General features: G+C 44.5%; 9 protein-coding genes and 1 long non-coding RNA gene across 22 annotated transcripts; 6 read left to right on the forward strand and 4 right to left on the reverse strand.

The window, feature by feature from the left end:
* The first annotated feature begins 156,678 nt into the window (after nucleotides 1–156,678).
* Nucleotides 156,679–299,365, forward strand: CUNH10orf90 (chromosome unknown C10orf90 homolog). 4 transcript variants are annotated; one of them, XM_085841215.1, is made up of 9 exons: nucleotides 156,679–156,730; nucleotides 216,089–216,180; nucleotides 224,569–225,685; nucleotides 268,327–268,611; nucleotides 271,513–271,691; nucleotides 273,211–273,388; nucleotides 295,422–295,485; nucleotides 298,827–298,926; nucleotides 299,013–299,365. In XM_085841215.1, exons 3-9 carry the CDS (start codon nucleotides 224,596–224,598, stop codon nucleotides 299,049–299,051), a joined length of 1,935 nt encoding a protein of 644 aa, XP_085697341.1. In that variant the 5' UTR covers nucleotides 156,679–156,730; nucleotides 216,089–216,180; nucleotides 224,569–224,595; the 3' UTR covers nucleotides 299,052–299,365. The 4 variants fall into 4 exon arrangements, with proteins under 4 accessions (XP_085697341.1, XP_021023182.1, XP_029335042.1 ...); XM_021167523.2 differs by lacking the exon at nucleotides 156,679–156,730 and adding an exon at nucleotides 202,446–202,567; XM_029479182.2 differs by lacking the exons at nucleotides 156,679–156,730; nucleotides 268,327–268,611 and adding an exon at nucleotides 202,446–202,567.
* A 49,709-nt stretch (nucleotides 299,366–349,074) lies between these two features.
* On the forward strand, nucleotides 349,075–705,965 carry Adam12 (ADAM metallopeptidase domain 12). Its single transcript, XM_021167906.3, has 23 exons — nucleotides 349,075–349,434; nucleotides 401,021–401,118; nucleotides 442,915–442,988; nucleotides 567,734–567,812; nucleotides 578,903–578,979; nucleotides 595,653–595,839; nucleotides 601,837–601,902; nucleotides 602,964–603,035; nucleotides 609,305–609,474; nucleotides 612,397–612,481; nucleotides 616,017–616,165; nucleotides 642,675–642,852; nucleotides 649,361–649,450; nucleotides 651,103–651,298; nucleotides 661,310–661,418; nucleotides 661,523–661,721; nucleotides 664,606–664,683; nucleotides 668,155–668,263; nucleotides 671,417–671,552; nucleotides 672,185–672,293; nucleotides 673,664–673,837; nucleotides 700,013–700,143; nucleotides 702,324–705,965. The coding sequence occupies exons 1-23, from the start codon at nucleotides 349,344–349,346 to the stop codon at nucleotides 702,376–702,378; spliced, it is 2,712 nt and encodes a 903-aa protein (XP_021023565.1). The 5' UTR covers nucleotides 349,075–349,343; the 3' UTR covers nucleotides 702,379–705,965.
* Nucleotides 658,996–705,980, reverse strand: LOC147002840 (uncharacterized). The gene is made up of 3 exons (XR_015047798.1): nucleotides 705,965–705,980; nucleotides 703,598–703,669; nucleotides 658,996–659,091 (listed from the first exon to the last, which is right to left on the reverse strand). It is a non-coding gene; the product is annotated as an uncharacterized LOC147002840 (long non-coding RNA).
* A 3,607-nt stretch (nucleotides 705,981–709,587) lies between these two features.
* Nucleotides 709,588–829,811, reverse strand: Fank1 (fibronectin type III and ankyrin repeat domains 1). 3 transcript variants are annotated; one of them, XM_021166203.2, is made up of 11 exons: nucleotides 829,717–829,811; nucleotides 742,188–742,365; nucleotides 733,391–733,515; nucleotides 727,221–727,302; nucleotides 726,019–726,093; nucleotides 725,283–725,348; nucleotides 717,701–717,866; nucleotides 710,403–710,546; nucleotides 710,097–710,174; nucleotides 709,958–710,002; nucleotides 709,588–709,843 (listed from the first exon to the last, which is right to left on the reverse strand). In XM_021166203.2, exons 1-11 carry the CDS (start codon nucleotides 829,727–829,729, stop codon nucleotides 709,781–709,783), a joined length of 1,035 nt encoding a protein of 344 aa, XP_021021862.1. In that variant the 5' UTR covers nucleotides 829,730–829,811; the 3' UTR covers nucleotides 709,588–709,780. The 3 variants fall into 3 exon arrangements, with proteins under 3 accessions (XP_021021862.1, XP_021021864.1, XP_085697344.1); XM_021166205.3 differs by having other exon boundaries at nucleotides 709,958–710,022; XM_085841218.1 differs by lacking the exon at nucleotides 726,019–726,093.
* On the forward strand, nucleotides 823,612–884,111 carry Dhx32 (DEAH-box helicase 32 (putative)). 4 transcript variants are annotated; one of them, XM_021166201.3, is made up of 12 exons: nucleotides 823,612–823,686; nucleotides 846,087–846,600; nucleotides 856,987–857,180; nucleotides 863,523–863,895; nucleotides 868,299–868,544; nucleotides 871,371–871,470; nucleotides 871,553–871,711; nucleotides 879,731–879,922; nucleotides 880,562–880,711; nucleotides 881,885–882,072; nucleotides 882,893–883,074; nucleotides 883,828–884,111. In XM_021166201.3, exons 2-12 carry the CDS (start codon nucleotides 846,298–846,300, stop codon nucleotides 883,994–883,996), a joined length of 2,256 nt encoding a protein of 751 aa, XP_021021860.1. In that variant the 5' UTR covers nucleotides 823,612–823,686; nucleotides 846,087–846,297; the 3' UTR covers nucleotides 883,997–884,111. The 4 variants fall into 4 exon arrangements, with proteins under 4 accessions (XP_021021860.1, XP_085697343.1, XP_021021859.1 ...); XM_085841217.1 differs by lacking the exon at nucleotides 823,612–823,686 and adding an exon at nucleotides 829,895–830,221; XM_021166200.2 differs by lacking the exon at nucleotides 823,612–823,686 and adding an exon at nucleotides 829,895–830,080.
* Nucleotides 884,078–895,740, reverse strand: Bccip (BRCA2 and CDKN1A interacting protein). Its single transcript, XM_021166206.3, has 7 exons — nucleotides 895,524–895,740; nucleotides 891,113–891,187; nucleotides 890,408–890,488; nucleotides 888,457–888,546; nucleotides 887,442–887,629; nucleotides 885,955–886,129; nucleotides 884,078–884,516 (listed from the first exon to the last, which is right to left on the reverse strand). The coding sequence occupies exons 1-7, from the start codon at nucleotides 895,689–895,691 to the stop codon at nucleotides 884,346–884,348; spliced, it is 948 nt and encodes a 315-aa protein (XP_021021865.1). The 5' UTR covers nucleotides 895,692–895,740; the 3' UTR covers nucleotides 884,078–884,345.
* Uros (uroporphyrinogen III synthase) lies at nucleotides 895,112–917,204 on the forward strand. 3 transcript variants are annotated; one of them, XM_029479344.2, is made up of 10 exons: nucleotides 895,112–895,324; nucleotides 902,231–902,370; nucleotides 902,771–902,854; nucleotides 903,807–903,903; nucleotides 905,297–905,371; nucleotides 906,745–906,819; nucleotides 912,118–912,198; nucleotides 912,679–912,764; nucleotides 913,644–913,742; nucleotides 916,230–917,204. In XM_029479344.2, the coding sequence occupies exons 2-10, from the start codon at nucleotides 902,308–902,310 to the stop codon at nucleotides 916,365–916,367; spliced, it is 798 nt and encodes a 265-aa protein (XP_029335204.1). In that variant the 5' UTR covers nucleotides 895,112–895,324; nucleotides 902,231–902,307; the 3' UTR covers nucleotides 916,368–917,204. The 3 variants fall into 3 exon arrangements, with proteins under 3 accessions (XP_029335204.1, XP_021023169.1, XP_085697346.1); XM_021167510.2 differs by lacking the exon at nucleotides 895,112–895,324 and adding an exon at nucleotides 895,749–896,041; XM_085841220.1 differs by lacking the exon at nucleotides 895,112–895,324 and adding an exon at nucleotides 901,700–901,769.
* Nucleotides 917,205–923,516: 6,312 nt separating this feature from the next.
* On the forward strand, nucleotides 923,517–928,978 carry Mmp21 (matrix metallopeptidase 21). Its single transcript, XM_021168828.2, has 7 exons — nucleotides 923,517–923,672; nucleotides 924,608–925,139; nucleotides 925,983–926,122; nucleotides 926,386–926,527; nucleotides 927,485–927,742; nucleotides 928,345–928,517; nucleotides 928,679–928,978. Exons 1-7 carry the CDS (start codon nucleotides 923,517–923,519, stop codon nucleotides 928,976–928,978), a joined length of 1,701 nt encoding a protein of 566 aa, XP_021024487.1.
* A 1,471-nt stretch (nucleotides 928,979–930,449) lies between these two features.
* Nucleotides 930,450–966,065, reverse strand: Edrf1 (erythroid differentiation regulatory factor 1). 3 transcript variants are annotated; one of them, XM_021166785.2, is made up of 25 exons: nucleotides 965,827–966,065; nucleotides 964,646–964,854; nucleotides 962,977–963,043; nucleotides 962,307–962,432; nucleotides 959,939–960,063; nucleotides 959,562–959,718; nucleotides 956,590–956,691; nucleotides 956,214–956,335; nucleotides 955,410–955,521; nucleotides 953,313–953,460; nucleotides 953,130–953,238; nucleotides 952,584–952,695; nucleotides 951,524–951,784; nucleotides 949,748–949,819; nucleotides 949,299–949,449; nucleotides 946,539–946,727; nucleotides 946,053–946,253; nucleotides 944,575–944,793; nucleotides 942,894–943,117; nucleotides 941,221–941,379; nucleotides 940,748–940,897; nucleotides 939,516–939,669; nucleotides 937,214–937,329; nucleotides 935,566–935,717; nucleotides 930,450–931,998 (listed from the first exon to the last, which is right to left on the reverse strand). In XM_021166785.2, the coding sequence occupies exons 1-25, from the start codon at nucleotides 965,935–965,937 to the stop codon at nucleotides 931,824–931,826; spliced, it is 3,723 nt and encodes a 1,240-aa protein (XP_021022444.1). In that variant the 5' UTR covers nucleotides 965,938–966,065; the 3' UTR covers nucleotides 930,450–931,823. The 3 variants fall into 3 exon arrangements, with proteins under 3 accessions (XP_021022444.1, XP_021022443.1, XP_029335308.1); XM_021166784.2 differs by having other exon boundaries at nucleotides 959,499–959,718; XM_029479448.2 differs by lacking the exon at nucleotides 956,590–956,691.
* A 32,909-nt stretch (nucleotides 966,066–998,974) lies between these two features.
* On the forward strand, nucleotides 998,975–1,014,903 carry Tex36 (testis expressed 36). Its single transcript, XM_021168627.2, has 4 exons — nucleotides 998,975–999,144; nucleotides 1,006,253–1,006,384; nucleotides 1,007,111–1,007,191; nucleotides 1,014,382–1,014,903. Exons 1-4 carry the CDS (start codon nucleotides 999,094–999,096, stop codon nucleotides 1,014,775–1,014,777), a joined length of 660 nt encoding a protein of 219 aa, XP_021024286.1. The 5' UTR covers nucleotides 998,975–999,093; the 3' UTR covers nucleotides 1,014,778–1,014,903.
* Nucleotides 1,014,904–1,133,472: the final 118,569 nt, after the last annotated feature.

A 1,133,472-nucleotide genomic window follows, 5' to 3' on the forward strand; every position in this document is an offset into this window, starting at 1 on the left:
AAATGTCTCCATACACTCCATACGCTCTAAACACACTTCAATCTGTCAGTGCTACCGAGACTTACGAAGACAGAGATACCCAATGTGGGGCTAAGGGAGATGATGGTTATCTTAGTTATTTTTCTGCTGCTGTGGTTAAACACTATGTGTACAAGCAACTTGATGAAGAAAGGGTTTATCTGACTTAAACTTCCACCTCCCTGTTCATCATTGAAGGAAGTCAGGGCAGAAATTTAAAGCAGGCAGGAACCTATAGGCAGGAGCTGATACAAAAGCCATGGAGGGATGCTGCTTACTGGCTTGCTCTTTCTTGCTTGCTCAGCCTGTTTTTTTTTATAGAACCCCAAACCTCCAGTCCAGGGATGGTACCACCCACAGTAGGCTGGCTTTCCCTATCAATCATTAATTAAGAAGATATCCTATAGGCCTGCCTACACCCAGGTATTACAGAAGCATGTTACCAGCTAAAGTCTTCTCCTCACAGATGACTATAGCTTGTGTCAAGTTGACATAAAACTGCCCAGCATAATGACCTAAACATGATGATGGCAGCTCAAGATTCTTCAGGACCACATCCTGTGCCAACATCCCCTATGTGTCCCCCTTTATCCTTGCAGTAATTGGGACATTGGAGAATGGAATCTGTGGATAGTTGCTGAAGAGATGACTTGAATAGCACTTGCTACTTATATGAAGGATCTGGATTCCATTATCAGCACCCACATGGAACCTTACAACCTTTAGTAACTTCGGTGTCGGGGGATCCAGCACCCTCTGTTGGCCTCTGCAAACACTAGACATGTGCTCAGTGCACATACACACAATAAAAACACTCAAAATAGGTAATCTTTAGAAAAATTGTAAGGGCAGAAAAGAGATGCAAGAAAAGAAAGCAGGAGAGGAGAAGCCCTCCCAGGTGTGCCTGCAGGCTTGCCTTCTAGGTGCTCCCAGCTCCTGTCAAGTTGAGAGGCAACGCTAACCTTCACAGTGGTCTTGTACCTTAAATTGGGATTCAGCAAGACAGTCACTTTGTTGGTGCTAAGTGTAGGCAGGGAGTCTGGTGAGCAAGAGCTTGGTGATGGGAGGGAAGCTGAGTCACACTGAGTGCTGCTTGTCCTCTGGGTTTAACAGGCCCTATTCCATAGGTACTGTTCTCCTCAAAGGGAGTGTCTGGCTTTTCTTCAGAAGCCCATTCTACCCCCTACTTCCATCTGACCACAGGAGTTCTAGGATTACAGATGTGTACCACTACATCTGATTCTACATGGGCTCTGGGCATTTGTGGATTACAGTGGCACTCTGTGGAGGCACAAAACAGAGAACAGGGGTTAGTTGCTGGAGGCCTAGAAGCTGCTCATAATTATCAGTCTTTGAGAACCAGTAACTGATTCCTCCTGCACTCTCTTCATTCTGTTTGTTACCGGTTTCATCAGCACTGAGCTGCTCGGATTCCAAACAGAATTGGACAAATGGGAATCCCTTGCCCAGGGTGAAAATGAATGTACTTCTATGGAATCCAACCCTGTCAGGCAGCTTTGACACATTCAATCAACCACCAAATAACCCATAGAGATTTCAGACTCACAAATAGACTTCCGTGCTTTTACTTGATAGACTCTCGTCTTTTCGCTTTATGTGTTCTTTGCCCTGAAGAATATAAAATATCTGAAAATTGGTCATGTATATGGTAAACCCTCTAGTCAGGTAAGGGATATTCCCATGACAGATGTGGGCTTACAAAGCAATCTTCAGAAGTAGAAGAGAGAATGATTGGCTGAGGGCACTTGAAAACATAAATACGATTCATTTGTTAGAATGTTTTAAAAGGTTATTTAGCCGGAGTTGTGAAGAAAAGCACATAATTGGTAGTTGCAACAAGCTTAAAAGACACAATTATTTTTAATAACATATCCATACCCAAACTCTTATTTAACAAATAAACAGAAGTCATAATTGCTCTTGCTAGAATTTGTCATAACAGTTTCATAAAGTACACAATTAACCTCCATGACAGCCTGTGATGTGAGGTTTATTTTATTTTACAGAGGAGGAAATGTATCGTAGAGAGGGCATATGCCTTGCTTTAAGTTATTTGGCCAGTTAGCGGTGGAATCAACTGCACTGTATGACTCCTAAAACCTTTCTTGTCATGTCCATATTTTTTTTTTCTAGAAAGTTGCCATTAAATAGAATAGAAGAGAATTTCCTTTATTTTTTTAAAAAAAATTGAAATTATTTTAAAGTGTGGTGGGAGTGGGTTCATGCTTGCTCCTTGTACATGTGAATGCCAGAGAACCTTTTGAGAAGATAGAGCTCTTCTGCTCTCTTGCATATGTCAGGCTAGCTCTGTGAGCTTATGGGGATTTTGTCTCTGACCCCCTCTCACTGTGGGAATGCTAGGATTTTCAGAGGCTCTGGCTTTACACCGGTTCTGGGTTTCTGAAGTCAAGCCTTCACATTTCCGTAGCAAGTGTTTACCCACGAGTCATAGTCCCAGGCCTAATTTCTTTATTTTTGTTGAGTGGTGATAGTGGCTCAAACAACTTGGCAAAACTTTAAGGTCTGGTAATGTATACCATTCTCTCTCACCTTGCATCATTCATTTTATCCCAGTATCTGCTGTTCAAAGACTGAGAAAACCCCATGAGAACCCAGGTCAGAAGAAGGCCGGTATCCCCCCACCCCCAACCCCTTTTAAGTTTATCCACTAACATCACTATCTAATTGGGAAAAAAAATCACGAAGTGTGCCTAGTCTTATTTTTTTCTTTTCTATAATGAGTTGTCACGATGCCTTAAAATAGAAGATAAATGTCTCCTAATTGAATGTGTGGATAATGGAGTGTGTAATAAGGGACCATCAGGGACTCAGGACATGAATAAGCAGTTTGATTCCCCAAGAAGAGAAGCAGTACTGTGTACGTCTCCTTTTGTCCACGACTCACACTACACACACACAGAGCTGGTAACAATGGACTTTCCCAGGTAACTATTGCCTTAGTTTCTTTACAAGCAGCTATCATAAAACATCTTGGCAAAAAACAACTTCAGTGAGAACGGGCTATTTCAGCTCCTAGGTCAAGGGTACAGCCCATCATGGCGGGGGAAGTCAAGGCAGCGGGAGCTGGAAACACCTGACCACATCATGCCAACAAACCAAGAACCAGAAAGTAATGAGTACATGCTGCTGCCCAGCTCTCTTTCTCCAAGTGTGAAGTCCTTGATCCCAACCTAGGGAGTGTGGCTGCCCACTTTCAGGATGGATCTTTAGATGTCATTAGCATGATCAAGATAATCCCCACAAGAATACCCAGGGGGCAAATAACCCTTCCCAGGTGTGCCTCTAGGCTTGTCTCCTAGCTGATTCCAGACCCTGTCAAGTTGACAGTCAACACGAACCACCCCAAATGGTCTTGTACCCTAAATATTCAGTATGAGGCTGCTTTGTTGGTGCTAAGTATTAGCAGGAAGTCTGGTAAGGACAAGCCTGTGGTAGGAGGGCAGCTGAGCCACACACACAGGCTCCTTTGTTAAGTATTGGCTGACTTCTAAGCATAGCATGTCTACTCTCTAAGCACTGGTCTCCTCAAAGGAAGTGCCTTGCTTCTCTTCCCCAGTCCACATCTCTTTACTGGTTTTATGCTTCAGCTCCTGTCTGCTGGGTGTCCTGATGCTATCTATGCCTTCCTTGCTCCTCCCCCCCTATCAGATCCCAGCATACATCCATTCATTCACTACTCAGACCAGGTCTATTACCTGCCGGTATGAGTGAATCTCTCTTCCTCCTTTTCCATTTTCCTCTGTGTCTTTATGCTCTCTAGACCTTGTTGTATTATAGTCTTTTCCTAAGAAGAGACAACACACACACAGATGCTCACACACACACACACACACACACACACACACACACACACACATACCCCAGATAGGGAGTCTATGGCAGACCAAAGTATAGACAACATTTAAATCCAATTTGGTGAACCAATGAGTTTTATTGAGGCTATTTAAAGGACTGTGGGTGCAAGGTTACTTACAGGAACAGAAATGACTCAAAGGCACTAAAGCCCACCCCAGCATTGGTTACAACTCACAAAAGCTGGGAGCCTGGAGCATGTGCACACTGCACTACAACAGGGTGGCGATTGTCCTAAGTGAGGTCTGAACTTCTTCCAGGTCTCTGCGTCTTTCAGATTGCACAGCTGGTCTGAGAGTCTTCTTTGTAGCTTGGCTCGTCTGAGAATGACTCTCAGCAGTGTTTACTGTGGGGATGGAGGAGCCTCGTGAATCTGGTCCATTTTAGGGACTTCCTGAAGCTATTTTAAGTTGTTTACATCCCAACTTCCTCTTCCATTGAGGATAGAATGACACATGAGTGCAAGTGCACACACACACACACACACACACACACACACACACACACACACACATCCTGTTGTTTCACTTCATCCTGTTGTTGTCTACATGCCAAGAGGGAAGGCTTTAGCCTCGGAGGGAATTGCTAAGCCTGGGGGATCTGTTGCCTCCACTCCTCCACTGAACAGTCCTGCCTGGCATTGCTCTCTTGTTCCTTCTGACCTCAAACTGGATCTAGCTAACACTTGAACTTATCTGCTCCATGGCATCTCCAAAGCCCTAATGTTCTAGTACGAAGTCATTAGACATCATCATTGTCCAGGTGACCTTAGCTGTCTTCCTTCGTGGGACTCTCAAGCTTGTGTGTTTTCATTTTTGGCTTTGAAACCTAAAGGGATGCATGTTCACTGTTTGAAACATCACATTGAGAAAATATGAAATTAAATTGTGGGTATATATATGTATATATATATATATATATATACACACATACATGCATATATATATATATATACACACATATATATATATATATATATATATATATTTATGCAGTCTGAAATGTCTGAATGAGAAATGTTTCTGTAGGCTCATGTGTTTGAATATGCGGACCCTGGTCAGTGACTCTGTTTGGGATGTGATGAAACATAGAGCCTTGCTGCAGGAAGTACATTGAAGAGATTGGGCCATGAGAGTACATAGTACTGTCCCACTTCCGGTTCACTCTCTCTGTGTCCTAGTGTGCAGAATATTCTCAGCCAACTGTCAGCCCTGGCCACCTACTGCTGTGACTCCTCTGCCATCATGGTCTCTAGAACCATAAACCAAAGTCAATGTTCTTTTAGTCATGATGTTTCATCCCAGCAACAGGAAGCGATTAATGCCTCATTTTATACTCTGGGCAACATTTTTGTTAATATATACCTATACACTTACATATGTTTTATACATTATTTTATGATGTTTAACAATTTACTCTTTAAGGCTTAGCTTTTTTTCTTTATGTAGCTGCGAACACAGATCTATCTACTTATCTCTTTTATTTGATAGATTTCACTGTATTAAATAATTGCTGGAAAATCAATATGGGCATAGAATGACCTATTATATGCATTTATGAACGCACTCAACAAATATATATACGGAGCACCCTAAAGAGGCCAGGTACTGTTCCTGGTGCCAGAGAAGAAGCACATTACACGAAGTTCTTGTTTTTATGGAGCTGAAATTCTGGAAGGAAAACACAAACTGTAAACAGATAGATGTTAAGTACATAGTTTGTCAGGCAGACGGCAGTGATGGGAAGAGGAAGGGGTACGTAGGGATTGATTGCTGCTATATACAGTATCAGCCTAAAGGTTGTTACTAGTGAGGCTGTGTTGCAGAAATCAAAGAGATAGGAGAAAAACTACGGACCACTGATTCCAGGCTGAGTAGTGGTGTGGTGGCAGATGACAACCAGCTCTCTATATTGTTTGCAACCAGCTCTCTAATTTTCTTTTCCCTTGGAACTTTCTGATTCTCGTGATGTAAACATGTCCACCACGGCTCATTTCTAGCTCACCCCCATCACCAAATGCACAGCATGGGAGAGATGCTTGTCCTTTCTGCAGGGCGGATTGATTTGGGGTGTACCGAATGGACCCAGAGGGGTGAGCTCGATGTGGTTCAGGGCCAGGCAGGCAGACCACATGGATGGTGTAGGCTGAACAAGGAAGAGAGTAACAGCTGAATTTTAAAAGGCAGCCCGGGGCTAAGTGAAATAAGGCAGCTTCAAGAAACCAACTGCTGCGTGGTTCTACGTGGGTAGACCATGAGATTCCTAGAGAGATAAGTGGGACGCTTGCTTGATACTGAGGAGGTGGCAGAAGGGAGAGAAGTTTCGTGAGTATAGAGTTTAAGATTTCCTTTTATTATGCTTTATTTGTTTACTTGTTGTGTGTGTACAGGTCACTCTGTGTGTGTGTGTTTGTGTGTGTGTGTGTGTGTGTGTGTGTGTGTGTGAGAGAGAGAGAGAGAGAGAGAGAGAGAGAGAGAGAGAGAGAGAGAGAGAGAGAGAGGATACCTTGTGGGGGTTGTGCTCTTCATGTATGTACCAGGGATTGAACTTAAGTCATGTCAGGTTTGGCAGCAAATACCTGCTAAGCCATTTCCGAGGCCCACGTTTCAATGTGAGAGATGAAGATCCAATCTTGAGGTCTGTTCATCAGCACTATGAAGATCCTTGATGTTACTGAACTGTGTACTTAAGACTGATTATGACAGTGAACTTCGTATAATGCATTAAAAAGGATAATAGTGCAAATTTAAAACAAATGCAGCCCAGAGCCAGAGCACGTAGGTCCTACAAGCCATTGTAGGAATCTGGGTTTTCCTGTGTGACCTTACAATGTTTGAGGTAGAAAGGAACTTGATCTAACTTATGTTTTCAAGTGATAAGAAGAGACTGTAGCATAGCAATCCATTTTTCCCTTACTGTAATGAGATGCCAAAGATCGCATCAGCTCCACATTGGATGGCTTATAGCAGGGGTGTGTGATCATGTGGCAGACAGGAAGCCGAACTGAGACAGTGTGTGTGGTCGTGGTCAGATCAGTGAGGTCCATGAGAACTGCATGGAATCTCTCCTGAGGGGGACATTCCTACTGACCTAAAGGCCACCTCTTAAAAGTACGCCACCTCTCAACACGATCAGATGAGGATCAGGCTCATAGCACTGAGCCCGTGAGGGGTCAAACTCAAACCATATCCAAAGGGAAGAAAAGAGGGCAGGGGAAGGCTGCTATAATAACCCAGGAGAGAGGTCTGTGTAGCTTGACCCTAAGTGTCAGAGACTGAGAAGCTGAATCGTGTGTGGGTTGTGCATGAAGATGAGTCAGGAGACCTAAGAGACTCATCTGACTGACGGGACGACATAGGGTGAGAAAGAAAGAGGAGAGAGAGGTGATTTCATAGTTTTTGGCTCAGCAACAGAAATGATGGTGCCACAGGACTATGGACCTGCAGGAGGAATAGATTCAAGGGAGGACACACATTCAGGTTTGGAAGTGCCTTGTCCTAAGTGTCCATCAGACAGGTGGGTGGAGCAGGAGAATAAGAATTCTTGGCAGATGCCTCCATCAGAGCTTTAGAGGTGGGTGCCATTAGGCTGTGCTGCATATTACATATATGTACAGACGAGGTGCAGATTCTTATTCTGCTAGCATCCCACACAACTCTGAAGCCAGATTGAGTGATTAACTAAATATAAACAGAATTACAATAGCAATAAAGTTCGAATCACAACGGCATTGTGACAGATGATGGTGTTTTGCAGAAACCAGACCCTGGTGCTAGGTTTCCCAGGAGAAAGGCGTATTTTCACATTTTTCATGGGCTTTTTTTCCGAGTTCCTCTTTCAGTTAATTTCCTTTGAGCCCAATGGACCTTGCTCTCTCCTGGCTCCATTCCACCTCTCCTCCTTCCAGAGTGGAAAACACAGCACATTTAAAGGCTGCGAGAGAGACAGAAGCTTCCTGCCATCATTGACTCAGCTTATGAGAGTCTACCTGGTCTTACGTTTCTAGACTCTTCTCAGCCACGCTCCATGCTGTCATCATGTTATTCTTCCTGGCGCACAGCTGGGATTACATCATTGCCCTGCTTCACTTTAAAGGCATCCAGCTGGCTCACTTTCAGCTACACAATGTCGAATGTCTTAGCTGTCATTCACAGAGTCACCATCTGTCATTCTGTGGGTTGTGCATGGGACGTGTTTTCGACCCGGCCCACTCATGTTTTAGAATCATGTATTCCCTACCACAGACCCCAGCCAACACCCCAGGGTCCTTTGCCTGGGGTTATTTCAGTTCTGAGGTAGCCCCTCAGCTGTGTGTTCTCTGGTCTCCACCCTTATTTCTCCACTGCACATGCATAGGTGCCAGGTCTTCTAATGCCACATCCTCTTGGTATAGTTTGGAACTTCTTTGAGCACTCCATGGCTCTAGTCCCATTCTGAACATCCTTGGGCCCAAGCTGTAGGTTTGGCTTTATTCTTTATTTTAGTCCCCATGAGGTCTTCTACACAAGATGGACATCATGGATTCTTTTCAACAGTGCAGCTTTCACCTCTCTGCCTGGAACTGGGTTTGGTGCTCTCATGTATTCTGTAATTAACTATAAACTGAGGTCTGAAGGAGATGCTTTTAAAAATTCCTATGTTGCTGGCCCCAGGCCAAGTACTGGGTGAGAGGGGGAGAGCTGGCACGAAGCATGGGTGGACAGTTCGTCTCCAGAAACCTCTCCTGAGGCTGGCATGCATAGGGATTCCTTAGCAACTGGGGACTCTGCTTGGCTTGGGCTAAGCACACTCTCCTTTGCACACAGTTCACCTTAAAACCTAGTCCATCCATCTGCATCCATCTGAACATGTATCCTGTTCCAAACAATGCAGCTGTCACTGACAACTCTTCTGAGTCATTCATTTATTCATTCATTCATTCATTCATTCATGAAGGAAAGTTGAGTTGTACTAAGGACATTTGACTAGGGAAAAAGAGGTGTTTCATGAAAGCTGTAACTCACTTTCAAAACACCACAAAGCATGTGCCTTCTAACAGGAGGGCCAACTCCCTGCCATGCTTAGCTGGCATGGCAGACTGAGGCGGGATGAAGGCTCTCAAAAAAGATGGAACATGGCCACTAGAGAGCTGCTTCTAGAATGCTCGTAGCTCATCTCACCACCTGTATCTTTGCACACTTGCATACATCACTGCTCCAACCCACACAGTCCATAGAACAGGAAGCTATTCAGAAGTAATTTCTTTGCCTCTTGATAGAGCATCTTCATTCTGAAAGAATCAATAGCCTGAAAATGAATTTTAAAAGGACTTCTTTGCAAGTCAGTGTTATTTGGGAGAAGTGGGAGGAATCTCGTATCTAACCCAGAGATAAATACATACAGTCTGAGCCTCTCATGGTATTTCACCCTCCCAGACGACAAGTTATCAAACACTTAAATATTTAAAGCCTCAAATTAACTTCAAGATAACAGTAAAATGCACCAATGTCCTTTACCCTGATAAGAAGTGCAATGAATGGCTTTAAATTAATGCCAGCGCACATGCTCAGAATCCATTAAGGAAACACAGTCATTTGTATGCCTGGCTAAGCCTGGGCCAGCTCATTCTGCAGCCGAGGAGTGCTGGAGCTGTTAAACAATGCCGAAGAGGAAGCAGCAGTGTGGCTTCAAAACAGCAACAAGAGCAGGCGGGCCACAGCCTGGGTCTGCCCAGTGCAGCTGCGCTGGAACCAGCTGCCTTTTCCAAACTTCCCTGTGGTGACTAATCCTTAACACTGGCACTTGGTTCTGTGCTTCGCCGGTGTGGCCACACACTAGGTCTGATCTTGTTCTCATCCCAGCTGCTGGGACATAGGCAGGGGTTGGTTGACCAGTTGTCCAATTACAAGTCAGGAAACTGAGGCATACAAAGGTTAATCAGCTTACCCATGCTTCCGAGCTAATTTTTCAGCCTGTCCTGTCAGCCCCTGTGGATTTCAGGAGATCAACTTGACATGGCCTTTTAAGAGTAAAATACGTGTGACTTTGACTACTCAATTGTAGTTCTTAGCATCTGCTTCATACACACTGGTATGGGAAGTTCTTCCAGGAAGTAAAAGAAAGGCAAACATGTCAAGCTACAGCCTAATAGCTACAGTATTTATAGTATTTATGTAATAACACACAAACACGTATTTCTATGTGCAAAGATAGGTTCTAGTCAGCAGCTCAGCAAGAAGGTAGAGTGGCAACAGCTTCTTGGAAGAGAAATGAGTTTATTGGTTAGCATAGCTGTATGGTGAGCATTCTTGCTTCTTGGCTAGATTGAAAGCTGCAGCATCGGATACAAAAGGCTCAGAGCAGCTGTGTTTTCTACACTTTCCCCTCTATGTTATAAAAGTGACCTTGAATGAAGTCCATATCTGGGTTTGGGCATCTCCAGAGCATTTTATGAAACAGATGAAATCACTCGAAGCAGGACCCCAGACAGCACTGAAGGCATCCTGAATTTCTACTCCAGCACTGTCAGGGAGAAACATTCCACACTGGCTTCATCACCTACCACATGTGCAGGACATATTTCTGCACGGGCACACACACACACACACACACACACACACACACACACACACACACACTCCATGCCCCAACCTTGTGGATTAAAAGTGGCCAGGTGATGTCATTGTTAATTGTCCAGAAGGCTTGTCAAAGTGTATAAAAGACATCATGGAGAGTTTGATATGGTGCCAAGAACCCAGTTTCCCCTCTCCCTTTCTTGAGCTCCTGGGAAGGCTCTAGCTGCACTACCTACTGGGAAGAGGTCTTTGACTCTGCTTAAGAAATGAGTACAGATGTGTCCCAGATGTGAGCTGCCTCATGGGGTACAGGACATCTGAAAGCTTTATGAACTCAGCATACCACATTCTCTCAGCTTCTCAGCCTGTCTAGAACACAGGCTACTTTTGCACAGTTCCCTGGAAAAATGGCTGGACTCCATCAGACTACAGAACTGTCTTGGCAATGATGAAAACAGAGATCACTTGCCAAATGGTCACGTGAGTGGTTGGTCTGGAAGTGCCCAGCACCTAACAGCCCTGCATGTGTTTGGTACTGGCCTTGCAGGATAAGCCACAATCTTCTGAAGAGGTTTTTAGGTCTGGTACTCACAGGTTTGGAATATGTTTTTAAGGTTTATGGAACAGCTAAAACAACAACAACAACAACAACAAAACAACAAAACAACTACTACTACTACTACTTCTATTTCTCCTCCTCCTCCTCCTCCTCCTCCTCCTCCTCCCTCTCCTTCTTGACAGTGTTCAATGTATCACAGGGTGGCCTCAAACTCACTTTGTAGCCAAGAATGATCTTGAACTTCCAATTTTCCTGCTTTTGCGTCTGGAGGGCTGGGATACCTGATCTACTCGCCTGTCTATGTGACACTGGAGATGGAGCACAGAGTTGTTCATCCTAAGTCAATATTCTACTAACTGAATTATAATCTCAGATTTCATATATATATCATCATGCTATATAGCCCACACTGGCCTCAATGTCATGATTCCCCAGACTTGGTCCCCTGAGCTCTGGATTCAGACCGGCTCCACCATGCCCAGATCATTTGTAAAGCTTCTACTGGAGTTCTTGTATGTCAGGAGGGAATTTGTAGCACCATCAACCTCATTTGCTCTGATCTCCTGTGCTGCAGATGTCTGGTTTAGATATCCTTGCTGATAAGTTTGCATTTCTTATTTTTATGCTTCCTTTCATAATCTTTCTAGTTTAAATGAATCTATTGGAATCCATAGAAAGGTTTTTGTCTTTCACTTTCACCAAAACCTCTGTTGCCAGTGACCAAGTTGGGGATCTCTTCTTCACATCATGGTGGACAATATTTTCATGGTGAGAGTTTGACTGAGACCCCCAGTACCTGAAAAACATAGCCATATTTATGTCTGTATTGTTCCTCAGAGTCACCTAGGGGAATTTTCAGTGACAACTGGATGTCCAGGCTTCCCAACAACCAAGATTCAAGGTGAGGTTTGTCTCATCTCTGAACTAGCCACCTTGCTAGGGCACTGCTCACTGCACAGTACCCTTCAGATAAGGGCAGAGGTGACTGTAATCCCTGAGGGTAGGCAGGGAAGCCTGGACTTTGGACCATGACAATCAGAAGCCCAACAACACAGGAGAACTGTGGCAATGACAGGTGCTGCATAGAACAGGGTGACAACTGTTCAACATCCTCCCTCACGACCCATTGTCTTAGTCAGGGTTTCTATTCCTACACAAACATCATGACCAAGAAACAAGTTGGGAAGGAAAGGGTTTATTCAGCTTACACTTTCCACACTGCTGTTCATCACCAAAGCAAGTCAGGACTAGAACTCAAGCAGGTCAGGAAGCAGGAGCTGAGCAGAGCCATGGAGGGATGTTCCGTATTGGCTTGCTTCCCCTGGCTTGCTCAGCTTGCTCTCTTATTGAACCCAAGACTACCAGCGCAGAGATGGTATCACCCACAAGGGGCCCTCCCACTTGGGTCACTAATTGAGAAAATGCCTTACAGCTCATGGAGGCATTTCCTCAACTGAAGCTCCTTTCTCTGTGATAACTCCAGCCTGTGTCAAGTTGACACACAAACCCAGCCAGTCCACCCATTTTCCTATTACTGAGTGACAAGGGAAGGAAACTCTGTCTGGGTGGAGGAAATTCCGTTTTCCAGGAGGTGAGGACTGAGGTCCACCCTGTTGGGGATGTTTCAATTGTAAATTGGAGCATGCCTTTAATTGGTTGTAAGGCTTTCTGTCTGTCTGTCTCTCTGGTTTTCATTAGTGTTGTGCTTGCTTTTTCTCTCCATATGTGTCTTCCATCAGTCATGGACACACTCCCGGCCATCTTGTCTTAATCTTCTGTTTCTTTCCTCCTTCTAGACAATGGGTTTTTATAGGTATTAGACACTTTGACTATGTCCTGCATGTTTAATCTCTTCTTCCCTTTTGGAAGTCAAACCCAGGAACCTAGGCCTGATGCTTTTATGTTCTGTCAATAATTCCCAGTCCCTACTGTACATTCTCCAACTTTGAAACATGTTCTCTCCCGCTGTTTCTCTTCGCCATGCCTCAGTTTGGATGCTTTCTATTGTAAATAGAATGCTTCACTATTACAATCAGTGAAGATGAGAGGCCTTTATTCTGCCTGTTAAACTTGCTGGCAACTCCAGCTAATGAGCTCCTAATTCAAACATTATCTTTTCTATTGGAGAACATCCATTTAGTTAATATTTTTGTAGTTTATGAGCTATGTTAAAAATCATCTTTATTATCATATCTAATATCCATCTTTTTCTATCATTAGAAATGCGTTGAAAATAGTTGTTTTATAAAGTTTGTCTGCTAATGTTAACATCTGGATCCATGGCCCATTGGCTCTGTGGTCACCCCCTCGCTCTTTCTTGGCTTTGGGTCACATGGTTTTTTTTCTTTTATGTGGCTGGTAATTTTCAAATTTTTCCTCCCTTCTAGATAGGACTTAATCCTTTCCTCCAGGTGTGTGTGTGTGTGTGGCGGGGGGGTGGGGGAGAGGGGGGGTAGGGGGTGGGGGGTGTGGGGGGGAGACAGAAGAGCAGCAGATGCTCTGTCACAACCAAGGCCAGAGCTGGGCTAATAGCTGGTTAGATTTGTTTGTTTGTTTTGCTTTGCTTTTTGAGATGATGTTTCTCTGTGTAACAGCCCTGGCTGTCTTCGAAGGCACTCTGTAGACCAGGCTGGCCTTGAACTCATAGGAATTAAAGGTGTGGGCCACCACACCCAATAACAATAGCAGCTGGTTAGTAAAGCTGATCAGTAAACATTGATTAAGCTTGGGCCTTCCAGGATGTTTTGTTCTCTTGTTGCCTTAAAGGATATTTTATTTTCTAATTATATGTGTGTTTATGCTTGTGTCCATGAATCCAGTACCTGTAGCGGCCAGAAGAGGGCATCAGATTCCACAGAGATACAGTTAGAGGTGGTTGTGAGCCACTCAGGGTGGGCACTGAGAACCTGGGTTCTCTGTCAGAGCAGAAGCTCTCTTAAACATGGAGCCACCTCTCCAGATCCTCACTTTGCTTAAAAAAGAGATACAATTTTTTTCTACAAGATGTGTTTAATTGGAGTTGCAAAATTCAAAGTCTTGTATTATGAGCCTGTGCTTTCCAGAAGTTTCTATTGATATTTTCACTACAGCTAAAACCAAGAAGTAGTCATCTGTGTTTTTGAGGACTCCCAAGGGTTTGAACGCCACTGCCTTAGTCGTCTGGAGGTGTTGAACGCCACTGCCTTAGCTGTCTGGCGGTGGCCCTCTGTGCAGTCTCCTGCTGGGCTTTACCTTCTCCTTTCTTCACTCTCCTTTCCAAACCCAGATTCCAGCTGCTCTCCCAGGGGGACCATCAGCCATTTTCCCTCTCCACAGTCTATCCTTTGTGAGTCTCTGCCTGTTCCCAGGCTTGGCATCTTTATACTGCTCCCAAACAGGTGCTGCCAGAGGCCTGAGAACGGCCCTGTGGACCACCAAGTGCTGGGATTATAACTGATGGCGATCCTCCGTTGCTGGCCTCTGACACCTGTCACTGTGACACCGTCACTGCCCGTGTGCCAAGGTCGCTCCTTTACAGGGGCTGCCCTTAGTCAGTGAAAGAGGGTCTCAAGGATGTGAAGCAAACCCAGAAGACCCCCTCCCACCTGACTGTGTTTAGGGCTTCATGATGATTTAGGCTGAATTTCCTTCTGCTCTAAAGCTCAGCATCTTCTCAGCCAGCCTTCATAGGCAGTTGATGGGTATCCCTTCCCCAGCTCCTTCCCCGTGTTCCCTTATAGTAAGATCATTGCAGGTGTGATGCCATTTTTTCCTGCATCTTGGAAGACCTGGATTCTTCCAGGTTATTTTCTGTATTTTATCATCTGGGTATCTGTCCCATGTGGGACAGCCACCAGTGAACTCAGCTCATTTGGAAGCATATGTCTCAATATTTTGAATGATTAATCTGTCCTCTCACAAATATTTCTCTGCTTTTTAAACTTGTCTTCAAGCTGGGAATAATAGTGTTAGTTTACCCAGAAGGCCAAGCAATTAAGAGTCAAATTTCCCCTTTGCTTTCAAATTTGAGATACAGGTATAAGATAAATAAGACTTATAATAGGACCTAAAAGTCAAGTTTCTTTTCCTTTTCTTGAAATAAATCTTACCAAGGCACTGGCCTGTGCATTTCAGAGAGACTCTCAGAGACAGATGCTGGTATAGGTAGGTAAATTAAGATGAACCTTATTTATTTTATTTATTTATTTATTTATTTTGGGATGGGTGATTATGTAGCCCAGTGTATTGTGTAGTTTTTTTTTTTACTACCCTGCTTTAAGTTCTGTGTGAACCATACTACCAGCCTCACCCAGGTTCCCTTGGATCTGCAGGCGAATGATATAGTATATTTTCAACTTGCTTTCTTAGCTCAATTGCTGGGTACTTCTAATCTCCCACAGCTATTGTGCCCTTCTCAGTACTTTTAGCTGAGCACCTCTCAATCTACTCTCAGCTTCAGTTGTTTAGTTACCTTTAATCCCATCTCAACACCCTAACATCCTGCTCCTCCCAAGGTCTCACATGACTGGTCACCTTTTCTCCCTCTGAAGCATGGTGAAAATTCCTTTTCTCCCCTGCATCACCTCCCCTCCACCTGTTGGGGTCCAGAAGTCCTACCTCTTTCCTTCTGCCCAACAATTGGCCCCTGGCATCTTTACTGATAGATCAAGAACCAATTAGAGAACAGGACCTTAACATCAGAACCACCTTCTATAGCCCAATATGGCCTTGACCTCATGATCTTCCTGCCTTAGCCTGTTGAGCATTCCATGTCGGTGTGTATCCTATGATCTATTGATGATTGAGTTAGTTTCTACCTCAAATGGGCTTCCTCTCACAAGAGGCCAGTGGCTAATTACTCATAAGACAGTCACTACACTGTAAGTAAGTGTGTTTGTGGACCTGAGGGAGCCACTAGTCTTTGAAGAGATCTGCCAGTTCTGCTAGAGAGAGCAAGGCAGGTTGCAAGGGCCTCAGCATCTTTGAGCCGGGCATCCTGGTTGAGACTGTCTTTAGGTAGTTGTAGGGCTAGCCAGAGCCCAGAGAATGTAACTAAGGCTGTACAGATGTGCTTCACTGTTGGAGCAGGGAACGATTTGGGTGGCTTTTGCCTTGAGGATGGATCTAAGTTACTTAAGGTTCTGAGGTGTTAGATAAAGCATCTTATCTCTCAATTCTTCCCCTAATTAATTATGGCAGCGTGGCTCTTTCATTATCCCCGGTCTTCTAAGCCTTCAGAGTCACAGTAACCTTGTCTTTTGCAAGAAGGATGCTGTTACCCTTTGCAGAGAACACCTCTCTGAGTTTAAGTAGGGAAGTGGGACCTGACTTGCAGCAAAGGCAGTTGTTGCCTGTGCGCTGCGACCCTAGGAAGCTCTGTTAACACCTCGAGGGCACTGGAGCTGAATGCCTGGGAGAGACCATGAATAACACTTCCCTTGGAGCTCCTTCAAGCAGCAAGGGCTTCCAAAGCTGAGTAATACTACAGCTTTAAGGAGCTCCATGACCCAGAGAGCAGGAGGAACTTCCTATGCCATTTTCAGAGCAAAGTCCTTACTTTTACTTGGCCTTTCTAGAATCCCAGCTTGATTGGGATCAGATCTTCCAGGGTGCTGAGGCCCATGCCGAGAAGGAAGCATTTCAGGAGACATGACAGTTCACGATTAGGCACTGTAGGACTGCTAGAAGTGAGCTACGTGTATGTAGATTTTCCTAGAGAGACATGAACAAATGTCTACTCACCGCAGATAGAACAATGTAGTGAGACTCTTGGTATCTTTTAAAACCCAGTTATGTTATGTGAGTATGTTTTTGTTTCAATCCTAAGTGCGGGACATGGGGCTGCTTTCAGACTGTCCACAGCAGTTAACTATGATTTGTCTTGTACTCTGCAGAGGCGTGATTCTGTTGGCTGACGGTACTTTGAATTTGGAATACTGGGGACTCTTCAGAGGGTGTAAAAATGTCAGAGCCCTAAGAGGTTACAGAGACTGCTGCTGCCCCTGTGGCTGCTGCTTTTGCTGAATTGCTGCTTTTCTGTTTGCTGGATTGCTGAATTGCTGCTTTTCTGTTTGCTGGATTGCTGGATTGCTGGATTGCTGGTTGCTGGTTGCTGGTTGCTGGATTGCTGGTTGCGGGTTGCTGGATTGCTGGTTGCTGGTTGCGGGTTGCTGGATTGCTGGTTGCTGGTTGCTGGATTGCTGGTTGCTGGTTGCGGGTTGTGGGTTGCTGGATTGCTGGATTGCTGGATTGCTGGTTGCTGGTTACTGGTTGCTGGATTGCTGGTTGCTGGTTGCTGGTTGCTGGTTGTGGGTTGCGGGTTGCTGGTTGCTGGTTGCTGGTTGCTGGATTGCTGGATTGCTGGATTGCTGGATTGCTGGATTGCTGGTTACTGGTTGCTGGATTGCTGGATTGCTGGATTGCTGGATTGCTGGATTGCTGGTTGCTGGTTGCGGGTTGTGGGTTGCTGGATTGCTGGATTGCTGGATTGCTGGATTGCTGGTTACTGGTTGCTGGATTGCTGGTTGCTGGTTGCTGGTTGCTGGTTGCTGGTTGTGGGTTGCGGGTTGCGGGTTGCTGGTTGCTGGTTGCTGGTTGCTGGATTGCTGGATTGCTGGATTGCTGGATTGCTGGATTGCTGGATTGCTGGATTGCTGGATTGCTGGTTACTGGTTGCTGGATTGCTGGATTGCTGGATTGCTGGATTGCTGGATTGCTGGTTGCTGGTTGCTGGTTGCTGGTTGCTGGTTGCGGGTTGCTAGATTGCTGGTTGCTGGATTGCTGGATTGCTGGATTGCTGGATTGCTGGGTTGCTGGATTGCTGGATTGCTGGATTGCTGGATTGCTGGATTGCTGGATTGCTGGCTGCTGGCTGCTGGTTGGAGATCTCTTGATGATGAAGATTGGACTTGCCTCAAGGAACTCAGCAGGAAATAGTCTAAAGAGATCTATGCTCCCTTTCTCCTCTATCATTTCTCGCCTACCTAGTTTTGGGTTGGAAGGGATTGAGATGGAGAAAGGTGGTAGATATAAGAACCCAGTGAAGTAGTCAGAAAGTACGACTACAGGGCGCTGACAGCTGACCAATGGAAAGATTCCACTCAAGTTTAGTGTAATGAACAAGTGAGTGTATTGAGGTGACATAGCAGAGGGAGTGTGAGGGATTCCTTATGAGAGCATGGGGGGCTCAAAGGCAGCTTTATCACCCCACAGCCCATGGGTAAGGCATAGATAAGGACTCCGGAGTGCTGCATCCTGGAGCTTTCTACACAACCTGCAGGCAGCATGGCTCACCAGTCTCCTCTGCCCAGCAATTCTTACTGCTTAGATAACATCAGGGTAGGGTCTGGTGGATCTTGTTTCCTAAGCCTGGAGAGTTGAGAGAGCTTTTCTCCTCCTACCAGGAGGGCATGTTTTAGTTCAGCAGGAACTAGAGATGATGGGAGAGATGCCAAAGCATTTGAGGTTTACTTGCTGTCTGATGCTGAGGGTCACCTTTCAGATAGTGGGGCCAAAGGGTTATTACATCTTTGTAACCTTTCCCATGCACTCCCATTTCCCCAGCTTAACTCTATGCATACAACATACAGGACCTGGCCCACTCTGTATGTTCCACTGCTCCAGACCCACAGAATTCTCAGAAGTCTCTTAACACGTCATAGTCCCCGTGTCCCCACTGGCAGCCTGGACTGAATGTCAGTAGCACAGCCGCAGAATCTGAGTCCCTGCCTTTAGAGGGCTCCCAAGCCCATCCATTTCTGTTTTGTGTTCCCAGTCCCACGGGACTTGGGCAAGGGAAAGACATGGAAGCAAAGCAGAGGTGCTGACATGATTGGAATGTTCTCCTGGTTTCCACCATCCTTCCCAGACATTTTTGCCTGAGGCTATCACCGTGGTTGCTCTATTGTCCTTTGAGCCCAGGTCTGCAGACATGGGACAGTGGTGAATGCTGCAGATCTGAGCACAGTAAGCACTGTGCAGAGCTGACTCCTATTCAACTCCTCTTGCCTCACACTGCATTGTCAAATCTAGAAGATGTGGGCACCAAGGGGGCCCTGGCCTGTCTGTGTACTTGCTGCATTTTATACACTTCTCTTTCCACACCTCTTCTCCATCCTCACCTCTTCTCCATCCTCACCTCTTCTCCATCCTCACCTCTTCTCCATCCTCACCTCTTCTCTATACTCACCTCTTCTTCATACTCACCTTTTCTCCATCCTCACCTCTTCTCCAAACTCATCCCTGCATCTCAGGTCCCAACCCTGTCAACACCATCTTCTTTTTTTCTTTCTTTCTAGCTTGATGTCATTCACTGTCTGGACATCTTCCTTACTGACATCCTTGTTGTGTCCAAATTCTAAGCCCAGTTTCCAGTGGCCCAAAGAGTCTGGCCTTTCCCATCAATATCTTTATTCACATGAATTTCATGGCTAATCTGCATTGTTTCTCTCTTTAATTTAAAGCTTTGGTTGTCAGAGGTCTATCTATCTATCTATCTATCTATCTATCTATCTATCTATCTATCTATCTATTTGTATTAAGTGTATATGTGCAGGCATGCAGCTGCCACAGTATACATTTGGACAACCTCTTGCAGTCACTTCTCTCTCTCCACCTGTCCTTGGGTTCTGGGATTGGACTCAGGTTGTTGGTCTTGCAGAGTCTTTGCCCACTGACTTGTCTACTTTGAATTTCTATTCTTAATTTATTTTGGTGTTGTTTCAATTGCTTTCCTGGGATAGATGTAAGCAATCTTTACTTCTTCTATTTAGGTCTTAATGACAAACTAATGTATGAGTTCACCAAATTCACTTTGAGCACCAATGTGTTTATTGTGCTTAAAGGCCATGGGTAAGAAGACTATGACAGGTGCATCATCAAGCGGCCACACTGGACTATTAGCATCCAGTAGGGATGATGGCTACCCTACAGCTGTGTAGACAGAACCCCCCTCCATTCATCCTTCTATACCTATATTCTCTGGCCTTTCCAATAAGCCCACAAGCAATTACAGGGGAATTATACATTACTAGTTAGAAGGGGTATTTGGATACTCATGCAAGAATCCCATGATCCTCCTGGCCCCTCTTTCTATAAGGGTAAGTAAATAGGCAACAGGCCCCTGCTGTGATGATTTTTTCAAGCAGGCCAAGAAGAACTCCAGAAAATGGTGACAGTTTGGCTTGAGAGATAAGCCTGTACAATGTGTGGTGAAATACACATAGCATAAAATTGACCACTTTAACTGTGGTAAAGTTAACAGTTCTGTGACATTTACTACATTTCTGATGCTTTACAACATTCACCTCTAGTTGTGCAAGGATTGCTTCCAGTCCCAAGCAACCCCTACTCGACATTGTGTCTCTATAAACTTGCCTTGGAAATTTTATACACGCAGACCCATTGCATCTTGTTTCTTATACCTTGAATATTGTCAAGGTCAGTTGTATTGTAACCAGTCTCAATGCTACCTTTTTTAAAGGCTAGATGCAAACCTATCATGTGGACAAATCATGTTACATGCTTGTATCTGTTGACAAGGTTCCAGAAGTTTCCACCATCGAGCTTTTGTGAATAGTGCTGCTGTGAATATTCAGGGACAGATTTTGTTTGGATGATGTTTTCAGTTCTTTCAGGCAGACACCTAGGAGTAGGCTTACTGGGTTAGGCAGTAAGTCCAAGTTTGATTTATTGAGGAGCTGCCATGTTGCTTTCCCCGGCACCTTGTTATCTTCACCAACAGCATTGAAGATCCTAATCTGTACATACTCAGCAACCGTTCTTCCTTTCTTTCTTTCTTTCTTTCTTTCTTTCTTTCTTTCTTTCTTTCTTTCTTTCTTTCTTTCTTTCTTTTTCTTTCTTTCTTTCTTTCTTTCTTTCTTTCTTTCTTTCTTTCTTCCCTCCTTCCTTCCTTTTTCTTTCTTTCTTTTCTTTTCTTTCTTTCTTTCTTTCTTTCTTTCTTTCTTTCTTTCTTTCTTTCTTTCTTTCTTTCTTTCTTCTTCTTCTTCTTCTTCTTCTTCTTCTTCTTCTTCTTCTTCTTCTTCTTCTTCTTCTTCTTCTTCTTCTTCTCCTTCTTCTTCTTCTTCTCCTTCCTCCTCCTCTTCCAGTATCATTGCCATTGCAGTGATACCCATAGGCAGCTGGTATGCAATTCACAGTTTTAGTCTCAGGGATGTGTCTGAAAGCAAAAGAGCCCAGGAAGGGAATAGCTTGCCACAGGAAAGGCCACCTGCTGCCCTGTCAGATTTGCTGAGCTTCTGTGGGTGGCTCTCAGAAGGGTCACTGTGTTAGACCTTCTATTGTGACAAAAAATGGCTGATAGCAACCCTATTTATATTAGCCAGAAGCTGGAAAGAACCCAGATGTCCCTCAACAGAGGAATGGATACAGAAAATGTGGTACATTTACACAATGGAGTACTACTCAGCTATTAAAAACAATGAATTTATGAAATTCTTGGCCAAATGGGTGTATCTGGAGGATATCATCCTGAGTGAGGTAACCCAATCACAAAAGAAGTCACTTGATATGCACTCACTGATAAGTGGATATTAGCCCAGAAACCCAGAATACCCAAGATACAACTTCCAAAACACAAGAAAATCAAGAAGGAAGCCCAACGTGTGGATACTTCACTCCTCCCTAGATTAGGGAATAAAATATCCATGGAAGGAGTTGCAGAGACAACGTTTGGAGCTAAGACAAAAGGATGGACCATCCAGAGACTGCCTCACCTGGGAGTCCATCCCATAATCAGCCACCAAACGCAGACACTATTGCATATGCCAGCAAGATTTTGCTGAAGGGACCCTGATATACCTGTCTCCTGTGAGGCTATGCCAGTGCCTGGCAAATACAGAAGTGGATGCTCACAGTCATCTATAGGATGGAACACAGGGCTCCCAATATAGGAGCTAGAGAAAGTACCCAAGAGCTGAAAGAGTCTGCAACCCTATATGTGGAACAACAATATGAACTAACCAGTACCCCCCAGAGCTCGTGTCTCTAGCTGCATATGTAGCAGAAGATGATCTTGTCAGCCATCATTGGGAAGAGAGGCCCCTTTGGTCTAGCAAACTTTATATGCCTCCAAACAGGGGAACGCCAGGGCCAAGAAGTGGGAGTGAGTGGGTAGGGGAGCAGGGTGGGGGGAGGGGATAGAGGACTTTGGGGGTAGCATTTGAAATGTAAATAAAGAAAATATCTAATAAAAAATGTGGGAAAAATGGCTGATAGCTAGTGATATGGCTCAGCAGGTAAAGGTACTTGTCTCTAACTATGTTAACTTGAATTTAATCCCTGGAATGCACACAGAAAAAAAAAAGAGAGAACTGAGTCCCATAAATTTTTCTCTGCCCCACATACAAGCACAGTAGCACCTCCTCAATAAAACATATGTAAAAAAAGAACTTAAAAAAATATCTGACAGAAAACTAGAAGCAAGGAAGAATTTATGTTGCTCATGGTTTCAATCCATCATGGCTGACTGTTGGTTCTGTGCCTATGGTAATGTAGAAAACCACAGTAGTGGGATCAGGTGTCAAGTCTATTGTTCTCATGGTGGACAGGAAATACAGACACGGAAGATAAGCCAGGACCAGGGCAAGATGTAGCTCAAGGACATTGTCCCAGTGACCTACTTCCTCCAGTGTGTTCTTACATACTACATTTTAGTACATCCCAATAGCATGACTGTATTATGAATCCACCAGGAGATTAATTTCAGCCATTAGGTCAGTGACCCCATGGATCCAATCTTCCCCAGAGCCTACCAACTGACAACCATGCCCCAATACATCAGTAGCTATGTGACATTACATATTGGAAATACACTAGTTCACCCTCTTCACCCTCTGTCACAGGATTGTTGGGGCAAACTGTCATGATCATGGGTAGGACTGCTCTTTGCAGGCTCTAAGATCCTGAGTTTCTCTTACAACTTGTGGACACCTCTTACATCTCTGACACCTGCTCCACATGGAATCTTTTTTAAAAAAAAGATTTCTTTATCTTATGTTTGTGAGTACACTATTGCCATCTTCAGACACACCAGAAGAGAATGCTACTATTACAGATGATTATGAATCACCACGTGGTTGCTGGGAATTGAACTCAGGACCTCTGGAAGATCAGTCAGTGCTCTTAACCACTGTACCATATATCCAGCCCCCCCAACATGGAATCTTTTAAGGTTTTGTTTTTTAAACAGGGGGGTCATGTAGCTAAGGCTGCCCTTAAACTCCTGATCCTCCTGCCCCACTTCCCAAGTGCTGAGATTACAGGCAAGCAACCCTAACGCTTGGCTCTACACAGAATCTGGGGAATATCTTCCTGGCCTGTAATGTGCCTGCATGCTAGTGCAAGCTCACATACAGGCCACAGAGACTCCTGCTTTCTGTTTCCCTTCCCTTTCCCAGTGTGACTTTCTACTCATTGTGACTCCAGCCTCCTGGGTGTCTTTTAGTATCTTCAAATGCTGTGCATGAGAGTCAACTTTCATGTTAGATCATGAAATAAACATTCATATTAAATTCTTTTTTGCATATTTTTTGTAGAAGTGCTCCAGTGCTTGTATGTATCTATGTATATATGGGCTTCAAGGGCTGCTTTCACGTTTGATCATCTGAGAGTAGTTTGGATATTGATAACTATTACAGAAACCTAGGGTACAGCCCAGCACTTTGGGTGTCTGTCTGCCTTATCTTTCACCGGGAGGCAACCATAACTGGAAAGCCCCTTAGCAAATGGTGCCATATGCCTGTCCCTGTGACACAGCTGGGGTCACAAACCCCATGTCACATTGATTCAGATGATTGCTTGAAAGCAGTTTGAGCCAACATCTGATGGCATAAAATAGGAATTGAAATTCACCTGGAAGGTGTGGAGCTCATGGATGGAAGGAAAGCTGAAGAGTGAGGCTTCTGATGAGTTGTGTATGGGACACAGGGGTAGCCTATAGTATGTACCACCATGAGACAGATCATGCCAGGAGGCTAGGCAGAAGAAGGGGAGGCTGAAGTTTATAATCCCATCATCACTGTGTCCATCATTGAGTGATAAGTCCCCAAGGCCAAATGTAGGTTTCATAGTTGGAGAGCAGCAAAATGTAGTAGCTGCCTAGTTCTAGGTTAGTTGGGAATTCTTTACCAGAGTAATTTCTGTGTGAGTGCTAGAGACTTCCAAGAAGAAGGGTCCTAGTGACTTTTGTTTCTTCATTAAACAGGAGTTTTCAGAGAAACACAGACCTATGTTAAAGACGCAAGGCCAATTGACTAGTTAGAAGTTTGTAGAGAGTTGGAATGGTACAGATCCAGAGTCAAATTGTCTCAGGTTTTTCTGTAGTCCCTTTATTAGACATTTATTGCTAACCTCTGTGCCAGAACTAACAATCCTCTGATTGTCAGGTAAGGCATTGTGGAATGTATTAGTTTAGTAGATCATGAGCTTCCAAACCATCCCAGAGTTAAGAATGTCATCAGACAGCGTCTGACTGTAACCTGCCCACATGCTGTTCCCACCAATGCTCTGGAAAAGTACCTTGTGTGTTGACATTCTTTTTACCTTTTTTTTTTAATTTTTAATATTTTTATTACATATTTTCCTCAATTACATTTCCAATGCTATCCCAAAAGTCCCCCATAGCGCCCCCCACTTCCCTACCCACCCATTCCCATTCTTTTGGCCCTGGCATTCCCCTATATTGGGACATATAAAGTTTGCAAGTCCAATGGGCCTCTCTTTCCATTGATGGCCGACTAGGTCATCTTTCGATACATATGCAGCTAGAGACAAGAGCTCCGGGGTTCTGGTTAGTACATCATGTTGTTCCAACAATAGGGTTGCAGATCCCTTTAGCTCCTTGGGTACTTTCTCTAGCTTCTCCATTGGGAGCCCTGTGATACATCCAATAGCTGACTGTGAACATCCACTCCTGTGTTTGCTAGGCCCCGGCATCGTCTCACAAGAGACAGCTATATTTGGGTCCTTTCAGCAAAATCTTGCTAGTGTATGCAATGGTGTCAGCGTTTAGAAGCTGATTATGGGATGGATCCCTGGATATGGCAGTCTCTAAATGGTCCATCCTTTCATCACAGCTACGAACTTTGTCTCTGTAACTCTTTCCCTGGGTGTTTTGTTCCCAATTCTAAGAAGGTGCACAGTGTCCACACTTTGGTCTTCATTCTTCTTGAGTTTCATGCGTTTAGCAAATTGTATCTTATATCTTGGGTATCCTAAGTTTTGGGCTAATATCCACTTATCAGTGAATACATATTGTGTGAGTTCTTTTGTGATTGTGTTACTTCACTCAAGATGATGCCCTCCAGGTCCATCCATTTGGCTAGGAATTTCATAAATTCATTCTTTTTAATAGCTGAGTAGTACTCCATTGTGTAAATGTACCATAATTTCTGTATCCATTCCTCTGTTGAGGGACATCTGGGTTCTTTCCAGCTTCTGGCTATTATAAATAGGGCTGCTATGAACATAGTGGAGCATGTGTCCTTTTTACCAGTTGGGACATCTTCTGGATATATGCCCAGGAGAGGTATTGCTGGATCCTCCGGTAGTACTATGTCCAATTTTCTGAGGAACCGCCAGACTGATTTCCAGAGTGGTTGTACAAGCTTGCAATCCCACCAACAATGGAGGAGTGTTCCTCTTTCTCCACATCCTCGCCAGCATCTGCTGTCACCTGAATTTTTGATCTTAGCCATTCTGACTGGTGTGAGGTGGAATCTCAGGGTTGTTTTGATTTGCATTTCCCTGATGATTAAGGATGTTGAACATTTTTTCAAGTGCTTCTCTGCCATTCGGTATTCCTCAGGTGAGAATTCTTTGTTCAGTTCTGAGCCCCATTTTTTAATGGGGTTATTTGACTTTCTGGAGTCCACCTTCTTGAGTTCTTTATATATATTGGATATTAGACCCTTATCTGATTTAGGATAGGTGAAGATCCTTTCCAGATCTGTTGGTGGTTTTTTTGTCTTATTGATGGTGTCTTTAGCCTTGCAGAAGCTTTGTAGTTTCATGAGGTCCCACTTGTCAATTCTCGATCTTACAGCACAAGCCATTACTGTTCTATTCAGGAATTTTTCCCCTGTGCCCATATCTTCAAGGCTTTTCCCCACTTTCTCCTCTATAAGTTTCAGTGTCTCTGGTTTTATGTGAAGTTCCTTGATCCACTTAGACTTGACCTTAGTACAAGGAGATAGGAATGGATCGATTCGCATTCTTCTACATGTTAACAACTAGTTTTGCCAACACCATTTGTTGAAAATGCTGTCTTTCTTCCACTGGATGTTTTTAGCTCCCTTGTCGAAGATCAAGTGACCGTAGGTGTGTGGGTTCATTTCTGGGTCTTCAATTCTATTCCAATGGTCTATTTGTCTGTCACTATACCAGTACCATGCAGTTTTTATCACAATTGCTCTGTAGTAGAGCTTTAGGTCCGGCATGGTGATTCCACCAGAGGTTCTTTTATCCTTGAGAAGAGTTTTTGCTATCCTAGGTTTTTTGTTATTCCAGATGAATTTGCAGATTGCACTTTCTAATTTGTTGAAGAATTGAGTTGGAATTTTGATGGGGATTGCATTGAATCTGTAGATTGCTTTTGGCAAGATAGCCATTTTTACAATGTTGATCCTGCCAATCCATGAGCATGGGAGATCTTTCCATCTTCTGAGATCTTCTATAATTTCTTTCTTCAGAGACTTGAAGTTTTTATTATACAGATCTTTCACTTCCTTAGTTAGAGTCACGCCAAGATATTTTATATTATTTGTGACTATTGAGAAGGGTGTTGTTTCCCTAATTTCTTTCTCAGCCTGTTTATTCTTTGTGTAGAGAAAGGCCATTGATTTGTTTGAGTTAATTTTATATCCAGCTACTTCACCGAAGCTGTTTATCAGGCTTAGGAGTTCTCTGGTGGAATTTTTAGGGTCACTTATATATACTATCATATCATCTGCAAAGAGTGATATTTTGACTTCATCTTTTCCAATTTGTATCCCTTTGATCTCCTTTTGTTGTCGAATTGCTCTGGCTAGGACTTCAAGTACAATGTTGAATAGGTATGGAGAAAGTGGACAGCCTTGTCTAGTCCCTGATTTTAGAGGGATTGCTTCAAGCTTCTCACCATTTACTTTGATGTTGGCTACTGGTTTGCTGTAGATTGCTTTTATCATGTTTATGTATGGGCCTTGAATTCCTGATCTTTCCAAGACTTTTATCATGAATGGGTGTTGGATCTTGTCAAATGCTTTTTCCGCATCTAACGAGATGACCATGTGGTTTTTGTCTTTGAGTTTGTTTATATACTGGATTACATTGATGGATTTCCGTATATTGAACCATCCCTGCATCCCTGGGATGAAACCTACTTGGTCAGGATGGATGATTGTTTTGATGTGTTCTTGGATTCGGTTAGCAAGAACTTTATTGAGGATTTTTGCATCAATATTCATAAGGGATATTGGTCTGAAGTTTTCTATCTTTGTTGGGTCTTTTTGTGGTTTAGGTATCAGAGTAATTGTGGCTTCATAGAATGAGTTGGGTAGAGTACCTTCTGTTTCTATTTTGTGGAATAGTTTGTGAAGAACTGGGATTAGATCTTCTTTGAAGGTCTGATAGAACTCTGCACTAAACCCATCTGGTCCTGGGCTTTTTTTAGTTCGGAGACTATTAACGACTGCTTCTATTTCTTTGGGGGATATAGGGCTGTTTAGATCATTAACCTGATCTTGATTCAACTTTGGTACCTGGTATCTGTCTAGGAACTTCTCCATTTCATCCAGGTTCTCCAGTTTTGTTGAGTATAGCCTTTGGTAGAAGGATCTGATGGTGTTTTGGATGTCTTCAGGATCTGTTGTTATGTCTCCTTTTTCATTTCTGATTTTGTTAATTAGGATGCTTTCCCTGTGCCCTCTAGTGAGTCTGGCTAAGGGTTTATCTATCTTGTTGATTTTCTCAAAGAACCAGCTCCTTGATTGGTTGATTCTTTGAATAGTTTTTCTTGTTTCCACTTGGTTGATTTCGCCCCTGAGTTTGATTATTTCCTGCCGTCTACTCCTCTTGGGTGAATTTGCTTCCTTTTGTTCTAGTGCTTTTAGGTATGTTGTCAAGCTGCTAATGTGTGCTCTCTCTAGTTTCCTTTTGGAGGCACTCAGAGCTATGAGTTTTCCTCTTAGAAATGCTTTCATTGCGTCCCATAAGTTTGGGTATGTTGTGGCTTCATTTTCATTGAACTCTAAAAAGTCCTTAATTTCTTTCTTTATTCCTTCCTTGACCAAGGTATCATTGAGAAGAGTGTTGTTCAGTTTCCACGTGAAGGTTGGCTTTCTATTATTTATTTTGTTATTGAAAATCAGCTTTAGTCCATGGTGATCTGATAGGATGCATGGGACAATTTCAATATTTTTGTATCTGTTGAGGCCTGTTTTGTTACCAATTATGTGGTCAATTTTGGAGAAGGTACCATGAGGTGCTGAGAAGAAGGTATATCCTTTTGTTTTAGGATAGAATGTTCTGTAGATATCTGCCAGATCCATTTGATTCATAATTTCTCTTAGTTTCTCTGTGTCCCTGTTTAGTTTCTGTTTCCATGATCTGTCCATTGGTGAAAGTGGTGTGTTGAAGTCTCCCACTATTATTGTATGAGGTGCAATGTGTGCTTTGAGATTTATTAAAGTTTCTTTAATGAATGTGGCTGCCTTTGTATTTGGAGCATAGATATTCAGGATTGATAGTTCCTCTTGGAGGATTTTACCTTTGATGAGTATGAAGTGTCCCTCCCTGTCTTTTTTAATGACTTTGGGTTGGAAGTCAATCTTATCAGATATTAGAATGGCTACTCCAGCTTGTTTCTTCATACCATTTGCTTGGAAAATTGTTTTCCAGCCTTTCATTCTGAGGTAGTGTCTATCTTTTTCTCTGAGATGAGTTTCCTGTAAGCAGCAAAATGTTGGGTCTTGTTTGTGTAGCCAGTTTGTTAGTCTATGTCTTTTTATCGGGGAGTTGAGTCCATTGATATTAAGAGATATTAAGGAAAAGTAATTGTTGTTTCCTGTTATTTTTGTTGTTAAAGTTGGCATTCTGTTCTTGTGGCTGTCTTCTTTTAGGTTTGTTGAGGGATTACCTTCTTGTTGTTTCTAGGGTGTGGTTCCTGTTCTTGTATTGGTTTTTTTCTGTTATTATCCTTTGAAGGGCTGGATTCGTGGAGAGATAATGTGTGAATTTGGTTTTGTCGTGGAATACTTTGGTTTCTCCATCTATGTTAATTGAGAGTTTGGCTGGGTATAGTAGCCTGGGCTGGAATTTGTGTTCTCTTAGTTTCTGTATAACATCCGTCCTGGATCTTCTGGCTTTCATAGTCTCTGGTGAAAAATCTGGTGTAATTCTGATAGGCTTGCCTTTATATGTTACTTGGCCTTTTTCTCTTACTGCTTTTAGTATTCTATCTTTATTTAGAGCATTTGTTGTTCTGATTATTATGTGTCGGGAGGTATTTCTTTTCTGGTCCAGTCTATTTGGAGTTCTGTAGGCTTCTTGTATGTTCATGGGCATCTCTTTCTTTAGATTTGGGAAGTTTTCTTCTATAATTTTGTTGAAGATGTTTGCTGGTCCTTTGAGTTGAAAATCTTCATTCTCATCCACTCCTATTATCCGTACGTTTGGTCTTCTCATTGTGTCCTGTATTTCTTGGATGTTTTGAGTTAGGATCTTTTTGCATTTTACATTTTCCTTGATTGTTGTGCCGATGTTCTCTATGGAATCTTCTGCACCTGAGATTCTCTCTTCCATCTCTTGTATTCTGTTGCTGATGCTGGTATCTATGGTTCCAGATTTCTTTCCTAGGGTTTCTATCTCCAGTGTTGCCTCATTTTGGGTTTTCTTTATTGTGTCTACTTCCCTTTTTAGGTCTAGTATGGTTTTGTTCATTTCCATCATCTGTTTGGATGTGTTTTCCTGTTTTTCATTAAGGACTTCTACCTGTTTGATTAGGTTATCCTGTTTTTCTTTAAGGATTTGTAACTCTTTAGCAGTGTTCTCCTGCAATTCTTTAAGGGATTTTTGTGCTTCCTCTTTATTGTCTTCTACCTGTTTACCAGTGTTCCTTTGTATTTCTTTAAGTGTGTTATTAAAGTCCTTCTTGAAGTCCTCTACCATCATCAGGAGATATGCTTTTAGATCCGTGTCTAGCTTTTCCGGTGTGTTGGGGTGCCCTGGACTGGGCGAAGTGGGAGCGCTGGGTTCTGATGATGGTGAGTTTTCTTGGTTTCTGTTAGTAAGATTATTACGTTTACCTTTCGCCATCTGGTAATCTCTGGGGTTAGTTGTTGTTGTTGTCACTGTTTAAAGATTGGAGCAGAGGCTGTGTTCCACTCACCAGCAGTCTCAAAATCCTGTGGCGGGGGTCGTGGGTAGCTGGCAGTACCCCGGTGCTTGTCCAGCTGGAAGAGGCCTGTGGTCCTACTCAGGCCGGTTTTCTGCTTCCCTAACTAATGCAGTCTCAGGTCCCTCGCGCAATTGGATTGGAGCAGAAGCTGTGTTCCACTCTCCAGAAGTCTTAAGATCCTGTGGCGGGTGTTGTGGGTAGCTGGCGAGTGTCAGCTGACCCTGCGCCCTTGCTACCCCGGTGCTTTTCTGACGGGAAGAGGCTTGTGGCCCTATGTAGGCCGAATTTCTCCCTCCCCAACCAAAGCAGACTCAGGTCCCGCGTGATTGGACTGGAGCAGAAGCTGTGTTCCACTCACCAGCAGTCTCAAAATCCTGTGGCGGGGGTCGTGGGTAGCTGGCGGGTGTCAGCCGACCCTGCGCTCTAGCTATTCCGGTGCTGATCCAGCCGGATGAGGCCTGTGGCCCTACTCAGGCCGGTTTCTGCTTCCCTAACTAATGCAGTCTCAGGTCCTGCCCGCAATTGGATTGGAGCAGAAGCTGTGTTCCACTCACCAGAAGTCTTAAGATCCTGTGGCGGTTGTTGTGGGTAGCTGGCGAGTGTCAGCCGACCCTGCGCCCTTGCTACCCCGGTGCTTTTCTGACCGGAAGAGGTTTGTGGCCCTATGTAGGCCGGATTTCTCTCTCCCCAACCAGAGCAGTCTCAGGTCCTGTGCAATTGGATTGGAGCAGAAGCTGTGTTCCACTCATCAGAAGTCTTAAGATCCTGTGGCGGGTGTTGTGGGTAGCTGGCGAGTGTCAGCTGACCCTGTGCCCTAGCTACCCAGGTGCTTTTCTGACCGGAAGAGGTTTGTGGCCCTATGTAGGCTGGATTTCTCTCTCCTCAACCAGAGCAGTCTCAGGTCCCGCGTGATTGGACTGGAGCAGAAGCTGTGTTCCACTCACCAGCAGTCTCAAAATCCTGTGGCGGGGGTCGTGGGTAGCTGGCGGGTGTCAGCCGACCCTGGGCTCTAGCTATTCCGGTGCTGATCCAGCCGGATGAGGCCTGTGGCCCTACTCTGGCCAGTTTCTGCTTCCCTAACTAATGCCTTCTTTTTACCTTTGTCTGTAAAAACATCATGAAACTATTTTCACTCTTGGACATGGTATTCATAGTATTTGTCCTGATCTGTATCTTCATTCCTGGGCCATGCTCTCTCCTGTTTGGTTCAAAAGCAAACCATTACTTATTCCCTTTGAGGTAAGCACTGTTTGTGGTGATACTCTTCAGTGTACTCTGTAGGTGAACCTTCTATCAACATCTCATGAAGAAGTTGGAGTGCAGTGTCTCACCCACCCCATGGACTCAGTAATCTCTCAGAACTGGGGGAAGGGCTGGAGAGATGGCTTCAGAGGTTAAGAGCCCTTGCTGCTCTTGTAGAGGACCTGAATTTAGTTTAAACTCCAGGGAATCCCGATGCTGTCTTTTGGCCTCTTCAAGTATACATCCATCCATACATATTCACATAAACAAAAATCAATTCTTAAGATAACCCTAGAGACTGGAGAGATGGTTCTGTGATTTAAAGTTCTTGTTATTCATGTAGAGACGTGCGTTTGGTTCCCAGCACCAACACAGCAGCTGATGACCATCTGTAATTTCAGTTCCAAGAGATCTGATTACTTTTTCTGGCCTCCATAGGCACCGGGCATGCATGTTGTGCACAGACATTTCAGGGAGGCCAAACACTCACACACATCAAATATAAGTACATTTTAAAAGGGAAGGAGGGCTCTGACCCTGGATTTCAGTACATTTCCTTGGTGGTTGTTAGCCTGGGCCTGGCCCTGGCCTGCCCTTTGAGCGTTTCAGGTTCAAGACCAGAGTTCTGATTGTTCTCTCACTCCCTATATATTGCAACTCAAAAAGCCCTATGTGAGAATCAAACTTCACCAGAAGCCTGTATGTGTGGGTGTCTTCTGTGACAGAGAAGGGACTGCTGTGAGCAGAGGCAGCAGAGCTGGCCTTGGTGGTCATGAGGACATTTTGTCCATTAGACAAAGCTGAAACCCATGTCACTTTGGGGCTTTGGCAAAGTGGGAGCTTCTTTTGTAACAAGTGATAATATAGTGTGTTTGTTGAGTGACTAATTCCTGCATGGCACCCTAGAGTTCAGAAATGGTGATGCTTTCTTTATGCTGCACTAGATATCACAAATCAGGAGAAAGAGGCACAGGGACAGGTTAAAACTTGCCCTTGGGCACACAGCTGGCGGGGGCTGAGCTGGGAGAGAGTCTAGGGCACATGGCTGTACAACTAGCCTTTCAATGCCATGCTGCCTCCGCGATTTGTTGATGCATAATTTTTACCATTAGTAGAAGGACTGCCAACAGGGTCATATGACAATGTCCTGGTACTTTGGCTTCTATTCTGCTTGGTCATGGCAGTGTGGTTCTACTGATCTACCAGATGCTGGTAATGAGAGGTATCCAGGACACTGCCTCTGCACTCATAGTTCTGGCTCTGGGGAGGGCTACAAAAGATCAAGAACATGATGCTGGTGGTCAGTAGTGTCCTCACTCCTTGGCTCAGTGCGATCATCTTCCTGTATTAAGGCCTAATGTCTTACACGGAACCCTGGCAATTGCTGGCAACTAATGTGCAGCTGGCCTAGTGTGTGTGCCTTCTCATAGGGATTTCTTTTCTATACTGTGCCCAGAGTACACGTCCCATTCACTTAGTTTGGTTTTATTTACAGCCTTGCTTTATTATTACCAGGCTTCTTTAATAAAATACATACCGTGTGGCCTAAGCAATAGAAATTGATAGCTTGGAGCTCTAAGAGCAAGGGCAAAACCCCCAGTTCTGGGAGCCCCAGCAGGTTCTCACTTGGCCACCTGACTCAACTCACCAGTTAAAGATCAGTAATGGCTGAAAGCAGAAAGAAGAAATAATCAATAGGTCAGGAAGAAGATCAAATAAAGGATTCTAGTGATCTCCAAGTCTGTCTTTGGGGCACCTATGTAAGCTCCATGTTTAAATAGAGGAAGAGAGGAGACAGGGAACAGGAAACACACAAAGTCAAGAAATACACAAAGTCAAGCAGCCATATCCAGGTGTGAACTGGTTGACTGTTGTCCCCATCCTGGTTCTACAGAATAGTCTGGGAATGTTGGCATTGGTGTCATTGCTTGAAGGGTCATTCTGGTTCCTTTGAGAAGAAGGTGCAGCCTCACCATGGTGGAGAATCATTGTCAACTGGGAAGTATTGTGACCTGGCTCTGTGAGACTTTTGTAGCGTCTAGGTTCCAAGGTGACTGCAGGTTTTGGACGTTAACTCTGAGCCTTTAGCCTTTCAGGGATTGAAGCTGGCTTGGCCATGGCCACCCTTTGTTGATGGACATTACTGGATGATCATCATGCCCATGCAGAATCCATCAGAAGTCTGACCAAAGTAAAGGAGACAGGCTCAACATGAAACCAGGTCCTCTGCTGTGGCCCCGTGGGCCCTCCTAAGAAGCAATGCCCCTTTGAAGAAGCAGCCTCTGATGCCAATAAAAGCAGGTTCTCTTTGCTTGGAGGTGGCTGCCAGGTTGCTATGTGCCCATGTGACCTCATTGGGTATAGGGACAGCTCTCTGGTGCCTATTCTTACAAGAACACTAACACCATCATGGGACTGTCCTGATGATTTCATCCATACCAGTTATAACAAACCAAAGGCCCAGTCTCTAAATACCTGTTACAGCCAGATATGGAAGACACACTGCAGTTTTTATTTAACGTTCTAAGATTAGCTCACTAAATTGAAGTGCTGTGTACTTTGACTGTTGGTCAAGTCCACAGCCTGACTCATATGTTGGTGGAATGAATTCAGAACTATAATTTGGGACTTTCTGGCAAGAGGGAAGCCAGTTCCATTTTTGGAGAAAACTGAAGGCATATTTATTTAGCATTGTGTTAAGCCCTTGGGTGTTTATATTCACACATTTTATCTGATTGAGATACCACTCAGGAAAGAGTCCATTAGCAACACCAGGCCATTGCTGACCTCTCATATGTGATGTGTTCTTCTATTTGTCTTGAACATGAAAGTTTTAGTCATTTTGAATGCATGATGTAGGTTTTTAATTTTTTCCTGAACTTTAAAACCAAAACTAATATGTAGTACTTTTATGAAATTTATAAAATAACTTGGAATATCTTTTGAAGAATTCTAAATCCTCACAAATATAAAAGATCACTACTCATATTTCTTTACATTTCTTTTTTTATTTCTAGTGCTAGATATTAAACATGGGGCCTTGAACATACAAGGCAAACACTCTACTACTAAGCTACATCCTCACCCTCATCCCTTCTTAGTGTGTTTAGGACAAAGCACTTTTAATCCCATCCCTCAGGAGGCAGAGGCAGGCAGATCTCCAAGTTCCAGGCATATATACATGAATTACTGAACAAGAACATGGACAGGAACCTCAAGGGTGTTTTGTCTTAGCCTCTGATGTCCAACTGGGTATTATAGTTTTGTTTCTGTTGCTGAGATAAAAATACTCTGACAAAAGCAAATTAAAGGAGAAAGGGTTTATTTGCCTCATAATTCTAGATAATAGTCCATTGTTGAAGGGAAGTTAAGGCAGCAGAAGCTTGAAGGCTTTGGCCACAGTCAAGCAGAAAGTGAGGAATCAATGATGCACGCTAGTGCTATTCTCACTTTCTCCTCTCTAGGATCTCTGCTAAGGGAATGGTGCTACCCACAGTGGGCAGGTTTTTCTACTTCAGTTAATATAACCATAGCATAATCAACACCTAATCTAGACAGCTCCTCATTGAGACTTCCTTCCCAAATGATTCTAGAGTGCGTCAAGTTGATAACTAAAAGTAACCATCACGAGCTCAAGAAGGTGGACTCCAGAAATTCAAGTAACCCCATTAAAAATGGGGTACAGAGCTAAACAAAGAGTTCTCAACTGAGGAATACCGAAGGGCTGAGAAGCACCTGAAAAAAATGTTCAACATCCTTAATCATCAGGGAAATGCAAATCAAAACAACTCTGAGATTCCACCCCACACCAGTCAAAATGGCTAAGATCAAAAATTCAGGTGACAGCAGATGCTGGCGAGGATGTGGAGAAAGAGGAACACTCCTCCATTGTTGGTGGGATTGCAAGCTTGTACAACCACTCTGGAAATCAGTTTGGCAGTTCCTTGAAAAAGTGGACATAATACTACTGGAAGACCCAGCAATACCTCACCTGGGCATATCCCTAGAAGATGTTCCAACTGGTAATAAGGACATATGCTCCACTATGTTCATAGCAGCCTTATTTATAATAGCCAGAAGCTGGAAAGAACCCAGATGTCCCTCAACAGAGGAATGGATACAGAAAATGTGGTACATTTACACAATGGAGTACTACTCAGCTATTAAAAACAATGAATTTATGAAATTCTTGGCCAAATGGGTGTATCTGGAGGATATCATCCTGAGTGAGGCAACCCAATCACAAAAGAAGTCACTTGATATGCACTCACTGATAAGTGGATATTAGCCCAGAAACTTAGAATACCCAAGATACAATTTGTAAAACACAAGAAAATCAAAAAGAAGGAAGACCAACATGTGGATACTTCATTCTTCCCTAGAATAGGGAACAAAATACCCATGGAATGAGTAACAGAGAAAAAGTTTGGAGCTAAGACGAAAGGATGGACCATTCAGAGACTACCCTACCCGGGGATCCACCCCATAATCAGCCACCAAATGCAGACACTATTGCATATGCCAGCAAGATTTTGCTGAAAGGACCCTGATATAGCTGTATCCTGTGAGGCTATGCCAGTGCCTGGCAAATACAGAAGTGGATGCTCACGGTCATCTATTGGATGGAACACAGGGCCTCCAATGGAGGAGCTAGAGAAAGTACCCAAGGAGCTGAAGGTGTCTGCAACCCTATAGGTGGAACAACAAGATGAACTAACCAGTACCTCCAGAGCTCATGTCTCTAGCTGCATATGTAGCAGAAGATGATCTTGTCAGCCATCATTGGGAAGAGAGGCCCCTTGGTCTTGCAAACTTTCTATGCCCCAGTACAGGGGAACTCCAGGGCCAAGAAGTGGGAGTGAGTGGGTAGGGGAGCAGGGCAGCGGGAGGGTATAGGGAACATTCGGGATAGCATTTGAAATGTAAATGAAGAAAATATCTAATAAAAAATTGAAAAATAAGTAAGCATCACACTGGGTAAAGCGAGTTTAACCTTAGTTACCTCAGTCAGGGGCACATAGCTCGCTCTATACTCTATCTTGTTTCATAAACTTCCATTTCCTAACATCATTGTGATATTATGGCTGGCGAATACTGATCATTTTCAAGCAAACAAATAAATGTCTTACCCCTGAAATGCATTTGTCCACTCAGTATCCAATCCTATGCACCCCTCCCTCACACCTTGAACCTGGGGTTAACTATTTTCCTATGTAGAAAAGGAATGAGAAATGACTGAGAGAGGGGTCTCCCCAGCCACCAGATCTCTTTGTTACTTCCATATTATGAGATGAGTTCAGGAAATTCTTATAGTCTCAAGGCTCTCATGGTTCAACTTGAGGTTTGAAATCATCAAAGTTGTATAGATGAGTTGTGGTACCAGCAGACTTCCTGGTGCCCTGCCCCCCCTATCCACCCATGTGAGTGAACATCTTATCTAAAGACAGTATGTTTGTCAAAACTAGGAAACTGGCATTGGTATAGTGTTAATAAAGCCATACACCTGGTTAGATAGCTGCAGACTTTCCATTAATATTCCTTCTGGGTTTGGGGATTAAATCTGGGACCCCCTTAGCATACAGCTTCCAAGGCACTTATTCTATAATCTGAGGAATGGCCCCAGTTTCTATTGTGGTCCCTAACATTGTTGCTTACAGAATATTGCCAATCATGATGTAGGGTGTTTGCTCATGATTAGGCTGGAGATAGGAATTTAGTGGCAGAATACTACAGTGACTCTGTACTCTTCTTTATGTCCTATGAGGGCCACATGATGATACCATGAGTCATTACAGTTGATGTTAGCCTTGGTGCTCAGGGACAGGCAAAATTTCACAATAGAGTGAATATTTTTCCCTCTCTATATAAAGCTTGTTGAAAAATCTTATTTAAAGGGGTGCATGGATTGTATATAAAACTGAGGCACAGGGGCTGGGGAAATGACTCAACTGAGAAATAGCTTGCCATCAAGCACAAAGGCCTGAATTTGGTCCCCAGAACCCACACAATAGAAGATAGAAAGCCAGGAGAGATGGCCCGTGCTTGTAATACCAGCACTAGGAGGATAGAAAACAGACAGATTCCTAAAGCTTGCTAGACAGATGGCCTAACCTACTTGCTTAGTTTCAGGCCAGTGAGAGGGTGGCAGAAGACACACAAGTTGTCTTCTGGCTTCTACACAAATACACACACACAAATACACACACACACACATGCACACACGCACACTCTTCACAAAAACTCACTTTACTTGGTTGGTGCTTCTTGCCAACTAGGGAGAAGTCAGCTCCACAGACTGTCATCTGTTAGCTACACTGGAAGCCTGGGTCTCTGCCTCACAGCCATGGATCTTGGGTGTGGAATCCAGCAACACTGGGAAACTCAGAAATGCAAATTGGCAGGTTCTACCCAACAGTAGCTTGGCCCTAATGCAGCTGGAAACAGCAGTCTGAATTATGACCAGTGTTCCAGGGGCTTCTGAGAAAGCTCTTGGGAAATACCCATTGTCCTCTTGGGAGTGTGGTCCAGCACTGAGAGTTCTCAGTTTTCTTGGATATTTTCCTGTGCAGTGGACACTGAGAGTTTGGCCTCCTTAGCCAAAGGCAGTGTTCCAAACTTGCAGTTGAAGTATCATCTGAATAATGCTGCCTTCTATTGTTTATGGCAGATTATTTTCTCATCTCCCTAATAGGTATCATAAAAGAATAGAAATGTAATTTCCCAGTTAACTTGTATTTAATGTGAAAAATGCCTAGCTCAAGTCAAAGCAAATGGAAGGAGTCTTTCAAAGGGTAACAGCCTTCCCCTCAAACTTCTTTCTCCCTAAGTTAGTTATCTTCAGGGTATCTTTCTTGTATACAGGGATACTTCCATAGATCTAGCCTAGTAGGTATAGAGAGGCAGTCATTGGGATTTAGGTCATTTCGTTCCTAGTGTGAGTGTTTGCACAGGTTAACCTGGTTCAGAATTACCCCCACCTCCCACCCCCTCCACCATTACCTCTTCCCTTCCAGCCCTACCTCCAACTCACCCCCACCTATTCCTCTTCTTCCTCCTTGGCTTCTTCCTCCTCCTTCTTTTCTAAGTCAGTCTCTCTGTCTCTCTGTCTCTCTGTCTCTCTGTCTCTCTCTCTCACACAAACTGATCTGAAAACTCATCCTCAAGGAATCCTTTTTTCTCAGCAGCGTGCTCCTGAGTTACTCACCAGATCAGAAATTCTGAGAAGGAATTCTAAAAGGTGATGGTGATGTCATGTGGGGAGCAGATTTTGTATTTTCACTTTTGGTGATCCCTGTGGAGATCTTAGGCAAGCCTTGTTAGACAGGTTTCTGCATGTCTGAGGGGCACTGGGTAAAGAGCAGCTTGTAAGGCCTGGGATTGAAACTGCAGGACTCTGATTACTCTTCAAAAGAATGGGCTCTGAGCTTTGTCTTTGCCCTTGAGTGGAGACATGACATCTGCCCAAAGTTTTTACAAATATTGTACAGCTGGAAGCGATCAAGAGATTCTGATAAAGAATAAAGACATAGCATCATCAGTTCCCTGACCAATCCAAGTGGGCCTGCCAGTCACCTGGGAAGGAAAGCACCCCTAGGAAGGCCATTTGTTCAATACATTTCACCAAATAAGATAAAACCCACCTAAACATGGAGGTTGGCACAATGGTCCCTCTGACTAATGTCCACTCTCACCCCTCAAGTGTCCCCTACACAGTGATCTTTCTGTCCATGGTTTACTCCTACCCCTTGAGTGTGTTTTCCCTGACATTAGTTCCTTTCACTATTGTGTACTCTCATCTCTCAAGACTATGCCCTAGACAATGGTTGCTCTGTTCACCCCTTCTCCTAAAGGATGTTCCTTTACATTTTCCCTTGTCACCCTTGAGAGCTGCCTGTTAGTCTATGATAAAGTCTGTCTTTCCTTCTATACTATGTTCTGTGTATCCCTCTGAGATCACATGAGGTAATTTGATAGGACACCATGAGATCCTGGTAATGCCCCCAGCCTTTGCCCTGCTGACACTGGGGTCTAAGTGATCTGGAACATTCTTTGTAGGAAGATATAACCTGGGCATTGTAGGATATCAGGCTGCCTCCTTGGCCCTGCTACCAGGTGCCAGTTTTGATAGGAACAGACATTGTTAAATGTCCTTGGCAATAGAGACAGCAAAGTCATCTCCAGGCCTCTATATCACCTATCTCAGATGATATTGGTCATAGCTCTGCCAGTGAATGTCTACTGTCCTGGGAAGATTAGGGTTTTCAGGAGTACGGGTTGGCTCTTGGGTCTCCTTATTCCTGGCCAATATGACATCTGGGCCACCTCTCACCTCCACACCTAAGAGTATTCTGTATGGGGCTTTCTGGAGGTCCTGGGAAGAGAAGTGGGTATCTTACAGATAGATCAGTGATAGACTGGTCAGAATAAAGCACCTCTTGTGCCCTGAGATGGCCTAACATCACTGCTAAAGAGACAGCAGCCCTGCTTCTTTCATTGGCTCTCTGTAACCCTCCTATCCCTGTTTCTGCCCTGCAATAGTCCTGGCTCCTGCTTTCCAAGCTTGCTCCCTCTTGACACCCTGGCCTGTTCACTCTATTATCTGGCCTCAGCACTCCTTATTGGTGGTTTTAGGGCTGCCAGACCCTGCCTAGATACTGTGCCTTCCTGAGCTACTAGGCCTTGAGCACCTCTGGGGAGAGTGGCCATAAGACAGTAGACAAGGTCCAGTAGTGATCTTGGACCCTCTTGCTCATACTTCTTCCCTTTTGGCAGCACTGGGGCGTTGACACTTGGAATATGGGGAGAGGGTATGGGCACACTAGCAGCAGGGGTCTGGGAGAGTCACATGACTAATGTGAAGCAGATACCTAGAAGTATGGACTCCTCACTTAGTCCCACAAGATCAACAACTACAGGACAGAAGTTGCCTTGGCTTTGTCTCTTCTTTTTCTTGAATCACCTGCCCACTTCCTCACAGGCATGCTAATTCTCAGAGGATGTCCTTCTAACTTGGCTCATCCCATTTCAAACTTGAAGACACAAAGATAAGCCACTGTCCTAAGCCAACAGGCACCTTGGACTCTAAGAACAGCAGAACCTAGCAGGAAAAACATCCTACCGTACTGACCTCAGGAAAGCCATTATCTGTCGTGTCAAGGCTGCACCCAGAAGCAAAAGTGAGCATCACCTGAGAACCAGGCTTGTCCCCTGAAACAAGGACAGCAAGAAGGACTTCTTAGGATCCCCCTGGGAGACTGTCGCTGAGAGGATGTGAGGGACCACACCTTGAGCATGCCTGCTTTCTTACACATGCCTCATATCATGTCTGCCCCAACCTACCCTATTTAAATAATATTCATGACAGCACCTTGAGAATGGACTTGGGGGTCACTGGATCCCTCTACCTGTTCTTCCCAGTATGGCCACATCTGATAAGCCTCCTCCGTCTGCCTTTCACCACCACTTAGTCCTTGCTGTTCATTGATAGATTGGTGACAGGTGGATGAGTCTAGTTTTGGGGGCTTCTGGAGTCCAGACTTTTATTTTTCTTTCTAAAATTTCCAGTAAAACACACACACACACACACACACACACACACACTCACTTATCCTCATTTCTGTTGTACTCAAGTCCTGGAAATGAGCTGAGAGCAAGCGGTTTTTTTTTTTTTCATGGCTGCTTATCTTATTCATACATGTGTTTCCCACACGCGTCCTGAGGCCTACATTTTGCCCCCTTTATATAAATATCTGTGTGACGTCTTTGAAGAGGGTTTCCTTTTGCTCGGCTTAGCAGGTTAATAGAATCAAATCTTCAAGGCTCACACTACCCTGCAGGCCTATCCCGCTTCCATTCGAGTCTTTACCTTGCAGGCTACTTTGATTCTATTAGTCATCCCGCTGCTGGCCTCTACCAGTGAATTTAGTGAGAGAGCAGGTATCTGTCATTGGCCTGCTGATAGGATTTCATTGATGCTTTTGAAGGGCGATCCTAGTTTTTCTTTTGGAGATTTCACACCCAGAAGGAAAAAAAAAGCAGTTGTCAGTGGGCATTCTCAGGCTTGACACAAGCCAGGATGTTCCCAGTCCTCCATCCTCATAGTAATAGCCCAGGCAGATGGTGGGTTCTGCTTTCTCAACAGGATTCCCTCCCAGAAGACCAATGAACCCTTTATCGTCCACATCTGAAGCCTGAAGCCATGGCAGCCCTATGGAACCAGATGTTTGTGAAGATGGTCAAGCAGGTGTCTACAAGAAGTTGGCCACCGTGACTTGTTAGAGTGACTGGCTGAGGTTACACAGCTGAGCTATCCCAGTACCCTGTAAATAGAGTGCGAGACAAAAAGAAGGGCTCTTTCTTCCAAGATCTGTCTTTATTCTTTCCTCTCAGGAAGATTTCGAATGTCAGTCAAATGTCAGTCCTGGATTTGGATATGGATTTGGCCTCTTGTTTTGTCTGAATGTAGATGAGAACCTCAGCTGAAGATAGATGAGTCAACCAGTAGGGTTGGGATTGACTTCTCCTGCACCAGGGTGATACCTAGGAAAGGGAGAGGCTACCCACCCCCCTGTACCAACTCAGGGTGGGGACAAATAGACTTTTCCAGAGGCCAATTCTGGCTAGTGGACATTTTCTTCCTGGGAAAAATAATTACTGATGGCAAGGCTGCCTCCAGGATCAGTAGAACTTGTGTTGTGATTGTCCCACAGGGCTCACTGGATCCTCAGAGGGAATGTGGCACGTGTGGAATATGGAGGGTGAGCCTAACACAGAAACAACTAGAAAATAAGACCAACAAGATATACAGAGATGGGGGGATTGTGAAATCCCACGAACTTGAGTGGGAATGAGTTTGTGTTAAGTTTGGGGTCCACAAAGCTGTGTTTAGAAAAAGAGCTCTCTTGGCTTTGAGAGTGTAGCTTGTGGACAGTGTTAGAGCCTCCAGATATTACTGTGCTCTTGAACTCTCTCATGATGAAAGAACAGGAAACTGTCTCTACTAGCTCATGTTTCTACCACATATAAGAAATCTGTAGGCAGAAGCCATAGAGGGAAGAAAGCACTTGGCTTGTTGGGCAGATCATTTCCTTTTGTCATCAGCTGGCTGCCACCAGCCTGCTTTGTGTCTTATTGTATTAGCCTGAGAACCACTGGCTACACCCAGAGTCTTAATTTCTACTCTGACCAAAGTGGTCTCTTGGTTGGATCGAGTTCTTGTCAGGAGCCATCTAGGATACCTTGGGATAGCAGGTAACCTTCCTGGAGGTGGCCCACCATTTTTGCATGGTCTGTGATAGGGGAGCTCGATGGCAAGGTTCAAAGAGACTTCATCTAAGGATTGCTTCTTGCAGCTGATATGCCTTTCTTGTCATTATTAAATTAATATAATAATCCCTGGGCATTACCTTACCATATTGATAAAATTTCCTGCAGATCAACATACAGATCAATTTCCATGAGTTAATGCTGTTTAGATGAATTAGTGATTCTATAGGGTTTCTGATTTGATTCAAACAATTTTAGAAAGTTTTAAGAGATTGTTTTGCTCTAAGGATGTAATAAAGTTGGAATCAAGAATATAATGTACCCACTCCTCATATAGTAAGTAAAAGCTTCATAATAAAAAATAAAATGAGCTTTCATAATCACACTAAAAAGAGAAATAGGCTTGGGACAAATTTGTGTTCAAGGAAAAACATTTAGGTCCAAGGGTAAAGCCATAGGTGTGCACTAAGTAAGAACTGTTGCTTTGAACTTATACTGACCATTTAGAATGAAACACTGCTTTGAACTTAATATCAACTGACTTCTGTATCTTCCATTTTTTATCTCTGAGATAATTTTCTAAAGAACTTTTTGTCTAAGAAGGTATTTAAAAGGCCAGAGAAAAGAAATAAAATAATTGGTTGGATGGTTTGGCTTTGGGGGGGGGGGTCTGTGCCACTCACATATCCATCCATCCATCCATCCATCCATCCATCCATCCATCCATCCATCCATCCAAGTGTATATTTTGTCTGTTTGTAGGTCTGTAGGTATATGTGTGTGTGTGTAAACATGCGTGAATACTTGTGGAGTTGATTGAGACAGACGGTGGGGCCCAGCCGGAATGTGGGTGTATGAATGTATATGTGTCTGTTCATATTGGCCTGTATAAAGCAAGTTTTAATTCTTTTTCTTACATTCCTTTCTGGTTCACAAAGAGTTAACCAGCCTAGCCAGGGAGGCTTCTGTCTGCCTGGACAGAGTTGGGAGCAATAGCAATGGTCTTTTTACTTAGTTCCCCACTGCTAGGCAACAGGTGTTAATCGCCCAAGCCAGTGGTTTTTATCCACAGGGAAAGCAAGAAGGTTTTAAGGATTTTTTTTTTTAGAAGTTATCAGCAAGTGTTCAATATAGTTAGAGAGCTAGAAGACCAGAGACCATCAGTCTTTAAAGCTGCCTCTATGTCGAATGCTGTATTCCACTTCAAACCATTCCAGGCTGGGTTGGCTCCTGGCAAGTTCTCCTCTCTGGGTGCTGGGTTCTGAACAATCTAAGTTCACCTGCTGTTATGCTTTTGTAAACACCCATCTTCCTGGTGGGGAACAGTGCATCGGAAAGCTGCAGCGCAGAGAGAGGAAAGCACCCAGGAGGCCTAAGCAGCCCATTTTAGTAGAGATTCTGTTGGATCTGTGAGATGATTGAAACCACCTCCTAGGATCCTGGCAATGGCCAGGAACTCTTGATATATAAGAAGCTCATCTATGCTTGATATCAGTTATCACAGGCTGACTGCAACTAGGGGCTACCCCCCACTATAAAGAAACTTTCCAAGAGTCTCCGAGATACTGACCACGGCCATTGCTTCAGGCACTAGGACCAACCCCCAGTGGTCTACTGAGTACTTGACTTTTAGATAGGATTGTGGATACAAATAACTAACTGATGGTTTGTGAAGCTCCTTGTTTCTTGGAGTTTTAAGAGCTGGAAGACTACATGTTTGGTCCGATTGGACTTGAAATGCTAACTATCATTGTACTAGCGATTTACTAAACTATGGCTAAATAGCTCTCATAGCAGTTGATGAGCTAGATAAAGGTCTGTGGACACAGTCCTCGACATTTTCCTGGTGTGTGTGCAATTAACTTAGCCAAGCTTCAATCAGGCCCCTCGGAGCTGTCTCTTGGACCTGGCTTTGTCTTGACTGTTCTCTTGTCTACGACTTGCCCAGTCCTAGCAAGAATCTCTCTACCCTTGCTATCTGATCAAATTCCTAATCTCTCAGCTTTGAAGTCTGAATCCTTGGCCTTTAACAAGAATCTTGTTCAGCCCATTTAGTAAAAAGTGCTGACCCTTGATGCTTGTCCTTGTAATTTTTTACAGCCAACCTCCTTCCCTTACCTCTTGATCATAAATCCCCCTTGACCTCGTTTGGTTTGAAGCTGAGCTCACTTGCTCACTCTCTCCCCTGTTACAACACAGTTCAATCTATTGCCACAGTCTTAAAGAAGCCATCCTTTGATTTTTATTTTACCATGTGTTTAAATCCCCTTTCCCTTTAATAATGCTACTCTCCAAGGGGAATAAGACAGTATTGTCCCCTCTACTCTAATGAAATGGAGTATCCCATTGTTCAGCAAATTATAAACCTGAGACTAGATCCTGGAGCCCGGCTTCTGATTGGCCGTCTCTCTGCAGGCTGTGTACACTCTATCTTCCACCCACATCTCTTCTGCTAGAAGCTTTATTGTCCTTCTTTGGATTTACTCCTGCTGACAGGAGAACCCACCACAGATGGATGGAGGGAAAGAAAGGGCCTTGAGGATTCATATTTACGTCAGCTTGGCTGGATTTAGAATCGCCTAGGGGACATATCACTGGGTGTGCCTATTACAAGTGTCCCCCAGAAAACCTTAAGTGAGGGCAGAAGATCCACCCTCAATGTGGGCAACACTGTCTTAGCAGATTCAGATCTTGAGACTGACGTAAAAGGGAAAAGGAAGGCGTCCAGCTGAGCAGCAGCAGCTGCCTCTCTGCTTTCTGACTGATGACGACAACACTTGTGACCAGCTGCCTCAAACTCCCACTGTCACACCTTCGTCACCTCGATGGACCACGTCCTTGAACTGGTGAGCCAAAACAGACCCTCCACTGGCTTCTTCTCCTGCACTTGGTCTCAGCCGTGAGAAAGTGAACCGCTATAGGGACCAGCCATTTGGTGGCAGGGAGGAAGGGAGAAGAGCAGAAGGGCACCTCTTGGCTCCTTGTCCTTGAGCGGCAGGGGAAGCTGTGGCTTTTCTTCTGTTTCTATAAATACTTGGGTATCTTCACCCTAACCAGCCTGCACTTAGCAGAAGTAGAAAGCACACCTCTAGTAGGTTGTGTGGCTATATGTTGTTTAATTCCTCTATGCTCCATTTCCCCCTTGTGTTCAATGCAGGAAGCAGCCAGCTAGAAGGCTGATGATCCCCATTGTAAAATGATATGAGCCTAATATTCACCACCACTTTGGATTTTGGGAATGAGGTGGGATAGATGGGGGTGGGGGGGGGAACCTATCCCTGGCAGAGTAGAAATCAGAGCTGTACTTCCTCTTTTCATGGTCATTTCCTTTCTGTTTATCCATATCAGCTCGCAGCAGGATTTCAGCCAATCCACTTAATTCCACACAGTGATGGCTGCAGTTGGCCATTCTGGGATATAAGGCCAGCAACAAGGAGCTTGACCCCAGCAGGTTCTTATAACTGTTCTTCTGCTTAGCATCACCCATGTGTCCTGGGATGCAGTGCTGGAAGATGCTTGACTCTCCAGCTAGTGCCAGGCCACACACACAATCCATGGACGTTGCCAGGCAAATCAAGGTTCATTTACTTGCTTGTCTCAAGCTTTCCCCCTCATTGTTGCCAACAGTTATGAGTCCCAGTCACTCCCTTCCAACTGAGGGCACACATTTCCCATTAGAATACGGTGTATTCCTTGAAAGAGAGGCATTATCTCTATCTTTAGATCCTTGGTGATTAGCATCTAAATGCTTAATGAACAGCTGTTGATTAATGTGTGATTAAGTTTCCTGGATTAAAACCTCCAACCAGGAAGGGCTGGAACACAGTTGGAATCGAAGCCATTCTGGTGACTGAAGGGTGTGGAATGGTGTGAAAGAAGGAGGCTGTTTTACTTGTTTTAGCTCTCATCTGAGATAGCAACCTAGCACCAACTTCTCTCTCTCTCTCTCTCTCTCTCTCTCTCTCTCTCTCTCTCTCTCTCTCTCTCTCTCTCTCTCTCTCTCTGCTTATTTGAGACAGGGTCTCTTATTGACTAGGCTCACAGACTCGGCTCTATTAGATAGACCTTGAGCCCCAGGACTTGCTTGCTCTCTGCCTCCTCAGTACTGGTATTTCAAACATGTACCACCAAGTGGGCTCTCTACGTGATTGCTGGCGATTGAACTTTGGTCCTCAAGCTTGCAAAACAAATACTTTACTCACAGAGCTATCCTTCAGCCCAGAAGCCAGACTTCCTTGAAAGCTGTTTTCTATAGATACCTAAAGATCTATCTGAGAGCTCAGGGAATAATATTTTTGGTTTGTTTGTTTGTTCGTTTGTTTTATGGTGTGTGTGTGTGTGTGTGTGTGTATGGTGGTGTCACAGTGCACATCTGGAGGCCAGAGGACAACTTGCAGGAGTTACTTCTTTCCTACCATGTGGGTCCTGCAGATAAAACTCAGCTCATAAGATTTGACAAGTCAAATCTTACTTGCTAACCTGTCTTGGTGTCCCAGGAACAAATTTTTGTGATACTTTGAATGGGTCTTCTTGTCTGAACACATGGACTTGAATGTAGACATTTGCTCCAGCTTGAGTGTGGAGGGGTGACTCACGGTTGGACATATATGAATCCATCTCCTGGCTGTTCTGGTGCCCAGTTCACCCCTGGGTAATATGAGGACCATCTTGGAGTGTGGATACTCTCTTCAAGGTGCCTGGTGACCACTGTCATACACTAGTGTTGTTTATCTCATCTGAACCCTAGTCTGACCTCCCAGATATTTTCTTAGCAATGACAGAGCTATCCTAAAAAGATTTCTTAAAATGATTTTAATGAAGCACAGTGCATATTCATCATAGAAAAGAAGGGCAGTAATTGGCTTAGGGATCCCACACTAATGACTCATCATGAATATGCATGAGTATGTTCTTACCACAGGGCCTTCCTAGTATGAGTGCAATACATAATGCAAAATTTACAATTTTTATTAATGTAAACATTTTAATCATTTTATATAATAATACTGTGTATGTATATGTGGTGTAATATCCTCGTGTATGTGTGTGTGTGTACTTGTGTGCGTGTTTGTGTGTGTGCACTTGGAGGCCAGAGGTTGATGGTTGATATCTGGAACTGTTCTTGATTACTCTGCACTTTACATATTGAGGCAGGATCTTTTTCTTGAACCCAGAGCTTGCTGACTCATGTCGTCTAGCGTACCCCAGGGATCCTATGTATCTGCCAGCAGAGTACCAGCTGAGCTGCTGAGTCTGCCCAGAATTTACATGGATGCTGGGGATCTGAACTTGGGTCATCATTCCTGCAGAACATGCACTTTACTTGGTAAGCCATCTCCCATTCTTCTTTTACTTTATAGACAATGTTTTCTCAGCCTTCCTCTGCTCCGTCTTGGTCATGCTGCGGCTCATCTTTAACTAAGGAATGTGAGGGCTGTTTTGTTCTGAGTACTTTCACATCCTCTCTGTCTCCTTGAAAATCTTCTACTCGAAGCCTTCTAATCAGCATCAGTTCCAAGCCACTTGATTTCAGAATGCTCACTTATTTTTTATATGCTAATTCCAGAGGGCTGTTGGTATCTCTGAGTGATTTCAGATTCATTTGTGAACCTTTAGAAAGTCTCTGATTCCATCCATGGGCATTATGAACATCCCCCCTTTCTCTAGCTCTCTCTACATGATCTATTTTAATATTTAACATATCCTTCAATTGTTGGAAATTCAGGAGGTGCAATTTGCTCTTGATAGCCCCCACTTTATGATAATCTCCTATAACCATCCTGGGCAGGAGAGAGGTGACCTGGCCCTTTTTGGCTCTATGAGGATAGAATACCTCTGCTGAAATCAAAGAGCCTGGAAGATCTCCAGTCTTTTGTTTTTGTTTTTTCCTTCTTTCCTTGAGTCTTGTACTTCCCTCTTGCTCCACATAAAGCATGTCTATTAACTTGGCATTCTTTAGTTCCCTTGTGTTTTTGTTCTCAAAGTTTCATAAGTACAATGGACTTTATATAAAGGAAAGAGGGACCTTGATGGAGCTCCTACCTTGCACCCCCTCCCATTTCTGGGATATTTAAGTTTTACCCTTTATCTGGCTCACCAAGGTCCACATAATCCCCACATCTTATTGACAGGAGCCCAGGAGAAGGACCCCATTGGTCCTTCCCTCCTGATGGGTCCTGGCCATCCTAATTCTTTATTTTGTCCTTAGATTCCTAAGATAGTGGGTTCCCATCTGCGGTAGTTTGACTGTAAAATGTTCCCCACAGGCTCATTTATTTGAACCGTTTTCCCCTGACTGATGGTATCATTTTAGTAGGTGAAGCCTGGCGGGATAAAGTGGGCTGCTGCAAGGTGAGCTTTAAAGTTTATAGCCGGGCCCCACTTCCTGTCCTCTTTCTGCTTCCTGGTTCAGCTAGATTGGAGGGGTCTCAGCTACACATTGCTGGCTCCCGTGCCTTCCCTGACATCATGGATTTATGCACACTCAAGTAGTGGGACAAAACAAATCCTTTCACCTTTAAGTTGCTTCTTGTCACATACTGTGCCTCACTAGGGAGTTACGTAACTAATATGTCCCTGCTCTAGGTAAACTTCTGTCACCTGAAATGCAAGAGTTCCAGGAACATGTGAACATTACTGTAAACTCTTGGAGATCCTTCCAAAGCTAGACTAAGAAATGTAGCTCAGCCTGAGTACTTGCTTAACACAAGGGAGAGGAGAAAGAGGAGGAGGAGGGGAAGAGGGAGGAAAAGGAGGAGAAAGAGGAGAAAGAAGAGGGAGATGGAGAGGGAGTTTCCTCCATCTGTCTTTATCTACTGATCCCAACAGAAGGACAGGGGATACTCTTGGAAGCAAATATTAGATTGGTTGTAAATTAAACAGATTATTAGTGCCCAGGATTGTCTTGAAAATTTGGTTATATGGTCTGTCTTAGGGTTTCCATTGCTGTGAAGAGATACCATGGCCAAGGCAACTCTTATAAAGGCAAACATTTAATTGTGGCTGTCTTACAGTTTCACAGGTTCAATCCATTATCATCATAGCAGGAAGCATGGCAACATGTAGCCAGACATGATGCTGGAGAAGATGCTGAGAGTTCTGCATCTTGATCCAAAGGCAACCAGGAGAGACTATCTTCCAGGTAGCTAGGAGGAGGATCTCAAAGCCCACTCCCACAGTGACACACTTCCTCTAACAAGGCCACATCTACTCCAACAAGGTCATACCTCCTAGTAGTGCCAGTCCCTATGGGCCAATCATTCAAACCACCTTATAGTCTTTCAGCATAAAGTTCTTTTCAACTTACAAATTCTGTTAGTTTTAAACTAAGGCATCAAGTATACTAAGCCTTGAAATTCCCACCATGAAGACTCAAGCGTCTTCTTAGAATGCACCTGGCTGTGTGTCCCTGACGCCTTCTCTGGAGATCTTTCACGAACAGCTGGAAGGCGAGAAAGTAGCTGAGGAAGCAGAGGGAGTGAAGCTGTCAGCCTTGGGGGAGGAAAGACCAGGTTGATGGATGCTTGGGCTGCGCCATCCAAAGCATCTTCCAATGCCCCGGAGTCAGGGCAACTTCTTGAGATTATATGGGGCAGGAGTCTCAGTGTGTAAGTCACATAAGACTTGCATTAGAATAAAGCATGAGTGAGCACCAGTGAGTCTGGCCAAGGTGCTCTGACCATCTTTGCTTCTCAAATGTTTCCTGTCCTCTCTGTGACCCAACTTATCTTCATCCCATTGTACATGGCTCTATGCAGTGACAGGACTCAGGTGACGTCAGTGTCCTGATTACTATCCTGGAACTAATTGACTCAGTCTCTTTGTCCCTCATTACACAGCTCCTTTATGAGAATTTAACTACACTTGAGTCAAACCTCCATCCTTTATCCAGTTATCTGTGATAATCTGTTTCCATATGACTTAATGGCCACTCCTATGGAGAGACCAACAACCCACAACTTGCTTAGGAAAACAGTGCAAAACAACAACAACAACAACAACCAAGGAGCAGGCATGGTGGTTTATGCCTATATTATTATGATGTTAGAAACTGAGACAGGAGGATTACTATGAGTTCCAGGCCAGCCTGGGCTATGTACAGAGTTTGCGGGCAGCCTGTGCTACATACAAAGTTCTAGGCCAGTCTGGCCTATGTATCAAATTCTGGGATGGTCTGGGTTACAGATTGACACTGTATCAAAAAACAAACAAACAAACAAAGAAAAAACAAAAAAACAAAACAAAACAACCCTCAAAATAAATCCAAAAAAGTAAAACACCAAACAAATAGAAAAACAGTACAAATAAAACTTGGTGCTGCCTTTGTACTTAATGAACATTTCCATAAGAATTTGTTCTTTACCATAGAAAATAACTTACTCTAGGTTTTTTTTTAAGCAATGCAAAACCTTCCATGTATTTCAAGGATTATCCAAACTGCAATAATCTTGACTTAAAGTGAGTTACACGGGAGGAGGGAGGATGTCTGCTGGGTTTGGTGAGACAGCCTTGAACTTCACAATTAAGCCTGTCTTGTCTACAAGCTTATAAGATGGTCAGGCAGTCTGCAAATGGTAGCTGCTTCTTAGAAGGTTGTTATGCATGTGTATGTTCATGTAATCCTTGAAAGGAACGAGGTGGAGGAGCAACAGCAAGATAAAGGAAGCCAGGGTGTACACACTGGAGAAAGACCTCCTCCTAGCCTGGTGGCTTTTTACAGTGACTTGACTGATAGAACAACCACAGGACAAGGCAAGAGGAAATAAACCTGAATGGGAGCCTATTCATCAGATTGAAGATCACAGTCTGGGAAATGGTCCGTGGACTCAACGGACTGAGATACAAGACATAAACATGTTCTTGTGTCTACCAAGAGGGAGACAGGTAGGGTAGAATACAAAGGTGTCTTAGGCAGGATTTCTATTGCTGCGATGAAATACCATGGCAGAAAAGCAAGCTGGGGAGGAAAGGGTTTATTCAGCTTATACTTCCAGATCATAGTTCACCATTAGAGGAAGTCAGGGCAGGAACTCAAGCAGGGCTAGAGTCTGGAGGCAGGAGCTGATTCCGAGGCCACGGAGTGGGTGCTGCTTCCTGGCTTGCTTCCCATGGTTTGCTCAGCCTGCTTTCTTATGGGACTCAGGACACCAGCTCAGGGATGGCACTACCCATGAGGTGGGTCCTCCCACATTGATCACTAATTGAGAAAACACCTTACAGTTGGATGTCATGGAGGCATTTTCTCAGTTGAGGCTCCTTGCTCTGATGACTAAACCATCCAGTACAAAGCATGATGTGGTGACTGTTGGGATCTACTGGGAGTAACGGACATGGTTGACCTCGTGGTGCTTAATTTTTTCCTTTGCCTGGAGTAAATATACCCATCTTCTTAGCTCTTCCTGCTATTATCTTTCTCTTGTCATTAAACATGGGAGACAGAAATGGTGTTTGAAACTGGAAAGAAGGTTAATCACCGCATACAAAGTGTGTTTTATGTACGTTTCATGACAACCACGATGCAACGGCCTAGAATTGACTGGTGAGATGGGTTATCAGATAAAGGCACTCTGACTGTCATGCCTGATGACCTGAGTCTGATTCATATTGGATGGCATTGCCCTCTGACCTCCACACATGCACAGTAGCATGAACCTGTATTCTTTTATTTTTTTCTGGCATCCATAAATTTTTTTTTTGGTTAATTCATTTTGTTCCAATTTTTTATTAAGTATTTTCTTCATTTACATTTCAAATGCTATCCTGGAAGTCCCCCATACCCCACCCCTCACTCCCCTATCCACCCACTCCCACTTCTTGGCCCTGGTGTTCCCCTGTACTGGAGCATATAAAGTTTGCAAGACCAAGGGGCCTCTCTTCTCAATGATGGCCAACTAGGCCATCCTCTGATACATATGCAGCTAGAGACATAAGCTCTGGAGGTACTTCTTAGTTCATATTGTTGTTCCATCTATAGGGTTGCAGACCCCTTCAGCTCCTTGGGTACTTTCCTCCATTGGGGGCCCTATGTTCCATCCAATAGCTGACTGTGAGCATCCACTTCTGTGTTTGCCAGGCACTGGCATAGCCTCAATAGTGACAGCTATATCAGGGTCCTTTCAGCAAAATCTTGCTGGTGTATGCAATGGTGTCTGCGTTTGGTGGCTGATTATGGGATGGATCCCCGGGTGCGGCAGTCTCTGGATGGTCCATTCTTTTGTCTCAGCTCCAAACTTTGTCTCTGTAACTCCTTCCACGAGTGTTTTTTTTTTTTCCAATTCTAAGAAGGGGCGAAGTATCTACGCTTTGGTCTTCGTTCTTCTTTAGTTTCATGTGTTTTGCAAATTGTATCTTGGGTATTCTAAGTTTCTGGGCTAATATCCACTTATCAGTGAGTACATATCATGTGAGTTCTTTTGTGATTGGGTTACCTCACTCAGGATGTTACCCTCCAGATCCATCCATTTGCCTAGGAATTTCATAAATTCATTGGTTTTAATAGCTGAGTAGTACTCCATTGTGTAAATGTACCACATTTTCTGGATCCATTCCTCTGTTGAGGGACATCTGGGTTCTTTCCAGCTTCTGGCTATTATAAATAAGGCTGCTATGAACATAGTGGAGCATGTGTCCTTATTACCAGTTGGAACATCTTCTGGGTATATGCCCAGGAGAGGTATTGCGGGATCCTCTGGTAGTACTATGTCCAATTTTCTGAGGAACCACCAGACTGATTTCCAGAGTGGTTGTAGAAGCTTGCAATTCCACCAGCAGTGGAGGAGTGTTCCTCTTTCTCTACATCCTCGCCAGCATCTGCTGTCACCTGAATTTTTGATCTTAGCCATTCTGACTGGTGTGAGGTAGAATCTCAGAGTTGTTTTGATTTGCATTTCCCTGATGATTAAGGATGTTGAACATTTTTTCAGGTGCTTCTCAGCCATTCGGTATTCCTCAGTTGAGAATTCTTTGTTTAGCTCTGCGCCCCATTTTTAATGGGGTTATTTGATTTTCTGGAGTTCACCTTCTTGAGTTCTTTATATGTATTGAACCTGTATTCTTATGTACAACAACAAACACACACTTGGCTGTAAAAGGGGGAAAAGCGATACTCTAGAGACAAATGGAAATTAAGAGACCAAAGGTAGCTGTGATGGTTAATCTAGACTGTCAACTCGTTCTGACCTGGAGTCCCTTAAGAGACAAGCTTCTAGTAATGTCTGAGGATGTTTGCAGAAAGGTTTAACTGAAGAGAGGAGACCATCTCTGCTGGTGGCTGATAATATGTATTCTCCGCCTAAAACTAGCTAAAGATTTCAGACGTCTTCTCCCTCCCAGTCTCTGTGAATGGGCTGCTCACTGCACGTCACCTGGTCTGGCCCTGTCTTTCTCAGTTCATTCCAGCTCTTCAGTACCAGGTTGTTTTCTTCACTTCAAAACAGGCCTGCAGTCCCATTTGAATTTTAACTGCAAGGTGAGGTACAGTCAGACCTGTGGCTGAGGTACAGGTAGACCTGGATCACGGAAACAGAAGCCAGGGCAGAGAAAGCACTGTTGAAACCAGAGAAAAGAATGCTTTGTGAGCCATGGACAGGGAGGAGAAATTGAATCTGAGGCCCACTTCCCCTTGGTGGCCAAGCTGGCTGGGAATACACCATTGGAGTTACCGGGCTGAGAACCTGGGGAAAACACAGGAGGGGAAACGGTGTTTACATAGTAGGATGGCCTTGCCCTAAGCCGAGTGACTGCACACAGCAAGTGGGAAAGGAACCAATTCTTTCAGTTGGCCTTACCTTCTGGATGCTCAGCAATCAGGCTGCAGGGCACTGTAGGTTTCCCAGTTGGGTATGAGATCACCACAAGCACAGCAGAGAAATGGAATCCACCAGGGAGAGTGGTGAGCTCTGCTGAACTTTATCCCATCAGCTAATCAGAAGCCTGTTGTCTCACAGGGGAGAATCCTCGGGATTGTTTAGGTACCAAGTATCCCTGCCAATGCCCATGTATTGACGGTTTGGTTCCCAGTGTAAATAGTGCTAGGGGACTACAGGTGAAGGTCAAGGATGAACTGGACCATTCACCGGTGGTGGGGTTGGGCAGGACATAATGAGGAGTTGGAATTGGGTTTAGCTAAGTACCCTGGAGAATGCTCGACAGCTTCAGTTGACCTCAGAAGTACATTTCAATAATGCAAGGGGTAGGGGACCAGGGTCCTGAAGCCAGTGATTAAAGCAAGACAGGAGAGCAATAGAGTCACTTTGAGAGCTACTAACATGCCATCCGCAAGCTCTTCTATCAAGCTTTTGAAGTATGACTCAGACCTATGCTCTGTGAGCCATTAAACCCCATCTCCCAAAAGCCCTGAAACAAAGACAATCAATACCTGTACAGAGCAGGTGGGAAATTGGTTTGAAGAGAATGGCTGCTGCCACATTCACCTTCACATACACACCCAACGGCTGCCACAGTGACTAGATACTGTAAATACCATTCATTTCCCAACATGTCCAAGACTGTCTAAATCCCATGATTTCTTTGTTTATGGGAACACCACTTGCAGTACCTGTGTTCTTGATACCCTATTAGAATGTGTTCTTCATCATGTTTGACAATGCAAAAAAATGGATAGGAGGTGTGTAAGGATAAAGTAGAGGATAGAGGGGATCTAATGTGGAAATGGTAACAAGTGAGACACTAGAAACCAGCCATGAATATACCTGCTAGGGTAAGAACTAACTAACATTCAGAAAACCGACATTGAGTAAAGGAGTTTGGGAAGATGGCATTGGGACCAACCAAGAGTATGGGCAGAGAAGCAAGCATCCAGATAGCAGAGTGATTGGCAAGTCCCAGATGCAGGTGAGCCTTCTTTGAATTATTTTGGCAAGCCCTCCCTCCACCCCCTGCTATGAGGAGGGGCCATGCCAGCTTCTTCTTAGTTAATGACTTGTCCTTTTGGTTTCTTCATATTTTAGTTTGCATGCATATTGGTTTGTTTTTATTACTGCTGTTTTAAACACAGGGTCTCTATATAGCCTTGGCTATCTTGAAACTCACTATGTAGACCAGGATGGTTTTGAACTTGAAGAGTTCTGACTGCCTCTGCCTCTAGAGCTGGGATTAAAGGTATGTACCACCACACCTGGCTAAAAATAAGTTTTATTATAACATTTTCAAAACAATTTGTTTGTATTGCTTTTCTTCCAACCCCTCCCCCAGCTCTTCCCCTTCCACCCTTATGGTTTCATCTCAAATGTTTCCCTTTCCTTCATGCCTTTTCCACTCTCATGGTCTCCTTTCTAGTTTCATGGCATATTCCATACTCCCTGCACACCCACAATTATACACACATATTAAAATTAGAAGCTAAGATCCCCATAAGAGAGATATATGGCTTTTGTCCTTCTGAGTCTGAGTTATTCACTAGATATAAGAATTTCTAGATCTGTGCTCTTTTATGGAATTTTAAAAAGTCCACTCTTTTTTACAGCTGAGTAAAATTCTATTGTGTGTATGAGCCATACTTCATTATCCACACATCGTTTCCGTCCCCTTGCTGTTGTCAATAGAACAGCAACAAACATGGTGTACAAGGACTTGGGAGGTAGGATATAGAGTCTTTGGGGATATCTACTTAAAAATGGTATAACTGGGTCATCTGATAATTCTATTTTCAGTTTTTTGAGAAACCTCTATACTGCTTTCCATAGTGACCAAACAAGCTTACATTCTACCAGCAGTGAATAAGGGTTCCACTTCCCACAAATCTTCATCATTTGTTGCTTTAAAAAAAATAGCAGTCCTGACTGGGGTGAAGTGGTATCCCTAGATAGTTTTGAGTGGCCTTTCCCTGATGGGAAAGCATGTGGGATACTGTTAAAGATGTTAATCATTTGTGTTTCTTCTTTCAAGAATGATCTTTTAAAGTTTTGTTTGTTTGTTTGGGCAGGTAGTTAGCATTGATTCATGGGAGTACCAGGAAGTCAAAATTCTGTCCACTTCAATTGCCACTATTCATATATGAGGATGACCTACTGAGCCACATCTTTCCCTGTAACTATCATCTTGAAAAAATACCTGGGTTATCCAACTTTGGCACTATAAAAGTGAGTCCTCTGAGAGGTCAAAGAGGTCACTCACAACCATGAGAAGACTTGCTGGCATGGGGTGTGGGCTAGCTGAGAGGTAGGGGCATATAGAAAGTCATTTTCCCCCCACAGCAACCAGGAAAAATGTACACACATTGGCCAATGAGCCTGGCTTCATTTACCAGGTGCCTACCAGCCCACACTTCAGGTCAGTTATTCTGACCTGTTATGTGAAATGGAGTCAGTACTTAAGATTCACAGAGGCTGTGAGCCAGTAAAACTTTATTTATGAAAATGGGGAGGCTAAGCTTAAAATGCCCCTAGGGATTTTGCTGATAAGTATTGTATTTCAGAAACGTGTTTATATCAACTCATTGAAAAATTCATTTAACTGCATAAGAAAACACAGCTGAGAGAGATGGTAGATGTGTTTGTGGGGGAGTTGATTGGAACAAGTGACATGTCAACTCAAGCCACAGTGCTAAGTCTCTGGCCTTTGTTCTTCTAGCTAGGGTTGTAATCAGAAAGCCTCCTTGTGTGCACCTGTGGAAGAAGGCATGGCCAAAGCATGGAAGGGAGAGGGAGGTGGCAGCCAATGAAGTTTTCTTGTTGAGTAAAATTACTCTAGGATATAAACAGGAAATTGAGTTCGATATTTCCGGAAAATGTCAGCTGCAACCCTCCTTCCTCCTGCTTGTTGAGATCTACTCTCTAAAATCAAAGGCAATTTCTAAAATCATGGCTTTTCTTTTTTAAGATCCATTAGAGACATTGGAGGGAAAATAGGAAAACACCATGCGTTGTCTTCAAATAACTCTCCTCCCAGTGGATTTGAAGGAGAGAAATATGATTTCCCCCTTAACTGTGGGTTGCTTTGGTTTTCAGCAACATTAGAAGTGGCTTTGAATATTTAATCAGAGAAGTTGGCACAGCACTGAACACCCAGTGGGTGCTAAATAAATGATTCTCGATTGTTTGCAGAAGTGGGAGCAAGTGAGTGATGGAGATGAACGTGCCAATACTGTTGTGTTCCTGTTGTTCTTCCTCCACCCCGGCCCCACCCCATATTTGCCACTTTCCAAACATCAAATTATCATGATTTTCCAAACACTCCAAAAGAAGTAGGAGAAAGTTTCTATTCACAATAGAGAAAACGTTATATAGAACCATCAGCCCCTTTTGCTGAATTTTCTTGGGAAGACATAAACAGACGTTTAGTCACCCCATGTGATGACAGAACCAAGAAATAACTCCACCTGTTGGTTCTTTCTTGGAACTAGTGAGTTCATTTGGGTTACTAACAGCAGCATAGATGAAGAGTTACAGGAATGTGGGTCACTCAATGGTAGCCACATTATGAAAAGGCCATCTAGTATGGCCAGTGACTACAGCCCTGGAGCTCCCAGCACATCCTATAGGCAGCTCTACCAGAGAGTCTACTCCCTTTGTCCAGCAGTTGCCTACTGGTTATGTATCTCCATGGACCAGCCTATTAGTCTCATAACTTTCTGAGCTTCTGGAGCCTTAGGAGCCCCAGAAACATCTCCAGAGTAGGTGTTTCAATTAGGAGAAAATACCTATATAACATCTTTTATTTACTACAACTGCTGAACAATGCCTTAGTTTCTTTTCCTGTTTCTGTGATGAAATAGGCTGACAAAAGCTACTTCATGTACAAAGGGGTTATTCTGAGTCATACCTCAAGGGTATATAACCCATCATGGTGGGGAGGCAAAACAGCAGGATCTTGAAGCTGCTCGGCCTCATCAAATTCACACCGAGGAAGCAAAGATCAATGCATGCTGTTGCTCAGCTCTCTTTTCCCACTTATGCTGTCTAGGATCTCAGCTAGAGAATGACGCCACCCATAGTGGACAAGTCTTTCCATCCATCTCAGTGAACACAATCAAGATAACCCCCAACAGACATGACCAGAAGCCAGTATCTCAGATGATTCTAGCTTCTTTCACATGTACAATTAATACTAACCACCACACACTTACACCTGATGACTGAAAGACTCTCCCTTTTCCAATTTCATTGAGGCAATCACTCAGCTCAAATATGTAGCAACAGAAAGACTTGCCAAATAAACTCCCATTCCCTTTCTCTTATGTTAATGAGCCCACGGTTTTTGTTGCTGACTTTTCTTGGGAAGACATAAACACATGTTTAGTCACCGCGGTGTGATGACAGAACAAAGCAACGACTCCACCAAAGTCTAGCTTGGAACCAGTGAGTTTATTTAATGGACACAGCACTCTCAATCATCTCTTCCATTCCAGCATGCATCAAGCAGGAGCTAACAGAAGAGCATGTGGGTTTGCCGTGGTCCTCTATGGCTCGCACACATCTGTTTTTGTTGAAGGATGTTCCAACAGTCAGCCCTTGTGCCAGGGGGAAACTTCAGTTCCTTCCTGATGAGTAAAGCATCCATAGATAAGTGTCACTCCCCTCCAAAAGGAAGGCTTGGTTATGAATTCAGAAACCCACACTCATCTGTTTTTATTGCAGCCTAATGCCTTTTAGATCAGCACAGGCCTTGCAGGAAATCAGCTCTGAAGCTGCATAATTAGAACGTCTTTCACAGTCGTAACAGTAATCCCACTAGAGATTAAGAATTCACAAGCATGAATTTCTGGCACCAGGTACCCACGGTTCCCCTTCTTTTTGAATAATTCATCACTTAAATACTTCAGTGCATATTCTAGGCAACCCTGTATATCACATCCAGGATAAGGAGAATAAGAGCCTCGTTCCCCATCTGTCTCAACTGTAAACATGTTTGGGGCTTGTTGATGTGACTTTGGTGTCATGGAGTAGCAATGGCCACTAATGGCAGTTTGAGTCACTTTAGATAAACAATTTAGAAAAATGCGATTGAACCTTCTATAGGACATTAGCAAAACAGAGGTCTAACCTTCATAGTGCATGGCTTGTTTGCTTTAAGGAAAAGAAGAGAAAGGGCTGGGGAGACAGTTCAGTGGATAAAGTACTTGGCACACAAGTGTGAGGACCTTAGTTCAAATCCCTAGAACCCATGTAAAGTCAGGTATGATAGTGTACATTTGTAATGCCAGTGCTCCTGGGCAAGATAGGAAATGGAGACAGAAGAATACCCAGAAGCCTGAGGGCCAGCTAGCCTGGTATGTGCAGCAGCCAACAAGAGACTCAGTCTCAAACAAAGTAGAAGTCAAAGATTTCTACCTGAGACCTCCATAAATATGAACACATGTGCACATACACACACACACACGTACACATAGGGAGGAAGGGAGGGAGGGAGGGAGGGAGGGAGGGAGGGAGCGAGGGAGAGAGAGAGAGAGAGAGAGAGAGAGAGAGAGAGAGAGAGAGAGAGACCAAGAAGTTGTTTTCTATGATAAGTAGCACAAACAATTGCATCTTGGCATCTTGGGTCCTGGCATCCCCTTTGTAAATGTTTGAGGGAAGGTGTTTGAGGCAGGGTAATGAGAAGTGTCCTAAACTTGACTTTTATCCATAGAATTCTAACCCTGGCCTTCAACTGCAGTCCAGTTACCCTTCTAGGTCCCATGCTATGTCCCAGACCCTGTGAGAGTTCCAGCACAGGAGTACAAATTCTCATAGTAGACCTCTTTGTGTTCAGAATAATTCTTGTCAAGGGTTATTCTACTGCTGAGCAATAAACTCCTGTGGAAGTGGGATGTGGCTCACACCTCTGCTTCTCTGGTGCCTGGTACAGAGCTGTGTTGTATCTGTTAAAACATAAATGGGTTTTAAGTCAGAGAACCCAAAGCCAAACACTTACCTAAGAGGGAAAGCATTACAGACAAACCAGAGTCCCTCATTGCACACTTAGGCAGAAGGTTCCGTGATTATCTGGATGTGCCTTTCCTGTCAGTGACAGCTGCCACCTGTACTAGCAGTGCCTAAAGTATTCATGTTGCTCCCCGTCACCCCTACCCATGAAGCTCCAGGACCCTGGCTGTACAGGATAGACCTGGATTGGTCTCATGTGGGCCAAATGTCTGTTCAGGCCTATTAAGATTCTCCAGGATTTGTCTCAGTCAGCTTGAACCGCCATGAAAAATCAGACTTGGTGGCTTAAGTGATGTGTGAGAATTTCTCAGTGTTGGAAGCTGATGTCTGAGATCAGGGTAACAGCGCAATGAGTGTTTCAATGACAACTGCTATAGTCCTTGACCTCCTGTGCTCTGCTGTAAGGCACGAAGTAGGGATCCCCACTTCTCTTCTCATAGATCTCTACTCTTATCAGGAGAGCCCCACTCTCTTGATATTATTTAACCCTAATTATCTCCCTCAGGCCTTATCTCCAAGGAATGTAAAAATTAAGGGTTAGAGCTTGAACATAAGAGTTGGGTGCGAGTGGGCATATCAACATATAGAGAATTATGTTGTCATTCAGTGAGGTCAGAGACAGGCCAGCCTTCATGGAGTCTATGAGTCAGTTTGGGGTTAAAGTTGGAGGAAGGCTCCCAGGAAGGGGAGCTCTGGGGAACCTCAAAAGAATCCATGTCCTTAACTACTGCACACCAGGGTGAGGGCGTGACACTGTCTGACATTGGTGCTTGTTTGCACACATGGCACACAAGTGTAGGGACCTGAGTTCAGATCCCCAGGTATTGTAAGGCCAGGTATTGCAGTGCACATCTATAATACTCTGGTACTCCTGTTGTGAGATGGGAGAAAGACACAGCAGAATCCCAAACAGATTTTATTCCAGTCGGCTTTCTGTCCTTTGGAAGAGAATGTGCCTGGTATTTTCTTCTTCTATTTGGTGTAGGAATTAAAAATTGTATCAGAATAACAGCCTGCTCTAGTTCTTTTTCCCAGGTGAGGAAATCAAATGGCTATTGGCCTCAATTCGTGTCACCACTATAGGCTAAGAGTCCTGGAACTATAATGGGTTCCTGCTTTTCTTCTTAAAAAGTCTGTTATGTGCATGCACATATGTGTGTGTGTGTGTGTGTGTGGTACCTGTTCAGATGCAGATGCTTTCTATGGAATGTGTGGAGGTCAGGGCTTAGCCTTAGTCACTTTCCACCTCATAAGTCTGGAACTGCTGAAGCAGGCTAGCCCAGCCACTGAGTCCCTGGGATCTTTCTATTCATACCTCCCCAATTCTGGCATTACAAACTCAAGCCATTATGCCCAGTTTTTCTTATTTGAATTCTTGGGATCTAATTCAGGTCATTCCGCTTGTGGGACTGACTGAGCCATCTCCCCAGCTCCAGTTTCTGTCTCTTTAGCAGCTGTCCTTCTCAAGTGTGAACATGTTTACCACCTCTTAGTTTCAGTCTTTGCCCTTTGGGCATGACAGCAGCTATCTCTGGAGTCGCTAGAGCCAGCTCTGCCCGAGAACTTGGTTTGTGCCTTCTCCTCCAGACTTCACAGCATCCATGGAAGAAGGAAGGCGTTGCTGCTGAGGCACTAGAGAAGGCAGGGGACATAAGGGAACTGAGAGAGACAGAATGAGTTGCTCTGGAGTGCGACTGAAGCCTTTCACCAGCTGAGAGTCAGAAATTCTACCTCAGTTAACAAAATTTGCTAGGAAGTTGCCTACACAGAGACAACACTGTTTTCTTTCTTTCCTAGAAATATTGCAAATAAGAGTGTTAAAATGGCCTAAATACTGTATACAACCAGGCATGACCTTTTTCCTTTCCTAGATATAAACCTACAATTTTTCTAGGAATAATTTTTTTTAAAAATTATTTTACTTTATGTGTATAGGTGTTTTGTCTGCACAAATGGATATGTACCATATGAGTGCTGTTCCCATGGAGACCAGAAGGGCATTGGATCCTCTGGGTCTGGAGTTACAGATGGTTGTGATTTGCCATGTGGGTACTGGGAATTGAACCCTGGTCCTCTAAAAGAGCAACCAGTGCTTTTAGCCACGAGCCATCTCTCCAGCACTAAATCCTAGGAATCTCATAACAAATCTCATGTTATCAGAATGTAACCCTATCTTGTCAACCGAAAACAGGGAGAGGGGGTTTCTTAGCAACCTTAGAACTTAGAAACTTGAGACTTTCCACAATAACACATATGGCCACTGCTAAGACGTCTGGTATGACTATCTATTGAAAAGCACACATCAATGCTTATGTGTGCACTGTCCTTCCCAAAAGTTCTCTCTATTAACCTGGTGCTTCAGTCCATATAACAATCTCTCCTTGACAAACTCCAGCTCTAACACCATATTCATTCAACATGAAATTCTTTTCTGTGGAAGTCAGGAATTCTGGGATTACCTAAGTAGAGGTCTCTGAGAAGAACTGGGGGAAACCAGTCTCTAGCCTCCACTCCAGTGCTGTTTAATAATGTCTGTCCTATTGGGTAAATGGGGAAAATGAATCAAGGACAGTTCTGCAGTTCATCTGAGATCGTAGGTGTTTTCAGACAGAAGATGCCTGTACCTTCTGTAGGACAGTGTTCCAAGGTCAAAGGAAAGGCTGTGAGCCAGCTTTTCTGTCAGAGTCATAATCAGGAGGAGGTTCTCTTTCCTGGTGAGATCCTGCCTCAAGTGGGTAGAGTTACTCTTTGCTGATATATGTCTGCAATGGTCAGAATTGATCCACTCTTAAGTCTAAGACTGTCAGAACAGCTGGGGGGCTGCTGACAAAGAGAACTGATGCTTGAGCCTTGGTCCAACCCATGTTCTGGTTAGAGCATCCATGCAAACTCATCTCCCAGCTGTCATTGGATGCTCCAGACCTTTGACCTTTCATCTAACATCCCTGCTCTCTGATCTTCCATTCTGACTCCATACACTGAGAGGTTGGATCTAACAACATCAAGACTCCTGTTCAGTCATCCTGGAGGCCTTTTATTTGGCTATTTTACAATCGTGTTCTGTGACTAGCCACTGTTGTACTCAGTGGAGAGGGAGGAGTCACTCACAGTCCCAGTGAGCTCATGAGCTTTGGTGATGGCTGTGACAGCCGGTTTCCATAACAACCTGCCAACCCTATGTAAACTTCCCTTGGCTGGTTCTGGAACTTCTGGACAGGTTGTTTTGGTAGCTTCTGGGTGGCTCAGTGTCATGCAGTAGGTTGTGATTCTAGAAGAAAAGCCTTGATTGTTCTCAGCCCTGCAGGACCTGCTGGGCAGGACAGAAGCATTGGGTCAAATGGAGAGTTTGGGGAGGTACAGGGTTAGACCTTCAGAACCCAAACCAGGTAATTCCTTTCTTTCTTTCTTTCTTTCTTTCTTTCTTTTTTTTTTTTTTTTGGTTTTTTGAGACATTGTTTCTCTGTGTAAACCTGGCTGTCCTGGAACTCTCACTCTGTAGACCAGGCTGGTTTTGAACTCAGAAATCCACTTGTCTCTGCCTCTTAAGTGCTGGTATTAAAGGCGTGCCACCACTGCCTGGCCTTTTTTTTTTTTTTTCAGATTCCTTTCTTTGTTGAGGTCTTATATAAATTTTAATTATTTTATTATTCAAATTTCTTCCCTGGCTGCCTTTATCCCAGGGCTTCTAAACCCAAGATCCCTGGGGAGTTATAGTGTGAATAAAGTCTGCTACCAGCTGGGAGTTCTGTTCTTATGCACATCTTTTGGAAAACCAGAGTCACAGATGAACACAGGAGACCCAGTCCTGTGGCCTGGGGCTGGTATTTAGTCTGTGTCTACTGTTTTCACACTCAGGTGTAAACACTGGCCAAAATGACCTCAAGTCACTTCCTCCCGGGCTCCAATTCTCGGTTCTAACATTCAACTCTTGCCCTCAATAACACGAGTCTAAAATCCCACCAACCAGGTCCTAGCCAATAATTAAGACTTGCAGCCCCCTGCCCCCCATCTGTGCACAGCAGGGAGGAGCAAGGGTCTAACCGACATTGAGTTCTGCGTCTGGGAAAGTCACCAAGGCCTTCCCTGGCTTGCGATGCAAGTGAGTTCAAGTTTTCACAGGGAAAAGTCAAAAGTCCCCTGCAAGAAGAGTTCCAGGTCTTGCTGTCGGCTTTGTTTTGCACAGGCCCTTGGCTAAAGGCTCCCAAGCCCAGATGAACAGAAATGGCTCCAACACAGGAAATGAAAATAGCAGGTAATACACCTTGGGTCTGTGCTCTAAGCAACCTGACATTCAGAATCTAATAACTTTCTGCATAAAGTAAACCTTCATAAGCACGGCACTATGAAGTCCTGCTGTGGAGAGAGAACTGTGCCGAAGAATTTGAGCAGAAGTGCGACTCTCTCTTAAACAGGGTGTGTGCCTCAGCCTTGGCACCTGCAGCTCTTTCCTGTCTGGTGGTGCAGCTCACCTGATCCTCATAATCTGGGGAGGGGCTGGTAGGAAGGGCTTTTCTATCTCAGTGCTTTTCCTGGGGAAACTGAGGCTCAAGGTGTGAGAGGACTTCCCTGGTTGTATCTGGATGGGAACCCCTACCTGAGCCACTGTCCTTCCAGGCACAGCATGCCTCGTCTCCATGCCCACCTGAAGCTGTCACTTCTGTGAGTCTCTTTTTCCCTGAATGCACTCTTATCTCTTGCAGGGCTGAGGCCACCCTTTGTGCTGGTAGGCAGTCTGCACTTGTTCCTTTCAGGCCCCTGGCAAGCAAAAGCAGACATTCTAAAAAGCAGCAATTATCGCGCCTGGTTCCTTTGTACAGAGCTCTGTAAATAATTTATTTGGATTTGAGGGTCTGGAGATGGAAACACATATCTAACCTTTTGGTAACCAGGCAAATACAGAGTCTGGAACTTAAAGGCAAGTAGAAAACAAGCGAGAATGAAACGTGTCTCTTTGAAATCAGAGAAGACAACAAGACCTCAGAGCCCGGGCGGGAGGCTGGAGTTGGCCAAGCTGCAGCTGTAAGGAACTTTTCTCATGACATTTAAAGGTCACCCGAGGGGTTTCCACAACCATCTCGTGAGCCCCTATAGCTAAGATTTTGGAGCAACTGTCTGAAGTTGGAAGACACAGACCTGCCCTGGGGCTGGTCCCAGACTCCTCCTGCTGCACTCAATACCTGCACCAAACAAAGAAAATTGTGTTTGCCAGGCTGGCTTGCTGAAGTCACAAGATTCCCAGTATTGCACAGTGCTCCGGAATGCCTGCAAAACCTCCCGGGGAGGGGAAGGCTGTGCACCCCACCTTTCAGATAACTGCATTTAGTACCAGCCTGAAAAACCATGTGATGGTCTCAGACTTGGTGAAGAGGGGCTGGCTTCCTTCCCAGAGAAGAGCCAAAGTTTGTTTCATCCACACGTGTCCCGGCCTGAAGGTGACTGAGCAGCCAGCGAGTGAATATGAGGTACAGCTGGGACTCGTCAAGGTTGGGAGGGCAGGTGCACACTGAGCTCCGAGATATACCACATTTTGATGGAAGTGTTTGGGGCTACCCCACTGGCCAGGTGTCTACTGTGGCCTAACAAATTTAATTTATTAGTAACTTTTAAAATAATTTTTAAAAATCCTTTAGTTTATTTCAGCTTTTGAGATATGTTGGAGGGAATAACATAACAGATGAATGTAATGACGTAGAATTGACAACAAAAATCTGCTCAATGATTTTGGAGTTGGGTCGCTGGTATGCACACCTGGGAACTGCAGTGCGCTCTGTGAACCCAGGGTTCTTAGCCCTGTGAGTTTGCACTTAGCTGTCTCTAGGAAGAAATGCCTGTTTGTCTGCCTGTGTGCTTACCAGGAGAGTTCATGACTGTCTCGATTGAGTTGAGATAGCAAGATTACAGAACAGTCTCTTATTTTTTTTTTTTTAACATGAGCTTTAGTTTTCAAGCCCATACAACTTTTTGGAAAATGGGAAGGACTTTGCAGTTTGAAAATGTCAACTAGAGGTAAACACATCACCCTGAAAAATATTTGTTTTCTCCTCTGGGTAGCTGTTATCTTTTCAGAAAGTAGACAAACACATGAAATCTGATCAGCTCTTCACTGTACCTGGAATACATTATGAATGACACTGTAATTGACTCCCAGAGAGCTCGCTTACCCATCTCTATGGCTGATTGTAACTCGCACATTGCTAATGCTTTGCAATAAGGTGAGTGTTTGCATGTTGATGCTGTTATTAGGAAAGCCCTCCACTAAGTTCTGGCAAATACTTGAGACCTTTAGTCACCCACACTTGGCAGCAGGGAAGCCAACCTGACTGGGAGGAACAGGTTTTGCAGGGTTCAAGGCTGGCTTCTTCTAGTTCCAGCTCAGGGAGAGTGAATTTCCAGGTTAGCCACAGAGGTATGGAAAGGCCACAGGAAAAATGGGGTTAATTAAATTCAGTAGGAGTCCTTATTCATTAATTTGTTGCCCAATCAGACAGAGCAAAAGGTGTACAATTATAAAATAATTGAAAGAAACCAGAGATGTTATTATTCACAAGTAATTAATCAGATGGGGACAGAATTTTATCACTGCAGAATTGTCATTGCAGGGATTTTCCAGTCCCCCAGAGACGGGAAAACTGTTGAAATATCTCATCATGCATTTTACAGTAGTGTTTGTGGCTCTGTTTTAAACTTTTCCTAGTGAATACCTTGTCTCGCCTTCCATTGTTTATAAATAAGACTTCCTCATTCCTTCATTATTATAGTCACACCGAAAGTAATGTCAAAAGGTGTTCAGCAGGAGATTGGACAAAAAACGTCGTATATGCTGATTGCCACAATTCTGTGTCTGTGGCAGAATTGTTTACTATGGTTGACAGCCAACAGCCTAGCCATGTATGTTGAATAAACCCCAGGCCACTCCCCAGCTAACCGTCCAACCGGGTGGTTAGTGTTTACTGAATCTATATGAGAGAGACATGGTCCACACTGGGCCCACTCCCTGGGCTCAAGGGCAGGCCACATTTGAAAACTAGCCTGCCCTTGAAAAATGGGATACTGGTCTCCTGACCTTCTGAATTTTAAGCTGTGCTTAAGTTCAGAGCTGGGAGATGTGGGTGGAGGTGTACACAGTAGATGCCTACAAGCCAGGCATCTTTTCAGGTCTCGCAGACACATTGCATCTGTCTGCTGCCCAGACTTGCAGTTTATTCTGTGTATGATCTTTTCATCAGATTTTATATGTTTACTTTCTGGAAAGATAGCTGCTTGTGGCTGGTACCATTATCAGCATACAGATATCTTCCAGGAGTCCTGTGTTTATCTCAGGCTGATTCTTTTCCATTATCAAAGTTTAGTAGTAAACATTTCAGAATTTAAAATAGTCCAAAGCCGTTGAAGTATTACAGTTATTCGTACTGGGGCTTGTCAGTACTGCTTAGGTAGAAGCGAGCAGGGAAAAACAAACCTTGATGCTCTATTTCTCAAGCCTAATACACCCAGGAGACAAATTAAAGTCCAGCTGGCGGCTGGACTCAGCCCGGTAACTTCTCTCCTTACATCAGCTCAGGACCTTCCTGTTAACCTGGGCTTTGACCATGAAGTAACTGATTGGGTAGAAAATGAGCAAGGTTGCTGGGATGAACTCTCAATCAAGAGGGGTACTAGATTAAAGAAATGGGTTTGTTTGTTTATTTTTTAATAAAAGTGAATTTGGGAGATTTTTTTTTTCTGTGAAAAGTTTACTGGTGTCAAGTTCCTGGGAGGAACTGCGAATCTGCTGAGTAGGGGCTGCCTTTAGATGTGGTGTTCTCTTAAAGCTATCATTGTAGTCCTGCACTTCACTAATGCTTAGAGAAATCACTCTCTACTTGGGACAGCAATGATTGGTGTATCTCCAGCCCAGGCATGGTCTAGGTATATCTAGTCCCTTCCTTAAACTGCCTTCAATAGGAGCAATGAGCAGAACCTGTCCTGAGAAGTTGCCAGGTGAGGAAACAGAGGAGTGTGAGAACATTAACGATCCTGGTGCCTGATGCTTGCAAAGCCTGGATCCCTCTTGACTTCAAAAGTACCCCAAACTAACAGGAACATTATGTGTTAAGGGAACTCTTTCTCTGAGTAAGTATCCTGTAGGGTTCAAAAATTAACCAAGCCTTATCTGGACATGGATGGTCCTATCTAAAATCTACGTTTGCTGGTCACGTTGTGAGCATGCATTCCTGAGATGCCCCATGAATAAGGCTCTGATGACTTCATCAGCCATGGGAAGGGAAGCCATAGTGTTGTATGATAGGTATGCATCACCCAGGGTGAGTGTGTTTAAGCATCTCTGCTCCCCTAAGTTCAGATAAGCATCTCTGCTCTACAAAGTTCAGAGAATGATCTACAATAGCTATACAATGTGGTTTTCAGTGAATGAAGTATACAGCAAGTCAAAGTAAAAGAGTAAATGGCTATCAGCAGATGGAGAAACTGATACATAGGTGGCAAAGCATCAACACCTTGGGTGCTCAGAGCATCCAGGAGAAATGGAGGTGTGAAGCTCCTTTAAGGCAGTCAGTGGGTGTTCCCTACAGAGACTGCACTGGGCATCCAGTGACTCATCCAAGTAAAAGAACAAATGACAACAGAAAGGCCACGACCAAATCTAGGTAGACAAACACCCAGAAGAAACCAACTGGAGAAGCCCTGATAAAACAGTCAGTTGGAATTTCCAGTAGAGAGGGTCCCAAGCAGAGTGCCGGGACCCCTCGGGTTAGGTTTCCAAGTCAAAAAGAAGGAACAGGAGCAGATATTGAGACCGGTATGGCATCAGGTGCTCAGAGAATCCAGCCTAAACTGATGAGGGAGGCTGAGGCAGTCAGCGGGAGTCCATTGAGCTTTCTCTCCATGGTTGGACACACAGCTGCTTTCCCCACGGCAGACATTTTTATATTACAAGATAAGCAACGGTAACCTCTGCTGGAAATACCTCTCCTCCTCCATGTTTTCCAGGGTGCACCAATTTTGCTCATGGGCTTTTTTGTGTCACAGAACTGGGGGTGGGTGACTCATGCCCAGACAGGACCTCAGAGGACTGTGAGACAAACATGCTTTGGTCTCAGATGATGCTGGGAATGTGTACTTCAGAGCCAACCTGGGTGATCTCAAACAAAACATGACAATTTGCCATGATAATATGTGTTACAAAAGATTACTCAGGCCTGTCTGGTAATAGGTGCTTGATGGAACTTGTCAGTTAGGCCTCACTATTTGTCTTCTGATAGAGGACAACTTTAAACACTCTTTTCATGAAAGGTGTTATATGTGGAACACACTGTTTAACTGAACCTCTTTTGTTGTCTGCATCTCTATTTTCCTGTTGTTGTTGTTGTTGATGATGATGATGACTTTTGCCAGAAATGCTTGGATTTGGATGCCTAGAAGGATCATGGTGAAGTCTAACTATCCCTCTATGCATGTGACCCAGCTCAGACAACTGTGACACAGTGGGCCTGGAGTACTATCAAAGCATCAACACCAAACAGTTTCTAGGTGGCTTCTTACATCTCCCATTTCTCTCGGGCTCACCGTCCTCTCTATCTTCCCAAGGGCACAAAGCAAACTCCAACAGTGGGTTGAACGCTGTTGTGAGTGCTGTTCATCCACCTCTCTCTTGTTTTTCCCATTTATTTCTCATGACTGGTTTGCCTCCTGGATTTGAATTGTATTTCCTTTCTTATTTATATATCAGTTTTTCAGTTGGATTTGAGCTATTGTGACTTTTGGATGGTCGAAAGCTTCATTTTGTTCTATTCCAGTAAACAGTGTTGGGTGGGTCCTGGTAGAAGACTGTGGTGCTTACAGACAGATTGGTCCTTCTGGGGCTTAGTGGTGGAACTGTAAGAGGTCTGAAGGAGGCTCTGGTGCAGAGTGGAGGTTCTCAAATACCATGGCTTTGCTCCTTGGTCATGTTTGATGACAAGCTTGGAGGAGGTGATTCGAATGGGCAGAGGTCATAGATGCTGCCAGCCTTTCTGTATACATATGAAGTTGTGTGTGCATGCTTGTGTACACACGTGTTAATGCGTATGGAATCCAGAAGTCAAACTTGGATGATGCCGTTCATCTTGCTTCTTTGAGGCAGGACTTCTTCTCTCCTCTCCTCTCCTCTCCTCTCCTCTCCTCTCCTCTCCTCTCCCTCTCCCTCTCCCTCTCCCTCTCCCTCTCCCTCTCCCTCTCCTCTCCCTCTCCTCTCCCTCTCCTCTCCCTCTCCTCTCCCTCTCCTCTCCCTCTCCTCTCCCTCTCCTCTCCCTCTCCTCTCCCTCTCCTCTCTCTCTCTCTCTCTCTCTCTCTCTCTCTCTCTCTCTCCCTCCTGTAAACCACTGCTTGGCCTTGGCCGGCAAGCCCTGAGAACTTACTTACCTTTCTCAGTATCTTGAAATCTGAGACTTTAAGAGCATGCCATCATTCCAACTTTGTATATAGGTTCTGGGGATCAAGCTTTGCTTCTCACAGCATGCATTTAACTGAGTTCTTTCCCAAGCACAAATGATGTTAATTTCTTACAACATACAGCCCAGCCCCCTTTCTTCCAACGGAGATCACACCAGTCTAAAATACCCAGAGTACTGAGCAGGAGGAGTCCCATTCTAGGACACACTTTGCAGTTAAGAAACAGCCTTTCTGAGGAGTCTGACTTCCCAGATGTGATGAGACCTGCCTACTGGTGAGAATATGAGTTCTTTCCATGTATTCAAGGTCTGGAAATGACCTCCTGACCTGCCCCTTTCCAGAATTTCTTTTCTCTTGCTATCAGATAGTTTTCTCTCAAACAGATGTAGGTCAGAAACCTTGAGGGGTCTCCTGCGGTCAGCTGACGTGTTCTATTCTTACAGTCCCCACTCATGAATTCTGTCAATGACCTGAGTCATTGCCACCTGAGTCCTGCCTATGTATCCTGTGCTAAGTGAAATCTCTGACTCTCCTGAGTCTCCATCCCTAGTGGTGCAATCTGAAAGCCCCTCATGTAGGAAAAATTGGGATGGTCTTCTCTCTCATTTTCCCTCTATCAGGGATCATAGGCTGTGTTGCTGGATGTACAATGGGGGAAAACCCTATCGTGTCACAGCTTTTACCTTTTTATTTTGCTTTGGTTTTGTGTTGTACCATGGCTGAGAAAGTCTGCTTTCTCTTCTCCCCCTTTCTCTGTCTCTCTGTCTTTGTCTGTCTGTCTCTGTCTTTATGTATGTATGCATGTTCATGCCACATGCAAATACGTGTGTGTGTGTGTGTAGGTGCTTGTGAAGGTCACAGGTAAGTTGTCATTCCTCTGTAGCCTCTATTTGTCATTCCTCTATTTTGCTTTTGGACACATCTTATTAGCCTGGGACTTACCAAGTAGACTAGGTAGCTGGCCAGTGAGCCTCAGTGACCCACTTGTATCCATCGTCCCATTATGGGAATTATAACTACATATTACAATGCCCAGCATAAAAAAAAATAAATTCTAGGGATCCAACTCAGATCCTCATGTTTTCAAGGTAAGCACTTCACAAGCTAAACCCTCTCCCCGTGCCTCTACTATGGGCTGTGATGAAGACTTTCAAGTGACTGGGCTCTGTCTTAAGGATCTGAGAAATAAAAGCACTTAAACACTAAGTGCTCAGGCTTCATGATGATTTGATTCATGGAGTGAAGAGGTCACAAAAGACCAAAAGGTAGAGAAACAAAAGTTTTCTTCTCCTGGTTATCAAAAAGCACATGGCAGTGTCACCGAACATCTAGCCCAGCTGACACGACAGCTTTGACTTTGAGCCAGATCAAAGTCTTAGGAATCCTGGTTTGCTTCCTCAAGTCCTGGCCTCAGAGTGATTTTTTTTTTTTTTACTTTATTTTACTTTTTACTGGAATAGCATGTTGGTGACTCCTGCTGTAACGTAGGCTCAAGCAATCCAGGTCAAGAAACTCAAGATGATCATTCTGTTTCCACTTCAGACCTTTCCCTCCTCCACTGTCCATGGCTAGTTTGGAAATCTATGGGCTGTTGTATTTGTCTATGTGTGGTGCTGGGAATTAAGCCTAGAACTGCTGAGCTGCACCTCTGGCCCTGGCAGGACTATACATTAAACATGAAGCTATGACCTGAAGTTCTAGACCCATCCTGTCTCCACAGGACCCAGTGGAAAGTAACAAAAACACCAGTAGAAACCACTCACTCCATTGGGAGAACTGGTGTGCAAAGAGTGGGGGAGGTGTATCAGTTGGCCAGGCCAAGATCACTGCATGTGTGTGAGAGGACCTCAGTGGAGGCAGAGATGGAACAAAGGAGACTGGTGTGGCTGATCCCTGAAAAGCCTCATTCATCCTCACCACAGCTGTGTGAGACACATGAGCCCCATTTTTATTTTGTTCCAAAGAGAAAATTCTGACAGGCTCAGAGAGTTGATGCAAGTGTCACAGGGACACAACTAGTGCGGATAGGAGAACTCTGGCCTCATGATGTCCTACTCTGAAATTTGTGTTTCTCATATGGTGCTCAGGAGGAGAAAAGAAAGAGGCAAGGTTCCCCTCCTGACAGCAAATGCCAGAGAGGCGACCCAGGAGTCCTCATAGACACAGGGAAATACACTCGGGTCTGATGGCAGAGGCCAGGTCAGGGTCTTCCACTGCCCTCCTTCCCCAGTCATGATTCTTTGTCTTCTCTGTTTGCCTGGAACTTTCATCCTTCTAATTTTGCTGCCCCAGTTTCTACTCCTGCAGTGAGCACAGGAAGTGAAGGGAAAACACTCAGGCTTGCCTTAAAATATCTACCAACCAGCAGAAAACATGAGATAGTTTAAACATAGCGTTTTAGAAGTTTGTTTTCCAAGTAGGTGATAGTATTTAAAAGCTATAATGTTTATGATGTGTGAAAAGAGAGTCAAATTCTGTCATGCTGATTCTACTGTAAGTAGTCCATCTAGAATTCTAGACAGCTCTCACGGCTTTAGCATAGAGTTCAGCAAATTATTTCTAATAGTAAATGTGGTAGTTTGGTGGCAGGCTACATTTGACTTGCCAATTGAAATTGCTAACCCTTACTTTAGGTGCTGTGTAGAATGATCTAAATAACTTTGGTGCTATCTATCTATCTATCTATCTATGCATGTATGTGTATATATATACATGTATATATTATATGTAAATTTATTAATAATAATACATCTATATACATGTACATGTGTGTATATATATAATGTTCTATGTTAAAATATAAACACCCAGGGTTGCTAAGATGTCTCTGTAGATTAAGGCTGTTGTTGGCAATTTGACTACCTGAGTTTGATCTCTGGAGCCCACATGATGGAAGGAGAGAATTGGCTCCTGCAGACTGTTCTGTGACCTTCACATGTGTTTTATGACATGTACACACCCCACCCATACAATAAAAACATAAATGAAAATAATAAAATTATGTAACCAATACTAATAACTCATATGAACATATCTTCTGGTGGTTGGACAGTGGATCATGAGACTATAATTACAATTGTGGGAAACCTGGACAAGTTCAATATGGAGGCATGCAACTTAAATTCCATGTGGAGCATTGTAAGAGTCCAGGTACTTAATATTATTGATTTTGGCTTATGAGGGCTTTATCCCTTACATGATAAAGATGTCTTTTGCAAGTGCTAATGAGGGAGGCTGGAGAGATGGCTCAGCAGTTAAGAGCATTTGCTGCTCTTGCAAAGGATGTGGGTTCAGTTTCCAGCACCCTCATGGCAGTTCACAAGCATCAGCAACTGCGATTCTGGCGGGAGTCTGGCCTTCTCAGGCACTGTGCACATCTGATGCACATGCTTACATGTCATACATGTAGGTGAACATTCAGACACATGAAATAAAAATAACTAAACCTCATTTAAAAGGAGAATACTAGCGAGGAAGACACACATTCTAAAGTCTATTCACATGAAAAAAATAAACACAAAAGTACAGAATTCTTACAAAACAAAGCTTGAAATTGTGTTAACATCTCTAGCATAAATAAATTTATATATGACTTTCTTATATAGCTGTAAGTTAAAACAAAAAGATATATAACCAGATTCCCCTATGAGCCAGGAACTGCTGGGAACACAGCTATAAAGTCAGGCTCTTATGCCTGCTCATCCTCTGGTGGGGCAGCTGGTCAACATCTACACAAAAGCGTGAATGTAAAGAACCCAACAGGGCTGTTCAGAGATGTAGACATTTGGCCATGTGCCTCTTGTAAGTCTGGGAGGATTTTAAGGTTCAGTGGGAAGAGTGAAGCATGGGCTAAAACTGGGTAACAAGAAGATGTTTCTGGCAAAAAGACTTAACAACTTCCAAATAGTAGTTATTCAGGTCAGGGGAACCTAAATAGAGCCCAGCAGTCTCTCTCAGTTGAAGAGACTGGAATTGCAGCTAGAATTTGAGGTCACAGTCCCTGAGAAGCAGGAGACAACACAGAAATAGCACCAAAAAGTTGCTTCAGGTCTCCTTGAGTCTGGCTGAAAACCCACTTGTGCTTTGCTGGGTTGTAGAGTGGCTGGCCAGGAAAAGTGCAGTTCCTGATCGGGCTGTGAGAGGAATGGTTCCCAGCACTCTCGAAGGGCCATTGTCCTCTCAGACCTTCAACCATCTGGAAGGTAGAGACCTTGTTGGGTTTGCGAGCAATTTAGTAGAACCCCTAGAGGTCATCCCTTTGAAATGTGTCTAAAGTAGTCTTTAGACCCAAGCCTCAGACTCATCTCACTGCAGTTATAAAAGCAACCCGAAAGAACCAAATTCTTCCTTAAGTAGTTTAACTGGCTAGCAAAACCAAGTAACCAAGTTCAATGTTCTTTACAAGACTACAAAAAAAAAAAAAGTTAGCAATGGATAATGTAACATTTACAATATCTAGCACCCAGTCCGAGATTATTAGACATCCAAAAAAAATCCAAAAGTCTGACTCATGATCAAGATAAATGCTGGTTAATAGCAGTGTTCATTGAAATGGTGGAACTAGCAAACATGGGCTCTTACAAAGGCTACCATCAATCTTGCAAATGTTTTGTTTCCCCTTTGAAGTCCTTAGATTTAAAGGGAGCCATCAGCATTTTGGAGAGATAAATGGATGATCTATGAAAAAAAAAAGCTATGCAGAATGATTGGGGAAGGAACAAAAGGAAATGGCCTAGAAACTTTACTGGGTGTGATCAGCTGCAGACTTGATACTACAGAAGGCAAGATCATTGAGCTTCCCCCCAAACTCAGGATGAGAGAAAAAAGTAGAGAGATCAAGAGAGAGGCAAGTGAGAGACTACACACAGGAGACAGAGAGCAGAGTCTCAGTGATAAGTCTGACAATGGTAAGATCTAGTACATGCATCATGAGAGCCTCAGAAGGGGGGAAGAAGGAAGACGGGGAAGAAAGGTGTAAGGAGATCCTGGCTCCAATGTTTACAGTTAATAGAATGTGTAAAGAACCACCTGCCAAACATATATATTCCCCAATGGTAGTGCACAGGATAGATCAGCCAGGGTGTCCCAATCCAGGGAAAGTGGGTTATTTTCCTGTGATCACCCTACACTGATGACTGAAGCATCCACCTTTCTTAGGGCCAGGATTACATCAGCACAGTGCTTGACAGAAGACATCTTGAGCTTGGATTGTCTCTTGAAAGTCAGGAACACACCCTGGCAAGCCCCGTCTGCACTTGTTTTGGATTGTTGTGTAGCAGGTCGGCCTGACAGTTGTGCAGACTACCGGTCCTAGTGTGTGTTAGATGGGTCCTCTGTACAGAGAAGCCCTCACCATTCTGAACAGGTGTCAGCTTCTCACCAGATGCTTAGGGACCACGTCCAAGGCTACTGGTAATTAAAGAAATTTAGTTTCTTGTTGCAGGACCAGAATTTCCATTTCCTTGTGGGTAACAGCCAAAGACCAACTGCCAGATGCCATCTATAGGGCCTTGCCATGTGGCTCTAGCCAGAGAGACTAGTTTATCCTTTGAGAATTATTTATTTATATTTACTTATGTGTATGTATCTGAGTTAGAATATGTGCTTCACACGCATGTAGGAACCCTCAGAGGCCAGAAGAGGGCGTCTGATTCCCTAGAACTAGAGTTCCAGGCAGTTGGGAGTCACCATGTGGCTACTGGGAACCCAACCTGGGTCATTGGAGAGATCTCTGGTCCCTTGTTTGCCCTTTCCAAGTCGTCTGGAAAATCTTTCTGTATTGAGTCTCTCTTGACTTATTTACTTTCACATTACATTTCACTTAACAGTCAGGCCCACCTGACCTAGTCTCCATTTCGACCGATTCAGTGACAACAAGTTAGTAACCTCCGTATCACCAGTGACACTATTTTCTACTAAAACATAGTTTAGCCATAGGAGCTGGAGCCTGCTCTGTCTGTAGCTACTGCTCAGACTCACGGAAAGGTTAGTATGCAAGGCATTCATTCACACAGAAGGTAGGAATCTGATTGGCTGTCTGAGTTCTTTGCTTTCCAACTAAGTCCCAATTATTTGTTTAGATAGAGAAAAATAAAGGAGGTTCTGGGACAGGGTGGAGTCCATTTGTGAACCTCATGAGGAAGGGCTTCATGCTTTGCTCTATGGGACCTTGTATTTAGTCCTGACACCAGATCAGCCTTGAATAGAGATGCTTTAGGAATCTGTCATAAATAAATGATGAACAAAAGCTCATTAAATGCATCTTGGGTGCAAACGGGAAGTCAGGGAAAGTGACAGTTACTGCATGGACGATGTCTTCTCTGACTCAGTGCTAACAGTTGACTCCCTTGTACACTCAGGCTTTTCAGGGATGAGCAGACAGGCAGCAAGATGATGGACAGTTAAGTTTTAACTCTAGTTTGCCCAAGTGAAGCTACAAAGCAGCAGTTGCCTGTTTGATTATCCTTTTTGTTAATAGGATTCCAAAATAGTGAAATAATCTCAAGTCCAATTCACATCCTCTCTCTGTCTCGAGAAGACAACACAAAAATTGAATAGCTTCAGCAAAACCCACAATTTGGAAATGACAATGTGTCTAAGGAGCAAATAGAGCCGAAGGAAAATGGACAGGATAGTTTCTCAAAGCGTATAGCAAATAGCTTGCTGCTTTATATGGAAGGCAAGAAGCTGTTCTAAGATGAAGCAGCCTGCAGCCAAGAGCAAGGGACAGAGTGGGCACCTGCACAGGGGCCCAGATGCCTCTAACTCAGCCATGTGCTTACAGGACGTTTGTAAAAACTGTGATTTTAGCTGCACATATGTTCATCTTTTCATTGATTCATGCTAGGTGCCACCAGCCTCTCTGCACTCTTCTTTGCCCATTGGCTTCTCAGGATCCTGCTCTGTCCTCTGCCTGACATTACTCTCCAGTCCCTGAGTAACTCAGCCTGTTGAGTGGCAATGAGCCAGGTTAGACATGCAGAAAGGTTTCCATGGGTGTATGGGAGAGACATGTTCCCTGGGATATGGCAAACTCTGATGGCTTTCTCGTGTATACCACTGTCCTAGGGATTCAGGAGTACAAATGGGAAGGCTCTCCTAAGCAGTCTCAGAAAAATGGCTGCTTGTATTGGGCTGTGAAACTTTTTTTGACACTTTTGCAAAATGATATGAATTACAACATTAACTCTTGTGTGGAATCAGCGAAGTGACAATTATGTCCCAGCTCATCTATGGGCATATATGGTTCATTCTTCCAAGAATAATGGGCTTGCTGCAAGAAGTAACTTTAACTGTCTTATTCCTATCCTTGAATATGGTCATGTTCTGCCCATGTTCACTGCCCCTAGCTTGCTTGAAGGTACTCAAGGCCTGCAGAGGTGGCTTACGGTTTCCCAGCTTCCCTGCTTTCTCTACAGTTATTTCAGCATGTATGGTTGCTCCACTCAAGGAAGTAACGTAAGCATGTTAGCCAGACTTTCTATCCCTCTTAACCAGCAGCCAGCATAGCCCAAGTCACATAGCATAGAGGAGAATAGAGTCTAGAAGGCTGGCGATGTGGGGGATTAGCTAATGGGTACAGAGCTTCCTTTTGGGGAAGAAAACATTCTGGAAATCGATAGTGGCTATATTAGATACTTTTCGGTTTCTGTGACAATGCACCATGACCAAAAGTAACTTAGAGAAGAAAGTTTATTTGAGCTTACAGTTCTAGAAGGACAGCATGATGGCAAGGTCATGATGGCAAAGAGAAGGAGGGGGAGGAGGAGGGAAAAGGGAGAGGAAGAGAGGGAGGGAGGAGGGGAAAGGGAAGGGAGGAGGGAGGGAGGGAGGGGGGGAGGGTTTGAAGCCATAAACTTTCAGTAAACCCCCCCCCTCCTGCACCTGTGATATACTTCCTCCAGCAAGGCTCCACCCCCTAAAAGTTCTGTATACTTCCCCAACAGCTCCACCACCAAGTGCAGGCATTGAAATACATGAGTCTATGGGGGGCCTTTCTTATTCAAACCGTAGCAGTGGTAATAGTGGCTGAATGTCATCATGGGGAATCTTAATAACTTTTAAAAATGGTTGCAATGGGAGTTGGGGAGATGGTATAGTTGATGGAGTGCTTGGTTGTATTAGCCTGGGGACCCGAGTTCAGATCTCCAGGACCCATATAAAACCTCTTTATGTGCTATGGTGAAGGGCTACAAATAGGTAGATCCCTAAAACTCCCTGGCTAGCCAGGCTAGCCCAACTGATGAGCTCAAGGCTCAGTGAGAGAGCCTATCTCAAAGCATATTGAGGAGGATGATTAAGGGAGTCATGTAAAGTTGACCTCTAGCCTCCATGGGTATATGCACACATGTATAGCACACACATGAAAAAGTGCGTGCACACACGCACACACACACACACACACACACACACACACACAACTGCAATGGTGAATTTTATGCTATGTATGTTTTACCACCATAAGAAATCATTTGAGATGGCAACATTAAGCCAGTGTGGAGCTTCTGTGTATACACCCTTGGGTAAACACACAGGTCCCACACACACTCAACAAAGCTGGCCTTCCACTCACTTGTGCTTAAGGTACATGAACTCTAAGCACACATCTTAATCCTCCATTATAGGTTTTGCTGGTGGGTGGTAAGATACCCAAGGGCAACCTACTGACTGGGTTTATTTCTTATTAGACATGCTGGTTGAATTCAACCCTGAGCTAAATCGGAGCTTATTCAGGATATGATTTTTTTTTTAAAAGTTCATCCTTATTAAAACTAAAATTTGCATACCTCAATATTCATGGATTTTAAATAGAGCATAGTTCATTTTGTTTGGGCAGATGCAGACAGTGATGAAACCAGCACTAAATTGTGATCTGAGATATTTCCACCAACCTGAAGTTTCCAGTCTTGTGCTCTCAGAAACCTCCTGCCCTCCACCATGACCCAGGTGCCGTCTCTCACCAAACATGAAACTTCTTGATTCAGCCAGACTGGCTTAATAACAAGCACCAAGCCCCTCATATACCCATCACCTGGGCCCTGGTATTACAAATGGACAAGGCTGCTGCATACAGCTTTTAATTTGAGTCCTGAGAACACAAAATCAGGTCCTTATACTCATGTGGCAGGCACTTTATGCCATGAGCCACCTCCCAAACCTCAAGTATGTTCGTTTTATCATCACCATGACAAAATGCACAGCAGAAAGAATTCAAGAATGGCAAGATTGGTTTAGTTCAGGTTTCAGAAGTCTTGGTTGATCATGGAGAGGGCATAGCAGAGCAGAGACTCACATAAGGACACCCAGAAAGCAAAGCAAAATGATTAACAGAAGCCAAAGACAGGATTTAGTCCTTGAGGACACCACCTCTGTGACCCACTTCCTCCAATCAGTTCCCCACCACATGACAATCTAGTCATATTTTATATTCAACACTAGATTAAACTCTTTAGTAGGTCAAGCCCTCATGATTTAATCATCCCTGGAAATGCTCTTGTAGACCTGCCCAGAAGGGTGCTTACAAATCTTCCAGGAGCCTCTTCATCTAGTCAAGTTGACAGTCAAGATGAACCATCACTCCAAGTTTCCAGGGCAACTTCTTATCATCATCATCAAATCAATCCTTCTCTCTTGAGACAGCAGAAGGCTGGATGTTTTGGAGTCCTGTTATAGGCAAGTTTGCCTTTTAGTCTGGCCTGAATTAATTCTGAAACTGCCCATCAGCTTTTAATTTCTCCATTATCTGTTGCTTCAGAGAGCTTGCCACTGCATTGTGGCTTTCTACAGGATAGATTTTCAGCATGATGCCTTCAAGTAATGCTGTCATGGACTGCAATACAGTTACATGCAGAAGGAGCTCCAGATGAAGTTTGGTGCACAGTAGGAACTCAAGAATACTTCACTATAGACCACACTGTTGCTGACATTGTTACAAACAACAATATTAAGAATGACTATTCCTTGCTGTGAAGATGGAGTTGTGGTAGACCCTTTCTTCTGGGGTTGCCATGGAAATCATACAATACCTCAGACGCATTTAGCACTGCTCAGTTCTTGGTAAGCCCTCTGGAACACAGCTGCAATCATTTTCTTGTGAGAAAACCATTAAGGACCAAATTGTGCCTCCTCCAATAAGTAGAAGGTATCTTTCCCCCTAATTCTCAAAAATCTTGAAGTCGGGTATGAAAAGGGCTCTCTTTAGATTGCTTTCTGTAAATCTGGTTTTTACACACACAAAACAAAGACAAACAAACACCACTCAAGCAGCTACTTACTTAAGATGTCAATCTCTGCTGCTCAGGCCAGAGGAGGAGTCCCATGCAGGCAGATCAGTGAAGGGCTGAGAATAGCCCTTATCTTCCTCTGTGATTTAGATTTTTGTCTTTGTTGCTTTGAATGCAGAAAAGCAGTAACAGTTGAGTTACTAGTCATAGATTGGAAAGGGCTATTGAACTCTCAGAACTTTCTAGGATATTCCAAAGTCAAAGTGACTTTGCTGTATCTGATTCTCAAGTAGTTCCCATTGTAAGGCTGGGGGGAGGGGGCAGTCACTGGGGAAAGCAGGACGTGGTACTAAATGATTACTGGGAGAAAAATTTCCTCTTGGTACAAGAAACAGATTCTGTCCCTAGAGCCATAGCCCTCATCTCATGGAAAGTAAGGAGAAAGTAGAAGAATCATAGCAGACATGATAGAACATGCTGGAAGAAATACTTAAGAAATCAGGGAATATCACCTGAACACAGACGTTGAGTTAAACTTGACCTTGTAGCAGGGTCATTGACATACCCGCACTTTGAAATGATTCTGCCCAACATGCCTGGTACTTGTATAGAATTTTCTAGTCAATCATTTTGTTCTTGGCTGCGGTCATTTCTACCTGCTAACAGACTGGAGCTATCTTCCTCCGTGGGAAGATAGAAGAACTGTGTTCTTTGCAGACCACTTTTCATGAAGCAGCTGGGAAAGAGCCTGAAGACTTTAATGTGCCTGCCTCCAAGAGGACAGGTGATGGAGATTACCCCTCTGATTCGATGCCTTCTCAAGCTGGAGCCCTGCCAGTTTCCACCTTTGCAAAGGAGAATGAGGGAAACGCAAGGAGAGGCTGAACCTCACCATCTTCCTTCAGATCCTAACAAGGGAACAATCCCCCATCTGCAATCAGATAAGGGGAATTATCTCAGTAATAAAAGTCAATTGAGAATCTAAATGAAAAAATCTAATGCTTTTCATGCTGATTTATTTTAGATTAGGAAAAGCTAAAGCAGAAGTAAACACGAAGAGACGGAGCATGGAGACAGAGTCATGGTGGAGAGAGAGAGAGTGCAGATTTGAGCGATTATAGGTGCCGAGGTTGCATTAACCAGAAAATGCACTGTCTGATGTTAATTACTGTTGCAAAAAGACTTCAGAAGATTGAAAACAAATATGTATCACCGGTAAAGATCAATCATGCATCTGAGAGCCCTTGCTAAATGGTGGTCCAAGATGACCCAGCTACCCCACCCCATGGACTGCCTGCCCCCTAGTGGAACTTTCTGTGTTCCCGGAGAAATGATATTTTAGTGTTAGAAAGAGATGCTGTTCATCTCTAACAACATCCATCCTTATCCTAACGATAAGACCCAGCCCCAAACCTACCCACTTGGTCTTAGTTTTTTTTTTTGGGCTACAAGTAGACTTGGGGTAGTCTTTCCTTTGCTCTGGTGACTCATCACTACTGGCAACTTGACTGGATTTAGACTCACTGTATACATATGTCTATAGATGGATGTTTCCAGAAGGGTTTAAGAGAATAGAGTAGAGCCACCCAGAATGTGGGTGATACTATCACATGGTCTGGAGAACCTGGTAAATGAATTAAAAAGGGCAACAGAGGACCAGTGATTCTGCTTTGTGCCCTAGTCCACCCACTGCCTCATCTTACTTGCTCTTGGGGGTTGGAGATGAGGTAATGCGAAATAGATGGCTCATATTCTGGGAGCAGGTGAGAAGGCTGCAGCAAGCTTATCTATGAGTTCTTGTGGACATCCTTTATACCCTCCACCCATGTCCCATTGGTTCCATGTAAGCATGTCTTTCAAGTGGCATTTCCCAATTGGCTGGCACTGTCTGTGTCACCCAATCTTTAGGCTCTCAGGCAGTCTTCAATTAGGTACTCATGCAGGAGTTGCCTCTGTGGCTTCCCACCTCCCGACATTTGTGTGGAGGCAGCCACTGCTTTACCAGTGAGGTCCGCTGTTCTTCCTACGCAGTCTCATCCCCGTCTGCTTTGTGATTGTGGATGTGATGTGTTCAACCACCTCACGTTCCTGCTGCTCTGTCTTCCTCGCCATGATGGGTTGCATCTCCTCGAACTATAAGCCAAGATACGCCTTTCTTCATCTAAGTTGACTTTCTTAGCATTGTGTCACTCAATGAGAAAAGTGACCACGACACATACTTGTCTGGAGAGGCAGCTGAGGAGATGGGATGTAGGCAGCTGGGTTATATTTAGACTGGAGATTCCCAACCATTTTTTTTCTACCCTCTTCTCCTCTGTGGTGCAGTGTCCAAATTGTTGGCTTGATGTTTTGCAAAACTGAGGAATTGTCACTGAGTCTATTAGGCAAACACACATCACACACCTGTGAACACAGCATCCTAGCCACAGAAAGGGAAGTTGGGGTCCTAGAGTATAGGGATGCACTGTGTATGAACTAGGCTAGGGGTTGCTTCTGACTTCGTGTTTAGTAGGCCTGAAATCATCCACTCTGGAAAGATCTGTTTGGGTACCATCTGTAGGAAGCACAGAAAATTACTTAGAATCTGAGAAATAAAAGGAATTGTAATTTTGCATGGTTTTACCATTGTTTGGAATAACAGTTTCAAGAACTAGGGCTTCTAACTAACCAGCAGCAATAATGGACATATGGTGGTGTTTCCTGCTGTATCATGGAGGAGCTCAGACATTTCTGCATGTTCTTTTGCCATTCATTTGTCCATTTGTTTACTCACTTGTTCTGCTTGTATTTTGGGGGGGGGCATACGAAGGACCTGGGCTGTTGTAGATTTTGTAATATAGATGTAAACAAAGAACTGACTGATTAGGGGTTAATTATCATGGGGAAGAAATGGAGCACACACTGATAAATACATTGTATATCTTACATAGTTAAAACAGAACTCAGGAATGTTGTCTGTAATGAAAGCAGCCATCAGGGGCTGCTCACAGGTGATGACTAACATGGCAATGCTCTCAGATCTTACCTCTATGCAAGACTACGTGTGCTTAAAATATTCAAGATTGCTAAGAACTTTTAACAAGACATATTCAGATTAGCTGAGCATTTGAGGTTGCTTGTGACATGCTGTAGTATATAGATGAGCTGCATCCAGTAATCAGGATCACAGGCGCTGTCTTAACAGTAACAGATGCCTGGGTTCCATTCTACACAATGTGCTGTGACCTACAAAGCTATTCTCTGATGTTGGCTAATTCAGATACTTCTGACATTTTGATGTTATGAACTACTCTACTCGGGGAAAAGCTCATGAAAACAAATGGCCTTTACTAGATTTTTAATCTATTGAAAAAAAAACCCACAAGTTGGAAGCCAAGGAGTCACAGAGCTGGAATTACTTCATGGAAATGTCAGAGTTGATGGAGTAGAGGAAGGAAGGTGCTGGGATGTGAGTAAGAGGCCACTGCAGAGGTTATCATTAAGGCTGTGGAAAACATGAATATGGGATGGTGAGATGCTTAGGGAGGGTAGCCATTAAGAGCAGCTGGTAGAAGCCATCCAATAGAGTTGGCAGCATTGGGCACCGAAGAGAAGAACAAGAGAAATTCTGGGACATGGGCTGGTAGCTCAATGAGGCCTGACAAACTGAGAAGTGAGTGTGGAACACTGGCTGGCTCCCTCACGTGAGTTTGTGGGGAGCAGAAGGTCAAAGAGGAGAATGTCTAAGAGAGAGGGGAGTTTATTCAATTTAAGAGGCAGAGGCAGAGGCAGAGGCAGAGGCAGAGGCAGAGGCAGAGGCAGAGGCAGAGGCAGAGGCAGAGGCAGAGGCAGAGGCAGAGGCAGAGGCAGAGGCAGAGGCAGAGGCAGAGGCAGAGGCAGAGGCAGAGGCAGAGGCAGAGGCAGAGGCAGAGGCAGAGGCAGAGGCAGAGGCAGAGGCAGAGGCAGAGGCAGAGGCAGAGGCAAATGTTGAAGAAGGCATGACTGGACATCCTGATGGGTGAGGTCTCTAAGTCGTTAGTAGAGTCTGGAGTGCTGTGCACTGTGCTCCTGTGATAGGGGCTTCTGTTTTTATTTATTTCCATACTCATTTATTTCTTTATCTCCCCCCAGACCAATTCTTGTTAAGGACTATGTGTTCACCCCTATATTGGAAGCAAGGGATATGTTGGCAAGCAGGATACAATGCACTTTATTCTCTCATGGACAACAGTTGAGAAATGGTCAGGTATAACTCCATGTGGTCCAGTGTATTTACACACAAAGGCATGTGCTCTGAAGGAAAAGAATGGTTTGTGGGGATGTACAAATTGTGATCCTTACCTGAATTTGAAGGTAATATCGGGAGATACTCATGAGGACAGATGACATGAACTGAGATTCATAGAAAGGCCTAGAAAGCATATTAAACTCTCAAGAACATGAAAAGACCCTGTGGTGGGTATAAGTGTGTACAGTCAGGGGATGAAAAAGATCACAGAGTGTTACCTGGTGATCTACTGAGATGACCAGGAGCAGATACTCAGGACCCTCTTGATACTGTCTTCATCACTGTGGAAGGGTTGTTCTTCTGTATGAACAGCTTGTAGAAAGTAGGGCCAAAGCTAAGAGTTTCCAGAATATTGTAGGTGGGTCAAGCTCTAGGATAAGGCTCACTAAAGCAGTTCCAGACTCACATGCCATTGGGAATCCTTGGATCCCCAGTGACCAGAGCTACTTTGGAGAAGTAGGGAATTTATAGAGGGACCTAGTCAATTAGTGAATCATCTGCAGGGATATCTGGGATCCCACAGGCAGAGAAGCCATCCTCAATCCAAACTAGCACACTTAAGTGTTGGTTAGTTCACAGTGGCCCTGAACCTTTTGATTGAAAACACATCAAAGTAAACAAATAAAGATGGTGATACCTGTGATGTCACATGACACCTATGATATCACACCCCAGCTGCAATGACTTGTTAGACGTGGAAGGTACACTGAAAAGTATGTATAGCAGTCTCCTTAAAAGAGCCTCACAAGAGAGAAGCAGCTCTAAGCCCTAGGCAGGTCCCTGCTCCATCCCTCTACCTCCCGGGAGCACCCAGATCCACCTGGCTGTTTGGGTTGTGGGTGCTATTGAACTTGGCATTAAATTGTTTTTCAAAACGACACTCAGGGCAATTTTTCTCTTCCTGAAAAACATTCGTTTGCTAGCCTGCATTTCCTGTGACATGTCTACACTGAGTTTGAAAGTAGACCAGAGAGAAGTTGAGTGGATATGTAAGTATTGTCAGATAGAGTCTCTCATCAAATACTAACATGTGATGATGGTGATAGTGGTGATGGTAATGATGGTAGTGGTAACAATAACGATTATGGCCAAAATGGTGATAATGATGGTGGGGGTAGTCATAGTAGTAAATGCTGATCATGGTAATAGTGATGCTGGTGATGACGATAATGGTGATGATGATGAAGGTAATGCCTATGGTAGTGATAATGCTATTTGGAGCATCCCGGCTGAAAACTGGAGATTAGTAGTTTGTTGGCCTCTGGTCCAAGTCCTGCTTCTTTTACATCCTAGTTGCATGACTTTAGTCTATATTTTTACTGATGCTTTGGCTTCCAGCTGTCATTGTGGAGCAGCACCAACACCTTTCTAACAATTCTGAGAATTCAGTGACTGAGGTGGGTAAGGGTTGAGTCCAGTGACGTATGATATGTCATAGTTGTCAGCATTTCTATGACCAACAGCCAAGTTGGTGGTTGACAAAGAGACTAAGTAGGGAGTAGAAAGGCAGGGTGGTTGCTTCTCTGGAGTTCAGCCCAGCCCAATCATCTCTGTCCCTGCAGTGTCTGAGTAGTCCAGACTACTGCTTAGGCTGCATCTTCTTCTGTAGCCCCACATGGGTAGAATCCAAATGCTAAGAGTGAAAAGAGTCCCAATAAGAAGTAAGCACAAATAAGCTGAAGTCAAACTTGTATTGAGTTGATCTAAAGTTCAGAACAGGAGCCAGACTTGAGCTCCATGAGTAAGCAGCCTCTCCACTCATTATTGCTTACAATGGGGCTGTCAGAGAGGAGTTCTCCTATTAGATAAGGCCATAGCATAGGCCAAGGGATGATGGGGAGACATGGACAGACCTGCACAGTAATCTGTATGAGATAATCTGGAGCCGGTGTGTCCAATCTGCAGCTCACATTATTCAGCCAGTGCTAGCTATAACTATAGCCCAATAAAAATTGTAAACTTACATAAAGCATGAGATTTATGTGTCTGTGGGTACACATCACTCATCACTTATGATGACAGTCTCACTGTCATCATAAGCAGGGTCCACAATGTCACCCACAGCAACTGTTTTCACATGTTTGTGTCTGTGTGCATGTTCATGTATGTGTATACACATATAGAGGCAAGGGGTCAGTTCTCTTGCCATCATTTTCTACTGGACCTGGAGCTTGCTGATTTGGCTGGAATGGCTGACCAGCAAGCCCTGGGAATCTTGTTTCTGTTTTCCCAACCCAGAGATTATAATTATGTGTTACCTTGCTTTGCCTTTTATGGGTGTGCTAGGATCTGAACTCAGGCCCTCTTGATTAGTGTCTCGGATCACACAGGAACCATGTCCCAGGCCCAGTATGAGATTTTAGTGTGTGTAGCGTGTGTGTGTGTGTGTGTGTGTGTGTGTGTGTGTGTGTGCATGCGTGCATGCATTTTGGGTAACTTGATGCATGAGTCCTGATAGTGAACTTTATAGAGGACTACACCCTGTTGCAATGTCAAATAAAGTTGGACCTACCTCTTGAAGTCTCACTGTCATCATAAGCAGGGTCCACAATGTCACCCACAGCAACTGTTTTCACAAAGACTCACAAGATTTCCACCATTTGCTCCTGGAGGAGAAAACCAGTGCGATAATACACTTATAGACAACAGAACCCTTTTGTGGACATTAATCTTATTTTCATTGGACTTTAAAAGCTAATTCTTGGAATTTAATTGCTCAGTTAATCGATTTACCAATATGTATTGAATGTTCAGGTTTAGCATCCATCCAGCACTGGGAGGTGGTTCTTTGATCTACTAAAAATATCCACCCAGAATCAATGTTGGCTGATTTCACACACACCCTTCCTTCCTCTCTCCCTCCCTCTCTCCCTTCCTTCCCTCTTAGGCACTTTGAAGTCATTAGAACCATGCTTTATTTCATTGGCAGTGCTGACTTGAGAGATAATGGAGATGCATTTATAGCATTCTCTGGTTCTCTCTTACAGGAAAGGACAGGTCCCAGTGATGGTTCTAGTTTGTAAAAGAATGTATTCTCACACTCAATTCTCTCTCTCCCTCCCCCTCCCCTCCTTCTCTCCTTCCCTCTCTTCTCCTCCTCTCTTCTCTCTCTCTCTCTTTCTTTCTCTCTCTCTCTTTCTCTCTGATATACATATGTGTTTCATGTGTTTGTGTGTGATATACATGTGTTTCATGTGTTTGTGTGTGTGTGTACAGGCATGCATGTGCCACAGTGCATGTGTGGAGGGCAGAGGACAACCTTGGGTATCAGTCCTCACCTTCTACCTTGTTTGAGCCAGGATCTTTTTGTTGGTCACTGTCATTTGTGCTAAGCTAGCTGGCCTGAGCATTTTTGGAATTCTCCTGTCTCTGCCTCCAATCTTTCCAGAGAAGCACAGGGGGTAATAGATGCTCTCAACCATGCTCAACTGAACATGTAGTATGAGGATCCTACTCAGGGTGCCAGGCTGTAAAGCACATGCTTCACTCACTGAGCCATCTTCCCAGCCCTGATGTATGTTATTGATCAGGCAAGAAAAAATAGAACTGGAAAAGTTTCTGTTCTTTTCCCGATGAACAGTTGGCTCTTCTCATTTCCCAAAGATGACTTTGTCCAGGAAAGAAATGAACCTTTTTCAAGAGCAGGTAAAGACTGGACCTCTCAGTTCCCCATCCCCATCTCCCTTCCTCTGCCTTAGTAGTAATGAAATATATCTGGAACCTATTTCCATTCAAACTCAAAGTGCTGAGAAGCTAAGAGGCTAACTGGAATGTCTAGCTTTCTGAGTTCGAGGCCAGCCTGGTCTACAGAGTGAGTTCCAGGACAGCCAGGGCTACACAGAGAAACCCTGTCTCAAAAAACCAAAACAAAATAAATAAATGAAAAATCAGGCTTTTAGGCTGGCAGTTTCTGAAAAGCTAACAAAACAGGGTCACTGGTCACCCCAAGTGCCATCCCTGGATCCCATGGTGAGCATGGGCCACCACAACTGTATGTTTAGAGTCAGGTCAGGATAGAGTCAGATTCTACCAGGACTGAGGAACAGGGAAAATGGGTAACATTTTCAGAATGTGGTGGGTGCAGCTCAAATATAGAAATGATAACTGTCTGTACATAAATCATTTTTATGAGGCTTAAACTCATAGTCGCCACATTGTAAAAACAGGAGGTGAGACGGTTACAGTTCATAACGTTTATGAAGTTTGTTAATGTAAATTATGTGAAGAGAGCTCACCCCCACCTCCTTCCTGGTAGAAATCATATGGATTTAGGTCAAATGTTTTGATGGTCCTGAATAATAAGACTATTGGGTTAATAAAATATTCAATTCAGAGACTCAAGCAAAAACAAATTCTAAAAGAATATTTTAATGTTGCAAATTATGGTTTTGAATCCTCATTTTAATATTAATGTATAAGCTTGCCACATGAATAGCTGTAGATGCAAAGTAGGTATGTGTTTGTGTAAATGCGTATGCATCTATAATATAGGTGTGTTTGTTATATACCATATCTGTCTGTCTATCTGTCCCCATATATATCGTTTCTTTCTACTATCTGCTACTCCCTGACCCTACAAAAGATATCAGGCACCTGAATTTCTTTTTGAACCAGCATAGTCAGCCCAAGCCAAAAATGTTATTAGAGGGAAGCCTTCATACTTAATCCTCTCAGGAAGCCCCGAGAGCATCGTTTACAGGTTGTTCTTTAATAATGGCAGATATTTAGTTTGGGACCATATAAAAATGTAGCCAAGAAGCTGCCCAGGGTGAGAACGTGACTCTGCTGATGGATGGTTCTGCCTCAACAGCAAATGCCAGCCCAGGAAGCAGAGTTGGCCATCTGCAGCTCTGGGGAGTTCGGGGACATTGAGAGGAGTAACACATTGTTCCCAGGACAGTCATGGTGTCGGTGAGAGCAATCACCCTGGGCAGCTGAAGTGTGCACACACAGTACTATATCTCAGAAATGGGTCAGCTCAGGAGGAGCTAATTAGGCTTTCCATAGAGGATGCTGCTCCAGAGAAGCCAAGTCGGTGCTGGCTTTAGCTAGGGGTTTGATGACTGTAGAAAATGTGCCCAAGACATTTTGGGTGCGTCAGTAGAAATGGGAAACTCAGCCGGAGATACTGGCTGAGCAGCCTGAGAAGTTCATCTTAGAGATTGCTGCTTAGATATGACCACGATCTTGTCATATACCACAGAAAGTAACTTAGAAGTAGGTTAATTACTTTTTGTCTCGGTGATAAAACACCATGTGACCAAAGGTGACTTCAGAAAAAAAAAATTTTGTTTTTGCAGATGGTTCCAGAGGGTTAGAGTTTGTAATGGTGGGGGAGGCATAGGCAGGCAGCCAGAGCAGGAGGTTGAGGAAACACATCTTTAACCATAGTCATGAGGCAGAGAGAGTGAATTGTAAGTGGGATAGGCTATGCTCTCTCAAAGCCCACCCCCAGCAATGTATTTCTGTACATCTCCTAAAGGATCCATAACCTCCTCAAACAGCGCCACCTATTGGAACCAGGTGTTCAAACACATGAGCCTACATGGAGATCTCTCATTCTAGCTGCCATGGTCAGTATGAAAGCAAAGTTGGCTTTAATGAAAAAACAAACAAACAAACAAACAAACAAACAAAAAACAAAAAACAAAAAACAAAACGAGAGTAGCCACCAAAGAGTGAGTGTGTATTTCTCTAGAAACAATAATTCTTCGGTGTCTTTATACTAGTCATATATCTGATTCTGAAGTCACAAAAATGTTGCAGGATATAATTTACAATCAGATTCAACATTTAAAAGTTAAGTAACATTTAAGTCAAAATAATGAGCTGGTTTTTGTATTTCTCATCTCTTACTAATTTGCTTTGTGATCGAGGGTGAAAGCAGGGGTTAGGAAGTGAATTGTTTAGGTGTTTGGGCAGGAGAGGGGCATGGATGAGACTTAGCTCAAAGGTCACACATGTTGAATTTGTGGGATTGGAATACTTCATGCAAATACTGGTGTGACGTCTGCTCTAGATGTCCAGGAAATAGGAACAGCTTGATGTAGTGTTTAAGACAGGGTTAAAAATTTTTAAATAAAAAAATTTTAAAATTATTTATGTGTCTTTTAAAAATTATCTGTGTATGTGTGGAGAGACATGCTCATGATGGTGTGTATGAGTGAAGGTCAGAGGACAGCTGTCAGAGTTGGTTCTGTCCTTCCACAACGTGGATTCTGGAGAGCAAGCTCATACTGTCAGACTTGGTGGCAAGGGTCCATACTTGATGCGCCATCTTGTTGGTCTGGATTACTTCCTTGTACAGGTTGGTGGGAGGTAACACCAGGAAAGCAACTGAGATTTGTGCAGGAAGAAGTGGGAGTTGGGAAGTGTATAGGGCTGTGGACCCAATGGAGCCTGTGTGTAAAGCTGGAAAGAAACCAGTCTTCCCCGCTGTACTTTTCTAATTGAGTCATCTCTGGACTTAGCTATCAACTGGATTTCACCTTAAGAAAGGACCTGCCATTTTCTCATTCTTGGGTTCCTGAGGCAGGAGGGGGTGGGGATAAGATTTTTAGTGTCTGTGGGGCCGCTCTGAAGCTCAGTGCTGAGGGGGTCGCTCATGCCATAAAAGCTTGATCAGGGGGTGGATATGGAGCCATTTGATAGCAAAGGCCTGATGCCCAGGCAGGAAGACTCAAGGGAATGTAGCTTGGGATCTTTATTTCTGTGTCCCCATTAGCACCGTGTAACCATTCAGTCACTCGAAATTCCATGCTGTGAGGACGGATAGTTGAAGCTTTATGGTTAAATTGCATTCTTGGCCAGGCCTTGAGAATTTGTTGGCCTGAGTAAAATTTCAGTTTCCTATGATTAATAGGATCTGAACACGGAAGGAGAACAAATGTGGGAAAGATGACTATTTCTACCTGAACTAACATCTGCTTTTCAAATCAGGAAACGGTAGAGAGCCCCTTTTCAAGTCCAACTCTATGTTCTAGAAGAGTCCCTTTACCGCTCACTCACTGTCCTGTGACCTGCCTGCAGGCAAGACCACAGGTGTTAGGAAGGGGCTGGTGGGGTGCCTTGCTGGCTCAAACCTGGGATACAGGTTAGCAGTGATGTAAATAGGGAGACAGATGAAGGTCACCTGGACTTTCCATCATTGATTCTGGTGGCTTAGGGAGGAAAGGGTTGGGTGGTGGCATGAATTTTCTCCCTCCTGATCAATTAGGGCCAGCCTTTACAACTGGCAGTTTTTAAAGGGTAGGTCTGTGATGGATAAGAGGGATCAAGTCTTTATAGTTCACTTACACAAGGAGAATAACCAATTCTTTGTTGAGCTTTCAAAAGAGCAGAGAGTTGCCATATTTCTAATGATGGTTTTAACTTCAGGGTACGAGTGGAACAGTAATCCACACTGCATACAAACTCTTGATTCTTCTTTGAAGAGTACTGTCCCATTTCTCTATAACTAGAATGCCAGAGCAGCTCTTTTCCAGAGAACATTGTCAGCGTGCTCAGCTTCTTTCTCTATGAGCGGGAACAGAAGGCCAAGGAGAGGACCTGTTGGCCTTCCCTAACCCTTGTCTATCATGAGGTCCTTCTTGCTGTAGATGAGTGTGTTGCTTGTTTATTTTATATAGAAGCCATTTTGTTCAGTCTTCCTTGCTCTGTCTAGTCATGGATGATTCTCTGACCACTAGGAGAACTCATATGTTGAATAGCTTACAAGAACGTCTTCAGTCAACACAACTTCCTTGGGTAAAACTTCTATCAGCTCCTAGAGGACAAAACAGGAACTCCTGGGCATAGGGCATCAATCTCCACCCTGACTCCTCATTTGTGCTTCTAAATTATTCTCCAATCTCATCACCATGTGACCATTGTACTTTCCACCACTGTATCTCTGTGTGCACAGGGGTTCCTCTGCCTCACAGCTCCTGTTTGGCTTCCCAGTATCTCCTGGTTCACTGTGTCCATTGATAGTCCTGACTTCAATCTTATGGGAATTGAGGATCAGGGACCTCCCTCCCCTCCTTGCTAGATCCTCAAGTTGGACTGATGTGTCAAAGTCATTCAAAGTCAGATTGAATGGCAGGATTGGTACAGAGCAGCTGCTTGGAGACACTTCTGTGGGAAGGGATCTTACCCATGAACCCTCCCAAGTTTCAGGGATGAGCAAGGAGGGAACAGAATCGTGGGGTGGTGGTTCAGAGTCTGGCAAGGAAGATATCTGCTTTTGAGCTTTGCCATGACTCTTCTGCATGCTTATTAAGAGGTACCTGACCATCACTGGCTCCCTTTGTCAACAGGGACAGGGGCTGCTTCAGGCCTGCTGGGCACTTCCTCTGTGCACTGTCCACCTTGTTCTGTGCAGTAGGTGGGGGGAGGTGCTCCTGCTTTTCTGGCTACTTTGAAGAAATATCTGTTGCTGTTTCCCCAAAAGAGGCCTAAGGAGATACATGTGAATGTATTGTACCTATTAGGTAGGCCATTTACTGGAAAGGACACATCCCTGTCTCCCAGGACTGTGTGACAGCCCTATCTGTCCTGCCACGAAGAATGATAATACCTGTGTCCCTTCCTGAATTGCACCTGCTGGCTGTCTGGGCCTTGCCCTTCTGTTTCTCCACAGTCCCCTATAAATAGTGTGGTGAGCAGGTCCCTCTGCTCCATGAGAGTTTCTTGGCCTTTATCAACTAGAATATAATCTAAATTTAAGAATAATTGGTAAAATCCCATACTATGTAGAGCTCACCTCTGACTCCCAGCTCCAGATTTGTATCAAGCAGAGCCACAGTTAGAAGTTTCAGTGTTTCCTCTGAACCTCACTAAAGCTTGCTGCTGCAGCTTGGGAAGGCAGAGAGGTATGTAGCCATATAGGGCCTTAACAAGAGCTGGGGAATTGAGGGTGGATATGAGGTAGCCAGTTCATGAGGACCACTGACTCTTGTTCTTACAAGGCTGCTATTTTTATTTTTCTCTATAATTCCTTTCTTTTCCTTTTGTAAAAAAAAAAATGGTTTGTTGTTGTTGTCTTGAGGAAGGCTCTCATTTTGTAGCCCAGGATTAGCTAGAACTCACAGGTAGCCCAGGCTGACCCTGAACTCATGGAAGTCTTCTTGCTTGAGTTTCCCAAATGCTATTTATAGTTAAGGCTGCTACATACCTGCTTTCTCCCTGACATTTCAATCCATGTTCTCTCTGAAGCACACAAGTCCTGCCTCCACACAGACGCTAGGGAGGTACCTTTCCAGGCAGGGATGTGTCCTTTCCAGAGCATTAATATCCTGAGTGACAGGCAGCTTTCTGGGTTGTTTCTTCAGAGGAAGGATGGTCACACTCTTCAGAGAAACATCACCAAGTCCTACCCAGAACCTATGACTTCTGAACCGGTGGGTGCAGGGTCAGAGCACAAGAGCTGCCATGAAGGTCGCTGTCAAAATCCCTACTTGAAGTCTTCTAGGATATTGTGGTTAGAATGTAAAATGTCCCCTGTGAGCTCATGGGTTGGACACTTCGTCCCCAGCTGGTGACACTGTCTGTGTGGAAAGGCTGTGTGGAACCTTTAGTTGGAGAAGGCTTGCCGGAGTAAGTGGGTCATTGCGGACAGGTTTGAGGTTTTATAGCACAACAATGTGACCAGATGGCTCACACTCCCAACATCACCCCTCCTCCCCCTCCATGATGGACGGCAGCCTTTCTTAAATCAGGAGCTAAAGCAAACACTTCCTCCTTTAAGATTTGGTTAGTTATTTTGTCACAGCATCTAGAGAAGTGCCTAATACATAGGGTTTGCTACTGTAGTTTTAAGAACTAGAGGGGTAACAGTTGCTAGCCCTAGTGACTGCTATTGTGCTACATAGAGGGGTCCTGCAGAATAGTGTTTAATAAAGGGCGTCTTAGCTGTCTCTTCTTCAGGCCATAGGTGCTTTAGGATTACAGAATAGCCTGACAAGACACCTGACACTGGGCAGAGAAAAATAACACAAATGATTACTAGCAATCACATACCCTTTCCAGAACTGTGTGTTATCAGGGTGAAACTGCACAAGGAGGCATGCCTCCAAATTCACACAGACCCTGCAGGAGGGGAACTGCTTGTTTGAATGAAATGTTGTTAATAAGACATAGAGAGAATGGAGTTGGTTGTGAACTAAAGTGAAATATATATATATATATATATATATATATATATATATGTGTGTGTGTGTGTGTGTGTGTGTGTGTACATAAAATGTATATTATATTATATTACATAATATATAATTTATATAATATTTAATGTATATAATTTATAAATTATATGTAAACATATAAATATTTATACATATGTGGATATATAAATATATATACAGATCCATACTATAGTATATATGTGTATATATGTGTGTGTGTATATACATATACATACACATATACTATATATATACACACATATATATATATATCCAGATGGCCATTTAAAGAGAGAATTTTTTGCAAGAATAAATGTAACATAAGCTTAAAGTAACCCATGGGATGCATTTGATTCCCATTGTGATATTTAATGTAGCAGTCACAGTAGTATCCACCTTGTTAGAACAAAAGAATATTTATTGGGCAGTCAAACTATGACAGAGCTGGTGGGGCCTAAGACACCCAGTAAAGTGAGCTGCAGATGAAACCAAACCCTCAGCTTGTACTGTGCACCAGGGCACTCCTTGCTCATTTACATCTAGGTAGTAACACCAGCAAGCTGCTATGGAGGAAATCCCCTTTCTGCCTGCATCCTCTCTCTAATGCAGATCCAAGTCCCTCTCCCTATGCAGCTGAATGGTGTCAAGTGGCAAATGGTGAAGGAGATGGGTTCTGCAGGTAGCTCCAAGGTTGGCTAAGAGACACCTTGTCAACAGAAGGAGCACAGGGGGCTGTATTCCTTTGTAGCCTCCAAGCTGATGCTCTAGTGGCTTCACCTGTCCACAGGTGGATCAAAGGTGCCATGCTTCTTTAAGAAAGCCTTGGTCTTATGCCATATGCTTAGCTTGGGCATACAAGGAGATGTTATGATTATAAAACCTTCTGGAACATTCTTCTGGCTGGTATTTGACACATTGCCTCTGATTTCTGTATAGAGAGAAAAGCTCCCTAGTCATATTTTAAGATTCTACTGTGAAGTTTCTGTTTTCTGAAAACTACCTTGACCATTTGGGGTGAGCATGGATCAGAGAGGGCTGACTTTCCCTAAAGCAGTATTTGTTATTTTTAAATGAACTCTCTCTCAAAGCATGCCCTTATGAGAAGCCAATGTATGAAACAGATGGAAGCAGAGGGGCTCAGGCTAAAGGGGTCAGTAAGCATTGCCCCAGGCGGGCTCTCTCGCCTGAAGAGCATAGCAATCCAATGCCACACTGCAGTGTATTTGCACACTGCACGTTACAGTACTGTAAGGGATGAATGGGTCATCTGAATAAGAATTGCTTTTTTCTTTGAATGTGGAGATGTCCCATAGTTAGCCTGGAGACCCCTTGGACCTTAGAGGTTATCACCACAGGTAGTCCATTTGACTAAAACATATCACTACTTCCTTATGGATCTATCTGCCACTTCCTAAAACCCAGCTCACTTTAATGTCTATTTTCCTGAATGTGTCTGGGACTTGTAACGATTCAGGATAATGGAGGAAGGGTTGAGGAGAGCTTCAACCCCATATACCTCAGATGAGGATGGCAGGAATTGCCCCCCACCAAACCTGGCACCATAAAGTCAGCTCCCTCAACTATCAAGCCTAGTAAGAATTTATTACATTGACAGTTATCAAGCTTCACTCCTCATTTGACCTCTTAAGATCCACCCCCTATAGCCCCTGAGTATGCAAATGAAGCCTCTTCCAACACCCCTGTCCTAGCCAATGATACACAGCCACACAAATCTTGTCCTAGAGACCCTGGCTACCTCCCCAGGGGCATAAATACCCACTTGTTTCCCACCCAATAAAGCTGTTGCCAGGTATGTCTTTGTCCATGCACTCATAACTGACTAAGAGTCGGGCCTGGCTCTCCAGACAGAGAAGCAGACATGGGCCAGCAAATGTGGTCATCTCAATGCCTCAATCCAGGGCTCTACATAATACTTCTCTCTTCATGAGTGGAGGGCTGCCTTGAAGGTGGGATGGGGGGATGCCTTGTACAGATGGTGGAGATGTGCTCACGCTTTTAGCTACAAGATGGACAGAGCCATCATCTATGATAACCTTGCTTTTAAATTTCTCTTCCTTTTCTGGTCTCCAATAGCTTTGCATTAATGATACGCAGCTTACAGTTTCTTCTAGATCCCTTTTACCCACATTGGCACGAGTCCAGCTCCCCACTCAACTCTGAGTGTGGCTTTCCATGATATCTTCTTATGTGCTGCTTAAGTTTGATTTGTTCTTTTTATGAGCTTTAGGAGGTAATCTGAGAGCATGATTAAAGAGCAAGATGGGTTCCCTGGGATGTGTTGGGGGGGGGGAGTTGTGTTTGAAGATAAGCAATGTAAGGGAGGGCCACCTCCCTCCCAGAGCACCATGCATGAAAGTGGGTTTTAGGCTGTGGACTCTGAATACCAGTTAGAGTTTAGGTCAAAGGCTAATGTCCTTGCTTTTAGAGATACGAAGACCTTAGCCACTGATAGTTGAGAGACTCATTGTAGCTTTTCAGTGTGTTTCCCAGATGATCCTGAGTCACCATAATTACTGGCTTTTACATTGTTTGAGGTCAGTCTTTCTACCTGTCAAAACTGCACAGGTGCTCATGCGTGGTTCCTGCTATTGTCTTCTTTTCTGGGGCATTTAGTCTGTATTGTCCTTTGGGGATGCTAAAAGGTTAGAGGGAGGGAGGAAGGGAGGGAGGGAGATGGAGTGTTGAAGAAGGACTGGAGGGGAAGAATGACCTTCTAGATGAACTGTGTCAGGGCAGTTGTTTTAACATATGAGGATTATGGGAGGGATATAGCTGAAGGATTGCAGCAGGCACCAGAGACAGACCAGGCTTGGTGTGGCCTTGAATATCATGTCTGAGGACCCATCAGAGAGACATGAGCCCAAACTCTGTTCTTTTTCTTTCTCTTCTCGCTCCCTCCACACTGTTCTCCACGATCCTGGTTCCCACTGTCCACAGTTCTAGGATCCCTCTGCTCCATATCAGAACTTAGCTCAGGCCATCATATCAGAGACACTCATGTCTCCTTCTTCCTTTGCTCCCATCCCTAATTCTTCAGCTCATTAAGTGAGATCATCATGGTGACTCCCTTACCTTGTAGGACTTGGGTTGTGCTGTCACATTGGCTCCTGTGGGAACACGGAGTGCCAGGCTGTGTTCCATTGCACCACACAGTGAAAATCTCTTCTACCTTCTTGTTAAAATGGAGCAATAGCCCTGCAGGCCAGGGACATTGAGAATTAAATGAGGTCATCCTGGCATAGGGCCTTGGATATGGTGCAAATGTAGGCCATGGATGGTTGTATTATCTGCATCTTGCAAGGCAAGAAATACGTTCAGTGTCACATGTTCTGATTTAGGATAACTCTCTAAGGACTATTTGAAAGATAAAGAGAATTTGAAGTTTGGGGAGATGGCTTAGTGGCTTTGAAAGTGAGGACCTGAGTTCAGATTCTCAGACCCCACATAGTACTGGAGGTATCAGTATGTGAGTCCGGTGTTCCTATGATGAGATGGAGGGGCAGAGACAGGTCAATCCCCAGAAACTCATGGGCCAGCTAGCCTGGAGTATGCAATAGCAAATAATAAGTACATAGCATTTTCTAGGTCTCAAATAAAGTGGGAAGCTAGCACCAACACCTAAGGGTGTCCTCTGGTCTACACACATGCACTGACATGTACACGCCTATACTTACAAACACATGGAGGTGAATATCATAATACACACACACACAGGAGGGGGAGGGAGTGAAGAAAGAGAGATTAGAGCATATAAAAGCATAGCTTGTCTGGGAAGTTCATGGGTGACTCTTGGGGACTGGAGACCTCTGGCATGTTTAACTTTCCCAGCCGCCAGCATTTATCAAGCCCTGCTCCATTTGGCCCTGTCCCTGGACAGTGCTTTATAGGGCTGCTGGCTCCTGTCTCTACTGAATACTAAGTGTGGTTATGGACTTACTAATGGAGAGGGTGGTTGTATCCACACAGAATACAAAGTCTGGGCCGCCATAGCACTTGCCAGCCCATCTCAGCACAAACCTCCCGTGAGCATCTCTCCTCCATTAAATTTAACTAAAAATTTAAATGGGCAGAATTTTAAATCACTTTGAAAACTTTCCCCCTTTCAAGTCTCTGCATACAAAGTTGATCTCTTTAGATGTCCACATCTGTCAGACAGCTGGAAGATCCATCCCTGCTCTGGCTTTTCACACCTGCCCTTTGGCTCTGTGCAGGCATTTTTCTTGATAATTGAGATGTACGTGGATTAGGCAGGGGTCTCACTCGAGGATGCCAAGGGGACAGTTCCTGGCCAGCTGATTTTCCTTCATTAGGATCTGTCCATCAGACACTGTGCGTGAGAAACCCTTGCCAGGGGACATCTGCCTGTGTCATCCTATTAACTGGGTTAAGCTGGGCTTCTTGTTCCCTCACCAAAGGACTAAGTTAGTTCTTAAGAAGCTATTGTCATAAAAGTTTTCACCTTTTACAATTAAAGCAGGAAGAGGTCAATGATGGGAGATTAATGCTGTAGAAGTCGGCCTTCATCATTCATGAGCAGTTAGGGCTCTAAATGCTACTTTTGAAGGCCGATCTGCCTTCCAGTCCTGAGGAGAATGTAATTGTATAGAACACTGACCGTGTTTGGAATTTTAATTTGTCCATTGGCAGTGTCACAAGAATTTCATTTAAGACCCCAGATACTGTGTGTGTGTGTGGGGGGGGGGGATGTCCATATGTACACTTGTTTCTGGAGGCCAAAGGCCACTAGGTGTCATTCACAGGAGCTATACATCTTATTCTTCTGAGACAGTCTCTCTCATTGGCCTAGAACTTGCTAAATAGGCTTGGCTGGCTAGCCAGTGAGTCCCAGGGATCCTCTCATTTATCCTTTGCCACTGCTAAGATTTTAAGTGTGCACTGCCATCTCTGGCATTTTTTTTTAATCTGGGTTCTGAGGACTGACCTCAGGTCCCCATGATTGCTTGGCAACTACTTTACCGGCTGATCTATCTCTCTAGCTCAAGATCTCAGATGCTCACAGAAGGGCCATCCACAGGTGTCTTTGAGGCCCAGGTGGGTCACAGGGCAGAGCCAATGGTTGCTACACAGCTGGATAGACACAAAAGAGCATGGTGATTAGAAGAGACATAAATAACTCAGAGCCCGGCTGCCCTGTGATGACATGGGTGACTAGATGACCTCTTCCCAGCAGGAGTCAAGGGTGAGTGGCAGGGTATATGGGTGACCCTGGCCTCTAAGAAGCTCTAGGAGCATGTGGACATCATGACTGCAGAGATGTCCAAGATATGAGGCCAGCTGCCACCAGAATTGTCCACTAAGCAAAGAAGATGAAAATTACTCGTTGAACTTCTCCAACTGGAAAAAGGCTAAGCCTCGGGAAGTATCTTCTTGCTTGAGGCTGGTACCCAGTGAGGTTGTCTGCATACCTTGCTCTCTGCTCAGATTTCCAGTCACCATCAGAATACAGAGAGGGGCCTCAGCAGGAATCCTAAAAGTTTTCACAAATAAAGAACCTACAAAGTAATGATTAACACAATATCTAGTCTCCTAATTCCACCCACCTACCTATCTATACATTCATCCATCTATCCACCCACATGCCTATCCACTTATCCACACACCCATCCAACATCTAATGGATTCCAATGCTGTGTGGGGGCTTAAATTACATAAGTAAAGAAGACATATACTTTGTCATTTTGAATTTCCTAGAGAGAACGGGCCTCTGGAGGTCTCGGGAATAGCAAGGGCAAAGTGATCTTCATAGAAATCTTCTCATTAGCTTTGACCAATAAGAAATCTTTGAGCCACAGAGCAGATGAGTGGGGTCCATCCAGGAATAAAGACTATGACTCCTCCCTTAGAGATGGAGTTTGCACCAGTCACACGGAGTGACCCATCTTCACAGTAGGAACAGACTTATACCCTCTAGATTGGTTGTCATTCTATGCATTTCCGCAAGACATACATTCTGTTTATGAGAAAGAGAATGAGAAGGCCCCATATTCAGCATCTTGCTAAATGAATCAGTTCTATCCACTCCTAACATGAAATGGGTGGTGTCCAGCAAAGAAACGGAAGTATACGCTCTTCCCTACTAACCTCCCACCCTCTACCGAGAACTGAAAAGAGGTCAAAGTGAACAAGGAGGGATTTTTCTTTCCCCTGACAGTTGATATCTCTGGAGATCAGCTCTAAAACAATCAATCAGTCAGTCAATCAATCAAGCAAGCAAACAAACAAATAAAAGCAAATCACAGCAAGTTCTGTGCTGGAAGCATGAATAACAGAGATAAGAAGACACCCTCTTCCAGGGCGGTCAGCCAGTGCCATTGCATTGGTGTCCCCTCAATATGGACCATAGCAAGGGTCTTCCAGTCACCCACTAGGCATGGCACAGTGGGACTATATCTTGGGGATTTAAACTGCTTCCTTTCCCATTATATTTTTTAAAATCTATACTCCTATATGGCCCTGCCAAGCTTCCCAGCCTTCATTATCTGTAGCAGAATGGCCTTTATCACAGCACCCAGGCAGCTGTGAGATGAACAGCACTTGCAGACAGCCAGAAGAATTGAGAAGTTTTGACAGCCCCAAGGACAGCTACCCTTTCACTTACAAATCAAGGTTACTTGCTCCTAGTGAGGCTTGCTTTTTTTTTTTTTTCTTTTATTGCCAGCACCCGTCTACCCAGGAAGCCTGCAGCAATTGCACCAATATAGCTTGGGTTATTGATCTCTATGATGCAGGGCTTCTGCTCCAGGCCTACTGCAGCACTTTCAGCAGATCAGCACAACAGTTCAGAGATCAATCATTATTTCTCCCTACTGGTTCGTTTTAATTGTAAAGTCAAAGGCGCAGTAATCGCTTCTTACGTTGGAAGAACATGTGTGAAACCAAGGGAAGATCCGTCATCATGGTAACAAGCCTTTCACACCCAGAGCCAGCTGAGGCTCAGGGTTTCCTGAGCTGACTCCGAGTACCCAGCACCCTTGAACTTAATGGGGGTTGGTAGTCAGCAATGTTCCATAGGATGACCTATTTCCCTCCCTCCTTGTTAGGAAAACTGGGGGGTCCAGGAGGCAATTGGTCCCAGGAGACAGTTAGGAACCCAAGGTATAAAGGAACAGTCTGGTTCAGGATTTGCCTCCTATGAAGGATGGACAGTGCTGCTGAGGTCCAGGCCACCTTCCATGAGACTTGGCCCTCAATGGACAGAGGTCTCTGAGCCATTCCACATCTTGGCAGGAGACTTAGCATTCTTGTGGTCAGCCAACGGAGTTTCTCCTGAACCTTTGGAACCAGTAAGATATGAGAAGGGACTTTTCTTACTCTCCTGCGACTAGTTTCACAAAGAATGTACAGATGGATACTAGTTGAAGAGGGTGCTGCACTCTAGTTATATTTATTAAAATATACTTGATTCTGAGACGAGTTAGTTCCTTTACTGGGTCCTCAGTGTACTGATGGGCACATTTGCTTAAGCACTGCAAGCCAGTGAGGTGACCTTTGCATGAGAAGTGTTTGTGGGACAGTATCAAGGGGACATTTGGGAGGTGCAGCTCTGGTTTCACAACTCCTGGGCCATTTGCTAAATGACGGTTTTGCTAGGCCAGCCTTGGGGCTGTGGGAAGAAATGAACACACATCTTCTTAGGGAGCATCTAGGAGGGAAGCTTGTGGAGAATTTGGGGTTCTACCAGGCACTCGTCTAAGAACCCCTCAGATCTTCACACTGGCTTTCTCCTGTTGAGATTTATCAGGAATGAGCAGCCATAAGTTGGAGGGTAAGGTCAAAGGTCTTTGGCTGTTTCTGAGTGTTCAGAACCCCATCACCATTTCCCATAAGTATGCAAGATTCTCCTGAGGATTCCTTGACCCATGGCCTACAGCCTTGCCAGGAACATATCTGGATGCCTGTTCCCTCTCATGGAAGCTGAAGGAATCTTTAGACAAATATTTCTGCTAGATCTTTCCTCTTATTGCTGTTTATTTGGAACAGGTCCACAAGGTGACCCCTGGATGTCCTTTTCTGGGCCTTTGACCCTGGAATGATTAGCCTAAGGAGGGTAAGCATAAGGATGGGGCCATTTGGCTCCATCTTCTCATCCTGCCTGTCTGCTTGGCAGTAAAGCCATCCTAACTGAGCCGTGTGGTTCCCTGGAGCCCACTTAGCTCCTGCCAGGTGCCAAATCTGTTTTCAGTCTTCTTAGCAATTCTATGAGCTCTGCAAATCCCACTGGCATAGGTTAGCCAGAGGCAGGTTCTGATGAGGCCTCTTAATAGAAAACAAGACAAAAAGAGACCAGGTTGTATTATCTTGTAATCATCCTGCAGGGCTGGCACTTGCCAGTGTGCAGGGGAAACACCTAATGAGAGTTCAGATTATTTCTTTTGAGTTTATTGGTCAAGTTCCCCTTCTCTTTGTGTTATGGGGATAGACCTCCTCTCAGGAATGATGATGGGGTGGATCATTCAAAAGACATTTAATAATTATCCACTATGTACTAGATTCCATTCTGGAGTTGAGAAGATAGCTTTGAATCAAAGGCCCAGCCTCACAAAGCTGTTGTTCTATTTAGTGTAGGGGTTGGGCAGAGAACTATGGATATAAATTGTGAGAGGAGATAGTCTCTACAAAGAAAAAAATAAAATGATGTGTGTGGGTAGAATGAGGGAGTTGTGGTCCCTCATTAGGAGGTCAGGGAAGACCTCTTGGATATAGAGCTATTCTTGAGACCCCAGTGACAAAACAGAAAGTTGAGAAGGGCATATGGGGCCAGATCCATGCAGAGAGATCAATGACAGCTTAGAAGCTAGTCTAAAGCTGGTGAACAAGGGTGGAGTGGGTCCAAAAACATGGGACTGGGAGATCCGAGGCTATCAGGATTCAGGAAAGGGCTAAGCAGAGGGAGCATGATATCTTCAGTGAGCTTTTATAGCAGATCTCTAGGCTGCTGACAGGCAGGTGTAGTGCCAGCTTTAAGGGTATGATGCGTCCACATTTTCCTTGGGGAAAAGTTACATAGAACACATGAAAATTAAATTATGTTGTTAATACTGCATGTCAAGCCTTTAACTATTAGTACTTAATTTGTGGAATGAGGAGTATGTATGAAAATATGTGCTTGCACGTGTAAATGAAATAATTTCACATTTAGTAGACATCTGAAGGGTTAGTTTCTTTGCAAGGTAGGAGTGTCCTCCTCCTCCTCCTTCCTATTCTTCCTCCTCGTTTTCTTCCTACCTCTCCTCCTTTTTTCTTTAATACTACAGCATATTGGTACTGGCAGAAATGGGGCTTTTGACTGTAATGGGAACATTGTGGCCAACTCCAATTAAATCTCTCCCTGCTATTTATTCAGGCTTCCAGGAAATAATGACTGCAGAAGGGTGGGCAGGATCAGTGAAGAACCAAGTCCTTGGGAAGGATTGAGGAGAGCAAGTTTTCTTGCCCTCAGCACTACTGACTTGGGGATCAGACCTTTCTTTGTGGTGTTGGCTGTCCTAGGAGTGACATGCTAGTTACATGGCTGGCTTCTGTTCCCTAGAACCACTAGTGCTTCCATTTTCCAGTTAGAAAAGACAACGGTCCCTTGACTCCTAGAGATAATACTGCAGAGGACACGTTGCTGGCTGAAAACTACTGCCATGTGGCAACAAACTTCCTGAGTCAAGGGAGAGGAACTAGCCACTGAGTAAGGGGTTTGAAGAGTGAAAAACTGGGGGCTGGTCTCCTTTTTGATAAGATTGCATCAGCTGAGCTACAGAAGTGAAGGGGCCTAGGGTTTATTTCAAGAATTTTCATTTATCCACATGGCTAGGGTTCATAGTGTTTCAGTCTAGGGTAGAGTTAGAAGAGATTCAAGGTGAAGGGATGGGAACCAGTGGGAGAGAGAGCCAGGAACGCCCCCTTCAATACATATGATGGGGGCAAAATCTAGGTGGAGATGAGAGGGCTAGGCTAGGAGGATGTAAGCTAACCTGGAGGTGAGTCAGTAAGGGGATGGAGCAGCATGTGGCACAGGCTAGCCTAGAACTCATTATGTAGCTTAGACAAGCCTCCTGTCCCTGACTTACAGGTGTTGTGACTGGCATGGGCCATCACACCTAATGGGATTTTTACTAATATCAAAAATAAGTGGAACAGCTTTAGAAAAAAATAAAAACTCTGTAAGATTGTTGAGCTAAAATGAACAAATTAGGGAGTCTTATTTATAACAGATGCCACTGAAAATAAATATACCATATGTCATAATTATCACAACAAACAATGTTTATCAGTTGTCCATGCACAGACACAGATGGAGACAATATATGGAAAATACGGGAAACGGGCAGGCTACATTCACTCTGCAAATGTTGATTAAGCACATGCCGGGTGCTAGTCACATGCCACCGGCGATGACAGGAATATAATCTGTGTAGTCCTTGACCCAAAGGGTGCCAAAATTCTAATTAAAGACAACCAACTCTGAGTTTTGTCCAAAAGGTGCCTTACGATCGATAAGAAAACCATTAAGAAGTCATTCTATCGGGCACAAATGAAGAGGAGATGCAACTGGAAAATGTACCAAGAAATCTTTAATCTCATTAAAATGTAAATTAATTCACAATTAATATATTGAAACAGAGGGGCTGGAAGATGATTTATTCAGCACTGTCCTTGCTCTGTAAGCACAGAAACCTGAGTTTGAATCTCAGCATCCATGTAAGAAGCTGTGTATAATGGTATACAACTAGAATCCTAGAGCTGGGGTGGTCGAGAAAGGAGGATTCTGGGAGCTCACTGACCAGCCAGCTGAGTCAGCAAGCTTCAGGTTCAGTGAGAGATGCTGCCTCAAAAAAGTAAGGTGAAGTATCATAGACACGGATACCTGACAACTGGTCTCTACCTGTGCAGGTACCCACCTACCCTGGCCCTCTTCCCCTCTTCCCTGTCCCTTCCCTCTCCCCTTCTCCCTCTCCCTCCTTCCTTCTCTTTCTTTCCTGAGCTGAATATTACCACTGGTCCTCTAAACTGGTAAATATCCACTGGGAAGAAAAATATAAATAAAAAATTCAGTAGAGGGAGGGGGAAGACCATATTTGTCGCTATGTTAAATCTATTCTATAAAGAGCCTGAAGCAACCTAAAATATGAGAGTAATGAAAGGATTACATAAATTCTGGTAATTTATTCCATCAGCTACTATATTTCATTTTTAATGGAAATTACAAGGTTGCAAAAGAATCACAAAGCCATGAAAAATTAGAAAGCAGTGACTGACTGTTTGCGGAATAAAAATCCAGGGTGAGATACGGACACTTTACATTCATTGGGTTCGTTAGGAAGACAGATCCCATCTCCCTCCAGTATACTGAAATTTAGAAGAGGGATTTCTTTTCTCTTTCTTCTTTGTTTTGCTTCTGTAAGCTTTTTAAATTGTCTCTCCTTTTACTATTATTTTCCTGTTTTCTTTGGGTTTACTCTTCTCTCATCCATTACATCCAGAGTGAAGCCCCCTCTCCCTTCACTCCTCACAGTCCCCACTCCTCCTCCAGATCCACTCCTCCTCCATTTCCCTTTAGAAAAGAGCAGGCCTACCAGTGCTATCAACTGCATACAGCTTAACAAAATGCAGGAAGACTAGGCACAAACCCTCATATCAAAGCTGGATGAGGAACCTAGTATGAGAAAAAGGGTCCCAAGAACAAGCAAGAGAGTCAGAGACACTGTCTGGAGTCCTCCAAACACCCCAAGCTAAACAACCACAGTATTATATGCAGAGGACCTAGTGGAGACCCATGCAGGCTCTGTGATGGCCTCTTTAGCTTCTGTGAGCCTCCTTGAACACTGCTTAGGTGATTCTGTGGGGTGTATTCTCCTGGTGTCCTTGATCCCTCTGGCTCCTACAATCCTTCTTCCCCATTTTTCTGTAGGGTTCTCCAAGCTCTGTCTAATGTTTGCCTAAGGCTCTCTGCATCTGCTTTCATCAGCTGCTAGAGGAAGCCCCTTTGATAACAACTGAGCTAGGAACCAATCTATGAGTATAGCAGAATACCATCAGGAATCATTTCATTAACTTTGTTGTTGTTAGTTGGGTTTGGTTCTAGCCTAGGTCTCTAAGCTATCCAGCTCCCAGTTCCTGGCCATCTAGGCTCTGTTGGACTTGGCCTCCCTCTCATGGCTTAGACTTCAAGTTAGTTCAGTCATTGATTGGCCACTCTCAAGCTCTGAGCCATCATTACCATAATACATCTTGCAGGCAGGACAGGTTTGAATATTTTGTGGTTGGGTTGGTGTCCCAATCCCACCACTGGGAGCCTTACCTGGTTACAGAAGATGGCCAGTTAAGTCTCTGTATATCTCCATTACTAGGAGTTCTCCTAAGGGTCACTCTTACAGGTTCCAGGAAGTTTCCACCGCACTAAGTTTCCATATCACTTCCTAAATGCCTGCCTATTCCAGTCATCTCTTCCTGTACTCTCGCCCTTCCTCCCCCTCTGCCTCTCCCCCCGTTATCATTCTTAACCATCCACAGTCCATCCTCAAAATTCTATCTTCCCTTTCCAAGGAGACCCATGAGTTTCCCTCAGAGCCCTCTTTGTTACTTAGCCTTTCTGAGTCTGTGGCTCGTAGTATGATATCCTTTACTTAACAGTTAGTATCCTCTTATAAGTGAGTACATATTATATTCGTCTTCTTGGTCTGGGTCGCTTCACTCAGGAATCTAGTTCTGTCCATTTTCTGATGTTTCATGTCATTTTTTTTTTCTAACAGCAGAGTAGTAACGCCATTGTGTAAATGTACCACATTTTCTCTATCCATTCTTTGGCTGAGGGACATCTAGGTTATTTCCAGTTTCTGGGGAATAAAGCCACTATGAGCATAGCTGAGCAAGTGTCCTTGAGGTAAGATGGAACATCCTTTGGGTAAGGGCCCAGGAGTGATAGAGCTGGGTCTTGAGGTAGATTGATTCCCAGTTGTCTGAGGAAGCAGCATATTGATTTCCATAGTGGTTGTATAAGGTTTCACTCCCACAAGCAATAGAGGAGTGTTTCCCTTGCTCCATATCCCCACCAGCATGAGCTGTCTCTTGTAAGATGGGCTCTCAGAGTCATTTTGATTTGCATATTCCTAATGGCTCAGGATAGTAAACATTTCTTTAAATGTTTCATATCTGTTTGAGATTCCTCTGTTGAGAATTCTGTGGTTAGATCTGTACCCCATTTTTTTTTAGGTTTTTAGAGACACGGTTTCTCTGTGTAGTCCTGGCTGTCCTGGAACTCACTTTGTAGACCAGGCTGGCCTCGAACTCAGAAATCCACCTGCCTCTGCCTCCCGAGTGCTGGGATTAAAGGCGTGTGCAACCATGCCCAGCTGTACCCCATTTTTAAACTGGATTATTTGGTTTGTTAATGCCTAGTTTCTTGAGTTCTTTATATATTTTGGATAACAGCCCTCTGTCAGATGTAGAAATTGGTAGCAATCTTTTCCCATCCTGTAGGCTGCTGTTTTGTCCTATCGACAGTGTCCATTGCCTTATAGAAGCTTATCAGTTTCATGAGATCCTATTCACATAGGATCAATTGCTGAGTCAATATTGGTATTCTGTTCAGGGAGTTGTCCTCAGTGCCATTTCATTCAAGGCTATCCCATACTTTCTCTTCTGTCAGGTTCAGTGCATCTGGGTTTATGTTGAGGTCTTTGATCCACTTGGACTTGAGTTTTGGGCAGTGTGCAGATATCTAGTTAAACCAACACCATTTACTGACGATGCTTTCTTTTTTCCATTGAGTATTTCTGGCCTCTATCCAAACTCAGATGTTCAAAGACATGTAGATTCATGTCTGGATCTTTGATTCAGTTCATATGATTAACTTGTCTGTTTTTATGCCACTTTCATGCGGTCTTTTTTGCCCTAACTCTGTATTACAGCTTGAAATTAGGGATGTTGGAAGTTCAGGATTGTTTTAGCTATCCTGGGTTTTTTGTTTTCCTTATGAAGTTGAATATTTTTCTCTCAAGAACTGTAAAGAATTTGTTGACATTTGATTTGGAGTGTAGTGGATCTATAGATTGTTATTGGTAGCATGTCCATTTCTATTATGTTAATTCTGTGATCCATGACCATAGGAGATCTTTCCATCTTCTGATGTCTTCTTCAATTTCTTTCCTCAAAGTCTTGAATATTTTGTCATAGAAGTCTTTCACTTGCTTGGTTAGTGTTACTCTAAGATATTTTCTATTTTTGTAGCTAGTTTTCCAGATGTTTTGTAATTTCTTTCTCATTACTTTTGTCATTGGTATATAGAAGGGTCACTAAATTTTTTTCTTTTTAATTCAGCCACATTGCTGAAAGTGTTATCAGCTATCAGAGTTCCTTGGTAGAATTCTTGCTGTTGCTTATGTATCCTATCATATCATCTACAAATAATGACACTTTGACTTCTTCATTTCCAGTTTTTATTTCTTTCATCTCCTTCAGTTGTCTTATTGCTCAATAGACATGGAGAGAGTGGACCTACTTGTCTTGTCCCTGATTTTGGTGGAATTGCTTTGAGTTTCTCTCCATTTAATTAGATGTTGGCTATCAGCTTGTTGTAAAATGCCTTTGTTGTGTTTAGGCATGTCCCTTGTGTCTCTAATCTCTCTAAGACTTTTTATTATGGAGGAGTGTTGAATTTTGTCAAAGGCGTTTCCAACATCTAGTGAGATGGCCATGTGTGTTTTCTTTCCTTTCAGCTTGTTTCTTTGCTGGATTACACTGACAGGTTTTCATATGGTGAACCATCCCTCCATCTCTAGGACGAAGCCTACTTGATCATGGTGGATGCTCTTTTTGATGTGTTCCTGGATTTAGTTTGCCAGTACTCTCTTGAGTGTTTTTGCATCAATGTTTATAAGGTGGATTGGTCTGTAATTCTCTTTTTTTTGTTGAATCTTTCTGTGTTGTGTATCATGGTAACTGTGGCCTAAAATGAGTTTGCAATTTTCCTTCTGTTTCTATTTTGTGAAATAATTTGAGGAGTACTGGGGTTAGCTCATCTTTGAAAGTCTGATAGAATTCTGCATAAAATCCATGTGGACCTAAGAATATTTAGTTGAGAGGCATTTAATGACTGCTTCTATTTCCTTAGGGGTCATAGATTTATTTTCTCTGGTTACCTGATCTCGATTTAACTTTATAAGTGGTACCTGTTGAGAAAATTATCCATTTACTTTAGATTTTCCAATTTTGGGAGTACAGTTTTGTTTTGTTTTTTAAAAGTCTGTCCTGGTGGTTCTTTGGATTCCCATGGGATCTATTTTTATGTCCCCTTTTGATTTCTGATTTTGTTAATTTGCGTATTTTCTCTCTGCCTCTTAGTTTGCATAAGGGTTTGTCTATCTTATTGATTTTCTCGAAGAATGGACTCTGTTTCATTAAACCTGTTATTGTTCTCTTTCTTTCTATTTTATTGATTTCAGCCCTGAGTTTGATTATTTCCTGCCATCTATTTCTCTTGGATGGACTTGGTGTTTTCTTTCCTTTTTGTTTCTTTTCTTTTTTTTTTTTTGTTGTTGTTTTTTGTTTTTGTTTGCTTTTGTTGTTGTTCTAGGGCTTTCAGGTGTGCTGTTTAGTAGCTAGTATGAGATCTCTCTAATTTTTTAATGTAGACACTTAGTGGTATGATTTTTTTTTCTTTTAGCCCTGTTTTTATTCTGCCAAGAAAATTTAGGTTTGACATTTTCTTTGACCAATGTATCTATCTCTTCTATCTTATTTATTTGTTCTATTATATATTCAACACCTGAGATTCTCTCTTCCATCTCTTGTATTTTGTTGGTGATGCTTATGTCTGTAGTTGCTGTTCAGTTTTATTTGTTTCCTTCAACTTTTTATTTTTTCTTGTCTTTCTTTAAGGAATTTATTAATTTCTTCTTTAAGGATCTCCATCATCTTCATAAACTTGGTCTTCAGGTCATTTCCTTATGCTTCACATGTGTGGGAACACTCAGGGCTTGCTGTAGTAGGACAGCTGGTTTCTGGTGATGACGTATTTCCCTGGCTGTTGCTGATTGTGCTCTTACACTGGCATTGAGGCTTCTGGGTTTGGCGATTATAGGTCTAGGTGTCCATTTCTGGGTTTGTCTTTGTTGGATGGGTGTTTTATTCCTTGGTTTCTGTTTCTACTTGTCTTCTGGCTGGAGTGGCCTGTGCTTGAGCAAAGGGTCTCCAGAGGGGAGCTGGGGATAGAGTATGTGTTGGGGGGACTGAGAAAGGGGATCTGTGGGTTTCAGCCTATCTCGAATTCTGGAGGCCAGCATGGCCTCTGCTAGAGCAGTGAGTCTTGGTTGGATTTGGGGGCCATCCTTTGGAGAAGAGAAGAGATGGTGTGCACTGAGAGAGTGCGGGCAGTCCTTGGGTAGGTGGTCTACCTAGAATTCTGGTGGCCTTGAGCAGAGGGTCTTTGTCAGAGTTGGTGGCTGGGATCTAGTGATAAAGAGGAGAGGGGCAGATGGGAATAGGGTGGGTGGCCACTGAGAGAGTAAGATTGGTCTGCTGGTGGGCAGTGTACCTGGAGTTCTGGTGGTCGGTGTGGTTTTTGGTTGAGCAAGGGCTGTGGGAGTTGAGGTCCAGAATATGGTGATGAGGGAAGAGGTGGTTGGGGGGTAGGGTGGGTAGTCACTGGGAAAGTAGGGCAATTTACAGGTAGGCGGCCTATCTAGAGTACCAGTGGCCAGTATAGCCTTTGGTCAAGCAGTGGGGCTTCACTTCTGTTAGCAATTCCTCTAGGCTCCACCCAACAGCTACCTAGCAACAGCTTGTATCTCTGCCCTCCAGGTATGAGCCAGAAGATCTCCCTCTCCCTCCCCCTCTCCCTCTCCCTCCCCTTCTACCTCTCACTTCTCCCCTCCCTTTTCCCTCCCTCTCTCCATCTTCTCTCTTCCTTACACAATCATGATCTGGCCCGCCTCTTGCTCACTTCCTCTCTCCTCTTTCTGTCCTTCACTTTTCTCCTCTTTTCTCTGCTTCTATCCCTTTTCCAGGTCCCCCTCCCTTCCCACCAATAAACCTTCTTTACACTAGGCCTTTCGTTTGGCTGATTCCTGTGTGTGAGGACGGTGGGGAATAGACACCTTGGCTGGGCCAGCTAGTTCTCCCTTCTACCACATTATACAGCATTTTTAAAAACACAACTTCTGTATATTTTAAAACCAAGAAAACTGCAATAAAATAAAAATAAAATGGTTAATTTTTAACTTTTATTTTTCAGCTTCTTTCTTTCTAAATGATCTTGGATCTACTAATTTTCCTTTCTTCTCTTCTACTCTGTATCAAGAATAAGCCTTGGCATTGTCATCTCTTTATTTTTCCTCCACCCTCCTCCTCCTTTTCCTCCCCTTTCACCTTCTTCTCCCCCCCCCCCATCTCCTTCCCTTCCACTCCCTCCTCTTTTCCTTTTGGCTTCTGAGAGGGAAAATAGAAGTTCAAACTCTTAAGTAAGAAGGAAACATGCCAAAGAAATCAGCCAAAATGTACAATTAAATTTGTTGAATTAATATCAAATTTTTTTTTTTTAAGTGGACTGTGTTCTGTTGACTAGGAGAATGTGGTAGGGACTCTCATGGGTGACACTTAACACAGAGTTTCACACAGTTGAGAAAAGCAATTAAGACAGTATGGAGCTCATACAATAACAGAAGAGCAAACCCAGGTGTGGGTCAAAGTATCAATAAGGAACCACAATGGGGAAGACAGTCTTGAAATCTTGGATATTTATTCAGGATTCCATTCTGCATGGCTTCCTTGTTTTAGCTAAAGAACTACTGGCAATTGTTAGCTGCTGGGGAGGGAGGCTCATTTTCCTTTGGAGCAAAGGTTGCCCGCACTCAGGTGAATGGCTTCCCTCAGATGCATCAGACAGCACGAATTGTACTGAGTTATAAACAAAGAGAAGAGGATATGAAAGTAGTAAGAAGTAGGGGGTGGGGAGACTGGGGGGGGGATAGAGTGGATACACTCATGATGTATACATGAGTGAATAGTCAAAGAGAATAAATACTCTTAAAAGGTAGACTTTGGAAGATATGATAAATATCTTTTATAACTATGGAGTGGGGGAAATGTAAAACAACCATAAATAGAAAAATTATGGAGTTGGATAGCTTTAAGATTAAATTAACTTGAAGGCGCTCGCTCATCAAAATATACTATGTAAGAAAAGGAAATCGAGTCAGTGAAATGGTGCAGCCCCGGGCAAAGGCACTTGCCACTAGGCTTGATAACCCGAGTTTGGTCCCCAGAGCTCACATGGTAGAAGAGGAGAATCCAGTTGCTATTTGCTTTCCATATGTGAACTGTGGCATGTACCCCTTCCTACGTAAAATAAATAAATGTAATAAAAAGGTTTTAAAACAGTAAGCATTGGGCAATTTATTCTACTAGCTATTATATTTAATTTATATATTTTATTTCATTATATATTTCATTTATATAATTTATGATATATAGTTGAATGATATATCAAATATAGTTATATATAATTGAATATGTAAAATACATGCATAGACAATACAAATGAATTATAGACCATATACATAATATATAAATCAGCATGAAAAATAATGCAGTTTTTATTTATTTGTTTATTGGAATTTTTTTGAGACAAGTTCTCACACTGTAACTAAGTCTGGCCTAGAGCATACGAAACACCTGAGACTGGCCTTGAACTCACATTGAGCCTCCTGTCTTAGTCCTGGGATTACAGATGTAAGCTACCATACACTGTTACAGGGAACTTTTTATAAAGGCTAAAGACTCAAGCAGGTCAAATCACGAGCAAGAAGCAAAGGAAAACACCCTCAAGATTATTCATTATCAGGAAGGCAAGGCATAGACCACATGTAGACACAGTCAAGTGTTGCTACTTGTCTGGAGCAGGTCAGCTCATGTGGAGTGGTTAGTACTGAACTCAACATATACCGCTTTGTCATCAGGTCATCAAACTCCTCCATAGAGTCCCAGCAGGAGCAGTATTTCGGTCCTGAGAGGCAGGTATGAGAATGTCTAAGACAACAGGACTCAGGACAGGCATGAATGGGAAAGTCCAGGAGGGGAACACAAATGGCTGGTTAGGAACTGGGTACTGATGCACACTCCTGAGGACGGCACTTACTTCATGCTCCTTCCCTTATGACTATCCCCAAGGAGTCAAAGTGAGTCTGTGCTTCTGAGGGAAGTGGGATAGCTTAGCTTGGCAGTGAGCCTAAAGCAGACAGGCGAGAAGGTGGCTCAGGCACTTCTTTTTCATCAGTGTAGTGACTCCCCAGATGTGTTCCCTTTGTAAAAACTGCCAGGTTGTTCACTTGAGACCCACTCCCTCTTTGGATGTATAAGTCCTATACCAATAATAAGGAGTCAGGGTTCTTTGACATATGGGAGGAAACAGGATGGGTCGCACTAAGCAAATGCAAGATTTTATTTCAAGTAGGGAAGGAGGGTTAGCTTACATTCAAGAACACGGAGAATCAGGCAAGTGAAAAATAAAATACTCCACAATATGGCTGGGTGTGAGGAAGAATTTCTTGGGAACAGAGGCAAGTCTAACATAACAATGGTTTCTGGGGGTGAGTGGAACTTCTCTGACCCAAACTCTTCAGTGAGAAGAGTCAGTGGCCAGTGTCAATAGTTCAGAGTTTTCACATCAATTCGGGGGGGGGGGGGGGTGACGGGGAGGGGAGGGGCAAAGCCAGAGAGAAATAGCCTTTCTCATTGATCTGCATTTTGTCACACCTTTGCCGTTGGGACATGTCCCACGGTGCATAGTCCTTCACAATTAATGACAGAGTCTTTCATTCTTAGGTCCAAATATTATTATTAACAATAATAATATAAATATTATTATATAAATATAAATAATAATAATAAAGCATCAATCTAACATTGCGAGATTGAAAGGCACCTTCAAACTGATGAAATATGGTAATAGGATTACATCTAGCTGTAAGAGCGAGGGGGGCTTATTCCCTTGGGAAAGTACTCTCTGTCCTTATGGAAGGCTGTTCTACAAGAGGGTCAGAGGGCCCTCATCCATTATGGGCACTCAATAAATATTAAGCATCAAGCCATGGCCCACAGCCAGCTGTGAATAAAAATTGGCATATGTTAACATTTATTGCTCGTGGTTTCTGTGAGTGATGATCTCAACTCACTCTCTCTCCCTCTCTCTCTCTCTCTCTCTCTCTCTCTCTCTCTCTCTCTCTCTCTCTCTCTCTCACACACACACACACACACACACACACACACACACATCTGTGCTCAAAATGGCAAAGCCCGTGACAGATGGTTTTTGCTATAGAGATAAACTGTGTGATGGAGAAGCAAATCAGTCTGCTAAGTCTTATCTGCGGGAGGCGACCAGAGAAAGAAAGAACATGGGCTCCGATAGCAAAAGGTCTTGTTCTGGCGAGGACTGTGGAAGTCATCCTAGCGAATGAGGCACAGGGCTAGAGAATGCTCTGCCTACACTTAGCTGAGGAGTGAGTCTCTCTCTCCCTCCCTCCCCCTTCGTGTGTGTGTGTGTGTGTGTGTGTGTGTGTGTGTGTGTGTGTACCTAAAGACTGAATAGTTGATTGAATATAGACAGCTGCTAAGAAACTGGCTCTGGGTTGGAGTGGTCTAATCTCAACATGGTTCATTTAGGAGTCTGAGTCAGTAATTTCAAGCAGGATTCCATAGCATCCCTTCACAGGTGTGTTAGACCCATGCAGGTGTCTTGCCGTGAGATGCTCAGTTTTGCCAATTTGCAAATAGAGCCACCACCTTCTTACTGGTGCCTTGGGGGAAAGGATTGAAAGACAATCACTGGTCTTACATTGTAGGCCTGGATATTAAATCAGATTTTCTTAGTTGGTTGCTAATTATTTGAGGGAAACTGAAGAGAAAGCAGAAATAAAATGAGCCCAGCACCCACACAGGAGCTTGCAGCATCTAATTAGGCACAGTAGTTTTTATTTTCTGTTTCTTTGGGTTATAAAAAAAGAGGGAGATGTTTCTCAGAGAAGCAATTGAAGAATTTGGTTTCTGAGAGTCATTTAGTTCAGGTGCAAATCAGGAGAGTTAGTCTTTATTAACATTACTTTCAAGTCAGATTAAATAGGTCTGGATAGAAAGGAGAGGTATGTGGAGTAGAAGAGAGGTCATACATCAGTTTCCAGGTCCTGTGTCGCTGGGGCTCCGAGGGTCACAGGATCCAGGAAGAGAGACCTGCTATTATTTGTCTTTCTGCCTGAAATTGAGTTAGAAGAAGACAGGCAAAGAGCAAGGATCAAAAGGTTTTGCTCCTGAAGTGGCCTGAATCACCGTGAGCTCAGCTTTAATCCTGAATAGCTATTAATTAAGGAGATGAATTGTTAAGATCAGAAAAATGAGGCATGCTTAGCCCCGCATCTGACCTCCAGAGTAAAGTTGGAAAAGAGGTCACTATTTTCCCCACTGAGAATCTTCCTGAACCTGCCAGGCACTCCTGCTACAGGAGTGCCTTCCCCATCTGGATGGTGCAAATCATCCTGAGATTTAGCTCATAGGAACAGATGCTCATTGGATGTCAGGCTTTCTAGGAGATTGGGGGTGGGGAACGAGGGGTAGGTACTTGAATGACTAATGGATGTAGTACTTCTCCTCTACCTCTTGCCCACATAGTCATCAAACTCTTCAGGTGAACCCCCAAAACTGTGCCCCCCAGGATGGTGGGAGAGCATGCTTAGCTTCTGCTTCATGAAGAATTGGACCATGGTTGGCAGTATTAGGCTATTGGGTTCAAATGGCATTGGTTTGGCTGCAGGGCCAGCAGATTTGGATGCTTGGGTTTGCCATCCCCAGAGCAGATAAAAACACTTGAAACTGGAAAATCTGCCTACTCAGGCAGGAGCAGCAGATACTGCAGGTCCCCAGCCTTGCCCCCAGCAGTGAAAAATGCATAGCATATTGCTGGCCAAAGGTCAACCCAGTATCCAGCCAATCTTAGGGGATGTTCTTCTGATCAATAGGACAAACTAATTAGAAGTTTCCTGCCATGGATGTAAAGATCTTGGATACCAATAAGAATATAGGGCTGATGAGAAGGCCCTGGGACATGGCCAAATTAGACCCAAGTAGAAATTTCTTGGGGATCCTATGAGCTAAGCTGTGAGGCACCATGGGACATTGGCAGACCTCCATCTTGAGCCATTTAGGTTTTTCTTTGTCCCTCTATTCCCATAATGCCTTTCCCCGTGTTTTATGGCAAGTATTACAACAATCTGGGCACAGATTTTCTCTCCCAGTGGGGTAGAGATCACAGCTCTGACTAGGCTCTTGTTCTCTGCCATGCTTTCTACATCCAAGGATCTGAAGAGACATTTGCCGAACAGCTGCAAGAAAACTTAAGGGAATAAAATACGGGGATTTGATTAGGAAATACGTGGAAATTAAAAGAATGAAAAAAAAATCTTAAGTTGTATATTTTTATAACCTTGCTTCAAAGGTATCATGGTATAAAATCTTATTCAGTATAACTTGGCTTGAGGCACCCACCATGTGTCAGTGTTCTGAACTGCTATCCTATTCAGAGGTGTGCTCTCTCTCTGGTTTGTGGTACCTAGGACCTTACATCTTTAGCAACATCTGGAACTGTAGACATGTCCTCCAGTGTGTTGAACCCTTGTGGGTGCACTGTTGAACATTCATCCAATGGCCCTGGGCTGGGTGGTATGGCTTGTTTTAGTGAAAGGGATGCTAGCCAGTGAGCAATAAGGGAGAAGCTGAGGGGTGTGGCACCTCACTTCCAGTTTCTGGGAAGCTTTGTGTCTCGCTGGGGTTGAGCTTGAGCTCATTGCCTGCTGGGCAAGAACACCTGGAGAGAAACCCATTGCATCTGCTTGGGCTTTAGACATTTCAGGAAGACCATTCTGGATCACATGGCTTCAGCCAAACCAAGAACTAAAGTGGCATCCAGTGAGTACACAAAGCCACAAGGGGTGAACACATTGTGCTCTCAGGACATGTCATTTCAAAGCACTTTGTTAGACAGGTCAGCTGGATACACAGCTGAGTCTGGTAGTCAGCATCAAACCACAGTATTTCAGTGGCCGCCCTTCCCAGATAAGGTCAGATTCTGTCAAATATGTAGATGTAATAGGTAAGAACCAAAGATCTGAGCCAGTGACAGACCTCTTAACAGGGGTTCTCAACCCATAAGTCGTGACCCCTGTGACAATCCTCCATCTCCAAAAATATAAACATTACAATTTATAACAGTAGCAAAATTACAGTTATAAGGTAGCAGTGAAAATAATTTTATGTTTGAGGATCACCATAACATGAGGAACATGAGGAAGACTGAGAACCACTGTTTTAGAAGGAAGAGGCCCCTTGGGTCAGCCTGCAGTGAGTCTCCTAGTCAGTACTCATCCTCAAGTCTGCTGGATTTTTCTTGCGTTGAAAGTTTGAGCTTAGAGTATAAAATCATCCTGGAGATTGGCCCTGGCCTATGGATCACACTAAGGATAGGCCTCTCATCTAGCTTCCCCATGTCCTCCTCAGTCTATCCAAAGGGAAGAGGTGACTTCACCCTGCTTGGCTCTCAGCCTGAAGCAGGAGGAGATATAAGGTTTGTAGGCTTTCTAACGCCTTTCTCTTGAATCCTCGGTATATGGTCTTGATCTTGTGCATCCTTTGAAGGTGCTAACTATATTTTAAAAGTGTTTTTGATGGTGTCAGCCTGACTACCTTGGTTTCTGTCTTACCCAGGTGACCTTGGGTAACTTGTTCAATGCTGATGGCTTTCTCTGTAAGACAAGGATGAAATTCCAGCCTTGCCTCCTTGGAAGTGGGCAGCATGAGTCCAGGGGCTTATAGAGTGACCTCACCCCATACTGTTACCTTTGGTCCTTAGCCTCTTTTGACTATGCTTTGTAACCAGTGTCGTTGATATTTTTTGACATGCTGCTGCTGCACTGAAATCCCCATCCTAACTTAAGGATGTTCAAAGGCTCCCTTCACAAGGAAGGAAGGAGCCTGACATCCATTTCCACTGGTGTCTATCTCTTTTGAGGAGAGCCAGGCAGTCTCAAGTGAGCAGTGAGGGTTGGGCTATTATAGCCAGCCACCTCCTGGGTTACTTCTTGTTCTCTTCAGGTAGGAAACATTGAAACGTTGGCTCCTGTGGTCCCTGAAGCTCTCATCCAAAGGGGAGATTTCCCTGGTGTCTTCAAGTAAATACTTGGTGTTCCCTTGCTGTGTGCTCACGTATTGTGACTTCAGTCTATCCTGATGGAGAAGTTCCTGGCTGCCGCTTTAAAGCCAGATCTAGCAATAACTCACATAGCTGCATTAATTTACAGGAAGAGGAGTTTAACTTTAAAAGTTCATTTATATAGTTTTTGTTTTGTCTTAGATTTTGATTGGTTAACTGCAAACTTTTGTGACAGTAGATTAAAATGGTCACCGGCAGCTTTGGTCCTTGGACCGTCCTCGAGTTTGTGACAAATGATGAAACTGAATTCTAGAGACAGGTCTAATGACCACTGATATCTTACACACAGATACTTAGAGCTCTTGCTTTCATTTCAAGGTGTAAATGAATGGACTCTGAATAATAATAATCAATGGTGTGTAAAATCCTGCATTTGGTATGCAGCATGACTTCCAGCCCTGGAATCCAAGGCTGCCTCCACTTTTGTATGTGACACGCATTGCCGCTGCAAGGGCACACTTTTCTCCCATAAATGGTTCAGTTAACATTTCTAATATGCTGGAAGTAGAAAATGTTAATTGACTGCTAATTATTAATAGCACTTTATGTAGCAGATTCTTTTCTTTCTTTCTTTCTTTCTTTCTTTCTTTCTTTCTTTCTTTCTTTCTTTCTTTCTTTCTTTCTTCCTTCCTTCCTTCCTTCCTTCCTTCCTTCCTTCCTTCTTTCCTTCCTTCCTTCCTTCCTTCCTTCCTTCCTTCCTTCCTTCCTTCCTTTCTTTCTTTTTTCTTTTAGAAATGTGCAAATGCTGGAGCTCTTCATAGGAGAACCTTCATAAAAAATCGCTAGGAATATTTAATAATCTTCATCCTAGATATAGAGTCTTGAGTTGGACTTGAGCAATGAAGAGAATACTTAAATGCCACACCAATGAGAAAGCAGCATGGTCTAACGTTCCATGTTTCTACGTAACACTCACCCATCTCCCTCTTGTCTGTTATCCTCAAGAATGCTGAACTCCATTGGGTGATTGGCAGAATTGGCCATGGTAAGGATGGTGTGTGGGCCAGGCAACTTAAGTGGAAGGCTCTCAAGACAAAGCCATTCCCAGAGGCTAGTGGTATATAGTACATGATGCTGTCCTAGCAGAACATTCTAATATCTGAACATGTGTTATGCTTTCATGGTTCAATATGGAAGACATATATATGTACACACACACACACACACATACTCAACTCTCCACATTTGGAATGTGACTATTACAATGGAGGAGGGGCAAGTGCAGCATGGTGTATGGTCTCCATACTGGATAGAACAGCTCCAGAGCATTTAGGAGTCCTTTGTATAATTTGTCTGGATTCTAAGACACTGCTTGGCAACAAGAGTGAACTCACTGTCAGGTGCTAGGGATGCAGTTCTAGAACAAATCCCAACATGTGGCTCTATATGGGGGGTAGGGTTGGACTAAATGACTAAGGACTGACTAAAGCCATTTCCAATGAAACCTCTCTCTCTCTTTGGAATGCTTAAGAGCAAATACCATGGTGCCATAGAAAATATAGACAATGATATGTGCAGAGAGGACATGAAGAAATTTATAGTCTTCACATAGTGCAAGTGGGGATGTTAACTGGTGCTGCTGCTCTGGAAAATGACATGGAAGTTCCTGAAGGGCGAAGCAGTCACAATGCAACACAGAACTTCTCCTCAAGAGAAATGAAAATGGAATTCCACATGGATCTGTGGATGGAAGGTTGGAGGGACGGAGAGATGGAGGCAAACAGGAGTGACTGTCAATGGGTGTGTGGTGTCTTTTGGAGTTGTGAAATCATCCAAAAGCAAGAAAAGAACACTGTGGGTGCATTAGCATAGACCTTTCCACTAGACAAATTATACTATATGTGAATTATGCATCCATCAAATAGCTCTACTAAAATAGAATATGAGTGAATAGAAAACAGAGATGAAAATCTGAATGAAAACAGAGCACAGGGTACCCCTGGACTTCTGGTCGTAAGCAATGATTTCAGGGTCATAGGGAGCTCCTCGTTGCTCTCTTGCTGTGCATCTGCATCTCATTTCTTAACTCTGGGTGAGCGAAGATTTGATCGGAAGCTCCAGACTGAAATAATGACTAGAGGAGACAATTAATTCCCATTCTAAAACGTTTCAAAGCCTTTCATTTAGCGCGTGGGGAGAATTCCAATGAAATCCATTCTTCGTTTATTTAGTCATGCAGTATTTGGTGAGTACTAGGTGTCAGGTGTTGTTCCTGGTCCTGGAAGACAGGAGGGAGAAGCAGGACAGAGGACGTGCTGGCCTCCCAAGGATCTCCATGTCTAAGGGATTCCTGAACCAGAATCATGTAGAAAAGAAAGGACACATTCCAGATGTTCTATCGTGTGATTCAGAATAGGATTATGTGTAAGCTGTGGGCAGGAAAGAGACAGAATGCAGGACTCTGTCAGTTGTCTCTGGTGTTACTGACAGAGATTGGTGATATCAGGATGTGGAGGGTGGAATGTGGATGGTGGAAGGCTGGGAAGGGTAGAAGACTGCCTATGGGTCCTCAACGAAGGCAAGACAGAGAAGGGCAGAAAGGTAGAGGTGAGGACTAATACTCTCAACTCCCTCCATCCTATAATCTTTATGGGGTGTTTTGTTTTGTTTTGTTTTGTCTTACAAAATCTTAGTCATTTGATTTTGCTAATAAAGACTCAGAAGCCAGATGCTGGGGTGAAAGGCTGCCAGATGCTGGGTTAAAAGGCTGCTGCTCAGAGAGGCACAGAGAACACCCAGCTAACCTTCCTCTGCAGCCAATGTCCCAAAATGAAAAAGAAGCTCTGCTTTTCCATGCTGTCTCAAAACCCCTCAAACTTAATGTCCCTCCTTTCTGCTTCCTGTGTATCTCTCTATCTGTCCTCCTGACTTCCTCTTACTCTTTATGTGGGTTTTCCCCCCCTCTGTTGATTCCCTGTCAACTGGTTGCTTGCTCTGACTTCATTGAGTCCTGTTTACAATGAAAGGAAAGTTCTTGGATTAAAGGTATGTGCTAGGGTGAGTCACACCACAACTAGAAACAGGTTTTTTTCAGTAAATAACACAATCTTGAGGGTTTACAGTGTGATCAACTATCCTGCAACATCTGGAATTCCCTTTGAGTGGATACTGTGGAAGTTCAAGGCAAATGGGCCTAGGAAAATGGTCCCTTGTGAGTCAGCATGTCTGGGCTCTGTGTGTGTGTGTGTGTGTGTGTGTGTGTGTGTGTGTAGGCTGGAGAGGATTTGGAAAGGTTGGAAGGAAGGAAGGAAGGAAGGAAGGAAGGAAGGAAGGAAGGAAGGAAGGAAGGTAGGTAGGTAGGTCGGTCACGTCGAGTATGAGAAATTCAGGCACCAGATAGAGAGAAAAACTTTAAAGGTTCCTGGGAAGGCTCAGCATATAGACACTCTGATGAGAAGGGTTTGCAGGTCAGAACGTGGGTGTGCACATCCTGCTGTAGAACTGGTAGAATCAGGATGCCAAGCTTTCTCCGCATTGCACACCAGAAACTAGACGTGAACCAGTGCCTTTGCTCAGGCCAAGCCATGTGAGCTGCTCTGGCCATCCTGAGTAGCCTCCTGCTTGACACTAGCTTCTTCTTCTGTCCAATCATATGCTGCCCTCTGTACGTATACTTATTGCTCTGTGACTTCACTCTAGTCTGTTCCAGGCCACCACCCACATAGACGTCCACTGTCACACACAGGTGCTCTCTGCTTTTGGTGTGGTGCTGTTGGCTCCTTCTGGTAAAATGAAAAATTGGGAGCTGGTGTGTGTGTGCATGTGCACATGTGCATATGCTTGTGTGAGTACATGCAAGCATGTGTGTGTGTGTGTGTGTGTGTGAGACTTTGTTTGCAGTCGCCTCCCCTGAACATAGGACACTGCCAACAACGAGGTACCCCACATATAAGTCCAAGGTAAGTTACAAGAGCTGACACCACTGAGCACTTATCATGGACTAGGTATAGAACCACATGTGATGGACATGCTATCTCCCCATGACCTTATTTTCAACACGAAGAAACTAAGGCCATCAAGGATTAAACCTCTTCTCCAAGACCACACAACTTAAAAGTGTTGAAGACAGAAAACGTTAAACCAGTAATTTTCTGGGTTTTTGGTTAGGGTTTCTACACATTTTTTTAAATGTGTGTGTGTGTGTGTCTATTTTGCACGTGCACATGTATATATGCATATATATGTATATATATGGAATATGTCTATTGTTATGCATGTGCATGTGTGTATGTCTACAGGTACACTCCCATGGAGTCCTGAGGAAGATACTGGGTATACTGTCCTTTTACTCTCTGCCTTAGTCCCTTGAAATAAGGGCTCTCACTGAACCTGGAGCTAGGCTGGCAGCCAGAAAGCCCCAGAAATCCTGTCTCTGTCCCAACCAATGCTGGGATTATTACCATGTGCAGTTTTTCTGTATGGGTGCTAGGAATTGGAACTTGGCTCCTTAATGCTGAGCCACCTTGTAAGAGGTTTTATTCATGTGATCTGTATCTGTTCACCTTACTGAACCAGAAATCAAAACCAAGAACAATTAAAATACTAATTATTAGGTGGTGTTGGTGGTGGTACATGACTTTAATCCCAGCTCTCAGGAGGCAGAGACAGAGGCAGAGAGGCAGAGAGGCAGAGAGGCAGAGAGGCAGAGAGGCAGAGAGGCAGAGAGGCAGAGAGGCAGAGAGGCAGAGAGGCAGAGAGGCAGAGAGGCAGAGAGGCAGAGAGGCAGAGAGGCAGAGAGGCAGAGAGGCAGAGAGGCAGAGAGGCAGAGAGGCAGGCAGAGGCAGGAAGATCTCTGTGGATTCCAAGACAGCCAAAGCTATGCAAAGACAAACAAACAAACAAAAAACTAAACCAAAACAAAAACTCATTTTGTAGTTTACTTAAAGTATATACTTCTCATTATTTATAATAAGAGAAGATAAACCTATTTATGAGGACACAAAAGCATTTTAATTTAAAAGATCCTATATTTGTTAAGACAAAGATTGTAAGAAGTCTGGATTGTTTTGTGTTTTCACAAACTCTTTAAATCCCTGGGTTAATGGAAATCATCCAGATTCTCACAGTTGCTTCTGTTTTTTGTTTTCTTTGTTAGTATTTTAGGTTTGTGTGTGGTGTATGTACATGTTCATGAAGGTGTATGCATGCATGTCTGTAGATGCATGCTGAAGCAGGGGCTGACATTTTGTCTTCCTCTAATTCTCTCTTTCTTATTGCTTTTTGAGACCAAGTCATTGACTGAATATTGGCCTTCATTGAATTGCCTAAGCTGGCTGGCCAGCGAGCGTCAGAGATAAGCCAGTCTCCACCATGCAGCCCTGGGGTTACAGATGAGTGCCACCATACCCAGAGATTTAGTTTTCAATGTGGGCTCTGGGTATCTGAACTCAGGTTGTCCTGCTTGTACCACAGGCACTTATTGACTGACACATTTCCCCAGTCCCTCGTTTGTGCTTTCTGCCTGCATTGGTTACAATCTGATGTCTAGATTGAATTTGATGAAGAAAACCAGATGTTGCTTGAGGTTGTTGCTGGAGAAGGGGGAAATAGTACGAGTTTTTTTTTTTTTTTTTTTTCAGATAGCCATGGGAGTTCTCATTTTGAACTATACCCAAATTTGGCAAGAGGTATTCTCTTATTGAAGTGTGTGTGTGTGTGTGTGTGTGTGTGTGTGTGTGTTAAAATAAACCCAATGTAAACTTACCACCTTCAGAAATTTTAAGTGTGCAGTAGATGTGAAGACCATGAATGGTGCTGGGGAATTATCATGACCACCCATCTCTGGATTTCTTACTAACTTATAAAACTAATATGTTCTCCATTAAACACCCCACTATTGCCCTCTGCAACCCTTGGCCAGCATTCTGCTTCCAGTCTCTATGCTGCCTCCAAGTGGAATCCCACAGTCTTTGTCATTTGGTGACTGGTTTATTTGACTTCCTGTGACATGATGAATTACATTTAATGACTGTAAGACCATGGTGATGAATCTTTCTCACTTTTCTACCTTAAAACCCACTGGTAGATTGCACACTCTGAATGGGCTATTTTATCTAAGTATGATTTTATAATGTCCTGCATTGGCCATTCAGAAAACATGTGATTACATGGATCTTCAACTTATTGGCACGTTTTATTTTATAAAACAAAACCGAATTCACTGATATCAGTAAACTTATCCCCTAAACCCTCTAATTATTGAGAATATGTGAGGCTCAAGGTGGCATACCCAAGCTTTCAAAATTTGAAGTTGACTTCAAAGTTCAAATGTGGGTGTTGACAACTAGGATTTTTCAGCTGTTTTCTTGAAAATGACAGGCTCACTTTGTTTTTGAAAAGGAGAAATCTGAGAAATCATAGTTTGTCAGCCACCCTTTCAAGTTAAAGGGGTGTTTTAACAATGTTTCCTGGAAACAGTGGCAGGTCAGGTTTACACCTGCCCACTGGCAGCTGTGCAGATGATGTTCATAAAGACATAGATGCGCTGTGGCCAGTGGAACATCCCATTTTGTACTATGGGACAGTGATGGGATAGACACTCAAGGGCACCTGTGTTACCCAATTAGGAATTTTCATTGCTTCATCGGGGTTGTTAGTGAATGGTGTTTAGACATTTAGGTTTGTAGCAGTGAAGAATAAAACAGCCACTATGGAATTTGGTCCCTCAGCCTTGTGTCATGATCAAGGGTGTCTGCCTTTCCCACCATTACTATACACCACTCAGTGCAAATGACATCTTGGTGATATTAAGCAAGTAACAGCTTGTGGAATTTAAGGATAATGGGTGCTGTAAGTATCACATATTTTACAATGTATCCCATAGTATCAATGGATCCAAAACTTAATGTTCAGTAGCACAATGTTGGGAAGTAGGGCTTTCATGAATGAATTAACATTATTATGGTGGGAGTGGGTTGGTTACTGTAGGAATTCATGGGAACAGTGAGAGACCGCAAATGTTGCTGGTGTCTGTTTTAGGCTTATTCTCAAAGGATGTAGGATGCAGGTCTGTTGGTGGAACATTTAAAACAATCAGTTATCCACAATATGTCGCAACCAATGTGTAACAAACTCAGTAGCAGTGGGAATCATGCCTAAAGGGCTGTAATTTTTTTCTTGCATAATCATTTAAAAACAGAATCATTTATCCTACTGATAATAACCTACCAGGGTGATATTATTCATCTTATTGATATCATTTTGTGTTTTGGGTGACACAACCATTTTCTTTATTCAGAATCTCAATACGGTAACATACTAGCATTCTGCTTTCTTGGCAACTGTGTCGTGTCCTGTGGGTGAGTGCCTGAGTCCTGAGGTACAGTGGGATATCACTCATATGCTGGTCTCTCTTGCCATTGCAAGGGCAGTGATTTTGGACTCAGCTTACAGATACAGTTTCGAAGTTTACTGATCATTCTTTAGCTTGAGAAAGCCTTTCCATTTCCTTAAGCTGCATTAGAATTCATGCCATTCATGGGTTGATCGGTTATTTCAGTTTTTCTTTTGTTGTTGTCTTTGCTGTTACTTTGAGGTATTTAATATGTATCCTTCAGGAGTTCTCCTTTGTGGGAAGCCACCTTTAGAGGCTACTGAATGTTCCTCCCCTCTTGGGCTTATGGGTTTCTTGATCTTATGTGCGGGTGGATTCCTCAAGTTTGGGTGGGTATGAGAGGAAGCAATGCTACTCCTGGTGGCAGGCCTAGAAGACTCACTCTCTAAATGCAGATGTCTTTAAGGACCCTTAGGAGACCTTGGAAACTACCCAGAGTAGTTTGAATGAGAGTAACTCTCATGGTCCCATATGTTTGAATACTCAGTCCCTAGCTGGTAGAACTTTTTGGGAAGGATTAGGAGGCGTGGTCTTGATGGAGAAAGGGAATCATTGAGAGTAGGCTTTGAGGTTTTAAAATCCCATAGCATTTCCATTTAGCTTCCTATCTACCTTGTGCTTATGGAAAAGATGTGAACTTTCAGCTACTGGTCTTACCCCAGGCTTGCTTGCTGGATGCCATGCTCCCTGCCATGATGGCCATGGACTCTAACCCCTGGAATTGTGGACTCCCTATAAACTCTTTCTTCTGTAAGTTGCCCTGGTCATGGTTTCTCTTCATGGTAATAGAAAAATAACTAAAACACCATCCTTCTCCTGTGAGAAAAAGCTTCATCCATCTCTTACCTTCTCTTTTAAGTCCTCCTTAGACCACTATACAGCTTCTTTCTACCCAGGGCCTAGCAGATGGCTAAGACACACATCTATTCTTCCATGTCCTCCACAGCTGGCCCAAAAAGTAACAGTATCTCATTTTGTGGTGTATCAAGCTTTGGGCCGTAGCATCACACAAGCCAAGTGTTTTTCAAAGGATAGCCCTGGGCTTGCACCACTGTGCACTGAGAGAAGAGAGGGTCAGAATCTGAGAACCATGTTTTGGCTTCTCCCAACTTTGGGCTTGTGTATGCCTCTTGTAGAGTGTTGACTTCAATTGTCTACTAGATTGGACTGGGGCATGCTTATGAGATTAGCCATTGACACCATTGGGTATTTCTAGAGCAGGTTAACTTGGAGTGGAAGCCCTACCCTAGGGATGGACTCTGTTAACAAATGGTCAACAGATGGATGGAGTAAAAGGGAGGAAGGAAAAACTTAGAAATCAGTTCTCTCTCTCTCTCTCTCTCTCTCTCTCTCTCTCTCTCTCTCTCTCCCTCCCTCCCTCCCTCCCTCCCTCTTTGTCTCCTTCCCTCCCCTCCCCTCTCTTCTCCTCTCCTCTCCTCTTCTCCCCTCCCCCTCCCCTCCCCTCCCCTCCTCCCCTCCTCCTCCTCCTTCTCCTCCTCCTCTTCTCCCCTCTCCCCTCCCCTCCTCCTCCTCCCCTCCTCCTCCTCCTTCTCCTTCTCCTCCTCCTCCTCCTCCTCCTCCTCCTCCTTCTTCTTCTTCTTCTTCTTCTTCTTCTTCTTCTTCTTCTTCTTCTTCTTCTTCTTCTTCTTCTTCTTCTTTTCTTTCTCTCTCTCTCTCTCTCTCTCTCTCTCTCTCTCTCTCTCTCTCTCTCTCTCTCTCTCTCTCTCTCTCTCTCCCCCCCCTTCCTGGATACCATGGCGACCTGTTCTCCTCTACTCCCCTCTTACTACCATGGACTGGAATCTTTGGAGCCATGAGCTAAATGAATCTTTTCCATTTCTAAATTTATATCAGTCCTTCAGTAACAGAAATGTGAAAGCCAGCACAGAGGATATATATAGTTGTTCACATACATGACTTTTGGTACATGTTCTGGATGTCTTTAAAGTAATATGAAAACATTTCCATAATAAAGTAGTTTTGCTATCCTCATGATAAGGTTAAAAATAATCATTGAAGGGCTGTGGAAGTAGCTGGGTTGGTAGAGTGTTTGCCTAGCAGGCACAGAGTTCAAGGTCCTATCCCAATACCACATAAACCAGGTGTGGTGTCACATGCCTGCCATGTCAGCACTTCAGAGGTGGGGCCAAGAGGATCAGAAATTCAAAGTCACCTTAGCTACGTAGTGACTTTGAGTCTAGCCTAGGATATAGAAGACTCTAAGAAAAAGCCATTAAGTCATAAATTATCAAAGACGTAAAGCCACCTTTAGTTGAAAATCAATTTCTGCTAATGTGTACAAGTAGAGTTTTCAGTATTGAATGTTTTATGAGCTCTCCTGATGTGCTACTAGTTCAAGAGGGTATATTAAAGTGAAATGCTTATCACTTATGGAGAAATTCTGTGACCAAATCCAAAGATCCATTAATAGAAAACAACGCACACCACTAGTGACCCATTATGAAAATATGTCTGACTCACCTAAGTAAGCTGTCAGCTCTCATTAATGAACATCTGCTCAGGAGCAGAGATGCCTGGGTGGTGGAACTCGGAAAGTTAACCTGCTGCCTCGGTAAGATGCCCTCACCCTTGGGATGTTTTAAAATGCTCACCAGGATAAATAAGCCCAGATCTTAAGATCTTTGCTAAGCTATAGAAGGGAAGATCATCTCCCACATATGCATTCTGGGTTTTGTGCATTATCTCCCATCTTCCATGGCAGACTGACAAGCAGCCTGAAGGAGGACCCCCTGATGAGGCAATTTACATTCTCCTTTGAAAACGAGACCTTACATGGGATCATATTTTTGCCTTTCATTTAAAGATTAAGTCTGAGACAGGAAACAAGAAAGGAAGTGATCCAAATAACACAAGCAAATGAATGAGTGCACTCACTGGAAGCCCTTTCCATTTTTGGCTTCCGAGGAGTGAACAGCTCTTAGCTGGCGTTCAGGGATGTGGAGGCCCTATACTTTTCCCTTGGTACAATTTCATAGAGGTACTGAAGGTCAGCTGGGTAGCAGGACAGGCTTAGGTAATCATAAGATGGCCACATGGCTTCTTCAAGCCCTTCTTCTTAGATAGAGTCCAGCCTTGACTCGGGAGTGGTGCCACCATAACGTGTAGACATACAGGCCTTGTTAGGGTCCAAGTAAGGTGACCACTAGACCTGTTTCTTCTACAGCTGATGATGGCTTTCTCTGTGCCGATTACTGCTGGCCAGCATGGGCAGATCTATTTGACTTACTGAAATCTTCAACATCAAACCCTTCCCCTTCCCATCTTACCTGCTGCTGAACAGAGCTTCTGAGCCACATAACAAAGTTTCTCTCATTTCCTAAGGTTTGTGTTGACTGAACTACATCCAGGTACTGACCTTGAAGGCATCTTCTTCCCTTGCTGATGGTATCTGTGAACCTACACCTTGCATAGGCAGCAAGAGAGCTGGCTACACGACCCTCAGAAGGCTCAGTGCAAGGTAGGGCCACTACACACTGGATGTCAGCCTTATGGCCATTTGTCACTGCTGCACTTACACAGCTTACAGAGCTGTGTCAAGACAGCTGCTCATGGTTAAGGGAGGAATGTATAGGTAGAGCAGTTAGCACCCCTGCTGTACTCAAAGCCCAGGAGAAAGTGATAAAGACTTCAGCACACACCTCTGATCACACATGGTTTTTCAGACCACTGACACCTGAGTGGAGGGTTAAGAGGACCCTCTTCCAGGATTGCTGTCCTGAGCCCCCTTGGGAGGCCAGTTGTATTCTGGAGAGTGGAGTGTGGCTTGAGAGAGGATGCTCACACAGCCACACAGATGACTGTTTGAATCTCTTGGCTTTGCATACTAAAAGGCACTTGCTGGCATTTCGTCCCAGGGAGCATGCACATTGATATGGTTATAGAAGAACAAGAGGCCAGGCTATGCATCATGACAACATCATTTTCTGCCTTGCTCCCAGGGGTGAGCAAGTGGCATATCAAACCATGCCATGCCATGCCATGCTAAGGTGCCATACAGTTTCAGCATCTGCCCTCTCAGCCTTGTGACCTAATCCTTCCCAGGAAGGTGGCTTTCTGGTTCTTCGGAATCCAGCCAGAAGGCAGAGCACAGCGAGCCTCCTACATGGAATTTAATTCACCGGCCCCCACATTCCACATAGATCCATAAGAATCTTTTTATTAAGACCAAAAGGGCCACAGAGAGCAAATGCAATGTTGGTGGGCAAATGTTCCAAAATGACATAAATCTGGAAAACTGGCCATTTGACATCAGTTGCCACCTAGATGTTTTGGGAGATTAAGTTAAGGGAAACAGCCCAATTTTGTCCCTAATGTCTCATAAGGCAAGAAACGGCATTTAAACTGTGGTGCAGAATACACACACACATATCCCCACAAACATATGCAAACATCTGTATACACACATATGCCTGGGTAAATAAATACATACACACCCATGCATACACATGTGCAATTGTACATATATGCAGTGGCATATATGTACACATATACTCTCGTATACAAAAACATATATCTGCATATATGTACATACATATGGCTTAAAAGACACATGGATGCAAATATATTTGTCTGCCGAAAACACACAATGTATATCTATGCATACATGGTGTGCAAGTTTATATGACTGCAAATGCACATATAGACATATTAATATGCAAATACCCCACATACATGAGTACATTTGAATGCACAAATATGACTGAAAAAACACATACACATGCACAATGTATGTAAAAATGAATAAACATATGCAATTATATCTCCTCCACACATATGTGCACATTTCTATAGATGTACCTGTATATATCTGAGGAAGCACACATATTCACAAAATGCACACATATACTGACAGGCACTCATACCTAGGAGCACACATATGTATATGCATGTCAATTCTACACAAGCATGCATATACATATTCACACACATGCATACAACATACACATACCTGGAGAAATACACTAACACCTTCATATTCACACATACATAAACACATTGCCTGATGAGACAAACATACATATACACAATGCACACACACACACACACACACACACATACACACTCAGCCTTGTAATGCATTTGAGCCCACGGTGTTTTATAAATCCTCTGGTCTGATCAGAAAGGAAGGCAGGTGTGGTTTTCCTCATTTGAACTTGAGAGCCCAAAGAGGAACAGAAATGGTCTAGGTGTGGGTGTGGCTCATCTCTTCTGCCTCCTTACTCTGGCACTTAGCTGAACTCAGACACTCCATGGCCATTGGCATGTGTGCAGCAAATGCTCTGGCTGCTTGCTTATGAGTACCTTTGCTTCTGCCCAGAGCAACCTGAGACACAGGAGTCTGTCTGCCTGACCCTCAGAGGAGAAAAGGCTAGCACCTCCCAGGGCAGCAGAAACTCACAAAGCTTGGGAACCCGTGCTCCCTATGACCTGTCAGCTGGATGCTCTAAACTAACTTGGCCATGGGGAAAGTGTTAACTCCCTGTACACACATGCTCACATGCACACACATTCAGAGGCCCCTCACAGGAGGCTGCTCATACCACTGAGCTCCACCTGTCTTAATCCAAATAATTTGCCCACGGTGCCCAAAAGTAAAATTCTTATAGGGAAAGACAGGCATTTGTGTCTTAGAATCTAAAACATCAGGCTGATTAAATTCTCCCTTCCTCCTCCTGGCATCTCCTGCGAATCACTAAGTTTGTGTTTCAGGAATGGCAGCAAGCACAGAGCCTCAGACGTAGAAAAAATCAGTCAGATACTTCCCTGCTATGTGGTATTTTCTCTCCTTCCTTCTAATAAAATAGTTAGTATTTGTTACATAAGGAGAAGGAAGAGCACTTTAATTAATATTAACAACCGGAAGGGGATTAGTATCCAAATCCCCCATTACCAGTTAGTCTAATCCACCTTATTGTCTGTGCGCTACTAGTGAAGCACTTGGAAGGTAGCAGGCAAAGCTTAGGGACCAGCAGAGGGAGGGACTCCATGCTTACATCTCAGAGGAGTGCCTGAGGCACCCTTCTTGTTTGTGCCCAGGATGGTCTACCTTTCTATCCATTCACTGCTCCACGAGCATTTCCAGCTCCACGGAGCACCAATGGATCTAACAGAGTTGTCTCTGAAGAGCATAAAGAGATCCTCTTCCTGCACAGGTGACCCCACCCTCAAGGTTAAACCTGGATGGGTGAGATTATTGGCTGAAGCTAAGAGTCCCATTAGAAGAAATGTCTTCAAGTTACCAGGCTAGAGCGGTACCTGTATTGGTAAAATGCTTGCTTCACTCATAGAACTCCTGAGTTCGAGCCCCAGGACCCACATGAAAATACCAGATGTGGCAGCCCACGCCTGTAACTCAAGCATTGGGTAAGTGGGGCAAGTGAGTCCCTGGGGCTCTCGACTACAATCAATGTTGTTTTTGATTCAGTGAGAGACCTTGTCTAAAGGTGGACAACATTCCTGAGGATGCTACTTGTGGCTGTTGTCTGGCCACACCCATGTTCACACACACGCACACACATCACGTGCACACACATCACATACTTGTACCCTTTCCCCCAGATACAGCAACAAGAGTGATGATGGTGATGATGATGATGATATTATGATGATGATGATGATAAAAAGACATATCTCCAGTTTCTAAGTCATTGTCAGCAGAATACCAATAAAAAGTTAGCCAGCACAGATGTATGACAGTTAGACTGGGAGACAGAGCCGAGATGACTGAGAGATACTAGAGACCAGCAAGTATATAGGAAAGAGAGAAGAAATAAAGGGAGGGATGGAGGGAAAGCAGGGAGGAAGTGAGGGAAGGTGTGAGGGGCAGAATCGGAGGAGGGAGGGTAGGTCTGATGACTCCAGTTCTTACCTCCTTCTCCCCATCCTAATGCCAAGTTCAGCGTCACATCCCAGTAATCAATAATTTCACTCCGCTTTGACAGCCTGTTTAGATCCCCCTAGACACACCGCTGTCGAATAAGCACATCTACGGGTTGATTCACACACACACCCTCGGAAAGCTCAGCTCACATACCAAGCACAAGTGGACCAGTGTGTTCAGAGTAACCTCATGACCTGGGCCTGGCAATGTGTGAGATAAAGAAGAGAGCAGGCAGAGGGTGTGGCACCAGACCAGTATGTGGATGTTTAAACAGTAATGTGCTGATGATGTGGCTGGAAAACAAGGTGGATTTTGTTGTAAATATCTGGTCAAATTTGGTGGTCAAAGATATCAGTTCCCATGTGGCCAGACTATTGGATGTACGTACACACACACACACACACACATACAAACACACATAAACAGGGGGGAGGGAGGGAGAGAAGGTGGGGTATTGTACCAGGGACATTTGTATTTTTTCTGTTCCTCTTCCAAGAAGAGCACAGCAAATGTAATTTATGGACCTGTTTGCCACACACGGACACGAGGACTGAAGGTTTCCTCTGCGAGTGCTATCAGTTGGTAGTAGAGCTTCTGAGAAGCGGTGGGTGTGGTCAGACCTTAGCATGGTGTGGATGGGAGCAACTATGCCACTGACTGCCGACTGTGGATCAGGAGCACAAGGATGTGTTGAGGGGTCCTTGAGGGGGAGTCGGGACTGTTTACAAGAAGGGGAGGTTGTTTTTACATCACCTGCCTGCATTAGTTACTATGTATGTAGCTGGGACATAACATCTCATAAAGAAGACTTAAGGAGGGGGCGGCTCATTATGACTCACTGTTGGAGGGTACGGTCCGTTATGGTGGGGAAATCTTGGTGGCAGCTGGTTACATTACATCCACAATCAGGAAGCAGAGAGATTAACACTGATGCTGAGCTTGTTCCCTTTTTATTCAGGACCCACACCCTCGGGATGGCACCACCCACATTTAGGGTGAGCCTTCGCTCATAGAGTGGCATGCCCTATAAAGACCCTTCATTTCTGTTGAGATGCTTACTAAAGCCATGTGTGTGTGTGTGTGTGTGTGTGTGTGTGTGTGTGTGTGTGTGTGTGTGTGTGTGAAGAGTAAACAGACATGGCCAGGTGGGTTCTTGGCTGAGAGAGTTGTAACTGGGTGATGTTAGTTCTTTCTGAATTCATTTCTAGCACAAAGAATTGAACATCTGGGAAAGACAGAATGACCAATCTGGGGGAGTAATAGCTTTATCTCTTTAGGATGGGAAGAGCTCCTAAGGCTAGGAGTCTTCTAAACGGGTGGCTAATTTGGGTATTTAATAGGGCCCCTGGACCAGCGCCTTTTCCTATTGATCCTGTTTATAGCCCCGCCCCTTGCCTTCCTGCTGCTTCTCCTTACAATAATGCCTTCTGAGAACAAGAAGACTTCATCTCAGGAGCAGACTTCTCCTTTATCTTGTCTGCCTACTCCATCTCCCTAACTTTCCTTCAAGAGTGCGATTATTGTCGGTAGTCAGCTCAGTGGGGGTGCCCTGTCTCCCAGTGTTCCTCGGGTTATTTCAATGTCAGTAGCTATGAACTGGATGACACTGGTCAGAACTGATCAGACCTGGTGGGTATCGTCGGGAATTGTCTGTGTGTCAGGTGACAGAATCCCAGGTGAAAACTAAAGAGGAACTTTCCAGGGCCAGTGGAGCACCCTTCTCAACTCACAGGCATTGGGAATTCTGCAGATAAGCTTGTCCACAGCGATTCCACACACACCTCCTCTGCAGCCCCATCCAGCCTCCCCTTGCATTGTCTTCTCTCCCAGGAGACCTGTCAGCCTGCACTCTTGCTTCTTTAAAGCTTATAATCTTCCCAGCACCCGACTGTCTTTTAAAATTGCAAATCTGATCAGGTTGGGTAGCTGTTGCCTTCCTCATCCTTAGAAAAGGTTGGCATGGTGCCTGGGGTACCCTCCCAACCTCTTCTCCAGTTCTTTCCTCTCTTAGCTTCCTCTCCAACCTCTATGCCCGAAGGTCCTCTCCCACCCCCCATCTCTGTCTTTCTCCCCCCCCCCCTTTCTCTCTCTCTCTGGTTTCTCTGTATAGCCCTAGCTGTCCCAGAACTAGTTCTGTAGACTAGGCTGGCCTCAAACTCAGATTTACCTGGCTTTGCCTCCCAAGTGCTGGGGTTAAAGGCATGCACCACCCCCTCAGTTGAGTCTACTCTCTTATGCAGGCACACTGCATAGTCTGCCATCTCCAGGCCCATGAACACACTATTTTTTCTGCCCTCAAAGTGCCATTCATCTTCATTGCAGCATAATATTTCATTACATGGATATACCATTATTGTGATTAACAGAGTTATGTACTTTCTCATATAATTCCTTATGTGCACTATCTTTTGGGGAAAGTGATAGGTGGATGGGTAAGGGTGGATCCCTAGAAGTGAATACTGGGTTATCTGTGATAAATACATGTTTGACCTTATAACAAATATTCAAACTGTTTTTCAGAGTGACACATGTTACTTTATACCTCCAACACAATGTCTGAGAGCTTGACTCTCTTAGGATCATCTATACTTGATACCCTTAGCACATTTGGTTTTGGGTCGTTTCAGTCATAGTGTTTCCCTGTGAGAGTCCTGTAACCCTCTCATTTATAAGTCACCTATCACTGGTTAGCATCACCTAGTTAGGTCCTTGGCTCATTTCTTAATATCTAGTTAATTGTCATCTCATTGAGTTACAGGAAATGTTTTACAGTGTGAACCCGACCTTTGCCTGACCTGTGTAATGCAAGCATCTTGGTCTGGTGTGGGGCTTGCTCTTCATTTTATTACTAGTCTTTTGAGGTACAGAAAACACTCATTTAATTCAATTAATCTTTCCTTTTGTGGTTAGACTTTTTGACATTCTGATGAACAACATCTCTGCCTCCCCTGAGGTCCAAAGATTTCTCCCTAGACTGCATTTTTGTGAGTATTGTTGTTGGCAGCTTCTCTAGTCAAGGATATAATTTATTTCAAGTTAATTTTCGTACATAGTATGAGGTAAGAGTTGCATTTACTTACCCCACCCCCATGCTGAACAGATACCAGTCCACTGTGCTTGAAGAGTAAGAGGCACCACATTTTGAAATCCTGATGAAAGCTGTGTGCTTGGAGGTAGGTGGGTGCTGTGTTAGTCTGGAGTCTCCCAGGGGCTCCCTAGCCTTCAGCCCTGATCTTTTTCTTCTATATATGTAGTTTTAGGGATAACCTGTGCAATTTCATTTGAACAGTGGGTCTCACATTTACTAATATAGACATCTATATAATCTATAAGTAACAAGATGGGACATGGGGCCCCAGGACAATTGAAGCGTGCTCAGTTGCAGCCACATCAGTCCTGGAAGACGACATCAGGTCTCCTCCTACCTCAGACTGAGCCTACTTCAGGTACACTACTCTTACTCCAGTTGAGAACCTCGGAAGGTGCCCCCAAAACCCCTTCTGTGGAGCACACCCTTCCAACAATTTGAACACTGAAACCAGGAAACCTGCAAGCTAAATAATTTATATCTGTTTTTCTGATGCTGTCAATAGCAGGGGAGATAAAAGATGGGACTGTCAGGAGAGGTGGCAGTCATCCAAAGGCTACACAAACACATTCTGAGTCTCTGGGGAAGAACCCAATCTATCAAGCTCCGTGGAGCAGAGGCCACCTTCATTGGTATCAATTAGAGATTTCCCCCCATCCCTTCTGCAATGTGGTGTGATAGTCTAAGGATCTGCTTGAGTTTCCAAAGTATCTGCATTCTTGCAACTGAGCTAGTGACTGTGAGAGCAGGTGGTCTCACAAAGAGGGCCACATTCCACCATTCCACTGTCAAGGACAAGGGCAGAGTCTGGGCACCTTAATGAGGCTTTCGGTGAGCCCTCTTTGATGGTGCCAGCATTCCCTACGTTATTGGGTCTCTGAAAAATTTAGCTCTGGGTTAAAGGACACGTACTCACTCATCTTGCATAGCTATGATTAAAACGTCCAAGAAAACAACTTGAAAGGATGAAGGGATTATTTCAGTTCACGATTGCAAAGGATTTGGTTCACAGTCCCTAGGCACCATGTACCTAAGCAGAACATCATGGTGATGGGAGCGTGCGTGTCATGGAAGAGGAGTCTTTGTCTCCCGGCATTCAAAAGCTCAGAGTAAGAGTACGGGACTAAAGACTACATACCCTTGAGAACCTGCTCTTGGTGACCAACTTCTTCTACTTTCTTCCCATGTCCCAGGGGTTCCAGAGCCTCCCAAATCAGCATCACCAGCCTAGGAGCAGAACTAGCCTTCGACTCCAGCTCTAATAGAAGCTTGAATTTCATAGGGGGAATTCAATCTTCTTGGATCCCATTTCCTGTGATGGGACAGAATTCTAACATCATTTAATATGAAACTCGTTTGTATTTATTGTTTTGTTTGTAGGCTATTCAAGTGTACATGTGTATGTGCGTGCTGGTGAACATGTGTGCAGATGTACATGTTTGCACTTGTGGGGGGGGGCAGAGGTTGATGTCAGGTGCCTTTCTCATTCCTTTTACACCCTATTTTTAGAAAATCTTTCCAGACAGAATCTAAAGATCACTGATTTAGCTACACTGGCTGGCCAGTTGGTCCCAGGGAACTTCCTATCTACATGTTCCTAACTCTGGGATTCAATTGCCAGACCTGTTTGTTTGTTTTATTCTTCTCTTATTCATTATATCTTGACAGTTTCCCCCTTTCACTCCTCACTGACACACTCCAATACCCCCTCTTCCCTAGATCTACTGTTCTCTGTTACTGCTCAAGAAAAGAGCAGGCCTCACAGGGATATCAACTAAACATGGCATAAGTTACATTAAGACTATGCACAAACCCTCAATATCAAGACAACTGGACAAGGCAACCCAACCCAGTAGGAAGAAAAGGGTCCCAAGAGCAAGCAAAAGAATCAGAGATGCCCCATTTCCACTTGTAGGAGTCCCACAAAACCACCAAGCTACACAACCATCAGGCATATGCAGAGGACCTAGTGCAACCTTGTGATCGCTGCTTTGGTCTCTGTAAGTCCCTCTGAAGTTTGCTTAGTCGTTTCTGTGGACCCTATTCTCCTGGTGTCTTCGATGCCTCTGGCTTCTACAGTCCTTCTTCATCCTCTTCTATGGAGTTTCCCTGGCTCTGCCTAGTGTTTGCTTGTGGGTCTCTGCATCTGCTCCCATCGGTTGCTGGATGACACCTTCCTGATGACAATTAGGCTAAAGTACCTGGCTTTTTGATGTAGGTGTTCTGTATGTGTTTGAATGCTTGGCCCATAGGGAATGACACTATTAGGACGTGTATCAGGTATGGCCTTGTTGGAGGAAGTGTGTCACTGTTGGGGTGGGCTTTTAGGTCTATGCTCAAGATATCCCCATTGTGGCACACAGTCCCTTTTGCTGCCTACAGATCAAGAGGTAGAATTCTCAGCTTTCTCCAGTATCATGTCTGCTTAGACAGTGCCGTGATGCCCAACATAATGATAACGGACTAAACCTCTGAAACTGTAAACAAGCCCCAAGTAAATGTTTCCCTTTTGGAGAGTTGCCTTGGTCACAGTGTCTCTTCACAAGCAATAAAGCCTAAACTAAGACAGCCCGTGAGGGAAAATTTCCATTCAAACTATCGAAGTGCACACATAGGACATGCATCTTCTCTCAGTGTGCACAAAGCTTCAGCCAAGCATGGCAGTTGAAATCGTCCTTTAAAAATCACTTCTGAAAACAAGCACTTGACAGCATTTCAATGGCTTTTTCCAAGCTCTGCCACCTTTGTCTGGGATACCAGGCCTTGCTCTCACAGGCCAGTGTCCTGCCCCCAAAGCACTCAGAATAGTGTTTTCATGAACCTGTTCCTACCTCTCGTCTTCCACCTTCATCTCTGCAGGTCCTCCCCTGGCTCATGACAGAAATGATCCAGACATCTATTCTTCCTGTAAGACTCTCACACACCTCATGAAACTCTGCTTTCCCCATCTGTCAAGAACCCTCTGGCCATATGGAACTCAAACATAGAACATTTTTTTGGAGCCATAGCTCTGACGGACTTGTTGTCTAGGATGCTCTTGTTCTGAGGCTCCGGGGACTCTGTCTTCAGTAACATCCAGCAGCTTGGAAGCACTGGTGAAGTTCAGAAATGTTTGCAGAACATTTCTGCAAAGTGAGAGGAGGCTCACTTTGTAAAGTGCTTGCTTGCTGCATAAACATGAGGGCAAGAATTTGATCCTCCAGAAACTGTGAAAACCCTGGTGCTTGCTTGTTATCCCAGCACGGCAGAGGCAGAGACAAGCAGGTTCCTGGTGTCTGCTGTCAGCCAGCCTTGCAAAATAAGAAATATCCAAATCAATGAGAGAATATTCCCCCCTCCTCCCCGCAAAAAAAAAAATTAAATTAAATTAAATGACACTTGAGAAAGAGACAACTGAGCAACTGAGGCTGTCCTTTGGTCTCTGCACATGCATGCATAGTTGTGCCTCCCACACAGATGCAGTTGTGTGCATGTAAACACATACAGAAAAGAAAAGTGTTTGTCTATGGATAGAGCTTCTCAGTGCAGGAGGACCCAGTCTCAGCCCTCATCGTCACAACTTCTTCACCAGCGCTTACTGCTGCTGTTGCGTACATGAATGTGTGTGTGTGCACATGTGTGTGTGTGTGTGTGTGTGTGTGTAACAGAAACTTACATGTCTTACCTCTCTTTGTACTTCTATTTGATTCCTCAGCTGATGGTCTCTAAGCACTTAAGTCTTAGAGCTGTACCTGCCACTTGGGAATTGGCTATGTAGCCTCTTGCCCCCAGCACAAGGACGTGCAGTGTGCTTCATTCATGCTGCACGCTCAGCCTGGTCTCCTGGAGGTAGGTGACTGACTAGCCATGAAAGGATGGACACTTTTTGCTCAGTAGCTCTAGACCACAGCTAGTGACGTTGCTCTGGGTTGCCTTCACTTCCTGGTGCTAACTAGACATCTCTTGGGCATGTCTTTCCTGGGCCATAGAGAGAAGAACTCTCCTACTCCCTGCCTAGTATAGTATTTGAAAATATGGAATCCTAACCAAAGACTTGAAGATAAATCGCAATGTTTTCAGAGAAGGCATGTGTAAGGAAACTAAGTTGAAATAGCATGCCCCTGTAGCCAGGCCTGGTGGCACAGGTCTGAGATCCTAGTTGCTTTGGAACCTGACTCAGAAAGCTCGCATGTACAAACCCAGCCTGAGCTGTGAGATGAGTACAAAGTCAGTATGGGTCATTAAACAAGACCTTATCTCAACATAAGAAGGAAGAAAGAGAGATGGGGGTCCAGCTCAGTGGGTGAGTACTCACCTAGGATGTACAGGGCTCTGGGTTCAATCCCTGGTAAACTAACTAGCTAGCTAACTAACTAACTAGCTAGATAACTAACTAACTGACTAGATAACTAACTAACCAACTAGATAACTAAATAATTAAGCAAGCAACAAACAAATAAATAATACTCTCGAGGAAACCATCTTAGTCCTGACAGATCTGAGCAACCTGGGGTCCTGATGGTGTGGGCTGCCAGTTCAAGAGGCTCTGTGAACACACCCCTTCTCTCTCATCTTGCTGCCCCTTGCTCCCCTGAAAGCCCTCTAGGCTTCTTCTTGGCACCTCATTTCATCCATGCCTGTGGAGTGAGTGGGTGCCTGCCACTAAACTGCACTTCCCAGTGTGTGTCCTGTAGGTGCTGTACTTTAGCCTGCCTATGTCTCATGTCTCATACTTTTTATGAAATAGCTGAGGCCCACAGAATCATCTCACCAGCTCTATAAAGTGGAATAACAAACATAAATCAACATTACAGATGATTGATTAATTATCTACAAAGTACCCTGTTATGTTACCGTGATGGTTGATCTACATGGACAACTTGATTGAAGAAAGACCTAGGGCTTGGTTGCATACACCTTATTTCCAGATAGATGGGCTCAATTGTCTGTCTGCCTGCCTGTCTTTCTGTCTCTATGTTGGAACAGAGACTATGTGAGGTGCTTTTAAATGTAGGCCCCTCAGAACGCTTGGTCTCCTGGGTCTGATCCTGAGGTCCATTGAGAAGCAATCCCTTCAAGATGGGTGGGGTAAGCACATATATTGCAATTTAACCCATTCCTTACTACTTCTGCTATTGTCCAGCCTCCTTTATGCTGGGGATTTAAAAGTCCTGGGGTGTCTGACCTTCTACATTTAACACCTCTCTGAACTTCTGGGGATTGAGGGATCACAATTAAGAAAGCATTCTGTAGTTGTGTTTTGAGAAGTAGCCTGATGTGTAATGCCTTCAGGAAAGAAAAGAATGCAAATGGCCATTTGGAGGTGCTGGCCAGCAGTTACTGATGTGGCCTCCTTGTTACTGCTTAAGTGGCCAGGAGCAAACCTCCAGGTGCCTCCCAAAATAGCATCATGATGCTTCAGAGTGAGATGACATTTCTTTCACATCATAGACTTGGGACTCCACAGCCCCAGCCCCACAGATACTTTTACACCAAGATGTCACAGGCTGCAGCTGCAAGGAGCATTAGCATGGAGACTCTTGGGGCTTAAGCCTTAAGGCAGCTTGCACGCTTCTCTTTCTGCCCAGACAGACTTGCTGTCTGTGTGTGTATGTATGTGTGTGTGTATACGCGCACACATGCATTCACCCATTCATGTGTGTATGTAGGCAAGGGGTAGATAGATGTTCACATGCCTTCCTCTATTTTTTGAGACAGAGTCTCTCATTGAGCCATTTCAGTCAAACTGACTGGCCTGCAAGCCTCTCAGGTTCTCCCGTCTTTGCCCCTTACTGTCGGTGTTATAGAAGTGCAGCCGGCACCTTGCTCTTTGTGGGTGCTAGGGATTTGAAATAAGATCTCCATGCTTGCACAGCAAGCACTTTACCCACTGAGCCCTCTTCCCATCCCACTGGCATGGTTTTCCTCGCAGCTTGCTGTGTGATGGATGTTTCTATGATGTAAATATCCTGATGGCCGGGCGTGGTGGCGCACGCCTTTAATCCCAGCACTCGGGAGGCAGAGGCAGGTGGATTTCTGAGTTCGAGGCCAGCCTGGTCTACAAAGTGAGTTCCAGGACAGCCAGGGCTACACAGAGAAACCCTGTCTCAAAAAACAAAACAAAACAAAACAAAAAAAAAAAACCAAAAAACAACAACAACAAAAAAAAAGCCGGGCATGGTGGCGCACGCCTTTAATCCCAGCACTCGGGAGGCAGAGGCAGGCGGATTTCTGAGTTCGAGGCCAGCCTGGTCTACAAAGTGAGCTCCAGGACAGCCAGAGCTATAAAGAGAAACCCTGTCTCGAAAAACCAAAAAAAAAAAAAAAAATTATCCTGACACAGCCACTCCTAGGATAATGAAGACTTGATATTAAAAAATGCAGCAGAGATCCTTAAAGCTGCAGAACCGGGACATGAAACTACTTAAACTGAATTAGCCATTCTTAGTTTTTTGGTTTTTTTTTTTTTTTTTTTACCTGAAAAAAAAAAGTTGCCCTGATTCTGATAACAACTTGCTTTTCTGCATGGAGGTCAGTGGCTCTGCTGGTCGGGGCAGAAGTGTCTTAAACTTTAGAAGACATCAGAGTCACGAGGTTCTGGATCCACCGAGGGATATCTGATATGTAGGTCTGAGCAATCGAGGGAACACTTGAGAATTTACATTTTTGTCTAGCTCCTGGGTCAGCTGCTGCACCTGGGGATGTCATCAACAGACCCTCAAGGGTCAGACAATAACTGGCACTGCAAGGGTGCTGTTCTGACCATGGTGTGCCCTTCCTGGCTGGCCTGTGTTTCATCAATTCCTGCATGAGTACAGTGAGGTGCCCTTCGATATTTTTTTCCACTTGACTTCTACATGATCCTGACCCACCTCCTTTCCCCTCCTCTCTTCTTGCTGCCTTCTCTTTTCTGCCCCTGCCCCATCCCCACTCCTTTCCAACACCAAATCTTACTTTCAAGGATACAAGAATTCCAGATCCATGCCATCATCATTCTTGCCTGAGTAGCTGGGATTTCTGTCACTTGCGCTGTTAAATACCATAGAAGAGGCACATTGGGCCAGCACCCATGATGGATATCTGCCCTGTATGAGGACACTCAGGCTGGCTTTGCTTGGTGTTTTCCATGTGCTATTGGGTGTGTCTGCAACCTGCACATGTCTCTGTTTTTTTTAATCTGGTCCCCAACCAAGATGGTGATGCTCACTGGGCAGGCGGGGCAGCCCAGATCAGCACACTGTCTGCTGTTTGTCTCTTTCTTTTGGAGAGGCGTACTGATTTACATGGATCTGTGATTACCACTTCAGTGAGATTTTGGGGACCAGAAAACTGCGTAGCATGGACTGCTTGTCCTGAAAAAGTGTCCCTGGTGGCCCTTCAGCATGGGAAGGGCTGGCAGAGTTGGACAGAGGAACTCCAACCAGCCATGGTGAACTGAGTCGCATAGCTAGCTTTGGAGGGTGGCCCCACCCATCCCAGGCTCTGTCAGAGCATGACTCCATCCAGATGATAAGAGAAGCTGCCTACCACGCTGAGCAGAAAGTGCTGAGATGATTCTTCGAACAGAGATGATAACAATTGCCCTCATAAATATGAAACAGAATGCAATTTAAGAATATAAATCCAGAACTTTTAAACCTGAAATATTACATTGGATAAGGATCTTTTAGACAACCGAGACTCTGTTCCGAATAGAAAGATCTCGGGTAGAAAGTGATGATGTTTGAGAATGGGAGGCCTCTGAGCCCTGCATTAGAATTCATAATCATTTTTCTCTTGGAATGTTTTAGAGATAAAAGAAAATCACCTTGAGATTAGGTGGACCACTTGTGAGGTTTTCCTCAAGCTGCAGGCTTTGGATGTATGTGCATAGATGCATACACACAGTGTTCTGAATTTCAGTTTAGCACACTGGACTGGATTGGTCTTCCTAATGTTAGCCTTCCTTCTAGGCTCTGCCCAACAGTTACCTGGCAATAGCCAGGTAGACCTGGCTTGCTATAAAAGGGGTTGTTTGGCCCCTCCTCACTCTCTCTGCCCTTTTTTCCTCTCTGTACCTTTTCTTTCTCTGACTCTCTCCTCTCCCTGACCCATTTCTCTCTCTCTCTCTCTCTCTCTCTCTCTCTCTCTCTCTCTCTCTCTCTCTCTCTCTCTCTCTCTCTCCCCTCCCCTCCCCTCCCCTCCCCTCCCCTCCCCTCCCATCCCTTCCTGTCTCTACATGTTTCTGGCCAGTCTCTCCTCTTTCTCTCTTTCCTTCTCCTCTCCCTCTCTGTCTTTCTCTGTCTCTACTTCCTTCTCAATTCCCCTTCTCATACCCTAAATAAACTCTATTCTGTACTATACTTGTCCGTATGGCTGGTATCTCAGGGGGAAGGGATGCCTCAGCATGGGCCCACCGAGGCACCCCTCTCTCTTCACCATACCGTACTCTCCTAAACATATCCTGGTCTTTTTATAAAATACAACACCTACCTCTCAATAACAGGTGTTATCTGGAGGTAGTTTTGTCCCCCTGGGAGCGTTGTACTGGTTCCCAGTGACAGGAGCATCACCAAACTAAAGGTAAAGTAGCTTTCACAGCTGAGACTTATCCAGCCTCAAGCACCAGTCATGTCAACCAAGACTCAGACTACCGGGTAGAACAGTGTTGAACCAGTTGGGGAAAGAGTCTCTTGCTCTGTGATTTGGGGATACCACCCATGCCTTCTTAACCTGAAGTGGTATACACTCTCCTGTTGTAAGAAATCCATTTGCTTCGAGGTTTCCAGCTGAATCCTGAAGATGATTGGAGTTAGAATGGAAGACTGCTTACATGCCTAGATTCCATCATTTTTATGATATTCCAAAAACATGAAAGAAGTCTAGATGCAAAAAGAAAATGAAGAGATGGACATGGGAAAGTGGGCCTACTCTGACAGTTTCCATAGTTACATCATTACCCGAAGATCATTATCTCTCTTTTAACCTCAGTATTTAAAATGGGACCTGGAGGCACCAGGTCCCACTCGCTGTTTTCCAAGATCATGGCAGTTGCTCCAAGTAGATGTAATTGTGTGAATGGCTTGTTCTACGTGCTCTGATGCAGGTTTCCTGAGTGGTTTTAGATTTCACATGGACTGTGAGGAAGCCTGAAGGAAACCGAGGGAGTAGAGTAAAGAGGCCATTGGACACTTCAAATCAGTCATGTAGGTTTGGAGGAGAGGCCCGAGGAAGCAGGAGAAATAGTTGTGTTTTCTCTAGATGCATTTATCACAGGTCACAGACACAGCTCTTAGGTTCAGAGCAAAGAGTCCGATGCTGTGGGTTCAGAGGTTTCATTAAAGTGTCACTGGAAGCCATTGGAGCAGTCTACAGGCTGAGTCTAGGAACTGCTCCAGGTTACAGCCTTACAGAATGCCCAGGTGAAGAATCTGCTTCAGATACTAGGTACAAGCTGTTTCTATCACAGTTGGGAAGCTGTTCTCTGTCTCCCCCTGTCCTCTCCATGCTGCAAACAGAAGGCGACAACACACTCGTCAGCTTCAGAACTGTATCACCCTCTCTGACCAGGATGCTGCAGCTGTCAAGCATCAAGGAAGCCTTTATGTTTCCTTCTACAGCTTGCTCTGAGTCAGTCCTCAGGGTGCATGTGATGCCCTTGCCTCTGTGGCTGCATCCAGCACTAAAGTAGGCTGGGAGTGTATGTCTTAATTTTTTGATATCCTACCCTAAGTGTAGGGAACTTTTTCAAATCGTGAAGATGTGTTTGACATATTTTACATAGTCATTCATGATACCTGTGTACTGCATCCATGTTTGATACCAGCTAATGAGAGTTACAACCACTAATGAGAGTTGCTGGTTAGCTTGTGTCTGTGGGGAAGATGACCAGCCTATGAGAAGGCAAAGGCAGAGTTCTGCCATAAGAAGTCAGACAGCCTGGATCATCCTATATGTGAGTCTTGGCAGAAGGCATAGGCCCTAAGAACAAAGGTTCTCATGAGATGTGTGGGTTGAGACCCCTCGTGGGGGTAGGTCAGACGACCCTTTCACAGGGGTAGCCCATTAGATATACTACATATCAGACATATTATGATTCATAACTGTAGCAAAATTACAGTTATGAAGTAGAAATAAAAGTAACTGTATGGTTGGGGTCACCACAACACAAGCAAATATATTAAAGGGTTAGAATATTAGGAAGGTTGAAAACCACTAGCTTAGGGTCAGCAGGGATCCTTAGTGTGTCCAAGAGTGAGAGCACAGTAGGTGGTGCATAAGCCACAGCCCTGGAAATTCACCTAGACACCATGGCCTGGTTCCCCAGCTGGAGGATGTATTTCTAGAGTAGAGATGAGGGTCCTGCTGCCGGACCCCCTCTTCCCAACACACATGCATTGGTCAAGTGAACTCTCCAGTTGGGGTTCCTGCTCTCTTCTCACTTCTCCTTCCCTGTCCTCTGAGTTCTTCAGAAGAAAGACCCTGCACACAAGTTTCTGCTTGTTCCTCACTGTAAAGAGAAGCGCCGCCGTGAGATGTCTGTATAGCCCAGGACTTGGCTAAGCAAGCAGTAGGAGACACTGTGTGTTTCCCTTAGGGTTCCACTCTGCACAGCAGTCAGTCTAAATGGGTTGTGGTTGAGACAAGCTGTGCCTGCACTCTCTGCTTAGACACCTGTAGTTTTGCCTTGTAAAGTCAATTAGTGCCTCCTGTTACAAATGTAAATGTCAATCATAACACTGGAAAAGCAAGACCAAGAACATGGGAGAACACTGGTGATGTCACTAACAGCTAGTTGGAGGGCAGAGAAGGACATGTGTAGAGGACAGAGGGAGGATGGGAACCTGTTCAGGAAAACACGGGCACATGCATAGACATAGGCTCACAGAATCCTCCTCTACTTGTATACATGCACATTCATGCATGCACAACTGAGCATGTGGGCACATGCCCATTCACACACGTTCACTGATCATTCTCCGGTACACAGTGCACACACAGTGCACATGCATGCCCACCTTTCTCATTTATGAGGAGCGTGGGGCACACCTCTTGTCCTAGGAATTCCCAGACTCCTATCATGGTCAGTTAAAACCAATCCAAATTAACTTGTGAGAAAATGGATTTAATGGATAAGATACAAACCTTACAGGGTCCCAGAATGCGTTGGATATCCAAGTCATTAGAGAGCCAGCCAGGGCTTCTCAGGAGCCATGCAGGAGGAACCTGTGTCTTTTCTACCCTAGAGGTTTGTCTCTGCTGTGCCTAGGTCTCTCATGTCCCAGCTTTCACAATGACCATGAAATCGACTCATTCAAAAGAATCAGACATCAGCCTCTAGCAAATCTCCCAGAGACCAGGAAGAACAGGTTGATAGAGTAGTGTGTCCACAGCTTCACCGTGGTCCAAGGTCATCCCCAGGTAGCATCATGACAGCATAAGGCAGGCATCATGGGCTTGTGTCCCATTCATTTTGTAGGAGAGATTGACAGTCTCTGTAATGGAGGTGACAATCCCCACAATATGGGGTCACTCCAAGGATGAAGAACACTGATAACAATACCCGGCTCTTGTCATTTCACCAACATTTATTTATAGGTGAGATGATTTGCAGTGTAATGTAAAGGCATCGTGGCACCCATTTCAGAGATTGCTCCTGAGAAATCTTTTTCCTTTTCTTTTTGTCTCGTCTTTAGCCAGGAATAATATGCACACTAAACTCTTAAAGGTTTCAAAGGATCTTTGATATGAACAGAGTGCAATGAAAATTTGCTCGGTGTAAAATTGTATCAAGAAATACAGATTTGCAAAAACCCATCCAGAATAAAATCTCACGGAAACACCTGTCTGCAAGCAGCTGATAAGTCTGACCTAGTGGCTGCTGTGTCCACTGAGAAAGGATATGAGGTATGCTGTTTTGACTGGGACAGATGGTTCTCACTGCCTCTGCGTAGAGTAGAGCTGGCGTTCTTAACTGAAATGTGTTATCTATATGGAGCAATGCACCTATCCTATGCATACAGTTTCATGAATCTTCAATGACAATACCTTTGTTACTGTGACACAGACATTCTTGAAATCCTTCTCTCTCTCTCTCTCTCTCTCTCTAGTGTGTGTGTTTCTCTGTCTGTCTCAGTTTCTCTGTCTCTGTCTCTCTGTGTATGCATATTTGTGTGTGTGTGTGTGTGTGTGTTTGTATGTTTCTCTGTCTGTCTCCATTTCTCCATTGCACCCATCCCCAACACAACCTCAGAGCCTTTCCTTTCTGTTGAAACGTTTTATGTCCTATATCACTGGGACTAAGGATATTGGGTTCTCTTTATTGGGCACCATGACTAAGAGATGCTTGTATTATTGTAGCTCATTGTACCAGCCACCTACCTCATTGCTGTGACAACATACAGGGAAAAAACATATAAGAAAAGAAAGGTCTACTTTGGCTCACAGTTTGAGGGCACAACTGGTCACAGCATATCCACAGAGAGAATGTTGGTGTTCAGCTGACTCTCACTTTTATTCAGTCCAGGTCCCCAGCTGCTGTCATGGTGCTGACCATGGTTAGTGTAAGTCTCCCCAATCTAGAAACAGCCTCACTGTCTCTAGGGCAATTCTACATCTTGTCTTGTTGACCACATTGAGCATCATTTGATTATGCTCCTTACTAAGTGTGATTTACTTGTGTGAGATGTATCGTTTATTGATATGTTCTATTGTTGCTTAATATCTAAATGCTTTCCAGTTTGGGGTTATTCTCAGTGGATCCACTATGGAATTCTCGTGCACATAAGCAAGAGTGAGTTGCTGGGACAGAGGGCGCACAGTTTGATAAACTGCTGTGGGTAGCACACCAGCTCACCAGCACACCATTGAATGTCTGCATCTCTGTCAGCATTTGGCACTTTCCCAGTATTTTCATCTTAGCCATTCTGAGGGTTCGTGGTGGCTTCTCCTGGGGTTTTAATTATCCTTTCCCTCATGATTAACAAGGATCAGCACTCTCTCTTTTATTAACCATTAGTATATTCCCTTTTGAGAGAACTGTTTTCAGCTTCATTTAAAATTAGATTGTTTGAGTTAGATATGTGCATAATAATCTTAGTGCCCAGGAGGTGGAAATAAGAGGATCAAAAGTTCAAAACCAACCTTGGCTACACATATTCAGGTTACAAATTATTTGTTGTAAGTGTGCACTGTAAACACCTTTTACATAGTATGGATTGTATTTTCTTACTCTCAGTGATATTTTTATTGGCAATTCCTAATTTGCAAAGGTACAATTTATTAATCTTTTTGCTGATAAAATATGAGGGAAAAATAAGCTAAAGGGAAAGAAGGAAGGAGGGAAGAAATAACATCGTCATTGCTTAATGCATGTTTGTGTTGTAGAAGGCATCTCAAGCTCGTTCTTGACTTGAGCTCAGAGAGAACACTTTTACCCTATCCAGAATGGAATCTCTTACGGACACCACAGTTACACTCCCTGCAACAAACCCTCTTCATACATCGCTTTAAAATCTATCATTCCTTCAGACTTACTAATCTGTATCATTCGTTTTCAAATTTTTAAGATTTATTTTATTTTCATTTATGTGCACATGTGTGTGTCTGCGTATGGGTATGTGCGCATAGTGCAGGAACACATAGAGTCCAGAAGAGGGCGCTGGATCTCCTGGAGCTGGAGTTAACAGGTGCTTGTGAGCTGCTTAATGTGGGTTCTGGAGATGAAACTTGGGTCCTCTTCGAGACCAGCAAACACTCCTAACTACTGAGCCATCTTCCCGGCCACCTCTTTTTTCTATTTTAAGGACTCTTCGTACATTAATGCAATCTGCCTTTTATCTAACGCGTGAGTGTTTAATGCATTCTGCCAGTTTTTAGTTTATATTTTAGTTTGCCTTACAGTATATATTTTCTTACTTTAAAAAACACTCAAACTTTTATATAGTCTAACTTCTATTTTTCAAAATATCTTCTGAATATGGAGTCTTGCTCTGAGTTATTTTCTTATGAAGAGTATAAAAATATACCCCTGGTTCTTCTAGGGTGTTGATTCTTAATGTCTAACTTTCTGTTTATTACTGTTTAATTTGGAGCAAGGAAAAGAATACATTTTTGCTACCCAGAGTGTTGTTCAATAAATCACCAACACCGCTGAAGAAACCCAGCCTAGCCCTCCCGGAAGAGCTGGGCTGGGTTTGTTTACTTCAGATCACTCTTTCTGTCGACATGAGGAACAATTTAAACACACATTCATAATACAACCGTTTATTAAGGCTAAAAACATGAGGTTAGAGACTTTGAAACACCAACTGATATCAGATAAAATGTCGGAAGTCATGCTTAGGAGCAGGCGGGGGACCAAGAGAGCTTCTGAGGGTTCAGGGCAGGGCAAGGTGCTCTCTGTCTCCCCCTACAGGCCAGACATTTGCACAACAGCTGTGAAAGACTTGACTAAGAAGGCCTGGTATGTGCAGTCCCCTTAAAATGAATGTGTTATTCCTGAAGCTGGGGCTACAGAAATTCTGTAGGGTGAAGATGCCAGGAGTGGACATTCCTGAGAGGTTTGCTAGTTTGCCAGTCAGCCGGCATCACCAGCAGGGATTTGCTCCCCGGGGCCCAGCGGCAGGTGCTGGCTTTCTTTTGGAAGTACTCAGACCCTATCTGCAGGCACCAGTCCCATTGTGTGGTTTGTGTCTGGTGGCTAGAGGCCCGAGGTTATCGGTTTGCTTCGCTGAAGTCTTAGGTTCCCTGGACATCCCCTCTGTCATAGTGAGTTGCTTCAGAGTTGCAGAATGTCAGCCCAGGTAGGGTCTTCCCAGGTCCCTCTTCCCAATTCACTCTGGCTGTCCCCTAAGGGTAGCACTTCTCCTTTGAAGCTGGGAAGAGAAATGGATGCCTTACTTCGGTAATTTGAATGGAATGCTAAGGAGGAGAGGTGAGAACTTCTCATTCATTATTCATATGTTGCCTTCTGCCTCAGCCTCCTCCCAAGCTTGGGACATCCCAGCAACTTCCTGGAGGCAGCACAACAGGTGGCCGTGGGTCCCTAGCACACGCAGGCAGTCTCTGCTGCAGGACTAGCCTGGCTGCCTTGGTTCCAAAGGACATCATCATCGTAGATGAGTGGGACTATTATCTCAGCCTGCCTTCCCTGGCCCTGTATCACCTATGCCTCTGTTTGGAAGTAGATAATGGTGGGCAAGAAGGCAGAATTCTTACCTTTGAAAAGCAACCACTTACAATCTTCAGGAAGGACTTTGCAGGGACTGCCCCGAGGTTGACTGTACCCAGCTCTGGCTGCTGCTTCTAAGGGCTCCTTATATCTGCCTGTGATCTCTCCGGGAGGAGCGGGTGCCAAACACAACATTTATTCTTTTGGCAATCTTCTGCTGGTGAGTGCATGTATTTTTTAATAGAAATGGATAAAGCTGTGGGCCAAGAATGGGGCTATGCAGAAAGAAGGAATCAGAATGCACTGGAGGCCACCCCATGGTGGAGGGCAGCACTGAGAAAATGTGTTCTGGAAAAGATTCTATTAGGACTCAAATAGTTTCACTTTTTTTCTCTCTCTCTCCCTCTCTCTCTCTCTTTTAAATGAGATCACATTAATTTGAAAGACTCAGAGAGAGCCTGGAAGTATGACAAGGAGGCTAATGTAGCACTGGGGGGAAAAATCAAGGATACTCACAGGGCTCTGCAGAGGACCCAGGCTGGAAGCTAGTCCAGGATTCGCTTCTCCTAGGAACCCTGGCGTCTTTCTTGTCTAACTTCTTTTCAGCAGAATAGCTTCAGTGAGTCTGTAAGACACAGCACCCTTGAGAGTGATTTGCAAGAGCTCAAAAAACCCTTCCTGGGATTTCCCTGAGATAAATCTCGTGAATATTAGTGCACCATTCCTGTTTTCAGAAATTCTCTAAGAACCTTAGATAGTCTCTAAATTTTCCTAATTAAGTTTTAAAGTCACTTCTTTTATTGCTTAAAAATCATTGAGCGCTATATCATGTTACCACGAAGTAAAGTGGCACTAACTGGGTCATAATATATTAACTTCTTGGGGTCCATTTAAATACATTCACATCCTGAAACTTAAAGAAGCTGGCCCAGGAAGTTAAAGGCAAGCAAGACTGTACCCAAGGTTCCCTCTGAGTGGTGCTGTAGAGAATCGGGTATCTCTCTGCTGATCAGCAGCAACTATAATGAAGTGCCTGCCCTAAGGAGTTCCTGGGACTGCAGGCATAAAGTGTGCTGGGCAGGAGAATTAAAAAGGATGATAACACAGTGTCAGCTGGGTCTACTCTAAGTGGGAGAGCATGGTTAGCGTGGAGTGAGGCAGGAGAGAAGAAAACACCAGCCTTCCTGGTGAGTTCCTGGCTTATTTAATTTTTAAAGAGGTTTTTTTTTTTTAGATGCACACAGTTGCCTGTGGTTCTAAAGACTATAATAAATCATTGACTAGAGCCATCCCCACAATGTGCTGGTTCCCCCCACCCAACCCCGCTCTTCTATTGTATCTTAGTTTTAAAGAAAGCTTGGAGGAAACACATACTTATTTTTCCCTCTCCCTGCCGGGTTGAGGATGGAGCACAGGGCACTGAAGATGCTTCTTGGCTGTGTCCCGGCTCCATACTTAACTTTCCCTCTGCCTCGGAGTGGCTTCAGGAGTTGTAGGGTTTGTTCTAAATTGATTTCCTCGTGCTAAGGGTTGGCTTTAAAGAGGATAAGGGCTAGAACCACTTTCGGCGTGGTTTTGGTTGGCAGAGCTCTTAGAGCACTCATTAGGATCTGTCTGCCGGAGCTGCCCAGCAGGTTGTTCGGTGAGATAAGTTGTCACACCTCTGTGAACTTCTCTTTTAGTTTCTCAAGACACACCCTTCTGTTTGCTCATGCTGTCCCCTGCCTACTGAGCTTTACTTCCGAGCATCTTTAAAACTGTTTTTTTGACCAGATGTGTTCTTGGTTAGGACCCCTGTTGTTCTGGGTCACTTATTAAGCTCAGAGCAGATCAGGGTATCGTCCTGGAAGACTTGGGCATCAGCTTGGTACAGGCTTGGTACTCAGCAAAAAGCCCAGCATGGGCTTGGGGTGAGCTGTGCATGGTAGGTCATATGGGCAGACCAGTCTCTCTTGCTTCCCACTGGGATAGCTGTTTCAGAGATTTGAGTTGTGACAGAGGGATCCTGTGGGATCCCAGTAGGGGATGCCATTTGGTCTCTCTGACTTTAAGTCTCAAACCTGTATCTGTTTCACACAGCTGTCTCTTGTCAATCTCTTTCCCCAGTAATCATGCTTGGAATTAAAGGAGGTGTCCTTGGTCCCCTCTGGCTCCACTATGGCTGCAAGGCTTTCCTCTGTGTGTGTGTATGAGTGTGTGTGTCAGTGTCAGTGTGTATGAGTGTGTGTGTCAGTGTCAGTGTGTATGAGTGTGTGTGAGAATGTATATGTGTGTGTATGAGTGTGTGACAGTGTATGTGTGTGTGTATGAGTGTGTGTGTCAGTGTCAGTGTGTATGAGTGTGTGTGAGAATGTATATGTGTGTGTATGAGTGTGTGACAGTGTATGTGTATGAGTGTGTGACAGTGTATGTGTATGAGTGTGTGCATGTGTGTATATGTGTGAGTAAGAGTGTATATGTGAGTGTGTGTGAGAGTGTGTGTGTGAGAGTGTGTGTGTGAGTGTGTGTGAGAGTGTGTGTGTGGGTGTGTAAGAATGTATGTGTATAAGTGTGAATGTGTGTTTGTGTGTGAGTGTGCATGTATGAGTGTGTGGGTGTATGTTTGTAAGTGTGTGTGTGAGAGTGTGTATGTAAGTGTGTGTGTGTGTGTGTGTGTGTGTGTGTAAGTTCATATGTGGGTACAGGTGAGCCCGAATCCTCAGGCGTCATTCCTCATATACCTTGCTTTTGTAGCCAGGATCTTTCACTAGTACCTAGGACTCAACAATACAGTTAATTGATTGGCTGATGGGATTCAAGGATCTAGCAGTCTCCCCTTCCCCAGCTTCCAGTCTGTAACCAAGAAACACCATTCCTGAATTTGTAAATGGATGCTGAGGCTCAAAACCAGGTCTTCTTTCTTGCATACCGAGTACTTTGTTAACTGAGCCATCTCTCCTGCTCCAGGCCTTCTTCACTCCCTTCTTTCAAGTCTCTGTTTGAGTGAAGCACCATCACCCTGCCATGCATCCCTCACTCTTACTCCACTCACACCCCAGGCAATCCCCACCCACCTCCTCACCAAGGCCCTCCCAGCCTCTCACTTGTTCGGCTTCCTCATTTGAACTTTTCATAGAGAGAACTTTCTCTTCTCTTGTCCAAATAGCTGGACTCGTCTCCCGTTGTGAAATAAGCCACTAAAAGAACAGCGAGTTCCTTGATTCCCCAACTCTCAGTTTCCAAACACACCTGTCCCCATCTGTTTCTTTTTTTCCTGCTCTTTAGAGGTAGAATTCTAGAATCTGACAGGCCCGGTGTACACGCCTTTTAAACATGGGCCAAGCCTGTGAGCGTGGAGCGGTGCTATCTGTGGTGATAGTACGATGACTCATTCCTCAGACTGAGTTTAATCAGAAGGTACCTTATCTGGTAGACCCGGTCGAGTCAGGTGACTCCTAGAGCGAGGGATTCTGGGTGCTGTCAGTGAAGTTTGAAAATCAACATGGTGGGGACTTAGGTGTCACTAGACACAAGCAGCAACACCGACCCAAAGTAAAAACAAACAAACAAACAAAAAAAACAGGGACCCCCCAATCTTATATCCAAAATGGAATTAAGTGCTTCCTATTAACTCTTTGAATGAGCCTCTAAGCCTTAGTGCCTAGGGCGACCTCAAACACAAATGAAAGGCATCTCTAGCTGACAGCTCGATTCCAGCTTTGCAAAACCTTGAGGTTGAGTCTTGTCTCCCACTCTTAAGTACAGAGCCATCATCAGCTACTATGGAGGTTGGCTGTGGTGCAGTAGCAGAGAATGGTGCAGGATACAAGTGAGGTTGACAGCAAACAGATTGGTGTGTAAATTTTGACACATAGATTCAAGCTTGCTCTAGAGTCTTACTCGTAAACTTATCATGAGTCAATACAAAGCGGTCTTGATTTTCCTATTTTAAATGGGTGCCTCAGGGAAGCTGAGGTGAGCAGAGGGCACTGAGCAGGCATGCTGCTCAGGAGTGAGGAGGAGGTTGCTATGGTTTCCATCAGCCACTGTCTCCAGGCTCCTGAAGGCAACCTCTTTTCCTTCTGTCAAAGGCAAGCGCTGGGAGAGCATGTGGTCCCGGAGGCGTGGAAGCCCACTGAAGTAGAGTTAAAGGTAAGGGCTGATGCGAGTGTATGGAACATGTGTGCCCTGCCCATTTCCCTAGGAACTCTTCTCGGGGGAAATCCATGTTGTTTGGGGATCTCTGGAACATACACTCTGATTTCCAGCTCTATCACCCGAGAGTCACGGTATAGAGACATTTGTTAAGCTTGGTGAACTTAACATGGATATCAGATGCATTCACCCCACAGACTGCATCGCAACAGTGAACCTGTGTCAAAATGTGAATGATACTTCTCTCTGCTCTGCCCAGACAAGACTGTGGCTCTGGAAGGTTAGGCTATCAGCTCCTTGAAGGTTCCCAAGGTTGAGTCTTGGCATGCACAGAAGCTGGCATCCTGGAGAGCTCTGTCCCTACGGCTGCTTCAATAGTACATCACCCTTGCTGACTTTTAGGGCTAACCTTAAGGATCAAGGTCAAGGTTGCTTACCCAGGAGTGGTTTTTTGTGTTCATCCAAGTCTGGTGAGCAGCTGCCTATTAGAATACCAAGCTCACTGATAGCAAATGCTCATCCAGGAAAGAACATCACTTTGGATTGTACTTTTTCAAATGATTTTAGAGCCTACAGCCCCCCCCCCCCCCCGAGGTCATGGTTTCAGATGCTCAAATGGCTGTGAGATGGTTCTTAAATATGGCAAGTTCAAAACTATGGTAACTCCAGACGGAGACATTTCGGATTATCACTACTGGAGGCCTGGGGAGATGTAGAGACCACTGTCATCTAGTGGGTAGAACCTAAGGATGGTGTTAGACTCCTCATCTCATCTGCTCAGAGAATACACTGGGACCAACTGCCCATAGGACTGAGTTTGGGACACCTTTGCACCTGGTTGGTCTCTGGGAAGTATCAGTTAAAGAATAAACAATATTTTCCTTTGGCCTTTGGGGTCAACCTCTCTGGTCTAAGGACCAAATAAGCAAAGCCCGGATGCAGGATGCCCTAGGCTGTGTTGCATCTGTGTGCAGCTCACAGGTTGCCCAGCAGCATCCCAGCAGGGTGCTCCCTGTTTCCTCATTGTAGTCACTGATGCGGACTGGGCTCCACGCCATGTACTGGCCAACATGTTTCCACATGGCTAATCTCTTGTAATCCCCAAGGCAGCATCTAAGGAGGCAACTGCAATTGTGCTGGGGAGAGGGAAATGGCTTCCTTCTGCCCTTCTGGACTCTTTGGCTGGGCTACAAATTGAATTGGCAAAAGACAGATGAACAAGAGAAAACCCGGTTTTAATTACCTGCCCGAACATGGGAGTCAGATGACCGAAGCATCTCATGAGTTTACGGATCTCCGAACTTCTGGGGAGTGCTGGGATGATGGAGCCAAGCCGTGGGGAAGGGGAAGGAAGGCACATGGTGAAAGAAACCCATCTTGCTCTGCAGATAAACTCCTTCCAACATCTGCTGGTCACATTTATCCCAAAATGGTTCCTCCCTTGTGTCCAGACCTTCACTACTGCAAAGTCCTTAGGTTTTCTTTATAGATGAAAATTTCTTTTACAAGAAAGAAAGAAAGAAAGAAAGAGAGAGAGAGAGAGAGAGAGAGAGAGAAAGAAAGAAAGAAAGACAGACAGACACACACCAGTTTTTCAGAGCCATGCCTGAGCTTGTGCTTTCTCTGAATAACTAGTTTGGGGTTTACTCTGGTCTATTTTGGGGTGGTATATTCTGATCCCCTACAGCTGTGTTTTGACGGGGTATATCCTGAGCCCCAATACCTCTTACAGCTAGAAATACAGTTTCAGGTGGTCAGACTTTTCCTACTACAATGTACATCTGGCCTCATCCATGGCTATTTATATTTGCAGGTGAGACCTAGTAAAGCCACAGCAGGGCTCCCCTCACAGAGCCAGGTCCTGTGTCACTCACTGTGCCTTTGCAGCAAGCAGCCTGGCTCTGGCTTGTGGTGTTGGCATTTCCTATGTCGCAAACTCTCCACTGTGGCCAGAGTCCAGATACCAACTCAATGCCCTTGAACTCAGAGGTGGGAAGCTATATATACTTGTTTTTAAAGGTTGTGTGAGCTGGCCATAGAGCACCACTACAAAAGAGTCTGGTAGAGTGGCCCCGCTAATGCCTGGGCATCTCAGTTCCTGAAGACAGTGTAAATATAGTCTTGCATTGACAGGAGGACTGATGGGCATCAGTAAGTCACCACAAGAGGGGTGCTCCTGAAAGCTGGGCTTCTGGACTCTGCAGGCTTCACTGTGTGGTGTCCCCCAACCCAGTAGGCTATGGGTACCCAGTGGTTGCCATAGCAGTATTGATGTGTGTTATAAAGAGAATAATATGGTTTTGTTTTGTTTTGTTTGAGAAGGATGTGTTTTATAGAGCCTGGTATGGTGAGGTGGGAGGAGAGCCTCAGCGGACCCACATTGAGGTATCCCTTCTCCCTGAGGTACCAACAATACTACCGGTATAGTATAGAATAAAGTTTATTTGAGGGCACGGGAAGGGGAGTTGAGAAAAGAGTAGAGACAGAAAGTGAGGGGACAGAGAAGAAGAGAGAGAGAAAGAGAGAGAGAGAGAGCAGAGAGAGTGAGAAGGGCCCAAACAGTCCCTTTTATAGCAAGCCAGGCTTACCTGGCTATTGCCAGGTAACTGTTGGGCAGAGCCTAGAAGGAATGCCAACAGGTATCCTCTCTAACACTGTAGACAACATCCATGGAAACTGACTGTAGCTTCATAAACCCAAAGGTTCTGTCCCAAGGAAAAGGACAATGAATGCTTTTTACACATGGCTTTGAGCCATTGAAGGCAAGGCAATCTCTGCTGAGCACAGTAGCCCTGAGCAGAAGTAGAACACTTCTCTCCGGTGTATCTGAGTCTGTCCTATCCCAGGCCTTATGCACACAGCAGCTCTTTCTCATTGCCTTGGTAGCTAGGAGGCCCCATTCCTCACAGACCCTGGAGTCTTCATGGAGGAGTTTGCTTGGCCCAGAGATCGGCACTATTAGAAGGTTTGGCCTTGTTGGAGGAATTGTGTCTCTGTGCAGGTGGGCTTTGAGACCCTCCTCCTAGCTGCCTCAAAGACAAGTCTTCTCCTATCTTCTCCTAGCTTCTTTTGGGTGAAGATGTAGAACTCTCAGTTCCTCTAGCTCCACGTCTGCCTGGATGCTGTCTTGCTTCCTGCCTTGATGATAATGGACTGAACTGCTGAACCTATAAGCCAGGCCCAATTAAATGTTTTTTTGTTTTTTTTTTTTTTAAATAAGAGTTGCCTTGGTCATGGTGTCTCTTCACAGCAAAGGAGACCCTAACTAAGACATACATGGTATGAGTTATGTGTGGGATGCTGACCCTTGGGCAGGGGTCCAGCTTGTAGACTTTACTCCTGTGCTGGCTACCAGTGAGAATGGGGCTGGCCAGACAAATCCCAATGGATCTAGGAAGCTGCCAGATGCTGGTGTGAGCTGGAACAGAGAGGAGGGATGTTTGGCTATCTCATCAGGGTTCTTCTAGATTGTGCCAACAAAACCCCATGGATCAATGCTCAACAGCAGCTGCTGAGCCTATAGCTTCCTCTGGGCAGCCTGGCCTGTGGGGCAGAGGAGACAGAATTAGTCAGCACCTCTCCTAAAGGGTGGCCTGGCGAGCTCTTCAGCTGTAGGGCATGAGGCTTTAGAGTAGAGGCTGTGTCAGGCCATAGCACTTCCTGTACGTTGATCAGTAGAACTTACTGGTTATAGCTTTCACCTCCCCAGTTTAGCTCCCAGTAATGGGAGTTCTTCCTCAACTTTCTAATTTAAATTGCGCCTCTGCTCTCTGCCTAGAGCAGTTCTATAGGCAGGTGTTGATGGGTGCTTACCAGGCCACCTGGGGTTGTGGGGAGGAGGGCAGAACTGGCTGGCTTCAGCACCCACACATCTGCGCCTCCTGCTCAGCTCCCCTGGCCTCCCTTCCTGCCTTTGGCTCTGTAAGGACCCATGAGTGCTGTTTCTCTGAGAGCCCCTTTTTTAAACGGCAGCTGTGCTTCCAAGAAGTGACAACCTTGGTCATATGTAAGCCTCACTGGGCTGCTGACATACCGTGCCCCCCCATCCCGGTACAGACAGCAAAAACTCCCTTCCTCATCATCATCCAGGCTACCAAGATTCCACAGTTCCACAGTCCGATTCTGGGAGTGAATTTTAATGAATTCGCCCGAAACTTGTACAGCAGTGATAAAATGTAATTGAGTGCAATTTCACTCCCACACCAGCCTCTAAGCTGCAGAACCCCTGGCCAGCTCGCCGGGAGGCAATTTCATCACCATGGAGTTACCGTGTCCTAAGGTATGTGAGCCTTGTGCAGGCCCCAATGAAACGTGAGGTGAATTTTCATCATGACACTACAAGCAGAGACAGGCAACACTGCCATTAAGATTAATTAGAAGGTGAGGGCCCTCATCTGGGAGCTGGAACAGTCCTAGTACATCTTTCACAGGTTTGTTCTCCAAAACCATCTCCAGATTATTTTTCCAACTGTTCTGGTACATTACAGTGCACATGTAGATGCTGCTCCTCCTCCCCCCTCCTCCTTCCCCCCCCCCTCCTCCTCCCCCTCCTCCCCCTCCTCCTCCTTCTATCATCATCTCCCTCTCCCTCTCCCTCTCCCTCTCCCTCTCCCTCTCCCTCTCCCTCTCCCTCTCCCTCTCCCTCTCCCTCTCCCTCTCCCTCTCCCTCTCCCTCTCCCTCTCCCTCTCCCTCTCCCTCTCCCTCTCCCTCTCCCTCTCCCTCTCCCTCTCCCTCTCCCTCCTCCTACTCCTCCTCTTCCTCCTTCTTCCTCTTCTTCTTTTTTCCACTTTGCTCTTGACTTTATCGGAAAGGCTGAGAAGTGATTTCTAGTCCACAGGGAACACATCTTTGCCCAAGGCCAGGGTAAAAGTCCATGACAGGAAGTGGGATTGCATGTTGCTTTTGTCTGGTATTTCCTGTGGTATTTCCATTTATCCCAGGTGGCTTGAGGGAATGTCTGAGAACCTTATATATGGTTCTAGGAACCCCAACTTCCTGGTATGTGAGACCTCTTCTTTATATTTAAATGTTTTGGAGAAGAAAGAGAAACCAAATCTTATGTGGCATATGAAAATTATGTCAGGTTTACATCTCAGGTAGAGTAATAAAATTGAGAAGAATCGCCAGGCACCTGGGAGGCAGAGGCAGGCAGATTTCTGAGTTCGAGGCCAGCCTGGTCTACAAAGTGAGTTCCAGGACAGCCAGGGATACCCAGAGAAACCCAGTCTCAAAAAAACAAAACAAAACAACAACAACAACAAAATTCTGAGAAGAATTTAGCCATGGGCCGTCAATTATGTGTCTCCCAGATTCATATCCACCCCAAGTATTTATATGTTGCTGATGAGCCACACCCACTTATTTGCATACCACCCACCTACTTGCATAGCACCCACCAGTTATAGTCACAATTTACAAACCGCCCTAAAGCCACACCTATTTCATACATACTTCACCTATCAAGCCTGCCTATTTACATAGTACTCATAAGCCACACCCACCTATTTACATATTGTCCTGTCTTGCCACGGTGGGAGAGTTGAATCCTTGCTACAGAGAATAAGACCCATAATGCCAGTGGTGTTTATTCTCTGACCCTTTGAGGAAAGATTTAATAACTGACCTAACTGGGAGGTGACTTTGGTCCCTCCCTCAGTCCAGAAGGGCTTCCTATTCAATGCAAAACTATGTTTTCTAGTGATGATAGTGAATTAGGTCCCTTTGGTTAGGGATCTGTGCCCTCCAGGGGCGTTGATGGCCACTGGGAGTCAGATGGGATCAGAGAGCAAGGTTTGCTGTAGAGGAGAGCCTCCCATCTGTGGCTCTCCAGCCATGTGCTCCGCGTGGTGGCAGCTTATCGTTTGCTATTCGTCACTGTGCTTTGAACATTCAGCACAGTGAAAAATCATTTGCCAATGAGGTAAAGTGGAAAATTCATTTCGGTTTCCCCCCGTTGGAAGTCAAAGCTGAAATCACTAGTGTCTTCGACTTCGGTGGAATCTTCCCTTTGTAAAACTCAGGGGAGGCTCTCTCATTTTATTTTAAAAGTAACATTCTCTGGACAGTGGGGACCATATAACAAAAAGGAAAATATTCTCTTTGCTCTGTGGCTTTGCTCTCAGAACAAACTAAAGACGGTCAGGGAAACCACGGGGTGACTCTACTGTGATATCGTGCCGACTGCGAGTAGCAAATAGTATACATTGAAAACCTGCATCTCCACACAGCACAGCCTTCCCAGCTGGCAGGCACTGGGGAAAATAAGAAAAGGACTCAGATTTTAATTAAAACAGTTTTTTTTTTTTTTTTCAGAGCTAGGGATGGAACTCAGGACCTTGCATATTCTAGGCAAATGCTGCTCTACCACTGAGTCATATCCCCAGGCAGAACCAGGGCTCTAAAAGGCCAAATGCTGTGCAGTTCTCCAAGGTGTCCAACTTTACATTACCCATTATAAATAATGAGATGTGGCTTGCTCCTGAGGGTCTGATTCTAGTAGAATTCCCACCAAACCTCGTGGGTTTGACTAATGTTAGCAAATGCTTAGAAATGCATTCCTGACTCGCTTGCTGAGAGGAACAGCTCTGGGTAAAGTCCTGTAGAATGTCCTGAGTTGGCCTGCTGGAGTGGATTTCCCCACAGCTCACTCTCTCGGTGTGACAGTATTAGTCCACAGAGCCTAGCGGAATACAGTGGGGTTTGAGGGGGGATCTCAAGGATGGAACTTTGCCTTTCTCGCTGATGAGTCCTCATGCATGAACTGCTGTAATTGTCTCCACAAGAGCAGGCTGCTGCCGTGAGACAAGGCAGCCCTCCACGCTTTCTCCAGCAGCATGAATCTGCTCCTTCCATCCTACATCAAGGATTGAAGCATCACAATTGCCCTACCTGCACCATGCCCTGGGATGCCCCAGTCTCAAACCATGAGCGCAAATCAGCTTCTTTTCTTTATGAATTTCCTAGACTTGGGTATTCTATAACAACAAAAGGAAGTGCATCAAATCCCCTAAGGACAAGGAGAGTCTCTTGGTTGATTGGTTTAGTTTTTGTTTTGTTTTGTAGTTTTTGTTTACTGTCAATTTTTGTGTATGTATATATGCATGTATGCCCATATGTGTGCATGTAGGTGTATGTCTGTATGAATATATTCATGCATGTGGAGGCCAGAGGTTGATATTAGATGTTTTCCTCAACCCATTCTCCATCTATTTTTAAAAAAACAAACAACAACAAAACCAAAAACAAACAAAAAACCAGGATCTCTCATTGAACCTGGCTCTTGCTCCTTTGGGTAGACTTGTTAGCCAGCGAGCCAGCAGATCCCCCTGTCTCCATCTCCTAGTGATGATGCTACAGCACACATCAGTCTGCCTGGGTTCTGCATGAATCCTGGAGATCTGAACTCAGGACCTCACACTTCCACAGAAACCGCTTTTCCTGAAAGCCATCTCTCCAGCGCCTTGGTCTTGTTTTTAAGCTACCAGAAGCTGTTTAGACACACCAGAGATGCTCCAAGGCCCCTGGTTTCCTTGTAGATCATTTTACCAACCCAAAACAGTAACAGCAATTGTGAGAGACCCTGTCTGGACCTGAGGCAGCAGGCAGGAGAGGAAGAAGGGTAGGAAGGGTAAGAATGGCTCTGTAGCCGTGCTGCCAAGGTGGCTTTTCCAGTTGCTTTCAAAGCTGAGTTCAGTGGTCACTTGGGCAGCACAGTAAAAGGTATGGAGTAAGCCCTTGACTTTTGGTTGTCTGAGAAGTGATGAGTCGGGATGGATGAATGCCTTCCACAGAAAGGAAATCAAGTGTCTCTAACAGTGAGACACTTTCCCAACCCAACTATTGGCTGCCCAAAGACTCTGGAACAGAGAGAATTGTTGTCGTTGGCTGGCCACTGAGCTCCAGCAGGTAGTTCCAAACCCATGATCACACAGATAGCCTTGGTAGGTTACAAAACAAAGCACGAAGACACGAACAGGGGAAAGGGACCTGTGGGGAAGGGGAATTTGGAAGAGTCGAGGTGGAGAGAAACCAAAATGCATTTTATACCTGTCTGAAAGTGTTACAGAAGAAAGTTTGATTTAAAAAAAAGGAAGCTGCATACGGGCCCTGAGGGGACAAACCTCTGGTGGGTCCTGTGAGGAGGCAGACTCTAATAGGGACTGAAGAAATAGGGGAAATGTCCTCAATGATTATCTTAAAAATTCCAGAGAGGATTCCTAGCTAGTCAGGAGTGTCCCTTCCAAAGAGAGCAATGGGAGGGTGAGGCACTGACCTGTGGGGACACAGTGGTTACAAACACCTTTTATAACATGTTATCCTCTGAGCCAAACTGCTGCCATGATCACGTGTGTCTAATTCTGAGAGTCTGCCGTGTTAAGGCCTGTGGACTATTGACATTCTCTGCTAGAGGGAGTTTGTGGGGACAGTTGGACAGTCATTACTCCCTTTCTAGCGTCTCTCCACTCCTCGAATCATTTGTATGCAATTCTATCCTCCGTGTCTGTGGCTTCATGGGCTCTGTGATGGGTCAGAGAACAGATGGCAGAAGACTAGGAGAAGGAACTCAAGCTATGCAATCATGGGAAGCTATCATCCATGCTGGGTGCAGACCTTCCAATATGGCTGCTTTGGGGTCACCCACACTCTTCTCAGTAACCCCTCACTCATGCTCTGCAAGAGAGCCCAATAAATCCATTGATCTCCAGGGATGTGGTGAACTAAACTTTGGCTTGTTCTTAAGATCTTGGGGTGAGGCACACAATCACATCTTTCCCAGGAAAGAATGCTGGCCAATTCAGCCAGTGTAAGCATTTTTTTTTCACCTTTCTATGTAAAGTGTGAGTGTTCTAGCTCAAAGAGATGAAGTTCAGTGATGTGGAAAAGCCACACAGTCCAAGTTCCGTTTCCTTAATAATTCACATAATGAGGTCAGAGCCCTTTAGAGTCTCTAGTGACACATTGCCCATATATTGTCTGGGTGGCCTGATGTGATTCACACATATTCCCCCATCACTGCCAGGGGTAAACTGAGGTGGATCCTGGGGACATGAGGTATATGAACAGCCCTCCTCATTGGTTGTCCATTTTGTGGAAAGAAGAAAGACCAGGTGAGTACCAGTCAGAAGGCCTGTGTCATAGACGTGATACACATGATGCTGAGGGCTGTGGGTCCAGCCCCTCACCCCTGGTTCAGATAGAGTAATCCTTTCACCAGTGTTATCAAATACCAGAGAGATCAATTCAAGGATTCATATTGGTTCAGAGTTGGCTGGAATTGTCAATTATTATGGGGGAAAGACCTGGTGGCAGGCATGTCAATGGTAGGTTGCTGACTGTCACCCCTCATGTCTTGGAGGAACAGAAAGCAGAGGAAAGAAGAATTTATGTAGCTTTCTCCTTTCCCCTCTTAGTTCAGTACAGGACCCCAGTCAATGGAATGTGCCACCTGCATTCAGGATGAGTCTTCTTTTCTCAATCTTCTCTGAAAACATCTTTAGATATATATCCAGTGTTGTGTCACCTAGATGATTCTGAATCCCTGGGACTTGACAGCGAACTGGCTCTCTTGTATGGAAAAGGCTCAGGACATGCATGCTGGGATACATAGAGGGTCTTGAGGGACCAGTAGCCATTACTGGCTGGGCTTGGGAAGGAAGGAGAGAAAGCGTATAGAATTGGAGAGGGAACGTGGCATGTAGCCAGGCTGTAGGGTTTCACAGCTCTTTGGTGGAGCAGTCTCAGGGGATGCGTCTGCCCAAGAGGCAGAGATAGGATCACAGGGAGCGTTATATGACAGGCTTTAGGGATTGGATTTCATCTTGAAGACAGTGAGAGCCACAGGAGGATTTTTTAAGGAAGAAAGAGGGGGCTGATAATGGTTCGTGTTTCTTCTTTAAAAGATGTTATCCCATTGAGACTGTTGGCTGCTCTCACCTTTCTACTATGGAGCTGGTAAGGCAGGTCACACAAACATGAGGTGACAGCAGCCTGGTCTGGGATATTTGTACTTAAGATGAATGAAGGTGGAGTAGAGCCACAAAAAGGCAACAAGACAGAGGTAGATGCATTCCTACGTGGATGAGGAGGGGTGGATATCTGATGTCAGCCTGAGGATGAAGAGGAATACCAGACACCTGGGGACAGCTGAGGCAGGGTGTTAGTCTTGGGCTGATAAGGGATGGGGAGAGAAGAAAGAGTCTGGTTTCTTTGTTTCTTTACTTAGGGACTTGCTGTATCCCCCTGGCTGTCCCTGGGCTCATGCCTCTTCTGCCTCAGTCTCCTGAGGGCTGGGACTACAAGGATGAGCTACATTACCGGGCCACTGTGATTTTGTTTTCTTGTGCTGGGATGGAACTAGGATCTGTGTGTACTAGACAAGATGCTACTACTGAGCTATAGCCCTACTCCCTCCCATATATCTAAAACAATAATAACAACAAAACCTATGTATGTATGTATGTATGTATGTATGTATGTATGTATGTATGTATGTATCTTTGGAGGTTTAGGGGTAATTCTCAAGAGTGGGTTCTCTCCTTCCACCATATTGGTCCTGGATGTTGAATTCAGGTCCTCAGGAGTCACAGCAAGCACAGAGCCATCTCACCAGCCCCCTCCCATATTTCTGCCTCAACACTAGGAGGACTGGAAAGGATGCCTGTGTGCCTGGTGACTCTTCTCCCCCTAGCATCTGCCTTATATAGACAATTTGGAAACTGGAGGGGTTGGGGACAGAGGTGTCCTGAGTAGTGAGAAGGACCTGACTGCAGTTCCAAGTGTTAGCCTGGATGAATCTCAAGACACTGAGCATCAAAAGCGAAGCCTTACAGAATGTGATAGATGGGTAATCTTAACAACAGGCTAAGCAATGCCTGGTATTGCTAAGAACTGCACACTTGTACAATAGGGCCATGGGAAGCATAAACTTGAGTTCAGATGAGGTTTGCTCAGGGGAAGAGAGAACTCAGGAAAGGATCAGAAATTCATATTTTGGTAACATCAGGCTGGGTGGGGTGCCTATACACTTCTCTGTGCACAATCCTCCCATATGTCTTAAATATCACATGATTTCATTTCATTCTATGCTGGCGATCCCTAGGACCCCCTGTATGCCAGGCAAGCCTTCACCACTAGCACTCCCTTCTGCTTTTTATTATGAACCAGGACCTTGCCGAGCTGCCCAGGGTAGCCTTGAATTCACACTGTAGTCCAGGAAGGCTTTGAAGTCACAGTCTACCTGACTCAGCCTCCCGAGTTGCTGGTATTATATGTATCCCTCTCCAAGCCCAGCTGATTTTTCAAACGTGTCATAACAATTGCATCACCTGAGATGATCATTTGAACACATTTCCTAGAAGTAGCCTTTTTCTGTGTAAAGGCCTCATAGAGGTCCCCAGATGTAACTCTGCCACTTGGGCTCAGAATTATGATTCTTCCTTGCGTTCTCTGGGGTTGCAGTGGGGTGCACATAGATGCTCATGGGCATTTAACAACCCGGCTCCTTCTTTTCAGACCTCAAAGGAATAGCGACTGAGAATCCTGACTCCAACCCCCTGGAATAAACTTGAAGAATGTCCCACCCCTAAAGGGTTACTTCTTCCCTCTCCCTGAAGCCCGGTCTTCCAGCTAGCAATAGGCTGCTGGCACATTGTGGCTGTGCTCTGTTGGAGTTCCACAGACTGGCTCATAAATTGAATTTCATTTTTAGAACTGGGATGAAATGAGGAAATAATTTCACATTCTATACATTTATTGAAATTATATCAAAATAAGCAATGAAGGAAAATTTCTCTTGGTAATATAATTTCAAGGATCATTTCTTGAGTTTGCAGCTAGGAAAGCATCCACAAATGTCCAGGTTTGATAACCATGGGGAGGAACCGTCTGGGCTCTATTTTGAACTTGAAGAGAATAGACAGCATCACACAATGGCTCCCTTTGTGGGTTCTTAGCTCATTGCTACATCTGCCTGCCCACCCTATCTTTTAAATTGGTGTGTGTGTGTTGGTATGTGTGTGTGTGTTGGTGTGTGTGTGTTTGTGTGTGTTGGTGTATGTGTGTGTGTGTTGGTGTATGTGTGTGTGTTTCTGTGTGTGTGTAGTGTGTGTATGTGCCATTGCACACATTCAGAGGTCAGAGGACAACTTGCAGGAGTTGCTTTTCTCGGTCTATCATGTAACTCCTGGGGTTTTGGGGCTCCAACTCAGGTCCTAAGTCTTGATTGAAAGCACTTTTACCCACCGAGCTAGCTATTCTGCCGCTCCCCCAGTAGTTTTATTTTTAAACAACCTATGAAAAGATTGGTAAATCGGCTCTCCTCCCTCTCTTTTTTAAATTTTATTTGTTCTTTGCTTTTCTGAGACAGTCTCACACCCAGGTTGGCCTTGAACTCAGGAAAATCCTATTCCCTCAGCCTCCTGAGTGGTGGAATTACCAGCCTGTGTCGCTGTGCCTGGCTTCCCAGTTCATTTTCTATTCTGGATTTTGTGCTCACTTAATATTTTATTTACTACCCCTACTCTTTCTCTACCCTTTTCCCCTGCAAACCCATCAATTCATTTTGCAAACAGGCAAAGTTAACCCACAGTCAAGTTGCGATTTAGAGAGCAGTGAATTGCCCAGGATTCCAGTGGGACCAACTCCCTAGCTTTCCCAGCCTTCCCTATTTAATTGCCTGGTTCTAAGGTGAAATTCTCCCCATAATACACACTTCTCAGGAGAAGTAGCAACTTAGGGTGTGTTGCATTCAGATTGCTTCCCGTGTGAGGTCTTGCGATGACCAGGGAAGGCTTTTGAGAATTTTATTCATTCTCAAGGGAGGCGAGTACCTCCATTGTCTCCTGATTATTTGCTATTCTTATGTCTCTTTCCCTCCCAGTGTGATGCTGGCTTGACTGTACGCACAGTCTGTGAAATATCTAACACAGGTATCATCAGTGGGAGAAGTCATTGGAAGTAAAAGTGTCTTTGGCTTTCATGCATGTTTTCTGAGACAAAAGGGAAAGCAGACGTTATTTTTAGCTAAAAGAGTATTGTGTTGTCTCTGCAGCATTACTGGGGGAAATTGGTAGTGGGGAATGCGCTGGAAGAGGAATCCATCATTGTACTGACAAAATTAACAGAAATGATAGATCACTAACTTTCTCCGAGATCACTGCATGTCTTGAATCCCACTTAATGGATTTCTGTTATGTCTAATGAGGTACTGCGATGTGCGTGATGCATATACAAATGTGAATACGCCTAGCAAACACAGGAGTGGATGTTCACAGTCAGCTATTGGATGTATCACAGGGCTCCCAATGGAGAAGCTAGAGAAAGTACCCAAGGAGCTAAAGGGATCTGCAACCCTATTGTTGGAACAACATGATGTACTAACCAGAACCCTGGAGCTCTTGTCTCTAGCTGCATATGTATCGAAAAATGGCCTAGTCGGCCATCAATGGAAAGAGAGGCCCATTGGACTTGCAAACTTTATATGCCCCAATATAGGGGAATGCCAGGGCCAAAAGAATGGGAATGGGTGGGTAGGGAAGTGGGGGGCGCTATGGGGGACTTTTGGGATAGTATTGGAAATGTAATTGAGGAAAATATGTAATAAAAATATTAAAAAAAAAAAAACAAATGTGAATACACGCCCACATGTGCACACCCCATAGCAACCACCCAAATCAAGAATGAATATGTACAGTGATCTCTGCCCCTTTATGTCCTTTCCTGGACCATTATTGCTCCCCAAGGTTACCCTGGGTTTTTGGTTTTCTGTTGTTGTTGTTGTTTTCTATGACACTAAATTACCTTTGCTTTTTGAACTTGATGGAACCAAAATAATATGCTCTGGCATCTGAACTGACTTGCTTTACACAGTGTCCAGGGTTTAACCTTGCTCTAGTGTATTTTGCATGGTTTAGTGTTCTTGTTCATGAGGTATAGTAGTCTACTGTATGAGTCTATATCTGTATCTAATTCTGTCTGTCTGTCTGTCTATCTGTCTATCTCCCCCTGCTACTTTTTTTTCTTCTGTTGTTGTTGGTCAGCATTTGGCTTGTTTCCACACTTTAGACGTGATGAACAAAGCTGCCACAAGCATTCCTGAGTGCATCTTCTGTAGACATGTTAGTCCACTCCTCTTGGATATATGCCTGGAAGTAGGATGGCTGATCCTAGGGTATGGAGGGCTGATCCTAGGGTACGGAGGGCCCTGCTGTGTGGATACTTTTCCAAAGTGGCTGACTTACATCCACCTTGTCAGTTGCAGCAATAGAGCTGCAGTTGCCCTCATTCTCTCTAAACTGGAGACTGTTCAATTCTTTAATCTGAGCTCTTCTGCTCTGTTTCTTTGCTCTAGTTGCACAGGTGACTGGCAATGCTCAACATCTGTTTCTTTCCTTGCTAGATATCTCTCTGAAACCTTTAGCTAGGCCTTAAAACTGTGTGTTCTACCTTTTGTTTATTTATCTGAAGGCATTCTTAAGATATTCATGGCTAGAGATATATGTATTATGGATACCCTTTCTCCATCTAAGGCTAGAATTTTCCTTTCCTAATGGTGTCTTTTGATGAATATGGTTGTAATTTTTTCTCTATTTATCGTTTAAAGCCCACACATGTTTTTGTATTCTTTAAAGGAAATCTATACCTGCCCCCAAGTGATGACAATATCCAACCCCTTTTATTTTCTTCCAGAAGTATTAGCATCTGGCGTTTCTTCTGTGGGCCTATCAGGATTCTGTAATCGATTTGCATTGATGATGTGAGGTGGGGTCAAAGTTTATCCCATAACCCAGGCAGATATCCATTTGACCCTTAAAAATTGATTGAAAAGTATCTCCTTCTACTCATTGCACTACAATGGTATGCTAAGTGTCTAATTGTTTTCTGTTATTGAATTATCACAATTACCTGAAAATATAGGCATTAGGGCTGGCAAGATTCGGCCAAAGGCATTTGCTGCCAAGTCTGATGACTTAAGGTCAATCCTTGGGACACAAAGGTGGGAAAGGAGAAGTGACTCTTAAAAGTTGTCCTCTGACTTCCACCATGGCATGTGTGTGCCTCCTGCAAATAAATGAATGAATGAACAAATGAATTAATGTGATTAAGATATAGATACTGAGTTTATCCTCATCCTACATACCATGAAACACCATACATACATACATCAATTGCAGTGAGACATCCTGGTGGTGTAGTAGGAGCTTCAGGTCTTCTTCCTTCATCCCTGACCTCCACTGAGACACACTGCTTCCATGCTTATTGTCAGGCTGTTGAGTTGTGTGACAGCAGAGATGAAAAGGCTTAATGGGCAGCATCTTTAGACTGCAGGGCAACGGTTAGGTTTTGCATTTTCAAGTTGTGTCTTACCAGCTAGGGTTTCTAAATTTGGCTCACTCTAGCCTCAGATTAAATTAGATACACATACACTCACATAGGTAGATGATTGATTGATAGATAGATAGATAGATAGATAGATAGATAGATAGATAGATAGATAGATTCCTAAATATAACCTGTCCAGTTCACGGCTACTTTATACCATGAATTTGTTCCAGCATGCATTTCTGAGACAGCTAGCCTGTAAAAAACAGCCCTAGAGGAAAAGGTGAATAAAGCCTTGAACATTGCTTTTAAAACATACAATTCTGTATAAAGGAACATAAATATCATGGTCCATGGTGCCACAAGCAGTGGCCAGAGTCCACATGGAGGTGGGGGTAGCCGTGACTTGCTACAAAAGTGTTTGTTATTATTAGGCCCCTATGCACACTTTACAAACATTCTCTCTAACCTTGGGATGATTTTTTGAAGTAGATTTATTTATTCCTCTTTTGCAGGGGACAATGGCATACTCTGCATTTTACATCTGGTATATAAAGAGCAAAGACTTAAGCTCCAAACTGTCTGATTCTAAGACTGACTCATCTTCTATCTCTCAACCTGATGCCCTGAGGAGAAAGCACAGAGGAAAGGCATATTAATTCTGGTTAAAGAACAGTAGTAGCATTGGTATTTGGCTTAATTAAACTGTTTAAACATTTAAGACCAAGGTAGGCTCACATGCAAGTTTAAGAACTGATACACCAGACCCCATGTATTGTTTATCTACCATACCCCTTCCATAATCATAATATGCTACAAAGAAACATAATAGTTTCATAACTTGCATATAGCCACGGATATAGTCAGGGCACAATATTCCCATCACAGGTAGCACCCTCTCCTGTTGACCTTATAAACTCATGCAGTACAGACTCCCTCCTGTTGTTCCTATGTTCCTAACCCCAGATGAACACCTAGCTGTTCTCCATGTTAAGAATGTTAGAAGGGAGAAGTCATAGAGCCCATAGCCTCTGGGAGCAGCTTCATCACGTAGCATTTTCTTAAGGAATTCATCTGGGGTGTGGTGTAGTTTACTTCTTGTTTATTGTAGAGTGGGCTCCATATTGGATGCACCACAGGATTTGTGCACATAGCTGGCTTTCTGGGATGCTTCAAGCTTTCTGCCCTTGCAAATTCAACTGCTGGAAATACTCAGACACAGGTCTTTTGTGCATTCATATTTCTGTGAGAGAAGTAGATAGGAGTATAATTTCCAGGACATCTGGTATATAAAGAGCAAAGACTTAAGCAAAGACACACACACACACACACACACACACACACACACACACACACACACACATTTTATGCTTTGTTAGATTTAGACTGAAGAATTATATTCTTTTGAGCAACTGAAAATGCTATTGAATTTGGGGGTGGGGTGGGCTTGAGTTCTTTCCAATACATCAAAATAGAATTAGTTTTTGTCTTACAACATTACTGAATCACTCATTAGTTCCAGAAAATATTTTGTTAGTCCATGGAAAGCTATGTCATCCTAAGGTAGGATTTCTCCTTCCTCTTCCCCTCCCTCCTTTTCTATGCTGGGGATCAAAACAAGGACTTACATGCATGCATCCTATCACTAGGTCACATCCCTAGCCCTATTTATTTTTCAAGATACACCCATTTTGCTTTCTTGACCCACTACATTGGTGAGAATTTCCCATATTATCTTGAATAAGAATAGTAGAAACATTCCTGATCAGGGAATGTTCAGTTTTCCATTATGCATAATGTTACTCATTGGTTGTTTAAAGCATTTTGTAGATTTTTCTGATAACAGTGTCTTCACGAAGGAGCATTCAATTTGTAAAATCATTTTTTTCTCCATTGATTGGATAATGAGATTATTTCTAGCCTCAACAATACTAGGTTACACTGAGTTTTTAATATGGTTATATAGCCTATGCTTTTGTTATGAATCCAACTTGGCCACAAATGTCTTTTAACATATTACTGAATTCCATTTGCTACCAAGTCCTGAAGAGTCTTTTTGCTGGATTCGTTAGAGTTTGGGTTGTAGCATTCTGTGTTATACATCTTTCTGGTTTGGGTATTTCTGAGGACTGATAGTAGATTAGTAAAATGGGAGAGATGTGTTCTACTGTTTGGATGAAATTATTTAGAATTGGCCTTAAATTTTTTTAAAGTGTTTGGTAGAATTTTTCAATACGATCATGGGGATATTTGTTTAAAAGAATAAATTATGAGCTTTAAAATTCCTGAATGCCTATAAGGATAGTCAACTATGTATTTGACATTAAATAGGTTTTAGTAATTTGTTTCTCAAAGGAGTTGACTGTTTTGTCTAGGTTGGTCAAGGTTTTCTGTGTAGAGTTTATAATATTCTCTAGTTGTCTTTTGGGCACCTTTTGGGTCTATAGGTATGTTTCATGTTTGCAGAATTGTTTATAGCATTCTAATTGTTAATTCTCTTTTTAACATCCAGTGGGTTTGTGAGTATACTACACCTTGTTACTGATTTTGACACTGTTTATTTTTCTTTTCTATTTTTTAGAAGTTTGCCGAGTTTATTGTTATATTCAAATAACAACTTTTTTTTTTTTTTAAATCAAATGAGTTTCTTGTAGGCGACAAACTGTTGGGTCACTTTCTGTAATATGTTCTGCCAAATTCTAAGTTTTCATTTATGCATTTAGATCATTCATATTAAATATAATTTCTGATCTATAATGGCTGAAGTCAAGTACCTTTTCTATTCTCTCTGTTTTTAATTTGTTTTATTTTAAAGATTTATTTTATTTTATGCTATGCATATGTTTGTGTGTCTGTGTGTGCTGGGGGAAAGTATATACATGTGAGTATATGTGTTTGAAGAGGCCAGAAGTATAGGATACCCTAGAGTTGGGGTTACAAGTGGTTGTGAGACATCTGATGTGTGTTAGGAACCACATCCAGGTCCTTAAAATTGCTGCAGGTACTCTAAACCACTGAGTCATCTTCACCAAACCGATTTTAAAACTTTCATTCTAGTCAGTTACTTTAACATTTCAATATAATACCACTAAACCTTAAGTGTTTTCAAATAACTTTATATAGCTTTTTGAATGATTTGTTTAGGTGTCAGTATATACATACTGTGGCCATCATTTTATACTCACTCTTCATTTTTTCTATTAAAATCTGGGTATTTTCATCTTGGTATGAAATGCTAAGTCTTATTTAAACCATCCTTTTCTGAAATTGACTTCTTCTGACAGTGTGTTTGGCTGGAAAATGTGGGGTGCTACCTTATATCTGTCAGGGATAGGTAGAAGTCCAGGCTTTCCACTTGGGTTCTGTATTTCCTAAGAGGGCTCCTCATGGCTGGGCAATAGGAATTATCATTCTTCTGTCTGCCCATTGAACCTTCTCTGACATTCTTCTGACTGGAGTAGCTTGTTGCTATAGCTCATATTTCTATAACACAGGAGTGAGATGGCCTTGCTACCTCTAGCACATGTGAAAGTGTTAAACTTCCATATGGCCACCTTGGGTGCCACCCCAGTGGTGAGGAGCAGGGTACTTCATTCATGCCAAGTGACAGTGGAAGTTCATGTTCCTCAAGTGTTTTTAACTCATGCCTGGGGTGGCCACATTGTTGGCAGGGGTAAAAGTTCTAGTTCTCTGCTTGGCCTGGCTTCCTGCTATACCATGCTGCTGGTGGTATAAGCATGAGGCTGCATTATCCTCCATGGTCGTAAGGCTATACTTGCCCTTTCAAAGCTTTCTGTCTAGTAAGTGTGAATCTCCTCTGGTCTTATCTCTGGAGCAGGCTTTGGGGGACTTTAAAAATAATCTCTACCCTTTAGCATTTTCAGGGTATTGTTTGTGCAGCTTCAGGTCTGAGATACAGGAGCCAAAAGGAACTGTATCACTCTGCCATCCCATGGGTCTTCTAGCTTGTCCTCTTTCTTTTGTTCCTTTCTGAGTCTCCTTGTGCCATATATATATATATATATATATATATATATATATATATATATGGCACACACATTATCCTCCATGGTCGTAGGGCTGTACTTGCCCTTTCAAAGCACACACACACACACACACACATATATACATGCATTGACTATATTTAGTGGGGGCGGGAATAAAAAGTATTATGTTCCATCTCTAGGGTTCTAAAGCAATGACTTAAAGTCAGTAGAGCCATCTTGGTCCTTAAAAAAATATGTTTTTTAAGTCCATGATCTTTTTGTTAAATATACTTTCTTAATATATGCTTTCCTAGTCAAGAAGGTGGGAACCCAACACAGCCAGTGAGCTTTCACAAATGAGGACAGATATGTGACATGGTTTGGATATGAAATGACCCTGACAGTCTCCATATGGTGGTACTGTTTTAGAAGCTGGATTCTAGCTGGAGGTAATGGGTGTCTTGAATGGCAGGCCTTGAGGCTCATAGCTTGGCCATCTTTCCTGTTCTGTCTGTGTCTCTTGACACAGCAGCTCCAGACTCCTACTTCCACAACCATGAGCTGCTCCTTCTATCTTGTTGTCTTTTCCATCATGGCTGTACTATCAAAGCACGAGCCAAAGCAAACCTTTCTTCCCTGAAATTGCTTCTTGTTGGGTCATAGGAACCAGTCAGATAACTAGGGTACACTTGGAACAGAGACATTCTGCTCACCAATCAGATCTTGTTGGTTCTGAAACTCCTATGAATTCCCCCTAAAAACCACTTTATCCTAAAGAAGTCATCACCTCAACCTCCTACGTTCCACCCTGGAGGGGAGAGAAAGGGGCAGCCTGTGTTGAGTGTTGTACCGTGATGTTGGCTCATCCTTAGACTTAACCTTAGAATCTTCAAAGAATGGACTTGCTAATGAGAGAGATGCAGAGAGGTCAATATTCCAGTAAAGTGAGAGCTTTACTTAGATGTTGTGCTAGCCCTTGCCACCAAGCTTGACTGTCATCCAGAGATCTTGGGCAATACTTAGAGTTGAGTTTGAAGTAGCTATAGCATAATTGATTAGAATAAGCAAATAATTATAAAAATTTCTTTACCACAACTCAAGCTTCATGTTTTCATCTCCCCAGGACATTTTCTTTAGCATAACACAAAGGTGTAACAAGAATTAACTATGGTTACAGAGAGTTATAAATCAAGAGGGGTAGGGTAATGTGATATCAGTCGTGGCCTTTTCATTTTGTGCACTGAACTGCAAGGAAAGGAGAGGCTTGTTGGTTTGTTTTGGGCTGTGGTGTTCCTCCCCACCCCTCCCACTCATGGTTGTGAGGATGCCCATGTCTAGAATGCTCACATTCCTAAGAGAAACAGGTGAAGCATTTCCCTGCAGCCCAACCACATTGTACTTGATACCCATGTGGAGCCCAAGGTCTGTGAATACTTGATAAAGTGAATTGCTTAGGGAATGATGGCAGGAAAGACTGTACATGGTTAGCACAGTTCTCTTTCATATATTCATATTCTAAGATCTCCTGGATCCAAGCATTGACCTTCACAGCAGGAGGACCAACTGAATTCAGTTTTACCTCTTCCATGAGTTGTACGGGACAGATATCTGCCACCAGGGGAGAGAGAATCAGTGCGGTTGAGAGACAAGGGACACAGAGTTAAAGTTTTAGGGGTCCCTGGTACAGGAGTGGAGTGTTAGGCACAGCCTTCCAAGCAAGATGTCCCTTATTTTCTTTTAAGAATAGTACACATGGGTCAGTATTCATTTCTTCTAGGAATGATGGTCATTTTTTAAAACCATGTGCCCACACCAGGGATAGGAAATCTATATTATAAGTTGGCTTTAAGCTGGGCAGTGGTGGCGCACGCCTTTAATCCCAGCACTTGGGAGGCAGAGGCAGGCAGATTTCTGAGTTCGAGGCCAGCCTGGTCTACAGAGTGAGTTCCAGGACAGCCAGGGCTACACAGAGAAACCCTGTCTCAAAAAATCCCCCCCCCCAAAAAAAGTTGGCTTTAGCATCTTTTACCCCACATCTATGTTGACCAAGAAGGAAAAAAATATCACCAGATGTGTATAGGCCCCCATCCCACTGGTGGTGCCTGGTGGAGATCAATAAGCCAGGCAGGATCACCACACCACTGGGATGGAATGGGTTTCAGAGTAACTCTCTTGGGTGTGAATTATACAATTATTCACTCACCTCACTTAGGAAAAATCAATGCTGTCCTGGCCTTATAGTTTTCTACTGCCTGACACCATTATTCTTTATTCTACTATGGATACTCTTTCCAAGAGTTCCACTGACCCAGCAGGGACTCTAGGTGTCACACATTCTGTTGTGTGTTTTAGCAAAAGTAAAATAACTCCCTAGCATGTGCCTACTGGCTGGAGAATGTGTCCTGTGGTGTCTGTTTCTGATGTGTTGATGTGTTTTCAAGTGTTGACCCTCATCAGGACCACTTTGTGGTAGAAAGGTCAGTCAGAGGTAAGGAAGCCACCTTTCATTGTAGCATGGACTGGCCATCACTCAAAATCCCAGTTGATAGTTTTCCCAAGACATACACATCCATGTACCATTTCAAACTGCAAAGATATGTTATGTAAGTAACATAATTTCTGGGCCCCTCAAGGGCCAGAAATACTTAATTGAGCTTAAAGACTTCTTGACATTTGCTATGGATTTATTGATAATATTTTTAATGCAGAAGATTTCTCAAAATATTCAGATTAAGAGGTTTTTTTTTAAAAAATTGTTTCAGATTTATTTATTTTATATATCTGAGTGTTTTACTTGCATGTATGTACATGTGTGTATCACACATGTGCCTGGTGTCTGAGAGGTCAGAACTGGGTACTGAATCCCCTGAAACTGGAATTGGTGGTAAGTCATAACGCAGGTGTTGGTGACAGAATTCAGGTCCTCTGTGAGGTCGACAAGTGCTCTTAATCACTGTGCAATCTCCCCAGCCCCAAGAGAATTTAAAAACCAGATTTGAAAACCCCAGACTTTTGTTGAATTGAGCTGAGTCAGCTGAATTGAGAAGCACTGCCCCTAGTTAAGGGCTGTCCTATTTGCCAAAGCCCCAGCTACCCACCTTTCACATCTGTGACATCTCCTTGCTGGTGATTTGTCTTCTTGTGACTTTGGTACACGGTCTCTGTAAGGTGACAGCGAGGAGGCTTCAGTCAGCAGCATACTGAGTCCTTCAAGGAAGGTCAAGTTGATATCAGTTTTCAAAATGTCCTTTCTACTTTTATTTGAGAAAGGATTTTCCTGAAAGTAATGGCATTGCTAATGAAAATTGATTTTTCTTTCTAACAGTTTATTTTCCAGGGAACAAACAGTAGGAAATGGTAAGCATATGTGTTAATGGAGATAGCAGGGGTGTGTAGAAGATGAATCTGACCACCAAGGGAAAACACATTAGCTTTCAGTATCAGGGGTGAGCCCTTGTCCTGGTCTCAAGGGACGGGTTGGTTTCTAGCTTCTGTAATGTCAGAGTGTGATAGCAAAGTGGACCCAGCATTCCCATGAATTTGCCCCATGGTACCCCTGCCCACAGCTGCACAGCCCTCTTCAACTGGAATTACAGGAAAATTTCAATTACTTATTTCTCCTTTCCAAACATCAACCATTGAGTGCCTAATAACATCTCACATTTGCAGGCATGTAAAATACTCCAGCTCTGATGTTAAGTGCTTTATCTGAAAGGACTCACTGGGTTCTCTCCATAACCATCTGAGGCAGGTATGACAATCATTTGGGTTTTCAGACGAGCGATCGGAGCTGGAGAGATGCTTGGCTCTCTGTCTCCAGCCAGAGCTGGCAAGTCTGAAGAGTTACAGACCAGCCCTGCTGAAGGCTGAGCCGTGTAACATGGGAGTGGCTAGACTTGCTTGTATCCACTTTGTGAAGCCACCCACTATACATCACAGTGTAGATTAATATACGTGTACATTTTTATTGCTTGTGTGGTTGTTGATACAAATCATGTCTATGGAATTTATGGGAGGTGTAAAAAAAAAAGTGTTCAAGGGCAATTAGAGACAAATTGGTTATTTAGTTTCTTCTCTGGGGCTCTCAACCAGCAACACACATTGCCAGCCTAAGGGCAAGTAGGGGACTGAGAGGAGAAGAGGGAAGGGAAACTGCAGTTGGATGTAAAATGATGATAATAATAATAGTAGTAGTAGTAATAGTAATACTTTCTGAATTTTTAAAATAAGTTTATATGAACACCAAAAAATTATTATTATTTAATGTATATGAGTACACGGTAGCTGTACTGATGGTTGTGAGCTACCATGTGGCTGCTGGGATTTGAATTCAGGTCCTCTGCTCACTCGGGTCAGCCCAACTCGCTCCAGCCTAAAGATTTATCTATTATTATATCTAAGTACACTGTGGCTGTCTTCAGATGCACCAGAAGAGGGCATCATTACAGATGGTTGTGAGCCACCTTGTGGTTTCTGGGATTTGAACTCAGGACCTTCAGAAGAGCAGTAAGTGCTCTTAACCACTGAGCTATCTTTCCAACCCCCCAAATTTTTTTAAAAAAAAGTTTCACTTTGTAAACAAATAAAACACCAGTGGCCATACATAGCTAAGGACCTTAAGATTTGTGTGGAATCATGTCTTATAAGTGATGGTCACAAGGAATGTGCATTTTGAAGATTTATTTTAATTTTATGTCTATGGTTTTTTTATTTACATGTACATGTGTGCACTATGTGAGTGCCTGGTATCTTTGGAGGTCAGAAGAGAGGATCAGATGGAGTGCTTTTGTGAAGGCACACATGTGCGGTATGTGTGAATATATTGTGCTTGTGTGGGGCATTTGGATATATGTACACACTTGTGCAGTATGTTTTGTATGTATGTGGCATGTGATAGCTATTCCTGGTTGTCAACTTGGCTACATCTGGAATGACTGCAATTCAGAAATGGAGGGCACACCTGTGATCCAGATCTTGAGGCTGGAAGACACAAGCTTCTGACCTGGATCTGTTTGTTTGTTTGTTTGTTTGTTTGTTTTTGAGACAGGGTTTCTCTGTGTGGCCCTGAGTGTCCTGGAACTCATTCTGTAGACCAGGTTGGCTTTGAACTCAGAAATCCACCTGCCTCTGCCTCCCAAGTGCTGGTATTAAAGGTGTGTTGCCACCACTGCCCAACTCTGACCAGGATCTTCACATGGAGATCTTGAGGCATAGTGGCCATAAAAAGCTTGGGTTCAGGCAAGGTAGTATAAGCCTTTAATCCCAGGAGACTGGAGCAAGCAGATCTCTGAGTTCAAGACCTGCCTGGGACAGAGAACATTACAAATCCAGGCATGGATTTGTACACACCTTTAATCTGGGCCACGCCTTATGTTGGAGGCCTACATAAGAACATTGGAAGAAGGGAGATTCGATCTTTGCCTGCTTGCACTTACTTGCCAGCACATCTGTTGGAACCTACTACTTCAGGATTCCAGCTTATACAGGAGAGCAGCTGAAACAAGTAGTCTCCTGGGACTGAGCAGCTACTAGATTTTTGGATTTCCCATTCACAGCTACCCATTGTTGGGTTCGTTGGACTACAGGCTGTAAGTCATTACAATACATTTCCTCAATATATAGAAGGCATTCATTCCATAAGTTCTGGGACTCTAGAGAACCCTGGCTAATACATGGCATGTGTATTGTATGTGTGCACATGTTATATTTGACTGTGTGCACATGGCATTTGTGTATATGTCTGTGCTTGTGTGTGTAAACTTGTATGTTAGCATGGTCATAGAGGGTGTGGGGAAAACAAATTGTCTTTCCTTTGGGTACTGAGGTAAGGCTTACATAACATTATTTTAAGCAGTTTGTCCAGCCGTGTTGTATGCCCTTTGCTTCTCTCTAGATGCAGAAGATTCTCACTATTCCCCACAAAAAAGCTCTGCATTCATAAGCAGTCATCCCCTATCTCCCAGTCCCTGGAAATGATGAGCCTGCTTCTCTTCTCCAGGGACTCACCTAGTCTGGGTGCCCTATATGGGGGGGGGGGAGTTATCATGGGACTTAATGAGCCGGGCACCAGTCTTGTCTCCAGCATCCTGTTTTTGAGATTCACGTACAGTGTAGCAGGTAGTAAGTATTTCATCCCATTTTATGCTTAAATGGTATTTATATCCCTTGCACATAAGCACAGCAGCTTGCTTACATATCCTCGCTGTAAGTTGGTTCCAGTCGTCTTGGCCTGTGTAGACAGTGCTGGTAAGAGTGCTTTTTGAGCATCTCTGAGAACCTGGCAATTCTGTGTTTAAGTCTTTGAGGAACTGCCAAGCCGCCACAGCATTTGTACCCGTAATGTTCCATCCGCAATGCACCGTGTTCCCATTTCCCTACATTCTACCAACACTTGATACTTTAGAGAAAAGCCCAGCAGGAGGCAGTAGAATCTCCTTGTGTGTGTTTGTTTTTATTCTCTGGTATCCCAGGTTGATCTCCTTGAACTCATGGTATTCCCTCTGTCTCTGTCTCCCCAGTACTAGGATTATGTTCCTATGCCACCAGGCCCAGCTGCACTGTGGCTTTCATTTCTGTCGTAGATCTTTGTCAGTCAATGTGTACTGAAGCTCCCTTGTGTCAAATAAAATGGATTGCCGGGCATGGTGGCACACGCCTTTAATCCCAGCACTCGGGAGGCAGAGGCAGGCAAATTTCTGAGTTCAAGGCCAGCAGCCTGGTCTACAAAGTGAGTTCCAGAACAGCCAGGGCTACACAGAGAAACCCTGTCTCGAAAAACCAAAAAAAAAAAAAAAAGGCTTGCTAACCATTTTATTGTTGAGTTGGGAGAGATCTTTACACACAATGGATACAAAACCTTATCAGATATAGGACTTGTCACAGCCCCAACCTGTGCTTTGTCCTTTTGTCTCTTGGTGTTTTCTGATAGACCAGCCTCCTTCTACCATGTTCCTTACTATTTGTAGGTCTCTAATTGTTAAACAGCTCTGGGCATCCTTTCATGGGTCAGTATCATGCTGCAGGCCCTTGTTCACTTTTCTAAGGCATTTTATTCTGATAGAGTCATGAGGGTTACTTTCATGCTTCAGATTTCACTATTTTATCCCAGTCGATTGCTCAGTTTATAATTTCGCAAGTAATACCATTTCTTATATGAAAGTGACTCATTACTTCATAGTCCACTTATTAATCTTTTATAGCCTCTTGAAGTGCCAATATCATCTAGTATTATTCATATGTTCTTCTGTGCTGGGGTGGAGTCAGCTAGCAGGCATTGAAAGCCCCAACCATCACTACAAACAAAGAAGCCCAGGAACAAACACCTGTATCATCCCAAGTTCCTTTTTGACATCTTTACTTTTGTATTTTTAACCATTTAGAATATAACATTGAGTGTGGCTTTAAATGGACAGCAAGAGGCTGGAGAAATGACTCAGTGTTTTAGAGTACTAAGCTTATCTAGCAAAGGGTCCAGGTTCAAATCTCAGCTCAAACACCTATAACTCCATTTCCAGGGAGTCTGACTCCCTCTTCTGGGCTCTGCAGGTACCAGGCATACACATGGTGCACAGACACACATGCAGGCAAAGCGCTCATACACATGAAATAAAAATTAAAAATAAGCTGGGCGGTGGTGGCGCACGCATTTAATCCCAGCACTCGGGAGGCAGAGGCAGATGGATTTCTGAGTTCAAGGCCAGCCTGTTCTACAAAGTGAGTTCCAGAACATCCAGGGCTACACAGAGAAACCTTGTCTCGAAAAACCAATAAATAAATAAATTAATTAATTAATAAAATAAATAAATAAATAAATGTAGACTACAACATGATCTTATTCCTAAATAGACTAATACTTCCGGTGCCGCTTTGTTCTCTGACTTGAGATCTCCCTTTCACAAATTAAGTCTTAAAAAAAAAAAAAAAAAAAACTAAAGTTCCCTTTTTAATTTCCCTGCTCTGTCTACCTCTTCCTGAGCTTGCTTTACCCAATACCACTGTGAAGTCAGCTTTGGTGTAGCCATCTCTGTACATCTTTAAAACAGCCCTGACTCTCCCAATGTGTTCTCTTTCCCGCATACATTCACAAATCAGATTGTCAATTTATGGACCAAATATAGAATTATTTAAGTTAATCTGGGCAGAATGAGTTTACAGCAGTTCCCTTTGCATCTGGGAACGTGTCACACCTCCTCTGTTTGGTTTTTCTTTCATTTCCTTTGGTATGATTTTACCACGTTTTAAATATAGGTCGTGCGCATTTCATTTCAGCTGTGTTTCCAGATAGGCTGGCTTTTTGTTGCTAGTGTTAATTTGTTTTCTCCTGGTATTTCCTTGTTGAATGCTGCTGTTCTTCACAGTTATTGTCCCTTGTAGATTGGTTTGACTCTAGGTCAATGAGCTCTACTTTCTTTTTAAATGTTTATTTATTTTTTAATGTATGCATATGTGTGTCTATACCCACATATGTGTGGGTGCCTTGTAGAGACCATAGCAGGGTATCAGATCTTCTGGATTTGGAGTTTCAGGCACTTGAGGATTCCTGAGTTGGGAATTGAACTCAGGTCCTGTGAAAGAGCTGCAAGTTCCCTTAGCTGCTGCACATCTTTCTAGCCCATCTCTCACTCTCTGATCTCACTATGCTGGCAGGTCCTGTGGTCTTATTTCCCCACTTCTTACATCTTGTTTGGCTCTTCATGCTTTACTACACTGAGTCTCATTATTTATAATGAGTTCTCCCCCAATCCATAAGTCATATAATACACTTAGCAAGCACTTGCTAAGACCTTTAGAATATGTTGCTTTTAGGAATGTTGTCTATTTTCATAGAAAGCGCCAGAAAAAGCATTATTTATTTTGCTTTTTTTTTTCCTCAGAGTTTAATGTTTAGCCATTTTCTGGGTATTCTAGTTATGGGATGGATTGATCTCTATACTATTTAGCCTGTGTGAGTAGAAGAGAAGAAAACCGCAAGATGTGTGCATTTATTGACTTTTAAATAAGAATTTTAAATAAGAGCAGTAGCTGGAGGTGACTGCTTTGAATGAAACCTTTGTCTTGCCATGAAGTATGACTGAAGAGGCCCCTGTGAGCAATTAAGAATCCCTACATAGTACACACACACACACACACACACACCCCACTTACACCAATAGCAGCCTCTCCACTACAGAACAGACCTGGCAGGGATTTGCTATTCTATTCATGACAGGTCTATTTCCCCTGCTAGATGCACTATTCCTAACTAGAATAGGATTTCTGAGAATTCCAATGTGAAAAGCCTTTCCCAAGTGCTCCAAAACGCCATCAGGGTTCCCTCATACTGTTCTACTCAGTGTCTGGACTGTGGGGGCCTCCTCCAGCCTCGTGCTCCCTGGAACCCTGGAAGTTTAATCAACTTCAAAGCTACTTTAGCTCCAGGCTCAGTTTCCTGTAGCCAAGAGTCTCTTGCCCATCAGCAAGGACCAGCTTCTGGCAGTGGCTCAGCTGGCACGGTGCCTCCCACCATCATGTTAAATGTTTCATAATGCTTTGGCTTTGGGGCTTCCCCACACAGTTAGCAGATGGCTTTGCTTTTGGTTACTCTGAAGGGAAACTCCTTCAAGTCTGGAATAAGCAGAGGCCAGAGGCAAGGCTCCCAGTATGGACTTCCAGATATATAACTACTTGGGTTAAAATCTCACCCCTTTCCTTGGGGGCCAGAGGGGGCGCTAGATCCATTTGTTTGCTTCTTTGAGCCACAGCTCCCAGAAATGTCAAATAGTTAAATGAGAAAAGGAGATGAGGACCTGTGACCACAGGTGCCAAGTGTACACTTCTCAGAGATGCTGTGACAAACTGCCACAGCAGCAAGGGGGCTGAGACAGACTCGGACAAACTCACACCTGGAACCTCTGGATACCCACGATCGAGGTGATGGCAAGGTGGGTTCATTCCCAAGTCCAGAAACCTGCCTCAGGCTTCCTCCAGCTTCTGGTGGCTTCTAAGTGATCTTTGAGGTCTCTTGTCTTATAGAAACAACACCTTGTCTCTACTCATGTCATTTTGTTTTGGAGGTAGAGTTTTTTGTTATTTTTGTTTGTTTGTTTTTGTTTTTGTTTTTTTGTTTTTTGAGACAGGGTTTCTCTGTGTGGCCCTGGCTCTCCTGGAACTTACTCTGTAGTCCAGGCTGGCTTTGAACTCAGAAATTCGCCTGCCTTTGCCTCCCAACTGCTGGGATTAAAGGCATGAGCTGCCATAGAGTCTTATGTATCCCAGGCTGGCCTCATTAAACTCATTAAATAGGCAAGAATGATTTTTAATAAGCCCAAACTTTCTGATCACCCTTCCTCTGTTTTCTGAGTGTTGGATTATGGGTGTGTGCCACCACACCCAGATTATACATTGCTAGGGATCAAACTGAGGGCTCTGGGCTAGACATCAGCTCTACCAGCTGAGCTACATGTCCAGCCCCTTCTGCCTGCACCTCTGCTTGACACTTTCCATGTGTGTGGTTCTGCCTCTAGTTTCCCATTTACACACTAGTCAGATTCGATTAGGAACCACCCTGCCCCAAGACCTCATTTTAACGTGATTATATCTTTAAAGGTCCTCTCCCCACATGGGGTCACAATTTGACATGCTGGGGCTAGTATTTGAACACAGGGATTTTGAGGGAACATAGTTCAACCCACAACAACATTCAATAAACATGATCAATGGTGATGTTTTTTTCTTTTCCAGTAACACGCCAAACCCTGGGGAATCAAGTCCAGATGAAAGAGTGCAATCTGTGCTGGGGGGGAAATCAAAGAACTGTAAGACAAGAAGGAGTTTGCATCTGTTGAGCCAAGCCATAGGGAAACTTGAAAACAGTGGGGTATCTGAGGCTCTAAATCTTGCAGGAGAACGGCCTGTGAAGCTAGGATCAGAAGTCTCTGGGTGCGTGCGTACATGTGCACCACAGGGCTGACACATGGGGAGGTTCTTTACTCTGGTCACTGCCATCAGAAGCTCCATCTGTGAAAGATATTCTCTTTTCATGGGCCAGGTAACCCATAGATTTGGGGCTGAGGGGTTTTCCAGGTTGCTAAGCAACGACATTCTCTTTCCTTGGTATGTGCCCCTCTCCCCCAAACAGCTCTCCTTAGGTAAAGGCTACCCTGGGACCACTGATGACAATTTACAACTTCTTTTGCACATGTGCTATCAGCTCTAGAAAGTCTCCTCAGTGGATGGGCTGACGCTTTGTCAGGCCTTGGCTGTTTTCCTCATTGAACTGTGCTAGTGGATCCAGGAGACTTGACTTGGGGTCCTCGGGAGAAGTGGCCCTTGAGGATCTATGTGCCGCACGGCGTTAAGTGTGATATCAAGCCATCCTCCGTTTTAACTTTCAAATTCCATGTGCAAGTGATAAAAAAGCAATTACCTGTTATCTGGGTGAGGAGAGAAGATAAGCCTGACCTTGCTTTCAGGCCTCTGGAGTTTTAACTTCCTGTGTTTGTTTAATCTCAGGTGTACCTGTGGTTCTAGGCCTGGCCAAGAGAATGGTAGGATTGCCTAATTCATCCCTCAGAGGCCCTATGTTTTGGGAGAAACACAAAGACCTTGAGCAACCACCCCTGAGCCTGTGAGCCTCTGAGCCTGGCCCATCCTTTAACCTGTGGGATTTTCAGGGGACTTGGAGTGGGTGACTTTATTTATTTATTTTTTTTAAATCAGAGTCAGACAGGGTTGTGAATGACTCAAGAATACTCTGCTTGGTGAACACACAGCTGCGGCTTCACTCCCTGGTCTGAGGTGTTGGTCTCAAGTTGAGAGAACAGGATGAAGGCGTTTTGTTTGTACGAGGCCCCCATAGCCTGGTGGGGGCTGTGCTCTATTTGGAAACACAAGGTCTGGCTTCAATTCCTTTCTCTGAGTCTGAGCTTCCACTTCTAAATTTGATCGCGTTTAAGCCTCGATTTGTTTGTTTTACTTTCTTCTTGAGACAGTTTCACTGTCAAGCAAAAGCTGGGCTGGAGCTCGATCTTTATAGATCAGGCTAACCTCACCCAGCCTCGGCCTCTCCAGTGCTGAGATTGGAGGTTTACACCTGATATTTCCAGTTGGTTTTTCAGGTGTTTTGCCATTTGTTTGTTTGTTTTGAGATAATCTCATGTAGTGCACACTGACTTCCACGGTTGCTATGTAGCCAAGGATAACCTTGAACTCCTGCTCCTCCTGGTTCCAGCTCTACGTTCTGTACTTTGTGGACCACAATACCTCACTCCTTCTCTTTAAAATGAGGTCCTCCAGAAGTAAGGATTAAGGAGAGGGTAGTGCAGGCCAGCTCCTTTACAATGCTTACACACTCAGGTAAATAGGGCACTCTGACCCTCCCCTGGATCCTTGAGCAGCATCCAGAGGGTGTCTGAGAGTTAAGTGTGGCTGGCCAGTGAGTACTCTTCTGTGCTGTGTGGTGTGAGGAAGACTCTCTCCCCATCCACCTGCACCCACATCTAGAGGAGCAATGTCTGCATCTATGAATAGAAGAGATTATTATGTTTGGACTGAGGAGGGCCCTGCACAGTGCTCACCGCAGAACCCTCTGGGAAATGGGCACTGTACACAGGTTAGGCACTTCTATTGACTATGGTCTTCCATAGATTTTTGTGGCTTTTTACAGAGCTGGAGCAAACCAAGGGCTCAAGCTCCATTGTTCTGCTCCATCGTTTCATGCTCATGGATCCACAGTGCCTGGCTCAGCTTGGTGCTGAGTAAGAGCAGCCACTGGCAAGGATCGGCGCACTAGCGCCTCTTGTGGCAGGTATTCAAGGACAGCCCTGGTTTGAATAGGCTTTATGGGTTTATAGTCAAGCTGTGTTCTCTACTGAGAAGGTTCAGGAGGGGAGGGGCTGCTAGGTAATGCTGATGAGCAAGTACGGCTGTCACCTATTTAGAAAATAACTATGATTTCTCCCTATCGGCTTCCAACTGGATAATCCAAGAGGAAGAAAAGCTAACATTTATTTTTGGATTTTGTGGCTTTTTTAATGTATATGCTATATGGACCATACCTTCACTCCTACTGCCATGGATTTTAAACTTCTGGAACTATAAGGCCAAGTCAACTTTCTCTTCTATGGGCTACCTTGGTCATGGTGTTTCATCACAGCAATAGAAACTAAGACATCATCCATGCCTGGGTGTAGCATTCTGCTGTTGTGCTTGCTTTGGGGTCACCCACACTTCTAATAAGTAACCCCTTACCTGCTCTTTAAGGGAATTTTGGGCTTCTACCTGTTTCCCTGTGTTGTCCTGCATTTCTTTAAGGGAGTTATTTATGTCCTTAAAGTCCTTAATCATTATCATGAGATGTGACTTTACATCAGAGTCTTGCTTTTCTGGTGTTGGGGTATCCAGGCCTCTCTGTAGTGGGAGAAGTGGGTTCTAATGTTGCCAAATAACCTTGGTTTCTGTTGCTTATGTTCTTGCCCTTGTCTGTTCCTTGGTTTCTTTGTCCTGATGTCTCTGGGCTGATCCCTCTTGGGCCAGGAATTTGAGCAGAAGTGGTGGTCTTACCTGTGCTGTAAGCACTCCTGGGAGAGCAGCTCTTTCCCTGCGATATTTGGGGATGGAGCGCTGTGGCACAGGATCAGCTTTGGGAGCAGACGCAAACCGGAAGCTTACCTCTTTTCCATAACTAAGTTCAATAAACTAATTGGTTCACTAAATTGGACTTGGGTGATCATTTTCTAGCCCAGTGGTCCTCAACTTTCCTAATGCTGCATCCTTTTAATACAGTTCCTCCTGCTGTGGTAACCCCCCAACCATAAAATTAATTTCGTTGCTATTTCATAACTGTAATTTTGCTACCGTTGTGAATCATTATGTAGATATCTGATATGCAGGATATCTGATGGGACCCTCACGAAAGGGTCATTCGACCCCAAAAGGGTCTCCACCCACAGCTCGAGAACCACTGCTTTTTAGTCTTTCATCAGTGACCTATCTGTGTTCACATCTCCCCAGGAAGAAAAGGCAACACAGGCAACATCAGCCTCAAGCTGGCAAGGCCTAGCCATCTACCAGAGGGGGCAAAGGGAAGGGGCGAGGCAGCAAGTTCGTGCCTCTCACCATGGGTTCCTGTGTCCCACCTTCATTTCTCTGTGAAGCCTCTGCTGCAAACTTGTGCCAGCGCCCACAGGGTCTGCGTCTCATAGGAAAGATGCCATCTGAACACTCTGGATTGAGTCCCTCACTGGAGACCCAGAGCTTGTCACTCAGCCCAGCTCAGCAAACATTTAATTAGCTCTTATCCCTATTGGCAGCAGCTGCTTCGTAGCTTCTGCTGTGTGGCAGGCACTTGTGCTAAGAACTTTCCAGGCAGTAATCAACTCCAGAAAGGGAGTGGGAGTCATTTTCTCATTTACAGAAGAAGAGAGGCACTGACAGGGTCAGAATGCTGGTGGCCAGCCTTCCGGTGTTCAACGCACTCCTGGGAGCCTTACCTCCACAAGCCCAGGCTGAGTGAGTGACTCCTACCAAAGGGGTCTGCAGAGTACCCAGAGAGGCAACTGTGTAGCCACTGCAGTGTGGTGGGGTGGGGCAACAGACACATGGAAGGACTGGTTTGGGGGCAAAGGCTCCTTGGAAGCATCTGAACTGATTATTTAATGATAGGCTAGAGGTTTCCTGAGTTGGCTTACATCTGTGGACTTAGGAAAGCTGTCACTTTGGCCTTTAGTGCGCAAAGCTAAAGTCTGTGTAGCCCGGCTAGGAGGAGATTAAATACATTTGGTATGAAGGGAAGTGTGAACCCCAGGTTTCCACCGTCCGGAGTTAGGTGAAGTTAATCTGAAAGAAGCACTTGCTTCATGCTCATTCATAGGAAGCTGAATCCAGACTGCACTTACGGGGAGTCAATCTGAGCCGACTCTTCTTTAAGCAGGCCCAGGAAAGGGCCTATGCTAAGTCAGAAAGAGAGAGAGAGAGAGAGAGAGAGAGAGAATATGAGATAGAATATGAGAGAGAATGAGAAGAGTTTGCTATGGTGCCTTAAATAGGAATGGCCCCCATAGACTTGTGTTTCAATGCTTGGCTCATAGGGAGTGGCACTATGAGGAAGTGTGGCCTTGTCTGTGCCATTGCATGTTGGAAGAATGTGATCTTCTTTTTCATTTTGATTTTATAAGAGATTACAGTGAAGAGATTATGAATCTCAGAAGAGAACTTTTGGACTTTTAAACATGGTTGAGACTGTGATAGACTATCTGGACTTTCAGTTGGACTGAACGCATTTTTGTTTTATGGTATGGCTACAATCCCATGGTGATCAGGAATGGAATGTGCTGGTTTGACCAGTACACATAGTGAGTGGCACTCTTAGTGGGGTGTGGCCTTTGTTGGAGTAGGTAGGGTCTTCCCGGAGGAAGTGTGTCACCGTCGGGACAGGCTTTGAAGCCTCAGTCCTTCTGCTGCCTGTGAATCCAGATGTAGAACTCCCAGCTACCTCTCCAGTATCATGTCCGCCTGCATGCTGCCATGCTTCCCACCATGGTGATAACAGTGGGACCTTTTGTAAGAGTTGCCACGGTCATAGTATCACTTCATAGCAACAGAAACTAAGACAGTTGCTTTCAGTAAGATTTCTAGAGCCAAGAAGTGATGGGGAAAGGGATAAGAATACCACTGGGAGGGCAGTCTCAGAGCCCAGCCTCTTTGCCCTCAGGGAAAATCATGTTGATGATGATGATGCAGACTGAGCATTGGAGAGCCCCTGCAAGGCTGTTTCGGTCAGGCTTCTATTTCTGTGCTAAATACTATGAACAAAAGCAGTGTGGGAAGGGAAGGGTTCATTAGCCTTATAGGCTACAGCCCATCATCAGGTGAAGCCAAGGTAACAACTGAAGGCAGGAACCTGGAGGCTGGAACTGAAGCAGGAGTGTGAAGGCTTGAGTGCTGCTTAATGACTTTTTCCTGTGGTTTGCTCTGTTTGCTTTCTTATATGGTCTCCACCACCTGCCCAGAGCTGGCACTACTCACAATGGATCAGGCCCCTCCATGGCAATTATCAATCAAGAAAATGCATTACATGCTTGCCTACAGGCCAGTAGGATGAGGACATCTCCTCTGTTGAGATTCCCACTTCTCAGATGATTCTAGCTCGTGTCAAATTGACAAGCATAGTAAGTAACACAAAGGTTGTCATAGAGGAACTCAACTATACAGATGGTAAGTCATGGGTCAAGGTAGGGAAGAGAGGCTGGAATGAATAGAGATAGAAGGGAGCCAGACATGGTCCAGTATCCTGCAAACACACTTGGGAAGGGTTGGTAGCCCATTCCTCCTCCATAATCAAGGTGTAGAGGACCCAGTAGTTTGATGCCCTGGGTGGAGTGGCCTGAACTTGTATGTCACCCATAGTGGCCTAGTAACAGCCAGGGAAAGAAAAGCTGTTGCCAACCCGGGAAGACAAACAGATGTTTGGTAACTCTATTTTATGTTGGGCTATTTATACTTTTGTTAATACTTTGAATGACTCTGTCAGTTAAATATCCCAGCTATATCTTCTTTGTTAGAATATTTTCTGTATGTGGCAGCCTTTTCATTTTCTTACGATGTCTTCTTGTGAACAAAAGATATAATAATTTAGTGAAGTTCAATGTCTCCCCTTTTTTTTCTATTTCATTGCTGTTGCTTTCTGAGCCTTCTATGAGACAGTTTCACCAACTCCTAATTCACAAAGAAGTTATGCCATGTATTCTAAAAGCTGTTCATCTATGATTTATCCCAAATTAATATCTGTGAAGTGTGAGAGGAAATGGTTAAGGTGAGCCTGTCTGCTGTGACCATTCTATACCTATAAGGAAGTTTACTTGGTGGAGAGGGGTCAGTCCTATTTAAGGATTGCGGGATTGTCTTTGCAAATTTCTTATTTTTGTGTCTGTGTCAGGGTTCCTACCTTGAGAACTATTGACATCCTGGGACAAATAATCCCCTATTATAGCTAGCTGCCCTCTGTATCATACAATAATTAGAGGCATTCTTGGCCTCAGCCAATATCGTCTCCCTCCTCTGTGGGAACAATGGAAAATAATGATGCTTAGAGAGGGAGAGAAAAAGAGAGAGAGAGACCAAAATGTTTTCAACATGAGAATTTATAAATAGATTGTGAGATATTTGACTGCCAAATAGTGATAATGAATAAACTTGAGGTACAAACATGAGCATAGGTAACAACAGCAAATCAAAATAATGACATTTGAAATCAATGGAATAAAAAAATTACAGGAAACACTAAAGGCTAGTTCTTCAAAAGAAATCAACAGTACTTTATCGAGAAAAGGACTTTAAACCATACTAAAAGTCACTGTCAGGGATGGGAAGGGTAGTACCACTCAGAGCCTACAGATAGATGCTGCCGCCTTTAGAGTTGCTTGAGGACCACGCCTCCTCTGAGAAAGACCTGTTTCTATTTCATCATTTTTTCTATTGCCTTCTCCAGATTAATTTTCAGAAGCTTTAAAGATTAATTTTGACGCTAAACTTTTGTCTGTTACATTCCTTTCAATACTGGTTTTCTAATCTATGACTCAGCCCCTCTCTACATGGTCTTGCTTAGTGACAAGTGAGAAGTAATGAGAAACTATTAAAAGAGTTGGATTTACTCAATTTTTATTTAGTGATATCTTCATTGAGAACTTTCTAAAGACACCGTTCCTACTCAGGGTGACAAAAAGGTTTAACTATTCTATATTTTTAAAGTATGTTTTTAATTTTGAGACAGGCTTTCATGTAGCTAAGGATGACATAAAACTTGACACACAGCCAAGGATGGCCTTGAACTTTGGATCTTCCCACTCTACCTCCTTAGTGTTTAGGTATCAGATGTGTATCACCATCCTGGTTTTAAAAACCAGGTGTTTACTTTTACATGTTTTTAGGTTAGCTGTAGTTGATTGGCAGGTTTGGTAAGCAATAAGGATGATATTTGTGTTTTCAAAATAATAATGGGTTGCTCAGTCACTTAATACCATTGATTTTGTTTTTGTTGTCAATTTCTACTAATATGCTATGCCCAGTTATTATTTTCTGCATTTCCATAGGGTCTGAGGTTGTCTTTTATGTTCTTTTGCTGCTGTTCTTTTCTGCCAGTTTGGCTTTGTTCTTTTTCTAGTGATATACTGCCTTTTAGCATTTGGTAGGACAACCCCCCATGGCTGTTTCTCATCTGTCTTTCTGCAAAGGCAGCCTTATTGGTGGCCTTGAGTAGTCATGAGTGACATGCCCCCTATGCCACAGTTCCTCCCTCAGATTGCACACATGCAGAGAGATTGCACACATGGAGAGAGATTTCACACATGGAGGGAGATTGTACACATGGAGAGAGATTGCACACATAGAGAAAGATTGCACTCATCAGACTGCAGATAATCCCACAGGACCCTGGAAGTCATCTCCATTCATGTGGAAAGGCTCTTGAGATAGAATGTTAGGGAAGGACCTGGCATCCAAGTACCTGGTTAGGTCAGAATTGCTGGGCAGCTAAGGGAACCTGGAGAAGGTTCTGAGGCTCATTTAGTTCTCAGGAGTGACCTAAAGCAGAATTGGCAGAGAATGCTGGCCCATCATGGCTTTGCTGACCTCTGAACAGAGCAGTGTGGCCTTGGAACATTGTTGGCTTCCTGTCCTAGAGCCATTCTTGCCAGGTTTTGTTCTTTCAGTACCAGCTTTACTTAGCCATGCTGTGCATGTCCCAAGCCCCCATCAAACCCTGCTGTGCATCCCAAGGCCGCACCTACTTCCTCCATGTCTAAGCTCCCACCTAGCCCTGCTGTGCATCCCAAGCATCTTGCACCACTTGCCTTGCCCTTTGCTCCCATGCACCCTTTTTATTTGATTTTTTTTTTTTTTGGGGCAATTTTATAATTTTACCACATTGTTCTTCTAAATCACTCCTAGCTTGGAAAGCGGCTCAGGAATCCTTTATTTAGATATCTAGAGATGCTAAATCAATCTCTCTCTCCCTTTCATCCCCCCTCCTCCCTCTTCCCTTTTTCCTTAATCCCTCTCCCCTCCCCCTACCTCCTACTTTCCTCCTTCCTCCTTCCTCCCTCTCTCCTCCCCCACTTCTGGGCTTTTCACACTCCTGATCCCTAGTGGACCTGTAGCCAGTGGCTTCTCTGGCCCCTCTCCTTTTCGTCTCAGAGAGAAAGGAAAGGCCACACCTGGAACAGGCAGAGAGCTGCAATTACTGAAGCTAATGCCATGTCTCTCACTAAAGTTCAAGTTCATTAGTGAAGCTCCCTTTGTCTTGTCCTTCTGCTTTCTGATGAACTGGTACTTATTTCGCAATCAAGAGTAAGAAAGTTGAATGTAATAATAACTAGCTTCATTAAGGTTTTTGAGAATGCTAGACTCGACATAACCTTCAGGAGGGCACAGATTTTTTTTTTTTTTTTTTTTTTTTTTTTTGCTTACTGTGTCCGTCAGTGTGACCTCAGTGCTCAGGCTAGGATTCTGTCCATAGTGAATGCTGCATGAATGCTTGCAGTGGAGGTAAAGAAATGAACATTGTTAATGCTTCCACAAGCAGGCAGTGTGCTAAGGATCTCTTCTCTGTCTCTTCTCTTAGTACTCATAACAATCTAGTAAAATAGGAACCACACAATGTTTTCTTTGTAGATAGGGAAACTGAGATTCAAGGAAGTAAGGTGACTTGTCTAGGTTAAAAAATCCAGAAGCTATCCAGTTAGATGCAAGCCCACATCTGTGGTATTCCCTCAGCCTCACTCACGATATCAGCTCCATGTTTGATCATCCATGAATAAGAGACACTGACTTATGAGAGTCTGGGAACCACTGCTGTCATTTCTCCTCCCAAGAATAAGGTGTGTGTGTGTAAAAAGGCCATTAAGCTCATGAAAAGATGTTCAGTGTTGTTAGCCATCAAAGCAGTGCAACCACAATGGGCTACCCGTTCACTCGGGAAGCTATAAAGAAAAATGTGATAGACAGTAACAAGTGTTAGCAAGGATGGAAAAACAGCAACAAAACTAAAACCAAAAATATAACCTGCCTATGCTGTCACTTATGACCCAAGGTGATCCAGACACTTTGGAAAATAATGGGTTTGGCAATTCTTCAAAGGGAAAATATGGAATTACCATACCTTAGCATTTCAATGCACAGGGGCCGACATCTGCATGAATACCTGTACACAAAATGTTTAAGGTAGAGTAGGTTAGCCTACATGCCCATCAGCTGAATGGCTAGCAGCTCCCATGCAGTCTTTCCCTTTAATAGAGAGTGAGTCTGCTATGAACAGTGTATGTACAAAGCAAGGGAGCTGTATAAAAGAAAGAAGCCCAACGAGGCCATGCCTCCTGTCATTTCATAAAAGGAGTGTCCAGGATAGGCCAACCAGTGCGCAAAAGTGGATTAGCATGTAATGGGGACTAGGGTTACAGGAACATAGGTAGTAACTGCTCATGGGTCTGGAACTTCTTTGGGAGGAGTGAGAGGTTTTCTGAAGTCACTGAACCAGGCCTTTCCAGTTCAAGATAGAAATGTTGTGGCAAATAAGTTACACCACATTAACCTGTTGTTTATACAGTTAATCGTTTGGGGAGTGTGGAGAATGCATAGCCCAGTTCAGTAGGAAGGAGCATGGTTAGAGAAAAACCAGAATGGCAAAGATCCAGGTCTTCTGTTCTAGTTTGTTTCTGTTGCTGTGATACAATACCCTGAACAAAAGCAACTTAGAGGAGGAAAGGGTTTGTTTGACTAACAATACCAGGTTACAGTCAATCATTTTGGGAAAGTCAGGGTAGGAACTCTCAGCAGCAGCTAGTCATGTCAAATCTATCATCAGGAGCAGAGAGAATGAATCCACCAAGCCGCCTGCTTGCTTAGGCTTCTATCTAGCTTTCTACTGTCCTCGAGAGTCCAGGTCCCCCTGCCTAGAGAATGGTGCTGCCCACAATGGGCTAGGTCTACATCAATTCAAAACCAAGAAAATCCTCCACAGGCTAACTTGGTCTAGATAATTTCTCATTAAGACTTCCCAGGTGATTCTGGGTTGTGTCCTGTTGACCCTGAAAGCTAGTGAGCACAACTTCATTAGGCTTGACTGAGTGAGGCTGATTCTGCTGCTTCCTGGCTGAGGCTTCTTGGGAAAGCTCTGCCCATCTCTGGTCTGCTATTTCCTTCTTTGCCTTGAGGTAAGAGTGGCTATGAAAATGTTTTTGGAGACTTTGAATTCTTATATGTTTCTTACCTCTAGGGTCAGTTTCTATGATTCTTGACCCATTGTGAGGTTTGTCCAAGCAGAAAAGGAGGGTATAGCACAAGGAATACTAAGAGCTTGAGGCTGCATTCAACTGAGATAAAAAGCCCAAGAACTCGAGGGGAAAGCCTTCCAGGTGAGAGCAACCTCTTCTAATTGGTCAGCATAGCTGATAAGTTGTTAGTGAGTCCTGTAGAGGTGACTTCACCTTCTAGGCAGGGAGCCAGCTAATGGCAGGAGTTTGGGCAGGCCTCTGCAAGCCTGGGCTTTTCCTCTGGTGTTGTACTCTCAGATCCAGCCCAGCGATGGTGCCTCTCCCCACTCCCTACCCCAGCCACCTGATGTGCTGTGTGCAGCTAATGGCTCTTCTAATGAGAGATTTACCACTTGGGGCTTTCAGACGCTGCGCCAGCCTCATTTGTCCAGTTCTTGGCAGAGCTTGTAATCATCTCTGTGGGCTCCAGGAACCAGGCTTGCAGTTATGGCCAATTCAGCTAAACAGACTGTCGACGACAAGAAGTCAGCAGTCCCATACACAAGTGTCACGGTGCTCCGCCATGACATCTTATGAGAATATTTTTGCACCTTGTTTTTCTAATGATCCTGAGTTGACAAGTTCTTCTGATGTTACTGGAGTGCACACTTGGCAGCTGGGTTTAGGTCACCTTGGGTCATCTTGTAAAGAAGTTCCAAAAATGTCCTATTTTCTGTCCTGGTGTTAGGACATCCTCTAGCCTTGAATTAGAATCTAATCACCCTTGCTCATCCTTTAGAAAGCTGCATGCCTATGCCTAATGACCTGGACAACTGGGATCCTATTACAGGCTGGATGTCGCCCAGGCTGAAGTTAGAGAGGGGGCTTCCTCTTCTTGCTCACTATTTTCCCCAGTTTTTTGCCAGAACCCACCTGGGTAATGGCTTCCCCTGAAATCAAGTGGCTAAATGACTTCAATATGGTACAATGGTGATTTGTATTCAGCAAGCTTGATGGAGAAAAAATTGTATATAAGAAGCCTGATGCACACTAGGCCAGTTTCCTCTTTATGAAAGGACAAAACTCAAGTGGAGATTGCTACCCCTTTCCATACACCTTAGCTTATGTGTTCCAACACATGTCCCAGCCATGGAAGGATAGGACTCCAAGAGAGAACAGGACATTGCTCTGCAGCCCAAGGAGAGATGGGGCATTGAGCCCTCAAGAGATGTCAACCTGCTTAGGCTGCAACTGAGTGGGTTGAAATCTAGTGTCCTTGCTGCCTCCTGGGCCTCTTCCCAGATGGCCATGCTGTGCCCTCATGGGGTCAGAGGAACAGAGACAAGATTCTTATCTTCTCTCTTCTTTAAGTGTTCCTACTACACAGATTCTGGCTCTCTGCTTAGGTCTCTAAGGAATGGCAGGACGTTTGGTCCCCATACCTGGAACCTGAGTAAGGTTGCCCACTAGCTCTGTAGCCTACTCATGAGAAGAGAATGTTCCCCCTTCCCTTTCATCTCTAAGTCTACTTTGAATGCATGTGGGTCACACAACCCTGAATGCCTGTGTTCAGTTGTAGCCATCCATCACCACCTATCATGGTTTCATACCAAGATTCCACTCCCCATTTCCCCCTCACTGCATACAGGCAGTAGCCTAGGAGGAAAAGGTAACCATCAACACAATGGAGGCTTTCATATGGCTGCTAATATGATGTATCTGCCTCTTTCCCATGCATACTTTTTCAAGAAGGCACCACAAGACTGGGGAGATTGGAAAACCTGAGTTCAACCCCCAAAAACCAATATTAAAAAACAACAACACTGGACACAATTGTACATGATGTAACCCCAATGCTGGGGAGGCAAAGGCAAGGGATTCCCTTGGGCTGGCTAGCCAGACCAGCCTAGCTGGTGAGTTACAGGCCAATGACACTGTCAGAAACTAAGGCTGGCTAAGATCTGAGGAGTAGCACTCAAGGATCGTCCCCTGGCTTCCTTGTGTCAAAGAGTGCTGTGCACCTAAGAAGGAATTGCATGAGATCAAGATGGAGCCACTGACTGAAAGGCAAAGGGGAACCCGCAAGAAAGGATGAGATGCCAGAACTCAGATATTTGTGCATCCACTGTATTGAGCATAACTCACAGCAGCTAAAATGCAGAGATACCCCAAGTGCCAGCTAAGGGATAAAGAGATAGGCAGAATGGCATCTATCTGTATGATGGATGCTACCCAGCTTTTAAAGGGACACGGAGTTCCAACAGATGTATAACCCTGAGGATGTTATATAATGTGAAATATGCCAGTCACAAATGATGCGTGTATGTTGAACTCAGATGCTGTTCCTACTGCTGGGGAACGCCTAAAGACAGGAGATTGGAGGAATGGCAGCAAGGAGTTAAAAGTAAGGATGATTTCTGTTCTGTAAGATGAGAAGTTTTAGGAGCTGGATGGTGTAACGACATGACTGCTCTTAGTGCCACCAAATCACATGCCTAAAAGTGACAGAAATTGAAAAGGTTACACTATGTATGTTTACAACATTTTAAAGTCACCTGTAAGAGTCAAAGATCTCCATGTCACGTCTCCCCTGCCCCCCCCACTTAGGCCATAGACTCTTCAGACACAGGGACTTTTGAGTGCTGTGTGCTTGTGTTCTCCGGGTACTTTACTTGAGACCTTAGTGAACATGTACTGAACTAAGGCTGCATGGTAGTGGTCCTGATGCTGTGCATACAAGCACCAAGAATGTGGGATTTATACATGCCTTACCATGTTGAGTGACCTTCGCAGTTGAGGATACTCCACTTATGCTGTCCCCCTAGAAGAGACTTGTCCCTGCCACATAGCAGGAAAGTCACTGCATCAGGTTTCAGAGAGCCTGCATGTGCCTCATACCTGTAGGGGGTCTCGTTCAATTAGATTCTCTGGGACTGAAAAATCCACAGGCTTTAAGAATGTCTCTGTTTTCCTCCATAATTGACAAATTAAGTGGACAGTGTCTAGGCAACATCTGCCTCAGAGTCAGTCCACAGTCCAGTTCAGCCACTGTGACCTGATGGTGACATACCTCGGGGTCAGCCAGTGGCATTCACTTTGCCTAACTGTTTACAAAGGCACTGCTCATCTGGATAATGACCATGCTGTTGATGCCTCATCCCAAAACATAAAGCTGTCAGCATCCCAAATGATCTGTATCATTGAAGGTCCTGAATGATGCAGCTGGCCATATCTTCCCTTTGGTCTTGGCTGCTGCATCTCTTGCTTGAGTGACAGGGCTATCTCAGCCCAGGGGCTTTTAGTTCAGTCACTTCTCCAGTGTGGCTTCCATCACAGCTAAAACAGCACATCACTGTGCTGTTGGCCACAATCATCTCCCTTACCTATAGCTTCACTGACTGTGTTTTGTTTCCTGTAACCAACCATAGTCAGAGAGTAGCAGATGGGAAATCACAAAAGCAAACAAGTCACCTGTTAGAAATTGTATTACACGTGCTGCGGAGATGACTCGAGTGGGTAAGGCGGCTGCGGCACAAGCATGAGGACCTGAGTCTGATTTCCCCAGAACTTACATTTAAAAAAAAAAAAAAAAAGTCCAGAGTGAGGGCTGCAGAGCTGATTCAGTGGACATGAGTTCTGGTTGAGCAGTGTGAGGCCTGGAGTTTAGATCCTGATACCCATGTAACAAGCTGGGCATTGCCCCATGTATGCCTGTAAACCCAGCCCTGAGGGGCATGCAGATAGAAGGATTGCTGGGGCTTGCTAGCTGCCAGTCTAGCTGAAAAAAATGGCAAGATCTAGGGTTGAACAAGAGACCCTGCCTCAAAAGGATAAGGTAAAGAGTAATGGAGAACACCTGACCCCCCCTCCTCCAATCTTCCGACAACACAGTCATGTGCACCAATACACACATGGGCACATACAACACACACACACACAAACAGACAAAGAGAGTTTTATCATAGCATATTGTTGTAATTGTTCCTGCTTTATTATTGGTTACTGTTGTCAAGCTAGTATTCTGCCTGATTTTTTTTTTTTTTTTTTTTTTTGAGATAGGGTTTCTCTGTGTAGCCCTGGCTGTATTGGAACTCACTTTGTAGACCAGGCTGGCCTCGAACTCAGAAATCCGCCTGCCTCTGCCTCCGGAGTCCTGGGATTAAAGGTGTGCGCCACCACCACCCAGCCTCTGCCTGATTTTTAAATTACACTTTGTCATAGGTTTCCCAGTATAGGAAAAGCATAATATGTAGATAGCTGATACCATCTGCCATTCTAGGCCTCTAGTTGAGTCTTGAACTACTTCGCTCTCTAGATAAGGGGGAATAACTGTAGAAGTCACTTCAAACTAAGTCACATATAAGTCACAAGATAATGTTATTCATATTTTAGGGTCAAAGATAGTTTATCTGATTGTATAAAAGCCAACCATAATCGCTATTACAGGAGAAGGAATGTCCTATTGCTGAAGTTGAGCTAGACTAGTTTTGAAAATTAGCAATAAGCAGATTCATTGTTTAATGTTGTGATGTTATCTGGGTATATTTAGCCCTAAGACATTTAAAAGTATTTTTTAAATTTTTTCTAAAATTATGTGTATCTGTCTACTTCTGTGTGTATGTGAGTGCAGGCGTCCACAGACTTCAGAAGAGGACGGTGAATACCCTGGATCTAAGGTTTCAATGTTATGATCCTTCTGTGTGGGTGCTGGTAACTCAGCTTATGTCTTCTGCCGGCACAGTGCATACTCTTAACCTCTGAGGCATCTTAGCAGTTCTCCTGAGGAACTTCTATACCAACTCACTTGCTGTTTGATAAGGACCCAGTATAGTCAAAGCAAGTGAAATACAAGAATGTAGGGACAGGTTGGAAAGAAATCTTCTGACTCCAGCTGGTACTTAAAGGTGTTTTTTGTTTTGTTTTTTGTTTTTTTTTTGTTTTTTTGTTTTTTGGGAGGGTTTCCTTTTCATGTCTAACTGTTCCCTACAGGAAGCCTTTAAACAATTCTCTTGAAACTCATCATACTTGTCAAATGAATCTCATATCTTAACCCCAAATTAGTGGAGACAAGCAGTGGCCTTGAGGTAGCTATCCACAACCTGGTTGCTAGGTAAACATTCCAATGATTTCGTCAGTTGGATCAGGGTGGAAGGTTGGGAGTTTGACTCATTCTGAGAGTAGCAGCCTGTGCAGACTGTGGCCATGTTCCTTGATTTAGCAAGGCACATCTTTGTCCTTAGATGGTCTTTGAAATGAAGTAAGATGTCTTTGAAGCATCAGTGAGACATGATTAAACTGTCTGGAGAAGGTATGTTCATTCGTTCTCCTCACATATTTCAGGGTATAAATGTTATGTTTGTTTTGTACATACTTAATGTCTTCAGCTGCCCAGACATCCTAGGTACCAGGTTCCAGGGGAAAAGATGAGATATTTGCAGGAGTCAGACTGCTTACCAGGTGGCAGAAAGAAGCCCATGTTATAACACTTGTCTGTGATGGGGCTGTGAGCTGACTTGGTTCCCCTAAAAGATGTATCAGACCAAATCTTTGATGATGTAAATATGATGTTATTGAGCAATGTGATCTTTGAGGATGTGGTTATGTTGAGGGGAGATCACACTGGATTAGGGTGGTCTCTAGATCCAGTGGCTGCAACCTTTACAAGGGCAAAGGAACTTAGAGGCATTAGCCCATGAGAAAGATGGCTGTGGGAAAATGGAGATAGAAAACTGAAGCAGGTGGCTAAAGGTAGGAGCAACTAGAGAGTCCCTTTGAGAGGAGGTGACTTTGAACTGTGTCAGAGATAAAAGGTTAGGAGTTATCCTAAGGAAAGACTGGGAGACAGTACTTGTAATCAGCCAGTTCAAGCTTGTGAAGAAGTTGAAGGTACCCACATCCAGGATGTAAAGTAGTTTTGTTTCAAGGGTTCCTGTACCGGTTTCTTTGAGCCTCTGGATGCTCATAGATGTACATTCCTGTGTTATATTTTCTAAACCTTATTGTAAAGAAAGCTTTTTTAACAAGAGGAACCATGGAGCCTCTCTATACAGTCATTGCTGGTGGTGTTAAGGGAATTTAGCCAAGCTTGCAAGGAGGTATGGCTTGTTTCCATTGGACCAGGTATGAACTTGCCAAGACCAGGGAGCCTAGGTAAACTATACTGAGGCAATGGAGAGGAGCTTTTCCACAAGACCATCTTTACTTTTTGGGAGAATCCAGCAGATGAGAGAAGGCAGGGATGCAGAGGGTAATGCTTCTATTTGTAGGGGAGGTATGAGCACTCACTAAGGACATAGAAAAGATGGATGGAATGGTGAACTCTAGGGAACTTAACTGATCCCCCTTTGAGAAAGACTGCATAAGCAATGACTTCGAAGAGCTGAGCTGTAAGCTTTTACAGTATCATTTTAGTACCACTAAGTTGTTAACTCATAGAAGGGACCTGAACCTTCCGGCTATATTGTTACACATGAATTTGTTAAGGAGAAGCAGAGGTGAAGAGAAGCCATCAAAGAAGAGAATCCAGAAAGGTAGACAGAAGAACACAATGTTCTAGAAGTCCAAAATAGAAATCTCTAGAGGCTCAACTGAGGTTAAATCCCACGGAGACAGTGAAATCTAATTCTGAAACATGATTTTTCTCTATCAAATGTGTCTTAAGACAATGAAAGGAGCTGTTGCTAAGGAGACAGTAGCAATCAAGAGCAAGCCCTGACTCCTGTCAGACTGGAAATGCTATTCTACAACATCCCCCCGTACAGGGTGTGATGTCCAAGCGCACCTCTCCTCTCCTGTCCTCTGCTACTGTGCCTTAGATGTGAGAGTGCACACTCAGGCACACACCCAGGACTCACATACTCCCGTTTGCGTGTGGCATTGATGGATTGGTTCATTAGGCAATACACAGTGGTGCTTGTCTGCTGTTTGTAGGGACAGCTTGAGTCGTGTTAGACAATGTGTAGGAATTTATTATTCTGTAGGTACATCCTACAAGTCATCCATGCGTGAGTAGCCCTTGCCTTTATTCTTTCCCTTGCTCTGCTTTCTCCCTTGCTTTTGTCTTCTGCTTCGTTATGCTACTTTCTTCCTGACCCCTTTCCATTTATGTTTAAAATCTCCTATGATAATCTTCATAGTCATCTTGACTGAATTCAAAATCACCTAGGAGACACACCTTTGGATGTGTCTGCGAGAGTGTTTCCAGAGAGGTTTATCTGAGCTGGGCAGACTTCCTGAACATGGATGGTCAGTACCATCCCCGTGGCCTCGGGTACTAGACTTAATAAAAAGGGACAAAGGAGAGAGTGAGCTGAGACACCAGCGTTATCCTGTTTTCCTACAGTGGACACCATGTCTTAGTGTGACTAGCTGCTTCCTCAGCTTGTGCCACTCTCCCTGATGCACCATGACGGACTGGAACCTCAGACTATGAACCAGAACAAACCTTCCTTAAGCTCCCATTGTCAGACATTTTGCCACAGCAATGAGAAAAGTCACTCATGCATGTATATCTGGCGAGGCCACTAAACTTTTCCTGGCCCTCTCAATTGAAAGAGCTTTCCATGTCAATTGGAGGCCTGTGATAGCAAATCCATGACATTGCCTTGACTCCTATGCAGAACAGGGAATTCCTCCCACCTTTTGCTGCTCAGCTGCTCTTTGACAGGATGACTCAGTTTGTTGGTATTGGTGCAGCCTGCTGTGGATACTTGGAGAGAGACCAGGGAGTAGAATAGCTTTGGGTATGTAACTCAGGCTGAGTTGAGATACAACTGTGATTATTCCAACAGACTCAGAAAAGCATCTCTCAGAAGCTAGTGAGTTAGTAAATGGACAAACAACCAGACCATTAAATGCCATGCACCAGCAATGATGACCATGGGTCACTGCATGGTTTTAATTTGCTGCATCATAAATATCAGCTTGCTGATGTCACTGCTAGTTTTATACTAAGTGAAGCCTCATTTGGTCCCCATGCATACATTTGAGGCACAGATCCTTGAGAGTTGAAGGGTAGCTTTTGAATCAAAGCACCATGGTTCCTTTCTGGGTTATCAGATATTCTGTCCATAAGGGGTGTTACTAGTCTAAGACCATGTGGGACTTGTGATGGCTCTTGTACTGAAAAACTGGCTGAAGCATGGATGAATACCTACACTCCTGTATGGGATCCTCACTTGGTAGATCTGGGGGTGGTGTTGGCTGGTGGCATTACTAGAACAGATGTTTCTTATCTATTCCTCCAATGCTGGTCCTGAGGCTGGAGGGGCATACTTGGAGAAACTCTGTTGTGAGATAGCCTTGAGGGGTGGTTAGCCATCACAGCTTTCCCCCAAGAATGGCAGCCAGGAGACAGTTGAGAGCATTCAAGGATAGACTATTCTTAAACGATGATACAAAGGCCAGTGGAGGGTATTCAGTGGAGGGGACCTGAGCGAGGATGTTGTTTAAGGTAAAGTTTGACCTTTGGTTAATGTTCCACTATGATCTTTTATATCATAATCATGGTGTCTCTAATCCATAGTGGAGAATGATGCTCAGGGCAGAAGGAGGCTCTGCACTATTGACAGCAAGTTCCAAAGAGTAAAGGGCTGGAGCAGCAACTCCGCAATGGGGAGCTGGGAGGACTCAACAGCACCAGCCCCATGTTCTGACTTTTGTAGATGGAGGGAACAGGAACAGAGAGGACATACAATATCACCCAACAGCACCAGCCCCATGTTCTGACTTTGTAGATGGAGGGAACAGGAGCAGAGAGGACACACAATATCACAGTTACATAACTACATTTGATACCTCAGCTGCGAGTCTTCAGATGCAAAGCCTGGTTGGGCATGTATCCTTCAGTTGCTTAGGCCCCACAACCTAGGCCAGTTCTTTTCACCCAAGGCCATTTCTCCACACAGTGACTTTGCTGGCTTTGTAGATTGCCTTACTTACACACTGTATCAATATCACAATCACATGCTCCATAGGCTATTGCCTCCTTTTCACCATGTGTCATTATAAACATTTTTATGTGTTGTAACATAGATGTCATATGCATATTTCAAGGTTCTACATTCTATCTACCTGAATCCCCCCCCCCCAGTTACTGTAGTACAAGAAATCTAACACCCCCAAATATACCCATATATTCTTGATATGAAGATATTTCCTTTGGTTGTCCAGGTAGGCTCACTCTGGTCCAGGAACCCTTGTTCAAGGGAAACAGTAGGGCAGAGTCAAGGAGAAGGGACCGCAGCAAGGGCAGAGGCTGGAATGAGGCAGACATGAGTTAAGGAATATGAATAGTGTCTAGAAGCAAGAAAAGTCAAGGCGAATAATCCCATTAGCATCCTCAGAAAGTAATGCTTGGCTGCTAATTTGATTTTAGCCCACTGTTAGATTTGGCATTTCTAGAGGATGCATTTGTCTGTGGCCATTTGCTATGGCGGGCGTGGGAAGCTCATACTTAATCACGCATGTTTCCCAATCCCATCAGCCTTCCCATCCCCCATCCCCAGAAACAGAGGCCTTCCCTCCCAGTAGTGAGCGCTTATTTTTATAGGCTATTACACTGTGACATTACATTGACACTAACTTAATTGTGTCACTCAAACGTTTCCAGGAACCCTGTGAAGTAACCACGATCATATCCTCCATCACATTGGGAGGAACCCGGGTATGCTTAGCAATGTGCTCAAGGCTCCCCATGCACTCAGAGCTGTGACTCCAGCCCTGGGACTCTGTGGTGCAATTTTAGTGGCTGCTTGACCCATTAGTGCCACATTAGTGATGCTGGACTTTGGCAAAGACCTGCCTTGACCAGTGCTATAATAATATTGCCCTCTGCCATTTATGGCATATTTACCTGATATCCTTGCCCCAGTGCTTTAATGAGGGTCTCCCAGAGAAGTGAAGGCAAGGCCCGCGCTTCTGCAGGAGGTATCGTTTTCTGCATTTATGGAGGAAGGCAGGCTCCACAGTTGATTCACTGAAGGTCAGCTAGGGCCAAACTAAAGCAGATGAAGACCCGTCTGTTCCCCAAGACTGCATATTTTAAAGTTCTTAGCCCCATACCATGCTATACACGCAGCTCAATGACTTCTGTCTTCATCAGCCTCACTGCCAGGTTATCAGGAAGCATCAACATCGCACAGGTCCTCACCAAGCCCTTCAGGTCTGACATTAGCACTTCACAGAAGGAAATCTGCATATCATTGTGAAGGACCCTCTGTCACCCAGTGACAGTTATAGATGGAACCACAGCCCAAGTCAGGAGGTGATAGAGGTCCATTGTCACTCAAAGACAGACTGTAATGGAGGCAGGCTTTGGGTGGGTTAGAGGTGATCCTTGAAAGCCCCCAAGGTCAAATCCTGACCCCTTCACAAATCTGCCAAACTTAACAGTACTATAATATGTGATTTTCTCCCCCCCCCCCCCGCCCTATACCTGACACCCCCCTCTCAAATGCTTTCATCTTATTCAAACATGTAGGAAATCTTTTCATGGTACTGGAGATAAAGTTACCACCTCCACCCCCCAAATATTCTAGAATTTTGAAATAGGATGTTAAATGTAGGGAGCCTATTTTTGACATTTCTAGCCTCCAGAGGTTAAAAACACTCCATTGTAGTGTTTAAAAATCACATTCTGCCAGGCAGTTGTGGCGCATGCCTTTAATCCCAGCACTTGGGAGGCAGGGGCAGGTGGATTTCTGAGTTTGAGGCCAGCCTGGTCTATAGAGTGAGTTCCAAGACAGCCAGGGCTACACAGAAAAACCCTGTCTCAAAGTCTCAGGGGGAAAAATCACTTCCTATAGAGTTAGTCATAGGGAGACAAAGTGTTGCCCCTGGTCTGAAGAGATGAGAACTCTGGCTATGTTTGCATAGACTCCTCCAATCAGTTCCCCCTATATTTGTCTCACATTTCTGTAGAAATATCCTGGCCATATTACTGTGAGAGATCTTGGGGTTGCTGTCACTGTGGGTCTGCAGCTAAGCTTGCCTCAGTCCTACCTCAGGACTCAGATCAACTTTAAAATGCTCCTTGCTTTCATCGAAAGATGCTTTTCCCAAAAGCACCTCTGCTTGGAGTTCCAGGAGTCAGATAAGGCATGTTAAACTTTGATCCACCAGGAAGCTTAAGCCAAGAGAAGCTTCTCCTATCTGTGTATCTATCCTCATCCACATTTGGACCTGACCACAGCCTTAGATGACTTTATGTTCTTATACCCAAAATGTCTTCACTCTTTCAAAACCAGTTTGACAGCCAGCCAGTGTCTTGGTCTCCACTGTTCCCGTAGTTGTGGTGGCATTGAGAAACTGGGCTGAAAGGCAGTCTTGTATTTATGCTGTGGTTATAGAGGTGCTGAAAGAAGTAGAATGCTCTTGCGTGCGTCCGACTTGACCAGCAAGAACGACGCTGCAACAGGATCCTTCTGCACACGTTTATTGGGAGAGCTTGATTGTAGAGGCGAATAGACCCCGAGCCCAGCACTGGTGCTGCTTTATATAGGCCTAGGAGAGGCGTGTCTCACACCCGGATTGGTTGTGCTTGGTTGATGCTTACCACCTCATTTGCATGCCTACATCTGATTGGTTAATTTCTCTCTCTTCTGATTGGTTAACTTCTCTCTCATCTGATTGGTCAACTTCTCTCTCATCTGATTGGTCAATTTTGGTTAATTCTCAAAACCTCATCTTGGCAAAAAAAAAACTTTACTGCCTATGTATGCGTGGTGGCCAGCAGAAGCCAGTGCCACCCTGCAATGGCACATGTGGCTTCCCACATCTCCCCCTTTTTGTTTTAATAAAATGAGGCTGGACGAGGCCTGTGCAATTATGTCCATCCGCCGTGGCTCCTGTTTTAGGTCGTTCCTCCAATGTCACAGCCTTTCCCGTCGTAGGGTAACCCTATCGCCACCGGGCCCCGTGTCTTAGGTTGGCCTGTGCATGAGGAAAGTTGCCCGTCTCTGGATACCCCAGTGCTGTGTGACAGTAACTGCTAAATGACCTAGGGCGAACTCTGCAAAAGAGGCTAGCCAAAAAATGAATTAGTGGGGAAATCATGATCACCCTGTTGTGTGCAGCAATGTGCAAGGGCTGATCAATGATTGTTGAGTCTCTCTCATGCACAAGAGCAGAGAACTCAGATGCTGACTAATTCTTGAGCATAGATAACCAAACTTCAGGAGAGGCGCCGTTTTCAATAGCTAATAGTGCCTGAGTTATAATCACCTTGTCACGTTTTTGTTGGGTTCTAAATTTGCATACCAACCAGAGCATGAACGCCAATCCACAGCATATGGCAGCACCAAACAAAATCACTCCCACCCATTCCTTAAAGTAAGAGAAAGCAGAGGAAAGCCAAGAGGTAAAGTCTCCAAAGGTCACAGGTTCCACTCTGGTTCCATTAAGGTTCAGGATCTGTATCTGCAGCCTCCTCTGCAGCCTGTCCAGCTCCTGCGACCAGTTCCCCTTCAGATAATTCGATAGGTCTGTACTTTTAATAAAAGAATTATTAATATACCTATTGGGAGTAATGCATACATGTGGAGTGGATGCCACACAACTCATTTGGATGACATCCATCATCTGTTCCATGTTATGCTGTAAAATATCCACTCTCTGATTCACTAACATTAATCCTGAGGCGATATGAGAATCCACCCTTTGCAGAGTGAGCAATGCCTCAGACGTTTTTTCTGCTATCTGACTAATGGTATCAGCACTATTAACTTGATTGGCCATAGCAATTCCTGCGGTAACCGCTGATGCTGCAGACACCACAATGGCAGTGACAATGGCAGCTGTGATTCCAAAATCTCTCTTCTGCCTAACTAGACTCATTATTGGGAACTTCTCTGGATCTGCCTCAACAGGTACAGGGACCAAGATTGGTAGCTGTACCACTAAGGCTAAGAATTTGGTTCCATTCCAGCATTGCGTCAAAAAACAAGTGATATTTGTATAATCTAACCATTCTGTATCATTTTGAAATTCAGCCAATATAAAGAAAAATGGAGGACTAACACAAACTTCTACTGGAGAGGTAGTCATATTTCTGATAACTCTATTAGTTGTCACATTATCTAAATGAGCAGAGGTATTGGAAAGTGTGGCAGAAACATTCAATATCTCATGAAAGTTTCCAGTCAGCAGTGCAAAGGCTGACAGACTGGTACTAGCACCTGCCTCATTACTTAAAATCCATTGGTAATATGGCCAAATATTTTCTTTTCCTGTAGCATCTCCTTTATCATTCATTACAGTAAAATCTAAAGGAGGTGACAAAACAAAACCCTTTGCTATTTCTTTTCGAGGAAAAATTTTTGATTGACAAGGTGAAAAAACTATAGGAAATGTGAGGTCCGGATGACACCAGGGCACGCTGTGTTTAGCAGTAGCATTGCCAACAGGCCATCGTGATCTTTTGGGAATAGTCACCTTTCCCTTTATCATAATAGTGGTGATGTTTATAGGTGAAGTTATATTATTTCCAACATCACCTGAGCCTAATTGCGCTCCTTGGACGACTTGCGTTAAAGCATTAAGTAACACTCCAGAGCTCACTTTATTTTGGATAATGGGGTCTGCCCAATTAGAGATAATCTTTTTCTTTAAAAATATACAGGGTGTAAAAGGTTTATCCACATTATGCACAAAGCATAGTATATAATTTAAATGAAAACTCGTACTATTATACACCCATGGCTCTTGAGGAGTTTGTCGTGCACAAGGCGCATCCAGAAAACATTCTGTTGCATAAAACAAAGGCAAGGTAGAAGAATTGGAATGTACCGGTAAAGGTACTGGCCATGATCTTACTATGGCCCAAAAAGGTATACTTATCCCGGTCTCAATCATCAGGAGCAGGAATAGCAGGACCATCTTGGGATTCATCTTGCTCTTTCACGGTCCTTGTCAGTCGCGTCGGGACCCAAAGTGGATTTTCTTCACCCTGTGGAAAAACACAAATAGCTCCCCGGGATCTGATTAAGATAGGATCCGGGCCATACCATTTATTATCAAGGACATTTTTCCATTTGACCATTTCATTGGGCGATTGAGGCCATTGTCCGTGCCTTTCGGCTGGTGATCTTCCAGCATCATCCAATTTTAAAAAATTAAGAGTAAATATTGTAAGGGATAGAGCCATCTTTGGCGTCATAGCCTCTATTCCCCCTTTCTGTTTTTGCAAATATTGTTTCAAAGTACGATGGGCTCTTTCAATGATGCCTTGGCCCTGTGGATTATAGGGCAGTCCAGTAATATGTTTCACTTGCATTTGTTTGCAAAATTGGCTAAATTTAGAAGAAGTATATGCAGGACCATTATCTGTCTTTAGCATTATGGGCTTACCCCATGCAGCCCAAGCCTCTAAGCAGTGAGATATGACATGAACTGCTTTTTCCCCTGACAAGGGAGAGGCATGTAGGACACCAAAACTGGTATCGATGGACACATGTACATATTGTAATTTCCCCAAAGCTGGGATATGCGTGACGTCCATTTGCCAAACATCTAGGGGTCGCAATCCGCGAGGATTAACACCCACGGACGGTGCATTAATGAATTCTACACACCTACCACACTGTAGGACAATATCTCGAGCTTCTGTTCGTGTGAGCTTAAACTTTTGTCGTAATGTAGAAGCAGGGACATGATAAAGTTGATGAAAAATTTTTGCACTTTCTATAGAATTTTGTGATAGGAAAATCATATCTCTGGTGGCTGAATCAGCAATTGCATTCCCCTTAACCATAGGTCCAGGTAATGATGTATGTGCTCTAATATGTTGAATATAAAAGGGATGCTCACGCATCAAAATACAATTTTGTATTTTCATCAAAATTTCAGATACTGGACTAGACTGCTTAAAATTTCCAGCAGCCTCTAACGTTAGTATGGCATTAACCACATAAACAGAATCAGAGATAATATTTATGGGCATAAGAAATCTTTTAAAGACTTCTAAAACCACCAAACATTCTACCAATTGAGGGGCTCCTGGTGTAAATTGCAACCTTACAGCCTTTTCATTAATCACATAACTTCCAATTCCTGTTTTGGGTCCATCTGTATAAATATCAATGGCTCCCTTTATAGGAGTGTTAGCCATTACCTTTGGAAATATCACTGGATGTAATAACAGAAAATGTAATAAAGGATGTTTAGGATAATGATTATCAATTAAACCTGAATAACTGCATCTAAGAATAGCCCATTCATCTATAGTCACACACAATGTTTGCATTTGTGCAGCAGTATAGGGAACAATTATGCTATCCGGCATTTTTCCAAAGTGAGTAATTGAACTTTTTATACCTTTATGGGCCATATTTGCCACCATGATGGGATAATGCTCTATAGTCTTATTAGGGGATATATGTGGATGTATCCATACTAGAGGACCATCTTGCCATAATACAGCAGTTGGCAAATTTATGGTTCGTAATATGCATAGGCAAAAAGGTTTCTGCTCATTTATATGATTTAACTGTGCTGTTTGGATTGCTTCTTCTACCTTCCTAAGAACATCAGAAGCCTCTGGTGTTAATTGTCTCAATGAGGTAATATGTGATTCTCCTTCTAAAATTTGAAATAAAGGTTTTAATTCCGAAGTAGAGATCCTTAAATAAGGTCGAATCCAATTTATATCTCCTAATAATTTTTGAAAATCATTTAATGTCTTTAGATGATCTTTTCTTATACTAATCTTTTGTGGGGTAACACACCATAAAGTAATAGTGGCTCCTAAAAATTGACTAACATTAGACTGCTGTACCTTTTCTGGTGCAATAATCAAGCCATTATTTTTTTAAAGTTTCATTAAGCAAGCCGTAAGATCACTGTATACTTTCTTCTTCAGGTCCACAAATCACAATGTCGTCCATATAATGACAAATTTTTAAGGAGGAGAAACCATCTCTAACTGGTTGTAAAGCTTTTCCTACATATAATTGACATATGGTAGGGCTATTTGCCATTCCTTGGGGTAACACTCGCCATTGATACCTTTTATCAGGCTCCATATGATTAACAGAAGGTAGAGTAAATGCAAATCTAGGTTTATCTTTCTTGTTTAATGGAATGGAAAAGAAACAATCCTTAACATCTACTACTATAATTTTCCAATCCTTAGGTAGAGCTGAAAGTAGGGGGAGTCCTCTTTGTACAGGACCCATAACTTGCATTTGTGCATTAATGGCTCTTAGGTCATGTAACAATCTCCATTTACCTGACTTTTTCTTTACAACAAAAATAGGGGTGTTCCAGGGTGATTGTGTGGGTTCTACATGTCCCAGGTCTAATTGTTCTTGTACTAATTCTTTAGCTGCTTTTAATTTCTAGAGGATAAAGACCACTGAGGCACCCACACCGTGTCCTCCGTACACCACGGAATGGGCAAAGGCTCCTCAGCGGCCCCTAGAAAAAACCCATCCCTTTCGTATCTGCTTTTACTGTGGCTTTAACTGGTGAAATTCTACCTTGTAAAATTTTTCCTAGACCTAGTCCAGGTATATATCCCATTCCTTTCATCATTTCCTTGCTTTTCTGGGAATAATCTTTAGTCAGTATAAAGTTCATGGCTGACAACACATCTCTTCCCCATAAGTTTACATGTAAAGGGAGTACATAAGGTTGAAAAAGCCCTGTCCTTCCTTCTTTATCTTTCCATTGTAAGGATTTTGCACTTATAGTTGGGGTAGCCACATATCCTAATCCTTGTAAGCTATGTGACGATTGATTAACAGGCCAAGAAGCAGGCCACCAATTACTGGACACAATGCTTTTATCCGCTCCTGTATCCATTATACCTTGAAAGGTTTTTCCTTTTATTTGTAAAGATATGTACTTTCTTTTCAAACCTCTTTTCTACCCTTTGTACACTGCTTTTGCATATGACCTGTTTTCTTGGGTTTGTTCATGTTGTTTAGAATGACTCCAACCTTGAGTTTCCAATTTTAAGCTAACTTTCTGTTACAAGCAAAAGGCTGCCTGCCCCTTTAAAAGCTCCATTTGCAATCGGCCCTCAGCAGGGCTTTTTCAGCTGTACTTGACTCCCAGCCACTATGCAGCTATCTTGTCAATTTTTGCTGTGCAGACTGAGACTGCTTTTTATATTTTTCAACATGAAACACAGAAAAACAATCATTCAATCATCCAAACATGAATTGACAAACATATAGACGATTTGGTGCACCAAAAACAGACAATAGACAGCTCAAAGGGACACAGATATCCTAACCAGAGCTAAGAATATCTCCATAGGAGTCAGAGAGGAAGCAGGACGTCTCCTGTTTTCCTTCTGTTCCCAGGAGGGCTCTGAAATAGCTTATTTTCATTTTTTCTCTTTCTTCTGGGAATTCTGCACAGTGGCTGCTTCTAATAGTTACTCCTCTTTCCCTGAGAGCTATCGTTAAGCCTTTGATGAAGGCTGCCTCTTTAGTCAAAGTTCTTGAGAGGAGGGTAAATTGACTTAATTTTTTGTTCTTCATTTTTTATATTATCCTTTATATCTTTATATTATCCTTTGTATCTTCATATTATCCTTTGTATCTTTATATTTTATATTATCCTTTGTATCTTTATTTTTAGCTTCCTTTCTTTTTCTCTTTTTTTATATTTCTTAAGTTACTTATTTTTCTGCGCGTGTCTTCTTTTTCCTTTCTCTCTGTTTCTGATATGCCTTCCTGGTACTCCTACAAAGTCACTGCCCTCCCTTAACAGCTGGTCCCACACAAACCCAGCAACAACTACCAGACCTACTGCATAAGAAAGCATACCTCTCAGAGACTTACCTTAATTTCTTTATACTTACCGGTACCACCGTTCCTCAGCTGAAGAGTTCTGAATCCACGCAGTTGACTCCTTCTCAGCAGTCTGTTTTGCAGGAACACTTCATTACCACAGTTCCCCAGCTGAAGAGTTCTGAATCCACACCGGATGCTTCTCAGCAGTCTGTTTTACGGGAACCTTTATTAACCGCTCCTTCCCCGTGATACAGTTCTGAATCCTCCCTGTAGCAGGGGGTCTTCACTAGTGCCTGAAGATGTTTTGTCCCGGGTTTCGGCACCACTTCTTGCGTGCGTCCAACTCGACCAGCAAGAACGACGCTGCAACAGGATCCTTCTGCACACGTTTATTGGGAGAGCTTGATTGTAGAGGCGAATAGACCCCGAGCCCAGCACTGGTGCTGCTTTATATAGGCCTAGGAGAGGCGTGTCTCACACCCGGATTGGTTGTGCTTGGTTGATGCTTACCACCTCATTTGCATGCCTACATCTGATTGGTTAATTTCTCTCTCTTCTGATTGGTTAACTTCTCTCTCATCTGATTGGTCAACTTCTCTCTCATCTGATTGGTCAATTTTGGTTAATTCTCAAAACCTCATCTTGGCAAAAAAAAACTTTACTGCCTATGTATGCGTGGTGGCCAGCAGAAGCCAGTGCCACCCTGCAACGGCACATGTGGCTTCCCACAGAATGCGGTTTTCGTTCTCTCTTGAGTGTAAACCTGGGACAATGGAAACATGATTAAGGCCATATCTGGTCAACCACTTACCGAATCTAGAGGAGAGAAACAACTGTATGGGGAAGGATTCTACTGTATTGAGTAACTGACTCAATAATTAATGCGATCCATGAGCAGAAGTGACTGGAACAAAGAAGGAGGGACACAGGTTTTGTCATGGCTTGGAATATACCAGAATTGCTATTGGATGGTATATCATGTGGATGTGGGAACATTAAATTTTATATTAATTATATTAAATTGAGGTTAGCATTCTACTTTATCCTTCAGTGTACTAAAAGTAGCCATGTCCCCTCCTTTTGTCTAGGATTACTGCACACGTGCTATAGTACAAATGATCAAATCGCCCTTAAAAACCTGCAGTCTGATGTTACAGAGAGGAAGTTGGACTTCACCAAGGTAACACACGTTTGTGCCTTCCAATCAGCTGAAGGTGCTGGACTGCAAAACACAATTGCTGGCCTGTTTCCATAGGCTGGTGGTTTATTTTCTTTAGTTAAGTGTTGAATTAATGAACCAGAAAAATCCAACCGCAAATGATTAAGGATTTTATAGGAAACTATAGAATCTATATGTATATTTTAAAGTAACTCTTCAATAAATGCCGACAATTTGTAAGTTTGTAGTGTCATAGGAAAGTATGATGCTCTACCTCAATTTTAAAGTAGGAGAGAGGAGCCAGAAGATCAGGCCATGTACCATTGTGAAGGTCAGGAGGAAGTGCTTTGGAATATAACAAGCTAGGACAGGTTGTTTGAACGGAAAAATGTGTTAGTTGTGTGAAATAGACACAAAGAATTAGAAGTCAAATTTGTATAATGAAGTGATTCAGACTAGAGAGTAAAGAACTCTACACATAGTGGTTAACACTGCTAGATTATATCCCCTAGGCTCTGTCTAACTGATTGACTCATTTTGACTATTCTGTTGACCTGGAGTGGGAGTCCTGATATTTAACTCTTTGTGCAAAAGCCAAAATGAAGCTTTGGTGCAGAGTCATGCATCACACACCTGCAAATCTTAAAGCAATTAAGCTGCCAGGCCCCCAGAGTTCTTGTTTTCTTCTTTATTCTGGAGGTTTGACCCAGAAGAGCTTACCTGCTCTGTCTTATTTATATGTTCTTATAACAGATTTAAATGATAAACATGTCTCTTTTTTCTTCTCAAAAATGTGTATTTTTGATTTAATGCTACAGCTCATCTAGGGGCCCTTAACCCTAATCTCTCAAGGTAAAGAGGATGCTGGTCTAGTTTGGCTTCTACTGCTATGACATAATCATCTTGGGAAGGAGTTTATTTGGATTACAGGTTAAAGTTCACCATTAAGAGAAGCCAGGACAGGAGCTCAATTCGGGAACCTAGAGGCAAGAACTGAATCAGGGTCCATGGATTAATGTTGCTTACAGGCTTTCTCTCTGGTAGTTTTCTTATACAGTCCAGGCCTACCTGCTTAAGCATAGCACTGCTCATTGTGGACTGGGCCCTCCCATGTCAATCATTAGTGGAGAAAATGCTTCACTGATACACCCATAAGCCAATATGATGGGTCATCTTCTCTATTGAGATTCCCACTTCTCAGATGACTCTAGCTTGTGTCACATTGCCAAAAACTAACCAGTGAAGGTACTATTCTGAACCCTAAGAAGTGAGATATAATTGTTGGCATTCAAAGCCTGTTCTAAAGGGGCACACTGTGACAAGAACTTAGCATGCATGGATGGACTTGATTTGTTTCCTGGAAGCAGAACAGGAAGGGGGTGGAGCATAAGCAGGAGGAACTGTGGTCACTGGGCATTGAGGCTGGGGAAAGAAGAGTTGAGTCCCAGAATGATGGGGGAGCTGCCGGGATGAATTACTATATTCAAAAGAAAGATTTTAGGGCAAGAGATACAGAACAATTTTAGAATATTTGTATAGCATACGTGTGGCCTTGGGTTCCATTCCCAGCATCATAGAAAGGAAGAACATATTCCAGTTGACCATAGTTCCTTTCTGTTCTCCACATGGAGCTGGACACTTTCAGCATTATCCAATTGATGTTAGCACTAATTAGTTTGGTCATTAATCATGATACAGAATTTTGGGACCATGTGGCCAAATCCACACCACCTCACACACATAGGCATACAGACACACACACACACACACACACACACACACACACACACAGAGAGAGAGAGAGAGAGAGAGAGAGAGAGAGAGAGAGAGAATGAATAAATCTGAGCAGTCACTCTCTGTGGCTGAGTCATCTCCTGCAAATCACACCTTCTCAACATCTGCTCTGGAATTACCTGAATCCATTTAATCTAATCCATAGTGTGACTTTCAACTTCTCCTCCTAACCAGGAGCTTTGAAAGCTTGTCCTGTGTGTGTTATAAGGCCACTACCAAGTGTTGAAGCATCCCACCAGACCCTCACCTGGGTTAGTGCCCTAATATTCAGCCTCCCTCACCACTTCCCTCCCAAGTACATCAAGCCTGCACCTCTTTTGCCAAGTGGTTGTTTCAAAACTTGGGATATGTTCACTTCTTCTAAAAATATATAAAATTAAAGTTTTCCTGATTCTAAAATTAATGAGAATATCATGTAGAAATATAGGAAAATAGGGGCTCAGAGATGGCTCAATCAGTGAACTCAGAGATGCCTCATAAACAGGGGGACGGACTTTAGATCCCCAGCCCCATACACAAGTCAAGCACAGTGGTGTGTAGCTATAACCCCAGCATCATGATATGGAGAAGGAGAAGTTTATTGTCTAGCTGGTTTGCCCAAATTGCTGAGTTCCATGTTCAGAAATAGTCTCCATCTCAGAGAGCAACAGACTATCAACATCTGGTGTCAACATCTAGACACACACACACACACACACACACACACACACACACACATACACACACACACACACACACATACACACACACACTATGTGTGTGTGTGTGTATGTGTGTGTGTGTGTGTGTGTTGGTGCATCTGCACACAAACAGATGTACATACACAAGAAAGAAACTTAGGACAATACAGGAATATATACATAAGAAAATATTGATTTTCCTTTATTGATTATCCTTTATTTCCCCTGTGTTTAAAAAGCATGCATTAACAATGCACATCAATTTTCATGGCTTTCTTCTTTCATGCACCACTCCAATATGAGCAAATTCAGCGTCATTTAAGAGATTTATAATTTTTATTTTTAAATTCTGCAGATTATAAGAGGCAATTGCACACGCTGAGATTTACTAACTGCCTTCCCCCTGTTTAAAAGCATTGATTCTTCTTGGTTTCCAGTGGCTGTGAGGAGGAGGGAATGAGGACTTTTTATTTAATGGGAGCAGAATTTTAGTTTTATGAGATGAGTTCTGAAAATGGATGGTGAGGGCTACATAGCATTATAGAATGCACTGGACACGGGGAAATGGACACTCAGCATGGGTAAGATGACAACTCTTATATCTGTTAACCACAATAAAAACACAGGTGAAAGGTTGATTCTAGCCAGCTTTTTACTGCTGGGATGCATGCCTGAACCCTCTCGTCTCCAGTGACTGTGCAGAAAGACAATGGCTTTGAGATGAGGAGCAAGCGAGGCTCCCATTTCCCATTTGTTTTGAAGCCCCGTGTCTCCATTGCTTCTCCACAGAATAAATGCAAGCCTGAACTGCTCTTGCATCCGGGACACCGCAGTATGAGGTTGACAGATTACCCAGCATTGATACTTCTAGGCCTGCTCTGTGGAGGGAAGCAGGTATGCAGCAGGCAGAGGCAACTGGGGCAGAGGGTGTCTATGAGGAGATAGATTCCAATCTGGAAAGTACAGTCATAGGTTGCAGAGCTCTACTGGCAAAGGAAAGAATTGTCTCACCCAAGGGGGAGAAAGACATATTTCAAAGACAGATCATACTGCGTGCTTCTCCTTTGGAGATATAAATTGCTGCAGGAAGAAAGCCATTTTCACCTCAGTGGCTCAGGGTGGGATTGCTTTGAGTATCTGACACTTACCTGCCTCTTATTTCAACTTAGAAAACGATGCCTGTCCTTCTTAGTCATATGCCTCACGACATAAGTAAAAGCAAAGGCAGTCGATAAGAAGCCCGGAACTCTGAAAACAGTTACCAGTTCTACAAAATCCTGCTGGAAACGCTTAAGATAAATCAATCTCTTAAAACATTTAGAAGACATCAACAGCAGCCAGCGTCTATGTGCAAGAGGATGGAAACCATGATCTCAGAAGACAGTGGTCAGAGATGCTCTGTTGCCAAAGCCAGACTCAAACCCAGCCCGGCTCCCGCTCATTTTAAAATGTATCATTTTCAAAACTGACGGTTTCCTACATCCTTTCAAATCAAGTCTTACATCTTTTAACTTTATTTTACATGAAAGATATCTCCCTTCAAAGCCACCTTTAGTTAACCTTTAGTTAAAAGGCAGAGGGGGGTGTGCCCCCAAAGTAGCTTGATTTGAAACAAACTGTACTTGTATAATTTGTCTCTTCTTTTCGGGGTGGTGGTGGTGGTGATTGTGTGTGTGTGTGTGTGTGTGTGTGTGTGTGTAGCTATATTCACCTGTGCATGTAGAGGCCAGAGGTTGACATCAGTGCCTTTGTTGATTAGTTTACACCTCATTTTTGGCGATAGGGTCATCTTGATCCTGCCTCCCTAGCAGTGTTTGTAGGCACATGCTGTTGCTCATGCTGTCGTGACCTGTTTTTTTACGTGGGTGCTACAGATCCAAATCCAAGTTTCTATGATTATGCAGAAGCATTTCACCAAGCAAGCCATCTTCCCAACCCTAAGTTGCATATTGTATTTGATTATCTATTGGTTTCAGTGAGAAAACTAGATTTGATAAATGAAACTTGTTTTTACAGGAATATTGGAATATATGTTAAAAGGTGAAAAGTCCCTCTTTTCTATTTTAATTCCTCTAATTTTATTTTGGGGATCTTTTGTCAACCCTCAACCTAATGATTTTTTTGGATAGTATCTCCAGGGAGTTAATTCCAGCAGACCACAAGGGTTTATAATACTCAGTATGCACCTGGCATGTAGATAGGTGTTCAATAAATATTTGTCATCCGAATCACCAAGTGTATGGTTTGCCTATAACTTCAATGTTATAGGCAACACAAAAATAGCAGCTATGGGCAAGTCCAATTCGATGCTTCTGATGCTTTGATCACATCAATTATTTACTAATCTCTGCTGAGTCGTGGGAAATGTAATTTATACAAATGCCTGTAATAATTAGTGTTCAATGTTGACTTGACAAAATCTAGAATCACCTGGGAGATGGGACTTTGGAAAAAATCTGTGGGTGTTTCTCTGGAGTTAAGTGATGTGGGACTTATCTTAATTGTGGGTAGCATCATGTCACTGGTGCGAGCTGGGGCCTTTATATTGTGGACACAGTGTGAGGAGCTTCTTTTAGCTGCTGCCGCTGCTGCTTTATCTTTCCTTCCATGATGGACTATGCCTTGAACTGTGAGCTAAATAACACCCACCCTCCTTCCCTTTCTTCCCTCTCTCCCTCCCTCCCTCCCTTCCTTCCTTCCTTCCTTTCTTCCTTCCTGTTACTTTTGTCAGGGTATTTTATCACGTAGCAGAAAAGAAACTAAAACAAGGCTCACTTCGACATTTAACACCATCACACTGGCATCTCTCTTTCTTCTTCATACCTTGCCTATAAAGAAGAGAATCAGACAGTTTTTCCTGGACATGATTCTGACCAGCATGAATTCAGCCAGGAACAGTGTCACCCTGAATAACAAGAGCTTGGGAAATCAGTTCAGAGTCACACATCTCATTATCATTCTCTCCTCTTCCTTTTGATGGAGTCAAAAATCACAGTCACACTTTCCAGGCCTCAGGTAGTGAAATGGCAGCTGACTCTTTATATAGGCTCCCTTGGGCCTCGAGGACCTACTGGGATGATGCCCAAAGCCTGTGCCCCCAAGGAAGCCCTCAGCAAATATGTTCCTGAGCTCTGCCTGGAGGAACCAGACTGTCACTGCCAGTATCAGGGTCTTTTCTGTGTGAGGTCCAAGCAGAACTGGCAGCTCTTTATTCCTAACAATACAGTGGCACTGACTCCAAGGCCCAGCCAGACTCTCACAGGATCCTGAGACCAAGATTGGGGTCCTGTGACATTGGACATTCCAGTTCCAGGAAGGGTACCTTTTAACAGACTCCATTTCCATCTTTTCCTAGGATTACAGCCATGCATATCAAGGCTTCTCTGAGGTCTGGGGTCTCTGAGAACCATGACTCAGGATGGGTTCCAGGTTCTAAGTCAGTTCACCCTCTTTCTTCTATGTCTATGTACCCTCAAGGGCCACCAAGGAGCTGGTTACAAATACAGATTCTAGACCTCATCCCAACAGGTCCTGAATCAACTTAAGCCTGGAGATTAAGGTGTTCGGGTATCTACCTCAACCCTGTGAGATTTTTAAACCCAGGTTATCACTGGTCCAAGTTTGAGGAAACACTGCCCTGCAGAATAAGAACAACACTGCAGGTTCCAAGTTGCGTTTTATTTTTTTTTCCTCCAAAGATCAATGTCAAAGGAATTCCCACTGGGTATGATTACACCCATAGCAGGGTGCACAGGAACAATTATTATCAGAACTAAATTTAACTAGGATGGGGAGGGACTGTGTACTGTCAAATGGGCTCCAGGTGCACTGTCATTTTCTTGTTTGCAAATCGTAGCCATGGGAGTGCTACAGGGAGAAGAGTGGAGTAGGGAGAGTTCCATGGAGACAAGGGAAGCCTGCTGGAAACAGATGCTATAAAAGGACCTGTCTCTAGCCCTCTAGGTTATACTGATTTGTCTAAGGTGGAGTCATGGGCATCTGGGTCTTGCAAACTACAGGTAATTATTACTCTATACTGTAGCAACAGAGGTGCTAGGAAGGCATCTTCACTCCATGAAGTTGACCTTGAACTGCAGAAAGACCTTGAAGTGGAAGGTGTCAGTGTGGCTGGAAGAGATGTTTGAAGCGTTGTCCTTGTCTAAGAGTTGGAAAGACTTTGTTTTTAAACACTGAAGGAGGTTTAAAATGGACTCCCCATGCCCCACCCCCATCTCTGGTTAGCTTTTGAAATTTGTGACTTCTCACATAAAGAGTAAATACATTTGTATGGTAGAGGTAGGCATATCTCTGAGTTCAAGGACAGACTGGTCTATAGAAGGTGCTGCTTACTGGCTTGCTCCTCATGACATGCTTAGCATATTTTCTAGTTACACCTAGGAATCCCAACCCAGGGGTTGCATCTCTCACAGTCGGCAAGGTCCTCCCATATCAATCATCAATCAAGAAAGAGGGTTCTATGGACTTGCCTATAGGCCAGTCTTACAGAGGCATTTTTTTTCAATCGAGAGTCCCTTATCCCAAATGAATCTAGCTTGTGTCATTGCAGGGTTGTATGTAGAGTCACATGTCCAGATAGAGGAGAACACTTAGTTATTTAAATAAATGAATATTAAATCTGCCATGAAGGAAACGCAAATACTATATTTGTTCTTACATCTTGAGAAAGGCAAACCCAAGCTTTCTTCCATGGTACCTAGGCCTACCCCTTATAGATGCTTTTTCTTGAGATGGTAGCAGACCAGCTGTGACTCTGTTCATGCTCCCTAAATCACCTCCATCAGGTTTGCTAGTGTATGCATGTGGGCTAACATCTTCAGTAGTCCACACTCAGAATTTCAGACCTGTGCTCACAATGTTCTAGGTGATTCTAAGGTACGCTAGGGTTTGAGATCTGCTCTTGAATATTTGCGCACCCTATCGATGCCTTTTGGCTTCCAAGGCTATAGTTTCTATCACTATTTCAGAGTCTCTGCAATTTTGTACACAAGGTCCAGAGGGCTCTGTCACACTAAGTGCTGGGCTGTGGTCACATTGAGTGCTGGGCTGGGGTCAGCCTTCTGCAGAATACATGAAAACACAAGAAGAGACAGATTCTCCTCTTTATTCTTTATCTGGTTAAACATGGTTTAAAAAAAAAATCACAGTGCCTTTGCGGTCCCAGTCCTGCCAGGGTCTTTCCGGGGCTGAGCTGGATGGCGAGTGTTGATGGCCCCAAAGAAACACACTGAGCCAGGAATCTTGTCAAAGCAGGAGCTCAACTTTATGGCATCAGCCTCTCACTTATTTAAGTTTGGAGCATAGGAAGGGGGATTTTTTTTTTTTGATGGGGTAAGATGATGTAGGAGGCAGGGAAGGGTGATGGAGGGTGCAGAGGCAGGACCAAACAGGTCTTGCTGAGCCACCCTGATACGGAAGTGACTGAGACCGGTCTCAAAACTCAAACCAAGCTCAAGTTTGTCCTCAAGGCTCAAACCAGAGCCAAAATGGGGCCCAACATGCCTTATTCTACACGTAGTGATTTACATAAGGGCTTAAGAACTGCTAATTACGAAGCATGGAATTCCTTGATCATTTAAATTTGGACCAATGCTCCTCATAGAATAGCATTGAGCTACTATACTATGTAGATTGGTATACATCCATCTTGGTACATCCATTCTAGTAAGAGAAAGCTTGTTTGGGAAATTGAACGTGGACATTTGATTTTCCTAAGGTGTTCAGAACATTACTTCCTCACAAACATACCTAGGTCTCCATCCCCCCAGAATGCTCGGGTTTGGCATCAAGAGTGCCTTAGTGAGAAACCCAAGTGCTCCTTCTCCAGCCTCCCCATGGCCTGTAAGAGTTCACTACCTGCATTCCTATGAACTGCTGGAATAATTGAGGTTTTTGTTTTTTTTTTTCTATTTTCTAGGAGACACTGGCATCACAGAGCACAAGAATGATATCGCCTGTGGTCATTTCCCGGCTGATTGATGAAAAGAAATCTATGGAAAATGGAGCAATATTGCCACATGCAATTGCTCAGCCTCGGCTGTGTCCCACAAAGCCAGCTTTGGCCAGGCGCGATGGAGTGAGCATGCACAGACGATTTGCTCTATCTCCAGACAGATTGGGAATTTTGACTCCATCAGATGATCAAGGACTGGAGACAGAACCGCTGTCTACAGGGGACAATCTAGGCAAAGGTTCCCACAGTGGTTTCTCGTCTATCACCATTACTGCCCGACGTGTGGGCCCTCCAGCCAGCAGCTTGATATGGGACACTTTTAGGGACCCACTGTGTCCCAAGTGCAAGGCCAAGAATGCTCTGTTCCAAGAGCCCCCAGTTCTGGCTAGTGATGCCCATCTCTGTCAGCACAATAGACCCTTCACCTGTACAGAGTTCCCCAGCAATGGCTCCGTAGAGGGGATGAAGGTTTCCCAGGCTCACTCAAGGCTGAGTGCAAGGCAGGACTACTGGGTCCCCCACATGAATGACAATGAGGACAGTTTTTCTTCAGACAATTCACCATCGAGAAAAGTCCCACTGGTGTTCAGTTCTTGTGTCCACCTCCGGGTGTCTCAGCAGTGTCCCAATGCCATTTACTACTTGGACAAGTCTCTTTCTGTTCCCCTTGAGCGACCTCAAATTGCTAGCCCCAAAATGCACAGGTCTGTCCTGTCTCTCAGCCTCCGCTGTAGTTCCCACCAGTTAACAGCAGATGGAGTAGACAGCTCAGCTAATGGAGAGCCAATCAGCACAGCTCTATCACAGGAACTCTCAGAGGGAAAGCAGGACCTCCTAGGTCCACAATGGGGCCAGCCACAAGGTGGTCACTGGAAAGAGAGCCCAGCATTGGTGCCAGTACATTTGGGGAGTGGCACATGCCCTCGGACTGGCTCCCCTCCACTGGAAAATGTCAAATTGGCAGACGTGGGAAGGAACCAGGTCCCAGGACGAAAGGAGAAAGAGGACCATGCAACATGTACCAGTAGCAGCCACACCAACCAACTCTCCATCCATATTCCCGGCTGGAGTTACAGGGCTGGTGAGTAGATGTTCACCTCAGGAGGTTGTCCACTATCAGTGTCCAGATAAGGGAGGGCTACTGAATTTCTTCTGTATAGCATCATCCCAGTAGATCGATCACATCTCTGCTCCAAGTCAGCAGCTCATAAATTAGCACTGTTGTCTGATTAGACAGATGTTCTCAGATGACACATTTGTAGATGACAAGAAACCTTCCATCAAGATCCCTATCCCAACAACAGTGCCAGGCCATACAGGCAACCCCTAGCAAGCAGTGGCTTCCACAGCTGAAAGAGAGTGGGCTCACACCACATTCCAGAACAGGATAAGTAGAATAAAATGACACCCACATGCAGATTTTGTTTTTAACTTCTCAGGGGTCCAATGACTATTGAGAGTTCTAGAATCTGAGGTTTTTGATTTTTAATCCTATCATTGATAAATGTGTTAGCATCAACATTTAAAAACTACACTTGAGTTGTATAATGGTGTGTGTGTGTGTGTGTGTGTGTGTGTAGTAAGTACAGCATGTTTCCTAATGGGGAAGTTGGAATGTTCCTTACCAATCAGCAGCAAAAGGAATCATGTGTCCTGGGTTGTGTCTGGAGCATCCTGGCTGGGCTTTGTTGCTATTTCTGCTATTTCAGGGCCAGACAGAATTTCCCAGGTGGGCTTCTCTGAGACCCTTTGGCTTTCGGGAGAGGAAACGAGTCTGTCTTGGAGGGAGGGAGGGAAGCAGCCCAGATTTCTCTGTCTCTGTCTCAGTTGTGAGACTGACTGGTTTATGAGTCATGGACTTTCCACTTGGGGAAAATATTTGAAAGAAATAATAGTAAAACTAAAAACGCAGCATATGCATAGTAATTTTATAGCATGAATTTCTTATCCATTTAGCATTTATTAATAAAAATGACTGTAAAACACTTAAAAACTATAATGCACATGGAAGTGTTAAATGATGTAATTAATTTTAACAAGTGTAGATATATTGGATGTTCAGAGATCTTTAGCGTCAATTCAATATAGCTTTTGGATTGATTAAACTATTGAAATGCCTGCATCAACACCCTCATTGCATGCAGGAAAATGCAAACAGTTGTTCTGTGTTCCAAAGATAAATGCCACTTTTGTATTTAAGGAAGTGCTCAAGCTGAATGCTTCATCCTTACTGATGATGATTCCAGAAATAGAGAGACTGCACTCTATGGTGAACGTGACTAGATGCTCTGTTTCACAGTATAGAATAATCACTTGGAAAATTTTTAAAAATCTCACCAAAGGCTTTTTAAAAATAACCAGATCCTGATCACAAATACATTTCAGGGTAGAGTGGCTTCCCTGTGGCTTTGAAAAGAGGCTGGCTGTTCCTAGGCGGGTTAGTGGAGGTTAGTTCTGCCTCCTGTGGGGCTGACATCCCTCAGAATAGTCATGTATTATAGAGACTGTAAATGTATTTAGAGCCTGACTCTAAATCACAAGACTGCATCCTATCATTTGGAGAAAGCCGCAGAGGCTCAAAGAATCTGAGCATCACTTTCCTATTTTCTAGTTCAATGAATGTGGACAGTGACACAGCCACTCCAAGCTCTTATCCTTCACTCACCAATTAGTGTTCTTGAATGTCTTCAAGCTTAGGTTTATTTCCTATTCTCTATCAGCCCCAGATGGAATTTTTGAAGAGAAGAAGTATCATACGAGCCTTGGCAGTTTCTATCCTAACATCCAACACCACAGAAAACATCAAGGATTGAGGAGATATGCAAAGAAATAATTCCTAAGCCTAAGGCCAAAAGGAGAACAGAGAGCCATATGCCTTTTTTCTCCATTAGAATAGGGGGTAATTTATTGTTTGGGAATGTGCCTCTAGTGTGCATGAATGCACATATTACACACACACATACACACACATACACACTTACTTGGCTTGTATACACTCTCACTCATGTATATCTACACTAATTTTCAGTGGGCTACATTTCTTATTGGATAACGAGAAAGCATCTCTCTCCATGCCACAGAATTCCTGCCTGAAGTTTACAAGCGTGATTGACTAGCTCTAATGATCACAGTCTATTCTGGTACAGGGTACATTACTATTGCAGAGAGCATTTGCAAGCTCATCTTCCACCCTCACAGAACCTTTTAGCCTTAACACAAGTACTCTCAGACCATGGCCATGCTCATTAAGACTTGGAATACCTGTGCATTTCCTGTCAGCAACTGGCATTGTATCTAAGACATTCTTGATAGCTTCCTGTGGCTACATACACTGAATGGGCTTCATCCTTCTTACTGTCTGAAGCAAGCTCCTTTTATCTGAACTCTACCCAAGCAGGATCCCTCTGGGCTCACTTTGCTGATACCTTTGGAGGTGCTGCCTGGGAGAGTCCATAGATAGAATCAAGATAATTTTAGCTCTAATCACTAGATCATTGTATAGAAAGTTCACTAGATGATATTCCTGAGTAAACCTTGAAGATAAGAACCCAGGAAGACTCCTAAGGTATGGGGAGATAGGATACATGCAATTACATCATGAAAAACGGGTAGGTTCTGTTCCATGGGAGAAAACTTTCTAGCAAACATATGAGTACTCACTTTTCCTTTGGGACTGAGGTTAAGAGTTGAGTCTCTTTTTTTTTTGCCTACCTTCTTGGTCTTTGATGCTTTGTTAGTGAGCATCCTGCTGGTAAACATCATGCAAAACTCTGCCCCTATTGTGAGGGAAACCTTCATCACTGTTACCACCCTATGCTCATGAAAAATAATCATGGTACATGTTGTTAAAATCCCCAATGCCAGATCCTGGCTTGTATCCATTATTTTAAATCTTCTAAACAATTCTGTAGGGAAAGTATCAGTTACGCCTATCTTGTAGACAAGACAAACAAGGCTTGGAGAGAAAACGACTTACCTAAGTCTGTGTATCCATTAAGTGCTAGAGCTATGTCTGTGGATCCTGTTGTATCCTTGCCAGTGATCACTCTGGGCAGAGTAAGGATGTTGTGGTACCCAGTAGTGGGTCTGTCTCCACTGTCACCATAGAAAGTGGTATTTAAAGATGGCTCAGGAGTATCTCCTGGGGTGGTGACACAGTGGGCTACAAATGGATTTCTGATGAGCTGTAATAAGTTTAGTTATTGATTTAGTTAAAGCTCATCATCTTGGAGCTCCTTCCCTAACCCCAATCCTGGTCTCTGTGCCACTCTGTGGGATTTTTAATATTAATCTAAATGATCCTGACCTCAGTGTGTGTGATTGATTCATCATTGATTCTGATACGTTAACTATTACTTAGTTCATTTTGTATCTGTGATTCATCTCTAAAGCTCTTTTCCTTCCTGAGACATCCATGTAGACACAAAGTAAGATACAATGTCAGATGCTATTGGAGAAAAGACTAAAGAATATGATGTCCTGCTCTGTGGTAGGCCCATGGCCAGTGTACATACTCAAAAGCCTTGCTTCTCAACCTGAGGGCTATAAACCCCTTTAGAGGATGCACATCAGATATCCTGCATATCAAATGTTCATGTCGCAACTTATAACAATAACAAAATTACAGTTATGAAGTAGCAACAAAAGAATTTTATGGCTGGGAGTCTCCACAACATAAGGAACTGTATTAAAGGGTTATAGTGTTAGCAAGGTTGAGAACCACTGCTCTAAGGCATTAGAGCTTATGAATGGCTGGAAGGAAAAAGCCCCTGCCAGGCCACTGCATAGATACCAAATCTGCTTGTCTTCCTAGGCATGGGGTGTACACAGTGGTCTAGCTTTACTTCATTTACACATGAGGCTTACCTGAAGGGAAAATGCCTCTTCAACTCAGCTCTCTCATCACAGAGGACTTATTTCTACAGGGCTCAGACAGCATGGGAAGAAATGTTATTTTGCAAATGTATCTCCACCCCCCAATAATCTAGAATTAAATGAAGCAATCTTTTGTTCTTTCTTGTCTTTTCCCCTCCCCTTCCTCCTCCTTTTGCCTTCACTAACCTCTACCATCCTCCTCTTTTTTTCTCCTCCTCTATCTCCCCCTATCCCCTTCCTTCTCTTCCCTTTCCTTTTATTCCCCCCTCCCCTCCCCTCCCCTCCCCTGTCCTGTCCTGTCCTGTCCTGTCCTGTCCTGTCCTGTCCTGTCCTGTCCTGCCCTGCCCTGCCCTGCCCTGTCCTCTTATAATGGAAAGTATGCTCATCCTTGCAGGCTACATACGTTGTATGGCATTTACTCAGCTCTACTGTTCTAGTGGGAAAGCACTGTGATCCATAGGTTTATACAGCTGTTGCCAATAAAGTTTTATGTACAAAGGCAAATGGTATGAGGGACTTAGCCTGCCTATAATTTGTGACCTTTGATCTAGAACTACTTGACAGTATTGCATCCTGTGTTCTTGGAATTAAGACTCTGTGGTGGAGATCAATGGATAGCCTATCTCCCAAGGTGTGCTTGTGAGAATGACCATGGATTGAAGAAAGATGAAGAAGGGATGAACAGATAGGCAAGTACTCTTGGTGTATAGATAAAATGAAGGTCACAGCTACCCCAGGATCGAGACTGGCTCTTTAGTGTTGCTCTGAGCTGGAGCAAGAAGGCTGGGCCTTTATATCCCAGGGAGTAGATGTGACCTTGAATAAGAAGCCCTTGCCTGCTGGTAAGTCTCTAAGGTGGACCAATGAGGGCTATCGCCCCAGAGTGTGCCATGCAGTGCATGTAAGAGCTAGCCACCCTGCCACTTTCTACTGCACCTCTTATCACTCAGAAAGGAGTTAGGAGACTTCCTGAGTTCCACCTAGGACAAGACTGCAAGTGGGCTATAGACCATCATCTTCTCACCCATGTAAAGAGAGCAGTGAATATTCTTTCCTGCTAAACTCTGCTTGCTCACTTAGGAGCACACTGGACAATTGTGAGAACAGACTTGGCCTGGGGACAGTGGTGAAGGTGTTGCAAAGTGTTTAGACCCAGAACCCTGGTTGTTTTTAACGTTTTTATACATTTTAAATAAAATATTTAAAGTATTGATAATTAAAATAGCATTAATACTTTGTAACAATTAAAATATTGAAGTAATTAAAATAATTGCTTTACTTTCTCCTCCTTTTTCCCTCTCAAACTGATAACCTCTTCTTCCATAAGTATTGTTGTTTTACACACACACACACACACACACACACACACACACACAGAGAGAGAGAGAGAGAGAGAGAGAGAGAGAGAGAGAGAGAGAAAGGACAGACACTATGGCAATATCAGTGGACATGTTAACAAGGAAGGGAAAAGTCTCAAATCTCACAGGGTCACACCCCTGGTCTAGGGAATACAAGGAACTGATGATTGCTGAGAAAGGGAGAGCTAGCCTCTGCAAAGGATAAGCCCTCCTTTTGGTTGTTCAGGACAAAGTGGCCAGCCCTGAAACTGTATATACACAAGCAAGAAAAATGTACTCAGCAGAGGCATGTTTTAAAGGTGAACCAGCAGGACTTGCCAGTGGACCAGATGGACTGTCATCTGTAGGGACTGGAATGTCCAGCATTGTGTATATCCATCTGCATTTCCTAAGGTTGCTCCTGTCTGCAGCATTTCTCAGTGGGATGAGAACTAACACTATAGCGACAACTTGTACAGCTGATAAGTGGTGTATGGTCATGACCAAGTAAATAGTTTTAGGGTAGTGTTTTCTTACCTTTCCTGAAGCAAGAATAATTGGGGAAAGTGGGGTTTTGTTTGTTTTATTAACTATAACTTGATCCAGGGGATGTTTTAGTGTGCATATGAATGCACAAAGAAACTGGAACTACATCTCACTCAACATTTTGAAGAGAGGAGGTGTCAGCAAACAATGATTCAACCCAGTCCCACAACCATTGATGTTCATTTATACATTGATGTTCATATATACAATATCCTCTTGCTACTTCTATAATAGTGACAGAGCTTGAGAGTTGGAAAAGAAGCTGCGTAGCCCACAAAACCAAAATAGCTGTCACCCAGGCCTTTAGACAAAGTGTGCCACCCATGCTCGAGGCTAATCTTTTTATAATCTTCGGTCACTTGTCAGCAATAACTTTATTAGTTCAGTAGGAGAAGTTGACCAGATGGTTATTTGAATTCTTTCATTGGAGAAGGGATTTTCTGTCATTGTAGCTGTCAGAAAAATTATTAGGGTAATTCTCAGAATCAGATGGGATGATGTCCAAGCAAAGGGAGGTATTTTTTTTGTCCTCTACCCCTTCATACCATTGACTCTAGGGCCGCCTCTTATCTTTTGACCAAAGCCTGACAAATTCCCTCTTGTTCTTTTCCTGTTTCCTAAACTATTCATCATGGCCACTAGCCCACATTCCCCTTTATTGTTGGCAACAAAGTCTGTCACTGTATGCCAGTTACCATTGTCACTAATGACTGGGGCACCTGCTAAGCTCTAGCACCTTCTGGTGCCTCCATATCAGAATTCCATCTGGATAGTCTGTTCTCATTTCCTTGACGGTTTTTGTCAGTCCAGGTTCCAGGTACTCTGCTGCTCTCTGACTGCACAGTTCTGAAACAAAACTCAAGTGTATAGGTTACAGTCTTTTAAAGTGACCTCCCCACTCTCTAGAGGCCCTTTTCCTGCTAGGCTGCACAATCTGAAAAGGTGGGAACCCTATGAGTCACTGTCTCCATTCTGCAGAGCACTATCTTAGAGCAGATATTCAAGATCTGGTTGTTTGGTGGAGGTCAAGATACTCTGATGAGCCAACAAAGCAACTGATGTGACATCAGGGTCACTCAAGGACCCTATGTCTTCTTCCTTATACAACCACTCCTCACACCTGGGCCTAACATTCTCTAACCAAGGAAGGGAGGGAGCCATGTAAGATTCACCACCAAGAGGTAGGTTGTGAAAACTACAGAATCCCCAGTTGGTCTGAAAGCTTAGGAGTGAGGCTCTCCAAACTGTGTTTCCCCTGAGAAGCCAGTCAGAAGAGTCAAATACAATTATGGGACACGTTTGTCATCTTTCAAATGGCTAAATGAAGAAGAGGGGACATTTGAGCTGTGCTGCACAAAGATGTAGAGGGTTTTCACAAAGATATTGAAGGTTTGTTTCATTACTGATGTCTTAATGAGGTGAAGTCATCTCTTCCAGGATAATAAATATACTTCTCCATCATCTTTAAGGACCCAAATTTGCCCCTTTTCATTACCCAAGTCAGCTCTAGAAATCAAGAGCCATCCCCCCCCGCCACACACACACATACACTTTGTTTTATCAGACACACCCTGCATTATATGAATGAGCTATGTCTCTACAATGTTAGGGAGAAAGTCATTACTAACACTCCTTTTGTTCAGGTTTGCCGGGGATTCATAAAGAAAGATAGATTCAAGGACTGAAGACTGATCAGATAATGGTCTAAATATTTAAGTTAGAGAACCATAGAGCAACTGTGTAGACATGAATGAGTCCTAGATACTCATGCTCTCTAGAACTCATTCATGTCTAGACCACCAGCAGAGTCTCCACGGGGTGTCGATGGAAGACCGGCTGCATTTCAGTCCATTTAGCTAGTTATTCACCACACAGTTCATAGGCGATTCATGTGTATCAAGCTACTCACGTGAATTCACAGTGGGACTCAATACCACTCTGTAGTTATTAGTCTTAGGTGTGGTCTGAGCTGTTTGCTGGAAATCAGATTAAACACAATCCTGAGAGGACAAAATGGTATTGTGATGAGATATGTAAAGAAAAGTGTTTTGGATACAGATGATCTGGAAAATGGAAAAATAAAAAAAACGTGAGAAATAGGATCATGTATCTCAGTCCTGTCTCTTGGTCAAGTTTTTCTTTCTCCCAGTAACCTTAGAGTAAATCTAAGACCTTTGGGTAGGATGTGATCCTTTCTGGTTTGCCCACCAACTTGGGAGAGCAGAAGACAGGTGAAGATGATAGAACAGACTTGAATCCTTTTAAACTCTGATTTCAGAATAGTTTGCTGTCAAAATGTGGAAATGCTTCTCACATTGCTATCCAATACTTTGTGACCCAGTAGAGCACAGCATGGGGAAGGCATCTGTGTTGGTAATGACCCTGCTTCACAGCTGGGACACTGTAGTGCATAATATGAGACTGATGTTGAGAGTGTAGAGAATTGTTCTTATCCAGGAAGGGCATCACATCCAGGATCATCCCACCCAACACTGATGTCTGTCCCAACTAGTGTTGTCTTGTGTGAGATATTTGGGGAGATGGGGTTATCTCTTCTATGTGTCTTGGTTCTTAGGGGCTATCACAGGCTCTTCAGGGTTGAGGTGTCCTGGAGGGCAGGCATGTGTAGTAGTGGTATTTGTTTTTGCAGTGTCACCACAATTAGGGTTAGACTCTTCTCCCTGAAGTGCCTACCTGCCTACTCTGATTGTTGTGACACATGACCTGTGGAAATGTCCCCAATCATAACCACAGGAGAGCCTTATATATTAGCCTTTAGGAAGTTGTCCATGAAATCAGAAGTTGATCACAAAGTTACCAAAATTAGTTTTTTTGTAACCATTTTCTCTATGAGTTGTAAGATTTGCGTGCATGGACCTCATCCTTGGATCTCCCCATTGACCTGGATTTTGTCATTTGGTTGTCTGACTGACTGGCTGGCTGGCTGGTTTTGGTTTTCTTGAGACAGAAACTCACTATGTATTCCTGGATGTCCTAGAACTTGCTGTGACGCTCCTGCCTCTGCCTCTCCAGTGCTAGGATCACAGATGTACTTACTACCAAACCCAGCCTCTCTATGCTCCTTGGTGTGCTCGAAAATCTCCATGAAGTGTGTAGTCATCATCCATTCTATGGCATTATTCACATGGGTCCCATGAGGAAACCCCCCCCCCCCCCGTACTCTCTGCTTCTCAGAGCTCTGAGTCTTCTGAGAAACTCAGGGTTTCTCAGAGTCTTAGATTGTGCGCCACAACAAATTTTTTGCTAAAAAATCCAAAGCCAACTTTGAAGTCCAGCTCATTCAAACATGTGGAAACTCATAATGACAGATTTTTGCCCAAAACATACTCCTTCTGGCTGTGTCCTATCTTTTGCATGTATAAATACGTGAGTTGGACCAGATAGAGATTATACAGTTCTTTACTCCAAGGACTAAACTGGCAGTTAAATGATGTGGGATCTGGCTCTGGAATGAGGAGGATAGAAGCTTGAGCATTTTTGCTTGGATAAACCATGCTTGGATGTTTTTGTTCAGACAGTGAGCATGTGAGTTTTCCCTAGCACTCCTGGGTCAGCACAAATAGTGTAAGTCTAAGTGAAACAGTTCAGTGCAGAAACCATAGCCCACAGAGCTGTGAGTGGCAGAGCAGCTGACACTAGCCATAGAATTTGGAGGGGTGGCCCACCAAATGCATGAAATGTCGTGTGGTGGGTGCATTTGGAAGGTCACTGTGAGGGACATTGTGCTGGCATGACATGCCCTGTCCCAGCCCACTTGCAACATCTTTTATGGCTCTTTGGTGGCTGTGGTTTCTTCCAGGTTTAGCATTCTGTGAAAAGATTGCTTAGAAAAAAATTTAAATGAATCAGCCCCTCTCTTCTCTGTTTCTTGTTGAAAAAGCAAAACATTCATTATAAAAATTAAAGTTGAGTCCGGCGTGGTGGCGCACACCTTTAATCCTAGCACTTGGGAGGCTAGTGGATTTCTGAGTTCAAGGCCAGCCTGGTCTATGAAGTGAGTTCCAGGACAGTCAGGGCTACACAGAGAAACCCTATCTTGAAAAACCAAAAAAAAAAAAAAAAAAAAAAAAAAAAGAAGTAAAAATAGAAACATGAAAACCAATGTTAACCCTACTACCCTGTATGTCCTCCCATCGGTTATGTAAATTCTCTCATTCACACACTAACTTTTCTTTCTCCTCATATAACACTTCCTTTCCTCTCTTCTCCTTTTTTAAAAAACAAAAATGACATCATACACCTGGATTGTCCACCTGTGTTGTCCATGATTCCCTGTTAAACATCTAATCATTGTAAAGCCTTCTACTGTATGGATTTACTTCACCTTGAAAACCAAAAAATCATATTGTTAAACAGATTACTTTTATTTTAAACCTTTTAGAACAATGTGTTGACAAACATCCTTAAAAAGAGCCATGGAATTTCTTAGCAAGATTCCTAGGACTTTGGTGAGAAGACAGACATGATCATAATGCTCATGGGTATAGATTACTCGACACAGTAGTGTTGCCGCATGAATTCCGCCTTCATTAAGCATCCTCAAACATCATGCATCGCCATTATAACATTCTTTGTACATTTAAATAAGACATTTCTGTAGCATAATATAGACATGCATAATAAGATGTGCATGGTAAAAGTCTATAGCTGTTAAAGCTTCCAGTTTTTAAATAACTTTAAATGAACAGCACCATAGATAGCACGAGAACTTTCCAAGAAGCCATGACCGAGCTTCTATCTCCTTCTGGGCTCATTTTTATCACACACACACACACACACACATACACACACACACACACACACACACACACACACAATGCTTGGCTAGCAGCTTCTCAACCCAGATATTGGGCATTCGGTAATGTCATGTAGCAGTGTTAGGAGCTTTCCTGGTCTCCACACATAGATACTAGCAGCACTTCTCCCTGACCCACTAAGGGGCACACCTCCAAAATGTCTCCAGACACTGTCCCAGGGAGTAAAGTTGACCCTTGTGGATAATGACAGGTCTAAACTGAAGCATCAAGGCTGGTCTTATCAGTAGTATTAGCAAGTGAGACTCAGGTTCCAGGAGTACTCACTAACATGCCTTTTCTGTTCCAGGATTTCTCTCCCAAGATGCCATCTTGCCTTTAGTCATCATGCCTGCTTCTGGTAATTTTCTACATTCAGATTCCTTGCTGCCTCTATCACCTGCCTTTATATCCCCCCAACAGGCTTAGAAAGGCTCCTCTAGCCCGCATTCTTCACTTTATTTAAATCTGTAATCATTTCAGATGAATTTCCTGTGTGGCACAGTACAGGAATCTGTTTTTTCCTACACACTGTATGCCACTTATCCGTGGGGACCATCGATGAGAAATCTGTTATTTCAGAACTGGCTGGCTGTACCACCCCTGTATGGAATTCTTGTTTATGCAAGGATTTCCCTGGTTTACACAGGTGTTTCCTTGTAGGAATTTCATTCCACATGAATACTATGTGAGTCAGAAAAGCTCCCATCTATGTATGGGAAAGATGGGGGGATCCTCTCAGCTATTCTTAGTGTGCTCCAGCGGCATGGAGAGGTCCAACCACTGCAGGATTCAGCCAAAGTGCTACCAGACCCTGTCTAACATCCATTTTATATTTAAGCAAGACCCCCAATCTAATTCTGTACTCTCTCATACACTGTTTTTAGACATTGTTTACTTACAGACATTTTATGTATAGATCTATGAAGGTATCCTGATAAAGGAAAAGATAAAAGGTCATAAAATAAACATTATATTTAAAGGCATATAAAATAGATAGTTAAAAGTATGAACAGGGAACACGAGAAAATAAGTTTCTAGACTGATTTCAGAAGCTAAAACATCCTTCTATAAATGAAAAATCACATTAATTGAATTTTTTTTAAAAGTCACAAAACTTTGGATACTATTAAAAGCAATTACACAGAGACATGAAATATTCCTGTCACTGCTGGAACATGTGATCTTTAATAGTCAATGTTCCACCACCCTCACCCCTGGGGGTCAAGGGTAAATATTCATGTCCATATAAATGGAAGCAAACCTGTGGTCTTCCATTATGTAGCATATTGCTTTCTCACATTTGTCCTCAATGTCCTCTTCCAGTATTTCATAATTTTTAGTGTGGATGCAATAGATCCTTCCTTTCTTCATATTATGAATGCTAATATTGAGTTTTAAACAATTCATTTCTCAACACATACATAATTGATTTCTATAGAATGATCTTTAATATTGAGGTTCTCTTAAGAGGTCTTATCAAATACAGCGGTGTTGTATAGATGGCTTAGGAGTTTCCTTTTTTTAAAAACAAATAAACTTAAGCCGGGCGTGGTGGCGCACGCCTTTAATCCCAGCACTTGGGAGGCAGAGGCAGGCGGATTTCTGAGTTCGAGGCCAGCCTGATCTACAAAGTGAGTTCCAGGACAGCCAGGGCTATACAGAGAAACCCCGTCTTGAAAAACCAAAAAAAAAAAAAAAAAAAAAACCCCAAAAAAAACAAATAAACTTCCCTTTTGACAGTTTCATACATGAGAACCCAGCCATAAACAAGACATTTATTTGTTCCAGTCCTCTAATGGTCAAACAATTTATGTTGCAGAATAAGTAGTGAAAATGATGTAGGAGATGAGAGATGGGGAAAGGCTCTAGCTGGCCGTCCTCTATGCACAGCCATGTTTTTCATGACTTATTGCATAAGGCACCATCGCAAGTAGGATATAAAGAGAGGTACTGAGAGACAGCATTTTGTCTTAGTCCCTGTTAAGTATAAGGATATTTTAAAATGTAGATTCCATCTACCTAAGTCTGTCTATATAAAGTGCTGTTTATATTTCACCATTTATTGTGAGATATTTTACTAGTTTTTAAGTGAGCAGTTCCATGGCATTAGGTAAATTAATGATGTTTGGCAACTGTCACCACACCCATCCAAATAACTCTTATTGTCTTATAAACAAAACTCTGTCCCCATTAAAGCTGGCACTCCATCCCCTGGTGAGCACAGTCCACTTGCTGTCTCTGCATTAACTCCTCTGGGGACCTCATGTGAGTGGAATCATACACATCATCTGTCTTTTTGCAAGTGGCTCAGTTTACTTGCACACAACACCCTTAGGCTTTCTCCATGGTATACCATTTGTCAGTCTCCTTCTTTGCTGAGGCACAATCACATTCCCTTCCATGAATATGGCCTCTTTTATCCATCCACATGTTGATGGACACTTGGATTCTGTTTACCTTTAGGCTATTTTTATTAATCCTCCCAGGAACATGAGTGTACAAACGTTATTTTGATGCCCTGCTTTCACTGTTTGTGGGTATATACCTAGGAGTGAAATTGCTGAATTACATGTCAATTCTATTTGTAAGTTTTGAGGAACTGTCATACTGTTTCCATGGCGACTGCACTACTTGGCATTCCTACTGTAAAGTACAAAGGACCTTGTTACTGTATACCATCATCCATACTTGTTCTATGTTTACTCTTAAATATCCATCCTAATTAGCATCTCATTGTGGTTTTGCTTTACGGTTCTTTAGAGGTTTTCTAATGATTGAATATTGCATGTATGTGTGTGTGCCTGTCGATCATTTATATAGACTTTCTGAGAAATGTCTACGTAAGTCCCTTGTTTGGCTTTTATTCAGTCTAATTTTTTTATTCCTATTACTAATTTGATGAAGACTCTTGATTTGCCTGGGCATTGAGTATTGACAAGTTCTTTTAAGCCTTATTTGCCTAACAATAGAAGTTTTCCTCTTTATTTTATGAACCTGGGGAACTGCAATGATTTTCATGCTAATTTGGGATTGCTATTTGGTTATGATATATTACATCATAAAATAATATTGCTAAATTTCATTTGCTAATATTTGGGGATCTATTTTGTGAGACACTAGTATGTTTGCTTAGGTATCATGGAAACACTAGCTTTTAGAAAATGAGTTGGAAGCTATTCTCTCCTCTGGCTCTGAGTGCTGGACTGAGCTCACCAGAGAAACTCTCTTGCTCTGAACATCAGTTCGAGGGGAGGTTTTCATTACAAATACAGTTGTTGTTTTGTTTTTTTGTTTTTTTTGTTTTTTTTTTTAACTTGCATTGTTGTAGTTGGGTTTCTATTTCTGTGGTAAAACACGATGATCCAAAGCAACTTGGAGAGGAAGATGAATTTATTTCATCTTATAGCTTAAGCCCATCATCCAAGGAAGTCAGGGCAGAAATTCAAGATAGGAACTGAAGTAGAATTCATAGATGAACACTCCCTATAGCTATGGCTTTCTCAGTCTGCCTTCTTATAGTACCTAAGATCCTCAGCTCAAGGGTGAAGCCACCCACAGTGATCTAGGCCCTCCCATGTCAATCATCAGTCAAGAAAATTAACTACAGGCTTGCCTTTACAATCCAGCTCGGGGCATTTTCTCAGTTGAGATTTTCTCTTCCCAAATGACTCCAGTCTATGTCAAATTACCATAAGAACTAGCCAGGATACATTGTCATTAGCTAGGAGTTCTACTTCTTATACCATTTTTGTGAGGAATTTGTGTCTTGAAAATCTACCATTTCATCCAAGGCATTTGTGTGATTCACATAAAGATGTTCATAGTATTTATAGTATGTTGGGTATCCAGTAGTGTTCTTGATTCATCTCTCATAATAATGGCTTGCCTTTTCTTTGTATAAGTCTACAGAGACATTTAACAATATACTATTTTTATTTCCCCTCAGATTCTTATTTTATTCTATTGATATTTTCTATTTACCAGTTTTTCTACTTGGTTGAGCGTCTCTAATCCAAAATCTAAAATGTGCCACAGTCTAACTATATTTAAACATTTGATATAACACAAGAGGAAAATATTTCCCCATGGAATTTTTAGTGTGAAATATTATTTAAAATGCTATTTAAAATTACCTTTTGGCTATGTACATAGCATGTATGCAAAACATAGGTCAATCTCCTGTTAGACTTGGGTTTCATCCCCCCAAATGTCTGCATATGCATTTGTAAATATTTCAGAATCCAACCCCCAAAGATGACTCGCCTCTATGATGCTTGATGTTCAAAGAATTTCTGCCTAGGCTCTTAAACATCACTTTATTTTCCTTGTCATTTCATTTTCATGAGATGTAGAGAGAATAAGGCTGAATCCAGTACTTATTTCTCAAAACATTATGTGTCATTCCCAAATGTTTAAACAGAAAGATGAGACCACTCATAATTTTCTTCATTGTTGATTTGTATCCATTTATGTCTGTCACATTATCTAAGTTTTCTAGGTTTCTCACTTCTGTCTTATCTCCTTCATTGCCCTGCGTTGAACAGATTTTTTTTTCTCATTTTGCTCTTTATCTCTGCTAGTTAAAAGCAGCTCTCTCTCTCTCTCTCTCTCTCTCTCTCTCTCTCTCTCTCTCTCTCTCTCTCTCTCTCTCCTCCCTCCCTCCCTCCCTCCCTCCCTCCCTCCCTCCTCCCTCTCATCTCACAACAATGTAGCATCCTCAGGTAGGGAGGCAGAAATGCAGAACCACAGCACAATTCTTGCGCATCAGGTCTACCGGCTCTGTTTCTGAGGCTAACAGTCCGACTGTTACTTTTATGCAATGTCTGCCTGTGTCCTGTTTGCCACGTCTCTGGTTCCTTTCCATTGCGCATGTCAGATCTGTTTTCACATTCCTAAAGTGTGCATTGGGGAGCTTTGGAGCTAAACTGTTTCAGATTGGGATGAGGTTGAGGGGATGTGGATAGTCCATAAATTTGAAAGATCTGGTGAGGAATGCCACCGTGTGCTGACAGTGATATCGGCTCAGCACTTGAAGACTTTACTCTTTTTGTGTTTGGCTTCATTTGTTGCCATGGAGAAGGTATCTGTCCTGTACCTATTATACCTTTGGGCTTTACCTCTGGGTTACATTGAAGCTGTCTCTGTGTTGTGTTATTTTTCATGGTAAATTTATTTATTTATTTATTTTTATTAGGTATTTATTTCATTTACATTTCCAATGCTATCCCAAAAGTCCCCCACCCACTCCCACTTCTTGGCCCTGGCGTTCCTCTGTACTGAGGCAGATAAAGTTTGCATGACCAATGGGCCTCTCTTTCCACTGATGGCTGACTAGGCCATCTTCTGATTCATATGCAGCTAGAGACACGAGCTTCAGGGGGTACTGGATAGTTCATAATGTTGTTCCACCTATAGGGTTGCAAACCCCTTTAGCTCCTTGGTTACTTTCTCTAGCTCTTCCATTGGGGGCCCTGTGATCCATCCAATAGCTGACTGTGGGCATCCACTCATGGTGAATTTAAATGTAGGTGTCTTCTTGTTCATTTCATGGACCTGACGGTTATTGTATTTATTGTGAGATATCTTCAGACAATGATTTCCTCCCTTGTTTCCTCAGTTGCCTGTTTTGGGGTTCTAGATGTGCTTTCTGTGGTCTTCTATGCTCGATTCTCCTAACCGATTTTTTTATATTGGATACTTTTGACTCTGTGTTCAGTAAAATTATAGTTTTATAGTTTACTCCACTATTTTGCTTAGATGTATCTGAGGTTTAAAATTCCACATAATGTACTTTTTATTTCTAGGACTTTTAGCTTTTTTGAGGTCAATCTGGCTGTTTTTGTAGATTCTTATCCCTTATTCATAATTTTAATAATCTCTTTTATATACCTTTAACTTTTATATACTTTAAACATGGTGTTCATTTTCTATCCTATAATTTTTAATATCTCTGTGTGTGAATTCAAGACAGTAGTTTATATTACACACACACACAATTATAAGTTCATATTCATTGGAAATTCTTAGGATGAGGATAATTTCCTTCAGAGGAGATCTCCATGCTCACTTCATGGGACTCTTATTCTGTGAACTCTTCAGCTTGTGGTTGTTCACACCAAGCATACTGTGTGAGTTCTGGACACAGCCTGCACTTTACGCAGAGCTTGCTTCTGGGTTGTCATCCCCTTCCCCTTCCCCTTCCCCTTCCCCTTCCCCTTCCCCTTCCCCTTCCCCTTCCCCTTCCCCTTCCCCTTCCCCTTCCCCTTCCCCTTCCCCTTCCCCTTCCCCTTCCCCTTCCCCTTCCCTTTTCCCTTCCCCTCACCCCCCTCCTCTTGTTTGACTTTAAACTCCAGGCTGTATGTGAAGTCAGAAGTAGCAACCACCATACCTACATTTATTCTCCAGGGGTGTTTGTTTGTCTGTTTTGAAACTTTGCAGCATTTCCTTGAAAACTAAGTACTATATTTAGAATATGCATTTATACATATTTCCAGTCCTAGCTGCTTCATGGCAGTGGAGTCTTGGGGTACCCATTCTATCACATTACAAGAAATAATATATTTTGTTAATGTACTTTTTTCCCCCACTAGAATTTTGTAACAATGGCCAGCTGTTTCAGTTTGGAGCTGGGCGATAGCTCAGTGGTGAGGTGCTTGCTTTACAAATAGGAAGACTTGAGTTTAGATCCCCAGTGCCCACAGAAACGCTGGATGTAATGACATGCTCCTGTAACCCTGTGCTAGGGGCTGAGAAACGTAGAGCCAAAGGCCCACTGCTCTACTGAACCAAAAGATGGACTCCATGGATGGAACTGCTTCCGTCTAATCAGGAACTTGTCACAATTTCCGTTCATAGAGGACTTCATAAGAGATTTTTTTTCTATTTCTATCATGTTTAATGTTCCAAATAGATTTTAAAAACTGGTTGAGTGCATATGACTTTTAGCTTTAGAAGATATGGTGAATATTTAAGAGGCATTTAACTATTATAAATTATTTTGATGACTTAAAAAATGTCAATACCGAGTTGTATATTTTAAAATAAATTTTATTAGTTTTTTAAAAGAGAATAATTTTGTTTGGACATTCACATTAGTAGGAACAAAAGATTAAATTTGGAGTGTATTTTATCCACTAATACATCAAAAATAAAGCAATTATTTACTAAATTAATTAGGAAAATAAAAGAAGATGGGCTCCAAGATCAGTGATGATAGGTCCTGTTGCAAAAAATACAATGAGGCAGAGAAGGAGTTGAAGATATCTTGAGTAAACTTCTGACCTCCATAGGCACTCACATAAGTGGATACACCCACACATATGCACATCTACATGCAAGTACCAAGTCCACACATCTCCCCATACAAATCAACTTGAGATAAATTTGTCACTGTAACACTATTAATTATCCTACATACCAACATGGTGTATGTGTGTGTGTGTGTGTGTGTGTGTGTGCGTGCGTATGATCAAGGGCTACAAGGTAGGGTTCTGGTGAGGACCCCTTTCTGATTACAAACTTTATTTCTTACTATGGCCTTACAATAAATGGATCTCTTCTTTTAAGGGCATTAATGCCATTCATGACGTCTTTACCCTCATGACTTAATTTTTTTATTTTTACTTTTAAGATTGTCATTTAACTACAAAATTCCTCCCTCCAAACCTTCCCGTACATCCCTTCTCTCCTTCAAACACATGGCCTCTTTTCTCATCAATTGTTATTGTATGCATATGTATATATATATATCTTCCTAAATATAACCCCTTCGATCTAAGTAATGTTACTTGAATGTATGGTTTCAGGGATGACTATTTTTGACACTGAACAAGTACTCATGTGCTCTTCCCTGGGAGGACCAACTCTCTCACCCTCAGCCTTACTCAGTTACCTACAGTTCTTGGTGTATGCTTGAGGCCCTGTGGACATTTCCCCATCCACTTTGGTATGCTTGCTGTTCAGCCTTGTTTAGCTGACACGTGGGCAAGCCTTTCTCCCAGGGTCTGTTCTCTGTCTAAGAACTATAAGACTTTCCAAAGTTCAAGTTTTCATGCAGCCAGGGTGCAAGGTAACCTGCTTCCATTGCTGTAGGAAGTTCTCTGGAACCATGGGAAACAGCTGGTGTATTGCTAGCTACATTCCTGTTGCTTTGATAAAATGCCATGGCCAAAGCCTCTTACAGAAGAAAAAGTTAACTGTGGCTTACATTCACAGGGGGATGAGAGCCCATCACGGTAGGGAAGCAGGCCAACAGGCAGTTATGGCCTCTGCCACAGGAAGCAGAGGTCTAAACATCTTCACATGAGAACAGGACGCAGAGTGAACATGTGAAACTATACATTCTCAACACCTACTCCCAATGATGCACTTTCCTCCATGAGGATCCATCTCCCCAAGGCCTTGAAACCTTTCCAAAGAGCATTTCCAGCTGGGGTGCAAGTACTCCAACACGTGAGCCTGGGGGAGGTATTTCTCATTCAAACCTCCACAGCTATCCAATAATCTCCTGATATGGCCATATAAACTTTGTAACTATGTCTCTAATGTTGGGAATTCAGCTTGATTCCTGTATTTTTCAGCATTTCAAATAATATTCAAATTAGATCTCCATGTGTGAAACTTTGGCCAGATGTCCACTCATTTTCGTAAGCCACGTTCTTGGTTGGAGAATGTGGGGCTAAATTATTTGAACACTGCTAAGACTTTTGATTGTATCAGTTGCTTCTGTCAAGGTTCAGAAACGTACTTCAAAGTATGGTTTCTGAAGAAATTCAATTAAGGAGCAGCCTCAAGGTTTTGCTTGGTTCAGCAACAAACCCTCAGAGGACAAGTTTAAACTTCCCAACACTTGGTAAGACACTGCAGTGCTAGGAACTGGCCTCCATAGACTATGAGTCTTTAGTGTGCTAACTCTCTTATGACCCCACAGATACCACAGCAGTTAGCCTGTACCACTTGAACAGTGACCCCTGGATAACCTTGAACTTGTTTCTTCCCTTATTTTGGTCTAGTTCCTTTGACTTTAAGAAATGGGGTGGTTTCAATCATTCAAACGAATGATGTATTCAGAGGAAACTGACACAAGCAAACCCAGGACACAAAAATAACACATTTTAAAATCCTTTTGAATACAGACTGCAAGTGAGCTACCATGCTTGGTGACGCCAGCGAAAATAGTGTGGTTTTCTCTGTCCCAGCCTTCACACAGGAGACAGGAAGCCTTGCCAACTACCAGCGACCAGTTGTAACAAGAATCAAAGGCAGCTCAGGGAATAGAAGATCTACACATAGTGCATGAAAATGCAGCAAACAGAGCAAGTCCTTGGGTCCCTTAGGCCTTGATGGCTATAAACCAGGGACAAGACTATTAGAATGGAGTCAGGGTGGGGAGGGTGGGGCTGTATTATATTAAGTGATGACATCAGGCCTCATTCTGAAACCCCTGCAGGCCCAAGGAGAGATTTAGGTATATGCATCCTCTTGCCATGAAAGCCATGTTTACAGGGTGAATGCTAATGTCTGATTCCCTTATATTCCTCCATTCTTAGTATTCCCATACAAAAATACATCTCACGGTGTCCAATCACAATCCCAAATCACGCATGTGTTTTCCAACTGGTGCTTGCAAATGAGCTTTCTGCTTCCCTCCCGAGCATCGATCCAGGCCACACAGAAGGCCTTAGGTCCTGGATTAACAGAGACAGGATTAAGAAAGGATTTTTAACATGATGTAATTGGATGTGAATCGTTAATTACATTATGAAACGGCAACGCTCACAAGCTGGAGTCTCTGCAGCTGACTTAAATTAGTTCTTCAACCAAAGAAATTAGAGTGCAAGTCAGAAAACTCTGAGGATTAGAATGTCAAGTGTACAGCCGTGTGTCTCCCCAGCTCCACCTGCCGACTGCAAAATGCTTTCAGAAATGCTGCATAGGTTCCAGGCACATGCCTGGTTCAGAACCTGCTAAATACACGCCTATCTGTCTGGCTTTTAGAAAGATGTATTTAGCTTAAGGAGATAGCTCAGCCAATAAGGTGCTCGCCTCACAGCCATGAGAATCTGAACTTGGTCTCCAATACCCATGCAAAAAATAAACAAGGATGGTGGTGTGTGCTTTTCATCCCAGGATACAGCCTGAGGAAAATGGCAGAGCTCGAGCCTGGCTGCATCTGTAAGCCCCAGGTCCCAGTAAGAGACACTGCCTCAAACAACAGTAACAAAAATTAACAAACAATAAACAAATAAAAGAAGACAAGGGCTGGAGAGATGACTCAGAAGTTAGGAATACTTGTTGCCCTTGCAGAAGACAGGAGTACAGTTCCCAGTACACACACACTGGGCAGTGTACAACTGCCTGGAACTCCAGTTCTCCAGGGACTGGATGCCCTCTGTGGATCTAGATAAGTAGACAAGCATGCATGTACATATTTAAATATATAAACTTATCTTGGTTGATCTCCGGCCTCTACACACAGGCACACACATGTACAAATGCATACATACACCATGAACAGATTGATTTAATAATTGTAGCCTCGTTCAAGTGTTGCTTACATTGGAATCATTATTCTCTTGCATTGCATGATGTCTGCCAGAAATTTTTTCTAGAAAAATCTTTCTTTAGAAATGTATGAATTTCTAAAATGTTGCATGCTAGTTGGGCTAGAGTATCTGATGACATAGATGCAAGGTACCCACAATAAAGGGCACCCCTAAGAAAGCCAGGCCTGCTCTGTAACTCCCAGGAGAGGAAGCTCCCCTGAGAAAATGTGGGTTCTTTTTACCCGCAGTAATGTCAGTGTGTGTTCATCTCAGTTCCCTTTCTCCCTAAGGACATGCCAGGATTTGTTGCTGTCCTGAGGTCAGCCTGCAAAGCTGACCTCCTATTTCTTTCCTGGAAATTGCTCTTCCATGGCTAAGCTGGTGATGGTGTCAGGAACCAGAAATGAGCCATTTCAAATATAAGGAAAAGCCACGGTAACCATTCCAGGAAGTTAAGGGACTAGCAGTCTTAGTCTTGGTCACTGTGTCATCAAGATCACAGCATCTCTCTCCCATCTACCTTTTTACGGCTTTCTAAGCATCTACGCTTTATAAGGTAGCATGCAGAAAGATGTGAAGTGGGCTTGGTCACAATTTCCAGCTGTTTTATACAAGTATCAGAGAAAAGAAGGCAGGACGAATTGCTTGGACAAATGATCAAGATGAGGTGGGCTCATATGAAGGGTTTTAAATATCCCTGGACTGGGACACACACAATGCCACTTTCCCAAATTCTTTGCAGCCTGATGCATGCACAACACCCGCTAATATGGAGTCTCCCTTTATTTTCCTAAGTTCAGAGTACGTGAGGAAAGGACAGGAAGGAGAAGAAATGCCTTGGTCAATTGCAATATAGACATAAACCTTCCTTTTTCTCTCTCTGAAGTGATGGAAAGAGAATGTGGATTCTCTGTTAGAATAGCATGTGTTTTTTTCCTGCTAACTGAGGTGGACTTATCTCCAGGCTTGAGGCATTCAGTCTTCATCACAAATTTCCCAGTCTTCTCACTCCGTGGGGCAGCAGATATTTTGGCTGACCACTATCTCCCTGGTGCATAGCCAGGGAGCCTGAACCAAGGACACACTCCAAAATACCTTGGAATTATGGAGATTTTACTCAACATAGACTGTCAGATTCCTTCCTTGATTCTTTGGAGGTGATATTCTGTCTCTTGATTTTATCTATTAACTGATCAGCAAATGAATTCTCAGGATGTTTTATGGCTCCTCAGGCAGTGAGCTCCCTTACTGAAGGCACAAGGAATGAGACGAATGGCATGTCACCTGGGACATGGTGGGGGCACAGTAGCAGCTCGATACTAGTTACAGGGGTCAGGAACAAGTTCTTTGCTCTCATGGAGCTGGCTTCTTGGGATACTAGGCATGCACAGGCCTAGACACTTTAACTGTGCTGAACCTTAAGTGTCAACAAGAACTTCTGTAGCACCCTGAGTTGGCTGATGAGATTGGGTTGACTCATTGGTGCCTCCTTTGTACAGGGTTTCTCTAAGCAACTGACATTCATTCCTATTTCATCCGAGGCCTTTAGAGTAAAAGGGAGTCGTCCTCTGTGACAGTGAAGAGCATGAGCTCTTGGTACAAGGGAACCTAGTAAACAGTCCATGACAGTGCAAGGTCATGTTTAAGGGACACAACCAAGGCAATTAGGCAGAAAGGACAAAAGGGGAGCCCTGAGCCTCAAGGGGTAGGCAGTGTTAGGGGTAATGGTGAGAGGAGTTTGTGGTTTACCTTGGGTGGGATGGAAAGTCATCTGGGATAGTCATGACTCCATTCAATTTTTTATTTAAATTTTACGCACAGCTAGGTTACATGCAAAGAAATTTTTAAAAAATCAGATTGGTCTTAGATAACTGTGCAACATGAGAAGTCCAAAAATCAAGATTTCTCTATGAAAATCAGAGGAGGACACAGTGATAATTCATAAATACAATATTTAGACCAGCATCCTTGGGTCCAACAACATCCTTGTGTGGAGCAGCTGCTCAGAGACATTCCCGTTGCAGAGCACCCAAGTGCCTTTCCCGAGCACTCTGACTGAAGACACACCCTAACTAAGGGCAAACTAGTTAACTTCAAATGTTCTTCCTTTCCTTGGTTTGGGATGAGGACCAGAGAGCCATTTGCAATATGTGCTACATACAGGGAAGCTCTACAAAACACAAACTTGGTTTTGCTGAAGTTACTCCAACAAGTTTTGTGCCCCCATTGCCCTAACATATCTTGCAGTCAGGACAGCATTGCAGATCAGAGCATTTGGGGCTGACTTGTTTACATTTCTCTTTTAGTAGGGTGTAGAGTGCCTGTCTTAGGGTTTCTTCCGCTATGAAGAGACATCATGACAACAGCAACTCCTATAAAGGAAAACATTTCATTGGGGCTGGCTTAGAGTTCAGAGGTTGAGTCTATTACCATCATGGCAGGAAACTTGGTGGCATGCAGGCAGATATGGTGCTGAAGAGGTAGCTGAGAGTTCTACATCTTGATCCCTAGGCAGAAGAAGTGAACTATGAGCCACACTGGGTGTAACTTTAGCATATGAGACCTCAAAGGCCCACTCTCAGAGTGGCATGCTTTCTCCAACAAAGCCACACCTTGTCCTGATAGTGTCATTCTTTATGTGCCAAACATTCAAACACGTGAGTCTATGGGAGGCATTCCTACTCAAAACACCATAGTGGCTTCCTGTGCCAAAGATGCTAGAACATAGGAGTGAAGGTTCTTTGTAGGCACAAGCTTGATATCCCAGTGTTAAGTGAGTTGTGTAGCTGTTGCCTTCAGCCATGGTGCCTTGCCATTAGTTTGTGGAAAACAAGCTATAGCTTTGGCAACAACCTGAGTTGTTGGTGGATTCCACTGGACCCTCTTTGGCCAATAAGTCAAATACATGCAACACAAGCCCAGAACTTGAAGCTTCATTTAGTGACAAGAGATGTCCAGTTGGGGTGCTCTTCCCCCTGCCTATTATTTGGCGATTTCATTTAGATCTTTTTCATATATGTATATATTTTAGGAAGCTTCTACTGTATTAGGATTCCATACTACCCCTCAAATAGCCACTAACTTTAGCTGTCTCTCCACATATTCCCTTCCTTTTCCCCCTTTCCCCGTTTCCCCTTCTCCTCTCCCTATCCCCTCTTGATTTTCCATTCCAGCCCCCTCTCTTCATCCATAACTATGTATTCTACTTCCCATTTCTAACAAGATCTACCTGTACTCCCCAGTCCCTTACTCTACACCTAAGCTATGGGGTTCTATAGATTGTGGTTTATTATAGTATCATTGACTTAACAGCTAATATCTACATGTAAGGAAATACGTACCATGTTTCTGGGTCTGGAATACCTCATTCAAGATGATTTTTTTCTAGTTCTATCCAATTATCTGCCATGATTTTAAATGACTGAGTAATAGTCTAATATGTAAATATGCCACACCTTCTTTATCCATTCATCTGTTGAGGGATATCTAGGTTGTTTCCAGTTTCTGGCTATTATGAATAGACCAGCAATGAACACGGTCAGGAAAGTGTCTCTGTGGTCAGATGAAGCATCCTTTAGGTATACGCCCAAGAGTGGCATAGCTGGATCTTGAGATAGATTGATTCCCATCTTTTTGTGGAACCACTATACTGATTTCCATAATGGCTGTACAAATTTGCACTCCCACCAGCAATGGATGAGTGTTCCCCTTGCTGCCCTTCCTCACCCACATACGCTGTCATGTTTTATTGATCTTAGTCATTCTGATGAGTGAAAATGGAAGCCTCCAAGTAGTTTTGATTTGCACTTCCCTGATGGCTAAGGATGTTGAGCATTTAAGTGTCTCTCTGCCATTTGAGTTTCCTCTTTGAGAGCTTACTGTTTAGATTTGTACCCCATTTTAAAACCAGGTCATTTATTTTCTTGATAACTAGGGTTTTTTTTTTTTAATTCTTTATATGTTTTGGACATTAGCCCTCTATCAGATGTATAGTTGATTAAAAAAAATCTTTTCCCATTTTGTAGGCTGCAACATTGTCCAAATAAAGGTGTCCTTTTCAATGCAGAAGCTCTTCTGATTCATGAGGTCTCATTTATTAGTTGATTTTAGAGCCTATGCGCTCAGTATTCGTGTTAGAAAATCTCCTCCTATGCTAATGAGCTCAAGGCTATTATTCCCCACTTTCTTTTCTATCAGGTTCGGTATCTGGTTTTATGTTGAGGTCTTTGATCTGCTTGGACTTGAGTTTGTGCTGGGTGATAAATACGGATCTTTTGGGACTCTTCTACATGCAGCTATTCAGTTTGACCACAACCATTTGTTGAAGATGGTATCTCATTTCAAGTGTGTGTGTGTCCATAAATATGTAGATTTATGTCTGGATCCTAATTGGACTCCATTGACTCCATTGATCAATATGTTTTGTTTTGTGTCAATACCATGCTTTGCAATACAACTTGAAATTGAGGGTAGTGAGACCTCCAGGAGTTCTTCCATTATTCAGGAGTGTTTTAGCTATTCTAGGTTTTGGAGGTTTTCATATGAAGCTTAAAATTTTTCATTCAAAATTTGTGAAGACTTGTGTTGGAACTTTGGTGGGGATTACATTGAATCGGTAGATTGCTTTGGGTAGGATGGCCATTTTTACTATGTTAATCCTATTGATCCACAAGCATGGGAGATCTTTTTCCATCTTCTGATATTTTCTTTCATTTCTCTCTTCAGTGGTCTGAAGTTCTTGTCATACAGGTCTTTCACTTCTTTGGTTAGCGTTATCCCAACAATATTTTGTGTTACTTGAGCCTATTGTAAGAAGTGTCATTTCCCTGATTTCCTTCCAGTCAGTTTGTCATTTGTGTGCAGGGGGGCTACTGAGTTTTGTGAATTAATTTTGTATTCATATTTGCTGAAAGTGTTTACCTACTGTGTTTTCCTGTGGAATATTTTAGGCTTACTTATGTATACTACCATATCGTCTGCAAATAACAGTACTTCGATTTCTTCCCTTCCAATTTTAACTCCTTGATCTCCTTCAGTTACCGTATTGTTCTAGCTAAGGCTTCAAGTACTGTATTGAATAGGTCTGAAGAGAGTGGGCAATCTTTTCTTGTTCCTTATTTTAGTGGGACTTCATTGTGTTTCTCTCCATCTCTGAGCTTGCTGTAAACTGTCTTTATCATGTTGAGGTATGTCCCTTGCATCCCTTGCAGTCTCCTCAGGGGAATGTTAGATTTTTGTCAAAGGTCTTTTTTTTTTCATCTCATGAGATATAATCATGTGTTTTTGTGTTTCAGTTTGTTTATATGGTGGATTATATCTATGGGTTTATATATGCTGAGCCATCCCTGCATCTCTGGAATGAATCATACTTGATGATGGTGGATCTTTTTGATGTCTTCATCATTTTTTTAAAGAAATGAGATGTTGAACCGACTACTCTGTGGTCCCTAGTTCCTGGGAACAACCTTCATAGGCAAACAGAGACATGCTATATTTGAGAATTCTCAAACATTGCTCATGTTTAAAGATACTTGCAGATTCTAGCAACAGAGAAAGGACCCCAGAGAGTGACATAGTAACACATGGAAGATTAGAGAGCCAGAAACAAGAGAAGGCAGACAAGCTTGTCACATCCAAAGCTTATCACCCTGTGGAAGACAGGACTGACCAGAAGTTCATTTCATCCTATTTTATTTCATGTTATTTTTAATAGACCAGTACTACTTGTGAAGATAAATTTAATTAGCTGGTATTAAAATTATGGGATAATATAGTTTTTAAGGCCAAATATTTCTACACATGCAATTATATTTCTGAACAAGAGGTTATCACAAAGAAGTAAATCTCATGAAGAAGAACTATCTGGGGTCTAGACCAAGTTCATGTGCTTATTTAAATAGAACATTCTAGTTTTTAAGTGGGAAAATTGAAGTGTCATTTTGGAATTAATCTAGGAAAATTATAATTTATTCACATAAACTTGAAAAGTTATAATTCCTGTGAATATTCTTGAAATAATAGCTTTAAACCCCTGTAATATAAAAAAGTATTTTTCTATTTTATTAAATGTTCTATTATTTCAAAAAATTAAATATATTTTGAATCATATTCTTCTCCCCCAAGTGCTTCCACAGCATCTCCCACTTCCTACCCATCCAACCTTCTTTTTCAAAACAAGGACAAACCCAATATAACAAAACCCATCCAAACCAAGAACATAAAATAAAACACCCAAACAGAAACAAACAAGCATAAAACCAAATAAACAAAACCAGCAAACTGTAACCAAATATAAAGACCTGCCCTTGAGTGCCTGATACTCCTAGTGTCCCTCAATTAGAGAAACTGCTTTTCTGTCTCCCAGCAGGTCTAAGTGCTAGTTCCATTGTTAACCTTTACTCTAGTGGCTAGGTTTTCATTAATCCATTCATTCGTTTTCTAAAATAAAACAAAAACTCTTGCACTGAAGTTGGATAGAACAAGCCAACAGAAGGAAAAGAGCCTAAGAAAAGGCACAAGAGTGAGTCAGAGACCATTACTGCTTCACACACTCAGGAATCCCATAAAAACAACAGACTGGAAGCCATCCTATAAATGCAGACGGGTGCAGACAGGTGCGGGCCCTGTGCATGCTGCTCAGTATCTGCGAGTTCATGTGAGCTTTGATCAGGTTGGTTTAGAAGCCTTGTTTTCTTGGTGTCCTCCATCCCCTCTGGCTTTTACACTCTTTCCACCTTCTTTTCCAAACGTTTCCCTGGTCTCTGAGGAGTGGAATTTGATGGCAACATCCCATTTGGGATTGAGTACAGAATTCACTTAAAGTCTTGCCTTTCAGTGGCATTTTGCGGGTGACAAATGGTGGCGTTAGAATTTGATTAGCGTGTAATCACCGTTTGATTGGCACTTTGCTACAGCTTTTTCCTTAAACGTTATCTTGAGAAGCATCTTTGCATTGGAAGCATGAGTTTCTCATATCCGACTAGCATTTCCCTTTCATTCTTGTGGTTGCAAGTGAGTAACAGAGTCATTAAGAAAAATCACATTCCCTTTTTTAGAAATGTTCCCTGCAGTGGACCTTTTCTGGAACAATGCGCATGTCCTGAGTCAACACACAAGAATCATTTCTTGTCAACATACCAGGCATCGAATGCCAGTATCCCAGTCATTCAAGAAAAATGGGCAGTGTTTGTCAGGGATAAAAAGGTCCTTACTGCCGGTTTAGGTCTGAGTGTGTGAGAATACTTGGTCCCCAGATGGTGGCACTGTTTGGATAGAGTGTAGAACCATTAGGAAGTAGTCCCTCTTGGGGATGGGTCTTGAGGTTCATAGCCTGGCCCTGCCCCCCTATCCTGTCCCTGCTTTCTGGTGTGCTAAAAGTGGGCAAGCAATCGCACATACTGTTCTGCCTTCCTACCACAATGGACGCTGCCCTCAAACTGTGAGCCAAGTCCTTCCACATTTAGGTAGCATCTGATCAGGAATCCAGGCACAGCAATGAGAAAAGTAACTTGGAGGAGAGACTACAGGAATCCACCTTCACTTTAGCATACCTTACACATTGCCCAATGCATAAACTTACACAGACCTGTAACCACTCTAGAGTCCCTACCAGAAAGGGATCGGATCTCCCAAGTTCCTTTCTGTTTTGATTTTAGAATCCCAAATAAAAACAATACATATGTTTTCCTTCTCTGCAGTGTATTTTTAGACTATCTGGGAGATGGAATGGCTTTGGTTCAGGCACATGATTGCCATTAGCACTAATGGGAGAAAGGCGTCTTCATGGAGAAAAAGGCTAATCCCCAACTGTATAAATAGCAGCCGACTATGGCCAGAGGGTGGCCTTGCCATGGTGCGCATCATGTGCTGCATTCTCAAGTGGGTGGCTCTGCCCAAGTCAACCTTCCGTGTAAGGTGGGTTGGATCAATGCTTAAGAGCCTTTGGGATTTCAGAGGCCCTGTCTCTAGACTAGCTCTTGGCCCCCCACATCTAGACAGGAAAGGCTTCGCAGTACTTCTTGGGAGGCTATGCCTTCTGGTTGAACTTTATCTCATAGTTTGTTCTTTTCCCCAATTCCAGACAAAACAGTGGGATCCTACACTTACCTTAGTGACCAGAGTTTGCTGAGAAATTAGTGTAATGGGTAATTCGGTTCTGACAGTGTGTTGTCTGGGCCCCAGCTCTGTAGGTGGAACATCAGAAGGGGCCTTTCGCATGCACAGACCATCACTTCCCTCAACATCTGCAGCCTTGGAATACAAAGGTCCAAATGTCTTGTGCACCTCTACCTGGAATTGCTGAATTGCTCCATCATTCCTGTGAGGTATAGAAAGAAAGTTGGGCCCCTCACTATACACCCTATAAACCTTTTCCCTAGCTTGGTGCTAATGTCTAACTAAAGCATTCAGGACACCTTAGATGTGAGGGGGATTAAATCGTGTTCGCCAAAAGGAAACCGTCTTCACAGAAGGGAAGAGCCAGTTGTGGTCCTCCCTTTAGATCTGACTTTGTATTGCAAGTACACTTAAAATCTTGGATTTCCTTTGGCTCCGGCAGGTAGCACTCTCTCCCCCTCCCTTTCTCTCTACTGTTTCAAGTAAAGGGGATGCAGTGATGATGTAGCTACCATGTCCAGAGTTCAAGCCAGAAGCCAGAAGGGGGTGGTGGTGGTGGAGGGCTGTACAGCTGGGCCCCTCCCACACAGCTGCTTAGGCTCAGGAAGGTGGTTGTCTTCCCTACTGTCATGAGAGCACCACTCTGGAGACATAGACATATGAATTCATCAAACAATGAAGCTGATATTCACTCGTGATTTCCTTTGGCATATGGCCACTGGCAACTAAAAATTCTTTTATTCTAGTATTGGTTATTAATATTAATCTTAAGTAATAGTGTCTCAGATCACAGATCACATTTTGTACAGTAGGGTGTGTGTGTGTGTGTGTGTGTGCTGGTAGGTTGTCGAATGGTTACAAAATGATTGACCATCTTGAGACTGGATGGGTGGGTGGTTTGTTCATAGACATAGAGTTGGTGGTGGCAGAACCAGGGTGAGAATGGTTTGTAGCTCTCTGATGTTGTAGTCTAAGTTGTTCATAGTACTTTTCACCTTCTGAAATGAAGTATGTTGCAGACTCGGCCACCTTGAGAGTTCTGAGGTCACAGTATCTGAGGGTTGTGCAGGTGTACATCAGCAGGCTGAGTGGCTGGTGGCTTCTCTCTGCCCACCAACAGACTGGCTGAAGCACTGAGCTCCATGGGACTTCCTGGGTGTTTTAGTAACTATGATGTTACCTATGTGTTTATGGCCCATATCTAGTAGCTCACCAAGCACAGAGATAGTCATTTCATAGTTTCTGAGAAGTGACTTGATTTGAAAAACTGATCTGCTCAGGACTTTGATGAATCTCTCACCAATGAACTTTTTTATAAATCTAAGTTTCAACTAGCAGAAATGGGACAAGAAAGTCTAAAAACCTCCTCTGTTTCCCTAGTTATTAACATGTGTATGAATAGTGACCTTTTTATTTTCATAAACCAGCAAGCACCAGTGTGTCCTGAGGACATACTTGCCTGAAAACTCACTTTTTAAAAGAGGCCCTGTGGTCATTCCACTCTGAGACTGCAGATCCCCTTGGAGGGTGTCGAGAGAGGCAATGAATGTGGCTCTGAATGCTGCAGCAACAGGGTGGACCCAGGCCTAGAACATAAGAGATTCTATCCTCAGAGAAGCTATGGGCTTAAATGATGTCCTGGGGCTTAATGGCTCAAGGAAAACTAATGAGCTGTCCTCTATCCACAAAGACCTGATCTTGCCCGAATATTTGCACCAGTGTAAGAAGGCCAAGTATGGTGGAGAGGAGTGGTGTAAGGTGGTACAAGGGGAGAAACATTTTTCTCCAGACTGCACGTGGCTCTGCTGGTAGAGCTAGTTTATATGAGACAACAGGGGCAGTGTGTAGGAGGTGAGTGTTTTAAAATGCCGGGAGTTAGCAAACCCTACCTCTCACTCATCATTAGCCATCATTAAGGGATAAGGTTCGGTGATTTCTTTCCCTTCTTCAGGCGTGTGTGTGTGTGTGTGTGTGTGTGTGTGTGTGTATGTGTATGTGTGTGTGTGTGTACATATATTTTTTTAAGATTTATTTTATGTATAAGAGTACTCTATGTATACCTATGTGCTTGAAGAGGGTCTCAGATCCCATTATAGATGGTTGTGAGCCACTATGTGGTTGCTGGGAATTGAACTCAGGACCTCTGGAAGAGCACCCAGTGCTCCTAACTTCTGAGCCATCTCTCCAGCCTCTTGGGCTTGTATATTAAGCAATGGCTGAGGTGGTACGTTTTTAGTGATTTTTCTTCATGATTCCATGTATATATATAATTTTCACAAAGAAGTTTCTTACTTCTCTGGGGCATATGGGAAAAACTTTCACAAGACAGTAGCTTTAAGAACCAGTTAAACACATTTCTAGTTTTCCCAGCCTAAGCAGTCTCTTGAGTGAAGTCCATAGACTGTTCTATTTCCTGCAGAATATCTTTAATGGAGAGAAATAAATAACTTAGAAATTCTCCACACTATGGGAGGGACCAGAAAGCAGAGCTTTGGTGAGACATCACCTGTTCATGTCATTGTACATGGCAGTCCTTTGGGGGAAGAGATGGATATGTCAGGGTGTTAAGTGTCCACGTCTGAAAGTCGCAGGAGACGAAGGCAGAGAGATCCAACCAGCCTTGCTGACTCAGCCTCCTTCTGAGGCTTGATTCATTCCTAGTTACTATTTTCACACACCATGTGCTTTTCCATGGAGACCCTTGGGAACGTCTCCAATTCCAGTTGTCAAAAATAGCCTTCAAAGGGCAGGACATTCTTAGGAGAGGCTGCGTGCAGAGAACGTGATTCGAGCTGGGTTGGATTTGATGTGGTTGAGGCATGTGAACCACGGGATAGAATTAGAAAGTTGGTGGGATAACTGGTCAGGAAACTCTTCTGGCTGCTCCGGAAGTAATTCTATTCACCCCAGGCAGTACTAAGAAGCCCAGAACCTTTTTGGTGGTAATCTTCCAACCTGATGTAAGGTGGTCAGAAATATTTTTACCCTCCTTAAATGGGGAACAGAGGTCCTATTGGTTAGAAGGAAGAATAGGGGAAGGAGAAGGAGGGAGCAGAGGGTTAGCATGATAAACAGGTGTCTCTCTCTTGTCCCTTTCCCAACCTCAGCTCCTCATACTGCCATGAATAACAAATTCTTAGTGGAAAACAGTCCTAGGAGGTAAAGTCTGTCATCAGAGTCATCAACAGAATTATAAAATCTTTTTTTTTTAATCTCACAGGCTCAGGCCCCATCTTGGTCATGTATATTTAGCATTTTAAATCATGTTTTTAGTCCTGATTATTCTCTGCATCACTCAGCACAAAGCTGGGCAGTTTCTGGCTTAAATCCCGTGACCTTGAAGTGAGGCTGAAGGTTCTCTTCTTCTGGCTCCATGCTAAGGCCCCTTTCCTTCCCCACTATTGTGAAGTCTGTGCCTTGTGCATTCATGTGCCCATTTGTTTCTTGTTTCCATAAAAGTAGGAAATGGGGGATGTGTTCAAATTATTACCAGGAAACAGCATCTAAACATGAGCTGTGGTCTTGCTAATGCAGGAGGCAACATGGCTTGGCTGGCTTATGTTCATCAGTGACATGTGACAATCAGAAGCAACATGCAGACATTGCTGTGAATGTTGTACTAAACACAAGGAGATTCCAGGTCTTGCTGTGTGTGGACCACCAAGACCTTAATTCTAAGCATAGCTGTAACTGGGTGAGAATAACGCCCAGATGTCTTCAAGAGGCTTCATCTATGTTCAGCTAGGTTTCTGGGAGGGCTTAGGATCCTTGGAGGTGTCTTTCTGTGTTGGCTGCCTTTTGGCTTTCTCTGGGGCCATTGCATAACTTGGTAACTTGGATGATAATCTCTAGCCACAAATTCTTACCAGGTTCTATCGCATGGCTAATCCTTATCCGATTTATTTCTGATTTGGTGATTTGGGATGGCTAGTACTCTTGTTATCACTTTCAGCTCAATGCTATGGGTGAGATGGACTATTCTGTGGACCTACTACACTCTGCCCAGTGCAGATCCAAATGACCTCCATCCATTCCACAACACAGACTGTCTTCCCCACTGTGCTGATGCCTCAACCTTAGGTCTATGCTGCCTGCCCTTGACTTATTTTAAGTATGTGGATAAGAACAACTAGGCAGTAGTGCCTGTGAGGTTGGTGGAATGTCTTATAAGCCACCAGAGTGGAGCTCCCACTGAGGAACCACTGGGAGTGGACACAAGTTCCCATGATGCTTTATTAAGCTGTTTTTAAAGGCTATTTGCTTTTCCCATCACACTGAATGCCCATTTTCCTTTAAGAGGTGAGTTTAGTCCATTTGTATTTATTGATAAGACTGTCATTTGGAGCCAGCTCTGTAATAGACTTAAAATTACACTCTCAATTCTGTCCCTACACTAGATTTCTAAGATATCAACTCTCTGGTTTTCTGTGTCTACATCCGTATGCACATGGGTATATTTACATATATAAAGTTTGTGGGTTTGTCCTAGTGAGTCCTTTGGGCTTGCATCTTTTTATATATTCTTGGTTTATGGCCTAAGAGTAGTTAGAAATGAGGAGAATCTAGGAAGCTAGATGGATGTAGATCCTTCAAGATCATTTGTGCACATTCTCAAATTCTCCTGCATACTTAGAAGGAATGCATGTCTTTCATTTTTGACGTTAAGCCTTTGGCAAATGAAATCCCAAGTGAGGTGAATAACTCGTGAGTGGGCTTTCATAGCTCCCTGGAGACTGCCTACATTCCCAATACCAGATCTATGATCGTATGGGCAGATGTCAGCTTCTGAGGTGACCAAAGAGCCCCCTGAGGCGAGATGGGACTCTGTGACTTGGGATGCTTCTCAGATATGGATGTTTGTATGAGCCTCCTAGCAATTAGCTACAATGCAAGGTTTACTCCAGAGATGGAGTGGAGTTGACAATCATTGGTCAGGAAAGTAGATGTCATTTTCTTAGTGGTAGGAGGAGAGGGGTAGATGTGATTATCCTGGGTGTCTTGTATCTGGTGTCTTGCCATACTCTCTGCCATGAACATAATGGTCTAAACCTCTGAAACTGTAAGCAAGTTCCAATATGAATGATTTCTTTTATAAAAGTTGTCATGTTCATAGTGTCTCTTCACAGTAATAGGACACTGACTAAAACAGAAGTTGTTATTATGGAGCAGGGTACTGCTGTGTTAGGTCTGACTGGGCTTTTTATTTGCAAAGTGTGGGCTTGGGATTTTGGATTAAGAAAACAGTTGTACGCTTTAATTAGGGCTTAATGGGCCATACTAGCAGGAAGCATGGAAGACTGTAGTGCTGAGAGTAATGTAGATTATGACATCCTGGCTCAAGAGGTTGCAAAGAAGTATATTATTAATTGGCTTAGAGATTGATCTTGTGATATTTTAGCAAAAAGTGTAGCTGCTTTTTGCCATTGTCTACATAAGACAAAATTGAAGCATTTTGGATAAATGGTATTGGCAGAGGAGATTTCAAGACAGTCTGGTATTGACTCTGTTCCTTAGATCATTAGTAGCCATTCTTATGCAGATCTATAATGAAATGAAGCAAGCTGAGCAAGGGAAAATACAAAATGGTACAGATTTAGGAGAAAAAGAGCATTAGGGAGGGTAATGGGACTAAGTCCTGTGCTCAAGGTGATAAAAGTTAAAGAAAAAAATGTGATGCTAAGTGAACTAAAGGGAGTGGTAACCTTGGAACAAAACACACTCAGCTAAGCTTTCAGTTTGTGAAAATAAATTAAGGAAAAGCTTAAACAATGAAGGAAAACCTTGGAAACAGAAAGCTAATGAAAATGTACTTGAATGAGGGAACCAAGTTCCAGCGCCATTAAGGAGCAGAATTCGGCAGCTTCAGTCACATTGCTCTGACTTTAGTGTCAAGAATACAAGAAAGGAGTTCTGGAGTCTCTCTCCAGGAAAAGCTAGGCACGTGTCAGGGGTATCCCTGCAGGAAGCTATGAAAGTAAAGCCTAGATTTCACTGGAGTCCCTGAGATGTTGGAGATGCCAGAACTGTGGGATACCTGCTGAGAAAAAGCTGCAGACCAGGTGTGGAAACAGCCCAAGAGAAAGAAGTGTGTTGCATTTAACAAAGCTGAAAGGAGTTGGAGATCTGAAGAGCACTTTAATGGAGATGTAAAGTTCGGAGTTTGCTTGCTGTTTTTCAGTCTTGATTTGGTCCAATACTTCCCCCACTATGCCCCCTTTCTTCCCTTTTGGGATGACTAACATACACTAAGGTACCACCTCTCTCAGCATCATGCCTTGGTAGCCCTAAGCTTATGTATACTGCCCACCTTGGGGAAGGATCCTTATCCCTCTAAAGCATATTCAGTATGATAGTAAAAGAAATGGAAGGAAATATCACATCCTAATGCAATATCACATCCTAATGCAGTAGCTCTACCTGCCCCAGATAGCCACAGTAGGCGTTGTCAGAGAGGCTCAAAATGTCAGACTTCATAGCCGCCTTATAATAGCTCAAGAGGTAGAATCCACGGCTTCAGATAGTTTAGGCAAGAGATCTACTTATGAGCCACCCTCACAGCCCAGTATTCTAATTTTTAAATACTTTTCTAAATATCAGATTTTTTGACAGTCAGCATCTGTGACATTTTTAGCTTAGCAAAAGCTAGTTTAATGGAAAAAGATCTTAGTGAGAAATAAAAATATCTGTTTGGATATGGCCAAATTCTGAGAAAACCTTGAAATGTGTGTTTCCTATAATGCTCTCAGATCAGAAGCCATGTGCTTTTGGATGAGGACTGTAGAAAAATAGATGTTCTAGCGATATCAGCTGAGGGGACACAGAACCTGGTCTAAGACCTGACAAATCCATGTGTCTTGGTGATGGTGCTTGCAATGTAGTAAAATGCTTCTGTTGTGGAGAGTGTGTGTGCACACGTATGTGTGAGTGTAGATTGTTACTTCTGCCTCTGTACACATTGTGTTTGTGTAGACTCCTTTTATTTTAATATCCCAAACCTCTAGAATTGTGATATGTTGGGGAAAGAAGCATCCTTTCTGGTTTCTGTCTGGGGGAAATCTGCATTATTGCTTTGCTGTGATTGCATGCACAAGTCTTAGAGTAAGTGAGAATTACATGCACAGTTCTCCACATAGTGTGGAATTTAACCTTCAAGTAACACTAGTGAACACATGGTGGGTTTTTTCCCCTCTTTCTTTCAAGGTAGAGTGCTTCTTATTCTTAGACTTGCATGTTCATATTCAAACACCACAGTGAAATCTGCACAGCAGCTCTCTCTGTCCTGCCTCTTTCCTCAGTCAGTGACTATAGCTACCTTTTGCAAGGCATCCTTTTCTGGTCATTGGTCCCTCTCCTCTCCTCTCCTCTCCTCTCCTCTCCTCTCCTCTCCTCTCCTCTCCTCTCCCCTCCCCTCCCCTCCCCTCCCCTCCCCTCCCCTCCCCTCCCATCCCCTCCCCTCCCCTCTCCTCTCTCCCTGCCCCCCCCTCTCTTTTTTTTTTGTTTTTGTTTTTTCGAGACAGGGTTTCTCTGTAGCCCTGGCTGTCCTGGAACTCACTTTGTAGACCAGGCTGGCCTCAAACTCAGAAATCCGCCTGCCTCTGCCTCCCAAGTGCTGGGATTAAAGGCGTGCACCACCACGTCTGGTAGTCCCTCCTCTCTTTATCTATTCCTTCAGAAAACCAAAAACCAAAAAACTGGAAAAAAAAAAAAAAAAAAAAAAAAAGGAGCTGCGAGTGGTGGTTCACGCCTTTAATCCCAGCACTCGGGAGGCAGAGGCAGGCAGATTTCTGAGTTCAAGGCCAGCCTGGTCTACAAAGTGAGTTCCAGCCAGGGCTATACAGAGAAACCCTGTCTCAAACAACAACAACAACCTGCTTGTCTATGTGGTTAGAAGAAAGCTGCTCACTGTCCAGAGAAGGGCTGGCATCTCCAGGAAGCCTCAGTTTCAGCAGGGGAAGGCCTCTGCACATCCCTCAGTCTTTGCAGCACCCTTCACTTAACATGTGTGTTTGCCTGTTTACATGTGCAGATCCACTTGTATGTGTGTAGGCACTCGTGGATATGTATAGAATCTAGAAGGTGGTGTTTGTAGCATCTTCAGCCACTCTCTACCTACTGAGGCATGGTCTTTCATTGAACCCAGATCCTCTCAGCTCAGCCCTCTAGTGAGCCAGCTTGTTGCAGGGATCTCCCATCTTGGCCACGGAAACGTTGGAATTTCTGGCTTGCTGCCCTACCCAGCCAGCATTTACGTGGATCTGGAGATTCTATCTCTTGTCTTCAGACCCACGTGGCAAGTCCTTTATCCCTTGAGCCACCCCAGAAATAGTGACTCTGCTTCTTCTGCATGGAACAGTGTGAGGATCCAGTAGGTAATACAGCTTCAAACTCCCTTGCCTCTCAGGCAGGAGGGAGCTATTTACTCCATGTCCTCTCTGCCTCTTCACCCTTTTCCCTCCCTCCCTCATCATTAGGATGTCAGGCAAGCTCTGTAGAGACTGAGCAGAAATATACTGAAGCAATTAATGCCTGATTTTAAATAGAAGTCTGCCGTGGGTGGGGTGCGGCACTACCACAAAGATGACCATCTCCATACAAGGAGACCCTTCACCAAGCACCAAAGGATGAAGCCAGGGGTAGAAAAATAATAGAGAGAATCCCCACCAGCCATGCTGGTGGAAAGAGCCCATTCTATATTTTATTTCCTCATTGTTTCTCAGTGACGGAAGGCTAGCTCTACTTTCTTTGATTCTCCCTGCATTGAAGGCAGAGTGCAAAATGATAAAGCAAACCATACCTGCTAGGGAAGTTGCTCACTTTAAAGCCACCATCCTCCCTGTATTTTCCTTCCTCCTTGGAGACATTAGCATGACTCACACAGAAGCCTGCCCCTGCTGCTTTCTCTTCTATAGCAGACTCTTCTCATGTTCCAATGCAGCTGAGAAAGCTTGAATCCTCCTTGTAGGACCTGTATCTGCATTTACAGTGAGCGCCTATGTTTAGATGCTGTCGTTAGGTGGTTTACTGAATGTTCTAGAGAGCTTACATTTCTTCTCCAGTCCCCCAAGATCCAGGCCCAGTTTAATCTAGTTCACATATCAGTGATGGAAATGTGAGTTCTACATGTGATAGCCTAGCCTGGACTGTGGACTGTTTGTGCAGCTACCCCTTATGGGCCCTCATGTCCACTTTTTCTAGATTTAGTGTTCTGCCTTTGACATCTGGCTGACAGAGTCCTAGTGCTGTGTCTGTCTTTGTGAGCAGCTGCTCAGCACTTTGTTGCTGTCTGCCATGATCTGGAGTCTCTCAGTCACTGCAGCTCTGAAATCTATACATCTCCTGAATATTGGGAAAGAAACAAGAAAGTGACTCCCTCTATCAAGTCAGTGTGAATGGTGGTATATTACTGCCACTGGAGGTAAAGTATCCAGAGAAATGCCCACCTTGTTCTCCTACTGTCCTAAGAATCTGTGTAAGTTGATAGTGCCCTAGGCTGGCCCACATAGACCCCTCCTTGGCTGACCCTATATTGCCAAGATCCTCGATATCCCATTTATACTGGGCTTCTCCTGTCAGAGGTTCTGGTTTGCTTCCCGGTTCCCTGTTCCATCTGTCTTAAGATCTGCTGCTACACATCTGCCCCAACACATGGGTAGTTGAGGTCCAGAAATGTGGGTTAGTACACTCTGCCAAACCCACAACCGCTAGCTGGCATGCCTGGCCATACAGCAGTCCTGCATGGTCTCACTGGGGCTAATCACATATGTTTAGGACATGATTTGCTGCTAACTTTTGGCCCTGCCACTCTGCCAAACTCTCTTCTGGAAGCCTTCACAGAATAGACACAGTGACAGGACAGTGGCTTTTGTGTATAGTGTGCATAATTTTGGTATTAAAAACATATAAGTGCAGCGAGATTGCTAAAGGTATAAGTGGATGACACATAATGACCCCTATGTTCTATGTTCTTCCCAGCCAAGGAAATTACATCTGTTTGGGTTTTTTATTATTGTTGTTGTTATTATAGTAACTCCTGGACAGACTCTCCTGTTGGTGTCTGTTTGTTTTCTAGTATCTAGCTCAAGTCTAGGGCAGGCAAGTCTACTACAGAGTGGAGCCCTAGTGTATCCAACAACACTGTGAAAAGAATCTGTTATGTTCCTGTTAGGAAAAAATGTGCAGTACCAAACCCTCGCCATGTACAGACTCAGGAAGGAGACAAAAATCCCAAAATCTGGCGTACACACTGCCTTTTCAAGCTTCTCTTAACCGAGCAAAGCCTGCAGTAGTAAACTATCAGCTCCAAATCCTCGGGGTGTGGGTGTAAAATGTCCCAGGCTGGCTTCTATGTTAGAACAATGAGTCCCCACTTGGGAGCGCTGTTTGGGCAGGTCATGGAAACTTTAGGACATAAGACCTTGCTGACACATAGAGGACTGTAGAGGTTGGGCAGGCTGTTTGGCTTTTGGCTGGAGTTCCCTCTTCTTCCTGGTCAGGAGGAAATGAGGTCGTTGTTCCCCAAGCTCCTATGGTCTAACACCAAGCCACTCCTAGCTTGATGCTCTCCTACTGTGAGGGGATCTATGCCCCCCAAACCATAAAACAGCAGCAAAAGCCTCGCTTCTGTTGATTTTTTTTTTCTGTTATGTATTTTAGTCACAACTTTGAGAAAATTAATACAGGGTGAGAATGGAGAACCGAAAGTCCAACCTCCCCAGTATATGGGACAAAAAGGCCATGTATACTGCCTGCCTATGCCTGTGCAGGCCCATGTCATGGGCTTATTCTTTCTTGCAGAATAGACTCCCGAGAAAACAACCTGTGAATCTCCTAACTTTTCTTATTCCAGTGCGCCCATTCCTTTCTTGCCACCCTCCAGCCCCCTGCCCTAACACATAAATATGTAGGGGCCCTCCCCACTGTCATGGACATGTTTCAGAACTCACAAAAGAGACAGTATCCGCAAGATACCCACAGAATTCACAAAAGAGCCATGGCCAATAAGTTACCCCCTGTAGGAGCTGTGTTCTGCTCTCTGGGATTGTTTTAGCACTTTCAAGTCACAAATAGAACACATAAACTCACAGCTATTATATTAGAACAATGAAGCAGATAAATGATAATAAGAAAAGGAGCAAGGGCCTAGGAAAAGACAGATACGCCATGGGTGGAAATATTGATTCATTATACTCCATAAACCTATATGAAATACATTGATTCAAATAACTTTAGGTGCAGATCACCTCTGTTAGCTAGCAGAGATTGTATCCCTGATAATGAGTTGGGTTTTATACATCTTTTTCTGGGTGTCCCTAATGAAAGGAAGTCATGTAGGATGGTTGACTGTTATAGGCCATTTTCTGCCTATGGTATTTTATAATTAAACATAATGGGTGATTTTTTTTTTGGAGTAAAGGTTTATAAACATGTTTCCATACAATTTAGCAAAATACAGCTATATTGTATGTGGAGATGTCTCCACTTCAAAAACAAAGTCTAGCAGCTGCCGTACATTCAACACTTTGGTCTGGGACCGGTAGGAACTTTTTCTGTGTTTTGCTTAAAAAGCAGAGGGAATACAGATGTACCCTCATGGTGAGTGGGAATAGAAAGCTGCCAACTTAATTCCTCTGAGCCAGAATCCAAAGTCATGAAGGTGATGTTAGGGGCATCCATGCTCTAATATCGCTGCTCTTCACATTGGACAGCATGGCCTAGCTTCACCTACACCCAGGGACACAGCCAGTGATGAAAACTGGGGCACTGCTGACACTTCACCAGTGACATGCTCAGAGCAGGTGTCATGGATCCACGCTTTCCTGTACAGGACACACTCGAGAAAACAGAGCATGAATCTCTTTCCATTATTCCAGTGCTACCCACTATTTTCCCCTGACATTACACATAAACATTTAGCGGCTTGCACCTCCAATGAACCCATTTCCTTTAAGGACATCAGCATGGAATGATGGTAACTCCAGAAGAGTCATGACTTTATTTAAAACATGCATCTTTAAAAAAAAACTTATTGAATATTATGAAAGAAAGTTTAGTTTTTTATATCCAAGCCTATTAAACAGGGAGCAGAAAGACAGTGTCTACACTTCCATTTCTACCCTTGGCCTGCTTTGCCCTTTCCCTCACCACAGTGTCTCTCCAGGCAACGAAGCATTTGGTGAGTACACATTTGCTCAAGAACACCTGCCTCTTTGAGCTGCTGCAAAGCACGGATGTATATAGCTTCCTTCACTTGCCCTGATTGGTGGACATAGGTTTCTGGGGAGTTTAATGTCACACTGTAGAGACAACAGGTACCATACAGTTATGGAACCATCTCTTCATCAGAGCTTGACAAGAGCATGATCCTCTGCTTCATGTGTCTGCACTTGCTATATCACGCAGTTTGGTATCAGTAGCTCTGTAATCTTGGGAACAAATCAATATAGGAACTAACCAAATGCTTAGTGTCTACAAAATGCTCTAAGCATTGCTATTTTCTTCTTTCTTCATTTAATATATACATAAACAATGCTATTTGGTACATTAGACATAGTTGACTACATCCTGTAGCATATATTCTAGTTCTATATTTGTTATGTAAAACCCAGTAATATACTAAATGAATAATATCTAATAGTCACTTATTCTATTATTACCCCACTTAGATTTTATAGATGAGGCTATAGAGATTTAAGTGATGGAGGTAGAATTGAACTCAGCTACTGCCAGTTAAGCCCACATTCAAGATACTCCATCCTCCATTCTGCTGAACATAATAGGGAAGACGATGCTACTTCCCAAGGCCACCACTGGGAATAGTCCCATTCCAGCTAAATACATGGTAACAATGTATACATATGAAGCCAAATTCATGGTAACAGTATGTAGCTGCCCACAGCTACATGAACTGGGTTTCTGAGGGGGAGGCTGGGGCTGTATGGGAGGAAATAGTGAGAGAAATAATGAGACCAAGACAAGATACTGATCAAGACCCCAGATTTTACTTAAGAGTCTGAGCTTATAAAGGGGGAAGGCCCATCCCCTGAGATGCCAGGCTCTTGATGCTTTGTTGCCAGGCTGTCAGCACGTGGTCGCCAGGCTGTTGCTTATTCAGGAATGTCTCAGGAAGACAGGTTCAGCCTCTCAGCTGGTAGCATAGTCTTGGATGGAGAAGAGCACAAAGGTGGCAGAACAACAGACCTATCTAGGTCAGAAGATTTCACCCTAGGTGGTCTCATTCACAGTGCTAGAACAGGTCTGAGCCAGCCTGCTCAAGGCTGGGGGAGGCTATAACAGTATATGCAAATACAGCACCTAACCTACAGTTCAGGGTCAGGGATGATGAGCACATCTGAGAGTTATAACTGTATCAACTACTACCTACTGTTCCGGAAGCCCTGCTGTAGCCTACCAGCCAGGAGCAACACATCAGGTACCTGAGAGGTCGGCTCATCTAATAATGTGAGTCAACTCTCGTTTTATTTTTAATAGAAACAAAAGTACTTTCTGGAAGCATGAAGCAGCAGCAAGAAGCACAAAGAACTCTTCCTGTTTTCCCAGTGGGACAGAAGACCATTAAACACTTCCCTCCTGAAGGGGACAGTTCACCAAGCAGTGATGGTCCACCTAGCATCCTTTCAGAGTCCCATGAGAGGCAACACCCATACTTCATGATACCCAGAGTTCCTCTGCCTGGGTTTTACTGCCCTTTACAAACTGTGTGTGCCTCTCTGCAGGAAGATGGTGCTGTTCAGATAGAAACACACTTCCCCAAAGGTAAGGAGGAAGGGTGGCCCTCCCTGGGCTTTTTCTTAACATGCATAAAGAAAATAGCTCAGTGCATTTCTGGGATGGTTCACACAAGCTGATCTTATGGAGGTATCAGAGGGAAAAGAAAGATCAGGACCAATAAGTAGATACAATGGGTAAGTTATACTCTGCAAACAGATAGATGGCAGCTCTATACAAATCATGAGGCCCCCAGACTTACTAAACCCAAGGCTAGTGCCAGCTAAAGCCCAGGAGGCTGCCCAATGGACATACAGTCTCTGTTTTTGGAAGGTCTGGGGTACTAGTGCAACTGCCCTGAAGGTAGCATGTCTCTGGGGCTGCCCAGGTTCCCACTAACTGGCTGACAGAAATAATAGCTAAGGGATACAGCCCCGGACATACAGCCAACATTTAAAATGAGCAACTTGGGCCCTAGTGTACATAGGCAGGACCCCATCACCATTTCCCATAGGGGAAATAGAAATAGCCAAACTGGACATAGACATCATAGCCCTGCAGGTCAAGCTGCTGACCACTCCTAAATACCATAGTGAACAATTCTGAAGGAAAAGAATAACACAACAGAGAATAGCCTCTGGTACCTAGTAATGTGAGAGAGAGAATCTGGACTTCTAGCACCCTGAAGACATTTTTAAAGAACTTAGAAAGGGACAGAAAGACACATACAAAATGGTATGGTTTGGGGTGATAAAAATTAAAATGAGTATGTTATTTGGCAAAAGTAATGTTACAGGGAGTTGGTTCTTATGTTTTTAACTGCCAATTGATTGCAGAAGCAATTACTACATGCTTGGTGTAAGCTGATCAGTACTCTTCGAGGTGCAGGGGGCACAGCTCTATTATTTATAACGAGGTGAACAATGAGGAGCCACTGCCCACACTCTGGGAGGGTCTGAGCAGACATCTTTGTCCAAATGATTCTGAGTTGGCATTTGAGATAACAATACCATTAGAGATTTCAAAATCGTACTTCAGAAAACACACACACACACCAAGGATGAAGGGAAAAGTACACAAAATGAAGAGTTCCAGGAGGGCTTTGGCTGCTTTGGGGAATTCCAAGGGGCACAGAAGACCTGCACCAGAGCCAGGGACTTCTGATTCTCCTAGGGCCCCATGGTCAGAAGGCCCTCTACACCCATCGCAAGAGTCTGGACCACAGGCAGGGCCAAGACTTTGAAAGAAAAAATCTCAGTGGGTTTACATTCCAGACGATGGTTTCAGGAGCAGTATGCAGATAGACAGGGGAGTGACCAGGCTGGGACTGAGACTCAGTCAAGAAGGTCTCTAAGGTGGGAAGGTCTGGGTGAAGACGTTTTGGACCTTGGAGCAGATGTCATGAGCAGTGAGGAGGTGTCCTGCTAGGACTGACCCTGGGGTTACCATATTCACATGAAGATGAAGGAGGAAAGAGATATGAAGACACTTCATTCTCTGTGAATCGGGGGGTTAGAGGGAGGTTTTCACATGGAGACGTGAGAACAGGGTGGTAGAGAGTAGAATTAACTTTGGAGAGAGAGTGCTGGTTGGTGGTTAGACCTGAGCTAGCCTGAGCTACTAGTTAGGCCTAAAGAGAAAGTAGGACAATGAGGAAATCCTCTAGAAGGAAGAAGAGAAAGAGCTTGGAGACTGGGAGGATTATCTAAGCACCTCTAAGTAGTGTGATGTTGACAGTGAATCATGTGACATGAAGTGGAGTAAAAGTCAAGGGGGGTTGGGTTAGATAGGGGCTGAAGGGACCTGAGTAGGGAAAGGATCCAGCCAGAGAGGATACAGCTATAAACAATGAATGATACCAGGAGCTTGGATGAGCTGTCTCCTGTGGCCAGGAGAAACTCCTCATAGGCAACTTGCCTCTCCTGGAAGAACCAGTGGCTTCTAAGCCCTATACATGATGCTGTGGATACATGTGGGATAAGCATCAGATGGTCCAGGGACCAACTCCTACATGCTCCTACAACCCACCTCATGACCACGCTGCAGAATGTAGGAGGCAGGGATGCATCCTACCTTAGGAAGTCAAGGAGGTACCCTGGTCATTAGAACTCAGTCTGGAGGTGGGAATTCACCAGGAAGAAGAACCAAAAGCACTTAATGGAGATCAGAGGCCGTACAGGACAGGAAGATGCTGGACCAGGACAAAGGAGCAGTTAGGTGAGGCTGGAACTGAGAAGGCACTGCAGAGTAGCAGTCAAAGGAGAAGAGTGGGCTAAGGGTAATGGAAGGATCTATCCTGCATTCCAGACCAAGGCTTGGTCAGGAGGTGTTCTGGAATAGTTATTAATGCTATTCTATTAGTCCCAGGATTGTCCCCACCTGCAGCGCCAAGGAATCAATTAATTTTTGACCCTTTCCACAAAGGGAAACTAAAATGGCCCCAGGAAAGAGCTCTGCCAGCTTTAAGAGAAAAACCCTTCCAATTGCTTCTGTGAGGCTAGTGGTGGACTCTGGAAAATGAAGGGGAGGGATGCATAATTGAACACCATCCCCAGTCATTATATCATTAGTGCGGCAAACACAAGGCAGATTAATATGCTGTCTTGAAACAAGCGAACTGTAATAATTACACAGGACACACTTAATATGAGATCCAGACTAGAAAAGTCTCCTTTCATTTTGAGCAAAGACATTCTGAACACTGCAATCTAAGGAACACCTCCATGGCCTAACTAGCCAGTCATAGACTCCAATGACTGTCACATTGACTGGGGCTGCTGGAAAGGTCTGTGATGAGGCTGGATCTTGTCAGCTTAACAAGGCCCGTTAATAACTCACTGGCATTTCTATTTTCTAGATTGTCTTGTGTGTCTTGTCCTCCTGTGTCAGGCAGCCGGACAGGAGAGCCACTGAGTACCTTCTTACTGTATTATACGTCTGCTTTCCTAGATTACACGTGCTGTGACTTGGTTGTAAAACTAAAGGAATGTGAGAAGAATGAAGACCCTACTGTCACACCTGAGCCCTCACCAGCAACCCCCTCTCCATCAACCCCAGAGGGAGCACAGAGCTCTGACCCATCAGAAGATAGTTATGAGCCTCTGCTGGCAAGTTCTATGACTTTGCAGGTAAAGCCTCTGTTGTCTCTCCATCCTGTCTTAACTCTAGTAGAGGGGAGGTCTCTTCTGAGGAGTGTGGCGTGCACCTGATCTCACTTCTGCCTGTGACTCCCAGTCTTTCTGTTTGTGTTACTCTGGCCCTTCCCTGCTGTTTCCTAAACTTCTCTTCTGCTATTTGCCTCATGGAAACAATACACTTGACTCTGCCAGGTAAGAATAAGGATTGTTGCTACTGCTACCATGTCAATGACAATGGCAATGAAAGGGCACCCAGAGGTCACATGGAGTCATGTCACATTTGATTTTTCAAAAGATCCCTATCAGATGAGAACCCCTAGACATCCCATAGTCAGATAAGGGTGCACAGCCACTGAACAATTAAAGAAGCTTCCCAAGTTGTACACCCATGGCCTGAAGGACATGGAAGATATTGGAGTTTTTAAGCTGCTTCTCTGTTTAGAGAAGCAGCATACATATATTGATCAAAGTAAAAATATTTAACATGGCAGATGACCTCAGAGAAAGTTGCTGCTACTGGCACACTGTGTGTGCAGTTAAATACACTTTCTGGGAAGGCATTTGCTATGGGGTGCAACTCCCCATAAATGTAAAAATAGCCCCATTGGCTCACTGCTGCATCCTTGGACCTTGATGAGCCTGTAGAAAACATCTAAGATGTCCCCAGAGTCCCAAACAAATCCACCTATTAGGGCTCTGGCATTTAAATGCCCTATGAAAGTTCCCAGAATAAACATCTCACAATTGCAGAAACTATCTGCAGCTGGCAAAACCACACCTCTGCTAGAGCATGAGGCAAATCATAGTCCTCTGCTGTAGAGAGTTCAGAACAGCCCTGCATCCCTACACACTCTTAGAACATTTCCAAAATTCTAAAATGTCACTACAGCCCCACACATGTTGCTTTGAACACGGAGATGTGGGGAGATTCTGACCTGACCTATGAAGCTCACTGTATAGAACCACTCTGTATAGCAGAGCCTTCTACCTCTATCTACCCAGAAGCGGTTCTCTTTAGCCACAGAGAGACCTCTGAAAAGCACCATTTTCTACACCAGGGACACAATCCCTGTATCCTTAAGACTCTGACCCCAGCAGGAATGAGTGTGCACATTGCTAGCACCTGCCTTCTAGTCCCACCCATGTCTCTCAGAATATGGAAGTACAGAACCCGGAGACTTGGGTTCCTCAGCTGTGAGTGGTTTGGCAGCATGAATCAACAAATAGGCAAATAGATGTTGGCCATTTGTACCCAGTGGCTCCAGTGCTCGTTATTTCTTGGTCCTGATGCAGTGTGCTCTGTGCTGCTGGCCAGCCCTGACCTTGTCATCAATATGGCCATACCATTTTTACACATGGTCATGGGAGGTGGGGGTTGGACTTGCACTCTGGCTTTTTGCCATAGAGTATTGTGATCTTGATTGGCTCCCATGGAGTAAATCAGATGGCTGTATTGTTACCTGCTCTCCCTTCTCTTAAAAAACACAACGCTGTTCTTTGTTCCAATCAGGAAGCACTGGAAGTCCATAGACCTCAGTTCATTTCTCGCTCACAAGAACGGCTGCAAAAGCTTAAGCGCATGGTACAGCAAAGGAAAACCCAACAAAAGGAGAGCCTGGGGCAGAAGCAGAGCCTACTTCCTGTCCGCGCCAACAAGAAGCAGTTCACCATTCCCCATCCTCTTAGTGGTAAGCTGCAGGTGGCTTGGAAGGCCGGAACATGTTTGGGGACAAACATTCTCAGGCATGGAGCCTTCACTGAAAGGATGAGGACCCCAAATTACGCCACTGGCATGCACAGACCTCAGCATCCTGAAGCTGGCTCTGGGAGCCAGCTCATTTTGAGAGGTTACATATGGGCATGCAACTCAGCAGAAATAACTTGGGACCCAAATTCACCATTGTAGCTGGGAAAGGAGCCACGCCACTGTAGGAGCCAGGATAGAGAGTTCAAATTCTTGGCTCCTGATGGAGGCTTGCAAGCGATCTCCCTTGCCCTTTATAGATTGCAAAACAGACCTGGGGCAAGAAGTTGACTCCAGCTTGTCTGCATCAACATTTGTCATCTGGAGACCTCTTCCTGCTGTGAGCTCAGAGGAAGGATGGCCAGCTTGCCCAGTACAGTGAGGCTGAGGTCAAGACAACCCTGAGAGGCAGGGCACTCATTCACTCACTCACTCACTCACTCACTCACCCACCCACCCACCCACCCACTCACTCACTCACTCACTCACCCACCCACTCACCCACTCACCCACTCACTCGCTCACTCACTCACCCACTCACTCACCCACCCACCCACTCACTCACCCACCCACCCACTCACTTACTTGCCCACTCACTTACCTCCTCACCCACCCACTCACTCACTCATAGGAGAAGAAATTAGCAGGAACCTTTTCTGCACCCAGCCCCAAGTTGGAGGCTGGGAATATCACTGAGAGCAAGATGACCTCAGTTTTTTTTGTTTTTGTTTTTTTATTTTCATGGACCCTCATAAACAAGCCCTTGAACTAGCAAGAATAACAAGAGATGAAGGCAAGGACTGGGAACATCAGGAAACTTGTGAAGGGCCTGCCAACTCAAATCTTAAAATCTGGGGGTTTGGAGAAGCCTCTGGTTTATGACTGTGAATACAGGGATGAGATCTCTCTTCCTAGGAAAATATTTTGGCCCCCAGGATGTTAAATCATGAGTATGATTCTGAGTAGAAGTCCTCTGGGGAAAATAGCATATTCACTAAAGTGCAGCTTAGCAAAGCTTACAAAGATCTCATTTGGAAGGGGAAGGAGAGAGAGAAGAAAGCTGCTGTAACCAGTTCCTATTAGACTCTCTTCTAGGTAGCCTGACTCCTTCCTGCATCCAGAACACTTTAGGGGAGCTTTCTAGAGACCCCAGAAAGAGCACAGTTGAATGTCTTGTTTTCATTCAAGGGATCTGACAAGTTACCTGTTGCTTCCATCCCATGGCACATTCCAGAAGGATGAAAAATGAAAGCCAACCAGGCAGATGGGCAAAGAGCTGGCCCATCACACTGTGTGTCTAGCTAGCATTTCAAGCTAGGTGTAGACACAGGCTTGGTCTAGGTGTGTTCTCTAGGGGATTGTTTAGTCTCTGGTTCAACAAAGTGCATCTGTTTCAGGCACAGCTATCTCAAGGCACTGTGAAGGCCAGAGGCCAGCCACAGTGGGAGTATCCCCTTGGCACCTTCACTCATGCTGGGTATGAAAGATGTCACTTGCTCAAAAGAGTTAGGCTATAGACACTGAGGTCAACAGATAATCACAATATAGACGCAGCCACACACAAGCTAACCTTGGAAGATCTCCGTTTTCAGCCTTTGGTTTGTGTAAGAAGCAGAGACAGATGGCCAGAGGGAAATTCTTCAGGATGGTGATGTATGTGTTAACTTTATATCACTATGACAAATATCCGAGACAAATCAGCTTCCAAGGAGAAAGGGGTTGACTTAGGCTCGGGGTTTTTGAAGTCTCGGGATGATTAGTTAACAGCATTGCTTTATAGCAAGGCAGCGCCTCACAATGAGCCGTGCAAAGCGGAGCAAAGCTGTTCAGCTCATGGCAACCAGGAAGCAAAAGAGAGAAGGAAGGAGAGACCAGGGTCTCACCGTTTCCTTCAAGGGCCACACCTCCAGTGGCTTGAGAATGCCCACTTTACCCCGTCTCTTAAAGTAGCGGCTACCTTCCTGCAGCTCGAAGCTGGGGACTGAGCATTTCACACACAGGAGGATGCTAGGGATCCAGATGGTGGCATGCTGAGCTCCTCTTCTTCTGAGGTAGACCTTCTAGCTGGGCCACAGTATTAGAGGGGGGTGGCCTTTGCATGCCTGCATTACTTTCCTGTCCTACTGTAAGAAATTGCTACGTGCATGCTGGCTTAAGATCACGGGCATGCATTATCTCAGAGTTCTGGAGATCAGGGGTCAAAATTAAGGCACCTGCAGGGCCAGTCTTGTCTGGAGGCTCAGATTAGAGCATGCATGTCACTTCTCTCCCAGCTGTGGTGGCTTCTGGCCATCCATCCCCGTGCTCCTTGGCGGGTGAGTGGCCCCTGTAGCTCTCTGCCTTTGTCTTCGCATGACCTTCTTCCTATCTGTGTGATCTTGAGTCCAATTTTTCTCTTTTTATTCAAAGCTAAATTCCACCCATCCAGTATGACCACATACTAACTTGATTATATTTGCAAAGACCATATTTCCAATGACAAGGTCAAATGAAGGTCACAGTCACAGTTTGGGGAATTTGAACTTGAATGCATCTTTTGTGCATGTGGGGGGCATGCAGCACTGCTTGCAATATCAGTCAACTTTGATGTTTTTCCCAAAGCAAATATCCTTATAAGTTCGTGTGCTCTGAATGAACATTTTAAAATTGTATATAATAATAAAAAAGGCCCAGTCATAGTATTAAATAACTAAGTCACCTTTTTATTCCCCCAATTCCAAGACTGTCCTGGCCACTGGAATGCTCTCTGGGGGACTTGATCAGCATGGATTTTTATGGCCATTCCAACTGTCCCTGTGGTAGAGATGTGTTGAGGAGAGCTTTATTTCCATGTTTGTTTGTGTTAGGTCAGTTAGATCAGACAATTTTTGAAACTAGAGCCTTGTATAAGCTTAGGCTAGTGAGAGGGAATGTTTAAGGCCCCATTAAACAAGTCTACAGTACACATCTTGTCTTCAGTCTGTCTGCTGGCAAGATGATAAAAGCAAAATGCAGATGTTTCCTTACATGCTAAATTAGATCATAAATCATGTGTGTGAATGAGCCCCGGCTGCAGCATTGAGACGTCTGGTGGAAGGAAGGCTCAGGTTTGCTTTTCCATGCTGGGGTAACTGCCTCTGATCAGGAACCTGCCAAGCAGTCTTGGCTTAGGGACAGACCCGAGCATTTCAGGTGGGAACTCTGGCAGTTGACAAGGCTGGGAGAGGCAGGTCCCTGGATTTGCAGGAGCAATGACGAAAGGGATCTGCGGCCAGCTGTTTCATGTTGTCTGATGAGTTTGAAGCAGCCTTGGAGCTCAGGGGCAGATGATGGTGTGTGTGTGTGTGTGTGCGCACATGTGCATGCATATGTGGGTGTAAATGCTAATTAGGGCTAAGGGTCCCTGTCTGAAGGGCAGAGAATGTTTTATGAGCAGTTGGGGGTGACAGGGTTCATGAAGTCGCCTTATAAATTCCTGGCTATAGTCCCCAGCTCCTGAATGGGGAGTTTCCCATTGTGTGGAGGTGATTGGAAACTAAGCAGATGTACTCTGGAACAGGGCAGATGTGGCGGAAAGAGCAGGAATGAGAAGTGACTGGAAGATCCTCAGTCTAACTATGGAGATGGGGTTAAGGAAGATAAGCTCAAAAGAACTTGGGGGGTTGGGGGCAGGCTAAAAGGTGTAAGTTTGGTCTTATGCAGTAGTCAGAAGATGGGTAGCTTGCTGTGTAGAGTAGTTGCAGACCAGAAACAGTACAGGCAGAGGCCAGGAAGGTCCTGGTATGTAGACATGTAGAAAGGGTCTTAGGTGGAATAACAAGTAACATAAGGCAATTATTGAGCTGCGTGAGAAAAACTGAGATATTCAATCCCCTGACCTGCAGGCTTCTGCCTTCTTCCCGGGTCAGCATTCTTGTCAACTTACTAGAGTCACCTGGAGCTATAAACAAGCATCAACTCTTTCGGAATCATGTGTGTACTAAGCCATATGCAGGACATGGTTAGACTGAGCCATGTACAAAAGCTAACCATAACCCAAGAGCTGAGTGTTTCAGAATTCGCTCTTGCTTCTTCCTTTCAGACAGAACCCAAAGAAGGCTAGCCTGAATGTACAGCCACATGGGCACCTGGGGGGAAGTGCCAACTATGGCCACATGGGCACCCGAGTTTAGCAGAGTTTGTATGTGCACCAGGTGGATGGCAGCCCTTGCCGTTCTCCACTGACACACTGGGGACTTCATCCTGTTCTCACTGTAGCTCCTCAGACTTGGCCTTGAGCATCTTCTACTGGAGTCTCAGGGTCTCCCTGGGTCATATTCCCATCCATTCCAGATCCTTCCCAGCCTATCTCTGCCTTCGGCTCCCTAGTTAATCTCACTTTCTATCTTAACTCCTGAAGAGATGACTCGACACTTAATAGGGCACCCTGCCTGGCCTCACATCTAGCCTTTTTAAATACTTACCCCTAAACTCTTTACTTTGACAGGTGGCCTGGTGTGTGTGTGGAGGTTTTTGCTTCTCCGCCCAGTTCTTTCTTAAACATGTGTCCTTACTCTTATCTTGGTGTTAAGCCTCAACCTGGCAGGGACCTGACACAGCCACATGGCCTGAATGCTACTTTAGCTCCTTCCCCATACTCTCCTCATGGCCTCCTTCCACATCAAATTCAATTACGTTGTGCATCTCATCCTTAGGCATGCAGAAAAATCCACCAGGAGCATCTGCTTCCCTAAGCCTCTCTTTCTTCAATGCACTCATTGCCATTTGCAAAATTGGGGTTCTTATTTACTTACACATCTCCCACTTGTCAGGGTGCTGGGGGACTATACCCAGACCGGAAGCATGGGTGACCACTTGGCTCACCAGCCTCCCCGCCGTATCTCACAGATCAGATGGACTTCATCTGAATTGGGTTATCCACACCTCCCAAGGTGAGCCAAGTCAGAGCCTTCCAAATCACGGACCAGTAGAGACATGGAATTCTCTAGAAGGCACTTGCAGACTTCCTTTCCCAGAAGATGGCTGACAGTTCTTGGCCTGGAGCCAGTATTAACATTGCTTTGCATTCTCAGAACACCCAGGGGGAGATGTGACTCAGTTGATAAGTGATAACAGCAGCCTTGGTCACCACAGCTCCTGCAGTCAGCCCAGCAGGGCTGCACTCTCACTTCTGCCTCATCTGATTCCCCTGAATGTTTTCCCATAAAATGCTGAGAGAAGTATTTGTGGTCAGCTCTCCCAGTATTAACCGCAGAGGAATTTTAAAATGTGCTTATCAGAGAAAAGTCAAATTTTCTTTATCAGCTCACAGAGGAAAGAGGAAGCAGGAGCTACTTGAAGACTTCTGGTTCAGAGCCCTTCCTTCCCAGCCAGACTTCGGACACTGCGATGGGTTGCCCTACTGCCTTGCTTCGTTTTTAAAAGACGTTTTCAATTTTTTTAGGAGGTGTAAGAAGAAAAGACTGGTTCTCATCTGTTGGTTAGAATTAGCCTTACAGGATGAGGTCATTTCCAATCACAGTAATAAAAAGTAGGATCTCTGCTCTGCAGATGGTGGGGGAAAGGGGCTTTGTGAGTGATTTGCCCAATGTCCTGGGTTTTGTTTTCCAAATGACTTTTTCGTGTCTTACAAGACACTTAAGTAATAAACTGTGCAGAAACTCTAAGTTTATGAAGTTCATCAATATTGCATAGATCTCCATTTCTTATGATTCTCAAAAAAAAAAAAAAAAAAAAAAACCAAAAACAAAACAAAACTGGAGAATCCTAGAATCCAAGCAAACACTGATAAAATTACTATTTGACCAACAACGGCTTCAACAGCTCGAGGGCAAGGTGTGCAATCTTTATTTAAACTTATTTAAGAGCACATGTATTTTGTTTTAGCTTTAGTTTTTTTTTTTAGTTTAGTTGACAAAAACTATACAAACTTATGATGTGCACTGTCCCTTCATAAAGAACTGTGTTGCAAAATAACTAGATGGCTATGGGGAACCCAGCCAGCACCTACCTACTTACCTTTTGTCATGAGGACCATTGTCTCAACCATCAGGAGGTCAAATGCTTCCCTAAAGTTCCTCCATTTAAGTAACCCAGACTTTATCGCCTTAACCATCCTTTCCCAGGCCACCCCACCCAGCCCCGGGAAACCTCCATTCTAGGCTGTGCTTCTGTGAATGCCTATGTGAAATCCTGGAGTGTTTGTCTTTCTCGGCCTACCTATTTCATTTAATACAAGGGTCATTCATGTTGTCGTGACTCTCTTTAAAAAAAAAAAAAAAGTAAATGAAAATAGAGCTGAGACTTTAAATCCTCCAATAGCTAGTTAGCTAGCTAGCAACAAACCTAAGCATCTCTCCATTCCCACCAGTCTCGTTTTCATAGAGTCCTCTGCCCACTATATATCGATGTTACAAATAACATCATATATAGACACATGTGTTTTACATGTATCATTATCTATATATTGATTATTATGTATTGTTGTTATAAGTGATGCAGCAATGGACACAGGAGTACAGGTGTCTCATCAACGTATTAGTGTGGTTTACTTCAAAATGCAACGAACTAGACACCATGCAGTGTGAGTGCCACACTTACAGACAGTTCTTTTTAGTTTTTAAGGAGCCAATTCCTATAAACAGTGTGTAAAGGTCCCTCTTTGTCACGCCTCTCCAGAAGTTCTGGTGGTAATTTTTCCCTACAGCAGAGATGTGGTGGTATCTGATTGTGGGGTCAGTTTGTATTTTCATGTAGTTGTATATTGTGTGTTGTTTGGTTTTTGTTTTGTTTTAAAAAAGAATCCCAGCCATCCAATTTTATGAGCATCTGAGGAGCTAGATGCTGGGGTGAAAACCTGCTAGCTTAACTAGGCAGAGAAAGCACCCAGCTGACCTGCCAACTCCACCAATGTCCTGGAAGGAAGAGGCCCTTCGTCCTCCCCCACACTGTCTTAAATCCCCTTCAACTCAAAGACCCTCCTTTTGTTCCCTTACTTTTCTTACATTCACTCCCTCTCAATTGGTTGTTTGCTCTGCCTCTTGATCTATGACCTATTGTTGATTTTATTTAGCTCTTGTTTACAGAAAGGGTTAAAGGTGTGTGCTAGGGCTGAACCACACCACAACAAGGGTTTTTCCAGTCCTTCTGCAATTGTTGTTGCAGGATATTTGATCACATTGTGAACAGTCTGGAGGTTCACAATGTGATCAAATATCCTGCAACAACAACTTTGAGCATTTTTTTTTAAATCTGTCTAATGTCCACTTGGGAAACGGCTATTTACACATTTTCATAGTCAAGTTCTTTTCTTGATGTTATTGGATTAGTTTCCTAATATGTTTTAGAAGTGAATATTTTATCAAATGTATAGTTTACAGATACCTTCTCCTGTCTTACAGGTTATCTCTGTACTTGGTTGATTTTTCTCTTGGCTTCACAAAATGTTTTAATTAGAATCCTCCAACTAAACTTTTTTCTTGTGCTTTGAGAGTCATAATCCAAAACTGCTTTGTCTGCAACAGTGTCTTGGAGCCTTTTCCAAAAGTTTTCTCAACGTGATTTTTTTCTTGAAGATTCCGAGTTTAAGTCTTTACTCCATTTTGAATTGATGGTCTAAGAAAAGGGTCTAGTCTTACTCTTCTGCATACATCAACACCATTGAACAAAGAGATTGCCCTTTTGTCCACTGTGTATTTTCAATGATTTTGTCAAAGATCAGTTGAACAAAATATGAAGCCATTTCTGGGTTCTCTATTCTGTGGTCTGTATGTCCGTCCTTAGGCCAGAGCCATGCTGTTCTGACTACTATTGCTTTATGGTAGTACTAAACCCAGGTAGCATGGTGCCTCTAGTATGTTTCTTTACTTAAGATGCTTTTGTCGATCCATGTGAATTTTAGCATTTTTTTCCTGCTCCTGTAAAAAAATGTCATTGTGGGAATTGCATAAGTAAAGCATTGGATGTATAGATTATTTTGAGTCCTGTGAGTATTTCAACAATACTCTTCAAATTATTGTCAGGGGATCTTTTTTTAATATATTCATGCCTTTTCCTATTCTTTCTTCAGTACTTTATAGTATGAACCTTTCCTAGCCTACTTAAATTTATTTCTGTTTTCATTTTGGATGAAACTATTAGTATGGGACATTCTTGATTGCTTTTCCTCCCATTTCACTGATAGCATATGGAAACAATAGTGATTATGTGCTCAGTCCAGTCCTTAGTCCATCAGTTTAGCTGCCAGCTTTAGGCGTTCCTCCGTGATAAAACTGTGTGCTCTTCATACAAAGATAATCTCACTTCTTGATGCCAATTGTTCGCCCTGTCTCACTGCTCCTATCTAACTCTACAGACAAGTGGTGTGAATGGGCAGCCTTGTCCAGTTCCTGACCTTAGTGGGGAAACTTTCAAGTGTGTGATATTGGGTGTAATCCTAACTTGGTTTGTCACCCCTGTCCCTCATTATGCTGAAGTACATTCTACTTTTTTAATTTCATATCTCAATATATTGAGTTTTGTTTTGTTTTGTTTATTATGATAGGATGTTGAAATTTGTCAAATGATAATTTTTCCATTTGGTTCTATTAGTAATGTGTGTCATAACACACACACACACACACACACACACACACACACACACACACACACACACCAGGGAAAAGTTCTACCTGACAGGTGAACAAGCCTTTAAATCTCTGGCTGATACTGAGTTCTGCTTCCTCACCTCTCAGTCCATCACAGCATGCTGATCTGTATGAAATTTGTCTAGATTGGACACTAAGGTAACACAGGGTAGGGAAACCACATAAAAAAGTAATTTGAAAATCCTCTCTCTTCAGTTGTCTGGAAGCCAGGAAGGCTTCTGTTGGATCTCACTGAGCTTTGTGCTAAAAGTCAACAGTGAGGACCCCAGGCTCCCCTTGATGGCATTCATTTTGCTTTTCTGTTTATTTGTTTTTATTTTCTTTTGTTTTAAGTTTCTTCTTGAACGTCTGTCCTCACTTGCTATTACTCTGTCCTCCCTTCCTCTTTTTCTTGACTTAACCTTGGTAGATTTTTCTCTTCTCAGAAATTTATGCCCTCCTTTGAGGTTATCCAATTTGTAGATATAATTATATACAGTTGTCTCTCGTGGCCCTTCATATGTCTGTGGTACCCATTGCAATGTTGCCCCTAATTTCGGATTTCACTCCTTTGAATGTTTTCTTTTATTAGTTTAAAGGTTTGTCAATTTTTTTTAATCTCAAACCCACATATTTTTAAAATGACTATCCACCCTACCCATGTGTGTGTGTGTGTGTGTGTGTGTGTGTGTGCGCGCGGTTGCCTGTTTTTTGCTTTTGCCTTTGAATGTGTGTGGGAGTAAGATGATAACTTTGGGGACTCTATTTTCTTTCCTACTACCTTTACCTATGGAATTCAAGTCATCAGGGTTTCTGGCAAGCATTCTTAAGCTGCTGAGGGAGCTCCTCAGCCCTCAAACCCAACCCTTCCTTGTCTTTATCCTTTGCTTTGTTTTTCTAATCTTTATTTCACTTGTTTCTGCTTTGATTGTTGCCATTTCCCCTTCTACTAACTTTAGCCTTAGTCTAGCCTTCTTTATCTGGCTCCTTGCTTATAATGTTACATCTTGTGAAATCTTCATGGGTGTAGACATATGAACTTCCCTCTTAGGGTTGTTTCTGCCAAATCCTGCATGCACTGGTCTGCTGTTCTGTCTTCTGGTATTTCTTCTCCTTTTCTCTCTTCTTGAGTTCATCAGCTGTGCTGAAGCATTTTATTTTGTCTCCATGTATTTGTGAACTTTCTTATTGTTGATATCACATTATAGTACTACGCTATAGTCTCAGACTTGCTGAGGCATGCTGGTTTCTGAACATTTGAGTATCTGATACCCAAAGCAGATACTCCATGGCCTTAGAGAAGCCATGATGGTTGTTTGTAGAATGATATGTGCATGCCTATTAGTGCCGTTTTATTTAAAGGGTAGCTAAAGTTGAATGGTTGAGTGTTCCTGCACTGATTTTTCTGTTATTTGACAGCAGCCACCATTAAACGTGAGATCTTGTATAGTCCCTGTATTGTATGACTCTCTTATCTATTGTTACACTATTATTTATTTGGTACATTTGGGCATTCCAATGTTGAGTGCACATACGTGCATGTGTGCAGGTGTGTGTGCCTGTAATTATTTTATACTCTTCATGAATTACCTCCTATAGTGTTTCCCTGTATCGTTAACCTACATCATTACATAAGCCATCTTGTCTCTGTCTCCGTGTTTAGCTTTGTCCTGATCTAAGGAGAGCCTCTCCTGGACCCTTTTGCTCACCCTTTACAGAGACCGTCTTTTACACTGAAATCTTACTAGTCTATGTACCAGTAAAGCCACAGCAAGTTCTCATAAGCAGTTTACAAATTGTCTTATTTTGTGTTTATTTATTTATATTTACATCTATTTTTATTCTCTTAGGAGAAGGTCTTGTTATACACTGAGCTAGAAATCCTCCTGATTCTGCTCTCCAAGCATTAGGATCACAGACCTGTGCCACTTGTGCACTGTGCTTGTCTTAATCCATGCATTCACTCTGTGAACCCCCCGCCCCTTATTTTATGTGCATGGGCATTTTGCTTGCATGTGTACACATATCACATACATACAGTTCTTGCAAAGGCAAGAAGAGGGATCCAGACCCCCTTGTGAGCTGCCATGTGGGTGCTAGAAATTGAACTCTGAGCCTCTGGAAAAGTCATCACTGAGCCATCTCTCCAGCTCCCACTCTGACATCTGGTAGATGATTTAATTCATTTACACTCCAGATAATTGGTGAAAAGTAAGACCTTCCTACTGTCAATTTTTTAGTTTCTTATTTCTTATTTTTATAGTTCCTTGGGGTTTTCTTCCCTTGCTGTCTCCTGTGTTGATGGTTTGTAGTGATGGATTTTGTCACCATACTTTTGGGCTACTTTATTGGGCTCTTTTTCTTCAACCAACCTTCTCTACCCTAATACCTTCCAATCTTCCAACACTAGGTAGGAGAGAAAGAAGGATAGAGGAGAGATGGAGTGTCAATCTCCTTAGACTACATTCTGATGATTATGGGCATTGAGTTCCTTGGAGCAACTTCAACCTTTGTTGTCAGGGTATCTCCAACCAAGAGTCAGCAACCCAGCAACCTGCAGTGGAACAGCAGGCAGGGAACAGCAGCCGCAACTCTCTTGGGGCTCTAACATTTTTGTTTTGTTTTGTTTTGGTTTGGTTTGGTTTTTTGTTTTTTGAGACAGGGTTTCTCTGTGTATCCCTGGCTGTCCTGGAACTCACTCTAGACCAGGCTGGCCTCGAACTCAGAAATCCGCCTGCCTCTGCATCCCAAGTGCTGGGATTAAAGGTGTGCACCACCATGTCCAGCGGGGCTCTAACATTTTTATACCCTCTGAAAAGTAAACTATCTTCAGCTGGCAAAATCATGCCCCTGCCAGAGCATGAGACAAAGGAGAGTGAGCTACTGTAAACAGTGAGGTAGCCCCATATTTTACACCTGGCTTGAAACAAAGACATATTCACATAACATATCTGTATTTTTAAAGAAATCCAAATTCTCACTACAGGACTTTACTCCTTTTTGTTTTTGAATAACATTCCACCTATTCTTCGAAAATTCCATAATGGTCATTTTCATCCTCCTCCCAATGCCACCCATGTCCCTACACATCCAACCTGTGTGTTCGTCTGCATCTGCATCTACGTCTATGCCTGTGTACCTTTTAAACCCATCAAGTTCGTTTGTATTGGCTGACTACTACTGGATGCGGGGCCTGCCTTGGAGTGTAGTTAATATACCAAATGTTACTTCATTGGAGTAATTAACTTTCCCTTCCCAAGCAGCAAGCAAATAGCAATAGCTCATTAACTATCAATAGTTCCTTGGGTCCACCTCTCCTGGCTTGTTTCCTTAAAGTCATTCTCTACCTCTGGCTCTGACCATTTTCCTGCCCCCTCTTTTACATAGATACCTGGGCCTTCAAGGGAGAGGTGAGATATCTAGTTGTCCCATTTAGAGATGAGCACTCTTACTCTGCATACTGACCAGTTGTGGGTCTCCCTGTGAGTTTCCGTCTACTGCAAGAAGCAGCTTCTCTGACGAGTGCTGACACACTGATCTGTAGGTATAGCCGCCACTGATTCCTTTCTACTTCTCACATCTACTGAGCGGCTTTCAATGTCGTTACCCAACTCTTACTCTTATAACAAGCTGCTTAAACTAATAATAATTCAATTTTACTTAAATATAAGAACTATGTATTTATGAAGCTTAAGGGCCCCTGGTATAATCTCAATACTTGGGATATGGGATGGGAAGATTGAGATGTCTCAGAAATATCTACCCCCAAAGAACCCTCCCAGCTGTGTATATATATATACATGTGTGTGTATGTATGTATGTATGTGATATATATACACACACACATATACACACACACACACACATATATATATATATATAGTTTCTCTGTGTAGCCCTGGCTGTCCAGGGACTCACTCTGTAGACAAGGCTGGCCTTGATGAACTCAAACTTACAAAGATCTGCCTGACTCTGCCTCTCAAGTGTTGGGATTAAAGGCAATGAGCCACTTCCACTCAGCTAATATTTTTACTTCATCACTACCAGGTTGGGTTTTTGGTGTGTGTGTAATAATTTACATATTTTATATTGCATTTTCCTTAGATTAGCTATATTTTTAATGAACTCTATTAGAGGCATGGATCAGTTTGACTGCAACATTATGGCATTAGAATATGCTGATTTGTGCTGCCTTTGGTGCTTTCTCAGTGATTCTCACGCCATGCGTTTTTCCATGACCAGTTTGAAGCCTTTTGTTTCTGCTGGTGAAGAATGTCCTTCGCCATTTCTTGCAAAGCAGGGTGAGTGAACTTATTCAAGGGAAGCACTTATGCATTTATTTCTAGACTGCTTTGTCCAGTAAAGTATATTGGGTTAGCAAATTTTTGTTGGTTTTTGTTTTGTTTTTGTCTTTGTTTTGTTTGGGAGGGGGTTATCTGAGGTTTCTCTTTTAGCCTTTGGAATATGTCAATCCGTTGCCTCTTGGCAATCGATCTTTCGGATGAGAGATCTGATGGCTCGGTGAAGTGCAGGAATCTTCTTTCTCTGTTTACTTCTAAGATCTTAGGTTGGGTTTGGGGAGTTGAGTCTGACTGGAAGCCTTTGAGATCACTGTACTTAGGTGTTTATATCTTTCCCCAGACTTTTAGCTTTGTTTCTTTAAATAAACGCTATCTACTTGTCTTTCTCTTCTTAGAATCTTGTGATACAACATTTTTAGGTGTTTTAATGATGTCTCCTAAAACATGTAGACTTTCTCTATTCTCTTATATTTATTTCTATGACTAGGTAGATCTAAGTATTCCATTTTGGAGTTCAGATTCTTTCTTCTGTTTGCTAAGTCTGACTATTACATTTTTCATTTCATTTATGGTAGTCTTTAGCTTCATAATTACAGAGCTCCCCTCTTTTAAAAGAACATTTCAATCTGATAAACTCTTTATTTTGTTCATTTGTTGTTTTCCTAATTTCATTGAGCTGTTTCTTTGTGTTCTCTTAAACTATTGTACAATTCCTTCAACTCCTTTTCAAGGGATTTCTTTAGGTCTCTGAGTCTTTGTTGTCAGCTGCTGGACAATGGTTGCATTCTTTGTAAGGGTGCGCTTCCTTGGATTTTCATTTTTCCTTGCTTTGTATTGATGCATGCACATGTGATGGTTAGATCATTACATGATAAATTTTCCTCTATAGCTTTGACTGACCTGGTCTTCTGTAGCCTAGGCTGGCATTGAACTCATGGCAGTCCTCCAGCTCCAGCTTCTTCAGTTCTAAGATTACAGGTGCATCACCATATCTAGCCAGATTTTATTTTATGGTGAAGATTAAATCTCATTCAATGGGCACTGATAATTTTGGAAAATGCAGATGAACTCTGATGGTTAGTGTACTGTAGTTGGCTTTTGATTTTTCTCAGTGCCTTCTAGTCCAGTGCTCCTCACAGTTCCAGAGCAGGACCCATGTCTCTTAGAGTTCTTTTAACAAGCATTTGTGCTCCTCATCCTGTTTTCCCGCCGAAGTTCAAAACTCCCAGGGATGTTAAAGGCACTTCCAAGTCCTACAGTAAAGTGTTTAAATCTATTTCATCTTATTTTCCCCTAAACATCTTTAGCCTTGGTCTGTTTCAAAAGTTCACTTTGAAAATACTGTTCTGTGATTTGTTGTTTATTTGTTTGCTCATATCCATTATAGTTACTAAAGAAGCCCCAACTGGAGCTGCAATTTTCCATTTTTTCCTTGGAAATTTAGAACAGTGCGAAGTGTGTCTATTGTCTGCCTGTGATGCTTTGGTCCCCCAATACCTGGAAGTGAGGGCTGGAGCCCTTGGGACTGTCTGGGCAGCAGACAGTGTGGAGCCTGTTTCTATCAGTGACTGGCTTTGCTTCATTCTGGAAAGTGGCCTAGAACTGTATCCATGCTGGCTCCTTGCTATCTATGATGGTGCCCAGCATGACATCTTCTGGAATATGAAGAACCTGTCACAGAGCCCTGGAAAGATGGTATGCTATGAAATAAGCACAGAAAAGATAGAGAAGCCTGCCAGAAAGAACAGAACTTGAGCGGACAAAATGACCAGGAGCTGGAAGAACGGATGACAGAGACCTCACATAGGCTATTTCCCATTCACATGGAGCCCTGATGCTGTGTTGTCATGGCATCCAGAGCTTCCATGATCACACAAAGCACAGCTTCTAGATTCAACTAATGGAAATGTTGAATACTGGTGTGTTTGTTACTTTCCTCATTCCTGTGATCAAATACATGAGAAAAGAAGCTCCAGGAAGGACAGGCTCATCAGTCTAGGAGTGCAGCCATTATGCCGGGGTGTGGGGCATGGTGGTAGAGCTGGAAGTAACCGGTCACATTGCATCTGCAGTCTGTATCAATACTTAACTCTCACATTATCTATCTTGGAGTGGCATTTCAGATGAACCACAGTAAACTCCTCAAATGATTAGGTTCCATGCAGCATCTAAGATGTCTATAAGGGCTTTGTTATTCATTGTAAGTGCCAATTCAGTTGAGCATCCTTGGTCTGGCATTCCTGTCTCAATGCTGTAAAGCCCACAGGAGAACTTGACTTGTTTCTTATCCTTCACACTACCTTCTGCCACAGTAACATGGGTCCAGCACAAGTTAGACTTAGCTATTAGACACACAAGACAAACAAATGACACTGTGTACATCATAAAAGCATAATATTTAATTTATGCATGCTTATATTACCTTTATATAGGATTCCCTGTCTTGTTGAGTTAGATCATTAAGAATTGGAGGTCATTAAATTTTTAAGGCCCAGTGAAGCAGCCCATCTTCCAAGTGGAGTTCCTTCTGTTTCCTAAACATTGTGGAAGCTCCAGGGGACAACAGGCATATAGTTTTCTTTGGATGTTGACACCCTTTGGAGTTTACTTTGGGCCTCCTAGGCTCAATGCAAATAGTGATCTGGTTTAGTTTGGCAGCCTCTGTTGTTGCCAACACTAGTTAATGTGATTTCTGTAAATGTGGTTCATGGACCCATGTGTCCTTGGCACTCTTTAGGCTAGTCCTCTTTGGTAATCCCTCTGGCTTTTAGAGGGAACTAATGAAGATTGCTTGATCCCTTTGTCCCTTGCTGGGCTAGGCAGGAAGTATCAACCTGGGGCATCTTATGTTTTCCCGTTAGAGGTGTAGAGTGTGGACAGGGAGGGAAAGGGGTGCTGACCTGGGCAGTATAGATGGATAGAAAAGAGACCCTCCTTGTCTTGGAAGCTTATGCCACTTTGGGGAAAGGAGGCAGGCAGACAGCTGTAATTCAAGTCTAGAATCCTATCTGAGAGGACCTCTGTGGTGTCAGGAAATGGATGACAATGATGGTGCTCATGGGTTCCAGAACTAGAGCAGGATAGCTATAAAGCACATAGAGAACTCATTTCTCTCCAAAAAATTATATATATATATATATATATATATATATATATATGTGTGTGTGTGTGTGTGTGTGTGTATGTGTGTGTGTGTGTGTGTGTGTGTAATCTCAATGTTCTTTATATGTGGCTTCAGAGTCCTCTCATGGCCACTGCAGCAAGGTCTTCCCAGAAGGTGTGTTCCTGGCTGCCTCAGTTAGCATGGTCCCTTTCATTCAGCCTTCCCAAAGGACCCTTCAACTTAGTCCTTCACTCCCTTCCACCTAACCGCTGAGATGGTGGCCCTGCTCTCAGCTTGAGGGTGACTCTCTGGGGACAGAATGGTTTCCATGTCCCCCTGGAACTTCTTCGCCATCTTATACCTCACATTTGTTTTCTGGAGACCCCCTTGGGATTATTTTTTCCTTTTGTCCAGGAGTGGAGAGCTGCAGTACCTTGTCATACTCTCTCAGGTGTTTGTATGATAGTGGGTACACAGCTTTGTTTCAAAATCACCACAGCCTCTCTGGGGCTCCCACCTACCTCCCACAGCCCTAGATCAAGGTGGTCACCAAGTGTAGCTGTCAGCAGGGACAGGATTTCACTTAAGCAGGGCAGGGTGTGAGAGAGGTGAGACACTTTAGAAAACCTAGCACAAGCATTTCTCATCACAGAAATTTAGTCAACACTAATCTTCACTAAGCTGTTATGTGGTTAATTTCAGAAGTTCTCATTAGCCCAAGATAAGTCAGCCCTCTATTGCCCACTTCAGATGAACTAGAGGTTCCACAGTGGAGAGGTAGAAAGACATGATGAATGTGGTAGAAATTAGCTGAATCTCTTAGCTGAATCTCAGAAACCATGTGATGGCTCCAGTCAGCTGCTTAGCTGAAATCAATGACCAACCCTGTGGTCTTAGAATCTATGCAAATCAAGGTACCCTAGAACACACCACATTTTCACTCTTTATGAAAAGGCCAGTCCTTAATACTTTTTTATAGAAGACTTAAGGAGGTACAGACCAAGCATCTACTTGCAGGGCAGCTTATTGGTTCTGCTGTGATCCAGAAGGCAGAGCTTGGTTTGAGTATTCCTTTGGAGAAGCACATGTCTAAAACATTCTTTCAAGAGCCCAGGGTGGCCAAGGAAAGGCTCCTGGGAGTTTGTTGTTGAGATGGATCTTGAAGGGTTGATTATCACATAGATGACTGCAGAGGGAGGTGGAAGCTTTGCCAGCCCATAGGCGCTGTAAAGCTTTTCAGGAGGGGAAGAGCTCGAATTCCCAAGCAACCAGCTGTACTGGCATCAGGGTGGTCCTGGCTGCTTCCTGGTGACAGGACACCGTCAAGAGGCTGCACGCTGAGGTCACCTGTCCCCGTATGTGCTCACACACAATTGATGTCGAAATTGCAATAAATACCTTTCTGTGTTTATACAAATTAATGGGATTTGGTGACTTGGGTTTTACAAGAGCCGCCTCAGAAGCTTGGAGGACTTGGTACCTAGTTGCTTGTTGACTTTGAAACAGACAAGGGCTTAAGGAAGCCTGACCTTGCCAAATGAAATCAGAAGGAGGGCCTGGTGTGTGTGTGTTCTAGATTATAGATTACCTTCCTAATTTTACTGATGAAAAGTCCCCTCCATTTCACTGATAATGGAGTAGATATAGTTGTATTCTTTTTTCCTCCAAAGAACCCAGACTATATACAGCTCTAAGAAAATCCATGAAAGATCCAGAAGGGGGTTGAACATGATTCTCACCAGTCTGAGTTTTATAAAAGTAGAACTTCTGTAAGCAGGTCTGAGCACATGGGGTTTTCCCATATCTTTGAGCAAAGCACATACAGAAAGGGCTTCTCTTTGCTGAGACTAAACAGCTGACAAATCAATATAAGAGAGGAAGGGTGTATTGTGGCTTTCAGTTGGGGGATACAGACCATCATTGTAGAGGATGCACATCAGCAGAATCAGCTCACAGTTGTGGTGGTAAGAAAGAGAGGTGGTTTGCTTTTTTCTGGGTGGATTGGGAAGTAGAGATCCAACAGGAAGTGAAGTCAGGCTATAGAAAGTTCAAGGCCAGCCCTCTAGCATCCCATCTCCTCCAGCAAGACCCCACCTCCAAAAGTACCACCAAGCATTCAACCACATGAGCAAACGGCAGACATGTAAGAAAATACACCCCATTAAATGAATTCCCCATGAGTCACACCAAATCCTTGAAGAGCTATAAAAGGAAAGAGTGTGTGGGGAATGAAATTGGGATTGATCTCATGAGAAATGGAAGAACACTTGTTCCTAGTCCTCAAAAAGCAAATCCTGTACTTACCACTTGGCTACAGTGTATTGGGGTCCAGAGTACATGTGGATCACACTAGGCTAATAGGGGCTGGAACCCAGTCCTGCTTCTCACTGGTCTACAGTGAACCTGACAGGCAGGTAAAACTCACCTTTTGAAAACTAACGAACAGCAGCCCGACAATGCCAAGCATCATGAGCATGCCATGGGAATGGGAGGAAGACTGAGGCCACAGAAGGAAGCTTCTGCAAGGGCAGACAGAATCATCGTGACCACTCGGGGAAGAGCGTCTAAGTGAGGGGTTTATCTAGAGTGTGTGTGTGTGTGTGTGTGTTTAGGCTTGTCTAATTATCTTAATTGATGTGGAAAGACCCAGCCTGAAAGCAAGTAGTATCATCCCTGGATTGTTTAGGGCCCTGGAAGTAAGAGTAGAGAAATCTAGTTGAGCAGTAAGCAAACAAGCCTTTATTCTTTCTTCCTCTGCTTTTGACGATGCATCTGACCTGCTGCCTCAAGTTCTTGCCTTGGCATGCCTGAAATGAGGGACTGTCCTGGAACTGTAAGCCAAATGAACCCCTTCTCCTCTAAGTTTGCTTTTGTCAGGATATTTTATGACAGTGACAAAAGTGAAACTAAAACACTGCTCAAGGCAGGTGGAGTCTTTCCACTTGAGTGATCTTGGAGCCACTCTGAATGCTTCCCTTCGTTCCCTCCCTCCAGGGAGGTGTACCCTCTGCCTTCTGCCTCTCTTCTCCTGGCCAAGCTGCAGAGCACATATCCCATTTATCAGATGGGCTTGGTGATATTAAGCAGACTCAAAATCCATAGCAGCCACCTCCCCCACAGCCGAGGTGACACTCCCTCGCCCCCCCCCCCCCCAGCATTGTGGTTTCTTGGATATAGACCTGCTTGTTTTGTGCCCATTGAACTGCTGGGTCCAGGATCCCACATTCTGCTCTCACGGTGCTAAAAACAGTTCCAAAAACAAGAGCCCTGGAAGTGTCAGGTGGCCCACAGTACCTTTTGTTTCCTCTTGGAAATAGAACCAAAGCTCAATTGTGGTATCAGGTGCTCTAAAGAAACAGACGGAGGAGAAAATGAATGGCTGGTTTCCAGAATAGATCATATACAGTTAATTGGAGATTGTGAAAAGTCTTACAAGTACAGTTTACAATGTTTTGATCCCCCCAGGACACCATGCCTTTGGCTGTCTACACTGGCTCCACCCTGGCCTCCTGTAGCTCCTAAAGAATGCTAATTCAAAATTGGGTTTGAGACTCTGCTTAAAGTCTTCTCTCCTTCTCTTGAGGGAAGTCTCCAATTATGCACATATTTGAATATGCACAATGACCAGGATCCAGACAGACTTACCTGGAACTCTGTTGGTTCATTCTGGGATGTTCCAGGAGCCCTGACTTGGGTGGAACTTAGGGTGAGGCACCAGGAGGACCTGTGCCTCACTGCATCCTGTTTTGCTGTCTTCTCTCCTCACAGCCGCCAACTTTCTGAACGGTCCCCTCTTAAACACCATGTCATGGAGTGGGATGGATAAAACCATTACAAACTGCACTTGTAATCATAAAAATATCATAGTCCTTTCTTTAATGACTGATAGGACAGGCTGCAAGCTGATCCACAAAGATGTATTCCACACTGTGAACCAGTAACTGTGTTTTATTGTCCATTCCTTAATAGCCCTGTCTTCCTGTACCTTCATGGAAGCCTGACTCCTTAGGGTTGTCTAGGCTTTCCAGAAAGCACAACAGCTGCTCAGATATAACCCATTGCGTTAGGACTCTAGGAGAACTATTTGAACCACACCCTTGACTAAATTAAGGCTGAAAGTCTCATGGGCATTCCAAAGTCACTGCTTTTTCAGGTGTTGTAAATGGTAGAAAGAATTTTTTAGATATACCATTTTAAAGATATTATTAAAGATAAAGATTTTGTGTATAATGTATATATTATACACACACACACTGTTCTACTTGTATTTTTACTGTAATAGACTACCCTGACAAAAAGCAACTTGAGGGAGAACAGGGTTTATTCTACCTTACAGTTTATCACTATGGAGAAATCAAAGCAGGAATTTCAAACAGCTGCTCATATCACAGCTTGTTTGTTTTGTCTGTGCACAGTTGGATTTCTTCACTCCCATACAATTCAGAATACCCTGAATAGGGAATGGTGCCACCCACAGTGGACTAGGTCTTCCCACATCCGTTAACATAATTAGTTCAACCCACCACAGGCAAGCCCAAAGGCCAATCCAATGTAAACAGTCGTTCATTGAGCCTTTCTTCCCAGGTGATACTAAATTTTGTCCAGTTGATAATTGAAGCTAACCATTAACATGCACTTAAACTTTAAAAAACAAAACAAAATACAGAAACAATGTCATGATTTCATGCCTACTCTAGTGTACTTTTTTTAGTCAAAGGGCACTAGTATATGTGACTTGTCCATGACTCCTCTAGGCTTTAAAGGGTCTAAGAGGCCATTCATATTACAGAGGTAGAATCTCTGAGTCTCCTTGCTGAAGAACTGCAGGCAGGAGCTAGACCTTCCCTTTCAGAATATTCTAGGGGTGGTTGGGAAGTCTCCCTGTCTTTAGAACCCTCTGAACCTAGTGTATAAAGTTTTCCCTTGAGCAGTGCTCTCACACTTGTCACTTCACCAAGACATGACTTCTTCCTGCTAAAAGAAGTGTTTGGTGGGGCAGCGCTCTGTGCAGTAGTTCATGTACTCTCATAAAATATCCTATCAAGAGGTGATGTAGGCCGGGCAGTGGTGGCGCATGCCTTTAATCCCAGCACTTGGGAGGCAGAGGCAGGCGTATTTCTGAGTTCGAGGCCAGCCTGGTCTACAGAGTGAGTTTCAGGACAGCCAGGGCTTTACAGAGAAACCCTGTCTCCACAAAACAAAACAAAACAAAACAAAACAAAACAAAACAAAACAAAACAAAACAAAACAGTGATGTAAGGAAAGGAAGGGCATATAAGTCTTATAGTTCCAAATTTCAGTCTATTATTGGGAGAAGCCAAAGTCAAGAGCAGACAGAGAATAAATTCAGGAACCCTTGCTTGCTTGTATGTATAGTACTTAGCTAGACTTTTTTTCTATTTTTCTAAAGATTTGCTTTTACCTTATACATATGAATGTCTGTCTGAACATGTCTACCATATGTATGTGTGATGTCCACAAAAGCCAGAAGTATCAGATCCTTTGAAATTGGAGTTAACAAATAGCTGTGAGCCACCCTGTAGAACTGAATCTGAGTCCTCTGCAAGAGCAGCCAGAGCTCTTAACAAGTTCAGGGCCCAGCCATGAAATGATACCAGTCTGCTTCAGTATGGGCCTTCCTACTTCAATTAGCAATCCAGACAACCCCATCTCAGTCATGTCCACAGGCCAGCCTGATGTACATAATCCCTCATGAAGACTTTCTTCCTCGGTGATTCTAGATTGTGTCAAGTTCACAACTAAAAGATTAGGGCATGTGCTTCCACTCTATTTAACTGTTGCTGAGGCCAGCTACTGGATGGTCAATTGGAACCCACAGTATTTGTCTCAGGATGTAGCTTGGAGGAGGGTTAACAACCACAGAGAATGTTCTGGCTCTCCCTCAGGGTTGCTCCATACATTGTGCTATTCTGTATCTCCTAAAATTAATCCTTTTTCTATTTCTTCCAGATAACTTGTTCAAACCCAAAGAAAGATGCATTTCAGAGAAGGAGATGCATATGAGATCTAAAAGGTACTTGGCTATTGTGGGAAGTATGGAAATTGCTGGAGAGAGGTTTGGGGAGCTTGAAGGGCCCAGATGCTGTCCCTTGGGCCAGGGCTTCCAGCCCTATATTTAAGTGCTGGGTCTCCTTGGCTGCTGATCTGAAGATCTGGCTGAGGTGAGCAAAGTTGTCGAACTGTGCCACGGAATGTTTATGCTGCTCTTGGACCAACTTTAGGAAAGTGGTAGGTCTTGGATTCAGGAGCAGGCCCATAATTGGTCCCTAAGTGATCAGCAGATTCTGAACTGGAACTCTTCCGTGCATTTGCCCCGTGGCTCTGGGCGGGAGCCATGTGCGGTTGTACCTTTGAAAGTAATTTTACGAGGAAGCAAGAACCCCTTTTTTTTCTGGAGGACCTTGACTGTGGCAGTCCCGAGGAAAAGCTTCCAAGCTGGAAGCTGGCAAAGCATGTGGCCAGAGGGGCCTCGGAGGGGGCACAAAGTGGCTTTTCTGGCAGGTCTGTCTCTGGCAGTCTTGGTAGGGGCTGCCAGGGTTCTCCCCGCTTTGCCTGACCAGTCACCATTCAAGACTCCCACTAACTCTTAGCACCCTGGGACACACAAAGGCTACCATTCTTCCTCGGGACCTGGCTCCTTAACCAGGACACAAAAGCTCAGCAGGGTTGACCACGTTCACACACATAAAATGTCATTAAGTGGTAATAAAGTACCTAGCCCTGGGAGAGATTATAGTAATTAAATCAAATTGATAGTGCACACAGAGACACCAACGAAATAGGAAGAATAATTTTGCCCCCACTCCGGACCGTAAATCTCTGCTTTTACTGTGATTATGTTGTTTCCGGGATAATTAAGTAACTTTGGTTACCTACAGGGAACCTCTCTGAATGTAAGAAAATAAGAAATGGGGGCACACCATTAATGACATGACTCCCCCGCATTCTAACCGGGCTTATAAGCGGTCAGTCCCTGCATTTGAAGACTTGCTGTTTGATAAGTGAAAAGTTGTATACGGCTTGCAACAAAAAGTGTTCTCCACAACCAGCAGCAACAACAACAACCTTCCCTTCTTGATCCCCAAACCTAAAACTGCTATTACAAGATGAAGCAATTTAAATAATGGACTTCAAAGAAGTGATAAGAAGACAGAGTTCTGTCCGGGCAAGTCTCTAAAGGAAACGCTGATGTTTGAAGATGACCAGTAAGCTACGTGAAGCTAGATTCACAGCCTGTGGTTGTCCTTAACTGGCCTCCTCAGGAGGACCAAGCAATTGGATCTCTTTGCTCTGTGGAACATACCTGGGTAGGCACCGATCCCAGCTTTCCACAGTCACCCAAAACTGCTTTTTCTTTGTGTCCCTTGTCATGGATGATGTTGGTTATATTTTTATTCAGATCAAGCAATAGGGGTTAAGCTGAAGTTCCCTCAAGACCAAGTAGCCAGCTCTTCTTTGCTTGGCCCCAGACCTATCTGCTCATAGTCGGTCTCCTTTCTCTTCCCCTTAAAAGCCTCCCGTTGGTACATTACGCAGGCACCCGGTCTTCAACCATGCACAGTGTTGTGCTATGCATGCCTTTTCTTCTGTATCTTGTCATTTTCTGGCATCATCTGTAAGCGTTCCCAAGATGCAGATGTCTGTCCTTGTTTTTGACTGCCTGTGCAGTGTCTTTGTGGGGTTAAACTATTATATATCAGATCTCATCTGAGGAAACAGTGCAGGACCAGAGGTGGGATGTGGAAGCTTTTGTTTCAACTTCCCAGTTGAGTCGGGTGGTCATCTCCAGGAAGGATGGTCTGTGGATCTCGGGAACTGCCCACCCGAGGGCTTTGAGACCAGTTCCCTTGTGGTTTTCTCTCGCTCCTTGTTTCAGTCACTCTCACGTGAAGCAAAGGCGTGTTTCTTTATTCACACATTTGCATAACCCTCACTAAGACCCACAGTGTGCTAGGCTCTGTCAGAGTACAGGCCACTCAGGATTCCATGATTAGCTGTGTGCTGTGTAGTTGGAACACAGTGCTTCACAGTTAAGTAAGAAGCGTTCCACTTGAACGCTTGAGGTTCCAATGCTGGCCCACTGTTAGTCACCCAAGGGGCTTTACCCTGCTTTCTCCATCCTGCTGGAACTCATGTTCTTTGTTGTATGACAAAGTCCCCCTAGCTGCTACTTCCAGCTATCATGAGCATTGAGTGTGATTACCCTGATGCTCAGTCACCAAGATGTCAACCACTGATATTGTCATTATTCTTCCATACTTTGTGTTCATGCTTATAAGGGCAGGAAATCTCAAATCATCTGACTTCATACATGAGAGAAAATGAGAAAGAGATGTTTGAACTGAGAGCCTTGTATAGCTCAGGAACCTATAGGCTCAGGATGTAGTGAATCCATTGTATTGGAGAAAAACCAATTGGCATCAGTACCTAAAGAGTTTGTGTTGAGGAGGCGGAAACAACCTTCCAGACAAGGGTCTCTTAGGCCACACTGATAACTCAGAAGATCATAATTTTACGTGGGGACAAGGACAAAATACTTGAGTCTGGAGTGTACTTAGAATCAGCTTAATCAGAGACGTGCCATGCGCTAAGAGAAGCAAGCATTTTTTTTTTCTCCAATCTATGATTCTTGCTGCTGCCATTCATCAAGTCACAGGAAGTCGAAAATTGGACGGCAAAATTGGGACTCTGTAGAGAATTTTGACATTCAGAATAGCAAAACCAGTTGGGTAATGCAGGCTGAGAGGTGATTTCCACGCAGATGCCTGGCCTCCCGGCTTGCCTGCTGCACGGCCCAGGAAGCATCATTGAGATGCTGTTCTCAGGGTGACTGTGTCCTGGGACCTCAAAGAAGTTCTTTTCTTTTTCAGGGTCACTATGAATTTCATTAGGTTTACAAATGTACTTGTTTCATTTTAAGTTTTTGTCTTTATTTTTTTTTTTTAACAAAATAAAAGTTAAAAAAAAAAAAAGCTAGTTGGACAAGACAAACCAACAGCAGGAAAAGAGCCCAAGAGAAGGCACTAGAATCAGAAATCTACTCACTCACACACTCAGCACTCTCATGGAAATACTAAACTGAAAGCTATAATATATACGTAGAGGACATGTAGATTCACACAGGCCGGGTACCTGCTGCCTCAGTCTCTGTGAGTTTATATGGGCTTTGCTCAGTTGACTTAGAGGGCCTTGCTTTCCTGGTGCCCTGCATCCCCTATGACTCCTCCTCCTCTTCCACAGGGTTCCCTGTCCTCTGAGGGCTACTTGTGGGCTCCTTCCTGCTGACTAAGCAGGGCTGCCCCCTCACACCAACACTTGGCACCGCTGGCTCACCATGTCCTCTGTCTCTTTCAGAATCTATAATAATTTGCCGGAAGTTAAAAAGAAAAAAGAAGAGCAGAAGAAAAGAATGATCTTACAGAGTAACCGGCTCCGAGCAGAAGTCTTCAAAAAGGTAGCTAGCTGCCTGGCGCAGGTTCTAGGTGGGCGGTCCACAGGCGGTTGAAGAACTTGACATCTTTGTTTCCCTTGCTCCTCCAGCAATTACTGGACCAGCTCCTTCAAAGGAATGCAGTTTGATCCCAGGAGGCTCTGCTAGCTCTGGATCTGGGAACACCTGACGACGACGCTGGATGAACCGTTACATTTAACACTATCTCCACACGTGCAAGACACCTTTACTCCTGATTTCTCTTTTTCCCACAAAGGAAATGTCACTTTCTGAATGTCCCAAACAGAAGCAACAGTCCGGCAGGCAATGGATCAGCAGTCCATTGCTGGGACTTCAACACCTTACCCGACTTAGTCCCTTCCAGCTTCCTTGGCTTGTGAATTTTACCCACTGCTTCTGAAGTTTCCATTGTACCAATTCCACCCAAGCAGGAAAGCTTATACTCACGTGTGCTTGGTTTTTTTTTTGGGGGGGGGGGCGGGGGGGAGGGACATGTTTCTTTTTCCAAATTTTTTGCAAAAGTCTACCACATTTTAACTTCAAATCCCATGGCTGCCAGTTCTGAAATTTAAAGTCAAAGTTCGTGTTCTGTACACATCCTGGAGTGTCAGAGGCTGATTTTGAGAGGGACGGATGGAGAGGCAGAACACAGAACAAGCAGAAGAGCCCTCTACCTCTCTGCTGCCCCACCCACAGGGCCTGCCTTGGTTAGCCAGAGCACCTGTTTCCGTGGGAGCCAGGAGAATGACTGAGTAAAGCTGACAGCATCTTCACCACCCACGCACAGAAGTTATCTTGACCAAATGGCCTATTGGTACCTACTCTTCATTTATTCTTTCAAGCACTCCTCCTAAATATGTATTTGTGGAGTTGAGAGCAGATTAGTTTTTGCAACCAACGTGGAAATAAAAACAGTTATTTGGAACGCAAGCATTTCTCTGCCCTGTATTCTGATCAGTAATGACAATACCCCCTACAACCCCATGACGATACCATGTCTCCTTCACCTCTATCTTTGGCCACCATGACAGTCCCTGTGCTTCCAGATGACCAGTGGGGAATGTTGCCTCTCTGTAGCTGGTGCAAAGAAGCTGAAATGACTTCCCAGGCAGTGTGTAGGAGTCTCCAGTGAAGGTGTAGAGAGTGGTGCAGGAGCCCTGGTGACACCCCTGTCCTGTCATCCATCTGACTGCCACACATGTCCTCTCTTTCTGGAGCACATCTTTTTTTTTTTTTTTAATTAGTCAGTCCAACCATTTATTTAAAGTAAATTACTGAAGTTGGGAAAAAGTTGGAAAGTATTTTATAATACGTTAAAATTGGGGATTAATATTAAGATGATGTCTTTATTTTGTTCCAAAGCTTAATATGTAAGGATACAGATTTGGGGTGATAAAACAGATTATTTGCTAACATGGTTGAGTTTGTTTGGTTCTTTTTGTTTGTTTGTTTTTATTAGATATCTTCTTTATTTACATTTCAAATGTTATTCCATTTCCTGGTTTCCCCTCTGAAAATCCCCTACCCCCTCCCACCTTCCCCTGCTCATTAACCCACCTACTCCTGCTTCCTGGTCCTGGCATTCCTCTACACTGGAGCATAGAACCTTCACAGAACCAAGGGCCTCTCTTCCCATTGATGACCGACTAGGCCATCCTCTGCTACATATACAGCTGGAGCCATGAGTCTCACCATGTGTATTCTTTGATTGGTGGTTTAGTCCCTGGGACCTTCTGGGGGTACTGGTTAGTTCATATTGTTGTTCCTACGATGGGGCTGCAAACCCCTTCAGCTCTTTGGGTCCTTTCTCTAGCTCCTTCATTGAGGATCCTGGGAGCACATCTTTTTTGTAATTGTCAAACTTAAAATATCTCCCTGAGGTCTCTCTCCTGGTACTGTCCTCTCTGCTATGCTCTTCAGCAGAGCCAACACCATCACTTCCTCTTTTTCTTTATCTCTTAATTGCTTTATTTATTTGTAGGTATCTGTCACTATGTCTCTGTGTGTATACACAAATATGTGTGTGCTCACCTGTTCAGATGCATGTGTGTGGGTATGTGTGTGCTTACTTGAGGAGGCCAGAGGACAATCTTACAATCTTAGGTATCAGAGTTCAGACACTATCTGTTTTAAGTATGTATTTATTTAAGACAGGATGTCTCACTTGACCTGGGACTTGACAAATAGGGTAGGCTTACTTGCCACTGAGGCCCAAAGGTCTACTTATCCCAGCCTCTCCAGCAATGGATTACAGAATGGCATTAAAAACAAACAAATAAGTTAGGCAGTAATGTTACGTGCCTTTAATCCCAGCACTAGGAGGCAAAGGTAGACAGATCTCTGAGTTCAAGGTCAGCCTGGTCTACAGAGTGAGTTCCATGATAGCCAGGGCTACGCAGAGAAACCCTGTCTTGGAAAAAAAAAACAAAAAACAACCAACTAAACAATAAAAACCATAGGCTATGGGGCCCAACACAACTTGGTGTGCTTTCCCATGCTATTATTGGCAGGCTGTCTCCAACAACTAGAATCTACACTTGTGCTTCATTATGCCTGCCACGTTCAGAGGAAGCAACTTGACAGAACCTTCATGAACAGAAGCTCTGGGGTGCCACTACTGTTCCTGGTCTGTGGCCTTGGACCGAGGTGCCATTCAGCATCCAGCCAGGAGAGAGACCACATGGTAATCCAAGGATGCTTAATGTACTGAATCATTCACCATATAGAGAATTGTCTAGTAAGAAGTGGAGGCAGCTTTGAAGAGCCCAAGTAGCCACAGAAATAAAGGAGCTGCACTAGAAGAACTAGAGTGTGGCTCAGCAGATGACAGAGAATGCTTTGTACTGCCCCACCCGTAGAACTTACTGAAAATCCACCCTCTGAGACTTGCCTTGAGGCTTGACAGAAACCTGACCTGCCTGGGGATTTTGAGCCCCCTCTGCTTCAGCAGCAGTCAAAGGGGGGTGGGGAGGTGGGGTGAGGGGAAATGCATGCTTTGTAGGGCTTGGCACAGTACCTTGCTGAGCCGTATCTCTCCAGCGCCCCCTACTGACCAAGTTTAGCATTGCTCAGCCACCTAAGGGAGACTCTACAAAGGGCAGGATCCATTTTAACTGAGCAGACAAAAAAGGGTAGAAACGGGGCGGAGGGTGGGGGTGGGGTGAAAGGAGAAGATTCAGTAAAGACCTGGCACAGTTGGTTGTTTATCCTTGCCTCAGTTTCCCTAACTGCCAGATGCAAGGTAAGTATAGTACCTTCTTCATGCGGTTGCTATGGAAATAAAGTGGATGGGAGTGGAGTGTGTGGAAGAATGCCTGGCCCAAAGCAAACACATCATGAGTGTTTCCTGGCATGCACAGAGGTGGGAGGAGAAGCTCATGGGCCATGAGTTGGTTGAGAGGGCTTAGCAGTGAGATGCTTCAAAAGGCCATTGTATGCTTAGCTTTACTGCGTCTGGTCAGTCCTGTAAGCAGGAAGTTTTATCATAAAGTTTGGTTGGGGACTGGGAAGGTGACTCCATAGGTGGAGGGGTACTTTCCCAAGGCATGGCAGACAGCCTGACTTTGATCCCCAGGACCCACAGGGCAGAAGGGGAGAAGGGGAGAGCCGACTCCACAGCTTGTCCCCTGGATCTCTTCACGTGCACATGGCATGTGCTTGCCCCCACACATAAGCGCAGTGAATAAGTAAAGAAATGCAAAATATTCTTGAAAACATTTGGTTGGCTGGTTTTAGGGTTTTTGAGATACAGTTTCATGTAACCCAGACTAGTTCTGAACTTTCTATGTAGCAGAGGCTGGCCTTGAACTTGTGATCGACCTGCAACCGCTTCCCAAGCTCCTGGCTTCTGGTAAACTTTCACATCCCCTCCATGTTCCCATCACCTTGGGAATCATTTCAGAGCAGCTCAGCAAAGTTTGTGTTTGCTTTTTTAAAATACTGTTAGGGCCTCTTCTAAGTACTCCAATGAATTCCTATGTACAGTTCAACAGCTTTTTCAAAAAAATGCACACTTTAAGTCAATTCTGCGATAGTTAAGGACAGACTCTCTTGGATGAAGATCCCGAGACATCTGTCCTTACTTTTCTTTAGTATCTCCAGAGTATTTCAGAAGCTTTTCCCATGCATCTAAATTCAGGGCCCAGCTGTTTCCAGACTGTTCGGTGATACTTAAGGAGGTGGGTTTGTGTCAGCTAACATTTTAAAGAGAGGATGCTAGATGGAGCCAACTTTTAAGAGTTCATAAAACACTCACCTTCACTCCAAACCTGCTGCTGAGTCCTCAAATGTAAAGAAGGAAGAGCCAACCACACATTAAATGGCACTGAAGAATGTTTTCAAGGGCGGTTCTTAACTAAGGTCCCAGAGAGGGGAACCACGTAGGAATATGGCATGTTGTCTGGTGTGGGGTAATATTCCCTCTGTTACGGCTGGGACAAGGCAGAAAATCAACATTTGGTTTCCTGTTGAGCTTATTTTCTTATTGTAGAAATTATTTTAATGCTGACAAATGGATCGAATACAGCCTGAGTTTCTCTTATGTTGTATAGTAATAACAGAAATACCTAATGTTATGATAAGTATAGAAATCAAGGCCTACAGAAATAACGCAGCCATTTCTTCCCTCCTCTCAGGAACTGGCCACCAACTGCTGAGTATTTTTCTTAAACTCAGACCTCAAGAAAGACTCCGTGGGGTTTGAAAATTCTAACTAGACTTTGCCATCTTAACGTCAACAAACAAGTTCTCTGAGAATGATTTGTTTGCATTTGAGGATGTCTTAGGTCCAGAATGGAGATGGCTTTTCAGAGATGCAGCATGAGGGGGCTGAGGAGTTTCTAAAGAAAGATTCCTGAGTTTGGACCAGGCAACATTTGAAATCCTTAGAGACATCCAGGTGGTAAGAGAACTGAGCCATCTCCCGGTGGTCCCCATGACTTCATGTGGAAGGAGCAATTCCTATTTGGGTTATGCATCCTGTCTGCCAGCTGGTAATGGAATAATGGGAAAACAATTGTCTTGGCTCTTCAGCCAGCGTCTGTTGCCAACCCAACTTCCTGGAAGCTGTCAGCTCCCCTGGGTGAGTCAGCAAATACTTGCTCTGTGGAGCAAGACTCTGAAAGAAGTACCGGTGAGGCAGCCAATCATGAGAGAGTGTGGATGATTCTCTGTCTCTCAGAGTCCCTACTTTTCACCATTCACTGGCAAAAAAAAAAAAAAAAAAAAAAAAAAAGTCATGCACTAGACCTGGCCTCTGAGTGTATCTGATGACCCACAGTCTGGGTATGAGGCACAGTGTATGCAGGAGGGGCAGGATGTGTCTGCCCAGGGAGGGTGATCTAATCATTGGTACATGAGAGTTCTGGGTCGAGCAACTAAGAATGTGGTAGGAAAAAAACCAAAAGACTTCTTTGGGTGGACAGGAATGCACTGTGTGCACTCTCAAAGGAAGTGAGCTGCTAAGTGACTACAGTGTGTCCATCAGCAGATGGCTCCACATGGTAAGGTTCCTTGAATTTGTACTTTCATCAAAATTGCCCACAAATGTGTAGCCCTGCAGGAACCTTTGAAATCCACCATCCTTGGCAGAAGCAGCCCATTCCTGGGACTGAATCACTTTGGAAGTTCCTCTAGCACGCTCTCCCTCTCCCTTCTCTCTTCTCCCTTCTCCCTTTTCCATTCTCCCTTCTCCCTTCTCCCTCTCTCTCCTCCCTTCTCCTTCTCCCTTCTTCTTCTCCTTCTCCCTTCTTCTCCCTCTCCCTTCTCCCTCTCCCTCTCCCGTCTTCCCTCCCTTTCCCCCTCCCTCTTCTTCCCCTCCCCATCTTGCTCTGTACAGTTGGGACAGGGCTGGCTGATCCTGGAAGAGCAGGCTATGCAACAGTACTGGAGATTCTGCAAGGTCCCTCACTAACATCCTGTGGCTTGTTTTCGAAGGCCAGGATCCTCCACCAAGGCAGACCTCTGTCTACGCATCACATGAACTGTAGCAATGACAACTTTGCAAGCTTCTCCAAAAGTTCAGAGCTTTTCTTCAAGTTTGCAGGTGGTGTCTCGATTGAAGATTTAATCTACGGTGCTCATCTGGAATGTGCACAAAAGGAGGGAGGCGACACTGAAATTCTAGTTGGTTCCTTTGCCTCTCAAAAAAGGTTTCTGGACACATCCTGAATGGCGCTTGTCGGGCCTTGGTGCAGTCAGAAAGGTGACTTCAAGTAGCAGTGTTTCTCCCAGATCTAAGTGCCTTAGACCCTGGGAAGGAACGAGCAGACTTATTCAGAGCATCTCAAGACAAACAAAGGAAAACTTTTAAAATTCTTAAAAGACAGGGAGGAAGGTGACTCCTCACTCAGTAGACTACCTGACATGCAGTAGTTGGTCCTGAGTGCTTCCCAGGAGCAAAAGCTGAGCTCAACAGCACACACCTGCAGTTCCAGCAATCCTAGCGCTGGGACAGAGAGACAGGAAGCTCTCTGGGCCTCTCTCACCAGCTCACCTAGCCAAAACCATGAGCTCTAGGCTTGGTGAGAGACCCTGTCTCAAAAATGAAGGTGGAGAACAATTGAAGTAGACACCAATTGTCATCATCTGGCTTCACACATATCCCCCCACACACACACACACAGCTGAAAAGAGGGAAAATATGATGGCTATTCGGGGTTGTGAACTTGAATATGTCTGGAATTAGCTACAACCCAAATGACTGGGCAAACTTGTGAGAGTTTTTTTTTTTTTGTTTTTGTCTTTTTTGTTTTTTTTGTTTTTGTTTTTGTTTTTTTTTTTTTTAATGAAATCATTAGTATTTGAAGTGGTAAGACTCATTTCTAATCTGGATATCTGAGGTGGAAAGATACACCTTTACTCCAGATCTCTCTCTCTCTCTCTCTCTCTCTCTCTCTCTCTCTCTCTCTCTCTGTATTTTGAAACATCGTATCTTTTTTCATTTTTTATTGGTTATTTTATTTAGTTACATTTCAAATGTTATCATGTTATTCCCCCTTCCCAGTTTCCCCTCCACAAGCGTCCTATCCCTGCCCCCCTCCTCCTGCCTCTATGAGGGTGCTCTCCCACCCACCTACTCATTCCTGCCTCACCGCCCTAGCATTACCCTATCCTGGGTCATCGAGCCTCCAGAGGACCAAGGGGCTCCCCTCCCAGTGATACCTGCTAAGGCAATCCTTTGCTACATATCCAGATCTTTTGAGGTCTGGGCCACACTTTTGCTGGCAACCTGTATAAATCCACCGAAGAAGGACGCTTACTCTCTATCTGCTTGCTTATACTCTCTCTGGCAAGTTGATTCTTCACTGGCATTACAGTCTACTTCCTTGGGATTCAGGTCTATGTTGAAGACCAGCTGAGACATCCAGCTCCATGAACTGAACAGCTACTGGATTCGTGGCCCTTCCATTGGTAGACAGCCATTGTTGGACTAGCTGGACGACATCCTGTGAGCCATGCCAATAAACCCCTTTATAAGTATGCCTGTGTGTGTGTGTGTACATATACATATATATGTGTATATGACATATCTTATATAATAATCACACTCATTGTTGGACTAGCTAGACCACATCCTATAAGCTGTTCCAGTAAATCCCTTTATAAGTGTGTATGTACATATATATATATATATATATATATATGTGTGTGTGTGTGTGTGTGTATGACATATATAATAATCACAGTCATTGTTGGACTAGCTAGACCACATCCTATTAAGCTGTTTCAGTAAATCCCTTTATAAATTATATGTATATATATGTGTGTGTGTGTGTGTGTGTGTGTGTGTGTATGCTTCAAAGACACTCTGAGCATTTCCCCTCTCCCCCTGGTGTGTGTATATATATATATATATATATATATATATATATATATATACACATATATGCTTCAAAGACACTGAGCATCATTTCCCCTGTTTCGAGCCTTGTGCCTCCCCCTGGTATGCCTGAAGTGGTGGGGCAGCTGCAAACAACATCAAGGAACCATAGAGCTGTCACCCATGCTGCCTGTGCAGGACAGGTGATCCCTTTGGTCAGAGGTGGTTGGCTGTGGTCTTACCTGCCCAGAGAGGAAAGGATAAACACTTCCACTGCCGTGGATTCATTCAGAACTCAGCCTCCACCTTTGTGCCGTAGCCATGGCAGCTTCTCTGGACATGATAGGATTACACAGACACCAGAGAGATGTATGATGACAGAGACCATGTGATCTTGCCTGTGCTTTCTATTACAAACCTCTCAGAATATATGAGTTTTGTTTCTGTTTGAAAGTATACCTGAAGGCTACTTAGGCCTGATTTAATTATTGTATGATGACATAATTACAGCTGTAATTCCAGCCTCACTTGCTCTCAGCCGATATGTTTGTTAAAATGACAAAGTAACTCAGAATGTTTTTGAAGGGATTTTTTTTTGTGGGGGAGGGGAGGGAGTGGGTATAGGCTGTGATATATAATATAATGACTGTGACATTTCATTAGCAATGCTGATTCTGACTATAGTGAATAAATATTTTTACATGGATTACGCTAGGGTATGTAGATGTCAGTATTTCTTAGCTGGTGGAGTATATATGGGGAAGGGTGACAAGATTTTTGGTAATGGGTTTGCTTTGGATCTGGGTGTTCTAAGTCTGCCTCTCATTAGCCCTTGAGAGCAATTTCCTCTCCTGCCACCGTTGCCAGCTCATGAAGAGGCTTCCAACTGGTTGACAGTGAAACTTCCTAAACAAAGCACAGACCCTGAACAGAAACCACTCTCCCCAAGGCACCTGCCACATGGTGGTTTTGTGTGTTTTTTTTTTTCTTTCAAGAATAGCTTGAGAAAGCATTTTGTTAAAGGCTAATGACATGCTACCTGCCAGCCCAGTGCTTCCCATGTTCCTGTTTGATCACAGTGGCTTTAATGCATGATAGCTGCTTTTCTGGATATTTTAGAAGCATCAGTACCACCATAAGGTCAACAGACCCATGACTGAATCAGGATCTTATCCCTTTGGAATCAAGAAGCCCTGCTTCCTTTAAAGACTCCATCTGTTTGAGGTGAGCAGCCTACTGAGGCTCACATTTGGGTTTTCATGTTCTACTTTGGTCCTCTTTCCTTGCCAAGAAGGGAGCCACTCTGTATCTGGTTCTCCCTTAGAGTAGCCAGGCCCTTTGCACACCAAGCTGGGCTGAAGGGAGAGAAGCTTAATGGGGGGTGGGGGGGGTGTCGCTGTGCAGGATCTTGGTGTTCAATGAATGCATGGGCATTAAACACGTTCTGGAACAGAGAGTGCACACTCAGAGAGCTGGTCCAGTTTATTGGAGGGGGGCATATTTATGTCCCTGGAGAGGTGGCCAGGGTCTCTGGGGAAAAGTTTATGTAGCTGTGTACCATTGGCTAGGTCAGGGGTGTTGGAAGATGCTTCATCTGCATACTGAGGCTATAGTGTTGCGGGGGCAGGGAACCTCAAAAGGTTGAACAATGAGTGATACCTGATAACTGCCAGGATAATAAATTCTTATGAGAGTTGATGCCAGGTTGGGAGTGGGGATGGAGCCAACACCTGCCATCCTCATCTGAGGTATATCCAAGGTTGAAATGCCCTCAACCCTTCCTCCTGTGATCTTGGGCCATTACAGTCCCACAGATGAGTCCCCTAGAGAGAGGTGAATAAGTCAGACAGAGGTCTGGGTCTTCTTACAGGGTCCCTAGGTAGCTGTGGACCCACTATGGACTGAACATTCATGTTTGTGTAGAGATGGGCTTCCAAGGAAATAAGCAAGGTTAGAAGGGTTCCCGAGGGTAGCCTTGGATCCAACAAGACTCCTGGCCTGTACCAAAACAGACATAAACAAGAACCTGCTGTCTCTGAGAGTGCACAGAGCACACACACAAATGGTGACAGCCTGCAAGCCAGGAGAGAAGACCTCAGATTAAACCTCACTGGCTAGCACCTTGATTCTGGATTTGACCTTCAGAACTGTGAGACATTTTTGTTGTTTTAAATGCCCAGTGGGGTGATATTTTATTATGGCACTCCAAGGAGACTCATTAGGGCCCTCATATGTCCTCTGCAGTCACGGTACGCCTCATCCATTCTGCTGATATCTGCTACATATATCTAGATGGACTAAGTCCCAGAGCTGGAAGCTGCTGGTTGTTCTTGTTGGTGATGCTCTACATTTGTGGACATTTGTGGAGACCATGAACATATCCCTTGAGGCATGGGCTGTCTCCCAAAGACACCCACAGCCTTAGAGATCTAGTCCATAGTCTGTGATACAGAAAGCTCTTTGCTCACATTAACCCAATTAAAGCACCATCCTGTCCAGTCCACTAGAAAGGGGTTTTACCTCAGCTTACATCCTGGATCCTTTCTGTTCTTGGCATAAAGTGCCATAGCCCAGATCTTTAGACACAGCTTTCCTCTTAGGATTACTATTGCTGTGACAAAACACCATGAGCAAAGCAGTTTTAGGGGGAAAAAAGGCTTATTCTGCTGTGCTTCCATATCACAGCTCATTACCAAAGGAAGTCAGGACAGGAACCCAAGCAGGGCAGGAAACTGGAGGCAAACTGATGCAGAGAACATGGAGGGATGCTGCTTACTGTCTTTCTTCTTATGCCTTGCTCAGCCTGCTTTCTTATAGCACCTAGGACCACCAGCCCAGGGATGGCACACAATGAGCTGGGCCCTCACCCATCAATTACTAAGAAAATTCCCTACTGCCTTGCCTACAGCGGGATCTTACGGAGGTGTTTGCTCAACTGATAACTCTAGCTTGTGTCAAGTTGACATAAAATTAGGCAGGACAGGTCTTGAAAATCCATAGATTCAGGAGACGTTTTTGCCCCTTCTCTAGAAAGTTTGGCTTTCCAATCCGTTATTGCAAGTATATCACGAGAGTGGTCTTTGGGCCTCAGAGATACTCAGTATCCACCCCCTCCCTTTTTATGGGATTTTCTCAGTTCTTTACTTTTGGTGTCAAACCATGTCTTTGTAGGTAGCTAGCCCATATTCCCTGTACATTTAAAGTTCTGCCCATTTCTCATTCCCAGGAGGAAAGGGGAGGCAGGCTCTGGAGAGGCTGTCTGTTAGAACAGGGCCTGTAGGCGAAGTGATGGTTTCCAAAGTCAGATATGGATAGAATGCTAGGGTATATGTATATGTGTGTGTGTGTGTACATATATATGTATATGTATATATATGTATATATATGTGTGTGTGTGTATATATGTGTGTGTGTGTGTGTGTGTGTATATAGCACTTTTTAAATGCTCTTAGGTACCATCTTGTAAATAAGTTGCCATCCCTCAGGACAGGCTAGCATACACAGCAGCATTTTTACCAGCTCTGAGACTGGGAATCAGATAGTTGGAATGTTTAAGAGGCATGATGTACAAAACCTTTAAAATACCAGAATCCCAGATGGGTCTGGTGGCATTGCCCTATACTTTAAGTTACCAGGGAGACCAAAGCATTGATTTCAAGGCTCATCTAAGCAAATTGGTGAGACCTTGTTGCAAGAACTCTTGCCTAGCATACATGAGGCTCCAGGGTTTGATCACCAGTACTGAGGAAATACATATGCTTGCATCTCACTTAGCATGGTGGTACTGCTTTGAGCACCAAGGAATGTGTAATGGGCCTTTTCCTATCTAGACCTCATCCAGGACAGAGGCTCACTAGAACCATGGATGTCACCAGAAGCTAAGTAGATGCTTCTCGCTCTCTCTTCTATGAGCTCATCTCTGGATCATATGCGTGTGTGTGTGTGTACACACAAGTGTGTGTGCCTGTGTGTGTGCAGTGTTCCCTGAGTACTCACTGTCATATCTGAAATGCTAGAGTGGAGGGCAGGAATGACTGGCCCAGGTGGTCTCATGTTGGAAATCTGGGACAAAGATTGGAGCCATGTTTCTCTCCTTCCAGAACTGTGAACTCTCTGCAGTATCTTCTCCACTCTGGAAGATGTTAAGTATGCATAAAAATAGAAGACACTGATGTATTTGGGAATTTCTCTAAAATATTAAATAATTTCACTGATATTCCCCCAAAGACTTAAATTATGGAGCAATATGCCTCATATCCTCAAGTAAACAAACTTAGAAAACATCTGTCTTCATAGCATGCATTCTTACAGTGATGTGTAAGGTATCCCAGAATATGAGAGAATGAAGTAGATTTATCATGACATAGGGATTATACCATAATGCAGTGCTTCAACTGGAGTAAAGCATCCAGGGGAAGGGTTTCATCCTGATTCTCCCCAGGTACTAGCACCTATAGGTGTCAAAGCACCCCCCACTTTGATGCCACCTGCCATGAGGACTTAGTTAGTTATTCTGTGGCATCACAACTGCTTGTCATGACTCTTCCTGGCATCTCATTTTATCTGAGAAGGTCAACTTTGCTCAAAGCCAACATTGCTCAAGTTCTCTACCCAAAATCAAAGGCTGGGGAACAAACACCACAGAAACTGAGTAGTTTGGGTCCCATTAGAAGGCGAGGGGGGCTTCTTAGATGTACGTGTCAATCAACGCCATTCATGTGCTCACTCTTTACAGTAGAAACCTTGGCAATCGCTGTGTGAAAATCATGACCTGAGTGGACAGTGGGTAAGGAAAGAGGAAAGGAGTCATAATCTATAACTGACCCCAGAGAGCAGAAGGAAATTCCCAAACTCTGAGCTGTCCAGACTATACTGGTGAAAGAACTTTCAATGCAAGGTTTCAACTTTAGGTCACAAGGGCACTATATTAGGAAGACTCAATGCTCATAGATTTCTCTTTCTTCCATAGAATGCATTCTTTCCTCTAAATGCATATATTATTAATAGACCATCAAATATTCACTTCACCTAAAATGAATTATTCATGCCATAATCTATGCAGTGCACACATTGGTTTTCTCCAGGTACATCGCTGAAAATCTCATGTTGCCTTTTTCTTGTTGTCAGTGGGAAGAGACAATGCTACAGATGTTGATTTGTAATGAACAGGGAAGTTTATAACCACACAGTCAAGAGTGAGTGATTCTGTCCAGAAAGCCAGGTTTCAATCAATGATTGTTTTTGAAAGCTGAGAAAGCACAGAGACATGGTGTGGTGCATGTTCTTAGAATACCCCTTCCTTTGACTCCCTTTTCAATGTGAGATCTCATGCCAAGGGGCTACCACAAAGGATGCCCTTATGGCCAGTGTTCATGCCTGAGCACATAAGATGATCTGCTTGATAGTTGAGCCTGTGCTTACCAGTTTCCTGTTAGACCAACTGTTTGCCCACCAACATTATATTATCAGTTGCAGGAATTGAAGAAGTTGTCGCTACTTGAAGGGTCCACTATAGTTTAAATCTTGGAATCTGTTCAGAGAAGAGGCTTATTGAGTTTTGATCTGTCACAAACTCTAAGCTCTAGAGAAAATACATCTCCACTCATAGGCAAGGTACATTGTCCCAGGAGGGGCAGCTCCCACATGGGGTTGAATTCAATTAGTCAGCTCGTCCAAGAAGCACTAAGGTACAATTTAAGATATTGTTTCTGGAATTCCTATTGTCAGCTTTGCAAATGATTTTCAAATCATTGAGACTGTAAAGCATTTCTATTGGTCTTCATAAGAGTCAATAGCAAGCCCTATGTGTTGTTGTTTTTGTTTGTTTGTAACCCACTAAGTCCACTTAATGTCACCTGCTGGAGTGTTGACCAACCTCTCTGACTTGTACAGGTCTTGTACAGCTCACCATAGATGCTATGAGTTCTTCCTTGATGCCCTGTGTGAGGTATGCTTCAACACACCTGAGCAGTGAGTGCAGAGTAAAACAGGAAGTAGTGCATAGAATACATAACCCGTAAGAATACAGAAGGAAGTGTCCCACCTCCACCCAGGGCTCAGGAACACCAAAGAATAGATGGTGGAAAGACCAGAGTGCCCGATGATGGGGAAGAAATACAATTGATGTGGCCATTGTATCCAATGAACTCATGGCATCTATGGTGACTTATATAAGACCTGTACAAGTCAGTGAGGTTGGTCAACATTCCAGCAGGTGACATTAACTGGACTTAGTGGTTTATAAACAAAAATAACAAAGAACCAAATAAAGCAACAAAACAAAACAATCAAAAAAAAAAAAACCTCACCCAACCAAAGAAAGAAGGAAAGAAAGAATGCAAAAGGTAGGACTTGAACATAGGAGGAAAATGTTTTGGGAAGTTCAGGGGAGGAGAAGGGCTGGGAGTCATTGTATACATGAATGAAATTGTCAAAGAATAAACAAAAGATATTCAACAATAACAAAGAATATGGAAGGCAAACTTTGTATGAAAGTAACATTTTTACAAACAGAGCTGTGGTAGAAGGGAAGGAGCGACACTGAAAGGGAGGGAAGAAGAAGAATAGAAGGAAGATGACAGGAAGGGAGGAAAGGAGAGAGTGGGAACAAGGCAACGAATTCAGATCTGATTATGTAAAATGAACAATAGCTTCTTGTGCCCTGAAGCTCTCCAGTTACCAAAATGCTTAAGATACATTTTGTTGCCATGGCAATAGCGGACAAGCACATCAAACTACTAACCACTGAGCCATCTCTCTAGCCCCAAAGCCCTACATCAGATGATTCACACCAGCCTATAACTCCAGCTCCAGGGGATCTGACACCCTCTTCTGGCTTCTGAGAATACCAGCACATATGTGGTGCACATAAACTGATGCAGGCACACATGTACACATAAATAAAAATAATACAGCTTTAAAAAAAAAAAAAGAGGTAGAGCCTTTAGAAGACAATGAAACCTTGGAGTTCTCATGAATAGGATCAATGGCCTGATGGAGGAGGTCAGAGGAAGCTGTTAATTTTCCCATCACAGGATTAGCAGCAGGGAGCAGCATCTTTGAAGCAGGAGCAAACCATTCCCAGACACCTCATCTACAGGGGCCTTGAAGAACTTCCCAGACTCTGAAATGTGATAAATTCTTCTTATAAATTACCTCATTGAAACTCTTCTTAACAGGGAGAATGGGCCAACAGACACACTGCTAAATATCAAAGGGCATTGTAAACAAAATTAAGAAGGTAAATGAAAAATGGAACAAATATGTTAAAGCTAATGACACAGGGTGTGCTTATTGGTCAGGGTTTTCTAGAGAAACAGAATTGATAAAATACATGAATACACACACACACACACACACACACACACACACGCACACACACACGACTTATTAGAGTGGCTTACAGGCTGTGGTTCAGCTACTCCAACAATGGCTAAGTACCAAGAGTAAACCTAAGAATCCAGTAGTTGTTCAGCTCAACAGGCTGGATGTCTCAGCTGATCTTCAGCATATACATGAATCCAGAAGAAGTAGGCTCTAATGCCGGTGAGGAAATGGACTGGCCAGTGAGACCAAGCAAGCAAAGAATAAAAGCTTTCTTATTCCCTTTATATAGGCTACCAGTAAAAGATGCGGCTCAGATAAAGACGGATCTTCCCACTTCAAATGATTTAAGAAAAAACCCTCAGGAAGGAAGGATTGTCAGAGGCAGAGGGTTCAAGGATACCACAAGTAAGTGTCCCATAGAGCCAACTGACTAGGGCTCATGGGGGTTCACAGAGACCAAAGCAACAATCAGGGCACCTGTATGGGTCTGACCTAAGTTCTCTGAATATATGTTATGGTTGTATAGTTCTGTGTTCTTGTGTGATTCCTAACAGTGGAAGTGGGGGCAGTGTCTGACTCTCTTGCCTGCTTTTAGGACCCCTTTCCCCCTACAGGGTTGCCTCATTCAGCCTTAATATGAGGGGATGTGCTTAGTCTTATTTGTTACTTGATAATGTTCAGTTGGTATTCCTAGGAGCCCTGCCCTTGTCTGAAGGGAAATGGAGGAGGAATGGATCTGGGAAAGAGAGGAGATGGGGAGGGACTGGGAATAGAGGAGGGAGGAGAAACTATGGTTAGGATGTAATATAGGAGAGAAAAATAAATAAATAAAAATAATAAAAAACTCACAGGTTTACCCAGCTGATTGAGTTTTAGTTAATTCCAGATGTAGTCAAGTCGACAACCAAAAGTAACCACCATACAGGGTTAACTCTTTTATAAAGCCTTGATATAGCTCTATTAAAAAAAAAATCCTAATAGAAAAATTGCCAAAGGACCTGACCAGGCCCTTCACAGAAAAAGCAAAACAAGATGACAAACAGACAAAAATGCTACATGCCACCAATTTTGGATATTAAATAAGGAAATATATAAACCTATCAAGACACACCCCCTCCACTTGTGTATTGTGAGGGTATATGTGTGTGTGTGTGTGTGTGTATGTGTACGTGTAGAGGCCAGAGATCAAACTCAGATACTGTTCTTCAGCAGCCATCAACCTTGATTTTCTGAGCCAGTCTCTAATCATCTTGAACTTGACTCAGCTATGTTGGCTTTCCAGTGAGCCCCGGGGATCTCTTTCTCTGACTTCCCAGAACTGGTATTTTATGAAGGGTGGACCCATGCATCACCATACCTAGCTTTTTTTCTATGGGTTCAAACTCAAGAACTCATGCTGCAAGGCATCCTGTTTTACATGACCTATCTTCTTTCCAGCTTTCTATGTCTTACTTCTTCTCTGGCTTACCTTCACTGTGGAAGGAAGCTGGTCTAGAGTGTTGGACAGAGGGACTACCACAGTGAATCCCAGGCTACCTGAAGCTGAATAAAGAACCAGAACTCAAAGCAGGACAGAAAAGCTGGGGGCAAAGGGAGATTGCAGAGAGGAGGCATGCAGATGGTAGTCCATAGGCCATTCAGAACCTGTGGTGTGTCATTACTACAGGCCCTGAGTTCTCCAAGCCTACAATAAGCCCACAGCCTCATCAGAGCTGCTGTGAGCCAGGCTCTGTTTCTAGCAACTTCGAAAAGCATCATGGGAAGCCAGAGATATGGAACCCAAGCAGGCTGCTCTGCGGTCTGTTTTTGGCCTTTCACACTGGGTTGGACAGCAACCCACCACTCCCAGGAAGGGTATCCGTCATGATGTGACTGAAGATGTGTGTCCAGGGAGATTTAAGGAAATGTTATTTTTATCTGTGAAAAATTAGAAACAACTTAAAAGATCCTCAGGAAGGAAATTGTTTATATCCATGGGATTATGGGCAAAGGTCACAGCAATGTATTTATATTACACTGATGTTGCAAAGCCATCTGCTGAGAATGTTAAATAAATAAATGGTAGTAAATGATGTAGTTTATACAAAACCATAGAAATAGGGGCTATAGACATGGCTCAGTAATTAAGACCATAGATTGCTCTTCCACATGACCCATGGTTGGTTTCTAACACTTACATGGTAACTCACAACAATCTTTAACTCCAATTCCAGGGGATATGATGCCTTCTTCTGGTTTCTGTAGGCACCAGGCACATACATGGCGTAGGCAAAAGCCCTTGTACATATAAAATTTTAAAAATAATTTTAAAAATGGGCATATTATTTTTTCATCAAATATCTCATTTGTGGACTTATAAGAATAACTTCAGTTTATAACATCTGTTAGGTCCAGCATTTCTCTGTTTAGTTTTTGTCTGGATGACCCATCCCATTGGTGAGTGAGACACTATTACCGTGTAAGGATCAATATGTAATTTAAGCTGTAGTATTGTTTCTTTTATAAACTTGGGTACCCCTGTGTTTAGGGCATAGATGTTAAGAATTAAAATGTAATCTTGGTGGATTTTTCTTCTTTGATAAATATGTATTGTCCTTTTCTATCTCTTTTAGTTTGATGTCTATTTTGTTAAATTTTAAATGGCTATACCAGCTTGCTTCTTAGGTCCATTTACTTGGAATATCTGTTACCCTGAGGTGATGTCTATCCTTGATGTTGAGGTATGTCTCTTGGCTGCAACAAAAGAATGGATCCTGTGTTTGCATAATTGTTTGTTTTGTATTCTTATCCATTCTGGCAGTCTATGTCTTTTTTTTAACTAGGGTACTGAGTCCACTGATATTGTGAGATATCAATCAATGACAAATGATTGTTAGTCCCTGGTATTGTGTTGGTGTTGTTGCTGTCATTGGTGTTGTTGTTCGTGGTGGTGGTGTGTGTGTTTCCTTTCTATTGACTTTGCTGGTCTGAAATTGTTTATTCCTTGTGTTTTCATGAGTATTGTTAACCTTCATTGGTTGGAGTTTTCCTTCTAACCCCTCTGTAGGGCTGGATTTGTAGATAGATATGGTTTAAATCTGTCTCTATCGTGGAATATCTTATTTTCTCCGTCTGTGGTAATTGAAACTTTTGCCAGGAATAGTAGTCTGGGCTGGCATTTGTGGTCTCTTAGAGTCTGCAGGACATTTGTCCTTGCCCTTCTGGCTTTTGGAGTCTCCATTGAGGACTCAGGTATAATTCGAATGATCTTTTCTTATTTGTTACTTGATCTTTTCCTCTTGACACTTCTGATTTTATTTCTTTGTTTTATATGTTTAAAGTGTTGATTATTATGTGATGGCTTTCCCTCTCTGGTCCACTCTATTCGGTGTTTTGTGTGTTTCTTGTACCTCTATAGGCATCTTCTTCTTTAGGTTAGGAAATTTTTCTTCTATGATTTTGTTGAAAATATTTTCTGGGTCTTTGAGCTGGAATTCTTCTCTTTCCTCTATTCCCATTAGTCTTAGGTCTTAGGTTTGATGTGTTTATAACGTCTCACATTTCCTGGATGTTTTGTGTCAGGAGAGTTCATATTTAGCATTTACTTTGACTGATCCACCTCTTCTATCATATCTTCAGTGCCTAAGATTCTCTCTTCCATCTCTTGTATTCTATTGATGAAGCTTGCCTCTGTAGGTTCTAAATTTTTCACTTCCAGAATTCGCTCCTTTTTTGTTTTCTGTATTGATTCTGCTTCTATTTCCAGATCCTGAACAAATTTATTAATCTCTTCCCACTGTTTATGTTTTCTTGGATTTATTCAAGGGGCTTATTTATTTTTTAAGGACATTTTTCTGTTCGTATAGTTGGTTTTAAGATATTTCTTGTGTCTTCAGCTGTTAGAATATTCAGGGCCTGCTGTGGTAGGACAGCTGGGGATGGAGGATGCCAGGAGAACAAAACTCTCTGAATCAACTAAGCAAGGTGAATATAAAACTAACCCCTTCTAACCCCTTTAAGAGACTAAGCGGCAAGCAGAGGGCCTACATGGGTCTGTACCAGGTCTATTATAGCTTTTCGCTTAATGTTTTCATGGGATTCCTAAGAATGAGAATGTGTGCCTTTTTCCTGCTCTTAGATTTTTTTTCCTTCTGTTGGACTGCCATGTCCAACTTTGATATGATAGTTTTTTCTTCATCTTATTATATTTTACTTTGTCATATTTGGTTATTATCTCTTAGAAACTTACTCTTTTCTAATGAGAAACAGAAAGGGAGTGTATCCAGAGGGTGGGTGATGGGGTAGGAGCTAAGAAGAGTAGAGGGAGGGGAAACCCTAGTCAGGATGTAGTGTATGAGAAAATTAATCTACTTTCAACAAAACAGAAAACAAGAATAACTTCACACATTGTTAATATTTTGCTACATGTGTTTTATCATTCATTGTTTACACACACATAGTTCATCTTTCATGACTATATAAAACAATCATTTACATTATATATGCATACTATATTTTTGCATGATATTGATTCATAGCACACTTAAATTCTATGTAATATATAAGACATACATATATTTGCGTCTTTTTTTAGATTTATTATCAGTGTTAATTTGTGTGGAGCTTCGTGAATGTGAATGGAAGTGTCCAAAAAGGCTAGAGAGGGCCTCCAATGCCCTGGAGCTGGAACGAACAGGCATGGGTGTTATGAATGGAAGATGCTCCTCTGAAAGAGTATTACTACCCCTGAACAGATGAGCCATCTTGCCAGCCCCCACATATACATATAAGCAGTGAGATATATGTGTAATAATCTTTGTGTTGTATAAATTATATACATTATATTTCTTAAATATTTGGGAGTAATTTATAGAAATTACATTCTCCCAGTCCTCATATCTAAAACCTTTTTTATAAGGTATTTTTATTCTCTTCTTTCACTTTGTATTTTTCCAAACTGTCTACCTTTGTAGTTATATACAAATAATGATTTATGTTCATTGAGGAAGTAAACCCCACTGTGAAGTCTCTCAACCTTTTACAGTAACAGTCAAATTATTAGCTATATAATGAGATAATACAATCCTTTTGAAGCCAATTTAAGAACACATATATGTAACATTTACATTTTTACACCTGTTTTGTACTCAGACATATAGACTGAAAAACAATCCTAAATTTTTAAAAGTGCATTGTGTGCAAAAGGTGGGTCTTGGGTGGGTTTAGCAGAAGTTGTGTTACAACAATAAATGACCTCAAAGGGTGATAGGTGAGCCAGCTTTCTTCCCTAGTACACAGGGGGGCCAGGCTGTCCTTTTTGAGCCGATGGAGCCTATGAACACAAGGTACAAAATCAGCCTGATCATATAGTCCTGGGGTGGTGGTGGAAGGCCGTCTGAGACGTGATGTAGTTGGTCGCTTCTATCTAAGGGAGAAGGGAGGTTCCTACAACCATAGCTGCTACATGAAAAGAGCATTAAAAATAGGGATATTCTCAATGCCAAATGCAGAATCATAGCAGTAGAGAGACCCCAGAGACATCTCCCTCCCTAAATTCAAATAGGAAAGATTTAAACTGGCAAAACCTTGCCAGGATTTGCAAGCCATCTCTGCATATCATGCCATGGTGTCAACCCCCCCCCCCACACACACACACCGGAGGTGAGCCCAGAGAAGGCAGAGACAAGCTCCCTGGGAACAAAACTCTAAATGCACTTATTAACTTTCAAATCCTCTTCTCTTGTACCGAATGAGATCTGCCAGGAAGTGACATTTTAGAGATTCCAGTCGTGCGGGAGTAACAAAGACAACCATTATGTTGGAAAGAGCAGCTGTGCTTTGATGTCTTAAAGGGCAGCAGACAGAGTGCCCAGGTGGAATTGGGGTGGGATTAGAGGGTGCAGATCAAGCTAGAGGCTGAGAGAAAGAACTCTCCAGTTTTGGGCTAGGGTATGGAGAACTGTGGCCCCAGAGAAAGCCAGGCATACTGGCAGCCTCCTGGTGGCATAACATGGCTCAACCCCCAATCTGGATTCCAAAGTAGGAATTGTCTAATTGTTTCTGGATATACAGTTCTTGAATAAATGTGAGCAGAGAGGGCCCAGGCTGTCCCTATCTGCTGTGTGGGAACGAGCTAGAAAAAATGGACTCCAGGGGCGAACTGTGGCCATCCTGGAAGAGATGGGCTCAGTGGGACTGCTCAGAGAACTGGCAGAGAGGGGCATTTGTGTTCACTGGGTCTCAGGGGATGAAAACAAAATCCCAGTCCAACTGTCTCTTGCCCATTGGAACAGCTGCTGAGAGTTTAAGTTTTAAAAGAAAACCAAGAGCACAAAGCCCCCTGTGGCTTGGAGTCCATTGTGTGCAGTTGGCATGTGGACTTCTTCTGTCTGTCTGTTTTAGAAGGCTCACTTAAGAGTTGGTGATAATGAAATGGGCATTTTCTGTGCCAGCCAATTTCCATCTGTGGCAGGTGGTTGTAGAAGGTCACAGTGCTCTCCATATTTGTGTGAAGGCATCAGGGACTATGTTGCCCTTACAGGAGACTATAGGGACCATTGTCCTTACCTTGTGCTTTCTGGTATTGGAAGCTGCTCACTCTTGTCTGTCGTGATGGTTGGCCACATCATTCAGAGGGAAGTCCTCGGTCAGTTTTTAATTTCTTTTCACTGAAGGCAACTGCCAAACCCAGATAAGAGGACAACTTTTTGAAAGCTGCTCTCTAGTTACTTCTGGGAGGATGAACCTATCCTGCCTCTGCTCTGGCTAAGGAACAGCCAAGTGGGAGCGCTAGAACCAGTGTGTCTTAGCTCATGCCCCCTCCTGCCAGAACAGCCACCCTAGTCTCCAGGATGCTAACCACCCACCATCTCCTCTAGCACTTGATTACTGGCTCTTGCCAGCTTCCCAGACCCTGTGTGACCCTGTGTGTGACCTTCATGTATGTATCTCTACCATATGATTAAAATTTTATTTTTTAAGGGATGGGGGGGAAAAAAAATCTACTGGCTTGGAAAGCTGTCCAGGTCTATTCTACATAAGCAAATGAAATCAGTGATAAAAAGCAAAAACAGAAACAAGAACCCACCAAGGCTGGACATGGTGGCTTATGCCTATAATCCCAGCACTTGGGAAGGGGAAGAAGACGCCTCAAGGTCAAAGTCTGCCTGATTCACATTGTGAGAAGACCCTGTCTCTAAACAAAACAACAACACAATAATAAATAAATAATTTTAAAACCCCAGTTCCTCTAGGGTACCTAAATAGAGTTTGGTTTTCACATATGAACTCCCATGTGATAGCACATGGTACAAGATACATAAGCAGGTTTTCTTTATGCCTGCAGGACATTTTTAAAAGGTTTTGTTCTAAACCTTTATTCTGTTGTTTACTGCAGCAATTTACAGATTGTCACACAATAAAACCTCACAGATTGAAAACAATATTGTACTATCGCTCAGAAGCCTGGCCTGGCCTCCCTAGGTGAAACTTTTGGTGTCAGGAGAAGCAGGTCTATATTTCCTTCTACAGCTCAGGGATGGACCCACACTGGACTGCATTTGATGTTGTTCGAAGAATCTATCTTTTGTGCTTTGGGTCCCTGTTGTCTCTATATCCTCATCAGTGTCAGTTGAAGGACATGAGCCATTGGCCCATGCCTCCCTTCTCTCTATGCAAGGCCCACAATCTGGGTCAAGGGGTGTTAAGAATTAATTTTGTCTGTCAACCTGACAGGACTCAGAATCACCATGGAGCAAACCTCTGGGCACGTCTATGGTATCTCTATGGGAGTTTTTAGATTAGGCTTAGTGAGTTAATGCTAACTGTGGTGGCACTACCCAGTGTACTGGGGTCACCGACTAAGTAAAACAAAGAAAGCATCTCTCTCTGCCTCCTGACAGTGGATGCAATGTGACCAGCTGCCTTAGACTTCTTCAGCCATGCTTTTCCTCACCATGATGGACTGAACCCTCAAACTGTAAGACAACAAACCCTTCCTCCCTTCCTTCCTTAAGAGGCGATGCTGCAACAAGACGAGTTTCCAACACAGACCCAACTCCCGCCTACAGCAAGCACTTAAGTCTTAATACATTTTAAAATCCCATTGAAAATGAGTCAGCTTTAGCAGGGGAATGTGTCCCTGTTACCTAGCAGTCTTGGCTACTCAGGTTCCTCACATCCAGTTTTGTTAGAAACTCCTACTCCTTGCAGATCTTTACCATTCAGTTCCAAATGGGATGGGGGAAAAAAGAAAAGAAAAAAGAAAAAAGGGAAAAAAAGTATTGTAGTTTTGTTCTACAGAATGATCTTTCCTTTTCACGATTTGCAAAGTCATGCCTGCTTTTCTACATTGCTGTATCTTCCTACCCTTGTGCTCTGTGGGTAAGTGATGGCACCTCCCATGGAGAGGTAATGTCCTGTACTCTCTGCCCATCTCCTCCTGGTTGACCGTGGGATTATCTCTGAATGGTGGCTATGAGGCCATTTGATGCCGGTGGATGAAAAGGGGAGGTCACCTCATGACTTGCTTGTATCTCCTGCTTATTTGCATTCCAGAGGCCAACTGGAGCCCACTCTTCTGGGATGTCCCAGAATGAAAGAAATATAGACAGCCATCCCAGATCAAGTCCTTAGACTTAGTGACCTGCCACTTACCTGAAAGGTGAATGTGGCCTCACTCCTGCCCAACCTGACTATCAGCTAACCCACAAGAGCCACCAAGCCACTTTAGACTCAAAGTGCAGCCGTAATGACTCACTCAACCCTGAAAATGATGTCTCTCATTTTGTTTGTTTGCTTGCTTTTGTTTTTTAAGACAGGGTTTCTCTGTGTAGACATACCTGGCTGTCCTGGAACTTCCTCTGTAGAGCCGGCTACTCTCAAACTCACAGAAATTCACCTGCTTCCGCCTCCCTAGGGCTGGGATTAAAGGTTGTGTTGTGACACCATACCCAGCTGATGTCTCTCAGTTTAAGCCATTCAGTTTCTAAGTGGCTTAGTACACAGTAAAAGCTAGCCAATTATATATATATATACACACACACACAAAGACTTTGTCACTGTAGAAATTTTAATATGAAACAAAAGTTGCTCAAAATTCCGTCAACCCAAAATAACAAGTGTGAATATTTTGCTGCTTTTTCTATGATTTTTATAGACATTCATTCAGCTGGAGGGGGCAAGGGAAGAAGGGAGGAGACATGAGAGAGAGACAGAGATAGACAGACAGACAAAGACAGAGAGAGAATGACAATCCACACAAAACTTCTACACTATTTTGTTTAAGTCTTGCTTCTTTTCCTTCTTGATCAGTATGATTTTTTTTGTCACTATTTCAGGAGACTTGACTTGGTTACATCATTCCAACATTTACCTAATAGTTACTTTATTAAATAATGTCACCTGTACAAACTTCTTCATCCATGTCTGTGCTTATGAATTCAGGCACTGTCAGTTTGCTTACAAGGATTTAAAATAAACAAGTGAGCCTTTATTGGCAATCCTATGTTGCCCAAACTTTGCTGAGTAATTGACACGGGCTTCAGCTTTGGGTGGTCCAGTTTGGCCTTGGAAACAGGAAGCTGCCTTTGCTAGCTTCAGCTTCCTGTGAATGCAAGCTTTCCTTTGCAGCAGGACAGGAAATGGCTGAGCAGACAGGAAAAACTTCTCAGCAACATTGCTCCTGAATGGCGCCCACACTAGGCCTGTGTTTCCTTCTTGTGTGTCTGACCTGCTCCCTTCATGTCTTGCTCCTGTAGGTTTTGGTTGGAACTGCATAGGCAAGAGAAAGCCTCTTGCATAGATCTTCTCCTAGGCTGAGGGTCTGCTTGGAGGGCCAGAACCTCTGAGGGGACAAATAAACCAATGGGAAGTCCAGGGTTCCCTTTCACTTCTCCAAAGTACAGCGTTCAGGATGTATACCCAGCTCTTTGGAGCACTCCATTTTCAATCCCCCTTACCGCAACTGTCTTTAGCCCCAAATCAGACACCTGTCACTCCATTTCCTCCACTCCAGCTGTCTCTCTACTGTGTATAGAGTAAACATGAATATATTCAATATAATACAGCTCACTATCAGACGACCATCAGGCTCTGCCAAGGTTCCCTGGTATACAGCTCAGAGAAGATGGAGATGAGAGCCATAGTGCTAGGGGCCAGGGACAGAAGCTAGGGATGTTTGTTCAGTAGCATACATATGATCATCGTAGGGACAACATAAAGGTAAAAGGTCTAGGAAGAAGTATAGAAAACTCATCAGGATCTAGACCAGCGCAGTAAAACGCACCAATAATGTATGCATCTATACTCTGCTTGATATGACTTGAAGATGCCTGCAGTGAGGGGAGTGGGAGGTGGCTCAGTAGATAAAGAACTTGCTACACAAGCCTGAGGACCCAAGTTCAGGTCCCCAACACCCACATAAAGCCAGATGCAGTCACTCAGGTTGATGATCCCAGCATTACCACTGAGAGATAGGAGGCATAGGCGGTAATCCCTGGAAGCTGGTGGGAGAGCTAGGCTGAGGGTTGCAGCAGTGAAGAAGATTGTCTCAGATAAGATAGAAAGTGAGAACTAACCCTCATTTGTCCTCTGACATCCATACATGTACCATGACTCATGTGCACCTGCATTTGCACATATAAGCATACACGCGTGTGCATACACACACACATAGACAAAGATTTTAAAAGTCCCTGGTATATCCCTCCAGCACATTCTTTCAGCACTCGATGTCTTTTTTTTTTTCATTATTATTATTCCACAGCAGCCTCTGCATCAAGAAACACTCATAAATTGCTCACAACCCAGGCTGCAGATGTCTGTCCACCAGCGTAATCATTTTGCAGAAGTTCAGGGAAAGCCAAATATTTGCCTGAAAGATGGGCTTTTCGGTTTAATTGCTGCTGGTTACAATTATCTACATAGATACCGTGGTTATTTTAACCTGGCAGTGAATTCTCAATCCCCCATTACACAGATGTCAATCTTTTTGTAGACATGTCTATTAGAGAAAATCAAAATAGCTTCTCCAGGATGATTCTCCTCTTGGCACGTGCACTTGGACTCTGAGGTCACTGCTGGGGAAATCCTGAGGCAGAAGCAGAGCTGGGCAGGCATAGCATGAACATCCATCAAGCTTTCACCAGGGATGCTCTTGGTCTGGGCAAGTGTTGAAAAACAAAGTAAGTTCAATTAGCTGTGATCCTGGAACAATGGTGAGCAGAAGGGACAAGACGAACACGCCAGAGCAGACCAGCATTGGCTCTGTCTGAGTGTAGGTGCCACGCAGGGTACTCATCCAGGCAGCCAGCCTTCTTCTTTGTTTATTTTCCTGGTGTTTGGGAGGGTCTCAGAATTCCAGACCAAATTCTCCTGTATATTACAGCTATGAAAACAGGACCGAGTTAGGGAAGCAGAAACCGGCCAGAGTAGGGCCACAGGCCTCATCCAGCCGGATCAGCACCGGGGTAGCTAGAGCACAGGGTCGGCTGACACCCGCCAGCTACCCACGACCCCCGCCACAGGATTTTGAGACTGCTGGTGAGTGGAGCACAGCTTCTGCTCCAGTCCAATCACGCGGGACCTGAGACTGCTCTGGTTGGGGAGGGAGAAATCCGGCCTACATAGGGCCACAAGCCTCTTCCGGTCAGAAAAGCACCAGGGTAGCTAGGGCGCAAGGTCGGCTGACACTCGCCAGCTACCCACAACACCCGCCACAGGATCTTAAGACTTCTGGAGAGTGGAACACAGCTTCTGCTCCAATCCAATTGCGCGCGGGACCTGAGACTGCATTAGCTAGGGAAGCAGAAAACCGGCCTGAGTAGGACCACAGGCATCTTCCGGCTGGACCAGCACCGGGGTACTGCCAGCTACCCACGACCCCCGCCACAGGATTTTGAGACTGCTGGTGAGTGGAACACAGCTTCTGCTCCAATCTTTAAACAGTGACGACAACAACAACAACTAACCCCAGAGATTACCAGATGGCGAAAGGTAAACGTAATAATCTTACTAACAGAAACCAAGACCACTCACCATCATCAGAACCCAGCACTCCCACTTCGCCCAGTCCAGGGCACCCCAACACACCGGAAAAGCTAGACACGGATCTAAAAGCATATCTCATGATGATGGTAGAGGACTTCAAGAAGGACTTTAATAACACACTTAAAGAAATACAAAGGAACACTGGTAAACAGGTAGAAGACAATAAAGAGGAAGCACAAAAATCCCTTAAAGAATTGCAGGAGAACACTGCTAAAGAGTTACAAATCCTTAAAGAAAAACAGGATAACCTAATCAAACAGGTAGAAGTCCTTAATGAAAAACAGGAAAACACATCCAAACAGATGATGGAAATGAACAGAACCATACTAGACCTAAAAAGGGAAGTAGACACAATAAAGAAAACCCAAAATGAGGCAACACTGGAGATAGAAACCCTAGGAAAGAAATCTGGAACCATAGATACGAGCATCAGCAACAGAATACAAGAGATGGAAGAGAGAATCTTAGGTGCAGAAGATTCCATAGAGAACATCGGCACAACAATCAAAGAAAATGTAAAATGCAAAAAGATCCTAACTCAAAACATCCAAGAAATACAGGACACAATGAGAAGACCAAACCTACGGATAATAGGAGTGGATGAGAATGAAGATTTTCAACTCAAAGGACCAGCAAACATCTTCAACAAAATTATAGAAGAAAACTTCCCAAATCTAAAGAAAGAGATGCCCATGAACATACAAGAAGCCTACAGAATTCAAATAGACTGGACCAGAAAAGAAATACCTCCCGACACATAATAATCAGAACAACAAATGCTCTAAATAAAGATAGAATACTAAAAGCAGTAAGAGAAAAAGGCCAAGTAACATATAAAGGCAAGCCTATCAGAATTACACCAGATTTTTCACCAGAGACTATGAAAGCCAGAAGATCCTGGACGGATGTTATACAGACACTAAAAGAACACAAACTCCAGCCCAGGCTACTATACCCAGCCAAACTCTCAATTAACATAGATGGAGAAACCAAAGTATTCCACGACAAAACCAAATTCACACATTATCTCTCCACGAATCCAGCCTTTCAAAGGATAATAACAGAAAAAAACCAATACAAGGACAGGAACCACGCCCTAGAAACAACAAGAAGGTAATCCCTCAACAAACCTAAAAGAAGACAGCCACAAGAACAGAATGCCAACTTTAACAACAAAAATAACAGGAAACAACAATTACTTTTCCTTAATATCTCTTAATATCAATGGACTCAATTCCCCGATAAAAAGACATAGACTAACAAACTGGCTACACAAACAAGACCCAACATTTTGCTGCTTACAGGAAACTCATCTAAGAGAAAAAGATAGACACTACCTCAGAATGAAAGGCTGGAAAACAATTTCCCAAGCAAATGGCATGAAGAAACAAGCTGGAGTAGCCATTCTAATATCTGATAAGATTGACTTCCAACCCAAAGTCATTAAAAAAGACAGGGAGGGACACTTCATACTCATCAAAGGTAAAATCCTCCAAGAGGAACTATCAATCCTGAATATCTATGCTCCAAATACAAAGGCAGCCACATTCATTAAAGAAACTTTAGTAAATCTCAAAGCACACATTGCACCTCATACAATAATAGTGGGAGACTTCAACACACCACTTTCACCAATGGACAGATCATGGAAACAGAAACTAAACAGGGACACAGTGAAACTAACAGAAATTATGAATCAAATGGATCTGGCAGATATCTACAGAACATTCTATCCTAAAACAAAAGGATATACCTTCTTTTCAGCACCTCATGGTACCTTCTCCAAAATTGACCACATAATTGGTCACAAAACAGGCCTCAACAGATACAAAAATATTGAAATTGTCCCATGCATCCTATCAGATCACCATGGACTAAGGCTGATCTTCAATAACAAAATAAATAATAGAAAGCCAACCTTCACGTGGAAACTGAACAACACTTTTCTCAATGATACCTTGGTCAAGGAAGGAATAAAGAAAGAAATTAAGGACTTTTTAGAGTTCAATGAAAATGAAGCCACAACATACCCAAACTTATGGGACGCAATGAAAGCATCTCTAAGAGGAAAACTCATAGCTCTGAGTGCCTCCAAAGCGAAACTAGAGAGAGCACACATTAGCAGCTTGACAACATACCTAAAAGCACTAGAACAAAACGAAGCAAATTCACCCAAGAGGAGTAGACAGCAGGAAATAATCAAACTCAGGGGCGAAATCAACCAAGTGGAAACAAGAAAAACTATTCAAAGAATCAACCAATCAAGGAGCTGGTTCTTTGAGAAAATCAACAAGATAGATAAACCCTTAGCCAGACTCACTAGAGGGCACAGGGAAAGCATCCTAATTAACAAAATCAGAAATGAAAAAGGAGACATAACAACAGATCCTGAAGACATCCAAAACACCATCAGATCCTTCTACCAAAGGCTATACTCAACAAAACTGGAGAACCTGGATGAAATGGAGAAGTTCCTAGACAAATACCAGGTACCAAAGTTGAATCAAGATCAGGTTAATGATCTAAACAGCCCTATATCCCCCAAAGAAATAGAAGCAGTCATTAATAGTCTCCCAACTAAAAAAAGCCCAGGACCAGATGGGTTTAGTGCAGAGTTCTATCAGACCTTCAAAGAAGATCTAATCCCAGTTCTTCACAAACTATTCCACAAAATAGAAACAGAAGGTACTCTACCCAACTCATTCTATGAAGCCACAATTACTCTGATACCTAAACCACAAAAAGACCCAACAAAGATAGAAAATTTCAGACCAATATCCCTTATGAATATTGATGCAAAAATCCTCAATAAAGTTCTTGCTAACCGAATCCAAGAACACATCAAAACAATCATCCATCCTGACCAAGTAGGTTTCATCCCAGGGATGCAGGGATGGTTCGGTATACGGAAATCCATCAATGTAATCCAGTATATAAACAAACTCAAAGACAAAAACCACATGGTCATCTCCTTAGATGCGGAAAAAGCATTTGACAAGATCCAACACTCATTCATGATAAAAGTCTTGGAAAGATCAGGAATTCAAGGCCCATACCTAAACATGATAAAAGCAATCTACAGCAAACCAGTAGCCAACATCAAAGTAAATGGTGAGAAGCTTGAAGCAATCCCTCTAAAATCAGGGACTAGACAAGGCTGTCCACTTTCTCCATACCTATTCAACATTGTACTTGAAGTCCTAGCCAGAGCAATTCGACAACAAAAGGAGATCAAAGGGATACAAATTGGAAAAGATGAAGTCAAAATATCACTTTTTGCAGATGATATGATAGTATATATAAGTGACCCTCAAAATTCCACCAGAGAACTCCTAAGCCTGATAAACAGCTTCGGTGAAGTAGCTGGATATAAAATTAACTCAAACAAATCAATGGCCTTTCTCTACACAAAGAATAAACAGGCTGAGAAAGAAATTAGGGAAACAACACCCTTCTCAATAGTCACAAATAATATAAAATATCTTGGCGTGACTCTAACTAAGGAAGTGAAAGATCTGTATAATAAAAACTTCAAGTCTCTGAAGAAAGAAATTATAGAAGATCTCAGAAGATGGAAAGATCTCCCATGCTCATGGATTGGCAGGATCAACATTGTAAAAATGGCTATCTTGCCAAAAGCAATCTACAGATTCAATGCAATCCCCATCAAAATTCCAAATCAATTCTTCAACGAATTAGAAAGTGCAATCTGCAAATTCATCTGGAATAACAAAAAACCTAGGATAGCAAAAACTCTTCTCAAGGATAAAAGAACCTCTGGTGGAATCACCATGCCGGACCTAAAGCTCTACTACAGAGCAATTGTGATAAAAACTGCATGGTACTGGTATAGTGACAGACAAATAGACCAATGGAATAGAATTGAAGACCCAGAAATGAACCCACACACCTACGGTCACTTGATCTTCGACAAGGGAGCTAAAAACATCCAGTGGAAGAAAGACAGCATTTTCAACAAATGGTGCTGGCACAACTGGTTGTTAACATGTAGAAGAATGCGAGTCGATCCATTCCTATCTCCTTGTACTAAGGTCAAGTCTAAGTGGATCAAGGAACTTCACATAAAACCAGAGACACTGAAACTTATAGAGGAGAAAGTGGGGAAAAGCCTTGAAGATATGGGCACAGGGGAAAAATTCCTGAATAGAACAGTAATGGCTTGTGCTGTAAGATCAAGAATTGACAAGTGGGACCTCATGAAACTACAAAGCTTCTGCAAGGCTAAAGACACCATCAATAAGACAAAAAAACCACCAACAGATTGGGAAAGGATCTTCACCTATCCTAAATCAGATAAGGGACTAATATCCAATATATATAAAGAACTCAAGAAGGTGGACTCCAGAAAGTCAAATAACCCCATTAAAAAATGGGGCTCAGAACTGAACAAAGAATTCTCACCTGAGGAATACCGAATGGCAGAGAAGCACCTGAAAAAATGTTCAACATCCTTAATCATCAGGGAAATGCAAATCAAAACAACCCTGAGATTCCACCTCACACCAGTCAGAATGGCTAAGATCAAAAATTCAGGTGACAGCAGATGCTGGCGAGGATGTGGAGAAAGAGGAACACTCCTCCATTGTTGGTGGGATTGCAAGCTTGTACAACCACTCTGGAAATCAGTCTGGCGGTTCCTCAGAAAATTGGACATAGTACTACCGGAGGATCCAGCAATACCTCTCCTGGGCATATATCCAGAAGATGTCCCAACCGGTAAAAAGGACACATGCTCCACTATGTTCATAGCAGCCCTATTTATAATAGCCAGAAGCTGGAAAGAACCCAGATGTCCCTCAACAGAGGAATGGATACAGAAATTATGGTACATTTACACAATGGAGTACTACTCAGCTATTAAAAAGAATGAATTTATGAAATTCCTAGCCAAATGGATGGACCTGGAGGGCATCATCTTGAGTGAAGTAACACAATCACAAAAGAACTCACACAATATGTATTCATTGATAAGTGGATATTAGCCCAAAACTTAGGATACCCAAGATATAAGATACAATTTGCTAAACGCATGAAACTCAAGAAGAATGAAGACCAAAGTGTGGACACTGTGCACCTTCTTAGAATTGGGAACAAAACACCCAGGGAAGGAGCTACAGAGACAAAATTCGTAGCTGTGATGAAAGGATGGACCATTTAGAGACTGCTGTATTCAGGGATCCGTCCCATAATCAGCTTCTAAACGCTGACACCATTGCATACACTAGCAAGATCTTGCTGAAAGGACCCAAATATAGCTGTCTCTTGTGAGACGATGCCGGGGCCTAGCAAACACAGGAGTGGATGTTCACAGTCAGCTATTGGATGTATCACAGGGCTCCCAATGGAGAAGCTAGAGAAAGTACCCAAGGAGCTAAAGGGATCTGCAACCCTATTGTTGGAACAACATGATGTACTAACCGGAACCCTGGAGCTCTTGTCTCTAGCTGCATATGTATCGAAAGATGGCCTAGTCGGCCATCAATGGAAAGAGAGGCCCATTGGACTTCCAAACTTTATATGCCCCAATATAGGGGAATGCCAGGGCCAAAAGAATGGGAATGGGTGGGTAGGGAAGTGGGGGGCGCTATGGGGGACTTTTGGGATAGTATTGGAAATGTAATTGAGGAAATTATGTAATAAAAAAAAAAATAAAAAATGAAATAAAAAAAAAAAAAAAAAACCAGAGACACTGAAACTTATAGAGGAGAAAGTGGGGAAAAGCCTTGAAGATATGGGCACAGGGGAAAAATTCCTGAATAGAACAGTAATGGCTTGTGCTGTAAGATCGAGAATTGACAAGTGGGACCTCATGAAACTACAAAGCTTCTGCAAGGCTAAAGACACCATCAATAAGACAAAAAAACCACCAACAGATTGGGAAAGGATCTTCACCTATCCTAAATCAGATAAGGGACTAATATCCAATATATATAAAGAACTCAAGAAGGTGGACTCCAGAAAGTCAAATAACCCCATTAAAAAATGGGGCTCAGAACTGAACAAAGAATTCTCACCTGAGGAATACCGAATGGCAGAGAAGCACCTGAAAAAATGTTCAACATCCTTAATCATCAGGGAAATGCAAATCAAAACAACCCTGAGATTCCACCTCACACCAGTCAGAATGGCTAAGATCAAAAATTCAGGTGACAGCAGATGCTGGCGAGGATGTGGAGAAAGAGGAACACTCCTCCATTGTTGGTGGGATTGCAAGCTTGTACAACCACTCTGGAAATCAGTCTGGCGGTTCCTCAGAAAATTGGACATAGTACTACCGGAGGATCCAGCAATACCTCTCCTGGGCATATATCCAGAAGATGTCCCAACCGGTAAGAAGGACACATGCTCCACTATGTTCATAGCAGCCTTATTTATAATAGCCAGAAGCTGGAAAGAACCCAGATGTCCCTCAACAGAGGAATGGATACAGAAATTATGGTACATTTACACAATGGAGTACTACTCAGCTATTAAAAAGAATGAATTTATGAAATTCCGAGCCAAATGGATGGACCTAGAGGGCATCATCTTGAGTGAAGTAACACAATCACAAAAGAACTCACACAATATGTATTCACTGATAAGTGGATATTAGCCCAAAACTTAGGATACCCAAGATATAAGATACAATTTGCTAAACGCATGAAACTCAAGAAGAATGAAGACCAAAGTGTGGACACTGTGCCCCTTCTTAGAATTGGGAACAAAACACCCAGGGAAGGAGTTACAGAGACAAAGTTCGTAGCTGTGATGAAAGGATGGACCATTTAGAGACTGCCGTATCCAGGGATACATCCCATAAGCAGCTTCTAAACGCTGACACCATTGCATACACTAGCAAGATTTTGCTGAAAGGACCCAAATATAGCTGTCTCTTGTGAGACTATGCCGGGGCCTAGCAAACACAGGAGTGGATGTTCACAGTCAGCTATTGGATGTATCACAGGGCTCCCAATGGAGAAGCTAGAGAAAGTACCCAAGGAGCTAAAGGGATCTGCAACCCTATTGTTGGAACAACATGATGTACTAACCAGAACCCCGGAGCTCTTGTCTCTAGCTGCATATGTATCGAAAGATGACCTAGTCGGCCATCAATGGAAAGAGAGGCCCATTGGCAATATAGGGGAATGCCAGGGCCAAAAGAATGGGAATGGGTGGGTAGGGAAGTGGGGGGCGCTATGGGGGACTTTTGGGATAGCATTGGAAATGTAATTGAGGAAAATATGTAATAAAAATATTAAAAAAAAAAAAAGAAAACAGGACCACATGAGCAGAATTTTGTCGCTTAGAAAATGGGTCCCACGTCCTTCTAGGTAAGTAGGTTTTAAGCTCTTAAAAATATTGGTTATGGGCTGGAGAGATGGCTCAGTGTTTAAAAGCACTGACTGCTCTTCCTGAGGTCACGAGTTCAAATCCCAGCAATCACATGGTGGCTTACAACCATCTGTTATGAGATCTGATGCCCTCTTCTGGTGTGTCTGAAGATAGCTACAGTGTACTTATATATAGTAAATAAATAAAGCTTTTAAAAATTTGGTTATTGATGGAATATTCATTTATTAGTCTTACCAAGCACTGCTTGGGCCAGGCCCTTTGGCAAACACAGGGGGTGGGGGTGGGTCACAGGATGAGTAGCATTGCCCCTGTCCTGGAGAGATTTAGACTGTAAGATGATAAACAGGAAACAAAGGCTTCTGCTACAAATGATAAGAACCATAACAGAGCTAGGGAGGAAAGGCCAGGGGAGTGGGAGGAGGCAAGGTGAATTCAGTAGAACTTAGGGCGTCTTCAAGTTTCCAAGATAGGAATATCAGGATACCTAAAACAGTGTCAGCCATAACTGCCCCTGTGAATAGGAAGCTCCCGGGACTTTGCACTGGTTAGGTGGCAGCAGGTACAGTCAATATGCTCTGGTGGAAAACTGATGGAGGCCAACAAATATCAATCCTAACAACCAATAGGCCAATAGGTCTACTTCCAAGTTCGTGCTCAAGCATAGGAGACACTTAGAGAGTTGTTTATTGCAGATATCTTCATAGTAGCACATGCTTGGCCCAGGGAATGGCACTGATTGGGAGTATGACCTTGTTGGAGGAAATGTGTCCCCGTGGGCATGGGTTTTAAGACCTTTGTCCTTAGCTGCCTAGAAGCCAACCTTCTCTTAGCAGCCTTCAGATGAAGATGTAGAACTCTTAGCTCCTCCTGCTTCATGCCTGCCTGGATGCTGCCATGCTCCCACCTTGATGATAATGGACTGAACCTCTGAACCTGTAAGGCAGCCCCAATTAAATGTTGTCCTTTATAAGACTTGCCTTGGTCATGGTTTCTGTTTCACAGCAGTAAAACCCTAACTAAGACAGTAGTAGCCAAGAATGGAAGCAACCCAATTGTCCATACATTGAGGATAGAATCTCACAGTCTACACCAGTAAAAAAGAATATTACATGTGTGTAATAGCATGTGACTCTCACACAGAGTCATAAGAGGCCACCTGACATGATGCCATTTGGATCTATGTGACACAAGTTAGCGTAGTGGCTACTTTCCTGTATAAATTACTTTCCTGTTGTGATAAATGCCATGACCAATGCTGCTCTAGAAGGAAGAGTCGCTTCTGGCTTCAGTGGGATAACAGTCTATCATGGCGGGGAGGCACAGCAGCAAGTGGAAGGTACGGTGGCAGAGGCAGGAAGCCGAGCGCTTATATCTTCAGCCTAAAGCACGTGGCAGAGAGTGAAAGCTAGACGTGGCCTACTCTCTGTGATGTACTTTCTCCAGCAAGGCTGTGCCAGCTAAACCTCCCCAAATGGCATCACCAACTAGGGATCAAATGCTGGAAAGCCCGGGGCTATGAGGGATATTTCTCATTCAAACCACTGCTGAAGTTTTACAGTTAGGGCAAGGGATGGAGGTGCTGGAAGGAGTTTTGTCTTGTGATCTTGGTAATTATCTTAGGTGGCTGTACCTGGATCACATATGTAATCCCTGTGGAGCTGTGTAGTTAACATGCATGCATCTTTGGTGTAGGCATTGTAGATCAATAAAAATATCTTAAAAGTACGAAGTCAACTAATGAGTAGAACATTATCACTCATTCTTTAAAACACTTGGAAGAGACTCAAGCTTGCAGAAATAATAAGCAATAGGTTAGGTTAAAGTTTTGTTTATCTGTTTGTTTCTTCTGGTGCAGGGGCTGGAGTCTAAGATATCACATATAAGGTTGAGTTTGTCACACTGACTAATGCCCCATCCTACTTTTTATAAAGTCTTACTCTTTAAAAAAAAAAAAAAAAAAAGATTTATTTTCACTTTTGTGAACATGTGGGAGTGTGCACCCACAGGAGTGCAGGTACCCTAAGAGGCCAGAAGAGAGCGCCAGATCAACAGATCCACTGGATCTGGAGTTACAGGTGGTTGTTAGTTGACCCATTTGAGTCCTGGGAACTCAACTTCAGCCTTCTGAAAGAGCAGTATATGATCTTAATCACTGAGCTGTGTCTCCAGCCCTCAGAGTTTTATTCTCAAACCTCTTTCAAGGCCAGGTAGGAAGAACACCGAACCAGAACAGAGGCTACAGTAGCAGTGGCCCTCTCAGCCTATGACCCCGAGACCTACCTCCCTAGACCTCAGTGACTGCAGGTTCACGTCAGTCATAACGGTGCTAATAACAACTGAGGTCACCTCGTTTACTCTCTTCGTAGAGATTATTTAACAACAGCCAAAGCAAACACTCTTTTATGGAAGTTATTTTTTTGTCATTTTAAATTACAGCATAATTTTCAAGCATACAGAAAAGGACACACAGTATCTTTTCCAACCAATCGAATCTAGCTCTTGTGAACTGTTTGCTATATTATCTTCAACTATGATTCTCTCTTTCTTTCTTTCTTTTTTTTCCATCTTATGAAAACACCGAAATGTTAAGAAAAGAGAGAGGTGTAACAAAGCCTCCTCACACCTACCACCTGCCTCTGTAACTATGCAGTCACACCCACTCTTATTTCAGCCGTAGCCCACCCCTCACCCCCGGATCCTTTAGAAACAAGCCTTGACTTTGATACCTTTCTCACATAGAAGTGTTTATGCTGCTAAGAGGCCTCTTAAAACCTAACAGGGGTCCAGGAACATGCCTTTAAAAATTAACAATTTCTTAATATCAAATACTATGTGGGTATCCAGCCCTCTCCATTTCCCTCATGAAAGAGTTTTACAAGTCGTGCGCGCCCGGAGCCCAGCGAGGTCTGCACTCTGCAAAGTGTTCTTTTAGAAAGTTCTTTCTGCTTCTTTGGGTCCCTCTTCTCATGCACATCACATCTCTCTTCTTTTGGATATTTGGCAATGCTCATAATAAGATGGTAAAAGAATTAAAAAATAATACTATATATAGCAAATATAACCAAAAATTAACAACCACTACACTGGATTGAGGGAGGTCAAGTACCCAATTTTCACCCTACTTTTCAGCACGCTTGAAAATGATGCTATTATTAAAATTGGGGGAAAACCCTTCTTTGGAAAAAAAATGAAATACTAGTAGGTTTTTATGCTTTAAAATATAAGGGTCCTTTGTAATTCACCCATTCACACAAAACAGGATTCTGACCATGCCTGTTGGTTCTGTACTCAGTTTTGTGTGCCAGAGTATTAAATTGGGCTCAGGCTGTAGCTTTGGGTTAGAACCATGACTAGCATGCTAGTCAGAGCTAACCCTCAATACTGGAGGTGGGAAAGGAATAGGACCGGAATGTTCTCTAGCTTGTGAATCAGCTCAGACCCTTTACAAACACCTGGCATGCTTTCTTAAACAGCACCCTGGGGCCTGGCCCCAGAGAAGGCTCTGAGTCACAGCAACTGAGAAGGCCAGAGAATTTTTTTTCTAATGATGTCCCAAATGATACTTGTCCTGGCCTGTAGCCCCACAATGAATAAATAACACTGTAGTCATTTCCCACAGCCCAAACTAAACCAGCATATTTCCCAAGGTGTGTTTGAACATGGTTCTTTGCTGTGTTTCCATTCCGTGCTGTGTGCTGTCAAGAGACAGTCTCTGGTCAGCTGTGTATAAGGCTGAATTACTCTCCCTGCATCACATGCAGGGAAACTAAGGCAGAGAGTTAATGACACAGGTCACACTGGTCAAGCCAGGATTTGCACTTCGGAGACTCTTTTTGGATGTATCATTTCATATGGAATTGCAAACTGGCAAACTCCTCAACCCCTGAAGGTGAGTGCACATGTGCACACCTGCTGTCCTCTGTTGTCTGGCCTACTTCTAGGAAAAGAGTCTGTTTTAGCACCAACTATTTGCATACCCTGAGGTAGGGTTCACACAGGAGAGCCAGGATAAATGTTTCCTCTGTCTCTTTATTAGCCTCATTTCTCAATAATGACTTGGTTCCCTAGTGTCCTGACCATCTAAAGGGATGCTTATTCAGATTTTCCCTGTCCTGATGGATTCATGAATACAAACTATTCACTCAGTGTGTTTCCAAACCTAAGTCATCATTGCTCCAATTGTTCCACTCTTGCCTAATGGGAGCTTAGTCATGTTAGCTTCTGGGTCTTCCTGATTTGACTTTCATGACCTTTGATGAACTTTTTTTCCCTTCCAGTACGACAAGATATTGTAGGGTTTCTGTGTTGGCTGGTGTTCTCTAAAGGAACATACATGATAGAATTTACACACACACACACACACACACACACACACACACACACACACACACACACCGGATTTTAAAAGACAGGAATCAGTTTGGGTAGTCCAGCAAAGTCCATCTCATACTGGAAAGGCCAATAACCTTATAGTTGTTCAGCCCACAAGGCTGAATGTCTCTCTAGTCCCAATCTGGCACTGACATCCTAGAGGATTTTTGGAGAGCTGTTGATCTTCAGTCTGTGTTGGAATCTGGAGGAAGTTGGATCTGCTCTTGACAAGGGAGTGACACAGCCACAGGATAGATGAGTTTGCCTGCATGAGTGGAAGCAAGCAGACGAAAGGCAATGCTTTCCTTCTGTGACCCTTTTCCTGGGCTACCACCTGAAGATGTCCCACATTTAGAGTGGGGCTTCCTCTTTCAAATAATCTAATTAGGAAAATCCCTCACAGGGTGCCCTCAGTGGCTTGGGTTTTAGTGGATTCCAGATACAGTCAAACTGACAACCAAGATGAACCATACCTCTGTGTGCTTCTTGGGCCAGCTCTGGCATTAGTGGGAACTGTGACAGCCTTTCAGGAAAAATGGTGTATAGAGACCACAATGTCTGATGCCTCTAGAGCTTTTAGTGCATAAAGCTGAAATTTGATCAATTTTTTTCTCAAATAAGATATGTTGAAGTTATCTATGTGAATGCATTCAGACGAAATGGGTATTTTTATCAGTCTTAAAGCTCAGAATGCCAAGCCTAAACCTACAGCCAGCAACAAGACAATTAAAATATGCTCACATGGTTTTTGGTTTGTTTGTTTTTATATTTCTTCTTTTTGTTATCTGGATATCTTCCTAAATACGCATAATCAACTTCATGTTTCAAAGTCCCAAGGTCCAGATGGAATAATTCTCCCTTTGAACTTATACAGCAGATCAATCAATAGCCACGTTTATTTATTTCATTTTGCTTTTGACTTCTAGGGCTGATTTTTAAAGAAAATGTTTACATTTTCTTTGCAATTAGATAAAAATATATTTGTGTTGAGTCTGGAGTGATGGCTCAGCTGTTAAGAATCTTGACTGCTGTTTTCTGAGGATCCAAGTTAGTTTCTTAGCTTCCACATGGTGGCTTACAACTGTCTGTAATTCCCATTTCTAGTTTCTTTGGCCTTCAATATACATGATGTACATACATACACATAGGTATACACATACATATAAAGAAAAAAATAAAAGAAAGAAAGAAAGAGAGAAAGAAAGAAAGAAAAAAGAAAGGAAGAAAGAAAGAGAGAGAAAGAGAGAAAGAAACAGAAAGAAAGAAAAAGAGAGAAAGAGAGAGAGAAAGAGAGAGAGAAAAAAGGAGAGAGAAAGAGAGAGAGAGAGAGAGAGAGAGAGAGAGAGAGAGAGAGAGAGAGAGAGAGAGAAATATTTTTGTGGTTAAAACACTGGACCTACATACTGAGAGTATTTGGAGAAGCCTGACACTCCACCCCTTTCCTCACAGTCCTGACTTACCATCTCTCTTCCATGAAATAACAAGCATAGTTTATCCTTCCTTTGTTTTGTTTTGTTTTGTTTTGTTTGTCACAGAAAATATAACCAAAAACTTGTCAGAAATACTTAAAAAGCATCAACGGTCCTTTCAAAATGTAATAGTGCAATTCTGGGCTCATATTCCTATACTCAAATCATGACTTATTGGATAAACAGTGGCGCATCCCATGTACTCGTACTTTTTTCTTCCTAGCTTTTGAGAATATTTAATAATACATTTTTACTCTGGATTTCATTTCCACTTTTGTATCTCCTTGATTAAGAAAATACAAAGGGAGAAAAACCTACCACACATTTTAGTAGCATTTTTATTTGTGTGTGTGTGTGTGTGTGTGTGTGTGTGTGTGTGTGTGTGTAAGCCCCAGGGTAACCTCTGATGTCATTTCTCAAGAACCTTCTATCACTGGAACCTGCCAAGCAGTTTAGTCTGGTTGCCCAGTGGGCCTCAGGGATCCTTTTGTCTCTGCTTCCCCTGTGTTGGGACTGTAAGCACAGCCCACAGGATGATCCAGAACTCAAGTACAGGTTTCAGCAGAGCATGTGGGCTCTGGGGATGCAGCCCAGGTCTTTGTGTTTACAAGACCAGCACTTGACTGAGCCAAGTCCTCAGTCGCTAGCACTTTGAATTAGACATGTTCACCCTAAAGTTCTGGTGGGTCACTGGGAAACACAGGTGCACTGTCTGTCTAGCCTGAAGTCAATAATATGTGATGTCACTCTTGATCTCTGTTGTCTAGATGCTTAGGACTTACAGGAGAACTAGTTTTCTTTTTCCTTTTCCATCTATCTCTTAGAACAACTTCTGAGTTAAGAAAAGTCCTATAAAGAGGGCAGATATGGTGGCTCATGTCTGTAACCCTGGCATTTAGGAAGCTATGGCAAGATGATGGCTATGAGTTCACAGACAGTCTGGACTGCAGAGTGAGACCCCCATCTCAAAAATGTAACAAAGCAAAGAAGTCACAAAGAGATGCAGAAAGCTCTGAGTCTGCATCACCTAGTTTCTCCTGCTGTCTATACCTAAAATAACATGGCACATTTGTTAAAAAGGAAGCCAGCATTAGTACATTATTATTAGCTAGACTTCAGGTTTCATTTCTGTTTCATATTTTCCACTGATGTCCTGTTCTGGGATCCAATCAAGAATGTGACTTTGTACTCTGTGTCCTTCAATTCTGAGTTGATCAATGTTAAAGAGCACCTCCACTTTCTAAGAGTGAGAAGAAAGAACAGGAGAACAAGCATTGAGCTCTTACAGGATGAGGCAGGGTTCAAGTACGATTCTCAGTGGTACAGAGAAAGTAGGATGCTGGAATTAGGGACTGGGGAGACTCTCAGTTAGTAAACTACTTGCTGCAACAGTTACAGGGACTCAAGTTAGACTCTCAGCACCCAAGTTAAAAAAAAAAAAAAGCAAGCTGGGCAGTGGTGGCACATGCCTTTGATCCCAGCACTTGGGAGGCAGAGGCAGGCAGATTTCTGAGATTGAGGCCAGCCTGGTCTACAGAGTGAGTTCCAGGATAGCCAGGGCTACACAGAGAAACCCTGTCTCGAAAAAACCAAAAGAAGAAGAAAAAAAAAAAAGCACGTTGGTATATGACTGTAATCCCAGCACTGGGGAGGCAGAGATAGGAAGATCTTTAGGGCCTACAGAGCCCCAGATCCCCAAGAGAGACTTCTTTCAACAAACCAAAGAACAACCCTTAAAGTTATCTACAGATCTACACACACTTGAGTGCATGCATACACCCATGTGCATGCACACACACACACACACACACACACACACACACACACACACGTGCATGCTTGGAGATTCTCAAGTGAGGCACATTTGGGTTTAGACACCACTTTTGGCTTTTATTTCCTGACTGTGGGTCTGGGATACCTTGGTATTACCGAGTCTTAGGATTTCATCTGTAACATTAGAACATAAGCCACATTCTTGCCTCACAGGGCAATAGATACGTTTATAAATAACATATGTGAAGTGTTTGGGCCGTGATAAATACTCATTAAGTAGTAATTGCCATTATCATGGCATTATTGTTGGGGAGGCCTTTAACTAGCACTTGGGAAATGGATGTCTGGCCATTTGCTGCCCAGAGCATAAATCTCCCTTGTAAAACAGATATGTAATTTTCAGTCCACGGGCTGAGCATGGGATAACAGTTTAGACAGGCAGCCTCTGGCTAAAGCATCCCTAAGCAGAGGGCCCTTTGCAACTGATTCTGGAAAGCCCACAGGAGCTGCCTGGCTTCTGTTTGCAAAGGAGGCTTCTACCAACAGGCATTGGCATTATCCTGCAGGAACATTGTAGAAAATAAACAGCTAATAAGTCTATCTCTCTTTCCCTATCCCTCTTCCCCCTACCCATCCCTCTTTGTGTCTCTGTCTCTGTCTCTCTCTCTCTCTCTGCAAGCACACACACACACACACACTCATGTACACAAATATGTGTGCACAATTTTGAAAGGACCATTAATAATTTTGAGGTATTCCTGACAAAGTTTTTGGTTCTATTTTCTGGGATTAAAAACCAAATGCCCCTTTGTGTAACCGTGCAGCTCTGATTTCTGCTGTTTGTCCAGGGATGCTGTGTGTGTTTCCTCCTCCACTTAACGACTCCCTTACCCTGCCCCCTCCTTTGCTAAGATACAAGAGAGTTTTGTGTCACTCTCAAAAACAGTACTTAAAAGTAGGTCAGAAAAAAAGGCCATAAAAATAGGTCAACTGCCATAAAACGGAGAAGACGGAAGCAGGGTTCGGTTACATATATACTTCCTGCTTAGACTCCAGAGGCCTGTTCTGAGACGGGCTAAAGGGCCACCTTGTGGGTCAGGTGACATCAGGTGCCCTAGCTACTGACCCTGGTCACATGCACTTTCTTTCCCAGGGATGGAGATCCACCAGGTAAGACCAAGTGGCTGTAAGACTGATTGGAAGAGGGAGCCTGGCCTGCGGCTTCTGCTGGGGCTGAATAAGCATTGCCTTTCAGGCTCCAGACAGGTGAGTAAGGGGCTGGTTTTGCATAGCAAAACCACACTATTGGATCATGCTGTTGGCATTTCAGCACAGTGGAATTGGATGTGGACTCCCGCTCTCACCCCCACCCCCACCTAGGGTGATACACAGCCTCATTCCAGGTGATGGAAAAGCGCCCAAGCAGCTTAAGACGCAGGGATGGCGGTTACTTTAACCGTCTCTTCTTTAAGGACACCACTGCTTCCTGCCCACTGTAGATCATTTTTCCATAAGGCACACAACTCTCTCTACATCTCATCCCTAAGAGACACAGGATTTTCCTTATGGCAGAAGATTCTGATTTCCCAACACTAGATTTTGTAGTTTCTTGGCATCTTACCAGGTGGAAGGGCCTGCCTAATATATGAGGCTATGTCTAATATATGACTTTAAAAAGAAAATCAAATTTGATTTTGTCTCTGAGACTCTGCCATGTGATTCTCTGAGTTATTACCAACACACATTTCTGGTTTCAAAAATATTCTGACTCAGGCTCTCTTCTAATTTTTCCATTGTTGGCAATATCCTCAAGTAACCACAATCTTACCCATTGTCTGATTACTAGAACAAAACATGGTTTGAGGTTGTTTGGAGCCTGCAGAGAGTTTCATTTTGTTTCAAAAATAATACCAGAAGTAATAGAGTTAGTTAAAAATCAGGGGGTTTAGACTATAAAACACGCACAGATTGCCACTCTGTGGAAATCAGGTCTAACTTGATTTGCAGTGGTAATGGGCCTTAACTAGAATAATTAGAATGGCTATTGGGACAGTGATTTGGGAGAGATGAAATATTGTCCACTTATCTTCTTGGACCTTGGCAATAGATATACTTCCAGAGAACCACCCCTGTTGAATTTGGATCAGAAAATTATAGAGAAGAACGTTTGTAAAGATCCATGAAGAAACATGGAGGTACAGTGATTCACAGAAGCATGCAACTAGAAACTGATGCCCTTCTCTGTGTCAGCTCTTGGTGAGGCGTGGTCCTATCCTAGAGTGGTCCAGACAGGTGCTGACACATGCAGTCATGATGACCGTGGTTAGTGGGCAGCCTCAGATGAGCAGTGCTACCCAGGACAGCAGACAGCAAAAGGAGGTCTTCATCAGCTCAGAGCATAGAAAGACATTACAGAGAAACTGGTGCTGCCTAGAGCCTGGGAGGGTAGCCTTGGAAGGGCATATGGGAAACCATAGCATGGTAGATGTTTTAAAGATGTGAGTGAGCTCGTGGAATTAAAGGCTGTGGTAGGGTGGGAAGAAGCCAGCCGGGCTGTTTGCTAATCTCAGAGAATGTATATGCTCTATGAGAGAGATCTGAGCTAATTCTGAAGGCAGCAAGGACCCTGAAACTTTGCCAACTCCTCATTGGCATTGTAAATGGCAGGGCCATGGTAAAGGGTCCTGCTACATCTGCACTTGGTGGAGATGTTTATTCATTTCAAGATCCCAGACTGGAATGTTAGAGGAAGAACAGCTGGCCAATAGAACCTCTGGATGTCTTGTCTTGTCTGTCTCTGTCTGTCTGTCTGTCCATCTGTCTCTCTTGTGTCTATCTGTCTGTCTGAGGCAAGATACTGCCTGTTTGAGGCACTGTAGCCCAGAACTGGTTTCAAACTTTTAAAAATCTCCTTTATCTCGGTCTCCTGAATGCTAGTATTATGGGCAAGGCACACTGAGTGTCTGGGTGTCTTGTCTGCTTGAGTTCATGTAGGGGTTAATGGAAGGAAGGAAGGAAGGAAGGAAGCAGCCCCAGATAAGCATGTCCAGCAGGGTACAGAATGGAGAGAAACCAGAAGCTCAGACCTGGGATTCAGGAAGGAAGCTGAAATACCTTTTGTGAAGCCCAGGCCGTGTGTGTGTGTGTGTGTGTGTGTGTGTGTGTGTGTGTGTACCAGGCAGGGGACAGTCTGAGAGCTATCCAGAGAAACAGTGTCCCCAGTTGCTTTCCACTTCCAAGTGGAAACTAGGCTACAACTCTACAAACTCTACAGAGGAGTTAGTGGTCTCCACTTCAGAGACCCCAGCACATAATGCAAAAGTCCCAGGTCTCCATTGCCCTTCCACAGACACTTCTAGGATCTCTGGGGCCATATTTGGCCTTCTTGGTTGAGAGAAATCAGGACTCTGGAGCAGGCTCAGAGGACAGCAACAAACCTGACTGAGCTTAAGAAGAGGACTCAAGAGGCATGCTAAAGAAATTGGGGGTGATTTGCTTAAAATAGTAAGGGTGGAGTAGGAACTGAATCCAGTCAGGGGATAGAGGCCTATGTCCAGTTATTTTCTAGTTTCAAGGGCAGAAAATGAGAAGCAATCCTTCTAACTTGCCACCAGATAGATCAGGTAGAGAAGGAATTTCATGTATGAAGCTTGGCCTTCCATGCAGTTACTATAAAGGCGAGCCCACTTCTTCCCCTGCAAGAAAATCGTCTAGAGACCCCAACTTATTCCCAAAATACTTTCAAATTTTCCATAGCCCAAATAGACTCCAGCTCTTCTGGCCTTCAGGAGCCTGTGAAACTTGGGGAACATAGGAGCCTGTATTCAATGTTCAAGAACAAGGCAGCTGCTCTTGGAGGAGACACAGAAGTCCTGGAAGCTAGAAACCAATACAGACACGGGTATTTGCTTCCATAAATGTGTGCTTGTTATTGTGGTATAACAAGTTACCACCTACCCCTTCTTCCCGAAAAAGAAAAAAAAAATGGTGTAAAACAAAACTCATTATCTCAGGGGCATTATGTGTGTCAGGAATTTGAAGATAGCTTAGCTGAGGCTAGACTTTGGGTCTTTCCTAAGGTTGGGGTTAAATACCACCTGGAGCTACTGTCACTTGAAAGCTTGACAGAGACTGGAACAGCCACTTTTGGGATGCCTCCTTCATACCACCCACCCTCAGATCCTAGCTCCTGACCTCAGTCCTTTTCCAGGATGATGCTTGAGCATCCTCACAAAGACGGGACAGGACTCCCTCAGGCTGAATGACTTGAATTAAGAAGGACCCAGGACTCGCACACTTCAGCAGAGCAGGCTGTCACAGCCAAAGGGCTCTTCAGCTCACCATGAATTAAGGAACTAAGTATCACTGAACCTTCCGATCCTTCTTGTGAGTCTATCTCTTTTTGTAGAAATCCTATTTGTTTTCTACTTACTCCTCTCCCCCAACCAGCCTCTGCCATGGGAGTTTCAAGGCTTTCTCAGCAAATGACATTCCCTCCAGCTGAAGACTCTACCTGGGGCAGTCTAATAGGAAGGTCACACACACATACAGATAGGGTACCCTTTCCTTTCATCTACTTTGACTCAGCATCCATGAGTGTCCCTCCACCCTCATCTTCCTCAAATATTGAATCTGTATGGTAGTTGACTCTGGAAGGTTGGAGGAGACTGGGGTGGGGGTGGGGGTGGGAGTGGGAGTTGGGGGCAGGATTCTATGGAGGTGAAGCCCTGGGTTCTAGGAAGGAGAAACTCTTAAGACAAGAAACAGGAAAATGGATGGCGTTTACTACCGGCTGCGAGGGAGCAGGAATTTCAGTCTAAGAGATGGAATTAACAAGATTTCCAAGAATCTCCATCGTGGGGCCATTGTGTTTGTTTACTTTTGCAGCAAGCCCTGGGAACTGTGCAGGGAGAGAGAAAAGCTGTTTTGTGAGCTGTCTCAAGTTCCATCAATAGGTCAAGCTGCCCACACTGGAGAGGCTGCCTGTAAAATCTCACCCGAGGAAAATTTGCCTCCGTGTTTCCTCTGCTCGTACTCAATGGGAATAGAGCTAAACGCAAGCTTGGGTAAGACATAAGTGCCCCCTGTTCATTGTGAATGCCCAGGCTGTTAGTCAAAAATAGCACACAGGAAACAGTGCTGCAAAGGTCAATTCTTCCAGAAAGGAAGGGACAAGCAGCCATCTATCTGAAATTTTAATGAGCAGATCCTGGCCTCTGACCTCACACCATTACCTAACAATCCAGTATTGAATGCCAGCCATGTCGGCTTCCATTTCCTGTGAACGAGGAGGCAGAATTCCCATCCAAAGGCAGACCATCTGCCGGACGCCAGCTTTGCTCTCTGCCTAGCTGGCTGCGGCTGATGTACGTGAAGTTTTTATGGATGGAGTGGCAGCCAGGCCTGAGCGTCACATCCACAGTGAATCGGAAAGCTGGGAAGACAGGGCTCATGGCTAGAATTATCTTTCTTTTTCTGCAATGGCTGTTGGGTTTCATTCAGTCAGACACCAAAGATAGTCTTGGGGCACATTTGGCCTCTTTGAAGACAGCTTTGCAATTTCTACGCTTAAAGAAAATGTTTATTATTATTTTTTACAGTAAAGAGCAACAGCTGAGTAATAAACATGGAAAAGAAACGGAAAAGAAATATTAAGAGAGTGTACAAAGTTCCCCAGCACATGCGAATAAACCATTTCTGCATCAGTGGTTAGGGCTAACAGCTGTGTTCATCCTAAAGCCATTCTGTCCTGGCGGCCTCAAAGGAAATCTTTCCCAAGCCTTTTGCTTTGCATCCCTCGTACATCTCAGCAGTCTTGGAATTAACTAAGCTCAGAATCCTCTAAGCCTATCCCTCTGGACCTCTCTCAGCAGAGCCAGGATGCAAAATTCCCATCATCTTTGCTGAGCACCCTGGGGGAGGGAGCAGGTAGGTGGGAAGACCCTTCACCAGGGCCTCAGTGTTCAGTTCTTCCTAAGAGACTTAGCAGACTCTAAGAAGGAAGGTTGCATTTCAGGGTCAAAGACACACTGCTCCTAAGACAGGTCTGAGGCTGGGCTCTTCACTGTGTGGCTGTAAGAAAGCCACTTGGCTCCTCTGTGTGCTGTTTTGTTTGTTTGTTTGTTTGTTTGTTTTGTCTGCACATTAAAGTGAAGTGATGTAGGTGACACCCTTTATCACAGATCAAATGAAGATCATATGTCTGGATTGTTCTCTAAGACTGAAAAGACTGCCAGTTGTGGGTGGTGACACACACAGCCTCAGCATTAGGAAAGCAGAAGTAGGCACATCCATGTGAGTTCGAGGCCAGTGCAGTCTACATAGTGAGTTCTAGAACAGCTGTGGGGCTACATAGGAGACCCTGACCAGAATAGAAAAACAACAATAACAATAACAAAGAGACTTTGAAGGTGAGAGGCATTTCTTTACAGTTTCATTTCCCAAGTCCCTAATGTAACATTGTTAATTCTGATTGTGTAAATACCAGGACACACAAGGGTGGCTAATGGCTGGGATGATTTCAAAGGGTGCCTGCTCCGACTTGAGTATGTGGCCTCTCACTTTTAAGGTCCTATGTCATTTTTGAAGTGAGAGACTACTGCAGACCACTGCTGGTGAGAGGCAGCTGGAGAGTAAGGCTACTTTCCATCGAGGTGGTCAGGAACCCAGCCTTCCCTAACCCCACTCTCCTCACACTGTAGACCTGTTCCAGAATAGGGGAAACTGTAGGATCAGAACAGAATCTCTGTGGTTGGCCCGACCCCCGCTGCAGTGTAATCAACTAAGGCTTTGAAAACTACCAGGCCCAAGATGGGTTCTAGTTCATTGGCCAGGATGGGTGTGGCATCCCTTTGAACCCTTACAAGTTCTAAGAAATTCCTAAGTTAGGGACCACAGTGGCCATTATTCTCCAGATGTTTTGCTGTCTGTCTGTCTGTCTGTCTGCCGCCTGCTGCTTCTCACTTGGTTCTCAGGAACACAAAGAGTCCGATTAGGAACTATGTCCGGCCAATGAGAAGGCGGGGAAGGGTACAGCTATAACCCTGAGGTGAGGCCTTCCATCCCTTTACTGGGGCTAGCCTAGCTGTGTTCTCGAAGAACAGCTCACTCTGAAGATGTAGGAGGCTGCCTGGCAATTGGCATTTTCTCTCCCCATCAGGCTTTGCCCACCATCTTGGCTTTTTGTTGAGGCAGAATCTCACTTTGTAGCCCAGGTTGGACCAGAACACAGGGTGTAGCCCCTTGTTGGTCTCAAACTTGCAGTAACCCTCCTGTCTTAGCCCACCAAATGTTAGGATGAAGGGCATGCATCACCAAGCCCGGCTGCAATTTGCATCTCTAACCAGCCAAGTCAGGTGCCCCTTAAGATCAGTGAAGTTTGGAAAGTATCTGGACCTTTTCCTGGGTCTAGATAACTGAAAGGAAACTTTGGCCAATCTATCAGCATCAAAACCAGAGCACCACAGGGAAAACGCTGTGCCCGAGTGCCTGCTACTGTAAATTCAATCTTATTTCTGAGATGTGAGGTACTGGTCTGGCGGTTTGGGACGTCCAGCCACAGGCTGCCTGGCTGTGCACCATATACCAGACCTGTTCCTCGCGTCCCGCCGGTTCCCAGCTAGCCAGCAGCTAGCAGCCCAGTCATCCTTTCCAGCCTCAGTCTGGAAAGCTGGACCCCGGCGCCGCGTGTGCTCTTGGCTGCCGGCGCCCCGGGCCCCGCGGCCACATCATCCTGAGGCTGGGAAGTGTGCGTTCTCGCGCCTTTGCGCCACACAGCCGGTCTACGCGGCGGCCCGCACAAGGGGTCTGAGGGCATCCTGCATCCAGCCACCCCCGGGAGTGGATAGGACCCAGGCTGTCGGGGACCCCGGAGCGGTCTCTAGGACCCGCGGGACGCCGCAGGAAGGCGGGATGCGGGGGAGACGCTAATTTGTTCCGTGGTAATGAGAACGGCGACTGCTGGCCGCGGATCCATTGCACAGGCCCGCCCTCAGATCGCTGGTCCCCGGCGCCAACTCGGACAGGCTGCTCATTTATTGCAACGGTCAAGGGCGGCTCGTGCCAGAGTAGCGCGCGCGCGCACGCACACACACGGGGAGGGGAGAAAGTTTTTTTTTGAAAAATGAAAGGCTAGACTCGCTGCTCAGCGACCCGGGCGCTGCGCGAGGGGGTCGCGGCAGACTCAGGGCAGTAGGAGTTCCCCCAGCTCGGCGCCCGCGTGGGATGCTGCAGCGCTGGCCGCGGGGCCCCCGAAGCAGCTGCACGCCAGGCCGGCGACAATGGCAGAGCGCCCGGCGCGGCGCGCGCCCCCCGCCCGCGCCCTCCTGCTGGCCCTGGCTGGGGCCCTGCTGGCGCCCCGTGCAGCCCGAGGTAAGTCACCCGCACAGGCGGCTGCCTGCGCGTCCCTTCCCCGCCACCTCGCTACAAGCCAGGGTCTCCGCGAGTGCCACAGCCACAGGGAGAGCAAACGCACCAGGGCGCATCTGAGGACCCCCCCTGGCTCGTGCTCCCAGAGCCTTGACACTGGTCCCCCGCCAGGTGCTCACTCCGGGGGTTGGGTTGGCACGGGAGAAGAAGACGCTTTGCTTGGGGGCCTTGAAGCAGCTAATGTCTGAAGTGTCTTGGAGTACATTTGCTCCTAAGGCTCACAGTGTCTTGACAGTTACACGTGTCTCCTGGGAGGGTGTGCGTGGGGTCGTTTTCCTGAGCCAGTGGGGTAGTGAGTTCCTTCACCCAGCTTCGGAGTCAACTCCCCACGAGGACACCGCTGGGGGATGCAGAGGACGCCCCCCGCGGCCTCCCATCACAGGTGTACCTGCAGCGCTCTTTACTTTTTTTGTTTCAATTGACTTCGTGGCCCTTAGCGATTTCTGGCTTCACTCGCTAATTGTCAGTAAGGATCAAACTTTAACAGAACTCATTCCCCTCTCTTGCTCATCCTCGGTAAGTAAGGGCTTACACCAAGACCTCGTGTAGCGCGAGAACCCACTCCAGAGTTAAACAAAAGTGCATACGTTAAAGGAGTTTTTATAGACTTGTCTTTTCCTGAGTTGAATCTTCTTAAAGCCCCGGCACCTGTGGATCCTGTTTGTATAATGAGAACTCACAGCAGGTGCCTTTTTAAAATTCGGGAGCTTCCCTAGTCACCCTTGCTGCCGGCCCCTTTTGACGCTAGGGGCGCTGTTCACCAATGAATGATTCACCTTGGCCTCCAACTCTTTATTTCTGTGATTCTAGGTATCAGGCATTTAGCTAGTCCTCCATCATCAACTGTTTCCAACACGAAACATTTCATTTCTCAACTGTCACTGTTATCCTCGACCCCCAGCATGTCGACCATAATGTAGCCAAATTCTAGCTCCCATAAAGTATCTACACAGCCATAAAGACCAACTTGGCGAATTGGTGATTAAATTAAACAATTGTACCTATCAACCATCAGTGAAAAAGGCAACAACGCTGTAGACTATTTAGAAAACTCTGGGACCTGCAGGTGAAAACCGCAGTCAAAGGTGTCTTTGAGAGGGTTTGGTACAAACAGATTCCTTTGAAGGTTGAACAGCAGATGTACTTAGAAACATGTAAACTCAGTTTCAAAATATGTCTGAGTTGGCCTTGAACTTGGCATGTGCTCCACACACACAAACAGAAGTCCAAGCACAGCTGATATTTTTTAGAGGCAAATGTTTATTAAATAAAGCTAATAGTGGGGAGTTATTTCATCGGGAGGGAGGCTGCAGCCTCGGCAGACAGAGCCTTGCCTTGGGATGGGGCAGACATCTTCAGTCCAGCAGTAGGGCCATCACACTTGCAATGGTTTAATATTCCAAGTTCATGGTGTGTTTACACGTAAGAGTCTTAGAGTCAACTCTCAGTCCGTTCCCCAAGTCCTGTCGTTGAGAATGTTTGAAAATGCAAACACATGAAGCATTTATTCATGTTGGCAGATGACAGGAATCATTACTTGTCAAGGGCTGAGCATATCCTGAGTTTGACCATAGCCTCGTTCATTACCCCGAGCTCCAGCGCAGCTCAGCACAAACACATCCAGAACAGAGTCCCGGATCCCAAGGACTGCTCTCCCAGCAGTCTTCCCTGCTGCAGGAATGACGTCTGATGCTTCCTCCAGATGCCTCATGCTGACACTTCATCCCTGAGGCTCCCTTAGACAACACGGGTGTATTCCCATCTCCCCAGCTCCTTCCCCTTTAGTGAATCTTCCCATCCAGGCTGCCATCTGCACATCCCTCTGCAGAAGTTCACTTTCGTCCCAGCAGCTCTTGAGCTGTACACTTGATGTTCCTCTTGTCTTCGCATGGGTGTTCTTTCCAACAGTGCAGCCAGTGTTGTTACAGCCCATCCTCAGTCAGACCCTGGGAGTTGCCTTTCTCAGAACTCTCCGGTTACTTTTGTGTTCATGTATGTGTGTGAGAGTTTATGGGTGTGGGGATGCATGTACAGGACAGGTGACAATCAGTCTCCAGTGTCATTTCTTAGGTACCATCCTCCTTTTATGAACAATGTCTATCACTGGTTGGAATGCATCAAGTAGGTGTAACTGGCTGGCTGGTAAGCCCTAGGGATCTACCAATCTCTCCTGCCTTGTAGCAAGTGCGCACCACTAAGCCTGACTTTTTGCATGAGTCCTGGGAATTGAACTCAGGTCCTCATGGTTCCACAGTGAGCAATTTCTAGATTGAGCTATGTCTCTGGCCCCTCAAACTGGTTCTTCTTCAGGAATATGATTCACCGATTGCTTCAGGGCTGTCTTTAATCAAGAGCCTGGAAAGTTCTCTCACACCCTTAATTCTTTTTAAAGCAAATACCTTTCCTTCCTTCCTTTGTTTTTGTGTTTTTTTTTTTTAATGATGTGCACGTTCTAGAAGCTCCTGAGGTAGAGTATCTGGGTGATACACATTTTGGAAGGTATCTTATGTGTATGGGTATTTTGCTTGCGTGTGTGTCTATCCTACAAGCCTGCCTACTTTATGCCTGTGGAGGCCAGAAGAGGGAACAAGCTCCTCTGAAACTTGATTCTCCAGATGGTTGTGAGTGGTCCTTAAGGTGCTGGGTACTGAACCTGAATCTACTGGAAGAGCAGTAAGTGCTCTTAACCCCCGAGGCATCTCTCCAGCCCAAGATAGTTCTTGGATAACTTGTGAATGTATGAAGTCTGCTTTTAGTTGCAAGTAACAGGAGACACAATTGTGGCAGGTTTTTTTGTTGTTGTTGTTGTTGTTTTGTTGGTTTTTTTGTCATTGTCTTTGTTTTGTTTTTGTTTTTGACATGGAAAACCACTATAAAGTGAACTACGTAAGAATGATCTCACAGGCATTGCAGGCCAGTGATACAGCCTGGAACACTGCATATCCTCTGTGCATCCGAGTCAGAACATGGCACATCCTCAGCATCTGCCATTCTTAGACGCTGATGTCCACTCTTTCCTTATGGCCTTGTGTCATGCTGGCTGCTGCAACCCTTATTGTCATACCTGCATTCTGAGCAACAAAGAGCAAAAGAGGCAAAGGCTGAAGACCTACAATTCCCTCTTTTTTTATTTCAGGAAAATAATATTTTTATAAGCCTTTTAGCAGATTAACAGATCTCATTGGCAGCTTATGACCCAGGACATGGTTAGCTGTACAGGACTCTGGGTGGGAAGATATGTAGCTGTCCACACAGGCATCTTAAAAAAAAAAAAAGGCTAGAGTTCAACAGGAAAGCTTGTGTCTACTTACTGTATCCTTCATACACACACACACACACACACACACACACAGAGAATGTGTGTTTACATGTATAAAATCATTGCCACACTTGACTTAATATAAACATTTTATCCCTTCCATTGTCATTTGGCTCTATTTGGCTTCTATTCCTTCCTTGTGGAAACATTGTTTTAAAGGAAGCTGAGCACAGTTCTTTCTCATGGAGATAATGCTCTCCTTCCCTGGCCTTTTGTCCCTCCCTCCTCCTCCTCCTTTTTTGTCCCTCCATTCCTCCTTCCCTTCTGTTTCTTTCCTCTCACTCCCACCTCCTTGCTTCTCTCTCTTTTACATGTACATATTCACACACACACACACTTCTGAGTGTATGGATATGATACGGTGTGCATAGACCTATATATGCATGTATGGCCAGCATTCTAGTCTCTCTCCTTACATGTGTTCCCCATCCCATCTTTGATTGCTAGCTTGGTAGAAGTCATGTGTCCTTTGTATTCAGTAAGGAATTCGCTCATTGTCTCCATGCTCATTACAGCCAGGGAACCAGAGAAATCAACAGGGTGCTCATTGTTCATCCTTTAAGTATATTTTCTTTCTGAACGTTACTATCTTCTCTTTGTAGCGGTAATCGTTACAGTTTATGTAAATGCCTATTAGTGGTGGTGTTTTCAGTGATCACACTGAGAACTCAGTGTAACTGTCAGATTGGAATTTCATGTGAAATTTTTACTTTCTCACACTGTTTCTTCAGCTGTTTCTTCTTCCCTGTTATTTTCCATCTCTGGATTTTATTCTGTTGGGGGGGGGAGCATTTTCCTATGTTTTCTACCCCCTCTATTCCATTTAAAGATGTTTCCTGCCCTTTCATAACTGCCTTCTTTCCATTGCAGTGGCCATGTCTACTTGTCATGTAGAGAAGGGCCATGTCTACTTGTCATGGAGAGAAGGTTTCTGTTAGCTCTGAATACATTAGTGCTTCGTAGGCACAATTTGTTCACCTCAGGGCCACTGTGAAATCTGAGACTCATTGCCCCCTTCAGTAGAATCTCTGACTTTGTTCAAACATTCTATTTCTGGTTCACTGTTGCCATTCAATACTGGGACTCTGAGCTGACTATGTGCGTCCACAGATGGATTTATCAATAGGTGAAGGAGGTGACATTTTATTGGAATATCTCCGTATATCATTGGTTCTAACATATGTATTGTTTTCCATTGGGTTGGTCAGGTTTTTTGTTTTGGTTTTTTTTGTTGTTGTTGTTTTTTTCCTTTTCCAAAAATGAATCCTCCTATCTCCTGCTGAAGGTTTTAGCCCGGCTCCAGGGTCTGAGAGCCCTGGCAGCTCAACAGAACAGGGATAAAGAGGAAATCATGCCCTCATGTCCTTGTTTCTACTGACTGTTTCTGTTTTCAATTCAGGACTTTTTGACCTTTCCTCTGTATGATCTGGCCAGGGTGGGAGTGGGGGTGTTCTTGAGCACAGCAGTTCTGTGCTGCAGTGCCTCCTGCATGCATTCTTGTGTCCTAGGATTGGGGAGGTAGGCAACCACCATGCCAGCTTTGTAAGAAACTTGGAGCTTCGAATTTTAAATTCTCATTTTCCAAAACCATGCTACCATGGCACTCTTCTCCAGGGAGCTGGCACTCCTGTGCCTTCGTGCCTGCTCTCTGTCTCTCTGTCTCCCCCTTCCCCCTCCCTTTCTTTCTCTCCCTCTCTTCTCTCTCTGATGTGGTGCTGGGGCTGTCTAGTTATTCCTTTTCTATTGCTGTGATAAAACACCATGATCAAGGCAACATATAGAAGAAATAGCTTATTGGGGCTTATAGTCCCAGAAGATTAGAATCTATGATGATGGAGCAAAGACACTAGCATGGTGGCAGGACCAGGAAGCTGGGGCTTACATCTTGAACTACAAGCATGAAGCAGAGGCAGCAAATGAGAAACGATGGGTGCCTTTAAACTCTTAAATCCTACCCCCAGTTACATACATCCCCCAGGAAGGACACACCTCCTTAGCCAACACAACAGCTCCACCAACTGGGGGGCCCAATGCCCAAGACTATGGGGATGTTTTTCATTCAACTCAGTGAAGAACAAGAGCCAGGGTGGCACACCCTTACCCCTGAGTTGTGCCCACAACTTGGCCGTCTCATCTTACTATTGTTATTCTCTGTTTCTTATGGTTATCGTTGTTGTTGTTGTTGATGTTGTTAGAAAAACCAGTGTTTTATTTTGTTTTCAAGAGGGGACATGGGGAAGCACCTGTGACTCTGCCATGCCAACTGGAAGCTAGCCACGCCTTTCTCACAACAATTGACATTTTCTTCCTCCCACTGTCAATTTGGCTCCTTCTCTTCCTTCCTTGTGGAAACAAACATTAAAGTCATTTTAAAATGTTTTAAAACTTTGTTTCCAAAAAAAAAAAATCTATGAAAACTCAAAGTGAACGTATACCTAATTAGACAAATGTTGCAGCTGTGGGAATTGCACACACAAAAATATTTTCAAGGACGGAAGCTCCATCATTTAAAGAAGCTAAGTAGATTTCTTCCTGCCCTAAATGGTGCTGTAATGAGCTCATTACAGTTGCAAAAAAAAAAAAATTTTTTTTTTGTATCAGAGTATATTCTAGGAGCCTTTTTTTTTTCTAGGAGCCTTTTAAAGCTCTGTTGTTCCTGCCGTGTCTCTGATTCCCAAAGATAGTTCTGAGAAGCATTTCTGAATATGTGTTTGGAGGCACATGGGCAACCCCACAACCCTCAGCTTGCACCCTATATAGCAGGATTAAACAAGCAGGATATCAGGCCTGAGAAGTGAGGTAGACCCAACCTAAATAAAGTTGTGGGGAGCTTCTTTCTGTGTTCCATGCAGCTGTTTCATTACATATGTGCGGCTAGTAGTTTACCAAACCCAGAGCTTTTGTATTGGCATGTAGATACCAGGAAACACTGAGTGTACTGTAGCCAGACACCATGCCAAGATCTCATGCAGTGCTGGGGAGAGTATCCTGCAGCCTGTCCTATTACTGCTTCTTCCCACAGCAGAGGATACCCGGGCTTTCAGATGGTGCCCAGAGGCAAGGCCATCTCTGTGCTATCTCATGAGGGAAAGTAAGCCATACCCCAGCCTGGTAAGCATTCTGTAATCTGTGTACTCTGTCTTTGGTACATAATACAATGCTCATGGCAGTTGGAGATCCATCTGGTTTTAGACAGAATTGACAATGGAGGTTGGATACACTGCTTTCCAATTCAAATGTGTACTCAAGTCTTGTGTTTTTTGGACAGACTGCTGTTTCAACCTTCCTACTTTCAGCAAGTCACTTTTCATCCTCTTTCCTTGGACTTTACTTAATGCTCAGTATGCCTTGCTTGCCTTCAATTGACAGATGAGGAGGAGAAGCTGAATAATTCAGCCTCATTTTGATATATTTTTTTATCCTTTAAGCTTTTATGTCATCCCAAGGCTATACATTAAGAGTTCGACTTCCTGGCAACCGTTTTAAAGTTTGGGCAGCCTCCTTGGGTCCCTGGACCTTCTGCCTGCTCATGCTGATGCTTTGGCCTCCAGAGCCCTTTATATGCCCCCCTGTGGATGCTGGTATCCCTGGCCATGCCTCCTTGTGCAGAGTATGGTAAGCACCATTCTGCATTTGAACCCCAAACTTTCCTATGTCATTTGACATTTAAGCCAGGAGAAGATTTCGGCACTGACTGAGTGTGTGTGTGTGTGTGTGTGTGTGTGTGTGTGTGTGTTTTAGAGAGGAACAGTCTGTGTTCACTTGAGCTGTAATGTGATCTGAGAACCTGATTTTACTTGTTTGGTTTGGTTTGAATCCTTAATATCCAGGTAATAGTCCTGGAGTTTGCATTAGGGTTTTGAACCTGTCTCATATCTATCTATCTATCTATCCATCTATCCATCTATCTATCATCTATTGATCTATCTATACACACATATACATATAGACACACACACACACACACACCTTAGTACCTGAATCTGTGTCTTCATGTAGGAACATTCAGGGGACATACATATGAGTACAGATTCCCTCAGAGGCCAGAAGAGGGTGTCTGGTCCCCTTATGTGAGCTGCCCAATGTGGGTGCTGGCAACAGAACTTGGACCTTCTTCTTCTTTTAACTACTGAGCCATCTCTCCAGCCAGTCTGTGTTTTAAAGAGCTGCTGTTCTCTGGTTAATGGAGCAGGTATACCCCTGAAATGAGATCTACCAAGTATGCTAGTGACTCTAGTTGACACTATGACAGAATACCTGGCAGAAACAACTTGAAGGAGGAGGGGCTTATTCAGCTCATGGCCCCAAGGGAACATTCATGCAGGAAGGCATGGAGGCAGGAACTTGAGGTATAGAAAATCAGATCTTAGTGAATTCAGACAACAAAGAGCTAGGTTGTCTTGTGACCCTTGAGATCCATCCCTCCAGTGCTGTCTGCCAGTTAGGATCCAATCGAAGGCTCAGCACCTTCCCAGACTACCCAAGCCTAAGTGTTCCAACATGGGAGCCTTGTGGTACTGGGATGCTTCACATTCAAACCATAGCACCAAAGCACCAAGTAAACTTTTCAAACTACTATAGACTTTTTTCCCAGCCAATTTCAGTATAATTTGGTATAGTAAGAAAAGGATTATTGAAGAAGAAGTTAAGGTTGGAAAAGGGACCCAGAAAAAGTCACATGTTTGTATTCTGTACCCTCTAGATTTTATTATACAGGATTCAAAATGTCTATGCTTTGAAGGTCTAAAGTATTACAGATATGTGTGTAACCGTACACCTATTTTCCACCCATCTAGCCTTCTTCCTTTCTGTAGCTGATGGGTCTGAAGTATACATTTCTCGAATTAGTCTCTGGTGTTATTTTGGATTTAAATGTTAGGCTTCATGGTAGCTTACTACAGATTACAACATTTGCAGCCTTCAGGGTTTTGGCTTCTGTTTTTGTTTTTGTTTTTGATTAATGTGTTTTTAAGATTTATTCATGCTGGCCTTAGCCCTTGGTTCTTTCTTTTTCATTGAACGACTAAGCTTTAAACTGTGTTCTCCTCTGTTGACAAATACCTGCGTCTTCCAGTCTTTTCCATCCCAGTGGTGGATCCTCGTCTTGTCTCTTTCTGTGTAAGCATGCGCTCTAGGGGACCTATTATGAGTGAATTGCCGAGTTGTACAGTACGTTCATTTTCCACTTTAATATACTTTGTTAAATTGCTTTTCAAATTGGCTCCACAAAGGGGGAAAAAAATCCTACTTGGAGAGTTTTGATTACACAGAATTAGGCGTATTTGCTATTTTGTAGCTTTCACATCTTAACAAGCTGGATGTGGAGTATCTTCACCTTTTGACTGATGTTTTCACCACCATCAGATACCCTTGGACCTGTTTTGTTTGCATGTTTTCTCTCAGTAGGTCATCGTTATTTATCTCTTTTCATTCTTTCACATTATTTATTTTTCTTCATTTATATCACATAGCAAGTAAGGTGACAGGAAATTTAAGAAATGGCCTGAAAATGTACAAACAAAAATAAAGTGAAATTTATGCACAATTCTTGTACCCCCAAAATAATCACAGTTCCGGTAATTTATGTGTTTCTATTGCCGAGCGGGAGAACTGGATTTCATGTTGTGGATATTATTTTGCAGCTTACTTTCTTTTCTTCTGTCCTTCCTTTTTTGGGGTGGGGTGGAGGTGAGGGTGACTAAGGTGTTTTTACTGAGGTCACCAGCGGGAGTATAGGGGTTACTTACAAGAGCAAGGATGACTCAAAAAAAGTGCAGCATCATTAAAGCCCACCTATGCCACCAGTGATAGACAGCTCAGGCGAGCTGCAGCCTCTGACCTGAAGCTCAGAGGTCTCCAGTCTCTCCCCAAAGCTAAGTTTCTTTCTTTTTTTTTTTTTTTTTATTCATTTATTTATTATATGTAAGTACACTGTAGCTGTCCTCAGACACTCCAGAAGAGGGTGTCAGATCTCGTTACGGATGGTTGTGAGCCACCATGTGGTTGCTGGGATTTGAACTCCTGACCTTTGGAAGAGCAGTCGGGTGCTCTTACCCACTGAACCATCTCACTAGCCCCTAAGTTTCTTTTCTGGAGTTCAGTTCTGCTGGCCACAGGCTCCACGTCCAGCCGTCTGCTCCTGCCACAAAGCTGAGGAAGGACTTCTGAGAATCTTCTAAGCTTCTGCTCTCTCAGGCTCCTGCCCCTTTCTTTACTTGTTGAATCTCGAGAGCCCCCCACACTTGCAGAGGGAATATTTCAACTGGAAGTATGTTACTATGCAACAATCTGCCCCTTCTCCAGCACTGGGTATCCTCCGCTTCCTTTCTCCTTTTAAATAGTACTTTTATTAATTCTTCAAGAATTTCATATAATATATTTTGATCATATTTATCTCCCTCTCCCAATTAATCTCAGATCCACCCCTACCTACCCAACTTTGAGTTTTCCTCCTCCTCCTTCTCTGACTCTTCCTCCTCTCCCTCCTCCACCTCCTCCTGTCCTCAAAAAGTCCCATTTGTGTTATCTAACTACTCTTGGATGTAGGGCCTGCCTTGGTCAACCTACCAGAATCTTAACACTTTTTTTCTGATACCTTCTCCACAGTGCTCCCTGAGCCTTAGAGGGAATGCTATAGATGTCCATCTCTGGCTAAGCATGGAACCATGGTTGCCATAGCAACAGATGCTTGTTCTCAAGAGCTTCAGCAGTGGTTATGAGTTTCCATTATACACTACCCATTGCAAGAAGTTTCTTTTTTATGATTGATTGAGGCCAATAGTGGCAGTAATCTGTTTGTCATGGGAACTTGGCAAACCACTCATGTATCTGTGGGGTGTGTGTGTGTGTGATTGTGCACACATGTGTGCATGTGGTGGCCAGAGGTTGGTGTCAGGTATCTTCCTCAACTGTACTCCACTACATTAAAAATTTATTTATTTTTATTTTATGTGTATAGGTGTCTTGTCTGCATGTATGTTTTTGCACCATGTACATGCCTGGAGACCAGAAGAGAAAATCAGATGCCCTGAATCTAGAGCTACAAGTGGTTGTGAGCCACCCTGTATGTGCTGGCAATCTAACTTGTTCTCTGGAAAAGCGGCCCATGCTTTTAACCTCTGAGCCGTCTCTCCAGCCTCATCTATCTATTTTTAAGCATGATTTTTACAATTACTTTATGTGTGCAAGTGCGTACATGCATGCACACAGTGATGGGTGGGTGGCTGGCTCATATGTACTATAGCTCACGTATGGAGGTCAAAGAGCAACTTTCAGGTGTTGACTCTCTCCTTCCACTGTGGGATCAGAGATTAAACTCAGGTTGTGGGGCTTGCAGGAACTTTCCCTACTGAGCCATCTCACTGGCCCTTTTAGCAGATTTTTTTTTAAAGTTTGGTTTATGAATGTTTCCTTCTTTTTTGAAATCCAAAGAGATTTTTAAAAGATAATTTCTCCTAAATGCTAACCTTTGCTGTTGACTTATAACTGAAATGTATTTATCATATGAGATCAGCATCTATATTTGTATACATCTAAGAAACCCATCATCATAGAAGCAGTTACTGAATCTGCTTTCTATTCTGGTCAACACTGGGAGATCTGGGGGCTGATCCGTGGTTTCCAGGGAAGTCTTAAGTTCTCAGGTTGGCACTATATATTGTTGCTTTGATGATGTTCCTGGAAGAAGTGGGAGAGTTTCAGAAGTACAGAGGTCTGTGCTAAAGTCAGCTAGCTGGTCTCCCCTGCAAACCCTACCTCACAGGAGGCCTCTCCAGGATGGGAGGACTGAGATGGCTGGAGCCCCAAACCTCAGGCAAAATTTAAAAACAAAATAGATATTCCTGAGAATTTTACAAATGTATGCCATAAATACCATCATATTCCCCGATTTTCTCCTCCAACTTCCCTCTAACACATCTCTCTACCAACGTGATGTCTTTTGTTTTTCTTGATAGCCCACTAAGTCCAGTTAATGCTGCCCAGTCATGCCTAGGTGTAGGACCATCCCCTGGAGCATGTGAATCTGACCAGGGGCCATATCCTCAAGAAAGGGTGACCCTCAATACTCTTGGAGCTACCAACTGCCAATAGCTCCTCAGTCAGGACTAGGGCCTGGGGATCATCTGCCACATCTGCTCTAGATCTCTGGCTGGCTTGGTCTTACACAGTAACTAGAGCTGCTTGTGCACTCATGGGTGCACTAGCCGTGTCAGGTCCAGAAGACCACTGCTCACAGCCTTCCTCCCCATCCGCCAGCTTCTGCATGTTTTCTGCCTCCTCTGCTATCAGACTGTATAATCTCTCTCTTCCTTGGTTGTCTTCTCTATGAGGTGGTGTGTCTACTCATGCGTATGTTCAGAGGATGCTATGAGGGAGTGTAAAGTATCCAGCCCATACTAAGTTCTTAGAAGATGACGTCTCTCCCACTCTCTTTTGTCTTTCCTTTCAAAATGTTCTGGTCTTTTGTGTGGCTATTAGAACCTTGCTAAAGGGCTTACATAACTTCCCATCCTGAGATCTCAGTTAATTTGGCAGAGAATGAGCATTCTTGTGACCTCAAGGCTCTGATCATAAACATTGGCATTTCTACCTACCTTGGATACATGGAGCATGGAACCTGATGTAGGTGCTGGGAACTTCTGGAAGAGCAGCAACCACTCTTATTTCTGAGCCATCTCTCTAGCCCCTAGATCTTTAATGTGGAAGACAAAACAACAACAAAGAAGTAGACCCTAGTAACCCCCTGTGTCTACGACCCAGTTTCAACAGGTACCAGCTCTGGGTACTCTTGTTTTATTATGAATAGACCATTTTTTGTTGTTCTGGTCTTTAACTTATTTAGGGTATTGGTTTTGAACTCGGTGATCTTGCTTAATGTTTATTGACATTAGTAGAATGTATATTCTATAGAAATCCTCTGAGAATTATCACAATTCTTAGTATTATTCCCCCTTTCTCCTCAGACGGGTTAGAGCCTTCATTGCAGAGTAAATAGGAGCAGGCAGCACACATGTCTGTCTGTCTCTCTTTCTCTTTCTTTAATTTTAATGAAAATAAATTTAGCTTTTGTCCTCCTAGATGCCTGCTTTCTTTCTTCCATCTCCCACTGTATGGCTAATGGGCTCCTTACACCTTTTAGGTCTGTGAGTTTAGATGCACACTTTCACTATTGCTGTTGGGTTTTTGCCACATTTGCACTTCACTAACAGAGTCTGGAGAGAACCTTCGCTTGCTCTCAGGCAGCGGCACAGGCTATGCGTGGGTTGATGCTTCCCACTGCGATTCTGAGTTTTCATTATCACTATTGTTTGGTAATTCACTTCTGCTCTTTTAAAACATATGCTACTTTTTATAATTGATCATCACTGTTAACACAGGATTTAGAATCTTCCAGGACAGTGGCTCTCAACCTTCCTAATAATGTGACACTTTAATATCGTTTCTCATGTTGTGATCACCTCCAACCATAAAATTATGTTCATTGCTACTTCATAACTGCAATTTTGCTACTGTTATGAATCATAGTGTCAATATCTGATATGATGGATATCTGACATATAATCTCTGTGAAAGGATCATTTAACCCCTGAAGGGGTCGTGGCCCACAGGTTGGTTCTTGGAGAATCACCCATGGGATTTGAGGTGTATCCAGACAGGGTTAACTGAGGAGGAAAGGATCGCTGAGGTGGATGGTACCATTCCACAACCTGGGGACCATGGTTAAATAAAAGGGAGAAAAGCAGGAAGACAGCTGAGCGCCCGCCAGGACTCACCCATCTCTGCTCCCTGAGATGTGAGAGGCATCGGCCTCCCTCTCTCACAACCATGGGCTGTTCCTATCCCCATGGCTTCTCTGACACTGCAAACTGTGAGCCAAAATGGCCACCCCTCCCCTAAGTTGCATTTCCCAAGTGTTTTGTCACAGCAACAGGCAGAGTAACTAATGTATTCTTCAGACTGCTAGACGTGGGAGAACTATAGAGATGCAACAGCCCTTAAGAGCACTTGCTCTTCATACAGAAAGAAGACCCAGGATCAATTCCCAGATCCCACATCAGGAAGCTGAAAGCCACCTATTACTCCAATTCTAGAGAATCTGATGCCTTCTTCTGGCCTACAAGGACATCTGTATGCATGTAGTGTTGTCTGTCTGTCTGTCTGTCTTTCTGTCTTTAACTTAAAAACAATGCAGTGGGGCCATAAGAGACTCTGGTCTGGTTTTGTCATCCAACACTTAGATTGGCTAATCCACTATAACCAAATCTTCCCTGCTGCTGCATTCAGCTCACTCCTTCTTAAAGCTGTCTTCCACTGAGAGTCTCTGATGAACAAACTGTGTTTGCTATACCCAAAGATGCCCACTGTAACTCTCTCACAGGCTTACCTCTGTGTTGAATTCTAGATGGACAGTTGTTTCCCTCAGGCAAATAGAGATTCCCCTAGTGTATCCCAGCCTTCCCTGATGTGGCATTGGTCTCTTTAGAGTAACAGTTATTTGTTGGATCTGTCTTTTTATCTAGATATGACAGTTTTTCATTGTTGGTCTGTATTTTTACATGTGTGGGCACATGTTTCTATAATCTTGTCAATATGAATTTGTGTTAGTGTATGGCTGAAAAGGAATAATTTCTATTTTTCATTTATACCTGGCTTTATGTCACTACCACACCCATGGTCTTTCTACCCACCCCCCTCTTTTCCCTCTTCTCTTTCTTTATTTTTTTTTTCATTCACGTATGTTTCTTCCTTCTCCTTTGTCTTCTTGTGGCACTCAGGATTGAACCTAGGGCCTCAGACATACTCACAAAGGCACTGCCTCTTTACACCCCAAGCTGTCTTTGGCTGAATAAGGTAGACTCTTATTAAGTTGACCTTGAACTCACTCCATAGCTCATACAGATATTGAACTTGTGATCTCCCTTCCTTAACTGCCCAGGTAAATGGGGTTAAGACCTATACCAGCAGGCCTGGATTGCCTGAGTTTCTTGAATCCAGTCCATGATAAAGATGATTAATCTTCATCCTTCCCTTTATTACCCGACTTGAAACTCTTTTTTGCCATTGGACCTTGTTAGTCAGTGACCCTGTTCATAGCTTCTGCTTATACCTTGATCTTTCTTTGCCTTCTTTTTATTACAGGTAACATGTCTAAGACTAGATTTGATCTTCCCAATTCTCCTTTTAGCTGTGCCTAGTTGACTGTCTGGACTACTTATTGACTCACTTTATGTTTCCCGATGTTTTTTTAAATGTTCATTTGTGAAAGCTTCATTTTGTTCTTCAAACTTGCTAGATACATTTTGAAGTGATAACTCGTTCGTTTCATTGAGGTTGCCTTCGAGCTCTTCCTGTCTTTAGGTATACGATATTGTGATCCCTTCCAGATTGTTTCACTGGCCAATTCCCAGAACCTCAAGAGCTTAGAGTAAAATCTTATTTTTCTTTATTATCACAGCTCGTCTCTTTCAGAGGCTTCTGCTCTCCCTTTCCCAGCCCTCTTCTCCTGTACACTCTGAGCCATGCTGTAAATTCAGGAACTTTCCTGTAGAGCAGAGATTGTTTAAGACTAACAGGTTCCTAGGTGTTCACTTGTCTGAAGCCGTTCTTGCACACTATTCCCCAACTTGGAACTTTAACACCACATGTTTATTGTAAGCTTGTTCTGTACACCCAAGTGGCAAAGACATGAAGTTCTGAGTCCCTAGTGTAAGTGAGGACACAGTGAAGCCACAGAACTAAACCACTCTGTAGGTTAAAAAAAAAAAAAAAAAAAAAAACAGGTTTATGGGGGATCAAACTGCCATTGCTGTCTCTCCAGGATCAGAGAGGACAGGAAAAAGGCAGGAAAGCTTTGCCTATTTTAAGAGAGGCATACGAGCTAGAACAGCTTGTGGTATGGGTCAGAACAGCCTGAGAACTAGTGTGGAGACTTAGGTCTGTTACAGGCTTGTTTGTGTCAATCAGAAGTTCAATGGTCACTGGAGGAGGTAGTTGGCTGAACAGGGTGAATAAGGGAAGTAATCCCAAAGCTGACAGGCAGAAACCTGCTTTCTAAAGGCCTCGGGGTAATGCTGGCTTTAGGTGGCAATCCTTCTCTTTACCTGGTCAGCCTGCAGCCTGAGCCGAGCTCAGACTGGCAGTCAGGACGTCGTCAGCAGCGCTGGTATTTTTTTGAGCCTGCTATCTAAAACTCATCAGATTTGGGGGTGAAAATAAGTGACTTGAGAGACTGCAGGTTCCTTGAGAAACTTAGTTGTTTTTATAACCCCTAAGTTATAAAAACTTGGGAAGGAAGGACAGCCCTTCAAGGATCTGTTTGGATTTTTGTTTTTAATGGGGAGATTGTGGTGTCAGGGATGGAAGCCAGGGCTTCATATGTTAGGCAAGCACTGTACCCAAGACTAAACCCCTAATCCAGGCCCTGGTTTTAGTCAAGTGTGTTAGCTGTCAGTCTCCTCTGTGTTCAAGTCATACTTCTGTCATGACTGGAGTTGGGCCAGTATCCACGAGACCTCCTGGTTTCCAAGGTATTGGAGTGTCCGAATGTCTTTGCTTAGAATTCCTTTAATTCCCTCTAATTCTCTTCCCTTTCTCTCAAGTTCAGTTATAAGGGTCCTTCAATGTGGGTGTCACGTTTAACATTTGCATGTGTTTCAGTGGCAAGTCCTCTTTGGAGTCACCATGTTTTCCCGAGCCAGAAGGCCGCATATGAATCAACACGTTTCCTTCCTGCACACTGTGATCCAAGAGTTGGGCTAGGAGCTGGGGGATACCATGGTGTGAAAACCAGACACAGGCTCTCACCTCGGAGCATGTAGAGCATGTGAATCCTAGGGATGTGCTGAAAGAAACTGAATCCGCTCCAGGGGGACTGGGTCTCAGCTTCCAGTCCTTAGAATATTCATCAGGAAATCAGGCAGCTGCTCTCCCGTTGGCAGGTCATTCTTTGCCTTGGCAGCTGCAGGGGTGGATGTGCAAATGATGGGGCCAAGCTAAGCTGTGGGCAAGGACATCAGCTGTTCCCATCCTCTCCTGGCAGGGGCAAACCAAGAACAGCTGGGGAACCAGTCAGACATGAACTCCTCCGGAAGCTGCCTCTCCGCCAGCAGAGGTGTCAACAGAATTCCTCTCGCCTGCACCTTCTGGGAGCACACACTAGATTTTTTCCCCAGACTTATTGATTTTGATAAGGGGAGGGTTATACAGTAGAGCATGAAGATGGCGCAGATACTCATCTGGATATCTTTGCAACTTTTGGAATGGATTCTGTGATGCCGCATCAATGTAGTTCTCCACTCATTTACTAGCTAGGGGATGGAGAGCAATCACCTCCATGACACCAAAATTTTGATGACTCATTAACTTGATTCCCCAAGCTTTATGCCACCTCTTCATGGGGAACTCATGTTCCTTGAGCGCCATTAATTCATGGAAAGTTCTGTTCCTCTCTTATTTCCCTCTGCCAGTTTGTCCTCATGAATTTCACTGTCTTTTTGCCTGCTTCTCCACTCTGCTTGCTACCAGGAGAAGCTTTTCATTTGACTTTCTTCTTGTCCCATCTCAGGTCCAAGCCACTGGTCACAGAGGATCAAACAAGACAGCAATTTGCTAAGAGGGCGGGAAGAAGGATGAGATGAGAAATAGTTTTGTTTTGTTTTTAAAACAAAAAACAACAAAACAAAACAAAAAAACAAGCTAAGACTATGTATTCAGATATATATGACACCTCTAAATGTACCTTTATCTCCCAAGGATATCAAGGACATAAAATAAGGACCTGTATTTCATCTGTCTCCTCTTGGGTCACACCTGGGTAGATGTAGTGCATCAAGAGGGCTGATAATTCTCCTGCTATGGTTATGAAAATGACAGGTGGCTGAATCAAGTGCCAGAATATGGACATGGAGAAGTGCCCTCTTTGTATCTGTGTGGCTCCAAGGAACCTAGGAAATCTTTTATTTTGGACTCTTCACCACAAAGGAATGGAAAGGTAGTCCCCTTCCTGGGCTATGGTAAACACTGAATGAAGAAATACACATTCCTTTCAAATTGTACAGAGAGGCACAGGGACCACTGCTCACTCGATGGTTTGAGTTTAGCCTCCCACCCCACCCCACCCCCACCTCAGAAGGCATAAGTTCTAGGTTCTATGAGCTACCATCCCATCCTAAGTCTAATGAATGGTTGTCAGTGTTTTTCCCAAAATACAAGATGGGGCATCAAAGGTGCAGGGGTGTTTTTCTTTCCTTCCATATCTTAGATCTCATGTTCCAGTGTTTATGCTGTTGGGCTTAGAATTAGGGATATCTCTCTATAACCCAGGAAGGTAGTGTCAATTCACCCTAGTCACTTTCCATAGCTCTGGCTGTTCTGGAACTCACTCTGTAGATCAGGCTGGCCTCAAACTCACAGAGATTTGCCTGCCTCTGCCTCCTAAGTGCTGGGACTAAAGATGTGTGCCACCAAGCCTTTCTTCTGGTCTTGTTGACTTACAGCTAAAAGCATAAAGATGTATTTCCTTCTATGCCACTGTGGGAATATCATGGGTTGGGCAGAAGGGACACTTAAAGAGGAAGAGCCAAGGTAGACCAAGGCAGGGCCATGGGCTTTTCCAAGCCTTCAGTTCCCAAAGGGCCCTTGGGAAAGGACTTGTAGAGGAAGAGGGTTAGGAGTAGGATGGGGGAGTAGATAGAGTTTAAAATGTTCATCAAGGTTTTGGGTGGGTGTGGATAGAAGCGACTGTTTGGGTAAGAATCTTTCATGCTTTTGTGGACGAAACAGCACACAGCCCCCTGCTCTCATGCCAATCACATGGCAGAGCACAGGACATCAAGAGTGCAGCTCATTGGAGGCTCGGGGGCTTTGCTCTTCAGAATTCTACAGATCTAAAACAGTTTCAAACATTCTAGAATTTGAAGGATTTCAACCCCAAGACCCAAAAGGAGTTACTTTCCCATCCAGAAAGGCAGTCAGTTGAGTCTGCTCCCTGCTGTCGAGATGGTTTTTGTCTGAACTGTTCTTCCTTTGTTAGTTCCAGCCACCTGTTTTAAGTGGCTTTAAAAAAAATCCAACTAGTGAAGGGGAAGCTTCCCTTGGGTACCACTCCACCCTAGGATATCTAGCCCCATCCTCTCTTCTCTGAGGAGGGACCTGTAAGGGCAGGACTGGGAGGAGAGGTTGGAGGTGTGTTATTGGGATGTAAAGTGAATAAATAATTGATAAATTATTGGGGGAAAAAACCCACTCAGTCTTAGTCCAACACATCTGACTGAACCTCAGAGCTCCTTTTAAGACAGAAAGCTAAACTAAAGATTTTGTACTTATTTTGTACAGCCATGTTTCTAAAAGTTGATTGCTGTTACCTGGTAGGAAAGAATGAAAGCTTTGCTTGTGTTATTTCAATGTGCCAGTCCTGTTTGGAGGACGTGGCCTCATTCTCAGCTCATCCTCTACTACTCCACCCCAGGGAGGCAGGAGCCACAGTCAACTGCCTTCCTCCTGGGAAGCCAAGGCTGGAAGTTTAAGATGTGCAGGGCCTTCAGCCTTGTAGGAAATGCAGCTGCCACCGCATGTGCGAATCCCTCTGCTCAGGAGGGAGGCAGAGTAGGGCTTAGGCTGGTCACAGCAGTTGTGGTGCTGCTGGCCGGCACTTTTACTCACATTCAGCAAGTGCTGGGAGAAACCCTTTGAAGAAAGTAGCAAATCAAAATGAGCCGAGAGTCCCTGGACGTGTGGCATCCGTTATGCACATGGAGACGACACTTATGTGTGGAGAACTTGGGATCTGACTTAGCTACTGCAGCTGCAAGTCAAATACGGTTTGATGGTTGATTTCAGAGCACACTGGGCTGACAGGGTAGGAGCCATGATCTCCAGACTCCAACTTTTTCCCAGCTTCCACTTCTGATGGTTCTGGGAAACCCACAAAGGAGACAGCTACTGTTTCAAGAAGGACACCAGGGTACAATAAGACTTTAATCTTTCACTCCGAGGTATCCTAGGACTTAGCTTTGTGGGTCCTGACATTGAAAATCCATTTTTAGGATTTATAGAAACCCTTTGTTTCTATACTAAAGATTCATATGAGCTTATCAGCTCAACTGTGTTTCCTTTACAGGGAAACTTATTGCATGACAAGTTCAATTTCTGACTCTATTTATTCTCATGAGTGGATGCAAGATGCAGCCTGACAACTTTCACCCACAACAGAACATTGATAAAAGTTATAATGTACATACATGGGAATACCACTTATTTCACATTGGCACTTGATTATGCTCTCATGACAGAGAGCTAGCCATGGCTTCTCTTGCAGGCAGCAGTCAATGTATTGCCAGGGCTAGGTCCTCATCAGCAGTCTTAACCAGAAAAGATCTGTTTCTAATTTTTTTCTTTCTTTTTTTTATTGGATTTTTAAAAATTTACATTTCAAATGTTATCCCCTTCCCTGCTCCCCTCTCTCCCATTCCATCCTCCCTCCCCCTGCTTCTATGAGGATGTTCCTCCACTCACCCACCCACTCCCACCTCCCTGCCCTCAGTTCCCCTTACACTGGAGCATCTATCAAGCTTTCATAGGACCAAAGACCTCTCCTCCCATTGATGCATGACCAGGCCATCCTCTGCAACATATGTAGCTGTATCCATGTGTACTCCTTTGTTGATGGCTTAGTTCCTTTGAGGTCTTGAGGGACTGATTGGTTGATATTGTTGTTCTCCCTGCGGGGTTGCAATCCCCTTCAACTCCTTTAGTCCTATCTCTAGCTCCTCTATTGGGGTCCCCAAGCTCAGTCCAGTGGTTGGCTGCAAGCATCCATCTCTGTATTTGTAAGGCTCTTGTAGGGACTCTCAGGAGACAGACATATCAGGCTCCTTTGGGTTACCTCACTCAGGATTTTCAACTGAGGAATATCCAATGGCTGAGAAGCACCTAAAGAAATGTTCGACATCCTTAGCCATCAGGGAAATGCAAATCAAAACAACCCTGAGATTCCACCTCACACCAATCAGAATGGCTAAAAATCAAAAACTCAGGTGACAGCAGATGTTGGTGAGGATGTGGAGAAAGAGGAACACTCCTCTATTGGTGGGATTGCAAGCTGGTACAACCACTCTGGAAATCAGTTTGGCAATTCCTCAGAAAATTTGACATAGTACTACCTGGGGACCCAGCAATACCATTCCTGGGCATATACCCAGAAGATGCTCCAACATGTAATAAGGACATGTGCTCCAATATGTTCATAGCAGCCTGATTTATAATAGCCAAGGAGCTGGAAAGACCCAGATGTCCTTCAACAGAGGAATAGATACAGAAAATGTGGTATATTTACATAATGGAGAACTATTCAGCTATTAAAAACGATAAATTCATGAAGTTCTTAGGCAAATAGATGGAACTAGAAAATACCATCCTGAATGAGGTAACCCAATCACAACACACATGGTATGCACTCACTGTTTCCACATTATATTATATCATCACACAGACTTCAGTTTTTCAAAGTGCTTGCCTGGGAGATGATGCTTCTCAGAAGTCCTTCTCATTTCCCAAACAGAGGTTCTCTGAAGCTCCTGAGAGGCCATTGAGAATAGGGAGCCTGTGTAGGGGGTGGGGGTTCTGCTTACAAGAAACCAGAACAGAAGAAAACTAATCTAATCATGATGTGATTCCTATAGTCTGTGAGTTAGAAGAGACTCATAAGGTCAGTCTAATCCATTCCTAAGGCAGTGGTTGGTTATTCAGGTCTTAAGATGTTTAACTCAGTGAGCCAAATAGACAATGAGTGTTACTGTTGGACCTGTCTTCAACACATAGACCCGTCTGTTCTCAGGATGGGTAATAGCATCCTATCTCTAAGGCAGTTTTCTTCCTGCCTTTCAGTTCCCCAATAGCCCCAAGGGCTGTGTTTACAGTTGTGTCTTCCTTCCTCTGTCCCCAGTTTGTTCTCTCTCACTCCAACACTGTCTTAGACCAAAATCCATCCAGATGTATTAGGCGGGGTTCTCTAGGAGAACAGAACTGGGAGACTACATACATATTCTAAAGGGATTTACTAGACTGCCTTACAAACCATAGGGATGGATAGTCGGACCATGGTCATCTGCACACCTGAAACCAGGCTGAGAGCCTGGAATTTCCCAGTCCACATAGCAGTCTTAATCTGCTGGTGGAGATTCCTAAAGGGTTGCTGATCTTCAGTCTTTGTTAGAAAACGGCAAATGGTTGCAGAGACAGATGCTCTCGTCAGCAAGAAGGGAGGGCAGGCAAGAAGGGAGGGCAGGCATGCACGTTGATTTTTCCTGAGAATTGTGTTCCCTCCAGGTCCCTGGTGCCTGACACAGCTCAGCTGCCAGATAAATAGTAGTGGTACAGCCAGTGAGTAACCCCATTTATTGTGCTTCACCCCCTTTCAAAAAATGTGAATCAACTAAAGGGCTACTCTTTCCTAAAGTTTTGCTTTTATCTGACTATTCATGTAAATGGATATAAGCACATTTGGCAATTCTTTTATTTAAAAGACATCCATGAATCCTCATATTTGGTATGGAAAACATAATAGTTCTAATATCAATGATCTAAAAGAAACACCTCTAAGAAATACTATTTTGCTCCAGCTATCAGGTAAACAATAAAATGATGGTATGCCTGATGCTTTCTCTACTAGTTTAGCCTGTGCCCAAGTTGGCAACAGTGTGGGAAAGCTGTACACTCTAACTTGGGTTTAAGATCCCTGGAGCTGTTAGTAATCCAGTGATGATAGCTATAACTGTGTGTCCCCCCCCCCCCGCCCCTTTTCTTCCCTCTCCAGAATGCTGGGCTTTTGGAGTAACTTTGATTCAAATGAGTAAAAATTCAATCGAGAGGCAAAATGCTCTTTCTAAACAGAGTGCAGCTTCGGCAGCCACAAAATTCAATAGAGAACGCCACCAGGCTAATTTGCAAATCCTGAGTATTACCTTGTTCCCTCTCATGTTCATTAGCATCCTTTTATTTACAGCAGTGTTGGATGGTTTCAGTAGCCTCGGGAAAATGTTCTTGTATGTAAGTTTGGAAACGTAGCTTGAAATATGGCTGTTGATAAACTCTCAGTAACTTTAAAAGAGCATGTCCTAAGGTGGTACGCCATTTATCTTTATAATTCTCAAATTGTTTACCATCTGTCCTTTGTAGAAATATGAAAACAAACTGAGATTATAGAATATGGAAGTGGGTTATCAAAGGAACAATGAGCTTTGTGGTTTTAGAGAGCTTTAATGTACACAACAATTGGGTGGCCTAATTAGTTTTAGGCCTGGGAATATGATCTTCAAGATTTATTTAGATTCTGCAAATTAGCATGTTCATTTGTTTCTCATATATATATCAGGATACACACATATCCACATTTATACAATCTAGGGAGATCTGCCTTTGAATTCCTTTTATTAAGGATTTTATTTCTACATTCTTAAGACTTTCTTTGCTATATTCTTGCCTGGTTTGGGTAGTGGAGTTATACTGGCCTTTTAATAAGGGTTGTGAGGGTTTTAACTCCTCTTATATTTTGTGAAAGACTTACAGTAAGACATTGTTATTTCTCCCTTAAACATCTGCTGGGATTCATCATTGTAATAATCTGGGGCTGATGTGTGTGTATGTGTGTGTGTGTGTGTGTGTGTGTGTGTGTGTGGTGAGAGAGAGAGAGAGAGAGAGAGAGAAAGAGAGAGAGAGAACACTCATACATGAACATGTGTTAGGGAAAGGGCTGATTATTATTGGTTTTTTTTTTTTGACAGATATAAATCAATACAGCCCTTTCTCATTTGAGATCAGTTTGGAAAATTTGTATCATTCAATTCTAAGTCTATGTTTTCTGAGATAATCTTATCGGCATACATTTTTCATACTGAATGCCTGTACAATCTGTAATAATGATGACTGACCCCTTTAGTTCCTGTAATTGGTAGATTATATTATTCTTTCTATATTTCTCTTATCTCTTTAGAATTTAATAATTTTATCTAGTTTTCAGCTAACCAGCATAGGCTTGAAAGTGTGCATGTGTATGTGTGTGAATGTGTGTGTGTGTATGTATGTGTGTGTGTGTGTATGTGTGTGTATATGTGTGTGTGTGTATGTGTGTGTATATGTGTGTGTATATGTGTGTGTGTGTATGTGTGTGTATATGTGTGTGCATGTGTGTGTATGTGTGTGCGTGTGTGTGCATGTGTGTGTGTGTGTATGTCTGTGCATGTGTGTGTGTGTGTGTGTGCAGATTCTTGTCTCACCTTGTTGATGCAGGTTCTCTTTTGTGGTTTGTACCATGGTACGTACTTTAGGCTAGCTGACTCCCACACTTCCAGGAGATTGCCCTGGCTCTATGCTCCATCTCCTTGGAAGAATCCTGGAGGACAGATGTGTGCCTCTGTGTCATCTTTTTGTGTAGGTGATAGGGATTAAACATAGGCCACCAGATGCATGACTCCTGCTTTTACCTCCATGGTCCTTAAAAGGGTATGTATAAATTAACACATATTTGAAAAATATGTTTTCAGAGGATGCATTTCTATTGTGATTTTTATATCTGTTGGGACTGCTCTTACAATTGACTTGATAAATGTGTTTGTGAATATTCTAGTGAATATTCTATAAGCATTTGAAAGCAATGTCTCTTCTATAGCTGTTGGAGGGCAGTGTTCCATAAGCGGCATGGTCTTGGAAGTGCTTACCCATCTTTCTATCAATTATTAAAAGAAAAGTAAAACCCTAGATTGAAGTTGTAAAGTTGTTTCTCTTTGGAAATTCTTTAAGGTTACACACACATCAGTAAGAAATTTTCTCTATGTCTGGCAATGATTCTAGTAGTAGTGGTATAGTTGTTACTATTATGGTTATTTAAAATTATGTGTATATGTGTCTTGTGTGTCTGTGCCTATAAGTGGAGTGCTCCTGAAGGCCAGAAGAGGGCGCTAACACCTCCTCCCGTGGAGTTCTGTTTGTGTGGGCAATGTGGACATGTGTCTGTGTGGGAATATGTGCACATGAGTGCAGTAACCATGGAGACTAGAAGAGGGTAGTGGATCCTCTTAAGTTGGTGTTACATAGGCAGTAGTGAGCTACCTAATATGGTTGGTGGGAACTGAACTCAGGCCCTCTGGAAGAGCAGCAAGTACTCTTAACCCCTGAGCCATCATCTCTCCAGACCTGAAAGTGATTCTTGTCTGAAATCTACTCTGCTATATATGCAGCCTCCTGGAGTTTCCTGTGATGACTGTGTGCCTGTGTAGCATGGAGTTCCATTTTTAAGGACCACCCCTCCCATCCAGAAAAGCTTACATATATATTGTATATGTATGCGTGTGTGGTAAATTTCTTGAAAACATCATATAGATGGCTTTGTCTTTTAACCCATTTTGAGGGTTTTTTGACTTTTAGAGAGAAGATTAATTCAATTATATTTAATCGGATTATTCATAGTGGGATAGGTTTTTAGAGGTATTTCTTTTTAAACAAGTCCTCACACCCATGGTTTGCCTCAAACTTGCCATGCAGCAAAGGATGACCTTGAACTTCTTAACTTTCTTGCCTCTGCCTCCTTAGTGCTGAGGTTATAAGTGCACATCACAACCACATGCGGCTTTTGTTGTGCTCGGGATTGAACCCAGGGCTTTTCTCATGCCCAGCAAGCACCCTACCCAGTGAGCTACATCCAGCCTCACGGGGGGGGGGCACTAAACTCATTACTCTGTTGATTTTCTTACATTTTTTTTCTGTTCTTTTTTTCTATTGAATACCATTGGGGTTGGTCCACTGTATTCTCTGGCCTTATTGTTGTATTTTAGTGGCTTTGGGCACCTTTAACATCCAAGGGACGGGAAGGAAGGTGGCATCACAGAAAGGCCACGTGGAGCTGTTGGACCTTAGTGATTTTATCATTGTTATATCAGTTCTCTTTAAATTATGTATCCATCTAGCACATATTTTGATTTTTTAAAAATGAGGCTACAAATCTGATTCCTACACAGTTGTGTTTATTACTTCATTTTAGTGATTGAAAATAATATTTTGATCATGCACTAAGTCTTTACACATATTTGGGTGAGTTTAAATGCTTCCATTGGCTATTGATCTATCCCCATCACTGCTTAACAAGTTTAATATCTAAGAATTCAATGTTTTGTCTTGTCCCTGCAGAACCTTTCCGTGCTTCCTTGAGTATGTTCCATAGATATTTTAGAGTCTGAAATAAATGATAGTGAATGTGAGCAGGATTGGGTTAGGATCCCCATGAGTTCAGAGAGGATGAAGAAACCTTGTGAAATGTGTCCCTATGTTTCAATCTGTCCCCAAAGGCTGTGCCTCCCAGCCTGTCATGCTGAACACTCTACCCTGATCATCTTATTGTCTGCAATTATCATATTTTCTTTGTGAGTTCCCTAAATTGCAATACTTTCATTTCAAATTTAAAAGGGAACAGAGGAATGGCTCATTGACTGAACTGCTTGCTCCGTTGCAGCTGCGTTCAGATCTCCAGCACCCATGGAAGCAGTGGGCTTGCTAGGATGGGCTTACAATCTCAGTGCTGGGAAGACCCAAGACAGAAGCATCTCGGGGTCTCAGTAGTCAGCGCTCCTGATTCAATGAGAGTATCTCTGTCTGTCTCTGTCTCTCTGTCTGTCTCTGTCTCTCTGTCTGTCTCTGTGTCTCTGTCTCTGTGTCTCTGTCTCTCTGTCTCTCTCTCTCTCACACACACACACACACACACACACACACTCACTCACTCACTCACTCATGGTGGAGTACCAGAAAGATGGCTCAGTGTTAGAGGTGCTTATGTACAGGCCTGATGTCTTGAGTCATTTTCGAATCCCATGAAGTAGCAGGAGAGGACAGAGTTCTGAGCCTCCACTCATGGTATAAACCTGCTGTAGATAGATCTATCAGGAATTACCTAAATCACCCAGGGTTTTCTCCCAAAGGCATCCTTGATATATGCCATTGTTTCTTCTTTGCACGGTTGAGGAGTCGGGGGGGGGGTAGGTGAAGATATATATGACTAATGGGTGTTTGTTCACATAAAAACATGAGTCAGAAGGATGGAGAAGTTGATGGAGTTTTTTTTTTTTTTTAAATTTGGTAACATAGTTGAATTTTCTGTTTTTAAAAAAATCAATTTGAGATTCTTGAGTTTTGGATTGTCACTTCTTATTTCTTGGTCACTTTGTTATTGAGGGATTTGTTTTCCTGCAATTGATTTATTAAGGGCTATTTACATATTGTGGCACTACCCTTTTGGAAGCCATAGTTTTATATGAATTGCATTATCATCTATCTTCCACTATACATTTTAGATGGTTATTTTCACCCGTGGTTATTTTTCTTTCCTTGTCATTGTAAATGGGATCCAATTTTCAGTTTTATTTTAGTAATGGCATTTTTTGTATTGATTTACACATGTACATTTGGAGACTGGTTTGTCTATTAAAATATCATGTTTCTTTTTAGAAGAGATTCAGCTGAGTTTTCTGGGTTTCCTAGGTAACTAATTGTACTACCTATAAATAATTTCTCTTTTCTTACATTTATTTCTCAGACTTCTTTTTTTATTGCTTTATTGCAGTGAATCAAAGATATACCATGGATTTACAAATGTATGCAAATACCAGGCATCCTTTGGGTCCAGTCATAGTACAAAAGCTCCCAGTGCCTCGCCGCTGGCTGGAGAACTGACTGTTGAATTGAGGAACAAGTTCATTATTTTAAGGCGGCATCTATTTCTAGTTTTCAGGTTGGACTTTTAGAAATAATCAGCTTTGAATATTGAATTATGTGAATTATATCAACTAGATTTGGAAGCAAGGCTCAATCTTCTTTCTCTCGCCTTCTTCTTTGACCTTATTGATGCAAATGTTAATTGATATACTATTGTAACTTGTCATTGATAGAAAAACGAGTATGATTACATCAGAGAATTCTTGCATTTTAGGGGACATATTCAACTCTGTCAAGATATAATGTATTTACAGTTGTCATACTTGGGTTCAGGGTAAAGAGATTTTACATTTGTGTGTGTGTGTGTGTGTCTGTCTGTCTGTCTGTCTTCAACTCGTCCCACATAATACCCTTCCTCTCAAATTCATGGCTTATTTTCCTTTAGTTACCATTGATACACACACACACACACACACACACACACACACACACACAAACACACACACACACAGAGAGAGAGAGAGAGAGAGAGAGAGAGAGAGAGAGAGAGAGAGACACTTAAATATACAAGACATCCTGCATCCTGTTTGAATTGTATGCATATGTGTTATGGGGCAACCACTTGGACTGAGTAATGTAGCAAGGGGCTTGTCCTTGGGGAAGATTGCTTCTCCCTTTCTCAATGTCCATTAATTGACTATAGTTCTTTATGTAGGCGTGAGGCTTGTGAGATTTCTCCCATCTGTGTTGGTGGGTCACTTGGTATTGTCACTGTTTACGTTTTGTTTAGGGGATTACGCTTTTGAGGTCTCATGGGTGCAGCTTCCCTCATGTATAGAAGGCATAACCTTGCAGCTGACTTCCTGGCTCCTACAGTCTTTCTGCCTCCTCTCTGGTGATGCTTCATGAGCTTGTGGTTGTGGTTGTGGTGGACACATCAACTGGGCGGAGCAACCCTAATCACTGTTCTCTACAATTTAACCCCGTGTGGCTTTCTGTTCTCATCTCCATCCACTACAAAAGGAAGGTCCTCCCATGAGGACTGAGTGCTAGACCTACCTGTGGGTGAGGGTGAGTATCTAGAATGCAGCGAGCAACTACACTGCCTTTAGTTCATCTGTGTCCAATTGTCTTGGTAATACTTAAAGCATTCTGGATCTGTTTCATATATTTTCATGTGAAATTATCATTTTCATTTTTAAAATTTATTTAGTATGTATACAGCATTCTGCCTGAATGTATGCCTGCAGACCAGAAAAGGGCACTACATCTCATTATGCATGGTTATGAGTCATCATGTGGTTGCTCGGAATTGAACTCAGGACCTCTGGAAAAGCAGCCACTGCTCTCAACCTCTGAGACATCTCTCTAGCCCTATCATTTACTTTTTTTTTTTTCAAGACAGGATTTCTCTTTGTAGCCCTGACTGTCCTGGAACTCACTCTGTAGACCAAGCTGGCCTTGAACTCAGAAATCTGCCTGCTTCTACCTCCCAAGTGCTGGGATTAAAGGGGTGAACCACCACTGTCTGGCTATCATTTACTTTTTTTTAATTTTTAATATTTTTTATTACATATTTTCCTCAATTACATTTCCAATGCTATCCCAAAAGTCCCCCATAGCGCCCCCCACTTCCCTACCCACCCATTCCCATTCTTTTGGCCCTGGTATTCCCCTATATTGGGGCATATAAAGTTTGCAAGTCTAATGGGCCTCTCTTTCCATTGATGGCCGACTAGGCCATCTTTCGATACATATGCAGCTAGAGACAAGAGCTCTGGGGTACTGGTTAGTTCATCATGTTGTTCCAACTATAGGGTTGCAGATCCCTTTAGCTCCTTGGGTACTTTCTCTAGCTTCTCCATTGGGAGCCCTGTGATACATCCAATAGCTGACTGTGAGCATCCACTCCTGTGTTTGCTAGGCCCCTGCATAGTCTCACAAGAGACCTTAAAGAAAAACAGGATAACACAATCAAACAGGTAGAAGTCCTTAAAGAAAAACAGGATAACACAATCAAACAGGTAGAAGTCCTTAAAGAAAAACAGGATAACACAATCAAACAGGTAGAAGTCCTTAAAGAAAAACAGGATAACACAGCCTATCATTTACTTTTTAAAGACAATGTCTCACTACTTAGTCCTGGTGGACCTCAAACTCATAGATGCCTCCAACCTCCCTCCACCCCTCCAAGTGCTAGGATTAAAGTTACATGCCACCACATACTACTACCCTGATACATAAACTCTTTAAACAAATTTTTAGAAGTCTTCTATCTTTAAATATTTTTCCTTTTGCTGTAATGAATTTTACTTAAAAGTTGACATCAGAGCTCTTATTGTCTGTGCCCACTTTAAACCCAATGGCTATTGTAATAAATATGTGGGAAAATGTCCATTTGTCTTTTGTGACACTCCCCTAAAATGACATGAGCATTGACTTAGAATCTCATTGATTGGAACCTGAGTATTTGTTAAAAACTTAGCTAGGTTTTCACAAAATCTCGCCGTAGTCGTCAAGCCTGTAACGTTCTCTAGAAAATGGTCTATTTTCATCTGTATTTTTTCCTTTTGAAGTCTGCTTTTAATTTAGTTTTGAATAGCCACTTTGAAAAGCCAATCAGAGAGGGGTGAAGAGGGAGGTGAAGGGGAGACTATGCTCCTAACAGTACATAGTTAGGAAAATGTTCTTATGTAACACGGTGTCAGGTGCAATGAGCAGTCTTTATGTTAATAATTCAAACTTCAAGCTGGGTGGTGGTGGCACATGCCTTTGATCCCAGCACTCAGGAAGTAAAGGCAGATGGATCTCTGAGGTGGAGGCCAGTCTTGTCTATAGAGCAAGTTCAAGACAGCCAAGGCTACATAGAGAAATTGTGTCTTGAAAAAAATCAACTTTGTTATAATTCCAAAGACATTTGCATTATAACTGCCCATGATGGGTATGCAATAAAGGAGTGACTGGATTTTAGAAATCTAGCAGAAAATGGAAATCCACACAATCCTGCAATCACTAGGCTTTCACATTTTCTCACTGATATTCACTGTGGGTCTACTGCATGCCAGATCCTGTGGGTCTTCCCGCCGAGCCCTGCCTTATTCTTCCTCTACACATAGCATAGCTAGTTTTTTGGAAGTTGATGCTTGTGAAGGGCAGAGTCCAATGATCTTTATTTGGCATCAACCAAGGATATAGTCTGGAACTTTTTCATAATAAAAATAACTTCTTGGATCCCCAAGGATGCCAGCAACAATCTACAAATCTATACTCCTCTTTCATATGATGAAAGGCTGGCTAGGAAGGCATGATGGTTAGTGCTGATTGTCAACTTGACAAGATGTGGAATCTAGAAGACAAGTCTCCAGGGACTAGTAAGGGATTATGTAGGTGAGGTTAATTGAGGTGTGAAGATATTAATTGAGGAGATAAATAGAGATGATACGTAGAATAGCACCTGTCCCTGGGCTTGAGGACTAGATTGAATAAAAGGCCGAAGGCATCAGCTGAGCCAAGAGCATTCATTCAGTTGTTCTCTGCTTCTTAACTGCTGGTGCAGTGTGGCCAGCTGCCTTAAGCTCCTGCTGCCTTGACTTCCCTGTCATGATGGAAGCCAGGCCAGGATCTCAAGAAGGAACTCAAAACAGGAAACCGTGAAGGAACACTCCTTGTTGGCTTGCTTCCAGACCCACGCTTAGTTAGTTTTCCTGTACAGCTCAGGATCCCCTACTTAGGGAATGAAGCTGCCTGTAGTGGGCTGACACCTCCCACATTAACTACCAATCAAGACAATCCCCATAGAGAGCCCACAGACCAAAATGGTCTAGGTAATTCTTCAATAGAGTCATTCTTCTCAGGAGGGTCTAGAGTATGTCAAGTTAGCAATTAAAGCAAACCAGGATGTAGACTAAGACACAAAATCTAGCAGGATTGTGGTATGGGCTCCACTCTTGGAGTATGATGCCCACAACTGTTTCTGGCAGAGCACTTGAATGGTTACAGAAGAAAGTCTTTTTTTTTTTTTTTTTTTTTTTTTAGTTACTTGGGAGGGCTCATCATGAAGCCTTCCAGAAGGTACAGGAGCCAGAAGGCTGGGCCTGGATTCAACTAGCTTTGCTCATTTACAGAGAGCAGTTAGTATCACTGGCGTTATAAACCTCTGTCCTTTCCAAATCTTGCTCTTAGGAATCCTCATACTGCTCACCTTTCATGGACAGGTGGAGGACCCTGCAAATCAAACAGGGAAAGAAACAAGTGTGTGCAACCAGTGTGTGCTGTGTGTGCTCACTGACTATCTCCTTATGCAGTCTGCTTTCCTAGCCTCAGATGCTACTCTGCCTGCTTTCCCTTGTGCTTTCAATCCTTGTCCCTGGGGAAGCCTCCCCGAACTCTGCCCTCACATCCTTTCTCCTGGTTCCTTTCTCAAGGCTATGGGGCTATGATCAGCATTGTCCCTAGGCATTCTGCCACCTCTTTTGAAACAGTTGTCTTTCTACTTGGGCTCTGAACTCTATCGTCACTGACCTTGTAACCTTTGATTGTCAATGGGCAGGACCAGATGCTCAGTACGATCTGGCAGATTTCAAAATGATCTCATGGGGTTCTGAGCCCGTGGAAACTGAGTTCATGTCCAGCTTATCACCACCCATAGGTAGGCGGTCATAGCTCTTGAATATCTGGGCTATTTGGTAGAAGAAACTTCAATGCCCCATACATGGAAGACCTTTCTCCCATTACTTCTGACCCTACCTACGGGTGGTGATAAACCAGACCTGAATATATCATCCTGCTGATGAACACTGACATTTTGTTTTTGGATGCTGGACTCCTTGCCCACGTAGAAGTAATTTTCATGCATTCAGCGCGAGAGCCCCTTTCCTCTCTTTCACATCCATTTAACACATTTATTCAGCATGTGATAGGTCCAAGGGGCTGTGTCCAAGAGCTCAGAGGCCAGAAAGTCACATTTTCCAGGTCACACCAGTACACGGATGCATTGACCACATGATGGGAAGAAGAACCTTAGTACTAAAGGAACCTAGCCAAGGCTCTTGTGTGAGCCTCAGATAGGGATGTGTGACATGCTGTGAGAATGTTGGGTGACATCTACTGAGACTGAGAACTGGCCTGCCAGTGAAAGTGTGCCCTATCGATTAACTCCATTGTGGCTGGGAGAGGGCAAAACTTGCAGGAGCCAGTCATGACCAGACTCTCTAGTAAGTAGAATAGGAGGAAAACCAACACTGTGAGTCAGGAGATAGAACAAAGGGTCAGTGGCCCAGGTTCCCAGGTTCCCAGGTTCCCAGGCCACCTTGGGACTGAGCAGGAAGGTGCCGGGCTCCTGGGGGTTGTTCTTTGGTGCTCTCACCCTGGCTCCTGTGAAGTCCTGACTACCGCCTGCGGTCCAAGTCCGCTTATCTACCCCAGCAGCTGATGTGAAACAGGAAAAGGTAGGGAATATGCAGACAAATGGGAGCCCTGCCGCCTGCATGAGCAGAGGTGCCTTTGCAGGTGAGAGAGGAAGCACAAAGAGTGGGATTGATGACAGCACCTCTGTTCAGGAGGAAAGGGAGCAAGGAAGATGGAAGGCTTAGATTCTTCCTCTAGCATGTATGTTTGTGTGAGTATGTGTGCATGAGTGTGTGTGTGCGCATGTGTGTGTGTATTGTATGTGTGTGTGTGTACATGTGTTTGCATGTGCATGCATGCCCATAGCATACATAGAAGCCAGAGATCAGCCTCAGGAATCATGTCTCAGGAGCCATCCACCTTCTATCTAAGACAGGGTCTCTCCATGGCTTGGAACTTGTCTAGTAGGCTGAGGACCAGGGAAGTCTAAGAGATCTGCCCATCTCTACTCCCCCAGCACCAGAATTACTAGTAAATGCCCCTATACCCAGTTGTTTGTTTGTTTGTTTGTTTGTTTGTTTTCTCATGTGGGTTCTGGGGATTGAACTCATGTCCTTATGTTTACGGGGCAAACACTTTAATGATGGAGCCATCTCCCTAGTCCAGAAGGCCTAGGTTTGAGCTGCCTGTCAGCAATGGTGAGCTCTGGGAAGGGCCAGTTTCCTGAAGCTCATTGCTCTACTCTGTGTAGAGTAGGTGAACAGATCCTACTGGGTGAACTGCAGTATCTTTGCCCACCCGTGTGAGATGGCATATGTGGATATATCAACATGAGATTGCTTTTACAACAGGGGCAACATACCCAGAAGCCCAGAGAAAGTCCTGAGGACATGAGCTGAGATGGACACTCTGGCTGGAACTTTTCCAATCATTGGCGACAATGTCAGATAAACTGGGTCTCCCTGTGAGTAGCCTCAGGTGGCTCTTGTTTTCCTTTGGGCTAAATTGTCCTCTTCTAACTTTAAGGAGGGCCTCCTAGGCCTGGCTGACCCTCGGAAATGTGTGGGATTCAAGATGACTGTTCCCTCCATGTGGCTCTGATTTGTGCTGATATAGTCAAGTTGAAGAATATAAATTGCATGATTTCCACAGAAAATCAATGTGACAATTTCTCTGCTCCCCACCCCACAGCTCTCATGAACAGCAATCTCGAGGACGCACTGTAAAAGAGGGATTAGAGTCTGTGCCAGTGCACAGACCCTGCCTGCTTGTAGCTGTTTCAGTTTTTCCATTTTCTTCTTGGGAACAGGGAGGGGATTGAAATATTTACAAGAACATCGTTGGCCAGCCAGTGGCAAATATCGCCTGCTGTCTAATAAACTGGGCCTGTGTCTACACGCTATCCCATAGTAGGGAGGAAAAACGAGAAAGAAACCGTCTGCAAATATGTGGCTTTTTGATGCTGAGGAAGAAATAACTGCATTTGGATATTTTGAACTTTCATCCAGAAATGCCCTACAGGAGAACACCTCAGAGCAGGCAGCCTCACAGAGTACGCATGTGCACAGAGAAACCCACCTGGTGCAGCCTATCGATTTGACAGATAGTTTTCCGAGATGATGGAGACACTTGAATTGCATTGGGTAGAAGGCCCTTCTGAAGTTTGCTAACATGTGAGTGCCACCCTGGATAATGGCGATCTGAACTTGTGTTTTTCCAGGAGCGCTTCCCCTTTGAATAAGGAGTTATGCAAATATTTGGCTTATGGCGGATACATTTGGATTCTTGTCCCGAACTTTATAACAATTGCATACTGAAACAGGCGACTCTGGCAGGAGCCCCCTCATAAACTACACTTTTTTTTTTTAAACGTATTTTAAAAGCAAATGATTTCGGTATTGCGGTCGGCTGCAGACATCATTTGTGCCTTAGCCAGGATATTATTTGAGAACTGCAAAGCTTGCTAGGTATGACATCCGTATATAAACCATGTGTTAGAAAGATATAAATTCAGTTTTGAAATATTTGTTAGACTGCTCTTGGCTTTCTGTCTGTGCCAAACATGTGTTCTGGTGACAGATGGAGTCGTGTGAGCCCTGAATGAAACACTTGGGTGTGTGTAGACTGTGTCTTCCAGCAGTTGGGTATAAAATCCTCTGATTGACTAGAGGTCTGTTCTTCACCTCTGCCCCCTTTAAATACGTCACCATGGTATTCAGTCTTGAATTTTGTGTCATAGAAAAGATGTCTATCTGTGCTGTGAATTGATGAGTATATTTGAGCCATTCTCATGTTAACTTTACATTTTAAAATTAGAACACTTTTGTGAATGAAGTTTTCTACCTTGTAGGCCTGCAAATGATTCAAGTAAGCCCGGATCTGGGGTTGTCAGGCAAAATAGAAGACATTGTGGAAACACAAAATGTACATGGATACACACACACAAATGAAGTATAAGTTGCACAGGCTGAACTGATACTAAAAATTTAGTCATTGTTTTCCCAAAGTTTGGGTTTAGCTGAGTTCTTATAATTTTCTAAATCTGGTGACTTGACCTGGATCCAACTTCAATGTTCACTCTCAAACGGAGTGACTATCATCACATGCACCTCCCCGCCCCCAGAGATGAGGGATTAGTGAGCTTGGAAATGTCTGTGAGGCAGAGGCAGAAGAAATCAGTCCAGTCTTGTAGAACAAGGAACATTCTATTAGAACAGAGCTTGAAGGTAGACAGAGCACATGCTATTGCTGATTGGTCTCAGCTTCTCCAGATATATATTCATCTCCTTCATTTCCCTTCTTGTAGGCAGAGAGGAGACATAAGGGGCACTGTAGGAGGGAGTCCCTCACTAGGCACCTGTCTATCTAAGCAGCCTTTCTCCTCCTCCTCCTCAGTCCCCTGACGTCAGAACTCTCTCCATGGAAGCTTTTGGTGACATCTCAGCTGTGGTTGGGATGTCCATCTGCTCAGAGTATGTTTACTTCTGATAAATGCACTGCTTCCCACAGGCAGAAATGGATGGGACTTGGGGGAGAGACACTCGGGAGACAGATGCTCAGGAGAGGCCTCTCCTTCTTCCCTCTGCAATGCTAACTTTAAAACTGTTAAAAATTATTATTGTTGTTGTCGTTGTTGTTGTGGTGTGAGGGAGAAGAAGAAAGGGAGAGGGAGAGAGGGAGAGAGGGAGAGAGGGAGAAGGCAAACACAATGGATGTGTGGGGGCATGTAGGTCATGGTGTTCATACAAAGGTCAGGGAGTCTATGCAGTCAGCTCTCTCTTTCCATCTTTATGTAGGTTCTGGGGATCAAGTTTCTTTACCCGCTGAGCCATCTCTCAGTTCCAGTGCTAACTTTTTGAACTTTGATTTGATGTTATTTCTGTGTGCATGCGCAGGTGTGTTTATGTGTTCACGCGTGTGCTAGTTTAAGTGCACCTATTGGGGGCGGTGCAGTGAGGATGTGCACGTACACATGGAGGCACATATACATGGAGGGCAACCTTGGGTACCATTCCTCAGAAATAATTCACCGTACTTTTTGAGGCAAGATATCTGGGCACACCAGTTAAGCCAGACCCAGCAAAGGAAATAAGGCACCCCTAGCCACAAACAATCCTTCTGGCTGCATTCCCAGTGCTAGTGAAAGGCAGCCATGAGAGAGTTCGCCTCCTTACATGGTTCCAGCGGTTTACCCTAATAATAACCAATAAGCACTCATTGTTTCTATAATTTTTTTCCCACAGAAGTATATGGTGTGGTCAGAGGCTAAGAGAAGAAAAGAGTGAGTGAGCTTGAGGCATTGACAGCTACCCTGTCCCAAGGCAGGGAGCCAGGCTGGCATATCAGTGCCCATGCGTTTAGAGTAACTGGTAAATTATTAATGTGTACTGAAACCAAGGCATTGATTCCCAGTTCTTTGGTCTTCATGTTCTGACTAGACACCTGTAGCCATCCTTGGATGAGGCTGGCACTGTCTTCTCTGTACAGGGATCAGAGTAAGAGCAGGCATTATGGTCAGGGGAAGAGTCTGCAAACGCTTGAAAGTTCAAAAGCTTCTAAATTAAGCAACTTTATTTGCATTTAGAAAACCTTAATTTAAAGCTAAGCAATTATTTGGAAACACCAAAGCATGCTGTTCAGCTTTAAAACTGAGTACAAGCCAGTCAACTCTATTTTAAAAAATGCTCCTAGGTCAAGCCATATGCCTCACAGATACTTGCCAAGTTGAATACATTAGGAGTTCTCTGAACTCGGATCTGGAATTTGATGTTGTAATAGTTTGAATTGGTCTATTTCACTATCTAAATTAGGATTTTTTTTTTGAAAGTTAACAGTCAGAACCAGCAGCTAGAAAACTAAAATCATTTTGCACACACATCCAGACTGACTCATCTTTATAATTGGTCACCAGGTCCTAGGTCTGTCACTCTGGTGCAGTCACCCTCACTGCTTCAAGCCCTCCTCCCAAGCTGCATTTGCTTGCCGCCTGTTCCCAGTTCATCCCAAGCAAACCATAGGGGTCTCTAGACGTAAATGCTTCACAGGTGGGAAGGGAGGGAGCGAAGCGTCTCTCCCACTGCCTTTCCTAATTCAAAAGCTATCTCCTCACAGGAATGTATGGGATGCATCTCTAAAACCATTACTTAGGTTGAAACTCAAAGTGTATTTTTTTTCATGATGGAAAAGAAGTATTCTAAATGGTATCAAAAGTCCCAACTACATCATGAGTTAATAGGTATTTGAGGGCTGGCTGTAGGAAGTCAAGAGGCCCATATAAAGTGAACTTGAAATGCCTGCAATGAATCCATGCTCTCTAAGTTCTGCTCTACTCTTTGGGGCTTAGTGTGCCCAGGGCCAGCATAGCAGGTGGACCCTCTTGAACAGAGAAAGCAAGATCTGGCTCCTGTGATGACGATTTCTGTTACGGACCCTTACTTGCCTGCTCTGATCTTAATTTGGCTCCTGAAGGAAGCCTTCCTGCTGGGTAGATAATGAGCCAAATGTTTCAGATGAGCATTAGAGTAGACACCACACTTCTTTCTCATTAAAAATAAGTAAATTGGAATTTTGGCTCGTAAATAAGGCTCACGTGAATTGTGTTCTGTGCATCATCCTGTGAGAGAGCAAACACTGCCACCGCCTATCAGAGCAGTGAAGCAGAGTGTCAGGCTTTAGACATCCTCCCCATCCTTACATCATCACCATCAACAACCAGCCATGGACAGTTTTGATTTGTTCCATAGTGTTTCTCTGCATGAATATCTGTCTATGCCTGGGAATATAGCAGAGAACTTGACAGTCAAAGCCTCTGCCCTTGGGGATGCCCCATTTTGATTAAATGTGAGGCAGTAGAGACAGACAAAAGGGTAAATAGATAAAATAAGTTTGTGTCATGATAAGTGGATGAAGGGCTGAAGAGGAACTGAGTCTGAGGGGGAAGGGTAGGTGCTCTGAGGAGGGTTAGAAGAGGGGTTTGGGGAAGGGGTCCCATGAAAGTGTGAGAACATGCTCTTCTCCACATGGGGAAGGAGAACTGCAAAGACAGACATGGTGGGCATCAAAAAGATAAGGAAGGTGACACTTGCTGGAGATGGCCTCTCCAGCTTGCTGCGCTCAGGAGAGCAGTTCATTTCATTCAGGGTTTCCTGGCCAGTGTAGCCATTTCTGTGTCATCAGTGTTCCTTTACTGTTTTTATAATCTGTGCTCAACTCCATGTTTGTATCGCAGGAGGAACTGCCATCCAAACTTCAGACGCTGCTGCTAGGTGGAAAATGTTTCCAGGATGAGTCAGTTTTACATTGCTTATGTCTCCACACCCAAAATTCAAACTTGGCCTTGGAAGACGGGCCATGACCTGGACTTTGTCTCCTTTCTCTGACCACAGATTACCCTTTTTTAACCACATGGATTTAACCACACTAATTGTGTTCCAAGAACACAGTTAGCCTCTTACTGCCTATTCTCCTGAAAAACAAGCAGACAGACAAACAAACAAAAATGACCAAACCCCTGACAGGCATTTTTCTCTTATCCAATGTCTTTCTTTTTTAAGATTAGAGGGAGAACCTGTATGTGCCTCAAGCCAGTTTCAGGCATTGCCAGCTACTCTGTTCTAGTACTTGGTGCTGGGCTCTCAGATATCAAGACTAGCTTCTCAGAGAACTACAGTCCATTTAGATAAAGGACTGCATCAATTGGTAGATTTTAAGCTGGATGCTGGCAGTGTTCATTAAGTAGTACTGGTTTTAGATGGCAGTGTTCATTAAGTAGTACTGGTTTTAGAAGTCAGAAAGAGAACAAGAGCCAAACACTCAACTGGACTAGTTGACTTGATAAAACAAAGAGTGTGTCAAAGAAGAAGCCACCCACTCATCTAGGGAAGTGGTGCTAACATGATCAAAGGATGGAGACAAAACTTTTCTTAATTTTAACCATGTTGGAAAGGAGGCCACACTGCTGAGAAGACCGAAATCAGCAAGCCCAGGAGATAGTTTGAACTGTGCTTGGGTGAGATAGACAGAAGTGAAGAATACTCATCTGGAATTCATCAGCTTCAGAAATAGGAGTTCTCCTTGGGGCAGTAAGGGAGATGGTCAGAAGAAGAGGGCAGGCTACGAGAGATGGCCATGTGTGGTGGTTTGAACGTGAATGTCCCTCACAGGCACATTGGGTGAACACTTGGTCTCCAGTTGGTGGCGCTGTTTGTAGAACCTTTGGGAGCTGGATCCCTGCTGGAAGAAGTACATCAGTTGAGGCATTTATAACCTTCTCTTCACTTTCTGTTCCCCTTCTTTGCTTCCCATGTGCAGATGAGATATGCTCAGCCAGCTTATTGCTCCTGTTGCCATGCCATTATGAATGTCCCCTCTGGAACCACAAGCCAAAAAAAAAAAGCCTTCTACACTCTGCCTTGGTCATAGCATTCTTTCATAGCAACTACTACAGCATACAAGCAAAAAATACCTGGTGGTTTCAATAAACCTATGTTAAAAAAAATGCCAAAATGAGGGCATACTTGTAATCCTGGCACCAGAGAGGCTCATAACCTCAATCAGATCCCTATGGTCCAGGCTAGCTGACTGACTGAGCCCCAGGTAATGAGAGACCCTACCTCAAAAAGCAAGATGACCCCTGTGGAACAGCATCCATAGTTGACCTAAAGACACAAATGCACATATGCATGGTCACCTTCCTGCACAAGCATGAATACACACATACACACTCACACACACTCTCCTATATTACATTTTTAAAGAGTAGAAGACAAATATGACATCATTAGGTTTTCCTGAAACAGGCATGGGTTTGGCAAATGATGTAAAATGTCAGATGGTGGAGCAGGGATGTTAAGGCATTCCCTTAGATGGTCCAGGGTTGTTGGGGAGCACTCTTAGTGGGAGGGACGATGTTATGGGCCACTGTTAGATGCAGCAAATCTAAGACTCATTAAGCTCTAAAAAAGATGTTAGGGGCATTCTTGGAGAAAGGATGTTAGGGAACACTCTTGGCTGGAGCAAGGATGTTAGGGAGTACTCTGGGATGGAGCAAGGATGTTTGGGAGTACTCTGGAATGGATCAAGGATGTTAGGGAGTACTCTGGGATGGAGCAAGGATGTTTGGGAGTACTCTGGAATGGAGCAAGGATGTTAGGGAGTACTCTATGTTGGAGCAAAGATGTTAGGAAGTACTCTGGAATGGAGCAAGGATGTTAGGGAGTACTCTAGGATGGAGCAAGGATGTTAGGGAGTACTCTGGGATGGAGCAAAGATGTTAGGAAGTACTCTGGAATGGAGCAAGGATGTTAGGGAGTATTCTATGATGGAGCAAGGATGTTTGGGAGTACTCTGGAATGGAGCAAGGATGTTAGGGAGTACTCTAGGATGAAGCAAGGATGTTAGGGAGTACTCTGGGATGGAGCAAAGATGTCAGGAAGTACTCTGGGATGGAGCAAGGATGTTAGGGAGTACTCTATGATGGAGCAAGGATGTTTGGGAGTACTCTGGAATGGAGCAAGGATGTTAGGGAGTACTCTAGGATGGAGCAAGGATGTTAGGGAGTACTCTGGGATGGAGCAAAGATGTTAGGAAGTACTCTGGGATGGAGCAAGGATGTTAGGGAGTACTCTGGGATGGAGCAAGGATGTTTGGGAGTACTCTAGGATGGGCAAGGATGTTAGGGAGTACTCTAGGATGGGCAAGGATTTAGGGAGTACTCTAGGATGGGCAAGGATGTTAGGGAGTACTCTAGGATGGGCAAGGATGTTAGGGAGTACTCTGGGATGGAGCAAGGATGTTAGGGAGCACTCTGGGATGGAGCAAGGATGTTAGGGAGTACTCTGGGATGGAGCAAGGATGTTAGGGAGTACTCTTAATTAGAGGAAGGATGGTAGAGAGCATCCCTACATGGAGGGAAAATGTTAAGGAATAGTCATAGAGATAGAGTTTCTTGTAGCCACAGAGTGACTTTTTCATTACTGCGTAATTCATTAAATGCAGTGTTTCTTTTTTTTTTGGCTTGTTGTTCTCTTTTTTTATTTTTTATTAGATATTTTCTTCATTTACATTTCAAATGTCATCCCGAAAGTCCCCTATACCCGCCCCCCCAGTCCTGCTCTCCAACCTACCCACTCCTGCTTCCTGGCCCTAGCATTCCCCTGTACTGGGGCATATAATCTTTGCAAGACCAAGGGCCTCTCTTCCCATTGATGGCCTACTAGGCCATCCTCTGCTACATATGCAGCTAGAGACACAAGCTCTGGGGGTCAGGGGATACTGGTTAGTTCATATTGTTGTTCCTCCTATGGGGTTGCAAATCCCTTTAGCTCCTTGGGTACTTTCTCTAGCTCTTTCATTGGGGGCCCTGTGTTCCATCCAATAGATGACTGTGATCATCCACTTCTGTATTTGCCAGGCACTGGCATAGCCTCTCAAGAGACAGCTATATCAGGGTCCTGTCAGCAAAATCTTGCTGGCATATGCAATAGTGTCTGGGTTTGGTGGTTGTTTATGGGATGGATCCCCAGGTGGGGCAGTCTTTGGATGGTCCTCCTTCTGTCTCAGTTCCAAACTTTGTCTCTGTAACTTCTTCCATGAGTATTTTGTTCCCCATTCTAAGAAGGAACGAAGTATCCCCTCTTTGGTCTTCCTTCTTGAGTTTCATGTGTTTTGCAAATTGTATCTTGGGTACTCTAAGTTTCTGGACTAATATCCACTTATCAGTTAGTGCATATCATGTATGTTCTTTTGTGATTGGGTTACCTCACTCAGGATGATATCCTCTAGATCCATCCATTTGCCTAAGAATTTCATGAATTCATTGTTTTTAATTGCTGAGTAAATTACCACATTTTCTGTATCCATTCTTCTGTTGAGGGACATCTGGGTTCTTTCCAGCTTCTGGCTATTATCAATAAGGCTTCTATGAACATAGTGGAGCATGTGTCCTTATTACTAGTTGGAACATCTTCTGGGTACATGCCTAGGAGGGGTATTGCTGGATCTTCCGGTAGTACTATGTCCAATTTTCAGAGGAACCACCAGACTGATTTCCAGAGTGGTTGTACCAGCTTGAAATGCAGTGTTTCTTAAGCTGTGGGGTGTGACCCCCTTCTGAGTTGTACAATCCTTTCACATGGGTTGTCTAAGGCCATCAGAAAACACAGATATTTACATTACAATTTATAATAGTAGCAATACAGTTATAGAGTAGCAATGAAAATGGTTTTGTGGTGGGGGTCACCAGAACGTGAGACTATATTAAAGGGTTGCAACATTTAGAAGGTTGAAAGCTACTGTTTTAAATCCTTACAGTGGAATGCACTATAATCCCCAAATACCTACTCATGTCTTTTTGCTATTAATATCTAAAAATCCTTTCTGGGCTATAAATGTTGATGCTTAGTTCCATTTTTTCTCACCGTGCTTCTTCTTACAAAGTAGGTTCAGAAGAGTTCTGACACCCGTTGTTCCATGCCCTCCCCCGCCCTCCACGACTGTTACAAGTGAACAGCTTCTCTTCTTCTAAGAGACAATGCAGTGATGGTGTTTGAAATGTAGTCAGCTCTGCTTTTGCCCTTAATCCTGATATTCATTTCTGGGCAACTATGAGAAAACCTATACAATCCTCTAGTTCTACCATTTGTCAAATGGGGCTTGTATGAGCCTCCACTGACCAGTCAAAGTTGGAAAGTTAGAAGCATATGCTGTGTTTTCTCTTCCTTCTCACTCACGGGAGACCCATGAGGCCCAACAAGCTACATTTATGTGCAGTGGAGACAATGTGGATTTGGAGCATGAATCCATCTGAAACCTTTATTGGAAGCAAGAGCTATCTTTTTCTGCATTTCAGACTGAGGACATCCAAAGCATCTCTGCAGAACTGTGATTGCTCCACAGAACTTGATTGCTCTTGTATCTAAATGGGCTCTGTCTTCATGCTGGAGGCTGTGCCTAGTGGTGCCAGGAGAATTGTGGGGCTTGTCATCAGGAGCCCAGATGATAGATATTTTTCCATTTGCTTTTTTCTCCATAATAAAAATAATATGTGCTGATTACAGAAAAATCAGGTCTGTATGAACATAAAGAAGAGAAACATAATGAATTCCTAGTGCCAGTGGCTCAAAGAAAACCAGCAGGAGCATTTGGCTCCTTTCCAAACACTGATCTGAAAGAGCAATCTGCCAAACTGAAGGGCATCAGGGTCCCCTTCCACAGCCATGACTCCTCTCCTTCTATGTCTGTGATCCCACGATGTTCTTTTGCCAGTCCTCTTGGTGGATGATGGTCCTCAGCCTAAAGGGACTCATAAAGGATTAGAGCCTTGGGAAATTCAGATTTCGTCCCCAAGGTCATATACATGTGGCATCTCTTTGGGTTTTTGGCAGTACTGGGGTTTACAGAGTGCCCTGTACACTCTAGAGAAGCACTCAACCATTGAGCTATAACCCAGGTCAAAGGTGCATGCAGGCGTTTCTCACTCACCTGTGCCTGGGTTCTGTTTCAGCACCATTTTGTCAATATACCATGTGTCAATCACACCTTGAAGGTCCCAAGACCAAGTGGCAAGTCTCCTTTCACTTCTTTACTATCTTATAGGCTAAATAAAGGTCAATAAAAGTTTGTCTTTCTGTTCAGCCTCTTGTTTTTCTATTCTCTAGCATGCCCTGGAGTCCCTGGAAGGGGCGTCCAATTCCCCTCCACCTGCCTTCCCAAACTCTGGAAAGCCTTGTCTGTGAGCCCCTCTGTGCTTAACTACAGCGTCAGCATCTCCTCTTCCTTCTGAATACATGTCAGTGTGGTAGGAGAAGTGACAAGCAAACATTACAGCTGCTTGGGGTCTGGAGCCCCGGTGATGTCTGCCTGTGTTCAACCCTTCTTATATATACTAAGCTCCTCCAGAAAATTATCCCTGCAAGATTCAGATTAGATTGTAAAAAGTTTTATGATTGGGCTATATTTTATAACAGTTTTATATTCGTAGAAACATCAAGAGGCTCATACAAATGCTTCCCAGTTACCCTGCCGTTACTCCCATTCCCCCCACTTCTTACATTAACATCATCTGCATATTTGCTGTAACTCACTTGCAAGGATAATAATATCACCATGACATCAAGTTAGGTTCGACCTTATTCATGCTTCATTGACTTTTACCCAGTGTGCCTTTCCTGTCTCTGAGCCCATGCAGGAACCCACCGAGCATTTAGCTGGAATGCCTCCTTGGGTTCTTTTTGCTTGAGGTGGAGTATCTCAGGTTGTTCTGCTGTTTCATGATACTTGGCAGTTTTGAAGAGCCCTGTTCAGGAACATTGTAGGATGCATCTCTGGGGGATGTATCTTAATGATGAGATTGAGTTATATATGATGTGTGTGTGTGTGTGGGGGGGGCAGAAGTCAACTCCAAATATCATTTCTTATGCTCCACTCACCTTGTTTTTATAAATTTTACTTATTTATGTTTATTGTGTGTGTATGGGTGTTTTGCCTGCATGTATGTACATGTATCATGTGTCTGCAGTACCTATGAAGACCAGAAGAGAGGGGTCATAACCCCTGTAACTAGAGTTACAGATGACTGTGAGCTGTTATGTGGGTGTGAGGATTAGAACCCAGGCATATGCAAGTGTTCTTAACAGCTGTATCATATCTTCAGCCTCCACCTTGTTTTATGAGACAGGGCCTCTCGCTGGCCTGGTTAGCTTAGATGACCGGCTGCTGCACCCTAGGGATTCTCCTTTGTCTACTACTCCCCCCCCCCCCCCACAGGAGGAATTATAACCAGGTGACACTACCTCCAGCATTTTTACATGAGTTCTGGGGAATCAAACTCACGTGCTTGCATGGCAAGTACTTTACTACTGAGCTATCTCCACAACCCCAAAGTACAGATTTTGAGGAGGAAGATGCAACATGCTATCATGTCATACCAAGGGCATCTTCCACCACATGATGCATCCCTGCTGGTGCTGACCTTGATCACTGGGCTGGAGCAGAGCCTGTCAGTTTCCTCCACTGCAAAGCTGCCCTTTTCAGCTTCATCTGCCTTTGACTCTTTTGAGGATCTTTAAGTTTGTGTGTGTGTGTGTCTGTCTGTGTGTACACGCGCACGCGTGCGCGTTTTAAATTGAACTGCTAATTTTCACATAGAGAAGATACAGATGGGATGAAAGGATGCTGCTGTTTTCTTGGTTAAGTTTGAAGATGTAAGTCTGAACAAAGAGTGTCTTTGTGTTAATCAGCACATCACCACCCCAAGACTCTGAAACAGGAAACTCCTAGATGGCTTCTGCCTGATTTGATGTAGGTATTTGGTATTCAGGGCTAATAAAATGCTAAATGAGTTCCAAGACCTTGACCTGGCTTCTTCAACTTTTTTTTTTTTTTTTTTTAACCATTTAGACTTTCCTAAAGTGCATCACAGTTCCATCTTGGCTCTTCCACCTGAGCCTCCTTTTTTAATTCCCCGTTGAGCCCTGGCGCTGGTGGGCGTTTTCCTTTGAAGAGCTCAGTGGGTGGCGCTTTGCTTCTTCTGGTCTTAACACCCACACCAGTGTGTCTTCTCACTGCCAACTAAACCTTGACTTTTTCAAATTTTTAATATGAGCTGGTGTTCACAGCAGTAGTTACACAAACATAGCACAAAGTCTAGATGCCTAGATCCTTATGTCCTAGACCGAGTTCACACAGTGTGGGTTTGTGAAGCTCCTCTCCTGCATGGCCTCACTTGTGATTGCTTAGTCCTGTGGAATCCCAGCAGGAAAGAAAATGATACTATGAGAATTCCAGCCTTCACAGCAATGGTTTTCAACCTATGGGTTGTGACCCTTTGGGGGGTCAAATGATCTTTTCACAGAGGTCCCCTAAGATCATCAGAAAATATAGATGTGTACATTATGATTTGTAATGGTAGCAAAATTAGTTATGAAGTAGCAGCAAAAATAATGTTATGATTGGAGTCACCACAGTATGAGAAACTGTATTAAAGGGTTGCAGCATTAGAAAACTTGAGAACCACTGCCTTTAGAGGGTAGCCATAAAGTTGGCACATAAAGGACAGTTTGGAACTAACTCAGGGTTCCATGGTAGTGTACCCTACAGGTATGGTATCAGTCCCCATCTCTGGGGAGGTGGAATCTTAGTCACTAGGATCTTGGTTTGGCATGCCATGGTTCTCCCTTTGTAAGTGAGACAAAGGAGGGATTGGGCCAAGCCAGAGCAGGTATGGATCAAGCAGAAGCCATGCTCTGGGTGACTTTGGTTGTGGCAGATGGGTCCTTTTGGGGGGATATCTTCTTCGTCATCTTTTCTGTAACCTTCAAAGCTCATTGAAAGGATTCCTTTCTAAGGAGATGGGGCTATAGTCTATAACATCCTTTTTGACTGCCCTTAATTGGGTCTGAAAACAGCAGAAACTGATGAAAAGACAAGCAGAGGGGAGAGAGAGAGAGAGAAAGAGAGAGAGAGAGAGAGAGAGAGAGAGAGAAGAAAATGAAGAGAAGAGAAGAGAAGAGAAGAGAAGAGAAGAGAGGAGAGGAGAGGAGAGGAGAGGAGAGGAGAGGAGAGGAGAGGAGAGGAGAGGAGAGGAGAGGAGAGGAGAGGAGAGGAGAGGAGAGGAGAGGAGAGGAGAGGAGAGGAGAGGAGAGGAGACAGGAGAGAGAGGAGGGGGGAGGGGAGGCGGAGGCTCGCACATGGCGGGCGGGGGTGGGGGGGATGAGAATCCATTGTTGCAGAGGATCATTTGCATTAGAAATCAAAGTAGATACTGTGGTTTTTTGTTTTTGTTTTTTTCCCCATGACGAGGCTGTTATGAACTTACTCTTTATCCACACTGCAAATGGTGTGTTAGGTTTACCCAGGATCGAAGAGCCTGGGAACTTTTTCCCCAGTATCATCTGCCCACATTTCTTCCTTAGATAACAGTGAGTTCTGTCGATGCCCAAATACAGATTATAAAAAAACAAACTGTATACAAACTGTGCATTTTATAAGGTCATATTTTCTGAATGTATGCATCATTCAAGACCCCCTTTTACAGTTTGTCAACAAGATAGCTGCATAAAATACATCCTGATATCTCACAGCTGTGCATAATTCATCCTGTCTACCCATGCCGCACAAATAAAAATTTTATTTGTATCATCTAAAAGAAATACTAGTGCATAAATACATAAGCAAACCTCATAAGAAACAGCCTTCTGACCACAGATCCCGTGGAGGGGATATTGTGCAACCAATTAAAAAGCCCAGAGATGGCTCCATTATTCCTGTACACAGATAATAAACACTGTACTCAGCAGATAGTACAGTTATGCAACTTCTCCAGAGCCTTGCAAAATGTCTCACAAGCATTGGCCCAGTCTGCCTTCAGATTCTCCGAGGAATATCTAGAAATAAAGTTTCTTTGTAAAGAACTTTGGAGCCAAAAGAGCTTTATTTTGGATTCGGAGCCTGGAAAAAAAATGTAGGTGAAAGGGAAGAGTGTTTAATGTTGGGCACATTTGGCCCACAGGAAATCCAATAGCTATGGTTCTCTGCCACCAAGAATGCCCGAGGAACTGGTCCTGAACGCTAAGAAACTTCTTTCCATTGGGTTTGTTGGATCTCAAGATGATCCAATCCAAGTTCCCCACCCACAGACCTTCCTCATCCTCCTAACGCCAAGTTCTCTCTCCCGGGAGAACATATGGTGTGATCGCTTGATTCGGAGACCATGTACCATCTCCTTCTATCTAAGCCAGCAGCTCAGGTGGGCTGTAGAACAGGCAAAGACCATGACCTTGCCTCAAGCATCTGAAGCCTGTGGGGACGTCTCCCAGGTCTTCCTCTGCCATGACTAAGAAAGTACGGGGAAATATTCTGTCTTGGTCTTGCTAGGGTTGGATCTCAGGGAATAGATGATACCAGTGCTAAATCTCGTCCTCTGTCCAGTTTATCAAGCTCCAGAACAAGTGACTTTACCATTAACTGCTTTAACAATCTGACTTGTAGTGATAATTTAACTCAAAGCTAGTGACTTTATGTGGCAAGGATAAAGATGCCTGCGCCCACCTTCATGATAGTATGCCCTGACTTCAAAGAACTCTACAGAAGCCATAGTCACTTGGAACCTGGCATGGTTTTCAGTGGTTCTGGTGGTTCACAATTGCTGGTATCTTCAAAGGACTTTTGCCTAATTCAAGTACCCTACAGGCTCTCTCATAAGTACTTTGCATACTGTGATATGAATCTGCAGGAGCTGCCTAACTGGATCAGAACCCACTATAAAGTATGGGTCTCATAAAGTCCCAGGCAAAGCACCCAGGTCTCACTGAGGTTCCCAGAACAATACCTTAGGGACTAGCTATAGCTGAGCTGCACTTTGTGTGACCATTTCCTAGGCTGATCACACACTACCCGTCACAAAAAGAAGATAACATTCACTTTTTTTTTGGCCAATGTGATCTTCCTTTCACTGGGTCAGGAGAGTTCTCATCTGCAGATCTCAACTCATATTCTTCAAAGCCAACAATATCTCCAAAAGTTCTCTCTTGGCTTCTCTCTCAAGAGTCTCATCTCCAGATACTCCCCTCACCGGTTTTTAATCTTGCTATTGTCTTTTCCTTGAGGCGATGTTGAATTTGCAGGATAGAATCAAACATGATGCAGAGGATACAGAGTACAGAGTTCCTCCCTCAGTCGCCTTCCATGGCACACGTGCTGCTCTTTGAACCAGCCTTACAGGCTGAGAGCCTCTTCTGGTCATGCTTGGGACTGGAAGTTAATTCAAAAAGTTTTGTCTAGAATCTAGAATATTTGCATATGCATATATTACTAGACATGTTGGAGATTCATGTATAAACACAAATATTCATTTATTTTCGTATAAAAGAAAATTTGAAATATATATTTGTGTGCATGATAGAAGTCAAAGGTCAATATTTGGTGTTGCTATTGATTTTTCAAACCCTATTTTTAATGATGGTTCTTAAAAGCTTTAACCTCCCTTCTAGCCCACTACCCAGCAGACGTAATGGAAAAGAAAACTTATTAGGATAGAGGAGAAGTGGACCTGTTTAGCAATAGTTCTTTGGAGCAAATCCCACTTACTTTGTCAGGAAGTCAGCAGTTCAGGTCACAGGTCAGCAGCAGCAGCAGCTCGATCCTCTTGCAAACACTTCAAGATACACCAGCAGTCCTGTTCAGTATTGTTGGGATTACAGTAAGGCCTCTGCATGAGTCAGCAGGAGGGACCAGGACCAGCAGGGATGCCAGGAGACATTCTTTGTCCTACCTCTTCCAATGAAGTGGAGATCTGTGAGGACCAGAGACCAAGAAGCGTTGCAAAGCTAGCTGTGCAAGTAAACAAGCCTCCTGTACTATCTGGTGCATTCTATTTATACTTCCTCCAAACATCACCTATCCTCCATGGGTCTTGCCTCAGCTTAGCAAAACTCCATATGAGTGTGTATTAGCTGGCATCACTCTGCCAACTGGCCCATTTATGTTTCACATGCTATTTAAACCCATCTTCTGCATATGCTTTATCACATTCAGTATTAGAGTACCTGCATGGTGACTGTGGCATCACTAGGAGTCGGGCACTGAATTTTACATTGATGGTAGCATCTCAAGTTCAAGTCTGTCTGTATGTGGGGAGGTTTCAGAGTCTGGATTTTCAGGTTAAGGAGGCTCTGCTCATGTTTATTCTACTATCTCTGGTCCAAGCATGTCCATCATAAGGTAGTTCCTTATATGTCTTTATGTTAGACATAGGACTGACACTGCTGAGTCTCCTGGGGTGGAGTGTATTTAAGAGACCTGGGAGACCTAAGTGACCTAAGTAGAGAATGGGCTTTTTGAATGGAAGCTTCTGAATGACAATGGGACCAGGAATCCAAGCTGGAAAGCCCTTGGTGCACAACCTATGAGCCCCCTGGAGGCCACCAGAAAAAGACACAGGGATGGATCCCTGTTGTCAGCATGATACACTGCAGCAAGGTGGATTTCTGATGTCTTCCATCCAGCCCCTTTCTTTCTCTCTAGCTTCTGCTCCCCTGATATGTTCAGATGTCACCTCTGACCCACAGATTCATCTCTGAGCATTTGTGTTGTCTGGTCATGATAGTAGTTTCTCTTCTAGCTGTGACCAAATACTTAACAAAAGCAACTCTTTAGGTCCACAGCTCAAGGGAGCACTCCATCATGGCGGGAAAGACACAGAGTTGGGACTCTGAGGCTCCTGGCCTCATTGCATCCACAGGGAGGAAGCCAAAGTGGCATGTTGTTGCTTAGCTTGCTGCTTTCTTTTTATTGCATCTGGAACTCCAGCCATAGGAAGGCGTCACTGACTGTAGGGAGGGTCTTCCTACCTCAGCTAACCCAATTATAAAGTCCCTCTCAGACATGCCTAGAGACGTCTCTCCTAGGTAGCTGTGATGAATATTAGTCATGCCAGCACTTTTGTCCCCCCTCCCTCCATTACCTGACATGTGTCCACGTTCCTTTCTCCCTCTTTCCAAGATGGCTGAGGTACTCAGTACATTTCTCTGCCTCTGGACATGTTCTTGACTTTTCACCCCATGCTACACAACAATCGGGAGTTTGGAAAGCTTGAGACCAGCTTGAGACTGATCTGGAAAGGCTACAGGAGACAGTTAACGTTCCAGTAGTAATCCTTTTGTAACCTGACTATAACGGCAGACTTCCACTTCGAGAATGATAAAACGGTGTGGATTTAGAAGTATTAAGGGAATTGTAAAATGTCTAGGATTAAAATTTCAATACCGTTTGTGCCCCATAAATATGAAGTCTTTAGTAACTTGAAACTGTGCGATTATGACTCAGGTCTGAAAATCATGAATTCTGGCTGAAGAAATGGGAATAACACGTGGGGGAATCTGGTCCCATCCCTCACCTCCAGGCCCATGCTGTGAGCCCACCGAATAGCAAGTATGTGACCTCATAGACGAACAAGTCCAGAGAAATCACCATGCTGGCTATGAAAACGATACACCCTCTAGAAGAGAAAATGTTATTCTTTCCATCGGGTTTGCTTATGGAAATGGGGCAGAATTGAACCTGTGGCCTGTCAGCTGCCTCAGACAAGACTTCAAGAGACAAGTGCATTGGATAGCTTTTCAAATGACTTTATTTAAAAATAAATAAGTGAATAAACCAGTCTAGTCAGTCTGAACCAGTAAATTAATTTTATCTATAGAAGCAGTTACCAGAACATATAAAATTAGACTTCCTAAGTGCCCAGAGGAGATTTGGCATTGTGTCTAACAGATTCACTGAGACTTAAGTAAATGGATTTAGTCTTAATACAGTTAAGGCCTTGGGACTCTTAATAGAGTTGATCTTAAATGTACCACTAATTTATCATTTTTAAAAGTCACCACATGTGCACTTTGGTTGCTAATTTAAGGACTGAATTATATACTTTGCCTGAACTAATAATCCAACAAGGATTACAGAAAAATTCAATTTGTTGTCTTTAAGGTACAATATTTTAATGTTGAGATTGACAGAGAATTTATTCGTTCTTAATGCCTCTGGCGATTTAATGAATTCTAGCATTTCCCTGGGCTCTCTCAACTTCCAAGTAATTTCACTGTGCCATTTTTGTAATAAGTTTCTGATGCCAAATTCCTCCACCAGAATGAAAACCAAGCTGCTTTTCTTTTGATTCAGGGATGAGTTTGTGGGACCAGAGAGGAGCTTACGAAGTGGCCAGAGCCTCCCTTCTGAGCAAGGACCCTGGGATCCCAGGACAGAGCATCCCAGCCAAGGTCAGATGTTTGTTGCCTTGCCTTGCCTTTTTCTCCCTTTTCTCTTTCCCCTTTCCCTTCCCTTGTCTCTTCTCTCTTCTCTTGCTCTCTCTCTCTCTCTTCCCCTTCCTTCCTTCCTTCCTTCCTTCCTTCCTTCCTTCCTTCCTTCCTTCCTTCCTTCCTTTTTCACCCTCAGCTTTGAGATAACAGAAGTTTCAAATTTGTGTTGACCAAACTGGTATTCTGTTCATGCTTTGTCTTTACCAATTTCAGCATAAACTTTGTCCCTTTGAAACGAGAGCTCTGTTCTCAATGGGAGTTAAAATGAGTCCAATTGTGGTGGGGCAGCTCTACTGAGAGGCTCAGCAATGGTAGCATCTACTGAGATTAATTTGGGAATGGAGTGGAGAGATGAATCATTAGGTAAGACCCCATGTTGGTCTTACAGAGTACCTGGGTTCAGTTCCTAGCACTCAGGTGGCTCACAACCATCTCCAACTGTGTGAATCTGACATTTTCCTTCTGGCCTCTGAGGATACCAGTCATATCAATGGTGAACATACATACATGCAAGCAAATTTTCATATGCATACAATAGTACATTAGTAGTAATACCTCTTTCAAAAATTAACTAAGGGGCTGCTGAGACTGTAGCTTAGTGATGGAACATTTGTCTAGCCTGCATGATGCTCTGGGTTCAATTCCTGCACTGGAGAATAATTTTCCAATCAAATCCAAAGATTACATGACATATAACTTCTACATTCAGCTTATTTGAATGTCAACTATTATTTGTATTTATGTCAATTTAATCAACATTTTGGTTTTTCCCCAATAAATTATTAATAAAAATGCTTTTATACAACAAAAAATCACCATGAGTTTTAATATAGTATCAACTTTGTTTACTTTTGACGTGTTTGAGTTATGCTTTTTGTGATGTAACATAAATAATAGGAATTTTGCCAATTGATATTTTGGTGAGTTTCATCCGCCAAGCAGGCATGACTTTCTTAAATTTCAGGATGCACAGCAACAGAAGACAATGAAATCCATAGAAACCCGAGTCCTTAGGAGAGATCACACTGATGGATTTGTCCTGGTGTTCTATGAAAGTATTTTTATATCATTTTTCATGATAGAAAACAGACTTTTAAAAGAAAGCAACAGACTAGAAATCCCATGTAGCCTTCCAGAATGGTCACTGGGCCCCTCTCTACAGGGACAGATGGAATGATTTATAGCCTCCATTTATCTCCTGGAGAGCATGCATTTGAAACTGTTTTAGGAGAGGTTAGTAGTTTGGCTAAAGGAGCCAAGTACCCAATCTGCACTTAGGGGGAAAAATCTGTTTTCTATGGGTGATCCCAGATTGTGTGTATTGGAGGACAAGGAAGCATGTTGGCACTTGCTGATGCTGTTTCCTAGGAGAAAAACCAAATAGTAAAACAAACAAACAAACAAAAAACAAACTCCCATCATGCTATTGGTCAGTCATATTAGGAAATGATAGACGCAAAGGAAGAAAAATATGGTACTTAACAAAGGCTATATGTATACTAAAATACTTATAGCCATTGGGTTAGAAAAGCAGCTCAGTGGGGGAAGAGGCTTGCTGCTGAGCCTGATAATCTGATGCTCAGTCTCCAGGACCTATGTGGTAGAAGGAGAGAACCAATTCCTTCAAGTTGTCTTTTTACCTCAACACATACACAGTAGGTTTCTGGATGGTGGAAAGCATGATGAGGAGTTTTCCCGGGAGAATATTTGCCAGAGTCAGTGCATACAGGCACAGAATATCTCTTTAGATTTGAGTTTTAGATCAACAGTGAGGGTTTTTTTTTAGTATAAATATATTCTATATATTTGGTATATACATGTCTTACAAAAGTCTTCATGCCCCAGTATCTTTTGTTAGAAGTGCAGGTCTGACTGGCTATTCAGTGTTTATGTATCATCAGTCCTTGAGTGAACTAGTACAATGAGCTGCCACATTGATGGCTTGTCACCACTAGTGACAGCCAGGTCAGTTTTGTTCTGGCTTCCAGCCTTGGCTTCATCTTTTGTGTTCATTGGCCATTTGACAGGTGCCATGAGGCATATATAAGAAGAAATTGCTGCATCATTTCTGACCTAGAGTCTTTTCCCTAATCTGCATCACCAGAAACTAGGAAGTACTGTTAGCTCCTGTCCCTATCTCCTGTAGGATTCTGCCCCAGACGTAAAAGCATCAGGGGGAAGAGCTAAAGTCAATTGTATTTAGGTGACTCTATAGTATTGGCAATAGTTGAGAGAATGGGGACAGAGGTGAGTTGGTGACAGCTTTCTTAATGTTTGATGCCACAGGGATCAGCTTAACACACAGCTGTGACATTTAACATTACGTGACCACCATTGCAACACATGCTCACATGTGGGTGACTGGCAAAGCTCTGCAAGAATGGGATGAATTTAGATTGTCTATTGATGTGGCATCCGTGGACTCCTCCATGCAATGGACACAGCCATTTGATCTGGTTAGTGTCTGCAGTTATTTATCCGTCCCATTTATCAGCAGCAGTCAAGAACTGACTTGGAGAATACACCAACACAGTAGCTCTCCACAGGCATCTTCTCCCAGGAAAGTATTTGCAAAGCCTACATGGTGCCCATTGGGTTTCCGAACAGATTTGTATTTTCCTGGCCCCTGCTTCCTTTGACTCAGCTCATTTTTAGAAATCCACCTTATGTTGCGGTCATTGGGCTTATGGTCAACAAAGGAGGCAAGCAGGACTTTGCCCCCTGTACCTTCTATTCCAGTGAGGAATGTGTAAATCAATTCAGACTGTCATTTAGAAGGAATGAGTACTAGGCATTCATGGCGAGGTGTATTGTGGTAGAAAGGCCAGGAAAGACCTTCTAACAGATATAACATTTTTACCTTTTTCATTGAGTTTCACAGAGCTAGGATGTAAACAGTTTATATTCAAGGAACAGGAAGAAGCTAGATTTATAACCTGCACACTGTCCACAGTGGGCATATACCATCTGTCTTAGTCAGGGTTTTACTGCTGTGAACAGACACCATGACCAAGGCAAGTCTTATAAAAAACAACATTTAATTGGGGCTGGCTTACAGGTTCAGAGGTTCAGTCTATTATCATCAAGGTGGGAGCATGGCAGCATCCAGGCAGGCATGGCACAGGCAGAGCTGAGAGTTCTACATCTTCATCCAAAGGCTGCTAGTGGAAGACTGACTTCCAGGCAACTAGGGTGAGGATCTTATGCCCACACCCACCGTGACAGACCCACTCCAACCAGGTCACACCTATTCCAACAAGGCCACACCTCCAAATGGTGCCACTCCCTGATCCAAGAATATACAAACCATCACATTCCACTCCCTGGCCCCCATAGACTTGTTCAAACACATGAGTCTATAAGGGGACCATACCTAAACATAGCATAATGCAAAATGCATTTAGTCCAACTTTTAAAGTCCTCATAGTATATAGCAGTCTCAACAATGTTAAAAGTCCAAAGTTCAAGGTCTCTTCTGAGATTCATCCCATCACTTAACTGTAATCCCCAAAGAAAGACAGGGAACCAGTTGGGCAAATTACAAACTCTGCATCTCCATGGCTGATGTCAAAGCAGTCTTCAGACTCCTTTTTCATCTTTGTTGACTGTAACAATCTGCTTTCTCCTGGGCTGGTTCCACTCCCTGTTAGCAGCTTTTCTCAGCATGTATCCCATGGCTCTGGCATCCTTAACATCTTTGAGTCTCCAAGGCAATTTCAATGTTATAGCTTCTTGTTTCTGTGCCTGGGATTCCACTTGATCTTTTGGACTCCTCCCAAGGGCTGGCATCACTTCTCCAGCTCTGCCCTTGGTAGCACTCTAAGCTCAGGTTGATCCATTCCACTATGGCTGCTGTTCTTGGTGATCATCCCATGGTACGAACATCTCCAATACACTGGGGTGTTCCACTCCAACTAGGCTTCACCAATAGCCTCTCATAGGCTCTCTTCAGGGTGCCAAGCCTCAAATCCTTTGCATAATCCCTTCAGTCCTGGGCCATCAACTACAGCTGAGGCTATACCTTCTCCAATGGCCTTCCCTGGCCTCTCACAGTGCCAAGTCTCAGCTGTTCTTCATGACACCTTCATGCCTTCAAAACCAGTACCACCTGGGTGACTCTTACACATTACCAAGTCCAGCTGCAGCATGAGGTACAACCTTGACTATATCTGGAACACAGCTTCTTTGTGCTCCCAGAAAACAACTCCTAGATTTCAACTCAGTGATTCTGGTCTCTTCTTAATCATTGCTAATGTCTTAGCTCCAGTTAACCAGCATCAATTGTCCCAGTAGTTCCTTCCATTCTTAACTCTAGAGCCAGAGCCACATGGCTGAAGCTGCTGAGTTCTGCTGCTTACAGGAACTAGAACATGATCCCCTTATACTATTACATTATCACTGGCTTTATGTTTTCCAAATTCTTCACTGCCTAAGCTTGGCTATCCTGGTTCTTGCTCTGTAGATTGACCTTGAATGCAGAGATCAGCATGCCTGTATCATGGGATTAAAGGTGTACCACCATGCCTGGATCTAAATTAAGCTGGGTGGAATCTTGCCCCAAGGTCCCACTCCCTTAATCTGTTATTTCCTAGAACAGGATTTTGTTCCATTTCACTTCCTGGTATGCCTTTAATACTTGAACCATATATTTTATATTTGGCCTTTCTAAGCTTGCTATGCTTGTTCAAACTTCTCTTTGTGAGACTTAACCAGAGAACAAAGACTCTGCTGGGCTTTTTTGAAACTTCCTTTGTCAGTGCAATTAATGCAATTAATCCAAGTCCCTTCACCTTAGCCTCAGGCAGACTTTTCAGACAAGGGCCAAAAGTAGCCACATTCTTCACCAAAATACCACAAAAACAGTCTTTATGCCACATACTGAAAATATTCTCCTTTGATATCTCTTGGGCCAGGTCAACACAGTTCAAGTTACTCCTAGCAACAAAGTCTTCCATATTCCTACTAGTATGACCCATTAAGCCCCATTTAAAGCATTCCACTGAGTTCCAAATCCAAGGTCCAAAAATCCACATTCTTTCAAATAAAATCATGGCCAGGCCTATCACAGCAATACCAGTACCAACTTCTGTCTTAGTCAGGGTTTTACTGCTGTGAACAGACACCATGACCAAGGCAAGTCTTATAAAAAAACAACATTTAATTGGGGCTGGCTTACAGGTTCAGAGGTACAGTCCAGTATCATCAAGGTGGGAGCATGGCAGTATCCAGGCAGGCATGGTGCAGGCAGAGCTGAGAGTTCTACATCTTCATCCAAAGGCTGCTGGTGGAAGACTGACTTCTAGGCAACTAGGGTGAGGATCTTATGCCCACACCCACAGTGACACACCCACTCCAACCAGGTCACACCTATTCCAACAAGGCCACACCTCCAAATGGTGCCACTCCCTGATCCAAGAATATACAAACCATCACACCATCTCACATGTGGGTCACCATTTTTGAGAAAGTTGGACCAGGGTCAAGAAAGAGAAAGAGGCAATAATAAGAACTGGTCAGACTGGGAAGTATTATCAGGGAGTGTCAGGTATACCTGCCAGTAGATTAGCAATGTTAAAGATACTTACTTGCTGTTGTCTGGGCCCCTGGCTACACAGAAGGAACTGCCACCATGTATACCCTTAAGAAGGAAGGAACCCCATTTGATATGGTTTCCCCACATCATCCGTGTGTCATGTTCACTGGCTCTCAGTCTGGCTGTATATTAGAACTGCCCAGAAATATATTATCAGTGATCTTTACCTTTTGGCTCAGGAGAAGGTGCAAGAATCTTCCTTTTCAAAAGTCCCTGTATTCTTCAGTGGCCTAATCACTGATACATTGCCCCCACTTGAGCAAATATACCCATATCCATGCTCATGCAGGCACCTCTAATTAAATGTAGTGGATCACACACCAAAAGGGGCATGGAAGTCGGAAGACTCAGAAAGAAGAGATTTCGTGTGAGAAGGGACACAAGAATTCAGAAGAGACACAGTGATTCTCAACCTGTGGGTCGTGACCCCTTGAAGGGCCAAATGACCCTTTCACAGGTCACATATCAGATACTCTGCATATCAGATATTTGTATTATGATTCATAACAATTGCAAAATTACAGTTATGAAGTAGCAATAGAAATAATTTTATGGTGTGGGGTCACCACAACACAAGGAACTGTATTAAAGGGTCACAGCATTAAGACAGCTGATAACCACTACAAGAAATGATGAGGATCACCAAAAGAACATGTAGAAAAGTACAAAAGAATAAATCTATAAGTGCCTTTGGAGGCTTTTAATAAGAATGCAAAGTTTAAAATTTGGAGGTGACATTGAGGCTATATGCAGTGCTGAAATACTGGTGAATGAGATCAGTAACTTAGACAGAGGTGCAGTTGGGGAGTCCCTCCTTGTCTCCAACTTTCTCTCTTGTCAAAAGCTGCTGATGCTGCTGATTTGAAAGAGTGTGTGGGGGTGGGAGTTGGGGTGTAGGTGGGATGTGGATAGGGCCTTGCTGGAGTTAGGGAGCTTCTTACCTTCTGTTGGTGGGCTGGTTGGCATTGCTGTGACATGGCATTGTCTCAGCACTCTCCCTCATCTTGGGGGCATTGTAAGACTGAGATAGAATACAATGACTTTCAGAATACTCTGGGGCTGGGACATTACTGCACAGATGCAAAGTGATACTAGGAGTTTAAAGTGTCTTTGGGGACCCATCTCTAATGTCACATCTTGGAAACGTCAAGCTGAGGCTCAGGGAAGACATGTCACATTGATTGAGTGTAAGATGGTCTCAGTGGAACTCAGCTTTTGAATGCTCCAGGAAATGTCCAATTTCTAGCTTCCTCACATCGCAATGAAATTATGGAAATTGCACATGAAATGAAAAATAAGAGGCCAAAGGATTAAAGGAGGGGTGTTGCCCAGAACTTCTCTTAGCAGATGTTAGGTCTCAAATATCCAGCAATGACTCATTACAACAGTAGAGGCAGATTCTGCTCAAACAGATAAACGTGACATTTCCCAAGCCCAGAAAACTGAGCCCAGCTTTTGTGTCAAGTGGCTGTTCCTAGCCATCCCCTCATAACCAGTCATCTGAGAAGGGTGGTTCACGTTCTCTGGCCCCTCCTTCTCACATGCCCTCCTTCCCTCGTGGGTAGCAGTTTCTAATACTTCATCAGTACTGCCTTTCCAGTCCTAAGCGGCCTCTGAAGCCAGTGCCTACCTTCCTTCTCCCTACTTCTCTCAACTCTAACTTACTCTCTTTTAAAAGCCTTCTTTTGGATCTCAAAAGCCTGTTCTTTTCCTATTTAAATGTGTGTGTGTGTGTGTGTGTGTGTGTGTGTGTGTGTGTGTATGTGTGTGTAAGAAATGAGGGGAGGGAGGGGGCTTAAGTGTGAAGGTCAGGGGACAACTTTTCAGAGTTGTTTATCAACTTTCACTGTGGAATCCGAGAGCAAAGCCTCTCTGGGGAAGCTCACAGACTCTGATAACTTGGAACAAATACTCAGTATCACATGATTTTCAAGGTGAACTTCTTTTACAATGGATTGAGAATTCCGGAAAGTTTGCAGAGGCAACACAAACAAATCATTCTTGTGAAGTGCATGCTCAGTTTCCCCCACCATCCATATTCATGTTGATATGACATGTTTATAACAATTAATGATGATATATGTGTCCACATCCTTTCTCAGCCTGAAAGCTTTTATTGGAATAGTGAGATTGAGGTTATTTAAGAAAACACATGAATTCTGAAAAGGATATGGAGTCCAAAATTCTTTCCACTAAAGAGCTTATTTTCTCAAAAGTGATGACAAACATTAGAGGAACTTTGGTAATTTCACATCTCAAGAAGGATGAGGGTCTGTGTACTGGCTATTTTTGTGTCAACTTGACACAGCTGAGTTATCAGAGAAAGGAGCTTCAGTTGAGGAAATGCCTCCATGAGATCCAACTGTAAGTCATTTTCTCAATTAGTGATCAAGGGGGAAAGGCCCCTGTGGGTGGGACCATCCCTGGGCTTGTAGTCTTGGGTTCTATAAGAGAGTAGGCTGAGCAAGCCAGGGGAGGCAAGCCAGTAAAGAACATCCCTCCATGGCCTCTGCATCAGCTCCTGCTTCCTGACCTGCTTGAGTTCCAGTCCTGACTTCCTTTTGGTGATGGAAGTGTAAGCCGAATAAACCCTTTCCTCCCCAAACTGTTTCTTGGTTATGATGTTTGTGCAGGAATAGAAACCCTGACTAAGACAGTCTGTCTCCTTTGTTCCCCCAAAGGGGTCACAACACTCAGCCAGTGAGGATGGTTTTTCACAGTTACTTGGACACCAGGTGTAAGGACAGCAAAGGTGTTTTTGTAACCAAACTTTCAAATCTACTTCTTAGAAAGTGTTCTTACTCTTCCTTTTTTAAAAAGGAGACATGTTTTCAAATCTACCGCAAGAGTGCCCAAAGTCAATTCCATTAAATCACGTTACGGTAACACCTACGCTGGAGCTGGGCTAACATCTCTGAAGTCTTGGGATTTGGTCCCCAGTGCCAGGAAGAATACCTTATACACAGAACTGTTGGATGCCTATAGCTCTTGTCAGTGTAGAGGCTCATGTATTCCTTACTCTTTGTCACTCTGATGAAACAACATGACCAAAGTGACTGGAGGAAGAAAGGGTTGACTTTGGCTTTGATTTCAAAGGGAAAATGCGTAAATGGTTAGGGGGGCATGGCAGTAGGAGCAGGGAGCTGGGAGGTCACATCATCAAGCACACCCAGAAAACAGAGAGAGAACTGAAACTGGGGCGAAGCTATAAACCCTCAAAGGCCACCCCCAGTGATGTTCTTCCTCCAGCAAGGCTTCACCTCCTAAAGTTGCCACAACATCCTCAAACACTGTCGCCATCTAGGGACCAAGTGTCTAAATACCTGAGCTTGCAGGACACATTATTTGTTCAAACCACATGGCTCATGTGAAAAGATTTTGTTTTATGTGGATTTCATGTGCTGCTGATGCCCTGACTTTTTGCTATATCCCCATGAGTATCCACCATGAGTTCTTCATGGTATATATCCATTCTTTCTGCTGGGTTGTCAAAATAGTCTGAATAAAGAGAGAAACTAAATTATTTAAAATTAAAAGTGTATCCCTCCCTAACAAGGGAAGTTTAATGCAAAGAAAATAGAATTTTATGGGGTATATTGAAGGTTTATTGGGGAGGCTACATGTATTGAAATATCTAAGAGTTTCTATCACTGCCTTAAGCTTTGCCCATTTGAAGGCAGTCTTAAGTCCATTGAGCATGCACCATGGACTCAACATATACAAAGAAATGCAATTTTCCTTACATGGCTTGTATTTCCTCCATTGGAGGTTTGGTGCAATAAGAAAAAAGAGTTGATTATAGCACTTATTATACCCAAAGATTGCTTTTGATAGATTTCCAAATGTTCAAATCTGAGCAGTTTTAGATTTACCAACGATGAAGATAAATTACAGAGTTTCTTTATGAATCATGCCCAGTCATCCCCTCTTGTTAACATCTGCACTTAGCATAGCTATTACAGCACACCAGTAAGTCATTGTTGACGAACTCCAACTTCATTTAGACTTCCTTAGTCACCTTCCTGCATTCTTAGTTCTTCCTAGAAGCCTTTTTGGAGTCCTCCTTCTATTAGCCTCAATTCCCCCAAGATTTCTCTTACCTGTAGTCTTTCCTGAGACTTTGCTTGTTTTGGATGACCTTGGCAGTCTCCAGGACAGATCAGAAGGCTCACAGTGTAGACTGTGCCTCAACCGTGGTTGTCTGGTGCTTTGCTCTGGGTTGGACTGGGTTCTGCAGTGAAGAACACAGAGGATAGGTCACTCTTTTACATCTTACCAGGCTACGTGAGAATGAGGTAATGCTAGCGTGGACCATGTCCATCCAGCCTTCCCACTGTTAAGTCCTTTCTTTTTCCTATTACCCAGTACTAAGAAGTTACTACATACTGGCTTCTAAGGAGGATACGGATGCTGCCTGTCCTTGAGGGACAACTAGATACCTAGGTGGCCTTAAAGTCTTGTGCTTGTGAGATTTGTTGATTTTTCCCTATTTTCCTCTGTATTGGATCATTTGTTTACCACAATATGGATTTCATAGATATTTATCATACACTTCACATTGTGATCCAGTGATCCAGTACTCTAGCTTATTTTCTTGTTCAAACTGATCCTACTTTGACCATTGGAATATCTTTTAAGTGGTTCCTGGGGGCGGGGGACAGACAGACAGACAGCAGAACAAGTATACATTCTTGGTAGATTTTAAAACAGCAAATGCTAGGCTGTGGCTGAGGTCTACCACTTGTAGAAATGGTGTGAGAATGTCTGGTTTTTGTTTCGTTGTACCTGTAGAGATCTATTTCTAGCCATCGGTTCTTGAGACTGAAATACAGTCATTAAGGTTTTCCCCTGAACAAGCTGCTTGTCAAAGTTAACTCCCGGTTCACAGCATTTGACCTGGTCCTGGCACTTGCCACCCCCGGTACTGACCCAGGCCTCAGCACTGCCTTTCTGCTAATTACTTGAAATTAATTTGACCTTTTTCTAAAAGAGGCAAACAGGAAGACTTTATTGAGCTGGCATAACCAATTTCTCATCATTTTCCCTCAGCAGAGCTACTAAGGGTCTTCCTTTTGCTTGACCCACTAATTTGCCCAGCACATAATTTAAAGGCTTGGTCACGAAACTCAAAACAGAGCCAATGAGAAGCAGAGCTGAGGAGGCCAGGGCTGTGGGTCATGGTAGGATGATTACGTCTCTCCGTGAGAACAGTTCCCGGTTCAGTTCCTTGACCTTACCTGACAAGAGTTTTTCTCCCTGAGAGAACTACTCAACAGCTACTCCCTGCATAGGATCCCAATGACAAACAAAAGTTGATTCCATCAAAGCTCCCTGGGAGCTAATAGGTTTATTGGACTGACTGATTTACAGAGGAAAGAGGGTGTAGAGTTATTGTCAGGAGATGAGGGAAGCTAAAATAGCCACACTAGAAAACCTAGCATGGCTGATGGCTTTCATAAAACCACATAGATGGAGACCCTTTCTTTAGTCTTCCCCAAACCTCAGCTATCCACAACCTACCTGGATGGTCTTACTAAATCATCAGCAAATCAGAGTCTCTACAGACTTAATGCTCTTACTAGTTTTCCTTAAAGACACAAATGATAATTATGAAGTACATGGCTCATATCTTAAAATGGCTTTGTCAGCAGACAAATGTGTTTGGAAGATGAGACCCGGAAGAGTTTCTTTATATTTTCCACCCAGTGGATGTCAATAACACCTCCTGGAGCATGTCCATGGACAAGCATGCAAATTGAATGCTATACCGCCAAGGGCACAGCAGCGGGTAGGAAGCATTTGAACTCCAGAGTCCTGTGGTACAAAACCAGCTCAGCTTCTGCAGGAGTTGGCCTTGCCTAGCAACCAGGTTCCAGAGGAGTTCTATTACAAAAACTTTTAAGGGGAAAATGTGCCAATTGAAGATGGTCCAGTGTTTTTCCCCACGCTCTTTTGGTATGCTCATTTAGTTGGCATTTCAGAACTGCCATGCTGCTTGCTCAGACAGGACCTTTGAGACTGCCACCTCTTCCCACAGTGTAAAAAAATAGGAAAGAACTAAAGGCTACCCTGGGAAGATAATTCTGTCATAGCTCCTTTGAATTTCAGCACTTTCCTTTGTAGTTCAAAACAAGACCATTAGGGCACATCATCACCAAAATCTTGCAGATTCAGCTGATAAGATGTGTTTACTTGGCATGGCTGGCTTTAGTGTTTTTTGACACGGGCACACTATAAGTAGGCTGTGCATCAGCTCTCTGGGAACTGCAGTCCACCAGGCTCTGCCTGCCAGGGTGTAAGCTGTCATGCACGGAGGCAGCAACAGTACTCATCCATCCTGTTGTCTTCACGTCTTGACTGCTTGGGAAGTTAGGAACCTCTGTTCTCTAGACCCCTAGCCTTACTCATAGTCTTAAAGGAGGAGAGAGGGGCAATGTCTTGAGGTCCACCTCCTTGGAATCCCAGAGGCTACATTTCAGGCCTGCTGTTTTGTTGGCAGGTGCTGAGCCCAGACTGGTTCAGTCTGGAAGCTGCTATGGGAAACGCCCAGATTGGGACCATACTCTGGATATCCTGGAGTTTCCAGGGTCAAATGCATAGCATATTCTGATTTTCATGGCACGCTGGCCAGTGGCCCAGACGGGGTTAAAAGTTGCTGACTGTGGAGACAGACAGGAAGGTATTATGCAGACACAGAGGAAACATCAAAAGCTAGTGATAGGCTGGAACCAGAGGCAAGCCTTTGGCCCCAGCAAGCATGAGGAAAAGGCTGGCAGACAAAGCTGGCAAGACAGGAAATGAGTTGGAGACACTTTAAAGATGTCTTCCTATAAAATAACCATCCAGAAGTGGTAAAAAGACATGCCTTTAGTTAGGCCCACATGCCTAAAGGTAACACGTATACATTGTTTGTTTTTCAGTGAAACCTTTCCAGTTACAAAGGCCCATATCTTCAAATCCCCCAAATGTCAGCTCACTTGAAGTCGGCCTATTGTGCTCATTAACCTCAGAGGCAACTCCTTGCAAGAAATCCCTAGAACTATGACAGCAAATTAATCTGCCATTTTATTTGAAGCAGCTAAGACTGGAACAGGGCCTCAGCCTTTCCTTGCTCTCTGTTATGGGTTCGAAGGAGGCCATTCACTTACACATCCCTGATTCTATGCAGTCAGAGGCAGCCACAGAGCCCTGCTCTCTCCTCTCCTCACACAGTGAGCGTTATAGCAGGCTGTGTGAGAACTCTGTATTGAGTGACACGCTGTAACTCTCTGCCTGATTATTATTTTTATTTTGTGCTGTCTATATGTGTGTTCAATGTGTATGGGGGTGTCTGTATGTGTGTACAGGTGTGTGTTCAAATGTGCATGTGAGTGAGAGTGTGTGTGGAGTCAGAGAATTTAGCTTGGGGTGCCATTTCTTAGTCACAAACAACATGTTTGTTGTTGTTGTTGTAGTTGTTGTTGTTGTTAAGACAGGGTGTTTTCACTGGTGTGGACTGGAGCTTGCCAGCTGGGGTAAGCTGGCTGGCCAGCAAGCCCTAGGTATTGTCTCATCTCTGTCTTGCCAGCACTGTGATTACAAATGTGTACCACCATACTTGACTTTTTTTTAGCATGGGTTCTGGGGATCAAACTTGGTTCCCAATTCTTCCAGAACAGCATGCTACCAAGCACTGAGCTCTCTCCAGCTCTTTGTTTATTTTTATAAGTGATTATTATTCCTGCAATAGATAAGATAGTCTCAGTACTTGAGTTCCAAGTAAGCACGGCATTTTGAAATGAAGCATGGTCTTGGGCACCATGCTGTAGAGTTGGAATTCTATTTAGAAGGCAATTGAAAGCCACTGGAAGCTTAAGAAAAGGCAAGTGACATTTGGGAACTGTAATTTTGTGAAGGTTTCAAAAGAACATCATTGGAAATAGAATCAGTGGGCTCTTAGGTAAATCTTTTTCCTTGAAATGCCCATGATGTCTCCCTTGGTTGGTTCAGTCATGTCTCCTTTATGAATGGATAGTGATCCCCACAATTGTCCCCAGTGAGAAACAGAGTTCTGTAATTCAGGGCCCCATGAAGTGATGTTCCAACCAGCAGCTGGGCTTGTCCCGCAGCCCTAAGGCTTTCCCTGCTCTAGTCCCTCTTCCTGGGACTTCCCTTCAGAGTCAGCTCAAGCCATGCTCTGCCCCCAGGAATCCCAGATGCTTGCTGTTCACCCTCTCCTGAGACTCGGTCTCTTTTCCAGGAACTATGTCCTCCTCATCCATACCTGATTTTTGCCTTGTACTTTGCCTTTGGTTCAGAAGAGCTCTGGAATATGTCTCCAAAATGAATCAGTTTTTAACCTTGCCTGTGACCATGTCCATCATTATCCCATTTATCACAAGGTAAAAGGGACACTTCAAGTCTTCGTCGATCACTCCCCTTCCCTTTTCTTCCCTTCCCTTCCTTTCCCCACTATCTCACTGAAGCATATGGTTACCCATCCCCGGGGCTCTGATTGCTTCCTTTGATCCATGACATTTTGCCTCACCCTTTCTTTATTCTGTTTGTATCATGGTTAAATGTCTGATTCCTCAACTGAACTTTTCAGCCCAAGAGGAGGGAGACATGTGGCCTTCATTTCCCAGTCTTCTGCAGAGCCTGCCCTGAAAGCCAGTGTGATGGTGCTCATGATGGTGGATCACGGCAGAGCCCTGTTGAATTAACATCTTGATGCAGGTGTTGTTTGTGTGACATCTGAGTTCTCTGCATCCCTTTTCTGTGACTTTGTCATACCCCCATCTGTATTCCATCCAGCCTAGCTGAATCAGTGAGTTCCAGACCAGTGATAGACCCTGTCTCAAAAAACCCAAGGTGACCAGCAACTGAAGAACATCCAAGATTAATATCTGCTTCCCCTATATTCACACTAGCATGTGTACCTGCAAAAGCATGCTCTCACATACCTGCACAGACACAGATGCATACACACACACACACACACACACATACACGTACACAAGTAAACACACACATGTACACTAGATTATGTATTTAGAGCATGTATTTCCAAGGAACAATTGTCCCTTCTCAGGTATGTTCTTCTTTCACCCTGGCCACATTACATTTCTGAATATATTCAGAAAATATATAGAGAACATAAGTCTTCTTGAAAAGCATAAGATGTCCAGAGATATTTGAATTTCAGACATGTAGTATTGTTTTAGTTCAAGCTTGATATGTGAAATGAAGAGACCCTTTGAGAGAGTGGCCAAGGGGGCTTGATACTTAAGGATCACTTAGTGCCAAGCTCAGAAGCAGCTCCCTGGGGGCCTTGCTTCAATTGGTTGTTAATGAAGACTATCACCTCCTAAGGGCAGGCCCCTGTTTTCTCCTTCATTAGGATCTATGACATCACCTTACAAAGTGGGTCTCAGAAAATCTCTATCACCCCCTTCCAGGTACCCATTTTCATATTTTGTCACATCAAATGTGAGATGACACTAGTAGTTTTCCTAGTATGAGTTCTTAATTCTGCATTATAGGTTTCCTCCTCTTATTTCTGAGGAAGATACTTGTATGCTTCCGTTGACAATGACAGTACCACCCTAAGTGGTGATTTACAGTGAAAAACTATAGAAATGTGCTTATGCCTTTTGGCATTGGTACCCTGTGCACTGTACTATTGGCTCCTTACCTTTGTTTCCAGGCAGCTCAGAGGCAGCCCAATGTGGTTAGTGTCTGCTTTCCCCCAGAGGTTGCTGGGTAACTGTTACATTCTGGTCCCATACTGCTATCTGTGTAAGTCTTCTATTGATAAAATCAGCAGTGGCCTTGGAAAATGTCTGGCCCTTTCTGCCACTGTTAGCCCGGGTTCGTTCGTTCTTTCTTTCTTTCTTTCTTTCTTTCTTTCTTTCTTTCTTTCTTTCTTTCTTTCTTTCTTTCTCTCTTTCTTTCTTTTTAAATTTCTTATTAGATATTTTCCTCATTTACATTTCAAATGGTATCCCGAAAGTCCCCTATACCCTCCCCCTGCCCTGCTCCCCTACCTACCCACTTCCACTTCTTGGCCCTGGTGTTCCCCTGTACTGGGGCATATAAAGTTTGCAAGACCAAGGGGCCTCTCTTCCCAATGATGGCCAACTAGGCCATTTTCTGCTACATATGCAGCTAGAGACAATAGCTCTGGGGGTACTGGTTGGTTCATATTGTTGTTCCACCTATTGGGTTGCAGACCCCTTCAGCTCCTTGTTAACCCTGATCCTTGACATTTGCAGTTGATCTCGTCTTCCCATCACCATGACTCCACCTGGAGTTCCAGGTTTCCTCTCATTGTGCTCCTTTCTTTTCTTCCTCTTCGTCGGCCTCGATCAGTACACTCTGCAATTCATCCATCACCTCCGTAGCATGGCTCCAAGTCTTCACTTTCCACCACCCCCGTGTCTATCTCCTGTAAGGCTTAGGCATATACAGCTTTCTCAGATCACCCCATGCTGGTTATTGTACTGCTTTCTCTAGCTCTTAGTTTCCTACATTGAATCTCTCTACTTCTACTTCTACAAACTGAGCAACTGGTTGATGTTCCTGTTTGCCAAGGAAGCCAGCCAGCTCCTAAACATGTGTTCCATGCTCTGTAATGCAGTTGGAGCACTTGAATTTGGTTCCTTTCTCTGGACTCAACTGTTCTAGTCTTTCTTAGAATGGACTCTGACTGGGAAAGATGTTCCATTGGCAACAATCACTTAACAAATAAACTGACTCTTAACTAATGACAGAAACTAAAATAAAGCCTGCTTTTGTGAAATTGTAAATATTTTGTCTATTCATAAAGATGAAAAAAAAAGACACCACTAGAGTATTTCCTGGATTTATTCACTAAAATCTCCAGGAATACAACCAACGTCTTACAAACTGGGATGTTTGTAACACCCACCTATCTATTTTCCTCTGTCCTATTTGTGGAAGCACAGGGATAAGTGGCAATGTGGCTTATAGTACTTAGCTGTAATCGTACTCCTTCTCAGCAATCTCAGGTCTAGGGATGTCCTTCCTCAATAATATAAAGAAGATCCTCAAATTTGGCCTCTAAGAACTGACCTGGATCATGAATTCACACTTTAAGAGATCAATGTGGTTAGATGGTATAGGATATAGAATAGAGTGACTGAACTCACCCTTGACCCTGGAATGACAAAATAGTCAAATACCTTCAACTAAAATCACAGAGACTGAATGGGAGATGCTGTTCCCCAAAGAACCTGGCATAAAAGCAGACTGGACAATAAACAGGCAAAAATGCCACCCTGGTTTCTTCTCCTGGTGCTATGGTAGAATACCCTAGTGAAAAGCAGCTTTAAGGAAGAAAAAGCATATACAGCTCACAGTTCCAGGTTACAGTGCATCATTGCAGCGAAGTCAAGGAATTTAAGGCAGCTACATGCACAGTCAAGAGCAGAACAAGAATGAATGGATCATGCTTGCTCATGCTCAGCCGCCTCTGTGTGCACACTCAGTCCCAATGCCCTCCATAGGGAATGGTGCTTCCCACAGTAGGAGTGTCTGTGCGTATCAATTAATATAACTAAGACAGGTCCCCCACAGATATTCCCACGGGCCACCTTGATCTAGGTAATATCTCATGAAGATTCTCTATCCAGGTGTTTCTAGATAGTATCAAATTGACAAGTATGACAACCACACATGGTCAGAGTCTATTTGGTTGTATAAATACATGTAATACCTGGAGTTAGCCCAGGGGAGGTTCATGAGGCCTGACACAGACATCATTCTTGGATGGAAATAAAAAAGATCTGCCCAGTGATGGGGTATATATATATATATATATATATATATATATATATATATATATCGAGAGAGAGAGAGAGAGAGAGTACTAAAGGGACTTTGGCATGCTACATGTGTCATTTGTCATTGCTAATTATGAGACAGTAGTGTATTCATTGTCTGAGGGGAGCTGTTTAGATATCTGTCACTGTAAAGCAAACTGGATCAGACAAACTGTGGGACAACATCTCTGTAATTTTAGTTGACTATTTGAAGTATTTGACTATCTCCTATGTTCAGGGTCAAGGGTGGGTTCAGTCACTCTATTCTATATCCTATACCATCTAACCATGTTGAGCTCTTGAAGAGTGAATTTGTGATCCAACTCAGTTCTTAGAAACCTAGTTTGAAGACTTCATTATACTATATTATATCATATTACATTATTTAATTATGGTGTTTGAGACAAATACTTTAAGAATTTATGGATATGATTTTAGGAAATTTCTTCAAATAGAAAAATTAAGATTAGAAATTAAAATGTCATCAAAATAGCACTTAGTCAATACTTGAGTTAGTTTTAAAGAGTGACTATGCAGAACTTTGCTTTTATATGATTTGTCAAAAATGTTGTCAATAGTGAAGAAAAAATTTCTGTGGCAGTGTGTAAAGAAACAGCTGTGGGGTTGGCGAGATAGCTCTACATGTCAAATAGGCTTGCCACCAAGCCTGACAAACATGAGTTTGATCCTCAGAATCTAAATGGTAAGGGAGAACTGACTCCCACAAGTCATCTTTTGACCTCCAAACATCTGCTACAGCATCCTCGTACATGCATAGACATACATAAGTATAAGTAAAGAGATTGCAGATACCCCTGTTCCTATAATTCCAGGGGCCACAACAAATTTTGAAAACAGAAATGGCTGTGTGGAAAGTTTCTCTGAATCAGTAGTGTAAAAGAGTTCTGACATATGGTAGAAGACTTGGGTGCTGGGTGGGGGGGTGGGATGCTTAGTGAAATATTTCACGCCATCCTGGTGGCCCGAGAAAAAAGGTCCAGATAGAGGGAGGGGCTTTCTGCAAATAGGCAGCTGGTCTCTCCCACCAACACACTTTAAAGTTGTGTGGTCAAGGAAGCTAATTAGTGAGCTTCTAATGTACAAGGACAGAGTCACTTTCCAGTCCCTTGGGGTTGAAAAGGCAGAAACTTTCTAGACTTTAAATCAACCATCTGAGAGGATAGTTCTCAGGAAGCAGGCACTGACTTACTGAAGGAAGACTGAGTCTCACAGAAGTGTAACCCAACCCCAACCCAGCTCAGTTCTTGTGCTCACATGTATCACAAAAGACAATAAAGCCAATATGGAGGCTCTTTCAAAAAAAGAGAGTAGACTTACCAGAAGACCCAGCAAAACTGCTCTGCATGTATACAAAGGACCCAAAGTCAACATACCACAGAGATGCTAATACAACCCATGCTTATAGTTACACAATAACCAAGAACTGAAATCAGCCTTGGTATATCAACAAATAAGCAGATAAAAATGTGAGAGATATACTCAATGGAATTATACAAGACTCTAAAGAAAAATAAAACAATTATATCACAGAAAAATAAGCAGAATGAGAAATCATGTTAAATAAAATAAGCCAGACAGAAAAATGAACACTGTTTTCTCCTGTGTGTGGAACCTAAATTTAAAGGTTTTGTGTGTGTGTGTGTGTGTTAAAACTGGGTAAAGATGATAAAATTATTTGGGAAGCAAATAATTAGGATTACTATGGTAAAAAAATTGAAATGGAGAAAAATATGCAGTCTTGATAGTAACTTAGAAACGTAGGCACATTGTATGTCTGAACAATGAATGCCATGTGTAAACTAACCATTGAAGTGAAAAAGTTTGTCAGAGACAATGAGCTCAAAGGCAGATCAAAGAACAAAAGATGAAATATAATAAAAATAAGAATGGGCCACATCATAGAAGTCATGTGTGAAAACTGTAGCACAAACGAGTCTAGGCTGATATAGAGACGAGAGACTGGGGCAGAAGCAATGCCTAAAAAGATAGAAGCTGAGAGGTTTTCAGAGGAAATGGGAAAACAGTTCATACTTTCTATCTTAGTGAGCTTCAGTGAGATCTGACATAAAGGAAAGCTTATTTGAGATCATGACAATCAAACCAACAGAAATCTAAGTTCAGGAGGAAGGCTTTAAAATGTTCAGTGAAAGAAAGACTTTGGGAGGAGCAAGCTTAAAAGAGATGGTTGACATTTCAGTGGAAACATGCTTATTAATAGAAGAAATTAGAAACCAGGAAAGGACAGAAAGTGGGAAAACAACCTAGAATTCATAGTGAATAGGATGGGTACCAAAGTGAGGGGGAGGGCTGCACAGATGTGAGTTAAGGAGAGACAGGCGAGTTTAAGAGTGCCTGTTGTTCTCACAGAGGAACTGACTTCAGTTCCCGGGTTCACAACCACCTGTAACTCCAATTCCAGGGGTTCCTACTACATCTTCTTCTGGCTTTGATGGGTACCTGCACATACATATGTTGCAGACACACACTCACATAAGCATACACATATACATAACATAAGATAAAAGAGTAAAACTTTTAAAATACGAAGGCGAAATAAAGTGGTCAAGTAAGGGGATTAGGTTTCCTTTCCAATAGAGTCAACTATACAAATTATAAGAAGAACATTTTCAGGTTGAACAAAAGTGATTCCAGATGGATGCACAGGGCAACAGGAAGAACATAGGAAGCCAATATGCTGCAAGCGCAATCCTATTGATGGTTTAAAACAAAATAACAAGATGCTTAGGGATTTGCTTTAAAACAACAATAACAAGATGCTTAGAGGTTTGCAGCATATGGAAATGAGATATATGAGCCCAGGGAAGGAAGAAAAAGATGGTTAAACTGTTGTAATTGTGTTGCTTGTTGAAGGCAGTAAAGATGCTAACAGAAGATGCACTGTAATAGGTCTCCCATGCTTATTTTAAACTCTCATATAAGCACCAAGAGGATACTGTAACAATATATAAGAAGCTATTCAAATTATGATAAATATGACATATTTTTCACAAAATGGAAAGGTCTTGGCTTTAATTCCAGCAATCTAAGCAGAGGCAGGCAGATCTTCATGAGTTTGAAGCCAGCCTGGTATAAATAGCGAGAACCTGTATTTGAGAGAGAGAGAGAGAGGGAGAGGGAGAGGGAGAGGGAGAGGGAGAGGGAGAGGGAGAGGGAGAGGGAGAGGGAGAGGGAGAGGGAGAGGGAGAGGGAGAGGGAGAGGGAGAGGGAGAGGGAGAGGGAGAGGGAGAGGGAGAGGGAGAGGGAGAGGGAGAGGGAGAGGGAGAGGGAGAGGGAGAGAGAGAGAGAGAGAGAGAGAGAGAGAGAGAGAGAGAGAGAAAAGAAAGAAAGAAAGACAGGGGAAAAGATAAGGAATAAAGTCCTAATAGGCAAGAAGATAAGGAAGAGGGTAGATTGAGTCCCAAATCTTCCAATGACTGCAGTAAAGTTGCATTAACAAATTTAACAGTAAATTTGGGGATCAAATTGAGAAACCAAATTTTCCTATGTGTGTATAATACATGATACACACACACACACATACACTTGTGTGTATATTTATATATACAGAGAGTAAAATATATGCCAGTAGCTATAGAAATTTGATAGAAATAAAGTAAAAGAATAGATAGATAATGCATATATATGGACATGTATAGGTAGATAGATAAATGTAAACTTTGACTAAGATCTGATCACTTCTGTCCTAGTGCTGTATTGCTGTGAAGAGACACCATGACCATGGCAATTCTTGTAAAAGAATTTAATTGAGGCTTGCTTTCAGTTTCAGAAGTTTAGTCCATTATCCTCATTGTAGGAAGCATGGCAGAGTGCAGGCAGGTAGACAGGTAACTGAGAGTTCTATATCTGGATCCAAAGGAAACAGAAAGAAAAAGAGAGCCACTGGACTTGGCTTGGGCTTTTGAAAGCCTAACCCCAATGGCATACTTCCTCCAACAAGAGCATAGCTACTTTAACAAGGCCACACCTCATAATCCTTCTCAAGTAGTGCCACTCCGTATTGATCAAGCATTCAAATATATGAGCCTATGGGTGCCATTCCTATCCAAACCACCACAAAGTCTAACGTTATTAATTGTAGCAGAGTCAATAGAACAAATTTGATTGGAATTAAATAAGAAAAATCCACTATGAAAATAGACCAATCTGCTCACACTAATCTTCAATCTCCAATGTTTTCTTTATAAATCTGTCACGAAATTTGTGACACTAAAAGGAGAGACAAACTAGGCAGGCTCTCATTGGAGATTTCTGCTATATAATAGTTTAACATGTAAAAATAATAATAATACTTTAAATTTTGGTGTACCCCATGTTAATGAGGGTGAACACAGCTATCATTCTTAATGTTCCAAGTGGGAATGCTACTTTGGGAAACAATTTGGACATTTCTTATGAAACTCAACATGTATTTGCTATGTACAATAGGAATTCACTCCTGAGTATTTTTATAAGCCAAATGAGCATGTTTGATGCTTCATAAAGAACGGATGAATGCGTGGCAGCTTCATCATTGGAGAAAAGTGTGACTGGGGGAAGCTTCTGAACTTCCAAGATGGTTCTCTCACTTACAGACTATGTCAATTCTAATCACGACAGGGAGAGAATTTTAGCTTACCTTCATCCCGAGCTCCTTGCCCATTCACACAATGCTCAATGTGATAGGTACCTTGACAATGGTCTCACGGCCAGGAATTATAAACTGTTTGCTATGAATTAAGTAACCAACTTATTCTTAAAGCTGGATTGCAGCGATGCCAGCATTTAAATGCTTATTCCTTGCTCTCTAGTCTTGCAAAGTAAGGTTATGCTCAAAGTACAGTGCCTTCTACTATAAGGCTTCCTTGATGGTCCAGAATAGCCTGCCTTGAGAAATGGCCCCTTGCACACAGATGTCTCTGCCGCTTCCTCACTGGATCTCAATAGCTCTTTAGCTATTCCCACTGATCATGTAAGACCAACTTAACAGGAAAAAAAAATGACAGCTAAGCCTGGAAGAGCCATGCAGGTCTGTCTGTGCTTCTCCTGTGAAATGACAGCATTAAAGACACAGTTGTTGTTATGTTAGTGACACAAACAGCTCAGCAGGAGCAACTACAACACCAAAAGGATGATGACCTCTAATGACAAAAGGGGACATCCCAACTTACTCATGAAAGAAGTGTCTGCTTACTGAAACAGATGGCCTCACACTGCACATGGCGAAACACTATCTCCAGGGGCAGGGGATGTAATGTTTAGCTAACATTCCAGAAACCTTGGGTCCCATCCCTGGTACCACATAAGCCAGACCTTGTGGTGTATGCCTGTAATCCCAGTACTTCGAAAGTGGAGACAGGATGGCTAAAAGTTCAAGACCATCCTCAGCTACATGGTAAGTTCAAGGCCAGCCTGGGGTGCACAAGACTCTGTCTCAAAAACAAACAACATAAGCATTAATTTCTCATTTGTTAACACACCAAACACCAAAAGGATTGTGTTAGTGCTCTGTATCCTATTTTCTCAGGATGGGTATGCTTGTAGACATCCAGATTCTTGCTCTGTCCCATTCTTAGCCTATAGTTTTCGCTCCTTCATGTCCAGACTGATCTACACCCATGATCCTCTGTTCCCCTCTGGAAGTCACTTCTTTTCTGGCATCATTAGCTCTGTGCCCAAGTAGTAGAGATTAAATGTTATTTACTGGAATTTACTGTAGCAAAAAAAAAAATGCAAATGGTTCAGGCTGACTGTGAGGATGTGATCTGTGAGAGCCTAAGAGCCCAGTGCCTTTCCCTCTAAATGTTGTTTTCCAACAGTGGGCTATAATTCAGCATGATGGAGTTTCATTTTGAGAACTGAATATAAATCATCTTGTCTGATGTTTATGGAGATCACCTCAGGCTCTTTGTCCCCTCCTCCCCTTCTGTATCTCTGAACTCCTCCTATGTATTATCTAAGCGTCCTCATGCAAGGGATGAACTCTTTCCATCTCTCTGTGGTCTTTCTTCTTGGGATCATTTGTTTTGCTGAAACCAGTTTATCATATTCAAAATATCATAAAAGACCAATTACTTTTGTTTAAAAAAATGCTGATTCTTCACTTTCAGTCCAAACTCCGTGAGCTCACTCACGGAACAGAGAGCAAAACTGCATCTGTGATTGCCACAGGGATGAGTCATTTAGAGAAGGAAGGTCTAAAGGCTGAAGGGCTCACTTGCAGAGTTTGGCACCAAACACAGTCGCTCCAAGTGGACGGTGTGGAATGGTCAAAGCCTAGTGGGGGTGAACGTAGAGTTTGAGGAGCAAGAAGAGAATTAAGCCAAATGATTATTTGACTAAAGCATCGGAGTTGGACGGCCCCAGGAATCCCTGTGGAGAACACAATACAGATTGTTGCTTCTCCAGAGAATGTTGAAACTTTAGATAAGCTCAGGATGTTTTTGTACATGATTTGGAACTGAGAATTTCTCTTAAGTGGCTCAAGCTGTCCCGTGGCCATGATGCATGCTACCCATACATGTTTCGTGCATTTGAAAAGGATTAAGTGATTAGAGCTCTGTCACAGAGGACAAACCCTGATTTTAGGAGGTAAGTGTTAACTGTGTCTTGGAGACACAGAAGAGCTTGCAAGCCACAGTGTCTGCATTTTGCTGGGAGGAGAGTAGACAATATGGTGCTCGTCTTCTGTGTATTTCTCAGGGGACTCATAAGGCCCTATGCCTTTCCTTGGCTCAGAATTAAGTACAACCTTGATGATTGTCCTCAAGGCTCTGGCCAACGAGCCACACCCTACATGCTGTGACCCTACAAGCTGTGACCTCATGTAAACATGCCCCCTCCTCTAATAAATCACCAGTCAGCTACAATCACCATCACTCTGCCATCCATGTTTCTCATCCTACCTCCTACATTTTTTTCACATTTAACTTAGGCATAGGAAGACATTTTTCCTCTCTCACTAACATACCCTCCATTGTCTCTTTATCATGCCATTAATGTAAGTACATTAACCCTGACATGTGTTGACTGTCCTTACAGTTTGGCATGTTCTTCCCCTACTCAAAGGTGGTCTTCAAAAGTACAAAACACATCTGTTTGCATATGTAAATAAAATAACAAGAATGGAAGCTTCGAAACCTGGCGTACTCTTAGCACTCACTGAGTTATGGACCATCTGGTTGAATACGGCTCAGGAAACTGAAGCTGGAGTTCATCCAATATGGCGCTGCTAGCATTTGGGCTGGATCATTCTTTACTGAAGTCAGGGCGGGCCTGTCCTGGCTTTGTAGGATACCCAACACTTGGGTGCTTAGCTTTAATTATCAACTTGAGACAACCTAGAATGGGAGAGGTTGTCTCAGTGAAAGACGGTTCCCATTGGGTTAGCCTATGGTGATGGATGTGGGTATTGTCCTCATTAAATTAATTGATGTAGAAAGACCCAATCTACTGTAAGCAACACCATTCCCTAGGCAGGAAGCTTAGAACTGTGTAAAAAATGGAGAGAGCAATTCCTGTCAGAGAATACAGAATTTGAGGGATGCATCCCAGCACTGGGCATGCGCAGGGCGAGAGGTGGTGCTGGGATGAGTATCATCCTTACCATGTTTTTAGCTGCTCACTCAATCTAATTTCTGGTTCCTCAGCCCTATATGTCTGTTGAAAAAAATTACCAAGATTTTTAGCCTCTCTGCTATCTCTTCGAAGTTCTACAGATGCCTTACGCAGAGCAGTCATCCTCAAATTCTGGGCTTAACATCAGCTTTCCTTCCCAAGCTTGATCCAAGTTCTACAGGCCTTTATTACTGTATAAATTCTCCACTGCTTTTGAACCATTTTAAAATGCCCCTCCTATGCTCTCTCGCTATTTTTAGGGGTAGAAGGGGTTTTAAATAGCTAATAGTCATGTTCATCCTCCAACCATCCATTTAAAGTCACGAGCATCAGACCTTAGTGTCCTGTTCATTTTTGTTACCATCCCCTGTGTGGGAGGGTACATACAGGTGTGTCCGCATCCCAGCTGTTCACCGTGAAGCAGGCCAAGCATCTTGCAGCTTATATCTCTGACACTTTGGATTGTCTTCTCTAGATGAATTCTTAAGAGTGGGGTTGGTTGACTCAAAGCCGTGTGCATTTCTAAGGAATATGATAACAATTTCCAGATTGCCTCGTGAAAGGCTGGGCCAGTTCACACTTCTACCAGCTGTGCATGAAAATTCCTGTTTCTTGGCTTCCCACCAACACTGGTGTTTCATACTTTAATAAATCTGGCATGGCCCTGGGCGGCTACCAGGTTGGCTGGAGGAATCGCAGCATTAAAAGCTCTCAATAGTTCTGAACCTGTGGGTCACAACTTACAGGATAAATCTGTAGGTAAAGTGACAAGGTCTGTGGCTCAATAAAATGCCTATGAGCAGGCCTAGGGTGGATAGATCTGAAACAATAGCAGTTCCTTCGAGGAAGAGCTTTCAGCAACAGTGGATCACAGCAGTTGAGTTAGTGCTCGCCAGGACTGAATTTGTAGACTCTACAGGTCAAAGTGGGGGAAGGGGTTTCCTGGACTCCAAATTAGGTGGCTCATATCAGAACAAGTATTGCTCCATTGTAAGGAGAACTTGTGTACCTGACTGGCTTCCAGGGCCAGTGTAGACTGATGCTCAGACAGTCACTAGAGTGCAGGAAAAACTGGAAGGAATGGAAGTGTGTGGCTTAACAGGTGGTTTCGGGGAAGGAGACAACGACTTTGCATCACTCTTCATGTTAACAACAGGACGCAGGACACAGACATAAAGGGTTTTCCACCTGAACTTTATTCCCAGCAATTCCCACATAGGGAAGGGCATCAGTCTAATCTCCTAGCACCACCCTTCAGGACCTCAGCTGCTGAAATTTGATGGGTAGAAGGAGAGAAATATAGAGGTGCAGTATTCACCTCTGTGGTGGGTATGTGTCTGTGTGTGTGTGTGTGCATGTGTATGAGCATGGATGTTTGCATATGCATATGTGCTTCCATATATGTGTGTTTCCCCACACATGAGTGTATGTGTAAATATATGTGTGCATGCATGTGCATATCCTTACACACACACACACATATTATATACATATATAATATCTGAATCCATTCACATGTATATGTTCATGTGTATCTATGTATGTGCATATGTATGTGTGTGGATCTGTTCATATGTATGCAAATACATACATATATGCATTTGTATATACAAGTATGAGTATACATGTACATGTATAAGTATGTATATGTATATATATATATATTGCATATGCATGCATGTGAATGTATATGTGCATATTTATGCATATATGTACATGCATATGTGTGTATATGTATGTGTGTATGTGTACATACAGATGTATGTGTGTGCATGTATATATACATATGTGTACATACATGCATGTATATAGTATGCTTGTACATGTGTACATGTGGTTTTGTGTGCTTATATATGTGCATGCATGAGTATGTGTGTGCATGCATGAATTTGTGTCTGTCTCTGCTGTTCAGTACTTTATCTCATCACACATGTTTTCTCATTGTCTACTCTGTGTCCATTAATTGTTTTATTTGTTTTGGTTTAAACAGCTTCATTCTAGGATAGGTGAAACATTTAATACCTGTGCAGGCAGAATGAAGGCAGGGGAGTGTAGGTTCTTTCTGGGAAGGCAGGAAGTCCTGCACACCAACCACAGTGTTTTCAGCTTCCTATTTTATCCAGAGAACTTCAATCACAGCTTAGGTGTGGTTCTTATGAGTGATTCCTCTCAGTTCTGCCAGGAGAAGAGAAATAAGAACTTGGTTTGGTGTATTTTGTGATAAGGTCCTATGGCTTGCTGCAAACTGGACACTGGAGAGTTATAAGACGAAAGGGAAGAAGACCAGGCCAGTGCACATGCTTCCTGGTGTAGCCTCCACTGTGAGCCCCAGAGAATGCTGTTGTGTGCTAGGCTGGACCTACAAGTGATGTGTGAACTGTGCCCTTATCCACCCAGCTGGTGACTCATGTTCACAGGTGAGCAAATGGAGCTTAGATCAAATGGCAACAATGAAGTCACTCTGGAAGTATGGGATGGGACTTGAATTAGGCCCTAGTTCATCATGACCTTGATTCATTTGAGGAGAGAAAAAGTTTGTTATGAAAAAATGAGTTCTGGTTTTCTGTGAGGCTGTTGGTGTGTTTTCTGCACCACTTTACCCTCTTGGAATTGGCAGGAGAATCTTTGATTTGAACTGGATGGTCAAGTAGTGGGTTCTATACATCCTTTCTTTCTCAGCACAGGCTATAGGTGAGGCTCTTCTTCAGAGATCGGTGAAGGATGCACATGCATTTTTCCTTATACAGAATCTCTAAGTCATCTGGAAACTTGGATTCTTACAAAGAAAAGATTTTTTTTTCAACAGACATTCTATCTCTAGTATATAATGGAATCTTGGTTTCCCTTGGTTACAAACCTTATTGGCTCATATAAATTATACATACGCATGCTCAACCCATCTGTCAGCTGATCATCTTGCCCTCTTTCTTTCCTCTTGTCAACTCAACCTTGTTTAGCATTGTCATCCAGTTAAGTTGACTGTCTATCTAATATTATGTGGTTTCTTTGGTAAGGTCATTCATAGGGATGCAGTCAGTCTTCTCCCCAGAGGATGGCAAGCAAACCATGAGCATCCTGACATTCCTCTGAAAGCAAAGGCACATCCAGCCATGGCTCTGGTCTCTCTCCCACCAGCTTGTATCATGTTGGTCCATGTCCTAGAGTCCTCATGGTGACATCATCACTGCTGCCTCACTTCCACTCCCAGGGTCCAGTTCACACTGGCCACTCACAGTATCAGCCACCATGTAACTGATATACCGTATTTCCAATCTGAGATATTTCAATGACTCTTAACTTTGTTTCAAAAAAATCAAGATTGGTATCTAGGTAGACTATGCATCTACCATGGTATAGAAATCTACCATGGGGACATTTGATGGTGAAATGAAGAGACATTTTGTAATGGATAGATGGCATAATTCCCCTAAAGCTTTATATCCGTTCTGATTATTTTCCATTGCTGGAGGTGAAATTCTCTCACCTCTGGTCCCTTTCTCCCAGCTTCCTCTCTTCTTTTTTCCCTCCTCTCCTCCCTTGTCCCTCTCTCCTCCTCCCTGCCCTCCAGGATCAGGAATGAAAACCCCAGGCCCCTGTGCATCTTAGTTCAGATTTCACATTTGCTATGCAAGAGAGCATGGCTTGAGTCTTGTGGGTAGATTTTAAAAGTTGGCTGAAATGTTAAAGGGCTCCTTGGTCAGTAAGAGTGGATCCATTAATTCAAGTGGCGCTGTGTCAGGCAGAACATGGTGAAGCAGCTAAAGGGTGAGAAACAGTCAGCTTGATCTTCCACATCCATGAAGGGTACAAGAGACCAGAAGACATATTTTTAAAAGTTATTTTATTTATTATTTATTGCATCATGTATGTATATGCTATATGTGAATATGAGCATATATGTTACAGTGCATCAGAATAAGTAAGTTTTCTTTTTCCACCATGATGTGGTTTCTGAGAACCAAACTCAGGTTGTTGACCTGGTGTGGCAAGGACCTTTACTCCTGAGCCATCTCTCTGGTACCTAAACTTTACTTTTAGTTAACTAATCTTTGTACTTGATTACTGGTCATGATGCATATTTCAGTATATGAAATAAAGCCAGTTTTTAAAGTATATTTTTGTATAGCCCACTATGTGATAATTAGCCTAAGATATTAGACTATATGCTTTATCATTGAGTTGGGTTCTATGATTTCTTCTGTGATCTATCTGCAACTCTCTGCTGTTGTAGGGTCCTCACCCTGTCCCACCCTTAGGGCTACCCTCTTCCTATCAAGTTTCTTTGTTATAGGAACATTCAAAACCCTCTCTTGTAGCCATTTTGATTATGTGATACAATATTGTTTGACTTGGGGCCAAGGACTTCAAAGACAAATGCACTCATAGACCCAGCTAGCATTTAGAAAGGGTCAGGCCTGGGGTGATAGGCAATACCATACCCTGGACTAGGACCCAGGACATTATAAAAGGAATTGATGTGCTGAGTATGGGCATTATTGCTCTCTGCTCTTTGTCTGTGGGTGCAATGGGACCAGCTGCCTCCAGTTCCTCTGTTGTGATTTTCCCTCCCTGATATAACCTCCAACTGTGACCCAAAGCACACCCTTTCTCCTTTAGGTTCCTTTTGTCAGGATATTTCAACACAACAACAAAGAAAGACAGTAGGCCAGGTGTACTAACCTCATCTTCATTTTACAATATTCTCAACTCAGTTTATCAGGATATAACCCAGTCCCAGGTTGAAGCATGGCCATAGAGGATGATGGGAAGAGGGTAGCCATAAGGGTGGGACAGGGTGAGGACCCTACAACAGCAGAGAGTTGCAGGTAGATCACAGAAGAAATCATAGAACCCAACTCAATGTAGAGCTAAGGGTGGGATGGTGTAAGAGATAGCACTTGTATGGCCCCAAAGGAAGGTGGTTGTAATACTGAGAAGGGGCCACAAGATGAGAAGTACCCTTGGGGATGTTTGGAGGAGGTGTGAGTTTAAAACACTGAAGCATTTGGGGTTGCTGCTGAGAGAACTATAGGACAGACTGTTCAGGGCACATGTCAGGCCCAGGAGAGGAATGGACCTAAAGGCCTGAAGGAGAGGGCCTTATACATAAAGAACCAAGTCCCCACAGGCATCATTGACTTTTGAGGGTTGGTCAATATTTTAAGAGAAGGAGTTGAATACTACTTTTCTTTTTTTTTTTTTTTTATATTTTTATTACATATTTTCCTCAATTACATTTCCAATACTATCCCAAAAGTCCCCCATAGCGCCCCCCACTTCCCTACCCACCCATTCCCATTCTTTTGGCCCTGGCATTCCCCTATATTGGGGCATATAAAGTTTGCAAGTCCAATGGGCCTCTCTTTCCATTGATGGCCGACTAGGCCATCTTTCGATACATATGCAGCTAGAGACAAGAGCTCCAGGGTTCTGGTTAGTACATCATGTTGTTCCAACAATAGGGTTGCAGATCCCTTTAGCTCCTTGGGTACTTTCTCTAGCTTCTCCATTGGGAGCCCTGTGATACATCCAATAGCTGACTGTGAACATCCACTCCTGTGTTTGCTAGGCCCCGGCATCGTCTCACAAGAGACAGCTATATTTGGGTCCTTTCAGCAAAATCTTGCTAGTGTATGCAATGGTGTCAGCGTTTAGAAGCTGATTATGGGACGGATCCCTGGATACAGCAGTCTCTAAATGGTCCATCCTTTCATCACAGCTACGAACTTTGTCTCTGTAACTCCTTCCCTGGGTGTTTTGTTCCCAATTCTAAGAAGGTGCACAGTGTCCACACTTTGGTCTTCATTCTTCTTGAGTTTCATGCGTTTATCAAATTGTATCTTATATCTTGGGTATCCTAAGTTTTGGGCTAATATCCACTTATCAATGAATATATATTGTGTGAGTTCTTTTGTGATTGTGTTACTTCACTCAAGATGATGCCCTCCAGGTCCATCCATTTGGCTAGGAATTTCATAAATTCATTCTTTTTAATAGCTGAGTAGTACTCCATTGTGTAAATGTACCATAATTTCTGTATCCATTCCTCTGTTGAGGGACATCTGGGTTCTTTCCAGCTTCTGGCTATTATAAATAGGGCTGCTATGAACATAGTGGAGCATGTGTCCTACTTTTCATTCAGTGAAAAGTGCCATGGGAGGGATTCTCTGTCCCAGGACTCAGTTGGGTTGGAGCTAGAAATCCCTGCCCATGAAGCCTGGATGGTCATCTAACCTAGGGAAATGAGAGGCCATGTGGAGATCTCTCTATAACCACCTAGAGGGGCTTAACCCTATACCATCCTGAATCTTAAGTCCTCAGGGCTAAGCCTGGGACTGTATACATTTCACTATCCCAATCTCCCCATTTCAGAGCTTCTCCTCTGCCAGCACCAGCCTGCACCCCCTCTCCTCCTCATCTGGTTCCTCTTCTCTCTTGACTCAGTGGTTCATGACAGGTAAGCAAAGGACAAAGCTGATGACAGTCATGCTGCATGTCTGAGCGACATGACATATGAGCTCTCTTCACAAGGTCTATATGAATCTTGGCGTGTAAATTTTTGTGGCACAGTTAGAATAGATTTACAAAAACTCAGCAATTAGCTGTAATCCTGTTTGTAATAGAGGTTGTTTGCACTTAGCTTTGCTGAGTCCACAGCAACTTGGCAGTGACACCGTGATCGATAGCAGTTCTCTTTAAAGGGCTTCTTATATTCCGCTAATGTTTATTTGAAAGCAATTGCAGCGATGCTTGGTAAATGGCTCTCGGTCAACACGAGAGAGGTGCATTCTCTCTAGAAGACAGCTTGCGTGCAAACAAACTAGCAACTTGAGCTATTAACTTCCTCTGAGTGACAGTTTTGAAATGGTGTTGCTGAGGGGAGAACAACGCAGAGTGTGAGTGTTTCCAGACATCAAATTAGTTTAGATAAATGGACTTTGAGTAGGAAACCAAGCTTTCTGGTTAATACACACAGTGCATGCTGTGTTTGTGTAAACCCATTCCAGAAAGCAATCCTGGGCTAGACTATAATATTTTTAATACTGCGATTGTATCAGTAAGCACACCATAGGAAGCTATTTTGAACCAAGGTGAAGTTTAAAGATGTATGTCGCGCTGTATCCACACGGGGCTCTTATTCACTCCTGTCTGCTTCTGTGATGATGTTCACATACAGATTACTTAAAATCATCTTCCTATGTGGAAGAAAGGAGAACGCTAATTTGTTTCCAAGCCATCAATCCAAGACTGGCCTGGAGCCCGACTCATAAATAGACCCTCAATTAATAAACATATAACATTGCTTTATGAAAATTTAAAGAAAAACAGTTTATGATAGCCGTTTAGATCTAAATACAAAGAGCTTGTAAGGAAAGGAGCTTCCGCTGGATAAACTGCAGTAAATGGTAAGAGAGATGGTGTCTCACTGCTGTCACGCTGGGAAGTTGAAATACATTTGCGGTTGGGTTTCTCTAAGGAAGATGCATCTCCATCTCATCAAGCAGGATGGTTTGTAAATAGGCCTCTTACCTCTCAGATCCCATCAAAATTCTCTTGATTATGTCAGCTTTGAATGCTTCTGTAAGAAAAATGGCCTTGGCTTGAGTGGCTTAAAAAGAGTCTGTTTCTCATCTCCCAGCTGACTGCTCTGAAGTCCAGTGAGCTGGGTGAGGCTTGACTCCAAATCCCAACAAGATAAAGAAGGCAGCTCAGGCAGCCTGCAGCATAGGAGACAGCAAGGCAGGATCCACTTTGCTCCCTGGAGGTGTGGTGGAATTCATTCTTTGTTTTCTCCACCTTTGAAGAAAGCAAGGCAAGGCTGGGGAGATGGGTCAGCAGTATGAGATCTGAGTTCCCCTGGGAAGTCACAGCAGAGGAGCTGGAGGCAGCTCAGCACATTGTTCCTACTGTTGAGAACAATGAATGCTTGTGCTCAGCTCACTCCATCATTTTGTACAGTCTTAGATCCTAGCCCAGGGAATGGTGCTACCCACAGTGGGTACTTCCTACCTCAGTTAACCTTATCAGTAAAACAGTAACCCTGCACAGGCATGTGTAGTGGTATATACTTATAATTTCAGGGCTGGGGAGGCAAAAATGTGTGGGTCCTTAGGCTTTCTGTCCAGGTAGCCTAGCCTGCTCAATGAGCTCCAGGTCAACAAAGACATCCTAGCTCAAAAACCAAGGCAAAAGCCAGGCGGTGGTGGCGCATGCCTTTAATCCCAGCACTCGGGAGGCAGAGGCAGAGGCAGAGGCAGAGGCAGAGGCAGAGGCAGAGGCAGAGGCAGAGGCAGAGGCAGAGGCAGAGGCAGAGGCAGAGGCAGAGGCAGAGGCAGAGGCAGAGGCAGAGGCAGAGGCAGAGGCAGAGGCAGAGGCAGAGGCAGAGGCAGAGGCAGAGGCAGAGGCAGAGGCAGAGGCAGAGGCAGAGGCAGAGGCAGAGGCAGAGGCAGAGGCAGAGGCAGAGGCAGAGGCAGAGGCAGAGGCAGAGGCAGAGGCAGAGGCAGAGGCAGAGGCAGAGGCAGGTGGATTTCTGAGTTTGAAGCCAGCCTGGTCTACAAAGTGAGTTCCAGGACAGCCAGGGCTATAAAGAGAAACCCTGTCTCGAAAAACAAAACACAAAACAACAAGGCGAATGGTACCTTAAGAACTATACCAACCTTTACTTCTGGCCCCCACATGCACATGTTCACATTTTCACAATTACCTGAACATGTGTAACTCACACTCATAGGCACATACTTAAATGCACGTGCATACTGTTTTTAAAGATCCTTGTGACGACATTAACTACTTCCCATGGAAACATTCCAGGTTAACCACCCCATCTCAACACCCTGTCTCCTAATCACCTTCACAACCCTATTTATTACCCGACTTGAGTTACTCCTGGTTTCTTGCAGTGGTGCATGGAAAGGAAAGAGGTTATTTTCTTCATCTTCCCTACTAAGGGAACTGAGGGCTTATGGTTTGTTCAACAATTGATCTAAGGACTACTAGCTAGCTAAAGTCCCAGCCAACGGTGTCATTTCTTAAATGAAGACACGGTGTTTTTCAAGAAAGTATGAAGTAGTTCTTTGTTCTGTTACTATGGCTTTATAGTTGGAGATGGTGCAGCCATTCTGTGGTCCTAACTTTCCATCTAGGATCCTCCCGGGAGGCAGGCAAATACTCAGCCATCTTCCTCTCTGTTGGAAGAAGTTTGAGGTTCCTAACCTGGATCCATGGCCCTTCTTATGATGGACCCTCGTTTACAGAGGTATCAAGAGGCTGGTACCTCCCGTGTGCCTCCAGGTGCTTTACCTGTGGCCTTGAGCTGCATATGCTGACAAGAAGTTGCCAACTCGGACACTGTCCTTTCGTGTTCCTGAGCCATGGACAGATGGTCACTTCAGTGCATAAGTCTGTTTCTCCTTGCTGCTTAAAGAAATGTCTAAAGGCAAAAGGTGGTGAGAGAACACAAGGCCAGGGACCTGCTGTCATGGACTGTGGGGAAGTTGTCAGCTAGACTCAGTTGGAAGCAGACTTCTGCAGGCTCATGACAACTCAGTCTCATATCCTGGATACCAATCACTATGGGATCCTGTCGTGTCATTAAAATGCACATTGCTGAAGCCATTGCCTCACCACAGAGTCTTGTCTTCAAGCTACCATGTCATATGGTACTGTCCCCAAATCGGCACATGGTCTTCTATATGAACTACTATGTCACTAAAGTGTTCCCAAACTCCTGAGTCCTGTTCTTCTAGCTACAATTTCTGTGAAAGGCACAGAATCCAAAGCCATTAGGAGGCAGGCCTTTGAGGACAAGAGTTTCATGAGATCCCCCTGCCAGACTCTCCAGCAGTGCCCCATGCTGGTGGACCCAGGGTTTCTATGCTCCCCGCCACACCCTCCACTCTTCACCTTGAATCTTACTGGAACATACATAAGTCCTAAATCCTCTGGCTTCCTTTCTTGTGGCCTTAGGCAGAACCTCCCTTTCTTGTTTTGATGTCTTAATCACTGTGGGGTGCACAAGAATGGGGCAGGAGGGTCCAGAGTCTCCACCTGGTCATTGAGAGACTAGAAAGGCATCTCAGTGCTCATTTTATCCAGTACCATAGATAAATTAACCTGATCATCTCCCTTGGGGCTGGAGGTGTGGCTGTGCAGCAAAGTGTTTGCCTGTCATGCCAGGTTCCTCTCCCAGCGTCACAAGGAATGTAGGAAGCAGGAAGCACATTACTTAGCTGGAGCAAGCTCTGCTTGCCTCCCATCTTCAAAGGAACAGAATGCATGGCCATTCTCAGGTCTCGCTGACTATGTATGGGGCCCATGTACAGCCCCCTGGATCCTTCAGAGATGTCAGACTATTGGCTGAGGTGGGCAGCCTGTTGAGGCCCTAGAAAAGTTCTATATGTTTCTTAGAAAACATGTGTGGCTAGGAAAAGAGACCAGAACCCCTCCTATGCCTCATGAGAGGGAGTTTACTGTCTTGGGGTCTCTCTTTTCCCCAAGTAAAATGTTTCTTTGTTAACTTGCATTGCCTCCCCACTCCGTCCTTTGCTGATGTGTGCCTCTAGGTTGTTGCGCTTGGTGTAGGAAGCATGCATGATGAGGCTTATACATGCCTGCCTTCACAGAGGTTCTATTTTCCTGGGGTAAGCAAACCACTAACAAATAAATGAAAACACAAGTGAATAGCCACTGGTGGCAATACATGCTAGAAGAAGCAGGATGCAGCCAAGAGCACATAGGTGCTCATGGCCAAGCCAATGGCCAACAACCAATGGTTAGGCCACTCAGAGAACCCAGGGAGAACATTTCAACATTAGACCTGAGAATGCTGGGTATGGCTACAAGAAGATAATGAATTCCATGATCAGGAACTTTAGAGGATCAAGAACTGGACTAGGGGGACGTCCATGTTGAGGGAAACCAAAGCCCTATCTGGGCTGGAGGAAGGTGGAATGTACTTTCTCTGACATATACATATTCTCCCCAGAGGGAGAAACGAACTGAAAAGCTATAATGTGTCTTAGGCCAGAGAATGAAGTGAGAGATTTCCCAATATAAATAAATGATAAACCCAGTATTGGAAAGGAAAGACAAATACTTCATTACAGATGTTCATGCACATATGTGTGTGAGTGTCTGCACACACACATGTGATTGTGCATGTGTGCACATATTGGCAGTGCTAGATATCCAAGATATGCTAGACACGTACTCAACCCCTGGTCTACAATCCCAGCCCTTTATGAATCCACCAAAAGCAGCTTTTACTGTGAAGAATTTGTGCTCTCTGTTCACAGCTGGACACATGGGTTGCTAATATCAATTTTCCACTGCAAAAAAAAAAAAAAAACCCAACTCAATGATAAAAATCACTCTCACTTATGTAATAACTAACAGGCCCCAAGCCAGGGACCTCCCGTGATGGTGCTGTAGTGCCTTAATTCCTCACTGTGCTAGCCTGCATTTACTTCAGTTTTGTCTTCCCTATGTTCCACGGTGTGCAGATCTTGCTGGCTGCAGAGCTAACATGCTAATATTAAAGTGGTAATCAAGATGCCTCTAAATATTCATAGCAATAAATGCCTCCCTTGTGCCCCATGAATGCCAGAGCTGCAGTCTGAAGCATTTATTTAGTGCTGGAGAGGGACTCAGCTATTCCCCAGCTCCCTTCAATGCAGTATTTTAATACTGTTGTTATGCCTGAAAAATGAGATCCCTCTGACCTTTCAGCATGCTGGTTTAGATGGATGGCTTTGGCTCTGAGTGGGCCCCTTGGAAAAGATGACCTCAAGGCTGTGATGGGAATGGACACTGCTATTGAGGGTGATTCTCTGCTCCTGCTGAGCCTGTGCCAAGCCACTGCCACAGGGCTTCAGCTTCAAGGTCAGGGTCAAAGTTTTCTAAGAATTTCTTGAGAATTCAGTGTGTGTGTATGGTGTAGGCACACTTGTGAAAGGAAGAAAAGAAGGGATGGTAATTTTTATCTATAAATTACTGACATTTTGCTTTCTGGTAGAAAATTGCTATGAGCAAGCAGGTATCCACCTGTGCAACAGAGCACACACTCTCCATGGTAACATCTGCCACTAATAGATGCTAAAGGGATAAGGATGAGGCTCTGGGGTAGGAAGCATGAGCTGGATTTTCATGGGAGAGCGGTATCACATGTCCCAAAGATTCTCTGCCTGTCACTTATAGTACAGATAGGAACTAAAGCCTTGGGCTATAAATGGTTCATAAGATAATATTGCTTTGCCTCTAAGCCATAGGACCTGAGTTCAAGGTCTGGGATCCATGTGCTGGAAGGTAAGAAACAACTCTGGCACGTTGTACACTTACCTCCGCACGTGTGCCATAGCACTGACTCCCAGGAAACGAATAGGTGTAAAAGATATAAAGATATATAAAAGATATAAAGCAAATAAATCCTCAATAAGGTGCTCTTATATACTTAGCTAATTTTCTTTGTCAGATATCCAGGACATGGAGTAGCTAAAACATGTATCCAGTAACTGAGGGAACACAATCCACCCATATATTAGAAACAGTTAATTAATTATTAATTAGTTTAAAATCCCCAGTGAAGGCAAGTGGACAAATCCTACCACCCATAGAACCTATTCAGTTACAGACATGACACAGATATGTGAAGTCATGTACAGAGAAGGGATCAGAAAAAAAAATCAGTGAGCATCTATTTACATGACTGTGGGTATATAAATCATTTTACATAATAGAACATTGTAAATTTATAAGGATGAACAACACATAGAACCAATAATTCCTACAGGTATAAGATTAAGCCAAACCAGCCATAGAAGAATGGACTCAGTATAAGGCTAATGTTTGTTTAGAAATTCATAGAGTATGAATAAACTATAAATGAAATCAAGTAATATTAATTAGTGACTAATGGGTTTAGGATAACGGTTACCGCTGGTGAGGAATGAATCGGAAGTAAGAATGAAGAAGGAATGTTGTAGACTCAATTACATCCCTGACCCAGCCCGATCTGTACTGAAGCTCTAACCCGTCTCCTTGGAATGTGGAACATCTAGAGAGAAGGCCTTTAAGAGGCTACTCAGGTGAACTGAGGTCACAGCGGGCTGTTATGACTTAGACCAAAATACCTCACAGAACATCTTAAGAAAGAAATTATTAATTTTGACTCATGTTTTCAGTTCACTGTGCCAGGGAAGGATTAAGTGTCAGCTCAGCTTATGGAGGCAGAAACACATTGGCAGAGGCTCTTCACCTCAAGAAAGTCCAAGAACCAGAAAGTGAAGCCAGAACCAGGGACCAGGGAAAAACCTTTGAGAGATTGCCCTTAATGACCCGTCTCCACCAGTAGACCCGACTTCCTCAAAGTGTCACCACCAACTAGGAATCAAGCACTCAAAACATGAAGCTCTGAAGATCGTTTCAGGTTTAATCTATAACTTACGGGTAGGTCCTAACCCAACAAGGCAAGCGTACGTCTAAGAAAAGGTTGGAGCATAGCCATGCAAAAGTTAACATCAACCTACTATGGGCAGTGCCACCCCTACGCAGGTAGACCTGGACTATCTAATAAGTGTAACTGAGCAAGCCAGGAGAGACAACCCAGTAAGCAGCATTCCTCCATGGTCTCTGCCTCAGTTCTTGCCTTGACTTCCCTCAATGATGGGTTATAACCTGTAAGACAAATAAGCCCTCTCCTCCCCAGGTTTCTTTCTTTCTTTTTTTTTTTTTTAAAAGATTTATTTATCTTTATATGTAAGTTCACTGTAGCTATCTTCAGACACTCCAGAAGAGGGCACCAGATCTCGGTTACAGATGGTTGTGAGCCACCATGTGGTTGCTGGGATTTGAACTCTGGACCTTCGGAAGAGCAGTCGGGTGCTCTTACCCACTGAGCCATCTCACCAGCCCCCTCCCCAGGTTTCTTTTGGGAACAGTGTTTATCAGAGCAGCAGAAAAGCAAACTAGAGAAAAGGCTTTCTACAATTCTGCGAAAGAGTCTACATCTTCATCTGGCTAGTAGATACCCTATGAGTATTTTATTTGTAAAAAGTACGTTCGTAGAACCCAGATGCCCCTCAACAGAGAAATGGATACAGAAAATGTGGTACATTTACACAATGGAGTACTACTCAGCTATTAAAAAGAATGAATTTATGAAATTCATAGCCAAATGGATGGACCTGGAGGGCATCATCCTGAGTGAGGTAACCCAATCACAAAAGAACTCAAATGATATGTACTCACTGATAAGTGGATATTAGCCCAGAAACTTAGAATACTCAAGATATAAGATACAATTTGCTAAACGCATGAAACTCAAGAAGAACGAAGACCAAAGTGTGGACACTTTGCCCCTTCTTAGAATTGGGAACAAAACACCCATGGAAGGAGTTATAGAGACAAAGTTTGGAGCTGAAACGAAAGGATAGACCAATTAGAGACTGCCATACCCGGGGATCCATCCCATAATCAGCCTCCAAACGCTGACACCATTGCATACACTAACAAGATTTTGCTGAAAGGACCCTGATATAGCTGTCTCTTATGAGACTATGTCGGGGCCTAGCAAACACAGAAGTGGATGCTCACAGTCAGCTATTGGATGGATCACAGGGCCACCAATGGAGGAGGCTAGAGAAAGTACCCAAGGAGCTAAAGGGATCTGCAACCCTATAGGTGGAACAACAATATGAACTAACCAGTACCCCCTGGAGCTCATGTCTCTAGCTGCATATGTATCAGAAGATGGCCTAGTCAGCCATCAGTGAAGAGGCCCATTGGTCGTGCAAACTTTGTATGCCTCAGTACAGGGGAACGCCAGGGCCAAGAAGTGGGAGTAGGTGGGTAGGGGAGTGGGGCGGGGGGAAGGGTATGGGGGACTTTTTGGGATAGCACTGGAAATGTAAATGAAGAAAATACCTAATAAAAAATATATATAAAGTATGTTCATATACTTTACATATTTGTTTAGAGGTACTTCTCCCAGTTTAAAAGAATTATAGTGGCTGCTTAAATATCTTTGGCTTATTGATTAACACTTGATTGATTGGTTCAACAAATACAGTTCTTTGCACATCCAACAAAGGATGTAGTTCCATTAGGTAAATCAATCAATATATCATTGTAAGAAAAAAGAATGGTATGCGTTATGGTCTTCAGTCAATAACAATTAGGAAAATGGACGGAAGCATGCTTTTAAACAAAAATGTCCAGTATAATGAGTGAATTGGAATGAAAGTTCCCTCCATTCTCTTCCTCCACTGGATATTTCTTGTACCACCCAGCCCCAAACTGGTATACTGTGGTGGCTTATACTGGTTTTCAATGTGATACAATGTAGAATCACTTTGGAGACAAGTGTCTGGGCACAGGGATACCTAAGAGATTGTCTAGATTAGGTTCACTGTGCCAGAAAGATCAACCCTAAATGTGGGCAGCACCATCCCCTGGACTAGGCTGTCTACACTGAGGTTGGGTATATGGATTAGGGGAGGGAAGCAGGGAAGGGAGGAGTGTGGAGCAAGAGGAAAAGATGTGTGCAGAGCCATTTCCCTGGCATGGAAGGACTCCCTCCTTCAGTATTCACCGGTTATCTGCCCAGTCCTCGGGTGGCTATAAACATGTGCAAGCTAAAACACCAATCACAGGTAATATGATGCCCTTTTTTTTCATGGGGAAAGGACAGGACAGCAGGAGGTTGATGGTGATGTGACACTTCTAATAGCTGATTTTTAAGCTGATTCCAGTAGACAGTCAGGAAAAGCATCTCAGGTAGAGAAGCAAGCATGTGCAAATTCTCAGGACAGCAGGACAAGTCTTGTATTCCAAGAGCAGGCAAGGCGTGTAGGCATGTGAAAAGCATGTGGAAGTCTGCAGGGGAGAGGACTTGGGAACCACAGGCCAAATTCAAAAGGTGATATCCTATCAGTGCAGTGAGAAACAAGCACAGGCACATTGGAAGATTGCAGTTTTAAGTGACCTTCCACTGCTAGAGAATAGATGGAAAGAAAGCAAAGGCAGACTGGGGAGAGCCTGGATTAGAAGGGTTTATAGGAGGAAGCCATGTATTGAGGAGAGATGCCTGAGGGTTGAACAGGAAAGGGATGGAGGGGAGAATGGGAAGAAGCCATGGGAGCAGGAGGGGTGCTATAGAGAGCAGCTCTGCAGGACTGTTCCCCTGTTCAGTAGAGGGGGTAAAAGCCCTGGAGCCCGACAGATGATTGAAGGGTTTTCTGCCACAAGCAGATAATGAATAATGATGCCCTTTGTACAGTCAAGGAAGATCAAAGAAAGGGTGGATGGGGTGGATGGGGTGGATGGAGCTACGATGTGAGGGAAGGGTTCAGAGGAAGAATCACTAAAGGAGAAGAGTAGAACGGCCACATAAGAGCCAGGTGTCCTATTCTTTTTATCTCTGTCACTCTGGTCTTCAGTACTTGGAGTTGAAGAAAATCCCCAAGAATAAAATCACCAATCTTTATCTATCTATCTATCTATCTATCTATCTATCTATCTATCTATCCATCCATCCATCTATCTATCTAATCTAATATCTGTGTCCTATGCCCCTTCCCTGTCTCCTCCTCCCAATCAACCTGAACACCCCCTCTTCCCTCCCCACTGACTATACTGATGAAGAACATTCAGGTGTTGGCAAGGCTAAGCCAAACTGCCTTTCAGCTAACCCTTCCTGTTCATTTTTTTCAGGATCATCCAGATGTGCTGACTGTGCAACTGCAGTTGGAGAGCCGAGACCTGATCCTCAGACTGGAAAGGAATGAGTAAGTCAAGGTCCTTCTTGGTTACAGAGTGGCAGAGAAAGTTAGGGCCATGTCCACTAAAAACGGCTCTATCGTTTATATCACCACCAGGATGGATCCAATCTCACAAACTTGCTCCAGTGTAATAAGCTGCATCTTATGCTTTTCTTCAAAAATTTGGCTCTTTAATGGAGAAATTATAAATTCCCAGAAAATAGTACACTGGGTTTCTTTGTTGTTGTTTGTTTGTTTGTTCTTTCGTTCTTTCTGAGAGAATAGGTCTGTTATGTTTCATGTATGGCTTCTCAGGGGAAATGGTGTCTCCTTTACCCCCTGACACTCCCATAAGAACCACTGCTGCAAAGGATTTCTCTCATCTCTTTAATTCTTACTTTAGCTAATGAGGTCTTCCAGTGAGCAGCCTGTATTTCATAGATTAACTCTATTTGTCAGGTCCCCCCTTGTGTAAAGCAGGAGAACCAGATCCTCTTCCTCGCTCTGAAGAATGGGGGTCCCCTGGGCGTGGGGGTGGGGCTGACAGAGGAAGGAGGACAACCACCAGGGACACGCAGTTGCAGAGACAGGATCAACCTCCATATAAGCAAACCACCCCCTTCATTGTATCAGAGCTTGCGTTTGTGGCTCTGAGACAGTCCAATGGAAGAGCCACCCGTCCTGACATGTAGCATCTAAGGCCACAAAGTGCTATATGCATAAAATGGCACAGCCTGCTCCCTGGGATCTACAACCTGCCGCTTGGTGTTTTCTCTTACATGCCTAGCTTTCACCACTGAGTGGATCAAAGGTGTGAAAACCAGTAAAGAAATGACATGTTTTAGCTTTTTCTTGTATCCCGATGACTTGAAAAAAGAGATCTGGGCACATGGGTTGAATACTCAGAGTTCTGAACAGAATATTATTTTGCTTTTATGTGGCTATATTCAGAAAGTAAACATCTTAGAAGATCTTTTTAGACAATGTAACTGGTATGTATGCATGTGCAGGTATAGGGGCGCACCTGTGCATACCAATGCGTATTTACATATGTAGACAGACGGTCGCTTCCCCTATTGCTTTCTCCACTATGGGCATTTTTTTTTCTTTTTGAGACAGGGTCTCTCACTGAGCCTGAAGCTAAACACTAAGTTTTCCCACAATAATTTTACATGGACAGCACACACATAAAAGCCACTGGGAAATTCACCTTTTTTTTTTTTTTGCATTGCTGCACATATACGGTTTTGTAAATATCTCCATGGAGGTAACTATGGGATTTGTTTAGAATGTGAAATGTCCTCTGTGGGCTCAGGTGTTTAAACCCTTGCTTCTCAAATGGTAGCGCTGGTTTGGAAGGCTGTGAAGCCTTTAAGGAGTAGGGCCTCTCTAGAGAAGGCGGGTCACTGGTGGCAGACCCTGAGACTTCATAACCTGTCTCACTTGTCTGATTTCTCCTCCTGGGCATGGATGCAGTGTGACCAGCAACCTCACACTCCTACCACCATGCCTTCACCATGATGGACCGTGTTTGCAAACTGTCCATCAAAGTAAGCCTTCCCTGAAGATGCTCCTTGCCAAATGCTTGCTCACAGCAGTGAGAAAAGTAGCTGGTACTGTAGATGCTCTCTGAAAGACACAGAAAAACAAACAAACAAACAAAAGTCTCATAAAGACCTCTGTAGGATCCTGTGTCCTTTAGGGGTTGCTATGATTGGCAGCAGGGCTTAGAAATGTCTGTCCTGCACATGGTCTGGGCATCTGGCCATTAGAGGAACATGCTGCCCAGCACAGGGGAGGCTGTGACCCTGAGCTTGCAGATGATCTTAGGGATGCAGGTAGAAGGGTGGAAAAAAATCTTATGAAATCCTTTTCTGTTTTTACTACAAAGAGTTTGTTCCACAACAGAAAACAGAAGACTGTAGGGATAAAAGAAACAAAAAATAACAACAAAATAAACCAACGTACAACCCCTGGGTGACGGGCAAGTGCAAAGGTGGACGCTTGCCTGATGAATGTGGCTTTGCTTTGGATGTCTCTAGTTGACACAGCAGTCTCTGTACAACCCTCCACCACTGCTTCAGTTAGCATCATTATTGGCGTGCCCTTCCATAGAAAATGCTGTCTTGGCCCCATCTGGTTCTCTAGGTTTGTAAAGTGGGTTAATTGCTCTGTTCATGGCTCCCTCTGGAAGTGATTTACCCTCTGTTACTGAAGATAGCATAATGCATGCTGACAACCAGACAAAGGATAATTTGTGTGGAAAATCATCTCAAAGGTGCCCTAATTTATTCCTGTCCAATCCTTTAGGCCTTTCCCAAAATAACCTCAGAATTAAAAAAGTTAGAAACACAAAATGCTTTTTTTTTTCTCAATCTCTTCCTTTCTTTCTTCCTAATCTCTTTGTCTATATTTTTAGAGGATGTGGATTATGAGACTGGAGAGATGACCCAGAGGTTAAGAGCACTTGGTGCAGGACCTGATAACTGTCTGTTACTCCAATTCCAGGGGATCCAGTGCCCTCTTTTAGCCTCCGTGGGCTCTACACTTCCAAGATGCACAGACACACATGCAGCCAAAGCACCCATACTCATAAAATAAAAATAAATGAATCTTTTTTTTTAAAGTATCTGGAATATCTTGGCACAGTGATAAAATTGTAATCTCAGCACTTAGGAGGCTGAGGCAGAAGATTCACCACAAGTTCAAGGGAAGAATGGGCTGTATAGGGAACTTTTAGGCCAGCCCTGGCCAAAAATAACAGAACAAAACAAAACCTTAATAAAAACTATAATAATGGATTTAAATTTACAATACAGAGTGACTACACAGTTATCCCTCTGAGGTGCTGTAGCTTTGGTTTCCTTATACCAGTTGTACTGACGTTATAATTTTGCAGTGCTGTTAATCAAACCCAGGGACTTGTGTGCACTGAGCTAATGCTTCCCCTCTCGGCTTTCCCTTAGTCCCCACCTGTGCCAATTTTAAAGATCACAGTCTGTTAAAAGTAGTGTTTTCATAATTCAGACGTTCTGGTATTGCTCTTTTAATGATGTTTTCACCCAAATATTCAGTGTAACCTTTTAAAAAGAAGATGACGTGTCTATTAAAAGTGAAGCGATGCATATGTACAGTTTTGTGAGGAAGGTAAAGTTTCTACGATTCTCCTCGGCTGTAAGACACAAAAGGTAATTAATCCTGCACCTTTTAATTAAATTTTAATTTCCATAGCCTTTGGCCCAGGAGAGCCAATTTAGAAAGTTTAGTCAAATGAAGCTGTAAGAAATGAGAATGGGTCATTAAAATATTTAACACCCAGGACAGTAGAGGGCCTGACCAATCAGATAGCCAGACTGTTACAGCTAGGAATTAGCCCCAGGTTCAAAGTCGTTCACTGCCGAGGCTCTTCCTCAAAATTAAATTGGAAGAAGATGAATAAAATGATGAAGGACTTTACTGCTGCAAAAGAAATTCCACGATGTGCCCAATGTAAATATCGTGTTAGGAAATTGTACACATGGCCTTCGGTTTTCATTTCAAAATGATATGTATGCCACATAGCTCTGAATACAGGGACTATAAAAGAAGGCTTTATTGTTTGACAGTAAGAAAATATCATGTTATAGGTTAGGAAGGAACTTTATTTTAAAAGTGTGAAAACTGGGAATGTTTCAAAAGAGAAAGGATGGCATGTGCCCCAGCCATTAAAGGACATACAAAACAGGACCATTTTTCAAAAGACCTTTGAACAGCCTCACGCAACTCCCAGAGAGCAAAAAGTGTCTTCTTTTTTGAGCAACCAAACCCTGGATATCTTGAGATTTGTTATAATATAAAACATGCTTAGCAATTAAAACTGAACTAAGAGTGGCCTTGGTCCCTTCGATCACAAGAAGTGTCATCTAGTCTGATGCTGGCAGAGCCCTCTCATTATCCTCCTCAAACCCCTGCCTGGTAAGACAGCTCTTCACAGAGCAGAGCTGGCTTCTTATGAAATACTCATTTCAAGGGATCTGTTTGATTTGCCTTCTAGCATCCCTAATTTGTGCAAAGATCTGCTGGTGGCTTAAAATATGTGTTTATTTAACCATAATTGAATGTTTAAAGAAACATTAAGTTTCCCTGGAGCAGCATCTATCAGGACGTTGCCGTCTGTCTATGGGACAGCAGGGACCAGATTTTAGCTGCTGTAACTCCCCTGCATCCCTATAGATTCCCCAGCCATTCCTCAGTGTTGCAGAAACTGCATCTTTGATCAAAATGCTTTATGGGACATGCTGGCCAGTTTAGACATCCATTTTATTTTCCAAAAAAAATTTTTTTAAACTGAGAGCACTAGACCCCATTCAACACATCTCTCCGCCCCAGGGAGCCTTCGTTAACAAGTCCTGTTCCACCACTGCTCAAAGGTAGTTGCTGTGGGAAATCCATGAAAAACTAAATTTATACTTGGGGACTCTCTGAGCACAAAGAATGTCACTATTGATTTTATCCTACCTGGAACAATTCCAGACATCTCTAAAAGGCACCTCTAATTAGTATGTTGCTCCAGAACAATAACAGAGTGAGCGTTTAAACATTGTTCCATGGTGGGTATAAATATCTAGGAGGGTGTTTGTTTTCATTTGGGGGATTATAACATAATAGCATTTCTCCCATCCCTTTCCTTCCTCCAAACCTTCCCATGTGCGCCTCCCAACCCTCCCTCAAATCCATGGCCGTAACTTGCTCAGTCCATATAAAGTTATTTTCATGTGTTTTCAGGGCTGACTGTTAGGCACTGGAAAATCATTAGGTGTGCCCTTTCTTCCCTGGGGAAGTCCACCTCTCCCACTCCCAGCGTTCCTCGATTGGCTATAGCTTTTTGTGTAGGGTGGAGGCCTCATGGACCTCATTCACTTTTTCATGTCCACAGGTACCACCCTTCTTTAGCTCTCATTTGGCAGCTATGTTGGTGAGACTTTATGTGTGTAGTTCTGTTGTTGCAAAGAAGTCAATCTCACAGCAAACTCCCTGACCATTTGGCTCTTACAGTCATCTTCCCTGCTGAGCCTTAGGTGTGGGAATTGTTTTGTAGATGCACCCATTGGGTCTGGGCTCCACAACTCTGCATCTTGATGGTTGTGGCTTTCTATAGTGGTCTCCAGTTACAAAGAGAAGTTTCCTTGATGAGGGATGAAGACTACACTTATCTGTGGGTGTAAGGAGAAATGTTTATAGATTGTTGCTAGGGATTATGCTGGTTTACTAAAATTGTGGTCTTCTCCAATATCCACGACTTCACCAGGACTGAGTAGTTGGCTGTTTCCAATACCAGCTATGTTTTCCCTCTTGTTGAGTGGATCTGAAGTCCAGTTAGAGAGGGGTTGGTTACCACCTAGGTGTGTGTACCACAACTGCACTTTTAGTGTTATCACAACACACTGGAGGTTGAAAGGTGTTGTTATAGGTTGTCCCATGGGTGTTAAGGACGTGTAGGACTGTTGGTTGCTTCCCAACTTTGGAAGCTTACATGGTACCTTCTGTTACCAGGCAAACTAATCCTTAGGGAAGGTCAGTCCCCACTCAGTGGTCTCTAGGCATTATTTCTAGAGTGCACGGTGTCTTTAGCACCAGGGACTTACCTCCCACCTCTGGGGGATAACCAAAGGCAACAGCAGCAGGCCATATGTTCAGAGAGTCTCTTGGACAGCCATAACCAATAACTCAAGTGAGGGCTTCTCCTGTCTGTTGAGGTTTTTGTTAGGTTGACTTTGGCTCTCCGAAGGAGCACCATCAGTTCAGATGAGGAAAGTTCACTAAAACAATATATGTATATCCATACATGGCATTATATATATTTTTTAAGTAAATAGTTAAAAGTATAATTGCTTTTGGCTTTTTTAGACATATTTATAAGGGTGTTTATTTTAGATAATTCCTCAGGCTACATCATACAAATGGGAGAAGTGTGGCTAGTGTGGAGATTGCATTTGGTGGATTAAGACTTGGCTAAGTGACCATGTAGAGGATGTTGGATCATCATTCATGCTGACCTGGGCTATGATGGGCAGCTGGAGAAGCTGCTGCTGGTTGCCTTGGGGGCAATCCTTTCGCTTAGCCTCACCCTGGCCCATGGTTTTGGCAGTTGTTGCTATAAAGACATAATGGGGTGTCCTAATCACATCTCCTGGCAGCGCAAGGCTGAGAGGATAAGCGTGCCTGACACGGCAGGATCTGGATTACCGAGATTTTGATACTTTGGATCAATGGGCCAAAACTAACAAGATGAGATTAAATAGAGATAAATGTAAAGGCCTGTGCTTGAGTTAACAGTATAAGAAACAAAAGCCCTGCAAGTTCAGGAAAATTGGCCAGTAATCTTGTGAATGAGACTGCTGACTCAACAGGAACCTTCAAGGCTACATAGCTGCTGATAAACTTGACTGCCACAGAGCATGTGGAAGGCAGTAGCAAGCCCTAGACTAGGGAATCACTTTTCTTTCCTATAGTGACCCTGGCCCGGCTACATCTAGACCCTATATTCTTTACAGTCCTACATGGCATTTGAGAGCCAGTGGATCCTGCCTTTGTGTGCCTACTGTTGATCAGTGGTTCTCTTCTCCCTACCAAGCAGGAATGACCTAAGGTCAGAGGGAGGGTCGTGATGTACCACCACCATCTCCCACACAGCCTACTGATCATAGGCACCAAGTAACCCTTACAATACTAGTGAATGATGGAACCTGAACAGCCTGCAGTCCTCAGACATGAGCGGCTAGGAGGTTGGCGACATGTCCTACAGGGATAGGAAACTATTTCAGGAGAGGAGCTTTGCAACCCAGCTGTTGTTTAAGCTGCTTGCAATCTGCTTAAGGTCTGCCCCAATTTCATGGTCTGCAGAGTGGGGTTAAGGTCTGTGAACATCAGTGTTGAAAGATTACTGCTCATGTTATCTCTGATTTCAGTATGGTTTCCCTGCCACGCCTGTGATGCTCATTATTTTATCACACTGGCTTCTTTTTGTGCTCCACTTAAAACTTTGTGGGGGAGTGAAAAAACTGGTTTAGATCTGTTCTCTTCCCAGAGGTCAGGTAACGGCCATACATCTCAGTTCTGACCAGACCTGGATTAGTGGGAGCCATCCTTTGGGTTCTTGTTGCAAGAAAGATTTTAACTTCATGGTCTTGATATTCTCAACCACTGCCATTGTGAAGCTCTTGTGTGTAGATTCTTCACGTTTTCTCAGAGGAATGCCACCTACATGTAGCATCATGAGCTCTAAATTTCCTTGCTGATTCTAAGTGCTGGTTAAATGAAGAACAAAACTTGACTCCCTAAATCCATGACTCCACCTCTCTGCTTCCCTTATCCTGTTGATAAATCCTCATTAGCATTTTGTTAATGCATCATTGACATCTGGTGATTCACTTACTTTTCTCTTCATTTACTCATGAATATTTGATTGACACCTGACATGACCTTGGGCATTGGAGATGATAGAATGGTCTGACATGACATGGCCGTGGGCCTTAAAGATAGAACAGTGAATGAGGTAAAGGCCTGGCCTTTTGCAGACAAGCCAAGGAGCCCAAGACTAGACAGACCATGGAAAAAGCAGTAGACAAAAATCAGTTGTGCTTGTAGCCAAGGAAGGACAGCACATGACACCATCCTAGCCTTGAGACAAAAGCAGATGTATAATTGAATGTCATTCAAGATATATAAATAAGCATGAAGCAAGTAAAGTGGGCAAATGGTAGAAGGTTCAAGAGAGAAGGAGAGGCTATGCAAAGGTCCAGAGTAATGAGGAAGGGGCCTTCCAGAGACAAGGATCTCATTGGGCTAGTGAGCAGATGATACAGAAAGAGGCAGGATACCTAAGCCATGGAGGGTCTTCTGTTCATGTGAGGACCTAGAATTTTCACATGGTGGGACACCATGAAAGAAAGGCCTGTGAACAATATTATGGCATGATATGGGTCAACTAATTCTGGCCGTATGAGAAGATAGCATTGGAGGATATGAAGAATGAGTGTGACTGTTGTTATCTAAAAGAAGAGGATGAACCAAATGAGCATCCAAGGACAGAAGGAAGTTGCTGGAAAACATTTATTTTGAGGCAGAATGGACTGAAGTCGAGGAAACATTTGAACAGTTGTGGTGATGGGACAGAATATCCCAGGGATGGATGATTTTGACACAGGAAGAGCTAGAAGTGCTACTTTAATCAGATTAAGAGACCCCCCAAAGCATAGTGAGGAGTTCCGTCTGGAGTGGTGATCAGAGACATTAAAATGTGGATATGGCTGGCACAGTCTTATGAGATACCTGAGCTGCATGGAGCCTGATGCTAAGATGGACCATGGAGCATGATGGTGATCTGAACAAGGCTTTTCTTTGGAATTTCTGGATTTATGCAGCTGGCAGTAATACACACCAAAAGTGGGTAGATCTCAAACAGAGGGCAGCTATTATAACCAAAGGCAATGCCCACTCCCTTCAGCTTCTAAGCCAGAACCTATATAACAGGGAGAGCCTCCAGGCATGCATGCTTCCTCCAACACCTCTTCTGCATTCCTCTTAGTCCACACCTACCTGTACAGTTACCCCTCTACAAGAAGCTCAAGAAGGCCCTCTTCCCTGAATGAAACTCGGGAGATTGTTTCTTGGCCACTACCATTAACCCTAAGTCAAGTGTTTAATGAACACAAGGAGCATGGCCATCCTCACAGACAGTTCTGTGGTTCAGAGCTTGGACTAGCAGGAAAATGTCCACTTATAATGGGTCTCTAGTCTGAAGTTCCTGATGTAGCATTTTCCAGTTGCCCCAGTGAATGTTGTCTCCTATGAGGTTAGACTACATCTGTTCAGCTCACCCTACCTTATGCCTCAGAGAATAGGAGGCTTTAGAGGCCACTGGAATGCATTGCTACGGATGGCTGGAAGGCCAGGAGATAGTTCTGTGAGCATGAGCGTCATCTTTGAATTGACACAAGCTATACCAATTTGAACCATCTTCTGACTAAACGAAACTCGTCAGATTTTGCTAGCAGCTTCTCAGCCTTAACATTTAAGAGCATTTTAATTGGGCTAAATTTTATTTCCTGATATGAGCTGAATTCCTTTGAGTCTCTCTTTTTATTTGAAGTTGTGCAGACAGACACTGGAAAAGGTCAGAATACCATTTTTAGAATGTTTTGTTCACCCATCTGACTTAACATGTAAGTGTCTCAATGAGTTAAGATCAACCTTGTCCTAACAGTGTCTCTTCTTGTTGCAACCGGGGAGTGTAGCATCCTTAATTGGGTTCCATGGGAGATGAGGACCTGCAAAGGATGCTTGAAGATAAAGTAGATCTCCAGTTCCACTTTTTTCACTTTAATCCTTCAGCTCTTGGACCACACACACAGGTTGAAGGTTTGCCAAAAAGAATCCTACAAGGTGGATCTCTATCTCTGCTTCTGAGGCTGCATCCCAAACGAATGGGAATAGTAATCTTGTCTTCTCTCAGTGATCTCTGGCCACTGAGGGGAGCCAGTGAAATCTCCGGATGTCATTGTACTGGCCCTGTCCTGGAGCATGGCTGGGTAGGTGTACAGGTGCTGCATGGGCTGTCTGCCTTATGGCTAGCATCTTCTTGACGTTTTCCTGGTTTTCATTTCCTCTGCAGAACAACCATGGCACTTCTGTTCATGGGTGTCACTAAGATTCATCAGCCACTTAAGTCATCAAAATTAATATGCAAGAGAGCTTGGAGCGTTAGTGTAGTTTTAATAAGTTTGTGGCCATTGATTTCAGCAGGTTCTCCAACTGCTGTGTAAGTACACAAGGGTAAATGATTCTGTTCAGAAATGTTTACTGCGAAGTCATTATCCTGAATGGAATTGGAGCCCGTGCCTATTATTGGCCAGTGCTTCATTGTGTGCTTTGAGTAACTTGAACTTGGCAATTGGATACAGCTGTTTCCTTGATTCCTCCTCAGCCCCTCTCATTAATGCTGCCAATTCCTACTTTATCAGTGATGTAAAAAGCTCTGATGTCATTAATCACCAATAGACTAGTTTTTAATCACTATAAAGTCTTCATGGTATGGCTGTGTTTTGCCAAGGGCTTAAACAGGTTTTAGCACACTGGTGTTTATAGCCACATTAGACACAGGAGACAAAGGGGAAAACAACTCACATGGTCATCAGCAGGTGGATAAACAGCATGTGGTTATAGATCCCAAAACGATTGTTTTTTTCTGACTCAAGAAAAAATGTCACTCTGACACAGGCTGCAGCCAAGATGGACCTTGAAGCTATTGAGTTAAGCAAAATAAGCCAGGGACAAAGGACAACCAAGAGTGTAAGTTCACTTCTATGAATGTCCTAGTTTCTTCTCTGTTGGTGTGATAAAACATGCTGACCAAAAGCAACAAAGGAAAGAATTAATTTATTTTATGTTATAGTCCCAGATCATAGTCAATGATAGCCAGGAAGCCAAGGCAGGTACTTGAAGTAGGTCATGTCACAGCCACAGCTACATCAACCTCAGCCATTTTCTTACTAGATCAGATTTCCTTCAGAGTTTGCTGTCTCTTGACTTTTACATTTAAGCTCATTTTAATTGAGGTAAAATTTGTTTGAGAGAGAGAAAGGAATATACCCGTGTTGCTTGGTTGCTGTTCCACACAGCATAGCCTCTGACTAAGGAATTTACTTCACCGCCGAAGGAGCACAGTAAGAACGATGGAAGATGCTGGGTGGGATGTAGGCTTATGATCTTATAACTCAGGGTCATCAGGAATGGTGTGGCCCACATCAGTTAACAATCAGGACAATCTCCCGTAGACATCCTCACAACCAATTTTATAATCAAGGCAATTGCTTGGTTGAGATTCTGTCCAGAGATTCTAGATGACAGCTAAAATAAACCAGAACAATGAAGTACCGAAGATGAACAAGTGGAGCTTGAAGCAGATGCTTGTGTGGCATTCACTATCCGAAGCAGGGAGCAAGGAAGGCAGGCACCAGCTCAGCTCACTTCCTGCATTTCATTCAGCTCAGGATTCCCTGCCCAGGGCATGGTCCTACCCACAATTAAGACAGGATCAAGATAATCTCCTACAGGAATGCCCAGAAGTCATTTCTAGATTCTCTTAAGGTGAAAAATAACACTAATTTCCATACTAGAGTTTAGAAGCAAGCCATACTTTCCAAATAGTTGGAGGTCTCATCTGAAGCTTTCCTGCCTCTGGGTTCCCAAAAGTTCAAGTCCGGGCTGTAGTCTGTCTCCCTGCCTTCTTGGTTCCATCCTTCTCCTGATGCCAGACAACTCTGTCCAGTGTCCTGCTTCATTCACCCTCCCTTGATCTACCTCATTTGACTTCCAGTCTTCACTTCAAACTGGCATCAAGAATGGGAGAGTTCCAAGTTTCCTGTGGGCTATGGGCTGTAGGCTGTGGGCTGGAGTGAGCCATGAGGGTCCAGGCTGCCTGTTGGCTGGCTTGGGAGCTGATTATGTGCCCACCAGCTGGTAATCCTTGTACAATAATGAATTGTTTTTGTCAGACTCTCCATCCTGACACATCCCATTATCTCATCCTAAGATTCTTATACATGGAGCAGTAAAAATAATGGTTGTTATCATCTCTAAAAATGAATAGTGATTCTCTAATATCAATTCTCCACGCAGAACTAACATGTTGCAGATATTATATTTCCTTTCTTCTTCCCTCCCTGCAACATAGATTCAGAATCACCATGCAAACACACCTCTGGGCATGTGCAGAGGACAAATGGGTCCAGAAAAGTTTAATCTAGCAGGGCAGACCCACTATGAATGTGGGTACCACCATCTGCTAGGCTAGAGTGCGCAAATAAGAAGGGGAAAACAAAGTGAGAACATGACCTTCTTTCTCAGCTTCCTGAAGCAGTGACCAGTTGTCCTCCACTCCAGCCACCATGCCTTCCCTGCCATGATGGAGAAGCCTCCTTAAGCTGAGAAAAAAAAAAAGTAAAAAACAAAAAACAAAAAAACAACCCACCCTTCTTTAAGTTATCTTGTCAAGTATTTTGTTCCTGTAATGACAGAAGTAACTAATGCAGGGTTGTTTATTTATATCAGTAGAGTAGATAGAATGTTAAGGAGTTGGTTAAATTAAAAATTAACATTTTACCTCAGGAACTATAGAAATATATGTAAACTTTCTCTAAATTTTGGATCTAGTTTATTGGCTTAATGATTGAGACTGGATTCCAGCACCCTGTCTGTTCTAGTTATTTTTTTTTTCCTATTGTTGAGAGGAGACAGCATTGCCAAGGCAGCTTCTAAGAGAAAGCATTTAATTGGGGGCTTGCTTACAGTTTCAGAGAGAGAGTTCATGTCCAAAACTTGGCAGGCAACATAACAGCAGGCAGGCAGGCATGGCACTGAGGCTAAACACTTCCATTCTGATCCATAAGCAGGAGGCAGAGAGAGAAACTGGACATGGCAAGGACTTTTTAAATTCAAACCCCACCCCCAGTGACATGCTTCCTCCAATAAGGACACACCTTCTAATCCTGCCTAAACACTTTCACAAACTGAGAACCAGACATTCAATTCCCTGAGCCTGTGGGGGCCATTCTCATTCAACCACCTCACCCTCTCCATTCTATAAGCACTTCATTCAAAAAATTTGTGCTTCAACACTAGACCACAAAATAATTTTTACATTTAGAAAATTAGTCATTTCTCAAATGGCTGCTTTCCTCCACAGCCATTCTGAATGAGATCTATAGCCCTAGGAACTTTGAGCACCAGAATCCATCCTCATCTCTCTGGGAAGAATGAGTGGCTTGGCTAAATAAGCAGACACATACTGATCACCCATAGAATCAAGAGGAATGTATCACATTTAAGTATGGAGACCGATTAACTGATTCTTGAGTGAGCCCTTGTTCTTCTTCAGGTATATTTTATAGTAAACCATGGAACCTTAGGCTTCAGGGTTGTTCCCTGAAAGCATGGGTACCATTGGCTGCATCCTTGGAGGCACACCTGTCTATTTCCTTGGGAAAGTTAAACACATAAAAAAATTTCAGTCTAGGAAAAATCCTGCTATAGGAATGCTCCTGTTCAGTAGTCATACAAGTGGAATCCCCAGGCTGTGGGGAGGATACAGGGTAGACAGCACCCCAATCAAGACAGGGCCCCTCAACGGGAGGCATAGATGGCCTTGGGTGAAGACTGGAGGGCTTTTATGGCCCACTCAGTGGTGAAACCTTGGCCTCCTGGAGACTGTTGAATAAAACAAGAAGATGATGATGGACATGAGGCTTGGGAACCTCCAGGATGCTCCTTCTGTTCTTAAAGCACATGACTGAGGTGTGCTGTTGACTTTAGGGTTTGTTTGTTCCACACTCTCGCCTGCGTGTCCTATGAGTCACAAGGATAAAACTACAGTTTAGGGTAACAAATCTTAACAAGGTTTTTGTTCACAAAGGCCAATTCTGTTGCCTTTGAACATGTCCATCTTTCCCTCCCTGCTGACCTTCACAGACAGGAATCCAGATGAACATTCAGAGGACATTGCTGTTGGATAGAATTTAAGTAAAATGCTTTTTGCTGCCAAAAACAAGAGTTGCTGAATATTTTTGATGGGTTGACATCTTTTCTTCTATAATCTTTGGCAAGGAAATTTTATAAAAGGAGATTATGGAAAAAACACAAATACTATATAAACAGTAGGAATTTATAGAGTATATTTGTAACTTCAATACTCACATAGCATATATCAAATATACTCATAATCTCTATGTATCCTATATTATTTATATTGCATTATGTTAGACTATAAACTATATTATATAATACATTTTCCATTCTTCATTTTCTTAAAGGTATCCAGTAACCAACAAGTTATATCTAGAAAAATAAAGTCCATTCTAGATCTCTAATGATGGAGCTTGAGGTAAGGTCTCACTGTGTAGCCGAGGCAGGCTTTAAGCCAGTGGTGATCTTCTTCTTTCAGTCTTCTGACTGAGCCAGGTATGGTGGGGATGCATGGCTGGTGGCATATGCATGGGTGCTAGGATAACAGGTATGAGCCACTACTCATTTTCCATGACTGTTAGCACTCTAGTGGATAGTGTCAACCCGGGAGAATGGGGCCTAAAAAAATGAGGTGGATTTAAAATCTCATGCAGTAGCCAATATCAGGCAATTAATGGTCTGATGGTGAAGAATCACATGAATGAGATGTTCAATCACAAGGACAGGCCACATATGGTGAAACCATGTTTCCATAGAAAGGCACATGGAGTAACAGCTGAAGTAAACTCACTCCTCTCACCACACCTGGGAGGAGCATGAAAACATATTCCAAGAATCATTTTGTGCTTTGAAGAAACTGAGATCACAAGACTCTTGTTTTCTTGGAGTGTTTTTACAATTTCAGTCCTCAGAATTCTCACATGACTCCAGTTTTTGGACTGTTCTGACACATGACTTTTCTGTAGGTGTTGGGGAAATAGCTAAGTCAGCAAATTACTTGCTATACAAGGACAAGAATATGAGTTTAATCCCAAGAACCCAGAGGAAACAAAACAGGTATGGTGGTACATGTATGCAATCCCATTGCTTTGGAGGCAGAGACAGGCCAGTCCCTGGGGCTCTCTAGTCAGCAAGCCTAACCCATTTGGTGAGCTCCAGGCAAATAAAAATCTGTCTCAAAAAAAAAAAAAAAAGCAAAAACAGAACAACAACAACAGAAAACATGGTTGTTGTCCACTGACCAACACCCACCCACCAAAAAATTAGAGTGGTATAAATTTACTTACTAAAAAAATGACAGGTTTTTACTTCGAAACAGATATTAGAACATAGAAGCTGAGATGACCTAGACATCAATTCTTTCCAATATCTAGAGACTGAGTATTAAAACTTTATCTGCCTGGAGCTAGAGAGATGGCTCAACAATTATAAGAGCACCAACTGCTCTTCCAGAGGTTCTGAGTTCAATTCCCAGCAACCACATGGTGGCTCACAACCATCTGTAATGGGATCCGATGTCCTCTTCTGTGTATGAAGATAGCGACAGTTTATTCATATACATAAAATAAATAAATCTGAAAAACAAACAAACAAAAACCATATTAGTCCTTGTTTCTTACTAAAAGGGAAAAAAAAAAAAAGATCTTCAGTCCCTGGCATCTCCAAACAGCCACTGCATATGCCTGAAGAGATGGCTCAGTGGTTAAGAGCAATTGTTTCTCTTGCAAAGAATCCTGCTGGGTTCTAAACACCCACAGGACAGTTCACAACCATATGTAGCTCTAGTTGCTTTGATATCCTGACTTTCCAACTTGATGTACTGCAAAAGTTGAAATAAGCCCCTTTCTGCTTTAAATTGCTTTTGGTCATGGTGTTTATTACAGCAATAGAAACCTAACTAAGACAAGGAACATACAATATTAATAAATGATGCAACTAACGTTGCATCTCCAAGTATTTCCATAATGTATGTGTATCTCCATAAATTTAATATATGTAAAGATGTAAATATGAGAGATGATTTTGGCATCTTCTTACCATGAACTCAGGAGACCACCATGGGGTCATGCCCTTGGCTTTGGAGGATACTACAGACATTGTCCTTCTAATGTGGTTAGAAGGAGTGGGACTATGGACCTTGGAGGATGCAGCTATGGGCAAGGACTTCCAGGTACAAGTATAGGTACAAGGGCTGTAGAAGCAGGCCCTTGGAAAACCACAAAAGTATCTCTTCATGGTCATTACTAGTACAATTCTCCCCACCCAGTGACATGCTAGAAGGCTTTTACAATGTGAATATTAACTATCTTTCCACCCACCACATCATTTTAGCTATCTTTCTTCCCCCACAGGACCCCCATCCTTTTGAGCCTCTCCAGGGTAATTAAAAGAACTCTCGTTTACTTTTCCACTAGCCTAATCTTTGCTTCCTGGACTGGGTTGTTGCAGATCAAAGACCCCAGGTCCCCAGAATTTCAGACTTTACCTAATGGAGGTCATTAACAGGGGAGGTCTCCTGCAATGAGAGCCCACAAAGGACAGATGCTAGTCTGGCTCCTGGCTGTGTACCTAGTGTCCAGGACAGATCTAACCACTCTGTGGAACTGGGTTAGATTCATGAAAACAGGAGCCTAACCCATCATTGTTTCTAGGTATCCCTTGTACAGATGGAGATTTAAAGAGCAGGGAGAAACCAACCCAAATTCACACAATTTGGTGAAGGTGAAAAATAAAGTCAGGAGCTCCCCATATTAAACCCAGAGTTGCTGTTTGCTAACATGCTGGACTCAGGATTCTACTGCACAGTCTGAGGTCTCTGCATTGGTGTTTTTCCTTTTGTTCACAAGCTCTTGGTCATGTGCTATGGCAGCATTCTGTTAGCCCATCTGTTGGCCTACACAGATGTTAGCTATAGCTGTCTTTACTACTTTGTGGGTTCTTTTTTCTTCCACCCCTCTCCACCATTCCTACCATCTAACATTAGATAAGAGAGGAAAAAGGATAGAGGGGAAAGGGCATGGTGATATCATTAGACTACCCCCTACTGATTATGGGCAAGGAGTTCCTTGGGGCAAGTTTGATCTTCACCACCAGGATAGCTAATTTCTTGTTGTTGTTTCTTCTTTTCACACTACTATTTAACAAACCACAACCAACAGCAACCAAGCAACAACCTACCCTGCCTCTTGGAGACCTAGCATTTATATACCCTCTGAAAAGTCCCCAGAATTCCAAACAATTGCAGAAACTATGTGCCTTGCCACTGGCAAAATCACATTCCTGCTAGAGCACTAGGCAAATCATAGTCAGCTGCTGTCGACAATCTGAAGCAGCCTCATATCCCACACCTGGGATTAAAATGAAAATATATTCTTATGTCTATGTTTTTCAAAGAAACCAAAACTCCCATATTCTCACTACAGTCATCTGAATGTTCAGAATTCGGATTCCTAAGAAGAGAAATCAATTCATCTACTTTTTCCTGAACTTCATTTTTTCTCAGAGCGCCCAGCTGATGTGAGGTTAGCAGGATGAAAACACTGTGGAGGATCAGGAGAAGTATGGCCTTCAGTTGGAAGAGGTTGGAGACTGGACCCTTCCTTGAAGAATATAAATGCTCTGTCAGGTGCCCCCTTCCTGCCTGCACCAATTCTTACCTCTACCCCCACCACACTGACTGGCCAAGGTTCCAGATAAAGGGATATCTGCCACTTTGGTTCAGGTGCCTTATAGACCAGTTTCAGCCTGCCTTGTTATCTTTGTTATCTTACTGCCAGGTTGTGATTTTAGGAGACAGCCTCATGGGAAATGTGATTGGGGGGGACCCCTGATGATGAGAGGTTTCCCATGCATTGGAGGCAAATGTGTTTGGGTATTTGTAAATGCAGAGTCAGTTATCATCGACAGCCCCACTTCCTGCTGGGATTTAAATGTAACTTCCTGGAAACCCATACCCTTTACTTTTAAAAACTGAACACTGTGACCACTGACATAGACTATCAATGCAGAAAGAACCTCCGTGGGCTTTGCCAGTTCTCTCTGGAATAAAGAGGCTATATTTTGAAGGCAACTGTGTGTTGTAGGGGCAGGAGGAAGCTGGGCCTGAGAACAAGCATGAACTGAACTCAGAACACAATCAAAGTTGTCACCAATCTGCTTCATTCATCTCCTTAGGATAAAAGTAGCAGGCTGGGTGTGGTGGTTCATGCCTTTAATCCCAGCACTTGGAGGCATGGGCAGTTGGACCTCTGTAAATGCAAGGCCAATGTGCTCTACAAAGGGAGTTCCAACACAGCCAGGCTACACAGAGAGAAACCCTGTCTGGAGAAAAAAAAAAAGGAGCAACATCTCACATCCACAAGCAAGCCCAAGCCAGCTTCTAGCCACCAATACTGTCTCAGTACTTCTAGGAGAAGGAACCTGCCCCAGCCACCACCCAGTACTTGCCTCAGAGCTATCAACCAACGAGGCCACATTGAGGGTCCTATGGAATAAAGTAAGAGCCAGTACAAGACTTTAGAAATACCCAGACTGATCAAGGCACTCAGTGTGTGCCTCCTCCTGATGCCACCAGCGACTCTTGACAAGAGCACGTGACACCAGAACCCATGAATTTGTATCGTGAGGAGCTCAAGTCAAAGTGCAGAAAATGTGTCTAATTACAGTTTTTTTTATTCTAGTTGGCACACTTTTCAGGCTATGTTAGAAGTTTCTGAGCATGTCAAGAAGTCCTTCCAGAAAGGAGGGAGTACGCCCCAGAGATGGCAGTGTGTCAAGTAGCTTGAAAGTGGCCTGGGAACATGATTGCAAAACAGCTGAGGACCTTTACCCCTAAAGAGGGTGGCTGCTGTGAATGCTCCATGGGAATCCCAGGACAGTGTGGACTGCAGCCTGGCAGAGAGCTGGGAAAGTCAGACCAGTGCTGCACAGCAGAATCACTCCAGGAGGGCTCTGTTACCTTGTTCACAGGGAGTGCAGGAGGAAAGAATAGCATCCCTGGGGCCAGGCTTCAGATGGGGCCTAATGCTAAGGAAAACAGTCAGCCATGATGGAGCCCAGGACGTGCTCAGCTGCACTTCTCTCCACACTGTCTGCTTTTCCCTGGCATCAGCTCTGTGCAGTGCATAGGACAGCTGTCCCTGTTCACCAGAGGACACAATGACCAACTGAGGCAATTGATAGGTGATAGCACTAGATCCAGACCCTAACCTGTGACCTGCAGAGTCCAACTTTTTACCCACTCTGAAGATGGAAGCTTATGAAAAGAAGGCAGGGGTCAGGGGATAGGATGCACTGCTTAGGGGAGACCTGGGCCAGGGCTAAGAACTGGGCTGAATCTTCTGCTTGAGCACAGCATGGGGCAGATGAGCTGGTGATGACTCAAGGACATCCTGTCTCCAGGAACAGGATGGGAGCTCTCCAGGGAAGAGAAGTCAGGAATGCTTAGGACCTACCAGTCCTTCCAGAGGCTACTCTCATAGAGCCTGTACAAGCTCAGGCCTGACAGGAACCATGTCTTATCACAGTTTATCCCAGGCTCTCCACTCCTCTTCCCAGTGTCCTGCCATGAGGGAGTCCCCACAGCATAAGCAGGATGGCGTGTGAGGAGACCCTGTCATCCCCACCCCCAAGGGATGTTATCAGTCCAAGTGAATCCAAGAGCTATCTATCAGAAGACCTGTCTGGGGCAGATGTTTCTCAATCCTGCCCCGCTCTGCTGTATAAAAAGCAGATGCCTCATTGTAATCTCCAAGCAGGCTCTCTCATGAACAGAGCCACTCGCTGCTTTTCTTCACACAAAGAGAAATCTGGTAATTCCTTTGTGTCTGAGTTCACTGGGTTCCAGCACCACGCCCCCCCCTCCAGGAACACCCGTGGGAACAAGAGAAATGATAAACTGTAGAGATTAAGCTGGAAGGAACGAGTCCCCACCATGAGTCATGAGGACAGAGGACACATTGGCAAGCAGATGAAAACCCTTTGATAGATACCAGTTGTAAAAGCGCGGCCAAACCTAATGCTGAGGAAACTGTGGTGACTCAAAGCATAATGTATGCATCGCCCCCACGCCCTCCTTTTCTCTTTTTTGACTTACAAAAGGAAAATTGACAAAACAACATATCCTGTGAGGGGGAGTTCCCAGGGACATCTTAGAGGAAAGGGGAGCTTGAGCTTGAAGCAGATTTATGTTCAATCAGAGTGCACCGTTGTTCTATGATGTATTTCCACAATGGCATCAGAATGGTCCTGCCCTGTCTCAAGAAAGCAGCTATGACCAGGCCTCGCTTGCAAGACCTGCCACCTCCCATCTCAGCATGGATAAAGTTGTTCCCCAGAAATGTCCCAGGGAACGGGGGTGGGGTTTCAGGAGGCAGAACATCCCAACCACATAAGAGTCTCTGGGGTCAAACCAGATGTCAGGTTTGGTAGCAAGCACCTTTACCTTGCTGAGTCATCTCATCTCTCCTCAGCCAGAGATACCTCATGACAACTGTGTGTTAATCTACAATTCTGTCAATAAAGTTTCAGCTAGTAACAATACATTAGTAACGGCTCTATCTAAACAAGGGTTTTACCCTATAGGAGTCAATCATTTAATTTTCCATTTTTCATTTTTTTAAAAAAGGAAAGAAGAAAAGAAAGAAGGGGAAAAGAGAAAAATGTTAAGTGTAAAGCTTTGAAGAATTAAAAATTCTTTTAAAAAGTTTTTTAAAGAAAACTTTGATATAACAAGAAGAAAACTAGCTTGCACATTCTCTCCATAACAATGTTTATTATTGGACATTCGCCTAGTTTGGACAAATGCATGCACACCTCCCTCACCCTTGCTGACCTCCCAGTAAACATGTGAGCAGAGGGTCCGTCGGCTTCACCCCTGTGGTTGACTCTAGGAAGAGCTGCTTGTTCTCACTCAAATGCTGGTTTACTTAAGTGAAGGTGAGCCTGTGTGAGCAGCAGCTCCCAGGGACGTCCTGTAGGCCTCTGGAGCCCAGACCAAGAGCCCCTGTTTATACAATCTGCGATTCCGCTGCAGGAAACTACAGCATCAAAAGACTATAAAGAGCCTGGCGGAAGACAGACCCAGGTCACACGGTAGGATTTGCTTGTTCACTCCCTCCTCCCTGGTGTCTGAAGATGGCCAGCCAGCATGAATATCAAGATGCAGTTCTGCCCTAGACAGACTCCCAGCCTGGGAATAGATCATGAGTTCTGTTCCAAAAGTGAATAGTCCAGACAAGTGGGTCTTCTTGTATACTAGCAAAGTGCTGTTGGCTCAAAAATGCTTAATCAATGAAGCCATGAATTCAAAGTTGCATTTGGAGCACTTTAGATTTACCTTGGGTCAAAGGTAAAGACAGCATGGCTTTCTAAGGCCTTCTAAGGCTCTCCGACAGGTGAGTAAGCTCTCTGTTTGCTCTTGGAAGACCCACGTGCTCTCCCCATCCATCCACTACTGACTCCCACTTGGAGAATTCTGTTTCCAGTTTCCAGTAGGAAAGGAAGTGCTTGCCATTGACCCTCGTGGCTGCTGAGTGTGGATTTTAGGAGGTAAATTAGTTACAGAGTAAAACTATATAATCCAGAACGAGGTGCTGTCAAGAGGATAAGAACATTTTAACCCGAGAAGACAAGACTAGGGAGAAAGTCAAGCAGTGTAGACCTGGGAAAGAATCTTGGCTTTCTTATCCCTCGATTTCTCTAACTGTAATAGGGGTAGTTGGGTGTCCCATGAAAGGTCTAGAATTAAAATAGGCAGATACTTGCAAAGCATTTACAACAAGAACATGGTATTGATGGGTAATGTTAAAGGTATAGCCTCTGCCTCAGAAACACTAGATGGGACTACAGAGATAGCTCAGTCAAGCATTTGCCTTGTAAGCATGAGGCTCCCCAAGCCCCACATTTTTGAAGAAACAGGAGGTGGTACTCATTGTAATCCCAGGGCTGGGTAAGAAGAAGCATGTTGGTTCCTGGGGCTTTGCAGACTAAGCTGTTTTACAAGTTGGAGGACCATGAGAGGAATTAACTTTAAAAAAAAAAAAGTAGTTAATAACTGAGAAATGACAGCTAAGGGGTTTCTCTCGACTCCACACAACGGTGGGCAAGGACAGTGTTTTAGCTATTTTCTTTATTACTATGATAAAATAGCAGACAAAAGCTGAAGGAGGAAGGGTTGATTTTTGGCTCACATTTGAAAGTACAAGTCATGGCAGCAGGGACCATCTGGGAGTCCTCAGGAAGCAGAGGCAATGGATGCCATTACTTGGTTCGATGTCTCTTATTTAGCCCAAGACTCCAACCAATGGAATGGTACTACCCATGCTTAGAGTGTGTCTTTCCATCTCCATTAACACAATGTAGAAAATTCCTCACAAACATGCCCAAAGATCTGTCTTCAAGGTGACTCTAGAGCCCATCACATTGACCATCAGAATAAACCACTGCAGACAGAAACAGGCATTTACTCTGTGTTGGGTCCTATGCTACATGCTCTCAAGTTGGTGGTGGTTTCGGGTACTTTGTGGGGTTTGTTTACTCCCAAGCTCAGTTGTTCGGGCCCTCTTTGTAGACAAGTATATAGCAGACCATATTCATCCTGGAATGTATATGCGAATGATGGCTTCATTCACTAGACTCTCATCTCTGCCCCACATACCTGACAGTGATGGTTTAACAGAGGAATACTTGACTTTGTTCCATGATTCCAGAGGCATCATTCCGTAGTGGGCTGGCTCCATTGCTATGAGCTGAAGTGGTAAAGTAGGCATCATGGTGACAGGGCATAATAGAGGAAGACTTCTCATCTCATCATAATCTTACTCAAGAAGCAGAGACCACTTCAAAGATGTCCCAGTCACCTGCCTCCAACCAGGCCTCACCATGTCCCAATAATGCCACCAAATCACAACTCCCTCGGTGGCCTAATCCATTGACAAAGTCAGAGCCTTCATGATCCAGTTACTCTCAAGCCTTTATCACATGACCCTTTGGGCCTATCTTATATCCAAAGCATCACAATGACCTTATTTTTTTCTGATGAGACAGTGCTACAGTTTGAATGTGAAATGTCCCCACAGTAGTTCCCAGCCACCATGCTCTCTGGGAAGCTTGTGGAACCTCTAGGAGGTGGAGACTCACAGAAGAAAGTGGGCCTCTGAGCAAGGCCCTGTAGGTTTTGTATCCCAGCCCTACCTCTATTCACTCTTTGCTCCTGAGTGGACATATGAAGTGAACTGAGGTCCTCCGGCTCCTGCTGCCAAGTCTTTCCCTCCCTGATGGAATAATCGCCTTGAACTGTCATCCAGAATAAGCCCTTCCTCCCTTAGGTTTCTTGGCATTTATTTGACGACAGCACGGAGGAAAGTAGCCAAAGAGTCTGAGGGATGTCTAGGGGCATTGATCTCTTCCTCACACTTGGGTGAGGATATGGAAGCCTAGAAAGATGAAGCACACCTCTCAAGTACTGTAGGTCATGAACACTGCCATCCACAAGCATAGGGTAGAGAACCCAAAGACCCCTATGATTCTCTCTCCTGAAGTCCTCCACTGGGCCGACTACCAGCTCTCAGCTGAGGACACTCTTCCAAGCTGATCAATTCTCCAGCCCTTGAGCTCAAAAAAGCATGCCTCAGGGTCATTACCACCCCAGTCACAAGATTCTAAGAAACTTAACTGTGCACTCCCGGTATTTTAGCAAAGGCCTACACATAAGAGGAAGCAGAGTTATGCCCCTTCCCACCCCACCCTCCACCTTCTTGCATTGACCGTATTATCTGCTCGTGGCCACCATGCTGACTCTAGGGGTATTTTTAGAGTTGCTTGGTTATTAGTCATGACTGACATCTTTACTAGTACTGAAAAGTAGATAACAGTAGGATTTCCTGGTTGGTGACTTACTCTCAAGATTGGCATCCAGCCCTGTCTTAAGTGATTCACTTTATTCCCTGGCTGCTGTGGGTGCCAGCCACTCCTCCTCATAACATGGGGCCAAAAATCACAAGATTCCCAGGACCCAGTCAGGCATTAGGAATACCCAGGCATCACACATGGCAAGCTCTCTCCTAAACTTGTCACAGTAGTTGTGGAGTGGTGAGGGTTTCCACATTATCACCCTTCATGGGTATGCGAGTGACTTTGGTCAGTGGTTCATGTCACTGAAAAGCTGCTTTTTTTTTTCACTTGATTTGTTGACATTGCACTTGAGTGGACGCAACACTGTTTTGTCTAGGGAAGAGGGAGAGAAGGATTAATATTAAACAGCAGCATTTTATACATAACATCCCCAAGCTAACTTCAGAAGCAGCAATGTTTAAGAAAAGCACACACTTGATTCTGTAAGCTTGCTCACCCACCGATGACTTAGTGCATTCCTGAAGCTGATTTGAGTCAGAGGCTTTAAGTCTATCACCGAAAAAGCCTTTCTTGTAAAACACTTTCGGATCTTTTTAAGAAGGATAATTGGAGTTATTTTCCAACATGAAGTGGTTTTATGCAATTTCAAAACCATTTTCATTTAAATGTCAAGTGATATCTCTTCTTTGCTATGGAGGACTAAAGTGTAAGCAGGGAACTGAGTGGGGGCCTGGATATTGGTGGTTTAACCCTCATTGTCTGTGGCCATCTTTTTATGAGACTAGAACTAGGAAATCAAAGATGCTTTACTACAGATTTGAAATAAAGTGGGGATTCAAACAATTACCCAGAACATCAGGTCTGCAGATGAGCACCTCTGAAGATGTCCTGTCACAGTGGTTCCAGTCTCTCTCTGAGAAAGGTGACTTTTCTGTCCCTAGAGCCATTCTCTCTACTTTAGATCCCACTTTTCTTTCAGAACACCAGGTTTGGGGTCCCTGTCACTTTCTTCATCTGTATTGTTTTGTCCCATCCTTTCCCATGAATTCATTACTTCCTTTACATTGGTAAATATACCTTAATCTCTCCAGCATTTAAAACAAAACAAAACAAAACAAACAAACAAACAAACAAAAAAACTCCCTCTGCCTGCCTTTGATTCATCCACCCAGCCTATCTCCCTTCAAGTTTAGTCAGAACTTTCACTTTCTCTGTAGTCAAGACACATACACACATAAGCTCTGGTGTTGTGTTCCCTAGCCATTCCTTGCCCAATCCTGTGCCTCCTCTCCACACTCCTTCCTTTCTCACAAGGAAAGGACCTGTCTTAGGAGGCCCAGTGCTTTCTTCTCAGCCCACTGCCTTCTTGACCCCTGGCTCTAGTTCTATCCTCCTCTTGAAGGACCCATTCTGGACTTCCATGGTGATCCCTTTCCCAGCGTCCCCAACCTATACAGCTGTAGAATCTAGCTACAGGCTTCTCTCCTCCTTCCTCTAAGCGTGAATGAACAGCTGGGCAAGTGGTATTCAGCCTTTGTGTCTATATTCTGTTGGTGTGCTCTGAGATCTATCTCCTACTGCCATAGACTCCAAAAGGAATTGTCCCTGCCATGCTACCCATTGCCCAGTCCTCCAGTAATGGCCCATCATCTTCCAATGCAGGCTTGCTAGCTTGAGCTCCAGGCCCCTGTGGGTGGTCGTTATCCCCAACTATTCACTTGCCCTTCTTAGGCCAACAGAAACATCTTTCATTGTCTACATTTGGTTTGAGTCCCCATGTTTCTTCTTTCAGACTCTCTAGGATATGCCAGTGTTCCTTCTAATCCTCCTCCGGGTTCACATGAATTCATACATGGGTTGTTTCAACAGCCAACTCAATAATTTTCCAGAGAATTCTGGCCACCAATTTATCCAAGGATGCTAGAGCAATCTCCAGACTTATCCACTCCTCAATTTTCTTTGCCACTACCAACTTGGTGCTCTTTCCAAAACATAGTTTAGGGCTCAACAGTCCTGATTTCCTTTGATGATGAACAGCAATGTGAAGATGCAATAATAGATGTCAGTAAAAGCTGCTTGGATTGGATTAGATTTTAAGCTGCACTTAACCTGCTAAAGGAGCAGATTTAGGTCTCTGCTGTTTAGCTAAAGGAGTAAAACCTTCCTATGGCACTTACCATGATTCCCCAACACATACTTAGTGAAAGATTTCCAGAAACTTTCTAGCCTGTTCCTCCATTTCTCAGAGCCTCCCTTCCTCTCCCTCACCACCTCTTATCAGCAGGCCAATACCGGCAGTATAGTGAGGAGCCAATGACTCATGTTTGCTCCCCAGATATCTTTTACTAGTGGTCTTATCTCCCAGCATGTTGTTTGAGCCAGATGAAGGTACAGGCTGTGCTACGGATGTCTCATGATTACTATCAATGCTGGACTAGAGGCATGCACAGTACTGTGCATCAGAGACTTGATGAACTGTTTAGATGTCTTAGCCTTCATTTACAAGTACTCAAGACGATCTAGCCCACTGTTTTATGGCCGAACCTTTGTCTTTGAATCACCACAGAATGGCCAAAACATGAGTAGGCAGTCTGGAAACGACTAGAATTTAAGCAACAGGAGTCCTCTGCTCTAAGCTCTCCACCAGATCTGAATAGTATTATGGAATTTTGCTCAACTGGTCAGTGTAGGATTTGAGAAACTTGTTGCAGTCAGTCACTAGAGTCACACTTGTTTCTCCACAACAATGCCATTACCATCACAGAACTGTCAACTGCCCTTTCCCCCCCTAGCAACAGGCTACAAGCTAGGCTAAGGACAGAAGATGTTAGCAGCATCTTGCATCCGAGAACTTCTCCAAAATGCCTAGGCATTTACATGTCTCTGAAAAATAAGGCATGTTTTACAGTGAGTGTGTTCATTTTCAAATAGCCAGCATTAGTGATGGAGGATGGATCTCTGCTGATAGAGTGCTTGCCTAGCATGTGCAAAGCCCTGGCTTCAGTTTCTAGCACTTCATAAAACCAGATGTGGTGGTTGGTATATGCCTGTAGTCCCAGGACTGAGGCAGAGGCCAGAGGATTCAGAGGTCAAGGTCATCATTGACTATGAAGATAGAGGACATTTTAGACTATGTGAGACCATGACTTGATGCAAAAATAAAAATAAAAACAAAAAATTAAAGAATTAAAAAAGGAAGAAAATGAAAACCACAAAACCCAGAATTTTAAGAATGTATGGCTTACTCACCCGATGAAGGCACTATGAATTCCTCCAGCTACCCACATGCCACACCCTGGACACACACACACAAAGTTGCTCTCACTGAGTCGACACTGAGGTTAACATTAGTTCCTGCCTCCCAGAGTGCTAAGAGAAGTGTGGAAGATGTGTAAGCAGAGTTTGCACAAAGTAAGAATCAATGAATGCTCAATCTGGTTTCAATTATACACTTATTATTAGTCATTCCATTTGCCTGCTGCAGAATTATCCAGGAACTAAGCAGAAGAAACCTAGCCAAAGGTGTTGATGGCTTGTTGACATCAGCCACTCAAGGTGAGATTCTCCAGATGCCCTGCAATAGTGTCCCTGTTGCTTGAACACAGATGGGTGGTACCATACCTAGGGCATGCTCCCTGCAGTGTCCTGTAGCCAACACAGCTGCTCTAGAGGTACAGATGTGATGAATATGTCTAAAGGGCAAAATGGAAGGGATGAAGCCATGTGAGTATACGTGGGTAGAGGGGGAATTTCCCACAAGGGTTGCCTGGGCATCTGTCTACACAGCCTTGATTAGGTTCCATCCCAGCATTGGGAGCTTTCACAAGGAGGAGAGAAGAAAGTAGCATGAAACTCTACTGCATTTTGTGATGGGAAAAACATGCATGTACATGGCACCATTGGATCCTATTCTTTCCATGTCAGAGCCCACAGTTAAATTATGTGTCTACCTATTTCTGCCTCAGCACAGAGATTTTTGACATCCCGAGGAGCCTGGGGTTCCAGCCATGGCTTTGTTTGTTATTTGTGTAGAAATTCCATATCCGTTCCAACTCAAATAAAGCAAACTTGCTCTTCATTAAGCAGGTTCACACAGCTTGGGTCAGACGCTTTGCTGAGACCCACCATGGACAGGGAGGGAGGCTTGCATCACAAACTGCTGTGTTTGCAGGATCTCACGGAGGGGAAGCAAGACCCCCACCCCCCTCTGCTGCAAGAACTGCTTACATTGTGTTTAATTTTGCCTCATTTTGCCTTGATTTTGAAAGTCTTTGGGGAATTTCAATGAAAAGCAAGCAAGAACATTTAGTGTTTACTGCTGACCCAGAAATACAACTCACTCTCCTGCTTTGTAAAAATCCTTAGGAGTCAAAGCTAGTGTTTACAAAATAGGTAAGGGGGCGGGGGTTCTTTAAAAAAAACATCAAGGACATTTTAGAATATGTTTTTACAACTTGGCAAAGTCTGTGAGGAAAACAAAGCTTAAAACTAAAGTGTTAGGAGCAGCTGCCAATTGAAAATAAGTCATAAATGAAGATAAATCGCCTCTGAGCATATCATGGAGAACAATGGGAAAATATTATCAGAATTGTAAAAATCTGACTTGCATGCATCTTTTTCCCCCAAACATAGCTTTGCAATCGTAAATTGAAACAAGCAGAGACCAATTTGTGTAATGGAGTAAAATCAGCCTGAGATTCCAAACGTGTGTGTCAGGAGACAGTGATTGGAATGGAAAAACAGAAACAAACTTTGATTTCCCCTCACTAAATCCCCCCCCACCCCATGGAGAATTCCGAAGGGTGTTTATAAATCAATTAACCGCTAAGACCCCGGAGAATGCAGCAATACGATAGTTAGTAATGCGCTTAGTAATATCCCCTGCTTCTCTTGGTTCCACACACACAACTCCAGTATTCTAGCAATGGCCATGAACGTATTCTCCACACGTGCATTCTGTTCCCATTTTCTAGATGGGGACAATAAGCACAACATGTACCAAATCTGCCCCCAGACTCCACGGCCCTTGCACCACAAAGACAGCACTCACCCTTGATTCACACTGAAATTATGTATGGGCTACCTACGTTTGTGTGACCTCCTCAGGTCTCCCAAGCTAGCCAGTGTTGAGCATGGGCACATGGCATTGGTGCATCTTCAAAATAACTCCACTGAATACTGGCATCATCCTAGTGATGGAAAAGAACTGGAGCCCAAGACAGAGAGTCTGCCAGTCTCACTGCTAGTCATGTGATCTAAGATACCAAAGGAAAGCTTTGACTGAATGGTGTTTTTATAAGAACTCACTCTGGTTGGGATTTTTCTGATTGAGGTATAATTGATATCACACAAAAATTAGCCATTTTAAAGCATACAATCTTGGCGTGTTTTGGTGTATTAACAGTGTATTATAACTACAACTACAACCCAATTTACTAGTATTTCTTTCTACCTCCTTCCAAAGCCACCAAAAGAACACCCAAAATAAGTTACTTTCTAGTCCTTATTTCCATCCATCCAAAACTCTATTAGTCCCTCATCAATATGCAACTATGGATTTCACTATTTTATTTTTTTCTCTTAGTGTGATATACACATACATACATATACGTGTGTATATGTCTTACACACACACACACACACACACACAACCTGTACATGTGAAGGCCATAGGTCAATGTTGGGTATCTTCCTCTATCACTCTTTACCTTATTTTTAAAAAAGAATTTACTATTTTTATGTTACATGTATGGATATTTTGACTACATGTATGTCTGTGCCTAGTACTTTCAAAGTCTAGAAAAAGTCATTGGCTCCCTTGGAACTAGAGTTATAGATGGTTCTGAGATGTCATGTGGGTACTAGGAATTGAACCTGAGTCCTCTGGAAGAGCAGACTGTGTTCTTCACAACTGAACCATATCTCCAGTCCTGCTACCTTATTTTTTGAGACAGGATCTTTCATCAAACTTGAAGCTCACTGATTGCTTAGGCTTGCTAACCAGCAAGCACCGCCAGTCCTCCTGTCACCAAATTCCAGGTGCTTGGGATTGCAGGCGCACACTCATGCCCAGCTTTTTACTTGTATGCCAGTGATCTGAGCCCAAGGCCTTATATTTGCAAAGCTCTTTGTACACTAAGCCATCCCCTTCTAGGCCTAGATTTGTCTATTTTTGTTCCTATAAATAGAATCATACAGTATGAGTCCTTTTATATCTGTCTTCTCTCACTGACAGTGTCTGTTCAAGGTCATCTATATTGTAGCACATGTCAGAATTCTAGCTAGCATCATGTTTTTATTACTGAATAATATGGATCCTGATTGGGTTGTGCACTTATTAATTACTGAACAATATTCTGAGGCCACTCTAAATTTAATTAACAAGGATTTTGGTGAACCTAACTGAGCAAACACTACAAGGTCCAATACCTCACCTGGTTCCCAGTGGTCACATAGATTACATAGTAGCAATGACAACAGTGAGCAAAGCTCTTCGGGGGCTCTGGGGAGCTTTCAGAATACAGCGGATGCTCATGACATGAACTCCAGGCCAATGCTCCCTGCTCTCAGCCTCCATCTTCAACCTCTATGAGGCCCTTCACTCATGAATTTCTGGCTTCAATTCTTTCAGCTCTTGAATATGTAGTTTTTGCTGCAGGCTCCTAAGCATTCTTCTCCCTGCCTGGAAAAATTCTACTTTCCCACTGTTGTGTGCTCCTTCTTAGCCTCTAGGTCTCAGGCTAAATGCTGAGAAAGCACAATTGACCACCTGTCTAAACTAGGTACAGTCAAACCCTTTTCTCCCAGGACTCCCCTTGTTCCCATTAGACTCATTCCATATTTTAGAATTGCATCCTAATGTGTGTTTATGAATTATTCATTGATCTCCTCTGTTGCTCCCAATAGCTAGAGCAGGCATCTATTCTGTTTTGGCTGTCCCACCACTAGGACTTAAGGACACCAGCACATTTGGAGCCAGTCACTACCCATAGGGCTACCTTTGTACTCTTAGCCAGGCTTGGCTTCCGGGGGGGGAGAAGGGGGGTTGGGGGAGGACAAGTACTACTTTAGATCAATAGTGTTGGTGGCCCCTAGCAACTTCTTAAATGTGCCCATCCTTGGGCCTCACCCAAGAATGCTGGGGTTGAAGGTCAGCAGTCTGGTGTTAACAAGCACCCCAGGGGAGTCTACTGCTGGCTAGAAGCTGAAGAACAGCAATGTTGGAAACACCCCAACTCCACTCATACCTCTGGTACTAGACCCTCCCACCAGGTTGAGTCTTTTGATCTAAAACATGATCCACAGAGGTCGGGAGAGGCTCCTGAGTCATAGGGTGATAACAGAAACTAAAGTGTCATGTACACCTAGAAGAGATCGTGAAAGTTTCATCAATCGAGAAAACAGAATGGCTGGATCCCATACCTGGGTGTATATCCAAAGGAAATGGAATCGGTGAGACATCTGCAATCTACGTTCATTGTAGTAATCAGGGTGGGCAACACAACCCAAGGATCCGCCTACTATGGAATTGATATAAAATTCTCCCCTCCCCCCCCACTCTGTGTGTGTGTGTGTGTGTGTGTGTGTGTGTGTATGTACATGTTGTAACATTATGGATGAACCTGGAGGACATGATATTAGTATAATATACCAGTCCTGGAAAATACCAAATGGTCCTGATTTCGTGTAGAACCTAAGAGCTACCGTTCATCAGACTAGGAGGTGCTTGGCATCAGAGAGCACTGGCCTGGACTAGGTAAGCTGAGGAAAGTTACGCCTATGTCTGTGGGACACACACCTCTTGCCCCTTTCCTGACCCTTCCTTTTCTCACTTTCTCCATCTTCTTTGGTGAGTGCCATCTCCTCCCATGTCTGTCAGGCTTGAGTCACATGATACCCTGCCTCTATTTCTCACCTACCCTGTGATGTCTGATTACTATGTCATTGTCATTGTAGACCCACAGGCAGCTTCTGCTGTGATCTGGGGACCTAAGCCACCCACCACCATCTACTTCCCTTGAGCCTGCCACACCTAATAGTCTGGCAACATGTTCTCTCTTTGGAGTTGGTCCCCATTTTACAGGATTACCAACTGACACTCATCTTGCATCTCCCTTGGCATTCCCCACATAGTTGGAGAGATGCAGAAATCTACAGTGTGGAGTTTGACCATCCAGATGGGCCAACAAAATCATAAGATACTTTGTGTCTGCTCCTCCTTAGGCCCAGACCAGCCAGGAGTATTTGTTCTCTCCCAAGATGGTCTTTATTTCTTCCACTGTGTCCAAGTTGCCATTTGGTGTGAAGGAGACATTCGGTAAATAAAAAAGGAGCTATATTACTCAACTACAAATGGAATAACCAATTTGTCACATGAGCCTGTGTTTGACTGCCAGATCATGTGACTCCCAAGCAAATGTCTTTAAAATGGCAGGTATTACCAGGTGGCATCTGAGTTTGTATGTTTGAGCACAAATTTCTTTTTTTTTTAATTTTTAATATTTTTTATTACATATTTTCCTCAATTACATTTCCAATGCTATCCCAAAAGTCCCCCATAGCGCCCCCCACTTCCCTACCCACCCATTCCCATTCTTTTGGCCCTGGCATTCCCCTATATTGGGGCATATAAAGTTTGCAAGTCCAATGGGCCTCTCTTTCCATTGATGGCCGACTAGGCCATCTTTCGATACATATGCAGCTAGAGACAAGAGCTCCGGGGTACTGGTTAGTTCATCATGTTGTTCCAACTATAGGGTTGCAGATCCCTTTAGCTCCTTGGGTACTTTCTCTAGCTTCTCCATTGGGAGCCCTGTGATACATCCAATAGCTGACTGTGAGCATCCACTTCTGTGTTTGCTAGGCCCCGGCATAGTCTCACAAGAGGCAGCTATATTTGGGTCCTTTCAGCAAAATCTTGCTAGTGTATGCAATGGTGTCAGCGTTTGGAAGCTGATTATGGGATGGATCCCTGGATACAGCAGTCTCTAGATGGTCCATCCTTTCATCACAGCTCCAAACTTTGTCTCTGTAACTCTTTCCATGGGTGTTTTGTTCCCAATTCTAAGAAGGGGCACAGTGTCCACACTTTGGTCTTCATTCTTCTTGAGTTTCATGCGTTTAGCAAATTGTATCTTATATCTTGGGTATCCTAAGTTTTGGGCTAATATCCACTTATCAGTGAATACATATTGTGTGAGTTCCTTTGTGATTGTGTTACCTCACTCAAGATGATGCCCTCCAGGTCCATCCATTTGGCTAGGAATTTCATAAATTCATTCTTTTTAATAGCTGAGTAGTACTCAATTGTGTAAATGTACCATAATTTCTGTATCCATTCCTCTGTTGAGGGGCATCTGGGTTCTTTACAGCTTCTGGCTATTATAAATAAGGCTGCTATGAACATAGTGGAGCATGTGTCCTTCTTACCAGTTGGGACATCTTCTGGATATATGCCCAGGAGAGGTATTGCTGGATCCTCCGGTAGTACTATGTCCAATTTTCTGAGGAACTGCCAGACTGATTTCCAGAGTGGTTGTACAAGCTTGCAATCCCACCAGTAGTGGAGGAGTGTTCCTCTTTCTCCACATCCTTGCCAGCATCTGCTGTCACCTGAATTTTTAATCTTAGCCATTCTGACTGGTGAGAGGTGGAATCTCAGGGTTGTTTTGATTTGCATTTCCCTGATGATTAAGGATGTTGAACATTTTTTCAGGTGCTTCTCTGCCATTCGGTATTCCTCAGGTGAGAATTCTTTGTTCAGTTCTGAGCCCCATTTTTTCATGGGGTTATTTGATTTTCTGGAGTCCACCTTCTTGAGTTCTTTATATATATTGGATATTAGTCCCTTATCTGATTTAGGATAGGTAACGATCCTTTCCCAATCTGTTGGTGGTTTTTTTTTTTTTTTTTTTTTTTTTTTTGTCTTATTGATGGTGTCTTTTGCCTTGCAGAAGCTTTGCAGTTTCTAGAGGTCCCACTAATCAATTCTTGATCTTACAGCACAAGCCATTGCTGTTCTATTCAAGAAGTTTTCCCCTGTGCCCATATCTTCTAGGCTTTTCCCCACTTTCTCCTCTATAAGTTTCAGTGTCTCTGGTTTTATGTGAAGTTCCTTGATCCACTTAGACTTGACCTTAGTACAAGGAGATAGGAATGGATCGATTCGCATTCTTCTACATGTTAACAACCAGTTGTGCCAGCACCATTTGTTGAAAATGCTGTCTTTCTTCCACTGGATGTTTTTAGCTCCCTTGTCGAAGATCAAGTGACCGTAGGTGTGTGGGTTCATTTCTGGGTCTTCAATTCTATTCCATTGGTCTATTTGTCTGTCACTATACCAGTACCATGCAGTTTTTATCACAATTGCTCTGTAGTAGAGCTTTAGGTCCGGCATGGTGATTCCACCAGAGGTTCTTTTATCCTTGAGAAGAGTTTTTGCTATCCTAGGTTTTTTGTTATTCCAGATAAATTTGCAGATTGCACTTTCTAATTCGTTGAAGAATTGAGTTGGAATTTTGATGGGGATTGCATTGAATCTGTAGATTGCTTTTGGCAAGATAGCCATTTTTACAATGTTGATCCTGCCAATCCATGAACATGGGAGATCTTTCCATCTTCTGAGATCTTCTATAATTTCTTTCTTCAGAGACTTGAAGTTTTTATTATACAGATCTTTCACTTCCTTAGTTAGAGTCACGCCAAGATATTTTATATTATTTGTGACTATTGAGAACTATTGTTTCCCTAATTTCTTTCTCAGCCTGTTTATTCTTTGTGTAGAGAAAGGCCATTGATTTGTTTGAGTTAATTTTATATCCAGCTACTTCACCGAAGCTGTTTATCAGGTTTAGGAGTTCTCTGGTGGAATTTTTAGGGTCACTTATATATACTATCATATCATCTGCAAAAAGTGATATTTTGACTTCATCTTTTCCAATTTGTATCCCTTTGATCTCCTTTTGTTGTCGAATTACTCTGGCTAGGACTTCAAGTACAATGTTGAATAGGTATGGAGAAAGTGGACAGCCTTGTCTAGTCCCTGATTTTAGAGGGATTGCTTCAAGCTTCTCACCATTTACTTTGATGTTGGCTACTGGTTTGCTGTAGATTGCTTTTATCATGTTTAGGTATGGGCCTTGAATTCCTGATCTTTCCAAGACTTTTATCATGAATGGGTGTTGGATCTTGTCAAATGCTTTTTCCGCATCTAACGAGATGATCATGTGGTTTTTGTCTTTGAGTTTGTTTATATACTGGATTACGTTGATGGATTTCCGTATATTGAACCATCCCTGCATCCCTGGGATGAAACCTACTTGGTCAGGATGGATGATTGTTTTGATGTGTTCTTGGATTCGGTTAGCAAGAACTTTATTGAGGATTTTTGCATCAATATTCATAAGGGATATTGGTCTGAAGTTTTCTATCTTTGTTGGGTCTTTTTGTGGTTTAGGTATCAGAGTAATTGTGGCTTCATAGAATGAGTTGGGTAGAGTACCTTCTGTTTCTATTTTGTGGAATAGTTTGTGAAGAACTGGGATTAGATTTTCTTTGAAGGTCTGATAGAACTCTGCACTAAACCCGTCTGGTCCTGGGCTTTTTTTGGTTGGGAGACTATTAATGACTGCTTGTATTTCTTTGGGGGATATAGGGCTGTTTAGATCATTAACCTGATCTTGATTCAACTTTGGTACCTGGTATCTCTCTAGGAACTTCTCCATTTCATCCAGGTTCTCCAGTTTTGTTGAGTATAGCCTTTGGTAGAAGGATCTGATGGTGTTTTGGATGTCTTCAGGATCTGTTGTTATGTCTCCCTTTTCATTTCTGATTTTGTTAATTAGGATGTTGTCCCTGTGCCCTCTAGTGAGTCTAGCTAAGGGTTTATTTATCTTGTTGATTTTCTCAAAGAACCAACTCCTCGATTGGTTGATTCTTTGAATAGTTCTTCTTGTTTCCACTTGGTTGATTTCGCCCCTGAGTTTGATTATTTCCTGCTGTCTACTCCTCTTGGGTGAATTTGCTTCCTTTTGTTCTAGTGCTTTTAGTTGTGTTGTCAAGCTGCTAATGTGTGCTCTCTCTAGTTTCTTTTTGGAGGCACTCAGAGCTATGAGTTTTCCTCTTAGAAATGCTTTCATTGCGTCCCATAAGTTTGGGTATGTTGTGGCTTCATTTTCATTGAACTCTAAAAAGTCCTTAATTTCTTTCTTTATTCCTTCCTTGACCAAGGTATCATTGTTTTTGGTTTTTTTTCAACATATGTAATATTATCGTAAGTGCTATTACTGTATAAAATTGTAAATGGACCTGAGCTATTTATACAAGACATGGAAGAAACAGTAGCAGAAAGGAAGTGATTCACAGCCTAGTCCCTTTTTGCCATATTTCCTTCCTGTCACTTTTCTATAATATAGCAATCTTGTGACTGGTGATTTCCACACTTTTAGAGTCTGGGCATGCCAGCCTGCTCATGGACTCTGTCTAATGTGTGTCCCCTGCCTTTTATGACTGTCCTCAGGAAGGAAAACTGTAGCTACTACTTAAGAAAAAACGATGCTGATATTTATAAGTCCCTCTCCCTCCCCCTCAACAGAGGAATGGATACAGAAATTATGGTACATTTACACAATGGAGTACTACTCAGCTATTAAAAAGAATGAATTTATGAAATTCCTAGCCAAATGGATGGACCTGGAGGGCATCATCTTGAGTGAGGTAACACAATCACAAAGGAACTCACACAATATGTATTCACTGATAAGTGGATATTAGCCCAAAACTTAGGATACCCAAGATATAAGATACAATTTGCTAAACGCATGAAACTCAAGAAGAATGAAGACCAAAGTGTGGACACTGTGCCCCTTCTTAAAATTGGGAACAAAACACCCATGGAAGAAGTTACAGAGACAAAGTTTGGAGCTGTGATGAAAGGATGGACCATCTAGAGACTGCCGTATCCAGGGATCCATCCCATAATCAGCTTCTAAACGCTGACACCATTGCATACACTAGCAAGATTTTGCTGAAAGGACCCAAATATAGCTGTCTCTTGTGAGATGATGCTGGAGCCTAGCAAACACAGGAGTGGATGCTCACAGTCAGCTATTGGATGTATCACAGGGCTCCCAATGGAGAAGCTAGAGAAAGTACCCAAGGAGCTAACCCTATAGTTGGAACAACATGATGAACTAACCAGTACCCCGGAGCTCTTGTCTCTAGCTGCATATGTATCGAAAGATGGCCTAGTCGGCCATCACTGGAAAGAGAGGCCCATTGGACTTGCAAACTTTATATGCCCCAATATAGGGGAATGCCAGTGCCAAAAGAATGGGAATGGGTGGGTAGGGAAGTGGGGGGCGCTATGGGGGACTTTTGGGATAGCATTGGAAATGTAATTGAGGAAAATATGTAATAAAAATATTAAAAAGTAAAAAAAAGAAAAAAGAAAAAAGAAAAAACAATGCTGATATTTATAAGTCCCTCTCCCTCCCCCTCCCTCCCCCTCCCTCCCTTCTTCCCTCACTCCCCCTTGTCCCCCTCTCTTTCTCTCTTTTTCTATTCTATGTGTGTGTGTGTGTGTATGTATGTGTTACCCACTGAGGTGTGTGTGAGAGAGAGTGTGTTTATTAGGTCCCCTGGAGCTGGAGTTATAGGCAGTTGTGTCTGGGAACTGAACCTGGGTCCTCTGCAAGAATAGTGTTGCTCTTAATCACAAACTCCTCTCTCCAGCCCTAGCTCCAAGTTTCCCTATGGTAACACAAGAGTGTACTTATGTCCCTGGTATACATCGGTGAAAGGTGATATATTGCCCTTCCTTAGTCACTTCTTGTTTCGTTTCCTTTATAGAAGCTGCCGTGATATGAGGTGTGGACCATAGTGCTGTAAAATACCAAGTAGGCTATGGATATAGCGGTTGTCACTTACTTTGTCATCTGTTACTGCTCCTTTCCAACACATGGGGGACTTGCTCAGACACGACAGGGCAGGGCTCCCCTCATTTAGTTCATAAGTGTTCAATAACCTATACGTACTCCTTTCTTCCCTTTGAATGTCCAGGTACCTGGGGCAGGGAGGGGACTTCGTTGTTCACATAAAGCCCATGAAAGTGCCTGCAAACACCTTCTCTTCAAACAAGTACCAAGTGCTTCCAAGCCTGCAGCATCCCCAGACCTGTACACTTCACTGCTCTGCTCCCCCACCCCCACTTCACTGCTCTGGCCCACACCTGCCCTCACACCATGACAGCCCCACATGGAGCACAGTCCTTTGGTTTTTCCTTCCTTAGCCCTTTTCCTAAGTACCTTGCTCGAGAAGAACGCTCTACCAGCCCTCTGATTTATCATGCAGTCAGAGGGCCAAGGCCATGTTAATACAGAAAAAAGAGGGAACACAGGCATGGTGGGGAATTTGGCTTGACTCATTCAGCTTTTTTTCGTAGAGAGCAATTTCCAGGCAGAAGGATGAATGTAAAGGCCTCCTGAGAATCCTGGGAAAGGGCTCCTACGAGCAAGCATTTCATTTAGTAGCGGTGTAGGAACTGCATTCTCAGAGTGTAAAAAATGCCCCACTGGAAACAAGATTCTCAGCGATCTGGTTTTACTCTAGTAGGCCATAGACTTGGGAGGAGGATGTTTTCTATTTAAGTATTTAAAAAACATATGCTTAAAAAAATAACTAAGTATCTTAGGGTTGCATTAAGATGAAACCCTTCTATCCCAGGAATGTTTGAAGTTCTCTCTTGACAATCTTCTGTTTGCTTCTGTTTCATTGGCTGCTGCTGCTTAGTTTTGCGAGGAATGATTTCTTGGACTCAGGCATTTAATAGTTGAATAGAAAAAAAAAAAGATTCATCTTAGGGTATGCTTTAATGAGGCAAAAATCCCTCACGTTGCAAGTGTTAAGCTTTGGTTAATACCAGCCATTGGCTGGCATGTGGCAGGCATTCTTGGGACTTTGCAAACTTTCAAACAATATTGGTTTACTTTCGTCAGCAGCATTTGTTTTTTATTTGAGAACCTGGGCAGCTCTGTGGGGTGTAGGGACCCCAATCTAGGCAGATGTCATACATCCATCTTTCTGCTTCTCAAGTCAGAGCCAAGAATGCCGGTGACAGTTCTCATCCTCCCTTGAGGTCATTCACTCAATCTAGACTTGGGATCCTATGCCCATGTGTTCTGCCAGTTCTTCCCCAGGGACCCACAGCTTTGGAGCAGCATGAAGGAAACAGTTCTGTAAACAAATGGGAACTACCAATACCCATTTTCTTCTCACCCAGTCCCTCATCTAGCTCTTGCAGCCCCTGGAAGTATTGTAATACTTTGCTTTCTGTCGCTTTTTTTTTCCTGTTGTGGTGGTATCAGGATTATTAAGCAGGTCCCTAGGAAGAAAGGAGGAGTGGGTAGACAAAGGGGATAGAGCTCTGTCTACACCAGTCACATTTTCTTGAGAGTTGGTGCCTTCCTGAGTCCTGTCTAGTTATTTATACAAGCTGGTACTTCTCAAGCTCAGATCCATCTAAGAGCCACTGCGCAATGTGACTGACAAGTACATTGTGAGTCAGTAGTCCAGAGGGAGCTGGAGAATCCCTGCTTCCAAGGAGCCCCCGTAAAGGGTGGATGCTTCTGGCCCATGCTCTGGATAGTAAAGGGCACACTATATGGATAGTATGTCACCTAAAAGCCAGAGGGACAATCTATGAGGAAGCTGAGCAAAGTGCTTAGGAAAGGGCTTGAAGATGTTGAAGAAAATCATAATGGTGGTGATGGTGGGTGGTGGTGGTGGTGGTGGTGGTGATGACAGAGACTAGAAAGATGATGATGGAGACAGTGGTGGAGATAGTGATAAAGATGATAGTCATGGCCATGAAGGCAATGGTGATGATGATAGAGATTATGGTAATGGTTATGATGCTGATAGCAGTAATAGAGGTAATAGCAACATTGGTGATGATAACAGGTATAATGGCGGTGATGATGGAGATAATAATGCTTATGAAGATAATGGTGGGGATTACGGAAACATTGATGGTAGATGTCGTTGATGGGAACAGTGGTTGTATTGGTTATAATTGGTGGTGATGGTGATAGTAGCAATAATGGTAGTAGTGACCATAATTGTGATGCTATAGTGGTAGTGCTAGTTGTCATGGTGACAGTGGTGATGATGATGGTGATAATAGTAACCATGGTGACGGTGGTAGGTGGGGGAAGTGACAGAAATCATGGTGTTAGTGATGACAATTATCTTCTGTGATAGTGAAGAACATTTATCTTCATAAAAAGGTCATTGTTGACAAAGCTGTAAATCAGAGTGATTTTTCAGAGACTTACGCAAAGGAGCATAGCAGATAGAGATGCACTGCTGGGCAGTGTGTCCCCACAGGAACATCACACAGTTCTTCCATTAGCCCGCTTCCCTTAGAAAACAATAAAGTTAGCTTTATTGCCTCTCTCTGTCCTGGCACTGGGGATAGAGACTAGACCCTAGTGACGCTTCAGCAAGTGTGGGTTTCCCTTTTCCTTTCCTGGGAAGTTCCAACACACCAGGCTGCTCATTTAACCTTCTCGCAGCTTTGGGCACAGGTGTGGTTATCAGCCTCTGTTTAAAGGGACGGAAAGTATGTCTTGCCCAAGGTCATTTGGTTGGATAGGACACAACCAGAGACTCAGCCACTGTATTCAACACCCTAAAGCCTTTGCTGCATGCCATCCCAATCTTGGGCTGATGACAGAAGGGTCTGTGATGGTACAGCTACCTGATGGGTAAGAGGCCCTAACCCTTGGCTGAGTGGTCTGTAGAGAGGACACCCTGGCAGATAAGCACTGTGCTCACAACACCCTCCAAGCCCACCCTGTCCTCTTGTTCTTGTTACTGGTCCCTTACCTCTGCATCCTCCCCCCTCCAACAGTCCTGCCTGCATCCTGGAGAGCTTACCCAGGCAGACACTGAGGGTGAAATAGCACTGGCCTGAGAATGGTACCCCTCCTTGTTTCTTCATGAAGATGTCATCTTTATACCATCTGTGACATGTGCAGAGAGCATGGTCCCCACTTGCCTGGAATGTCTGTGCCAGGATTTTTAGTTCCACAGCTGTCTTTAGCAGGATGTCGCTCTCTGATGTCTTCCAGGAGCGCCTGGGCTGAACCCCAGGTGCACATTTCACATTACTGGGTAAACGCTGCTCCACAGCCATTGACATTCTTCAAGGCTGCATCTTTGGTTCATCTGGCTGGTGGGCGGAGATTTCTGTGCAGCTGGTTCCCATGCCCTATTGGGGCAGTGAGGAAGTGGTAGCTATACCATACTGCAATGTTCTGGGGAGGTCAAAGAGTAGCGTTATTCCCAGCCATGTGCTTGAAGTCTTTGGTGATAAAGGCTGAACATGGTATATGCTGAAAGAATAGATGATATCAGGCTAACAGGCAGGATCAGGCAACTTTGTACATGCTTGGGTCTCCCCTCATTATCCAGCCTTAATACATTCTTGCTAATATTCCATGTGTTGCACATTCAACCGTGCTGCCTCCAGCTATACAAGGAAGTCCAACTTCCCACTGAGGCTTGAAAGCAAGCCAACATTCCAAAGGATTGGGCAAGGTCCTACAAGGTCACAGATAGTCCTGTTCCGATCTCACACTAACTTGCTGCATGAAATTATTGAAACCTGTGAAACTCTTTGCCTCTCTTTGTTTATTTATTCACCTGTAAAATGAAGACTTGAACTAGAAACCTCTAATCATCACTAGGACTGACACTAGGACTGACAGATCAGTCTCCAAGCAGTCAACCTTTTTAAATGATTCCTTTTCCATTATCTCTTTCACCCCGTGCTCTGTGATGCATATGATGGGTCATGTAATACACACACACACACACACACACACACACACACACACACACATAATTCTTTAGCATATGGGTTTCAGTCTTTCCTAGGAGGTATGGACAAGAGGAAGTATGACACAATAGTCCAGGGTGATCATCAATTCAGAGAAGCATTCACACCACAACCACTTGGAGACAGCTCCAGGAAGCCATGGGCAGTGAACCCCAGCCCACAGGCCCTCTTCTGGGGCCATTGCCATTTTAAACAGTAGCTGTCCATCTGAACTTATCAGTGTGGAAAAGGCAGCCAACAGTACGGCTCAGGGCTGGTGCTGCTCACTGCAGTGCGCCCCCTATAACTGGTCTCTCCTCTGCTGTGGTGCCTGCCTGGGGTTGTCCAAGGCTGGACAAAAGCCCCAGGAAGTGTGCATCTTCCCATGTTGCTTCATGCCCACCTGCGGCCGGTGGCCGGTGTTGGCTGTGATGATGTGTCCTTGTGAGGATGGCACTGTGGGTGTTCAGAGCCAGAGTGAGTGAGACAGGGAAACCAGGAAACAGAAGAGCTCAGGAGACTAAATGCTAGCCTCTAGGAAAGTCAAAAAAACTAAAGGCTGTGGTGTTGTAGGAGGGTACTGTGCTCCCCCAGCCTTCCTGAGAGACAGGAGAGCTGCTTCCACACATCTCTCTTCTCCTTCTCCCCTCTGGCCACCTACTTTCCCTGAAAAGATCCACTTGGTTCAGTACATAAGCTGCCCCTGACTCTAGGAATCTAGACAGGGTCTCTGTGAAAGGAAGTGGCCAGATGTTGGAGACACACCAAGCTGTGACTTTTTTCTTTTTTCTTTTCTCTCTTTTTTTTAATATTTTTATTACATATTTTCCTCAATTACATTTCCAATGTTATCCCAAAAGTCCCCCATAGCGCCCCCCACTTCCCTACCCACCCATTCCCATTCTTTTGGCCCTGGCATTCCCCTATATTGGGGCATATAAAGTTTGCAAGTCCAATGGGCCTCTCTTTCCATTGATGGCCGACTAGACCATCTTTCGATACATATGCAGCTAGAGACAAGAGCTCCGGGGTTCTGGTTAGTACATCATGTTGTTCCAACAATAGGGTTGCAGATCCCTTTAGCTCCTTGGGTACTTTCTCTAGCTTCTCCATTGGGAGCCCTGTGATACATTCAATAGCTGACTGTGAACATCCACTCCTGTGTTTGCTAGGCCCCGGCATCGTCTCACAAGAGACAGCTATATTTGGGTCCTTTCAGCAAAATCTTGCTAGTGTATGCAATGGTGTCAGTGTTTAGAAGCTGCTTATGGATGGATCCCTGGATACGGCAGTCTCTAAATGGTCCATCCTTTCATCACAGCTATGAACTTTGTCTCTGTAACTCCTTCCCTGGGTGTTTTGTTCCCAATTCTAAAAAGGGGCACAGTGTCCACACTTTGGTCTTCATTCTTCTTGAGTTTCATACGTTTAGCAAATTGTATCTCATATCTTGGGTATCCTAAGTTTTGGGCTAATATCCACTTATCAGTGAATACATATTGTGTGAGTTCTTTTGTGATTGTGTTACTTCACTCAAGATGATGGCCTCCAGGTCCATCCATTTGGCTAGGAATTTCATAAATTCATTCTTTTTAATAGCTGAGTAGTACTCCATTGTGTAAATGTACCATAATTTCTGTATCCATTTCTCTGTTGAGGGACATCTGGGTTCTTTCCAGCTTCTGGCTATTATAAATAGGGCTGCTATGAACATAGTGGAGCATGTGTCCTTTTTACCGGTTGGGACATCTTCTGGATATATGCCCAGGAGAGGTATTGCTGGATCCTCCGGTAGTACTATGTCCAATTTTCTGAGGAACCGCCAGACTGATTTCCAGAGTGGTTGTACAAGCTTGCAATCCCACCAACAATGGAGGAGTGTTCCTCTTTCTCCACATCCTCGCCAGCATCTGCTGTCACCTGAATTTTTGATCTTAGCCATTCTGACTGGTGTGAGGTAGAATCTCAGGGTTGTTTTGATTTGCATTTCCCTGATGATTAAGGATGTTGAACATTTTTTCAGGTGCTTCTCTGCCATTCGGTATTCCTCAGGTGAGAATTCTTTGTCCAGTTCTGAGCCCCATTTTTTAATGGGGTTATTTGACTTTCTGGAGTCCACCTTCTTGAGTTCTTTATATATATTGGATATTAGTCCCTTATCTGATTTAGGATAGGTGAAGATCCTTTCCCAATCTGTTGGTGGTTTTTTTGTCTTATTGATGGTGTCTTTTGCCTTACAGAAGCTTTGCAGTTTCATGAGGTCCCACTTGTCAATTCTCGATCTTACAGCACAAGCCATTACTGTTCTATTCAGGAATTTTTCCCCTGTGCCCATATCTTCAAGGCTTTTCCCCACTTTCTCCTCTATAAGTTTCAGTGTCTCTGGTTTTATGTGTAGTTCCTTGATCCACTTAGACTTGACCTTAGTACAAGGAGATAGGAATGGATCGATTCGCATTCTTCTACATGTTAACAACCAGTTGTGCCAGCACCATTTGTTGAAAATGCTGTCTTTCTTCCACTGGATGTTTTTAGCTCCCTTGTCGAAGATCAAGTGACCGTAGGTGTGTGGGTTCATTTCTGGGTCTTCAATTCTATTCCATTGGTCTATTTGTCTGTCACTATACCAGTACCATGCAGTTTTTATCACAATTGCTCTGTAGTAAAGCTTTAGGTCCGGCATGGTGATTCCACCAGAGGTTCTTTTATCCTTGAGAAGAGTTTTTGCTATCCTAGGTTTTTTGTTATTCCAGATGAATTTGCAGATTGCACTTTCTAATTCATTGAAGAATTGAGTTGGAATTTTGATGGGGATTGCATTGAATCTGTAGATTGCTTTTGGCAAGATAGCCATTTTTACAATGTTGATCCTGCCAATCCATGAACATGGGAGATCTTTCCATCTTCTGAGATCTTCTATAATTTCTTTCTTCAGAGACTTGAAGTTTTTATTATACAGATCTTTTACTTCCTTAGTTTGAGTCACGCCAAGATATTTAATATTATTTGTGACTATTGAGAAGGGTGTTGTTTCCCTAATTTCTTTCTCAGCCTGTTTATTCTTTGTGTAGAGAAAGGCCATTGATTTGTTTGAGTTAATTTTATATCCAGCTACTTCACCGAAGCTGTTTATCAGGCTTAGGAGTTCTCTGGTGGAATTTTGAGGGTCACTTATATATACTATCATATCATCTGCAAAAAGTGATATTTTGACTTCATCTTTTCCAATTTGTATCCCTTTGATCTCCTTTTGTTGTCGAATTACTCTGGCTAGGACTTCAAGTACAATGTTGAATAGGTATGGAGAAAGTGGACAGCCTTGTCTAGTCCCTGATTTTAGAGGGATTGCTTCAAGCTTCTCACCATTTACTTTGATGTTGGCTACTGGTTTGCTGTAGATTGCTTTTATCATGTTTAGGTATGGGCCTTGAATTCCTGATCTTTCCAAGACTTTTATCATGAATGGGTGTTGGATCTTGTCAAATGCTTTTTCCGCATCTAACGAGATGATCATGTGGTTTTTGTCTTTGAGTTTGTTTATATACTGGATTACGTTGATGGATTTCCGTATATTGAACCATCCCTGCATCCCTGGGATGAAACCTACTTGGTCAGGATGGATGATTGTTTTGATGTGTTCTTGGATTCGGTTAGCAAGAACTTTATTGAGGATTTTTGCATCAATATTCATAAGGGATATTGGTCTGAAGTTTTCTATCTTTGTTGGGTCTTTTTGTGGTTTAGGTATCAGAGTAATTGTGGCTTCATAGAATGAGTTGGGTAGAGTACCTTCTGTTTCTATTTTGTGGAATAGTTTGTGAAGAACTGGGATTAGATCTTCTTTGAAGGTCTGATAGAACTCTGCACTAAACCCATCTGGTCCTGGGCTTTTTTTAGTTGGGAGACTATTAATGACTGCTTGTATTTCTTTGGGGGATATAGGGCTGTTTAGATCATTAACCTGATCTTGATTCAACTTTGGTACCTGGTATCTGTCAAGGAACTTCTCCATTTCATCCAGGTTCTCCAGTTTTGTTGAGTATAGCCTTTGGTAGAAGGATCTGATGGTGCTTTGGATGTCTTCAGGATCTGTTGTTATGTCTCCTTTTTCATTTCTGATTTTGTTAATTAGGATGCTTTCCCTGTGCCCTCTAGTGAGTCTGGCTAAGGGTTTATCTATCTTGTTGATTTTCTCAAAGAACCAGCTCCTTGATTGGTTGATTCTTTGAATAGTTCTTCTTGTTTCCACTTGGTTGATTTTGCCCCTGAGTTTGATTATTTCCTGCCGTCTACTCCTCTTGGGTGAATTTGCTTCTGTTTGTTCTAGTGCTTTTAGGTGTGTTGTCAAGCTGCTAATGTGTGCTCTCTCTAGTTTCCTTTTGGAGTCACTCAGAGCTATGAGTTTTCCTCTTAGAAATGCTTTCATTGCGTCCCATAAGTTTGGGTATGTTGTGGCTTCATTTTCATTGAACTCTAAAAAGTCCTTAATTTCTTTCTTTATTCCTTCCTTGACCAAGGTATCATTGAGAAGGGTGTTGTTCAGTTTCCACGTGAAGGTTGGCTTTCTATTATTTATTTTGTTATTGAAGATCAGCCTTAGTCCATGGTGATCTGATAGGATGCATGGGACAATTTCAATATTTTTGTATCTGTTGAGGCCTGTTTTGTGACCAATTATGTGGTCAATTTTGGAGAAAGTACCATGAGGTGCTGAGAAGAAGGTATATCCTTTTGTTTTAGAATAGAATGTTCTGTAGATATCTGCCAGATCCATTTGATTCATAACTTCTGTTAGTTTCACTGTGTCCCTGTTTAGTTTCTGTTTCCACGATCTGTCCATTGGTGAAAGTGATGTGTTGAAGTCTCCCACTATTATTGTATGAGGTGCAATGTGTGCTTTGAGATTTACTAAAGTTTCTTTAATGAATGTGGCTGCCTTTGTATTTGGAGCATAGATATTCAGGATTGATAGTTCCTCTTGGAGGATTTTACCTTTGATGAGTATGAAGTGTCCCTCCCTGTCTTTTTTAATGACTTTGGGTTGGAAGTCAATCTTATCAGATATTAGAATGGCTACTCCAGCTTGTTTCTTCATACCATTTGCTTGGAAAATTGTTTTCCAGCCTTTCATTCTGAGGTAGTGTCTATCTTTTTCTCTGAGATGAGTTTCCTGTAAGCAGCAAAATGTTGGGTCTTGTTTGTGTAGCCAGTTTGTTAGTCTATGTCTTTTTATCGGGGAGTTGAGTCCATTGATATTAAGAGATATTAAGGAAAAGTAATTGTTGTTTCCTGTTATTTTTGTTGTTAAAGTTGTTGGCATTCTGTTCTTGTGGCTGTCTTCTTTTAGGTTTGTTGAGGGATTACCTTCTTGTAGTTTCTAGGGCGTGGTTCCTGTCCTTGTATTGGTTTTTTTCTGTTATTATCCTTTGAATGGCTGGATTCGTGGAGAGATAATGTGTGAATTTGGTTTTGTCGTGGAATACTTTGGTTTCTCCATCTATGTTAATTGAGAGTTTGGCTGGGTATAGTAGCCTGGGCTGGAATTTGTGTTCTTTTAGTGTCTGTATAACATCCGTCCAGGATCTTCTGGCTTTCATAGTCTCTGGTGAAAAATCTGGTGTAATTCTGATAGGCTTGCCTTTATATATTACTTGGCCTTTTTCTCTTACTGCTTTTAGTATTCTATCTTTATTTAGAGCATTTGTTGTTCTGATTATTATGTGTCGGGAGGTATTTATTTTCTGGTCCAGTCTATTTGGAGTTCTGTAGGCTTCTTGTATGTTCATGGGCATCTCTTTCTTTAGATTTGGGAAGTTTTCTTCTATAATTTTGTTGAAGATGTTTGCTGGTCCTTTGAGTTGAAAATCTTCATTCTCATCTACTCCTATTATCCGTAGGTTTGGTCTTCTCATTGTGTCCTGTATTTCTTGGATGTTTTGAGTTAGGATCTTTTTGCATTTTACATTTTCCTTGATTGTTGTGCCGATGTTCTCTATGGAATCTTCTGCACCTGAGATTCTCTCTTCCATCTCTTGTATTCTGTTGCTGATGCTGGTATCTATGGTTCCAGATTTCTTTCCTAGGGTTTCTATCTCCAGTGTTGCCTCATTTTGGGTTTTCTTTATTGTGTCTACTTCCCTTTTTAGGTCTAGTATGGTTTTGTTCATTTCCCTCATCTGTTTGGATGTGTTTTCCTGTTTTTCATTAAGGACTTCTACCTGTTTGATTAGGTTATCCTGTTTTTCTTTAAGGATTTGTAACTCTTTAGCAGTGTTCTCCTGCAATTCTTTAAGGGATTTTTGTGCTTCCTCTTTAATGTCTTCTACCTGTTTAGCAGTGTTCTCCTGTATTTCTTTAATTGTGTTATTAAAGTCCTTTCTTTTAATGGGTTTTACTCATGGGCACAATCCTGCCTGAGCCTATAGAGCTGTCTGCCCCATGGAAGAGCTAAACATGGCATTTCCCTGACCCCTATAGGCCACTGAAAAGAAGAGGAAGGTACCCCAGGCACCCCAGGCAGGCCTCAGGCTTTTTCACATCAGAGCTCTGTGTTACAGGAGCCCTGGGCAATCCCACTAAAGACTTACCATATACTGCCCTACCTCATAATTACCAAGGGGTCTGGGTATTTGGAGGCCCATGGCCTTACTTGGAGTATGGGTCAATGGGACACTGTGAGACATGTTGCTAGGTTGGAATCCAATCCCTGCTCTGTGATCTGCTTGGCCTTTGCCTGACATCTGGCTTTGCTGAAGTTGCCATTCCCATCTAAAAATTTGAGCCCTGTCCCCCAGGAATGCTGTAAAGGTGTTAGCTGCCAGAGTGCAGGGGTAGGAACATCAACTTTGGCCTCATGCTTATGTAGCATTTGACAGACAGAGCCATTTCCCTTGTCCCCCAAATTATATATAGCTACCTCACAGGTTCTCAGCTCGTCCAACCAAGGTCACTCCGTGTAGAAGGCCATTCGTCATTTTACTGCCTGTGATGTGTACAGCAGAGGCTGACACCAAGTCAAGCTCTGTGAAGAAGCAGTACCAGCCCCAATTAGTTCTTGTTCTCAGCCTTTCTCTCAGCTGATGTGAGTGAGCAGGAGACTAAATGTGGCAGATGGGAGCTGAACGGGGAGGGGGGGAAATAGCACACCTCTTTGGGATCAGATTTGAGCCTTTGCCAGTGCACAGTTCTTTAGACTTACTAAGAGAGCAAGAATTGAGATTAAGCCACATCCGGTTACTTAGAGCTCTGCTTATTATAAGCACCACCCCCCCCCCCCACTGCATCCTATCTGGGCATTCGTGAAAACTCACAAACCGTAAATGGATAGGGGAATAATGGGAGCCAATGCGGAACATTTTCTGTTTGAATAAAGCAAAAATGTTTGTGGCCGAGGAGTTGGCAGAAAGCTGGGCTTTCTAAAGCTCCGAGGAACCCAGGGACAATTAGTCAGGATGACAAACCAGCTGACAAAGGCACTTTCCCTCAGCCCACGTGAAGGGAAGGGAAATCTCCATCCAGTAAATCTCATTTCTATAGGGTTGGGCTGTGTATCGAATGGCGTCTGAGGTCTCTACAGGGATAAAGAAAGGAATGGGTGGTGGTGGGGGTGCATACAGACCTGACATCACCTGATGTGAGGAGAGTATGGAGTTGTAGGCGCATCACCCTATCCACCATCACCAAAGTCTCTTGAATACCAATGACTCCATCCTTACACTTAGAAAACAAGCCAGAAATGAGGATAAGGGCCCCATACGGAATCTTTGGGGGACTCTATGGGTTGGTGTGACTATCAGACCCACTAAAGAATACTTGGTGCGTGTTGTCTGCTACTCAGTGGGTCAGGTTGCATGGCTTCTGGAAAGCCAGGCAAGCTGTTCCTGCTGAGTGGAAGAGACAGTCCTGTGGTTGCCACTCACCTGGATCAGGCGCTCAGCTCTGTCTTCATCCAGCGCTGTCCCTGAGATGGGTACTGGGCCTTGTCACTACTACTCGGGTGAAAAGCACCCTCACAGAGAAGCTAAAAGACCTTAGGGGAGAAACATCTAGAAATGGAGGCATGCTCTGTAAACCTGCCAACTCATTCTGTGTAGGTCCCAAAAGCTGGTTGCCCTAAGCAGACCATGGTCTTATGAGGGAGAGTTCTGTGCTACAGAGACACTTGGGCCTGGCCTCTTTCTAAATACAAGTTCTCTGTAACAGCCTGAAATGTGTCCATGAACCCCTTTGACTCAGGACTCTGCCTGCCTTCAGAGAGTACCAGCATTCATGTTCCGTGGGCTGCTGTTCCTGCAGCTGGTGAGCAGTAACCCTGCTCAAAGGGGCTGCACTGCTGAGGACCTCAGGAGGCAGTCATCTAAGCTAAGGACTTCTGATGGACAGTGGGTGGCCCTGGACAAGATGGTTTCTTGGGATATTTCATTCTAAGATTCTATGACAGTTCTTGACACAGGAATGTCATTTCAAGAAATTGGAAGAGGCTGCCATTTTTTGACCAGACAGCTTTAGATACAAGGTTAACACAGTATCTGCCAAGCTCCCTTGTTCTGTGGGAAGAACGAACATGGTCTGACTTCCAGGGAGAAGCTGAATTCCAGTTCCCTTGAATTTTAGATCTGCCTCTCCCTCCCGTCATTTCTGTGTTGGTTACTGTTGATAGAAGCTACTGGCCAAGTCCCCTCTTCTTCACTGAGGAGGGAAAGACATGGAGAGTTGATTACAAGCCTGTTAACCAAGCCCACATGTAAAGGCATTACAAAACGAGTAGGTAGCTGGTGTGTGTGAAAACCATCCATAATCCCTTACTGTTGGGCAGCCTCAGCATCTAAACATCTCCACAGATCTCTTAGACATGTGCATGTTCCATCATGATGTCATCACGACTGTGTCCTTCTCTCTTCAAATGTTTCTGCATAGTGTTCTAAATTCTACTTCGTCGATGCCTGAGAAAGAGTCTATCAAGTAGTGTCATCAGCTGGAGCCTTTCCTCCTTTGCTCGGGCATCTGGATAAGCTTTGTGTTTAGAAGGTAAACTATACGGAGATGAGCATCTTGGCCGCCAGGCCCCATAGGGCCACTCTGTGTTTCCTCAGTGAGAACTACAGGAAGCTTGGCAAGACCTGGGAACATTTATGCCCTGTGTATGTTTTTGACAAATTGCTTTCCAAGGGGTTGTGTGTGCATCTAAGAGGCACTGCTGCATGGAGACGTTTCCCCTTTCCCTCAAGGGAAGGCTTTGGAGTATGGTTTGCAAGTGTCTAGATCTATCTGGCCTCCTGGAGATGTGCAATCTTCTGACACAAGGCACTGATCATAGTCAGAGACCTACCTTTTCTGAGAAACACCAGGAGCCTGAGAAGAGCTTTTAGTTGCCAGAGGCGGTGTAGACGCTACCGCTCGAGTCTGGGTGGAGCACTCCTCTGTCACAAGCTAGCTGTGTATGAGGCTTCTGAGACACCCCACAAGCAGGGCAGGGGTAGCTTTGGATGAGATATCCATCATCCCAGAAGGGAGACTGCTCAGGGTGGCCACGCAGAGCAGATACACATATGAGCAGCAGATGGGAACTTAAACTTCAGATAAAGAATTTTTACAAGTATGTCTAGAAGCATACTAGAGACAATTATGTATTATTTATCTGAAATCAAGTTCAGTCAAGTGCCCAGCAATCCCCTACAAGCATAGCAAACAGTGCCCCACTTAGAATGAGAGCTGAGAGGCCATGAACTGGATCACCTCCCAATTCCTCCCTAACTCCCTAAGTCCTTCACTTCCTAACATCTTTCATCAGATAGCACAAGGCCTCATACTATAGCTGTCCAGATAGCCACATGGCATTGGTCCCAGGAACATCAAGGATACATCTATCAATGCTTGATACTGAATGACTTAGCGTGTGCCTGCAACCTAGAGATGTAAGTCATCTGTAGATCCCAACATTTCATATAATGCAAATGCTTTGTAAATAGCTCCAGAGTGTATCATTCAAGGCTTTTATTATTGTTGTTAATTATATATTACATACTTATATGTGTATATATACTATATATGTGTGATGTGTATCATGGGTTACATATATATTATTCTTAATTATACATTATATTTATATTGTTATGTATAATAAATTTATTATATATTATATAACAGCTTCCCTTCTGGGATGATGGTTGTCTATTCTAAAACTACCACTGCCCTGCTTGTGGGGTGGCTCTGAAGCCTCATCCACTGCTGAATTGTGACAGAGGAGTGTTCCACGCAGACCCTAGAGAGGCAGCATCCATACTGCCTCCGGCAATGTAAAGAAAGGAAGGCAATGGATCTGCCTGTAGCTGGACTTAGAGGTGATTGTGAGCAGGGTACTGGGAACTGAACTCAGCTCCTTTGCAAGAGTGGTATATACTGCTCTGAGTGGCTGAGCTAGCTCTCTAGTCCTTAGCCTGTATTGTTTAAGGGAAAAAAATTAAGGAGAAAACAGTGGGCTAGTGAGATGGCTCTGTGAGTAAAGGCATTCCTGCCCAGCCTAATATGAGCTTGATTCTGGGAACCTGACACACACACACACACACACACAGAGAGAGAGAGAGAGAGAGAGAGAGAGAGAGAGAGAGAGAGAGAGAGAGAGAGAGAGAGAGAGAGAGAGAGAGAGAGAGAGAAATATATATTTTACATTTGCACGTTTTCAATACAAGTGTGTGTCTGACTGACCCCCGGGTTGTGGAGCTTGCAGGCACAGAGGGCTATGTCTAAGTTTACTGAAAGAGTGATGCACAACCCTTAACTCCCACAAACTACTCAGTAAATATTTAGTGACACTTTTGCTGTCAAGCAAAGGAGAGCTCAGATCTGGAGACAGTTAAATCTCTTTTATTGTGTTTTAATTAGTTTTTTTTTAAGAAAGATCAATCATATTCACCCTTCTCCCTCCACTTCCCAGGCCCTCATCCCCTTCTTTACCCTCTAAACTTTGTGTCCTATTTCTTAATGGACCAAATACAGTTTATATTTCCCTTACACTCTTAGACATGTGACTTTCTACTGGACAGTGGTCACCCTGCCAGAGGACCCTTAAGGGAGACTGATTTTTCTCTCCCAACAGCTCTCAGTTGCTAATAGTTTCTCAGCTAAGGGTAGGACTTCATGCCCGCCTCCATCCCTCCATGCTGGCATTGTGTTTAGCTTGAGTGTGTGCAGGTCTCATGCATTCAGTCACAATCACTTTGAGTTCATAAGTGCAGCTGCCCTACTGTGTCTAGAAGATGCTATTTCCCTGTAGGAATCCACCATCCCTAGGTGTCACACTACAGTAATGATCCCTGAGTTTTGGTTGAAGGGGTGTGATGCTGATGTCCTGTTTAAGGCCCAGCATTCTTCAGTCTCTTATTCCCTGCAACTTGGCCAGTTAGAGGCCAAGTTGGCAACTAGAGGTTTCAACTCTCATCTTCCCAGATTTCATAAATCTGGTCCCATCAGAACGACAGAAATGCCCTGACTGATGGACAGGTATGTGCCACCCACCTTCCAAGGAGATCTATGTATCTTCTCTGGTGGATTTGGTCTCTGCTGAGGCTTTGAGTCATCCTCATTGCTTTGATGAGGTGCTATTGATTACCCTGGAACATCCCAGAATTGTCCAGGTACTACCCAGCATGTTCCTCCCGCTTTCTGACTGCCAGAGCCCTAGTTCTGATGAATGAATACCAGGTCAGTTTCCTGCAGTGATCCAATTCCTATCTTATCTATAAACACACTTCTTTTTCATTTGCTCAGAGTTATCTGATAATAGTAACAGGAAGAGGAATTATTTTCAAAATATTATCCAGGGGAAATTAATGGATGTGCCTGTCATATCGACAGGTTAGCTGGTACCCTGAGAGAAGCGCTGCCTTATAGGCGATTGCAGCATATCTATCTATTTCCCTGCTGTACTATTGCCTTGCCTAAGGTTGTTAAGCTATGGGTATCCACTAAGTTGTTACAATGCCGTAATAACACGATTAGATTTAATGGACATCCATTTTCCTCCATAAAATGTGAATGTTTTACAGCTCTGCCCATCTTTAAAATGAAGATGGGGTTAAAGATCACTGGTACACAGAGCCTAAGAGATGAACTCATGTCCAGATCAGCAAACGTGCCCTACTCTGACTGTGAAGAGGAAAGGTCTGAGGAAGTGATATGTCTGCTACAGGACCAATCAATCAGAACCAAGCCTCGCTAACCAGGTCACCAGGACATTCCTGCAATAAGCACTCAAGCTCTGGTCTCAGAGGTCACACATGGTCTGGTGTCACATCCAGAGAAATCAGTCCTTCCGCCTATATTGACAGTCCATGTATGTTTTTATTCTTTTGCATTCAAGAGCTCCCTCCAAACAGCGTGAGGCATGTGGGCTCTATGAGCAGCATTCCCAGGCCTGGCTGAGTACCAGCATCTCATCTCCTTTACCTAGTAATTGGTGTAACCCTACCTTGCAGGACCTGAGGAGACCAGGCACAAGGCGAGGCATGAAGCAGATGAGCAGCTGGTCAGAGTCATTGACGAGCTCATCTGTTGCAAAGGCCTAACCCAAAGGCTTTTATTCTTAGACCCCAAATGCCTGTGCTGATCTCAGTCCAGAAGATGCCTTTTCCTCCCAAAACCCTGTGAGAAACGGCACAGAATGGTGCACATTGTCTCTGAGGGTTTGTTTCTGGGTTCACTTTATGTCAATCACACTGGATAAGGAAGTAGCCTTGAACCACAATGACAGAGAACAGACACCAATCCCATGCTCTGGAGATAAGTGAGTCAGCCTCCGTTGCCCAGTGGTCTTCCTGAATCCCTTCCCACAAACCTGTTTATTAGTTCTTTCAGAGTAGAAACATGTTTTCCCCTAAACCTTCCATTTCACAGGCTGAGAGGAGGAGTCTCCAAGGTACCCATAGTGTATCTCTAATTAGCTCAGAGTCTACCTCGAAAACTGAAAGCTTTGCAACCCATTGTAAACTCTACAACCTTTCCTATTTCCTAGTTCTGTGACCTTGACTCAAGCCTCCACTTCCCCCTCTGTAAAATGGGGACAAAAGTACCTACCCTGGTGAGTGCTGACAGAGGTGGGCAGAGGATATTGGCAGCTGTCCTTTCTGTCCAGAATTTCCTGAGATGGTCCTATATTGCCAGGGCAAGCATTATAATAGGGTCTTCATTCACTCTCAAAAGTACCCCAGTGTCTGTGGGGTCCACCTAAACATATAGAATATAGATACCAAATAATGACATATTTTAATATTAGCTTTGGACAATGATAATTGATTATCATGTTGCAACATCATTGCTATCCCTAGTCTAGTTTAATGAACACCAAAATGCACCAAACATTTTCACTTTTCCTATTATAAAACATTGTAATTTATATGATTTTTAAAAAGCGTGAACTCTGAGGGCTGCAGAGATGCTGAGCAGATGAGAGGGCATTGTGTGCTTGCAGAGAGTTTGGTCCCACGCTCACGCCAGGCAGCTCACAACTGCCAGGAACTCCAGCCTCATCGATCCAGTGCACTCTGATGGACTCCGTGGGCACACATTCTCATATACACAGACACACCATGCATAATTTCTTTAAAAAGTAAATATTTTCAAAATATTTAAATATTATAATGCTTGTCCTGGAAATATTATTTAAACTGTGGATTTTAGATAATGCTTCCACTTTCCAGTGACAATTTTGTGGACTTGGGGTATTTAAAGTTCGTCATATTTCTTATTACAAATTTTATCATTTTTTTTCCTATTGCAAAGCATGATTGATACAGATGAGGGTATATGACACACACAAGTGTCACATTTCCTGTGTCAGATGCATAGTATTTGGGTACTTGGGTTTCTTCTTTGTAGGAGTCTGTGAGAGCAGTGATTGCTTTTCTCAGTTCTGAATAAAGTTTGGTTCCTCTACTTTATAGGTCTCATAGACTTAGCCCACTCATTTGGGAAATAAAGCCCAACCTTCGCTAGTTGTTGGAGGAAACCCACCTTCCACCAGCTGTAAGAAGTGCTTATCCAGGGTCACCCTTGGCACAAAGCTTCCTAGACGCCAGGATTTGTTTCCTAGCAGCCTGGACTCTTGAATAGTGAGTATCACTACAAGGAGAAACAGAAACTCACTTCTGTCCTATGGAACTTTTGAAAGTCATAGAAAAGAGGCACTGAGGACTGGAAGCTCAACGTGTACCTGAGAGAGAGGCCCCCGAAGCCTCTTGGGTATCTCCAGGCTCATCTCTCAAAATCTGGAATTTTCTATTTAGCTCTGAGGTAGCCTCCCTCCTCTGGCCTTCTGCTGGCATTACCCTCGCAGCCTGGCTGAGTTCCATCCTAGGAAGAGGCCACCTCTCTGACCTGCCAAGCCTTTTTGATATATGTCCAGCATTCCCAGTGGCCAAAAGCATGGGCGTCATTAATAAAGGACAGGTCTGCAGATATGCTGGAGGCGGTGTGACACATTTTAAAGCAGTGGGAACAGATTTATAGCCTCAGAGCATCCTCCTCTTCCTGGAGTTACTCAGGCCCAACAGCTCCATGAACCTGGAACAAAAGGTCTATCCTGAGGGTGATTTATGGAGAAGGCACTGATGGAACACATCTTGTTAGAGGCGAAATTGTTAGAGGTGAAATTGAGAGCTTTTGAGCTTAAAACGTCTTAACAGTTGAGAAGCAAATGGTATTGTACCCCACCCCACCCCTACCCCAACCCTGCCCCTCCAGGCTGACCTGTACCTGCCTGGGGGTTGCTTTCCTTAAATCTTTATGGGAGTTCTTTTAAGTTCAGAGGGACGCGCATGGTGTAGGGAAGGCTGGGGTCTGTCCTTACTGGGCACTACTGTCTTCCCTGGCCTTCACAGAGGAGGCCTCCAAGTGCTAGACCTGAGCCTTAAGAGGAGCAAGGCCAGAAACCCTGTTGTGGATATAGTGTGCCAATCTGGGGATGTTACCGTCCTTCTGTCTAGAGACATGAACAACTTCAGACACAAAGCATAGCAGCAGTGAAATCTCAAATGCAGCAAACAGGAGCAGACAGAATCAGCAGTTGGACAAAGATTTTTATTGGGGATGATGAGACACACCTGCACAGAAAAAAAAAGACCCTCCGCAAAGCAGAGGAAGGCTTGGGAAGCCAAAAATTCCGATCTCTTCTCAATGGCTGGGTTTGGTTTGGTTTGGTTTGGTTTGGTTTGGTTTGGTTTGGCTTGGCTTGGCTTGGCTTGGCTTGGCTTGGCTTGGCTTGGCTTGGCTTGGCTGGGTTGGGTTGGGTTGGGTTGGGTTGGGTTGGGTTGGGTTGGTTTGGGTTGGGTTGGTTTGGTTTGGTTGGGTTGGGTTGGGTTGGGTTGGGTTGGGTTTGGTTTTTTAAGTTTCTGAAGAGTCTTCCTCCCTAAATTTAGGGTTGGTTAATTTAAAGACACACAGGATAGTTGATTTGTCCACAACTGTTGCGTAGCATGTTGTGATCCTGTTTGGACCTTTTTGAGCCAGTCCATTATGGGGGGGGGGGGATAATGGCTGGAGGAAAAAAATCACAAGGCTTTTGTTTTAAGCTGCCAGGCTTTTGTCCCATATCAAGAGAACAAGAAATAAGCTGGCCATTTGGAAGTTCTCTTTATTCCTTAGCCATAACCCCTGTCACTGTCTGCCTACCTAGCAGGGAGTCTGTGTAATTCCCAGTTCCTCACTCATAATCAGTCAAACAATTTTTATTTTATTTTTTATGGATGCTTTGTTTATATGTTAGTATTCATACATGTTGGGCACACATGTATACAGGTGTATTTGTGTGTGTGCAGATGTGTGCAGATGCACATGGAGGCCAGAGAATAATCTAGAATGTTATCCTCAGTAGTTCCATCTAGCTTCTTTGAGACAAGGACTCTGACTGGCCTGCAGCTCACCAGGTAGAGTAGGCTGACTGGGCAGCGAGCCCTAGGAATGCTCCTCCCCCTGCCTTCCTCACACGGATGGTAAGCATGAGCTGCCATGGCCACTTTCAATGTGGCTTCCGGTGATCCATCTCCGATCCCTGTGCTTTGCAAAGCAAGCACTTTGCCAACTGAGTTGTCCACCTAGCCCATTCAAGCTATTTTTAAAAGCAGCAAGCTATAAGCAAATACTTTTAAAGCTGCATGCAAAAGCAAGCACATGAAGCAACCAGCAAAGGTCCCAAGGCAGCTGACGAGGGGATGCGGTTATGGCTGCTTCCTTTGGGTGGGGTCACATCTAAAACAATAACACAGATGTCCCCAGAGTGTATAAACCTGAGGGCTTTGGCCAGAAGGTGAGGCCAACTCATGAGCTCTCACCTGTCACAATGTTGATCTGTTCACGGACAGCATGGCATTTAGCCAACACACATGCTCTTTTGTACTGTGAACACAGGTTGTGCCACAGTGAGTCACAGGCAGTTTGCTACCTCTGATGCTCTTTCTGTTTTTTTTGAAAATGCTCCTCCTTTCCATCATGGATTTGAAGCTCTCTTTGAAGTTGAGTCTTCCCTTTGCTCGAGTTCCACTTCTCGCATTCTGGTGCGTTCATCTTCTCTTCAGATATGTTCCTTTCCTCCATTCACCGAGGATGGAGTTTCTCCAAATTGTCAGAACGCAGTGTCCCATCATGTGATTCAAGGGACACTGAGCTGAACCACAGGTTCCTTTAGGCACGATTCTGAATAATCTCCCTGATGTTCAAACCCCAACACACATGGAAAGAGAAAAAGAAGTAATAAAAAGAGCCAGGAAGAGTGACACCTAGCCCCCTTAGCTCCCTGCCTATCACACCACCCCTGTGTATCCTGGGGAGGAACAGAAAAGGACCCCACTTTAGATCCTACAGTCAAAAACTATCCGTGGCAGAGCTGAATTGGTGCTAAGTAGCCTGGCCCTACTGCTCAGCACAGTCACTTAGAAAGCCATGGGTGTAAGCAGACAATTTAGGGTACAGTTTTAACTGGCCTGATCACACAAGTGTGTCTAAAACAAAACCCACACATATGAACCATGTCCTGAGGGGATTCGGGGTTCAGGGAAGACAAAGAAAAGCTACCTGACAGAGGCAGGTGACAGTCCCCAAGACACAGAGGATTACAGGAGCCTGGGAGACAAGTAGAACAGAGCCCTAGACCCAGACATTTATCAGGTTAAAAAGCGAATAATGGCCGTTGGCAGAGCCCAGGGTCACAGAGTTGGCTATTTTAGTACAAGAAATGATGTGTCGTGGGACCATCCGCACTGGGAGGGGAGGAGGAGTTCAGAGTTCAACTCTAAGTTCAGGTAAGTTACAGTGGAACCCCACAGATGGTCAACTTCAAAACATGTGCTTCTGTCAGGGGCCCTATTTCTTCATTTCAGAAAAACACAGTGCTGTTTGGTTTTTGGTTTGGTTTGGTTCTCAGGGGGAGGGGCAGTACTATTTTGTTTTTTTTACTGCAACAAAGGCACACAGAAGCTCAGAGACTACAAAAATATGTGACTGGGCTAGAGTTGGCTCTGTGGGGAAAGGCATCTATCTGTACTCGAGCCTGATGACCCGAGTTCAATACCCGAGACACACATAGTGGCAGAAGAAAACTGACTCTGATGATACCCATTTTCTACTGCATATAAGAACACACACACACACACACACACACACACACACACACTATGGGGGCGAAAGTACAGTTTTGAACAATTTTTAAAGATGTAGTGAATGAGTGAATTAATCCTTTGACTCTAAAACCTTCTCTCAGAAACAACCAATGCCAGTCTCTCCTATCCTTTCTGTGAACATATGGATGACATATCTGTGCTCTCATGATGATAGCAATATGTAATATGCTTGTGTTGTGTTTAAGTCAGGAGCCACTGAAAGTAACCATGAATCACATCCCAGGACAGCATCTTATAACAACCTACAGGCAGGCGTTTTTATCTGCCCCATTCTCTACACAAGGAAAGAGCAGGAGATGATGGAGACACAGAGCTCATAGGGCAGGGCTGGGAGGCAACAGCCACCCACCACAGGGGCAGTCATTCCTATGAGCTATATGCTTCTATTAGGGATACCATGTGCAGAGTGGGCCCTACTCATATACCCAACTTCTTGGTGAATGTGCCAGTTGCTTCCAGTCTTTGCCAAAGGAACATTAGACGACATGATAAAAATGGGCTTTCCTTTCTATCGTGTTTCTGTCTTAAGAGTAGCAATGGAACCCTGTTAAACCCAAGATACACATTGGTTCAGAAATCCTGAGTTTTGAAAGAGGAGCCTTCCCTGACTTGCCTGTAGTGTGTCTGTGCAAAGTCAAGGCAGCAGGTGGCCCCTGCTTTAAGGGGTAACCAAGGTGAGAGCTCATTCGAGTGTGTCTGCAGGGAGCTTTCAGGAGTGCAGTTGTGAAAGGCCTGCCTTGTGTCCTGCTCTGGTTCAAACACTTTATGCCTGACTGGGAGCTTTTCAGAATATGGATTATTAATCACAACAATAATTAGCTTTAGTCACATGGAGATGTAAGGATAAGAACAAATATCTAGTTTTAAACTGCTGGGTAATTTAGGCCTGTTCATATTTTTACACCCAGCAATTATTCTGCAAGCACCCTAGAGGAAACGTTGGCGGGTTTCAGGGGGTGGCTTATTCATTTCAATGAGTTGGAAAATTCTACCATATCATGCTGCAAAATTGTGTGTGGCACAAGTACTGAATTGATTATTAGCCTTTCTTTCCTGCCTGTGCACTCACTTTAGAATCAGTAATGTTTAGGGATTTGGTTTTGAGACAGCCTCACTCTCTAGCTCAGGATGGCCTATCAACTGAGCATCACCTCTGAAACCTGTAGTGTGAAACTGGGTAAAATGAAGTGCGTTCTTTATGAAGAACAAAGCATGACCACACCACACTCTCCTAGATGGTATGGTTGGGAGAAAACATAAAATTTCTAGCATTTTATCATTTATAAAAATACTGCCAAGCCGGGCATGGTGGTGCACGCCTTTAATCCCAGCAATCAGGAGGCAGAGGCATGCAGATTTCTGAGTTCCAGGCCAGCCTGGTCTACGAGTGAGTTCCAGGACAACCAGGGCTATTCAGAGAAACCCTGTCTTGAAAAAACAACAACAAAAAATACTGCCAGACATAATTTTTTTTATAGACAAGGTCTGACCTTGCACCCACTGTATAGCTGAGGATAACTTTGAATTTCTTGTCCTTCTGTCTCTACCTCCAAAGTGCTGGGATTACACCTGGTTAATGGAATGGTGGGAATCAAATCCAGGGCTTCATGCATGCTAAGCAAGTACATTAACAACTGAGGGTGATGGTTTGTATATGCTTGGCCTCGGAAGTGGCCCTATGAGGAGGTGTGGCCTTGTTGAAGTAGGTGTGTCACTGTGAGCATGGGCTTAAGACCCTCACTCTAGTTGCCTGTAAGTCAGTCGTCCACTAGCATCCTTCAGATGAAGATGTAGAACTCTCAGCTCTGCCTGTACCATGCCTGTCTAGATGCTGTCACCTTGATGATAATGGTCTGAACCTTTGAACCTATAAGTCAGCCCCAAATATATTCTGTCCTTTATAAGACTTGCCTTGGACATGGTGTCTGCTCACAGCAGTAAAACCATAACTAAGACACTGAGCAATGCCTTCACTATGTTTATATGAGTAGGATTCTGAGCTTAGTTCCTCTACAACATAATGAACATTTTTCTCCAAGTGTTTGTTGAGAATCTATTACCTGTTGCACACTGTGTTGGATACAGCAGGGGAAAATTTCTAAGTCGAACATGAATCCTGCAAAGCTCTGTGAGCTTTGAAGAGTGAGGCTGTGAGGCTAGAGGTGATGCTGAAGAAGTTTAGGGCTGGAGAGATGGCTCAGAGGATAAAAGCACCAGCTGCTCTTTCAGAGGACCCAGGTTTAATTCTCAGCACCCACACAGCAGCTCATAGCTATCTATAAGTCCAGTTTCAGGGGATCCAGTGCCCTCTTCTGACCTCTAAGGGTACTGAACACATACACTATACACAGATGTGTATGTATGGGCAAAATACCCATGCATATACAATAAGATGAACCATTTTTAATTTAAAAAATTTTCCCACAACTCTGTGACTATAGTAAAAAGCGCTGGCTTGTCCAGCATAGAAGGGAGAATTTTATGGTATATGAATTACATCTCAATAATATTGTAAGCTCATTTTCTGGCTGTATATGTGGAACCTATCAAAAGGCTAGTGGGGGAACTGAACATAATTTCCAAGCATCTATTTTTGCTGTTTAGTGATCACACTAAGAAAGAGTCCTGTCCCTACATTTAGAGCAAAATTGAGAAAAATCAACATATCTGCCATCAGTGCTGCTCTCAATTAAGCCCTGAAGGATCTGAGTGCTGGTGGTGAAGAGGGTGCTTCAGTCAGTCACTGAATATGATGAAATTAGATTAGCAAAGCTAGGCTGACATAAGAGAGCATTGGAACCCCACAGCAGCCTTCTGTGTATACACAGGAAAAGAGTGAATTGACTCAATCCTCCTTCAAAAAAGAAAGAGAAAGAGAAAGAGAAAGAGAAAGAGAAAGAGAAAGAGAGAGAGAGAGAGAGAGAGAGAGAGAGAGAGAGAAAGAGAAAGAGAAAGAGAAAGAGAAAGAGAAAGAGAAAGAGAAAGAGAAAGAGAAAGAGAAAGAGAAAGAGAAAGAGAAAGAGAAAGAGAGAAGAAAGAAAGAAAGAAAGAAAGAAAGAAAGAAAGAAAGAAAGAAAGAAAGAAAGAAAGAAAGAAAGAAAGAAAGAAAAGTGAGACACTGGGGAGATAACTCAATCAGTAAAGCACTTGCTGAAAAAACATGAGGGCCTGAGTCTAGAGCCTTAGCATTCATGTGACCTCTCTGGGGTTGGGGAACAGAAGCACCCCTGGGGCTTAGTACATAGTGAGTCTAGCCAGTTAGTGAGCTCTAGGTTCAGTGAGTGTCTTAGGGTTCCCACTGCTGTGAAGAGACACCTTGACCAAGGCAATTCTTATTAAGGACATTTAATTGGGGCTGGCTTAGGTATTCAGAGGTTCAGTCCATTATCATCATGGTGGGAAGCATGGCAGCATACAGGCAGGCATAGCGCTGGAGGAGCTGAGAGCTCTACATCTTGTTCCAAAGGCCAACAGGAGAAGACTGGCTTCCATGTGGCTAAGAGGAGGGTCTCAAAGCCCACCCCTACAGTGACACACTTCCTCCAACAAGGCCACACATCCTAAGAGTGCCACTCCCTGGGACAAGCATAGTTAAACCATCACAGTGACAGACCTAATGGTGAAGACTGAGGAGCGCTCAGTACTCACTCATTCTCAGCATCTTGACCAGTTATAAGTCTCTGCAAACAAACTCCTCAAACCAAGGCTGAGAGAAACACTAATCGTAGTATAAGCCAACTCATTCTAGTATACTAAATCCTACTATAAGCCAAAAGCTAGATTTGATGCTGTGCATTAAACAAAGTAGTAGTAGATTCCTACCATAGCACCGATGATCTCACTACCCAAGAGCTTTGGACCAGGCTTGCTGTTCTAGGAATAGATTCTTTCTCCTCCAATCCAATCAGAAAGTAGTCGGCCATCCCAATAACATTCATGCCACTCCGCACCAGTGGGCACATCTTGCCTGAATGGTTGATACTGTAACTTACAGAGTTCATAACTGAGTAAGATTGTTGGTGAGTTTCTGCCCCCAGAAGCCTGCATGTAGCACCTTCCAGCACTCTGAAAGCCAGCCAGCAGGGAGAAAGCTCCAAGCTCAGTTCCACTTGATTTCTCCATGTCCTACATGTGCGGTCTACAACAGTAGGAGGCTTATCGTCTAGTTATGGTAGGAAAGAAACAGCAATACCAGTAACCTGTATTATTTAGGGGGGTCTCCAAACTAATGATTCATAAGGAGGTATCCCATACCTGGCACTGGTGTTCTTGTTAAATAACTTATGGCTTCTGGGAGCAGCGTTATTCACCATGGAAAGTAGCTCTCTCCAAACTCTTTTGAAATTATGTTTTAGCATTATCTTATAAACTACTAGGTCTCCTGGTAGCATTTCACTCATCCTTTTTTTGGTCAATCCTCTCCTCCAGTCCAGTTCCCACCCTTTCATGCCCACTTTCCCTTCCTACTTTCATATCACATAAGCTCTATTATCATCCTTCCCTTAAGCCAAGGACATGATGGAAATGGGGGCAGAAAGAATGTAAGAGCCAGAGAATGGAAAAAGAGTACTGAGAATGTCATCTTCTGGACATGACATTGGTGGTGCACACACAAGTTCATACCAGCAGTGGCTATTTGGATAGGGCCTGCACAAGACTGTGTCCATCGACATTCCATCATGGATGAGGGAGGAGCTCATAAGGCCACACCCTTCCCTGAAAAGCTATAAGCAGTTAAGGATTGCTAGGGAAGGGGAGGCAGGTCATATTTCTCAGGGATGTAGTCACTGGTAAGTTGCCCTTGCTCCGGTAAATAACCCCACGGCCATGCTCCTGCAGGCAGCCCTAATTAAGTGCAGTGGGCACAGAAGCAAAAGGCATGAGTAAGAGAGAAATTTGTTGGGAAGAGGAGTTTGGTGGGAATGGGATATGACAAAAGCCGTGTGTGTGTGTGTGTGTGTGTGTGTGTGTGTGTGTGTGTGTGTATACAAGTGGGTGTATTGCACACATGCACTTGTGTATTTGCATATGTCTGGGTGCATATGTATTTGCAGATGCATATGGAGGTCCAAAGGTGACTTCCTTGATCACTGTCCGAGGCAGGGCATCTCACTGAAGGCAGAGCTCAATGCTTCAGGCTTACACTAGGTAACCAGCTTACCCAGGCCTGCCTTGTATCTGCATCCAAGTGTTGAGATTGCAGGTAGCTGACATGCCTCCTGGGCACCGACTTGGATTCTGAGGATCCAGAAGATAAAACGAGGCAGGCACTTTATCCACTGAACCATTTCCCTAGGCACCCCCCAAATATGTTTTTAATGATCTCTTCCTGAAATCCCCTGTGTCTCGTAACCTGCATGAGTGTCACCAGATGTTTCTCTTACCACCCTTCCTGAAGAGCTCCTGAGCAGCTGCTGTCAGAACACGGCTCTCACCATCTCGTGCTCTACAGCTTGTCCAGTAAGATTGTTACGTGTTTCACAGTTGATGTGAGACACAGACTCTTGTTACAGATATTAGAGTGGATCCTGGCACCTTTCTCCATGACAACAGGACACCAGGATTTATTTTCTCACAGTTGTGTATTTCTAAAATCTAAAAAAAACAACCCTTAAGGCCAGGAAGGAGTGGCATTGTATGGGTACATTGTTGTGCATCTTCATCTATTTGAAACAGTTTACATAGCCAGCAGATTTTATAGAGGTGTCACAAGGCTATATACTGAAAGGTACCCTACAATAAAGATTTCACAAGTTGTATAGCTGTCACCATCTTTATCAAGGTATGAACCATCTACATTTTCTGGATGTATTCTTGAAAAGCAATGAAAGGATGAACAATGCGCCTCTAGGTTAATAGCTACTGGTTCTCTGCCCAAATTCCCCACGGTGACTTGACAGCCTCTTCCTGCCTCTAGAATTCTGGTTTGCATTGCTCTCTCCCCAGCTACAGTTTTGACAGCAGTATAATAAGTAATAGAAAAGTTCCATTAATCCTCGAAAAGAAGTGTTCTGTCAGTGGTTGATTCTCAGAGAGTCTTCCTCTGACAAGAAGTAGGAGCATAATTGAGAGAACACTCCATTTGTAGAGACAAGAGGGCATGATCACTGAGAAAGATGGGGGAGAGGGGGAGAGGAGAAGGGAAATTCCACTCTCTTCCAACCTGTCCATCAGGGATTTCTGTAGGAGATAAATCAGGGAGGGCATGTGTGCCAATGAGCCCTTCCTAGCCTTTCCTTGCAATAAGGACCGTTTAACCAAGTGCCTCAGATGGTTCTGGTTTTGCTGTCTCTCCCTCCCAAGAGCCTTCATTCTCTTCTGCCCATATTTTGTAGTGTCAGTTTGGTCCCCCAGAAGACTATCCACTTATCCAAATGGTCAATCATCTAGCATCAAATAGCAACTGGAAGACCTAATTCCATCTATTTCTCCTTACTATAACTATATGACGAACTGCTGGTGTGGCATGTCTGCCCTGTGCTTTGGACATTTGTTCTTGAATGTCATTGTACCTGAGCTTCAGGAAAACCAGTCCAACTAAGACTGAATGCTTCTGACGTTCACACAGATGCCTCAGCCTGAACATCACTAGTTGTACAGCTGGGCAGTCTATTCCATAGGTTGCCATGCCCACCACAGGATGGTGCATCATTGTTGGCCTCTACCAACAGTCTGTCATCCAGATTGTGGGAAAACAAAAATGGTCTCCAGATATTGCCAGTGTCCCCCCAGGGAACAGAAATCAACTGCAGTTGAAAAACACTGATTTAAAACCAGGAATGTCGAGGGCAACATCTCCAAAATTTCCCAGGATCCCCTTCTCCTTTCTCAGCCAACTGACAGAAGTATGGAGTTCTTCAGAACAGCAGGAGTCTCTTATCAAGAAGCACTATATAAAAATGCAGCTCTGTGAATAATAACCAGTTAGCATATGCTATCAAGTGGGGAAAATCAAATCCATTAAAATCTGTTTTCTTGGAATGCTAGCTGTCTGCTATTTTCCACTTCTTGTTATTAACATTAAAGCACATAAGGGTTCCTGTATATTTTCATAATCTTATCAACAATTAATTATGGAATTTAATCTCTGATTCCTAAGGGATGGTGATAAGGAGATGAGTGGGGCAAGAATCTGGGAAAACACCACTGTCTGAGTAACAGTTTAAATAAACAGACACGGCTATTATCCTTCCCGGTATCAGTAAGGCGTCTACAGTAATGTAAACGCCGAAGATTTGGTGAAATGTCAGCCATGAGAGCAATGGTGCTTCAGGAAGCAGCTGCTGAATGAGCTTGTGTAGCTGGAGTGGACAGGGCACTGCCATCCCATCAAAATGAAGGAAAGAACATTAAAGCCCTTGATATACACTGAGGACTTTTGAAATTTTTCTCTTGGCTAATGACTATTTTAATGTAGTTTCTCATGAAGTGTCCGACCTCAGTTATAATTTTCTTCTTCTTGGACTGGAGAGATGGCTCGGCCGCTAAACGTAACGGCTGTTCTTGCAGAAGACCCAAGTTCCTTCTTAGCATCCGTGACAGGTAGCTTACAACCACCTTTAACTCAGGCTGCAGGGAATCCTATTTCTGACTCCACAGTGTACCTAAATTATACTGCACATAAATGTGTGTGTTTGTATATACATACACATATACATACCTCATATACATGTCCTTGCAGTCTGCTCTCATTATTTGGAACTGGATTACTAAGTTATTGATCTTCCCTGGAGGATCCTATTTCTCCTGCCCTTAGCACTCCTTGGTTGTCTGTAGCTCTTTGTCTAGGATATTGAAGCTTTCTGAATTTTCACCAGTACACTTTTACCAGCCTATTGTCATCTCCTTTGTTTAGATCATGTTCACTCAACCACATTTGTAGCTTCTTTGGCAATTCTAGAAGATACACCCACACATCAAATTCTCTTCCTCTAGTTCTAACACACACACACATACACACACACACACACACACACACACACACACACACACACAAGCTCTTCTGCAATAATCTCCTAGCCATAGGTTTAGGAGTTGCATGGTAAATATCAATTGAGACTGGGCTCCACAAGTCTTCATTTTGCTTGGTTGCAGCTTTGTGTAATGGTATCCTCCTGTTGCAAAAAGAACTTTCATTGACAAAGGATGAGAAATGTACTGATCTGTGAGTATGAGATTAAACATGTAGAATGTAGGCTGGGGTTATACTGGCTTAGTAGGGTAGTGGCTGCAGGTTCTCCTACAAGACCCGTGGCTTTACCAGCTTTGGGTAGCTGGCTAGGTTTCCAGTCTCAGGCATGGTTTCCCACTTGTTAAGTGGCATTAAGCCCAATTTGAGGGCCAAGGTATGTGCCACTACTGCACTCCTGGGTTTCATTGTTTCTAAAGTCAAAAGGACATCAACTGTGCTAACATGTTTGGAAACAGGGAGCAACTCATTCTGCCAGTGAAGAGGCATAAAGTCCCTTCTCTCTCTTGTGCTCTTGTTCCCCACTTACAGACCACAGAATGTTCATCTAAGGGATTTCCATTCTGTGTTCTTCACCCTTTTGCTTTTTGTCTGCAGAGAATTGCAAAGTCAGGAAAAATCAAATCCCCTATTAAAGCACACTTAGAAGTCAAGGCGTGACTCTCATGTGTTTCTTTCTTTGAATGTTGCAATCTAGCCGATGACCCGATAATTGTCTGGTGTTTAGTCTTAGCAGACACACATAAACGTCCTGTAATGGAGAAGGGTCCCCTTCTGACAGCAGGCAGGCAGCGTGGTGAATCACACTTGATTTGAATGCACGTGTCTTGGAGAGAGGAGACTGTGCGTCTCCTTAAGCATGCCATGTTATGATTTACACAATTCCATAGCTGAGTGTGAAGGAGTCAACTTTTCCTTTAATGCTTATGTTTGAAAATGTTTTCAAAAGTGGATTAATGTGTCTCTAAGCTAGGCAGGGGAGTGTCCCTTTGCACAGAATTTAATAGGATACTGCTTGGGGGGATTTAGGAGTTCAGCATCTCCGATGTATTAGCTAACACTTTAAAAGGATAAGAAAGAAGTCCATGTCTGTGTATAAGTTTCATGAGCAAGTTGTTTTTGTCTTGCAGAATGGAAGTGCTTTCTTACAGTCTATTTTTTTCCAGAAATGAAAGCTTAGCTGCTTCGGGCAGCAGAGATCACAACAGTAGGCTTAATTTGAGCTCAGTTCAGACTTGGTTTGTTTAGATGCTGCTGGGAAAAGATAGACGTTCCCCCCAGACACATGAGATGTTTGTGGGAGAGTCGTAATACCATTTTCTCACCATCATTTTTAGACTATGATGTGTGTGTGCTTTAATGTGGATGAGTGTATGAACCAGCATGCATTAGCAGAACTGACTCCAATTCTGATGCTGTTTTGTCTAAAACTCTGATCATCTGGTAGCCAGACCATCTCAAATTTTAGAAGATATTAACTCAAAAACAATACAAAGGAATCCTGCCAGTGATACTGGTCAGCTGGTCTCAGACCATTGTGTAAGGCATGCCTCAGCCCCACTGAATGGACCTGTGGAAGGAGAAAGCCATGAGAAAGGTGCAGAGGTGAGCTATGTCAGCCTGGGCTTTGGCTCTCTGTCTACAAAACATGGTGGGAAGTGCTACACCTGTGTAGCAGAAGCCAGTCTGCCTTGGAAAACTGTTCTATGAGAAATATAGATCATATTTGACATACAAACGCTGATCTCTGAACTTTAAGAAGTGGTGACAGGTTCGTGGGCTTGATAGATCTCTGTCATTTCAGCTGTACCTCTATCACCAACACTGGATGAGGTCTTTCGCCATCCTACGAAAATGGGTTGGTGTGATAAAACAAGTTAAACTCTGGGGAAATGAACTCAACTAACATCCTATTTTTTCTATAGAAAGTGAATTCTTTGGACTTTGTTTTGTTTTGTTTGTTTGCTTTTTGTTTTGTTTTGATTTCATTTTTTATTTATTCATTTTACATTCTTCTTACTGCCCCCTCCCAGTTATCCCCTTCTACAATCCTTCTCCTATCCCCTCTCCTCCTCTGAGATGGTGGGGACCACCTTGGGTATCCTCCCACCCTGGCACATCATTCTCTGTGGGACTAGGCACACCCTCTCCCTCTGAGGCCCCAACAGTTAGAAGAACATATCCCACAGACAGGCAACAGCTTTTGGGACCCCACTCTAGTTGTTCAGGACCCACATGAAGATCAAGCTGCACATATGCTATGTATGTAAAGAGAGGCCTAGGTCCAGCCCGGCTATGTTCTTTGGTTGGTGGTTCAATCCCTGAGAGTCTCAAGGGTTCAGGTTAGTTGACTCTATTGGTCTTCCTGTGGAATGCCCCCTTCAGGCCTTCAATCCTTTCCCCTGCTCTTTCATGGGAGGCCCCAAGCTGCATTCACTGTTTTGCTATGGGTGTCTGCATTCATCTGAGTCAGCTGCTGGGTGGAGCCTCTCAGGGGACAGCCAGCCATGCTTGACTTTTGTCTGCAAGCATAACAGAGTATCACTAATAGTGTCAGGGATTGGTGCTTGCCCATGGGATGGGTCTCAAGCTGGGCTGGTTATTGGTTGGCCATTCCCTCAGTCTCTGTTCCATCCCCCACCCCTGCATTTTTTTTGTAGACAGGATAAATTTTAGGTCAAAGGTAATGTGGGTGAGTTGGTATCCCTATCACTTCACTGGGGTTCCTGCCCGGCTATAGGAGGTGGCCTCTTCAGGTTTCATATCCCCAATGCAATAACGCACAGCTAAGGTCACCCTGATTGATTATTGGACACCTCTCTTATCTCAAGTCTCTGTTATATCCTAGAGATGCACCCCCACCTTCTCATCCCCATTCAATTGTACCTTTCCATTCATTCTCATTACCATCTGTCCATCCATTCTGTCTCTCCCCACACCTGATCCTGAACCCCCCCCCCATTTTCCTACCCATCTTCTTTCCCACCTACTTCCCTCCCTCCATCTTCCTCTTATGACTATTTTCTACCCCTTTCTAAGTGAGATTCAAGCGTCCTCCCTTGGGCATTCCTTCTTGTTTAGCTTCTTTGGGTCTGTGGAATATAGCATGGGTATCCTGTATCTTGTGGTTAGTATCTATTTATAAGTGAGTATATACCAGGCATGTTCTTTGGGGACTAGTTTACCTCACTCAGGATTCTCAAGAGCCATCTATTTACTCCAAATAGCTGAATAGTATTCCATAGAACAGATGTACCATATTTCCTTTATCCATTCTTCAGTTGAAGAATATCTAGGTTGCTTCCAGTTTCTGGCTATTATGAGTAAAGCTACTATGAACATAGTTGAGCAAGTGTCTTTTGGGATAGTGGGGCATCTTTTGGGTATATACTATATAGTTCTTGAGGTAGAACTATTCCCAGTTTTCTGAGAAACTACCAAATTGATTTCCAAAGTGGTTATAAAAGTCTGTACTCCCACGAGCAGTGGAGAAGTATTCCCCTTGTTCCACATCCTCGCTGGCATGTGCTGTCACTTGAGTTTTTGATCCTTGCCATTTTGATCAGTGTATGATGGAATCTCAGAGTTATTTTGATTTGCATTTACCTGCTGACAAAGGACTTTGGATATTTCTTTAAGTGCTTCTCTGCCAATTGAGCCAATTGAGGTTCCTCTGTTGAGAATTCTCTGTTTGGCTCTGTAGCCCATTTTTAAATTGGGTTATTTAGGTTGTTGGTGTCTAACTTCTTGAGTTCTTTATAAATTTTACATATTAACTTTCTGTCAGGTTGGTGAAGATCCTTTCCCAGTCTATAGGCTACCATTCCTATTGACAGTGCAGTGTCCTTTGCCTTACAGAAACTTTTAGGCTTCATGAGGTCTCATTTATCAATTGTTGATCTTAGAGCCTGAGCCATTGGTGTTCTGTTGAGAAAATTGTCTCCTGTATCAATGTGTTCCAAGGTATTTCTCACTTTCTAATAGCCATGAATAATATAAAAATCTTGGTGTAACTCTAACCAAACAAATGAAAGATCTGTATGACAAAATTTTCAAGTCCCTGAAGAAAGACATTGAAGAAGATCTCAGAAGATGGAAAGATCTCCCAGGCTCATGTATAGGTAGGATTAGCATAGTGAAAATGGCCATCTTACCAAAAGCAATTTACAGATTCAGTGCAATTCCCATTTAAATTCCAACACAATTTCTTATAGAATGAGCAATTCTCAACTTCATAAAATAAAATAAATAAAAAAACCAGGAGAGCCAAAAGAATCCTGACATTAAAAGAACATCAGGAGGAATCACCATCCCTGATATCAAGCTGTACATGCAGAGCAATAATGATTTTTTTTAAAAACTGCATGGTATTGGTACAGAAACAGACACATTGCTCAGTGGAGTTGAATCGAAGACCCAGAAACAAATCTACACACCTAGGGAAACTTGATTTTTGATAAAGAAGCCAAAATCATAAAATGGAAAAAGGAAAGCATCTTCAACACACGGTGCAGGTTTAACTGGATGTCCACATATAGAAAAATGCAAATAGATCCTGCACAAAATTCAAGTGGATCAAGGACCTCAACATAAAACTGGATACACTAAAAAAATCAGCTGTCCCACAAAAAATACTAAGCTAATAGCTACAACATAGATACAGACAACCTGGTGCTATGTAGGCCCTGTGCTTGCTGCTTCATTCTCTGTGAACTCATATGCTTAGATGCTTAGTTGAGTCAGAGGACCTTGTTCTCATGATGTCTTCTGACCCCTCTGACTCTTACACTCTTTCTACTTCTTCTTCTATGGGATTACCTGAGCTCTGAGAGGAGGTATTTGATGGAAACCACTCTCTTTGCATAGTGTCTGGCTCTGGGTTTCTGTATCTATTCCCATCTGCTGTCAGAGGAAGCCTCTCTAAAGGTGACTGGAGAAGGCACTGATCTATGAGTACAGGAGAATATCATTAGGAATCATTTTATTGATATGGTCTAGACCAATGATATTGATTTTCCCCTAGGTGTCTGATTCTTCCTTACCCATGCGGTGTCAGGTGTGGGTTTCTTCTCACGGAGTAGGCCTTGGGTCAAATCAGAGATTGGTTGGCAAAAGTTCTATGCCATCATTGCCCTAGCATATATGGGACTCCTGACTGTGAGAATAACTGGATCTCTGACTCTTATGCCAGAGATAATAGTGCTTGGCACCCTTTTTTTCTCCTGTTGGTTTGTCATATACAACTTTGATATGACAATTTTTGCTTCATCTTACTATATCTTATTTTGTCATGCTTGGTTGTTATCTCTTAGAAGCCTGTTCTTTTCTTTTTAAAATTGTATTTATTTTTTATTATGTATATGAATACCTTATCTGTATGCCAGAAGAGGGCATCAGAACTCATTATAGATGGTTGTAAGCCACCATGTGGTTGCTGGGACTTGAACTCAGGACCTTTGGAAGAGCAGCCAATGTTCTTAACCACTGAGACATATCTTCAACCCTAACCTGTTCTTTACTAATGAGAGACAGAAAGGGAATAGATCCAGAGTGGGAAGATGTGAGCAGGAACTGGGAGGAGTAGAGGAAGGGAAAACTATAATCAGGATATATTGTATGAAGGAAAAAAAAGAATCTACTTTCAATAAAAGAACATTTAAAAATAAAGGATAAAATCATATAAAAATGTGAATTCTTTTTTATGCCAAGTGACAAAAAAATTAATGCAATCTACTACCAGGAGAAGAAACACCTTGCTTCAGGTGTGGCCAGACAAGCATCTTAGAATGCATTCAGGGCCCCTTCTCTCTAGTTGAATATGATGGGCAAGAAGACCTTAAATATCCATCATCACCTGGAAGCCTGGCTAAATGCAAGGAAAAGAAAGGGAGGCTTCCAAATGACTTGCCACTGAGCCACCTCTATGACTAGGAAATCAACATCCTTTGGGCCTAATTTGGCCCTCGTGCCCCATACCTGTGATGGAAGATATGATCAGACCTATTTAATCCACAAGAAGTGAGGCTGTGTCACCAGCAAAAGGGGAAAGGAACACAAAGAGAGACCATTGAGACCAGAACATTCATATCATGGGTACAAAAACAGAATCGTGTCTAGTAGGCCATCTTTAAGGGCAGTCAATGAGCACGTATTTAAAATCTTTAGTACGGGAGGTTTTTTTTTTCCTCAAAGAGCCTATAAGTCATATCCACCCTTGGGGGCTTTGTTTCCCCAAGAATCATTTAGCAAATGTTTGTTGAGCTCTATGCTGAATTGACATTTATGGATGTATACTTAAGCATGCCAACACCACAGTAGGAACTAAGTGTACAGTAGTCAGCAAAGCAGATCCCTCCTTGAGTCTGGGCTTAGCACTTCTCATGGATTATGTGACCCTGCCCTGAAGCTCTCTCTAGTATTTTCAGTCTTGCCTAAGTGCTCCCAAAGTGCAACCATGGCCAAAAGCATCTGTGTTACCTGGGGACTTGCTGTCACCCAAGCTTGGGCTGTAATACCCCTCTACTGCTGACTCTAGCACTGTATTTCCACAGAGGCCTCAGAAGGTTTGTGCGCACGTCCACATTCAGGCTTCACTCTAGTCCAATGGTCAGTAAACAAATGTCTCTTAGCGAGGGCCACCTGTTGCTGTGAATAAAGTTTTATTGAAACAAAGACATGCTAGTATGTTTCCATATTATCTATAGCTGCCTTAATTCTATGATGGTCATTTGGAAGTTAAGTATGACAAAGACTGTGAGTCTAGAAAAGCATAACATATTTGCTCTGTGTCCCTTAATAGAAAAATAATTTCCAGGTCTATTCAAGTTTCTGGAAATTTCCATTATATACTCACTTATGGGTGACTTGGTTTCCTTACTACTGTGACTCGTGAAACAATGAACACAATGTACAGGTCTCTCTGGTAGGACTCACAGTCCTCTAGGAATATGCTCAGGAGTGACATAGCTGGGACAGATGGTAGTTTGATTTTTAATTTTTCAAGAATTCTCCACACTGATTTCTCTAATGGCTGTACCAGGTTACACTCTCACTGGTGTCAAATAAGGGCATTGTCTTTTCCCCACACCCTCTCCAGCATTTGGGATTTGGTTTTTATTGTTGTTTTTTAATGATAGCCATTCTAACCCAGGTGAGACCGAATCTAAAAGCAGTTCTAATTTACAGGGATTTCCCTGATGGCTCAGGATATTCAGCCCTTTTTTGTGTCTTTTTCTTCTTCAGAGAACTAGCTTTTCCATTTGTTAGTTTATTCCCTGCTTTGAAGATTTGTTTGTGGTGTTACGTTTGGAAGTTATCCGTGTATTCTATATGTTATCCGTGTATTCTATATGTTATCCGTGTATTCTATATGTTATCCCTGTATTCTATATGTTATCCCTGTATTCTATATGTTATCCCTGTATTCTATATGTTATCCCTGTATTCTATATGTTATCCCTGTATTCTATATGTTATCCCCACTAAGTTCCCATTAAGTCTAGGGACAAAGCTTATTGCCATAGGATGGGGGAGGGGTGAGAATTGCTCTCTCTTCTAGAAGCAACACGGACTTCATGAAGGTGCTAAGCAGCTGTAGGGCCCCGTGGCTGCTTTAATGCTCTGCCCTCATCTCAAATCCCTAATACATGATGAAGAGAGAAGTGTTGTATTAAGTGTCTGCACCAGGCACCATAGGTTCTCTGGCTAATCCTGTTAGGAAGATAAGAGTTACTTGAGGAACTGAGTGCTAAGATGAATGGTATACAGGGTACCATGGGAAAGGTAGCTAGCTTCCCCCAGAGGAGCCCAAGTGAGGTTCCTCCAAGCTGACCATTGGCTAAGACTTGAAGGGTGAGAACATTTCCAGAGGACCTCCACCTAGGAAGACAGCACAAGAAGCAGGCCCCTGTGTTCCAATAGCAGAGTACCCAACCCAAGGAGCTTTGCCAACAGGAAGTTACTTCATCTAGACAGGCAGGCCCAGCATTGCTAACACTGGTTAACATCTGAATGTCACTTGATCAATGTGGAGGATCATAGTGATCCTGTTTGGTCTTCCTCTCTCAGTCACAGCTGCTGACTGCACTTTCGAGTATCACAGCAATGTGCAATATCAAAATATTAAACGTCTTAACTTTTTAAAGAAAGAAGTTGTGTTTCCTCTCTTGCCTTGTTCGATTATTTAGGAAAGAAAATATTTCTCCAGAAAGTTCCCTGGCATATCCATTCACCAAGGATAGGGATCTGCCATGATCTACTTCCATGGTGAAAGGTGGCGCTTCCATGTGTAACTAGGGAGGGAGTGGCAGCTGGAGCTTGGCAGTCACACTGTCCTCGCTGGCACCCTTGTGTTGACTGTTGCTACACAGGAGAATTTGCCACAGAAGTCCTTTAGCTCTTGGGTGGATTTTTGAGTGGACTGAAGATATCTGAAGAGACTAAAAATGATCTGTCTCGCTGTCTCTCTCTGTTTCTCTTTCTCTGTCTCTCTGTCTCTGTCTCTGTCTCTCTCTGTCTCTGTCTCTCTCTGTCTCTGTCTCTCTCTCTGTCTCTCTCTCTTTCTCTCTCTCTCTCTCTCTCTCTCACACACACACACACCAAGTCTGACTTCCTCCAATTTTCCAAAAACAGAGCTCCATAGACAGTAAGGTCCCCGTAACAGTGAGACCCCCCAAGGGAAGATCTAAAAGCAGCTGTAGCAAGGGTGTGGTCTCTTTGGGTCACGCCCTCTTACTGCCCACAGTTATGAAATATCTTTTTTTAGAAATCTGCCCAGAAGTTTCTGAGGAATTTGGGACTAGGAAGGAAATTTTTGCCTCAAAATATTTAGTCAGATCCTGTCGAGTAAGTAAAGGATACTTGGGGTGTGTTTGTAAGACAAGATTTCTTGTCTGAAGAGAGACAGTTGCTGAGTGAAGTGGTACTAGGTGCTTGGATAGAGTTTACGCCTAAACCATTGTTTTCTCACTGACTTCTGTGTTTCCTGGTGTTTACGTTTCTATATTTGTTCAAAAAGGACGTCTGAGATCTGTAAAATATAATTTTTCTTGGCCACGGCACCTACATTCCATAGGAATTCCACCCTACTCGATTTTATGAAATAAAGTTAAAACGTCTGTTGCAGTATTTACCTTAAATATTATTTTTGTTACAATTGAACCAAGGTATTTTTCTCCCTCACACTGTAATCCTTCTGCATATTAGATGCTGGAAGGGAGGCATATGACTTATTAATATGCATATTAAATAAACAATGCTTTCTAGCTCCTTCTTTCAAAAGAAAGGACACTAATACGATGCCCATGCGTTAAGTGAAATCCACATTCTTGTTTAGTTTCAAAGTTAAAAAAACAAACAACAAAAAAAAAAAATTGAATTTTGAAATGGAAATTCTACGTGGCCCCTGCCTCAGTAACAAGCCCCACCCCACCTCTATTACTGTGCATCTTTTTTCTCTTCACTTAATCAACATAGTGCATTTTTGGCCACCCTAAACTTCATGAAAGATGCTTCCTTAGAGGAAGCTCATGAGAACTTAGAGTCCATGTCTTCTGTAGCCTCCCTACCCCACCAATGGCAAATGAAGGCACCTGTCTCAAATAGAGACACAGTTTTCTCTGCAGCAGCCCGAGGATTAGCTCTCAATTGGAACTTTAATAGAAGTTCAAGGCAGAATTCTGTGAACCTGGGGTAATTTGGGGACCTTGTACAACCTGAAGCCACTTGAGTCCTGAGACAGTTAAGTGATGATGAGACTCCCATTGTAGCAGAGTGCATTTCATGCCTCTTGGCCCCAAGAAAATTGCATGGTGTGAGTGGCTTGTGTTTTTCGTTGACGGATTTTTGCTTCAGGCTTGAAACTACAATTTTACTCTTGTCATTATCTCAGATCTGTAATTTGGGGAGAAAGTTTTTAAAAATATCTCTTCTCCACTGTGGCAATTATTCTGACTGGGAAGTGGACTTTTATTTTTCTTCTGGTTGAAGGGAGACAGGGAGGGAGGCATGAAGAAGAACTCGAGCACTTTGGGGGTTTCCAGGCCCTTGGATTATGGGGTGGGATATCTCAAAATGAGAAAGGAACCTTTCCAGACTCTCTAATGTCATTGGGTAGTCATTAAGCATATACAAAATTATAGTTTGATGAACTTCACAGCGCACCAGAAGATGTAAGAGTGGCAATAATGGGGAAAGCCTGAATCTGGAACCAATTCACTGGAAACAAATTAACCAACAATTATGGTGTGCCTTGTTTATATTTCTAGTGATCCCAAGTTGAAGAAAAAGCTTTCCACAGGTACCGACTGCTCTAACCCACTTGGAAGGCTTAGGGCACATTCCCCTCATGAGGTTGGGTCTCCTGCCACTGAAAGAACCTTCCAGCCGAGATGTTTGCAACATTTTGATTTTCCAATCTTGTGTGTTCCCAGAATGCACCAGAGATGAAGTCTGGGGTTCCTGGCCTCTAGTGCTTGTATCCTGTGGATTGAAGTTCCTCTTTCCCACTGAATGAATTCTATCATTACAGATATAGTTATCCATCCATTCTTTGGCAAAGCGGCCTCCACCCAATGTCTTGTTCAGAGTGCCAGGGTCTCCGCCCCTTGGCCTTGCTATCTTTCCCATCTTCCTGGGCTTTCCTTCAAATCTCATTACTTTCCTCGGAGGACAGTTTCTCGACTCTGTCCGTTGTTACTGAGATTTTATCTGGTGTGCTGGTTAGTTTAACGACGTAACCTGGACTAACCTAAGATGATCAGTCAGATCATCAACTGAGGATGGTGGAGGCTGAGAAGAGCAGATTGGCCTGTGGGCACGTCTGTGGGGGTTACCTTGATTGTTAAATGAAATGGGAAAGACCCACTCTGAAAGTGGACTACACTGCTCTATGGTCTGGGCCTCATGTAAATAAACTAGCTGAACACTAAGCCCAATAGCACAAGCAAGCAAGCAGTGTGGATGCATTCCTTATTCTCTGGTCCTGACTGTAGATATTAGGTGACTAGCTGCCTTGAAGTTCTTGTCTCAGCTTGCCCTCAATAATGGGCTACAACCTAGAATTGGTCCTGCTCTTTGTTGCTTTGTATCAGGATACTTTGTCATAGCAATAGAACTATAAGTAGAACACACGTTTCATACATCCAAGTCCTTATACTACTATTCTTCCTTCCCATGTCATGTTCGGTCATTTCTGGGATCTGGCATGTCAACATACTGAGCACTACTGGACTTGATAACCCAGTAAATAAAATGATTGCTAGGCCACACAGAAAAGACAGGTATAGGCTCATAATCCCAGCACTGGTTAATTGGGTGATTTGAGTGTGGCAGAGATAGTTACATCACTGGGGATCACAAGCTAACCTAAACAACCCGCTCCAGGTACAAAATAATGGCTATCTCAAAAAACAAGGTAGATAGTGTAGAAGATACTCAAGGTTTAACTCTGGCCTCTGCATACATTCACACACACACACACACACACACACACACACACACACACGCACACACACGCACACATGGGTGGGGAAGAGGAACATGTATGCATACACACATACACACACATAGGGAATGAGATGGAGACAGAGGGAACACAAATGAGCTCATACTTAATTCTTTTACAGTTCAGAAAGTTAGAAATCCACAGTCAAAGGCTTGGGGTTTCCAGCAGGGCTGGGTTTGGAGACACTAAGGTAGAACCTCTCTGGCTTATTGCAGATACTGGTGGCTTCTGACATTTCTAGGTATATCTAGGCTTGCATTACTCCACTCTCTGCCTCCATTGTCATGTGCCCATCATCCATGCGTCCCTTCTGTGACTTCACATGGTTTTCATTGTTGGGTGTCTATGTCAAAGAAAAGTTGGGCACTCCCCTAGTATGACCCACATCTTAGTTTGGCTACATCTCTAAAGACCATGCTTCTAAAGAAAGCCACAGTCACAAACCCAAGCTAGGAGCTGAATTTTTCTTTTTGAAGATTATAACTCCTCTCATAAAACCAACCTTTGTGGTGCCTTCGCTAGGATTTCTATTGCTGTGATGAGAAACCATAAGCAAAAATCAAGTTGGGGAGAAAGGGGCTCATTTGGCCTACACTTCCATATCTCTGTTTATTATTGAAGGTAGTCAGGAAAGGATCCTGAGGCAGGAGCTGATGCAGAAACCATGGAGGGGTGCTTGCTTACTTGCCTGCTTCCCCTGGCTTCCTCAACTTTCTTTCTGTCTTTCTTTCTTTTAATGTTAGGGTTTTTTATTAGATATTTTCTTAATTTACATTTCAAACGCTATCCCCTTTCCTAGTTTCCTCTCCGAAAGTCCACCTATACCCTCCCCCCGCCCTGCTCCCCAACTTCTGCTTCTTGGCCCTGGCATTCCCCTGTACTGGGGCATATAATCTTTGCAAGACCAAGGGCCTCTCTTCCCATTGATGGCCAACTAGGCCATCTTCTGCTACATATGCAACTAGAGACAAAAGCTCTGGGGGCTACTGGTTAGTTCATATTATTGTTCCCCCTATAGGGTTGCAGACCCCTTTAGCTCCTTGGGTACTTTCTCTAGCTCCTTCATTGGGGGCCCTGTGTTCCATGCTTTCTTATAGAATCCAGAACCAGCAGCTTAGAATAGTACCACCCACAATGGGCTGGGCTCTTCCCGATTGATCATGAACTGAGAAAATGCCTTATAGATGGATCTCATGGAGACCTTTACTCAACTGATGTTCCTTCCTCTCTGATGATTCTAGCTTGTGTCAAGTTGACACAAAACCAGCCAATACAATGGAGATCTCTCATACACAGTTTTTCCTCCCACTTCAATGCTCAAAAGCATTGCTCATGAAACACCCTGAGTTTGGTAACCATGATCTTTCCTAGCTGGGTACTTACCTTTCTAGTGTGTACTCCTCTTATCCTCATAGCAAAGTCTGCTGCCACCCAGGCTGATCTATGTACTGTTTTAAATCCCATGGAAACTTTTAATATCTGTCTATGTCCAAGGCATCTCTATTGCCTTAAGAATCCTCTACCATCTAAGAACTAGCAGCTCTCCAAGATTCACCTCAAAGACTTTACTAGACTCTCTTCCCCTACGTCTGGAAGGCTCTGGCCTCCTAAGATCCTTTTCTCCTCTGATGTCTAAGCACATAAAGCATTGCTGTGCATGATGTCACCCTTTGCTGTGAAAGCTGACGTGGTGGAAAGCATACTTGGCTTCTCTATTCAGGCCTCTGCAGTCACTGTCTTTTTAAAATGTTTTTGAATGTCTCATTTATTTATATGGTTGTTTTTGCCTGCATTTGTGTTTGTTTTCATTACTTGCGTGCAGTACCCAAGAAGGACATTGGATTCTCTGGGATCAGAGTTTCAGACAGTTATAAGCTGCCATGTGGGTGCTGGTAATCAAACTTTGTTTCTCTGAAAAGCAGCCAGGTAGCCTTCCTTGCTAAGCTGCCTCTTTGTCTCCTGCAGCCATTGTCTTACAACATCCCCCATGTAGTGATGTCACATGGAGGCCTCATGAATTCAGATGCTGTGACTATGAGAGGTCTAAGATGTCACCTAGAGTGATGGAGCAAGGTGTCACCCTGAGCCTGATAACTCCAGAGTTCTGGTTCTTTGTTGTATTTGTTTATTTAAGAATCTTTTGAGATGTTATTGTATCATTATCTTATGTGTATAGGTGTTTTTCTTGCATAAATGCCTGTGTACATGCATTCCTGGTGCTGTCAAGACCAGAAGAGGATGTTCGATTCCTGTTATGAAAGTTACAGATAGTTGAAAGTCACCTTGTGAGTACAGGGCATCAAATCCAGGTCCTCTGGAAGAACAGCAAGTGCTCTTTACCACTGAGCCATTGCTCCAGTCCCCTTTAAATAATCTTTTTTTAAAGTTGTTTGGGGGTGCGGGGAGCACATGAACATGCTAAAGAGCATAAGTAGAAACCAGAGGACAACTTACCTGGTGGGTGTCAGTTCTTGCCCTCTACCATGTGGGTTCTGTGGATGAATCTGAACTTTAGCTCTGCTTCTCGCTGTGGCATTAGGTTGGGGGACCACCACCCCTGAGCAGGCTCATTCTTGTTATCTGTGTCCAACCAACTTTTCTTTACACTCAGCAAGAATCTTCCAGAGAATCTCCCCAACCAAGCGTCCATTGGTTAGGCTGAGGGGCCATGACCTGCTGAGAGCTACCTTATAAGCAAGTGTGAGTGCTCTATCTATCGCTCCCCTTACATCTCTGGTCCAACAAGCACCACAGAGAGGTCAGCCTCCCCCACCTCCGAAGAAAACTATATCCCCAGACCTCCTCCTCCAGCCTTCCTTCCTCACTTTGATATCAGATATGTGGCCATAAAATAGGACATATTTTTGATATATTGGGAAAATAATTTCTTTCCATCTTGAAAAAATGTACCCTCCTCTCACCACAGCTGGGAGTTTTGAATATGAATAAATTGCCAGGAATTTGGCAGTAACCGTATATTCATAAATACACATGAAATTTGGTGAGGTTTAAAGAAAAATAGAATTGAAAGAGCATATTGTCAGGTCGAAGCCCAGACATACCTTGAGACGGGGCTGAGTTTGTTTCCAATGGGTTGCTCATTTGCTTTGTGAGGATGGATGCCAGGTAGTAGACCCCACGATGAAAGCCAGGCAGACACACAGTACCCACAACCTGCGGTAGGATGTGAAGAGACCTCTGTCTTCAGACCCAGAAATAGAAGTGACGGGATTTGCATTCAGCCAGGGGCTGTGCTTACCCCAGCCCCACCATTTGCCTCCACAAAGCAGATGCCTGATCTTTTGCCTCAAGAGTTGGTGACACCCCCCTCCCCAGAACATCTGGCCTCGTCTGATGGCTCCTTTCAGGGACTAGGAACAGCTCTCGCATGTGGGAGAGCGGGAGAACTGGCTGGTGGACCCTACCCCCTCCCCTGGCATATAAATTCTGTCATCCGACACTTCATTAAACTTCTCTCCAGATAATGTGACTTCTCCTTTGCCACAGTTGAAACTATGTCTTTTAAAAAGAGTCTGTGGATATGGGAGATCACATGGTACCTGGCAACAGTGTCTTACCTCTCAGACTCATGAGTGGGGCCTACCAGGGAGGGACAAAGAGCTAACTGAGGAGGTCTACTTGGCAAGGCCATCATCCTGATTCAAAGAAGGCCTTGCTTGCATCATCACTTCTCATGATTTGATGAATGCTTATTTTGTTATTTGTTTTGGGGATTAGAGGTATGATTGTGTGTGTGTGTGTGTGTGTGTGTGTGAATGTACATGCAGGTGCACACACCTATCCATGTGCAAGGGCCAAAAGAAGGAATCAGGTTCTATTGTATATGCTTGATAGGACTCCTCACAATTGCATGACAATTGCTCTTACCATCTGGATCATCTCTTCAGCTCCAGTGATGCTCATTCTAAATAAACATTCATGCAAGAGTGATGAAGCCCCCTATTGTATACAGAAACTCTTTTTTTCCCCTCCCAGTCTGTGCATTGGAGGTTACCTTAAACATGGTAGAGACTCAGAGCTTTCAAAATGTCTACCCACCTCAGGAGCACTCAAGCCTGTGAAGTTGTCCTGCTCCCCCTACCCCTCCGTGTTCTTCCTACCTCCCCAGGTGCCTACCTATGCTACCCCACTGTGCTTCTTCCTACTTCTTGCCTTTCACACTAGCCTTCCAAGGACTGGCAGATGTCTATGCTCTCACTACTTTCTGCATGCCTCTTGCCTTCTCTCTTTCTGGACACAGCCAGATACAAGGTCTCTCTCTTGCCGTCCTTTATTTATCTCAAGAGAATCTCTTGAGTTACTCATGATCCCACCATGCTTCCTCATTCCACTCCCTCCCCTCCATAACACACTCCTGGCTGGTGCCTCTGTGCCAAGACATCATCCTCTTTGCTCTGGTCCTGTGAGCTAACCTCTATGTAGCAGTGCAAAGCCATCCCCTCACTGTGACCAGGACCCATCCTTCACCCACACAAGGGTATTGCTCCAACTGTCCCCTCCCCACACCCTTGATTTCTGGTAGCCTCAGTTTCAGGCCTTGTCCTGGACCACTCCTAGCAACACAGAGCTGCTCTAAAGTCCCTTGATGTCACAAGTGGACCTTGTACACTCATATATCACTCCAGTTCATAGCTAGTCAGTCTCCGGCCCCTCCTGTATCCTTCTTTTCCCGTCATCCTTCCTTTTCACATTCTTCCAGAACAGCTCTTATTTGTGCTCTGATGACATTTAAGCCTAAGCTGGGCTGTGACCTCCCTTAACCACACTTCAGAGAGACTCTCATCCCACCATAGGATTATGGCTTCCTGATCCACCCCAACCCCACCCCACTGATTGTTCTCTAGAGTCCCACTAGTCTCCCTTTCCCCTCATGACTCTAATGTGGAGTGTTCTAGGGCATAACTTCAATATACTCTCCCTGAGAAGCCTCATCCTCCCTGCCTTTTACCCCTCGATCTGTAAATTGGGTGAGGGGACTCCCAGGCTCCTAACCCTGTGAACCCTCTGACATTTCCATCGACATGATAGAAAGACCTCCCTACCCCATCAGTGAATCCCAAGGATCAGCTTTTACATCCTCAGGACTTGCACCTGGCCACATCCCCTGGTACCATACCTTCTCTGGCCTCAGATAAAATCATCATCTTCCATCCCCTTCTCCAAGACACCATCATCCACTTGCCTGGACCATCAGGCATCTCTCATGAGCTATGATGGAATCTCTGTGAAGTCTGGATCTTCTCTCACCAACCTCTGCTCAAGCTTCCAAGCGTCTTCATTACTCAGAGCTAACTCAAGGATTTGTCTGAGATGGCCTCACAAGTGACCTGGTTCCCTTGGTCTCTAGACACATATGACTTTGTTGGAGAAGGTTCATGAAGTGGCAACCCTCCTGCACCACCTCCTCTGTTTATGACCCATACTTCTTTTACTCTAGTATTTGTCATAAAATCCTCCAAAATACCATGGACAGCTGTCTCGTGTGTTCACTACCAGATCTCTACACCTAGAATCATGCCTAAGTGGGTGGTGAAGATGTACTTACTTTAAAAACACAACGCTTGTGTTAAGAGGTGGGGAGTGTGTGTGTGTGTGTGTGTGTGTGTGTGTGTGTGTGTGTGTGTGTGTGTGATATGTCACACATGCAAAACCCAGAAGAGGGTATCGGGTATTCCTCTCTATCACTCTCTGCCTTCTTTCTTTGAGACATGATTTCCTACTGAACCTACAGCTCAGGTTATTCAGCTAGACTGACAATTAAGTTAGAGATTCCCCCCCACCATGATCCTCCTATCCCCACCCTGCCCTGTATGGGGGTGGATTGGGGACACAGAGGGAGTGGGTTACCCGTGTGCAAAGACTGTGCCCAACTTATATCAGTGATAGGATCTGAAATCTGTCCTTCCTGCTTTCAAAGCAAGTGTTCTGAGCTCCCTGGCTATCTCTCCATACTAAACATATATTTTCAAAGTGAATGATCAAATGCCCAAGCTCCTTAACTATTGGCTGACAAGTAATGATGTGTCACTATAGGTCCCCTATATAGTGACCCAGGTTCTTCGTGCCATGTTGCAGCCGGCCAGCAGCCCACAACGTGAACAGTTCAACTGAGATGGCAGCTCTGAGCTGAAAAGAGAGGAAGCTAGATGGGGAGGAAGAAGAAACGAGGCCAAGACAAGTTCATCTGTTCAAAGCCCCATTTTTACTAGTACCAACATCCAGTTATAAAGGAAGGGGGAGGGAACCCGATTTCCCTCCAAATAACTCGGGGTCCAGTAGCAGGGTGAACACGTGTGTGGCTCCGAGCAGCAAAGCGACAGGGTCCAGCAGTGGACGTGGCAGAACGAATGAGCAGGAAACTCCACCCTTGAGCAAGCAGGTTCCAGGCTGGGGGTGGGGAACTACAGTAAAACACCCTAAATCCTTTCCCATGCTCACCTCTGCTCTTGAGGTGTGCTATCAACCTACCTCATAAACGTATCCCCGAGACTGTCCCTTGTTCCCCTCTGACTTCTTAGGTTGTACTTTAAGCTCCTGGTTTCAGTCTTTCCCCTCCTTCCCATCAGGTATAAGTCACAAATGTTCACCAAGGACCCTTACCCATGTCCTCTACACCTCCTTATGTTTCACAGAATCCTAACTGAATGAACGAAACTCTCTGCTTCTGTCCTGCTCAGTCTTGTGACTGGGAAATCATATATTTCCCCATGTCTGTTATACATGTCCGGTGTGTTACAGCTGTCCAAATTGAGTTGCTTTCTACCACTCTACCAACCTGAGCTGTTGCCCTGAATTCTCCCATCTCCCACCCTCACAGAGTACTTCCACTGAAAGGACTCTGAGGGCCATTCTGCTCAATAAATGCACATATACTCATTGACCAAATGCAAGTAATTTATATCAAAGCAGAGAGTCCAGAAAGTTAAAGACATGACTCTCAACATACACAGGCAGTGAGCATCGATCAAAGGTTTAGACACCACATTAATTAGGGTCTTGGCCAAGCTGATACTGGCTGAAAGAAAAAAAAATGATAAAATAAAAATGCTGACTTAGGTACAAAACTGGTTAATGTCCTTTAGGCCAATAAAACTGAAACTTCAAGGTTTATCATCTCTAGCCAACAGAATTGCTTCAGTTTATCAGTCTTCTACAAGTTAACCTTTAATTGCACTGAATGGGGTCAGTAATCAAAGGCAAATTGTAAATCAAACCATATAGCACCCCTAGGATGAGTGTGTACAAAAGAAGAGGCACTGAGTATCTTAGCCTGACCGTCTCTGTCACAGTGACTCCATTCTGCTAGTGTAGCACAAAAGCTGAGCCAGACAACACATGAGTGGCTGGCTCTCTTTTGTTTACACCAATCAAGCCTCCCTCCCCTGACCCTACTCCACCCAGCCCTGTGAGCCCTAGGCAAGTTTGTTAGAAGGCACCCTGGCTAACTTTAAAAGCATGCATGCATGAATCATGACAAGCTTCTTACCCTGGTCTTGCGTTTTACTTAATTTATGCTTAACAGTTTGGTGGCTCTTTGAAATATCAGTTCCCAGGAGCTTAAAACTAAATAGAGTAGTAAGAGAGAAAAAGTATTCCCTGGGAGCTTGATGAGATTTACAATTACTATATAATTAGTGAAGATTTTTAAAATGTATTTTCATTGACAAATAAAAATTACATATATATGTCATATGCAGTTTTCAAGTATTATACATATATACATATATATATATATATATATATATATATATATATATATATAGAGAGAGAGAGAGAGAGAGAGAGAGAGAGAGAGAGAGCGAGAGAGAGAGCGAGCACAATGTCTAAACGAACCCCTCAATGCCTATACTCCTTCACACCCATGTGTGTGTGTGTGTGTGTGTGTGTGTGTGTCTGATGAAACCCTTGTGATCTCTCAGTAATTTTCAAAATTACCATACTTTGTTGTTAGCTATCACCATGTCCTATATTAAATATCTTGACCTATTCCTGTATTTGGTCAAGACCTTCTCGACTCTTCTCTCCTAGCCCTTGGTAACCACTTCTAAGTTGCTTTTGATTGTCTTAGATTCTACTTATAAGTGAGAACAATACTTAAATCTGATCTACAACTAATCTTTTAATCCTGCCTCGGCTTCAAATCCACATTTGTCACATCCTTCCTCATTGATGTATGCATTCAAAGACTGATTCCTGATGTGATTGGGGGTCCCTGTGAGTCTGCTTCCCCTGTTCAGACATGTGAAGCTTAAACAATATGCTCAAACCTTAAACCAGTGCACAAGGGCGTCCTCAGAGTTAAAATACAGATGAATAAGATGGAGAGTGCCACTTTTCTACGATGACATCTGAGATGAATCATCTTGTCTTAATGTTGTCTACAAGGTTGAGTTAATATTGCTTGTGGAGATTCAGGGACTTAGAACTCATTTTATGTTTCACTTGTTAATTTGATTGGAAGAAGTGCTCAGAGCTGACTTTAGACTTTGTTTCTACATTTGCATGAAACACTTCAGTGCATCCATTTTAATTATGATAGAGACGCAGTAATGGTCTGCTTTCTAAGTGTTTGCAATTATACCCATAGATTAATACAACTTCTAGCCTTAGTCATAGCTTCTCTTTGCAGGCCACATATGCAGAGATGAGTGACTGCTTGAGGTGCTGAGAATAAGTCTTGGCTGAGTGTTCAGTCCCAAACCAGCCATTTATACCACCATTTTCCCTATGGCTCAAGAATAGCTGTGGAAGATGGGAGCTGAAAGAATATAAGAACTGGAGGGCAGGGAGAAGAACTGTGAGATGCTGTCTCCTGAGTGTGGTACGGGCACTGTAGTCATGACCCCGTAGCTACTATGGCTGCTTCCACTGGGCCTGCAGTAGACTGAGTCTGTCAACTGTCAATCATGGGTAGATTTGAAGTGATTTATGGGTCCCTACCCTTCCCTCCCTGCTGCACTATTGGTCCCTACTGAATTCTGATAGAGGAGCAGTCATTTTCTTCAGACGTGTGCCCATGGGTAAGCCCATCATCATGTTCCAATGGGTAGTAGTTCAAAACCAGTGTCCACACAGCAGATACTGTTAAGCCCAGCTGGTCTCAACAAATTTAGAAGACCTGAATGGGGAAAGGGACTTGTATGGAGGAGAGACTCGATAGTAATGGAGGGATATTAAAGAGGTAGGGATTATAACATGGAGAATGCACTTCAATACATGTATAAAACACAAAGGACAAACCTAATAAAAATGCTGCAAAAGACTATTATTAACAATTATTTAATATAATTAAATCATAATAATATGGAAGTGATCCCTGCCAGGGCACAGGCTCGGAGCACCTCTAAGAATTGGAGGATTTTTCTCCATGTGTGAGATCTGCATCCTTAAATAGGTGTTGGCCAGTCAAGGGCTCAGCTTCCCAGCTAGGCAGACCCTCCATTTCCATTCTTGCCTTTATCTCCCAAAGCTGAGTGTCCCTCTCCAGACTCTCACAGATCCACCAGGAAGCCTCTTTCTTTTCCCCTTTTCTCCCAAGCATCTGTGAGTCCTTCTTATTAGGTGTCCGTGACTTCTGGCAAAGTCCCAGAGTGCCAAGGACATTAGATCATTTAAAACTGGGTCACTCCAAGGCTGGCTATAGCATTTCCTCAATTAACATACTATATCCAGAGTCACTTTGCTTTTATTAGCTTCTCTTGATAGGCACCTGGGGTGCTCATGGGCCAGTGTTCCCTGCTTCATGGTTTTAGATTATCCAGGAAGAGATGTACTGATCCCTAAGTATTTTGGGCTACATCCCTCACCCCATTTCCAACTAAACCCCTTTATTGCGGTCTCCCACCTTTGGGCTTCCTCACATGTGTAAAAGATGTGTCTAAGGTCATTGTGCTTGCTTCCCTGTCAGAAGAGTCTTTGTGCTTCCTGATATTTCCACCAAATATCTTTCAAGTACCTGGTTTTGCTTTAGGTGCATGAGTGAATCCAGAAGGTGCACTTCTCAAATCCACCTCACTAGTTCCAGGACTCAAATAGATTTTCTCCTCTGTTGCTGTCAGACTGTGGGTTTTGCATGTGAAACAAACACAAGTTGTCATATACTGTTACCCATGTTGTGTTTCCTGTGTCTACATGCTTAGTTGTATTTATAGCACATATTTATTTATTTATTTATTTACATTTGAGTGTTTTCTTTGAATTTTAATTTTGAGGAAGGATCTTGGCATAGCCCAGGCTAGCCTGGAGCTAGCAAAAAAGAGAAAGAATAGATACTTTTGAGGTCAGACATGGAGCCAGGGCATGACTGCACACAGAAAATGCATGTAAGGGTTGAAAGCATGTCCCTTTCCACACACAGATCCCAGTGCCACTGGGTATAAACCTAGGATAGGGAACCTGATCTGTCTGACTTGATCAGCTTTAAAGTGGGTCTGAAATCCCACCTACTCATATCTCACTGTGTGGCACGAACAAAGCAGTGCGTGTTTAGCATGTGCCTGGTACACTGTCAGCAGGAAAACAATAGCCATGAGATCTGCAGGAGGGTAGAGCTGCTGTGGCCATGAGGGTGACAGGGTGGGTTACAAGAAAAAGCCAGACTTGGGTGGTTGATGTCAACCTCAGAGACTTCTGTGCTCTTAATCCAACTTGTCCTTCCTGCCTCAGTTGTCACCCTACTGTGTGACATATGCCTCCTTGTCTCATGCTGAAGGAATGCCCCAGTCCTTGAATAGCAAGTCCTCTTTCCTTCTTCCATTCTTTCCATGTGCTGTTCCCATAGTTGAGCACCTGCTGCTTGCTTTTCTTACTTGTTGACCCCCCCTCCTTCATTGTGATCCTTCTCCATGCCATCTGGGAGGGGGGCTTTGTTAATTCCTTGAGTAGGTCCAGGACTCCTTCCTCAACCATCATAACATATGTGTATGTATGATGTATACACTATACATGCGTTTTCATGTATGTGTGTGTGTATGTGTGTGTGTGGTTGTGGCATGAGTGCATCTGTGTACGTGCATTCATATGTATGTGTCATATGCTTGCCACAGCATACATGTGGCAGCCAAAAGGTAACCTTAGGTATTGGTCCTTGCCTTCTTACTTGAAACAGAATCTATCTGTTGGTCCCTACTGCATAATTCAGGTTAGTTGAGCTGTAAGCTTCCAGAGATTCTCCCACCTCTGTGTCTCTGTCTTCTCTTTCACCAAACAAGCACTGTATTACAGATGTGTAGTTCCCCAACTGGCTTTATATAGGCTCTAGGAATCCAAAATCAAGTCAGTGTTTTCATGGCAGGTACTTTACCTAGAGCAAAGTCTCCAGGCCTCTCATCACATTTGCCTATGTCTCCCTGTTGTGGGCTGAAGACCTCTTGAAAGCATATCTAGGAAATAGAGCTTACACTGTGCTCACAGTGGCATGTGTAGAGGAATGGATGGTGGCTGGATGATGGGAGATGCATTCTTTGGTGCTAAGTGAATGACAAATAGATTGAGAAGTGGATGGTTGATGGATTACTACATGGATAGGTAGATGATGGATGTGTTTATGCATGTATCCATGAACGACAGATGAATAAGTGATGAATGAATAGTGGATGGGTGATAGGTGGATGGATGATAGATGGATGGATGATAGAATGATCCCAATGATAAGAAGAAAAGAGCGAAGCTAAAGAAAATTCCATACACAGAAGATTCCTTGACAATGAAAGTCCCTGAGACATAAGCTAAGAAATAGAAGTGTGTTAAACACTGGACTACAAGGCTAGGCCTGTGTGGAGTCCTTTCAGGTGCCTAGCAGAAATCCTGTCATACCTTAGTAACTCTGGATGACAGGCAGAGGGAGTGACCTACAGAGACTTCACTCAGTGAGTTTGGATGGGAAGTGTCCACACTCATTATGTCTGAGCAAAAGTGTGACATTATACAGGGTCCCTAAAGCCTCTTTGATTTCTAGAATGTGCTGGTACAGCTGGGTGTCGTGGAGTTCCACGGGGATGTGGTCTATGGTGGATATGCTGGTTGTTTCTAATCGACTTGAGACAAACCTAGGAGGAGGAAATCTTCATTAAGAAACTGCCTCCATAAGATTGGTTCATAGGGAACCATATAGGGTATTGTCTTGGTTAATGGCTGAGACAGAAGGGCACAGCCTACTGTAGGTAGTGGCACCCTTTGGTGGGTCGTGCTGAATTCCATGAAAAACCAGGCTGAGAAAGCCAAGCCAAGTAAGCCACTAAACCACATTCCTCAATGGCCTCTGTTCCAGCTCCCGTCTCCAGGTTCTTGCCTCAAGTTCCTGCCCTGGCTTTCTTTGTGTACTGTAAGCTGTATGATGAGCTAAACACTCTCCTCCTCAAAATGGTTTTTGGTCATAATGCTTAGCACAATGATAAAAAGCAAACTAAAGTAGAAATAAAACAATAAAAACCAGGCTAAGACCATCCTTCCCCAAATCGACACTTTCTCAGAAATTATTATTTGTAGTATCTATAAAGTATAAAAGAAGTATGAAAAATTACATGAAATCATATAAAGAATATAAAAATCTTTACACCCATATGCAAAGATTTCTTCATGTAACTACCGCTTAAGCATTAGAATAGAAGAGAGAAATCACTCTGTTACCCACTGAATGAGCACAGGCAGGATCAAAGCCAGCGGAGCCCTAGGAAAACTACACACTCTCAAATCTAAGATCAGAAATTGATTTATCCACACCAGCTCACTGTATGGAGCTGTATGGAAAGTATGTTTACTCACTGGGCCTCATTCTCCACATACCTAGAATAAAGAACTTGTTTACCAGGGCTTCTTTGCAGTTCAAAGGAAAGCAAATGCATTGCATGGCTTACTTATCAAGAAAGTCATCTCCTGTCTATGCCCCAGACATTCTGCTCCTTTGAGCCTCCATCTCTGCCACCGGTCTGCTCTACTGTCTAACGTCTGGCACCTGATCCTATCCCAAAGCACTTGCCCTCCTCAATGTCTGCTTTCCCCAGTCTTTGTGATTCCTGTATATTCAGCAGCCACCCAGCCCTACATCTGTTGGGAAAAATCAACAAATGCTGTTTCCTAGTTCCCCACTCATCTTCTCTCCTGGAACCACAACCCTGAACAAAAGAATAAATGGAATTTATTGCTATGAACATGAGGCTCTGACATCTTCCTCGGTGTAGACTCATAGGGAGGCATTCCATCTGGTGCAAGCTTACCTATGTATGGAGGACACTGCCAGCCTGGCGTGAAGCTGGAGGGCTTTAGTCAGGGGAGCTCCACATGGTTGCTCTGCAATAAGATTCGCACTGCCTCTTCCGTACTGTAACAGATACCCTCCAAGGTGATGCTTGCTAAGTACATTAATTGGATCTTGCTGCCCTTTGGGGGTGGCAGCATGAAGGACCTTGGCAGCTGAGCATTGAGCAATGTCCAGTTGGAAAAGAGAGCTGTTTCCTTGTGCAGACCTGCCTGGCGCCTGCTTACCATCACTCTTGGGGGATCCCAGGAGCACAGAGCAGAGCCATACATTGCTCAACTTTTCAGCTTGAGTCAGACTGTGTAGGAAGAAACCTTCCAGGTAGGGGTTAGTGATTCCCAGTGACAAAGCTGGTCTAGGGGGACCTTTATCTAAAGTGTCATTGAACTTCCAAATAACACATGACATTGACAGACACCTAGTTTGTTCTCTGCTTAGTTGTCGAGTATCTTTGACATCATCCCCACCAGAGTTCCTTCATAACTGGGCCAAGAGTCTTGTTCTCCATAAAGTGAAGTCATCACTGTCCCCATTGATGGCATTGCATTCCAGGGATTTCAGATTTTTGGGCCAGTTTGATTTTTAAGATTAAGGATGCTTGATCTATATTGATGACTTTCTTTTTATAGTCAAAGTATGTTTTATGGCCTAGAAGAGAGAAGAGCTACATCCCTATAAGTATGAGCAAGGACTGAGTTTTCTCTAACATAATTGTGACTCTTGAGTGAGTAGAGTGAGACAGTCTAGGAAAGAGAAAAGGTAAGAACGGGGGGGGGGGGAGTCTTAGTGGTTAAGAACAACTGGGACACCTAAATCTAAATAAATGAACATTAGAAGAGCAACCCAATAACAAGTGCTTAAGTGTGAAACTTGAGCCATAATTATAATAAGCTTTGTACCATTTTAAAACCATGAGGCAATTTTTGTGTAGTATTCAAAAGACTGAAGCCTGTGGTGGGTCAGTGTGCTCATCTGGAGGATGCCAGCTTAAGAAAATCAAGGTGGGGTGGGGTTGTATGTATACAGATGTGCAAACATATGGAAGTCAGGCATCAACCTCTAGTGGCATCATTCAGGAGCTTTCCAGTTTGTTTTTGAGCCAGGATCTGTCACTGGCCTTAGGTTCTTAGGCTAGACACATTAGCCATAGAGCCCTAGGGATCCATTCATCTCCATGTTTGGATTACAGGTGTGTGCTGCCATGCCTGGCTTTATATATGGGTAGGTTCTGGGGATTCAACTTGGATCTTCATGCTTGTACAGCCAGTACTTTAGCAAACCTACCACCTCCCCATACCCAGAAGACCAAGTCTAAGGCCATTACAACCATTACAACACAACTTTGTGATTTCAGCTTTTGTCTAGTTGTTCAATCTTGATGTGCTCTGAAATAGAGCTGAGAAGAGCAAAGGCCTGGGTAGAAGAGAATTTGGCATGGATCACGCAAGGAGCCAAGATGCACACCTTTCATAAGACGTGGCCTTGGTTCTGGTATAGAGCTGCTAGGAATAGGTCCAGATTCCTTGGCTCATGAGTGTTGATGCTAATAGAAATTTCATGCTCTTTTTGAAGAAAACCAAGCAAAATATAAGGATAGTAATAAAGTAAAGAAAGAATATCAAATATACAATCATTTATTAAGTGTGGATTTAGGAAACCTTGTGGTGCCAAGTTTTTGAGTGTTAGTCACAGAATTCAGTAATAGAGTCTTCTACAGTTACATGGAAATTGCCATAACATCCCTGTGTTTGGATTTCAAAACATTCTCTCATGTGTTCATTTTTCCAGCAGTCCATCCATTCATGACTTATGTGGAGGACTTGTTGTATGACTCTGGGAAAAAGCTGTCGTGGGAGGCCTGCCACTATGCTGGGGGAGGGAAGAAGATGGACCCCACCTTTCTCTGTCTCCATCAGGCTCTCAGGACCTAGGATAATGTGTGGGAACATGGAAGACATCCAAGAAATGTCTGGGTGAGCTGAGAGAAATTGACATTCAAAAGGAGAAGCATGAGGTCTATTTAACTGGAAGTGATAACTCTTTCTTTCTTGAGAAAACTTGTGTCTTCATGCTTATCCCACACAGCTCTGCTTTACCTCTGCTCCACATTTCTCAAATAAACACATAGATGGCAAGGTAGAAGGCGAAGTGTGCTTGTCTGGGCTAAGTCATCTCAGGGCTGAGTTGTTTGAAGGTACGAAAGCAGTGAATTCAACACCAGAGGTGGCAAGACCTAGATGGTGAAGCACGTTCTGAGAGACTGGCCTTTCCTAAGATTTTGTTCATCTGTTATACCCGGAGATACCACATTTGGAGTCCCCATACAGAGGAGATACCACACGAGCACCATTGAGCTCGCCTCCACTGACTCAGTGGCAGTTGTTTCTGCCCTACTGTGGTCAGCATTGACCTTGCATGGTCTTGCTTAGTTTCCCTACTATGTATTAAGTGCCACAATTCCACTGACATTTCAAACTTCCCAAAGGCAGAATCTAACTTCTGTTCTCCTTTTACTTCATCTCTGCCTATTCAAGGTGCTTTGGACGATCAAGAACCCAATAAATTGCCATTAAGTAAGTGGATGCCTTTTGGGATGCTGATAGGGAATGCTGTTGAGTAAACCCAGGTGTCCTGTGTGAAGAAAATCCCACCTACACCAGAATATGTGAATGTGTTTGCTCATCTTATGGACATATTTTCTTGGTTGCCTATTATGTCTTCAATCTCACACTTAAATTCCAACCTTGCACTTCCTATCCATGCCTTTGGTTTTGAAATAGAAACATTCCTGGTAGTAAGGAACTTACCAGTCACCATGAGCACCACATTCCCTAGACCACCACTTCCTGTGTATGCTATCTGCCAAGTTGCCACTACACAAACTAGCTTGCATTTGTGACACTTTTATTTCAGCACCTCGTGACATTTTTATTTCAGTTTTGAGTAGATCTCCTAATCATATTCTTTAAATAAGTTCATTTTAAGTTGTATTTTATTTTGAACTATGTGTAGTATATGCATGCTTGTATGTGGGAATATGCACATGAGTTCAGGTGACCACCAAGGTTAGAGGCATTAAATGTACCCTGGAGCTTGAGTTTCAGACAGTTGTAAACCATACAACTTGGGTATTGGGAGAAAAACTCCAGTCCCCTGCATGAGCAGCAAGTGTTCTTAGCTGCTGAGCCATCTTTCCAGCCCCCCAATGACGTCTAAAGTATACTCTGCCATCATCTGAGAAAAAGATGTTCTGTAGAGCAGACTGATGGTCACTGACCATGCCATGCAATTAAAAGCAGTAGAAATGGCTGAATACCATATCCTTGGTAGCCACAGCTGCCCTTAAGTCAGGACAGACTGCTAGGCTTGCTCATTAGCCCAGAGGGCCTGCAGTCGGGGCCCATTCTGACATCCCAGTGCTGGCTCATGGTCTATGAAGCAATGAAATGCAATGCAAATTAGGCAAATCTTATTTCAGCCAAAAAAGGGGGATGAAAATTCCACTGCCTCCTTTATGATTCTTCTTAAGTCTGTTTTTCTTTGATTCACTCATCTCATTGCTTATCCTGTTGTTGTTGTTGTTGTTAAAGATTTACATGATTTCTAAGGTGTTTTTTTTTTATTAGTGGTGTTTATTGTATGTTCATATGCATGAGGAGAATGGAACCCAAGCCACAACACAAATGTGGAGATCAGAGAACAACTTGTTCCAGGGGCTGAACTTGGGTCCACATACTATACTACTTCACTGGCCCCTTTGCCTTTTGTCACCTGAGTACTTGATATTAATCATACATATAATCAACGTTTATTGAATGGATAGATGTATAGATATATGGACAGCTGACAGGGCAGCTAGGGAAAAAGTATAGAAAGACTGGTGGACAAAAGTATGGGTGTTTGGATACATAGTGGCTGGATTGAAGGGTGAGTAGATGGCTAAAATCATAACTAGGTAGATGATAGAATGAGTGAGAAAGTGGATGGATGCTTAGAGATGTGGATGAGTGGATACATTTCCAAACATTACAATAGTTGCCTGTGATATATCAATAACTACAACAAATGGAAAAGAGTGTGGGTGTCATGTCATATGTCAGTGTCCCTCCCTGCTTGAATTATTTTGAGGAATTAAGAACTATGGTCAAGACTCCTATGGAGCATAGTCTGTATTTTGTAGCTACTTTTCATCATCCTTACATTACTAAGCTCATGTCCTTCTCCCTATCCCGGAGTGTTCTTGGTGTGTTGTTGAATAATTCAAGGGTATTCAGTATAATTGCAATGATGATGACCCTCACTGTAAAAATACAGAGCCACATGGGAAACTAAAAACCAGAAAACTAATAAACTCACTCCTCATTAGCATGTTTTAAAGAAACTTCTTTGTGCATTATAAGACTTTATAATTGAGCAGAGAGATGAATAAGTAAGATCAAATGTAAACTTCATAAAACATTGGCTGTTTGGTCTCACATCCTTTTGGAACAAGTACTGCACTGATTCCAGACCTAAACCTCATCTTTTTGGGGGAGTGGATAATTGATTCATATTTATTATCAAACTTACCTTCTTGCATTTGGATTTCCCCAATTTTCCTCTTTAACAGTTTAGTGCTTCATGTTTGCTCTTTCATCAGGATGGAGGCTGATGTTAGATGCTACTCATGCATGTAAACATGCACATGAATAACATATGCAACATACAAATGCACATTCATGTGCACACACACTCACATGCATACACACATTTCCACACGTGTACATACACATGCATGCAAACACATGCACACACATGTAGACAGAGATACCTGTACACATACACATATATGTGTATATATATGTATATATATATATGTATATATATACACATACATATATGCATACACACACACACCTGATACCAAACCATTGTAACATTTTTTCTTATGCTAACGCTGTGGCTCCTGAGGAGGAAGTGGTCACATTTGGGCCCTCCTTTCAGACATCAGACTATCACTTTTTCACTTATACAAGAAGTATTTTTAGGGCTGTGCAGAAATGGACCTGGAAGAAAAGGCCAATGGATGACATTTTTTTTAAATTAGATATTTTCTTTATTTACATTTCTAATGTTATCCCCTTGCCTGGTTTCCCTCCCTCCCGGAAACACCTTATCACATCCTCCCTCCTCCTGCTTCTATGAGGGTGTTCCTCCCCTCCCCTCCCCCCCAACTCCCACCTCCCTGCCCTCTATTCCCCTACACTGGGGCATCTATTGAAACTTCATAGGACTAAGGACCTCTTCTCTTATTGATACATGACAAGGCCATCCTTTGCTACATATGCAGCTAGAGCCATGTGTACTCCTTTGTTGATGGCTTAATCCCTCAGAGCTCTGGGGGTGGGGCGTGTCTGGTTAGTTGATATTATTGTTCTTCCTGTGGGGTTGTAAACTCCTTCAACTCCTTCAGTCCTTTCTCTAACTCCTTTATTAGGGACCCTGAGCTCAGTCCAATCCTTGGCTGCTAATATCTGCCTCTGTGTTTGTAAGGCTCTGGAAGGGCCTCTCAGAAGACCGCCATATCAGGCTCCTTTCAGCATGCACTTCTTGGCATCCACAATAGGTCTTGGTTTGGTGATTTATGGGATGAATCTCTTGGTAGGACAATCTCTTGGTGGCCTTTCCTCAGATGCTGTCGAGGATGTAGAGAAAGAGGAACACTCCTCCATTGCTGGTGGGAATGCAAGCTTGTACAACCACTCTGGACATCAGTTTGGTGGTTCCTCAGAAAATTAGACATAGTAATACCTGGGGACCCAGCTATACCACTCCTGGGCATATACCCAGAAGATGCTCCAACATGTAATAAGGACACATGCTCCACTATGTTCATATCAAATTTATTTATAATAGACAGGAGCTAGAAAGAACCCAGATGTCCTTCAACAGAGGAATGGATACAGAAAATGTGGTACATTTACACAATGAAGTACTACTCAGCTATTAAAAATAGTGAATTCATGAAATTCTTAGGCAAATGGATAGAACCAGAAAATATCATCCTGAGTGAGGTAACCCAAACGAAAAAGAACACACATGGTATGTACTCACTGATAAGTAAATACTAGCCCCAAAGCTCCAAATAACCAGGATACAATTCACAGACCACATGAAACTCAAGAAGGAAGAAGACCAAAGTGTGGGCGCTTCAGTGCTTCTTAGAAGGAGAACAAAATACTCACAGGAGCAACTATGGAGATAAAGTGTAGAGCAATGGATGACATCTTAACACCTACAAAATTCCTGAGATATTTTGCTCTTTCAAAAATGGGGTTCTTTAAGACTTCATTATCCTCAAACTAGATTTGAACTTTAAAAAAAAAAATGTCTCCTTAACAGAGATCAGCGAGAGGGTGGAGGCAACCTAGAGCCCCAGATCCTCTTCTAGTGAGAAGCCATCTGTTAACTTATAGATAAATCCCTCTCTTCTATCTTTTGCCTCATGACATCATATTAATTGCAGTCTACACAGGGGTGGGGGAGAAGAAGAGAAAGAGAGAGAGTTATTTCCCATGTCCGTTGGAATGTAGGGAAACTGAGGAAGTGGGTTTATGAACCTAAGAGCCCAGTAACCCCAAAGCTTGTTCTTGAGGTCAGCTGCAGATCTATATCCTTCTTGAATTGCAGAGCCTGGCTCTTGGGTCCAGGATAAGATGAAAACATTCGGAAAGGTTTCTAGCTACAGTCCTTATATAGCATCCTGCAGCCACAGGGGTCAGGTTTAAATTTCATCCCAGACACTTATGAGAAGGATGACCTTAAAACATTCTTCATCTATCTAAACACCAGTCTTCACATGTCAACTGTGGCAACGACGGTGCCTGCGGAATGTGGAAGGGATTTAAGAATTGTTTAATGGCGCGCCAAGGCCAAGGCAGTCATCCCAGATCACGTGTTATTTCCAATCACATCATCTGTGTTCTATCAGTATGATTCAGATGCACATTGTATAGACCTTGAGACCTAAAGAATATTTCTCTTTGAAGAATAACTTTTGTACACATTTCAAAAAAAAAATCAAAGCAGAACTTTTCTCTGAGAGATTTATTTGCATTAGTTTCAACTATATGTGTACATGTATGCCTCTGTACTTGAGTACAGGTGCCTGTGAAGGCCAGAAAATGGAATCAGATCCCTGAAGGCGGAGTTCTAGGCAATTGTAAGCCTCCTACTATGGATGCAGGGAACTGGATTCGGATCCTCGGGAAGAATAGTGCGCACTCCTAATCACTGAGGCAGCTCTCCGGCTCTCCCAGCAGCACTTCTTTCCTTGGTCACAAAGGCAGCCAGAAAGACATTGGGAAAATACAGCAGTGTTTCCCTGTGATAAGAAAAAGCACTGTGTCCAAAAGAAAGAGTCTTTTGGGTTTAAAGTTTCAGAGGAATAAAGGTCTATCATGGTGGGAGGCATGACAGCAAGCAGTAGGCATGGTGGCAGGAGCAAGAAGCTGAGAGATCACATCAGGAAGCAGAAAGTGTAAGTAGGAAGTAGGGCAAGATTCTATAGTCTCTCAAAGCCTGCCCTAATGACATACTTATGTAAAAGTAACTTTTATTTGCCTGATGTAATTGTCATCTCTGAGGCTTGCTGCCTCAGTCTGCTAACCTTGGCCTACTTCTGGAAGCTTCTAGCCTCCGTACAATCTAATCTAGGCCCAGAATGTTTTCAGCCTCTGAGATTTACTGCTGAGTAAGTTCACCCTTTATCTTTCTTACTGAACACTGGCTGGCTGGTTAAATTCAGCTATTGTGGCTCAAAACTCCTCTCCAAGCTGACTGACTCAATCTGACTTCACTCTTGGCCTCTGACTGAATTGCTCTGGATGACCTCATCCTAATTTTGGCAATCTGTTCTAATCTTCTGGCTCTTTCTAATTCTCTGTCTTATTCTGTATTCACTTGTGTCTAGTTAGTTCTCTCTATATACAACTGTCCCATTAAAACTGCCATCCTCCTCCTCTCTCTCCCTTTGAGCATTGCTCTCTTTTACATTCTCTCTCTTTCCTCTCTCCTTTCAAGACAGTTGGGCATATCCTATTCTGTCAAATCTTTCTCTCTTCCGTCACTTTTTCTTCCACTCAATTGGACATCTCTTTCAAACTTTTGTGCTTCCTTCTACAAACTAACTTTACCTTCATTGTTTGGGATTAAAAGTGTGTACTAAGGATGTGTCCATTTCCAGCCAGAGGGACTAAGGTGTGTGCTAAGGGCTGAGCCACACTACAACTAGAAATTAATTTTTTCAGTAAATAACAAAATCTCGGGGTTCACAGTGTGGTGAAATATCCTGCAGCATACTTACTCTAGCAAGGCCCCAACCCCTAATCCTCCTCAAACAGTGCCACCAACTGGGAACCAAGTGTTGAAATGCCTGAAGTTATGGGGCCATCTCTTGGTCAAATCGTCATAGATGCTCACACCCCATCATCGCATCTAGGAAGTGTTGCTTGTGCACTGAAACATCTCCAGTCTACGTGACTATTTGCACTCCCCTCTTCCTCTACCAGGCCTGATACGCCATGCATCAACTGCTGTCCAGATCTGGGGTACTTTATTTCCATTTATTTTCATGTTGGTTACCCTACAAAACTGGAGGGCTTTGATGACATGGGCCATGCTGTAAACCATCTCTTTCCTCAGTATCCAATGTGGCATATAGAGGTACTCGGTGCTTACTGTTATAACAAACAAGTTGGCTTATATCCCTGAATGATGTTGGATATAGTCAAGATACAGAAGAAATATCCATGACTCCATAGTATCTTTCTATACAAAAAAGGTGCCACCCATCTCACTATACAAAGTCAAAACATTTCTAGATTACTCCAACTCCTTCTCTAGAATTGTCTTATTCTTTTGCTTCTAAAGTTGGTCATCCCAACCTTAATGGGAGTTAGAAACTTATTTTGACACTAACAAACTAGACTACCTCATTTGAGCCCAATGTGTAATGAAGGTGCTACCAATTAGCTATATTGGTGGAAGGACTTGTCCAAAAAAATGGGGGGGGGGGGAAGCCAGAATGGAAAGACAGATACTAAGGACATGGATGCCAGTACAGAGTAGAGAAGGATCAAGGAAATAGGGCTACAGGGCCTACTGTGCTCTTAGCCACACTTAAAAGATCTTTAGCAGGAGAATTAGGAAGAGTCCCCTACAGGCCACTCATTTTCAGAAAATAAACAGCATAGTTGCGTTGAACAGGACCATTCAAGATGACCTGACTGTTGTGTTTTATTAAAAAAAAAAGAAAAAGGGAGCCAGGATATGTTGGTAGAAGCACAGTGGTGTGCTGAGGTGGAAGATACAGAAGGGGGGGCCTCTGGGCTCATGCTGAGGCATCCCTTCCCCCTGTGGCACCAGCCACATGACAGATATAGTATGGAATAGAGTTTATTTAGGGCAGGGGAAGGGGAGTTGAGGAGGGAGTAGAGACAGAGAAAGGCAGAGAGGAGGGGGGAGAAGAGAGAGAGAAGGAGAGGGGGAGAGAGAGAGAAGAGAGAAGAGAGAAGAGAGAGGAGAGGAGAGAGGGAAAGAGAAGGTGAGAGTAAAAGAGGGAAGAAGGGCCAAGCAGTCCCTTTTATAGTAAGCCAGGCTTTACCTGGCTGTTGCCATTTTGATATCAATGAAGATACAGTTGTTTCCACGAGCACACTGAGAAATGAATTGGTTTTATATATTCATCTTTATAGGACAGAGCCTCTGACAAACTGTGCCTTCAGGTGTTGGTTACAGAGCACTCTTAAAGACACTTCTCAATAATGAATCTCTCATGAGGCCTGAGAGAAACCGGAGGGGAGGACAGGTATTATTTAGTTTTTCTCCAGCATGTGTGATTGTTTAAGTTGAGATGTAAAATTATTTAATTTTATAAAAATGTGAATTAAGGAGCTCAAGAGATGACTCAGCAGTTAAGAGGACTTGCTGCTCTTGCAGAGGACCCAGGTTGGTTTCCAGCACCCATGTGGCAGTTTCCAATCACCCACATATGCACAATACATGTACATGTACATTTATATATGTGTGTATACATATATATGTGTGAAATAATATGCACAAATAAATATGGGTATATGGATTAGTGACTGAACCATATCATAAACCAAGTTCCTCTGATAAATACATTTCCCTTGATTCTTTGAGAGCATATTTATTCTCTGTACAATAAGACTTAAAAGAGTAAATTCCATTTCTGTAGGAAAAAACTGGGATGTGTTTTGAGGCAGGGTCTTACTATAGAGACCAGGCTGGCCTTGAATTGGCAGTGACCCCTCTGCTTCTGCCTCCCGTGCACCAGGATTACAGACAAGCACCAGGGTCCCTGGCCTGAACATTCTTTGTGAAATGACTTTATCCACTGTAGCCAGCCAGATATTAACACTGCCACTTTTGCAGCAATAACAGCTGCAAATAAAGCATAAATGCTTGCTCAGTCAGGACCAGGGCTTTCGTTTCCATTGCCAATTCAGAAAGTCTGAACTGTTGTTCAGAGGGAGGTTAATGAATTAACTTCAGCAAACACATAGAAGAGCTTCCTGTTCAGTGAGGCTAAATTAAGACACCAAGCACTTGAGTTTCACACTGCTTCACTCCAGATAGCCCCACCCAAGCACAGACTTTGTTTGTTTGTTTGTTTGTTGCTAAAGCTATTACAATATAGGGTATTTGGTAACTGCTGAATTCTCCCTCTTCTGCATTACAATCAAGTGTGGACTAACTCTTGACTTTATTATTTATTCTTTGTTATTCCATATTTGCTGATTGGTAACTTGGCTCTATGCTGGGCTCCATTCTCACATTCTTAAATTTCCAAAAAAAAAAAAAAAAAGTTGTTTACTTCTGAGTTTTAAATAAGTAATTCAAAAGAGCAAAAAACCACTCTGTCCTGATTACAGTCTCCAATCTTCAGCAGGCTCTGGAGGGGACTTGATTAGTCCCAGGTCATTCCTGTGTTTTCTATTTCTTTGTTGTGTGATCTTAGACAAGCCAGGTATTCACCACATCTGACCTCCATAGAACAGTCAGAGTCATGGGCCCTTAGGAGCCTCTGTAAGTGTTAAAGAATGCCATGCTTATGAAAAATAATCACCCTTCATTACATGAATCTGGAACTCAGCAAACAGTAACACTGCCATTGTTCCTTGGTTATAATTGCCATATATTGCTATATATATATATGAGCAGTATGCATTCTCTTATTCTCTCACCCTACATGTATTTCCTTTTTTTTGTACTTATAATCGGATGTTGCCTTCTGCTTACATCTTAGGTAAAGCATTTCTTTATGCCCCCTCAAACTGTCTCACAACACAGCTTCTCCTTTCATAAATGCCCTCCTGCACATTGCCCACAATGCACTTCAGCGGCACGCAGCCATGAATGAACACTAAGTGCAGCACAGCAGAGACCCACCTCTCCCTCATTCTGCACTTTAGCACACTCAGTCTCCCAACAAGGCATAAATAAGTGGGGGACTAGGGAGATGGGGTGGGTAAGAGTGCTCACAAGAAAGCTGGGCATGGCCACACCTGCACCTGTAGCCCCAGCACTATGGAAGATGGAGACAAAAAAATAGCTGGAACTTGGCTTCCCAGCCTAGCTCCAAGTTCAGTGAGAGACCCTTTCTATGGAGCAGGACATTTCACCTACATAGAAAGAAAAATGTCCTTCACTAACCTCTATACTGAAATGAGCACACACAAGTGTGTGTGTTTTTAAAGATTTATTTATTTACTATCTATAAGTACACTGTAGCTGTCTTCAGACACTCCAGAAGAGGGTGTCAGATCTCATTATGGATGGTTGTGAGCTACCATGTGTTTGCTGGGATTTGAACTCAGGACCTTCAGAAGAACAGTCAGTGCTCTTACCCACTGAGCCATCTCACCAGCCCTGTGTGTGTGTTTTTAATGGTGTACATTTTTAAAATAACTCCACTGTGGTTCTCTGCAAATGGGATCTTCAATGAACAGACCCTTTCCTGCAAGAACAGGAGGCACCTCGGGGATTTCCTCTCTCTCTGAATCTTCTCCCGGACTCAGCAGTATGTCATGACAACAAGCAGTCCCTTAGCATCCTACCCAAGTAACAACCAACCTCTTAACACTGAGAGTCTCTATACTGTTGGGGACAATAGGAGATATTCTTCAAAGCCCTTCTGAATTGAGTTTTTAATCCCTATTTATTGTTAAAAGGTCATCGTGTTTAGGCCGGGAGAAAACCGTCATATTTCCTTTACAAACTTTCATGCTTCCCTTACAACTGAAACAAAAGACCTGAGCTGCACTGTGAGACACATAACACAGTCCTTAACTCAGCCAGCTGCATGCTCTGATGGCAGAGTCCCACTGGATGACTCAGAACCTTCTGGAAACCCTCGCAGCATCCTGCCGTTTCTGGTTTGGTACTCTCCATACTCTTCATATGTCTTAAATTTCATCTAGTGTCTTTATTTAAAATGACAGTAAACTCTATTTTATATCACATTTAAATGAATCTCCTAAGAGGCCTGGTGATAATTAATTCCACCCTGAAGTATAACAAAGCCAGAAGTTTGACTCATAGCTTTGGGTGGAGAGCACGGTTTACCTCTTTCACTGAAGGCAAAGGCCAATGGGGCTGGGGCTGGGGAGGACCTGGCATGCATGGAAATCCATGCTGCTGTTGCAGTTGAATTCTTTCCTTTTGGTTTTTTCTTGCTGAGCTGGGGTTTGAACCTAGGGCCCATGCATGTTCCACAACTACTGAGATACATCCTTAAACTCTCCTGTTTTACTTTTTATTTTAGACAGCATCTTCCTAGGTTGCCCAGGCTGCCCTTGAATTTACTCTATAATCAAGTATGGCTGGCCTTAAATTCTTGATACTCCTGCTTCAGCCTCCCAAGTAGCTGCACTACCATCCCCAACTGGTTCTCTTTAGTTTAGAGAGAGAGAGAGAGAAAGTAGTGGACGCATGAGTATGTATGTGAGTGTACAGGTATGTGTGCCCATGGAAGCCAGGGGTCAGGCTGGCTAGCTACAAAATCCTAGGATCCCTACACACACACACACACACACACACACACACACACACACACGAGCACACTTTTACATGGGTGCTGGACTCAGGTCTCCATGGGTGTGAGGCAAGTACTCCAAACCCAACCATCTCCCGACTGGCAATCTTTTCTTTGGAGCAATCTGCATATGTGTGTGCTTGAGGTCTTAGCTAAGCTAACTCAAGGCATGGTCTGTTTTTTGATGAACCTCCCAGTTCTCTGACCCAAGACCTGGGACCATGGTGACCTAACCCATTGTGAAAGCCATCTGTCGTTATAGGGGACAGGACGGACATTACTGATGCTAAGTTGCTTAGTGCTTACACAACACACCAAATGTCAGTTTTAATGGCACAGTTTTGTCCACTGACCTTGCAGACACCAGGAGAGACTATTTTGCCCACCTCTGATGTTCCTATACCTGTCGGGCTTCATCACCTGACACTTGGCCTCATGGAATTCCATAATGAAAGGGTAGAGAGGCTCCCTATCCCTCTCCCAACATAAAGCAGGGTGGCTGGTGGCTGGGCTGGTTTTCCCAATCACCATGGAAAATGGTGCTCTTCTGTGTTTCTGGATGCCACGAGTGGCTCTCTCTGTCCAACCTCCACAGCCCTGTGATCCCATCCCATGTAATTCTTAGCTCTTCACTCTCACTCCCCTTCAATGAGATAACTAGGTTAAGCTCAGAACTCCATGTCCCATCCTCAAGTATTTGGACAAGAGAAACCTTGGGGGCACGTATAGACAGTTTCCAAAGCAAGCCCCGTACACACAGAGAGGGAAACACACTCCACACTGGGCTCCTGGCAGTGCTCCCTGCTCTCTTAGAAAACATATGTTTAAAATAAAAACCCTTAGAAAGCTCTTTCTGGTGTTCCAATACTTGGCCTGTTTTGGTTTTTGTTTTCTGAGTCATTATTGTTGTTGCGACTAAATAATAATAATATTTTGCAGAGTTGCCCTGGGAGAAGACAGGCCCCAGATTAGGGGAACCAAAGCTCTCTGCACCTGGCTGTGTGGCCCTTGGGCTTCTGAGTGCTGTCAGCATCTCCCCTAACAAAGCTCTCCTCTCTGCTGCAAGTCCACCTCCTTCTGTGTGTGCTCTTTTCTGTTTGCCTTGGCTGTGGATCACTGGGAGGCTATTGTTTTGTTCCATTCTTGTAGGACTACGCCCCTGAGGTGGTCTCGCCTCCCCTGGCTGGGCCTCCTTCCTCCCAGTTCCCCACACTTCTGAGCGAGACCTCTCTGAGTAGTTGTAGGGGTCGGCCTCATCTCTCCTGCTCAGAGGCAGTGAGTGGTGAGACACTGGGTCTGCTTGGATCTAAAGAACAAGATTCCACTGGACTCCCTTCTTTCTCATTCACAGCCCATTCTCAGCCTTCCCTGCCATCTCTTTCCCACTATGGCCTCTGCATTTTGCTGTGGAGATTTTAGAGAGAAAGTCAAAGGGCGTGTTGCATAGAAGAAGCAATATAGAGAGCTTAGGCTATCCTGGGAAGTGACTGCTTGCTGGACCTCCTGAATGGAGGGACAGGGTGCTTCCTCACAGGTGCAAAATGCCTTGGGGCCACTTAGAATGATCTTCTTCATTCTATCCTTTCTCCCTGGGTCCCAGAGACACTTTACAAGATCCATGAAGAACAGGACCATCTTCCACAGCATCATGAACAGTCAGGCTCTCCGTTAAACATAGGCAGATGGTGACTGCATAGATGGAAAGAATTCTCAGGCCCCTCAGAGGCCAGCTCTTGGAAGAGAGTCTTCTGGGCATAAGCCACACAGCAGCCAGGCAGAAGCACCTCCACAATAGCTATGTCTCTCTTAGCAAACAAACTAAATCCCCCAGGCTAGCGCTCACTGATGCCCCAATACAGAGGGAAAACAGCCACATACAACACACACAGACACACACACACACACCTCACCACCACCACCACTGTTTCTGAGGTGGCCACAATTCTATCAGTTATAGACTGGAGGACATTTAGTCCCCTACATATGGGACACCCTGACAAAGGCATATGACATCTAGGACATTATTTGAGACAAGAACACGCAACCTCAGTGGAGGCACAAGAAATGCCGGACAATGCCAAGTGATTTTAACTTCAAAAAAATGAGAGCATCTTTAAAAACAAAACTTGTTATTTTCAGGGGAAAAAAATGAAAGGATAGGTGTGTACGGGCGCAAGGGGTAAAGGGTGAGGGGTATAGGGGGAAGCAGGCAGATGATGCTGTGGGTGATGCTCACACAGGTCTGCAAAGAGATATACTGAAAAGGCACTCGATAGCTTGTATCACTTGTGAATCACAAGGCAGGTGAATTGTATCTCAACATTGCATAAGCTAGGGCAAAGGGACACTGGATAATATGGGAGCAGATCCTGAGGGGACACTGCTGGAAGGCCAAGGGAACTGCTCTGGTAAAGGACCGAGATTCAGCTCCCAGCCCACACTGGGCAGCTCACAATGTCTGTAACTCCAGTTCCAGGGGATCTGGCACCCCCTTCTGATCTTTGAGCTATACAAAGTACACGTATAGATATGCGCGCGCGCACACACACACACACACACACCTACACATATAAAAACTGATTTAAAAAAATCTTTACAGTTGCTCTGAGTCTGCTGTGGTGACACAGAGACCAGAGTGGACAGTTAAAGGGATGATCCCAGGTGGCATATGCTATGGTCTGGGGACAATGGGCCATGATGTGTTTGACTTAGTGCTCACTGGTTTAGAAAAATATGTATTATATTTGCCCAAAACACACACAGACTCACAGAGCCAGAGGGGAGGGAAGAACATGGGTATGAGCCATCTTGTTGTCTGAGATGGAGTCTGTCTGTCTGTCTGTCTGTCTCTCTCTCTCTCTCTCTCTCTCTCTCTCTGTGTGTCTCTCTCTCTCTCTCTCTGTGTCTCTCTGTCTCTGTCTCTCTGTCTCTGTCTCTCTGTCTCTGTCTCTGTCTCTCTCTCTCTCTCTCTCTCTCTCTCTCTCTCTCTCTCTCTCTCTCTCTCTCTCTCTCTCTTTCTCTCTCTCTGTTAGGAACCAGGCTAACTGGCCAAGATTTCCTAGCCCTGAAATCTTCCTGTTTCTGCATCTGTGGTGCTGAGATTCCAAGCACAAGCCACTACAGTCTGTTGTTTGTTTGTTTGTTCTGTTTTGTTTTGTTTTTTTTAGATGAGTCTTAGAGCCAGAACTCAGGTCCCCATGCTTGCAAGACAAGGACTTTATCTGAGGAACCATCCCAAAGCTTAAGATGGATCCTACATAGCCACAATGCCACTGTCACACCCAACAAAATGAGCACAAATTCCACAGGCTCATCCAATAACTGGTCCAGATTTGGATATTCAGGGTAAAACAGTGCTCTGCCCTACAGGGGGTTGAAATGTGACTCTTTAGTTTTGGAAACACCCAGGCTTCTGGGAAAAAGAAAGAGCTCTGGTGGTATTTCATCCATTTTCCACCCTGATTCAGCTCCCCAGATCTGAATGTGGAGAAATGCCCTTGGTCATAGTTGTTTTCTGGCCTTGGGAAGTGCTGATTAATTCAATAAGCTTTCAGGTGACTGGAGTATTCCTTTCAGGGAACTCTAGAGGGTTACTGAGGCAGATCGCTGTAGATGACATTTTTTAGTCATTAAACTATGCCTCCCTCCCTGCTCAGCATATTTAGCTCTGTTTCCACCAGACGCATGGAAAGCATTCAGCTCTTAATGAAGAACGTCTTTCTGGAGCGTGTGTTTAGTGGTACACATGATGTCATCCCAACTCCTAACTTCGCATGCAGGATTGTAGTGTGAAGATGAAACCACAAATCTCATCTAAATCTGAGTTTTCTGGGTTCTTTAGAGGAAGTATTTTTTCTGTTTTCCTTTTTTTTTTTTTTTTTTTTTTTTTTTTTTTTGAAGAAAAGAGAGAGAGAGAGGAAAGAACAAATGAACCACTGCATTTTTCAGGGCCAGGAAGCCAACAAGATCGGAAGCATGCTCTTTGTTTGCCTGTTTGTTTGTATGTTTATATGGTTTGTTTTCTGGCCAACATCCATCTGGACAAGGAAACTCTTATTCTAGGGTCAGTACATGGAGTAAGCACTCCCCACCCCCACATCCACCCAGGATATTTTGGGGATGCAGCAGTAGGAAAGGTTACAACGAAGAGAAATTTGGAGCTGGGAGATAGCTTATTAGGTAAAGTGCTTACTGCCTAGCCATAAGGACCTGGCTGTATTCAGATCTCCAGGTCCTGAGTAAAAATGTAATGGTGTGGTTCTCTGTATCTGTAGCTCTAGCAACTGATAAAATGAACCCAGGAGATCACAGTCTGTGAGCTCCAGGTTCAGTGAGAGACCCTGTCCTAAAACAGTAAATTAGGAAGGAGATTAAGCCTCCTGTCTCCACACACATCTACCCAGGCACATGAGTACACACACACACACACACACACACACACTGCCTCAATTTCCAGCTTTTTATAAAGATGTTCCCAGTGTCAGAATGTTAAGTACAGCACACGACTCCAGAGACATCACAAATAAAGAAATTACTTCGTGAATCAAATGTGGACCAACCCCCCCCTTCCACAGCTTTTAACTGATTTTATGGTTTGAGGCCATGTTGCCTATTGCAGATTTCAATTTCTCACAGCCCCAGAAAACATGGTCATATAATAAGTTGTCTAACTGACCCCATACAGCCATTCGTATTGGCCTTTTCTACACACAACGAGAGGACCATAGAACATTCCCTCCACTGTTCTGACTGCACTACTTACGTTCTAGTAAAGAAATAGCTGATAGGATTAGCTACACTTCCATGTTAACCTACAGGACTGGAAGTGAATGCAAAATGGCGGCGCTGGGGGAGGGTGTTCCTTCCATAGCCCATCTAGCAGAGGGAGGCAAGTCAAAGGCCCACTGTGGGAATAATTGATCGTGGGGGCCTTTATCCTGGAAAGAGATCCTACCATGGCCCATTGTTACTGGCCTGGCTTTGGATGGTTCTTCCCCTGGGCTCTAAGCCACATGAGGCCTAAATGCAAAGCTTTGTTCAAGACAGAAAAGAGAAGAAACTGAGAGATCAGTCCAGTCCTTGGAGGTCAATTACAGAAAGGAAGATACACAGGGCTTGAAGATTACAAGTACTCCCGGTAGCTTCTTTAGAGCAAGGAAGACAGAACAGCCCTCCCCAGGAAGATAGAATCCAGCAAGTAGAACTCAGGTGGGATTTATTGTTTTGTTCTACAGTTTTATATTTAATATCCTTTTGTTGTCCCGGAGACACGGACTTCCCTTTTGTAAGTTCTCCTGCAGGCAGCAGTGCATGCTGGCTGCTGGCAGACACAGGGGTTTTCCTAGGATGTCCCAACTCAACTGAGCAGGAAAGAGTGTGTGCCCCACTGATGAGAGCTCTGCACACTCAGGTTCATAGTCAGGGGCCCCGTCTCAGGAAGGGAGGAAACCATCTATTCAAACTGCAGAGGCATTTCTTGGTGGCCTCTGCAAGAGCCCATGAGCAGTTCTGTGGGCTGGTTTAGAAATCTCTAGGATGGAAGGGGGGGTCCTTTTCTGTCTTGTATCACTCCCTGGCAACAATATCATGGAAATTTGCAGAGCAGAACTCACTTTGAGCAAGCAGAAAGGAACAAATTTGATCTAACACACATTCTGTGAGCTTGGTTCAATGTAGGTCAGTGTCTAAGAGAGCCCAGCTGGCCAGCCTGCACGTCTGCCTGGGAGCTGGCTGGCTGGCTTCCGCCTAGGCCAAGAAACTCCCCCTCAGCCCCGAGCACCAATTAATAAAAGATCCTCTTCATGCAGTGCCGGTGAGGAGAGCGGGGCTGAACTGCATCCACATTACTGGGAAAATGCTCACCCAATCGGCAGACCTGAGTGCTCTCCAAGGGTAGCTGCTATGTGGAAGGAACACGCATACCAGACACACTCATTCTGAAGTTCAAGGCTGTGTATCCAAGGATTAGAAGGTGTTTGAGCTCCACGCCAGCCAGAGTTACATGATGAGATTCTGTCTCCAAACAAACAAACAAAAGAAGTGTGTCAGTTTGCTGGTTCCTAACAACTTGCTAAATGTTTCATTAATGCTAGCAATTTAGAAACATTTCCTTGAAGATATATATATATATATATATATATATATGTGTGTGTGTGTGTGTGTGTGTGTGTGTATGTGTGTGTATATATATATATATACACATATATATCATATATACATACACATATGTTATATATACGTGTGTGTGTGTGTGTGTGTGTGTGTGTGTGTGTGTGTGTATATATATGTGTGTGTATATATATATACACATATATATCATATATACATACACATATGTTATATATACATGTGTGTGTGTGTATAGTTCTGTATGAACTAAATACCAAATGATAGAATTTTTAAGGGTCAGAGTATCTTATCTCCTCAGGATTTTTGTTGATGTTGATAGCTACTGACTTTAGAGTAATTATACCTTCTACTCCATCCTCAAACCAGGAAAGCAGTAACAATACAATTACTGTTAATATTATCTGTTACTGTGTTTGATATATCTTTCTTATTCTTCATTGTTGTGTGTGTGTTTATAGCATTTTTACATGTTTATATATCTGTACATATAAGCAGATGCTCCTGTTTGTGTGTGTACACATGCATATGGAGGCCACATATCAGTGTCTTCCTCTATCAATCTCTGACTCATTTTTAGGACTGCATCCCTCACTGAACCTGGAGCTCACTGGCTGGCTAGGCTGGCTGATGGTGAGATCTGGGAATCTCCATGTCTCCTCCCCCAACCCTGCAATGCCATGCCATGATATTCAGCTTTTACAGAGATGCTGGGGACCCAGGTCCTCATGCCTGTGTGTCAGCCAGCCATGTCCTCTACTGTGTCTTCTTCGCACTTGCTGGCCTTGTACATGAGATCCACCTCCCCCTCCTCCCCAGGCTATCTTAAAGCCTAGGTCCCCAGCTGCTAGTGAGCATTTGAGAGATTATGAAGGCTTGAGGGGGTGAGGCCTGGTTGGAGGGAGTAGATAGTTGAAGACAGGTCTCTAGGGGGATGTTGGCTCTGCTCGTCCATTCTCCTTTCTCTCTGACATGAAGACTCTCCCCCAACCCCACATGCCTAATACCATTGTACCATTTTGTCCAATAAAATGGGCATGTGTCCAGGGAGTAACATACTGAATTAAACATGTAAGGTCTTATCTGACCTGGGTTTGACTACAGAAACTATGAGGTATTTTATAAATACTAGTGCATGAACTCTTCGAAGCCATGAGCCAACATAACCCCTACCTCCTTCAGCTGTCTGCGGGGACTTTAGTCACAGCCATGCAGCAGTAACTAACACACAGCTCACTCAACACACATCTACGAAGCACACACTAACTTGGAAGCACTAGTGTAAGAACTGAGGGGACAGACAAGACAGCCTTTGCCCTGATGGGGCTGTATACCTCAGACAAACCCCTGAGCAATAAGGATCACACAGGGCCCAGAAATGGGCAAATAGATGCAGGATGTGAAAGAAAAGGCAGGAAGGTCACTCTGACACAAGAAGAGGACACTTGTGGAGCTAGGGTTACTGAACAGCCATGGAGAGGAAGAAAGAAGTGCACTGCAGATTCAGACAAGGAGGACACAGGCTTTAGGGAACCAAATGGACCCACAAGGCTCAGCAGAGAGAGAAAGCAGAATGGCCTGGCCATCCCCAATAGTCTGTCAGAGGCGGTGTGCACTGTGTGCAGGAGAATTCCTTTTAAAATATCGCCATGGCTTCATAAGGTGAGGAGAGAGGACCAGAATGGTACCAAAATGAGTGTGGGACTGTGTTAGACTCCTCTAGCAGTTAAATGAGAGAAAGGGTGTGCTGGAACAGGAGAGGGGGGTTGGGGGGACTGAGGAGAGCCAGAGGCTAGTGAGCCATAATTACTCCAGTTTTGTTGGGGCTGAATAGATGGCTCAACAGTTAAGAGCAGGTACTGGTCTTACAGTAAGACCTGGGTTTGACTCACAGAACACCAAAGTATGCAATTCAGGACTGGCTGTGTTTCCAGCTCTAGAAATTCAGAAATCTAATTCCCTGTTCTGGCCTCAGAGAGAGAGAGAGAGACAGAGAGACAGAGACAGAGAGAGGAAGAGTGTTTTGCATGTACATAATTAAAAATAATAATTCCCTTTGTAAATGTACAATGTAGCCAAGAGTGCTTTTAAATGTTTTGAAATATCAAACCTTCGAAAGCAGACACTGCCACCTCTGCTACAAATAAGAACACTCCAGCATGGGGAAAGGCCTTGTTCCCAAGGTCACAGAAAAAGAGGCACAGCCAGGCTGCTCTGTGTGTTTATTTATGACCTATTTTTTGTCTTCACATGTAAATTGTTATCCCTCAGCACTGTTCCCTCCCAGATACTCACAGAAACCCTTTGGGAACTGAAAGCTAGCCTCATAAGTGACAAGCGATGTCAGAGTGACCCTAGTCCTCTCCAACAGCACCAGGCAGGCTGAGCAGGCATATTCCTCAGCTCTAACTCTCCTGCATGTTAGTTGCAGTTTTTCAGTTGGAACATTGTTCCTTGAAAAGACCATCCAAGCCTGGTGTTGGGTTAGAAGCAAAGGAAAACATTTTTCTCCACTTACAAGTAGATGTGTACTCAAGGGCTGGGTGTAAGATGTCTTCGCATCCTAACTCCCGAGTAGCTGTGTTGACTTTGGACAGACTTCCTAACATCTCTAAGACTGCTCCTTTGTCTGTAAAAGGTGTCAAATGCTGCCTTTGCCGTGTTTCTGTAGCAAGTTAAAGAACTTCAGGTTACGGCATCCCCTTCCCATCAACTGTGTGGGTGCTCGATGACCAGAGGCTCCTAAATGTCACTCATGGAGCAGGGTACCATGCATAATTAAAAATGAATTAAAGGTTGGCTCTGCGTGTGCCAGAGTGCATGCTGCTCCTTCAGAACACCAGGGTTTCTTTCCCAGCACCCACCTTGAATGGCTTACGGTGTTTGTGACACCAACTCCTCTCCTGGGAATTCCAGGTGAACCTCTCTCCTCTGAGGGTCCTTGCACTCATGTGGACATATGCCCCTTACACACACACACACACACACACACACATAATTTTTAAAGGTAAAAAAATTAATCTTCAAAAAACAAGTTGACTTGGCTTCTGGAATCAAAAAAATCATTTGGTTGTTTTCAGACAATATCTAGGTTGTCTATAAAGCACAGATTATAGTTTATTATCAATGTTAGCTAGGCTTTATTTTTTTTTTCAATTACATGACAGTGGCCCATTCTGTAAAGAGTAGTGTCAGCTCTTCCTGCTCTGCCACAAATGGCCTCACCTGAACGAGTGAGTGTCCTTCAGCTTCATACTGTTCCTCCTGTGCCTTTCAGCTTCAACCCACAGTAAGAAGTCAACACAAACTAGAATCTTTCATAACTGCTTTCAAAGGCAATCTTGCCACGTTGAGCGTAAGTTGTTCATTTACAGGGAGTTGGGCAGAAAGGCCATAGTAAGACTGAGTAATTTGCATAGCAACAAAAAATGGATTTTGAAATTAAACTACCTACAGGGTGCCAGCTGTGTGACCCTGAGCAAGCTGTTAGCTATTCTGTGTGGCCTCTGATCGCCAAGCAATTGCCTGTCTCCCAAGGGTGTTGCAAACATGAAATTTGAACATGTGAGGCAGGGGACATAGCTAAGCAGGTAGAGCACTTGCCTAGAATATGTGAGGCCTGGGGTTCAATCCCCCAGCACTTTTTAAAGCAAGCATGGTGGCTTGTGCCTGTAGTCTGGACACAGGAAGTAGAAAGATGAGAAGTTCAAGGTCATTCTCCCCTGGGTAGCTAGTCTGGGATACACAGGGTCCTGCTTGAACAACACATACATTTGCAAATGCAGATATAATGACTTGGCTTTGTAAAAGCCTAGATCGATGCCACCTGCTGCTACTGATAGTGCTAATAGAATTTTTTTTTTTCTTTAAAGAAAAGTACTGAAGCCTGAGAAAACCCACTGTATGCCCAGGTCCACAGAGCACTGAGAAACCCCACTGTTTGCCCAGGTCCACAGAGCACTGGAAGCAGGTGGTCTAGCTCTGACCTTGTGATCCTTTCCCAGAGAAGTGGCCATTGGGCTTACCTGTGAAAATAGCTAATTGCCTTTCCAACCTTTCTATTCTATCCGTAGCCCATCCCCCACAGCTGCGTTACTTAAATTTGACAATTCTCATACAGTGAAGACAGCCCACATTCAAGACTTTCAAATAACATGAGATCAGTTCAAGGCAGTGACAGTTGCCCTAGGACTTAGGCTTTCACGGGAGAACTGAGGATTAGAAAGAAGACATTTTCACCTGCGTCTACATCTTGACTGGACAGAGGGTTGACAAATGAGTCCAGTGACATTAATTCTGATTGTCAGCTTGATGGGACCTAAAGCCACCCTGGAGGTAAGCTTCAGGGCACGGTGGTGAGGAATTATCTAGATTAGGTTAGCCTCCAGGCCTGCCTCTAAGGTTAGGTATCCAGGTTAATTGAGGTGGGAAGACCTGTTCTAATGGTGGCCTGAGGCCCCAGACTGGATACACAGGGAAAAATCAAGCCAAATACCAGCATCTGCTTCTCTTTGCTGACTGTGACTGCAGCTTGTTCAGCTGCCCCAAGCTTTTCCATCTCACCAGTGTTCCCTGCCGTGATGTGTACCCTCAAACCACCAGCCAAAGCTAAGCTTTTCTCCCTGGGAATATCGTTGAAAAATTTTATCACAGCAACAGGAAAGGTAACTAAAGCCAGTCTTGTGACTTGAGAGAGGCTTCTGCTGAGGTGACGCTGATACCATGGCATAGGAGAGTAGCTGAAGTCATGAGAGCCATCCTAAAGACAGCGATGGCATCAGCTCTCTGTACAGATAGATGCCAATGCTTTGATCCAAAATTCTGCACATTTGTCACTTACAGAGACAGTACATTGAGAAATTATTTGGGAAAAAAAAAACCCAAACCTTAATTGCCCCGTACAGCTTTCAAAATGCTGTATCAACAGTTTTATTTCTAATAGTTCCTAGAAACTAAGAGAGAAAGATCTTGGCAAAGAGAACTTTGTTGTTGTTGTTGTTGTTGTTGTTCCAGAGAAGAAGTCACAACATGTTTTGATATTTTGAGCATTTTAGTAAATAGAGAACAGCAAGTGAAAAGGAACGGAGTGCCATATTGTTTTTACAAACGTACAGTGCTGAATAGAATCCCAGAATGCTGAAATACCTAAAAATCGCCTGGATTTTGTGGATAAATTGAACTGAGCGCAGAAGGGCATCCTGGCCATCCTTGGCCACATGCTCACTCCAGCGGACCAGATGCACTTCTGGGATGAGGCTGACAGCTGCTCTGTCAGGACTATGGGGTGACAGTGCCTCCTAGGAAGGCTGTGTGGACAAGTGGTTAGAGGGGATGGTCTTTGGAACCCAACACTCCAGTCCCATCTCCCTGAGCTCTGCTATGTGGCTCTGTACACATTACTTAACCTTTCTGACTGTTCCTTTTTCTTGTAGCTAAACAGTCCTCATCCCCAGAGTCTCTCTCACAGAAATAGACACGACAGTAGACAGGACAGTTGCAATACCTCCGACTGTGATAGGTCCTAAGGAGAGTGCCACTGGGCAGTGGTAATGATTCACCTTCCTTCCCTCAAACAAAGAACCCAGCACTTCTGCTAGCAGGTGATGCTGACCTCTCCCAGGGACAACAGGGAACAACAGTCTTTACAAAGAGCAAGCTCCAAGAAATGCCAGCAAAGGCGAGTTGAGGGGAAGTTGGGGCTTCTCAGATTCTCTCCCTTGCTTTCATTTTCCAGCTTTTAGCTGTCTGCCTCCCTCTCTTCTGCTTCCACTCTGTGTGTGTGTGTGTGTGTGTGTGTGTGTGTGTATGTGTGTTTATGCATGTGTATGTGCAGTGTGTATTACAGTGTGTATATATATACATGTGCACATTGGTGTACCTGCTCTTGTGTGCACATCTATATTAAGGCCAGGAGTAGACACTGGGTGTCTTTCACTATTGCTTTCCACCTTACCCTTAGAAATGACCTTTCACTCAGCCTAGAGCCCACTGACTGGCTGGACTAGCAGTTAATGAGCTCAGGGGGATCCCCTGCCTCCACCTACCCTGCACCCTCTATGCCTACAAATTACAGGTGGGTACAACTAGACCCAGCTAGCCCTTGAGTGGCAAGAATCCTTGATCAGGCCCTTGTGCCTACACTGCAGGCACTTTATCAGCTGAGGCTTTCCCCTGCCCCTCTCCTCTAACTTTATACCCCTCTGCCCCTTCCATAGACATCATTTTAATAAACTGGTGATTCTGCTCAACCTAGGGTTTTTACTACAAACCAAAAAACACCCTTCATAGTCCATGGGGGTCCAGGAGGGTGTGTGCTAGTCTACTTTTTCATATTGACTCTAAATTTACCTAGGTCTAATATTGGATTAGATAATACTAGATAAAAGATGGCCATCATAGTAAGTAGGTAAGCATAGATCCTGATTTTTAACCATGATTGTTATTGTATTGTATTGTGTTGTAACAAGCTGTATTGTTAAAGCTTTAGATGCTTCATCTCCCAGTTCAGTCTTCTTGGCTGCATTTCCACATTCTAGCAGGAGAAAACCATGCCCCACATTTCTATATGAATTACTTTGCAATTTGTGGAGTGATAGACTATGATGAATCTGCAGCAGAAAATGGGTTCAGGTCAGAGGCTCTCCCTGAGAATCAGATGTGTCTCCAGAAGGATAAGGTCACTGAAGTCTACACACACATATGGCTCGATTATAGAGAGCATCCACAGTGCCTTCTGGGGTGACAGACAGGCGAGAGCTGTCTTGTGACACTTCTGTGTGACTGTGTCGTGCAGGGTGATTAAAGCCACATCCCTATGTGCGTTCTTCAAAAGCATACTGTGAAGGGTTGACATGTTAACCATAAATTCTCACAGCCCAAGTAGTTGATGCTGCTCGGCCATTTCTCTGTTTCTCTCACTTAAACAGTTTTGCAATTGATACCAAGGAGTCAGGGTTTATCTAAATGGCCTTCAAGCTTTGGGAATCCTTTATTGTTATTACTATTGTTGTGATTATATATGATCTGTTGTTGATGTTATTTTATTATGTTTACACATAAGTCTGCATATGGATATGCTCATGAGAGCAGGTGCCCATTTAAGCCCTGTTTACACTTACTGGTCTAATCAGTTTGAATCAAGTGGCTTTTCTGTAACAGTGTTTGTCTGCTGTGTTCCATCCTTACCATGTGCCAAGCACCTGTGTCACTTTTGAGACACCACTCTGGGATGTCACTTCCACCCTGTGTCCCAGCTCACTGTGGGAGAAGCAAGCAAATAGAAATAAATAAAGTCCTGGAGCCAAATCCTGGCAGAGCACGGGAGAAAAGTTCACTCTAGGTGGGGGCAGGAGAGGGGCTCTCAGAGACCATAATGAGTAAGCCTAGCATGGATCACGTTAATGGAATTCATCTCACTCAAACTATATAACTAAATTACATAATGGTAAGTGCAGGGAAGTGTAATTTCAATATTGATTCCAAAAAAATCCATTTGGAGGTCATCTGTGTTTTGATTCAGTATCCAAGCATTTTCAGAAATGCATATTTTATAAGAACCTTACTTACAGTTTACTGAAAAGCCTAAATAACCAATTTCAGCCATGTATGCCCAAAGATTTTGAAATCAGAAAATACAGGGTTCCAATGGAAAGGGTGGAGTTCAGCTTGTCCCTCACCACACTGCACGGTGTCTCTACTCCAACCAATCCCACAAGCCACACACATAGTCAGCTGCTAACTACACAGAGCCAGGAAGAGGGCCTTCCAAATCATACACGCAATGTGAATGAAGTGAGCTCACCAATTTCTGTCCCATCCTAGGTGGCCTCCACCCACCCCAGCCATTATCAGCATCTAGGGTTGCACTGGGCCCTCCTGGGTGTGGCTCATGGGTGTTATAGTGTTAGCATTTGTACACTCATGCTGGCCTCCTCTGTAGCCTTCCTGTTTCCTTCCTTCCTCTCAAAGTCCTTTCCAGGTCACTGTCAGAGTGGAGGAGTGTTCCAATGCTGATTGTCAGCACATGGCATCACTGTGTGTCATAGCTCCTGTTGTAGAGGACAAATATAGTGACATGTAACAGCCTGCAAGATCCATTCCCAACTACCTATCTCAGCAGCAAACACACACACACACACACACACACACACACACACACACACCATCTGTGTAGGAGCTGCATGTACAACCACATTCACTAAGTCCAAAACCCCAGCCTGCCACTATGATAATCTGTGCCTTTCAGTGTGTGGCCACTGCAAGATGGAATTTCCTCAGTGTCTGCTCTTCCTACATTTGTTCAGAGGTAACTGGTTCCTTCCCATCACCTTTCTGAAACCTTCTGGGTACCACGTCCTGGGCTAGCTGCAGGCTTGGAAGCAATTCTGACCCCAGGCAGAGCCCTAGGTATGTCTCATACAGCTGTGGCCCCTCTGAATCTATGCTCCCCAGGTAGGGAAGCTCAAGCCCTACTTTCCCTCCATGGTCCAGCACAATAAGTATTGGCTAAATGTATGTTATTTAGGTATCGCTAATAACACCAAAGCAAATGGAAACCAGCAACATCAGCTCCTGACACAGTTGAGATGCCTCTCATTGTCTGGTGTGGAGAGGAAGAGAATGCCTTGTTATGTCAGCTAATCTAATAAGCAGAGGAAAGGAATGTTCTCGTGAAATCATGCATCTGCCTTCTGCTGCCATTTGCTGATGGAGAGCCATCTAATTTGATTTTCTCTTTGGGTAAAAGTACAAGATGGTTGCTGTCATATTTCCAATACACACATTGTCCATCTGCCTGCCCCTCTTCATTTTCTCCAGGGGACTTTGACGTCCAGCCACTTTTATAGTAGATATGCATCTTAGAACACCCTGATCTAGCACCCGCTTGGCACCATCTGGAGAGAGGGGTGGACAAAAAGTCGCCCTGGAGAGAGGGAGAGTCCTAGGAATGGACAGAGCCATTGTGTTGCCCTTTTACATTTGTGTATTTCCTTAGCCCTTATTCTGAGCTACACATTTCTCCACTGTTTCACATGGTACCCGAAACACGTGCTCAGCAGACATCACCTGACCAGCTTGGAAGGACTGGTGGCTCCACAAAGCGCAAGAGCACAACGTGTGGGCCAGAACAAGGGCTGAGGAGTTAAGAGCATTTGTTGTTCCTGAATGTGATGGTTTGTACATGCTTGGGCCAGTGAGTGGCATTATTAGGAGGTGAGGCCTTGTTGGAGTAGGTGTGTCACTGTGAGTGTGGGCTTAAGACCCTCATTCTAGCTGCCTGGAAGCCAATATTCTGCTAGCAGCCTTCAGATGAAGTTGTAGAACCCCCAGCTCCTCCTGCACCATGTCTGCCTGGATGCTGTCATGTTCCTACCTTGATGATAATGGACTGAACTCTGAACCTGAAAGCCAGCCCCAATTAAGTGTTGTCCTTATAAGAGTTGCCTTAGTCATGGTGTCTGTTCACAGCAGTAAAACCCTAACTAAGGCACTGCAAAAGACCAGGGTTCAGTTCTAAGCATCCACACAGTATCTTACAGCCATCCATTGCTCCATCTCTGGGAGATTTGATAGCATCTTCTGACATCTGTAGGCACCAGGCATGCATGTGGTGCATAGATGTGCATGCAGGAAAACCACTCATACACATAAAATAAAAATAAATAATCTTATTTTTTTTAAGTACCAACTATGGTGAGGCTTTATACCCAGGTCACCTGTATCTCTTCCTTCCTTGTATCTCTGTTTTTTCCTTTAAATTTAGATTAAGAACAATGTCTAGAGCTACAGCTGAGTTTACTGACCCGAGCCTGTACTCTCAGAGGCCTAACCAGGATCTGGAGTTCAAAGCCAGTCTGGGCCTCTCTCAAGAGACAGAAAACAAATAAATGAACAAAAATCAGAGCACAGACCCCGGTAGTAGCTACTGTAGAGGTTAAATGAGATGCTATAGGCCAAGCAGATGCCTGGCTCAAAGGAAGTATACAGCAGATAGAGACTGCTACAGCAAACCACAACCAATCAAAATGCAGAGTCGTGGACCCCAGTCCAGTGGATACATCTATAAAGCACTCCCAGACCTAAAGCTTAGGGAACTTGCAGAAAATGTGGGGGGAAAGACTATAAGATCTAGAAAGGATGGTAGACTTTTCTGTGAGGTTGTGTCTCCTAGGAATGTCAGAAGCTAAACCCATAGAGTACCACCAACATGGCTGCTCACTGTGAGCTGAACAGAGATAACAACAAAGAACATGGAGAAGTAGAGGGGGAAAGGAAAAAAAAAGCCTCAACCATAGACAAAGGACTGTAGGTGACTAAGGAAAGCTGGCAGCAGGAGAGGTGGCCTTAGCCAAACAATCAGCCCTGGAAACAGACATATAAGTAACATCATGAGCAGGTTATATTTTGGAATATATATGTAGATGCATATATATATATACATATATACATATATATATATATATACACACACACACACACACACACACACACATATATATATATATGCAATAACAAGTGAAAAAAAGAGACCATGAATTTGAAGGAAGCAGCAGCAGCAGGGTGGGGAAGGGATGTATATGGAGAAATGTTATAATTAAATTATAATCTCCAAAAAAATTTTAAAAAGGAAGTGCTCAGCAAAATTTTCCTAGCTTGGGAAGAAGGCTGTGTGGGCGGTCTGTACCACTGGGAACAAAATGGTGAGTGAACGGCCCCTATGGCTTACATTCTCGAGAGCAAAGAGAGGCAGAGTGTAAACAGATCAAATAAACCAAATTGGAATGCTCTACAGGAAACCAAAGGGCTCTGCAGTGGGCAGTGGTGAAGGGGCTGCTTCAGAGTCCACATCAGAGGAGGAGGCCCCAGGGGAGACAGCCTTTACAGTAACTAAGAGAAGGAGGGTCTGAAGAAGTCAGCCACTTGACAAAAAATGCAAAGAACACTCCAGACACAGGATGTTGTAAATGGCAAAGCCCTTGGTGGAATGTTCTAGAATCATCCAGGGGCTACAGTTGGCAAGAGGAAGTGTGAACCAGAGGAGAATCACTCAAGGTAGAAAGCAGGGTGGTGCCATGGGTGGCAGAGCTGCCTAGACTGCCCACCCCAGGACCTGAAGAAGCAGACAGTGGTATTTCAGAACTCTCTGGAGTCCCAGTGTGTATGTGACTGTATCTCCTCTGACTCCAAAGGCATTTCAAAGACAATTAAAACCTGCAAATGCCTCTCAAAGGCTTCGTTCTCCTCCAACCAGTCTGCCCAGCTGGCTTGCTCCTTGCTCCTATTGGCTCTGTGCTAGACATGCCAGCAAGGCTGCTGTGCCCCTGAGAATGGGCCTGCCCAGGAGGCCTGTGCAGCTGCGAAAAGATGAGTACTTCGGGGATGAGCTTTCGTTCTGAGACCCCACTGCCACGGGGGAAGGCCTCTCAACTGCATTAAAAAAAAAAAAAAAAAAGAACTCTGGAGGGTAAGCAAACTCTTGAGAGCTCAGGAGAATCCGTGTGGTGTGTGGTTGTCAGCTGCCAGTGTTTTGTATTTTGCTGCACCCTCCAGAAACACTTGTGGAGAAATACATATCACATCTCAGACCCACCCATTGCCACGGCCTAGCTGACTTAAAAATAGCCATGCGTGTTTCTTGAATGTATTGGAATCCATGTAAAACGGCAATATTACCCTGAACGGGGATATTGTTGTGAACTTGGCTGGAAGAACGCCCAGGAAAAGAGTCTTCTCTGTTACAAACCCAGCATTCCCACCTGCCTGGATTTTGGTCCTTGCCAGGAAACTCAGGTGGAACCAGCTCAAGCCAAAGAGAGGCGTATTGGAGAAGAGAGATGCTGCAGCCCACGAGCAAATGGACCATCTCTCTTCTTCCCGTTATCACCACAAGAAAGCAGATTTGTCTGCTGCCAGCATCCTCTCCAAGTGGTGGACAGCTGTGGCGATAACGCCGCAGGCGCACGCTGAGCCTTGAGAACGTGAGGAAAAGCCTCTTCCCAGTACTCCCAGTACCCCAGGTTCTGCAAAGGAGATCTGCAATTGGCTGGGCTTGGGTCACATGCTTTGTCACTTGACCCCACCCAGGAGAACTGGTGGTATGAAGTGCAATAGCACCAACCGTTCCACTGTACCTCCAGGGACTCAGAACTTGAAACCACTCTGGACTCTACTGCACTGGTAGATCATATCAGATTCTGTTTAGGGCCCTTTCTTTCCCTTGCTGGCTTCCCAATCCCAGATCTTCAGGTCTGCCATGGTCATCCTCAGCCTGGGACACCACCACCTCTATACACTCTGATGAACTTCAGTCTCCTCTTCTCCCTGTTACAGTACAGTGGTATCCCACTCCCTCTGCAATGCTTTCTTGATGCGCTATCTAGTGCACAGTGGTTCACCCAAGAACACAGCTCCCCTACTCTGAAACAATTCCTTCTGTCACTGTACCAGGCTGTGGCATCCTCAAGAGCAGAGGCTGGTGTAATTATCTTTGTGACCCAGCAGCTAAAACCAGTGCATAGTAGGTATGCATTGCACTGAGCAGGATGAAAAACATGCTCATAATCTCAGACTGCAAAATCATTTATAACCTAACTATCATATGCAGTATCCTCACTGAAGACCTGGTGACTGTCATGGTTTTATTTGGGGACACAAGGATTTTCCTGAATTTATCTTATCTTGGAAATTCAGATTTTGGTGTGTCCAAGTCAGGGGTTGTTGTTGTTGTTGTTGTTGTTGTTTGGGGGGTTGTTTGTTTGTTTAGGGTTTTTTTGTTTGCACCCTGCATCACTTACAATATTTAGTTATTGTTTTACCCTCTCCTGTGATATCTCACTATTAATAGCTGGATCTCTCACCTGTGAGGAATATATCTTTGGATCCAAAGCTGTTTGCCCTGCAAGTGGCTTCAGCACTGATTGTAGTTTGTGGAACAATGTGACATCTGGGGATGGGTTTTCCCAACTTGGAAATCTGTGCCCCTATAATAAAGTATGGGATTTGGGGCAAGGGATATGGTATGCACTGTGCTGGGGTGTTATTGTAGAAAATATTTAAAGTCAATTGGGGGTTTCTACCCTGCCTGAGATCATCTAGTTCCCAGATTAAAATCACAAAACTTTTATATTTGTAATAAACCTTTACAGCACTAGGCCTGAGCAGATATCTGCCCTCTGTGCTATTATGTCTACCTCCCTGCCAATAACTCTGAGATATGACTTGCCATGTTCCATGTGGGCTGCTCTTACTCTGGCTGGCCAGCCCACATGGCCAGTTCTTATGATCCCTTACTGCAGTGTCTTCTCCTCCCTCCACCATCTCTTTCTCTCTCCTCTGATGATGGTCTTATATCCCAAACCTGGGAACTGAAAGCCCACCTACCTCTCTTCTGCCCTGCTATAGGCTGTTGGCATCTTTATTCAACCAATAATTTTAAATTAAGGATGCAGGTCATATAGCATTACTTGGTGGATGTAAGGATTCTCTTGCCCCTAAAGGCAACAAGACCTTGGAGGCCTGTATTTAGCATTACAATACATAGCAACAAACCAAACCTCTACGGGGTCTGGTGGTGGTAGGATACGGTGGGGGGTATGATGTGTCATGGAGGTATGATGTTGGGGTATGTGTGTCCAGGTACATGGTGAATGCTAAACTTTGCACCTGAGAAGAATGGAATCAGAAAAATGAAAGGGACCTCAAAGGGACCACATGAACAACTTCTCAAAACATCTGTTGTAGGCTGACTCCTACTTGGGTGCCCTCTAAATTCTCCCTGGAAACCTGAATAGGTGAAGCCCTTTGTGAGCCTCCCTGGGGTATCTCATCCCCACCCCTGAGAGGTTCTCGGCAGTCTATCCATACATGGCACACTCATCTTTTTCTGTCATTTCTGTTTCCACAGGGGACTCATTGCCAATGGCTTCACAGAGACCCATTATCTGCAAGATGGTACTGATGTCTCTCTCACTCGAAATCACACGGTAATTCCTGCATGTTTGGGCCAACAGAACTCTGTGCATGGACTTTGTGCTGACACTTTTGTAGCTGTTTTGTTCTGAGCTAAGCACACTCCCAGATTCTTCATCTTGGCCCCAAGAATCCTGGGAAAAGCCAGGCTCACATTCCAGCTCTCAGGAAGCTGAGACAGGAGGATCACCGAGGTTAGAAGCTAGTGTAGGTTATAGAGTAAATTCTAGGACAGCCTGGACTACAAAATGAGACCCTTCCCCAAAACAAAAACAAAAACGGCTTTTTAAGAAAGATTTTTTTCACTCCAGAAGACCCAACAAGCAGCTGAAAGAGTCAGATGCAGATATTTGCACCCAACCAATGGACAGAGGCAGCTGAATCCCATTGTTGAATTAGGGAAGGCTGAAAAATGCCAAGGAGAAGGGTGACCCTGTATGAGAACGAGCAGTTTCAATTAATCTGGACCTCCTGAGATCTTTCAAACACTGGACCACCAAACAGATAACATACACCAGCTGATATGAGGCCCCTAACACATATACAGTAGAGGATGGCTGGTTCATTCAGAGATGATGCACCTAACCCTTAAGAGACTGGAGGCCCCAGGGAGTTTAAAGGTCTGGTGGGGTAGGGGTTGGGGGAACATGCACATGGAGACAGGGGGTGAGGAGCGGGTATGGGATGTGGAATAGTTGGAAGGTGGAGAGGGGGGAATAAAATATGGAATGTAAAAATAGTTAATTTTTTTTAAAAAGAAAGAAAGATTTTTAGCCAGACGTGGTGAAGTTGACTTTTAACCTCAGCACTTTGGGGAGGCAGAGGCACATGGATCTCAGAGAGTTCAAGACCAACTTGGTTTATACACCCAGAGCTACATAGTGAGTCCCTGCCTAAATGCAAAATTGGAAGAGAAGGAGGAGGAAGGGGGAAAAGATGATAAGGAGGAGGGGGAAAAAGAAGAGGAGGTTGTTGTTATTTACCAGAAAGCTTGACCAGAGTTAGAGGTGACTTGGCAAGCAGTCCTGCCTGTAACTTAAATTTTTTTCAAACCTTACTTATAATAATGGTTCTTAAACACTTCAACCTCCCTTGTAGCCCACCACTCACACCTGTAATCCAAACACTTGGGACACAGGAGAATGACAACAAACCCAAGGCCAGCCTAGGCTATATAGTGAATTCCAGATTAGCCCAGGCTATAGTGAGACCCTCTCTAAAATTAACAGAATGATATGTGGGGATGGGGATAGCCAGAGCTTTGGCTACTAAATTTGGGCCATGGGACCCCAAAAGGCTTCCCAGGACCCAGAGCTGAGAAGAGAAGCAAGAGAACGAATGAATGCGACTGAGGATGAATATAAAGACCAGGTGCTAGCACGGAGAAGAAAGAACTGAAGTCTGCAGTTAGAATCTCATAAAGATTGGCTTCTCAGGGAAGCTCTTGTGAAGAACTCTCCCAGCCTACAGAAGGCAAGAAAGAATTGTCTGCCAGGTGCCATGAACTGAAAGAATATCATTCTCTCTCTCTCTCTCTCTCTCTCTCTCTCTCTCTCTCTCTCTCTCTCTCTCTCTCACACACACACACACACACACACAGAGAGAGAGAGAGAGAGAGAGAGAGAGAGAGAGAGAGAGAGAGAGCCCCATGCAGCTTTTCACATGTGTTATATGCATTGGGGATGTGTTGGCCCGTATCCAGAGTCTGATATCATCATCATCTTCATCATCATGCTGGTATTCCCAGTCAGATATTGACCTCAAAGCTACTCCCAAACCAGGGAAGTCTACTTGAGCCCAGGCTGAATCCAGGGTTAGAGTGTTCCCTAGAGAATTTTCTACAGCCCCAATGTATGAGATGACTATACAAAAAGGAAAAAAGGGGAATAAAATTTTAAGGATGAACCCTAAGGCAAAAATCACAAGCCAGACAATGAACAAATGCACTGTGAAGGAGCTCCCATGGGCAGACAGAGAGAGAAAACAAGTCCTCCCCAGAACAGAGATAGGAGAAGAGCCAGAGGGAAAAAATTGGAAGAACAAGATAGATCTAATGGAAATTCCACAAATGTACAACACTCGGTGTAGAAAAGAAGCAGTAATCAAATAGAATGTGACAGTGGTGTCCCCAGATTGAACGAAGCTATGAACCTTCACAAAAATCCACCAGTCCTGGGAGAAAAAAAAAAAAAAAACCAGAAATGCTCTAGGGTGATTTACAGAGAACCTGCAGGATTTCAAAGAGAATGTCTTAAAACTGCCTGAGACAAAGCAATTTGTAGCAAATGAGGACAACCGAACCAACAGTTCTCATCAGCAATGATGGAGTTAAAACTACAGGGAGTGAGAGGCTCTACCAGCAGCTGACTGAGAAAGATGGCAGATATCTGTAGCCAACCATTGGACTGAAGTCGGGGACCCCTGAGTTTGGGGAAGGTTTGAGGGAACTGAATGGGATGGCAACCCCATAGGAAGACCAACAGTGTCAACAAACCTGGACCCCCTCAGAGCTCCCAGAGACTGCGCCCCCAACCAAAGAGCACACATGAGCAAGTCTGTGCCCCCTTACCCCACACATATGTAGCAGAGGACTGCCTTGGCTGGCCTCAGTGGAAGGAATATATAATCTGGTAGAGACTTTGATACCCCAGAGAAGGGGAATTTCCCCCAGTTAGGGGGAACACCCTCTCAGAGGCAAAGGGGAGGAATGGGGTGAAGAACTCTGGGAGGGAGGACTGAAGGGGGCAACATTGGGATGTAAATAAGTAGAATAATTAATTTTTAAAACTACAGGGAGAGCTACAGTAGCTAGCACCCTAAACTCTATGTTGAAATGACTTTCCAAAGCCAAGAGTGCACAGCCACACCTATTCAACAAGTCAAGAACTTACCACTCCCAGAGCCTAACAAAGGCTATCTAGGCAAGAGTGCCCTGCACAGAACAGCTCAGCAAGAAGGAAACTAAATGCCAGGGTAGGAGGTTGAAGGCAATGGCAAGCAAAACAATCGCACCAAATAAATCTATTTAAAATAACAGTTAGGAGGGACTATGTTTAGGCGTTCTCAAACAAGACGGAGAAGTAGACTTGAAACAGTTTAAGAGTTTGCCTTGTACTAAAAATAATAGGCATGCTGATTAGCTTTGATAAGTAAAATATGAGGCACCTGAACATTTTCAGAATAAACATCCAAAGAACAGAAAAACAGTGTATTCTTCCAAATAACAGGCTATCAATGGAAATCTTGTTTCAACCTAGTGCAGGGCAGGATAAAAGGAAAAGACAGGAAAAGAAAGAGGATAAATATAAAACAGGAAGGAAAAAGATTAGAATAATATAACGTATGAATCTCATTGTATGTAAATAGGTTAAATAGACTTGTTAAGACCCATAGTCCCATGTATAAAATAGAAAGAAATCAAAGAATCAGTAGATAGATCTGAATTTAAAAAAAATAAAATAAAGCACTTGTAGTTGTACTGACATCAGACAAGCTAGTGAAGTAGCAAGAGGGGCGGGGAAAAAGGGAGAGAGAGACATATTAGTGGCCAAGAGGTCGTTATGTAATGAGAAAGAAACAAGTCAAACAAACATTCTAACCCATGAGAGAGGGGTCCCCTCAAATACTGACATTCTGGTCATGCCAACTAAAGCATCAGCCAAGCTATGGCAAAGATATGGAGCCAAAGAGCTGGCTCCCTGAATAGGGTCAGGGCAGAGCAGCTAGGCCTTGTTGCTGGTGAGGAGTCAGATGCAGCCTTGGGAGTTTGATTCTTGTTGACTCAGACTGGAAAACAAAGGGAATTCGCTGACTCGTCTCCTTGCCCCTTCTAATCATCCCTCAATGGGTCAGCCTGAATTTAAAGTTACATGTGGAGTGAGAACCACTTGGCCGGAGTGCTTTGGTTGTTTTTAATATAACAACAATTAGGGCCAGCCGCCTGACTCAGAGAAGTGGCTGACATTAACTCTGGAATCAATCTCCAGTGTCTCCTCCCCAAGATGAAATGTTTGAGTTTGTCCTTTGCTGGCTACATCTAAGGAAGAATTATCTTTTGTGCTGTCACTCCTAATATGGCCTGTGGGTGACCATAGGCATGCCATGTGGGCTATTCACATTCCCACAGAAGCCCTGGGGAGACTGGAGTAGCCGGCCAGCTCTCTCAGTGCCTACAGTGTTTGGTAATAACATATCTGTCTGTTGCCCACATGTTGACTGGACAACTGCTTGGGCCATGCTCTGTACCCACCACTGAGAATACAGCAGGGTTAAATACAGGTGAGGAGACTCACGGAGAGAAAGGAGGGGACGGGTGTGGTTCCAGCACCCACAGCTGTCTGTACTAAGTTTCCTGATGGAAAGGTTACAAGGGCCTGATCTTGTCTGAGGTGTCAGAGAAGGCTGCATGGAGGAAAGAACTTGTGGACCAAAATTTAAAGCTGGAGGAGGCATTCACCCAGGGTCAGGAGAAGGAGAGCATTCCAGGACACTGCTACAGTTTTTCCAGTGCAGGGAGGGTGGGGGAAGAGGGGAGAGAGGGGAGCGGCAGCGTTATGCAAAGGTGACCAAGCTTAGAGTGACTTGGAACAAAGTCATGATAGAAGGATGTTTGGAAGCCACTGAAATGTCCCTTTAAGGTGTGTCATGGGTATGCTGGGGCTCTGAGGGCTTGGGAGAGGCTATGATAGGACCAGGCAAGTGGCTCGCCTAGATGAGCTAGAGGTTGAATAGACAGTCTCTACTATAAAGACCAGGTGTATTGAGATGGAGAGAAGGCAAGAAGTCTAAACATACCTAGAAGAATCACTCATGGAAAACCAAGGGAGTTTCCAAGGCCATTTATAGGCTGTGGTGTCCGTCTTACTCTAATGGTATCAAAATTTGTAGGACTTCTTAGATATGGGTCTTCAGTTTGGGTTCAGTAGCCTTAGGCCTTAGGACAGCAGCCATGGTTCCACTCTAACTGGGTATAAACCCCAGCTTGGCTGGAGTGCTTCACCAGACATGTAATGCAGAGGCAAAGCAGCAGACACAAGGACCGCACACAGCCAGGCCTTTGGGAAGGTTAGCGCACCACCATGGTGACAGCAGCTTACAACAGCCCATTACTCTGTTGTACCCTGAGATCCTCTGAATCTTGTGGCTAGGCAAGAGATGGGGCTGCATCTGGAGTGGGTACGTGAGTGAATACTTTAGCCACTGGACTCTCGAGGCTCAGGAATGTCCATCAAAGGCAGCTGGGCCTGAAGGTCTGCTAACTCTGCCCACCCCGTTCCCTTCCCTCCTGGTATCTACATGAAACCAACCCCTGGATCTGGAACTGCACTGTAGAAATGAATGAGGGTATGCAAGTCAGGGGTGCACCTTTCTCTCTGGCAAGTCAGCTCCTCTTGCCCTCCTCTATTCCTTTATGCCATAAAAATATGTGGTCCAGGGGAGAGCAGTTAGCAGAAAGAGTGCACAGTAGCTGACTTAGGCATACACTTGTTTTAGTATTTGCAAAAATGGCTTACATCTTACAGATTACTTCTCCACACCATGTTTCTTAGATCTCTAAAACCCCAGTGGATTAAAAGCCATTCCATTTTACAGATTTAAGCACTGAGACACTCACAAGTCTCAGCCCAAGACTTGCAGCCCAGGTTGATCTTGGCAGCATCACAACCACAGATGGGCTTCTTGACCTCTCAGAAGGTCACAATGAACAGGAGTGTGACACCTTCATCCATTCATCCAGATTCCGGTACAGCCAAGTAACTACAGTGGTCCCTATGGTTAGGCCTGAGCATTCGGTCACCAGACATGGTTCTTGTTAGAGCTGGAGAGCAGAGACAGTCCTGGGAGGATGGGTGTGCCCACTGTCTTCTCCACAGTTGCATCCTGGGCACACATATACTCGGGGCTAAGCATGGGACAGATGGCTTTGCCAACATACAGGCTTGCAAAGTCACCGTTCCCTTTGCTTGAGGTATGTGCTCTTGTTGGCGATTGGTGTTCTGTATGAGAGAATAAAAGCCTGACCTGATGAACTGTGGAGTGGCCGGACACACACACACACTCGTTCATATTCATTCATTCTCTCTCTCTCTCTCTCTCTCTCTCTCTCTCTCTCTCTCTCTCTCATCTGCATTTTTTTCTTCCTTTGGAAGTAACTCCTTTCTCCTTTGGTCCCATGAGTGATGACAGCATGAGACTCTGCAGGAGAGTGTAGAGCACAAGCTTCCATTGTAGGTGGAAGCTTTTTCTGAGAAAGGAGAGGCTCAGGAGGGTACAGGGCATATGTCCCTAGCAGTGGGGCATAGTGGGGAGCCTTCCTGGAGTGAACAGGCCGTGGTTCGAAGTTCTACCCTGCCATCTGCCACCTCTGTTACCTTTAATGGCAGTTAAACAATCATGACCTCAGCTTCCACATCCTTTGGGCAAGAAGTTCACTGGAAAAGCATGGTTGGCCTTAGATGGCCCCAACTTCTTTCCAGCTAAAAACATCTTTCCTTAAAATATCAAATCAACTGTATTGACTATGAAAGTGGTGGTCAAGGCCCTTGGAAGCTCATCGAAAACACCATTCTCTTACCACACCCTCCCAGACGCTGTCTTCTAAACGTCCTTTTAAATCGCAAAGTTGGGCCACTTTTGCAACCACTTCAGCATATAAAATCCCCTTTCTCCTAGTCCACAGAGAGGGGGGTAGCAGGAGTTTGATTTGACTTCCCGCAGGGCATGGAGTTGAGGGCTACCAATTTTCAGGTTCAAGAGTTGTTACTCCAGCTTCCTGTTACCCACCATTAGGTTTGATTGATAGTATTAAGCTGAAGGAAAACGGTATTTTACTGGAGTGGGGAAACGCATTCGGTTAAATAATAAGTGTATAAAATGCACCGCTGGAGCTTTTGTGAAGGGAGAGATGTAATTTTGTGGTTGTGCATGTTCAAGACTCTCTTCCCCATGAGGTTTTGTTGGGAGAAGCAGAATGCATTGGATCAGCAGAACGAAGCAAAGAAGATGGTCCTAGGAGGGCATGATCTCGTTCAGAACATCTTTAGAGTCAGGGGGCTGTGCAGTTGGGTGCTTTGGGGGCAATCAGAGAAAGGAGAGGGTTGAGGTCTGAGATGGCTATACAGAGGCCAATAGCCACATTTACCCAGCAAGGACCCCTGTGGTAAGGCAGATCCAGGGTTCTCTAGGTTGGGCACAGATCTCTGACTGCTGGGTGCCTGTCATGTCTCCTGCTGTGTGGCACATCCAGAACCTATGGGCCAAGTGTTCATATGCCTAGAAGATCTGATTGGTCTGAGCATCTGAGAGTCTAAGCATAGGGACCAGCTGATTTCAGATACAGGTACATACTAGCCTGTGGACCAAAGTGAGTTTTGCTGGTCTCCACTCAGGGACCTGTAAAGATCCCTTTGCCTCTGACCCTGCCTTAGGAGTCAAGGTCCCTACAGGGTCATAAAATATAACTCTACCACAATCCAATTTCTCAACCAATACATGGAGGGCCCAACTCTGTCTTTCTGAGTCATGACGTTATCCAGACAGTGACTCACAACTTCATCAAAATGAAATCATGTTCATTTGCATGTGGTGAGTCATGTTGAAAAAAACTGAATTTCAGGAAATTGGAATTGTCTGGGAGAATCGAGTGACTGTGCTCTGCAGTCTAAGAGGTTAATCCCTGTTAGGAGTGAGCAAGGGGCTCATGAGCTAACTCAGGTAACCTGAGAAGTAAGTTGTGAGCGCTCATGACAATGAAGATGGGTAGGGTAGTTGACTTCAAGGAATGGTTTATGAACACTAAACTCCACTTCCCCTGCTTCATAAAAGCAATATTTCAAGTTATTGAACTGAAAATTAGTTTGATACTAATTTGTTCTCAGCCCGCGCTTTAATGAGCTTGTATTCCTGTGTATTTAATTAGAAAGTACACTTGATAAATAATCCATTAACAACAGAACCTGAGAACAAATGAGTTTCAAATTTCAGAAGTCAGTAATTATTGTCACTGTGTGGTTTATCATCCCCTCCCCCAAATGAGGGAAACTCTTAAGACAGATCTCAAAGGCTAGTGATCCCACTCATCTGGGCAGCCCAAACTCCAATAGCAGCTGCTATGCTGTCCTACTCAGTGTCTCCTTCAGCTTTGACATTCCTACAGGGGCCCAGGGCTAGAACCCACCCCCCACCTCCAGCCTGTATAGCACAGCCTGGGAGGGGACCAAGATCCCCCTGATGCCCTGAGATATTTCTGTCCAGTTACATGCATCCCTCGTGTGAACAAACTTTTACATGACTCCCTGAAAGTAAAGGGGAAGAGCAGGGTCATTCAAAATGTACACAGGCGAGGAGGCACACTCCTATCCTTGTCTCCCCTCCTTGATGTTCTACGAGATATCTGATGTGGCTGGCCAAGCAACCACATCCCCTCTCAGTCCCTGAATTGAACCAAGCCACTGCTCACTGAAAATGACAGTCCCATGGAGGAGAGAGAGATTGCTAGGCACTCCATGCTCCTGTGTCAGCATGGGTGCTCCCTGAACTGTGTGCCCCTCCATCGGCCACTGCCTTTGCGGTTTTCCATCTGTAGGTAATTTCTTCTCCAGCCCTGACCTCTGGACACCAGCTGTCCATACCACAGCATGTGCAGTGAAATAATCTTCGGCAAGAAAAAGCAGAGTTCATGATGGAACCTGGAAAACATTATGCTGCGTGAAAGAAGCCAGGCACGGGGCCATGTATTGCAGGCTTCCATTTACATAAAATGAACAGAACATGCAAATCCATAGGGACAGAGGGGAGACTGGTGGTTGCCAGGGGTGGTGAGGAGGGACTGTGGGGTTCCAGGTGTCTCTGTGGGGTCATTAAAATGCTCTGAAATGAGATGGTGGAGATGGTTGTGCATCCTTATGGATTTCAGTGATGGAGGACTTCAGGTACTCTGTGTACTCTAAGCAGGACACCATTACAATGCTGACATGCCGTGCCTTAAAATAGTGAAATGTATGGCAGGGGAATGTAATCTTAATTGTAAAAGAGAATTAGCTCTGATGGCTATCCAGTTGTCACGTAGAGCAATTGTAATTAAAAGAGTGGAACTGGCTTAGGAGTGGACAGTTGAGCCATCCTTGGTGGACTATAAAACAAAGAAGAGACATAGACATACCCTGAGTATTCCCATATGCTATGTTTGAATGTCTTGCATGCTTGGTCACTAAGTCCTCAGCTGGTGGTTCTACTGGGGGAGGCCTTGTTGTAGGAAGTGGGTCACTAGGGCTAAGCCACTCTCTACTTCTTTGTTGTCACGGAGGAGCAAGCAGCATCCCTCTCTGCCAAGAAGTCCACTGTGCCTCCCCTGCCACAATGGACCAGGAGCCGAAAGAAATTCTTTCTCCTTGAAGTTTCTACCAGGTATCACAGAAACAAGAAAAGTCACAAGCATAGCACTTGCCAGAGTGTTGGGAGAAAACTGATGCGCAGTGGTGACTAATGGCTGGTGTGAGCTTGTAGGAGCCAGCATAAACTAGGCCTGTACTTCCAGGTTGTAAATAAATCCTGGGGAGATTAAAGAGCTACTCTCAAGACTATGTAAATAGAAGAAAATAAAAGGCATGTACCCGTGACCTCAAAGAAAGCTGTCTTTAGTAACAGTAAATTTAGGGGACAAAAGAGACTCGAATTTATAAAGCCAGAAACTCTGGGCAGTAATGGTTGGGTTCAAAGAATTTTCTTGCACAATATTGGCAATAAAATATTAACATCCTGAATCTATATAAAGAACTCTAAAGTCAGAAAATAAAAAGCTCAAACAGCACTACCTGTCTCCCTGCAGCCTTCTCACCTCCCTTCATCCTTTGCCTTTTAGATGACCCAAGAATTTTATCCTCTTGTATTGTTGAGATGAGATTATCTTAGCAAATTTCTCATGATAGCAAGGATTTCCCTGTTACTCAAATTCATCTGGTGTTTGTTTGTTTGTTTGTTTGTTAATTGATAGTGACAGTGGTGGTGGTGGCAGTGGTGGCGGTGCATGAGTTTATGTGTGCCACATGCACTCAGGTGCCCATGGAGGCTGGAAAAGGGTATCAGATCTGCTTCCCTGGAACTGAATTACAGATGGTTGTGAGGTACAGAGCCGGCGCTGGGAACCAAACCCCCATCCTCTGCAGGAACAGCAAATGCTCTTAGCCACTGAACCATCTTTCCAGCCCCAGTCATTTTTCTTAGCAAACTTAAGATTGTATTTGTGAATGACTGTCATCAGTAGGAGCAAGGCACCTGTGAGGTGACATGGGCATGTCAGAGGCAGGCTGAAACCTTATTGTCACTTAGAAGGAATGGTCCCTTTCTTACAAAAAGCTGCCATGCTGCTGGAGTCCTGGGTGAGGAGTGCTGGGTATGAGCGGCCAGTCCTTGTCAATCAGCTGTTTAATTGGAGCTGCGACTCAACCTTTTTTCACCAGCACAATTAACCTTGAATCTGGACAGAGATCTGTCCTCCCAGGAGGCATCTGTACTGAGGTTTCTTTGAGGATGTTACCTACAGGGATTTTTTTTTCTTCTGAGACCTCCCTCAGTGACCTTGCTCCTAAGCTCTGTATAGGTGACTCTGTGAGATCTCTTCTTTCATTCTTCACCATCCCTGTCTGCTCTTAAGTTCCTAAGCCATCCATTCTGGCTAGGATTTAGTGCATCTCACAGTGTGCTTAAATACCCCCATCATTTCCTCTGCTTTTTTACTGGAAACAATTTACATGAGGGAAAACCAGGGGTGTCAGTGTGATTTGTTCTACTGCTGCGTTTTGTACAACAGTGGACATCAGGGCTCTCCTTGGGGGGTGACAGACATGTGAGAATGGAGGCTGATCAAACGTGTCCAAACCCTTCTGATAGTCTCTAAGCAGGTCTGATACTCTAACCATAGGCTTGGGCAAGTCACACTGGGCTTAGCATTGAATGGTAAGGCAGCCTATGTCATACAGTATGTCCTATAGCTAATGTAAGGAGAGGAGATTAGAGAAACCTGGATGATTCTAAGTCGGAGGAAGATGTATTGATTGATAGATTAATTGATTGATTGATTGACTGATTTCCCCTCGATCCCTTTCAGGATCATTGTTACTACCATGGACATGTGCAAGGCGATGCTGCATCAGTGGTCAGTCTCAGTACTTGCTCTGGTCTCCGGTAAGTGGATGTGACCACCAAAGCTCCGATTTAACCAACTGTAGACCACCCCTGTCTCTGCACTCACTTGAAGGCCCTGAGAGAAGACACGTGGACAATACAAGTGTTCCTCAGCCTAGGCTAGAGGGATGAGGCCTGTGTAGCTACTTGCAAATTACACAGCTGATCCAGTATCTTCACTTCCCCTTCATTTCCCCCTCTTTAAATTCTGTTCTCCAGCTGGGATGGTGGGGTGGGGGTCTGAGAACCACAGAACCTACCTGAGTTTCAGCAGCCAAGCATGGGCTGGGGCTGAGGCTTTGGCTCAGTGATAAAAATGCCTAGCTACACAAACCCATACATCCAGTCTCCAACACTGCCAGAAAATGAAAGAACACAGTCATTGCGTGAAGGAGCTTTTGTGTTCATGGCCCTGATGCTTGAAACCTCCAAGTGCTAAGAGATGTGGTATTGTTTATTAATATCATAGCATCTTGCTTAATCAAAACATATTTAATCCCTGCCTTCTCACTGGGGAAGAGTAAACACTAACTTAACATTGACCATGTGGAGTTGACCTCAGGCCCACCTGAGCAGGTTTTTCCTGAGCTGTGGATAAGAGTAGGAAGTGATGACCTCTGTCACCCTGGAGTTACCCCCATCCCTATCCTTCCATGTCAACCTGTCACTACTGGGGAAGCTACTTGTCTTGACGTTTTTTGTTTTTTTGTTTTTTTTTTTTTTTACTATACTTATGGGCTGAGTTGTGAACTGTCATCTGGCCAGGGCACCAGAGTGAGGCTCTATGGGAGGGAGGAGAGAAAAAAAAAATGTACCAGCTTAAATGACAGGGTGGGATTGTGTTTTATATGTCTACAGTAACTGCCATTTCTGTGAATTCCTTAAGGATCTGGGGAGAATGAGACACACATTACACACATGCCACAGCCTACAGACACATAACAATACAACACACACACAAATGAACATGTAATCGACCGCTTACCACACACACAAACACTGAATTGCTTTACGCATCTTTGACATGGTATCGATGGAATCCCATTGAGCTTCAGTGTATCTCTTGGTCTAAGAAAGGAAGGCAGCGTCTTGTTTTCATTCACTTCTCTCTGGTTACTCATTGGTTCATGGGGCACTACCCCATCTCCAGTGCTATTCTAGACCTTAGGGATACCACAGTAAATAAACTGTGTTCCTGGGAGGGGGCAATGGACAGAGAGTGGGTGACAGAAGCCATCATGAAGAGAAATGAAGCTGATGAAAAGGATAAGAGGAAGTAGTCCAAGATGCAAAGATGAAGGCAAGGCACAGATGTTGCAGGAAGCAAGAAATAGCATGCACACGACACTAGAGCAAAGCAGCAATGCTTGGCTGAAAAAGGAAGAAGAGAAGTGGCAAAGGAAAATGACATCAGAGGGGACAGTAGAAAGAGCATGGTAATGCAGTCTGACACAAGAGAGAGTTTGGGGTGTACAGGAGCCAGGGTTCATAGAAATCAAGATCAATTGTAGAAGAGACACAGGTAGGCAGAGCTTGGTAACAAAATGAGGGCAAACCTTATCCTGGTTTTAATAGAACAGGTCTCCCAAAGGCTTATATGTTGGAGCATTTGGTCCCCATTTGGTGATGCTGACACTGGAGGTTACGGGGCCTTTAGAGGGGCAGACCAGCTGCAAAGAGTGAATCACTGAGTGGGGGAAGGCTGGACTTTACAACCCTTCGCTGCTTCCAAATGACCTCCCTTTCTCCTCCCCAGTCAACCCAGTTCTAAGCCTCTCCCATCACATGCCGTAAGAGTATATCCTAAACCAAGAGCTGGAATAACCCTTCGTTTCTTAGGTTACTTCCTGTGGGGTATCTGATCACAGCAACCAGAAAGGTAGTCTGTGAGGTGAAGGTGAATAGACCATTGAGGGTTGGCAGGCTGAGACCGCTGGTGGAAACACAGTAATCAGGCAGCAAGCCAGCTGTGGGACCATGGACACCTCGTTGGCCCTAAGCTCCATCCCCCCATGTGCAAAGAAGAAAAGGACATCTTCAAACTGTCTTAAAGACAAACAACCTGATGGGAAGGCAGACCCTGGCCATTGGAAAGTTCAGAAGTCTTCAGGCGAGGTTGAACCCAGGATCTCAAATAGTGGTATCAGACTTGACTTCTCTCGAACTACAGCTTTGACTTTCTTCTGTGATGGTTTATTCTAAGACAGCGTCTGTCTGTCTATTTGTTTGCCTGTTTTTAAATTTTAGAAAGATTTTGTTTACCTTTTAACATTTATTTTCATTTTTGAGATTATAATTAAATGCAATAGTTTTCCCTTCCATTCCTGCCTCTAAGCCTTTCCATAACTGCCCCCCCATGTTATCCTTCAAATCCATGGCCTCTATTTTTACTAAATGCTACTGTATGCATATATGTGATTGTGTGTGTATATATATTCATAACTATAACCTGAGACAATATTTTAGCTTGAACCACACAAAATTCCTCAGAGTAGGTGACTGAAACTTCCCACAGCCCAAGAGGCTGAGTTTAGGATCAAGGTGCTGACATGATACGTTTCCTTCTGAGAGCTCATCTCTGGGCTTTTGTTTGGCACTGTGTTAATATACACTCATGACTTCCTTCTGTGTGTGTGGAGATAGGAAGCTCTGGAGTTGGTTCCCTTTGTAAATCCTTCCTGTGACTCTGCTCTCATGCATGCCCTTAACCAAACTCCTCATCTCTCTGAAGGCTCCAATCCTAACACTACCACACTGGAGGCTATGTGAATTGATGGTGCCAGGGACTGGCACTTAGACTATAATGAGCACAGTTTAGTTTTCATCATATTGAATTATATTCTGATGGCAAGAAGCTGCTGGCATTAGTAAGCTTATATCCTGAGGGGGTAGGGATGGAAGCGTGAGGACTTCTCAAGTTCAGCAAACATCTCCCAAGTGCATCTTAATTGTGCTGACGAGTTCATTGCCCACCCTTGGGAGAGTCACAGTGGCACATGGATAGATGCTCTGGCTCAAACCTTATGTGTTTAGTTTTGCTGACACAGAATAGGAAAGGATTGGCAGCATCAAGAGCAATGGTGAACATTAGCAAGAAGGACAAAGGGAAACCAAGGATGCTGAGCTTGCCATGGTGGAGCGACACTGAGATTCCTGATCAGTGGGGACATCCAGTTGTCAGGGGGTCTCTATGAAGACATCAAAGTCTGGATGAGTGCCGAGAACAAGGTGGACACATTTGATTAAAAAACAGTTTATAAGCCAGTGACCATAGCTATCTAGAACTACTGTACAGGGGGTTCCCAGAGTAAGACTCTAATGTAGGACCTCTCCTGGGGGCATATAAAGAAATATGTATGTACCCCAGGTGGAGAAGACATTCATAGACCTGAGAAAGGCTTCTATCCCTGTAAACTGCTAGTCAAGCCAATGCATGTGTTGGGGTTACTCACGGGAACATGGGTGGCACCACAGGGAAATCTTTGGAGCAACTTACAGACAGCTACTACAGAAGAGCTTCCTAGCCCATGGCCCATTCCTTCCTTGTCTTGATTTGTTTAGCTTTACCATTTTATTTCTTAAGACAAGGTCTCACATAGCCAAGGCTGTCCCTGAACTTGCTATGTAGCCAAGGCTTGTCTTGATTTCTAATCCTCCTGCCACTGCCACCCTGGTGCTAGGATTACGAGCATGTGCCACTACACCTGGCTTCTGTTATCCACCTTTAAGCCTTGAGGGTCCCATGATCCTTCCCATTTCTCCACCAGGGAGCACTGATAGCAGTTATCATACCCAACCCAGAGGAGACAGCTGCACAACACATCCTAAGGTGGCAAGCAGCCCCAGGTACCTGCCACGCCAGCCACCACATACTTTATTCTCCCTGCACTGCCCACTAAATATCTATTCCCAGAAACTGCCTGAACTCTCCAGACTCCTATAGAGACACAGGTAATCCCCATTTAGCAAAGTCACCCAGACACAACCATGTCTGCATCCGCACCCACCTCCCATCCCCAACTGCTGGAAAGCATTTCTTTCCTTGTCACTAACCACAGACTCCAGAACTGACTGAAGAATGTTGTGCAGTCGTTGTGACTGTGTTCCTACCTCCCCTGCCCTTCTGAGATCTTCTTGCCAATCTAACACAGAGCACTCAACAGAGAAATCACAGACCCATGCTGTCAACTTTATCTTTCCATGAGAGAAGCAGAACTCTGTATGCAATCTACAGCTCCCTGACAGAAGAATCGATCAGGGCTGGAAATAAAGAACTGTATTTATCCGTAGTGGTCCCAGCATGATAGACATTAAGATAGAAAATAGGGGTAGATTTTGTGCTAAGTATGGTATGTTTTGGAAACCCAGGGGCATGGAAATATCTGGGTATTCTCAGTCCACACAGAGAATTGGCTTATACAAGTGCCTCTTCATTGGCTGCCCATAATGATGGACAAAGTGCATCCAATTCTGTTAAATTCATAGATTTATAGCTGTTCCTCTTGTAGTTTAGACCTAGAAACCACATGTGCACATATGTGTGTGCATGCATGTGTGTGTGTGTGTGTGTGCATGTATGCGTGTTTGTGTGTCTGTCTGTGTCTGTCTGTGTGTATGTTTGTGTATGTTTGTATGTGTGTAGTGGGTAAATGAACTCACCCTCATATGTGCACATGTGGAGCTCAGAGGTGAGCCCTGAGTGTCTTCTATTGATCTCTATCATATTTTTTGAAACAAGATCTCTTTCTGAGTCTGGAGCTCACCAGTTCAGCTAGATCAGCTTTCAGTCAGGCCTGCCTCTCCCTCTCCAGTGCTTGGGGTATAGATGCACAGTGCCACATTCAGCTTCTCCTCAGAGTGCTGGGCATCTGACCTCAGGTCGGCATGCATTTTACTCGCTGAAGACTCCCCAGCCCTGAACCAGCCTTCTTCTTTAGTTCCATGCCCTCTTCCCTGAGGGAGCTGCCCTGTTCCGCCATGCTGTTTTCTAGCTGTGTCCCGAGCATGTCCCATGCATGTTTCTTGTTGTCATCCCTGCTTGCCCCCTGCCTTGGCTCAGTTGGCCTTTGCAAAGTCTACTCTCCTGCCAAGGCCAAATCAAGAGACACCTCTCCATGAAGCCTCCATCTAGTGCAGCTCTACCTTGAGCCATGTGGATGGCATATGCTCACTCACCTCAGCTCTTCCGGCACCATTTGGTCCTCTGTAAATACCTGTCCATATCCTGTGTGTCCATTCTTTTCTCTGGTTCTTCCTGCCCTGCAGGAAGAGCCTTCAGTGTGGGGAAAATCCCTGACACATTCTGTGTAGCCCTTGGCCATAGTCTGGAACTTCCCATGTGAGAGGCAGTACAAGATGATTTTTGAAATTCAACTAAATAAAATATCAAGGGCTGGAAGGGAAGCTCCATGATAGATCTCTTGCCTAGCATCCATGAAACCCTAAGTTTAATTCCCAGCACCACAAAAAAATAATAAAATTAAAATATTGGGATAGAAGTTACCTTAGTTAGGTTTTACTGCTGTGAACAGACACCATGACCAAGGCAACTCTTATAAGGACAACATTTAATTGAGGATGTCTTACAGGTTCATAGGTTTAGTCCATTATCATCAAGGCAGGAGCATGGCAGTATTCAGGCAAGCATGGTATAGGAGGAGCTGAGAGTTCTATAACTTCATTTGACGGCTGCTAGTGGAAGACTGACTTCCAGGCAGTTAGGATGAGGGTCTTAAAGCCCATGCCCATAGTGACACACCTACTCCAACAAGGCCACACCTCCCAATAGTGCCACTCCCTGGGCCAAGCATATTCAAATCACCACAGGAGCTTTATTTGTGCCTATTAAATAAATATATTATTTCACTCCTGCAAGTTCTGTCTTGATTTTAAGTATATAATATGACATGTATGACACCAGATTTTATATATTAGAGGTTTCCTTCCCCATGCTATTTGAAAATAGTCTTCATGGTACTATTATAAAGGAGACTTATTCTGTGTTGTCCCTGGACTATAGGGTGACCACTGTCTGAATTGCTTTTCTTGCTTCTGTGACAAAATACATGATCAAAGTAACTTCAGGGCACAAGGGTTAGGTTGGGTTCACAGTTTGAGACTAAAGTCCATCATGGTGGATAAGGTTAAGCAAGGACAACCCTAACCATAAGGGCAAAAGCATGAGGCAGCTGCCCACACTGCTTCTGTAATCAGTAAGCAGAGAGAGAGAGAGAGAGAGAAAGAGAAGAGAAGAGAAGGGGAGGGGGAGGGGGAGGGGGAGGGGAAGGGGGAAGGGGAGGGGGAGGGGAAGGGGGGAGGGGAGGGGAAGGGGGGAGGGGAGGGGAAGGGGGGAGGGGACGGGGAGGGGGAGGGGACGGGGAGGGGAGGGGGAGGGGAGGGGAGGGGAGAGGGGGGAGGGGAGAAGGGGGAGGGGAGAGAGAGCTGCTGGCAGTCATCTGGCTTCTTCTTTTCATTCTTTATATTCAGCCTGGATCCCCACCTATGGAACAGTGCCACCCACATTTAGGGTGGGTACCCCCGCCCCAGTTAAATCTCTCTAGAAACACCCTGAGGTGTGTCTCCTAGTCTATTTGAAATCCAGGCACGTTGGCAATGAAGACTAACCATCATAACCTCTATAAACAAAATAATAATTTACAATTTAGGATCGAGACGAGCACAACCATCAAGGGGTCGCTGCTGTGTGCATGCAGTATTATTGTTGATAATTTGACAATCTGAGTTGACATGTCTAAAGAAATCTGATTGTCTGTCTCAGCTGAGAAAACAAATGGCCCCTCTGTTCCTCTCCTTCCAATGCCAGGGACCTCTGCTGATGTCTGTCACCCCATTTCTTGTACATGTGTCATCGCACAGTTTCTGCTTTCATCTCCACTTCTGTCCTTAAGTTACCAATTGTCTCTTGTAAGGACATGTCCTACTCTCAGAACAATGTCATTGTAAGGAATGAGTTTTAACTACGTCTTCAAAGACTTTCTAGGAGTGGTCTGTTCAAAGAGACTAGAATTTAGCCCTTAACATCTCTGTTCAGCCCAGAGTGTCCTCTTATTACTGGTGAGACAGGCTTGTGTCAAATGCTTTCCAGGAGTTCTATATATACTAGAAAGGACAATCCACTCAAGAGCCTGAGTCTTGTGGACAGGGGAGAGTAGAGAATGACTACTAATGGGTCCCATTGTCTTGGGGGGAAATGATGATTTTTATTTGATTTGATATTGGGTAGAGGCAACATTTGTAAAAGCCAATATTCTAAAAACCTAGTGAAATACTTTAAACAAGTGGTCCTCAATCGCCCTAATGCTGTGACCTTTTAATACATTCCCTAGTGTTGTGATGACCCCCAGCCATAAAATTATTTTCATTTTCTGCTTTATAACTGTAATTCTGCTACTCTTACAAATCATAATATAAAATATGATATTTCTTATTGTCTTAGGTAACCCCAGAGATAGGGTTATTTGACCCCTTTATGGCTGTGACCCAAAGGTTGAGAAGCAGTGCAGTTTAAACCTAGTAACATCCAGAATCTTTCTCAATGACGCTGCTACTTGAAAGGGCATCATACCTCAGGCTGTCTCTTCACACATACAGTATATTCACAGTAACAGATCCCGCTGTTGTTGATAATGATGTAGGATGGCTTGAAGACATGATATTCGAAATGTCTCCGGAGCAGGGGGTTGGAGAGAGGGCTCAGTGGTTAAATGTGCTTGTTATTCTGGCAGAGGACCCAGGTTTGGTTCCCAGCACCTACGTGGTTGTGAACAACAGCCTAGAACTCCAGTTCCAGGGAGATCCAGAGCCCTCTTCTGGTGTTGTGGGCACTGTGTGCAGACATCTATGCAGGCAAAATATCTACACACATAAAACTAAAACTAAATAAATGTAGTTTTAAATGCCTGGGCCCAGAAGTGTTTCTCATCTGCCCGAATTTGAGATTGGGTCTTTCCAACTAAGGATACCCAACCTGTAAATGACTATTTTTAAATGTTTTGTAGTGTTTCATCCTTGGCATCTTTGTCATGCATCTCACACTACTAGCCCAGTCCATTTGAAACAGGAGCCCCAGGCTGGCATCTTTGTACCTAACTCAGTCCTTGGCACATGGTCACGGCAGCAGTGGTACTGATGAATAGTTTTGCTTGTTTTGCTTGTGAGTCAGATATGCCCATGCGAGCTGGTTCTGAAAATCAGCCTATGCTAATATTGCTAATATTAGCTAATATTGCTGCCCTCACAGCTTATCAAGCATACATGAGGCAGGATATTACTTTTACCCATGAGCTGCTCCAGAAAAAGGGACCGAAATGAAATTTCATGCCAGCTGCATTTTTATCTTATGATTGACAGCCTGATACAAAGACCAAAAGTCCTTCCTCAGAGAATCCTGCTAGCAGCAGGGCACTGAGCTTGCGGGGATAGTCTGTGTTTCCTCACTGGTCCTCATTGTTGTCTTACTGCAGTAGTCGGGATCCACAAGCCACTTTCTTGCTTGCCTGGGACTAATGATGAAATGATAAGAACAACAGCATTAAGCTGCTTTACTGCCCAATGCACCCTTGCTTCAGAGACTAAAGTCTGAATTTTTAGGACAAAACCCTAACCTTGAGGCAATGTAGAGCTGATGTGTTTTCCCAAAGAGACCCCCACAAAGACAACTTACCAGTTTGATATATTCTTCTTCGTGTCCATTCAAGGGAAATATAACAGTACTTTAAATATTTTCATTTTTATGGGGCTTTATTTTGGTTTGGCTTGGTGTGTTTCTGACAGGGTCTCATGTAGTCAAATGCTGGCTTCAAATTATGTGTATAATCTTGAATTCCCTTAAACTTCAGCTTCACCTTCCATCTCTCAAGTACAAGGATTACAGCTGGTCACCACCATATTCAGCCAATGTGATGCTAAGAAGGGAACAAACCCAGGGCCTTATGCATGCTAGGCAAACATGCCATCAACTGAGCAATATCCTTGGCCCTCATACTTGGAACCTTAAGGAAAGGCCATGGATTTTCCCGGTGGCCACTCATCTCTCTGGTCTGTCTTTTTCTCCTTCAACTTTAATACTCTTATCTCCATTTTGGGAGCCTTATTCCTCCAAAAGCAGGGCTGGTAGAGGTGCGTAAGAGTGCATGGAAAAAACACAAGCCTCAGATACACAGGTCAGGGTTGGCGCTCCAGCTCTTCTGTGAACTACCTGGATACCTTAGACACGGGGATGATGACTAGTGCTTCAGCTGATGAAGATCACCGCAGTAGTGGATATAATGAGGCTAGATTTCAAGGAGGTACCTACAGTCTCCATCTTCCCCAAACCATGACATATCTCCTTTAGGCCTTTCCTCCTTGTGGTACGGAGTGGGTAGAACCCTATGTTCCAAATCTGCTAGACTTAAATTGTCTGCTCTGAGATTCTTCCAACTTGACATTTATAACCAAATGTTTATGACATCCAACTTAAAACAAATTGTCTCCCTTATCTAACTTGGGGCCAGGGAGGGCTGTGAGAACATCACATTTCCACATCTCAGAAACCGTGAGTGCTTGAATCTTGGACTGTTCTTTCCAGAGATCGTTACAGCTAAATGATTAATTATACCCAAGATAGTCCAAAGCAATTATTTAATTATGCTGTATTGTAGGCTGCCAGCTGTGAGGAGCATAGGGAAGGCCTTCACCCCTGTTTCTCAACATTTGGCCTTTGGATGACTTAAAAGATAAAAGGAGATATGAGAACATTTTTATAACCAAGTAAAAATTTCTAGAACTTTCCACTGAGTAGAAAAACTTTCAGCAGTTGGCTTCTCTTGAGCAGCTAGAGAGTTGTGCCATGTTTCATTCTCAGTTCCCAGATGAGTGGAGTCAGTGCCCATAGCAAGGGGGACTTGAGTCCAAATCAGCAAACCATTATCCCTCCCATAAGGTAAAATTCAAGAAAACAGCTGGTGTTATTTAATTCCAGTACTTCTTTATAAATGTTTGCCCAGATGAAGTGTCTAAGGATGAGCATGAGACATTGTAGTCACCCACTACTAATGTGTTGGAGTTACTTTGTGACTCAAGATGTAGAAGTATCTATTTTATGAAATGAGATGAGCCTGCATTTGGTACATATACATTTAAACTGTATTTTTTTTTCTCGGATGGTTCTCTTGGTCAGTATGAAGTGACCCTCTTTATCTCTTCTGATAAGTCCTGACCTCAAGTCTATTTTGTCAGATATTAGGATAATAACATCTGCTGCTTCTTGGTCCCATTTGCTTGGGAAACTTTTTTTCCATCCATTCACTCCAAGGTGATGTTTATTTGTGGCCACGAAGTACATTTCTGGAGGGAGAGAAATCAGAATTCTGTTCTCTAATTCTGTCTTGTAGTGTGTTAACTCTTGCTGGGGGGATTGCGATTATCCATAGACAGGGTCACTACTGACAGGTGTGGGGATCCGTGCCATTCTGGTTGACTGTATGGTGTTTGATTATGTTGCACTCCTCCTTTGTTTAATTTCTTTCCCATCATTCTTTTTCCTCTGCTAGCCTCTTGAGTGTGTTTGTCTTTATCTTCAGTCCCAAGTATTCACCGCAGTGTTCTGTGCAGGAGCAGTTTGATGGGCATGAATTCCTTTAGCCTGCCTTCATCACGGAAAGTGTTTCCTTTTGCCTTCAGTTATGATAGATGGTTCTGCAGGTTATATTAAGCTGGGCTGGTACTTGTGAGCCTTCAGATTTTGAGATGCCTCATCCCAAGCCCTTGTGCTTTTACAGTTTTGATTGAAAAGTCAATAATTGTTCTAATGGTCTCATCTTTCCTTGTAGCATGATTCTTCTCTTTGGAAGATTTTAGCGCATGTCCTTTGTTCTGTATGTTCCAATTTTAAAATGTAACGTGACACACAAAGCCTCCAGTCTTGTCTACTGAGAGCTCTGTGTCCCCTTGTTTCTGGATCATCTTCTCTTTCCCTAAATTTGGGGGTTTTCTTATGTGAAATAGTCTAATCCTTTGTGTGAAATTCTTCTCCCACCTCAGTGTCCATAATTCGTCATCTTTACCTGTTTGTGTCCCCATGTCTGTGCATGTTCCACCCATACATTTTACAGTCTATCACTGGCCTTGATGGGCTGATCCACTTGTTCTATTTCGTCTCCCAACCCAGCTATTCCACTGTGACAAGTTCTGTTGGGGAGGCTTTATACTCAACTGTTTGTTTTATCTCCTGTGTTTTTCATCTCCATCCTAATTTCTTCACTTCAGTATTACTTCACTTTCTATTTCCAGATCATGAATTGACTTCCTCACTTAGCCTTGTTTGTTTGTGCTCTCTGGGAAAATATTTGCATCCTCCTCAAGCTGTTTGAACGTATTTGCAATCATTCCTTTGACTTTTGTGACTAGAGTTTTGTCTAAGTCCTTCTCGGCAGGAGCCAGGGTTGTACATGGATTGGCATGGGAGGAGACATGGAGTCCTGAGTTTTTAGATTACTTTGGTTTTTGTACTTGAATCTGCCCATGTGATGTGAGATGGTTGGCTAAGATTTTTCTTCTTCTTTTAATTCGGGCCACATCTCTTCTTTTGGTGGAGGGATTTACAGTTCAGAAGAGACGCGGTTGTGGCAGAGTCCTGATGGGTGAGCTTTCCATCCATCAAATTGGTGCAGGCACCAGGATTGATCATTAGTGCATCCCTATGGGTTAACACTGACTGCAGGAATAGGCACTCTCTAGCAGTTAACAGATTCTCACAGTAGAGTGAATAGCAGGTGGCTACAAAACAGACACTTGTTAAATAACAATTGTTCTAGTGAGGAAAGGAACCCAGATGGTGTCGTCTATACTGATATGTTAGTGTGGGTATGAGTGGGAGGAAAAGAAATGGAGGCAAGAAGTCATAGTGGGGGTTCGTGAGTATGTTGTTAGATGGGAACTAGAGAAAAGCGAGCACCTCAAACATGCAAAATTTACAAATCTCAGACACCAAAGAGGGAGAAGAATTTCATGCGAAAGATGAAACTATTTCACAGAAGAAAATAAGCACAGAAGAAAATCCCCAAATCTAAGCAAAGAGGAACCAACCCTGATTCAAGAAGGACACAGAACACTGAATAGACAAGACTGGAAAAAAGGCTTCCTGTGCCATAGTGCATTCTTAAAACCAGAGAAAACGTAAGAATATAAATCCATAGAGAACACACACATAGAGGAAGAACAAGAATAATAGAAGCAAGGAGGGGAAGGGAATGGAGAGTTAATGGTAGCTGACAGAGTGGGATAAAGACATGAACTATGATGTCATCTACCAGGTCAGCCTTTGGGCTTTGGGTGACGTAATAGGAAAGGGAATGGGGAAAGAGAAAAGAATAGAGTGAACAGCATAAGCATGGAGTACGTGCTGCTCTGCTGCACGGCCTGGAGTTTTATATAGATGAGGAATAACTGCGGGGAGTGGGGCTGAGAGCTCAGCAGAGATTTAAGAGGCTGCAGTCTGTGGCCTGGATATTGGTTTTTGTCTCCCTGGGCAGATCACTGCCTTGCCTTCCTGACTCTGCTCTAAGCTCTCCTCCTTGTTGATTTTCAGCAGTCCTGTTCTTCTCCCAGGAGTTCCTAGCGCCAGCTCTCCATGGAGTTTTCTTAATGAGCCACTTGGCTCTGTGCTGTGAGCCCCGGGGATCGCTGAGGCAGCCTCCATGCGGCTGCCATGCTTCAATTCACAGGGCCTCAGCAGGGGTGGCTGCACAGTGCCCAAAGCATTGCCTAGAATCTGTACATGGCTCCCTCTGTTTCTCTGTTCTCACTGGGACATTAATGGGGTCCGGGTGGCAGTCTTCTGGGGAGTGGTCAGTGAACATCTCCATTAGCACAGCTTTTGCAGGTTTTCTGGATGACGCCCGTTTAGCCCAGGTTGTTGAGGACTGTTGGATCCTACATCTGTGGCAGCAGTGAGTCCAGGTTCAACGTATAGGGAGTTTGTTGGTCTGGTGGTAGAGAAAGTTAGCTGTCACTTTGATCAAGTGGATCCTGGGGCTGATGAGGGAGTTAGGAGATACCCCTGTTTTCTTTGTGTCCCTAACCATAATCAACCACTTGCTCGGATGTGACTTCTAAGCCACTGCCTTGCCCAGAGTTCCCTTGTCCATGTATTTTAAAACTCTACACTTTTATTTCCAAGCCTAACTATTGGGTCACAGGGTTCTGTTTTGGTCATTATCGTTCCCAGAAGGGTGTTTATCTTTGAGTGCTGCGTTTAATATCAGGGAGCACCAGATGGCCAGCATTCCTGTGGGTAGGATACATACATTCACAAAGTATGAGATCTGACTACAATTATCAGTCTTTGGAATAACCTGTGAACAGCAGCCTGATATGGGGATCTGTCTTTATCCAAGGAAGAGAGATGCCACCATGTAAACAGTAACTTGGTCACCTGTAAGGTTGAAAGGTCTCACTGAGTAGTGGTGTAGCAATTGTGCCCAGAAGTTACTGATATCCAACAGTGTCTGTGAAGAAAGCAAGTTTAGGACACACAGGAACCTAAACATAGCTAGGAAGTGTCAAAGCTAGAGCTTGAACTTGGAGCTACAGGGTGCCAGAATCCCTTTGCCTAGCTACGGGACAAGACAGCTTCCACAATGATCCTCACGTCTATAAAGGGTTTCCCATTTGACGTGTAAACAAGACCGCAGTTCAGATCCCAAGAAGACAAATAAGTGCCTAATGGACATTGCAGCTACAATTTCAGCCTTGGAAGGTGTACGCATATGATCCCCAGACCTAGTACGACTGGCCATAGGTGATCCCTGAGTTTGATTGAGAGACCCTGCCTCAAAGAATAAGGGATAAAGTGATCAAAGAAGATTCATAAACTTGAACTTTGGCCTCCATATGAGTGCACACACATATACACAAGAAATGAAAATGGGCTCCCCAAAAGACTTAAGGCTACCACCACACATACACCCAAAGATTGGCTTAAATGTTTGGGGTGCTGTGCTAAGTAGTTTTCTTGGTAGTATGGGAAAATCCCTAATGAGGTAATTTAAGGGAAGCCTAAAGTTTGCATTGACTTAGCATGCAAGGGATACAGTCAGCATGGTGGAAGAGCATGGCAGCAAATGCTGAAGGTCTCTGGCCATATGCCACCAGTCAGGAAGGACAGATGGACAGAAAGTAGGGCTGGGCTATAAAACCTCAAGTCCCACCCACCTGACCCACTTCTCCCAGGGAGATTCTGCCTCCTAAAGGTTCTACAACCTTCCCAAACAGCACTGCAAGCTGGGGAGCACAGATCAAGACATGTGAGCTGTGGGGGAGGGGCATTTCACGTTCAGTCCACAGCAGGGTCTAAGATATGTCCTTTGACATATTCATCTCCCAAAGATTAAATAAGAAAAGGTTTTTTTAAAAGCACTATAAATCCTCCCCCATTTTTATATCCGAATCTCTTCCACGATTTAGAGAACAGGTTTGACCAGGAAAAATTATTTCAGAGCAGAAATTGTATTTTTAGAGAAAAAGGGAAGGTTTCCCTTCTGAGCTGTGTCTGCTAATTCAGAGGCACTTAGTGTCACACCGGATCTTTCTGCCAGACTCTCTTCCACAGTAATATATCTTTGAGCATTACAAAAACAAAAACCAGAAAGCAGAGAGGCACAATGAAGTCTGCACTTTACTATGGGGCTCAAAACTGAACAAAAAAAAAAAAAAATATTTGGAACAAGCGAAATCCCCAAACTTGGTTTTCAAACAATTTCGAAAGTGAATGACACAATCACCACCATATAAATGTCTTTCCTTCCTAAAGCTTGAACTACAAATAAGTCAGGATTTCTCCTTTTATTTTCTCTTTCATTGAGAACAATATGAACTAATCAGTACCCCCAGAACTCGTGTCTCTAGCTGCATATGTAGCAGAAGATGGCCTAATTGGCCATCATTGAGAAGAGAGGACCCTTGGTCTAGCAAACTTTATATGCCCCAGTACAGGTGAATGCCAGGGCCAAGAAGTGGGAGTGAGTGGGTAGAGGAGCAGGCCGGGGGGTGGAGGGTATAGGGGACTTTTGGGACAGCATTTGAAATGTAAATGAAGAAAATATCCAATAAAAAAAAAGAAAAAAGAAAGCAAAAAAAAAAAGAAGAAGAAGAACTGTATCGTGGGTGCTAGAGTGATATTTCAGTGACTGATGGCACTCAAGGGGACCAAAACTCGATTCCCAGCACCCATCCCGGGTGTCTCAAAAACATCCTTAACTAGAGCTCTGGGAACCAACATTGTCTTCTGGCATCCTTAGGCCCCTCTGCACATGCGGTGTGCATGTACACACACACACACATATACACACGCACACGCACATGCACATGCACAAATACACACACACCAACGCAGAAATAAGTAAAAGTCAATTCTTTTGTGATTGGGTTACCTCACTCAGGATGATGCCCTCCAGGTCCATCTATTTACCTAGGAATTTCATAAATTCATTCTTTTTAATAGCTGAGTAGTACTCCATTGTGTAAATGTACCACATTTTCTGTATCCATTCCTCTGTTGAGGGGCATCTGGGTTCTTTCCAGCTTCTGGCTATTATAAATAAGGCTGCTATGAACATAGTGGAGCATGTGTCCTTCTTACGGGTTGGAACATCTTCTGGATATATGCCCAGGAGAGGTATTGCTGGATCCTCTGGTAGAACTATGTCCAATTTTCTGAGGAACCACCAGCTGATTTCCAGAGTGGTTGTACCAGCTTGCAATCCCACCAACAATAGAGGAGTGTTCCTCTTTCTCCACATCCTCGCCAGCATCTGCTGTCACCTGAATTTTTGATCTTAGCCATTCTGACTGGTGTGAGGTGGAATCTCAGGGAGAACTCACATGATATGTACTCACTGATAAGTGGATATTAGCTCAGAAACTTAGAATACCCAAGATATAAGATACAATTTGCGAAACACATGAAACTCAAGAAGAACGAAGACCAAAGTGTGGATACTTTATCCCTTCTTAGAATTGGGAACAAAACACCCATGGAAGAAGTTACAGAGACAAAGTTTGGAGCTGAGACAAAAGGATGGACCATCTAGAGACTGCCATACCCAGGGATCCATCCCATAATCAGCCTCCAAACGCAGACACCATTGCACACACCACCAGCAAGATTTTGCTGAAAGGACCCTGATATAGCTGTCTCTTATAAGACTATGCTGGGGCCTAGCAAACACAGAAGTGGATGCTCACAGTTAGCTATTGGATGGATCACAGGGCCCCCAATGGAGGAGCTAGAGAAAGTACCCAAGGAGCTAAAGGGATCTGCAATCCTATAGGTGGAACAACAATATGAACTAACCAGTACCCACCCCACCCCCCCGAGCTCGTGTCTCTAGCTGCATATGTATCAGAAGATGGCCTAGTCAGCCATCAGTGGAAAGAGAGGCCCATTGGTCGTGCAAACTTTATATGCCTCAGTACAGGGGAACGCCAGGGCCAAGAAGTGGGAGTGTATGTGTGGGGGGGAGTTGGGGGGGGAGGGGGGACTTTTGGGATAGCATTGGAAATATAAATGAAATAAATACCTAATAAAAAAGTCAATACTTAAAAATAATCTATCTTCACCATAAATGAGGTACTGTCCTTAAAATTTAATATTTGTATTACTTTTTTAACAGGGGACTAATCATGTTTGAAAATAAAACGTACAGCTTAGAACCGATGAAAAACACCACTGACAGCTACAAACTCGTCCCAGCTGAAAGCATGACGAACACCCAAGGGCTGTGTGGGTCACAGCATAACAAGTCCGGCCTCACCATGGAAGATGTCTCCCCTGGAACCTCTCAAATGCGGGCAAGAAGGGTAAGAGGGGACTCCGCGTTCATGTTTCTTGAACCGAGAGCTGCAACAGTGGCCCGGCTTTAATCCTAGCACTCGGGAGGTAGAGGCAGGCAGATTTCTGAGTTCAAGGCCAGCCTGGTCTACAGAGTGAGTTCCAGGACAGCCAGGGCTATACAGATACAGAGAAACCCTGTCTCGGAAAACCAAAAAAAAAAAAAAAAAAAAAAGAGTTCTGGAGCATCCTCGCTGCCGGATGTTGTGTGCATGGAATGACATCCATTCCTCAGGAGGTAGGGGATGTCCTGGGGAGAGTATGTGTACAAACTCCAATTCCTGCACCTTCGAAGCAAACATAAGCATCAGATCTGTTAACTTGTGACAGGTAAAGTCCCATCCTCGGGGTCAGAGGCTGTCAAAGTCATCAAGGGGATAGACGGCAGTGAGAAGCCAGTGTAGGGCACCCTGGTGGTCAACACAGCAAGCATGGAACTCTCCACATTGAGGTTCCCTTAGCCCACAGTGTGGGATCTCACAAGTGGGTCCAGAAGATGAACAAGCTTTATCCACCTATGTGTGCAGAGGGCCACTGAGTCTTCTCCAGTGATTTTACCAAAGTCTTATTTATCCCTGGGCCATGTTGCCAGTGTTTGTCCTCCCCTCCAGGGCCATGTTCTGTGCTTTTGCCTCTCTCCTGGTGTTCTCTTTATACCTGCCCAGAATGTCTGTTCCCCTAAACCACTTAACTGCCGAGTCCTGGACTTTTTCCCGTCCAGTCAGATTTTCTGTCATGAGACGCAAAACTGTCTCCCCTCTGATGGTTCCCAAGGCTGCCCATGTACAGTGCTCAGGATATTTTTTATTTCTCCTCCTCCCCATAGAGGAAGCATTCTCCACTTAAGTTCTGGGGCTCACCTTAGCATGATGTTTCAGGAATGGGGTGGGGGCAGCCTATCTAAACCCCAGGATTTTAAAACTACCCAGGAATGCCAGCGGTGATAGTACACTCGTGATCTTAGCATTGTGGAGGTAGGGGATAAGAATTCATGGGCGTTCTTGTTACACAGCCAGTTCCTGGGATCCTGTTTCAAAATAACAAAATAAGGCTAGAGAAACTACTGTCAGTAAAGCACATGTATGTAGACCTGAGTTTGATCTCCAGAACCTATATTAATAACTAAAAATAATTTTAAAAGCTAGGCATGCTGATGCTATTTTGTAATACAATCTCAGGGAAGGTGGAGACAGGAGGCTCTCTGGGGCTCCCTGGACAACCAGCCTAGACTGTTTGGCAAGGTCAGTGAAAAATTCTGTCTCAAAAAAACAAAACAAAACAAAACTAATCAAGCAAACAAACAATAACGACAGAAGCAACAACCTATGAATGGCGTCCTGAGGAAGAATACCTGAAACTGCCTTCTGGTCTACACACACACACACACACACACACAGAGGCACACTCCCACGCATGTATGCCCCCCCCACACACACATGCACACACACATACACACATATGCACATGCAACACACACACACACACACACACACACACACACACACACACACAGAGGCAGGGAGATGTTTCTAGCAGCAGCAGCAGCAGCTGCTCAGCTCAGCTCCAGTTAGGTCTCTCTTTCGTTTCCCCATTGCCCCACCCCTCTTGAGTGACAGACCTAAGAGCAAGAATCAGAGACAGCCTCTACAGTCCCTCTCATGTTTATTTCACTCTTCAAACATGCCTGCTTTTGAGTCCAGACCCCAGCTAGGATGTGACCGAGCCAAGCTTTGCCCATCATAAACAAGTAGACCATTTGCATTTTGTTTTCAGGCTCTTGGCTTTGAGTACCTGGTTGAATGCTTGTTCCCCACATTGTGTGATTTATAACTTAACAGTTTAAATGATGCTCGAATGTGTTCCTGTTTCATTTAGAAGTACAAACTTGGTCTGTCCTGGCTGACTGTGTTTTAATTCTCTGAGCATGCACAGCTCTCTAGAACCATGATTGGCACCGTCATTTCCAGTCGTGCTGACATGGAGAGAAGGAAGGATCCCTGCCTAATGACACTGTGCTGCTAATGTGGGAGTTTAAATGAACCTTTGAAAGAAAAAGGGAAGGCAACGATGCCCGTGCTGTTCACCTCAACTCCCAGTGTTGCTCCAAAATTCTATGTGATGGTCTTAAATGAGGGAAAGAAATCACCCTAAACTGGGGGGTATATAATATAGATCGTACAAAAAAATGATTTCCCCATAAACAGAATACTTGGAAGTTCCAGGTCATTTTGGAGAGCTCTGCGGTGAACGCAGATTCGAGTTTCATGCCCATCACTTGCCTCCCTGTGCTGCCTTTATTCTATACTTAAGAAACAACAAAAATCAATGTAGCTGCAGCTAATTCATCTTGTTTATGCCGTGTGCCAAGCACAATTGCTGCTCTCCAGCGTTTTCCTGACTCCCCCCTAAATGTTAACTATCTCAACTTCTCTGCAGATGTTTGCATTTTTTTTTCTTCACCAAGCATCACGAATTTGTCTTGATGTAGATGTTCATGACGGCTAGCACATAAAGCTGGGCTGTTTGTCACTTTTACAGGGCTCTATTCTATTGTAGTGAGAGTCCCATTTGCCTCTGGAAGACAAGAGTGTCATCATTTTCTCTCTGGAGATTTTTAAGTCCACCCTGATGTTTCTTGGTACGCAGCTGACCTGCCTAGACTCCTTCCCTCCCCGTGGGCCAAGAACCGGGAGCTTGAGGTTCACCTGAGACCTCTGCCTAAGGTCTCAAGTTCTATCCCTGGCATTTCATAAACTGAATATGGTAGTGCTTGCCTGTGAACCAAGCACTCTAGAGGTGGAGGCAGGAAGATCAGAAGTTCAAGAACACCCTCCGCTCCATAGCAAGTTAGAGGCCAGGCTGGGTTACATGGGACCATGTCTCAAAGCAAACAGAAAGAATGGAAAAGGATTTTATCAGCTGCCCCCATAAGCTTTGTGAGAGAGACAAAGGCTAAGTCTGCTAATAAGAAAATCACACCGTACACCCCAATAGCAGAGAAGGGGGTTGCTTCATGAAGGCAGTAAGCGGCCTTGGTCTTCTCCATCCCTACATCTCTAGTACCTAACCCATTGCACGGCACACAGCAAGCTCCCAGAAGACATTGTAGGATGAGTGAATGTCCTGCCAAGGGTCTGGCCATAAGAAGACAGGATTCTGTGAAAACCCCTTGGTGCCCTGGTCGCTCTCCCAGCTGGAGTGAAGTGCTCTATACCAGAGACTGCAGCAAGTGCTTCAGAGGATAGACAGACTCTGGGAACTTGGCTGGGTTGACTTTCAGAAATCCACGAACTAGTTCCCTCTTGGGTACCTTGTTCCCAACTCTTTCCCTACCTTGGAGCTGAAACTGTTGGACCAGTCTCAGAGACCCTGTTTTGGGAACACGATTTTGTTCACAATCTGCAAAAGTGAAAATTCAGTCACTGTTTCTGTTTGCTTTCTAATGTCGCTGCTCGTATCACGAATTTGAGGGGGTTTTTTTGTTTGTTTTTTTTTTAAACTGGACAGCCTAGATAGGTAGGGATCCCATAGAGGTAATTTAAGCCTTGCTTTCAGCAGGGAGCTGGCCACTCCCCTGTGGCTTTTCATTTCGATGTGGTTAAACTTCTCTCTGAGCTTGCAATTCTCTAAATTCATGAGAAAATGTGGATTTCTCTGAAAACTGCAGAGACAGGAAAATTGTGTTCACGTGTTTGTTTTCATTATCTGGGATTGTATGTTTTCTAAAGGATGATCCAAGGCCAGTTGGAAATGTCCTCTGCCCAGAGATTCCCCCCCTCTGCAGTCTGAGAAGCGTAAACGCCTAAGCAAGCAGAGCTCTCTTGAAGAGTTTGTCACGAGAGATTCATTTATTTCTCCATGTCCACAGCCGTGTTTTTGTCTGCATGATTGACTGAATTTGTTTATGGTGGAACAGGGCGTATTAGCAGAGAGGGAGAGGCAGGAGAGGAAGAAATTGACTCCTGGGAGCTGGAAAGATGGCACCGGCAATAAGCTGCACTCTACTCTGGGGTCAGATCCCAGCACCCGGGTGCAGAGCTAGGTGCAGTAGAATGCACCTGTCACCCTAGCACCTGCAGAGGAGAGAGAGGCAGCCGGATCCCAGGGACTCGCTAGCAAGCCAACCTAACTAAAATGATAAACTCCCAGTTCACTGAGAGACCAAGTCTCCAAAAAAAAAAAAAAAAAAGGTGGAACGGGTTAGAGGAAGACACATGCCATGAACCTCTGGTCTCCATGAGTATGTACATACAGTCGTTCATATTCTCTCTCTCTCTCTCTCTCTCTCTCTCTCACACACACACACACACACACACACACACACACACAGAAACACACACCTACAGAAGCATGATACAAACACATATACAAGCATACACCACAGAGGTGAGGAGAGAAAGGTTGGGGAAATTCCTATTCCTTTGGCCACTTCTTAGTGAAAGAGAAAAAGCACAAGACTCTATTTCCAGAAGTGTCTCCTTTTGAACACACAGAGGGGCTAACTTTTGCCTTTCTGAGTTTGTAGCTAGCACAGTGGAGCCTGCCTGTGCATACAGTTACCTAGCCTGACAGTTTCTCCTTGCAGCACTGTAAAAGCGTGAGAAATTATACCTTTCATGGTACTTTCTCTTCCTTCCTCCATGAGGTTTCCAGATTTCTTCAGGGACACCTAAATTCATGAATCAGCACAGCTGGGCAGCAAGCAGGAACACCACTATAATACAAACATTTTTCTTGTAAAAATCTGTTTGGAAGATTCTGGACTGCTGGAGATTTGTTTTATGAAAGATGTTTCCCTCCAGATTATGTGACTGGAAACCTGATTCAAAGCATGCCTTCATCCCTTTTGCTTTTGTCTGGACAAGTGGTTGTAACACTGAGTTTTCAGCTTAAGCCCTGTATGAGACTTAAGTCATAAACCAGCAATTTCGGTTGGGAAGGACCAGAGACAAGCTGCAACCCCCACTTCCTTTAACTGTGTTATTGCAGAAACAGAAAGCTTTGCTCTTTTGTTTTCGATGTTTGAGTTTTTTGAGACCACCCTCCACGAATTGTTTTATTTCCCCTAAAACTGCCTTTGGGATCCTCCCAGTAATTTACAGAAGAGTGCAAACGCTTGCTGAGGAAGCTTGATTAAAATGTTATAACCTGCCTCAGAGGTCTTCTTGTTTGGATCTATATCTCTACTGCTGAGCTCCGGGTTCTGCACCTTGATACACAGGCTCCATATTCAGCTGCTCCACTCTTGCCAATGTCAACCCTCCCAGATCATCTCCCAGGCCTTTTAAAAGATACTGTTTCTTCCTGGTCTCTGCCTGCTCCTTTGTATCTTGTCTCTCTGCACCTCCCTTTGCCTCTCTGTTTATCAGCATCTTCTACTGCTGCAAACTATGTTCTTAAATGACTGGCTAATAGCATCCCGTGGGGGGGTGGGGAGCACATTTCCCAGAAGGATCACAGTTTCTCTACAAAGTGTGTTCTCCTCTACTCAGCATGGAGCAGATGCATATGGGCCATAAAAGTTCAAGAAACACCAGTGACAGGCTGGGCTCCAGTGTAGCCTTCAGAGGGCTTCACACCCATGTGTAATCTATAACAGCAAGCCTTTGCTGGCCCTGGTTCTAGAATGTTCTTTGGAGATGTTTATATGTTCATTTTGTTTAAAAATGACCATGGTTTCTTTTAAATTCATAATCAATGAGACAGCAAGAATGTTAAACTCCTTTTTAGGGTTTCCCATGTGAAAGTGGGAGCCAGATCACCCCCTTGAGGCTTTGTAAGAAGATCACTGGAGCTGGAAGTCAACTTCTAGAGGGCACACAGCCACAAAGCCCAGGAGAGGAAGAGTCGCCCCTCCAAATATTGTTCTTGTATTATTTGTTTCTGTTTTCGAAAGACATGCAACAGTGCTCTAGTTGCCTCTGTGAAGTATTAAGGGAAACCACACTCTAACTTTCTTTTGACAGCATAAGAGAGAGACCCTTAAGATGACCAAGTACGTAGAGCTGGTTATTGTGGCAGACAACAGAGAGGTAAGGACCTGTGAAACTCCTCTCTACAATTGGTCTCAAAAAGAAATGAGAGAAAGTACTCAGCCAGTTAGGACTTGCTTTACCTCCATGTCTTCTTACAAACATTGGAGATGAGAATTTAAAAGTGGGCTTTTCTATCTGAGGAAGCATTTAAGATGCATCGAGTGTAATATAAAGTGAACCTACCAATAACACAGGGTTTCTTTGTAGTTAAACTCTCTAAGTAAGGAGAATTATTTAAGGAGAGTGAGAGATGGCTTTAAATTACATTTTGACATTTTGGGAAAAGTTGGACATGTCTTAATCTGAATGAATGAATGAATGAATGAATGAATGAATGCTATACAAACATGGTAGAGAAATCCTTCCCTCTTGTGATAATGGCTTTGCACTGTTGTTTTTTTTCTTTCAATTTTTTTTGTATAACTTTTTTAATCAATTTTCTTTTGTATAACTTCCCTGTGATTTCTTACCATTCCATTAACATATTATAAATTGATGACATTTTTCTCCTAAATGCATTCAACATCCAAACATGAAGACTGCTTGACAAGTTCTCATAAAACGCTCCTCCCCATTCTGGAAGGTCAACGTAAAGGAAAGAGTGTGTTAACTTTTCCCCGATTCTCCTTGGACATGTTGCCATGAGTTTGTTTTTTTTTTTTTTTTTTTTTGCTTCTCATATTTAATGTTTAAAAGCAAACATAGAGGAAGTATCTTGGGAAGTTAAAATCAAGGTGATGATATGAAAAGTGGCTTTGGAGAGTCTTCCCACTGTCCATTATATCGTTGCCAAAACATGTCTCTTCCTCCATCATTTATGAAGTTGGAAGAATTGCAAAAGTCACTGTCCTCTGAGCCCTTGGCTTGAGCCAGTTGTTCGGAACTGCAGGGACTCCCCAGCTGGGGAAACTACCTGGCACAATGGGAGCCCCTTGTACTGTACTGAAGGGCACCCCCCCCCCCAGGAGTACAGGGCGTCACCAAAGCCCAGGGTCTGGGAGGAGGAATCCTGATTGATATTCTTACCATTATTAATGCTAGCATTTAAAATTGTTAAGTTTCAGAGGCAAGGAAAAGACCTGGAGAAAGTTAAGCAGCGATTAATAGAGATCGCCAATCACGTTGACAAGGTAAGTTCCTTTGCAGGTGATTAAATCATGCAGATCGTGCCAGTGTTCAGAAATGAGGTTGGAAAGAACTAAGCACACTTCCTCTGACTGAGCAGAAAGACCAGAATCTGCCCCTGGGGCCTGTGCTTGTCCTCTGAGTGAGTGGCCAGTCCTCTGAGCAGGTGCTTTCCAGGTCCTGGGCTTCGGAGATTCCAGCCCTAGTTGATCTGGACTGGGAAGGCTATGGGGACTCAGCTTCCTTTAGTATCTTGTCTTGCCAGGAAGTGTTCCAGCCTAAGAGATTTCTGGACAATCCATTAGACAGAATTCTGGTAGGGTGCATTGAAACTTCCAGAATTTGGTAGCCTGACCTCTTTCCTGCTCTCCAGTGTGGAGTTCATGATGCACCAGTGAGGACTAGAGGGTGGGCTCTACAGGTTCCACTGTCAGAACCCAGCAGCGGACTTCTGGCTCACTCACCATGTTAGTCACCCTTCCATCCATACGACAGATACCTGTAAGAAAAACTGTGGAGGAGGGTACCTTTATTTTTACTTATGGCTTTGGGAGTTTCAGACTGAGGTCTGCTGGCCCAAGATTCTGGGCCATCATGCCTGAGAGGGTATGGCAGAACACAGTTACTCAACTTGTGGTGGCCAGGGAGTCAAGAGAGGCAAGGCGTTACCCCCAAGTGTATCTTTTCAGGACACACCCTTATAATCCTTAAACTAGGCCCCTCCTCCCAGTTATAGCACCCTAGTATTATTCCAGCCAGGCAGTAACCATTTGATTATGTGAGAATCTTCATGACCCAATCACATCTCAAGGACTGATGAACCAAGCCATTTGCAAACGCTCCTTGGAGAACACTTCCTCTAAGAACAACAGCTATTGGAAGACCCTCACTGGGAGCAAGGGAGACTCCACCACCATTTTCACAAGATGATTTCTGGGGAATCTGGTTCCTTCTATAGCTTGCTGGCAAGGAAATGGAGGGGGTGGGTGTCTGTCTAAATCACCCTTCTCTCAGTGACCCTCCTACCAGATAGAATCTGACTGTTTGGAGCTGGTGGCTCTCATCTGAGGAATCCCTGTTCCCTCAATGGCTTACATATCACTGCTGAGGGACCACAGGGTGGGAAGGAGCTTCCAGAGACTTGTCTGACTTCTTGTTCTCTGGCAGAGGTGAGGGAAGCACCTGGCATGAGTGTTTTCAGATGTCCCCTGGAGACTTGCATATTTTAAGTGGCTGGAAGCTCCAGGGCCCAAAGCCAGGAATTCACCTGGTACAGAGCTATACTACAGAAGCCACCAGTGGAGAGAAGGAACAGAGCTAAGCTTCTCAGCAGGACCATGTCTCCTACCCATAAAAAGGAATGTCTGGTTATAGCTGTGCCTCTTACAGCCAGGCCTCTGTGACGTAATCACCTTTCCCACAGAGCATTTTTGCTACATCTTTCTTTCCAAGCAGTCCTATTCTGTTCAATGTACATTTTCGACATTTTCAAAATGAGGAAGGCAAAAACCCTTCCATAAATTCGTCTATACCTTGCAAGAGCTTATAGACCTCACTGTCCTCAGTTCTGTGCACAATGAACTTAGAAGCCATCGGATTTGTAGTCCTTCTTTTTGCAGTCACAGCAGACCCATAGCAGGTAGACATAGAAACCCTTCCTCTGACACCCAAGTGACTGCCCTTCAATGATACTGTGAGCAGAGGGCTCTAGAGCTGCAGGTGAGAGCCACTCACTTTTCCTAGAATAGAAACAGGAGTTATTGCAGATGCAACAGTGATTTTGCAAGGTGGAGCATGGGTGAGAAGATCCCAGTTCCTTCATCAGACCCTTGAGACAGACTGAGCTCTGGAACAACACATGGTTTTTAAGTATGTTATGGTAGTAATGTTTCTCACATTACTGTGTCTCCTAAAGTTGAAAGAATCCTGGTTAGGGAACCAGTCTTTTGGGAAGGGGTGGGGGTGGTAAAGCGTAGATCCTAGGGATATGTCAAGCATTATGCAGGAGTTAAGGCTGGGTCATAGTGACTGAGGATGTGGGTTAATTACCCACCTTCCATGCATGAAGCAAAGGCCCATCCCTGGCACCATGTAAACTGTCCGTGGTGGAGCTTGCCTGTAATTCTTCCAGCTCTTGAAAGGCAGAGGCAGGAGATCAGAAGTCTAAGGTCATCGTCACCTACAGAGTGAGTTGGGGGCTAGCATGAGCAACCTGAGACCTCTCTAAAATGGAAAAGCGGGATCATACCCAGGCTGAGGTGCTAGAATTCCCTGGGGCATTTTGCTTATTCACGTGACTACCCTTTAAAATAAAGCTTTCTAAATCATATCCTTCCTACTCTGCTTTCATTGACCTGAGGGGAGGCTTGACACAGATCCATCCAGAGTTTGCCTAAAATTGGTGACATAAAGCAGAGACACAGTGACAGAAAATGAAAGGGTTACGTGGTTAAGAGACCAGGCTGGCCCACTAACATCACCAAGAAAGACTGACATCTGCTATCTCACACCCCATCTTCCCTAAAGAGTGAAAGGGCTCATCCTGACCCTCAGAAGTAAAAGGAAGTAGGGGGCTACATTAACATCTAACGAGAAGCTGCTGAAACCCCATTTTAAACAGTGACCCTCTGGTCCTCTACATTATCTGCCTTTACATATTATTCTAGATCCTGTCTTGCTTCACTCAGCTCATAAAACTAAAAACGAGCAAATGGGGGAGGGGTCTATTAATAGCTTGTGCTAGTCATTAAAGAGCAATATGCTTCTAGAAGACCTAGTGGGCTTGGTCAAGTGTGCCAGCCTGGACAAAGGAGGGCTGAGCCAATTTGCTGAGCGCAAGGACACATTTAGCCCTGGTATGCCTGTTCACCTTTCTACAGCTCCTGGAGACCCTGGAGAGGACACTCAGGCTCCTTAGGCAACTCTGCACCCACAGCTGCTGGCTCCAGGCAACATCAGACTTCCCAGTTTCAGTTTCACAACTACACTCTTGGGAGAGTCTCAGCCCAAAACTCATTGACTGTCTCACTGGCCACTTGATTTGCTGACATCTTGGCTTGGTTTGGGCATTCTAAACTAATAACATTTAGCTTGGAGAAAGAGAAAGCTTCAGACTGGAAGACAGAAGTGACTTAGAGACAAAAGCGAAGTCCTGAAAAGGGTCAGGGAAGCCCAGGTAGCAAGAACTCTGTTCTTGCTTCTAGAAAAAACTTTGAGGCATCCTCCCTGGGTCCCGATTACACTGCCACAGGAGCCTCTGTGGACTGAAGCTTTGCATCTTGAAGCCATCACGCCAACCCAGCCTTCTTAAGCTGTGACATCAGCTCCACGCCTCAGTAGCCATCCTCTGAAGGACTATGAATTACTTCTGCTGTCTTCACTCTTATGACAGCCCCCTCTTTTTCTCCTCCCAGGCTGGTTGCCTAAAGAAGGCAAGCTCTTCTGGGACCATAGGGAATTCTACCTCCCTCGTTTCTTATCCGTTCCTTCCGGAAATCTTTGACCCCTCACCACCAGCATTCTCTGGACTTCCTGTTGGTGCTATTGCTCAGTGGGATAGCATATCAATTAACTGGATTCATGGGAGCATGCCCCGTGCCCTAAAGCCTTGTGCTAACCTCTGAGCAGCTGAGCCAGAGCGAGGCCATCCTAATCTTTATTTGTTCTGCTTGTGCCACATTCCTGCACACAGCAAGAACTGACAGCAAATATTTGTGGCTGTTGCATATGTAGGACAATCACTCATGTGGGTCTCTGACTGTGTCTACATACATTCTGGGATCTCTGAGCCAGGCAGGCATCTGCCAGGCTCCATTTGACCTATATAGGCCTGTGAGGTTTTCTGGAAGTCTGGAGTCACAGTACTCACACTGTGAATGGCAGTTTTAATTATTCAGATCATGACATCAGAGTCAGTCTGTCTGTGTACCAGCCCAGCCATGCAGTTACGATCCTGAATAATTTACCTGACTCCTCCAAGCCTCAGCGTCTCAACACTAAAATGGGAGCAGTAACAATTTCTAACTCGTAGAACTGCTTCGTGGACTAAACCAGGGTTTAGAAAGCACCTTGGCACCAAGCCCTAGTTGTACTTGTGCTCATTAAACTTAGCTAAAAAGAACCAAGATGACCTGTGGGCAAATGAAGTAGGAACATTCAGTGAAGATAGTAAAGAAGAATGACGAAAGGCTTGCAGTAGGCAAAGCACACATGGACGTTAACCAACAGTACCAACTATAGAGAGGAATTGACGAAGCCTGAAGTCTGGGCTAGGATGTGGTTTGAGAGGCTACAGAGGAATACAACCTCTCCATTGGTATGAACAGCCTCCCTCGTCGGAATGTGGCTAAGTTAGTGCTGAGAAAGATGATAGGTTAGGCCTGGGAGGACCTTACTTCCTGCTTCCATTCGATACTCCTGGGTGGACACAGAGGAATCGTGTCCTTTTCTCAGAAGACAATCCTCAAGGCCTTTCAAGATATCTGGCCCTAGGGACTTTCTTAGAAAGTTGGCATAAACATGAGCATTGAATATTTGTTTTCTGATTATTGTGACCTTTGTATATGACACAGCTGGGAATGTCATCTTGAGGGGCACCCCTGATTTGAGCAGGTATCATTCAGGATGATCCTGAAACTGTTTTGCCTGGGAGACTCGGGCTGGAAGTTTGCAAATAGGCACAAGTCATGCGATTTCTTGATTAAAAACATGCTATCGGACAGCATTTTGGTTATGTGACTGTCTCATTAATGTATTAATTTCATATGGTCTTTGTTATCTGTTTTACCCCAACTTGGACCACTGCAATCAGCATAGCCTGTGACATAATTTGTGTCCCAGCTGAGTTCTTTGAGTTCTTCTGCTGACCCAGTCTTCACCATGTGACCCTGGGGACCAGCAAGGGAAAAAAAGATGAGCTTTTTTTGTGTGGGGTTGAGAATCTGGGGTCAGATGCTCAGCCCTGGAGAGCTCCTAGCACTTCAGCTCACCACATCGGAATGATGTTTAACTCCCAAATGCAAAGCTACTGGGGTCCTTGTTCCTTGCTGGACAGATGTTACTAGAAATGCAGAAGATCTGCCTCCCTCTGGAGTTGGCTATAAAGCTATGCTTCTCTCCTTGTGTATCTAGGATCTCAGAAGCAAGGGGTGGGGGTGGGGGGTTGGAGAGGGACTTTCATGTTGCATGTGGACTTGTATGTCACTGGTATCAAAGATTAATAGGGCAACACAGTGACTTGTGTCCTTATCTCTTAGCTGTGACCAGTTATCTCCCTGTCAGAATGCTGTTACATATGAAGCAAGGGCAATTTGGAACAATTTACATGCCCTTCCCATCCTTATCGTCTTGACTATAAAGGAATGATCTCAGTTCTTAATTATATGGTTGCATTGTGGGCTGAGCTATGGATCTAGAAGTCCCTTAGCATCAAGCCCAGGATGGACTGATGTGCATGTCATGTTGGCCAGCCATTCATGCTGCTCCCTCCAGGCTTAGATGAGACAAGCCATCCTTTGACAACTAGAAGATTTGTCTTCCCCCACCTCCTATAGATGGGGAAGGTGGCTTTAGTGGAAACCATTACTCCCTCTATGTAGGGATGAAAGAAAAGACTCTCTTTGAGTCTGCACAAAGCTTTCTCTCTCAAGCTCCTGTGAGAAGAGCTCCACATGACAGATCTTTCCATCTCATTCTTTGATATGGTAAGAAAATATTGTCATAAATTTACTACAGAAGGCTTTATCAATGCTTCTGTTATTCTGAAAGACACGAAACTTACTAATTTGATAGGTGATGGGACATGAGGGTGTCAGCCAAGACTGAGTCTTTGCTGAGAAATTCAGATTCATTTTCAGTGTCTCATAGACAGAACACTATTCTTGAAATGAAAATATTATTATTATTAACAGAAGTGTCTGAATGATCTTCATCTTGTTTTTTCTTGTAGTAGATATTAATTTCCAGCATATTAGATGGTAACCTACATCTACAGGCATACTTAAATCATAGCAAGTTATTTCTATGCACATACAGGCAGACAGGGGAGAAATGGCTGATAACTTTAGCATCAAATTGTCAGCATACAGGAGTCCAGTTAACATTCCACTTTGCATTGAATGCTAAGACTATTTCTTAAACTCTGTTGCCATGGGAACCAAGGTGCACAGAGAGGGGTTTTCCTGACTTTCAACTATGAACCACAAACAGTGAAAATCAGTTCCAATTCTCTCTTCAGTTCCTGACTGTGATCCTCCAAGGATGCCCATTCTCTTAGTTTTACAGACCACTGAACATCCGGATCGTGCTGGTGGGAGTGGAAGTGTGGAATGACATCGACAAATGCTCTATAAGCCAGGACCCATTCACCAGCCTCCATGAGTTTCTAGACTGGAGAAAGATAAAGCTTCTACCTCGAAAATCCCATGACAATGCTCAGCTTATCAGGTGAGCAGTGTCATCTCTCTCAATATAAAGAGGCAGCGCCATGCGCTCATACTTTCCTGGGGTTACCAGAGCCACATCTGCCTACACAGTATACTGGTTCCTTCAAAGGTCTTGCTTCCCAGCCTGCATCAGGGGCCAAGCACATCTCTACCTGCTACTACACATCCATTGGGGAAGACTCTTGTCCCCCTGCAGGACTCTCATTTATGGTCCGCCCCCCCCATAACTGGCTATTTTCCTCTATGTTAGTTTTTTTTGGTATTAGCCTTAATAAGATTGCCTCAAGTCATTAGTGGAAAACTCTATGTTTTTGCAAGATCTGAGAGCAAGGCATATGAATGAAGACTGACGGGTACCTGGGGAAACACCTAGGGCCTTTCTCCTCTATTGGAAGAGTTCTCTCTGGCTCTCCAGGTCAGTGAGTGTCATCTAAACCTAGCAGTCTTCACCCAGTCATTATTCCACTGGGCACCTGCTAGGACCCAGGTAGGTGCTTTGAGCATAACAATGACCAGCATTAAACCTTCTTGCTCTGGGGAACATCTGTCTGCTGAGAGAAAGCAAAAGAATGGAAAGCATTAGAGTAGAAAGTGCAATGGAGATGTGAAAGGACAGGGGAGGCACAGCTGTCCCAAAGCACCTGGTGAGTGGCTCCAGGCACCTTTGCATTTAAAAGAAGAAAAATGTCCCTATGTTAGCCCGAATCCATAGGAAGCAGATGTTTTTGGAAATGGCACATGTTTATTTTCATCTTTAGGCACCTTATACTAGTATTTGTTTGTTCTCATGTAACTTAAATCACCACAGCAAAACCTTCAGACACAGGGGTCCCTGTTCTTTGGCCAGTCAGATCTAGTGTGTTGAACATTCATGAGACAGGAACGAGATGACTCTGCTCTGTGTTCCCTTTAGGAAACACCTCCATCCACCCTCAGCCTGTCGGTGGTCCCTGATCATTTCCTCGAGCCATTTCTCCTGGGTCCCCTGTGAATGTGACTGGTTTCTTGCCATTTCCCGCACTAATCAGTCCTGCACTGTTAAAAGTACAATTTCATGTGCTTTAAGTTGGAATGTTTTGTTTTTGTTTTTCCCCCACTAAAGGAATCTGCCCAACCTAAGCATCTGGAACTAAGTTGACATCTTTAACCTTCTTAATTTACTTGTATATATAGTTGTAACCATTCATATGGCCTGTGTATCTGAGCAGCTGTAAAGACAAAGACTGAATGAAGTACCTACTGCTGTGAATATGAATGTATAGTTGACCATCCATATCTGAGGATTCTATACTCATGGGTCTAACCAACCCTAAACCAGAAATGTTCAGAGAAGAGGTCATATCTTTACTGAACATGTGCAGCCCTTCATCTCTGTCATCTCTGAATAATTCAGTGTAATGACTGATAAACAACTTAGATTGCATTAAGGACAAGTGATCAAGAGATTGGATTGTATGGTTGCATAGGTTCTATGCAAATGCAATGCTGTTTTATGCAAGGAATTGAGTATCTATGAGTTGTGGTACCCACAGAAGATTCAAAGTTTAATCTTCATGGATAACAAGGGATGGTTCTAGTGCCATAGATAGATAGATAGATAGATAGATAGATAGATAGACAGACAGACAATTGATTAAAAATAAAATAAAGAAAAAACAGAAGAGGGATGGAAGAAGCAATGGTATTTATATACTTGCTACTTCTGTCCAATTAATCATTGTGAAGATTTCATTTGATTTTATTTACATGTATGAGTGTTTGTCTACATGTACCTCTATGCACATGTGCCTGATGCCCCCTAGAGCCCAGAAAAGGAAGTTGAGTGCCCTAGGACTAGAGTTAGAGACAGCTGTGAGCTCTGAGTTGTGGGTGCTAGGAATCAAATCCAGGTCCTCTAGAAGAGCAAGCAGCTCTTCTAAAACTGCTAGTTCTTCTTAACTGAGCCATCTCCAGCCCCATACTTGACGTTTCAGACTGTCACTGCATCGTCTGTTAGTACCTGGCCAATATAACATGACTAAGTGACTTGATTACTTTGGTTTTTTTTTTAATTAGGTATTTTCTTCATTTACATTTCAAATGCTATCCCAAAAGTCCCTCAGATCTTCCCCCGCCCCACTTCCCTACCCACCCACTCCCACTTTTTGGCCCTGGTTTTCCCCCATACTGAGGCATATAAAGTTTGTAAGACCAAGGGACCTCTCTTCCCAGTGATGGCCAACTAGAACAAATACAGTCTTAACATTTTAGTGCTTGAGGCTGAGATTAAGAAACACACTGAGATCGTTGATTGTTGTAATTAGATTCATGATTAGGTTGAGATTCCAGATAGGAGAATGCCTTCTGGAAGTTCCCTTCCCAAAGCTTCCTCCCTGATGCCAAGGCTTGCTTGCTGTACACTAGCTCTGGAGAAGTGATCGCTTTTCTGCCGGTTTCAGTCTCAAAAGCTGTATCGGCAGAACACTTTGAAGGATTCTGTGTCTGGCGATGATGAGTTACACAGAAAAGCAAACTCTAGCTACAACAGAAAATCTCCCAAGCTGTCTCCTATGTTTCCTTTTGCAAACAGGGAATCCTGGTAACTTCTCAGCCTTTCCATCAGCAGGCATTGTTTCAAAGGAACAGCTCTTTACAGGAAGCAGGCAGACTGCAACTTATAAATACAGAGTAGCGCCTGGCCGCTGTCTGAGTCTGGACAGCAAAACTCTACAAGAATTATGGGGCCATCTTGCAACTGGAAAAGTAAAGTGTAATGAAAAAAAAGAAAAAAGAAAAAGATAAAAGTCTCAAGTAAATACCCCGTCCTGGGGCTGTTTGAAGCATTGACCATTCCCTGGCAGGCCTGCCTAACAAGATTTGAAATGTCGGGAAATACACCCGTACTGTGTGAGATTGAAGGAAGTCCTTCCATTTGTTTTTGCAGTGGGGTTTATTTCCAAGGAACCACCATCGGCATGGCACCCATCATGAGCATGTGCACTGCAGAACAGTCTGGAGGAGTTGTCATGGTAAGCTAAAGATGTCTGGGAGATGTCCTCCCTGTCTAATGACTTCCCCAGGAAATCTCTTGTCACACTTCTTGAAGCTAGCTCCTTCCCAAGGATGCTTTCTAGATTTGCCTCTAACTTTTACTCTACCCATATTTATGATTTATTTTTCCACATGTCAGGGACAGTTTAAAAGACACAGATGGTCTTCAAGGAAGGCAGACATGGAAGAGTGGCCCCTTCTGTGGAGAAATATTTCAACTGGCACTATTGGTCAAAGTATCTCAATCCAGGAAAGTTTCCTGATGTTGGGATGACCTAGGACATGGGGTTTGCCCCCAGTGCTCAATTGGAAGTGGGGAGGGTATGGGAGGGGTAGACTGTGGTCTCACCAAATGTTGCCACTCAAGTGATTTTTTTTTGATGGTTCTGCCCCCAATCCCAACAGTCAGAAGTCTGAGGTTTTTCACTACGTACCATTGCAAATGCTTTCCATACCTTCTGGCCAGAGCACAATTTGTCTTTATCATAACCTTATTCTTGGAAGGCAGAAGCCTGGGTTTATTGCTTTACAGGGCTAACTTTGTCATCTACGGGGTTATATATGTTTGTAGAAGGAAGTACAATGAGAAGCATGTTTGAGATTTCTTAGGAGTTTAATGGAAGGAACTTAAACTTGCTGCCCAACAGGGGGCCTCCCTCCCAGTCTAACCCTTCTGAAAGTTCTAGAAAGGATTCCCATACCAGATTGTCCCTTGAGAATCTAGTGCCCGGCATGGTACCGGCTCTCAGACAGGGAGTATCCTCAGAGCCTGTCCCTCTGTGTCCGTTAAATAAATACACTCTTGCCCTCCCAAGAAGCCATGACTCCCTTCCCACCCTCCATATAGAGCTTCCTGAGTTGTAATAAAGGGGGGAACCAGTTACATTCTGCTGAGTGTTATTTTCTCTGCATACTGCCTAATCTAATCTTTCTAGGGACGGTACATAAACATTTTCCTCCCGTCTGGGAGCAGTGGTAGGTAATTTATGCAAGCATGCACTGCGTGGGCAGACTATGTGGAGGGCCTGCACCCACTCGCTGGATAGCTGGCTTGAACCGGCTCCTCTCAGGTTTCCTTTGAACATGGAAGCCCTGCCGGTGATCTCCACCATGGAAGTCACTGGAAAGTTTGGGTTTTTGCTGGTGCCAGGTTAATTTCAAGTCAGATCACAGCTATGTTTTCATAGAACAGATTGTAAAGTTTTAAGAGAGAGTAATTTTCAGTTTCATGGTTCCATGGTTTAAGTCGCTACTGACTTTGCCACTTAAAACTGGGCACAAATACGTTTAGGAGCCATAATGGAATTCTTCATAAGTAAAGCAGGTCCTGCCCCTGCACAGGGCTGAAGCATCCCATGTCCCACATGACAGGGTAAAGGACTTGTCAGCCCGTATCCCTTGCTCTGTTGTCATAGAAGTCATTACCAAGTGCCCCCTCCTTGAAATCATGCAGAAGAACAAAACAAAACAAAAAAACCAAACTATTTTGTTTTAAATATGTGAAAGGAACATGAGAACAAATGCCACTTATATATCATGCCAGGAGAGTCAAGTCAGGTCCAAAGCTAATTCTCGAGGGAGGTGGAGAAATGACTCAGCACTGAAGAGCCCACAGTGCTGCTCTTCCAGGGGACATGCATGGGTTTGGTTTTCAGTACCTAAGGCAGGGCAGGTCCTGACCTCCTGTAACTCCAGTTCCAAGACACCCAATGCCTATCTCTGCGCTCCACAGCCATGGCACTCATATAGGCAAACCCCCACACAACACACGGGCATATACACACTTAATTAAAAAAATAAATAAAATGTTTAAAGAAATTAGTTTTACCAACTAGATGGCAGAGAATGTCTTTCCACACACTGTTTTTATCCCACAGAGAAATACCAAATAGGATGGAAGTTCCCATCATACAACAGCTTTAACTTCTGTAGGATTCATGAGACAACAGAACAGGCTATTTCCTGTTCAAACCTAAAACATCAACACTAGCTTTCTGTTACTGTGTCCTGAAGTTGGACTCATGTGTATTAGCTATGACCATCGCCATACCCAAGGACCCTCAGTATAGAGAAACAAAGTGGTTGACAAGAAGGGGGGGGGGGACCTTTATAGAGCTAAACACATGATTTCTAAAACCATTTTCCCATTATTTTCAAGATAAGTCAACTATTGGCTTTAGTAATTTAAAGCCATGACTTTGTACCTAACTAACCTTAAAATAAATGTTAATTTAGGCATGGTATCAAACACACAAAAAAGTTTTTTCTCCCCAGTTGTAAGCAGTTATAAAGGATTTATCAGTAGTTCTTAAGGCAAATTCTAAATTATCAATTATACATGATGTAAAACAACTCAAAAAATAATGATAAAAGTGATAGTTCACCGGACAGAAAAAAAAGTCAGCAGTTTCGTATTCTGGAGGAATGAGTTCCTTGAATATTTTGCCAAGCCTGCTAACGAAACTCAGCCCTCCATATGTTACTGCGGCAATATTCTCTTCTCTAATGCATATGATTAACAATTGATTTCCTGAACCGTAAAATCTGTAAGGCTTCTACAACAGGAGACCGTGAAATGTAAATGTAGTCACAGAAACACACCTTTATCCCGAGTCCTCAGGAAGACTGGAAAGAAGAGATATTTTTCTAAAACACAATACCATACTCTCTTTGGACATGTTTTGGGAAACCTGTTATTGCTTTCCTGGGTAACGCAAAACAAAAATCAAGCAAGATATTCTTTTGCCCTCAAGGTATGAACACCTTCTCCAAAACTCCACGCACTGGCAGAGTTTCTATAAACCGCATCAACCAATTAACCAGTCTTAGATGATGCTAACTGTATTTTTAGTTATGCTTAAGTATCTACTTGAGCCAAGCTATCCAAGAAGGATATTAAGCTATTAAGCTGGAGATAGTGAGCAGTGCTTGCTGAATCCCAGCAGCTCCATCAGAGGATGGGGCTTCTTTCTCTATGTCCAAGGTCAACTTAAAGGGCCAGCAAGACTGAGACATAACTGAATTGTAATCTTAGTTCAATCACCCTTCCAGTAAATTACGTTACAGGATCAGCTATTCCTGTAAGTTGACAAGAATGTTCCCAGAGTCGTCCCCTACCGGGTAGTAAGGGAGAAAGAGTTAAGGTTAGCTGTTCAGGGTTGATTTGAAAACATCTTTCATTCAGCACCCTCTTAACCAGACAGCCGGTTCTTTCTATCAGTAGGCATAACTTTTTGCCTCTCTCAATGGTGTTTTGCAGAAGGGAGATCAGCAAAATCTTCACATATAATAAGATGGCCCTCAGAAGAAGAACCCCCAAGTGGGCTTAATGAAATAGGCCAAATTACTTCCCATGGTCAAAGTTAATAGCGAGGTTCTGTATTGGGTCTTTATGGGGAATTCAGTTAAACCAAGTGTTAATGATGAACAACTGCCGGGTTGGGGGTGGGAAATGGTCGAGAAAAGGCCACGCAGATGTGAACTGTAAATCTCCGCTCTCGTCTGTTCTTTGAGGACCATTCAGACAGCCCCCTTGGTGCCGCAGTGACCTTGGCACATGAGCTGGGCCACAACTTCGGGATGAACCATGACACACTGGAGAGGGGCTGCAGCTGCAGAATGGCCGCAGAGAAAGGAGGCTGCATCATGAACCCGTCCACGGGGTAAGTACCAGGTTCCAGTGGCCTGAGAGTCAGCTGTCCACGTGGTAAATGGAGTGCTGAGAAAGGACTTAGCCAAAGAGGATAACGCCCCCCTGCCCGGTTGTCTGACTAGAGAATCTGCAGAGGTTTCCCAAAAGAAAGCCATGCACAAGTAGCAAGAGTGGACTGTGTGCTCTTGGGAGTCATGGATATCCAGCTTCAATGGCACAAGGTATAACGGCTGGCCTCTTCTCTGGGAAGCAGTGAGGATAGCTGCTGTTATTTACAAATCACAAATTATCCCACAGTCTCAGCACATGTTTCTGATTTGAGCGTAGTTTCAACTGACATTGACCAGAGGAGCCAGGCTTCTGAGGGTCTTGAGAATCCACCCTTCAGAATTGAAATGTGTCCTTCTAGAGCGTGCTAGGAAGGAGGTGCCTTCAATTCTGGTTAGATGGAGATGGGTTACAGTCCTACGCTAACAGACCACTTTGCCCATCCTTTGGGACTTGAATAAAATGACTTTCTAGTCCCACTATGGAAGACCTTGAGTGAGGTAGACACAGATGCCCCCGGGAGAGATTCAAAATGCAGATGTCCTCTGACAACTCGGAGAGTCTGTCCCAAACTGGAAAAATCAGTGGCAGGCTGATTTAGGGAAGCTTAGAAAGAAGAAGCCCATGCTGTTTATGGTCCCTTGTCCCCTTATATTAAAATCTGAGAGCCTGTAGTCGCCTTTATCATGGAGCTTCCCTAGCCAAGCCTGCTGTGTACATTTGTTGAACTTGAGGCAGTAGGAGCAAAAAGTGTTGATGGGATGACCTAACTGGGCTCCAGATAATCGGGCTCTGTGATGCCTTGCTGTCAAGGTAGTACCATCCTGGGAGGAAGGACACTCACCTGTGAGCTTTAAAGTTCCAGAAGAGGGGAGGATTGCTGAAGCGTGTAGTCTTGCCTTTGCAAACCACATGGAGAGGGGTCCCTTACCAGTTTGTAAGACACCGATAAAATCTGGGCTGAACCCCACAGCCCATATTAAAGCATTGCCGCCTCATGTCAGCCTCTGCTCTGGTGCCCTGCATCACAGCAAGTCACCACTGCTTCGAGTCACTCTCTCTGGCACTCAGACTCTGCAGGGGCCACCTTTCCGGCCATGCTTCTGTTTAAGCATAATTCAGTGGAATCCCGGAGACCTTGGCTAGTGATGACAGGAACCAAGAATCTGAGTGAAAGTGAGAAGAGTTTAAAGCAACACTATCAGGGAGCTGTAAGCATGGCCCACCCTTGGCCCACAGGCTACATGAAACCTAAAACAGAGATGAGTTTGGCTCAACACAGAACCGTACACCTACTCAAAACATGATGAGATACCTCTTTTTATAGTTTTATTTTTACAGCTCAATGGTGTCGCTCTCAAGTGCGAACTTTACAGATGGCATCGTGTCACAGTGTCAATGGGTTAGGATGTGCCTGCTAGAGACTAATGAGTGTTGCTATCTTAAAGGAAGGCCGGCTACCCTAACACGTAATGTTCTCTCTATACAAATCCAAACAGAGGGGAAGAACCAACTGAACAGTTAGGGAAAGGAGCCACCGCTTAGGATGTGAGGTTGGTCTTAAGGCCTGCCTGCACCTTCTGCCTCACTATCCAGGAAGCCTGGATCGTGCCAGTTTCCCTGGGTAGCATGCCCCCAAGTGGCTCAGAGTGGGACTAGCAGGAGTTGGCCTGCAGCAGGGTCATCTTTGTCTCTCTCTTCTCATTCTTGATGAACTCATTCAGAGGACAGATCACATGTTCTCTGTGTTTCATCCCCCTGATTATCCCACAGGCACTAATACATCCACCCACCCACCTCCAGAAAAGGTCCCCACTGATCAACCGACTGTGTTGCCAGCTGACATTGCACTAGCCTTTTAACTTTTGATAAGAGAAAATGGAAGAGGAGAGTTCAGCTAGAGCTCTCTGGGTTGATTGAATGAATCATGTCATTCCAGTTCTGACCTGCTTGTTCGAATGACCCGATTGTTCTCGTGCCCACAGGCCAAGGAGCAAGCCCTGGGCCTTTCTGAGCCTTGTTAAACAAAATACCTAAGTCCATCTGTATGTCTTTTCTGCCTCCCAGCCAGCCACCCACTTATCATCTTGAATAGAAAGCACTGTTTGAGGAAGACCCTACAGCCCTAAAGATTATAGACATCTGCAGGCATGCTCTCTACCACTCTTGGGGTCTTGTGTGAGGTCTTTCTTGCTGGCAGGTGTCCACAGCAGTGCTGAACAGTGCTGGCCAAAATTGCCCTAAAACTATCTGAACATGTCAGGTAGAAATGACATTGTTAAGAGCTCAGCAAAACATTTTGAAGTCACACACACACACACACACACACACACACACACACACACACACACCAGGGGCTTGCTAATAGCCTTTATTTGATTTATTCCTTATTAGCAATGTCAGAGTTTTTTCTTTTGCTGAGCTTGTGTTTTTGGGTAAATCTTTTTCTATTTGGTTCCCATTTATGATCCCACATCCTTGCCCAGAGAATGGTGTACTTAATTTTCTCAGATGGAGAGCAACTTCCTAAGCAAGTGGATGAATTAATCACAAAAGCCCATAGTGAGGGGGAGAGCCAAGAGGCCCAGACAATCCCCCATCATCCATCACCTAGGGTGGAATTTCCCAGGCTGATCCAGCATTATCTCATAGTGGTAGTTCCCTTGCCTCATGGGGTCCCTGGGAGAGAGGGGGAGTGGATTGAATGAGATCATGCGCCTCTGTAAATTATAAATCACTCTCCAAAGACAAAGGAGTATTAGTGTCATTTAGTTCACAGAGACAGCAAGCACAGAAGTTGGATCTTTTTCAGAATTCCCATTGCTCAGTGGGTAGGACCTCTGGTTGCTGTGGCTGATTTTAAACTGATCCAAACACCAGCCTTCCTCTTGACTTTTTCCTCCCTGCTGATTGACCCATGGGTGGCTAGTGTTAAAAATGCTGGCTAATTGAAGTCTGAGCCTGAAGGAGACCCAGAAAGAGTGAGATTAATATCAGACTTGATAGTAAGGGCTCAGAATCTAAAAGAAACAAAATACCAGAAATGGACTAAAGGGTATATCTTGTAGAGAACCTGGTTTTCCCTTTACATAGTATTCCTGTATCCTAACTCTAAAATCATGGTCCAACTCTCACCTGTGACAAATGGAACTGGAAGGCCTGTAAATACAAGCATGGAGCAGAGTCCTGTGCAGAACAGAGTGCCTGACTTCCTTGTATACAGCAACACTGGCTAGAGGGCGTTTCTCTATGGCTTGTCTTATTAATTACCAGGAGGCCATGAGTGAGTATATTTTATGTCTTGAGACTAAGTACTTAAGACTTGCCTTGGATATTACTCTTTGACGTGTGTGGTGTCTAGAGGTTTGTGTGGGAGTCAAACTCAGCAGTGTCCATCTATGAAGGAGCTCCTTGAGGTTCTTGGCCTTTCTAAGGTGGGTGGAATCACCTTGAGTGTATTGATAGAAATACGGATAGAGGAGTACTGAGAACATTTGTAGAGTTAACATGATAGTAAATATATCTTGCTACAGTGAGAAAAATTAAGATTTACATCCAAAAATAGAGTTGCTTGTTTCTCTAAATCTTACAGAAATTGTATTATTGCGAGCTGGGCACTTAGGCTGTCTGAGAGGAATCACCAGAACAGGCCACACATTGTGCTCTTTGATGGATGTTGAGTATACACCCATAACAGGACAGACTCATATCTGTTTGGTTCCCATTATGATCCCACATTCCTATCCTGAGAGTGGTGTTTTTAATTTTCTCAGATGGAGAGCAACTTCCCAAGCAAGTGGGTGAATTAATCACAAAAGCCCCAAGTGATGGGAAAAGCCAAGGGGGATTTGTTTCATTGTGGTAGAAACAGATGAGAAAACCAGCCAACAAGACTCCTGCAGGTTAAAGTTTCATAATTGGTCAAAGTGACTATTTAATGCTCAGCCATAAGTGGGCCATGTACATCAGCCCCTCTGAGGCTCAGGGAACACCAGTGAGTGAGAAGTGGAAAGAATTGAACAAGCAGGAGGAAGCTGGGGAATGGTAAAGATTGCTGATGTCTGAGCGTGACGTGGCTCTTTCACTCTTGAACTCACGGTAGTTGTGATTGACTGAACAGCATCTGTGCCATGTAGCATCCAACAACATCCTGCACGTGAAATAGAAGAGGCTCATGGAAAAAAAAAAAGAAGAAGAAGAGGCTCATGGGACCTTGCCCCTCCGTGGGGTTTTATCTAAGTAGTTAATGAGGTAGATGAAGGAAAAAAGGCATTTTCATTAGGGGTGCATCTACAGATAAGATGTCTTTGATATAAACAAACATTTACCCATACCCCCATACACCACCCTAATGAAACTCACTGGGTCACTAAACAACAACAACAGCAGCAAAAAGAAAATATTCAAGTCCAAAAAGGGCTACTTGGGACAAGGAAGGAACAGGGGAAGTTCTAGGGGTAGAAGATGAAGGGGGTAAATATGATCAAAATATGTACATATATGAAAATGCCATAATAGGTAGGATAATGCTGGCACATACATATTGTCAGCACTTTAATATCAGCACTTAGGAGGCAGAGCAAGGAGGATCTCCCAATTCAAGGCCAGCCTCATCCACATAGGTAGCTCCAGGACAGCCAGGGCTGTTCCATGGGAAAACCCTGTCTCTGTCTCTCTGTCTCTCTCTGTCTCTCTCTCTGTCTCTCTCTCACACACACACACACACACACATACACACGCACAAAGGAAAAAAAAAAAAGAAAATGTCAGAAAAACGTCATAATAAAATCTAGTATTTATAATTAGCATATACATGGGGAGATGGCTCAGTCAAGTACTTGATGTATAAGCTCTGAAGACCTGAGCTCGTATCCACAAAACCCAGTGATAAAACTGAGCACAGGGCTAGCGACCTGTAACCCCATGCTGGGTGAGTTCAAGTCCCCGGCACCTTCTTACAAAGCTGAGCAGAGTATCTGGGTCCTATAGTCCTAGTGCCAGGGAGGTTCTAGTGATTTCTAAACAGCTAGTCTGGCCAATTGGCAAGCCCAGGCTCAGTGAAAGGTACTGTAAAGTACACCGGAGACTGTTTGAGGGAAATACCAGTGTTGACCTAGATAACCCCATTCACATGCATGCATGCACACTCATACATGTATTGAATGACTTGTATTTCATAGAACATTCATGGTAGCAGGGAGACAGGCAAGGGATCTGGAGGTGACAAGTTGAGAGAGGCAGAGTTCTGAATAGAAGATTCTGTAGGTATGGATGACGGATATCTCACCTCTGAGTATCTTATCTACTTGCCTGAGTAGACCTGGGTACCACAGCATCCATCGGTAGGTACTTGTAAGTCCAAGAGAGTGCTTCTCAACCTTCCTAATGCTGTGACCCTTTAATACAGTTCCTCATGTTGTGGTGCCTCCTCAACCATAAGATTATTTTATTGCTACTTCGCAATTATAATTTTGCTACTGTTACCGATCATTAATGTCAATCTCTGATATGCAGGAGATCTGGTGTGGGGGGGGGGGGTTGCAGCTCACAGGTTGAGAACCACTGCTCTAAGAGACAGAAAAATCTTCAAACCCAATCGTGGTACTACATTTCAAGTCTTCCCAAAAGTGACAAATAATTTAATTCCCCGGGTACAGGAAGCCAGAGTTGGAAGGGAGCCAGCTGAACATGCATGGGGAGCAAAGGTCAGCCTGAGCGCCTTAGAGGGATTGAGCAGAAGTGAGGCCGTCCTCTCCCTGAGCGTTTCCAGCTCATCCCAAGCTACAGAATTTCTCTTTGAAGGATTTGCCTGAAAAAGCATGTCAAGGGGATGGGATGAATAGTGGTTTCCTGCGAAAGCTCCCAGGGGCTGATAAGAAGTACCAGAGCCCAAGAGTCATCGACATAGAATAGACACCCCATCAAAACCCACCCCCTTCCAAATTCTGAGCAGCTGTGTAAGATCACAGAACACTCTGAACATGGAGGGATTTGCAAAGATGGGGCTGAAAGCCCTTATGTCTCTGCATCATCTCATTGGAGGATGACAGGGCTGTGGGGGTGGGTGGTTCTCACTGAAAAGTTTTGTAAAATCTTCCTTGTTTTGTTTTTTTCTCCAAGTGTTGAGATAAATGATGGGAATCTTTATCCAAAGGAAAGGAGTCAGGGAAAGCCTTAGTAACAAAAGGAGGACTCCAGGAAGATGAAGTATGACTGGTCAAATCAATTTCATTAGCCAGCTGGCATCCTTGAGTCAGCTCCATCCTGATTTTAGCTTAGGAGGGAATGGCCTGGAGGGAAGATAAGCACACTGGGAGGACCTCATTAGTGTACTGCATGCTCCTGTTTACTGCCTGGGTAAGTAGATATAGCTTACTGGAAAATAAAAAGGGATGAGTGCAGTTAGTGCAGACTTCAAATACTGTCTGATATGTATATAGGGCTTAGCAGCATGTCCTTTTCTCTCAGGCTGGACACTGGATAAGCACTGCTCCTTGAGCTTCCAGCCCAGGGGAGATGACACAGGAAGTGTGCCATCTACCTCCATAGATGGCACTTGTGCTGTCCTGGGTCAGGGAAGAAGACACAAGTGTGTCCATTTTAGAACTAGAGGAACTGGTGCTCAGAAATCTAACAAGCCACCAAGTTTCTGTATCATCCAAGCAGAAGCCCAGGGATCTAAAACTGTGTCGCCTCCTAATATTTTTGCCACATGAAAGTAGTCACATCCATATTTGGACTTTTTTGTAAGAACAAAGGCCCTTCTCGGGACAAAGTATCCCTATTGCAAATTCTGGGAGGCAGAAGACAGACAGCCCCATTTGAAAATGGTTAGGTCTACAAAACTTCTTCGAATTGCATCACTACAGCAGATGTAATTGCATGTCATGGCCTCTTTAATCCAGCACTTTATCTGTAATGGCATTCCAGCTGATGTTCTCCTGACCCCATTCCCTCCTAGGCATGAACCCCACATGGCTTCCTGCTCTTTCTAGAAAGTGGTACATAGGCTTTTACATGAAGGCAAAGGTAACTTCTGGGTCTCTCTACAACTATGCTATCCAGAAGGAACCATGCTATGCTCCATAAGGTCAGACATTTGTTTTATCCATTGCTGAGTCCTCTGCCCCTGAGTAGCACCCAGCGTGTACTAGAACTACTATTTCCTGAATGACAGGGTGGGTGTGTTGGTGAGCAGATTGATGGGTTGGGGGTAAGTGCATAGATATAAACTGATGCATAGATGGGTAAATGGGTGAGTAGGGAGGGAGTGGGCGGGTAGGGATGTGTTGCGGCCCGCCCGCGGTCCACAACACAAACGGTTCAACTGAAAATGGCAGTTCAGGCTGAAAAGAGAGGAAACTAGACGGGGCGGAAGAAAAGAATGAAGCCAGGACAACAAGTTCTGATCGAGGCTCAATTTAATATTTCCAGACACCCAGTTTATAAAGGAAGGGGGAGGGAACCCAACTTCCCGCCAAGTAACTCAGGGTCCAGTAGCAGGACGAACACGTGTGTGACTCCAGGCAGCAAAGGCAGGTTCCAGCAGTGGGCGTGGCAGGACGAATGAGCCGGTAGCTCCACCCTTGAGCAGGCAGGTTCCAGGCTGGGGGGAAGGGAGGCCACATTTCCCCCCATTAGATAACAAAACAAAAAATAAAAAAGGGGGTGGCCTGTGGCAGAAAAATTATCTATGTTTAATAATTTTGCCTGAGTTCCTAGGGCTAAAGAAAAAACTTGTTTCCGCGGGATTCCCTAACTTTTCTAATGGTAAACTGTATCTGGCTAAGACTGTCTTTAAAGCACTGACTGAATAGCAGCGCTGGGCTGTAGGCTCTGACTTTATAATGCTAATTAGTGCTGAATAGGTAGCTACCTGTTTGCATTAAGTAGGGCGTTGGAACCCTAGCTGAGTTTAACTAAACGATTTAGAATAACACTGAGCTGATAATCCTCTGCAATTTTGGGGAACAGGGAGAAGGGGTTAAGACTGGCTGGCTCCTAGTACAAGGCCAATTGGCTTTTTTATTTTTTGGGGTGGGAGGCAGTGAAGGGCTTGCCCTTACGACAGCAAGGTCTCTAATCTCACATGGCTCACCTCTTTTCATCCACATGGGAGTGGCAGGTATCGCTCACCTCTTTTCATCCACATGGGAGTGGCAGGTATCGCTCACCTCTTTTCATTCATACAAGTTCAAAAATGGTGACTCCTTGTTCTTCCCACAAGCACAGTCACTTCTGCCCCTTCAGTCCCCTCTAGAGCGCCAAGTCTGCAAAGCCAGGTGCTCTCATAGTGTGGTTCTGGGGTTGTTCTCTAGGTACCCTATGGTGGTTTGAATATGGTTGGCCCAGGGAGTGGTACTATTTAGAGATGAGGCCTTTTTGGAGTTGGTAAGACCTTGGCAGAAATGTGTCATTGTGGGCATGGGCTTTAAGAGACCCTCCCTCCTAGCCATGTGAGCCAGTCTTCTCTTAGCGGCCTTCAGATGAAGATGTAGAACTCTCAGCTCCTCCTGCACCATGCCTACCTGAACACTGCCATGCTCCTGTCTTGATAACAGACTGAACCTCTGAACCTGTAAGCCAGCCCAATTAAATGTTGTCCTTATAAGAGTTGCCTTGGTTATTGTGTCTGTTTGCAGCAGTCAAACCCTAACTAAGACACACCCCACACTCCAAATTCCTTTCTGAGTCACACCTCTTGAGTGTTCAGACAAGCCTGCTCCATGGAGGTAAGGCAGAGGATGATACAGAACAAAGAATAAGTGACTCTTGTTGCACACTTGCCAGAGATTGTCCAAAATGAAAGAAATCTTGATGCCTCTTCTCACGTGTGTGTGTGTGTGTGTGTGTGTGTGTGTGTGCGCGTGTGTGTGTGTGTGTGCATGCGTGCGTGTGTGTGTGCATGTTCTCAGTGTCCCTGCCTCATATGGACTGTTACAGGGACCCCATATTGAGTGTGCAGCTGGAATGTTAGCTCAAGGGATGCAGACTTCTAGGGTGGATACTGCTGGGCTTAGTGTGGAGAAGATCTCACAGAAGCCCGAGAAGGCTGACCTTGGTGATGACAGACAGAAACATATTACGGTGACCATCAAAGCCAGCCAGGGTCAAGGAGAGCCACATGGCAAGAAAGGGTGAGGGATATAGTCCTAGTAACCAAGTCACCTGTGTTTAGAGTGGCAGAGCAAGGGGTCTCTGTAGTTGGAATTGGTCAATGGCAAGGTTTGGCTTGACTGACCTCTCTGGAGTTAAGCTGTATCAGAGGTGATGCCAGGATGAAACAGGGCTCCCAGTAATCCCCAAGTGTCACAAATTACTGACTTAGGAGTGCCTGGGTCTCGGTGATCAGTAGTCTCTAGCCTAGGATGGCAGAGAGCAAAATACCCCACATCTCTAATAGTAGCCCATTTCACAGAGGAACTAACTGAGAAGGAGGGACAGCCTTGCATGTATAAGCACAGCACCATATCCCATCACAGCCTGTGTCAGAGGTTTGCAAGATGACACAATCATGCACAAAGCACCCGAATTTCTGGAGTTCCTAAGCCTTTGAACTCAGACTAGATCCAGCCTTGCTGGGGGCCAGCTCCAATGGGGGTGTTCTTTCTTGTCGGCTCTTCTTGAGCAGGCAGGTTCCAGGCTGGGGGGAAGGGAGGCCACAGGGATGGGGTAGATGGTGAGTGGGTGAGTAGATAGGTGGGTAGATGAATAGATGGATAGGGGGTTGGAGTGATGGGGAAAAGATGGGTGGGTTGGAGATTTGTGGATGGTTGGGTGGTGGATAGGGGAATGAATGGATAGTTTGACAAGTTGGTGGATAGGTGGATGGATGATGGATGGGTGGGTGGCAGATAATAATTGCACGTGTAGATGAATGGATAAGTGGCGATTACTACCCAACCATTTGTTTCCTATTTTAATGACTAAAGCTCTAGAGGAAAACCTGTATGACCGTCATTATTTTATCAAATTTAGCATTTGTCCATCCTCCATTTTCCTTTTCTGTGTGCACCACATCTTTTTTGTTTGTTTGTTTGTTTTGTTTTTGTTGTTTTTTTGTTTTGTTTTGTTTTTCGAATCAGGGTTTCTCTGTATAGCTCTGGCTGTCCTGGAACTCACTTTGTAGACCAGGCTGGCCTCGAACTCAGAAATCCACCTGCCTCTGCCTCCCAAGTGCTGGGATTAAAGGCATGCGCCACCACGCCCAGCTTTTTTTTTTTTTTCACCACATCTTTACACAGCAGGATTACAACCGCTTACAAGAATGGACTCGATACAACCAGTAGAAAAACTTACAAAAACTAAAAGTAGGAGTTGAGTAAACACCCAGGATGAGACGGTCAAGCCTGTTGCTATTCTGTACGCACTCCATGGAGAGCGAGGAGATGAGAGAAACTTGCTTTGCAAATGTGGAGGGTCTTTTGATGGGTTGGGGGTAAGTGCATAGATATAAACTGATGCATAGATGGGTAGATGGGTGAGTAGGGATGGAGTGAGCGGGTAGGGATGGGGTAGATGGTGAGTGGGTGAGTAGATAGGAGGGTCCCAGTGGGGCTTTTCCTGGAGGTATGCCAAAAACCATGTACAGTCTAACAGTTCTAGAACATATAACCAAAACCCCATCACCCCAACTAGACCTCACTCCACTGCACATAGAACTCTGGCGTCTTTATCATGCTGCTTGTCACAGCCCTGAGAATACAGACATACTCAGCTCCCTCTGATAAGTGAGAAGACTGCAGGTCAGGGAGGACAGAGGCCCAAGCTCCTGGCTCCAAGCCCAGTCCTTTGCCCTTCACCAGGTGCCAGCGAGCTTTGGGGCCTCAAGCTCTCGGGACTTGGGAATGAAAGAGAGAGTCTCCTCACCATTCCTGTACTCCCTGGTGGGAACCCATGCAAGAGACAACCAGTGGGACCAGGATGAGATGTGCACTGATTTTTGCCATAGCTGGGGGTTCAGAGTTCTGTTATGGCTGCCTTACCTAGCAGGTTTGACACGAAGCTCCTTTCTCCTGAGAAGCATGATAAGTGCAGGTGTGTCTGCTACTGCAGCAGAAAGGAGTCTGTTACATGAGGCGTATAAATTGTCCCTCATTAAGCACAGCACCGGTTCATGTCTGTCAGCACCCAGCCCTGGAGAGCCCCACACGCAGCAGCCTTTCCATTTAACCGAATGTTAAGCTGCTCATCTGACACAGACAGAGCCTCTGCCGAACCAACGGGAGCCTCTGAATACTGTGTTCCCTGCCACTGGGTCCTCGGCTTCCAGGACCTCACTTCTGGAGGGAACAGCTATTCTGTGTAGAAGTGAGACGGTGGCAGCATCCAGAAGCCTCCTGTGTATGATTCAACTCACCACAGCTCACTTAGTGTCCCTCTATTCAAATTCCTGGGGAATTAGATCCCCACTTTAATTAGGTTCCAGTGAGGAACATTGGTCAGAGCTCACATGTTTAGCTCCATGAACAATAATGTTCAGCAGATGGATCCTTCTGTGCCCTAGGTACTTTCTATTAAGCACGGGCCATGTCCTACCGAGGCGAGCACATGCTAGAGTCTTCACCCTAGCCTGCATCTTCCTTAGCCTTCGGTAGCCCATCTAGCAGGCCCATTGACTGGGTCAGCATTGGTTCTGGTGAAGTCACTGATGTTCTTGCAAGAATATAAAGATGCAGTTCCCATGGTCTTCACTAAGGTCTGGTCCATCCTCTGAGCCAGTGTTCTTGGTGTCCAGCCAATATAGCATCAGGTGACAGAATGGGCTCAGTCCATGTCTCCCTCTGATCTGGAGTGATCAGGCTATCCTGTGGGAAGCTAATTCAAGACAGAATGGATCACAATCTGGTTCAAATGAACCCAGGTATACTGAACCTCATTCTCCATGACATCAAACTCCCTCAGACAAGTGCTTCAAGGTGCAGTTTGGAACTGGAGAGGACCCCAGGACTCACCTTTATTTCTCTGGCTCCTAGGTGCCCCAAGGCACTCAGGTGACCACCACTTTCTACAAATAGTACCTGCATGCCTCCCCCTCCACCCAGCCCCTTGTGTCAAGTCCTGTCTGAGGAGCCTCATGGCTTGTGCCTGGGGTTTGGGGGAAGAAGCTCCTGACAGCTCTCCCAGGCCTAGAGAATGAAGAAGATGGCAGGCTTCTGTTCAAAAGCCCTGTGTTCAGTCCCAGTTCTGCATTCCTTCGGTCCCAGTAAGGCTCCTCGCCTCTCTGAACTCCTGTTTCCTCAACTGAAAAGCCACAGTGATAAAATTTGACTCATGGGATATCAAGGGGAGGAGGTTTATTAAGAAAATGGTGGATACTGTCAGCGTTTCTAAGCCCCCTAAGTGTAAACCCATAAGTTTACATGGCGAGCCTATCAGACTGCTGAACGAAAGCAAGGGCAATCAACCAGGGCGCCAACATCACCAGCCAACCCAACTCAAGGGCCCACTTGGTTGCACCTGCGTTCTGTGCCTGGAGATGAAAAGGTTTTATGCAGAGGTGCAGTTGCAAAAGACCTGAAGGCTTTTCTGACAATGGCCCTGGAATCTGAGCTTTAAAAGCTGACTGAGGTAAACCCACCCAGTTGTGACTTCTTGCACTGTCTCACTGTAGGAGGACCTAAGTCCTATAGGAAGAGAACTTGCAGTGAATGCAAAACTGGTTCTTTCATGGGGACAACATAGGATTGGCTCCACATTTCAAAGGATTGGGCTGTTTCTTAAGGTCTATCTTTGCATGTTATGTGAGTGTGGCCCACAGTGAGCTCCATGCCTGGAGAAAAGATGGGAGGACTTGAGGATCTTGCTCCTGGGAGATGAGCCTCAGGGGAAATATGGGGAAAGCTGTAGGAAATTGAAAACAAGGGGAGGCTGGTAGTTGCCTTCTAAACAGTGTGTTCTTGTACCTGGTCTGTAATTGGTTGGCTGGCTGGCTGGCTGGCTGGCTGGTTGGTTGCTTGGTTGCTTGCTTATGCTTCTAAGTCCTGTTCCCATTTGCTTTTAGAACTCAGAAGTCATTTTGTTACCCAGTATGGACTAAAGTGAGAAGAGTATGTAACTCTTCTTCATTTGGCTTTGCAGTTTTACAAGGTTGATGTATCTGGCTACAGTTAGGACAGGTTGCTAAATTCTGGCTACAGAGATGATGGATTCTGTACCATCTCTGAATGTTTCTAAGCCCAAGGCAAGGCAGTCAGAGGCATCTTTCCCTAAGTTGCCTTAGGGAAGATACTGTGAACTTACCCCTAAAACTTTGGGGGATTTGGTTGGAGTTCTGTTATCTTCATCCTTAGAGTGGGAGGTGATGAGCCCCACTTTATAGATATAAAACTGAGGCTCGAAGTAGTGCTAACGGGCAGGTACTCAGACATCTTCCCACTGGTTTTCTTCCTCCCCACCTGCTCCATACCACACCTCCCAGGGGAAGAACATACCAGATCTGCTGTGCTGTGGCTTCCATCTCAGTCTGCAAATAAAATGTCAGTGGGAAGCTCCCGGCATCCTATTTTCCAGGAGCTGTTGAGTAGCTCTTTACAGTGATGTCATTTCTGCTCAGTGAACATGTGAGTTTGGAGTTTGGTTGTAGTTGTTGTTGGGTTTTCTGGTCTGGGGTTTTGGGTTTGATAAGTATAGTCTTGCCTGGAGAAGACTGTTGTTCTCATGCTCAGCATCCCTTAGTTGCCCATAGTTCTTGGTCTAGAGATGGATCCCCTTGAGATTCCCCCTTTCTTGTCAGCATGTTGACTGTTATCAGCCTTGTTCCGGTCTTAGCTAAGCAGCCACATTATTGAGGTACCATGGATGTGGCTTCCCTGTCGCTTCTAGGGGTCATAGTCTCACGGATGATTTTCTGTGCCTCTGACCCTTAACATCTTCCTGTCCCCTCTTCTGAAATGTTCCCTGATCTCAGGGTACAGGGTACAGGGTCTGATGGCCCTAGGATTGCTTGTGGTCAACTTTTTGACCAGTCATGGTTTCTGTAATGGTCCCCATCTGTTGCAAAGAGGAATGTCTTTGATGAGAGGCAAGAGGCACGTTGATCTGTGGGTATAAGAGCAAATATTTAGAATGCAGTTAGGAATTATATTCTGGTTTAACAGAGTGGCAGTTGTGGGTTCCCCTTCAAGGTCCATGACCTCACTAGCCCCAGAGAGTTGGCTAGGTTTCCAGTACCAATACTGCCTTTGCCGAACAGGCATTAAGTCTGATCAGAGAGCTGTTACCACCAAGATGTGAGTACCACCACTGAAGCCATGGGGTTATCATGCTGGTCATCCTACTAGTTTATATAGGCATCACAGCTGAGTAGACCACTGGTTGCCTCCCTCCTTTCCAAGGTGCACAGTACCTTCTACTACCATGAAACTAGTCTTTAGGGAGGAGGCTTTCAAGTCAGATCCAGCTCGGGTCCTCCAGGTCTTGTGTCAAAAGTAGGATTTGGAGTCTGAAGTGCATGGTGTCTTCAACAGTAGGAACTTGCCTTCAACCTCTCAGAGGCAATGAAGGGCAGCAGAAAAAGCCCATATTGCTTGGGGGAGTCTTGGACTACCCTAACCAACAACTTGAAAGGAAGGTACTGGAGATTTTGTTAGTGTATGGATATTGGGGGGGGGGGGGGTTTCAGCCCAAATGAGATAACTTCATTTAAACTATATACATATATACATGTGTCCACATAGTTTTCCATGAATGCGATTCTAGGTAAATAATAGCATGGTGCTTCCTTTATGAAGTTTCCAGGCATCTCAATGTTAGTTTACCTCGTCTCCCCATCTCCCTTTGTATTGACATCCTTCCTTGCTTGAGTTAAAGTACCCTTATTTTACCCATTTCCTATTTCGAATCTTTTGTTAACCTGCCATTCCCCTCTCTACTACTCACACACACACACACACACACACACACACACACACACACACATGGGGAGGGGTGGAGGGCTTCTTTTACTTGCCTGGTTTCTTCAGTCACTCTATGTTATATACTGCCATCCGAAGTCCTGTAGCTAGGAACCATAGATAAGAGAAAGCATGTGATACTTGTCTTTCTGGGCCTGGCTTACTTCATCCAATATGTTCTTCTGTAATTGCATCTAGTCACCTGCAAAGTTCATGTTTTAATTTTTTTTCTTACACCTGAATAATATCCCATAGTGTCTGTGTACCACATTTGCGTTATCCACTTGTCAACTGAAGGACATTTTGTTTGCTTCCATGCCCTAGCTCTTGTGAATAGAGCATCAGTGAACATGGCAGAGCCATTGTCTGTGAGATAGGATGTTGAGTCCTTTGAACATATGACAAGGAGTGGTATAGCTGGCTCATATGGTAGATTTAGTTTTAGCTTTTTGAGAGTTCTCCACACTGATTTTCTGAGTGGCAAACACATTTTCAATCCCACCAACAGTAAATGAGAGTCCCCCTCCCCCACATACTCTTAAGCATTTATTGTTGGTTGTTTTATTGATCATTACCATTCTGACTAGGGTGAGTTGGATTCTCAAAAGGTTGTTTTGATTTGCAGTTCCCTCATTGTTAAGGACAATAAACATTCCTTGAAATATTTCTTCCTTTGAGAACTCTTTGTTCAGATGTGTAGCCCAATTGTTTGAATGGGTTGGGTTGGGGTGCGGAGGTTGAATCTTTGTTTTCCAAGGTCGTTAAATGTTTTAGATATGAATCCTCTGTCAGATGTATAGCTGACAAAGATTCTCTCCCACTCTGTGAGCTTCCTCTTTACTTGATTGTTTCTTTGCTTTTGCAAAAGCTTTTTAATTTTTGAGGTCTCACATGCCAATCATTGGCTTTGATTATTGGGCAAATGGAGTCCTCTATCATGTAGAGCACTATCTATGTTTACTTCTAGTATTTTTTTTCAGTCAATTTAAAGAGATAAACATGGATGGTGTCCCACCCCCATTTCCTCAAAGCTAGCTTTCTCCATCAAGCAATCTATGCTCATTCAGGGCCTGTGAAGGTCCCTTCCTCTTCCTTCATCACTGCTGCAGCTCTGAGCTGAAGTAATGGACTGGGAGACCAAATTGCCAGAGAAGCAACAGAGTCACAGGAAACTGTGAAACCTGCAGCTCCTTTGTCCAACCTCCTCCCAGAAGCTTGGCCTGGAGGCCTAATTTTTACTGGAAAAGTAGTTGTCTCCTAAGGGTTCCCAGCGAGCTTTCATTAAGCAGATAACTCCAGACTTCTGTCAGGGTTGATAAATTGGCTCAGTATGAGTCACCCTAAGTCTACAGCCATGAAATGTACAATAGGCTTGAACGAGAAAAGGCTTTTCTGACTACAGGTTTCTCAAAAGTAAAAGTTGTCCCTAACCATGTTTTCTTGGCAGTTTGGAGACAGCTGGACAGCTGGATATTAAGTTGTGACTGCCAGTATAGTGGGAAGCCCTAAGTGGCTGCTTCTTTATTTTTTTTTAAGTAGTAGGGTTTTATTTCCCTCCTTTCTACTTCATTCTCTTTTTATGTCTAACCTTGCATTCAATGCAGTAAGTTTGCCCCAAGTGTCCCTGGCAGTTAAATATTAGAGAAAAGGGTGAATGTGTCTAACAAGAGGTCGTATCTGGGCAGGAACCACAGCAGGATGCTGCTGGTGCCTAAGATAAATTCTCTGCACAGAACTGAAAGCAGCTTTCTTTTCTGGGTCTCAGGTGCAATTACTTTAAAGTGTTCTTGTGCCCGGGGACAGGAGCATGGGAAATGGCTTCCTTTCTGAGTAATTCTCCACTTTTATTGCTTGCCCAAATCTGCCATTGCTATATGTCAGTTTAATTAGCTGCTGATCTGGCATATTAGGGATAGTTTATTAAATGTATTAAATGGTGTGCTGTGATGAGCTTGCCAAGAACTATAGAAGAAACAAACTTGTGTTCTTAAATGCATACCATGCATGAACTGAGCAAGATCTCTGATGTCGTGAAAAACCGTAGAGCCTGATTTGGTCCTCGCTTCATAGAAGCACCAGGAAATAGGCTGGTGAGTAAGAAAGCCAAAGTACAAGTGAGCAGTGAGGGGGAGCATCTCCTGCCCTGTGCACAACACATCACTGCCCTGTCCACAACACAACACTGACCTGTCCACAACACAACACTGACCTGTCCACAACACCGCCCTGTGCACAACACAACACTGCCCTGTGCACAACACAACACTGCCCTGTGCACAACACATCACTGCCCTGTCCACAACACATCACTGCCCTGTCCACAACACAACACTGCCCTGTCCACAACACAAAACTGACCTGTCCACAACACTGCCCTGTCTATCCACAACACTGCCCTGTCCACAACACAACACTGCCCTGTGCACAATACAACATTGCCCTGTGCACAACACAACACTGACCTGTGCACAACACAATGCTGCCCTGTCCACAACACTGCCCTGTCCACAACACAACACTGCCCTGTCCATAACACAACACTGACCTGTCCACAACGCTGCCCTGTCCACAACGCTGCCCTGTCCACAACGCTGCCCTGTCCACAACGCTGCCCTGTCCACAACGCTGCCCTGTCCACAACGCTGCCCTGTCCACAACGCTGCCCTGTCCACAACGCTGCCCTGTCCACAACGCTGCCCTGTCCACAACGCTGCCCTGTCCACAACGCTGCCCTGTCCACAACGCTGCCCTGTCCACAACGCTGCCCTGTCCACAACGCTGCCCTGTCCACAACGCTGCCCTGCCCACAACGCTGCCCTGCCCACAACGCTGCCCTGCCCACAACGCTGCCCTGTCCACAACGCTGCCCTGTCCACAACGCTGCCCTGTCCACAACGCTGCCCTGTCCACAACGCTGCCCTGTCCACAACGCTGCCCTGTCCACAACGCTGCCCTGTCCACAACACTGCCCTGTCCACAACACTGCCTTGCCTAATTTGTGTGTAGAGCAAGGACCCATGGATCACTGCAGCTCTGCTCTGTTTTGTTTTTGAGACAGGGTCCCTCCATGGCGCCTTGGTTGGCCTGGAACTTACTGTGTAGACCAGGCTGGCCTTGAACTCACAGAGATTCACCTGCTTCTGCCTCCCGAGTATACTTAACCACACCAATGTTAACTGCAGTTGTTAGTATTTATGAACACATTCCTGATTTGGGTTTGTCTTAAAGAGACAGGCAGAAACTTTATACCCAAAACCAAGTTAAGGTTTTCCAAATGCTACACAGAGCTTCCCAGAAAATGACACCAGAATGGTATCTAAGCAAAACACATAAAAGGTGCACTTGAGGAGCCTACACAGTGTTTCAGAGTCGACTCAAATTGGTGGGGGTTGCTCCAACGGTATTCTTTGGTTTGGTTTGGTTTGGTTTGGTTTGGTTTGGTTTGGTTTGGTTTGGTTTGGTTATTTTGAGACAGGGTTTCTCTGTATAGCCCTGGCTGTCCTGGAACTCACTTTGTAGACCAGGCTGGCCTCGAACTCAAGAATCTGCCTGCCTCTGCCTCCCGAGTGCTGGGATTAAAGGTGTACGCCACACACCCAGCTACTCCAATGGTATTCTTAAGACATGAATCTTAGGTAAGGAGCTTGAACTGTTATCTCTTGGCCATCTAGTAATAGCCAGATGTAGTGCCATCTTACCATGGAACAATCTTTGAGCCATAGAAAGGGAAGTTGGACTGATGCATGCAACGATATGGATGAACCTTGAAGCACTATGCTACAGGAAAGAACCAGCCACACAAAGGGACATCATGTGTCCCTTTGTTCATTCTCCAGGCAGAGAACAGAAGTGACGACTTAATAGGCCTGGGTTTGAGTGGTGGGTGGTGGTTCTCAATTGTTTTTCTGTTGCTGTTATTAAACACTCTTGACCAAAAACAACTGGGGAAAGGGAAGTTTGTTTTATTTCATGCTTACAGGTAATAGTCCATCATTTGAGAGAAGTCAAGACAGGAACCACAAAGAAACACTAATTACTGACTCCTAATCAGCTTCCTTTCACATAGAGCTCAGGTCCACCTGCCTAGGAATGGTGCTGCCCATAGTGGACTGAGACTTCCCACATGAATCATTAATCATGATAATCTCTCACAGACATGGTCATAGGCCAGTGTGATCTTAAAAGGTGAATTTTATATCTTGTGCATTTTGTATCAAATAAACCACTCTCTTGGAAGCACACAGGTGCTAGGGACCTCCCAGTGTCCCTCCCACTCTGTTGAATCTGTACAGGGCCTTGGAATCTGCATCCCTATTAAGGTATTGACACTTCTGCCCCTAGACCACACTTTGAGATCCACTGGCCTAGACATGTACTGACCTGTAGGCAGGTTGGTCCCCAGCATCTAAGATTGGGCATCACATGTATGCTGACCACTTGCTACATTTCAGCTGTTCATCACGGGTAATTCAATGCTGACTTAAGTAATGAAGAAAATAGGGTAGTTTTCTTTCTTTTTTTTTAATTAGATATTTTCTTCACTTACATTTCAAATGCTATCCTGAAAGTCCCCTATACCCTCCCCCCACCCTGTTCCCCTACCCACCCACTCCCACTTCTTGGCCCTGGTATTCCCCTGTACTGGGGCATATAAAGTTTGCAATACCAAGGGGCCTTTCTTCCCACTGATGGCCGACTAGGCCATCTTCTGCTACATATGCAGCTAGAGACATGAGCTCTGGGGTACTGGTTAGTTCATATTGTTGTTCCACCTATTGGGTTGCAGACCTCTTCAGCTCCTTGGGTACTTTCTCTAGTTCCTCCATTGGAGGCCCTGTGTTCCATCCAATAGGTGACTGTGAACATCCACTTCTGTATTTGCCAGGTACTGCATAGCCTCACAAGAGAATAGAAACAGAAGGTACTCTATCCAATTCATTCTATGAAGCCACAATTACTCTGATACCTAAAGCACACAAAGATCCAACAAAGAAAGAAAACTTCAGACCAATTTTCCCGTATGAATATCAATGCAAAAATACTCAATAAAATCCTTGCAAACCGAATCCAAGAACACATCAAGACGATCATCCATCCTGACCAAGTAGGCTTCATCCCAGGGATGCAGGGATGGTTTAATATACGGAAATCCATCAACGTAATCCACTATATAAACATACTCAAAGACAAAAACTACATGATCATCTCGTTAGATGCTGAGAAAGCATTTGACAAAATCTAACACCCATTCATGATAAAAGTCTTGGAAAGATCAGGAATTCAAGGCCCATACCTAAACATAATAAAAGCAATCTACAGCAAACCAGTAGCCAACATCAAACTAAATGGAGAGAAGCTGGAAGCAATCCCACTAAATTCAGGGACTAGACAAGGCTTCCCACTTTCTCCCTACCTATTCAATATAGTACTTGAAGTCCTAGCCAGAGCAATTAGACAACAAAAGGAGATCAAGGCGATACAAATTGGAAAGGAAGAACTCAAAATATCAGTATTTGCAGATGATATGATAGTATATATAAGTGACCCTAAAAATTCCAGCAGAGAACTCCTAAACCTGATAAACAGCTTCAGTGAAGTAGCTGGATATAAAATTAACTCAAACAAATCAGTGGCCTTTCTCTACACAAAGGATAAACAGAATGAGAAAGAAATTAGGTAGTTTTCAATCAATGAACTTGGAATCAAAAGACTTATTCAAACAGCGTCTGTCAGCCCCTGAGTAGAAACCCATTGTCCCTTTGTAAATGGGACTCATACTCTCATAGGATTGTTTTGAATGAACATTTAGGCCAAAATCTAACTCAGTGACTAGCCTTAGGAATTTATAGTCTTGTAGTACTAAGACCATAACAGGAAAAAAAGAATAATTAATCTGTCATCCCCATATATGTAGCACAAATAACTGTGCACCTAAGGGCCTGACAGTTCTAGGACTATTTCCTGGGAATCCTACAGGATTTCTAGAAATGGTTTGAAAGACACATGAGGAGGCATTGGGCAGCCAGATGGAAAATGAGTTGGCAAAGACTAATCCTGAGGACAGTGGGTGGTACTCAGGCCATAACTGAATCCTCTTGGGACCCTCCGTAGCTTAGAGTATAATGGAATCTTAAAAACTACCTCTCAAATGGCTGAACAAATAACAGCGAGTTTTGATGACAACATCCGTATCCACTGAGCTCCACCATTGTAGAAAACTCTAGGGCAGCAGACTAAGAGACAGAGAGGTACACTTTGCCTTGGTGACTGTTCTCCATGTCACCTCCCTGGTGTAACTAAACTGGAATGACAGCATCCATCAGTGGCCACAACGCAGGCCCTGCAGAGGATGCCTAAGGCCACAGAAAGCAGATTCTAGGCCTGGCTCAGGGCTCTTTGGCACACTGCTCATGCTAATGAAGGAACTCAGGACTCCGTGAACCAGCAGTTCTTGGCTCTATGCTCTGGCCACTCAGCACTGAGTGGCCCTTTGAGGTATAGAAAGTATTCTGGTATGTATAGATCAGAATAGTACTGTAATGAAAACAATCTGATATGTGGGTTCTTTTAATCTCCCCTTCTTCTCTTTTGAGACTTGAAATAACTTCAGGTTACTAAACTTTGTACAGGGAGTAGAGGTCAGGATTCTTTAGCTTTAAGTTTTGATGCTTTCATTATTCCACTGAGCACCTTGGTAGCTCAGGCTAGGTAGTTTGATACAATTTGGGAAATCAGGGTTAGAGTTTATTAGGAAAGTGCCATTGAGAGTGTGCCAATTATAAGATGATCTTGTAAACGTCTCCATGGGGAGGTAAGTCTGGGTGGGATAGACACCAGGCCTGCTTGCTCACAAAGTCAAAATCTCCTGGCTTTCTGGCAGGCCAGTCCCTGTCATCTTTGCTGCCTGAAGAAATGAGAGAATGTACTTGTAAAACAGACTGGCAAAGCTTCATGGGTAAGGACACTCTGGTATCTTCTCACCATATCAGGACTTTGTCCTTTGCCGTGAATGACAAGGACTGGCTAGGGAATCCTTTTCTGGAGAAGGGGCTGCTTCTAGAGGTGTGTATCTGCTTTGTTACTGATGAATTTCTATCTAACTGCCGCCCATGCCCACGGCGAGCTCTTCCCAGGGTGTGTCCACACTGTCTTTATCTTGACCTTTGGAGGGGCTCGGTTGCTCCTTTCATAATGAGTTCTCTTCGGGGCTTGCCTACCCTCCATATCAGCTCAGTGTGCATCACTTAGCTTAGGTCCCTCATCCCCATCATTGCTTGTTATCAAAGAGCTATCGTGGGCTAGGGTGGTATCAGGGCTGTCTATCGAGTGACTTGGGGTTAGAGCCTGATATGCCTGAAGCCCTAGTTACCACCCCAGTACCAAAAACAAGGAGAAATTATCTAAGGGAAGGGCTAGAAAAGGCCAAAAAGTCCCTAGGTTGGAGAAGGAAGACCTGAGGACCATGGCCAGTAGTCTCTGGGAGTTTTCTCAAGCAAGACTATAAAAGCCAGCATGCCTAGGCTTTGGGGTAAGGGACAGCTCTGGGATGTGTGTGACTGACCCTCAGGGTCAGCACCTTCACCAGAACCTCACCTATTATCTCAGGAGGACAGTGCTGTCTTGCAGTTCCAACAGAGGTACCCTAAGACATCAATGCAGGCACGGCAGAGGACAACTTAAGAACTGGTCCTCACCTGTCACCTTGTTTGAAACAGACCACTTGTTTTCCATTGAGTACATCAGGCTACCAGATCCAAAGGCTCCTGTGGCTTCTCTTATCTCTGATTCCCTTCTTATCATTGGGAGCACTGGGATTATAGACACACGCTGCTGCTGAATGTGGGTTCAGGGTCTCTGACCTGAGGTCCTCACACTTGCATTCTGAGCACTTTACTGAGCCATCTTCCCACTGCCAAACCTTCCCATCAACTTAGCCTGGAGTCTTTTCTAATTAACCCTGGCACTCTCCAGAGACTAGCCTCTCCCGGAGGGAGCTGGACACAGCCTGCCACCACAGCACCTAGCTGTGTATATCTGAGAATGAAGTTCAGGCCCCAAGGTCCTCATGGAGGGGTGCTCTTAAACAGAAGAGAAGGCCTGCCCTAGTCCTTGGCCAAGCTACCTCCTATGCATAGGTCCGCCTTCAGCATCTTGAGCAATAGAATGGTCTCTTCCACGCCATGCCTTTTCTAAATTGTAAGTGTGACACTCTATTGTTCATGGGAGCTTTTCTGCATTATTTTGATACTGGCAATAATCTATCTGCCAAGGAAATGTACAAAGATTCCAAAGGGAACTTTGTTACAGTTCAACTTACCGTCTTCCTGTCTCAGAGAGCAGGACTCGCTTTCATTTGTTTATTTGTGGTTTGAATTATACTCCAATTAACCTGAAAGTGAAAGAAGGCAGGGGGAGGGGGAGGTACAGAGGAGTGAATGGTGTCATCATCTTGGCTGCATGAACCCTCAGGACACAAAACTATTGCCAAACTCTGTCATGATGTAGTAGTTTCTCTGCCATAGTTGGGGAGATGTAGCTGCTTGTGCTGATCTGGCCAATTGATTGAAATCCAATTATAATGTCATCCTGTAAATATCTCCATGGGGAGGTATGCTGGGGCATGCTGGACAGTAGGCTTGCTTCCTCACTAAGTCATAAAACTTGGCTTTCTAGCAGGCCAGTCCTCATTGTCTTGAATGCCTCAAGAGATCAGAAAATGTGTTTTTAAGAGAGAATGGAGCCGGTCATGGTGGCGCACACCTTTAATCCCAGTGCTCGGGAGGCAGAGGCAGGCAGATTTCTGAGTTCGAGGCCAGCCTAGTCTACAAAGTGAGTTCCAGGACAGCCAGGGCTATACAGAGAAACCCTGTCTCAAAAACAAAAACAAACAAACACAAAAAAAGAGAGGGGGGGGAGAGAGAGAGAGAGAGAGAGAGAGAGAGAGAGAGAGAGAGAGAGAGAGAGAGAGAGAGAGAGAGAGAATGGTATACTTTGTGTTGGGATAACTATATTAGTCTGTTTTCTGTTGCTACCACAGAACATTGCTGATGCATAATACATAAAGTGGTTTATTCCACCTACAGTTTAGAGTTTGTTCAAAGGCATGGTGCTGACATCTATGTCCCTGGTAGGGTCCTCATGGCAGGAGGTATCACAGCGGCAAAGGGCTTGCAGGAGGAAGCAGTCATATGGCAAGATGAGGAAGCAGGAGTGACTCCCAGGCCAAGCTTGTTCTTTTGATGTCTCATTCTAGTGGGAACTAGTCAAGGTTTCTTGGAGGTTACAACCCTTCTGGTGGTGGCATCCCACCTTCCCCAGGGGCAGGTACCACCTGTGAAAGCAGCATCAGATCACTGGAGCTACTACCAGTGTGTGTGTGTGTGTGTGTGTGTGTGTGTGTGTGTGTGTGTGTGTACATACATATATACATACGCACATACATACATACATAACATACATAACATACATACATACATACATACATCCCCCTAGGGGGACCCACTAGACCATACCCATAACATGGCTGCTCTAGGAAAATGTCCCCAGTTCTCCATGGCTCTCAAGAAATGTGCTTTTCTCTTTCTGGGAGTCAGAGCCAGATTCCACAAATACAGCTCCTGGTCATTTGAGAAAAAAGGGAAAGAAAGACTTCGGGGAGGAATAATCAGTTCAGCAGCACAGACCTAACATCACTCCTGCTCACAGCCTACTGCCAACAAGTCACAGGGTCCACTCAGGGGCCAATGGCATGAGCAGCTCTTCTAGACACCAGAAAGGGACCAGTGCTTTGTGGCTGACCCCACCACACCCATTCTAGCCCTGGAATTTATAGACAAGACCAAGACCTACATTCTAGACTACCTCCATTTGCTGAGAGCTGTGTCAGGAAAAGATCATCACTCAGTCTTCATAGGCCTGCATGTCAATATCAAATTGATCTATAGTGGGACAGACCATATGTCCCCTGAACACATAGAACCAATACATAGCATCATTCGTGCCATTTTCCTCTGTGTATGTATCAATAAAGGCATTACTATATGTCTGTTGGTCTGTGTACCAGAAGCTGGGAGACCTTTGGCCCAGCCGGGAGGGAGGGTTCAAGTGAAGGGGGAAGGGCATGAGCAGGGAGGGGCTATCCCTGCTGCTGCTGTCCCTGCTGCTGCCGTCACTGTTGCTGCTTTCACTGTTGCTGCTGCTCTGGTGGTGGTGGTGGTGGTGCTGCTGCTGCTGCTGCTGCTACTCTGGTGGTGGTGGTGGTGCTACTGCTGCTGCTACTCTGGTGGTGGTGGTGCTGTTGCTGCTGCTGCTGCTGCTACTGCTGCTGCTGTTGCTACTGCTACTGCTGTGCTGAGCCTAGCAGAGCTGAGCTCGCTGGCTAGGGAGTAGGTGCAGGGAGCTTCTGGTGGCAGAAGCCCTGGGAAAGCAGTGTCCTCTTCCCAGGCAGTGAGTGTTATAGCTCTGGTGACAGATGCTCTCAGACAACGGAGTTATCCTCACACATTTCTATTCCTTCTGGATATGCAGATCTTATATGCAGTTTTGGGGTGGGGTGGGTCTGACATCAAGTGCGTTCTATTGGCTTGGCCTGAGATGCCGCATCTACATGAGGAGGGATGGGTGAGTGCTGTCCCTACATAACTGGTGGCCACAATTCTCTCTGTAGGGGGCTGTGGCTATGGGACAAGGGGTTAGAGTTGGGATCAGGTGAAGCTCCTACCATCCCTTATGGATCTCCAGGGCTTCAAGCCCTAGCTCAATCTTACCAGGCTTCCTCTCACAGTCCACCACCCCACATGTGTCTTTGTTAAAAATTCTAGACCCTAAGACTTCATTTCCTACAACATGACCTCTGTGGTGGCTTGATTGAGAATGGCCATAATAGGCTTATACATTTGCATACGTGGTCCTCAGTTGGTGAAACTGTTTGGAAAGGATGAAGGGGTGGGCTCGTTTGGAAGAGGTGTGTCACTGGAGGCAGGCTTTGAGGTTTCAAAACACTCTGGCCATTCCCAGTCTGTCTCTGTTTCTCTGTCTCTCTCTCTGTCCCTCCCTGTCCCCCTCTCCCACCCTCTCCTCTTCCCCTCCTCACTTTCCTCCCCCCCCCCACTTGTGGATGCAGGTGTGAGCTCTCAACTGTCCCTGGCACCATTACCTTTGCTCTACCATCATGGGCTCTGATCTTCTGAAACCATAGCCCAGTCACATGATTTCCTTTATAGGTTGCCTTGGTCATAGTGTTTTATCACAGCAGTCAAAAAGTAACTAATATCTCCCTGAAGAACTATTAATAGCACCATAGTATGACTGTCTTAAGCTACTGGTGTGGAACTGTCAAAAACAGACAAACAAAAACAAAAAAAAAATAAACACTGTGTTTTTGACAAAGCCCTTCTTCCTTACCCTATGGGAACCGGTGCCAGGACGACCTGACAGTGCTTCACTGGACCATGGTTAAGCAAATCCTGATTGCTGTGAGCAGCTGTGTGTTACTGCACTAGCATCCTTGGTCACAGTGCCTGAAGGGAGGGATGGCCCCATGTGCCTGTGTGACTCACTGTGGCCTTTCTTCCTCAGGTTCCCATTCCCCATGGTGTTCAGCAGCTGCAGCAGGAAGGACCTGGAGGCTAGCCTGGAGAAGGGGATGGGGATGTGTCTTTTCAACCTACCAGAGGTCAAGCAGGCCTTTGGGGGCCGGAAGTGTGGAAATGGCTATGTGGAAGAGGGAGAAGAGTGTGACTGCGGAGAACCAGAGGTAAGGGGACTCTCTCCATGGTGCCTGCCATTGCCTCTGACTGGGAGGACAGAGGAGCTTGAGCGAGCTCAGGCAGCAAAATGAACAGGCTAAAAACTGGTGATAGGAGTCAGGAGAGATGGCTTGTTAAAGGACTTGCCATGCAACCAGGAGGCCCTGGGTTCCTAAAAACCCATGTGGAAAAGCTGCATGTGATAGTGTGTGCCTGCAGGCCCAGCACTGGAGGTCAGCAGAGATAGGCAGATGTCTAAAACATACTAGCCCTTCAGCTTCATCTAATGGGTGAGCCCTAGAGGCCTCAGTGAAAAATCCATTCCAAAACGACAAAGAGGACAGAACCTGAGGAATGGCACCTGAAGTTGACCTCTGGCCTACACACAAACCACACACACACACACACACACACACACACACACACACACACTGAGCGAGGGGGGAGAAAAGGAAGGGGAAATGAGCTAATAGTCAGGATATTGGTATAATAGAGATTCTCTGGAAAAGTTCCACATGGCCACCTTGAAAAAGTGCCCCATAGTTGGTGGCTTTTTGGAATGTTGGCCATGTAGCAGAGTTGGCTGTATCACTTGGCTTTAATAGGTGAGTGCCTTCTCTATTGAAGGTTGCCCCGTTCTTAGTGAGGTGAGGATGCGAACCATGAAAGCATTTATCTCAGAGTCTCTTAGAAAGCAAAGCCCTGGGAGCCTGGCTTCTAAGAGCCTGTGAGTACTGTGCCTTTCTCTTTGCAAAACCCGCTGTGAAAGGGGAGTGTGAATAAGCAGCGCTGAGCTGAGCTTTCGGTCTAGCTGAGATTGCTCTGAAGTCTCCTCTCTGCATGCACAGCTGAGGCTCTAGAGGCTCCGGCCATTCAGCTTGTCAGTTCTCAGAAGCATTAAGGAAAAGCAGCTAGCATTTACATCCCACCCCAGGCTTACAGAACCCTGCTTCCCAGCCAGTCTCTGGGAAGTTCCTTAATTGCATAGGCCCATGATGAAGCTGGTCAACATGAAACTTGTAAGTCACTTGTCACTCCCTAAACAGTCTTGAGAAAGGACAACAAAGAGAACACTGCCACCTCCCAGCATGATGTGCCCCACACAGCTCAGAGGGGATTGTACTCAGAGTACACCGAAGCCAAGCGTTTGTAGAACAGGTAGGCTGGTGCTCCTTCAATGGGAACCTGCACAAGTCAGTGGGAGACAGCTCTGAGGCAGGTGTGGGCTGAACAAGGGCTCAGGAAGCCAGCTTCTCAAAGGGCTCCTTTGGAAGGAAAGCCTCGGGAAACAAAGCTGGGCCAGGAAGCCAGAGCATCTCAGACATTCCATGCCCATCCCAGCAATAATAGAACCTTCATGTTAGCCTGTCTCCAGGTCCCCGAGAAGGCTCCATACCAGTAGGAATGTTCTTATGCTCACAAGAATGAAGGGGAAATGTGCAGCCTATGGGCCTGGTGGGTGATCAGATGGCGTGAGGCAAGGTAGAGGTAGCTTTGTGTCCTTGGCAAACTCAGAGCGTATCCGTGTAACAACGCCCTTGTCCACAGCATCCGTAGCAATGGTTAATGTTGCTCACAGGGAGCGAGGAGCTGTTGCTGGCTGGGAGCAAGTCCTAATTACAGAACGTTACAGAATGGCTTTGGGATTAGTGGAGGGAAAAGTGAAGCCTTCGTGGGATAGCAAGTACAAAGGAGAAAAGTCCCTTGGAGGCCTTGTTAATTGCTTAAAGAAACAAGCCAATTAGTTGAAATTACCCACATTTCTCAGGAGAGGCCATGTTGACTTAAGACAGTTTGTCTTTGATCTGAGTGCCTTATAATTATTTATTAATGCGGAGAAGGAGAAGTCTCATGGTTCTTCATGGAATCATGAATGCTAAGATGTGGAATGACTCCATTGGCAGCCATTCACCCCATCTGCCTTCTAAACCATGCACCATGGCCACTGTGGCCCCATGGCTGTCATCACTACCCTGTACAGCATCATCATTATCATCATCATCATCCTCTCACTGCTGTCCCCACCATCAGCTGCCATCTCCACAGCTCCCATCACTGCCCCCAACGTACCTGCATCACCACCGCCCTCACTACCTCTGCCACACACCAGTGTCCCTACCACCACCATCACTATTGCTATATCCTGAGAATTAGCATCAGCATCCTCAGCATTATCACCACCAGCACCACACCACCAGCCCCAGCATCACACCATACCACCAGCATCACACCATACCACCAGCATCACACCATCAGCACCAACATCACACCATCACCACCAGCACCACACCACCAGCCCCAGCACCACACCATACCACCAGCATCACACCATCAGCACCAACATCACACCATCACCACCAGCATCACACCATCAGCACCAACATCACACCATCACCACCAGCACCACACCACCAGCCCCAGCACCACACCATACCACCAGCATCACACCATCAGCACCAACATCACACCAGCACCACCAGCATCACACCATACCACCAGCATCACACCATCAGCACCAACATCACACCATCACCACCAGCATCACACCATCAGCACCACACCACCAGCCCCAGCACCACACCACCAGCCCCAGCACCACACCACCAGCCCCAGCATCACACCACACCACCAGCATCACACCATCAGCACCAACATCACACCACCAGCCCCAGCACCACACCACCAGCCCCAGCACCACACCACCAGCCCCAGCATCACACCACACCACCAGCATCACACCATCACCACCAGCATCACACCACACCACCAGCATCACACCATCAGCACCAACATCACACCACCAGCCCTAGCACCACACCACCAGCCCCAGCATCACACCATACCACCAGCATCACACCATCAGCACCAACATCACACCACCAGCCCCAGCACCACACCACCAGCCCCAGCATCACACCACACCACCAGCATCACACCATCACCACCAGCATCACACCACCAGCCCCAGCATCACACCACACCACCAGCATCACACCATCACCACCAGCATCACACCACCAGCACCAACATCACACCATCACCACCAGCATCACACCATCACCACCAGCATCACACCATCACCACCAGCATCACACCATCAGCACCAGCACTCTATCAGCAGATCCCCAAGTTCCTACTGTAGCTATTCTGTTCTGCTGCTCCTCCATCACCTCCACAAAGGAATCCTACAGCCGTGGCTGAGCGCTTGATCTCTCTCCAGGGACCTCACCACGCTGTGTTGATTGTGACAAACTTCTCATTAAAATGGAGCCAAATTCTGCTTGCATGCAGTTCCTGACTTGGTATTTCTGAGGTCAGGGGCCTCACCTCCCTCCCGTTAAGAGGTGTCTTGATATTTTAGGAAACCCCTCCCCCTCCTCTAAAGCTCTTCCTCCCGAGGACCGGACCCCGTTAGCATCACAGGGAACCCCCTGCCTTGTGCGGTAGTGCTATTGTAGTAGACTCTTTATGCCCCTGTCTAGGCTCAGATGTCACCTGTGCTTAGCCATGGGTCCTACTTTTGTTCAGTTGCTATTAGAAAGCACTCGGATCAAAAGGCACCCAGGGGAGGAAGCATTTCGTCAACTTACATTTCCAGGTCACGGTCCAACCACTGAGGAAAGTCAGACAAGAGCTTGAAGCAGAATCCATGAAGGAGGGCTTGCTCTCTGGCCCATGCTCAGACACCTTTATTTTTCATCCCAGAACCACCTGCCCAGGAATTGGCACTGTCTACAGCGAGGTGGCCATCCTAAATCAATTAACAGTCAAGCCAATCCCCTACAGACATGATCAAAAGCCCCTTGATTGAGACTCCCTTCTCAGATGACTCTAAGCTGTGTCAAGTTGCCAGTTCAAACTTACAAGAATACCGAACTTCTTTGCCCAAGACTTTTGGTCAAACCTATTACCTAGGTTCTTTTTTTTTTTTTCTGGTCCCTTGTGCTCAGGCCCTGAAGACACTCCTCCTGCTATTAACCATACCAAACCATGCCTCCCCTGATCCAAGGAGGGACTTGGCATGTCACACCAGGGAAGCAGGGAATAACAGGTCTGAGCAGTGTATCCCAGATCACAGCTGCAACAAGCCTGTGCTCTCCCATTCCCAGATGTAAGGCCCATTGTTTCTAGGAAAGTGCATAGTAGCCTTACCCCATCTGCTAGAGTAGAGTCCCCATCTGCTCCCCACAGCCCAGGAATAACCGTTTGGTCCTTGCAGGAGGTTCTATAATGGCTTCATCATTCTTTCTGACTCGGAGACCTGGCATTCAGGTCTTCTCTTCTCCTCTGCTGCTTCTCTGCTGACTAATAAAATAGCAAACATTAGTAGAAAAGGAATATGTCTCTTTCTGAGAAGTATGGTAATCTAGAAGAAGTAGACTTGGGGTAGTTAAAAACTGTTGCCACCTTCTGGTAGAAGGCATGAAGGATGTCCTGATAACCCAGCCTTCCAACCAACAAGACTGGGAACATGCACAGCCCCATCGAGGATGCCAGCCCCTCACACGTCTTTTAAATGTCATTATTTCTTTCATGTGATTGATCCCCTTTGAAGTCTTTCCACTTGGATACATTTCCTTCAGAGCTGCTGCTTACATTTTCTAGTGATTTGAAGGCAGACAGGAGGAGGCCTTACAAGTATTTCACCCGCAGATATCAGATGGCTGTTTTAACTCAGTGTTGCAAGGAAATCTCTGACTCAGCTAATACAACATTAGGGAAGCCACTGAGACCATAGCGAGCAGAACAGCGCTCCTGTGCATTCCATGGCACTGGTCCAGGATGCAATTAATGGGATCCTTAAGGGGGAAAAAGTTTCTAAACTTGTATAGAGCTGTAACCCCATAAGCTAAAACCCCTCAGTGTCATGAAAGCTGCCGCAGTGACTTCTGGTTGGCAGTTTTATCTTATTGTATACATTACATGTCCCGGATGTTTATAAAGTTCTCAAACAGATTTAAAATTTAACAGCTTTGCCAGTATGCATGGTAGGAACAAATGTAAACAGTGCTTGACAGACCAGTTCATGGGATGCCTTAAATTGTCCTAATCACTGGCTAATTTAGTAATTATATCTATGCTACAAGTAAGTTCATTCACAAGAGATAGTCTTAAGGACTAACCTATTATACTGAGACATGGATGTCATTAGCCTCATGCTGCCTGGTTATATTAGTAGAAGCTCTTCAGAGCACATTACAAATAGAAGGTTGAGGACTTGGGCAGCACTAAGCATTCTATGACATTTTCTTCTAAATTGCACAGATTCCAAGCTACCAGGATGCTCTAAAGATCATGGACTTCAGATATTCACTACACAAAACAATACAGGCCTTCTGCTAAAACAAGCAGAGGGTGTTAATCCGCATCTCTCTTTGCCAGAAAGCCATGTCCTCCCATGGTGCAGGAGCTACTGCAGGAGATGAATTTCTTCCTTGTTTTTATTTCAGAGAGTATGATACAGCTCGTCTTTTATCAATTTGGATACTCTAAAACAGGCATGCTCAAACCAGGTATGGTGGCCTAAGCCTACAACCCCAACACCAAGGATGCAGAAGTAGCAGGATTGGCCACCACAGGCTAAGGCCAGCCTGTCTACAAAGGCAGTGCCATGCCAGCCAGGGCCACATAGAAAGACCTTGCCTCCAAAAACAAGAAAGAAGGCTGATGAAGAAGGCCCAATTTAAAGAGTGCTTACCTTGCACCCATGAGTGCTTGGGTTTGATAATTAATATAAGAGAAAGAAAAAAAAAGGAGAGAGAGAAAATGGAGGAAAAGGGGACAGAAAGATGGAAGGAAGAGAGGGAGGAAGGAGGAGAGAGAGGGGGGGAATGAACAAGGGATGAGTAAAAATAAGAGAAAATGAGGACTCTTGGTGCTAACATCCTCCAGTCTCATTCTGACATCCAGTCCTCTTCCCAGAATGCACTAGGTCAAACACCTGCCTTTGCTAAACAAGGGTTTCTTCCTCATTCACCTGGCTAGACCACAGGGACCTAGCCTGAATTTTTCCTCAGTTCATCTGCATACCCTAAATCAAAGGTAGACCACCACCCCCGCCCCCATGTTTTAAACAAATATTGCAGACAAGTACTGTACCACTGAGCTGTACACCCCCCATCCCTCTCAGAATGGTTCATTCTTGAAGGTCACATCTATGCATCTGTTTTTAAATGAGCAATTTCCAAGTCCTTCAATGATTCTGGAACAGTTCATTACAACACGCCCTTCAGGAGGAATCCCCTGGAAACCCCAATGTGCTGCTGATCTGAGATGCTCCCAGCTTCCCCAGACCTCCTCCTGAGAAGGCTACATGAGTGCTCCTGGTAACGCCTTACCTGGTGGTTCACTTAATAGACATTTTGCTCTTGTGCCAAGGGAAACGGTTCTGGGGCAGGTTTCCATCTCAGGGTCTGGGTGACCTTATCCTTGGCTGTCATTTGGGTTGTGGACATTTTCATTCTGAGAGCCACCACCTCATAAGACCCTTCAAATGGACCCCATTCCCCTCCTCAGGAATGCACGAATCGCTGCTGTAACGCTACCACCTGTACTCTGAAGCCAGATGCTGTGTGCGCGCACGGGCAGTGCTGTGAAGACTGTCAGGTGAGTTCAGCTTAGCCTGAGGTGGCCGACAGTCTGGGTGGCTCCAGTCAGGTGCCATCGGAGCAGTAGGGTGGACGGGTTCCCCAACTTCATCCCATCCTGAGGAGCTACCCTTTCACCACCTTGCTGCTCTGTTAATCATCTGACCTGGTAAAAATGCACATTTTAATTGCTAATTCTCTGTGATAAATTGTCTGTGGGCTAAAAATTAATAGGACTGAGAAACCCAAGCTCAACCTTAATGCGTCATTTATGCAAATAAGGGTCTTAGCTCCATGAGGAGAACAACAGGAGGAGAACCTGGCGCTATCCCGGTCGCTCAGCTTCATGCCAGGTTTACCTGCCTGACACCAATGTCTGGCATCAGGCAGGTAGCAGAGAATCTATGCTGATGGTTTCGAGGCTGTCTGTACCAACAGAAAGTGCAGGCCATCCTGAGTGCCAGAGTGGCAGTTTCCCGGCTCGCTGTTTATGCTGCTATCTCTGTTCTTGCTTAGGCATTTCCACCACCATTAATCCTGTTTATTTCGAATACATGTCTGACGGGGGGGAGAGGCCTGAGCATTAGCGGCTCCCGGGATAGACTTTTATGCCTTTATACTTAAGCATCGGATCTTGGCACAAAGATTGCAGGAAACTCCCTGTTATCCACCCCACCCAAGCACATCATTTAGAAGTGTGTTATAATGATATGTATTTGGCCTCTCCTGATGTTCACTAAGTTCTGAGGAATGCTGTAAGAAGTGAGCACCCCCATGTGCCCAGTTACTAGTGCAGGAGAGTGCCAGGAAGGGGATAAGAGAAGGTGAGAGCAGCCAAGCCTACACTCAAGATGTCACGAGGAAGAAGGGACATGTGCTGATGCCCAACGACCATCCACTTGTGTAGCTTTCAAGCCATTCCTTTCAGGCTTTACACCTTCCAGGAGTTGGCAGGTGAATCTACACTGCAGCCTTTGGGAGTCTGCATGCCACCAAGCAAGCCTGGGGACTCGGTGTCCTTGATTATGTAGCTCAGACAAGCCACCCTGAACCTTAACTTCTCCAGCTGCAAAAGAGGAGATGCTAGTCAGAGGTCTAACAGACCTCACTTGGTAGCCACTCTCATGGCTGTTGCCACTTCCTGGTGCTCATCCCCACCCTCCTCCTACCCTCCCCCGCCCCCGCCCCCGCCCCTGCCCCCGCCCCACTCCAGATTTTCCAGCAAAGTCAGAGAGGGCCCCAGTTCTTTAATGAGTTGACAGCTTACCACTGCTGTTGGGCTTCTGATCTTGCTGATTTTTCTACCTCCCCAGCAAATGCCTAAGGATAAGGACAAGTGTCAACATAAAATATGTGATAGTGTCAGCAACCTGAGAAAAGTCCACCTCTTCAACATATAAGAGCCATCTTGTCTACTCCTTGGAGAACCCTATTGTTACCTGTTGTTCCCACATGAGCTGTTCTTGGTTCCCCACACAGCCTCGTAACACAAATAGAAACCACGCAAAACCATTTTAAAAGATCTCTCATCATCAGAGGGGATGGCTTTGAAATCCCCACCTGTTTGTGTGACTGTAGTAGGCCTGCTAGATTCTGCCCCAGGAGAGCAACTGAAGGATGCTCCCTTCTACTTGGTACAATGTGCTATATAAGGCACCTTGTTCGTTTCAGCTGAAGCCTCCAGGAACTGCATGCAGGGGCTCCAGCAACTCCTGTGACCTCCCAGAATTCTGCACAGGGACCGCCCCTCACTGTCCAGCCAATGTGTACCTACATGATGGCCACCCGTGTCAGGGCGTGGATGGTTACTGCTACAACGGCATCTGCCAGACCCATGAGCAGCAGTGTGTCACGCTCTGGGGACCAGGTAGGTGGCCTCTCCCAGCTCTATGAGGGACACTGGAGAAGGATGCTTTAAGCGCAAGAGTCTGTCTTTGCTCCTTGAAGGAGGATTCATCCTCGAGTGCCCATTCTGTTCCGCAAAGACGCTCAAACCCTGAGACAGGAGGTCTGCTTCTGCAGGAGGCAGGGCTAAGATTTAAGCTCGGTCACCTGGTCACGGTGACCCAGCATCTAGGTGTACCTCCCGTGAGCAAATGAGGCCTTGATCGAAAGTCTCATTAAGGTTCTAAAAATAATAATAATAATAGATTAAAGCTTGAGGGGAAAACCCTTCCTGTATGTCTCTGCCAGGGCTCCACCCTGAAGTCAGCTCCAGGCTCTCTTATGGCAGCCTAGACACTGGAGTCTCACTGTTTCAGAGCCTCACTACTGCAGAGTCTCCCAGACCCCCAGGCCTCACCACCTGGGGGATCTCACTATCCAGGGCCCTCACCCACCTCTGGAAGCCTCACTACGGCATAGGGGATTTATGACTAGGAGACCACCCCAGGGAGGGTCCCATTACCTGGAAACCATTCTGGATCTGCTCCATTTACAGCTCTCGGGATCCTGGCTAGGAATTCCACTGGGAATGTTTCCTGAGTGTATTGCAGTTCTTTCTTTCCACTGTGCTTGGCAGAGGCCTTACTTAAGGCTGGGAGATGACCTCAGACCTGGCCAGAGGCCCCGGTGCCAGCAAGGCCACTATGGTCAGCCAGACTGAGACCTAGGGCTGAGCCAGCTCTTGGAGAAACTGGAGAGTTTCTGCAAGGTTCTGGTTTCCAAAGGGAGTCAATCAAGGCAGAAAACGATGACTAAACACAGAAGTCTGGTTTTAACTGCCACGTGGGTACAACGCCCAGACCTGGAGAGTCCTCAATGCGCAGCAATGATGCCCCTTGCTTGGAGCTTTCTGAGGAAGAAGAATGTGTGGGATGGACACAGTCGCTCCCATAAGTGGATGTGCTGAGAGATGTAGAACAAAGAGCCCTGAGACCCCCCTTGTCCTTCACATTTCCTCTTTAGAGGCTTAGTGCTGGCTGGTCCTCTTACCTGATGCCCATGAGATCGTTCAGACAAAGCAAGGTACCACTGTTACAGTGACAAGCACTAAAAAGACACTCATTATACCAGTATCAAATGGTCATAGGATTCTGAATGGATCTCAGACACCTTTTAGGCAAGCATGGTCACTTTAGACAGGGGCTACTACAACAGACCTCAGACATCTCTAATGGGCCTCCATTTCCAGCCCTTCTATAGGCGAGAAGCACTTATCTCGGGTTACAGTGGCTGTTCTGGTACTCCCTTTATGGGAGCTGTCCTTGGCCAGCGCACCCAGCCCTCTGAGCTTTTTCAGTGCCCAGCTATGCTTTAAGACCTGGCCCCAGCACCAGAATGAGCTCAGATGGAACAGCACAGTGTTCCCCACGCCACTGTGCTATGTAACTCGGCTGGCTGTCATGGTGACCAAAGCAGGTATTGATCAAGGGAAAATAAATTTAAAAAGAGGGGGAGACAGATAGACAGGCAGGCAGGCAGACAGACAGAGATTGAGAACAGTGGGGCTAGGAGATGGCTCAGTCAGTAAAGTACTGGCCAAACAAACATGAAGACCTGAGTCCTGATATATATTTACATATGCATACATACACACACACACACACACACACACACACACACACACACAGAAAAAGCTGACATGGCAGCACAAGACTGTAGTCCCTGCTGTGAGGACACAGAGACAGAGGACCCCTAAAGTTTACTTTAGCCAGCCTTCCCAGTCACCAAGCCCCTATATATGAGAGAACCTGTCTCAAAAATTAGAGAAAGAAGTGACAGAGGAAGACAGCCAATGTCGACCTCTGATATCACATGCATATGCAAGGGGAGGGCCAGGGAGTGGAAAGGAGTGTGGACAGAGACAGAGAGGGGTGCACACTAAATATGCAGAAGCCAGTCTGATTGACAGATGAGCTTCTCAAAAGCCAGAGCATCAGCCTTCTTGAATGTCCCACATCATGGTGGCTGAAGCTGAAACCTGGCAGCTTTTATAATCTGCATCCCAGAGAACCCCACCCCCACCAGCACTTAGCTTCTCTCTCCCAGCTACCTTCTCAGTGGTGGCTGGGAATGATTTGACCCAGGTGCAGTGAAGTCACCAGGAGTGGTTCTTTGCACAGAGCACTGAAGAAATCAGATTGGCCAGGTCTGGGGATCTACCTCAGGCAGGGACTCTCTGGGTTTCAATGTAGCCCCCACTGACCTTTCTCAACACAGATCATAAAAGAATATCCTCAGAAGAGAGGAGACCCAGAAGGCCTCCAGCTGTGGCCATGACTTCTTGGAACTCCTACCTCCCCTTGCAATACAGCGTGGCCCTTTCCCTCCATTTTGGTGGGACTACCTGGCTTTTCAATTAAAGACACTATGTGTGTTCCCTGTGTCCATAGCCTTAGTGGCCCAGGACAGGACAAGTCACAACATACAATTCTGTAGATCAGAGTCCTCAGATCTGAGTGCTAGCAGGACATAGCACATCCAGAGACTCTCAGGGAGAGCGTTGTCTTGCTGACTTTTCCAGCATTCAGAGGTTGCCTGTGCTCTTGACTCTTGGTCCCCCCTCCTTCAAGGCCAGCAATGCAGCAACAGTCTGTCTGTCCATGTTCTCTGACCTCTGCTTCTGTAGTCTGATTATGCCCTTCCTGTCTCCCTTGTAAGTATTTATGTGATTATATTAGGCCCACCCAAGTCTCTATCTTTATATCTCTCCACCTTAAGCTCTAATGTAATCATCTCTGGAAAGTCCCTTTTGTCGTATAAGGTCCAGACTGATATGGTCCAGACTGGGGAGGATAGACTTGTATTGAACAACTACTCAAGACTCCTTCAAAAAGCTCCTGAACCTTCTTGTAGCTAGTATTTTATATGCCTGTCTTAATTAGGGTTTTATTGCTGTAAAGAGACACCATGACCACTATAATTCTTATAAAGGAAAACATTTAATTGGTCCTGGCTTACAGTTTCAAGAGGTTTAGTCCATTATCATCTTTCTGGGAAGCATGACAGTATGCAGGCAGACATGGTGCAGGAGGAGCCAAGAGTTCTACATCTTGATCTGCAGACAGCAGCAGGAGACTGTGTGCCACACTACACATAGCTTGAGCATAAGAGACCTCAAAACCCACCCCAACAGTGAGACACTTGCTCCAACAAGGCCAAACCTCCTAATAGTGCCACTCCCTATGAGCCCAGCATTCACACACTTGAGTCTATGGAGGCCATTTCTATTCAAACCACCACACCACACCACACCATGCACATAACATCATGAATGGAGCCCATACTCTTCTATGTAATAGAATACATGGAGGACCCGTCCTGGCGCTCAGCACCATGTAGATCTAAATCAAATCAATGCCATGTAAGTGTGCTCTCAAGAGATGCTCACGTCTTTGAGGCTTGTAGAAAAGGCTCTGAGAGGGCAGGACAATGGGTAAGATGTGGAGGGGACAGGAGAGACAGCTTGGGGACAGGAGAGACAGCTTGGATTGGGGTTCAGAGTAGCCAAGTTGAAGTAATCTGAGAGAAACTGCCGTACAGTAGCCATCTGGAAGAGGCTACTAGTGTTTCCAGCATCCAGGATGGGGTAGAGGGAACCCAGGGGTGACAGGGCCAAAGCAGGAAGTCCAGGGAGTTCTGTCTATACAGAACTGTGACTTGGACGGCAGCAGAGATTCTCATCTGCCGTTCATTCTCTGGTTTGTTAAACATTTGCTGATGTCCTGCTGGGTGGAAGACGCTGACACAAGAGCCTGCTGTGCCAGAGGAACATACTTTCTCTGGTCCCAGCATGCTTTGCTCAGGATGTGACTCCCTCAATGCCCCATCCTCTCTACCACTACTCCTAAGCCCTGCCCTGGGTGGATGTAGTCCCAGGGGCAGAGGTGACTTCCTGGGCTGGGACCCTGGCCAGCCAGATGTGCTGGACTGGTTGGTTCAAATGAACTTTCCATGATTCAGGAAGGAAGCCTTTGTCCAGGATACATTTACAGTGTCTCATCTTCCTACTTAGCAGCAAGAGCCCAGATCTGGACCATGTTGTGTAGGGGGCCATTGAAGACCTCCAGGGAAGGGGGGGGTCACTCAGAATTCTATAACTCCTCGAGTTGTTGCTTGGACAGCTATGCCCTTCACACCCAGTGACCTGTCCAAGTTGTTGAGTCATACTGAATTCTCTGGTTACACCTAGGATGTCTGGTACTCATGCTTCGGAGCTGGCGACCCAACGCTGACCGGATAAAGCCCTTCCTTCCAGAGAACTATTCCCTTCAGAGATGGGCTTTTCTCAGTCCGGCATTAGATGTCAATAGAATACTCCTGCTTCCAGGTCTCCCTAAAAGTAAAGCCATAGAAAATTCAAAACACATGCCTGCGACTCTCAAGGGGCCCTGTGAAGAACTTTCAGAATACCTCCTGTGGGTTTGTTCCTTTAGTCATTTTTTAGTCTTATTATTGATATTGTTGAAGAACTTCCTCTAGCTGGGACAGTTTTTTTTCCCAACCACATCTGTGTTGGAAAGTGCATGCACACACACGCACACACACACACACACAGGAGCACAAGTCAACAGAAGTTGACAGCAAGCTGCATCCTCAGCCACTTTCTAACCACTCTATTTTCTGACACAGTCTCTCATGAACCCGAACACTGATCTGGCTAGAGCAACAGCCAGTGAGTTCCCCGGATCTTCTTGTCTCTACTTCCCATTGCTGGGATCTCAGGAATGTTCTGCCAGGCCCAGGTTTTTGTTTTTTTAACATGGGTGCTAGAGATCTGTACTCAGGTTCTCATGCTTGTACCGCACTTTGCCCACTGAGCTGTCTCCCTAGCCCAGCGTCTCAAGATTTTAGATGTTGGTTATTCTAGACATAAACGTTGTCTGCATTGAGCGTCTTATCCCCAGTTCAGTCTTAATGTTCGGGAAGACCCTCTCGGCATGGCATGACCTTGACTCCTGCTAAAAGAGAGCTGGGATAGCTCTTCGGGCGGCAGGTTAACTTTCAGCAGTGTTGTTTGCCAGACTCTCTAGCATAGCGACGGTGAACATCACTTGTCAATACACTTCATAGGTGTGTTATGTAATCGTCACGTGCCAAAAGTCACTGATCTCCCTTGGAGAGGTCCCCAAACATGTAATTATCAATATTACCACCCATCAGAACCTACTGCCATTTGATTTATGCCATGTCACCTGGTCAAAGGGGTTTTATGGGCTGGTAAATATCCAATGTTTATCTATAAGGCTGAGGCTGGTTTATACGAGCTTGTTTCCTTGAAATCCACTGGGCCCTTATCCATACTGATCACCTAGAGTAACTACCATTTACAGAAAGAAAAGATGCAGGAAGAAAGAAAGTCACAGGAAGAAAAGATATTCTGCCAAGAGGTATATTGCCGGGGAATCAAGAGGATCTTGTCCTACTGTGTAAGAAGCAAATGATAGAATTGGTTCATTTAGACTCCATTTCCTGAGAAAAGCAAAGGCCAACTTGGAGAGAACAGAAGGGCAGATGCCATCTGCTTATGCCAATGCCTTTGTCTGTAGATTTAAGTGACAGGGAGCTGACAGAGAGAGGGGGGAGTCAAGAGGCCTGAAGTAGAGCAGTGTGTTTGCAGAGGATCATCTTAAGGAGAGGCTCAGGATGAGCAAACCAGGGGCTTCATTCAAAACGTTATCATCTTCATTGTCTTCTCAAAGGACATCATGACACTGAGAACTTCCAGACTCCGTTGCAAGTGTGAGCCTCAGCGCTCAAAGCCAAAGCTGGCGATTAAAATGCTGAGCAGTTTCAAGGCTCCCTCCAAGAGGCTGTTTTATCTCCTGCTAGAGGCTGAGCACTGAGTGTTCCGTTATTAAGAACTCAAAGGCCTTAATGGATGCAGCACTGGAGCGATAAGAAAACTGTTGCCTTTCTGTCCTTGAGATAGATGTGCAATCTCTCACCTTCATGAAGACACACAGCCCAGAACTTTTAAGTACAGCAACTTTGAGCCCACATGTCTGCCTTTGCAGTGTCTTACAACTGGATAGACAAGACTTATGCTTTTCAAATTCTAGACCATTCTGCCTCGACGATAAACACCAGCTGGCAGCTGACATACAATAGCCTCGCAGAACACTAGCATGTAGTTGTCCTGATGGACTAGTGAGAGATTGAGAGCATCGGCTAAGAAGGCCATCTGTGACTTGGTTTCCTTTTCGTGCCTTTCCTTTGGTGACAGGTCCTCTGAAAGTCAAGCTGCATTCCATTACAATCCCCCTGCTTCTGAGTTTTTGAACTTGGACTTCATCTCTGAGGGAACGGCTATTTATCTTTCCCAAAAGCAAAGCCTCAGACTTTGAGTGACTTATACAGGGTGGCACAGCAGCACTTCATGTGATGCCAAGGAACAAGAGAACATCCACAGCTATAAACACAACACTGAGATGTGTCCGGGTGCTTCATTTGCAGAGAACAACTGGCAGCCTCTGGGAGTGTTAGAGACAGGAGGCTGCCCCGGTGGCATTTTGTTCAGTTTTTCATAATACAATGCTGTTTGTAGTCAGTGGGGAAAAAAAGTAAGATAAAATACAAGTAAGTTTCATGAGAGAAAGAGGATAAGAAGAAAGGATCCTAACCAGCCTCCACAGGGAAGGAGAACTGGAAGAAGGTCCTGAGGGAGCCCGCACCCTAGATCCATAAAACATACTGGTTGATTTAGACCATGTACCTGCATTGACTCTATTGTGTAACCTGAGAGATAGACTGCTCTGGCCAGAAAGGAGTCTTAGTGTCCATCCTTCTGCCATCACATTGGAAAGTCAGCAATACCTGGCCATGTAAAATGGCCATTCTAGATGGAAAACGTATTGGAAGCAGGAGTATGATAGAAACACTGGGCACAACCATCAAACGCTCTCACGTCTTCTACCTTGCATCTCATTGTTAAAAAAGCAGAGTTTGCTTCAAATAGTCAGGGGAAATCTCTCTCCACTGGCTCTCCTGTATAAAGAAGTTACTCCATAGAAGGGTGTAGCTGGTGAGCTACACTAGTAGGACACTAGAGGGACAGGGAGCAGTGTTAAGAGGTCCCCATGAGCTCTAACTGGGAACATATTGGACCCAGAAAGTAGCCCAGAACCCTGCATAGCATCAGCCTACAACCTAATATTGGGAATAGCCAAAGGAGGAATGAAAATTGGGCAAACTTTCAACTGTGTGCATCACTGTAAGTTTGATTCGAATTAATCTTTAGCCTTGAAATATCTGTTTCTTGTGAGGGATCTCTCCTCACAGCCCAAAGACTCTACAGTAGGAAACACTAGGCAATTGGATGAGGACCAACATTTCACACAGAGCTCTGCTACTTCCCTCCCTGCCTTCCTGTCCCACCCAGCACCATCCAGTTAAAAGAGCAGCTTCAGGGTACCGATGGGAATTGCCAGTCCCTGGCTGCTGGAGGACGGAGGAGGTAAAATACCCCATCGTGCTCTCCATAGACAGGAACACAGAAAGGATACAGGGTTGTTGCATAGCCCCGGCCTGTGCCACAGTCAGGCAGCTCTATCCTGTCTCCCAGTTGACAGTGGTAGAGGAAGTCATGCCTTGCTCCCATCTGCACGTCAGTTCCCTTTGCCTCTTCACAAGCCATTGCTGCGCTCATGGACAGACGTGTCCTGGCTACACGTGTGTCAACAGCAAACAGTAACACAGTCTCCCGCTCCTCATCACTTCCTGGAAGAGACACACAGTTAGCCTCGGGATGCTGGGCGGTTCAAGGTGCTGGAGAGAGCATTTTATTGGCCGAATTACATGAAGCTTGTTACTTCAGAAACTGCCATCTCTTTACAAGTCACTTTAGGGCGTAGGTAGCATGTTTGTGTGTTTATATGCATGTTTCTGTGCCCGTGGGCAAGATATCCAGTGGTATCCACAATCTTTATTTTCTAAGAAACATTCTCCCTAAACCTGGACTTCAGCAACTCAGCTAGACTGACTGTCCAGCAAGCTCCAAGAATCTTCCTATCTCTGCCTTCTCAGCACTGAGATTGTAGGTGCACATTGCTGTGCCTGGCTTTGTACAGGGACTCTAGAGATCTGAACTCAGGTCCTGGAAAGCACTTTAGCAACCACGTCTCCAGTCCCCTCTCTAAAATTCATCTTTTCGGTTGTTTTAAATTTTTTCCTTTCTTTCTTTCCTGGGATAAGAAGAGTCAACAAAAAGGCTTGAAACTGTCCAGTGCCTCTCTGCAATATGGCACAGTTGGAGGGAAATCCCTCTGGGTGTGCACAGACTCTCTGGGGGAGTTACCCAGATGGTCACTATCTAAGAAGGAAGTGAGGAACAGCTGGCATCATAGGCAGTCAAGCAATTCATCAGGAAAGGGTCAGTGGACACAGAACCAAGTGAAGGAGATTGAGTCTGTGGTAGAAAAGGAAGATGCCGTGGAGACAAAGTGCCTGTCTTTTTCTGCAGCAGAGCATTGGTTCTGACTTGGACTGGCATACCTGAACAAGGAGCCTCAGACGGCCTGTCTAAAATGCTTAAGAGGCATAAAGAAAGGTATTGTGGGGTGGCACACACCTTTTATCCCAGCACTTGTGAGGCAGAGGCAGGTGGATCTCTGTGAGTTCTAAAGCAGTCTGGTCTACAGAGTGAGTTCCAGGACATTCAGATCTACGTAGTGAGACCATGACTCAAAACAGAAGAAACAGAAGGTCTGGAAGGGAGAGGCTAGGACAGAGGTCAAGGCCAGGCACAGGCCTACTCACATGGAAAGAGGGTAGCAATGGTGTGTGCTTTTGCTGTTAAATGAGGTGACCATTTCTGCTAGGAGCTGATAAGGGTCCAGCACAGGTTAAGGAACAATGGGTGTGATTGAGGAGGAGGAAGAAAGGAGCCCTGGCCATGGACCAAATCTGATTGAACTCTAGATTGTATTGTCATCTTGGAGGGCTAACAGAGAGACTCCCTGGAGTTGGGAGCAGAGAACACAGGGCATGTCTGGACTTTGGGAAGTCACCTCCTAGTCACTGAAAATGCTGTGAAGGGACGTGTCCAAATCAGATGCTGATGTGAAAGGGAAGGCAGGCCAAGACCACGTGGCCAGGCACGGTTTGATCTGCCCTATTCTCCTGACTCCCTCGCTATTCCCAGAAGATACTGTTATGACTGAACTACAAGAGCCCTCTGAAGCTTTGGTTCTGCAGCTCTCAATCATGTGCTCCCCTTTCCTGCCTAAAAGATGTGGTTTTTAAAATGCCCACTTCTTGGGTCCTCTGTGTGCTGTGACTCCACCACCACCATCACTACCAGGGCATCTCCTTCTATGCACAGTGACTATTGGGTGTTATAAAGCTATGGCCTGTGAGAACAATCTCGGCAGAAATGACCATTCATTCACTAAAGCCAGGGCTTATTCTTGGAGCTCTGTAGGACTGAAAACAAAGGGTTTCTGACTCCTTTACTCTCCCCTTGATCTCACCCCCCTACACACACACACACACACACACACACACACACACACACACACACACTAGTCATTACTACTCCTTGGAGCCTGCCTAGCTTGCCTTTTCTCACCGGAACTGTGTGGGATGTTGCTACAGAAAGTAGCTTCCCCTGGTCTGCAGCCAACCAGCCAACTCCTTCCTGCTCTTGACCTGAGTGGATTGCACAGCCAAGCCTAATCTCTTGAGAGTCCACACATACCTTGGGTCACGCTTCTCAGCCTACAATACAGAACACCGAGTGGGCTTGCTCTGAGCGGAGCCAGGAGAGAATGCCAGCTGTAGATCCTTCCAGGTTTGCACCAGCCCACTCCTGAGCCAGCTGGGTACTGTGTGCCACTAAACATGGAATATTCCTTCCCTCTCCCCACCCCCAGCCTGGTGCTGCTTAGAAAAAGTCAGAAACGATGATGAGGGAGGTGCCATTGTGCTTCTGTTCCAGGTGCTAAACCAGCTCCTGGCATCTGCTTTGAGCGAGTCAATTCTGCAGGAGATCCTTATGGTAACTGTGGCAAAGACTCCAAGAGCGCCTTCGTCAAATGTGAGCTGAGGTACGAGGCCACACCCCCTGCCACAATGGCACTGCGCCTGCTCACATAGTGGTCACTGCTCCACACTGCCCTTATTCTGAGCTTGTCTATTCTTACCCCTCCAGAGATGCCAAGTGTGGAAAAATCCAGTGTCAAGGTGGTGCAAGCCGACCCGTCATTGGTACCAACGCTGTTTCCATAGAAACAAATATCCCACAGCAGGAAGGAGGTCGGATTCTGTGCCGGGGGACCCATGTGTACTTGGGTGATGACATGCCAGACCCAGGGCTTGTGCTTGCAGGAACAAAGTGTGCAGAAGGAAAAGTAAGTCCCCCAGTTCTCACTTGCATCTTCATGTAAGTCTGGAGCAAAGCCCACTGGAAGAGCCTGCTTAGGAACTAGGGGATGAGCTCAGCCGATCTTCCTAAAACTGCTCGGGAGTTTGGTCTCTGGGATCCAACTCTAGAAGCAAAAGTACCTAGAAGAAAAAAGTCAGTGAAGCTGGGGTCCCAGTCTGACCATTGAGATGCAGATGTGGGGACAGTGGTTTGTTTGTTTGTTTGTTTGTTTTACCCTTGTATTCAGGAGGGCTGCCTGCCAGGAAGTGACTTCCTAAAGAAACACAACTGTGGAGCTTCTTGCTCTGGGGACAGATGTGCCAGAGCTCTTGGGAACTTTTCTCACCTGGTCAAAATGAGGAAGTCAGATGCATCCTTTAGAGACTATAGAGAAAAGAGGAACAGAGGAGGGGATGGAATCAGCAGAGAGGCGGGGGAATCCTTTGGGAGAACAGGGAAGAGGAAGGCTGAAATGGTTTGAGAGTTAAAAGCAAGTTCAGAACTTTTAAAGAAACTAGGGTTTTTATGTTCTGCCACATTGGTTTATATATATGCACGTGTGCAGGTGTGTCAGGGCAGGTGCACATAAATATGTGTGCACTTGTGCATTGATTATGTGTGTGTGCATAAGCATATGCATGTGTGGTGTATGTGAAAGTCTATATGTGTGCATGGTGTGTGTGTGTGTGTGTGTGCGCAAGAGTGTGCATGGCTGCACTCATGAGCCCCATGGACAATCTTAACTACATTCCTTTAAGCATTTCTTCCTTTCTCCCCCACCCCCCGTCCCCCACCCCTGCTTTGAGACAGGGTCCAGCTCTCCTGCCTGGACTGCACAGACTCCACAAACTGAGCTCCCACTCCGGTCTCTGTTTTGCTTTTGTTTGTCTTTCCATCAAATTTTCCATCAGATTAAATGATAGCAAATGAATTCAATGTTTCAAGGGAAAAAAAATGATAAGCCATCTGGCATTTTTAGGGCTCATTTTTCCCAGGATCGTGAAGTCCCTCTCAGAGGTCATGATGAGGAAAGAGCCCAAGGTCTTCCTCACAAAACCCTGGGGGCCGAAATGCCCTCTCCACATGGCTCCCATGTGTCCTCAGCCACAGACACTCTTTCTTCATTTTTTAAAATTATGTTTCTTTTTTTTTCTGTGTATGAGTGTTTTGCTTACATGTATGTCTGTGCACCACATACATGCCTGGTGCCCACAGAAGCCAGAAAAAGACATTAGATCCCCAGGACTGGAGTTTTATACACTTATAAACCACCATATGGGGGCTGAGAATCAAACCTGAGTCCTCGGGAAGAACAGCCAGTGCTCTTAACTGCTGAGCCACCATCTCTCCAACCCTAGACATGCTCTTTGAAGAAGATTCCACATTCTTCTGATCCACCCAAGGACATTAGCGTCTGTTCGGGCCTTGACGTTATAGAACATATAACATATAACACCCATTTCGTAATCTACAGTCTGAGAAGCCAGGGCTGCCTTATTCAAGCGCTGGAATCCCAAGATTGCTGCTGCACATACAGGTGTCTTTGACCTTGCCAATAGGATCAAGACTACACAGGGCCCTCCCAGCAGAATCCTTCTGTGTTCGGTGCCCTCCCCGGAGCTTCGTTTTCCTTGCATGTGTGTGGGTGTGTGTTCTTGTGTGTGAGGATATGTGTGTGTGCACATGCATGACAGTCTCTCACCTGCTTGGAACTTGCCAAGTAGGCCAGACTGGCTGAACAGTTTGCACTTCCTGTTCGTACTTCCCCAGCTGTAGGATCACAAGCACACACCACCCTACTCCACTGTTTATGTAGGCTCTGGGGCTCTAACTCAGGCCCTCCTGACTATAGGGCAAGCACTTAACTGACAGAATCATCTCCCAGCCCCTGGGGTTTCCTTACCAATGAAGATGCACCAGTCTCCCCCTCCCCTGACCCCTGCTATTGTTTTCTCTGAAGAGCATTCACCATCCCTTCTGCAAACTGAGATGGCCACCTGCCCATGGGAAGGCTGTACTTACTGAAGCTGCTCTGTATCCTAAGCCGTGACGTCTTCTTCCTTTCTCTTTACCCACCTGTATGTAGAGTTCTGGGAGAGAAAGATGCTGAGCACTGCTGAAGTGGCAGCCACTTCCAACTGGCCAAGGCCGTTCAGCAAATCTGAATGGAGCCTCTGCAGTGCCTGGATAAGCAGGACCCTGGGGAGCTTTCCTGTCAGTGCGCTGTGTCACCAGTGACCCAAAGCCATGAAAAGAGACTCATGAGAAAATCAGTTATAATTTCTCACTTCTAGAACTCTCTTAAATGGCACTAAACATAAAGATCTCAATACTGTTCACACTGGACAAAGTGTCGAGTCACACCCCAGGAGCTGTGTCTGACCAAGAAATAGAAGTTAACCTGCTCCGTCCCTGCTCACAGAAATGAGAGCCTGCTCCAAGTTTTCCTGGCTTTCTCTTTCATGTCTGTGCATGGAGGGTATTCAAGGATGTGTCCGCATTTGTTGCAGCCTCCAGTCTCTTTTGGTGACAGCCACCTTGTTTCTTAAGACAGGCTCTCTCACTGGAACCCAGGCTCACCTACTAGGTTAGGATGGCCGGCCAGGAAGCTCCAGAGATCTACCAACTCCAAAAGCCCCCTATGCCCACACCACCACACTCGGGTTTTTGGTTTGGGTTTGAGGTTTTTGTTTGGTTGTTTGGGTTTTTTGGTTTTAACATGGGCTCTGGATCCCTAGGTTTGCACAGCAAATACTTTACCAACTGAGCCATCTCTCCTCAAGCCTCCTGCTTTCTCTCTCTGCTTTCTCTCCTGCCCGTGTGAGGGAGGGGAGCGGAGGTGCTGAGCCCGTGCTGTGTGTCTCCCACAGATCTGCCTCAATCGACGATGTCAGAATATTAGTGTCTTCGGCGTTCACAAGTGCGCCATGCAGTGCCACGGCCGAGGGGTGAGTACGTCAGCTTCCTCTTCCCAGCCTGCCCACAGTCAGCCAAGAGGTCTTAAATGTTCAGATGTATCCATTTTATGTGCTTGAATATTTTGCCTACATGTATGTGTGTGTGTGCCTGGTGCCCACAGAGGCCAGAGAGAGGGCCGGATTCCCTGGAACTAGAATTAGGGATGGTTGTGCGCTACCATAGATGCTAAGAATCAAACTCGGGACTTCTACAAGAGCATCAAGTGCTCTTAACCGCTGAGCCATCTCTCCAGCCCCTGCTTAACACCACAGAAGTCGGTGAGTGCCTTCTCAATGTTCTCTTCCAGAGGCATTAACTGTCTCTGACCTTTATGTAGCAGGAGAAATGTCACTTTCATTTAACAAAGAAAATCAGATTGAGAGGTAATTATCTTTTGAATTAACATTCTGCAATATAAAGAAATAATTTTGTCATCTTCAAAGTAATTTCAGAGCTAACCTTGCCTCACAAAGGGCTCACATTAGCATTTCAAGCAGGGTCGTCCCTCTGGCTCCCAACAGCCCAAACTCCTGCTCCACCAAGAAACTTTCAAGAAGGATAAAAATGAGGATATCAGATCTACCGACCACTTGTTCTTGAACGCCCTTGCCATGGGTTTTGACCACCACATGCTGCCAAGTTCAGGGAAGCTTTAGGCAAGGACTCTAATTATTCGAAACGTAATTTATTTTTTCCTGATGCAGTTAATTTTTTTCCAATGGGATGGTATTAATCTTGATTAGCCGCACCAATGGCTCATTTGTCCTCCGGAAGCCTTTTCTACAGAAAACGTGCTCTCAATTGTATTTTTAGAATATCTAGACACTTGAGATTATGGGGGTTCTTTGTAAAATCACCACCACGCTGTAACCATGATAGATCGCCAGACTGCCTCAGACAGGCATGTTGATGTTGTGTACAGCTGACTCAGTATCAAATGGATTCTCTTCATGTCTTCATTGAATTATAGATTTCTTTCTAATGGCAATGGATGAACTAGCCTGGCCCTTTTGATTTTACTAGTGAGGCCAAGGTCAATGTAGTAGTGAGGATGTATGTGTCCATAGTAACCTTGCTGGCCCAGAGAAAGTAGAACAAGGGCCTCTTTCTCTGGTATCTATAGGTCTCTTGTACACGTTGGCAAACTCTAAAGACTGTATTTTCCAGAACAGCCAGCTAGGACTTAGTATAATGGTTAATCTTGATTGTTAACTTTCTGAGATCTAGAGTCTCCTGGGAAATGAGCTTCTAGGGATGCCTGTGGAAGATTATCTTGACTAGGTTACTTGAGGTGAAAAAAGCTGCCCAGTGTGGGTGGCATCATTCCCTAGGCTGGAATCCCAAACTGTATAAAAAGGAAAAAAGTGAGCTGAGCACAGCATTCACGGCTCCCAAACTCTTGATATGAATGTGAGGTAACTGCCTGCTTCAAGCTACTATCACCATGATTCCATATTTTGGTAGGCTTGGAACTGTGAGCCAAAATAAACCATTTCTCCTTTACATTTTTTTTTCCTTTCAGAGTAATTTATTACAACATCAGAAAAGAAGCTAAGACATTTTAGTAACAAGTAGTTTAGCTGCAATCCCTCTATGATGAGACCAGGCTTACCACCAGTACTTCCAAGAAGGGAATCTAGATAGCAATTTCCTGCCTCAAGCTAAGACCACACCAGGCAGGGGGTGAGCCTCATAGATGGTTTGCCACATATGCAGGATGTACCATAGACACTAGAGAGCTGTCTGTCCTACTAGCTCTTGACCAGCCCATGTTATGTGGACACACCATCCCTGCCATATGAACCTCAGTCTCATCACTAAAAGTCCTGGGTTAGTCTATTCCTTTAAAACCATTAGAAAAACATCTGTAACCCAGTGATCACAGGTGTTCTGTAAAAGAAAGTCCTGATTAATAGGAGTGTCCTAGAAAGCTCATCCCTGCTTCTCACAGGCTTTGTTGACTGCTGGCCTCCACAGATGAAAGCAACTGGACAAGTGATTGGATTCTTCACAAAAGCCAGTTAGATCAGGGAGCCACCACAAGCAAGACAACAGACTGTCAATGTCTTGTTTGCCTCCCATTATTCAGGCATATATTTGGCCCCAGTGTTTTTATGCAGGGTCCTGGAGTTGGTTCAATAGTTCCACCGACTTCCATACAACAAGCCACCCAGAAAGTCATCACCTGTGACTTACAGTGTTTAAGTGGAAGGGAAGTATACATACCAGACAACCGTCTGGGATCATAGTCCTTGATGTAGGCAACTCTTTCCAGTTATCCTACCACTATCCCCTCCCACTCTCACTCCCACCCCCAAATTTTATCAGATGGACCTTTATCTAAGGCCCCCAAAGCTCAGCCTACTTAACATAAAACAAGACATATACACTCCTGTGACTCCGTTGGTAGAGTGTTCATCTAGCATGTACAAAGTCCCAAGTGTGATCCCAAGTACCTCATAAAGTAGATGTGGTGGGACATACCTATAATCTCTTAGCATTCAGAAGGTAGATGCAGGAGAATCATAAATTCAAAGTCTTTCCTGCCCATATAGCTAGTTTAGGGCCAATCTTGGATACATGAGACCCTGTCTCAAAATATAAAAATGAAAAAGAATATATAATTTATATATACTTATATATAATAATTTATGTATGTGTGTATTTATAATAATTTGTGTTTATAATAATTGTATATGAATATATATTAAAATATAAATTAAAAAATTTAAAAGTGGTCTTCACACTCAAAATCAATTGGTTCATATCCAGTTGGGTAAGTTATATAAACATCAATAGTGAATCCAAGCAGAAGAACTACCATGAGTGACCCTTGTCAAGTAGACTCCTGGGTCCTTACATAGGAACTCTGGTCTCCTATTAGGGTGCATTATCCAGGAACATCAAGGGCAAAGGCACCCTCTACTGCCATCTTCTTCTTAAGTAAGAATTTTACTGTCTGCCTATTGTGACTAGGAGGCAGGTAATGGCCACAGAGGGCTAAAAGAGTGGGCATTTGGGGATAGGAGTAGGCTCACAGAAATGTTAGCAGACCCCTGTGAACTTCCATGGACATTAAAAGACAGAAGCCCAGCAATAGGCCTACTCCCCCATCCCAGCCTGCTGGAGTCCTCTCTGAATCTCCTGTCTGAAAGAGACAGGTCTGTACCATAGTGGTCTGATCCTGGGTCCCTCCTTATCATCAAGAAGGTAACTCCACAGCTTTCCAGGGTTGAAAAAGAAATGAGACCAGGTAAGGGAGCTGGGTCCCCACAGCAGCTTCCTCAGCTCTTCTGGCTCTACCCAACTCACTGACGGTGCTATTTGGAGCTGATTCTTAGGGAAGTGTTGTATTTACTGAGTCTACGTGTGTTGCTGAGGGACTCTAGCAGAGTATCCTTGTTTTTGTGTGTCCTAACCCTGTCCCCTCTGGATGTTTTTCTCCACTTCTGCCCCTGAAGGTATGTAACAACAGGAAGAATTGCCACTGTGAAGCCCACTGGGCTCCTCCCTTCTGTGACAAGTTTGGCTTTGGAGGAAGCACGGACAGTGGTCCCATCAGGCAAGCAGGTAAATGTGGCCCCAGCATCCCAGAAAGTAGATGATGGACTACTGGGAGCTGTGGATATTGGACAGGCTTCCTCACTGTGGGACCCTGAGTGTCTCTGTTCCAGCCTGAAGCTTGCAGGTTCTAAATGTTATTGTCCTCGCCGGCCTTCCCTTTCCTTTGGTCCTGATCCTGTTCAATGCAGCTGAGGTGCTGAGCTGGCTATTTTCTCTCCCTGGGACACTTTTCTCCATGGTGAGCTGCCAAATATGTACTGAATGTCACTGTCATTTCAAAGGACTTTGTAAAGGGTAGGTAGCTCTTGTGTACTGCCACTTCAGTGCAAAACTCTGATCAGAGGAATGATAAATAGCATGAGGGTGGGGAGGGGAACAAGCAAGAAAAACATCAAAAGTATGACAGCTACCTCTTAATAAAAAAGATGGTTTGCACTGCGGAGCTAAGGGTGGTAACATCAGTAAAGTGCTTGTACTTGAATGTGGGTCTACAGAACCCACCTAAGGTGTTAAGCATGGTGGTGCATGCTTGCAATTCAGAACTAGGGAAGGAAGAGAGAAGACCATCTCCGGGGCTTGCTGGCTAACCAGTCTAGCCAAACTGGGGAGCTCTAAGTTCAGAGAGAGACCCTGTCTCCAAAACATGGTGCAAGATAGCTGATCTCAGCCTCTCGCTTCCACATACACCCACACGTGTAGACACACACCACACAGGAGAAAGAGCAGCAGTCAGAGCAGTTGTCACATTCATGGTAGCTGTTTGCATTGAGCAGTTGGTTGTGGGCAGATAGGATGCTAATTAGTGTGCACTCTGCCATCTGCTCTTTACATAGTTCTACAAATAGATATTTTTTAAAATTGAAATATAATTACATCATTTTCCTCCTTCCTTTCCATTCCTTCCCTGGGATCCCTGATCCAAGAGAGAGAGAGAGAGAGAGAGAGAGAGAGAGAGAGAGAGAGAGAGAGAGAGAATGAGAAACAGAGAGAGAAACAGAGAGAGAGAGAGAAACAGAGAGAGAGAGAGAGAAACAGAGAGAGAGAGAGAAACAGAGAGAGAGAGAGAAACAGAGAGAGAGAGAGAAACAGAAAGAGAGAGAGAGAGAAACAGAGAGAGAAAAACAGAGATGTATAAATATATAAATATATGCTAAATCTGTTTATGTTGCTTGTAAGTGTATGATTTCAGGGCTATCCACTTGGTATTGGATATCCAATTAAGGGGCTCATTCCTGGGGAGGATTGACTCTCCCATTGCCAGCATTCCTTAGTTGCTTGCTGTTCTTTGTCTAGGGGTGGGGCCCTGTGGAACTCCACCCTTTCACATTAGCATGTAGATTGGTATCATCTTCATCTAGGCCTCATTGTCCCACACTCCAATGGTGTTCATCAGCCTGACCATGGCTTAGCCACTCAGTCAGCCAAAATCCATGCACTTGTGATTTGTCCACTTGTGATCCTAGAGAGGAATTAAGGAGATCCCACAGAGCATGAGAGGTACCACTATAGGGGAAGAGAGGGTACTATGGGAGAAGAGCAGCAGGGAAATGTCAGAGGGCTCCCTGGGACCTTGGTATGTGTGTTGATATGTTCAGGAAGCACTAAGGCCGGAGCTCAGGCAACAAGGTGCTTACCTAGTGTCTTAGTTAGGGTTTTGTTGCTGTGAAGGGACACCATGACCATAGCAACTTTTATAAAAGACAACATTTAATCGGGGCTGCCTTAGTCCATTGTATTCATGACAGGAAACATGGTGGCATGCAAGAAGACATGGTGCTAGAAAAGGAGAGGAGAGTTCTACCTCTTGATCTGCAGGCAGCAGAAGGAAACTGTGAGCCTCACAGGGCATAGGTTGAGCATAAGGGACTCAAAGCCTGCCACCACAATAACACACTTCCTCCCACAAGGCCACACCCACACCAATAAAACCACCCCTCCTAACAGTGCCATTCCCTATGGGGCAAGCATTAGCACATGAGTCAATGGGGGTGGGGGGTTTCTATTCAAACCACCACACCTAGAATGCATCAAGCCCTAAATTTAATTCCCAGTGCAGCATGGAGTAGTGATCCATGTGTTTCATCCTAGCAGTGGAAAGGTGGAGGGAGGAGGAGCAGTTCAAGCCAGCCCTAGGCTACATGAAAATTCCAGGCCACCCTGGGCTCCAGGAGACCCTCTCTTAGAACAGAGAGCTCTACAAAGTAGAGATACTTCAAGCACAAACAACTGGCTATTCCAAGGCCTGAAGTCAAGGTAGGGAAGGACAGAATGACAGTCACTGAGGGTGGTAGTTCCCAGGTTACAGATTGGGTAGTAGAGTCCTGATGCTGACTGGGTCACTGGCTAGAACAGCTCAGTAGGTGGCACTGTTCTCATGGCAACAAGCAATCATGAGGTGAGGTGTCCTAGTGACATTTAAGACCTGGAAGGGCTTTGTCTGTAGATACAAATCAGCTTAAGACTTACAGGTTGGCCCGGTGGTGGTGGTGGCGCATGCCTTTAATCCCAGCACTTGGGAGGCAGAGGCAGGCAGATTTCTGAGTTCGAGGCCAGCCTGGTCTACAAAGTGAGTTCCAGGACAGCCAGGGCTATACAGAGAAACCATGTCTCGAAAAAAAAACAAAAACAAAAACAGAAAAACACCTTACAGGTTGAAGTAACGAAGTGACCATTGTTCTTACATTTGTTATGGGGTAAAAGAACTCTACCTGAAGCCCCAGGCTGCTACTAAGAGCCTGGAAAGAATTGCATTTGACCAGGAGACCAGCTATGATAAATCTTCCAGTCATGTAGATGGCTTTTTTAGGAGCCTCCAATCCTGATAAGATGATCTCTGGTATCTTGTGTGGTTCAACAGTTCACTCTGTTATGGTCCTGCCTAGGGGAATCTGTGTGGTCCAGCCAGGGTCCTACCTACCAGACCATGTCTCTGCATTAGCAAGTGCCAAAGTCATCACAGGCGAAGAATGGTGGCATAGACCAGAGCTCAAACATGACCTTTGAAGAGAGACTAATTTATTAGGATGTCATTCAGGGATTTACGTGCTCTGGTTCTGTTTGTTCCTTTAGAGCTCTCTCTGCCATAAATGTCATGGCTCGATGTCTCATGTATTTTATTGGAACGGCCTCCTCCCCTGAGCCAAATGTGTTTTGTTTCAGATAACCAGGGCTTGACTGTAGGAATCCTGGTGAGCGTCCTGTGTCTGCTTGCCGCTGGATTTGTGGTGTATCTCAAAAGGAAGACGTTGATGCGGCTGCTGTTCACGCATAAAAAAACCACCATGGAAAAGCTAAGGTATGGCAGCTCTTTAAAAAAATCAATGGCTAAAATAATATTCAACAAACTGTCTATCGCTACGTCAGCTGCACCATCCTCAGCAAAGGACAGGACAGATTTTCTGTAGAGTAACACTGGGTCATTGGGTTTCTTTGGTTTGTTTTTGTTTTTGTAAATGTCTGCCAGGCCAGCTGTCTCTTTGACTCTCTCTTCTAACTATGTGCTGTCCATCACATAAATAAGCCATGTGTTGGTGAATTCCACAAATGGGTCTTCTCTAATCTTTGCGTTAGTATTTTTTACAAGGCATGTGGACACTGGAATGTGTTTCTCAGATGGAAGAGCTTTGGGCCCAAATGTGCTCGGAGACACAATCGCTGACATGCCAGCTTCGTGCAAAACATCTACCTTGTGCCCAAAGCTAAGTTTCTGAGGTTTTCAGTTAGTGAAACTGGCAGAACAGTGGCTAGAGAGCAGGAACCAATGCTCACTTCTCATCTCATAGGCATGTTAGATCATTTGTTCCCTGCAGATTTGTCCCATGGAATTGAAATAAGTGACAGTCTAAGTATCAGCAGGAACAGGATGGGAGACGTTGGCACAAGGAGGAGGGCAAGCCCTTGCTTAGCAGTTGTTTGGTTGCCTTGCAGGTGTGTGCACCCTTCCCGGACACCCAGTGGCCCTCACCTTGGCCAGGCTCACCACACCCCCGGGAAAGGCCTGCTGATGAACCGGGCACCACATTTCAATACCCCTAAGGTAGGTTGCACAAAAACTTAGTATGCTGGGAAGGCATGAGGTTGCATGGGAAGACAGGGCTCCATCATCTCTGTGAAATGCTTAGTTGGCACCTTTAGTTCAACCATAACCCCACTACCCTGCAATAGTCATGGCCTGGAGGTAGGTCCCAGGGTAAACTTCCAGGGTCCCTAAACGATTCTGATAAGGCAACCAGTGTCCTCACACAGTGGGGTATGTGGATATTATAAACCATGATCAATCTGTGCCGTGACCTAGACCTAGTTCTCAGCAGCCCCACTGGTAACACAGCCAGAGCAAACTCTTGTTTCTAGGCCCTTCCTTTCATTCCCAGGGCTATCCGCTATGTCTAGGTAAGCTTTCTGGCCTGTGTCTCAGTTCTACTGTGGAAGCCACGCCCACTCTGTTCTTTGAAAGAGCTATATCCTTGTCCTTAGCTGTCCCATAGTTCCTCAATGTTCTACTGAGGCACAGAAGTCTTAAATATTGAACTCCATTATAGTACATGCCTGTAATCTCAGTACATAAGGAGCAAATTTCATTCAAACCACAAAAACACAGATGCAAAACAAAAAGTTGATGAAAGGATTGGAATACTTAGTCGGGTGGTGGTGGCAGCACACGCCTTTGATCCCACCACTCAGGAGGCAGAGGGAGGTGGATCACCGAGTTCACAGCCAGCCTACTCTACAGGGTGAATTCCGGGATAGCCAGGGCTACACAGAGAAACCCTGTCTTGGAAAACAAAACAAAACAAATAAAGAGAATACAATTATTTAATAACACAACATTAAATACATTCAGTTAACTGGGAACAATCATACCTCGATAAAGGTACTTATAAAAAATGAGTATAGAATACCAGATCAGCTGCAAAGGTCCTGTCCCTCCTCCAAACACAGGGAAGTTTGTCAGAGATGAGCACCTTGCCTCTGGTAGCTCTCACAGAACCCTTGTGCCCACTAAGCTCACACCTTGTGATCCAGCCTGTCTGCATACTTGGTACAAGTTTCTTTCATCTATTTGTTAATTAAGCCAGCCTGATGATGGACTGATTGAGGTGGAATCTTCTCTAGAGCAAACACTAGCTTCTAGTTCTCAGACCTCCTGCCTCAGCCTTCCAAATGCCACTGTCACCACTGTGGTTTTCAATGTTTGTTTTTTTTAATCTATCTAAAAACACATCTCTCTATTCCAGATTTAGGGGTTGCTTCCTGTAGAATTTTGAACTATAAATAAGTAAATACAGCCCTTCATATGGACACCCTGGACTTTCTATTCCCACATAGACAGTGGTCACAGACCAGTTAGCTCTGCTCTTCCCTTGGATAGCAAAAGCCATCAGAGCTGACTCTACTTTGACCACACAGGACAGGCACTCACTGAAATGCCAGAACATCGACATCAGCAGGCCCCTCAACGCTCGAGCCGTCCCACAGCTTCAGTCACCTCAGCGAGTGCTCCTGCCTCTCCGCCAGACCCCACGTGCACCCAGTGGCCCTGCCAGGCCCCTGCCCGCCAGTCCTGCAGTCAGGCAGGCCCAGGTATGCCTCCTGTGCTGACTGGGTGGGATGCGGCTCAAATCCAGGCTCTGCTACTTGCTAACATGTAAACTTGGGCAAATGTTTAACATAGTGACTGTCTGAAATGGAGTTCAGTTAGTCAGATGTTTGACTGAGATAACCCACATACAGTGCCTATAGTATAGCAATCATATGACACTTTCATATTTTGTAATTATTAATTTTAAAAATACTTCGAGTTGTTTCCACATCAGAATAGTGTATCATCTAAACTAGAACTTAAAACCTTTCTACTGTGAGTACATTTTACCTGAGGAATTTTTATAGGACTCTAGGTAGATAGGTAAGAGATGATAGGAAAATATTAAAAGTCTTTGTTTCGAGGCATTCTGGGCAGTGTTTGTCAGTGCTACATGGTGTGACAATTTGTGTTGTGTGTTCAGAACCAAGGCTGCAGTCAAGTCACAGGAGGTGACATAGACAGTCACTGCGAGACCACCACAGACTCAGTACACATTTGGCTTTGAAACAGCTTTAGGTTGCTGCATGTTAAGTTAAAGACCCACAGCTGAAGAAGCTGGGATTTCAGCCATAACATTTTTAGAAAGGCAATGAGTACTGCTAGAAACTTGAATACTAAAACAGAATCACTTTTAAATGCTATTGTTACATTTTCCCATTATTATTTTTATATATTTATAATTACATGTTTAACATAGAGGTTGTTCTCTGTTCATGTAGCTTTACAGCCTGTTTCTGCCATAAAGTTGTTTCTCCATACCTTGCCATTAGAGAGCCTATAAAAATGTTCTTTTAAGAGCAGCACGCTGCTTGGATGTGGAATTACCTTTGAGAGAATGGATATGTTGAGAGATGTGGGTTTTGTTTTATAAACAGTAGTTTGGAAGAGCTAGACAGATATATTTTGGAGTTCTTTATTCCTTTAGGAAAGATTCAAGTGAAATATGAGATTGAAAAAAACATAAATCTTTAAATGACTGGATAAAGTTAAATGTTTGGTTAGAGTATTGCATGTATTCAGGCTCTCCCATTGACACCAACAAGGTCATGATGACAAAGATAAAGATTGATATTTCAAAGCTTTGCTTATTTGATAGATTAAAAAAAAGTCTCCATTTTCTGTCTAATAGTTCAGTCAGTTCCTGATAAATGTGCCTGGGCCCATTAGTTTTTGTTTTGATTTAATATTTTCTTAGTTCATTTATATACAGTGTTTTTTCCTCTACATTTTGTAATTTTGGGCTAGGTAAGTTTTATGTGAGAGTTCATTTTGCCTTTGTGTGAAGCTAAGCAGCACTGACCCCTATCAATTGATAATACCACTTGTAGTCATGTTTTCAAATATTGCTGTCTCCTGAGGGTCAAAATTTGCCTTGAGTGGGAAATATCAAAAACCTCTCTAGAAATCAATCCATGGTTGTCATAGCTTGGTACCAGTATTTTATTGCTTCAGGAAAATGTGGAAACTGGAGCTTTTAGGTCTCATTGCCCTCATTTTTAAATAATAGATGTCTTAAAATCATGGCCTTTGGAGCTAGAAAAGTGACTCAGAGGTTAAGAACTTACTGCTTCTACAGAAGACCTGGGTTCAATTTCCAGAACCCACATGATTTCTACAGGCTTGCATATGGTACACATTCATTTGGACACATGTATACACATATTTTAAGTGGCCTTTATGGGCATCACGAGCCACTTCAGATGGAAATTCTGTTCTCAGCCAGAGTTTACAAAATCAATGAGGAGTTGATTATATATGCTCATATATTGATCCCTTCAGCTCTTCCCCTCTCCTGATCTTACACATTTCATCTTTTCCTTTCTGTCTGACAAGATTTTGTTCATTATTCTTTGCAACAAGCCTGTTGTTGGCATGGTATTAGCATCCCTTTATCTAAAAATGTTTTTCTTCATGAAGGATATTTTGGCTGGGTATAGAATTTTAGGTTGACATTTTGTGGGAAGGGTTCTTCCCCTTCTCTCTGAAAGAAGTGATAAGAAATCCACCAATTTCTTTCCATAGCCTCTGATCCAGGAAAGTAAAGTGACCACTTATTTGGGGGGTGGGCTTCTCTATGGTTAATCTGGAATAAGATCATATATGATATGATAAAATATTTGTTTCCTGGACAACCCTCTTCCTAGGCTTGTGACTACAGAGGGTAGACTTTATTGAGTTTGTTTTTATTTCTTTGGTGCCATTTAGTTGTTTCCAGATTGTGTATATTTACATATTTCATTTTCTTGTTGCTTCTTTTATACATCCTGGACAGGGCTCAGGCATGCAACCATGTGCACACAGAAGGACCAACCACTGAGTAGTTCCTTGAGTCTAGAGTCCACCAGGTAGTCTTTCTTTCTCTAATTTTCAGTTTTCTATCAGTTACTTAATGATATTTTTGTTGCAAATACTAAGGAATAAGGTAAGCTATGCTTAGTCCATCCTGTCAGTCACAACCTATTTCCCTTTGTATTTCTTTTATTGCTGATAACACTCAAACTACTTCATATCTAGCAGCTCTCAGTAGGAAAAAAAAGGCTTGATTTCATCAGATTTCTTTGAACTAAAAACTTGTATCATGGCCAGTCTCGGGCTATAAACAGGTTACTGCACAAGAAGTCCAGAACTGGCCAGCCTGAGCTCATGTTGGCAAGTGCCATGGACCTGCTTCGGGACTATGTTTTGTGAATTATCTGGTGCTGTCTCTGACTGCATTTTTTTTTTAACATAACAGTAAGATCGTCTTCTTTGCTCATATAATAGGCATTTCTTTTTAAAGGAATTTCTGTCCTTTATTATAATTCTGATTTCTGGCATATCAGGAACTCTGGTTTTGAATATTTATCAGTGTATCTTTTCCTTTTGTGACTCTCTCCTTCCCTGAATACTCATAACCCTCTCCCACTTACTACCAGTTAGGAACCTTATATTATCTTCTCAGTTGGTTTTATGGACTGCTGATAGGGCAGAAAAAAAAAAAAAAAAAAAAAAACGAAAAGAAGTCTATCTTGGTTTACCTTGTTATTGGGCAACAGGCACATTCAAAACATGTCTAGATTGCAGGCTTACTGGAGAATACAACAGGAGCTGTAAACCTTGGGATATGCACCACCACTCAGTGCCTTACATACGCACCTCCAGTATTCCCACAGAGAATCTGTAAAATACAAGGATAATCTTTTACACAGTGCACAAAAAAAGATTATCCCTATAGGAACCCAGTGAATTCCCTCATCCTGAGGCTTCTTAGACCTCTCTTTCAGCAATGCCACCTCTGCACTGTGCTAAACTGGGACTAACAGACCGCATGACCCAAGAGGAGTTGAGCACAATGATTTTCTCCCAGAGTTGTCAGTTCTCACAGAAGTGGCTCTTTCGAAGCAACCACCCAAAAGCTTTCTGTCTTCTGAAACTAAGAGACTCTTCCCCTTTAAGCACCAGTCACAGGAAACTCCATATCCTCACTCTGAGCCTGGAACCTTTCAGAGACAAGTGACACCAATAACTGCATGAGTTTCCTGTCATCACACACAGGGACCTGGGATCCATTCCATGCAGGTGTGGACAGTATATAGAGGTGACTCTTGCTTGGCAGCAGAAATTGAATCCACTGACACTTTACAGTTCCCTGGGTACCATCCCACACAACATGACTCAGATGTGCCTCCATGGCCAATCCTGCTATGCTTGTCCAAATCTATCACACTCCATGGATGGGGCACATTGGCTAACTTTATATTTGAGTGTCATCTTTCTGGAAAGCATCTAATCCTCCATAAGCTCAACTCATCCTCTTGTCCAAATGTGCCTCTTGGAACCCGACTTTCTCATCCATGGTTGTATGTGCTTATACCTGCTTGCACATGCTATGTGCACATCCTGTGTGCTCATGTGTAGCCATCAGAGATCAACCTGCAGGGCTTAGTTTTCTTTCCACCTTGCTGAGGCAGGGCCTATAGTTTGTACAGTGAGTCTCTGTCTCCATCTTTTCACAGAGGAATGCTATGATTATTAGATATGCCTAGATGTGTCAGGAGCCACTTCCCTGGACTTACAGTGTGCCTAATGTTACTGTTGGAGGAAGGAGAGCAGAACAAGGGTTAGTTGGTAGAGTATTTACCTAGTATGCATGAAGTCCTGGGGTTCACAGAAAGATGGCATGGTGATATAAGCCTATAATCCCAGCCTTCAGGAGGTTAGAGGCAGGAAGATCAAAAAATTCAAGGTTAGTCAGGTGTAGTGGCTCTTACCTAAGCAGAAGTGGGTGGATCTCTATGAGTTCAAGACCAGCCTGGTCTACATAGAGTCTGCATAGAGATCCAGGACAGTCAGAGCTTCATAGTGATAGAGCCATTCACAAAAGGAGGGGGGAAGGGAAGAAAAGGGCAGAGGAAAAAGGAAGAAAATTTACAGTGGAAAGTGTTAGCTAGCATAGTCAGAGCAGCAAGCCGGCTGCCCTAGTCATCTTTCATCCCTGTCTTTTCCAACTCTGCTGTTCATTGGTACTATGTAAAGTCTCCATTTGATCCAGAAGGCATGCATCAGTTTTTCGTAACACAACAAAGCCACAGTCAACTTCTGTCTTTATAAGACAGGCCACTGTTAACACGATGGCCAGAGCAGGAAGTCCCCTGTGGTATTGTATTAGTTAGGGTTTTACTGCTGTGAACAGACACTATGACCAAGGCAAGTCTTATAAAAAAAAAAAACAACATTTAATTGGGGCTGGCTTACAGGTTCAGAGGTTCAGTCCATTATCATCAAGGTGGGAGCATGGCAGTATCCAGGCAGGCATGGCGCAGGAGGAGCTGAGAGTTCTGTCTTCATCCAAAGGCTGCTAGTGGAAGACTGACTTCCAGGCAACTAGGGTGAGGATCTTATACCCACACCCACAGTGACACACCCATTCTAACTAGGTCACACCTATCCCAACAAGGCCACACCTTCAGATGGTGCCACTCCCTGGTCCAAGGATATACAAACCATCACATTCCACTCCCTGGTCCCCATAGACTTGTTCAAAAACATGAGTCTATGGGGGCCATACTTAAACATAGCATAATGCAAAATGCATTTAGTGCAACTTTCAAAGTCCTCATAGTCTATAGCAGTTGCAACAATGTTAAAAGTCCAAAGTTCAAGGTCTCTTCTGAGATTCATTCAACTTAATTAACTGTAATCCCCAAAGCAAGGCAGGAAACCAGCTGGGCAAACTCCAAACTCTGCATCTCCATGGCTGATGTCAAAGTGGTCTTCAGATCTCCACTCCTTTTTCATCTTTTTTGACTGCAACAAACTGCTTCCTCCTGGGCTGGTTCCACTCCCTGTTAGCAGCTTTCCTCAGCATGTATCCCATGGCTCTGGCATCTTTGAGTCTCCAAGGCAATTTCAATGTTACAGCTTCTTCTTTCAGTGTCTGGGATTCCACTTGATCTTTTGGACTCCTCCTAAGGACTGGCATCACTTCTCCATCTCTGTCCTCTGTAGCACTCTATGCTCAGGTTGATCCACTCCATTATGGCTGCTGTTCTTGGTGATCATCCCATGGTACTGACATCTCCAATACACTGGGGTGTTCCACTCCAACTAGGCTTCACCAATAGCCTCTCATAGGCTCTCTTCAGGGTGCCAAGCCTCAAATCCTTTGCATGACCCCTTCAATCCTGGGCCATCAACTACAGCTGAGGCTTCACCTTCTCCAATGGGCTTCCCTGGCCTCTCACAGTGCTAAGCCTCAGCTTCTCTCCATGATCCCTTCATTCCTTCACAAGCAGTACCACCTGAGTGACTCTTACACATTACCAAATCCAGCCGCAGCATGAGGTACAACCTTGGGTATCTCTGGAACACAGCTTCTTTGTGCTCCCAGAAAACAATTTCCAGAAGATTTCACCTCAACGATGCTGGTCTCTTCTTAATCACCGCTAATTCCTTAGCTCCAGCTAACCAGCATCAATTTTCCCAGCAGTTCCTTCCATTCTTAACTCTAGAGCCAGAGGCACATGGCTAAAGCTGCCGAGTTCTGCTGCTTACAGGAACTAGAACATGATCCCCTTGTATTATTACATTATCACTAGCTTTATGTTTTCTAAATCCTTCACTGCCTAAGCTTGGCTATCCTGGTTCTTGCTCTGTAGATTGACCTTGAATGTAGAGATCAGCATGCTTGTCTCATGGGATTAAAGGTGTGTAACACCATGCCTGGATCTAATTTAGCTGGGTAGGATCTTGCCCCAAGGTCCCACTCCCTTAATCTTTATCTCCTAGAACACAAGATTTTGCTCCATTTCACTTCCTGGTACTCCTTTAATACTCAAACCATATATTTTGTATTTTTCCTTCCTAAGCTTGCTATGCTTGTTCAAACTTTTCTTCATAAGACTTAACCAGAGAACAAAGTCTCTGCTGGGCTTTTTTGAAACTTCTTTTGTCAATGCAATTAATCCAAGTCTCTTCACCTTAGCCTCAGGCAAATTTTTCAGACAAGGGCAAAAAGTAGCCACATTCTTCACCAAAATACCACAAAACGAGTCTTTATGCCACATTCTGAAATTCTTCTCCTTTGAAATCTCTTGGGCCAGGTCAACACAGTTCAAATTACTCCCAGCAACAAAGTCTTCCATATTCCTACTAGGATGACCCATTAAGCCCCATTTAAAGCATTCCACTGTGTTCCAAATCCAAAGTCCCAAAATCCACATTCTTTCAAATAAAAGCATGGTCAGGCCTATCACAGCAATACCCCACTCCCAGTACCAACTTCTGTATTAGTTAGGGTTTTACTGCTGTGAACAGACACTATGACCAAGGCAAGTCTTATAAAAAAAAAAAACAACATTTAATTGGGGCTGGCTTACAGGTTCAGAGGTTCAGTCCATTATCATCAAGGTGGGAGCATGGCAGTATCCAGGCAGGCATGGCGCAGGAGGAGCTGAGAGTTCTGTCTTCATCCAAAGGCTGCTAGTGGAAGACTGACTTCCAGGCAACTAGGGTGAGGATCTTATACCCACACCCACAGTGACACACCCATTCTAACTAGGTCACACCTATCCCAACAAGGCCACACCTTCAGATGGTGCCACTCCCTGGTCCAAGGATATACAAACCATCACAGGTATCCACAGCACTTACATGGAAGGCAACCTTGTGTCTTCTATAGAGGGCAAATAGATTTTCAACTATGTTTTGACCAATACACACTTCTAATCACCTGCCTGTATCTATTTCATACATAACCTAAAATATTTGTAAACTAAGACCAGTCAGTCTGGGACAGGCTCTTCCAGGAAAAGGCAGAAGCATGGAGTTTTGCTTATGTAGCTGCAGAAGGAACCGTGGAATGGCTAGGACACCCACATTCCCTATCCCCTCCAGCCAGGGTGATGAGTGACTCTCTGGGGCTGTTACTGGGATGCAACAGCCAATTTTCATAAATGCTTTCACAGGATATAAATGATATCCTAGACAATTTAAAACATAGTTTTAGGACAGGCAGGTAATGACCAACTCACCCAGAGGTTCATCTCATCCCTCCAACAGTGCCAAGCAGTGAATTCAGCTTGGAACTGATAAGACTAATATTGTCAGCCATGGTCTGGCATTCTGATGATTTAGGTCCTTGCTCAGAAATTCTGGTATGTATTAGAAAGAGAAGTCCACTTGTCAATATGCCCTCCTAGGGAAGATGCAATGGGAAGGAAGGAATCTATGTAGCAGCCTTTATTCCCTGGGCAAACCACAGGCTGACAGTGGGAAACAGGGCTGGATGTTGTCTGTGTGGGCCTCCCCTGACTTTCCAGGTCTTGCCCTTATGCCCAAGATTCTTCTTCAGTGGTACCCATTTCCTGGTTCTCCCACAGTCCTCTGTGAGGCTCCCTTGTCACTGACTGCAGCTGCTATATGCTGATGCTACTCCATTCAGAAGGTCCTGTGGGCTGGTCCTCTTGGGCACATCAAAAAAAAAGGTCTCATCTAGTAAATGCAGTTGATGTGTAACAAACTGGTGTAAGATGGTAGAAACTGGTCTTGTGAAGAGTTGATTGTTCCCTACTAGCTATCTTCCTCAAGGAATCACAGAGTAACAAAAAACCTGAGTGTGTTTAACCTGTAAATCTAAGATGTGGCTACAGAGCTATAGCTGACCTCTCCTAACCGCCTGCCTAGTATGCTTGAGACAGACTATTGTCCTCGGTTTCATGTCACACACCAATGAGTCATGTGACAGGACCATCAACTGTCTATAAAGGTAACTACTGTGATGGTTACCTCCATGGCTCACTCTGGAGAGACATCCCTTCATTTCTGTCACTGTGGAAATGGAGACTTTGCATGGACAACTGTGCCCAGGATCTGATCCTCTTCTTCTGTAATAGGCAATGTGTATGGCTGTAATTGAACATTTTAGAGACATAAAGGATTATATGGAGCTGTGGTCCAGCTCTGTCACTGGGCTTCCTTCCTGGAAGCAATTTCTTTGAGTGATGCTTCTATAAAGCATTCTGGAACACATGGAGAAGTCTCCATTAAACCTTTTTCTGTAGCACACACACTGAAACACACACTTTCTTAGTATGCTCTACATGGTCCAAAGGGAACACTACTTGTAAGCCACTAATAGTAAATAAGAGTATGCACTTTTGTCTAGACAGTTCTTAACCTGATGCCTCCTTTTGCAGAACTCCTGAGTTTTGCTGCAGAGAGGTTGGAGAAAGGATGAGATCCCATTAAGCCAGAGTATCTGCCTTCCCCCAAAGGTCCTGACTTTTGATTTCTAGGTTACTCACTGTAGACAGGAATCAAAGCAGGACTCAGGTTTCCATAACAAGACTCCAGTTTTCTTAAGCAGCCAGATCCCTCCAGCTTCAGTCTCCTCCTTCCTTCCTACACTGTGTTCTGATTCAGTAATGTTTTACTCACAGCTAACCAACTCTTTTAGGAAAAAAAAAAAAAGGAAGTATTTTATCTAATCGTTGAAGAAAGGGAGGTCACAGTGACCCTGCCTTCGTGTTTCTGGCTATGAGCAACCCACTAGTGTGTCAGCTTTGAGCAGTTCCATGCTACCCACATCACTGTGGGGGTAATAATCACAATCTTGTCTGTGCTCATAATTTCCATAATTCTTAGCCAGAGACAGAGTCACTCGTTGCAATAAAACATGTTAATGTGCGCCTAGGACCTCAGTGGCAGCTCTGGGTTTCTGTGACAGCCTCCAGTCTTCTTGCACAGAAGCCACAGATAGCAGGACATGTTTACTATTATAGATTATATGCAAGCAGATAACAGGGTAATGGTCAAGGCACCAGGGCTTTGTTTTGATTTTGGCATGTTTGTTTTCAAAGCTGAGAGAGATCGGGGAGTGAGAGGGAGGGTGCTGAAATCCTGCAGTGTATTGCTAGAACACAGGTTGACCACATGTGACACAATAGGACTTTTCTCCAGAACATGATGGAAATGGAATGAAGTTTGAATGTTGTTGAGAATACAGACTATAGGATCAGAGGTGTGAAGGACACATCATCTGTCCCAATACCAGGAGTAACTGGGACCAGCAGGACCCAGACATGCAGGAACTCCACCAGAGCAGTGGCAGAGTTCCTTCTGGTCTTTTGTCTGGGCCGGTGTCCTGAGCAACCTTAGGTGCAAACTCCACAGCCAGTCTCACAACAGCAAGAGGAAGCTCCACTCCTGGGTGCTCTAACATGCCCAGGACCACAGGATCACAGAAGCTTGGTCACACCAGGATCTCAGGGTCCCAGAGGCAGCTTGACTCCCAGGAGCTCTGACACACCCAGGCTCTCAGGATCCCAGGATCCCAGAGACAGCTGGACTCTGAGGAGTTCTAACACAACCAGGATTAAAGGAAGGACGAGCTCCAGTCAGATATAGCCAGGGCAGGTAGCTCTAGAGATAACCAGATGGTGGGAGGCAAGCATAAGAACATAAGCAACAGAAACCAAGGTTACTTGGCATCATCAGAACCCAATTCTCCTACCATAGCAAGTCCTGAATACACTATCACACCAGAAAAGCAAGATTCAGATCTAAAGTCATTTCTCATGATGATGACAGAGGACTTTAAGAAGAACATAAATAACTCCCTTAAAGAAATACAGGCGAACACAGGCAAACTTTTAGCTTAGCTACTATGGAAGTAAAATTGTTTGGTGATGTGAGGGACATTGAAATGCAGCCTTATTCCAATGAACTCCAATGTCTAAAAAATGTTCTTATTTTGGGTTTGTATCACAGTAAGAGTCAAGATTTTAAAGCTCTACTAAAAACAAATCAAACAGACAAACAAGCAAAAACACTTTATCTATTTATGCTCATTTAATATCACGTCCATCATTTTTATGATTGGTATAAAAATATATATTGTGTTAAATATAATAAAAAAAATAAGGTTTGGCCTTCCTATCAGCGCCAGCTCCAGGCCACCTTGGGTGCAAATTCAGCGGACAGTCCCAAGGTCCCCAGAGGACTCTCCACACTGCAGGTGCCCTAGCATGCCCAGGATCTTAGGATCACTGGTGAGTGGAACACAATATCTGTTCCAAACCAATCATGACAGGCCTGTGACAGCAGGAACAAGGCCACAGGAGCCCTTCCTGACCAGCAGCTTGGGTTCTTTCTGACCTGTGCTGGTATACCTTGGTTTTGAACACACCAGATAGCCCCATGGTCCCCAGAGGAGACACCACTTCGAGGCACTGTAACATGCCCAGGATCTTAGGAATTCAGGATCCCAGGATCCCAGGAGCTTGGTCACACCAGGATCTCAGGGTCTCAGAGGAAGCTTGACTGCCAAGAACTCTAACACACCCAGAAAGAGTCTCAGGTTCACATGATCCCAGAATCATAGGATCACAGAGACAGCTGGACTCTGAGGAGTCCTGAATCAACTGGGATTATAGGAAGGACAGGCTCCAATCAGATATATTGAGGGCAGCAAGCAATGAGATAATCAGATGGCAGGAGGCAAGCATAAGAACAGAAGCAACAGAAACCAAGGTTACTCGGCATCATCAGAACCAAACACTCGCACCATAGTAAGTCCTAGATACAGCATCACACCAGAAAAGCAAGATATGGATCTAAAGTCACTTCTCATGATGATGATGGAAGACTTTAAGAAGGAAATAAATAACTCCTTTAAAGAAATACAGAAGAACACAGGCAAACATCTAGAAGCCCTTAAAGAGGAAACACAAAAATCCCTTAAAGAGTTACAGGAAAGCACTACCAAATAGGTGAAAAAATTGAACAAAACCATCCAGGACCTAAAAATGGAAGTAGAAACAATAAAGAAATCACAAAGGGAGACAACTCTGGAGATGGAAATCCTAGGAAAGGAATCAGGAACCATAGATGCGAGCATCAGCAACAGAATACAAGAGATGGAAGAGAGGACCTCAGGTGCAGAAGATTCCATAGAAAACATGGACACAACAATCAAAGAAAATGCAAAATCCAAAATGATCCTAACTGAAAACATCTAGGAAATCCAGGACACAATGAGAAGACCAAACCTAAGGATAATAGGTATAGATGAGAATGAAGACTTTCAACTTAAAGAGCCAGCAAATATCTTCAACAAAATTATAGAAGAAAACTTTCCTAACCTAAAGAAAGAGATGCCCATGAACATACAAGAAGCCTACGGAACTCCAAATAGACTGGACCAGAAAAGAAATTCCTTCTGACACAATCAGAACAAAACATGCACTAAATAAAGATAGAATATTAAAAGCACTAAGGGAAAAGGGTCAAGTAACATATAAAGGCAGGCCTATTAGAATTATACCAGACTTCTCACCAGAGACTATGAAAGCCAGAAGATCCTGGACAGATGTTATACAGACCCTAAGAGAACACAAATGCCAGCCCAGGCTACTATACCCAGCAAAACTCTCAATTACCATAGATGGAGAAAGCAAAGTATTCCACAACAAAACCAAATTCACACAATATCTTTCCACTAATCCAGCCCTTCAAAGGATAATAAAGAGAAAACTCCAACACAAGGAAAGAAATGCTGCCCTAGGAAAGGCAAAAATGTAATTCTTCAACAAACTTAAAAGAAAATAGCCCCAAGAACAGAATCCCAACTCTAACAACAAAAAACAGGAAGTAACAATTACTTTTCCTTAATATCTCTTAATATCAATGGACTCAATTCCCCCAATTAAAAACATAGACTAATAGACTGGCTACATAAACAGGACCCAACACTTTGCTGCATACAGGAAACTCACCTTAGGGACAAAGAAAGACACTACCTCAAAGTAAAAGGCTGGAGAACAATTTTCCAAGCAAACAGTCCAAAGAAACAAGCTGGAGTAGCCATTCTAATATCGAATAAAATCGACTTCCAACCCAAAGTTATCAAAAAAGACAAGGAGTGGCCCTTCATACTCATCAAAGGTAAAATCCTTCAAGAGGAACTCTCATTCTGAATATCTATGGTCCAAATGTAAGGGCAGCCACATTCATTAAAGAAACTTTAGTAAAGCTCAAAGCACACATTGTACCTCACACAATAAGAGTGGGAAACTTTAACACCTCACTCTCATCAATGGACAGATCCTGAAAACAGCAACTAAATAGAGACACAGTGAAACTAACAGAAGTTATGAAACAAATGGATTTAACAGATATCTATAGAACATTTTATCCTAAAACAAAAGGATATACCTTCTTCTCAGCACCTCATGGTACTATCTCCAAAACTGACCATATAATTGGTCACAAAACAGGCTTCAACAGATACAAAAATATTGAAATTATCCCATGCATCCTATCAGAAAGTCAACGTTGATGTGGAAGCTGAACAACACTCTACTCAATGATGACTTATTCAAGAAAGAAATAAAGAAATTAAAGACTTCTTAGAGTTTAATGAAAATGAAGCCACAACATACCAAAACTTATGGGATACAATGAAAGCAGTCCTAAGAGGAAAACTCATAGCTCTGAATGCCACCAAAAAGAAACTATAGAGAGCACACACTAGCAGCTTGACAGCACACCTAAATGCTCTAGAAAATAAGGAAGCAAATTCACCCTAGAGGAGTAGATGGCAGGAAATAATCAAACTCAGGGCTGAAATCAACCAAGTAGAAACAAAAAGAACTATACAAAGAATCAACCAAACCAGGGGCTAGTTCTTTGAGAAAATCAACAAGATAGATAAACCCTTAGACAGATGAACTAGAGGGCACAGGGACAGTATTGTAATTAACAAAATCGGGAGACATCCGGCACCCTCCCAGCTGGAGGACAGTGACCTGCCCTGCAGGGAGCGCCATCCGCCGAGCTTAGTCTGTACAGGTCAGAGTGAGGACCACAGAGGCAGACAGCTTCTGGGACAGGCGGGAGACACAGAGCCGCTGAGGCAGCACGTTTTGGGGCCGCAGACTTCCGGCACCCTCCCAGCCAGAGGACAGTGACCTGCCCTGCAGAGAGCACCATCTTGGCTCCGGGACTCCGCAGAACTTAGTCTGTACAGGTTAGAGTGAGGACCACAGAGGCAGACAGCTTCTGGGACAGGTGGGAGCCACAGAGCCGCTGAGGCAGCACCCTTTTGGGGCCGCAGACATCCGGCACCCTCCCAGTCGGAGGACAGTGACCTGCCCTGCAGGGAGCGCCATCTTGGCTCCGGGACTCCGCCGAGCTTAGTCTGTACAGGTCAGAGTGGGGACCACGGGGGCAGACGGCTTCTGGGACAGGCGGGAGCCACAGAGCTGCTGAGGCAGCACCCTTTTGGGGCCGCAGACATCCGGCACCCTCCCAGCCGGAGGACAGTGACCTGCCCTGCAGGGAGCGCCATCCTGGCTCCGGGACTCCGCCGAACTTAGTCTGTACAAGTTAGAGTGAGGACCACAGAGGCAGACAGCTTCTGGGACAGGCGGGAGCCACAGAGCCGCTGAGGCAGCACCCTTTTGGGGCCGCAGACATCCGGCACCCTCCCAGCCGGAGGACAGTGACCTGCCCTGCAGGGAGCGCCATCTTGGCTCCGGGACTCCGCAGAACTTAGTCTGTACAGGTCAGAGTGAGGACCACAGAGGCAGACAGCTTCTGGGACAGGCGGGAGCCACAGAGCCGCTGAGGCAGCACCCTTTTGGGGCCACAGACATCCGGCACCCTCCTAGCTGGAAGACAGTGGTCTGCCCTGCACAGGAGCCCTCTGCCTCAGGAGCAGGGAGCACATCTTGGATCCAGGACTCCACTGAACTTAGGAACTTAGTCTGCACAGCTGAGAGTGTGCACCACAGAAGCCTACAGCTTCTGAGACCTGCCAAAGCAACACAGCATCTGGGAAAGGTCCTGTTTTCCGCCTTCTTCTTCGGACAGGAGGAGGTCCAAACCCCAGATATCTGTACACCTTCCCTTTAAGAGGAAAGCTTGTCAGCAGGGAGTGCTCTAACCACTGAAACTCAGAGGAGAGAGCCTGTCTCCCAGGTCTGCTGACAGAGGATACTCAGAATCACCAGAAGAACAACCTCTGAATAGAGACAACTATAACAACTCCAGAGATTACCAGATGGCGAGAGGTAAAGGTAAGAATCTTACTAACAGAAACCAAGACCACTCACCATCATCAGGACCCAGCACTCCCACTTCGCCCAGTCCAGGGCACCCCAACACACCTGAAAAACTAGACCTGGATTTAAAAGCATATCTCATGATGATGGTAGAGGACATCAAGAAGGACTTTAAAGAACTACAGGAGAACATGGCTAAAGAGTTACAAGTCCTTAAAGAAAAACAGGAAAACACAACCAAACTGGTAGAAGTCCTTAAAGAGAAACAGGAAAACACATCCAATCAGATGATGGAAATGAACAAAACCATACTAGACCTAAAAAGGGAAGTAGACACAATAAAGAAAACCCAAAATGAGGCAACACTGGAGATAGAAACCCTAGGAAAGAAATCTGGAACCATAGATGCAAGCATCAGCAACAGAATACAAGAGATGGAAGAGAGAATCTCAGGTGCAGAAGATTCCATAGAGAACATCGGCACAACAATCAAGGAAAATGGAAAATGCAAAAAGATCCTAACTCAAAACATCCAAGAAATACAGGACACAATGAGAAGACCAAACCTACGGATAATAGGAGTGGATGAAAATGAAGATTTTCAACTCAAAGGACCAGCAAACATCTTCAACAAAATTATAGAAGAAAACTTCCCAAATCTAAAGAAAGAGATGCCCATGAACATACAAGAAGCCTACAGAACTCCAAATAGGCTGGACCAGAAAAGAAATACCTCCCGACACATAATAATCAGAACAACAAATGCACTAAATAAAGATAGAATACTAAAAGCAGTAAGAGAAAAAGGCCAAGTAACATATAAAGGCAAGCCTATCAGAATTACACCAGATTTTTCACCAGAGACTATGAAAGCCAGAAGATCCTGGACAGATGTTATACAGACATTAAAAGAACACAAATTCCAGCCCAGACTACTATACCCAGCCAAACTCTCAATTAACATAGATGGAGAAACCAAAGTATTCCACGACAAAACCAAATTCACACATTATCTCTCCACGAATCCAGCCCTTCAAAGGATAATAACAGAAAAAAACCAATACAAGGACAGGAACCACGCCCTAGAAACAACAAGAAGGTAATCCCTCAACAAACCGAAAAGAAGACAGCCACAAGAACAGAATGCCAACTTTAACAACAAAAATAACAGGAAACAACAATTACTTTTCCTTAATATCTCTTAATATCAATGGACTCAACTCCCCGATAAAAAGACATAGACTAACAAACTGGCTACACAATCAAGACCCAACATTTTGCTGCTTACAAGAAACTCATCTCAGAGAAAAAGATAGACACTACCTCAGAATGAAAGGCTGGAAAACAATTTTCCAAGCAAATGGTCTGAAGAAACAAGCTGGAGTAGCCATTCTAATATCAGATAAGATTGACTTCCAACCCAAAGTCATCAAAAAAGACAGGGAGGGGCACTTCATACTCATCAAAGGTAAAATCCTCCAAGAGGAACTATCAATCCTGAATATCTATGCTCCAAATACAAAGGCAGCCTCATTCATTAAAGAAACTTTAGTAAATCTCAAAGCACACATTGCACCTCATACAATAATAGTGGGAGACTTCAACACACCACTTTCACCAATGGACAGATCATGGAAACAGAAACTAAACAGGGACACAGTGAAACTAACAGAAGTTATGGATCAAATGGATCTGGCAGATATCTACAGAACATTTTACCCTAAAACAAAAGGATACACCTTCTTCTCAGCACCTCATGGTACCTTCTCCAAAATTGACCACGTAATTGGGCACAAAACAGGACTCAACAGATACAAAAACATTGAAATTGTCCTATGCATCCTATCAGATCACCATGGACTAAGGCTGATCATCAATAACAAAATAAATAATAGAAAGCCAACATTCACGTGGAAACTGAACAACACTCTTCTCAATGATACCTTGGTCAAGGAAGGAATAAAGAAAGAAATCAAGGACTTTTTAGAGTTCAATGAAAATGAAGCCACAACATACCCAAACTTATGGGACGCAATGAAAGCATTTCTAAGAGGAAAACTCATAGCTCTGAGTGCCTCCAAAAAGAAACTAGAAAGAGCACACATTAGCAGCTTGACAACACACCTAAAAGCACTAGAACAAAAGGAAGCAAATTCACCCAAGAGGAGTAGACGGCAGGAAATAATCAAACTCAGGGGCGAAATCAATCAAGTGGAAACAAGAAGAACTATTCAAAGAATCAACCAATCAAGGAGCTGGTTCTTTGAGAAAATCAACAAGATAGATAAACCCTTAGCCAGACTCACTAGAGGGCACAGGGAAAGCATCCTAATTAACAAAATCAGAAATGAAAAAGGAGACATAACAACAGATCCTGAAGACATCCAAAACACCATCAGATCCTTCTACCAAAGGCTATACTCAACAAAACTGGAGAACCTGGATGAAATGGAGAAGTTCCTAGACAGATACCAGGTACCAAAGTTGAATCAAGATCAGGTTAATGATCTAAACAGCCCTATATCCCCCAAAGAAATAGAAGCAGTCATTAATAGTCTCCCAACTAAAAAAAGCCCAGGACCAGATGGGTTTAGTGCAGAGTTCTATCAGACCTTCAAAGAAGATCTAATCCCAGTTCTTCACAAACTATTCCACAAAATAGAAACAGAAGGTACTCTACCCAACTCATTCTATGAAGCCACAATTACTCTGATACCTAAACCACAAAAAGACTCAACAAAGATAGAAAACTTCAGACCAATATCCCTTATGAATATTGATGCAAAAATCCTCAATAAAGTTCTTGCTAACCGAATCCAAGAACACATCAAAACAATCATCCATCCTGACCAAGTAGGTTTCATCCCAGGGATGCAGGGATGGTTCAATATAAGGAAATCCATCAACGTAATCCAGTATATAAACAAACTCAAAGACAAAAACCACATGGTCATCTCGTTAGATGCGGAAAAAGCATTTGACAAGATCCAACACCCATTCATGATAAAAGTCTTGGAAAGATCAGGAATTCAAGGCCCATACCTAAACATGATAAAAGCAATCTACAGCAAACCAGTAGCCAACATCAAAGTAAATGGTGAGAAGCTTGAAGCAATCCCTCTAAAATCAGGGACTAGACAAGGCTGTCCACTTTCTCCATACCTATTCAACATTGTACTTGAAGTCCTAGCCAGAGCAATTCGACAACAAAAGGAGATCAAAGGGATACAAATTGGAAAAGATGAAGTCAAAATATCACTCTTTGCAGATGATATGATAGTATATATAAGTGACCCTAAAAATTCCACCAGAGAACTCCTAAGCCTGATAAACAGCTTCGGTGAAGTAGCTGGATATAAAATTAACTCAAACAAATCAATGGCCTTTCTCTACACAAAGAATAAACAGGCTGAGAAAGAAATTAGGGAAACAACACCCTTCTCAATAGTCACAAATAATATAAAATATCTTGGCGTGACTCTAACTAAGGAAGTGAAAGATCTGTATAATAAAAACTTCAAGTCTCTGAAGAAAGAAATTCTAGAAGATCTCAGAAGATGGAAAGATCTCCCATGCTCATGGATTGGCAGGATCAACATTGTAAAAATGGCTATCTTGCCAAAAGCAATCTACAGATTCAATGCAATCCCCATCAAAATTCCAACTCAATTCTTCAACGAATTAGAAAGTGCAATCTGCAAATTCATCTGGAATAACAAAAAACCTAGGATAGCAAAAACTCTTCTCAAGGATAAAAGAACCTCTGGTGGAATCACCATGCCGGACCTAAAGCTCTACTACAGAGCAATTGTGATAAAAACTGCATGGTACTGGTATAGTGACAGACAAATAGACCAATGGAATAGAATTGAAGACCCAGAAATGAACCCACACACCTACGGTCACTTGATCTTCGACAAGGGAGCTAAAAACATCCAGTGGAAGAAAGACAGCATTTTCAACAAATGGTGCTGGCACAACTGGTTGTTAACATGTAGAAGAATGCGAATCGATCCATTCCTATCTCCTTGTACTAAGGTCAAGTCTAAGTGGATCAAGGAACTTCACATAAAACCAGAGACACTGAAACTTATAGAGGAGAAAGTGGGGAAAAGCCTTGAAGATATGGGCACAGGGGAAAAATTCCTGAATAGAACAGTAATGGCTTGTGCTGTAAGATCGAGAATTGACAAATGGGACCTCATGAAACTACAAAGCTTCTGCAAGGCTAAAGAAACCATCAATAAGACAAAAAAACCACCAACAGATTGGGAAAGGATCTTCACCTATCCTAAATCAGACAAGGGACTAATATCCAATATATATAAAGAACTCAAGAAGGTGGACTCCAGAAAGTCAAATAACCCCATTAAAAAATGGGGCTCAGAACTGAACAAAGAATTCTCACCTGAGGAATACCGAATGGCAGAGAAGCACCTGAAAAAATGTTCAACATCCTTAATCATCAGGGAAATGCAAATCAAAACAACCCTGAGATTCCACCTCACACCAGTCAGAATGGCTAAGATCAAAAATTCAGGTGACAGCAGATGCTGGCGAGGATGTGGAGAAAGAGGAACACTTCTCCATTGTTGGTGGGATTGCAAGCTTGTACAACCACTCTGGAAATCAGTCTGGCGGTTCCTCAGAAAATTGGACATAGTACTACCGGAGGATCCAGCAATACCTCTTCTGGGCATATATCCAGAAGATGTCCCAACCAGTAAGAAGGACACATGCTCCACTATGTTCATAGCAGCCCTATTTATAATAGCCAGAAGCTGGAAAGAACCCAGATGTCCCTCAACAGAGGAATGGATACAGAAATTATGGTACATTTACACAATGGAGTACTACTCAGCTATTAAAAAGAATGAATTTATGAAATTCCTAGCCAAATGGATGGACCTGGAGGGCATCATCTTGAGTGAGGTAACACAATCACAAAGGAACTCACACAATATGTATTCACTGATAAGTGGATATTAGCCCAAAACTTAGGATACCCAAGATATAAGATACAATTTGCTAAACGCATGAAACTCAAGAAGAATGAAGACCAAAATGTGGGCACTGTGCCCCTTCTTAGAATTGGGAACAAAACACCCAGGGAAGGAGTTACAGAGACAAAGTTCGGAGCTGTGATGAAAGGATGGACCATCTAGAGACTGCCGTATCCAGGGATCCATCCCATAATCAGCTTCTAAACGCTGACACCATTGCATACACTAGCAAGATTTTGCTGAAAGGACCCAAATATAGCTGTCTCTTGTGAGACTATGCAGGGGCCTAGCAAACACAGGAGTGGATGCTCACAGTCAGCTATTGGATGGATCACAGGGCTCCCAATGGAGAAGCTAGAGAAAGTACCCAAGGAGCTAAAGGGATCTGCAACCCTATAGTTGGAACAACATGATGAACTAACCAGTACCCGGGAGCTCTTGTCTCTAGCTGCATATGTATCGAAAGATGGCCTAGTCGGCCATCACTGGAAAGAGAGGCCCATTGGACTTGCAAACTTTATATGCCCCAATATAGGGGAATGCCAGGGCCAAAAGAATGGGAATGGGAGGGTAGGGAAGTGGGGGGCGGTATGGGGAACTTTTGGGATAGCATTGGAAATGTAATTGAGGAAAATATGTAATAAAAAAAAACAGTGAAAAAAAAATAAAGCAATGTAGAGATGAAAAAAAAAAAAAAAACAAAATCGGAAATGAAAAAGGAGACATAACAACAGATCCTTAGGAAATCCAAAGCATCATCAGATCCTACTACAAAAGGCTATACTCAACAAAACTGAAAAACCTGGATAAAATGGACAATTTTCTAGACAGATACTCAGTATCAAAGTTAAATCAGGATCAGATTAACAATCTAAACAGCCCCATATCCTCTAAAGAAATAGAAGCAGTCATTAATAGTCTCCCAAACAAAAAAAGCCCAGGACCAGATGGGCTTAATGCAGAGTTCTATCAGACCATCAAAGAAGACCTAATTCCAACTCTTCTCAAACTATTCCACAAAATAGAAACAGAAGGTACTCTACCCAACTCATTCTATGAAGCCACAATTACTCTGATACCTAAACCACATAAAGACCCAACAAAGAAAGAGAACTTCAGACCAATTTCCCGTATGAATATCAATGCAAAAATACTCAATAAAATCCTCGCAATCTGAATCCAAGACCACATCAAAACAATCATCCATCATAATCAAGTAGGTTTCAACCCAGGGATGCAGGGATGGTTTAATATACGGAAATCCATCAACGTACTCCACTATATAAACAAACTCAAAGACAAAAACCACATGATCATCTCATTAGATGCTGAGAAAGCATTTGACAAAATCCAATACCCAGTCATGATAAAAGTCTTGGAAAGATCAGGAATTCAAGGCTCGTACCTGAACATAATAAAAGCAATAGACAGCAAACCAGTAGCCAACATCAAAGTAAATGGAGAGAAACTTGAAGCAATCCCACTAAAATCAGGAACTAGACAAGGCTGCCCACTTTCTCCCTACCTATTCAATATAGTACTTGAAGTCCTAGCCAGAGCAATCAGACAACAAAAGGAGATCAAGGGGATACAAACTGAAAAGGAAGAAGTCTAAATATCACTATTTGCAGATATGACAATATATATAAGTGACCCTAAAAATTCCACCAGAGAACTCCTAAACCTGACAAACAGCTTCAGTGCAGTAGCTAGATATAAAAGCAACTCAAACAAATTAGTGGCCTTTCTCTACACAAAGGATAAACCGACTGAGAAAGAAATTAGGGAAACAACACCTTTCACAATAGTCACAAATAATATAAAATACCTTGGCATGACTCTAACTAAGGAAGTGAAAGATCTGTATGATAAGAACTTCAAGTCTCTGAAGAAAGAAATTGAAGAAGACCTCAAAAGATGGAAAGATCTCCCATGCTCATGGATTGGCAGGATCAACATTGTAAAAATGGCTATCTTGCCAAAAGCAATATACAGATTCAATGCAATCCCCATCAAAATTCCAACTCAATTCTTCACCGAGTTAGAAAGGGCAATTTGCAAATTCATCTGAAATAACAAAAAACCTCGGATAGCAAAAACTCTTCTCAAGGATAAAAGAACCTCTGGTGGAATCACCATGCCTGACCTCAAGCTGTACTACAGAGCAATTGTGATAAAAACTGCATGGTACTGGTACAGTAACAGACAGGTAAATCAATGGAATAGAATTGAAGATCCAGAAATGAACCCACACAACTATAGTCACTTGATCTTTGACAAGAGAGCTAAAATCATCCAGTGGAAAAAGACAGCATTTTCAACAAATGGTGCTGGCACAACTGGCAGTTATCATGTAGAAGAATGCGAAATGATTCGTTTTTTTTTTATTAGGTATTTTCCTCAATTACATTTCTAATGCTATCCAAAAAGTCCCCAATACACTCCCCCCCCAGTCCCCCACCCACCCACCCCCACCCCAAAATGATTCATTCTTATCTCATTGTACAAAGCTCAAGTCCAAGTGGATCAAATAACTCCACATAAAACCAGAGACACTGAAACTTATAGAGAAAGTGGTGAAAAACCTAGAAGATATAGGCACAGTGGAAAAATTCCTGAATAGAACAGCAATGGCTTGTGCTGTAAGATCAAGAATTGACAAATGGGACCTCATAAAATTGCAAAATGTCCGTAAGGTAAAAGACACTGTCAATAAGACAAAAATGCCACCAACAGATTGGGAAAGGATCTTTATCAATCCTGAATCTCATAGGGGACTAGTATCCAATATATACAGAGAAGTCAAAAAGCTGGACTCCAGAAAATCAAATAACCCTATTTAAAATGGGGTACAGAGCTAAACAAAGAATTCTCAACTGAGGAATACCCAAGGGCTGAGAAGCACCTGAAAAAATGTTCAACATCCTTAATCATCAGGGAAATGCAAATCAAAACAACCCTGAGATTCTACCTCACACCTGTCAGAATGGCTAAGATCAAAAACTCAAGGGACAGCAGATGCTGGCAAGGATGTGGAGAAAGAGGAACACTCCTCCATTGCTGGTGGGATTGCAAGCTGGTACAACCACTCTGGAAATCAGTCTGGTGGTTCCTCAGAAAATTGGACATAGTACTACCGGAAGATACAGCAATACCTCTCCTGGGCATATACTCAGATGTTCCAACTTGTAATAAGGACACATTCTTCACTATGTTCATAGCAGCCTTATTGATAATAGCCAGAAGCTGGAAAGAACCCAGATGTCCCTCAACAGAGGAATGGATATAGAAAATGTGGTACATTTACACAATAGCATACTACTCAGCTATTAAAAACAATGAATTTATGAAATTCTTAGGCAAATGGATGGATCTGGAGGATATCATCCTGAGTGAGGTAACCCAATTGCAAAAGAACACACATGATATGCACTCACTGATAAGTGGATATTAGACCAGAAACTTAGAATACCCAAGATACAATTTGCAAAACACATGAAACTCAAGGAGAAGGAAGACCAAAGTGGGGATACTTCGTTCCTTCTTTGAATGGGGAACAAAATACCCATGGAAGGAGTTACAAAGTTCGGAGCTAAGACGGAAGGAAGGACCATCCAGAGAGTGCTCCACCTGGAGATCTATCCCATAAACAACCACCAAACTAAGACACTGTTGCATATGCTGACAGGACCCTGATATGGCTGTCTCTTGTGAGGCTATGCCAGTGCTGGCAAATACAGAAATGGATGTTCACAGTCATCTATTGGATAGAACACAGGGTCCCTAAAGAAGGAGCTAGAGAAAGTAACCAAGGAGCTAAAGGGCTCTGCAACCCTATAGGAGGAACAATATGAACTAACCAGTACTCCCCAGAGCTTGTGTCTCTAGTTGAATATGTAGCAGAGTTTGGCCTCGTTGGCCATCAATGAGAGAAGAGGCCCTTGGTCTTGCGAAGATTATATGCCCCAGTACAGGGGAATACCAGGGCCAGGAAGCAGGAGAGGGTGGGTTGGGGAACATGGTGGTGGGAGGGTATAGGGGACTTTTGGGATAGTATTTGAAATGTAAATGAAGAAAATATCTAATAAAAAAACTGAGGTTTAGAAAAAAATAAAATGGAAATTTGATCCTCCTATAAATAAATAAATAAATAAATGCAGACTAAAGAAAAACATGCCAATAGAAGCTCCTTTGTTAGCTCCTACAGAGGAGGCTACATTTTGCCAAAGCCACACCTCATATGCAACCACCTATTCCATGTCCTGACCATGGTAGCAGAGGACAGACGTAACAGAGGACAGACGAGAGGATGTTCGCTGTTCTCAGGGCTTGAGTACTTCCATCAGCATCTTGGATGTTTGGAGATTTATCACTGGGGTGAGAATGCCATTTGTCCCCAAAGCTGAGAGCCATCTGAGAGAACATGATGAACAGGAATATCTCAGGCAAACCATAATTATCTTCTATGTTCCAGGATAAATCCAGATGCATTAAGACAGACTGTGTCATATACCTTGCCTTTTCGTCTGCACAGCAATAAAACCCTGGTGTTATCTTTACTGCAGGAACTGGATACTTAGTCATATTTAACAGCAAAGTTAGTATTGCTTTGTGAGGAACAATTACATAAGCTGAATCTCCACGTGCTGAGTGTGTGCTTTCATTTTTACATTACACATGGATAGTGTGCTCGTAGTTTTTTTGTTCTATGATGAGAAATGGCACTTGATTTGTGTATGACCTTCATTACCCAGGGCTCCTTGTCAATCAGAGCTAGCAACTCTTATTCATGGCGACTGCATGCCAGGCCCTGGGCAAGAGCTTTTCTGTGTCAGTCCTCGTACCACCCCTGGTGGGGGTTGCAGGGTTGAGGAGGCCTGTTATCATCTCTGTACATGCTCACAAGCTCAAAAGCTCAAGGCCTGAGTGTGTATCGGCTGGTGTGGTCTTTATTCCTACCTAAGGTGTTTGTCTATATTCTAGAGACTTCTTGTGTTTCCTTTGATGAAATCTGAGCTGAGCTGATCTGATCTGATCTGAGGCAGACATGTCACCTGTCTGTCTGACCCCTGTCCAATGTCACCTGTCTCTCTGTGCCCTGTCCAGTGGCTCTCTCTCTCTCTCTCTCTCTCTCTCTCTGAGCCCAATCTGTCTGTTGTTCATTCTTGGTACATCTCCCATGTAGCTGTGGTTTAATCGACTTCAGTAGTGGCCCCTTAGCCTTGCAGGGAGCTGACAGACGGTGAATCTGGTGTTGCAACCTCTAAGCTGCACTCTGTGGCTCAGGAGACATGATCTTAGTACAAGCACTGTGAAAACATCACGAGGGTTTGGAGTGACATTTGAGTGTTACTGGACATGTGGTCTGCCTAGTCCTAAGACAGTGCAGGTCTTGTGTGACTCTTCAGATGTGTTTTGCGGTATGATCCCAATGGCTGACACTACAGGTGTGCCTCACCCTGCCTGGTCATGAACGTGCATCAGCTCACTTAATTACTAGGACACACCACCCTGTGCTGTGGGAGGGTTTAACTCTGTCCTCGGAGTCCTTTCCCTGCGGTGTTGAGGCCACGAGTGGAAAGCAACGTGCTGACCAGACCTGTCATGGGCCCCAGGACAGTATGTACAATACTTACAGACTGGTGCTCTCCGGGGACAGCTAGGAAGGTACCCCACGAGGGCTTGGGGTTTCTCATATTTCCGTTAAGCATTCAAAGCTGACACATGAGTAACTGCTGGTATAGTTATTATCTGTGCTGGTAATGGCTTATGTGCTCTTTTATTTATGATAGCTTACTCCATTTTCCAGACAGGTAGACTTGTGTGAGTCCCAGATCAGTGGCCTTTGGATGTAACTCAATGTAGAATACCCCCCAAATTCTCACTCTGCCCCTGTGGCCAGTGGCCACTACATCACTCGTAATATCCTCACAGATCTTTACCTGTCCTGTGAGCCACTGCATGGTTCCTTCCCACAAATTCTAACAAGTGTTCTGGTAGAAAAGCTACAGCATGTTCTGCAAAGCAATCCAACTCTCTCTCTCTTTTCAGATCTTTAAACCAAGAGGAGGGCAGCTGTCTTGTGGGTCCTATGCATCCACAGTTGTACCAGTATTTAGAAACTGGAAATTTAAGCCGGGCATTGGTGGCACATGCCTTTAATCCCAGCACTCAGGAGGCAGAGGCAGGTGGATTTCTGAGTTCAAGGCCAGCCTGGTCTACAGAGTGAGTGCCAGGACAGCCAGGGTTACACAGAAAAACCCTGTCTCAAAAAAACAAAAGCCAAACCAAACCAAAACAAAACAAAACACAAATAATAAAAGAGACTGGAAATGTTCTGAAGCCATGGGTAGATTTATATCCACCCCATATGGACACTGGGAGAGAACCAGATTGTCCACTGTACCCTTAAGACCTGTGGGGTCAGATGACCCACATTTGAATGTACCTATGTGATTCTTTTCAGTGTTACAGAGAAGTTTCCAAGAATGCTAAAGATGGGCCCTACCTTATACTGTAGGCAGGTTATATACCCAAGATGAAACCAGGGTTGTATATGGCATGCACTGCCTTCCAGAAGTCTTCTGGACACCGAGCTGAGTCACATGTGACCTATTGTCTGTTGCAGGACATCCGAAAACCCAGTCCTCCTCAGAAGCCTCTGCCTGCTGATCCACTGAGCAGGACTTCTAGGCTCACTAGTGCCTTGGTGAGGACCCCAGGGCAGCAGGAACCTGGGCACCGCCCAGCCCCCATCAGGTGGGTATCATCTAATGGTATAGGGTAGCTAGACTAACTATACTGGTTATCAGGTGTTGAGCCATGCTTCCTACCTGCCCTGACATGAGAATGATGGGAGATGAGTGTAGAAATAACCAGGAAGCCTTCACTGCAAACTATAGTTGTGCAATGGCTCACTTACCAAGATCATAGCAGGATGATGACGACCCAGGAAAGCTGCTGACAAGGGTCCAGCCTGGTCTCCAACAGGCACTAAACAAAATATTGTATCTGTTTGAAGGTTGGACCTCTACCACCCTCACCAAGACCTTCTCTGCCTAGTCCATGCCTGGGACACTAGTTCACGGTGGGAGATTATAGAGAAACAAGGGCTAAGCAGCTGCTCAGTAGCTTGAGCCCCAGGGGCTTCTCTACAGCTGAGTAACCCGTGCAGGCTATCTCCAGCTGCAAGTATCTCCACCCTCTCCCACAGGGGATGAGGCAGATGCAGTCCAAACTCGACTTACATGGGGAGAGGTTACCCACAGCTATAACTGAAGCTGGCTCGTGCCTTTGCAACTTTGCCAACGTTAAACATTAAAGCACGTCAAGTTGCATTTTAGAAAAGGGTAATAAGGACTCAAAACACTGCTCCGAGATACTTGCTGCTGAGGTTTCCCGCATCAGGTATCTCTGTAGTGGAAACCATGGCATGCTGGGTGCTCACCCATCTCCCACATTTGCTGGTGTAGCTGGGAGTGTTGACAACATGGAAATCAGTCAAGGCTGCAGCTCAACCTCTTTCTTAGTGAAATTATTCCCTTGTGGGCTTTTTGTTGTTTTGCTGTCCTCCGTTCTTAGGTTAGAACATACTGGACAAGTGCTGCACACCCCGAGCCTGGGTCTCCCTAGTAGCCCAGGCTGACCTGAACCTCCTGATCTCCCCTCTCCTTTGCATTGAGATCATAGGTGTGAGACACTGTACCTGGGTCACAGACTGTTTAACCCACAGCCTACCTGCCTGACTTACGTGCCCTTTAGCAGGCTGTGAGCTCTTTGAGCACCAGAGAACCAAAGGTACTGACAGTTGGCCAGAAGACATGCTCAGTAACTCCTCTCTCTGCAGGGGAAGGCACATGTCAGTGAGTCATGATGGCTCGTGGGAAGAATGTTGGCCTAGGAAAGAAATGACTACCTCATAAATCTCAGAGATAATGCTGGTCAAAGGGTTAGGAGAACAGTCTAGTTCACCGCTGTAGAAATGCAGGAAAATATTTTGCATAGCATCTCAGTTACTTTTGATATTCTACTAGATTAAAATACCACATGGACGTAATGGGGCAGGCAGGGGAGCACTCCTTTTCATAATGCCCCCAAGTGGCACCCTGTCTTAACCTCTGCTGATGTCAGCCTGGCTCCCCATCTCTCGAGCTGTGCAGTGTGATCCTGTAGCCACTAGGCATGTCGGAGTTGGTTAAAAATAAAATAGAAATATACAAAAGTGTGAATAAACTCCCACCAGGTTTTGAACACTTGACTCGGCCCCTGTTGATGCCCTCAGCACTTTATGCAGATTGTATACCTAGATGCTGAAAAGGGCTAAGTGAAATTTAGTGATAAAACTGAGTTCACCTATATCATGTGGCTGTGAGAAACACAGAATCTGAGACTGGAGAGATGGCTCAGCGCCTAGGAGCACCTGCTTGCTCTTCTAGAGGGACCAGAGTTCAGTGTCCAGCACTCACCTTGGGTCACTCACAAACTATCTGTAACTCTGGCTCCAGAGGGGTCAGAAACGCCCACTTCTGGCCCCCACTGGCATCTGCACTCATGTACAGAGACATCCTGATAAATAAATCTAAAAACTTAGAACTACCTGAGCTATCATATCCATTTTTTTATGTTGAATGGTGCTGTTCTAGAATCAACTCATGGATGGGAGGCATAGTTCCAGAGACGGGTAGTAGTATTGTGGGAGGTCACTGGGAGCTCTGCAGCCAGGTCCTTCATAAGATCAGCATCCCCACCCCACCCCCACCCCAGAAGCTAACCTGGCCTCCAATCTCAGGTGGGGATCTGTGGGCTCTAAGCTGGGAGACACACCAGTGTGCAAGAGCAGCCTTCTTGCAAGGTCAGGCCTTGGAACTTGTCTACAGAATGGCTTCTGAAGTCTAACTGCGATTTTGTTTTCCCCTCTCTGGCTTGCTCTCTCCATCCAGACCTGCCCCTAAGCATCAAGTACCCAGACCCTCCCACAATGCCTATATCAAGTGAGAAGCCAGCCCAGACCGGTCCTCAACAGTGAAGACAGAAGTTTGCACTATCTTCAACTCCATTGGAGTTGTTGTTGTACCAACTTTCAGAGTTTCTCAAGTGTTTAAAACACCATTCTCTCCAGACCCTGGAGCCACTGCCGTCGGTGCTGTGCTGTGGTGCTTTGTGTACTTGCTCAGGAACTTGTAAGTTATTAATTTATGCAGAGTGTCTATTACTGCGCAGGGCGCCGTAGCAGGCATTTGTACCATCACGGGGCTTTTCTACAGAAGGAAGGCTCCTCGTGCTTTTGTTTTTCTGGAGGACTTGAAATCCCCTGCTTGATGGGACCTAAGATGAGATGTTTACTTTCTATTCAAGGCCTTATCGGAAAACAGCTCCCCACCTTCCCAAGGCTGTTATGGTACCAGACGCACAGCTCAGGACACCCCAGGGAGAACCTGGCATGGGTTTTCTTTGTTTGCTTTCATTTTATCTTTTATATTTTGGTATCCCTAACTTGGGTTGTAGCCAGGGCCTTCAGGAAGGTCTTGGGCCACTGCATGCTAATGGCCTTCAGGTCCTGCACCCTGAAGCTCTCAGACAACAAGTAGGATCTGCTCTCTAGCCAGCAGCTTTGGAGAGAACCTGGGGTACTGAAAAGAAGGTTTGGGGTGTGGTTATACCAGGATGGAGACTGGAATCCTAATCTGGGCAAACATCTGACCTTGAGCTGAGCAGCTATGAGCACCTCTAGGAAGCAAGGATGGCGGCTGAGGTGCTGCACAAGGCTCTGCTTTGAGAGCTGGCAGGGGCTTCTCTCTGGCTGCCCTTTGCAGAGAGCTGGCTGGCATGGCATGTGGTTTACATTGGGAACAGTGGTGTTTCTACAAGAAAGCCACTGCCTGGGCACTGCAGACCTCTGTCTCCTGCCCATTTAGAGCTAAGCAAATTACCACATTGTCTTCTCGACTGTAATACAATGACCCTGTGTTCTGACAGATAGAGGAGGCTTTCTATGGAACCATAACTATTTTCAGATGTGAACTAGTAACCAGATCTAGTCGATCAACCCTGGAGATAGAAATCTCCTTTTTACTGCAAGGCTCAACTTATTAAGAATTAGGCAGAGTCCATATGCTTGCAAAAGCTATAGCCACGTGGAAAACTCTTCTCGTGGCACCGCCTAAGCCTGGTGTCCTTAGTAGTAGTAGCCATTGGACAAAGCACCCAACGTTACCTGTGTGTTCTCTTCAAGGCGTCCTAATTTCTTCAGCATAGAGACGCAGTCTTTCTCACATTCTGAACGTACCTAGTAATGAATAAGACAGCAAGGCAATCAGTTTCCTAACACTGAGCTGCTCACGAAAGGCAAACTCAGCCAGGCCACTCTTTACCTCTGCTCTTTCAGTGTGTGACTGGGAAGCTACCTTCAGAAGCAGATCTTCAAGATGCCTCAACCCAATGGCATGAAAGATATATATTTAAAAAATAATGATGTAAGGCAAAATGCCAGAGGCCTTCCCTGCCTCCAGATGGGGTGTAGGATGACTAGCTCTCACGACAGAAGGTGACTGACAGCAGTCCTCCACCTCATCTGACTGCTTTAGGATCAAGGCTTCTTTGGAAGGGTAACTAACGTCAATGGCTGGCCTGTGCCTTGAAGCAGAAGGGAAAATACAGATAAGGAATTTGGTTTGCTTTCTAGAATCCAGAACTGTATCCAGCATTGGGAAGCATGGTCTTCATGACTGGGTAAATAAATCCACGTCACAGGTGCATAAAAGAATAACTCTTATGACATGCCTCTTTTTGTGGCACAGAGACAATATTGCTGCCACAGAGATGCATAAAAAATTTGTAACTGATATGGCATTGGGTAGTTGTATTAAGGCCAAACATCCACAACTGTAAAGGCTTACAGAATTGTGTGTGCGTTGTCTTGTGAGACACACAAAGCCTCAGCTGAAGCGTGTGAGCCCCTCCTCCAGGTGGGAGTGATGGGGAGGCTAGGAACACACAAAGACAACAGAAGAGCTTTGGTTTGGGGGGACCAGAGAGAGTGTGGTTTAGAGGAAGTTGGAGCTGTGATCTTCTGCCATCTCCCCAGTGTCCACTAAGGATGCCAATGGTGCCTTACCAGCTGTGCAGTGCTGGCTGCTTGCTTTTACAGAGCCATGCATTCATTTCTGAATAGGAACATATTTAATCCTGCTATTCCCTTACAGGACAGACAGTGTTACTGAAGGAATTCCTCTAAGATAGAGTAGTTGTCAATTCAAGCATATTTAGCAGTAACTTCAATTTTAACAAAATTGGGAACCAATAGCCAGCATGAGGATTCTTTGACAGAGGGTAGTTTCTCTCTCCCTTTCTCCATCCTTCAAATGACAGACGTCAGAACTAATACAGTTCATTTGCAGTCCATCTCATGCTTATACATACTAGATGTATGACTAAAGTTGGTTGAGTCATGGGAGACCATCCCTGAGAAAGTCCAGTCGGTCAAGAGCCTAGCCAGGAGGCGTGGCTGGACGTTCTCCTTTTGTTCCTGCACTGAGGAATGGTTATAGGTTATGTGACCCCACTTCACAGGCAAGTGGGAGGCGAACCTTGCAGGCATGACCCTTAAAAGCTGCTCTCAGACCTACAATAGTCCTGAGTCTGTTTTCCCAGCACACAGAGAGCAACAATGCAGTTTTCCATTTCAAAATATGCTCGCCGAGTTTGCGCTCTGTGTGAGTGTTTCCAGGTTACACACATGGGATGACATCACAGAAACCACACAAGCAACAAATTAAATTCTACGGGAAGAAATCCTCCTGACTGGTCTCCGAGGAGACATTTTTATGCCTTCTTAACTTTATTAGGAACTCTCAGGCTGAAGCTATGGGTCATTGTTCTCCAACAAATCAATACAAGCCATCAATGCACTCTCGAAGAACTGCCAAACCCTGATCTGTGTGAATGTTCTTAGGAGCCTGTGATCCCCATGGTGCTACAAAGGGGCTGGAGCTGGGCCAACAAGAAGGCCTAAGAATCCTCCTGCCTCTCAGCAGATGTTTACTGAGCACTCTGAGCCAGAAGCACCCCGACAACCGGGAGGACGATGGCTGGGCAGTAGGGCACGCAGCCACTTGCAGCTCTTTCCTCTGAGGCCCGCTTCATGTTTTAATTCCCTTCTGTCAGGCCCCAGTCAGAGGACACTGTCTACAGGTCCTCCCTCTCAGTTTTCAGATGGCCTAAGCCATACACCAATGGCCCAGACTAAGAAACGCCAATACTCCCAGCAGTCCCAAGAACTGGTTTTTGAGCACTATGACAAGTAGAAGAGGATATCACAGAGGCCATGTTTTTTCTTTTCTTTCCACTCATACTGGAAACTAGGCCCTCTACACTCCTAGTTCCTTTGCACAACTCGGCAGTGGCTCCATTACCCCAAGGACACAGAAAAACACAGGTACCGATTTGCCTTCCTCTCCTGCCAATCACAAGTGCCTTACTCTGACCAGACCCATGACAAAACCTCTGTCATCCTAGAGAGCCAACTCTCTACCTTTGTTACTACTTCAAGCCAATGTGGTAACTGCTAACCTTCAAGGCTCACCTCGACAGTATAGTCCAACCTTCACCAGGACCACAGCACAGAGCAACCTCCAGCACACACACACACCTTGAATCTATCCCACAGCATAGCAACCACAGTGACCTCCCTCCCACTGCCTTGTTCTAATTACAAGGTGAAGATGGCCATAGAAAATCAAGTTAGCACTAATTACAAAATGCTTTTGATGCAACCTGAATTTCCCAATGGCACCTATTGCTTTGAAACTCTGATGAGTTAAGTAATGCTCTGGGAGTTGTGAGCCCCATGCTCAGATCCACTGGGCAGGGGGGACTCCTTGCAGGAGGCATGGGCACACATATGAATGTACCATTTCCATGCCTTTTGTGGAGAACAGACGTATAAACATAAATACTTTCATTCGCACACACACACACATACACACACATGCTTACATTAGGAGTAGTAATAAGTTTATTATCAAAACACTGCAAGCTTTTCTCCTATAAGAGAAACTAGGAAGGGAAAATGTTGAGTGTGGAATTGTTAGGATGCCCAGTATGGACAGAGATCACCAGGAGGCCCCACACTCAGGAATCATTTTCAACCTGGGAAACAATTCGGCCCCTGCAAGTTGAAAGCCCCACCTCCTGCCTACCTTTCTATACCATACATCATGTTCTGCGCGATCTGAAATTCTCCAAGAAAGTAACATTTTTTTTGTTTTTGTTTTTTTTTTTTTTTTTTTTTTTTGGTTTTTCGAGACAGGGTTTCTCTGTATAGCCCTGGCTGTCCTGGAACTCACTTTGTAGACCAGGCTGGCCTCGAACTCAGAAATCCGCCTGCCTCTGCCTCCCGAGTGCTGGGATTAAAGGCGTGCGCCACCACGCCCGGCTGAAAGTAACATTTTAGCCCTTCATTTAGCACCTTGAAATTGAGATAGAGCCGATGTCATGTGACTTTCTTTATAATCAGATCATATGCTGGTTTGTGCTCACTGGCCTGCGTGCTAGTACGTCAGAAGGCAGTGATCAGAGAGCACACAAATCTCATGAGACTAGGAACACAATTAACAGTCCTCCCATCAGGGCAACTTGGTAGTGGTTGGGATAGCCAGTCATCTGAATATTTGTGGCAACAAACAACACAACCCGAGCTGGCCACAGACTGCTTAGCTCTGTTCTGACTAATAGTCCATCTCAGTTAACCGGCACAGCCATTCTGCAGGGCTTCGTCCCCGGATAGCGCTTTGGTTAGCTTGTTTTCATGTTTGTATGTTACATGCTGTTATTTTTGTACGCATTTCTCATATGGGGGATCTACAGGTAAACACAGCCTCCGAGTTCAGTAGAAAATGTCATTGTTAAGAGTATTATATCCAATAAACAGTAAACAGATAAAGTTTGGGTGTGTTCTCCAGAATGTTATTGATACAAAATTAAGGGGAAAGTCTTGTGCTCATTCACTTACAAGAGTAAAGGCATCTTGGAGTATTGCACAGGCAACTGAAGAGAAGTGTTGAGAGGCCAAGGTGTGTGTGCTGTCGATCCTGGGGACAGAGCGGGAAGAAAACCAGTCAGTACACAGCACTGGTGAGACAGTGGAGGAACCTGATGCCATTTTGAACAATGTGAATTCATAACCTAGCAGAATAATTTTAAAATTCATATCATTTATAGAAAAGTTCAAAAAGTAGTCAACACTATCAGATTCACAGCAAAGAAAATCTAAATGTAACGTTTTAAAGATAGCATCCAGCTTCGTTAAACTGCAGGAAAAAAAGAATATATACATGTATATACATATATATTCAAAATTACAGCAAAAAAGAAATCTTTGCCCTTACCATTTAACCCAAAACGGAGCATGTAGGTTTTGTGATGTCACTGGGTGGCTGACAAATTGAATTGACACAAGGCAAACAGGTATTCCAAATGCATGCAATCTGACCTCTGCCCTACTGCCTCCAAGGATCAAAGAATGATCATTTTAAAAAATGTGTGCCCTAGAGATATAGCAACTCTCCAGCCACCTAGAGAACAGCAACTATAAACTCTGGAAATGATGTATACTGTGGGCTGTTTATCAACCTCCCAGAATTAGAAGCATTTACCTGTTATCCTTGTTCAAATCCATCCCTCTGCCCTGTCTCTGACATCCAGTTCAGAGGGTCTGAAGGTGACCCCACTGCGTCTGTGAACTCAAAAGGTTCAGAAAAAAAAAAAAAAAAACCCTTATGATACTAGAACAAAAGCAGTCCCTGGAGCAGGGAAAGGAGGGAATTCAGAGGCTCAAATATACAAATTACCAAATGAAAGGGTGATAATAAGTGATCTCAATATCTATAAAAGGAAAACAAAAAACTTGCATAAAAAATAAATTTGTAAAAAATAAAGCACGCAATTTAATGAGTTCAAAAAACAGAAGCATGAGTTACTGGGGGTAGGGAGAGAGTGAACAGGCTATAAATTGCCTTCTAATCGTTAGACAAATGGGACAGGAAATACATGTAGCCTTTGAGCTTGAAGACCCAAGGCAGTAGACAGTGTTACCAAGCTTTATGCTGACGAGCAGGATCTGAGGGACCCTCCTTGCATACAGGGGCTGGTGGGTACCATCTGCACCAGGCCCAGAGAAGATGGTGAGGTGGATGCTGATCACGAACAGAGCACGAGAGGATTAGCCCCTATAGGAAAGGTGACATGCTCACACGACATCCACAGACAGGATGAGATACACCCACAGTTCAAGTCCCCGGGGGTGGGGGGGTTGTGAAGCCTGCAGGGCAGAGCTGGAAACCGACCACATCTGAGTCAGTGTGTGGCTGTTTTCTCTGCGGCTTCCCCAGTGCTGAACCTTGGTTACCTTTTCAGGGGCCTTCCCTAGTTTGGTTTTTGTGATTTTGTTTTTTGTTTTTTGGTTTTTTTGTTTGTTTGTTTGTTTGTTTGTTTTAAATAAGAGTCCACTCCTGTGAGGGTTTTTCTAGCTGCTTTATTAGAAGGCTAAATTAACCAGTTTGTCCCTGGAGACACAAGATGCACATGTTTCTGCTAATGTTTAAGCTTGGTCCAGCTAAAACTTCCCACATTTCTATCTTTGGGCTCTTAACTGACAGTCTTGGTGTCTTAACCCCTTTTTGTCTACAACCTATACGATTTGCCTCAAAAATCATATCTGCTCTCAATGTAACACACTAATCACTGGGGAGGCTGTCCAGGGCCTGGGTCCTCTCACCACAGAGGTGAGCATGTGCAGACACATGAACCGATGGACCTGCCCTCCCAGCACTGGCCTTCAACTAAACACTGCAAACAGAACAGCGCCAGCCTACAGATATGTATTCTAGGCTTTGATGTGAGGCCAAGAGCCTAAGAGGAAACTCCTGGGTGCTTAGGAGGAGCCCCCGCCGCAGGAGGCAACAGCAGCCTGGCCTGCAGTGGGGTGGGAGAGATAATAAGAAACACATGAGTAGAAGGTGCCAGGAGGCCTGGAGCATCTCGAGGACAGCTAAGGGGAAGGGGGGACAGGGGTGGGGACCCATGCGCTCTCATTTATGTAACACCAATGCATAAGTATTTGGTTTTGTGTCTAACTGCAAAAGGCACAGGGCAAGAAAACATTCCTGTTCTATGGAGGCCCAGTGATGAGACCACATATGAACATGCTTAAGTAAAAAGATGTATTTCAATGTGGGAAGAGATGCCCATTACATAAAAGTTACTGTGAGTCTTCAACTAAATAAATAAACATCTCGTCCTCAGAGATGCTGCGCGTCACGTGTTCAGCCCGGTGGTCACAGTTTGCTGTTCTCTCAGGTCGGTCTCTCAGATGAGTTCTCTCAGATGAGTAGCACTCTGCTCAGTGGACAGAGGACTTCCTTGGCATCTTTTTTTTCTTTTCTTCCAGTAAGGAAAGTACATTCTAGGAAAAAAAAAAAATGAAACAAACAGGTAGATGTCCTTCAGGGTCTGGCAGGTTCTAGGAGTCTGAAAGAACTACAAAATCAGTTTTAATAGGCAGGAGGGAAGGCCTCACCTGTCTGTCAAAAACTCTGGCCATTTCTAGGACACCTTTGCCAAACTGGAAGGAAACACAACTTCCTTAATTTGATCACGGATTAGAGTGTGAAATTCTCATACATGCTTTCCTCTCAAAGGACCCCAGAGAATGTTACCTCATTTTTCACAGTTGCATCTGCCCCTTTATCAAGAAGTAGCTGAACGAGCTGTTCGTGGTTATTTAAGACAGCGACCTAGAAACAGAAGTGTTGATGTGAGAAACACTCGCCTCCAGCCTTGTTCCCCTCCAGCGAGTTCAAGGCGGCCAGCATGGGCAACATGATACACCCCATTTCAAACATATGGAGACTGTAATGACCTCCTCCACTTATTAATGGCTAGGACATACTACATAAGCAACCCCAGGGCTCAGATACAAGCTGCTCAATTCTCAAGCCTGAGACCCGGGGAGAACGGTGTACCATGAGAGGCGTCTTTCCATCTTTGTCCTTGATGTTCACGTCAGCCCCAGCCTCGATGAGGAGTGAGGCCACCTTCTGGCTTCCTGTCACAGCGGAGACTCTCATGAGTGGCGTCCATCCTGAACCAGTGTCTACAACATCTACCTATGTTGCCAAAGAGACACCTACCTCAGTCCAACCACTTTCCTGTGGCATTGCTGGGCAGACATAGAGAGGTGTGCACTTCTCTAGACTCCCTCATTTCCTAGACGTGTGGTGAATGAGCTGAATTCATGTCCATGTTCAGGGCGGGGATTGCTGAGTCTCCCAGGAGGTCCCCTGAGAGATCCCACTGCTCGATGCCATACTCATCTGCTAAATGGAAAAGCTAAAAATGGGATGGGGAGGGGCAGGAAGGAACCAACACCTCCTCCTCGTGGTGTCCCTGCTCTCCCCTGCTCTCCTTAGCTGTAGTGCTTAAACTCTTCTAAAGATTTACTTTGATTTTGTACGTGTGCGCCATGTGCATGCAGTGTCCACAGTGGCCAGGAGAGGGTATCACAACCCCTGGAGCTGAGTTACAGATGGTTGTGAGCCACCATGTGGGTGCTAGGAATCAAACCCATGTCCTCTGGAAAAGCAGCCAAATGCTCTTAACCTCTGAGACATCTCTCAAGTCTCTGACTATAATTTTAAATGTTTACTTTCTTTTCTTTTTCTTTTTTTCTTTTCCTTAATTTGAAATGGGCCTTTGCTGTGCAGAGCAGGCAGCCTCAAAGTCACAGAAATCTACCTGCCTTTCTACGGCTGGGATTGAAGGCATGAGCCACCACACCTGGCTCAGTGCTGATACTTTTCTTCATTTGCTGTATCTTTCACAGTGCTTTAAATCTTGCCTGGAACAAGGTCATGATGACAAGAGTATACTTGTCTTTATACTGCACAAGGTTTGCATCTCAGGCAGGGAGGCCAGAGCTATCACAAACTAACTAAGGGCATTGATGCCCAGCGCTATCTCCAAAACATAGTGTGCCCAGTTGTCAGATAGCCAACGCCCAAAACCTGGTTTATAACCAACTCTTTCAATTTCTTCTTCCAAAAGAAAAAGTGTGGAATAAAAAGACATAACTGGCACCAAATTATAGGGTATCCCTAACCAAACCAAGAAGAGTAAGGATGGATCTGAGAGTGTGTGGAATGTGGGGGTATGCACATTCCGAGAGAGAGAGAGAGACAGACAGACAGACAGAGAGAGAGAGAGAGAGAGAGCGCACAAGCTACAGAATGCATTCCTCAAAGATGTAACAACAATCATCCATGGCCGCCATGAGAATCAGAACGAATAACCAAGGCGCTGGCGGGAGGCTGCGGTGTTCTCGATGTTCAGATGTATGCGGGAGGCTGGGGGGTTCTCCATGTTCAGATGTATGTGGGAGGCTGGGGGGTTCTCCATGTTCAGATGTATGCAGGAGGCTGGGGGGTTCTCCATGTTCAGATGTATGTGGGAGGCTGGGGGGTTCTCCATGTTCAGATGTATGCGGGAGGCTGGGGGGTTCTCCATGTTCAGATGTATGCAGGAGGCTGGGGTGTTCTCCATGTTCAGATGTATGTGGGAGGCTGGGGTGTTCTCCATGTTCAGATGTATGCAGGAGGCTGGGGGGTTCTCCATGTTCAGATGTATGAGGGAGGCTGGGGTGTTCTCCATGTTCAGATGTATGTGGGAGGCTGGGGGGTTCTCCATGTTCAGATGTATGCAGGAGGCTGGGGGGTTCTCCATGTTCAGATGTATGCAGGAGGCTGGGGGGTTCTCCATGTTCAGATGTATGTGGGAGGCTGGGGGGTTCTCCATGTTCAGATGTATGCAGGAGGCTGGGGGGTTCTCCATGTTCAGATGTATGTGGGAGGCTGGGGTGTTCTCCATGTTCAGATGTATGCAGGAGGCTGGGGGGTTCTCCATGTTCAGATGTATGTGGGAGGCTGGGGGGTTCTCCATGTTCAGATGTATGTGGGAGGCTGGGGGGTTCTCCATGTTCAGATGTATGCGGGAGGCTGGGGGGTTCTCCATGTTCAGATGTATGTGGGAGGCTGGGGTGTTCTCCATGTTCAGATGTATGTGGGAGGCTGGGGTGTTCTCCATGTTCAGATGTATGCAGGAGGCTGGGGTGTTCTCCATGTTCAGATGTATGCAGGAGGCTGGGGGGTTCTCCATGTTCAGATGTATGAGGGAGGCTGGGGTGTTCTCCATGTTCAGATGTATGCGGGAGGCTGGGGGGTTCTCCATGTTCAGATGTATGCGGGAGGCTGGGGGGTTCTCCATGTTCAGATGTATGCGGGAGGCTGGGGGGTTCTCCATGTTCAGATGTATGCAGGAGGCTGGGGTGTTCTCCATGTTCAGATGTATGCAGGAGGCTGGGGGGTTCTCCATGTTCAGATGTATGTGGGAGGCTGGGGGGTTCTCCATGTTCAGATGTATGCAGGAGGCTGGGGGGTTCTCCATGTTCAGATGTATGTGGGAGGCTGGGGTGTTCTCCATGTTCAGATGTATGTGGGAGGCTGGGGTGTTCTCCATGTTCAGATGTATGCAGGAGGCTGGGGTGTTCTCCATGTTCAGATGTATGCAGGAGGCTGGGGGGTTCTCCATGTTCAGATGTATGAGGGAGGCTGGGGTGTTCTCCATGTTCAGATGTATGTGGGAGGCTGGGGGGTTCTCCATGTTCAGATGTATGCGGGAGGCTGGGGGGTTCTCCATGTTCAGATGTATGCAGGAGGCTGGGGTGTTCTCCATGTTCAGATGTATGCAGGAGGCTGGGGGGTTCTCCATGTTCAGATGTATGCGGGAGGCTGGGGTGTTCTCCATGTTCAGATGTATGCGGGAGGCTGGGGGGTTCTCCATGTTCAGATGTATGCGGGTGGCTGGGGGGTTCTCCATGTTCAGATGTATGCAGGAGGCTGGGGTGTTCTCCATGTTCAGATGTATGTGGGAGGCTGGGGGGTTCTCCATGTTCAGATGTATGCAGGAGGCTGGGGTGTTCTCAATGTTCAGATGTATGCGGGAGGCTGGGGGGTTCTCCATGTTCAGATGTATGCAGGAGGCTGGGGGGTTCTCCATGTTCAGATGTATGCGGGAGGCTGGGGTGTTCTCCATGTTCAGATGTATGCGGGAGGCTGGGGGGTTCTCCATGTTCAGATGTATGCAGGAGGCTGGGGGGTTCTCCATGTTCAGATGTATGCGGGAGGCTGGGGTGTTCTCCATGTTCAGATGTATGCGGGAGGCTGGGGGGTTCTCCATGTTCAGATGTATGCGGGAGGCTGGGGTGTTCTCCTTGTTCAGATGTATGCGGGAGGCTGGTGGGTTCTCCATGTTCAGATGTATGCAGGAGGCTGGGGGGTTCTCCATGTTCAGATGTATGCAGGAGGCTGGGGTGTTCTCCTTGTTCAGATGTATGCGGGAGGCTGGGGGGTTCTCCATGTTCAGATGTATGCAGGAGGCTGGGGTGTTCTCCATGTTCAGATGTATGCGGGAGGCTGGGGGGTTCTCCATGTTCAGATGTATGCGGGAGGCTGGGGGGTTCTCCATGTTCAGATGTATGCAGGAGGCTGGGGGGTTCTCCATGTTCAGATGTATGCGGGAGGCTGGGGTGTTCTCCATGTTCAGATGTATGCGGGAGGCTGGGGGGTTCTCCATGTTCAGATGTATGCAGGAGGCTGGGGGGTTCTCCATGTTCAGATGTATGCGGGAGGCTGGGGTGTTCTCCATGTTCAGATGTATGCGGGAGGCTGGGGGGTTCTCCATGTTCAGATGTATGCGGGAGGCTGGGGTGTTCTCCTTGTTCAGATGTATGCGGGAGGCTGGGGGGTTCTCCATGTTCAGATGTATGCGGGAGGCTGGGGGGTTCTCCATGTTCAGATGTATGCAGGAGGCTGGGGGGTTCTCCATGTTCAGATGTATGCAGGAGGCTGGGGTGTTCTCCTTGTTCAGATGTATGCGGGAGGCTGGGGGGTTCTCCATGTTCAGATGTATGCAGGAGGCTGGGGTGTTCTCCATGTTCAGATGTATGCGGGAGGCTGGGGGGTTCTCCATGTTCAGATGTATGCGGGAGGCTGGGGGGTTCTCCATGTTCAGATGTATGCAGGAGGCTGGGGGGTTTTCCATGTTCAGATGTATGCGGGAGGCTGGGGTGTTCTCCATGTTCAGATGTATGCGGGAGGCTGGGGGGTTCTCCATGTTCAGATGTATGCAGGAGGCTGGGGGGTTCTCCATGTTCAGATGTATGCGGGAGGCTGGGGTGTTCTCCATGTTCAGATGTATGCGGGAGGCTGGGGGGTTCTCCATGTTCAGATGTATGCGGGAGGCTGGGGTGTTCTCCTTGTTCAGATGTATGCGGGAGGCTGGGGGGTTCTCCATGTTCAGATGTATGCGGGAGGCTGGGGGGTTCTCCATGTTCAGATGTATGCAGGAGGCTGGGGGGTTCTCCATGTTCAGATGTATGCAGGAGGCTGGGGTGTTCTCCTTGTTCAGATGTATGCGGGAGGCTGGGGGGTTCTCCATGTTCAGATGTATGCAGGAGGCTGGGGTGTTCTCCATGTTCAGATGTATGCGGGAGGCTGGGGGGTTCTCCATGTTCAGATGTATGAAGGAGGCTGGGGGGTTCTCCATGTTCAGATGTATGCGGGAGGCTGGGGTGTTCTCCATGTTCAGATGTATGCGGGAGGCTCGGGGGTTCTCCATGTTCAGATGTATGCGGGAGGCTGGGGGGTTCTCCATGTTCAGATGTATGCAGGAGGCTGGGGGGTTCTCCATGTTCAGATGTATGCAAGAGGCTGGGGGGTTCTCCATGTTCAGATGTATGCAGGAGGCTGGGGGGTTCTCCATGTTCAGATGTATGCGGGAGGCTGGGGGGTTCTCCATGTTCAGATGTATGCGGGAGGCTGGGGTGTTCTCCATGTTCAGATGTATGTGGGAGGCTGGGGGGTTCTCCATGTTCAGATGTATGCGGTAGGCTGGGGGGTTCTCCATGTTCAGATGTATGCGGGAGGCTGGGGGGTTCTCCATGTTCAGATGTATGCAGGAGGCTGGGGTGTTCTCCATGTTCAGATGTATGCGGGAGGCTGGGGGGTTCTCCATGTTCAGATGTATGCGGGAGGCTGGGGGGTTCTCCATGTTCAGATGTATGCGGGAGGCTGGGGGGTTCTCCATGTTCAGATGTATGCGGGAGGCTGGGGTGTTCTCCATGTTCAGATGTATGCGGGAGGCTGGGGGGTTCTCCATGTTCAGATGTATGCGGGAGGCTGGGGGGTTCTCCATGTTCAGATGTATGCAGGAGGCTGGGGGGTTCTCCATGTTCAGATGTATGCAAGAGGCTGGGGGGTTCTCCATGTTCAGATGTATGCAGGAGGCTGGGGGGTTCTCCATGTTCAGATGTATGCGGGAGGCTGGGGGGTTCTCCATGTTCAGATGTATGCGGGAGGCTGGGGTGTTCTCCATGTTCAGATGTATGTGGGAGGCTGGGGGGTTCTCCATGTTCAGATGTATGCGGTAGGCTGGGGGGTTCTCCATGTTCAGATGTATGCGGGAGGCTGGGGGGTTCTCCATGTTCAGATGTATGCAGGAGGCTGGGGTGTTCTCCATGTTCAGATGTATGCGGGAGGCTGGGGGGTTCTCCATGTTCAGATGTATGCGGGAGGCTGGGGTGTTCTCCATGTTCAGATGTATGCGGGAGGCTGGGGGGTTCTCCATGTTCAGATGTATGCGGGAGGCTGGGGGGTTCTCCATGTTCAGATGTATGAGAGTGATGGATCCTCTCCATCCCATCGCTCCTTCTCAGAAATGGCCAACTATGAGCAGCATTTGAATAACAATAAGATAACCACCTGCCTTAACAAGAGAGTCTCCAAAGCACCCACACACATTTCCTGTCTGGTCCTGGGGGTGAGGTGTGGGTATGAGTCTCTATTCCTCATTCAAAAGTGACCAGTCCCACCTCAGGGGTCACCTAGCCCAGCAACTATACAAAAGCTCCCTGTTAATGGTTAATGGTTTCATGTCCCCCTCAGCATGAAATTCTTACACCTTGGAAGAGGGGGATAGTTCTGCCTGGTTCTTAATCTTTCCCATTGTCTTCCAAAATGCCAGGTCAGCAACCTGCAACAGCATGGAGGCTGGGCTGCTGTCCTCCGTTCCCACTAGCCAGCTGTATTCATAGCTGTCTCCAGAGGACTCATGCATTCAGGTCTGTCCTCTACAAATGCCTCCTGGGCTACAGTAAAAGGTGGGATTTAACCCATATGGTTGGTTACCTGAAGGTAACAGGATTGTATACCTGAAGCCCAGAACACCCCCACTTCAAAATTCCAGAACTTGAATGTTTCTATCAGAGGACCTGCCTGCCTAAGAACCCCTTTCCTTTCCCAGAACCCCTCAGCTTGTTATCACTACAGACTCAAGTAAAGTATACAGGGAATTGTGGTCACCCTGCCACATAGAGCTCTCTCACTGAGACCAGCGTTCTGACTGCTTGCAAATGTCTCTCAGGCCTAAAGAAACAAGGGATGCGGTAACTGGAATTCTCTTACTTCCCAGGATTTTTCCTTGGGGGTAAATCTGCTTTTTGATTGCAATGGCAGGAGCCAGTGAGAGCTGGGGCAGGAGGCCTGCTTTCCCATGCTTACACCTGAGATGGACTAGACAAATCTACTGACATCTTCTGGGAAATGAGACTTTCCCAGGCTTGGAGTTCAAGGCCATTGATTCAACTTTCCAGGGCTTCCCACCTGTAATCACACCCATCACAACAACCTCTGGCCTCTACACATACATCTGTGAACACACCCATATAAACATGTATACATCACACATGTGTGCAGAGGGAGAAAGACAGAGAGACAGAAAGAGAGAGAGAGCCCACGAATAAAAAGAACCTAACTTTGAAAGCTACTAGACCTGTGCACATCTCTGCCTCTCCTGCATGTAGCAGAGGCTTAGTAAGGCTTCAGCAACCAACTAAATAGACACCAGCAGTGACTGGAGGTACAGAGCAGCAGCACAGACACGTGGGGTCAGTTCTGAGCTCCACCCACTTCCTTTGCTTCCACTTTCTTTGCTTGAGATGAAGCCTGGCTGTCACCATAGTTCCCCAGGGATCCTCCAAGGCCTTTCAAGCTCCTGAGCTGGAGACTCCTGGCTGGCTTTTCTCAGAGCAAGTGACCAGGTCAGCCAGCCTGCCCGCCCACCCGCCCGTCTGCCTGCCTCCAGATCCCAGAAGACGGTTTCAAGTTCTGACTAGTGTGGTGTGGTTAACCAGGAAGCAAGGAGGCCATACCTCACAACCGTCCTTTATCATCCAGTCAATCACAGAGCAATGGCCTCCATCTGCAGCCCAGTGCAGAGCTGTGCAGCCTCCGAGGTCTCGAGCCTCCCAAGAAGCTCCGTGTCTCCGGAGGTATTTGACAACATCTAGGTGCCCCGCGTAGCATGCAAGCATGAGACTGCAACATAAAGAGGAAGCAGACGCCACTGTAGGCCCCACCGCCGACCTCGGGTCCAGATTCCATCCACCCACAGTAAACCACAAACTTGTCATCTGCTTGGAAAAAAAAAAAAACAAAACAACTTTATTCACATAAAATGTACACAAGCCCATCAACTGATAGGTAAAATGTCAAATCCATGCAATGAAATGCCGGGTCAGCCATGAAAGGGAAGTCGTCTGTAGTCTGAAAAATCTTAAAACAATATGATCAATAAAAGATGCCAGGCATAAAGAGTCATAGCACATGATCCATTTACATGAATCATCTGGGAGAGGCTAACGAGGAAGCCACAGAAGTAGGCTGCTAGCTGTCCAGGGCTAAGAAGGGAGAGGGGATATATTCTGTATATTTCTAGAGTCATGAAACTGGCCCCCATGGTGGTGATGGGTGAGCAACTGTCTGAATGTATTTTAAAGCAGTGCATTTTATGGTGTGTGGATAATGTTTTAATCTTGAAAAATAAGTACTGGGGCTGGCAAGATGGCCCAGCAGGGAAAACATAATGACCTGAGTTCAACCCCAGAGGCCACGCTGTGAAAGGAGAGAAGAGACTTCTGCAAGCTGTCCTCTGACCCCCACGTGAGAACCACAGCACGTGTGCACTGATAGATACATACATATGCACATACGAACACACACAAAATATAAAGGTGCTTTGAAAATGAATATTGGCTACAAGTGAGTATAAATTATTGGATTTTAAAATATCCACAAAATCTAGATTATATACAAAATGGAGTCAGACTGTCAGCATTCATTATTAAACCAGTCCTTGCTCTAAAACAAGATTGCTCAATTATTGCCACTCTCCTTTAGAGAGCAAAGTCTGGTTGGTCCATTCCAGCTGCTGGGAAGTTCCTCCTTGTAGACTGTCAATCAATATGGAATCACACACTTCTTTTGTGCACCTCATAATTGGTTAACTGGGATGGGCAGGGACCACGCCTGGGTAGTTTTAAGATGTTAGTGGGAACTGATGTAGCCACAGCATATGAATTTATTACCCTATAGATTATTTTCTAGTTGCCATGAGGAAAATAAAACTTTACAGAGATCTCACTATCCCCACCACCATCAGAGTCCAGCCTGGAATGGCCACCAGTAGAGACCTCCACAGCAGAGCCAGAAAAAAACAACACAAGCTCTCAAGGTTCCTAATGAAGATGGCACCCTTTAATAGCCTTACCATGAAAACATGTTTACTGGAAATACAGGGTTAGGTGAGCAAGCCAGATGCTACCCTGCTCCTGGGGAAGGTAAGAGAGAGGAACCCAGAACACAGCATGCTGGGAGTTCACTCAGATGTCACTGCTAGGAGGAGGGGAAGGGAAGGAGAATGGAAGAGAGACTGAAGGGAGAATGGAGAGAAACATGGAGTGGAGGGAGAGAGGGGGAGATGGGGCAAGGACAAAGAAGGAGAGAACTGAGAGGGGACAGGTCCTCAACAAAGAAAAGGACGCCCAAGAGGCAGAAGCACCAGGCACAGTGTGGGAGCACACACTGCATCGAGGACTTGCCTAGCCCCCACCACAAAGTGACATCAGAAGGACAAGCAGGAGACTGAGTGCCAATAACACCAGAGAACCGGGGAGGTATACCCGAGTGTGTGGTGGCAGCTTGGCCACGATGATGACCTTGCCTTCAGGAGTGCACACCGAAGGTGACTGTGGAGCACACGGGGGTATGTGGGGAAGGGGTGTACAATAGGACAAATGGGTGCACCCGCTAGGGCTGGGTAGAGCATGGACAGACACCCTCCGTGTTACTCTTCCATCATTTCTAAATGTTTAGAAGATCAACTCAGTAGGAGAGAGCAGCCCCTAAGTGGCCACACAAGGACACTGGGACTACTCCAATCCCCTATCACCCTAATATGCCCTGACTGCAAAGTCTTAATTGCACTTCTGGCCACTTCCTGGGCCTAGAATGGAATCCCTGTGAGTGGCCATGGCCTGTCTGAGCTTTGTATTAGCACAAACTCATTGCCCTCTCCTTCCCCTCCCAGCTCCTGCCACCACCACCAACCTCCCCACCCTCGTGTTTTTCCTCACATAAAATGGGAGAAATAAATGTTCAAATTTTTACTGACACACAGCAAACACTTCACTGAGAAGGACCCCAGCCATCAGCGCTTAGCCCATGTATATTCCCAAATTTTGTGCATTGTGTCATGCCTCTAGTGATTCTGTCTGGAAATGTCCATTTTATTCCACTTTCATCATCTTAATTTCTAAATATATAGGTGGTATTTTATACAGCAAGACTAATTGCACTTCATGTGAACTAGTGAACGCTGTCTCTTGTACCCCGTCTTTGTGTGACTTGAGGATGTGCACATGGGTGGCCTGCTCCCTGCACACTCCTCGGTGCTCCCTTAGACAGCCCCTAACTCTGCGCCCTCTCCTTGGTTAGTGCCTCCCCACTTTTGTGCCCTGAGCATTACAGCTCAGATGAGGACTTCCCACCTCCTAATGTCCTTCATGACCTCTGACACTTAGTCCCCCATGCACTTGGCATGAGCTTTGCTGTTTGCTGGGATCTTTGGTTTTTTTTTCTAATAGCCTATTTCTAGTACCTTCTCCATGGCATTGTGGCGCCTCTGCCACCATATTAAGTTCTGTCTATCCTGTTTATCTGTTTCCAATCTCGTATACAGTACCACCTCTCTAATTAGTTTAACTCTTAAGGCATTTTAATATCTGTCCCCATAGTCTTTGACAGAGTTTTAGTGTCTATTACCGTCTATTTGTTCTCTCAGATAAATTACAATCGTTTTGGCGGGTTCCCTAGAATAATTCCATTTGAGGCTACATTCAATCTATATGCTAATTTGAGAAGAGTGAGAAATGGCGCCACAGTCTTACCATTCTAAAGTACGGCACTTAGCTTGATTTTTTAAATCTTTGGACCTCTCAGTACAGTTCTGTGGATGTATGGTTCCATCGGGTTTCTTGCCTTTGGGAATTTATTCTACTCTATGTTTAGATATTAACCAGTTAGTACCATTTTTTTTAATAGCCTCAATATTTAGCTCTGGCTGGCCTAGAACTCACAGAGATTCTCCTGCCTCTGCCACCCCAAGTGCTGAGATGAAAGGTTTTCAGATTAGATAGTTTAATCATCCTGTATCGGCCACATCAGTAAACCTCCTTACTAAGTTTCCAGTCTTTGGTGGTTGTCTTTCTTGAATTCTGCGGGCAAGGAGGAATCCCACCTGTATCTCCTAAAATACTATCCAGTCATGAGATAAAATATAAGGTACATTCACAGAGAGCCAGGCCCCGTGTCTCACACGGCAATGTATTTACCCATCGATTGTCCACAATAACCCCATGGTTGCACAAGGAAGCCTACTGAGGTAGCTAGCTATGCAGGGTGTCATACTGTGTCCTTGAGGGACTGGGGTTTGACACCATGCTCTCTGCTGTCTGTGCTCCTCACTGCACCCCAGGTCCCAGCTCTTTGTAAACTCAGAAAGATTTACCAGTCCTAAGAAATGACATTGGAGAACTGTCTGATATATATATATATATATATATATATATATATATATATATATATATATATATATATATATATTGTAGTGGCTATTCTTGGTTGTCAACTTGACTATATTTGGAATGAACTACAATCCAGAATCTGAAGGCTCACTAGTGACCCTTATCTGGAGGCTTGGAGATCCTTATCTGGATCTTGGTATGGAGATCTTGAGACATAGTGGCTATGGATTCCAGAAGATTAAATCTCCGAGTTTAAGGAGATTTAATCTGGGCTACACCTTTCATCTGGGATTAAAGGTGTGGTGGAACACACCTTTAATCTGGGCTACACCTTCTGCTGGAGACAATATAAGGACACTGGAAGAAGGGAGTCTAGCTCTTGCTCCTGCGCCTGCTTGCTGTGTGAGACTGAGTAACTGCTAGATCCTTGGACTTCCATTCACAGCTGCGACTGAACCATTGTTGGGAATTGGGCTGCTGACTGTAAGTCATCAATAAATTCTTTTACTATATAGAGACTACCCATAAGATCTGTGACTCTAGAGAACCCTGACTAATATATATATATATATATATATATATATATATATATATATATATATATATAATATACACATATATACACACACATACATATATAAGTAAATACATATATATATATAATGGCTTATTTATTTACTTACTTGTGTGTGTATATATATATATGTATATACACACACAAATATATATATATATATATATATATATATATATATATATATATATACATACACACACACACACACAAGTGAGTAAATAAATAAGCCATTTTGTATCGTGTTGGACAGGACCACACACACACCTATCATCCCAGCTCATCCAGAGGCTAAGGTACAAGAAGTGAGAGTCCCAGAACAGCTTGAGCAATACACTGAGATCAACCCACTCTCCCTCTCAAAAAAAAAATAAAATAAAATAACAAGTGTTGTCACTTCCTGCTATTTCTGTGCCAGGCATTGCCCAAACGCTAAGTCTGCGTGTGGTATATATATGCTTGGGGGTCCTGCCCTAGCACTGTCTGCCTTACTCCCTTGAGAAGGGACGTCCCACTGAACCTGGAGCTAGGCTAACAGCCAATGATCCCTAGTCATCTTCCTGCCTCCACATGCCCCCACCACCGTACTGGGATCAGAGGTGCACACACCCATGCTGGCATTTTCCACAGGTGCTAAGGGTTGAGCTCTTTACTCTCTGGGCCACCTCTCTAGCCATAAAATACTTTTTTAAATAATGCATTGTCTTGGTTAGGGTCTCTATTGCTGTGACAAAACACCATGACCAAAAAATAAGCAGGGGAGGAAAGGGTTTATTTGGCTTACACCTCTGCAATAGTTCCTCACTGAAGGAAGCCAGAAGGCAGAACACTCACGCAGGACAGGAACCTGGAGGCAGAAGCTGGGCAGAAGCCACAGAGGGGTGGGGCTCAGTAGCTTGTTCCTTGTGACTTGCTAAGCCTACTTTCTGGTAGAACCAAAAACCAGCAGCTCAGGGACAGCCCCACCCACAATGGGCTGGGCCCTCCCACATCAGTCACTAATTAAGAAAATGTCCTACAGGCTTGCCTGCAGCCTAGTCTTATGGAGGCAAGTTCTTAATTGAGGCTTCCTCCTCTCAGATGGCTTTAGCTTGGGTCAGGTTGACATAAAGCTATCCAGCACTTGCATAGCCACTGTATATAGTGTTGGGTTTCTTAAGGACAAATTCCCTCAAGCAGTTCCTGAACGTGGACCACATACTCCAGCGCATGCCCTGCACCCTCTTCACTGTCCCCCTTCTTCCCTGCTTTGTCCTGCTTCTGCCTTCGTGTAACGTATGCATAAATGACTGTATGAATCTGTATTAACCCGAGAATCCACAAATATGAAAGACCATGCAACCTTTGTCAGAACCTGGCTTATTTCACTTAATCTAATGATACTTAACTGTGCCCACTTCCCAGAAGGTGTCACTTCATTGTGCTTTAATGGCTAAATCTCCCCTGTGAGACATTTCTCCCTGTGTCCCTCTGCTGACAGACACCTATGCCATTCTAACTAACAAGGTGTCAAGTTGCACCAACTTCTCCCTTCACCTTCAGCCTACTAGGATATTTTGTTGGAAGCCATCTAATGGGAATTTCCTTAACTCCCTAATTACCTTTATGACTGGGAGAAAGGGGTTTTAAGTACCTACAAATATGCAAAGAACCTGCCGCCACATCTACGCAAACACTGAGCTGCACCCAGCCCTTCTCGTATGCTAACAACAGTGTTGATGGTCTATGCAACTTTCCAGCCTGTCTTTGCTGTAGAAACTCACTCCAAGCTTAGCACTGACACCTACGATATGAAGCTCACAGGCAGACAGCCACACAGGAACGTCCACGGAGCGAGCGCATGAAACGCATTTTCTCACTTTTTACACGAATAGTGTTCATTTAGATTTTCCACTTCTTGGGTTGATTCTAGTGACTTTAAGTTTCTCTAAAAAGCATCCATTCCAACACAATGATCCAATCTATTATGGGACAAAAGGCACCGTTTTCTTTTCATTTTCAAATACTTGCTATAGTCATTTTTTCCCTTCCCAATGTCCAATTTTATTTCTCTTTCCTTTGATGTACAGGACATTGGTTTATCATGAAGATTTTTCTTAAGAGGTGACTCTTATATTTTTGCAACATGAAAATATTCTCATTCATCAGTCCCCAGTTCTCTTTTGATTCTTGCCTGTTTTCTACTTTGCTTATATTTTCTTTTGTAAACTGGCATTATTCTTCCCAAGATCTTGGCCCAGTTGATCACTCAGTCCCAAATCGGTTTAAGACTCATTCAGAAAATAATTTAAAAATTGTTGTCTAAATGTTATCTTCCACTGCACTGGAATGGAGCAGAGAGGCTTTCTGGCTGGAGAAAGCCACATTTTGGGTTATGGAGATGGCTTGGTGAGGAGAGTGTTTTCTGTGCAAGCTGAAGAGCCTGAGTTCAGATCTCTGACAGGCATGGAGAAAGCCACGTGTGACTGCAGGTACCTATTCATCACTAGTGGTGGAGGTAGAGACAAAAGGCTCCCTGAAAGTTGCAGCCCAACCAGGCATCCCAGCTGAATCAGCAAGCCTGCAGCCAATGAGAGAGCTTGTCTCAAAAAGCAAGGTGGATGTCCCCTGTGACACCTTAAGTTAACTCAGGCTTTCGTGTGCTTTTACACTCACACCCATACAAATGTGCACCCACATACGTGCACACACAAAATATGGCATACGATTGGAGTCTATGAGAGCAGTGCCCAATCCTCTGTACTCCATGTACCTTATGAAAGGCACTGTGTGTCATCCTGTTTGAGCCATGCGCTAAACATGGTGCCTAGCATGTAGTCATCACCAAATAAATGTTGGCTCTGCTGAAATAGTTCAATCTAATTGCTACAACAGCTGGTACTGAAGTATTTCAAAATGCCCCTTCATCTGTCCATGAGTAGCTAGCTCTTCTTCTGACTCTTCCTGTAATCCCCCCAATTTGTGGCGGAAACCACAAAGCACTGCTTTGCAAACGCCTAGCCCTTGGGCAGTAGAGGAAGTCTGGGATGTAGCAAGAGTCCCTGGCCCTGAGCTGGTGGTGCCATTTCAACAGCTATGGGTTACTGAGCTGGAGAAGGCTAGGCAGGTTTACCTGATGAGCAAAACCACAGATGAACAAGTCAGCCTTCGTCACCCCATCTTCCCAGGGAGCCCACTCACCTCTTGGGACTTTCCTGGTAAAGTGGAGAAACTGCATAAGGCAAAAAGCCCTCTGAGTACAGTCTAGTAACACAACAGCAACCATGCCTGCTCTCAGAGGTCCCTCCCACCTCTTACCTGTCCTTGCCACTTCCGTTCTTCAGATTCACATCTGTGCCATTGGAGACTAGGATCTTCACAAGCCTGGAGGAACACAGGTACCAGTAGTGAGCTAATGGCTTTGGGAACATGGCAACCCAACTCTGACATTAAAGGCATCCTGTGGCACCTTCCTCTCTGCCCATTCAGACCCTGCTGAACAGGAAGCCCACTGATCCCCACCAAAAACAGGGTCCCAGTCTTGCGTGAGTCACTCATCAGACCCGTCTGTCCACATGGCACAAAGCCCTGGCGTCAGTTTTATGGCTGTTTTTAATATAGGATTAAAGAGAAACCCTTAGTGAGAACACAGTTCTACTGTCTGTCAAAATGGCATTGTTACAATTAAAATATAAGTATTTTATATTAAGATAAGTAAGTAAAGTAAGATACCAGCACTTCTAGCCAGTCCTGTAGGACAGACAGTGGCAACCTCAAGAAGAAGTGTGCTCCCAAAGTACCCTTCACTCACCTTTGCTTAAAGAAATTCAAATTCCAATCATCATCATGACTGTCCCTAAGATGTAGTCGATGTGTGGTGTGACACTAAATACAAACTCACCTCGAGTTGCCTAACCCAACACAAGAACCTGAATGGAAGCCATTGCATGGGCTGGTTCCGGAAAGGGAAAAGCAGGTGCCGCTATGCTGGCTGGAGCCCTGCGGGGACGGAGAAGCCCTACTCCTCACTCAGGGGAGGAAGAGCCATCCATACCTGGTGTAGCCTTTCTGAGCAGCAACCATGAGAGCAGTAAAGCCAAATTTGTTGGGCACGTCAATCATGACATGGCTTAAGGGAAACAGAGGAGAGACCGTCAGTCGCGGCATAGACCCTGAAGTTAGCCCCACTTTGCAGAGCTCGTGGGGAGCAGAAATGGCTCATTTTACCAAAATGTCAGTTTCTCTTGGGCTACTACATTTTTCCTGTCTTACCATGTCCTAATAGTTTTAAAGGTTCAAGTTTTCATAAAAATAAAAATTAAAAACATTGTCATTTCACTTGAAACAGGAGCTCCCTTCTACTCAAAACAATCACGCCTCTCCATTGAATGGCTGCAACCAGCAAAGCCTCTATGGCACCAACTCAATTTCACCATCAGAGCAGACATGGCTGGAACCTGGGCTTTCCCCTTGACTCCCCACTTTTCTACTGACTATGTATTGATGCTGTCCGGAGAAGAACACACATCTCATATTGTCAGCCAGGGAGCTTGGCATTCTGTAGAACCTTGTCATCAACTTACCAAACCAACCCCAGTTCAGAAACCAATGCCTTCTGAGGCACACAAAACCATGCTGCAAAAGAAATTCAATTACATCTCTATGTGGAAGGCAGCTTCAGGCATGATACCTGAAGCAGCCACTTACCCCTACGCCCATCCCTGCACATGCGCTTCATCGCCACCACCCCCCACGTGCATGTGCATCATCTCTAGCGTCCTACACCAGCTTTCTAGTCTCCAAGGCAGCTGGTTTGCTTATTCCCAGGGTCACCAGTTATTACACGCAGGCATTTTGAACTGACCTGTACTAAATGCTGGGATAGATAATCAGAGGATAATAATTGCTTCTGGGGATAAAGCATGATGCCCAGACCACCCAGACCTGTAATTTCCTTTTATAGTTCTCATTAAGCAATCACAAACCATATCATTTACAAGGGTCTCTAGGACTCCTTATTAACTAGACTTCACTACTGCATATCGGGCACCTGAGGTAAATGTAGGAGGTGCTTTTGAAGGTATTGGAAAATTTATTTAGGAAAAACAAAATAAAGCTGTGCTGTGTATCGTCTGTGTACCTAGTGGGCACTGTGCTGTGTATCGTCTGTGTACCTAGTGGGCACTGTGCTGTGTATCGTCTGTGTACCTAGTGGGCACTGGAAGAAAGACAGAAAAGCTGGCTGCGCTCTCTCACCCTCCTTCCAAAATTCGAAGCAGGAGATCTTCATCGTTCACACTGACAGCACGATGAAAGTGTTCGCTACTTATGGGCTCCCCTAAAGAAAGCAGACAGAGAGCAGTCATCCAAAAGCAGGGTGGGGGGTTCCATCTCACTCTTCCTCCTGAGGCCTGGGTTCACCTGCACTTCCACAAAGGCATGAGCTGTCCCTGTCAGTAGGACTCACATGTCCTACTCAACAACTTCTTTCACTAGAAAAGACCTGTTTTGTGAGTGCCTGACTCGCCAGCAAGGACGATGCCACAACAGGATCCTTCTGCACATGTTTATTGGGAGAGCTTGATTACAGAGGTGAAAAGACCCCGAGCCCCAGAAATGGTGCTGCTTATATAGGCCTAGGAGTGACGTGTCCATACCTGATTGGTCATGCTACCATTACCTCATTAATATGCCTCAGGCCAGGCAGTGACTCGGCAAAAAACTCTTATGCACATGCGCACATTGGTTGTTTACCCATAATCATGGGAGGTGGCCAGTAGTAGCCAGCGCCATCTTGTAATGGTGTTTGCGGCTTCCCACACTGTTTCTCACATGTTAAGAGAAACTTCAGACTGACCCAAAAAACTGGGACATCTTCAAGTTGTAAGGTATCTATCGCTTTGAGAGTGTTACCATTGGGATCCTCCTTCCCACTGTCTCCTGTGACCAAGGAAGCCCCAGCAACTGCCACAGCATACTGCCTTCTTTTACCCAGTGGCTAAACTATCTCAATTGCCTTAGCTCCCTAAGCTTTGGGAGCAAATGAGTTTCATACCCACAGAGAGGTGGAGGGCAGGGGAGAAGACCCTTAAAGGGAGACGTCAGTCTTCCAAGAGGGGAATGAGCCTAAGGAGACAAAAACATCAGTGGGAAATTGAGAGGGCTAGGGGCTGTCAGTGACACAGTGACAGGGGTATGGATGCCATCTGAGGGATGGGAGGGGAGGGGGAACCACCAGGCTCAACTTCCACACTGCTGGTCAGGGGAAGACACTCTCTCCCAGCCACTAGTCTGTGGTTCCACTCCTCACACATCCCATGCCTTTCAACTTAGCATGGCTGAACTTAAAATTACATGAGGAATGTGGTGGTAAATGCCCAACACACCACTGCTATCTACTACACCGCTCTGTAATGCTCTCACATCCCACCATGCACAGCACCCCTCCCACACTTGCAATGCCCACCTGACCTCAGTGTGCAGCTCCCGATCTGAGTAATATCAATAGATGATCGATCAATAAAACTCATAGACTTTGCTAGGCACAGGGGTCTTTACTCAAATTAAGATATTGTGATAAGCTTTCAAAGCCAAGAGCCTGGCTGGCCCTGTTTATCTAAGGAAAGTCTTGCCTAGCCCATGGATTTCACTAAAGCAGTGGTTTCAACCTGTGTGAGTCTCCACCCCTATGGGGGTTGCCTATCAAATATCCTGCATATCAGATATTTTCATGATGATTCATAACAGTAACAAAATCACAGCTATGGAGTAGCAACAAAATAACTTTATGGTTGGGGGTCACCACAACACGAGGAACTGCATTAAAGGGTCCTATCATTAGGAAGGTTGAGAACCACTGAAGGGACTCAGAGCTGGAATGGCTTTATACTCTCAGGGACATTTGACAATGTCTAAAGACCTATGTTGTCACAACTTGGGAGATGCTACTGGTATCTTGCAGAGAAGGACCCAGAGTACTGCTTAGTAACCTATAACACACAGGACAGCCTGCCATCACTCAGGACCTAACCAGAGCCAGTATGTCAACTGTGTCATGGTTGAAGAATCCAGCTACATTGAAGTAGACTCACTGATAGACCATTGTGTGATTCTCTACACTTCAGGGGATTATCTAAGTAGATTGTGCTCCCTCCATGCCTCCTTCCTACATAAAGGGAGAGGAGCCCATAAGTAGCCTTTAGTCATCTATAAAAGAGCCCAGTCACAGAGTCAAGCATGGCAGTGTTGAAAGTTCATTTGATTTCAACAAAACCAAGTCTGAGTGATGCTAAGCTGTCCAAGGTCACCAGTTAGGAGTATCATTATCAGAACTCATGGCCAAGCCTCAACTAGGACCTTAATTTGATAGGCATTGAGGTAGCTGACTAATTTGGGGGTTGTTTCTATTCTTACTATGTTTTTAAGTACAGAATCTAAAACAAATGTAACTCTCCCTGCCTTCCCCAACAAGTGTCAAGTAAAAGTGAATGCCTAAAAGCTTCAGTGATTGGGGACTTGTGATATTCAGAGCAAGATCTGAAAGCACCTACAGCATTCCCCCATTTCTCCACTGGTTACCTGCCCTTCACCTCACTGCCCTTCACCTCACTCCACTGTGCTCACTCCACTGCACTGCACTCCACCTCACTGTACTGATCTCCACCTCATTGCACTGTGCTCCACCTCACTGATCTCCACCTCACTGCACTGTGCTCCACCTCACTGCACTGTGCTCCACCTCACTGCACTGTGCTCCACCTCACTGCACTGCACTCCACCTCACTGCACTGTGCTCCACCTCACTGCATTGTGTTCCACCTCACTGCACTACACTCATAACTGCACTGTGCTCCACCTCACTGCACTCCACCTCACTGCAGTGCACTCCACTTCACTCTACTCCACCTCCCTGCATAGTAAGGCCTCCTGATGAAGGTGCTTCCTAGCATATCCTAACCAGAAAATGCTGTTGTACAAAGATATTGGAAAACAAAACAAGCTCATTTCACGCTTATGAGCTTGAGGGCTGTATGCAACAAAGATGTCTAGGGGTTATGACACAGCTAAAATAAATGTAGTGTCTATTCCTGACTCTGCTAGGCATCTTCAGAGCTTCACATGGGATTCTGAGAACAAAGGGACCTCCTCACAAAGACAAAGGAAAGCAGTATCCGTTCTCATCCACCACCTTACTGAGTTCCAGCAAAAAGAACCAAAAAAGCACTCGTCACTTATGAGAGTCCTTCTCAGCATTAGCTCAGTCAGTACTTCCCAGCTTCCAAGACGCTGTCCCAGGAGGATGGGGACAAACTGAGGATCCCACTAGACCCATGTGAATGGTCCCAGGAAAACCTTTTAAGGTGGCCTGGCAGTGCACCTCAGGGGCAAAGGCACTTGCTACATAAGCAGGGAACCTGAATGCCATCCCAAATTCCACCTGAAGGTGGACAAAGAGAATCAACTCCATAAAGCTGTCTTCTAACCTCTACATGCATGCTATCACACACACACACACACACACACACACACACATACATACAAACACACACACATACACACATACACACACATACACACATACACACACATACACACACATACACAAACACATACACACACATACACACATACACACACATACACACACATACACAAACACATACACACACACACACACATACACATACACACACATACACACACATACACATACACACACATACACACACACAAGTAATAATAATAATAGTTTTAAAAATAAAACCTGTGAGCTAGAATTTCACAAATATAGGACAGAATAAAAGGCCTTTGCCTGCCACTTCTACTTCCTCCACAGGCAGGAGTCATGGAGATCAAAGAGGAAATTCCAGGGTGAGCAACATACTCCACTCCTCTAGCCAAGAGCTTTTCAAGACTCTGCAGGCCTGGCCAGGAGAATGGCCTCAATATGTGTGACTGAATGTAAAACAGGCTAGCATTGGCCTTGGTAAGTCTGACCGTACATGGATTCCTCTGAGTGGTGTGACTGCAGGCATCATATTGAGGATGCTCTAGGGGTGTCCATCTGAGTTAGATGCAGTGCACTCAGTGGACACCCCTTGGGGGATGGATAGGGTAGACTTTGAGAAGCCGTCTTACTCTACTTGGGGGTCACTTAGCTGCAGATATGCACATGAGTATGACACTGGATAACACCTTCCTGGGTGGAATTTGGGTCTTTATTAAAAGCAGTGAATAAATCATGGACTCATTGGAGAAGATATTTGCCAATTAACAAGTAGCAGCTGTTTTTCTTTCTTTTTAAGGGTCTGACTGATTAAAATTGCATGCTTCATTTAAACAAGAGCCTCGTGTACATTACCTGGGAAGGAAAAAAAAAAAAAAAGGCTGAGCATCCTTTATTCAAACAAAGTGCAGGCTTTTGTGATTCATTAAAACACTCTCAGACTGAATGCAAATCATCAGCCCACAGAAGCATTTTTGCTTGCTCTGTATAATGTGAGCATTCTCAATTCTCTGCTTAGCATCTCTGCCTCCTTAAGAGAGTCTACACTGAGCAAGATAGAATAAGGGAACAGCAGTCTATCAGCAGAACCAGACGCCTGCCTCCAACAAAGATGACAGCAATCCCTCCATGGAGCATAGCCCACGGGGCTGGCAGAGAAACAGTCAGGTGCATTGTTTACATATACATATATACACACATATACACACCACACATATACACACCAACACACGCACATGTGAGTGCACAATCACCACCAGCATGTCCCTCTCCTCTGAGAGGTCTAATTACCTACAAAAACCATAGAACTATCATGGCCAATTCCTAGGCCAAATGTCTACAGCTGCTTGTCTGAAGTCAGCTGGGTAAGGAGAAGCACACTTAGCCACAGGCACGTTCCTTGTCAGCTGATCTGCAAGGTCAGCCTGGTCTCTACCCTCTATGTGAACTCTGGCTTAGGTGTGTGACTCAGAGGATAGTAGGCCTCTTGGAACCCATCAAAGCTGATTGCAGAACCAGCTGTGTGACCTCTCCAGCTAGCCTTGGGTGGACTCATCCAGTTGGTGAGAGATGGATCTGTCCCCACCCAAGACACGAGAGGGAGCCTGCCCCAACGAAGTGCATCTCTTTTCCTGCTCCTACTTCTACCACGGAATCTTAATCATCTACCCACCAGGAGAGATAGCTGACCCACACCCCTCCATCTGGGAGCCTACAATGTAGGTGGGGGTAAAAGGAAGAGCAAATATGTAAAACAGAATGGATGAAGTGCTGGGCCTGCCTCAAAATGGGAGGAGCCTGTGCAGGGGAAGGAGAAACCTGCACAGGAATCAGCCCTGAGTCAACTGTGCCCGTGGAGCATGTGCGGTGGGCTGACAAGGAGTCTGGGTAGCCCAGTGAGAGCAGAGAGGGGAGTGGTGATGGGAGAGGGGGTCAGAGCAGCAGGAGGAAGTGCAGAGGCTGCCTACAAGACCATCCAACCCAGTGTCCACAGAAGTTTCTTCAAAGGCAGACTCTATGCCTATATTTCCCCTGCCTACTCTTCACTACCCTTGCCTTCCTATAGTCCAAGTGCTTGTGTGCTCCCCCTCCCCCTCCCCCTCCCCCTCCCCTCCTGGGACTCCAGGGCTGAATATCTTCCCTGAAAAAGCAAAGCTTTCAGTATCACAGATTAAAGAACAGACCCTCTTTTTAAACAGTAGCCTGTTTAATTGACTACTGTAGGCCTCCTATGAAATGACCCTGTTTCATGGCTGGCTAAGCATCACTTAGAACCACAGGTGAAGCTCCCCCACCCCCCTACCACCCCCGCTTTAACTAACTCCCCTCCTGGTCTGTTCATCCAGAGCCAGGCTCCTCTTGTCTTCATTGTAACCAAAGGACCAACAGGGTAGCTCAAAATCTGAATCATCTTCAGTCACATGGAGGGCATGATGGCAGGCCACAAAACATAGGTGATCAGAGGCAGTGTGGCTACCCTCCCTGGCCACCTCTGTGCAGAACTGCCTCCCTGGAGTTGGGAAAATATTGATCATGTTTTTCTTCAGTTTCAGTACCCAAGGAACCAGAAGTATGTGGCAGACAGGACACACACATGCATGGAAGCCGTGTACAGTAGACACACATGAGAAGACAACACTCAGCCCATCCCTACTGGCCCACTTCCTAAGAAAGACAGCTCCTACCCTGTACCAAATGCCCATGGACAGGACAGTCCTGGCACCAAGCCAGCTCTCCCAATTCAGGAGAGCATATCTGGCCTTCCTTGTGCCATGCTGTTAGGAGGCATTATCACAGACCTCACAAATGGAGTGCTCTCTGCTTCCAGTGAGGCCTAGGAGAAAGCAGTCAATTTTTACCTCTAAACTGCTTTGCGTTTTTCATATCTCTAATAAGTAAGCATAGAGCAGAGTGTACTCACGGGTCGTAGCCACCGAGACGACTGGGCTGTACTCATATTCTCCAGAGGGGCTGGTGACTTTCAGTCGAAATTTGTATAGTGTCCTTGGTTCTAGGCCTTCAACCACATGCCTTGTTGCATAACCCCTAGACAGGTAGAAACAAACAAGGATGCCTCTGACCACCTTGCTCTTTTCCTAGTTTTATATCATTTCCTGACAGTGATGCCTGCCTGGTTTTTTGTCTGAGGATGGAATGTTTTATATGTATTCACAATCTTCCACTGACAATGCAAGTGAGATTTTTGGCTTGGGGGAGGGTTGCACAAAGAAAATCTTTTCATGTGTACAGCAGGTTTTCAGTTTTATATAGTGTAGCTTTTGCCTTGCCTACATGCCAGGTCACCTAGGCAGCATTTCCCAAGAGCAGGTAACAACAGGTAGAAGCGACTTATAAATGTATCCACTGAATAAATCAGTATCAATCTGATCCTGCTTTATTGAATTCCTTGAAAAAAATGGACAGGTCACAGATCCATACCTTTGTGACATGTCACCTCTTTTTCCCATCTGGCCTAGCCAGTTGTGGTGTTGCAATTAAACATTCCATCCAGAAAGTAATGGGGAAGGCTCATGAGTCTCTGAAAGCAAACAACTCACAAGTCTTAGCAAGTTCCTGAAACTAGTAAGATTCAGAAGGCCGGGGGAGGAATTTTCCCACCAGCCTGGATACAAGAGAAAAGGAAATTTCCCACCACCTGAGCTGCCTAAGTAGAGACTCTCTGACCTATAGAGCTGCCTAAAAGTTTTTCAGAGCTTCAGGATTCCAGCTTTCATTAGTCAGTACCTTTGACCTTTGAGACCTCATGCTCCTATACCTAACCTCTCCCACATCCTCCCAGAAAAAAAAAAACAAAAACAATCTCATTGTTCACCAAGTTGCTCTTTGGTAAAATTGTTCCCATAGTGTGTCATTGGTTTGTTATCTAGAGTAAATAAACATTTGTTTATACTCTCCCCAAAAAAGTTTCACATAACACAGTGTTTGGTGCACAGCTGGCAACACACATGTTCTTTAAAAGAAATAATCACACTAACCCATAAAATTCATATTCAGATGACAAAGTTTCACATTTGAACAATTATTGCACACGTGTGAGTTTCAAATAGAGTTTTCAAGTAGGTAGATACGGCTGACAAACTGATAACTACTATATCTACAGCAAGCAAAATACTGCAGGGAACAGGCCTTAAGAAATCAAGCTAATGATGGTTTGCTGCTCAAAAGCAAATCAGTTTAGCTAGGAAGCCAGGCAATATAGTACAAAACAACTCTAACATCTTACATCATAGGTAAGTTCACCTAGGAATGCTGGTGGGCAACAGGAGTTAAAGTTTCTACTTTAGAAACTTTAAAGGGCCTACTGCCCTGCCCTTGCCCTCTCAGAGGATGCTGGAGCCAGAAGGTACAGGGAGGTGACAGTTCTCTGCTGTGAGGGAAGCTGAGGGGACGGCTCTGCTTTGGTGCACATTCTAAGACAACAAGCCTTCAGAGGGGACAGGATCACATGTGGCTCCTGATCTGACTCAATTCTCAGCTTCACTCTACGACCAGACATCGTTCCTGGGCTTTCAGTAGATCCAGGGTATCTCTGCTTCAATGCTGTATCTAACTAAATTTGGGCTTGTGCCTCAAAGGCTTGATCTTTGATCAGGAGACACACTATCTCCAGTTCTTTTTCTCTCTGCTTCACTTCATTCTTGCTTTCTTCCCTTCAATACACTTCCCCATGGCTCCATGCATGCAAGCTTACCATTGTCTTCTGTCATTTCTCTCATCCTCAGCAGAGCCTTTGCAGAGGCCAAAGCCATACATTACCATTTGCAAACTGACTGTTCAAGGATGTTTGTGCTCAACATAAATATTTACACATAAGTTCTGTTCTATGCAATTCAAACTTATCCCATGCCCATTTCTTGCAAGGTGTTGGGTCACACAGCCCTGGATGAGCTCAAGACTGAGTTAAATCATTCAACATCCTGCGGACCCTGTCGCCTAGAGTCAGCATCATGGCTGATAGAAGCTTGCCTGAACACACACCTGCAGAATAAAGATGGGCCTCAGCCTCATTTATTCATCTCCAGAGCCCACTAGAAAAGCAGTCTCTTCTCCAAGGTGTGGCATTAGAGGGGTGGCTCCAGAACAGAGCTTCCCTGACCCAGGGTGAAGCAGTAGCCTTCACCTTCCCATCCCCATCCCATCCAGAGCCTGAAGTCTGATTTTCTCCTGAGCTTATTCCCCTATGTGAGGAATGATGGGTGGAAGAGAGGGTTGTATGGTGTCCTGCAAGGAAGGTCTCTCTGACGTCTACAACAGACAAGATGTATCAGAATGAAATGTAAGGTTCAAAGGACACCAGCCCCAGGATGAAAGGCTTGTGTGCCTTCAAGCAGAGTACACATAGGATGAATCAGATCCAGGCATGGGAGGGAAGATGTCCCAGTGAGGTCCAGCTATATCACCCAGCTCCAAGTTTACCAAGACCCTTTCTCCTTGAAGCTCATCCAAAATTGAGATTCCAGGAGAAATTAGTAACTTGAACCACCACAAAGTTACTTCAGGCACCAAAATCCAACAGAGCCAAAAAAATAATAACCTGAGCATTAGACCTCTCTAACATCAGGCCCTGTTCCCTGCCCTCTGTTGGCAAAGTCAGCTCCATTCTGGTATCTTTACTTTGTAAAGTCATCCCTCTTCACTCAAAAAACAAACAAACAAACAAACAAAAAAGGTGCACATTCAACAAGGCCATCCATCCATCAATGCAGAAGCACAGGTAAGAGTCTAACCCTGTGCCCCGGAATGGGAGGAAGGTGTCAGGAGAGGAGCTGGGTGATGCTGAGGTTGGGTGATGAGAAACCTGTAGCTTTCACACTGGTGCAATGGGAGTTAGCCACTATGAGAAGTTCTAACTCCCTGCTATAGAGAGGCCACATGGTAAGATGGAGCCACTGGACAGTAGCCAGCAGTGACAGAGAGAAAAGTCCAGGAAGCATCCTGCATGCCAGCTTCCAGGAAGCATCCTGCATGCCAGCTTCCAGCCAACAGAAGACTACTGCGCCTGCCACAGTGGAGCAGAAGCCAGTGCCAAAGCCAGTGCCATCACAGGCAGCTGGGAGACAGACAGATGCACAGTTGGCTATACAGCCATATAAAATAATAAAGAAATGGTTCTGATTGCATTTAAAAAAAAAAGTGTTTGAATTTTTAAAAAACAGACAAGCATGAGAAACATAAATACACTCACCATCATGTGAACTCTCTAAACCAAGCAGAACAAATGTCCAGAAATACTACATGGGCTGAAAATTATAATCTAGAAAGTAAAGATGGCTCAGACTGGAGCAGGTGATTCTTAGGAATGGGTAGACTGTATCGCTCAGTGAGCATCCTCACTATGGTCTGGGTAGGGTTGGTCCCCTAAGGTATAGGTGGGCATGCCTGTGAGGGTGTGTGTGTGTGTGTGGTATGGTATGGCCTGTGAGGGTGTGTGTGGGGGGGGGTGGTATGGTGTGGCCTGTGAGGGTATGTGTGTGGGTGTGTGGTATGGTGTGGTGTGAGCACGTGCACACATACAAGTCTACACACAGTCTCCCTTGCTTGACGGCACTCACTCATGCCCCGTAGGTAATAGAGGTCTAGTACACTGGCAAACTTTAAGGTGTTCTGCTTTGGTTTTTTGAGGGGAAGCCTTGGAAATCTGCCTAGGCTAGTCCCCACATCCTGGCCTCCAGTGACCTCCTCTGTCTCAGCCTCCCAAGCACCTGGGATCACAGGCCTGAACCGGGATCCACTTGCAAATGCTTTAAATCTTTCATTAAAAGCATCCTGTATCCAAACAGTTCACACACTCCTCTGCTGTCTCCCCCCTCAATTATGGCACAAGCTTCCTGATTAATCCTCTCTGCTGCCTACTGTCCCTCCTCCCACCGCCTCATCTCAGGCAGCCACAGTGGCCCTCATAGACCATGTAGACCCTGCCTCTTCTGGACAAACAACTTCACTTGCTCCCCCCAACCTCTTTCTAGTAAAAGCCAGTGCTCTCTGGATAAGTCATAGCCGCATGGTTACCTCTTGCTGCCTTTTCGACCTCATCAACACCCCCCACCTGCTCATGCCTCTCCTCCACATTCCTCCAGGAGCTTTCCTATTTGACACTGCTTTGGCCTGGAATGTCCCCTTCAGTACCCCACACTTGCTTCAGGCCCTTAATCCTGGTCCCAGACCCCTAGCCTGCCCCATTCTTTCTTCTTTAGGACCTAGTACCCCTGACACACTATACATTTTTACTTGCATGTCTCATTTAACAGGTGTTTTTCTCAACATGAAGAATTCCTATCTGACTCCAGTGCCATATCTCTGGCTTTTGGGACAGTGTTTGCAATGTCATGTGCACTCAGTAATACATGACATAACGTGAATAAAAAGCACAAGAGGGTGGCAACTGTCACAGCAAGGAAGGGCAACAGTAAGACAGCAAGACAGTTGATGCAGAATATTACTCTTGCAGGACAAAGGCACAGAGAACAAGAAACACACAGAAAGGATGCCAAGGCATATTTAAAAGACAGGAAGTGCCTACATCAGAGACGGCTTGTGCTCAGAAATAAGAGGTAATCAAGCAGGTGTGGACAAGCTACACACACACACATGCACCATGTATATCACACAAAGAAACAGACAACACAAATATGTGTATACATGCACATGTGTGCACGCACACACACACACACACACACACACACACATACAGCTTTAAAAGGAAACAACCTTCACAGTGGAACATGAATAAACAATACCCTAGGGAGTCAGACTGTATGGCAGCCTTCACCTTCCATGTAGAGAAGACCCACATGAGATGATATGACAAATGAGAGTGAAAAAAACAAACAACAAGTCAACCTTCAGGGTAGAAAGAAGAGACAACGAGCAAAGAGACTCATCTCACTGGCAAATTCTGGGTAGTTCAGGGCGTGGGACACACAGGAACCAGACAGAAATAGAACAGAATACCCTGGCCTCAGGAAGGGGAGCAGAGCGGGAACCCACAAAACTAGGTAACTGTACTTCTGAGAACTATAAGGGAAACCCAAGCCAAAGATCACTCCAGATACAGACTACAAAGTGCTGATGGACCAGAGCCAAACTGCCAGGGCATGAGGAAGCCCCAGTACAACCAGCCCAGCATGCAGTAGATAACCACCCTAGTAAAGAAGGCATTTGCCTTAACGATCTAATGAGGCGGAAGATGAATGAGGTTGAGACTGCTGCAGTCCAAGCCTGCCACCTAGTGGTCAGATACGTGCACACAATTTTCCAAGGGATAAAAACCTTTCACCAAAAGGCCCTTGAAGCCAGGGTGTGCAGGTGATGCCACCAGCTCTGGATGGCAGACCACTATCCAAGACTGTTCTCTGGCCAGACCACAGCCAGACTTCTGAGGCCAAGTGAATGATGCAGACACTGAATCAGCTGGAGGCTGGTGCATGTGGCTTGTATCTGTCTAGATGAACCCTGGGCACTTGGTATCAAAGAAAGAAACAAGGAGAGAGAGAAAGAGAGAGAGAGAGAAAGAGAGAGAGAGAGAGAGAGAGAGAGAGAGAGAGAGAGAGAGAGAGAGAGAGAGAGAGAGAGAGAGAGAGAGAGAGAGAGAAGAAGAAGAAGAAGAAGAAGAACAAGAAGAAGAAGAAGAAGAAGAAGAAGAAGAAGAAGAAGAAGAAGAAGAAGAAGAAGAAGAAGAACAAGAACAAGAACAAGAACAAGAAGAAGAACAAGAACAAGAAGAACAAGAACAAGAAGAGCAAGAACAAGAAGAACAAGAAGAACAAGAACAAGAAGAAGAACAAGAAGAAGAACAAGAAGAAGAAGAAGAAGAAGAACAAGAAGAAGAACAAGAAGAAGAAGAACAAGAAGAAGAAGAACAAGAACAAGAAGAAGAACAAGAACAAGAAGAAGAACAAGAAGAACAAGAAGAACAAGAACAAGAACAAGAACAAGAACAAGAACAAGAACAAGAAGAACAAGAAGAGAGAGAGGGAGGGAGAGAGAGAAGGAGAGAGAGGAGAGGGGAAGCAGAAGAGAGAGAGAAGAGAGGGGAGGGAGAGGGAGAAAGAATGGAGGAAGGAAAGAAAAAAAGGAAGGAAAAAGGCAGGCCAAGAAGTAGCAGAAGCACATAGCCAGGACAGTTCCCCCATGCTCTGGCCAAGTCAGACAAGCAGAAGGCTGTCTTTTTCTTCCTCCATTAAAAAATATTTAAATATAATTAAAGATGAGAAGGATGGTTCAGTGGGTAAAAAGAGCATCAGGGCCTGAGTTCAGATCCTGGAGAGATGGCTCAGGGGTTAGGAGCACTGACTGCAGGTGGGAGGTGGGAGTGGGTGAGTGGGAACACCCTTATAGACGCAGGGAGAAGGGGGATAGGACAGGGAGCTTGTGGGGGGGGGAACGGGGAAGGGGACAACATTTGAAATGTAAATAAAGAAAATATACAATAAAAAAAAAAAGAGCACTGACTGCTCTTCCAGAGGTCCTAAGTTCAATTCCCAGCACCCACATGGTGGCTCACCACCATCTGTAATGGGCATCTGGGGCCATCTTCTGCTGTATCTGAAGAAGCGACCGTGTACCCACATACATGAAATAAATAAATCTTTAAAAAAGAAAAGAAAAGAAAGAAAGAAAGCAGGCTGTGACCCCACACACTGTAACGCCAGCACTGGAGTGGGGAGAGACAGGAGGAGAGTTGGGGTTTGCTGTCCAGTCAGTTTAGCAGGTGGTCATTGCCAGAGGGCAAGCTGGGCGTTAATGAAGGAACTTGTTTCAGTGGAATAGGGGCTGAATGAAAAAGCAGGGCACTCAACACACTCCTCTGGCCCCATGGGTTCCTATCCCTGCACATGCACATATACATTCACACACACATACACACACACATACATACACATGTACACACATGCACACACATGCACACACACAATACATTTTATATTATGTATATGTGTGTTTAGAAGGAAATCACCTTCATAATAGAACATGTGACATGATTAAAGAAAACCTTGGGGATTTGATGGCTAATTTTTTTTTGTCAGTTTTGATGTAAGCTAAAGTCATTTGAGAAGAGGGAACCTCGGTTGAGAACATGTTTGACCAGATATACCTATGGGAAAGTCTATAGGGCGTTTTCTTGATTAATGATTGATATGGAAGAGCCCATGCCCATTGTGGACGGTGCTAGTCCTAGGCAGGTGGTCCTGGAGTGTAAGAAACCAAGCTAAGCAAAGCGTGGGGAGCAAGCCTGGAAGCAGCACTCCTCCATAACCTCTGCAACAGCTCCTGCCTCAGGTTCCTGCTCTGACTCCCCACACCCACCCCCATGATGGACTATGGTGTGGAACTGTGAGCTGAAATAAACCTTTTCTCAACGAGTTGCTTTTGGTCATAGAAACCTAACTGAGTCGGGGATTCAAGGTCCAAAATTATTTTTATATGGTAACTATATTTCAGTTAATACTGTTTTCATTTGAATACAGAGAAATGCTTCTCAAACATCAGGCTATTATCGCTTAGCTAACAATTAAAGAGTGGGGTGCAGGGAAAAAATGACACTGGAGAGGGGAGAAGGAGACAGTGTGACATGAGACCAGACACACATCATCACCATCCAGGCTATCCCCCACGTCCCCACATCAGCACTTGGGTAGAATGCCTCTAGAGGAAAGGACAGACAAGCAGCTGACGAAACATTCTATGACCACACCATTGCCAGTCTTCTGTGTCCCATGGCACCAGGGAAAGGTTGGGGGGGGACGAGGTCTATGGGCTCTTCTATGCTAAGCCTTGTAGAACCTACAGTAAAGGTTAAGCGAGACCACACTTGCCTTTCTCTGGTATTTCTAAGTGTCAGGAAGAAGTGACTTTTGCAAAGAGCTGAGCGGCCAAAGGAAGTTAGGGCAACGCTGCCATGAAGACAAGGAACCCCCTTCTGTGGCACTTTGTGTAAAAGCCATAACTGCGAGGGCCTGCAGCCTGCCAGCAGTGGTCTAGTGTCACAGTACTGCACAAGTCAGAAGCCTTGGCCATCTCCCATTATGCCTAAACATTGGTGGGGACACCAAAAAGAACAGGGCACCACAAGGGAGAGCCCCAGCGCAACTCTCATGGGCACCTACCCAAACAGGGACCTGAGGTGAGGCTGCAGGCGGGGTGGGTGGACTGGCAAGCTTCGTGGCCTTTAGAGCAAGAAGGGAGTATAGGGGAGGGGACTTCACCTAGGGTGGGAAGGGTGGCCAAATAAATCAGAAGAAAATGCTAGGGACACTAACAAGCAAGGCCCTGATGTGGGGCGAGCCTGGCCTGGGGGCTGAGTTAGAGGCCACTCTGGGTGGAAAGAGTTGAGAAGGGGCAACCATGTCAGAAGAGAATAGAGCAGGCAGCTGGTGTGAACTAGAGGTGCTTCACCTGGCATCCACACAGAGGACAGCCCGATGGGGACCACAGCTCACTTCATCCTGCTACCTTGCCTTTCCATCTCTGCATTTTTTGCCATAGGAAAATAGAGTAGCATCCTTCTGGAGTCAAAGAAGCTCCAGTCATAGGGCATTCGTTCCTGTGCTGACCATTAGTGCTCATACCAAGAGTCCATCGGTTCAGCCCGTAACTTCAGGGGAGGCGGGGGGGGGGGGGTCCTCCGTGACCTGGGAAACCGTGCTATCTATGTGAGGAAAGCCAGGTGAAGTGTAAGCAGGCGTGCCTGCACCTACGTGTAAATGACACCGTAGCTGTGCATCTTGGGGTCCTCCTCCTCAATGGAGAACCGAAGCCACTGCTCCTGTGGTCCTTGCCGTTTCTCTTTCTGTTCCAGATCCCAGTACAATTCGATGCTGTGATGAGTCACCTTGCCCACAACGGGAGGATGCGGCTTTGAGAGTGGCACGATTTCTGAAAAGAGAGACATGGGGTTCAGGGCCGTTTCCAGAAGACCGGAGCTGCCTGGTGACCCAAATGATGAGACACCTCCCCTGTGAGCTTGACCCAGAACCACAAGGTCCACTGCCACCAGACCTGGTCACACACACCCTGGCTCCTGATAAGAGTCTCATGACTGCTCACCATCACTACAGATCTGCACAGGGCCCAGGCAAGGCAGAGGCTTGGGAAGTTTGTATCATTGTCCTTATTTTAGAAATGACCTGGATGCAATGGTGCTGTGCCCAGAGACAGCACTTACTGCATGTGAGTGTGCACATGTGCACATGTGTATACATATATGTACATGCTTGACCCTGAATGCCACTGCTAGTCAAGCTAACCCAACCATCAATGCTAACCCAACCATCAATGGATTAGCCACTGTATTTTTGCTTTCCCACTAAACTTAGCAAGATGCATCACCCCCATGACTTCCTGAGAAATGCATGTCCTATCCCTGCCTTTTCGTGCCCCTCTTCCAGGCCCCTCTTCAGGTAGGCACCCAGGTCTCACACTGCTAACACCGTACAACCCCATCAAGTGTCCCTGTCATGACCCCAATGTCCAAGTCAGGGAGTTTAGACCTCAGATAACTCCACCTATCCCCACCAGCAAAGCTTACCAAGTGTCTACTCACAGGCACTGCTAAGTTCAGCCAGGAGCTGGGAGAGCTTAAAACTAAAGGAAGGTATAAAGCAATGATTTTTACTATCTCCATCAAAAGCACAGAGAAGTTAACCAACCCAGGCAAGGTCACACAGTGTGGAAACACAGATGCTCTGGTGCTAACCCTCTTTGATCTCTGTTCTCCTCTTCACAAGGCAGATGTAAAATTCAGCCCTGAGATGAGAAATCCTTTATTGGCTCCTTCTCCAGATCTCCTAAAATCATTCATTTATGACCAGGTTTAACCCTTGAACTAACTTGAACCCCAATGGAATTTAAAGATAATCAAGAAAAGTTGGCCAAAAAGAAAGGAGGCAAGAGAGGCCAAGCAGGTGGATGTATAAACTACAGGATACACAGGAGGAGGGGGGCAGGCTGCTCCTCAGCACCCAGCAGGGCAGCAACCGGACTGTAAGAAATTAGCCCACAGAAAGGAGATGGACTATGCCACGAACAAGCTATGCCAGAAACGCAGATGTGTGCCTGACTTTCTACATCATTAGTGTGTTAAACAACAAATTCACAAACCACACAGCTCTTTGTGGTTTTAACACACCAAATGCCTCTGGTTTCACTCTGTGGTTATGACCTACAGCATTCCTAAGTCCTCGACTCCCAGCTAAACAACTAAGGGCTCTCAGGTCCCACATTGCGTTTCATATATGGTTTACAAAGAATTAGGTGTCAAACCTGGGAGAAATGGCTGAGCTGCCTATTTGTCCAGCCAGCCTCTCTCGGCATCACCAGGACCTGGTACAGAGTCATCCTGGCTGGTGTACTCCACCTTCTACCCTAGGCTCTCCAGCCCAGGGGCTAGGCTATTCTTTCCCCAGCTATTCTCCCCTATATGACCTCAGCCATTTTGGCTACCAGCCCTTTAGATCTCTTGGTCTCCTGTCCATCCCTCCTCACATGGCACAGTTCAGTCAGTTGGTCATGTTCAGTGGTTCAGTGTGGACTCTCCCAGATACTTCTGCCAGTGTTCTCCCTTATGTTTATAATAAAAACCTCAACCCCTTAGTCATGGCCTCCATTCACTCACTCATTCATTCATTTATTCATTCAGTTAGTTAGTTACGTTTTCATTCATGAATGACTAAGAAATGGATCAGAGGCTGCAGTCAAGAGGGGCTGTCCTCCCCATTAAAAAATGGAGCTCAGAACTGAACAAAGAATTCTCACCTGAGGAATACCGAATGGCAGAGAAGCACCTGAAAAAATGTTCAACATCCTTAATCATCAGGGAAATGCAAATCAAAACCACCCTAAGATTCCACCTCACACCAGTCAGAATGGCTAAGATCAAAAATTCAGGTGACAGCAGATGCTGGCGAGGATGTGGAGAAAGAGGAACACTCCTCCATTGTTGATGGGATTGCAAGCTTGTACAACCACTCTGGAAATCAGTCTGGCGGTTCCTCAGAAAATTGTACTACCGGAGGATCCAGCAATACCTCTCCTGGGCATATATCCAGAAGATGTCCCAACCGGTAAGAAGGACACATGCTCCACTATGTTCATAGCAGCCTTATTTATAATAGCCAGAAGCTGGAAAGAACCCAGATGCCCCTCAACAGAGGAATGGATACAGAAAACGTGGTACATTTACACAATGGAGTACTACTCAGCTATTAAAAAGAATGAATTTATGAAATTCATAGGCAAATGGATGGACCTGGAGGGCATCATCCTGAGTTGAGGTAACACAATCACAAAGGAACTCACACAATATGTACTCACTAATAAGTGGATATTAGCCCAGAAACTTAGTATACTCAAGATATAAGATACAATTTGCTAAACGCATGAAACTCAAGAAGAATGAAGACCAAAGTGGGGACACTGTGCCCCTTCTTAGAATTGGGAACAAAACACCCATGGAAGGAGTTACAGAGACAAAGTCTGGAGCTGTGACGAAAGAATGGACCATCTAGAGACTGCCATATTTAGGGATCCATCCCATAATCAGCTTCCAAACGCTGACACCATTGCATACACTAGCAAGATTTTGCTGAAAGGACCCAAATATAGCTGTCTCTTGTGAGACTATGCCGGGGCCAAAAAACACAGAAGTGGATGCTCACAGTCAGCTATTGGATGGATCACAGGGCTCCCAATGGAGGAGCTAGAGAAAGTATCCAAGGATCTAAAGGGATCTGCAACCCTATAGGTGAAACAACATTCTGAACTGACCAGTACCTCGGAGCTCTTGACTCTAGCTGCATATGTATCAAAAGGTGGCCTAGTCGGTCATCACTGGAAAGAGAGGCCCATTGGACACACAAACTTTATATGCCCCAGTACAGGGGAATGCCAGGGCCAAAAAATGGGAATGGGTGGGTAGGGACGTGGGGGGAGGGGGGAGTATGGGGGACTTTTGGGAGAGCATTGGAAATGTAATTGAGGAAAATACGAATAAAAAATATTAAAAAAAAAAAAAGAGGGGCTGTCCTGAAAATAGAAGCAGAAAGTGATACAGGACACAGGGCAAGGCTCTGTGAGAAGCTTTATCAACAGAGCTGTTCAGGAGATAGAGTTGTCAAATGCAGATTTGGGGGTGGGCAGTTCTGTCATTTAAGTGGGGCTAGTGTCACTGAAAGGAGAAACTGCTCTTGGACGGAGCCCAGGGACAAAGCCTTGCTGTGGCAGGTTTCCTGGATGAAGCTCATGGTGAGCGGTGAGGTGACAGTGCTGCCACATCTCAGTGTAAACTGGCTTTAGTACCAAGATGTGGGCAAGTCCCTCCACTTGAAAATTTGATCAGCCAAGCCTGAGATCAAAGCTAGAAGTGCAAGCATCAGTACAAACATCCATGACTGCAGCCGTGGGTCTGCCTTGAGGTGTAAACCACTGGCTGGGTGCACATTCCACCTCTTCCCATGGCAAGGATAGTAAAAGCCAGGGCCTGGCCTTGGGAGAGCTGTGACTTCAGATACTAAGAAGCCGACCCCAACGCCACTGCTGTCCTTGGTCTGTGGCATGCGTGAGATGCCGCTGCTGTCCTTGGTCTATGGCATTCATGAGATGCCACTGCTGTCCTTGGTCTATGGCATTCGTGAGATGCCACTGCTGTCCTTGGTCTGTGGCATGCGTGAGATGCCGCTGCTGTCCTTGGTCTATGGCATTCATGAGATGCCACTGCTGTCCTTGGTCTATGGCATTCGTGAGATGCCACTGCTGTCCTTGGTCTGTGGCATGCGTGAGATGCCACTGCTGTCCTTGGTCTGTGGCATGCGTGAGATGCCACTGCTGTCCTTGGTCTGTGGCATGCGTGAGATGCCACTGCTGTCCTTGGTCTATGGCATTCATGAGATGCCACTGCTGTCCTTGGTCTGTGGCATGCGTGAGATGCCGCTGCTGTCCTTGGTCTGTGGCATGCGTGAGATGCCACTGCTGTCCTTGGTCTATGGCATTCATGAGATGCCACTGCTGTCCTTGGTCTGTGGCATGCGTGAGATGCCGCTGCTGTCCTTGGTCTATGGCATTCATGAGATGCCACTGCTGTCCTTGGTCTATGGCATTCGTGAGATGCCACTGCTGTCCTTGGTCTGTGGCATGCGTGAGATGCCGCTGCTGTCCTTGGTCTATGGCATTCATGAGATGCCACTGCTGTCCTTGGTCTATGGCATTCGTGAGATGCCACTGCTGTCCTTGGTCTGTGGCATGCGTGAGATGCCACTGCTGTCCTTGGTCTGTGGCATGCGTGAGATGCCACTGCTGTCCTTGGTCTGTGGCATGCGTGAGATGCCACTGCTGTCCTTGGTCTATGGCATTCATGAGATGCCACTGCTGTCCTTGGTCTGTGGCATGCGTGAGATGCCGCTGCTGTCCTTGGTCTGTGGCATGCGTGAGATGCCACTGCTGTCCTTGGTCTATGGCATTCATGAGATGCCACTGCTGTCCTTGGTCTGTGGCATGCGTGAGATGCCGCTGCTGTCCTTGGTCTGTGGCATGCGTGAGATGCCGCTGCTGTCCTTGGTCTATGGCATTCATGAGATGCCACTGCTGTCCTTGGTCTGTGGCATGCGTGAGATGCCGCTGCTGTCCTTGGTCTGTGGCATGCGTGAGATGCCGCTGCTGTCCTTTGTCTGTGGCATGCGTGAGATGCCGCTGCTGTCCTTGGTTTGTGGCATGCGTGAGATGCTGCTGCTGTCCTTGGTTTGTGGCATGCGTGAGATGCCCTGTGCTCCCTTTGTGGGACAATGCTTGCTTAGCTTCCTGCTGACTTTGTCCTATTGTATAAAAGTTTCCTGTTGACTCTCGGCCATTTCCCCAGGCAAAAAATATAAGATGCTGACTTAATAATATTCCTTGGCATAAAGGCGTAGCTTGTGCAAGACCTTCTGTCCCCAGTTTTCCTATCTTCCTTATCTTACCCGCTGGTCCTCTCTCCTAGGAGCCTGTCCCTGAGGAATGACCTACTGGCCCAGGGCAATATCCAGTCCTCCCCCTTCTCCCTCCCACCTTCATGGCATCATGCACACACACACACATGCGCGCGCGTGTTAGTTAGTGCTGCCTGCATATCCATGGGTGTAGGACCATCTACCAGGGCACAGGCAGCCTACCATTAGCTACATGCAGCCCAAAACAATACTACTTCTCCCTAGCAGCTGTCAATCACTTGGCCATAGCTCTTCAGCTAGGGGTGGGGCCTCCAGCCATGCAAGAATGTGGACTGGCTGGTTTGGCAAGAGTCTTTTGCTCTTAGATAGTAACACTGCTGTGGGTTCCTGAATTGGAAGACAGCATAGGCAGAGGGCAGCAGTTCACAGCCATTCTTACATTCTTTCCACCCTTTCTTCTGCAATGTACTGAGCCTTGAGGATCAAAAGCTAACACTTTTAAAAAACTCAAACACTGACCAGTTTACTATTTGTTGAGCCAAAATGTTTGTACTCAAACTAACCCTTTTACTACCAGAAATGCTCTTGTAGGAACTGTTTTACAAACTCTGTCCAAGTGCTGCAGCGTATATGCAGCAACAACATACACTCTATGTATGCAACCTGGATGCTTTATTCATTCGTTCACTAACTTATACAGGGTCTTGTGCATCCCCAGGCTGCCCTCAAACTAGCTATGTAGTTGAAGATGACCCTGAACTTTTAACCTCCCACCTCTACCTTCCAGATATTTATATAGCTGTGCACCACCTGGCCCAGTTTATTTGGTATTTGGGGTGGAATGCAAGGTGTCCTACAGGCCAAGCAAAAATTTTGCAGCCATGGAGCTAGAGAGGTAGCTCAGAGGATGCAAGCAGGTTTGGTTCTGAGCGCCTGTGTTGGGTGGCTCACAACTGCCTGTATCTACAACTACAGAGAGATCACAGTCTGCTTCTGGCCTCTGTGGGTTCCACACACATGTGGCAGACACATGGATACACACAAACACACATCATTAAAAGACAAATAATAAAAGAATTTAAAAACTGAACTACATCCTTCAGTCTCAATGTTCTGTTTTTATGTAGAATACTTTGGTGTAAGTATTGGATCTTCGAAAAGTGTTTTTTGTGGTATGTACTCATTGATAAGTGGATATTAGGCCAGAAACTCAGAATACCCAAGATATACATACCACATGATGCTCAAGAAAAAGGAAGACCACAGTGTGGATATTTCAGTCCTTCTTAGAAGGGGGATCAAAATACCCATGGAAGGAGATACAAAATTAGCATATACTCTTCCGAAATCCCAAAGCACCACACAAAACAGCCATATGCATGTGCTAAGCATTCCCTAGGGGGAGCTTTATCAAGTATACACTTTTTAATATACTAGAAGTTGACTTTTATACAGAAAATGTGGTACATTTACACAATGGAGTACTACTCAGCTATTAAAAACAATGAATTCATGAAATTCTTAGGCAAATGGATAGAACTAGAAAGTATCATCCTGAGTGAGGTAACCCAATTGCAAAAAAACACACATGGTATGCGCTCACTGAAAAGTGGATATTAGCCCAGAAGCACGGAATAACCAGGATACAGTTCACAGACCACATGAAGCTCAAGAAGGAAGACCACAGTGTGGGTGCATCAGTTCTTCTTAGAAGGAGAGCAAAATACTCACAGGAGCAACTATGGAGATAAAGTGTAGAGCAGAGACTGAAGGAAAGGCCACCCAGAGACTGTCCCACCTGGGGATCCATCCCATACACAGTTACCAAACTCAGACACTATTGTGGATGCTAACAAGTGCTTGCTGACAGGAGCCTGATATAGCTGTCTCCTGAGAGGCTCTGCCAGTGCCTGTCAAATACAGAGGCGGATGCTCACAGCCATCCATTGGACTGAGCACAGGGTCACCAATGAAGGAGCTAGAGAAAGGACCCAAGAAGCTGAAGGGGTTTGCAGCCCCATAGGAGGAACAACAATATGAACTAACCAGTACCTCCAGAGCTCCCAGGGACTAAACCACCAACCAAAGAGTACACAAGGAGGAACTCAAGGCTTCAGCTGCATATGTAGCAGAGGATGATGGCCTTGTAGGACATCAATGGGAGGAGAGGCCCTTGGTCTTGTGAAAGCTCGATGCCCCTGTGTAGGAAAATGCTAAGACAGGGAAGTGGGAGTGGGTGGGTTAGTGAACAGAAGGACGGGGGATGGAATAGGAGGGTTTGGGGAAGGGAAATGAGAAAAGGGGATAAAATTTGAAATGTAAATAAAGAAAATATCTATTAAAAAAATTTTAAAAGAAAGAAAGAGAAAGAGAGAGAGAGAAAGAAAGAAAGAAAGAAAGAAAGAAAGAAAGAAAGAAAGAAAGAAAGAGAAGTGTTCTTTGTTTCACATTTGATAGCTAGACTTTGTCCCAAAGTCCTGTCTCACAAATTTAGGCTTAAAGTTTTTCTAAAGTTTCTAAACAGAGACTAGAAGCAGCACACACTCCATTCCTTGTGGTTCCTTTATACAACTGGTGGGATCTCCCAACTTTTCTTAAAAGTCTCCCAAAAAGTGAGAGGGTGAAATCACAAACCACAAGTCCCTCAAAAGGACAATTGTGACTGTGGTGCACACTGTGCGCATTACAACGCTCTCTGTAATAAAAACCCTCCGGAAAACATGACAAGTAAAACAATGTCATGCCTCTGGCGCCATTTGCCAAGTGATAAATAGTGAATATGAAGTCGTGAGAGTTCCATTCACTGTCCCATTCAGTCCTGTGATCACTCGGAAGAGGCCACAAGGCATCACTCTGAGTCCACAGGAATCCCAGGATAAAAGCTGTTGCTTACAAACCACGGGCCCAGGGTAGAAAAGGGTGGCTTAAACAAACCACTCTGCTCTGCCGCCCTGGGCCTTTACTTCCTGAGGTTTTAAAGGGATTTGTTAGAGTGCAGTTAAGATAACAGAAATGTGCCAATCCCAAGAGAGGACTCAAAAGATAACTGGGCGACTATCAGGCCATGAAGCATCCTCACGACACTCTGCTGGCCACAATCCAAAGCTACAGTTAAGAGTTGAGTGTCCAAACTCTGAAATTAATCTTCATGGTTAGAGCCACAAAAAAATGGGACATTATGAAGATTAAAAAAAAAAGTGAACCCATTTGTCACATAGATACATATGCCACAAAGCACAAATGTCACCTGACTTCTCTCCAGATAACACACCTGACTACACAGGAGCCCTAGCTCACTAGCAAGGGCCATCTGTGACCTGGCCTCCGGGGGCAGATGGCCCATCGGGATGCCAGCCCCTGAGGGAAAGTTACATGAACAGTATGACAATTCCTCATCACATTGGCATGTATCTATAGCAACTGTCAATCAGAAACATTCAAAATCAACATGCTGCATGGGTCACTAGCATTCCCACAGGTGGGATTTTTTTTATTTTTTATTAGATTTATTCATTTTAGTTTTATATGTGAGCATTTTGCCTATATGTATGAATTTGTTCCACATGTGACTGCAGAAGTCAGAAAAGGAAATAGGACTCCCTAGGAGTGGAGTTACAGATGGTTATCAACCACCCTGTGGATACTAGGGATTGAATCCAGGTCCTCTGCAAGGGCAACGAGTGTTCTGAACCCCTGAGTCATCTCTCCAGCCCCACACTTGCATCTTAAAAGCATCAAAACTCATGGAAGGATGAAAGTGTAGCTCGGGCGTCAGCACAGTCACGTGGGGACAATGCTTTCTCAGGTCCCTTAAAGACACAACAGCCAAAGTAAGCTAAAGTCCACCAAGCCTTCCACTGAATTTTTATACAATAGGGTCCCATAAGATTTGAACACCTGAAAGGACTGATATGCAAATAGACCGTGGAGCAACTTTCCTGCTAGTACAGCAGACTCTGCAGGTGGAGTGCACACACCATCGACCTGAAGCTGTTCAATATGTCTAATATGCTCTTATTTTCATCTCCAGATGCCCTTAGCTTTTTAATAAAAAAGGAAGGAGGGAGGAAGGGAAGATGGAAGGAAGGAAGGAAGGAAGGAAGGGAGGGAGGGAGGGAGGGAGGGAGGAAGCAAGCAAGCCAGCCAGCCAGCCAGCCAGCCCTGGCTGTCCTGGAGCTCACTTCATGACCAGGCTAACCTCGAGTTCTCAGAGGCACATACAGCTGCGCATGCCTCCTGAGTGCTGAAATGAAAGGTGTGCACCATTACAGCAGGTGCCCTTGGCTTTAACACTAGGAAGTGCTGCTCCCTCTGCTGGCCCTGCATGGATGTTCCTCCCCAGGGAGAGAAGGATGGAGAAGGATACTGCCTCTGCCTTAGGTACTTTTTCACTGCTGGAGTAAAACACCATGAGCAGGCAACTTACAGAAAAGTGTATTTGCGCTTACAGTTCCAAAGGGATAAGAGTGCATCACGTCAGAGAAGCATGTTTGCGGGTCACAGGCAAGGCAGCCAGAACAGGACGCTGAGAGAGCTCACATTCTCAACCACAAGCACGAGGCACAGGGAGAAAGTGCAAAATGGCCTGAGGCTTTTCATCTCAAAGCCTTCCCACAGTGACACACATCCTCCAGCAAGGTTGACCTCCTAAACGTCCCCATTCCCCCAAATGTGGGCCAAGCGGTCAAATGCCGGAGACTAGGGAGGACTTTCTCATTCAGTGTAGCACAGCCTCACTCTCTGAATGCAAAAAATAATAATAATAAAAATAACAAAAACATTGAAAAATGACTAAAGCTTACAAAGGACTTCACAGACCTAACATGGCTAATGCTTTTGCGACACAGAAACTCTCCTTGGAATTCCATGTGGGCAACAGATCATGGGCAAAGTCAGAAGTGGACTTTCCAAGGCATTTATTTTCCTTCCTGATGCTCAGGCTGGCCCTGAACCAGGAGCCATGCAAGACACTCCATCACAGCGTCTAACCTGCTGGGGACTTGGCATTCTTGATTCACCTGGAGCTGGAGAGTCAGGATCAAAGAGGGAACATAGCTCACTCAAGGCTGCACACCTGGTGTGGGGGGAACAGAGCTCTCAAGCCAGGTTCCTGGTTCCAAAGTCTGCAATCCCTCCCAGCGTGAGCTTCACCACTTTCCTCTGAGATGAACCATGAATGACTCTACAGTCATATCTGAAATCAGATATGAAAAGTCAGATTGTCACATATTTCTTGGACACAGTGTGTCACTGACGCTTAATTCAGATTGAGAAGTGGTTTTACTAGTAGCAACAGGAAAGTGTCTCAATGTGTATGACTGGCTTGCACGTGTCCTTAGAGAAGACGCAACTGAGGGCCTTGCCAAGGACTTCCACGCAAAAGCGGTGACAGCAAAATGTACTCGGCTTTCCTGGTGGTCAGCACAGTAACACAGCACAATCCAGACAGTGCGTTTCTCGCTGGGAGGACTCACTAAGACCAGAACTTCCCAACAGTGAGGAAGAGGAAGGCCAGAGTTAGAGCATGCCCAACAGTGTGAGCTAAGCCATCACTTTGATAAGTAGGAGAGGCTGCTGAGGATCCCCTCTTGCCAGGCCACAATCTCACTCCCAGTGACAGCCCCACATGTGCAAAGGGGGCCACAGCAGCTTTGCTTTGAGGAAGGGGACTGAAAACCACCCAAGTGGCCAAAATGAGTTACAAATGGTCTGTACACTCAGATACTATGTAGCCATTAAGATAAAGTTACAATTCACTCATTCTAAAAAATAACTGGGAGGTGCAATGTGCATAAAGCTAGGCTTTAACCTCTGTGAGGGGTGTGGAGACGGCTCAGTAGGTAAAGCTCAGTAGTGCTTGCTGCCAAGCCTGACGGCCAGAGTTTGAATCCCAAGACACAGATGCTGGCAGGAGGAACTGACTCTGATTTCCACATATGTCATGGCATGTGTGTGCGCTCACGCACACATACACAAATACACACATAAAATAAATGGAGTTCTAAAAATTAAAATAAAATCTCTATCAGGGAAATGAAACAAAAGTTATAAAACACTGAAAAAAACGACTTAACTAGCAACACCTAATTTTTTAAGCATGGTTGGTAGCCTGTGAACACTTTTTGTACTTGGTGTGATTTACTTAGAGAAGGCAAGGTACTGGGTACGTGGAGCAGTCAGCACCTTCACTCTGCTTTGTGCGTATGCCCTAAATGGACACCCAGGCAAACCACACTCCTAGTGTCAAGTGTTCTCATCAAGGCCAGATTCAGAGACTCAGGAGGCCTGCCTGTTTGGCTTCCCTGCATTTCAGTGACATTTTCATCTAAGTGGTGGCCAGGCCCTGGATGCAACCGCGTAAAACACATCCAGTCTCCTCCTGGCTCCTCCAGCACCACGTCTGGCTGCATGCTGTCATGCTTCCCATCATGATGACAATGGACTAAACCTCAGAAAGTGTAACCCAGCTCCAATTAAATGCCTTTTAAAAGTTGCCTTGGTCATGGTATCTCTTAACAGCAATAAAACCCTAACCAAGACACACGAGAGATCCAAGCATGGTAGCACAGGAGGGAGGCTGAGGCAGAAGCATTACTTTCAGTTTGATCATAGCCTAGATTACATGCTAAATAGCCAGGTACCCCTTAAAAAACATGCAGACATTCCCTGCTCCTCTACCATGAGAGTTCAAAGCATCAGCTGAGCCCATCATATGAGTCATTTTCTCCAAGACATGACATGGTCTCCTCAGCTCTGGGGACAGTAAGCAGCTAGTAAGCTGCCTTCCAAGGAGCCTGTTACAAACTCTCCATCCATCGAGTAGCAGAAATCAGTCACACAATTAGGAACTTCTATAATCCACACAAATAAAATGGAGTCGTGCATACTGCCCCAAAAATCTTCTACACTATCTGGCTTTGTAGTACAGACTGTGGTAGCATCCGCAGCCACTGTCTGGAGTTGCCTTGTGATGGTTTGTATATTCTTGGGCCAGGGAGTGGCACCATTTGAAGGTGTGGCCTTGTTGGAATAGGTGTGACTTGGTTGGAGTAGGTGTGTGTCACTGTGAGTGTGGGTATAAGATCCTCATCCTAGTTGCCTGGAAGTCAGTCTTCCACTAGCAGCCTTTGGATGAAGATGCAGAACTCTCAGCTCTGCCTGTGCCATGCTTGCCTGGATACTGCCATGTTCTCACCTTGATGATAATGAACTGAACCTCTGAACCTGTAAGCCAGCCTCAATTAAATGTTATTTTTATAAGACTTGCCTTAGTCATGGTGTCTGTTCACAGCAGTAAAACCCTAACTAAGACATGCCTTCACTGCCATTTTCCTTCTGTGCCTTCCAGCCCATATTCTCTGCCCTGCTATGGCACATGTGTAGAGGCCAGAATAACTTCCGGGAATTGGCCCTGCCTTCCACCTTGTTGAGGCAGCCTCTCTTTTCTCTGGCTTCTCTCCAGCCTAGCTGGCCTGAGAGCTTCCGGCCAGTCTTCTGCCTCTGCCTCACCTCTTGACATAGGTGCTGGGCTTACAGAACATGGGTTCTGGAGACTGAACTCAGACTGTGGCAAGCACTTGTGCCAGTTGAGCCAGCTCTCTGGTCCTCTGTTTTTAATGCCATTATGTTCTGGGCCTCTGCTGAGTATTGAGAATGAGGCGGATGAGATGGTCAGCTCCAGCCCTCATGGGGTCTGAGATTCTCGGGAGACACAAACACTAAGCAGACAACTGCCTGTCACAAGTTGTCACCTTGTGGCCAATGGGGTGAAAGGAAAGAGACAGGACAGATGTGTGAGCTCACACCTCAGGAAAAAGCCCAGAGACAAACAATGAAAAACATCCAAATATGAATGAGCACTATTCTTTCATTTCTGCTGGCAGTAATGTGTTCTGGAAATTTGCCCAATAAAGATTAAACAAAAAACAAATCCCACCATTGCACCAGCAACAGAATGGTCCAGCTAATAGAAAGTGCTCTGGAGAAAGGCTCACCTATATTCTTCCTCCTCCTCCTCTTCCTCTCCTTCCTCCTCCTCTTCCTCCTCCTCCTCATCATCATCAGGCTGGATTAAAGTCAACAAGTCACAAGAGACTCTAGGGCAGTGGTTCTCAACTTTCCTAATGTTGTGACCCTTTGATATAGCTCTTACTCCAATCATAAAATTATTTCATTGCTTCTTTATAACTGTAATTTTGCTGCAGTTGTGAATTGTGATATAAATATCTGATATGCAGGACAGCTGAGGTGCGACCCTCAAAGGGGCCAATACCTACAGGTTAGGAACCGCTGCTCCAGAGGAATGAGAACGCATGTGGCTGCCTTTGTATCAGCCTGTATCGTTTCCCTGCCTCTTACAAATGGGGCTCCCTTGCAACGTCCAACCACCCTGCTTCCTACAGCTTGCTACAAACATTTGCAATAAAAACAAAAGGATAAACAGAAGTGTTGGAAGACGTTACCACATAAGAACAAGTTCTATGCCTGTACAATAATCTCCCCAAGCACACTCATTCTGAGCAGGTTATGGGGTATATGCAGAAAAATCAACAACCTTTCACCGTCAGTATAGAAAGAACCAAGATCATAAATTAGGCATTAATTATCAACAGTGGCCATGGTTCTTTGCATCCATCAGGCCAACATCCTGCATAAGAAATCCCCTGCTCCTACTGGGGCCACGCTGTCATATTTATCTGCTGCTTGGCTCTAGGTAAGTCCTCCACAGCCAAGATTCATGTCCACGCTCTTGTGTCAGGCAGTAACTAAACCTGCTCTGCAAACAGAACCCAAAGGCAGCCACTAGATCATTCCAGAAAGCCTCCCCACCTGTGTATAAAACTGTTGGAAACAGATTTACTTCCCTCCTCTGCACCGGTTACAAGTGCACAACTTTGATCTCAGCTCAGCTATGAATAAATCTTTTTTAATCTTCCCATCAGGTATTGCTTCCCTCTCCCACCCATTCCACCCTCCATCCTTAACTCCCCCCCCCCCTACTTCTCTCATGTAACATCCTCCGTTCTTCATCTAAACATCCTCAAAATGCCCAGGACCCTTCTCCTTGGGATGGTCTTGGAAGTGGTCATTTGGTGTACAGTACTCTCTCACTGCTGTATGTAATAACATACCCCCTTTCAAAGCCCAAACGGCACACTAACCTTACAAGCATAACCCGGCATGTGAGGCAGTGGGGTACAGCCTCACTCAGCTAGGAATGTAACTGCTGCCAGGCACCGAGTGGACTTGTAGGGAGCATGCTTTGTAATCTTTCTTTTAAAAACAAAAACCTATGCCGGGGCCTAGCAAACACAGAAGTGGATGCTCACAGTCAGCTACTGGATGTATCACAGGGCTCCCAATGGAGAAGCTAGAGAAAGTACCCAAGGAGCTAAAGGGATCTGCAACCCTATAGTTGGAACAACATGATGAACTAACCAGTGCCCCGGAGCTCTTGTCTCTAGCTGCGTATGTATCGAAAGATGGCCTAGTCGGCCATCACTGGAAAGAGAGGCCCATTGGACTTGCAAACTTTATATGCCCCAATATAGGGGAATGCCAGGGCCAAAAGAATGGGAATGGGTGGGTAGGGAAGTGGGGGGGGGGTATGGGGGACTTTTGAGATAGCATTGGAAATGTAATTGAGGAAAATATGTAATAAAAAAATATTAAAATTTTTTTAAAAATTAAAAAAAATAAAATAAAAAACAAGCAGACAAAAAAAAAACAAAAACCAAAACCAAAACAGACATTCAGAATTAGAAAGTTTAAAAAAAATAGTTCTTTCTTATTTAGCACTTTGCCCACTCCCCCCAAAAAGACAGTACTTTCATCATCTTTTCTGATATAAAAACAATCCCTATCCATTGTTTGTTTAGTTCTTTTTTTAAAAAAAAAGAAAGAAAGAATAGAAAAATCAAGCAATACAGTGTTTGTTTCATTTTGGTTTTTGAGACAGGGTCTTGCTAAGTAGCCCAGGATAGTCTTGATTTTGGAATCCTCCTGCCTCTGCCACCTGAGTGCTAGGATTATAGGCATGATATTGTAAAGAGAATAAGAGTTTTCTTGTGCCCGATCATGTGCCCACCCAGGGATGAGCACCAGCAATAACTTAGGGGAAATCCACTCAAAGAGTTACTTAGTGTGGACAACATTCACAAAGAGGGGCTACTTTGCAACTCGTCTTTTTAGATTAATAAACTACTACTGTCCACTTATATAACAGGCCATGTGACTTCAACTCAATCTTTAAAAATAAACACTTGCCAGGCATGGTGGCACACGCCTTTAATCCCAGCACTCGGGAGGCAGAGGCAGGCGGATTTCTGAGTTCGAGGCCAGCCTGGTCTACAGAGTGAGTTCCAGGACAGCCAGGGCTATACAGAGAAACCCTGTCTCGAAAAACCCAAAAAAAAAAATTAAAAATAAATAAATAAATAAAAATAAACACTCCATACAGTAATTCATTATGGACAAAACTTCAGCCAACATTGTGCATTTCACTTCACATAGTCATATAACCAAGGTACTGAATATTTTATGGCAAAGTCCTGGAAGCACAGCTAAGCTTTTGTGTGGCTTTTTCTTTTGGGTGCATATTGCCACCTATAAACAAGAGATCTCTATGTATTTAAGCAAATAGGAATAGTATTTATCTTCTGCTACCAGGTATGAGCGCTAGAGACATGCCCACCTAAGATCATAAGAATAGGAAGCCAAGAACGACCCGTGTATTCCCAGAGCTGTAGCCAACAGCAAGGTGTTCACCCTCCTATAAATAGCCATTCACCCCGGCTCCTCTAAGCAACCCTGAAGAATCTCACCGAGTGTGGCGATTGGCGGTCCTCTGAGCCGAGCATCTGCCATCTTGGGAGCATTTGGCTGTGCACCTTTGCAGAAGGACCATTCCAGTGGGGCTTGTTGACTGTTTATACCCCATACTGGAGTAGGGTGGAGAGCATGCCCCTGCCTCCTGCCGTAAGCAATTCTGCCTTAAATGTACATGGAAATAAATTGGGAAGAACTGAGAAAGGGGCTCCATCTAAACAGCTACTGGGAAGCCCTCACCCCTGCTTTCCAGGTTTCGCCTGTTGGGGTGAAAGTAACCCTTTACCTATGCTCTGTAAGGAAGCCTAATTAACTTGTTGGCTCCCCAGAGTGACCATTGGAGGAACCATGCTCTGTTTTCTGTTAGAACCTTCAAAAGGGTAGATGTCACTTCATCTCACCCTTGGAAGGAATTTTAGCAACACCAGGTCACAAACCAAAAATAAAAATAAAAATAAATAAAGACACAGAAGGAGGAGGGAGGTGAGTTTACATGAGACTCAGTAAATGTATGATGGAACAAGGGAGGGTAATGAGAGGCTTCATACTGACCCATTACTACATATAATTAATAATAATACTATAAATAATAATAGAGACAAAGAATTACTGATACTGATCATGCAGTACTGTTAATAATATAGGAATAGAGAAAAGAATGATACTCTGATGGGCACTCATGTCATAGAGGACTGCACAGTCTGGCCACAGCTTCATGCTTGCGGTGGAACACTCGCTTTGAGGCATTGCTGGTCTCGCTGAAAGTAGAACCAGCACCCAGGGACAGCCCACCATTTCTCCTCACATCCCACCTCTGCTCAGATCAGGGACTGGAAAGCAGAGGAATGAATGGTACCTCAGCATACAGAGAGCACTGCAGGAACACAGAAAAGACAGGAATTACAGAACATATAGGGTCGGAGATGGTCCAGCGCGTGTGAGAAAGATGGAGTGCTGTTTCCATGGGGCCAGACCAAACCACAGCCGTGCTCTGAAGATGCCGCTCTGGGAAAGCAGCAAGAACCAGCTTGCCCTCAACAAAACTGTCTGGGAGATGGAAAGTGGCCCTGGCGTGTGGGTCCTCCTATCTGCAGAAGAGGAAGCACATGCTGACTGCAGGCGGCAGTGTTGGCAGCATAGATTGTGAGCAAAGACTAACACACGCTGAATGAGGCAGCCGTCCATGCAGCTGGGATACAGACCAAGAAAGGGAGAGATCCAGACTGTCAGATTCAAGAGCTCCATGAACTATATACAACAGCCAAAGAAATTGGAATTCTAACTACAAACTGAATAAACAATGAAAAAGGTAAGAGTTTACAGAAATAGTTGAGGGGGGAATGTGAATAGAAATTATTTTAAAAAGTATCATGGTTGGAACAAGAAACTCTGTTGCTGGGTTAAACAGAAATTTGGCACAAGTAAAAAGATGATGCCAGGCTGGGGCTGCAGTTCAGCCGGTGGAGCACTCCCCTAGCATGTGCAAAGTCCCAGCGCCACATCAGACAGTGCAGTGGTGCACTGTGATCCCAGCACTTGGGAGGTGGAGAAGGGAAGAACAGGAGCTCAAGGTCACCTACTGCTCCACAGGAGCCGAGAGGAGCCTAGGCTAGATATGAGGAAGGGACAGGGACAGAGAGATGGGAGACAAAAAAAAAGGGGAAGGAGGAAAGGGGAAGAAGAGAGGATGGGGGGGAGGAGACAATGATTATATATCTGAAGAATTTACCCAGGATACAAAACATCACCTAAAGATGTAAACCATAGACTATGAAATTGGCCTGATGAGACTGAGCTGAGAGCAAGCCAGGGCCAGACAGGAAAAGGTGATAACAAGAATGGAAGACAGACGAAATAGCAAAGGAAAGTAATCACAGCTAATTAAGAGATGAAGAGTGTCATGTCTTTGCACACTTCCAGGGATGGACCTGACCAGGGATAGCAAGGGAATGAAGAAAAGACACACACAGAAAAGCTGGAGTTGGGTAGACTGGGTTCTCTGATAGAGAGGCCTCAGAACCCTGGGAGTACAGCATGTTACTCATATAGAGCAGAATAGGAGGGCAGGGCTATTGTGTACAGTTGGACAAGGATGTGGTTTATTGCACACCAGTAAGCAAGGAGGTGGGCTTATGGCATGCAGCTGAGTCAAGGGGCAGGGTTAGCTAATCTCTGCAGGAGCAGTCTCTAGAAGAGCAGTCTCTAGGGGGGCAGTGGAGTCCGGTCATAAATATCTGAGGAGAGAAAGCTGTAGTGGACATGTTCTGCACACCTATCAACCTCCACACTGAGACAGAAGGGAGGGCTTGTCATGCCTCTGAGGCTTGGGGTACGGATAGGCTTTACCATTTTCCCATGGATTTTAGACTATGAAGACCTTGATGTGGTCACAGCCATGCCCACTATCATAACACATTCAGTCAGGGCTTCCTCTGCTCCTCACAGAATATTAGTACCTAACCCTAGGAAGTAAAATGCACCTAGACATGTCAAAATGAGCCCGAAGAGCATCGAAGGCAATGGTAGCCTCCCTACACCTTCAGAGAGGAAGCAGGTAGCTCTGACAGAAGACTGTCAGATGACATCCAGATTCCCAGTGATGCCAATGGGAACCTGAGCAGTGTGCAGGAATACATTCAAACTAAAAGAAAAAAAAAAAAAACTGTCAGCCTACAACTATAAACTCTGCAAAAATTCCTGTCCAAAGTAAGAATGAAATGGACACATTGCCGATTAAGAAGTACAAAACATATTTGCTGGAAGACATACCCCAAATATACAAAGAATTCATTAAAATTCAGCAACCACACAGTGGCCTAATTAAGAAGTTAAGATCTAAATAGACACCTCAGCAAAGAGAGAGACAAGGATGGGGAATTAATATACATAAAGGGCACCACATCACATTCTCCAGAGACTGCAAATTCTCATGGATGTGATACCGCAATGCAGTGTAGATGGGTAAAGGGGAAAATCCAAAGGCCTGGCCACCAAGTGCCAAGAAACACACTCACCAGTGGCAACTGTCACTACTGAAAGGAACATAATGGCTGTTAGAGGAAAGCCTGGTGTTTCTTGCAGAGTTAAACACTGTCTCACCACAGGATCCAGCCACTATCCAATAGGGAACAGCCTGGCTGGTTTAATGCTCACAGTCAGCTATTGGATGGATCACAGGGCCCCCAATGGAGGAGCTAGAGAAAGTACCCAAGGAGCTAAAGGGGTCTGCAACCCTATAAGTGGAACAACAATATGAACCAACCAGTACCCCCAGAGCTTGTGTCTCTAGCTGCATATGTAGCAGAAGATGGCCTAGTCGGCCATCATTGGTAAGAGAGGCCCCTTGGTCTTATATGCCCCAGTACAGGGGAACACCAGGGCCAAGAAGTAGAAGTGGGTGGGTAGGGGAGCAGGGAGGGGGGAGGGTATAGGGAATTTTTGGGATAGCATTTGAAATGTATATAAAGAAAATAATAAATAAAGAAATAGAAGATTAAAAAAAAAAGAATTCATATCCTCAGCTAAGCGGTGGTGGCACTGCCTTTAATTCCAGCACTCAGGGAGGCATAAGTAGGTAGATCTCTGAGTTCAAGGCCAGCCTGGTCTACAGAGTGAATTCCAAGATAGTCAGGGCTACACAGAGAAGCCCTGTCTCAAAAAAAAACATAAAAATAAAAAATAAAAAATTTCATATCCTCACCAGCCACAAGTAGTCAGCTGGGGTTATAGTACCAGGTATGAATTCCTTCCAATTATAAAAGGTTTCTTTACTGAATTCAGTTTTCATTTCTTAAACTTGTGAGACATAACATGTAAAAAGCATACCCATGAGTAAGACCAGTATAATGACACCACCAGTTGACATGCCAGTGAAGACAGGGACCACATGGTCCCACCCCTAGAAGATCAGCTATAGATGCTCAGTGACTGCTGAGAGAGAGAGAGAAGAGGTTTCCTCCAAGGAAGAATTTCCACACAGGTTGTCCAGTCCCAAGAGGTCAGCCCAGGAGACATGTACATCTAAACAATGTTGAACAGATTTCATAGGTTATATGTGTGTGTTCGTATACATACACGCACACATATACACATATATACATGCATACATACATGTAACAATAATAAAAAGGATTGTGACTTTGGGTTGGGGAGAAGGCACGGGAAGTGTTGGAGAGAAGGAGGGGTGAGCGATGGAGATACTTCCTATATGAAGTACTCAAAAGTAAAAAAGTAGGGTCTGCCTGAGACAGTCAGCAGAGGTGAGTAGCATGTGTGCTCCCTGGAGCCCCATTGTCTAGTTCTGCTTTGACTCTCTGGTCCGGAGGAGACTTGCAGGACCCCAAGAGTGTCCTGTCCCTCTATGGAAACCTTTGGAGGCCTCAAAACTAACCAGCTTGGAACCCTGCCTGACTACTCATCCTAATTAGGCCAGCCCACCACCTCAGCTGGGTCTGCTTGGGACACATAGGGTCTGTCTGAGGCACAGCCAACAGAGTAGGGTACTCTGAGCTCCATTGTCTGGCCCACAGGTCAACCCACTTTCCCAAGAAGTCCTGCCATCATCAGGATTATCCAGCCAGGATTAACCAGATGCCTAGAAGACAGCATAAGAACACAATCAACAAGACCCATTACCACCAAAGCCCACTCTCCTACTACAACAAGCTCTGGACTTCCTAATGGAACTGAAGCACCAAAACAGGTTCTTAAATCCAATCTTATAAAGATGATAGAGACCTTTAAAGAGGACATGAAGAAATCCCTTAACAAAATACAGGAAAATGCATTCAAACAGGTAGAGGCATTAAAAGAGGATGCAAATAAATATAAAGAAATTCAGGAAAATACAATCAGATGAGGAACATAAATAAAACTGTCCAAGACCTGAAAGGGGAAATAGAAGTAATAAAGAAAACACAAATTGAGGCAATCCTGCAGATGGAAAACCTAGGAAAGAGAACAGCAACTACAGATGATATGAGCATCACCAACAGAACACAGGAAGAGACAATCTCAGGTATAGAAGATACAACAGAAGAAATCATTATACCAGTCAAAGAAAATATAAAATCTAAAAAAAAAACTCATGACACAAAAACTTCAGAAAATCTGGAACACTTTGAAAAGACCAAACCTAAGAATAATAGGAATAGAAAAGATTCTCTCAGCTCAAAGACCCAGAAAGCATCTTCAACAAAATCATAGAAGAAAATTTCCCTAACCTAAACAAAGAGTTGACTATGAAGGTACAAGAACCTTACAGAGGGCTGGAGAGATGGCTCAGCAGTTAAGAGCACTGACTTGTCTTCCAGAGGTCCTTAGTTCATTTTCCAGCAACCACATGGGATCTGATACCCTCTTCTGGTGTAACTGAAAACAGCTACAGTGTTCTCATATACATAAAATAAATAATTTAAGATTTATTTATTTATTTTATGTATATGAGTACACCATTGATCTCTTCAGACACACCAGAAGAGGACATCAGATCCCATTACAGATGGTTGTGAGCCACCATGTAGTTGCTGGGAATTGAACTCAGGACCTCTGGAAGAGCAGTCGGTGCTCTTAACTACTGAGCCATCTCTCCAGCTCATAGGCATAGGGGAAAAGTTCCTGAACAGAACACCAATGGCGTATGCTCTAAGATCAAGAATTGACAAATGGGACATCATAAAAGTGCAAAGGACACTGTCAATAGGAAAAAACAGCAACCAACAGATTTGGGAAAGATCTTTACCAATCCTACATCTGATAGAGGGCTAATATCCAATATATACAAAGAACTCAAGAAGGTAGTCTCCAGAGAACCAAATAACCATATTAAAAAATTGTGAATTTTTTAATTCTTAACTGAGGAAACTCGAAGGGCTCAGAAACACCTAAAGAAATGTGCAACATCCTTAGTAATCAGGGAAATGCAAAACAAAACAACACTGAGATTCCACCTCACACCTGTCAGAATGGCTAAGATCAAAAATTCAGGAGACAGCAAATGCTGGCAAGGATGTGGAGAAAGAGAACACTCCTCCATTGCTGGTGGGATTGCAAGCTGGTACAACCACTCTGGACATCACTTTGGTGGTTCCTCAGAAAATTAGACATAGTACTACCTGAGAACCCACCTATAGCACTCCTGGGCATATACCCAGAAGATGCTCCAACATGTAATAAGGACACATGCTCCACTATGCTCATAGCAGCCATATTTATAATAGCCAGATGCTGGAAGCAACCCAGATGTCCCTCAACAGAGGAATGGATACAGAAAATGTGGTACATTTACACAATGGAGTACTACTCAACCATTAAAAACCAGTAACTTCATGAAATTCACAGGCAAATGGATGGAATTTGAGTATATCATCCTGAGTGAGGTGACTCAGTCACAAAAGAACAAACACAGCATGTACTCATTGATAAGTGGATATTAGCCCAAAAGTTCAGAATACCCAAGATTCAATTCACAGACCATATGAAGGCTAAGAAGAAGGAAGACCAAAGCATGGATGTTTCAGTGCTTTTTAGAAGGGTGAACAAAATACTCACAGGAGAAAATATGGAGACAAATTATGGAGCAGAGAATGAAGGAAAGGCCATCCAGAGACTGCCCCACCTGGGGATCCATCCCATATACAGCCACCAAACCTGGACACTATTGTGGATGCTAGGAAGTGTTTGCTGATAGAAGCCTGATATGGCTGTCTCCTGAGAGGCTCTGCTAGAGCCTGACAAATATAGAGGAGGAAGCTCACAGCCAACCATTGGACTGAGCTCAGGGGTCCCCAGTGGAGGAGATGGAAAAGGGATTGAAGGAGCTGAGAGGGTTTGCAGCCCCATTGAGGGAACAACAGTGTCAACAGGCCAGACTCCCCCGGAGCTCCCGGGGACTGAACCACCAACCAAAGAATACACATGGATTGACCCATGGCACTGGTCACATATGTGGCAGAAGATGGCCTTTTGGACATCAGTGAGAGGAGAGGCCCTCAGACCTGAGGGTGTTCAATGCCCCACCCAGTGTATGGGAATGACAGGGTGGGAGGATAGGAGTGGGTGGGTGGGGGAGCATCCTCATAGAAGCAGGGGGAGTAGGGATGGGATAGGGGGCTTCCAAAGTGGGGAGACTTGGAAAGGGGAAAACATTTGAAATGTAAATAAAGAAAATATTATTTTAAAGAAAAATCAAATGAGTAAATTAATTAAAAAAAAGAAGTTTACAGAACACCAAACAGATTTAACCAGAAAATCCTCCTGCCACATAATAATCAAAACACTAAATAAACAGACCAAAGAAAGAATTTTAAAAGCAGCAAGGGAAAAAGGCTAAGTAACATACAAAGGCAGACCTATCAGAATTATACCTGATATCTCATCTGAGATTCTAAAAGGTAGAAGAGCCTGGGCAGAGATATTGCAGACTGTAAGAGACCACAGATCTCAGTCCAGATTGTTATACTCAACAAATCTTTCAATCACCATAGATGCAGAAACCAAGATAGTCCATGACAAAACCAAATTCAAACAATATCTTTCCACTAACCCAGGTCCTCAGAGGATACGAGAAGGAAATCCCATCCCAGTGAGAATAACTATACACAAGAAAACACAAGGAACAAATGATTTCACATCATTATAGCCAATAGAAGAAAAAAACACATCAACCACCACCACCATCAAAATACCAGGGAGTGACAATCATTGGTCATTGATATCCCTCAACATCACTGGGCTCAATTCCCCAGTAAAAAGACACCAGCTAACAGAGTGGATGTGTAAACAAAACCCACCATTCTGCTGTATACAAGAAACAAATCTCAGCTGCAAAGAAGCAAAGGTAGTCATTATCTCAGTTTAAAGGGATGGAAAGGGGTTCTCCAAGCAAATGGACCCAAAAAAACAAGCTAGAGTAGCCATTCTAATATATAATAAAATATTTTCCAACCAAAAATAATCAAAAGATACAGGGAAGGACACTTCATATTCATCAAAGGAAAAATCCACCAAGAGGCCACATCAATTCTGAACATCTATGCCCCAAATGCAAGGGCACCCACATTCATAAAAGAAACATTCCTAAAGCTTAAATCACACATCAAACCCCACACAGTCATAGTGGGAGATCTTAACATTCCATTCTCACCAATGGACAGATAGAGACAGAAACTAAACAGAGAAATAATGACACTAACAGAGGTTATGATTCAAATGGACTTAACAGATACCTATAGAACGTTTAACCCAACCACAAAAGAATGTGCCTTCTTCTCAGAAGCTTGCAGAACCTTCTCCAAAACTGACCATATAATCAGAAACAGAGTGAGTCTCAACAGATAAAAGAATACTGAAATAACCCATGCATCTTATCATATCAGCATAGATTAAAGCTGGAGCTCAACAATAACAGAAACAATAGAAAGATTACATATTCACGGAAACTGAGTAACTCTCTGCTCAATGACGACTGAGTCAGGGAAGAATGGAAGAAAACAAGAAAGCAAAGAAGCAAGAAACCAAGCAAGTAAGAAAGCAAGAAAGGAAGGAACAAAGAGAAAAAGAAGAAAGGAGAAAGAAAGAAAGAAAGAAAGAAAGAAAGAAAGAAAGAAAGAAAGAAAGAAAGAAAGAAAGAAAGAAAGAAAGAAAGAAAGGAAGGAAGGAAGGAAGGAAGGAAGGAAGGAAGGAAGGAAGGAAGGAAGGAAGGAAGGAAGTTAGTTGAAGACTTTCTAGAATTCAATGAAAATGAGGGCACTACATACCCAAACGTATGGGACACTATGAAAGCAGTACTAAGAGGAAAGTTCATATCACTAAGTGTCCTCATAAAGAAATTGGAGAGTTCTCATACTAAGAAAATAAAAGTACATCTGAAGGAGAAGTAGACACAAGAGGAGTACACACAGGAGGAGTAGACCACAGGAAACAGTCACACATGGCTGAAATCAACCAATTAGAAACAAACAGAACAATACAAAGAATCAACACAACCAAGAGCTGGTTCTTTGAGAAAATCATCAAGATAGACAAGCCCTTAACCAGACTAACTAAAAGGCTGAGAGAAGGAACCCAAATTAACAAAACCAGAAATGAAAGGGGGGGATAACAACGGACACTGAGGAAATTCAAAGAATCATTACATCTTACTTCAAAAGCCTATGCTCCACAAAATTGGAAAATCTAAATGAAATGGATGATTTTCTAGACAGATACCAATTATCAAAGCTAAATCAAGATCTGGTAAGCCATCTGAACAGCCCTATAACCCCTAAGGAAATAGAAGCAGCCATTAAAAATCTCCCAACCAAATAAAGCTCTGAGCCAGATGGTTTTAGTGTAGAATTCTACCAGAGCTAATACCAATACTCCTCAAACTATTCCACAAACTAGAAACAGAAGAAACTCTGCCAAACTCATTCTAAGAGGCTACAGTCTCTCTGATTCCTAAACCACACAAAGACGCAACACCCTTAATCCCAGCACTTGGGAGGCAGAGGCAGGCGAATTTCTGAGTTCGAGGCCAGCCTGGTCTACAGAGTGAATTCCAGGACAGCCAAGGCTACACAGAGAAACCCTGTCTCGAAAAACAAAAACAAACAAACAAACAAAAGATTCAACAAAAAAAAGAAAATTTCTGACCAATATCCCTTATGAACATTGATGCAAAAATACTCAATAAAATATCTGCAAATGGAATCCAAAAAGACATCATCCACGATGACTGAATAGGCTTCATTCCAAGGAATGCAGAGGTGGTTCAATATATGAAAATCCATCAACCATATAAACAAACTGAAGGGAAAAAATATGATTATCGCACTAGATGCTGAAAAGGAGTTTGACAAAATCCAACATCCCTTCATGATAAAAGTCTTGGACAGAGCAGGGATACAGGGGTATACCTAAACACAATAAAAGTAATATATAGCAAGCCAATAGCCAATATCAAATTAAATAGAGAGAAACTTAAAGCATTTCCACTAAAATCTAGGACAAGACAAGGCTGTCCACGCTCCTTACATCTCTTCAATACAGTAACTGGAGATCTGGTTAGAGCAATAAAGCAGCTAAAGGAGATCAAGGGGATACAAATTGAAAAGGAAGAAGTCAAAATATCACTATTCCCAAGTGATATGATAGTATACACAAGTGACCCCAAAATTTTTACCAGGGAACTCCTACAGCTAATAAACACCTTCAGCAAAGTGGATGGATACAAAATTAACTCAAAGAAAACAATAGCCCTCCTCTACTCAAGTGATAAACGGCTGAGAAAGAAGTTAGGGAAACAGTACCCTTCATAATAGCTACAAATAACATAAAAATATCTGTATTTTATAAAGTAACTGTAACCAAGCAAGTAAAAGACAAATGACCAGAACTTCAAGTACCCAAAGAAAGAAATTGAGAAAGATATCAGAAGATGGAAATATCTCCCTTGCTCATGGATCTACCAATCCATTAAGATAGTGAAAATGGCCATCTTACTAAAAGCAATTTACAGATTCAATGCAATCTCCATCAAAATTCCAACACAATTCTTCGCAGATTTTGAAAGAACAATTCTCATCGTCATATGGAAAAACAAAAAAACAACAACAAAAAAAAAAAAAAAAAAAAAAAACCAGGATAGCCAAAACAATCCTGAACAGTAAAAGAACTTCTGGTGATGTCACCATCCCTGACCTAAAGCTACACCACAGAGCAATAATAATAAAAGCTGCATGGTATTGGTATAGAAAGACAACAGGTGGATCAATGGAATCAAATCAAAGACCCAGAAATAAACCCACATATCACAGACACTTGATTTTTGACAAAGAATCCAAAACCATACAATGGAACAGGGAGAACATCAACAAATGGTGCTAGACTAACCGGATGTCTGCACATAGAAGAACACATTCCATATTTATAACACTACACAAAACTCAAGTACAAGCCGGGCGTGGTGGTGCACATGCCTTTAATCCCAGCACTTGGGAGGCAGAGGCAGGCAGAGTTCTGAGTTTGAGGCCAACCTGATCTACAAAGTGAGTTCCAGGACAGCCAAGGCTACACAGAGAAACCCTGTCTCAAAAAAACAGAAAAAAAAAAAAAAAAAAAAAAAACCTCAACTACAAATGAATTAAAGACCTTAATGCAGAACTAGGCACACTGAATCTAACAGAAGAGAAAGTGGGAAACAGCCTTGAACACATGTAGCAGAGGGCGGTCATGTCTGGTCTCAGCAGGAGAGGATGTGTCTAATCCTGTAGAAACTTGATGCCCCAGGATGGGAGCACATGGACAGGTGCTGACCTCTCCGAGGCAAAGGGGAGGATGGAGGGAGCAGCATTGGAATGTAAATAAATACATGAATAAATTTAAAAAGTAAACATGAGAAAAGAAAATGAGATAAAATAATTTTTAAAAAGAAAACAGCATCCCATAAAATGGGAAAAGATCTTCACCAACCCCACATCAGACGGAAGACTGGTATCCAAAATATATAAAGGACTCAAAAAACTAGACATCAACAAACCAAATAATACAATTTGGAAATGGGGTGCAGATATAAACAGAGAATTCTCAACAGAGGAACCTCTAATGGCCAAGAAGCACTTAAAGGAATATTCAATCCTCAGCCATCAGGGAAATGCATCCAAAACGACTCTGAGACTCCATCTTACACCTGTCAGAATGATGAAGATCAATAACACAAGTGATAGCTCTTGCTGGTGAGGATGTGGAGCAAGTGGCCCACTCCTCCACGGTTGGTGGGAGTGCGAACTCGTACAGCCACTTTGGAAGTCAATATGGCAGTTTCTCAGGAAATTGGGAGGCAATCCACCTAAAGACTCAGCTATGCCACTCCTGGGCATATACCCAAAGGGTGTTCCACTTGCTGAACTGTGTTCACAGCACTTTTATTTGTAATAGCCCAAAACTAGAAACAACCTAGATGTCCCCCGACAGAGGAACAGATAAAGATAATGTGGTCCACCTACACAATTGAGTATTACTCAGCTGTAAAAATCAATGACATTATAAAATTTGCAGGAAAGTAGATGGAACTAGAAAAGACCCAGAAAGACTAACATGGTGCGTACTCGGTTATAAATGGGAAATAGCTGTAAAGTAAAGGATAATCACGCTGCAACCCACAGACCCAGGGAGGCTAAGTAACAAGGATGGGTCAAGGCAGGGAGCGGGAGGCATGAATCTGGAAGGGAGGAGCAGAACAGACATCATGGGTGACCAGATCATGGGAACTGCATGAGGGGCAGAGGTGGGAACAGGAGAGATCAGGTGTGAGGAGGACAGAGGGAGAGAGTACTGGTAGGGACAACTGGAGTTGGGGGTGGACATCTCTGGGATGAGCTAGAAACCTAAGGCAATGGAAATGCCTATTTATCTATGGGGGTGACCCTAGCTAAGACTCCTAGCACTGGGGTATACAGAGCCTGAATCAGCCATCACCTATAATCAGGCAAGACTTCTAATGGAGGAACTGGGACACCAACCCAGCCACTACCTACAATTTGTCCTGCCTACAAGATGTGCTGGGGTAAAGGTGGCTTGGAAATTGTGGGAGTGGCCAACCAATGACTGGCCCAGCCTGAGACCCATGCCACAAGAGGGAGCCCACTCTGAAGCTGCCTGGAGGGCCAGGAGCCAGAGGCTGGATGGCCCAGAGACCTAGGATAGGACGAAGCATGACTAGAAAACGAAAAGAAAAAAGGTCAGTGAGATGGTTCCTGATGAAACTCTGCAGTGCTCATGGACTGGAGCCTCACCAATCGTCATCAGCGAGGCTACACCCAGCAACTGATGGAAACAGACACACGGATCCACAGCCAAACATTAGTCGGGGCTTGGGGAGTCCTGCACAAGAGGGAAAGGAAGGACTGTGGGAGCCAGAGGGATCAAGGACACCACAAAGAAACCTACAGAATCAACTAACTGGGCCCATAGGGGTTCACAGAGGCTGAACCACCAACCAGGGCACCAGCCTGCCTGGGACTAGCCAAGGCCCTCTGCACGTGGTACAGTTGTGTAGCTTTGTCTTCTGGCGGGACTCCTAACAGCAGGAGCAGGAGCTGTCTCTGTTGCCTGTCTTTGGGACCCTCTCCTCTTACTGGGTTGCCTCCTCTAGCCTTGGCAGGAGATTCCTCTAGTGGTGCCTAGTCAGACTGCAACTTGATTATGCCAGGGCTGGGCGATATCCATGGGAGGCCTTTTCTGATGAGAAATGGAAGAGGAAGTGGCCTTTTCTGATGAGAAATGGAAGAGGAGTGGTTGGGGTAAGGGGGTTGGAGGGAGTAGGGAACGTGAAGAAGAGGGACTGGGCAGAGAGGGTGGAGGGGAAGCTGCAGGAAAAAAAAAAAAAAAGCTGACGGACTCATGACCAGGACCCCTCAACTATAACCCTTACAGGAAGTGTCAAATGGAAAAGAAGCAACATCTGCACTGAGAAAATAAAGAAGGACTAGGACATAGGGCCAGATGTCTTGGTTGGGGTTTTATTGCTGTGAAGAGACACCGTGACCATGGCAACTCTTAGAAAGGACAACATTTAATTGGTCCTGGCTTACAGGTTCAGAGGTTCAGTCCACTATCATCAAGGTGGGAGCATGACATCATGCAGGCAGACTTGGGGCTGGAGGAGCCAAGAGTTCTACAACTCGATCTAAAGGCAGCCAGGAGGAGATCAGAATTCCACACTGGGCGGAGCTTGAGCATAGGAGACCTCAAAGCCTGCCCCCTCATTCCTCCAACAAGGCCACACCTCCTTAGTGCCATTCCCTGTGGGTCAAGCATTCAAACACATGAATCTATGGGAGCCACTCCTATTCAAACCACCACAGCAGACTATAAGCCTCAGGCCCACCTCCCCCAGGGACCCTTCCTCCGAGAAGGCTCTACCTCCAAAAGATGCCACAAGCCCAGGACCAAACATCCAAACCTGTTAGCCTGTGAGGAAATTTCACATTCAAATCCCAGCCCTCCCCGGGGAAAAAAATAATAGCAACATGTTGTGAGGTTAACCAGATAAGAAGAAACAAGATATAAAACAGTCACACAGGACAGGGCAGAGCAGGTCTAACTGTTGTAAAGTTCTTTTGCATAATGCTGAGATAATAAGTTAGCCTATCCGTTTTAGATCCTAGAGCAACCACTAGTCTGGAGACTCACTGCGGGCTTCAACTCAGGACCCACAACCTCAGAGAGTCCACATACTCCATTAATTAAAACCGGCTTCCCCCAAGACCTTCAGGTAACCTTCTGAAGAGCCTCAGCAAGGTCCCTGGCGAATAAACACACTTAGATGAACCATTGTTTCACTCTTCCTATGAAGCCTTGATTTTAAATCTGTGTGAAATTGCCTGGCCATAACTCTATGATTAATTTCTTTATACTACTGTAAACACATACAATAAATATGTTATCCTCCATGCATCTGTGCCATATTTTCTGCAATCCCAACTAAACCTTTGGTCCAAAGGGGGAGGGGGGAACCCAACTTGTTCTGAGTGGGAAGTGATAAACGTCAGAATTATTCTTGCTCACGGAGCACAGTAAATCTGACTCCCTGGCCCACCTCCTGGAACGGTAAAGCCTGCATTATAACATGGGGAGCCCGGCAGGCAAGGGATACCACCAATAAATCAGATTTCCTGTACAATCTTTAAGAAAATCTCCAGTTCTTGGCTCTTCTAAAGTAAAGTGTGCACTAAACTTCACTTTGTATCCACTTTCAAATATATTCAGGCCTTATCCTGGCTATTCCCCAACCCCACCTCTTTGCTCCCACAAAAAAGCACCATAAAGCTACTGGGTTAAGCTTTGAGAGCTGGTAAGTCTATGTAAAATGTCTGTCCTTGCTTCATAAAACCCCCACCTGCGGGGCAGAGACAGCAGAATTATTTAAACTGTTTCCCTCCTTACTTTCCCTTTCACTGTAACTGCATGGAATCAGATTCTATCGTTCTCGCCCCTTCCCCCTGATCGGGGCCCCAGGCCTCTGTTCTCTGGGAAGGAAGCTTTCAGCCCGTTCAGTACTTCCTCTAGTTCAGTCCTGGACTGGAAACTGCCTCTCATCCTGGCCTTAGAGCACATGAACAGGGTTTTTTTTTGGTGGTAGTGGTGGTGGGGTTTCGTTTGTTTGTTTTGTTTTTTAATAGCTGAGCAGAACTTGATTTGGTTTTGAGATAATATATAATACCACCAGGCAGGACAACAACTGAGTTTATGTTAAAACATCATTAAAAACCAAAATGCAAATTTGAGTATTTCAAGTGTTTTCACAATAAAAGACACAAAGAAAACTAAGTAATTTGTGTGAATCCTGTGGGGATTGTAAATGTTCTTTTGTTTTGGTTTGGGTTTTCTTTATTTTGAGACAGGGTCTCACTATCAAGCCCTGACTGGTCAGGAACTAACCTGCCTGTGCTTCCCAAATGCTGGGATTAAAGGTGTGCACCACCATGACTGCTCAGTGTTGTGGTGGTGGTTGATGATGATGATGATGATGGTGGTGGTGGTGCTTTCTCCATTAATTTATTCATTCACTTTACATCCCAATCACAGCCCCCCTTCTCCTCCCAGCCCCCCTCACATTGCCCCTCCCCACCCCTCCCTTCTCATTAAAAAAATTGTTTTGTACAAGAAAAAAACATGAATTACTAGAATTCTCTCAGATTTCAGACATGCACATGAATTCATTTTTAAACTTACTCTATGGGAACAACTTAGTGATTTTTTTTTCCCACAATCACAAAGCCAGCCATGACAAAGCTACTATTTAAGCCAGCACTGACAAGCAGGCGTGTGCAGAGTGCTTTAAATCTACTACCTATCTCATCCGGGCTCTCTCCAGCCCTGTTACAGATACAGAACCCCCACACAGCAGGCTGGCTACAGAGTGAATCAGGGCAGAGCCAGGCTGAGAGTCTCTGACTCCAGAGTTCTGACGCACAGAGCTAGGCTGAATCTGGACGTGATATGGGAAGATAAAAGCTAGCACCCCAGTATCTGATGCTCTGAAAAGATCCCAGCCCGGCTGCTGGCAGGCTGCTCTAGTTCCTAGAGCTCACAGTCCAGGTTGTCTGAATAAAAAGGCTGTATAGCTGTGGTATCTTTCCACCCTCCAGACAGAGCCTCCAGAGTACAACGGATGACAAAGCAGGGTCTGTGGCCTCACACACACACCTGGGGTCACACCAAGGGAACCCTGTCCTACAGCATCAGGGTAGCAGTAAAAAGTCTAGAGAGAGCAAAATATGAACATCCCTAGATCATCCCTTAGTCTCCACCAGTCCCTGGTCTGAGGGCCTCACCAGGGCCAGAATAGCAAGCCGCTCCCAGAGCAGGAATCAAGCATATACACAGAGAGAGAGAGAGAGAGAGAGAGAGACAGAGACAGAGACAGAGACAGAGACAGAGAGAGAGTCTCCCATTCCTCTCTCCTCTCCCCCTTCTTCTCCACCTCCTAGTGTAGCTTGGGGCAGGATCAGACATGCAGACTGTGGGTCCTGATCCTTGCTTCCTTCTGTTGCAGAAGGAAGGCTAGTGTCAGGCAGTCAATGAATAAAATGTCTTTCAGGTGGTTCTCATGCGTAATCCATGGGAGGAAACACACACCATGAAAGTGAAGGAGGAAAATTACTGGCCACCTGAACTCTTCAACTCAGAGTCCTACCCCTCCCATCTGGAGATTGTTCCCGGAACACTCCTGAACTCTTCACCCCAGAGTACATTCCTGAACTCTTCACCCCAGAGTCCGACCCCCTCCCAATTGAGGACTGTTCCAAGAACATTTTTTAGATAAAGGCTTCCTGGAACAACCCCAAGAACATTTTTGAGATAATGTTCCAATAGATCGGGTACATTGCCAAATATAGGACACGACCCCTTGGTTACAGAAAGCCCCTTGGAAAGCCCCTTGGAAAAACCCTTGGCAAAACCCCTTAGTTACGCAAACTTGTACTTTTCCTACCCTGCTCCCCCCTTGGCTTTTTCCTATATAAGCCTGTGAAAAATTTGGGTCGGGGTCGATTCTCCTCTACACCATGCTAGGTGTATGAGTTTCGACCCCAGAGCTCTGGTTTATGTGCTTTCTCGTTGTGCCTTTATTAAATCTTCCTTCCTATATTCTGAGTTCGGTCTCAGTGTCTTCTTGGGTTCGCGGCTGTCCCGAGACTTGAGTGAGGGTCTCCCTTCGGGGGTCTTTCATTTGGGGGCTCGTCCAGGATTTGCGCGACCACCCAGAAGTCCTAGACCCACTTGAAGGTAAGATTTTCTGCTCTGTTTTTGGTCTGGTGTCTGTGTTCTGTTTCCGTATCTGGTGCGATCGCAGTTTCGGTTTTGCGGACGCTCTGTGCTCAGTACGTGCACCTGAGACCGCGCTCCGAGAGGGAACGCGGGGTGGATAAGGATAGACGTGTCCAGGTGTCCACCGTCCGTTCACCCTGGGAGACGTCCCAGGCGGAACAGGGGAGGACCGGGGACACCTGGTGGACCCCTCTGAAGACCAAGAGACCATCACTTTGGTGGAAGGTCTAAATCGGCCGGCCTTGGAGAGGCCATCTGATTCTGTAAGTTGCCTGTGGTCAACGCGAAGTCGCCGCTGTTTTTGGTTTCTTTTTTGTCTCAGTCTCGTGTCCGCTCTTGTTGTGTCTGCTATTATTCTAGAAATGGGACAATCTGCCTCCTCTCCCCTGTCTCTAACTCTGGAGCATTGGGGAGAGGTGAGGGTCAGAGCTCACAACCAGTCAGTGGAGGTTAGAAAAGATCCTTGGCGGACCTTCTGCACCTCCGAGTGGCCGACATTTGGAGTGGGTTGGCCACCGGAGGGTGCTTTTGACTTGTCACTAATTGCCGCCGTCAGGCAAATTGTTTTCCAGGAAGAAGGAGGTCACCCTGATCAGATCCCCTACATTGTGACTTGGCAGAATCTTGTTCAGTTACCACCTCCGTGGGGCAAGCCTTGGATCCCAAATCCTTCGAAACTGACGGTCGCGATTGTCCAGTCCGATGCAGCCGGAAAATCCGGTCCCTCAGCACCCCCCAAGATTTATCCAGAGGTTGACAACCTCCTCTGGATGGACTCCCAACCTCCCCCTTACCCCCTGCCCCAGCAGCCGCCTGCGGCCGCCCCGCCACAGGGACCAACAGCGAGAGGGGCTCAGGGACCGGCGGGGGGGGACTAGGAGCCGCCGAGGCCGAAGCCCTGGGGAGGAAGGGGGGCCGGATTCAACAGTCGCCTTGCCGCTTAGAGCACATGTGGGAGGGCCAGCGCCAGGACCTAATGATCTCATTCCTTTGCAGTACTGGCCTTTTTCCTCTTCTGATTTATATAATTGGAAAACTAACCACTCTCCCTTCTCAGAAAACCCCTCTGGGCTTATTGGGCTCCTTGAATCACTTATGTTCTCCCATCAACCCACTTGGGATGATTGTCAGCAACTCTTGCAGGTCCTCTTCACCACGGAGGAAAGAGAAAGGATCCTGCTGGAAGCCAGGAAGAATGTCCTAGGACAAGATGGGACCCCCACTAATCTCCCCAATCTCATAAATGAATCCTTCCCCTTGACTCGTCCTAATTGGGACTACAACACTGCGGAAGTTAGGGAGCGTCTCACGGTCTACCGCCGGACTCTAGTGGCGGGGCTCAAAGGGGCCGCACGGCGACCCACTAATTTGGCCAAGGTAAGAGAGGTCCTTCAGGGTCCAGTGGAGCCGCCCTCTGTTTTCTTAGAACGAATAATGGAGGCTTACAGGAGGTATACACCGTTTGATCCCTCTTCAGAGGGTCAAAAAGCGGCCGTGGCTATGGCTTTCATTGGTCAGTCCGCCTCTGATATTAAGAAAAGGTTACAGAGACTAGAAGGGCTCCAAGATTATACTTTACAGGATCTAGTAAAGGAAGCTGAAAAAGTGTATCACAAAAGGGAGACAGAGGAAGAGAAGCGAGAGAGAGAAAAGAAAGAGATTGAAGAGAGAGAGAACCGGCGTGATCGCCGCCAAGAGAGAAACTTAACTAGAATTTTGGCCATAGTAGTAGGTGAAAAAAGGTCAGAGAAAGGACAGTCAGGGTACCTGGGCAACAGGGCAAGAAGACCTCCGGGAGAACAGAAATTTCCACTTGAAAAAGACCAGTGTGCATACTGTAAAGAGAAAGGACATTGGGCCAGAAGTTGCCCCAAAAGGAAGTCAAGAGAACCCAAGGTGTTGACTATGAAAGAAGACTAGAGGAGTCGGGGCTCGGATCCCCTCCCCGAGCCTAGGGTAACACTTTCAGTGGAGGGGACTCCTGTTAATTTTTTAATAGACACAGGAGCAGAGCATTCAGTCTTGACTAAACCGTTAGGACGATTAGGAAACAAGAAGACTATGGTGATGGGAGTCACTGGCAGTAAATTTTACCCCTGGACCACTGAGCGAGTTTTAGAAATAGGAAAGAGTCAAGTAACTCACTCTTTTCTTGTGATTCCTGAGTGCCCTGCGCCCCTTCTGGGACGAGACTTGTTGACCAAACTTAAAGCTCAAGTTCAGTTCACCTCAAAGGGACCAGAAGTTACCTGGGGAGAGACCCCTATAGCGTGTTGGTTTTAAATTTAGAAGAAGAGTATCGCCTCCATGAGCAGGGTCCCAAACAATTGCCAGACCCTGAATGGCTATCCGCTTTTTCTGGAGTCTGGGCTGAGCAAGCAGGGATGGGATTAGCTAAACAAGTACCACCGGTCGTGGTAGAGTTAAAAGCCGATGCCTCCCCCGTCTCGGTCAGACAATACCCTATGAGTAGGGAAGCTAAAGAAGGCATCCGGCCACATATTCAGAGACTGATAGAGCAAAGAATTCTAGTGCCTTGCCAATCCCCTTGGAACACACCTCTTCTGCCAGTACGGAAGCCTGGGACTAATGATTATCGACCAGTGCAAGATTTAAGAGAAGTTAACAAGAGGGTGCAGGATATTCACCCTACCGTTCCAAATCCTTACAACCTACTAAGCTCCCTCCCGCCAGAGCGGACTTGGTACACTGTCCTAGACTTAAAAGATGCCTTTTTCTGCCTTCGATTACACCCTAATAGCCAGCCACTATTCGCTTTTGAGTGGAGGGACCCAGAAGGAGGATATACGGGTCAGTTAACCTGGACGAGGTTGCCCCAAGGATTCAAGAACTCCCCTACTCTTTTTGATGAAGCGCTCCACCGTGACCTTGCGCCTTTTAGAGCGCAAAACCCTCAGATTTCTCTCTTACAATAGATGACTTACTGGTTGCAGCCTCAACCCAGGAACTGTGCCTTGAAGGAACCAAGAAGCTCCTGAATGAACTGGGTGAGTTGGGGTACCGGGTATCGGCCAAGAAAGCTCAGCTATGTCGTACCGAGGTGACCTACCTAGGATACACCCTCCGAGAAGGAAAGCGGTGGCTCACCGAGGCCAGAAAAAAGACTGTGATGCTGATCCCAACCCCTACCACCCCGCGCCAAGTACGTGAGTTTCTGGGGGACGGCAGGTTTTTGCAGACTCTGGATACCAGGGTTCGCAACACTGGCGGCCCCTCTATATCCACTTACTAAGGAAAAAGTCCCATTCACCTGGACTGAGGAACACCAAAAAGCCTTTGACAGCATAAAGGCAGCCCTGCTTGCAGCCCCCGCTCTGGCCTTGCTGGATTTGACTAAGCCTTTTACCCTATATGTTGATGAGCGAGCTGGAGTAGCCCGCGGGGTCTTGACTCAGACTCTGGGGCCCTGGAAGCGGCCAGTGGCCTACCTATCTAAAAAGCTCGACCCAGTCGCCAGTGGTTGGCCCAAAGCCATTGCTGCAGTAGCCCTGCTTGTTAAAGACGCTGACAAGCTTACTCTGGGTCAGCATGTGACTATAATCGCTCCCCATGCTCTGGAGAGTATTGTACGACAGCCCCCTGACCGGTGGATGACTAATGCCCGGATGACCCACTACCAGAGTTTGTTGCTAAATGATCGAGTAACTTTTGCTCCACCTGCTATCCTCAACCCTGCCACCCTCCTCCCCTTGACGGATGACTCCACTCCTGTACATCAATGTGCTGATGTCCTGGCTGAAGAAACTGGAACGAGGAGGGATCTGACTGATCAGCCTTGGCCAGGTGTGCCTGCCTGGTACACAGATGGTAGCAGCTTTGTGGTAGAGGGAAGAAAAAGAGCAGGAGCAGCAGTGGTAGATGGAAAACAGGTAATTTGGGCGAGTGGTCTTCCAGAAGGAACTTCGGCTCAGAAGGCTGAACTCCTGGCGCTAACCGAAGCCCTGCGGTTGGCCGAAGGTAAGGCGATCAACATTTACACTGACAGCCGCTATGCTTTCGCTACAGCCCATATCCATGGGGCCATCTACCAACAGAGGGGGCTACTTACCTCGGCAGGTAGAGACATTAAAAACAAAGAAGAAATTCTGGCCCTCCTAGAGGCTATACATATGCCAAAGAAAGTGGCTATTATCCATTGTCCAGGCCACCAAAAAGGACAGGATCCTGTGGCCCGAGGAAACCAGATGGCTGATGTAGCAGCAAAGCAGGCAGCTCAGGGGGTAACAATCATGGTAGAAAGGGGCAGGCCCCTGCCAGAGCCCTCACCGGCAACCAGTCCTAATTATACTTACTCTGATGAAGATTTTAAACTATTAGATTCCATGGTTTGTCGCAAACAGGCGCAGGAATTCAATTTTAGGGGGCTAGCGCGGACTGTAGATGGGCGTATTATTTTACCTACAAAAGAAGGAAGAGACTATGTCCAAAAATTACATCAACTGACTCATCTGGGATCTGATAAACTCCTACAGCTGATCAAGGGTTCCGATTATTATATTTTAAAACTCAACTCGGTGGTACAACAGGTAATTGACTCCTGCCAGGCTTGTGCTCTCACCAATGCTGCCCGACCTTACAAAGAACAAGGAAAGAGACAACGAGGAGACCACCCCGGAGTTTACTGGGAAGTGGACTTCACTGAAATTAAACCAGGAATGTATGGCAACAAGTACCTGCTGGTGTTTATAGACACCTTTTCTGGATGGGTAGAGGCTTTTCCCACTAAGTCTGAAACCGCTCAGGTGGTGACCAAGAAGATCCTTGAAGAAATCCTACCCCGGTTTGGGATCCCCAAGGTAATTGGCTCAGACAACGGGCCCGCATTCGTTGCCCAGGTAAGTCAGGGATTGGCCTCACAATTGGGGACTGATTGGAAGTTACATTGTGCTTATAGACCCCAGAGCTCAGGACAGGTAGAAAGAATGAACAGGACTCTAAAAGAGACCCTAACTAAATTAGCTATTGAGACCGGCGGTAAAGACTGGGTGACCCTCCTTCCCTTTGCGCTACTTAGAGTCCGAAACACACCTGGACGTTTCGGTCTTACCCCTTATGAAATTCTACATGGGGGACCGCCCCCCTTGACCGAGTCTGGCGGGATATTGGATCCCTGTGTTGACTCTTCCTCACCCTCTGCTCTGTTTACCCATTTAAAGGCCTTAGAAGTTGTCAGATCACAGATCTGGGACCAGATCAAAGAAGCTTATGCACCGGGGACTACGGCAGTGCCCCACGGGTTCCAGGTTGGAGATTCGGTCCTTGTCAGACGACATCGCACTGGCACTCTTGAGCCTCGGTGGAAAGGACCATATCTGGTGCTGTTAACAACTCCCACGGCAGTAAAAGTGGACGGAATCGCCGCCTGGATCCACGCCTCCCACGTCAAGAAGGCTCCTAGCCAGGGAAGAGGCAACCATGAAGACAACTGGACGGTGGCAGCTACTGATAATCCTCTTAAACTTCGCTTGTGTCGCGGGTGCCACCCTAAGCCTAGGGAACCACAACCCTCATGCTCCAATTCAACAGTCTTGGGAAGTGCTTAATGAGGAGGGAAACATTGTATGGGCAGTCACTGCAGTCCATCCCCCTTGGACTTGGTGGCCTGATCTCACACCTGACATCTGTAAGTTAGCAGCAGGATCTCCCAATTGGGACCTCCCCGATCATACTGATCTTAGTAACCCACCCCCTGAACAGCGGTGTGTTCCGAGTGGAATAGGGAACACGTATGGATGTTCGGGGCAGTTCTACTGAGCTAATCTTAGAGCTGCACATTTTTATGTTTGCCCCGGTCAGGGTCGGAGCGGAAGGCTTCAACAAGAATGTGGAGGGGCATCAGATTATTTTTGTGGTAAATGGACATGTGAAACGACAGGGGAAGCCTACTGGAAGCCTTCCTCTGATTGGGACCTAATCACGGTAAAACGAGGTAGTGTTTATGACAGGCCAAACCAAGGAGAAAGAAACCCCTATAAATATCCAGAGAGTGGGTGCGCTCTTAAAAACAGCCCCCCAGAACCATGCAAAGGTAAATACTGCAACCCCCTACTTATAAAATTCACTGAAAAAGGGAAACAAAATCGTTTGAGTTGGCTTAAAGGAAATAGGTGGGGTTGGCGCGTATACATTCCACCAAGAGACCCTGGGTTCATTTTTACGATCAGACTGACAGTGAGAGACCTGGTGGTAACACCCATAGGGCCCAACAAAGTCCTTATGGAACAGGGCCCCCCAGTCGCACCGGCTCCCCCAAAAGTCCCGGCCGTACCAGCTCCACCAACTCCACAGCCTAACACAATGGGACCCTCCCTAGGGACTAATACTCCCCTCATAAAGCCAACCTTAGCTTCCCCACCGCCCCTAGATACAGAGAGCCGTCTGGTCAGTCTAGTCCAAGGAGCTTTTTTAGTTTTAAATAGGACTAATCCTAATATGACTCAATCATGTTGGTTATGCTATGCCTCTAGGCCCCCTTATTATGAAGGAATTGCTCAGATCAGGACTTATAATACTACTTCAGATCATTCTCAATGCCTTTGGGGAGAAAACAGAAAGTTGACTCTGGCAGCGGTTTCAGGAAGTGGGCTTTGTTTAGGCCAGGTACCTCAGGATAAAGGGCACCTCTGTAATCAGACCCAGAACATCCAGCCTAACAAAAGTGGTCAGTATCTAGTGCCCCCCATAGACACAGTATGGGCTTGCAATACCGGTCTCACTCCTTGTGTATCTATGTCTGTTTTTAATAGTTCCAAAGATTTCTGCATTTTAGTTCAACTTATTCCTAGACTCCTGTATCATGATGATAGCTCCTTTTTAGACAAATTTGATCACCGGGTCCGCTGGAAAAGAGAACCCATTACCTTAACTTTGGCAGTACTTTTAGGATTAGGAGTAGCAGCAGGAGTAGGTACAGGGACCGCTGCCTTAATTAAGACCCCCCAATATTATGAAGAATTACGTACAGCTATGGATGTTGATCTTAGAACTATAGAACAGTCTATAACCAAATTAGAAGAATCTTTGACTTCCCTGTCCGAAGTAGTGTTACAAAACAGGAGGGGATTAGACTTATTATTCCTTAAAGAAGGAGGACTCTGTGCTGCCCTAAAAGAAGAATGTTGTTTTTATGTTGACCATTCAGGAGTAATCAAAGATTCTATGGCCAAACTTAGAGAACGCCTAGATATACGTAAAAGAGAAAGAGAAAGCCAACAAGGATGGTTCGAAAGCTGGTTTAAGTCCCCTTGGTTCACCACTCTCCTCTCCACCATAGCAGGACCTTTAATTACACTTATGCTTTTGCTTACTTTTGGCCCCTGCATCCTCAGTAAGTTAGTAGCTTTTATTAGAGAAAGAATAAATGCAGTGCAGGTTATGGTACTAAGACAACAATATCGGGTCCTCCAAGAGGCCGAAAACTCGCTCTAAGATTAGAGCTACTTACTAAAAGGAGTGGGGAATGAAGGAGGAAAATTACTGGCCACCTGAACTCTTCAACTCAGAGTCCTACCCCTCCCATCTGGAGATTGTTCCCGGAACACTCCTGAACTCTTCACCCCAGAGTACATTCCTGAACTCTTCACCCCAGAGTCCGACCCCCTCCCAATTGAGGACTGTTCCAAGAACATTTTTTAGATAAAGGCTTCCTGGAACAACCCCAAGAACATTTTTGAGATAATGTTCCAATAGATCGGGTACATTGCCAAATATAGGACACGACCCCTTGGTTACAGAAAGCCCCTTGGAAAGCCCCTTGGAAAAACCCTTGGCAAAACCCCTTAGTTACACAAACTTGTACTTTTCCTACCCTGCTCCCCCCTTGGCTTTTTCCTATATAAGCCTGTGAAAAATTTGGGTCGGGGTCGATTCTCCTCTACACCATGCTAGGTGTATGAGTTTCGACCCCAGAGCTCTGGTTTATGTGCTTTCTCGTTGTGCCTTTATTAAATCTTCCTTCCTATATTCTGAGTTCGGTCTCAGTGTCTTCTTGGGTTCGCGGCTGTCCCGAGACTTGAGTGAGGGTCTCCCTTCGGGGGTCTTTCAAAAGACCCTGTAAATGCATAATTATCAGCCACACTTTTGAGCCAAAGACAAAAGTCTGTCTAGTCTGAATGTCTGATGCTTGTGGTATGAATCCTTATCCTCGTTTTGACTGAGCCAGAGCACAGCTACACCAGGAACACGAATCTCATCTGGCTCCCAAAGGAGCTTTGCCTATTGCAGCAAACAGTTCTGTGTGTCCTTCCCACAGACCCAAGGTACTTTGTCCTTCCATCTATAGTGAATAGTCAGACCTGAGCACAGTTCTGCCATTGGGTGGTGTGATGGTTGCTCTTGGTTGTCAACTTGAGTACATCTGGAATTAACTGAAATTCAAAAATGGAGGGCACACCAGTGAGGGAAATTTCAGCTTAATTTGAAGTAGGAAGATTCACGTCTCATCCAGATCTCCAGGTAACAATAGACAGGCTGCATGGCCCAGTGGGCTCTTCAAGGGTTTGCAAGACATGCCGGAAGCAAGTCAACAGAGGCCTTTCAGTTTTAAGCAGAGAATTCCGTGCTTGTTGGTACCCACTAAAACAAACTTTCACCTGTCAGAAATACACTCAATAAACAGTATTTAGTTCTGAAGATATCACACGTTTTGCAGGAAATCTTACACAATAAAATTTGTCCAAATCCCTGGGTTTATAGGACATAGACTCAGAGAACTACTACAGATCAGTCTGAGGTGGTGGCTTGATGACTTGTGCACATCGTCTCTGAAGCATCTGTCCTCACAGAGGCTGATGGTTCCAGATAGAAGAGCATGCGGAATTGCCTCCAGCACAGCCCAGTAGCCAAGGGAAAGGACCTGCAAGAGACTCCTACACCGACCCAAGGATGGTGCAGGACTCAGTCTCAGAGGAGGGCTGGGTGGCAGAGCAGCAGGGCTCCACCCAAACAGTGGCATGTCTGCGAGCACTGGCGTTGCTCTCAGGTAGGCCTTCATTTCAGATGAATGCTCTATGGTTTTCTACAGCTAATAATCACTACAAGACTCAAACTCAATGAGAATAAGTATCACTGAGATTAAGGAAGGACACTGAAAGAATAAAGACGGGCAGGCACTTCAAAAATTCTTTGAAATGATGAACCCTGAAAGCTCGAAGATGAGTGGCAGGCAGAATCATTTCAGAAAGAATAGGGACAGCCAGGAGGACATAGGATGTGGGTGTGACAACAAAGGAGATGAGTAAGACAGGCTCTGAATATCCTCCAAACAGAAAATGGAACTGCCCAAAGGGAAGACATGATGACCTCATCTTAATGTTGCACTACTGTCCCCCTGGCTGGTCATCACGAGGGACTCACAGAGACACTGTGAGTACAAATATTTCACACCCCAAATCAGGATCTCAGTTTACAAATATGCCAAACAGAATACACAAAGGATTTGTTAAAATGAACAAAGTATGGAAAGATCTTGACCTGCCTATCCTATAATAAAAAGTGATCACTGTTCTATTTTTTTATTATTGTAATAAAATATGCATAGTTTATCATTCTAGATCAAATGTATAAAGATCAGGGCCCAGGAACATGGCTCAGCAGTTAAGAGAGTTTACCAGTCACAAATATAAAGACTGAAGTTCAGGCACACACACACACACACACACACACACACACACAAGCATACTAAGAGCTCTCAAAAAATCCAAGAACAGGGTTGGAGTGATGGTTCAGTGATTAAGACCATTTCTGCACAGAAGTGGATGCTCACAGTCAGCTATTGGATGGAACACAGGGCCCCTAATGAAGGAGCTAGAGAAAGTACACAAGGAGCTGAAGGGGTCTGCAACCCTATAGGTGGAACAACAATATGAACTAACCAGTATCCCCAGAGCTCATGTCTCTAGCTGCATATGCAGCAGAAGATGACCTAGTCGGCCATCACTGGAAAGAGAGGCCCCTTGGTCTTGCAAACTTTATATGCCTCAGTACAGGGGAGCACCAGGGCCAAGAAGTGGGAGTGGGTGGGTAGGGGAGTGGGGAGGAGGGTATGGGGGAACTTTTGGGATAGTATTTGAAATGTAAATGAAGAAAATACCTAATAAAAAATTTTTATAAATAAATAAAAGAAAAATACTGATTTTCAAAAACTGTGTCATATATATATACAATTTGATTATTATTTTGAGAAAGTTAAATAAATTTCAAATTTCATGGTTTTCATTAAAAAAAAAAAAAGAACATTTCTGCATTCCAGAGGACCTGGGTTCATTTCCCAGCACCCACATAACAGCTCACAACCATTTGTAGAGAATCTGAAGCCCTCTTCTGTCCTCTGTAGATACTAGACGTGCTCATGGTGCATAGATGTACATATGTACAAGCAGAAATTTCATACATATAAGTCATAAAACAAATTAACATATTTTTCTTCCTTTATTTTTTAATTTTATGTGTATGACTCTTTTATCCATATGTCTACTTACCATATACATGCAATGCCTGTGGTAGCCACAAGAGGGCATCAGATTTCCCTGGAACTGAAGTTTCAGAGGGCTGTGGGTACTAGGAATGGAACCCAGGTTTTCTAGAAGCTATTAACTCCTAAGCCATCTATTGAGCCCAAAAACATTTTTTTTCATTTTTTTTTTTTTGGTTTTTTTCGAGAGAGGGTTTCTCTGTGTAGCCCTGGCTGTCCTGGAACTCACTGTGTAGACCAAGCTGGCCTCGAACTCAGAAATCTGCCTGCCTCTGCCTCCCAAGTGCTGGGATTAAAGGCGTGCGCCACCACACCCGGCTCCAAAAACATTTTTTAAAAAAAATAAAAGTGAGTTCCAGGACAGCCAGGGCTATACAGAGAAACGCTGACTCGAAAAAACAAAAACAAACAAACAAACAAACAAAAAATCATAGGCCATCATAGAACACAAGGCTATGTTCTAGGGCATTGTACATAAGTGAATTAAAATCGCCTTTACATTGGTTTGAGTGACAGACAAGAACGAATGAAGAGTATTATTGTTCAGGTAGTATAACGGTAGCAGAAGATCTTTCGTTGTGAAGTGAAAAGAGTTGACCTCCCAGAGGTTACAGTGGGAAAGTGTTACCACATACCAGGCTTGGATTCCATTCCATCGTCAGAAAAGTAACAGTGGACAGATAAATGCTGTGCTGTTTCACTCAACAGAAAGCTTGGGAATTTAGGCTAGTTGCTTGATGGCATCACTGTGTACAAGGTGCCGGCAAGACTATCAAGACAAAAAGAGCAGTGTGGGGGTGGAGAGATGGCCCCCAGTCATGACCACACCCTGCTTCTGCAGAAGACCGAGGTTCAGTTCCCAGCACCCACATCTGACTCGTCACAACCACCTGTGACTTCAGAGCTGGTGAATCTGATGCCCTCTTCTGGCCTCCACAGGCACTGCATGTACTATTTTTAAGTCATTTTTTAAGACAAACATGACTTAGTTACCCAAATCAGTTCATGGAGATTAACAAAAATAAGTAAAAACTATAAAATTAAGTGACAAACAAGCAAGCAAATGAACTATGAACCAGATGTTTCTATAGCTCCAAATTCTACACTAGCAAATCGCTTCCCAGAAGATGTTAGTGGCTGCCCTGAGGTACAAAGCCCATTTGCTACACAGAGGATAAAGCTTTCATTTACATTAGATCCTCTGACATTGGCACACATGGGACAACAATTCACATGCGACCATGTTTTTCAGAGGAGTAAATTCCAGGTAGTTTTGGCCAGAATTGCTCATTCTCCAGCTTGTGAGACAGCACAAAACATGAGCGAATCCTTAACACATGAGTGCTGCAGCTTAGCTAACCATGGGGCCATCCCAGGGAGAGCTGCCTTCCTGGTCCTCAATGCTACTGTTATTTCATGTTCTTCGAGAGTTACATACTATTCTTGGCTCTCTTTCCTGTATTCAATGTCAAACTGGATTTCATTTGAAGGGGCTAAGGACAGTAAGATGCTTCCCACTGGACTCTACAGTATACTTTCTAAGAGTCTACTTGGTCACTGTCACCATACAGTTGCCCTATGTTTTTATCCTCACGTACCCGTGCTCCATGGTGTGAGCAGTTTCCTCATCACTGCCACCCCTTGTAGCTATTGATCTGCTTATTGTCTCCTAGGAATTGGCCTATTTGGTCCATTGCCTATAAACAGTATCATACAATGAACATGTTCCTTTAAAACATATTTGAATTATGTATGTGCATTTGTGTGTGTGTCCAAGTGTTGTGCATGTAAATAAAGTTTCCCAGAGAGACCAGAAGAAGGCATCAGACCTCCAGGAGCTGGATTTACAGACATGAACCACCTGCCCTGGGTGCTGGGAACTGAATCTGGTTTCTCTGGAAGAGCAGAGAATGCTCTTCATTCCTGAGCCATCTCTCTACCCTCACAGCACGAGAGCTTTGGTACAACTCTTACCTTCTGAAAACGTTTTGAGTCTGGTTTCTACTCCACTTTCTTTGAGTCACAAAAAGTGTGTGTGTATGTGTGTGTGTGTGTGTGTGTGTGTGTGTGTGTGTGTGTGTGTTGGCAGATGGCTGGGGGGAGGGGGAGTTGTATGTGAAGGTGGTGCTCTCAGAGCCCTGAAGAGGACTTTGGATCTGCTGGAGCCAGAATTACAGGTGGCTGTGAACTGCCCAATGAGGGTGCAGAGAACTGGACTTAGGTACTCTGCAAGGGCAGTACATGTTCTTAACCACTGAGCCTTCTTTCAATGTTTGAATATTTTTAAAGCCAAAAGGGTTAAATATGTCATTTTAATTGCAACTTAGCCGGGCGTGGTGGCGCACACCTTTAATCCCAGCACTCGGGAGGCAGAGGCAGGCGGATTTCTGAGTTCAAGGCCAGCCTGGTCTACAAAGTGAGTTCCAGGACAGCCAGGGCTATACAGAGAAACCCTGTCTCAGGGGAAAAAAAAAAAAGTTAATTGCAACTTAATAACTTTGGACTAGAACATATATTTTTTTTAAATTTCAGGTTCCTACATTAGATAGACACAAGACATTGCTATTTACTCAATAAAACACAGAAAGTGGTTGGACTGTTAAATGAAGGCGACTTAAATGAACAATGAAGGTAATAGAAATTATTCTAACACCACAGGGCAAACCATAATATAATTTCCAGAGCTAAAAGCAGTAATTACAAGGCTAGATGAACAAGTTCTTCGATTACTTGGTAATTGAATTAATGAAAAATGTGTGTCATATGACTATATGAGGAAGATGTTAAACTTGGTTGAATATCCATAAAACACTGACTTAAAGGCAGAATGAAATGCCTAACTGTCGCCTTATGGAGTCATCGACAGCGAGCAAGTGTCCTTGATGTAAGACCTGTGCTTTGACCATGAGAGAACACCCGAGGAGACCTGGAGTCTGCCTAAAGATGCAAGAAAGATGCAATGGAAATTCCAGCCAAGCTGAGAGAAATCCTAAAAACTGTGCATGACATCAATAAGGGTTATAGAGTTGAACGTCTTTAAGAGAAGGATTCAGGTCTGTGTTAAGGAAAGAGCATTTGCTGTGCAGGTATGAGGAGCAGTGTTCAAATTAAAAAGTTCTATGTAAAAAGCTAGGCGTGGCCATATGTGTGCCTATACCCAAGCACTGAAGAGAACAGAGACTAGAGACCTGACAGTGATTGAGCAGAGGAACCTATCGTCTCTCCTGCTGTACACCCACACACAAACAGGAGCCATGTCTGCTCTCGCTAGGTGCTTATTGTTGAAGATGTGCTCTCTCGCCTTCCTGCTGCCATGCTTCCTCTGCCATCATAGAACCTACTGCTGGAACCATGAGCTAAAATAAACTTCCTCTGTAAGATGCTCTATAGGGCATTTATCACAGCATGAAAACTAACCAATGTGGGGGAAGGGCAGCTTTCTACTGTCAGATGAAACCAGAGTCTGTGAGGTACAACAATGTCAGATCTAAGAGGAAAGTCTGTGGTGATGAATGCCTGCATTTAAAAGTCATAATGACCACAAAACGGCCTAATACTGCATACCAGAAGGGCTTGGGGAAAAATAAAAACAAGCTAAAACTCACATTAGTAGGATGGAAGAAAAAGACCAGAGCTGAAAAGTAATGAAGTAGAAACCAAAAGAACACGGACGCAGTACAACAGATGACTCTTCAAAAAGACAAACAAGACCAGCAAGCTCTTAGACTAACTAGCAAATGAAGAGAGAAAACTCAAATTAATAAGGCTAGAGATGAGAGAGTAAGTAGCACTAAAATCCAGAGGACTATTAGGGAATATTTTGTAAGATTGAAATATTTTAATAAATTGGAAAGCCAAGAAATAGGATGTATTTCTAGACACATGAGGAAAGTTGAACCAAGGTTACATAAAAAGCCTAACATATCTATACTAAACAGTGAAACTGAAGCAAACACAAAGTCTCCAGACAATTTTTTCAAAAGCCTGGCATTGGAAGAACTCAGTGTTGAATTCTTACCAGACCTTTAGGAAGGCATTCTAATGCTCCTCAAATTATTACAGAATAGAAAGGAAAGAGATGCTACTAAAGTCCCCTTATGGATCCCTAGGCCATAACTTAGTGCTACCCTAATACCGAAACCCAATGGGACACAATAAAAAAGAAAAATGTAGATCCATTCCCCTGGTGAGCATGGATTTTAAAAATTCATCATAGGTTCACATACCGTGGCAGGGCTAGTTTCACACAAGGAATGCAAGGACGGCTCGTGTACGCAAATCAACAAACGTCACATACCTCGCAAACAGAACCAAAGACAAGCTCACAGGACCATCTCCGTAGGGTTTAGAAAGCTCTGACAAAACTCAGCACCTCTGCAGGATGAAAGCATTGGAGGAACTAGGAACAGGAGGGTTACCCTCTACACAGTAAAGACCACATGTGACTTACTAACGCCCACTCCTCTGAATGGTGAAAATTTGAAATAGTCTCCAATAAAATCAGGACCAGGACAAGAGCGCCCATCACTCTCATCCAATATGGTGCATGAGCTCTGAGATGGGGCATGAGCTCTCCACTGATGGTGGGTCTCTGTATCAAGACCCAGAACTGACATATAAAAGTCACTAGAATTTCTATATAACAACAAACCTGCTGGAGAAGAAGTGGGGGAGATCAGCCTGTTCACAGGGGCCTCAGAGAGAAAATACCTAGGTATAAACTTAAAGATTCCAAAGACCTCCACAGAGCACTGAAGAGACTGTAACAGACATTAGAAAGATTTCCCATATTCGTGGATAAACAGAAAGGCTACTGTTTAAACCATCATGTCACCTAACAAAACAGGGCTACACTTTCAGTGTAATGTCCTTCAAAATGTCAGAGACAGTTTCCATAAGACGTCAAAACAATCCCAAATGTCATAGAAAACACAAGAGACCCCCAAAAGCGAGAACGGTCCTGCAGAGTAAAGAGGAAACCCTGAAACACTGCGTGGCCATTTCCCCCGTACTGGAACATTCTCTCCTGGAGGGAGGAGAGAATCCCACAGAGCCAAGGAAACTAGCAGGACTCACAAGTACCCCCACCTCAGAAGTTACATAGCAACAAGCAGAGCTGGAGGCAAGGTTCCACAGAGGCATAGCTGTCTATAAGCTTCACAGAGATGCAGCAACGCAGGACCCATGTGTGCGTGAGGCTCCTTAGTGATGTAGCTGCCCGAGTCACCCATCCACTTGTTGGCAACCAACCTCAGCCTCCCCTGTACGTAACCCCACGGACCTTGGTGATTCACCCATATGAGTTTACATGGAAACATTTCTTTGGTCTGCTGCTGCCCTCTCTTCACACAACATGGCCGAATCATAATTTACTCAAACTGAGCCATGGGATTAAACAACACACAGCAACCCACCATGTAGAAAGGCCAACATGACCTTATTTAATGGATAAGCTAACAAACTAAGAACAATACTATAATGATGACAGCTCCTGGACTCTGGAATGTCCCCTACAGGACCGTGTTTGGGAGATTTGCCCCCACCTGGCTGGCAAAAGTAGGTCATTTAGGGGAAGGCCTTCAAAGGCTGTGGCCAGCCCCTGGTTCTGACTTCATTCTTGCTTCCTGGCCCACTGTGATATGAAGAGCCTCCACCTCAGGTTCTTGCCACTGTGAATACCACACTAGGCCTTCCCGCCATGATGGGTGAGACTCTGAAACCATGAACCAAGTTAAATCGTTTCTCCCTAAAATACCCAACCAGGTATCTTGCCACTCCAAGCAGAAAGACATCTACTACTCAGACCTGTGGCTAGGAAAGGCAGAAATAAGCCCACAATGCTATATCCCTCCACTTTCTAAAGAAAACCAAAAACATACTTGGGGGAAGGAGACAGCCTCTTCAACAGGTGGTGCTGAGGAAATTGGATATCCACATCTAGAAGCACTAACTTAGATCTGTATCTCTTACCCAACCAAAAGAACCAACTCAAAATGAATGAAAGACCTCCATATAAGACCTGAAACTATGAAACAACTAGAGGAAAAACACACAGGGGAAACATCTCCTCCCAACTTTAGGCATAGGGAATGAATTTCTGTATAAGGCTCCAGAAAAGCCGATGTTGACAAAATGAATAGTATGAGTTAAAAAAACAAAAAACAAAAAAACAAAAAAACAAAAAAAAACCCTTTTGCACAATGGAAGAAACAAGAGAGGGCAGAGGCAGCCTGCAGAAGGGGGGAGGTAGCCTGCAGAAGGGGAAGGGAGAGGCAGCCTGCAGAAGGGGAGAAAATCTTTACCAGCTATTTTTCTGGCAGGGGCTTAATATGCAACATAAAGAACTCAAGAAATTAAACACTAAAAGGACACAAAACCCAATCAATAATGGGACAAACAAACTGAATAAACGCTTTTCAAACGAAGTACAAATGTCGAATAAATCACATAAGAGGGAACATCCTCAGCCATCAGAAAACTGTGAATCAAAACTGCTTTGTGATTCCATCTGACCTCAGTCAGAATATGGCTATCACCCATCAGATGGTGACAGGAGGGATGAACAGGGGCCAAGGTACAGGAAGAACCTCTTTACGTTGCTTGAATAAGGCAGATTGGTCCAGACACAGTGAGAATCCGTCTGAAGGCTCCTCAAAAACTTAGGAGTAGAATTCTTCAGAATCCAGCAATCCCACTGCTGTTAGATGCAAACAGCATCCTCTAGAGACAGCATGCGGACATTTGCCATGCACTCCTCATGCCAGCTAAACTCTGGAGTCAGCCTGGGTCTCTATCAAGCAATAAACCAGATAAAGAAAATGTGGTGTGCATGCAAAACCTGGAGCTGTATTCATGACAAAGGATGAAGGTCTCCATTTTTGGGAAAATATAGCTGGAAATTATTGTGCTAAATAAACAAGACTCTCAGAAAGACAAATATGCTTCTCTCATGTGTGGACTTGGGCAGAAGGAAACATGAAAATGAGTTGAGGGCCACTGAGTTGTGAAGGGGAAAAGGGAAGGAGGGAAGGATGAGGAACAGAGAGCAGAGGCTGCCAGCCTTGGGGTCGTGTGGGAATGCCATTCTGAATGTCACAGCAAACCCCCTTAGTAAAACACCCACTGAAAAAATCACTCAAACACTAAGTTACTTACTAGCCTCAGGATCCAGTTCCATACTTTATATTTCATTCCTTAAAGAATGTTCCCCTCTCCAGGCTCAGACTGGCTGAGAATTTTCAGTTAGTCTACATTGAAATTTATTTTAGAATTTTGATAAAATGGTTATAGGTTTGGGAAAAGCTGACATTTTTCTAAGGAGGGATTTTTCTAAAAGGCAGCCATGCCTTTCTGTGTGTTCACATCTCTGTTTGTGACTGTTGCTGCCTTTCAAGGTAGGTCTCACGCGCATCCTGCACGTCTCCCTTAAGATTCCAACACTTTGTCTAGGGAGTCCTCTCTGACCTTCACCTTCTGGACATTGCTGTTCACACCAAGATCACTCTTTATTAACCATTTTGATGTTGTTGTTGTCTCTTCACAGTTACCACGCCATTATGGTATCCCAAGAACAGGCAGCTTGAATACATGATACATAGATAGATATATGATAGAGCTACTGCTAGGCACGCATGCATTGTAAACTGGTTTCTGGGACACTGCCAATATATCAGTGGCTAGGCCTGTTCCCCCTCACTTAAAGATAACACAGTTATTTTGTGTTATTTCGTGTGTGTGTCTGTCTGTCTGTCTGTCTGTCCATGTGTAGAGGCCGAGGAGGATGCAATGTGTTCTGCTCTACCATTCTCCATGTCATCCTCTTGAGATGGGGCTGAGGCTTGTCATTTTTAAGCTAGGCTGAGGGGGCAAGAGGATGATCTATGCCAATCTAGTCTCTGAGCATCCCACCATCCCCAGAGCTGGCCTTACAGCACATAAATTTTATGTGGACATAGGGGATCTGAACTCGGTGCACAGCAAACATCTGACCCACTGAGTATCTCCGAAGCCCCTGTGCTGCTCATTTCTACAGGTGATTGTATATAAAACCCACACATTTAGTTTTGCTGGAAACTACTAACTATGACAGTTGACTGCATTGTCTAGTCTTTCTATTTCATTAAACATCGTGATGCGGAGGTATTCTCTCACTGGAAACCACACCTTGGATGTTACTTAATATTTTAGGGTAAACATATGCTACATAGTATGTCCACTGTCCAGGGCAGCAGAGTCCCAGCAGTCAGTCAACCATTCAGTCCCCAGGAAAGCAACTCAAGCTCCACTGTGTATCATGTTACTAAGCCCTGAGGTCAACAGGTTAGGAGCACTAAGTATATAAGTGATTGGGCTGATGCAAAGCCAAAGAGTGTCAATAACACATCTCATCATGCGAGTGCACCATAACATACTCAGCCATCCTGACAATCTACAGACAGCTCTTCCTAGGTCTTTAGTGTCATGGAAAGGGTAGCTATGAACATCCTTGGCCTTCTAGTTCACAGATACAACAGTTCTTACTGGGATACAGACTTATGGTCTAAAAGGACACACACAGTGTTCAACTTTCTGAGCTAATACTGAATTGTTTTTCAAAGTAATTAATTACACTAATTTAAACTTTCCCTAAAAGTAAACGGTAACCCCTAATTCCTCATGACCGGGCTTTTTAGTTACAGCCCATCATGAATGAGTGAAAAGCTACTTAATTGTGTATTATTCAGTTGTTAATTCCCTGTTTGCTAAAAGGGTTATAGCCTTCCTGTGATTATTTGGCAACAAGTTGTCTTCCAAACAGTATCCATTATCATGCATTATAATTTTTCCATTTAAGTTTGCACTTGTCTGTTATTTTGTGTGCGTGGTTGTTTCGCCTTCATGTATGCGTACCATGTGCAGGCAGTGCCTGTGGAAGCCATAAGAGGGCGCTGAATCCTCTAGAACTGGTTAAAAATGGTTGTGAGCTACCATGTATGTACTGGGAACCAAACTAAAGTCCTTTACAAAAATACGCAGTGCTCTTAATCACTGACCCATGTGTCCAGCCCTGGGTTTGTTTTGAAATTTGAGTTCTGGAAGTTCTTTAAATGTTCTAAATCCAACCTTTCATCAGCTATGTAATGAAGGTAGAACTTGTACAAGATTGGTGATTGCCTCCTTATCTGCTGTCTACCTCTGTAGGAAAATGTACATCCTGTTCCAACATTAGAGATAGTGAAGCTTTGCTGTGCATGTGCAGATCCACAATCCCATTTGGAATTGACTATTATGTTTAGAGAGAGAGAGATCTGCTTTCCTAAGTGCTTTCGTGCCTGTTGGCACCAGTACTGTGTGGAGTGGAACTGCTGCTTCACATGGAGCTTAGCTGGGGAAAACTGGTCTACCTACCTGTGACCTTTCAAGGCTTTGGCAGTCTTTCAATAAAGTTATTCATTCCTGATACAGGACATATATTTTGTTAGAAGTTTCCCCATGTTCCCTCTGGTTTCATATAAACTTCTAAAAATTAAAAATTGTTGAATTAAAGCCAGGTGTGGTGGTGCATGCCTTTAATCCCAGCACTTGGGAGGCAGAGGCAGGCAGATTTCTGAGTTCAAGGCCAGCCTGGTCTACAAAGTGAGTTCCAGGACAGCCAGGGCTACACAGAGAAACCCTGTCTCAAAAAAACAAACAAACAAAAAAAAAAAAAAACAAAACCAAAACAAAAAAAAAAAACCCAAAAATAAAAAAAAAAGAATTAAAATTATTGTTCTCATAATAGACTATCATGTATATAAAATGCACTATTTAATGTTTGCCTATTAATTTCTGGCAGTACTATGACACTATCTTCCTAGTCATTTGCCCTCTGTTTCTATAGAGTATGGTCATCATCTACCTGTTTTGAAAATAATCATAAGAACTGAGAAAAGACAATGGGATCATCATTCCAGCCTTCAGTCTCTGTTCATTTAACTCTATGATGCTCTAACGCATACAACCACTGAAATGATTATGTTCTAACTGAGACATATTGTTTTATATCAGGTCGAAGCCTAAAAGTTTTAAATCAGCCAGGCAGTGGTGGTGCGTGCCTTTAATCCCAGCACTTGGAAGGCAGAGGCAGGTGGATTTCTGAGTTTGAGGCCAGCCTGGTCTACAGAGTGAGTTCCAGGACAGCCAGGGATACACAGAGAAACCCTATCTCGAAAAACCAACAACAACAAAAAAGTTTTAAATCACGTTTCAGTGTTAATTCTCTGCACATCAATTTTGCTTCTATTGAAATGATCAAATGATGTTTCTCTTTTGATTCTTTGCACGCACATGTGCATAGGCATGTGCGAAAGACAAAAGTTGACATCAGGAATCTTTCTCTATTACTCTCCACTTTAGTCTCTGAAACAGGGTCTTTCCCTAAACCTAGAGCTTACCAATGAGCTAGGCTGAGTAGTCAGCAAGGCCCTGCAATCCTCTCATCTTTGCCTCACAATATTGGGGTTTCAGGCACATCCTGTCATGGCCAGCCTTCTATATGGATGCTGGGGGTTCAACTTCAGGCTTGCACTGCAAGCATTCCCCCATTGTGTGCTCTCCCAGCTATACTTTCATTCTCTTTGTTGTTGTTTTTGAAATGGTCTCATTATGAAGCTCTGTCTGTTCTAGCATTCACTATGTAGTTCCAAAAGGAGGTATTATGCCAAATACCTCCCTTTTCTACAGTTTCGGGATCAGAAGGCTGTTAATTTTTACTGAAAGTAGCATTTCATAATTTTACATATATATATATATATATATATATATAAATAGTCCATCAGTTATCTTGTCATCTTCCAGCTAAATATTCACATCACCACCAAACAATGAAAAACACAGCTTGTACTTTGAAATTTGTATTTCAATTTCTTCTCATCTATTTTGGCTACTACGTCCAAATATAAAAATAAGTGGCAGCAAGAGTAATTTTCTTGAGCCTGCCTTTAATGAGAATACTTCAAGGCATGGCTCTGCAAATTGCAATGCTGACATTCAGAACTAAATTTGCAATTGCCATGTGTAGGAAGCAGCTGTGTGCTCCTGCACTTCATTTGAAAGTGTGTTAAAATGGGAACAGATTTTGATTTTTATCAAATGCCATCTCACCATTCTTGTTTTGATTTGATGCTGTGAATTATATTAACAGATCTTCTCTTAGGGAACCATCAGTGACACAATAGTAAATTAGTGTCCTTCGTGTTAACTAATACGGGGATTAGATGCCACACTAGATACCTGAAATGCCCTGGGAGTTTCTCTGCGTCGTAATCTCAAATATTTCACGCCTATAGATAATTTTTTTTTAGCATTTTAAATTTTGTAAGACAGCACATTTGTTTTCTCAATATGTGTGTGTACAGTTTGTCATCAAATCGCTTCCATTAAAATGCAAGGACAGAGCTCTGCATTCACAGCATCTGTCTCCAAGGACAGCCTCCCTACAAGCCCATCCCATCCCAGCAGCAAAGCTGCCCTGACGATGCTACTTCATGTTCACATTTCCTCCAGGTGCCCTGCTGGTGGTCTGGCGGGCTAAGGTTTTATTTTGTTTGGGTTTTCCTTCAGTTCATCCCAGATTCAGTAAAGGATCCCAAAGCTCGTTTTAGCTGCCTTGTCTCTTCAGTCCACGTGGCCTGCACAGCCCCATTTTTTCTTGTCTTTTGTGACCTTCACAGTCTAAGAGTCCAGGCAAGTTGTTTCAGACTAGGTCACAGTGTAAGTCTGTCTGGCTGTGTATACCTGTCTTGTTCATGCTGAACATGGTTTGGCAAGGAGAAAATACAGATGTGAGCCTTATGTCAGGTGTCACAAATGCCATCATGATCATCAGTGATGTTGACTTTAATTGCTTGGCTACAGCAGAATTTTCTAGGTTTCTCTATTGTGATGCTCAGAACATTCCAACTGTGACCTCTGAGAGCCTTCAAAGCAGGCTCCTATGTCTTCTTTGAGCCGTAGAGATTCCAAACAGGTTCTTGGTCTCCTGCTATACTTTGATATTCTAAACTCTGTACTCTCCGGGCGCAGCAGAGGAATCATGGAGCTCTGGAAGCCCTTTCACTGGGAAATCCAGTTGACCACTAAGATCTTGCAGTAGACTTGCTCACTCCTGCTGGTGAGTACTTGATCATCCAGACTTTTCAGCCATCCACCAGGCTTGTTCATTCTCTGTTCAAATTGATCACGGTCATTTGAATCCAACCTGAAGACATTATTTTCTCTTCCCCATTTCTATATTATGTCTTCTAACCTGACAGTTATTTCCAACAGCACTGACATTTTCCCAAATGCCTAGTCTCAGGACATATATAAGCTAAGTATCCAAACCACTGATAGCTGAAAAACTCTCAATAAGTCTTTGCAGCCTGTCTTTAGGGTATCTGTCAATAAAGGCAGACAGTCAAGACCGGGCTGGTTTACATAGTGGGTTCCAGGCTAGCCAGGGCTACACAATGAGCCCCTGTCTCAAAAACTAAATGAGTTAAGAGAAGTTTGCTTGTCTATGTTGATACTAAATCTTGTACTTTCTGTTGGAACCTGTAAATCCCTGGCTTACCAATCAAGCGTTTGGTTGTGCTCGTAAAAGTCCTTAGACACTGCACGTGTTCTCACCCATCCCATCAACCTTCTTCTCAGTGATCAGTGCACTGGGTCTCACTAGTATATGACAGGTTGCTCAGTTTTGCCTTCTTGTGAAAATATACTTAATATATATAAAAAGTATCCCTGTGTATGCCCATCCAGCTTGGTTCACTTATACAACATATCATAGAAGAGCCATTCCCCATTTCATGGGTTTATGAAGATTGGGTTCTTTCTTGGTTTTCTATAGTTCTGTGCTAAAGACTACATAAATGTCCTATAGTCTATTCAACAAGAATCCTATGTATGAGAAAGACCCTGAAGTCCTAAAGCTCATACATGAAAGGAACCTATAAGGAAGTGGGGAAGATGGCTCTGTGGCTGAGAGTTCTTGCTCCTCCTCCAGAAGCCCTGAGTTTGGTTCCCACAGGGAGTGACTCACAAACACCTGTAACCCCATCTCCAGCACACCTGACACGCACTTCTGGCCTCTTTATATACCTACATGCACATATACAACACACACATCAACTATGAATCTTTAGGGCCAGTGCATACCTTTAATCCCAGCACTTGGGAAGCAGAAACTGGAAAATCTGTGTTCCCATTTAACCTGATCTACATAGTGAGTTCCAGGGCAGCCAAGGCAACATAGTAAGACCTTGTCTCAAAAACAAACAAACAAACAAACAAAAACAGAAACCCACCAGATAAGAACCAATGGCAGAGGTTTCCCTAATCTGACAATGATTCCAAAACCTTATACAATACCAAACTATGTTGTTGAACAAAATCCTTTTGTTTTTTAAAACAAGGTCTCTCTGCATAGCCTTGGCTGTCCTGGAACTCGATATATAGACCAGTCTGCTGTAAAACTCAGAGATCCATGTGCCTCTGCCTCCTGCTGGGATTAAAAACATGTACCACTATGTCCAGGCCCAAAAAAAAATCTTTTCTAAGCTGTCTACTATTTAAAATTGCAATACCGGGTCAGCAGGGCAGCTCAGTGGTTAAAAGCCCTGTTGCAAAAGCGGAGAAACTTGAGTTCAATTCCAGGAAAACAGAGAACAGGGAAAGAGAACAAGCAGGCTGGAGAAATGGCTCAGAGGTAACGAGCACTTGCTGATCTCTCAGAGGACCCAGATTAAATCCCCAGCACCCACAAGGTGGCTTCACGCTGTCTGTAACTCCTTTCAGGAGATTGATGCCCTCTCTTCTAGTCTCCATAGGTACTAGACACACATGTAGTACACAGACATACACGCAGGCAAAACATGCAGACACATAAAATAAACTTTAAAAGGTTTAAAGATGGCTAGGCAGTGGTGGTGCACACCTTTAATCCCAGCACTTGGGAGGGAGAGGCAGGCAGATTTCTGAGTTCGAGGCCAGCCTGGTCTACAGAGTGAGTTCCAGGACAGCCAGGGCTATACAGAGAAACCCTGTCTCAAACAAACAAACAAAAGGTTTAAAGGTTTAAAGTTGAAGGGGAGAAGCAATCCAATACAAAGTTGTCCTATGCCCTTCATATGCATGCCCCTCTGTAGACCCCAGGTGTATACACACACACACACACACACACACACACACACACACACGATCAACAGCAATACAAACTAAAATGCACTAAGATATAACTAAACAGGTACTTAAAAGTCTAAATTAAAGGACAGAAATACCAGGAATTGTGGCAACACACCTGTGACCCCAGCACAACACACCTGTGACCCCAGCACTTGAGAGGCAGGAAGATGAAGAGTTAAAGGTCACCCTCAAGTACACAGGAAGCCTGAAGCCAGCTGTACTACATGAGACTCTGCCTCAAAAATCAACATAAATGGATCAAAATATCAAGTATCCATCATGACACAGAGAGACCCAACTTCACACAGCCCTCCGAGGAAGGCATGAACTGCAGTTTGGAACTATCTAACCACAGATAGCTACATACAAACTGCATCCATCCATAATTACACTTTTAGGAACTTATTCAGTGGGAATGTGTACTAAGAGACATTAATGGAAGGCTCATGAAAGCTGAATTCATCAGAGGCCCACACTGTAAACTACCCAGATGTGCACGGACACCCACATCTTGGTCTGTTCTCACAATGGAATTAGCGTGGAGAGAGAAGAATCTTCAGCTGCTTACAAAACAGTCAGAACCAGGCAGCCTAATGCACACTGTTGGAGTGATCACTAGTTACTCTTGCTGGGTGGAGGTGGGCTCTGGAGTGAACCTGAGGCGGCCTCTGAGGTTAATCTGAATTTGGAGCAGATAGGCAGGTTGATTTGTAAAAATTCTTCAGGCCACATAAAACATGCACATTTTCCTATGTGTATAGTTTACTTCTATAAAAAGCATCCTCTAAATTTCAGTTATGGAAAAAAAAAAGGTCAAAATCACTCAATTCAACTAATACCTAAAGGCAAATGGATGGACAATCATGGAATCCAGAGTGACTGGTTTTCATTTTAAAATGTTGCTCGTATCACAGTCTTCTGGACTCTGGTGTGTGGACTTCATAATTAGCATGTGCATCTATTCTGAATTTCTATTTATCATACCATAACTGTGTTTCCATGTACTTTATGAAAGGTAGAAGGGATGAGCCAGGAAAATGGTCCTCACGTCCCCAGGGTGTGAAAGCCTCCCCTCAAGCAAGCCTCTGACAGAGAGATGCAGAGGCCCTCATTAACTGTGCAGATGCAGACCTTATATAATGCTGTAAGAAAATTATATAAGAAGTCAAACAACTTCAGACAGAAGAAAAGAAGTTTACTAACTAGACCACTGGGAAAACAAAAACACCTTCCTAGCCGAATCACAGGAGTTCTTACTGAAGTGTTACACAAAACTCCATATGACAGGCAGCCAAGATATGTGTGAGAAAAAAAAAAGTTAAAATGTTTAAACTGCCAGAAAATGCTATTTTATTTTGTGACACTTGTGGTATTTGTTGGTTTTATATTCTTAATTAGCTATACTTTTTGTCGTTATCGGTAAATTCACTATCATAATCAATTTTGTGTTTGCAGTTGACACTTTAAAAAAAAAGCAAAAGAATTGCTTCAAAGAACGCAAACTTTGTTCTGCTCTGGAAAAGGATTTAAGTTCGTTTAAATCTTTGATTTTCTTTAGTGTGTTAAATACAATAGGCCAGGGTGTGCTCCCTATAGGATGCTGTCTAAGTGCTATACACCAGAAAGTTACCTTAAGGACATCCGCTGGCTTTTATCCCTTCTGGTGGGCATCAAGGGATGTTGGGCTCAGTGCTGAGCAGTGGTGACCATGTGATCACAGACGTGGCGCCCAGACTTTCAGGAAGCTATAGCTCCATGAGGTAAAGTTGTGAATCTAACGAGCACCCAGCACACACACAACAAACCACAGTCACACAGCCAAGGAAGAGGGCTGTACTGCCGGGGAACCCAGGGTGCCTCTCTGCAAAGGAGAAATGACCTGCACTTGGGTGTCTGCTGATGTAGACATCTCAAACAAACAAGCAAACAAAAACAAACAAACAAAAAAGCAAAACCAGGAGGAAAGCTCTGCCACATCCCCAAGGATACAGAGTCCAGGGATGAAGACAGCTGTGTCTGAACCCAGCTAGACTCCAACTCTGAGCAATCCTAGAAGAGGAGCCAAAGACATGACAGTGTAGCTAGGCTCAGACAATGCATCTGCCCGTAAGGAGCCAGCTCTTCCAAGCAGCAATAACTGGCCATTCCAACAACAAACTGTTGATGCTGGTGACTGGGAGTGTAAATTGTGAAGACAGACTGAGATGGAGCCCTGGCAAATCCCATCCTAGCTACCTTTGCAATTTCTCTTCTGTGTTTAGCAAAGAGAGGTTAAGGGTATCTAAGAAGAGGAAGCTGGGTGACTGAACGATAAAGTATGGGTGCCTGCTCAGAGCTGAGTGCCCAGGCCTGCATAAGTGGACCCTTCTCCTGGCCTTCCTCCACCTTTCCCAGTCCTTTCTCTGTTCCTTCCCCCATGGTCCTGACACATTCTTCACTCTCAGGGATTCTGCCCGGGCTCAGTCCCTAGGACTAGCCAGACATCTTAAGCCTTCACTTGCTTGACCAACACTGCCACCTACTGCCCAAGGCTGGACTTCCTTAGCGCCCTGATCATCCCAGCCCTTGAAACAGGTAGATTCATAACAATATGTGTCTTGGAATAGATGTATGTGTGTTAAACTGCAAGGAAAAGCCACATAACTAAACGACGTACTTTTCAATTACAGGAAGTTTTCCTACTGCAGAAAAGAATCCCCTTAGAGAAGTGACTAACAGACTAAAACTTTAAACACAGCGGGACTTTAACTTTTCAACTGTAGCTCATCCTATTAACATTAACTATCTGACTCTTCCTCAGATTATACGCATGTCTGGAGGAGGGCCTGTGCTTTATCATGCTTGCTTATTTCTAGAACCAAACAAAATCCAGATAAACTAACTAATGGATCAGTGTGGAGAGCCAGAAGCACAGCAATATATATATACATATATATATATATATATATATATATATATATATATGGTGTGTGATGTGCAATAAAAAGAAAAGTGAACAACAGTAATCACTTTAACGAAGGCCACATCAACTCAATGGTACTATATTTAAATTTTACTTTATATTTATATTTAATAAATTTTACTTTATATTTATGTTGCAGACACAGATAAACAGTAAAATAACTTGGAGTGTACACACACACACACAATGCTAACAAAACTTTACTTATAAAAACTAATCAACTGTGTAAATTCAAACTCTTTTGAAACACAATTTTATGATGTAGCCTGGCTAGCCTGGAACTCACTATGTAGACCAGGTTGGCCTTGAACTTACAGAAAAACCACAGCCCTCTCTCTCTAGAGTGCTGGGATTAAAAGTGTATGTCACCAAAAGAAACCTTAAATGAAAATGAAAGCTGGAGAGATGGCTCAGAGGTTAAGTGGCTGCTTTTCTAGAGGACTGGGATTCAGTTCCCAGTATCCACTTGGTGGCTCACAACAAACTGCAACTCCAGTTCCATGGGGGATCTGACACCCTCTACTGATCTCTGCAGGCACTGCACACATATGTTGCACAGACATATAAAACATTCATACACATACATTAAATGCCTTTTTTTTTAAGAACGAAAACACAAGCCACCAAGTAGGGGAAAACAAACAAAAAACTTTGGCTCAGATTATGTTTAAGAAATCTTAGAAAGCAATGATAATCTAACACCAGGCAACACAATAAAAAAGCTGGACCAGAACCATGAGCAATCCTCTCCCCAAGAAACATAGTCAAATGACTGGTATTAGAACATATGGAAATGCGTTTGGCCTAATTAGGTGTTAGGAAATTGCAAACACAAGCTGGTACACGCCGTTAATCCCAGCACTTGGGAGGCAGAGGCAGGCGGATTTCTGAGTTCAAGAAACTGGTCTATAGAGTGAGTTCCAGGATAGCCAGGGCTACAGAGAAACCCTGTCTTGAAAAAAAAAAAAAAAAAAGAGGAAATTGCAAACACTAGGAGATACTGCTGCCTACCCACCACAATGACCACATTTTTTTTTAAATATTTTTTTTTAATTACGGATTTTCCTCAATTACATTTCCAATGCTATCACAAAAGTCCCCCATACCCTCCCCCCCTACTCCCCTACCATTCCCACTTTTTGGCCCTGGCATTCCCCTGTACTGGGGCATATAAAGTTTGCATGTCCAATGGGTCTCTCTTTCCAGTGATGGCCGACTAGGCCATCTTTTGATACATATGAAGCTAGAGCCAAGAGCTCCAGGGTACTGATACAATGGAAAGAGAGCACCTGAGACGCCCCTCAGAACTGTTGCAGACACAGAGAACTGAGAGACTGTCCTAAGACCAAAGAGCAAGCTTCATAAAACACATCACTCAAGCCAGTCAATGGAAGCACTGGCGTGGGGACCAAAAAGCCACGACTGTAGAGAATTGCTTACAACAGACCCAAATGGAATAACCCAAATGTGGATCAGGCAGGACAAACCACACCGTGGTACGACAGTAAAATGGAGCCTCCAGACACTCAACCACAGTTCGAGGGCCCAGCCACACAAAGGCAGAGTGGCAGGAAAGGGGAATTCGTCTGTGGGTAACGAGTTGGGGTAGAAGCAGGTATGCATGGCAGCACACGCCTCAGAGCAGAGGCACATGGGTCTACAGGAGTTTTAGGCCAGCCTGGTCTACATAGTAGCAGGATGGCCAGAGTTGCACAGACAGACCCTGGCTTCACTCTTGGTCATGTGTCCCTACCATATAACCCTTTCTTTAGCAACATTCAATGAAGTCACCTACAAAGAACTTTTCCCTGTTTCACTTCAAATCAGTCTGCTTGCCTCTGTCAGCTCCCATTGTTCCTGCCTCCATTGGAAGACCTGGTCAGCACTGTCACTCCTAAGACCCTAAAATAAAATTATTTTACCATTTCATAGCTTGACTGGGACACAGAACCCAGAACTAAACAGACAAAGAATGGTACACTTTAACGGAGAAAACTAAACAAAACAAAACTATCCCTTGGAGAAACAACAAGGAAGACATAAATGGACCAATAAGCTGAAGTCACTTTAAAATGGACCTTTAACGGCCTTCAGAATCCCAAACTTTGTGAAAACTGATGAATCAATTGTAAAATTCTGCAAAAGACCAGGAATGGCCAAGATCCAGGGAGAGGAAGCAAGAAAGGTTGATAGAAAATTTTGTTTCATGAATGATGTAAGTAAAAGGCCAACAAAATTAGCATATACTCTTCCGAAATCCCAAAGCACCACACAAAACAGCCATATGCATGTGCTAAGCATTCCCTAGGGGGAGCTTTATCAAGTATACACTTTGTAATATTCTAGAAGTTGACTTTTATACAGAAAATGTGGTACATTTACACAATGGAGTACTACTCAGCTATTAAAAACAATGAATTCATGAAATTCTTAGGCAAATGGATAGAACTAGAAAATATCATCCTGAGTGAGGTAACCCAATTGCAAAAAAAAACACACATGGTGTGCGCTCACTGAAAAGTGGATATTAGCCCAGAAGCACGGAATAACCAGGATACGATTCACGGACTACATGAAGCTCAATAAGAAGGAAGACCACAGTGTGGGTGCATCAGTTCTTCTTAGAAGGAGAACAAAATACTCACAGGAGCAAATACAGAGACAAATTATAGAGCAGAGTCTGAAGGAAAGGCCACCCAGAGACTGTCCCACCTGGGGATTCATCCCATATACAGTTACCAAACCCAGACACTATTGTGGATGCCAAGAAGTGCATGCTGAAAGAAGCCTGTCTCCTGAGAGGCCCTGCCAGTGCCTGACAAATACAGAGGTGAATGTTAGCAGCCAACCATTGGACTTAGTGCAGGGTCCCCAATAGAGGGGTTAGAGAAAGGACTGAAGGAGTTGAAGGGGTTTGCAATCCCATAGGAAGAAAACAATATCAACCAACCAGTCCCCCCAGAACTCCCAGGGACTAAGCCATCAACAAAGGAGTACACATGGCTCCAACTGCATATGTAGGAGATGATGGCCTTGTCAGACATCAATGGGAGGAGAGGTCCTTGGTTCTATGAAGCCTTGATAGATGCCCCAGTATGGGGGAATTGAGGGTGGAGAGGTGAGAGTGGGTGGGTGGGTGGAGGAACACCCTCACAGAAGCAGGGGGGGTGGATGTGATAGGGGGTTTCCTGGAGGGAGGGAAACTCGGGAAGGGGATAACATTTGAAATGTAAATAAAGAAAATATCCAATAAAAAAGTTGATTTTAAATAATATAAACTCATATGAAGGAAGGAAGAAAGGAGAGAGAGAGGTACTTGGAGGAAGGGGGAAAAGAGGGAAGAAAGGAGAAAGGGAGAGATAGAGGGAGGGAGGAAGGGTGGGAGGGAGGGGGAAGGAATCTAAGCACAAGCTTCACCTACCTGTACAGCACTGAGTGGGCTCTCAGATTGGAGCTCTGGCTCCTAGCAACCATGTCTGCATGTGATGGACCTGCCCAGGGAACAGATCTCAGGGCCCTTTCCTTTTCAACTGTAGTCGGTGACTGAGCCCACACCTGACACATCCGCTATTTATGGTCATTGTTTTCAACAATGTGTCAACGCTATCTATATATCACAGAGAGGAGAGGCAGGGATGTTTCCGTGGCCTTCTGCCAAAAGCAATCACTCCAGACTGCTTGCACGCTGCCAGGCGACTCCAGGAGGTGGCATTACAATGTTTTGGTTTGGTTTGAGTCTTTGAGAATGAGAGCTAGTATGTTACCCAGGCTGACCTTGAACTTACAACCCTACTGCTTCCACCTCTGGGGTTATAGGTATACACTAGAACTGCTGGCTTGAGATTTTAAAGCAAGAAAAAAACAGTTTTAGAAAAGACAAAAATCTCCCTTACCTAATAAAGTCGGTGAAGTGTGCTGAGCACATAAATTTACCTGGACATCTTGTGAAGATGGCTGGGAGGGAACATTTAGTCCAACGTCACATCAAACTCGTCGAATGGAGCTAACATGCTGGCTCATCTCTAGACTGGAAAGGCCAGAAACCACTGGATTTTTCTCCCTCTCAAAGGCTCAGAAAAAAAGGCAAAGATGCAGGGCCATAGATGGTTTTTCTTGCATATCCTGTACCTTTGTCACTAGAGCTTGAAGCTATGTATTATGATTGACAGTGTCCCTCAACAAAGAGTCAAAACTCACATAATGAGTTAAAACCATTAACCAAAAGCTCAGTCAGAAGGCAAGAGGTGGCATTCTTTTCTGAGCCAAATTTCCCCCTTTATACCACAAGGTTTCAATATTTTGCTCCAGTACTGATTATAGTATTAGAAAACTATTCTCTTATCATAACACTGTAATACAATACATACAATACAATACATACAATAATGAATATTTTTGCTGCACACACAGTTGGGAATCTCAGCACTCAGGAGCTAGAGGTAAAAGGATCAGAAGTTCAAAGTCATCCATGGTTATGTGAGTTCAAGGCCAGCCTGGGCTACATAAAACCCCATCTTGATAAATAAATTTTTAAAAGAACAATATATTTAGTCAATCTTTTAAATTTCAGAATCTTCTGATTGTTATAATCACAAATAAGGAATCTGGAATAAGCAGTCACAAAAGCATTGATACTGAGAGGCCAAATCTTTTAAGTTCAGACTCCATTTTAGAGAACCTGACCTAAGTTTGAACTCACGTAAAACCTAGCGTTAGTTTCCTAGTTGCCCTCCAACAAAACCTAAACCTAGCTCCAGTCTCTAGGCTAGTTCCCAACAAGACCAGCGCCCCCAGGTTATTCCCCCAACAAACCTGTGCCCCCCAGGTTACAAGCCCACCCCCTGCCTAACCACCACCAATGTAGAGGGGAACAGAAATTAATTTTATGATATGACTCCCAGCACCAGCCAATTATGTTAAAGGGCACAGTAGCTTTCGAAACAGTTAGATGCTTGCACACTCACCCCCCACCCCCCAGTTGCTGCTTACTATAAAGACATTCAGGGATTCCTCACCACCAAATGAGTCCCATGTGACAGTGGTGTCCTGAGGGGTGGGGGGCAGCTAGCTTAAATAGAATAAAGGCCCTGCTGTGAGTTGCATCAGCTCAGCTCCTGTCTGTTTTTGGGAGATCACTAACACTTCCCTGGCACTACAATATAATTTCAGAAGTAAAATCACCTACCTTTTGGGGATGGTTTTTAAAAGTTAGCTCAGGTGTTAGAGATACAGCTTGGGTTAAAAACAGTTGTTTTTGCAGAGGATCCAAGTTTGGTTCCCATCACCCATACATGGTGGCTTAAAACCATATATAACTCCAGCTCTAGGGGATCTGATGCCCTCTCCCAACCTCTGCAGGCACACACATAGTGCACCGACATACATGCAGGCAAAACACATAAAACACACACACATAGTGCACCGACATACATGCAGGCAAAACACATAAAACACACACACATAGTGCACAGACATACAAGCAGGCAAAACACATAAAACACACACACATAGTGCACAGACATACAAGCAGGCAAAACACATAAAACACACACACATAGTGCACAGACATACAAGCAGGCAAAGCACATAAAACAAACACACATACTGCACAGACATACATGCAGGCAAAGCACATAAAACACACACACATAGTGCACAGACATACAAGCAGGCAAAACACATAAAACAAAACTAAAAGAAAAAATTGTTTGCTGTCTCAGACACAAGGATGAAAGAAAGCTATGGGTGAAAACAGTTCTCTAGAAGCTATGGTGGTTGGGTGGCTGGGCTCGCATCTGTGACTCACCTCCGAGACATCTGCTGTCTGCAAACCCCAACTCCTGTTTATAGTGGCCTAGCAGAGTGACCCCTTCCCTCCGGGTGGGTTAGTCTCTAGTGTTACCTTTGACCCAACCACAAGTGATTCCTTCCCTTCTCCCTGGGCGCTGTTCTCCATCCCAGCCAGGTCAAAGGGGAATGAGGTAAAGGGGACCCTCGCCCCCGGATCATGTGTATGCTTTAAATGCTCCCCTGGGCTGCGATGGCCAGCTCTTATGAAGGTGTCCTGTAGCAACTCATCGTCTCCCACGGGCTGAGATTTAAAGTGTGACTCTCAAGATCTCGGTTTCACCCCATACCTGGAAATCCCGTCCCTGTCTCATCCATTCACCTCTCTTCCAAGAACACTCGCTATTCTGGGGATCCTCAGTTGTCTCCACTTTTATTTTCCTCAGACTCTACTCCGGGATGTCTTCTACCCGTGTGGGGAGGAACATCACAGGATACAGAGAGGGCAAGACACTGTGAAGACCCACGTTCTAATCACCCATGGTATTTTGAGCCTCAGTTCAAGAGCTAGGCATGTTTCTGTGCATGTTTTAAGGACTGGTTGGTGCATATAACACCCTGAGTGTTTTATAAGGGCTACAAAGCTATTAAAACATTTAGCATGTGAGATAAGGAGATGCCCCTGGGAGTAAAGTGCTTGCAGCTCAGATGTTAAGGATCAGAGTTCAAATTTATAGAACTTGAATAACAGCCCATATTCCTGGGACAAGGTGGGCGGAGGAGCCTGGAGAAGAGTCCCAGGAAGCTCAAGGGACAGGCTTACCTGGAGTTTTAATGGCAAATGAGAAAGCCTGCTTCCAACAAGGTGGAAGGTGAAGACTATAACCGAGGTCGTCCTCTAATGACCACACACACTGCAACCACACACTCTGTGGCAAGTGCTACTCACACTCATACACACAAACACTCCACACATATACACATGCATGCACAAAGAATTTCTTTAAATTAGGTACCATGGGCACATGAGATAACTGCATTGCCATCAAGAGCAAGCACAACTACCACCTCTCTCTACAGCTTTGCCATCCCCAACTAAAACTATGCTGATGACAGTCAAATCGGAGGGGCAGGTAAGGGCCCTGATTACACTCACTTAAGGACCCGAGTCCACACCCCCTACACCTTTATGTAAGAAGCCAGGGGTGGTAGGCCTGCCTGGGCTGTGGATGGGAGCAGAGACAGAACGACAGATGGCTGGGACTTCCAGGATGCTAGCTTAGCTCCAGACTCACTGAAAGGCCATCACTCAGGAAATAGGGTGAAACACAAGAGACAACACACTGGTTGTCCTCCTCTGGCTTCTTTGTTCCGAACTCCCTCCTTCTCAAGTCAAAAAGGAGGCCAAGAATCTTTTTCTGAGCCTGAGAGATTTAAGACAAGAGGAAAATTGCCACACAGATACCACGAAGAACACTGTTACCAGAGAGACATTTTTCAGAATCTAGCAACACTGAGTAATTTTTTGTTTGTTTGTTTGTTTGTTTGTTTGTTTGTTTGAAACAGGGTTTCTCTGTATAGCCCTGGCTGTCCTGAACTCACTTTGTAGACCAGGCTGGCCTCAAACTCAGAAATCTGCCTGCCTCTGCTTCCCGAGTGCTGTGCCACCAGTAATATTTTTAAAATACCAGACAGTCCAGTTTTTCCTCCTGACCCGGACACACTGACGGACTTGGCACTTACCTTTGATTTGATTTCTACCTCCACACTTGTAGCCTTCCTGCTCATCGCTCCTCAAGAAGCAGTAAGTTGCCTGCTCTCACAAGATCTCTGAGCTCCAGCCTACCCTGCCTCTGGGCGACTAGGCCTGACCCTGCATTTCCTGGTTTGCAATTTTCTACAACCAAGAGATACTCTGTTGCTTTTATCACCTGCATCTCCTGGATTCCTGGACCTACTAACTACTGTTTAGTGTGACTAAATGAGACAAGACAGTAGGATGCCAAGACTGACCCCACACAGAAGGAAAAGAAATCCCTTGGGTATCTGGCCAAAATCTAGAAACTTTAACACCACGGATGAAATCAAACTGCCTACAGATATAGCGCTTATCTTCCGAGACACTTCTTGAATGAGGACATTGAAGCAGACTCCAGCTGCATCTGACCTTGTCCTTTAACCTCATTCACCTCTTCTCATCCATGAATCCAAACAATGCCCCTGAGAAAAGGGCCTTAGTTTATTTTTATAAGTGTGAGTGCGTTGTCTTCGTGAACGTCTGCACCACACACATTCCCAGTACCCATGGAGAGAGAAAGGGGTCTCAGATGCCCTGGCACTGGGGTTCCAGCCGATTTTGAGCCTTTGAGTCACCCGAGTGTCGAAAATCAAACCTTGATCCACTGAGCTGTTCTTTCCACATCCCCAGTTTCATTTGTAGAGGAAATTCTTTAAGGACAAGTAAACTACAGGGCACTGTGGCCGCATGTTTAATTCTCTAGGAGATTGAGGCCAGCCTGGTCTACAGAGTGAGTTCTAGGCCACCCAGGACCCTTTCTCAAAACAAAACAAGAAACCCACAAGCAAACCAAGCAAACCAGTTCATATTTAATGAAACTTTGTAACTTTAATTTTTAAACTCTGCTTAATCTTAATTGTAGACAAATATGCTGTGAAAAAATAAAATAAATCAACTATTTAATCTTCAAACCTCGTTGTAAAACACCTTCTTTGGCTCCTAATGGCCCTCTCTAAATGCCTCCCCTTCTATTTAAAATGTGTCCTTTTTTAAGATTTATGTATTATATGTAAATACACTGTAGTTGTTGTCAGACACTCCAGAAGAGGGCATCCGACCTCATTACAGATGGTTGTGAGCCACCATGTGGTTGCTGGGAATTGAACTCAGGACCTCTGGAAGTGCAATCAGTGCTCTTAACCGCTGAGCCATCTCTCCAGCCCCCAAGTGTCCTAACTCTTGTGTCTAAGTAATAAACTAACCTCCCCTCACTCTGAGATTCCTCTCTGTTGTACAGCCAAGGGATTTGGTGCTGCAACTGGTCCCTGAGTGGGAGTGGAGCATCTTCCACAACCCAGTGGCTGTTCTGGGCTGAAGCTTCCCACACCAGCACTGGCACCTCCCCTACTACATAGAATCATATCCACGGTAAGAAAAGCATCGTCTTCCTCCACTCTTCCAAAAGCCAGACTCCTGTGACAAGCTGAAGACAACCAAGGGGACCATGCGAATGTATGTGATACAAGTTTTACACATCAGTCTTCATAAGGTGCTCAAGGCCTGCATCAATAGAGCTAAAGTTCTCTTGTTGAGAAAGGGTCTCATATAACTCAGGATGGCCTTGAACTTGCTATATAAATAAAGCTGGACTTGAATCCTAATGTCCTTGACTCAACTGTCTAAGTTCTGGGGTTGTGGAAGCAGAATGCTTTCATACTAGGCTTTATGAATAGTGGAAAGCTATAAAAACCATAAGACAAAGGGATACACATAGTGTAATGAACACAGGATGGTGTTTACTGAATGTGGCACACACGGCGTAATAAGCTAGGGACAGCAGGACCTGCTCTGTGTCCTTGTAGCAGGGAACCTCTTACAGGGGAAAGGTGGCAGGAAGGTAAGATTTGTCCTTTCTTTCTTAAATTTCTTCAATTCAAGATACGTCATCATATACTGGAGGCCACATTTGGAGGTGACCCATCTCAGCCCCCCAAATCACAGAGTGTTTGTACTTTCATCAGCTTCTTCACTTTGAATCTTTAAAGGTTCATCCATCCCAGCACTTGGAAGGCAGAGACAGGCAGATTTCTGAGTTTGAAGCCTGTCTGGTCTACATAGCAATTTCTAGGTCAACCAAGGCTATCTAATGAGACTCTGTCTCAAATATGTGCATGTGTGTGTGTGTGTGTGTGTGTGTGTGTATACATATGTATACAAAAGTTAAATCTATTTTATAGTATGTATCAGAATTGTCTTCCTTTTCAAGGATGCATGATGCTCCAATGTACATACCACATTTTTGTCTATGATTTGTAAATGGGCAGCTAAGTGACTTCTGCTTTGGGACGATCAGCAACGACACACGTGCTTTTACAACATATGTTTACACCAGTATACATAATCAAAAGAGGTTGGCCCAGGCCCTCAGAGAAGGCTATGTCCCTAAGCTATAACAAATGGTCTCTCTGTACAATGACTTCTTCCTTCCCTTGCGTGGCAGAACACTGTCAGGGCCATTTCACACACTCAGAAGTCCTATTTGGGAATTCCTGTTCATTTTTTGCTATCTCCTGGAAGAATGAACTAGGGCAGTGAAGCAGATGTGATTAAACAAACAAATCAAGTTCATAGTAATCCCCACAATTGTCAAGCTAACATACAGAATGATCTAGAAAGGCCCATGGATCACAAACCGCAGAGCACACCTATGCAGTCGTTCACTGTGGACCACTCTGATTCTTTCAGCTCACACTTGTCTACCTCCCAGTCACACTTCTCAAGTGCTCCACGTTTAATGTTTAGGACCAATAGCAACACATGGGTGTGATTCTAAGCACAGACATCAGCCAGCTCCACTCAGGGCCCTCCTCGCTTACATTATTCTCATTATTCTACATTATTTCACATTGTGATTCACAGATGTGCCTACCCTCTGGATTTTGGTTTTTTGGTTTTTCGAGACAGGGTTTCTCTGTATAGCCCTGGCTGTCCTGGAACTCACTCTGTAGACCAGGCTGGCCTCGAACTCAGAAATCTGCCTGCCTCTGCCTCCCAAGTGCTGGGATTAAAGGCGTGTGCCACCGCGCCCAGCTAAGGGTAATTATTTTACATCTGTATGTTAGCCACCATCTTACCAATGTTTGAAAACCATCTTTTAAAGGCTAAGTCACACCCATCCATGAGCTGAGTCCTTGTTTCTCCAGGAGATCTGTGGAGCAGCAGACTGGCCAACCTTGGGAAGCTGGTCAGACAGCAGGACTGATAGCCAGACACCGAGTTAGGGCCAAGCCAGGTTGGCACACACCCTGCTGAGCTCACATGTGGAGGAACCAGACCTACCTGTCTACCCAGCCTTTCCCGGTCTTTACTGTTGTCTCCTCGGTTAATCACACAGCTTGCTGCCAGCAGCCCCACCTTTGGAATCCAGCCCTGAACACACAGACCTCACTTCAGGGAAGGAAAGGACACTCTCCAGCTAGGAGCCTCTAAGCTCACTGCTTCTCCACTAGGGCCATAGCAGGAGGAGAAACTGCTTCCCAAGGCTGGGCGGGCAGAGAGCATGGCAGAAACCAAATCCTTCAAGGGTCTACAAAGCCCAGATGAAAAATCTTTTTCATATTTATTTTCCTTGCTAGGAAGAATTGAGTTTTTAATCTTCAGTACTGATATAGTTGAGAAGGAACACTTTGGGGACTGGCACATAGCTCAGTGGCACAATCCGTTGCCCAGCATGAACCAGGTCCTGAGAGAAAAGAGAGAAAGCAAGGGAAGAAAGCATGCCTCTTCCGAGCATCATGTGGTAGTCTCTATCCAGCTCTCTGCCCTGTCCTTCTAAGTCAACTGATGAGGTAAGTGCCTGTGCCTCACCTCCCTGTCTAGCAAACCGAGCTTCTGACCTGGTGGAGTTTACAATCCAATGGGGGTCAGGCATAGAGATAACAAATGAGACCAAAAAGAAGAGAAGCAGAAACGAATGTGGACAGGGAGCTGTGGCAAATGAAGGGGAAAAGGAACACAAATCTATAAGGTAAATGTGGTCGCCCTGTATGACACTGGAAACCACCATGCTCCCCACAGTGGAGTTTGCTCTGATTAATTCCAGGAGGGCAGGAGGAATTCTACAGTGCCATAGGTATTGGGGAGAAGCAACCGTTCTAAGGCTAAAGTGATGCAGAGATTCCAGCTAGCTGCTGCCCTGTGAAAGAGGACAGGTCTGCCCCCATAACACCCACAAGCTCTGTGCTGTCAGACTTCCGGGCCTGGGCTTCCTGACTCAAATCTGATTCTATGTATTCTCTTCTGGATCTTGTTCTGCTAACTGATCTGGCATGGCATGCACAGTCATCATAGGCCAGGCCCAGCGGCAGGCACCAGGCACAGCTCTGTTCATCCACAGGGACCCCAAAGGGAAGGTCTGTCTCTCCTCTTACCCACCTACCCCAACTGGAGAGAAGCAGGGGCTGACACTCAGTCAGGCTCCCTGATTCCTGTGCCCCTCTGTGACTTGCCAACTGTGCCGCTGGCATCATTGCGATGTAATGATTAATCTGCTCTATCTAAAATTAACTCCAAGTAAACAGATGCCAGCTGAAGTGGGGCAGAGTGTCATCACAAGAGACACATTTAGCAGGAAAGAGCTGTGGCAAGCCAGCCTGACTCATACTGACACTACCCAGGGCTGTAAGGAAAGCTCACAGGGCACCAAGCCTTGGGACTGTCCCAGCTCTTGGCAGGTCACTGGAGGACGGAGTTTAGGTGTCAGAGAAGAGAAACCTTTGAATCACAAATTTGTAATCATCAAAGAGTAGCGAGTCATTGACACAGCTCTGGGATCATCGGGAGGAAGCAACAACCCTTCCTTAGCACCTGTCTGTCTGCTTGTTCTTCCCTTCCCAAGAATCAAACAAATTGTAATTGGGCTCATTGTCAGTGAGTCCCTGTCTTGTATTCCCAAGACACAGGAATCATTACTTTTTTTTTTTTTTTTTTTTTTGGTTTTTTGAGACAGGGTTTTTCTGTATAGCCCTGGCTGTCCTGGAACTCACTCTGTAGACCTGGCTGGCCTCAAACTCAGAAATCTGCCTGCCTCTGCCTCCCAAGAGCTGGGATCAAAGGCGTGCGCCACCACTGCCTGGTGAATCATTACATTTTGTGCTTTCTGAAACATTGGGGGGTTTGAGGAGACAGAGTGTAAGTGGATAGCTGACTTCCCAAGGTTTGTGATTACAGACATGTGGCACCTCACTTAAAGCTCTTTAGAAGCTTTTTAGGGGGTCCAAGTGGCTGGCTAGCACTGGCTCACACTGAAGTCACAGCATGTTAGAAGCATGCCAACCAGATGTTTATCTCATTAGTGTCTTCACACCACATCAATTTAAATTTCCAACAGCCAGACGTCTCACAGAAGGCAAGAAGTTCAAGTTGCCAATGATTTCAGTTAGTATTATGGGGAGAGACAGTTAATATGATACAATACCTACAGTCCCCAGCAAATGCCTTTAATCTCAAACTCAGAGACAGGCAGGTCTCTTGGGAGTTCTAGACTAGCCTGATCTACATCTGGATGGCCAGACCAGCCAAAGGTACATAGTGAGAATCATCTTTAAAAAGAAAAAAAGATTATCTTAATGGGTTGGCAACTTACAGTAATGCTGGTCCCCAAGCTAAGGGAAGGAGCGTGGCGATCTGGATTCATCTCTCCTTCCTCCCCCCCCCCCAAACACATTTGTGGCACAGGTATTAGTCCTTTAAAATGGCAGAACCAATAAGCTTTATCCCATGTGCAAATAATTTTCACCAGTGGCATCCCAAAGCCGAAGTTCTACTTGACCTCAGAGAGAAAGATCTCTGGTAACCCCGGGAGGGGGTGCGGAGGGGGTGGGGCAGGATGCTGTGTGATTGCCTTACAATCATTCAGCCAACCCGCATAGTGATCAGGACGCTGACAGCAGCCAGGTCCTCAGTCTCTGAAGACTGACAATGTGGGATTCAGGTCCAAAGCTAAGGAAACCTTTTCATAAGCAGACCTTGATAGAGCATGTTTGATACCACATTTCTTGTCTGCTGACAGGTGCTGTTGGGGATTGTGTTTTCTTTTCTCATCATATAGAGAGCCTGCAGTATGAGGTGTTGGAGGGAAATGAAGATAAATGCTGTGGACAAGAGCAGAATCAAGGACCCACTCCTAACTCTGAAGGATGGTTTAAAACAAGTTAAGGATGGGAAAACTTATTAGAATTTGACACCATCAAAATAGCAAAAATCCAAATAACCACTGTGTTCAAGTGGCTGTGGGGAAAGGGGAGCTCACACTTGTTGCTGCTGAGAGTGACAATGGTTGTAACCCCCACAGACCACTGCTAGAGTTGGGATGGACCATGTCCCCCTAACAGCCTATGTGTGGAAGGCTTGGTCCTCAGCAAGCAAATGCAGGTTAGGTTCTCGGTTTGTCTGTGAGGAGACTGTGGGGCCCCAGACTTCCCTCTTCCTTTGCTATTTCTTGGTCATGGGGTAAACAGTCCATGCCACTCTGCACTCCCTGCTGTTGCCATCTGGGGGTCCCATGAGGACCAAAAGCAGTGGCTCAAGTCCTTCTTAAATTAAACTTCCAGAACAGAAGCAGTAACCTCCTCCTTCCGCGTTGGTCTCCCAGGTGTCTTACAGAATGGAAAAAAGCTGCTTTAAGAAGAATGAGAAGAATGATTCAGGGCTGGAGAGATGGCTCAGTGGTTAGAAAACCTGGTGAGGACCCAGGTTCAATTCCCAGCACCCACATGGTGACTCACAATTATCCCTAACTCCAATTCCAGGGAATCTGATGCCCTCTTCTGATGACTGTGGGAACACATGTGGTGCACAGAAAGAGATACATGCAGGCAAAATTTTCATACACATAAATCTAAAAAGAAAGTTTTTTAAAAAGAACAATTTAATTATTACAAAACTAGCTTTGAGTACTCCATGCCTAAACTCTTCCCTATAGATACAGATGCACAAACACAAAATGTCAGACTCAAAAGGAAGCCACTTTTGGTTTAAGTAAAATGGCCACACTGGTCTCCCACTGCCACCATAACCACAAACAGTTGCTTAAAACAACAGTCTTGCTGGGCGTGGTGGCGCACGCCTTTAATCCCAACACTCAGAAGGCAGAGGCAGGCGGATTTCTGAGTTTGAGGCCAGCCTGGTCTACAGAGTGAGTTCCAGGACAGCCAGGGCTACACAGAGAAACCCTGTCTCGAAAAACAAAAAAACCAAAAAAAAAAAAAAAAAAAAACCCAACAACAACAAAACAACAGTCTTGCAGTTCTGGGGATCACAAATCCAAAATGCATCTTAAGAGGGTTCAGGTCCAAGGCTGGCGGCTCCAGCAGACCACTGGGACTGCCTTCAGTGTCTATTTGGTATCTGGTTCCAGACTCCCTGGCTCAGGTCCTCACACCACACCAACCTTTGCTCCCTTTCTCGGTGAGCACTCTGGCTAGGCCTGTCCTTCTGCTCCCCTTCTAGTAAGGGCCCATGTGGCTGACTATATCAGGTCCTCCTGGACAACATACCAAGGGCCACCCATCTGCCCATCCTTAGCACCAAGCTTCCTCCAACTGCCGACTAACACACAAATTCAGGACCTTAGGCTGTGCATATCTTTGGCTCAGTTGCAAATAATTAGGAGTGAGTCTCCATCTGCGGCAGACTGATTAAATACATGAAGATAAATTCCTACAATAGGAGATCATTGTTCTCAGAACAACAAGAAAACTCATTGTGAATTACAGAGAACGCTCTCCAAAATGCAACGTTCCCTGCAAAGAGCCAGGCACAGGTCAGAGAAAGAAATGCAACACAAATAGCCTGCTTTCATTCCTAATAGTGAAGTGTGTCAGGTTAGAAGGTAATAGATAGGGGTGGAGTGGAGACATATTCCAATGACTTTTCACTAAATACTCCTTCATAATTTTATTTTGTTTTGAACCTTGTAACTGTAGAGTTTATCCAAAAACCTAGAAAACAAGGTCTAAAAAGAGGAAAAAGAAATCCAAAAGGGAAAAGAATGGCAGATGGAGAATCCGGGGAAGGTAGAGCCAAGCTGGCAGGCTGGGTCTCCCAAAGCAAAAGCCACAGGTGGTGGCTGGGTCTTCAGCACAATGGGAGCAGACGCCGACCTGCAGGAAGCTTTTAGCTCTGATGCTCAGTACCACGCACGACACATACAGCCCAACCCAAAGCCATACTAGAGCATATGGATTCCAGTGCTGTGTAACCAATTACCACAGAACAGCAAGCAGTTCAACCTACAGATAGTTACCATCTCAGGAGCTCTGTGGAACAGGTACCCAAAAGAAAATATGGATGAAAGACTTGAAAGGGCACTTGGTGTAAGTACATTTAAGCAGCCTATAAAAAGTCATTAAAAAACTTAATAGCATTAGTTAGTGTGGGAAATATAATGAGACACATCTGCTCTGAGGAGAAAGGCAAACACCAGCAAACACCAGCAAGCATGGGGAGTGGCTGGGCTCCCAGGTCCTGCTGGTACATCACCTTGCTGCCCAGGTCATAGCTACTAGAGGTGCGTGTACCTGGGTAAACGCTGCCATTTGCCAGGCCACTCTACTCCCAGGCATGTGCCAGCTGAAATGCACATGTGTAAGGAAAAACGGAACCTTCGTTCACAGTCAGTGGGATTGCAAACTTGTACAGCCACTCCAGAAATCAGTGTGGAGAATTCCCAAAAAGCCAAACATACATCTACCAAACGAGCCCGCTATTCCACTCCTTGGTGTGTGCTCAGAGGACTCAGCACCCACGCCCACAGATACCTGCACAGCAGAGTTCACTGCTGTTCTACTCACAACAGCTGTGTCCCTTAGTAGGGTTTTGTTGCTGGGAAGAGACACCATGACCAAGACAACTCTTACGAAGGCAAACATTTAATTGGGGCTGGCTTACCGTTTCAGAGGTTCAGTCCATTATCATGGTGGGAGCATGACATCGTGCAGGCAAGAGTTCTACATCTTGACCTGAAGGCAGCCAGAGAGGGTGGGGAGGGAGACTGAAATCCCACACTGGGAGGAGCTTGAGCCTCGGAGAACTCAAAGATGGCCTCCACAGTGACACACTTCCTCCAATAAGGCCACACCCACTCCAACAAGGCCACACCTCCTAATAGTACACTACCCCCCTGTGGGCCAAGCATTTAAAACCATGAGACTATGGGGGCCAAACCGATTCAAACCACTGTCCTGGGAAATGGAAACAAAATGTCGTTCAGCCAGCGAATGGCTAATGAAAATGGGGTATATATGCACTAGGAGGTAGCATCCCCTTGTAAAGAAGGATCATGCAGTTTCCAGGGAAACAGATGGAACTAGAAAGGATCGTATTGAGCAAGGTATCCCGAACCCAGAAAGACAAATGTGGCTTGTTCTCTCTCATTGGAGGCTCCTAGCTCCAAATCATCAGCTGTGAGTACTTTGCAGTAACTACAGAATTCAGGGAAATGAAAGAGCACTGCTGTGGTGGGGGTGGAGGAGCAACAGAGGAAATCGAGGGTACAAGCGATCTGATCAGAGAATGGGCAGGGGGGCTCTGTAGGGTGTAAGGAGGAAGACAGATATAAGAACAAGAATGGAGGTGGGTAAATAGCAGTAAGAATGTCTGAAAAAGTCATAAAAAACAGCATTATTATCTATCTAAATCAAAAACCAGAATATACTTAAAGGTATAAAATATACTTATTTCATTTAAATGTATTTTTCTCATCTGAGTCAACAATGCTCCCTCCAGACGCCAAAATCCACCTAACAAAAATCCCAATAGCAGACTTAAGTCCTCTTCTGAGGTATTGGTCCTGGTTGTCTGAGGGACTCCCATAACAGTACAGGGTACTGCCACTGCTCTTGCTCGCTCCTCCTCCACTCTCCCCCAGAGGTGGAAGGAAAGTCCCTGTTACTGAAGGCACCAAGCACTTCAGACACAGGGCCCAGAAGTCCCTGAGCTGGAACTGATTTGAAAGCCCTCTCCCTGGGGACTGGCTCTCATGCTTCCTGAAGGCACCATGCAAGCTTCCAAAAGAGAAAAGCAATCCACCACGGACCTACCGAGCGATGACATCTATGAACCACAATGGCTGCCATGGCACAATAGCCCTAAGGGTGCAGTCACACTAACGTTTTTAAGCTGAATGGTCACATGTAATAGCTTTCTGTTGCTGTGATAAGCACCAGGATCAAAAGCAGCCTGGTAGAGAAAAGGGCTCATCTGCTTATCCTTCCACCACACTGGACAAAGTGTAGGCAGGGGTCTTAGTCAGGGTTTCTATTCCTGCACACACATCAGGACCAAGAAGCAAGTTGGGGAGGAAAGGGTTTATTCAGCTTACACTTCCATACTGCTGTTGATCACTAAAGGAAGTCAGGACTGGACCTCAAGCAGGTTAGGAAGCAGGAGCTGATGCAGAGGCCATGGAGGGATGTTGCTTACTGGCTTGCTTCCCCTTGCTCAGCCTGCTCTCTTATAGAATCCAAGACTACCAGCCTAGAGATGGCACCGCTTACAAGGGGCCTTTCCCCCTTGATCACTAATTGAGAAAATGCCTTACAGCTGGATCTCATGGAGGCATTTCCTCAACTGAAGCTCCTTTCTCTGTGATAACTCCAGCTGTGTCAAGCTGACACAAAACCAGCCAGTACAGCAGGGATAAAGAGGCAGGAACTGAAGCAGAGGCCAGGGAGGAGTGCCGTTTACTGTGTTACTCCTCAAGGCTTGCTCAGCCTCCTTCCTTATATCATCCAGGACCCTCCTGCCCCGGTGGCACTAGCCACAGTGGGCTGGGTCACTAATCAAGAACTTGCCCTATAGACTTGCCCAAAGGCCAATCTGACAGAAGCATTCCTCCATTAACGTTCTCTTTTCCTAGACGGTGCTAATGTGTGCTAAGTTGACAAAACGACAAAAACACCAAAACTGACCAACACACATGGATGTGATCGATTTTCAAATTTTCACTCAACAGTGTTTGTAGGATTTGTATATATTTTTTTATTTTTATTAGATATTTTCTTCCTTTACATTTCAAATGCTATCCCAAATGTCCCCTTACCCTCCCCCCCACCCCCGCCCTGCTCCCCTACCCACTCACTCCTACTTCTTGGCCCTGGGGTTCCCCTGTACTGGGGCATATAAAGTTTGCCAAGGGGCCTCTCTTCCCAATGATGGCCGACTAGGCCTTCTTCTGCTACATATGCAGCTAGAGTCATGAGCTCTGGGGGTATTGATTAGTTCATATTGTTGTTCCACCTATAGGGTTGCAGACCCCTTCAGCTCCTTGGATACTTTCTCTAGCTCCTCCATTGGGGGCCCCATGTTCCATCCTATAGATGACTATGAGCATCCACTGCTGTATTTTCCAGGATTTGTATATTCTATTGTAGACACACATGTCAATAAAAAATAAACATTGACTTCAGCCAGGCAGTGGTGGCCACACCTTTAGACCCAGCACTTGGGAGGCAGAGGCAGGCAGATATCTGGGTTGAAGGCCAGCTTGGTCCACAGAGTGAGTTACAGAGCAGCCAGAGCTACACAGAGAAACTCTGTCTTGAAAAACCAAACAATAACAAAATATGACATTATTGTTGTTATTATTACTACTATTATTATTATTAACATTGACTCCTAAGAAAGAGCAATTCATTCCGAGAGCAACACTCTAACATGGGTCAATTTTGTTCACCAGAGAACTTGTATAATCCCAAATAAGTAATTCAAGTGGGTCATCTCTAGCTGACTACATCAGTTAGGTCATTTAACTGCTTTGTCTGCCTGCCACGGCTGTGGACCTGGAATCATTTTTCACATGTCTAGCACGTGTCAGAGAAGGCTGTGCATGCATGTCACGGCACACACACGGAGGTCAGAGGACATAGAATCTTTTCTCACCTTCTACCACAGTAGAAGGCACAGTGGCACAGGCCTATCATCCTAGCACTGGAGAAGCAGAGACAGGAGGATTAGAAATTCACGATCATCCTTGGCTACATACAGAGTTCAAGGCCAGCCAGACATCCATGAAGCCCAGTCTCAAAGAAGAAAAGTGTCCCTGTCCTAAGGACGTTTCTCGTAGGAGAAACTAATCACAGCATGTCAGAGAAAAAAAAAAAAACCCACAAAACAAAACATGTAGAAGCAGTACCAAGGAGACAGATCAACTCTGGGACAGGGATTAAGAGAGGGTAAACTGCTGCAGAAACGTTCTAAGGAATGGTGGCATCTATGAGCAGTCTATGTGTTTACATGTATTTTTATCTTATGTGACTGTTAGGCCTGCATGTATTGGCATGCACTCGCTGTGTGTGCACAGGAGCCTGTAGCGACCAGAAGAGGGCGCTGTGGAGCCTCATGGAATTAGAGTTAACAAGACAGTTGTGAGCCACCACGTCCATGCTTGGTACTGATCTAGGTACTCTGCAAGAGCCGTTTCTGCCATCCCAGGAGAGGTGGTAAAGGAGGAACAGGTGGATGGGTAGGTAAGTGCCAGGAACATGGCAAGACAGGGTTCTGGTCAAACTGTCAGGGGTCAGGGACACAAATAAAAGACTGGGCGCCTGGATCTTGAGAAAGGCTTGCCCCTTAGTTTCAGGGGAAACTCCCCACAAGGTCCGCAGTGTCCTGACTTCTCACCCAGCCACGCGTACACCCGTACACCCTACCTCGGCTGGGCCTTGTTTACCGAGTGAGTTCTTGCACCTGAATTCACTGACTCATTCTTGGCTTCCTTGGGAGTCGCTGGAAAGCACGAGCCCCTCCTTGAATCTGGTTGGCTGCTTCGAAGGAGACAAGTCGGAACAGCGTTTTCCCTAGCCCAGTGAGGCCAAGGACAACCAAATTAGCAGGAAGCAGAGGCTGTCAGGGACAAGCTGGGTGACACAATTTCAACCACGGAGCCTCTCTGTCCCTTTGTGTGGCTGACTGGACATCACAGGTCAGGACTGCTTTGATTCTCAGTATTTTGATGGGGATTTTTAAAATAAGGCTGTCTAAACGTCTTGCTTTAAAAAAATTTTTTTTAAGTTTTTAATTTGATTTATATAAGCATTTCCTTCTTAATAAGGTTTGAATTGTAACCTAAATGAAATAATTGGTATTCTTTAGGGACTAAGAGTATTTAAGAAAAAAAATAACCACACAGATTTGGTAGATGATTTTCTGTACTCGAGTAAGAAATGACTTTTAAATCCCCACTGGTCTCCCAGATGATGAGTGAGCACACACTCCGTGCTAACGCTAGGATTTCCTTAGGTTTTCTGACCTGGTGGTCCCTTGATCCAAAGAAGACGATCAGTTATTTCCCTGATCATACAAGTCAGATAAAACAAGACTCTTAAAGCGCCCGCTCAGGCTGGCCAGGGCAGTGGAACGCTCGAGGTATTTGTAACCAACCTGACATTTATAAGCACCTGACTTAAATGAATTTTGCCCAAGAGGAACTTGAAGTTTACCAGGAACACAGCCCCTCCTTCTGTAGAGTAAAACAGCTCTCTCTGTTTTTGTAAGTACAGTACCCTTGGGGAAATAAAACCAAACAGTATCATCCATTCCATAAATATTTGTTTTAAGGACCCTGGGACAAAATGATAAAGAAGGCGAGCGGGGATCCTGCCCTCTTTAGCCCATTCAACATGGCAGGAAAGTAGATTTTTTTTTTTAATTAACAAAATAATTAAACTGTGACTATTGCTAGGAAAAGCAGGAAGTACAGAGGCAGGAAAAGTTTTAGGGAGGAGGGACCTCTACGTCCGACATTCAGGGAGGGAGTGGATGGAGAAGAAGACTGGAAGGAAATGAGGGATCCTTTCCACTGGAGCAGGAGGGAGGACTCTCCTGGTGGCTCTGAGGACATCTACTGGGCTGGGAAGAACTGAACAAGAAGAATAGATCTATGATCCAAAGTGTGTTATGTGAGGGCAGCTAGTTCATAACAAGAACCTTTGAGGGCTTCAGAGCGGGAGGGAGGCACTGCAGATATCAGTAGAGCATACAGTCATAGCCATCGTGGTCATACAAGACGGTACTGATGCCAGCAGGGAGGGAGGGAGGAGAGCACGTCCTGGGTCCACTTCGGCAGCTACTGGTGACCAGGGCATGTGTGAGGGCTGCTGTGGTAACAAGAATCCAAGGTGACTCCAACTTCAGGCTGGAGTGAGTGGGAAGATGACAGAGTCAAGTGGACAAGCAGGTTTGGAGAAAGGAGTCACTTCCCTCATGGATGCTGCCCAGCCCCTTAGTCAATGCAGCCTCAAACTGTTTGAGTTTGAGGGTTTTGTTTTATTTTGTTTGCTTTTTGAGACAGGGTCTGCTATATCCTTGGCTGGCCTTGAACTCTCTAAATCACTCAGATGACCCTGAGCACTTGGTCCCTCCTCCCTTCCCCACCTGAGTGTTGGGATTACATTAATGGCTTTTATAGCCTGGCCTCCTTCAGGATGCATTGTATATGTATATGTATATGTATAGGAAAAGAAATTAGATATTAGAAATAATTACATAAATTTTCTTTGCATGTAATATATATTATATATATTATACACACACACATACACACACACTGGAAAAGAAAATGAAACAGCCTGTGTGTCATTCACCTGACACATACTCAGAGCACTGTATTTGTAATTGACCCAGAGTTATGTAGGGAGTGGAAGCTGGAGGGAGGGGCTTACCTTGCTCCATTTGATAAATTCAGTTTTTGCAACTGATAATTATGCACAGGTTATATTTAGATTATTGGTTTCCTGGGGCTTGTCTGTTTGCTCTAAATATGCCACAGACTCCCAGATCCACTCCTGGTATTACATATTAAGGGAAGGGGTGGTACTGCTGGAATGAAATGAGCTTTGGTTTTGTTTATTTGGAGACCTGGCCTCACTGGCCTGGCCTGGCCAGACCTGACACAGACATCAACTTTACCCCCAGTGCTGGCATCAAAAGCAAGCACCACAACCAGTTTAAATAACTTAAAAAGCAAGGCACACGTTCCCCATGTGGTTTTTATATACAGGTTATCTGCCTGATAGTTTACAAAGAAAGTAACTAGAGGTAACTGTGCAAGCCAAGACTCCTAGCCACCCTGAGCAGCCAAGGTCGTGGGCTGATTTTATTTGCCCTTTCCCTGGGGTGATCACTTCTTGGCTCATTACCTTGCTATTATTCTGTGGCACCACAGAAGCCGCCACCAGCCTTTGCTTAGTGCCAGAGTTTAAGCCAGCTGTGGGGTCTGAGAGGTTTGTGTTTATTAGATTTTAATGACTCAACTAACAGGGGTCATTACTAAAAGTAATAGGAAGCTAAGACTGTGGAAATTATTGGACTAACAGGTTATTTGTAGTAGTTTCTTAGCATTGCCCTTGGATATACAACTAAAAGTAAGAAGGATGCTTCTTCTTAATCAACTTTCTAACGCTACTAAAACTGCTCCTGTGTTATTGAAACCCCTCAGTAGCAGAAGGAATGGTATACACACCAGGCTCCAAATGTGCTCCATAACCCTGACCTAACAACCTGGTGTTGCTATCGTGCTGTTAATGCCACGACTGGAATGATTTATAGTTAGCACTAGTTAGTGTCATATCTACCATGCTTCTATTACCTCTGAAAGAATCGCCTTTTTCCCATCTTGGATACAAACACTGACACTGAAAGAGACCTTAGAGAGTAGACTGTCCTTTTAATTATGAACTGACCACCATTTGCAATTATCCAAAATGGTGTTTATTAGGTTGCAAAAGATTTCCTAAGGTGGTGATTTCTGAGTTATATAAAATTAATACAAATACATACACTTGAGTGTGTGTGAAAGGAATAAATTTCATTGTTGCACGGGCATAAGTAACTTGGTGTGTATTTTCTACTTTAAATCTAATGGGATAGAGAGCAAAAATGCAGTCATGGATATAATAACTGTATTAACCAGGTGTGGTGGCACACATCCAGCACTTGGGAAGCAGAGGTAGATCTCTGCCAGTTCCAGGCCAGCCAAGAGCACATAGTAAGCCCCTGCTGCAGATTTAAAAAGTACGTTTTCATGTGCCTCTGTGTATGGTATGTATATGGAGTGTGCACAATTGTATGTGTGAACACACATGCTGTTTGGGTGCACATATGTGCCCATGGATGCCCAAAGCTGACATTGTAAATCCCCTTAGATCATTTTCTCTCTTATTCTCTGAGGCAGAAGCTCTCAATCAAACCCAGAACTTGCCCAAACAGCTAGTCACCATGTTGTGGGGACCCCTGTCACTGCCTTCTCAGGCTGGGATTAGAGGCCAGCCTCCATGCCAGCCCAGCATTTATGTGGGTTCTGGGGAATGGAATTCAGGTCCTCAGGCTTGCAAGGCAAGCATATTAACAAGATACCCCCACCCCTCCTCCCCAGATAACATTTCTTATTCTGCTTTCATAGCCTTCTTGATCTCGCCCCTGGTCAGTTTTCCAGGTTCACCTGTTTTCCCTCTGTCCAAACAGCTTTGTCTCCTCTTGTTGTTGTCTACTCCCCCCCCCCCCCGCTCTGCTCCTGAAGCCCTTCTTCCCCAAGTTTAGGGCCTAGGTACAGGGAAATCTAATGGGAGCCTCCTCTCCTCATCCTTAGCCACAGTTATATAGTTACTGTGCAAGCCAACTATTTCATGCTTTGTCTTGGAAGCCTGTCTTCCTGCCCTTCCCCACTTTCAGGCCATGGGAGGTTTCAGTAGTTCCCCAGTGGGTCTCTGGGACGATGCACTCTTGGCCTGACCCACGACAGGGAACACAGTAGGAACCAGAAAAGAGAACAAATAAAAGCATCGAGGGCTGAAGATTTTGCAGTTCGCAGTGTACAACTTTAAACAGTACTGCATACTTACAGAAATAAAAGCTGTCTTTAGAAGTTATATATTTCTCAGCTAAGGATGTAGTTATGTTGGTATAGGGCTTGTCAAAAAGCTATCAAATCGATATCCCATCTTTATCACCACATGGGGCTGGGGAAGGCCTATAACCACAGCATTCTGAAGGGTCAGAAGTTCAAAGTTATCCTTTGTTACATAGTGAATATGAGATCAGCCTGGGATACATGCGACCGTGCGTGCACACACACACACACACACACACACACACACACACACACAGATAATTTCTCTAGGAAAAGATCACACACAGCCTGGCATCGGTTTGGAATGAGACTAAATCCCTAGCATTGCTGTACGTTCATTTTTTCCCCAGCAGGTTGGATAAAGTGTACAATCCTTTGACTTTTAAACACGAATGATAGATGTTGTATAAAAATCCTACCAACCCAAGCAACTGTAACTCCCGACCTGTAGGCTTTATATTCGAATAGCAAGTTAAAGGGAGGAAGCCTTTAAATTTTCTTGTTATTATGAAATGAGTGTGTGTGTGTGTGTGTGTGTGTGTGTGTGTGTATGTGTGTGTGTTTCCCTTAAGGAACATGGGATTTGGTCTAAGTATTTTATGTTTGAAATTATGCAAAAAAAAAGACAATTTGATTTATTTTTTAGTATCAAACTGAATCTTATCAAGGTTTGAGCTCTTTGGAGTCTCTAAGTCAAACAGTGTATTTGTTTTAAGAACAAAGGAGGCAATAAAACAGCATGGGTGGGGAGGAGGGAAGGGGAGCCTAGGACAAAGTCCCTGGAAAGGTTGGGGAAAACAGCGGACTGACAGGTGAGGTCCAGGATCCCTCAGTTCTAGCAACTCCAAAGCACACACCTTCAGCCCTACAGCAAACGCAGCTTTGTAGCCCATCATGGTAGCCCATGCCTTTAATCGTAGCACTTCATAAACAGAGCCAGGTAGACCTGTGAATTTGAAGCCAGCCTGGTCTAAACAGTGAGTTCCAAGCTAGCCAGAGAGATAGTGAGATCCTGTTTCATTTCAAAACAAAATGAAAAAACAGCGCTGTAGCCTCAGCACTTTCAGAATGCGGAGCCATGAAGTTCCTGAGCCACTGGTTCAGGAGGCTGGGTCACGAAGTTTGCCCCAAACTCAAGGTCAGCCTGGGCTGCAGGAGACAAACTCAAACTTAAGAGTATTTTTAAAAACAAAACAAAAACCAGGGCTAATGAGATGACTTCGTGCAAACAATGCTTGCAGAAAGTAAAAGAGCCAAGTTTGATGCCCAGAACCTCCATAAAATATCAAGTGTGGTGGTGTGATTTGTAGATTCAGCCCTAGAGAACTGGAGACAGGATCACCTCTGGGGTTCTGCTAGCCGGTTTGCCTAGCCTAGTTCACTAGAGCTCTAGGTCAGTGGGACCCCCTGTCTTGAAAACCAAGGTGGGAGCCTGAATACGTGGTTCAAGTATCATGAACACACTGACTGCTCTTCCAAAGGACCCAGCACCCACATGCCTACTTACAACCTGCTGTAATTATAGTTCAAGGGGATTTGGTTCTCTCTTCTGGCCTCTGTAGAGGCACAAGGCACGTGAGTGGTGCCGAGACATATACATGCAGGCAAAACATCTGTACACATTAAATTAAATAAAATTTTAAAACCAAGGTGGATGGCAAGAAATGACACCAGAGTGTCCCCTCTGGGCTCCACACAAATGTGGCACATTTGCATGTGCACCTGTGTGACACCTGCACACGTGTGCACGAACACATGTATCCTCACGAATAGTCAATAACAACGAACAGAGAAATTTAAAAGACAAACAGGAATGAGAAACTTTTGTTATGTATCTTATGCTGGGTGGAAGCACATGAATTATATATACCACAGACAGACTTTAGGGATAAGGTCGAAGAGAGGCAAGAACACATAAATTCAAGGCCCAGGCTCCATGGAAGTTCACCAAGACACTGGAAGCACTATTAACCATTCGTAAGCCCACTGCTAGTGAGGGCATCAGCCGTGCTCTGTGGAATCTGTAGATCATTTAGCCGAGGGTTCGAGACCTGGCCCGGCTGGCTCCGCCTCTGCTCGCACCCCAGGCCCTAGCCCGCCGCTTACTGTGGGGCTCCATGGTCAGCTGCTCCCGTGGCCCTCGGGCCCAGCCCTGGCGGCGCCGCCCTCCTAACGCCTGTCTTCGTCTGGCGTCGCTCGGGTTGCCCTGACAACCGGGGACGGGCGGGCGGGCGGGCGGGGCCCGGCGGACGGCGAGAGGGAGGGACCAAAAAGTGACGTGGAAACGCAAAGCAGCGCACGGGCGGGAGTGGCGCAGGGGGGTCGGGACCCGGGAGCACGGCGGCTTCAGTAGAGCCGCGCCCCGAGCTCGGGAACGCGCTGTCAGCTCCTCTAGGGACCACGCGAACGTCGGCCGGGCTCGGGAAGCTCCCGCCCAGGCTCTGGGAGGCCTCGGCGGCCGCCGCTGCAGGTAACGGCAGGGCAGGCGGCGGGGGAGCAGGGAGGCCGCGCACCTGTTGCGGCCCCGCCCGACCAGGCACAGCTGAGGGCGAGGGCGCCCCCAGCTCCGGAAGGAGAACCGGAGCTCCGGCCTGAGATCTTCTGGACCCTGGTGGGTTAAGTCTAGGATGACCTGAGACGCCCAAGTGAGGGTCAGAACAGACCCTGCTCCAGCCGGAGGACTCGGTCATTGCACCGCCGTAACCCCAAGCTAGAGTCAGGGTTACCCCTGCATCTGGCGTCCGTCCAGGTCAGGGTCCGGATGACCCCGGAGATGCCCGGGTGAGAGTCGAGATAGACCCTGTTCCTGCTGGAGGACCCAGCTTTTGCCTGCCAGTACCCATTCTCCAGGGTGAAGGGCTATTGCTTCAGGATGTTGCCCCAAGTCATGGTCCGGACTCGGCCTTTGCGCGTGGCAGCTCTTTTCCAGGATGGGTTCCCTGTACCGGGATGTTGTCCCAGGTCAAGGCTAGGATGACCCTAAGACTCCGGGTATGGGTGCCCTCAGCTCCTCCTGGAGGACTCGTTCTTTGCACCACATGTTTCAGAGAGGGGTGTTCGAATCCGTTTGCCTAGGTGAGAGTGTGAAAGCTGCTCCTGCCTCTATAGTAGGCCAACGCTGTCTACTGAGACTATGGGCAGTTCCTCCCCTAGTCCTGCTCTGTCTGTCATCCCCACTGTCACCTATCATATTTCAGGCAGTGGGCCCCTTGTGGGATCTTGGAAATTGGTTTAGTGTGTGTGTGTTACAATACTCCTTTTTCCTGTTGATTTGGGGGGGGGGGCGGGGGAGTCACTGAATCAGCCAAATTGTGTAGGATACTGGTTTCAAAGACCCAGATCCAGGTTTTCCTTTAAGAAAGGTGTGTGTGGGGGGGGGGGGGGACGACCCACTAGGAATTTTTATCTGGTATGGTGTAGAATTTTCAAACCACCTCAGAGAGTGTCATGGGTTAAGGAGAGAAGAGGGGGAAGTGGAAGGAAGGAAGAAAAATGGAGAAGAGATAAGAAAGGGATGGGGAAGCGCAGAGGAACAGGGGAAATCATAGGATTGATTTACCAGTCAGCGCTGGACATTAAAGGCCTTCCATCAACCCTTACTGCTGCCATAGACAGGACTAGAGAAAAATGGAAGGCCCAGCCAGCTCTATTGGGGTCATATAAGTGATTACTCATCTTTGCCAGAGGAGAGATTTCTACCGCGTGGCTGTCAAGGACTCAGGGGAGAATTACTTTCCCCAGGGAGTCATTCAAAGCTTAGTTGAATCCAAGAAACATCTATTCTGTGATGGAAATGGACATTTATTATATTCTGCCAAATTAGGCTTCCCTCTCTATGAGGGTGAATTGTCAAAGCTAGGAGGCTTACGAACGGATGCAGACAAGCGCTGTGATTTATGCAGAACTCAAACTTCCTAGGCTAAAGTATCACACGGAGAAATTCAGGTTCCTGTAACTTAGAGGATGGAGGAGACAGAGTAAGATTCTGGGTGCTTCTGTACACAATATTTCCCAAACACTGGTTCTCAGGAGCAAAATCACAATGACGCTTTCCCATGCAGGAAGACATGGTTATAATGGAATAGCAAATGTCACAAACAAACCTGGCAACACACACACACACACACACACACACACACACACACACGAGAGGAAGTTAAAATGTCAGAAAACCAGTAGCCTAGATATTAAGGGATGGGGTCCTTTTTTTTTTTTTTTTCTTAAATGAGAGTGGAGCTCTCCATGCTAAGGTAATAAAGACTAAATGTGGCCATTGTGTGTAGATTTCAAGATTGGAAACGTGGAAATAGAAATTACTGATGGAATAACCTTGTAATGCTTTAGAAGAGACCTAATCCTAGAAGTGGGCGTTGAGGAAGTCTCGGTGCATAAAGGCAGTTAACTGTGAAGCCAAGCTCTTCAGGGGATGTGGAGCCTTTGAAAGAAACAACTGAGTAGGGGGAGGAGTGGGGATGGTGTTCATCACAAGGACATTTCCCCTCCAGCACCTAGCACTGTGTACTTACTCAGTGGATGGGAACTTCCGGTAGGGATGTGTTTACCCCAGAGAAGATGCTCGTGGCCACTGTTAGTAGGCTAGGGGTTGGAAATGAAGGATAAAAATTTTATTGTCACTTTGGGATCTTTCTGCTCTTATGTCCATTTCCTTTGGCTGTTGTGTTCAGAATGTTATTCCTGGTCAAAGGAAAATCAAAGAGGCACTCTGGGGGAGGGGGGGGGAGGAGGGCTTTGCTTTGTTTTTAAGTTTCCAAGTTTCTTTGTGCACAGAGCTGTTACATCCAGGTAGCAAACCAAGGAAAGCAGCCTTAGCAGGGAATATCAAGGTAGCCAGGAAGACTTAAAAAGTGCAACCTTCTTTTTCTTAGATCTCTGGCCACTCCCAGAATGAAAACTGAAGACAACTCAGTTAGAGGTTAGCTTTATTTAGCGCAAATAGGGCAGCCAGGATTACATCACTTGAGCATGTGGGTTCTGTCTCCTGCCCCCACTGTCATCACTGGGAGAACCGCTTTGCTTTGAGGAGTTTTGGTTTTTAACTCTCTGCTACTTTCTGAATTCATTAAGAGGCTCAGTCAAAGGTAGGATACAACCTTGTTTCCATATCTGCTTTTCTGTTTCCCCGCAAACCTGTTGCAAACTAGACTCAAACCACTGGGCTCCCCTGAACGTCTGCCTCTCTGTTCTTTTCCCCATCCGTGGTGTGGTGTAATGGGGGGGAGGGGGTGGCTGTTTCTCCTTCCTCCCCAGCACATCTTCCAGGGGAAGCCTCATGCCCATTTGAAGAACTTCTCTTCCGCTAGAGGGACTCTACAGTGGAGCACTTAGCTAAAGCTACACTTTTCTTATAATAGTCATCTCTCGTTTTGTTTTTGGATCTTGAGCCTCTGATCAAGCTTTTGCTCTCTGTTATATAAACCCATCCCTTTAATAAGCTTTAATTTGGCTTGGATGGGATGGGATGGGATGGTAACAGAGACGACAGCTTCAGGTCTTTTCGTTAGTCTTTATTTCTCAGCACACCTCTTTGGGAAAGCCAGGAGCCTCTGTTGGCTCATTTATAGTTTAGTAAGAATCAGAATAAATTGTGTGTAATTGTAGGGACTGGAGAATAATTCAGTTGGTAGACTACTTAGCCTACACTAAGCCCTGGGTTCAGTTCCCAGCAAGTATAAACTGAATTCAGTGTCCCACCATGGTAACCCCAGCACTGGTGAGATAGAGGAAGAAGATTAGCAATTGAAAACCATTCTTGGTGACATAGTGAGTTCAAGGCCAGCTTAGGCTAGGAGACTTGGTTTCAAGTAATATGTGTTAGTAGATATGAATACTAATGCATTCCATGTTGCAAAACACCCATTAATTGTGGAGTTTTAAGTGGAAAGGGAAATGTTGGCGTAGGGCAAATACTTGCTGAACAGTAACAGTGTGCTACCCTAATGTAGGGTACATTAGTGTGTACCCTAATGCGTCCTTGTCTCATAAATAGAGTCTAGGAAATGCCCTTGGTGATGGGTGGGTGTGAGGGCAAGAGGGCTTCCCCATCAAAGGATTACTTGGGCAGTAGACAAAAGGCAACAGAAAGCAAGTGTGGGCAGTAGTTGATGCTGGCAGAATATGTACAGATGCATACATTAGAAGAGATGGACTTGAAGCTAGAGGTGCTAGGATGAGATTACAGAGAGCCCAGGGACTGAGTCTTTCTTTAAAGGAAATAGAAATCTGGAGCCGGGCATGGTGGCGCATGCCTTTAATCCCAGCACTCAGGAGACAGAGGCAGGCAGATTTCTGAGTTCGAGGCCAGCCTGGTCTACAGAGTGAGTTCCAGGATCAGCCAGGGCTGCACAGAGAAGTCGTGTCTCGAAAACCAAAAAAAAAAAAAAAAAAATTGGGTCAGTGATGTGATCATTTTCCATTCGGAAAGGATCAAGATTAGTAGGAAGTCAAGATTAGAGACAGAAAAACAAAATGGGAGGGGCTTTTGGTTTTGTCTAAGGTATGAAGACAAGGTCACGAAGAGTGGGTGCCGGTGATTGTGGAGCCAGTGTCACAGGAGGAGGGAGCCACTGGTGTCATAGGGGAGGGGTGAGCCACCAGAGGGAGCAGAACTCAGAGGTCTTGGTGCTACAGGGTGAAGGAGAAGCCAGGCCACCTCTCATGTCCAACATGAGGGGGAAGGTGGACTCTCCTACTATTTGTTGAAGTCTAGAACCCAAAAGAAGGGAGCAAGCTTTGTAAAGAATTTGACGAACAGACTGTGTACTAAGCTAAGCTCAGGTTGAAGTATGAGTGCATGCGTGTTGTGTTTCCTATAAGCAATAGTTAGACATGTGGGTCTGCAACCACTAAAAGAAGTCTGCAGAAGCCGGGCGACTGTACCAACTGTTTGGGATCATTTTCTCCATAGGAACTTTAGTGAGAAAAAGGGATTCGGGAGTCTGGGCACATGTATTTTACAGTGGAGTGCGATGGTGGTAGGAGAGCGCTAACAGACAAAGGAAAGGACAAGCCAGGGAGTAAGCTGGGACTGTGAGAAGGGCCCAGGAGTGCCCGTCTGGTCATCCCCTCAAATCACTGGGCCTTCCCACCCCACTCCATCAGTCCTCCAAGCAACCCCACCCCCGCTCCACCCTCCACCAGCTACAAAGTAAAGCTCAGCCTTCCAAATAAGTAAACAAATGACGTTTAAAAAGTTTAATAAGACGGCTAAAAGTTCATTTTGCAGATTTCAGAGGTACAATACATGTCATATTTCTTGGTGAGATCTCAGCCATATTGAACTGAGTCCTACCTGTTCATTCAGAAGTAAGCCAAACTAGCATTCTGTCAGTGTGCTGCATGAACCCTTCCTTATGGAGCCCTTAAAGTATAACACAGTTGAAGTTAATTTTAAAATAATATTGAAAAGGACCCAGCAGTCTGGTGGTAAGAATTTGTAGCCAAACCCTTTATTTTCACACTTCACTGTGAGGCGTTCCATGTATAAATATTAAGAAGTCTTTCTGGCCATGTACAGCCTTTAATCCTAGCACTTGTGAGATGGAGGCAGGAGATCTCTGTGAGTTTGAGGCTAAGGTATCAAGTTCTAGGCCAGCCAGGATTATGTAGAAAGACCTGTCTCAACAAACAAACAAACAAACATGTCAATAAAAAGTCTAAAACCAAAAAGATTTAAATTATAATGTATGATTTTTAAAAATTACTTGTAGGACCAGCTAGATGGCTTAGTGCATTGGTGTTGGTTCTCAGCCTTCCTAATTCTGAGACTCTTTACCACAGCTCCTCATGGTCTGGTGACCCCCAACCATAACATTATTTTTGTTGCTATTTCATGACTGTATTTTGTTACTGTTATGAATCCTAATGTAAATATCTGTGTTTTCTGATGGTCTTGGGTGACCCCTTTGAAAGGGTTATTTGACCCCCAAAGGAGCTGCAACAGGTTGAGGACGACTTAGTGGGTAAAGGTGTTGCCACTAAGCCTATGAAACTAAGACCAATCCCAAGAGCCCACATGGTAGAGAGAGAGCTGACTCTTGATCTCCTCACCAGTGCCCTCATGGCCCCCATACTAAATAAATAAATAATGTAAGGTTTTTTATTCACTGTGTAATTGATTATTCAAGCTGCATTTGATACAGAGCAATGCCCAGTTAAGACTGGTTTTCTAGGCAATTTTCCCAAAGCAGATGGAATTTTTCACATTATTTTTACATTTTATTTTTAATGGATGCTCTGCCTGTGTGTGTGTCTGGGTCCCTCATGTGCCTAATGCCAGAGGAGGATGTTGGATTCCTCTGGAACAAGGGTTTCAAATGGTGGGGAGCATTCATATATATGCTGGGAATTTAACCCAGGCCCTCTGGAAGAACAGCCAGTGCGCTTAACTGCCGAGCCATCTCTCTAGTCCTAAAGATGATTCATTTACTTAAACTCAATGTCAATGTTTTTGAAGTCTAGAAAGAAGATTTTAAAAATAAATTTTGAATTTTGACCTCATCTTTTCCAGAGAGATTTTTAATGACTACTGGAAAACAAATATGATGTATGTTGGAGAAGGCTGGGCCTATGAGAACATAGGCAGAGAAAAACTGAGTCTTGCGGTGCAGCCCAGCCCTGTCTTGAATTTCTGGTCTTGCCTCAGACTTGGGCCCCCTGGGGAGGCAGGAGCTTTCTGAGTACTTCAGGAACATGACCCCATTGTGTCATTGGAATCATTTCATAGCGAGAAAGTGCAGATGCTAAGTATTTGACATGTAGCCCTACAAGGGCAGTTAGAACCATACCTTTCAAATACATAAGCAAGACTCGAAAACAGGCCTGTACCTGTTGTACTTCAAAAACATCATTTTATTTACACTAATTATATGTGTATATTTGTGTGTGTATGTATGTATGTATGTACATACACATAACGCAGCATGCATTTGTAGAGGTCAGAGGACAGCTTCCAGCATTCTGTTCTCAGGTAGTCAGGCTTGGCCAAAAGTGTCTTTCCCCGCCCCCATTTAAACACTATCTGAACACCTCCCATGGGGTCCAGTATTTCCTTCACCTGTACTGATACCATAGAAACCTATTTTCTTGTATTTTTTGAGACAGGGTCTTACTGTGTAGTTCTGGCTCTCCTAGACCAGGCTGGCCTCAGACTCACAAAGATCTGCCTGCCTCTGCCTCCTGGGTGCTGGAAGTCAGGGCATGGGCCACTGCACCCAGCCAACCTCCTGTTCATTAAGGAAATTGGAACATGGGAGTGCTTGCATGGCTCAGTGGGCACCATACACTTACCCAGGATCAAGCTGGGGGCCAGACTACCTCACTTCAAACACCCGCTGTATCACAGCCAAGATGCTAAAAGCTGGATAAATTAACCAAACCTCTGAAGGCTTACATTTCCTCATTTGAAAAGAATGGGACTAATAAAGCAAACCCTCATGGGGTTCTTAAGGGTTTAAAAGAAATAATCCATATAAAGTGCTTAAGTGCTTATCAGCATCTGGCATAAAGTAAGCCTGCTGTGAGCACTAACCAGCAGAATTATCATCCTCATCATTGTTAGTCCATCTGCAGGAGTGTGCGGACCCACGCTCTCCCGACTGCGGTCTGCAGACAGGTGCTGGCTCCATCCAGCCCTTCTGTCAAGGTTACAGTGGAGAGGCAGTGAGTTCATTTACACTCTGGTGCCAGCTTCTTAGTTTGCCATACATCAACACTTTGCATAAAATTGCCATGGAATATTGGACCCATGATCACATGCTCCAAAAAACCAGATGGCCTTTTATCCTGAAAGCCACTAGCACTCATTTGCAGTCTTCATTCCTTCTCTTTGGTGAGTTGTAATTATATTGCTTGTTGCTTCAGCCAATCCTTGCTGATCACACAGCCCACACACTGCCTGTATCTATTTTCTAGGAGTTGCAAAGATAACTCTGGAACTACCTCTAAGCTAGGGCAAGAGGGAGATGGATAAGTGTGGGAGGTGGCACGTTTTGAGCACACATTGTTTGCAGGGGTTTTATAGCCTGGTCACATGGGCTCCTGCTTCCATGAGAAGAGAGCATGCTCCTGTTACTCCTCCAGCATCATGTGGCATCACAGAGGTCCATGTTTCCGTTTGTAAAACAGCATTTGAATCTTACAGAAATATGCAACCTCTGAATGAGAAAATAACTTTTAAAGATTATTATTAAGAACCCATCTTCTTGTAACTGAAAGTGGGAGTCACAAAAAAATGTGGCAAAGTAAAGGGCTTCTGTACACACAGCAACCCCAGATTAATTCAAAATCTAGCTGGAAACGAATCTAGGCATTCCTGGCATTGCTTTTCTTTGTTGTATTGTGCAGCTTCATGGCAGCCTTGGTCCTGAGCATACCACATACACACTTTGTTTTGTGCCAGCAGAAAATCCAGTGCCAACGAGCTCTGCCTGAAACACGAGGGCTCAGATTCCAAACCATGTGTGCTACGATGGCAGGTGCTCTGTTTGGTGTCTCCTTTTGGTATATGTGTAGAGGTGTCTGTGCACATGGGCATGTGACTGGAGAGACCAGAGGTCATTGTCAAGTGTTTTCCCCGGTGACTTCACCTTATATTTGGGGACAGGATTTCTAGTTGCACCTGGGGCTCACCAGCTTGGCCCAAACTGGCCAGCAAACCTGTATCTGCCCCTCTCCTCACAGTGAGATTTCAGATGCCCACCTCCACACTCAGCTTTTCGTGGATGCTAAGGGTGGAACCATGCCTCAGGCTTGAGCAGCAGCTTCTTTACCAACTGAGCCAGCTCCACAGCGCCTGACTTTTAGTGTTCTTATTGTGTTCTTATCCAGAGATTTCCGCTCTTATGAAAACAGTGCTTTAGCTACAGAGAACAAAGAGTGATTACTCTGTACCATCTTTCCTTAGTGTGCCTCAAATTACTGTGTCTTTTGGATTCTGGTATGGTAGAATCCTTGGTTTTAAAAACTGCTGTTTGTATTGCTCACTTAAATTTCAGGGGGAGAATTATATAAAATTCAGCCTAGGACAGAATTTTCTAATATTGAAGTCTCCCTAATTGCACTTCTGCCACTTATATAATGAATTTTGTACAAAAAACCTGACATTCTCAGCAATTAATGATTTTAAAATCAAAATGTCAGTTAACCTTAAAAAACACTGAAGAGGCTCCCTTCCCAGCAGTATATCCAGCCAAGATTTTATTCTTTGTGCAAAAATAAATTCATCTCATTAGTATGCAATTTTGCTTTTAATAAATGATGATACTATACATATGCCAAAGAATGATTTTAAAAGTGAATTCTGAGGTGCTGGAGAGATGGCACAGTGGTTAAGAGCACTGGCTGTTCTTCTAGAGGCCCTGGATTCAATTCCCATCACCTATATGGCAGCTCACATCAATCTATAACTGTAGTCCTATGAGATTCAGTGCTTTCTGCTGGTGTTCAAATACATATGCAGATAAAATACTCATATACATTCATTCATATATACATACATCTTTTAAAAGTGAGTTTCTTTATGATTTATGATCAGTAAATGTTTGATTTGTTTATTGATTTTATGTACCTGTATACCCAGAGTCACAACAAAGTTTCTGAGGTTATAAATGGATTTTGAGCAGAAAAGGCTAAGAAGCCTTGTAGAAGATCTGTCTAATCATTTGCTCTTATGTGCAAGCACATGAGTCATGAATGATTTACTGATGGATAGATCTTGAGGGAACATCAGAGAGATCAAAATCCTGGAGAGCTTTTACAAAAACGAGTATATTTTGCAAATTGGCTACATATAAAGTTGGACATCATGTAAAAAAATAATTTAAAAGAGGTAAGATATTTCATATGTGTCCTGTGAACCCAGTGTTGGAACCAACTGATTTGTCAGACCTACTAGAAAATAATATTAAAGGTTTTTGTTAAGAAATGTTCCTTAGCAGGGGCTGGAGAGGTGGTTCAGTGGTTAAGAACATTTGTTGCTCTTCCAGAGAACTCAAGTTCAACTCCCAGCATCCATGTGTCAGCTCACGGCCATCCATAATTCTAATTATGGAATCCAACTCCCTGCAAAGCACAAGGCATACACATTGTGGACAAACGTGCAGGGGGCCAAACTAAATATAAAAAACATAAAAAAGAAGAGGTGCTCCTTAGCTGGTAATAACTCTTAGGGGTTTGTTGTTACATGAATTGGGTTTACTGGTTTCTCCTGCTATGTGCAGGCGTTGTGGCATGTACCTTAGCCTTACATGTGCCTTCCTGGTTTCTCCAGAGCTGGATCTCATGGGCAACTTTAAAAACCTAAAGTCAGGTGAGGGAAAGATAGACAGTGTTGAAGAAACTCATGTACTATCAAAGTCAAGAGGAAAATGTAAGGAAAGGCAGAGGACATTTAAAGTTGACCAAGAAACGCCAAGCCATCCCATATGTGTGTGAACAGCCTTTGTACCGCGCGTGTCAGGCCACATGTGTGTGTGCCACAGCATGTCAGGCCACTTGGGCTCTGGCTCCCTCTCATTGTTGAAATCCCCCAGCATCCAGATCTTCCTGCCTCTCCTGCATGGGCCATGGGCCAGCTTTCCTTCTTTTAGTTGCTTGGCAATAAGATGGAGGGTTTCATGGACAAAGAATTTCCATTTCAACATCCCCTGTGCCTTGGCTGGACTAGAGGCCCAGGAAAGAAGCCAGCCATTCGCTGCCCATTTGCACCGTCTCAGCATGGCCACCATGCGGGCGTGCAGCAGGCCAAGTGTTGGCTGAATGAGTGAGGAAACCTGAAAATGCAGACACTGAGGATGAGAAGACTTTGGGTCATGAGCACTGCCTATGGACAGTGTGTCAGATGTCTTAAAGGCATAAAGTGCCCGAAGGTCCTAACATGGTTCCTCTATTCAGTTACCGTTTGTACTCAAGGTTCAGGATCCTAGGGATTAGCAAAGCTCCAGCAATAGTCTAAGTGAAGACCGTGGGTGGGTGGGTAACTCCCCCGTGTGTGAGGCTGTGGCCTCTCCACTGTCAGCCACAGAGGCCTGTGAGGTGCTGGAGCAAGTGTAATGCCTGCTGGGTTCGAAATCTCAGGGGGGCAGCCCTCTCATTGCTAACAGTGACTCCCGAAGGGACCAAGAACCGCCCAAGTCAGTAGGTACTGGACTGATGAGATCTAAGTGCAGGTACACACTATTGAGTTTATGAATTCGCCCACTTACCCACTCCCCTCTTCTAAGCAAGGGAATATAACATGCCATTATCAAAGAGGAAAAGGGTGTCACCATGGTAACATCTTAACGAGGTGATTAGACATTATTCAGCAGTATCACGAGATCTGGAACTCTGAACAGTGATGTGGCAAAATCCAGCTGTACAGGAAGGACATGGGATAGTCTGCAATGGGGGAAGGAGGCAGAGGGCAGGCACAGTGGTCGCAGATCCCATGCATGATGGCCTAAGAGAAATCTGAGGAATTTGTTAAGGACTTGTGGACTGACTTTATTTGGGGGAGCTCAATAAAAATTTCCCTGTGGTGTTAGCATCGTTCATTCAGTCAACGGACAATTAGTGAATGTCTCATATGTGCCAGGCCCTATTGTAGGTCCAGTGTGCAAAGTAGAGAGCCAGAGCCTGCTTCATGGAGCTTGCCTTCTGGTGGAGAGGAGGTACAGATGGCGAAAGGTGGTGTGGCGTGGAGAGAAGATGACAGAGGAGTCCTTTCCTGAGCAGATGACACTTGGCAAGCCTTTGTAAAATAAGGGAGTCAGGCATTGACCATCCGAGGAACATTTAAGCACAGGAGAGCAAGAACAGGGCCGGAGGCTCAGGAAGGGAGCCTGGGTTGAGGAAGAGTGAGACAGCTGTGGGAGGTAGGCAGAGTGGCCCCAAACACTCCTGTTAGGGCACCACCATTGCTTCTGGGTTCAGGATACGCTTCCTCCAGCTTCAGTAGTCTCAGGTCTTTGTAGTTTTCCTTATTTGCCACTGACTACAGCCCACCAGGCTAGCCCTGGGGAGTGTGAGCTCAAGGTCCATGGTCACAGCGGCAGGGCCCCTTTTCCTGTTGCTGTACAAAGGAGATGCTCATGACTTTCAGGAATCAGGCACCTGATGGCTCCTATGAGACCTTTTGAGATGTTTAGTAGACTACTCCACTCCCCGAATCTGCTGGTGTCTACTGACCCTTTGTGAGTTATGTTAAAAGGACTGTTTATAGGAGCAGTTGAGCTCAGTGGGAGAAAGCACAGTTACTCACTGCCCACATCTTTTGAAAGGTCAAGCAGAGGATCTGAGATTAAAAAAATAAAATCAAGGGTCCAGTGTAGATCAGTGGTGGGGTGCTTACGTGGTATATGTATAAAGCTCTGGTTTTCATCCATTGGCATGAGAGACATATTCAAGGATAACTTCAGATATTCCGGTCTGAGCAACTGAAGGAATTAAATGAGACGGAGCCAGGTGTGTGACTTTGAGATCATGTTGGGAGCTGAGGTTCAGACATACAAAGTTTGAAGTGCTTATTCAGTGTCCAAGGGGCAGGTAAGGAGAAGATGGTTGACCACATACAACTGGAGTACAAGGAGGCAGGGCATAAGGGCATAATGGGAGGTGAGAGGAAAGCAGCACCCTGTTATCCAGGGAAAAGGCAGAGGTGCGGGGACTGTGTCCACAAAGACCCAAACACAGAAGAATCCACAGAAGGACGCAGTATGTTGAAGCAAAGTAACCCAGGAGAAAACAAACGGACAGGCTCTCAGACTTCATCCTTGCATCCTTGCTTTTCTGGGACCTGCATTTCTAGAATTCTCTGAGCAGACCTCATACACATAAATGACCCAAACATGGCTTTTGCTCTCAACTTCTGACTCTTGCCTAATAAGCTGTTACATACACGTTTGGGTTTTTGATGATGATGTTGTTTTGTGGATACCCAACTACAACTTGTTACAGATACACTTCAAAGGACAGTCCAGAGAAACTGGGGTCACTTTGAAAAGAAGCCTTTCAGATTCAGGTTTCTTATAGTAAAATGTCTATACTGAAACAATTTTAGCTAAAATTTATTTGAGTGACATATACTCTGCCATATTTGCCTGCTCAGTCCCCTCTCCCCCCCCCCCCCCTTCTCTCCCTCCGTTCCTTCCTTCTTTGCCTCTGAGTATCATCTGTCGCAGGTTGGCCTAAAGTTCACCTTGAACTTCGGATTCTCTTGCCTCCACCTCTAGTGCTGGGGCGTGAACTAGAAAAGCACTCTGCCAACTGAGCTATAACCCTAGCCTCCGTATTCTCTTTTCCTTCTGCCTTAATTTGCTAATGTAGGGCATAGGCCACTTGTGTATTTTTAATTACTGCTAGGGAAAAATAGATTCACACAGCTTAGTACAGATGTAGGCTCAATGACGCCATGTGTCCAGACATCACTGGGCCTCAAATTTAACCTCCATTTAGGTCTCAGCCATGTCCACATCAGACACACAAGCCACAGTCACAAGAAGTCATTCTGACTGCTCCAGAGTCTGGGAACTTAATAGCTTGACCCTCAAACTCACCAGTGTACACTGAAGCCCTTTGTGGACTCAAGCTCTACAAATATTCTTCAGTCAAGCCCGTCTGTCTGATTTGTAAGGCAGGGAGGAGAGCTTCCCTGGGTGAGTGACCTATGACAGGTTACAGGAGTACTGAATCACTGAGACAAGCGGAGCTCCAGGGCAACGGTCTGGTTTTCGCTCTTCTCTGCTCAAGGAAATATGAGGACAACGTTCTGCTGTGGTAGCTTACAGTGATAATGACCCTGAGTTGCTAGGAAAAGTTAAACTGTGGGTATATGTTATCTCAAGGCTGCAAGGTACCCCACCCAGGAGCATGGCAGCTTCACCTTCTAAGATTCCTTGGGTTGAGCAGGCTGCTGAGAGTACTTGCTTAGGGCTCAGGCGGGCTTGGTAGCCCTAGGGCACCTTCCTTAGCCCTCTCAACTTGGAGGCTTTTGCTGTTTATCCACTGCTGTGGCCTGAGCATCCCAGAATGATAGCCAGCTCCAGAGCAGAATGTTTGATGATAGCCACCACAGGAGTGACTCAGCATTACTTCACTGTGTCTCTTTGTCACAGCTTGGACTCCTTTCTCTTGGCGTAGTAGCCATCTTCCATTCCACCATAGCTCTAAAGTGGTGTGAGGGCAAGATGTGAGCCCCAGGTGCTTATCCCTTGAGGGCTAGAGTGGCCATTCCTTTTGTCATGTTCAAAGACAGCTGTAGCTTCCAAGCAAATAAGAGTTTGTTCAAAGCCATGTGTGAGGAACAAACTAGGAGCAACAGATTTAGGTTGTCCTGAGTACCAAGTTCCAAGAACAGAAGAGAGTCAGATCAATACATTTGCCAAATATGAGTGGGGACGTCTGTCAGTTGGGCCTGAGAGCCAGGGAATCCCTGCTTCAGGCTCCAGATGTCAACATCCTTAGCTCTGGGTTGCATGGAAGCCAGTGGTCTGCTCAACGGTGACCATTCCAAACTTTGCTTAGTAGGAGTAGGAAGTTAGGTCCGATGCAGTGGTTGGTAGTGTCTACTAAGAGGACTAACAGTAGAGCAAGATAATTTTGACTATCCAAACCGTTGCATCTCTCTACAACCATGAAGGTATAGCCGTTAGCCTTGAGGACCAGCCACACTCGTGTGGCTCAAGTTCTGTGGGACTGTACTAATTACACCCAAGTGCATACCAGAAATGAACAGAAACATATTCAGTAAACATGGTAGCTGCACTATGCCTTTTACGTTTATTTTTTTTTATTCTTTCAACTAAATAATTATATGTGAATGTTTGTCTCCATGTATGTCTGTGTACCACATGAATGCAGTTTCCAAGAGGGCCAGAAGAGGGCATCAGAAGCCCTAGAACTTGAGTTACAGATGGTTGTGAACTGCCAAGTGGGTGCTAGAAATCAGTCCTAGGTCCTCTGGGAGATAGCTACTGCTCTTAACTGCTGAGTCACTGCTCCAGTCTCTTATGCTTGTTTTTAAAACTAAAATTGTTCAGAAGTAGTTCCTAAGGCAATCAGGGATGCGGCGTAATAGCAGCTTAACTTACAAGGACTACAACGGTGAACTCTGAGATGTGATTCTCATTAGAACAGAAGAAAATGTGAGCGGGAGGCTGAACCTTCGCTCCCTAGCAGAGTCTGCTTCTTAGACCTGCTGAAGTCAGTGTTTGCCTGCTTGGCGTCTGGCTGTGTTTCCTGCTGCTGTCTGGTTAGTCTCATCTCACACCCTAGGGGCTGTGAAGGGAAGAGAGTCCACGCTGTAATCCCAAGTGTGCATTATGCAATACTGTAATTCCATTTTAGTTTGGAAATGGGATGCATTTTTCAGAACCTACTAAGAGCTGAGAAGTGTCCAGTTCCCCCACCCGTGAATACCTCTGCCCTACGTATCTGTGTCCTGCCTGGGGCCCACAGACGATTCTTGAGTGACTGGCTTCCCAGAACCTACTGGGCCAGCGGGCAGATCTTTTCTTCCTCCTTATTAATAAGGGTCAGCTGAGGAAGCAGTGGAAAGCTGGTCCTGTAGGCTTCCGGTGGCACAGTACTGTGAAGAGTGAGTGGGAGGTTACCGCTGTTAGTCTTGTTTTATGACTTTTTTTTTTTAACTTGCATTTTCCATGTTGTTTGTTTTATTTTGTTTTAAGTTTCACCTGGCTGTTATGAGAAGGGACTTTCCCCAGCACTAATTGGCTTATTTTCCCCTGTTAATCTCTAGTAATTAGAGATAGAAGAGGAAAAAAAAATGTCTCACTTGACATGTAAAGACTATGTCCTTGGTGTAGACCTTACCTTTCCCTAGGCAAGCTATCTTTGTCTAGATTAAAAGTTATCTTTTATTAGTTTGGCCCTGACTGGTTGGGGTTCACACCTAGGAATCTCAGAAGGCACACTGGAGACTTATGATTTAATTAAACAAAGGCCATATTAGCAAAAGATGGGGGGAAAAAGAATATATTCACTTAGCTTGCTGGCATTTCTAAACCGGCTTGAGCAAAAGTAGAAGGTCAGGTTTCTTAAATGGGCCTTTACACTCAAGGCATGCTGGGTAATAGGAAACTTACCAGGGTTTAGGGACCACTCTCCAGACAGACACAGCTCTCCCCTTTATAAAGTCCGTGCTCTTTGTCATGGGATTAGGTGACCACGTGACTGATTAGCCTCACAATTCCGATCAGGCTCCCTGTTGCTTTCCATTCACAGCCTCAGTGAGCAGAGGCCTGGACCGAGGTCAGGGAAGGAGCACCAGGCTCAGAGAGGATCGTTTTCCAAAGCTGCGCGCTCCTGTAAGAGCCGGTCGGGAGCAGGCAGCAGCCAGGACAGACAGTAGCTTAGGTAATAGAAGAGGCTGAGTGTTTGCTTTGAGCGTGTCTACGGTTTCTGTTTTTAACTTCTTGTATGTTACCCGATTTTACACTCATCTTTCATGTGTTTGTTTTTAGCATGGTTTATTGAAAGCCATGTAACAGACCAAGAGCGCCGAAGTGAGCCAGCACCGAAGGTAACCCAGCAACGAGGGACACGGGTTTGAGGAATTAACTTGCAGAGATTCCCGACCTGGGCCTGGGAGCCTGGCTGAGTTTGTGAGCGGGCCTCACACCCTCTCTGCAATGGGCTGCTGATCGGAGGACTGGACTGTGGAATGTGACCAGCATGAGCTCCCTGCGGGAAGAAATGGATGAAGAGGAACTGGACCATCCGAACGCCTCTCCAGAGAAACGCTATTTCCCCGAGTCCCTAGACTCCAGTGATGGGGACGAGGAAGGGGTCCTGGCCTGCGAGGATCTGGAGCTGAACCCCTTTGACGGCTTGCCGTATTCCTCGCGATATTACAAACTTTTGAAAGAGAGAGAAGAGCTTCCGATATGGAAAGACAAGTACTCCTTCATGGAGAGTCTGCTGCAAAACCAGGTTGTGGTGGTGTCAGGGGACTCCAAGTGTGGCAAGAGCTCTCAGGTGAGGAGCCACAGGATGGCCTGTGGCCTTGAGGTTTTGCCTGTGTGAAATGTTGCAACCAAACAAAAAGAACATTAGCAGCCCGGGACCTTTTAATCAACCTTACCTATTACTACACAGGAAACCGTGTGGAGTTTACCTAGATTAGCCTAGAATAACAAGTCAGGTGATTTCATTTGTAGATGAAGTCTTAGAAGATGAAGTAGGAGTTACCTCTCCAACAGTTTTTAGAGAATTATCCTTGATATTTGTTTACGTGCCAATGGGGTTAATCAAGACACCTGACTGTTCTTGCCTTTTTTTCCCCCGCCCTTTTTAAAGGTTTTTATTTTATTTTATTTTATTTATGTTTATAAGTGTTTGGCCTACTATATGTCTGTGCACCATGTGTGCCTGGTACCCAAGGAGACCAGAAGAGGGTGCCAGCTCCCCTAGAACTGGAGTTGAGGACATTTGGGAGCCACCATATGGGTGCCTCAAACTAAACCCAGGCCTCTAAGGGCATCCTCTTAACTGCTGTGCCATCTCTTCTTCAGGGCTGTTCTTCTGTATGAAGTTCAGAAACCAAATACACAGGAAATTTATTTTCCTCTTGTACTTCATTTGTTTATTTTGGAGAAAAGGTCTCTTGTAGCCCAGGCTGCCCTTGACTGCCTGATCTCCCTGCTTCTACCAGCCAGTGCTGGGATTATGAGTGTGTGTCACCATGCCCTGCAGAAATCCTTATTTGCCTTGCAGTAAGAAATAACAAAATGGGCTGATACGATCCTGGTCTGGGACTACATAGAGAGGAAAGACCTAGGTCTGTTAAAGGATGGTTGTAGTAGCTAGGACTGTGCCCTCACGGCAGAGCACTTGCCAAAAATGCCTGAGGCCTAGGTTCGATTTCTAGCATACTAAAAAGATAAATTTAGGAATATAAATGTTTCCACTATTGATGTGAGCCAAGGAGGATTTATGAACTCGGCAGAAGGCAGTGCTTTTGTGCAAGTACGATTGTAATGGGGACGGGTCCTGAGCACCAAAGATAGACAGTTACTCAATACTTCCTGCCCAGTTTGCTGTGTTTGAACTTCAACTTTTGACTTATCTGAGGTCTGTGTTTTACATTGTAGACTCTTATAATGAAATAATTAGACCACAGAGATTATCTGGTAAGAGAGCACAGAGGTTTTTCAGATGACAGAACTGTGGTCTGGAAGCCTCTGACAATGTGTTGGCTCAGGTTGCATGTCTCCTGAGTAGGTTGAAAAAGAACACTCACCCTGTGCCTGTCTCTTCCAACTCCCCCTACATGTGCTTTGGAGGAAGGAGGGCTGGGCTCCGATGGTTTCTATCTGGTTTATAACTGCCAGTGGTATTCACTCTGGTGAGTTATTTTTATATCAATTTACTGTAATTTATTATAAGAACTAAGTAGATATTTTTTCTGGTTTCTGTGGACAAATGAAACTTTATTTTCGGTTATCTTTTTAAAACCTTGTGTGTGTGTGTGTGTGTGTGTGTGTGTGTTTATTTCAGATTGAGAAAGAAATTTCAGTAATAGTACAGATGTTTTCCACAGCTGTCTCCTGATTCCACAAAGATAGTTTGATTCAGCGTTCTCTCCCCTCACACACGTCTTTTAAAGGATGTGTTTAAAGGATGAATGTAGTAGCTAGGACTGTGGCCTCAAAGCAGAGCACTTTCCAAAAATGCCTGAGGCCTAGGTTTGATTTCTAGCATACTAAAAAGATAATGTAGTTTTTGTTCCAAAACTTTTAAAGGTTTGTGTGTGTGTGTGTGTGTGTGTGTGTGTGTGTGTGTGTGTGTGTGTGGTATTGGGTTTTTTGTTTTGTTTTGTTTTGTTTTGTTTTGTTTGAGACAGGGTTTCTCTGTATAGCCCTGGCTGTCCTGGAACTCACTTTGTAGACCAGGCTGACCTCGAACTCAGAAATCTGCCTGCCTCTGCCTCTGCCTCCCAAGTGCTGGGATTAAAGGTGTGCACCACCACGCCCGGCTTGTGTGTGTGGTTTTTTGAGACAGGGTTTCTTTATGCAACCCTGGCTGGCCACAGACTTACTATGTAAACTATTCTGGTCTTGAATTCACAGATTCATCTGTCTCTGCCTCCTGAGTGCTGTGATTAAAGGTGTGCGCCACTACACCTGGCTATTTATTTTTATTTATGTGTGTGTGTGCGCGTGTGCCCGCACTCTTAGAGGCCAAAGAGAAATTATAGGTGGTTGTGAGCTGCCCGGTGTGAGTGTGGGAACCAAGCTCTGATCCCCTGAAAGAGCAGCAAGCTGTCTGTAGCCTGAGCCATCTCTTTAGCCCTTATCCTTTTAGACTACACTGAGGTAAGGTAGCGCACACCTTTAATCCCAGCACTATGAAGCAGAGGCAGGTGGATCTCTCAGTTGAGTCAGGCCTGGTCTTCATAGTGAGTTCCAGGACAACCAGAACTACGTAGGGAGACCATGTCTTGAAGCAAACTGGGAATAAAGTACTTGATAGGCCGAGGCAGGAGGGTGAGCAGTTGCAGGCCAGTGTGGGCTACAGAACAAACTCCGTCATGGGGAGGAGGGAGGAGGTGATGTGATGCCCTTCTCTCAGCATAACAATAAGGATCAGAAAAAGGGAGGTAATGTTGGTGTCTTGCTTTTTCCTGGCTTCTGGGCATTCATATTTTCTAGATGGGATATCATAAAAACATTGAAATCATCCTCCAAAATGAATCCAGAATTATGTTATATCTCACTGTCATTTAAAACTCCTTTAGTTTGAAACAGTGTCTCCTCTGTCCCTTATGACCTTGGCATTTTCAGGGCACACTGAGTTCTGACCGGAGGTGTCATGGGTGGGTTCGGGCTGTACCTGTGGCAAGAGGGCTGCACTGGAGCTCGCTCTGCCTGCTGTCAGGAGGAGCAGCAGCCCTCCTCTGGGCTGCTGATGTTGAATGTGATTACATAGAGAGATGGCACCTGCCTGGGTCTCAGGGCTAAAGCTGATGTTTCCCCTCATGGTTTCATAGACTGAAGTCCACCCCTTGTCACACTTTGGGATGGCCACTTTGCACTGGTGGCATCTTGACACTGGCCCCCTATTTCTGACATGCCTGGTGGCAGAGATCAGTGTTCTTTCTAATTCTGCCTTCAAGTTAACTGTCTCAGATTCCTGAAGAGTCAGCTCTTGGTTTCTTATTTATTTCATTTTATTTTGAGACAGAGTCTCTCTATGTCTGTAGTCTGGCTGCCCTGGAACTTGATAAGTAGACCAGGATGACCTTGAACTCACAGACATCCTCCTGCTTCCTACCTGCTGGAATTAAAAGCATGTGCCATCATGTTTAGCCTTATGATTAAAAACACTTTTTTAATTATTTTGAGACTAGGTCTTATTCTGTACCCCACATTCACCTTGAACTCTCCCCTCAGCCTCCTAGATGCTGGGGTTATAAGTGTGAGTCACAGCGCCTGGCTTAGCTTTCTTTTTTTTAATAATTTATTTACTCCGTTCTCTGTGGTTTATTTTATTTTATTTTTTTACTTTTTGAGACAGGAGTCTGTTCTGTGTGAGTTATTATTAATAAACCTTTTGTGTTGCTCAGTTTGTCCTGCTGTGGCAGGCCCTGCCCTTGCCCCTCACCTGTGATGGTAAGATGTCCCAGCCTAGGAAGCTGACATACTTCTCGAGGAGCCCTCATTTCCTTAGCAGATAGCTGCGTTTGGAAACAGAGACCTGGACAGCAGATGTGCCTGTTGGCCATTGGCTTCTCCTGTTTCTGGCTCTTCCCGGTAGGGAGAGCAAGGAGGTATGATTTACACGTATCCCCATCAGTTCGTCTGCCTGCATGGGTCCACAGTTTGTCCTAACTCCATCTTACTCTGGGCGTTTCTCTGTCTCTGTGTACTTGTGTGTATTTCTGTTTGTTCGTCTTTGATATTTATCTCCCTCTGTCAGGATCCGCTCGCACCGTTGGCTCCAACCAGCTCGGCACTGGTCTCACTGTGGCCTTCCCAGTTTCTATAACACCCTTCTCCCAGCAACACCACCCTCTTTGTTTATATCTCCCTTTCCGTGTCCACTCTCCCCGTTCCTGTCATTTCAGACTTGCTGCTCCTGTTCCTTCTTTAGGGATTTGTGACCGTTACAAACGAGAAGTACTATATATTCTGTAAATGTGTAACAGTTGTTATAACTGGGTACAGTTATGCTTTCTTTTGTCACTTTAAAGTTTTGTTTGTTTGAGATAACTTCTCAAAGTATCCCAGCCTGGTTCCAAGTTTACTATGTAGACAGCCACAAATGACCTTGAACTTCTGATCCTAAGTGCTGGGATAGCACCATTTTAAACTTTCTGGGGTTTTGGGGGTTTGTTTGTTTGTTTGTTTTTTCGAGACAGGGTTTCTCTGTATAGCCCTGGCTGTCCTGGAACTCACTTTGTAGACCAGGCTGACCTCGAACTCAGAAATCCTCCTGCCTCTGCCTCCCAAGTGCTGGGATTAAAGGCGTGCGCCACCACTGCCCAGCATTTTAAACTTCTTAATCATTTTAGTAAGCTGTACTTTTGTTCTGTTAAGTAGGAAGTCAGTGTCTTTCTGGTTTAGAGAGATCAAACTGTATTCAAATAAGGAGAAAATGGGCATATTAATTTCTTGTTTTCTAAAGTATGCAACTAATCTGCTTTGCTTCCAAGACTTTTCTTATTCCCCATAGTTTTAAGTCTTTCAAAGAAAAACCTATCCTCAGAGCCAACGATCTAAAACTGCCCTCTCTTCTGGTGCAGATGCTCTAGGACTGTTTGGCAACTGCCCTGGGAAGGAGAAAGACAGCTTCCCATCTGTCTGAGGCGACTTTTCCTAGTACGTTTCAGGGTAGTCTCATGACGAAAGCCAGAAGGGCAGAGAAGCATTTCTAGAACCACCTACTGTGTCTTTTCTAGCTTTTACCCTAATCTCCCACGAGTCAAAAGGGACAGCTGCCAATGACTGGCTTTGGCCTCCATGTGGTGGGTAAACTGAGGCAGGCACTTGTAGGGGGTCACTGCTTGTATACACATATACATACAAATAGACAGACAGACAGACAGACACATGCATATTCACACATAGAATGCTTAGAGCAAGCTCCAGCAAACAGGCTCCAAGTATTTCACACATGCATACATAAATACACATAATTGGTGGATGGAAGGAACAATGTTCCAACCCCCCATTTGCACAGATTTTATACATGTACACATACTTGATGGGTGGGAGAAGCAATGTTCCAGCCACACCATACTTTATTCATTCTTTCTTTTTTAAAGATTTATTTATTTATTTTATGTATGTGAGTACACTGTAGTTGTACAGATGGTTGTGAGCCGTCATGTGGTTGTTAGGAATTCAGTTTAGAACCACCCCTCACTCAGCCCCTCCTTGATCCTCGATCTGGCCCAAAGATTTATTTATTATTATAAATAAGTATACTGTAGCTGTCTTCAGATGCACCAGAAGAGGGCGTCAGATCTCATTATAGGTGGTTGTGAGCCACCATGTGGTTGCTGGGATCTGAACTCAGGACCTTTGGAAGAGCAGTCAGTGCTCTTAACCACTGAGCCATCTCACCAGCCCCCATACTTAATTCTTTCTTCCATACCTTATATATCAAAAAAAAATCTTTCAAGCAGTATATAATTATAATATGATTACATTTTAGTTTTCTTCTAATGAATGATTATTTAAAAATGTGTTTTCCAATACCTTTACAAGAAATAACATTACATAGTACAGGTAAAGAAAACAAATTATTCTAAAAAATCCCCACATATATTCGTAACCAAGCAACTTGTTATAGATTAACAAAGTGTAAGCAAGCAAGGGAGTTTTCTCAGCCCGCTTCTCTTACTGGCAGGCAGCAATCTGCCGTTACAAAGGAAGAAGTAATTATTATTTATCTTTAGAAGTAATCTTGTAAGAATCTTAAAAGAATCACAGATCTAAGTTTTTATATAAATATCAGTCATATCTACCTTAAATCCTCAAAATGTATGCCTACTCGTCAGCAATTCTTAATAAATCATACCAGGAAGCTGAGGGAAAAGTGAGTACAAGAAATCAGTCACCACCTGTCCAGCCTCAGTGAGAGCCATGCTGCGTGCTGCCGTCATTCTTGTTCCCTGACCTTAAAGGGCCCCTAGCTTAATTAATAAAAGTGTGCCTTTCTCAACTTCATATTGTTCCCTAAGATTTTTTACATCAGAGCCAGTAGTAAAAACATCTCAGCCTAGTTCCATTAAACAATTTTATTTTTCCAGATGGTTTCTAAGGGTGGTAGTCATTGCTGACAATCTCCATCTCTAAGTTCTTCTCTAGGGTGGTGATAGAATTGTAATCTGCTCCAGCAGCAATGCCTGAAAGAGATCAAGCATTAGTATTGTGAATGCTAGAGATCCTGACCAGTGAGGAACTTGAAGCCTCCTTAAAGTTTTCATACAATTCTTAGATTAAGAGGAATGTGAGGGCAGCAATCAGAGAACTCTATAACAGCATGAAGTCATCAGGACACCTAGACCTTGGGGTTGCCCACCCATGTGGCCATGGCAACCTGTGGACTGCACTGCATGAGTTCTAAAGCCATTTGCAGTTCCTCCTGCATGGCCCTCTGCAGTCCATGACTGAGCACAAACAGCTGAGATTAAGACCCTGGTGGTGGTAAATGTCTCCCTCCAGTCTTGGCTGGGCATCCTTATCTGCCATTCTGTGCTGATCGACTTGACCTATGTATACCCAAAGCCAAACATGTGGGATTTGTATGACTCGTTCATGGTGAAGTACTCTGACTGGATACCAGGCAGAGGGAGGTGCCTTGGGCGTCAACTCCATAGCCCCTCTGCAGGGATCATGTGGAGAGAGTCCCATCTTTGGGTAGATTGCTAATTCTTAGGACTCCTTTGGGGGGGGGGAAATCTGTGGATATCTTGGTATGGAAGAGATTGCTGGGATTCTAGAAGACATGGAAGGGGATGTTCCTACACAGGCCAGAGATATCAACAAGGGCTTGAGGGTCTGGGGGCCAGGAAGAGTTCCATAGAGTAGTGCTCATTTGCTCTCACAGGGGGCTTCTTGCTTCTTTTCCAGTGTTGATGGGCATAAGCTGTCTGTAGCAGTTGACAGATAGGACAAGACAGCTCCCACACCAGGACTGCTGTTGTGGAAGTTGTCTTGCCAGATTGGCTACGACAAGGCAATTCACAATGCTGCTGCTCTAAGTTCTGAACTGAATCTGGCTGGTGGGTTCTTGTAAGAGATCTGAGCAGCTGACCTTAAGTCTCCCAGAATCCCACAGCCTGCTTTCTTGTATGTGCTATGCTGTCAAGCATGGGAACTGGATTCCTTCTGCTTCTCTCCTGAATTTGTACTGGGAGAGAGCATCAGTCAGTAGTGCTGTGATTAGTAGGTAGTAACGCTACCTCCTCTGCCCTAAGTAGGACATTCTGGTGGGGAAAGAACTTCCGAAGAGAAAGTGCAGGACTGAGAGCTCTGTTCAGCAGGTGACTGGGAGACAGCCAGAGTAAGGGTCCTTTGGGGACTCTGAAAAGCCCCCATTGAGGATTGCTGGGCGAGTGTGTGTTCGCCAGTGCAGAGGTTCAGAGCCACGCTCTCTTGGAAAGTGCTCCTCTGTCCCATGATGTTATGAAATGGTCAGACTTCTTGCTTTTTCTGACTTTTTGTTTTAATATTTTAAATATTTTATTGGCTTTTTAAGATGTATTTATTATTGTGTGTGTGTGTGTGTGTGTGTGTGTGTGTGTGTATGCTCTGTTTTCATGCACACCAGAAGAGGGAATCAGATTCTACTACAGATGGTTGTGAGCCTCCACGTGGGTGCTGAGAAATGAACTCAGGACCTGGAAGAGCTCTTAACCACTGAGAACCTCTCCAGCCTGACTCCTCCTCTTTTCAGCAGTACCTGACATTTGTCAAGGATTGACCAGAACGGCCCCTGGTTTGCATAGAACAGTGGTTCTCAACCTTCCCAATGCCGTGACACTTTAATACAGTTCCTCGTGTTGTGGTGACCCGATCATAAAATTATTTTACTACTTTGTAGCTGTAAGTTTGCTACTGTTATGAATCATAATATCTATGTTTTCCCACAATCCTAGGTGACCCCAGTGAAAGGGTTGTTTGACACACACACACACACACACACACACACACCCCGCAAAGGGATTATAACCTTCACACATTGAGAACTGCTAGCCTAGAATAATGAGACCATGAGGGTAGGCAGTCTAACACAGGAACTCCTCCCTGTTTTGTCCAGAGAGAGAACATTGCAGCCTGCAGTTTCAAGGCTGACTGTTATTATCCACATGTAAGGGTCACGTCTTCCAGGCTCTGTAATTAGCTGTGGTTTTTGCTGGGCTGTGAATTTGGTTGCTAAGTAAACATCTGCACTCTGAGCGAAGCAAGCATGTGTTCCCTCCTCCACTGAGTGTTCTATCTGCCCTGTGGACTGACCTTTCCCAGTCACCTGGAGCTTGCTGATTCAGACAGGCCGGTGAGCCCTGAGATCTGCCTGCCTCTGCCTCCAGAGCTGGGATTACAGAGGGGTCTTTTTTCATATCAGTGCTGGACATGAACGCAGGTCCTCATGCAGCACAGCATGCATGCCACCTGAGTCCTCGTGCAGCACAGCATGCATGTCTCCCATGTCCTCGTGCAGCACAGCATGCATGTCTCCCATGTCCTCGTGCAGCACGGCATGCATGTCTCCCATGTCCTCGTGCAGCACGGCATGCATGTCTCCCATGTCCTCGTGCAGCACGGCATGCATGTCTCCCATGTCCTCATGCAGCACAGCATGCATGTCTCCCATGTCCTCGTGCAGCACAGCATGCATGCCACCCATGGAGTGAAGGGCATCTGGCCCCCCTTTTCCTTTGTATTCAGTTTAGGACTCCAGTCTATAGCATGATATTCTACACACACTTGAGTCTTCCCTCCTCCACCAAGCCTTTCTGGAATACCCTCACAGACAGGCCCTTGGGGAGATTTTTAAGTCCTATCAGGGTGTCCATGAAGGTTTTAACCATTACCCCAAAGAACGAAGGAAACAGAATTTTATGTGAATTTCTATTTAGGCCAGTGATTTTGAAACAATTCAAGATAGACTAGGATCATAGAAATTTTAAATATTTCTGGAAAAGTATGACATTGTTTTGCTTGATTAACTCTGGATGAACAGTTAGTGCTCTTAACCAGCCCCTATTTATTATTATTATTATATGTGTGTGTGTGTAGTGTTCTCTGTGTGTGTGTTCTGTGTGCGTGTGGTGTGCCTGTATGAGGGAGATGTTGCCTGTGTGCATGTTTCTGCACCACATGTATGTCTGGTGCCCATAGAAGTCAGAGGAGGGCACCAGATTCTCCTGGAACTGGAACTAGAACTAGGGACAGTTGTGAACCACTCTGGGAATCAAACCCAGGTCCTCTGGAAGAGCAGCCAGTGCTTTTAACTACTGAACCATCTCTCCAGCTGTATAACACATTTTACATAAAAGGATTTCAAAAATAAAATGGCTGAAGGGCAGCTTTGCTGGAAATTGACTCTAGATAAGTTGCTTGTCTCACTAGGTTAATTTTTAATTACATCAAGATAATAAACTGACAAAATATTTTAGCTTTCATTAGTAGATCCATGTTAAGCAGGCTAATTTGGGTATTGTTATAATTGCATGAATTTAAATGCTTTAATTTTGGGTGGTTATTTTGTATTTAAATGCTATTTAATATTACATTCTTTAAAACATAATAACTCATACAATGTTGTAGTTTTGATGGGGCCTTCTTATTACTAGGAAAAATAATTTGTGACTACATGAGTCTCTCAGAACTGGCATAGGTTGGAACTGAGGGACTGCTCATCAGATAAGAGCGCTTACTGCACTGGAGAGGGCCTGAGTTCTATACCATAGATGTCTCTAGTTCTCAGAGATCCGACTCCTTCCTGGCCTCTGAGGGCACTGCATGCATATGGTGCACAGACATGAGCAACATACTCAACATACATAAACAAATCTAAACAATTTTAAGAGGCATAGGTTTAATTTTTTTCATGTCCTTAACTGCCTTTTTAAAATCTGTGAGTCAAAGTCAAAACGTAATGGTTTCCATTTTATGATAATACCTGTATGCTCTTAACTTCATTTATTAGCGATTAAAGTCACAGTCTCTATTGCTCAGAGCTCTACTAAGTAAGGATTAATACTGTTCCTGGCATCATCTGCTGGGTTGGTGAAAGAAAAAGATCTTAGAGAACATGAAGGCAGCCCCGAGAAAGAGCTGCTCCTCCGTGTTTTGAGCTTGTCTGGCTTTCCTAGCAGGGCTGATCCTGTGTCCTTTTTCCCTGTCACAGGTCCCTCAGTGGTGTGCTGAATATTGCCTTTCCATCCATTACCAGCACGGGGGCGTGATATGCACCCAGGCCCACAAACAGACAGCCGTGCAGCTGGCCCTGCGGGTGGCCGACGAGATGGACGTGAATATTGGGCACGAGGTCGGCTATGTGATTCCTTTTGAGAACTGCTGCACCACTGAAACAATCCTGAGGTTGGTATGCAGACGCTCGCTGCACCGCTGCATCGCTGCAGCCTAGGTGCTTCTTTCTTGGCTTGGGTTCTGCAATCCTCAGAGCGTTGGTCTGGCCTTCTGCATGTCCAGCACGCCTGGTGTAATGACGGCCCTCTCTAGCCTGACACACAACCCTCCCTTGTTTTCCCTCCCTGGTATCCTCCGTTGTCTCTTGTCTAAACTTCTGTGATTATAATCCTCAGGGGGAAAATTACAACTTGTTAGTTTCACCCAAGACCTTCCATCTTGTACATAGAGAGCTGTGCCTCCTAGTGAGTCCAGAAGGGCGGTTAGAGGGCAGATGGGACATAGACTTCTTTAGAGTGCTTCCTGTTGACTAGGTGCATCGAGTTCCCAGGGGCAAGTCCAATTTTAGTCATCAGAATATCTCTGACCTGCAAAAGCAGCAGCCTCCACCGCCCTCTCTAGTTCTCACATTTACACATTCTTGGGCATCCCCAGAATTCCAAACGTAAACTGTCTGCAGCTGGCAAAACCATGCCCCTCCTAGAGCACGAGAGCATCCTGGTTAGCCTCTGTGGACACTAAAGCAGCCCATATCCCACACCTGGGATTAAAACAAACACACGTACTCACATAAACACACGTACTCACATAAACACACGTACTCACATAAACACACGTACTCACATAACGGGGTTCTTAAAGAAACAGACGTTCTCACTCCACCCATCACTGCTCTTGTCCTGTTCATCGTCGCTTCTTCTGGAGTTGGCCAGTTCTTTCTAGTCCCTCAGAACTCAGTGCAAGGGTCACCTGCACCAGGAGGGCTCCCCTGGTCCTGTGGGCTGGGCTGTCTTTGAGGCCGCAGTACGTTATGGTATCAGGTGCTTGTGTTAACTGCCTATCAGAGGCCTCCGAGGGCTGGCTCCAGAGCAGGAGAGAGATGCAGAGAGGACTGAAGGGAAGAGCTAGAAAAGCAACTTCGCACGGCCAGGGCTTCTCTGAACAGTGTTCTGTCTCCCTCATAGACAGACAGTGCCTGTGCCTATCCCGCTCTGCAAGGAGTGGCCAAAGCAGCTTACAGCCAGAGGTGACCACCCGATGGCTTCAGGGGCCCTGGACACTGTCTTCCCCTCTAGGAGTTCAAGAGATGGGAATATACCGACCTCAGGGCCAGAATATCTGCACGCCCTTAGCCCACTCATGTGCATGCTGGTGTGTGGCACTCGTGTTGATTAGCGCTGCTTCAAAATTACAGGGCAGGGATGGTGTTCTGCACACTGCTCTCCCCGCGTCTGATATGCTTGTCCTGTGGAGGATGCTCCCTGACTTGGTGGGAGGAGGAGGGAGTACTGCCCTGGCCCAGCCTCTGAAGGCCGTCCAGAGCGCCCTTGTGACTCACTGTTAGAAGCAAGTGTCCAGCCATGGGGAATGTTCAGGCCAGGAATGCCTGGGCCTAATAAGGTTCTACAGGGTGTCTTACCTTTGTAAAAATTCACAGTGTATGCAACTATTGGGTGTATACGTGCTTGTAAACTACCACTATATACAGGTCACATACAAAAGAAAAGCACCCCTTCCTTGTCTCTTAGGGACTCACAAACCAGTTGGAAATTGGTTACACAGGACAAAAGAAACAAAGGGAGAGAGAGAGTGCTTAAGCTTAGCATTTTCAGTCACTATTTTTGACTTAGGAAGGGTGTTGACAAAAGTCTCATTCTGTAGCCAAGGCTGGTCCAAAGCTCTTAGTCCTCTTGCCTCACCCTCCCCACTGTCCCTCCATTTTATTTTTCATTCTTTGAAGTGGCCTTTGAAATGTCTGTTTTAATTGTTTAATAGCTTCAACTAAGTTCTGCAATCAATATATCTAGACTTTGGAAAGAACTCTTAGATGTAACGGTTTTTATGTTAATGAATGTAGAATCATAGTTTAATAATAGTTTATTATTATTATTGAGAAAGTCATGAAAATATTTATCCTGGGATATACTATCATTGTAAGAGTGTAGCAGGACATACTTTTTAAACATTTGTATGTTTTGGACTTGACTGTAATAAGATTATTTTAAACTCTGGATTCTGTCAGGCAGAGGAAGGGACTGTGTTTCTGTGTTAGTGTTGACTCTGAGTGGGAGCCCTGAGGCTTGGGGTAAGCTGTTGCTCATGTAGACGGAGTGTTCTGGCTGCTGCAAGTTCTAGTCTCTGCTGCTCAGACTGCCTTTCCCTCTCATCACTGTAAGACTGGTTAGCAGGACACGGGAAGGGTCTGGTCCTGAAGGTGGCCCAAAGATTCAAAAGCCCTTACAGTAAATAAAGAAAACCCCTACTTTTCTCTCAGAATGCTATCTTCCTAGGATGCCTTGTGGGTATACAGCCAGTGTCTAGCAGGGACTCTGCATAGGTTCCCACCCAGAGCTCTCTATATTCAGGTCTCCTCATCCAGAAAACCAATGGCTGTTCAGAGGGGCACTGTAAGGAGTAAATGCCAAGTAGGTAGGCCTGAAGCGTAGTGTGGGTGGTGGCTAGTTTATGATTATAATTAAATGTAATTAAATCTTTAGAATTTTTACCAGAACCAGTTTGTTTTCCTGCAGAGGTGTGCTGGCTATGATTTTGAGTGCCCTCAGGTTGAATGGTAATCTACACCACAGATGTTTCTTAATGGGCCCGGGCCTTACACATGCTGGGCAAGTGCTCTACCACTGAGCTGCTTTGCCAGCCCTCAGTCAGAATCTTTAAAGGTCATTACTAATTAGAGAAGCTAGTATTCTATATTCAGTTTTATCTTTTTTGTTTTCTTTGCAACCCTACTGGGCATATCATAGATACCTGATAGAGGTAACATTGCCTGCCTGCCTTCCTTCCTTTTGCTTTTTAAATTATATTAAAAAACACAGTTTAGGGGCTGGTGAGATGGTTCAGCAGGTAAGAGCGCCGACTGCTCTTCCAAAGGTCCTGAGTTCAAATCCCAGCAACCACATGGTGGCTCATAACCATCTATAACAAAATCTGATGCCCTCTTCTAGAGTGTCTGAAGACAGCTACAGTGTATATAATAAATAAATAAATAAATAAATAAATAAATAAATATTTTTTAAAAAAAAAACACAGTTTAGCAGGCTGGAGAGATGGCTCAGAGGTTAAGAACACTGACTGCTCTTCCAGAGGACCTGAGTTCAATTCCCAGCAACCACAGGTGGCTTACAACCATCTGTAATGAGATCTGATGCCCTCTTCTGGTGTTTCTGAAGACAGCAACAGTGTACTCACATAATAAAATAAATAAATAAATCTTAAAATAAATATTAAAAAAAAAAAAACCCAAAAACAGTTTAGCTCTTTAAGCTTTTTTCTACCCTTTTTTCCAGAGGGTAGACACCTAAATACTGCATACGTGAAAGTGCTTTCTTCTCTATATTCCATAGTCTCTTGTGCATCAGGGCTCCCATGTAGTAGATCTCCTGTGCAGTAGGTCTCCTATTCATCGGGTCTCCTGTGCACTGGATCTCCTGTGCACTGGGTCTCCTGTGCACTGGGTCTCCTGTGCACTGGGTCTCCTGTGCACTGGGTCTCCTGTGCACTGGGTCTCCTGTGCACTGGGTCTCCTGTGCACTGGGTGTGGCTCTTAAACTTGTTCAGTTTTCAGAACTGAAGAGTTTCCAGTTTTCATTAGGGTCAAACTCAGTATAAAACATTTCTTAAAAAAAGAGAGAGAGAGAAAGTTTTCTGAAGATAAAAATATTAATACAACTTTTTAATGTTATTAAAATAATGTATTAAAACAATGTAAGGTGCTGTGTTACATTGCCTATCACACCAACAGCATATCTATGTAGTTACCACGACAACATTTTTAAAGCATGGTTCATGTGGAATCTTACTAATGTGAAACTGAGAAATGAACCTTGCCAGGCTTGGTGGAATACACTTTTAATCCCAGAACGCCAGAGGCAGAGGTAGGTGGATCTCTGAGGCCAGGAGAGTCTACATAGTGAGCTCCAGCCCAGCCAGGGTTATAGGATGGGGTGGAGGGGAGGTGAGTCGTGTGGGAGTGGGGGGTGGGGGAGAATTGCATCATCACGCTGAATTTAGCTGAGTTTTAAATAGGCCGCTGATCTCTCTCCTTTGAACCAAGGGTGGATATATTTACGTAACTCGTGCCTCCTCCACTTTATAGGAAGCATGGCTTTGAGGAAGCTGAGTGCTGACGAGATGGTTACTCAGCTGAGTTTTGCTGAAGAGGAACAAGGCTGTATTTGTGACATGAAAGGAGCTGACATGAACATAATTTGCTTTGAAATAGGGCAACGGTAGCTTAGTCTTTGTGTCCTAGTTAACCTTGGCAGAAGATGCCTGGAAAGCTAGATTTTGGATGCATTTGTCTGCATCTTGCATGAAATGCAATAATATTGCACTCAGAAAAGCTTCACTCTTAGGTTTGACCACTGAGGAATGATCCACAATTTGATACTGCTCACTTGGTAAGACACAGGATGAGTCTATATGAACAGGAAGGCAGAGAGTGAAGCTTTCTCGGAAAGGAAGGACAAATCTAAAACCTCACTATCCAAACCCTGGTGCCTGAGGAAGTACTCTCTGATTTGATAACAGCTTCAAATATGATAAATCATTTGGTTCACATCTTAACCCTGAGCTGGGTATGGTGGTGTGTGCCTTTAATTCTTGTGTGTAATAGGAAGTTTGAGGTTAACCTGGGCTACATTGTAAGTTCCAGGCAAGCCATATCTACATAGTGAGACCATGTCTCAAAAACCAACCAAGCAAAACAAAGCAAAACAAGACAGAAAATGGAACCTTGCCCCTACCTTTGGGGCCCTTGCTAGGTTCCTTAAACTGCTGGCCCATTTTCTGCACTTATAAATAGGAGGGGCAACACCTTCCCTTGGATTTACTCTGAAGATTACGTAAGAAATGTATGTATTGGCCCAGGGCCCAAACTAGGAACTAAAAGGAAACACTTGCTTCCATTCTCTCGGTCCTCCCTGAAAGGGTATTAAGCACTAAGTTGGAGTCCCCACTGGGTCAGGGTCCCCAGTTCCATCAGGTTTCATTTGTCTGAGAGCTTCACCGTATTCAGAACTGTCGCCTCACAACTGAAGCTTATCATAGTGAAGCAGATCGGGAGCAGAGCCAGCCAAGTGAGCTGTGAAGAGGGTCTCCTCAAAGGAAAGAAAGCACGTGTTTACATGACCCCTAGGCTGATAAAGCCACCTCTGTCAGCTTGGGGCAAGTCCAAATCCAAGCTAAATGTCAGCCAAGGGTCAACATTGCCAGCAGACCCATCCAAGATCCTCAGTCTTAAGTGCTGGGAGAGGTGGAGAATTCATAAAACTTCCTCTTCAAACAGTAAGCTGTATGCGTATACACACAGTATCAGAAAGAAGTCTTGATGGTAGTAGATGATTACCATGGAGCCTTTAATTTTTTTTTTTTAATATCTCAAAGGCCCCTGGGCAGGGGGAGTCCATTAAATCACCAGTGAAGGGGGCTGACGCTGGAAGATTTTGAATTTGAGACCAGCATCTCAGACAAATAAACTAAGTCACTAATCCCCTCCCTGCTCCATCAGGCGTGGTAGCCGGTTTGCACAAGTACTCCAAGCTGATGATTACTGTGTAGCAACTTCTTTCTTTTTTTTAATTTTTTTTTATTACGTATTTTCCTCAATTACATTTCCAATGCTATCCCAAAAGTCCCCCATACCCTGCTCCCCCCCCCCCCCCCCCGCCGTAGCAACTTCTGTTTGCTCTTATTTGAGCAACATTTCAAACTTAATGATGTTAGCACCTTGGTGACACAGTTGTCACCAGCAACCCCCAGTGAGAGTCTTAATGTGAGTGGCTGGGCCATGAGCCTGAGTTCTTTCCTTGTAAAATGTATGGCAGTACCCAGAGTTCCACCAGTGACAGGAAGGGAGGTAACTGTCCAGTAAGGATGTTCCATGACAATACTGTGTAGTTTACAAAGCCACCGGCAAATGTTCCATGCATTTATTACCATTTGTAACAATGAGTTTGCATACCCTTGTGATTAAGAGCAGGACACTGGGTTGTCGTGATCACTGGTTACAGAGGTCTGTAAGGAGAGGCCTCTGACCAGGGCTTCTGTGGTGAGCCTTGAGGACTCACTGAGCATGTACAAAGGATATTTAAAATGTGTTTATGTGGGGTTCCGTGCTGTGACCCTACAGAGTCTATCACCTCAAAGGAATCTTGGCTCCAAGGAAAAAAATGTAACCAGTGTCACAAAGAAAGCCAGAGCCTACGTGTGTGTTTTGGGGAGTCCTTTACACGGTGTTCATGGGAATTCTCTAACCTGAATGTGTCTTCTGTGTAGGTACTGTACTGATGACATGCTGCAGAGAGAGATGATGTCCAACCCTTTCCTGGGTAGCTATGGCGTCATCATCTTGGACGATGTCCATGAGAGAAGCCTGGCGACTGACGTGCTGCTCGGACTCCTTAAAGATGTGCTGCTGGCAAGGCCAGAGCTGAAGCTCATAGTTATCTGCTCGCCTCTCCTCACCAGTAAACTCAGTTCCTACTATGGCGACGTGCCTGTCATAGACGTGAGGAATAAGCACCCCGTGGAGGTGGTGTACCTTAGTGGGCCTCAGAAGGACTCCTTCGATTCTGTCGTACGCCTTATCTTTGAAATCCACCGCTCGGATGAGAAGGGTGACGTTGTGGTCTTCCTGGCCTGTGAACAAGTAAGTTAAGGGGCATCCCAACGCAAAAGTGTTGTCAAAGGGCATTTCCTGTGGGAAGCTTTTCCGTCAGCAGCTTGCGGCTCCCATTGCACAGCGGCCGTGTCGGGAATTGCATATTCTTGACAGCACACCTCATACCACATAAGCTGCAGCACAGATAGGGTAGACGACACCTCCGTGAGAGCCTTGCCAGTCTCTCGGGGCTGAGAAGGAATAGGATGGCATCCTGAGGATCTAGGACCCAGCTTGATGGAAGCTGGCCGTCTTTCATGGCGACACAGTGGACACAGAGGACTCCACACTCTGCTGCCCTCTCAGCAGCACCTGAAGTAGACCACTCTTCTTAAAGACTAGCAGCCTGTTCTACCCCAGCCAACCTCCAGTGTCTCCAACCTCTCAGTACAAAGCAGGTGTGCAGGAGTTCCAGTGATTAACAGGAACCAGAAAGTGTTGGAGAAAGGTTAGCTACAAAGGAGTGAGCCCCTGCCTTGGTGTGGATCTGCCAGGGTGGGGTGAAGGGTGGGAGGGGGTAGCTCGGAGATGTGGCTTCAATTCAGGCTCAGAACTCTAGGAACTTGGGGTGGGGCTTGAGACTTAAACCTTGTTTCCTTAGGAAAGGAATTCAGAGTCTCATCTGCATAAGACATGTATCAGTTGTTTGTGTAGATGATACACCTCTTCTGAATACTAATATTCTATGGTGGTAATTTAGTGCCTCACATAGAATGTTTAAAAGGCCCTTGGGGAGGTAACAGAATGATTAAGGGCAGAGCAGAGCCTGAGGAAGGAACAATAGTGAAGTCAGGACATTTGAAAGTTGAAACTGCCAGATGGAGACCGACAGGAGAAAGAGTCATCTTTGAGATTAAAATCAGACATTTCGAAGCATCCAGGTTCAGGCAGGGTCATGGACTCACCAGGCTGAACCATGAGATCCTAGAATCAGAAGGTGGAAAGCTAGCCTTGGCTTCAGAATGAAGCTGTCTCAAAAAACATCCCAAATGGATGCTTTGGAAACTAAAGGTTGTACCAGGTTTGGCATAGAGGTTGTCTTAGAGTCATGTAATGGAACCTATGCATCAGTGACACGGTGACCTTTAAGCTGGTGAGCTGACTTAGAAAGTGTCCTTTCTGTTACGAAACAGTAGGCATGGCAGTCTTCTCCCATGGAAGTGATGGTCATGAGAACTGCAGGGGGCTCTCACCCTCCTGGGCCCAGAGCACGGAGGTGCTGCTGCAGTGGGCTGCCAGGGCTAGACTCTTCCTTATCCAGGGGCACAGCAGCTGCCTTGCCTGCTGCCCAACACCTGCTGGCTCCTGCAGACGTGCCAGAAAGCCCGAGCACTGCAGGTCTGGATTTCGTCTGTCTGCAACCTTGCAAGCTTACCACTGTGGTACCGAGGAGCCTTTCTCAGCAGCGCTCCTGTCCTAAAATCCCTGCTCAGAGCTAATGATGGTTGTTTGCCTCATGCTACTCAAACCCATCTTGGCTTCTACATACAATTAAAACCTGCTGTGGTCCTTCAGGACCGTATAAGACAAGCGTAGGTGAGAGCTGTGTTTTTTAAGAAATTCAAATTGCAGACATTGCCGCCAACCATAGTTTTGGGAGTTGGCTGTGCACTCTTGTCAGGTGTATCACACCTCCTCCAGCTGCTGACTCCCCCACACCTGCTGTGAGCTGGTCCCCATGTCAGTGCACGGGCTTCCCTGTGACTCGTATTGACCACACTGAGCACCCTGAGTGCTTCCAGCCTTTTTAACCTGAGAACAAAACATGAACTTAAGTAGAAGATGTAAGTTGCGTTCATAGAGTGTAGTCTGACTGGGTCACTGTGCGGGACCAGCAGGCCAGTGCTCAAGGGTTGGAGTTTCCTGGGAAATGCTCTGTGTGGCTGTGGGGCCTCATTGATCTCAGACTTACTGAGTAATACCTGAGGGAATACCCTGGGTGGGCTGGAGTGCACCCTTAATTCCAGCCCTTGAGAGGCAGGCAGGACCTCCATCCTGTGTCACAGAGTGAGTTCCAGGATAGCCAGGGTGGGAGGGGGCGGGGCTGTCCAAACAAACTAACTAACTAACTAACTTTTAAAAAGAGGAAATAAATAGACAGTGGACCAGAAGCTCCCAGATGCATATTCAGCATTGCCTTTTGCAGTTTTTGAAGCTCTGGCCTCAGAGCTGTATGTAGGCTGTGCTTGAGGGAGAGGGACCATACATAGCATCCATTCTGTCCCCTCTGCCATCTTCCTGTAGGATGTTTCCTTCATTTCTCTTCCTGCAAAAAGTGTGTGTGTGTGTGTGTGTGTGTGTGTGTGTGTGTGACCAAAATTCAATATAAAAATTTTTTACAAGAGAAGAAATAGGCAGTTTCTGTGAGTTTTAGGTCAGCCAGAGTTACGTGATTAGACCCTGTCTCAAAAAAGCAAAGTAAAACAAAACAAAACCCAGCTTAATTACCTCTAACCATTAGGGCTTTCCTGTGTCCCAGTGCCTGAATAATGACATAGAGACTTACTTTCATATTTATGCCTAGGCTGTATGCTAGGCTCGCTCCCAACTCTTAACTTACACTAACCTGTTTATACTACTCTATATCTGCCATGTGGCTGGTTACCTCTCCTCAGTTTCATATGTCAGACTTCCTCCGAGTCCAGGTGATAAATCTTCCCACGCCTGACTCTTTCCCAGAGTTCTTCTCTCTGCCATTGGTCCACCTTCTGTGCTATCTTTTGCCATAGGCCATAGGCCTGTTATTTTAACCAATGAGAAGGTGCCTTAGGCAGGCAAGGAAGGACAGAGACAAATCTTCGCACAGTGTGTATAAACATTATCCCTTATAGTTATCAAAATTATTCTTTTCAACAATATTCTAAGAGGACGTAATTATTTCTCTGCTGTTTGAAGGTTTATATTGGTAAGAGATTGTTCTGAAGTGGGCTTCCAGAGCTGAATTCTTTTGCTGTATTCTCTGTTGAGGGTTAAGGACACCTACCTGAAGCAGGAGGAATGTGGGTGTCCCCAGTGAGGCTGTCCTCAGAAAAGGTGTGTGGTAAAATGAAGCAAGCAATCTGGATTGTTCGTTTTGTCTTTTAAACTGGAAGCCAAGAACCTCCTAATCCTCCTGGCCCTATCTCCCAGCGCCAGCAAGAAATAATTTGTTTTGCTATCTGGTTGACCCGTTTTTCACTATTTGGGATATAGACAGTTGTGCTGTTCGCTTAGTTTGAGAAAAAAAGACTTTGTCCAAGTAAAATGTGTATGTGCGTGAGGGCAGCCTGAGAGCAGGTCTCCTGGGAACAGCCCACCCCGGCTGCCAACAGCCTTTGCTGCCCAAACCCACTTTAAGCTGGGTCCCTCCAAAACCCTCCAGGTGACTAGAGCCACTCTACAAAAGGTGTAGCAAGGAAGCTACCATGAGCTAAAGACAAGGAGAAGGGGACGGAGCCTTAAAACCACAGAGGTCACAGGAGGCCAACTTTCCAGTTGTGGGGGTTTTAGTGAGCTGATGGTTCTGATAAGCCGGGTGAAGCTCCATTTGGTGGCTTGCCTTGTACTTTAAAAAATAGAAAATTTTGCAACTATTAAAAAGGACTCAGACTAAGTAACATCTTTTCAGAAATGAGCTGGGGTTTGAGAACTGTACAAAGTGCCTTCCCTTCGGGCTCTCCCATTTGCTTGCAAGTAATTGCATGGCCGTTGATTTGTTCTTTCCCCCATATGTGTGCTGTACATTTGAACAGATTGTTCTAAATGCCTGCAGATGCAAGGCAGCATCGGCAGTGACAGCTCCCTGCCCCCCTACAGCCTTTCTGCCACCACTTAGAAGTCTGTGTGGGTCAAATGATGTCTAAGGTGACCCAAGCAAGGCTCTGGTCGTATTCTTGTACGTGCCTTTATGCTTTATTTTAGTTTTGTGAGATGAAGTTTCACACTGTAGTTCAGGCTGGCCTTGACTTCATGGCAATCCTCCTGCCTCAGCCCCTGAGCCCTGGGAATTCAGGCAGGAGCCAGCACACCTGGCTGGTATGCTTTCCTTTATAGAAACTCTCGGTGCAATTGGGCAGCACTTAGTTCCATTGGCTCGGTGCAGTGATGTGAGGGTGAATCTGATTCCTCTGCTCATGCTAATGTGTGTGAGGAACAGCATCAAGCTGGGCACACAGCAGAAGGAAGGCAGAGAAGCAGGCAGGGCGTTTTCAGAGAGGAAAGCCATGACATCGTGTAGAAATCACATTTAACTTGCCTAAAGGACAATTGCATCCCCTGTCCTTATTTAAGGCAACAGCCTAGACATTTCTTTCTTTGTGTGTATTATTGCCTAAAACTTTATGGAATTGTGGGGTCATTTTTTACGGGAATACTGTTACTTAGTCTCATGGATGTTTATTTTCTCTCTTTAGGATATTGAAAAAACCTATGAACTTGTGTGTCAGGAAGGATCCATCTTAAACCCAGACGTGGGCGACCTGGTGGTCATCCCTTTGTATCCCAAAGAGAAGTGCAGCCTGTTCAGGCCAGCGGACGAAACCGAGAAAAAATGCCAAGTGTATCAGAGACGGGTGGTGCTGACCACCAGCTGCGGGGAGTCTCTGATCTGGAGCCACACGGTCAAATTTGTCATTGATGTTGGTCTGGAAAGGAGGCAGGTAATTACCATCCTGGGGCCAGTTCACCAGTAGCCAAAAAGTGAGGGTGCACTGTGACCCAGGGCTCTCTTTATCGGGTCAGATGGGCTTGCAGTAGTTGCAGCCATCAGTTAGAGTCTGGCTGTATCTCATTAGCATCTTGGTAGTCTGGAAACAAATTGAGGGTCAGAGGCTTGAGGAAATACCAAACTTTAGCCTAAAGGTATTAGTTCCTGTCCCCCTGCCTGCCTGTCCTCCCTCCCTCCCTTCCCTTCCTTCCTCCCTTCCTTCTTTCTCCCTTTTAACTGGATTAAGCCAGGACCTGCTGCTTAGTAGCCCAGTGCCCAACCCCTTGTGTCTTTAGGTAAGCTACTAGCATGGTACATTATTCAGCCTCTGAAGCTTCTCTGGTATATTGTATCTAGTTGTCCATTTATCAGTGTAGTTAGCATCTTTAGGGAAATTGGTTTCAAGTGAATTGACTACTTAAAAATATTTGATAATTGGGCAATTTTTTTCATTCTAAATTCTTCTTTTTTTTATTAGATGTTTTCTTTATTTACATTGGAAATGTTATCCCCTTTCCACCTTTCCCCTCCGAAAACCCCCCTATCCCATTCCCCCTCCCCTTGCTCACTAACCTACCCACTCCCGCTTCGCTGTCCTGGCATTCCCCTAAACTGGGGCACAGAGCCTTCACAAGAACAAGGGCCTCTCCTCTCATTGATGTCCCACAAGGCCATCCTCTGCTACATATGTGGCTGGAGACATGGGTCTCTCTATGTGTACCCTTTGGTTGGTGGTTTAGTCCCTGGGAACTCTGGGGGTACTGGTTAGTTCATATTGTTGTTACTCCTCTGGGGCTGCAAACCTCTTCAGCTCCTTGGCTCCTTTCTCTAGCTCCTCCATTGGGGACCCAGTGCTCAGTCCGATGGATGACTGTGAGCATCCACTTCTGTATTTGTCAAGCACTGGAAGAGCCTCTCAGGAGACAGCTATATCAGGCTCCTGTCAGCAGGCTCTTGTTGGCATCCACAATAATGTCTGGTTTTGGTGGTTGTTTGTGGGATGGATTCCCAGGTAGGGTAGTCTCTGGATGGTCATTCCTTCAGTCTCTGCTTCACACTTTGTCTCTGTAACTCCTTCCATGGATATTTTGTTCTCCCTTTAAGAAGGACTGAAGTATCCACACTGTGGTCTTCCTTCTTCTTGAGGTTCATGAGGTCTGTGAATTGTATCTTGGGTATTCCGAACTTTTGGGCTAATATCCACTTATCAGTGAGTGCATACCATGTGTGTTCTTTTGTGATTGGGCTACCTCACTCAGGATGATGTTTTCTAGTTCCATCCATTTGCCTAAGAACTTCATGAATTCATCGTTTTCAATAGCTGAGTAGTACTCCATTGTGTAAATGTACCACATTTTCTGTATCCATTCCTTTGTTCAAGGACATCTGGGTTCTTTCCAGCTCCTGGCTATTATAAATAAAGCTACTATGAACATAGTGGAGCATGTGTCCTTTTTACATGTTGGAGAATCTTCTGGGTATATGCCCAGGAGTGGTATAGCTAGGGCCACAGGTAGTGCTGTGTCCAATTTTCTGAGGAACTGCCAAACTGATTTCCACCAGCAATGGAGGAGTGTTCCTCTTTCTCCACATCCTCGACACCATCTGCTGTCACCTAAATTCTAAAATTTTTTCTTTTTTATATATAATTTATTTACTTTATGTGCATTGGTGTTTTGCCTCTGTGTGTGTGTGTGTGTGTGTGTGTGTATCTGTGTGAGGGTGTCAGATACCCTGGAACGGGAGTTATAGACAGGTATGAACTGCCATGTGGGTGCTGGAACTTGAACCAGGGTCCTCTGAAAGAGCAGCCAGTGCTCTTAACCAGTGAGTTAACCAGTGAGGCTGGTGGCAGATGATACTGAGGTCCCATACTACAGAGTGCAGTGGAAGCTGGCAGCTTTATATGCCAGGTCCCTTGCAGTTTCTATCTCCAGCCCCCTAATTCTAAACATTTTAGAAAGTAAATTATTAAAGTTGGGCAGTGGTGACGCACACCTTTAATCCCAGCACTCAGGAGGCAGAGGTAGGTCTCTGAGTTCGAGGTCAGTTTTGTTTACAGAGCAAGTTCCAGAACAGCTAGGACTACACAGAGAAATTCTGTCCTGTCTCAACTAACAACAATAATTTAAAGATAATAAATTATTATAAATGAAATGACTTATTGCAAATTATTTGTATCACGGTTCCCTTGAAATAAGTTGTAGGTAGTCTCTTTTGAGCCAACATCTTGCCCTGAAGCCTGGCTGGCCTTCATCCTTCAAGTGCAGGGATCTTAGTCTCGCTCCACCACACCTGACTTGTTAGAGTCAGTCTTTGGTCACTTCACTGTCCCTAGAGCACAGGCTGTCACACGCAAGAGTGACTGTTAGTGCCGTGTGGCATTTGCAGTAGGTGTACTACCCAGAAAACCCCATGTGTATCGTAAGCACGGCCACTGAAGTAATACTCAGCCTGAGCAAAACATCAAGTCAGGTCAGCCCGATTGAATGGAAAGCCTTTCTTTCATGTGGCATTGTGTGTGTCTTGGGAGGGGGGCCCCCACTCACCAGCATGAGGCTGATGGCAGCTGATACTGAGGTACTTCAGAGGGCACTGGAAGCAGGCAGCTTGCAGATCCATATGCCAAGTCCCTCCCTTGCAGTTTCTATCTCATAGTGTGTGGTAGACACCAAAGAGCCTGACAGCATGTCTGGTGGTACTGAGGGCAGTCACTGTGGGTAGAGGCAGGTGACTTCCCCTGAGTTCCAGGAGCTAACCTGCTGTGTTTCTGTTAAAGGTATATAACCCCCGGATCAGAGCCAACTCCCTTGTCCTGCAGCCCATCAGCCAAAGCCAAGCAGAGATCCGGAAGCAGCTCCTCGGGTCTTCTCCCTCAGGTAGTGTGGTGGGCACAAAGCAGTGTGAAGTCCGCAGGGATGCCACAGCAACACTGAAGCCATTTCCCTTGACTTTTTTAAGGAAAACTTTTCTGTCTGTACACTGAAGAATTTGCCTCCAAAGACATGAGGCCCCTTAAGCCAGCGGAAATGCAGGAAGCCAACCTGACTAGCATGGTGCTCTTCATGAAGAGGGTGGACATCGCAGGCCTGGGCCGCTGCGACTTCATGAACAGGCCAGGTAGCTTTACACTCTGCTTTTCTTCCTATTCCTGCCATTTCTCCCTGCCTCACGTGTCTCCTGACAGCACGAAGCACCTATCACTGTAAGCCAGCATGCGGTTCGCTCAGTGCTGACTCAGTGCTGTGTGTGTGTGTGTGTGATGAAGACTTGTCTTAGTTAGGGTTACTATTGCTGTGATGAAACACCGTGACCAAAAGCAAACTGGGGAGGAAAGGGGTTATTTGGTGTACACTTTCAGATCACTGTTTATCATGGAAGGAATATTGAAGACAGGGATTCAAGCAGGGCAGGGATCTGGAGGCAGGAGCTGAAGCAGAGGCCATGGAAAGAGACTGCTTATTGGCTTGCTTCACATGGCTTGCTCAGCCTGCTTTCTTATAGAATCCAGAACCATCAGGTCAGGAATGGCCCCACCCAAATGGGCTGCCCTTCACCCATCGATCATTAATGAAGAAAATTCCCTACAGCTGGATCTTATGGAGGCATTTTCTCAATTGAGGTTCCCTCCTTTCAGATAACTCTAGCTTGTGTCAAGTTGACATAAACTAGCCAACATAAGGGTCAAAGGTCAACATAAGGTATTTTCCTGTATCACTCTTTACCTTCATTTTTGAGACAGGGTCTGTTATTCAACCTGGAGTTCACTGAATGGCTAGACCTGCTGACCATCAAGCAAGCCTCTGGGATTCTCCTAACTGCCCCTCCATCCCCCAGGCCCTGAGATTCAGATGTGCACCAGCAGCCTGGATGTATATGTGGCTGCTGGGATCTGAATTCAGCTCCTTATTCTTGGGTGGTAACACTCTACCCACTGAGCCATTTCCCCAGCCCAGAGAGTGTCTTATGTTTTGGACACTGGAACCAGAAGGACTGGCCAGAATAGGGAGGGACAATGGGGCACTGCTATCTAAGGGCAAGACGAACAGAAGGTAAGGGACACATTCCCAGTGGCTTGGAAGTCCTCCTCGTGGATCTTGTTAGCACCTAGGGAAAACCCACTCAGATTTCACTCCTTTGCAATTTAGGTTCAACACGTAAGGGAGGGGAGATTCCTGAAGCAAGACTGAGACATTTGAATCCTAATCCGAGCAGTTTCTTCCTGGGGTTTACTTTCTCCTGTGCCCAGAGCTACTGGAATGCTGAGGGGAAGAAAGGCCAGTGAAGCCAGGCTAAGCAACTGCTACCTGAGGGACAGCCACCTATGCCCAAGGCAGAGCAGTGTTAACTGCTCAAAAGGAAGTCAGCTGGTGGCTTTCACTGCATTCCCAGTTGTCTTATCCTCCCTGGCAGGAGGGGGTTAAAGCCTTCTTCAGCTCTAGGTACAGGGTCTGGGACATGGTGGCAGCTGTACTTGTCAATAACCAGCTGGTGAGGAAGGTCTGCCAGCAGCCATAGTCTGTGCATCTTATCTGTTTGAACCCTGGCCTGTTCGCTAAACACTTGGTCATTTATATATGTTTATTGGTGTGTTAAATCATTTAAGACAGTAGCCCAGTGACTGGATGCTGGCTTTTTTTGCTCCACTTTACAGACGAGAAACCAAGTTGCTAGATTCAGGGCAACTCACAGATGGAGCAGGTGGCACCTTCCCTGCCAGTGGCCGCTGTCTGACTGTCCTGGCCTTCTTTTCCTGCGAAAGGTTCCTGGGTGGCTTTCCCTCTTGTCTCTGGTGTTCCTTGCCAAGCCGGAGCAGCAGGAGCCTATGAATAATGAGTGGAAGAGCTCAGCCAGGGCTCCCCGTTTCCCCTCCCAGCATGCTCCTGAAGCTGATGGGAACCTAGCTAGCCCCATGGCCAGGGAGACACCAGGCTGTCAGAGAGGGTTCGTCTCCTCTCACCTGCTTTCTTCTGTGACTTGGAGCTTACCTTCCAAAAAGCAAGCAAATGTCTAGATCACTGAATGAAGGGCTCTAACTTAAAGTATTGGCAGCTGTTTAATCAATACCTTAGTTTTTACTTCCATTTACGGAGAAATAACTTAAATTTCCCCACACTTTTGGCCAGTGGCTAAACTTTTCCATGATGCTTACCCTGGAAGTAAATGACAATCTGCCTGTAATGTCTCTGTCCTTTGCTGTATTTTGCAAGACAGATAAGTAGGAGGTAGGAGTGTTTGAGGTGGGGGCTGTGTGACCCAGGCCTGTGTGCATGCTGCCTTCACCTCGTCCTGGCCCTGAGGATGACATCTCGGGTGGGGATCCCAACCACTTCCTCCTTGCTGCATGGCGGTCCCTGAACTTCACATCGTCGGTGTTTGCCACAGACGGATCTGCTACAGTGATCTCTCCAGAAGCCTCCTCTGCAGAAGGGTTTTCACTGTTTCTGTTGCTTTTACATTTTGTTGTTAGGGGTTGAACCCAGAGCCTGAGCAGCCTATGAGAGTGTTCCACTACTGAGACACATTCCAGACTAGACTTTTTTCATGGTCGGGATGGGTCCTAGAGACTGCATGCTGCAGCGTTGGCCCAAGTGCGCGTCACCCGCTAAGGCTGCCGTCCAGCCTACCACTCTGCCTTGGTGCCCTCAGCATCTTTCTGCTCAGGACAGGGGATGTTTGATGGACTAGATGTGAAGGGGGAAGTAAGAGTAGGCCTGCAAGAGGGTTCTGAAGAAATCAAACATCAGAGATACCTGAAAGGAAGCTGTTGGCTGGCCTGTGGGCTCCCTGCTCTCTGTGTGGCTCCTGTTTGCTGCTTACCTCGTGAGGTTTCAAACTGATAACTGGGAACAAAGGGGTCAGAGTCACCATTTATTTTTGGCTCCTGATAATGCCAGCAGCTGTTTTCTGCTGTGCTTGGGGAAATATCATTGTGGATGAACTCTGACTCATCATTTTGGAAACAAAAAAAAAAAACAAACAAACCAAAAAAAAAAAAAAAAAAAAAAAGGAAGAAGCTCATGACCAACTTATAATTGAAATGTCCGAGCACAGCGAGCTCTGGCTCTCAGGCTCGGTGAACCGTGTGGCAGTAGATTTGGCTCTCAGGCTCTGTGAACCATGTGGCAGTGGCCTTGGCATGACGAGGCTCTTGGCAGCTAAGTGAGTTCCCTCGACATGGCGCTCTGCAGAAACACGAAATCCAGGGGGGTTGTTTTGTTTTGTTTATTTGTTTTGTTTTTCCCTTTTCCTTGGCTGCATGAGGAATGACCTCCACATAAGTGTCACAGCCACTGTTGATCTGGGTCAGGAAGTCCAGGACTAACCGAGTGCCTCAGCAGAAACAGATGGCTGAAACTGTTACTGTCCTTGGAAGGCGAAGGTACCTGGACAGGGATTTGGAGAGAAACCAGGCAAAATGTCCCTGACTCTGCTGAATGTCATCTCTATGCTCTGATTCAGAATTTGTTTTAACTTGTTGCAGATAAAACTGGTTTTGAGTTGAGATGACCAGGATTTCTGAGATTTGAAAAGAAAAATGAGAGCCAGGCATAGTGATACGTGTCTATAACCACAGTGCTTACAGAATGGAAGTGGAGGCAGGAGAATTGGAAGTTCAACGTCAATCAGGATAGGTTATTTCTCTGCCAGTGAAAAGAGCCAATTCAAGCCAGATTAGAATATACTAAAGGCAGGTTTATTGGGAAGCAGCTCTCGAGGAGTTCTTGGGGTCCCAAGGACTGAGGCCAGGGGAGTCACCATGGGGAGAGGGAAGGGGAAGAAAGAGAAAGGGGGTGGGGTGGGTGCAGAGAGAGAAAAGAAGTAGAGGGGGCAAAATGTCTGGATTATATAGGGAAGAGCCTCTGGGGAAGGGCAGCCTAGCCCCTGGGCTGGAAAGTTCAAGGTTGGGGCAGGGTCTGAGGGATACTAGGAGAAACTGGAGGCCAGGTCTGAAACCAGAAGCAGGTGGGAAGGGAGGGAGGAAGGAAGAAAGGGAGGAGGGGGAGGAGGGAGGGAGAAAGGAAGAAAAGAAAGAAGGAAGGAGAGAAGGAAGAGAAAAATGAACTGTACCCACTAGGACTTGTAGCTTGGTGTATGCAACAAGACAGGGTACTGAAGAGAACACACAGTGCGGGCGGGGCCAGGCTCCTCCTTGCAGAGGCCAATTAGAGAGGGGAATCCAGCTCTGCAGTGGCCCCATCAGGGCTCAGGTGCACACTTTTCACTGAGTTAGTGAACCTGGTGCTTCTGTCATCATAGCCATACTCCCAGAGGCATTTGTGAGGATGTCTGCAAGTCTGTGATGGGTTGAAAACACAGATTGGTCCAAAGTGCCACAGTCTGTACTAGGGAGTGAGAGAATGCCACCTGCCAGCTTGGCTCAGTCATCAGAGCTGCATCTGGAGCTTTGGACAGAGACTTCTCTCTGCAGGCAGGACGCATGCTGCATGTTACCTCCGACAGCCCAGAGCTAAGCAGTTGTTCAACCACTGCACCTGCAAAGACCATAGCTAGAATCTTGTTGTTGTTTATTTATTTTTATTACATTTATTTGAGAAGTTCAGAATACAACTTGCAGGAGTCAGTTCTTTTCTTCCACCATGTGGATTCCAGAGTGTCATTCAGGCTGTCAGGCTTGTGCTGCAAGCATTTTCCCAACTGAGCCATCCTCTGGTCTGAGTGCTGGGTGCTGCACAGACACCATTGTTTGTGCAAAGGCCACACAGAATTTATCACCATCTTCAGAGAGGGATATGTGCATTCTTGTGTGTGTGCATGTGTGTGAGTGTGTGTGTACAGAGAGGAACATTCCAAGAACAGTTTCCAAGATGCAACCCACTGGAGCACCTTGGAAGCATTAGAAAGTCATTTTACAGATAGATACTGAGAACTTAATCAGGGAGGAAGTTAGAGGCATAGGATAGAAATAGCTTTAATATACCCACAATCAGAGTAACTGCCTCAGGGCTCAGGTCAGCTAGTTAATATTTTCATCCCTTAGAAAAGTGACCGGGGTTCAATAAATGCTTGGCATTGCAGGTCTGAGCGACTCCTAGCTGCCCAAGGCTACCTACCTGGACTAAGAAGGTACTTTCCATAAGTGTGCAAACAGACAGTGATCACAGTGATTGCCCCTGAGACGTCACCACAGTGCCCCTGAGACGATGTCACCACAGTGCCCCTGAGATGGGCTTCTAGGTACTAAGACTGCTGGCCTTGCCCTTTTAGAGTCATGTCAGCTGTGCTGGCAGAGCATGGCTTCTGGAAGGGTGTTGCTCACTAAACAAAATACGGAACCAGCTGGCTGGCCACTCAGCCTTGGCCAGACGAGATTCAAATGTAGAAATGCTGTGGATCTTGTAAAGGTCCTGCACACGCCAGGTTCTAAGAAGTGTGGCCTGTGACACTGTCTTAGAAGCTGTTCCCCCCTCCCCACTCCACCCGCGACCCCCACCCCCACCCCCGTCCTCATCAGAGCCAGGCTCTTAATCCTGTTTCCAAAATCCCAAAACTTGTAGAGTGCATATTGTCCCTTTGTGGACATGGACTCGCCTGCTGGGCAGCCATTTTAAAGCTTGGACATTTATAAATATTAATTTATTACTTTTATGTGTGTGGATGTTTTGCCTTCAGGTAGGTCTGTATACTAAGTATACAGTCCAGAGGATTAGGATTGTAGTTACAGATGGCGTGAGCCACCATGTAGGTACTGGGAATTGAACCAGGGCTCTCTAGAAGAGGAGCCAGTGCTCTTAACCATTAAGCTAGTGCTCCAGCCCCATGCATTGTTTTGGCCTGTTCTTTTTTTCCCCCTGGTGGTTTTGGTATAGCCAATGCTATGCTATCTCACTACGGCGCTAAGCCTTGTTTGAAGCTTGGTCTTTGATGCTGTGGAGTGGGGAAACTTCTAGTTACACTGCAAAGAACACCTTTCATGGGCATCATTGTGTGTTAAGAGCTAGCAGTCACAGTGCCTTATCCTGGGGGACACTGACAGCTGTGTCTTAAGGAAGGCCACCAGTCTTCTTTAGCATAGTGTGAGCAGGCATAGCTTTGTGTGGAGACAAACTCAGCCCCTTTCCGACCCGGTTCTCTCTGAGACCTAACTGGTCCCGGTACTGATGTGGCTTGCTTGGCAAAAAAGTCGGATGGAGGCCTGTGGCTGTCTGTGTTCCACTTGTACTTTCTGCTGTGTCACAGGCAGGAGCCAAGCTGGTATGGGTGAGGTCTCAGGGCCCAGCAAAGCTCAGCTGAGCTGTCACCCTTACTCCTGAGCGTCTGAGAGTCTGTCACAGCCATCATCTGAGAGCCAGGCTCGGGGCATGACTTCTATCAGTGTCCTGCTCGTGGTTGGAGAGTCCGCTCTCAGCCCTTCCCATGTCTAGTGACCGAGGAGCCCTAGTCTTTCACCCTTGCTGGTAATACAAGCTGAGGAGGAGCATGCTGAGGAAGGCCTGACTGTGGCTTTGAGGCCTGCTTACCAGAGACTTCCTGTCTTGTTCTGTACCTGGAAGTGCTTACCCATCCCAGACAAGCAGAGGCAAAGGCTCTGTAACATTCCCGAGGGGAGCTGTATTTAAAACCTGTTTCCTATAGGATAATATAAATATAATGACGTGAAATTGTATAATGTCAGCTAGGGCTCCCAGTTCTCGCTGTTTAAGCACAGCCATGCTCCTTCCTGCAGCTGCCCTGCACCTTCTCTGCCACATCAGATGCCCCCTTTCAGGTCCCTCAGATCCCTGGTGGAACTCTGGGACTACTTTTTAAGTAACCTGTTAGTTCCTTTCCTGGAACTGCAGAATGTGTGTTTACCAGTAAGGTCAAGCCCAACGTCCCCAGGGAGAAACGATAAAGAAAGCATTCCACTTACTAAATGTTGATGTGGGGGGGGGGGGGGGGGAGATCACAAGCAATAGGTGAATGATTTCACTGTCTCCCGGAGTGTTAGTCTCAGCAGGCTCCTCCCCACCCTCTCTGTTCCTAGTCTCTCACCTCAGTTGCTCTGCTCTCCCTGCTGTACCCCAGACCACACTTGTGGTTTCTAAAAGCTTTCCTGGCTTCCTGACCATAGTGGAAATCTGATCACATTAGAGCCTGTGAGGAGGTTGCAGAGTTTCTCAGTGTGCCTTGAATTCTGACAGTTACCTTTGGTGGTCAACGTGTAAAGATAGCAAGTGAGTCATTGTTTTCTCGTCAGCCACTTAAAACTCAGGGACAGGCAGATTCAGTTGCTTCCTGGGTTAGGCCTATAGGTGTTGCCTCCCGAACACCACACACATTCCAGGACTGAGACCGACAAAAGGCAGTTTTCAGCACAGTAGGAGTTGGTGTAGCCTTTATAGGAGTACCAGGTGGCAGACAGGTGAAAAAGTGTATTTAATAGAACTTGGTTCCAGAAGGACAGAGACTAAGTAGACTTCTTTGTGGAAATTGAGCAGATGTAATTAATACACACTGTAGTAGTGCCCGTGTTATCTAAGAAATGAGAGATGGGATAGGTTTGTCTGTTTGCAGGAACCTTGTGTGTTTGTGTCTGGCGTTTCTGCTTTTCTTGTGACTTCTAGGCCACTCTGTCTTAGCTCTTGTTCTCCTTGTCGGACCTCAGTTTACCAGATTCTGTACCATGTATGTTTTGCCTTATTGAGCAACAAATATTATATCTTCCCTTAAGTATCCTCAGGCTGGCTTTGTAGGCTTGTTCGAGAGCTGCTTCCATGGTTCAGCATTCTGTGCCTGCAGCAGGCTGCCTAGCTGGCTAGCCCGTTGGTGAGAGCAGGCTCTGCTCCAGATGTTGTTTGAGTACCTCATGTTCCCTCTAAGTCACAGCGACTGGAACATTGCTGCCTGGTCAGGAGAGATCTCAGATCCCTAGATCCTCAACTTTGACCCCTCAGAACTGCAGCAAAATGCAGTGAGTCCCTGGCTGTCCTCTGAGGAGCCTGCCACTGTGTCAGGGCCCTTATCTAGATAGCCATAAGGTGTACCCTGTCAGCCCCTCAGAAGCTACCGGCTTAGTGTCTGACCAATTCTTGCTTTACCGATTCTGTTCATTGGTTGTTTGTTTTATGCAAAAATGAAAAGTCACTACCTGCTGCCCCCTCAGTTGTGTAAAATTCACTTTTTTTCCTTTCCTAGCTCCAGAAAGCCTGATGCAGGCACTGGAAGATTTAGATTACCTGGCAGCCCTGGACAACGATGGGAATCTCTCTGAGTTTGGAATCATCATGTCTGAGTTTCCTCTGGATCCACAGCTCTCAAAGTCTATCTTAGCATCCTGTGAATTTGACTGTGTAGATGAAATGCTAACCATCGCTGCCATGGTAACAGGTATTCCTTAAAGACCTTTCTGTCTAGGTACTGTGAATCCACAGCACGTACAGATTTAAATGGAGTCTGGATGTAAGGGGATAGTAAAGTGTTTTAATAGACTGAGAAGGGGAAACTTTTACAGTTACCTTAATTAATGCAAAAACATAAAAGGCCAAAAGGCGTTTGCTTGGCTTTTTGCCAAAAGGACGAGTGTATCGCACAACAGGCAACAAGCAGTAGTCCCAGGCGGTGTCTCCCAGGCAGCCGGGCGGGCAGCATGTACTTCCTGTCAGCTTCATTATCTTATACTGGCTCCTATTATCTTCATACATTCCTTGACAGCAGCACGGCCTAAATGCTGTGCTGCATCTGAACATAGTCCTGAGCCTATGTCTGACCCTCTGGGCCCCTTGACATTTGGACGCACTGCTTCCACCAGAATATGAGCAGAGTGCTAACTGCTATTGGCAAAACAACGTAAGACCACTCACTTTTCATTTCCTTGGCTTCCAAGTCAACAAGAATATTAAGAACAGCACATTGATCCAGAGATCCAAGGCAGGAGTGGGTTCACAGATAGGGGGTCCTGCCCCTGGGCACACCATCAGGCCAGGATTGTCCTCCATGTTGCTGACTGTGACTTCTTGAATCTTAAAGCTCCCAGTTGCTTTTTGCACGTGCCTCATGGTGCTGAGGAGGCTGCAGTGACTTGCTGGAAAACGTTCTTGCACCCTGAAGGTGATCACTTTACGCTCATCAATGTCTACAATGCCTACCAAGATACAGTTCTGAACTCTGCCAATGAACGTACGTGAATATGATTCCCCCAAACCACCTCCCTAGTCCCTCACCCTTCCCCAGAGGAGGCGCAGATACTTGAATTATTTACTAGCCTCCCTTCTCTGATAGTCCCACCAGCCACTTAAACAGAATGGCACTGAGTCCCTAAATACACCACAGGCCACTGCCATCCACCCAGAGGCCTAGCATGTCACGGCACAGGTCTGGATTTGGGGAGCTGTAGAAGCTGCTTTCAGAAGCAGCACGCCTGAAGCACAGAGACGGGTGCACCTGAATTGAAGTGGCTACTGTAATGCCCCAGGTGAGGGCCCACTGCTGGGGAAGCTGCCAGGGCAGGGGACAGATAGCAGGGGCTAGCAGTGGACCAGCCGGCTTCCCCAAAGGAGGCTCTTCCGCTTCCCCCAGAGCAGCCTCACTTCCTGTGCTCCAGAAGATGAGGTGTGAATGACGTTTGCAATGATGTAGAAAAACTGAGATCAGACTGCAAGGCAGTAGGCTCATGTCAAGAGCAGGGACTCAGTGTTTCCACGTGGACTGGAGGGAAAGGCGATCGATCAGCTTTTGAGCGGCAGGCTGGGTTGATGGCATCAGACCAAGTGTGGACTTCTGCTACTCTGAGTGGAACACGTGGACAGGACAGGATAGATGAGGGTCTGATGTCCACTGGGCCAAGGCTATCCACATTCTTCAGTCAAGACACAGTTACAGGTGCCAAGAAAGTACCTTCAAACTGAATCAGACTAGCACATTTGAATTTAAAACAAAGTTGCACCTAGGGTAGGCAAGGAGCCAGTGTTTGACATAATGAACTCCCAGGTCAGCCTGGCAGGTCCTTACTAAATGAAGTATGGGATGATCCGAGGAATAGATGCTAACAGCTCCCCTTCAGCTCTGGATCTCTAGCTCTATATATCCTTGCTGTTCAGAGAAGGAAATGCGGATGCTGATGCAGTCTCCGGTGTCTCCACAGGCACAGGTGACAGCAATGTGCTTCTCACACTGACACACTGTCTAGTACGGTGAGCTCACATACCCTCAGCAGCAGCTATGGGTATGGCGGATCCCACAGCCCCCAGTGAACCTAATCCTAGCCACCTTCCTACCACTCACTCCCATGGCCTTCCATAGGGCTTAGAGAAGTCTAACACACCATCTGAGTGGCCTTTGTTCTCCCTCTAGACTGTGTGGAGATGTGGTGTCACGATTGCTTCCTCAGCTGCTCTGCTCTCAGGATGGCAGACGTTATCCGAGCAGAACTCTTAGAAATTATCAAGCGGATCGAGCTTCCCTATGCAGAGCCTGCCTTTGGCTCCAAGGAAAACGGTCTGAATATCAAGAAAGCACTGCTCTCTGGGTACTTCATGCAGGTAAGCAGGGCAGAGCTGTCCTGGCAAGCGTGAGCCCCACATGCCTGGGAAACTCAGCCAGCACTCTCTCATGGTGATAGTTTTATTGACCTTAAACTTTTTAAGGAACACTAAGAAGATGTTACTTGAGGTTTGGTATTTAAGTACACGTCTTCTCAAGCCAGAATCCTTTATATTAACTTGACACACCACAGCTCCTCTTTTCTGTTTACTAGTGATCTGAGAGCACAGCAAGCCAATGTACTACTGCCTCAGCTGTTCCTTTCGTCCCCGTGAGGAGCCTCATTAGTGCCAATGATAGAAGTAGATATGTGCTTCACATCAGAGTGCGCAACACTGTACCAGTCTTAATGACTTTGCAGAATAGATTTCTTCATCTGTGAGGGAAAGCAGGTATCTACGTAAGAGGGCAGAGTATGAGCTGAGCTGACGACCAGGCATAGGTAGCCTGGAGCACATGGACAGCATGGCAGAGCAAGCATGCTGGGGTTTATTTCATGACCTCAACGCTAACTTTACAGCAGCCCCAAAGTGCTGCAGCTGACACTGTCACCGGCTCAGGTTTGAGCCACCATGTGGTTGCTGGGATTTGAACTCTGGACCTTCGTAAGAGCAGTCGGGTGCTCTTACTCACTGAGCCATCTCACCAGCCCCCGGCTCAGGTTTAAAGACAAAGTCACTGTGCCTTATTTTCTACTGTTTGAAAATACGAAATCTGTGACAAATTTTATTTTAGCTATTCTATATAAAAATCTTCGGATTTTTTTTTTTTAACTAACATGTTGTGTATCAATTCTCTTTCTTTGAACCTGCCTTTTAGATTGCTCGGGATGTTGACGGGTCAGGTAACTACTTGATGCTTACACATAAGCAGGTTGCTCAGCTGCATCCCTTATCAAGCTACTCCATCACCAAGAAGATGCCCGAGTGGGTCCTCTTCCATCAGTTCAGCATATCTGAGAACAACTACATCAGGGTCGCCTCTGCAGTCTCCCCTGAGCTGTAAGTCCAATGGAGACAGAAGGGCTTCCTTTTTAATTCACACCTGTAGGAATAAGCCACACACGGATTGTTTCATTCTCACTTATGAGACTGCGAGAGAGAAGGCACCAGGGCACTGGCTGTGTAGAGGAATAGGCTTAGCCAGCTTTTAGCAACAGATAGCCACTGGCTGGAGCTGCAGGTGGGAGATGGGGTGATGCAGAGGAGGAGGGAAAGTGAGGTTGAAGAGACAGGTAGTTCCAGAAGGTATACAGCTTTTTACCCCTAGTGCAATGCACAGCAATTAAGTTTAGGCAAGAAGAAGGCTCTCTATCCTATAAAGATCCCTAGCTGCTAAGTGGTGAAAGGACAGGAAGAGCAACACTGGGGATGGGGACTCAGCTGACTCCAGACTCAGCCTAAAGGCACCGCATGATGTTCAAGGTCGCAGCTTACACAGGTGGACTCAGAGTAGAGCTAGGTGAACTTAAGTGGCAAAGACTCCCCTTGTTGCCTACCAAGTATCCACTCTGATGAGGGTGTGCTGCACTTCCACTGTGTGGATTTGTACCAGAGGAGTAGCATTTGCAAGTGCAGGGAGTCTCAGTGCAGTACCACCAGAGCCTGTGTTACCTACAGAAGCAACACAAGGTACCGAGTCTTCCAATGAAATACCAAGTTTGCACATGCTCCCCAGGGCTGGAGGGGACCCGTACCCCCACATCTGCCTGTCACTCCCCAGCGTTCATAGTTCTGTTTGTTTTAAATGAACAGATTTATGCAGCTGGTACCACAGTACTATTTCAGTAACCTGCCTCCTAGTGAAAGCAAGGACATCCTACAGCAAGCTGCAGGCCACCTACCCACTGAAACTGTGAACAAGGACCAGGAAGTGTGTGACAAGTGCCCAGATGCTACTGAGCAGAGGTGTACGATCCAGTGACGTCTCCAACACAGTGCAACACGGACGCTGCAACAGGAGCTGCCGAAGCCAGGGCAGCCCTGGACATGAACACTTCAAGTATGATTTTAAAATAAAAAAATAGTTTTATTAAGTTCTTAAAATTACTATTCCATGCTTTTCTTATTGGAAGTTTTTAACCAATCATTCATAATTTGACCAAAATAAAGAAAAAAATCATTTTGTAAATGTGTCACAGACACATGGAACAGAACCCTACTTTTTGTAGAGGACTTGAATCTGAATAAAATAATGAGTTTTTCAGTATCTCTTCAATGGGTTTCTTGGTAATTACACATAAACAAGCCTGTCACTGTCTGGGGGAAATGGACTAGATGGAGAGATGGTCTTTCAGGGTTTCCATGATCTCATTCATCCTGTCGTCTGGGATTAACATCACAGTCCGCAAAGGCGTCATCGGAACATCATCGAAGGACCATCTGCCTCCCAGACGAGTGTCGCTCTCCCCCTGCACCGAGTAGCTGAACTTCAAGACTGCCTTCTGCAGCAAGAAGGAGACAGGAAGGAAAATGTGGACAACTCAGAGGCAGAGCTCACTGACCCAAATAAAGAACACTGCGTCTAACAGCGGAGGGAAGGAACACTCAGAATAAAGTAAATTCAGACGCACACTTCAGGGAGACTTGATGAAACACCAAACACATTTCAACTCACAGGGGACCAGAAATGAAGGAAGCAGTAACATTTCAAGGCCAGAACCAGCAGCCAAGTGACAGAGGTGACATTGTTTCTAATTCCAAAGTTACTTTCATGGTCTCACTCAACTGTTAAGGTAATATTATGACAAATAGATGGGACTAAGGAGAACTGTCCTCAAATGCTGATCCTCATATGCCTGGCAGCTTCCTTAGCTTGGGACACTTCGCTGTATCCACGTGGTGTTTGCATAGCTAGACTATCTTGAAATCCTACACAGGCCTCTTTGAAATGGTCTCCATTTGTACAGCATTCACCACTGAACTGGAAGCTGACCAGCGAGCTCTCGGGATTCCCCTGTGTCTCTGCTGGGGTTACAGGCAAGTGCCACCGTGTCCCACGTCCCAGGTCCTCGTACTTGCACACCCCATGTTTGCTATTTACTTCTTGTACAACAAAGGCCGAGCTGAATCTCTACTGCTGTGCAAAGGGTGAATACCCCAGCTTTGCCAGTCTCACCACAGGTCTCATCCAAGAGTCCATATACACAACTGGATACAGGGATACCCTACACCACTGGAGCTAACAGAGGCCCGCCTGGGGCTAACAGAGGCCCGCCTGCACAGAGACCCCCACCTCTACGAGATGATCCCATCACACAAGTATATGCATTCTTTAAAATTATCCAATTCAGAAAAATATGAGCCCTAAGATTTTTGAAGAGGGCAATGGAGAAAGGATATAGGAATACTGTCTAGGATTTGGGTGCCCAGCGTCACAATACAGAAAGTGCTAGAGATCCACCAGTGGGTGACACTCAGACCTCAGGGCACAGGGCAGCTATGACGACTGTCCCTCAGATCTGCAAATGGGAATCGTCCTAGAACTGAAACATGCCAATGTGGCTTGACTATCACGCTGTAAGCATGCTCTAAGTGCCTAACTGGTCCCAGGCAGTGCCCACCTCACCTCACCCCACCACCTATCCGTACTGGACAGTGTTAGCAAGCAGCCAGAGACCACAGACTAGGTGGGCTAGAGGACTCAAGAGGGTAAGATTTTGGTTTTGTTTCTTTAATTTCTAGAGACAGGGTTTCTCTGTGTAGCCCTGGCTGTCCTGAAATTCACTAGGTAGACCAGGCTGGCTTCAACTCGGAGACCCCCCGCCTCTGTTCCCCATAGTGCTGCACTTAGAGGTGTGCACAGCAATGGCCCAGCCTAAGCATGTCTTATTTTCAAGAACAGCTACTAGAGCTAACAGAGTTGAAGCAGGGCATCCTTACCTCATAGAAGAACTCTTCCTCTGCATTTGCAAACATCAGCGCCCCCTGCTGAAGGCCGCCCTGCCTCTTTCTGGAGCTGGACTTTCCTGCTTCCATAAATGTCTTACTAATGAGCAGGTAGAAACAGCATTTCCCACACGGCTTGTTGGTTCTTCGCGCCTCAGACAGTTCTTTCCTACAAGACAGACACACACAGGTCATCACGGGGCTACAGCTATCTGGACCCAGAGAAACCCAATGCAGAACCGTCTAGACTCTGCTGCACACTGGCTGGGCTGACTCATGCTACTGGCTATATCCAAGAATGTGATAAGCCTGGGTTTTGCTATAAACGGTGAAGAATCTAAGTTCAGAAAGACTCTTACCCACTAACAAATGATCTCAGATGCACTCAAAATCACTGTTTTGTGCAAATTTTAAAAGTAAGAACCTACACGTTTTTTGTTGTTGTTAGCACACTGTTGCTGTCCTCAGATACAAGAGGGCATCTGATCCCATTACAGATAGTTGTGAGCCACCATGTGGTCACTGGGAACTGAACTCAGGACCTCTGGAAGAGCAGTCAGTGCTCCTAACCACTTGGCCATCTCTCCAGCCCAAACCTGCACAATGTTTAACTGCAAATTCAGAGGCACACAGGCACAGCGCATGGCACTAGAACGTGTGACTACACAAGTCCTGTCACTAGTGTAGTGGCACTGCAGAAACTTCACAGATGTAGATAACCTTAATTCCAAGATAATAAACAGAATGGCAGTGAATTTCCTTTCCTTCCAAAATTAATAAGCTGCCTCTAAACAAAACTAATAAATTCAGAACAATCCACTTTGGCGCCACACAAAATCAGCAGAAAGTCGTTGGATCCTGTGAGACTCAATAAGCAGGAGCCGGGGCTTAGAGGAAGACACGGACAAACCATGGAGAGCACAGGGCAGTGTGAGCTGCAGCCAGGGAGGCAGGGAGGAGCAGGGGCCAGTGAGGGAGGCAGCTAGGACGCCTGTCTACACTCTAACCCTGTGCATCAAGGCTCCTTCCCTCACTTCATTCTCTAAACTGTGTAGTTCTGTGTTTAAGTGTTTTTCTAACTTCAAACTCCTGCATTTAAACAACATCAGGAGGCCAAGAAGTAGGGCAGTATTAAGGATTGGGTGTAAGAGTCTGACTCTAGTTTTTAGTATTTGTTCAACATTTTGTTCAAATTACAGGCATCTGTGAATGTGGAAACTGTCAGTCAAATGTAAAAAGTGTTGAAAATTCATCAGCTTCTGTAACACCTGAAACTTTGAAAATATTAAAATTTCTGCCACTAATAATCAAAACTGCTCAAGGGGCTGGAAATGAGCAGCCTCCATGCACTATCCCCCCACCCCACCCCCACCCCCAGCCGCTGCAGCCCAGGCAACCTACACCTGTTCCACAGATCCATCTCTGAATCTACTTGGTTTGTAAAAAGCGACCGGCTGAAGGCACTTCCCAGAGCTGCTTACTGAAGCTGCTGGTGCATGGGCAGGGCAATCTGTGGAGGGACGTTAATGAATCTTTCACTTAGCAGAAGGCCCACGGGCTTGCTGGTGTCATTCAAAAGCTTGTCCAGCTGTTCAACCATGCTCTGCTCACAGGTCTTCTCACAGAAGCTTAGAACCAACTCTTTAATTTGTTCAGCACACTGAGTCCCCTGGAAAGTAAAGAGAAGGTTTGCTCTCTGCCTCGAGAGTAGGGGTTTCCTCCAGAAGTAACTACACCTAATTACCACCCCATGATTGGTGGTAAGGCAAGTTTACAATTTACACTCACACCCTGTTACAGCAATCTTATTACACCTCACAAAACCAGCTGGAATTAACTGGAATGTTCCTTTAAAAACTGAAGGTGGCCTGTGGCCTGCACCTTCTTCTCAGAGAATAAGCAGCTGGCATAGATTTATCAGAATTCATTTCTGAGTCAATAAAGAGAGATAACAAGGGGCTGGTGAGATGGCTCAGTGGGTAAGAGCACCCGACTGCTCTTCCAAAGGTCCGAGGTTCAAATCCCAGCAGCCACATGGTGGCTCACAACTATCCGTAAGGAGATCTGGCGCCCTCTTGTGGAGTGTCTGAAGACAGCTGCAGTGTACTTACATATAATAAAAATAAATAAATCTTAAAAAAAAAAAGAGAGAGATAACAAAACCCATGTTAAGGGCCGGCTCTCAACTTTGGAAGCTGCTGAATAAACCCTCCCTCTGTATGCACACTGTACTGAGAGCAGAGACCGGCTGCAGGATCCCACAAACAGATCCGACATCGGTACCATTGTCCCAACACCAGACACTACAATGTTAGTGACCATGCCACCTGGAGTAAACAGCTTTAAGCTGGTACAGATCACTCCAAACAAGACTGCTCCGCACTGAGAAGAACAGAGCAGGAAGGAGCACTTGCCCTGACAGTATCACAGTCTGACACAGAAGACTCCGTCCTCACCGCAGATCCCAGGCTTCAAATGCCGCTCAGTGAAACTAACCTTTCTTTCAGTCAAATTTAAAAGGCTTATGAAGCCAAAGATCTCATCTTCATCCACTTCATCACCACTGTCTTCTGAAACATCTGTTTGCTGTTTTAAAAGGAAAATACTTCACCTTTACGTTATTCGGCTGGAAAGAAGTACAACACCAACTTTCCACTTTGCAAAGCCCAAGCTTGTCTTTCTGCCGTCGCATCCTGCGTGCAGTGTGGCAACGTTCAGAACCCTTTCCCTCCAGACCCGTCTGCTCCCCCTTACATCCTGAATGGCTCCATCCTGCTCTGTGTTTCTTTACACAAGATTCTTTGGGTTTCGTTTTTGAGTCAGGGCCTCACTGTGTAGTTCTGGCTGACCTGGAACTCCCTGTATAGACCAGGCCTGTTAATCATGTATAGCAACAGCCAGAACCACATAGAGAAACCTTGACTTGAAAAACCAAAAAGAAAAGAAGAATCGTGTACAGCTGGGTGTGGTGCTCCTTGCTTTTAATCTCAGGCAGGTGGATCTCTATGAAGCCCAGGCCAGCCACGGCTACATGTGAGACCCGGGTTTATGTGGGAAACATACATGCCACATGGGCAAAGGGGGAAAGCAAACAGCAAGGAATGGAAACGATGAACCAACTTAAACTCCCTAGCTCTATTCTGATTGCCCCTCCACTAGGAGACTAAGCCCTAGCCAGGGTTTATTAAATCCGTCCACATACTGCCTGTTTGCTTGTCCATACAATAAACTCCCTTCTCACTGCACTCAAGCCCTCAGCCTGGCACACTAAGTTCTCAAGGCCTCCACGTTGAATGAGCAAGGTGAGATGAACCTGACTTCTACCCCAGCGGGGTCTATGATGTCCAGTACACCCTTGTACCTGTTATAGCTGCCTTCAGCACCACGGGCTCTTAGTGCTCATCTACAGCCTTTGGCAAAAATGTTGGCTTTGTTTGTTTGCTTGCTTGCTTGCTTGCTTGCTTGCTTGCTTGTTTCTTTGAGATAGGGTTTCTTGTAGCCCTGGCTGTCCTGGAACTAGCTCTGTAGACCAGGTTGGCTTCAAACTCAGAGCTCCACCTGCCTCTGTCCCCAAGTGCTAGGATTAATGGAATGAGCCACCACTGCCCAGTTGGCAAAGATGTCTTAAGTTCAACAAAACTAGATGAAAATGAAAAGCTCCCGAACCAGCCCTGGTCCTCCACCATCTCTTTCTGAGCTTCTCCATACTTCAGCTGACCCAGCAACAGTCCCAACCGAGACCCATGTAATAATGCCCCACGCCAAGCTTTCTTGGCTCACAGAACAAAGCAGGAATTGAGGTGAATCTGATCTCTGTCCAAATGGCAGGTCCACAAACCAAACAGATGCCTGTTGCAATTCTAAGCTGTGGGACTGTTAACAACAACAGGAAACCAGAAGGGCCCCAGGGGACAGGTGGCAGAGCTGAGTCCGTGCTGGGTCCTCATTTTCTTTAACTCTACTGGGCAAGTGCTTCCTTAAGTAGCCCTTCCCTGCTTTTATGAACTCATACCATTTTTCCCCTCTCACTGCAGCCATTCATATCAGCTCCTCTGGTGTCTCTGCCACTCATTTTGCTCAGAGAAGCATGCATGGCTGGCATGACCAGGGCATCACACCTGATATCAGTGACTGACATCTGCAGAAAACTCAGAGCTCCAGCTGCTGCTCAGCATCTTGCACACACAGCTCAGCACACCAGACGCTAAATGTGCACACCCTGTAATTCATCCACCCTCTCAACCTACCATCTATGCCTGCTAACTTCAGCACTCTAGCAAACTTGTGAGTCAACCTCGGCCACTCGTGGGCGCACATATGATGCCTGAATTCCTGCACATAGTATCTCTGGACCACTGCAGCAACCTCTGGGCAGTCCTCAACAGTACTTCCTTTCAGCAGGAGATAAAGAGGACAAAGCACCCACAGTGTCCCTCTCCCCAGTGACCTTAATCACACTCCCGATGTGGTTCTGCTGAATCAGGAGATTCGTCAGCTCGGCAGTGTTCACGGCGGCTTTTAGAAAAAGCTGAAAGGAGAAAGAGAAATATTTTACATTAAGATCAAAACGCAATTTCTAATAACACCGCAATTCCATTATTTAAACAAGAACAATGAAATGTAGTGAGCTGACCCAGCTGGCTGTAAAGTAACCCAAGGAGGAAAACAAACAGCCAGAGTCAGATAAACTTCAGAGAAGACAGAGCCCGTGGTATTTAGCAATCAGGCATGGGAAGAAGAGAAACACAGGCCATGTTGTTTGAAGTAAAGTCACAGTACAGCAGGTGCGGGTCTGTGGCTATTACCTAAGGACCAACACTCGGCTTCCGAGCTGCTGATGCTGGGTGAGGCCCTCCCTGCCCTCCATGCTGCAGTGCACTGCATCCCCTCTGAACTGTAAGCCAAACTCTTCCTCCCTTACAAAATTATTTTTGTTTCTGACCCCACCATGTTTGGATGTGAATTATAAGAAAGATCAGAACTCAGCGGTGTCCACATGTAAAGGAAAACACTCCAGGGCACAGCAAACTTCAACACTGCAACCAGGAGAGGGACAAGGAGGAAAGGCACAAGCAGCCATTCACCCTGGGAAAGGAGAGATCCCTCCAGCAAGGTGCAGAAGACAGACAGGGAACTTCTGGAAAGACCATACCTGTTGCAGTAATTTCTTAATTCCGCCATAATCGTTATCTGAGATGGAATAAGCTTCAAACTCAATATTCACTTCCTGTAAATAATATGCAAAACAGGTCAGCACAGGCAGATTTACAGGCGGCGCAGGCAGGATTTCCATTCTGTGCATTTCTCTTTTGCCCCATCCTTTCCTTGGTCCCATCCTTTCAGGTCTGTTCCTCTCTAAGTTATCTGCAGAACACGTCTCAGGGGATTGGAATTGAGAAAAACAACAAATGTAGTCTAATGTGGTGGTGTAAACCGGCAACTTGGGAGACAGACGAAGATCAATAATTTGAGACCAGCCTGGGCTACACGGCAAGACGTTTCATAAAAGGGAAGAAAGTGGGGGTCACACATGTGTTCATATGTCACAATACGTGTATGGGAGTCAGAAGGTAATTTACAGAGTCAGTCCTCTCTCCCCATCATCTCAGTGCAGGGAACTGAACTCAGGTGGGCAGGCGTGGGCGTGGCAGGAAGTGCCTTTACCTGCTGCATCCTCTCTCCTGCCTACCTCAGCCTTTTTAATGGCACATACAGTTAACAACTTTTTGTTTTGTTTTGTTTTTCAGGACAGGGTATCTTTCTTTCTTTTTTAAATATTTATTTATTATATATGTATATGGGTACACTGTAGCTGTCTTCAGATGCACCAGAAGAGGGCATCACAGACCCCAGTACAGATGGTTGTGAGCCACCATGAGGTTGCTGGGAATTGAACTCAGGACCTCTGAAAGAACAGCCAGTGCTCTTAACCGCTGAGCCATCTTTCTAGCCCTAGGACAGGGTTTCTTGGTGTAGCCCTGGCTGTCCTGGAACTAGCTCTGTAGACCAGGTTGATCTTCAACTCTCAGAGATCCATCTGCCTGCCTCTTCCCTCTGAGTGCTGGGATTAAAGGCACCACCATCTCCTGGTGACATAAATTACAGTTGCAATTTTAGACTTATTTCCCGTGGCTGTGCCACAAAAACAGAATCCTCACATCTGCTTTGCTCACCTTGCTTTCTCTTTCTTTCTCTCTTCTTTTCTTTCTTTGTTTCTTTCTTTCTCTCTCTTTTTCTTCCTTCCTTTCTGTATGACATGATCATTCTATGTCTGTCTGTCTATCTATCTATCTATGACATGATCATGCTATATCACTTGATTGGCCTTAAACTCCCCATGCCCCTCCCTGCCTCAGCCTCCTAAGTGTTGGGACTGCAGGCTAGTCCTACCAGGCACGCCTTGCCATCTCCTCTTGATACCTGCTGTTACTTAGTAAGTAACTGCTAAGTAAATAAAGCCGAGCCTCACAGGGATAGGTAAATTAAACCCCAGGCAACTCTGGGGACTTGAAGCGACCTTGTTCTCTAGGCTTTGCCTTGTGGAGCCAGGTGAATAGTTATTTCTCTTTGGAGGCTGCCTGGCAGTTTTAATTGATGAGACTGTGTTTGCATTTACACCAGGCCGCTGCATTTTGGTCCTTCAGGCTTTTGCATCACATGAGGAAATGGTATGAATGGCTTTTGCACTCTGTCCAAGTGGCAAGCGTGGCAGTATTTACCTTTGTATACTGCTTTTTCTTTGAGAAAGAGCCTCCCTGGGAAGAACCGGATGACCTCACAACTGAGATGTTCTCGCAGCCCTCCCCCCAACGTCTGAGTTAGCACTGCAGCCCTGCAGGACTGGCCTGGCTTTAGGTTCACCCCTTATGAAGCCTGACACTGACAGTTACTTAGGCAGCATGCGCAGGGGGTGGGGGAGAGGAACTGTTCCTTTCTTATGACCCACATGGCAGAGTGACAGAACCAACTCGTTCCTGTAGCTCCCCTCTGACATCTACACATGTGGCCAAGGCACCTAGGCATACAAATAAATACACACACACAATTAAAAAGACACAGTGTGCTGTTACAGCTTAAACTAGGCAACCAGAAAGTCCAGAAAGGCTTTCTTCAAAAAGTGACATGAACAAGAGGTGCTGAGGTTTCTTGGTACAAGGAGCAGAGACTAGAAGAAGGCACATGTCCCCAAGTCCCCTAGCAGCTTTGGTAAGCACCTTGCAACAGAATCTAAGAGAAAAAGCCAGCTACCCCACTTTGTCCTTTAAGGCTGGCACTGAAGAATCTGAACTATGGCGTCCCTTTACTCCTGATACACCATTCTGTTTCTGAAAAGCTTTGAGGTTGACCTTCCAAAATAACTTTCATGGGTTTTTACATCAGAGAAATGAATTGTGAGTGAATAAATGTATCAGAGAATGAAAGACTTCAATTAAATAAAAGGTGAAATTCCCACCGAGGAGTTCAGAACAGACACATGCCCTAAGAGCTCTAAGAGTTTCCTCTGCCCAGACACATGCCCTAAGAGCTCTAAGAGTTTCCTCTACCCAGCAGTTAAGAGCACTGGCTGCTCTCCCGAGGACCCAGGTTTGATTCTCAGCACCTACACGGAGGCTCACAAGCATCAGGAACTCTAGCCCCAGGGGATCCAACGCTTTCCTATGGCCTCTGTGGACATGGAATACAAATAGCACGTGTACATACAAGCCAACACACATACACACAAAACTTAAAGGCATATGTGAAGGGTAAAAGCTACACTGACAGGGCTGAAGAGGTGGCTCAGTGGTTAAGAGCACTGACTGCTCTTCCAGAGGTCCTGAGTTCAATTCCCAGCCACCTCATGGTGCCTCACAACCACCTGTAATGGGATCTGATGCCCCCTTCTGGTGGGTCTGAAGACAGCTACAGTGTACTCACATACATAAAATAAATAAATCTTTAGGAATAAAAAAAAAAACACAAGTTGGGAACTCTTTTGTTCTCTTGTTTCTCTCTTGCCCTCTTGAGCTCTTCCCTTCCCCTCTCCCTTCCTCATTCCCTTCCCCCTCTCACCACATGTTCATGGCTGGCCTCTACTTCTCTACTCTCTCCCTCTCTCTGCCTCTACTACTGTCTTGCCTCTCCTCCCCATGCCCTGAATAAATTCTATTCTATACTGAAAACAAACAAACAAGCAAGCACAGCATCCTGGGCTTGATTCTCAGCACTGCAAAAAACTAGAAACTAAAGTTACATATGATTTCTCTGTGGTTATCCCAGCCTTAATTTCATCTTTTGAATGTGAAGAAGAGGAGGAGGAGGAGCAGGAGGAGGAGGAGGAGCAGGAGAAGGAGGAGCAGGAGGAGCAGCAGCAGGAGGAGGAGGAGCAGGAGGAGGAGCAGGAGGAGCAGCAGCAGGAGGAGGAGCAGCAGGAGGAGAAGGAGGAGCAGCAGGAGCAGCAGGAGGAGGAGAAGGAGGAGCAGCAGGAGCAGGAGGAGGAGGAGGAGCAGGAGGAGCAGCAGCAGGAGGAGGAGCAGCAGGAGGAGGAGCAGGAGGAGCAGCAGGAGGAGGAGGAGGAGCAGGAGGAGCAGGAGGAGGAGCAGCAGCAGGAGGAGTAACAGGAGGAAGAGGAAGAGCAGGAGGAGGATGAAGAGGAGGAGAGATTTATAGTAAGCAGGCAGGAGATGATGGAGGTATAGACTAGAATAGCTGCAGGATCAATGATAAGGTGTGTACTGGGTACTGAAGGGAAAGCTAACAATTTACTGATGGACTGATGTAGCATGCAAAAGGAGGAGTAATTAAAGGCAAAGGCCAAATTTAGAGTTTGAACTGGAAAACTGTAACAGAAATGGTGAATAAATTACAAACCCTGCTTTGGACGGTCAATTCTAAGACAGCAACTATCTCGAACAACCACTCAAGCCTAACTATCCACCAAGAAAGAGGTGCTTAAACCACCTGGAACTAGATAATAAGAAGTCTGAGCAATCCCAGGACTCAGGAGGCAGAAGCAGACAGATCTCTGAGTTCGAGGCCAGCCTGGTCAACAGAGCGAGTCCCGGGATAGCTCAGGGCGACACAGAGAAACCCTGTCTGGAAAAACAAAAACAAACAAACAAATCTGAAGAAAGGCCATCAGTTCTGTGAGGCGATAAAACCAGTCTGACCAGGTTGGCTGTCCCAGATTGGCAGTAAATACGGTCTAGCTGAGATGTATATTAAAGGGAAAGCTGCAGGATAAAGAGCATTTGAAAACGGTGCAATCGGACAAAGCAGGTTGCCTTTATAATCAACTTCCGAGGGCCAGCGTGAGCCTGGCTGTGTAGAAGGTGGAGAGCTGCTGAAGGGAAGAGGAGAGACCAAAATTTGCAGTTCTCTGAAGGTACGTGTGCGGCTGGCGGGCTTCTGGGATGGAAATAACTCATCAGGGAAGGGCTACAGGGGGTAATGTGTAGGAAAGCCCGCAGTGGGAACCTGGGTAAGGATGTGTCCTATATAGCGGAGGGAAATCACAACTCCCCACATCTCCCATTACGTTCCCACAACTTCGGCTGCCTGAAATAGTCACGTGTGCTTCTCACCTCGTCCACGATTTCGTCATCTTCATCCTCTTCTTCGTCACTGTCGTCCTCGTCTTCTTCCTCATCCTCCACCTCATCCTCTTCTTCCTCCTCCTCCCGCTGGCCCGGGGCTCCCAGCGGCCGCTGAATCCCATTTCCCACCGCTCGCTTCTTAGCCTTGGATGCCATGTCGCCGGTCACACTGCGCCTGCGCGAGTCCCGCCCCCGTCCTTCCGGACTCTCTCTGAGCCGACTCGGGGGAGACAGAAAGCACAAGGTCTCCGCGGGTCCGGCGCGCCTAGAAAGCTCCGGGGTTGAGTCCCACTGGACTAATCTGCCAGAGTTGCTTCCACCTTGGGGCCGATTGCCTAGCCTTCTCTTCTTCTCTCCATCCCCCCATCTTCCTCATTCTCTCCTAATCTCCCCCTCTGTGCGTAGTGGTTTGGCCCATCCGTCTGCATCCCTTCCGCCGGCGCCTGGACGCCCCTGTGCGAGCACAGCCAGATGTGGGTCAGTGGCCCCGGCTCCGCGGGTCTGAGGTACGGGAATGGGGAGCGCTAGCCCGGTGAGAGGCCGCTCTCGGTTATCTCGGCGTGCAGGTTGTCCTGCCTCTTAGCCCGCGAGGTCGGTGTCGGGGCCAGGACTTGACTAGAACACGGGCCTGTGGACGTGCACGCTGGTCTTTGCCATCCCTGACACCGTGGGGCGGGACCCCCGTGCAGCTGCCAACCTCGCGCTCACTGGCGCTGGCGGAGTCCGCGCACGCCGGAAGATCCGCCGATCCAGACAGGGCCAGCCCCGCGCCATCTCCCTAACAAAGTTCTAAGTAGACATTACGACCTTTGCTACCTCAGGCCCACGGCGTCGTTAAAAAGAATTTTTTGAAAAGAATAGAACAGAAAGTAGGAGATCGCGGCAAGTTAACGAGTGTACCCCACCTCTGCCACCACTTTGTGGCTAAACGAAGTACTTGTCCAACGCTTCAGATCTGTTTCAAAAGAAGCCGAATTTTTGGAAATGCCCTAATGGTTAAAACCCGTATCAGATAAATCAGGTCTACCAGTCAGGTTTATTCCTCAGTCCTTTTGCAATTTGCAGCTCCTTGTAAATATTATTGACAATGAAATCATTAAGTAGGGGAAATATTAACTTTCTGACAATAAACTCCGTGGGTCTCCTTTTTCTCAAAAATAACGACAGCTTATGAAGTATGTTTGATTTCCAAACCAGAGTGAGCTGTCCCTAGAGGTAAGGAAACCTTTGCCAGAGAAGTTTAGGAAATGTGAATAGCCCCAGTGATCATCAATAGGAAATAGGATACCAGGGACCCCCACTAGCTCAGGTCCCCCATGATGGCATTCTGTGGAATCCAAGTGTCCTGGGAGTGTCTTATCTACCAGGCTCTATCGTGGACAGTAATGACACCAGGACTCCACCTCTGATAAAGTAGCTTTAAATGGCTGCCTTGGTTTTGTAATTGTCCAAAACCACACTCCTATAATCTATTGCAAGGCTAATAATAGCTTGCCATGCATACCTATCCCATGGTATAATAATACCCCAAGGTATAATAACAGAGAAAAAAGATTTAAAACATGTCAATAGAATTGCACTGAGTCTCCTGAACATCCCCACCCCCTATGTCTTTATAGTTTGTTATGGTAAAGTATGCATAGCCAAACTTAGCACTTGAGTGCCTGGTTCTTGGCTCACGCTCACCCATACTGTTTCACAACCATCACACTATCCATCCTTTGACTGTTTTATACCTTGCAAAACTATCCTTTAAACAATTCCCCAGTATCAGGCCAGGAGACAGCTTAGTGGGTAAAATGCTTGGTGTACCAGCATTTCTCAGCTCCCGCATGCTGCAACTGTAACCCTAGCACTGGGGTGATGGCCAACTAATTTACCGAATCAGTTAGCTTCAGGTTCAATGAGAGACCTGTTTCTAAAAAATGAGATTAAAAGCAGTAGAAGACAACACCTTTCATCAACAGGGTACGCATGCATAGACAAAAAGAACCAGTTCCCCAGTATCACCTTTCACAGTGATTGTAATTGTAATCACAGTACTCAGGCATCATTTTTTTTTTTGTTTTTTGTTTTTCAAGACAGGGTTTCTCTGTGTAGTCTGTGTAGCCCTGGCTTTCCTGGAACGCTCTCTGTAGACCAGGCTGGCCTCAAACTCAGAAATCCGCCGGCCTCTGCTTCCCAAGTACTAGAATTAAAGGTGTGCGCCACTACTGTCGGGCCATGATTTCATACCTAAGGCTGAACATGGCTCACATGGCCTTCATATTTAGTCTTATGTCTGCAGACACTTAGATTTGCTTGTAGGTTTTACCTATTAGACAGTGCTCCTATAAACATGAGTGTACAAATACCTCAAGTCTCTGCTTTTGTTCTTTTGAGATCTGCCTAGAAGTGCAATTATACATCATACAATTAACTACTTTTAATTATAATCATACAATTAACTACTTTTGTAAAATTATTTTTTTGTAATTTGCAAAATCTTTCCACCAGGAGCCTATATTACTTTGCAGGGTAGAAAAAAAGGAAAGGCCTGTTTGTGTCCTCAGATTAATTCCTGATATCAAGCCCATGGACAGAGTGTAGTCTAGCATCTGTAAATAGATGGCTCGCCTGTGCTGTGCTGACCACAGGGACCTTAGGCAGTGGACTGATAACTTCTGGCTCACTCTTCCTCTTTAGCACAGAATTTGACTTAAAGGTCAGCTGGTAGCCAGTGGTTAGGAGACTGAGCCCCGGGCTTCAGATCTAGATCCTGATTCTATCATTTATTCTGCTGACCATGGGCAGATTAAAAGACTTGGTTTCTCCTTCTTGTTAAGCTGCTTTGCAGGCTAAGTGAGGATTGTAAAATGCTTAGTCCACCGTGACAATTTGATCCGTCAACCTGACTGGATTGTGAGATGCCCAGCTAGCTGGTTAGGTGTCTTCCCAGTGTGCCTGTGGAGGTGCTCCCAGAAGGGACTTGCATGTGGATCTGAAGGCTGAGTGGAGTACATAGAGCATGTAGGCACTGTCTAATCTGTGGGCTGCAGGGAGCAAAAGGAAAGGAGGGCAGCCCATCCTCTCCCTCCCCTCCTGATGCCTGGTGCCCCTGGGTTCTCGGCTCTCAGCTTTGGACTACAATCTATCCTGTCAGTCCCTATCACTTCAAACTTTACTAACTTTCCTATGTGTCTGGTGCTCAGCATGTTTTGTGAGCGAGCATCCTCTGAAATAAAAGGTTTGCCAAGCGATGTGCTTGCTAGTCGAAAAAGGACGAGGTCCGAGGACACTTTCTGTAACTACCAGCAACAAGATAGCAGCTGGATCTGACAGCCAAGAGAATTTTTGTGATAAAATTTTGAGAAAGGGAAACAAATTGTACATAGAACTAGCACCGGCTGTGAATAATAGGGGTGGGTAATGGAGTCACGACATGGAGACGGTTGTGCATGGAAGGCAGTGTGTAAAAAGTGCTCGCTGCTTCAGGATTCCAGGTTAGGTTAGTCCAGAAAGTTTTCAGGGTACATTGTAGCTGGTGTCCTTTTAGACACTGGCTTTTTGAAGGCTTTTTCTCCCCAGAAGTATTTGTTCATACCATAGAAATATACACTTTAAGTTTACCCAGCATCTTTAGAACCAGGGAAACGATTGCATTTCCTTAAGGAGATGGGAAACTAACTCCCAGGAATAAGGCCACACTCTGGGTTAAACGAAATCCCAAGCCCTCCTTGAGCATACCTGTTCTTTCTTGGAGACGTCCAGGCTCTCTGCCTAATGCTGGAGCATCTCTCCTTACTGCCCAATTCAGGAGTCAAATCCAGGGCCTGGTGCTTGCAAAGCATGGCCTGCTCCTCTGCCCTGTGCTGTTGTGGTTCAGGTTTCGATTCAGACATCACTGACTCCCAGAACAGTCTCCCTGGTACCCGGAGAGGTAAGACCTAAGCTGTCAGAACCCTAGGTACTATCTCGTCACCTCACAGCACTTGGTACCTGAAATTACCAAGAAACCGCAAGTAAATCCTGTAGACTTGACTCTCACGACGACTGTCCGGCAACTAGAAAGACAAGTGAGAGATTGACTTCATTGTTTTGTAAGGCATGTCCTCTGTGAAACCGGGGTCTCGTGTGCCAGAGCCTGGGGCCACGACAGGCACACACAGCAAGGCTACAGGATTACCTGTTCTCCACAGCACCATATTTTGGCTTTTTAATCCCCAGTCCCATTGCTTGCATTGTGGGCCCCAGAAGAATTCATTCTTCAGCCGGAAAATGCTAAGTTGCCACTAGATGTCATACCAGATTCCTAGAGCTCCCATTGAAGGTGCATTGGAGTGGAAGCCAAGAGACAGGCAAGGAGAGATATGTGTTAGGAGATGCGTTTGAAGAAAACTGCCTTGCATAACTGTGCGGTTGGCAAGGCAGGTTGGGATCCACTGTACAAACCAGCAAGAAGGGCAGGCCAACGGGACACACAGGCTCTGTTCAGGCTGAAGCTGGGTCTGGAGGGAAAATATCCCTGCAACGAGAGGAAGTGGTCATGCATTTTGGCTCAAGGTTTTAGAGGTTAGACCCTTATGGGGCTAAGGCTTGGTACTGTAGAATGGGAGGCTTAGGCGTGGCATTCTCCTTTGTCCCATCTTCCACCCAGGCCTCACTAGGAGGGTGCATTCTAAGGCAGGTTCTCCCTTTAATCCTTTCTGGAAAAACCCTTACAGATACACCCAGCATGTGCTTTACGGGTCTCCTGAGCTGTTTTCAATCCAGCCAAGACTTAACGTACTGAGGTGTAGCAGTGCATGCCTGTAATATACTAGCACTTTGGAGGCTGATACAGGAGGATTACCTTAAGTTCAAAGCCATCCTGAGCCACATAGTTCCAACCAGCCTGAGCTATACTGCAGTGTGGTATCTTATCTCCAAAGAACAAGTCAGAGCACAAAGTAAAATAAGAAATTAGGGTTTATTATTGTAAACTTGGAAAACTGAAATGACATAAAGATGTGTGGTATGGTCCAACAGTGGGCAGGGTCCCAGATAGCAGGGTATGGTCCCACAGGGGGCGGAGTCCCAGTTAGTGGGGTGTGGTCCCACAGGGGACGGGGTCCCAGTTAGTGGGGTGTGGTCCCACAGGGGGCAGGGTCCCAGTTAGCGGGGAGACATTTTGAGGATCTAGGGAAGGAGTAGGAACCATTCTATCTGTTTTTCACCCTCTCCCCCATTTCTCTGACACCGACGGCAGCAATAGCTAGAACATCCTTTCCTAATCCTTATCCAGTTAGCTGGATTTGGTTACTGATGTAGAACAATTCATTTTGGGCCAGATTTCCTAATGTTCCATGGATGGACTCTTCCAGCCATCAGTGTGACCAAGTTACACTGTAACTTGTGAACCATGCCTCCCAGAGCTCATTAGTTTCCGCTTCCAAGTGTCTTCTTTTGATGAGTCTCAACTAGGTTTACTATGTATAACTTACCTGGCGTTTATTGTGAGACTATTGAGTGATTTTTAAAATATCTCTCATACAACCAGGAAGATAATGCTCGTAACACTTTTGGATAATAAAGAAGTAGAAAGGAAGAAAAATCATACTAACACCTACTCAGAAATAAGTACTATTAATGTCTTGGTGTGCATTTTCTCATATATTTAAGCATAAAGCCAAACTACTGATGTAAGTGTTCATGCAGGTTTTACTTACCATGTTTGATCAGATAACCATGTGATTCGGTTATTTGTCAAGATGTTAATGATTTCCTAAAACCTACATCATAGTTTACTCAACCAGCCTCTCACTGGATACTTATGTTGTTTCCAGTTATTGGAAACTATAGACATGACCAAGAAAGTCTTTGTCTGTGTTGAGACAGGGTTTCACTATGTAGCCCTTGCTGGCCTGAAACTTGCTGTGTAGATTCAGGTGGCCTGAGTTCACCTGCCTGTGCCTCCCAAGTGCTGGGATTAAAAAGGTGTATGCCGCCGGGCGTGGTGGCGCACGCCTTTAATCCCAGCACTCGGGAGGCAGAGGCAGGCGGATTTCTGAGTTCAAGGCCAACCTGGTCTACAAAGTGAGTTCCAGGACAGCCAGGGCTATACAGAGAAACCCTGTCTCGAAAAACCAAAAAAAAAAAAAAAAAAGGTGTATGCCATCACATCCAGCCTGAAATGAGATTTTTATGCCAGTCTTTGTGTACTGTCTTGATTGTTGTCTTGCATGTATTCTTACAGGAAGAAGGGGTATGAATTATGTAAGTTTTTATGGGTAGTGCATGTTGACAGCTTATGTCTAGGTTGATAGATTACCTTGGGAAACTTGGTTAACATTTACTAGGCATGGTTTGAGAGGTGGAAAACCCAATATAGCTATTTCCTAAAGGGCTTATGAGTGGCATGGCTTATTCATGTTGAAAAGGAAATAATTATTTATTTGCTTCCTTACTCATTTACCTCCTTAAATTAAGATGCTCCTTTCTCTATCTGCCACTGGTCTGCCCCAGAACACACCGTGTGTCTCTGGCTAGCCACTGTCTGGCTTAGACACTTGGTTTCACTAATGGCTCTCACTTGCCTTTCCAGGCAGTATCAGCAGCTAACACGATCTCCCTCGGCCTTATCAGTGACAGAGGGCTTGAGAAAGACCAAGCCCATTTAGCTCGGCACAGGCAATTGATTGCCTCCTTCTTGCCTCTCTCCTTCCAACATCACCTAGGAACAGTCTGAGATCTAAGTAAGATCCATTTCCTCGCTCTGTCGCAGCAGCGTCTTTTAGAAGGACTGCGAGGCACAATGAAGGTTCTCTTACTAAAAGACGCCAAGGAGGATGACAGTGGCCAGGATCCATATATCCAGGTAAGTGGCCGAGCCTTATTCCGTGACCCCTTGCTCCTGGAGGCTGGGATGGGGATGCTAACACTCGGTGAACTTGGTGCGTAGCTAATGTGATGCTGCTGTGCTCCCTCGCTTCCGGATAACATTTGGTGCTTAATATGACGTCACTTCCCTTATTTTCAAGACAACCCTGGCCAACCCAGAGTGACATTCTTTTTTTTTTTTTTTTTTAAGATTTATTTATTTATTTATTATATGTAAGTACACTGTAGCTGTCTTCAGACACCCCAGAAGAGGGCATCAGATCTCATTATGGATGGTTGCTGGGATTTGAACTCGGGACCTTTGGAAGAGCCAGTCAGTGCTCTTAACCGCTGAGCCATCTCTCCAGCCCCGCAGAGTGACATTGTTTCCTTTGCAGGAGCTGCGATTGTGTGGCCTGGAAGCCACACTGATTCCTGTGCTGTCGTTTGAGTTTATGTCTCTCCCCAGTTTGTCAGAAAAGGTAAGAGCCCCAGGCTAAGGCTTGCTCTCTGTACAATTCCTGCCCTACCAAGCCATGAGAATGTTCACCTCATTTTACCACTAGACATGATCACAAGGGCAATACACACTTACCTGATTGTGGGGAGACTTCTCATAGGCTTCTCTGCCTAAGCCGCTGTCTCCTTTGTCAGGAGGCCATGGGCCCTGGAGATAGGGCCTGGGGATCACCAGCCTGGCTCTCACAGGTAGGGACCATGTAGTCCACTTCTGGCCTCTGCACAGACTACCAGGCAGGCGCTTCTGACATTAGAATGAGCTCTGTTATAGACTCATGCCAGGCTTCTTGGCCAGGAAGGCAGGGCTGAATGTGAGCCCAGGGCTTCTGCCCACCACCTTGCTCTGCTCAGCAGATACTTCAGGAATCAGGTCGAGTGAAGTCTCAAAGTGTTACAGATTGGTGGTGGCCTGAGGGTTTGCTGAGTGTGCCCATGGATGTCTGGTACCCAGTACTGCAAAAACCCAAAGATTCAATACACAGCGGCTCAGTGCCTGGCTCCGAAGTGTTCAGCAAAGTATTGTATCTGAAGCCCAGGCCTCAGCTGGGTTTTACCTCCTTCAGAGTCTGGTTGTGTTGTGGATGCAGATCAAGTTTTCCCTCCTGCCTGTGCCTTACTGCACTGACATGGCCCAGGCTGGGTCAGGCCCCGCTGCTCTGTGTATCTCCGGGTTGCAGTTGTCTGTCTCTGTCCTAGAAGGAGCTTCTTGAGGGAAGAGCCGTGACAATAAACGGGCTTACCCACAGCCTAGAATGGCTCCAGGCCCAGAGACAGCAATAAACAAGTGTCAGGTGGGTGGAGGGATGGACGGGTAGAAGGACCAGTTGTCTGCTTCTTTGTGGATGCATTTTGGACTTTGGGGCCGTAGCTCTTTGAGAGGTGGGTCTAAGCCAGCCTCTGTTGGTTTCGGTGCAGCTGTCTCATCCTGAAGGCTTTGGAGGACTCATTTTCACCAGCCCCAGGGCAGTGGAAGCAGTGAAGCTGTGTTTGGAGAAAGACAATAAAACTGAAGGTGAGCGTGGGTCTGCTCTGGAGTCCAGCAGACTCTTGCCTGCTCCCATTTCCTCTGAGACACTGGAGTCCAGAGGGAGCTGCATGCCCAACAGAACTGAGTGCCTGGGGGAGCTGGCTCACAGGTGCCCCCTGAGGCCCCAGGCAGCCGTGGCTGAGAGCGTGCTCTCACTAGCTGTTTAATTCATTATATTTAATATTATTGACTTACTTGCTTATTGGGTGCATGGCATGATAAGTGTTTAGACGTGAGAGGACAGTCCACAGGAGCCGGTTCTTTCCTTCCACCTCATGGGTCCCAGGGACCAAGCACAGCCCACCAGGCGTGGTAGCAAGCAGCCATGCTGGCTGAAGTATCTCACTAGCCCTCCATTACCTTCTAAACTTTCACTTGTGTGTCCTACCAGGTTCTTCCTCTAAAAGTAGGGTAAGTGATGCTTTACTCAGAGGACGATGAGAACAGTTAGTCTCAGGGAGATGCTTCCCGGCCCCACTGGGCCCTTTTCAGCATGGCTATTCTTCCTCTCCATTACAGCAGTATGTGGTGAGCCTACACAGTTCCTGAACCCAGACTCCAGCCTGGCTGGCTACTTAGCTGACACTAGTGGAGGACCTGTTGTACTTTAGACTGAGTGCCAAATATAGTCCTGGGGTGTTCGAAGCTCTGTGACCTCACTTTACAGTCAAGACACAGGCTTGGGGCTGGTGAGGTGGCTCAGTGGGTAAGAGCACTGACTGCTCTTCCAAAGGTCCTGAGTTCAAATCCCAGCAACCACATGGTGGCTCACAACCATCCGTAATGAGATCTGATGCCTTCTTCTAGAATGTCTGAAGACAACTACAGTGTACTTACATATAATAAATAAATAAATCTTAAAAAGACACAGGCTTGGAGAGGTCTTCCAGTGAGGGGAGGCAATTGGGAGATGGTTAGTGCTGCGGTTTTTGGAGTCCTATAAGGCCTGGATTCATGCAGCCATCTTGGCTGCTGTGGGCTCCTTGATCTTCCTTGCCCTCAGTGACCTGGCCTTGGAGTAAGCGTCATCACACCCAAACCATGAGGTCACTCTCATTCCTAGCTGGAACATGTGATCTGTCTGCTCGGTGCCAGGTGTTCTGAGCCACGGGCTTTTGATGGACACTGCATGTACTCTGAGCCCCATAGAGGAGCATCCAGGATGTTGTAAGGGACAGAGTGGGTAGTGAGGAACTGAGGGTGATGCTGCTGCTGCTGTTGTCCCCTGGCACAAGTAGATGGCTCACTTCAGATCCTAAGAGCCGAGTTTCCTGCTGAAGCAAAGGCTGGGCCCTTAGAATGAAGACACAAGCTACCACAGTGACATTTAGCTGGCCACTTTGTATGTATAGCTCATACGTAATTTCACGCTTTGCAGCCTGGGAGAAGTCTCTGAAAGACAGATGGAATGCCAAGTCTGTGTACGTGGTTGGACGTGCCACCGCTTCTCTAGGTAAGGAGTCACGGGAAGATGAGGGTTTGAATGCTAGGCTAGATGGATGAGGTTTCATATTCAGATCATATACTATCCAAAACCTGTGAGCTGCTTATTTGTGGAATTTTCCATTTAGTCTTTTCAGACCGTAATTGACCAAGAGTAACTGAAATGGGGGGAAATGAAACGGTAAGATGAGAATGGGGGTGGGGCATGTCACATGTGCCAACTGCACTTACCACCAGCCTCATAGCAGTTCGTCCTGCCTCTGCTCGGTTCCTGGGGACTCTAGGCTGCTTGACTCATTCGTCCTGAACAGAGTCCACACCTGCATAAGACATTTTCCTCAGACTTTCTAATAGTCCCTGAGTAAAAAGCCCACGGTGGTCCCAGTGAAGCTGTCCTTGGTGGTGACAGGTCCTGGTTGTTTAGCTCCTGAATGGAAGGCCCAACAGACCTCTTTCCTCTGGAAGTCGTGTGTCCCCTTGTGCAGGTGGCAGTCCTGAGTGGCCCTGCCTTTATCTATATCCTCGGCAGATTAGCCGAGTGTTCACTTTCTGGAGAAGGCAAGAAGCCTTCATCTGTCTGCTTCTTCTCGTCACGAAGAGCTTGTGGGTGTAGTGGCACACGCCTTTCATCCCACCCAGCACTCAGGGGACAGGCAAGAGGATCTCTGTGAGTTGGAGCTCCAGTGCCACATAGAGAGAGGGGCCGGGCTAGCACCCTCCCTAAACTCCCTGTGTCTGCAGTGCTGCGGGTCCTTGTTGGTTGCTGTGAAACCTTCCCTCTGCCCCCTCCATTCCAGTCTGGCCACTCGAGCCCATTACCCATTTCCCGATGGAAGCTGATCACATCTCCCTGATGAAATGAGGGTTCTCCAAAGAGATGCTTGCAGAACTTAGCAGCTTCCAAATGCTGACTGTCTGATAAGCAGAGGCCAACAGCTGGCCTCATTATCACACGAGCACCAAGACAGTCTTACAGGGCTGGTGTTTTTGGCTCATGTAGATAAGTGGGGTTCAGAGAAGCTATTCAAGACAAAGACTCCTGTCTAGGGAGGCTGTGCTCAGGGCTCCTTCTGAAAGGACAGCCATGGTCTTATTACTTGGCTTCAGAGGACACTTCGCTGTGAGCCAGAGAACAGCCTGGACATTTGCACTTTAAAGGTAGTGCAGGGCCGGGCGTGGTGGTGCATGCCTTTAATCCCAGCACTCGGGAGGCAGAGGCAGGCGGATTTCTGAGTAGGAGGCCAGCCTGGTCTACAAAGTGAGTTCCAGGACAGCCAGGGCTACACAGAGAAACCCTGTCTCGGAAAAAAAAAAAAAAGGTAGTGCGGGAACGAAAGAGCTTCAATACCCGAAAAAGGAATTCATCTCTTTGTTGTTTTTCAGTGAATAAAATTGGCCTGGATGCAAAAGGAGCGGGCAGTGGAAATGCAGAAAAGCTTGCTGAATATATTTGCTCAAGTAAGTGAAGACGGACCCAGATGAAAGCCACCCCCCACCCCACCCCACCCCCGCACACGGTGCTCTCGGAACAAGAACTGACTTCCCATTGGTCAGCATGTGGACCGGCTCTGGGGCTGCTGGGATTTAGACAGTGATTTACCCTAAGCTACTGATGGGCTCTAGGCTTCTGAAGAACACAGAGGAGAGATCTGTAGAGTGCAGATTTTGGAGTGAGGACAGGAAGATTGAGTGTGTCCTCTGTACATAGTGTCTCCTGCTCTCTTCCCCGTCTGTCTAAGCCAGCTGTAGACACAGGTACTTGCAGCGTGTCACCCAGCCACACGGATTGAAGTAGAGTCCTGCACAGTCTCAGCAGAGGGCATCTGGACCTGCTCACAAGGCCAGCAGCCAGGTGTCTCCAGCCTTGCAGGCAGGTCTCTGTCAGAGCTATCAGACCCTGAGGTTGGAACAGGAGAACAGGGGGAATATAAACTCTGGTTCTTGCCTCTCACTGGGTCTGTAACATACTGGCTGACCCTTCTGGAGACTTGCTTGGGGAGCTGCTGGGCTAGAGTGCTGGCATGACTGTGGCTTTCCTCAGAGGTTAGGAGCTGGGCATCTTCTTTTCCCTTAGCATATTGAATGGGTAAAGAGAGAAGGACTTCCAATGGGTCTCGTTATGCTTTTCAAACGATGATGGATAAAACAGAGTCTATTTGTTATAAGCTGTAGCTTCTCAAGGTGGTATTGGCGTTTGTGATTTGCAAACGTGTGTGCTAAAGTCTTCTGAGCTTCTCCTGCCCTAAGATGCTTTTATTGCCAGAAGGCTCTCTAGCTTTTACATTGTAATGTTCCTCTGGAAGCTGCTCCTTAAAACAGCCCTTCCTTTTGGACTGAGGCTTCCTAGACTGTAGACAGACCCTGGGCAGAGCCACGAGCAGCTTTCAGTAGCAGTCAGGGAATGGCAGAGACCCTCAGCAAGTTGCTGGCTCTCCACTTTTTGCAATATGGAAATAGACAGCTGTTTTGATTAGCTTTGACTGTCAACTTGACATAGCCTAGAGTAGCCTGAGGAATTGCAGTCGAGGAATTACCGAGATCAGACTGGACTGTGGATATGTCTAGGGGCGATTGTCTGGATTGATAATTGATGTAGGAGGGTCCAGCCCACTGTGGGCGGCAACATTCCTTGGTCAGGTGGTCCTGGGTTGCATAAGAGAGCTAGCTAAGCCTACGTCTGTGAAAGAGTCAGCTAGGAGCATTCCTCTACAGTCAGTCTCTTGCTTCAAGTTCCTGCTCTTACTGCCCTCAGTGATGGACTATGACCTGTCACCTGAAGTCAACCCCTTCCTCCCTAAGTCAGGTTTTGTCAGAGAGCTTATCATAGCCACAGAAATGAGTCTAGAGCATCTTTCTATTAGTTTTTAAATTTTTACTTTTTTATTTATTTTTATTTTTTACTTATTTACTTTCTATCTTGCTCACTGCCCCCTCCTTGTCACTCCCTCCCACAGTCCTTCCCCATCCCTCTCCCCCTTCTCCTCTGAGCAGGTCGGGACCCCTGTGGGTATCCCCCGACCCTGGCACTTCAATCTATATTAGCCTCTTTGAGGCTATATTAGTATCATATCAGTTGTCTTTCAAAACCAGTTTCAAAGCTGGGGGTATAGTTGAGAATCAGAGCACTTCTCTAGTATTCATGAGGTCTTGGATTCATTCCCCAGCACCAAAAACAATTAAAAAATGAATACTTACATTTCTGTTAATTAAATGCCCAGCATCAACACTGAAAACTAGTGTTAACAAGTACCCAGTGTGCTCAGGAGCCAGTCTTCATAGCCAGCCAAGGAAGGTAGGAGCTGTGTTAGTGACAAATGTGTCATCCAACATGGTAGTCGCAGTAATCTAAATTAAAGAAAATTCCTAAGGCAGACTGGGCACATTTCGTAATTCAGCTGCCACTAACGGCCAGTGCCCCTGTGCCCGACAGTGAGGGGCTCCTGTCCTCTCTGGAAGTTCTTTCTTAGTGTGCTGTGAGTCTCTGGGACCAAGGATGAATGCTGTGAGGTTACAGGGTTAGAATTCAGACTCGACCTTGCCCATCACCTCCAACAAACCTAACTGAACCCTGCTTTGTGTCCACTCGCCTTCAAGCACTGCTGGCCAGGCAGACTAAGAGGGCACCCTACTGAGGTGAGAGTTCTAAGGACTGACCCTGGTGTAGCAGAGCTTTGCGGGGTGGGGGGGACCTCCAGCTTGAAGATATCCGAGGGGGGCCCCCTCTGATCACTCTTCTTCAGAGAGGGAGTTCTAGCCACAAGGTGGTTAACCAAGCCTACATTCTCTTGAGCCCCATGCTCATTGGCAGAGGCCTGTTGGGCACCTGAGGCATAGACAGAACTTGTCTTTCCCACTCCCACAGTCTCTGCTACTTCATAGGAGACTACGTCAGTTCAATCTCAGGTCTGTGAGAGTGCAGGGTCCAGGCCCCACCCTCCAGTGTCCCTGCCTCTTGGGAGCTCCCACTTCAGCCAGGCTTGGGAAGACAGGTGGACTAAGCAGTGAAAGCAGCCAGCCCTTGGTGTGGGGAGACTGCTACCAGCACTAAATGGGCTTTCCTCACACCCACAGCCAGGTCTGCCACTCTTCAGACCCCAGCTGCGTGCCCAGCACTGTCCTTTAGCTCTGAACCAACCACAGGAAAAGGTGCCATCCTACAGACTGCCCCTGACTTTAGGTGTAAATATTGAGTGTCCAAGGGACCCATACTCTGTCCAACTGGGTTCCAGATCTTGTTCCCAGAGTCCCCTCCTGGGGGTCAGTAACTTGGTAGAATGGCTCCTAGGACTCAGGGCAACCCTCTGTCCATGTGCATTGGTCTATTATAAAGGGCATAATAAGGATACAGGTGCCCAGCTAGATTTAGAGGCATAGCCAGACCTGGCATACAGCTGTATATAGCACCAAAGTCTGTCTTTTCAAAATGTAGACCTAAGGTGTAAAGGACAGATCGGGGTGTGTCCATGAGGGAGAATTGCCTGTTCTATAAATGGGACAGTTTGCTTTCACCTGTCTCTAGGGCAGATCTTAAACATACTCAAATTAGATGCATCTATTTGGAAGGGGACAGAAGTGCTGAAGCCATTGTTCATCATAAGGCCTTATGAGCACAAGGCAGAGGGCCAGTGCCATTTGTGAGTGCTCACACTGTGCCCCAGGCGTCTGGCACAGGGTGGCAGGGTGGAGAGTGACATGCTTTGCCCTGTCTCCCGGGATTGGTTCTCTCCTACATGCGGGTTCTAGGGTTCAAACTTAGATCATCAGGCTTAAGTACCCCTACCCAATGAGTCTCGACGCCAGCCCTGGGGTGAAGTCTTTGCAAAGCCATTATTACTTCTAATTTATTACCAGCAAGTCTGTAGGCCTAATAAATCTTGCATTTGCAATTAGAATTACAAATAAAGTCCTAGTTACCTGCTGCTAATGAAGACCTTCACCTCTGGTTTTGTTTACCAAGGCATTAATGAGTTTCTCTTGAAGTAAACTTTGTGGCCCAATTTTAAAAGTTTCAAATCTACTTCTAGTGTGTGTTGTAACAAAGCCACCTCCTAGCTATCTTACTTAACAGTTATTTACTATGAGACAGGCATTGTTGTGGGCACTTACAGCTGTTGACTCGTTTAACCTGGTCACTCATTATAGACAGCGTCCTCTCACTGGCCCTCTCTTTGAAGGAGAGAATATTTACAATGTAAAAGGCATCGGATCAAAGATAGTCACGTTTAAAGAGACAAAGAAGACCAGGAGGATTGTACTACCTTTGTTTCAGATGGCCTCCTGGGTGAACAGAGATCGAGCTCCCATGCTCCAGGTAGCCTTCAGTTGAGGCAGAAGTGCGCATCTCAGTTCTTACCTACATCCGGGGCTGCTGCTTTGTCTGTGGAGACTTCCTCAGGTCCGTCCTCCTCCAACTCCTGCACTGTCAGTCTTCTCTGGCAGTATGAAGGGGTGAAGGAGAGACTCTTGAATCATCCAGAAGCTCTTGGCTGCCTTTGGGACGAAGATTGCTGGAAAGTTGAGCTGTTTGGCTTCCTGTAGGAAGAGCTCTAGCCCCTAGCTACTTGCACCTTCAACCCACATGTTGTTGAACTCCCAGGAGGGACTCCTAGGCTAGGGTTGATAGCACAGAGCCTGAACGCGGCTTTGAAAATGTTTGCCTAGGAGTGATACCTGCAGCACCTCACTAGAAAGAGAACTCAGCAGGTACCCCTGTGATCTATAGTTAATCACCCCCGGTCTGTTCGCTCTTCATGTTGGTACCAATATTTACAGAGCAGTTTGAATAAAACATCCACCAGCATGTCACTGTTGCTTGTACTTCAAACACAGTCGCCTCCAGCTATGCCTGTCACTCAGCTGCTGTTCCCAGAGCGAGTGCCAGCTGGGGAGAGGTGTTCCATTCTTTCTGATCTCAGTCGCCAGTGCTGTGTTCAGAAGGATCATTTGGTATAGGAAATACACGATGCTTGTGTACAGCCAACACCTGTTACATTTCTTGATCTGCTATGGAGGAAATGGTTGGTTTTAGTAAAATGCTTTGTGTTCGCTGTTGAGGGAGGGGGGGATTCTTGCATCTGACAAGCCTGCAGTTTGTTTGGATGGTTTTGTTACAACATGCTGTTTGCTCTGTCAGTTGCAACGTGCTCAGGGTTGACCGTGGCTTTGGGTCTCCACACATGGGGGTGGGGGGTGGGCACAGTGAGATTCAGGGCCACTGAAGCAGCCTTCTGTCTTTTGTGCCCTTTGGGGACTTGGTCAAGAAGCTCCTGGCATGGCTGGTTGAAAGTAGGCAGGGAACTTGTCTTTGTTGAAGGTGGCTACAGAGGCAGTCCAAGGTGCCAGTCCCTTACTGTCTCCTGTGCATGTGCCTGGCTCATCCAGCCCTCCTCCAGAGCTAGGAAATCTCTGCCAGTGCCAATACCAGTCTTACTTAGTTAAGTACAAGACCTCCATTCTAACGCCTCCTCCTGACAGTTCACGAAGCAAGTAGGACAGTGGTGCCTTGTTTCTGTGGCTTAGCTTTCCAGGCTTTTCACTGACATTTCCCCCCTTGGTTCTCCATGGAAACCTTCAAGGTCAGCACAGTGCAGCACTTGCCCTTTCTGGTGGCAGGTGTTAAAACTGAGATCTTAAAGCAGAGCTGAGCCCGGTCCCCAGCCTCACCCTCCTGGGAGCTGCCCTCCCTGGGCCTCTTTGCATGGTGTCACCCTTTGAGCCTTTACAAAGCTCTGACAATGTCTGCTTCTGTGTCCACAGAGCCGTCTTCAGAGCTGCCTCTTCTCTTTCCATGTGGAACTATCAAAGGAGACACTCTTCCAAAAATGCTCAAGGACAAAGGTGACTAGAATTAGCTAAGGACACCTCCAAAGATGAAGGTCCTGAGACCCCGGAGGCAGACGTGACCATGTTCAGGCAGAGTTGGGATGCAGCGGGTCTCCTGATGCTAAGCCTTTTTTGAGAGCTGTCCTAGACTGGCTGCCAACATGGCTGTGGGATTTATGGAGCAGCCAAGGTCAGAGCTGTGTGGACAGTCACACAGACACGGGAACCAGCAGCAAGTGTGAGTATGGAGGAAGGCTGTGCTGTCTGGACCTCTCTTTGCTGACTCAGCCTTCCCAACTATGGATTGATTCCATGGAGCTCTGCAGGTCACACAGGGCTGGGCAAGGCCTTTTGCCCCCTAGTTGAGCTTCCCATTTCTGAGGAGCTCATTCTCAGAGGTATGGTGACTGTCCCCATCAGCTACACACTGCAGAGGGTGCAGAACCCCCATTCCCTGTAAAGTGAAACCTGTCTGATGGTTTTAATTGTACCCAGGGATCCCCATGGAAAGCATGCATGTCTATCAGACAATTCCACACCCTGGAATCCAAGGGAGCCTGGAGAGCTACTATGAAAATCAGGTAGGTAGGGCTTCCAGGGAACGCAAGTCCTGGCAGGGCAGGCCCCAGGGGAGGAGCAGGAGCTGGGGACATGAGAGTGAAGGTGTTGATTCCCCTTGGGGTTCTGTCATTTCCAGCCACGTGACTAAGCAGATGGCTTTTCTGCAGCTCCATTTTTATGTATCGGTAATACAGGAATAGACCCACCCAGTAAAAATTGAATAAGGATTAAAGGAGAGAAGTTCATATGAACCTCATTGTGTAGCATCTGCCATATGCAAAGGCCTGAGGTACACAGTGGCCTTGTCATGGCCTTTGTCCTCCATGGCATGGGGCAGAGGCTGTGCCCACACTGTGAAGAGCCCACTGTGGAATCGGGATTGGGATTGTGGAGAACGCGTCTTGAGTCAATGACTCCACCATTTCCATTCAGAAGTCACAGCCTTTTACTCTCCTAGAACAGCTTCTGTATATCATGCCTGTCCTGGGGGTCCCGTTGGGGCAGTCCAAGTGCAGAGAAACCATGTGGGCTGTCTGCTCTTCCTCTCGCCGGTGGAGGTTGACAGACGCCAACAAGAAGACTGTTGATTCTAGCAGGGCTGTCTAACTCCAGGAGCTGGGGGTGTCTCCATTGCTGAGCCTGGGCTCCAGGAAATCTGTGTCTTCTGGCCAAACAGTCAGAGGGCCAGCAGAGCAACCAATGGGAACGGCCAGCCTCTCCAACCTCAGCCTGCTTTGTGAACACTTCCTTCAAACGGTGCCTTGGTGGGCTGAGAATGGCACTCAGCCAGGGACCATACCATTGTAGAGCCCCTGGGGCTGCTGGAGCTGGACCGGTGGTGTTGATGAGGAGTGGTGTCTGGTAGCAAAGGCTAGATCTCATCTTTCCCTTTTCCATAGGGTATCCCAGCCAGCATCACGTTTTTCAGTCCCTCCGGCCTTAAATACAGCCTCGAGTATATTCAGGCGTTATCTGGCAGCAGCTTTGACCAGATTAAGGTATGGTATTCTGTGGACTTGGCCTTCTGCTCCTTACAGTCTTCTGGAATTTGCACATTGAGTCAGACACCTATGAGGTGACTGTAGAGTCCAAGGGCCTGCTACTTGGTTAGTGGTACTCTACATACATTGCTAATCTTCTCTGGGCTGGTCTTATTCTAACTTGGGGATGGTTGTCCCCAAGTATTTTGTCATGGATAGCTAATATCTGGCCTTCCCCATGTGGCACTGTCCTTGGTTACTTGAGGACTCAAGTGAGGCCCTTCTGGCAGGGTCTGGTGTCAGTATTAGTGCCTTCCCTCCTTTGTTCCCAGTTGAACATGTTGACCTGGTTCTCTAGACTAGAGTTATCTCTCTTTGTTTACTTAAAGGGTTCACACCCACACTTTCAGGGACTGTATTTATTAGGAGTGTTCAAGTAACACAACACTTGTGGCATCTGCAGCAGAATTGTCCTTGACCAGACTCCACTGGGACTGAGGAGAAGGTACCAAGTGTGGCCTAGAACCCAGGGACAGTAGGTTTCATCTCCACCCCCACCCCAGAGCTCAGTCAGTCTGGTGACCCCAACACTTTGGCTTATCACAATTGTCTCTCACAGGTGTGACCCACCTGGACATCCAGACACCCCCAGTTTCAAGGTTAGGCACAGGGGAGCCGAAAAGGAGGAACCCATGGTTGGAACCTAGAGAGGTGACTGTCAGGCTGTGCACCATGGTGACACCTAGCCATGGTCCCAGCAGTTGCTGGGCAGTCATCCGATTTCGTACAATCAGTCATAGCTTATGCTAGTCTGGTTGTGGGGATCCAGCAGGATGGGGGTGATTGTCCTCCTTACAGGAGGGACACTGAGCACAGAGAGGTTCAACACCTTGCCAGGGTTACCTATACCACATTACTAGAAGCCAACTTTTATGACTGTTAGTGGAGGAGGCACCTGATTCCTATTGTCAGGATTGGAGAGAAATGGCCCATGGGTGCTCAGCACGGCCACTGGTCAGGTGACTACTTAGGCACCTGGGCAGGTTTAGCAGCAGTGCCAACGCTGCTCACGTGTCTCTGGACAACTAGTCACCAGGTAACCAACCGTGGAGTGCACGTGCAGCTTGCTGGTGGGAATGTGCCTCAGAGCTCACCCGGGCTGACATGCCGCAGTGAGAACTCATACTGCATGACCTTACCCAGTCCTCAAACTAAGCAAACCCAAGTTGGAGCAAAATAGACACTTGGAATTTCAGCTTAGGATCTGGCTGCCCGTACTGCCTAGACCTATGCAGCAGCTGGGTCATAGTGAAGGTGTGTGCCTGTCTTAAATCTGTTCCATTCATTTCTGTAACCCAGGGGTTCTTGGCACCTCCAGTCATCATTCTGCCGCTGTTTAGTGCACCACACACCAGTAGTTAAAGATGCCACTGGGGTCTTGGGCTCTGCAACTACCAGGAAAGAAACTTTCAGGGCTAACATTGGTGATAAGGGACTGTGTGTTATTCCAGAGCCAGAAAGCCAATATAAATTAAAGGGAGTCATTCTTCATCACTGGAACTTAGTGCTAGCCCCCATGGGTACTTTTGAGGCTCACAGAGGACAGAGTCCTGAGACCCAAGCATTGGGTGGCTTAGCATTCACGTCCGGTCAGCTCCGTCCCAGATTTGACAGTGGCCTTCCTTCCTCTGTAGGAGTCTTTGTGAGACCCAATGTTTATACAGCACTATTTAAAATACAGGGCATCACCGAAGGTTAGAGTGACTTCTGACCTGAGCTTACTGCTTATGGCTGACTTACATATAAATGCCACAAAGGAGCCATGCCAGAGCAGTGAGAACTTAATGACACCTGCCACCAAATGGATGGAAGCCATTGCATTGTCTTTCTCTCCTGCCTTCTCACAGTGATCACATAGCCTGTGGGGTGGCCGTCTGTGTACCTGGAGGTCATAAATGTGTCAGTGAGCATATATCTGTGCAGCATTGACCAAGTGGTTCACACTAACCACTTTAGGAATCCCCCCAGCAGCTCAGGGGACATTCTGGCTAGAGATAAGAAGGTGGAGGCAAAGAAAGAATGGATGCCAAAGGCCTCTCTGCTCTATGCTGCTGGGATTTGAACCCTGGCCTTCCAGCTTATGACTGTTCTGTGTGCCTGGGGGATCCAGACCCACCTGGGCTCCCCATGCTCCACACCCAGAGCCCCTGAAACTGGAGCAGGCCTGTCTGCAGCTATAGACCCCAAGGAAGATATCCACCTAGATTTTATCCTCACACATACCCAAGCCCTAAGGATATGTACACTTGTGGCATGAGGTTATAGAGATATCCTGAATAAGGGTATTGTGCAGACTCTGAAACCAGCTTCAAGTTAGGTGGCACTGTTGTTCATGTGAAACATCACACAGGAACGACCTCAAAACAGAAAGCATCCAGATGATACCTGCACACAACCCTTGCTATGGCGCTGAGGCTATGTCTCTTGTGTCTTCTTCCTTTGCAGTTTATAGCCATTGGCCCCAGTACAACTCGTGCTATGGCTGCCAAGGGCCTGCCTGTGAGCTGCACTGCAGAGAGCCCCACACCACAAGCCCTGGCTGCAGGCATCAGGAATGTGCTGAAGCCAAACAACTGCTGCTGAGGTCTGCGCAGAGCCAGCTCCTTCCCTGTGCATGGGACAGCTCACTGCCTCTAGGACGGAACCCAGATTCAGAGAGGAGATCAGGAGAAGCTGCCTGTGAGCATGTCACCGTCCTCCATGGAGTCCAGCTTGGAGCCTAGGCCAGGTTCAGTGGCCATTAGATCACTGCCATTTGACACAGGGCGAGAGAGAGCTTCCTGTGTCTAGAAAGAAGGAACTGAAATCGACCATGTGGTGACTTGTGCCCACTCTTTTACAAACTGCATTTCTTTTATGTTTATCGGTGTCTTGTCTGCATGTACATCTGTGTGCCGAGCGCATAGCCAGTGCCTGGAGAAGCAAGGCGAGAGTGTCAGATCCCCTCGAACTGGAGTTAGAGACAGCTGTGAGCTGGCACACTGGGAATTGAACCCGGGTCCTCTGAAAGAATAAGTACTCTCAACCACTGAGCCATAACTGCAGCCTACTATTATCATCTGTGGTTCTCGGTGCAAAGTGGTGTTCTGGGACAACAGAACATCATAGTCTCTCTGATGCTGACCTGATAAGAATGATAAATCACTATGTCTGAAGTAGATCTAGTGATCATAAAATAAATAAATAAATAAATAAAAATAGGACTGAGCTGAGTATGGTAGCACGCTCATCAACCCAGCACTGCAAGAATGGAGACAGCAGCCATGAATTTAAGGTCAGCCAGGACTATATAGTGAGACACTCTACACTATATCTAAAAATTAAAAAAAAAAAAGACTTAAAAGTTCTGGCTTTTGGGGAGGGGTGGCTGTGGATAATTATGCTTTAAATACAGAGATTTCTTCTTTTTTTTTTATCTCATTCTGAAACATAACCAGCATATTTATCAAACTGGCTGCTTCTGGACTGTGTGTGCACATGCATTGTGTGTGTGTGTGTGTGTGTGTGTGTGTGTGTGTGTTAGAAATGTAGCGGCCATTGCATACACTAGCAAGATTTTGCTGAAAGGACCCAGATATAGCTGTCTCTTGTGAGACTATGCCGGGTCCTAGCAAACACAGAAGTGGATGCTCACAGTCAGCTATTGGATGGATCACACGGCCCCCAATGGAGGAGCTAGAGAAAGTACCCAAGGAGCTAAAGGGAACTGCAACTCCATAGGTGGAACATTATTATGAACTAACCAGTACCCCAGAGCTCTTGACTCTAGCTGCATTTGTATCAAAAGATGGCCTAGTCGGCCATCACTGGAAAGAGAGGCCCATTGGACTTGCCAACTTTATATGCCCCAGTACAGGGGAATGCCAGGGCCAAGGGGTGGGGGTGGGTGGGAGGGGGACTGGGGGGGGAGTGTATTGGGGACTTTTTGGATAGCATTGGAAATGTAATTGAGGAAAATACCTAATTAAAAAAAAAAAGAAAACTCAGCAAATGGCATCCATTCAGAAGCTTTAAAACGTTTTTAGTTAGTCTCCATCCTCATGGCTCAGAGAGTTTCCCAAGGAAGCAATCAAAAGTATTGAAAAGGACAGTTATTGTTCACATTTGTGACAAGCCGTGAAGAAATTAATAGCTCCTCAATAAGAATGAAGGAATTTCAGTCACTCCTGCAATGGCAACTATTAAAGCCATTTTACTTGAATACCTATGGACAGACCAAAAATTGTCTAATATTTGTGTATGTATATTATTCTTTGCTAGTCCTAAATGAAAACAGAATACTATAAATACTACATGTAATACAAAAAAAAAAAAAAAAAGAAATGTAGGGGGTTGGAGAGATGGCTCAGCGGGTAAACAGCACTGACTGCTCTTCCAAAGGTCCTGAGTTCAAATCTCAGCCACCACATGGTGGCTCACAACCATCTGTAATGGGATCTGACACCCTCTTCTGGAGTGTCTGAAGACAGCAACAGTGTACTTATTTATAATAATAAATCTTTGAGCCTGAGCGAGCGGGGCTGACCAGAGCGAGCAGAGGTCCTAAATTCAATTCCCAATAACCACATGAAGGCTCACAACCATCTGTACAGCTACAGAGTACTCATATACATAAATAAATAAATCTTTAAAAAAAAGAAAAAGAAATGTAGTGCCCTGCAGAAAAGCTCTGAAAACTGTGTCCCCAGACTATATTTCTACTAGGTAATCCTGGACTAGAGTGAGCTGCATTAAGAAAACCTGTGTTTGTCTTTTAGCAGTTCTTGGGCTGGTGGTAGGGAAGATGGCTGTGTACTCATGCAGCTGACTTCATGGAAGGCCAGGTTGGAAGGTGTCTTCGCTTATGTGCACACCATGCCCAGCCCGATGCAGGAAGCCTTACACATGTGATCTGATCCCCCGCCCCCCAGAGCAGCTCTGAAACTCTGAGCCACTTCACCATCATCCACCACAGAAGAGAAAGAAGGGTCTAGTGCCGTGGCTTATGCCGTGGCTTGGTGCCGTGGTTTGGGCGTGGTTTGGCGTGTGTCCCTCTAAGTTAGATATTGTAGGTTCCTAGTCCCCAGATGTTCATGGAATCTTTAATCTTTATAGGGCTGGCAAGTTGTCAGAGCCTCAGTGGAGTGAAGGCCTTGATGCCAACTTTATAACTAAGTTCTGTCTCTGGAATCCACATGGTGGAAGGCGAGAACTGACTCCTACAGGTCGTCCTTTGACCCCGACACATGGTGTGGTGCTAAATAAGTGTTAATTAGAGGTTACTCAATGGTTCCGAGCATGTTCTGCTCTTTCAGAGGACCAAGGTCAGTTCCCAGCACCTGTGGCAAGCAGCTCACATCCACCTGTAACTACAGCTCCAGGGACTCTGACTCCCTCTCCACAGAAACATATACACATAGCTTTTAAAAGGAAATAAACCTTAAAAAGATGGAAGCTGGGCTGGAGAGATGGCTCAAAGATTAAGAGCACTGGCTCAATTGCCTGCAACCACATGGTGGCTCATAACCATCTGTAATGGGATCTGGTGCCCTCTTCTAGCCTGCAGGCATACATGCAGGAAGAATGCTGTATACATAATAAATACATCTTAAAAAGAGAAGAAGAGGTGAAAGCTGGGTGGTGGTGGCGCACGCCTTTAATCCCAGCAGAGGCAGGCGGGTCCCTGTGAGCTCAAGGTCATCCTGGACTACAAAGCGAGTTCCAGGACAGCCAGGGCCACACACAGAAACCCTGTCTGGAAAAACCAAAGTGGGAGGAGGGAGAGAAGGAGAAGGGGCCTGGTAGGAAGGGAATGGGGAAGTGTGGCTTCTGGCTTCTTACCTTAAGATCTGACCCTTATTCCTAAACATGCTGCTGGCCACGAAGTGATGGTACAGCTAATGGGGGCGGAGAAGCGCTTACAAGGACGTGAATGCCATTTGGAACAGAAGCGCTTCATCCACAGCTGGGGGTGCAGCTGCAAGCCGCCGTGGTTGTTTGGCATGAGATCTTAGAGCCCATCTCAGACTCTGATTTGAAAGTGATGGTGATTCCCCTGCAGGCTTTACAGCAGGCAGGGGGAGGTAAGAAGGCTCAGCCTGATTTGGTTGTAACCAGTGCTGGACCAGGACTTCTAGAGTCTGGCCCGGATCCTTTTACTTTAGCCATGTTTAAGCATAGCACAAGGTTGTCCTGGCCCCTAAGATTACACTTAGGCTGTTGTAAAACACAGGTGGTATCATTCATAAGAATGGGTTTTATGGTCTAAAAGCAATATGCATGATTTAGAGGGAGGGGTCTGGGATAGGTAAAAACATCAGTTGTGGGGCATTTGGGCAGAGCCCTTCTCATCACACAGCAAAGGATCACCAAGTTGTAACCCTGCATCATTCCTGAGCGGATACACACCTCGTTTCAGTGGAGAGGTAAGCTGTGTGTTTAACTTCCCTGGCATCTCTCTCTCTCTCTCTCTCTTCCCCTCTCTCTCTCTCCTCTCTCTCTCCTCTCTCTCCTCTCTCTCCTCTCTCTCCTCTCTCTCTCTCTCTCTCTCTCTCTCTCTCTCTCTCTCTCTCTCTCTCTCTCTCCACAAGCATGATAGTGCTAGGGATGCTGGCAGCATGTTCGCATTCAGCTTCTCAGGTGCTATGCAGGAGCCTCGGGGCCAGCAGCCATGCTGACTGAGCGCTCCCTTCTGGCAGATACTATCTCGGATTACAACGCTATTCCACCACACAAGAAATAGGGAGAGGTGCACTGGGACAGGAGCCCTGTCAGTGCCAGCTGGCCTTAACAGTCAACTTTGAGACCAGCAAAATGGCTCAATGAGTAAAGGCCCTGCCATGCAAACCTGGCAATCTGAGCTTGATTCACTTAGGACTGACCGAGAGAAGGGATACCCACAGAATTGCCCTGTGATCGTCACACTCACACCAAACACATAGTGCACATGTGGACACACACATCCTACAAAAGTTCACTTCATTTCTGCGCCTTTGGCTAAGGCAAAACTGTGAGGAACAAAACCTTTGTGTAAATTAAATTCCCAGAGGAAAACCTTGTTTAGCAGAATACTGTACCACAGGACCAAGTTTCCTCCCAGAAAACTCAGTGAATAGATTTCTGTTCCATTTTAAAATGATTTATTTGCCAGTCCGTGGTGGCACACACCTTTAATTCCAGTACTTGGAAGGCAGAGGCAGGCGGATCTCTGAGTTTGAGGCCAGTCTGGGCTACAGAGTGAGTTCAAGGACAGCCAGGGCTACACAGAGAAACCTTGGGGAACATGATTTTTATCTCATGTGCTTTGGTGTTTTGCCTACATGTATGTCTATGTGAGGGTGTCAGATCCCCTGGGACTGGAGTTAAAGATAGCTGTGAGCTGCCATGTGGGTGCTGAGAATTGAACCCAGGTCCTCTGGAAGTTAAGAGCAGCCAGTGCTTTTAACTCCTGAGCCTTCACTCCAGCCCTCTATTCCCTTGTTTTCCTCCCATTGTTTTCAAGGCTGGCTGTAGCAGGAAACCTAATAGAAACCGATGTATCTAGGGTAAACATTAGAATGAAATAGTTGGTTGGTTTTCACTGCATCTAGGGTAGACACCAGGATGAAAGGTTGTTTCCCAGAAACACTCTGACCTTGACGAAATCATTGTAGGAAAACACGATTGTTTTCTGTTTGTTATCTATAGGGTTGTTTTTCTGAAGGAGCTTAAAGCCTTAGCACAACATTGGTCACAAATGGCCCCGGCACACCTGACATATCGTGCATTATTGAGGGCTGCAAACAGCGCACAGAAAGGAGTAATGTTTCTGGGGAGTGGGGTTTTCCTTCAGGAAACATAGATTAGATTAGGGGCTTTGGGATGAGGGGCTTGTTTTACCTCCCTGCGCCCCCCCAAAAAAAACCCCCAACTTCTGTGTAACAATCAATAAATAGACTTGATGGCCCTTGGACAATCAAATCAGTCTACAGAAACTGGATCTCCCCGCTGCCAGCCAGCAAGGCTGTAATCCATCTTTCTTCGATTGCCACGGATCTCCAGGTCACCCAGTGATCACGGATGCACACGGTGCAGGAATCACCTGTGAACCTTCTCCACTGCTCGTCACCTTAAAGCAGAGTAAGGGACAAGTCTCTACTAGTGAAAGGACAGGACTGTCCTCTCTGAAAGAAAACAGGTCAGGTTTCAGGATTTTCACAAGTGACCATTTCAGACTCTAGAAAAGACGGAACATCTGGCAATGAGGTGCACGATCATGCTGGATGTTGGACTCACCACGGCACGTGTGGGATGATGGAGGAGGGAGAGGAACCAGCTGAGGCAGTTTGAAAAGAAAGTGGAAGAGATGATGAAAGGGGTGCCACTGCTCCTAGGGAGGCTGAAGGAGAGACAAGCCCACTGACAGGCAGCAGAGGCAGGAGGATCCTCATGGTTGGTGGGGAGGGCATTGACTGAATGTTGCCTCCATACTATAAATGTCTCATGTATGCTCTTCCATCTCGGGTGCCGAATGGCACTGCTCACAGCGGGGCCTCGAGCTGGGCAAGGCAGGGCTTGGGTGCAGATGGGGACTGTGAGATTCCAGGCTTAGCTCTAGACTCCAGGGGCTCAGGCCTGCCTCCTTTCACTCCTTCAGGCTGTGTAGTGTGTATGTATGTATGTATGTATGTATGTAGTTTGTTACGGGCCTCAGTGGTTCTAGTTTACCCTCACATAGACTCACACATTAGGATTTCACAGTAAGTAGCTGTATTCAGGAACACTTGGGTACCCAGGGCTTCCTATGGAGTTGTGACACATGTACAATGTACATACACTTTACAGACATACACATATGTGTCTGCAAAGAAATTCAGCATGGTTCTGCCCACTGCAGGGAAACTGTTTTTCTTGCACTAGTTCTAAAATTCACTTTGCTCTATGTTGAATAGACATTCTAAATTTTAAATTACATTATTTGCTATTTCTTTGGACAGTGAAGGTTATGAAGGTTATAAAGCCATAGGCCGGGTCCTTAAAGGCACGTTGTCAGCGGGTGGGCTCTGCCTTTTAGCAGCACAGGTGGACGCATCCCTGGAGATCTGAGAGCAACTTTTAGGAGTTTGTTCTCTCCAAACATGTGAGGTCAGGGGATTGAATCTAGGTCATCCAGTTTGGCAGTAAGTGCCTTTACCTCCTGAGCTATCTTACCTACCCTAGATTTTTCTTTCTTCCTCTCTCTCTCTCTCCCTCTCTCTCTCTCTCTCTCTCAATAAAAACCACCAGTAAGAAAGAAAAGAAACTAAAGTTTGAGAAACAAATTAACATGCCCTAAGCCCAGACCACCCAGAAAAAAGAGACTAAACCAAACTGAAGGTTATGAAGGTTATAAAGCCATAGGTCGGGTCCTTAAAGGCACGTTATCAGGGGGTGGGCTCTGCCTTGTAGCAGCACAGGTGGACGCACCCAGCACTTCTCCCTCAGTTCATTTAGGAGCAAACCCAATCACTAAAGTCAACACAGGAGAGCAGTCCACAAGTTCACCACTGTGATCCAGGACTGAAGGAAGAGGGATTGTCACACCCATGAGAAAAGTGGCCCTGGGGTCTTCAAAGGCAGCTTGCTTGGGCCTCAGAAGCAGCCTCCTAGCAGGCACACTTCAGAGCTGGGTGAAAAAATACTTGCTTGCTTATAAAAGGACCTCATCGTGCCCTGCTCCTTAGGAGGGGAGACAGGGACGCAGTAAGGTAGGAGGACCAGAGTCCCAGGGAAGCCATGCTTGCTGCCTCTGTCTTGCGTCTGACACTGCCGCTCTGCTGGCTAGTTGCACCCACCCAGCCTGAGAGGCTCTTCCACAGCCGGGACCGTTCGGACCTGGAGCCATCTCCTCTGAGCCGGGCCAAGCCCATTGCTGACCTCCATGCTGCTCAGGTAAGAGGAGATGCAGAGAGCAGCAGCATTTGCACACACACTCACACACACACACACACACACACACACACATACACACACACACACGTGTAGAGGCCAGAGCATACCATGGCAGGATAGCTGTGCAGAGGCAGAGAGCCTGCTTTGTGGAGCTGGGAATGAAACCTGGAGCCTCGTGCATGCTAGGCAACCACCTCTCCCAGGGAGTTGCACGTAGTTCCGTCTGATATTAACCCTAGAAGCATCGGTGTCTAGGCAGCTTCGAGCCTGCAGAGAGCAGCTTTAAATGTCAGAGGACATTTGAAGGTGAACATATGCAGCTGTCAGAGTCTAAGGCGCTGTGCTGATGACGTCCCTCGGTTGGCCTCCTGCCAGCCTGGGTATACAGAGAAAGGACAGTACCAGCACAAATCCCTGCAAAGTGCTATTGAGTGCCATCCACTGTCACAAACAGACTAGGGTCCCTTTCTCCAGCCATGGCTCTGAAGTCTGGGTCTTACCTCAAGCAGACAGATGACCAAAATTTCCCCTAAACTTTTGGTTCCTCTAAACTTCTGGCTCCAGGGTGCCCCTAGTGTGGAGGGCAGTGAGAAGCTATGATGTGCCAAACTTGCTTTGGATGCCAAGGGCACCCCTATAGCCCCTGCCTTCCCTTGCCCCTGTATGCTAGAAACCACCAGCCCACAGTGTGTATCCACCTCCAGTCTTGCCCTCTGGCATGGCCCCTCCCCTCCAGTCCCACCACCTGGCTGGCTTCAATTCTGCCCCCCCACGGGCCATGTGGCATCCATGACTCCACTCTGGTAGACCCTGGATAAAGTCCTTTTATCTCTAGCTTCATTCTGTGTATCTCCTGCCTCTCCCCAGCCACCACAGCACAGGAAAAGTCCCAGCAGGAGGCAACCTTATGAACTTAGGGCTTCTCTTTCCCACAGAGCTTCCTATTGAAATATGGCTGGTCAGAGATACCTAGCCCAAAGGAGTCAGCAGGAGTCCCTGTGGGATTCACCTTGGCTCAAGCTGTACGTAGATTCCAGAAGGCGAACAGACTGCCAGCCAGCGGGGAATTGGACTCACCTACACTGGCCGCTATGAATAAGCCACGCTGTGGGGTTCCTGACACACGGCTGCCCCCTCAGGCTGCCCTGCCAACCCCACCAGCCCTGCTGACCTCTCTAGGTCTCCGGCCCAGGGCCCGACAAAAGCGCTTTCTTCAAATGCTGTTCCCCAAGCCAGATGGGCAACAGGAGGATGCCTCAGACACTGGGGCCAGCAGGGCCTTCTCCAAGAAGACACTGACCTGGAGGCTGGTGGGAGATGCCTACAGCAGCCAACTCTCTGGGGATGAGCAGAGGTACATCTTTAGACTGGCCTTCAGGATGTGGAGTGAGGTGACACCACTGGACTTCCGGGAGGACCGCACTGCCCCTGGCACCATGGTGGACATAAAGCTGGGTTTTGGGAGAGGTAAGAGGGGTGCCAGACTGGGGCTCCTTCCTGCCTACTCTGCAGGCACCCTCTGGCTCTTCCATCAAGGCCCCATGTCCAATATGACGCTTAAGGCAACCTGGGCCAATTAGCTTGATTGCCTTGTTGCCCCACGTGGTGTGGACTTATATATAAAGCCACAGCTACCTCCTTGTTGGCAGACTGGACAAATAACCTGTCTTCTACAGCCCATCTGTGACTAGAGGTGTTCCCATCTACCTCGCTGCTTTCATGGGCTAATTTCCTAATTCTAGGGTACATAAGACATGGTTTGTGACAAAAGTAACAAGGGGACCCAACTCTAATGCCATCTCCTTCACCAGCACTGGCAACACACACACACACACACACACACACACACACACACACACGAGAGAGAGAGAGAGAGAGAGAGAGAGAGAGAGAGAGAGAGAGAGAGAGAGCACATAGCACAGTTAGCATCTAGATGTTTCTAGTTTTTTTGGTTTTGTATTTTTGTTTTTTGTTTTTTTAATTTTTGTGGTTCTTTTTTCAAGATGAGGGTTTTCCTGTGTAGCTCTGGTGATCCTGGAACTCCCGCTGTAGACCAGGTTGGCCCAGAACTGAGATCTGCTGACCTCTGCTTCCTGAGTGCTGGAATTAAAGACATTCGCCAACAGGCCCTGCTAGTTTCTAGTCTTTATAGCCTCACAGTTCACAGACCAGGCAGCTCAGTCTGCACCCACAGAGCTTCCACAGGGCCAATAGCTGCAGGAAGCTGTGGTGCTGTCAGTCTGTGCTGTTAGGGAGGGCTTCAAGATGGGCACCTTCATTCACGGCTACCCACCCCTCTCCCCACACCAGGCCGGCACCTGGGCTGTCCACGGGTGTTTGATGGGAGTGGACAGGAGTTTGCACATGCCTGGCGCCTGGGTGAGATCCACTTTGATGACGACGAGCACTTCACTCCTCTCTCCAGTGACACAGGCATCAGCCTTCTCAAAGTAAGAGGTCCCAGCTGCTCTGTTGGGAAGACAAAGCGCACTAGCCCAAGTTCAGAGCCACGGCTTGTCCTTGGTGTGTGCACAGCCTTCTAGAAAGTTTAGCAAATCTCTGGTGGTGTTTCCCCAGTAGTCACTGCTTCTCTCCTGAACAAGCACAACTCCGCACTGGGCACAGGCCAGGCCTCTATAATTCAGTGATTGGTGCCAGCAACGTCAAAGACTCAGGTTTGGTCCTACACCTGTGGTCTGTGTTCCCCTCCTAGGTGGCTGTCCATGAAATTGGCCATGTCCTTGGATTGCCTCACACCTACAGGGTGGGATCCATAATGCAACCAAACTACATTCCCCAGGAGCCTGCCTTTGAGTTGGACTGGGCAGACAGAAAAGCAATTCAAAGACTCTATGGTAAGATGGTTTAGGGCAGACCCTGCCCGGAGGGTACTGAGGAGGTTAAAGCCAGCAGGCTCTGCTCTGGGCTCATTAGGAGGCTGATCCCCAAACAGGTTGCACGGCTGAAGAGCTGCCCTCAAACTGTCTGCCGGCTTTTAAAATGATCACACTAGACCATATAGGGCTACAGGTGAAGAGCAACAATCCTTTTTGTGCCTTCTCTTCTCCTCCTTCCACACTGGTGAGGACAGAGGACGTTATGGCTTTTAGATACCCAGGGCTTCTCTATGCCTTAGCATCCTAGAGCTATGTGAATGCAAAGCCACTATAAGAAGCTGTGCTTCCAGACATCAGCCTTACTGCAAAGTTTCAGTCGTTACGCCAGGCACCGCTGGCTATTTAATACAAATGGCGGGGCAGAGAGATGGCTTGGCAGTAAAGAGCGCCTTCCAGAGGTTTAATTTTCAGCTCATCATCACCTGTAATTTCAGTTCCAGAGGATCCAATACCTCTAGCCCCTGTGAGCACACACACATACATATAACTAAAAGTCCAGTCTTTAAAAACGAAAGAAAACGGTTGGCTATAGCACAGGTACCCAACAGGGAAAGCAAGCATTTCCATTCCCAGCCCTCACATGCAGCCCAGTTCTGTTCCTGTGTGCTCCCAGAACTCCTGACTTCCAAAGCCTGTTTCAGCCACACTGTCATCCTCCAGTAGAAACATGGCTGTTTGTGTGTGCTTCTCTCCTCTCGTGAAACCAGATAGACTATGGAGAGGCATGTGCCAGCTGCACTTATGGTGGCTGTAGAACTGCATCCAGACTGCTAACTCCTAAAATTCAGTCTTCTGTGATGCTTTGCTTTAAGGCATTCCAACAGGAAGTGCTAGCCACTTAGTATCTCCGTTCCAGACAATTATGAGTGCTGATGCTTACAGTGACAAGTGGCTGCATTGTTTCTCTCTCTCCAGGTTCATGCAAGGGATCATTTGATACAGTGTTTGACTGGATCCGCAAGGAGAGGAACCAATATGGTGAGGTGAGGGTGAGATTCAACACGTACTTCTTCCGCAACAGCTGGTACTGGCTCTACGAAAACCGCAACAACAGGACTCGCTACGGGGACCCCCTCCAAATCCTCACTGGCTGGCGTGGAATTCCCACGCAGAGCATCGATGCCTACGTCCACGTCTGGTCATGGGGAAAAGACGAGCGCTACTTTTTTAAAGGTAACAACGCTTCAGGTGTGGCTCCATTTCTCTTACTGAACTTGTACTTAGGATATTTCCAGCATTTACCAAGGAATCCATTGCAGGGTATTAGTAACCACTGGCTTTTCTGATTAGGCAGACTGCAGGTAGGCTGTGTCCCCCGATCTTAGGAAGGATCGGTAGTACCAAATGAATACACTTTGTTAGGTGCCTCTACCATGGAAAGGAATAATCTGTATACTAAGACTCAAGATACTCCGTGGTGTTCATGGCTTTCAGTGTGAGAGGCAACTAGCATTCCAACAGAGCAGTGATGGGCCGAGCAAACATAACTAGGGTCAAACTGAAAAGTCATGGGAGGCCTGAGCAGATGGCTGAGTGAAAAAGTCCTGTTTCTCTAAAATCATGGGAGAGGACCATGCAGGGCGGATTTAGGACCTATTGGCAGCTGCTCTTTGGAGTGACGTGAAGCAGAGTGACATGCCATGCTCTCATAGGATGGTGGGCGAAGTCTCACTTGGGTTGAGTTTAGGAGTGCTGGGCTACATCTCTGGCCCATGCCATATTTCTTATAGTCCGGGATTAATAAACCACATTGACAGTTTTGGGTTGACTCTCAGGAAGCCAATACTGGAGATACGACAGTGAGAACGACCAGGCACACACAGAAGACGAACAAGGAAGGAGCTACCCTAAGCTGATCTCAGAAGGATTCCCTGGCATCCCCAGCCCCCTGGACACGGCCTTTTACGATCGGAGGCAGCAGTTAATTTACTTCTTCAAGGAGTCTCTAGTAAGTATCACTGTATCCAACTTCTTAGTGATATCCTCATCACTTCATCTATGAGACAATGGCAGACAGATGGAAACATTTAGAACTTGACCGTCTACAGAATTCAGTGCGAAGTCAGATTGTCAACATTCCTCAGCAAACCTATGGGGTTTACTTTACAGGTATTTGCATTTGATGTCAACCGAAACCAAGTCCTTAATTCTTATCCAAAGAAGATGAGCCAAGTGTTTCCAGCAATAATGCCTCAAAGCCACCCATTCAGAAACCTCGACTCCGCATACTACTCCTACGCACACAACTCCATCTTCTTCTTCAAAGGCAACTCGTACTGGAAAGTAGTTAGTGACAAGGACAGACAGCAGAACACCCGGCTTCCTCTGAATGGCTTACTTCCAAAACAATCTGTTTCCGAGAAGTGGTTTGATGTTTGTGACGTTCACACCTCTACCCTGAACATGTAAAGAAGAAAATCAAGACTAGGACTTAGAACAGCTTTAAAAGAAGGTGCCAGCCTTCTCTGCAGAGAAAACAAACCTGATTCTTAATAGCTAAAGCAAACAGAAAGCATTACTTGAACTATAAAAATAGCTTTAAGGATCAGTTGCTGGACGAAACTTTTTAGAAACATCAAAAAGTTTGCCCTAGGGAATCTTTTCTTTTGATGCCACATGAACTCCATTCAGTCCCAATAGTGCCACCAGGGGTCCCACCTTGGTGTGGTATACAAATGGCTCTTAGAGCACTGAGTTCTGGTCTAGGAAAGGGCACAGAATTATAATTAACTGGAAGACACATGTCATACTGATATGTTTAACATTTGACTGTAGGTATGGCTCTGATACTGTCCTGTTTCCCAATTGGTTCTTGATCTGTCAGTAAAGAAGCCAATTGCTAGGCAGAAAGAATAGGTGGGACTCCCAGGTCCCTGGAGGAAAAGAAACAGATGAAAGGGGGGAGTTCAATGGGCATTGAATGGAGAGAAGTTGAGTGGACATGTGAGATCTTGGGTGGAGCGGAGGCCTTTGGCTGCTCTTACAGGCAGGGGGTTGGGATGTAACTGAGCAACTAAGTTTGGGGCAGGCAGGAGGTTCAGAGATAAGAATATTGATAATGGCATGTTTTTCCAGGCAGGACATAGTAGCACCCAGCAATTGTACCAAAGGCAAGTTGAAAAGGAACAACTGTGTGTGTATCTTTTATCTGTGGATTCAAGAGAAGCGGGGTGGGGGCTGGAACGTAAGTCTGTTCATGGAGCTTAGGTGGGGTAGCAAAAGCTACACGAAACATGTGACATGATACAAAGGTCCCCAAAGTGTTTGGATGACACAACAGGTGTCGCCAGCATGCACAGTGTTATGTCTGCACCTTGTGATGATTGCCCCCTGCTTGTCTGTGCACAGGCCCTCCCACTAACTGGCTCTGCAGATGATGGCTTCTCTGCGCCACTGTAACTTGGGAACACTTCCCTGCTTCTGTCCTGTGGGTCCGGCCACCACAGGGCTCTGGAAGCTGGCCGGGGAAGTGCAACTTTCCTACTCTAGGCCAGGCACTGACCCTTTAACTCCCACACAGTATGGCTTATCAATTCTTCAGTTTGTTACTTCAAGACAGTGTTTTTCTGTGTAATCCTGGCTGTCCTGGAACTCAGAGATCTGCTTGCCTCTGCCTCCCAGGTACTGGGATTAAAGGCGTGTGCAGCAACAGCAGCCACCGATACCACCACCTGCTGGCTTAAATTCTTAACACACAACAGCCAATGTCATAGATGATATCTGAACCAACTAACTGAAAACGGTTCAGAAACCTGAGTGAGCAGGCCACAGACTCTTCTAAAGGAACAGCTAAAACACATATACTTCAGGAGGCTTTAATTAAGACCAACACAAGTAATCACAACATATTTGAGAAGTATCTTTTATTTCTCCTGCAGAAATTTTCATGTTATTGCTATGACAAGGGAAAGAGCCAAAATTTCTACTTCCTTGCTTAAAATCCATTTTCCTATCAGAAGGGCTTTTTGGCTAAGGAGAGGGAGGGGCTTGGAGACAAGTATTCTCAACACTGCAGCCTATTTCTAGGGAAGCATGGGAACCCTGGTGAGTTCATCTGTCCCAGAGGGCTCTGCAGTGGAGGAAGGGCTGGCTGTGTTACTGTGTGCACACTTGCTGCAGGGCAAAGGACACAGGAGTCCTAAAAGTAGACTGAGGAGTTGGCTCAAAGCTTTACAGTTTCACCAAAGGTTTAAGGGTCACAATGATTAACTCTTGTAAACAGATGCAAATTTGTTCCAATGACAATGCAAACCAAACAAGGAAGTAGACAAATAGTGAGAGAATCTACTTTGTTGCAATGGAGACCTGCTTGCTCCAGTGGGGCTGCTGTGGCAGGGGATGTAACTGTGGCCAGATGCCAGATATCAAGACTCTGCCTGGTGCAAATGCTGGACTTCCTTGCGACTGTTAGTTACAGCTTGATGGCCCCACACGCAGCAGGCACTGGACAAGATCCCCAGAGCAGCAGGGCACAGTAAAATGTCCCAGGAGCAGGAATGTATGGGAGACCTTTGCCTTGAAAATTAGGAGCTATATACTTTGTAAAGGGTTGATATCATAAGCAAGCAGATCAAATCACAGCAGTGTGAAGAATGCAAGTGGGAACTACCAAGGTATTTTAAATAAATAGCTTATTTATTCAAAATAATTCTCTTACCTTATTCACAGTTTCAAGTTTAAAATGAAAGTGATAGTACCTATTCTTTACCAATGTCATACACAGTCAGAGAATGAGTCTCTTCAGAGCATGCACTGAAAGGAGACCTGCACGATTCTCAGTCGTCAAAACCTCCCGCGCACACCACAGCTTGGAAAGGGGACACCTTTGTCACTTAGAAGTAAACGCCGATGTGCACTGTTTCTACATGCCATTTGAATCCATGAAATCACTTGAATAAGAGTTCCCTTGGCCAGAGTAACATTTTATCCAAAATAATCTCATCTTACACCTAAGTGTTTTAACATACTTCAAGAATATTTTAAATCTCATGACATCACAGGAGGTGTTCTCACTAAGGAACCATGTACTTCTCGAGGAAATACATTTAGAAAGCTTTCGGTTCCATTATAGTTTCTCACCTTCACAAGAAGAAGCCGAACCACCCCACATCCTCTGCCTGCCATGGGAAGCAAGTATCCACTGTGGACCCAATTAAACGGTATGTCCTCATATTTAATAAGTCTCAGCACCGAGTGAACAGACAGCTCCAGGACGGGAAGGCACTGACAAGACAGTCCTCCGGTACCACTGCAGTCAGGGGACAGCACTGCCACTCGATCGGCTGCTACCGGAGGCAAGCTGCTCCAGCAAACAGATGATGACTTCAATTCTTTCCAGCAGAGTTGAGTTTCTGTTGGCAGTCGCTCTCAAAAGCTGGGAGTAAATCTGCTTGTTGGTTTGGAGGACTATGTCTTCTTCAGCGTTACTGCTGTGGTTAAAAACAAATAGGTGAGGGAATAGAGGGAGGGGCTGGAAACAACAGGTACTTCTTAAGAGTATCTGACTTATCTATGGCTGTTGAGTAAACCAAAGAAAGACCCCTGCCTTCGCAGCAGAGGCACTGGAAAAAGGCACTGGAAGCAGCCACAAAAACATGGTCAAAGAATATGTCATGGAGAAAGTTGAGTGGGAGCTGGGGCTGATCAAGCATGGAGCAGCTACATGGCCACTCTACTCAGCAGCAAGCGCCAATCTCAACTGGCAGCTGAGCTCTGCTCACAGACTCCTGCCTCAGCTTCTTACAACTTGTGTAGATCACGCCCTTCTTAACCTATTGTCACTCACTGAACTGAAGTTACTATCTTAGTCTCCACATGTCAAACAGATCGTTTTCCTCTTAATATAATTAGCTGGTTTACCTTATCTACCATTTTACTAAACTAAATACTTAATGTTTATATCTGGCTAAGGACCGTCTATGATGTTACTGATTTCTTCTCTGTACTACAGCACAGGGCTTCATGATCCTCAGATTTTTATAGCTTTTCATCTCAAATCCTAAAGCCTCTGAAATGTCAAGGTGCCACTCTGCTAGAGCAGTGAATGCTGAAGGGCGTGTTATGAACAGCTCGATTCTTAATCCAAAGTGGAATAACTCCCCTCAAATGTAATAAACAAAATGCGTATCTTGTCCAACCTACACAGTTGTCATACTATGAAGCCCACTCAACAGCTTCAACAAGAAAAATAACCCTGGGACTGGAGAGATGGCTCAGCAGTTAAGAGCACTGACTCTTCTTCTAAAGGTCCTGAGTTCAATTCCCAGCAACCACATGGTGGTTCACAACCATCTGTAATTGAGATTTGATGCCCTCTTCTGGTGTGTCTGAAGACAGCTACAGTATACTCATATACATAAAAATCTTAAAAAAAAAAAAAAGAAAAAAGAAAATTAATATTAATTTTCTTTTTTTTTTTTTTTTTTTGGTTTTTCGAGACAGGGTTTCTCTGTATAGCCCTGGCTGTCCTGGAACTCACTTTGTAGACCAGGCTGGCCTCGAACTCAGAAATCCGCCTGCCTCTGCCTCCCAAGTGCTGGGATTAAAGGCGTGCGCCACCACCGCCCGGCCCTAATATTAATTTTCTTAAAGCTCACTTTAATTTCTGAGAACCTAAGTTACGCTTTTCAATTATTAAGCCAATTTTCTTATTTTGCCTCAGGCTAATGGGGAGAAACAGCAGTCAAAATAAACTACTAATGTTCCTTTCTGTTAAGGTCACATTCTGATTTTCTCTTCTCTTAAAGAACACAACTAGGTCTGCTTTATCAACAGTAAACTTGCTAGCTGTTTTTACCGACCATGAATGAAACACAACAGAAAGTCACAACTCGACAACCACAGTGATCTGCCTCAAACCTGCAGAGGGCTACGTTCCTTTCGTTCAATAAACCTGAACACACAGATTGGCTCATATGACATTTGGCTTGCATGAAAACTTTAGATTAAAAATTTCTTCAACAATCCAGGTGTGGTGGTATACATCTTTAATCCCAGCACTTAGGAGACAGAGGCAGGTATATCTCTGAGTTTGAGGCCAGCATGGTCTAACCTAGTGAGTTCCAGAACAGCCAGGGCTACACAGAGAAATCCTGTTTCAAAAACAACATTTCTTCAACACTAATAACCTGGTCAGAAATAAAAATTCCATAAGCCATACATAGGACTATTGTGATAAAACATCAAAAGACTGAAACTGTCAATCACCCAAACCACTAACCTGGGGGGGGGGGGGGGGAATCACTGAATTAGCTCACAGGATCCTACATACATGCATACACTGCCACCTTGTGGACACCAATAAATGTTACAAACCTACCTGCGGTTAAGTTTTTAGGCAGTAAAAGCTAAGAATCTCTCTTCTCCACTGTGTGTTATTTACTCTGCTTTCTAGTGCACTAAACTGCAGTGAACATAACCAAACCACCTTGCTGCATACTTGAGACTTCCTCTGATAAAAGCTCTCCTTAGAAGGATAAGTTTGAAGACTGAGGTATGCACAAAACAAATAAATCATGGAATTTTCCACTTAATATTTTGGGCTAGAACTGACTAAAGTAAAAAACATCAGAGGAGGAACTTTAGCTGAGGGCATCTACTTCGTTGGAACTTGGACCCCCTGCTATACACAAGGTTGTAGTTTAAGAAGAAATTCTCAACTGCAGCTCTGTTCAAGTTATAAAAATGAACTCAATGGCAGGTGAAACCTCTCAGGCAGACCAAACCAGCCTCTGCTGTCCTAACGGATGCCCAGTTTTCAACGCTCCTGAACAAATATTTGTACAGGCAAGAAATAACAGCTAAGCTGGGCAGAGATGATAGTGAGGGGTTTCTTCATGGGCTTGAAACGACTGTTAATGAGAGAGGCACTAAGAGAAAACTCCAAAACTGTACAAGATCAGATTGCTTAACATCAGCAAGAAACAATTTGTGGAGTGATGGACTTTGTTGCATCATGGTTGTGATGGACAGAAATTTTTGGAATGCTAAATAAATGTTGTCAAAGCTCATAACACAGAGTCACAAAACGAAAATTACTTTATCTGTACCCCAAGATAAAATGGTAAGACAGATTTAACTAGAAACAGGTGGGTGCATTTTCTTTGACTTTTATCTGTTTTTCATGTTCTGTAATATGGGCTAGACTGCACTTGTGTTTGTATATCATACTCCTGATGTAGGACTTGGTACTCAGTTTCAAGTTAATGATGCCAAGGAACAGCTCAATGCACACACATCAGCTGAGGAACCTGGGCACCTGGCTGTGCTCCCGATCATCAATCCCCCTCCTACTACCCCAGCTTCAGATGCCCCAACAGTCTTTTTGGTTTTTTCGTTGTTTTGTTTTTTGAGACAGGGTTTCTCTGTATAGCCTGGCTGTCCTGGAACTCACTCTGTAGACCAGGCTGGTCTCGAACTCAGAAATCCACCTGCCTCTGCCTCCTGAGTACTGGGATTAAAGGTGTGCACCACCATGCCTGGCTCCAACATTCTTATTTATCTTTAAAGGTGCATATCCACATCATAGTCCCCAATTCACATCAAAAACATGTTTGCAAGTGTTACTACAAACAACTTAGGGTCTTCACTCCATGGCTACTTGTCTCTCCATGACCATGCAGTAGGCACATGGTCATGATTCTTACCTAACAAGGAATAGTACTTAAAATTTTTGCTTTTTTTTTTTTTTTTAAGATTTATTTATTTATTATATGTAAGTACACTGTAGCTGTCTTCAGAACCCCCTGAAGAGGGCATCATATCTCATTATGGATGGTTGTAAGCCACCATGTAGTTGCTGAGATTTGAACTCAGGACCTTCAGAAGAGCAGTCAGTGCTCTTAATCACTGAGCCATCTCTCCAGCCTCAAATTTTGCATTTTCTACATACAACATAAACAATACAACCTGTTCTTTTTATCAATAGCAGGAACTCATGTTCTTTTCATAGGTGAGGAGTTAGCAAAGAAGGTTCAATAAATAACCAAGTAATTTACCTCATTTTCCTTTTAGATGATGACATCAGCTTGATGGATTGAAGGAGAAGGAATGACAGACGAGATTCAAATATACTAAGGAGTTTGATCACTTCTTCTCGATTAAGATCAGGTGAGGAATCAGCAGCCGGTGTAGCCTCATCATTCTTGGGCTAAAAACAGCACAAAGTTACTTTACCTAAGCAGCCTCTTCAAATCCAGTTTACAGAATCATAAACAGAAAGCAGACCCAAAAGCTCCCTGATAAAGACACAGGAAAGCCCCACACCTAAGAAATACTGACATAAAAGAAATGAATCCTATGTGGAGTTTCCTGACTTCCCAGCATTGACTGGGTGCTACAGAAGCGACATGGAAACAGGTACTGCCTAGCCAGGACCCACCAGGGACAGAAGAGGTGGCAGAAGCCTGGGCACACCCAGCAGAAATGCTGGACTATGCTGTGGAGTTATGGAGCAAATGCTTCCGGGCTGAGTCAGCCGGGACTGAGAGCACAGCATTCCCTGCTCTTGGAAAGCAAAGGCAAAGACACCTCCAAATAGAAAAACAACCTTACAAGGCTTTGAAACTTCTAACAGGTCTCTGTAACTATGGCTCATTAAAGACTGGAGTCAGCAATGCAGCCATGCAAACACAGCTCCTGTGCAGTGGCCGTGGACTGATGAACTTGGGACAGGGCACACGGGAAGGCAACTGGACCACTGGCTCCAGCGTTTTCAATGCTGCCTCTGGAGAGTGTGTCAGGGAAGTGTAAACTAAAGCTCCCAGGGGGTGGGTAGGGGAGTGTGGGACCTCATGTGTGTTAAAGATTCTACAAGGCTAGCTGACTGATTAGAACTTCCACGACTGTGAAGAGCTAAAAAGCTGCAGGTCAAATCACCTTGGGCTATCTTTAGTGCCCTTCAAAGACATTTACTGCCCACCTGTGTCTGGCCTAATATCCATCCTTGTGATAATGAGGTAAATCCTTTTGGAATGTACCAATAGAACCCTAGCTTCTGCCAACCCAAAGATTAAGGATGCCCTCAGATAGCAGCTGAGACCTACCTAAACCAGAGACATCCCTTCTTTCTTGTAACTTGTCTGCATGATATTCCCACCAATGTATTTATAAAATATTCCTTTCTTGGTTCTCTTACTATATAATTTCAGGAAACTGGTGACACTCATCTGTATTCCCAGGCATGATCAGCCACGTGGCTGCAGAATAAACAACCTCTCTTGGTGATGGTAGCTATGTCTCTGCATCAACCCTGGGCTAGGTCTTGCAAGTTTAAGTTATTACAAAGAGGCTACTTCATGCTCTGTCCCATTCTGCACATGGCTTGTTCCCTTTCCATTTCCCCATGTTCAACATTGTTAGAGAATCTTTACCAGGACAATGGTGCCATCTACTTGGATCTGCTAATGTGGATCACAATTATGGGCCTATGGGCCAATGAGCATCTTTGCAACAACTTACTCAGCCTCCAGTATTTTGTTATAGCACACAAATAGACTAAGACTTTTAATTACTTAAAGACATTACTAATTATATTTTTATGTAGTGATATATATACACATAATATACATACACTCATAAGTATGTGTCCTGTTACATATATTTACCATTTAGCATAAGGCAGATAAAAGTGTTTTCTCCAATTACCTGGTCACATTCCTCTACAAGCTCCTTCCGGATGAGCTGGAATGCGTGCTCAGTTCTCACCATGATATCAAGTGCCCCAGATAATGTTTTTAACTTTCCAACATTGCTATTCTGACCTAAAATAAAAAACCAAATGATCATTCCTAAACTACAAGCCTATGAAGCTATCCAATGCTAATATTACCGACTTTAGGCACTAGAAAAGCAGTTTGTGACAATCCTAAAAAACCAAAAGACAACTTGTTTACTAGTTGGGAAAAAACCCACTCAGCCTACCCAAAGCATTATACTACAATAACACCTCTAATTTTTTAAAGTGGTTGCAGTAATGTTCACTTGCCTCAGTGTATGGCTCTATATGGTAAGCACACAAAATCTCTATGGACTACGAAGCTAGTATCTCAAGTATTAGGTTACAGGGGACCAACAGACAAGAGCCTGTGGTTCAAAGGTCATCCCATTATTTAGCTGTGTGAAGCTGGTTGAGTCAATCTGGCCCTCAATATCGGCTGTCCTACTGTAAAGTATCAAAATTTTTGTTCAAAGGTAGATCAGGTGAGTATTACACTTGTCTACATCTCTCAGCCACTGCAAGACACCTCAACTCCTGTTCTCTGCTCACATTCAGTGTGTGCAGTGCTGTGCTATGAATAAAGGATTAATCTCCATAGATAGATCCAGCCATCCTCTATGGCTCTCAAGGCCATCTATAGGTCTTTAAAACAGTGCAATTTCTATGGAATCCCTGAGCTGCAGAGTGATAGCTTATCTTTTAGAGAGGTTGGAGGCTAAGTTCTACCATGCACCCAGATTCTAAATAAACAGTGACTCCACATTGCGGTATAACCTCCTGGGTGCTAGTCACTGGGAAGTTACACATCATTGCTGGGATGAGGTGGGATCAGTAATAGCTGCACTGAGAACACAATTTGAACTTTATTTCTGGGGCACGCATGATCTTCCTTGGCTGATTTTGCTGTAGGAACAGCAAGTTTTGGGTCCTTTTGCAAACCCTTAAACCTCACAGATAGTGTCAGAGTCCTTAAGTGTGGAGGAAGCATCAGAAGTGAAAATGGGCATGGGAATTCACTTGTTAAAGGTCACCTCTTTCCATTAGAGTATAATCTGCAACTTTCAAAATAGCCCACTACCTGGAAACTCAATGGACAAATAAGATGTCAGAGTAGATGTGGCATCTGAAAGGCAAGCCACTGACTATGTAAGCTGTCTTTGGGAAAGCAGCAGACAACAGAGACATAAGAAAGGTAAGTAGGAGCCCCATGCACTAGGGTAAACTAAGATGAAGTAGTGTTACTAATGACAACACTTAGTAATATTGCTGATAAACTCCACAAAGCTGGCTACCCACTTCTCTTAAGTATCTCCATTATTTTTCCAAAAACATTATTTATTTTAAGTGTGAGGGGAGGTCCATTTGTGTCGTGACACGTTTGGAGGTCAGATGGTAACCTGTGGGTCCCAGGGATGGAACTTAGGTCATCTGATTTGGAAGCAAGTACCTTTACCTGATGAACTATCTCATTTGCCCGTAAGATGTTTTCCAAAAGCAATTAACTACACCAAGCTGACTGTGTCTCCAATGTCTCTCTATTCTTTTACAAAAATATGTTCTAATCATGAAGAATTCAAACATGACAGAAAACTGCAAGATGCCAAGTAAAAGGTTACCCAGAACCCATATACATCTGGCATGCATACACATTGATAGGAAAAAAAATCGAAGAGAACAGTTTTAGAAATGGTAATGAATTCATTTCTAAAAGAGTCTATAGGAAATGGATCTCCTATTCTCCCAGGGTCCCTATGTACAAGCAATAAACCTATGTACAAGAGGTTGTTTCTTATACTCACGGGCTCTGTATCTCATACAAACTAAGTCACACATATTTAATGTATACATTAACATCTCTAATCAGACTGCCTGGGATCAAAACAATTCAGACCTTGGCTCCCCATTCTGAAGTAGGTCATAGATTTTACAGGCTGAGTTTCCTTAATTCCAACATCGGTTATCAGGCACACCCCAAATCCAAAACTTTATAAAGTTTAAATTTGAAATATTAAGCCGTCAGAATGTTCTCCAAAACTTTCCATACTTAAAGTCTCTATTCATTTCTCTAGGTTTTAAAAAGCATTTAAAAAAATGTAGGGAAAGCTTTAACTATGGGCAAATTAACAGGAAAATGGTCCTGCTTATATCCAAGAGCCACACACAGCATGGCCTCCCTCTAACATGATGCAGAAAACAGCCAACACACATGATCTGAGAAGTCAGACTTACTGCTCATCTGAAATTCTGCAAATGCCACCCTTTCTAACTGCACTCTAAGCAGTTCACAGGGAGCGTCTTTGAGAAGCTGAAAGAGCTTTGCAGCTTTGCTGTAGTGGAGATCTGCCAGCACTCGGTGCTGTTTCCTAAGATGCTCATCACCAACCTACAAATAAAAATAATATAATAATAAAAAAGGTCCCAAGGCTGGGGCTTCAGTATTATTACTCAATTCTGCCTGCATCACTAATGCGTTCATTTTTATTTTTTATAGTGTTATAAGTTTTAAGTTCATCAATTTAAAATATCACTTAGTACCTGCTATGGGAATAATGAAATGAAGGAGACTAAGAACCATGCGTTCCCAGTAAGCCAGCCACTACACAGTGAGTTCCAGGCCAGTCTGAAATGGCATAGCGGGTCCTTGTCTCAAAAATCTCAAGGGACAAAAGGAATAAAATTCAAACAAAGAACCAAGGGGCTCGATGCACTACAGATAAGGTGTCCAATGCCAGGCAGTGAACCATGAGAGTGGACAAGCAGTATCAGTCCATCAAGTTCTTAACAAATCAGAAACATACAACTCATTCAGTTGTAAGATACACCAGAGGACATCTTGGACAATGTATAACACACACATCAGTAGGGAAGCCCAGGGCTCTACAGAGCACTCTTCCATTCTCTGGCCTCCAGAGCAGGCACACTGGGGCTTCCCTCACATTCTTTCAACTGTGTCCATGCTCCACTGACACTTTCCAGATGCTTTCATGTGCACTTCCCATTTCACAAGGATGAGAGGGCTGTATTATAAATCTTAATTATGTAAATGTGCAAGAGGAGTATGTGCACATGAGTGCAGAAGCCTGCAGAAGTCTGTAGTGGCCAGAGGCACTGGACCCTCCTGGATCTGGGATTATAGATGGTTATAAGTTGCTGACTCTCTCACTCCTGCCCTGGAAAGTCTTTTAAAATGTACACAGAACTAATACTATACAAAGCTTAACTACATTTATAACAAACATTAAGTAGCATACCCAGGAAAATATCTGATTTCCACACTAAGACAGCAGAGAAAAGTACACGTCACGGATAGAAAGGGAGACGCACTGACACGCTGAGTTCTTCTAAAGCAGCCACTGAAGCTAACAGGAGGAGGTGGCATGTAACATATACCCAAAGCATTGGCAGGCTTGGTGGAGACTTTTAAATAAGTGAAGCATGGAATTTAATCTGGATGGCCACACCTGGTTCCTCAGACAGCTGTGGTACATGGAAGCCAGCCTGTGATGGATGGTCGCAGCTCGGTACTGACAGAGGGGCTGCCGAGCAGTTGCTGAGTCAACATCACAATGCTTCAGGGACTTCATCATAGCCTCGCTCACTTCTTTCTCAATCTGTTCATAGATTTCAATGGGGAAGGGAAAGGATAAGCATTCACATTAAATACTGCTTGCTAAAGATGACTGAAGTGCAACACTAAATACAGAAATAAGTAGTGTTAGCCGGGCGAGGTAGTGCACGCCTTTAATCCCAGCACTCGGGGAGGCAGAGGCAGGTGGATTTCTGAGTTCAAGGCCAGCCTGGTCTACAGAGTGAGTTCCAGAACAGCCAGGGCTACACAGAGAAACCCTGTCTCAAAAAATCAAAAAAAAAAAAAAAAAAAAGAAAAGAAATAAGTAGTGTTGACTTCAGTTTAAAATCCAGAAAGTCTTATCACCTGCTCCTGTGCTTTTCTGGATAACGGAGCATAATCTTGCTGCAGAGTCGCCATGGTGAAGTATGTAGTGGACAATTCCCAGTTCACAGAATCCCAAACAACTGGGTGCATGTCTCTCGTTCCCAACGACCTCAGAGCCTTCAAATAGTAATCAACTGCCTGTGAAGAGGGCAAATGTTAAACATGTGCAAAGAGCATACATGGGACATGCTTCAAACACTCAGACATCAACTGAATCTGGGAAGGCAGGGCAACCAATGTTAAGTACTTAGTAAAGAGACAACCTGAAGCAGAGAGAATGCCCCTGCAAGGTCTGTTTTTGGTGCTGCTTTCTGACTTAGGATGATGCAGGAGGATGGACTTTGTTGGGTTTTTCTCCCCCAACGCTGAAGGAAAATTACTTTGTATAACTAGTAAACTACAAAAAAAATTATTGTAGTGTAAAATTAATTCTCTCACCCTCATCTTCAAACACTGGCCATGGTATTCTCACAACAGTTAAATTAAGCTCTATCACCCAGCAATACTTATTACATTTCAGTATTAACTGTTGTGAATACACAAGTTGTTTTTTAGTCACTTTTATTTTAAAATGTACTATGCTAGGTATATTTTCCATTGAAGGCTAAATTTAAAGTTTCAAAACAGCTAATAATTTAAGTGCTCATGTCTTTTTATAAAATTTTTGTTTTTGTTTATTTACTGTGTATATATCCATGTATTAAAGTCAAAGACAACTTGTAGGAGTTGGTTTTCTCCTTTGACCACGTGAGCTAGGAGACTGAACTCAGATCACTAGGTTTGGTGTCAAGTGCCCTTATCTCCTGAAGGCTCATTTCTTGTTCTTGCTTGCCCTCTCCAACAATGGAGACAATGTGACAATTTGGTAAGTCAACCCCTCCCTGCAAGGTAGCTTTTAATCCTCCTGTCTCAGTCTCCTAACAGCTAGAGGTACATGAGTACAAGCAGCAGCCCAGGGTCATTCCGTAGACTGATATTAGTGTGTGTCTGTCTACTGTATGTGTGGGGTGCATGCAGAGGCCGGGAGAGAACAGTGGGTCCTCAGAAGCTGGAGCTATGGGCAGCTGTGAGCTGTCCTACATGGGACCTACACTCTGATCCTCTGGAAGAACACCAGGCATTTCCAACTGCTGAGCCATGTCTTCTGTGCATGTTCAACTTTTCATGTATTATAAACTGTAATTTCAAAATAAAAACATACTGAGCATTTACTTTAAAAGGTTATTTGCTCTTTTGCATATTCTTAACCTTTCTTCATACCTTGGGGATGTATTCACCTCTGACCTTACCTGTCATTTCTGCTAGACTGCAACCTGCTTCCACATTTACTCTCTGATATACATGTCTATCTCCCATGCTGGCTGGGGCACACAGCCTCCCACCTGCATCTTTTGGTACTTTCCCTGTTTCTCTCTCTATGCCAATCTTTAGTGTCCTGAACTCCATCAACACCATTTACTTAAGCATCTTTCCGGAACCCAATAGTTCCATAGGTTGTCCTCAGCACTAGCATCCTACTGTTCCTACAAGCTGTCTGCTCCTTTGCCATCACAATGCTATAGTGTCATCTGTAGTTTACTTAGTGGAGCAAAGGCCAGTTTAGATGGATGAGAGTGAATAGATGAGGAGTGATGTGAAGGCAACCACCTTACCTTGCTGTAATACAAGCCCTCTTCTGGAGAGAACTCCCGTTTGAACTCATCCTCTGCACCGCAGTGCGCCTGTGCACAGACCCGCATGAGTCTTCCTGTGTTGCACAGCAGAAGGGCAGCATTTGTAGCATCATCAATCGACTCAAAGTTGTGAATCCCCTTTTCAAAACAAGAAAAGCTTTTTTTCCACAATTGTTGCTCTGCAGCAGACACAGATTTGCTCACTTCACAAAGAAAGAAAGAAAACAATTGCATAAGCAGACATCAGTGTGAACCCAATGGGGTCAACTGCAGCTCTCTCTCTGATGCCTGTCACATGAGGAAACACATTCTTCAGGAGTCCCTGGGTAAAGCACTACCTCGCACTAGCTTACACGGTGACAATACTTAGGATCAGGCCTTTGAAGAGGTGATTAAAATTAAGTGAGGTCATTAAGAATGAGACTCTGATCCAATATGACTTGGGAAAAGACACCAAAGGGATACAGAGAAAGGGCCTTGTAAAAGCACAGTAGGAAGGTGGCTGTCGGAAAGGCAAGAAAAGAAATCTGAGAAAAATCCAACCCTGATGTTGCCTTGACCTTGGACTTCCAGTACTCATAACTGGGAAGTATAAATCCTAATATATTAGAATATACCATCTGGGGTATTTAGTAGTCCCAGCAGACCAATACATTTAATCACAACCATTCAAAACCAACCAAGTAAAGACACCTGGGCAAAGGACTACATTATTAAGCGTCAAACACACATCATGGTTCCAATTGAGTTTTAAGAGGCTATAGTTTATGTTTTATATACTTCTCATGGATTCTTACTACATACCACATGCTCTCCCACTGACAAAAACTCCAGATGTCACTTAAGCACTCAGGTTCTCCCACCAACAATGAACTTTCTAGAGCATCATCTGTCAACGTCAAGCACGGTTCACAACTTAGCAGGCATAGGTAAGTTCGGTTTATCTGTGGCCCTCACTTCCAGCCCAGGTCCCTTCCCTTCTCATAGCACCTAGTTTTTCCACTAAGAGCCCCTTGAATGGCTTCAGCTACTACCCTTAGGGGGATGCTTTTCAATTTGAGGAGCATCATCCCTTTTCAGCTCTCAGCACATTTATAATCAACTACTAAATTAGATCTTTCTACATGCAGTTTACTGATGTGCACAAGTCAACCCAGTGCAGCCTGAACCTACTCACTGCTTCCTGAACTCCATGAGGTGTGCACTGCTACCCTCATCACAGGCTCTTGTGCTCTGCACACTCATGCTCTGGAGCCTTCCGTTCCTCAGATTTGCATCCTGAGGTTCTTTTCAGGGACTGCCAATGCAACTGTATCATCTTTCCCCAAGCCTTCAAATACCCTACAACTAGGACAGACAGCTTCCCCACCCACTGCACTGCATGTATGTACTTTTAACACATTTCCCAGAGATCTGAGGTACTAGCTGCACAGCCAATACAGAACCTGGCACAAGTCTGGCTGTCCAAGCTATTTCTGAACTTACCAGTCTAAAGCATGGAACATACTGGAAAGAATGGATCCCAAGGGGAAATGTTTTTTTCTAGTTGTAAGATTCTCAGCAAAGCATATTGTAATCACACATCCTCAGGTGCCAGTTCTTTGCCTCATCCACAAACAGTACAACCGGGAATGCAGAGAAGGCCACAGGAGACACTCACCTACTCGCTCACCCTGCAGTGCAGCAGCCTGATTCATGTAGAACACACCGATTTCATTTCTGATGTTTCCCATTCTCTTCAACACCTGGACATAGTGTTCTGGATTCTGACTTTTTAAGTCGCTGAATTGCAAGATTTCATTAGCAGCCTCATAACATTTACAACTAACTGAAAGTTGACTTTCTAAGTCTGTAGATAGATCTGTTGCCCATGCAAATCCTTAAAAAGAAAAAGAAAAGAAAGAAATATTAGGACGATGGGATGTTATGAACCCTTACTCCTTTCCTTAATACCTGTAAGTGCCTGACATTTTAAGTCAGAAAGAAAGTGCAATACAGTGTAAACACAGACAACAAACAACAAAAATGTGTCACTGTAAAATGTCTATTAATGGCATCTTCCTAGAATATTCATGTTTGCTTAAAATAATATTTTTCTGCCTATAAATACCAGCTATTTCTACCACTCAGATCTTCCCAAGCTACTTGCACAGACTAAAGGTCTTTAGTACAGTTAGGCAGCTTTGCTCTTTGTTTTTCTGGACTGATGGGTCCAGCTCATGAAACAGAACACATGCCAAGTTTAAGCCACCAAAGATACCAAAGAGGCTGCTGGGTGATGCCAGACTCAGCATGGCATTACCTTCAACCCTTGTGGGAAGTGTGGCACTCCTACTGTGATACCAATGCACAGGGGACATCACACAGTGTTTTAAGTGAAATAACTATGAAGAGAGAAGTAAAATCTCTAAGGATTTTCCCACTGCGGCTATAAAAATGATTATTTTAGAAAAAGAAAGGGAAGAACGAGTAAAAATCCTAGGAAATGATACATCTCTCTCTTCTAGTATTCTACGTTAGTTGTAATTACCCAAGACTGACCCTTCCTACCGTGCTCACATGGCTGCTCTAAGCTGAGGAGTGTGTTCCTGCGGTTAAATCATTCATTCTATCTTTTTAGAACAGATGATAAAAGTATATGGTACACGCTAACTTTCTCTTAGCTCTGTGGGCTCATTCATAAGATACTTAACCCACTTTCACCAACCATTTTTTCTTTATCCCCCAAACCCTGGCTTGCAGAGTTGCCTAGATGTATACCTACAAAAATCCCATCAAGAGTGAGTAAAGGAAACACAACTGTTATCAGACCTTAGTTAAAAGTATCTGAAAAGTATTTGATACAAACATGTAAGAGCATACTCTTTGTTTTTGAGAAATGGTCTCACTATGTATTCCTGGATGTCTTGGAACTCACTATGTAAACCAAGCTGGCCTCAAATTCAGAGATCTGCCTGCCTATCTCCCTTTGGTGGGATTAAGGTATATACAGCTACACTCAGCCATGGTCAATTTTAAAACGTGAAAAAGAATGGTATGGAACCCTTAAACAAAAGGCTAAGGTTCCTGACACTTTTGCAGCATACTCCCTGAGCTGAACAGATTATCCCACTGTGAACAAGGAAGATGCCTGCATACCCTGGCAGCTGGACTCTCTGTGGAGACTGTGGAGGATCTCCTGGTCTTCTTTTGTTTGGTAATTAAACTCCTCAAGGTGTGCTGCTCGGTTATTTGCATTCTGGGCCAGCATGAGTTGGATGTCGCCGCAAAGTGTCAGGTATTGAGAGAGGAACAGCAGCACTTCAGAAAGCATGTTGGTGCAGAGGCAGCAGTAAGTATCTGTTTGAACAGTGGTGAGAGGGAGAGCCCACATAGATGTTAGAACTGATACTCATGACAAACGTGAAATCTCTGTGCTGTGACAGCCACTGTCCACAGCAGGTGGCACAGGGCTTCACAGTCTTCACACCAAGATGTTAGAACACTGCTAAAAATAAAATGTAACATGTCAGGAGGTGCTGCTTTAAAACTGAATTTTTTCAGGAAGAGGAGTGAAGGTTTACTATGACTCAAAGCTTCCCTCACTGCAGGGCCTTCAGGACATACTCAGTTGTGGAGGCTTACCATGGCTCTGTAGAGCTAGCTTAATGTATCTCAACGCTCTTCCATACTTCTGAAGACTCATGGCAGCATCTGACAAAATGTAGTAGGCCTTTGAGGACTTGAGAATTAGCTGAAGTTTCATCTTATGTTGCCAAGAACCAGGGGTCATTCCAGACTGCCCAGAACAATTGCCCTTCTGAAGGGAGCCCACTATAACACAGAAAAACATCACATGTTGTCTGAACTTAAATCTCAACAGAAAATAAAAAAATAACCTGATTCAGGTACTACTGGCAGGCTGAGATTGGTAACTTATGGCAGAAGAAAGCAGCAGTGTCATGGCATCTTCTAAGGTCTTCGGTTTCCCCGCTGTCAGTCACTATCACTGTCAACATGAAAGTGACACCTGCCAACTGTCTATAATTTCTGCATCACACCACCAAACAGTATATACACTGAAACAGAGCCTGTCCCCAGACCTCAGACCAGCTTCTCTATTCACATGCTAAGCTGTCTCCCAGCATTCTTCCTGGCCCACACCCACTACTGAGCAGCTAAAGCCATTTCCCACCTGTGGCCTGGGAAGATGCTCGCTTGCTCTTCCCTGTCCCTCACTGTACTTTACCATTTTCTCTATCAAGAACACTGAAGTTGCCAGGTACAGTGATTCACGTCTAACATCAGCACTCATGAGCCTACATTTGAAGCCAGCCTGAAGTACAGAATGGCAGCCCCGTCTCTAATGAAACCACAACACAAAACCCAATCTCGCCGAGGTCCAGCCTCATTACTGTCTTCATTCTGTGACATGACCATTTTTACACTTGTCATAAAAGTGACCCAAAGTTAAAGGAGTACCTTGCTAACATACACTGCACCAGACTACTCTAACTACACTGATAGGATCCAAACACTGTGAAATGAAGGATACCCCCACCCCATGGTTGAACTTCTCTCTTCTCTTTTCATCACTTTTTAATTAATGCCACACAATTCTTCAAGACACTTTGTTACTATGACCTATGATGGCCTGGGTTGTGCCTGCATCCTTTTCTTCTGTTGCCATAAACATTCTCTACATGTGAGGTACTGTGAGAAGGTCTTGCTCACAGCTGTGTGTACTGAGAGCTGTTTAACACAAGAGAAGAGGATTCTGTTGACATGGGACAGCAGTGTAGAGAATATGAACATGAATGAGATTGGTATCCTTTTCTTCCTTCCTTAAGTTTTGTATGCATTGGTAATTATTTTGTGAAGGTGTCAAGTTCCCTGGAACTGGAATTGCAGACAGTTCTGAGTTCCATATGGGTGATGGAAATTGAACCTGGGTCCTCTGGAAGGGCAGCAAGTGCTCTTAACCACTAAGCCATCTTTCAGCCCCATCTTCCCTTTTCTCGAGTTTCATTCTATAGCCCATGCTACCATTGAACTTGCAGCAATCCTGCCTCAGCCTCCCAAGTGACAGGACTACAACTGAGTCACCAAGCCCACACTGGAGCAGGGTTTTTTCAACAGGGAAGAGAGATAAGAAGAGACATTCTAGGCAACAGTGAAGTCCCGGTACAGTTCTCTGAATGCAGAATGAGCCTTGTACACAAGGAGTACCACATAAGTACTAGAGAAAGAAATCTAGCCCCTCTGCCCTATCATTTCTACATGTGCATTACTTCAAAATAACAGCAAACAGACTTTCAAACCATTAAAACAAAACAAAAAAGCTACAACTGAGGGATGGAGAAGATGGCTCAGTGACTACTCTTCCAAAAGGCCTGGGTTCTCTTCCTAGCACCCAAATGGTGGCACACATCTGTAACTCCAGTTGCAGAGGATTCGATGTCCTCTTGTGGCCTCTGTGGGCACTGCATGCATATGGTAGACTGACATGTAAGCCAAACAACCACCTATCTAAACACATCAAGTAAAAAATTGAGTAAAATCTCAAAAAACCAAAACAAAAACTCAAACTGGAACTATCAGAGTATAAATGGAAAGGGACATATAATTCATATTAAGAAACAAGATTTGTATTTCCAAGTCCACACTGTCTTTCTGAAAGGTGACCTAGAGGGACCCTCTAGAAATTTCAATAACTATTTCTAGCTTATTCAACTATGGCACAATAGCAGCCATCTCTGATAGGTGCTCATACTGTATGCATCTCTAAGCACATTATCCTATCAGTCCTTTACATCTTCTTTTAAAAACTTTTATATATTTATTCAAATGTAGGAGTACTCTGTCTACATGTTAGATCTGCTAGAAGAGGGCCTTAGATCCTTCAAAGATGTTCATGAGTCACCATGCAGTTGCTGAGAATTGAACTCAGGACTTCTGGAAGAGCAGCCAGTTATTAACCACTGAGACATCTCACCAGCCCACCCTTTACATCTGCTAAGTGCTTCTAAAGAAGCTGCTGTCAACGTCTCCAGCTTGAGAAAGAAAAAGCAGCTTAATTGAGTAGAGGCCATGTCCTTCAGAGCTAAGGAGTGATCTGGGTTCTCTTTGTTCTTAAGACTCCACGCATTTCACAAGGGCAGCGATCCCCTGAAACCCTGGTGGGCTTCCCAAGGTTGACAGCAGAAGACGCAGGTTCCTTAGGTTCTCACTAGGAAAGTGTACAAAATCTCAAAGTTATCTTCCAAGGAAAGGATTCCTGACTTTTCATTTCCATGACTTCCCTTTTGCTCAATCCCTTCCAGTAAGTGCCTGACACAAGCCTTTCTGGCTACAGGGTAGTATGCTACTCTACTGAAGACATTAAGTGCTTATCAACCAACTTACTTTTGTCCAGGAACAAGGCCATCTGCTTCTCCAGCCCCTCAGGGCCACCCCTTGTGGATTCATCTTCATATTTTAAGGGGATAGGAGTGCTGGGGTCAGCTGCTGGAAGGTCGCTTTCTTTTTTGATGCTACTATCTACAGATTTTAAACCCTTTAAAAAGTAAAACATACAAACACATACCTTTATTCCCTTCTTAAAAAGAAAAACATTTGCTATATCCCATTCACTAATAGTTAACCAAAACTTAAACACACAGCAGCATTTCTACCTCAGATATTTAGAACTACGTATGATCTGAAAGACTTGGAAAAAATGGTTTGGTTTTTGCTTTAGATGAAGAAAATAAAATCACAGCAGGACATCATTCAAAACATTTAGACACAACAAACATATGCTACTTGCAAATAAGCACAGACTGTTGATCAATGAGGAGCAAATCTAGACTTACCTCCAACACATAGCTCAGTACGAGTCGACAGCGCTCTTCTGTGTCGTGGCAAACCGGAAATGCACAACTGGGCTTCAGAGACAAACAATGACAAGTTACCAGCACGCTACCACTCCCAACAGACCAGCTCTCATTTCCCAAAATTATTACAACTTTGCAAAGCAATAATTTAGAAATGTGCTTTGTATTGCAGTTGGTGAGATAACTGATACAAATGATTTCAGCACTGTTTCAAATCTTGCTTAACAAAAGACTGTGTAGCCAAACACTTAAAGTTCTAATAATTCTATTTGATAAAAGCAAAAGTGCAAGAGGAGTAATGCTTTAGAGAAATGCACACCAAAGCAAACAGATCAGCTCACCTTTTATTAGTGCTGACAGCAGCACACTGAGAGTAACACCAATCAATTTAGTAGGTTAAAAATTACCACTCCCACCTTATTTGCTTAATTAAGAAACAAAACCTGTTAACACCCTCTGACTGCTAAGTGGCATTAAATACAAGGGCATTTCATTTTGCTGATTCTAGGGAGGCTGGAATCACTAGCATTCACAGGAAGACCCGCTCAGATGACTCAGGAAAAAGTGAGTAAATGAGAATTAGGAACCAAGAGTGCCAACTCCTAAGTCACCCCACCCAGGCCAGGCAAGGCTAAGACCCGCTCCAGGAGGATGATGACACTCTTCTGTGTGCCTCAGACACGGTAGAGAGGGTTCTCTATAAAAATCAGAGAATCTTAACACTCCATACCATCCTTAAATCATTCAACTGTCCTGTGAGTCCAAGGCTCCGTTACAATGCAGTCTCCCTAGTACACTGAAATGTAGTAATTACTGATTTAACTGGAAAAACGTGGGGGTTCAAGCTAAATGTGAACTAAGATTCAGACAATGACTTCTTTGTAAGCACGTTACTCGTCCTAGATGTGAGCCTATACTCTGGGGAAGAGAGAAAACATGTAGTACAGGGCTATCAGGTACAGACAGGTTCTGAGAGAAAAACAGCACGGTGTGGCGAAAGTGATCTGGGACCCCGAAGGAAGAAGTGACACCATTTAGCCAAGACACAGCCTTAAAAAAGGGCAGCCATGAAAACTACATCAGGAAAAGCACGTGCTAAGCAGAAGCAACAGGACAGGACCTTGACTGACTCTAATGCTTTTCTTTATGAAAAAAATAAATAAATAAAGTGTGGGAGGGAGAAAAGCAGGTCAAAAAAACCAGGCAGTGGTTTAGGGTAAAAGAACGGTATGCCTTCAAACCCTGTACGTGAACACAGGGAGGCAGTATACAAGGAAAGTCCACTGCTGCCAACAGAGGGACAGTAGGACAGTTAGTGTAACTCATGCCGAGAGACAGACCGGAAGAGGATGAAGTTGTTAAAGTTCACCTGGCCCCAACCGAGGCAGACATAAGAGCACAGAAACAGGTACTGGCGACACAGTGGTAACTCACCAGGTTTCTGCACACGGACACCTAAGGGGCATCCCCTTCTCAACTGAGTCTATGCTCACTAAACAGTAATTCACCAACAGCTCAAATACTAAACAGCAATGCCGGGGAAAGAGACCAACAGAAAGAAAAATCCCCCTCAGAAAAAGTCAACTATGGACTCACGGTTAGCCATTTGTTCACCATGGCTTTACATAATGTGGGTCAGTTACTTCAGGTAATTTGACTGCACTCTGTGCTCCTCAAGTCAAGTTCTAGAACTCCTAAGTCAGTTAGTTATAAGAATGCCAGGAAAACAGCACAGACACCAACAGAGCTGCTTACTCTGATCTGATGAATCGACTTGTATTTTTCTGGTACTGACAGTTCTCCAACAGACTTAATGATGGCCACTGCCTTGTTGTCATCTGCTGGGTCAGAGCTGGTGCTGTAGGATCCATTCTCATCACTGTCTGCCATCTCCTCCTCCTCTTCACTGTAGCTTTCATCCGAATTCTCATTTAAAGGGGAGTCTGAACTTTCCTCCTTTTTAGGCTCATCCAGCTGGAAAAGCTCTGAAAGCATGTAGTTGGCTGAAGCAATAATCTTATTTAAAAAACAAAAAAAACAAAAAAGAAAGAAATACATGTAAAGACTGAAGCTGCCTCACCACACTGAAAACCTTAGGGGAAGTCTAAAGTTGTTTTCACCACGATAACACACAAAGGACAGTGTGCTCTGTGAAACCCAAACTGACTGTTTTCTTCCTTCTAGACACTAGGTGGACTCTGAGCCCTCCTCCTCCGCCACTGCAGACAAGCTTCATGTGTAAGTAAGTAGAATACTAGCAGACTCCATCTCATCCCCAGAGTCTCTTTATAAACTCTGTTAATCTTTACGAGGCAACTAACAGGTACTATATAACCTATGGCTAGAGGGAAAATCTAATGGATCTTGAGCCTCCCTACTAACAAATCTCATTTCTGAAATAAATCCTTTAAAAGACTTTCTAATTGTGATAAAGCAAAGGAAAACACACACTCTACATGAGTAGAGATGACATGAGTGTTTGTCACTGAACAGAACTGTCCAAAAGGAATGTTAACAGGAGCCACGCATGAACTTTAAATCTTTCAGTAGTCATGCTTAAGATATAAAATCTAGTAAACAATTTCATACATTTAATTATACATCTACTAAATGTTTCAACATAACTTTCATTCTTCAAATTCAATGTGTATTTTACACCAGCAGATGCCTCAATTCAGATCAAACACATCCACAGTACTCAGCTACATGCAGTTAGAGGGCTACAGTATGGAGAAAGGATCTGGCCAGGCTCCACTGCAACAGTGCTCTATCAATAGTCCAGGACCAGCTTACTCATCAGACATGGTAATCTTACTTGAGGATGCCTGCTTTTGTCCAACAACTTGACACAGTTGAGAAGCAATGTTCTAATAGTTCCATAGTGTTTCTTGTTTTGATTTTTCTTCATCATCATGTTACAAGCAACCCTGAAAGAAAAGCATGGTAGTTTCACTACCCACTTAGCCTCTCTTGCAGGGTACGATGGAGGCGGGTCCTGTATCTTTCAAATGGAATAAATGACACGAAGAAGTACCCAATGCTGCATCTCAACCACCCACCATAACAGAGCTTACACAGCAAAGCTGATATTATGTAGTATAAAGTGTCTGTGTATTTCTCTGCTCAACACACTCCAACCCACAAGCCAGTCCCACTCTAAGATATATTCTGTCAGAACATAAACATTAAAAAGTATTTAAAATCTTTAGCTTAGATAGCGGGACTACTTTCTTATCTTAAAACTTTTGTGTTCAGACAGGGTCTAGCTACGTGGCCCAGGTGGGCCTGAAACAGGCCCTTCTCCCTCAGCTTCCCAAGGGCCACCACACTGCACTGACACCTGAGCTCTGTGAGGACTCACTTGTATAAGAGGATAGCCACTGGCATTGTGAATGGGTTCTGGTACTTGTCTTCAGTTTCTTCACACAGAGTCGTGAGGTCGTAGAGTTTCACAATATCACTGCCGCTTGCTGAAAACAGAGACAATTTACCTCATGCTACAGCCTCACCTAAATCACTACTGCCCATTCAAGCATTAGCTTACCTTTAAAGAGCCAGTAGGTATGCCCTTCTTTGGTACAATTAGATTTAAGAAATGATAAAATATTTTGTGCAATGTCTTTTATAACTTTGGTAGAAAAATTAGAGTTTTCCAAATTGGGGATTTCTTCTGTCTTTATCATTTCATATTTCTGTAAAGCACAAATAAATGCAGTTTAGGAAACCCTGAGGCAACAGCAACTTACTGTTAAAAACCAAATAGGTAAGTCGTAAGTACAAACAGATGTAGCATAGTTTAAATTGGTGTTTTTCAATTTTTTCCTGTTTCAAATGGCAAAGGGAGCTGAGGGCCTTCACTTGCCCATAAGGGGGATCACTAGTGTCATTTTCTAGGAGTGAGCCCAGGAGAAGCACTGTTCCTCCCAGAGCATGGACAGAGCACTCTTCTCCACCTGATGTCTGCAACTAGGACGGTGACTGAAGGTGGGCTTTCCCCATCAAGCTCTAAGAAACACACACACACACTTCTGCCTCTTTCCTTCTCCAGACACGTGTGTCAGTGGGCCAAGGGTACAACATCACTCCAGATGTTTTCCCTGGACCTGCAGAATTTTCCTTTGCAGGAATGTAGCACAATGGGTAGAAGTGGCAAAAAGAAGAAAAGCTGTATGGATCCTACTATTGATTTTATAGTTTTGCTTTGTTTTGTATTGCTGGGAATAATGCTAAAAGCCTCCCACCTTAAGCAAGTACTCTGCTATTCTAAGCTAAAACCTAGCCAGCTATTACTATCTTTAAGATACCTCCATATTTTTCCAGTTTGTTTTCTGTGCAAACTGCCCTAAAGAGCTCTAACCACATTTTCTGATGTATATTTAAGACTAGATATTCCTAACATCAAACAAGGTGTGTCTCATCCTTCTATACTGTAATCCTCAATGTGGTTATCTCCGTCTCCAGCATTTCATCCTGCACTATCCCCTTCAATTTCACTTCTGTGTGGGAACTCCAATGTGTGTCTTTATATAATCGAGTCTTTGGTGAGGCAACATATCAGCACCTATCCAGATCAAATGCCAACTTGCTCTCCAGTCCCAGTGTTTTTGTTAGGGTTTTACAGCTGTGTGCAGACACCATGACCAAGGCATTCTTATAAGGACAATATTGAATTAGGGCTGGCTTACAGGTTCAGAGGTTTAGTCCATAATCAAGGTGGGAGCATAGCAGCATCCAGGCAGGCATGGTAGAGGAGTAGCTGAGAGTTCTACATCTTCACCTGAAGGCTGCTAGCAGAATACTGACTTTCGGGCAGCTAGGACTAGGGTATTAAAGCCCACATTCATAGTGTGGCACCTACTCCAATAAGACCACACCTAACAGTGCCACTCCCTGATCAAGCCCACACAAATCATCACACCCCACATCCCCAGCACTGCGTCTCAAGACTCATGAGACACTCCTTATGATTTCCTCATCTGAAATAGCTATACCCCCATCTCAGTGAACTGGATCACTGTCCTAGACCTGGGACTCCCCCACCTCTTCCTCCATCCCCATCATTAATACTTCCCCCCTTTCTGCCCTCTGCCTGCTGTGGGCAGTTATCTCTTTACCTATCACTACAGCTATCTCTTAGGGTTAAGGCCTAAGTGGTTCTCAAGCAACACTGAAAATTAGAATTGTGTGCAAAGCTGCTTGAAAAGAAGCTTGGTTCTCTGGCATCCAAGCGCAGTGTTTAACAATCCTTAGGTGACTCTGAGATACAGCCCTGAGTGGACTTGGTACCGGAAAGCACAGTCTTGCCAGATGCAATGATTACTGTGGTGTTTTCTCAAAGCTTTGTATAGATGGAGCAGCTGTTTACAAAAGAATGTGTCCACTGTGCACTGACTTTGAGTTAATCACCGTGGGTGTTTGATATTAACAGTGCAGGCTTTAATGCTATTTATGACCTTCTCAAAAAATTACTTATAATGATACTCCTGAAAATCTAAAACGCTGCTCTAACCAACTTAACCCTAAAAACACTCATACCTATCTTTCGGGCCAAAGACACATCTTCATAGCCTTAAAAAGCTATGAAGTTCTTTCTGCACCAGTCCACACTTGGAAGCTTAGAACCCATCACCCCGTGTCTCACCTGTACGATCCCGTTAACATGGAAGCACATCACGAGCTCTGGTACATTGCATATCAGGTTGTCCAACCAATAGTCTATTCCAGTTAACACGTTAATTGGTTTGTTGTTATCCCTGAAAATATACATTTCTAGTGTTATCTGGCTTAATTAAAATGTCCCATTGTGATTCATCTTAGATGTATTTTCCCATTTAAATATTCTACTCTTTTCTCTCTGGACAGAGAATGCCATAGATACTTTCAAGACCCAGACATACATAGCTCAATAGTTGTGTTATGTCTAAAATCTTTCCAAAAACTTTGCATTTCTAACAGGCATTGCTAAGTTCTCAGTACAAATAGAAGGTGGTATGATGACCTGACTGTGAGCTCCCTGCATGCTCCTCACACATCCCAAGGAAACACTGACCACATAAATAACAATGCCCAAGTCAGAACTGACATTGGTGAATGAGCATGGAGCGAGTGATAAGAAAATGTTTACAATTACTTAAGGGGAAGCTGATCAACCACCTCAAGCAATTAAATTAACTCTTCTAGTTTTAGTAGTTATAGCCTCAAATGTAAGACAAGACCAGGTCCACAGTCTGGTCTTTCAATCAGGATCAGAATAAACACCTGTTTACTAGGCTGTCAGCATCTATTTCTTTCTTACTATGCCCATTCTCATTGGCAGGAGGAAGAGGGGGGGGGAGGGGAAAGAGGACAAACCAACAGCCAGAGAAGAGTCAATGAGACGTTTCACTTTAAAGGAAGCTTGTTTATAAAAAAAAAAAAAAGCACAAGGGGGCATAAGGTGGTTTACCTGAGACGTAAGCTAACTGCTGGATATCTGCCTCCACCAAATATAGGCATGTTAGATCCAACTAGCATATGAATATCTTCAAAAGTCCACAGAATATTCCGGACGAAATCATTTTTAAGACCCTTTAATTAAAAACAGGAAAGATTATAATAACAACAACAGATTGACAATTTCCCCCCATAATCCAAAGAAACACCAGAAAAGAAGAAGCAAAGGAGACAAGGTCAATTCCCGAGAGCTGTAAGACAGAGATGTTTACAAAGCAATTTTGAAGACCAAGTGGAATTATTCCCTATCAGTTCCAACTGAGACTAGTTTTCAAAGGATGAAGTGGACTGGGGATCAGTTGTCGCAGATGGGCACATGGAAAGCATACCTGACTGTTCTCCCCGTCATTGAACAAAGTAGTAAGGTTTTGCTCTTTGGGTGCTGAGGCCACATGCCCCACTATGCATGAGGGCTCAAGAGGCTCCCTGCCCTGTGGAAAGTGCAAGATAAGGAGTGACTGTGCTGCCAACATGTCTTACAATTGACCTATGCTTACAGAACTATCACCCACGCACAAGAACACATATCCCAATCTACCTGTATGAATTAGCCAGTACAATGCACGGTGCTCATAACTCATGGGGTGTGGCTTGCTTTAGCTCTGATTTCCCACAGAGGCTGCAAGCCAATCAAATCCATATCTTAAATGAGATGGGTTTAAAGATCTTTCAAAGAATCACTTTTCATCCCTTGGTTTTTGGTAAGTTTGATTACCACTCTCTGGAAGCCCAGCAGATCTCTACTGAACTGAAACACCAGGCTCCTCAGCCAGTTTAAAACAACCTTCACCTCCAGCCTCCAGCTGAGAATGTCCTATGTGAGCGTCACAGCATCCTAAACCCTAGAGAACCAGGGAACACTTTCCAATTAGTGTGAAAACCTGCTGCCTGCCAAAAACCTGCTTCTGAAGATTCATGTCTATTGAACATCATTCCCACCACTGTCCTAAAAACCAAACAAACAAAACCAAACAACACAAAATCCAAATATTTTAAATGGTATTAATTAGAAAAATCTACTTCCCTCTCTGTATAATCCAATGCCCTCCCATTTTTTAATATTGAAACTACTTCTTCTTTCTTTTGAGACAGGGTTTTTTTTGTAGCCCTATCCTTTTGTTCTTCCCAGAATCTGGACTACACTAGAAAATACCCACATTTTGGGTGAACACAGTATGCCACACCACAGCATTGCAGCCACTAGGCAGCTGTCACCAGGAACATTGATGCTTAGGCCTTGAGATGCACACATGGACCTGCTGCTGCTGCTGCCTTCACAGAACTCTCTCAGTCTATTGACTTAGAGGAAGACAAAGGCTCCCCTGGAGCTGGAGTTAAAGCAGTTGTGAGCTGCCCAACGTGGGTGATGGCTTGGAATGCAGACCTTCAAGAGCAGTGTGAGCTTACCTACCCCGCCACTGTTCTAGCTATGAGTCCCTCCATGTGAGTTCTAAGAATCCTCTGGTTACAGACAGCCACATGCAATAAAACACATAAAGTAATGAATACAAAATGATACACCTCTACTGCTTCCTGTGACCACTAAGTGGCTTGCATAATAAGCACCTCCATCCTTTTATGTTTTCTCTTTGGGGAAAAACCAAACACGTCAAATTTATATACGTACTTTTAATGGAATGCCTTCTCTACTTTAAAATCTCTAAAATTAAAATCAAGTTAGTCTTTTTTTATTTTATAAAAGCAAGTTAAATGTGTTAGTTTTTTACAAGTCTGTTATGTGTAAAGACTTAACCAATCTGACTGAATTCATGTTCAGTCCATGAAAATATACAGCGAGACAAAAAAACCGAATTTACCAAGTTAAAAGGTTTACTTTTTTCCCCCTTTGAAAAAATGCTTTATTAGATATTTTCTTTATTTACATTTCAAATGTTATCCCCTTTCCTCATTTCCCCTCCGAAAACCCCCCATCCCATCTCCTGTCCCCTTTGCTCACTAGCCCACTCACTCCTGCTTCCCTATCCTGGCATTCCCCTACACTGGGGCATTGAGACTTCACAAGACCAAGGGCCTCTCCTCTCATTGATGTCCCACAAGGCACATCTGTGGTTGGAGCTATGAGTCCCTCCATGTGTACTCTTTGGTTAGTGGTTTAGTCCCTGGGAGCTCTGAGGGGACTGGTTGGTTCATATTGTTGTTCCTCCTATGGGACTGCAGACCCCTTCAGCTCCTTGGGTCCTTTCTCTAGCTCCTCCATTGGGGACCCAGTGCTCAGTCCAACGGACGACTGTGAGCATCCACTTCTGTATTTGTCAGGCACTGGCACAGCCTCTCAGGAGACAGCTGTATCAGGCTCCTGTTAGCATTCACAATAGTGCCTGGTTTTGGTAAAAAAGGTTTACTTTTATTTCTTTTGATTCATTTTAGTGTATTTTCTTAAAAACAGAAATGCCACAAATTAGCATCTACAGTGTTATTTCATCCTACGGAAGACAGAGTAAGTTAAAAAGTAACTAGGGGCTGAAGAGATGGCTAAGAACACTGGCTCTCTTCCAGAGAACGCTGGTTCAGTTTCCAGGATGAGCACGGCAGCTCCCAAGTGTCAGTTAACGCTAGCTCCAGGAGACTGAATACTCTTTTGTGACCTCAGTAGGCACCAGACATGCACACGGTACTACTCAGAGATACAGGCAGGCAAACACCCATATACATAAAATAAACATAAATAAACAACAGTCTATTCTTTTGTCATATAGACTTAAGAGGGATGGCTAAGCAGACAAGAACACTTTCCTGCTACTCTAGAGGACCCTGGTTCAATTCCCAGAACCCCACATGGGAACTCACGACTGCCTGGAACTCTAGTTTCAGGAGATCTATCATATCAGACATGCATTTGGCATAGATCTGTGCATGCAGGCAAAATACCCATAGATATAAAATAAAAATATTTTAAAATCTTTATATGTTAATGTGGGGCCAAATCTATTTTCCAGGAGGAAAAACCTAAATTACAGGCACACCTATCACTCAATGCATGACAGGCACTTAGTGCATATCTAGAGTTAAAAATACACTTTACATTCAGTAGTACTCAATTTTAAGAGAAAAAAAAAATCAGTTGACTACTTTAAAATATTTTGTGTTATTTAATACAAAATTTTAATCTAACCATTCATGTTAACTCCTGGATATTCTACTGTGGAGAACTAAATGCATTTTTTGTTTCTAATTCTGAGATGCGCCTGAGTAAATACTCCCCATCCTTCTTCATCACCTGGTTTTTAGTACAGCTCTGCTTTCTTGAGTTCACAGAATCGGAATCCAAGGACTCACAAACCTGACTGGAAGCACTGGGGTCTTCAGACACTGAAGCGGGCATTTCAAAGGGAGCAGGCCAGGCAGCCCCTCCAGACTCATGTGTCTGCTGAGAACTAGAAGACTCTTGTTGTTCTGCAGGAGACGGGACAGGCTGAGCAGCTCCATCACCATTGATGCTAGTCAGTCGGAAACAGAGAGGAAAACATGACACATTATACTACAGTCTACCCGTCTGTATAAAACAGATTCTATAATCAAACATGCATATTGTCTATAAGAAACGTATTAAGTGTTAACAAAGCAAAACTTCAACTGCTAATTTTACCCTGTTGGAAATGTAAATTTTAGGACAGAATCTGATTTTTCTTAAGATAAAGATAAGCAGTAGTCAAATACCTGTAGTACAAGAACTTGGAAAGAATAGCCTTCTGATACCAGTGCTCCTTGCTTTTCTTCTTCCTCTGCCACTTCTGATCGATCAGCCTTTGATAGAACTCTTTCAACCATGTCCAATCACCAGTCTGAATAACATGAGACATTACCGAACAAATATGCACACATGTGATGAATACTGGACACTGTGTTGAAAGCTCAGCCCACAGCCAATGGTGTTTCTAGGATACGGAGGAACCTCTAGAAGGCAGAGCTTAGAGGAAGGAAGCTAGGTCTCTGGAGGTGGGGCCTTGAAAGGATCCTGCCTTCCTGCCCCTTTTCTCTCCCTCTGCTTTATGGTCATCATGAGGGAAGCAGAGTCTCACCCTGGCTCTAAGGAGCTACGCTGTGACAGGGTGGAACGTCTGCACCCACACAGAGTAACACTCACGTCCCTCATGTTGTTCTGCTGGATGTTTCTTCTCTGTGACAAGACACCGATTCTCACTCACCCAATGCTCTCAGCTAAAAGCAGATATTCTTTAATTTCTACAGATTGTTTCATGAGCATGCACTTATAGGACGAACACTTTAATGTGTGTCTCAACGATCAAACTGAACTAAGGAGCGAGGGCTGTGACTTGTTCACGGTCACACCCTAAGACCTGACCAAGTACAGGAACACACAAACTACACTGTGTTGCTTTCTAAAGAGAAACTATATTATCAAATTAATCACCTGTAACTTATTTTTTGTTATCCAAGCATTGGAGAAGTTAGGACTGGTAGGCAGGTCTGTCATCCCAGCTACCTGGAAGCTGAAGCAGGTTAATTACAAGTTTAAGACCTGGGTGAACTACAATGTGAGTTAGAGGCCAGCCTGGGCAATTAGCAAGACCCTGTATGGGGAAAGAGGTGTTCATGGGTACAGTTCAGTGGCAGAACACTTGTCTATCATGCATGAACACAGGTTCAAGCAAAAACAGCACTGCGTAGGAATATGGAAAAGGTAGTACAGACAGGCAGCACCATCAAGTACCTGTCAGCAGCCCAGGAAGGCAAGCATGACCATCAAGTAGGCCTAGAGAAGTCACCACTATCCTTATCACCTGGGGGAAAACATCTACTGACCAGCAGCCCGAGAAGCTAGACATCAACTCGTATAATTAGTTATACTCATAGGAACAGCTCTTTAACATGGTTTACATTTCGGCCAGCCATGTTTCCAAAATATGTCTATAATAGCCATTAAAAGAATTTTCAAAAACAATTAGTTCCTTTAATCCCACAGATTTAACAATCCTTTCTTTTAAAAACTGACTTCATCCTTTTTAAGACAGAATCCTGGTTTTAAATTCAGCTTAAAAAAAAAATGGGCCTAGAGAGATGGCTCAATGGTTTAGAGCACTGACTGATCTTCCAGAGGACCTGGGTTTGGTTCCCAGTACCCCAGTGGTAGCTCACAAATATCTGTATGATCCAGCACCCTCTTCTGGCCCCCCTAGGTATTAGGCATGCATGTGGTTCACAGATGTGTACATCATGCACCTAAAAATAATACGAAGTTTCTTCTCTGTTCTTTTCTCTCCCCCCTCACCCCCCTTTAAAGACTCTCTATATAGCCCCAGCTGTCCTAGAACTCTCTACCTACAGCAGACTGGCCTTGAACTCAGAGACTCACACTGGCTTCTGTCTCCTCAGCCTGAGGCTGGCTGCATTCCACCAACCGTGACCAGATGCTTTGTCTTTAACAAAGCTTTTCTTGTTTTTTTTTTGGTTTTTCGAGACAGGGTTTCTCTGTGTAGCCCTGGCTGTCCTGGAACTCACTCTGTAGACCAGGCTGGCCTCGAACTCAGAAATCTGCCTGCCTCTGCCTCCCGAGTGCTGCACCACCACGCCCGGCACGCTTTTCACTATTTTTAAGTCTCTGATCAAACAGCTCATTTCTTTATTGCTAAAGTACTCAGCTACAATTCCAATTTGGCATTTAAAAAAACTGTGTAAGTATGAATATGTACATATGCCTGTGTTTGATGCGCAGGCGTGCAGGACTGTTTTGGATGTCAGATGAGGTTGTCAGGTGTGCTGCTCTATCACCATCTATCTCGCTGTACCCCAAGGTTGTTTTTTGTCATTCCTGATCCAGTTCCGGTCAAGCTAGCAAGCCCCAGCCATCCTATCTCCAGCTCCCCACAGTAATGGGGCTCCAGGCCTGCATGACTCTGCTCTTGCTTTTTAGACAAGGTCTAGGAATCTGACTCAGGTCCTTGTGCTTGCCCAGCAAGTGCTCTTAGCCGGACTCTGGCATTTCCTTAAAACAAAACCATACTTTCATAGCTCCTTAACTATTAAGAGAGTGCTTTTCTAAATGATTTTTGCGTGAATTAGTTACCTGAGATGACCTCATAAAGAGTTCTTGAATGTCCAGCTCATCTAGTAAGAGGGTCCTTCCTATGCGGTGCACAGCCATGCTCACGTGGGACTTGCTGTAGGGAATCTTCAGGAGCTTTTTTATGTTCTTAAGAAAGTTAGAGAGGCCCCATTAGTATGACCCAGAATTTATGGATTTTAACTTCATTCAATCTGAAGTTTAATGAGTCTTATTTAAGGTTACACAAACTAGACTTTCCGTAATAATAATCATATAGAGGACAGAGCTTTAAACTCTGAGTTATACTGTCAGTGTAAGTGCAGCCCAACACTATTACATATTCTATTACAGTAGAATTCCTTTTTTATAGGGATGAATGGAGGACAACAGCTACTAGGATATCATTTTAAATTCTCAAATGGTAATAGACACAGAATAACTCCAAACATTCAATTATTACTGTTAAAATACATCCAACAGTATTCATATTTTTTATTAGTCCCACTGTTTTGGAATTGTATTCTCCTCTTAAGGGAGATAAAAAGTATTTTTAAGCAAACATAGGTATTGAATAATTACATAGCTTTGCCTTATTCCATTGCTGAAAGCAAGACTGTAAAGCATAACATGGTCTAACGCCCTCCCCTCCCTGCGGCACTGCATGTCCCAAAGTCACCGTGAAAGCACTCACTTCTGAGTCGGAGACGACATCCACATCATTTCCCACGGAGTCAATGAAGTCATACGCCATGCCGAAACTACGGAAGGAAGGAAAGAAGAGGCCACAGGTGGAAGACTGAACAGAGTAAAAAGTTCGACTGCTTCTAGGACATGCACACCTCACATTTGTAAATCAAGAAGTCCACTGCCATCTGGCTGCCAACTTCTCATTCCTTCTTAGGTACACAGAAAATGAGGCACATCTTTAAAATGCATCTTCAACTTAGTGAAACAGTAAGAACTGCAAAAAGCAGTTAGTGTGAGCATAAACCCTTAACCTCTCTGATGTAAAACAGTTCAAGATTTTATTTCCACATATGAAGAAAAACAAAATGAGAAAAATATGTTAACATGTATGGATATAACATATAAAGATATAACATCAATAAAAGAAAAAAAAATTGTACCTAAAATCAACTCAGCTTAAAGAGAAAATGAAAAACTGGTAAACACCTAACTCACTTCAAGTCACCAAGTTCATCTATGCAATCTATAAGGTTGAAAAGCAACTGATGTCACCATGTTCCCATTAGTAGGTGGCAGAGTCAGGACATTTAATTAGGACTACATATGCGTGTATGATTTCTATCTGCTCTGGGGAAGTAGGTTAGCCTTCATTTCTCATGTGCAAACAGTTAATAGTGTCTATCTTAGGGCTGGAGAGATGGCTCAATGGCTAAGAGCACTGACTGCTCTCTTCCAAAGATCCTGAGTTCAAATCCCAGCAACCACATGATAGCTCACAGCCATCTGTAATGAGATCTGATGCCCTCTTCTGGTGTGTCTGAAGACAGCTACAGTGTACTTAGATATAATACATAAATATTAAAAAAAAAAAAAAAGAAAAAATCTAGCACAGTATATAATCAACATAACTACTGAAACCAACTCACCACATTTAATATAATTAAGCCATTTTTAAAATAGTAGAAATATACGGTCATTTTCAGACTTTTCACAGTATCAAAAATGCTACAAACAATCAACTTGTAAGCAAAGCTATTACCTTTTGAGGCACTAGGATAATCTCTAAACTACTAGCTCAGGGTATTAATGCATTTGTGGCTCTTTCTGTGTTTTATAAAGTTTTATATAAGTTATATAAAAATGTTTTAAGTCCAATCATTCAGGGGAGGAAAAAGAAAATACAGTTAAAACAGCCTACAAGAATATAGACACAGCATAAGACTCCCAAACACTCTCAACTCTAAAAACCACCAGTAGAATTTCCAGGTGGGTCAAGGGTGTAGGTTACCCAGCACTTGGGGTTCTAAACCTCAGGCTTTTTCAAATACTCCGTCATCATTTAATAAACACTCCAAAGGGCAAGCCGAGCAGCAGCTTAAGTCTTGCCCCTCACATACCACCCTATTTGCACATATCAAAGCAGACACAAAAGGCTAAAACAGCTGATTAGCTGTCAACATGTACACGTTCTCGTGGCATGCTGCAGACTTGAAGAAAGCATGTACCTCTGAAATCTTCTTACTGTACCATGGACTTTGGATGACAACTATATTCTTTTACTAAAAATATCTGAGCAAGTGAACATGCATCTCCAACTGAACTGCGAAGCAGCTTTCAGAGCTTCGAGCAGGGGTTGAGAGGGAGGGAAAGAAATGCCAGCGATTAAAATTTACCTTGAAAACGGCTTGCTTTTCTTACTATTGCCAAGAATGGTGGTTCCTGCTGGCCCTAGCTTGGCACTCTCTCGTAACCAGTTGGCAGGTGGGAGTTTCAAGTCTGTTTTTTCTTCAAGACGTGCAAACGCTGTTCGAGGAGGGGCAGCAGAGTATTTTACCACAGCTCGGCTTTTCACTTCATTGCCTCCGAGAAATAAGGCCGATCCCTAAATAACATATGGAATGAAGCTTTAATGAACACTGCCAGGAATGTCAATCTCACCTTCATAAAAACGAATTAAGAACCCACCAAATCAGGACTCACAAGGAGCCTCAGCCGCGTGTCAGCTCTAACACTTAATAAACAAGCTTAAATTACGCTTACTTAGCTGTTTTTCACGAAACTTAAAAAAAAAAAAGGATCAATCAAGAAGTGGACAGGGGCCAACCAACCTGCTTTTTAAAAATCTGGGCACAGTAGTTGCAAACACAAGCTTCAAGCACTCTGGAGGCAGAGGCACACGGGCCAGTGCAAGGTCTACGTCCAGCTTGACTGGTCTGCATAACCAGTTCCACACCAGTCAAGACTCAACCCGATGAGTCACAGAAAAATGTAGACTCAGAAACTAAGTGCCTCAACTGTGTCCTGTCAACCGCATGCGAAACAAGCAAGACTTCTCTGTACGGTTCTAATGGAATATTTTTAAGTAGCATAAGTCAATGACAAACGTCATTTGCAGGACGTGTTTATTTTACCAAACACACAGCGACTGATGTGTAAGCTCATCCCATCCCATTCTACATCAGCTCCATAGCTGACCCTACACCCACCCGGGCATGCTCAAAGTCTGGACCCGCTGTTCGACTCTCCGAGAACCCTTCCAGGCGTTGCAAATTCTCTGTGCCCTCCCTGGCACCGTCCCTCTCTCCTCTGCCTGCCTTCGGCGGGCTGTGACACACACACATTCTATAGCCCGTCCATTGGCGCCGAGTGCGAAGCCAGGGGTGTTGCGCATTGCAAGCAAACGCCTGCCTGCACACCCGACGACAGGCTCGCCTGGTGATTCATTCCGTACTAGAGGTGCCAAGGAGGCGTGGAAGAAAGTTCCAGAAGCCCCACGTCCCCCCTCCCAGGCCCGCAAATCCCCCCAAGCCCCTGCAGGTCGCGCTCCGCCGCCGCCGCCGTCACCGCCTCTCACCTGTGCAGAAGGCTCCTCGGAGTCCGCCTGGGACAGGAGGCTGAGCCCTCCACGGGCGGCCGCCCCTGAAGGAGAAGCCTCGGCTCCTGCTTCCTTGGGGTCCCCCATCATTTCCGACCCTGGGGAGGCGACCAGACGCGCGAGCCCTGGAGTCGGCGACAGGAACGCGGGCCCAGAGTCGCAGGAGAACCTCAGAGCGAGCGACTCGGACGCTCAGCGGCTCGCACTTCCGGCGGCTGCCAGGAAGAGCTCGAGGTAGCGCGATGAAATCTCGCGAGATTCACCCAAAGGTCCAGCCCGTCCTCCGGCTCTGGCTCCTCCTTCGCGGTCCCGGCAGGAGCTGCCGCACGCCGGCGCCTGTCACACCATTGGGGCGGACACTTCTCGCGATACACGCCTCCCGGGCTCCTCCCCCTCGCTCGTGGCCGGTCTTTGTTGGCAAACAGTTAATGAGACTTGAGTCAAAGTCGGGGTGGCTGGGGTGGGGCGGTGCCGCCTTGGGTGCTCGCGTAGTCAAAGCCGGTGGCGTCAAGACCCTCGCAGGCGGCCGCTCTCTTGGGGCTTCTCCGAGTTGCACACGCGCGGGGACCTCCGTGGGTCTCAGCGCCTTCAGATCAGTGGGGCTGAAGCAAGGAGAGAGAAACCATCAGTCTGTTTAATCGGTTTCTAGGCAGCGCCCCATGCAGCCCTGGCTGGTTTGGAACTCGCAGAGTAGCCGAGAGTGACCTTGAACTTGGCACTCTGCCTCCAACTCCCGAGGGCTGGGGTTTCTTTCTGCCTGCCTGAGGATGGAACCCAGGGCTTCGTGTAGGCTAGGCAAGCACACGGAGCTACATTTCCACCCTACACCCAATAACAGACAAACTGCTACATTCCTCATAAAAAATATATTTGAGGTAAAAGGTTTTGTTTTATGTCGAGGTATTATGCTTGGGGGGGGGGGGTTAATGTGTTTTGAGTGCTTTGACTGCGTGTGTGCATGCAGTGCCCGCAGAAACCAGAAGAGGGCGTCAGATCTCCTGGAACGGGAGTTACACGCAGTTGGGAGTTGTGGGCTGTGGGTGCTAAGCTGTGTCCTCTGCAAGAGCAGAAAGTGCTCCTAATGGCTGAGCTCTCTCCTTAGGCTCTAAAAACCCAGTAACTGAAAAACTTTAGGAGTTCTTGGAGAAAGCAGATGCAGTCTGCAAATTGTTTTCTTGCAAAACAAGACATTTTTATGAATTAACTTTTTGGTGCATATTTTGCAGATACTTACTTTAAAGCATGTTTTGTGATTTTTTTTTAAAAAACTACTCTGTATTTAGAGCCAGTTTTTGTTTGTTTGTTTTGCTCTTTTCGTTGTTTATTACATCAGAGGCTAGCAGGCTTGTCACATAAAAGCTTGTGTCATCCCTGGACCCCCCTGTAGAAGGAGAGAACTGACTCTGGAAAGCTCCCCTCTGGCTGTCACATGTCCTGTGGCATGAACACACACACAATAATAATACAGAGATCTAGGTAGCTAACACAAAAAGATTAAACTTTGAGTACTTAAAAATAAACCCTGTATATCCATTAACTCACTTTACAGGAATATTTTTAAAAATTAAATTGCACATCATAATATGTTAAATGATAAGCAAATATTTAAAAAGTAATATGGTCCCAATTTGAAAATCCATCTGTTTCTGAAATGGAAATCTCTGGTTGTTTTGTGTCTCTAAATGAACAGATCCATGTAAGAAAGAAGTGATTTACATTTAGTCTTTAACATTTTTCTATTTTTCTTTCTTGTTTTATACTTAACTTTATTAATACTTCTACAAATATAAGTTAGGTTCTGATAACCTTACAGTTTTGTCATTTATTAATAATGGTATATCAGTAAGAATTTACTGAGGTAGTATAGCAGTGGGTTTTTTTTTTTTTTTCTTCAGGACTCAATATTGCACATATTTCCTTGAGACGTTAACATGTGGACCCTTTTTAATGATGCTTACTAGGAAAATGTGCTACTAATACCCTACAAAAAGGAGAAATGAAGGAAGCAGGACTGAGAGCTCGGTATACAGAAAAGGAGTCTGACAACACCAAGCTCAGGGCTCCGGCAAGGCAATCACGCCCCCCCCCCCCCCCCCCCCGCCCCCGGACTTATGGAGGAAGGTCTGGCCAGGGGCTGGGTTTCAAGAAGCCACACACAGGCAGGGACTAATTTAGTTGGGAGTGGAGAGTGATCCCTGAGGCCTGGAGAAACCAGGCACATCTGGATTACATAAAGTTTATACATTCCTCCAGCTCTAAGAGCCTTTCCCCCATAATCAAACACATGCTGCAGGCTTCTAAAAGTTATCATCGCTGCCTCTAATGTAAGTGATTGAAATCCAGTGTTGTGAGGAAACAGGTCACTCCTCCCATCATTCAAACGTTAGGGCGAGAACGGCTGCCAGAATTTGCCTAACATACGTCTCCTTGAGACGGTCTTTGTCACACATGCCTCCCTAGACAGTCGCGTTGGCTTTGAGCTCTCGTGTTTCCTGTCTCAGAGCCTCATGGCCTCTTTGCTTAGGATACACATGTGGAGTGGATGGCTAACTTACTGTGTGCCACCACAGCTCTAAGTTACGGATGCTTTTCTTCTGCTTAGAGTGCCTTCTCTGAGTTCCCTAGCTTACTCCTGCGCATCTTGTAGATTCCGCTCAGGTCACTCTAATAAGTCCTTTCTGATACGCCCCACGTTTTCTTCACACACACCCCACTTTGGTCCCTTATACTTGTACAGCTTTATCCTATGTTTGTCACACACGAGAAAACAACGTTTGGATCTGCCTCCCTTGCCACCTTTGGACTCAAAGGCCTGTGTTCTGTCTGATCAGCCGTTTCACCAGCAGCAGGCTCTGCACCTGCAAACAGAGCTGTTTAAGCCCTTAGGCAATGTAGGGGAAATTGACTGGTACTGTCAATTTTAAAATGCTTTCAAAACGTTGGAAACACAAAAAAACAATGTTCACTCAAAAATATTTTAATACTCAAAATCCAGGCTAAAAATGTCTTATAAGGTAGCTCAATGTAGTGTAGCATCAATTATTGAAGTTAATCTTGGTGCATGGCTTGTGCCGTTCTGAAACGGTTTGCAGGCTAGAGCTTCGTAGTTTGCAAAATGTCCCTCACCGTGCAGGAGTCTCTCAGGGAGATGCTAGGCAGTAATAAACTGATTTCGTTAGCAGGTGTGGTGACACACACTTTTAATTCCAGCACTCTGGAAGCAGAGGCAGGCCGACCTCTGATATGTAGTGATTTCTGGGTTGGCCAGAGATACATAGTGAGACCATTATTTTTAAAATATGTATTTAGTTATTTGTAGCATGTAGTATTTTTATATTGTTTTGGAAAAAATGTACCTTCAAATGTATTCCATTAAACACTATGTTTTCTTTTTTTAGATTTTTTTTTAAATGTGTGTTAGTGTTTTATTTGTATGTATGTATGTGCACCATGTGCGTGCCTGGTGCTCTGAGAGGACAGAAGTGGGTGTCACATCCCCTGGAACTGGACTTACAGATGGCTGTGGGCAGTCATGTGGGTGCTGGGAATTGAACCTAAGTCTATCTTAAGAGCAACAAGTGCTCCTAACCACTGAACCATCTCTCCAGACTCCCATTGAACATGAGGCACTATTCAGATAGTATAAGAAGTTTGCTACTCACTGTTTTTTTTAAAGATTTATTTATTTATTTTATATATTTGAGTATACTGTCGCTGTCTTCAGGCACACCAGAAGTGGACATCAGATTCCCATTACAGGTGGTTGTGAGCCACCATGTGGTTGCTGGAAATTGAACTCAGGACCTCTGGAAGAACAGTCAGTGCTCCTAACCACTGAGCCATCTCTCCAGCCCTCCAGAGAAGTATTGTAGCAAAGACAACACTAAATTATTTTAGAAGTAAACTTTTGGCTTTTCATTGTCTTTATTTTTTTAAAAAGACTGGTAGTTTATTCATTTAATTTGGAAGTTAACCTTTTATCCTGATACCTGCTGCTATTTCAAGGCTCACATCTCAGGACAGTCACCCTCAGTCCTCATTGCTGTTGTTATGCCCCAGCCTCAGGGCGGCCTAGAGAGGCTTCTCAGGACGGCTTTCCCTCTGCCCTCCTTCCTTCAGGCTGAGGCTCCAGGCTCTTGAGGTTCTCTGTGGTTCTCTCAGTCTCCTCATTAGTGCCCCATCCTCAAAATAGGCCCTGCTCTGTGATAACCCTGTGGATCCTAGGTCCCTTCAAATCAAAGGTGCATTGCCGAGATGCCACAGTGCCTGCAGGGTGCTCTCATAATTGGAAGAATTGCCATGAGCTGACTCATGCTTGTCCAATACTTTTTGAAACAGAGTTAGAAATCCTCTATAAAGCCTTTATAGAGAACTGTGTGAGGGATGAGAGCAGTTTGGGGTGCTGATGAGTCTAATGGGGGAATCCAGTGCCCTTGGAGTTGCTGTGCAACTCCTCTAGCAGAGGATGCTGGCCTTGGAGGCTGTTTACCCTTGGTAGTGTTTTGGAATGTGGGTCTCGCTTACCTCGGGTCTTACATGTAGCCAACCTCACTCTCTGCTTGCTGAACCCGGGAAGCCATGAGCTGCTGACTCATGATTGTGCTCAAAGCTGGAAGGTGGATTTGAGATGATCAGAACCCACCTCTTCCTTCTTTAAAGAGAGTGGCGTGGTCCAGAGAACAAACAGAATTGCATCACTGAGAGATGTGCAGTCTTCACTAGAAGCAAAGCTGGACAAGTGCTCAGGTCTCCTACTCAGGTGTAAACTACTAATACAGGCCAGTAGAGTTTCATTGTTTTTTGTTCTTTCTTGGGGTTTCCTTACACAGCCTATGCTGGCATGGAACTCACAATCCTCTTGTGTCAGCCTTTCCAGTGCTGGGCCACTGTGCCCAGCTAGAACCTCAGTTTGTTTCATAATAGCTGGCATAACAGCAGACTATCAAACCACCGTCAGTTTTGAAACCAATATCTCTGGGTTAGCCCAAGAACTCTACATTTTTCTTCAGACTGCTAATCCTAGAACACATTGGCCTATAAACCACAATTTAGGACAGTGACCTCCAGAGGCAGTTCCCGGGATTGCAGGAAGAACCACAGCGTCTTACAAAAAGAAATACGCTAAATGTGTGCCCTTGCTCGGGCCCTGGTCAGTGGCATACCAGGCAGAGACTCCATATGCAATGAAAGTAGTGCTTAATGCATAGGAGGGTTGGTTGCTAGGCAACAAATAGGACAGTAAGTCAAAACAAAATTTCAGATGAACACTGAAAACATTTGTAGAGTGAGAATATACCAAATATTTATTGTAAGTACACCCAGTGCTGCATTTGAGTTCCATGAGTCCATGTCATCAGTATCCAGGACCCAGGCTGCTAGTCCTTAAGCCTTTGGTCAGTGGCAAGCACTCCTGCCATTTGCTTTGTTTTAACAACAACAACAACAACAACAAAGATCACATGACCAGCTGTTGCATTAGTGAGGTAGGGAAGAACAAGGCTTCTCCTCTAAGGCAGGACACTGGTTGTCAGTGACCACTACACAGCACTGTCACAAAGTGAAATCTGTCGGATGGCACTAGCAAGGTTAAACTCAATGACAAAACCAATGCTTTTTAGAGATCTTCTTTGCTGGTGTGTAATGGGGTAAAGAATGACCTTGAAGCAGCTCGTATTACACGCAAAGGTCACAGGTCCTCAGTGACAAACCACCGATAAGAGTTGTCAAGCTTGAGAGTGAGGTGTTTTTTGTTTTTTTTTTTTGTTTTTTTTGTTTTTTTTGTTTTTTTTTTTTGGTCAGTGTTCCACGTGGTGACAAGTAGGTGTCATTAGGAAGCGACTTGGAGAAAGTTTTCCCCCAACAGACTATGTCTGTCCATTCAAGATAGAAGTGACGCTCGAGCAATGATTGGTTTTCAAAAGAATTTCAGCCTACTGAGGGAGCTTTTCTGAAGACAGACATTTGGAAATCTTTGCAACGTTCGATGAGTATGTTACTCAAGATAAGTCCATGACTTATTATTTATTCAGGGCTTTGCTATGCGAGTGTGAGGACCTGAGTTCAGAGACACAGAGCCCACACAAAAGCCAGGTGGCTGAGCTGCTCTGTGTAAGGAGACGAAATGGAATCCTTTGAGGGAGCTGCCTAGTGAGGCTAGGCAAAATGCCAAGCTCCCAGTACAGGGAGAGACCCTGAGCCAATGTGTAAGGTAAAGAGCAATCAAGGGAGACACATGATTGCCAGCCTTGGACATCCACGTGTACGCACACACATGTGCATATGTACATGCACACATGTGTCCACACATATGTGAACAGGCACATATCACACACACTTGTATAAGAAAAAAAAAAGAAAAAAAGGAAATAAAAGATGAAGACAAACAAGAGTTCAAATTGCATCCTTAGTGACAGTGGGTGCTCCCAGCACACAGCAGCTCTGACTTAGGTAGACTGCATGCTAAGAGAAGAGGTCCACATGGTCAAGGGGGCAGCCTGGCTGTAGATCCCTCTGTCATACTGGCAGTGTTGGGGGGAAAAATCTATTCATACTTTAATGTGTCCTTTGATACATAAGTGATACATAAGCTGTCAACCCACCTGTTTACCTCATATCTGCTTGCAAGACTCTCTCTTCAAAGCCAGCCAGCCAGCCAGCCAGCCAGCCAGCCAGCCAGCAGGTCTTCCCCCTTCCTGTGACTCATCCTGGTTTTAAGTTTGTTCTATGACAACAGTCTGGCAGCCTTTCTTCTGGATGTATGACAAAACAAGTTGTATGGGGAAACAAGCGACTAACTTAGTCCTCAGTCCCGTGTGACTGATCCATGAGAAGGACTACTGGCTTCTCAAGGATATGGATACGTAGGCAGCCAAGCCTCAGTTTAAAACCTCGTGTGGTTTGTGGCTACAACAGAACGTGCAGACTAATACAGTAAGGCCCAAGGCCAACTAATTCTTTTAAGGAGCTCTGAGTATCCTTTAAGATGGATTAAAAGGAGCAGCCATCTAAAATCATTTAAAAATAAACAACTGGGCCTGGAGAGATGGGTCACCTGGTGTGGGAACATGAGGACCTAGGTTCTGGTCTCAATACCTCCATAAAAAGTCAGGCTGGGTATGTGCTCAACCGGAACCAGAGTGTTGTGGAGAACAAAGACAGCAGGATCAAGGCTTGCTGACCACCAAGCTAGCTCAGAATTTGATGAAAGATCTTGTCTCAAAGGAATAAGGCAGAAAATGACAGAACAGGGCACCCAGCATTCTCCTGTGTCCCCTGCATGCATGCACAGACTCACGTACTCATGCGCACATACATGCATATAATGTAGTCAACACACACATCACACATGTTTAATGATGTGTGATTTTAAAAGTTTATAAGCTAGTGCTTTTATCTATTTATTTTATTTTATTTAGATCATTTATTTGATTTGTTTGGGATATTCAAGACATGGTCTCATGTAGCCCAAGCTAGCCTTACACTTTCTGGATAGCCAAGGGTTACCTTGAATTCCTCCCCCCCCCCCCCCCCGCATCTGCCTGCCATGTACTGGATTTATAGGCATGCATCATCATGCCTGGCTTTAGGAAGACTATTTTAGATGCAATTAAATGCTATCTTTAAGTCAAGAACAATTAGCAAGTTAATGAGGTATATTTTGCTTCACGCTTTAATTTGACGAGAGTAGACAATTTTGAAGCACAATAAAAGATTGGATGCACAGTTCACTGATACAATGGCAAGATGGCTTTGGTCACAACTGCCTGATGCCTTATTTATGAAATGATAATTATTTAATTTCTATTCTAAAATTAATAACATTTAATCAGAGCATTTGGAAACCTCCTCCCCCTGGCCCTCACACAGGAAGGGATTTCTTTTCTAGACATCCATGAACTTGGATTTTTTTCAGCATGGGCTTTCAGAATACAGACAAGTGTTTGTAAGGGCAAGCTGTCTCCACTAACTCTCTCTCTCTCTCTCTCTCTCTCTCTCTCTCTGACTCTCTCTGTGTTTCTCTCACTGTTTGTCTATGTCTCTCTCTGTCTCTGTATGTCTCACTCTGTCTCTGTCTCTCAGGAGCAGCGTGGGGAATAACTATGTATATTTGTGGAGCCCCGAGGAGGACATCGTGTGTTCTGATCTGTTGTTCTCTACTTTATTCTCTTGAGAGAGGGTCTCTCAGTGAGTCTGGAGTTAGGCTGGCATCCAGTGAGCTCAGTGGTCTGTCTTCCTCTGTCCCCCAGCATTGCTGGGGCTACAGGCATAGGTGCAGCCACACCTCTGCATGTTTGCAAGCTCTGCATGCTTGAGGTTTGAACCCAGGTCCTTGGTGCTTGCACAGCAACTGCTCCTACCCATTTAGCCACCCAGCCCCAGATATAGCTTCTTATAGGAGGACTGCAGCTGGCTTGATACTTTGTTGCTTCTTCTTTTTCCCACCCTTTATCCACCTCTTCACCCTATCTCTAGATAGAAGAGAGAGAAAGAAAGATAGAGGAGAGAGGGAAGACTCTAAATCTAATTTCTTTCTTGTTTCTTTGCTTGTTGTTGGTTGTACTGACTGGTTTTGGGTGTCAACTTGACACAGGCTGGAGTTATCACAGAGAAAGGAGCTTCAGATGGGGAGATGCCTCCACGAGATCCAGCTGTAAGGCATTTTCTCAATTAGTGATCAAGGGGGAAAGGCCCCTTGTGGGTGGAACCATCTCTGGGCTGGTAGTCTTGGTTCTATAAGAGAGCAGACTGAGCAAGCCAGGGGAAGCAATCCAGTAAGGAACATCCCTCCATGGCCTCTGCATCAGCTCCTGCTCCCTGCCCTGCTTGAGTTCTAGTCCTGACTTCCTTTGGTGGTGAACAGCAGTATGGAAGTGTAAGCTGAATAAACCCTTTCCTCCCCAACCTGCTTCTTGGTCATAATGTTTGTGCAGGAATAGAAACCCTGACTAAAACACTGGTCTTTGCTACTTTGTGGCTTCCTCTTGTTTCCCAGTCTTTATCCCCAAGGTTTCACCCCTATCACTGAATAGGAAATAAAGAAGGATAGAGGGGAGGGAGGGAGAGAGAGAGAGATCCCTGAATCTGATTTCTTTCTTCTTATTTCTTCTTTGCGCATGACTACTAATAAACCACAACCAATCTCACTGAATGAGCAACAACCAACAAGCACCGCTTCTCAGGGCCCTCTGAAAAGTTCCCAGAATTCCAAATGTCACACAATCGCAGAAACTAGCTGCAGCTGGCAAAGCCACGCCTCTGCTAGAGCACCAGGCAAACCATAGTTAGCTGCTGCAGACAGTACTAAGCAGCCCCACATCCCTACACTGGGATCAGAATGAAAACATATATTTCTGTGTTCTTAAAGGAAACCAAAATTCCAGAATTCTTACTACAGAAGAGTGTTCTTAGAGTATTTGAATTTTATCCTCCAAGCCTGATCAATACTCAAAATGGATCCTGGGAATAGTTTCAAAGTCTCTAACATCTGCTCTCCAAGCAGATCAGTGGCTGAAGCCCAAAAGCAGTTATTTACACAGCACATAGATGGAGGAGAAAAAAATTGCCCAGTGAACCACCCAATGAGTGTGCCAGTCAACAATGCTGTGACCCCCTACACACACACACACACACACTTCCCCTCCTTCCCAGTTAAGGGCAAGGCTTTCCAGACCCAAATAAATCCTTCAGCTATTAGATATTTACAAGGAGGCATCCAACAGGGAACAACGAAATGACCACAGCCTGGGCCTCATCTCTAACTGTATCATAACATCATCTGATTATCTTCCCTCGGGCACTGAAGAGATGTAGTTTCTGTTCTCAGGGTCACACAGTCACGAGGACCCCACTGACAAGACCCATTGCTTATGAACGCCATGCAGGATGGCAGCCGCTGCCTGAACTGTGGGTGTTATCCACATATGACAGTTTTTTACATATTTATTTACATTTTTCTCTCTCCAGGAAATGGAGCCAGAATCCACAGATGTCATTATCCATCTGCACACGTTTGTTTACCACCCAGAAGGCAAGATTGCATTTTAAAGTCTTGGATGGTTATTCTTTTTCATCATGAGTGACTCCAGAAGTCCTGACCATTCACAGTGACCCTGGCTGAAAGTGTCTGTCAAAGCCTTGTTTCCTGGAGTGCTTTGAGATTCTCCTACAAAAGGCATTTTCCAAGCACAGAGTGGAAAAACATCATTTATATTCATTCGGTCGCTGTGGCATTTCTCCCTGGAATCTTCCTCTTGTCTGTCAACATTGGGAGAGGGCCGCTGACCTCATCTACATTACAAATGGCCTCCTTTTAACGGGAGGTAAGTAAGATACATGCTACATGCACACACGCACACGAGCGCACACACACACACACACACACACACACACACACAGAGAGAGAGAGAGAGAGAGAGAGAGAGAGAGAGAGAGAGAGAGAGAGAGAGACTTTTGTTCTTTACTAGGGAAGTCTCAGGCTTGGCTCTCTATTAGCTAGTTGAGTCAAATAGGGGTGTGTGTGTGTGTGTGTGTGTGTGTATGTATGTATGTATGTATGTATGTATTACAAATGTTCTGGGAAGACCTGAGTATTTGAGTATTCCATCAATACAGTATTCTGTAGATTTTGTGGGGTGTTCCTGGGGAAGAGGGGCACATAGTTCTAACCATGGTTGCTTGGTTAGAACTTCCCTGATTATGAATAGTTGAAATGTAGTTCCAGAGCCAAATTATCTTGGGTTATCTTTAGTCCTTTTAGCAGTCATCCTTGCCCAGTTCCGTGTCTGACCTAAAGTCCTTTGGATGGTCAGGTAAAGCTTTTGGAATGTATTAGCAGATTACCAGCTTCTACTAACTTAAAAAAAAAATCACATGACAGTATCAAAATTCTACAGCAGTTTTCTCTGTTTTGCTGTGTGACCTGCTTAGTCCACACCCCAGCCATTATTTTCTGCAGATGCCTTGACTCATTCGGTCTGTGATAACAGGAGTTCAGGTAAGGGGTTCCACACTGGGACATGTTATCAGGGCAGCCAGAGTCCCTGATGCGGGGATGTGCTCACTCCTATTGGGCACAATAAATGGCCTCTTTTCACTTTCAGGTGAGAGCTGGTCGCACAAAGCATGTTAGATTTTCTTTCTATCACTGTGACTTACAGGAGAGTCACCAGAAAGAGGGGAGGACTCCCTAAGGCATCATTTAGAATGTAGCTATTGCTGCCAGTCCAAACAGCTCTACCCTCTCCCAGGACTGTGTTCAGAGTAGAGACATTTCTACCAAGATGGCTCCATGACCTGAACAAACTCTTCTTTAAGGAGATCAATGCCCTGCTCAGTGTGACTTAAGGGACATTAGAGGGACATTCTTTGCCTTATTGTAAGGAGAGGTTACCAGCTGAATCAACAGGAGCTACAGCCTCCAACCCAAGGGCTTTGGTTCCCACTTGGTAATGTTCTAGGATATGGAGCAGCCTGAGGCAGTGCCTGAGATGTCAACACCAAATGTGGAAATCTGCATCTATCAATGAAATCGTATGGAGTGTTGGGGGGGGGGGGGGGGAGTGCTGCCCCAGAGATGCAGGGGTTCCCATGGGAAGAGAGACCCACCCTGGAGCCCTAATCCCATCTCTCTGCCTGCCAGCCTCTTGGTCTGCACATCAGCTTCTGCTTACTTCTCTTTCTTCTTAAAATCTTTTCATCACCAAAACATTTCAAATGCAAACTTCAGTAGAGAAGACAGAAAAGTAGTCCCAATACTTGCACCTGTCACCCTCATCTGCTTCCTCAATTATCCACACACGGGCCGTCCAGGTCCAACTTCCCACCTTCCTTTCTCCTCCAGGAGACTACTGAAAGCGGTTCTTCTCCTTTAATTGTGTTTAATGTCGTCCTCCCAGATGCATTTCTTCTTGACACGCTTTTCTGTCCTGTCAATCACTGTCAACAGTCAGTCTTGGGTTGCCCTAGAAAACCTGGATCTCCAGAGAGCCCTGAGCAGCTTTGAAAGCAGTGTTGGGGTTGACTAGTACGGTGAGGTATGATGAGTTTAACTCACTTCGGTGATTTGTTCCATCCTGCACGCAGCTCTGGGTGGAAGGTGTTCAGACACCGTTTCTGACTTCTGAGGTCTGTGTTCTAGTTCAAGGCCAAGGCTAAGGGCAGTACTGGGTATCCAGGCATGAAAGGCAGAAAGGCAGTTACCGACAAAGGGAAGGTACAAGGCATGATGAACACAGCAGTTTGGTTAGGAAGGCTGATGGGGGAGGGGCTTGGGGAGAGATTGACAGGCTGGGGGTGGGGCAGTAACAGTAAGTATGGAAGTGGGAGTGGCCACAGGGGACAGGGGAGCCATCTTGGTGTCTAGAACACTCTTCACAGGGGTCTGGCAGGAGGCAGGTCGTTAGGTTCTTGATCTCAAAGTTCTTTCTAGCTTAGCAATGGGATAATTCTTATGCTTTTACAATCTTCTTTCTTTTTAAAGATGTATTTATTTTTATTTTATGTGTATAGGCGTTTTGCCTGCAGGTATGAATGTGTACCACAGTCTCCTACATGGAGCCTGGAAGAGGGTGTTAGATCCCTGAGATTAGAGTTACAGACAGTTATGAGTTGTTGTGTGAGCACTGGTTGAACCTGGGTTCTCTAGAAGAGCAGCCAGTGTTCTTAAGCCCCGAGCCCTTTCTCCAGCTCCTTCTCTTTTTGTAAATTGTAAAATTTGGGCAAAACCCTCTCTCTCTGTAAGTGAAACAGAACACCGACTTGATTCTTCACAGGAACAAGGTTTCAGTAGAGATGTGGGCACATTTATTGAAGAACCGTCAACATCAGCTGAATGTGAGGGGGTGGGAAAGTCTGTCATCCTAAGAGCATGCTCCCTCATCTTCTGGGACTAGTCTGATGATTCTAGAACATGTGTCTTCGGTATGGGACGACTCCAGGGTTTCACTCCTCCACTGACCCCATTCATCATGCTTACCAATAACTTTGGACAACTATCTATCATCTATCTATCTATCTGTCTATGTATCTAGTGTATGTGTATACATGTGTGGTTTACAGAGGCTAAAAAAGGGCTGTTGTATCCCCCGAAGTTGCAGTTAGTTATAGGTTGTTGTGAGCCCCTCCCTGCAGTGTGGGTTCTGGGAATGAGTAGCAAGCTCTCTTAACCGCCGAGCCTTTGCTGCAGCCTCAGAACAATCATAGTTTCATCTTTGTTGATGTGAAGTGTCAATCTCCTTTGAACTTTGATTCAGAGAGGCCCAGAGGATACTGCTGGAAGGAAGGCAGCTTATGGGCCCTGCTCTACTTTACCACAGCCCAGGAGGTAATCCTGATACCAAAAACCCATAAAGCTTATTTTCAGATACACAAGCTTTGTGCAACAAACACAAGGTTTGAGGATGCTTACTAGCAGAGGCTCACACAGCATATGTCTGTCTACTATGAAAGTTTCCTAAGATTGTGTTGCTTCTTAAAAAAAACAGAACCTAACATCCTTCCTTGATAAATACATCTTTCTAACAGCCACTCTTGAGAAACTACTGACTAAAATATTTCATTTACTCTCCCTTGGCTGCTCTAGGTAGGGGGTTGTTCTTTAGAGAATCAAATTGGATAGAATGAACCTTTATATATTAAAGGGAATTTATTACAGTGGCTTCCAGGCTGTGGTCCAGCTGGTCTAGCAATGGCTGCCTCCCAACAGAAAGGGTGAGAGTCCCGTGATTGTTCAACTCACAAGGCTGGACTCAGGGGTCTTCAGCCTATGTTGGAACCCCACAAAAGTAGGATCTAATACCAGTGAAGGAATGCCTCAGCATCAGGATAGATGAACTTGTCAGTAAGACTAAGGGCATGCTAGCAAACAGCAAAAGCTTCCTTCTGCCTTCCTTTTATGTGGGCTGCCATTGTAAGTGTGGCCCAGGTTTAGGGTGGGTCTTCCCATCTCAAAAGATCCAGTCAAGAAAATCTATTCTAGGTAGGCCCAGCTGCTTGGGTTTTCATTGATTCCAGAGGTAGTCAAGTTGACAACCAAGATTAGCAGCCATCACAGGGACATACACCAAGTGCCTTAAGGGACAGGGCCTGGAAGCAGATTTCAGCTGTTAGTCAGGATTTCCGGAACTGCATGTGAGGTGATCCATCCTTACCCTGAGGCTACACGTGAGCAAGAGTAGGAGGCAAGGCACGTGGCCTTCGGGCCCTGGTTTGAGGTAATCATTCTATGTTCCCTATGAGCATTGAGACTGGGTGCCGGGACCAGCATGTGCGTGTGGAATCCAAAGGGCAGTGAGACGATCTAGAAACCTTAGCCAAGGACCTCTGACTAAGACCCAATCGGAAGGAGGTTGTTATGCAACCAGGGGTGGAAAGAAGGACACAAGAATTCCAGGCGCTCACAGAAGTGGGGGCAGGAGGGAGAGTGGAAGGGGGAGGCTTCAGCAAAGTCCCAGAAGCAGAATGGGGCATCCCTGGGTGAAGGGCCACCAGTGAGGCTGGAATGCAAGCAGCAAGCAGGCTGGGAAGGACTGGACAGGCAGCCAGGGACAGAGCAGCAAAGACCTCTGTGGCAGGTTTAAGAAACCCGTGCCCTCTGCATGAGACACTTTCAGCAAGGGTCCACATGGCCAGGGTAGATGAGGCTAGCCCAACCAGTGGGGGCAGCCCTGGCTTGACACAATCCTTCTCTAGACCAGAGGGGAATGAAGGGTGGGGAGAGGAAACTGAGCATCAGCTGACTAGGGTTTGGGGATCCGCTGGATCTGAAGTGTGGAAAGATGAGTAATAAGGTCAGGATGAGGTGCATAAAGCAGGGGCGCTGATTGGCAGGCCACAGTCTGGGGACACTTGTTATGGCTTTGGAACATTTAAGCAGGTAGCAAGGAGGCAGGGGATTGCCAGCCCAGCTGTGAAAGGAAGGTAAAGAGGATGTTAGATGGGAGTCCTGTCTGTGAGCCTGGTAGGAGGAGATGCAGAGGTGTCACTGGAGTGAGACCTCCTACTTGCTGTCAGAGTGGAACAATCCAAGCTCTCTCAGGCAACAGATTTCAACATAAGTCACATGAGCAGTGAACTAAAATGAGAATGGAGGTGTTAGAGATAGCTCAGACGCTCAGGCTACCCTTGAACTCACAGAGAACGACCTGTCTCTGCCTCCCGAGGACTGGAATTAAAGGCGTGTACCTCCACCATAGCCTAAAGTGTTTATTTTGAAAGTACAAAAACCTGAACTTGATCCCAGAACTCATTGGGGGAAAACGAAAAGGTCAGGCATGCTGGTGACCTTGTAATCCTAGCACTAAGGAGACAGGTGAGTCCTGGGGGCTCACTGGCCAGCCAGCTTAGATCACTTGCTGAGTATTGCATCCAATGAAAATCTATGCCTCAAAAACAAAATAGAAGGTGGAATGACTCCTGAGGTTGTCTTCTGGCACGCACGTGCACACACACACACACACCACATATACATTACCCCACCTCCTCCACACATATACCACAAACACATACACGCAATCCCCCCACCACCACCACGCACACACACATATACCATATACCACACATGGACCCCTTTACACCCACACACACCACATATACACCACCCCACCTCCTCCACGTACTACACACACACTACACACACCACACATATATACCACCCCACCTCCTCCACACATACACCACAAACACATACACACCACACTACACCCTACATACACACACATACACATGCACATGTACCATATACCACACACATTCTCCTCCACACACACAGCATACAGACACAGACACACACACCATACACACCACACCACATATCATACACACATACATACACACCATACCACATATCATACACACACACACACACACACACACACACACACACATTCACTATGCACAAGAACACGTGTATACACACACGAATGATAATGGAAGACTTTCCAGTCACCTTGTGTCATTGTAACCAAGTGCCTCAGACAAATCATGTGTAAAAAGACAGAGGTCTGCAGATAGATTTGGGCACCACTGCCTGAGGTCTCTCATGCCTGTGAGTTAAGTCAGAATCTTGCTCTCTGAGCACTATTTTGCTGTGTATGTTTGTAAATATATCTCCCTAGCATATTTTATGCTCCAGTTAATTTAGTTGACATCTAATTTAGTTGACATATAAAAATAAAATCAATTTCAGACAAAATACCCATAAAATAAGTGAAATGGCATAATAGGTTTCAAGAAATTAAAATGTAATGTATTTAGGCTTCTATTCTAAAGCAATTTCATCTAGAATAGTAGATACTGTAGCTGTAATTTAAAATAAAATCCCTGTCAGTTGCACAATAACAAATGTTGCTACATATTCAAAAATTTGTTGCTTGGAATACTTCATTGTAAGAAATGAAGAAATTTGTTCAAGTGTCCTTTAAAACGTCAAAAAGCCTAAACAGGAGGACTTGGTGCCTTGGCGTCCGGGTTGTGATTAAGTTGTGACAATGATTATTACTTTGGCTGTAAACACTCTCACATGTCACTGGGTGAGTTCTGTAATTAATGCCGGGCTCTGTTCTGTTTATTACCCGTGTGCTTATGCTTCCTGTCATTTTCCAGTTGTCTGCTTGAGTCCCGTTTTTAAATAGTGATTTAGCAACTGATAATGTGTATTGATTCCCGTGCTCCTTCTCATTTACATTTTTATCACTTTGGTTGGCGTATTCTGGCTTAATCATTTTATTTTTATAAACAGTCATACAGTGTGCTAATTCAACTGCATGATTAAGTTTGGCTTCTGAAGAGAGTGTGTTTTAGAGAGCGGCCCTTGAAGTAACTCCATGTTAGGCATTGTCCACGAGTCCAAAGGTCTGCTCTCCTGTGGATAACTGGAAACATAATTCTAGATTTTCAGAACTGCTTCTGTCATCTGAGGCTTACAGCACTGTGTGTTCCAGTAGGGGGTGCAATGTGATTTAAAGCCAGGATCTGCACTACAAGGACGTAGTTTCAATGTGTCTTCTCAGCTAGCGCTCTGGTCCACTGTCTGCAAATCCAGTTCTGGGGGTGGCGGGGTGTGTGTGTGTGGGTCACTGCACAGGGGAAGTGAGAGCAGAAATCAGGGCGGGATAGAAAAACCAGAGGACCTGCTAAAAATTATGCATAATTTCTCATGTGCTTCAAGCCCATGACGTGTTAAGAGTATTAGCTTTCATGCTGGAAAGATGAAGTGATCGTCAGACTTTATCTTTACGTGAAGTGATGGCCTCACGCAAACAGAGCATGCACACGAGGATGCTCAGTGCAGCCTATTTTAAGTCAATTGTTTGCCTTCTTTTTTTTTTCTTTTTCATTTTTATTATGATTTTTTTCTTTTAATTTTGCCTGTCTCTCTGTTTGTTTTCTGAAATAGGGTTTCTCTATATAGCTCTTACTGCCCTGGAACTCACTCTGTAGACCAGGCTGGCCTCAAACTCCATGAGTCTCCTGTTCCGTAGCCCCCAGCCCCACCTCCTTGCTGGAATTAAAATCATGCACCACCACTATTGCCTGGCTTATATTGTTTACTTTCAATGCAGTCGTTTATTTGTGTGACCTGTGGCAGCACAGGATGACCAAGCATGGGGACAACTCTGCCATTGGTGTTGACGAATAAATGAGCACATACACAACATATTTCGAGCATGGCGGGCATGCAGCAAGTACTGTGTAAATGTTCGTACTACTCTGGTGTGTGTGTGTGTGTGTGTGTGCTTGTGTAACACGTGTGCAGAAGCTAGAGGAGAGTGTCAGGGGTTCTACTCTCTCATTCTCCACTTTATTCCTTTGAGGCAGGGTCAAAGGAATTTGATTGAACTCAGAGCTAAGCCTGCAGCTGGCAAGCCCGAGCCATCTTTTGTGTGTGTGTGTGTGTGTGTGTGTGTGTATGTGTATGTGTATGTGTGCGTGTGTGTGTGTGTCTTTGCTTCTAAGACTCCTGGTGCTGTAGGCACACACCATCATTCCTGACTTTTTATGTATGTGCTGGGATCCGAACTCAGATCCTCATGCTTGTGTGGCAAGCTCTCTTAACCACGGACCCGTCTCTTCAGCCCCAACACAGTATTTTAAAAGTGCCCCTAGCCAGGCAAGAGGGCACATAGCTTTAACCTTAGCACTCAGGAGGCAGAGGCAGGCAAATCTCTGAGTTTGAGGCCAGCCTGCTCTATAGAATGAGTTTCAGGACAGGCAGGGCTATGGAGAAAGAGGCTCTGTCTCAAAATAAAATGAGAAGTAAAACAGGGCTGGAAATGGTCAGTGAGTGACGTGCTTGTCCTGTAAGTCTGAGAGCCAGAGTGTTCAAAACCACCCCACACAGAAAAGCCGGGCAGCCTGGAGGCTCCTTTGCAGTCCCAGGTCCTTCGAGCAAGCTGGCTAGCTAGACTAGTCTACATGGGGAGCTCTGGCTGAATAGAGAGACCTTGCTAATATAAAAGGTGGAACTCATACGGAAACCCAGATACTGCATTTCCCCTGCCAGTTGCTCTCACAGCTTTTAAATGTCATCCTGTTTTTAACAGCCATTCAAGCCATCTTAGTCATCTTTAGTGGATAATTGAGCAGCACTCAAGTACATCCACAGCATCGTGAAATTATCTGCTGTTACCAATTTCTAGAACTTTCTCATCTTCCCAAACCAAAATTCTGCCCATGAAACATGAATTCCTCCACTCCCGGATTCCACTCCCAATTCTGCTTTCTGTCTCTACGGATTTGGCTACATCAAAGACCTGAAGGAAGTGGTACAAGACACTCTGTGTCCTCTTATGACTGTTTTATTTTACTTAGGGTGTTTCTAAGGCCCATCTACTTTGTAGCATATCTGCCAATGTTTCATTCTGTGTGTGTATGTGTGTGTGTGTGTGTGTGTGTGCATGTGCCAGAGGCCAATAGTCTTGGCTTTATTTCTTGAGATAAGGATTCTCATTGAACCTGGGGCTTGCTGTTTTAGCTAGCCCGATGCGTTCCCAGGGTCCACTGTCTCCCCCTGACTAGCACCGGGGTTACAGATATATGCTGCTGTGCTCAACTTTTTATGTGGGTGCCCAAGCTTGCACAAGCACTTTACGGCCATCTTTTCTGCCCCCTCATCCCTTTATGAGACCGAATAATATTCCATCACACAGATGTACCATATTTTGCGCACCCATTTCCTTGCCAGCAGACACTTGGATTCTTTGTAACTCCTGGGAAGATGCTCACATGACATTGATGCCTGCTGCTTTCCATTCCTTTGAGCGCTCATTCCCTTTCTTTGGGGGGAGGGATGTTGAGCAGGCTTTCTCAGTTTTCCAGCGTCCGTTTCCACGTGGTGGCTCTGTGTAGCATCAGTCTTTTTGCCTCCGCACTCAGCTCCACGTTTAACAAGTTCAGGTCAGCTGGAAAAGGTGCTTTTCTCTTCTTCCTTTCATATTGTCGTTTCCTCCACCCCACACCCCGAATTCTGTCATCTCCTTACTGCTTCAGTGGGTGCTCTCTTGTATGGCTGACACCCTCTTCTCTATTCTTCCAGGATACCCACCCTGAATTTGTCTTTTTGATTTATTTATTTTATTTTATGTGTATCTTTTGGCCTGTATATATGTATGTATACTACATGAATACCTGGTGTCCATGGGGGTCAGACGAGGGCATTCGGTCCTCTACAACTGGAGTTACATAGAGTTGCCAATCAGCATGTGGGTGCTGAGGACTGGACCTGAGTCCTCTGCAAGAGCGACAGGCACTGAGTCATCTCTGCAGTCCTAGACTTCCCTTCTTTTTGATGTTCACCACATCGCATCGTTGTTGCTTAAAACACATTCAATGACTTTCTTAAGAAAAGATTACTGGAGACAAGTATTTTGATGTCTCAATTATGTTAAATGTATTTACTTACTATTTTGGAGACTGTACAGCTGAGAATAGAATTCCGAGTGGACAAACTACTTTATTTAGAATACTGCAAGGAATTTTTTTCTTGTTTTTTTCTGCTTTGGGCAGTACTAAGGATTGACCTCTGCAGCAGGCACACTGCTCTGAGCCACACCCCTACCCTTTGCGCAATGCCCCCTCACCCCTGCCCCTCCCGCTCTTATTCTTAGTTCTCCGTGTCACTGCTGAGAAATCTTACAATCTCCTGTTTCCGGTTTTATTTTGTGATATTACAAATCTGCAAGAAAAACCTGAAGGCAAGAATAATGGATACCTGAAAAACCACACATGTGATCATTACTGTGGCCATCTCGGTAGGCACATCCTCTCTGTTTTACCCCCCTTTTTCTGCTTGTTTCTTGCCATCTGTTAAGTAATTTCTGTCTGTCCTAGTTTGCTTTCGGTTGTTGTAATAAAACACTGACCCGGAGCAGCTAAGAGGAAGAAGGGATTTACTTCATCTTCCAGCTTACAGCCCATATCCCTGGAAATCAAGGCAGGAGCTGAAGAGAGCCTGGGGGAATGCCACTTACTGGCTTGCTCCTTGGTTTGCTTAGTCTTCTTCCTTATATACTACTCCAGGACCACCTGCCAAGGGTCAATCTGCCCACAGGGGGCTGGGGCCTCTCACATCAACCATTAATTAAAACCAAACCAAACCAAACCAAACCAAACCAAACCAAACCAAACCCATGCCCAACAGGCTTGCCCAGAGGCAAATCTGTTGGAGGTATTTTCTCTATTAAGGATCCCTCTTCCCAGATGACCTGAGCTTGTGTCAAGTTGACAGAAAACTAACCAGCATACTGTCTATGAATACACTCTCTCACATCTCTATTATAAAGCTCATTTGTTGAGCATTGGAAGGCAGCACACATCATCACGCCTCCATCCTGAACACTTCTGCATGGCCACTGAAGAGCAAGGATGTTCTCTTAGGTTTATAAAATGTTACCACCACAGGAACATGCTGAATCAGACACAGTAGAGCCCAACATAGAGTCCATAATTTGAACCCCCCCCCCCCCCGTGCCATGGTCTCAAATCACCTTCGTTCTGTGTCTTTTTTTTTTTTTTTCCTGGCCCTCAAGGCACATATAGTGACTGGAAAGGATTTTGTGTCCTGCTCAGAGCTTGGTTCTTCCAAGTGTGCATGCCAATATGCAGTCATCAGCGTTGACATGCCAATGTACCAGACCTCATCTTCTCTGATACAGGAGCAGTTTGCCTGTCCACAGGTAGATTTGAGAACTCCCTCCCCTACTATCTTTGGCTCTTCTTCAAGGGGGTAGAAGCTGCGCTTAGCCACCCTGCAGTAGATTGCCATGCAGTTCTCCACTTCATCCTGCTGGAACCCATCCATCCCACCCACCTCCTGTGGTTTTTGTGTCTCCAGATCTCAGTTCGGGTCCTAGTTAATGTCCTCTCAACATTTGGGATGTAGCAGCTGCCCTTTGTCATACAGCTGCTGTTTCTCTTGGTTGTCTTAGTTCTTGTGGTTCTACAACAGCAGTTATCTTACCTGTGAGTCTCAACCCCTTTGGGTGTTGAAAGGCCTTTTCATAGGGGTTGCATATCAGATATAGTGCATATTAGATATGTACATTATGAATCATAACAGTAGCAAAATAACAGTTATGAAGTAGCGACAAGAATAATTTTACGGTTGCGGGAGGGGGGTCACCACAGCTTGAAAACTGTATTAAAGTGTTGAAGCATTAGGAAGGTTGAGAACCACTGCTCTACAGCTTTGAAAACTCCCATTTTGGAGGATTTTCTTAAGGAGTGAGGAGAGAATAGCATGGCTAGCTTGCCACGAGTTTTCTCTGAGGTTATCTCTTTTTACCCATGCTGGCAATTGGACTCAGGGCCTTGCACGCGCTAGGCAAGCCTTCTACCACTGAGTCAGGGCCCCAGCTCCACTCCTCTTTCCTTTCTAACTTGACTCATGATCTCGGAAAGTAGGCTAAGGGTCCAAAACAGCAGAGCTGCTGATCATCCAAACGTGCAGCTGACACATTCTCAATTCCAGTCTTGAGAGAACAGCACGGAAGAGGAGGCCCTTGAAGGTGTTTCTCCTTTGCAAACTGGAAACTGTTTCCTAGGGAAGCTGTCATTCTGCAGAGCTGTGTCCTCCAGGATGACCACATGAGGGCACTGAGTTGGTGTCCAATACTGGTGGGTGCACTTCACTGTCCCTGTATGGCTATGCAGGCAGGCTGGCCACTAAACAAAGGTAAGTTACTGCTTTGGCAAGAGGCAGCTAGTGAGGGCCTGTGCTGTGAGCAGGGCCTGTAGATACCTGTCCATCACCCCCATATCTCCCTATTGCAGACCTACTCTTTGTGGAACTACAGATGAAAAATAGTGAGCTTGACCAGATGGCTCCATGAAAATGGTCTTATGGAGCAATGATTCAGAGAGATATGAGCAGGTTAGGAGACCATGTGCATGGTAAGGCTCTGTCACCATTCTTGGGACTAAAGGACAGGGAGGGAATAGTGGCTCTGGAGCGGAGTGAAAACTAGAGCCAGGGAAGAAGTAAAAGGGAACAGAGACAGCTAGAAAGATGTTATCATAGCAAACAGGAAGCAGAGAAGAAATATCCTAGCCTTTCTCCCACTCTGCTTCTTCTCTCCTAGGTTTCAAGTTTGCTTAGGAGCCAAAAGGCAGAGGAGCCTGGGCCACAGTGTCTGTGGGGTTCAGCTTTATCGCCAAGATCAAGGAGGATGAGATAGACTAGGGAAGGGTGGTACTGGTGGTGGAGAACCCCCCATGTATTGGTTGCTTTCCTAATTGCTGCAACAAAATAGTCAACAAAGGAGAAGAATTACCTTGAGTCCTAGTTTGAGGACAGATTTCATCACCCAGGGAAGAATGGCAGAAGAGGAAGAAGGCAGCTGGTCATACTGTGTCCACAGTTAGGAAACAGGTGAACGCTGGCGTTTAGCATACTTTCTCCTTTTGATTCACACTAGGACCTCAGCCTAGGGAATCGTGCCACTCACTTTGAGGGCTGGTCTTCCCATCTCAACCCAGTCTAGATCCTGCCATATTTGCCAATCAGTGTTAGCCAGCACAACTTCTAAACTGCCCTCTTCATCTTCTGCTGCCCTTGCTGCTGGCTGGGAGATGTCTCCCAGAGTTCAGCCTGCATCTGGGGCTCTGCTCAGCCCAATCGCAGCATATGCACACTGATCTTCCAGGGAGATTCACAGACACCCATGCTCAAAACAAGCACAGAAACATCTCCTAAGGCCAAATACAAATGGTTTTTGGATTCCCCACCATTTGGCTGCATTATCTGCACCATTGCTTCTGTTCATCACTGAGGAGAGCGGGAGGTGTCTGGCCTGTCCTTGCTTTCCAGGATGACCTTGTAGAGAGTTGATTATAGTGTGTATGCTCACAAAGATGTGTGAAATGCGACTTCTTTCTTCACCCTGGTTCAGCCAAGCTTAATCTTTGGCTTATGACTAGAGCCCTGAACTGAAGAACCTGTCATTGCTCATGGGTTTCACACTCCAAAGGGTTCAGTGGGCCCTGACAGTAAAAGAATGAGCATATGCTTTGAACACCAGGGAAGTCTCTCCAGACAAGGAGGGGGAGGAGATTTGAGGCTGTCTGTGCCAGCTGGAGGGAAACCCAAATAATGGGAAGGAGGGGATGCCATGGAGGCCCAGGTGTACTGAATCAAGTTCAAGTCGGAGTATGCAGGCTGGGGCTAGACTCAGATATGTAGAGGGTCCCAATGGGGCCAGGGAGCTGGAACCCCAAGCCTCTTGCTTACTCCCACAGGAGCTCAGGTTTCTGCAAGCATCATCCCCGTGGAGAGTCGGGACTGAGATCCACCTCCCAGCACTGGAGAGACAACAGCAAGGGTGGCTGAGGACTGATCTGTGCTCAGCAATGGCGGACAGACAGGTCTGGGAAGGTCACACTGGAGGAAAAAAAATATCCCTGGCTTAGATGGCTTCAGTCAGGCCCCTATTAGGGCCTTCTGATGCTGGAGGGGGCCCTGGACCCCCAGGACTCTCTCTACTTGTCATCAGTGAGGCCTACACCTTCTTTCTTTCCCAGGTCCCTTTGAATCCAAATTCTTTTTTGACAAGGAAACTTCATTGGCTCACAGGTGGGAAGGCAGTGGAAACACCAGTCTGTGCTTCCAAATGTGTTAGTGAGGACCGAGGTTCTCACTCTGCTCAAATCAAGAGTTCTGGAACCAGGTTTGATTCATGTGCTCATTCTAGATGCTGCGTTCTTCCCAGAGCGATATGATGCTCTGATGGGCTGGAGTTAGAGCGAGAAGTACAGCTACCTCCACCTAGACAATACAGAATGACAGTGGGGATTATTGCTGGAAAGACAAGGAAGATGATGATCTCAGAACTACAAGTCCCAGATGTCTCTCTCTGTGGCCTCAGGTCCCTCTCTATAGCCTTGGATCCCTCCCTCTGCCTCTCACTCCTACAATTACCTCCTTAAATTCAGATCTGGTCCCTGGTACCTCCCCTTTAAGGAGGAATCATCCAGGTGGCCTATCCACATAATAATTACTCCTGGACACTCAAAGAGTAAAGTCACTGGGCTTTTCAGAGCTCAAGAGGGGAGATGTATACATACATATCTTCAGTTGGCACCATCTGCCTTTTTAGGGGTCTGATGCCTGAGAATGAAAATTTGAAGTTTCACAGGTGTGGTCAAGGGAACACATGAAGATGACCTGGCAGGTCTGGGCTTCCTGGTTAGAGATCTTAGCGGGATCGTAACAGATCTTATCCAGCTCTGTCATTCCCCACTGTTAGGATCCAAGGCTTCCCTCTTCCAAGTCGGGTGCAGGGCCAAGTATCAAGCCCCAACAGACGGGACATTTTATGCAATTTCACTTTCCATAATGCAAAGTTTAACTAAAGTGGCCCCCAAGGGGCTGATGGGAGAACTGCTCTGCCTACTACAAGGGTGGATGACAATGGTTCCATGAGAATCTACAGCCATCCGTCAGGCTGTTGTGAGCCCTTGACCAAGCAGTTTGGTGTATCATCTGTAGACAACCCTACCACGGAGGTGGCACCTGTTGTAGCTTTGTCCCATTCTTGTCTGGCTCTTAAGTGACTACAAGGCATTCGTCTTACCTGACAGGCTTTGCTGTGCTTTCTTAAAAAACAAAATCCTTAAACTTTGCTTCTGACCACAAATAGCAACATATGTTAATTATAGAAATTTGAAAAAAAAAACCCAATGCACAAAAAAACAATTATAAAATATTTATGTAATTTTCATTAGCCTGTGCATATAGATTTTCTTTTAAAGACCACTTCATATAAGTATCTACCTTTCTCTTGAAGTATATTTTTCTGTACCATTTTTCATATCCTTCAGGACTGACTGCTCTGCTTTCAGTTGCATTTAAATTATGTCTCATCCCCACCCCATAACGAATACCGCAATGAGGATACTTAGGCAGATTTCTATCTGCGCAAGTGCATGGCTGTTTTCTTGAGGTACATTTGCAGAGGTAGGACTGCTGGACCATTCACTATGGGTGTTCTTACAGCTTTGGGGGGCCGTTGCTACCACATTACTCTTTGATGCCAACAGTTGTTTCTTAATTCTTAGTCCTGGCACCAGGGCTGACAGCACCACTAAACCCCAAGTGGCTGAGAGTGTACGTGCCAAGTATTGACCTTGAGAGAGATGAGGCTCCGGGCCACAGTATTCTTTGCTTATTACAAACAAGCCTGCCTTCTAGGACTCGGCCCTTTCCACTGCTTGTCTAAATATTGTGTGTGTGTGTGTGTGTGTGTGTGTAGTCACAGGTTTCCACATGTGTAGGAAGACATGTCTGCCTATATCCCTTTCTTCCTTGTTCCTTTCAGACAGAGTCTCTCATTAAACCAGAAGCTCATGGTTTCAACCAGGCTAGCCCCAGGGAATTTACCTATATACAACCCTCCAAAGTGGGATTTCAGGCATATATGACTAGCAGTGTGTGTGTGTGCTGGGGATTCAAACTCAGGCCCTCCTGCAACCCCAAGCAAGCACTGTTATCCATTGAACCATCTCTCCAGTCCTAAGCATCCCTATCTAACATCGAGGTGAATTTGGTTCCTACCTCTTTTGTATGTATGTTTGTGTGGATGAAGTTGCACGTGTGTGTGTGTGTGTGTGTGCATTCGTGTGGAGGTCAGAGGTCACCCTTGAGTACCTTTCTTTTCTTACACCATTCAGTGTTTTGTTTTTGTTGTTTTGTTTTTTCTGGGATAGGAACTCACTGAATAGGCTAGGCTGGCTGGCTAGTGAGCCCCAGAGATCTGCCTGTATCTGCTTCCTCAGCGCCGGGGTTCTAAGCTTGTATCATCATGCCTGGGATTTTTAACCTATGTTCTGGGGTCTGAACTGGGGTTTTAGTTTTCCTGCCGGAGCCATGTCCCCAGCCCCCTGTCCCCCAGCTCGAGACCCTGATGGCTGAAATGGTTGGTGCTGTGTATCTTTGTGTCATGGCTCAGCCTTAACTCTGCGTCTCTTAGGGAGAGGCTTTAGGTCAGAACACTCCCTTCTGAGGGCAAGCCCATCTCTCTCGAGACCTTGCCATTTGGAACTAGTCCAAACGGGAGAACGATTTCACCTTCACAGCAGCCTGGCCTCTAGGATGGCCGTAGGGATGTTCCTGGAAAGTGAGCTGAAGTGCTTTAAGCAAGACATTTTTATTTTATTTTATTTTTAAACAGAGAGATGACCATTTGTGGCCTTTCCAGGTATCCACAATAACGGGCCAAAGAAGGAGCTACTTGCTGGAGCATTCCCTGGGCTATCCAGGCAAAAGTCACAGATGCTCTGGCCAATGAGAAGGAGAGCTAATTTGCTCTGAGGCCCTAATTGGCTGATGGTATAATTACGTGCGTACTATCTTAAGGCTGTTTCCAGCCCCAGCTTGGCAGGCTTTCTGGAGGCATCTGGCGGCAATGATCAACGCCTCTTTTTTTCAAGGAGGCTCACAATCGATTCATCCATGGACCGCAAGGACAGACTCATTTAGTAGAACCAACATGTTTCAGAGAAAAGTATATTTTCATTAACTAGCCTCAAAGCAGTAATTATATGTTCAGAGAACACAGTAAAATTTTATTTCTAAATATTTGGCAGCAAAAGGTTGAAGGCGGTGTGTGTCCAACATGTCGCATGTGTTTTAAATAAACCCAGCATCTTCCCCCCCGAAAGGAAGCAGGATATACAATCATGTAGACTTCTGAAATTTAATTTTTAGCAACAGGATGTGTTTCTAAATACCACTCACATATCAAAGAGAGAATGTGAAAAGGCTTTAAAATTGTTATCAAAGCAATTGCAAAGCAAATGAGGCGCCTTTAATTTTTTTTTCCCTCTCCTGACTCCCCCTTCCCCCTTTTCTCCTAAGCATAGTGGTGTCTGAACACAAAACTAATCTCCACTGAGAATCAAAAGCGACGGTGGTGCCTTTGCCTGAGATCCTGCTGAACTTGGGCGCTCCCTGATCGGATTCACAGTTTATAATCACAGTTATCACAGAACCATTAAAAGCCTATTAACTTGAATTCCCACAATTCCTTGAGGGCAAGGGCAGAGAGAGAGAGAGAGAGAGAGAGAGAGAGAGAGAGAGAGAAGAGAGCGAGCGAATAAAATAACTTAAATGTAAATGTAACACAACACTCGAGAGGAGAGAATCTCTTAATTATGCCAGCCAAGGAAGAAGACTCGAGGATGTCTCTACACAGGCAGATGGCTGAATGAAAAAAAATGCCATACAAAGTCTTAGGCGCAGGGGTTGCCACAAAAATGATTTTTTTCTAGGAAGAGGCTGGTACAGTGTTGGGGAGTGGAGGCGGTTATGCAGTGTCCAGACTTCTCGGGAGAGGGATGGGTAGGGAATTTGTTAGAATGCATAGCTACTGGTTAGCTTGGCTGAACAAACACATTTCGGTGGCTGACAAAATCAGCCTGAAAAGAATGTTCACCATATTCGGTGGGAGCAAAAGCTCAGAAGAGATTCAAGCTATTGTCATGTGAGAAATTTGATTTCTTGTTTCTCCACCCTCCAGTGCCTTTGCTGACTCCCCCCCCCCCCCCGCCCCAACAATGCTATTATGGGCCACCCCGTAAGACAGTGCAGTCAATAAGGTGTCTTGTGCCTAAAGATAAAACAGAGAGATCTTATCGTGCCAAGAACAATTAGACACATCAAATTACTTCCTAAAAACCATACTGCAGTAAGCCCCATGCATACCCATGAGAGAGCCTGATCCCTAGCATCCCAGCTGCTCATGGGAGGCAAAGATGCTCACCCTGCTGGGTTCCCGGTACCTTTGGCTCCAGCCCTCACCTTGCATTTATAAAGGCATATTGGAATCATCTGAGGAGGGACTGCATGTTCTCACTGCTGTAAATACTGAATGCCAATCAACCCAGCCTCACCTTAAAGGAGTTCTTCCCGCATGGATTACCCACGCTCACTGCCCAGCTTGATCTCATTCCTTCAGTGGATGAAGCAAATGACTCAGCCCAGAGGGATCAGGTTATCGACTAAGTGCTTAATTAGGCGCACATCCCTGATGTGGTCATTCTTGTACACTCAGAACGACTGGACCGTGGTGTGGTAAAACCATGAATCCGGCTAACTCTCATTTGCTTGAGCCACAGTGGAATCAATGGAGCAGCAATCTAAATTAAACATTAACACAGCCATACTGCAGCATGTTTATGTAACTGTGCAACGAAGCAGCATGCATCGTAGGACCCTTCAGGGAAGCATGGTACTGGCTTTCTGATATCCCCGTTGGGCACCCCAGAAGGTTTTTTTTGTTTTGTTTTGTTTTGTTTTGTTTTGTTTTGTTTTGTTTTGTTTTGTTTTTAGAGAGTGCCTGCATTTCTGAGGAACTATGGGTAATTCCAATGTTGCTGGTTCAATCTCCACAACAGATGCAGGAGGCCCTAGTGAGGGAGGGCAAACCCACAGCTGATAGTTTGATGGCAGGACATATTGGGATCCAGCATGGGGTGCTGTGTCTGGGTCTTCTTCATTGTTTCCTGAGCTGAATAGCAGGTGGCTCCAGTCCAGAAGCCTGTACAATACATCTTAGCACCCCATCTACTTCCTGTCTGCCATCTGAGGCTCATGCTCTGGGCAAAAAAATACCTTGGAATGTGAAGAAAGAGCAAAGGCAAGAAAGGACAAATTTGTGGTCATCCACACGATTAACTCAGTTGATGAACCCCGTGTCCCCGTGGAGCTGCAAAGCGAGGCTGAGAGCCAGAATTCAGCCTAAGTCTGTCTTTTATGACTTTGTCTTATTATCTTTGTAACAAGGCTCTTTTATTAGCTCACGATTTCCTGCCAACTTGATGAAATCTCCATTATGTTTTATAGTACGAAATAAGAGGATCAGGTGGTTTTAAAAAGTCTTCTGTTGAGACCTTGCCTCCCAGGCTTCCCCCTCTGTGCCTCTGTGGGGTGGGAATGAGCTTCTTGCCATGTTCCAAGCTGCTGTTTATTTTCCCTTTAGCTGAAAATAGATATTTATTTTGCTGATTTGTTTCAAAATTCTGGGGCTGCTGTTTCCCATCTTAGAGCTCCGTTTTGAGTCACACATGTCATTACCGCTGTCATTTATTCTGGATTTTTGGAGAGCTATCCCATTTGATCTGTGGAGACAAAGGCAGCTGCTGTGGCACACGCCTGTAATCCCAGCAACTTAGAAGGATGAGACGGGAGGATTAGAAGTTCAAAGTCATCCTCAGCTGTAGAGAAAGTTTGAGGCTGACCTGGTGTATGCGATACCTTGTCTAAACAAAATCAACCAACCAACCAACCGACCAAACACCCTGGCGTACAACAGGCCCCAGAAAAACCTCTCCTGGAAAGCTCTTAAGATGTGTATAGTGATGGGCATGGTAGCACATGTTCGTGACCCCAGACTTGGGAGGTGGAGAGGCTCAAATCATTCTCTAAAACATGGAATCACCTCCAGAGCTAGAAACACATGGCCGAGATGAGCACATGGACCTTCTATAGACTCTTGACTGCTTTGGATGGAGACTATCTGAACTGCAGAGCTACCACCAAAGCTATCGTGTGAAAAAAACACAAAGGGTTCAATGAAAATAACATAGATTACTCGGTGGTTAGGGGACACCGGTGCTTGGATATGTTGCTGAAAGCATGTTTGCTGTTTACTGAGAACTGATGTTGGTGAGGACCACAATATGAGCCCACAGTGGATTTGCAGTAATATCTGTCCAAGGACACATTTTTTTTTTCTTCAGTGAAGATATACTTTTGTTTGTTTGCTTGTTTGTTTTATTTTTTGAGACATGGTTTCTTTGTGTAGCCCTGGCTGTCCTGGAACTCACTCTGTAGACCTTGAACGTGCAGAGATCCGCCTGCCTCTGCCTCCCAAATGCTGGGATTAAAGGGCTGTGCCACCACTGCCCAGTTTATAAAGACACACTTTTGCAGAACCACTCTCTTTATGTCTAGCAAGCAGAGGACCAAACTGAGCTATCCTGCTTGATGCTTCCGTAGAAGGTGGCTTTGGCACATGTGGGTTCAGTGTGATTTTATTACATATCGGCTGAGCAACCACCTTGAGCCACTTCATTTATTTGAGGTGGCACTTCCCTCCCTGCCAGAGGAGATAGTTACTAACACCTCTTCAGTTTCTATTTAATGTCCCACCAGGGAGACTGATGGTGCAGCGAAGACAGAGGAGGCAGGGACATGGAGAGAGCACAGTGAGCTCCCTGAGCAAGCATGAGGACCGGAGTTGAGATGTACAGCACTCATATAAAAGCCAGGTACCGGGCTGGGCATCTACCTGTAACTCCAGCGCTGGGGGTGGAGGCTGGCAAATACTAGAGAATTTCTGGACAATAGTCTAGCCCAAACCAGTGAGCTTCTAGTTTAGTGAGAAACCTTGTTCCAAAAAGCAGGGGAGCAACTGATAGAGGAAGACACCTGACATTGACCTCTGACCTCCATATGTGAATACACATGTGTATATACACACACAGTGTACCCAGATGGGGGCGGGGGGTGGGAGAGAGAGAGAGAGAGAGAGAGAGAGAGAGAGAGAGAGAGAGAGACAGCTTACTGAAGTCTAAGAGCTGTGGTCCTGCAGCATCACAGAATTGACAAGGAAGCGTACAGATCCCGGGAGCAGCAGTAGCAGGAGGCCTGATATACCTGGAAGTCCTTCATGGAGAGAGCTGTGGTTGTGGGGACAGAGCCATGGATACTGGTAGAGATGCTTAGCTGCCTCCAATTCGTGGCTTCCTAGGGAAGGAGCCTGGAAGCTCAGCAATTTGACTCAGTGGTATATTAGAGACTCGTATGCAGCTCTTCTTTATCCGGTGTTCAGCGATATTAGGTAGCTCTCAGAGCTTCTGAGACAGAGCTGCAGAGTCGTTGGCAAACCCCACCAGTCAGGTTGCTATTCTCCCAGAGAGCTGGGTGTCATATATCACAGCAGCACACTCCTCCTTGCACCTAACGCCTTCTGCCTTTCACGTCCCCATCAGGGCTTCCCTCCTGGATGAATTAAGCCAGACACAAACAGACACAAACTGCATAACCTAGTCTCCTTTTACACCCCAGGGTGCACAGCAGGGTGGGGTGGAAAATGAATTGGTAGTGGCCGAGGCATGCATAAACAGAAAATAACCAGGGATGATGCGGAAGTCATTTAAGTAACGGCAAACAGGGAAGCACTAAGCAAACATGCAAGTATGTGCACTGTGTACATTCTTCACTTTCCGATGTGCTTTCGAGTTACCGAGTATTTCTTGGGGACCCATGACCACGGTGCTCACAAAGAGGTGGCCACACCTGTACTATAAAGAATGACACTACCTTGCCCACTCCCACCCTCCCCAGGATTAGGATCCAGGAAAGTTCAAATTCAAGATCAGGGTGGCCGAGCTGGTTGACCTGGGGACTCTGATAGAACTTTGAGATAAACTATCTTACAGCATCACCAAGCTCATAGTCTCTGGCGCAGAAAGGTGTGGTCACATTGAAAAGGTTGGAGAGCCGTTCAGAGGTGGTACTGATACGCCCTGACACCAATTATCAGCTCAAAGGAGATTTAGTACCCCCGAGAGGCAAGCAGGAAGGGAGCACTATAAGGAGAACTGCCGCTGATTCAGGCAAAGGCAGACAGCAAGCAGCAGCAAGTGTTTTGTTTTGTTTGTTTTCAGAATGGGTTTTTAAAGCAGAAAAAGAGGAAGTCTGTGCAAGGGTCAGTTGATAAGACCTGATTGGACAAGTTGTAGCCAAACAATGAACAATTCAGTGTAGCCAAACAATGAATTTTGATGGCTGGCCCTTGGTGTTTTGTCTCAGGAATGAGTCAGTGGTTAAACAAGGAGATAGACCTTGGGGGCTAGCTTTAGGAATGTAACCTGTTCAACAAGAGAGAAAGAAGGGCAAAGCCTGGTGGCCCTGTGTTTGCCATGCTTGGGCCTGTTAGAGCCTTTCACACATATTTCAGTTCAGGGCCATGATACAAAGTGTTGTAATGGTGGCTGCCAAGGTCATTTCTTAGACCACTGAGACCATGACAGATATGGGCTGGGCTGGGCCAATGTAACACAAGGCCCCCCAGTCATTCTTTTCTTCCTGTACTGTGCTGCTGGAGTCAGACCCTATGTACAGGGACCAGGAGAGGACTGCTGCCTCCTGGGACTGATCAACTGGGGACAAGCAGGAGGGAGTGTTCTATCCCAGGGCCAGACTTCAACACAGCTGTCACATCGAGCCAGTCATCAGCTTCAGATGTGAGGTCTGAGCGGGGACACAGAGAACATATGGAAGGAGAAAGGGAATGTTTTGATCCTGGTCCAGCAGCATTGCTGATGTGAGCAAGGTCGGCTCCAGAGCAGCACTCAGGTTAGTTTTCTGAAAACCAAGAGTTTGAAACAGATGGTTGCCATGAGGACAATGCTGGAGCCATGAGGGCGCAAATTGTTTGCTGTGTTTCCAGCATCTTCTTGTCCTCACCTCTCAGGCTGGGTTGGGGACTTCTTCAGTTAGAATTCTGCGCGTGCTTGGTGAACCCGATGCAAGGAACAAATAGCAAACCCCCCACTTGGGGCTTAGAATGCTCTGGCCATTGTGACATGAGCTTCCATTCCATGACAGTAGTGGGCTTTCTCCACCTCTCTGCCCAGGCAACAGCTGAGAAGATCAACACAGTGGGTGGGGGAGCTCTACAGATGTCACAAGCTTGTGGGGCCACAGACAGCTTGTGAGGCAACCCCAGTACATTCAGCTCCTTGGAGAGAATGGCCAAAGGGAGGCGTTTCAACCCATCTTTGAATAATGACGGAAGATGGGTAAGGAAGGATGCATTCCTGAAAGCTTCCTCATGAAATGTGGCTGTTGTTGAGGGCACAGATCTGGGCTGGATTCCCTTCTGCTGCCTCTGGTAGCTTGACCTTTGAAAAGACTCTGGGCCTTGGTCTCTTCACCTGTCAAGAGGGAAGCTCAATATTCTTTTGAGGATTCAATGACTGCACGTGAATCTGAGGGAGGCAGTCCAAGCCTGTAATCTGAGTACTTGAGAGGCTGAGGCAGGAGGATTGAGAGCTCCAGGGCATCCTGGGCTATGTAACAAGATACAGAGTCAGAGAAAGGAAGAAGACATGGGGTGCAGAAGGGAGTGGAAATGTGGGAATGAAGAAAAGGAAGAAGAGAGGGAAGGAGGGAAGGCAGAGGAAAGCAAGAAGGCAGAAGGAAGAAAGGGTGAAAAAAAGAGGAATAAGGGGGAAGGAAGAAAACTGCTCAGTGCAGGGTGGGCCCTTGAGGATGCTCAGTGGGTAGCAACTGCTACCTGCTCTGCCTTGCCCATTTCTGCACTCCTGCCTTCTAATACTAGAGAACTCATTATATGGTGAACTGTCTCTGTCCCAAGTTATTGTTCTCGTCGGCAAGAACACACTCGGACAACTGGATTTTTTTGTGGCAAGCTTTATTGCTTCTTAAGGAGGGAAGACCCCGACCCTGGAAAATGGTGCTGCTTATATAGCCCTCAGCGTGGCATTTTAGCACCTGATGTGGCATGTTAGCTCTTGATTTGTTGTTTGCCCATCACCTCATTACTACGCTCCGAGATGGGCAGTGACTAGGCGTGAGTTCACTCTTGCACTTGTGCACAAGGCTTGTTTACTAGTTAGGCACAGCAGAAGCCAGCGCCATCTTATAATGGCGATTGCTCCGGCACAGCTCTCCACATGTCTCTTCTTCCTAGATCGTAGGTTCCATGGGGCCTTTGTCATTTCTCCTCAGTGGTGCTCCATCAGTACCTAGACTAGAATCCAGTGCAGAAGGCATACTCGGTACTTGTTGAAGTAGTCTTATATTTATTTATTTATTTATTTTTAAGATTTATTTATTTGTTTTATGTTCAGCTACACCAGAAGAGGGCATCAGATTCTATTACAGATGGCTGTGAGCCACCATGTGGTTGAATTCAGGACCTCTGGAAGAGCAGTCAGTGTTCTTAACTGCTGAGCCATCTCTGCAGCCCTGTTGAAGTATTCTTAAAATCCCAACAAATCCTGTCCAGTTCTTGTCATCAGACTAGGAAATGGACAGAGCCCAGGAGTCGTTTAGCTGTTATCCTAACAGTTGTTACCTGTTTCGATAATCCCCCAGACTTCTGGGCTCAAGTTATTCTCCTGGCAAGACCCCTGTTTGTTGATATCACAGTTAGCCCAGTCAGGAATTCTAGTGTCTTCTAGAAACATTTGCATATTGACCCAGGGGCTTCTCAATTGCTCTTTCATATGCATATTTCATGCACTGTCAGTTTTCCATGTCCAGTTCCTATGACTTGTTCACAAAAAGGGAATTCCCCTGTCGTTTTCCACTCTTAAAACGAGAGGCAGAATCTGAGAAAAGATTTGTGTTCAAAGCAATAATGTGGGGTGGGGGTGGGTTGGAGATGTGTGGGTGTTTTGCATGTGTTTGTGAGTAGTGTGTGAACATGTTTATGTGTGTGGATAGGTGCTGTGCATGTGTGTTTGTGGGATGAAGTCAAATATCGCCTCAGTAACTCTTTACCTTATAAATGGAGGTAGAGTCTTGAGTCTGGAGCAGGCTGGCTGGGGACAGTCTTCTTGCTCTGGGGACTCCATCTCTGCCTCTTGAGTGTTAGGTTGGCAGGCAGGCTGACACTCCAGCCTGGCTTTTATGTGGGTGTTGAGGATCTGGTCCTCAAGCCAAGATCTTTACTTAATCAGTTATATCTCTAGCCCCCAAACTGAAATTTTTGTTTGTTTGTTTAAAAGAGAAAGGGAAGAGATGTTGGGAATTTTGGCTCTTTAGAATGTACAACACTGATTGCAGTCTCTTTGGTATCAACCTTAGACTAAGGCAAACAAGTTTTATCTAATCTTGACTTTTTAAAATATAAAATGAAATATAACAAAATTAGAGAGTCGCTGTGAGACTAGCAGGATAATTCATTCAGAAGGACAAAGGAAAGCAGACTAGCCAGTCAGCACTTCCTAAGTATAGTTAGTATATGTGCACCCCATATTCACGCACGCACACACACACACACACACACACACACGCACACACATACACATGTACACACACACGCATACACACACATGCACATACACACGCGCACACACACACGCACACACATGCACATACACATGCACACACACGCACACACACATGCACATACACACGCACACACACACAAGTGTGCACACACATACACATGCACACACACGCGCACACATGCACACACACATATACACACACGCACACACACACAAGCATGCACACACATACACACGCACACGCGCGCACACACACATACACACACACAGTACACTTTATTTTATTCCACTAAACTCAAAAGTAATATGTAGAGAATATACAATAAAACATAAAAGTCTAATAAAGTAAAATAAAATTTATGATGAGTATAAATATATGTTAGAATATGCTGAGACTGGGAAACATTTTTGAATTTGAGTTCTTTTGGGGCCAAAGCCAAATGGGAAATAGTGTCAGTCACATTTTCATTTTTTCCCATTTTAATTAATTAATTTTTTTGAGAAAGGGTTTTATATGTAACTCTGGTTGGCCTGGAACTCACTTTATAGTCCAGACTGCCTCAAATTCACAGAGATTTGTCTGCCTCTGCCTGTCTCAGTCACATTCTTGTACCGGCTCATAGTGAGGAAACTGTGTTTCTTAGGTTAAATACCTTCATGTTTATGTCATCTAAACGTCAGTTAGATGGATGATCGACTGACTAAAAAGCCGACTCCAGGGCTGGACAGATAGCTTATTGGTGTGGTATTTGCCTAGCATGTGCAAGGCTCTGTCTCGGTTTGGGCTTTGGTTACCAGCATGGTGGGATGCCGGGCAGACTCAGATTTGTGCTTTTCCTTAAATAGCAACAACGTTCAGAAGCAGGCAGGTTAGGGCTGGGACTCTGCCCCAGGGAGTTTTCAGAGCCCTGGGTTCTTTCCAGCATTCTGTTTAGACATTTTTATGGAAGGATTAGTCTCTTCCAGGTTGTAGAGAGTCTACATACACTCCAGGCAGGAAAACAAGAAGATCAAAGAATAACAATACAGAAAGTATCTGTCTTCTTTATCAGGAAAACAATACTTCTCCCAGGAGCCTTGCAGGCTCATGGGTTCACATCCCCAATCTAGCAGCTACAAGGGAGTGTGCTTTGGTTTTATGAACTACATTGACATTTCAGGTGAACTCAAGTTCTGTTCTAATAGAGGAAGTGAGAATCCACAGAGCATGGGTAGACATTTCATGTCCTGCTCCAGCCACAGGCCCAGCAGGGCAGCTTGGTTCTCAGGAGTGAGTAGGAGAGACGCTGTCCATCCACTCTCAAACCTGAGCCAAACTGGAGCCTCTGGCAAAGGTCCTCTCTGCTGTCGGCACCTAAGAGTGTCTGAAGAATCATGCTGATCCCGAAGTCTCCGGAAGTAACTTCAGATGAGTTGGGTAAATTAAAGAAGCTGTTGGCCGTGAGTCAGCTGCGACCCATCTGCGAGGACAGTAATTGTCCCATTAGAAGTGACGGTCATTTTGCAGTTGACCTTGCTGGTTGTAATCTGGCTGTTGCTGGGCAGGAAAGGCTTTTTCCCCCCTACTTACTTTCATTTTCCTATTTAATATTTCAGTCACTGAGGGATGGAAGGCAGTGGAAATCTCACCACCAGCTAGTTAAAAAGCTGTATTTCACGGTTACACTATCTAACAGAAGGGTTTATTTCACAGCTATCATGCTATAGCCATTAAATATATATATTTTAAAAGAGTAAAATTAAAATGCTAGAGCCATATTCTTTTTAACAGTGATTTAGTCCACAGACTTGCAGAATACAAATGAACTCAAGTCAGTTATGAGCTGATGTGAGCTGTCTTTCCTGCTATCAGAGCAGCTGCCCCACCAGCCCGGGTTCCAGGTGTTTCCAAGGGGGTTGCAACTTAGCTGGCTGGAGGGAGAACAGAGAGAGTGCTTGGAGCCCGATTGCATTTTTTGTATTCATCTTTAAAAGTGACTGTTTAGGGACCAGCCAGTCAAGGTAGCTACCATGCAAGCTGACAACTCCACTTCAATCCACGGACTCCTGTCAAGGTTGAAGAAGACTGCCAACTTCACAGCGTTGCTCTCTGACCTCTTCATGTGTGTACTTCACATCTGCACATCATGTACACACATGCACACAGTAATAATAAGTAAACAATTACAGTTGCTTAGGGCCTTAGGCGATAGCCCAGTCAGCACAGTGTCTGCCTTGCAAGAATGAGGGCCCACGTTTGTTTCCCAGATCCCACATAACCAAATGGGTTTTTTGGGAGTGCCTATTTGTAGCCAAGCCCTGGGAAGATGGAGACAGGCCGATTCTTGAGGCTTACTGGCCAGCCAGCCTATCCTTACGTGGCAGACCCTGGGTCCCAGTGAGAGACTCCGCCTCAAATATCATGATAACAGCCCCTGAGGAATAAAACCTGTGGTTGACATTCAAAAACGTGAACAATAATTGTTTGATAATGCTTTAAATTTTAATACAAAGCTCTACTTAAAAGTATATGTAAGTTGGTTGAGAATGTTCTAGTATATGTTAGTGAGGAAAGCAAGGTATGGACTACGGACAGTGCAGCCTGTGTCCTGCACAGCAGTATCAATTCCCTTCATGTAAAATACATGAGGGCTCAGTCAGTGTTGTGATCCAAGGTGGCAGTGCAGGCAACAAGGAGGGAGGAGGAAGGCAACAAAAAGTTTGTGAGAAATAAAAAGGCATTCAGTGTTCAGAAATGACATTGATCATACCATGTGGCCACATGTCCATTGTAAAATTACAAATACATTTTTTATAGATAGGTTTAAAAAAAGATTTATTTATTTATTTTATGTATATAAGTACACTGTAGCTGTCCTGATGGTTGTGAGCCTTCATGTGGTTGTTGGGGATTGAATTTTTAGGACCTTTGCTTGCTCCGGTCAACTCCACTTGCTCTGGCCCAAAGGTTCATTTATTATTATTATTATACATAAGTACACATAAGTAGCTGACTTCTGACGCACCAGAAGAGGGCGTTGGATCTCATTATGGGTGGTTGTGAGCCATCTCTTACCTGCTGAGCCATCTCACCAGCCCTACAAATACATTTTAATTCTTGTATTATCTGTATGATACAATATGTGCAAACTGCCTATATGTAAAGTTGTATATCCACATCAGGATGTTGTGTTAGTCTTCAAGAGCTAAAGGCGAGGGATGTGGTAAAGATTTTTGGGAGAACATTATCCCCTCTCCCTGTTTTGTGGTACTGAAGATTGAAATCATGCCAGGCAAAGCTCTTGACCATTGAGGTATAGCCCCAGCCCCCCCGCCCCACCAGACTCTTACTGAGTTGTCCAGGCAGGCCTTGAACCTGCAATCTTCCTGTGTAATGGGTTATAGGCATGAACCACTAGAGTTGGCTGTCTCCCTACATTTTTCTCTATTTATATTTTACATTGGGCATATCTAAGTCTCATCAGGAACAAACTCACTGGGGTCCTATGGACAGTTCCTTACATTTCTACAGGAGGGTCTGCACACATAGAGGCTGGGGTGGGGTGGGGGTTTGCCTGGTGGTTTTGTTGTCATTGGTTTCATCCTTCTTCTCAGCCCATGGGTAGCCACTGAGACGTATTTGGTGGTATTTTATCAATACTGTGTTCTTGTAAGTTACATATTGGTTTGTGTGCACAGGTTATTTTTCCACATCCGTGCTGCTGGGTTATACATCTGTGAGTCTCAAACTCCAATACAGGAAAGGAGGAGGGTCACAGGCGCCTGGGAAGTCGAGGGGAATTTAGCAATGTGTAAGCTGATAGGACATACATGGTATACTAGGTAGGGAGCTACTGGCAGGCACCCAGGCAAACATTGATACATACTGACCACTCAGCCAAGTGGCACATGAACTTACAGACAAAAATATACAGGCAGCTTGGAAAAGGCAAAGACTTAGGCCTTTGGCATCAAGGGCCATTTACACAGAACCCACATAAAAATGACACTCTGCCAGGCAGAGTTTTATGACAGATCACATACCTGATCCCTCTTGGGGTTCCCAGGTCATCATCCATTGTCACTCATTTTGTGCTGACTCACAGTCCTCTAATGTCAGTCATATCTTAGCTGATTCATACCAGATATCATGCCATGATCAGCACCATGATTTCTAAACATAAACTGACTCTTATGACCCTGTTCTCAACAACATTGTGTTTCTTTCTTCTGTCTACTCCATCAAGCCCTATGTGTCTTTTAGCTTCTTCATGGCTGGAGATAACACCTACAAAGTACATAGGATTTATAACACAACCTCCCAATCTAACTACTTAGCACACTCTTGCACAGATGCCAATCAAAAAGCACCTGAATGTACAGTTGTATCTTAACTTGGGAGAATAGAGAGATAATTACAGAGTTAACCGACGTCTTTACACTTCAAAAGGGAAGAGATGGGTAGGGAGATGGTTTAGTTGGTAAAACACTTGCCTTGAAAGTTAAGGACATGGCTTTGATCTCCAGAACCCACATATAAAGCTGGGAATGGTGGCATACCACTGCGATCCCAGTGGTGGAGAGATGGAAGCAGAAACAGGAAGATCTCCAAGAGCTTGTTGGTCAGTTAGTCTAGCATGCTTGGCAACCTCTAAGTCTGAGAGTAGACAACCCAGTCCTTAGAACATGGGCTGGATGCTAGGTTCCATAAGACCTTGAAGAGGCCCCTGTGGCTTGAAATGTTTGTTTGGAAGGAACACTTCAAAGGTACATTGTTTTTACCATTCCCCAAGAAGTGCTCAAACCATGTTTTTGCAGAGGAAGCCTGTATTTGGCATCCAGCTTCAGCTGTATCTGGTTCTAATCAAGACGCATGTTGTGCTTCCAGTTCACTCACACTGGCCTGACGGAGAAGACACCAGAATCCATCACGTGTACTGCCCTGAAGGAAACCCACTGTCCATACTTGTCTGAGCAGGTGGAGAGGAGGCTGCCACCAATCTACAAAATTCGAGAGAAGGTGACATGAGTATGGGGTCCAGATATAGCATCTCAGGGATCTCTGAGGAGGTGCCATGTTGGCCAGATAGCTAACCCATTTGCCCATCTGCCATACCCAGGTTCCCAGTGATAGATCCATGTCCTCTGCAGCTACAACTGCCCCCTGATCCAGACAATGAGCTGGGATTCTCCTCAGGAACCTTTAGTCATTAATAGCCATGGTCTGCCTCCCTTGCCAGCTCCTGAGCTGCTGCTCCAGCCTTGGTAGTGTGAGGGAGGAGGCAGAATGGTTTTAGTATCAATATCAACCACACTCACTGTGGGTCTTGACTGAGGCTCTAGGCTTCTGGGAACCCAGCCTCAGGGCTTCTAGGATCAGGCCAGGTTTCCAGGATTTGCTTTCTGCCATCCTTATTAGTCAGATAAGAGGCTGGCCCCCATGCTGTCAAAGGTCCTTGCCAGCATTTGGTTCTGTGCATATATGCAGTTTTGCACTCTTGCCTCCAAAGACATTTTGAAAGAGATTTTTTTTTTTTTCAGAGATTTGGTAACAGGATTGTTTGGAAGCCCTGCCCATGCTTGCACCCACATCCTGTGCTATTAACTCCATGCTAGTGATAGACTTCATTAGCCTCCCTGAGAGTTCCCTTTGTCCCATGCCTCTCCCTTCCCCATCACTGTGCTCCGGTTCTGAGGACATCTCGCAGTTCTGACGTGTGCTTATCATCTCTTCATTCTTCCCCAGCAAGCAGCAAACAAAAACTTCCCTTTCTCTGCGCATGACAACCGCCACAGTTTCCAGAACTCTGGATACTATTTTGACTCTGTGAGTACTTCTTTGCTAACTCCAAGGCTTCAGGTATAGCTCAGTGGTAGAGCACTTGCCTAGCGTGGGAGAGGTCCAGCATCCCATCGCTGCTGGCACAGCAAGCAGTAAACTGGTAGAAGGGGGATCATTATTTTGATTTCTATGCTGCACAGATTATGGAGACACATTTGTTTCTCGAGACTTGAAGCAATGTCCAAACAGCCTGGCATCTTCCATGAGACTCAGAAACAGTCACAAAACAAAAGCCACCTCTTGAAACTCTGAGTTGGGTGGAGTTTTTCAAACCAGCACCAGGCTTCTGCCTTCATACACACGGGCTATGGTTACAAAAGTGTCCTCTCTTGTGAGATTCCTGGAGTTGTTTCTCTAAGGATGGCGAGTTCCCTGACCCTAGAGAGCTTAAGTTTTAACAGTACTTGTTAACAGTTTAATGTAGCATTGGATGTAGAAATATAACACAAGGTGCAACTACAATTCTCAAATGTCTAGTAGTGATGGGAACATTTAAAAACCAGGTAAAATTAATAAAACAGATGGTCTACTTAAAAAGTTTCAACTTTTATGGTGCTGTGAAGGTAACACTCAGCAAAACTTCACACTTAGAATTTCGCCCTTTTATTGGGCTATTGCCAGGTATAAAGTATTTTGTATCTTCATTTCTTTCGAGGATCTGTCTCTGGGGTTGGGTCACACCTTCCAGCTAGCCACACAAGATGCCAGTAGACAGGTTTAATGCTCTATACTGTAGTGTGTCGCCAAGCGAGGTCAGGTGCACCAGAAACATCTTTTTTCTTTAAGAAAAATTTAATTGCATTTTTTTTAATTGTTTGAGAATTTTTCGTACACGTGTGTAATGTGTTTTGATCAAACTTACCCCACCTCCTTCTCTCCAGTTCCTCCTCTATCCCTGCATTACCACCCCCATCTTCATGCACTTGGCTTTAAACCCTCAAAGGCCACTCCAGATACACTTTCAGCTTAGAATATTTTCAGTTTCCATTGGTTTGTTTGATCATAAGTCCATAGGGGTTTGTATATTTTATTTAACATAATATTTCCTCCGGATTATCAACTAAACATGTAATACATGCAATAGAGCAATTCACATACAATTATGTTTTAACAAATTCTTAAGCTTTAAAACAATTTAAGTTTTACATTTACTCTGTGTGTGTGTGTTAGTGTGTGTGAGTGTGTGTGTGTTTGTGTGTGTGAGTGTGTGTGTTTGTGTGTATGTGTGTGTTAGTGTGTGTGTATGTGTGTTAGTGTGTTAGTGTGTGTGTTTGTGTGTATGTGTGTTAGTATGTGTGAGTGTGTTAGTGTGTGAGTGTGTGTATTAGTGTGTGTGTGTTAGTGTGTATGTATGTGTTAGTGTGTCTGTATGTGTGTATGTGTGTGTTAGTGTTTGTGTTAGTATGTGTGTGTTAGTGTGTGTGTTTGTGTGTGTATGTGTGTGTATTAGTGTGTGTGTTTGTGTGTGTGTATGTGTGTATTAGTGTGTGTGTTTGTGTGAGAGTGTGTGTGTTAGTGTGTGCGTATGTGTGTGTTAGTGTGTGTGTGTGTGTGTGAGTGTGTATGTATGTGTGTGTTAGTGTGTGTGTCTGTGTCTGTGTGTGTTAGTGTGTGTGTACACATGCGCACACACATGTGTAAGGGCATGTGTAGGAGTGGGTGAAGGTCAGAAGACAGCTTGCAGACACTGCTTCTCTTTCCATCATGTAGGCTCTGGGGATGGAGCTTAGATCTTCAGGCTCAGCGACAAGAGCCTTTACCTGTTGAGGAATCTCATTGACTCCATAAAAATTATTAATCAGTTATTTTATATGTTCCTTTTTAATTAACTCTCTTAAACATCTGATTGACTTGTTACTACTCTCAATTTAAACTGCTCACATTTACATGCTCTGTAACTAGTGGTCTGGGGCTTCCATACTGGACATTACAGGTTAGTGTACCTTAGGCAGAAGAAGGTCTGTCAGGTGAGCTTCAAGGACACTTATCAAACTTGAAAATCCACACGACAAAGGTGCTGTTAGCAACATCCTGTCTTTATTAACCCATGACTGTGCTCCAGTGCTTCAATGATCTTGTTTAAGTCCCATAGCACTCCTGTGGGCTAATTGCTCTTATCCTTGATTTAGAAATGAGCCCAGAGAAACCTTTCCCTCCACACAACTGTGTTCCAAGTAAAATTGAATAACTTAACCTAAAAACCTCCTCTCCTTTGGCAGAGTATTGAATAGAGTCACAAAACATCCACCCCACCCTCTCCAAGAGGATGGATTAATTAAAAAAAACATAATGTTTATTTTTCTTTGCATATGAATATTTTGCTTTGGATGCATGTTTGTGTGTCACATCACCACTTGCATGCCTGGCGCTCATGGAGGTCAGAAGGAGTTGGATACTCTGGAATTGGAGTTAGAGATGACTGTGAGCCATCATGTTGGTTCTGGGAACCAAATCTAGGTCCTTTGCAAGAGCAACAAGTACTCTTTGACTTCAGAGCCAGCTGTCTAACCCTGCTTAATGTGTTTTCTAGATTGCTACAGTAACACAAGTTTATCAAAAGCCAAACAAGGGACACTGAGGAGACTCAGTAGGTGCTTGCTGCTGGACCTGAATTTGATCTGTGGGATCCACACGGTGGAAAAAGAAGCTCCCACAAGATGCCCTCTGACCTACATAGCACGCATGCTCTCTTTCTCTGTCTGTCTGTCTGTCTGTCTGTCTGTCTGTCTGTCTCTCTTTCACACACACACATGCTCAAACACACAAGTAAATAAGAAAAGGAGCATTTTTAAAAAGTCAACAGAGATTTGTATAAACTTACAAATAAAATTTGCATCCTTATTTCTGCCTCTAGCACTTTACCCTGGTGCTTAACTGCTTATCAGGGTCTAGTGGGTAGACCCAGCCAAGTGTGTATCTTGTTAATGACACAAGCAGACCTGGACACATGCATCTTTAGCAGGTGAGGAGACCCTCCAGCAAGCCTCTGAAGGTTTCTCACATGTCCTCTGTGTTCTAGAATAGCTTACATAGCCTTAACATTTGGATTTTCAGTTTGATAGAACTTGCCCATGGGACCCAAGCTGGTGCCAGTGGCACAGGGGGATTGCTTGCCTACTGCACAGGAGGCCCTGGCTAAATAATTTTGTCCATGAAACTACTTAGGTTTGGTACATTTTTGGTTTTTTTTAGAATAAGCTTTTTGAATATTGACTTGACTATTAGTCTGTCTATTTAACTTCCAAACGTCTGCTTCTTATTGCATGGAGTTTAATGATGTGTTTGCCTAAAATTTATCTCATTCATTTCAAACTTAATGGTATAATGTCAAAGTACCCTTACTTGTCTATCCTTTAAAATTGCTTCAGTTGACTATTGAATTCAAATACTTGTAATTTTTGTTAATAAGATTATTAAAACTACAAATATTCTTGAGTTGTTTTGGCTACCAGGGAGATATTATTATTTAGACCTAATTAATAATTCTAATATCGTTCCATTAGCTGAACAGAGTAAACTCTCTGAAGGTGTTGCTTTATTTGGGGGGAAATCTGCAGGGGATCGTTTTTATATCCAGAGGGTAGTAGCTTGTTAATACACTTTTTAAACATTTACATTTGAAGGTAACACTTAGGAAAATATTGTAAGTCAGAATGAGCAAATAAAAGAACAAGTAACATCTTAGGCAAACACATCATTAAAATCGGTATTAATCAGACCTAATTAAGGTCTCATTAAGTAGTTGCCTCCAAATAGTCTTTATTTAATTTTTAATTTCCCTTTTAACTGAGAGCTATTTGGAAGATTCCTTGAATTTCTGATGTGGCTAGAATTTGTTAGGTTACGAATTTGTTGCTAATATCTGATTTTGATGTTCCATTAATTTTATGGAGGGCGCTCTGTGATTTTGACTTTTTGAGTGATAGAGATTTTTTTGCATGTGATTAATTTTAAAGTGTCTCATTAGTGATAAAAAGATTATATAGTCCCTCATTTAATTGCAAAATTATTGACTGAGGATTGCTAATTATGTTGTAAAATATTTCTTAACTCTTTGTCTTGGTCTGTCAATTTCTGCTTCTGAGAGTTACTCTTAAATGTCAACACTTTTTGTTTTTTGCCTTAAATCGTTTAGTATCATGTCTTGTTGCATAAAGATTCATGATTGCTTTATTTTTATCTTGATGGCTTTGCCAGTTTCCACTGGGAGTGTCCCTCAGCCTCTGTGTTGCTTTTAGCCATGTAACACATTGTACTACGAAGTGTCATTCCTTCATCTTCATGAATTAAAAATAAATTTTTACTAATTCTCTGAGCGTTTCATAAACACATACAATGTAATTTGATTATATTCACCCCATTCTTTCTTCCAACTCCTCCCAAATCCACCTCCTACCTCCCTACCCCTTCCCAAGTTCATGTCTTTTTGTTTGTTTGTTTTTAAATAACCCACCAAGGCTTGTATACTCATGCCTGTGGGAGCATCCACTGGAGTTGTTTTTTTATCTACCACTTACCATACCCATCAGGAAAACCGACTCTCCGTCTCTCAGAAGTCATCAACTCTTTATAGCTCCTCAGCAAGGGGCTGGGGCTACCGAGTCCCTCCTATTCCATGCTAGACTGTTGCCTGGCTTGATCTTGTCCGGGTCTTATACAGGCAGCCACAGCAGCTGAAAGTGTCTAAGTGTGATAGTCCTGTGTTGTTCTGAACTCAGTTTCCTCTGGTCTTCCCTGACCTCTGGCTCTTTTTTTTTTTTTTTTTTTTTTTTGGTTTTTTCGAGACAGGGTTTCTCTGTGTAGCCCTGGCTGTCCTGGAACTCACTTTGTAGACCAGGCTGGCCTCGAACTCAGAAATCCGCCTGCCTCTGCCTCCCGAGTGCTGGGATTAAAGGCGTGCGCCACCACGCCCGGCTGACCTCTGGCTCTTGCACAACTGTCCCTGAGTCATGGTGGGAGGGAGAGTAATACAGATATCTCATTTGTGTCTTCATGAACTTTAGTCATTTTGCTTTGGGTTTATCTTCCGTTGTAAGCAGGGTGCAGCCCAATTTAAAAAGAAAAACAATACCGAAGAGTCACTGTTTTTCTGCATAGGACTTTGAGCCATTCACATTTTTATGACAATTTTGACTTTATGCATGCCATTCACTTTATTCTGTATATCTGCGATGTCCTTCCTTCCTTCCTTCCTTCCTTCCTTCCTTCCTTCCTTCCTCCCTCCCTCCCTCCTTTCTTTTCTTTTCTTTTCTTTTCTTTTCTTTTCTTTTCTTTTCTTTTCTTTTCTTTTCTTTCCTTCCTTTCTCTCTCTCTCTCTCTCTCTCTCTCTTTCTTTCTTTCTTTCTTTCTTTCTTTCTTTCTTTCTTTCTTTCTCTCTCTCTTTCTTTCTTTCTTTCTTCTCTTTTCTCTTTTCTCACATTGCTCTATCGGTTGTGTATTCTATTTGCATATTCTGACTTCTACTGACTTTTTACTAATATTTAACTTTCAATACAAATGTTTAAAATATATGCTAACAAGGCACTCCTTTCTGGATAATAACAAACAAACAAACAAACAAACAAAACACCCCCAAACAACTCCTGCAGACTTCCCTGGAACAAAGGGGCCCCTTCCTGAGTGCCATTCCTCTTTTCTTTCCTTCCTGGGGCTGATAGGGTGGTGGCTCTGGCTGGCTTCTCCCCTTCTCTGGATGAGCCCTAAAGGGACTTCCCTGCAGCTCAGTAACTGTTCCTGGTTTCTCTGATCTGGTTAAAATCCTGCAACTTCCCTCAAATCTCCCTTTTCCTCTCTCCCTCCCTCCCCTCCTGCACCCTTCCTTTCCCTGTCCAAGCCTCCCTGCTCCCCCCACCCCCATCCCCACCCCAGCTCCCTGTTCCTTCCTCTTGGGTTTCCGTGCTCAGCACCGATTTTGACTTCTGTTCCCAGCCACTTTCCGTGCAGCTCTTCCCTATATGATTCATATAATTTTTATTTCCTTTTATTTTGCTGGAGCATCTTCAAGTAACTTCCCCAAAAGACGTAATGTGACAAGGATCTTCTCTTTGTCCCTACAGAGCCTCCCTCCCTCCCTCCCTCTTTATTTCCCACCCTAGCCTCACAGGCTGGTCTATACAGACTGTACATCAGGAGCCGTTATACTGCACCTGGACATTTCCCCATACTCTACTAATTTTACAATACGTGAATGCAGTCATTCCTGGACATCTGTGGGGATTGGTTCTGGGATCCCCTGCTGATGTCAAAATCAGCAGATGCTTGTCTCTTATAGACAATGACACGGCATTTGCACACTTCCCCTCTAATCTACTTACCATATAGTGTGATGCTGTGTAAACAGTTTTAATATTGTTTGGGAATAATGCTAATGAAAGTCTATACATGTTTGGTTTAGATATGATTAGAGTAGTTTTGGTGCATGCACACACACACACACACACACACACACACACACGCACACGCACACACACACACACACACTATTTTCCATCTCCAGTTAGTTGGATTTGAGGTGGTTGAAGTAGGGAGGCAGATGCCAGCTGTGGCACTTTGTAGACTCTCTTTCACCCTGATTCAAGCATCCCACTCAAGGGCCCTGTTGCCACCTTGTTGATGGGCCCTTGGAGCAGACAGTCCTGATGTAATCTGGTGTCTGTCTCTTTTCAGTCTTTTGTGCCAACATCCACTTTCTTTCTTAGTTTTCAGCCCATTGTGATGAATCAAGCGCTCGGTTCTGAATATAGGCTGATTCTCAGGTTCAGATGTAAGGTGCTGATAGCAAGCAAGCCCGTGGGCAGAGACCAGAAGTCTTGCTTTGCTTCCTTTGGGAGACAACAGGGTTGGAAAAGAATTCAACCTGCTAGTTCTTCAGAGGCAGCCACGAGTACTGGGACCCTGGGAATCGAGGACACTGAGCAGATGATATCCAGCTGGGCTTCCTCTGATTTTGCTTTCATTGTCCTAAAAGTCCAGTCCCCTTGGTGGAAAGGAAGCTGAGAATAGTGACAGGGCACTGCCAGGATGTCATTGACTTTTGATATTCAACAAGTTGGCTTTTTTAATGGTTATCTTATCTATGCATTTAAATAGATGCCTGTCATTAGCTGGTTTCATTGAGATCCTCAGAACTGTGTGACCTCGTGTATCTCTCTCCTAATCTTGTTCCTCTTCCTCAGGGCTTGGGGCGCAAGAAGTTCACCCCAGATCAAAAGCAACACATTTCTAGAAATTTCAATCTCTGGGCCTGTGACTACATCCCATCCAATTTTGATGGTCTTTCAAATAACCAAACATCCTATGTACCTAAGAAAGCTGTGGTGATCTCAACTTTCCGACGTTTTCCAAGATATTACGATGAGAAATGGAGTGACTACAAGTTTGCTTACAACCAAAACTGTGCAAAGTTTTTGGGATACCAGCCAACTGGAGAGCTTGCTGTTGAGCCAAAGGTTGTCTCTCCCCAGGCTTGTGCAGGATCCCTAAACCTTCCAGAGGCTCTTGATGAGGTTTGTGATGTCATCCCATCAGGCGTTCATAAAGACTCTGATCCAACACCACCTCATGATTGCTGAAATACTCTTGTGATTTTTATAAGGTTGAAAATATTCAAATTCTTAGGAAGGTATGTGAAGCTATTGCATGTGTAAATAAACTGCTAAGATTGTCATGTTAATCTTTGGGGGTTTTAAAAAATTTTGTACTTCATATATGATTAAATTTTCATTTTGAAATCTTGATTCTGTTTCATCTCCAGCCCTATGATGTCTTGGAGAAGGGTTGCTCTTTGTTGTAGGGTAATTTCATTTAAACTTTATGGGCGCATGTGTGTGTTTTAAGAAGGTTTTACAGTAACAGGTTTCTATATGCCATTTTCAAAGGTCTTTAGTGTTAGTTATCTTTCCCCACACTCCCTCCTGCATCCTGTCTTTCCATCCCCCACCCAACCTAATCATTCATGCTCCACTATACCCCATCCCCCTTCATATCACCTGTAATCTATCCCCTCCCCCTCAAAATTCCCCCATGTCTCCATAGCATCCACACACAAGAGACAACATCCCATGCTTGCCTTTCTGGGTCTGGGTTTTGGGGATTCTTTTTATTTTCTAAAAGTTGAACTTTTAAATTGGCTATGGCTAGGAAGACGCTGGTGATTTCCATATACAAATATTATATTTGTTCCCTCAGCTGCACTTCTAATAAAATAATTTAAAGAAATAAAAATTAAGTTCTAGTAATTTTCCATTTGCTTTCCCCTTCGTTGTCTACAAAAACAATTCAATCATTTGGGGAAGTTGTCACTTGGTATCATTTCGGATACCCTGCTTTGTGTAGGTCTAGGTATATCTTTGATTAGGTGTAAGTTTGTATATGTGTGGCCCAGGGAGGGACACTATTAGGAAGTGTGGGCCTTGTTGGAGCTAAAGAGATCTGCAATCCTATAGGTGGAACAACATTATGAACTAACCAGTACCCCGGAGCTCTTGACTCTAGCTGCATATGTATCAAAAGATGGCCTAGTCGGCCATCATTGGAAAGAGAGGCCCATTGGACTTGCAAACTTTATATGCCCCAGTACAGGGGAACGTACTGCCTCCCTACTTCAACCACCTCAAATCCAACTAACTGGAGATGGAAAATAGTGTGTGTGTGTGCGTGTGCGTGTGCGTGTGTGTGTGTGTGTGCATGCACCAAAACTACTCTAATCATATCTAAACCAAACATGTATAGACTTTCATTAGCATTATTCCCAAACAATATTAAAACTGTTTACACAGCATCACACTATATGGTAAGTAGATTAGAGGGGAAGTGTACAAATGCCGTGTCATTGTCTATAAGAGACAAGCATCTGCTGATTTTGACATCAGCAGGGGATCCCAGAACTATCCCAAAAGTCCCCCATACCCTCCCCCCCACTCCCCTACCCACCCACTCCCACTTTTTGGCCCTGGCGTTCCCCTGTACTGGGGCATATAAAGTTTGCAAGTCCAATGGGCCTCTCTTTCCAATGATGGCCGACTAGGCCATCTTTTGATACATATGCAGCTAGAGTCAAGAGCTCCGGGGTACTGGTTAGTTCATAATGTTGTTCCACCTATAGGATTGCAGATCTCTTTAGCTCCTTGGATACTTTCTCTAGCTTCTCCCTGTGATCCATCCAATAGCTGACTGTGAGCATCCACTTCTGTGTTTGCTAGGCCCCGGCATAGTCTCACAAGAGAGAGCTATATCTGGGTCCTTCCAGCAAAATCTTGCTAGTGTGTGCAATGGTGTCAGCGTTTGGAAGCTGATTATGGGATGGATCCCCGGATATGGCAGTCTCTAGATGGTCCATCCTTTCGTCACAGCTCCAAACTTTGTCTCTGTAACTCCTTCCATGGGTGTTTTGTTCCCAATTCTAAGAAGGTGCACAGTGTCCACACTTTGGTCTTCATTCTTCTTGAGTTTCATGCGTTTAGCAAATTGTATCTTATATCTTGGGTATCCTAAGTTTTGGGCTAATATCCACTTATCAGTGAATACATATTGTGTGAGTTCTTTTGTGATTGTGTTACCTCACTCAGGATGATGCCCTCCAGGTCCATCCATTCGCCTAGGAATTTCATAAATTCATTCTTTTTAATAGCTGAGTAGTACTCCATTGTGTAAATGTACCACATTTTCTGTATCCATTCCTCTGTTGAGGGGCATCTGGGTTCTTTCCAGCTTCTGGCTATTATAAATAAGGCTGCTATGAACATAGTGGAGCATGTGTCCTTCTTACCGGTTGGGACATCTTCTGGATATATGCCCAGGAGATCCACATCCTCGCCAGCATCTGCTGTCACCTGAATTTTTGATCTTAGCCATTCTGACTGGTGTGAGGTGGAATCTCAGGGTTGTTTTGATTTGCATTTCCCTGATGATTAAGGATGTTGAACATTTTTTCAGGTGCTTCTCTGCCATTCGGTATTCCTCAGGTGAGAATTCTTTGTTCAGCTCTGAGCCCCATTTTTTAATGGGGTTATTTGATTTTCTGGAGTCCACCTTCTTGAGTTCTTTATATATATTGGATATTAGTCCCCTATCTGATTTAGGATAGGCAAAGATCCTTTCCCAGTCTGTTGGTGGTCTTTTTGTCTTGTTGACGGTGTCTTTTGCCTTGCAGAAGCTTTGCAACTTTATGAGGTGCCATTTATCGATTCTCGATCTTACAGCACAAGCCATTGCTGTTCTATTCAGGAACTTTTCCCCTGTACCCATATCTTCGAGGCTTTTCCCTACTTTCTCCTCCATAAGTTTCACTGTCTCTGGTTTTATGTGGAGTTCCTTGATCCACTTAGATTTGACCTTAGTACAAGGAGATAGGAATGGATCAATTCACATTCTTCTACATGATAACCGCCAGTTGTGCCAGCACCATTTGTTGAAAATGCTGTCTTTTTTCCACTGGATGGTTTTAGCTCCCTTGTCAAAGATCAAGTGACCATAGGTGTGTCGGTTCATCTCTGGGTCTTCAATTCTATTCCATTGGTCTACTTGTCTGTCACTATACCAGTACCATGCAGTTTTTATCACAATTGCTCTGTAGTACAGCTTTAGGTCAGGCATGGTGATTCTACCAGAGGTTCTTTTATCCCTGAGAAGAGTTTTTGCTATCCTAGGTTTTTTGTTATTCCAGATGGATCTGCCGATTGGCATGGGCTTTAATACGCTCGTCCTGGATGCCTAGAAACCAGTCTTTTCCTAGTTGCCTTTGGAACAAGAGGTGGAACTTTCAGTTCATCCCCATGCCAGCCTGGATGCTGCTATGCTCCCACCTAGATGATAATAGACTGAACCTCTGAACCTGTAAACCAGTCCTAATTAAATGTTGTCCTTATAAGAGTTGCCTTGGTCATGGTGTCTGTTCATAGCAGTAAACCCTAACTAAGACAGTCAGTCTACTTTTAACATTAACATTGGTAATACTTTAATTTTATTTCTAAGTTTATACTGCTTGCTTCTAGTATGGCACCCAGAATCACAACTTTTATTGTAGAGTTCATGTGGTTAAATTTTATATTTATTTAATTGAGCATAATCTTTAATTGTATTAGTTTTTTTTATTTTTCTTGATAGCATTTTTGAGTACATGTATGCTGATATTTCTAAGAAAGTAAGAATAAATATGACCACAACAATGCTGTTCCTTAGACTCTTGGCTGTAGACCCCCCCCAAGGGGGCTGTAGCCCTCCCCCCACAGGGGGGCTGGCTTTATACTGGCTTTGTATGTTTTTTTCCCCAGATCTGTGTATAGATTTTCTCTATCTCCAAACAATACTGTAGTAGACACCATCTGCTCTTTTTTTCTTGTTTCTCTCCTATAAAATACATGTATAATTTGAAGTAATTTCTTACCAGTATTTACAATGTACTCTATTTGTGTGTGCATGTGTTGTATGTGTGGTGGTTGCATGTGGATGCGTGTAGCACCAGACATCTTCCTAGATCACTCTCTACTTGGATTACCAAGACACTTTTTCTCCCTGGCTTTTATTTATGGATACAATGTTTAATTCTTTCTGACACTAAGGCTAATGACTAATGTTTTGCTAGTCCCCTCCCCTCACTGAGCTTTCTCAGGTGAAGCAAAACACATTTTGACTCTTGTTTATGTTCCTGGCCATGGGGGTTGGGGTCATAGTGAGCTGTGTGACCAAATGCCCTTGGTCCAGCCTCTCCCCAAATTCACTACATGAATGGCCAAGTTTACACATTTTCAGCAGACCTGACCTGGGCTCTATCTGCTTCTTTGCCATAGAAAACCCAGGCACTTTCGTTGGGGTAATAATCTGTTGGCTATGTCATCACCAGATCTGAGAGACATTCTCCTTGAAGTCAACAGGCTTGAAGTAGAAGAGAAAATGAAGGAACTTTCTTAATGTGTAGGTCAGTGTAATTGGATGCTACCCTGGGGTAGCCACTTACTTCTTGTGCACGCCCGACTCGTCAGCAAGAACAATGCTGCAACAGGATCCTTCTGCACACGTTTATTGGGAGAGCTTGATTGCAGAGGCGAAGAGAGCCCAAGCCCAGAACTGGTGCTGCTTATATAGGCCTAGGAGAGGCGTGTCTCACACTCGGATTGGTTATGCATGGGTTATGCTTACCACCTCATTTGCATGTCTACATCTGATTGGTTAACTTGTCTCTCATCTGATTGGTTAACTTGTCTCTCATCTGATTGGTTAATTCTCAAAACCTCATCTTGGCAAAAAACTTTACTGCCTATGTATGCGTGGTGGCCAGCGGTAGCCTGCGCCACCCTGCAACGGCACATGGGGCTTCCCACACTTACTCACTGCCTCCACACTGTAGAAAGTGCAGGCTAAGCCTATTTCATGCTCACAAAGCAGAACCTCACAAATGGGCTCAAAGAAATGAAAGGGACTAGCAGACCCTGCTTTATGCATCAGAAACGGGTGATGTGACCGTGCCCTTTGTTTCTTTGCTGAGGGTAGCTTGCAGGCACACTCCCTAGTTCTAAGTTTCAAGGGGGTGGTCTGGTTTTGTTGCACCTCACGGCCTAGAACATGGTGATGACACCAGAACGTCCTTTGATGTCTAGTCCTGCTTCTTGGGACACTCATCTGATGCAGATACAGTCCCTAGATGCTTGAAAGCCTGCAGCTTGCACTATACTCAACTCCAAGTTCATGTCCAATACATACAACCATATATGCGTGTGTGTGCGGGGACACACACACAAACACATACTTTACTAAAAATGTGTTCAGAACCAAACCTGCAATTGTGTAGTATGAAAGCTACTCTTTCCTTATTAATTCTCTCCTGTGATAAATAAATGACGCCGTCTATTCACTCACAATTCTTAATGCAGTGAACCAAGAACAAGAGGGTACTGGACGTTAAGGGAAGATGGGACTGAGGACTCCAGACATAATCCACTTTATGCAAATAAAAATCTCCCATAAACTGGTACCATGCTATTGAGTTGCTATAGTTGACTCTTGGTTTTAGTAGGTCATTTTGAGTGGAGGGCTAAACAAGCAGTCAGTTACAGAAGCCCCAACTTATGAGTCAATTATAGGCGGGTGTTTGTAGATTTCTTTCACCTTAATGAATTAGCCTTAGAGTTGTGCCATGCTAGAAATCACTTAGGTACTAAAAAGGTAAATAAATGAACTGAACCTCTGAACCTGGCTCAGCAATCCCTTTCTGGAGAGATGCTGCCTGGTTCTTGTTCTAGAACAATACCAGGAAGCTCCCGTTACTCTGGTCCATGTAGCAGGCATATACATCACCATTGAGTCTCATATCTGTAAAAATAGGGTCTGGCTATCCTTGGGCAGCACAGATAAAGGAACAAAGTGATTGTTTTCTATGTGGAATACAGTCGTAAATGCTTTCCACTTTTGAATAGAAACACACAATCCTCTGTGGTTCATTTTGACATTTAGAATTATGTTGTAAAGATTTTTTTTCAAAATTTTTTTAAAGATTTATTTTTTTATTAGATATTTTCTTCATTTACACTTCAAATGCTATCTCAAAAGTTCTCTATACCCTTCCCCCCAACCTGTTCCCCTACCTACCCACTCCCACTTCTTGGCCCTGGCGTTCCCCTGTACTGGGGCATATAAAGTTTGCAAGATCAAGGGGCCTCTCTTCCCAATGATGGCCAACTAGGCCATCTTCTGCTACATGTGCAGCTAGAGACACGAGCTCTGGGGTTACCGGTTAGTTCATATTGTTGTTCCACCTATAGGGTTGCAGACCCCTTCAGCTCCTTGGGTACTTTCTCTAGCTCCTCCATTGGGAGCCCAGTGTTCCATCTTATAAATGACTGTGAGCATCCACTTCTGTATTTGCCAGGCACTGGCATAGCCTCACACAAGACAGCTATATTAGGGTCCTTTCAGCAAAATCTTGCTGGCATGTGCAATAGTGTCTGTGTTTTGGTGACTGATTATGGGATGGATCCCCTGGTGGGGTGGATGGTCCATCCTTTCGTCTTAGCTCCAAACTTTGTCTCTGTAACTCCTTCCATGGGTATTTGTGACTTCCTTTTTTTATACTCATGTTTCTATGTGTGGTATAGATGCATGTTTAGATGGATATATGTACATGCATGTGGGTACATTGCAATATATTAGCATGGATGTGTCTCTGTGTGCTATATGTACAGGTTCAGATAGGTATGTATACATGTGTGAGCATATATGTGGAGACTAGAACCGAGAAAGGTCAGAGGTTCACTTGAGGTGTTTTCCTCTGTGGCTCTCCACCTTACGTTTTAAGGCAGAGTTCTGCATGAGGGAGCTGCTCACTGTTTTGGCTAGGCTGTTTACCCAATGAGCTCTTCGGATCCATTGTCCTTGCCTGACCCCCCACCCCCACAGTACTGCTGTTACAGAAGAACCCTGCCATGCCCAGCTTTTTTAAAATGTAGGTTTTGGGGGATTTAAACCAGGTCCTCATGTTTGTGCTCAAAGCCACCCCAGCCTCTGCCTAGTGGTTTCTTATTTAGAGAATCTTGGGGCTTCCTTTGGCCAAAGGCATACTGCTGTGTGTGGCTTTGCTCTGTGTCTGCCACTAAGGCTGATATGACAGTGTTCTAGGAGCAATCTTTACGTGTAGATTAAACCCAATCACAGCTCCCAGAGTGTAAGACATATCACTGCTGCCTCAAGGGTCAGAAGTAGTAGATTCATCCAGCTCATCACTCCCCCAACACACACCTACATAATGGGTCCATATTGAGGACTTCTAGGGAGAAAGATGGGTGTGGGGGAGGAATGGTAAGCTAAAAATAGGCTCCCCATATGTTCTGCTGAGTTCAGGGAAAGATCCGTGCTGTTATGGTAACACCCTAAGAACATCATATAACAAGCGAGAATAATCAATTTATTCCTTCGGGTTCTTGGAGGCTGCCCATCATCTTTGGTTGGAAATGACAGTGGGAGCTAAGGGTTTTGGAGGACCCCTTTCGGCTCTGCCGTGAGATTTGAGGCTTAGAGGTCCTTCCGGCTCTGCCTTTGGTTGAAATAGACCCATACTTCACAAACACACGGGGTAGTCGCTGCGCTTCTCCGGGTGCTGGTTGAGGATAGAAAGTGCTGGGTAAGTGTGAAATGCGGAGTAGTGCCTTCACGAGAACCCATCAAAACAAATGAAAACATCTTGTTTAACACCCCATATTTCAGCAAACATGTTCCCAGCATACCAAAATAATCCCCCCAAAATATTAAACAACAAATCAGGCCCCTGCCAGGGCCTGACTCACCAAATAAACGTAACGAAGAGAGCTGACTCACAGCCCTCATGGAGGCTGTCTGAAAGCGCTGAATTAACCACAGCGTGTAATTTCTGCAGAGGAACGGGAATTACCTCATTATTCTGTCTCCTAATCAAAGTCAAACAGATCCACAAGTTCTGGAGTCAGGTAGCACAGGCACAAACGTGCGGACCCTGCCCTTGTCCTGTCTCCTCTCCAAGATCATGTAAGTGCTTCCCCAGACACTGATCTCACAGCACCAGCAGCATCCACCAGGGGCAACCCTATCTCCAAAGGGGAAGAGCAACTCCATTCACCACCCACATGGAGCCCATCCACGTGCAGGATCATAGACGATGCCTATGGCAGGAACAGCTTTCTCTAGGGGAGAAGGCAGCTATTCCTTTGGCTAGAAAAGAAACCACCATAAAAGTGGTATTACAAAGTCTTCTGATGGCTAGAACCTTTTTCTGAGATCCCATGACTGACATCAGCTGGGAGTGCAGTACCCAATCTTCCTCTAGCAAATATTGATGAGTTTCTAAAAGAGTAGCAAGACTTTCCTCACAGGAGACATACGCCTGTCCCTCCAAGGACTAGCTGGCCATGGTGGTACATGCTGGTAATTGCAGTGCTCAGAGGGTGGGAATTCAGTGCCATCCTTGGATTCATAGCAAGTCTGAGGCCGGACTGGGCTTCAGGAGACTCACGTTGTCTTAAAGAAACAGGGAAAGTTTTATAGCACCAAATACCTGGGAATGTCTGTCTTTTAAGGACGAATTTGGTTTCCTGGAGCACATCAATCAAGAGTTGGATATCTTTGACCAATTAAAACAGTCCAGCTCAAAGATGCTGCTGTTTGCAGCCGAATGGGAGCTGATTCGAAGCTTAGTTTCTGACATAGCATTACCCCTTCCCTCTCACAATCCCACTATGCACCAAGCCCCTCCTGAATGCCCATCCTCTTTGACATCCACCACAGAGCCATGCCACGTGTATAAATGTTCATGCGTTTAAACATTTGGTGACTATTTAAAAATTATTTTTATTTAAACATTTTTTTTCACATAGTATATTTTGGTCACATTTCCCTTTCCCTAACTCCTTTAGATCCATCCCATCTTCCTACCTAACTTCATGCTCTCTCTCAAAGCAAAACAGAAAAAACTTCAAAAACAAAAGAGAAATCAAAACAGACAAATTTTAAAAAAATTAAATAAATCAGTAAGACAAAAACAAAAGCCCAAACTAAATACCCCTTCCCCCAACACACACACACATACACCCAACACACACACACATACATACACACATACAACACACACAGACACACACACACACATACACACATACAACACACACACATATACCCAACACACACACATACCCAACACACACACATACACACACACATACACACACTCACATACCCAACACACACACACATACACACACACACAGATACCCAACACATACCCAACACACACACACATATACACACGCATACACACACATACATATACACACATATACACACACACACACACATACACACACACACATATACACACACACACACACATACACACACACACACACACACACACACACAGTCCTTTTGTGATGGCCTGGGACATGGGGTCTACCTTCTCTGTAGTCTGGGTCATATATCCAGGGACACTCTGTTGGAGAAAACTGATTTTCCCTTCCCCAGCAAGTATCAGTTGCAAGTAAGTTCTTGGGAAGGGATGGGACAAGTGACCGGATTTTGAGCCCTTACTGAGTTTAGCACTGCTCTGGCCTCTGCACTACGAGGGTGAGCAACAACAGACCTCATCCAGACCAGAAGACCTGTCAGGGAGATGTAGCTGCCCCTAGGAAAAGCCAAGATTTGAAGCTACGGAAGCTGCATCAGTGGGGATCAGGCGAGGATGCTTTGAAAGGTCATAATTATAATTTTATTAAGCTGTGATCAGGGAGAGAAGATAAATGTCATAGCAATGTGTTTCATATTGGATACATATTATATTACAGGATGATTATGAATTTGTGTTTCTTGTGTACGTTCAAATTTGGATATGTATGAGGGAGAAAGCTGAGTTTAATTTTTTATCTGCTGGATAAGGAATTGATTTTAATTCTTTCTCTGCTAATTAAAGGAAAATTAGAAAAACAAGCTACTTACTAAGGCACTAAATACATTTTGATTACTTATGGATATAAGCAGTTGTGCTGGCTTCATTTATTTATTTACTGAAAACCTAATGACAGATAAAATGAAGAATTAATAGTGTAATAGAGAGGGATAATGGAATTATTCAGCAAACAAAATGAGGTCTACTGTTTTCCCACTTAGCAGCCAGGAACACAAAGCATTTGGTCTCAGGCAACCCTAGGTAGCGCGAGCTCGTGGCCCCTGCTTGAGCGGAACAAACTGCGGGAAAACTGGAGGGGCCAGGTGGGAGCAGCAGGTGGGGGCCTCAGGTGGGAGCAGCAGGTGGGGGCCTCAGGTGGGAGCAGCAGGTGGAGGCCTCAGGTGGGAGCAGCAGGTGGGGGCCTCAGGTGGGGGCCTCAGGTGAGTTCAGTTCAGTGCACCTGAAGGAAGCTGAGAGCTGTGTCCTGCATGCAGCTGGGTGTGGTGGCTCTGAAGGTTAACCTTTGCTGTCTCCTTGTTGGTTTAGAGTTACCAGAGTCACATCTTTGGGTGTGTCCTGTTTCCAGACCACCCTGGATGTGGGTGGTACCATCTCATAGCTGCAAGGCTATGAGGCCCGAAGAGGAAGGAGAAAGAGAACGGAATGTCAGTATTCATCGCTGTGCTTCTTACTGAGAATGCTGTGTGACCAGCTGTTCACTTTCAAACCACATCAGCATCGGGGGGGGGGGGGGAGGGGGGGGGTAGGGGTTGGGACAGGATGAGATACAGCCTCAGAGAGGGAGGAACTATGGTGACACAGAAGCCTGGGGGGGTGGGGGTGGGGAGTCTGAGGACAGGTGCTAAGTGCAATAGAAGACTCAGAAAAATAGATGCTTCCACGTATTTAAAATAGTCAAATCCACAAAGCCAAAGGCTAGATAGACTAGTGGTTCCTGTGTGCTAGGGAGGGAGGAAGGGAGTGGGGGTTAGTCATCCACAGGTCAGAAATTTGGGTTGAGAAGAATAAGTTCCAGAGATGTTCTGTGGAACAAGGTGCCTGTAGCCAATGCTGCTGTACTTCTCACACTTAAAAGTTAGGAGGGAAGACCTCATGCTAAGTATTCTTAATACATGAGAGACCAGAGATTTTGTAGATGCTAGAAGTAAGTGAGAGGGCTATGTCTGGAGGGAGGAGGTGAGCGGAGAGGGGCAGATATGATTGGTCACAGTGTGTGCACTCCCAGAGTCGGAATGCAGAGGTTAGAAAAGTCTTATGTGTGAATTAGTTTGGAAATCCACGTAGACCCCAAAATTGAATATTGCTTGGTCATTCCATCGGAGAATCTGTACATTATAATCAATAATCGTCAGAAGAATCCCAGGAGTTCAGGATGCAGGTAGAATCTCTTGGTCTGGAAACGACGTGTGAGTGATGTGAGTGTTGACCTGGATGCCCAGAGAACAGGATGAAAGGAAACATCAGGCAGATCCAGGAGATGCAGGGACTGTGATAGGACCAGGCTCTCAGGCCTGAGGACTCTGTATTCCCCTTTCTGCTGCACTGATGATGCCAGTCACAGCACTTGCATTGTCACAGGTATGACTTAAAGAGCATTCTAGAACGTATGTGTCTGGGACTGTGATGAAGGCTGATATTAGCTCACTGGTTGAAGAGTGAAGCTCTGATCCCCAGCCATTCACACGCTACCTTTGTGATCATGAGCAGTCTTCTAAAGCTTGGTTATTTATAAGGCTTACCTGTTAGCATTAAGGGTTAGATGAGAAAAATTCATCTGAGATGCTTTTTAGAGCACTAGATGCAGGGTTTAAGTTCTATACACAGGACTGGATTAGAGATGTAGCTCATTGACAGAGCACTTGCCTGACATGCAGGAGGCTTAATCCCTAGCAGAACAAAATAAAAACTAACAATAATCAAGAGGTCTGGGATGGTGAGATGGCTCTGTTAGTAAAATGTTTGCTATGCAAGCCAAAGGAACTGGATTGGATGCCCAGAACCTACATTAAAAAGCCAGGTGTGATCCACACTTGGAATCCTTGCCAGAGGACGAGGAGGGGACAAGTGAGTCCCAGGGGATTGCTGGCTATCTGGTCTAGCATAACCAGTAGGTTCCAGGCCAGAGAGTCTGCCTCAAAAGAGAGTGGACAGCATTTGAGTAATAGCATTTGAAGTTGTCCTCAGGACTATATACTCATGGGTGTGCACTCTCCCACATGAACATACATGTGCTTGTACACACACACACACACACGCATGCATCAATGAAGCTGATCTCTCAATGACTCCATACTTGATAGAGGAGCAATGGGAGGGTGCACACTTGGGTCAAGACTCTTTGCTGTTAAATTTTCCACAAGTCAGGTTCTGATATTCCAATATGCCAACATTATTTTCTGCTAGTTTGTAGAGAACCAAGGAGTGTCAATTATGTGGGTGGTGGGTCTGGATCTGCTGTGACTGTGGCTCTCTTTCTGCCTTGCTAAGAGAAAACTGGGTCGTTCCATTTACAGATAACGTAGATTCTTCCTCAGAACTCCTCATAGCCCTGACCATGACACGGGTGACATTGTGTGTATAGGGTTTGTTTTCCTCCAAGATTGCAAGTGTGTGAAAGGTAGGCTCCTTCTAAACATTTGTCTTTGGTTTGCCATGGAGCTTAGCGCTCTGCCTCTCTTTAGCCCCAGCAACAACTCACTGCGGTAATGAATAGGTGAGCATTTTCAGAAGAGCTGACCACTAAACCCAAACCTGAAGACCCGGGCAATTTTTAACCTTCAGGTTTTTGTTGTTGTATTGTTTTTAACAAAATGGGTGTTTTCTAGCTCAGCAAAGCAACTATCATTTCGCTAGCCAAAGCCATAGCAGGAAGTAAGGACACGTCTGCGAAGATGACAGCTTTTCACTTGGGCTGTGTCTCTCTGACGATAGAGTCCCATTGGTTATTTATTTAATAGCTGTGATCACAGGTAGAGGAGAGAACACATGTGCTCTAAACTAAGCATACAAAGAAATGCATTTTACAAGGCACGGTGTCCAGAGCTCACACACTGCCGCCTCTGGATCTCCAGTAAGAACCACCACCTCAGCGTGTTTGCTGTGGAAATTGCCAGGACACACTCTGTCTGTGATGTCATGAGGTCAGAGTCCCTTCAATGACTCATGCCAAGGACAGGCCTTGCAAAGTTGGAAATGGGCCTTGCCTGTCTCTCTAACAAGTCTTACTTTACATTAGAAGCTAGAGAAAGTACCCAAGGAGCTAAAGGGATCTGCAACCCTATAGGTGGAACAACATCATGAACTAACCAGTACCCCGGAGCTCTTGACTCTAGCTGCATATGTATCAAAAGATGGCCTAGTCGGCCATCACTGGAAAGAGAGGCCCATGGGACATGCAAACTTTATATGCCCCAGTACAGGGGAACGCCAGGGCCAAAAAGTGGGAGTGGGTGGGTAGGGGAGTGGGTGGGGGAGGGTATGGGGGACTTTTGGGATAGCATTGGAAATGTAAATTGGGAAAATACCTAATAAAAATATTTTAAAAAAAGAAGCTGCAAGCTTGTGAGTTCTATATAAGATAATCAGACTCAGCCATGTTTTGTTTTGTTTTGTTTTGTTTTAAAACACTTAGTGGCAAACTTCCTTTATCCTTTCCCTTAAATGACTGTGAAAAGACCAGTTGCTTGTTTTTAAACATCTGGACAATACCAAACAAAAAACAGGCAGGGCAATTTACATACTACAGGAATACACACACACACACACTGCCAACTAACATCACCCCTTTATAACTGTCTGCCCTACCCCCACCTAGTTCCTAATTACTTCGTTGCATATCTTTGTTCCTCTGTGTAGAGTGCACTCGAACAAGGCAGAACTGTGTCCATTTATGAGAAAGCCAAAGACCCGTAAGTGCAAAGTTTAATTTCCTGATGAAGCTTTCTGACCGTGGTCTTCTTTCAAAACAGCGCACGAATGGCCACTCAGATGGAATTGCATTGCTCATAAAAAAAAAATAAGATAATGTTAAGTGAAAAGAAGCAGGCTACAGTGCACACCGTGTTTGAGTAAAAGGCCACCTGTCTGTGTGGAAGGCAGCAAGTGTGCAGCCATCCCAGATCTGAGGTGCCTGGGGGACAGGAGGAGACTTCTGTCCTATTTTCTAAATTTTTGGTTTTTACAGTAATTTTAAACTTTTTTTTTTTTAAATTCACTTGATGAAACAACTTGCCAGTGGTCGAACACACACTACTACTGAGAACAAAAGCCTTGCTCTGGGTTTCCAGGGTTAATCAAATGCATTAAAACTCTAGGTCTTCAGTGAAGTATCTGGGATTCCTTGGCTCTCTTCTGCGGAATGATCGACTCCTTCTGATGCCCAGAATTACTGCTGTTCATGAAAAAGAATCTCTGGGTTGGGAGATGGCTCGGTCAGTAGGTCAGTAAAGTACTTGCAAGTGTGCGGATCCCAACACCTCTGAAATGCTAGGTGCTGTGGCTCCCTGGCTGTCCAGCTTAGCTGAACTGGGGAGCTCCGGGTTCCGTGAGACCCTCCTAAAAGTGGTAACAGGAGCCCAGGGAATAAGATCAGAGGCTGACTATTGGACTTACACACACACACACACACACACACACACACACACACACACACGTCTCTCTATTCACTCCTTTCAGATAATAATAATAATCTTTAAGGAATGGTCCATCTGTAGAAAAATCGACCATCAACTGTGTATATAATGCTCGCTAGAAAGAAAATGGTTGAGAGACAGAACAGTCACACCGTGTCCCATCCTCTGTGGAAACCAACCAAACCCATTCTGGCCCAGCCGGAGTATACCAAGCCAGTGGCCTGTGTGAACGAGCCTTCAGATGTATCAAAGCCCTGACTCTCAGTCTTCTACCTGAGGCCCCATGCAAACCTTTTCCTGCTTGCCTTTCTCACTCAGAGAATGGTTGTTTGGTAGCATGAAGTTTTGGGGTAGCCTGTCACAAGGCCCTAGTACAGAGGGAAGTGAACGGTGGCAGGTTAGTACAGGAGTTTTGCCAAACGTGAGCACCTTGAGGGACGTCACACCCAGCAGAGGAGATACATAGTAAATGTTGACTGTTTGGGGACAAGTGTTGGAGTGTGGAGATCCACTTGGAATATTGCTTAGGATAACCCTTGTCTTGGTCTTAAAAACTGTGAATATACAGATACGTGCCACAAGAGGGCAGGTGTACATGCTGAATGGCTCCGGAAACTTAACCTCTTTCTCACCAAAAAAAAAAAAAAAAAAAAAAAAAAGATTCGTCAGTGGTTTTGTGTCCCTATCTGTCACTGCCCACAGACAGGCTTTGGTTTTGAAGAAACAAAAGCCCATTGCAGAAAACCCAAGCCCGGAGGAAAGCCTGCACGAGAGCATTCCCCAGCACTGGATTTAACTCTGCTGTATTTGTGTGTGTTGTAAAATATATTTCTGCAATGAAAACACCTACAATTTCATTACCACGAAAGATGGAGCTGCTATTTTTAAATGTCGGTGGGATAAACATTTCCCAACTCTGTTGCCGCGTGAATGCAGATGTACCATTCCCTCAAACTCATTTACAGAGTAATGGGATCAAATAATGCTTCGTTATTTCGTAATGAACAAAGCAATATGTGAGTCTGAAAAAAGAAGCCATTACACTTATTTTTCTTTCACCCCAGACCCTCTCTTCCAATTGCATTCTGATATTAAAATGAACTTAATTTGTTGGGTAATTCCAAGTCCTTGCTTCCAGTTCTCTGAAGATGAGGGTTCAGGCTTCTCAGAAGTTAGGTTTTCTAGCTACAAATTGTTTTTTCAAAATGTTTCTTAGAAGCCGGGCGTGGTGGCGCACGCCTTTAGTCCCAGCACTCGGGAGGCAGAGGCAGGCGGATTTCTGAGTTCGAGGCCAGCCTGGTCTACAAAGTGAGTTCCAGGACAGCCAGGGCTATACAGAGAAACCTTATCTCGAAAAAACCAAAAAAAAAAAAAAAAAAAAAAAAAAAAAATGTTTCTTAGAGACCTCAGACATGCCCTGGCGGGGAGAAGGCGGGATGGGGGTGGGGCCGGAGAAGGGGTAGGGCCAGGGGTGGGGGCTCTGTAGGACTGTGCACTTCCTGCATACCATGCATTTGCACTGACTCTGGGGCTGGTCAGGGTTAGCTCTGGAGCAGGGTTAGCACAGCTACTACAGGGACAGCAATGAAGCTCAAAGTCTGGCTCCCTTGCAGTTTGCTCTGGACCAGTTTGGAGCTACAGAGCCACGCCCTACTTTTGTGACTAAGATTTTCCATGTGATGGCTGATGTCAGCTTGCTGGGATCTAGAAACACCTGGGAGATAAATCTCTGTGGGCATGTCAGTGAGGGAGTTTCTAGATTTAGGGTAATTGAAGTAGAATGATCCACCCTAACTGTGGACAGTACCATCCCTTGGACTGGGGTCCCAGACTGAGTGAAAAGGAGTGAGCGAGCTGAGAGCCAGCATTTGCCTCTCTGTGCTTCCTGAGGGAAGTGTGGCCAGCTGCCTCAAGCTCCTCCCACCTTGCCTTCCCTACCGTGAGATGGACAGCAGCCTCATTTGTGAGCCAAAATAAATTCTCTCTCCCAAAGTTGCCTTTGTCACATATTTTGTCGCAGTTCTGCAAACATTGATAGGCTAGGCATGCATCACATGACTCTCCTATTTTCTCTGAAACATGCCTTTCTCATCTATAAAATGGACATCACCTTTTATTTTCTTTTCCAAAAGGACTGAATAAAATCATGAAGGTAAAGCACAAGGACCCATGGCTGGTGTAAAACTATTGATCAGAAACTGGTCCATCCTTTCCCAAGGCTATTGCTGTTCCTGAGCTCAGCTCTCCCAGGGAAGGTTCACGGAGACAAGGCACGGATGACACAGTGGGATTATGTATTGCTGCTTTTCATTGCCTCACTTCCTGTTCTGTAAAAAATGATTTTGAAGACAACCACGGTTGATAACTGCTAAGTCTCCTTTAGCAGCTGACTCCAGACGCACAGCCTCTAAGACTTTCTGGAAGCTTTCTCATAGCGGGCTTCTTACACAGTTCCTTATGGGGCCCGGTAGGTGCGGTCTATTTTTGTCTGGAGTATTATCCCTAGGAAAAAACACAGAGTGGCTGATGCCTTCTGTACTGGCTAGTTGTTTTGTGACAACTTGACACAGCTGGAGTTATCACAGAGAAAGGAGCTTCAGTTGGGGAAATGCCTCCATGAGATCCAGCTGTAAGGCATTTTCTCAATTAGTGATCAAGGTGAGGGGCGGGGACGTCCCCTTGTGGGTGGGGCCATCTCTGGGCTGGTAGTCTTGGTTATATAAGAGAGCAGGCTGAGCAAGCCAGGGGAAGCAAGCCAGTAAGGAACATCCCTCCGTGGCTTCTGCATCAGCTCCTGCTTCCTGACCTGCTTGAGTTCCAGTCCTGACTTCCTTTGGTGATGAACAGCAGTATGGAAGTGTAAGCCGAATAAACCCTTTCCTCCCCAACTTGCTTCTTGGTCATGATGTTTGTGCAGGAATAGAAACCCTGACTAAGACACCTTCCAACCCCACTCTCTGGGTTAACATCGAGGTCCACAGGTCAAAGGACTCCAGAAGGAAGCTGCTTAAAAAGCAGTCGCTCTCTGTTTGCTCTGAAGATTTGCGCAAGCGCCCACCAGCCCATACCGTTGCCGCAGTAACAGGTAAGATGTAGTGGGACATTAACCATGCTTCCGTGTCTGAGGCACCAGGTTGGCAATCATTTCTGACAAGACATGCATGGCTGTGCTGCTTGCATTGAGCAGGCCCCTTATGCAGTGACTTCAGATGGAACTCTCAACAGACCTCGCTTCCTCCCAGGACCAGCGCACTACTTCAGATGTTTTTATAGCGGCAGCTCCTTGGTTCTCGCTCGTAAACCAGAGCGCTTGCAGCTTTGTTTGCTTTCAGCACAACAAATGTTTCTTATTGTTGCATGGTTTCAGACACGTTTTATTATTACCTTTTTTTAAAAAAAGGCACCAATAACTTGAATAACATTTAACCCAGGAGTGTACAACCACTAAATTTGGACAGACAGTAAATTATGACAAGAAAGTCACTTGTGTTAGCCTGGACAGTTTCTTCTTTGTGTGTAGGATGGGATGGATGTCAGAGGTTAGCTCGGGTATTGCTCTTCATATAAGCTGTCTATTTCTTCCTACTTCTTTTTTTTTTTTTTTTTTTTTTTTTAAATATTTTTATTACATAATTTCCTCAATTACATTTCCAATACTATCCCAAAAGTCCCCCATAGCGCCCCCCACTTCCCTACCCACCCATTCCCATTCTTTTGGCCCTGGCATTCCCCTATATTGGGGCATATAAAGTTTGCAAGTCCAATGGGCCTCTCTTTCCATTGATGGCCGACTAGGCCATCTTTCGATACATATGCAGCTAGAGACAAGAGCTCCAGGGTTCTGGTTAGTACATCATGTTGTTCCAACAATAGGGTTGCAGATCCCTTTAGCTCCTTGGGTACTTTCTCTAGCTTCTCCATTGGGAGCCCTGTGATACATCCAATAGCTGACTGTGAACATCCACTCCTGTGTTTGCTAGGCCCCGGCATCGTCTCACAAGAGACAGCTATATTTGGGTCCTTTCAGCAAGATCTTGCTAGTGTATGCAATGGTGTCAGCGTTTAGAAGCTGATTATGGGACGGATCCCTGGATACAGCAGTCTCTAAATGGACCATCCTTTCATCACAGCTACGAACTTTGTCTCTGTAGCTCCTTCCCTGGGTGTTTTGTTCCCAATTCTAAGAAGGTGCACAGTGTCCACACTTTGGTCTTCATTCTTCTTGAGTTTCATGCGTTTAGCAAATTGTATCTTATATCTTGGGTATCCTAAGTTTTGGGCTAATATCCACTTATCAATGAATACATATTGTGTGAGTTCTTTTGTGATTGTGTTACTTCACTCAAGATGATGCCCTCCAGGTCCATCCATTTGGCTAGGAATTTCATAAATTCATTCTTTTTAATAGCTGAGTAGTACTCCATTGTGTAAATGTACCATAATTTCTGTATCCATTCCTCTGTTGAGGGACATCTGGGTTCTTTCCAGCTTCTGGCTATTATAAATAGGGCTGCTATGAACATAGTGGAGCATGTGTCCTTCTTACCGGTTGGGACATCTTCTGGATATATGCCCAGGAGAGGTATTGCTGGATCCTCCGGTAGTACTATGTCCAATTTTCTGAGGAACCGCCAGACTGATTTCCAGAGTGGTTGTACAAGCTTGCAATCCCACCAACAATGGAGGAGTGTTCCTCTTTCTCCACATCCTCGCCAGCATCTGCTGTCACCTGAATTTTTGATCTTAGCCATTCTGACTGGTGTGAGGTGGAATCTCAGGGTTGTTTTGATTTGCATTTCCCTGATGATTAAGGATGTTGAACATTTTTTCAGGTGCTTCTCTGCCATTCGGTATTCCTCAGGTGAGAATTCTTTGTTCAGTTCTGAGCCCCATTTTTTAATGGGGTTATTTGACTTTCTGGAGTCCACCTTCTTGAGTTCTTTATATATATTGGATATTAGTCCCTTATCTGATTTAGGATAGGTGAAGATCCTTTCCCAATCTGTTGGTGGTTTTTTTGTCTTATTGATGGTGTCTTTAGCCTTGCAGAAGCTTTGTAGTTTCATGAGGTCCCACTTGTCAATTCTCGATCTTACAGCACAAGCCATTACTGTTCTATTCAGGAATTTTTCCCCTGTGCCCATATCTTCAAGGCTTTTCCCCACTTTCTCCTCTATAAGTTTCAGTGTCCCTGGTTTTATGTGAAGTTCCTTGATCCACTTAGACTTGACCTTAGTACAAGGAGATAGGAATGGATCGATTCGCATTCTTCTACATGTTAACAACCAGTTGTGCCAGCACCATTTGTTGAAAATGCTGTCTTTCTTCCACTGGATGTTTTTAGCTCCCTTGTCGAAGATCAAGTGACCATAGGTGTGTGGGTTCATTTCTGGGTCTTCAATTCTATTCCATTGGTCTATTTGTCTGTCACTATACCAGTACCATGCAGTTTTGATCACAATTGCTCTGTAGTAGAGCTTTAGGTCCGGCATGGTGATTCCACCAGAGGTTCTTTTATCCTTGAGAAGAGTTTTTGCTATCCTAGGTTTTTTGTTATTCCAGATGAATTTGCAGATTGCACTTTCTAATTCGTTGAAGAATTGATTTGGAATTTTGATGGGGATTGCATTGAATCTGTAGATTGCTTTTGGCAAGATAGCCATTTTTACAATGTTGATCCTGCCAATCCATGAGCATGGGAGATCTTTCCATCTTCTGAGATCTTCTATAATTTCTTTCTTCAGAGACTTGAAGTTTTTATTATACAGATCTTTCACTTCCTTAGTTAGAGTCACGCCAAGATATTTTATATTATTTGTGACTATTGAGAAGGGTGTTGTTTCCCTAATTTCTTTCTCAGCCTGTTTATTCTTTGTGTAGAGAAAGGCCATTGATTTGTTTGAGTTAATTTTATATCCAGCTACTTCACCGAAGCTGTTTATCAGGCTTAGGAGTTCTCTGGTGGAATTTTTAGGGTCACTTATATATACTATCATATCATCTGCAAAAAGTGATATTTTGACTTCCTCTTTTCCAATTTGTATCCCTTTGATCTCCTTTTGTTGTCGAATTGCTCTGGCTAGGACTTCAAGTACAATGTTGAATAGGTATGGAGAAAGTGGACAGCCTTGTCTAGTCCCTGATTTTAGAGGGATTGCTTCAAGCTTCTCACCATTTACTTTGATGTTGGCTACTGGTTTGCTGTAGATTGCTTTTATCATGTTTAGGTATGGGCCTTGAATTCCTGATCTTTCCAAGACTTTTATCATGAATGGGTGTTGGATCTTGTCAAATGCTTTTTCCGCATCTAAGGAGATGACCATGTGGTTTTTATCTTTGAGTTTGTTTATATACTGGATTACGTTGATGGATTTCCGTATATTGAACCATCCCTGCATCCCTGGGATGAAACCTACTTGGTCAGGATGGATGATTGTTTTGATGTGTTCTTGGATTCGGTTAGCAAGAACTTTATTGAGGATTTTTGCATCAATATTCATAAGGGATATTGGTCTGAAGTTTTCTATCTTTGTTGGGTCTTTTTGTGGTTTAGGTATCAGAGTAATTGTGGCTTCATAGAATGAGTTGGGTAGAGTACCTTCTGTTTCTATTTTGTGGAATAGTTTGTGAAGAACTGGGATTAGATCTTCTTTGAAGGTCTGATAGAACTCTGCACTAAACCCATCTGGTCCTGGGCTTTTTTTAGTTGGGAGACTATTAATGACTGCTTCTATTTCTTTGGGGGATATAGGGCTGTTTAGATCATTAACCTGATCTTGATTCAACTTTGGTACCTGGTATCTGTCTAGGAACTTGTCCATTTCATCCAGGTTCTCCAGTTTTGTTGAGTATAGCCTTTGGTAGAAGGATCTGATGGTGTTTTGGATGTCTTCAGGATCTGTTGTTATGTCTCCTTTTTCATTTCTGATTTTGTTAATTAGGATGCTTTCCCTGTGCCCTCTAGTGAGTCTGGCTAAGGGTTTATCTATCTTGTTGATTTTCTCAAAGAACCAGCTCCTTGATTGGTTGATTCTTTGAATAGTTTTTCTTGTTTCTACTTGGTTGATTTCACCCCTGAGTTTGATTATTTCCTGCCGTCTACTCCTCTTGGGTGAATTTGCTTCCTTTTGTTCTAGTGCTTTTAGGTGTGTTGTCAAGCTGCTAATGTGTGCTCTCTCTAGTTTCCTTTTGGAGGCACTCAGAGCTATGAGTTTTCCTCTTAAAAATGCTTTCATTGCGTCCCATAAGTTTGGGTATGTTGTGGCTTCATTTTCATTGAACTCTAAAAAGTCCTTAATTTCTTTCTTTATTCCTTCCTTGACCAAGGTATCATTGAGAAGAGTGTTGTTCAGTTTCCACGTGAAGGTTGGCTTTCTATTATTTATTTTGTTATTGAAGATCAGCCTTAGTCCATGGTGATCTGATAGGATGCATGGGACAATTTCAATATTTTTATATCTGTTGAGGCCTGTTTTGTGACCAATTATGTGGTCAATTTTGGAGAAGGTACCATGAGGTGCTGAGAAGAAGGTATATCCTTTTGTTTTAGGATAGAATGTTCTGTAGATATCTGCCAGATCCATTTGATTCATAATTTCTCTTAGTTTCACTGTGTCCCTGTTTAGTTTCTGTTTCCATGATCTGTCCATTGGTGAAAGTGGTGTGTTGAAGTCTCCCACTATTATTGTATGAGGTGCAATGTGTGCTTTGAGATTTACTAAAGTTTCTTTAATGAATGTGGCTGCCTTTGTATTTGGAGCATAGATATTCAGGATTGATAGTTCCTCTTGGAGGATTTTACCTTTGATGAGTATGAAGTGTCCCTCCCTGTCTTTTTTAATGACTTTGGGTTGGAAGTCAATCTTATCAGATATTAGAATGGCTACTCCAGCTTGTTTCTTCATGCCATTTGCTTGGAGAATTGTTTTCCAGCCTTTCATTCTGAGGTAGTGTCTATCCTTTTCTCTGAGATGAGTTTCCTGTAAGCAGCAAAATGTTGGGTCTTGTTTGTGTAGCCAGTTTGTTAGTCTATGTCTTTTTATCGGGGAGTTGAGTCCATTGATATTAAGAGATATTAAGGAAAAGAAATTGGTGTTTCCTGTTATTTTTGATGTTAAAGTTGGCATTTTGTTCTTGTGGCTGTCTTCTTTTAGGTTTGTTGAGGGATTACCTTCTTGTTGTTTCTAGGGCGTGGTTCCTGTCCTTGTATTGGTTTTTTTCTGTTATTATCCTTTGAAGGGCTGGATTCGTGGAGAGATAATGTGTGAATTTGGTTTTGTCGTGGAATACTTTGGTTTCTCCATCTATGTTAATTGAGAGTTTGGCTGGGTATAGTAGCCTGGGCTGGAATTTGTGTTCTTTTAGTGTCTGTATAACATCTGTCCAGGATCTTCTGGCTTTCATAGTCTCTGGTGAAAAATCTGGTGTAATTCTGATAGGCTTGCCTTTATATGTTACTTGGCCTTTTTCTCTTACTGCTTTTAGTATTCTATCTTTATTTAGAGCATTTGTTGCTCTGATTATTATGTGTCGGGAGGTATTTCTTTTCTGATCCAGTCTATTTGGAGTTCTGTAGGCTTCTTGTATGTTCATGGGCATCTCTTTCTTTAGATTTGGGAAGTTTTCTTCTATAATTTTGTTGAAGATGTTTGCTGGTCCTTTGAGTTGAAAATCTTCATTCTCATCCACTCCTATTATCCGTAGGTTTGGTCTTCTCATTATGTCCTGTATTTCTTGGATGTTTTGAGTTAGGATCTTTTTGCATTTTACATTTTCCTTGATTGTTGTGCCGATGTTCTCTATGGAATCTTCTGCACCTGAGATTCTCTCTTCCATCTCTTGTATTCTGTTGCTGATGCTTGCATCTATGGTTCCAGATTTCTTTCCTAGGGTTTCTATCTCCAGTGTTGCCTCATTTTGGGTTTTCTTTATTGTGTCTACTTCCCTTTTTAGGTCTAGTATGGTTTTGTTCATTTCCATCATCTGTTTGGATGTGTTTTCCTGTTTTTCTGTAAGGACTTCTACCTGTTTGATTATGTTATCATGTTTTTCTTTAAGGATTTGTAACTCTTTAGCAGTGTTCTCCTGCAATTCTTTAAGGGATTTTTGTGCTTCCTCTTTATTGTCTTCTTCCTTTTTAGCAGTGTTCTCCTGCATTTCTTTAAGTGTGTTATTAACGTCCTTCTTGAAGTCCTCTATCATCATCAGGAGATATGCTTTTAAATCCGTGTCTAGCTTTTCCGGTGTGTTGGGGTGCCCTGGACTGGGTGAAGTGGGGGTGCTGGGTTCTGATGATGGTGAGTGGTCTTGGTTTCTGTTAGTAAGATTATTACGTTTACCTTTCGCCATCTGGTAATCTCTGGGGTTAGTTGTTATCGTTGTCACTATTTAAAGATTGGAGCAGAAGCTGTGTTCCACTCACCAGCAGTCCCAAAATCCTGCGGCGGGGGTCGTGGGTAGCTGGCGGGTGTCAGGCAACCCTGCGCTCCCGCTACCCTGGCGCTGATCCGGCCGGGTGAGGCCTGTGGCCCTACTCAGGCCGGTTTCTGCTTCCCTAACTAATGCAGTCTCAGGTCCCGCGCAATTGGATTGGAGCAGAAGCTGTGCTCCCCTCACCAGAAGTCTTAAGATCCTGTGGCGGGTGTTGTGGGCAGTTGGCGAGTGTCAGCAGACCCTGCGCCCCAGCTGCTCAGGTGCTTTTCTGACCGGAAGAGGCTTGTGGCCCTGTGTGGGCCGGATTTCTCTCTCCCCAACCAGAGCAGTCTCAGGTCCCGCGTGATTGGACTGGAGCAGAAGCTGTGTTCCACTCACCAGCAGTCCCAAAATCCTGCGGCGGGGGTCGTGGGTAGCTGGCGGGTGTCAGGCAACCCTGCGCTCCCGCTACCCTGGCGCTGATCCGGCCGGGTGAGGCCTGTGGCCCTACTCAGGCCGGTTTCTGCTTCCCTAACTAATGCAGTCTCAGGTCCCGCGCAATTGGATTGGAGCAGAAGCTGTGTTCCACTCACCAGCAGTCCCAAAATCCTGCGGCGGGGGTCGTGGGTAGCTGGCGGGTGTCAGGCAACCCTGCGCTCCCGCTACCCCCGCGCTGATCCAGCCGGATGAGGCCTGTGGTCCTACTCAGGCCGGTTTCTGCTTCCCTAACTAATGCAGTCTCAGGTCCCGCGCAATTGGATTGGAGCAGAAGCTGTGCTCCCCTCACCAGAAGTCTTAAGATCCTGTGGCGGGTGTTGTGGGCAGTTGGCGAGTGTCAGCAGACCCTGCGCCCCAGCTGCTCAGGTGCTTTTCTGACCGGAAGAGGCTTGTGGCCCTGTGTGGGCCGGATTTCTCTCTCCCCAACCAGAGCAGTCTCAGGTCCCGCGTGATTGGACTGGAGCAGAAGCTGTGTTCCACTCACCAGCAGTCCCAAAATCCTGCGGCGGGGGTCGTGGGTAGCTGGCGGGTGTCAGGCAACCCTGCGCTCCCGCTACCCTGGCGCTGATCCGGCCGGGTGAGGCCTGTGGCCCTACTCAGGCCGGTTTCTGCTTCCCTAACTAATGCAGTCTCAGGTCCCGCGCAATTGGATTGGAGCAGAAGCTGTGTTCCACTCACCAGCAGTCCCAAAATCCTGCGGCGGGGGTCGTGGGTAGCTGGCGGGTGTCAGGCAACCCTGCGCTCCCGCTACCCCCGCGCTGATCCAGCCGGATGAGGCCTGTGGTCCTACTCAGGCCGGTTTCTGCTTCCCTAACTAATGCAGTCTCAGGTCCCGCGCAATTGGATTGGAGCAGAAGCTGTGCTCCCCTCACCAGAAGTCTTAAGATCCTGTGGCGGGTGTTGTGGGCAGTTGGCGAGTGTCAGCAGACCCTGCGCCCCAGCTGCTCAGGTGCTTTTCTGACCGGAAGAGGGTTGTGGCCCTGTGTGGGCCGGATTTCTCTCTCCCCAACCAGAGCAGTCTCAGGTCCCGCGTGATTGGACTGGAGCAGAAGCTGTGTTCCACTCACCAGCAGTCCCAAAATCCTGCGGCGGGGGTCGTGGGTAGCTGGCGGGTGTCAGGCAACCCTGCGCTCCCGCTACCCTGGCGCTGATCCGGCCGGGTGAGGCCTGTGGCCCTACTCAGGCTGGTTTCTGCTTCCCTAACTAATGCAGTCTCAGGTCCCGCGCAATTGGATTGGAGCAGAAGCTGTGCTCCCCTCACCAGAAGTCTTAAGATCCTGTGGCGGGTGTTGTGGGCAGTTGGCGAGTGTCAGCAGACCCTGCGCCCCAGCTGCCCCGGTGCTTTTCTGACCGGAAGAGGCTTGTCCCTACTTCTTTTTTTATTACATTATTTATATAATGAGTGATGTGTATGTATGTACACAATCAAACACATACATGCATGCCACAGCATGAGTATAGGGGTCGGAGGACAACCAATAGGAGTCAGCTTGCTCCTTTCACCATGTCGGTCATGGGGACCTAACTCAAACAGGAACATTTATGCTCTGCGCCATCCCCCCAGTTCAAAATACTACAGGAGTTTTTATGGGAGGGGAATACAACCTAATCATTTGAGCTCCAGCCCCACCTTGATTCTTTTTAGACAGGATCTCTCATTGGTCAGGAGACTGCCAAGGACTTTGGACTGGTTGGTTGGCAAGCTTTAGGGATTCACCTAACTCAACTGCCAGCATTGGCATTAAAAGCGTGTGCCATCATGTGTGACACATGATGACACATGAAACATTTTTAAAATTCTTCTTTCATATATTACATCCTAACTATAGTTTTCCCTCCCTCCCCTCCCCCTAGTCTCTCCCTCCCACGTCTCCTTTCCCTCAGATCCACCCCTCCTCAGAAAAGAGCAGGCCTCCCATGGACATCAGTTAAACTCTGTATAACAAGCTATAGAAAGACCAGGCACATGCTAGCACATTGAGACTGGACAAGGCAACTCTGTAAGAGGAACAGGGTCCTGCAAGTAGGCAAAAGAGTCAGAGACAGCCCCATGGTTAAGAATCCCACAAAAGGGGCTGGTGAGATCGCTCAGCGGTTAAGAGCACTGATTGCTCTTCCGAAGGTCCTGAGTTCAAATCCCAGCAACCACATGGTGGCTCACAACCATCCGTAATGAGATCTGACACCCTCTTCTGGTGCATCTGAAGACAGCTACAGTGTACTAATGAATAATAATAAATAAATCTTTAAAAAAAAAAAGAATCCCACAAGAACACCAAGCTACTCAGCCATAGCATGTATGCAGAGGACCTCCATCAGAACCCTACAGGCTTCTGATTTCTGTGAGCTCCCATGAGTCCCTGTCAGTTGATTCTGTGAGCCATGTTCTTGTGGTGTCCCTGACCCTTCTGGTTCCTCTAATCCTTCTTCCTCTCCTCCATAGGACTCCCAGAGCTCTGCCTAGTGTCTGGCTGTGGGATTCTGCATCTCTTCTCTTCAGGTGCTGGATAGAGGGCTCTCTGATGACAATCATACTAGAGTTCCTCAGGATAAACTGTAGGTTAAAGGTTTTGTGGCTGTGTTGGTGTCCCTATCCTTCCACGTGAGGCCTTTCTTGGTTACAGAAAAGAACCAGCTCAGGCTCCATATCCCCCATTACTAGAAGTCTTGTCTAGGGTCACTTTCATAGATTCCATGGAGTTTCCCTTGCACTAGGTTTCTACCTCACCCTCCTGAGATACCGCCTAAATCCAGGCTTTTCTCCTTCCCTCACCTGCTACATGATTCTTCCTGTCCACAGGTGAAACCTATTCTATTTCCCTTCCCAGGAAGATCCTTGCTTCCCACCCCAAGCCCTTCTTGTTACTTAGCTTCTTTGGGTCTGTGGATTGTAGCGTGATCATCCTTTACTTTACAGTTAATATCCACCCATAAGTGAGTACATACCATGCGTGTCTTTCTGGGTCTGCGTTACCTTATTCAGGATGATTTTTTTTTTCTAGATCCATCCATTTGACTGCACATTTTATGATTTTTTTTAACAGCTGAGTAATATTCCATTGTGTGAATGTACCACATTTTCTTTATCCATTCTTCAGTTGAGGGACATCTAGATTGTTTCTAGTTTGGGGCTATTATGAATAGAGCTGCTATGAACCTAGCTGAGCAAATGTCGTCTTTGTGGTAGAATGGGGAGTCCTTTGGGTATATGCCCGGGAGTGTTATAGCTGGGTCTTGAGGAAGATCGATTCTCAGTTTCTGGGAAATTGCCATACTGATTTCCAAAGTGGCTGTATAAGTTCACACTCCCACCAGCCGTGGAGGCGTGTTCCCTTGCTCCACATCCTCACCAGCATGAGCTACCCCTTGTGTTTTTGACAGGTGTAAGATGGAATTTCAGAGTCATTTGGACTTGCATTTCCCTGATCGCTAAGGATGTTAAACATTTCTTTAAGTGTTTCTTGGCCATTAGAGATACCTCTGTTGGGAATTCTCTGTTTAGATCTATACCCCCTTTTAAAATGGGTGTATTTGGTTTGTTGATGTCTAGTTTCTTAAGTTTTTAAAAATATATATTTTAGATATTAGTCCTCTGTCAGATGTGGAGTTGGTGAAAAATTTTTCCCTTTCCATGAGCTGCCACTTTGTCCTATTGACAATGTCCTTTGCCTTACAGAAACTTTTCAGTTTCATGAGGTCCCACTTTCATATTGAAATTAATTGTTTAATGCCTTTGCTACTGATGTTCTGCTCAGGAAGTTGTTCTTGGTGCCGATGTGTTCAAGGATATTTCCCACTTTCTCTTCTATCAGGCTCAGTGTATCTGGTTTTATGTTGAGGTCTTTGATCCACTTGGACTTGAGTTGTATGCAGGTTGATAAATATGGATCTATTCACATTCTTCTACATGTTAGAGCAGCACCATTTGTTGAAGATGCTTTTTTTTTTTTTCATTGTATGGTTTTGGCTTCTTTGTAAAAAATTAAGAGTCCATAGGTGTGTGCATTCAGGGTCTTCGGTTTGATTCCATTGATCAACCTGTCTGTTTTTATGCCATACCATGTGCTTTTTATTACTATAACTATGTAGTACAGCTTGAAATCAGAGATGGTGGTACCTCCAGAAATGTTTATATTATATAAGATTACTTTTAGCTATCTTGGGTTTTTGTTTTTCCGTACGAATTGAGTTTTGTTCTTTCAATGTCTGTAAAGGATTGTATTGGAATTTTGATGGGGATTAAGTTGAATCTGTAGATTGCTTTTGGTAGGATGGCTATTTTTACTATGTTAATCCTACCACACCATGAGCAGGATAAATCTTTCTATCTCCTGATATCTTCTTCAATTTCCTTCTTCAAAGACTTGACATTTTTATTATACAGGTCTTTCGTTTGCTTGGTAGAGCTACCGCCAAGATATTTTTTATTATTTGTGGCTATTGTGAGGTGTTGAAAGGTGTGGTTTACCTGGCTTCTCTCCCAGCTCAGTTGTCATTTGTATGTAGGGCTGCTACTTGACTTGTTTGTTTTTTAAATCTTTTATCCAGCCACATTACTAAAGTTTTTTTTTTTTTTTTATCAGCTGTAAGAGTTCCCTGCTAGAATTTTTGGAGTCATTTATGTATATTATCATATCATCTGCCAATAAGGATACTTTGACGTCTTCCTTTCTAATTCATATACCCTTGATCTCCTTTAGTTGTCTTATTGCTTTAGCTAGAACTTCAAGTACTATATTGAATAGACATGGAAAGAACGGACAGCCTTGCCTTGTTCTTGATTTTACCTGAAATTGCTTTGAGTTTCTCTCTATTTAATTGGATGTTAGCTATAGGCATGGTGTAAGTTGTCTTCATTAGGTTTAGGTATGGCCTTGTATCCATGATCTCTCCAAGATGTCATCATGGCCTTGTATCCATGATCTCTCCAAGATGTCATCATGGCCTTGTATCCATGATCTCTCCAAGATGTCATCATGGCCTTGTATCCATGATCTCTCCAAGATGTCATCATGAAGGGGTGTTGGATTTTCTTGAAGTCCTTTTCAGCATCTAACAAGATGATCATGTGATTTTTTTTTCCTTTCAGTTTGTTTATATGATAGATTACATTGGCAGATTTTTGTATGTTGAATTATCCTTGCATTTCTGAGATGAAACATACTTGATCATGGTGGATGATATTTTTGATGAGTTCTTGGATTTGGTTTTTATGTATTTTATTGAGTGGTTTTGCATCAATGTTCATGAGGGAAATTGGTCTGTAATTTTCTTTCTTTGTTGAATTTTTGTGTGGTTTGGGTATCAGGGTGACTGTGACCTCATAAAATTAATTTGACAATGTTCCTTCTGTTTGTATTTTGTGGAATAATTTGAGAAGAATTGGCATTAGCTCTTCTTGAAAGTCTGGTAAAATTCTATGTCAAAACTATCTGGCTCTGGACTTCCTTTGGTTGGGAAATTTCTAATGACTCCTATTTCCTTAAGGGATTATATTTAAATGGTTTATCTGATCTTGATTTAACTTTGGTAAGTGGTATCTATTGAGAAAATTGTCCATTTCTTTTGGACTTTCCAATTATTTGGAGTACAAGTTTTTGAAGTATAACTAATGATTCTTTGAATTTCCTTGGTATCTGTTGTTTGTCTCCCTTTTCATTTCTGATTTTGTTAATTTGAATATTCTCTCTCTGTCTTTTAGTTTGGATAAGGGTTTTTCTATCTTGTTGATTTTCTCAAAGAACCAACTGTTTGTTTCATTGATTCTTTGCATTGTTCTCTTTGTTTCTAATTGATTGATTATTTCCCACCATCTACTCCTCTTGGGTATGTTTGCTTCTTTTTGTTTTAGAGCTTTCAGGTGTGCTGTTAAATTGCTAGAATGAGATCTTTCCAATTTCTTTATGCAGGCACTTAGTGCTATGAGCTTTCCTCTTAGCATTACTCCATCATGTCCCATGATTTTGGGTATGTTGTCTATTCATTTCTTTCATCGTGTCCCATACGTTTCGGTATTCCATTTCCATTGAATTGTAGGAACTCTTTACTTTATTTCTGCGTTGACTCAGCAGTCATTCAGTAGGGGGTTGTTCAGTTTCCATGAGTTTGTAGGCTTTCTGTTTTTCTGTTGTTGAAATACAGCTCTAATTCTTGGTGGTGATAGGATACTGACACATCTTCTTCACTATAGGTTCTAGGGGTCAAATTCAGGTCCTGATGATTGCAAAGCTAGTTCTCTGCTGACCAGGTCATCTTCCCTGGTCAAGATTTCTTCATCTTCCCTGGATAGGACTCTTAATTTTTATTTGAATAATCTTTGAAGAGTCTCTGTGGCTTTGATATTTCTGATCATTGTTTTTCTACCTGTGAGTCTTGACCCTTTTGGGGTCTAAAGACCCTTTCACAAGGGTCACCTAAGACTATTAGAGAATAGACATTTGCATTATAATTCATAGCAGTAGCAAAATTACAGTTATGCAGTAACAACAAAAATAATTTTATGGTTGAGGGGTACTACAACATGAGGAACTGTATAAAAGAGGAAGGCTGAGAATCACTGTTCTAGAGGCTGCTTATCTTATCTGAGCACTCAAAGGGCCCTAAGCTCACTCCCACAGATGCAAGGGCTCTGGTTTACCCTATCTCCAGAACTTCACATAGAGCTGGATCACTTCTTGCAAACACAACGTAAATATTTTCTTCTCTCCATCTATCGTGCGGTAGCACATAACAGACACTCAAATATTTGCTGAATAAAAGACAATAAATTATGTTATTTCTGACACCAAATATTCATTTTAATCTTTCTTAATAAAATTAAGATCAGGGTTGTTTTAGAGTAAGGCAAAATGCAATGCTTAAATAGAAAATGACATTTTAAATTAAAGGCATGCTTTCAAAGAACTTAAGTTAATAGGGGTTTTTTTCCCTCCTGAATGACTTTAAGCATGACTTAAATATTCTAACAGGCCAATGGTTTATTGATCAGAAAAACTTGGGTATTAAATTACCAGCTGAATATTGCCCTAGGAATCCCATTTGTCTTGAGATTATAGGGTGATTAATTTGATAAATAGTCAAGATCTATTTTTATCTTCGTGGCATCTTGAAATACATCCGAAGTCCATTGTTTTTCTATCTAAATGTGTTCTGAAGAAGTGCGTCTGACCCCACCCTTAAGTCTTTTATATTCTGCACCCCAGCCCCAGTCTCCCTCCCTTGCATCATGTAGGACATCAGTGTGTCCTACATACAACCTAGGGCAAACATCTCATTGACACATGCTTTGCTTTCATCAATTTCTTTAAATTCTTCTACCAGAGTTACAAACTTTAGAAAATCCTAACACTTTGGAAAGTTGCAAAGAAGGGTTTAAGTTAGTCCAGTGTATGAAGTGGGAACAGGGGCAGTGTGCTGAGAGATTCTTTAGCTGGAGTCCCACTGATGACTCGGGGGTCCTCCTTCCTTCCCTTCAATGCTGCCCCTGCCCCTGCCCCAACCCCTGGCTGTGTGCCCAGCTCAACTTTCTGGTCTCCAAGTAAGAAGGCAGAGAAAGGGAGGGGGTCCTAGAGGGAAACAGAGCCCATTAGGCTTTCCCTGCCCTTGCTACCTGGCTCATATCAATAGAATCTCCTGATGCTGTGTGCAAAGTGATTTGAGATAGTGTATGACTGTACAGCTCCATACTGTGCTGATAGCTCTCCACTCGATAGTTCCATATTCTACACAGCTGCCTTCCTCCCCAGAAACTTTCCTCAACTGCCACATGCTCTGCTCCACTTCATGGCTTCTGTGGACTCTGCATGGTGGCCCTGAGTACCTGGGAGACTTAAGGGGGTAGACATCATGAGCCTGGTATGCTGGGCAATAAGTTTGCAGAGGAAGGGAGAGGTATTTTCTCTCTTATCTCTTCACTCTTGCCTAGAACTGGCACTCCACCACATCATTAGAGTAAAGACACGAATGAGCAGATAAGACTGTAAGCACAGGAGAGATTGTAAGTGCAGTGCCTGTGAAAAGAGCAGACAGTAACGCCTGCTGTATAGGTAGGTGCCTCATTTTGATCTAGAGGACTCAGAGACATCTATCTGGGGGTAATGAAGACTGTAAAGCTGAAGAGTATCAACTAACCATGGTTCATATCCCAGCAACAGCCAGAGGTGGAGGCCCAGGTTATAGAATGTTACCAAGTAGGCTATGGGACCAGCCTGTGGGAAGGATGGGGATAGGAGGGTAGTAAAGAAGTATGTGGCGTTCAGAGAAGGTCTAGCTAACCCATAGAAGCTCTGGGCTCTAATGGCCTTTGATAGTTGCCCCGAGTTGGACCAATGTAATCTAACCTTTATACCTGGCACTGGCCATCCTTGGCTGTGTGGCTCTCTGGAAAAGGCAGTGACCTAGATGGAGTGTCTCTGTAGTGCAGACCTTAGGGATGTGTCAGAAGTTTCACTAGGTGTTGTGTCCTTCCAGAAGAGGATGGGGCAGCACACAGCAGTGTCTAGTACAGCATGACCACAGGGAGCTAGCTGGGAAGGTTGGGCCATGCACAACACACACTGCAGATGTCTGCTCTTGGGAAAACAAGCTGGGGTGTACATAGAGGTTCTCTGTGGCATAAGTGCTTCTGCATTTGGGTCAAGTGCTGGAATCTCTAAAAGCCCTGCGCCTCTGGGATGCCATGCTGTTCTGAGTCTTCCTCCGAGTATGCACACATTATGTTTACAGTGTATATATGTGTACATTATGAAAATTATGCCTCAGTAGAGCTGTTAAATTTAGTTTTGTGTTTTAAATTGTCAATTTAATTTACTTTTACCTGTAGTCTGTGCACTGCTTGCTTGCCTGTTATGTGCAGAGGCAGAAAGGGAGAATCTCACCCTCTAGAACTGGAGTTACAAACAGTTGTGAGCTGCCATGTGGGTGCTGGGAATTGAACCTCAGTCCTCTCGAGGAGTAGCCGGTGCTCCCAGTCACAGAGCAGTGTCTCCAAATCCTGGTTTAACACTTTGTAATAACTGTAAGCCTGTATTAAGCCTTCCAGTTTGATCCTGCCTCACTCTTTCTTAGACATCCCAGGCTGATGCCACGTCTACTACATAGCTGAAAATGACATGACCTTCAGAACTTCTTCATCCCCATCACTTGGAGTTACAATTGTAAGCCACAACACCCAGTTTCTGTGATGCTGGGGAATGAACTCAGAGCCCTGGGCAAACAGTCTTCCAGTTGAGTTACATCCACAGCCTCCATTTTTATTTTTAAGAGAGAAAATGTCAAGAGTTTGACTGTATAGTCCTTCCAACCCGCAAGTGGGAGTGGGTATCTGAACACTAAACCAAGTTGGGTGAAGACATCACAGTGATCCGAACTAGAATTTTACTATCAACGTGGACAACTCTATTCTCCACCCAAACCCTTCAGCAACCCTCTGACCTCACTGAAAGTAAGGAGCCAAATAGCTGGGGAAGATCAAAACTAGTTCCTTTGGTTTTACCAGAGTTTCGTTGAGTTAGTTTACTTGGCACTAGTACCATGGCAACTCTGGGTTTAGAAGCAGGACTGAATGGGGCACTACCCATCTGACCACATCAGGCCTCATTTGCTGGGAGATTTGGATGCCCACATCAGAAGAGCTCAGTGGATGCTGAGCTGACATCCTACAAGGGAGTCTAAGATCAACATGGCCTCTGTGGAAGAGTTGGGACCCTTACCACTTTCTATGATATTACCACCTAAAATGTTTGCTTCCAGGACATCTAAGAAGTCCTGGAAACTGGTTTTGTTTATGTTTGTTCTTATCCAAGCATCAAGGTCACTGTGACCTCCTTGACCTTTAGGGCTCCTAGTGTTTCTGCTCCTTCCTTTGGACCTATTCCTTATCTCTCTACACACAAAAGTAGAGTGCGTTAGATCACAGGGTTTGCTTGCTGGAGGGATCCTCTGCCTTTGGCCTCTCTCCTCAAATGCTCTGTGCCATCCACTTCCCCAACATTAGTAGAGAATGTTCTCATAGAATCAATGATTTCTTCTGTGTTTCCACACTTAAAAAACAAACAAACAAACAAACTGCAGAACTCTATCCTAATGAATATTTGAGGAACGGTCATTTCTTGTGCTCAGCCCACATGAACAAATTTCAAGGGTAACAGGGGAGTCCCTAGGGCCAGTTGAATTCCTATGTCTATTACTCAGCTTGAGTAGTAGTGCCCAACCCCATCTCACCTGGCACCACTGATCTCTTACAGGACAGTATTGAGAACCAAATCTGTCCATTTTCAGACCCTAAACAGCTTGCCAAGAAGTTCACCCAGTATGTAGTCACACTTGCTCTGCCCCTGTTCACAGAGACATCCTTAGCTTTTGCTTCCATTGGATGATTAGTGAACTGCAGGGAGGTCTTTGGAGAAGATCAGGATATTTGACAGCTCTGTGTGTTTTGCTTCCACAAACACTGAGAACGGAGATGAGCTTGCCTCTTTGAGCCCTTAACAATGTACAGGTAAGGGAACGGCATTAGGCATGCATAGTTTGCTGAGACTCTACAAGAACTGGTGAAAATTCAAAAGTAATGATGCAAGAATTGTTGTCAGCCAAAATGGCTGCCTACAGGTTGGGAATGGATCTTCACCAACCCTACATCTGACAGAAGGCTAATATTCAAAATTTATAAAGAACTCAGGAAGTTAAACATCAACAACCCAAATAACCCAATTAAAAAACTGGGTACAGAAAGAAACAGAATTCTCAACAGAGGAATTTTGAACGGCCAAGAAACACTTAAAAAATGTTCAAAGCCCTTAGTTATCGGGGATAGGGGAGGCTCCCAAGAATCAATGGGGGTGACCTTAGCTGAGAGTCACAGCACTGGGAATATGGAACCTTAAGAGGCCACCTCCTGTAGCTAGGCAGGAACCGTAAGGACACAAAGCCATCCAGAAAACACCAAATTTATTCTGTCTACAAGAAATACAGGGATAGGGGATGGAGCAGAGACTGAGGGAATGGCCAAGCAATAACTGGTCCAACTAGAGATTCATCCTATGGGCAAGCACCAATTCCTGAAACTATTAATGACAGTTTGTTATGCTTGTAGACAGGAGCCTAACGTGCTGTCCTCTTGAGAGGCTCCACCCAGCAGCTGACTCAGACAGCTGCAGAGACCCCAACAAAACATTGTATAGAGCTTGGGGACTCTTATGGAAGAGTTGGGGGAAGGATTGAGGGCCCTGAAGGGGCTAGCAACTCTATAGTAATACCAACAGTGTCAACTAACATGGACCCTTGGGGGCTCTAAGAGACTGAACCACCAACCAAAGAGCTCATGAGCTGGACCTACCCAACCCCCGCTCCCGCTTATGTAACAGATGTGCAGCTCAGTCTTCACATGAATCTCAAACAACTGGAGCAGAGGCTATCCCTAATGCCGTTGCCTGTCTGTGGAATCTGTTCCCCTAGCTGTCTTGTCTGGCCTCAGTGGTAGAAGAAGGGTCTAGCCCTGCAAAGATCAGATGTGCTTGGGGTGGGGAGAGAGTGCAGGGAGGGGGATACCTAGTGGGGCCTCCACTCTTTCAGAGGAGAAGAGGGAATGGAAGAGGGACTGTGAAGGGCACTGGGAGAGGGGACAGAGATCAGATGTGAAGTGAGTTTTAAGCAAAAGACTTGTCAGCAAGAAAAGAAAGAGATGTCTGAGAAAGCCTCCCACATGGAGCCAGCCATGATGTCACACATCTCTAATCCAGCCACATGGAGCCAGCCATGATGTCACACATCTCTAATCCAGCCACATGGAGCCAGCCATGATGTCACACATCTCTAATCCAGCCACATGGAGCCAGCCATGATGTCACACATCTCTAATCCAGCCACATGGAGCCAGCCATGATGTCACACATCTCTAATCCAGCCACATGGAGCCAGCCATGATGTCACACATCTCTAATCCAGCCACATGGAGCCAGCCATGATGTCACACATCTCTAATCCCAGCGCTTAAGAGGTTGAGGCAGAAGGATCTGGAGTTTAAGATTAGCCTTAGCTACATTGTGAGTTCAAGAACAGATTGGGAGCCTGGTCTACATGAGAACCTGTCTCAAAATACAAAACAAAACAAAACAAAATAGAAAACTTCTGACTTCTATATGCATTAACCCTGTAGATTCTTATATGCGAATCTACTCTGTGTCGAGAATAAGATGATCCCAGTAAATACATCCCCAGACCTCCAGACTCAAAGCACAGAAGTGATTGTAGATTCGTACTGCCTAGACAGCCATTCCAAACAATTTACACCCAATCCTCTCTTAATGTGTTGCTAAATCCCTGGGTACATATTTGCTGATACAACATTCACAGCAAGGCTTTGAGTCCTGGAAGGGCCTGAAAGTGCTTTTCTTTCCAGACTTACTTCAGCCTTGTTTGATTACATCTCAGTATCTCAACATATGCGCAGGACTGAGTGGATCAGGGACCCATAGAGCCTTCTTGTCTATTGTGAAGCTGGCCAATCAAATTGATGAGTTCATATTAAAGCTATTTACTTCACTGATTGGTTGGGTGATGGGCTAGTATGTGAGTCTGTCTTTTTGTGTTCATTAGTGTGTATGTGCACCTGTGTGTGAGGATGTGGGTTCATGTGTGTGTGTATGTGAGTGTACATGATGCATATTTGGAGGTCAGAGGACACCTTGGTGTCAGCTCTTTTTTCCCACTATGTAGGTTTTCGGGATTGAACTCAGGTTGTCAGGCTTGGCAGCAGGCACTTTGACCCCCTTGTGCACAATTTGTGGGAATGAAAACTGGTGTATCTGCCAGGGAAAAGAGCATGGTGCTTCTCTCAAAAGTTAAAAGTACAACTGCTATGAGATTCCAGAAGGCTGCTTATACCAAAAGAGGTTTTTGGATATATACCCAGAAGATGCTCGTGAGGCCATTGGTATAGTAGTGTTGTCTATTGCCAAAGGGTAAGAAAACGTTATGAAGTTTTTACAGGTGAACAGGTGAGCAAAATGTGGTCTGTGCCATAAAGTGTTTTTGCTCAGCCTTAACAAGGAAGGGCATTCTGACACGTCTAACATGGAAGAATTTTGAGGACACCATGCTAAGTGAGGTAAAGTTCACAGAGAGAAGATCCCTGTTTGCCTCCACATGTACCAGGTTCCTGGAGTAGCCAAGTCCAAAGGAATGGGCAGCAGAAGGCTGGTCAGAGGCACCCAAGGAAGGTGACATATAAAGCTTTGTTGCCATGGGGACAGAAGTTCAGCTTTACAGGATGAAACAGTTCTAAGTACAGGTCACACAGCAATGTGGATGCACTGTTGAAGTGGACCTTGAGAGGTTGTTAAGATGGGGACTGTAGCTTAGTGGTTGTACTTGCCTGGAACGCACAAGGCCATGGGCTCCATCTCAAGCACTACACATATACAAAATGGTAAGAGAAAAACTTTTTTCAAAACCAAGAGTGCATACTTGCCTCCTTGCAGGAATGGCCACTGGCAGCCAGGTAATGCATGGGCTCTAGTATGCAATGGGTTCCCCTCTATCTCTGTCTGACCTTCATTCCCCATAGTCACAGTTAGTGTCAAACAAATGGAGGCTCAACACACCTTCCCTGGATGTCAGAGAAAACCAAGGAGCAGCCAGTGAAAGAAGGGAAGAAAATCTACAGAAGATAAATTACAAATGGGCAGTAACCCAATGAAGAGATGTTCATCTTCACTGGTATCTCACGGAGAGCCCACGGAAGCAACAGGACCCACTGCCCACCACAAAATAAGTAAAGAGTTTAGTGTCACAATTTAAATACCTAGTGTTGGGGAGGATTTGTTGAGTTGGATAACTTCAGACAGATTTGGTATATTTCTTTCTATATGTATGTGGTCATGTGTGTATATGTTCATATATGTGTAGGTTCATATGAGCATGCATGTGCATGTGCAAGTGTGTGTTCATGCATGATGCTGTCAGAGGACAACCTTGGATGCAATTCCTTGGCTATCATACTTTTTTTTTTTTTTTTTTTAATTTTTGCCCTGATTTTAATTATTTCTTTCTATCTACTAGTTTGGGTATTGGTATTGGTTTTGGGTTTGTTTTTAGTTTTTAAAATTTATGAAAATGTCATACAATGAACTTTTGTTTGTTATTTTGTTTGTTTGTTTGTGACAAGGTTTCTCTGTGTAGCTCTGGCTGTCCTGGAACTCATTCTGTAGACCATGACCTCACAGAGATCTGCCTGCCTCTGTCACCCAAGTGATAGGATTAAAGGCACATGCCACCACTGGCCAGCCATACAATGAGTTTTTATCATGTTCATCCCCCAACTACCATCCCTACCCTCACTTCCATACCCACCAACTTTGAGTCTTCTTTTAGTTTTCAATCGAGTCTAGTTTGTGTTATCCAATTACACTCATGGAACCTGCACTGGCATGTGATTGACCAGTTGTTTTTGTTGTTTTGTTTGTTGGTTGGTTTTGTTTGTTTGTTTGTTGAGGCAGGGCCTGGAACTAGCCAACTAAGCAAGACTGGCTGGCCAGTGATCCCAGGAATCTGCTTGTCTCTACTTCCCAGTCATAGGGATTACAAGTTTGTTCCACCACACTAGACCTTTTTTCCATGGGTTCTGTGATTTGAGCTCATGTCTTCATGCTTGCAAGGCAAGCTCTTTACCAAGTGAGCCATCTTGCCAGCACCAGTAAGTACATTTCTGTAAGGTAATGTGACAGTCAATACCAGTAGCCCTCTAAGAATTTCTATTTTCTGAACAAATGAAGATTAGCCCAGGGGACTGACAAAATACTGAGTCAAAGAGTTAGGGCCAAAGATGTGTATTGTATACAGAATTATTTACAACAGCTCAGAGCCTACAGCTAAATATCTGCCAAAGCAATGGATGCTTAGGGACAAGGTGAAATCTTTGTAGTTATGAAAAATCATAAGGGTGTTTTATAATATATACATTTGGTAAGATCGGTTTTGTAGAAATGACATAGAAATCACAGAGGAGTACACCAAAAGTGGCCTGTGCCTTTGCACGGGGAGGTGGTTATTATGGACTTTCTTGGCCGGTCTGTAGCTTATACAATGTTCTAAAATGAGCATTTGTTGTTTTTGTAATTAGAAAACCTATGATTTCAAAAAAGCAAAATATGATGTCTCCATCCGATGATTTAAAAGTAAAGTCCCCGGGGGCTAGGGAGATAGCTCAGCAGTTAAGAGCTCATACTGCTCTTGCCTACCGGGACCTACATTTAGTTCCCAGCACCAACACTAGGTGGCTCACAACTGCCTTTGACTCTAGATTTGGAGGTGGGGAGGTGGGGATGGGCACAGGATCTGATACACCTTTGGTCTCCCAGGACACAGACTGCCTGAAGGGCCACAGCAGTAGCCCATGCTATAGAGCTGAGCAGTTGGCTCCATTGGGAAGTGCAGCAATGAGACCATAGACAGACAGTAACTTGTTCAAGTCAGGGTACCGGTTCAGGGGCAGAGCTGGGACAGGTCCTGGCTTTCCTGATAGCTAGCAAACACCAGGCAGCTGCCACTATCCCACTCATACTCTTCCTGCAGGGCTGTGACCTTTGCTTCCGACCCCAACAACTAGATTCATTGCCTTGGTGCACTGTGAGACCAGAGCCAGCTAGGCCAGGGGCTGTTGCAGTCAGCTAGGAACTCCCCGAGGAAAACCAATCTTAAGAGAATGTTAGGAGACCGTGCAGGCAACTTTTTACATTTTCAGTTGCGAAAGCTTACAATTTAGGCGGAATATTGCTACCTCTTTCGTGTAATGCAGTTTGTTTGCTTGCTTGCTTGCTTCCTTCCTTCTTTCTTTTTCTCCTGATTATAAACGCCCCACATGTTCTGACAGTTTGAACTAATACCATAAACAAATTTTAAAAACCTGTCAAGTTATAGTAATAGAAGTAAAAGAAATTCAATTTTTTAAAAAAATATTGTGCTTGATGGCTGTTAAGCCCAGGAAGATTGCTCCCCAAACCTACTGCGGATGGGAGGACAGGATGGTCAGTGATGGTAGCAGATCCCTGCCTTATGCAAACTCACCAAGGAGTAGCTGGGTTGCCACTGTACAGCTATAGAAGATTCTACACATGTGTGTACATACATGCGTATATGCTTACCGACATATGCCTACAGTGTGTTTACTCAAGCATATGCCTACATACGTTTCTGTCTGTGTGCACACTATACGTTAGCTCTCACGTGTCTGAGTATATACACTTCTGTCTATGTGTGTCCTAGCTGAGCTAAACAGCTGTAGCAAGGGCTGGTGGAAACAGAAGTCCTCAGGTGTTCTGCGTGGGAGCCCAGGTGCAGCGGCAGGTGTCTTGCACTCTGATGCATGCTGGAGTAGGAAAGCCGAAAGAAGCAGAGCATCTACCTCCACGGGGCTTCCTGATGTAGCAAGACATGATTCTTAATGAAAGACTTGCTTATTTGGAAAACTTGGCCATTGTGTAGAGTGCTAGTGAGAGATGTAACTGATGCTGTGGAGAGAGTCACAGGGGATCCAGCCAGGGGAGGTTGGGAGAGGTACAATGTATCACTAAGAGCCAAATGAAACTAAGAAATGAGTTAAAGAAACCAAGATCTAAAGAAACAGAAAGTAAACAGAAGAATGGCTGTGTGTGAGAATAGGGCTTCTCCCTCCCTCCCTTCCTTCCTTCCTTTTTATTTATTTATTTATTATTATTTTTTAAACCATGATACTAAAGGAAGCATTCCAGGGAGTGGCAAGATGGCTCAGCAGGTGAAGGCACTTGAAGGAGATTACCAACTCACTGCAGTTGTCGTTTGACCTCCATACACATGCTGTGGCATACAGGACATGGGCACATACAAGAACAGTAAATAAAAATTAAAATGTAATAAAATTTCTTTAAAGGAAGCCCTGCTGGATGTGACCTTATTACCACTGAAAGCATCTGTATTTTGCTACCAGCAAAAGGCAGAATGCAATCTGAAAAAACAAGCAAATAAAACCAGAAGAAAAAAAAAAGTCCTCGCAACAAACAAAAGAGTGGCAAATTTCACGTACAAAGAGCTTTGTCCATCAATAAATCTCTCAAAAATAAAATGGATGTAAGACAGGAAAGTCTCACACGCATGCCCAAAAAAGTCAATACAAAAGGCCAATAAGCAGGGAAAAATTGCCTTCAGTGGTAATCAAGACATGAATTACAACAATTGTGTGCCTTTACTTCTTTATTTCTTTTTGCTGATGAAATCAGCAGAGATTTAGTGCAGAATTTAGGTGGGAATATAAATCGGTGCAACTTTCTTAGAAGGCAGTTTGACAGCGTCCATCAAAGGCTTTAGAAGTATTCTTACTTGGTAATTTCACTCAAAGAATCCAGCTTTGGGAAACCAACGTGCTGAGAGTGGTGAGGGCTATTCACTACAGCATCTCTCACAATGGAGTAAAATTGAGACCATTTTAACTGTCTAACAGAACGAAATGGGGGGGGCGCTGATAGGCAGACATTAACATTTACATCATTGAGGACACTTAATGATATGGGAGAATGGTCACCATATATAGTCAATTGGAGGGAACACAGTTTTTACACAGATGGAAAATTCAAACTGAGTGGCCAGAGATATAAACCAGTCATGTGTGGAAACTTGATAGACTGCCTGGGACTGGGCTCACATTACAGATCAGAGAATGGGTGGAGAAGTCGACGACAGGCTTAGGATCATCATTATCCACGTGAGAGACTAAAACAGTGCATAGTTCACTCCTGACAATTGGATTCCAGGTGCAAGAGCAACAGGCAAAGAGAAAAACTAAATGTTCTAGAAGGAAAAACGACATGATGGCCACATGACTTCAGACAGAACAATGTCTTCTGTGACAAGATATACTAAGCCTGGAGGATTTAAAAAACAACAACAACAAACAAACAAAACTGGTAAATTTTATGCATGCAATCCCAACTGCTGGGAGTTTATGACTGACAAATTCTGTTCAAGAGTCGGAGGGGAGGGAATGGGGTGGATTGGATTCAAACACATTATATCCATGTGTGAATATGAAATGAGTACGCCTGGAAAGTAGCACAATCAATGAGTTCAAGGCACTTAGAAAAAGAAAGAATTGTCTCAGGACATTTGAGGCAACACCTCTTCCACCTTAGCACGCATGGGAACCACAGGTGGATGTGTGAATTGCTGCTGCTGCTGCTGCTCCAGGGACCACATTTTTAGTAACAAGGATATGAAGGAGTCTTATGGGTAAATAAAGAAAGAGTCAAATCAACACCTTAGACTAAGCCCAGCGAAGGGTCCTCAGAGAAGAGAAACTAAATGGACAATAGACACATTCCATTGCTTAGGAGGATGGTATTGCCAATCTCCATTGCTAGCTGAGTTGGCTTAGAATCACCCAGAAGATACACTTCCTGGTGGGCATGTCCAGAGAGGGAAAGATGACTCAGACAGGGAATGGGGCAGGAAGACTTAATGAGCTGAAGTTCTAGACTAAATGAAGAGGGGAAAGGAGAGGATCAGAAGAATGCCCGAAGTCTCCATTCTTTAAGTGGTCAGTGACAGGACCAAGCCATTTCTGTCACCGTGCCTTCCCACCACAATGGACTGCATTCCTCCAAACTATGAGGGAGAAGAAATCCTTTCTGCTGTAAGTTGGCTTTCGTCAGTGACTTTGCCACAGCAACAATAAAAGTAGCTGAGAGAAGTGGGCTTGTAGCTATGTGGTTTGTTGGATTTTGGAACTTCTATATGGGAGGAGTGTAGAAGAGCCTGAAGCTGCTTGTGAGATAGCTCTAGAGTGCTGTAGGCTGAACTTCACAACCACTTCTGCTGGGGATTTGGAAGATCAGAAGCAGGTGAAAATGAAGTCAGGGATCACTAGGCTTCAGAAGGGAACAACAATTTTGCAGGGAATTAGACTAGAGGGCATTGTATTATGGGAAAAAAAGTCCCTGTACGAATGGACGACGGTACTCCTCTTATCTAATATCCTTAAGCTGTTTCTGTCAGGTCCTTGGTCACAGCAGTAGCACAGATAAGGTTGCTGCTACAGACCTGATAACAAGTTCATTGCTTAAATAAATAGGGCAGGTGTTCTAGGCTGTTGAGGGTGGTATTAGGTTCTATACTTCACGCCTCTGGGGTCCTGGCTGGGGGCTAAGAAACATTACTAAGCTGCATTAGGAAACTTGGTAGTTGAAAAAGAGGATCATCCTGGGGAGGTTTTCACAGGCTAGACCAAGAACGTATGTAGAGCTTCTGTTAATATCCCATTGGCTGGAACCCTAAGGCCATAACTAACTGAAGAAGAGCTGAGAGATGGAGTCAAACTGTGCTGGAGAAAAGGGAGAGCAGTTGGGAACCAGATAGCAATCTTGGCTACACATCGTATGAGACACTCAGCTCACTAGCAATCAGGGAAATGTAATTAAAGCCATTTCCATCACCAGACTGGCAAAACAGATTATCAAGACCATCACAGCCAGCAAACAGCTTCCCAGAGAATATTCCCAACCCCCTCTTATCCTTCTTAAGATCTCTATTCTAAGCATGCACTGCCTCACACATACCATTCATTTACTCGTTAGTGGTGTTTACTGTTTATATTCTATAGTCCCACTTAGCAATACTAACAGGGTAGGGCTGTGTGAACTTTACCTTCATGCATGTCCAGCACCCACAGCTGAGGGGGCACTGTTTGGCACAGCAAGGGGTCTGCAGAAGAGAGAGGTTGAAATGGAGGTAGTCCAAATCACCTTTCGTCATCAGTCCCCAGTACCCAAGAATGAGACTTAAACCCTTCATCATATGATCACTTCCAGCCTGTGGCTCATCCCGGATCAAGTCCCAGATTACCCCTCCAGAGATATCCATGACCACAAGCAGCTCTTGTCTTCATCCTATATGCTTGGTTATTTTATAATGTTAATTTTTCCCATTTGATGTGTAATTTGATGCATTTTTAATGAATTTGGAGCCTCAGTGAAAACACTGGATATGGTACCTCTGCATTGCTAACAATCGATTTGGAAGGAAAAAAAAGGGGGTTCATCTCAGGGTTATTAAAGTTTCAATCCACAGTGTCTTAGGGTTTTATTGTTGTGAAGAGACAACATAACCATGGCAATTTATATAAAGGAAAACATTTAATTTGGGGATGACTTACAGTTTCAGACATTTATTTCATTATTATCATGGCAGGAAACATGGTGGCATCCAGGCAGACATGGTGTTAGCCAAGGAGCTGAGATATGCAAGCAGCAGAAGGGGACTGTTGTCACACTGAGCATGGCTTCAACCATAGTCCACCCCTCACAGTGGCAGACTTCTTCAAACAAGGCCACACCCACTCCAACAAGGCCACACCTCCTAATAATGTCACTCCCTACCGGCTAAGCATTCAGGCACATGGGCCTATGGGGGTCATTTCTATTCAAATCACTACACATGGTCTGGTCATTTGACTTCATTGTTCCTGTGGCTGTGTAGTGAGTCTGAGCATTATGAATGGAACATGTGCTAGGGCAGAGTAGGAGGGAAAAAGGGAGTGGAGAAGGAAGGGAGGAAGGGAGGGAAGGAGGGAGGGAAGGAGGGAGGGAAGGAGAGAGAGAGAGAGAGAGAGAGAGAGAGAGAGAGAGAGAGAGAGAGAGAGAGAGAGAGAGAGAACTGACTTAAGAAAAAATAAGTCCTTCAGTTCTGTGTCCTTCTTGCCTACACAATGACCTGTTTCTTCCAACCAGGCCTCACTTCCTGGTTTCCACACTTCATAAAGTCATTAAATTATGACTCCATCTATGAATTAATCCTCTGTTGATGAAGTCAGAACCCTCATGATCCAGCAACTTCCTAAAAGCCCATCAGAAAGCATCTAAGCCTTTACAGGGTGGGCTTTGTATCCTAACCACAACACATCACCATGGAGAGATACACCAATGAACTCCATAGAACTCCTCTTAAGGGAGCAAGCTTTAGATGGTGGATCATACATCAATAGGAGCAGGAGGCAGACACTCCTCTCCCTTCATTGTGAACGTGTTTTTAGTCTATTTTTCTATCCTCAACACTCTCTCTGTGATCTCCTAGGGGTTTGCAATAAAAGGCTCTTCCCTTTCCCCATTAGACTATGAGATCTTCAAGGACCCTGATCCACATGACTGTTCTTCATGGCTGCTCCAGGGTCTGGCACAGTTCCCTGCCCCTGGTAGATGCTGAATAGAATGTAATTTCATGGATAAAGGAGTGTGATATCTGAGTGGTAAAGAAATTTGGCTTCTCCCTCTGACTTTAATCTAATATGGGAAACACATATGACTTAGCATTAGGAATGTCAAATATGAGATGGGTTTATGGATGAGACAGCTGGTTCAGAGGGCACCCTCAATGGCATATTGTTATTCAGTGTCTTTTCCTGTTACTATAATAAAATACCCTGACCAAAGCAACTCTAGGGGAAAGTTTTGGCTCACAGTTCCAGGTTACAGTGGGGCAGTCAAGTTGGTAGGAACTTGAAGCAGCTGCTGACATCACATCCAGTCAACAGAAGAAAGAACTGAATTAATGCATGAGTTCTCGTGTATCTCAGTGGGGAATGACCCCACCTACAGTGGGCAAGTCTTCCTACCTCAATTATGTAATCACCACAGGTGTGTCCAGAGGCCTGTTTCCTTGGTAATTGCAGATTGCCAAACTGACTGATAACACCAAGCATTACATGCATTCAGTAAGGACTTGAGAGCACCTACGCTGTGCCAGGCACTGTACTGGGTGTTGAGGAGATGAAGGTGTGTACGAGCAGATGCCATCCACATTCTCAGAGGGTTTACCATTTGAGTGAGAGCTACGTGCTAGTCAATGACCTATACAATAAAGAGATCTAACACACAGAGCACTACAAACCTCTGGGTGCCAGGCTTGAACGTTCTGCTATGTTCTTCTGCACACAAATAATCCTGTTATCTCACAAGAATTGCTCAGGAAAGAGAATCCTTTTTTTTTTTTTTTTTTTTCATTTGCTATCAAGGTTAGAGTTGTTCTGAGAATCACCGTGTCTATAATAGCAAGCTCTTCTGCAATAAACATGGGAAGGCAGAAATGAGCAAAACCACCAGGCTGTTCCCTTTCATAATCTCTGACTTCAAAACCACAAAATAGACCTTTCAGATAAACCAACCAGCCTTGGAATTACCCGAAACTCAACCAGGGACACTTGCCTGAGAACACTGAAAATGACAAACTCTGCCTCCCGCTCCTCTTTGCACGACTTTATCGCTCAGAAGGAAGCGCCCTGCCTTATAAATATTTCCCATTATGGAACTTTTTTGGTAAGCTCCTCTAGTAATTTCAGATCTTAGCTAGGTTTGTTCTCCCTGCTGTCCAATACAATATCTTCCAGGGCCGAGGCACTGAAGTGATGGAGAGAGAAGAGAAATTAAGACAACTTCGCAGCATTCCATAAGCATTTGCATGCGAATCAGGCTGTCCTGCTGTTTCATAAATTTGCCATGGAAGGGAACCATGAGGACCAAAGTTCACATCTAGTAAGGCGCTTTAACCGTACATCATGAAGGTTGCTACAAAAAAAGTGATAATATCCTTGCAAATATAGGACTAATGAGAATATACATAGCACATCTGAGAGCACTCCGATGTGTAATTATTGTGAGGATTTCACAGACACATAAATATAATGATCTTCAGCTAAGTAAATTGCTAGCTACCAATGAAATAAATAGGGTCCCTTCAGAATTTGAAATAATTTGGAGTAGGAGGGGGTGGGAAATGACTCACCTTAGCTGTTATCTTAGGAACAGTAATAGAGGAATCTAGCTGCCAACTCCAGCACCTTTACATTGTTCTTCATACCCTGTAGAGTGTGTCAGAAGCGCTTGGTCCCTGCTGACTTCCAACCGCCCATTTTGATAAGCTACAGCACAGCACGGCTCAGCACTGGGTAGGAGCAGCTAATACTGTTTGCTGCGGTAGGCATCCCAGCTATAGTATTTTCCCCAGAAACACTGATGTTTTTAAAGGTCAGGTTGCTACTGATTTGACAGGATAACATAAATTCATCTTTCTAGGAGGAAAATGGTATACATGACTCGGTTTAAAGGTTAAACTGCCTCCCCGCCACCGCTGGATAGGTCAAAGATACAGGACTTTAATACACAACGTATAATTACCTGTTTGGACAGACAGGTGGGAGGAAGTGGTCCAGACTTTAGGTTTTTTTGTAGGGGTGTCTGAGAACCTAAGAATCTATTGACATGTTATTTCTGAATATAGTTCGTTGTAGGGGGAAAATTCTACCACGTTGCTTGGTTAAGATGTTCTGTCTCTGCCTTTCCTAACTATGGGATTCTAGAAATCAATTTCAGAGAGCTGATACAGTCTGAGGCTGCTCCCAGTTAGCAGTGTTCACAAGCCTAGCAAATGCACCAGTGCCATACCATAGAGGAGGTGGTAAGTGAGGACTTTATAGATGAATAAAGGGAACACACACACACACACACACCTTCTGTACTACATTTGCTTCATGTATGTGTGTGTGTGTGTGTGTGTGTGTGTGTGTGTGTGTGTGTGTGTGTATGTGTGTAGATCACAAGAGTCAGGAGTCAATTCTCTCTTTCCACCACACAAGTCCTGGAAATCACACTCAGGTCATCAGGCTTGGTGGTAGACACTTTTTCCCATTGTGCCATCTCAATGGCCAATGTGATGGTTTGTATAAGCCTGGCCAGGGAGTGACACTATTAGGAGGTGTGGCCTTGTTAGAGTAGGTGTGTCATGGTGGGCATGGGCTTAAGACCCTCATCCTAACTGCCTGAAAGTCAGTCTTCCACTAGCAGCCTTCAGATGAAGATGTAGAACTCTCAGCTCCTCCAGCACCATGCCTGCCTAGATGCTGCCATGCTCTCACCTTGATGATAATGGACTGAACTTCCGAACCTGTGATCCAGCCCCCATTAAATGTTGTCCTAATAAGACTCGCCATGCTCATGGTATCTGTTCACAGCAGTAAAACTCTAACTAAGACAGTCAAAACGTACTTTTTAAATCCACAGAATTTTTTATAAATAAATTAGGAAAAAGGTAGGTAGGAACTCTATTATAAAATAAAAATAGACAAATCATACCCAGAGAATTTCCTTCCTTCCTTCCTTCCTTCCTTCCTTCCTTCCTTCCTTCCTTCCTTCCTTCCTTCCTTCCTTCTTCCCTTCCTCCCTTCCTTCCCTCCTTCCTTTAGTCATAAGTTCCACTTGTATATATTTTTAAAAGTATTGAAGCTTATAACATTTGCTAGATTGAGAGTAACTGGAGAAGACCTGGTCTTAACCTTATAGATTCTATAGCCAACCCGGGAAGAAAATTTAAATAATCTCATGCTTGAGAGGGGCAGTTGAGGTAGAGAGTAGACACCACTGCCTGTCCAGCAGAGCTAGGACCTGGCTGAGTTTCTGTTGTGGGGGATGGGAGTCGCATCCTCCTGTACTCTCCATATGACCCCAACCATGGCATCTGCCTCACGTCCACATCAGGACACAGGTAGACCAAGCAAACAGTCAAAGCTTATTTTAGCAGATGCAAAAGCAAAAGTAGAAAACAAGAACAGCCTGGAGAGGGCCAGGCAGAGCTGAGAGGCCATTTCTTTTTCTTCTCTTCTGACCCACCCTGGGGGTAGGCATGCTGCCCTCCTTCCCTAGAATAATGGAAAAGCTTTCCTAGAAGCCATTCTAACTCCGTTCTGTCTGTGTTAACTGCATTCACAAATAAGTGTGGTGCCACTCTTAGTCTTCGGTGCTATAAAGCAGCAGGCTGAGCAAGCCATAAGGAGCATGACGGTAAGTAGTATGCCCCCACAGGCTCTGCACTAGCTCCTGCCTCCAGGTTCCTCTTGAGCTCCTGCCCTGACTTCCCCCAGAGATAGAAGTATGACCTAAGATTTGTAAGGTAAAATAAACCCTTTCCTCCCCAAGGTGCTTTTTGTCATGGTCACACAACATCATCACAACAGTAGCAACCCTAAGACATCACGAAAGCAAACTACTCGCAAAGTTGAAAAGTTTACTAGGGGAAAGGGAAAGGATGACCTTTGCATGATCCTGTGCAATTGGGATGGCGTCATGAGAGCTACCAGAACCTGAGCAGGCAAGTTTTATGGTTTTCCCCCGATCCCTGTTCTTCCCTTTGCCTATTCAGCTTGACGGTCGTATACCCAGCTGTAAGCCAGACCTTCCTCAGCATTACCCACCTTGCGGCTTTCGCCTCACTATTCATTCAACTCTAGCAGCATCTGTTTTCACTGGAACACTACTAGCCTCCCCCTCCCCCATATCATATCACGCTGAATTTTACAGAGCATAGTTTTTATGAGCACTGAGCTTTCCCCACTGCTTACCAATGCTCCCACATAGACCTTGGTCTTATGGACATCAGCAGGTACGTTTTAAGGGCCTGGGAGAGGCCTGGACTGAAGCAAAGGTAAGTCAAGGGTAGGCCCATTTGCTACTGCCCAGTGACTCATTTGCTTGCTTGCTTGCTTGCTTGCTTTTGATATATAGAGATTTTATTGTGTATTAATTTAATCAAGTAAATATTCAGGCACACAGTAGGGAAGCCCTCACCTGCACCTCTTCCTCTGAAACCTGTGGGGCTGGGCCTCCAATGGTCCACCCTGTTCTCAGCCCTCCTATCTTCCAAGCTCCCACCAGGATGGATCATTAACCCCTGCTCACAGCATCCAACCACTTTCCCAGTCCAAAGTCCCAGAGTCTTCCATAGCCCTTCCAAGGCCAGCATGTGTCAGGCTTGTCATAGCAATAGCCTCACTCCCCATACCAACGTCTGTCTTAGGTACACTTCGTTTGCTGCAGCAAAGCACTATGACCAAGGCAACTTTCAAAAAAAAAAAAAAAAGCCTTTCATCGGGGCTCCCCATTTTAGAGGAATTAAAAATAAAATGGGTGTATGGGGGGGCATTCTATGTCAAACCACCACAGGATGAAAGTGCTATTATTCCCCAAGGGGATATAGAATTATTTATATCAAGTTGATATAACTAAGAGTTTCAGAACCTGCAGGAATAGCTGAGCCTACTCCCAGATTCACTCCATCCTTTCCCTTCCCCTTTTCTTCCTCCTTGTCTCCCTTTCCCATCTAATGATGTCAGCAGCAGGACAAAGCTGGCACTCACAGGTGTTTGGGGAATGAATGAGTTAAACACCAGTCAGTCACATGATGCCCTGGTGTGGGGTATACCATGAGGTTGAGTATACTGGGGAGAAGGAATTGGCCAGCTCCTAAAGGCATGAAAGTGGGGAGGGAAGGGTGCTGGGAAGAGGTGAGAATCCTCCCTGGAGCCAGGTGTAGTGGCCCTGGTACCTAAAGACCTGGCTAGGTCAAGGCTTGAGCTGGGGGGACTCACTAGAGGTCAGAGTTTGAGGCCAGCCTGTAACACAAGGGAGATTTCCTTTTTAAACAACAAACCCGTCTTCCCCAGCTTGGAAACAGAGGGGAGAAAAGGGCAGAGCACTTACCTGAGGTAGAAACTGCTCATGAAATATAGCTCCATTTCTTTTTGTTCTCTTTCTGCCACTCTGGAGTCATTCCTACCTTTTGGGGACCCTGCCAGGAGCAAATGATTGGCTCTTGAAATATCACAATAAAGGCACAAACCCTTTCTAAACATACCAGGCAGGAGACGTGTGCTGGGCTAGTCCCCATTCCCCAGCGTGAAATTGTCACCAGTTTCAGTGGGACCTCTCTACTTGGGACCCCCTTACCCTTCTCTTTGATGGGTAAGCAAGCTGAGCCACAGTGAGAGGCAAGGAGGAACAGTCTCTTTAAACACCGTCCTGCCCCCAACACTGCCCTGGTCTTACAGGAATCTGGCTACCTTTCACTGGTGACATGGACGCAGCTCTAGGATGTATGCCTCAAGTCTCCTGCAGAAGGACAAGGGCAGGAACAAGGACAGATCTCAGACTCCCAGAGGTCAGCTGCTGCTCTTGGACACTGTCTAGAGAGGGCCCTAAGAAAACATCACACTGAGGCTTGCTCAGCCTCTGACTGCCCAGAGCATTGTTCTCCCACACTCCAGCAGATCTGAGTTCTCAGACACCCCTCGACCCCCTCCAACGGCTTATAGCTGTGCCATGCTCCAAATGCCCCAGGACCATGGCTCACCTTCCAGTGATCACCACTTCTCCCAGCATTTCCCAAGTCAAGCTGGCAAGCTGGTGAGTGCCATCATACACAGGTAATATTGCAGCCAGAAATAAGTGCTGTGATTCACATTACAGCTAATGTCTAGTTAATATCCTTCACAAGGACAAACACGAAGATCTGCATTGTTCTTCTGTGCCTGCCCCTCAGACAAACAGGAAGTCATCTTCCTTAGCTAGCCATTTTGGGGTTCACACTGCTTAGGGATTGGGAGAGAGTGGATCTTTGAAGTGAACACCTAGCATCAGCAGCACTTCTGGTCATGCATCTCCAGCAAGCCACAGGAAGTCCTTCCCGTTCTCCTCATCTACTACTAACTAGGAATTCCTTACACAAAGAACACATAAGAGTTGCCTTAGCTGTTGGTATTGACAGAATGCTAAACTCCAAAACAGTAGCACGTGGGAGTTAGCAGATAGCAGCATGCTTAGATACCAAGAGGAGGTTCGGTGTCTCCCAGTCTTCTGCTTCATCCACAGAGCTCAAGAATCAACACGCATTAGACAGCTGTTTATTTCTGTGATGGTGTTCTTGAGAAAAACAATGTCAGGGAGGACTTGCTGTGGTTTTCTGTTTCAAAACTTTCAGCCGTGGTCCCTGACTCTTGTTCCTGGATTATGGTGAGAGAAGCTCATGGCAGAAACAGGTGGGACGGGACAGAATGGAGAGACTGAGTGAGAGAAAGTGAATATACCTTCATGGGCGTGTCTCCAGTGACCTGTCCCAGCCCCTCTCTTCCCAATAAATATCATCAATCGAATCCATAAATGGGTTTGCTCATTGATTGGGTCAGAATCCTGATGAGTCACCTCCCATCACCAGATGAAGACCAAGGCTTCAGTACACAAAGCTTTTCAGGGTAACTCGTATCCAAACCATAAAAATCACATATGCCAGCTCATCTGGCCAAACAGGAGAGCTGAAGCATAATTGCTTTTGGACTCCATGAATATATGGTGTTCCTTAGCAACTGCTCCTGCTTGCAGAGGCCACTGAGCCAGGCTTCTGTTGGTGCAGTTCTAGGGAAGACCCGGAGAGAAACAGGCCGTGGATTCAGCAGCTCACATTTACAACCAAATCTTTGTCCTTTTTTATATACAGGGCTTTGTGCGTGCGTGCGTGCGCGCATGCACACGCACACGCACACGCACACACATCATGTTGTATTAGAAAGAATGGTTTGTGGTTAGCTTAAACATGAGAGGCTTACCATGCTGAGGTCTGTAACTCAAAGACCATGATGGAGAGGGCTGTGCTGGGACCCCAGTGAACTGGTCCTGGGAAGGGACTCAGCTACTGTAAAAGCCTAGTACAAGTATGGATTATGAGCACAGAATGGAACTCTTTCCTTTTCCTTTTTGATTTTGTTTCTATTGAGATAGAATATAATGTAGCCCGGGCTTACTTCAGATTTGTTCTGTAGCCAAGAATATCCTTAAATCCTCCACCTCTTAAATGCTGAAATTGCTGTGTGTGTTCCCCTGTCTGTCTCCTTTTCTTTAATTTTAAGTAATTCAAACAGCTAAAGTGATGGACAGCCTACCAGAGGGATCCACATGTCTAAAGCCTCCAGTCAACACCGATCCCAATGTGGGGCTATAAATGGCGTACGTAGAAGCACAACAAAATGCTCTTTCACTCTGAGGCAAAATCACTGATCAAAGTTTTTTTTATCAGGTTGTGGATACAGGGAAATGTCCAACAGAGAGGGCACAAAGGGACAGAAACAGACTAATGAGCTCATATCAAACTGGATGCTGCCCTTCCAGGGAGGTATGGTGGCTTGTCATTCACATCATCTGTCCTCAGCTTGTCCTGAAGGACAGGGCAATGAATCTCCATGGTTACCCAGAGAGACAGAGTTCATGATACCTTTTCCAAGGGCCATGATGTGGGCATCTCCCACTCACTGTTTCTGCTTGCTGGAACTGTGGGTGGTATTTTTTCTTTTCCATTCACCAAATCTTTAATGTGGCTATATTTTATAAGATGACAATGTTTTGCTTGTTATTTTCACAGGAAAAGTTCAGGAGGATGGCCCCTTCTAACCTTCTAGTGAGTGATTCTTTAGGAAGGAGGAGAAGAGGGAAGGGGAAGAGACAAGGATAAGAAAGGTCCACGGGGGAATCTCTCAATTTTGGAAAAACACACTGGACGTGGTTAATTTTACATTTAGCTGTTTTGTTGATGGTTTAATAACAGGGCCAAAGAAAGCATTGTTGCACTCCAAAGATGAATTCCAAGACAGCTTGGTGTTGGATTATTTCCTAGCAAAGATCCAATTTAGTCCAAGTAAAGTGTGTTTTTTCTTGAGACAATTCTGAGCATGCCCAATGATGAAACGCTGCCCAACTTCTCTTCCTGGCTAGACTTGATTTCCTATAATGCAGCTATTGAGTTTGCTAAGAACCTCTAAGCAAAATCTATTGATCAGCAAAATATGGAGTTAAAAGAAGTACCAAGGAGCATACACATGCTTTTTATTTTCCCCCAGCACAACAGTTAGGCCAGTTCAATGACAGGTGATCAGTTCTGACCTCTGTTGGTTTGGGGAGAGGTGGGCTTGTCATGATTCCTAAGGACGAATCTTCCCAAGACCTGTGCTTTCCTAGAGAGAACTGTGAATTGGCTGCTGAGCTATGTGCAAACCCAAAGCAGGCAGGAGCAAAGACAGAAAACACTGGCCTCGGTGTCACTGGCATGGGGTGATGTCACTTTCTAAGTGGCCAGCAAGCCTTTGTCATTTTGGTGCCTCTAGTGTTGGTACTACGATTGCATGGTTTGCCAATCACAGAAGGGCAGGTTCCCATTGCTCTTCTAACCAATCAGCACTGACTTAGGAACTCTTAATCTCCCAGTATTTTGGGAGGTCACAAGGTTTAAAATCAAGAGTCAGTTCTGCTGTGTCCTTTTTGGAGGTTGTGGGAGATCACGTCTTCATGTCTTTTCCAGCTTCTAGAGTCGTCAGCATTTATTCCCTGGTTCGTGGTCACTTTCTCCATCTTCAAAGCCAACAGTTCAGTATCATCAAAGCTCAATCTTTCTCTCCTCTCCTCTTTTCCCCTTCCCCTCCCTAATCATCCCAGCCTATGATCTCATTTCTCCTTCTCTGATGCTAATCTTCTTTCCATGGGATCTTTGTGAGAACTTTGGGCCCACCTGGTTTGTCCAGGATCACACTTGCATGTCAACATCATTAGTCACAACTGTCAAGTTCATTTTGTGCATAATGTTTCCACAGGTCTCTGGGTTGGGAGACTGTTTTATTTAACCTGTAACTTGCCCAAGCCCATCAATATGAGATGGGTTCCATTTTGTTGTTTTGTTTGGTTTGGTGTTGAACCTACTTTTTATTCCAGGAATAAATGTTATTCCATTCATGACCCCGTTGTTATTTTTAAGTAATTGTTGGATCCAGATCATTAATATTTTAATCAAGTTCTTAGTATCTAAGCTTATAAGTGAGGTTTCCTACTTTACTTAACAAATAACTTGAGGCAACAATAATAAGTCAGGCATTGTTCTAAGATCTCGGAGTTCATCAGGTGACAAGATAAAGTCATTGACTTACAGAGTTTCTATTCTAGAGGCAGAGACAATAATAAGCAGACAATAAATATTAACAGACAAGGTTACTCACTATTTGGGAAAGGAAATGGGGAGGAGATGGGGAAGATTAACACTTGGTGAGAAGAACTGGAGGAAAGCATGGGACATGCTATGACGGCCAGGGCAGAGGCCCTGGAGTAGGGTCACTCTGTACTGTACACAGAAGGAGGGGTACACAGGAAGCAGCACAGGAGTCAGTGAGAAAGCATGAGGGACCTGGGGAGCAGACAAGGACCTGTTACCAGGGCAGTGACATAATCTTGCATCCTAAGCAGCTCTCAGTGGAAGCAAGGAGGGGAAACACAAAAGAGGAAACAACAGCAGGGAGACTGGAGCAGAAGACTGGCCAGCCATCTTCATTTTCTAGAATGTTCCTGTTTGGTTTTGATATCAACATTTTAACAAGTCCTGGAACTTTTCCTCTTTGTTTATTTTGGAGGGAGAAGGGTTTATTTAAGAGAAGGGTGATCTATTTTTGATTCAAAAGTCTGGCAAAACTCACCTGTCAAGGTAGTGGAGCCAGACTCCTTTCTTGAGAACAATCTGCCTGATCCATGGATGTACTGGGTCTATTTTGATTTTCCAATCCACTCTTTGTACTTTATATTTCTACAAATTATCAATTTAACTTGCTTTTAAGCATTGTGCTTTGTTGAACAGTGTTTTACATCAATGCATTCTTTTGATTTTTAAAATCCCAGTTGTTTCTAGGATTGCATATCCTGTTTTAAATGTAACAGTTTCGTGGCCGACTTTTCTTTTTTTCCTTTTATCTCTCCTTCAATCAAGGAGGATTTATGTTTCTTTACTTTTTTAAGGTGTGACATCTCCCTACTCTTTCATTCTGTTTATTTCTTACTCGTTTTTGCAATTCCCTTCCTTCTGCTTCCTTTACTGTTACTTGCCAATTGTAATCTTTTTTTTTTTTCCAAGTAATTCTGGCTTGTTCTCTCTGTGGTAGTGTTGTCAACTGACAGAATCTAGAATTGCCTGGTAATGGCCCTTTGGGAATGTTTATGGGGCATTATCTTGATTGTGGTGAGGTGTCAGGACCTGCCCACTATGAGCAGCGCCATTCCCTAGGCTGGGACCCTTGACTGTTTAAGTGGAGAAAGGAAGCTGAGCAACAGCACGCATTTATCTTTTGCTACTTCTTGATGTGATGTGACCAGCTGCTTCAAGCTCCAGCCATCATGATGGACCATACCCTTAACTATGAGCTGTGATAAACCTTTTCTTTCCTGAATTGTTTTTCTCAAAGTATTTTATTACAGCAACTGAAGAGGAAGCCAAGAGCTGGCACTTTCAGCCTGGGGAGTCAGGGGTGATGGGAAGTTGGGTGGATCAGCCAATGATGTCATCTATCAGGCAGACCTAAAAGAGTTTCCATAAACCCTGAGAAGGTCATGTGTCTGAGAGCTCCTGGGCTGCTGGGATATCCCTAAAGGAAACTGTGCTTAAGAGTCAGAAGCTCCACAGCCCCATTCCATGCCTTGTCTATGCTTCTCTTCCATATAACTGCACATGTATACCCTCACTAGCAGCCTTTGTCATGAATGGGTGAAGCTAAGCCAAGGTTCCCTCCAAATCCTGCTGTAACAACTCCATTACAGGCAAAAGAATGGGATGTGGAACCCCAAATTACAGCTACAGTAGAGTATAGTTCAGGGATACTGAGCCTCAACCTGTGGGATCAGATGGCATCTTCAAGTAGGTGGTGAAAGAGGCAATTGTATTAGAGGACACTTAGGTGTTGTTGGCTTGAGTACAGGCTTGAGAGGGAAGCCCTGTGTGTCTATGTCACATGACCACAAGAGTAAGAAGCCAGTGTTTACTGGCTGGTTTTGTGTGTCAACTTGACACAAGCTGGAGTTATCACAGGGAAAGGAGCCTCCCTTGAGGAAATGCCTCCATGAGATCCAGCTGTAAGGCATTTTCTCAATTAGTGATCAAAGAGGGGAGGGTCCATTGTGGGTGGTGCCATCCCTGGGCTGGTAATCTTGGGTTCTATAAGAGAGCAAGCTGAGCAAGCCAGGGGAGTAACATCCCTCCATGGCCTCTGCATCAGCTCCTGCTTTCTGACCTGCCTGAGTTCCAGTCCTGACTTCCTTTGATGATGAACAGCAATGTGGAAGTGTAAGCCGAATAAATCCTTTCCTCCCCAACTTGCTTCTTGGTCCTGAAGACACAATACTTCATATTCTTCACAAATTTCCACAGGAGAAACAGTGAAAACACACCATTTAAATAGCTATATTCATCCATTCAGGGAAAGAAGCATGGTGCTTGTGAGTTTGTAGTTAGAGGGAAATCATTATTAAGATGTTAGCACCTTCAAAGACTATGGGAAGTATCTAGGAACAGCCTGATGCCCACCTGGCTTCATATGGACAGTCTCTATCTGTCACCTCTATCGTTGCTTCCCTTTTGCTAGCTTTCCACCAAAGATTTTTCCCCCATTAGGAATTAGGATGCTCAAGTCACAAGCTTCCAAAAGTTCAGCATTTGTTCAGGAGTCATAAAAACCAACCAGTGTTCAGGCAGGCTGGAGGACCACTGTTTTCTGATCTCTGAGATCATCCACATCTCATCATGTACATGTTTGTAAACAAAAAGAAAACAATAGCACATTCAGTGTGGAGCACTTACAGCCCTATTGTGTGGGACAATCATTTCTCAGGACTTAATTATAACTGTCAGTTTGTGAGAATGTTGATGAGCCCTGGCCCGGCTCAGGAATGGGATCTTGGAAATCTTGCTGACTTGTGAATGCAAAAATCTGTCCTCTCTGTTAGGCTTTAATGATTCTCATGACAGCAAGCGGGTGCTGGTTTGAGAACAGCTAAGTTGGCATGAGCTGAGCAAACAAGATCCACAGGAATGTGCTTGCTAGCGGATTCTCTGAATTTGAGAGGTATTTCCCTTTAGTGTGGCAGCCCTATGTGCATTGCATGTGAATCACAGGTACACAGTCAAGGTTAAGGCTGAGATTTGCTCTGCTATAGGAACATGGGTTTCCTAGTGACTAAGTAAATCAGACCATCTGGAGAACCAGGTAGAACCTCAGTGGGGCTCTCCAGTGCATATGCTCAGATAGCAAAGACATCTAGCCTGCCATTGATTACCTTAACCAGGGCAGGCACCAGAGTATCTCTCAAGTGTGAGGGGTCCAGGTAATTACCGACCACCCTTGATGGGAGAGATCTTTAAGACAAATCCATGTCACCTGAAACACCTTCCCTTCTGGGCCTTGCTGGTTCCTTGTTGTTGAAGATAGAACTAAGTGGCAAAATCTTAGAGTGGCTTGGGAACTGGGGTGTCTTATGATAAGACTGGTCTTGGTAGCATAAGTCTGTAATTCTAGCTGCTTGGGAGGCTGAGATAGGCTCGTGGCAAGTTCAAGCCCCGCTTGGGCTACAGAATGAGTTTAAAGCTAGCCTAGGCAATGTAAGGAGACCCTATCTCAAAATGAAAGATTAAAAAGAGCGCTGAGGGTATATTGCAAAGGATGAGGGATGGAGGGACGGACGGAGGATGTCAATAACTATTTGCAGTAGTTCAAGCTTCAGTCTTTGCACGTTTTCTACTCAGGAGTAGAGAGGCAGCAGTGATCATTTGGATGTATGGCTGCTATTTGCATCAACTGAGAGCTTCAGGCAGTGCTGTTATAAGTGTTTTAGCTTTGCTAACTTAGGTTTTGATCCTCACAAACAATCATAAATGAAGCCAATTTCCACCAGAGAAGATAATCGTCTGTGTGCAGCCTCAGTGCCAGGCCTCGGGGAAGGAACACAGATGCAAACCCTCCCCACTCTAGCTCGGGTGACCTCCACAGCTCCTGTCTCACACCGTGTTGTATCCTCTCTCGGTGTAGCACATTGTAGGCCAGTTCTACTGCGGGAACTTTTTCTCTCCAATCCACAGGAGGGGAGAGATGCAGCTCATTAAAATGACTGTGGGCACAGAACTGGAGAGGAACATTTAGTCTGAGAAGTAGAGCAACCTTTGAGCAGTTCTGTAACTCAACCTTTGTGTGTGCACATGTGTGAAAGACTTTTGGAGGTAAGCCATCAGGAGATGTGATTGCAGCTGTCAATTTTTTTTTATTGATTATACTTTTATTTTGGAATTATTTTCATTTCAGAAAAACGTATTTGTATTAGTGTCTCATAAAAAAATACCCAAACCAAAAGGATTAAAAATACCTTGTTGTTGCTGCTACTGCTATTGTTGTTGTTGTTCACAACAACAGTTCTGTGGGTCAGCTACCTGGGCTGGCTCAGCAGGAAATCCTACTGGTCTAACCTGGATTGTTCCTGGGGCCTGCTGAAGTAGCTTTGTGTCTAGTCTACTGCTTTTGATGGGGCTGGAAGGTGGTCCTGAGTATCTGCTGACTCCTCATGGTGTCCTTTCTGTCCCCGGTCTCACTTGGGCTTTGCTATGTGGTACAATATTCCAAGAGGACTGGAATAGTAGCGATGTGACTCTTGAGGCCTCAGTTCACTTGTGCTCACAGTGAGTCACAGGCTTGGGCAGATCCCAGACTCCATTGGACCTTTGTCTAGGGGAACAGGCATACTCAGAGAAGAGGCCAGCATATGGGGCTTTGAGGAATGACTTTGAACTCTGCAAAGAACCTTCTAAAATATCTCTTCCATGAGTCTGTGACGCAGTAACAATGACTTGAATGTTTGCATTGGTAACTTTTTTTGCTAGGTACCAGATTCTATCATATTTGGACTTTAAAAAATGACAGATGATTTTTTTAGTACAAAAAATAAGCTAACTCTTTGGAGGGTCTCAATGTATCTCCTAAAATTTTGTTGAAATTCAAATAGCTAATGAGGTAGTACCAGGATGAAGCCTTTGTGTGTCTGAGTGTTCAGGGGCAAGCAGGGAGTCTCCCTAGATCTGAATCTCTGCGACACTGGAAGCCATAGTACACTGAGAGCAGCCAGGAGGGGGCACATTTAACTATCTGCCAACAACTGGACTTCTGAATGATAAGCAGAGATGTACAGCCCCTTCTGCCTAACACTAAAAGCCCCTAAGGCAGAGGTGGGATGGAGTAATGCCCTGTAGAATAGATTAGTACCCTATGGGGTACCACCAATCCTGCAACTCAGGCCTTAACTGTTGTGCATAACTGTTTGAATTATCCAATATTTATACTAATAAAGACACGAGAGTCATAAACTGAGGTAAAAACCTGCTTGCTCAGTGAAGTAACTTTCTTTTCTTAACTATATACAAAATCTATTTAGGATCCTGGTCTTACAATAAACTGCCAGCTCTATAGAAATCTCTTTCTCTGTGTGTCATTTTACCTGGCTGGTCTACCCTTCCAAACCCAAGAAGGCTCCTTAGCTCTTTTCCATAGAATCCCATTTACCCATGTCCTGCCAGCTGCTTCTCTGTGGTTCCAGGAAGCCCAAAGAGACAACCCCCGTCTCTCAGATAAGGCTTCTTCCATAGTTACGTCATCGCTAAGAACTGGATCTGTTGCCCTCAGTGTATTTCACTACCTTACTTTCTTCTTCTTGAAAAGTCAAGCACATTAGAGAGTCACTTTCTTTTAAAAATTCTATCTATCTATCTATCTATCTATCTATCTATCTATCTATCTATCTATGTATGGAAGGTATGGAAAGTCCAGGACAACCCTGAAGAGTTAGTTCTCTCTTCCTATTGTGTAGTTCCTAGGGATACAGCTTAGGCTGTCATTCATAGCTGAAAGCCACCCCTCCCCACCCCCCCAGGCTTCCTTCTTCCTAATGTGGGATGAAGCAGTAGTTTGGCTTACCTTGTCTGTTGTTGGGAATTTATTAGCACCAGTCCTATGGTCTCTGCCAGTCCTTCAGCCTAAGGTCTTAGGAAGAGAAGATGACCTTCCCTACATAACAAGGGGTGAGCATGTGTTTCAAAGACACACAGAGAACTTCAAGTTCGATTCTTTTGTTCTGCCGGGTGCATGCTTGCAGGTCCAAATTGCAGGTCAACAGCACAACTTTCTCTAGAGATCTGAGTGAATTTGATTATTCCATGAACCTCTTAAAAGGTCAGTTTAGAGAAGATAAGATGGTTCTGTAAATAAAGCAATAGCGACACAAGTATAAAAATGGGAGTTCATATCTCTAGATCCCCCCAGAAAGCAGGCAAATGTGGGGGGCACCTGCAATCCCAGCACAAGTGACGCACTCAGGGGACCCCCAGCGCAAACTAGCAAGCTCAACTGGCAGAAATCAGCAAGCTGGAGTTCAGCAAGAGACCTTAGCCTAATAAATAAAGTGGAGAATGATGGAGCAAGACACCTGACATCAACTTTGGGCCTCTACACACGCATGCACATACATGTGAATGCAGTGCATAACACACATATCAAAACCCGATTCCATGTAGTGAGTTAGCCAGCAGTATGCACCTGTATGCACAGATCCATTCGTTCATCCTGACAATCAACAAGCAAACCCTAGGAATTAGTGGGATTAGGAATCTGAAGGTTCCTTACAATGTCATTCTTCAAGGCTTATTTCGCTTTGGGTTGCTAGGAGATAGATTATTTTTTTAAAGGGCAATTTGCATAGAGACCAGGACAGCATTTTAATAATGTCAATATATAGCCAAATGGACTGAAAGTGCCAAAGCGACAATTTCTCAGTGGATAATTAAGCTTCCAAATTTAAAAGTTATAAAAAGAGATGGGCTTGTATTCCACAGAGCTCGGGTCCACTTCGGGAGCTAATTATTTCTCAAGAACAACGCTGGGTCATGTTAGCCATCATCTTGCTAATCTAATAATATTGAGCCACTGGGAGGTGGTGCCCGTCCTACCACACAATCAGGAATGGTGTTTTAATTGTGGAATCCCAGGATACTTTTATTTTTTATCACTAGCGCAAATGTGATCACTTGTCCAGCTGCCAAGAGCTCAGTCTTCTCCCCCTGCCACTTCATGAGAGTCTCTCCATCACCTGCCTCCCCTCTGCTTTGAGTCGCCCCTGGGAACCTAAGCTCTCTGGTCTGGGGCTCTGTCTGGTTTGGTAGAAGAGCCTGAGGAGGCTGGTAAGAGTGAAGAAGGGAAGATGGGGAAAGATTCAGACTTGGCACATGGGAGGCTGTCTTGGAGAGGGTGTAGCACAGCTCAGGTAGCTTCAAGCAACAGCTGCCTGGACACAGATGCCCTTGGGACACTCTGCCTCATTTGTCAATCCCTGTTTGGTTGTATTTGGTTGTAATCCACCTTCTCTGGTCAGTGGCCTTTCTCCAGGAAATCCAAACCTGTCTGGAGTTCTCTATACAGGGTTATGATAGGCCATGGATGAACCAACTGTTCATGCCCGGTGGGGAATTGATTACCAGAGGTGGAAATGGTATCCTTTCCAGCCCATGCCCAGCCACTGGGCAGGCTTCAGTGATGCTGACCCTTGCTGTCAGAGACGTAGGACCTTGCTTGCATCACCTTCAGAAACTCTCTAGGCTCGGAAATCATATTCCCCCTTTCCTTCCAGCAGTCTTAAAGCTGTATACATCGATGACCTCCCCCTACTCTTCCCACCCACCAGGCTGGGAACCATTAGGAAGGTACTTAGAACCCACCAACTTCATAGAGCTTGGTGAGTTTAATGGTGTTCTGGGGGAAATTCTCATCTTCTTTCATCAAACATGAATAAAAATCGGAGAAAAGGTTTTGACAAAAGAGCCTCCTTCAAAAGAGCAATCAGGGAAGCTGTAGGTCTTTCACACCATAGGAAAATTGACATTTAGTTAGATTCATGCCTCTCCTTCCGAGGCTTTCTCTCACCTTGCCCTACTAGGTGTCAGAAAGGTCCTTTGGTAGCTCAAAGGTGAGCCTCATCTTTAGAAGGCAAGCGGTCAAAGCTCAGGGACCACTGACTCTAGTGAACCTGATCCCAAGTGCTATCCTCTAGGAACTATGAGGCAGGACACATCTGTTTGCAACTGGATGCTCACCCACTCACGTGTCCTTAGTAAGTCATGTTGACTGCGAACAGCAGCATTGCTGCTTTCAAGGAGCTCATAGAGAATGGGGGCCATAGAGAAGAGGCACGTGCTAATGAAGAAAACACGGTAAGGCTTTGGGGGCCTGCTGCTGCTGCTGGAGAGATGGCTAGCATCGAGAGTGTAGTGCTCTTGAAGAGTTTGGTTCCCAGCCCCAACTTAAGGCAACTAACAACTAACTCTCGATCCAAGGAACCCAATGTTTTCCTCTGGACTCTATGGGCACTGCACTCAAGTGTGCACACAAACACACACATAACTAAAAAGATACATAACTAAAAGTAAAATCTTATAAGGAAAAATTCTTTCCATACTTCTGTGTGATGACTTGGGAAAGGATTGGATAAAGGCATGAGCAGGTGGCCAAGACCCAAAAGCAGAGCCCTGCTTGGGGGTGTTCAGGAGGCAGGCAGGAGGCAGGTACAACATGTGGGGAGTTAGAGGTGTAGGGAAGTCAGAAATGGGTTCTGTCCAGATATGGTGATTCGTACCTGTAGCCAATAGCACTCAGGAACCCGAGGCAAGAAAGTTGTTGTGAGTTTGAGGCCAACTTGGGAAACTTAGTGAGTTTGATGTCAACTTGGGTTACGGATGAGACAGTGTCCAAGAAAACTTTAAAAGATGAATACTCCATTGTAGGGTGGTGGGCCATGGTGGAACACAAAGATGGTGGTCTCTGTATGTCAGGAAGATGTTGAAGGTCTGGATGAGAGGACCTAGCACATGACACTCTGGTTTTGAAAGGTTGCTCTAATCTAGTGGAGATAACGACTCGGGACATAGTGGTCCAGGAGAATGAAGAGTAGGGTTTATAAGCAGTTGTAACCAAGGAAGTTCTAAAGGTAGTGCTGGCCGTGCCTGCAGCCTGGTTGGACAAGGTAAAGAGTAAGAAGTGGGTGGCAGACCGGAGCCTGGGTCCACAGGAAGCTGAGGAAACCCAGGACTTGGCTTGGCTTGGGGTGGAAATGGCTTCCTGTGTCACTGAGAATGTTCTAGTCCTGTCCCTGCCACCGTGGGAAAAACGTAAACCCAAGTCTGAGGACAGCAGAGGATTTAATTCTGTTAGGCGGAGACAATTTAATTCTAGTTGACAAGACATTTCTGTGTCAGAACAAGCTACTCACTCACTTTCCTTGTGTGACAAGGGATTTATCTTCTTCATCTGTAGTAGTCACACTGAGCTGGACCAGAATTTGAGTTGAATGTGAATTTCAATTAAGCAGCTCTGAGCCAGTGTGTTTGACTTTGTGGATTATTCTCCAGATGTCCTGGGCACCACTAAGATGAAAAAGCAATTTGGGGAGGGATGGCAGAGAAAGAGAAGCAGAGGAATGTGTATGATGCAGAGATGTGGAACTGGAGACATGAGGGTAGTGAGGGGCAGCCTGATGTGCATAACCACTGATGCCATCTGAGGCCATGATGAAGTCCTGGTCCCTGCTGCTCCCAAAGGCCATTCATTCTGGGTCAGTGGTCCTGCAGCAGCTAGGCTCTGTTACCACCAAAGGTCATGTAGACATCCCTAGTCTGGGCTGCCACTTGGAGCCATGTTGATATTTGAGAGCTGTGCACAGATGGTCCCACCTCTCATCAGCTTCAGCACTTGGGAAAGCTGGCCCCAACCCTATCCTGGGCATCCTGGGAGAGCTAGCCCCACCTCTCACTGGCTGCAGCACTCCAGAGAGCAGACCCTGAACCTCTCCCAGGAAGTAGGGTTGAGCTGAGCTGGCACTGGGGTAGCCAGCCCCCAAGGGCATGAGAACAGGAGAACTGGCCTTGCCCCTTGCCAGGTGAGCTAGCCAGGGCAGTGCTGGAGAGCATGCTCTGGTGGTGTGGGTATGGGCGAGCTGGAGGGCTGATCCACCACCTGGGCCCAGATCCAGGGCATGAGTTGGCTTACCACAACATTTACCTCATCTATGAATTGCTGGAGTGCATAAAGAGACCAGCCCTGCAGATCCAAAGCTGCAGAATCTCCATGACACAGAGCAACAACAGGGTATCCAAGAAGAATCCTGATGAAGACCCAGTATTGATATTGTAGCAGAATCCAGAGGCCTCAAACCAGACCAATGACTCAAGGCAATGCACATTTTCAAGTAAAGATATGTGGACAAAGGGTATACTGTGGGGCATGCTATGACACACTACAGCTCCTACGATAAGATGGTTGTTTTGTTTTTTTACTTTTATTTTTATTATATTTTTGAGGGAATGTTGCAAGGGTGAAAGTCAGAGACAAAGGGATGGGGAGATGAGTAGTATTGGGGTGCACGATGTAAAATTCACAAAGAATCATTACAAAGTTGAAAAAAACAAAACAGAGTCCGAGGAAACAAGAAAAGTCTTTCTGCTATAGCTTTAAATAAAAAGAGCAGATTAAAAACATGTCTACATAGCATACTAGGACCACATTAAATATAAAACATGTGTGTGTGTGCTCAGGAGAAGTAGCTGGAGGTCATGATCCTTTGTATGAATAATATTGTTTGAAGATGGATGGGTTACAAGTGGTGAGATTTTACTCTATCATTTTACACATTTCTCATGATTTAAAATATTCAACATTTATAGAAGATATTTATTGTCCTGAGAACATTTTTTTAAATTAGAATTTTGCTGTAAAGAATTGTCTTAGTTAGGGTTTTATTACTGTGAAGAGACAACATGACCACAGCAACTCTTAATAAAGGAGAAGGCTTAACTAGGGCTGGCTTACAGTTCAGAGGGTTAGCCACTGTCAGCATGGCAGGAAGCATGGTCAAGTGAAGACATGCCTGAGAGGTAGCTGAGAGTTCCACATCTGCGTCCGTAGGCATCAGGAAGAGACAGTGAGTCTGGCTTGAGCTTCTGAGACCTCAAAGCCCATCATTCTTAATGAGACACTTCCTCCAACAAGGCCACACCTACTCCAATGAAGCCACACCTCCCAATGCCACTCCCTAGAGCCTGTTTTCCATTCAAACCACCACAAATAAAAACTACCACACACCCAAACTAACCAGTCCCATAGTCTCAATGGGCTTCTACATATCTGTGAAAACTCAGAAGTCGGGCTAGTCAACCTTCTGCTGCAGAGACAGAATACTTGAGAGAAGTAATGGGAAAGGGAAAAGGGTTATCTGGGGTCATTGGTTCAGAAGTCTTGGTATATATCTACCCAGTTGCTTTGGAGACTGTCTTAGTCAGGGTTTCTATTCCTGCACAAACATCATGACCAAGAAGCAAGTTGGGGAGGAAAGGGTTTATTCAGCTTACACTTCCATACTGTTGTTCATCACCAAGGAAGTCAAGACTGGAACTCAAGCAGGTCAAGAAGCAGGAGCTGATGCAGAGGCCATGGAGGGATGGATGTTCCTTACTGGCTTGCTTCTCCTGGCTTGCTCAGCCTGCTCTCTTATAGAACCAAGACTACCAGCCCAGAGATGGTCCCACCCACAAGGGGCCTTTCCCCCTTGATCACTAATTGAGGAAATGCCTTACAGTTGGATCTCGTGGAGGCATTTCCTCAACTGAAGCTCCTTTCTCTGTGATAACTCCAGCCTGTGTCAAGCTGACACAAAACTAGCCAGTACGGGGACTGTGATGAGGAAGAACATAATGTCCCTGAGAGCATATAGCACAGATAGCAGACTAGCTAAGGAGCCTCCTGCCCTGCTTTGGCCTGGACTTCTGCTGCCTGCTTCTTAGTGTTCCCCTACTTTTACTGACAGAGGCGGATACTGATATGGCCAAAGTGAGACCATAATGACATCACAGTCACAATTCAGAGGTGAGCACAGAACACAGCACAATTACACCTAACCTTTCCTTTGCATTTGAGGCAGGAAGGGTTCATCTTAGACTCACGGTTTGAGGGATATAGTCCATCATGGTCAGGAAGACATGGTGGCAGGAGTGTGAGGCAGGCTGGGCACACTTTGTCCATGGTCAGGGAGCAGAGAGATGAGTGCTGGCTGGTGCTCAGCTTTCTGTATTCTTTCTACTCAGTCTAGGGCCCCAGCATATGTACCAGTTCCACTCATACCTGGGACGGGTCTTCTCACTCCAGTTAAATTTCTCAAGAAATGTCACCATAGATGGCTCTTTGGCAAGTCTAAATAGTGTCAAGTGACAGTTGAGATTAACCATCACAGAACCTAATTTATCTCATATGTATTATGTATTATATGTATATATACTAATACATATATGTTATATATTATACATATATGTCTCCATCAGAACCTAATATATATCATATATATATTACACACACATATATATATACTTATACATAATATACATATACATACACACACATATATATAAAATGGTTGACCCCATGCATAGGCCCATGATAGAGTATAATTCATAAATTAGGCACAGAATAATTATACAACACACTATAATGAAAGTGGCATTAGCATGAGTTCTCTCTCTTTCCTATTAAATATCTTTTTTAAAATATTTATTTTTATTTTTTAAGCGTAAGACTATTTTGCCTGTATGTAAGTACTTATGCAGTAGCCATAGAAGCCAATAGACAGCATCAGATCCTCCTGGAACTGGAGTTAACAGATGGTTGTTAGCCATCTGATGTGGTTGCTGCGAACCAAACTTGGGTCCTCTGCAAGAACAGCAAGGACTCTTAATCACTGAGCCCTCTCTCTGACCCCGTTAACTATTGCACATTGACCATTTTACTTAAAGGAAGTGCCTCATGGCCTCTTTCTATGACAGATATGAAAGGCTACCGCACTGGTCTTGGGCATTTTGAGCAGAATAAGGGTTACTTTATCACCCTTGGTGACGCTGTGACAGTCAGTCTAATAGCCAAGACAGTCACCAAGTGACTCACAGGCAGGTAGAACATGCAGTATGGATTCTCCAGATAATGGATGAGTCATATCCCAGGCAGGACTGAGCCAGACAGCCCAAAAATTCATCACATTACTCAGAATCCCGAGCAATTTAAAACTCATGATGTTTCACTTAGTGCATTTTCTGACTATTGGGAATGGAAAATTCAGCAAGAGAATAAAGAGGACTTCTGTGTTCATGGTTTCCCTATCAGACTCAGCTCAAGCTATCTGGGGGATTCTATCTGTCTTCACGGGGGCAGGTGTTTTAGGGCAGTCTCATGGGCAGGGAGACTGGTCTATCTAGTAGTCTGTTCTTTCTGTTTCTCCCTCAAGGAAGTAGGATGTGTTTGCCTTGTTGTTTCATTCTCTGAGTAAATACACAAACCCTGGGAGTCAGATGGGGCTACTCATTCTATCCTGCAGAAGCATCTACTGTAGTTATTTGAGTATCTAAGTGTGTATCACTTGATTAGAAATTCCAAAGGGTAACAGCACCTGGCAGGCATGAAGTTCAGTCAGTGAAATGCAATTATGAAAGATCACATGAAGATGCCACAATTGTCTACAGAATAAAATACAGTGACCACACATGCATTACTTCACTGCACTCTGCTCGTGTGTCTCCTAACTTTGTGCTAGTTTGACTCTACTTTGGGCTATACAGAGGAGTTGAAGAAACAGAAATAATCTCAAGGGACTTAGGAACGAAGACATTGGCTCAGGATTGGGGCAGGCCAAAGATCATAGGAAGTCAGCTGTACTGAGTGATGTATTGAGTTATCAACATGTATTGATTATTGAGTGACCTATTGAGTTATCTGAGACATAGGACGATTTTTTACCTTTGTGGCTTGAGAGATGGGTTCAGGCTGAAACTGGGACAAGGGGCAGGCTCTGATCCAGCAGGAATTAGTGAATTAAGGCACGAAAACAGAAGCATCAATCTGTCTGTCTGTGGTGGTTTGAATGAAAATGGCCCCATAAACTCATATGTTTGCAAACTTGGTGCCCAGTTGGTGGAATTGTTTGGGAAGGATTTGGGAGTCTGACCTTGTTAGAGGAGGTGGGTCACTGGGGGAAAAAGCTTTGCGATTTGTGTCATTCATTCACTGAGTTCTCCCTAACTTCTGCTTACAGTTTGCGATGTGAGTTCTCCATTGTCCCTGCCACCATGGTTTTACTCTGTCATCATGGACTCTAACCCTCTGGAATGATAAACTCAATTAAATGCTTTCTTCTATAAGTTGTCTTGCTCATGGTGTCTTATCACAGCAATAGAAAAGTAAGATGCCAACGACTGATCTGAGCACCTGTCTGTCTATGCATGTATGCATTCATCCACCCGCCAGTCATCCATGCATCCATCCATGCTTCCATGCATCCCTTTAAAAACATGTTCCAAGCATGTGGCACAAGTTGGCACCATGCCTGGCACGCTGGCAATGTAGCACTGAGCATGCTGCTTCCACCTCCAGGAACTTCAGTATAGTGGAGGACAAATATCAGAAGCTGCAAGTAGCAGAGAAGGGAGTTGGGAATCCACCAAGAGGAGATAATGTCAGAGAAATGGAAGAGAGGAGGGGAGTGGTGTACAGGGGCAACAGGAATGACATTCTTAGCAGGGGAAACTGTGTTCAAAGCCCTGGGTGCAGGACACAAAGAGGGCAACCTCTAAACAGTTGTGGGGAAAGTACAAGTTGTGAAAAGCTACAGAGGGGTCAGGATCCCAAAAGTAAGAGCCTGCAACCCGGGTGGTAGAGTGTTTACCAGTGAGAGATGTGGCCCAGCGGAAGGTTCTTGAGCAGAGATAAGCCACGGGAAGGTCTGGGTTTAGAGCAATCCTGTTTGCTACATGTGACACAGAATGGAAGAGCAGACGAGCTGTTTGCTCGCCATTGTCTCCATCTTCCCTTCCTGTTCATTATGGTCCTCAGTCCCATCCACTTCTCCCCCCAGAGAAAGCAGTACCCAGTGCTCACCCCAGCTAGACACCTCCAGCACCCAGGTTCTGTTGGGAAGGCTCAAACCGAGTGTCCCCTTCCCCTCCTCATTTCTCCTGCCTCTTGGCAGCTGAGCTGAAACCAATAAAAGAAAGAAGAAAGAAAATACTTGGTATCACAAGTGCAATATCTGATAATTATGATACAAGTTGTAAAATATACCCCCCCCCCATCGAAGACATTGGTTAAGGACCATCCACACAGCCTTTAAAACTACAATAGGTCTCTGGTGACTTGAGATCAATGGCTTCTTCATGGGGAAAAACAGGCGCAGCTTTGCATGCAGGACATATAGAACCTTCCATTAGTCCTTGGAACTCCCCATTTCTACAATTCATAAAAGGGCAAAGAAGAAACTTGGACTGTTAAATGCACATATTCGGGGGCACATATTCTGTTATGAAAACTATAGGTACACTCCAACCAGGGATTCCCACCCCTGATATGATTCCTCAAGGATATTACATTATTTGCATCCTGACGATAAGAAACATTTTACATTCTCTGCTCCTACTTTAAATAATCAAGAGCCAATAATCTGATACCAGTAGAAAGTTTTACCACAATAGATGATAAATAGCCCCATACTGGGCACCAATTATGATGTGCCCACCACAGCCTAGCAGAATAACCATCAGTGGGAGGCAAGAGGGCAGTGTGGTTCAGCCCGACTAAGTAGGTGGTGTTGGTTCAAACGTTGGGAGTCTGACAGCAAGTAGCTTTAGACATATTTAAGCACGACACAATTTGGTGAAAACTTCCCTGGTGATAATTAACTCAATCCCATGTGCACAATAAAACTCACTTAAGTACCCTTGAGGAACAAAGTAAGCTAACGAAAGATCGGGCATGAGTACGTCAAAGCTCCTTGTAAAGGACATGTGACCCCTCCCATAAAGATGGGTTCTGTAAACTGATTAAGAAAAACAAGCTTATGATGAGTGTCTGGGAAGATCAGATGTGGTATCTCACCACACAGACAGTGCAGAGGTCACCAGCTAGAAACCACATCTGCTACTGGCCTTCTGGGTGGACAACAAGTTATGTAGCCCTCCCTTTGAAGGAATCATACGTGATTAATATTCTAGGTCTTCCTAGTGCTTATCTGCGAGTACAAGGAGCACCATACTTCCTGCAATATTCAATGATTCAGTGTCTGTCACTGGGCCATGAAGGGCTTCTCGTAAGGTTTAGAGGGTCTTGGACAAGATGCAGGCAGAGGCCTTTATACTGCATATCCAACTTTTCAATATTTATCATACTAAGAAGTTAATACATAAGATGTCCAGTTCTTCTATCTCAAGAGTTGTGCCTTCTTCGGAACGATATTTAAATGTTTAAATGACATGTTAGAAAATCAAACATGAATCAGAGGTGGTGGCTTGTACCTCTGATTTCCATGATTGGGAAGTGGCAGCAGGGGGATTAGTTCCAGGCCAGCTTGGCTAGTCAAGACCTTGTCTCAAAGGTATCTATTAAAAACTTATATTAAATTAATATGCTGTCTAGGTATGGTGACACATGCTTCTGATCCAAGCACTGGGAAGGCCCAGAGGCAGGGGCATCATTATGAGTTCCAGAAAGCAAGAGCTACATAGTAAGACTGTCTCACAAATAAAAATATGTTAAAATACATTTGATAAGAGTTTTTACAGAAGGGGCAATTGGAAAAATTTCAAAGATGACCAAATTTAATTATTTCTGAGCATTTCACTGGTGGCTCCATGATAGATTAATGAATAATAAAACCAACATATATAATTCAAAAAATGGTGGGCTTATGCTATAAATCTGTATTTCTTATGTTTACTTCAGAAATTTCAAGCCTGGGCAGAAAATATTCCCTATTGAGATTAACTTGGGAGCCATATTTTAAATGAGTCTTCTTCATGCTTACTGATTCTTTTTGTTTCCTTGTCTGACTTTTTTTTTTTAACCATTATTGGAAAGCTACATATTTTACATAGGTTTTTAAAAAAGACTTCCCTTTTTACATTTTTTTAGAGTTTATAGATATTCCATTTTATTTTGCTTATAGTTTCATATTAGCATTCCAGTACACCAAGGCCTAAATTTCTTTATTTTTTTATTTACTTTACCTCTCCTCCACAGCCCCCTCCCTCCTGTCTCCCCAGTCCCATCCTTACAAATCCCTTCCACCATTGCCCCTTCTCTTTCTTCTCTGAGAAGGCAAGGCCCACATGGGTACCATCCCACCCTGGGGTATCTAGTCCCAGCAAGACTGGCATATCCCCTCTCACTGAGGCTCAATCAGGCAATCCAGGTAGGGGGAAGGGGATCCTATGGAAGGAAACAGAGACTAAGACAGCCTCCAGCCATTCCACTTGTTAGGGGATCCACATGAAGACTAAGCTGCACATTTGCTACCACTGTGCAGGGCATCTAGGTCCAACTCCCACATGCTCCCTGGTAGGTGACTCAGGCTCCATGAACCCCCATGGACCCAGGTTAGGTGACTCTGCAGGACTTTTTGTGGTGTCCTTGACCCCTCCAACTTGCTTATTTCTTTCCTTCTATCTTTCTTTTTTTTTATTTTTGTATTACTTTTTTATTTTCAGTCCAGTCTTTGCTCCCTTCCTAGAATGTCCTTTTTAACATTTTAAAACATACTTTTGAATGTTTAAAAATGTAGAATACAGTAGTTAGAGAGATGGGCCAGTGGTTAAGAAAATATTCCTGCTGCTCCAGAAGGCACAAGCTGGGTTCCCAGGCAGCTCACAACAACCTGTAAGACTGGCTCTAGGGGATGAAACGCCCTCTTCTGGCCTCTTTGGCATTTAGACACACACACACACACACACACACACACCTGTAAAAATAACAAGTCTTTTTAAAAAAGTCAAGCACCCACATTTATATCACTCTTCCCCTTTGGAGGGTTTTGATAATATTACTCCATGACTAAGAATAGAAATCAAAGAAGTATGAACATGATAGTTTAAATTAAAAATTAATTACACATTTTAACCATTCATCTTTTTATGGGGTCTTCAGCTAATTTGTCTAACTCCTGTTGGATCTTAATCATTCTAATCATTTGAACTTAGCTTCCATTCTTATTGTATGCCGAGAGAGGTTCTAAGTTCAAATCTGCTGTATGCTTAATTAAGATGTTCCCTCTTTGTTTTTTTATCCAAAAGCTATCCTTTATGCTTGCATGCCTCATTTTGTGTCAAGTTGGGACTACATGTTCTAACAAGTCAGATTATGAACTATGCCTGGGATGTTCCAAATGAGAAAACCCACTTCTCGCTCTTTTCTCCATCAGCGGACTGTGACAGTATAAAGAGAAAGAGTAAGTTCCTACATGGTACTGGTGAAAAATTGTCTTTGCTAATTTGAATCAGATTGTGAGTGACAGAACTCACAGTCTGTCTATGGGGTGTGCCTGGAGCCATTTGGGGATTATCCAAGTTGAGCAAAGTTCCTGGGATCTCACCTTTCCCATTGGGATTGATGAATTCATCAAGGCTCCCTTCTCATCTTCTAAGGCACAGGCCTGAGTCCCAGTGGCTGCTGAATCGCACACTTGTTAGGAACGCTCATCTTTCTCCAGCTCTTTGCTTTGATCACTAATTGAATCTTCAAATCGTGAGTACTGTGGGGGCTTCAGCTGACCTCTTCATGTTGCAGATTTCATGAGAATAATGTTCTTCATTTTGATTGTTTTGATCAGTAATTAAAACCTTGGTAAATGGAGAGTCTGTACTGTCTTACTTGCATGCTCTGTGTGGACCGTGCCTTCTGTAGGACCGTTGTTTCTAAATTCCACACTAACCACTTATTTAAGGAGTTCTTCCTTTCAAATTCCACCCATTTTCTTTACTGTGCTTTGCCTAAAACAAATCTGTACCATAATTTTGACATATATTTTCTCTGGTATGGGATGGTTTAAAGATTAAAAGATGGGATGTCGTTGTATTTAAAGTAGACAAGTTTAAAATTTAAAAATGTGAAAGCAAATATGGTATAAAAATTATGCCCCTGAATCAACATGTTTTAAAAGTTGCTTTTAATTTGTTTTAATGTGATGGGTTTTGAACCCATGCACACTCAGCCCCCAAATTAACTTTAAAACACTAAGTATACTGTTAAAATTAGAATCGAACTAAAATTCAGAAGTACATTTTTTAAATAAAATTTCACTTAATTTTTAATTATAACTGCATTTTATTAAATAGTTTGAGAAAAAAAAAAGAATCACCAGCTCTATCATTTGATGAGCGCACAATCACCGATGTGGCTTGAGAGTGAAATGCCTCACGGGGCTCACGTGTTTGAACACTTGATCCCCAAGTGTTGCAACTTTTAAGAGGCAGAACCTCGCTGGGGGAAGGGCGGGTTACTGAGCTGTGCCTTGAGGCTTTAAATTAAAATTATTTGTTTATTACTTACTGTGTGTGAAGGCCAAAGGGCAACCCATGTGAGTCAATGTTCTCCTTCTACCGTATGGGTTCAAGGATGGAACTCCAGTTGCCAAGCTTGCTGACAAGTGCCTTACCTACTGAGCCATCTCACAGACTTGCCTGGAGAATCTTCAAGCTCAACCCACTTCATGCTCACTTGCTGCTTCTTTCTGTGAATGGAAGGTGATTGGGGACCTCACCATGATGGACTGCACCTCCTCAAACCATAAGCCAAAAGAAATCTTTCCCTTAGTGGCTTCTTGTCAGATATTTTGTCTCAAAAATGAGAACCCTAACTGATATAGAGGCAGACACAGGCTTCATTTGCCTAAATCCACAGATGCATAAATTTGAAAGTCACGTGAACTGTTAAACTGTTGCAGAATGTTCACATACAAGATGCAGCCATGCCAAATAATGTCGTAATTCTTCCGTTTCTCAAAGTCACAAGCTAGGCCATTGCAGACACAGGAGAAAGTGAAATTTTAGAGCTACAAAGAAGGAAAGCTTTGTGATGCAACAATGTGCTGCGTTTGTAGAATGAAGGACAAATTTACATGTAAAGTTAGTCATTTACGTACCTAAGCACTTCTGCACACAGCCTACTTGCCTGTTTCTTACATGTGCAGGGACAGCCCACTAAGTCTACCTGGGTTCTCTTATTGTTGTTGGGAGGGACAGAGCAAGAGATTCTGAGATGAGTTCCCTTGGACCCCAGATGTGTTTTTCCTGAGGGGATATTTAGGGTTGCAGGTGGCATGATGCCATACTATCTGTCCCATCCCTAGTGGTAGAGTACTGCGCATGCTTTCCTAAACATTCTCCCTGTGAATGGAAGCCATGTAGTGCACTGGGAACTTCAGGACCCAGGACAGAGCTCTCCTTGCCCTGGGCCACACTGTAAATCCCAGCCCCACACTACTTTTAAATTTGGTGGTTAGAGATTTGAGAAAGGTTTTTTAATCTACTGGCTCATCATTCAGACATAATATTTGGAGCAAGGTTCTGAGGCTATCGACTGGGCACATTGAAACATTCAGGAGAAAAGAGAACCGGTCACCTGCCCAGGGAACCTTCTTGAAGAATATGAAAGATTCCCAGAGAAGAGGGAGAAAGTCCTGCTACTCAGATTTGCGACAAGGCTTCCAAGTAGGACTGTGGGGCATGGTTTTGAGGTTCCAGGGATACAGTAAGTCTGTTCTAGGCAGTATTGGGGACCTCACACAATATTCTGCAAGCACCAGCAGGCTGTGGTCATACTGGAAGTAAATCCTTTCCAGTGTGGTTTTGGATTTAACATTTGAAGTTCGCAAATTGACCAGAGGAAAGACAAGTTAGCAAGAGAGACGCAGATTTAATCACATATAGAAGCACAAGTATTGCCAAAGAGAATTAGAATTGGGGCTTGTATGCCACCTTGGTATGCAGTGGGGAGTTAGTGGGCAAGGCAAACAACTTTAGAGGGATCAATGATACCTGTGAAAAACTAATGTGTTTTTTTAGATTTACTTTTATTTTATATGTATTGGTATTTTGCCTGCATGTATATCTGTGTATCATGCGTATGCCTGGTGCGCAGAAGAGAGTGTAGGGTCCCCTAGAATTCCCCTATAACTCGAGTTATAGATGGTTGTAAGCTGCCATATAGGTGTTGGGAACAGAACAGTCGATGCTCTTAACTGCTGAGCCATCTCTCCAGTCCCTAATAATGTTTTTCTGAAGAAGAGGAAGAAGAAGAAGAAGAAGAAGAAGAAGAAGAAGAAGAAGAAGAAGAAGAAGAAGAAGAAGAAGAAGAAAGAGGAGGAGGAGGAGGAGGAAGAGGAAGAAGAGGAAGAAGAGGGGGAGGGGGAGGGGAAGGGGAAGGGGGAGGGGAAGGGGGAGGGGAAGGGGAGAAAGAGGAGGGAAGAGGAGGGAAGAGGAGGGAAGAGGAGGGAAGAGGAGGGAAGAAGAGGAAGAGGGAAGAGGGAAGAGGGAAGAGGGAAGAGGGAAGAGGGAAGAGGGAAGAGGGAAGAGGGAAGAGGGAAGAGGGAAGAGGGAAGAGGGAGAAGGAGGAGGTGTCCTTAGGGTGAGAGAGCTGATAGTTTTGTGATGATGTCTGCTTCGATGTGGCACTGACTGACCGATTGGAGAAGAAAATATGGAGAGGGTATTTATAACAGCTGAATTCCTTTGGGACTCTGCCTTTAATGAGGATACAGGATTTTAGGAACTCAGATGTCTGCAGCTGAAATAATTTCAAAGCCTCGTGGCTCATTCTCAACCACCTCTATTCAGAGATAGCTTGGCATGAAGGAGGGTAGAAAGAGAAATCTCCTAGGAGACTGGCTGGATGCTGCCAGGGGTTGTCGGGAGGGATTCCTCACAGCTTAAGCCAATGAAGAGGGTGGAAACAGGGAAGAGCCCCACCAAGAAAGTTTTAGATCTGTGGCACAACAGAAGCCCCTGGCCGGCTTCCAGAATAGTGACATTGGAAACTCTAAGGGGTGGAGCCAGGCAATCAATGGTTTGTCAAGCTTCCCTAGGTGATTAAAACAGCCACGCAGAATGGCAGGGCCATAGAGCAAGGATCTCAGAATTTACCCTTCCAGGAAGCACCCCACTCTCTCCCCAACATCATGCGTCTGGCTCTTCAAAGTCACAACTGGTTTCCAGCAGAGCACAGGCAGTGGCTTCTGAGAAGCCCAATGCTGAGAAAGACAAATGTCGAGCAAGCATGGACAGAGACGGGGGCTGTTTGTTTGCCCCCTACCCTCTGTTGTCTTTGATTCCACTGTCTTAGTTGGAACAGGTCTTTGGTTTCCTAAAGTCAGAAATCGAGCGCTAGAATCTGCTACTGTTTACTGCAGTCGGATAAACATCCTTGAACCCCAGCTCCCGTGGCTCGCCAGAGACGTTGGTGCTCAGCAAGAGGCAAGAATGAAAACACAAACTGTTTTCTTTTGTTTTCAAAAAAGTGTCAGTTGCTCTTCCTAATTACAAAAATTATACAGCCTTATTGAAAAAAAAAAAAAACCAGACTTGATGGACAGATAAAAGCTAGAAAGGGCCGGTCTCTGAGTATCTAGTTGTTTTGTTTGGATTTCCATTTTCCGGGGTGGGGGTGGGGCCTTCATAAGCGAGAAGACAAAGAACTGAAACTCAAGGCAGTTGTTGTCAAATGTCCTTCACGCCAGCCCATTCGCCTTTGACTTCCGAACTTTCAGGAGTGTTCTCCTCTCACCTGGTGCGCTCCCTACTTAATGGCAGTGATTAACTCTGCAGCTTGGAAGGCAACTAGTTATTAAATAACAGCCTCCTGCCACGCTACCCTTCTCCCTAACACTGCACTCAAAAGCCCCAGTGTAACTCTTGGCTCCAGCCCTGTCAGGGCTTTGAGGCAGGTGGCTGCACAGATGAAGTCATCTCCAAGCCTACAAGGAAACTCAAACAGTCTCTCTCCGTTAAGCTTCAAGAGTTGTGTGGCACCGGAGACTTTCCAGCGATTCAACTCACTTTTCTCCCTGGCTAAGTCCCCTGCAAGTTCTGCTCTTGAGGAAATGTGCAGCCGTAAATCTGTTTAATGGGATTAGGAAATGAAACAGGGTGGTTTTCAAATACCAAGTTGGCACAATTGTGGGACATCTGGGGAAGATATTAAAATTCTGTGGGTTCTTGAGGTTGTCAGGCAAAGAATGGAAGAAATACAGAGAAAGACGGAAGAAAGGAGCAGACTCCATCCATCTTGGGTGGAAGTGATACAGTCTAGGGGGTCTTGATTGGGTCCCTTTCTCTGTCAGTTAAAGAACTGAAAGGCAGGAAAATTCTGGAGCACACTAGGTGTTGTCACAAGAAAACAAAACTGCTGCTAGATTTGACTTAGTTGGTGAAGTGTTTCCCAAACAAGCACAAGGAACTGAGTTCAGATCCCCAGGTCCCACAAATAAAACAGTCAACTGTATCAACGCACACCTATAATCCTAGGGCTGGGGAGGTGGAGGCAACAGGATCCCTGGGGTTGGCTGACCAGCCAGTCTGGGTGAGCTCCACTGGCCGGGTGGCTCAATGAGAGATCCGGCCTCCAAAAATATAGAATGGGAGGAAAACATACAACATTGACGTCTGGTTCCACATGCACACTTGTACTGGCTGGTTTTGTGTGTCAACTTGACACAAGCTGGAGTTATCACAGGGAAAGGAGCTTCAGTTGAGGAAATGCCTCCATGAGATCCAGCTGTAAGGCATTTTCTCAATTAGTGATCAAGGATGGGAGGGCCCCTTGTGGGTGGGACCATCCCTGGGCTGGTAGTCTTGGGTTCTATAAGAGCCGGTCGGTGGTGGCGCATGCCTTTAACCCCAGCACTTAGGAGACAGAGGCAGGCAGATTTCTGAGTTCGAGGCCAACTTGGTCTACAAAGTGAGTTCCAGGACAGCTAGGGCTACACAGAGAAATCCTGTCTCAAAACAACAACAACAACAACAACAAAAACAACAACAAAAACAAAAAAAGCAAGCTAAGCAAGCCAGGGGAAGCAAGCCAGTAAGGAACATCCCTCCATGGCCTGTGCATCAGCTCCTGCTTCCTGACCTGCTTGAGTTCCAGTCCTGACTTCCTTTGGTGATGAACAGCAACATGGAACTGTAAGCTGAATAAACCCTTTCCTCCCCAACTTGCTTCTGGGTCAAGATGTTTGTGCAGGAATAGAAACCCTGACTAAGGCAATGCTCATCTGCACACACACACACTCACACTCCAGAATGGAACAAAGCCCATGCATCCTAGGCACTGTTCGGGTATCAATCGCCCTCTGCTTATGAAAGGCTGGATTATGGTGTCAAAGTGATTTTTTCAAGTCCAGTTGCATTTCCTGAACCACCAATGACCTTCTAAAAGGTGGTCCTTTGACCTTTGGTTAAAAATGCTGTTTCTCATAGAGGAACCAATCCAGTGACTCTGGATTGTCACCACCTTGCATGTCTGGGTGGGCTCCATGTTTCAGATGCTCATCAGAATGTTCTATCATGTTCTAGAATGTTCTATTGTGCTCTAGAATACAAAATGCCCCCCAACGAGCCCGCCCGCCCTTCCTTCCCTCTCTCTCTCTCTCTCTCTCTCTCTCTCTCTCTCTCTCTCTCTCTTTTTCTCAGTCACTGTCTTGCATTTTAAATGTGTATAAATCAATTGGATCCATGACACAGCTCTGCTGGTTTTGAAAATAAGTTGGGGGTCAGGATTCAAAGTGGGAAGTGGGGAAGGGCCGGGTATTTTTAGATCTACTCTAATTAAGCACCATTGCCTGGATAGTTCAGGTGGAAACAGGGTCTTTCCCACCTAAATGATCCTAGTGATTCAGGCTGGGAACTGTGGTACACTACAGACTCTGATTGTAAATGACTCATATACCAGTCATCAAGTAAGAGCTAAAAGTTCTGCAAAATTACTCCCACCAGAGCCTTGATTTCATATTATTCATGCTGATCAAAACCCTATCACAAAGCTCTCCTGATGTTATTGTTAAGTGGAAAACAGGAGGCACAGAACAACGCAGAAGGATGTGCTGCCACGGTGATCAGAGCGGTAGGAGGCGAACGGACATCCACAGTGACTGCTAAGTGCTTACGTCTTGTCTAAGTGACTCCTAAGTGCTACGTCTTTGAGGAAACAGAGGTGACAACAAGAGAAATGGCGCAATGCTTAAGAGCATTTGTGTTCTTGCCGATGATCAGAGTTAGGTTTTCAGCACCCATGTCAGGTGGCTTAAAATCTCCTGTTTCTCTATCTAAGGAGGGTTTGGTGCCCTCTCTGGCCGCTAAGAGTTCTGCGTGTGTACACACACACACACACACACACACACACACGAGTCTTAAGAAAGAAGACATCATTTAAAGAAATAACAACAATAAAGAAGCTACTAACCTTGGTTTCCTGATGAGAAGGATGGATGCTCTTAGATGGAGTAAAAAGGGAGAGAAGGTTTTCTACTGATGTTTGAACCACAGGAATGAATCTATTAACACAACCCCAATACTTAATTGACATATAACTGGTAGTTAACTTGTGAAGGAGGGGCACATTGGGAGACCCCATTAGCTTCTTAAAAACAACCCCTGAAGAGCAAGTGACCATTCGCCTGGACTGGCAGGAGCACCCCAACCACCAGGAGGCAGCTGGCAGGTCTGTAGAAGCACAGTGCTCATTTGCTCCCTCTAGCTGTGGTAGTGTGTATGGCAGGTCCAGAGTGCAGGGCTCTGACACTGCCTGCCTAACATTCAACCAGCAAAGGATGGGCACCCTGATTGATCTCTGATTTATACAAAATCAAGCAGGCAGCAGTTTAATGTGGACTAAAAGGTAAATTTAACGCTACTCACATCCCAGCACACTTAGAGAGATTAACAACTTAATATACTGGACTTATCTAAATGGATGAATTGTATGGCATGTGAAATCCATCCTAATAAACTGCTTTTAGAAAGCATATCCTAGAACTCTTCTTTTCTCCTAAAGTCGTGGAAGCTCCTGCAATCTGGGCTTGTCCCTATGACGAATGCCTGAGAGAAACAATGCACACGTAGCAAAAATGATCCCGGCTCGTGTTCACAGATGTTGCAGTCCATGGCTGGCTGGCTCCATTGCTATGGGCCTGTGGTGAGCCAGGACATCAAGAAGCAGGAAGGTATCAAGGGCCAGAGCCACTCACCTCACAGCAGGCAGGAAGCAGAGAAAGAGAGAGGCAGAAGCTATGAGTTCAAGAGTTGGGCGACCATGGCATGTCCAGAAGACAGTGTACTACTGACCTCCTCCTTATGCTCCTTTTGTTTCCTCTTCTGAGATATTCACTGGGCAGGGTTGCTATGCATGTCCTATCAGTCACTAATAGATCATTTCTTTTTTCTTTCTTTTTTTTTTTTTTGGTTTTTCAAGACAGGGTTTCTCTGTATAGCCCTGGCTGTCCTGGAACTCACTTTGTAGACCAGGCTGGCCTCGAACTCAGAAATCCGCCTGCCTCTGCCTCCAAGGTGCTGGGATTAAAGGCGTGCGCCACCACGCCCGGCCATTTCTTAAAGATGATATAAAACTGATACACATGCTAAGATGCCCCACTACTAAGTATCAGGAAAAAAGGCAAGCACAAGTCTTATACCCAGTGAGCAAAGGAGCACGTGCTGACAACATCATGGAGATCTTAGAATGAGTGCTTCCCATTGATGGGATTGTAAACTGAGGCAGCTTCTGTGGAAAACAGTAGTGATGTCTCTTGAGAACTAAGAGTAGGGACCCATGAGATGGCCCAGGGGGTAAAAGTGCAGAACCTGATGTCTCCATGACCCACATAGAGGGCTGGAGAGATGGCTCAGTGATTAAGAGCACCAACTGCTCTTCCAGAGGTCCTGAGGTCAATTCCCAGCAACCACATGGCGGCTCACAACCATCTGTAATGGGATTTGATACCTTCTTCTGGTGAGTCTGAAGATAGCTACCGTGTACTCATATACATTAAATCAATCAATCAATCAATCTTAAAAAGAAAAAGAAAAGGCATTTAGGACTGAGTAACATTTAGAAAAAGCACCTGAGAATACTAACAGTCAAGAACAGAAGCCCCACAGAAGAACCTGGGGAGGGTGAACTTAGTGGAAATGTCAGCTCACTCAGGTGCCCTGTCCAGGACTGCAGCCAGAGGGGAGCCAGTGACGCTACCACGACTCTAGATCACGTCCAAGAGGAGCACAGTCACCAGCTGTAAGTGGCACTCTTTTGTTTGCTGGACATCTTACAACAAGACTGTGCATTATTCTCTGTTGTAGCGATGGGCTGCTGGGAAATTAATACCCTGAGTACAGGAACTATATTTCTGTTCTATTTCATTTAATTTCCAGCCACTTGGTATCTGATTAAACTTCTCTACCTGCCTTTCTGGGATTAAACAATATAAACAATTTCAGTGTTTATTAAGCTTTTCAAACACGCCATCAATTCCCCAGCCAGAATACCTTGCTTGGTTTCCATGGATTTGATCCCGTCTCAGCTCCCCACGGGATATCTGCCAAAACATTCTTGGATTCATTCGTAATCCATTTACTAACTTCCATTTGAAGGATAATTGTTTGTGTAAAACATTAACTATATTATTATGCCTCTTGATGGCTACCTAGATGAATTGGTAAATTATACAAAAACAACAATAAATAATATAATCGTGATGAAATGTGAGAAATAGGGGGAAAAAACCCAGCTTAGCCTTTATAAATGATGTCACTCACTACATTGTGCCAAATTCCTGAAGAAAACTGAAGATCCTCATGTAGGTGCCTTCTTTATCTATGACCATCAGATGTCTATGCATTTGTGTTGATCAGGATGGGCATCTCATTTTTTTTGTGTATAGTTGGTATGTATCTAGTTGTTCTGTGTGGGCTGGAGAATGACCTATGACAGCTCTACTGTTGAGTGAGGTTACTGAGTATTTAACAAACAAAAGTAAAGAACAAATAGCAAGGAGAAGCAGCAGATAGATAGACAGCTACAAATCACCAAAAACAGGGGCCTGCAATCTCCAGCAGAGATGGCTGGAGTAGTCAGAGAGCAAATGGAGGTCACAGCATCCAATAGGGGGACTAGAACACACAGCAGAAAGCAGCCGGGGAAGCTGAAGCTGTCATCTGGGGCTCCCAGTGGAGCTTTCTCTCCAAGGATCAACTCACAGCTTGCCATTTCTCAGGGATGAGCAACAGTAATAATTTTTAGAGATGGTTTACCTTCCTGGCTGCTCGAGGGGACAGGCTACCTTTCCATTCAAAGTTTCATGCTCTTTATGTTACTCTGTAGCAGAGCCAGGGGCCCAGCCTGACCCAAGGCAGAGAGGTGTTTGGGGGATACTTTGACACAAACATATTTTAGTCTGAAATAGGAGCCATCTACCCTGCTTCCAGAGCCATCTTTGCAGAAAGCTTCAACAGCACACAATTTACCAATATGCTGTTCACTCTAATAGTTTACGCACATGCATGCACATAGACTGCACACACAGAGGTAATTCAAAGAAGATGTTTCTGGAAAAGTACCAGGGACAGTAATGAGACATATCACTGCACAGTGTTATACCTGTGTGGGCAAGGTTGCTTCTGACATGGGAGAGTCTGAAATGCTGTGTGACCAGCCTGTGGGACCCAAGCACTGTGTTCCTCAGCTGCCTAGTCAGCGGACTGACCTCTCTTGACACTTGCACATAAACTTCCAGATTTGATACATGGGCTGAAGTACAAATTACCCCTCCTGAAATAATAATGAAAACAAAGAATATGCCGTTCCGGGTGGCATTTTGTTGCCAAGGCTAGCCTTTGATCTCTGCAACATCTTGGGGCAGTCTGCAGGCATATTGAGAAATCAAATTACCCACTGTGTTTTTCTTTCTTTCTTTCTTTTTTTCCACTTTAGCCATTTGTTAGAAAATGCTATAAAAATCCAAGTTGTCTCTCTTGATCTTTATCAGAGACTGCAGTCGCCTTTGATCTCCTCTGCATGTGACATTTGTGCATGGCTCCCCATTTAATTGTCTGACTTTCACTTGCTGTTATAGTTGAAAAGTTAACAGTAGTTTTGCTCCTAAAGAATTCCTATTTTTCTTGCAGCAAGTCTTTCATATTAAATATGTCATTCCTTCACCACACCTAGTCACCCAGGTCACCACGACAGCCTCAGTGAACTTGCACATTTATATTAACTCTATGAAATGATCAGAAGAAAAATTCTGATAAAGAGCTTCCTAACGTTGACAGGAGTGTTAGCTTTCCAGAGCCTCATTGGAAGGCACCGAAGCTCACAGAAAGGCACCACAGCACTCTCTCTAACTCAGCCTGACTGCCTCAGTTTACCCTCAAGCATCTCCTTTCTCCATGGCAGCTGGCCAGTAGAGGTGAGGGGTGAGGTGAGAAGGCTAACTCCCTCCTCTTTTTGCCCTGTCTAAAGCTGAGACTCTTTCCATCCCCATGAATGCAGAGACTTTCACCACTGTTTCCTGTGGGTCTGTGGTAGCTGTTACACTCTCAGTGAGGACATTTCAAATCATCACAATCTGTGGAAAATGGCTGACATTTGTATGTGCAAAGCTCCAGATAGTATTTTCTGAACATCACCCCCATGCTGCTCCAAAGAAACTTAGCTTGACAAAACTAGTAAATGGAGTCTGGTGGAGTGAATAAAGCCTACTACATCTGTGGTTTGACTTTCATTATTTTGCTCTGGTTTGAGCAGGTACCTCTGAGCTTCGCCTTCAAACCTTCCTTAAAATGGACTGTCACAGCTGATGAGCCAGTGCTGGCGGGCTACAGTGCTCACCTGGAAGGGAGGCTAGAAAACGCACTCACACCTCATCTAGAGCCAAGCACTTGAGAACAGGCTTGAGACTGAACTAAACACTTCAGATGAGGCTACACACAGACCTGGATTCCCTGATCCTGGTAGACAGCACCACACAGTCGAGTCTTCTGCACTGCTTCCCATATGTGCAACCATAGCACATCTAAAGAGAAGTCTGCAGACCCTGGGGTAGGGGACCTGTGCCCAGGTGGGAAGGTCTGAAAACAAGAGCATGCCTCTCCAGGAGTGACCTTTAAAGATCACTGTTACCTCTTGAGAAGTGGGGCACACAAAAGCATGTGTTGATTGCCGTAGTCCCTTCCTCTGTGACAAGCATCACAACCAGGGGTAAATAAGTGTCGCTAGATATTTGCTGTGTCTTTTTCCTAGTGGACCTCTCACCTCTTGCTAGCAGGTATGTGACTGCCTCATTAGTCACAGGGCCTCTCCAGAGCCTGGAACACACGCGCACCTGTGAATATCGATCAAATAAACAGGATATGTACTCAGGGTGGAACGTTTATGTCGTGTACCGGGAAAGATGCTCAGGGGGAAAATGAAAGGTAACAAAGGTGCTGGGTGGAGAAAGGATTTGGCCCCAGTGAAGATGCAAAGTCCTGTTAGGGACCCTAATCCCTCTGAAGCAAACAGCTCTGCCAGGGCAGGTGAGGGTGTGGGATTTGCTTAGGGTTTAGACTGGCAGCCGAGTAAGGGATGCTTACTAAGGGACCTCTGGCAAGTAGCCAGCCACAGAAAGGTCCTGGGCAAGGATGGCCACCTCTGAATCCTCATGGGGAGATATCAGGGAGAGGAAAGGAATGAAGAAGAGGGGATGAAAGCAAAGAAGGGAGGAGAGGAGAAAGGAGAGAGGAGGAAGATGTGAGCAGAAGGAAGAGGAAAGAGATATGATAGAAGAAAGGAGATGGGAATAAAAAAGGATGAAGAAAGGGGAAGGGATGGCAGAAGGAAGAAGGGAAAGCAGGAAGGAAAGAAAGAAAAAGAGGAAAGGAAGCAAAGAGGAAATCAATGGGAAAGAAAACAAAACCTTTTCTTTCGTTAGTAGAAAAAGCCCAGAGACCAGAGGGCATAGCTATTCCATAAAACATCACCAAAGGTGAGCACTGGGCGTGGCCAATCCCCTGTCTAACCCGGGCAGAGCCTTCCTGTATCCAGAAGGAGAAAGAAAGATTGACAGGTGAAAGATGGGCCAGGCAGGAAGTATAAATAGTAGCCCTGGGTTATTTGTAACCTTCATTTTCCGGTACGGATGACTGACACGTGGATGGCTTGGATTAAGGGAGCCTCTGATCTTTAACTTGCAGGTCACATGGAGGAAACTTTGAGAAAATGCTCCGACATGGAGATGTCAACTTGAGTGACAGCCCTGCGCGAGGAGCCACGCGCTGGCTGCCTCCTTTGCATGCATCACTTCACAGAAGTGATGACTGCCATTTGAACAGAGAGACATCTTTCCCGCCCGGGGTCAAGAAACTGACAGAGCCCACCCATTAATAGAAATAACTGTCATTTAAAATAAAATGCTTGGTGGAAAGCTTCAGCCATCTATTAGAGAACACGGAACCTGCAAAATGAATTACCATTTGGGACACTGGCACCCAGATATGGTCCAACTGAGTGGGAGACCCTAGCACCCTGGGCAGTGCCTTCAGCTGGCTACGTGGCTTCCTCCTGTGGAGCATGATGGATTCTCTCTTAATTTACAGCCCTCCTCAGTGCTAATTAGGAGCTTTTCCTATGTGACAACGCAGGGGGATCTGAGGGAGAAAGTCAACGACAACATAGCTTCTGATTTGACAGCCTCTTATCACAAAAGGTCTTTTGGTGGTAAAGGCTCTCTGGAGAAGGCTCCTTCCTGAACAATGACAGAGCCTGGAACCTCGGCTTAGCTTCCACGACATCACAACTGCTCCCACAAAAATGGTACACGGAGACACTCTGTTACCCAGAAGCTTAGCGTAGCATATAGATGGCTTTCCGTGAAAGTTAACATATATCTAAAGAGAGAACCTTAACCCACACAGATGATTGCTCTTGACATGCTTGTGGGAAGTGGTCCTTGATGGCTGTTCTCAGAGGCATAATGCCCATGGCTTGTGCAAAGCAGGTGGTATACAAAGCAAGCAACAGTTTTATGCCCTGTTTCACAATCTCATTTGATATGGGTTTTACAATGTTCATAAACTGGGCTTGGTGGCACATACCTGTAACACCAGGTGGAAGAATAAAGAAACCAAATTCATCCTCTTTTAGATGAGAGTCATGTGTTCAAGGCCAGCCTACATGTGTCGTTGCTGCAAAAGACTAATTAAGATCAGTGGTAAGGGCTGGGGAGATGGTTCATTGGCCATGAGGACCAGAGTTCAGTTCTCCAGAATCCATGATAAAAAGCAGGATGTTGTATTGTAGCCCTGCAATCCCAGTACTGGAAAGGCAGAGACAAGAGGATCCCTGGAGCTCATCCAACAGCCAGTTCAGCTAACCAGCTATCTCCAGGTTCAGAGACTCTGTCTCAAAAAATAGGATGGAGAGAGATTAAGGAAGACACCTGACACCACAAATGAGCATGTGTGTGTGTGTGTGTGCGCGCGCGCGCGCGTGTGTGTATCACATACACTTACACAGACACTCACAGACACAGATGCATATAGACACACACACACACAGGCACACACACCATAAAATGGGTAGAAGCATGATTTTATCTCCATAGACCATATAACTAAGGAGCAGACTATGTAAGCATCTCCCTCAAGAGCAGCTATCTGATAAGGAATGGGGTCTTCCAATCCAAGTCCTCAGACTCCAGTAACTGGAACAGCTTTGCAGGGTAGGGATCATAACCAACTCTTAGATGGTGAGAAAACATTTACTCAAAGGGTGTGTACACAGTCAATAGGAAGTAAAAGTAGAATTAGCCCATGTGTTCCATGCTGCATAGAGTTTTCAAAGATTGAATCCATCTACTACTGGGCAACAGATTTCCTCAAGTTTAATGGCTTTAAACAACACTCATTTTCTATCTGACAGCTCCTTAGGTCACAAACCCCCCGTGCTTGGCTGGGTAATCCTTAGAGTCTAATGACAGTTGGCTCAGCGTTTATCCACAGATCCCAAGAAAAAGTCTACTTACAAGCTCACTCAGGTCTCTGGCCATCAACTAGGTCCCTTGCAGGTGAAGGACCGGAGTTGATGTACCTTCAAGGGTGTTGCTCTCAGTCTCTGTAGGGCCATTTCCAGACTTGGCATGGAGCGAGTTCTCCCCTATTCTAAACCAAGTAGCAGCAGGCTGAATCCTCTTCATGCCTTAGAGTTTCTGTTTCTCTTTCTACAACCAGCTTGGGGGGAGGGGCGGGGGAAGCCCTCTGATTGTCACACTCACCTAGATCATATCTCGTTTTAAGAGCAGCTGGTCAGTAGCTGTAATCACAGCGGTAAATCCATGGGGCCAAGTCAAGACCATTGGAGTGACAACTCACATCCAAGAGGAAGGGATTCTGCTAGTGAGGGAGGGACCTCTTAGAGTTCTGTCCACCACAGTGCACATGGGCTGGGCATTGCTGGCCACTGCTGCTCAGATGTGTCTTTGACTAATGGAAGCCCACTCAGTATGCCCCAGGAGATGACGTTGAAGTTGTCTGTAGCTCCCTAGCAGTGAGGGATGAACAGATGGCCATGGATTTGGAGATTTGGGTCCTTAGGAACACTCACTCAGAAACACTAGAAACTAACTCTCTCTCTCTCTCTCTCTCTCTCTCTCTCTCTCTCTCTCTCTCCCTTATCCTCAGGTCTCATGATGTCAAGACATTGCCCCAGGCAATGCAAATGCCAGTCAAGCAATGAGTTAGGGGCCCAGAGGACCAGGAAGTGAGTGACATTTAGATGAGAACAAAACTTCCTGGGGGTCCCTCATGGAATTTGGAGCCTCACAGAAGTACAAATTTAGCAGAGGGCTGTAGTGGAGGTGTCTGACCCCAAAGCATCCTTCTGCACTGTCCCCACATTGGTGAAATCCATACTATATTAGCCCGGTAACAGAGTCAATAGACCCACATTCTCTGAGTGACTCAAAGCAGTGTTGGGGCCCAAGACCACCTCGGGGTCAGTGCCCTATACCACTCTGGTCCTTAGATGGCTGGATCTCTCCTTATATATATTAACTTGACTCAGCACCCACCCTACAAAGTCCTACAAAGATTAGTGGAGACTAGGCTATGATGGTGGACACACAGTGTGGACGTGACATCAGAGAAACGGCATGGATGAGGGAACTGTATAAATTACATCTGAAACCATCATGTAGAGCATACTGGCCATGTAATTCCCTGGGGTCCTTCTTTTCATCGGTCTACTTAGGGTTATCATTCTGAAAGGGCAGCTACCTCATCAAAGGAGTGAGTGACAGCTTTCATCATATTCCTCTAACTCCAGATTGATCCTGCTCATGGAAGCCCCTCACTCTAGCATAATTTCTCCCAAATGGACATAAACCATTACGCCAATGACCTTGACACAGTTCTGGAATTACCTGCACTTGGTTTCTGATGGGATCCTTGTAGTCTTGTCTAATATGGAACTCCTTACCCAGTGTATAGTGTATTAGTCAGGTTTCTTGTGAGTAACAGAATTTATAGACTGAATCAATCTCTCCCTCTCCCTCTCTCTTTCTCTCTCTCCATGTGTGTGTGTGTGTGTGTGTGTGTGTAAAGGGAATTTATTAGAATGACATACAAGTTACAGTCTAGCTAATTCAACAATGGCTGGCTGTGAATGGAAAGGCCAAGAATCCAGTAGTTGCTCAATCCACAAGGCTGGGCATCTTAGCTGGCCTTCAGTCTACACTGGAATCCTGAAGAGGTAGCTTTAATGTCAGTGAAGGAACGGACTTACTAGCAAGGTGAGACCGAGCAGGCACAAAACTTCCCTTTTCCATGTCTTTCAGGCTTCCAGCAGGTGTGGCCCAGATTAGAGGTGAAGACCCAGCTCTAAAAATCTGCATCAAGAGTATGGGTCTTCATTGGACTTGCAAACTTTATATGCCCCAATATAGGGGAATGCCAGGGCCAAAAGAATGGGAATGGGAGGGTAGGGAAGTAGGGGGCGGTATGGGGGACTTTTGGGATAGCATTGGAAATGTAATTGAGGAAAATATGTAATAAAAAAAAACAGTGGAAAAAATAAATAAATAAAACCAAAAGTAAGGCTTGAAAAAAAAAAAAAAGAGTATGGGTCTTTTGCCTCAAGATCCAGATTAGAAATGTATCCTTCTACTTCGAATTAAGTAAACATCCCTCACAGGTGTGCCTCCCTTCTCAGTAGTTATTTCCAGATGGAGTCAAGCTGACAAGCAAAAGAAGCCATCACACCTGGCGAAGACATCCTTGACCATCAACAAACTGTGCTCAAGAGAAAAATGTGGCCTTACTTTCTCCATCCCAAGCAGGCTTGGGATTCTCCTTTCAGGACAATGCTATTTAAATGTCACCCCCACACTCAGACAGAGGTGTAGTCTGTTCCTAGGAGCACAGATGACCTCTTCCTGTGCCAAACAGAAAACCGTGGGCAATTTTAAGTGACGGTCGTCTTCCTCTTTATCCCTGTAGATTTTAGAAACTGTACATAATACACTCACGCTCAGAGCACCCAGTTTCAAACATACAAACCCTGGGAGCTGCCAAGAAGTCTTCCAGGTCACACAACAGCCACTATCCCCGCCCCCAGAAGATCAGGAGGTGAGTGACATCCTGGGCGTCCCACATGGAAAGTGGAGTCTCAATGGAGTAAGGATTTAGCAGAGAGGTGTGGAAGAGGTGTCTGAACCCCACAGCACCCTTCTGCACTGTCCACGCATTGAGGGAGATGGCATGAACTTGGCCAATCACTGGCTGCCCCTGGGGGAAGGACAAGAACACATGACCTTGGGAATGTCTACTCCCTGAGGCTAGTGGCAGTCACCAATGAGCACAGAAGCTGTGAGTGGCTCTGTATAAATGATGATTGCTTTGGTTCTGAGGAGGGGATGAAGGGGTGATGGGCAGATAGATGGCTTAGTGGGAATTGCACCTGCCACCAAGCCTGACAACCTGAGGTTTCACATAGTGTAAGAACACACACACACACACACACACACACACACACACACACACACACACACACGTAATTAGAAAATGCTTACAGTGGAGATCTGGACAGAATACCTTAGATTTACTAAAGGTACTTGAAAGGCTACACTGCTACTGCAGAGGGAGAAATCCATCTAGGAAGGCTTTCGGGAGGAGGATATGAACAGCTTTTGAAGCTAGTAGAACAGAGAGGAATGACCATCTTAATAAGCAAGGGGACTTTGAGACATACGAACCTCCCCACTCCTCCTCTGCATAGTTCACATTTACATTGCTTTCCCAAAGGTTGACTGTCCACCATCCTCCTGTGTCTGGGAAGAAGGGGGCTTGGGCTCCGTCAATGTAGGGACACCCACAGTTCTAACAGGACATGACTTTGTGATCTTCGGTCTGTCAGGAAAATGCATAAAGAAATAAAAATAACAGAGAGGTTAATTAACGGAGCCCCCAGGTTTCTTTGTAACCTCCTCCACTTCACTGTGTCAATAATAACGGGAGAGCAGACTTTCCCCAGGATATTCCAGAGCGTGACTAATTGCTATAACAAAGAACACATTTTCCCCATTCTCCGCCCTCTCTGATTTGGAAAATAGATTTTTGCCCTTTTCCAGGTATGTGATGCAAGACTGGTGAGCTGATCCGACTGTGTAGACATGACTAAAGCTCATTTGCTGAGATCTGGGTTCCCAAGGGGCTCCTCGATCCTTTTGGGGAACCCATGTCAAGCAACACCCTGCAAATTGTTGCTTGGCTGTGCCAGGAGGCCAGGGAACGACCAGCTGTGACTTCACCAGACAGAACTGCTGGCACAGGATCATCCAGGAACTGCACATGCATGGATTTTTTTTTTTTCCCTGAAAGTCAATTTTGCTTCTGAGACATTTACATTGTTTCCCTAAAGGTTGTACAAATACATTTGCACATTTATTTCTATCTAGCTGCTGAGACAGGAGGCTCCAGGGATCAGAGGAACTTGGGGGTCTGATGAGGACCAGGCGGTTTCCAAGGCCATGCAGGGAGTGATCGGTGTGTCTGGAACACATTAGGGGCATGTAAGGCAGTGTTTGCCACAGGCCTGTCAGCCCCGAGGACCACAGAGGATCTGCTGTGCATTGATTGTGCGCCTTGGGCGAGGTGCTTGTGGCAGATTACAAAAACAACCATAATTTATTTGACCCCCTCTATCTACCCACTGTGATGGTTCCCTGCCAGACTGACCTCGGGCCTCCCTTTGAGTACTGGGATGTTAGCAAACCCACAAGCGAGGGCTTGAGAAGTCCTTACACATGGCAACTGCCTGTCTTGCTGCCCCTGCAACCAAGCCACCCACATGTAAAGGGACTCAAGCCAGTCTACTGGGAGGTAAGAAATGCATGGCCAGCTATCCTAGTCATCCAGTCGGTGGCCAGTCAACTACCAGACAGGAATGTGAACCTTCAGGCAAACTGTCAGGTGACCTCGAACACAGTTTCCTAGCTATGATCAACAGAAGGGAGTCCATCTGAGGCCAGCCCACATCCCTACCCTGTAGCATTGAGAGCTGAAGAGGGAGTTGCATGGAGTCACACCCTTGTCTTCCCAGGTGCTATTCTCACTCGTGGACTTAGGACTAAGCCATGTGACTTGCCCTGTCCAGCTCTCAGCTTGCTGCAGCAGCCATTTCAACGCTTTCCTCCAGGCATGGTTCATCCTTGCTGTGTCTGTGAGGAGGTGTGAACCGCAACTCCTCAGGTGCCCAGGTTCTGCAGTCATGACAGAGCATGACTCTCTGAGAAGCCACATGGGTGCCCATGCACCCACAGGGTTTTCACAAAGCTGGCTGCAGCCTTGGAGAGACAGCGCTGTGAGGCAGAGGAACTTCCTGGCACAGCCAGTAAAAGATGGAAGCTTACCTCATCTGAAGAAGGTTCTCCATCAGGGCTCTGGTGGCCTATTCACACTTCCGTCTTTTGCAGATGACCCTGTGGGCAGGAGGCTGCATAACCTATTGCCTCTGAGTTGGGCAAAGTAAGGAGTATGCCCGTCTCATCTTTGTTCTGGAACTTGAGGATAATAATGGCAATTGATACTTTAAAGGACTTCAGTGCCCACACAGAGGTGGTCTTCCTAGATCACATCTGGAAAGAGAAAATAGAGACCCAGGAGTCAGTGTTTTGGTGGCACATTAAAAAAAAAAAAAGTGTTCTTGTCAAGTTGGTGGCTGTTGCCTAGGGAATCCTAAGTCCAGGTCTTAGATTCTTTGGTTGGACCTTGAGGGCTCTGAGCTAACTAAGGAGTGCTGGTAGACTGGGGCTTGGCTGGAGGAAGTATGTGTATAGAAAGAAGAGGGGGCATGTCTTAACTCTCTCCTCTTCCTCTTCCTCTTCCTCTTCCTCTTCCTCTTCCTCTTCCTCCCCCCCCTTCCCTTTTCCTTTCTCTCCTTCTCCAGTGTGAACAGATTTCCCTATCACAGTCTTCTACTCTATTTCTGCTTGGCCACAGGTGTGAATGTAGCGGAGCCAGACGATCATAGACTGAAACCATGAGACCTGAACTTTCTCCTGCTTTGTAACCTCAGGTATTTTTGCTTCAACAATGAAAAACAAACACGCACAGATGTTTTTTTTTTTCTTCTTCGGGATCCATAAGACGACTTCGCCTGACCTGTGGAGGTGATTCAATAAATACTTGGCAGATGAATGAATGAATGAATGAATGAGTGAATGAATGAGTGAGTGAGTGAGTGAATGTAGTAAAGAGATGCGCATGAGTGTGTTTCTGTCTTCCAGCTCCATACAGGGCTCAGAAGCCTGCTAATGGGGGAGGAAGGTTCTGTGCTGTGGAAATTTCTCTGAAAGCTCCTTATAACTTATTTGTGCTTTAGTATGAAGAAGTTCTGCCAACATCCCCTTCCCATGTTCTTCAGTGGCTAAAAAAACGAGAGCTTTGTTCTTCCCTGTGTGGGAGGACTGGCTTGAGCCCCACAATCTGCAGTTGTGGGAATAATATCTTTTTATGCATTCCCCGTCTCTTCCCTCCCCAGCTATCCTTTCTTCCTTTAGAGTTTTAAGATGTCTTTTATGTGTGCCCCCACAACCCATGCTCCGTGTCAGACCCCCTGGTGGCCCTCCAAAGTTTCCGGCGAGACTGCGTTTGCTGTAAACACTTATGAAATTAGTCAGTGGTCTCATTTGTCAGTGGCCTCCTTTTTCCACTTACCTTTTTTTTTTTTTTTTTCTGGAGGAAAAAAATGTTTCTTTCTGTGTGCTGAAGGCAGTAGGAAATGAGAAGGTAACAACATATCCTTTCTAGACATTTTGACCACAATGTCCGTGAGTGTAGTGGTAAAGGCTTCTCTAAAGCATAACCACTCCTGGAAATCAGCACGTCACAAAGGAGGGATGCATGCTCTGGTCCCTGAGGTCCGGCTCACCCTCTCCGTTAACTTCCCAACTCTCTGAAGCTTGCTTCTTAAGAACTCTGTCCATTTTCCCGGTGAGGTGAAAAGGTGACCGAATGTCCCTTCCCTGTTGGGTGTGATGATGTTTATTTGAGCAAGAACTGATGGACACCACCCACCAGCAGAGGTTCTCTCAGCACTGGGCAGTAGAGCCCTTCTGTTTCAGGGTGGCTATGATCCTTGTTCTGACTTACACTCTCTAAGCTACAGAGGAAAGCAGGAGCCAGGCCCTTGTTAGTGAGTGGCATGGGGGCACAATCCCAGCACTCACAGGGATGAGGTTGGAGGATTAAAAAAAATTTCCAGGCTAGCCTAACATACATAATGAGAACCCATTTTTTAAAAGACAGACAGACAGACAGACAGAGGAATGAAAGAAGTAAAGGGAGAAGGGAAAGGAAGAGAACGGAAGGATACAGAGCCTCAAAGTACAACACAACCCACGCTCCCAGCGCTCATTGCCTCCCTGTCCCCTCAGGCAGCAAAGGGTGTCTCCTAGACATCCTGCTTCTTGGTCCCTTGTCCCCAGCTCACTCCTGCACTGTGGTCTTGCAGAGGTGTGTCTGCAGGCTCTAAATTTTGGGGCCCAAAGAGCCAAGAGACCACATTTCTCAGTGCTCAGAGCCTTGATGGGACACAGGAGGAGGGATCCCACTGCTAGCCTCACTGCTGAAGAGGTATTCATGTTCCCTGTGCCACCTCACCACCCCCCCCCCACCACCATGGGGAAAGAGGATGGAGCTGGGATTTTACTCTGCTTGGGGCTCTTTCCCTTGCTCTGTCCCTGCTTTGCCTTGGGCTCCTTTGTAAGTCATTCATAAGTCACCTTTGCCAGAATCGCCAGACTGGGAAGGACCTGACTGAAGACGAGGGTTCCTGAGACCAGCTGTGTTAACGGGAAGCAGGTGTCTTGTCTGGGATGGATTTTAGCAAGAGGGAGACTCCTTCTTGACTCCGAGAGCATCATGTACAGACTGCCAGTCTTGATACCTCTGCATAACTTAGGAAGAACTAGCAAGACCATTTACAGGGTAGGTGTCTTTTGTAAGCAGCTCTGGCTGGGGGTGGGGGGCGCCTTACAGACTGACGGAAGAGTTGCATCAGCCCAGGACACATACCCACTCAGGCATGCCACCGTCCTTCGAACCTGGGATGGTAGATGCTGGTAGAACCCAGGCTCTAGAACCCAATGAAGGTTAAGCCCACACCACAGACTCCAGGAGTGCAGCGTCTATATGAAGACGTGGTAGCAATAGTCTCCTGTTCATGGGGAGCATTAAGTTCTGGGGGTGACAAGAAGGCCCAGTTTGTGAGGCATGCAAGTAGCATGATGCTTTTGCATTAGTGCCCGTTTTAAAAAAGAGCTCCTCATGCCTGGCTCGTGGACCATCAAGTTCAGTGAAGGGGCTTCCTGAGCCCATGCTTCTGCAGCTACGCTCAACGACACAAAGTGTAGGGAGGCAGGAAGCATGACCCAGCCAAAGGCAACAGTGTGGAAAGGCCCTGATGCTAACCGGGCACCTGGCACCAACCCATGTGCACCTGCAAGTCACCTGGGATGTGCACCTGCCTCTGCAGCAGCCTAGAGGATGAAAAGCCTCCGTCCAGCTTTATTCTGTGCAGAGAGACATAAAACAAAACAAAATAAAACAGAAAAAAAACAATTTGGGTTGTGGATTTAAACTAGCACCTAAGCCTTATGAGAAATTTACAGAATTGATCCCTAGTGACTAGGGTCCTTTAAAAATTACCAAGTACCTCAATGCAAAAGGAAGGGACTTAAAGTTTCAGGGCCCGGGGTGTTGGTTTGATGCGTAAAACTGCTTGTGTAAGCATGAGGACCAGAATTTGGACCTCCTGGAACATACCTAAAAATGGGATGTGGGTGCATATGCCTGTAGCACCGGGACTTGGGATGCAGGGAAGTGGGGCAGGGGACAGACACAGGAAGATTGCTGGCTCTTATGGCTGCTAATCTACCAAAAAGCTGGCAAGCTCTAGGGTCAGGGAGAGACCCTGTCTTGAGAGAATAAGGTGGAGAGTGATGGAAGAGAAGACTCAACATCCTCTGTGTGTGTGTGTGTGTGTGTATACGTGTGTACCCATTCACATGCAAACTACAGACAGACAGATGGAAGGGGACACACACACACACACAAGACTTAGGTCTGTCTACACCACCCTGAGCACCTGGCTGATGCTCTGAGTGCACAGGTCTCTTGCATGCCATTTGAGCCATACTGGAGGAATCCCATGCCCTGTCTCTGCAGCAAGAAGATGTTGCTCATGTGGTCCCACATTCTCACATTCCCTTGAGGTAAACAAGGCACACGTTTTATCACCATTGCAGATGTAGAAATGAATACTTTCAAAACTTAGGTTACATTGTTCAGGGGTGTTGAAGAGGCCCTGGCCCTCTGAGTTCCTGTCACCTGCTCTCTGCCTCTCTGTCACATCTACTATGTGCCTGCCATTCCTCCCAGTCCATTGTCTAGCTGGAACATGCTGGACTGCCTTCCCAGGACTGGTGAGGCTGTGGCTTCATCTTCTTCTGGTCTAAGGTATCACTCAAAGAAGCTACCAGCCTGGGAAAACCTCCAGGCTTTGAGAGGCCGGACTCAGGAGGGGAACATTGTGGCTGGATGGACATAACCTCCTCCACTTAAAGGGAGAAAGAGTCACTCATGCTGATGGCGACAGGGCAGAGTGTTCCTTTTAGACAAGAGGAGGAAGCCTGTTCTAGTCACCATGTGCAGCTCCCTTTTTGTGGAATAACATTTATTTCCATACCAGGAATGGGCAATAAATCAATGTCAGCATCTTCTGTTTCTCTGCATTTGGGGTGGTGGTGGCGGTGGTGGTGGTGGTGGTGGCAGTGGTGGTGGTGGTGGTGGTGGTGGTGGTGGTGGTGGTGGTGGACTGTGCCTTTAAAAACCCGAAGGTCAGAGAGGCAATGCTTCTCAGAGATGGATGAATGACTGCAGGTCTCCTGTTACCACAGGCTTGTAAGAGCAGGATTGACAGCTGTTTCCATGCTCCCCAGCTGGGAACAGTTTGTTTAACAAACACGGCAGGACACACATGAGGCCCCAGCTGCCTGATCTCATTCCCACATAGCTCGGCATGCTGCCCACTCACATGAGGCATCTTCTTGCCCTTGAGCAGAGGTGCCAGGGCTTTAAACTGAAACGGAATAGAGACAGGAGATGCCTGGCTTTTTGCTTGGCTGAAGTTGCCTCATGACACCGGCACCCTAGGACTAAGCCTCCCCTTACTATGTGTCCCCAGAGCTTATAGGGAGGATTTGGACAGACAGGATGAGGGAAAATGCTGAATGTTATGGCTCAGGTCTGGTGCTAAATAAGCCCTTTAGATTCTGTCCCTCACTGGATCATCTGAGAAGCTCTCACAGGCTTATACAATGGCCAAACTCTGCACTCTGGAGAGGAAGAGGGGCTCCAAATTTGAATGGCCTCTCACGCATCTCTCAGTGGTAGCAGATTTGGATGACAACCAAAGAGTAGGACCCAGGGTGTGTGGGGGCATGGTATTCAAACGAGCGAAAGCTTATGGGAAAGTTTAAGTCTAGAATTAGGACACCGACTCACCATATTTCAGCTTCAAATGAGTTAGGGAATAGACAGTTTTCTAATATCCAATACCAATGTGGTAAGTAAAAGGTGGCCAGACACTTTTTGACACTTCTTCCATCAAGAAAAAGTCTCAGCCACTCCCCCATGAACTTGGGTGGGCTCTGTGTCTACACAGAGTCTGGGGGGGGGGGGAGTTGTACTTGCCCTCGTGAGACTGGGAGATTCCACTTCCTGCCTCTGCAACTCATGGCTCACTTGTGGTAGCATGAACTGCTCTGGGAGAAGTCTGACCATCCTGGGGCAGAGACCCAGGGACAAACTCCCAAAAGCACTCAAGAAAGCCAGAGTGTTCACGGGGTTTAGCTGTGACTGTTAAGCTTGCCTGTGACTCTGTGCTGTTAGGCTTGCCTGGCAAGTGCTTTCTCCCACTGATTCATCTCATCGGCCTCCGAATTATTTATAATGAGACAGTATTGCTTTATTTTAATGAAATATGCGCGCTTCCTCTCACTGCAATGCAATACCTTTGACAATTACCTTACAAATAGGTGTGAGTCCGTGATAGGCAGCCTATTTTGGTTGAATGAGGCTTGCTCCAGCGACCCAGTAGAAAACTCTACAAGGGATGGAACACCGAACTACATTCCCAGAGGCAGGGGCCTGACACCACAGAGCCCCCAACTCCATAATTCTGTGACTATAAGTCACACAGACAATGTCCCAAGCTCCTGGCATTCTGGCTAGACTCCACCCCCACAGTTACCTGACTATAGCCAGGTATGCTCCTCCTGATAGCCCAGCCCACTATAAAAGGGGCTGCTTGGCCTCTCCTCACCTCTCCTCACCTTTCTTATTCTCATGTCTAGCCCTCCTTCTCTCTCTCCCTTCCCCCCTCTCTCCATGTGGCCATGGCCAGCCTCTCTCTCTCTTTCTACCTTCTCTCTTTCTCTCCGCCTTTCTACAATAAAGCTTTAAAACCATAGACTGTCTCTGCTCATCCAGGCCCACCGTGTTTGAACGATGGGATAGGCTTTCCCCTAAAGCGTGTCTAACCTCCCCCCCCCAACACCAAGGCCTTCCTGCGCTCCAGCCACCGACCAGACCAAGGATTCTCGCCTGTGTGGGAACCACCCAGCGCCCCCGCCCCTCTTCCCCTGCCCACTCCTCCCTTCGGCCCTGGGGCTGAAGGAGCCAACCCTGTCGCCCCCACTTGCTCTCAGCTCTCCCGAGGTATCCAGCGTGAGATGCCGGAGACTGAGGACCTGTTACCTAGGACTGCCCCTTGTCTACCACCCGCTGAGCTGGGGTCCGTGGCTTCCCACAGCCAGACGCCCCGTGGAAAGCGTGCAGCAGTCCTTTCGTGTCCACCAGCCCAGAGCATCAGAACTCTGGCAGGACGCGGGATTTCTCCCACTCCCTTTCTTCCCCCGTGCTCCCTGCCCTGCAACGAAGAAGGGTTTATTTTTGGCTCAGAGTTTTGAAAGTTCTATCCCAGACTGAAACAGCCCATTGCTGGGGCCACCTATCGGGTCAACAAATAAAAGTGAGAAAGAAGATAAACCAGATACTTCAGTCTCCTTCAATGGCATACCCTTAAAGACTGGTAAGCACTATCTCTCAAATGTCCTACTATCTCCCTGCAGTGTCATCTTGGGGAACAAGCCTTCAGCAGATGAGTTTATGGGGTCGTTCAGCACCCAAACTATAGTACAAAACAGATAAGGTAAAAACAAATGAAACACAACCTTGAAGTTAATACAGAATGAGGCTGAGCCTTTGAGGTAGAGCAAGTCTTTTGTCAAGTTGTCCTCTGTACAGACTGACATTCTCACAATGTCACTTAACTCTCCAAGGATGCCAAGAATTTACACTTGACCTGTCAAGCTTTCCAAAGAGATCATATGAAGTCCTACTGGTTCATGAAATCTAGTCCAATGTGTCTACCTTCAAGGGATTCTGGTGTTCTGCAATAATTTAGATGTGACCCTCCCATCCCTAACCCTGTTTTCAATGTCCAATGTACTTGTCTGACCTTGCTGTCCAATATTTATTTAGTCCTAGGAATCCTGGTAGGTGTTCTACTTGGCACAGAGGATATAAGTGATGACCACGGTTCTTAGCTTCAAGGACTGTGTAAGCTCATGTCACACGACTTGGTGCTTTGTAGCTTGTTCCTTGGGGTTTATCTCGTCCAGAAGCCCAGGAGGAACCTCAGAGTGGTGGTATCCTTGCCAAACTCTTTCTGTGTTCCCATGGCACCCAGCCTGGCACTGGGCCCCCATGAGGTATCAGTAGAAGGAGCGATGCATTGGATATCCTGCCCACTTCTGTCGTGTTGTTCAAGTCAAATGTGCTAAAGAACATGCAGGGCTGTGTAAATGCCACACTGGCACATAAACAGAAAGTACTGGAGTTATTAATTACCCGGAATGTGAAAAACTGAGCATTTTCACAGAAGGGGGGTAGCATGCGCTCATCCACATTTCTCTGAGAAGCAGCTCTGCCTGCTAAATAAGGTTTCCTTGTTCCAAAAAGTAGGAGTGGAGGAAGCAGATCACTGCTCTCCGAGATGTCAGCAGAAGCTCATCAGAGCACGCATCTGTGGCTTCCGCCTCCGTGGCTCCTGCTATTGTTCTGTTTGGCGACTTTAACAACAGCCTGGATGAAAAGGGGAATTATCACACAGCAAGCCAAGACAGGTGAAGACCTAAGCGCTATCTCATGCCAAATATACCACTTACTTTTCTTTTGTATGTGTGAACAGCTTCAAAGGCACAAGCCCTAGGTATAATTTGAAGGCTAATAGCTTGTAAGAAGATCGCTTACCTGGTATATATAGGGCAGTAACCCTTCAACCATGATGTGCCCAAGTGTCATCAGACACAATCCGTTTGGAGTTGTGGAGTGGTGGGGCAAGAAAGCCTAATCCAGATCTCAGGGCCTCAGACAGAGACGGACGTGACCATGTGAGGTTTTGCAGGTTCTCTGAGAAAGGCAGGCAGTACAGTGGTGGGCAATTTTTCCTTGTAAGACTGTGTATCGTTGTTTATTTGTGCATCTCTTTGTTTGTTCATTTTGCATGAGCATCTATTTAAAGCCAATGGTATAGAGAGATAAAGACGGAAACTGCCCAGTGGAAATCATGCTGTGGGGTAAGGGGAAAGGTGGGTCACTGTGGTCTGAGTGAGTGAAAGGAGACGGTGAAAGTGAAGCTGATGCTACAGGAGAAAGACCACAGCCCTTGAAATGAGACTCAGAAATTGGAAATGTGGACTGGGACAAGATCCAGAGCAGTGTGAAAGGGGGAGAGTCTGAGCTGAAAGCGCCACGGCTATGCCTTATCCCAGTAGCTAGGTTGGTTCCATTCTTTCTCTTCCATATTCTAGGAGTGTGGCCCTGAGCTGGTGTCTTGGCCTTTTGGTATCTCTGTTTCTTTCTCTGTGAATGGGGTCATACTAGGCCCTGTGACCTAGGCTTGTCACAGAACAAGGGAAAGTGGCTCCTAGAGATGGCTTCCGGAACTCCAAACAGTCTCCATACACAGTCTCCATACACAGTCTGTTGCAGATTTCCTTGGCACTGGGGAAATGAGGAGGGGAAGACCTCTCCAGGCTGTTTGTGTGGTTGGTCGGTCAAATTTCTTCCTGCCTGGGGCCTTCAGTTTTCTCTGTACCTGGAGCTGGGGCGCAGGGGGTAGGGGTCCTATTTGCTTCCTGTTACTGTAATTAACACCATGACCAAAGCAATTTGTGATGGAAACAGTTCATTGCGCTTACCCTTCCAAATCATAGCCTATCACTGAAGGAAGTCGGGGCAGGAACTCCAGAACAAGCCAGGGAGCAGTGCTACTTCCAGGTTTGTCCCCCATGGCTCACTAAGATACCTTTCTTTTACATCCGAGGGCCACTTGCCCAGAGCGGGCAGAACTCCTCTGCACCAATTAGAAAATAAGAAAACATCCCATGGACATGCCACAGGCCAATCTGATGGAGGCAGTTCCGCAGTTGGAGTTCCCCTTTCCTAGGGGACTTTATTTTGTGTCAAGTATTGGTAAGAGCAGGAGAGATAAACACTAAGTGGAAAGGTGGCCTAGTTAACACAGGGGTCTACGACTGACCTTCAAGACAAAGGATGTGCACAAGGGGAGCCACACAGAACTCCTTAGGAACAGGGCTGTCTGCCTTGGCTTCTCCCTCTTCCCCCATCCAGAATTTTTATCAGTCCTTTTCTGTGGTACTCAGTATGCACCTAGGGGTAGCCACTCAGTGCATGAAATGATGTGGAGAGGCAAACAGAACACAGCCAGAAGGACACCTGCATGGAGCTGGGAGCCAGTGCTTTCAAATGAGGTTTGCCTATAGCAGTGGGCAGTGGGCAAGGACTGCGCGCACCTGGAGGGCCGGGGCTCTGCTTCCACCCCACAAGCCATCTCTCTGGCTGTTCTAGCCTCTTCAGCCTACACTTGGCCTTCTAGCAGGCAGCTAAGGAACTTCAGGGCCATAACACACCAGGACCATGTGTAATCAAGGACCAGGCTTGGTGGCTACACTCCCAGGGATTTTACCTTTCCGGGTCAGTTCTAGACAGGTTCCACGAAGATCTTCAGATGTCCCTGGCAGAATGCAGCCTCCATTGGCTTTTCTGCCTTCCCTGTCTTGTTTCTTCTTTGTCTTTGTGTCTCCATGAGTGTGTGTTGAGAGAGAGGGAGGGAGGGGAGAGAAAGAGAGGAAGAGAGAGACACACACAGAGAGAGGGGGAGACAGAGAGAGAGAAAGGGAGACAGAGAGACAGAGAGAGAGAGAGGGGGAGACAGAGAGACAGAGAGAGAGAGGGGGAGACAGAGAGACAGAGAGAGATCTATCCCTCAGTGTGTAGGTGGCTCTTGGCTAGATCCCAGCATCCAGGTAATTGAAAATTAGCAGGAGAAGAATGTAAAAGCCCCACTAATTTTGCACACATGAGAGGATATTCAGCAGGTAAATTCAAAGAGCTGTTGGAAGCTTAATGTTTTAATATATTGTAGACAAAGAACAGTGAGTTAGCTGTCATCTGGTGCTTGGGGAGGCTGAAGCAGGAGGGTCTTGAAGTCAAGGCTAACCTGGGAGAGGTAGTACAGACACACAGCCACGCTCCCCCCACAGCAATAAATAAATGAAATGTGATTTATTTTTTAATTTTAATTGTTTTAGAAAATGAAGGGAATAAGAAAGACAGTGGTGACTTAGCTCCGAGCTGTCGGGATGAGTGGCTGTCTGCATCAGAGCAGTAAATTCTATGGATGCTGCTTAGACAGATGGATATGCAGCCCAGTGGACAAGCCCATGGCAGATAAGGGTAACTCCAAAGTGTTTGTTCAGGTGCATCACAGCCCCAGTCACCACTCTCTGGTGACCAAGGCTATTTGTCAGCCCCAGTCTCTGAAGGACACCCCTCCCAAAGGAATCTTTATGGCTTGCTGTAGAGGAAAACGAAGGCCATATCCTTTTCTGAAGCTACAGTTCAGAGTGACTTCAGTTTGACCCCGGTCAGTGTGACTATAGGACTTGCTTAGAGATGACAAGTCTTTCTTTACCACTCCCCCCTCCCCAACTTATGCTTCCCTGCATACCCGATATCGAACACTGCACCCCAGCTTCATATACACTTTGCTTCAGAGACCCCAAACCAGGAGGCGATCTAGCAGGCCAAAAAGACCTCTTTGTGTGAGCACAAAGAGGAGTGAATGCACAGTTTGACCTGAGGCCAGGAAGCTCCCACAGCAGCAGGAAGCGGGTCACAAAGGGTGGGGTATTATTAAGAGTTCCCCCAAGGAATCTAACCCTTTTGGGAGGGAGGTCTTTGGCCTTCCCCCGTGAGGGTGTTCATGGTGACTAAGGAAAGACTGGGTGGTGGCTGGATTGTTCCCAGTCACAGATGGTCAGGTATCAGAATCCAGTAGCTCCATGGCCCGTGGTAGGTCATTTGCCTGGTACAATGAGGTCCTGGGTTTCATCCCTCACATGGGGTCAGGAGAAAATGTGCCTCTTGATTGTAACCATGCCATTTGGGAGACTGAAACAGGAGGATTGCCATGACTTTAAGGCCAGCGTGGGCTATAAATTGAAAACCTATCTCAAAATCAAACATCCACAAAAATCTCCAAAGGAACAAAAACAAAACCCCCAAGGATGCCAGGATCCCCTTGTGATGACTAAGAAAACCACAGGCTGCTTTATAAAGTGACATTGTTATTTACAAACTGAGTTACAATATGTTCATTTACATATTGTCTGCTGCTGCTTCCCCCCAGCAAGCAGGCAGAATTGGGAGGATGATACAGAGACTACTACAGGGCTCCACGGCATAATAATAATAATAATAATAATAATAATTGCACCACAGAAATGCATATGGCAGAAGGCCTTTCCAGCGCCAAGTTGGAACAGGCCAGTGAGCACTCAGGCCCACTTAGACCTAGTTGGGTCTCCAACCTAAGGATGGTGTCCTGGGGAGAGGGGCTCACTAGCAGAGCATGCGCAGTGCTCACAGCCACACTTGCAAAGCAGTTACCTGTCTTTTTCTGTCACGGTCACAGACAGGCACGTGGAAGACCGGACATCATTATTACAGTGAGACACAGCAGTGCGGCGGACCTTTGGCTGTTGTCCCCAGTTTCTGATGGCTAGGGTGCTCTTTGTTACTTCCCACTTGCCTTTGCTGCCTGTCCTGCAGCCAGAGGCTCTGCAGGCAGCATTCTTGCAGGCAGCATTCTGGGGGCACTCAGGAATCTCCACCCACAACAGAAGGAAGGAGACTGGTTAGCAAGGCTTGAGCATCCAGCTCAGGGAAGCTCCCACAGAGATCCATCTTAAGCCTGGATTCATGAACAATCATGAGAGCTAAGCACTGAAGGCTAGCTGGACTCAGGGGTCCCTTCTAAAATGTCTGTATATTTCTAGGGGCTTTCCCCACACAGTCTTGGTCACGAGTGCTTCCTCTTCCCTGTCCCCAGTCAGTAATCAACAACTTCTGACTCCTTTACAGCCCTGTCACCTCTTTCTTTGACAGGTCCTCTGAACCCAGTGTCTGCCCTTTGACGCTGCTCTGCCCTGCAGCCTCCAGAGCACACACCACCCCAAACAGCAAAGCTGGCACTCTGGTCCCTTAAGACAAGACTGCAGACAACTCACTTTAAATTACAGACTTTGGCAGACAGTTGGGACACTCAATCCACGTGGGCATAAAAAGCTGTTCTGTGTTACAAGCGGTATCCGAGACACTAGAGAACGTTTACAAAGTGAATTGGCAAACACACGGGGATAGGAGAGCTAAGCTTAAGTCTAATGACAGCACTGTTGCTTTTAGTATTTCCACTTAATTCCTTCTTATGCCCTGACTTAGGCTGTCCATGCATGTAACATGTGCTTGTTCCAATAGCGCTCCATACATACTACCTGATGGAACTCCTTCCGTCAGCTCCCTGCCCTCTGTTTACAGTGCAGGACACTGGCATCAACTGTCATGACACAGGCCGACAGTGACAGAGCCGTGTAACAAGCATCACTTTGTGCCCACAGCTCCTGAGGGCTGGGATCAAAGCTGCGTCTCCTCAAATAGGGAAACTGTATCGTCTGCTTGGCAAGAGTGCCTGATTGGGTGACTCCTCTGTGTAAAGCCAAGTGTATCAAATGTGTCCTTCACATACTTTAAAAAGCTCTCTCTACCCATCACTTAATGTCTAAAAACGTTCAGCGTGCCTGCGCTTCTGTCTTGTTTTCAAACTGCATCAGATGTTTAATTAGGCAGTAAATATCGTCTTCAAATAAAGAGCTTAAAATAAAGTCAGAACGTGTCTCTAATTTGACCACCTGCTTTTTGAAGTCAACCCTCTTCCACTCCAGCTAAGTGTGGAGGTAAAGCAATTATCTGACTTATTCAGAAAGCAGATTTTTGGCCAAATCATCACATTCTTAGAGAACAAAGAGTATGTGTCAGATCAGCCGAAAAGCAGAACTGAACACTTTGCTCTTTTTCTACATGAATATGTGCCCTTGCTTCCTCCGAGTTAATTGGCTAAGGCCTTCCCCCGACCCTGCATGGAGTCAGAGGCAATCCAGAGTCCCAGTCTCATTCTAATGAACAGGTGGGGTTGTTTCTTTATTTGTTTGGTTTTTGTTTTATTTTGTGTTTGTTTGTTTTGGGCTAGTCTTGATTTTTTTAAAAATTATTTGTGTATGATATATGTGTCTAGCAGGTGTCTGTGTCTGTGCACACATGTGCATATGTGTAAAGGTGTATTGGGTGTTGCTTGGGTGTTGCTTCCTGCCTTCAACCTCATTTTCAGACGTTTCTTTACAGTAGGCTAGCTGGCTCTTGGGCTCCAGGGAATGACTTTGTTTCTACCTCCAGTTTCTCTGTTGGAGTGTGGACTACACATGCCTGTAACCACATCTGGGTTGTGGGGATCTATGTTTTATCCACTAAGCCATTTACTCAGCTTTAAACTGGAATGTTTGAAGACTAGTGCCCGTATCTCCATTCTTCAGTAAAATTTCAGCTCAGTTCTCTCATTCCTCCACTCTCACCAGTTTACCTGAAAAAAATTCCACGAACATGGGGTAAGCTGGGGAGAGCTTTACCTTTATATTAAAGCTTTCTTTATTCTTTCTGAAGGATGTGGAATCTGAGACCTCACTCAAAGCAGTAACTAGACTAACATTTACAAATTGTGTTTTATCGTGTAGATAGCATAATTTAGCAGAAAGCTAGCTTTGTATAAAAAGCCTTTGACCTTATAAAAGGTAGATTTTGCCAGAAGCACTGGGTCCTCTATTCTGCATATTAAACTTTTCTGCTTGAAAAGTTTGAATAAAATCGAATATACTGAGTGTTATGATCCGAAGGTGAAATATCTACCACAGGCTTGTGTGTCTGAACACTTGGACACCAGCAGGTGGCACTGTGGATAGAAGTTGTGGAGACCTTAGGAGGTAGGGCTGGCTATGGGGAGCGAGCAGTGGGGCAGGCCTTTGAAGGTTATAGCCCCTTCTGGTTCCAGCTTGTGTTTTGTGCTTCCTGTCCCTCTTCATGTGAACAAGCAGCTGCTCCTTGCTCCTGCCACCTTAGGCAGAACTCCTCCCATGACCTAACCTTTCCCGGCTGTGATGGATTGAAACGTCTTTGAAACCAGGAGCCAAAAATAAATACTTTCACTCTTAAATCCTTCTGTGAGATATTTTGTTGCAAGTTGAAGAAGAGTAAGTAAGTCTCCCAGATTGGAGGGAGGTGGTACAGGGTTGATGGTATATTGTTTCTTTCTTTTTATACAAAACAACAGATCGCCAATTAATTGGATTTGAAAGAACAGAAGCACTTCAAACTTCTAATTTTGAAATCATCAAATGTAAATCCTCTAGGCTGACAAAGTTTATATGGCAACACAATATGTTCAGAATAAATTCTGGAAAGAGTTTGGTCTGTTCCTGAGGAGCAGCAAATATCCAGTACTGCAGCCGCTAGGGCGTGGTCCACGCCTCCCAAGATGATGAGCCATCAGCTGATTCCTCTTGGTTTTGATGCTGCTGACACCTGCTCTGAGCACCTTTGTTTCCATGGTAACCAAGGGACAGCATCCTTATCCCCACGCTTTTAGAACCTCATTAAATCAGGCAGCAGGACAGCAGCTGTGTTCTCCATGCGCTACTCTGACAGCCATGGACTAATTTTATGATGCTCAGGTGATTTTGTGGGAGCTTTCTGGGCCCGGCTGTTGAGAATGTGTAGCTGGTGAGACAGATGGCAGAATAAATAAATATTGCCAAAGTGTTTAACTCATACAAATTTTCTGAAAGGTGAGAACCAACAATGGTAATTTTATTGACTGAAGTAATTTGGAGCCAACTAATAAATACAACAGGAGTAGACGCTCTTGGAGAATGTGGGTACGAGCGTCCCTTGTGGGGCTAGAAACTTCTTAGGATAGCAGTACTTCATCAGGGGCACTGTTGGGTTCTAGGGTGGCAGTGGCCTCCCTGCTGCAAAGGTGTATCACAGAGGTTGCTTCTTTGACGTTTCATTCTTTTTATTTTATGAAAAGAGGTCTCATAAGGCCTAGGCTGACCTCAAACTCACTATATAGCCAAGGATGACCTTAAACCTACTGCCACCTTCGGGGTGCTGGGGCTCCAGGCCTAAGCCACTGTGTCTGACAGACTTCACTAATTTTCATTCCTGGATCCTTTGTTGGATTCAGGAAGAATGGCAGAAAATAGCATCCATCCACCAGGACAGACAGACAGGCTTAATTAAACCAAAAGGGCAATCTAAAACCCAAGGTGATAGGAAAACAGAAGGAATGTTGAGTCGGTAGCCAGATTTTTGCCCTTGTTTTCCTGAAATGATGCTTGAAAGTCTGTTCAACTGCAAGACATCTGGGTAGCTTTACTGGTGAAGGACACCCAAATAATCTCAAGTCCTGTTCAGACTGAGGAGAGCAGAGAGGGCATTGGACAAAAGGAGAAGACAAGCAGACCAAAGGAGGCCATAGACTGCCACAGTTCCCATGAGGATGGAGCCAGACACTGGGTTACAAACCCTGACCTGTTGCAGCCGGGCCTGATGCAGCTTTGTGAAGGTCATGATAGTTCCCACCTTTTCCCTTTATGTAACGTCCTGATCAACCAATGGGAGTTGTCCTTTCTCTGTCATTCTGGATGAGTACTGTGTATTCCAAATACCAATTTCTAGTATTTCTGTGTAGCTGATATTAAATGGTTCAGCTTTGGAGGAAGCTGCTTGGTCCTCAAATTCCTGACCTTCCGTAAACTTACGGGTTGTACATTCCGTGTGTGGAGTTAACCTCGCCGAATCCCACTCGCTTATCTATTTCAGCAGAAATCATCTAGGGTGGGGTGTGGGGAGGGGGGCTACAAGAATAATGTGTGAACACACACATAGCCCGGAGCTGGTGCCTGATGGGCAGCCGAAGAGTAGCCTGTCACAATGGCTATGATCTACTTTTTCCTCACTATCAAGTTGCTACTTCTCAAAACTGCCAGAATCTTAGGACAACTCATCTCTTTCTTGTTTGTCAGAGAAAACACAAATAATCCAGTGTGGCGTAGTTTCCAAGTGAGTTCTAAATTACACCACAGATGCTAAAGACAGGAGATGCTCCCCACCGGCTAATCCTTACACTGTTTTGGTATAGACTCAATCCATGTAGTAATATTTCGTTCCTTCAGTTGTTAGAAATTGGGTCATAAAGTGTTCCTCATATTAGAGAAGATTAAGAATTCTATAATCTCTTATGTAATTGCATTGGTAAATAGGTCAAGAGTTGGAGATGCCATTTGTAGTACACTAGTGATCTCTCAAGACTTAGTCTTCCTGGGGCTGTCAGATGTGGCCACAAACTCCATACTTGGTGTTGAGCAGGGAAGGATGCTCTAGGCAGTCACCTAAAAAGAGTGACACTTCTTAGGCTATTTTAAACTATGAGCCAACAACACTTGTTGGCACGAGTCATGCATGAAGCCTGTGATAAGAAGGACATGGCGTTACATCAGACATCAGACTGCCTCCATCTCTGTAGGAGCCCGTAGCCAAAGGAGAGAATGTACCAGGTTGAGTTAGGAAGGGAATGGGCTAGACAGTGAGTGTGCACTGTAGCAGCCTGCTGTGCAAAGATGGAAGCTAGTGTTGGGCTGTGGTGGAGGCTGCACACCCTCACAGCCACACTAGGGGCATTGCCAGCTCCAGATATGAGAAAAAGAGATTGTAACCAGGGGCTGATGCTTCCACCTCCCCTGACAGTGCTCCATCTGCCAGACTCCCACCTCCATGCTCCCTTTGGGTGGAAGCTGGTTTCCATTATTTCAACACTGCCATTTCTCTCCAAATATGAACAATCAGAGACTCTTTAAAATGTAAAAATGAGAAATAAATTTCAGAGCACTACCCAAGATAACTATTTGATGTTTTGTTAAATTGATTCCCATTCTTATTTTCTGTTTTCCACCATCGGTTTAGTTTTGATGTAGCTGTGATCATGTAGTATATTTTTTTATCTTGACTTTCCAGGTAACATGAATGTATTTCATGCCATTAAGAGAATCTTTGCACACATCAGACCGACTGACGAAAGTTCCACTCAATTATAATTTACAGAGACAGGTCCTGTTTTTTTTTCTTAATCTTTGCACTACAAATAATTTGCAAGGAGGTGTTTCTGTTCTCAAAACAGTATTGGCAATGCTGATATTTCTTTAAGGACAGCCCATGGGGTGCTTGACTAGAACACCGTCTCCCTTTCCTTCTTAAGACCCTGTCCAGTGCCTGAGATGGTTTGGGAAAGGCTGAGGAGAAGCAATGGGATTCTTTCCTGCAGGAGTTTTCAGAACCTTCGTAAATGGGATATTGTGACTTTCCAACAGAGAGCTGTGCTTCCCAGACCTGCTGGACCACGAAGCCTTTCATTGCAAGAAGGGTTTATTAGTTTTTCTGACACCTTTCAATGCAACCAGAATGTATTTCATATTTGTTTTACACAAGCGAGAGTGTCTTCCATGCACATTTGAAATGATGGGCATGTCGCTTGTCTCAAAACTAGACAGATGACATTCAAGACAGGGAAGCCATAGGTCACTCTCAGTATTGAACAAACAAATACAAGCAAAACCAAAAAAAATATCAGCCAATCAGGAGGATGTAAGATAGGGAAATAGAAGAAGACCATCAGCATTTGGAGATTCTATAGATGTTTATCATAACATATTAACGTTAGCTATCCTTACATAATCATCTTAGGAGGTGTCAAGATGTCATAACTAAAGAAAATAACTGTCAGGAAAAAAAGATGCAAATGACAGCTTTGTCAAAATCACATATATATACAAATATGTCTCTGTGTATATACGTGTATGTATATATATGTCTATATGTAATTAGTTAATATAATCACATTAAAAATATTTGGCCTGAATAAGACTGAAATCCTCTACATATAATTGTTCAGCACCAACCATGCTGCAGGTCTAATCATTGTAATAGGACAAAAAAAAAATAAAGATGTAACGTCGGCCATCATCATGGCTAATACAGTATGTGACTGTCTATGTAAAAATCCCAAGAGAAGTCATGGGAGAGTCATTCTAACCATCGTTATCATTTATAGGATGTTTGATGGCCATGCAGCACTCTGTTGTTTCTTTTTTAACCATAGTGACCAGAAAGTATGGCAGCTGAGGATGCACTGAAAACAGCAGCTATATGGGCAAGTTTGAGACAGAATTGATAAGTGTGTAACTTTAACATGGAGAAGCTCTAGGAGGGCAAAGATGGACAGTGGTTCAGAGCAGGGAAACAATCTCGTACAGCTGCCGTCTCCTCGAGAGCTACCCATGGCAGTTTCTACCACACTTCCAAACCAATTTCCCTTCTAATTTGTGTTGTTTACACTTAGTGAATCAACTTTGAACTTTACTAAAATCAAAATTAGGAAGCAACTCAAAACATCTTACAAACGGTTTCACCTAACTAGATGAGAGCAGAAAGTTCATTTCAAGGAGAGACATGTCTCAGTATCTTCATTCCAAACAGCAGTTTACAAATACATCCCTTATTAAGAGTCCTGGGGAAAACCCCAGTGATCATTATAGGATAGAAATATTTAGTTGACGTTCTCTGCTAGCTATGGAAAAATGAAGCCTGTAATACTTTAACTAAAAGCGAAATAAGAAGGGCAGGAGAGGTGGCTCCATAGTTAAGAGCACTGGCTGCTCTTGCAGAGGATCCTGGATGAGTTCCAAGTACCCACTTGGTGGCTCCAATAAATCCATTGCTGTCCTCTGGCCTCCATAGGCACTGTGGCACACATACAGACAAGCAGGCACACACACCATGAATAAAAATAAATAACACTTGAAGTAAACACAAACACTGAAGGGTCAAAACCAAGAATACCAGTTATGATATGATCAGAAACGCCAAGAAACCAAGAAGAGACAGAATCAGGCCAGGTTGAGCATCAAAACTGAGCTTGACACTGCCTGTAAGAAACACAGGGAGACAAAGTAAGGTAGAAACACTGAAAATGGTAATGGCGAAAAGGGGAATAGAAGCGTGCTTGAACGTTGGCATAACAGGATTAATCTCACAAACTGGAATTCTAGATTGACAACTCCAAATAGAACAACGAGATGTTTGTGATGGTAGTGACAGAGCTCATGAAGAGGAAGGTACCAGTCACAGCTGTGTGTCCTAACAATGTAACAGTTAAATTGGAAGGGTTAGCGTGGAAAGGAAAGGTTGATTTTAAAATCACCACTGCAGTGGGGTACATAGCCAGTATAGATAGACCGAATACGTAAAGGAATTCAACCAGATAATTGGTAAATTTGACTCCAATTAAACCTTACATATCTCTCAGAGAATATACTTTCTTCCCTCTAATACACAATCACTTATCTTTTAAAAAAAAACTTATGCTGTGTCCTACTTAGTTACATTTTCCTTTGTGTGTGTGTGTGTGTGTGTGTGTGTGTGTATCAAGGCTGCAGAGATGCCTCTGTGGTAAAGAACACTAGCTGCGTTTCTGGAGGACCCAGGTTTGAGTCCCAGCTCTTATGCTGCACCTTACAAACTGTCTGTAACTTCAGTTCAGAAGCTCTGATTCCCTCGTCTGGCTTCTGAGGGTATCGCATGTGTGTGGTGCACATACATGCATGCACATAAGATAAATAAATCTTTTTTTTAAAAAACCATGTATTTACAGATAACATTGTTTTATTTAATTTTAAGATCTAGTGAAGTGTTTATTTAAAATTGTGTGAGTGAAGCGAGTCACAATCGTAGCTAATCATTGGGTCAACTCAGAAGGTAAAGGCAACAGAAGATCCTTTGCCATAAATATCCGCAGGACAGAATAGAAGGCTCGAGATAATTCGGGGCGTGCATGTCCAGCCAGGCATCTTCAGCAGACTGCCAGAACATGCTTTGAGAAAAGATGGTTCTACTGTGTCTGTGCATAGGTTGAGTTCTGGAATCCTGAAGGATGAAGAAAGGACAGATGCCGAAGAAAAAAGTAGGCATGTGGACACAGCCGAATTTGAGTGGTCTGCGCTTTCTGATGGAGAAGTTGAAGTACCCAAAACTCACTGGGTTTATTATACACAGTTAACCATGGAGGCAGGGGTGTTATATACAGCTGAAGAAGGAGACAGATTTAGCTAATCTCAGCAGGAGGGGGCCCCACAGAGGAGCAGTTTTCAGGCTGTAAACATGGAGGCAGGGAAGAAAGCCATGGTGGGCATTTTTGGCAAACTGCTGTCAGTATTTATACGTGAACCCAAAGTAAGCTTTGCTCTCCCCGTGAGCCTCACCCACTTGCATGGGGCTGAGACACTGGGGTCCTTTACATGACATGACCACGTCAGTAGGATACATTCTCTCAGGACTTCGTTCTCCCCGCTACAATGGCCTCCAGCGCACGGTGTTGGTAGAAGTGTGAATCAAAGAAGAACTAAACTACACTACCACACACAAAAATAAACAAAATAGATTGAAGATTTGTGTGCAACAAATGAAAACATAGAATTACTAGTAGAAATATAGGTAAAACGCTCCTTGGCGTGGGGCTCAGCAATTATTGTTGTTATTGCTGTAACACCAAAAGCAAACATACAGGCAACAAAAGCAAAAATAAACAAATGGGATCAGCAAGATTGCTCAGTGGGTAATGGTGCTGGGTGCCGAGCCTGGTGACCTTTGGTGGGACCTGGGACCTATGTGGTGGGAGAAAAAAAAAATGGACTTCAAAGTTGTCCTCCGACTTTCTCATGCATGCATAATTTAAATAACAATAATAATAACAACAACAAACAACAGCGTGTCTGACTGGAAAAGCTTCTGTACAACAAATATACAATGAACAAAATAAAACGGCAGGCTTGTTCAGCGTGGCATTGCTTCTCATCGGGGAGATGCTCTCAGAGTCATGGTGGGATGTCGCCTCATGCCTTTCAAGATAGCTATTAGTGAGTGGCAGAGATACCAGTTTCCGAGGATGTGGAGAAAAGGGAACATGGCCCACAGATGGTGGGAACACAAACAGAGAAGGCCACTGTTGACAGTGGCCTTAAAAGTTTCAATGGAGGGCTAGTAGGGTGGCTTAACTGGTGAAAGAACTTGCTGGGCAAGCCTGCCGATGTGGGTTTCATCCCCAGACAAAGAACTGTGAAAGGAGAGATGCAGCTCCTGAAAGTTGTTCTCTGACCACACATGTGCTGTGGCATGCACACACACAGGAGGGGGAGGGAGGAAGGTAGGGGAAAAGGAAGGGGGGGGGAGAAGGGAGGGAGAGATATGAATAAAAAGACACAGGGTGGAATGCAGACTCTGTAAGCCAAGAAACACCAAAGATTGCTGGCTAAACCCCAAACTCAGGGAGGCGCCGCGACAGATGCCTCCCAGCCTCAGAAGAAGCCAAACAGGATCTTCTGCAACGAACCTATTTCCTTATAAGGTGACATCCACAGGTACTTGGAGTTAGGACATCCACTTCTATCAGGGAAAACAAACTTATTAATGTTGGATGTGTTTATCTAACCTTTGTTGAGTAAGACACAGCCGTGAACAGCTGATGCCTTGATGTTGGACTCCGAACCCCAGAACTGTAGGCTGATAAGTTTCTGCTGTTTTAGCTGCTTTATCTGAACCCTTTGTTATAACAACTACAGGCGAGCGATGTACCAGGAAAATGAAGCCACTGTTATAAACATGGGAAGAGGCAGGATCACCTGCATTTGAGAATGCTACAGCTGTCTGCCTAGAAACCCTGGTGGTGGTGGGGTGTCTGATCTTTTTTAAATGTTACTAAAATAGACATGATCTTATCTAAGGTGGCCTAACACAAGACTCCCAGCTCCTCCACAGAATCAGTCTCCCCTGTGGTCCTCTCCTGTAGCTGTAGCCTTAGCTTCAGATCTAGAAACCAGCTCGCCAGCATTTGTGAACAAGCTTGGCTGCTCCTGGGCTGCTATCCCCTGCTTATTCAGTTCACACCTTTGTAAATACTCTTTTTTCTTAGACACTTTAAAGTATCTAAGCCCATTGGGGTATTTCACATGTTACAGGAAACAAGAGCCTGCATTTTATTCACTGTGATAAGAGATCCCAAAATGGATGGATTTAACGATAGAATGGGTGATATAAAGAAGAAAACCAAACACTCCGTGTACCGAGTGATACAAACAAGACCCTAGCAAACGGTCTTCTTGGATTAGAACCTAATATCACAAAATGTCAATTCTTTCAAAGTGAAATATAAAATAATGGGTTGGAGAGATGGATCAGTGATTAAGTCCTTAATACATTGAATATACACAACGTAAAAATCTTTAAAATATTTTAAAAGGTATGAAATAAACCTAGGATTTTTTTTTTTTAAATTTGGAGTATGTGTGTGTGTGGTGTGTGTGTGTGTGTGTGTGTGTGTGTGTGTGTGTGTGTGTATGAGTTCACATGGAGATCAAAGGACAACTTACAGGAGTTAGTTCTCTCCTTGCACGTGTGCCCCAGGGATCTAACTCAGGTCGGCAGGCTTGGCAGTAAACACCTGCTGAACCGTCTTTCTGTCTGTTAATCTAATTGTGATGAAAATCTCAATGGTGGTTTTATTTTATTTTGTTGTTGTTGTTTTTCAGCTTAATGGAGTGATATCCAAGCTTCTATGAAACAGTAAGAAAGCTATAGAAAAGAACAGTAGATATGGAAAAGAACCCAGCAACCCAGTGCTGGCCATCAGTTAGGAATACACAAATGAACCAGCAGGACTGAACAGAGAATCGAAAGCAGATGCCAGCGATTGAATCACAACACACAGCAAAGACTCATTCAGTGGGAGAGGGTTTTTTTTTTTTTTTAAATAAACCTTCTTAGCACAGAAGCTGTGGGAAAGAAAATACAATTAGATTCCATCTTTCAGTGCACTGAAAATATAGCCTAGATGGACCAAAGGGTTGCTTGAATGCAAAAGTAAGACTCAGTCTATTCACAGAGCCCGTGTCTGTGCTGACCATCCTGGGCCCAAGGAGGCCTTTTCAGCCTTGGCTAGATGCCTGGAAGAGATAGATCAGAAAAATAATAATGGGATTGAGACAAGATAGGTCTTTTAAAAGAAACTTTTAGAAGACAAATTTGGCCTCAGCAGACGAGAGGTAAATTTGGAAACCAATATTTTTAATGCATAAAAGATGTAGGGTTGGGTGCCAGTTCTTTGTTCAGAGGCACTGGAGGGAGACAGGAGCACTTAGAAGCTTTCATCCTGGTCCCATGTGTCCTCAGCCAGCTGCTGTCCTGGAGAACAGGGACAGTGTCCTGCCCTCAGCAAGTCCAGCCCAGGGAATTACAGGAATAATGTCTTCAGAGGTGACCGGCCAGAGATATTGTGATGCACAATGGTAGCAGCCCTCTGTAACCACAACTGTCCTCCCTCCTCATGCCAAATGTGTTCCAGCTTCAGAGACTTCTCTCAACCCAGTTCTACCCTTGTTTGTCTTTGCTAGTGCCCTCTCTGAAGTGTCTCTACAGAGCATCCTCCCTGCAGTCGCGCTGCCTTTTTGCCAGGCCTCCTCTGAGTTCCTGGGTGTCAGCCCTGTGTTTACCTTGTGTCTGTCTCTGTCAGCATGGGGCTCTGAGAACAAAGGAATGTGCCTGGCTTGGTTGTGTTTTGCATCACCAGCGCCAGCCATGGTACCTGGTCGGTAGGAACCCACTGAGTACTGAGCAAGTGAATTCCTTTATAGGCAGAAGTCTAGAGAAAAGCTCAAGATATACCTACTACATCTTGAGTACTGTTAAGAATGGGCATAAAAGGCTATGGGTACGTAATAAATTGCTATAGCTTTACATGCTGGCAGGATGGCAAACTCTTAAATGTGTAGTGTCTCCTCCGTTATCTGCAGGAACTGGCTCCAGGGTGCTCAGCATATACCAAATTCTTCAGATGACCAAGCTCCTTTTTGTGAGGGAATCCAGTATTTTCAGGTGACCGGCGCCCTTCTGTATACTTTGAATACTTTTCTAGAACTTGCCATCACTAATACAGCATAGAATCTGTGTAAATATTCTTACTTGGTATTATTTAAGGGAATAACAACAAGAAAAGGTGTCTGCATCCAGGACTGGCATGCTATTTTATTTCAATACTTTCAACCTGAAAATATCAACTAGTCTACTCAAATACCTATCATTGAGTCTGTGTATGTGGAGTTGCATATTGCAGTCGCTCCTAAAAACCCAAACTACAGAGATAAATACAGAGGGTGGCTAGGTGGCTCAGTGGTTAACAGCACTGGCTGCTCTTCCAAAGGACAGAGGTTTGATTCCCAGCACCACAGGGTAGCTCACAAACCATCTGTAACTCCTGTTCTCGGAGAAATCAGATGCTGTCTTCTGGGTTCTGTGGGTACCATGCATGCGGTACACGACTGTACATGCAAGCAAAGCAACCACATGCATAAAGTAAAAATATATAAACCATTAAAGAATACATAAAAGCAGAATATGAATATATACATAAGAGAGGTTTAGACATGCATGGTTTAACAAAAAATATAAATAAGGAAATTAAGCCCCTGGGATGGGCTGAAAAATCTATATTAATGACTCAGCAGTTTTGGAGGAAATACCTACAAGGTTTTGTTGAGTTTCCAAAGCAAGAGGCAGAAAAATGTGTAACTTGTACGGTCCTGTCATATTCAAAACCCTGAAATGTTCAAAACACTGAAATAATTGGCAGAAAGAGCTATTAAGACACAGACCTGAAAGAGGTGAACGCAACATGCTGAGAAACAACACAAAGCCAGCAAAGAAATAGTTTCCAGCGCTGGCACCTCACTGAAGACTTGGACACAAACGTCTCTCTTTTGTAGAACAGCAAGGTGATGCTGCAGCAGGTAGGAGGGTGGGGAGGATGGGGAGAGTGGGGAGGGTGGGGACGTCCCCAGGTGATGCAAAGCATTCCCAGGAGATACACTGCAGCACAGCTTTGAGAAACATGATGACTTTCTTTCTTCATACGAAAGATTTATGTAGTTTTCTTTAATGTGTGTGAGTGTTTGCCTGCATGTATATATAGGCATTGCATGTGTGCTGTGCCTGCAGAGGCCAGAAGAGGGCATCAAATCCTTTGGAATTGCAGTTAGAGATCGTTTTGAGTGGCTACATGGGTGCTGGGAACCTGACCCAGGTCTTCTGCAAACACAGCAAATGCTCATCCATCTCTCTAGCATCCCGAGATAATGGTTTTCCTGAAGAGCAGAGCAAATGAGTGGTCAGTTTGCCTACCAAGTGCTTTGTTTCTGTTGATATTGTGGGGGGTTATTTTGCTTTATTTTGTTTTTGTTTTGTTTGTTTGGTTTTGTTCTTTAAGACAAGGTTTCTCTGTGTAGCCCTGGCTGTCCTGGAACTCACTCTGTAGGGCAGGCTGGCTTCGAACTCAGAGAGCTCTCTGCCTCTGCCTCCCTGTAGCTGGGACTAAAGGCGTACTTCAAGTTTTTATTTACTTTGTGCTTGAGGCCTGAAGCTTTCCATTCCTGTATGTTGCAGGAGGACTTATAGCATAAGTTTATTAAATCAAGGTTATATCTCATTCATAATGCTACAGTGAAACGATTTGTATCACTGTAGAA

Source organism: Mus caroli, unplaced genomic scaffold, assembly GCF_978045245.1.
Source record: "Mus caroli unplaced genomic scaffold, Mus_caroli_1 scaffold_8, whole genome shotgun sequence".
In the NCBI taxonomy this organism is placed as follows: domain Eukaryota; kingdom Metazoa; phylum Chordata; class Mammalia; order Rodentia; family Muridae; genus Mus; species Mus caroli.

Coding starts and splice junctions, on each gene's coding strand:
- CUNH10orf90 (XM_021167523.2), top strand. CDS start 202,546: ATGATTAAACTGTCTGGAGAAG. Junction 271,692..273,210: donor CAAGTTCTATGACTTTGCAG/GTAAAGCCTCTG, acceptor TGTTCCAATCAG/GAAGCACTGGAAGTCCATAG. Junction 273,389..295,421: donor CATTCCCCATCCTCTTAGTG/GTAAGCTGCAGG, acceptor TATTTCTTCCAG/ATAACTTGTTCAAACCCAAA.
- Bccip (XM_021166206.3), bottom strand. CDS start 895,691: ATGGCATCCAAGGCTAAGAAGCGAGCGGTGGGAAATGGGATTCAGCGG. Junction 886,130..887,441: donor CCCATGCACCAGCAGCTTCA/GTAAGCAGCTCT, acceptor TCTGTCTTGTAG/GAAAGAACTGTCTGAGGCGC. Junction 884,517..885,954: donor AGGAAGAGTTCTTCTATGAG/GTAAGGATGCCC, acceptor TTCTTGCTGCAG/AAGGCAGTCTTGAAGTTCAG.
- Tex36 (XM_021168627.2), top strand. CDS start 999,094: ATGGCCAAAGGGAGGCGTTTCAACCCATCTTTGAATAATGACGGAAGA. Junction 999,145..1,006,252: donor TGAATAATGACGGAAGATGG/GTAAGGAAGGAT, acceptor TTGTGCTTCCAG/TTCACTCACACTGGCCTGAC. Junction 1,006,385..1,007,110: donor TCTACAAAATTCGAGAGAAG/GTGACATGAGTA, acceptor ATTCTTCCCCAG/CAAGCAGCAAACAAAAACTT.
- Edrf1 (XM_021166784.2), bottom strand. CDS start 965,937: ATGATGGGGGACCCCAAGGAAGCAGGAGCCGAGGCTTCTCCTTCAGGG. Junction 952,696..953,129: donor GTGGCTATCCTCTTATACAA/GTGAGTCCTCAC, acceptor CTTTTCTTTCAG/GGTTGCTTGTAACATGATGA. Junction 943,118..944,574: donor ACTGCAGGGTGAGCGAGTAG/GTGAGTGTCTCC, acceptor TTCTTTGTGAAG/TGAGCAAATCTGTGTCTGCT.
- Adam12 (XM_021167906.3), top strand. CDS start 349,344: ATGGCAGAGCGCCCGGCGCGGCGCGCGCCCCCCGCCCGCGCCCTCCTG. Junction 671,553..672,184: donor ACCACCATGGAAAAGCTAAG/GTATGGCAGCTC, acceptor GTTGCCTTGCAG/GTGTGTGCACCCTTCCCGGA. Junction 700,144..702,323: donor CACCGCCCAGCCCCCATCAG/GTGGGTATCATC, acceptor CTCTCCATCCAG/ACCTGCCCCTAAGCATCAAG.
- Fank1 (XM_021166203.2), bottom strand. Junction 733,516..742,187: donor AGCTACGGTGTCATTTACAC/GTAGGTGCAGGC, acceptor CTACCTGTCTAG/GGGTTATGCAACAAGGCATG. Junction 726,094..727,220: donor CTTCGAATTTTGGAAGGAGG/GTGAGAGAGCGC, acceptor GTTTCCCTTAAG/CCATGTCATGATTGACGTGC.
- Mmp21 (XM_021168828.2), top strand. CDS start 923,517: ATGCTTGCTGCCTCTGTCTTGCGTCTGACACTGCCGCTCTGCTGGCTA. Junction 923,673..924,607: donor CTGACCTCCATGCTGCTCAG/GTAAGAGGAGAT, acceptor TCTTTCCCACAG/AGCTTCCTATTGAAATATGG. Junction 928,518..928,678: donor ACTTCTTCAAGGAGTCTCTA/GTAAGTATCACT, acceptor TTTACTTTACAG/GTATTTGCATTTGATGTCAA.
- Dhx32 (XM_021166201.3), top strand. CDS start 846,298: ATGAGCTCCCTGCGGGAAGAAATGGATGAAGAGGAACTGGACCATCCG. Junction 863,896..868,298: donor TCTTCCTGGCCTGTGAACAA/GTAAGTTAAGGG, acceptor TTCTCTCTTTAG/GATATTGAAAAAACCTATGA. Junction 879,923..880,561: donor CATCGCTGCCATGGTAACAG/GTATTCCTTAAA, acceptor TGAATCTTAAAG/CTCCCAGTTGCTTTTTGCAC.
- Uros (XM_029479344.2), top strand. CDS start 902,308: ATGAAGGTTCTCTTACTAAAAGACGCCAAGGAGGATGACAGTGGCCAG. Junction 902,855..903,806: donor TCCCCAGTTTGTCAGAAAAG/GTAAGAGCCCCA, acceptor GTTTCGGTGCAG/CTGTCTCATCCTGAAGGCTT. Junction 912,199..912,678: donor AAAAATGCTCAAGGACAAAG/GTGACTAGAATT, acceptor AATTGTACCCAG/GGATCCCCATGGAAAGCATG.